The following is a 1,141,104-nucleotide window of genomic DNA, read 5'->3' as shown; positions in this document are numbered from 1 at the left end:
AGCACAAGTTTTAAATCAGCAAGGGATTCCTGCATAGCTATAAAATCTGACTAGTTTTGACAGCCTGATCAACAGTCGGGGCAACAGCATACATAGTAGAGATGAAACGGTATGAAAATTTCATATCACGACTATAGTGACCAAAATGATCATGGTTATCAGTATATTCGCGGTATTGTTAAAATGTGCTGAACATTTTCAAAAAGTACAGATACACACTTAAATAATTTCAACAAGTTTTATATTGAAAACCAACAAACAACAAATTAAATTAGCAGCACTATGCACTTTTTGTGTGCATTAACATTAAAGATGGCACCATGTGGCTATGAGAGGTAAAAGTTTCCCTACTGCAGGTTTAAATGAACACAACCTTAAGTAAGCAAATCAAATAAACAAACAAATAAAATTCGCAGCACTCACTTTGTAGTGAGGCACGGCAACCTTCATCAGCCTCAGAGAGCCAATTCACTCACACACAGTCTATCTTCTGTGTTGCATTTGAGTATATGCAATGACCCCATGAACAATTTACATAAATACAAATTAGTCTTAAGAAGACAGTGATAGTAATTGCAATGAACCCAACAATTGACATAAATACAGGAGTCTTGTATAGGAGTCTATAGTGTTTCTCCTTTTAACACCAAGTCGACGTCTGACAGATTTTAAATTAACAAAATATGTTGGTTGGGTGACTAAACTACATAACGTGTTATCTTGTGCAATGGGCGAATAGTCTACAGACACACAACGTATACGGCAGTAGAACAATGTGTAGTGTTTTTACAAGAGTATGTAACACTGAAAGCTTCCGTTTACATTATTGACAAGCTATTAGCAAGTTAGACAGACAATCCAATGACATTTTCCCCCATTCCGTGCTGCACCTGCGTCAGACTGTTGCTAACTTTGGTTGATGCTGGACAGTATTTACCGTGAGTTTTTCAATCCGTGGTAATCAAAAACGGTTTTAATGATAATTCAAATTTGAAACGGTAATACTAATCGACGGAAATTTTATCGTGAAACCGGTAACCGTTTCATCCCTACATAATAGTATCCGCATATAGATGAGGTTTACAATTTTTAACAGATTGACCAATGGTGTTTATATATTGTAAATAGTGAAGAGAATAGGTCCCAAAATCGACCCCTGTGGCACACCTTTATGTACTTCAAGAAATTCAGATTTAACCCCATCAACCACGATGGACAGAGTTCTGTCACTAAGATAATCATGAACAGGCGTCAGAGCTCAGGCCTATCGAGGTCAACTTATTCAATAAAATAGCATGATCAACAGTATCAAAAGCATTTGACAGGTCCACAAACAAAGCGGCACATTTAATTTTAGTGTCTAAAGTGTTGACAAGATCATTCAAAACGAAAGTGGTTGCTGTAATAGTGCTATGCCCAGGCCTAAACCCTGATTGGTTTACATTCAAAATACATTTCTCAGATAAAAAATAGCAAAGTTGTACATTTACCAAGAATTCAAGAATCTTCGCTAGACAAGAAAGCCTTGAAATGGGGCGATAATTATTAACATCACTACTATCCCCGCCCTTATGGCGTGGCAGCACAAGAGCTGATTTACATACTTTTGGAATATTTCCTAATAACGATGTCAAATAAAAAAATTAGGGTTATTGAGCCAACAATGATGGGCGCTGCACACTTTAGTAGACCGGGATCCAATTGGTCGACCCCTGTGGATTTTTGGTTGTCTATTGCTAGCAAAGCATCCGGGACTTTTTCCCCCTGTAAATAGCCTAAAAGAAAAGCTTTGACTATCATTTATCTGATCATTTAGCAAGTTTCCTCAGTCAGCAACCAGCCTAATATCATTGTGCATACGCTTAGAAGTTCTTAAAAAGAGAGAGCCCGCTGAAATAAAATGGTGATTAAATGCATTAATGATAGTATATTTTTCCGTAATGAGGCCAGTGTCTGAATTAATTTGTTTTGGCAGAGAGGAGGAAGTAGAACCCTTCAGGGATTTGATAGTTTTCCAGAATTTAGCCGTGTTCCCATTACAATCCGAAAGTGCAGTTGCATAATAATCAGATCTTGCCTTTCTAATTTGTCTTACACAATGATTCTTCAGTTTCTTAAAAGCTTGCCAGTCCGGGGCTAAGCCTGTGTTCCTGGCCTTGACCCAAGCATCATCTCTTTTATGAATGACTTCTAATAATTCCAGACTGTACCAGGCATTCGATCTACCTTTAACCGGTAAATTTTTTAAAGGGATCATGATTATCCACAATAGTATTGAAGACATCTGCAAAAAGGCTCAAAGCTAAGTCAGGTTCAGTGATAGCTGAAATGCAATCAAGGTCAATAAAACTATAAAAGACTCTTCACTGAAGTTTTATTTTTTTTAAAGTTCCTCTTTATGATAACATAAGGCTTAGATTTTTGTATTCTCAAATCTCTAACACAAACAACTGGGAAATGGTCACGAATGTCTTGGGCGAAGTACCAGTAGTAGCATATTTCTCTGGTGTATTTGTTAAGATAACTTAGAGTTGACTTTGAAGGGTCTTTAGGGTTGGGCCATGTAGGCTTAGTCACCAGTTGGGTTAGGTTTAGACAGTGCTTAATTTGTAACTCGGGAGGTGCCGGGGAAAATAAAAAGTGAGAGCGAGAGTGGGGAGCTCTGAGGTACTGGAATGCATGAGAAAAAAATCCCCTTTATAAAAAAGCATTGCATGCATACCATCACATTTGCGTAGTGGCATAGAGAAGTAGAGTAGAGGCACTTACAGAAGTAGCACACATGAGAAACATTTTTTTGTGGCCTAGTGTCGGGGAAATGTTGGGCCTTTTATGAACACATTTCATGCAATTCTACATGACTGCCAAGTTTAAAACAACTGGGAATTAGGAGCTGGGAAATCTCTGACTTTAATGTGTTCAAGACAGCTTTTTTTTCGACTGGGAAGAATTTGTTTTGAATGGACATCCAACTCGGAATTCAAAGCGGGGAACTCTGGCCTCTTTCTAGAGCTCCGACCTGAAGATCACTGACGTCATGATTCAACATTTTTGAATTCCCAGTTGTCTTTGAAGCACCATAATACAGCACAAATTATTGAAATGACAGGCTACTTTGACACTGACAAACTGAGAATCTGAGATCAATGTTAACGAGCTTGTCTTGAATCCATCAATAACCTAGGCCTAGGTGTGTGGAGACATATTGTATTCTACGATATGAGGAGGGAATTATAGTCCTAAAAATGCTTTCACTGACTCACCCAATGATGCACAGCTCACTTGTTGGTGAGGATGCCCTCGTGCCAAAATGAGCTCAAAATGAGCAAATACCAAAAGCCTCTCTGCTTCTCTCTCTCGTTTTACTTTGTAAAACGATATTTGTAAGTTGATTAAATATTTTGGTAGCCTACAGCTTTCCAGCCTGTGCGTTCCTGCAATTAAACTATTTTAAATATTATTTTATAACAAAATGCAATTTACCACTTGGCTGTCTATTGTTTCACCCGGTCACAGGCCCTCCCAGTTAACACCACCTCATAAGATGAAGTACATTGTTTATGAGGATTGCCTGCTGCATTCGTTCGAGAGATGTCCAGTTTGCAGCCGAACATGCAACATAGAGAAGACCAGCAAAGGGACCCCCAGCATCAGGCAAACATGCCCTTGCTGTGAGCATTCCTATAAATGGAACAGAGAGGACACTTGAATCAGGTTGGTGATATTTGACCAGATCAAAGGTCAAAACAGTTTTGAGTTTTGTCCCAATTCACCTTCATAACCTAGGCTGGTGGACCCAGCCTGATCTCTGTGCTTACCATTCTATTTCACTTCACATATCATGATATCTGAAGTGAAATAGAAAGATGAATACACTGATCATGTTGGTTCCACCATGCTAATCATAACCACCATTAAAACGTAATCAGTGCTCTGTGTACGTTTGTGGGTGACCGACCAGTATCTTTGGGGCAAGGAGCTGATCTACGCTGCCATGGGAGGCTGGCAAAGACCCTACCTCCAGTCTCACCTTTTGCCTGCTCACCAATTGTCATTGATGGGGAGACCAGACTTAGGTAGGTTTAGTCTGACCTGTTGGGCGTGGTTCTGGCAGATGGTTGTGTCTTGGTGGTAGCAAGGACACACCCAAGAAACACTCACATCAAATCACACCCCCAAGCCAACTCACATTTGGCTTCTGTCATGGCCACCAGAATTTCTTGAGGAGCAAGCCAAAAAATGAGGCCACTACCTAGTAAAAATCTGACTTTTAAAAGTTAATATTTGATTCTACTCATATCCAAATAATTTTGTTAACTCGTCCTATACTCATATTCGTGGCCTAAGCATAAATAGTAGAAAAAGAACACTTTAAAAACCCCACCTTAAACTTAAATGCTTGCTATTTCCTCATTGAACATGATGTTATCTCCCTGAGGAGGATCAGCTGGCCAAACAGCGGTCTAGAGGAGGACGTGCTACCTGTCCCAGACCTGCTGTTTTCAACTCTCTAGAGACCGCAGGAGCGGTAGAGATACTCTTAATGATCGGCTATGAAAAGCCAACTGACATTTACTCCTGATTATTATTTGACCATGCTGGTCATTTATGAACATTTGAACATCTTGGCCATGTTCTGTTATAATCTCCACCCGGCACAGCCAGAAGAGGACTGGCCACCCCTCATAGCCTGGTTCCTCTCTAGGTTTCTTCCTAGGTTTTGGCCTTTCTAGGGAGTTTTTCCTAGCCGCCGTGCTTCTACACCTGCATTGCTTGCTGTTTGGGGTTTTAGGCTGGGTTTCTGTACAGCACTTCGAGATATTAGCTGATGTACGAAGGGCTATATAAAATAAACTTGATTTGATTGATTTGATGAGCTGGCCATTCAGTGGTCTACTTATATTTTCTATGACCGGTATACACTCACACCACTCTGTTGTTGGTGTACGCCCACACCCTTCTAACACAGAAAAGTTGCTATTTAACATATTTCACTCATATCGTAAGTAATTATAGGTCATATTTAATAGAAATCGGGAAACACTGGACAGTTACTTTAAGACTCCTCCCTGTTATTCATTATAGGTTTAATAAAGCATATTCAAATTATATAAGAATAATTTCAAAGACTAATTAATCCTCCAAATTTAATAACAAGATTGATTCCCATAACAGTCAGCGACGAACGGCATGGAAGTGGCCCAAATCTTGGACAGGATGGCAGTTAAGCAGTGGGAAGACACGGAAGAGAACAGCAAACCCCACTGTGTAATTTAGGATGAGCAACTAGCCCTTCACAGCGGCGACATCACGCAGGCTATCGAGAAAGATCCAAAAATCCCTGTGTATTATTCCTCTCGCTCCCTTTCCGGGAAAATAATGTCCTGCCATAGTTGTGTTCACATGTGGTCCTACAGAGAAAAGAGGATGGGAAAGCAGGGGAGGGCTATTCACAATATAAACGTCTCACCTTTCTCTGCATGTGACCGTTCAGGGGACTGAACAACATTATCATGGAAAAGAAAACGTTACCATGGAAATATTTTACCTTCTACAATACAAAGAACTGCCTAGCCATATCTCGAAGAAGGCGCCAAAAGGAACTTGTTGAATGCAATTAACTCTCATAACCATGAGAATGAGCAGAGCGACACTTACCTGAGTTGTATAGAGTACAATTGATTTCTAGGCCTTAAGGGTTTGACTTTGAGACAGGAACACTTCATTGACACACAAGTTCACACACTGAAGCAAGTGTGGCCCTGGATGCTGAAGCAAGTGTAGCCCTGAACGTGTTCCCGCATATAAATACTTAGGCATTTGGAATGATATGGATTTGACAATAAGAAGTTCAGATTTAAAGTTGTCTTTTTCTACAGAAAGAGATGGCTCTCTCTAAGCAATAGGAAGCAGATTATTCAGTTAACCTTTTTATCTGTTTTTGATTATGGTGATATTATTTATCAATGTGCAGCTGCTACTACTCTTAAACCTTTGGATGCCATCTACCATAGTGCCCTTCGTTTTGTTACATGTGACAGTTTTGATACTCATCACTGCATCAAAAGGTTGGCTGGACTTCACTAAAGGCCCGTAGATCTCTACATTACTTCCTTTTTGTTTACAAGGCCCTACTTCATACACTTACATCTTATCTAACTTTGCTGTTGAAGTATAAACATCTGAGTTGGCTAACCCGCTCACAGGCTTGGTTAACTCTTGAGGTTCCTAGGGTCTCCACCGAGCTAGGTAAATCTGCTTTTAGTTTTAATGTACCGTATTGCTAGAACAAAATTCAAAATACATTTCATCTTGATGTTCTGGTGGCATTCGGGCAATTTAAAGCATTGATTGGGGACTTATTTGTGGAGGAATGTAACTGTTTTTCTGGTTGATTTGTGATGTTTTATTTGTGTTTCCCATGACTGTTTAAAAAAAAATTTGTATATATACAGTACCAGTCAAAAGTTTGGACACACCTACTCCTTCAAGGGTTTTTCTACATTGTAAACTATGAAATAACACATATGGAATCATGATCTGGTCTCCGTTGCATACAGGGGCAGTGTAATGATAATAAATTACCCTGTTATTGGTTCAAGCGGAGAGAATTTAATTTCCCCCAAATCTGTGGGTGTTTAACTCTGACAGAGGCAGGCAGGGGAGAGATGGGGAGAGGTAGAGAGAGATAGGGCGTGCGTGTGTGCATCACAGGAGGCCGGTGGTACCTTAGTTGGGGAGGACTGGCTCATAGTAATGGCTGGAATGGAATAAATGGAATGGTATCAAACACGGTTTCCATGTGTTTGATACCATTCTATTCACGAAATTCCAGCCATTATTGTGAGCTGTCCTCCCCTCAGCAGCCTCCTGTGCATGCATGCACATCTGAATGTGTGAGAGCTTGTTCTTTTGCCACACATTCCACTGACAGCTCTATTATGAAGAGAAATGAGCTATATAATGGGATTCTGTTCTCCAGTGAGAAGCCCCACGTCCTCTCCTAAATCAAATATGAAAAAGGAGAGCCGTAATCTTTGAGCCCCTCTATGTGATTACAACTGTATATTCAATGATGACTCTCAAAATACAGTCATGATTCAGCACCACTGTTAAAGAGTCAGAGACATTGGGGTGTGTTCAAATATGAATCTTTACTGGGTAGAGTTTTTCCTTAGTTCAGTAGATGTACCTTTTAAGTCATTCCATTATTGTTGGTCTCTTAATTAATTGTAGGCCTACTGTTCTGACAAACACAACTGTTCATTACCTGCTCATACATCTTTACACTTAAATTAGTGTTTATTTTACACATGCTATTTGCATATAAGAATGTTAGCGACAGCTGCACCGGGCGCGAATGATATATCTAATGTGCATTTTCAACCCATCATCCATTCCATTATGCATTATTGGCTACATGTGAAATGTAAACAGAGATATTTGCAAAACATTGATACGCTACCCCTGACAGAAATATTGTCCAGAAATGTCCTCATTGGACAGAAAGGCACACCTCCTCACAATCATGAGAAACATAATACATTGTATGTAAATTAATCATACAGCTAACATTCAAGCCAAAATATATAAATAATTGTACATTTAAATCAAATCTAGAAAAATGTACACATTTTTTCCCCAAATGCCATGCCCAAAAGCCACCGCAATTCAAGAATGACCAATTTAGTGTGTTGTGTACATTGTGTATTTAAAGTAAATGCAAATTATATAAATGTCTCAAATTATGCAATTTCCATTTGACATCCTCAATTAACATTTCTTGATTTTCTGGTTTCTGTAATGAAGAAGAAAATGTTATTTCATGTAGTAATATCATGTTTTCCTCAGAACCCTAATAGAACAGCTTGTGACAAAAAAATGTAGAACATTTTTCAAACCTGTCATTCTAATGTATAATTGATGTCAATATCAAACTTTCTTCTAATTCTATTGGACATACAGAGGGAACTTCTCTGCTGACCCTACAGCTACGTAAAACATTATTTCTGTACTAAGCTTTCTTCCTCCGAGAAATTGTCTCTCTGTGCCTTGTGTTGTATTAGAAACTTTTAATTTCCACAATATTGCGATCAAAATACTTTCCCCTCCCCATCTTAATCAGAGTAGTCTTTTCCATTGGCACTATCTCTTCCAACAGCCACCTGTGTTGCCCGTACACTAGAAACGTACTGTTGATCCTTTCCTATGTCTGGCACTGCCATCCCTTCTATGGTCTGTATCAAAAAGCACCGAGCCTGTCTCAAAACTCTCACTCTTTATCTTCTCACACCACTGCTGGTCAGACTCAAAAGCAGTGAACCCCAAACCCATCTCCCCTGTGACTCTAAAGCAGTTTGATCTGAGAATTGGAGCTACCAGTAGTTACTCCATTCCCACCATTGCCTCCAATGTGATTCACCATTTGGGGGTTTGGAAAGTAAAACGTCAATTTGTAGAAACATTTATCAAAACGCAAAATTGTTGCTGATATGCACTTTTTTGGGTTGGCGGGATTCTAATCATTCTAACGGTCGACTAATGAACAAAATACAAAAAAGATTTTGAGTGAACTATCCCTTTAAGGGTTGAGTAAGCATACAGAGCTCAAGCGCGTTACTTCATCCCCTAAAGTCAACCAAAGTTAGTGACTTTGCATGCATCCTTCCCTGCAATCATATTGTAGGGGCTAACTGCTAAACTGCAAAATAGTTCCATCAAAAATAGATACCTCCATACAGGGCATTGTCTAATGATGTTCTGTATTATGTTTCATGTTTTGTGTGGACCCCAGGAAGAGTAGCTGCTGCTTATGCAACAGCTAATGGGGATCCTAATAAAATACCAGAATACATGCAGCCCGGATTGTAAAATCCAGTGGACTTTTCAGAAGGGGGCACTTGTCTGTTACTCGTTTGTCCAAATTTGTAAATCTCCGCTCCCAGAACCAAATCCAGTAGCTGGCCCGAGTGCACATGTGCTTTTGTTCTGGGTTCTGAGATTACTCTAAAGATAAATGGCCTGTATTATGCCATAGTATGTTCACATAGGTTGATTCCAAACAGAGGAGAATGAATGCTCCCTCTCATTGAAGCCACGGAAGATCAAGGCCGACCACGGTACTGCAGGCATTGTTAGCAGAAAACAGGATCCTCGTTATATTGAATGTGTTAGCAATTTATGTTATTCTTCAATAACACAAACTCCAAAGCAAATAAGGGGGAGGAAAATTGATTTATTCAGAGGACAAATCATACTGGGAGGTAGATGGTCATTCTCCCCTGTCCTCAGTGATGCTCTCCAGTGATGCTCTCCAGTGATGCTCTCCAGTGATGTTCTCCAGTGATGCTCTCCAGTGATGCTCTCCAGTGATGCTCTCCTGTGATGCTCTCCTGTGGTTCTCTCCCCAGAACAAAGGCACAGCATGTAGTTTTATAAACCAGCGTTAGCTGGTTTATGAAAACATGAAAACATGAAAAAATAGACAGTATAAAAAACATTAGCAGTAAGCATAAAATAATTCACATTAAACACCTTGCATTTCTATTAAACACAAAGGGCACATTGTACTTGCTGTTACAATAAGAAATAGATTTCAAAACAAAGTTATAGAAAATAACTATTAACAGGTGTAATGATGATGTCCCTTACGATTCCTACCACATCCTGTATTAGGAGGAAACTCACAAAAACATTTTTTATCTACAAGACAATAATATTCAATCGTCCTATTGGTAAGGTAATCATTCACCAAGTCCTTTAAAAGTGACCAGCTCTTCCACACTGGTATCAGTCCCACATAGATAGCTATTAGAAATTATGTTCTGACACTCTGCCAGTAGTGAGGAATTCTTCTTCCATTCCACTGGTTGCACTTCACCGGTGGTCTTGTATCGTTTCAGGTACAGTCAAGGGCTATTGCTGCAGCCTCAGACGATAGATTCTCATAACCTGTAACGAAGGAAACAAAAAAGTGAAGTAACATGTCCTGCTTTCAAGAGAAATTGATATTTCAAATAGATTTCCCTGAGCAAGCATGTCCTGATTTTCAGGAACATGTTGGACATTTCACCTAGATATCCCTAATATGACGACTGTGGTATACAACATAGAACTTCGCCTACCCAGCCAGCAGGCTCAGAGACCAAATTTGGTATATTATTAGGATCCCCATTGGTCCACATAAAACATGAAACATGACATAATACAGAACATCAGTAGACAAGAACAGAACGACATACATTTTAAATCAACTGAAACCTCTGGCCAATCAGATAAGGTGCCACCAACCTCCTGTGATGTTTTAAAACAATCTGAGCGGTAGATCCTGGCTTGCATTTTGACTCAGAAAATGATCTTGACCTCTCAGTTTTGGACTGTTTCTTTCCGGAACCCATTTGCCAGGATCCGGTACCTCTCGTAACATGAAACATTATTTTCAATGTTTGCAATGTAAAAATGATAATAAAAGCAATCAGAATTCATTCAAGTTGACTCCTCTGTAAATCTCCTGGCTGCCCCCTAAAAAATGTAATGTGAAAACAATGCCTGATATTCAAAGAATTGACTTGTGTTGGGCTGGCCCGGGTTTATGGTTTGCGCAACATTGTAGCCTGTATAGACCAATGCATGGCCATTGCTGTGGTGAGAGAGAGAGAATGGCCTGTGTCTCTCTCAGAACTAGAATGAAATTCACCTTCTATGATATCTCCCTCTCTCCCTGCTCTGATAGACATGAGCATGCAACTCATCTCTCCAGCGTTGCACATAATAATGTATTTCCGTATAGCCGTGGGAAGGGTGCTGGACGAGCCGCAGCACCCCTGATAAATTGAAATACTGTAAATTTGCTAAAATTATAGATTACTGCTGTCAGCCAAAACAAGCCTTTTGCGATATTTCAAATACAATCGCAGGAAAACACAGATCATGCTAAAAAGAGAAGACTAAGCTCTTTTGTAGGCTACCAAGTTATCAACTTCAAAATATACCTATTGAGCGAACAGCATTGTTTTACAAAGTAAAACGAGAGAGAGAAGCTTTTGGCATGAGCACATCGGCCTTTTTTAGAACTATAATTTCTTCCTCATATTGTACAATATGTGTGCGTCTCCACACACCTAGGCCTAGGCTATTGATGGATTCAAGACAAAGTCGTTTTTATTGATCTCAGATTCTCAGTTTGTCAGTGTCAAAGTATAGCCTGTCATTTCGAGATTTGTGAGGTATTAAAAAGATTCAGTCATCTAAAATTATGTAGAATTACATGAAATGCGTTTATAAAGGCACATTTATTTTCCCGGACCCTAGGCTACTAAAAATGTTCCCCACGTGTGCAACTTCTGCAAGCGCCTCTCTCTACACAAAAGTGATTATAACGCATGCAATGCTTTATTATAAAAGTGGTTTTTCTTTCATGCGTTCAGGTACCTCAGAGCCCCCCAGGTCACCCTCCAGTCATGTTCACTTTTTGTTCCCGGAACCTCAGTTTATAAATTAAGCACTGATCTTGACACTGATTTAGTTGCTAATGCGAGGTCAGTACAGGTGAATCAAAGCTGGGACTGAAAAACAGCTTCTATCTCAAGGCCATCAGACTGTAAATAACCATCACTAGCAGCTTACCACCCTCATGGAGTCTGTTTCTGACCGTTTGAGCAGACACATGCACATTTGTGGCCTGCTGGAGGTCATTTTGCAGGGCTCTGGCAGTGTTCCTCCTTGCACAAAGGCGGAGGTAGCGGTCCTGCTGCTGGGTTGTTGCCCTCCTACGGCCTCCTCCACGTCTCCTGATGTACTGGCCTGTCTCCTGGTAGCGCCTCCATGCTCTGGACACTACACTGACAGACACAGCAAACCTTCTTGCCACAGCTCGCATTGATGTGCCATCCTGGATGAGCTGCACTACCTGAGCCACTTGTGGGTTGTAGACTCCATCTCATGCTACCACTAGAGTGAAAGCACCGCCAGCATTCAAAAGTGACCAAAACATCAGCCAGGAAGCATAGGAACTGAGAAGTGGTCTGTGGTCACCACCTGCAGAACCACTCCTTTATTGGGGGTGTCTTGCTAATTGCTTATAATTTCCACCTTTTGTCTATTCCATTTGCACAACAGCATGTGAAATTTATTGTCAATCAGTGTTGCTTCCTAAGTGGACAGTTTGATTTCACAGAAGTGTGATTGACTTGGAGTTACATTGTGTTGTTTAAGTGTTCCCTTTATTGTTTTGAGCAGTGTATATATTTACACTCAGTGTGTCGTCGGGATCTCTGTTGAAAAGTTCATTTCTGTTGGAGAGTTTGTCCGCCCTCTCTCTCTCTCTCTCTCTCTCTCTCTCTCTCTCTCTCTCTCTGTCATGGTTAGAATGGATAGTTCAGAGTGACATTCATTCATGTTCTTATGGAATAGATGTTTCGGCGGTTGTTGGTCTTCGCGTTCAATGATACCGAATTCCTAGCTGCAGACTAGTAATTAATATCAAAGACTTGTTCTTATTCTGTCGGTATCGATAGTCTAAGAGTTTAACCACATGGGATGGTTAAAAGATTCAGCATTTTATTTAAACCTTATTTCCCTCTATTATAGAGGTACTGGTCTCGTCTCAACCCTTAGCCCCCTCGTAATTGAGGCAAGCCCGGTCTGCTGATAGAAAACCCAGGTGGGGGTTTTATTCTGAACATAGAAAAGGGCTGTCTCATGACGCCAGGTCCTGTCTGTGCCCCTGGGGGCGTGCCAATGACTTAGTGAAACATTAAACAGAAATACAATTCTCTCACATCATTACATAGCATCACATAATTTCACAAATAGTATCATCTTTACTCATTCATTTTATACAACAATTAGATGTAAGCCTCATAACTGAGGCTATTGTATAAACAGTGTTATGGTAATGTGGCCGTATTGTCTCTCATGAATTTCACAAAATTGTACCAAACGGACCAGTTCGTAGCTGGATTCTTCACTGATCTTTTATACATTCTCCAGAACATAAATATTGTTTGGACCTCCAGTTCTGTGAGGTGGAAGAAATTCCTTTGTTCTCTCTATGAAAACTCACTCTCTCTATACTGTCTGGCCTTGAGGCAGGATTCTCCTCCAGGAATTTACGACCTGAGGTCGCACCAGCCTGGGTGTAGGAGAGACAGAGAGAGGGGGATTGTGCAGAGGTAGGGGGAATAGTGCTCACTGTACCCAAAGAGGGCAACGTCATGACATCAGACTGGCTAATAAAAATAATTAGATTAAGATGGGCAAAAGAACACAGACACTGGACAGAGGAACTCTGCCTACAAGGCCAGAAAAAATGACATATACATACATAAAAAAATGACATATACATACATGTTAGAGGTCATTTGAATACTTACTTTGATAGCAGTGCAAATATGATATATGGCTAGGACATCCCATGTCCTTGTAAGATGGGAGCATTGAAGATGTTACACTCAATGACAGCCAATCATAAAGGATACAGCGAACTTGCAAAATGAAAGTGCATAGCACCATGCATTAAGTATGTATTACTAACTAGCTGTTTATTATGTTTTTCATGGGATACAGCGAACTGGCAAAATTGTACTGCATAGCACCATGCATTGCATATTTCTTACTAGTTGTTTATTATGTTTTTCAATTGTTGAACATCTATGAAAATGGTCCCCAGTGTGCCAAGTGGGGACATTCATTTAGTGAAAATGGGAGCAAGTAGTCACAGTGAAATTATTTTAAAAACTCTAACCATCTTAATCTGCATAATTATTTATGCAATGCAAAATAAACAAATATATGTCCTTAATGTTGTTCTATCTTAGTGTGAGAGACTTTACTGTGCTATTATAGATTATCCAAGTTAATAGAGTTTGAAATTCAATCTCCCGTCTTACCCTCTGGCCTATGTTCCTTGGCCTTGGTTTGAAGGAAATACAAATCCTGTACACACTGCAGCTGTGGCTGAGTTGACTCAGAATGACCCAATAACAAGATTGCCTCCGCATTTAATTGAGCCCCTTACATATCTCTGTCTGGTTTATAAAACCACATTTATATTTTAATATTTTTTTTCAGGAGATAAATCTGGGGGAAATTAAATTTTCTTTCATAATACCCCCCTGAGGGAGCAAGGCGAAGAAATTAGAAGAAGGAGAGAGACACAAAGTCTGACTATGCTATCATTAAGAAGCCACAGGGAGTGATAGAATTAAAAGGTAGCTTTCTAGAAATGTAACTAGAGACCAAGTTCATTATTAATGTCTCAATCAGCTGCATCTGTTAAAGGCTTTATTCCGCAGCTCATATTATCATGTCTGCCACACTGTCTGTGGCTGGACAGTGGACACAGTTTGTAATAATTTCACTGGCCAGGAAAGGAGGCAACCAAACGCAGTGGAAGGAAGTAATCAGTATACATTTGCTTACAAAAGGCACCCATGCTCTGTGTGTAACAGTATAACTTTAGTACGTCCCCTCGCCCCGACACGGGCGCGAACCAGGGACCCTCTGCACACATCAACAACAGTCACCCACGAAGCGTCGTTACCCATCGCTCCACAAAAGCCGCGGCCCTTGCAGAGCAAGGGGCAACCCTACTTAAGTCTCAGAGCAAGTGACGTAACTGATTGAAATGCTAGTAGCGCGCACCACCGCTAACTGGCTAGCCATTTCACATCCGTTACACTCACCCCCCTTTCGACCTCCTCCTTTTCCGCAGCAACCAGTGATCCGGGTCACGGCACCAATGTAACAGTATAACTTTAGTACGTCCCCTCGCCCCGACACGGGCGCGAACCAGGGACCCTCTGCACACATCAACAACAGTCACCCACGAAGCGTCGTTACCCATCGCTCCACAAAAGCCGCGGCCCTTGCAGAGCAAGGGGCAACCCTACTTAAGTCTCAGAGCAAGTGACGTAACTGATTGAAATGCTAGTAGCGCGCACCACCGCTAACTGGCTAGCCATTTCACATCCGTTACATGTGGGTGGGTATGATTTTCAGAGAGAAAATAAAACAATAAACAATGTATCTCTCGGCATAATTTTCTATAGTGAGGTAATAATGATTTTGCTTTTCTTTGGAAAGAGAGGATTGATTGACATGCATTTAGAAAATCCTATTCACCACAACTTTTTACTTAACGTTTTTCTAAGGTGTATCATCTTGTTGAACTGTTTGGTGTGCATGCATGTAGGGCGACCCAGCCCCTGAAGTGACTTTTCTTATCAACTGTATGCAAAAATATCCTCTGTGTCGTCTTAGGAATGTCTCGTTATCTTGCCAAACCCCATTGTCACATCTCTGAGAAACAGAGGTTCTGTAGTGATTACAACATGTAGGTTTGATATCTGATTGGAGGTTAACTTTACAGTAACGCTATCGGTCAACAACTCAGAATTTGAATCCCAAAAACTCAGATGTTAATAAAAGGGTCTTAGATTAATTGTTATTTCTCTTATGTTCCTGACTTGCAGTGGTGAGATACCTACAGTCTTTCATTCTCCTTCTCCCATGAGATATGGGTCATGGCATAAGCCATATTTTTTTTGTTTCTTTCTCTCTTTCTAACCATGCTTAGAATAATGTATTGTAATGCTTGTTAATTCTTTGTAAGCTTTATGAATTGTATGTGAATCCATTCATTTTACAAAGTAATTAAATACACTTGTATTTAGAATTCCATCCTCAGACATTGCTTCATTGCCTATTACTGTAATTCAACTATAGTGCTCTTGCATATTGTTGCTATTTATCTTATGGAGTCAGATAATTAATTTAATAGGCTAATTGCTTAGTCTTATTATGAGTCACATGTGAGGTGTATATACAGTCCATAAGGAAAGTTTTCAGACGCCTTGACTTTTTCCACATTTTCCATACATTACAGACTTATTCAAAGATGTATTAAATTGCTTTTTTCCCATCATTCTACCCATAATGCCTAAGAATGACAAAGCAAAAATAGGTTTTTAGATTTTTTTGCAGAATTATTAAAAATAAAACACAGAAATACCTTATTTACATAAGTATTCAGACCCTTTGCTATGAGATTCGGAATTGAGCTCAGGTGCATCCTGTTTCCATTGATCATCCTTGATGTTTCTACAACTTGATTGTAGTGCATCTGTGGTAAATTCAATTAATTGGACATGATATTTAAAAGACACACACCTATAGAGCTCCGAGACAGGATTGTGTCGAGGCACAGATCTGGGGAAGGGTACCAAAAATGTCTGTAGTATTGAAGGTCCCCAAGAACACAGTAGCCTCCATCATTCTTAAATGGAAATAGTTTGGAACCACCAAGACTCTTCTTAGGGCTGGCCGCCCGGCCAAACTGAGCAATCGGGGGAGAAGGGCCTTGGTCAGGGAGATGACCAAGAACCAGATGGTCACTCTGACAGCGCTCCAGAGTTCCTCTGTGGAGATGGGAGAACCTTCCAGAAGGACAACCATCTCTGCAGCACTCCACAAATCAGGCCTTTAGGGTAGAGTGGCCAGACGGAAGCCACTCCTCAGTAAAAGGCACATGAGAGCCCGTTTGGAGTCTAAGACAATGAAAAACAAGATTCTCTGGTCTGATAAAACCAAGATTGAACTCTGGCCTGAATGCCAAGTGTCACATCTGGAGGAAAACTGGTACCTGTGGGGATGTTCTTCAGCGGCAGTGACTGGGAGACTAGTCAGCATCGAGGGAAAGATGAAGAGAGCAAAGTACAGAGAGATCCTTGATCAAAACATGCTCCAGAGCGCTCAGACTGGGGTGAAGGTTCACCTTCCAACAGGACAACGACCCTAAGCACACAGCCAAGACAACGTAGGAGTGGCTTCGGGACAAGTATCTGAAGGTCCTTGAGTGGCCCAGCCAGAGCCCGGACTTGAACCTGATCGAACATCTCTGGAGAGACCTGAAAAGGGCTGTGCAGCGACGCTCCCAATCCAACCTGACAGAGTTTGAGAGGATCTGCAGAGAGGAATGGGAGAAACTCCCCAAATACAGGTGTGCCAATCGCTGCCAAAGGTGCTTCAACAAAGGACTGACTACAGGGTCTGAATACTTATGTAAATGTAATATTTCATTTATTTTTAATACATTTGCAAAAATGTATAAAATGTGTTTTGTTCATTATGGGGTATTTTGTAACATAACAAAATGTCAAAAAAGTAAATGAGGTCTGAATATTTTCCAAATGCACTGAACAAAAATATCAACGCAACATGCAAGAATTTAAGAGTTTACTAAGTTACAGTTGATATACAGTACCAGTCAAAAGTTTGGACACATACTCATTCAAGGGTTTTTCTTTATTTTACTATTTTCTACATTGTAGAATAATAGTGAAGACATCAAAACTACAAAATAACAGATTTGGAATCATGTAGTAACCAAAAGTGTTAAACAAATCAAAATATATTTTCTGTTCTGTACTGTAGGTTTGACCATGTGCTCTTTTTAAAGGATGGGCCCATATCAATTAAAGGCCCTAGGATCCATGTGTACAGGGATGGTCAGCCAGTCGCTGGGCTGACAACCCAACTTGGGATGGGGGGAGGTTTTAGTGGGTGGAATATTGGAGGACAATTAGAGGTTTACTTAGTCGCAGCTAGTGTACAGTATTCTTAACAGGGATCAGGCCTATAGGGAGGAGGTCAGAGACCTGGCCGGGTGGTGCCAGAATAACAACCTATCCCTCAACATAACCAAAATTAAGGAGATGATTGTGGACTACAGGAAAAGGAGGACCGAGCACGCCCACATTCTCATCGACGGGGCTGTAGTGGAGCAGGTTGAGAGCTTCAAGTTCCTTGGTGTCCACATCAACAACAAACTAGAATGGTCCAAACACACCAAGACAGTAATGACGAGGGCACGACAAAGCCTATTCCCCCTCAGGAAACTAAAAAAGATTTGGCATGGGTCCTGAGATCCTCAAAAGGTTCTACAGCTGCAACATCAAGAGCATCCTGACTGGTTGCATCATTGCCTGGTACGGCAATTGCTCGGCCTCTGACCGCAAGGCACTACAGAGTAGTGGGGCTAAGTTGCCTGCCATCCAGGACCTCTACACCAGGCGGTATCAGAGGAAGGCTCTAATAATTGTCAAAGACCCCATCCACCCCAGTCATAGACTGTTCTCTCGATGAGAATGGGGGCGTGCTCAGTCCTCCTTTTCTTGTAGTCCACAATCATCTCCTTTGTCTTGATCACGTTGAGGGAGAGGTTGTTGTCCTGGTACCGCATGACCAGGTCTCTGACCTCCTCCCTATAGGCTGTCTCATCGTTGTTGGTGACCAGGCCTACCACTGTTGTGTCATTGGCAAACTTTATGATAGTGTTGGAGTCGTGCCTGGCCATGTCATGAGTGAACAGGGACTACAGGAGGGGACTGAGCACGCACCCCTGAGGGGCCCCCGTGTTGAGGATCAGTGTGGCAGATGTGTTGTTACCTACGTGGGCGGCCCGTCAGGAAGTACAGGATCGAGTTGCAGAGGGAGGTGTGTAGTCCCAAGGTCCTTAGCTTAGTGATGAGCTTTGAGGGCACTATGGTGTTGAACGCTGAGCTGTAGTCAATGAATAGCATTCTCACATAGGTGTTCCTTTTGTCCAGGTGGGAAAGGGCAGTGTGGAGTGCAATAGAGATTGCATCATCGGTGGATCTGTTGGGGCGGTCTGCAAATTGGAGTGGGTCTAGGGTTTCTGGGATAATGGTGTTGATGTGAGCCATGACCAGCCTTTTAAAGCCCTTCATGGCTACAGACGTGAGTGCTACGGGTCAGTAGTCATTTAGGCAGGTTACCTTAGTGTTCTTGGGCACAAGGACTATGGTGATCTGCTTGAAACATGTTGGTATTAGACTCTCAGCTAGGGACAGGTTGAAAATGTCAGTGAAGACACTTGCCAATTGGTCAACACATGCTCGGAGAGCACGTACTGGTAATCCGTCTGGCCCTGTGGCCTTGTGAATGTTGACCTGTTTAAAGGTCTTACTCACATTGGCTACGGAGAGCGTGATCGCACAGTCGTCCAGAATAGCTGATGCTCTTATGCAAGACTTGTCTTGAAGCGAGCATAGAAGTAATTTAGCTCGTCTGGTAGGCTCGAGTCACTGGGAAGCTCGTGCTTCCCTTTGTAGTCTGTTATAGTTTGCAAGCCCTGCCACATCCGACGAGCATCGGAGCCGGTGTAGGACGATTCAGTCTTAGTCCTGTATTGATGCTTTTCCTATTTGATGGGTCGTCGGAAGGCATAGCGGGATTTCTTATAAGCTTCCGGGTTAGAGTCCCGCTCCTTAAAAGCGGCAGCTCTTCCCTTTAGCTCAGTGCGAATGTTGCCTGTAATCCATGGCTTCTGGTTGGGGTATGTACGTACGGTCACCTTGGGTACGATGCACTTATTGATGAAGCCAGTGACTGATGTGGTGTACTCCTCAATGCCATCGGAAGAATCCCAGAACATATTCTAGCCTGTGCTAGCGAAACAGTCCTGTAGCTTAGCATCTGCTTCATCTGACCACTTTTTTATTGACCGAGTCACTGGTGCTTCCTGCTTTAGTTTTTGCTTGTAAGGAGTATCTAGAGTTTTTTTTCTTTCTGGTTGCACATTTAACATGCTGGTAGAAATGAGGTCAAACGTATTTGAGTTTCCCTGCATTAAAGTCCCCGGCAACTAGGAGCGCCGCCTCTGGATGAGCGTTGTCCTGTTTGCTTATGGCCGTATACAGCTCATTGAGTGCGGTCTTAGTGCCAGCATCAATTTGTGGTGTTATATAGACAGCTATGAAAAATACAGATGAAAACTCTCTTGGTAAATAGTGTGGTCTACAGCTTATCATGAGATACTCTACCTCAGGCAAGCAAAATCTTGAGACTTCCTTAGATTTCGTGTACCAGCTGCTGTTTACAAATATACATAGACCGTCACCCCTTGTCTTACCAGAGGCCGCTGTTCTATCCTGACTAAAAACCTTAAAACCCGACAACTGTATGTTATTCATGTCGTCGTTCAGCCACGACTCAGTGAAACAAAAGATATTACAGTTTTTAATGTCCCCGTTTATAGGATACGTGATCGTAGTTTGTCTATTTTATTATCAATTGATTGTACGTTGAACATGTTTTAACCACTCCTATAAAAAAGGTTGACTATCAGATACTCAGCAAGAATGTCTGACTTCACTATTCCTGAAACAGGTCCCAGGTGGTCAATATAAAGATCCAAACTGGAGTCCCCTTACACTTCAGTGTTGTGATGCCAAAATCCTAGCAAAATGAATAGCACATAGAATAAAAAATGTATTGTCGGATATCATTCATCCTAATCAGACAGGTTTTTTACATGGACAATAATATACAGTGGGGCAAAAAAGTATTTACTCAGCCACCAATTGTGCAAGTTCTCCCACTTAAAAAGATGAGAGAGGCCTGTAATTTTCATCATAGGTACACTTCAACTATGACAGACAAAATGAGAAAAAAAATCCAGAAAATCACATTGTAGGATTTTTAATGAATTTATTAGCAAATTATGGTGGAAAATAAGTATTTGGTCACCTACAAACAAGCAAGATTTCTGGCTCTCACAGACCTGTAACTTCTTCTTTAAGAGGCTCCTCTGTCCTCCACTCGTTACCTGTATTAATGGCACCTGTTTGAACTTGTTATCAGTATAAAAGACACCTGTCCACAACCTCAAACAGTCACACTCCAAACTCCACTATGGCCAAGACCAAAGAGCTGTCAAAGGACACCAGAAACAAAATTGTAGACCTGCACCAGGCTGGGAAGACTGAATCTGCAATAGGTAAGCAGCTTGGTTTGAAGAAATCAACTGTGGGAGCAATTATTAGGAAATGGAAGACATACAAGACCACTGATAATCTCCCTCGATCTGGGGCTCCACGCAAGATCTCACCCCGTGGGGTCAAAATGATCACAAGAACGGTGAGCAAAAATCCCAGAACCACACGGGGGGACCTAGTGAATGACCTGCAGAGAGCTGGGACCAAAGTAACGAAGCCTACCATCAGTAACACACTACGCCGCCAGGGACTCAAATCCTGCAGTGCCAGACGTGTCCCCCTGCTTAAGCCAGTACATGTCCAGGCCCGTCTGAAGTTTGCAAGAGAGCATTTGGATGATCCAAAAGAAGATTGGGAGAATGTCATATGGTCAGATGAAACCAAAATATAACTTTTTGGTAAAAACTCAACTCGTCGTGTTTGGAGGACAAAGAATGCTGAGTTGCATCGAAAGAACACCATACCTACTGTGAAGCATGGGGGTGGAAACATCATGCTTTGGGGCTGTTTTTCTGCAAAGGGACCAGGACGACTGATCCGTGTAAAGGAAAGAATGAATGGGGCCATGTATCGTGAGATTTTGAGTGATTTGTCATAAATCCTTTTTGTGGGAAAAAGCTAATTCTCATTGGCTGGTCCTGGCTCATTCTCAGGCCCACCTATGGCTGCGCCCCTGTCCAGTCATGTGAAATCGTTCTGTCCCTGAACAAGGCAGTTAACCCACTGTTCCTAGGCCGTCTTTGAAAACAAGAATTTGTTCTTATTAACTGACTTGCCTTGTTAAATAAAGGTAAAATAAAAAAATATTATCCTGACCAACCTGCCTTCCAAATACATCTCTACTGTTTTCAATCAGGATCTCAGCGATCACTGCCTCATTACCTGCATCCGTTATGGGTCCGCGGTCAAACGACCACCCCTCATCACTATCAAACGCTCCCTAAAACACATCTGCGAGCAGGCCTTTCTACTCGACCTGGCCCAGGTATCCTGGAAGGATATTGACCTCATCCCGTCAGTAGAGAATGTCAGGGTTGTTCTTAAAAGTAATTTCCTCACCATCTTAAATAAGCATGGCCCTTTCAAAAAATATAGAACTAAGAACAGATATAGCCCTTGGTTCACTCCAGACCTGACTGCCCTCGACCAGCACAAAAACATACTGTGGCGTACTGCACTAGCATCGAATAGTCCACGCGATATGCAACTTTTCAGGGAAGTCAGGAACCAATACACGCAGTCAGTTAGGAAAGCAAAGGTTAGCTTTTTCAAACAGAAATTTTCATCCTGTAGCTCTAACTCAAAAAGGTTTAGGGACACTGTAAAGTCCATGGAGAATAAGAGCACCTCCTCCCAGCTGTCCAAATGCACTGAGGTTAGGAAACACTGTCACCACCGATAAATACACGATAATCGAGAATTTCAATAAGCATTTCTCTACGGCTGGCCATGCTTTCCTCTTGGCTATGCCAACCCCGGCCAACAGCTCCGCACCCCCCACAGCTACTTGCCCAAGCCTCCCCAGCTTCTCCTTCACCCAAATCCAGATAGCTGATGTTCTGAAAGAGCTGCAAAACCTGGACACGTACAAATCAGCTGGGCTAGACAATCTGGACCCTCTCTTTCTAAAATTATCCACCGCCATTGTTGCAACCCCTATTACTAGTCTGTTCAACCTCTCTTTCGTATCGTCCGAGATTCCCAAAGATTGGAAAGCTGCCGTGGTCATCCCCCTCTTCAAAGGGGGTGACACTCTAGACCCAAACTGTTACAGACCTATATCCATCCTGCCCTGCCTTTCTAGTCTTCGAAAGCCAAGTTAACAAACATATCACTGACCATTTCGAATCCAACTGTACCTTCTGCGCTGTGCAATCCGGTTTCCGAGCTGGTCACGGGTGCACCTCAGCCACGCTCAAGGTACTAAACGATATCATAACCGACATCGATAAAAGACAGTACGGTGCAGCCGTCTTCAATGACCTGGCCAAGGCTTTCGACTCTGTCAATCACCGTATACTTATCGGCAGACTCAACAGCCTTAGTTTCTCAAATGACTGTCTTGCCTGGTTCACCAATTACTTCTCAGATAGAGTTCAGTGTGTCAAATCGGAGGGCTTGTTGTCCGGACCTCTGGCAGTCTATGGGGGTACCACAGTTTTCAATTCTCGGGCAGACTCTTTTCTCCGTATGTCGTGTCTTTGACTATGCCAGATTGATTGCTATGACATGCTATTCTATAAAATAATTTCTCCGTAATTATTATCACCTGATTGAACTAATCATGTAAATATTTATTAACTAGAGAGGGACACCACGAAATAATATTTATAGAGCTGTTATCTTTCGAATAAACTCTTAAAGATTTTGTAATATTTTACTAAATAACAGTCACATTAATCGTCATTTTATTCAGTCTCATCTGAAAGTTGTAAGTCCTTGATTGTCTGCAAGAATCCTGGCTAACAAGTTGAATCAGCAATACAAAATTGGGTTTAATTATTTATTTACTAAATACCTAACTAATCACACAGAATCACACATATACAATTAAATCATAACTTGATCACAAATTACGTCATACAGAAAACGTCCCTAGCGGGCGGAATAGATATGACAGCTTGTTACACAAAGGGAAGGGGCGGGATTTTAGTGAAAGAGCGGGAGATTCGGAACAGGGCAAAAGCTGTGCTCTCGTAAATATAGTTTCTTATGCATTCTAAATACCGCCCATTTGACAAGGAAAATGCAATACATATTTACTCTGAGCTGCGCTTCAGTAGGTTGGTGGTAGATGGAAGGCCGTATCGACGACCCGAGTCCTCTGTCCTTTGGAGGATGTCTCTGGTCTCTGGTAGTCACGGGATACTTCGTAGTACCGTTGTGTGTGGAAGACGGGATACTCGGACTGTCCTTCCTAACCTGCGTTTGTAGCAGCTGTTGCCAACTCAACGGCTAGGAGATATCACTTCTGTAGTGAACACGAGTTCAAAGTTCATACCATTCGCAATCAAAGTCCATGCTGATGTTGGCTTCATCTAAAGTGATTATCTGAACCATTCTGACACTGGATCGTCATCCTAGCATACCCGGAACAGGAAGTTACATTTTTGTCACTGCCTTTATATAGTGGAGGTAGAGGGGTGTGTCTGAAAAGTCTATTACCCAGGTCTCTTCACAGGGGCGGGCCCCTGGTTGAGCAGAAGCCACATTTATGAAAACACAGATCTCTCATTTGGATGGTAAAATTACATTTCACCTCTTCACAAACAATGTCATATTCAAACATTTGAATTAAACAACAATTCCATGTGAATCCGATACCTCTGACGTTTAGACTTTTCACAGTAGCGTTTATGTCATTCTATCATTGATGAGAATGTGTCAGAGGGCAACCGAACTGACATAATATACCTTAAGTACCACCGCATATGTACAGTTGGTTGGATTACCAGAATATAGTTCATTTCCCCCAACTTCTGATGTTACCCAGAATCTCTATGTTAACCCATGGGTTTCCTTATGTCACATCAGTTATAGTGGGGAGAGAGAAAAAGGGGGAAAGAGGTATTTATGACTGTCGTAAACCTACCCCCAACCCAACGTCATGACAGTCCCCCCATGTTGGGTTCAATCTTGCGATTAACCTGCATGTTGCAAACCAACATACAAATGACCGTGGGTTGCCCTGGTTGTGGACCATCGTTGTGGTCCCCATCTGGTGGTCGACCCAGGTAGGGTTTCTGCGAATGAAGAAGTCTGCTCCATGGTTGGACAGCAGATGTCCAGTTGGTGATCGCTGTGGCAGTCCCCCCTCTGGTGTGGTCGACCCGGGTAGGGTGTCTGCAAATGAAGAAGTCTGCTTCATGGCTGGACAGCAGATGTCCAGTTGGTGATCGCTGTCGCAGTCCCCCCTCTGGTGTGGTCGACCCGGGTAGGGTGTCTGCAAATGAAGAAGTCTGCTCCATGGCTGGGCAGCGGAGGTCCGGATTGGGATCGCCGTTCCGGACCCGTCGTCTGGTCGTCCAGACTGGAAGATCTGTGAAGAAGTCTGCTCCATGGCTGGGCAGCGGAGGTCCGGATTGGGATCGCCGTTCCGGACCCGTCGTCTGGTCGTCCAGACTGGAAGATCTGGGCAGTAACTTAGGCAGATGTTAACAACGCACACACACTCATGAAATATGTCATTACATTTCCTCCCAAATGAGCGGCGTTGTGGCACTAACTGATGGTTGTATGGGGAAGTTGTTTATGGCTCTATCACTTTCTACATGCCGAAGAAAATGAAACAAAATGAAATGAAAGCATAAACAAAACAAAATATAGTTATGCCACCTTAACCATCTAATTGGACTGTATTCTATCTACGTCCATGGTCTTGGCAAAATGACCCTATCATGGCATTGTCTAATGTCATATCTAGGGCTCTTCTAATTTGCGGGGTGTTGGTTAGGGTACTATCCTAAGTTGATAACTATATGATACGTCTACAGCTGTAAGGCACTAGTTTTGGGCAGTCTACAGGGATGACCTATGGACTTCTGAGAAGAAAACTGGTGAGTGCTGTAGCTGTAGAGTTAAAGGCCTCAAAATAAATGTTCAACTTTACTAAGGCTGGTATTTTGCTCGGACCCTTAAGTGATCCTAGCATAAATCCTAATTGGATGTTCCGTTGTACATGTGCGTTTATGCGTACGCAAGCACACATGTCAAGGGAAGGAAACCAAGTATCCTGGTAGATTACAACTTTTCAGAATGAGTCTGACGTAGTCAGGTAATTTTCAGGTCAATGCCTGGAGGTCAGTCAGAATTGGTGTCGAGGGAGTCTGTAGTGGTTTTACTACCAGTCACTGTCTTCCACTATTGTAGTGGCAGTAGGTATGAAGAAGTATTCTTCATAGCTATGTTATCCACGGAGGAGCTAACCTCATGACGGAAGTACTGTAAGTATTAGACCAGTCGTACATGGTGATCGTGGTTCCTGCCTTCTAATAACTTTTCTCCTGAACGGAGGGTTCTATTTATTAGTGGCGTGTGTAACCATTGGAAGAGTGCAATGGAGATTCCCTTCCCCGCGCTGCACCCTGAGTGACTCGGACTCAGTCGCTGTTATCAAAAGCAATTTAAGTGAGGTTACTAATCCTCTTACTGAGTGTTGCTGGACTGACTGTGGTATTGGTACTGGTACTCAAGGGGTCCAGTCGTCCTACCAATTTATTCTGAAATGTTATCCTACAGGAATACATGATTAGACCATATTACTAGTTGTCTTGTAGTGACTACTACACATGGCAAGGAATGATTATTGTTGCCATTTGTTTTGGAGGTGGACAAGTCCACTGGACTTCCTTTACGACCAGTGTGGTACACCTCAATAATATCTTAGATGTGTTCTAAGATAATCCCCGTCTAGGGGCCTGTCTGCTCCTCACTGTTCTCAAATGGGAGTTTACAACTAGATTTGATTTATGCTCTGGCGGCCTCGTACGGTGTTGTCCGTAGTCTCGACCCCCCCACCGGCCTCGATAAGGCTCATCATGGGTCTGGGCTACTATTCCCCCCCTTTGCGTCTCGGGACCCCCCCACCAGCATGTGGTGTTGGTATCCGAGGCGCAAACGAAAGGTTCGGACCCTATGTACGAGTTGTCAGTGGCCGCGTTATTATGAGAATGGCTGCAACCTTTCAACCAAATCTCCTGGTGTTTGTGCTTCAACACCCTCAGTGGCTGTCGAGGTCTGTCAGTCACCACCGCGCCCGCGTGTGGCAACCTCTTCAGTACCTGCGAACTGAGACGAGGATATCGGTCTGTGATATCGCAAAGTGTTTCACCAGTGGGAATTATCGGGTCAGTTGCTGGACTGACGCCATTAGTGTCATTGTAAGGGTTGACAGTCCCCCACAAAGCGGAAGGTGTGTCATCGGAAGCAGAGTATACTCCGCGCATCAATGTTTTTCTTGCTGAGACGGCCGCAGTGCTTGCGGAAGTGTCCGAAGGGCAAGAGAAGTTCATCTCAACTACCGTATTGCATGACTGCAAGGAGGAGGGAAGTAGCTCACTCACAGAGACAGCTGGCTCGAAAACGTGAAAAGAATTGTCAATCAGATTGGCTGATGGAATGTGTTGAGATATCGTAATATCTCCTTGGATCGGATTCTGCACCAAGTGTTTTTTAAATGTCTTTTTCCCAAGGGGTGCTTCCGACAGATACCCCTCGTGACTGACTGCGTTGCAGCTAGCGTTAGGGAAAGACAGTGTGGTCGGTGGAGGAGGCACGGTAGCCTGTGACCATACCTGGTTGGTTTTCCAATCCATCAATGGGAGTAACCGATCCATCAAGTCTGCTCCCAGTAGCAGGGGTACAGTTTCGAGGCTAGTAACATACAACATACACGAGCGATATGTCCTTGAAGTGTAGTTTCAGCATGACTCTCAATGTGAGAGGCGAGGTAGTCTGAGTGACCCCTCGAAGTGTAGTGTCGCATCGTTCCACTTTTAACCAACGTTTAGTTGGCTTCAAAGCCCTTTTTAGATCATCAAACAATGTTTGAGAGATGAGTGATATTGTCGCACCCGAATCAATTAGCGCATGACAAGTTAAGCAGTCCTCCAGGACTGTTTCCAGGTATGGTCGTTTCGATTCGTGTTTAGTGGACATATTCCCCACAAAGTGAAGTGGTCTTTCGCAACAACGTGATGTGTCAATTCTGTTCAAGGTGGAAGCAGATTGACTTTTACGATTTTGAGTGGGCTTGGCTTTAACGAAGCGTTTGACCTTTTTCTTCGCAACCTTTGTCTCAGAGTTTATAGACAAAGCCCGTGGGCTTGTTCCTTGGTCAATCGGGCCCTGGATAGGGTCTCGAGTGAAAGCAGAAGGGATTTGAATTTTAACGTCCTTGCTATGGGTGTTAATTCCTGCGGACCTGGAGTCCGGTAATTCCCTGTCTAGTCCTTGTGACTTGTCTTTTACCCTTTTCTCAAATGTTTCTCGCTTTAGTTCTTCGCGTAGTGGAACTTCTGGAGAACATTGGTCTACGTTTTGATCATCCTTCAACCCTTTGTTACCCTTGTGCTCTGACACTTTGTGTGGGTTGGGTGCAGGAACGTAGTGAACAGGTCGATTGTAGCGGTGGTCGTTTTGATGGCGACGTGCTTTACAGTTATTTCAACCGCGGAGGTTATTGGAATCATGGTTTCGTGGTAGAAACTGTTGTTGTGCGTCATCTCTTAACGCTCCAATACCTGATAATGCACCCTCTGACTGGAGTGAGTGCTCCTGGTCAAACTTCAAAACCGAGTGGTCAGGGCTCTTGGCGTTGCGAGCTTTTGATGCCTCAAAAGCTGTGCTTGCAAGCTCTCTGAGTTGTAAGATAGGCAAGCCGATGTGGGCTGCAGTGCCCAAGTAGGTAATGAAGGTGGGATACATGTTCGACAGGAACATTTGTTTAAATGGTAACAGGTCTTCCATGCCTGTTTCAGTGAGTAGGCCAAAGTAAGCTGAACGAAGCCTATGATAGTAAGCTTGTGGGTGCTCATTCCGAGCTTGTTTGACCGTGTTAGCCAGTGAGCTATCGTGTTTGCGAGTTGCAGAACCACTGAATTCTAATTTCAAAGCTGTGGCAAGTTTAGCGTAGTCATTTAGCACGTGTTGCTGTTGTAGGCGAATGAACCTTGTCACGTGTCTATTCGACGTTCGCTTCAACAGGTAAACCCTGTCAGAAACCGTAGCGTTCGGGTAGCCATCCAACGCGTCCTCTATGTCAGCTAGGAACGTCTCAGTATCGTTTGGCTGACCTGGAACGGGGTCAAAGGTGGGGAAATACTTGACGAGTTTGTCAAGGTATTCCGCGTCAAGCGGGTGGGCTTTATCCTGTGGGGAAAGTGGGGCCAAAAGGCCAAGAGGAGAAGCCACGCTTTGGCTTTGTTGGCCAAGACGCGCCATATTACTCAGTGCCGAATGGCCAAGCGGAGAAGACTGGGGGACACCTGACGGAGGCAATGTCTGAAACCTATCGTCTTCACTCCATTGAGTACCGGGCTCCGGTTGCTTGGATGGATAGTCACGCTGTAGAGCGTGACCCTTCTGGACTTCCTCCAGATGGTACCTAAGGGTGGTATTCTGCTGCATTGCAGAGTCCACTTGAGCGCTTAGAGTACTGATTTTGGACACGTGAGTGTCGCACTTGCTCCTTTCGGTCTCAAACTTATCTGTCATGGCTTGCAGATAGATGTCTTGAGTACGGAGCGAGAGATTCAGTGATGAGATTTCTTCCGCTTGTTTAGAAATCAAGATTTCCATCTTCATCACCCGAGTTCTCTCATCATTCATTTGGTCAGCGACTTCAATGAGTTCTGCTGATTTGTCATCCAACTTCGTCATTGTGTTCATCAACTGATCGTCTTTGGTCTGCAGAATTTTGAGTAGCGCCGTGTTACTCTGAGTAACGTTCAACAAAACTGCCTGCATGTTATCAAATTGCGCGCTGCTATTTGTAGATAACTCAACAGATTTATCTAGTTTGGAGTGGACCACCTCGTATTTAGTTTTGGCTAAATCGAGTTGTTCCTGGAGACGACGATTTTGTTGAAGAGTTTGTGCTCGTTCATCGTCATAAGTGTTTGCAATTACTTTCAATTGTTCAGATTTCAAACGCAGTTCCTCGACTAGCAGAATGTTTTCATTTCCTGCTTTTGTCAATAGTGGCTCAGTTCTCTCCACCTGTCCCCTGATGCTAGCCACGACTGGCACGTGCTTCAGCTGTGCACGGTGGTATTGATCCGATGCCACATTTTTATGGCGATACATCAGTGCAAAAGTGGGGAGAACCGTCACAAAGCCTGTGTTTGATGGTTGATTTTGGAGAGCGTTCGCAATTTCGGCTGTTTTTTCACTAATGGCATAATTAGGGTTGGTATCGCTGCTGAGGTCAGGGATCAATCCTTTTATGGGTGGAGGTTCTCTACTTAGCGGAGGAGTGGTGACCACCTCCTTTGATAGCTTGCACATTATTAGAACATTTTAGAGGAAAATTTCACTAAATTTATTCAAAGTTTGGATTTGGAATTAATTGGAAGCTGCAAAGACTAGTTTAATCTATTTATAGATGTTGACGAACTACCAGTACTGTACCAGTAATGTGGAAGTTGGACGTTAATGAATTTGCAAAAGCAAATTGAATTAATTAATCAATGCCAATGATTAATCCTACCTATGTAAGCTATCTGGGTATTAAACTTTAATTAACATGAGATGTGGCTTCATCTAGGTTAATATGATAAGTTTAAAAGTGTCTCATTTGATTGGAAGAACATTAAATTATGTTCAACAATTTAACTTATTAAATTGAATGAGACGATAATCCATACAATCTCTGTTGATTGGATATCATGTGTAAACAGTACACCCAATGCTGGGCACATTCAACACTGTGGCACTTCTCCCTAAGGCCGAAACCACATGGGATTCCCGCTGGGCGGGGCTTCTGTCAATACTGGATTATTGAATGGGTTCTGAAAAACCCAAATTTTACTGATTGATCAATTTAATGATAAAACAAACCTGTATAGGCAATTTGTGAATTAAACTTTAATTAACCTGAGAAGTGCTTAATCTAGGTTAGTTTGGAAAAAGTTTGCAATGTCTTATTTAGAGAACTCAACAATTTGGATATTATTTAAAATATCTATTTCAGAATGTAAATGGCCAGATTTACACTTATTAGTTCAATTGGATAAGACATTGATATTCGTCTGGAAATCATAAGTAATGACTTGAGTGTGACCTGAATAATTCTTCATGAACGAACATACTGGGCACATTCAGCGGCCAATGATTTAACACGTTGAAATCAAACGGAACTACCCGCGTGCGGGACTTCCGTTCCGCGAGGCGGAGGAATTTCAGCGTGGCACCAGAAAAATAATGGCTCTTTTCCCTTGTTAGCTTTAGCACCTCGTGCCAGCTAACCCTCCTTTGTGCTTGAAAATGTAGCACGTAGGATTCCCTTGGCAGGGAAAAGGTTTTACTTATAACGTATTATGTTCAAACCCTTTTCGGCGTTTTTTTTGACGAACACGCGGTAAACACGAAATGCACCGTGGTCTCCTCGCGAGGGAGAGAGAGATATAATTTTTATCGCTGGTCGAGCTATATCTCCTGAATTTCAATCGGCTGGCTCTTTGTCCTCGCTCAAGAAATTAATAATGACCTGGCCTACCCGCGTATGAAACGCGCCAGGCAGAAATAGCCCTGCGTTTGGCGAAACGCACTATTTCTCAGATTTCTATAAATTAGCTTTCTCAGCCTCTTACAAGAAATGTATTCGCTTACGTTGTCCACTGACTATGTCAGAGAACAACGTGGGGCGGGGGAATCTACAGCACACACAACCGAAAATGCTTGTCTATCACTCCAAAAATGTGTATAATAAACTTGGTATATTATGTAATCTGCTTTTCAATTTTATCCAGGCTGAATCAAAATGAAAGCCTCATTCTATCTTAGACTCCACGCAGGGGGCTCCATTATGTCGTGTCTTTGACTATGCCAGATTGATTGCTATGACATGCTATTCTATAAAATAATTTCTCCGTAATTATTATCACCTGATTGAACTAATCATGTAAATATTAATTAACTAGAGAGGGACACCACGAAAGAATATTTATAGAGCTGTTATCTTTCGAATAAACTCTTAAAGATTTTGTAATATTTTACTAAATAACAGTCACATTAATCGTCATTTTATTCAGTCTCATCTGAAAGTTGTAAGTCCTTGATTGTCTGCAAGAATCCTGGCTAACAAGTTGAATCAGCAATACAAAATTGGGTTTAATTATTTATTTACTAAATACCTAACTAATCACACAGAATCACACATATACAATTAAATCATAACTTGATCACAAATTACGTCATACAGAAAACGTCCCTAGCGGGCGAAATAGATATGACAGCTTGTTACACAAAGGGAAGGGGCGGGATTTTAGTGAAAGAGCGGGAGATTCGGAACAGGGCAAAAGCTGTGCTCTCGTAAATATAGTTTCTTATGCATTCTAAATACCGCCCATTTGACAAGGAAAATGCAATACATATTTACTCTGAGCTGCGCTTCAGTAGGTTGGTGGTAGATGGAAGGCCGTATCGACGACCCGAGTCCTCTGTCCTTTGGAGGATGTCTCTGGTCTCTGGTAGTCACGGGATACTTCGTAGTACCGTTGTGTGTGGAAGACGGGATACTCGGACTGTCCTTCCTAACCTGCGTTTGTAGCAGCTGTTGCCAACTCAACGGCTAGGAGATATCACTTCTGTAGTGAACACGAGTTCAAAGTTCATACCATTCGCAATCAAAGTCCATGCTGATGTTGGCTTCATCTAAAGTGATTATCTGAACCATTCTGACACTGGATCGTCATCCTAGCATACCCGGAACAGGAAGTTACATTTTTGTCACTCCCTTTATATAGTGGAGGTAGAGGGGTGTGTCTGAAAAGTCTATTACCCAGGTCTCTTCACAGGGGCGGGCCCCTGGTTGAGCAGAAGCCACATTTATGAAAACACAGATCTCTCATTTGGATGGTAAAATTACATTTCACCTCTTCACAAACAATGTCATATTCAAACATTTGAATTAAACAACAATTCCATGTGAATCCGATACCTCTGACGTTTAGACTTTTCACAGTAGCGTTTATGTCATTCTATCATTGATGAGAATGTGTCAGAGGGCAACCGAACTGACATAATATACCTTAAGTACCACCGCATATGTACAGTTGGTTGGATTACCAGAATATAGTTCATTTCCCCCAACTTCTGATGTTACCCAGAATCTCTATGTTAACCCATGGGTTTCCTTATGTCACATCAGTTATAGTGGGGAGAGAGAAAAAGGGGGAAAGAGGTATTTATGACTGTCGTAAACCTACCCCCAACCCAACGTCATGACACGTATATATCAACGATGTCGCTCTTGCTGCGGGTGATTCCTTGATCCACCTCTACGCAAACGACACCATTCTGTATACATCTGTCCCTTCTTTGGACACTGTGTTAACAAACCTCCAGACGAGCTTCAATGCCATACAACACTCCTTCCTTGGCCTCCAACTGCTCTTAAATGCTAGTAAAAACTAAATGCATGCTCTTCAACCAATCGCTGCCCACACCCGCCCGACTAGCATCACTACTCTGGACGGTTCTGACTTAGAATATGTGGACAACTACAAATACCTAGGTGTCTGGCTAGACTGTCAACTCTCCTTCCAGACTCATATTAAGCATCTCCAATCCAAAATTAAATCTAGAATTGGCTTACTATTTCGCAACAAAGCCTCCGCTCACGGTGCCAAACATACCCTCATAAAACTGACTATCCTACCAATCCTCGACTTTGGCAATGCCATTTACAAATTAGCCTCCAACACTCTGCTCAGCAAACTGGATGCAGTCCATCACAGTGCCATCCGTTTTGTCACCAAAGCCCCATATACCACCCACCACTGCGACCTGTATGCTCTTGTCGGCTGGCCCTCACTACATATTCGTCGCCAAACCCACTGGCTCCAGTCATCTATAAGTCTTTGCTAGGTAAAGCTTCGCCTTATCTCAGCTCACTGGTCACCATAGCAGCACCCACCCGTAGCCCTCCAGCAGGTATATCTCACTGGTCATTCCCGAAGCCAACACCTGCCTTGGCCGCCTTTCCTTCCAGTTCTCTGCTGGCAATGACTGGAACGAATTGCAAAAATCGCTGAAGTTATCTGAGCAGCTTACTGATCACTGCAGCTGTACACAGCCCATCTGTAAATAGCCCATCCAACTACCTACCTTATCCCCATATTGTTTTTATTTACTATTTTTTTGCTCTTTTGCACACCAGTATTTCTACTTGCACATCTATCACTCCAGTGTTCATTTGCTAAATTGTAATTACTTCGCTACTATGGCCTATTTATTGCCTACCTCCATTTGCACACACTGTACATAGATTTTTCTAATGTGTTATTGACTGTACTTTTGTTTATTCCACGTTTAACTCTGTGTTGTTGTTTTTTGTCGTACTGCTTTGCTTTATTTTGGCCAGGTCGCAGTTGTAAATGAGAACTTCTTCTAAACTTGCCTACCTGGTTAAATAAAGGTTAAATCATAAAACATTTAAAAAACTCTATATTTTAGAACTATTTGTTTAGCATTTTAACTTTCTCACAAACAAGCATTTTCTGTTTGGAGCTCATTTTTTAGTGTCTGTGTCAGAGATCTGCTGCTCTCGCACTGAGAAGGAGACGCTTGGGAAAGTTCCTTTTCACCCAAACATATTTATAAAAGTGCAACCAGAACAAGTCAAAACAAAATACATCAAAGACACTTGTTTATTTTGGACCTGTGCAAATATCTATACATATGAAAGCCTCCGGGTCAAAATGACCCACAACATCATGTTCGTATACAAAATATACACAGACATTCCACAACACATCAGTGTGTCCACATTTTGAAGTTAGGTTCATGACCGTAAATGAGGTAAAGTAATTTAATATCATGGAGAAAAAGAGAGGTTAACTAGTATTTTAGACAACTCAAAAGTGGAAATGGGTCAAATTGACCAGCAACATAATAGGAAGGATAATCAAGGCATCTAGCACATCACAAGTACAAAATTGTTGGAACGAAAACAAAGATTCACTACAAGTTGACTGATCTTCCATCGAGCCAACTGGAGGCTGGGAGAGGGAAGAGCAGTCAATTGACTGACCAGGTTCAATTAAACCATAATGTCTTTCAAATAAAAAGCCTGCTGAGATAAAATGCTGATTAGAAGTATCACTTATCAACATTTTCTCAGCAATGATGACAGACTCTGATATAATTTGCTTAGGCAGGAAAGGAGAGGAATTTCCAGGCAGTGCATTTATTGTTTTTCAAAATTTGGACGGATCAGCAGTCTGACATAGAACTTAAAAAGTAGCTTGACTTAGCTTTCTTAATTGAGGAAGTGCATATATTTATCAATTGCCTGAAAAGCTGCCAATAAACCTGCAAGTCAGGTTTTCTAGCCTTGGCCCAGGCCTGATTTCTCATCAGAACGAGATCTGAAATTTCTACAAAGAACCAAGGATTTGTTCTATTTTTAACTATACGGCAGGGCGTGTTTGTCTGCCAAAGGTATGAAAATAGATTAGAAAAATTCTATAGCCAATTCAAGGTTTGCAGCTGATAGAGGAAAGCTCAGAGCAATACATATAACGAAACGCCTGTGGAGAATAAAACATATCTTCCTAATTATACGAGGATCAATGTTTTTCTGTTTTGTATCTCTAATACATGCAATAGGAGAGGGATCACTGAGGTCATTAGCTTGTACTTGTGGGGGCTATTTGTCAAAATTAGGTCAATCAGCAAGGAGTTTGATGGGTTTCCTTGAATTTATCCTTGTAGTTTGGTTGAGTCAGGTTAAAGTTGAGACAAATATTCTTCAAATTATCAGAGGCCGGGGTAAGCCAATCCAGGTTAAAATCTCCTAAAATAACTAATTCAGATGACAGAAAAAGGTTTTAAATAGTACCAACAGCATCCACCAGTGCAGCAGGGGGAGCGATACATCGATGCTACAAACAAATGCATGTTTTGGCACAAGGCCACATCTATAAACAAATGCTCAAACTTTTGGGGAAAGTGACACTTTGAGAACATGACACATGACACAACGGTCAATTTCACATATATAGCCACCCCTCGCCCCCATTTCAGTCTAACACATCTGAAGATGTAATAATCAGCAATTTCAATGTCCTTCTTCATGATGGAACCATTGAGCCAGGTCTCTGTGAGAACCAGAATATCAGGTCTCGTATCATGCACCCAGACATCAAGAAGGTCCATATTTGATCTGTTTTTGAGTCAATGTTTTATAAGAGCCTCCTCGATGTTGGCCGAGAGAACTCATGCCCCTCTCCGAATCCCTCTTGAAAACCATGCTTTTCTCCCAGAAGTTTTCACAATTGTCAATGAACTCCAAATCAATTAAGGAACAGTAAGCTTTAAGACAGTATTGCAGACTGTGGAGAAGACTAAACTGATTAATTCCGTGACCTATTGTTGTTAGAAGCCCGGAAATTAGAACCTGCTTGTCGGTCTCCTTTGAGCACTTTAAAGTAAGCTTTTAATTACTCCGACATTATGGTTGATGTCTATTGTACCAACATGAATGACTACTGTGTGAGCATTCGGGTGCTTCTCCATCACAGTAGGGACCTGGTGATTTATGTCACAAACACAGGCCCCAGGGAAGCAGTGGGTCCTTCCTTCCGTGACCATCACATCCCTAGTTATGGAGCTCCTTATAACAACCACCACCACTGGAGGATGAGGAGAGGGTCATTGTGAGCCTGTGGGACGTGTTCTGGGAGCTGCTCCAGGCAATGGCCGGCTTAGTAATCCAGGACCAGACCTTGCTCTTGGTGCTGAGGTGGAGTGGGAAGGACGGTGAGAGCAGCGAAGGACCTCGTCAGAGGGCGCCGGTTAAGTCAGACAGCACAGTATAATATAAAAAATTGGCGAGCCGCAGGTCTGGATGAGAGGGCAGAGGCAGGATACATTGGAATATTCTTCATTTCCTACCTTTAACTCGATTCCACTTTGCCTCTGATAGTGTAGAACATCGTCGGTGGGATTTGTTAATACGAAAAGTGGTCCAAGGTAGTATCCTCAGTAGCTACTGCAGAGTAGCCCAATCTCGTAGAGCACTCTGGATTATCCCCTCTGACGTTTAGAATTGTTACATCAAAAACAGCATGCAGTCTTGAAGTCTCTTTAGCCAGATTGAGATGTTATTTTAGGACCGTTCTCCTCTAGTAGGTCAATGATCTTTTGAGGCAACAAGTTGCTTACATTTTTCACAAATGTATAAATCAGTAAATTCTTCCTCTCACTATGCTGAACGTATCACAGGTCTCACATTTTATGGCTTTACTGTCCATCTATGGATCCGACTCAAAAACAGAGTTGTCTGACATTCTTATACTCAGGTCAGAAACAGCTGTCCTGGCTACAAGAGCCAACCGTGATGTGAGAGAAGCTTTAACGGTGACAGCCAGGTAACCTAGCTAGCAGAGCTAGCCAGGGGAAGGCTGCTAATGCTAGCTCCAGGAGACCAGAAAATCCAGAAAAACACAATGGGTTAAGAACAGCAGTAACACTGTGGTCCTGAAATAACACACTTAAAACAAGTTTTAAAGTTATAACATGTTTAAGTGTCTTAGAAATATAAAAAGTATAGCAAAGCTTTTTTGTTTTTTTTTACTATAAAAACACTGAAGCGCTGTATTGCCACTGCAAATGTTCTGCTTCCTACTTAAAATTGTAAAAAAATGAAAAGAATAGTTTTTTAGCAGTGAGAAATTTCTCTAATAAGAATTTTGCTAGGACTGTCTGGGATTGGTCTGAGTATGGAGGAGAAAACAAAAAGTAGCTGTTATTGGCAGAGAGGTTTGGAACGCTTTCATATTGGTCTATTAACTAATTTACCACCTGGCAGGCCAAACCTCCATCCCACCAAAACAGTCGGAAACTTCAGGCGGTCTTTTCAAACAGCTCTTACACTAAAAGTGTAATGAACACAAGGGGAGACAGAGCTGGTTTCAAGCGCAGGGTGCAGCAGGTGTTTATTGCAAAGGATTCAGGCAGAAGGTCATACACAGGGGGTCCAAAAGGGCAACAGTACAGGCTGGGAAAAGGCTAGGAACATAGGCCGGTAGATAACAGGAAATCCAATAGGCTAAAGTACAGGCAGGGAATAGGCAAAAACTATCATACACGGGAGGAGTGGCAAACCATCGCTCCGAAAGACATGTGTCACAAAACAAACAATACTTCACAGTGATGGGGTGCAAAGAACTGAACTAAATAGTGAGTGATAATGACATACAGGTGTGTCAACAGGTGATTAGAATTCAGGGGATTGGGATCTGGAGAGTGAGCTGCGTTCAGGGGATCTAGGTGTTTGAGAGTGTGGGCTGGAAAGTGAGCTGCATTCAGGGGATCTACGTGTTTGAGGGTGTGAGTTGGAAGCAGACGTTACAAAAAGGGCATTATCATAATTTTCACAATTTCACAGTATTATTCCAACCTCATGGTGTGGAAATATTTTTTGACTGCACTTGGCCTTTAAACTTGGCACTCTCATTCAGCATATCAGGAAGGCTCAATGTACTAATTTAAGATTACATTTCATAGAATTTGTTCATATGAGCCAATGAATCAGTTGCATTTACTGCCACTGTCCTCCTGCTAAGTACTAATGCAAGGACACGGTTGATGTGAGCTGTTCTGTCAGTGTGATGTAAATGTATGCTGATAACAAAACCTTTCAATATCTGCCCGCTGTCCTTGGGGATTTGACACAAGAGTGTTTGCTTTCAAATGAAAAGCATGAAAGGTGGGCGTCTCTAAGCCCCTATCCCACCTGATTCTTTCCCTCCTACCTATCATTTGCAGTGAGTACATTCATAAATATTATATCCTGAAGTAATCCTCAAGGTACACCTACGGTTTTAATTATTAATTATTAAGACCCTCGAAATACAAGCCATTTATGGATTATACACATATTAACACACACACACACACACACACACACACACACACCACACACCACACACACACACACACACACACACACACACACACACACACACACACATACTGTGCAGCGATTATTTAACGTTTCTGTTTACATAGGGCTACTTATGTTCTTCAATTCAAGGCTTGTTTTTCCTCTGAGAATGGCCAGATTACTTGAACGGCCTCTCCAGAAGATAAGAAGGTTGTTTTTGATAGCTTTTGCAAGCCATCTTTTCCCCAGCATAACCTCTTGCAGCATAGCAATAACTGTTTATCTATGCTACCATCGTTCACATCCAAGACAAATTAATGCAGGTGTAGCCTGATACTGCAGCCACCACAGAGCTGCAAAATCAATTGATACATGAACAAAAACTATTATTTGATCTCTCACAGTCTGTATAAAAAAATAGCAAAGGATCACTTACTTTCCTGGTATTTTTGTGGTGAGAACTCATAGTCATTGGTAGAACATCCTTCAAATAACTTGCAGAAGGAAAATAAAGTTTGCAGAACACCATATAAACATGACAACATTGTGTTCTTATGTGTTACATCCTGTCAGACTGAACTGATTGAAGCTATTAACCTTACATCAAGGCATATCATTTCAACTCTCCACAGGTTCCCTTAATAGGTCAATATATTATAATGCCTTTATCCCCTGCAGGTATTGTGTTTAGCACCACTGTGTTTTCCACTTTTAACTGGCAATAAAAACAGCAGCAGACAAGGCCTGTTCTCCGACAGGAAGCAAAGCAGTTGTGGGACCTCCAACCATGTCAATTCAACAGCCATCTTCATATTAACAGCGACAGCAGGGGAAATACAGAACTCTCACAGCACAGTTTAATGTTTCAGATAGAAATGGGCGGTGCAGAGGGAACGAACACCTTTTTACAAAGGACCCGAGATCTCATCTGGGGGTGCTTGTTTATTTTTGTGCTCTTGATCGACGGATATGTTTGCGGTACGTCAGTCGGTCCCTGTGGGGAGAACAGCACTACGTACGGAGTGTGTGTGTAGCCTTCGCTCGGGCTACGAAAAATCACACAGGGGAAGGCGAAACGTGTGCACTGAGGTGTGTTTTTTCTTGGTTACTACATACATGAGAATGCTATTCATTGACTACAGCTCAGCGTTCAACACCATAGTAGCCTCAAAGCTCATCACAAAAGCTAAGGATCCTGGGACTAAACACCTCCCTCTGCAACTGGATCCTGGACTTCCTGACGGGACGTCCCCAGGTGGTAAGGGTATGTAACAACACATCTGCCACGCTGATCCTCAACATGGGGGTCCCTCAGGGGTGCGTGCTCAGTCCCCTCCTGTACTCCCTGTTCACCCATGACTGCATGGCCAAGCACGGCTTCAACAACATCATTACATTTGACACAACAGTGGTAGGCCTGATCACCGACAATGATGAGACAGCCTATACGGAGGAGTTCAGAGACCTGACAGTGTGGTCCTAGGATAACAACCTCTCCCTCAAAGTGATCAAGACAAAGGGGATGATCGTGGACTCCAGGAAAAGAGGGCCCGAGCACGCCCCCATTCTCATCGACGGGGCTGTATTAGAGCAGGTTGAAAGCTTCAAGTTGCTTGGTGTCCACATCACCAACGAACTATCATGATCCAAACACACCAAGACAGTCATGAAGAGGGCACGACAACGCCTATTCCCCCTCAGGAGACTGAAAAGAGTCCCCAAATTCTCAAAAACCTGGTATGGCAACTGCTCGGCCTCTGACCACAAGGCACTACAGAGGGTAGTGCGTACTGCCCAGTACATCACTGGGGCCAAGCTTCCTGCCATCCAGGACCTCTATACCAGGCGGTGTCAGAGGAAGGCCCTAAAAATTGCCAAAGACTCCAGCCACCCTAGTCATAGATTGTTCTCTCTGCTGCCGCATGGCAAGCGGTACTAGAGCGCTAGGTCTAGGTCCAAAAGGCTTCTACCCCCAAGCCATAAGACTCCTGAACAGCTAATCAAATGGCTACCCTGACTATTTGCATTACCCCCTCCCCCCCATTTGTACGCTGCTGCTACTCTCTATTTATGATATATGCATAGTCAACTTTACCTCTATCTACATGTACATATTATCTCAAGTACCTCGACTAACCTGTGCCTCCGCACATTGACTCTGTACCGGTACCACCTGTATATAGCCTCGTTACTGTTATTTTATTGTTGCTCTTTAATAACTTGTTATTTTTAAATTTTCTTATTTTTTACTTCAGTTTATTTTAGTAAATACTTTCTTAACACTTATTTTTCTTAAAACTGCATTGTTGGTTAAGCGCATGTAAGTAAGCATTTCACTGTAAGGTTGTATTTGGCACGTGACAAATAACATTTGATTTTGATTTAATACATTCTTCTCATTCAGCTTCCTATACATTATTCCACCTCAGCTTCCTAAACCATTTTTATAATGACCTGTGTACTAGGGAAAGAGAAACAGATGCACCTGTTCATTCGGATGAGTCCGGTTGAACTGTCTGATGACAAATTAAGATGTGATCTGTTCAAACATGTTCATTTAAGATTCTGACAGCCTATGTCAAGTATTTCAGAAACAAACATGACTGAAAATTGTGATTTCTAAGGCATGAAACACGTTATTACTCAACCTGCAATTCTCAACGTCTTGTTTTATTCTGCCGGGCTCTAAATTGTTATATTCACTGTAGAAAACAAACCTGGGATGCTGTCACGATACACAATTTCAGCAGCATGGAAACCACAATTCAGTTGTTGTTCAGCTGGGTAATGCTGTTGCCTTTCACGTGGGGTCATAGGACAAGCTGTTGTTGTATACACCTGTTTGTCTCTCACCTATTCATCGCCTTGTTCTTCAGCGGTCCTCGAAATTGGCTTCCATCTAAATGCCAATTGAAAGGAGAGTTCACAGCTCTGCTCTGAGTGACTTCCCCAGTGATTTATGCCTCCCCAGAGAAGCGTGATAAGGGGCTTATGTCCAGCTATCTGTGCCAGCCAGGCCCCTAAACAATCATTCAGGATGCCTAAGAACATATTGTATTCAATGCTCGGTGACTGATGTATAGACATATTATCTCCTGCTGCTGGCTTTAGATAGTGGCTGACAAACAGTCCTCCTGTGGGGGAAATGTGAAATATATCACCTGTGGTAAAGATAATTCCCTGTGGGATGAGATTTGATTATCCTCTTTGTGAGGTGTAATGCCCGCCAGATAACAGAATTAGGGGAAGTGGTGGATAGGGACCTTTATGGACACTTTGGCACTTTGTCACATCACGGCGATTGCAGTCATAGTCTTGAGTGACGAGTTGTCTTTCAAACGTATGGTGATAAACAAAAGCTGTGGCAGGGATATAGTGATGGATGTGTTGATAAATAAGTTGGCTGCTGTCACTCTAGGGTTGCGTTCTGAAGGCGCCAACGGAAAACCCTCAGTAAACTAGGGTCATGTTTAGGTAGCAAAAAACAAGGCAAGTTCAAGTTCATGTTAATTTATTTCATTGACATGGCAGAATATACATTTTTTAAATGTTTTTTAATCAAAAACAAAGGCAATACTTTACTGTAGGAGTCCTTATGAATGCATTCATGAAGCCTTTATAACAGCTATATAACACATAACATTTGTCATATGCTCTAATAAGTAGTTTTGGTCCCGCTTTAAATTATGTGCAGCTTATAAAGGCTTCATAAAGCCTTCATAAACACCACATCAATGTGTTACACATCATCTATAACTGTATGTCATGCTTTATAAAGGGTTCATAAATGTGGCATACAGTAAGTGTGACATAACCACCAATGTCAAATGTGACATAACCCACTATTCAAATATGACATCAACCTGTGCTTTATAAAGGGTGGCATAAGCACGGCTTAATAAATGCATTATAAACCATATTAAATTGAGGCTTCACAAAGCATTAATAACCCCGTCATGCATCTTGGTAGAGCATTGCAATGCCAGGATATTGGGTTCGATTTCCGTGACCATCCATACATAATGTATTCACGCATGAATGTTAGTTGCTTTGGATAAAAGCGTCTGCTAAATTTGAAATATTATATTTCACTAAAACATTTTTAGGATGGCCCAACCTCTTTCCTTCTTGGGTGCATAGACAATATTGGACCTGATCTCAATTTCCCCCAAAATGCTGTGCTGCAGGATGACACACAATCATGCGAAAAACGTTGGTAGGGCCTTTCAGGTTTCAGATTTCCCCATTTTTTTCTTGTTTACACCATTTTTTTCACTTTTTTAATAGAAAAACTATTTTCTGTCTTCACAACAATGCTCAAACCATATCAGGGTCTGACTTTTGAGGTCTGCGAATAACCTCGGCAACTTTATTTTTAATTGAAGTTGCCATTTAAATCAGTGAGACTGCCCTACATTGTTGTTTCGTTGGCGGGTTTCTGTAGTGCAGTACACGCACGTGATGTGATTTGGACTCGGATGGAATGGGTGGAGTAACAGTCCAGCAGCAATCCGTATTATTCAGAGCCCTATGAAATGACACCATATATACATTTTACAGACCCTCATGAGTATTCCCTACAATACTTTTACTGCAGCACGCAGAACAGTTCTTGCTCTAAGCCAATACAGTATCTATTCCATATACAGTGATTCGCGATTAAAAAACAAAAACAAATGCCACTTAAATATGAACAAATATAAATCATTGTTAATGTTCAGACAACAAAATGTCATATATCATGAATGGTTATTGACACTTTTCTACTATTACATGAGACATTTAAAAATATATATACAAATATTTCATGACACGGAAGTACTTTTTTGTGTTGACGAGAGGCTGATCATGTGACGAGTTCGCGAATCAAAATTCCCACTTGTGCTGCCACTGGACAGCAAAAAACAAGTAAGTTATGTATTGTAATTTAAATTAGTTTGTAGTGGTTAAGTGTTCAGTTAGATTACATACTGTAGCTACCTCAATTGGTATTTCAAATAAGTTCGCTGACTTAACAGCAATCGCTAACTAGCCGAAATTTAACTAGCTAGCAGGCTTAGCTAAATACAAATCCCCCTAGATACAGCCACGTCGCGAGATTTGTAAATGAAAGAGGAATATAATAATACGAATTGAATGGAGTTTACCATCTTCCCATTTAGAGTTTCTGGCACAGCACAGAAATGCCCTTATCCAGATGGGGGGACAAAGGCATTTGCTAACTTTATCAAAAATAAAGGAGGACCAAGGCACTCTTCATATAATTAATTAAAATGGCTTTATTTGTATGGCATGTTCAATAGAAACAAAGTTTTAAAAACCCGACGCGTTTCGGGCTGCATGGTCTTTGCCAGGGAGTACACATAAATTATAATACAATGTCCTCTTTTGAACAGCTTTTTCCAATCAGCCCTAATTAGAAGAGGGAGTGGTTACAAAATAGATTCGACAACGCCTAGTAAGCAATACTTTACACATTAAAGGGAAATACTGTTAATGTTTACTCCATGCTAGAAGCATCAGAACGCTTAGAAAGGTAGTTCTAACCTTAAATATGACTGGGCAAAGTGCCAAGAAAAGGAAAGCAATCTATTCCATAGTACACTAGACCACAGCAAACATGGACAACAACAGTAAACATAGCTGAGGGCAATAGAGCAACATGTCCACTAGATGACAGCAAATGGTCCTATCACGACCCTACATAAAAGGCGAGAAATCCATATCTTAATTTAGACCAGGGTACTTAGTGGCCTGTCATTTGTAAATCCCAAAACGTCCCCTTTGGTTTAGCTGTTTAAGACGGTCCCCTTTTCTATTTCAGGCCGGAACATGATAAATACCCATAGTTTGTAGGGAGGCAGGGTTGCCATGGTGTAAGGACTTGTAGTGCCTTGCCATGGGGTAGTCATCATTGCCTACCCGTATGGCATACTTGTGTTCCACTAAGCAGTCTTGAAGGCGTTTCTTTGTCCGTCCAATGTAGAACACCTTGCACTGTGGACATTCCAATCTGTAGATGACATGAGTGGTTTTGCAGTTAATGAAATGCTTGATGTGATACTCCATTTTAGAAGCTGTGTCAACAAAATACTTTTTCTGTGCAATATTTCTGCAATGGTTGCACTGGTTGCATTTAAAAGAGCCCTTGGGTTTGTGGTCTAGCCAAGTTTTTTTGACAGATAGCTGTGGGCTAATTTGTCATTTAGGGTAGGACATCTCTTAAAGCTTATGAATGGTGGCTCTGGGAAGACTTGGCGTAGTAGTGTATCGCTTTGGATGATTCCCTAATTATTTTTAATGATTATTTGATTGTTCTCTGCTTCAATGCTGTATTTTGTAACAAAGTACACTCTCTGATGTATCACAAGGCACTCCCCTTTGCAACAAGTTCTCTCTGTCAAGTTGTCTGGCCCTTATACCTGCATATTTCAGGACCTGAGCGCTGTAGCCCCGATTCAAGAAGCGATTCTCCAATTCAGCAGATTTGTGTGCAAACAACCTTTGTCTTTTTTACTGATGTCAAGGTCCAAAAAAGGAATGTTATCCTTGCTGTACTCCATAGTTAGTTTGATGTTAGGGTTAATGCTGTTAAGGTATTGGTGGAAGGAAATAAGTTAATCTTCTGAGCCGGACCAGAACAGGCAAACATCAATATAGCGCCCCCACCATATAATCCGGTCAAAGAACTGGTTATTAGATCCAAAAATGAAATCATTTTCCCATTTACCCAAGTACAAACCAGCGTAGGAAGGGCTGTAGCAAGCTCCCATGGCACATCCTTTGACTTGTTTAAAAATACGGTCCTGAAAGACAAAGATGTTATTATTAAGAGTCCATTCAGTCAGTGAGACAGTGAATTCTGTAGGAGGCATCTAAGTCTCAGGCCGGTTACTCAAGAAATGGTCCATAGCTGCCAATCCTTGTTCATGTTCAATGGCGGTGTATAGAGACTCCACATCCATGGTGACTAAAAAGGAAGCTGGTACCTATATTGTTCAATTCCTTAATTTTGTTCAACACATCTGTGGTATCTTGAAGATAGGCTGTGATGGCAGAAAAGGCTTAATAAAGTAATCAATGTACTTAGAGATGGGTTCTGTCAGACTTTCATTACCACTAATGACTGGTTTGCCTAGGGGTTTTTCAAGATTCTTATGGACTTGGAAGAAGATAAAAAGAAGCCAGACTGCCATTAAAAAGACATTTGAACTCAATGTCTGAAATGAAGCCATTCTCAGCTTCTGTGAGGATCCCTTTCAATTCAGTTTTTAGGTCCTCTATAGGGTAAGAGATATGGTATAATTCATCATTGTCTAATTGATGGTAGGCTTCTGTCACATATGTCTTTACTCCACACTACTGTAGCGCCACCTTTGTCTGTTTTTTAACCACAATCCGTCCATTTTTGGACAATGATTGAACTGCATCCCTCTCTGTCTTAGAAAGATTACGTTGTGTTTGGTTAGAGTCAATTTGACCCTTAAATAGATTCTCCACATCAAAATTCACCTTCTTGGCAAATGTATTTACTTTGGCATTCTGGACAATGGGACAAAAGGTGGATTTGGGCTTAAAAGGTGTTTTTGAGGGCACAAACTTCCTGACCTGAGACACTGGTGTCTAGTTGGAGAGATGTTTTGCTTGTACCAGGCCTTCAGATGTAGAAATGAAATAGGTCAGTCTTTGTATTGAATACATTAGTTGAGTATGGTGTGGCAAAGGACAGTCCTTTAGACAAGACCCTTACACAATCATCAGAAAAGGGTTCTCCAGAAATGTTGATCACAGCCTTGTTCTCGTCCTGCTCCGTGTGGTTGGATAGTCTTGATTTCTTCCTCCCCGTCCGTGTTGGCCTCTTCCGCGTCCTCTCACTCTCTTGTTGAGGAACCTGCGTGACTCCTCTTCCTGGTCTAAAAGATATTGGGAGGAGCTGGCCTCTGAGTGTCTGGGGTGATTCTCATTGTCACTGCTCGTAAAGTTGAAAGAAAAAGATCTAGGCTTCCTCCTCTGCAAATGTGATTCTGAATTCTTGCGGGTTGGTTTTCTCCAGGCAAAGACCTTGCCATCTCTATAGTCTACTTCATCTCTTCTAAATTTTCTTAGCTTTTCTTCAATGTCAGAGTGAATGTGTCTACTTTCTCTTTCAAGATCTCATCACATTGTGCTTTATTAGAATTGTCACAGTGTTCTGTGATTTTCCTTTTTAATTCAATTTCTGTTTGGACTACTTGTCTGTCCTTTTTAGATTCTTCTATTAGAAGTAGCATTAGGTCAATAGCCTCCCATTTATCTCTAAATTCAGTTTTACCTTGTGCTCCATTAGCTGGAAACTTCATAATACGGAGTCCTCTGGGGATTAGGCCTTTCCTCCAATAGTCAGATAAGGTGATAGAATTGAGGTCAAGTTTGGTGTCTTTCTCCATAAGGTGTTGCAAGTCTCTGTAAGCCTTGTTTAACTTCTTGCGGATTCTTGCGGACAACTTCCGGTGAATTGCAGAGTGCAAAATTCAAATGACAACAATAGTAATATTTAACATTCATGAAAATACAAGTGTCATACATCAGTTAAAAGCTTAACAACTTGTTAATCCAGCCGCTGTGTCAGATTTCAAAAAGGCTTTACAGCGAAAGCACACCATGCGATTATCTGAGGACAGCGCCCAGCACACAAAAGCATTAAAAACATTTTCCAACCAAGCAAATGCGCCACGAAAGTCAGAAATAGCAATAAAATAAATCCCTTACCTTTGAAGAACTTATTCTGTTGGCACTCCAAAAGGTCCCAGCTACATCACAAATGGTCGTTTTGTTCGATAAAGTCCTTCTTTATATCCCCAAAAACTCAGTTTAGCTGGATTCAATCCACCGGTTTCCCTCCTTCAAAATGCATACAAAATGAATCCCAAACGTTACCAATAGACTTCTCCAAACAAGTCAAACAACGTTTATAATCAAACCTTAGGTACCCTAATACGTAAATAAACGATACAATTTAAGACGGAGAATCGTTATTGTCATTACCGGAGATAAACAACAAAGTACGCGCATTTACCAGAATGCGTAACAAACACTACAGCCAAAATGGGAGCCACTTAGAAAAACTAGCTAATTTTTCCAAAAACAAGCCTGAAACTCTTTCTAAAGACTGTTGACATCTAGTGGAAGCCCTAGGAACTGCAATCTGGGATGTTTTCCCTTTATATTAAAAATGACAGACATAGGAATCAATGGTAGGCTGATTTTTTTTTCTGGATGGTTTGTCCTCAGGTTTTCGCCTGCCATATCAGTTATGTTATACTCACAGACATTATTTTTAACAGTTTTAGAAACTTTAGAGTGTTTTCTATCCAAATCTACCAATTATATCCAATATCCTGAGTAACAGGCAGTTTACTTTGGGCACGCTTGTTATCCAGACGTCAAAATACTGCCCCCTATCCCAAAATCCATTCCATTATTCTCTATGGCTGTCATCTCATCTAGCAATGAGGTAGTGGTAATAATCCTTTGACCCTCTTCATGGGAATAGGAAAATCTTGTAGCCTCTTGGGTAAAATCCATAGTATGAGTTGTAAAATGTCCCCAAAACACAGAAAAACATTTACTGTGGAGCTGCTTACTCTAAGCACTACCCAAGTGCTATGATTAACTTGTAGAAAAAAAAGAGGGGAAGCGCTGCTAAGGTTGAAAATAGTAGATTTTGGTAGACAGAAGGTGCTCTTTGGTTAAAGGGGTAAATTGGTTATAAAAAATAAAGGAGGACCAAGGCACTCTTCATATGAATAATTAAATGCCTTTATTTGTATTGCATGTTCAATAGAAACAACATTTTAAAAATCCGACGCGTTTTGGCTGCATGGCCTTCGTCAGGGAGTACAAGGAAATGATAATACAATGTCCTCTTTTGAGCGGCTTTTTCCAATCAGCTCTAATTAGAAGAGGGAGTGGTTACAAAATTGATTGGACAACAACTAGTAAGCAATACTATACACATTAAAGTGAAATACTGTAGACATGTTAACTAACTTTCTTTGTTGATACTTTTAAGGTTGGAACCAACATGCAGTACCTCCAGCAGGAAGAGAGGCAAGAACCATTGGTCCGCCAGTTCAGTGACAAGCTACACTATTCACAGCCTTTTGTAATTTTCAATGTAATTGCATTGCTGGACTTTTTGAAACTTTATGTATTTGCATTGTTTTAAAAATGTACAAATAAAAGGAAATGTATGGATTAAACATGTCTTTAATGTTTATTTGTTTTAGCTGTTAGTGATAATTACCTAAGTGTTAAATACATTTGTAATTACTTCATTAAGCCTTTATGTAATGTATGTGTTATGAATGACCAAAGGTCTCTGACTTTATAGTAGGTATTAACATACTGCTGATTTATGAAGGTTCTCTCATGATCCACAGGTTATTTAAATGGTTTCTTTGGACCTGCAAAGCTTGTGTTTGTGTGTCAGAACCAAGATGATTTGGAGGAGTCCAACCTGAGACTACCACATCAGGTATTCCTCTCCTGTTCCCATGCTGGGGACCAGGGCTTGATTCCAACCTGTTGAATCAGTGCCAACATTTTGTGGCTGATCTTTCATCGGGGGAGTGGGTGAATGTGTCAAAGAACTGACTGGGCCCAGCACCGTGAGTTATGGCTAGTTTTTGTTTGTGTACTCAGGAACATGCAACTTGGTTCCAGAAGAAAGACACTTTTAATTTCTTTTGGTTGGGGACTTCCATCAAGGTAAGTGTTTCTTGGTGTAACGTCATCCCCAGGTTATTGCAAACACAGCACATATAAGCCTGGGATATCAACTATTCAAAGTTGGCCTTAGTGTGAGTGACCATAGAAGTCTATAGGAGTGAACTTCCTGAGTAAAGAATTTGTCATCGTCACTACTTAACACAGTCAAAAAGTCCTAATTATGGCTAAACCCTGCCCATTTCCACAATTTAGCTTCTTAAAATTAGATTTTAAACCTAACCCTAACTAATGAAGGCTGGTCCCTCAGAACTTCCGTGCATTTGGGCGAAGGAGATTAGGTGTAATGTGATTAACATGACATCACTTTAGAGCGTATGCCATCCTTCAGTACAACATGTCATCCTTTATAAAGCACATGTTTATGTCACATTTGACGATTATGTCACACAGTGATGTCACACTTATTAACCCTTTATAAAGCATGATTTACGGTTATAGATGCTTTGTAACACATGTAGTGCCTATGAAGGCATTATGAAGGCTTTATGAAGCTTTTCAAAGCTACACGTCATTTAAAGCGGGACTGTAGTTGGGGGGGATAAATTGGAAAGCTCTGTAGTCTTGCTTTGTGGCATTCCACGAAGCCTCTGTTATACCGATCATACTGTACATTGTTGTGTGTAGATATGGTTGTCCTTGTTTGATTGGACGTCTTTCAGCGATGCTCCTATTGGCACATTTATTGCTAAATATACAAGACCATTTTAGCCACACCCGTTGCTAACCGGTGTATATAATTGCATGCAAACACTCAATACAGAGTTCCAAATTGCCTCTGGAAGCAATGTTAGCACATGAACTGTTCGCCGGGAGCTTCATAAAAATGGGTTTCCATGGCGGAGCAGCCGCACTCAAGCCTAAGATCACCATGCGCAATGCCAAACTTCGACTGGAGTGTTGTAAAGCTCGCCACTATTGGACTCTGGAGCAGTGTAAACGTGTTCTCTGGAGTGATAAATCACGCTTCACCATCTGGCAGTCTTACGTATGAATCTGGATTTGGTGAATGCCAGGAGAACGCAACCTGACCGAATGCATAGTGCTAAATCTAAAGTTTGGTGGAGGAGGAATAATGGTCTGGGGCTGTTTTTCATGGTGCGGGCTAGGCCCCTTAGTTCCAGTGAAAGATAATCTTAACGCTACAGCATGCAATGACATTCTAGACGATTCTGTGCTTCCAACTTTGTGGGGAAGGTCCCTTCCTGTTTCAGCATGACAATGCCCCCGTGCACAGAACCCTGACCTCCAAACCCATCCAACATCTTTGGGATGAATTGGAACGCCGACTGCGAGCCACGCCTAATCGTCCAATATCAGTGCTGACCTCACTAATGCCATTGTGGCTGAATGGAAGCAAATCCCCGCAGCAATGTTCCAACATCTAGTGGAAAGGCTTTCCAGAAGAGTGGAAGCTGTTATAGCAGCAAATGTGGGACCAACTCCATATTAATGCATTTTGGAATGAGATATTCGACGAGCAGGCATCCACATACTTTTAGTCATGTAGTGTAGCTAGCTAAACATCTACCGGTAGCCATATCTATGACTAAAAAGAGAAGAGGTTTTACAATAAAACCTTTTCTCTTTTTAGTAGTAGATATAGTTACTAAACAGCAAGTTACAATGTTACAACCAGCCACCCAAAGCTATGTTTTCTCCTCCCAGAGTGCTAAGAACCTTGGCGTGATCCTGGACAACACCCTGTCGTTCTCAACTAACATCAAGGCGGTGACCCGTTCCTGTAGGTTCATGCTCTACAACATTCGCAGAGTACGACCCTGCCTCACGCAGGAAGCGGCGCAGGTCCTAATCCAGGCACTTGTCATCTCCCGTCTGGATTACTGCAACTCGCTGTTGGCTGGGCTCCCTGCCTGTGCCATTAAACCCCTACAACTCATCCAGAACGCCGCAGCCCGTCTGGTGTTCAACTTTCCCAAGTTCTCTCACGTCACCCCGCTCCTCCGCTCTCTCCACTGGCTTCCAGTTGAAGCTCGCATCCGCTACAAGACCATGGTGCTTGCCTACGGAGCTGTGAGGGGAACGGCACCTCCGTACCTTCAGGCTCTGATCAGGCCCTACACCCAAACAAGGGCACTGCGTTCATCCACCTCTGGCCTGCTCGCCTCCCTACCTCTGAGGAAGTACAGTTCCCGCTCAGCCCAGTCAAAACTGTTCGCTGCTCTGGCACCCCAATGGTGGAACAAACTCCCTCACGACGCCAGGTCAGCGGAGTCAATCACCACCTTCCGGAGACACCTGAAACCCCACCTCTTTAAGGAATACCTAGGATAGGATAAAGTAATCCTTCTAACCCCCCCCCCCTTAAAAGAGTTAGATGCACTATTGTAAAGTGGTTGTTCCACTGGATATCATAAGGTGAATGCACCAATTTGTAAGTCGCTCTGGATAAGAGCGTCTGCTAAATGACTTAAATGTAAATGTTTACCAGCAAACATTAGCACATGACTGGAGTTGGCTATTTAGCCACACTTTACGTTTGTAACTTGTTAGCAAATATGTAACATCAGCAATTGTACATAATTGTGCTACTAGTTATGTAACATCATTGACGAGGGTTGATATTGGTTATGATTATGACAGTGGATGCATTTTAATCTCACAAAATTATAGGCATGACACAAAATAAGATTCCAAACAGATGTAAATAAGCAAGCTAGCTAGCTAAGTTTACTAACAGTAAGGAAAAACAATACAACAATAATTTACTGTTGTAAATCTCTAAAACTGAAGCTGGTTTTACTATAGAAATATTTTGCCTAAGCATGCCTGTTAGACATGACTGTATCTAGATACTGTCTGTCTACCTACCTACCTACCTACCTACCTACCTACCTAGGTACATTTGTACAGTCTGGTCACTATACAGAAGTTCAGGTTTATGCCATATTTCTTTCTATTAGGCTAGATATTGTTCTAAATGTATGCATGTTCAACTAGCCTACCCTACTGTTGACGTTATGCTGGCACAGTTCAACTGTGAATGTAAGATTCTTGTTAAATACCCAGTTCTCTTTCTTAGTTAACATTGAACAGTGTACACTCCCCTGTGTTTTAGATGTATATAAACATATTCTGTAAATCCATAAAGGCAGACAAATTTGGAAGATTGATAGAAAATATCCATATTTAATTTAGTGGTTCTACATGGTCTTATGCTGAGCCACACTGGCTGCGTTTACACAGGCAGCCCAATTCTGTTTTTTTGTTGTTGCGTTTAACCAATCACATCAGATCTTGTTCAGAACTGATCTGATTGGTCAAAAGACAAATTAATGAAAAAAGGATCAGAATTGGGCTGGCTGTGTAAATGCAGCAATAGCCCTTTATCCGTCTTTGGCAATGGTGTTTGGCATGGTGGGATGGGGAAGCTGAGACTCTTTGTGCTTGTGGCAAAGGTTATTTTCCTGTCTGCGGTGTACGGCCAGCTGGATAAGACTCTGCCGGAAGTGGTGTAGGGCTTCTTAACCACCAACTGTTTGGACCTCTTGCAGAAGATCTACTGGTACTGCACGTCTCTTGGAAAGACATGGTTGTGGCGTTAGCATTTTACACTTTTTCTGTAAGGGATGTAGGGCAATTCGCCTTTGTTGGTAAAGGTGTTAACCGAATGGGATCTAAGTGTTTAGAGACAGGCTAGTGTATTGTTTAAGGAAAATGAGGGACATTGGGAGCTGCCCTTGAGAGGAAGAGCAGTCAACAAAGTGAACGGGCTGCAGAAAGTGTGAAAAGTCTTAGGGGGGCAGTTCTTACAGAGTATGTATTGTTGTGTTTGGGAGATTGAGGAGAAATGGCACTTCTCAATCGCTCTCATATACGACAATACATTTACTGTCTCTAAACACTACCATGCACAAAAAAATCCTTCCTCATCTCAAAGACCTGTCTGTAAACCTCCTCCAGCCTATTGACTTTGACATATCATTCTTGTCAATAGTACCCCTTGGCAGAGGATTTTTGTAGACATGTTTTTTTATTTGTGTTTTGAGAATCTGCAGAGAGAAGAATGAGGTGGTTGTGGTTACTGTTGTAGTCTTGATTTTCTACCTTTCAGTGTCCCTTGCTGGTTTCTGTCCCACAACCTTGTTGTGCTCCCTAACTGCAAGGTGTGTCCACTCCCTCATGCTTGTGTACGCAGAATTATGCCGCTTTGGGGTATTTTGCAACATGGCGCTGTGGAAGGACTCCAAATAAAGGTGAAAAGGGGTCGTCTAAATTGATTACATGGTCTGGAAGGTACTCTGTGGTCATCAGGCTACCTCTAACCACCCCATAACACAAACCATACAAACACTACCCAATTCATGCTTATGCCATGCTTACTGTAAATGTATCTAAGCCGTTAGCTTGTAAATATTTTTGACAACTTACCTTCACCTTGTGCAGAGCTAGGGGTTGGAAGCACATGGTGGTGGAAACAGATTCTGTACCACCTATAACAAAATACACAAACAATTGAACCACCCCATTATTTGTATTGATCGCTATCTGACTGGCTAGCTTGGTACACCTAAAATGGACATTTCAATATGGCTAGCTTGCTCTTAGCTAGCAAGCATCACTAAAATGGAAGCACGATTGCTAGCCAGCTGAGAACCAACTAACCAACCATAGACAATTTATGCACATTCATCATTGCGACCAACACAGAGAGTGAGTTAGCTATATGGACAATTCTATTTTTAGTAATGGAATGTTTTCCAGACAAGTGTGGAATAGAAGGCTAACAGATTGACCTATTCATATTTGCTTACGTTAGCTAACGTTAGTCTAAGATAGAATGAACAAACTAACATGTTTACTCTGCTTCTGATAGCTACCAGTCTAGCAGTGACTACCATGGCATAGGTGAAATTGATAGAGAGTGTGTATCCAAAAGATAGCTATATACAGGCAGTGGCGACCCACATTTTTTTCAAGCAAAAAATATATACAGTTGAAGTCGGAAGTTTACATACACCTTAGCCAAATACATTTAAACTCAGTTTTTCACAATTCCTGACATTTAATCCTAGTAAAAATTCCCTGTATTAGGACAGTTAGGATCAACACTTTATTTTAAGAATGTGAAATGTCAGAATAATAGTAGAGAGAATGATTTATTTCAGCTTTTATTTCTTTCATCACATTCCCAGTGGGTCAGAAGTTTACATACACTCAATTAATATTTGGTAGTATTGCCTTTAAATTGTTTAACTTGGGTGAAACATTTCGGGTAGCCTTCCACAAGCTTCCCACAATAAATTGGGTGAATTTCAGCCCATTCTTCCTGACAGAGCTGGTGAAACTGAGTCAGGTTTGTAGGCCTCACACTTTTTCAGTTCTGCCCACAAATTTTCTATAGGATTGAGGTCAGGTCTTTGTGATGGCCACTCCAATACCTTGACTTTGTTGTCCTTAAGCCATTTTGCCACAACTTTGGAAGTATGCTTGTAGTCATTGTCCATTTGGAAGACCCATTTGCAAACAAGCTTTAACTTCCTGACTGATGTCTTGAGATGTTACTTCAATATATCCACATAGTTTTCCTCCCTCATGATGCCATCTATTTTGTGATGTGTACTAGTCCCTCCTGCAGCAAAGCACCCCCACAACATGATGCTGCCACCCCTGTGCTTCACGGTTGGGATGGTGTTCTTTGGCTTGCAAGCCTCCTTATTTTTCCTCCAAACATAACGATGGTCATTATGGCCAAACAGTTCTATTTTTGTTTCATCAGACCAGAGGACATTTCTCAAAAAAGTACTAACTACTTTTGTAATACAACTTTAGGTATTTTTTAAGTTAATAATCGATAAAATTGAAGACGGGATGATCTGTGTTCAATACAGGATTAAAACCAACTGTAGCATGCTTTCTGGTCTCGCGCCTCTAACAAACAGGACACGTCGAGTGACTCTCGTTCAAGATGGCCGTACTTCTTCATTACACAAAGGAATAACCTCAACCAATTCCTCAAGACTGTTGACATCCAGTGGAAGCGGTAGGAACTGCAAGCATGTCCCTTAGAAATCTGGTTTCCCAATGAAAGTTCATTGAAAAGAGTGACCTAAAAACAAAGAAATCTGAATGGTTTGTCCTCGGGGTTTCGCCTGCTAAATAAGTTCTGTTATACTCACAGGCATGATTCAAACAGTTTTATAAACTTCAGAGTTTTCTATCCAAATATATACTAATAATATGCATATCTTATCTTCTGGGGATGAGTAGCTGGCAGTTTAATTTGGACATGCTTTTCATCCAAAATTCCGAATGCTGCCCCCTACCCTAGAGAAGTTAATAATACTTCCTGTTGACCCGACCAAGTGACATCTCACCTATGATCATGCTGTGCCCTCTGTGTCAGCCAGTTGATATAACCTAGAGGATTTAGGTGAGAAGGGGTAGAGGAATGAAGTGAAGAAGAGAGACAGTTATTGTGTGTGTGTGTGTGTGTGTGTGTGTGTGTGGTCTCACCTGGTGTCCACACTAAGTGGCTACAGAGTACTTTATGCTGAAAAATAGACACACAACGACAAACAATAGAAGATAATGTCAATAGAAGATACTGTATGTGACGCAGACACCTATTGGAGTGTACCTGAAACATTTAAATATAGAGGGCTATGTGTCTCACCACATATCATGACTTGGCAGCAACAGATAGTCCATTGGAAATGGCTGTGTTTATGTGGTGTAAATCTGAAAATTAGCAGCTTACATCTTAAGGGTTTTTTAATTAATGCATGTGAGACAGGTTCCATGTACAACAAGACAGGCAGAGATGGAGAAAAATAACAGAACCGTTTAATTACCTCTGGTAATGGACACTTTTGCCAGCAATAAAGCTTCCACGGCCTGTTCCTCAGACAGTGAACATCTGGCAATATCTACATTTTCGACCCCTTGGTCAGCTCGCTCTCTGAAAGTAAAGCAAACAGCTTATCTTTTTATAGACATGAAAACAATAACTGAGATATGACCGTTCAATCTAAAGCAGCAGATGTCATTTTTAGGATACGTCAATACAGCCCAGTGCTGCTTACCTGAGATGCCATCTTCGTAGGTGTCCGCTTTGACTGTCCTTGTGTCGAAAAAAAAGTTGCTTTCAGAACAATTATTTTTGATTGAAAATAAAAAAGGTTTTGCTCTCGACAAAAAGAGACAAATGTACCTCCATAGCATATAACCATTTGCCTGTGAATAACCATACCTCATACAAACGTGCTACTGTATGCAGAATTCTTGACGCACAACCGAAGATGCTGCCATATCCTGCCAGCACGCCCACAAGCGAGCCACTCAGGAGCAGAATGATGACGCGTGGAGGAGGGAAAGGAATGAGATGGGAACAGCAATTTGTTGCAAGTTGGGGAGTAGGGCTACTAGCTGAACAATAGACTATTCAACCTTTACTAAAGAATGGTCTAATACCCGAGCTAGATGTGAAACCCCCCCCTCCTATCACAGACCAGATTTGCCCTAACGACCAAGGGGTAGCTTGCTACTCAATGTAATAAAGTAAGAACTTTTCAAATAAGTTACCTTACACGTTATGTTGGCTGACAATTTGTTAGCAACCCTGTCCTTACGAACCACATAGCATATCATTACAGCAGTATGTACCGGTATGTTAGCTAGCTACCTAACATTAGTAACGTAAACTCACCCCATTCCGTACAAATGTGCGTAACCGCGACATTCAAACGAGGCTAAAAAAGAAAACGAATGGGACTGTAGCGACTGTGTTGACTTCAAAATCGGGGGTGTGAACTAGGTTTCTATTCAAGCGTTAATCGACATGGTAATGACTCTATAGTATTGGAGAAAAGTTGAAAAAACTGACCCTCCGTTACATCGTGACGTGTCATGTCGTAACGTACAGCACGCATAAAGCAACTATTTCTGTCTTACAATCTCTCTCCACCAGGTGTAGCACTTCTCTCATCGTTTAAAAACAAGAAATGGACAGTGACGGGGGTAAGGGGGGATACCTAGTCATTTTTTTCGTCATCATTGCATGCGATCATCATTCTCAAAGCCCCTGTTTACTTCTAAGATCACTTTAGCACCGCCCTAAAAACCCGATTCAAATTCGACACAAACCTTCAAATAGGTATGTAATGACACATTATATAAACTCTTTATAGTGTTTTATTTACATTTTAGAGGCGATAAGGTGATAAGTTTGACAGATCAAGTGAAAAAAGCAATTTTCCCACACGACATCTGTCCTACTCACTATCACGCATTAGTTTCGCTTCCCCACCCACCATTTTTAAAAAGACCCGACGGGGCTCATTGCCTGCTTGAATTATGCAGAAACGGGCAGTGTTTAGGTCATGTAATTGATTTTGTTGGAAAGGGGAGAATTTGTCAATACCATTGTAAAGCACATTACAGTTGATCTGGAAGTATTACGTTTTTGAGGCGCTAAAATAAGGGCAATTGTACGGACCAAGGCGATGTACGAGTTTACGTTAGTTATACATCAAACTTGCCAGTATATTAACTATAGGCTAACTAATTACCCAACGTTTAATGACTTGATTATTCTCGTCATTCTTAGCTTAGCTAAATGGTATAGTCGTTGTGCTTTATTAATGGACATTCAGGTGCTTTCGTAAATTTGCTCTGGCTATCTATAGGCTCAACAATAGAATGAGTCAAAATTCATCCAAGGCTGAAAAACGGCTTAAGAACGTTGGCTAAACTGGAACACTAGCGCGAGCCCATAGCAAATTGATGGAATCGAACGTTCGCAGAACCTGTTTTGACTGGAGTGATGCTGAGAATTCCATTAAAAATGAATTCCATTAAAAATGTATTTTACCACTACAATCTGTTCGGACGAAACTGGAAAAAAACGACTTGTGTAGAAAGTAAACATCCGCACCTCGATGGTGTCAACTGTGCTTATGTTTGCGTAATGAAAAAGTAGGGAAAAATAAGAACTTCTGACCATTTCTGGTCTGGTAATCGATGACAAATGAGCTCGCTGCCCAGACTTACATAATTACATAGAGGAGATTCTCCTGATTTTCCACCCTCAAAGCATCGTTACCCATCGCGCCACAAAAGCCGCAACCCTTACAGAGCAAGGGGAACAACTACTTCCAGGTCTCAGAGCGAGTGACGTCACCGATTGAAACGCTATTGGCGCGCACCCCGCTAACTAGCTAGCCTTTTCACACCGGTTACACCCGACTTGAAAAAAATATACATTTACACATTGCGAGATATTTGGCGAAATAGACAGACATGCCTATATTTCCCCCATAGGAAACAATGGGAAGCCCGCAGAGTTCCAATATTATTTTTGTTGTTTACATTTTAACTATAAAACAACGTGAGCAGGTCTCATTGCCAACAATAGCGAAGCAGGCATTGTGACGTTGAACAATAAGCTGGGAATAGAACGTTCGGAAGGCAAGTTGGTGCCATGGTGCTCAATATAACTAATTGGAGCATGCACTAAAATAAGGCCAGTTTTTTTGTGATTACTTCAAAACGACGGCAAGCAGCTGGGAAATCCTCCTCTATGCTTCACGGTGGGAACCACACATGCGGAGATCATCCGTTCACCTACTCTGCGTCTCACAAAGACACTGGGGTTGGAACCAAAAAAAAATCGCAAATTTGGACTCATCCGATCAAAGGACAGATTTCCACCGGTCTAATGTCCATTGCTCGTGTTTCTTGGCCCAAGAAAGTCTCTTCTTATTATTGGTGTCCTTTAGTAGTGGTTTCTTTGCAGCAATTCGACCATGAAGGCCTGATTCACGCAGTCTCTTTTGAACAGTTGATGTTGAGATGTGTCTGTTACTTGAACTCTGTAAAGCATTTATTTGGGCTGCAATTTCTCTAATGACCTTATCCTCTGCAGCAGAAGTAACTCTGGGTCTTCCTTTCCTTTCCTGTGGCCAGTTTCATCAGCGCTTGATGGTTTTAGTGACTGCACTTGAAGAAACTTTAAAAGTTCTTAATTTTCAAGATTGACTGACCTTCGTGTCTTAATGTAAATGAGGGACTGTCGTTGCTCTTTGCTTATTTTAGCTTTTCTTGCCATAATATGGAATTGGTCTTTTACCAAATAGGGCTATCTTCTGCATACCACCCCTATCTTGTCACAACACAACTGATTGGCTCAAACGCATTAAGAAGAAAATAAATTAACTTCTTGTGGGCCGGTGGCAGTATTCGGTATTTCGGATGACTGACGTGCCCAAAGTAAACTGCCTGTTACTCAGGCCTAGAGGCTAGGATATGCATATAAATTATAGTAGTTGATAGAAAACACTCTGAAGTTTCCAAAACTGTTAAAATAATGTCTGTGAATATAACAGAACTGATATAGCAGGTGAAAACCCGAGGAGAATCCATCCAGGATTTTTTGTTGCTGCTCACCACTCATTATAATGGCTGTCTATCGGAATATCAAAGGAATACCTCCCAGATTGCAGTTCCTAGGGCTTCCAGTAGATGTCAACAGTCTTTAGAAAGAGTTTCAGGCTTGTTTTTTGAAAAATTAGCTAGAGTTTTTAGTTTTTCTAAGTGGCTCCCATTTTGGCTGTAGTGTTGTGGCGCGAGTCGGTGAGGGCGCACACTTCGTTATTCATCTCCGGTAATGAACATACCATTCTCCGTTTTCAATTGTATTGTTTATTTACATATTAGGGTACCTGAGGATTGATTAGAAACGTTGTTTGACTTGTTTGGACAAAGCACGCCAACTAAACTGACTTTTGTGGGATATAAAGAACTTTATCGAACAAAAGGACTATTTGTTGTGTAGCTGGGACCCTTGGGATTGCAAAAAGAGGAAGATATTCAAAGGTAAGTGATTTATTTTATCGCTATTTCTGACATTCGTGACGCCTCTGCTTGGTTGGAAAATGTTTGTAATGCTTTTGTATGAGGGACGCTGTCCTCAGATAATCGCATGGTATGCTTTCGCCGTAAAGCCCTTTTGAAATCTGAAAGTGGCTGAATTAACAAGAAGTTAAGCTTTTAAATGATTTAAGACACTTGTATTTTCATGAATGTTTAATATTACGATTTTGTATTTTGAATTTGGCGCGCTCCGATTTCACCGGTTGTTGTCGAACTTGATCCCAGTAACGGGATTTCCGCTCTAAGTTAAGAGGCAGATGCGGTGGGACTCGAGTTTCGCCATCAGTTGGTAGACTGTCCCCTCTCTCTAGTCAGTTACACCGGAGAACGGGTGAGAGCAGTGACCTTGAGAGAGTCTCTCTCTCCCGCTCCAAGATATTTTTGGATTGGTCATCCAACCTTGGAAACTCTGGCATCTTTTTAGAGCTCCGACCAGTTCCCCGTTGTCTTGAAAGCACAATGACCATCAGATGCAGGTAGCATCAGTCTACTAAAATAAAAAAGCAAATTATTCAAATTTATGCTAATCTGTATCTCGCAAGTGCTACACTAATTGATCTATTATGTTATCAAAGCTCAATTTTTTAAATATGGTCTGAGAAGAACAATATTGGTGGGCCAAGCATATAGCCTGATAATGTATTAGGTCTACTGCACAAAACTCATTACTACAGAACAGTTTTTAAAAGTTACATGTTTTAAATCATGTTTAGTGGTAGATCTCTGCTTGCTTTTTGACTGTAAAAGTGATCCTGACTCAAAGGTTGGTGGCCAATGTTGTAAAGTCTCCTTTCACTGAAAGATGTGTCACCAATTAAGCCCCCGAGGATTGGAGTTAGATAGATAAATCAAACATGCTCCATCAATCCTAATCTGGAATACGATTTCACCATTTGCAACTATGACGGAATTGCATTTGTTGAACATCAGTCTTAGATTTCCAGGGTAAATACAGTACCAGTCAAACATTTGGACACCTACTCATTCCAGGGTTTTTCTTTATAATAATAGCGAAGACATCAAAACTATGAAAAACAGGTTGAGAGAATGCCAAGAGTGTGCAAAGCTGTCATCAAGGCAAAGGGTGGCTACTTTGAAGAATCTCCGCCTGTGTGGTTCCCACCGTGAAGCATGGTGGAGGAGGTGTGATGATGTGGGGGTGCTTGCTGGTAACTTTTTTTTGGTTACTACATGATTCCATATGTGTTATGTCATAGTTTTGATGTCTTCACTATTATTCTATAATGTAAAAAATAGTAAAAATAAAGACAAAACCCTTGAATGAGTAGGTGTCCAAACTTTTGACTGGTACTGTATATTCTAAATGCAGAAGACACATTTCAGTTGAAGGCATTCAGTTGCACAACTGACTAGGTATCCCCCTTTCGTTCAGTTGAGGATGTTTTTTTTCTTCATCATTGGATAAGGTGGTTATTAGGCAGAAAGAAGAATGAAAGTTTCCAGCCATTCAATATAATGTCATGTTAGTCTTAAACACTCAATATAGGTGTATCTTTTGTGCTAAGTCTGTTTACATCTCCGCCAGATAGCTCAAATAGGGAAAACAATTGTAATATCTCTGTGCAGTAGGCTAATGTTGGGATAGTATGTAATCAATACTCAAAGTAAATCCTGGGTAGTTAATTTTCCTAAACAGCTTAGATGCCTAGAATTATAGATGTCTACTATTTTATTAGATAAAACATTATTGTTATTGGCCAGCTAGGGGAAAGATAATGATGGAATAAACAACATGGTCAAAAATACTTTGGTAAACACAGACTACAGCAATCTGATTCTGCTCCAATATTCGACAATGGTGGGGCTGAAAACACAGGCTTGCCAGGTGTTGATGTCGATTTATTCCTTTCATGAAGGTTCAAATATATTTGAGAGCTTCGACGTCAAGTAATGAAGCCCAGTTCAGATACATCAGACAAGACGAGATAAAAGTAGCTAGCTTTAGAATGGGGCATTACAATCAAAAAGAGATGCGCAGTTGATACTGTTTCCATGGTAACTATTTCCAATTACGTGATTAAACTTTTAAACAAAGTTGCCACTTGTAGCAAATGAGTGTCATGAAATAGATGTTCCAGAAACAGGGTACATTGACTTGTCAGATAAATATCAGCAAGCTATGCTAGCTATTTGCAGCAAAATGGCTAGCTAGTTCTCTACTTGGCTAGCTAGTTAGCTGTTTGGCTAAACACAAAACGTTAGTGTATTGTTCTTTGCTTAGCTAAATGGATCCGTCTCGTCGCAAGACATTGGCTAAACATTAAGCTAGGCCTAGCTACATGCTGAATCTTCGAAACTCCAGCCGAGGACATGAGATTCTAAAAGTAGACCGTTCAGATCAAACAAACCATTGCATCATGCCTCATCTTCACGGAACCCAAACTGGCTGTGCACGTGCGCCATCGTGCATAAATGTATTTTGTCCCCCCACACAAAACGCGATCACAACACGCAGGATAAAATATCAAAACAAACTCTGAACCAATTATATTAATTTGGGGACAGGTCGAAAAGAATTAAACATTTATGGCAATGTAGCTAGCTAGCTTGCACTTTCTAGCTAATTTGTCCTATTTAGCTAGCTTGCTGTTGCTAGCTAATTTGTCCTGGGATATAAACATTGAGTTTACCTGAAATGCACAAGGTCCTCTACTCCACCAATTAATCCACACATAAAGCGGTCAACCGAATTGTTTCTAGTCATCTCTCCTTCCAGGCTTTTTCTTCTCTTGACTTTATATTGCGATTGGCAACTTTCATCAATTACGTGCATTACCGCCACCGACCTATTTCGTCTTTCATTCACCCACATGGGTATAACCAATGAGGAGATGGCACGTGGGTACCTGTTTCTGTAAACCAATGAGGAGACGGGAGAGGCAGGACTTGCAGCGCGATCCGTGTCAGAAATAGAACTTGTCAACGCAGACGCTCGTTGGCGCGCGTGAGCAGCGTGGGTGCAATAATTGAATAATATCGATTTCTAAATGTATTTTGCTACGCTCGTGTCGTGTAGTCAGCCTGTTATGTATCTGAAATAGGCTTTATGATTATGGCTACTTCGTACCAGTAGAGTAGTGTGAAGTAGATAGCTAGCTAGCCAATTTCAGCGTGGCTTTCAGACCACAGACATTAGAAATATAACACAAGGTCAATTAACAATAGCTATATACATAATTTAGCTAGCTAGTTACGATAAACTAGTGAAGCAACATTTTATATTCAAATGAAACAAACCATGTTGCAGTCTGCTAATAGGCTACACTAGCTAATGTTACCTAGCTAGCTAATAAGAACTATTGGATGTGTGGCTTGGACACAACAATCAAAGCAATTAATCCCAAATATAACACTTGTATACAGATTGAAAACTTTACTGAACAAAAATATAAACGCAACAATTTAAGTTCTCTCACGTCACCCCGCTCCTCCGCTCTCTCCACTGGCTTCCAGTTGAAGCTCGCATCCGCTACAAGACCATGGTGCTTGCCTACGGAGCTGTGAGGGGAACGGCACCTCCGTACCTTCAGGCTCTGATCAGGCCCTACACCCAAACAAGGGCACTGCGTTCATCCACCTCTGGCCTGCTCGCCTCCCTACCTCTGAGGAAGTACAGTTCCCGCTCAGCCCAGTCAAAACTGTTCGCTGCTCTGGCACCCCAATGGTGGAACAAACTCCCTCACGACGCCAGGTCAGCGGAGTCAATCACCACCTTCCGGAGACACCTGAAACCCCACCTCTTTAAGGAATACCTAGGATAGGATAAAGTAATCCTTCTACCACCCCCCCCCCCCCTTAAAAGAGTTAGATGCACTATTGTAAAGTGGTTGTTCCACTGGATATCATAAGGTGAATGCACCAATTTGTAAGTCGCTCTGGATAAGAGCGTCTGCTAAATGACTTAAATGTAAATGTAAATGTAAAATTTTACTGATTTACAGGAAATCAGTCAACTGAAATAAATTCAATAGGCCCTTATGGATTTGAGTGACTGGGCAGGGGTGCAGCCATGTATGGGCATAGGCCCACCCACTGAGGAGCCAGGCCCAGCCAATCAGAATTCGTTTTTCCCCACAAAAGGGCTTTATTACAGACAGAAATACTCCTCAGTTTTATCAGCTTTCCCGGTGGCTGGTCTCAGATAATCCTGCAGGTGAAGAAGCCGGATGTGGAGGTCCTGGGCTGGCGTAGTTACACGTGGTCTGTGGTTGTGAGGCTGGTTGGATGTACTACCAAATTCTCTAAAGCGACGGAGGCAGCTTATGGTAGAGAAATGAACATTACATTTTCTGGCAACAGCTCTTGTGAACATTCCTGCAGTCACCATGCCAATTGCACGCTCCCTCAACTTGAGACATCTGTGGTGTTGTGTGACAAAACTGCACATTTTAGTGGCCTTTTGTCCCCAGCACAAGGTGCACCTGTGTAATGTTCATGCTGTTTAATCAGCTTCTTGATTATGCCACACTTGTCAGGTGGATGGATTATCCTGCTCACTAACAGGGATGTGCACAACATTTAAGAGAAATAATCTTGTTGTGCACATGGAACATTTCTGTGATCTTTTATTTCAGCTCATGGAACATGGGACCAACACTTCACAAGTTGCATTTATATTTTTGTTCAATGTAAATAGCAAAACTGTCACTTTGTCTAGCAAGATATATTATCTAGGTAGCAATGTCTTACCTTTTCAGCAGAAAAAATGCCAACACTGGGTCGGTTTTGAATCCCATCAACAACCTTATTATTCTTTCCACTGTGAGCCAAAATTCAAGGTTTACTCTCGTCTTGACACGGGCTCTATCGCTTTCCCTTTTTGCCTGTCTGCTCTCCAAAGTTCTGTTTCTTTGGCTTAGATCGAGGTGTAGTTACTGCTGGGTCAGGTTGTTTGCCATGCCTGTAACCTAGCTATCTCTGCTAGCCAGGTGTGGACATGGGCTAAGCTAGATGGCTATCATACCGCCATTAGAATATCCCTGAGCTGTGGCATCGCCTCCTCACTGATGTAAAACACGTCACTCATTCTGTGCCGCACAAAATTCCGACCTGACAGGTAAAATAAAAAACAATTTAATACAGCGGTTCTCGAGCAGGCTAGATATTGTTACTGTTGCATCACATTGGATGACCACTAGCAACTTATTGGCGCTTTTAAACATAAAAAAATACAAAGTTACACATTGCAGCTTTAAAGCAACATCAGGATTGAAATACCTGAGTATTAGACTGAGCAGCGAGCTACAGAATATCATGCAAATAATATGCCATTACTACAACAAAAAACTAAGAATAATCTTGATAAGTGGAGGCTGCTTCATCTTACTTTATGGGGCAAAATAAATACTGTTAAACATTTTGTAGCTGCAAAGTTCAATTGTGTGTCCATGATGTTACCAGTGACCATCTCTCCCTCATTATTTAAGCAGTATGATTAAGGATTATCTCTGGGATGGGGGTACCTGAATAAATGTGATGTTCCATGCTCCAAGGGACAGAGGAGGACTAGCACTACCCAATGTAGAACTGTACAACATAATTTGAAAAAGCCAAATTGGCCAATTTTATGATTACCATTTGGGATGCAGATTGAGAGGTCTATCACGGGAATGTTTAAGCCTATTGAGGCCTTATCACACACACCCCAAAACAATCAGAGGCATCCAACAGAAGAGGCTAACCGAATCCTACAATATTCCCAAGAGGTGTGGGTTAAGATTCATTAGATGCTTGGAATTTCCCAGTATAAACAAAAATAATCTTCCATATTGCACAATTCCCCAGTTTGCATAGGAAAACTATTTATCTGGCAGGTATGGCTTAGACGAGGCTTTAATGCAATAGGGCATTTATGAGGAAGGAGTGTTTTGTCTTATCTGGAAAATGTAATTTCTCCTTCAGTTCTCATAAGGGAGACATCTGGAAATAAGGAGCTGCATGGGGTCTCTTATGAGTATTAATAACCTCTAAAAGATTAACATTTTGTTACCAGGAATATTACACTTAGCATCAGTGTTTTATAGAAGAGTCTCATGTGCACAACATGGAAACTGAGAATTTAAGGTTGACTTGGCATGGTCTTAATTGTGACATTGAGGAGGATGTATGGAAAAAATATTGTTTCCAATGCAGTGTGGTGTACCAGGGAAGCAAAGGTGACATTTCCACATAAACTTGTTTATAGTTATCACTGGACCCCGGTTAGATTACACAAAATAGGGCTACTGCAAAAATAATTTTTGCTGGAAATGCAAGGGTGAAGTAGGTACCTTTTTGCATGCTTATATGGGAGAGTCCCATAGTGCTCTCTTTTTGGAAGGAGGTCCTTAAACAGCTTGAGTAATGGTGGGACATCATATCCCAGTCTCCACAGTTGTGCTTTTTAGGGGATATCTATTTTTCCACCAGGTGTCAGCAGAGTTTGGTCTTGCCTCCGTGGGTTTTCTTACTGCAGCTTGACGCATACTACATAACTGGAACAGTGCAGATAGTCCGAAATCAACAGATTGGCTCAAGCTCATGGTAAAGACCGCATCTTACTAAACAATGATAGAAAAATTACAGGAGAGGAGAGGAAAATGTTGTCTATGAGAACAATTTTTTTATTATATGAGGGATTGAACGTGTGGGTGAGAAGCTGGGATATAAATTAGTAAAAATATAACACAAGGTTGGTGGCTCCTTAATTGCTCATTGTAATGGCTGAAACGGAATAAATAGAATGGTATTGAACTCATCAAACACATGGTTTCCATGTGTTTGATACCATTCCATTCACTCTATTCCAGCCATTATGAGCGTTGTTCCTCTCAGCAGCCTCCTGGGATGTATAATGGGTGTTTTTCTGTTTCATTTAACTGTTTATTGCTGTTTAATATTCCAACCACTGATGTATAGTTGAAGGGTGCTGTCTTGTTGTTTGTGTTTTTGCTATTAGTGTTATGTAATGGTGTAATGTCATGTTGAAAAATAAACTTTATTGACCCTAAAAAGGCCCAGTGCAGTCAAAATCTCTTGTGATTTATTGTAATGTACATATGTATATATGTATAGTACCGTTCAAAAGTTTGGGGTCACTTAGAAATGTCCTTGTTTTTGAAAGAAAAGCACTTTTTTGTCCATTACAATAACATCAAATTGATCATAAATACAGTGTAGACATTGTTAATGTTGTAAATGACTATTGTGGATGGAAACAACAGCTTTTTTTTATGGAATATCTACATAGGCATACAGAGACCCATTATCAGCAACCATCACTCTTGTGTTCCAATGGCACATTGTGTTAGCTAATCCAAGTTTATAATTTCTAACAGCTAATTGATAACACTTTTGCAATTATGTTAGCACAGCTGAAAACTGTTGTTCTGATTTTAAAGAAGCAATAAAACTGGCCTTTAGTCTAGTTGAGTATCTGGAGCATCAGCATTTGTGGGTTTGATTACAAGCTCAAATTGGCCAGAAACAAAGACCTTTCTTCTGAAACTCGTCAGTCTATTCTTGTTCTGAGAAATAAAGGCTCTTACATGCGAGAAATTGCCAAGAAACTGAAGATCTCATACAACGCTGTGTACTACTCCCTTCACAGAACAGCGCAAATTGGCTCTAACCAGAATAGAAAGAGGAGTGGTGCACAACTGAGCAAGAGGACAAGTAAATTAGTGTCTAGTTTGAGAAACAGGGCCTTCACAAGTCCTCAACTGGCAGCTTCATTAAATAGTACCCGCAAAAAACACCTTTCTCAATGTCGACAGTGAAGAGGCGACTCCGGGATGCTGGCCTTCTAGGCAGAGTTGCAAATAAAAAGCCATATCTCAGACTGGCAAATAAAAATAAAAGATTAAGATGGGCAAAAGAACACAGACACTGGACAGAGGAACTCTGCCTAGAAGGCCAGCATCCCGGAGTCGCCTCTTCACTGTTGACGTTGAGACTGGTGTTTTGTTGGTACTATTTAATTTATTTAAAATTCAGTGTATTGAACAGTCCTCTTATTTTCTCGGAGTTTGGAGATAACCAGTCCCAGTTAAATCGGCCATGAGGTGCATTTCATTTCCCCCCCAACCGCGCATCAGTTCAGTCAGAGAATCCAGGGATTCTACTTTTGCAGATGGAGGTCTATAACATCCTATTAAATATAAGTTCACAGCTTTTGATAAATGCAGTTTCAATGCTAAAAACTCAAACTGTTTTGGTTTAGATAAAGACCATAGTTCAGTAACCACATATCTGTCTTTAATATAGATGGCTATACCTTCCCCCTTACTTCGTCGGTCACATTGATAAACATTATAACCATCCAAGCCTATAGACTGATTTTGAACATATTTCTTAAGCCAGGTCTCGGGCAGAACTAAGACATCTGGGTCAGCAGTGTGAACCCAGACTTTTATCATGTCCATTTTCGGCATCAGACTCCTCACATTAATATGCATCGGTCCCAACCCTGATCTAGTTTTTAAATAATTTGGAGTCGGAAGTTCATCCATAGACAATGGGTTTGGGTGAATGTTTCCTCACACCAAATGCAGAAGAATAATAAAACACCTTGATATGTTTCTTCCTAAAATCTCTCTGCACTTAGATGATTTAAATAATCCAAACTACAGTAATCTGATACAAAAAACAGTTTTTAGCCAGACCAAACCCTGTTGATGAGTTTTATGAGCATGTCACAGTAGGAGTATATTGGTAACACAATCAGATCCCTCTGAAAGATAAAAGATGCTATATATAAGTCTAAGTAGGGTTTAGCAATATCTCTGGGGTAAGGAGATTTTTTTTTGATAAGAGACTATGCATTGAGCCATAACCCATGTAGGCAGCAATTAAAACCATTTGTACAAAAATACCAATTTTAATCACCGACTCCAACAATTCACTAAAACAAAAAGAAACACATTAAAATATGGTGAGTCAGTCTCTTGAAACCTTAAAAGCCCTAACAATTTTTAGCTGTAGCCTACAGGTCTAGTACAGTCACACACCAGATCAGAAAACAATCACCCAACCTCAACCCAACTGAGATGGTTTGGGATGAGTTGGACCGCAGAGTAAAGAAAAAGCAGCCAACAAGTGCTCAGCATATGTGGGAACTCCTTCAAAACTGTTGAATAAGCATTCCTCATGAAGCTCGTTGAGAGAATCCCAGGAGTGTGCAAAGCTGTCAAGGTAAAGGTTGGCTACTTTGAAGAATCTCAAATATAAAATATATTTAGATTTGTTTAACACTTTTTTTTATTTATTATATATATTTTGGGTTACTACATGATTCTATATGTGTTATTTAATAGTGTTGATGTCTTTACTATTATTCTACAATGTAGAAAATAGTAAAAAATTAAGAAAAACCCTTGAATGAGTAGGTGTGTCCAAACTTTTGACTGGTACTTTATATACAGTGCCATCAGAAAGTATTCAGACCCCTTTACTTTTTGTTACGTTACAGACTTATTCTAAAATGTTTTCAATCAAAAATTATCCTCATCAATCTACACTCAATACCCCATAATGACAAAGCAAAAACAGTTTTTTTGAAATGTTTGCAAATGTGTAAAATAAAAAAAACATACCTTATTTACATAAGTATTCAGATCCTTTGCTATGATAACCGAAATAGAGCTCTGGTACATCCTGTTTCCATTGATCATCCTTGATGTTTCTACAACTTGATTGGAGTCCACCTGTGGTAAATTCAATTGATTGGACATGATTTGGAAAGACACACACCTGTCTATATAAGGTCCCACAGTTGATAGTGCATGTCAGAGCAAAAACCAACCCATGAGGTCGAAGGAATTGTCTGTAGAGCTCCGAAACAGGATTGGGTCGAGGCACATATCTGGGGAAGGGTACTGAAACATGTCTGCAGCATTGAAGGTCCCCAAGAACACAGTGACCTCCATCATTCTTAAATGGAAGAAGTTTGGAACCACCAAGACTTTTCCTAGAGCTGGCTGCCCGGCCAAACTGAGCAATCGGGGGAGAAGGGCCTTGGTCAGGGAAGCGACTAAGAACCACTCTGACAGAGCTCCAGAATTCCTCTGTGGAGATGGGAGAACCTTCCAGACGGAGAACCATCTCTGCAGCACTCCACCAATCAGGCCTTTATGGTAAAGTGGCCAGATGGAACACACCTCAGTAAAAGGCACAAGACAGCCAGCTTGGAGTTTGCCAAAAGGCACTTAAAGGACTCTCAAACTATGAAAAACAAGATTCTCTGGTCTGGTGAAACCAAGATTGAACTCTTTGGCATGAATGCCAAGCGTCACATCAGGAGGAAACCTGGCACCATCCCTATGGTGAAGCATGGTGGTGGTGGCAGCATCATGCTGTGAGGATGTTTTTCAGAGGCAGGGACTGTGAGACTAGTCAGAATTTAGGGAAAGATGAACGAGGCAAAGTACAGAGAGATCCTTGATGAAAACCTGCTCCAGAGCACTCCAGACCTCAGCCTGGGGTGAAGGTTAACCTTCCAACTTGACAATGACCATATGCACATAGCCAAGACCAGGCAGGAGTAGCTTCGGGACACGTCTCTGAATGTCCTTGAGTGGCCCAGCCAGAGCCCGGACTTGAACCTGATCGAACATTTCTGGAGAGACCTGAAAATACCTGTGCAGCTACGCTTCCCATCCAACCTGACAGAGCTTGAGAGAATCTGCAGAGAAGAATAGGAGAAACTCCCCAAATACAAGTGTGCCAAGCTTCTCACGTCATACCCAAGAAGACTTGACGCTGTAATCGCTGCCAAAGGTGCTTCAACAAAGTACTGAGTAAAGGGTCTGAATACTTATGTAAATGTTATATTTCAGTTTTTTGTTTTTAATGCATTTGCAAAGATTTCAAAACAGTTTTTTGCTTTGTCATTATGGGGTATTGTGTGTAGATTGGGGGGGGGGGGGGGACTCTTTAATCAATTTTAGAATAAGGCTGTAATGTAACAACATTTTGAAAAAGGCAAGGGGTCTAAATATTTTCAGAATGCACTGTATTTCCACACAGAGGTTGGAATAATACTGTGGAATTCTGAAAATAATGATAATTCCCTTTTAGTGTGAGAGCTGTTTGAAAAACATTTTTAAAAGACCATTGCAGCCGTTTTTATGTCATGTGATGACACCAGGCAGGCAAAAACTCCATCCCACCAAAACAGGCTGAAATCTCAAAACAGCCTGTTTTGGTGGGATGGAGTTTTTGCCTGCCTGGTGTCATCACGTGTTAATAGACCAATAAGAAAGAGTTCCAAACCCCTCTGCCAATAACAGCTAGCTGTAGGTTTTCCCCTCTTCACTCAGACCACTCCCCAAATTCTTGCTTGCTCTTGCTAAGAAGCAATTTTAGATAATTTTTTTAAACATTTTATTGAAAATAATCAAAGTAGGGTACTTAATTGTTACCCAGAAATGATTTGAAATTGACATAAAAACGGCTGCAATGGTCCTTTAAAAATGTGGCAAGCTGTTCTCCCAGAAATATGAAAGAAATTACCCCAAAAATGCAGTGGTATGTTGAACTTCTTTCTCATCAGGGTGATCAACAATTGCTGAAAAGGTGTCAGGGAGGTAGCTTTGAGGGACACTGAGATTAATTAGAAAATTGCCATAAACTTTACATAGGATGGCAGGCTATTCAGCTCCTGGACCCTCTCGGCTCAGTGGATTATTACACTTCCCTGTGAACAGATTCAGGAGTTGGCATCTGTGAATATAACCTGCTTCATGTTATTCTCAAACTAGTAATTCGTTCAGAGTAAGTTTTTAGTAGTTACAAGACTAATGTAGCTAGCTAGTAATAGCTCCTAAAGTTTGTAATTTCCACTTTACGTTTTTTGTTAATCTGGCAACCCCCTCACAAAAAAATCCACTTTATTATAATCCACATAATAATTCACATTTCCTGTCATTGCAGGATTATTTTCAAAATCCTACATCTGTACCACGTTGTAGCAGCGTGAAGCACAACCGTGTGCAGAAGCACTATGTGACCGTGTGAAAGCAAAGTCTTGCATCATGCTCATCTCAATGGGCTTTTTCTCTTCTCAGATGTTGCTGACAACTGCCAGATCTTACAACATCTGGATAGCTTTTCTATGTATCAGGTAACTAACCACATCATGGTCACGTTCCCCTGCTCAGACGATGCATGTATCAACCAATGGTTGCATGCCACGTCATCGACTGTGCAATCAGGCCCCAGACTGCTATACCATAATACAGTACTAGTCAAAAGTTTGGACACACCAACTCATTGAAGGGTTTGTCTTTATTTTTTTAAACTATTTTCTACATTGTAGAATAATAGTGAAGACAAACTATGAAATAACACATGGAATCATGTAGTAAGCAAAGTTTTAAACAAATATATCAAAATATATTTTATGCACACTCTTGGCATTCTCTCAACCAGCTTCACCTGGAATGCTTTTCCAACAGTCTTGAAGGAGTTCCCACATATGCTGAGCACTTGTTGGCTGCTTTTCCTTCACTCTGCGGTCCAACTCATCCGAAATCATCTCAATTGGGTTGAGGTCGGGTGATTGTGGAGGCCAGGTCATCTGATGCAGCACTCCATCACTCGCCTTCTTGGTCAAATAGCCCTTACACATTGTTTTGGATCATTGTCCTGTTGAAAAACAAATGATAGTCACACTAAGCGCAAACCAGATGGGTTGGCGTATTGCTGTGCCTTGAATTCGAAATAAATCACAGACAGTGTCACCAGCAAAGCACCCCCACACCATCACACCATCTCCTCCATGCTTCACGGTGGAAACCACACATGCGGAGATCATCTGTTCACCTACACTGTGTCTCACAAAGACACTGCGGTTATAACCAAAAATCTCAAATTTGGACTCATCAGACCAAAGGACAGATTTCCACCGGTTTAATGTCCATTGCTCATGTTTCTTGGCCCAAGCAAGTCTCTTATTCTTATTGGTGACCATTAGTAGTGGTTTATTTGCAGCAATTTGACCACGAAGGCCTGATTCACGCAGTCTCCTCTGAACAGTTGATGCTGAGATGTGTCTTTTACTTGAACTCTGAAACATTTATTTGGGCTGCAATCCAAGGTGCAGTAAACTCTAATGAACTTATCCACTGCAGCAGTGGTAACTCTGGGTCTTCCTTTCCTGCGGCGGTCCTCATGAGAGCCAGTTTCATTATAGCGCTTGATGGATTTTTATGTCTTAAAGTAATGATGGGCTGTTGTTTCTCTTTGCTTATTTGAGCTGTTCTTGCCATAATATGGACTTGGTCTTTTACCACATAGGGCTATCTTCTGTATACCAAAACGGATTGGCTCAAATGCATTAAGAAGGAAAGAAATTCCACAAATTAACTTTTAACAAGGCACACCTGTTAATTGAAATTCATTCCAGGTGACTACCTCATGAAGCTGGTTGAAAGAATGTCAAGAGTGTTCAAAGCTGTCATCAAGGCAAAGGGTGGCTACTTTGAAGAATCTCAAATATAAAATATATTTTGATTTGTTTATTTCATAGTTTGTCTTCACTATTATTCTACAATGTAGAAAATAGTAAAAATAAAGCAAAACCCTTGAATGAGTAGGTGTGTACAAACTTTTGACTGGTACTGTATGTGGTTAGCTAATACGTGAAATACCTATCCAGGCGTTGCAAGAAGTGATGGGTGTTAGAAATATTTGAGCAGAAGAACATGACTGACATTTTATAGCAATCTGTTGCCCGAATGTAATGTGATGTATGCCATTTAGCATACCGACATGTACCAAATAAGTGCCCTTTGTGAGGCATCGGAAAACGTCCCAGGTCTTTGTGGTTGAATCTGTGTTTGAAATTCACTACTTGACTGAGGGACTTTACAGATAAATGTATGTGTGGGGTGCATGGATGAAGTAGACATTCAAAAATAATGTTAATCACTATTATTGCACACAGAGTGAGTCCATGCAACTTTGTGGCTTGTTGAACAGATGTTTACTCCTAAACTTATTATGCTTCCCATACTAGGCTCCCATACTAGGCTTCCCATAACAAAGTGGTTGAATACTTATTGACTCAAGACATTTCAGCTTTTCATTTTTTATTAATTTGTAAAAATTTCTCAAAGCATAATTACACTTTGGGGTATTGCGTGTGAGTTTAAATGTATTTGGCAAAGGTGTATGTAAACTTCCGACTTCAACTGTACATATCCCAACCAGGATTACAGGCAACATCCGCATCGAGCTAAAGGCTAGAGCTGCTGCTTTCAAGGAGCGGGACACTAGTCCAGATGCTTATAGGAAATCCCGCTACGCCCTCAGACAAACCATCAAACAGGTGCTCTACTGATGGTCATACTATCTGTATATAAGCGACTGCTTGCTAAGGTTACGATTAGGGTTAGAATAAGGGTTAGGGTAGGGATTAGTAGATAGTCTGTAGAGCATCTACAGGTGGACTATCCAAATGGTGTTACAAAACGACTTATGACACATGTGTTATATAGCTGTTATAACGACATTATGAATGCATTCATAAGGAGACCTACTGTAAAGTGTTACCCAAACAAACAAACAAAAATACATACATTTAGGGAACTGTTGTGTCTGTTCGGAGTTAGCGTTCAATTTCTGCTCTGTTGCAAATTCTGTAGGACTTGCACGATCCTCCTGCGATCATACTCAATTAGGAGGGAATCTGTCATTCCAACTGAGTAAATAATGATTATTTGATTTCCTCCCTTTGCAATGATTGTTCATCAAATGTTTTATATCATCGAGGAAGTAACAACCTAACAGATACTGTAAATCAATACATTTCTGAAAGTAATCAATGAAGGTGTAAATAATATAAGTTATAGGACATCTCATGACTGTATGAGTTGCATTACCCAGGGATCAAATCAAGCCCCGTACCTTATAACACAGAGTTGTCACATTGCTTTGGATATGGCCGTTACTGATTTTAAGCCGTTAGCAACAACTTGTCACAATTAATGAATTGACCCCAATTTCATGTCTCTTATTGAAGTACATCAGAATGACTCATCTGAATGACTCTCTGGCTGATTAGCACTGTGTGGGTAAAACTCAAGGAGATGATATGCATATGAATTACTGTTATTGTGCGGTCTAGGTTCACAGCTCTCCTTGAGACATGTACAGTATCTGATACACAGTCAAGCTCAATCAAGACAGCTCCCCTTCCAAACATGGGTCCCAAACAGAAAAATATTGCAACCTCCTTTCATATTTTTATTACAGTGTGTATATATAGATAGGGTGAGATACATGAAGAGTGGCATACAGACATGAAGGGTTCTGACAGGATTCGGAAGCACCACAACTAGAACGGCACACAAAGGCCAAATGATTGCTTCTGCTTTGTACACTAGAAGGGGATCTTTAGTGATGCTTAGGTAAAGGATAGAGTAAGCAAATCATTTAATAAGATTGGAAAATGGAATCAATGAGGGGAGCGTAATACAAATATGCTTAGTGTTCAAATAAGAGCATAGCAGACATTTAATGAAAAAATGTACAATACTGTAAATCATTTTCCTGATGCTCACACACATTACACATCCAATATGGAATTGAACAAATCATAATATTATTCTTAATATGTTGAATGACTCCACAAAGCATTTAGTTCTGAACAGATCATTCATTCCTGTTATTCTAAACTCAGCAAAAAAAGAAATGTCCTCTCACTGTCAACTGCGTTTATTTTCAGCAAACTTAACATGTGTAAATATTTGTAGGAAAATAACAAGATTCAACAACTGAGACATAAACTGAACAAGTTCCACAGACATGTGACTAACAGAAATGGAAAAATGTGTCCCTGAACAAAGGGGGGGGGGTCAAAATCTAAAGTTACAGTCAGCATCTGGTGTGGCCACCAGCTGCATTAAGTATTGCAGTGCATCTCCTCCTCATGGACTGCACCTGATTTGCCAGTTCTTGCTGTGAGATGTTACCCCACTCGTCCACCAAGGCACCTGCAAGTCCCCGGACATTTCTGGGGAGAATGGCCCTAGCCCTCACCCATCCAACAGGTCCCAGACGTGCTCAATGGGATTGAGATCCGGGCTCTTCGCTGGCCATGGCAGAACACTGACATTCCTGTCATGCAGGAAATCACACACAGAACGAGCAGTATGGCTGGTAGCATTGTCATGCTGGAGGGTCATGTCAGGATGAGCCTGCAGGAGGGTACCACATGAGGGAGAAGGATGTCTTCCCTGTAACGCACAGCATTGAGATTGCCTGCAATGACAACAAGCTCAGTCCGATGATGCTGTGACACACCGCCCCAGACTATGACGGACCCTCCACCTCCAAATCAATCCCGCTCCAGAGTACAGGCCTCAGTGTAACGCTCATTCCTTCGACGATAAACGCGAATCCGACCATCACCCCAGGTGAGACAAAACTGCGACTCGTCAGTGAAGAGCACTTTTTGCCAGTCCTGTCTGGTCCAGCGACGGTGGGTTTGTGCCCATAGGTGACGTTGTTGCCGGTGATGTCTGGTGAGGAACTGCCTTACAACAGGCCTACAAGCCCTCAGTCCAGCCTCTCTCAGCCTATTGCGGACAGTCTGAGCACCGATGGAGGGATTGTGCAATCCTGGTGTAACTCGGGCAGTTGTTGTTGCCGTCCTGTACCTGTCCCGCAGTTGTGATGTTCGGATGTACCGTGCCTGTGCAGGTGTTGTTACACATGGTCTGCCACTGCGAGGACGATCAGCTGTCCATCCTGTCTCCCTGTAGCGCTGTCTTAGGCGTCTCACAGTACGGACATTGCAATTTATTGCCCTGGCCACATCTGCAGTCTTCATGCCTCCTTGCAGCATGCCTAAGGCACATTCACGCAGATGAGCAGGGACCCTGGGCATCTTTCTTTTGGTGTTTTTCAGAGTCAGTAGCGAGGCCTCTTTAGTGTCCTAAGTTTTCACAACTGTGACCTTAATTACCTACCGTCTGTAAGCTGTTAATGTCTTAATTAACATGCACCTGTGGAACGGTCGTTAATTGTTTATGGTTCATTGAACAAGCATGGGAAAGTGTTTAAACCCTTTACAATTTAGATCTGTGAAGTTATTTGGATTTTTATTAATTATCTTTGAAAGACAGGGTCCTGGAAAAGGGATGTTTATATGCTATACAGTAATCCCTCGTTTATCGCGGGGGTTACGTTCCGAAAATGACCCGCGATAAGTGAAATCCGCGAAATAGAAAACTTTTTTTTTTTTTTACAATTAGCAACTATTACATGTATACAAATACAGTGACTCACGTGTAGGCCGTTTCGTCGACATTATGGGTTTAGGAGATGTTCGAAATTACAAGATAATTTGGCCAACTTAATGTAAATTTGCCAAGCTGTTTTATGTACGTACACATAACTGCACGAGACGACAAAATGATAGCACAATTCGTAGCATGTTTTGATACAAGAAGCGGGAGTGAGTTTTTAGCGAATCAGAATGCAGAGCACAATGCACCAAAAAAAAAAAAAAAATGCATTATGAAAATCCGCGAAATAGCGAATCCGCGATAAGTGAACCGCGAAGTGGCGAGGGATTACTGTACTACTGTATTTTCATGTATGATTTTACAATGCTACTTAATTGAAAATAACATTTAAATCATAAGAGAACATTAAATGTAATCCACAACAGTGGTATTGCTCAAATCAGTGGCATTAGTCTCTCTCCTCTCTCTCTCTGAGCGGTTTGCCTCGGACTTGGTGGCAGAGTTTCTGTCTCTGTCAGGAGTCTCTGTTATCCAGGAGAGATGAACCCCAAACACTGGACTGACACAAGCTATCCATCTGCACAACAAGGTTAAACCGCACCACCAGGACAATGGAGACAGATGAGTTAGCTGGCTGGGTCCGTCCGGAAGGATATGTAATCAACATGATCCCCTAGAACAGATCCATTTTTAGGGCATATACTGGTGTCCTTTAAGGTGTGACTGTCATTCAAGGTCGGTTGTCTGCAGCAGAAACAGGTTTTCTATTATGGTCTTTTTTATTGAGGTTTGGGAACTACAATGCTTTGCAGTGCTGTTAACAATGCTTGTCTTACCTATTCTTCTTGCATTTCCAAATAGAGAGTTTCTGTATATTCAAATCACTTCTCGGTCACATTCACGGAATCCATTTTAGGACATCCTCAGTTAAAATATGTGGTTTCCAGTTTTCAATGTTCGTAGCGTTGCATCTAAGGATGTCCTAACATTGATTCTGTATTCACTGTTTGTTCGCTTGATCCCACACTACATTTGAGGGAAGAAATGGAATTATGTCTGTGTGTATGGTCTCATAATGGACCTCTGAATGGCTGGTATGATGATGATAACTTTTCTCTACAGACCTAATGGCTACAGTGGAGTGGGCCACTCTAATAGACTTTCAATGGGATTGAAACCAATCACACTGGAGATGGAAGATTAGATTTTTCTTCTGCTGCTGAGACGGCTACCAAAGCGGTGTATGTTTCCATTTTCCACAACTATTCTTAACCCGCAATTTAGAGAAGTGTGTTGTCATTAGCCTGAGGATAAATGGGGAATAAGGTCTGTTTGATAAATGTCCTCTCTGGTAGAGCCTCTGTAGCATTACTACAGAGAGCGGCCTGCTCCCAGTTCGGGCTAAACCAACCACATTTACTCTTCCTGCTTCTTTGGGCTTTCAGCTATTACACGAGAACATTTGTCATGAGTCCAAAGTCATACAGAGCAATGTATTACACTGAAAAGACAATGCACTTAGCAATATTTCTGATGCACCTGGCCAGTGTAGTGTAGAGTATTGCATCATTTTATGGTGTTTCAAAAGTGTACTCACACAGACAAGTCACCAAGTATTGGACTGCATCTGTACTAAATACATTTTCTTTGCGCGTGGAAATGTTGAACTTGTGGTTGTCATACTATTTACGCTCAAAATACAAGACTTCGAGTTAATGAGGTCATCATATTCTGTCTTAATCGAGGACGGTGCTTCATTAGGCATGGCTAAGGTATAAAGTATTTTCATTATTCATGGGGAGCCAGCTGTCGTTGACAGCTGTGAATGACAAGTGTCAAGAGAGAGGGAGGGCACACGCCCATTGTCATTGCACGGGCAGAGACCAGGTCCTTCATGAAGCAGGCATTACTGACTCAAAGCAATGTCATATGACAAACAGTCTGGACACAAATGAGGCAGCAGCACATGGTACCGTAACAACTTTAGCTAACAGTGTTATTGTAGACAGTCTCTGCATTGCAATATGGGACATCAGCCTGACCTCAAAGACTAAATGTAAAATAGTAAACGTAAATTTGTGACACTCAAATTAGTATGATATGTTACTTTGGTATGATTACATAAGACACAAGGTTACTTAAGCCCAAAACAAAAGGAGCGACGATGGATGGGTGGGCGTAAAACGTAAACGTCTAACAACCGAAAGGTTGCGCGTTTGAATCACATCACGGATAATTTTAGCATTTTAGCTAATTAGCAACTTGTTACTACGTTTTAACTACTTTGCAACTACTTAGAGTTAGGGGTAAGGGGAAGGGTTAACTAAAATGCTAAGGCTGAAAAATGATTATTGGAAAAAGGTTTTCCTAATGTTTAGTACACTATAAATGATATTTTCAATGAAGTTGCCTGCTAGTGAGGAACATAGCTCTTCACTAAGTATGCTGAATGATGATCAGTGATAAGTTAATAATCAACCGTAGATTCTGACAGTAAAGGTCTGTTTTAGTGCCTAATTTAATATTCTCATATTAAATATTTAATCTCATCATGTAAAGATTAGAAGTGCTTCACTCCACTCTCGTGAAATTGGGCTGACTCCTAGCATCATCTCTGCATTTTGATAAATCTTGAGCAGAATTGTCTCATCTATTTTTAATGAGCACCTGATACAGCTTTCAAAATATTTGCTTAGGCTCAAACCCTAAATGTGTTTTGCGAATGCTCATCGTTCTAACAACAAGCACTAGGCCTAACATTTTCAGATATTTTGGAGCCAACAACACAAACAACAACAACCAAAAATCCTGTTACAGCCAAGAACGGAAGCATTAAAGGCTGTGGCACACTCCTGAATCCCATCTTGACTTCCTCTACCCCCTTAAGCAGAAGGTTAATCCTTTCTCTGGCTGGATAAATGGGTTACAGTGTGGCACTATGTGATTACACAATTAATACGTTTATCTTTATGAATAGAAGACCACAGCTTTTTAGTAAATGATGCCAACAAGGGCAATAGGTGACCCAGGACAAATGAGCTCATATCTGCTTTTATGAATGTTGGATGACTTTGTTGGTCAGTTTTATTTCATTTAACTAGGCAAGTCAGTTAAGAACAAATTATTATTTATAACGACGGCCAAACCCTAACGACGCTGGGCCAATTGTGCGCCGCCCTATGGGACTCCCAATCACGGCTGGTTGTGATACAGCCTGGAATCGAACGAGGGTCTGTAGTGACGCCTCTAGCACTGAGATTCTGTGCCACTCAGAAGCCCCCGCGGCAATGACACATAAGTTCAGCCCAAATTACACCTCTAATCCCTGTGGTGGCAATTGAGCTGCTGGAGAGGAAAGTGAGGTGTTCAGAACAAGGCAAGACAGATGGGAAGTTGAGACATTAACACATGAAAGTAGTCCCGTGGCACCCAATGGCTTTTCATAAATGGGCATGAGGAAACTGCAGTTAAGTCCCAGTTACTCATATTAGAATTTGCTGATTTTTTTTCTCCCTAAATCTCAATTCAGCCCCATCCCCCATGTACACTTGTGTAGATCTGAAAGGTTTGGATAGGTCTAAGCAAAATTGATCCTCCATCTTGCGCTCTGACAGGCCAGTTTCAATTGTTTGTCTTTAACTATCCTTCTCAGAGGTAGGAGCTGGGGGTTGATTTGACATTCAGGGTTAGAATGGTGGGCTAGGGCATCAACCACAGTTAGTGTTGAACCTTAATGATTAAAAGAGTAGTTCACTAGTTACCAACTTGATGTTAGATGGTTCCTCACCCTGATACTAGTCTATGGGCCAAGATAAACTGTAATCCAGGGTTTAGTTATCTTCAAACAGCCACTACAAATGTGAGCTAACCTTAGCCACCACAAGCTTAAAATCAATGGAAGTGATTGGGGCATGTAAAATAAAAAAATAAAATGAAATCCAACTCCATATTTGTTTTGATGTTGCTTTAAAGGCGATTTGGCCAAACAAATCACATGCCCCTATGTGTGTGTGTGTGTGTGTGTGTGTGTGTGTGTGTGTGTGTGTGTGGGGCGGGGGGGGGGGGGGGGGGGGGGGTGGTCTACTAAACTAACATACAGTATGGCATTGTTTTAAGATAGTCATACCATGGATCATTTAGATCCATGATTTGTAATATTTGTTGAATTTGTCCTTTACTACTATGGCTCATATACATTCATAAATGGCAAAGAAAATTTTCCAAAAATAAATCATAAGGAATAAGGTAGTATTTCTATAGTATTTTTTTTCACCTATTTTTAACCAGATATGCCAGTTGAGAACAAGTTCTCATTTACAACTGCGATCTGGCCAAGATAAAGCAAAGCAGTGCGACACAAACACAGAATTACACATTGGATAAACAAAACGTACAGTCAAACACAATAGAAAAATCTATATACAGTGTGTGCAAATGTAGTAATATTAGGGAGGTAAGGCAATAAATAGGCCATAGTGGTGAAATAATTACTATTTAGCAGTTAAACACTGGAGTGATAGATGTGCAGAAGATGAATGTGTAAGTAGAGATACTGGGGGTGTAAAGGAGCAAAAAATAAAATAACAATATGGGGATGAGGTAGTTGGGAGGGATATTTACAGATGGGCTGTGTACAGGTGCAATGATCGATAAGCTGCTCTGACAGCTGATGCTTAAAGTTTGTGAGGGAGATATGACTCCAGCTTCAGTTATTTTTGCAATTCGTTCCAGTCATTGGCAGCAGAGAACTGGAAGGAAAGGCGGCCAAAAGAGGAGTTGGCTTTGGGGATGACCAGTGAAATATACATGCTGGAGCGCGTGCTATAGTGACCAGTGAGCTGAGATAAGGCGGGGCTTTACCTAGCAAAGACTTATAGATAACCTGGAGCCAGTGGGTTTGGCGACGAATATGAAGCGAGGGCTAGCCAACGAGAGCATACAGGTTGCAGTGGTGGGTAGTATATGGGGCTTTGGTGACAAAACGGATGGCACTGTGATAGACTGCATCCAGTTTGCTGAGTAGAGTGTTGAAGGCTATTTTGTTAATGACATTGCCGAAGGTCAAGGATCGGTAGGATAGTCAGTTTTACGAGGGTATGTTTGCAGCATGAGTGAAGGATGCTTTGTTGCGAAATAGGAAGCCGATTCTACTTTTCATTTTGGATTGGAGATGCTTAATGTGAGTCTGGAAGGAGAGTTTACAGTCTAACAGTTGTCCACATATTCTAAGTCAGAACCGTCCAAAGTAGTGATGCTAGACGGGCAGGCGAGTGCGGGCAGCGATCGGTTGAAGAGCATGCATTTAGTTTTACTTGCATTTAAGAGCAGTTGGAGGCCACGGAAGGAGTGTTGTATGGCATTGAAGCTCGTCTGGAGGTTTGTTAACAGTGTCCAAAGAAGGGCCAGAAGTATACAGAATGGTGTCGTCTGCATAGAGGTGGATCAGAGAATCACCAGCAGCAAGACCAACGTCATTGATGTATACAGAGAAGAGAGTCGGCCCGAGAATTGAACCCTGTGGCACCCCCATAGAGACTGCCAGAGGTCCGGACAACAGGCCCTCCGATTTGACACACTGAACTGAGGAGTAGTTGGTGAACCAGACAAGGCAGTCTTTTGAGAAACCAAGGCTGTTGAGTCAATAAGAATGCGGTGATTGACAGAGTCAAAAGCCTTGGCCAGGTCGATGAAGACAGCTGCACAATATTGTTTTTTATCGATGGCGGTATGATATTGTTTAGGACCTTGAGCGTGGATGAGGTGACCAGCTTGGAAACCAGATTGCATAGCGGAGAAGGTACGCTGGGATTCGAAATGGTCGATGATCTGCTTGTTAACTTGGCTTTCAAAGACTTTAGAAAGGCAGGGTAGGATAGATATAGGTCTGCAACAGTTTGGGCCTAGAGTGTCTCCCCCTTTGAAGAGGGGGATGACCGCGGCAGCTTTCCAATCTTTGGGGATCTCAGACGATATGAAGGAGAGGTTGAACAGGCTAGTAATAAGGGTTGCAACAATTGCGGCGGATAATTTCAGAAAAAGAGGGTCCAGATTGTCTAGCCTAGCTGATTTGTAGGGGTCCAGATATTGCAGCTCTTTCAGAACATCAGCTATCTGGATTTGGGTGGAGGAGTCTTGGGCAAGTCACTGTGGGGGGTTTTGAGCTGTTGACCGGGGTAGGGGTAGCCAGGTGGAATCCATGGTCAGCTGTAGAAAAATGCTTATTGAAATTATCGATTATCATGGATTTATCGGTGGTGGCAGTGTTTCCTAGCCTCCGTGCAGTGGGCAGCTGGGAGGAGGTGCTCTTATTCTCCATGGACTTGTGTCCCAGAACTTTTTGGAGTTTGTGCTACAGGATGCACATTTCTGTTTGAAAAAGCTAGCCTTAGCTTTCCTAACTGCCTGTGTATATTGTTTCCTAACTTCCCTGAAAAGTTGCATATCGCGGGGGCTATTCGATGCTAATGCAATATGCCACAGGATGTTTTTGTGCTGGTCAAGGGCAGTCAGGTCTGGAGTGAACCAAGAGCTACAGTGGGGAGAACAAGTATTTGATACACTGCCGATTTTGCAGGTTTTCCTACTTACAAAGCATGTAGAGGTCTGTAATTTTTATCATAGGTACACTTCAATTGTGAGAGACGGAATCTAAAACAAAAATCCAGAAAATCACATTGTATGATTTTTAAGTAATTAATTTGCATTTTATTGAATGACATAAGTATTTGATACATCAGAAAAGCAGAACTTAATATTTGGTACAGAAACCTTTGTTTGCAATTACAGAGATCATACGTTTCCTGTAGTTCTTGACCAGGTTTGCACACACTGCAGCAGGGATTTTGGCCCACTCCTCCATACAGACCTTCTCCAGATCCTTCAGGTTTCGGGGCTGTCGCTGGGCGATACGGACTTTCAGCTCCCTCCAAAGATTTTCTATTGGGTTCAGGTCTGGAGACTGGCTAGGCCACTCCAGGACCTTGAGATGGTTCTTACGGAGTCACTCCTTAGTTGCCCTGGCTGTGTCTTTCAGGTCGTTGTCATGCTGGAAGACCCAGCCACGACCCATCTTCAATGCTCTTACTGAGGGAAGGAGGTTGTTGGCCAAGATCTCGCGATACATGGCCCCATCCATCCTCCCCTCAATACGGTGCAGTCGTCCTGTCCCCTTTGCAGAAAAGCAGCCCCAAAGAATGATGTTTCCACCTCCATGCTTCATGGTTGGGATGGGTTCTTGGGGTTGTACTCATCCTTCTTCTTCCTCCAAACACAGCGAGTGGAGTTTAGACCAAAAAGCTCTATTTTTGTCTCATCAGACCACATGACCTTCTCCCATTCCTCCTCTGGATCATCCAGATGGTCATTGGCAAACTTCAGACAGGCCTGGACATGCACTGGCTTAAGCAGGGGGACCTTGCGTGCGCTGCAGGATTTTAATCCATGACGGCGTAGTGTGTTACTAATGGTTTTCTTTGACACTGTGGTCCCAGCTCTCTTCAGGTCATTGACCAGGTCCTGCCGTGTAGTTCTGGGCTGATCCCTCACCTTCCTCATGATCATTGATGCCCCACGAGGTGAAATCTTGCATGGAGCCCCAGACCGAGGGTGATTGACCGTCATCTTGAACTTCTTCCATTTTCTAATAATTGCGCCAACAGTTGTTTCCTTCTCACCAAGCTGCTTGCCTATTGTCCTGTAGCCCATCCCAGCCTTGTGCAGGTCTACAATTTTATCCCTGATGTCCTTACACAGCTCTCTGGTCTTGGCCATTGTGGAGAGGTTGGAATCTGTTTGATTGTGTGTGGACAGGTGTCTTTTATACAGGTAACAAGTTCAAACAGGTGCAGTTAATACAGGTAATGAGTGGAGAACAGGAGGGCTTCTTAAAGAAAAACTAACAGGTCTGTGAGAGCCGGAATTCTTACTGGTTGGTAGGTGATCAAATACTTATGTCATGCAATAAAATGCAAATTAATTATTTAAAAATCATACAATGTGATTTTCTGGATTTTTGTTTTAGATTCCGTCTCTCACAGTTGAAGTGTACCTATGATAAAAATTACAGACCTCTACATGCTTTGTAAGTAGGAAAACCTGCAAAATCGGCAGTGTATCAAATACTTGTTCTCCCCACTGTATATCTGTTCCTGGCTCTACATTTTTTGTATGGGGCATGCTTATTTAATTAAGATGGTGAGGAAAACACTTTTAAAGAATAACCAGGCATCCTCTACTGACGGAAGGTGGTCAATATCCTTCCAAGATACCCGGGCCAGGTCGATTAGAAAGGCCTGCTCGCTGAAGTGTTTTAGGGAGCGTTTGACAGTGATGAGGGGTGGTCGTTTGACCACGGACCCATTACGGATGCAGGCAATGATCACTGAGATCCTGGTTGAAGACAGCAGAGGTATTTAGAGGACAGGTTGGTCAGGATGATATCTATGAGTGTGCCCGTGTTTACGGAATTAGGGTTGTACCTGGTAGGTTCCTTGATAATTTGTGTGAGATTGAGGGCATCTAGTTTAGATTGTAGGACGGTCGGGGTATTAAGCATATCCCAGTTTAGTTCACCTAACAGTACAAACTCTGAAGGTAAATGGGGGCAATTAATTCACATATGGTGTCCAGGGCACAGCTGGGGGATGAGAAGGGTCTATAACAAGCGGCAACAGTGAGAGACTTATTTCTGGAAAGGTGAATTTTTAAAAGTAGAAGATCGAACTGTTTGGGCAAAGACCTGGATAGCATGACAGAACTTTGCAGGCTATCTCTGCAGTAGACTGCAACTCCACCCCCTTTGGCAGTTCTTTCTTGGCGGAAAATGTTGTAGTTGGGGATGGAAATTTCCAAATTTTTGGTGGCCTTCCTAAGCCAGGATTCAGACATGGCATCAGGGTTGGCGGAGTGTTTTAAAGGAGTGAATAAAACAAACTTAGGGAGGAGGCTTCTGATGTTAACATGCATGAAACTAAGACTTTTACGGTTACAGAAGTCAACAAATGATAGCACCTGGGGAATATGAGTGGAACTGGGGGCTACAGGGCCTGGGTTAACCTCTACATCACCAGAGGAACAGAGGAGCAGTAGGATAAGGGTACGGCTAAAGGCTATAAGAACTGGTTGTCTAGTGCGTTGGCTGTTTAGCCGAGTGATCAAAGGGTCAATAGAGCAGCAATAGGTTAGTCAGGGTGCCGGTTGGTAGTCACTACTACGCTAGGCAAGCAGGGGACACAGCGTTCAGAAAAGCTAGCGGGCCGCGGCTAGTAGATGGTCTTCGGCGACATCGTAACAGAATAGCCTGTTGAGACCACATCGGGCGATCACATCGGCAATCCAGTTGTGATGGATCGGTGGGGCTCCGTGTCGACAATAAAGGGTCCAGGCCAATTGGCAAAGGAGGTATTGTAGCCCTAGAATTAGCTGGTATATGGGCCTAGCTCGAGGCTAGCTCAAGGCTAGCTGGTGCTTGCTTTGGGACAGATGCGTTAGCTAACAGTAGCCACTCGTTTGCAGCTAGCTAGTTTCGATGATCCGGTGTAATGATCCAGAGCGGCAGGAATCCGGTGTGGTAGAGAGAAGCAGTCCGATATGCTCTGGGTTGATATCGCGCTGTGCAGACTGGCAGGTGTTGTCCGAGCTAAGGCTGGCTGGTGACCGAGAAAAAGGTGAAGACCTCTAGCCGTAGCTAACAAAGACTAGTAGCTAGTTAGCTGGCTAGCTCCTGATGGAAGTTCCAGTTATAAGGAATAAAAATAGCAGATCCGTACCACATTGGGTGAGGCGGGTTGCAGGAAAATGTAGATAGAAAGTGAGATTAAGATATATACGAAAAAGACAGGTTATTTACACGGGATAAGACAAAGACAAACCCACACGTTCTACTGCTATGCCATCTTGGATTCAATGGATGAATTATATCGTTCAATGGATTATATCTCCTAGTATATCTAGGAGATGTAAGAAAGCTCAGGAAATAGGTTTTGTACACACAACCACTTTTTGTTGGCACAAAACTACCTTCCGTTAATTTGTAAGGGTTACCTTCAGATGAGTCCCGTGTCAAACCGTTCGGACGCAACAGACTTTTTGGATGTCTCCTGGTCTGACAAACAGCACTGTTTGTCCACCGCAGATATGGAAGGCTGACCTGGGTGGATTGAGACGCTGTAATAATGGAGCTGTGAGTCGAGAAGCAGGTGCAGGTGAAACGTTTAATAAAATAACAAAACCAAGAATGAGACAATTCCATGAGGCTACACAAGAATAGTACCAACTGATGCGTAAACATAAGAGTGACATATAAAGGGGAGGAAATTAAGGTAATGAAGTCCAGGTTTGAATCTGATTAACAGGTGTGCGTAATGATGAATCCCAGGACCGGTGGTTAGTATTCTGGCGACATCGTACGCCGGAGGCAGTACCCCCTCCAACACGCGGCTCCAGCCGCAGGATGACGCCGACCAGAGGGACGACCTCGAGATAGAGGAGCGGGTCGGTCCGGGCGGCAAAGGTGGAAATCACGGATGATGTTGGGGTCCAGAATGTCCTCCACCGGAACCCAACACAGCTCCTCTGGGCCATACCCCTCCCAGTCCACCAGATACTGGAGTCGACCCCCACAACGTCAGGAGTCCAGAAGGACGCTGGACCCCGTCGATGTCGGGGGGGATGGAGATGTGTCATGGGGAACAGTATCAGCTAGGGGACCAGGAGCCACCGGCCTGAGAAGGGAGACAGGAAATTAGGGTGAGATACGATAGCGACTGGGTAGTTGTAACCTGTACGTCACCTTGTTGATCCTCCGGAGAACCTTGAACGGTCCCACAAACTGGGAGCTCAGTTTCTTGCAGGGCAGGTGGAGTGGGAGGTTCCTGGTAGAGAGCCAGATGTAGTCCCCAGGATGGAACACAGGGGTCTCGCTGCGGTGGCGGTCTGCCTGTTCCTTCTGACGATGAACAGCGTGCTCCACACCACTTCCATGCACCAGAACCACTCATCTACCGCAGGAGCCACGGTCGGGCCAGGGCTGGCTGGAAACCCAAAACACACTGGAAGGGGGTCAACCCAGTGGAGGAGTGACGTAGGGAGTTCTGGGCGTTCTCTGCTCAGGGAAGGAATCGCGCCCACTCACTCTACCGGTCCTGACAGTAACTCCTCAGGAACCTCTCCAGCTCCTGGTTCATCCTCTCCACCTGCCTGTTGGACTGATGCCGATACCCGGAAGGGAGGCTGACCGTGACCCCGAGCTTCTCCAAGAAGGTCCTCCATACTCGTGATGTGAATTGGGGGCCACGGTCGGAGACAATGTCCTCCGGAAGAACATAATGCCGGAAGACCTGCTGGAAGAGTGCCTCAGCGACCTGGAGAGCAGTGGGGAGACCAGGAAGAGGGATTAAGCGACATGACTTGGAAAATATATCCACTACCACCAGAATGGTGGTGAAACCAAGTCAATGGATAGATGTGACCAAGATCGCTGAGGCACGAGAAGTGGCAGGAGCTTTCTCTGCTGGAGCATTCCGGGGGGACTTGGTTTGAGCACATACGGAACAGGAGTTGACATACCGAGTGACATCCTGCACCAAGGTGGGCCACCAGTACTTCTCAGCGATGGCGTGGATGGTGCGAGAAATACCTGAATGTCCAACGACAACAGCTGTGTGTGCCTAGGTTCTGGGCTCCCTCTCTAGAGCCTGGCAGATGTCCACATCTATGTCTCAAACCACTGGACTCACGACTTGGGAGGATAGGATTATGGGTGCCCTCTGGACAGGAACCTCTCCCGAATCATAGATACGGGACAGAGCATCGGCCTTGATGTTCTTAGAACTTGGGCGATAGGTCAGCGTGAAGTTGAACCTGGTGAAGAAGTGCCCATCTGACTTGGGGCAGATTCAGTCTCCTCGCTGTCCGTATGTACTCATTCTGATGGTCGGTGAGGATGATGAATGGTTCCTTGGCGCCCTCCAGCCAGTGTCTCCACTCCTCTAATGCCAACTTCACCGCCAGGAGCTCCCGATCGCCGACTTCATAATTCCTCTGCGGAATTAGCATTCAATTTCAGGGGTTACCTTGTCTGTGACAAAACTGCCCCCACGCTCATCTTAGATGCGTCTACCTCAACCACAAAAGGTAGCGTGGGATCTGGGTGTTTTAGCAAGGAAGCAGAGGTGAAACGCCCCTTGAGGAGATGAAAGGCCTCGTCAGCTGCTGGAGACCACCAACCTACGAGGTCCACCCTTGAGGTGAGAGGGGTGGCGACAGCACTGAAGTTCCTGATGAAGCGGCGGTGGAAGTTGGAAAACCCCAAAAACCGATATAACCCTGTGATGGTGGTTGGGACTGGCCATGACCTTACCATATCTACCTTCTTGTCCTCCATCCTCACTCCCTGCAGGCTGATTTGGTAACCCAAGAAGGATACAGGCCTCTCATGGAATTGGCATTTCTCCACCTTGATGAACAGGTGATTGACCAAGAGACGTTCCAGGACTGCTCGAATGTGATCTTCCAGGTTGGTGGGGAGATCAGGATGTCATCGATGTAAACAATCACCTGACATCCGAGCATGTCCCTGAACACCTCGTTGACAAATGCCTGGAACACTGACGGAGCGTTGGCTAAGCCAAAGGGCATAACCAAATACTCGTAGTGACCAGTCATCATGCTGAACACCGTCTTCCACTCATCCCCCTCTCGGATGCGGATGAAATTGTAGGCACTCCGCAGGTCCTGTTTGGTGAAGAACTGGGCCCCGCGAAGCTGCACAATGGCTGACGGTAACAACGGGAGAGGGTACCGATACTTCTTGGTGATAGATAGATGGGCATGATCCGCCCACCACGAAGAAGAAACCAGCCGATGCAGGAGACGTGGATGTGCGGATGAAACCCTGTTGGAGCGCCTCTTGAATGTCATCCTCCATGGCCTTGGTCTCAGCCACAGACAGAGGGTAGATGCGTCTGCACGGAGGTGTAGCACTGGAAAACAGGTAGATGAGGAGGGAGACAAGTAACGCGGGTCTTGGAAAATACCTCCCTTAGGTCCTGGTATTCCTGCGGGATGTTGGGCTGAAGGGCAACCACAGAACTCTCAACTGACATGGAACTACAGGGGACAGGGAAGCAGGTCTTCCGGCATTCAGGTGACCGGTCTGATTCTCATCCTCGACCATGAGATGGCGTTGGAGCCAAGGAAGGCCGAAGATGATTTTGTGAACTGGTACACTGGTGATGATAAAGGGGATGTTTTCCAGGTGTTTGGACTCCACTGTGAGGGTGAGTAGTTGAGTGATGTGTGTGATGGTCCCAGATCCTAATGATCGACAGTCAAGACCTTGAACTGGAAAAGGAGAGGAGAGCGGGTAGATGTTAGTGTTAAGGGAGGAGGCAAGGGTCTGATCCATCCGCGGCATCGGAATCCACTAAAGCTGTAGACAGTACATGAGGGGCAGTCAGCCAGAGTAATGGACACCAAAAAGAGCCTAGCAGGAAGAGCTGAATCTGGAATACTCACTTCTGGTCCAGGGGATGGAACATCAAGTGATCGTCCCTCTGCTCTAGTGGATCCCGGATTCTGAAGTACCGGACACCACTGGAGCTTGTGACCTCCTTGCCCACAGTACAGACATAGCCCCAGCTGTATCCGTCTGCGTTGTTCTGCTGCGGAAAGGCGTGTTGACCCGCTAGCTCCCTGGGTTCAGGCTCTGATCCCGAATACTCGCCGAAAGGAGGGAGAGACGTGATGAGAATTCTGACGTTCCCGGAGAAGGTTATCCAGATGGATGGCCACCGCAATGAGTGCGTCCAGCGTGAGGTTGTCGTCCCGACAGGCTAGTTCCATCTGGACTCCCTCACACAGACCTCTTCTAAATAGTGTGCGAAGCACCGGCTCATTCGACCCACTGGAAGCTGCTACTGTGAGCGCATACTCAGCAGTCGTCTGATCCCCCTGCTGTAGCTGAAGCAGACGCTCACCTCCCTCTCTGCCCTCCGCGGGATGATCGAAAATGCATTTAAACAGAGCCATGAACTCCTCATAAGAATCTAGCTCCTCCTCTCCTCTCTCCCAGACGGGCGTAGCCCATTCCAATGCCTGCCCGGTCAGCAGAGAAATAACCGTGGCAACCTTAGACCTCTCGGTGGTGGGGGCTCCCAACTGGTGTGAAAAATAGAAGGAGCACTGAAAGAGGAATTTGGATGCTGTACATGGCATCACTGACTTGAGCGGGTTGCTGAATGGGCCGTTGTGCTGGCTCACTGGGTAGACTGGCTCTAGAGTATCCTCCGCTGCTGGACTGCAACATCTCCTGGGAGTGTTCGAGACGCTGCAGACTATAGAGAACCTCTTCTATGGCCATCCACAGTTGAGCCAGCTGGTCATGGTGTTGACGTAGAAGGTACCCTTGCTTGTCGACCGTCTGAGAGATATCCGATTTTCCTGCTGCTTTCATAGTTTGAGTTGGTATTCTGTAATAATAGAGCTGTGAGTCTGGAAGCAGGTGCAACGTTTAATAAAACAACAACAATTCCATGAGGCTACACGCCGGTACACAAGAATAACACCAACTGATGCGTGAACATAAGAGAGTGACATATAAAGGGGAGGAAATTAAAGTAAGTCCAGGTGTGAATCTTAATGATCAACATGTGCGCATAATTATGAGTGCCAGGTGTGCGTAATTATGAAATTTACGCCAGAGGGGAGGTGCAGGAGAAGATGTGACAGACACAGCCCATGCAAAAAACGGATATCTCTAGCTTAAACCAATTTGATGGATTATTTTTTATTTTTTTAATACTCTTAAAGATTAAGACCACTCAGTGTCTGCCAGTCAAATCCAATTTTGAATCAAATCAAATGTCATTTGTCACATTCTTCACAAACAAGTGTAGACTAACAGTGAAATTCTGACTCCCAACAATGCAGAGGGAAAAATATAGAAAACTATAACACAAGGAATAAATACACAATGAGTAACGATAACTTGGCTATATACAAAGGGTACCAGTACCGAGTCAATGTGCAGGGGTACGAGGTAGATATGTACATAAAGGTAAGGGTAAAGTGACTAGGCAACAGGATAGATAATAAACAGTAGCAGCAGCATATGAGTCAAAAGAGTAAAAAAATGGTCAATGCAGATAGTCCGAGTAGCTATTTGGTTAACTATTTAGTAGTTGTATGGCTTGGAGGTAGAAGCTGTGCAGGGCCCTTTTGGTTCCAGACTTGGTACATCGGTACTGCTTGATATATGGTAGCAGAGCGAACAGTTTGGTTCCAGACATGGTGCATCTGTACCGCTTGGCATGTAGGAGCAGTGATAACAGTCTGTGACTTGGGTGGCTGGAATCTTTGAACATTTTAGGGCTTTCCTCTGACACCACCTGATATAGAGGTTGTGGATGACAAGGAGCTTGGCCATACAAAGTATCCTCCCTCTGTAGTGCCTTGCGGTCAGATGCCAAGCACTTGCCATACCAAGCGGTGATGCAGCCATTTAAGATGCTCTCAATGGTGCAGCTGTAGAACCTTTTGAGGATCTGAGGGCCCATGCCAAATTTTTTCAGCCTCCTGAAGGGCAAAGAGGCGTTGTCGTGCCGCCTTCACAACTGTGTTGGTGTGTGTGGACCTTGTTCATTTCTTAGTGATATGGACACAGGGGTAACTGAAGCTCTCGACCCGCTCCACTAGAGCCCCGTGCTCGGGCCTTCATTTCCTGTAGTCCACGAGCAGCTCATTTTGTCTTACTGACATTGAGGGAGAGGTTGTTGTCCTTGCACCACACTGCCAGGTCCCTGACCTTCTCTCTATAGGCGGTCTCATTGATGTCAATGATCAAGCCTACCACTTCGTGTCATCAGCACACCTAATGATGGTGTTGGTGTCCTGCACAACCACGCAGTCGTGGGAGAACAAGGAGTATAGGAGGGGACTAAGCACGCACCCGAGGGTACCTGTGTTGAGGGTCAGCGTGGCAGATGTTTTGTTGCCTAGCCTCACCAGTTGGGGATGGTCCGTCAGAAAGTCCAGGATCCAGTTCGGTCCCAGGGTCCTGAGCATAGTGATGAACTTAAAGGGCACTATGGTGTTGAACGTTGAGCTGTAGGCAATGAACAGCATTCTCACATATGTGTTCCTTTAGTCCAGGTGTGACAGGGTAGTGTGGAGGGCAATAAAGAGTGCATCATCTCTGGATTTGTTGGGGCGGTATGTGAATTGGAGTGGGTCCAGGGTGTCGGGGATGATGGTGTTGATGTGAGCCATGACCAGCCTTTCAAAGCATTTTATGGTTATGGGGAAATAGTCATTTAGACAGGTTACCTTGGCGTTCTTGGGTGCAGGGACTATGGTGGCCTGCTTGAAACAGACTGGATCAGGGAGAGGTTAAATGTCTGTGACGCCTTAACCTGTTTAAAGGTCCTTCTCACATTGGATACATCACAGTCGTCCGGACCTGCTGGTGCTCTCATGCATGGTTCAGTGTTGCTTGCCTCGAAGCCAGCATAGAAGGCATTTAGCTCGTCTGGTAGGCTAGCTTCACTGGCAACTCGCCGCTGAGTTTCCCTCTGTAATCCGTGATAGATTGCAAGCACTGCCAAATCCAACGAGCGTCAGAGTAGGATTCGATCTTAGTCCTGTATTGACGGTTTGCCTATTGGTTGGCTCGCCGGAGGTCATAGCGGGTTTTCTTATAAGCGTCCGGAATAGTGTCCCGCTCCTTGAAAGTGGCAGCTCTAGCCTTTAGCTCAGTGCAGATGTTGCCTGTAATCCATGGCATCTGGTTGGGATATGTACGTATGGTCACTGTGGGGATGACGTGTTCGATGGACTTATTAATGAAGCCGGTGACTGATGTGGTAAACTCAATGTTATCAGATGAATCACGGAACATTCCAGTCTGTGCTAGCAAAGCAGTCCAGTAGCTAAGCATTCGCTTCATTGGACCACTTCCGTATTGAGTGTGTCACTGGTACTTCCTGTTTGAGTTTTTGCTTGTAAGCAGGAATCAGGAGGATAGAGTTATGGTCAGATTTGCCAAATGAAATGGGCAAAGGAAAGCCTTGTATGTGTTTCTATGTGTGGAGTAAAGGTGATCTAGAGTTTCGTTGCCTCTAGTTGCACAGGTGACATGCTGGTCATTTTTTGGGGCAAAACTGCATTAAAATCACCGGCCACAATAAGCGCAGTCTCTGGATGTGTATTTTCTTGTTTGTTTATGGACCTATACAGCTCGTTGAGTGAGGTCTTAGTGCCAGCATCGGTTTGTGGTGATAAATAGACAGCTAAGAAAAATATAGATAAACTCTCTTGGCAAATAGTATGGTCTGCAGCTTATCATGATGTATTCTAACTCAGGCGAGCAAAAACTCGAGACTTCCTTAACATTACAGATCACTCACCAGCTGTTTTTAACAAAGAGACACACCTTCCCTCGCTCAGCTTACTTGAGGCTGCAGTCTGATCTTGATGATGCATGGAAAGCAAGGTATATTATCCATGTCCTTGTTCAGTCACGACTCTGAGAAACATAGGATATTACAGTTCTTCAGGTCTCCTTGATAGGATAGACTTGAATGGAGCGGTCTACATTCTCGCCGACGTAGTCTAATCATGACACCGCCTCGCTTGCCTCTCTTTCACCGCGACTACCTCTTTCAAGTCCCAGGGATCAGGGCCTGGTCCGGGGTAAGCATAACATCCAGGGCTGCCGACTCGTAAAGTAGAAATCTTCACCCAAATCGAGGTTTAGTGATTGCTGTTCTGATATCCAGAAGCTGTTTATGTACAGAAAAATGTACAGAAAAAGTTAATATCAGCGAAAAAAAACATGCAACATAGCAGAATTGGTCAGGAGCCCATAAGACGGCGGCTATCCACTTAAGCGCAATCATTTCCCACCTTATTGTCATCATATTTCACATTATTCAAGCGTTTTCCCAAGGTAGCAGTAGTCTCTAATTTTTACATTTGCATGGTGTTCTGAGTATGGTCTGGAATGTCTACATTCCATGTGGAGGACAGAGAGCACTGACCTCTGCTTACCCTGATCCCCTGCCAGTCTCCAGATGACCACATCCTCAGCCTGTCTGACTTTTAGAGAGTTTCACTGCGTCACTTTATTAATTATCCATGGCCAGAAAAGCCAAGTCACCCACTCAAAAAGTATATACTGGATTTGTCCTTCTGCCAACTTTCCTTCATGTTTTTAGTTTTATTAATTTGCACACAGTAAAAACAAATTACAACATGAAAATAGAACACAGTGAATGTGCAGGTCAAGTCAATCCACCGAATAATGGCTTAATAGTTGCATTTATGATTGTCAAAATAGAAGGCTACTTTTCCCACTTACTCTGCTGTATATTACATAGCTATTGTTAATTTCACTCAATGTCATCAGCCTCAATATAAAACCCAAGGTGATGTCAGGATATGAGACAATGGTATTGTGTTTGCGAATTAAAAGGCCTGTCTGTTTGTTATTTGGAATGTCTTCAAATTATTTTAATTACATTCCGATAATTAACTCTCCTTGCACAAATCTTGAAACAGTGTGCACATCACTTGAGAATTATGCTTTCATTAAAAGAATAGGCTGTGTTCACAATATAATGCCATTTTATATCGCAAACATTTAATCGAAGCAATTATTGGATGAACTAATAAGAGGCTGTTCCAGTAAGAGTGATTCAGACATCTCCACACACTTTACAGGCCTATTGCCTTTAGTGAGCTATTTCACAGGGTTTCATTCTGTTATAAAAGTACAGACTGAAGACTAACATGAGAGATATACGGAACAAAAATACAAACACAACATGTAAAGTGTTGGTCCCATGTTTCATGAGCTGAAATAAAAGATCCCTGAATTTTTCATACGCACAAAAAGCTTAATTCTCTCAAATGATGTACACAAATATGTTTACGTCCCTGTTAGTGAGCATTTATCCTTTGCCATGATAATCCATCCACCTGACAGGAGTGACATACCAAGAAGCTGATTAAACAGGGCACAATAAATGTACTGGGAACAATAAAAGGCCACTCTAAAATGTGCAGTTTTGTCACACAACACAATGGCACAGATGTCTCAATTGGCATGCTGACTTCAGGAATGTCCACCAGAGCTGTTGCCAGATAATTGAATGTTAATTTGTCTACCATAAGCCACCTCCAATGTCATTTTAGAGAATTTGGCAGTACGTCCAACCATGTGTAAACACGCCAACCACGCCACGCCAGCCCAGGACCTCCACATCCGGCTTATTCACCTGCGGGATCGTCTGAGACCATTCACCCGGACAGCTGATAAAACTAATGAGTATTTCTGCCTTGTAATAAAACCGTTTTGTAGGGGAAAACTCATTCTGATTGCCTGGGCCTTGCTCCCCAGTGGGTGGGCCTATGCTCATCCATGGCTGCACCCCTGCCCAGTCATGTGAAATCCATAGATTAGGGCCAAATGAATTTATGAGTGTGCAGCTTTTCCTTCTTTTAGAAAGCATGTAGGATATGCAGGATAGGCCCCAACACTGGTCAATCAGGTGAGCATGATCAGCAGGGTTGTGGGATGTAGCACGTCTGGTGAAGTCAGGGCAGGGGTCAACAGCTGCATGCATTCGAAACAGCAGCACGGGATCAGCAGCACAGATCCTTGTGGGACACCGCATGTGACTGCAGATTCCTTCGATCTGGACTGTACACATGAATAACTTGTTTAAAACCTCTCTGGGATATGTGGGACGCTAGCGTGTATATATATATATTTGTATATGTGTGTATAAATGTATATGTATATATGTATATGTGTATAAATGTAAATGTATATGTGTGTATATATATTTATGTCTATATATGTATGTATATGTATATATGTATGTATGTATGTATGTATGTATGTATGTATGTATGTATGTATGTATATGTATATATATACATGTGTATGCGACCAATAAAATTGGATTTGATTTGAATATAATGTGTTCGTTCACGAGTTACTAACATTACTATTTCAGCTTACTACACCATTTCCAAATGCTTATAAATGCATTTGTTTGTATTGGAATTGGAAACAGATTGCACAGCATTTTGGAAAATCATGTAGTCATATTTTTTCAGCCAATGAAAATAACATGGGATCATATTTTGTCTGGAAGATGCATGTTTTACGTATCTCAACAAAACATGTGGACCTTTTTTCTTTGTTCTATTCTTATGAGATTTGGTGCATACTAACCATAGTCATTGTGTGTCTCTCTTCTCTTTTACAAAAAAAGTAATTATAGGTACCAAAGGAATCTCTATAATCCATTCCATCACAGTGACTGCAGTTGCAGTGAGCCAGTCATTGAACGTATCATTGCCATGTTATTAAACGTTCATTTAACAATTTCATCAAGAAGGTCTTGAATGCAGGGATGTTGTTATGTACTATAATGTTTCCAAAGTGTTTTTCAGTTGGAAGCTGTTAGTTATTCATCGTTGAGAAAATATAAATTTGCACTACAGGAGGTTTTAATCTGGCAAATGAAAACCAGTGTGCAGCAATTTAGACTTGTACATTTGCTTTGGAGACAGAGGAGCAATGAAAATCAAGCACAGTGTTATCAGTTAGTATAACATTCTTACTCAACACTTCAGGGTTATAAGTAAATTGTTGGCTGTGTATTTTCCTCGACACACAATGCTGAAAAGAATGGATGATGATGGGTTGAATAAAACATTATGGGGGGGGGGCTCTTGGAAGGGAAGGTATGGATTGGCTTTTGAAAACAGCTTTGTGAGATTATCTCTTCCCTGTGCTGGGAGTAAAGCTTGACAAAGGAGGAGAGACTGATTTCAAAGCTGGGGCGACTTAGCTTGCTTGCAGTTCTCACTCCTGCCTGTTTGTTCACCGATCCTGTCTGTCTGTGTGAGCTCTCTATCCCTCTCCTCTCTCTCCCCCTCTTCCTCTCTTCCTCCACCTCTCTCTGTCATTCACTTTCTCTCGTTTACTCTCTGTTCTACAGACGTGCATGGAGTGAGGCAATATGCTTATGCCATCAAATTTGGAGAAGATTCAAATAAAATTCAGGGCAAATTCTGAGCATGAAGACTTTGCAGATGACAACCTCGCCGAAAAGAGACATTGAAACACCTTGAGGCGCATGTAGGCTTACGGTTAGCGTGGCCCCTGTCAGAGCTCAAGCAGAAAAAGAGCCACACTGAGAGACTCACCTGTGATGTAGTTGCTTAAGCTTCCTACACGTCTGGACGTGTGATGGAGGGAACAGAAACTTAGCCCTTTGATTCTACCACTTAATATTTGATGACCTGCACCTCTGTGTTTTGACGAATGCCTAATTATGAATTTTAATTCTCATGCACTTTGTTCGATGGCAAGATTCTCACAAAAATGCATGAATTACAGAAACCACGAGAGAGAGAGAGACTGTTAATGGATTTGGAAATTGTGTTTCTGAGATGGAATTCATTTAGCTTTAGATGAGGGCGATGGCACATACTGTAAACACCATTTGATCAGACAGTGAGTGAGGAGAAGGGATTCACACTTTGATCAGATTTGCCCCACTTTGAGAAATGGTTCAAAATGTAACCGGTGAATGGGTAAGAAATGGAGAGCAATAGGTTTTGCGAATACCACAACACGCTACTTTTTATAAAACTACAACTACAGAATGAGTTCTTGCCTCTTTGTAATTGGATTGTACAGCAATGAGTGATTACTGAGTCTTAAATATATGTATGAGCGATGACCGAGCGGCATAGGCAAGATGCAATAGATGGTATAAGATACAGTATACATATGAGATGAGTAATGTAAGAGATGTAAACATTATTCAAGTGGCATTATTTAAAGTGACTAGTGATCCATTTATTAAAGGGGCCAATGATTTGAGTCTGTATGTAGGGAGCAGCCTCTCTGTGTTAGTGATGGCTGTTTAACAGTCTGATGGCCTTGAGATAGAAGCTGTTTTTCAGTCTCTCGGTCCCAGTTTTGATGCACCTGTACTGACCTCACCTTCTGGATGGTGAACAGGCAGTGGCTCGGGTGATTGTTGTCCTTGATGATCTTTTTGGCCTTCCTGTGACATCGGGTGCTGTAGGTGTCCTGGAAGGCCGGTAGTATGCTCCCGTTAATGCGTTGTGCAGACCGCACTACCCACTGGAGAGACTTGCGGTTCGAGGGTGGTGCAGTTGCCGTACCAGGCGGTGATACAGCCCAACAGGATGCTCTCAATTGTGCATCTGTAAAAGTTTGTGAGGGTTTTAGGTGACAAGCCAAATTTCTTCAGCGTGCTGAGGTTGAAGAGGCGCTGTTGCGCCTTTTTCACCACACGGTCTGTGTGGGTGGACCATTTCACTTTGTCCATGATGTGTACGCCGAGGAACTTAAAACTTAAGGTTACAGAGTCTGGTATCTAAAGCTAGGCATACATTGGATGATGACAAATATCTTAACGTCGTGGGAGCACTCGCATTATGCAAATTGTCTGCATAATGTTGTCATCCTGAAGTCTGAGACCGGTGTGCTCACATTACACGGGTTTGCTCACATTGCGACCTGTTTAGACCCCTCCTACTTTGTGTATGTAGCTGAGCAACGGAGGACATGTTTCATCGTAGCACCACCCTCACTACACAAGGTACGGACGAAAATGGCTGGAATATCAGAAAAATAATCTGTACCTAAAATGCAGATCAGGAGAGTGTAAAACCCATAATCTTTCACCCACTCTCATTATGCGACCTACGACGTCTTGGTCAGAGCCTTTGACGTTATGATTTACCTGCGATCCAGATTTTTTTTTGTGGAGCCCATATTGTGGCAAAATCACAGTTTAAAATTGTGTAATGTATGGCCAGCTTTCTGCACTTGATAGGTACTTCCAAGTCTTGATTCCAGGTTTTTTCAAAGGAGTATAGTTAACAGAGAAAGTAATTTCAGATCTCTTAACTTTGCCTAAAATTCACCTGGAAGTTGAACTGTTATGCAAGTGTTTAAAAGGATAGAATTCTTGGCTACACAGTTCAAACAACTTCCAACATTTAAAAACAATGAATTAGATTAAAGAAGCACTATGCAGAAATCGCTTCATCATTTCCCCCTGGTTGCTAAAATTCTAACAGTTTGCCTAATTGTTGTGACAAAACAAGCAAGTATAGTGTAGTGAATCATTGTACCATCTAAACCACTGTGAAATATATTTTCCATAACCAAAAATATAGTATTTCAGCTGTTTGAAGTTGATGTAAAAATTTTACTTAAAAATGGGACGCATAGAAATAGCTCAAATAGAACAGATATACTGCTTGTTAGACTGGCTTTCAATGAGAATGAGAAGTTATAGATCTGTCATTGGCTTTCAATGACAGATCTATAACTCACATTTCAATGTGAATTATGTCATGTTGCCCAAAAATAATTTACCATAATTTTTGAGTCCTCGTTTCCTTTTTACTCCAGCAGGGGGAGACAGTGTGATATACTAACAAACTTTGCTCACCTGTTTCCAGAGTTTGCTTCATATCTTCTGTAAAATAATGCCAACAGCTCCCAAACTGATAACGTTTAGGTTGGAATGATAAAAAAAATCCCTTTCCTATTTTCTCAGTGGACTCATTTAATGCAAGTATAACACAGTTTTCAACATTTATGCATCTCACCTGATCAAAATGAAATGATCAACCATATTAAAATGCATGGACTGCTGACCAAGAGACTGAGTCAGGTGAGTATTGATATTTAATATCTGTATGAACCGCTCTGTCAGGCCCGTCTGTCAGATTAGGCTCCTGCTGTTCCTGGCTCTCTTCTCTCCCCTCACTACACAGCCACACTGAGCCTCTGCTCAAACGAGAGACAAGCATTAGCCCCGGCAATCTGACAAATCCTAATTAAAGTCCCGAAACCGCAGCACCGAACCCAACTGTGCTGTTTCCCTTCAACTTCGAGAGGGATTTACGACAAGCCTGATCCCAGAGACCGCTGTCAACCCTCTCCTGGGCTCAAAGTAATAATTTGGAGAGTCGAGAAGTAAATAAATAAAGAAAACACAAACAGCCTCTCTCTCTCTCTCCAGTCAATCTGCCTCTGGAGAGTGAGAAGGCCTCCTGCTCACCTCTCTCAGTGAGGGGGTGAAAATGTGCTGGGAAAAGGGAGCACTAAACGTCTCAATCCGGCCCTTTCAGAAACAGAAGGGGAGATTACCGAATCCTTAATGGTCTTTAGGGCTTAGTTCACATTATTTGTATCAACATAAAATAAGCACCCGGAAACGACGTTAACCCCGTGTTGTCTGCTGGGCTCAGCTCGGACTTAAAGATAACAAGGACTTAGCCAAAGCCTACCTCCCTTAGTGCCAGCTTGTATTCCAGTTGACCCTAAGAAACTAGACTTCACAATGCATTACTCAAGGTCACATTCGGTTTTTGTTTTATCTTTAATTTGAAATGGGGGTGATCTGAAAAGTTCTAATTTCGATGACTTATCCATAAAGGCTCTGAGTTGATCCAAAATGACACACCCACACCAAATGTTGTAGTTCAAAGGTAGAGAGACCCACACAATGATGCCACTGGACATAGATCTGATAGGAGGAATATACTACCTTAAATTCAATATTTACTGTTTGTTAACTTTTATAACTTGTACCTGCAGACTACATTACTGTACGCTAATGTAAACATATAAGCACTAGATTGTCTTGATTATTGTAACAATGTAGACCCAACTCTACTCAAGTTACCTGCACTTTTGCATGACTTTACTGACTTTAACCATTTGTGCAGACATGCCTGTGCTGTAGAAACAGTATAACGCCGGGAGCTGTGGGAAACTGGAGTCAGCAGACTGCCACCCAAACGTCTGACTGACAGACTGGACTCAATGTCCTCATTAGGTGGCTGACAGTGGCCATGTTGTGTTGTCTCCTTTGGCAGGAGTTTTGTAATCTGGTCCTAAGATTTTGACTCGTATGACATCCTGTCATTTTCAAGCAGAGGGGACCTTGAGTTTCCATGCACTGAAAAATAGGCCAGCCTGACATGTTGAACCAGTCCAGCATATTTTGACTGTTCTGCGAGTTAAACTGAAATGGAGAGAGTTTTAACCACAGGAGTTGAATAGAATAATGCATTATGTTCTGTGCTTCTCCTGGCCATACTACAACTACAGCAAGTGGAAACTACACTGAACAAAAATATAAACGCAACATGTAAAGTGCTGGTTAAATGTTTCATGAGCTGAAATAAAAGATCCCCAAAATGTTCCATGCGCACTAAAAGCTTATTTCTCAAACATTGTGTGCACAAATCTGTTTACATCCCTGTTAGTGAGGATTTTATAATTTTGTCAAGATAATCCATCCACATGACAGGTGTGGCATATCAAGAAGCTAATTAAATTGCATGATCATTACACAGGTGCACCTTGTGCTGGGGACAATAAAAGGCCACTCAATGTGCAGTTTTGTCACACAATACAATGCCACAGATGTATCATGTTTTGAGGGAGAGTGCAATTGGCATGCTGACTGCAGGAATGTCCACCAGAGCTGTTGCCAGCGTCGTTTTAGTGAATTTGACAGTACCTCCAACCAGCCTCACAACCGCAGACCATGTGTAACCACGCCAGACCAGGACCTTCACATCCGGCTTTACTAACCTGTAATAAAACCCTTATGTGGGGAAAAACTCACTCTGATTGGCTTGGCCTTGCTCCCCAGAGGGTCGGCCTGGCTCTGAAGTAGGTGGGTCTATGCTCTCCCAGGCCCACCCATGGCTGCACCCCTGCCCAGTCGTGAAATCCATAGATTAGGGCCTAATGAATTCATTTCAATTGACTGATTTCCTTATATGAACTGTAACTCAGCAAAATCTTTGAAATTGTTCCATGTTGCGTTCATATTTTTTGTTCAGTATACATAGGACATCGTTTGGACTATAGTGTTGATACGGTTCAGTGAGTTCTAAATTCAAATTGATTTCAAGTGATTCATCAATCAGCTGACATTTGATTTATTGTTAAGCTTAGCAAGTCTGTTGGCTAGCTTTGATTCAGATGTAAGGTTTAACATAACAATATTTTTGGCACCTTATAGACCCATTGCCTTACTCCATCTCGACGTGAAGACACACAGTGCCTTCAGAAAGTATTCACACCCCTCAACTTTTTACACATATTGTTATGTATTAAATTTAGATTTGTGTTCACTGGTCTGAAAACAATACCCCATAATGTCAGTGGAATTAGGTTTTTTGAGATTTTTACAGATGAATAAAACATGAAAGCTTAAATGTTTTGAGTCAATAAGTGTTCAACCCCTTTTTTATGGCTAGTCTAAATACGTTCAGGAGTAAACATTTGCTTTACAAGTCTTCATAATAGGTTGCATGACTCCCTCTGTGCGCAATAATAGTGTTGAACATGACTAATGACTACCTCATCTATGTACCCAACACATACAATTATCTGTAAGGTCCCTCAGTCGAGCAGTAAATTTCAAACACAGATTCAACCACAAAGACCAGGGAGGTTTTCCATTGTCTCACAAAGGGCAGCTATTGGTAGATGGGTAAAAAAAAAACGGACATTCATTTGAGCACGGTAAAGTTATTAATTATACTTTGGATGGTGTATCAAACATATAAGCGTCCTTCCTAACTCAGTTGCCGGAGAAGAAGGAAATCACCCGGGATTTCACCATGCCAATGGTGACTTTAAAACAGTTACAGTGATTAATGGCTGTGATATGAGAACTGAGGATGGATCAACAACCTTGTAGTTACTTCACAATACTAACCTAATTGACAAAGGGAAAAGAAGAAAGCCTGTACAGAATAAAATATTCAATAACATGCATCCTGTTTGCAACAAGGCACTAAAATAATATAAAGAAAGAAAGAAATATACTTCTTGTCCTGAATACAAAGTGTTTGTTTGGGGCAAATCCAATACAAAACATTTCTGAGTACAACTCTCCATATAGTGGTGGCTGCATCATGTTATGGGTATGTGTGTAATCGTTAAGGACTGGGGAGTTTTTCAGGATAAAATAGAAATGGAATTGAGCTAAGCACAGGCAAAATCCTAAAGGAAAACCTGGTTCAGTCTGCTTTCCACCAGACACTGGGAGATGAATTCTCCTTTCAGCAAGACAATAACTTAACACACAAGGCCAAATCTACACTGGAGTTGCTTACCAAGAAGACAGGGAATGTTCATGAGTAAGTTAGTTTTGACTTAAATCTACTTGAAAATCTATGGCAAGACCTGAAAATGGTTGTCTCGCAATGGTCAACAACCAATTTGACAGAATTTGAAGAATTTTGAAGAGGAATAATGGCCAGATGTTGTACAATCTAGCTGTGGAATGCTCTTAGAAAATTTAGCAATTTTGTTGCTGGATTTAACAACTTTTCAGACTACCCTGGCCACTTTTTTGTCAAACAGCACCCAGCAACAAATTTAGCTACATTTAAACATTTCTTTTGAACTTTTAGCAACTTTTGAAAAGTGACTCAAATGCTAAAATGCACGCATTTCCCCTCTAAATGACACAAAAACGATTTTCTCTGTCACATACTCAGTCACAACACATGTGCCTGGCTGCAAAAGTGCATTGTGAGTGACGTCAGCAGCAGGCGCTCAGCTCATGCACAGGCAGCAGCAGGCCAGCAGCAATTTCAGAAAATTGCAAATCATTGTTGGCTGACTGCAGTGTTCGACGAGACAAACCCAATGAATATAGTTGGTCACGAATGTTTGATCTGGAACAGAATTTACAACATCAATCAACATGTCTCAATCAAAATTGTACAGCCAGAAGTACAGAAAAGAGTGAGAGTCTGTAGCTGAATTTAAAGGGTGGCTGGAGCCAGTAATTGGGGATGATTGTCGGACATACTGTGCGTACTGAAAATCAGATATGCTTGCAAAAATGTATGACATCAAAAAATACTGTGCTACAGCAAAGCATATAAATAAATCAAAACCATACAACCCCGCAACGCAGTCTACATTACCACAGTTGGTTAAGAAATTGGACAACTGCAAAAGCGCAGAAGCTACTATGACAATGGCCATTGCGGAGCATTGTTCGCTGCTAGCTTGCGACCATTTAGGTATTGCTTGCAAAGCTGCCTTTTCAGATTCTGTGGCAGCAACAAACTTCAAAATGCACCGCACCAAGTGCACAGAAATGATTAGGGGAGTACTGGCTCCTTATTTTCTCAAAAGGGTAACATCAGATGTGGGGGATGAAAAGTTCAGTCTCCTTTTGGATGAGTCCACTGATGTGTCTCGAAATACCTCGGTGTGGTGATTCCGTATTTCAGTGCTAAAAAAAGAACTGTTGTGTCCACATTTCTCGGGCTGGTTGAATTGGAGGGGGGGGGGGGGCGATGCCAGATCAATAGCAAAGGCGGTAGATGAGTTTCTTGAGAAGTGTAACCTTAAAAAAGAGAATCTTCAGGGTATTGGCACTGATAATGCGTCCGTGATGACTGGGGTGCACAACGGGGTGCACAAGATTTTAAAGGAAGAATTTGGTACTCATTCGCTGTGTGTGCCATTCTTTACAATTGGCTGTCAGTGCAGCATCCAAAGAAACCATTCCTAGGACTGTTGAGTACTTAATCAGGGAAACCTACAACCTACAAACCAAAACGACGCGAGGCGTACAAAGCAGTGTATGCCACCATTAATTGTGGCCAGAAACCCCTGCAGATCACCAGTGTGTGCCACACGTTGGCTATCAATTGAGCCTGCGGTAACTCGTATATTGAGCCTGTGGGAAGAACTGAAACTCCACTTTTGAGTTGACCAAGGTCAGTGAGCATTGCTACATGGCGGATGTGCTCCACGCCATGTACATGGACAAGACCAACTATGTCTACCTGACATTCTTGAAATCAATCCTGTCCAACGTACAAATTGCAGTGTAGTCATTTGAGGGAGCGCAAACAGATCCTGTCAAGCTTTTGGACAATCTGGTACAACTCTTAACATCAATTTGCAGCAGAGTAGTTAACCCTATGGCAAAACTTTATGTCCTGATGGATGCCATCGATGGACATCAGTCCATCACCATACCTTGGGTACCTTTTCGAGAGCACGGTGTACCAACTCAGTCTTGCGCCAGAGGACGAAAAGGCGATTCTGAGACAGTGCATCAACTATATTGTTGCTTTAAGCAAGGAGCTGCAAGCAAGGCTCCCAGACAACCTAGAAGCCTTGTAAAACATGGATACGTTAAGGATACGCTAAAGCACAATAAAGGCACCACTGTTTTTATTAAAGTAGCTGAGCTACTGGGGTACCAGCCCCAAACAATTGATAAAATTGTTTCCCAATGTAGAAACATCCATCTGTTTAGGTGGGACTCAACTGAAAATACATTAGAGTTTTGGAGTGAAGTGAATAACTACACGGACTCTTCCGGGTCAAATCCATTTGAAGAACTGTGCAAAGCTGCACTCGCTGCCCTCTCCTTGCCACACTCAAATGCGGAGGTTGAACGGCTGTTCAGCCAAATGAGTGTGGTCAAGTCAAAGTTAAGAAATAGAATGTCACTGCACACTCTCAACTCCATACTCCTGGTGCGGTATGGACTGAAGCTGGCTGGTGATACCTGTTACCAGCATAAACTATCAAGTGAAGTTCTGCAGCAGTTTGGCACCACAGCAGCATACAGCTTTAAGGCCACTCCATCCTCTTCTGCTGGTTCCAACTCCATGACAATGCAGTTGGACAGTGAAGATTAAGAAGATTTCCTTGCCAATCTATGATTCATCATATTTACAGTACTAATGCAAGGAGTGGACTTTCTGGAACTGGCGGAGACACACACCTGATGGCGGCAGTGTGCACTGCAGTGTAAGCGAGAACAGTGGCAATATCTGGAGGAAACCATTGATCAGCTAGCCAGCCAAGCAGCACAACAACCTGGAGAGAGCTGGAGAGAGATGCCTAGCACACACGTCATTATTTGATTGCTTGTTCAATAAGATAGCATATATACCTTGTTATTAGCTTGTACCTATAACTGTTGATCAGTTAGGTAGCATGTTAAATAACTACCAATACACTGCTTAATTATGGCTGCAATCCCGTTAACGGGATCGATATGACAACAGCCAGTGAAAGTGCAGGGCACCAAATTCAAACAACAGAAATCTCATAATTAAAATTCCTCAAACATACATGTATCTTATACCATTTTAAAGGTAATCTTGTTGTTAATCCCACCAAAGTGTCCGATTTCAAATAGGCTTTTCAGCGAAAGCACCATAAACGATTATGTTAGGTCACCACCAACTCACAGAAAATTTCCGCCATTTTTCCAGCCAAAGAGAGGAGTCACAAAAAGCACAAAGAGATAAAATTAATCACTAACCTTTGATGATCTTCATCAGATGACACTCATAGGACTTCATGTTACACAATACATATATGTCTTGTTCGATTAAGTTCATATTTATATCCAAAAACGTTAGTTTACATTGGCGCCATGTTCAGAAATGCCTCCAAAATATCCGGAGAAATTGCAGAGAGCCACGTCAAATAACATAAATACTCATCATAAACTTTGATGAAAGATACATGTTTTACATAGAATTAAAGATACACTTGTTCTTAATGCAGCCGCTGTGTCAGATTTCAAAAAGCTTTACGGCAAAACACAATATTCAATCATCTGAAAACAGCGTTCAGCCACAAAAGCAAGCCATACAGTTACCCGCCAAATTGTGCAGTCAACAAAACTCATAAAAAGCATTATAAATCTTCACTTACCTTTGCTGATATTCGTCGGAATGCACTCCCAGGACTCCCACTTCCACAAGAAATGTTCGTTTTTTTCTGTAATTTCCATCATTTATGTCCAAATAGCTATTTTTGTAGCGTGTTTGGTAAACGAATCCAACGTCAGGAAGCGCGTTCACTAAAAGCTGACGAAATGTCCAAAAGTTCCGTAACAGTCAGTAGAAACATGTCAAACGATGTATTGAATCAATCTTTAAAATGTTTTTAACATAAATCTTGAATAACGTTCCAACCGGAGAATTACATTGACTTCAGATGAGCGATGGAACAGAGCTCCCTCTCATGTGAACGCGCATTGTCAAAGCATGGTCAGGTCATGATAGACCTGACTAATTCCCCTCTCATTCGGCCCCCCTTCACAGTAGAGGCATAAGATAAGGTTCTACAGACTGTTGACATCTAGTGGAAGCCGTAGGAAGTGCAAACTCATCCATATATCGCTGTGATTTCAATAGGATCTTGGTTGAAAATCGACCAGCCTCAGGATTCCCACTTCCTGTTTGGATTTTTTCTCAGGTTTTTGCCTGCCATATGAGTTCTGTTATACTCACAGACATAATTCAAACTGTTTTAGAAAGTTCAGAGTGTTTTCTATCCAATACTAATAATAATATGCATATATTAGTAACTATGACTGAGGAGCAGGCCGTTTACTCTGGGCACCTCTGTGCACCTTTCATCCAAGCTACTCAATACTGCCCCTGCAGCCATAAGAAGTTAAAACTATAATTGTTCAGAATGTGTAGGTTTACTAGTTAAAGAAAATAAATAAAATGTAATTGTTCAATAATGTGTAATGTGTAATTGTTCAATAAAATAAAAATATCTGATCATATAAAATGTGTTGTGTTTATATTGCATTTACAAATAAAAATATGTGATAATAAACAAACAAATCTAAACGAACAATGTCAAATCATATTTTTCGCAGAGATGGCCAGTCAATTTGAGTAACGTTATCATCACACAATGACATCACAACGTCATTTAGCAACATTTAGCAACAAATCGACCTGCCTCTAGCAACTTCCCCTGAAAATGAGTTGGCAACACTGTGTATGAATACTTTCTGAAGGCACTGTAGCTTTATCTAACCCTGGTCTGTTTCCCTTGACTGAGACTGTGCCATCCTTCTCTTGTCAATGAATGAGCTGTGTTATATTGTAATCTTGATTCCAGTCGAGGAGTCTTCGCTCAAGAGGACATGTTGGGTTCCTGCCTGTGGAGAAGATGGATGTTCAACAGCGAGACCGTGATTGAATCATTCCTCAGCTCAAGGTTGTGCTCTCCATGTTCTCATGGGACGGGTGAATAATTACATCCATTTGATCCTCCTCTCCCAGGTTAACCAACAACAAGTGTTTTAGAGTGATGACGCCCTACAGCTCTTTCTAATAATCCCATGACTGATCGGAGTGAGATTCAGGCTTTATACGAGGTTAAACTTGAATGTATTCATGAGCTGTCATAAGGAAAAGCTAGTCGTTAGACGGCAAAGATTATGACAGTAACCGACTAACCTCAACTGGGTGATGGGTGATATGTTATTAAGCGTTTTTATTGAAACGGACATGAACAGTATCTAATTTTACAAAGATCATGTGTTGTAAATGCGTCAAATTTGTACAATCAATGGGTTAAGTGACTTTAAGTGCACCTGTCTATTTCTAACACGAGAAATGTTTCAGTGTGTGAACAAACAACTTCATAAAAAAATGAAAACAACGTGCTTGAGTCTTGTACACTAATTGCTAAACATGCCGTTGTTTGTCATTGTCTAATGAACAAAAATAGGTGATGCAAAAAGTGTGTTCAATAAAGAAAAAGCAAAGTAACTCTAGTAAGGTCATCGGAATACCATAGAGAATGGCTGGTAATTATGTTTATCCCATTTATGACGTACCAGAGAGGGCCAAGAAAGATCTAGCCTGTGGCACTCATTTGCAAGTTTGATGCAGCTAAACAAACAGATGCCTTCAAACCACTTCTGTAGGCTTGGCCGAATGCCAGGGAGAAGCATATCTCATTAAACCCATATGATAAACTGCTCTACGTATAACAGATGTTCATGTTTCCTTTCCACATCAACTGCCGGTCACTTGATCATATGTTCATAGGATGCTTCATTAACTTTCGGATGCTTCATTAACTTTGGCTACAGCTCTGGTAAACGGTGTCTTTACTTTCACAACTTACTTGTGTATTCTCCTGCATGGACATAGGCCTATGGTGTCATGTCCTATGGTTTCCATATTTGGACAGCCTGAATCTTAGCAGGACTTTAAGATTGAGGCTGTCCTAATATGGACACTAATCCCCCTTTTAAAAGAAGCAGTCGAGGTATGACTTGGCTTTGAAGTATCTCCATTGACCTTGTTTGGTATTTAATGTTGTGTCTACACACTTAGCATCATGGTGGTCAAAGGACAACATTTGGTAACACTCAGAGGTGGAATGTGTACTGAAATATCCTACTCGAGTAGAAGTACTGCTCCTATAATGACATTTTACTCAAGTAGAAGTAAAACTACTGGTGTAAAAAACTCAAGTGAAAAGTACTCAGAGTAAAAGTAATTTAGTTACTATTAAAATAAAAACATTGACCTTGATTAGCTAATATCCCCAAGGTTACTTGAGATTTGTTACACATTATCTTTTCCGTTCAATAAATAGAAAAAGGTAGAGGAAATATAGTATGTACAGTATGAACTGCAACAAGGCACATCTGTATGCAAAAAAAACTAAGGACTTGTCAAAAAACTATACTATTAACATTTGAAAATAGCAACAAATGTATTTTGTAAAAGCAATACAAAATAAAGTGCATAAACAATAAATCACCCATTCACACTCTGTTCCTCACTCACAAACTCCCTCACTCACTCACCCACACAATGCCAAATGGGTAGTGCTGGGGCAAACTGGACATGCCTAAAAGATTCAATGTCAAATTAGCTATAACAGAAACTCATGGAAATGCTAAATGAATGAGCATGCCCCTGAAATAGAAAAGGGGAAATAGATGTTGAATTAGATTGATCAACTATATATAGGCTACATGTACAGAGTACATTACGTTATGCAACGTGTTCCTTCAGCAAAATTAAAAGAGTTCTGTTCTAACGCCTTCACTTCTCTCTGAATTTGCTGTGCAGTTACAGCAGGAGCTGATTTTCAAAGTGAATCGAGTCTATTCAGGCTCGCTTTGCAGTGAAGAGCGGTCCAGCACACCTAAAGAGACACTTACAAGCGGCAGAGGCAGGCAGTCCTGTGCCCAGTTTGAGAGATAGCTTCTTAATGTATGGAAAGGAATGAAGCAAGTCCATCTTGTCTGACACAGAGACAAAGTACCTATCCAGCTCCCCTGTACCTTGTGACCTTTTGGGCATCAGTGATGAGGAGTAATCCTCTTTATCAGATGAATGCTGCCTCTGTTGCTCTGTCTCGTCTTCTATCAGTGTGTCAAGATGATGCTTCAGGTAGACCAAACCAGTATAGTGGCAAATGCACAACCTACACATATGGAATATTTCTAATAATTCTGACATTACAATAGTCCAAACACAGACTTTCCATACTTGTTATTCTCAGATACTGAGATTGAAGTGAGTTTGACAATGTTCTTTGTTCTTTGTTGTCTGATGTTGGGATGAGTCCATGTCTAAGTGTAGGCCTAAATATTGTATAGACTGATACATTTACAGTTGAAGTCAGAAGTTTACATACACCTTAGCCAAATACATTTAAACTCAGTTTTTCACAATTCCTGACATTTAATCCGAGTAAACATTCCCTGTTTTAGGACAGTTAGGATCACCACTTTATTTTAAGAATGTGAAATGTCAGAATAATAGTAGAGAGAATTATTTATTTCAGCTTTTATTTCTTTCATCACATTCCCAGTGGGTCAGAAGTTTACATACTCTCAATTAGTATTTGGTAGCATTGCCTTTAAATTGTTTAACTTGGGTCAAACGTTTCGGGTAGCCTTCCACAAGCCTCCCACAAGAAGTTGGGTGAATTTTGGTCCATTTCTCCTGACAGAGCTGGTGTAACTGAGTCAGGTTTGTAGGCCTCCTTAATTGCACACGCTTTTCCAGTTCTGCCCACAAATTTTCTATAGGATTGAGGTCAGGGCTTTGTGATGGCCACTACAATACCTTGACTTTGTTGTCCTTAAGCCATTTTGCCACAACTTTGGAAGTATGCTTGTGGTCATTGTCCATTTGGAAGACCCATTTGCGACCAAGCTTTAACTTCCTGACTGATGTCTTGAGATGTTGCTTCAATATATCCACATAATTTTCCTCCCTCATGATGCCATCTATTTTGTGAAGTGCACCAGTCCCTCCTGCAGCAAAGCACCACCACAACATGATGCTGCCACCCCCGTGCTTCACGGTTGGGATGGTGTTCTTCGGCTTGCAAGCCTCCTCTTTTTCCTCCAAACATAACGGTGGTCATTATGGCCAAACAGTTCTATTTTTGTTTCATCAGACCAAAGGACATTTCTCCAAAAAGTACGATTTTTGTCCCCATGTGCAGTTGCAAACCGTAGTCTGTTTTTTTTATGGCGGTTTTGGAGCAGTGGCTTTCTCCTTGCTGAGCGGCTTTTCAAGGGGTTATGTTGATATAAGACTCGATTTACTGTGGATATAGATACTCTTGTACCTGTTTTCTCCAGTATCTTCACAAGGTCCTTTGCTGTTTTTCTGGGATTTATTTGCACTTTTTGCACCAAAGTACGTAAATCTCTAGCAGACAGAACGCATCTCCTTCCTGAGCGGTATGACGGCTGCGTGGTCCCATAGTGTTTATACCTGCGTACTATTGTTTGTACAGATGAACGTGGTACCTTCAGGCATTTGGAAATTGCTCCCAAGGATGAACCAGACTTGTGGAGGTCTACAATTTTTTTTATGAGGCCTTGATTTCTTTTGATTTTCCCATTAAGTTTTTATTTATTTTACCTTTATTTAACTAGGCAAGTCAGTTAAGAACAAATTCTTATTTTCAATGACAGCCTAGGAACAGTGGGTTAACTGCCTTGTTCAGGAGCAGAACAACAGATTTTTTACCTTGTCAGCTCGGGATTCAATCTTGCAACCTTTCGGTTACTTGTCCAAAGTTCTAACCACTAGGCTACCTGCCACCCCGGCAGCCAAGCAAAGAGGCACTGAGTTTGAAGGTTGGCCTTGAAATACATCTACAGGTAGACCTCCAATTGACTCAAATGATGTCAATTAGCCTATCAGAAGCTTCTAAAGCCATGACATCATTTTCTGGAATTTTCCAAACTGTTTAAAGGCACAGTCAATTTAGTGTATGTAAACTTCTGACCCACTGGAATTGTCATACAGTGAATTATAACTGAAATAATGTTAACAATTTTTGGAAAAATTACTTACTTATTACTTGCACAAAGTAGATGTGCTAATTGATTTGCCAAAACTAAAGTTTGTTAACAAGAAATTTGTGGAGTGGTTGAAAAATTAGTTTTAATGACTCCAACATAAGTGTATGTGAACTTCAGACTTCAACTGTATATGCAAGATCAATTAATTTAAACCAACCATTCTATTGTTATCTCTCACTACACACACTCAATCAAATGAGAATGATGTTGTCAAGGCTCAGAAAAAGACCCAGGGGCAGACAGTTTCAAAGTAACAAAAGTTTATTACTAGAACAGGGGGCAGGCAAAACGACAAGTCAAGGTCAGTAATCCTGATCAGAGTCCATAAGGTACAGAACGGCAGGCAGGCTCAGGGTCAGGGCAGGCAGAAAGGTCAAAACCAGGAAAACTAGAAAACAGGAACTTGAAAAGGCCTTGAGCAAGGGGAAAAACGCTGGTAGGCCTGACAAACAAAACGAACTCAACAGACAGAGAACACCGGTATAAATACACTGGAGATAATGGGGAAGATGGGCGACACCTGGAGGGGGTGGAAACAAGCACAAAGACTGGTGGAACAGATCAGGGTGTGACAGTTATCCTAAGTACATAACTAGCTAAAAATCCTAGGTATCTCTAAAGATGTCATGTCCAAGCAAGCTAACATTAGATAGCTAGCTAGTTCATTTGCTGTCGGGAGAGGCTATACGGACATGCCTGGTGCCAGTGTGTCAGTCAGTTGTCCCCTCCCCAGCTTGCTAGTTTATGCTTGTGGCTAGAAACTTCAGCAAGAATTTGCAACTTGTCCGCCAAAGTTCAAGTTGAGACTTGGGAGTTTTTATCGGACAACAAAATGAACAAATGTGCTTTAGCTGCCTGTCACCCTGGTCTGATATTAGATACACTATTTAGCTCATTTCCGCAAACTTAAGTTACTGCAGGCCAGCAGTGCTTGGCAAGCGGGACTCGGGAGTGAAGAACATACTCTGCCACGTGTTGTTTTGCTACGAGCTTGCCCAGTGGGAAGCAACAGTGGGAAACACTGTTGCATTGGTCATTAAATGTATTATGAAATAATGACATTAAAACACAATCGCCATTGTCTTTGTCAGATCCACATTGGGTTGACATAAATAGGAAATTACTATGAAATAATAAAATATTTCAGTTGTGTATACTACTTTTTTTTCCATTCCTTAAAGTCATCATGTCATCTCTGCTCAGGCAGTAGCAGCCAGCCAGCCAGACCATCTAATGTTATGTCTGTGCTCCCCATACTGTACTGTCTTTAGCTAGGTTAGACTGTATAAGTACAGTATGCTGCAGAGATGTCTGACGAAATAATTGTAACAGTTCTTCGAAGCAGATAAGGCATACTTTCACAAACTGTCTCCTGTCACCGTAGTGTTGTGTACATTCCTCTCTAATGCGATCTATGCAGTCTGTGTGCGTATAATCTATCATAGCAGGCGTAAAAGTAAAAAGTATATCCATTTTATCCATTTTATTATTACTCTCGCCATAATCTGTCCATATTAAGGCCAATGCATTTATATGGGTTTATTTTGGACCTAATCTTGTACTCAGATTACAATTTCAGCCTTTGTGATAACAACTCCCATTGTTAGGGTGGAGATGAGCATCTCATCATTATATACAGATCTCGGTCCGAGCTGTAAACAACAGGCACAATGGATTATGGTCATTGTATTTAATTACCACGTTTCTACGCTGAACTACAGTATGAGTCATAAAACCTAGCGATCAAACTTTGAAATGGTTCCAATTCTTTTTTTCCACAATTCATTTTAGAAACACTTAAATCAAGGTCTGTTTCGTGTAGGTTTCCCGGGCGTGACGTTTTGACAACCGTATAAATATCTCTAGAACATGGTGAATTGTATCAATTTTCGCCTGTATTAACTCTCCCAAAATGAAATGCTAATTATCTCCTAATGTGGCTAACATACAGAACTACAAATACCTGTCTCAAGTTTAACGTCACTCACCAGGGCCATGATGATCTGGATGAGATTGCCGAATCGGAAGGTAAGAATCTCTGGATTAACTATCTAATGTCAGGTACATTTTGTAATTGACAAAAAAAATGTATTGACAGTTCTGTGAACTGTCTTGGGCAAGTTTTATATTTACACAATACCTGTTATCTACACTACCCCTTTTGGTTACAGATAGAACCCTTTTGGGTTCCACATGACCTTTGCTCGTGTTTCTTGGCCCAAGCAAGTCTCTTCTTATTATTGGTGTCCTTTAGTAGTGATTTCTTTGCAGAAATTCAACCATGAAGGCCTGATTCACGCAGTCTCCTCTGAACAGTTGATGTTGAGATGTGATACTTGAACTCTGTGAAGAATTTATTTGGAATGCAATCTGAGGTGCAGTTAACTCTAATGAACTTATCCTCTGCAGCAGAGGTAACTCTGGGTCTTCCTTTCCTGTGGCGGTCCTCATGAGAGCCAATTTCATCATAGTGCTTGTTGGTTTTTGCGACTGCACTTGAAGAAACTTTCAAAGTTCTTGACATTTTCCGTATTGACTGACCTTCATGTCTTAAAGTAATGATGGGCTGTCGTTTCTCTTTGCTCATTTGAGCTGATCTTGTCATAATATGGACTTGGTCTTTACCAAATAGGGCTATCTTTTGTAAACCACCCCTACCTTGTCACAACACTACTGATTGGCTCAAACACATTAAGAAGGAAAGAAATTCCACAAATTAACTTTTAACAAGGCACACCTGTTAACTTCTTGGAACTATAGGGGGTGCTGTTCCGCATTAGCATATTTGGGTCTCCAAATTAAACTGCCTCGTGCTAAATTCTTGATCGTACAATATGCATATTATTGTTATTATTGGATAGAAAACACTTTCTAGTTTCTATAGAAGTTGGAATTTTGTCTCTGAGTGGTACAGAACAATATCTACAGCACTTTTCATGACAGGGGTCAGATTTCAGAAATTTTTACCCCTGATCTGGAGTCTGTTTTTAAGGCGACAGTGAATGCTATGAAGAAACCGACACTGCCTACGTCTTCCTCTGGGTGTCTGTACGTCATCACGTTTTGAATGGAGTCGATTGCACAATCACAGCCACTATAAAACACGAAAACGTAGAAGTACCGCTCTCTTCCTGCATGCGCCGTGCGCAAGATGGGCATCAGACCTGCCTCCTTCCAAATCGTTGTTTAGAGAGTAATATTTCTCCGGTCATGTTTTTAGTCGTTATAGTTGTTAAAAACATCATAATGTAGTTAATTTGAACCGTTTTATAGCAATTTATATCCGTTTAGTGCGATTTTGAGGAATTTCTTTGTTGTGCACTCTGAAACTTTGGACACGTTTTGTGGTCCCGTTCGATCGTTAGTGGATATTTCGAAGGACAGAGGACATCTATCGACCAAAAGAAGATTACAACATAGAAAGGATACATTGCCCAAGAATCTGATGGAAGAACAGCTCAAAGTAAGCAATATTTAATATGATAAATCGTTGTTCTGTCGAAATATTTTAAACGCATATTTCGCCATTTTGTTTGTTATCGCGTCACTTGGCGAACCCTGTATTGAAAAGTAAGGATAATTTAAAAAATGTAAGTCAGCGGTTGCATTAAGAACTAATTTGTCTTTCGATTCCTGTCAACCCTGTATTTTTTAGTCAAGTATATGATTAGCTTTCAATTAAACTAGATCACTCTGATAGATGACGTCAGACATATTGAGGCTTGATTTCCTAGTATTTTTATTGTGTAACCACGGTTTTGTATGGCTAAATATGCACCTTTTCGAACAAACTGTATATGTATGTTGTAAAATGATGTTACAGGAGTGTCATCGGAAGAATTCTGAGAAGGTTAGTGAAAAAATTAATATATTTTGGCGGTGATTACGTTATAGCGCTCTTTGGCTGGAATCGATGCTCTGGTAACGTTTTCACATGTGGTATGCTAACTTATCGATTTATTGTGTTTTCGCTGTAAAACGCTTAGAAATTCTGAAATATTGTCTGGAATCACAAGATCTGGGTCTTTCCATTGCTATGCTTTGTCTATTCTTATGAAATGTTTTATTAAGAGTAAATTGGTCATACACGTTGCTCTCTATAGTAATTCTAGTCGTCTTGTGATGGTAGGTGCAATTGTAAACTGTGATTTCTACCTGAAATATGCACTTTTTTCTAACAAAACCTATCCTATACCATAAATATGTTATCAGACTGTCATCTGATGAGGTTTTTTATAGGTTATTGGCTATCAATATCTTAGTTTAATTGGTGAATTGGTGATAGCTACTGGTGGAGAGAAAAAATGGTGGACAAAGAAATTGTGTATTTTGCTAACGTGTTTAGCTAATAGATTTACATATTTTGTCTTCCCTGTAAAACATTTAAAAAATCTGAGATGGTGGCTTTATTCACAAGATCTGTATCTTTCATCTGGTGTCTTGGACTTGTGATTTAATGATATTTAGATGCTACTATCTACTTGTGAAGCTATGCTAGCTATGCTAATCAGTGTGTGGGGGGATGGGGGGGGATCCCGGACCCGGGGTAGAGGCTCGTTAGAGGTTAATTGAAATGCATTCCAGGTGACTACCTCATGAAGCTGGTTGAGAGAATGCCAAGAGTGTGCAAAGCAGTCATCAAGGCAAAGGGTGGCTACTTTGAAGAATCTCAAATATAAAATATAATTTGAGTTTTTTAAAGCTTTTTTGGTTACTACATGATTTCATATGTGTTATTTCATAGTTTTGATGTCTTCACTATTATTCTACAATGTAGAAAATAGTACAAATAATGAAACACCCTGGAATGAGTAGGTGTATCAACTTTTGACTGGCACTGTACATTTAAAAACGGCACACACCGTTTGCAAATCATTACATACACAGAAAATGTGACTAGTTTCAGGAAACTAGGCGTATGTCGCAGATCACTACTTCACAGTAGACACATTTGAATGTTTTATTTTTTTTATCAAAATGCGTTTAAGGTAAGAAATGTTTTCTGGAACGTGAACTTTCATCTGCCTTAAAAACACATTTGTATGCCATCTATAAATACAAATAAATGTGTTAAATTACGAGCCTAGTTGGTTTATCCAAGGAAAAAGACAGTAACATTCCTGCTAGCCATGATTGGTTGAGATAATGGATGGGCTGGACATGCCGAGAGATGAGTTCAGGATGGTCTGCCATGTAGCACGCTGCTGTCTATAATATGAGCTACTTAGTATTTGTAGGTAATCGTTTCTAAAGCGTAATTTTTGAAAGATATCACGAAGAACTGCACAAGTGTTTCTAAGGCTCTCCACTTTCTGGAGGACCGAGTTTTGAAATCAGTGGAATGCCCGGAGTATGACAGCTAAGGATATGGAGAACATTCAGGCTTTTGATTGCAAATGCAGAGGGAGTCGAAAAGAGAACACATAGGGCTGTTGTATAAAACACCTGCCTGGATTACATCTTCAAAGGAAGGGCAACCATGGCATCTGTGACAGAGATGGAGAAGCATTCATCCATTTATAAGGGTAAGAGTCTAGCTATATTTTCAGATATTATACGGTTCTAATTTTCTCAAATTCGTTTTCATTGCAAGTTAAAACACACTGTTAGCTAGCTAGTTAACATTAGCTGGCTCGCTAGCCAACATTACGTGTACGATCTGTGTAGTAATGTTATTCGTACAGTGCATTTGGAAAGTATTCAGACCCCTTGACTTCTTATTCTAAATGTATTAAATAATATTCATTATGATATCAACACAGGTACTGAATATTTCCCACTCACAATTTCTCCCACCCAGAAAGGAGCTGATTTTACATGTTATAATTAGGTCTGCTAAACAGAAGATCACAAACACACACACTGTACAAAAGAACTCGGCTGCATGACGAGTACATACCATATCTGGCATATTGGTGTCTGTCTGACGGTGTTTCACGTAAATGTCGGACAATCGGCAGGACTTACACACCATGGGCATCCCCACTCCTCATCTAATTCACCCTTTCAAGATTGCAAACATACTAGCATCCGAATCCTTCTCCATGTTTCTTTGATATCAGTATCATTGTTCACATTTTGTGATATCAGTATCAGTGTTCAAATCTCCCTCCAGCTGTAGTCTTCTGCATGCTTGTCCAAATATAACCACATCGAAGGGTTGTAGAGGTGCTCGTATTGTCTCACCAGCTCACACAGACACTCCTCAAAACTGGGCAGAGACAGATATAATTGTGAGTAGCAAATCTAAAAATAAAAGGAAGCCTGCAAGTAGTATAGGAAGTAGTAGCAGCAAAGTAGTAGCACGTCCCACTTTGTGTGTTTATACCAGAAGGGATACCAGAAAATATGTGATGTAGACACAGGGGCGGGACTTCCGTTGCAAAAGTCACTCAATACTGCCCCTCAGTCTTCGCAAGGAATGATACATAGGGTCTCCATTTCCGGTTAGAAAAAAATGCCGTAACATTTTTTGGTGACGAACAATGACATTGCAAAACTGTGCTACGCTCCGTAGTGTCCAAATCAGCCTTAAGTCTACTGCACATGAAATATTACTTCTTGGAGTACGGTCAAAATGGAGTTTGTTTTGATCTCAAAGCATGTTTATTATCATGGTGTTACTGACAGAAAGAGAACCTCCTCCAAGCTGTTTAGTGTTCAAGTCAATTCAACTATATTACAATCTACAATATGCACTGCAATCACAGAAAGAAACACTGATCAAGCTAATTTGCTTATATCACAGGTGGGCTCTGAACCTCAGTCTCCCCGCTCTGGAATCCAATGTCTTTAACATTAGACTAAGGGGAAACTCCGTCTTGAGCCGAGGATGACACTGATTTTGAAGTTGCAAGCCGGGCTACCTTATCACAAGAGAGTAGGGCAGCAGGTAGCCTGGTGGTTAAGAGGTTGGATCAGTACCCGAAAGGTTGCTGCTTTGAATCCCCGTGCTGAGTAGGTGAAACATGTGTCAATGTGCCCTTGAGCAAGGCACTTAACCCTCATTACTTCTGTAAGTTGCTCTGGATAAGAGTGTCTACTAAAATGTAAATGAGAGAGTGAGTCCGAGTCACCTCTGCTGCAAGTGCAATACTTTTATTGTAGACTGGTACAGTTCAGTCTACAGTTTTCCTAAAAAAGTCTGAAGTTTTCCTAAAAAATGTCAAATTACTTTCCACTTCACTAATACTTTTAATTGAATCCACACACATTACGTGCGTAGTTAAGGTCAAACATGTATTTATTTATATATTACATTGAAGTTGTCAAATTAAACACGGTAAGGTGGAAGAGCTGTTATTAAACATGGGCATGTTGGGAGCTCTCAGGAGATACAATGTGCCACTTGGGGTATTCTGAATAATTATATCAAATTATGGACTGCAAAGAGTGTTAACAACAGAAGAATGTCAAACAGGAGAAATAGACTGCTGAGAGGAGATAACAAACAGGAAAGACAACTGTGCAAGTAATAAGATAAACATTTGACAGAAGAAAGAGAAACTTCAAGGCCATGGGGTTTATCATTATGCTCGCTTTTCCTACAGTACTTGAAAGCGAAAGGAGAACTCACTTCGGGTTTCTGAAGAACTGTTAGCAAGAGACGCTAAAGTGCATCTGAGTGCAAAGTAATTGGTGAGTGGTCGGAAACTCTATTGACAGTGGGGACAGACATATCCAGGCCTCAGACAGTGGGAACAGTCACGCTATAATCCCTGTGGCCGATGCGGGGCCTTTAATGCAGGCTTTCAAAAAGAGCTTCCAGACCAAAACAAAGATAAAGATATCCTTTTGTTAAGGATCAGGACTCCCATTAACGTTTGAAGACTGTATTCCTCAAGCACAGCATGCTCACATCAATGTTTCTTGATAAGCTTTCACAGGCGACAACGTTTTCTGCAAACATTATGAATATGTCAAGTAATTTTTTTATTTGCATGACTGCTCTCATCTTGCCACAGAGGGATACTGTCCACTTTGCACACCCTCCACTTTCTTAATAATCTGCTAAATTAGCACTCAGAGTACCTCCTGTCTTGCTGGTATGGTCAAGTTATGGGGCACTTCACCCCTTTCTCATCTGATATACACTACCGTTCAAAAGTTTGGGGTCACTTAGAAATGTCCTTGTTTTTGAAAGAAAAGCTAATTTTTTTGTCCATTAAAATAACATCAAATTGATCCAAAATACAGTGTACACATTGTTAATGTTGTAAATGACTATTGTAGCTGGAAACAACAGATTTTTTTATGGAATATCTACATAGGTGTACAGAGGCCCATTATCAGTAACCATCACTCCTGTGTTCCAATGGCACGTCAGAATTTGTGGGTTCGATTACAGGCTCAAAATGGCCAGAAACAAATAACTTTCTTCTGAATCTCGTCAGTCTATTCTTGTTCTGAGAAATTAAGGCTATTCCATGTGAGAAATTGCCAAGAAACTGAAGACCTTGTACAGCGCTGTGTACTACTCCCTTCACGGAACAGCGCAAACTGTCTTTTACCAGAATTGAAAGAGGAGTGGGAGGCCCCGGTGCACAACTGAGCAAGAGGACAAGTACATTAGTGTCTAGTTTGAGAAACAGACGCCTCACAAGTCCTCAACTGGCAGCTTCATTAAATTGTACCCACAAAACACCAGTCTCAACGTCAACAGTGAAGAGGCGACTCCGGGATGCTGGCCTTCTAGACAGAGTTGCAAAGAAAAAGCCATATCTCAGACTGGCCAATAAAAAGAACACAGACACTGGACAGAGTAACTCTGCCTGCAAGGCCAGGATCACTCTTGACATTGAGTAATACAACTTTTTTTTTTAAGATAGTGTCACAATTATTGTTTTCATAATTCCAGCACCCTCCCCTTCGAGGATAATGGCACTGAGCCTTTTTCAAAAATATTTTATGAGATTGTAGAACACGAGGGACCTTAGAGGAATGGTCTATATAGAATCTTTCCAGATCCTTGATATCCTTCGCTCTGCACTTATGGACTGCCATCTTCAATTCAAACCATAGGTTTTCAATGGGGTTCACGTCCGGAGACTCAGATGGCCATTGCAAAAGGTTGATTTTGTGCTCAATTAACTATTTCTTTGTGGGTTTTGATGTGTGCTTGGGGTTATTGTCTTGCTGAAGATCCACTTGTGGCCAAGTTTCAGCCTCCTGGCAAAGGCCACCAGGTTTTTGGCAAAAATGTCCTCGTACTTGGTAGAAATGACAATGCCATTGACCCTAAGAAGGCTCCAGGACCAGTGGAAAATAAAACAGCCCCATAACCTCAAAGATCCAACACTATATTTTACAGTAGGTTATTTTCTGCATGTGCATCATTCTCCACGCATCAGAACTGGTGTGTGTGGCCGAAGAGCTATATTTTTGTGTGATCTGACCATGGCACCGGTTCCAATCTAAGTGCCAATGCCATTTAGCAAACTCTAGGCATTTATGTTTGTAGGTTTCTCTCAATAAAGGCTTGTTTCTGGCAACCCTTCCAAAGCCTATTGGCATGGAGGTGGCATCTAATTGTAGATTGAGTCTTGTTGACCCACAGATGCGACAAGGTTTTCAAATTCTCCAACTTTGGCCCTTGGATTTTTCTTTGCCTCTCGAAACATCTTCCTCACCGTGGGGACAAGATACACTTGCATCCAATACCAGGCAAGTTTACCACTGTTTCAGTGGTTTAAACTTCTTAATTGTTGCCCTAATAGTGGTATATCTTTTTTAGCAATTTTTTTGTACACACATTTTATTTGCCTGATTTATGAAGGTCAACAACCATTTGTCTCTTTTTTCATTTGTGAATTCTTTTCCCGTGGTGATGGATGACAAAGAGATTTTTCATACATATTCCGTACATTTTAAACCCCAGTGTAACGGCTGTCGTAGTCGTTCTCCTCCTCAGACGAGGAGGAGCATGGATCGGACCAAGATGCGGATTGGTAAGTATTCATATTTTAATGGGAAAACAACAAACACTACAAAATACAACAACCAACAAACGTGACTAACCTGAAACAGTCCTGTGTGGCCCAAACACTGACACAGGAACAAACACCCACAAAACACAGGTGAAACCCAGGCTGCCTAAGTATGATTCTCAATCAGGGACAACGATTGACAGCTGTCTCTGATTGAGAATCATACCAGGCCGAACACAAAATCCCAACATAGAAAATCAAACCTAGACCAACCCACCCAACTCACACCCTGACCAACCAAAACAAATACAAAACAAAGGAAAACAGGTCAGGAACGTGACACCCAGTGAAACTGGAACACATGGAAGGTCACAAAACAGTTCCTTTAGCTGTGATGAATTTACAAAAAGTGGAATGTTAATGCAGATTACATTTTGTTTGATTTTATTTATAGTAATCTTTAGAGGTGTCAATAATTTTGACACCAATCTTTTTGAGAGAAACAAAACAATATTACGTAAAACAAAATCTCTTTCTCTGAGCAATTGTATTACTATAAAGAAATACAATTTTACAATATTTTTTAGCATACAATATAGCTCAGTTTTTGAATTTATTTTATACAATATTTTTACCTCATATTTATCAAGTGTGCCAATACTTGGTCACTGTATATGTCAACTGAGAAAGTTGCAGTTGGAATGTAAGAAAGATGATCCATGTGAACTGAGATAAAACCCATACACGATTTATGAAATCAAATTATGCATAGGGCTGTGTCGGGATGTACTACCACCACACCAACACACCAACACGAGTTATGACCGCAGTCATATTCCATATTCCACCATTTAGTCATGGTAACTAGGCTTTTCCATGCTCTGATGCTGCTGATGGTCATTAATAGCCTAGCAAACTTGCTAACTGCCTGGTACTCAGCAGGCTATTGTCCATCTAATCACTCTGACATGTAATCGAAAATCTAATCAAACACTCATGAAAGACCATGAGCTTATGTTGTGCAACATTTCTATAGGCTATGGAATTGCGTGAGAAAAGTTGATGGCCTCTATTAAAAAGATAAGGATCCCATCAGCTTTCGATAGGCTAGGCCTACTATATTTATTTCTCAACCTTCCTAATATTAAGCATATTGCTTCTCTTTACAACAGGAGAATAGCCTATGAAAATGAACCACGGGATTTAAGTGCATACATGGCGTGGATAGACATGGCAGCTGTGCTTCTAGCACCTAAGTAACTTTGCAGTATTTTGTTTTTTGTGTGATGTTTCTTACATTATTAGCCCAGAATGTTTTTTGTGTTATTACATGCAACCGGAAATAACTTTTGGATATTAGAGCGGGGGTAACTCACCAGCATTACGACCAGGAATACAACTTTCCCAAATTGGATCCTTTGTTCGTACCCACCAGGGCAATTGAACTAATCCCAGAGGCTGCTCCAAGACGCCGCCGGCGGAGAAGAGATATTCGGAGTCGACTTCTAGTCTGACTCAGGACGTGGGCACACCATCCACCGCTCCGAGTATATTACTCGCTAATGTTCAGTCTCTGGACAATAAAGTAGATGAGCTCAGAGCGAGGATCTCCTTTCAGAGAGACATCAGGGACTGTAACATACTCTGTTTCACAGAATCATGGCTCTCTCCAGATATTCTGTCCCGTCCATACAGCCAGCTGGGTTCTCAGTACATCATGCAAACAGGAATAAAGAACTCTCCGAGAAGAACAAAGGTGGTGGTGTATGTTTCATGATTAACTACTCATGGTGTGATTGTGTAGTACAGAAACTCAAGTCCTTTTGTTCACCCGACCTAGAAAATCTCACAATCAAATCCAGCCCCAACGACGGCCCTCAAGGAACTACACTGGACTTTGTGCAAACTGGAAACCACATATCCTGAGATCACATTTAATGTAGCTGGGGATTTTAACAAAGAAAATTTGAGGAAAACGCATCCGAAGTTCTATCAACACATTGACTGTAGTACTCGCGCTGGAAAAACGCTCAACCATTGCTATTCCCCCTTCTGGGATGCCTACAAGGTCCTCCACGCCCTCCCTTCGGCAAATCAGATCACGACTACATTTTTCTACTCCCTTCCTAGACAGAAACTCAAACAGGAAGTACCCGTGATAAGGTGCATTCAACGCTGGTCTGACCAATCGGAATCCATGCTTCAAGATTGTTTTGATCATGCGGACTGGGATATGTTCTGGGTAGCCTCTGAGAATTACACTGGCATATACACGGACACAGTGACTGAGTTCACCAGGAAGTGTATAGGGGATGTTTTTCCTGCTGTGACTCTTAAAACTTACCCAAACCAAAAACGATGGATAGATGGCAGCATTTGTGCAAAACTGAAACCACTAACCACCGCATTTAACCATGGCAAGGTGACTGGGAATATGGTCGAATACAAACAGTGTAGTTATTCCCTCCGTAAGGCAATCAAACAGGCAAAACATCAGTACAGACACAAAGTGAAGTTGCAATTCAAAGGCTCAGACACGAGACATATATGGCATGGTCTAAAGACAATCACGGATTACAAAGGGAAAACCAGCCATGTCACAGACACCGACGTCTTGCTCCCGGACCAGCTGAACACTTTCTTCGCCCGCTTTGAGGATAACACAGAGCCACCGACGCGGGCCGCTCCCAAGGACTGTAGGCTCTCGTTCTCCATGGCCAACGTGAGTAATACATTTAAGCCCTCACAAGGCTGCCGGCCCAGACGGTGTCCCTAGCCGTGTCCTCAGAGCATGCACAGTCCAGCTGGCTGGAGTGTTTATGGACATATTCAATCTCTCACTATCCCAGTCTACTGTCCCCACTTGCATCAAGATGTCCACCATTGTTCCTGTACCCAAGAAAGAAAAGGTTACTGAACTAAATGACTATCACCCCATAGCACTCACTTCTGTCATCATGAAGTGCTTTGAGAGGCTGTTTATGTACTGTATATGTGCACCTCACTCAGGTTTCAACTCAGGTTGCATGGCCTTATTAAGGATCATATCACCCTTACCTAACACCCTAGACCCACTTCAATTTGCATACTGCCCCAATAGATCCACAGATTATGCAATTACCATCGCTATGCACACTGCCCTATCCCATCTTGACAAGAGGAATACTTATGTAAGAATGCTGTTCATTGACTATAGCTCAGCCTTCAACACCATAGTACCATCCAAGTGCATCAATTCGTGGCCCTGGGTCTGAACCCTGCCCTGTGCAACTGGGTCCTGGACTTCTTGATGGGCCGTCCACAGGTGGTGAAGGTAGGAAAAAACACCTCCACTTCACTGATCCTCAACACAGGGGCTCCACAAGGGTGAGTGCTCAGCCCCCTCCTGTACTCCCATGACTGTGTGGCCACACATGCCTCTAACTCAATCATCAAGTTTGCAGATGACACAACAGTAGTTGGCCTGATTACCAACAATGACGAGACAGCCTACAAGGAGGAGGTGAGGGCCCTGGCGGAGTGGTCCCAGGAAAATAACCTCTCCCTCAATGTAAACAAAAGGAAGGAGCTGATCGTGGACTTCAGGAAACAGCAGAGGGAGCACGCCTCTATCCACATCGAAAGGACCGCGGTCAAGAAGGTAGAAAGCTTCAAGAACATCTCTGCCGGCCAAACACTCACCTAACCGGAACGACGCTGGGCCAATTGTGCCCCGCCCCATGGTTGCCAATTGTGCCCCACCTCCCGGTTGCGGCCAGCTGTGACAGAGACTGGACTCGAACCAGAAACTCTAGTGGCACAGCTAGCACTGCGATGCAGCACACCTGCTCAGTCAAAAGGTTGAAATTCTCCTCTTCTCTCATGATAACTTAAACACCAGATTAAAATTCAATTCAATCAATGAGACTGAATTGAGTTAAAGGGACAGTTCACCCAAATTACCCTGTAGGCAGTCTATGGATAAGGTAAGACAGCAAGGTAAAGAAAACCAAAGCATGGATTGCTGTCTTACCATGTCCATAGACTGTTTACAGAGTAAGGAAACTTTGTCATTTTGTAATTTGGGTGAACTATTCCTTTAAGATTGGTTTAACCTCTCTAGGGTACGTGAGACAGTAGCGTCCCACCTCTTCAACAGCTAGTGAAACTGCAGGGCGCCAAATTCAAAACAACAGAAATCCCATAATTAAAATTCCTCAAACATACATGTATTTTACACCATTTTAAAGATACACTTATTGTAAATCCAGCCACAGTGTCCAATTTCAAAAAGGCTTTACGACGAAAGCAAACCAAACGATTATGTTAGGTGAGTGCCTATTCACAGAATAACACAGCCATTTTTCCAGCCAAAGAGAGGAGTCACAAAAAGCAGAAATAGAGATAAAATTAATCACTAATCTTTGATGATCTTCATCAGATGACACTCATAGGACTTCATGTTACACAATACATGTATGTTTTGTTCAGTAAAGTTCATACTTATATCCAAAAATCGGAGTTTACATTGGCGCCTTACGTTCAGAAGTTCCAAAACATCCTTTGATTTTGCAGAGAGCCACATCAATTTACAGGAATACTCATAATAAACATTGCTAAAAGATACAACTGTTGTGCATGGAATTTTAGATGCACTTCTCCTTAATGCAAGTGCTGTGTCAGATTTCAAAAAATCTTTACGGACAAAGCAAACCATGCAATAATCTGAGTCGGCGTTCAGAGCCCAATCAAGACACAAATATATCCGCCATATTGTGCAGTCAACATAAGTCAGAAATAACATTATAAACATTCACTTACCTTTGATGATCTTCATCAGAATGCACTCCCAGGAATCCCAGTTCCACAATAAATGTTTGTTTTGTTCGATAATGTCCATCTTTTATGTCCAAATTCCTCCTTGTTGTTCTAGCGTTCAGTACACTTTCCAAACTCACGACGCGCGGGCAAGTCCAGGCGAAAGTACGGATGAAAAGTTCAAAAAGTTATATTACAGTCCGTAAAAACATGACAAACGAAGTATAGAATCAATCTTTAGGATGTTTTTAACATAATTCTTCAATAATGTTCCAACCGGAGAATTCCTTTGTCTTCAGAAAAGCAAATGGAACAGGAGCTAACTCTCTTGTGAACGCGCATGGTCAGCTCGTGGCTGCTGGCAGACCTCTGACTCATTCCCCTCTCATTTGTCCCCACCTCACAGTAGAAGCATCAGACAAGGTTCTAAAGACTGTTGACATCTAGTGGAAGCCTTAGGAAGTGCAACATTACCAATATCCCACTGTATCTTCAATAGGAGCTGAGTTGAAAATCGACCAACCTCAGATTTCCCACTTCCTGGTTGGATTTTTTCTCAGGTTTTTGCCTGCCATATGAGTTCTGTTATACTCACAGACATCATTCAAACCGTTTTAGAAACTTCAGAGTGTTTTCTATCCAAATATACTAATAATATGCATATTCTAGCTTTTATGGCTTTGTAGCAGGCCGTTTACTCTGGGCATGCTTTTCATCCGGACGTGAAAATACTGCCCCCTACCCCAAAGAAGTTAACAGTCATTCATAAAGTAGAATTTGAAAGGTCTTGATTGTCGAATGTGATTTTTTTGTCTTGGAAACTGAATGGTAAATTATTTAAAGAGTGATTATGTATTACATAACTCAGTGGGCCTGATAATGAACAAGCATTGGAAACTGTGGTTGATGTTTCCAGAAAGCCAGAGAAGATCATTGACATATCTATAATGGAATTGAAATTTTTGTCATAGCTTTCCAAGTTACGATGACTACTGCAATAGGTACTACAGGCCTGGTAAAAGCAAGCTTCGAAAATCAATATTTAGAAAAAGACAGAAAAATGCATGTTCATATTCACTCAATCATAATTGGCATGCTTTATACTTAGCATCATTTCGGAGGTCGAATGATGTCACAACCCCACCCCAGATGCCTAAGACAAATTGTCTATAAATGGAGAAATTTCAGCACTGTTGCTACTCTCCCTAGGAATGGCCGTCCTGCAAAGATGACTGCAAGAGCACAGCGCAGAATGCTCAATGAGGCTTAAGAAGAATCCTAGAGTGTCAGCTAAAGATTTACAGAAATCTCTGTTGACAAGTCTACAATAAGTAAAACACTAAACAAGAATTGTGTTCATGGGAGAACACCATGGGAGAACACCATGGAAGAAGCCACTGCTGTCCAAAAAAAACATTGTTGCATGTCTGAAGTTTGCAAAAGAGCACCTGGATGTTCCACAGCGCTACTGACAAAATATTCTGTGGACAGATGAAACTAAAGCTGTGTTGTTTGGAAGGAACACACAACACTGTGTGGAGAAAAAAAGCACAGCACACCAACATCAAAACCTCATCCCAACTGTAAACTATGGTGAAGGGAGAATCATGGTTTGGGGCTGCTTTGCTGCATCAGGGCCTGGACAGCTTGCTATCATCGACGGAAAAATGAATTCCCAAGTTTATCAAGACATTTTGCTGCAGAATGTAAGGCTATCTGTCCACCAGTAGAAGCTCAATAGAAGTTAGGTGATGCAACAGGACAACAACCCAAAAGACAGAAGTAAATCAACAATAGAATGGCTTGAACATAAGAAAATACGCCTTGGAGTAGCCCAGTCAGTCCTTTCCTCAACCCGATTGAGATGCTGTGGCATGAACCTCAAGAGACATCCCAAGAGACACCAGACATCCCAAGAAGATTGTGAAACTGAAACAGTTTTGTAAAGAGGAATGGTCCAAAATTTCTCCTGGCCATTGTGCAGGTCTGATCCACAACTACAGAAAACGTTTGGTTGAGGTTCTTGCTGCCAAAGGAGAGTCAACCTGTTATTAAATTCACCTGTTCACATACTTTTTTCAACTTGCACTGTGAATGTTTACATGGTGTGTTCAATAAAGACATGAACAATGTATAATTGTTTGTGTGTTATTAGTTTAACTTTTACTTGGTACTCATCCCGGATCCGGGAGCACCCCCCACAGTAAAAAAGCTGACTAGCATAGCCTAGCATAGCGTCACAAGTAAATACAAGCATCTAAATATCATTAAATCACAAGTCCAAGACACCAGATGAAAGATACAGATCTTGTGAATCCAGCCATCATTTCTGATTTTTAAAATGTTTTACAGGGAAGACACAATATGTAAATCTATTAGCTAACCACGTTAGCAAAAGACACCACTTTTTTTACTCCACCAGTTTTTTACTCCATCAGTAGCTATCACTAATTCGACTAAATAAAGATATATATAGCCACTAACCAAGAAACAACTTCATAAGATGACAGTCTGATAACATATTTATGGTATAGGATATGTTTTTTTAGAAAAATGTGCATTTTTCAGGTATAAATCACAGTTGTACATTGCAGCTGCAATCTGAAATAGCGTTGGAAGCAGCCGGAATAATTACAGAGACCGACGTCAATTACCAAAATACTCATCCTAAAACATTTCTGAAAAATACACAGCCTACAGCAATCGAAAGACACAGATCTTGTGAATCCAGACAATATTTCAGATTTTCTAAGTGTTTTACAGCGAAAACACAATATATCGTTATATTAGCATACCACATGAGCTAACATCACACCAGCATTAAATCAAGGCAAAAGGGGCGATAACGTTATCGCCACCAAAATATATTAATTTTTTCACTAACCTTCTCAGAATTCTTCAGATGACAGTCCTGTAACATCATATTACACAATGCATATAGAGTTTGTTCGAAAATGTGCATATTTAGCATCACAAATCGTGGTTATGCAATGTAATCTGTCAAAACATGGCATGCATTCGGGCCGGCGCCATCTTGGAAAGGCACCTATGTTTACGATTATTTATCGATTAGATTGACAAAAAAAATACAGGTTGGACAGCTAATGAAAGATGCATTGGTTATTAATGCAACCGCTGATTTAGATTTTTAAAATTTACGTTACTAGACATACATTGTGAGTTACAGCCAGACTAGTGCCGCACAAAATGGCTGACAACTGCGTTTACATTTTTCCACATAAATACGGAATAAAATCATAAATAACTCTTACTTTTGGACGAGCTTCCATCAGTATCTTGGGCAATGTGTCCTTTGTCCAAAAGAATCGTTGCTTTGTTGTAAAACGACCTCCTCAACTTCGAAACTAGCAGCTAACGATAGCTACACGGCACACACATGCCCAAATCCTCAAACGCAATACTAAGGAAATTCTGAAAAATAGCAATATACTCGCATAAACTGATATAAATCGGTTTCAAATAACTTCGTTATGATGTTTCTAACACCTATATCGAATTAAATCACAGACGGATATATCTTTGATCAATAACGAGAGCTTTTGAGCATGCGATTCTGATGTCCTCCCTTGCGTCCTGGCAAGCGTCGAAAAGAAGGGACATCTCACTCCATTCCCTTTTAAAAACTCTGACAAACACGTAGAGACACCATTCCACTTCTCATTGGTTACTGACATCCAGGGGAAGGCGGGTGCAGTTCATGTCAAGCCATAGGGCACACACAGAGTTTTAAACTGATCCGAGATCAGAGACTATTTTTCAGAGCTTCGCATGTCCTGTCATGAGTTTCGCTGTAGAAAGAGTTCTGGTTCACCCACAGACATAATTCAAACGGTTTTAGAAACTAGAGATTGTTTTCTATCCAATAGTAATAATCATATGCATATTGTACGAGTAAGAATTTAGTACGAGGCAGTTTAATTTGGGAACGTCAAGATTACATAGTGCTAACAGCTCCCCCTATTGACAAGACGTTTTAAGCAGACTGTGTTTGTCTATTGTTGTGACTTAGATGAAGATCAGATAAAATGTTATGACCAATGTATGCAAAAATCCAGGTAATTCTAAAGGGTTCACATACTTTTTCTTCCCACTGTTTGTGTAGGTAATCCTTTCTAACACGGCTAAACAAAATACTCTATGCAAGTAACCATTTCAATAGGATTTTCTTGATATCACTGCGACAACGGTCGATAGATGTAGCTGGTATATTTGCTCTCGCTATCTACTCCGATTTTCAAAGCACTCTCGTCTGAGTGTACTAGAGCGCAGAATAACTGACAAATGTACAAACGTCAACACCCGTTGAATATGGCCGGTGTCAGTAAACATTGGCAAAAATGTTGAATTAAAGTTTTTCCAGCAGCACAGTTGCGGTCACCAACGCTCTGGATAACATAAAAACTGCCTAACCAGCTCTGCTAGGGCGAGTATAATGGTCAGAGTGAGCAGTTCTCTCATTTGTGTCTGGAAGTACACTACCGGTCAAAAGTTTTATAACACCTACTCATTCAAGGGTTTTTCTTTATTTTAACTTTTTTCTACATTGTAGAATAATAGTGAAGACATCAAACTATGAAATAACACATATGCAATCATGTAGTAACCAAAAAAGTGTTAAACAAATCAAAATATATTTAATATTTGAGGTTCTTCAAATAACCACCCTTTGCCCTGAAGACAGCTTTGCATAAATAACTAAATTAACGAAAGAGGGGGACCTGTTTCATTGATAACCGCGCAACACAGAATAGCCGAATGTGCACACTCTCTCAAATCGTTTGGAGAAAATATCCTATTTTATTAAACTATGTTCAATTGAATTGTTCATAATATAAAATAATATAAAATATGGCCACGGAATTCTAAGCAAATCTTGTCTGCTAAATGAACTAGTGTAGTCTACTAGTGTAGATCAGGGCCTAAAATAAGGACAACTGGAGAGTGCTATTCTGTTCTTCTGAAATAGACTATATTTTATTCATATCATGTACGAAAATGTATGCATTCACTACTGTAAGTTGCTCTGGATAAGAGCGTGTGCTAAAAATGATTTATTTTTATTTTTATTGTGATGGTGTCGGCTATATTACATGGATTTATTAGACTTTTAAAATGTAGATGTTCCAAAGGTCTGCATCTGTGGCTTGTAGGCTATGGAAACAAGGAGATGCTAAATGTGTTTATGTGACCCGTTTCAATAAACTAGGCGTACGTCGCACGTCACTACTTCACAGGAGAGGCATTTGAACTTTCAAGACAACAATCAAGACATTGGATACAATAAATACATGTGATTCTCATAAAAAGTTTACATTCTCAATCTCGTTTCATAATAAGACCTGGCTTTAGATTAGGTGACAGCCAACTATCATCACAAGTACTAAAAGTATTTATAGAGCCAAGTGTGTCATCCATCATAATTGTTCCAAAACATCTATTTTATTGACAATTATAGTCGTTTATGTGACAGAATTTCAAAAGTATTCCACAAATCCATCCAACCTCAGGCACCTCAACAGTGGTGTTTATAAGTAAAACCAAATGTGTCATTGTGGCTTCGCTGCTCTCATTTGGATCATTACTCTCTGTCTTCATCACCTTCATTTGTCTTTGCGTCTGTCTGTGCCAGCCGACCCATTGTCTCTGGTGGCAGTTTGTGTTAGCGAGGGCTCTCCTCATTAGTAACCTTAGTAGCGGATAGGAGAGTCCTGGCTTTATGGGATCTAATTACCTTGCCTCTTCCCCTCAGTCTCCACGTTGACAGCTTTGAGCTCCCCTTTAGCCCTTTAACACAATCAGGTCTTCCAGTCTTGGATGACTTCCCCTGGATAAGGAGTCAGCCAATCTGTCTAAATTAATCTACCAGTTCAAGGTTGCAAGAGGTCCCCTGATGATGGAACTCGGAAGTATTATTTGGTGCTAGGTGCCTTGTGGTTTTCTAAATAAAATAAGAAATTGTATGCTGAACAGTTGAGGAAAAACAAAGAGACAATATCCCCATGATAATTGTCCAATAAAGCAAGTCGGAGGAGACATTCAGCAAATCAGAGCGGTGAGTTATTTATTATATGACAAACAAATGACTGAGGAAAAGGCCAAAAGGCTCAAAAGTCACTACTCCCTCTTCAAGATAATTAGCTTTGAATTGAAATGGACAAATTCACCCACATACTGTATTATATAATATTACAAGTACAGTTAGTATCATAAGTAGGGAAGTGGATGCCTAGTCAGATGCAAAAGTGAATGCATTCAACCAAAATGTGTCTTTCACATTTAACCCAATCCCTCTGAATCAGAGAGGAGCTGGGGGCTGCCTTAGTCGACATCCACGTCATCGGTGCCCAAGGAGCAGTTGTTGTTGGGGGTTAACTGGCTTGCTCAACGGTGTATTTTTCCACCTTGCCGGCTCAGGGATTTGAACCAGTGACCTTTCGGTTAATTGCCCAACGCTCTTTAACTGCTAGGCTACCTCACCTCTTTAACTGCTAGGCTACCACACCCCCCTTGAATTTTTTGTCATTGATCTACACAAAATACTCCATAATGTCAAAGTGAAAAGAAAATTCCACAAATGTTTACTAATTTATACAAATGAAATATACTAATTTCATAACTACTGAAATAAATTAGTTCAGGAGTAACATTTTGCATAACAAATCAAGTTACATGGACTCACTCTGTGTGAAATAATATGAGTCAACACGATTTTTGAATGACTACCCCTTCCTCTGTCCCCCATACCTTCAACATCTGTTTGGTCCCTCATTCAAATATTGCATTTCAAGCACAATTTCAACTGCAAAGACCAGGAAGCTTTTTGCAAGCCTCATAAAGAAGGGCAGTGATTGGTAGATAGGTCATAATAACAAATCAGACATTGAATATCTATTTAAGCATGGCCAAGTTAATAATATGCTGTGGATGATGTATTAAACCACCCAGACACATCAAAGATACAGTTGTCCTTTGGAATTGAGATGCAGGACAGGAAGGAAACTGCTCAGGTATGTCGCCATGAGGCCTTGGTGAGGATGGATCAACCACATTGTAGTGACTCCACAATAATGACCTAAATGAAAAGACATGCATCAGGCACTAAAGTAACACTGCAAAAAAACACAGCAAAATTACAATGAAATCCTTTTTGATCCAACTTCGTGACACGATAAAATGTGAAGAAATCCAAGGTGGTTGAATACATACCACTGTATATTGTTTTGCTTAACTATTTCAACCAAGCTGATTCAAACAGACTGTCGGTCTGGCCTAGCACAGGACATTAATATCAAATCAAGCCTTATTTTGGTCTCCACATTACCTATAATGTGTGCAATACTGTGTGTTTACACACATGCTCTCTTTTCCTTTCAAATCAAAACTGGTAATTGCTGAGTAATTCCTCACATATTCTTAACATATTTGTGCGGATTTGCTTTATTGATCAATGAGTTAGAATTGTTACCAACTAATTAAAGTAAATGCTAATTTAATCTCGGCAACCAAACCAAAATCTTGCAAAAAGACCAGCTTCTCAATTAGGTTCCGCGGGGAGAGGTATGAGATATGAAACTAGGGCTACTGGTGGTACCGGAGTGTATCCTCTCTGCTCCACCAGCTTTTCTCTGCAGGTCTAATGGGCCAAGTTTCCCCTCCCCTTCCAATATTCAAAATATGCCAGGTAAAATTGTTATTTGTGACACAAAACCAGAACAATTATTCCTTGTTATTCGTTACATCTCACAGTCCTGGGACAGACAATTGTACTTGAATTACTTTCTTCTGGTCCTGTTGTAGAACAACATTTCCCAGGGGTACCTTGGTCTTATTTTCAGCTAAGGAAATGACCATGCACCTCCAGTCAGACAAACAACGAGTCAGTTTCCACAGGTACTAGAAAAAATAACTAAAGTATCTTTGTGTAATGACAAAAAGGCCGATTTTGTCGCATTACGCCAACAAAAATACCAGAAAGTGAGAATGCACACATCATACCAACTGAGGAAAACACCCTACACATTATGATTTCGTAAGGACATATACAGAAAAAGTTACCATTTGGGGAGAACTCTTAATTTACCAGATTTTAAGTTGGTGGTTATACTTTCATTTTATAGATTTGTTATTTATTTAAATGTATTGAGGTACATATTCCCATTCTAAATCAACTAATATGGCATCTTAATGACTTTAAATAATTTTTACCATTATGATAACATTGTGTCACCAGCATGAGTAGTAATGCCAATGACAGCAACTAACAGCAACGATACATGTTTGGTAAATGCGGACTGCGGTTATCCCCCTCTTCAAAGGGGGGGGACACTCTTGACCCTAACAGCTACAGACCTATATCTATCCTACCCTGCCTTTCTAAGGTCTTCGAAAGCCAAGTCAACAAACAGATTACCGACCAGTTCGAATCCCACCATACCTTCTCCGCTATGCAATCTGGTTTCAGAGCTGGTCATGGGTGCACCTCAGCCACGCTCAAGGTCATAAACGATATCTTAACCGCCATCGATAGGAAACAATACTGTGCAGCCGTATTCATTGACCTGGCCAAGGCTTTTGACTCTGTCAATCACCACATCCTCATCGGCAGACTCGACAGCCTTGGTTTCTCTAATGATTGCCTCGCCTGGTTCACCAACTACTTCTCTGATCGAGTTCAGTGTGTCAAATCGGAGTGTCTGTTGTCCGGGCCTCTGGCAGTCTCTATGGGGGTGCCACAGGGTTCAATTCTTGGACCGACTCTCTTCTCTGTATCCATCAATGATGTCGCTCTTGCTGCTGGTGATTCTCTGATCCACCTCTACGCAGACGACACTATTCTGTATACTTCTGGCCCTTCTTTTGACACTGTGTTAACAACCCTCCAGGCGAGCTTCAATGCCATACAACTCTCCTTCCGTGGCCTCCAATTGCTCTTAAATACAAGTAAAACTAAATGCATGCTCTTCAACCGATCGCTGCCTGCACCTGCCCGCCTGCCCAACATCACTACTCTGGACGGCTCTGACTTAGAATATGTGGACAACTACAAATACCTAGGTGTCTGGTTAGACTGTAAACTCTCCTTCCAGACTCACATCAAACATCTCCAATCCAAAGTTAAATCTAGAATTGGCTTCCTATTCCGCAACAAAGCATCCTTCACTCATGCTGCCAAACATACCCTTGTAAAACTGACCATCCTACCAATCCTCGACTTCGGTGATGTCATTTACAAAATAGCCTCCAAAACCCTACTCAATAAATTGGATGCAGTCTATCACAGTGCCATCCGTTTTGTCACCAAAGCCCCATATACTACCCACCACTGCGACCTGTACACTCTCGTTGGCTGGCCCTCGCTTCATACTCGTCGCCAAACCCACTGGCTCCAGGTCATCTACAAGACCCTGCTAGGTAAAGTCCCCCCTTATCTCAGCTCTCTGGTCACCATAGCAGCACCTACCTGTAGCACGCGCTCCAGCAGGTATATCTCTCTGGTCACCCCCAAAACCAATTCTTCCTTTGGCCGCCTCTCCTTCCAGTTCTCTGCTGCCAATGACTGGAACGAACTACAAAAATCTCTGAAACTGGAAACACTTATCTCCCTCACTAGCTTTAAGCACCAGCTGTCAGAGCAGCTCATAGATTACTGCACCTGTACATAGCCCATCTGTAATTTAGCCCAAACAACTACCTCTTTACCTACTGTATTTATTTATTTATTTTGCTCCTTTGCACCCCATTATTTCTATCTCTACTTTACACTTTCTTCCACTGCAAACCAACCATTCCAGTGTTTATTTTTTAAAATTTAAATTTTTTATTATAATTTTTGTAATTTTTTTTTTTTTTACTTGCTATATTGTATTTACTTCGAGACCATGGCCTTTTTATATTTTTATTTATTTATATATATATTTTGTTTGCCTTCACCTCCCTTATCTCACCTCACTTGCTCACATTGTATATAGACTTATTTTTCACTGTATTATTGACTGTATGTTTGTTTTACTCCATGTGTAACTATGTGTTGTTGTATGTGTCGAACTGCTTTGCTTTATCTTGGCCAGGTCGCAATTGTAAATGAGAACGTGTTCTCAATTTGCCTACCTGGTTAAACAAAGATGAAATAAAAATAATAATTTAGCTGACAATGCAATTTCCCTTTAAATTGAATAACAACAAAGTGACACTTAGTATTTAAACCCCAAATTATCAATGGAATCCTCAAAAATTATGTTATGATTAGCTAATCAATTTCTTTAAGGGTCCAATGCAGCCTTTAAATTTTTTTATTTATGGGTAACAATTAAATACCTTACTTTAATTGTTTTTATTAGCAAACAGCCATTTCTCAAGCAAGACTTTTGCTAGGACTGTCTGAGTGTGGAGAAGAAAACGGAAAACTAGCTGTTATTGGCAGAGAGGTTTTGAACTCGCTTTCTTATTGGTCACCAGGCAGGCCAAAACTCCATCCCACCAAAACAGGCTGAAATTTCAGCCGGTCTTTTCAAGCACCTCTTACACTAAAAGAGCCTTATTATCATGTTCACAATTTCACAGTATTATTCCAAACTCATAGTGTGGAAATACACTGAGTGTACCAAACATTAAGCATTAAGAACACCCTCCTAACATAGAGATTTTAGATTTATGTGTATTGTGTGTATTGTTGTGAAATTGTCAGATGTTACTGCACTGTTGGAGCTAGAAACAAGCATTTCGCCACACCCACAATAACATCTGCTAAACCAATAAAATTAGATTTGATTTTAGTTGCACCCCCCTCCCCTTTTTGCTCTCAGAGCAGCCTCAATTCGTCAGGGCATGGAGTCTACAAGGTGTCGAAAGTGTTCCACAGGGATGCTGGCCCATGTTGACACTAATGCTTCCCACAGTTGTATCAAGTTGTCTGGATGTCCTTTGGGTGGTGGACCATTCTCAATACACACGGGAAACTGTTCAACATGAAAAACCCAGCAGCGTTGAAGTTCTTGACACAAACTGGTGTGCCTGGAACTTGCTACCATACCGCGTTCAAAGGCACTTAAATATTTTGTCTTACCCATGACCCTTAAAAATAGCTTAATCCTTCTTTAACCTGTTTCATTCCCTTCATCTAAACTAATTGAAGTGGATTTAACAAGTGAAATCAATAAGAGATCATAACTTTCACCTGGTCTATGCAGTAAGTCATGTAAAGAGCAGGTGTTCTTAATGTTTTGTACAATCAGTGAATATATAAAACATAGGAAAATCTAGTTTTGGACTGCACTGGGTCTTTAATATAGACCCCTCCCACAATAACAGTTTGGCAAAGGAGGGAATGCTCAAGGTCCTTGCATATCTTTGCAATGAGTAATTTTCAAGGCGTTAACATCAATTACATTAAACTTAGGAACACACATTATACTAGTCAAATACAGGTATTTTAATAGCCTTCTTTGTTTTTATTGATCTATATCAGTGGTTCCCAAACTTTTTATAGTTCCATACTCCTTAAAACATTCAACCTCCAGCTGCGTACCCCCTCTAGCACCAGGGTCAGCGCACTCTCAAATGTTTTCACACACACACTATACGATACATTTATTAAACATAAGAATGAGTGAGTTTTTGTCACAACCCGGCTTGTGGGTCCTCTTTAGGACCAGGGCACAATTTTTTTTTAAATAATAATCAAGAATTTTGCTCTTTATTTAGCCATCTTACATATAAAACTTTATTTGTTCATCGAAAATTGTGAATAACTCACCACAGGTTAATGAGTGCTTGAAAAGATTCACATACCTCTGCAATGTTGGGTTGTATTGGAGAGAGTCTCAGTCTTAAATCACTGTGCCTGTATTTAGTTTTCATGCTAGTGACGGCCGAGAATCCACTCTCACATAGGTATGTGGTTGCAAAAGGCATCACTGTCTTAACAGTGTGATTTGCCAGGGTAGGATACTCTGAGCGCAGCCCAATCCAGAAATCTGGCAGTGGCTTCTGATTAAATTTAATTTTCACAGAACCGCTTGTTGCAATTTCAATGAGGCTCTCTTGTTCAGATATCGGTAAGTGGACTGGAGGCAGGGCATGAAAGGGATAACGAATCGAGTTGTTTGTGTCATCCGTTTCAGGAAAGTACCTGCGTAGTTGCGCACCCAACTCACTCAGGTGCTTCGCTATATCACATTTGACATTGTCCGTAAGCTTGAGTTCATTTGCACACAAAAAAATCATACAATGATGGAAAGACCTGTGTGTTGTCCTTGTTAATGCAGACAGAGAAGAGCTCCAACTTCTTAATCATAGCCTCAATTTTGTCCCGCACATTGAATATAGTTGCGGAGAGTCTCTGTAATCCTAGATTCAGATCATTCAGGCGAGAAACTCGTCATTATGCAAGCGGTCAGACAAGTGAAAATGATGGTCAGTAAAGAAAACTTTCAGCTCATCTCTCAATTTAAAAAAACGTGTCAATAATTTGCTCCTTGATAACCAGCACACTTCTGTATGTTGTAAAAGCGTTACATGGTCGCTGCCCATATCATTGCATAGTGCAGAAAATACACAAGAGTTCAGGGGCCTTGCTTCAACAAAGTTAACCATTTTCACTGTAGTGTCCAAAACGTCTTTCAAGCTGTCAGGCATTCCTTTGGCAGCAAGAGTCTCTCAGTGGATGCTGCAGTGTACCCAAGTGGCGTCGGGAGCAACTGCTTGCACGCGCGTTACCACTCCACTATGTCTCCCTGTCATGGCTTTTGCGCCATCAGTACAGATACCAACACATCTTGACCACCAAAGTCCATTTGATGTCACAAAGCTGTCCAGTACTTTAAAAATATCCTCTCCTGTTGTCCTGGTTTCCAGTGGTTTGCAGAAGAATATGTCTTCCTTAATTGACCCCCCCATAAACGTAATGGACATATACCAGGAGCTGTGCCAGGCCCGCCACGTCTGTTGACTCATCCAGTTGTAACGCATAGAATTTACTGGCTTGTATGCGGAGCAGTAAATGTTTCAAAACATCTCCTGCCATGTCACTGATGCGTTGTGAAATAGTGTTGTTTGATGAAGGCATTGTCTGTATAGTTTTTTGGGGCCTTTTCCCCCAGCATTGTCCTAGCCATATCCGTGGCAGCAGGAAGAATTAAGTCCTCCACAATAGTATGGGACTTGCCGGTCCTAGCCACTCGGTAGCTCACTATATAAGACGGTATCTGTTGCTTTTATACATGTCTTACTACTCGAAAGTCATCTTAATTCTCGCTCAAAAAAACGTGGCTTATTTTTCAAATTGGCATGTTTTGTTTCTAAATGTCTGCGCAAGAGTGAAGGTTTCATCAAGTTGTGAGATAGTACTTTTGCACATACAACACACTGTGACTGAGGAAAGGCACTACTCCCAATATAAGTGAACCCAAATCAATGTAGTTCTCATCATATTTGCGCCTCTTCGATGGTCCAACGTCCCTGTCTGTTGTTCGGTGCTTTCCCGGGTAAGGGGGCATTAGCTCTTCGGCTGCATCAGATTCACAACTGTCAGTGTCCATGCTAGCTGGGCTACCAACAAATGTAGAATTACTGATCCTGGCATTGGATGTGCTTGTGGAGGCAGAACAACTTGTGTCGTCAACAGGTGCAGGTGTAGTATTGCTGGTAGTAGCAGTACTACCAGTAGAGCTGGTACTGTATGTGTCTCTATGGACACGGGCCTTACTTTTTTTAACCATTTATCAATTTTCGAGCAAACGGAATGAGCAGCAGCTATGTTTGGCTACATTCGGACCGTTAGTGGAATTCCAGCAAGAGAGTAACGGTTAATGTGATAGGATGTTAATTATTAGACTAGGCTACCTGTATTTGACATTGTGTTATTTCGCTGAACACTAGATGGTTTAATTTTATTTTTGGCAGTGAAACGAGGCTACTCAGGCGAGAAAAAATGTGAATCACAGTTTTATTTGGCGTACCCCCGACGGAATTGCGCATACCCGTACCCCAGTTTGCGAATACCTGATCTATATAATACAGTGGAGGCTGGTGTGGGGAGGACGGCTCATAATAATGACTGGATTGGCGCAAATGGAATGGCATCAAAGACATGGAAACCATGTGAAACCATGATATCATTCAGCGGCAGTCAGTGCTGTTTAAGATGTGGGAGGACAATAATGGCCTTATTTCTATTACAGCATATTGGATGACTGTCATTCATATTTCACTCACCCAGTTCAATGTAACAGTGATAGGTTTACTACCACTTTCCCTACACCCATCATGAGATTGCTACAACATAGGTGCACACAGATCGAGAGTAAAATACCGCCTTGCACACTCTTGCCTGCATCTAGCTGATATAGGGTGTAATCATTAAACCAACAGTTGAAAACAAGTTTACACTGGACAAATTGTTCCGTTTCTTTCCGTTTAAGAAATGTTTTTCAATAATACACCCCTGATCACGGGTAAACACAGTTCACTTTCATAGCAGCTACGCTGTATTTCTTCTCGCATCTATGCGCTCTCTGCCTCTCACCTTTTTCCTTCGCTTGTGGACTTCAATCCACAACGAATCAGCTGTCTGTGACCAGGCAAAAAAAAACTTTCCAAGCCAAACCATATCATAACCGCTACACAGCCCACAAAGTTGTCACCATACTAGCTAAAGTAACGTCATAGTAAACAAAGCTAATAAAACTAACATGCTAGTAAACTGCTACAATCATGCAGTAATGTTAGTGTACAGTCAGTAAACAGTTTAGCACTTACACCGGCAGGTCCGGTGGCAATACATTTGTAAGACCAAAAGCGTAACTTGACTTGGAAGAGTTCCAGTGTTGTGTTGGATAGTCATAGCCAGCGAGCTTAGCATCCCTCTGTTTGACCCAGGTGTTTGAGTAGGCTGAACTAGCTGGCTGCATTTGCTAGCTAAGTAAGTGAAACTGAAAGTGAAAAAAATGACACTTGCTTCTCCTTCATTTCAGAATAAATTAATTTGTTAAAAACTATTCAACTATTGTTTTTCTCTTTGAGCCAACTACTCAGCATATTTTATGCACTGCAGTTCTAGCTAGCTGTAGCTTATGCTTTCACTACTAGCTTCACTCTGAGCCTTTGATTGGATGGACCACACGTCAGTTCATGCTGCAAGAGTGCTTTCACTTCTAGCTTCACTCTGATCCTTTGATTGGATGGACCACACGTCAGTTCATGCTGCAAGAGCTCTGATAGATTGGAGGATGTCCTCGGGAGTTTGTCATAATTACTGTGTAATTCTATGGAAGCGGGTGAGAACCATGAGCCTTTTAGATTTTGTATTGAAGTCAATGTATCCAGAGGAGGACGGAAGCTAGCTGTCCTCCAGCTACACCATGGTGCTACCCTACAGAGTGCTGTTGAGGCTACGGATCTATCATAGTAATTGGTGGTGAATGTTCTCTGTCTTAACAATAGTCATAATGTTAGTCTTCTGTAGCTCAGCTGGTAAAGCATGGCACTTGCAACACCAGGATAGTGGGTTCAATTCCTGAGACCACCCATATGTAAAGAAAAGTATGCATGCACAGCTAAATTGCTTTGGATTAAAGTTTCTGCTAAATGTCATATATTATTTATACCCTAATAGTATATCATCCATTTAGGCAAATATCCTTTGTTTTTATGTAGACAAATATGGATTGTACTGACCATTTCAACATTCCAGACATGGGTCTTTTGGGAAATTTAGGAACACCTAAGGAGGATGCATCAATCCACTGTTTGGCAGTCAGTCCAGATAAAAGAAATACACAAGGGGATATAAGGTGAGACTTCTCCTTTGACTATTTCTTTGGATAGCCTACATTCCCTGTCAAAATGCACTACCCCATAATTCTCGTCTTTCACAACAATTACTGGTACAGAAAAAGTATGTGTTACCAGAAGCGATTGGGGGTTTTCAGGGTACAAATGATGATGATAATGATGATGATGTGGGGGACCTTTGTACTCCTCAGAAGTCATAAGCCATACAGAACCCAGAGCATTTGTCATTGAATGTTGAAGCCTTTCCTGAAACTTTTTGTGTGGCCTATTTTGCGCATGATCTTTAACACTGTGCAGGGAAATCTACTTCTGAGGAGAAGCTATTTCACAGAGGATGTGATGAACAGCTGCCATGACATAAAAGTGTGTCTTTTTTTAGGTTGGCCACGTCTCAGATATTATTTTGTATTTACTTATTTTTATGAAATTCAATTCAAATATCAAATAACAGACAATATAGGACATAATATGCAGTACACAAACACACTTTTATTTTAAGCATCAGTAGGGGTACTAACTGACAATAACATGACAAGTATCAACAAACATCAAACCTGTAAAAGAAAGTAATTTTTCTAATACATACCACAACCCAAATCCACTGCTGAAGGCTTTATTCCCAAGGGTGCATGGCATTCTCTAACCAATTCCATAGGGACACACCACATTCTAGCCATGGCAGTAAGCTGTCAAGTATTCTGTTCCAATCACCTCTTCCCGTCTCTACAAATGAGAACAAACATACTATATTAATGGCAAGACTTGGTCCCTACATTGCATTGGGAAATAACAAAAAATGCACCTCATCATTATTAAGATGGATGAGTATATCTGTTGCCATCAGGAAAGCATGTGTAGGCTATACTAAAGTTGCTGTATGTACATAACCACTGTGATCAGTGTATTTATTTAGTATGCTATCCATATTACTTATCAGTCCAACAACTGGATATAACAGTCTATTGCCCTTTCATTGGGTTTTAATTCAATGGCTAATATTTAGTGTGAAGAGTGCTTTTCAATGCGTGAAAGTGTGATAAGAGTGCAGGAACATCTCGTATTTCATTTGTAGAAGTAAAATACATGAAAACCAAGACTTGCTGGTCATGAAATGTTGTCAGCCGGTGTTTATCAAGCAAATAACTGCCAGTCTCACGGTAATTGATTATTAATTAACATAAAAACGTTTAGCATCTCCTGGCTTCCACGCATAGGCTACAAGCCACTGATGCAAACCTTTGGAACATCACATTTTAAAAAGTCAAAGAAATCAATGTAAAATAGCCTACACCACCACAATCAATCCATTATTTATTTTAGACATGTCTAAAGAAACATGATATGAAGAAAATGTAGTCTATTTCAAAAGAACAGAATAGTATGCTCTGAGTTGTCTTTATGTTAGGCCCTGATATGGCTATGCCATATGGCTGTGGGCTACACTAGTTCATTTAGCAGACAAGATTTGCTTAGAATTCCGTGGCATTAATTTTTTATTATTTTATAGTATAAAGAATACAATTGCACATAGCTGAATAAATAGAAAGGATATTTTCTCCAAATGATTTCCAAGGAAGTGCGCACTATTCTGTGTTGAGCGGTTAACAACAAAATAGGTCCTCCTATATGCTTAATTTAGAGTTATTTATGTAACTTTAGTTGTGATACAAACGTTGGGCTTTATGTTTAGATTTTTAATACATTTAAGGCTGCATGATGCGACTCTAATGATGATTTGAAAAAAATGCATGAAAAGCATGAGCTCTGATTTGTTTCTTGTGCAGGCTGTACACACTTCATCAGTCATTGTGCCCTTGGGTTGAATATAATTATATTATATAATTATAATTCCTTTCTCCTGGCTGCTGTGTTTCAAAGCACCTCTCACTCACATGGCTCTGTCAGATATCTCAATTCTTATTAGCCAATGCCTGTCAGGTGATCGGGTCCTTCTCACAGCTAAGAAGTAGGCTACAAGTGAAGACAGACACATCAAATTCCGAGGCAGCTCCGGACTGACGGGCGGCTCTGGCAGCTCCGGACTGACAGGCGCCTCTGGCTGCTCCGGACAGGAGGGAGACTCTGGCTGCTCCGGACAGGAGGGAGACTCTGGCTGCTCCTGACTGAAGCCCGTCGCTGGAGGCTCCAGACTAGAGGGCGTCGCTGGAGGCTCCGGACTAGAGGGCGTCGCTGGAGGCTCCGGACTAGAGGGCGTCGCTGGAGGCTCCGGACTAGAGGGCGTCGCTGGAGGCTCCGGACTAGAGGGCGTCGCTGGAGGCCTCGTGCCATAACTCCTCCCTGGAGGCTTCGTGCCCTGGATCTTCACTGGAGGCTTTGTGCCATGGATCATCACTGGAGGCTTCTTACCATGGATCATCACTGGAGGCTTCGTGCCTTGGATCATCACTGGAGGCTTCGTGCCATGGATCATCACTGGAGGCTTCGTGCCATGGATCATCACTGGAGGCTTCTTGCCATGGATCATCACTGGAGGCTTCTTGCCATGGATCATCACTGGAGGCTTCGTGCCATGGATCATCACTGGAGGCTTCGTGCCATGGATCACCACTGGAGGCTTCTTGCCATGGATCATCACTGGAGGCTTCGTGCCATGGATCATCACTGGAGGCTTGGCTCTGGGAGAAGGCACATGACTCACCAGGCTGGGGAGACATGCAGGAGGCCTTGTCCTTGGCCGAGGCACCGGATACACTGGGCCTTGGAGGCGCACTGGAGGTCTCGAGAAAAAAGCCTGCACAACCCGTCCTGGCTGTATGGTGATTTTGGCCCTGCACCTGCGGGGCGCAGGCACATAATGCTGCTCACCTGTCCAGGAGTCACCTTTCACCACGCTGCTTGGTCCTTTGGTGGTGGGTGGTTCTGTAACGACTGTCGTCGGGAGAAAGAGAAGAGGACCAAGGTGCAGCGTGGTAAGTGTCCATATGAATAATTTAATCAAAACTGACCATATTAATAATTTAATCAAAACTGAACACTAAACAAAATAACAACGAGGAAAAAACGAAAACGAAACAGTTCTGCAAGGTGGCATACAGTAAACAGAAAACAACTACCCACAAACACTGGTTGGAACAGGCTACCTAAGTATGGCTCCCAATCAGAGACAACGATAGACAGCTGCCTCTGATTGGGAACCACACCAGGCCAAACACATAGAAACACAACAACATAGAAAAAAGAACATAGACTGCCCACCCTAGTCACACCCTGGCCTAACCAAAATAGAGAATAAAAAGCCTCTCTATAGCCAGGGCATGGCATTCTTGACAGTGTCATAAAGTGTATTATTCTTAGTCCAAGTAAGGTGACACAGGATGGTCTTAATGCTTCATGACAGTGTCATAAAGTGTATATTCTACAAGTTTTTTAAAAATGTGATGAAAACACATGACTGTAAAGAATTCATTACAGCAACAATAAAGGATTTAAGAAACAAACCTTCAAACGAAAGGACATTTCTTGGTAGGGAAAAAAACTAACTTGAATAAATTTGGGTTTTGACACACTTTTTGTCGGTGATCAGGCCTACCACTGTTGTATCGTCAGCAAACTTAATGATGGTGTTGGAGTTGCGCATGGCCACAGTCGTGGGTGAACAGGGAGTGCAGTAGGGGACTAAGCACACACCCCTAACGGGCCCCTGTGTTGAGGATCAGTGTGGCAGATGTGTTGTTGCCTACCCTTACCACCTGGGGGTGGCCCGTCAGGAAGTCCAGGATCCAGTTGCAGAAGGAGGTGTTTCGTCCCAGGGTCCTTAGTGATGAGCTTTGTGGGCATGATAGTGTTGAATGCTGAGCTGTAGTCAATGAACAGCATTCTCACATAGGTGTTCCTTTTGTCCAGGTGGGAAAGGGCTGTGTGGATTGCATTTGAGATTGTGTCATCTGTGGATCTGTTGCGGCGATATGCGAATTGGAGAAGGTCTAGGGTTTCCGGGATGATTGTTTTGATGTGAGCCATGACCAGCTTGTCAAAGCACTTCATGGCTACAGACGTGAGTGCTACGGGTCGGTAGTCATTTGAATATGACCGTGTCATATGACACTGAGTGTCAAGTAAAGTGTTACCGAAATGGTAAAAGATTAGAATACAAACATAGTGTTGATTGGTGACAGAATGCGGTCAGACCAACAGATAATTGGCATGTACATTACTCTTACTCAGTTTCTACATGGGTGAGGATATTGGAAATATAATCAATCTCTATTGGGTGATGTTTTTAACAAGTACAGAGGAATTTATATCTGAATTTTTCCGACATAACATAGGTACAGCAGATCCCCTTATTGTATGGGACACTTTTAAATGTGCCTTTAGAGGCCATGCAAGTCAGCTCTAAAAAGAATTGGGCCAAAATAGTCCAAATTAACAAAGGACAAAAAAGGTCTAACAGAACAGATAGATAACAATAAAAACTGTACCATAGAGGCTCAGAATAAGTTAGAGGAAAAACAAAAATAAATGAAGGAACTTATTCAAGTTATTGTCACGCCCTGACCTTAGAGAGCCTTTTTATTTCTCTATTTGGTTAGGTCAGGGTGTGATTTGGCTGGGCATTCTAGTTTTTCTATTTCTTTGTTGGCCGGGTATGGTTCCCAATCAGAGGCAGCTGTCTATCGTTGTCTATGATTGGGGATCATACTTAGGCAGCCTTTTGCCACCTTTATTTTGTGGGATCTTGTTTTTTGGTTAGTTGCCTGTGTGCACGTCATTAGTTTCACGTTTCGTTTGTGCTTGATTGTTTTGTTTGGTGAGTTTCGATTAATTAAAAGATGTGGAACTCTACGCACGCTGCGCCTTGGTCCATTCATTTCGACGAGCGTGACAGTTATACAAATAAAGCAAACTCGATGAGAACATAGAAATGCAACCAAAAATAGTCACCCATAATTCATCCAATTATATGTTTTCGTTTCAGTCTCCTACATCTCCTCTAACCGAAGCTAATTGATTGGAATTATTTTCTGTTAACAATAGGGGGGCGCCATTTCGACTTTGTAAAAATTCGTTCCCAAATTAAACTGCCTCGTACTCAATTCTTGCTCGTACAATATGCATATTATTATTACTATTGGATAGAAAACACTCTCTAGTTTCTAAAACCGTTTGAATTATATCTGTGAGTAAAACAGAACTAAAGTTGCAGCTAACTTCCTGTCAGGAAGTGAGAAATCTGAAATCGATGCTCTGTTCCAGGGTCAGTTTATTAAATTGCATGTAATCTATGAGTCGACATGCACTGCATACGATTTCCCCTAGATGTCAGTAAGCAGTGAGAATTGGAATGGTGTTGCTAGGCAGATCTGAGGCCATATAAAGGCTCTTGGAACCAGGGGTGCACTCTTTTCAACGTTCGTCATGGCGCAAGACAGACCTCAGGATGGCATTCTGAAAAGCTCTCGTTATAGGCCTTAGATATATCCGGCTCTGATTTTATTCGATATAGGTGTTAAAGACATCATAATGTAGTTATTTTAAACCGAGTTATATCAGTTTATATCAGTATATTGCGATTTTCGGATATTTCTTTGTGCTGCGTTATGAAGAGTTGGACACGTCTGGGCCACATAGCTAATGTTTGCTGCTAATTCCTAAGTTGAAGACGACAATCTACAACCGAGCAACGATGATTCTGGACAAAGGACCACTTGCACAAGATTCTGATGGAAGCTCATCAAAAAGTAAGAACTATTTATGATGTTAATTCGTTGTTCTGTTGAAAAATGTAAAACTATTATTCCGCCATTAATTTCGGTGCGGTCTCGCTTTAGCGCACGCTGTATGTCGTAGTAACGTTAATTTTAAAAATCTAACACAACGGTTGCATTAAGAACTAATGTATCTTTCATTTGCTGTCCAACCTGTATTTTTTAGTCAAGTTTATGATTAGTTATTGATTAGATTAGGTGCCTCTCCCAAGATTTCTCCCGACATTTTGTTGGCAGCTTGGCTACTATTCTCATTGTATAACCACGATTTGTGCCGCTAAATATGCACATTTTCGAACAAACAATATATGTATTGTGTAATATGATGTTATAGGACTGTCATCTGATGAAGTTTTGAGAAGGTTAGTGAAATAATTTATATCTTTTGCTGGTTTATTCGCTATCGCTAACGTGCATGAATCAATGCTGCTGTGTGGTTGGCTATTGTAGTAAGCTAATATAATGCTAAATTGTGTTTTCGCTGTAAAACACTTAAAGAATCTGAAATTTTGGCTGGATTCACAAGATCTTTGTCTTTCATTTGCTGTACGCTGTGTATTTTTCATAAATGTTTTATGATGAGTATTTAGGTAATTCACGTTGCTCTCTGTAGTTATTCTAGTTGCTTTGGTGAGAGTTGTGATGGTGGCTGCAATGTAAAACTATGATTTATACCTGAAATATGCACATTTTTCGAACAAAACATATGCTATACGATAAATATGTTATCAGACTGTCATCTGATGAAGTTGTTTCTTGGTTAGTGACTATTTATATCTTTATTTGGTCGAATTTGTGATAGCTACCTATGCAGGAAAAAAATGGTGGGAAACAAAAGTTGTGTCTTTTGCTATGGTGGTTAGCTAATAGAAATACATATTGTGTCTTCCCTGTAAAACATTTTAAAAATCAGAAATGATGGCTGGATTCACAAGATGTGTATCTTTCATTTGGTGTCTTGGACTTGTGATTTCATGAACATTTTATTATATGATATCCCTGTGGCTTTAGGCTAGGCTATGCTAGTCAGCTTTTTTGATGGGGGGGATCCCGGATCCGGGTTTGTGACTCGTTAGAGGTTAATAATGTAAAATGAACAGCTGTACAGAAAGACTCATGTGAAGGTGAAATTACAAAGGAGGAACTTCTTGATGCAATTAAAGCCTTTAAGTCCAGGAAAACCCCAGGGCTGGATGGCATACCAGTTGAGGTATACCAAACCTTTTTTGATATACTCAGAGGACCGTTATTAGCATGTTTTAACCACTCCTATGTAAATGGTAGATTATCAGATACTCAACAAGAAGGTCTGATTTCATTATTACTGAAACAGGATACAAGTGAGAAATATAAAGATTCAGTCCATTTAATAAATTGGAGGCACCTTACACAGTGTTGCAATGAAAAAATTATAGAAAAATGAATAGCGCATAGAATTAAAAAGGTATTGTCGGGCATTATTAATTCTAATCAGACAGGGTTTTACATGGAGATAATATAAGGCAAGTACTGGAAACAATGGAACAGCATGAAAAATCTGGGAAACAAGGCCTGCTATTCATAGCTGACTTTGAAAAGGCTTTTGATAAAGTGTAAAGGGAATTTTAATGTTTGTGCTTTTCTTATAACTAATGTCTGTGTTCTGTTTATGCGCTGTTCTAATAACCAATTTCTGTGTTCATACAAGTGACTGATTTAATGAATCCTTACTTATCAGTAGCTGCAATTTGGCAGTACGCCCAGACCTTGTTTTGAGAACGAACGAAAGATATCAGTTTCAAGGTCTCAGTTTAGAGAGAAGAAGCCCCGTGATGTATTGGTTTGTCACATGTTATGAACCAGTATTGGTCGGTCACATCAATGAAACAAGATGGTATTGATTAATTAATTATGCTAAATCATGCAAATATAAATTGTCTGTGTATCGCCGTATATAAGACAACTGCTGGGACTGCCCAGGGGGAGGTCCTGATTGACATGTGTACTATGGTGCTTTGAATAGGTTGGGACCTCTCCAGAGCACTGACAAATAAACAATGATTCCTTTAAGATTGACTTGTGTCCCTGCACAAGAATATCCATGACAAAAGTACGACTGGAGTTTATATATTTTGGGGAATCTCTTATAAATTGGTTAAAATAATGTATAGAAACCCTAGGTGTAAAATAGTAAATAATGGCTACTTCTCAGAAAGTTTTAAACTGTCAAGAGGAGTAAAACAAGGTTGTCCACTATCGGCATATCTATTTATTATGGCCATCGAAATGTTAGCTATTAAAATCAGATCCAACAATAATGTCAAGGGATTAGAAATACAGGCCTTAAAAACAAAGGTGACATTGTATGCTGATGATTCAGGTTTTCTTTTAAATCCACAACTTGGGTCCCTTCACAGCCTCATAGAGGATCTGGCAAATTTTTGTAACCTCTCTGGATTACAACCAAATTATTACAAGTGTACTACATTACATATTGGATCACACAAAAATGGTCTGATGGGGATGTTTATATACTCGGTATACAGCGTACTGCAGCACAGCTTGTGTGGTGCCGCAGAATTCTATGGCACTTTATTTAAGTGCCAACCACTGGTACCATTAATGCTAGTTAGTGCTAGTTTGACCACCAGAGGGCATCTTTCAGAAGCATTTGATAGCCTTCAATAGTGGCTGTACTAGAGAATTAAAAAATTTTTTTTGCAAGAACATAGTATATGGGATTGATTTTAAGAAATTTTGCTTAATTAAGTTGCTTAATATTATGGTGTTTCTATTTCAAGAAAAACATGGTGCTGTATAACATGGCAGTTGGGAGTAGGCTACAGTGCTGGGCAATTTAGCTAAAGAATTCCTGTGTCGCGCGGGCACGCGGGAGACCGGGGTTGAATTCGCCAATGGGGAGGAAGGAGTAGGCTGTCCTTGTAAATAAGAATTTGTTCTTAATTGATTCCATATGTGTTATTTCATAGTAGTGATGTATTCACTATTCTGCAATGTAGAACATAGTAAAAAAAAATTTAAACCCTGGAATGAGTAGGCGTGTCCAAACTTTTGACTGGTACTTGCTTAATTAATTTGATTCATATTATGGTGTTTCTACTCCAATAAAAACGAAAAACCCTCTGTGTTTCTGTTAGGATGGAACGGAAAATATGGCGCTGTACAACGTGACGGTCGGGAGTAGGCTACAGTGCTGGGCTATTTAGCTAAATAATGCCAGTTTCGTGCGCTGCGGCCAGTCGTGTATAGCCGTAACATACATTTTGGTGACCTTATTTGACCGTTTCTGCTGTTTTTGAGACACAGGCGATCCCTCCTTGGGGCACTACTTGATTGAGTAAATAAAACAATCACAATACAGTAACTATTGGTCACTCTATTATTATAATATGTATTCAGTATAGAATTGTGTCAGTTATTAATGATGAACCTTTCAAATCCCCATCTCTCTATTTTTCAGCTTCATGTGACAAAACCTGCAGTCCAAGGGTTGTAGGTCTGCCGACTTCCTTCTGGTCACACATTGTATTTGGAGAAATATCAAATAAACCAAATACATTACTTTAACTGTGAATGTACTTTATTACAGATATTTTCCTCAAATAAAATGGAGCATACATAAAATAAACAAGTTATTACAATTTATTTACATTGGGTGTAGTGTGTGTCTGTGTGAGAGGGAGGCATGTTTTTCAACTCAGAAAAAAGTACACAGAATTTCCTAAAACTGTACACAGTCTTTTATAATATTATCAATCACACTTTGATTTGATAGATATTTAGAGTAAATATGCAGACATTGATAATGGATATATAGGAGTAGATATCTCCAATCCTAAAATAAAATGGAGCAAACATTACATTTACAAGCAATTACAACTTATTTACATTGTGGATAAAGTGTGTGAGTGAGTGTGTGTGTGTGTGTGTGTGTGTGTGTATGTTTTATTTTTCCTTGTCAGCAACCCATCTCTGCTTTGTCAGTCTTGAAAGGCCCAGTGTATGCACTTCTGGGTGAGGTTGTCAGGCAGTGGTGGAGTGCATGGCAGATCTGAAAGAGATGCACAAAGTGACAGTAAGTATACAGCTCAACAACATGTCTGTGTGTACATCTGTTGGTGTGGGTGAGCATATGCAATATATTTCTGAATTACCTGTATCCATCTGGGAATTCTCAAAAGTTTCTCCCTTCACGGCCAGTGTAGTAGGAACTGGTGCAGCTGGTAAATTAAATACTACAGCAGTGGACTGCTGTGACTGCAGCTGAACTGCTGGGAATGGCAGATCTAAAAGACAGAGGCACACTTTTCTTAACTGACAATAATCATACAACTAAATAGACTGAATGACTGTAGATTCAATCAGATCAAGCGTTAACCGGCGATTGCCGACACCCGCATAGCTGATGTTTTGGTGGTGTCTGAGGTGTAACTGTGTTGGATCTGTCAAATCGGTAAGCAGCAGCTCTTGATCATTGTCACAAAACTACACCCGTCCTACTCGCGTTACAAGTTCAGAACGAGAAAGTGTAGGTTATATAGAAATAATGACGCTCAAATTCAAAATCATTAAACTAAATAATGAGGATTTCTATCAGCCTAATCGAGGTGTAGATTACATCTCAAATTCCAGTGTTCTAACTTGTAAACAGGGCTGCATGAGATTTCTGTTAAAACGACTCAGTTTCTTCCAATGGCAATGTCCGCTTTAGGTATAATGCCAGGAGCCACTTGTGAATTTGACAGCTCTAACACAGTTCCACCTCAGACACCGCCAAAACAACCGCTATGTGGATGTTGGCTAAAGCAGATGTGATTGAATAGAGCCCCAAGTGAGGGAGAGTGTGCATGTGATAATTACCTGTATCACCTGTCGTGGCCGGTGTATCAGATGCAGACGACTGCAGCTGTGAAGACTGTGGTTGAGCTAATAGGGGTGTCAGATCTAAAAGAGAGAGGAACAATATTCTTAAGTTAAAATAATTATACAACAAAACAGAGTGAATGATTGGGTGAGTGTGTGTACGTGTGTTTGATAAATACCTGGACCACATCACACCGCTTTAGGTCTACAAGCCTCTGGAAGTTCCAACGTGCCACTCCAGGCCTGGAACAGCTTGGTGGAAAGACGGTTACCTGTCACCCACCGAGCAGGTTGGCAGATCTGAAAAATAGGCACAATATAATTTTAATGACAAAGCCTTGATTGACTACACAATAACCTAAACAGAACAAACTATGGGAGGCGCCACAGTAGTACATAGAGCCATGACTACATGGAACTCTATTCCACACCAAGTAACTCATGCAAGCAGTTAAATTAAATTTAAAAAATATATAAAAATACACCTTATGGAACAGCGGGGACTGTGAAGAGACACATGCATACAAACGATAACATATGCACTGTACACACACGTACACAAGGATTTTGTGCTGTAGATATGTGGTAGTAGAGTAGTGGCCTGAGGGCACACACTTAATGTGTTGTGAATGTATTGTAATGTTTTTAAAATTGTATAACTGCCTTAATTTGGCTGGACCCGAAGAAGAGTAACTGCTGTCTTGGCAGCAGCTAATGGGGATCCATAATAAATACAATACAACAAATGAATTAAGTTTGTGTGTGTGTATCTGGCAACCCACGCAGCAGACTTAATTTTCCCAACTGCTCATTGTACTTGCCCTTGCAATCTGATGTGTGTGTGTTCTGTGTTATTATGACTTAGAAGTGTCAAGCTGACCACATCCTTGTAGTAGGCCATTCAGTGATTAGCTTGGGAAAAATGACTATCAACAGTGTACAGTAAAAAGGATATCAAATATTCAGATCTGGATTGACAACTAGGCTAAATCATGTGAAGTTACAAACCTCTAGGGCTTAATCTACACTCAAGTTAAATAAAGGATGCAGGACATGAGCTCTAGGACCATGCCTCAGGACTACCTGGCCTGACAACTCCTGGCTGTCCCTGTCTCCAGTCCACCTAGTCGTGCTGCTGTCTCTGCTGTTTCTGTCTGCAGCTATGGAACACTGACCTGCTCAAGGCTCACCGGAGGTACTAACTTGTCCCAGACCCGCTGTTTGATCCTGTCTTTCTCTACCGGACCTACTGTCTCAACTAGAGGTCGACCGATTAATCGGAATGGCCGATTAATTAGGGCCGATTTCAAGTTTTCATAACAATTGGAAATCAGTAATTTTGGACGCTGATTTAAAAAATATATTTTTACACCTTTATTTAACTAGGCAAGTCAGTTAAGAACACATTCTTATTTTCAATGACGGCCTAGGAACGGTGGGTTAACTGCCTTGTTCAGGGGCAGAATGACAGATTTTTACCTTGTCAGCTCAGGGATTCAATCTTGCAACCTTACGGTTAACTAGTCCAACGCTCTCACCACCTGCCTCACGAGGAGCCTGCCTGTTACGCGAATGCAGTAAGAAGCCAAGGTAAGTTGCTAGCTAGCATTAAACTTATCTTATAAAAAACAATCAATCATAATCACTAGTTATAACTACACATGGTTGATGATATTACTAGTTTATCTAGCGTGTCCTGTGTTGCATATAATCGATGCAGTGCGCATTCACGAAAAAGGACTGTCGTTGCTCCAACGTGTACTTAACCATAAACATCAATGCCTTTCTTAAAATCAATACACAGAAGTATATATTTTTAAACCTGCATATTTAGCTAAAAGAAATCCAGGTTAGCAGGCAATATTAACCAGGTGAAATTGTGTCACTTCTTTTGTGTTCATTGCACGCAGAGTCAGGGTATATGCAACAGTTTGGGCCGCCTGGCTCATTGCGAACTAATTTGCCAGAATTTTATGTAATTATGACATAACATTGAAGGTTGTGCAATGTAACAGGAATATTTAGACTTATGGATGCCACCCGTTAGATAAAATACGGAACGGTTCCGTATTTCACTGAAAGAATAAACGTTTTGTTTTCGAAATGATAGTTTCCAGATTCAACCATATTAATGACCTAAGGCTCGTATTTCTGTGTTATTATGTTATAATTAAGTCTATGATTTGATAGAGCAGTCTGATTGAGCGATGGTAGGCACCAGCAGGCTCGTAAGCATTCATTCAAACAGCACTTTCCTGCGTTTTGCCAGCAGCTCTTCGCAATGCTTCAAGCATTGCGCTGTTTATGACTTCAAGCCTATCAACTCCCGAGATTAGGCTGGTGTAACCGATGTGAAATGGCTAGCTAGTTAGCGGGGTGCGCGCTAATAGCGTTTCAAACGTCACTCGCTCTGAGACTTGGAGTAGTTGTTCCCCTTGCTCTGCATGGGTAACGCTGCTTCGAGGGTGGCTGTTGTCGATGTGTTCCTGGTTCGAGCCCAGGCAGCGGCGAGGAGAGGGATGGAAGCTACACTGTTACACTGGCAATACTAAAGTGCCTATAAGAACATCCAATAGTCAAAGGTATATGAAATACAAATCGTATAGAGAGAAATAGTCCTATAATAACTACAACCTAAAACTTCTTACCTGGGAATATTGAAGACTCATGTTAAAAGGAACCACCAGCTTTCATATGTTCTGAGCAAGGAACTTAAACGTTAGCTTTCTTACATGGCATATATTGCACTTTTACTTTCTTCTCCAACACTTTGTTTTTGCATTATTTAAACGAAATTGAACATGTTTCATTATTTATTTGAGGCTAAATTGATTTTATTGATGTATTATATTAAGTTAAAATAAGTGTTCATTCAGTATTGTTGTAATTGTCATTATTACAAAAAGTTATACAAAAAAAATATATATATATTTTTTAAATCCCCCCAAAAAATCCCCCCCAAAAAATTATCGAATCGTTCGATTAATCGGTATCGGCTTTTTTGGGTCTTCCAATAACCGGTATCGGCGTTGAAAAATCATAATCGGTCGACCTCTAGTCTCAACCTCTAAATGCTCAGCTATGAAGAGCCAACTGGCATTTACTCCTGAGGTGCTGAACTGTTGCACCCTCTATAACCCTCTATTATTTGACCCTGCTGGTCATCTATGAACGTTTAAACGTCTTGAAGAATAATCTGGATAAATGGCTGTACTCTTATATAATCTCCACCAGCACAGCCAGAATAGGACTGGCCACCCATCCGAGACTGGTTCCTCTAGGTTTCTTCCTAGGTTCCTGCCTTTCTTGTCACACCCTGATCTGTTTCACCTGTCCTTGTAATTGTCTCCACCCCCTCCAGGTGTCGCTTATTTTCCCTGATGTATTTATCCCTGTGTTTCCTGTCTCTCTGTGCCAGTTCGTCTTGTATGTCTTTCAAGTCAACCAGCGTGATTTCCCGTACTCCTGCTTCTATTCTCTTTTTGCTATCCCTCCCGGTTTTGACTCTTGCCTGTTTTCTGGACTCCGTACCCGCCTACCTGGCCATTCTACCTGCCACTCTGTACCTCCTGGACTCTGAACTGGTTTTGACCTTTTGCCTGTCCACGACCACTCTTGCCTACCCCTTTTGGATTGATCAATAAACATCAAAGACTCAAAACATCTGCCTCCCGTGTCTGCATCTGGGTCTCGCCTTGTGCCCTTATATTTCTAGGGAGTTTTTCCTAGCCACTGTGCTTCTACGTCTGCATTGCTTGCTCTTTGGGGTTATAGGCTGGGTATCTGTATAAGCACTTTGTGACAACTGCTGATGTAAAAGGGGCTTTATAAAATACATTTGATAGATTGCTTGTATATGCTTCTATTCATGTCAGTAACTCTAAATATGACATTTCCTCAATAGGAAGTTGTACCTTAAGCCAACACTTTTTCCTGGTCTTTCCAGCTGGGGACAGGGGGCTTCAAGTTTGGGAATGGAGGTCCTAGAGAATTGGAATATTAACAATAATTAGTATCCACTTTTATGAATGAAATTCAATATGGGTTAGCTGTGTATCTCATCTGATTGAGAATTACTGATGATATGCCGTATGTCTATTTCTTTTGAAAATCTGCCACTAAACCACACAATTTGCTAATTTGTAATTACTCGCTACTATGGCCTATTTATTGCCTTACCTCCTTACTCCATTTGCACACACTGTATATAGATCTTTCTATTATTATTGACTGTACAGTCGTGGCCAAAAGTTCAGAGAATGACACAAATATAAATTTTCACAAAGTCTGCTGCCTCAGTTTGTATGATGGCAATTTGCATATACTCCAGAATGTTATGAAGAGTGATCAGATGAATTGCAATTAATTGCAAAGTCCCTTTTTGCCATGCAAATGAACTGAATCCCCCAAAAACATTTCCACTGCATTTCAGCCCTGCCACAAAAGGACCAGCTGACATCATGTCAGTGATTCTCTCTTAAACACAGGTGTGAGTATTGACGAGAACAAAGTTGGAGATCACTCTGTCATGCTGATCGAGTTCGAATAACAGACTGGAAGCTTCAAAAGGAGGGTGGTGCTTGGAATCACTGTTCTTCCTCTGTCAATCATGGTTACCTGCAAGGAAACACGTGCCGTCATCATTGCTTTGCACAAAAAGGGCTTCACAGGCAAGGATATTGCTGCCAGTAAGATTGCACTTAAATCAACCATTTATCGGATCATCAAGAACTTCAAGGAGAACGGTTCAATTGTTGTGAGGAAGGCTTCAGGGTGCCCAAGAAAGTCCAGCAAGCGCCAGGACCGTCTCCTAAAGTTGATTCAGCGGCGGGATCGGGGCACCACCAGTACAGAGCTTGCTCAGGAATGGCAGCAGGCAGGTGTGAGTGCATCTGCACGCACAGTGAGGCGAAGACTTTTGGAGGATGGCCTGGTGTCAAGAAGGGCAGCAAAGAAGCCACGTCTCTCCAGGAAAAACATCAGGGACAGACTGATATTCTGCAAAAGGTACAGGGATTGGACTGCTGAGGACTGGGGTAAAGTCATTTTCTCTGATGAATCCCCTTTCTCATTGTTTGGGGCATCCGGAAAAAAGCTTGTCCGGAGAAGACAAGGTGAGCACTACAATCAGTCCTGTGTCATGCCAACAGTAAAGCATCCTGAGACCATTCATGTGTGGGGTTGCTTCTCAGCCAAGGGAGTGGGCTCACTCACAATTTTGCCTAAGAACAACGCCATGAATAAAGAATGGTACCAACTTCTCCCAACCATCCAGGAAAAGTTTGGTGACAAACAATGCCTTTTACAGCATGATGGAGCACCTTGCCATAAAGGCAAAAGTGATAACTAAGTGGCTCGGGGAACAAAATATCGATATTTTGGGTCCATGGCCAGGAAACTCCCCAGACCTTAATCCCATTAAGAACTTGTGATCAATCCTCAAGAGGCGGGTGGACAAACAAAAACCCACAAATTCTGACAAACTCCAAGCATTGATTATGCAAGAATGGGCTGCCATCAGTCAGGATGTGGTCCAGAAGTTAATTGACAGCATGCCAGGGCGGATTGCAGAGGTCTTGAAAAACACTGCAAATATTGACTCTTTGCATCAACTTCAAGTAATTGTCAATAAATGCCTGACACTTATGAAATGCTTGTAATTATACTTCAGTATTCCATAGTAACATCTGACAAAAATATCTAAAGACACTGGAGCAGCAAACTTTGTGAAAATTAATATTTGTGTCATCCTCAAAACTTTTGGCCACGACTGTACTTTTGTTTATCCCATGTGTAACTATGTGTTGTTTTTTGTCACACTGCTTTGTTTTTGCTTGGCCAGGTCGCAGTTGTAAATGAGAACTAGTTCTCAACCGGCCTACCTGGTGAAATAAATAAAATAAAAATTATATCTAGTGAGAGTGCACACAACCATTAGCTTATTTTACCAAGTCAACAATGACATTTTGTCAAGGGACCCAACGTATACCAACGGCGCTACCCTACTGCACCCCATATCAACCAACATGCCAACTAGTAGTGACATGGCTATATTGTTGTCATTCAGTAATACTGTAACGTTGCTGTAGCCTACTGTACATCACATTATTATCCACCTAGCTAGCTAGTAATAGCTTAGCTAGCTCCAAAGAAACAACCAGTGAATGACAACAGGCTTTTTAACAAAAATATCTATCTATCTATCTATCTATCTATCTATCTATCTATCTATCTATCTATCTATCTATCTAGCTAGCATGATTGCATGTAAAACAACTTTACAGATGATTACAAAGTTTGAAAGCAAAGTTGACTTACCAGTATGCTGCTCTATCGGGAACTAGAGTGAGGCATCCAGATATGAGGTTAGCTGGCTAGCATCGCCAGCATGTTAGATATGAAAGTATCTATCCAGCAACAACGTCGAGGTCAAAAACGAAAGAAACTGTTAAGCCATGCGGACTTCGTAAGATAAGTCAAATCGGACTGAAATAATTAACAGGCTGAACTACATTTCTATGACTAACTAGCTAACTTTAGCTTGCCAGCTCAGTGACCGGTGATGCACCTATTCCTGTTTACACAGGGTGAATCCCTCCCCCTCCCATGTCCTGCATGGAGAAGCGCCACTGAGTCAACATGTGGCCAGAATTATATAACATTCAGGTTGGTTTCCAAACCCAATTGACAATGCATTGGAAACTGTTTAGGGCCGTTTAGCTAAATAATCCCTGGTTGCCGCGCTGCACAGAGAAACTATGTTAAACCATGCACCTATTCCTGTTTACAGAGTGTGAGTCCCTCCCCCTCCCATGTCCTGCATGGAGAAGCGCCACTGAGTCAACACGTGGCAAGAATTATATTACATCTGGGTTGGTTTACAAACCCCATTGACAATGCATGGGAAACTATTTAGGGCCGTTTAGCAAAAGAACCGGGGTTCAATTCCCCACGGGGAGGAAGGAGTAGGCTGTCCTTGTAAATAAGAATTTGTTCTTAACTGACTTGCCTAGTTACATAACGGTTACAAAAAGAGCATAACATTTCTACACTATAATTTTATATGAGGTTATTTCATTTAAAAAAAATGAAAGTGAGCGATTGTAATCTGAATAAAGGCCAAAATAATATTTTGTAAAGGCCAAAAATGTATTTCTGTTTTTAGAGGGAGAGAAACGCTGGGACAATTGTGCGGCGTCCTATGGGACTCCTAATCACGGTCGGATGTGATACATAATAATAATAATACTTAACATAGAACCTAATTTAGAAAAACATTTGACGATAGAATTCTCCCCCTACCCTCCATCTAGGCAAGTCTATTGTCCAGCTACCTGCTAGAACAGCGGGAACGTTTCCCTAGTCAGCGCCATTATTAGTGTAATGCCCCTTAAAGTGTTGCTCTGTGCTACCCAGTGTGACAGGTCAAATCAGACTGATTTGACCCACCACACTCCTCCTCCCTTCCCCATGGGCTAGGTCTGTCTTCTCTGAGGCCCCTCCTGTGCCCCCTGCCCTCGTGCCCCCTGCCCTCGGGGTTTGAACCTAGCGCTTTCAGTAGATACAACTGGAGAACTGCAAGACAATCCCATTGGGCACCACTCCGGAGCCAAGACCAATATGACCAATATATATTGTCCTGCTAATAACAGGGTTAATAATATATCTGTGAGAATATCCAAGGGGCTTTTATATAATTCTAAATTAATGATAATAATAATTGGAGATAATTTCGTTTTCAAATAACATAAAAGGAGTGAGAAAAAGGTCATTCTTGAACATGGGGTGAGACATTGTTACTAATTTGTAAATAAAGCCAGTTTGTTATTTAGAACTATTTATTTCTGTTTTTAAAGGGAGAGAAACCAAAAAACCTACAGTCATCTCATGGGTCTCCCAGTCAAGGCCAGCACGAGAATTGAACCAGGATCTAGCAGCAACACAGCTTGCACTACTATGCAGTGTCTTAGACCATTGTGCCACTCAGCACTGTACAATGTGATAGGTCGGGAGTGGGCTACAGATCTACAGTAAGAGCAAAATAATCCTAACAAAATAAAATAATAACCTTAGTGTAACAACAGTTTTAGTAAGTAATACTGAAGTCGTGCACAGTTATCAGTTTCTATTTAGGTGTATGTCGTCCATTCATTGTCAGTTATAGACACAGCGGGACCCAAAGCATAACCAGTGTACTAACTTCCCCTTGCGCTGGTCTGGAGCAATGAAGTGGGGACGCAGGGTACCGTACTAAACCACAAATTACCTCTAAGCGCTGTAGCATAATCGCAAAACTTTTAGTGGAGTAACCACTGTACATATCCCGAAATGATCTCACTCCAATAAATTTGAATAGAAAGTTAGCAAAAATAGATAAGATCGTGCTAACATGGAAAGGCAAATACCTTTCTTATTGTGGAAAAATCACCCTGATTAACTCTTCAGTCATAGCCCAGTTTATCTATTTACTTATGGTCTTGCCTACACCTAACAAACAGTTTTTTAAATTATTTGAGAAAAAAAGATTACATTTTATTTGGAACGGCAAGCCAGACAAAATTAAACGGGCCTATTTATATAATGAATATGAATTCGGAGGGCAGAAATGATTAACTATTAAAGCATGGACCTCTCACTAAAGGCTTCAGTCATACAAAAGTTATACTTAAATCATAACTGGTTCTCTAGCAAATTAGTAAGAATGTCTCACCCTATGTTCAAGAAAGGCCTTTTTCCCTTTATTCAGATTACAACCTCTCACTTTCAGTTATTTGAAAAGGAAATAATCTCCCAAATATTGCTATATTTAAAACAACCATTGAAAGTTAGTTGCAATTTCAATTTAATCCACCAGAAAATACAGAACAAATAATACAACAAATATTATGGTTAAACTCAAATATGCTAATTGATAAAAAAAAAACATAATTTATAGTTAAAAAATGAATAGTTAAAAAATATATGGCAAATAGAAGAGATAGATGGGAGGGGTTGAATGGAGCTGAAGGTTGGGACTAATAACAACAAGATATGTAAAACGTACTGTGCCCATAAAACAAATATAGGTTGAGAACTTTTTTGAAAGAGCACAGTTTGAAATATATGGCAAATAGAAATCAAACCGGATGAACATCAGAAATAGATGGGAGAGGTTGAGGGTAGCGGAAGTTCAGAAGTAAAAACAAACAAAATAGAACTATTGTAAAATAGCACCTGCTTTCTTTAAAAAAAACACCAGGCTGCCTATGTTGCAGCCATCAAATCAACTAGGTCCACCTACTACTCAAACCTGATAGACAACAACCGAGGAAACCCGCACCACCATCAACTACCTACTCATTACCAGCTGAGTCACCCATCTACGCTGTTACCACAGATGACTGCGGAAGATTCTCAACCTACTTCTTCATAAAGATTAACGCCATAAGAAGTTTAGTCTTCGCCTCCACCTCCACCTCCCCAGCCACCACCCTACCCCCCAAATCTACTTATACTGGACCTTCAATGAGCTGCTTCACTCAGACCTCACCTGCTGAGATGTTGTCCACTATCTGACTAATGAAGGCCACAAGCTGTGGTCTTGACCCCATCACCACAACGCTACTGAAATCTTGTTCCTCCACTCTCAGACCTTTTATAATGGAACTGATCAACAAGTCCCTCCAAACAGGCGTTGTTCCCTCCCAGTTTAAATCAGCAGTTATCTGAAAAAAACTCAACCAAGAGAACCCTGCCAACTACCAACCAATCTCCAACCTCCCCTTCTTGTCCAAAGTTATGGAAAAAGTTGTCGCTAAATTACTACAGTCACACTTGACCTTCAATGGCCTCTAAGACTTTCCAATCTGGTTTCAGGCCTAGCCACAGTGGTAAACAACCTCCTCAAGTCAGCTGACAGTGGACTCCTGAACATCCACGTCCTCCTTGACCTCAGTGCCGCCTTCCATACCATTGACCACAGCATCCTCCTGGGTCGATTGAAAGAACACATAGGTCTCGACAGTACTGGTTCACCTCATACCTTTCAAACGGCACACAATATGTTGCCTTAGGAATCCCACCAAGTCAGAACCCACCACAATCACCTGTGGTGTCCCTCAAGGCTCTTAGGTCCCATCCTATTCATAATCTACATGCTCCCCCTTGGTTTCCTAATCAGGAAACACGGCATCCAATTCAACTGCTCTGCTTCCATGCAGATCTACATAAAAACAACACCGGACTCCCTCTCTTCCATTAACAACCTCACCAGCTGTCTGGATGATATGAAGGCCTGGATGTCAATCAACCGCCGACAACTCTACAATAAAAAAACAGAAGCAATCCTCATCGGCACTCATTCAGAAAATGAATCTAGTACTAAAACATAATATACAGCTAGCTAGCACTACAGTGCATAAAATGTGGTGAGTAGTTGACTCAAAGAGAGAAAGACATTAGTTGAACAGTTTTGAACAAATTAAGGAGAAGCGAGAGAGAGCTATATCTCTACACTGTATATTTTTTTAATCTCATTTTCACTTACTTAGCTTGTGATTACAGCTAGCTAGTTTAGGCTACTCAAACATCCGGTTCAAACAGAGAGGGAAGCTATGTTAGCTAGATCGCTATGGCTATCCAACACTGGAACTCTTCCAAGTTAATGTAAACTTTTGTTTTTATTAATGTATTGCCACCGGTGCCTGCCGGTGTAAATGCTAAACTGTTTGCTGTACACTGTACTGCATGATTGTAGCAGGTTTAATAACGCGCTAGTTCTAGTTAGCTATGTTGACTATGACGTTAATATGGTGAAAACGATGTAGGCTGTGTGTAGTGGTTAGTGGCTATGGTATGAAAGTTTGTCTTGGAAATGTTTTTTCGCCTAGTCACAGACAGCTGTTGTACTATGCACTGAAGTCCACAAGCAAGGGGAAAATGGGAGAGAAGGAGAGAGAGTAGGTGCGAGAAGGAATTGTATATACAACAAGCAACGTGATAAGGCGGTATATACGTGGCTGCTAGTTCTGTATTTGAGTGTGATCATGGGTGTATTCATTCCGCCGATTCTGTTGAAAAACATTTCTAGCTAGATGCATGCAAGAGTGTGCACGGTGATATTGAATGTGTCACTGTCTGTCACCTTCATTACACAAATTTCTCTCGACCTGTACACCTACAGTATGTTGTAAACTTTCATTCGTAGGCTAGGTTGTAGCAACCTCATGATGGGTATAGGGAAAAATGTTGTATCATATAGTAGCCTAAACCTATTGATGTTACATTGAGCTGGGTGAATGGAAGATGAATGACAGTCATCCAATATGCTGAATAGAAATAAGGCCATGTTCATAAAAAACTAAATTTGCGGCACCGACCGCCAGAGGTGTACACCAATATGCTAGCTCAATCTTGCTCACTCACAGACCTATAGCTAATTTAGGCTCCACATTTCCATTACCCTGTTAGGTTCCACCCTGTTAGGATTATGCAGGTTAGAAAGTGCACCTAAAAACATTAAGTGCCTGAGCTTGACCAATATGTTTTTCTCAAAGTCAAACATGTCCTTTTTCTGATTAGAACACTACAAAAACAAAAAATATAGACTTTCCCCCCCAAGAGTTATGAGGTCCAAAGGGCACCGCATAGCTAGCTAACAACATTGACTAGCTAACATTATATCCTGTCAGAGAAAGAAGCACCTTTGTGAGACTTTGCCTACCTGTAATACTTAGAATTTTGTAGCTTATTTGTGACCCAATTCAGGAAACTAGGAGTATGTCACAAGTCACAACTTCACAGGAGAGCCGTTTGAACGTAAAAAATATTTTTTTAATCAAAATGTGTTTTTTGGCAGAAATGTGAACTTTCATGTGCCTTAATAACAAAAATGTTTATGCCATCTGTAAATATGAATAAAGTTGTTAAATTAATAGCCTAGTTGGTTTAGCCAAAGAAAAAGCCAGGAACCTTCCTGCTAGCCATGATTGGCTGAGATAATGAGTGGGCTGGACATGCCGAGATGAGTTTCAGATTGTTCTGCGGAGTAGCATCTTTTGCCTATAAAATGAGCTGCTCGTTATGTGTAGATAATCCTTTCTACTGCAGTTTTTTCTAAAGATATAACGTTAGCCATGGAGAAGTGCAAATATGTTGCTACTGCTCTCAATAACATTGCTGCTCTGAATTTATCAGGCACTACCGACAAAGGTCAGTGGGAAAAAGTTGTGATGGACTAATTTCTGGAGGACGATCGTGCCATGATGACTCTCTCTGACTCTAAAAATGAATCAGACAATGAGGAAATCCCTGATTTAGTTTGAAGACATTGTAGAGTCTTCTGATGACGGTGATGGGGAAGAAACGGCGATCAACAGTGATGTTGTCATGGAAGAAGTTGACCGAGTTTTGAAATCAGTGGAACACAACGGGCCAAACAAGCTGTGCAAACTAAAAAGAAACGACACAGGACATCTTATTTAATGAGAGGGTTGCAGTCTGCCGTGAAGCTTTCATCCATGTATAAGGGTAAGAATCTAGCTACAGTTTCAGATATTATACATTTCAAATTTTGTCAGAAAGCTGTTTTCATTGCAAGTTAAGGATTGCTTTTAGCTAGCCAGCTGGAGTTCGATGGCTGGCTTGCTAGCTAATGTTAACATTGAAGCTAACTTATTTGGTTAACTTTAGCTATGACAATTGGTTTGTATTGCTAGTAACATTACTCTATGGATTGGGATTATAGTTCATTTTTAGCTAGCTAACGTTAATGTGACATGTCTAAACAAGTTAAAGCTTGCTGTTAGCTAGCTAACGTTAGCTGAGGTTAGATGGCTGGCTTGCTAGCTAACATTAATTTACGTGTATGAATTGGTGATGTTTTCTCAGAATGCCATTTCATATTGCTAGTTTTTGCCTAATGCTAAAATATTTGTATCTGAAATTTGTCTTTCAGCATCGGTAGAACACGCATGACTCTCCTCCACCAGTCATACAAGGAGAATGGTCTAATATCTCCCATCAAAAAGACAGCTGGCCCAAGCAAGCAAAGGCAGTAGCGCAGTCATCAACTACATGCACCATTTCCTCACCAACTACGGAGTTGGGGAAACACATGTGGACCTGAGTTGTGATAACTGCAGTGGCCAAAACAAGAACAAGTTTGTGCTCTGGTTTTGTCCTTGGCAGACCATGCACAAGCTTACCACAGTCTGGATACAGGACACAGGCCATAGGCCACACCAAGTTTGCCCCCGACTGGTGCTTCGGCCTCATCAAGCAGCGCTTCAGAAAGACCAGAGTGAACACTGTCTGAGATTGCTGGTGTTGGGAAGGACAACACTGTGACAGGGGTCAACATCCCACAGCTGGTTGGACTGGAGGATGGTACAGTGCTGGTGGAAAGGTAAGACTTGGCAACAACACCTGACTCCGTCCACAGATCAAGCAGTACCAGCACTTCAGGTGAAAATAATTTTTATTGCATTGCATGAGGTTGTTCTTCTTATCTAAACTTGTGAGGTGAATTGATGTTGTGCAGGGTTGTAATGTCTCTGGATTTTTTGTTGTTGATATTCCCTGTTTTACAGCTACGATGCTCTGGAGCCTGGTGTTGTTGTCGCCAAGCAGAGTTCGGACTGTCAGGACCAGGTTTCAGCTGCTGTGCAATGCTGACATCCTCTCATAGATGGTCTGCCTGTACAAGCACCACCTGGACTGGACACAGCTAGCCTTTTCTCAATAGGGGGTGCTGTTTACACTTTGAAGATTTTTCGTTCCCAGATTAAACTGCCTCGTACTCAATTCTTGCTCGTACAATATGCATATTATTATTACTATTGGATAGAAAACACTCTCTAGTTTCTAAAACCGTTATTTCTCTGAGTGAAACAGAACTCATTCTGCAGCTCACTTCCTGTCAAGAAGTGAGATTTCTGAAATTGAGGTCTCTGTTCCAGGGTCGGTTTATAAATTCCCTTATAAGCTATGGGGCTACATGCACTGCATACGCCTTCCCCTAGATGTCAGTAAGCGGTGAGACTTTGAATGGAGCGGATAGCACCATCTGGGGGAGTATAAAACCTCTTGGAACGGAAGTACCGACCTTTTCGACGAGGCGCCTGACGCAGGAGGGAAACCGGCATGGCGTCTTCAAAAGCTTTCGGTTTAGCAGTTCTTTATCTCCGGCTCTGATTTAATTTGTTTTTTGTCTTAAAAACTTCATAAGGTAGTTAATTTAAACCGACTTATAGCAGTTTATAGCAGTTTATTGCGATTTTCTGGAGTTTCTTTGTCAGGCGTTATCACGAGTTGGGCACCTCTCCGGTACATCGGCGTTAGCAGCTAATTTCTACAGGAGTAGAGGACATCTTTCAACCAAAAGACGATTGTTCTGGACAAAGGACCACTTGCCCAAGATTCTGATGGAAGATCATCCAAAAGTAAGAGCTATTTATGATGTTAATTCGTATATCTGTGGAAAGATGTAAAATTATTAGTTCGCCATTGATTTAGGCATGGTCTCGCTGTAACGCACGCTGAATGTCGAGTAACGTTAATTTTAAAAATCTAACACAGCGGTTGCATTAAGAACTAATGTGTCTTTCGTTTGCTGTCCAACCTGTATTTTTTAGTCAAGTTTACGATTAGTTATCGATTAGATTAGGTGCCTCTCCAAGATGGCGCCGGCCAGATTGCCTGAAATGTTGCTACTAATCACATTGTATAACCACGATTTGTGCTGCTAAATATGCACATTTTCGAACAAAACCTATATGCATTGTGTAATATGATGTTACAGGACTGTCATCTGATGAAGTATATCAAGGTTAGTCAAAAATTATATATCTTTTGCTGGATTGTTACGATCGCTAACCTTTGCTACTGGTAAACGGCTTGTGTTTCCGGCTATTGTGGTAAGCTAATATAATGCTAAATTGTGTTTTCGCTGTAAAACACTTAAAAAATCTGAAATATTGGCTGGATTCACAAGATGTTGGTCTTTCATTTGCTGTACGCTGTGTATTTTTCAGAAATGTTTTATGATGAGTATTTCGGTATTTGACGTTGGTCTCTGTAATTATTCTGGCTGCTTCGGCACTATTTCAGATTGCAGCTGCAATGTAGAACTGTGATTTATACCTGAAATATGCAAATATTTCTAAAAAAACATATGCTATACAATAAATATGTTATCAGACTGTCATCTGATGAAGTTGTTTCTTGGTTAGTGGCTATATATATCTTTATTTGGTCGAAATTGTGATAGCTACCTATGCAAGAAAAAAATGGTGGGAAAAAAAAGTTGTGTCTTTTGCTATCGTGGTTAGCTAATAGATTTACATATTGTGTCTTCCCTGTAAAACATTTTAAAAATCAGAAATGATGGCTGGATTCACAAGATGTGTATCTTTCATCTGGTGTCTTGGACTTGTGATTTAATGATATTTAGATGCTAGTATTTACTTGTGACGCTATGCTAGGCTATGCTAGTCAGTTTTTTAACTGTGGGGGGTGCTCCCGGATCCGGGATTGGGACCAATTAGAAGTTAAACAAACGTAACTTTTTGAGAATATCAGGGAGTTTTGCGACGAAGAGGCTATGGACATCACATGCCCTGCACCAAAGTCAAGGAAACAGGCTCTCCGAATATAGATTCCCTTGTTCATGCGTGGTTCGGACGGACCAGTCATCAGCACCATCTGCAGTGCCTCTATTCAAATTACTCTCTCCTAACACACATGCCATACGTTGCTGCTACTATTTTCTATCCTGCTGCTCAGCCACTTTACCCCTGATTGTATCCATATAACTTCCTCGTCTATCACTGATATCGTTATTGATATTGTTCTTCTACATACTGTATATTATTCTGACACTATCTATTTCTGATATTGCTACTATGCAAGTAACCATTTGGCTGTACCGTTTACACCTTCTGTAGAGACCCATCCACTTAGCAAGACTTAGCAAAATATTGATATATAAAAATGAATATTGATATGTGTGGTCGTAACATGATTTGACCGTATCAAGTGTCCACCACATAAATATTTGCCGCATGCATCTGTTTATGTACTGTACATGTGCACCTCACTCAGGTTTCAACTCAGGTTGCATGGCCTTAACCTATGCATGGAATACTATGTGATAAGTGTGTGTGTAACAGTATATAAAGTATGCTAATGCACTGTTGTGAAGGCATTTGGGCAGTGGTCAAAAGTACTTTAATAATTTTAATAATTTTAAGTAGTACTTAAGTATTTTTGGGGGGTATCTGTACATTACTTTACTATTTATATTTTTGGCAACTTTTCCTTCACTACATTCCGAAAAAAAATAATGTACTTTTTACTCTATACATTTTCAATGACACCCAAAAGTACTCGTTACATTTTGACAGGGAAATTGTCCAATTCACACACTTATCAAGAGAACATCCCTACTGCATCTGATCTGGCAGACTCACTAAACACAAATGCTTCGTTTGTAAATTCTGTGTTGGAGTGTGCCCCTGGCTATGCGTCAATTTAAAAAAAAATAAAAAAAATTGTGCCATCTTGTTTAATATAAGGAATTTGAAATGATTGATACTTGTACTCAGATATGACAATTTAGTACTTTTCCACCACTGGCTGAGGGTAATAGCATTTCTTTCCCATGACACATCAATTTACACAAGGGTGTCATGGTAAGCGTCATCTAATATTGATAAAATATTTTTATCTGGACACTTTCTGTTTACCTGCAATTTTTCCTTATTGCAGGCTACTACCACTTTTAGTCTTAATCTTTACTACACTACTCACTGTTTAGTGCATGACCTCATGTGAATCCTTAAAGAGATGGGTGGGGCTGGCTTAAGAGGGTGTGAACAAATCCTGAATGTGTGTAGACAAAGGAGAGCTCTCCAGTAGGTACCAAAACATTCAAAGGCCCTTTTCTCAAAAGTGAGTTTACAAGTCTATCAACTTTCAAAGCAGAATTACTTTCCCATAGTTCCTCAAAAATGCTGTGTATGGGGCCTCCCGGGTGGCGCAGTGGTCTAGCCACCAGAGTCTCTGGGTTCGCGCCCAGGCTCTGTCGCAGCCGGCCGTGACCGGGAGGTCCGTGGGGCGACGCACAAATATCGTACCACCTGTCTCAAAGCCAGCCTCTACCCCCAAGCCACAAGACTGTTCCAGCAGCTGAATCCAGGCTGACTACTGCACTCTACCACACACGTACCATTTATTCAATTCTGTACACACCGAAATTACTTTTGTCTACTGGAACAATGCAATAGTTATGTCACCTTACTGCACTACTAATGTATATACTTTCATATAATTCTATGCTGCTAATGCACTGTACCTTATTCCACTCAATGTCCATGCTACATCCCTATGGGCAATTTTTTAAAATCTTATTTTCATTTATCTTATTTTCTTTTGTTTCTGACTGGCGCACGGCTGCCGCTTGACAAAGTGGCCTATCTCGGGGACCCAGTGAATGAAGCCGATGGGCAAATAAGCTGTCGCATGGCGCTCAACCACTATCGAGGGACACCAGCCTCATTGCTAACCGGGGACTTGTTTGTGTGACCAACATGGACTGTTTCTTTTTTTTTCTCCATTGGCATGTGCCATTAACAGTGCCTATATAGCACTAGAAAAAGCAATCTCTTGCTGTCACACCCTGATCTGTTTCACCTGTCTTTGTGCTTGTCTCCACCCCCTCCAGGTGTCGACCATCTTCCTCATTACCCCCAGTGTATTTATACCTGTGTTCTCTGTTTGTCTGTTGCCAGTTCGTCTTGTCAGGTCTTACCAGCTTGTATTCCTGGGTCCCTACTTTCTTAAGTTCTGTTTTCCCCGGTTCTGACCAGAATGGCCTGCCCTGAACCCGAGCCTGCCTGCCGTTCTGTACCTGCCTGATTCTGACCCGTTTACAAACCTCTGCCTGTCCTGACCCCGAGCCTACCTGCTGTTCTGTACCTTTTTGACTCTGCCCTGGATTACGGACCTCTGCCTGCCTTTGACCTGTCTTTTGCCTGCCCCCTGTTTGGGTCAATAAAAATCTGTGACTCTAGCTGACTGCATCTGGGTCTTATCCTGAGCTCTAATACTTGCAGTATGTTATGTTCCTCTTTGATGGCAGCAGTTATTACTGTAAACATGCTAAAGAAACAAAAGTAAGACAAAATTAAACACAGATCAGAGTAAAACAAGACCAACTACTGAGTAAAGTGAAGGAAAAAATTTAATAATCAACAATAAATAGCTGAAGAAAAGATGTGAACCTTAATTACTTTCCATGTCAAATACTTATTTTCCCATCAAAAACATGACACCTGAACATACTTAACTTTGCAAACGGATAAGGTCTTTAACAAACTGACATTCTACCCTTTCGTTTGATAAAATACATCAATTGTTTTAATACTCTTTCAGCGTGGGTCTATCTACTCATCCGACATTTAACAGGCAAGTTGTTGAAGGCACGAGCACAAGACCTCTCTATCTGTCAAATATTATTCATAATTTATGAGGCGGAAGAAAAAAGGGGACTACATGATGGGATGGTCTGGCAAAACGGATAACCTTTTTTTCTTTTTAGCGTTTGATTACGTCTGATTTCACAACCCCTCTGTAAAATGTCAGAGCACTGCCCACTAATTGAGACATAGGCCAAGATTCTATAAGGCTCCGCGTTTGACAAACGGTGGATCACTCTCTGGACCTAGCAGCATGGCTTTGAAATCCAGAAGCAGCTATTTCATATGTATATCCCCCCTTGCTTGCCAACTCCTGCTGAACACTGGGTTTTTAACATCTTTGACTCAGCATCATTTCAACCTCAGCACATTCGCTAAAGGGGAAGATTTCCGATTTGTCCCGCTGATTGTTCACGTGTCTAGCTAATGTGTGAAACGTACATTTTATTTTAGGAAAAAGGGACTTTTAAATTTTTCCCTATTCTACATTAGTCATAGAGTATGAGTATCTGTGTTCAACACATTTCGTGGGCCTTTCGTGGGAGAGGAATAGATCTTAACCTGCAGGCTGCATGTGATCATTGAGGGGCAACATACTGTAGCTGTGAGGACCAGGATCATTTGACTTGCATTAGACCACCACTGTGAAGGCACAGAAATTGACTCTCCAGTAACGCATATCAATTTACCTCAGTTTTTTATTTTTTTTTATTTTTTTTTATTTAACCTTTATTTAACCAGGTAGGCAAATTGAGAACACGTTCTCATTTACAATTGCGACCTGGCCAAGATAAAGCAAAGCAGTTCGACACATACAACAACACATAGTTACACATGGAGTAAAACAAACATATAGTCAATAATACAGTGAAAAAAAAAAAATAAGTCTATATACAATGTGAGCAAGTGAGGTGAGATAAGGGAGGTGAAGGCAAACAAATATATGTATAAATAAATAAAAATATAAAAGGCCATGGAGGCGAAGTGAGTACAACACAGCAAGTAAAATAAAAACTAAAAAAAACAATGGAATGGTTGGTTTGCAGTGGAAGAAAGTGCAAAGTAGAGACAGAAATAATGGGGTGCAAAGGAGCAAAATAAATTAATAAATAAATACAGTAGGTAAAGAGGTAGTTGTTTGGGCTAAATTGTAGATGGGTTATGTACAGGTGCAGTAATCTATGAGCTGCTCTGACAGCTGGTGCTTAAAGCTAGTGAGGGAGATAGGTGTTTCCAGTTTCAGAGATTTTTGTAGTTCGTTCCAGTCATTGGCAGCAGAGAACTGGAAGGAGAGGCGTCCAAAGGAAGAATTGGTTTTGGGGGTGACTAGAGAGATATACCTGCTGGAGCGCGTGCTACAGGTAGGTGCTGCTATGGTGACCAGCGAGCTGAGATAAGGGGGGACTTTACCTAGCAGGGTCTTGTAGATGACCTGGAACCAGTGGGTTTGGCGACGAGTATGAAGCGAGGGCCAGCCAACGAGAGTGTACAGGTCGCAGTGGTGGGTAGTATATGGGGCTTTGGTGACAAAACGGATGGCACTGTGATAGACTGCATCCAATTTATTGAGTAGGGTTTTGGAGGCTATTTTGTAAATGACATCACCGAAGTCGAGGATTGGTAGGATGGTCAGTTTTACAAGGGTATGTTTGGCAGCATGAGTAAAGGATGCTTTGTTGCGGAATAGGAAGCCAATTCTAGATTTGACTTTGGATTGGAGATGTTTGATGTGAGTCTGGAAGGAGAGTTTACAGTCTAACCAGACACCTAGGTATTTGTAGGTGTCCACATATTCTAAGTCAGAGCCGTCCAAAGTAGTGATGTTGGACAGGCGGGCAGGAGCAGGCAGTGATCGGTTGAAGAGCATGCATTTGGTTTTACTTGTATTTAAGAGCAGTTGGAGGCCACGGAAGGAGAGTTGTATGGCATTGAAGCTCGCCTGGAGGGTTGTTAACACAGTGTCAAAAGAAGGGCCAGAAGTATACAGAATAGTGTCGTCTGCGTAGAGGTGGATCAGAGAATCACCAGCAGCAAGAGCGACATCATTGATGTAAACAGAGAAGAGAGTCGGTCCAAGAATTGAACCCTGTGGCACCCCCATAGAGACTGCCAGAGGCCCGGACAACAGACCCTCCGATTTGACACACTGAACTCGATCAGAGAAGTAGTTGGTGAACCAGGCGAGGCAATCATTAGAGAAACCAAGGCTGTCGAGTCTGCCAATGAGGATGTGGTGATTGACAGAGTCAAAGGCCTTGGCCAGGTCAATGAATACGGCTGCACAGTATTGTTTCCTATCGATGGCGGTTACGATATCGTTTATGACCTTGAGCGTGGCTGAGGTGCACCCATGACCAGCTCTGAAACCAGATTGCATTGCGGAGAAGGTGTGGTGGGATTCGAAATGGTCGGTAATCTGTTTGTTGACTTGGCTTTCGAAGACCTTAGAAAGGCAGGGTAGGATAGATATAGGTCTGTAGCAGGTAGGGTCAAGGGTGTCCCCCCCTTTGAAGAGGGGGATAACCGCAGCTGCTTTCCAATCTTTGGGGATCTCAGACGACACGAAAGAGAGGTTGAAGAGGCTAGTAATAGGGGTGGCAACAATTTCAGCAGATAGTTTTAGAAAGAAAGGGTCCAGATTATCTAGCCCGGCTGATTTGTAAGGGTCCAGATTTTGCAGCTCATTTAGAACATCAGCTGACTGTATTTGGGAGAAAGAGAAATGGGGAAGGCTTGGGCGAGTAGCAGAGGGGAGGGCAGTGCTGTTGTCCGGGGTAGGGGTAGCCAGGTGGAAAGCATGGCCAGCCGTAGAAAAATGCTTATTGAAATTCTCAATTATAGTGGATTTGTCGGTGGTGACAGTGTTTCCTATCTTCAGAGCGGTTGGAAGCTGGGAGGAGGTGTTCTTATTCTCCATGGACTTTACGGTGTCCCAGAACTTTTTTGAATTTGTGTTGCAGGAAGCAAATTTCTGCTTGAAAAAGCTAGCCTTGGCTGTTCTAACTGCCTGTGTATATTGGTTTCTGGCTTCCCTGAAAAGTTGCATATCACGGGGGCTGTTCGATGCTAATGCAGAACGCCATAGGATGTTTTTCTGTTGGTTAAGGGCAGTCAGGTCAGGAGAGAACCAAGGGCTATATCTGTTCCTGGTTCTAAATTTCTTGAATGGGGCATGCTTATTCAAGATGGTGAGGAAGGCATTTTTAAAAAATGACCAGGCATCCTCTACTGACGGGATGAGATCAATATCCTTCCAGGATACCCCGGCCAGGTCGATTAGAAAGGCCTGCTCGCTGAAGTGTTTCAGGGAGCGTTTGACAGTGATGAGTGGAGGTCGTTTGACCGCTGACCCATTACGGATGCAGGCAATGAGGCAGTGATCGCTGAGATCTTGGTTGAAAACAGCAGAGGTGTATTTGGAGGGCAAGTTTGTTAGGATGATATCTATGAGGGTACCCGTGTTTACGGAATTGGGGTGGTACCTGGTAGGTTCATTTATAATTTGTGTGAGATTGAGGGCATCAAGCTTAGATTGTAGGGTGGCTGGGGTGTTGAGCATGTTCAAATTTAGGTCGCCTAGCAGCACGAGCTCTGAAGATAGATGGGGGGCAATCAGTTCACATATAGTGTCCAGAGCACAGCTGGGGGCAGAGGGTGGTCTATAGCAGGCGGCAACGGTGAGAGACTTGTTTTTAGAGAGGTGGATTTTTAAAAGTAGAAGTTCAAATTGTTTGGGAACAGACCTGGATAGTATAACAGAACTCTGCAGGCAGTCTTTGCAGTAGATTGCAACACCGCCCCCTTTGGCCATTCTATCTTGTCTGAAAATCTTGTAATTGGGGATGAAAATGTCTGAATTTTTGGTGGTCTTTCTAAGCCAGGATTCAGACACGGCTAAAACATCCGGGTTGGCAGAGTGTGCTAAAGCAGTGAACAAAACAAACTTAGGGAGGAGGCTTCTAATGTTAACATGCATGAAGCCAAGGCTATTACGGTTACAGAAGTCATCAAAAGAGAGCGCCTGGGGAATAGGAGTGGAGCCAGGTACTGCAGGGCCTGGATTCACCTCTACATCACCAGAGGAACAGAGGAGGAGTAGGATAAGGGTACGGCTAAAAGCTATGAGAATTGGTCGCCTAGAGCTACTAGAGCAGAGAGTAAAAGGAGGTTTCTGGGGGCGATAAAATAGTTTAAAGGAATAATGTACAGACAAAGGTATGGTAGGATGTGAATACAGTGGAGGTAAACCTAGGTATTGAGTGATGATGAGAGAGATATTGTCTCTAGAAACATCATTGAAACCAGGTGATGTCATCGCATATGTGGGTGGTGGAACTGAGAGGTTGGATATGGTATAGAGAGCAGGGCTAGAATTTCTACAGTGAAATAAGCCAATAAACACTAACCAGAACAGCAATGGACAAGGCATATTTACATTAAGGAGAGGCATGCTAATCGAGTGATCAATAAGGGTCCAGTGAGTAGAGGTTGGTTGGGGTCGTGGCGATCCAGACAGCTGGCCGGGTATATGGCTATCGGTAGCAGCATAGGATGGAGGTCTGTTTGTAGATACCTCGTGCGTTTCCGTCGGTAGGTTAGTGGGGTTCCGTGTAGTGGGGTTCCGTGTGGTAGAGGGGATCAATCCAAATTGGCAAAATAGATATAGTGACCCAAGGAAAAAATAAAATAAATAAATAATAATAATAATAATAGTTGTCCAATATACTTGTTCAAATAGCAGCCGATAAGACAGCTAACGATTAGCGGGCCTCAGATGAGCAGGAGCAAAACTTCAGTATGATAAGTGACACCTATTTGAGGGTATTTTCCCCTTTCCCTTTTCCAAGACAGCAAGGTCTGACAATCTTTTAATGTTTATTGAGATAAAGTATCTTATTCAACAGGAGTCAAATGTTATTCTATGGTAGTTCTGTGGATCCGTTCTCTTTAGATATTCTATACTCGCTGTTACGTTCCCCAGTTTCTATGTTGTGGGTTTGTGTACAGTCGTGGCCAAAAGTTTTGATAATGATACAAATATACATTTTCACAAAGTTTGCTGCTTCAGTGTCTTTGGATGTTTTTGTCAGATGGAATACTGAAGTATAATTACAAGCATTTCATAAGTGTAAAAGGCTTTAATTGACAATTACATGAAGTTGATGCAGAGTCAATATTTGCAGTGTTGACCCTTCTTTTTCAAGACCTCTGCAATCTGCCCTGGCATGCTGTCAATTAACTTCTGGGCCACATCCTGACTGATGGCAGCCCATTCTTGCATAATCAATGCTTGGAGTTTGTTAGAATTTGTGGGTTTTTGTTTGTCCACCCGCCTCTTGAGGATTGACCACAAGTTCTTAATGGGATTAAGGTCTGGGGAGTTTCCTGGCCATGGACCCAAAATATCGATGTTTTGTTCCCCGAGCCACTTAGTTATCACTTTTGCCTTATGACAAGGTGCTCCATCATGCTGGAAAAGGCATTGTTCGTCACCAAACTGTTCCTGGATGGTTGGGAGAAGTTTCTCTCGGAGGATGTGTTGGTACCAATCTTTATTCATGGCCGTGTTCTTAGGCAAAATTGTGAGTGAGCCCACTCCCTTGGCTGAGAAGCAACCCCACACATGAATGGTCTCAGGATGCTTAACTGTTGGCATGACACAGGACTGATGGTAGCGCTCACCTTGTCTTTTCCGGACAAGCTTTTTTCCGGATGCCCCAAACAATCGGAAAGGGGATTCATCAGAGAAAATGACTTTACCCCAGTCCTCAGCAGTCCAATCCCTGTTCCTTTTGCAGAATATCAGTCTGTCCCTGATGTTTTTCCTGGAGAGACGTGGCTTCTTTGCTGCCCTTCTTGACACCAGGCCATCCTCCAAAAGTCTTCGCCTCACTGTGCGTGCAGATGCACTCACACCTGCCTGCTGCCATTCCTGAGCAAGCTCTGGTGGTGCCCCGATCCCGCAGCTGAATCAACTTTAGGAGACGGTCCTGGCGCTTGCTGGACTTTCTTGGGCACCCTGAAGCCTTCTTCACAACATTTGAACCGCTCTCATTGAAGTTCTTGATGAACCGATAAATGGTTAAGTGCAATCTTACTGGCAGCAATATCCTTGCCTGTGAAGCCCTTTTTGTGAAAAGTGATGATGACGGCACGTGTTTCTTTCCAGGTAACCATGGTTGACAGAGGAAGAACAATGATTCCAAGTACCACCCTCCTTTTGAAGCTTCCAGTCTGTTATTCAAACTCAATCAGCATGACAGAGTGATCTCCAGCCCTGTCCTCATCAACACTCACACCTGTGTTAATGAGAGAATCGCTGACATGTCAGCTGGTCCTTTTGTGGCAGGGCTGAAATGCAGTGGAAATGTTTTTTGGGGATTCAGTTCATTTGCATGGCAAAGAGGGACTTTGCAATTCATCTGATCACTCTTCATAACATTCTGGAGTATATGCAAATTGCCATCATACAAACTGAGGCAGCAGACTTTGTGAAAATTTATATTTGTGTCATTCTCAAAACTTTTGGCCACGACTGTATATGTATGTGTGTATTTCAGGAAATGTTTTCCTGGACTCCCCCAAGCAGCTGATTGGTCGGCCCCATTGCAGATTGGAACTCTGATCCCACCCTCTCGTCAGGGAATACAGCTGTCTGCAATTACCGACTCCTGCTGCAGCTTTAAAAGCCAGTGTTCCTTTGTTAGGGGAGAGAGCTTCTTTGATGTCCTGTGTTGGTTGTTGCTCAGAGACAGTTTTTGTAAAGTATTTTGTACCTGGTCCTGCTGAGGTATGTGTATGCCAAAAGGACTGTGTCTGTGATTATTGAAATTGTTCACTTTAATTGAGTAATTATTCTGTCTTTGTTTCCAGGGGGGAAGGGGAAGGCATGTTGGGAGTGTTTAGGCAAGAGGCCTGCGGGCATACATATACCTGTAGTATGTACTCTGTCTATGCACATTAGGTAAGACTTGGGCAGACCACCCCCTGTAGTTTGGTTAGCGCGCCAGGTGGTGTTAAGGTTAGGTAAGTATTGGGTAGGCAGGTAAGGTAGGAGAGAGGACTATAACATTTATGTTCTTTGCTTTGGTTCCATCCAGCCCCTTTCCCTCACATTACCTTGTTAAGGAAATAAATTCCCACTAAATGGTAATACTCTCTTCCTCTGTCATCCTTACCCGCACCTACAATCACATACCTCTTTCACTCCACAGGGAGTTGAGTGTTGCGTTCCCTCCTCCAAGAGGCGTGCGTAACATAATGGGGGCTCATCCGGGATACTTTTAACCCACCAAACCCTGCTGCTCTCTGTGATTAGTGATTGATGTGTGGTGGTAGGTTGTGAGTTTGGATGACTTATTTATGTGTGTTCAGTAGGCTGCTGTGTACAAAATGGCTGCCTCAGCAGTCTCCCAGTTTATTGAAGCGCCCTCTGTTGATTGGTTGGTGGGTTTGTGTAAAGTAGACCTTTGCGCCATAGCTGACCATTGTGGACTCTTCATCCCCGAGAAAGCCCTAAAGGCTGAGCTTCTGGTGCTAGTTAGGGAGGATTTAAGGAGAAAACAAATTTTCTCGTTTGAAGATGAGGGAGGCGAGCCGACTCAATGTGGCCCGTGCGCGGTTTGAGAAAATAAAAACTGAGGAAAAGATAATGGACCTACATTTATAGTATTTTCACTCTTTCCAGCTCACTATCACACACTGGTTAACTCAATGTTGTTTCCACATGTCCCAGTGGGCAATCACCAAAACGAAAGCTAAACAGTCAGGGAGCATCAAATTCCAAAAAATGACAATGGGGGGAAGAAAGAAAATGTTGGTGCGTCCTTCTGGACCTCAGTTTTTACCAACTCCTAACCCCAACCACTTGCTTACATACCTCAACCTAACCTGTTGCACCTGTATGTAAATATGGAAACATTTTGCGATTCAGAGAATATGAATGTTTCTCAGGCTGTTGAATTCAGCCTATGAGCATTTATTGTCAGATCAAGTTGAGCTTGACTGAGAAAGCATTTTCAGCATGGTTACATACACAACTGTCTCTGGTTTTTACTGCCACTGAGGCTAGTATAGGAACAAAGGCAACACAAGTTCCAACGAACTCGGCTTTCCAGAGACTTATTTTTTAGAATTCCACTCTGCCTCCCTAAAATCAATGTGACCAAGTTAAATCAGAGAGTGACAAACTACCCCTTCTCTGGGCACCTAAATCATTTTTGCTTGATCCAAAGGAAGTACATCTCTGTCCTTCTAGTCACTCGCAAAAGACTTCCAGCTGGATTACTGTATTAGGCCTTTGTAAATGTCTGACTTGACACAAGGGAGTGCTTACTGGCTGTGTCGCTCGCTGTAACATAGCCTCCCCTTCTTGGCTTCTGTGGGAAGCCATGTTGGAAGCGGCTAATGGTTCTAGTGGCAAGTTGTGAATCGACCCGTGTGATGTGGGAAGACTGATGGAGGGTTGCGTTGATAGATGGTGTTGAAGGGAGAGAGTGCAGATGGTATGTGTAGATTGTTAGGATGTTTTTCTAGTCAGGGAGATTTGGAGGGTTTGACCATTGGGAGAGGACTAACCTTCCCTGTTTTACAAATCCCAAGGGTCATGTACTTACAAGGAGTTTCGACTGCACTGCCACAGATCATATTGCACAGATGAAGAAAGGATTCATTAGTTGGCTAATAAGAACAACCCCCCCCACCCCCAAGTCTCTTGCAGAAAATGATCCATCAACATTAATTGCACATTGTACTGCAGGAACAATACATAAATAGATATAAACAGGTGGTGTTTAAATCATTTCATCAATCCTGTTATGCTATTTCTCTCAATCACGTCTCAACTTGCAATATTCATTTCAAAAGGGGGGGAAATGTTACTGTTGAGAATAAATGTGTTTACTTATCTGCCAGCATGCAGCACATACAATTATTCCAAGATCCATAACACAATTCCACTGACAGATTAATGGTAGAAGTAGAAAGGATTTGATAGTGCGATAATTAATTAAAAGCGAATAAGAGTATTAATCATCTTCAGACCCTGTCGTTAACAATACAAAGCCAATCTACAAGGGAATGTGTGTGTCTGCCTGTCTGTGTGTACGTGTGAGAGTGAGCATTTTCTAACGAGGTTGTATTTCAGTTGTTTGTTCCCCATCCCCACTACTGTTTATTGGAATGATTGCCCTCAAATGGCATTATTAAATTTGTGGTGGTCTACAAGAGTGCTCCTTCCCCATACCTCAGACCACTCCCCTAGAAGAAAGGAGGATAGGAGAAGATGGAGATAACTAATATTGCAGATGTGGAATGGCTTAGGGCAACTGCATATTACTGCTTGGATGTGGAATACCTGGAATCCAAACCTTGAATCCAAACCGAAATTGTATAATTGCAAAAAAAAATACTAAATGAAAATATATACCACATGAAAAATGACACACAAACTGAACATATCTATGAACATGAAAAAAATGTCACTCTGCACTCGTACATTCCGCAATTTGGGATGAGTTAGCCGTTCAATAATCCACAGTGCAAGCTCTGCTGTAGAATGGGTTGTGGAGGTGTGTTCTAGTGGAGATTGGGGAAAGCTAGATAGCCTAAGTGCGTGCGGTGGATGGTCCACAACCAAGCAAAAATGTTGCAGACAAAGCAGAGGCAAATTGTGATACACTGTGTTAGAGAATGAGCTAAAGGTCTGCTGCGATGCTAATGACTCAAATCTGAGCATTCTGTGAGAGACTTCAAAGAGCCTTGTTTGAAATGCTTAAGGTAGTGTATTGGTAGCCCAAAGGGTGTCCCAAGTGCACTTTCAGTGTTTGTAGTGGGACATGTACATCTTTAGGGCCAATGATCCATGTTAATGTAAGTCAATTACAAGTCTGTGTGCATAGTGGACTTTGTAGACTTAATAAATATACCATAATGAGTGGGAGGTTACACATGGATTGCTGGTATATGATCATCTACTAACAACATATTTTGACCAGACAAATTAAAGATTGTACATACAAGCCTGTTTTAAAAATATACTTATTCTTGCTATAAAAAAACACTATGGTATAAGAAGAACTGCCTAGAACAAAATACTGGTTAGATTTTCCCTCTCAAATTTAGCATAACAACAAAAGTTAACCATCTTCACAAAGCACTTTGTGAAATAGTACAGCGGAGATTAGAGGAAAGGGATCACATAAATATCTTGTTCTGCAAGGGCTCTCACTGTCATACTGTTTTATGGTACAAGTGGGGTTGGACCCTGTCTTATCACAGCAAAGGTGTCACACAGTGATGATGCTTCACACTAAAGGTTGGCACGGGAACAGGACTCTTACGGGTCCTGCAGAAACGGGAGTGATATTCTACAGTCAAGTTTGGGACAGGATCAACAGTCCACAGGAACGGGCAGTACAGGAATTATTTTAAACTGAATTATTTGTGTGTTATAAGCAGTTTTTAGAATGAGATATTGTTTTGAATGTTTTATTGCACCTGCTCCTCCTCCCAACAGTAACAAGCGTTCTTCAGTCTTCAATCACTATTTTCAAAAAATATAATAAGCCATTATAGCTGGGTGGCAACAAAAAGTAGCTAGCTAACAGTTCAGTCTCTCGTCTCCAGCGCACTGAGCACGCAGCCCAAAACGGAGCGGTTGCTATGGAAACTCACACGCAGCAGAGTACAGGGAGGTGAACATACAGAAGAGTACTCAACGGAGAAAGTTATTTCTGCACGTTAAAATGAGCATGAGATGGGACAGGAGTGATTTTCTTATCGGGACAGGAAAGTTGTCTGATTATAGAACTGTTTTGTGATCGGGACAGTACGGGGGAAATAATGTCAGGACAAGCAGACCCAGCACCAGGATATAGTGACTAAGGGGGCAGTTGAAATTGGTAAGGGGCACAATTTTGGGGGGTTCGTGCATTGGAATTATATTGAATATCACGCTATACCACAAACATAAAGTTCAAATGCGGAGACTCCGAGACTATTGATTGAGTGCTTATGAAGTAACAGGCTACAGATTTCGTGCCAATCTCCGCTGTGCCCTTGTGAATCATAATCAAATATTACAGGCGTAGGCGTATCATATTATTCACTTACCACAGATGAGAAGTGTTTTTCACGCTTTTTATAGAAACTCAAAGGAGTCGTACCTAACCACCCCAGTGGCTTTCCATAGCCCGCTACATACATTGTGGCACGCTCTGTCCATTGTGCTGACACAACGCAGCAGACATACAGATTTTGCGTCAACCTGCCACTCTAACATTTTTGCTAAGCCCCTTTTTGCCCACTCGAGGAGCCGGGCCCAAGAACAAGACAGGAATACTTTTTAATTCCCATGTCAACCTCTACTTCATACCACACACCCAGACACACTGAATATCAGTGTGATCAGCATGACTAATACCGATGACGTAGGTTATGGATTATACTCAGTGGATATCAATCTTCTTAAACCACGTACACTGCGTATTCACGCCTGTACGCTGATATTCAAATGACTCACTGACTGCACCGCCCTCAACCTCAAGGCTCTCCAGAGGGTGGTGCGGTCTGCACAATGCATCACCGGGGGAAAACTACCTGCCCTCCATGACACCTACAGCACCCGATGTCACAGGAAGGCCAAAAAGATCATCAAGGATCATCAAGGAAAGATCATCAAGGACAACAACCACCCGAGCTGCTCACACCGCTACCACCCAGAAGGCGAGGTCAGTACAGGTGCATCAACGCTGGGACCAAGAGACTGAAAAACAGCTATCTCAAGGCCATCGGACTGCTAAACAGCAATCACTAACTCAGAGAGGATGCTGCCTACATTGAGACCCAATCACTGGCCACTTTAATAAATTGATCATTAGTCACTTGTAATAATGCCACTTTAATAATGTTTACATATCTTACATTACTCATATCACATGTGTATACTGTATTTTGTACCATCTATTGCACCTTGCCTATGTCGCTTGGACATCGCTCATCCATATACTTATACGCGCATATTCTCATTCACCCCTTTAGATTTGTGTGTATTAGGTAGTTGTTTGGGAATTGTTAGATTATTTGTTAGATATTACTGCACTGTCGGAACTAGAAGCACAAGCATTTCGCTACACTCACATTAACATCTGCTAACCATGTGTATGTGACCAATAAAATTTGATTTGATTTAAAATAGCAAATATTTCCAGAGATGGAAACGGTTTGGCTTACGTATTTAGAGGATTCTTCCAAACGTTCATGTGATCGCGATTTCATGTCTCAGCATCTTTTTGGCATATTTCCCACCACTTTATGTAATCTGGTCAGTATTGCTGTTGTTATTAACAAGGATATGTATGAGCTTATTTTTCTACTGTACTCCTCTCAGTGGTCTGCTTTTATCACAATCCTATACTCTCATCCAAAGAGCAAAAGGGTTTAAGTATTTGTTCGATGTTTGTGCTGAAGATCCTTCTTCCAGTGAACTGAAACTTGCTACAACTTTTTATACTCTTTCATAGCATTCAGATTTTTATAGCACACTCTTGTTTTATAACGTGTGGTCCTGTCCAGAGTGAGTGAACTGTCTCGTGTGTCTCACTATGACTTGAAGCCTTCAGAGCTGCAGCGGAGGTCAGCCGTTGATTTAGGTTATCGATTCTCTCACTCATGCTCTCAGCACTGCTAGTTTGACTGACAGAAATAAAGTGAGAAATTATCCCTCCTTTGGACAAGAAAGCATGTGAAAACCACCACCACTTTAAATGTTTTAGATTCCCAATAAACATGGCACTCTGGGAAGTCCTGCAATTAGATTCTGTGAAAAAGTAATGACTCTGATGTGTGTGTGCAGGCATATACGTACAGTACCCAGGTTTATTCATCCCTGCAAAGCAGTGGACTATGGGTGCTCATACCGAAGGCTGGACAATTAGGACAATTAAAAACCCATCGGTTTGTCCCCTGATAAAATATTGCACTGCAACGGATTGACTGTTCAGAATGCCAATGCAGCAGTAAGATAAATACAGACAAGTGGGGGTAGCCATTCCATTTCTATTCCCATGCATGTACAACCTGATGATGCCCTGGGCTACGTTTTAATAGAAAATATTCACTGGCATTACCTGGAATATTGATTTGATGAGGAGAGGTAATAGAGATTGACTGCTACAAAGGTTAAAGCCAAGCCAATCTACACTACATAGCAAAAGTATGTGGACACCTGCTCATCGAACATTTCATTCCAACATCATGGGCATTAATATGGAGTTGGTCCTCCCTTTGCTGCTATAACAGCCTCCACTCTTCTGGGAAGGCTTTCCACTAGATGTTGGATCATTGCTGCGGGGACTTGCTTCCATTCAGCCACAAGAGCATTAGTGAGGTCGGATCACTGATGTTGGGCGATTAGGCCTGGTTCACAGTCTGCGTTCCAATTCATCGCAAAGGTGTTCGATTGGGTTGACGTCAGGGCTCTGTGCAGGCCAGTCAAGTTCTTCCACACCGATCTCGACAAACCGTTTCTGTATGGACCTCGCTTTGTGCACGGGGGCATTGTCATGCTGAAACAGGAAAGGGCCTTCCCCAAACTGTTGCCACAATGTCGGAAGTACAGAATCCTCTAGAATGTCATTGTATGCTGTAGCGTTAAGATTTCCCTTCATTAGAACTAAGAGGCCTAGCCAAAACCATTAAAAACAGCCCTTGACTCTTATTCCTCCTCCACCAAACTTTTCAGTTGGCACTATGCATTGGGGCAGGTAGCGTTCTCCTGGCATCCGCCAAACCCAGATTCGTCCGTCGGACAGCCAAATGGTGAAGTGTGATTCATCACTCCAGGGAAAGCTTTTGGCCAATGGTGGTGAGCTTTACACCACTCTCGGTAGTGAGAGCTGCAACTGAGGATAGACCATTTTTACACCCTTCAGCACTCTGCGGTCCCATTCTGTGAGCTTGTGTGGCCTAACACTTTGTAGCTGAGCCTTTGTTGCTCCTAGACGTTTCCACTTCACAATTACAGAACTTACAGTTGACCAGGGAAGATCTAGCAGGGCTGAAATTTGACGAACTGACTTGTTGGAAAAGTGGTATCCTATGACGGTGCCACGATGAAAGTCACTGAGCTCTTCAGAAAGGCTGTTCATACTGCCAATGTTTGTCTATGGAGATTGCATGGCGGTGTGCTCAATTTTATGAACCTGTCAGCATTGGATGTGGTTGAAATAGCGAATCCACTAAATTAAAGGAGGTGTCCACATACCTTTGTATATAAAGTGCATTTGGAAGGTATTCAGACCCCTTGATTTTTTTACTTTCTTTGTTATGTTACAGCCTTATTCTAAAATGTAGTAAATTGTTTTATTTCCCTCATCAATCTACACACAATACCCCATAATGACAATGCAAAGACAGTTTTTTTGTTATTTTGCAAATGTATTACAAATAAATAACTGGTATCACATTTACATAAGTATTCAGACCTTTTACACAGGACTTTGTTGAAGCACCTTTGGCAGCAATTACAGACTCGAGTCTTCTTGGGTCTGATGCTACAAGCTTGGCACACCTGTATTTGGGGAGTTTCTCCCATTCTTCTCTGGCGATCCTCTCAAGCTCTGTCAGTTTGGATGGGGAGCATTGATGCACAGCTATTTTCAGGTCTCTCCAGAGATGGTCAATCGGGTTCAAGTCTGAAATCCAGAGTGCTCTGGAGCAGGTTTTCATCAAGGATCTATCTGTACTTCTTTTAGTCTCCCAGTCCCTGCTGCTGAAAAACATCCCCACAGCATGTTGCTACCACCACCATACTTCACTGTAGGGATGGTGCTAGGTTTCCTCCAGACGTGACGCTTGGCATTCAGGCCAAAGTGTTCAATATTAGTTTCATCAGACCAGAGTATCTTGTTTCTCATGGTCTGAGAGTCTTTAGGTGCTCCAAGCGGGCTATTGTGCGCCTCTTACTGAGGAATGGCTTCCGTATGGCCACTCTACCATAAAGGCCTGATTGGTGGAGTGCTGCAGAGATGGTTGTCATTCTGGAAGGTTCTCCCATCTCCACAGAGGAACTCTACTGCTCTGTCAGAGTGACCATCTGGTTCTTGGTCACCTCCCGGAACAAGGCCCTTCTCCCCCGATTGCTCAGTTTGGCCGGGCAGCCATCTCTAGGAAGAGTCTGGGTGGTTACAAACTTCTTCCATTTAAGAATGATGGAGGCCTCTGTGTTCTTTGGGACCTTCAATGCTGCAGAAATGTTTTGGTACCCTTCCCCAGATCTGTGCCTCGACACAATCCTGTCTCGGAGCTCTACAGACAATTCCTTTGACTTTTTTTTTTTTTTTTTTTTTTTTTTTGTTGCTCTGACATGCAGAGGGACCTGTGGGACCTGATATAGAAAGGTGTGTGCCTTTCCAAATAATGTCCAATCAATTGAATTTACCACAGGTGGACTCCAATCAAGTTGAGGAAACATCTCAAGAATGATCAATGGAAACAGGATGGACCTGAGCTCAATTTCGAGTCTTTTAGCAATGGGTCTGAATACTTATGTAAATAAGGTATTTATTTATTTTTAATACATAATACATTTTAATACACTTTGTCATTATGGGGTATTGTGTATGGATTGCTGAGGAACATTTTTTATTTAATCCATTTTAGAATAAGGCGGTAACATAACAAAACGTGGGAAAAAGTCAAGTGGTCTGAATACTTTCCGGAAGCACTATAGTGAATCAAAAACTGCTTTGGACGTCTACCATCAAAGTTTTTATGCTCTTCGAAACTTGAATGACTATCTATCATATACTGCATTTAGCATGTATCTAGAACATGTACATGATTGACTAGAGGTTGTGTTACTACAAACCCTTAGTTAAACCATTTAGTCATATTATCCCATTGAGCAATCAGCATTTAACATTGACTTTATGGCAAGGTTTTGTGAGAACTCGACAGGTATTCTATGGCATCTCTGGGAACAATGAACCCATAAAGGAGTTTCTAAAATGGCAGCCCAGTGTTGCGGGTGGAGTGCCTGCAAGGCAGTCTGTTGGAAAATGAGCTCATCTCGCCGTAATTCCCCCCATAATTAGAGACACGTTATTGAACTAGCAACATTAATGATCAGCCATCAGTAACATTTGCGCATTTCAACTATCTGACTGATAGAAATTAGTCCATTGTGCTGGAAAAGCCATTAATATCAGTGACTTTCTCCCTGTCAAACGGACTCAGATGAAGAGGCCTAGGAGGAGTGAGTCTCGTTAATGAACACCAAGTCATTATCAGAGCTACCTAAGGAGTGGTGATAGGTGCGTTACACTAACCCATCTATTTTGCATGAAATTGATGTATAGGGCTCACCTAAGTGCGAGCATTTAATGAACTTTGTCTGCCGGGCTACGGACGTTCACACATACAGATACATTTCCAGACTGTTTTCACTCTCCTTTTGCGTTTTTGGTCTTCTCTCTGCATGGATATTTTCTTTTATTGTAGTAAAAGTCAAACGTGTGACTGAAATAAAGCATTTTCAGGTTCACTGATTCAAAGACCCAAGAGGCGGTTCAGTATTGTGCTGTTTCTGATGACTCATTCCCATTCATAGTTTTCACATTTATTTTGTGGATTGCTTTATCCAACTAGAGTCATTATACAGACAACAACAATGAGTTCCTGCATGTATGCAGTTAATGCCACTGTGCCCCAAGGGTAATTTTGACATTTTACATGTAATATCCTCTATAGAGGTCTTTGTTTGACACTTATTTTAGGGGGAAAAGAGGCTCATCCTCAAACTGATTTATGTATTTAAGATAAACAAGTGCACAAAGTAGATTGTTCTAAAGAGAGAAGCCAAATCTGTCGTGTTATTTACAGTTCTACGAAGCATTATGCCTTCTAATCTGCTCTTGCTTAGCATCCGGTTATTGTCATACGATAGTCTAAAGAGGGATTTTTTGTGTCTTTTCATAAAGGGCTTATGTTAAGCAGTTAAAAAGACGTATAATCTTTAAAATGTGTCCGGCGAGTACATTAGGGGCCCTCTCACACATGGGGATGTGTCATTGGCGTGTTGGCAGCTGGACCGACTGACCCAGAAACAGTGCTATTGTGTTAAGCCATCTTTAACCTACTCCACAGGGGGTTATAGAGAAGGAGACAGGCCTATGCATGTTTCGGGTTCTTTCAAGGTTTTCCGCACACAATGGAGTGCTTTCAGACAATACCATCTGCCTAAAGTGCCTGAAAAGTCTGATTATTGAACTTTGTTAAGATTGTTAAAGAGGGTAATGCAGCTTTAACTCTGTGGTAGAATTAAGGCATGTCGCTAAATACATGGCAAAATCTCTGACTAGACTAATATGTGTTATTATCTTGTTGATTTATGTCACTAATGCATGTTTCAATCTTCAGATGATAAGATTAACATGCATGGTACTGTTTGGTGAGGTGACAACATGCAAGGATCTTCCATGTCCTTGTAATTCATGCATAGAAAATGAAATATGAAAAATGTCACACAGAATTAGGATGTAGAACATCAGTACACTGAATGTATAACTAGTGAATAGCATCCTTGCTGCTCCAAGGATTGTTTCCAATACAACAACACATGCAAGACCAAATAACTCCTTGCTCCTTCTCCCACTCACCTCAGAGTATCTCGACACCATCTAGTAGTTGTTGTCAAGGCCCCGTTCATAAGTCTAGCAGTGTCAGTAATGGAGGAAGAGGAATTTACGTGCGGGAGAGGTGTCAGGTGGAAGATTACTTCACACACTGGAGATGTGCTGTGAGTAATAGTCAAACAGTAGTCAAGTTGTCTCCTCTGAAGAATGACGCCGGAGGGGATGGCTGCCGTTTTATGTGCTCCTAACCAACTGTGCTATGTTGTATGTTTTTTCGTGTTGTTTGTAACTTGTTTTTTTAGTTACACTACTGTTGAAATGTTTGGGGTCACTTAGAAATGTCCTTGTTTTTGAAAGAAAAGCACATTTTTTTGTCCATTTAAAATAACATCAACTTGATCAGAAATACAGTGTAGACATTGTTAATGTTGTAAATGACTATTGTAGCTGGAAATGGCAGATTTTTTATGGAATATCTATATAGGCATACAGAGGCCCATTATCAGCAACCATCACTCCTGTGTTCCAATGGCACCCTGTGTTAGCTAATCCAAGTTTATCATTTTAAAAGGCTAATTGATCATTAGAAAACCCTTTTGCAATTATGTAAGCACAGCTGAAAACTGTTCTCCTGATTAAAGAAGCAATACAACTGGCCTTCCTTAGACTAGTTGAGTATCTGGAGCATCAGCATTTGTGGGTTTGATTACAGGCTCAAAATGGCCAGAAACAAAGACCTTTCTTCTGAAACTCGTCAATCTATTCTTGTTCTGAGAAATGAAGGCTATTCCATGCGAGAAATTGCTAAGAAACTGAAGATCTCGTAGAACGCTGTGTACTACTCCCTTCAGAGAAGGGAGAAATAGTACCCGCAAAACACCATTCTCAACATCAACAGTGAAGAGGCGACTCCGGGATGCTGACTTTGTAGGCAGAGTTGCAAAGAAAAAGCCATATCTCAGACTGGCCAATAAAAATAAAATATTAAACTGTGCAAAAGAACACAGACACTGGACAGAGGAACTCTGCCTAGAAGGTCAGCATCCTGGAGTCGCCTCTTCACTGTTGATGTTGAGACTGGTGTTTTGTGATTTAAACTAAACTCAGCAAAAAATTGAAACGTCCCTTTTTCAGGACCCTGTCTTTCAAAGATAATTCGTAAAAATCCCAAAAACTTCACAGAGCTTCATTGTAAACGGTTTAAACACTGTTTCTCATGCTTGTTCAATGAACCATAAACAATTAATGAACATGCATCTGTGGAACGGTCGTTAAGACACTAAAGCAGCTTAGAGACGGTAGGCAATTGAGGTCACAGTTATGAAAACTTAGGACACTAAAGAGGCCTTTCTACTGACTCTGAAAAACACCAAAAGAAAGATGCCCAGGGTCCCTGTTCATCTGCGTGAACGTGCCTTAGGCATGCTGCAAGGAGGCATGAGGACTGCAGATGTTGCCAGGGCAATAAATTGCAATTGTAACTCAGGTGATGAAGATGGAAATATTCTAAGCAAGCGGAGGAAATCTCTTCACTGAATCACTCGCTCCGTACTCAAGACCTCTATCTGCAAACAATGACAGATACGTTTGAGACCGAAAGGAGCAAGTGCGACACTCAAGTGTCCAAAATCAGTACTCTAAGCGCTCAAGTGGACCTTGCAATGCAGCAGAATACCACACTTAGGTGCAATCTGGTGGAATTCCAGAACGGTCACGAGCTACAGCGTGACTACCCAACCAAGCAACCAGAGCCCGGTACTCAAAGGAGTGAAGACGATAGAAGGTTTCAGACTTTGCCTCCCTCATGTGTCCCTCAGTCTTCTCCTCTTGGCCATTCGGCACTGAGTAATATGGCGCCTTTTCGCCAACAAAGCCAAAGCTTGGCTTCTCCTCTTGGCCTTTCGGACCCAATTTCTCCACAGGATGAAGCCGCTCGCTTGGCGCGGAACACCTTGACAAACTCGTCAAGAATTTCCCCACCTTTGACCCCGTTCCAGGTCAGCCAAACGATACCAAGACGTTCCTAGCTGACATAGAGGACGCATGGATGGCTACACGTACGCTATGGGTTCTGAAGTAAACTGCCTGTTACTCGGCCCCAGAAGCCAGGATTTGCATATAATTGGTAGCATTGGATAGAAAACACGTTGATGTTAAAATGGTTAAAGCGGTTAAAATAAGGTCTGAGACTAGAACAGAATTGATATGGCAGGCAAAAATCTGAAGAAAATCCGATGGGATTTAAAAAAAATATATATATATATAACAGGAACCTATTGTTTCTATGTAAATCCGTCTCCCAGATTGCAATTCCTATGGCTTCCACTAGATGTCAACAGTCTTTATTCAAGGTTTCAGGCTTGTTTTTTGAAAAACTGAGTTTTTTTAGTTTTTGTGAGAAGAGCACCGGCACAATATCAGTCTGTCGGCGCGCGAGGGAGAGGGTGCGCGCTTACTAATTTTCCTTTCCTATTGAACATACTACTTTCCGTATGAAATATTAAAGTTTATTTACATTTTAGAGTACCTGAGGATTAAAGAGAAACCTTGTTTGACTTGTTTGGACGAAGTTTAGCGGTAGCTTTTTGGACTCCTTTGTCTGCATGTTGAATGAGTGGATTACTGAAATCAATTTCGCCAACTAAACAGACTTTTTGGGATATAGAGAAGGATTTATTCTAACAAAACGACCATTCGTGTTGTAGCTGGGACTCTTTGGATTGCAAACAGAGGAAGATCTTCAAAAGTAAGTGATTTATTTAATCTCTATTTGTAATTTTATGAAGCCTGTGCTGGTTGAAAAATATTTTGATGTGGGGCGCCATCCTCAGACAATCGTATGGTATGCTTTCGTCATAAAGCCTTTTTGAAATCGGGCAATGCAGTTCAACTAACAAGAACTTAAGCTTTTAAATTATATAAGACACTTGTATGTTCATGAATGTTTAATATTACGATTATTTATTTGAATTGCGCGCCCTCCAATTTCACCGGATGTTGTCGGCTTGTGTCCCGCTAGCGGGACGCCTATCCCTAAGAACGTCAAATAGACACGTGACGAGGTTCATTCATCTACAACAGCAACACGTGCTAAACGACTACGCTAAACTTGCCACAGCTTTGAAATTAAAATCAGTGGCTCTGCGACTCGCAAACACGATAGCTCACTGGCTAACAATGTCAAACAAGCTCAGAATGAACACCCACAAGCTTACTATCATAGGCTTTGTTCAGCTTACTTTGGTCTACTCACTGAAACAGGAATGGAAGAGCTGTTATCATTCAAACAAATGTTTCTGTCGAACATGTATCCCACCTTCATTACCTACTTGGGCCCTACAGCCCATGTTGGCTTGCCTATCTTACAACTCAGAGAGCTTGCAAGCACAGCTTTTGAGGCATCAAAGCTCATAACGCTAAGAGCCCTGACCACTCGGTTTTGAAGTTTGACCAGGAGAACTCACTACAGTTAGAGGGTGCATTATCAGGTATTGGAGCGTTGAGAGATGATGCACAACAACGGTTTCTACCACGAAACCACGAATCCAATAACCACTGCGGTCAAAATAACTATAAAGTACGTCGCCATCAAAACAACTACCGCTACAATCGACCTGTTTGCGACGTTCCTGCACCCAACCCACACAAAGTGTCAGAACACAAGGGTAACAAAGGGTTAATAACTTCTTATGGCTGAAGTCCCGTTAACGGGATCGATATGACAACAGCCAGTGAAACTGCAGGGCGCCAAATTCAAAACAACAGAAATCCCATAATTTAAATTCCTCAAGCAAGTATTTTACACCATTTTAAAGCTACACTTGTTGTAAATCCAGCCACAGTGTCCGATTTCAAAAAGGTTTTACGACAAAAGCACACCAAACGATTATGTTAGCCAAGTCACAGAGCCAAGTCACAGAAAAAGACAGCCATTTTCCCAGCTAAAGGGAGCCGTAACAAAAAGCAGAAATAGAGATAAAATTAATCAATAACCTTTGATAATCTTCATCACATGACACTCATAGGACTTCATGTTACACAATGCATGTATTTTTTGTTCGGTAAAGTTCATATTTATATCCAAAAATCTGAGTTTAGGCAAGACGTTACTGTATCACTTGGCAAAAAGCCTGAGAAAATGCAGAGCGCCAAATTAATATTAATTACTATGAAAATTACTATAAAATCAAACTTTCATTAAATCACACATGAAAGATACCAAATTAAAGCTACACTGGTTGTGAATCCAGCCAACGTGTCAGAATTCAAATAGGCTTTTCGGCGAAAGCATACGATGATATTATCTGAGTGTAGCACAATAGTAAACAAAGAGAGAGAAGCATATTTCAAGCCTGCAGGCGCGACACAAAACACAGAAATAAAAATATAATTCATGCCTTACCTTTGACGAGCTTCTGTTGTTGGCACTCCAATATGTCCCATAAACATCACAAATGGTCCTTTTGTTCGATTAATTCCATCGACATATATCCAAAATGTCCATTTATTTGGCGTTTTTGATCCAGAAAAACACAGGTTCCAACTTGCTCAAACGTGACGACAAAATATCTCAAAGGTTACCTGTAAACTTTGCCAAAAATTTCAAACTACTTTTGTAATATAACTTTAGGTATTTTTTTACGTTAATAATCGATAAAATTGAAGACGGGATGATCTGTGTTCAATACAGGATTAAAACTAAATGTAGCATGCCTTTTGTACATGCACTTCAATCAAACACGACACCTGGAGTGACTCGACTTCAAGATGGCCATATTTCTTCATTACACAAAGGAATAACCTCAAGCTATTTCTCAAGACTGTTGACATCCAGTGGAAGCCGTAGGAACTGTAAGCAATTCGCTTAGAAATCTGGTTTCCCAATGAAAACTCATTGAAAAGACAATGACCTCAACAACAAAAAAAGTCTGAATAGTTTGTCCTCGGGGTTTCGCCTGCTAAATAAGTTCTGTTATACTCACAGACATGATTCAAACAGTTTTAGAAACTTCAGAGTGTTTACTATCCAAATCTACTAATAATATACATATCTTATCTCCTGGGGATGAGTAGCTGGCAGTTGAATTTGGATATGCTTTTCATCCAAATGTGAAAATGCTGCCCCCTACCCTAGAGAAGTTTAACAGGTCAACATTCACAAGGCCGCAGGGCCAGACAGATTTTCCAGGACTTGTAGGTGGAAAGGGTAGGTAACACATCTGCCACGCTGATCCTCAACACAGGGGCCCCTCAGGGGTGTTTGCTCAGTCGCCTCCTGTACACCCTGTTCACCCATGACTGCATGGCCAAGCATGACTCCAACACCATCATTAAGTTTACCGACGACACAACAGTGGAAGACCTGATCACTGACCTGGCCGTGTGGTGCCAGGATAACAAGCTCTCCCTTAATGTGATCAAGACAAAGGAGATGATTGTGGGCTACAGAAAAAGGAGGACCGAGCACGCCCCCATTCTTATCGACAGGGCTGTAGTGGAGCAGGTTGAGAGCTTCAAGTTCCTTGGTGTCCACATCACCAACAAACTATCATGGTCTAAACACACCAAGGCAGTCGTGAAGAGGGCACAACAATGCCTATTCCCCCTCAGGAGACTGAAAAGATTTGGCATGGGTCCTCAGATCCTCAAAAAGTTCTACGACTGCACCATCGAGAGCATCTTGACTGGTTGCATCACCGCCTTGTATGGCAACTGCTCGGCCTCTGACCACATGGGACTACAGAGGGTAGTGCGTACAGCCCAGTACATCACTGGGGCCAAGCTTCCTGCCATCCAGGACCTCTATACCAGGCGTTGTCAGAGGAAGGCCCAAAAAATTGCCAAGGACTCCAGCCACCCTAGTCATAAACTCTCTGCTACCGCATGGCAAGCGGTACTGGAGCGCCAAGTCTAGGTCGAAACAGCTTCTACCCCCAAGCCAAGACTCTTGAACAGTTAATCAAATGGCTAGCCGGACTACTTGCATTGTCCCCACCCCAACCCCATTTTTCACTGCTGCTACTCTCTGTTTATCTATCCATACAGCCACTTTACCTCTACTTACATGTACATATTACCTCAATTACCGTGACTAACCGGTGCCCCTGCACATTGACTCTGTACCAGAACCCCCTGTATATAGCCTCGCTATTGTTATTTTATTGTTGCTCCTTAATTATTTGTTATATTTCAACAACAAAAAAGTTCTTAAAACTGCATTGTTGGTTAAGGGCTTGTAAGTAAGCATTTCACTGTAAGGTGAACCTGTTGTATTCGGCGCATGTGACAAATAACATTTGATTTGATCTCTCCTCTGTTTGTCCTTGTTTGTCCCGCTCAAACACAGACGCCTGTCATTCCTGCCACCTGCACCAGACAACCCCATAACACCAGTCTCAGTCAGCTCCATCTCCAGACCTTAACTCGGTTACTGTTACCCGGAAAGATGCGCTATCTTTCACATAAAGACTGATGGGTCACATGAAATGTATGCGTCATCTCCATCACCACACCTTAACTAATTTACTGCCAGAATGGTCTGATGGGTCACAAGGAGAACTACTGAGACAAACAGCAAGTGGTAGGATTGCTGACTGCTGGTGTGCATAGATTTTTGCTCATTATTTGCAGGTCAGAAATTGGACAACTTGAAACGACTTGGAACAGCTGTGTTTTCACTGGCTCAGTGTAGTGGCGTTACGTTGTTCATGAAAGTGAGCCAGATTAAACGTTGTGACGCTTTGCAAATGTCAAAGGTATTATGCCTATGTTCAGGTCTGGGTTGTGAAGCAGGTGCAATGGAAGGAAAAAGCGAAAACAAATCCGAGATTTCAGACAATGAGCAGCTATGTGATTTTTTTTTTAAAGTCTTCTCTCTACATGATTGTCTTCTCTCTACAAGTCTTCTCTCTACAATTATCACTGACTGTTAGTCAGTCAGTGATAATTGCCATCTCAATTTCAAGCTTGATGACTGGCAGAATTGGACATTTTTACAATAAATACAAGCATCTGTAAGCTACTCTTATTCATCATCGTTGTAAATTAATTCCCCATGGGAACAGTTTGTGTGAGGTCTTTTCTATTTTCTCATTATGAAATATCCATTGTAAAATATTATCTTTGTTTAATTATGAAGAGACATTTTAAAACATTTTTCTCCGCAATGGATCCTTCATGATATGTATTACTCTGATCTTTCCTCTTATCAGCTGCATGCCTGACCCTGAATTGGCTCAATTCTCATCTATTTTTATCTCTCTGGCAGATAAACACACCCTCTTTAAATTAAGCGTAAGAAATAGAGTAAGAATAAGAAATAGAAGAAATCCTTGGTTCTTTGTACAACTTTCAGATCTTGTAATTATTAGAAATCAGGCCTGGGCCAAAGCTAGAAGAACTGACTTGGTAGCTGAATGGCAGCTTTTCAGGCAATTGGGAAATAGATGTACTTTCTCAATTAAGAAAGCTAAATCAAGTTACTTTCTAAGTTCTATCTCAGACTCTGCTGGTGATCCGTCTACATTTTGGAAAACAGGTAATGCTCTGAAGTGTCTAAATTCCTCTTCCTCCCTGCCTAAGCAAGTTGTGTCAGACTATGCATTATCACTTTCAACAACTTTTTACTTGTGATGTGCTAGATGCCTTGCTTAAGATTGATGTAAAAAAAAATCCCCTGAAGCTTTACTTTATCCTTTTTTTTTGCTGTAGCATTCTACTCCTTGGATTGTGGAATCCGTAGGCAAGTTTATTGTTGCAAAAACAATCATTGCGATATGTGTCATGGACATGGCAGACATAGGATACATTTTCTAAAGAACTACAAAAATGTTATACTTTCGACAGGGGTGGATTTTTCTTTTATCTTACTTTCCTCATTACGACAAATGATGACATAACGGTGTTTTTTGAATAAATGATGGCTGAAAAGTTGCCATGGAAAACAAATTATTTTTCTTTAATAAATACATATCCTAATATGTAAACAACGACAGTGAGCAATTGACAGTGGGCAAAATAACCGGACAGTAAGTTGACAATGTCTTATTAATAGGCATAAATAAATTGCATTTCTATGGTTGCAGTCCTAAAAGATTGAATTGCATTGAATCAAATTAATCAGATCCAATGATTTACTGCCCGTAGGGTGGGGTGCCGCTATTTTAATTCTAAATGCCTACTGCTTGCTAAATAAAAATAATCAAAAAAGAAATAATGTTTCTTTGCAGGACAAGGATATTCCTGACTTTGAAGAATGGCTGAATTGTTTTGCCTTGCTCTTCTGGTTGGCTGGAGGTAAGTTTCACAATCCAATTATTTCAGATCTACAGGAGTGCAAATTTCACCATGCCACGTGAGAATTATTAGAATATGGCAAATATTAGTCAATCATTGACATTTACATAAATTCTTGCATTCTATCCATGCTGGCTTTCGCGTGCTAACTGAGACATAAAACAGATAGGTGGGAGGGCATACAGGCTGTCGCCAATTTACCAATTCGCAATTTGGATAATGGAAACACTTCAACTTCATTTTGTATTTTTTTGGTGTTACGTCATCACGTCGAGCAGTTTTTATCGACACAAGATAGTTAAATTTAAACACACCGCATTATGCAATTGTCATAGCAAACTTTCAAAATGTCAAGAAAAAAAATGTTGTTGATGGAAAAACATAGCTTCTGACAAATATTTTTAACCTGGCGGTTATCTCAGATGCTATCCCTAGGGTTTGGAAGGCAGCTCATGTGCTCCCTCTCCACGAAGGTGGTGACCCCTCCAACCTAAATAATTAAACTGTTTTGCCGAGCTACTTAAAAAATGTTTTTTTTTATAAACTCTCAGTTTAGGTCTTTCCTAGCTATGAAGTGTTCATCAATCTGACTTTAGACCGTAGCACTATCTCTTCTGCCTCACTAGTTAAAAATTATGTGGTTAATTGTATGGACAAAAGGCAACATTGTGCTGCCCTTTTCATTGACCTGTCAAAGGCATTCGATGCTGTGGATCACTAATTGCTAATTCAAAGGTTGTCCGATTTTGGCCTGGATCAGGCATCATGTTATTGGTTAAAACATGACATGATAGACAGAACACAGTGTATTTTCTAATGGTGTTAAGTCAGGTTTCCTTGATATTATGAAAGGTCTCCCAAAGGGGTCGATTTTAGAACCTGTTCTTTTTACTGTCTATATAAACAATATTGGTCTATCTGCAAAAATGTTTTACATACACCTGTATACAGAGGACACTGTTGTGAATGCTATTGCCCCCACGGTTGACCAGGCTCCTTCGGCGATACAATCTGCCTTTATTGCCTAACAGAAAGCCTTTGTTGAATTAAAATTGGTACTTCATGCAAGCAAAACCAAGTATATGTTATTTTCCAAAAAAACAAAAAATGTATCTGACTATTTATGCATGTGAATTGGATGGTGCCCACATAGATGTCCTCGCTTATAAATATCTGGGCATCTGGACTGGCTAAAAGCTGTCTTTCAGAAAGCATATTGATGAGTTATTTAAGAAGTTAAGAATAAAATGGTCTTCCTTTTTATATATGTTGTTAAATAACAAAAAAAAATACTTGAATTGCCATTCAAACTGGTTGGCAATATCTATATGAATGCAGCTGCCACTGTATTGAAGCCATTGGAAGCCAGTTTAACATAGCACACAGTACACATCACTGCATTCCTTATCAGAAAGTAGGCTGGCCCTCTTTAAAGTAGATCGATGCATTGCACTCTTTTTGTTTATAAAGCCCTTTATTTATTTATATTTTTCCCCCCAATTTCGTGATATCCAATTGGTAGTTACAGTCTTGTTCCATCGCTGCAACTCCCATACTGACTTAGGAGAGTTAAGGTAGAGAGCCATGCGTCCTCCGAAACATGACCCTGCCAAGCCACACTGCTTCTTGACGCACTGCTCGCTTAACCTGGATGCCAGCCGCACCAATTTGTCGGAGGAACACTGTACAACTGGCGACCCAGTCAGCATGCATGTTCCCGGCTCACCACAAGGAGTCGCTAGAGCACGATGTGACAAGGACATCCTGGCCGGCCAAACCCTCCCCTAACTCAGACGACGCTAGGCCAATTGTGCACCGCCTCAAAAGGTATCCCGGTCGTGGCCAGCTGCGACACAGCCTGGGATCGAACCCAGGTCTGTAGTGACGCCTCTAGCACTGCGATGCAGTGCCGTAGACCGCTGTGCCACTCGGGAGGCCATTATAAACCTCCTTTGACAAACTTCCGCTGTACCCTAAGTTATTGTTAAGCTACAGTACAGACGTACCAGCTACCAGCTAACCGGTCTCAGGGATGGCTAACTCTAGAGATCCCTTTGATCTCCACTGAGTTAGGTAAATCTGCTTTTAGTTTTTTTGCACATTACTTGTAGAATAATCTCCAAAACTCTCTCAAATTTGATGATTTTGTGTCTCTAGGGCAATTCAGCTGATTGAGGATATTTTTACTGAAGAATGTGTTTATTTTGTATCTCTGTTTTTATTTTCATAGTGTATCGATATGTATATTTTGTGTAATTACAGGGCTCATCTGTAAAACAGACCTTGGTCTGACTCCCTATCAAAATAAAGGTTCAATTAAATTAACAAAACAACATATATATCAACCAATATGTGTAGGCAGCACTTGACAAAGTACAAATTAATTTCAATCCAAACAAATGCATACAACATTGTTCACATTGGCAGTTTGAAGTGAATCAAATCCTATTGTTCTGCAAATCCAATTCAAATCAGTTATTTTTCCTGCAGTCTGAACAGCCAAAAAGCACATGGAATCAGATATTTCAAGACACATTTCAAACCATCTTCGTAGGTGATACAAATATGATTCTTGGCCATTCGACTTCTCTGAATGGTCAAATCTGATTTATGGATTTTACTGTTATTTGGCATATGTTGTCGCTAGCTACTCTTGACAGTTTGACAAGAACATGATGTAGCTAATTAACTTGTTAATTGTTTACAATCAAATTAGTGAATGTGCTAGAAAGCTAATAAGCTACCTAGCCCAAAACGGACACATTTCGAAAGTTTATTTATCTTATTTTTGAGGCTTTAAAATGATTTTTAACATTCAAAGCAACTGGAAAATTTCCATTTGCAGGCATTGTTGTCACCTTAGATTGCTATAGAACTTCTGAGTGATAGGAAGCAGGAGCATCACCACCAATCAGCCTACACCACTGCGCACACATCCTTCATTACTATGACAATGAGCATAGCCATGTCAGCAAATGACTGCGGTCTGAACACACACATCTGATTTGGTCACTTGTAACTTGTTGTTTGGACAGTCACTATTCCAAAACGGATTTGAAAAACAAAACTAATTTGAGCAATAAGGCCTACAGTGTGAACAAGGCTTTAGACTTTGAGAGGGGACACATACATTAATGAATGTTTCAGAGAGGCCTAGATACAGAAGCCTCTACAATGTTTGACATCCTTGCAATTTTGTCATTCTCAGCAATATTGTGCATTGCGCAGTCACTCACCTCACATTCCCATTCTCTCCTTTTGTTATGAGCCAAATGTAGATTTAGAATGCCTCCATTCTTCTCATAACAGACGCATGAAAGAGATGGAAAAAGAGAACAGCGCTAGAAGTTTCCATACTTGTCAGATGTTCCAAGATTAAGGGAAAGAGGGTGGATGACAGCACGTCAGCTACTTAAAAGTTGTGCCCCTTTGGATATGACATTTAAGCCACATCTGAAAGAACTCTTTGGGTGACAAATGACTCAACGTTTTGTATTGCCTATAGATTTCCTATAATGATCCATAGCAAGCAGATATAAATCAGATGTATGTTTACGTATGATGATGATGTGGCATTGTACTATACTCGTTACTGAGCCATATCCAATAAATGTGATGACATGCTATTGCACTTAGTATGTGTATTATAAAGATATTATAATACTATTTTGTGGAGTTATACAGATATCAGACAATATAGCTATAATTTAATTAGATTCACTTAATACGTTATTGCCAATTTACATAGAGATAGGAATAAAGTTTTAATTGAATTGAATGCCTAGAACCCCAACTCTCTATAATCCTATTGACAGGAGCAGTGCCCGTGAGGCTGGCTTGCAGACAGAGTGAGATGTGTGTGTGTGTGTGTTTTTAAAAGACATGCATGGGACAGTGTGAGGCTCAGGTGGCCGCACAGTATTGTATATACACCCCAATTGCAATCGGGCCTGAGCCCTGCGCTAGACAGGTGGACCTGTGTGACCTTGAGATACGCTGACCCTTTCAGAGAGTAAACCTTGTGTGCCTGGCTGCAGTGGCTGGGCACAGGCTGACAATATGGGTGTCAGAACAGAAGACAGCACCTTATCAAGCCCTATATTAGACACTATGAATGTGAATGACAATGGTTAAACTCTTATGGTGGAATAAATACAGTATATAATTATTGGACATAATTATTGGACATTATTGGACATAAATATGAAATATTGTTTTCTAAATTAACTTTATGGCTATTTTGGCCTTTGTGATTTATGCTGTAATGTGTACATACAGTACCAGTCAAAAGTTTGGACACACCTACTCATTCAAGGCTTTTTCTTAATTTTTACTATTTTCTACATTGTAGAATAATAGTGAAGACATCAAAACTATGAAATAACATAAATGGATTCATGTAGTAACCAAAAAAAGTGTTAAACAAATTAAAATATATTTTATATCCTTCAAAGTAGCCACCCTTTGCATGGATGACAGCTTTGCACACTCTTGGCAAGACACTCAAGTAAAAACAAACTGCTAATTCATTCATTTCAAATCATTCAAAACGGGATGGGTTCATTATGCTACCTGAGGTTTCCCAGGTATGGGAAATGGGACTTATGGGACTTGATTTGTGAGGTGTTTTAGGCACTGTTGGATGCTCACGCAGTCTTCTGGATGCTATTTACCAGATGACAAATGTCCTTAACCACACCTCTGATTGCAAACTGACAGAGTAAATCACTCTGCATTCCACTTCCGAATCCATTTCCTCCCAAGTTCCACATGGATCTCAGTGGTGTCTCAATCCATAAAGAGGCGATGTGTGACGCGGTGACAGTCAGAATACCCTTGGGGCTGCGTTTTCATGCTTTATTAAGCAATGAATGTGACACTTGCTAATGAGGGAAATACATCATTGGGAAAATGAGAATGATATGCTGACAACTTGTTGTAATTGCCGCTGGTAATATGTGGGAACATGGTGCCAGATTCTTCTGATTTGGAATTCTGTTTGATTGGGAATCTTCGTTCAATAAGGTAACAGGCTTTGCAGGGTGATTTAGGAGTAATGGTGGGAAATGCATTTGGATGGAAAATGTATGCCATATTTAGTAAAATAACTGAGTGTGGACTGCATGGTCAAACTATAGCTCTTGATAGTAATGTGGAAGGATGATGAGGACTGTCTGTCTACTGATGTGGAGTGGCAAAGATAAATATTTTGCAACGAAAATGCTGAGCCATATGCTTGCTCAGTAAACATGTCCAACTGCTGTATACAAATATAAATATGGAACATATATGTTCTTTGAGGATACCCTCTTTCTGGCATCTCTCTGACATTGCATCATACAGTATGCAGAGGCAAGGCGAGAGTCAGTTACAGAGTGAGTGCAGGCATCCTCTGGACTCCCCGTGTCTTCTTGTAAATTTCTCTGGCTAGGTAGCACATGTCAAATCAGAGGAACTGACAAAGCCTATGGGCTTGCCTGCACTTCCCCTGCAATCAGAGTCAGGGAAATGCAGAGAGAAACACATGGATTGCGTCCCAAATGGAACACTATTCCCTACAAAGTGCAATACTTTTGACCAGCCCTATGGGCCCTAGTCCACTAGATAGGGAATAGGGTGCAATTTGTATTTCTATTTATTATTGATCTGCATTAGCTGCCAAGGGAGCAGCTACTCTTCCTGGGGTCTATCAAAATTAAGGCAGTTATAACATTTTTAAAACGTTACAATACATTTCACAATACATTAAGAGTGTGCCCTCAGGCCACTACTGTACTACCACATACAGTGCCTTCTAAAGTAATCAGACCCCTTCACCTTTTCCACATTTTATTACGTTACAGCCTTATTCTAAAATGTATTAAATAAATGTTTTTCTTCAATCTACACACCCCTAATGACAAAGCGAGCAGGTTTTTAGAAATGTTTGCTAATTTATTAAAAATAAAAACAGAAACAGCGTATTTACATAGGTATTCAGACCCTTTGCTGTTTCCATTGATCATACTTGAGATGTTTCTACAACTTGATTGCAGTCCACCTGTGGTAAATTCAATTGATTGGACATGATTTGGAAAGGCACACACCTGGCCACAGTTTACAGTGCATGTCAGAGCAAAAACCAAGCCATGAGGTCGAAAGGAATTGTCCATAGAGCTCCGAGACAGGATTGTGTCGAGGCACAGATCTGGGGAAGGGTACCAAAACATTTCTGCACCATTGAGGTTCCCCAAGAACAAAGTGGCCTCAATCTTTCTTAAATGGAAGAAGTTTGAAACCACCAAGACTCTTCCTAGTGCTGACTGCCCGGCCAAACTGAGCAATCGGGGAAGAAGGGCCTTGGTTAGGGAGGTGACCAAGAACCAGATGGTCACTCTGACAGAGCTCTAGAGTTCCTCTGTGGAGATGGGAGAACCTTCCATCTCTGCAGTACTCCACCAATCAGGCCTTTATGTTAGAGTGGCCAGACAGAGCCACTCCTCAGTAAAAGGCACATGACAGCCCGCTTGGAATTTTCCAAAAGGCACCTAAAGGACAATCAGACCATGAGAATGAAGATTCTCTGGTCTGATGAAAGCAAGATCGAACTCTTTGGTCTGAATGTCAAGGGTCACGTCTGGAGGAAACCTGGCACCATCCCTATGGTGAAGCATGGAGGTGGCATCATCATGCTGTGGAGATGTTTTTCAGCGGCAGGGAAGAGGGAAAGATGAACGGAGCAAAATACAGAGAGATCCTCGATGAAAACCTGCACCAGAGCGCTCAGGATCTCAGACTGGGCCGAAGGATGAACAAGATGGCGCCGACAGAGAGGGCTGCCTCGCTTCTAGTCCTTAAGAAACTTTGCAGTATTTAGTTTTTTTATGTAAGTGTTATTACATGCAGCCGGGAAGATCTATTGGATCCCAGCAGGAATACGACTTTCCCGAAGCAGATCCTTTCTCCAAACCACCCAGGGCATTTGAACTGATTCCAGAGGCTGACCCAAAACAACGCCGCCGGAGAAGAGGTAGACGGAGCGGTCTTCTGGCCAGACTTCAGAGGCGTGCACACCACCCACCGCTCCCGAGTATATTACTTGGTTATGTCCAGTTTCTACAAGGTAGACGAAATTATGGCAAGGGTTGCTTTCCAGAGAAACATCAGGGATTGTAACATACTCTGTTTCACAGAAACATGTCTCTCTTGGGATATGCTGTCGGAGACGATACAGCCACCTGGATTCTTTGTGCGTCGCACCGACAGAAATAAACATCTCTCCGGGAAGAAGAAGGGCGGGGGTGTATGTTTCATGATTAACGTCTCATGGTGTAATTGTAACAACATACAGGAACTCAAGTCCTTTTGTTCACCTGACCTACAATTCCTCACAATCAAATGCCGACCGTATTATCTCACAAGGGAATTCTCCTCGGTAATTGTCACAGCCATGTATATCCCCCCTCAAGCCGATACCAGGACAACCCTCAAGGAACTTCACTGGTCTTTATGCAAACTGGAAACCATATATCCTGAGGCTCCATTTATTGTAGCTGGGGATTTTAACAAAGCAGATTTGAGAACAAGGCTACCTAAATTCTATCAGCATATTGACTGTAGCATTCGCACTGGAAAAACACTGGATCCCTGCTACTCTAACTTCCGCGATGCATACAGTGGGTCTTCCTTTAAAAGTTATGAGCTTATGCTGTGACTGTTTGTGGTAGATGGTGGCATTCTGTCATTGCACCACACTATCACAAGGGGGAGTTAGAATGCTGATCTATTGGTAGTCTAAACTGTGGCAATTAATGGCTGCATTTTCAGTCAGTCTCTCCTCTGGCAGTAGAGCCCTGCATCAAGCAACAACAACAAAAACTGTCGGTGGTCCTGGAGTTAAGAGAGAACTTGGGAAAATACAATGGGGAAATATCACTTGACCTGGACTGACGATTTTCCAAAAAATAGGCACGGTGGGCTTTTGGTTTCTCTCCTGCTAAAAACAGAAATAAATCATTCTAAATAACAAACTGTCTCACCTCATGTTCAATAATGTCTTTTTTCGCTTTATTCAGATTACAATCGCTCACTTTCGGTTATTTGAAACAAAATCATCTCCAAAATATAGTTGTTTTTTTAACAAGCCATAGAAAGTTGGTTGCAAATTCAGTAAAAAAAAAAAGTAAGGAACTTGTCTGTCGGCCCTGCATTAAAGACCAAAACTGGTTAAAGAAAATTGTGATAAATCAAAATATATACCACCGTCTCTTGTGCATGTAATTTTCCTTTCATAATGCATCCTTATTTACAAAGCGATTATTATTACATAAAAGCCCCTTTGCCCTGTAACGATATGTGCTGAGAGTCGGGAAGCAAGTTCAGGAGTGAGTGTTTTAATAAAATAAACATAATCCAAAACAAGAAACACTAACAGCACACAGACAAGAAACAGAAACAATGACGCCTGGGGAAGGAACCAATAGGAGTGACATATACGGAAGGTAATCAGGGAAGTGATGGAGTCCAGGTGAGTCTGATGACGCGCAGGTGCGCGTAACGATGGTGACAGGTGTGCGCCATAACGAGCAGCCTGGTGACCTAGAGGCCGGAGAGGTAGCACACATGACAGCCCCTTAGGGCAAATCTGGTCTGTGAGAATATCTAACGAAAAATTCCCCTTAGATATTAATTTAGAATCCTCCAATCCTCTAAATGTAATTATTGGCGGAGAGTCACGTCATTGGCGGAGTTGACGAGGGTGAGGAACGAGATGGAGTCACAATCCATGCCAGGCAAACATAAACGCGAATCCGACCATCACCCCCGGTGAGACAAAACCGTGACTCGTCAGTGAAGAGCACTTTTTGCCAGTCCTGTCTGGTCCAGTGACGATGGGTTTGTGCCCATAGGCGACGTTGTTGCCGGTGATTTCTGGTGAGGACCTGCCTTACAACAGGCCTACAAGCCCTCAGTCCAGCCTCTCTCAGCCTATTGCGGACAGTCTGAGCACTGATAGAGGGAGTGTGCGTTCCTGGTGTAACTCGGGCAGTTGTTGTTGCCATCCTGTACCTGTCCCGCAGGTGTGATGTTCGGATGTACCGATCCTGTGCAGGTGTTGTTACACGTGGTCTGCCACTGCGAGAACGATCAGCTGTCCGTCCTGTCTCCCTGTAGCACTGTCTTAGGCGTCTCACAGTACAGACATTGCAATTTATTGCCCTGGCCACATCTGCAGTCCTCATGTCTCCTTTCAGCATGCCTAAGGCACGTTCACGCAGATGAGCAGTGACCCTGGGTATCTTTCTTTTGGTGTTTTTCAGAATCAGTAGAAAGGCCTCTTTAGTGTCCTAACTTTTCATAACTGTGACCTTAATTGCCTACCGTCTCTAAGCTGTTAGTGTCTTAACTACCGTTCCACAGGTGCATGTTCATGAATTGTTTATGGTTCATTGAACAAGCATGGGAAACAGTGTTTAAACCGTTTACAATGAAGATCTGTGAAGTTTTTTTGGGATTTTACGAATTACCTTTGAAAGACAGGGTCCTGAAAAGGGACGTTTCACATGTAGAGATGATTTTATTTTAATTTTTTATATACTGTAGGCCTGCCATAGGTGACATGAGTCTCACTAGTGTTGAGTAAAGTGCTGTTAAATGTGTTACAGGTCTTTTATTTATTTTATTTAACCTTTATTTTACTACATCAAGGTCTACTTACTCTGCTGGCATCTTGATCCAGTTTATGCCCACATTTGCAATGCAAACTATGACAAATTACTATGGGAATAATTGGAAGAGGCAAGTGGATGGGGGAAGAAGTAAGGAACTTCTCTTTAGGGCCTGCATGGAGGCCTTTTGAAAACATGTTTTCAAACACTTGCTTTTCACAAAGGCTATTAGCAGGATAATAGACATGACGTGATCCCCAAAACACCTCTCTGACATAGGGTCCAGCATATCTGTCACGCCCTGACCTTAGTTATCTTTGTTTTCTTTATTATTTTGGTTAGGTCAGGGTGTGACGAGGTTGTATGTGTGTTTTTGTCTTGTCTAGGGTTTTGGTACGTCTAGGTGTGTGTGTGTGTAGTCTAGGCATTATGTAGGTCTATGGTGGCCTAGATTGGTTCCCAATCAGAGGCAGCTGTTTATCGTTGTCTCTGATTGGGGATCCTATTTAGGTTGCCATTTTCCAGTTTGGTTTGTGGGTTATTGTCTATGTGATGTTGCATGTCTGCACTCGTGTCATTTAGCGTTCACGTTCGTTTTGTTGTTTTGTATTAGTTTGTTAAGTGTTCTTCGTTTCATTAAAGAAGATGTATTCACATCACGCTGCGCTTTGGTCTCCTCACTACGACGAACGTGACAGAAAAACCCACCAAAAAAGGACCAAGTAGCGTGGTAACCAGGAGCAGAGGGTTCTGGACTTGGGAGGAGATACTAGACGGTAAGGGTCCCTGGGCACAGGCTGGGGAATATCGCCGCCCCATAGAAGAACTGGAGGCAGCGAAAGCTGAGCGGCGGCGATATGAGGAGGTAGCACGGCAGCGCGACAGGCACGAGAGGCAGCCCCAAAAATGTTTTTTTTTGGGGGGGGCACACGGGGAGTGTGGCGGAGTCAGGTTGGAGACCTGAGCCCACTCCTTGTGCTTACCGGAAGAAGCGCAGTACTGGTCAGGCACCGTGTTATTCGGTCAAGCGCACGGTGTCACCAGTATGCGCTCATAGCCCGGTGCGCTATAGGCCAGTCTCCCGCAAGTGCCATGCGAGTGTGGGGATCCAGCCAGGGCGTGTTGTGCCGGCTCAGCGTGTCTGGTCTCCGGTACGCCATTTCGGCCCAGGGCATCCTGCGCCGGCTCTGCGTGCTGTGTTTCCGGGGCGCTGGGAGGGTGCAGTGCGTCCTATGCCTGCGCTCCGCCCGTGCCGGGCGAATGTGGGCATTGAGCCTAAGGGAGAGGTGCGAGTGGTATGCACCAGATATCCAGTGCTCACCCACAGCCCGGTTCAACCTGTGCCTGCACTCTGGAGGGTCCGGGCTAAAGTGGTCATCCAGCCTGGAGGAGTGGTGCCAAGGCTGTGCACCAGACCTCCAGTAATCCCCCACAGCCCGGTCCATCCGGTGCCTCCTCTACGCACCAGGCCTCCTGTAGGTCTCCCCAGCCTGGTGGGTCCTGTGGCAGCCCCACGCACCAGGCTGTCTCTCCGTCTCCTCCCTCCAGGTTCGCCCATCTGTCCTGAGCCGCCAGAGCCGCCCGTCTGTCCTGAGCCGCCAGAGCCGCCCGTCTGTCCTGATCCGCTAGAGCCGCCCGTCTGTCCTGATCCGCCAGAGCCGCCCGTCTGTCCTGATCCGCCAGAGCCGCCCGTCAGTCAGGAGCCGCCAGTGCCGCCCATCAGTCAGGAGCCGCCAGAACCGCCCGTCACTCTGCCATAAGAAGGCCCACCCGGACCCTCCCCTTTAGTGTCAGATTTTGCGGCTAGAGTCCGCACCTTTGGGGGGGGGGGGGGGGGGGTACTGTCACGCCCTGACCTTAGTTATCTTTGTTTTCTTTATTATTTTGGTTAGGTCAGGGTGTGACGAGGGTGGTATGTGTGTTTTTGTCTTGTCTAGGGTGTTGGTATGTCTAGGTGTGTGTGTGTAGTCTAGGCATTATGTAGGTCTATGGTGGCCTAGATTGGTTCCCAATCAGAGGCAGCTGTTTATCGTTGTCTCTGATTGGGGATCGTATTTAGGTTGCCATTTTCCAGTTTGGTTTGTGGGTTATTGTCTAGGTGATGTTGCATGTCTGCACTCGTGTCATTTAGCGTTCACGTTCGTTTTGTTGTTTTGTATTAGTTTGTTAAGTGTTCTTCGTTACATTATTAAAGAAGATGTATTCACATCACGCTGTGCTTTGGTCTCCTCACTACGACGAACGTGACAATATCTCTGGATGATGCCATTGAATGTCTCACCAGCTTTGTTTAAAGTGCGTGTGGGCGACCTCATGCAACCGCAAAATGTTGGATAAAGCATATACTGTACAGTACAGTATTTCTTCATCAACATCTTTATCCTTTCGGTAATAAAATATTGATAAAAATACTCTTTCAAAATGCAGATGTTTATTTTGTTATGGATCCATAACGAATTACTATGGGAATAAATATCACTGAATGACAGAAATATTAGAACAAAGTAGGCTAATGAAGGTAAATAAATAGTTGCTTACTGGAACACCCAAAGTCATCAAATTGTTATAAATTACAGAACAGTACAAAACGAGAACACACATGGTTAATGTTCTGAAAAAATATGTATATATATTGTTCATGGCTCCCAAGTGGTGCAGAGGTCTAAGGCACTGCATCTCAGTGCAAGAAGCATCACTACTGTCCCTGGTTCGAATCCAGGCTGTATCACATCTGGCCTTGATTGGGAGTACCATAGGGCGGCCAAACCATAGGGTTTGGCCAGGGTAGGCCGTCATTGTAAATAAGAATTTGTTCTTAACTGACTTGCCTAGTTAAATAAAGGTTACATTTAAAATATATATATAATATGTCTTACAGAGCCTTTCCATAAGTCCACTCAAGTTTCTTCAACTGCCTACTGACTGTGATTAGAGCGATGTTGATGTTGTGCTGTGATGCCAGCAAATTCCAGACTGCATTTGCCGATCGCCCATCAGCTTCAACCATCAGTGAGTCGATGGTTTGAATAGTCTCGCTGGAAATGTAAAAATGTGCAGCATACAGTAAAGACCAGCAGTCGATTTATTGAAGCATTATTTTTTGCATTATTAGGCCTACTTTACAGTATCGTAGCCTACTGTACCTGTTCATTTCCCTGGGCTGTTCGACGTAACACAGGCACTGTCCGTGACCATAATCCCCAAGTCTAACAGTATTTTATCGACATGTTTAATTATTCAAGGCTCCTTTCCCTTCTCTGTGCTGGAGTTCTTTTAAGAATACTTACAGTACTGGAACACCCAAAGTCATCCAATTGTTACAATAGGATTTGAAGCAATAGCCTACCCGTGGTCAACTATTTCAGCACCGTTTCGCGCTGCTCTGAGACAAGCATGGGGACTGGTCTCCATTTGGGTATTGGTTAGCCTACAATTAGGGTGTGGACACGGTCACTTTGTACAGCACCATATTTTCCTTACGGAAACCCTGAGTTTTTTTTTTTTTTGGGGGGGGGGGAATAGAAACACTATAATATGATTCAAATTAATTAAGCTGCATTTTTTAAATCAATCCCAATATACTATGTTCTTACAAAAATGGTTTTAAATTCTCTAGTACAGCCAATATTAAAACAAGACAAATGCTGCTCAAAGATGCCCTCCAGTGGTCAAACTAGCACTAACTAGCATTAATGGCAACAGTTGCTGACACTTAACTTCTTTGGGGTAGGGGGCAGTATTTTCACGTCCGGATGAAAAGCATGCCCAGAGTAAACGGCCTGCTACGAAGTCATAAAAGTTAGAATATGCATATTATTAGTAGATTTGGATAGAAAACACTCTGAAGTTTCTAAAACTGTTTGAATGATGTCTGTGAGTATAACAGAACTCATATGGCAGGCAAAAACCTGAGAAAAAATCCAACCAGGTTGTGGGAATTCTGAGGTTGGTCGATTTTCAACTCAGCTCCTACTGACGATACAGTGGGATATTGGTAATGTTGCACGTCCTAAGGCTTCCACTAGATGTCAACAGTCTTTAGAACCTTGTCTGATGCTTCTACTGTGAAGTGGGGCCGAAGGAGAGGGGAATGAGTAAGGTCTGCCATGAGCAGACCTAAAGATTGATTCTATACATCGTTTGACATGTTTCTGCTGACTGTTACGGAACTTTTGACATTTCGTCTGCTTTTAGTGAACGCGCTTCGTGACTTTGGATTTGTTTACCAAACGCGCTAACAAAAGTAGCTATTTCGACATAAATGATGGACATTACCGAACAAAACGAACATTTCTTGTGGGAGTCCTGGGAGTGCATTCTGACGAAGATCATCAAAGGTAAGTGACGATTTATAATGCTATTTATGACTTTTGTTGACTGCATAATATGGCGGATATATTTGTGTCTTGATTGGGCTCTCAGCGCCGACTCAGATTATTGCATGGTTTGCTTTTTCCTTAAAGCTTTTTTGAAATCTGACACAGCGGTTGCATTAAGGAGAAGTGCATCAAAAATTCCATGCATAACAGTTGTATCTTTTAGCAATGTTTATTATGAGTATTCCTGTAAATTGATGTGGCTCTCTGCAAAATCAAAGGATGTTTTGGAACTTCTGAACGTAAGGCGCCAATGTAAGCTCTGATTTTTGGATATAAATATGAACTTTACTGAACAAAACATACATGTATTGTGTAACATGAAGTCCTATGAGTGTCATCTGATGAAGATCATCAAAGGTTAGTGATTAATTTGACCTATATTTCTGCTTTTCGTGAATCCTCTCTTTGGCTTGAAAAATGGCTGTGTTATTCTGTGAATAGGCACTCACCTAACATAATCGTTTGGTTTGCTTTCGTCGTAAAGCCTTTTTGAAATCGGACACTGTGGCTGGATTTACAACAAGTGTATCTTTAAAATGGTGTAAAATACATGTATGTTTGAGGAATTTTAATTATGGGATTTCTGTTGTTTTGAATTTGGTGCCCTGCAGTTTCACTGGCTGTTGAAGAGGTGGGACGCTACCGTCTCACGTACCCTAGAGAGGTTTTAAATAATGTGCCATAGAATTCTTCGGCAGCCTGCAAGGTGTTCTGCAGTATGACGCAACTTTTAAAGGAAGAATCACTGTACAAGGCCTTCCCCCGCACTCCTTTCGGCAAATCTGACCAAGACTCTATTTTGCTCCTCCCTTCCTATAGACAGAAACTAAAACAGGACGTGCCCGTGCTAAGGACTATTCAACGCGGGTCTGACCAATCGGAATCCACGCTTAAAGATTGTTTTAATCACCCGGATTGGGAGATTTTCCTGGTAGCCTCAGAGAATAAAATTGACGTATACGCTGATTCAGTGAGTGAGTTTATAAGGAAGTGTATAATTAATCAATCAATCAAATGTATTTATAAAGCCCTTTTTCCATCAGCCGATGTCACAACGTGCTATACTGAAACCCAGCCTAAAACCCCGAACAGCATGCAATGCGAATGTAGATGCACGGTGGCTAGGAAAAACTCCCTAGAAAGGCAGGAACCTAGGAAGAAACCTAGAGAGGAACCAGGATCTGAGGGGTGGCCAGTCCTCTTCTGGCTGTGCCAGGTTGAGATTATAACAGTACATGGCCAAGATGTTCAAACGTTCATAGATGACCAGCAGGGGAAAATAATAATAATCACAGTGGTTGTAGAGGGTGCAACAGTTCAGCACCTCAGGAGTAAATGTCAGTTGGCTTTTCATGAACGGGTCAGGGTTCCATAGCCGCAGGCAGAACAGTTGAAACTGGAGCAGCAGCACGTCCAGTTGGACTGGGGACAGCAAGGACTCATCAGGCCAGGTAGTCCTGAGGCATGGTCCCAGGGCTCAGTTCCTCCGGGAGGGGAAGGGGAGGGAGAGAGAGAGAATTAGAGGGAGCATACTTAAATTAACACAGAACACCGAATAAGACAGGAGAAAAATTCCAGACATACAGTTGAAGTCGGAAATTTACATACACTTAGGTTGGAGTCATTAAAACTAGTTTTTTTACCAATCCACAAATTTCTTATCCTAACCGACTTGCCAAAACTATAGTTTGTTAACATCTACTTTGTGCACAACGCAAGTAATCTTTCCAACAATTGTTTACAGACAGATTATTTCACTTATAATTCACTGTATCACAATTCCAGTGGGTCAGAAGTTTACATACACTAAGTTGATTGTGCATTTAAACAGCTTGGAAAATTCCAGAAAATTATGTCATGGCTTTATAAGCTTCTGAGTCAATTGGAGGTGTACCTGTGGATGTATTTCAAGGCCTACCTCCAAACTCAGTCCCTCTTTGCTTGACATCATGGGAAAATCAAATGAAATCAGCCAAGACCTAAGAAAATGAATAGTAGACCTCCACAAGTCTGGTTCATCCTTTCCAAACACCCGAAGGTACCACGTTCATCTGTACAAACAATAGTACACAAGTATAAACACCATGGGACCACGCAGCCGTCAAACCGCTCAGGAAGGAGACATGTTCTGTCTCCTAGAGATTAACGTACTTTGATGCAAAAAGTGCAAATCAATCCCAGAACAATACCAAAGAACCTTGTGAAGATGCTGGAGGAAACAGGTACAAAAGTATCTATAGCCACAGTAAAACTAGTCCTATATCGACATAACCTGAAAGACCGCTCAGCAAGGAAGAAGCCACTGCTCCAAACCCGCCATAAAAAAAGCCAGACTATGGTTTGCAACTGCACATGGGGACAAAGTTCGTACTTTTTGGAGAAATGTCCTCTGGTCTGATGAAACAAAAATAGAACTGTTTGGCTATTATGACCATCGTTATGTTTGGAGGAAAAAGGGGGATGCTTGCAAGCCGAAAAACACCATCCCAACCGTGAAGTACGGGGGTGGAAGCATCATGTTGTGTGGGTGCTTTGATGCAGGAGAGACTGGTGCACTTCTTAAAAGAGATGGCATCATGAGGGAGGAAAATTATGTGGATATATTGAAGCAACATCTCAAGACATCAGTCAGGAAGTTAAAGCTTGGGTCTTCCGAATGGACAATGACTGCAACCATACCCCCAAAGTTGTAGCAAAATGGCTTAATGGACAACAAAGTCAAGGTATTGGAGTAGCCATCACAAAGCTCTGACCTCAATCCCATAGACAATTTGTGGGCAGAACTGAAAAAGCGTGTGCGAGCAAGGATGCCTACAAACCTGACTCAGTTACACCAGCTCTGTCAGGAGGAATGGGCCAAAATTCACCAAGCTTGTGGAAGGCTACCCGAAACGTTTTACCCAATTTAAACAATTTAAAGGCAATGCTACCAAATACTAATTGAGTATTTTTCCCTTCTGACCCACTGGGAATGTGATGAAATAAATAAAAGCTGAAATAAATCATTCTCTCTACTATTATTATTTCACATTCTTAAAATAAAGTGGTGATTCTAACTGACCTAAGACAGGGCATTTTTAAATGTCAGGAATTTTGAAAATCTGAGTTTAAATGTATTTGGTTAAGGTATATGTAAACGTCCAACTTCAACTGTAACAGACAGCCCCTAGCCCCCCGACACAAACTATTGCAGCATAAATACTGGAGGCTGAGACAGGAGGGGTCGGGAGACACAGTGGCCAACCAGGCAGGATATAACCCCACCCACTTTGCTAAAGCACAGCCCCCACACCACTAGAAGGATATCTTCAAACCACCAACTTACTACCCTGAGACAAGGCTGAGTATAGCCCACGAAGATCTCCCCCACGGCAAGAAACCAAAGGGGGGCGCCAAACCCCTCCTAGGGACGGGATGTAAGAGTACAAGTAAGCCAGTGACTCAGCCCCTGTAATAGGGTTAGTGGCAGAGAATCCTGGTGGAGAGAGGGGAACCGGCCAGGCAGAGACAGCAAGGGAGGTTCGTTGCTCCAGTGCCTTTCTGTTCACCTTTACACCCGTGAGCCAGACTACACTCAATCATAGGACCTACTGAAGAGATGAGTCTTCAATAAAGACTTAAAAGTTGAGAACGAGTCTGCGTCTCTCACTTGGATAGGCAGACCATTCCATACAAATGGAGCTCTATAGGAGAAAGCCCTGCCTCCAGCTGTTTGCTTATAAATTCTAGGGACAATAAGGCCTGCCTCTTGTGACTGTAGCGTACGTGTAGGTATGTACAGCATGACCAAATCGGAGAGATAGGTAGGAGCAATCCCATGTAATGCTTTGTAGTTTAGCAGTAAAACCTTGGAATCAGCCCTAGCAATTATAGGAAGCCAGTGTAGAGAGGCTAGCACTGGAGTAATATAATCACATTTTTGGGTTCTAGTCAAGATTGTAACAGCCGTGTTTAGCACTAACTGAAGTTTATTTAGTGCTTTATCAGGGTAGCCGGAAAGTAAAGCATTACAGTAGTATAATCTAGAAGTGACAAAGCATTGATTTACTTTTCTGCATCATTTTTGGACAGAAAGTTTCAGATTTTTGCAACGTTACGAAGATGGAAAAAAGCTGTCCTTGAAATAGTCAGGGTCCAGAGTAACGCCAAGGTCCTTCACAGTTTTATTTGAGACGACTGTACAGCCATCAAGATGAAAACCTCTCTGGGATAGGGGTCCCTCTAGCGGGACAACTTCTGGTGAAAGTGGAGGGCGCGCAATTCAAATAAATAATTATAAAAATGATGAATATTAAACATTTAGGTACATACAAGTGTCTTATATCAGTTGAAAGCTTAAACTCTTGTTAATCTAACTGCACTGTAAGATTTACAGTAGCTATTACAGCGAAATCATGCCATGCGATTGTTTGAGGACGGTGCCCCACATCAAAATATTTTTCCAACGGCACAGCTTTCATAAATTCACATATAGCGATTTTAAATATTCACTTACTTTTTGAAAATCTTCCTCTGATTTGTCATCCAAAGTGTCCCAGCTATAACATGTAGTGTCGTTTTGTTAGATAAAATCCTTCTTTATATCCCAAAAAGTCTGTTCAGTTGGCGCCATCGATTTGAGTTATCCACTCGTTCAACCTGCCAAGATAGGAATCCAAAAATCTACCCCTAAACTTTGTTTCAACAAGTATGTATCAACAAGTACATATCAAAATATGTTTCTATTTAATCCTCAGATACCCTAAAATGTAATCAAACTATAATTTTTCATACGGAAAGAAGTATGCTCAATAGGAATCCGATTTTAGCAGGTGCGTGTTGTCTTCATGGCACGCGCAGACAAATCTCCAAGCGTCCTTGTTCTAAACCTCATTATTCTTACTTGTTTTGGAAGAAACAAGCCTGAAACCTTGAACAAAGACTACTGACACCCAGTAGAAGCCATAGGAATTGCATACTGGGAGCTAGATTTCATTATTTCCCTATACTTTCCATTGTAAGAGCTCTCAAAAAAAAACTCTGGTTGGTTTTTCTTTGGATTTTCTCCTACCATATCTATTTTGGTATAGTCTCCTACATTATTTAAACATTTCTACAAACTTCAAAGTGTTTTCTTTGCAATGGTACCAATTATATGCATAAGTAACAGTCAGTTTACTTTGGGCACGTCAGTCAGGCGGAAATTGAGAAAAAAGGACCATAGCCTGAAGAAGTCGTCAGATGCAACAGAAGATCTCTTTGTTCCTTGGGACCTAGAACTAGCATCTCTGTTTTGTCTGAGTTTAAAAGTAAAACATTTGCCGCCATCCACTTCCTTATGTCTGAAACACAGGCTTCCAGGGAGGGCAATTTTGGGGCTTCACCATGTTTCATCAAAATGTACAGCTGTGTATCATCCGTATAGCAATGAAAGTTAACATTATGTTTCCGAATGACATCACCAAGAGGTAAAATATATTTAGCTGCTAATCTTGTGCGACAGCAAGCCTTTTCCTTTTGGACAAAAATTGCAAGAATATGGAGAGTTATGAAAACTGGGTGTTTTGCAAATGTTGAACTTACAATATGGCTACTAATACTGGAAAAGCTAAATCAAAGTTCAAGTATGCAGATTTGACGATATTCTTGCAGTAAAATGTAATGTAAATGTAAACGTGTCCTTCACGATTTGCCCAAATGTACCTGGGTGAAATGTCATGTAGCTTGCTCATACTTCAAGTTATCAGTCTGAAACGTTGTACATACACTGCTGTGGACACCATCGGAATTACAACCAGCGTGATGGCTAGATTCGGGACCTTTCTGTTGCATTTCAAAGATGGTGGTAGAAAAATAATGTATTTTCTTCTACCAGATCTATTGTGTTATATTCTCCTACATTCAATTCACATTTCCACAAACTTCAAAGTGTTTCCTTTCAAATGGTACCAAGAATATGCATATCCTTGCTTTAGGAAGTTAGATTTGGGTATGTCATTTTAGGCGAAAATTGAAAAAAAGGGGGCTATCCCCAAGAAGATTTATTAACCCTCGCAAGGTTTACGGCCCAGACCGAATCCCTATCCGCTTCCTCAGAGCATGTGTAGACCAGCTGGCTGGTGTGTTTACGGACATCTTCAATCTCTCCCTATCCCAGTCTGCTGTCTCCACATTCTTCTTGATGGCCACCGTTGTTCCTGTACCCAAGAATGCAAAGATAACGGAACTAAATAACTATCGCCCCGTAGCACTAATTTCTGTCATCATGAAGTGCTTTGAGAGAATAGTCAAGGATCATATCACTTCCACGTTACCTGTCACTCTAGACCCACTTCAATTTCCTTTCCACCCCAATAGGTCCACAGACGATGCAATCGCCATCACACTGCCCTATCCCATCTGGACAAGAGGAATACCTATGTAAGAATGCTGTTCCTTCACTACAGCTCAGCATTCAACACCATTGTACCCTCCAAACTCATCATTAAGCTTGAGACCCTGGGTCTTGACCCCGCCTTGTGCAACTGGGTCCTGGACTTTCTGACGGGCCACCCCCAGGTGGTGAAGGCAGGAAACAACATCTCCACCCCGCTGATCTTCAACACTGGGGCCCCACAAGGGTCATATGTATATACTGTATTTTATACCATCTATTGCCTCTTGCCTATGCCACACGGCCATCGCGCATCCATATATGTATGTACATATTCTTATTCCATCCCCTTACATTGTGTGTATGAGGTAGTACTGAATTTGTTAGATTACTTGCTAGAAATTACTGCACTGTCGGAACTAGAAGCACAAGCATTTCGCTACACTCGCATTAACATCTGCTAGCCATATGTATGTGACCAATAAAATTTGATACTCCAGGATGTTTGTTTATTGTTCTGATATTGTCTATTTTGTATGATGTCTATGTGGACTTGTGTCTGAATTCTGTTTGTATATTGGCTATTGCTGGCAGCACTTTCTCAGTAAGGCAAATTCTGGGTATGTGTAAATGTAATTGGCGAATAAATGTGATTCTGATTGTTACCCCATGCACATTCCAAAACTAACCTGAACATTTGAACTGCAACTCTTCACAAAAGCACCCATCTGGAGAGTGAGCGTGTAATCAGAACTCTACTCTAGTGGTTCTAAGCCTGTTTATTTATGAACCAGCCACCACTGCAGGGGACTGCTGCCGCCATCTCATCCAAAGATGTGTGATGTGCTGAATCAACATTAGTTGAGTGTGAATGAGGAAGTGGAATTGACTCCTGTCTCACTGTAACATCTACATTATACACCCGACACATTTAGTGTGGTGTTTTTTACATTGCATAAAGGTGGAGACTCAGAGCTACAAAATGGTATATCATACACTGCATTTGAGGAACAATGGGAAAGTAATTCTGCATTGATAGTTGATCAACTTGTAAACTCACTTTTGAGAAATTGGCCTTTGAATGTTTTGGTTTCTAGTGAAGAGCTCTTCTTTGTCTACACGCATTCAGCATCGTTCACACCCTCTTAAGCTTTAGCCCCACACATCTTGTTTCGCTCTCGGAGCGCACACTTGACGCTCTGGCTGATGATTTGTTTACCAATGGATAACATGAAAACAACCTAACCAGCTCTGCTGGCAACAATTTCATTACGCTTTTTTGCAGACGTTTACTGACACCGGCCATATTCAACGGGTGTTGTACACACATCACGTAACGTTAGCTAACAAGCCAGCCAGCTAACGTTAGCTAGTTAAACAACAATGAACAGTGCCAAGAATGCCACAGTGCTGGGAGCTAATAAACCAGGTTCAATGTTAACTAGCTAACATTAGGCTCTAACTAGAAAAGCAAATGTCTCTGGAAAAAGAATAATAATGTCAGCTAGGGTGCCAGCCAGCTAACGTTAGCTAGCCAGCTAACAGTTTACTTTAGTATTTAGAATAATAACATCAGCTAGCTAGGTAAACAATGAACCTAGCTAGGTAAACAGCGTTTAAAATCACACATGTCACGTAATGTTAGCTAATGAAGCAGCTAGCTAACGTTAGCTAGTAAACAATAATGAACACAGTGCCAAATCATGTTGTTACTACCCTGCATGAATACGGCTCTGGGATACGAATAATAACGTCAGCTAGGGAGCCAGCCAGCTAATGTTAGCTAACTAGCTAACAGAACACTTTAGCTTGAAATGAAACCACTTTCTGTCAAAATTACAAATATGTAATATCGGAAAATGTAGCTAGCTAACGCTAGACTATCTTACCTGTAAACATCATCATGCATGATGGATGTGTCTCCCTGTCAGGAATGCCATACCACGGTTGCCCTTAGTTTGAAGATGTAATCCAGAGACAGGTGTTTTCTCCATCTCTTTAGCTATCGTACTCTAATTCCACTGTTTTCAAAACTTGATTATCAGGATTACCAACACAGACTGATGAGCTAAAATAGACCAATCCGAACATCTCTCGGCATGTCCAACCCACTCATTATCTCAACGCTTCATGGTTAGTAGGAAGGTTGCGCCCTTTTTCTGTGGCTTAACCAACAAGGCTTGTAATTTAACAATTGTATTCATAATTACAGATGGCATACAAGTTTGTTATTAAGGTACATGAAAGTTCACATGTTCGAGAAGGCATTTCTGCCATAAATGTCTCTCCTGTGAAGTTGCGACTTGAGAAATATGCCTAGTTTCCTGAAATCGGGTCACTTATTACAAAGCATATTCTAAAGCTATGTCAGTTGGTTTGTCTATTAAGGCATTTTGATCAATAATCGGGAGTTTTCCTCAGGTACTTTAGTACAGTATAATCAATGAATAGCTTTGCGATGAACTACTCTCCGATTAGTCTAAATGTTTTATTAATATTTAAGAAACAGAATATAGAATTCTAACGTATCAATACAACGTGGATTCATAGATTTCACGGCCCCTTCATTGTTATGAATGTTCTAAGCCGGACTGACTCCTACCTCCGTGTGCTGCCCACACATTCTCGATTGAGGCTTGATTATTTTGTCTTAAAAGGTCAACTGCCCCTTTAGAACCAACTGGTTTTAAACAGCCTATGTGGCATCGATATGAGTCACAAACATTCATTATAATGTCCAAATCAACTCAAAAGTGTAAATAGGATAATTTTGGTCTTAAAGTCAGTTCGCCATGGTTTACTGGAGGGTTGGGTATGGATTACTTACATTCCCACTTTTGCCAATGATGCTCAATTGCCCAGAGACAACACGTTGTGGTCCGCACCCAGCTGCCATGAGGACATTTGTTGTAAAGTCTGTATATGGGTGCAACGCACACACATTTTGCTCAGCAAATAGGAATACAAATGGGCATCCATAAAGTTGGTGCAAACCTACAATGTATTTCAACAATATTACCAGATGGCCAGGAATGGATTACATCCGAGACAGTCCCTTCTTTTCTTAATGTAATTTTTTATTTAACTAGACAAGTCAGTTAAGAACAAATTCTTATTTATAATGACGGCCTACACCGGCCAAACCCAGACGACGCTGGGCCAATTGTGCACTACCCTATGGGACTCCCAATCAAAGCTGGTTGTGATACAGCCAGGATTCGAACCAGGGTGTCTGTAGTGACGCCTCAAGCACTGAGATGCAGTGCCTCAGAACGCTGTGCCACTCAGGAGCTCCTTCTGCTGCCTGTCAACTGTCAAACCACTGGTGTTGGTGAGTACATAGCTGGTACTAGCTAGCTAGTAGCTACTTCTGGTTATACAACATTATATGATCATGCTAGCGAGCCAGGCTGGCTACCAAACCACAGATAAAAGGGGAATGATACTGTTGCTAGCTAAATACATCAAGCTAACTTGTAATGTGATGTCAGAGGAAGATGTGCATAGCTCACATTTTCTAGCTACCTTGCTAACAACAGGTAACTGTAGCCCATTGCATTTAGGGTCAATACAGGGCATGCACTTGGATACTATCTTGCTAGCTAATCATAGGATGTAGCCAACTTGCTTTCAATAATGTTTTAACTCGAACTGTCTAGCTAAAATGCCTGCTCTCATAAAAGTTTGTGTATTTTCTAGGGCAAAAATAAATGAAGGATGGAACTTGTTTACTACAAATACAGCTATGGCTCTGGCAGAAAATAGCAAAACGTATCAGCAAGCATTCAGCACGTACACATATGGTTGCATAGTGTCGGTTTCAGCATCATCAGCTTGAATCTATTCTGTAGTTACAGTACCTTTTTTAGCATATAAATGACTTCTAAACTGGGAAAGTTATTTTTCTTGCTATATGTTTATTGAGTGACAATATTTTTTTAAATTTACAGGCTAGGTACAAAATCTGGTGGGAAATTTTTTTTGTTATCAGAGCGTACAAAAATACCCCTCCCCCCCGACTCCTGGGGCCAGTCTGTCATGCTGGCATGTGAAATAGCAATGAATAAGGATCTCTGATGATCAGCTGTGTATTTACTGTTGGCTTCATTCGGAAAGTAATCAGACCCCTTGACTCAATCTACACACAATACCCCATAATGACAAAGCAAAAACAGTTTTTTTGACATTTTTGTACATTTATTACAAATAAAAAACAGAAATACCTTATTTACATAGGTATTCAGACCCTTTGCTATGAGACTCGAAATTGAGCTCAGGTGCATCCTGTTTCCATTGATCATCCTTGAGACGTTTCTAGGATGTCCACCTATGGTAAATTACATTTATTGGACATGATTTGGAAAGGCACACACCTGTCTATATAAGGTCCCACAGTTGACAGTGCATGTCAGAGCAAAAACCAAGCCACGAGGCACCGATCTGGGGAAGGGTACCAAAAAGATTCTGCAGCATTGAAGGTCCCCAAGAACACAGTGGCCTACATCATTCTTAAATGGAAGAAGTTAGGAACCACCAAGACTCTTCTTAGAGCTGGCCGCCTGGCCAAAATTAGAAATTTGGGGAGAAGGGCATTGGCCAGAGAGGTGACCAAGAACCCGATGGTCAATCTAACAGAGCTCCATAGTTCCTCTGTGTAGATGGGAGAACCTTCCAGAAGGCCAACCCTCTCTGCAGCACTCCACCAATCAGGCATTTATGGTAGAGTTGCCAGACGGAAACCACTTCTCAGTAAAAGGCACATGGCAGCTCGCTTGGAGTTTGCCAAAAGGCACCTAAAGGACTCTCAGACCATGAGAAACAAGATTCTCTGGTTTGATGAAACCAAGATTGAACTCTTTGGCCTGAATGCCAAGCATCACGTCTGGAGGAAACCTGGCACCATCCCTACGGTGAAGCATGGTGGTGGTGGCAGCATTATGCTGTGGGGATGTTTTTCAGCTGAAGGGACTGGGAGACTAGTCAGGATCGAGGGAATGATGAACAGCATAACGTACAGAGAGATCCTTGATGACAACCTGCTCCGGACTGTTCAGGACCTCAGACTGGGGTAAAGGTTCGACCCTAAGCACACAGCCAAGACATCACAGGAGTGGCTTCGGACAAGTCTCTGAATGTCCTTGAGTGGCCCAGCCAGAGCCCGGGCGTGAACCCGATCGAACATCTCTGGACAGACCTGGAAATAGCTGTCCAGCGATACTCCCCATCCAACCTGACAGAGCTTGAGAGGATCTGCAGAGAAGAATGGGAGAAAGTCCCCAAATACAGGTGTGCCAAGCTTGTAGCGTCATACCCAAGAAGAGTCGAGGCTGTAATCACTGCCAAAGGTGCTTCAACAAAGTACTGAGTAAAGGGTCTGAATACTTATGTAAATGTGATATTTCAGTTTTTTATATTTAATACATTTGCAAAAATGTCTTAAAACCTCTTTTTACTTTGTCACTATGGGGTATTGTGTGTAGATTGAGGGGGGAAAACACTTTAATCAGTTTAGAATAAGGCTGTAACGTAACAAAATGTGGAAAAAGTCAAGGGGTCTGAAAACTTTTTGAATGTATAGAATGTTTACAGTCTTTCTATCTCTCCCTCCCTCTGTAATATAGGAGCTGGGTCGGGTATATACAGTGCCTTGCAAAAGTATTCATCCCCCTTGGCGTTTTTCCTATTTGTTGCATTACAATCTGTAATTTAAATGGATTTTTATTTGGATTTCATGTGATGGACATACACAAAATAGTCTAAATTGGTATAGTGAAATAATTTTTTTTTTTTTTAATTTAAACGGAAAAGTGGTGCATATATATATATATATTCACCCCCTTTGCTAGATCTGGTGCAACCAATTACCTTCAGAAGTCACATAATTAGTTAAATAAAGTCCACCTGTGTGCAATCTAAGTGTCACATGATCTCAGTATATACACACAACTGTTCTGAAAGCCCGCAGAGTCAGCAACACCACTAAGCCACGGACACCACCAAGCAAGCGGCACCATGAAGACCAAGGAGCTCTCCAAACACGTCAGGGACAAAGTTGTGGAGAAGTATAGATCAGGGTTGGGTTATAAAAAGATATCAGAAACTTTGAACATCCCATGGAGCACTATTAAATCCATTATTAAAAAATTTAAAGAATATGGCACCACAACAAACCTGCCAAGAGAGGGCCGCCCACCAGAACTCACGGACCAGGCAAGGAGGGCATTAATCAGAGCGGCAACAAAGAGACCAAAGATAACCCTGAAGGAGCTGCAAAGCTCCACAGTGGAGATTGGAGTATCTGTCCATAGGACCACTTAAGCCGTACACTCCACAGAGCTGGGCTTTACGGAAGAGTGGCCAGAAAAAGCCATTGCTTAAAACCCTTTCATGCGTTCCAAATATCTCTAACGGTAGCCCCAGCCTGAGTTTTTTTATGCACGTGATGTTAGTACGTTCTCTCCATTCCAGAATGTGATTGCTACGCAACAGTGCATTTAATCCTCGCTGCCCTCAAACCAAGGCACGCAGCCTGTTTTTATTTATAGGCTGTTTTCAACTTGTCAATTTAAGTTTTTTATTTTCTAAGAACAGTTTGAATTGAGGTGTGTTTCGCCTCATTCATTCACATAAAAGTAGTCATTTTTACTTTTAGCGGACCAATTAATTTTTTTGACATTTCTGATCTGGACAAAATTCCCCAAACACTTCCCAATTGTTTGTGCAGTTCAAGTCTGCAGACTTTTGCTCATCTCCCATCCTGCACACACGTGTTCACATTTTCCGTCTGTTGCCTGCATCGCAGTCATAGTTGTTTTCGTTACCAATAATAACTTTGGAAATGTGTGCGTTTCTATCAAAGTGCCTTTATTATGTTATAATAGTTTCTGCATGTCGTGTTATGTCATTTCTACTGTAGCATAATATTTTTGTGTATATTTCTTATAACCGCGGACACGTGAGGTAAAGTTACTCATTTCATAACCTTTATGGCGTTATATTCAATTCTGCTTTTGTAGCTAGCTACATTCTTCTATTAGCTCTGTAAAACAATGCTAATTGCGTCAGAAGTATTGGCTTGTTGTAATTTGAAGCTACCCTGGAAAAATATATTCTTGTACCACTTGGTCGTTTTCTGAGTGCATTCCACAAAGCTGTTTATCATGTCCGCCTCATCCACTGCACCCATTTTGAGGTTATAGTCAAGCACGCAGTCTGGTTTGATTTTTCTCTCTCTCCTCAGGTGGTCCTCCTTCCCTGTGGCCGACATGGTTGCTGTATGGACAGTGGAGAGGACATGGATGTCTCGTTTGCCACTTTACTGCCAGCTGTTGACATTTCTTATTTTGTATAATGGGTCATTTAGGATGGCAGTAGCATTGTTGATGAAATGCAGTCATAGCAGCAGAACTAGGAAGCGGTCTTGGGAAAAGAGGGTGGCAAAGAAGGGAGTTGCAAACATAGGATCTGTGCTCCAGTATTCTCCTAGGGAGTTCTTCTTTACTATCCCAATGAGGACTGTCACCAGGAAGGTATACATTTCACTAATTGTGGTTGTCCCCCCCACTCCTGGCTCTCTCTTCTCCTGTAGCTCCAAGGCATAGCGATTGGTCTCTACTATGTCTCCCACCAGCTCCTCTGTCAGAAACAACTTGAAGCACTCTGCCTCAGATGGAAATGTTAAGGGGCGTTGCACTCCAGACTGGGACTCATCAAAGCAAACAGCAGGGCCAGGAGGGGTGAAATGGCTGTCAGCCTTCCAGCAACCACAGAACTCCTGTACTTCATCCATTGTCAGTCTGCCTCCATCACCACCAGCATCTTCAAAGGGAACTGGGACTTTGTCAGTGGACAAGGGGTCCTCAGATTCAGGTTTCTCAATGGCTGTGGGGCAGCTCCTCACTGTCAGAATCTGATTCCTGACTTTCATACTCAGACTCATTGTCAGAATTCTTTTAAATACCCAGAATTTCTGCGTTTGTGAGTTGTCTCCTTTTTGAAAGACATTGCTAATGCTACAGCTTAGCTCACAAGCTACATACATAAACAACCCTGAATGACTCAGTGGGAGTGAGAGGTTATGTGATTGACTGCTAGCACATGCCATTTGTATCAATAAATCACTATCAGAAAATGTTTTGTGTGGTAATTATTGATATTGTAATGAAACAGCAGGGAGCAGGCCTCGAACCCTCGACCTTCTAGCCAGAAGACCTATCGACTGTGCCGCAAAAGCATGCTCGAGCAGTATAGTCGATATCCGCGGCTATAAACCCAGGGTACATTTACTGTTTTATTCACATTTTCAAGTAACGGTGATAAATCATGCATTCCAATTCTTGCATAGATTGTAATGGGCACATATGTGTGTAAAATACTTTTTTGAAGGTTGTACTGATTATGATGAGCTAAGCTAATTCCAGCTATGTGTGTGGAGCCATGTTTGTTGACATACAATGCATTCTGGATTTCACGTAGTCGTCTGTCTGACCAAAGATGCTATAACAAAATGAGGTGAGTAAGGGTTCACTCCTTTTTTGAGAACTTCAGGAAGTGAATGGTGGGATGTGAATGATGGTAGATGACACACCCCTTCAAAGTGCATACTATAAACAGACCAAACTCATCTTGTCTTCTCTTATTATCTTTGGTTTCTGTGAGGAAAAAAACCATGGCGGCACGCTGAAACTAATCGTGGGATTTCTTTTGATTTCTAGAAAGTGTTTTACTCAATTATTTCGATCAATGGTGAGCTCACCCGTGATGTGATTAATTATAAATAGTAATAGCTATTAGCTAATTCATATTGTAGTTTGTCAGCCGAGAGTTATACAAATATGACCGCTTGTGCGTCAATCTTTCCTCCGTTAACGCTAGGACAAATGCAACCTACATTTTTACTGTTTGGATGATTATTTTATGCTATAGACACTAATGTGAATATCTGAACATTGCATCCAAAAATAAACTGCTTACGTTCTGGACATAACTTTGTAATGACTGTGTTTGTGTAAATAGTTTCTGAAAAAAGTGTGGCCAGCTCAAATGTTGATTGTTGCGTCATTCGAAACTGGCCATTCTAAATAAGCTTTCTAAATAAACATTCCAATCAGATGGGTGTGATCGTACGCTTCAGGAACCGCTGTAGAATGATCACACCCGTGTGATGGTACGTATGAAAGGATTAAAGAAAAAAATAAGCAAACACGTTTGGTGTTTGCCAAAAGGCATGTGGGAGACCCCCAAATATATGGAAGAAGGTACTCTGGTCAGATGAAACAAAAATTTAGCTTTTTGGCAATCAAGGAAAACGCTATGTCTGGCGTAAACCCAACACCTCTCATCACCCGAGAACATCATCCTCACAGTGAAGCATGGTGGTGGCAGCATCATGTTGTGGGGATGTTTTTTGTCGGCAGGGACTGGGAAACTGGTCAGAATTGAAGGAATGATGGAAGGCGCTAAATACAGGGAAATTCTTGAGGGAAACCTGTTTCAGTCTTCCAGAGATTTGAGACTGGGACGGAGGTTCACCTTCCAGCAGGATAATGACCCTAAGCATTCTGCTGTAGCAACACTTGAGTGGTTTAAGAGGAAACATTTCAATGTCTTGGAATGACCTAGTCAAAGCCCAGACCTCAATCCAATTGAGAACATGTGGTATGACTTAAAGATTTGTCACGATCGTCTTCGGGTGAAAGAGAGGAGGACCAAGGCGCAGCGTGATAATGATACATCTTCTTTTATTGAAGACGAACACGAAACGAAAGACACTATACAAACTAAACAAAACAACAAACCGACGACCGTGAAGCTATACAACACAAATAAGTGCAGACACTGGCAACTTACACATAGACAATCACCCACAACCTACCTAATGACTATGGCTGCCTAAATATGGCTCCCAATCAGAGACAACGATAGACAGCTGTCTCTAAATGAGAACCAATCTAGGCAACCATAGACTTACCTAAACACCTACAATGAACAAAACCCCATGAACTCTACAAACACCCCCTAGACCATGGGTGTCAAACTCTGGCCCGCGGGCCAAATTTGGCCCGCGGGGTAATTATATTTGGCCCGCGAGACAATACCAAATTACTACTAGAGCTGGCCCGCCGGTATTATACAGCGCATTCACCGCTAATACTACGAATCCCATAATGCTCTGCTGTTGTTTTCGCGCGCCAATCAGGACAGGACCCAGAAACGCCCTCTCCTCTGTGACAGTAGTCATAGCAACATAGACGCTACAACTGTCAGCGCGCTATCCCTTCCCAAAAATGGCGAAAAGAAAGGCAGAAAACAGGAGCTTTCTGGACAAGTGGAGGCAGAATATCTGTTTACATATGTAAAAGACAAACCTGTTTGTCTTGTTTGTGGAGTCAACGTGGCTGTAAGTAAGGAGTACAACATTAGACGACACTATGAAACGAAACACCATGACAAATACAAGGACCTGGACATGACTCAAAGGAGCCAGAAAGTAGAGGAGATGAAAAGAAGTTTGGTTTCACAACAGAATATGTTCAAAAAAGCCACATCACAAAGTGAGGCTGCTGTAAAGGCTAGTTATATAGTGGCAGCAGAGATCGCAAAATCAGCCCGGCCCTTTAATGAGGGAGAGTTCGTGAAAAAGTGCATGGTGAAAGTTTGTGACCTCGTATGCCCAGAGAAAAAGCAAGCATTTTATTTGTAAAATTATTAGCCAGTGGAAAAAGTTTATTTTGGTATTTAAATCAGAAGGCTGCAAATAGAAACGAGGCATACGATTTTTATTTAAATTTGATTTATTTAATAAATGAATGCCATTGATGTGTTTTTTCATTTGAAATTCGATTTTGCATGTCTCCACTATTAAATTATATATTGTATGGTAATAAGCGATGCTTGTTCCATATTCAATGTTAAAGCAAAACTTGTTTGGGTCCATATTAAAAGGTTCATTTGTTCAATGTTGGCCCTCGACTTTGTTCAGGTTTTACATTTTGGCCCACTGGGTATTTGAGTTTGACACCCCTGCCCTAGACAATACAAACACCCTAGACGAGACAAAAACACACAAACATCCCCCATGTCACACCCTGACCTAACTAAAATAATAAAGAAAACAAAGATAACTAAGGCCAGGGCGTGACAAGATTGCTGTACACCAGCGGAACCCATCCAACTTGAAGGAGCTGTAGCAGTTATGCCTTGAAGAATGGGCAAATGTCCCAGTGGCTAGATGTGCCAAGCTAATAGAGACATATCCCAAGAGATTTGCAGCTGTAATTGCTGCAAAAGGTGGCTCTACAAAGTATTGACCTTGGGGGGTGAATAGTTATGCACGCTCAAGTTCAGTTTTTTTGTCATATTTCTTGTTTGTTTCACAATAAAAAATATTTAGCATCTTCAAAGTGGTAGGCATGTTGTGTAAATCAAATGATACAAACCTTTAAAAAAATCTATTTAAATTCCAGGTTGTAAGGCAACAAAATAGGAAAAATGCAAGAGGAGAGAATACTGCTACAGACCTATATCTATCCTACCCTGCCTTTCTAAGGTCTTCGAAAGCCAAGTCAACAAACAGATTACCGACCATTTCGAATCCCACCATACCTTCTCTGCTATGCAATCTGTTTTCAGAGCTGGTCATGGGTGTACCTCAGCCCCGCTCAAGGTCCTAAACGATATCCTAACCGCCATCGATAAGAAACAATACTGTGCAGCCGTATTCATTGACCTGGCCAAAGCTTTCGAATCTGTCAATCACCACATCCTCATCGGCAGACTCGATAGCCTTGGTTTCTCAAATGATTGCCTCGCATGGTTCAGCAACTACTTCTCTGATAGAGTTCAGTGTGTCAAATCGGAGGGCCTGTTGTTCGGACCTCTGGCAGTCTCTATGGGGTGCCACAGGGTTCAATTCTTGGACCGACTCTCTTCTCTGTATACATCAATGATGTCTCTCTTGCTGCTGGTGAGTCTCTGATCCACCTCTACGTAGACGACACAATTCTGTATACTTCTGGCCCTTCTTTGGACACTGTGTTAACAACCCCCCCAGACGAGCTTCAATGCCATACAACTCTCCTTCCGTGGCCTCCAATTGCTCTTAAATACAAGTAAAACTAAATGCATGCTCTTCAACCGATCGCTGCCTGCACCTGCCCGCCCGTCCAACATCACTACTCTGGACGGTTCTGACTTAGAATATGTGGACAACTACAAATACCTAGGTGGCTGGTTAGACTGTAAACTCTCCTTCCAGACTCAAATCAAACATCTCAAATCCAAAGTTAAGTCTAGAATTGGCTTCCTATTTCGCAACAAAGCATCCTTCACTCATGCTGCCAAATATACCCTTGTAAAACTGACCATCCTACCGATCCTCGACTTTGGCGATGTCATTTACAAAATAGCCTCCAATACCATACTCAACAAATTGGTTGTAGTCTATCACAGTGCCATCCGTTTTGTCACCAAAGCCCCATATACTACCCACCACTGCGACCTGTATGCTCTCGTTGGCTGGCCCTCGCTTCATACTCGTCGCCAAATCCACTGGCTCCAGGTCATCTACAAGACCCTGCTAGGTAAAGTCCCCCCTTATCTCAGCTCGCTGGTCACCATAGCAGCACCAACCTGTAGCACACGCTCCAGCAGGTATATCTCTCTGGTCACCCCCAAAACCAATTCTTCCTTTGGCCGCCTCTCCTTCCAGTTCTCTGCTGCCAATGACTGGAACGAACTACAAAAATCTCTGAAACTGGAAACACTTATCTCCCTCACTAGCTTTAAGCACCAGCTGTCACAGCAGCTCACAGATTACTGCACCTGTACATAGCCCATCTATAATTTATCCCAAACAACTACCTCTCCCCCTACTGTATTTATTTATTTATTTTGCTCCTTTGCACCCCATTATTTCTCTCTACTTTGCACATTCTTCCACTGCAAATCTACCATTCCAGTGTTTTACTTGCTATATTTATTTTATTTACTTCACCACCATAGCCTTTTTTTGCCTTTACCTCCCTTATCTCACCTCATTTGCTCACATTGTATATAGACTTATTTTTCTACTGTATTATTGACTGTATGTTTGTTTTACTCCATGTGTAACTCTGTGTTGTTGTATGTGTGGAACTGCTTTGCTTTATCTTGGCCAGGTCGCAATTGTAAATGAGAACTTGTTCTCAACTTGCCTACCTGGTTAAATAAAGGTGAAAAAAAAAATGAAAAAATAAAATATTCTAAAGAGCTACAAATAAATAGTTCATTCTGGATCCTATTTTGACACGTTGCATATCAAAATGTCAATCATGCATTCCCTGGATATGATAGAGTGAGAGAGAGAGACAGACACACATATGCAGATAGAAAGATGAATCAAGTGGAGAGAGGGGGGGGTGAAAAAGATAGTAGTGCATATTTACTGTATTAAGAACATTTAAAATTGTCAGCTCTGGAAGACTAGCTAATTGTGACTGACACACACACACACACACTTTCCCTTTCATTTAAGTTATTGTTAGACTTTGACTTGTATTTCAATACCTTTTGTATTTCTACTTGTTAGGCAATCACATGTACTTACGGGGGAAGAGTGGCCAGCCTCAGAGGAGGGTGATTTTCACAACGGAGGAGAAGGAAAAGGTGCTGACCAATAGCCACGCTTCCCATTTCAGAGTGAGGCAAATGATTGCCAAAATCAACCTGCACTTCTTCTGACGTGGGATTGTCAAGGATGTGAAAAACTGGGCAAGGAAATAGCCTTTTGTTTATCATTCAAATTCTATTATATCTTAAATATTATGCCTCCAATTAATGTCTTATCAGAGAGCACACAATATATATCTATTTTTACTTTGTACTTACAGGTTGGTACCTGCCTACCCTGCCAGAAGTTTGAGAAAGTGAAGACAGTGTCACCAGAGTTGAGGCCAATAAAAATTGTTTCACCATGGCACATGAGTGTTTGTAAGACCATTCTTACTAATCTGAAAATCTCATACTTTTTTTTATACAGATACGAAGAAAGTCAGAATATCTCTAGCACTTTAAATGTTATGGGTGGCCCTCATCGAACCTTTCCAGTCATCTAAGAATGGCAACCGCTGATGTCTGACGGCAACCGACTACTTTACCATGTGCGTGGAGGCAATATCCATTAACCTTTCTAGGACACACGTTCCGCTAGCAGAACCCCCCCCACAACATTCCGCTGAAAAGGCAGCGCGGGAAATTCCAAAATATTTTTGGGAAATATGTAACTATCACACATTAACAAGTCCAATACAGCAAATGAAAGATAAACATCTTGTTAATCTACCCATCGTGTCCGATTTAAAAAATGCTTTACAGCGAAAACACAACATATGATTATGTTAGATCACCACCAAGTTCAAAAAACACACAGCCATGTTCCCAGCCAAAGATAGGAGTCACAAAAACAGAAATAGAGATAAAATTAATCACTAACCTTTGATGATCTTCATCATGTTACACAATACATGCATTTTTTTGTTCGATAATGTGCATATTTATATCCAAAAATCTTAGTTTACTTTGGCGCCATGTTCAGAAATGCCTCCAAAATATCCGGAGAAATTGCAGAGGGCCACGTCAAATAACAGAAATAGTCATCATACACTTATATGTAAAACATGTATCTTTCATCAAATTAAAGTGTCAGATTTCAAAAAAACTTCACGGAAAAAGCACACCATGCAATAATCTGAGACGGCGCTCAAATATAAATAACATTTCTCCGCCATGTTGGAGTCAACAGAAATACGAAATGACATCATAAATAATCCCTTACCTTTGAATATCTTCATCAGAATGCATTCCCAGGAATCCTAGTTCGACAATAAATTGTTGTTTTGTTCGATAATGTCAATTATTTATGTCCAAATAGTACACATATCCAAACGCTCGTGCAAGTGACGCATAACGTCGGACGAAAACTTCAAAAAGTTATATTACAAGTCGAATAAACTGGTCAAACTTAGTAGAGAATCAATCTTCAGGATGTTGTTATCATATATATCCAATAACGTTCCAACCGGAGCATTCCTTCTGTCTGTAAAGTTATGGAACGCAAGGCGATATCATGAGAAATGCACGTGACCAGGAACTGGCAATCTGCCAGACCACTGACTGAAACACCTCCCATCCGGTCCCACATCACAGTATACACTTCATTCAACATTCTACCAACTGTTGACATCTAATGGAAGACGTAGGAAGTGCAAACAAATCCATATCTTCCTGGGATTTGAATAGGCGATCAGTAGAAAAAACACCAGCCTCAGAATTTCCACTTCCTGTTTGGAAGTTTGCCTGCCTTATGAGTTCTGTTATACTCACAGACATAAGTCAAACAGTTTTAGAAACTTCAGAGTGTTTTCTATCCAATAGTAATAATAATATGCATATATTAGCATCTGGGACAGAGTAGGAGGCAGTTCACTATGGGCACGCAATTCATCCAAAGTGAAAATGCTGCCCCCTATCCCTAAAACGTTAAAGTCAGTAAAGGAAGAGAACATGCTCAACTCTAAATTCCAACCCCTTCTGGAAAACATCAACTCCCTTCTGTAAACCCATTAAACTTCTTATGGGCAGGTGGGACGGTAGTGTCCCACCTGGCCAACATCCGGTGAAATTGCAGAGCGCAAAATTCAAACTACAGTATTATAAATATTTAACTTTCATAAAATCACAAGTGTAATACATCAAAATAAAGCTTGACTTCTTGTTAATCCAGCCGCCGTGTCAGATTTCAAAAACGCTTTACGGCGAAAGCAAACCATGTGATTATCTGAGGACAGCGCCTCGCATACAAACACATGAAAAACATATTTCAATCAGGCAGGTGCGACACGAAAATCAGAAATAGCGAGATAAAAAATGCCTTACCTTTGATGATCTTCTTCTGTTGGCACACCAAAAGGTCCCAGTTACATCACAAATGGTCCTTTTGTTCGATAATGTCCTTCTTTATATCCATAAAAACTCAGTTTAGCTGGCGCGCTTCAGTCAATAATCCACCCAGTTTCCCTCCATCAAAATGCATACAAAATGAATCCCAAATGTTACTAATAAACTTTTCCAAACAAGTCAAACAACGTTTATAATCAAACCTTAGGTACCCTAATACGTAAATAAATGATACAATTTAAGACGGAGAATCGTTATTGTCTTTACCAGAGAAAAATACCAAAGAACACACTCTCTTCCACACGCTTGGAAACACTACAGCCAAAATGGGAGCCACCTAGAAAAACTACATTTTCTGGCTCATTTTTCCAAAAACCAGCCTGAAACTCTTTCTAAAGACTGTTGACATCTAGTGGAAGCCATAGGAACTGCAATCTGGGAGGGCTTGGCCTTATAATAAAAGTGATAGGCATTGATTTTTGGGGGGGATGGTTTGTCCTCGAGGTTTCGCCTGCCATATCAGTTTTGTTATACTCACAGACATCATTTTAACAGTTTTAGAAACTTTAGAGTGTTTTCTATTCAAATCTACCAATTATATGCATATCCTAGCTTCTGGGCCTGCGTAACAGGAAGTTTACTTTGGGCACTGACTATTGTTAGTTTGTGGGTGCCACCATGCTTCTTTTTTTCGCATCAACGAAAGATAATAAGAGGAGACAAGATGAGTTTGGTCTGTTTATAGTATGCATGTTGAAGGGGGTGTGTCGTCTACTCAAACATGAGTGAACCATTCCTTCACCTCATTAGAACATCTTTGGTCTGGCAGATTACGTGAAACCCAGAATGCATTGTATAATGTCAACAAACATGGCGCCACAAATAGCTGGCAAATAGCTTGGCTCGTTATAATCAGTACAACCTTCAAAAAAGTATTTTACACACATAGGTGTCCATTACAATACATGCAATAATCAGAATGCATTGTTTGTCACCAGTAATTGAAAACATGAATAAAACTAAATACATTATGTTCCATACATACATGCATACTGTATGTGCCTACAGAAGAAACGACAACACGATATACAGAAAATAAGGAACTTACTTTAACAGGAACGCACACATGTCCAAAGTTATGTGTAAGGAAAACAACAAGGAAAGCAAAGCGAGCGCCAGCAAGAACATTTTCCAATTCTTGCAAGACTGGGCAAATATATGCATACTTGATCTGCGCAAACATGAGTGCGGTGCGTTCTCAACATTTGTTCAGAACAATTAGCTTGATAGCAAGAGAAAATGTTGCTCTCAAAAAGTATCAAAAGAAAGGTGGATAAAGGAAATCAAAGTTTCAGGGAAGAATGTGCAGAGAGATCCACTACATGACACCTGCTAGTCAAACATCTCATTGCAAAATTATGGGAGTTAATATGGAATTCGTCCCCCCTTTTCTGCTAAAACTGCCTCCACCTTTCTGGGAAGGCTTTCCACTCGATGTAGGAACATTGCTGCGGGGAGGGGACTTGCTTCCATTCAGCCACAAGAGCGTTAGTGAGTTCGGGCACTGATGTTGGGTCGTTCCAATTCCTCCCAAAGGTGTTCGATGGGGTTGTGGTCAGAGCTCTGTGCAGGCCAATCAAGTTATTCCACAACGATCTCAACAAACAATTTCTGTATGTATCTTGCTTTGTGCTCAGGGTTTCATGCTGAAACAGAAAAGGGCCTTCCCCAAACTGTTTCCACAAAGTTGGAAGAGCAGAATTGTCTAGAATGTCATTGTATGCTGTAGCATTAAGATGATGTCCCTTCGCTGGAACTAGGGTGCTTAGCCGAACCATGAAAAACAGCCCCAGACCAATCATCCTCCTCCACCAAACTTTACAGTTGGCACTATGTATTGGTGTTTTTAGGTTTGTGTGTGGCTGCTCGGAATTGTAAATCCATTTCATGAAGTTCCCGACGAACTGCCTTTGTGCTGACGTTGCTTGCACAGGCAGTTTGGAACTCTGTAGTGACTGTTGCAACCGAGGACGTTTTTTTAATACATTTTTTTTGGGGGGGGGGGGTCTCTAGCAGGGCAGAAATTTGACAAACTGACTTGTTGAATAGGTGGCATCCTATGATGGTGGCCCGTTGAAAATCAATGAGCTCTTCAGTAAGGCCTTTCTACCGCCAATGTTTGTCTATGGAGATTGCTGTGTGCTCGATTTCATACCTGTCAGCAACGGGTGTGGCTGAAATAGCCAAATCCACTAATTTGGGTTGTCCACATACTTTTGTATATATATAGTATAAAGTACCTTCTGAAATACTTTTTCCACATTTTGTTACGTTACAGCCTTATTCTAAAATTGATTAAATGAAAAAAAGATGCATAAATCTACACACAATACCTGATAATGACAAAGCAAAAACAAGTTTTCAGATTTTTGGGGAAATATATTAAATATAAAAGACACATATACCTTATTTAAAATAGCATTCAGACCCTTTGCTATGAGACTTGAAATTGAGCTCAGGTGCATCCTGTATCCATTGATCATCCTTGAGATGTTTCTACAACTTGATTATGGTAAATTACCTGTGGTAAATTGAATTGATTTGACATGATTTGGAAAGGCACACACCTGTCTATATAAGGTCCCACAGTAGACAGTGCATGTCAGAGCAAAGACCAAGCCATGAGGTCGAAGGAATTGTCCATAGAGCTCAGAGAAAGGATTGTGTCGAGGCATCAAAGTAAGTGAACCCGATCGAACATCTCTGGAGAGACCTGAAAATAGCTGTGCACTGACGCCCCCCATCCAACCTGACAGAGTTTGAGAGGATCTGCAGAGAAGAATGGGAGGAACTCCCCAAGTACAGATGTGCCAAGCTTCATACACAAGCAAACTCAAGGCTGTAATTGCTGCCAAAGGTGCTTTAACAAAGTACTTAGTAAAGGGTCTGAATACATATGTAAATGTGATATATCAGTTTATTTTTTATTTTTATTTATAAAAATGTTTTTTTTTGCTTTGTCAGTATGGGGTATTGTGTGTAGATTGACGAGGGGGAAAAAACAATTTCATCAGCTTTAAAATAAGGCTGTAACATAACAAAAAGTGGAACAAGTCAAGGGGTCTGAATACTTTCCGAATGTACTGTACCTCAGCGAATTATTATTATTTTACATAGGCTCGGAAGAAATATACTCCGATTAAGCCCTCTTGTTTGTAAAGTCAAATTAAAATAAAGATTATTGTTTAAATTAATTACACGACTGGTTTAGGTTTTCTCCATCTGTTGTTATGCAACACTTGCAAGTTAGCTATATTTTCAGCACCAGGGTTTGTTCACTTCCTGTTGATTGTGCTGCGGTTACAGCTTTACGTTTCAGAACCACAAAATGGTCCGCTGCATGCTTTATTAGTTGACTGTCTCTTGCATTCTCTCTCCATTATTTAGATAGGCTGACTTCCTTCTTGTGACATTGCATTTGGGAGTTTTTCCATCTTGAGTTCAAGATTTTTAAAATTATTATAATTTTTTAAGTTTTGTCCCGTGCGCCGCCAGTTAGGAAACCCTGCAATACGCCATAATTGATTTTGGCCCAATAGGCCTGGCATATTCCCACAATCAAGGAGCTTTCTGTTTTGATTGGGTTATTTTGCCTAAAAACCTTTAGGCCTACCTATAGAAAAAAAATTACTTTGCATCTCTGCCCAGTCTGGTAAGAGTGGCTCTGCAAGTGTGGAGAGGATATTCAGACTGGCCAAACTCGTGTTGTTAAAAATGAATTCTAAAAATGAATTTAAATGCAGTAATGAGTCATTTTTTTGTTACATTTTATGTAATTCTAATTAATTCACAGCCTATATGCAATATTTATAGACTATAATGATTTAATCCAACAAAATGTTGTTTGAACGCTGTGGCTTTATGTCCCTACCAGCCCAATTGTAAATGAGAACTTGTTCTCAACTTGCCTACCTGGTTAAATAAAGGTGAAAAGAAAATGAAAAAAAACTGTGTCGCACTCGCAAATGCTTCAGTGTATTTCTTTGTAGGTTATAGCATTGAAATAAATAATGAACTTTAGTTCCTTCTTAGGCTCCCTGTCTGGCTCCTGACATATTTAGAGTGTTTATATTCTGTTTAATATGACATGTTGCCTATTTGAAATGGTTTACTTCTTACATTCACCTTTTCATGTTTATTCAAATACTTTTCATTCAAATGCATATGGTTTGGTTTCAATACTTAAGTCACAAAAATAGATGGGTGTTGGTTAAATTGTGATTTTAATGAATGGAGTTAATTTCAAGCAGCATTTTCTTTTCTGTGGACATGGAGCACCGGTTGGAGCAGTTGGACGGTCGACCACTGAAAGCCCTGACGCCCTACACTTCGGTGAAGCCCGTGAGACAACGGATGTTAAGCTTTGGTTGACATTATTTTGACAAAATAAATTATAATACTGCTGAGCTTTTGAAAATGTACCTTCAATTTACCAACTGTCATTAGGAGCATCAACTGTCTGAGCCACCGAGGAGGTATCCCATCCATCAGAGCCAGTGAATTCGGATCAGTCTGATTCTCTGTCCTCAGAGGTAGGGATCCCTGCAAGGCCAGATATGATCAGCCATCCATGAGAATATCTTTTTTCTTGTTTGCAAACTTGATGATTGGGTTGGATGCGTGCATGGCCACACAGTCATGGGTGAACAGGGAGTACAGGAGGGGGCTGGTCACGCGCCCTTGTGGGGCCCCAGTGTTGATGGTCAGCGAAGTGGAGATGTTGTTTCCTACCTTCACCACCTGGGGGCAGCCCGTCAGAAAGTCCAGGCCCCAATTGCACAGGGCGGGGTTGAGACCCAGGTGCTCCAGCCTAATGATGAGTTTGGAGGGTACTATGGTGTTGAATGCTGAGCTGTAGTGAAGGAACAGCATTCTTACATAGGTATTCCTCTTGTCCAGATGGGATAGGGCAGTGTGATGGCGATTGCATCGTCTGTGGACCTATTGGGCTGGTAAGCAAATTGAAGTGGGTCTAGAGTGACATGATCCTTAACTATTCTCTCAAAGCACTTCATGATGACAGAAATGAGTGCTACGGGGCATTAGTCATTTAGTTCAGTTATCTTTGCCTTCTTGGGTACAGGAACAATGGTGGCCATCTTGAAGCATGTGGGGACAGCAGACTAGGATACTCTAACTCTGAAGCATTTATTCGGGCTGCAATTTCTGAGGCTGGTAACTCTAATGAACTTGGCCTCTGCAGCAGAGGTAACTTTGGGTCTTCCTTTCCTGTGGCCGTCCTCATGAGAGCCAGTTTCGCCATAGTCCTTGATGTTTTTTGCGATTGCACTCTCAAAGTTTTTGAAATGTTCCGTATTGACTGACCTTCATGTCTAAAAGTTTGTCTTAAAGTTTATTTGAGCTGTTCTTGCCATAATAAGGACTTGGTCTTTTACCAAATAGAGATATCTTCTGTATAACACCCCTACCTTGTCACAACAAAACTGATTGGCTTAAATGCATTAAAAGGAAAGAAATTCCACAAATTAACTTTTAAGAAGGCACACCTGTTAACCTCACTGGTGTAGGGGGCAGTATTTTCATGTCCGGATGAAAAGAGTGCCCAGAGTAAACTGCCTGCTACTCAGGCCCAGAGGCTAGGATATGGATATTATTAGTAGATTTGGATAGAAAACACTCTGAAGTTTCTAAAACTGTTTGAATGATGTCTGTGAGTATAACAGAACTCATATGGCAGGTGAAAACCTGAGAAAAATCCAACCAGGAAGTGGGAAATCTGAGGTTTGTAGTTTTTCAAGTGATTGCCTATCCAATATACTGTGTCTATGGGGTCATATTGCACTTACCAAGGCTTCCACTAGATGTCAACAGTCTTTAGAACGTTGTTTCAGGCTTTTACTGTGAAGGGGGAGCGAATAAGAGCTGTTTGAATCAGGGGTCTGGCTGAAAGCCATTAGTTTAGTCACGCGTGCGGCCGTGAGCGCAAGCTCCGTTCCTTTTCATTTCTAAAGGAATTGTGCGGTTGGAATATTATTGAAGATTTATGATAAAAACATCCTAAAGATTGATTCTATACATCGTTTGACATGTTTCTACAGACTGTAATATAACTTTTTTGACTTTTCGTCTAGACTTTGTGCTCGCGCCTTGTGCATTTCGATTACTGGACTAAACGCGCAAACAAAAAGGAGGTATTTGGACATAAATTATGGACTTTATCGAACAAAACAAACATTTGTTGTCTAACATGGAGACCTGGGAGTGCCATCAGATGAAGATCATCAAAGGTAAGTGATTAATTTGAACTCTATTTCTGACTTTTGTGACACCTTTCCTTGATAGGAAAATAGCTGTATGGTTTTCTGTGGCTAGGCGCTGACCTAACATAGTCGCAAAGTGTGCTTTCGCCGTAAAGCCTTTTTGAAATCTGACACAGCGGTTGCATTAAGGAGAACTTTATCTTTAAATGTATGTTAAACACTTGTATCTTACATCACTGTTTATGATGAGTATTTCTGTAATTTGATGTGGCTCTCTGCACTTTCACCGGATGTTTGTTTGAGACAATGCATTTCTGAACATAATGCACCAATATAAACTGATATTTTGGGATATAAATATGAACTTTATCGAACAAAACATACATGTATTGTGTAACATGAAGTCCTATGAGTGCCATCTGATGAAGATCATCAAAGGTTAGTGATGAATTTAATCGCTATTTCTGACTTTTGTGAGCCCTCTCCTTGGCTGAAAAATGGCTGTATGGTTTTCTGTGACTAGGCCCTGACCTAACATAATCGCATGGTGTGCTTTCGCAGTAAAGCCTTTTTGAAATCGGACACTGTGGTTAAAGAAAAACCCTTGAATGATTAGGTGAGTCCAAACTTTTGACTGGTACTGTACATGGACATGGAACACTGGTCACTTTAATAATAGGACACTGGTCACTTTAATAATGTTAAGATATTGATTTACCCATTCTAGTCAAGGCCTATCCTATTGAACTATTCTATCCTACATATTCTTCAGATATACTACATTTTCTATCCATATTCTGTCTATACATCACATCATCTCCAGCTACTTGTCATGTTTAATTAATCTAATCTGCTAAAAAAGTTTGCTAGCCATATAATCCTGGGCTTTCTGTTTATTGATGTTAGCCTGTGCATCTATGTATTTCAGTCAGTGGAGGCTCCTTCAGAGGAGGAAGGGGAGGATCATCCTCCTCAGTGAATTTCATAAATATTTAAATTGTAAAACATTTAAAAAGTGATCCTTTTTAAATAAAACTATTGTAAATATAATCACATCACCAAATAACTGATTAAAACACAACTATTTTACAAAGGTCTACAGTTTCCTCAACAGTACTCTGTAGGGTACAGCTAGCTTCCGTCCTCCTCAATGGGTACATTGACTTCAATACAAAACCTAGGATGTTCATGGTTCTCACCCCTTCCATAGACTTACACAGTAATTATGACAACTTCCGGAGGATGTCTTCCAGTCTATCAGAGCTCTTGCAGCATGAACTGACATGTTTTCCACCCAATCAAAGGATCAGAGAATTAATCAAGTACTGAAAGCATAAGCTACAGCTAGCTAGCACTGCAGTGTATGTGGTGATTAGATGACTCAAAGAGAAAGACAATAGTTGAACAGTTTTGAACAAATACATTTCTTACAAAATGAAGGAGAAACAATAGAGAATGAGGGAGAGAGAGATTTCATCTTTTTTTTCACTTTCAGTTTCAAACAGAGCGATGCTATGTTAGCTAGCTGGCTATGTTTTTCCAACACACCACTGGAACTCTTCCAAGTCAAGGTAAGCTTTTGGTATTGCATATTTATTGCCACTGTGGCCCGCCGGTGTAGCTGCAATCACTGCATGATTGTGATGGGTTTTCTAATGTGTTCGTTCTATTAGCTATGCTGACTATGACGTTACTAGTATGATGACAACGATGTAGGCTGTTTGTAGAGGTTTGGCTTGGAACGTTTTTTTTGCCTGGTCACATACAGCTGTTTTGTTGTGCATTGAAGTCCACAACAAGCGAAGGAAAAAGAAGGAATACAACGTGGCTGTTATGAGAGTGAACTCTGTAAAACGCGTGATCAGGGGTGTATTCATTCCGCCTATTCTGTTGAAAAACATTTCTTAGACTGAAGCAAACGGAACAAAATGGGGATAAACATACATTCATTTGTCCAATAGAAACTTTTGTTTGCAACTGTTGGACTAATGATTACATCCTATATCAGATAGATGCAGGAAAGAGTGTGCAAGGAGGTATTGAATGTCACTGTCTGTCACCTCAAATTTGTTGACCTTTGTGCACCTACGTTGTAAACTTAAATTCATAGGCTAAAGCACGCAAGTTGATTTTGTCCACCCACACCCGACGCGATCAGAACACGCAGGTTGAAATATCAAAACAAACTCTGAACCAATTATATTAATTTGGGGACAGGTCGAAAACCATTAAAGATTTATGGCAATCTGGCTAGCTAGCTTGCTGTTGCTAGCTAATTTGCCCTGGGATATAACAATTGGGTTGTTATTTTACCTGAAATGCACAAGGTCCTCTACTCATACGATTTATTCACAGATAAAACAGTAAACCGAGTTTGTTTCTAGTAATATCTCCTTCAGGCTTCTTCTTTGGACTTTTTATGGCGGTTGGCAACCAACTTTAAGGTGCATTACCACAACCAACTGGGCTGGAGCGTGGACCGCAGTTCATCTTTCAATCACCCACATGGGTATTTGCTCCTAAAAACCAATGCAGAGATGAGAGAGGCAGGACTTGCAGTGTGTCGAGAACCAAGTTCTATTTTAGCGCCTGGCTACGCAGACGTTCTCGAGCAGCGTGGGTGCAGTTATTATAATTGTTTTATTTTTCCTTTACTTAACTAGGCAAGTCAGTTAAGAACAAATTCTTATTTACAATGACAACCTACACCAGCCAAATTCGCACGACCCTGGGCCAATTGTGGACTGCCCTATGGGACTCCCAATCACGTCCGGTTGTGATACAGCCTGAATTCGAACCAGGGTGTCTGTAGTGACGCCTCAAGCACTGAGATGCAGTGCCTTAGACCGCTGCGCCACTCGGGAGCCCAAAGTTTGAATAACATGTATGTGTAATATGTATGTGCAGTAGGCTAAACCTATTGCTGTTACATTGAACTGGGTGAATGGAATATGAATGAGAGTCATCCAATGTGCTGTAATAGAAATAAGGTCATGGTCATGGAAAAAAACTAATCTTAAATGGCACTGACCATCACTGATTTCAGTCAATGACTGCCATGTGGGTATATTACAAATACCTTCCTAATATTGAGTTGCACTCTACAAGGTGTCAAGCGTTCCACATGGATGCTGGCCCATCTCGACTCCAATGCTTCCCACAGTTGTGTCAAGTTTGCTGGATGTCCTATGGGTGATGGACCATTGTTGATACAAACTGTTGAGCATGAAAAATCCAGCAAAAATGCCGTTCTTGACACACTCAAACCATTGTGCCTGGCACCTACTACCATACTCTGTTCAAAGGCACTTAAATCTTTTGTCTTTCCCATTCACCCTCTGAATGGCATACACACAAACAATTTCTGGCCTGCCTGAAGGCCTAAAAATTCCTACTCTGATAGAAGTGGATTTATCAGGTGATGTCAATAAGGCGTCAAAGCGTTCACCTCGATTCACCTGGTCAGTCTGTCTTGGAAAGAGCAGGTGTTCCTCATGTTTAGTACACTCTGTATATTTCAATCGTAAATATTGCCACATTGGTTTTAACATGGGTATTGTTGTAAATTCTCTTGATGGTATTTCTTAATTCAGCATTATTCAACTGTCTGTTGTGTCCTAGGTGCATTCAACCACAAGTGTGTACTAATGAGATAGAAAACATTTATTCATAATAGGACTCATGAAAGCAGATTTTAGTGTAAGACAAGACAAGGGGAGGGAAGCTCAAAATAAAAAACATGCCAGCCAGACAAGCTAGTGTATGAATCAAAATGGATTTGGATATGAATGGAGTGAATATACAGACTTTTTATGATCTGTGTAAGGTAAGTTACATCAATGTGTCAAATAAATGTAATGTGTTGTTTGCTATTTTGAAATGCAGACACGTTTAAGACTTTTGTGAGCATGTTGATGGCATTTGGCTTTATACATTTCCGTACTGTGATGATCAGATGTTAACTCTATACATCTGCACACAAGATTCAGAATCTTGTGTTTTATAGTCACATCTACAGGGTTGCAGGTGTGATTGAAGGGTACAGTAAAAATCTTAGGCTCCGAGCTCCAACATGCAGGACTAAGTGAAATAAAATCTATTTTATGAAGCCTTAGGAAGTGCAATCTGACCCCATTTACGCTGTATAGGCATTCACTTGAAAAACTACTAACCTCAGATTTCCCACTTCCTGGTTGGATTTTTCTCAGGTTTTTGCCTGCCATGTACTGTTATACTCACAGACATCATTCAAAAAGTTTTAGAAACTTCAGAGTGTTTTATATCCAAATCTACTAATAATATGCATATCCTAGCCTCTGTGCCTGAGTAGCAGGCAGTTTACTCTGGGCATGCTTTTCATCCGGACGTGAAAATACTGCCCCCTACCTCAAAGAAGTTTTAAGCCATTTTGCCACAACTTTGGAAGTATGCTTGGGGTCGTTGTCCATTTGGATGACCCATTTGTGACTAAGCTTTAACTTCCTGACTGATGTCTTGAGATGTTGCTTCAATATATCCACATAATTTTCCTTTGTCATGATGCCATCTATTTTGTGAAGTGCACCAGTCCCTCCTGCAGCAAAGCACCCCCACAACATGATGCTGCCACCCCCGTGCTACACGGTTGGAATGGTGTTCTTTGACTTGCATGCCTCCCCCTTTTTCCTCCAAACATAACGATGGTCATTATGGCCAAACAGTTCTATTTTTGTTTCATCAGACCAGAGGACATTTCTCCAAAAAGTACGATCTTTGTCCCCATGTGCAGTTGCAAAGCATAGTCTGGCTTTTTTATGGCGGTTTTGGAGCAGTGACTTCTTCCTCGCTGAGCGGCCTTTCAGGTTATGTTGATATAGGACTCGTTTTACTGTGGATATAGATACTTTTGTACCTGTTTCCTCCAGCATCTTCACAAGGTCCTTTGCTGTTGTTCTGGGATTGATTTGCACTTTTCGCACCAAAGTACGTTTATCTCGAGGAGACAGAACATGTCTCCTTCCTGAGCGGTATGATGACTGCGTGGTCCCATGGTGTTTATACTTGCGTACTATTGTTTGTACAGATGAACGTGGTACCTTCAGGCGTTTTGAAATTGCTCCCAAGGATGAACCAGACTTGTGGAGGTCTACAATTATTTTTCTGAGGTCTTGGCTGATTTCTGACTTCAACTGTACATATTAACAACTGGAACAGTGATGAATGTCGTTGGGGCAGAGTAAAAGTTCCATAGGGGCGTGGGGTAGGGGGAATGTCCCTAGGGGTAGTAGCAGGTAAGGTAAGTTAATTTCCATATGACGAGATGACAAGTGCCTGGATTAGGACCTGCGCCGCTTCCTGCGTGAGGCAGGGTCGTACTCTGCGAATGTTGTAGAGCATGAACCTACAGGAACGGGTCACCGCCTTGATGTTAGTTGAGAACGACAGGGTGTTGTCCAGGATCACGCCAAGGTTCTTAGCACTCTGGGAGGAGGACACAATGGAGTTGTCAACCGTGATGGCGAGATCATGGAACGGGCAGTCCTTCCCCGGGAGGAAGAGCAGCTCCGTCTTGCCGAGGTTCAGCTTGAGGTGGTGATCCGTCATCCACACTGATATGTCTGCCAGACATGCAGAGATGCGATTCACCACCTGGTTATCAGAGGGGGGAAAGGAGAAGATTAATTGTGTGTCGTCTGCATAGCAATGATAGGAGAGACCATGTGAGGATATGACAGAGCCAAGTGACTTGGTGTATAGCGAGAATAGGAGAGGGCCTAGAACAGAGCCCTGGGGGACACCAGTGGTGAGAGCACGTGGTGCGGAGACAGATTCTCGCCACGCCACCTGGTAGGAGCGACCTGTCAGGTAGGACGCAATCCAAGCGTGGGCCGCGCCGGAGATGCCCAGCTCGGAGAGGGTGGAGAGGAGGATCTGATGGTTCACAGTATCAAAGGCAGCCGATAGGTCTAGAAGGATGAGAGCAGAGGAGAGAGAGTTAGCTTTAGCAGTGCGGAGCGCCTCCGTGACACAGAGAAGAGCAGTCTCAGTTGAATGACTAGTCTTGAAACCTGACTGATTTGGATCAAGAAGGTCATTCTGAGAGAGATAGCAGGAGAGCTGGCCAAGGACGGCACGTTCAAGAGTTTTGGAGAGAAAAGAAAGAAGGGATACTGGTCTGTAGTTGTTGACATCGGAGGGATCGTTACCTTTAGTCCAGGTAGGTAAGGGCAGTGTGCATTGCAATGGCAATTGTCTGTGGATCTGTCAAGGATATAGGTGAATTGGAGAGGGCTGAGTGTGTCAAGGAAGGATGATGTGACATAGTCTTTGACTAGGCTCTCAAAGCAATTCAAGATAATGGAAATGAGTGCTACTGGTCGGTAGTCATTCAATTCAGTTACTTTCCCTTTCTTGGGCATGGGGATGATAGGGGTCTTCTGGTTGATGATAGTGGTCTCCACAAGGCAACCTTTTTAATTACAATACTACTGTGTCGTGTCTTTGGCTATGCCGGATTAAGTGTTATGACATGCTATTCTATAAAATACTTTCTCCGTAATTAATATTACCTGATTGAACTAATCATGTAAATGTAATTAACTAGAGAGGAGGGGCACCACGAAATAATATTTATAGAGCTGTTATCTTCCGAATAAACTCTTAAAGACCTAATCTTATTTTACATCAATAGCAGTCAATATTAATCGTCATCTTATTCAGTCTCATCTGAAAGTTGTAAATTCTTGGTTATCTTCACGAACCCTGGCTAACAAGTTGAATCAGCAATACAAAATTGGGTTTAATTATTTATTTACTAAATACCTAACTAAATCACACAGAATTACATATACACAGAATAAATCATACCTTGATTACAAATTACGTCATAAAGGAAAACGTCCCTAGCGGGCGGAACAGATATGACAGCTTGTTACACAAAATAAAAGGGTCTGGGTTTGAGTGAAAGAGCGGGAAGACTGAGTAACAAAGTAAGGAGCTGTGCTATCGTAAATACAATATCTTATGCATTCTAAATTACCGCCCATTTGGAAAAGGAAAATGCAATAAATATTTACTCTGAGCTGTGCTTCGGTAGGTTGGTGGTAGATGGAAGGCCGTGTTGCCCAACCGGGTCCATTGTCCTTTGAAGAATGTCTGCTTCTGCTGCTGAGTGGTAGACTGGATACTCTGTCTGTCCTAATTTACGTTTGCAGCTGCTGTTAGTAATAACGTCTAGCAGGTATCACTTCTATAGTCAATAAGATTTCAAAGTTCATACCAGTCGCAACCAAAGCTCATGCTGAGGTTGGTTTCGTTCTGTAGTTATTACATGAACCATTCTGACATCGGATCGTCATCTTAATGTACCCGGAACAGAAGGTTAAATCTTCGTCAATGGCTTATATAGTGGAGGGAGAGGGGTGTGTCTGAAAGGTTTATTACCCATGTCTCTTCACAGGGGCGGGCCACTGGTTGAGCAGAGGCCTAAACTTATGAAAACCCAAATCTCTCATTTGGAAGCTAGAATTACATTTCAACTCTTCACAAATAATTTCATATTCAAACATTTGAATTAAACAACAATTCCATGTGAATCCGATACCTCTGTTTAGACTTTCCACAGTAGAGTTTATGTCATTTTATCATTGATGAGAATGTGCCAGAGGACAACCGAACTGACATAATATACCTTAAGTACCACCGCATATGTTCAGTTGGTCGGATTACCAGAATATAGTTCATTTCCCCCCAACTTCTGATGTTCCCAGAATCTCTATGTTAACCAAGGGTTTTCTAATGTCACATCGGTAGGGTAGAGAGAGAGGAAAAAGGGGGGAAGAGGTATTTATGACTGTCATAAACCTACCCCCAGGCCAACGTCATGACAACTGTAATGCTCATTACTGAAAAATGTTCAAGAATTTCAAAAAGTTGGGAAAGACATAGTTCATTTCTATAAAAAAAACTATTAACATTTCTGCAAAATATATACAACCACCCACCATAGTCAGGGACCTCCCACTTTCACCTCTCTTTTCCACAACTGCACTGTAAAATCAAAACAGCTTTTTCTTGCTCTTTGTTTGAAGTACCTCTCCCCCAATTAACTTCTGAGTGCCGCTGTCAGGGCCCTGAGGTAGCATTGCAGTCCCCTCTATATTTATAGTGGCCCAATACTCTCTTATAGAAACAATAATGGATACTGAGGAGAGAGCTGTTGATTCCATTCTCGTTATTATTTTCCCATTACCCACACAACTGGGGAGTCTGGGTCTTTGCTGAGAGGAATGGCTCTCAGTGGCCACCCTGGTTTTGATGACACCACAGTTCGGGAGAGGGTCAGTATGGGGCTGACCACCCAACAGCAGTGCAATGAAACCCAACCAGGAGACTGCCGCCGCATGCTAATGACATCAGAGCGGTGGAGGCCAGCCTGAAGGCTAGCTTGGGGTGACATTGAAAGTGGACAGATGACAAATAACAGTGCTAAAAATATATAATGGTGTTCTTTCTCTCCTTGGATTGTGTTGTCACCCGGTTGGACTCGCTGGGCCTTTTATTTCCCATTTTTCAGAGCGCCTTCATTCTCGTGTCACAGATAGCCCATCATAGACCTCTCACCTATGTAATATTCTCCCATCCACTGCCACCGTGTTCCAGCTAACTGGATCTATGGGAAGGAAGAGTCTGTAATAATGTTTTACCATTGGGTGACCTTGAGATAGTGTGTAGTGAATTCACATTGCATAAAGAAAGAAGTAACACAAGGCTTGTCTTACACAATTATCATGCCTCTCTGAAAAGACCTTTGATGTGTGTGTAAGTACAGTGAGGGCGATAGTCTTATAAATTAGATTGGTAATTTCAAGACTATAATGATGTCTAAACCTACAAAAGCTGGCAATTTTTTTTATTGGTTAATAAGGACCTTCAGGTTCAGAGCTAATTGAACTATTATAGCTAATTATCGTAATAATCTTCTTCCAGTATAAAACCTTAAAAGCGACCATTAACGGCCAATATGGCACATCTGAAAGCAATGGTCAAAATGTACATAATTACAGCTAAAGCAATACAATGCATTGTCTGTCCGTATTCACCCATCTTATCCAGGCAGCCTATGGAAGGACAGCTTGACGTCAGTAAACTCGTGACAAACAGCAATCTCAGCCACTTACAACACAGTTTGTCATTTTACCTCCGTGATTATGGTCATTGTAAGAATGGCAAATAATGATAGCAATGTTCTGTGAAATGGTTCCATTAGGTCAGTTCTGGGCCAGGCTGTTCCGTTACCGCGAGCATCACAGATAGCTTAGCGCCCTCCGAGCTAGGGTGCATTGCCACACTTATCCTCCAGCATAGAACTTGTCGTCCAAATGTAAAGCCCTTGCACCATTCTCCAGAAGCAGTTCACAAATCCACTCTAGGGGGGCACCCAGGGGTTAGGTGATAAGCTACCAATGAAAATGTGGAGCTGTATGGAAAACACAGTCATGGGCCTGGCCTTTCGTGACCTCTAAACCAGTGAGCGGCTCATTTCAGTCTGTGCTGTAATTGTTCTCAGTCAATCTATTACTGTATGTGTGAGAGAGGCAGTCAGTTCACAATGCAAATAGTCTGGGTAGCCATTTGATTAGCTGTTCAGGAATCCTGTGGCTTGAGCTTGGGGGGTAGAAGCTATTTAGGAGCCTCTTGGGCCTAGAGTTGGTGCTCCGGTACTGCTTGCCATGCGGTAGCAGAGAGAACAGTCTATGACTATGGTGGCTGGCGTCTTTGACAATTTGTAGGGCCTTCCTCTGACACCGCCTGGTATAGAGGTCCTGGATGGCAGAAAGCTTGGCCCCGGTGATGTACTGGCCGGTACACTTTTGAGGATCTGAGGACCCGTGCCAAATATTTTCAGTCTCCTGAGAGGGAATAGGTTTGTGATTGCCCTTTTCACGACTGTCTTGGTGTGATTGGACCATGATAGTTTGTTGGTGATATGGACACCAAGGAAGGTGAAGTTCTCAATCTGCTCCACTGCAGCCCCGTCGTGGAGAATGGGGGCGTGCTCGGTCCTCCTTTTCCTGTAGTCCACAATCAACTCCCTTGTCTTGATCACGTTGTCCTTGCACCACATGGTCAGTTCTCTGACCTCCAACATAAATGCTGTCTCATCGATGTTGATGATCAGGCCTACCACTGTTGTGTCATCAGAAAACGTAATGATGGTGTTGGAGTCGTGCCTGGCCGTGCAGTCATGAGTAAACAGGGAGTACAGGAGGGGGCTGAGCACGCACCCCTGAGGGGCCCCTGTGTTGAGGATCAGCATGGTGGATGTGTTGTTACCTACCCTTACCACCTGGGGGAGGCCCATCAGGAAGTCCAGGATCCAGTTGCAGAGGGGGGTGTTAATTCCCAGGGTCCTTAGCTTATTGATGAGCTTTGAGGACACGATGGTGTTGAACGCTGAGCTGATATCAATGAATAGCATTCTCACTTAGGTGTTCCTTTTGTCCAGGTGGGAAAGGGCAATGTGGAGTGCAAAAAAGATTGCATCATCTGTGGATCTCTTGGGGCGTTATGAAAATCGGAATGGGTCTAGGGCTTCTGGGATAATGGTGTTGATGTGAGCCATGACCAGCCTTTCAAAGCATTTCATGGCTTTCCATTAGATATTGTGCACCAGCTGTTGTTTACATTTATGCATGTCTTACCTGAGGCTGCTGTTCTGTCCTGCCGATGGAGTGTATAACACGCCAGCGGTATGTTCTTACTGTCGTCATTCAGCCATGACTCGGTGACGACCCGTTGGTAGGATATACGTGCTTTCAGCTCGTCCCATTTATTTTCCAGCAATTGAACATTAGCTAGCAGGACGGAAGGCAAGGGCAGATTCGCCACTTATCACCTGATCCTCGCAAGGCACCCTGATCTTTTTCCACTAAATCTTGGTTTCCTTCTCCAGCAAATCACGGGGATCTGGGCCTGGTCGGGTGTCAGTAGTAGTATATCCCTCCCGTCCGACTCATTGAAGAAGAACTCTTCATCCAGTTTGAGGTGAGCAATCACAGTTCTGATGTCCAGATGCTCTTTTCGAGCATAAGAGACTTATACCCCTGGCACGAAGTCCAATGAAGTCCATCATTATGTGCTCAAAAGGTTATTTTGCCTCTGCCTGCATTGTTAGTCATACAAATCAAACACTTAGCACAAAATTGCTACGCAAAAACAGAAAATCCAGGAGAAAACCAAAAATTATGTACGGGAAGGCCGTTTGGCCCCAGCCAGAGGTTCCTCTGTGTGTCAAAGGAGCACTTCTTCCTCCACTGTCTCACCTCCCCAGGCCTTGTACCTGATTACAGATCAGAAACATCCTGTATGAAAACATATTTGTAGCAGAAACAGGAAGTGAAACCATTTGGAGAGTGACAGGGTCAGATGCGTTACTGTGAGCTTGACACTTGCAGACAGAAATGGATGTAGGCAAGAAAATGGCTTCCAACAGTTTTGCAATCAGTTTAGAATGTGAAATCGTCTTACCAGATGAAGTAAGGAACCCACAATGCTGCACAATGTTCCATTCAGTAATGGCACATCAGAGAGATCAGGGCGGGGTTTACAGAACTGGTCCACAAGGACAGCACAATTGTGTGGTTCCCCATCATCGTCAGTTGGCAAAAGAGTAGCAGGGTTAAAGTGGCTAGTGATACATTACATCAAGATGGCAAGATGTAGTAGATGGTATAGAGTACAGTATATACATATGAGATGAGTAATGTAGGGTATGAGAACATTATATAAAGTGGCATTGTTTAAAGTGGCTAGTGATACATTTAATTACATCAAGATGGCAAGATGCAGTAGATGGTATAGCGTACAGTATATACATATGAGATGAGTAATGTAGGGTAAGTAAACATTATATAATATAAAGTGGCTAGTGATAAATTGATTACATCAATCTTTCCATTATTAAAGTGGCTGGAGTTGAGTCAGTATGTTGGCAGCAGCCACTCAATGTTAGTGATGGTTGTTTAACAGTCTGGTGGCCTTGAGATATAAGCTGTTTTTCAGTCTCTCGGTCCCCGCTTTGATGCACCTGTACTGACGTCGCCTTCTGGATGATAGCGGGGTGAACAGGCAGTAACTCGGGTGGTTGTTGTCCTTGATGATCTTTTTGGCCTTCCTGTGACATCGGGTGGTGTAGGTGTCCTGGAGGGCAGGTAGTTTGCACCCGGTGATGCATTGTGCAGACCTCATTACCCTCTGGAGAGCCTTCCGGTTATTGGCGGAGCAGCTGCGGTACCAAGCGGTGATACAGCCCGACAGGATGCTCTCGATTGTGCATCTGTAAAAGTTTGAGTGTTTTTGGTGACAAGCCGAATTTCTTCAGCCTCCTGAGGTTGAAGAGGCGCTGCTGTGCCTTCTTCACGACGCTGTCTGTGTGGGTGGACCATCTCAGTTTGTCCGTGAAGTGTACCCCAAGGAACTTAAAACTCTCCACCCTCTCCACTACTGTCCCGTCAATGTAGATAGGGGGCTGCTCCCTCTGCTGTTTCCTGAAGTCCACGATCATCTCCTTTGTTTTGTTGACATTGAGTGTGAGGTTATTTTCCCTACACCACACTCCGAGGGCCCTCACCTCCTCCCTGTAGGCCGTCTCGTCGTTGTTGGTAATCAAGCCTACCACTGTAGTGTCGTCTGCAAACGCAGTCATGGGTGAACAGGGAGTACAAGAGAGGGCTGAGAATGCACCCTTGTGGGGACCCAGTGTTGAGGATCAGCAGGGTGGAGATGTTGTTACCTACCCTCACCACCTGGGAGCGTCCCGTCAGGAAGTCCAGGACCCAGTTGCACAGGGCGGGGTCGAGACCCAGGATCTCGAGCTTAATGACGAGTTTGGAGGGTACTATGGTGTTAAATGCTGAGCTGTAATCGATGAACAGCATTCTTTCATAGGTATCCCTCTTGTCCAGATGGGTTAGGGCAGTGTGCAGTGTGATGGAGATTGCGTCGTCTGTGGACCTATTGGGGCGGTAAGCAAATTGGAGTGGGCTAGGGTGTCAGGTAGGGTGGAGGTGATATGGTCCTTGACTAGTCTCTCAAAGCACTTCATGATGACGGAAGTGGGCGGTACAGGGCGGTAGTCATTTAGCTCAGTTACCTTAGCTTTCTTGGGAACAGGAACAATGGTGGCACTCTTGAAGCATGTGGGGATAGCTGTTGAGGGAATTAAATAATTCCTATAATGTACTCATTAATTAAAATCAATCTGTCTATTTATAAGAATTTGTAAGATACTTATTAACATAAAATAGACAGGATACAGTCTTATTATAATTAGATAATAGTATTTATTCTCGGAGCACGCTACCATTTGACCATAAACAACAGGTTTATATACAAGATATGACGTCATAGGTTACAGAATAAATCTCCTCGTCCTGACAAATAGAAAACAGGTTCAAAAGTTCATTCCAACTTCCCAGCGCACACACATGACACACAATATAATCTATCCTCCTGAAGGCTCACTATAATTTATTACCACTTTAGCAGACAACTCAAGATAATGGAAGACCAAAAAGTTACTCACTACTTTATCTAAACATCTCAGGGCTAAGTTGGGTCAGTTCAACCATAGTTTAACGACCCTTTCTGCTTATTTTATAACCCACAACACAAATCTCTTTTCACCAGGCGTGCAGAGTTCAATTAGTTATAGTTTTATCTAAAGCTAGAAATTGTTTTAATTATTTATTAACAAAATTCCTAACAATAGCAGACTGGGATAAAGATTGATTGAATATGTCTGTAAACACACCAGCCAGCTGGTCTGCGCATGCTCTATACATGTCACTGCAAAGTAAGCTCTCTTGTTGTATGGTTCCTGTCAGCCAATTTTGTTCATAATCTGTATTTCTTATCACTGGTGAGAAATGTGCGGTGCAATGTAAGCCAGTCTGTGACATAAAACTGCCCTTCTGTTTCCAACAACTGCGAGCAATTGAGAAAATTTCGTCAGTAGGGTGTCAGTGGCCCATCAATATCCTGTACATCCCATGCATAGTACCAATCACATGTTGAGACTGTGTTGGACAACATCATGAGATGACGTGTCTCCTGAGACTGTACAACGTGAGGTCTTTTCCTTTACAAATAATATTAATTCCCAATTTACAGAGAAGATCTCTTCCTGACAAATTTACAGGACAACATGTAGAAAAAATGAATTGAGGCTCCCACTCCTGAGGCTTTCATATTCACACCTGAGGCTCCCAGAATGGTAACTGATTCATTTGACATGGGACATTTGGACATAGAATTAGAATTTATGACAGACATTGCAGCACCATTATCTACTAGAAATTGTATTGACTCACCATTGACGAAGAGACAAACCATTGGCTCCTCACGGGGGTTTTAAATGCTGTCTAAGGGTGTCAACTCTCTACACAATCCACATATGGACTGATGCGAGGTAAAGGGTTGTTTTCGGTGGAGGTCCGGTTTTCTAACCTCTCCCCGATGCCCCCTAGTCGGTAGGTTCGTTTTGACATGTTCTGGCGAAATGTTCCTCCTTTATGCAGTTGTAACCAGCTAAGTTCCTGAGCCTGCCGCTGTTGGCCCTGTCCTTGATAAAAAGCCAGTTGTGCAGCTTGTAACTTCACTCCTTCTTTATCTATTCTCTGTTTTGTCTTGTCTTCTTGAGACAGTTGCTGCCTCTCAGCATGTTTACAGTGTTCAATAACCGCTTGTAGACTGGTAGTTTCCCAGCCAATGCAAGTTGTTTTAACCTGGTTACCAAGGGCTGGCAAAAGTCCATTCATTAGGGCAGCTGTAAAGAGGCTGTCGTAGTCATCATTGCAGCGGCCATCAGTTATTGGTTTGAGCCCATTATGCTTATGGAAGCAGATCTCCAGCCTATGTCTGTAGTCTTCCAATGACTCTTTAGCTTTCTGCGTGCAACTATGGATAGCTGCCCAATGGGTCATGGGTGGGTAATGTTCTTTTATGCGATCACACAGCGTAGCCAGTTGGGTCTGATAGGCTCCACCCTCTTCCCACTGGTAGTTTTCATCAAAGCCTCCGTCCACGTCTGCCAATCGCAGCCTCATCTTGATGCAGCAAATGTGCGCAATCTCAGCTGCAGATGGCTTGTACAGCCGGACCATCTTAAGTAGCTGTGTGGTAAAATCACCAGTGTCCTTTGTAGGATCTGGAAGTTCTTTAGCAATGTCCTTAATTTTGTCTCCAAGTCTTCTGGATCCCGACAAGCGGGTGCCATTCGTCATGGCCCTCCTCACCATCCACAGGTCGCAGTTGTGGATTAGGGAATGTTACCAGACGTGCCTGGAGAAAGGTTGTGTTTGGGTCCCCTTTTTTACTTGTTCTGGTCGTGACTGTTGTGGATGAGGGACTTAACTGCGTGGTAGGGGTCGACGGTGGACTAAGTTCCCAGAGTCCATCAACACCAGAGATGGGACTCAATGTGGGCGGTGCACGGAATGGATTTCCACTGCTCATGGGCCACCTCCGAGGGGTCTGCTGGTAGAGCTGCGTTGGAGGAGACGGCTGAGCGAGCTGCTGTCGGACAACCAGGGCTGGTGCTGGTGCAGTGGATACAGGGGTGTCATAGGGGGTGGATTGTCATTATCATCATCATCCCTGTTTCTCCTTCTTTTCTTATATTCCTCCGTCTGTTTCTTCTTCTTACCCCTCTTTCACCATTATTCCTTTAACTTTCCTGTCTGACTGTCTTTCAGCTTCCCTGTCCCACTTTCTAAACTTACCACAATCTATTAGACTTGTCTTGCCTTTATTGGTTTCCTCAAACTTCTCTAAGTTCTTTCTACATTCTGCTAATAAAATTTCACTCAATGTGTCTTTTAAGGGAAAATCTGCTACTTTGTGCCAGAGCGGTACTTGTTCCAGAATGTTCCTACCCCATTTCGCTGCCATTACCTTCACTGGTCCAGTCAGTGGATCGGGCAGGCAAGGTTCTCCTTTGCTGCTCTTGGCTCTCATTGTGAAACTCCACTATAAACAAACACTTAAACACAAACATTGTTGTTTGAGTGTTTGTTTATTAAGAGCGTCTACCTTCCTTTTTTAATATTTTTTTAATATATATAATTATTATATGTAATTGTAAATGCTGTACCCACATGGTAGTTCCTCTTAAGCAAATTCCCATGTAGGTATTACATTTCTAGTTGGTTTCCCAATCCTAACCCACTGTTTAACCAGTACACTGATTAGTTCATTTTCTTTTACAATGTTTTTCTAACCTGTAGGAATATTTTTGACTTGAACCTCAGGACCCTGTCCTGGAATTACATAGTTCATGCATTTACATCTTACGACAATCGTAACCCATGGCATATTTCTTCAGGACTTTGTCCTGGTATCTCTATAGTACCTCTGGAATCACTTTCATCAGGACTCCCTCCTGGTATCTCTAACACATGACCTATTTTCTAAAAGTTAACTTTCCCCAATTGAAGGTTTGCGTTTAATAAAATCAGTCTCACCCCATGTTCGGAATGGCGTATCCACTCACTGACGCTCCCAGACGGTCTGAGGCGGGTCCCTTTCTGCTCCGTTTTAGTCGGAGTCTGGGCTCCCTAAGCTGCTTCTAATGCAGCCCTGTGCACAGGTAACCTCGGTCTCCTCGGGAGCAATCAGCAAGTGGAGTTAGCCGTCCATCCTCATCGCCAATTTGTCAGGGAAATTCTAGAGGAAGAGAGAGATTGTAGATTCTTCCAACAACAGCTTTATTATAAGATTTGCAAAAATGAAGCAATCAACATCACCGAGAATGGTTCAGAATTGAAAGCTTAACAGACATAGCCAGGTCTCTGCTTTTCTAGAGAAAATACAAGCCCTTTCTGTATATGTGGCAGTCAGCAGATAGTGTGTAAAAGGTTATTAGTTGTCTGTGCAGACTTTAAGATAGCACAAGGTTGATAGCCCGAGGTCTCAACCGTCTAACTGCATCCACAACAACAAACACTATATTTTACTCCTTTCTGCAAGGTTCCATACATGGGACTTTCTTTAGATAGTAAACAAATGGGATTTCACATGCTGCGGTTGCACCCAAACGTCTCTTAGCTGTACGCTCAGTCTTATGACTAAGTCACACCAAGATAAGTTTGTATCAGGTTAGAAAAAACACTAGCATATAACAAGAGACTATTCTTTAAGCAGTAAAACACGGGATAGCATGCCTAATTATGTAATTTTCCACGACAAACTTCATGGAGAAACTTGTTCAAACCTACGATGGCGTAGCTGTAATGGAATGTATCTGCTATTTGTATTTACAGCTAAGTCCCCTCCTGTTCCCTGATTTAAGAGGTGATGACCACTCCACTCCACTACCATTGTCAAGTCTCTCCTGACATGAACTGAAGCCATGTCTCATGTGCCCGCTCATCCACTGGCACATTGAATGTTTCCTTTCCAAGCACTGTGAGTACCCCTATCAATTTTCTCTCATTACTGTATGTAGAGTCAATCACATAGACAAACACAATCACGTTATTACACATAAATGATTTTACTCCTTGCTTGGACTAACTCAATCTTAGCTCTTTTGTCTAACTGTGTAGTGTGATGTGTTATTGTTTTTTGTCTTCCCAGTCAAATCCTCTCCTGCACTGAAGTCAAGCCTCTGAACACCTCAACTCATGCCTCATACCCTCATTCAATCTCTGCTGTGATCCCTTTCCAACACTGTGTAAGTAGCCTTCTCATTCCCATAAATATCTTTATTAAATGCTTTAGGTTAAAAATAATGACTCTTTGACGATTTTTGAAGCACACTTTGACGTCTCTGTTCGTTCCGCCCCTATTCTGTGGGTCTCCCATCCTCCTCAATTTTCCAAGTCACCAGCATCCACTGACGTCAACCCCAATACATGTTCACGTCATCCTCATCGATTAACTGCATTACAGTTAAAAAAAGACTTTCACTCCAACCACCGATTTCTGTATGCTAGCTCTTCTACCAGCTTATACGAATGAGAGTTTGCATTTAGCAGGCACTTTTTCTAAACCTGAAAAGGGACAACATCTAAATGTTATGCGGCGAAAACAGCCAAAATATATACATCTGATTTAAGTAACTACATTGTGGGTCTGTTACAATACATCAATCATGACGGATTTGACAAATATCCACCTTGTTAGATCAGATTTGTTGAATGTGCGCCAATCCAGCGTTCTTCTATCCCCCACGATCTACATTCCATTGACCTCTTCACCGCATCCATCCCTATTACCTCCCAGATCTCTTTCCAGGAGTTCAAACACATTTTTGTGTCTTTGAAATCCCTACACGAGGTATCATGAAGATATATTTTCTTTGTGAACTTGTTCAGATAGCCTTTCATTAAAGTAACCCAGGTTGTTTGTCAAGGCAGTCGTCAAAGAAGTGAGTTTGTGTTTATACAGGACGTACCGCCCCCACCTACCGTAGACCAATCATATCAATGTGGAGCTATACGGAGCTATGCAGAGGTGCACGGCATCGCCATACGGAGCTTGATTTGCCCTCCGGAACTCAACAATTGCGTCACACCCTCCATACTGAGCCTCCAGACCGTATTGACGGATCAAGAATATATCGTCTTTCACTTGGCAATGCACACCACTACTTTCCAAGGACACCCCGTTTGATCTGGCGTAATGGTTCAAAACAAGAAGATATCTCTCAGAAGGCATTCTCCGTTTTCCCTTTCACCCCAAGAGAAAGCTGAAAAAATACAAATCTAGACAGAACAAAGCCTTCAGGTTGCTAGCTGTGCCACAAATGTAACATCACAACTGTTTTAATACATCACAGTTCATTTTGTCTTCCTTAAGAAGCTAGGATGAAGCTGCACTTTTTTGGTAGAAATGCTTCTTATTAAATACCAATGGAACAAAATGCCTCTTAATGGCTTAGTGCTTGTTAGACTTGCACTGAAGTTTGAACAGTATTTTGTTTTAATATTGCAGAACTTTCACAGAATTTGTTCATGTTTCAACTTTGCAGGCTGAAAATAACACATTTAAAGAGTCCATATAATGCAGACAGTGCACTTCCAACACTGCTGATTGTTGGAGACAAAATAGGCAGTGCTCCTCAAAACAACAGAGAGTGGGGCCAGAACCTTGTTCAAGCAGAACTTATTGACTATGAAAAACATAGGAAGCCAATTACATTCACCCGAATACAGGAAACAACTAGCGTTAACAAAAGCACAGCAGCACGTTATTAGCCCTCAAATCACACTTGGTAAGTGCATGCCAGGTCATGTAAAAAGCATTCATTATAAATCCATGACAATGTGTGATTGTTTTGAAACATCAACTCTACGTTGTATTCCAATTAAAGACCTGTCCTCATTTACAATCTCACTGTCAGCAGACCTTAAGTCAGATGTTCATAAAAATGCCCATATCGGAGGAATACATTATTTTCCTCTTCAATATAGATTAACAAGTTGAGGCTGGCAGGATAACTGACAGCATCAAGGTTTGAAGTGTGTGGAGGCCTTTTTCAAGGCTCCGTGACTATTATGTCAGAAGAAATTATCACTAAGGCAGGTGGCCCTTCTCCGCCTCAGTTCACGGCTGCACTGCTGAACAAGGCAACACTGTCTGAGTCCCCATGCTGCCTCTATACAATCTCTATTTGACAGCCTCGATAACAGGGACCCCTACAGGGCTGCAGACTAAACAAACACATAATTGATCTTCTCTCCTTCACAGATGGCAAGGCCAGTGCAACGGGTCAAGGGTTATGAAATATTTATTTTGTTGATAAACATTATTATTATTTTACAGCCTGCCGATCCATAGATTGACCCCTGATTGTATCTTGCATAAGTTATGGAGGTCATTACTCAAGGAAATTCAAGTCTACTTATATTTTAGTAAGTACTCAACTCTATCATCACAGCCTGATATCAGCAGAAGCAATCTGGTACTTTTTAGCAAAAAAGTTTTTCATCAAGAAACATGATGCTTATGTGAATGCATTGCATTCAATGGGGGGAAGATTAGTGCCACAATATTGATGCTTAGAGATAGGCATCACATATTGTACATGACGCCTACATTAATACATTGCATTCAATGGGAGGAAGGTTAGTGTCACAATATTGATGCCTAGATAAAAGCCTAAGTGAAGACATTGCCTTCAATGAGATTGATATGTATCAAGTAGTTGATACATAAGTCAAAAGCATTCATATTTGTTGTTTTTTCTCTCTTTATTCTCTAATCCCTCTCTCTTCTATCTCTATTCCTCCCTCCTTCTCTCTCCCTCTCTTTGACCCTCTCTCTCTTTCTACCTCCTCTTTATCCCCCCTCCTTTGCTTTCTCTCCCTACCCGTTCTTTCACCCCCTCCGCCCTCTTCCCCCACGCTCTCCTCCAACTCTCTTCTATCTCTTTCTTCCTCACTCCTCTCCCTCATTTTCTTTCTTTCTCCCTCCCCTCCCCTCTCACCCTCTCTTTCTATCTCTATTCTCTAACACCTCCTCACCATCTCTCTGTCTCTCTCTACCTCCTCCTTCTCTTCTCCCTCCCCCTTCTTTCACCCTCTATCTCTTATATTAATTATTTTCCACTCTCTTGCTCCTCTTTCCCTATCCCCACCGACTCACTCTCTCTCTCTCTCTGTTTCCACCTCATTCCTTTACCCTCACCCTCTCTCCCCCTACCTCACTCTCTCCCTTCTCCTTCCCTCCATTCCCTCTCTCTCCGTCCCTCCCCCTTCCTCTCTCTCTCCCTCCCTCCATCTGTTTATCTCTGTCTCTATCTATTCTCTAATACCCTCTCTATCTTCCTCTTCACTCCCTCCCTCCCCTCTATCTGCTTCCCTCTGTCACTCTCTCTACTTCCTCTTTATTCCCTCCGACTTTTCTCTCTCCCTCCCACTTCTTTTACCCCTCCACCCTCTCCCTCTCTCTTCTGTTAATTATTTCCTCTCTCTCTATCTCCTCACTTTCCCTATCCTCCCGACTCTCTCGCTCCTCTCTCTCCCACCTCCACAGACTGGATATTGTCAATTGATTTGACTCATACGTAAATACATTGCATTCAAAGCAAAACATGTGATGATAAAGCTAAAATGGGTAAATCGGTGAAAGACATACACTTAGACAGACATACATACACTTACCGAAAGACAGACAGACAGAGCCCCTCTAGTGCTGCAAGGCCATTGTGTTTCTAGCAAATTTTTCGGCCAATTGACTTCAAATTTCATATGCCAGGTCATAGCAGTCCCCCGGTCACTTATATCTCAAATTTGCAACAATTGAACTTTAACCCTTCAACACCGCCCCTATGACGCCCAACTTAGTCACCTCCTGTAATCGCCTTCCAAGGCACCCCTGTAAGGTCACGATGGGTTGTGTGCAAGGACAGTTAGCTAGCTCGACGCTAACTAACATGGTTATGTAAGGGCTGTAGGTAATACTTTTCTATGGAAGAAAGGCCTTGTTCTCTGTGAGACCAAGTTTTCACTGCAAATAGTTAATTTCAGGTGTAGGCTTGTGCTCATCGGGAGCGTCTGATTAACAATTCCATGTGAGAATTGTGTTTTGATTTGCCGTTCCGAATGTGTCGGCACCGGGGACTCGGGATGTGGCTACGTTATCATTTTAATCAGGCCTTTTGATTTGAACACATGGATCGTTTTAGTTTTGTAGACTAGGCTACTTATATAACGTTTTAATTTATGGATCAACCGTACATTAGCAGTCATTCTGATCTTGTTCCCAATGAACAGGGCTTTTTTTTATTATGCTGCTGTCTGTTTTTTTTGTGTGGTTTTTTTGTGCAATAGCCTTTTGAATTGAACATTTGAAACGTTTTGGTGTGTGTACTAGGCTATTTGATTTAATTTATTTATGTTACAGCACTTTGGTTTCACCAATAAATATGTTGAAATGGAACCAAATTATCTGTTTCAGTCTTCAGTCCTTTTTAAATACATAGATGGGTGTGGTATAGGTCGAATGCCAATAACCAGCCTGCGTTGCAGCAGTGGCATGCTGCATACTATTTTGCTAACCGGTATGTGCTAAATAGTATGCGACGATGAGTACAAGGGCATTTGAACATGGGCCATTTCAGTGGTGTGGGCCTGCCAGAAACCTAACTGGAACTTCTCAAATAGGTTGTTCTGATTGAGATGGTCCTGGAGCAGTATAGCAACCCCTTTTTCCAACACCTTGGAGAGGAAGGGGATTTTGGATTGGATAGAATTTTTGCACTACTGTTGATGCCATAATAGTCTGTTTTCAACCAGAAAAGTTGTTTGTTTGTTCAGCTCCTGTTCCGGAACTTTTGTATACTGTTTAGCCAGTTGTTCTGAATGTTGCGCTCACGAGCCAAAAGTGGTCCCCAAATATGGCGTACTACTGCACATATGTGCACCACATGTAGTCTTTGTGTCAGTATTTTAAAAAATGTTTTAATTTAACTAGGCAAGTCAGTTAAAAACAAATTCTTATTTACAACGACAGCCTACCGGGAAACAGTTTTTTCAGGGGCCTTGTTCAGGTGGCAGAATGACAGATTTTTACCTTGTCAGCTCGGGGATTCGATTCAGCAACCTTTCAGTTACTGGCCCAAAGCTCTAACCACTAAGCTACGTGTCGCCAGTGTAAGTATGTGCGAGTGTGTGGGAGTCCAGTGTGTGTGCATAGAGTCAGTACAGGAGAGTTTTATTTTTTTAGATTATATTTTTGCATTCGTAAACGAGTGCTACGACCCCGCCTGGAAAACACCCTCCATTCACCTTTTATGGTAACAAAAACGCCCTCATTTGCTGTATGATTTTGAAATGTTGTAACTGGGCCATGTCCGTTTCTAAAATAAATCAGAATTGCACATTATATCACATTTCTGATGTGGGCAGAATATTTTAATCTTTAGCACTGATTTTTGTCCTCACTGAAAATGCGAGTGCCAAACACTGGCCGCACATTCTGCAAGATTGATTGTCTATTGAACAATTTAAAAGTAAATGCTGCCTATGTGATATAATTAAGTGCCTTAATAATAACAAAATAAAAATACAGAATCATAATGTGTAGCAGTAAGTAATCGAAGCTCTGTGTGATTTAATTATATTCATGAACTGGGTGGTTCGAGCCCTGAATGCTGATTGGCTGACAGCCGTGGTATATCAGACCGTATACCACGGGTATGACAAAACATTTATTTTTACTGCTCTAATTACGTTGGTAACCAGTTTATGGGGAAATGTGAGTGTTGTTGTAATCTAAAGCACTAAATACGAATTAATACAAAGTTATACATGTTCTTGTTATGAGTTTGCATACTGATAGGGATTAATACATACAGTATGTAATAAATATAGGAACAGTGTATACAAGGATAATTAATGGTGATAAGTAACGGGATAGGTGATGCATTTAAAAAGATTGAAAGGTTTGTCATTGCATTTCATAGCATCAATTTAAAGATAGACAATACTGGTTTCTTGAACAATTGCAACAGCTATGTCATTTGAGAAGATTTTTTTGTGCATTTGTGAAACATTATATTTTGTACCTATGGTTGATGATTTTATATGGTTGATGATTTTATATGAAAAACAGTCATTACAAGTGACTTGAAGCCAATGCTACATCTCCGTGTGATTTATTTCTATATTTCACCCTTTCGGGGGTATAACATTTTGGAGGCTCCGCTGAGATGGATGCGCCTAAGATCATCTCCATGAGATAGGAAGACCCTCAACCAACATTCATCTTCAAAACCAACTCAGGCAGACATCAGTGTGACAGACGGCTACGGTGGAGGTTTCGACAGACACTGGAAAAGGAGTGCGTGCAAACTGAGGTCAGAGTGAATATCAGGGAGCAGCAAGGTCCATTCAGTAAAAGAGAACCTTCATTAAAAGCGTTGTCAACGTTTTTTGCTAGTAGAATATAACCAGCATTAGAGGATATGCAAATATAAGTAAAAGGAGCATTGCATAAACTGACTAAAGACAATCTCATTGAAATAAGTGACTTTTTGAAAATATCAGGACTAAACCAAGAGAATCTAACTGGTAAAACAAGCATTACCCTTGTTTCACATGTTATATAAAATATATTGAATGGGAAGAAGTAAAATAGGATGATAGTACGTCTGAACTGTTGAACCTTAAAGACATGATAAATGAGATGCTTGAGGCTAGTGACCTTATCTGAAGAACACAAAAAACTACAAACAGAGCTAGAGCAATTAAGGCTATCACTAAAACAAAAGGAAAGTGAGATGCAGGAGCTTGTTAACAAAAATGTAAATGAAACTGACACTTATGTAGGTTGGATAGAAGTGAATTTCAAACTGGCCTCAGAGGCAACTGACATTAAAAAACTAGTCTTCCCAGTGCTCGTGGTGAAGGGAAGACATCTATCTCATCCCATTATTGGCTTTAATGTGATTGAGCAAATCGTCAACAACAGTCAGGAGGCACATGCACAGAGCAGTTAAATGAGACTGTGAGAATGGCCTTTCCTAGCTTAAAGAAAAACCATGTCCAGGCTTTCATAGCGCTAGTGTGTGCTGAACAGTCATACGAGTACCTGGTGAAAACTAAAAAAGAGAAGATCAACATACCAACACACACCTCTGTTCAGGTTCAATGTCGAGTTTAGACAAAGCCTGTTAAAGAGGACACCACACTGATCTTTGAGTTCTGTGAGACTCTAGTAAAGCTGAGAAAAGAGGCCTCTCCACATGTCATCATTGATGTTCAGAATGTCACGACATCATGTCAACAGGGCGAACTGTAATTGGCACTGTGCAGGAAAAGTGAAAATACTGAGGACTTGGGCTCCTCCTGTTGATCTGAGATGCCTCAACACACAGCAGCATCAAATCATTCACCAACTATTGAGAGAGTAATCAAGCTCATTTTCCAAAGCGGACAGTGACAATGGCTGCACTGAGAATCTGAATCTGAGCATTTCATTAAAAGACAGTGATCTGTTGCACAAATCAAATCAAATGTTATTAGTCAACAGGTGTAGACTTTACAGTGAAATGCTTACTTACGAGCCCCTAACCAACAATGCAGTTTTAAAAAATTCTGATAAGATTAAGAAATAAAAGTAACAAGTAATTAAAGAGCAGCAGTAAAATAACAATAGCGAGATTATATACAGGGGGGTATTGGTACAGAGTCATTATGCGGGGGCACCGGTTAGTTGAGGTAATATGTACTGTACATGTAGGTAGAGTTATTAAAGTGACTATGGATAGATGATAACAACAGAGAGTAGCAGCGGTGTAAAAGGGGGGGGCAATGCAAATAGTCTGGGTAGCCATTTGATTAGATGTTCAGGAGTCTTATGGCTTGAGGGTAGAAGCTGTTTAGAAGACTCTTGGACCTAGACTTGGAGCTCCAGGACCGCTTGCCGTGTGGTAGCAGAGAGAACAGTCTATGACTAGGGTGGCTGGAGACTTTGACAATTTTTAGGGTCTTCCTCTGACACCGCCTGGTATAGAGGTCCTGAATGGCAGGAAGCTTGGTCCCAGTGATGTACTGGGCCATTTGCACTACCCTCTGTAGTGCCTTGCGGTCAGAGGACGAGCAGTTGCCATACCAGGCAGTGATGCAACCAGTCAGGATGCTCTCAATGGTGCAGCTCTAGAACCTTTTGAGGATCTGAGGACCCATGCCAAATCTTTTCAGTCTCCTGAGGGGGAATAGGTTTTGTCGTGCCCTCCTCACGACTGTCTTGGTGTGCCTGGACCATGTTAGTTTGTTGGTGATGTTGACACCAAGGAACTTGAAGCTCTCAACCTGCTCCACTGCAGCTCCGTCGACAAGATTGGGGAAGTGCTCTGTCCTCTTTTTCCTGTAGTCCACAATCATCTCCTTTGTCTTGAACACGTTGAGGGAGAGGTTGTTGTCCTGGCAACACACGGCCAGGTCTCTGACCTCCTCCCTATAGGCTGTCTCGTTGTTGTCGGTGATCAGGCCTACCACTGCTGTGTCATCGGTGTTGGAGTCGTGCCTGGCCGTGCAGTTGAGGATCAGCGTGGTGGATGTGTTGTTACCTATCCGGCCCGTCAGGAAGTCCAGGATCCAGTTGCAGAGGGAGGTGTTTAGTCCCAGGGTCATTAGCTTATTGATGCGCTTTGAGGGTACTATGGTGTTGAAAACTAAGCTGTAGTCAATGAATAGCATTCTCACATAGGTGTTCCTTTTGTCCAGGTGTGAAAGGGCAGTGTGGCGTACAATAGAGATGGCATCATCTGTGGATCTGTTGGGGCGGTATGCAAATTGGAGTGGGTATAGGGTTTCTGGGATAATGGTGTTGATGTGAGCCATGACCAGCCTTTCAAAGCATTTCATGGCTACAGACGTGAGTGCTACAGGTCGGAAGTCATTTAGGCAGGTTACCTTAGTGTTCTTTGGCACAGGGACTATGGTGGTCTGCTTGAAACATGTTGTTATTACAGACTCGGACAGGGAGAGGTTGAAAATGTCAGGGAAGACACTTGCCAGTTGATCAGTGCATGCTCGGAGTACACGTCCTTGTAATCCGTCTGGCCTTGCGGTCTTGTAAATCTTTACCAGTTTAACTTCTCTAGGATATGTACACGTCCTTGGCCAAAATCCAGAAAAATTGTAGCGCGCCAAATTCAAATATATTACTATAAAAATCAATCTTTCATGAAATCACACATGAAAGACACCAAATTAAAGCTACACATGTTGTGAATCCAGCCAACATGTCTGATTTCAAAAAGGATTTACGGGGAAAGCACACCAAACAATTATGTTAGCTCAGTACATAGCCACAGAAAAACACAGCCATTTTCCCAGCAAAAGATAGTAGTCACACATATCAGAAATAGAGATAAAATGAATCACTAACCTTTGATAATCTTCATCAGATGACACTCATTGGACATCATGTTACACAATACATTTATGTTTTGTTCGATAATGTGCATATTTATATCCACAAATCTCAGTTTATATTGGCGCCATGTTCAGAAATGCCTCCAAAATATCCGGAGTAATTGCAGAGAGCCACGTCAAATAACAGAAATACTCATCATAAACTTTGATGAAAGATAAATGTTTTACACAGAATTAAAGATACACTTGTTCTTAATGCAACCGCTGTGTCAGATTTAAAAAAAACTTTACGTAAAAAGCACACCATGCAATAATCTGAGACGGCGCTCAACATTTCTCCGCCATGTTGGAGTCAACAGAAAAACGAAATTACTTCATAAATATTCCCTACCTTTGATTATCTTCATCAGAATGCAGTGCCAGGAATCCTAGATCAACAATAAATCGTTGTTATGTTCGATAATGTCCATTACTTATGTCCAATTAGCTACTTTTGCTAGCATGTGTAGTACACGTGTCCAAACGCTCGCGCAGATGCAGGCAAACGTCGGACGAAAACTTTAAAACGTTATATTACAAGTCAAATAAACTGGTCAAACTTAGTAGAGAATCAATCTTCAGGATGTTGTTATCATTTATGTCCAATACGTTCCAACCGGAGCATTCCTTCATGTCTGTATAAGTAATGGAACGCATGGCGATATCATGAGGAATGCGCATGACCAAGAACTGGCAATCTGCCAGACCACTGACTCAAACACCTCCCATCTGGCCCCATAACACAGCATAAGCTTCATTCCACGTTCTACAGACTGTAGACATCTAGTGGAAGGCGTAGGAAGTGCAAACAGATCCATATCTTACAGGGAATTGAATCGGCGATGACTTCAACACTGACCAGTCTCAGAATTCTCACTTCCTGTTTGGATTTTGTCTTCAGGTTTTTGCCATGCCATATGAGTTATGTTATACTCACAGACATCATTCAAACCGTTTTAGAAACTCCAGAGTGTTTTCTATCCAATAGTAATAATAATATGCATATATTAGCATCAGGGACAGAGTAGGAGGCAGTTCACTATGGGCACGCAATTCATCCAAAAGTGAAAATGCTGCCCCCTATATCAAAGAAGTTAAAGGTCTTACTCACATCGACTGTGGAGAGCGTGATCACACAGTTGTCTGGAACAGCTGATGCTCTCATGCATGTTTCAGTGTTATTTGCCTCGAAGCGAGCATAGTAGTTTAGCTCGTCTGGTAGGGTCGTGTAACTGGGCAGCTCTCGGCTGTGCTTCCCTTTATTGTCTGTAATAGTTTGCAAGCCCTGCCACATCCGACGAGCATCAGAGCCAGTGTAGTACGATTCAATCTTAGTCCTGTATTGGCACTTTACCTGTTTGATGGTTCGTCGGAGGGCATAGCAGGATTTCTTATAAGCTTCCGAGTTAGAGTTCCACTCCTTGAAAGCGGCAGCTCTAGCCTTTAGCTCAGTGCGGATGTTGCATGTAATCCATGGCTTCTGGTTGGGGTATGTACGTACGGTCACTGTGGGGAAGATGTCAACGATGCACTTATTTATGAAGCCAATGACTGATGTGGTGTACTCCTCAATGCTATTGGAGGAATCCCGGGAACATATTCCAGTCTGTGTTAGCAAAACAGTCCTGTAGCTTAGCATCTGCTTCATCTGACCACTTTTTTATTGATCTAGTCACTGGTGCTTCCTGCTTTAGTTTTTGCTCGTAAGCAGGAATCAGGAGGATATAATGATGGTCAGATTTGCCAAATGGAGGGCGAGGGAATGCTTTGTATGCGTCTCTGTGTGTGGAGTAAAGGTGGTCCATAGTTTTTTCCCCTCCGGTTGCACATTTAATATGCTGATAGAAATGTACATTTCCCCGCATTAAAGTCCTTGGCTACTAGGAGCGCAGCCTCTGATTGAGCGTTTTCTTGTTTGCTTATGGTGGAATACAGCTCATTCAATGCTGTCTTAGTGCCTGCCTCAGTCTGTGGTGGTATGTAAACAGCTTCAAAAAATACAGATGAAAACTTTCTAGGTATGTCGTTTGGTGTACAGCTTATCATGAGATACTCTACCTCAGGCGAGCAATAGCTCGAGTATTCCTTAGATATCGTACACCAGCTGTTATTTACAAAAAGACATAGTCCGCCGCCCCTTTTCTTACCAGACGCCGCTGTTCTATCCTGCCGGTACAGCGTATAACCAGCCAGCTGTATGTTGATAGTGTCGTTGTTCAGCCACGACTCCGTGAAGCATAAGCTATTACAGTTGGCACCGACCTTCCTGTTGGTGCAAAAGCCATTATACAAAGAGATGAAAGACTACTTGCATGACCTGACAGCACAGGGATGAGTGGAGAAGGCCATTCTCCTTACTCTTCCCCAGTCGTGTGTGTAAAGAAAAAGCACGGCAGCTTACGACTGTGCATAGACTACAGAGAGCTGAACAGGAAGACTCACCCTGACCACCAGCCAATACCCAGAGTACAGGATTTCATGGACAGCCTTGGAGGAAATTCCTGGTTTTCACTCTTGGATCAGGGAAAAGCCTATCACCAGAGGTTCATGACAAAGGAAAGCAAGACCATGACAGCCTTTGTGACAGGTACACCTTCCAGTTTGCTTTCTGTCTGTCTATGAATGTCTTAAGCAGCTGTAATAACGCTTTATTAAAGCTCAGATTCAGATTTCCTACAATAATACATCACGATCAAGGAGGAAAGTTTGAAAACCAGCTTTTCAAGGAATGCAGAAGTACTGCATTCTCTCCACAGCGTCAATGACAACTCCCTACCATCCGCAGGGGAATGGACAGGTTGAACGCTTTAATAAAGCGTTATTACAGCTGCTTAAGACATTCATAGACAGACAGAAAGCAAACTGGAAGGTGTACCTGAACAAGCTGCTGTATGCACATAACTGTAATCACTGTGACATTATTCTCTCCAATTTATCTCCTGTATGGACGTTCACCGAGACTACCCATTGACATGCTCTTCAACTTGAACTCAGGGTCAGGAAACAGCAATCATCAATAGTACTCCAACAAATGGATACAAGGAATGCAGGAAGCATATAGAATTGCAAGGGAGAATGTAAAAAAGTTAACAGGCAGAGGTAAAAGGAACTACAACATTAAAATCAGAACCTCAGTTTTGCAACCAGGTGATCGTGTGCTCATCAGAAACATGACACCACGTGGAGGTACAGGCAAACTTCGTAATCACTGGGAAGAGAACATTCACACAGTTGTACGCCAGGTGGGAGAAGACATTCCGATCTATGAACTGAAATTTGAACAAGGAAAAGGACCGGCCAGACGAGTCTTGTGTCCACTTACTCATACCGTGTGACCACTTGCCCCTTGAAGTTCAAACACAGCAAAACTCAAAGCCAAAGAAAAGAAGAACAAACCAAAGTAACAGAAAAATTGAAGAACTCGAACAGGACGATGACGACGTCAATGATGAATACTACAGATATGAAATACCGTCTTGGGCGTACCCAGAAAGAAGTGAAAGTACTGATGTAGAACCGGCAGAACATGCAGTTGACCCCAAATAGGACACACCTGTGGACATCCCAATGCCTCTGCCAGAAGAGACTCCTGTGCACTTACCCTTGGACGAAGAAGTTCCAGCTCCTCCGTCACCAGCTCAAAGTGATCGCACAGTGAAGTAGAGCAAAAGTCTCAGTCGCCTAGGAGAGAATGCAGACCATCAAAGTTCTTCATAAATGACAACCTTGGAACTCCAGCCTGTTACAATGCAGGACCAACAATTACCAGCAAATGCACTATGTAAATACACAAGCAATGGTCTCATGGACAACTCCTGTTCAACCATACCAGTACCAGCAGTATATCTATTGAATAAAAAAAAGACAACTACTGGCCAATACAGAAAGAAACTGTTTAGTGTGCAAAAAACATAAAAGTGCTCATGGACTTATAATAGAGCCGAGTACAGAAACAAAAAAGCTCATGGACTACGATACAGTTGAGCACTAACTTGGGTATAAAAGAGTTCCTGTTGCTATGAGAGAGAGAGAGGAAAAAAAGATTTCCTGGTGATGTGTTAAGAGCCATATATAAGACAAAATAATGTTAAAAGGTCCATATAAGGTCAAATACAAAAGAGCCATACAAAGAATGTAAGTTCAAAGAATGTCAAAAGAGTTCCTGAATGTAACACTTTCATACATGTCATGACTTCACTTTCATTAATCTGATGACTGTTATTTATCGAACCAACTAACCATATTAAATTAATCATGTAACAATTAACTCATTAGGAATGTGGGGCACCACGAAAGCAGTTGTTTAATGAATTACCGTCTCCCAAATTAAACACTAAAGGTATTTACCTATCACATCCATAAATCCTCATTCTGAACAGTCGTAAACTCCTGCATCTACAAAACAAACAGCCTTACTTATGATTCAGTAGTAAACAAATTGGTTTCATTATTTATTTACTAGCTCACCAAGTTATAACACAGGATAAACATACACACTTAATAAATTAGGAAAATGTCCCTAGCGGACTGACACAACATATGGCACATATGGATCTCTGTCTGAACCAGCCCTCATTAGGAAGGGTGTTGTGTCTTTCAGCAGCACGCTTGTAAGGCTCTGATTTTCCAAAAGGCCCCCACCCCGTCTTCAACTGTTGTTCACTCTGGAAGATGCTCCTTGGAAGATAGCAATTAGCCATTACCCTTTCTGGTCTCAATGTTAATTTCTTTACCAATTCTTTTATGCACTCTGGTCGAGGGGCGGTTCCGGCAGGCTGACAAGCTCTCTGACCTCACTCGGGGCGTGGATACTTACTGTGCAAAGTTTATAGGAGATAAATGATCTCTTATGGCTCCTAACATGACATTCATATCTTAACAAAAATATTTCCAGAATTTTTCATATTTCATACCCAACGTTAAGGATGGAGACTTTGTACATACTTTTCCAGTTACTGTATTTCCCTTATAACCTTTTTAATAAAATCACAAAATAATAACCCATATGACATTATTATTATTTAGCTTGCCTCTGACCATTCCCCACATTCTCTGTTAGGAATATTGTTCCAGTATTCGCTTTAGAACGTGTTAGACTTTTGGCGGGAAAAGTCTCTGGAGACAAAGTAACATTCCTGTGTTAATTTGGAGAGAGAGACCTTGGATCTCCTCTCCTTTAATTTACAACAGTGCGTGAGGTGTCAACCTTCACAGCAGCTCCCCCATCTGTGGTGAGAGAAGGTCTGGTTACGGTCATCCATTGCCAAGCTGATCTGACCTATTCGGATCCTCACAGGACAGTCATGACATACAGCACTTATGGTCAATGGTGATGTTATCGGGGTGATGACTAATTTTGAAGGTGAGTGTGTGATAGAATTAAAAGTGCTTTAATAATAACAACATAATAATACAGAATCATAATGTGTACCAGTAAGTAATATACTATTAATTTATCTAAATGTTGATTATACGATCTGGGAGCTCTATTGATGTCTGATCTGAGTTTGATTGGTTATACCTAGGAATTGCTATAGGGGCGAACGGGGTTTCCAAACTCACTCATTACAAGTGACTTGAAGCCGGACATCTCTGTGTGATTTATTTATATATTTCCCACTTCAGGTAAGATTGCAATTTCAAATGTATTTGTTCATGTCAGAATGTTACATATGTCACTGTGCGTAAGTAATAAACATGTTTAAAACAATTTAAATGTGTTGTTTGTATGTTTAGACCACTTGGAAATTAGCCATTAACCATTTTGCTAGCTAGCTTGCTAGAAGGCTGCTCACTTGCACGAGTTGACTTTGTAATCAGAGCGTGCCCGAGAGAGACCGCGTGCACAACTCTGCAAGAACACATGTAATAAAGTATCAATACATGAATACAAAAATAATCTGTTTAAACAGTCAAATATCACAAGTATTGTATGCAGAGGGTGAGCAGCGTACAGAGGCGGACTTAATGATTTCGAGGCCCCAGGCAGAGACGAGTCTGAGGTCCCCCCCACCACCTATTTTTCAAAAAATGCACCATCAAAAATACAGTACCAGTCAAAAGTTTTAGAATACCTACTCATTCAAGGGTTTTTCTTTATTTTTACTATTTGCTACATTGTAGAATAATAGTGAAGACATCAAAACTATGAAATAACACATATGGAATCGCGTTGTAACCAAAAAACAGTTAAACAAATGTAAATATTGTATATTTAATATTCTTCAAATAGCCACCCTTTGCCTTGATGACAGCTTTACACAATCTAGGCATTCTCTCAACCAGCTTCACCTGGAATGCTTTTCCAACAGTCTTGAAGGAGTTCCCACATATGCTGAGCACTTGTTGGCTGCTTTTCCTTCACTCTGTGGTCTGACTCATCACAAACCATCTCAATTGGGTTGAGATCGGGTGATTGTGGAGGCCAGGTCATCTGATGCAGCACTTCATCACTCTCATTCTTGGTAAAATAGCTCTTACACAGCATGTAGTTGTGTTGGGTCATTGTCCTGTTGAAAAACAAATGATAGTCCCACTAAGCCAAACCAGATGGGATGGCGTATCTCTGCAGAATGCTGTGGTAGCCATGCTGGTTAAGTGTGCCTTGAATTCTAAATAAATCACAGTGTCACCAGCAAAGCAACCCCACACATCACACCTCCTCATCCATGCTTTACGATGGGAAATACACATGCGGAGATCATCCGTTCACTCACACCGTGTCTCACAAAGACATGGCAGTTGGAACCAATAATCTCAAATTCGATTCCAGACCAAAAGACAGATTTCCACCGGTCTAATGTCCATTGCTTGTGTTTCTTGGCCCAAGCAAGTCTCTTCTTCTTATTGGTGTTCTCTAGTAGTGGTTCCTTTGCAGCCTGATTCACACAGTCTCCTCTGAACAGTTGATGTTGAGATGTGTCTGTTACTTGAACTCTGTGAAGTATTTGTTTTGTCTGCAGTTTCTGAGGCTGGTAACTCTAATGCACTTATGCTCTGCAGCAGAGGTACTTCTGAGTCTTCCATTCCTGTGGGGGTCCTCATGAGACCCAGTACATTTTTCTTCTTCATTTAACCTTTATTTTAACTAGGCAAGTCAGTTAAAACTTCTCTGCGCTACGGATCCCTTTTACAGGATCATTTTCCTAAACAACCGCTGAATTGCAGGGCGCAAAATATTACAAAAAATATTTATAATCATGCAATCACAAGTGAAATATACCAAAACACAGTTTAGCTTGTTGTTAATCCACCTATCATGTCAGATTTTGAAAATATGCTTTGCAGCAAAAGCAATCCAAGCTTTTGTGAGTATATCATTCAATGCAATAACAGCTAGCCCCAAATTAGCATGGTCACGAAAGTCAGAAAAGCAATAAAATGAATCGCTTACCTTTGATAATCTTTGGATGTTTGCACTCACGAGACTCCCAGTTACACAATAAATTGTATTTTTGTTCGATAAATATTACTTTTATAACAAAAAAACGCCATTTGGGTTGCGTGTTATGTTCAGAAAACTACAGCCTCGTTCCGGTCCTGAAAGACAGAAGAAAATTCCCAAACGTATCAGATTCAAAAATATTACTAAAAATATTTATAATCATGCAATCACAAGTGAAATATACCAAAACACAGCTTGGCTTGTTGTTAATCCACCTATCGTGTCAGATTTTGAAAATATGCTTTGCAGCGAAAGCAATCCAAGCTTTTGTGAGTGTATCGATCAATGCTACAACAGCTAGCCCCAAATTAGCATGGTCACGAAAGTCAGAAAAGCAATAAAATTAATCGTTTACCTTTGATAATCTTTGGATGTTTGCACTCACGAGACTCCCAGTTACACAATAAATGTTATTTTTGTTCGATAAATATTACTTTTATAACAAAAAAACGCCATTTGGGTTGCGCGTTATGTTCAGAAAACTACAGCCTCGTTCCGGTCCTGAAAGACAGAAGAAAATTCCCAAACGTACCAGATTCAAAAATTTTACTAAAAATATTTATAATCATGCAATCACAAGTGAAATATACCAAAACACAGTTTAGCTTGTTGTTAATCCACCTATCGTGTCAGATTTTGAAAATATGCTTTGCAGCGAAAGCAATCCAAGCTTTTGTGAGTGTATCAATCAATGCTACAACAGCTAGCCCCAAATTAGCATGGTCACGAAAGTCAGAAAAGCAATAAAATGAATCGCTTACCTTTGATAATCTTCGGATGTTTGCACTCACGAGACTCCCAGTTACACAACAAATGTTCTTTTTGTTCGATAAATATGAAATTCCAAAAAGTATCCGTAATGGTCGTAGAAACATGTCAAATGTTTTTTATAATCAATCCTCAGGTTGTTTTTAACAAACATAATCGATAATATTTCAACCGGACCGTAACCTGTTCAATAAAAGAGAGAAAGAAAATGGAGAGCTACCCCACTCGCACGCAGGAACTAATCAGAGGACACCTGACTAGTTTTGAAAAATCTCGCTCATTTTTTCAAAATAAAAGCCTGAAACTATGTCTAAAGTCTGGTTACAGCCATAGGAAGCCATTGGAAAAGGAATCTGGTTGATACCCCTTTAAATGGAAGAAAGACGGGCCAGGAAACACAGATAAAAAAAATTAAAAAATCACTTCCGGGTTAGATTTCCTCAGGTTTTCGCCTGCAGAATCAGTTTTGTTATACTCACAGACAATATTTTGACAGTTTTGGAAACTTTGGAGTGTTTTCTATCCTAATCTGTAAATTATATGCATAGTCTACGATCTGGACCTGAGAAATAGTCCGTTTACCTTGGGAACGTTATTTAAAAAAAAAAAAAATCTGACCCCTAGCGTCAAGAGGTTAGAACAAATTCTTATTTACAATGACGGCCTACTGGGGAACAGTGGGCTAACAGCCTTGTTCAGGGGCATAACAACACATTTTTACCTTGTTAGCTCTGGGATTCGATCGGGCAACCTTTCCATTACTGGCCCAATGCCCTAACCACTAGGCAACATTTTATAGTAAAAAAAAAAAGAAGATAAATCACGGAAGCTTTTTTGAGTTTAATTATATACACTTTAGGGAAGGATTTAAGGACTTATGAGGACATTGAAAGTCTGGATTTAATTTGCCGGTCAAGGATGGATTGATTCTTATTGTTGGAATGACAAAGCCCGCTGTGCAGCCTCGTATGTTTGTAGCCGAGGCTAGGTTGTTTCCTTTCAGCTGAGTAGAAAAAGTTTCTTATTTCGGGCCAACAGAAACAGATATCACAGTCTCCAATAAACTGTCAAAGAGAACCATAATCAAAAGGTCTAAGACACACAAGATCAAAGTTAACGTAATGCTAGCTATAGCCAGCACAAACAGCTGAGAGTGGCAGCTGTCAATCACTACATCTGGCTGACTAAGCCAGGGGTTAACTTAATAAAATAAGGTTCTGATTACGTTCCTAAGTGTGGAACAAATATTTGTTTTAACCTAACTTGCGACTGAACAGACAAATATAATGGAAATTTTGTATCATAAAGCTTAAACCTCTATAGCTCAACTGGCTCTGGACAAGACCTAGTTGGATATCACATTAATAAAAAAATATTAAGCACATCTAAAGTAAAACATCTAAAGTAAAACATTTTAAAGTATGAGAACATATATCAAAAATTGCTGTACTGTATATCATATTTTTGCAATCAAACTCTTCAAGTGTCCCCCGGATGCCAAAATCACTGTACCTCTACCCACTGCGGTCCCCGCAGGCTGAGCTAGACAAGAGGGGCATTTGGTACTCGAAAGAGCCAATTGAGACCAACAGTGGACACGTCATAATACCCATAAAACCTTGAGGTCAAACACGGAAATGGTTCCAATCGTTTTTCCAACATTCATTCTATCCATTGTGGATTTTAGTATCACTTCAAATAAAGGCTGTGTTTCGGGTACTGTAGTCTTACCCTGGCGTAAGCCTACAGTACCCCCCCCCCCAAATGTAAATGCTAATTGCCTGCTTCTGTGGCTATCATACAGAACTAAAAATGCCTGTCTCAAGCTTATTGTCACTCACCAGGTCCATGATTTTCTGGACGAGACTGTTGAATCGAGGCAAAGGTAAGAATCTCTGGATTAACTATCTAATGTTAGCAAATTTAGTAATTAATAAAGTTGTTTAAATTGAAAATGCCTATTATCTAGCTAGCTATCGCATGGTTAGCTAGTTCGAAACATTAGCTTGGTTATATGGCTACATTAGCCGTCTATTTGTATAGCCATTTAAATGGTTTAGAAATTCATAAAAACAAGTCTAGCTTGCTAGCTAACTAGCTAGTTAATTTAGATGGTGAAGCTACACTCTAAAAATAAAAGGTTCCGGGAGTATCCTTTAACCCCTTACAATGGTTCCTCAAAGAAACTTTTGAGGTTAATTTTTTTTAACTCTCTGTCCACCCTCCCCCATTTATATAAACATGTTGACAATATTGATTTAAATAATTTAATGTTTATTTAGTGGCAACACAAATGTGAATTCATGTTTACAAAACTATTTACCAAACAAAACACATAAAAAGAGCAATGTTTCTGCCGACATGTCAGAAAATAATACATAATACATTTACTTTATATAGTGCTTTTCATTACAATAGTTTTTTATTATAAAATAATGATGTACAATAAAAACAACACACATTAAAAACTGAAACATAGGTAAAGTACCAATATTGTAGACTTTATTTAAAGGAAGTTTGCCATCTTTATGACTGGCCCTGGTAACTTCTCTCCAACTTCTCTTATCCCCAGAACACAGTACCTTAACAACATAAAGTTGAAGTCAGAAGTTTACATACACCTTAGCCAAATACATTTAAACTCAGTTTTTCACAATTCCTGACATTTAATCCTAGTAAAAATGTCCTGTCTTAGGTCAGTTAGGATCACCACTTTATTTTAAGAATGTGAAATGTCAGAATAATAGTAGAGAGAATGATTTATTTCAGCTTTTATTTCTTTCATCATATTCCCAGTGGGTCAGAAGTTTACATACACTCAATTAGTAGTTGGTAGCATTGCCTTTAAATTGTTTAAATTTGGTCAAACGTTTCGGGTAGCCTTCCCACAATAAGTTAAGTGAATTTTGACCCATACCTCCTGACAGAGCTGGTATAACTGAGTCAGGTTTGTAGGCCTTCAAGCTCGCACATGCTTTTTCAGTTCTGCCCACACATTTTCTATAGGATTGAGGTCAGGGCGTTGTGATGGTCACTCCAATACCTTGACTTTGTTGTCCTTCAGCCATTTTGCCACAACTTTGGAAGTATGCTTGGGGTCAAAGTTCATTTGGAAGACCCATTTGCGACCAAGCTTTAACTTCTTGACTGATGTCTTGAGATGTTGCTTCAATATATCCACACAATTTTATTTCCTCATGATGCCATCTATTTTGTGAAGTGCACCAGTCCCTCCTGCAGCAAAGCACCCCCACAACATGATGCTGCCACCCCCATGCTTCACAGTTGGGATGGTGTTCATCGGCTTGCAAGCATACCCCTTTTTCCTCCAAATATAACGATGGTCATTATAAACAAACAGTTCTATTTTTGTTTCATTAGACGAGAGGACATTTCTCCAAAAAGTATGATCTTTGTCCCCATGTGCAGTTGCAAATCGTCTGGCTTTTTTATGGCGGTTTTGGAGCAGTGGCTTCTTCCTTGCTGAGCGACCTTTCAGGTTATGTCGATATAGGACTCATTTTACTGTGGATATAGATACTTTTGTACCTGTTTCCTCCAGCATCTTCACAAGGTCCTTTGCTGCTGTTCTGGGATTGATTTGCACTTTTCGCACCAAAGTAAGTTAATCTCTAGGAGACAGAATGCGTCTCTTTCCTGAGCGGTATGACGGCTGCGTGGTCCCATGGTGTTTATACTTGCGTACTATTGTTTGTTCAGATGAACGTGGTACCTTCAGGTGTTTGGAAATTGCTCCCAAGGATGAACCAGACTTGTGGATGTCTACAATTTTTTTCTGAGGTCTTGGCTGATTTCTTTTGATTTGCCCATGATGTCAAGCAAAGAGGCACTGAGTTTGAAGGTAGGCCTTGAAATACATCCACAGGTACACCTCCAATTGACTCAAATGTTGTCAATTAGCCTATCAGAAGCTTCTAAAACCATGACATCATTTTCTGGAATTTTCCAAGCTGTTTAAAGGCACAGTCAACTTAGCGTATGTAAACGCTCTGACCCACTGGAATTGTGATTCATTGAATTATAAGTTAAATAATCTGTCTGTAAACAATTGTTGGAAAAATGACTTGTGTCATGCACAACGTAGATGTTCTAACCGACTTGCCAAAACTATAGTTTGTTAACAAGACATTTGTGGAGTGGTTGAGAAAACAAGTTTTAATGACTCCAACCTAAGTGTATGTAAACTTCCGACTTCAACTGTAGGTTGTAATGTGGCTTTTTCCCTGGCTTCCACATTGAATTTACCCAAACACCGCTACTTCATTGGAGTATGGTTGCATATCACCACCAGGCACCTGGGAATAAGATGACATAAACAAAATGGTACATAGGTCTTTCCACCAATTAAATACCTTTTTGGTAGAGTAACATTTTATTTAACCTAATTATAACTTTCTGTCATAAAGAGCACATGTTCATCTTAATAAATGTCACGTGTGCTACTTCTCCGGCCTCTTGGTCACCAGGCTGCTCATAATGGTGCACACCTGTCACCATCGTTACGCGCACTTGCGCGTCATCAGACTCACCTGGACTCCATCACTTCCCTGATTACCTTCCCTATATTTGTCACTCCCTTTGGTTCCTTCCCCAGGCGTCATTGTTTCTGTTTCTTGTCTGTGTGCTGTTAATGTTTCTTGTTTTGTATTATGTTCTGTTTATTTTATTGAAACACTCACTCCCTGAACTTGCTTCCCGACTCTCAGCGCACATCATTACAATAAAATAAATGTTTTCCCACCTCGAGGTGAAATTTAAATTTAGTAACTGCCTATTAACCTTTAGCCTACAATGGTTGCGCCCCCATGGAAATCGAATTAACATAATAAATACATCTCCATCAAAATCTGTCTGTTTAAACTAGAGATATGTTTTTTTTGCATGAGCTGCATCTCAATCCACCGTATCCGCCTATATTGCCCTTCCGCATCTGCGGTGAAAGGTTCCTGCAGTCGGCAAGCCAATTGCACACTCCCTCAAAACTTGAGACATCTGTGGTATTGTGGTGTGTGACAAAATTGCACATTTTAGAGTAACCTTTTATTGTTTAATGATCATGCTGTCATTGTTAAATGATCATGCACCTGTCAGGTGGATGGATTATCTTGACAAAGGATAAAATGCTCACTAACAGGGATGTAAACAAATTTGTGCACATCATTTGAAAGAAATAAGCTCTTTGTGCGTATGGAACATTTGTGGGATCTTTTATTTCACCTCATGAAACATACTTTACAATACTTTACATGTTGTGTTAATATTTTTGTTTAAACAGCATGATCATTACATAGGTCAACCTTGTGCTTGGGGCAATAAAAGGCCACTAAAATGTACAGGTTTGTCACACAACACAATGCCACAGATGTCTCAAGTTTTGAGTGAGTGTGCAATTGGCATGCTGACTGCAGGAATGTCCACCAGAGTGCTTGCCAGATAATTGAATGTTCATTTCTCTACCATAAGCCTCCTCCAACATTGTTTTAGAGAATTTGGCAGTACGGCCAACCGGCCTCACAACTGCAGACCATGTGTATGGCGTCGTGTGGGCGAGTGGTTTGCTGATGTCAATGTTGTGAACAGAGTGCCCCGTGGTGGAGTTGGGGTTAAGGTATGGGCAGGCATAAGCTACAGACAACAAACACAATACCATTTTATCTATGGCAATTTGAATGGACAGAAATACCATGACGAGATCCTGAGGACCATTGTGAGGCACATTTCTTTTAAGGTATATGTGACCAACAGATGCATATCTGTGTTCCCAGTCATGTGAAATCCATAGATTAGGGCCTAAAGAATGTATTTAAGCTGAATGATTTCCTCATATGAACTGTAACTCAGTAAAATCGTTGAAATTGTTACATGTTGCATTTATATTTTTGTTCAGTATACATATAATCACATTTTTGATGTTACAAAAGGGAGCTACTCACTCCCCATGCATCTCCCCAAGCATGAACCTCCATTCCCTGTATTTTATAGTGATAGGAAGTCTAAAATAATTGCTAAGCAGCTGTCCAATTTGTATAGTTTGTAAAACAGAATAGAATGAAGTAGCAGACTATCATTACCAGCAGAAAAATCTATTTTACCATTGAGAGACCATAGGCGGAAATCCCAGGGGGGACGGGGGGGACACGACCCCCCCATCCTGGGAAAAATATGATTTGTCCCCCCCAATCTATCACTGTAAACATAACTATGTAATTTCAATAATATTAATAATACGCAATGAAAGCACTTGTGTTGATTATAGACACTTAATAGCGCGTTTTTAAGTTTCAAAAGATTGCGACCCCCCCGCCCTTTGCCTCACAATGGTTTGATCCACTGACAGTTTTTTAGCTGGCAAGGTAAGAGAGGGTTCGTATTTACTGTCCGAAAGGCACTCAATGCACGTAATTAACGTGAGGTTAATCCAGTCAATCGCACCATAGCGATGTTTTATGTTGGCAGGATTCACACACACTATAGCTGAATTTGCAGAGCTAGCGCGCAAACTAAAGCAAACATTAACTATCAAGCTAGCTAGTACCTATTCCAATGATGTGGCGTCGTCAAAGATTGAATCTTTGCTATCGTCAGTTTATTCCAAGATCAGCATGCAGCTGTAGTGCTTCAAAGTCCCTGTGATAAGGTTAGCGATAAACTGAAGTCCAAACTGAACACTATATTTAATGGACTCATTTCAAAAGCTAAATTGTCGCTAGTGAACTTTTTTTAATTTAATTTTACCTTTATTTAACCAGGTAGCAAAGATTATAGCAAACACCACAGAAACGGAATTTGTGCTCGCTAGTTTTACAAATTCAGCTATTGTTGGAAGCCAGCCAATATGAAACAAACTATATTAAAAGTACAAAAGGTTGCAGCATATGTTGTGTAAATGTGTGTGTGTGCTGCTAATCGAGCACTTCAGCAAAGGCAAGGCTGTGCTGGGCCTCACACTTGCCTCTGCTGTTCTTGGAGAGCTTGAATGTCTAAACATTTCACTGCAGAAGAAAACTCAGACTGTCTCTGGTATGCAGGCTGCAGTCGAGTGTGTGCGGTCATCTCTTAGGGGCAAGAGAAATGACGAAAGCTACCTTGCACTGTATGAGAAAGCAACAACATTGATTGACTCCATTGAATCCATTGAGTCACACTCAAGACAATTTGCTGGCAAAGCAGTGGATCACTATAGGGCAGAATTCTTTTAAGTGTTGGATGGTGTAGAGGTTCAGTTTGGCGACCGTTTTGACCAGGACAGTCTAAACGTCCTGCAAAAGTTGGAAAGAGCGCTTCTCACGGGGGAGTTGGATGAGTCTCTAGATCAGTACCCAGAGGTGAACATAGATTCTCTTTCAGTGCAGATCCCTCTCTTTCACAACAAATACCCCTGTAGCAGCAGTGGAGAGGCAGCAGAGGTCCTCAGGAGGCTTCCAGTGGAGGTGCAGGGGTTGGTTGACCAAGTTGAGGTGCTGATCAGAATTTTGTTTGTGGTGCCAGTGTCTTCATGTGAGGCTGAGAGGAGTTTCAATGCACTCCGCAGGTTAAAGACTTGGCTACGGGCTAGCATGGGCCAAGAGAGACTGAACGGCGTAGTTGTCTGTAATGTACATAAAGACAGGCTGGACAGTCTCAAGAGGGAAAATATCTGCCAGCAATTTGTTGGATCCATTGAAACCCGCAAACATATGTTCGGTTCTTTTGTTCAGTAGTGTGTATAGCAGTGGTTCTCAACCTTTTTGGGTACTGGAACCCCTGCATATTTTGAGGCAAGGCAGGCAAGGTTTTGAGTGGTCCTCAGGGACCTCCACTCTATATTATATGTAAACTTACTGGAAACCCAATTAGTCCATGGACCCCTGTTTGAGAACCCCTGGTGTAATTGGTATTTGTTCTTTTGTTTAGTAGTTTTCAGTTTTTAGTACATGACAGTACACTTACAAATTATTTATTTCCTGTTATTTTATTTAAAATTGCATACTTTGTGCGACAATCTTGTCCATAGCTGCTGTTTGAAGAGTTGAGACACTGAAGGATATTTTGTTTGATTATTTGGCTTTTTCATTGAAGTAGTTATTTTGCTTTTAGAACTGTACTTATTTTAAGCTTTTTGTTATTGTAAAGCTATTGTAGTAGACTCAGGCCAGTGGCAGATATTTAATGACTATATAAATGTATCAGAAAAAGTCTAATTAAAAGGTCAATTCAATACGGAGACCAACTTTGTGATGGTTCTCAATGGAGATTCTTTTAGATGTGATCGCACCATGTTCATTGTATTTATGAAAACTACACCCATACAGTGTACAGTACCATTGTCACCTACTGGCCTTTCTTGATATTGCTGTTTGTAAGTACGAATACCTGCATACATACTGGACTGGTAAGGAGCACTGCTATAACTATTATTAGTAGTAGTATTATAATGATTTAAACATTTGAACAAGTTGGGACAACCCTTCAATTAACTACTGTACCTATCAATTATCCAGTAGTAGTGATTATGGTTCCTCAATATACATTTAACATATTACAACGTAGGCTATGTGTTACAGCACTACTTTTGATGTCCCCCTCAGGAATTGCTCTTGAGAAAATTTAATGTAATTGTCCCCTCCAAGGTTGATATCAGATTTTCGCCCCTGTGAGAGACTATGAGTTGCCAAACTGAATATGGCTAGCTAGCGGTAAGCTATTTAGCCTAGCACGGAACTAAAGTGAGAAAAAAAATAACTTCACAATTCACACTATTAGTGATCACAGGTATGTAGAAATGTACGGACAAGAAAAAAAGGGGGTTATTTTAGCTCTTGAGACTGAGAAGAGAATATACAATGGGTAGGTTATACTTATCCTAACTCATTAGGTTTAAGGTACAGTGGAGAATTCTTAAAACAGAAATGATGGTTGCCCTAAGGTTGCCTAGTCAAAATGAAGATGTCAAGTTCAATTTTAAAGATTTTAGCCTAAACTAGGAAACAATATTTGAATATCAATGTGTAATATCAGTGTGGATACACAAACACAAGACAATACAATGCTGCAATATGTTTAAGGCACAGTCCAGCGACACTTGAAGATTCCTACCTAATAAATGAATATAATTAATTTATGGGTGTGTATTCAAATCAAAGTCTAAATAAAATGTATTGGTCAAATACACATATTTAGCAGATTTTATTGAGGGTGTAGTGAAATGCTTGTGCTCCTAGCTCCAACAGTGCAGTAGTATCTAATAATTGACAACAATACACAAATCTAAAAGTAAAATAATGGAATTAAGAAATATATAAATATTATGATGATCAATGTCGGAGTGGCATTGACTAAATAGAGTAGAATAGAATACAGTATATACATATGAGAAGAGTAGCAGTATGTAAACATTATTAAAGTGACTAGTGTTCCAGTTTTAAAGTGGCCGGGGATTCCGTGTCTATGTACTGTATATAGGGCAGCAGCCTCCAAGGTGCAGGGTTGAGTAGCCGGGTGGTAGCCATCTGATGGCCTTGAGATAGAAGCAGTTTTTCAGTCTCTGGGTCCCAGCTTTGGTGCACCTGTACTGACCTCACCTTCTGGATGATAACGGGGTGAACTGGCCATGGCTCGGGTGGTTGATGTCCTTGATAATCTTTTTGGCCTTCCTGTGACATCGGGTGCTGTAGGTGTCCTGGAGGGTGATGCGTTGGGCAGACCATACCATCCTCTGGAGAGGCCTGTGGTTGTGGGCGGTGCAGTTGCCGTACCAGACTGTGATACAGCCTGACTGGATGCTCTCAATTGTGCAACTGTCAAATTTTCCGTTGGTCTTAGGGGTCAAGCCGCATTTCTTCAGCCTCCTGAGGTTGCTCCTTCTTCATCACACTGTCTTTGGTGGAAGAAATTATTTCCCTGTACCACTCCGCCAGGGCCCTCACCTCCTCCCTGTAGGCTGTTCCGTCATTGATGGTAATCAGGCCTACTACTGTTGTGTCATCTGCAAACTTGATGATTGAGTTGGAGGCATGCATGGCCACGCAGTCATGTGTGAACAGGGGGTACAGGAGGGGGCTGAGTACGCACCCTTGTGGTGCCCCTGTGTTGAGGGTCAGCGAAGTGGAGGTGTTGTTTCCTACCTTCACCACCTGGTGGCGGCCCGTCAGGAAGTCCAGTACCCAGTTTTACATGTTAGGGTTCAGACCCAGGGCCCCGAGCCTAATGACGAACTTAGAGGATACTATGGTGTTGAAGGCTGAGCTATATGAATGAACAGCATTCTGACATAGGTATTACTCTTGTCCAAATGGGATAGGGAAGTTTGCAGTGCGATTGCGATTGCATTGTCTGTGGATCTATTGGGGCGGTAAGCAAATTGAAGTGGGTCTAGTGTGTCAGGTAAGGTAGTGGGGATATGATCCTTAACTAGCCTCTCAAAGCACCTGACAATGACAGAAGTTAGTGCTAGTTCAGTTACCTTGGCTTTATTGGGTACAGGAACAATGTTGGACATCTTGAAGCAAGTGGGGACAGCAGACTGGGATAGGGAGAGATTGAATATGTCTGTAAACACTCCAGCCAGCTGGTCTGCACATGCTCTGAGGACGTGGCTAGGGATCCTGTCTAGGCCGGCAGCCTTGCGAGGGTTAACATGCTTAAATGTCTTACGTCTGCCACGGAGAATGAGAGCCTACAGTCCTTGGGAGCGGGCTGCATTGGTGGGACTGTGTTATCCTCAAAGCGGGCAAAGAAAGGTGTTTAACTTGTCTGGGAGCAAGAAGTCGGTGTCCACGACGTGGCTTGTTTTCCCTTTATAATCTGTGATATTCTGTAGACCCTGCCACATACGTCTCGTGTCTGAGCCGTTGAATTGCGACTCCACTTTCTCTGTACTGACGTTTTGCCTGTTTGCTTGCCTTACGGAGGGAAGGTTTTAATAGTCACTGTGGGAACAACATACCCTATACACTTCCTGATGAACTCAGTCACCGTTTCTGTGTAAGCATCAATGTTATTCTCAGAGGCTACCCGGAACATATCCCAGTCCGCGTGATCAAAACAATCTTGAAGCATGGATTCCAATTGGTCAGACCAGCGTTGAATAGACCGTAGCACAGGTACTTCCTGTTTGAGTTTCTGCCTATAGGAAGGGAGGAGTAAAGTCATGATCTGATTTGCCAAAGGGAGGGCGGGGGAGGGTCTTGTAGGCATTTCAGAAAGGCAAATTGCAGTGATCTAGTGTTTTCCCTAAGTGAGTACTACAGTCAATGTGTTGATAGAACTTCGGGAGTGTTTTCCTCAAATTAGTTTTTTGAATATCCCCAGCTCCAATAAATGCGGCCTCGGGATATGTGGTTTCCAGTTTGCATAAAGTCCAGTGTAGTTCCTTTAGGGCCATTGTGGTATCGTCTTGAGGGGGAATATACACGGCTGCGATTATAACCAAAGAAAATTATCTTGGGAGGTAATACAGTCGGCATTTGATTGTGAGGTATTATAGGTTGGGTGAACAAAAGGACTTAAGTTTTTGTATGTTATCACAATCACACCATGAGTAGTTAATCATGAAGCTTACAACCCTGCCTTTCTTTGCTCCGGAGAGTTCTTCATTCCTGTCTGCACGATGAAATGAGAACCCAGCTGGCTGTATGGACGGGGACAGTATATCTCGAGAGAGCCATGATTCTGTGAAACAGTATGTTACAGTCCCTGATGTCTCTCTGGAAGGAGACCCTCGCCCTGAGCTCATCTACTTTATTGTCCAGAAACTGAACATTAGCGAGTAATATACTCAGAAGCGGTTGAAGTCAAATCAAATCTGGGGGGGGCTGGGGGGGGCCCCCTGTCTGGGGGGGGCGCGCCAACCCAGACAGGAAGATCACGCCAGTAACTCAACCCACTCAAGTGACGCACCCCTCCTAGGGACGGCATGAAAGATCACCAGTAAGACATTGACTCAGCCCTTGTAATATTGGTTAGAGGCAGAGAATCCCAGTGGAGAGAGGGGAACCGGCCAGGCAGAGACAGCAAGGGCGGTTCGTTGCTCCAGAGCCTTTCCGTTCACATTCACACTCCTGGGCCAGACTACACTCAATCATATGATCTACTGAAGATATAAGTCTTCAGTAAAGACTTAAAGGTTGAGACCGAGTCTGCGTCTCTCACATGGGTAGGCAGACCATTCCATAAAAATGGAGATCTATAGGAGAAAGCCCTGCCTCCAGAAATTCTGGAGGCAGGGCTAGAAATTCTAGGGACAATTAGGAGACCTGCATCTTGTGACTGTAGCGTACGTGTAGGTATGTACGGCAGGACCAACTCGGAAAGATAGGTAGGAGCAAGCCCATGTAACGCTTTATAGGTTAACAGTAAAACCTTGAAATCAGCCCTTGCCTTAACAGGAAGCCAGTGTAGGGAAGCTAGCACTGGAGTAATATGATCAAATTTCTTGGTTCTAGTCAGGATTCTAGCAGCCGTATTTAGCACTAACTGACGTTTATTTAGTGCTTTATCCAGGTAGCCGGAAAGTAGAGCATTGCAGTAGTCTAACCTAGAAGTAACAAAAGCATGGATAAATTTTTCTGCATCATTTTTGGACAGAAAGTTTCTGATTTTTGCAATGTTACGTAGATGGAAAAAAGCTGTCCTTGAAACAGTCTTGATTATGTTCGTCAAAAGAGAGATCAGGGTCCAGAGTAACGCCGAGGTCCTTCACAGTTTTATTTGAGACGACTTTACAACCATCAAGATTAATTGTCAGATTTAACTTCTAGTTCCTCCCAAACCCGGATCCGGGAGCACCCCCCACCAGTAAAAAAGCTGACTAGCATAGCCTAGCATAGCGTCACAAGTAAATACTAGCATCTAAATATCATTAAATCACAAGTCCAAGACACCAGATGAAAGATACACTTCTTGTGAATCTAGCCACCATTTCTGATTTTTAAAATGTTTTACAGGGAAGACACAATATGTAAATCTATTAGCTAACCACGTTAGCAAAAGACACCATTTTTCTTACTCCACCATTTTTTCACTCCATCAGTAGCTATCACCAATTCGACGAAATAAAGAAATAAATAGCCACTAACCAAGAAAAAACTTCATCAGATGACAGTCTGATAACATATTTATTGTATAGCATATGTTTTGTTAGAAAGATGTGCATATTTCAGGTATAAATCATAGTTTACCATTGCAGCCACCATCACAACTCGACTAGAATAACTACAGAGAGCAACGTGTATTACCTAATTACCCATCATAAAACATTTCTTAAAAATACACAGCGTACAGCAATTGAAAGACACAGATCTTGTGAATCCAGACAATATTTCAGATTTTCTAAGTGTTTTACAGCGAAAACACAATATATCGTTATATTAGCATACCACATGTGCAAATATTACCCCAGCATTGATTCAAGGCAAAAAGAGCGATAACGTTATCACCACCAAAATATATTAATTTTTTCACTAACCTTCTCAGAATTCTTCAGATGACACTCCTGTAACATCATATTACAACATACATATAGAGTTTGTTCGAAAATGTGCATATTTAGCCACAAAAATCGTGGTATACAATGAGAAAAGTAGCCAAGCTGGTCAGAAAATGTCGGGCGCCATCTTGGAAAGACACCTAGTCTAATCAATAAATAATCATAAACTTGACTAAAAAATACAGGGTGTACAGCAATTGAAAGACAAATTAGTTCTTAATGCAATCGCTGAATTACATTTTTAAAATTAACCTTACTGCGCAATACAAGGTGCGCTAAAGCGAAGCTACCCAAAAATTTATGGCCGCTTATGCATGTAACATTTTTCAACAGAACAACGATTTATCAGCATAAATAGTTTTTACTTTTAGATGAACTCGCATCAGAATCTTGGGAAAGGTGTCCGTTGTCCAGAACAATCGTCTTTTGGTCGAAAGATGTCCTCTTGTCCTGTCGAAATGGCCACTAACGTTCGGCATGTACCGGAAAAGTGTCCAACTCTTGAAAGTGCGTCACAAAGAAATGCCAGAAAATCGCAATAAACTGCTATAAACTGCTATAAGTCGGTTTAAATTAAAAACCTGTTATGGCTGCAGGGGGCGTATTGGAAAAACTGGAAAATATGTGCCAATTTTCAAACGGCCTCTTAATCAATTTTTGCTCTTACAATATGCATATTATTAATACTATTGGATAGAAAACAGTCTCTAGTTTCTAAAACCGTTTAAATTTTTTCTCTGAGTGGAACAGAAGTCATTTGGCAGCACTTTCCCTGACCAGGAAGTAGAATGTCAGAAATCTCTGCTCTCTTCAACGTTATGCCTATACATGGTCATTTGACGTAGGACCCTACGGACACTTCAGACGCCTTCCTCTGGGTGTCAAGAGGGTGTGAGAGAAGGAATTTTGTGTTCATCTTGTTTAGAGGTTGAATAATAGCTATTTCTTTGGCGTGACCGACCAATTCCGGAAGTCTGAAACGTGCGACTTGGGAGTGACATTGGGTTCTGTTTTGCTGCCGTTTTGGACGGGAACAATCTCCGGCTCGGTTTTTAGTTGATAAATGAGACCATATCATCGTAATGTATGTTTTTTCAATATAGTTTAATCAGATTATTTGAATTTTTTCGGGAGTTTTGCCGTGTTCCGTTCTCTGAATTTATTTATGTTGGACAGATCCGTGCCAGTGGACCGGTACCCATGCTAAATTAAGGTGGAAAGTTGCCATTATGAATCCAAACAACGACTCATCTGGACAAAGGACACATTGATCAACATTCTGATGAAAGATCAGCAAAAGTAAGACCCAATTTATAATGTTATTTCATATATCTGTCGTGCATGTCAACTGGTCGTGCGCGCCCAAGTGTGTCTGGCTAATGTGGCTATGCTAATATAGCGCTACATTTTGTTTTCGCTATAAAACATTTAATAAATCGGAAATATTGTCTGGAATCACAAGAATCCTGTTTTTCAATTGCTGCACAGTATGTATTTCTCAGATATGTTTTATGAGGAGTAATTAGGTATTTGATGTTGGTGTCTGTAAATGTTATGGCTGCTTTCGGTGCAATTTCTGATTGTAGCTGAAATGTAATTTATGATTTATACCATAAATATGCACATTTTTCAAAAAAAACATATGCTATACAATAAATATGTTATCATACTGTCATCTTATGAAGTTGTTTCTTGGTTAGTGGCTATATACAGTGGGGAGAACAAGTATTTGATACACTGCCGATTTTGCAGGTTCTCCTACTTACAAAGCATGTAGAGGTCTGTAATTTTTATCATAGGTACACTTCAACTATGAGAGACGGAATCTAAAACAAAAATCCAGAAAATCATGATTTTTAAGTAATTAATTTGCATTTTATTGCATGACATAAGTATTTGATACATCAGAACTTAATATTTGGTAGAGAAACCTTTGTTTGCAATTACAGAGATCATACGTTTCCTGTAGTTCTTGACTAGGTTTGCACACACTGCAGCAGGGATTTTGGCCCACTCCTCCCTACAGATCATCTCCAGATCCTTCAGGTTTCGGGGCTGTCGCTGGGCAATACGGACTTTCAGCTCCCTCCAAAGATTTTCTATTGGGTTCAGGTCTGGAGACTGGCTAGGCCACTCCAGGACCTTGAGATGCTTCTTACGGAGCCACTCCTTAGTTGCCCTGGCTGTGTGTTTTGGGTCGTTGTCATGCTGGAAAACCCAGCCATGACCCATCTTCAATGCTCTTACTGAGGGAAGGAGGTTGTTGGCCAAGATCTCGCGATACATGACCCCATCCATCCTCTCCTCAATACAGTGCAGTCGTCCTGTCCCCTTTGCAGAAAAGCATCCCCAAAGAATGATGTTTCCACCTCCATGCTTCACGGTTGGGATGGTGTTCTTGGGGTTGTACTCATCCTTCTTCTTCCTCCAAACACGGTGAGTGGGGTTTAGACCAAAAAGCTCTATTTTTGTCTCATCAGACCACATGACCTTCTCCCATTCCTCCTCTGGATCATCCAGATGGTCATTGGCAAACTTCAGACGGGCCTGGACATGCGCTGGCTTGAGCAGGGGGACCTTGCGTGCGCTGCAGGATTTTAATCCATGACGGCGTAGTGTGTTACTAATGGTTTTCTTTGAGACTGTGGTCCCAGCTCTCTTCAGGTCATTGACCAGGTCCTGCCGTGTAGTTCTGGGCTGATCCCTCACCTTCCTCATGATCATTGATGCCCCACGAGGTGAGATCTTGCATGGAGCCCCAGACCGAGGGTGATTGACCGTCATCTTGAACTTCTTCCATTTTCTAATAATTGCGCCAACAGTTGTTGCCTTCTCACCAAGCTGCTTGCCTATTGTCCTGTAGCCCATCCCAGCCTTGTGCAGGTCTACAATTCTATCACTGATGTCCTTACACAGCTCTCTGGTCATGGCCATTGTGGAGAGGTTGGAGTCTGTTTGATTGAGTGTGTGGACAGGTGTCTTTTATACTGGTAACGAGTTCAAACAGGTGCAGTTAATACAGGTAATGAGTGGAGAACAGGAGGGCTTCTTAAAGAAAAACTAACAGGTCTGTGAGAGCCGGAATTCTTACTGGTTGGTAGGTGATCAAATACTTACGTCATGCAATAAAATGCAAATGAATTACTTAAAAATCATACAATGTAATTTTCTGGATTTTTGTTTTAGATTCCGTCTCTCACAGTTGAAGTGTACCTATGATAAAAATTACAGACCTCTACATGCTTTGTAAGTAGGAAAACCTGCAAAATCGGCAGTGTATCAAATACTTGTTCTCCCCACTGTATATCTTTATTTGGTCGAATTAGTGATAGCTGGTGATGGAGGTAAAAACTGATGGTGTTAGAAAGTGGTGTCTTTTGCTAACATGGTTAGCTAATAGATTTACATATTTTGTCTTCCCTGTAAAACATTTTAAAAATCGGACATGTTGGCTTGATTCACAAGATGTCTACCTTTCATATGCTGTATTGGACTTGTTAATGTGTGAAAGTTAAATATTTTAATCCCAGATTGCGCAATCGACCCCATTCAAATTGTCACCACTTACTGACATCTAGAGGAAGGCGTAGGCAGTGTTTGTAGCCCCACAGCATTCACAGGGACTTATAAACTGACCTGAGAACAGAGGCCAAGATTTCTGAAATCTCATTCCCTGGCAGGAAAAGTGCTGTAGAATGAGTTCTGTTCCACCCACAGACGGTTTTAGAAACTAGAGATTGTTTTCTATCCAATAGTAATAATAATATGCATATTGTACGAGCAAGAATTGAGTACGAGGCAGTTTAATTTGGAAATGTAAAAAAAAAAATAGTGCTAACAGCTCCCCCTATTGACAAAAGGTTTTAACAGAAGATCTCTTTGTTCCTTGGGACCTAGAACAAGCATCTCTGTTTTGTCCTAGTTTAAAAGTAGAACGTTTTCAGCCATCCACTTCCTTATGTCTGAAACACAGGCTTCTAGCGAGGGCAATTTTGGGGCTTCACCATGTTTCATTGAAATGTACAGCTGTGTGTCATCCGCATAGCAGTGAAAGTTAACATTATGTTTTCGAATGACATCCCCAAGAGGTAAAATATATAGTGAAAACAATAGTGGTCCTAAAACGGAATCTTGAGGAACACCGAAATGTACAGTTGATTTGTCAGAGGACAAACCATTCACAGAGACAAACTGATATCTTTCCGACAGATAAGATCTAAACCAGGCCAGAACTTGTCCGTGTAGACCAATTTGGGTTTCCAGTCTCTCCAAAAGAATGTGGTGATCGATGGTATCAAAGGCAGCACTAAGGTCTAGTAGCACGAGGACAGATGCAGAGCCTCGGTCTGACACCATTAAAAGGTCATTTACCACCTTCACAAGTGCAGTCTCAGTGCTATGATGGGGTCTAAAACCAGACTGAAGCATTTCGTATACATTGTTTGTCTTCAGGAAGGCAGTGAGTTGCTGCGCAACAGCTTTTTCTAAAATCTTTGAGAGGAATGGAAGATTCGATATAGGCCGATAGTTTTTTATATTTTCTGGGTCAAGGTTTGGCTTTTTCAAGAGAGGCTTTATTACTGCCACTTTTAGTGAGTTTGGTACACATCCGGTGGATAGAGAGCCGTTTATTATGTTCAACATAGGAGGGCCAAGCACATGAAGCAGCTCTTTCAGTAGTTTAGTTGGAATAGGATCCAGTATGCAGCTTGAAGGTTTAGAGGCCATGATTATTTTCATCATTGTGTCAAGAGATATAGTACTAAAACACTTAAGTGTCTCTCTTGATCCTAGGTCCTGGCAGAGTTGTGCAGACTCAGGACAGCTAAGCTTTGGAGGAATACGCAGATTTAAAGAGGAGTCCGTAATTTGCTTTCTAATGATCATGATCTTTTCCTCAAAGAAGTTCATGAATTTATTACTGCTGAAGTGAAAGCCATCCTCACTTGGGGAATGCTGCTTTTTAGTTAGCTTTGCAACAGTATCAAAAATAAATGTTGGATTGTTCTTATTTTCCTCAATTAAGTTGGAAAAGTAGGATGATCGAGCCGCAGTGAGGGCTCTTCGATACTGCACGGTACTGTCTTTCCAAGCTAGTCGGAAGACTTCCAGTTTGGTGTGGCGCCATTTCCGTTCCAATTTTCTGGAAGCTTGCTTCAGAGCTCGGGTATTTTCTGTATACCAGGGAGCTAGTTTCTTATGACAAATGTTTTTAGTTTTTAGGGGTGCAACTGCATCTAGGGTATTGCGCAAGGTTAAATTGAGTTCCTCAGTTAGGTGGTTAACTGATTTTTGTCCTCTGACGTCCTTGGGTAGGCAGAGGGAGTCTGGAAGGGCATCAAGGAATGTTTGTGTTGTCTGAGAATTTATAGCACGACTTTTGATGCTCCTTAGTTGGGGTCTGAGCAGATTATTTGTTGCGATTGCAAACGTAATAAAATGTCGGTCCGATAGTCCAGGATTATGAGGAAAAACATTAAGATCTACAACATTTATTCCATGGGACAAAACTAGGTCCAGAGTATGACTGTGGCAGTGAGTAGGTCCAGAGACATGTTGGACAAAACCCACTGAGTCGATGATGGCTCCAAAAGCCTTTTGGAGTGGGTCTGTGGACTTTTCCATATGAATATTAAAATCACAAAAAATTTGAATATTATCTGCTATGACTACAAGGTCCGAAAGGAATTCAGGGAACTCAGTGAGGAACGCTGTATATGGCCCAGGAGGCCTGTAAACAGTAGCTATAAAAAGTGATTGAGTAGGCTGCATAGATTTCATGACTAGAAGCTCAAAAGATGAAAACGTCATTTTTTTTTTGGTAAATTGAAATTTGCTATCGTAAATGTTAGCAACACCTCCGCCTTTGCGGGATGCATGGGGGATATGGTCACTAGTGTAACCAGGGGGTGAGGCCTCATTTAACACAGTAAATTCATCAGGCTTAAGCCATGTTTCAGTCAGGCCAATCACATCAAGATTATGATCAGTGATTAGTTCATTGACTATAACTGCCTTTGAAGTGAGGGATCTAACATTAAGTAGCCCTATGTTGAGATGTGAGGTATCACGATCTCTTTCAATAATGGCAGGAATGGAGGAGGTCTTTATCCTAGTGAGATTGCTAAGGCGAACACCGCCATGTTTAGTTTTGCCCAACCTAGGTCGAGGCACAGACACAGTCTCAATGGGGATAGCTGAGCTGACTACACTGACTATGCTAGTGGCAGACTCCACTAAGCTGGCAGGTTGGCTAACAGCCTGCTGCCTGGCCTGCACCCTATTTCATTGTGGAGCTAGAGGAGTTAGAGCCCTGTCTATGTTGGTAGATAAGATGAGAGCACCCCTCCAGCTAGGATGGAGTCCGGCTTGGTCCTGTTTGTGGGTGAGTCCCAGATCCCAGTGTATGATCGCTGGGTGATTCGTTTTAAGTCTAATACTGCGGGTAATGGAGTCGCCAATGACTAGGGTTTTCAATTTGTCAGAGCTAATGGTGGGAAGCTTCGGCGTCTCTGACCCCGTAATGGGAGGAGTAGAGACAAGAGAAGACTCGGCCTCAGACTCCGACTCGCTACTTAATGGGGAAAACCGGTTGAAAGTTTCTGTCGGCTGAATGAGCGACACCAGCTGAGCATTCCTACAGCATTTCCCTCCAGAAGCCATGAGAAAGTTGTCCGGCTGCGGGAACTGTGCGGGGGGATTTATACTACTATCTGTACTGACTGGTGGCACAGACGCTGTTTCATCCTTTCCTACACTGAAATTACCCTTGCCTAATGATTGCGTCTGAAGCTGGGCTTGCAGCACAGCTATCCTCGCCATAAGGCGATCGTTCTCCTGTATATTATGAGTACAGCGACTGCAATTAGAAGGCATCATGTTAATGTTACTACTTAGCTTTGTCTGTTGAAGGTGCTGACGAACCATGTCCAGATAAAGCATCCGGAGTGAAAAAGTTGAATGAGGGAAAAAAGTTGTGAGGGAAAAACTAAAAATATAAAGGGTAATTAAAAAGTAAAAAGTAAAAACCGTAAAGTTGTCAGCTAGCAAAGTAAGGTTGGCAACAAAATGCACAGCAACACGTCTGCAAGTTCAAGAGGAAGTGACGTAAACTCTGTGACGTAAACTCTCTCTAATCTAAGTCCACTCCAAATACCTCTTCTCTGCCGGCGGCGACTTGGAGCAGTCTCTGGGATAAGTTCAATTGCCCTCGGAGATACGAACAAAGGATCCAATTCGGGAAAGTCGTATTCCTGGTCGTAATGCTGGTGAGTTACCACCGCTCTGATATCCAAAAGTTATTCCTGTCTGTATGTAAAAACACAAAAAACATTCTGGGCTAATAATGTAAGAAATAACACACAAAAAAACAAAACACTGCAAAGTTGCTTAGGAGCTAGAAGCAGAGCTGCCATGTCTGTCGGCGTCATCTTATCACCCCTCTGATTGGTGACAAACCTGGAAACGTTGGGGCAACAATCACTTGGCAAATGAGCATAAAGTTCCAGTTGACCCACTCCTCTACCTGAAATAATATTGCCCTTTCCTCCCCACTCCACATAAAACAGCAGATTGATTTGAGGTGGTGGATTATTAATGGGACAGCACTGTTTTCAATTTTAATGAATTCAAGCCTCTGATTACAGAAGGAATACATTATTTTCCATTAAGTGCTTTTTACAAAACCTGTTATAATTTAGACTGCATTCCAAATTTCATCCTATTCTCTATATAGTGCACTACTTCTGACCACGGCCCATAGGGTGCCATTTGGGACATAGACTCAGTGTGGGTTTAACAAGGGCTCACTGACAGAGGGCAAGCAATTTATTCAATAACAAACTCCCCTTTTCCACTCTCCTATTAAACTACTGTAATCATATGATGAAACACAAAAAGTGGAAATTATGCAAGTCGGAAAAATGGAATCGCTTGGAGCTATCATCAGTTTTATAACATTTTAGCCACCTTATCCTTCAACTCCAAGTGCCATATAAGTACAGTGAGACGTCCAGAGGATATCGTATCATTCAATTGAATACTTTAGCTAAGTAGACATGTGGATCTAATCTGAGGGTAATATTGGAGAGGTATAATTGTTTACAATGCTCTCATGTTCCCCTACCTCTAATCAAGCTCCCACTGCAAGCTCATAATGTAATGTTCCTCCCAGTGCCGGTCAGTATCCGAAAGGTCGCTGGTTCAAATCCTAGAGCTGGAAAGGTGGAAAAAAATCTGCCGTTCTGCTCTTGAACTAGGCAGTTAACCCCCAAACAACAACTGCTCCCCGGATGCCATGGACGTCTCTGATTCAGAGAGATTGAGTTATATGCGGAAGACACATTTAGATTGAATGAATTCATTTGTGCAACTAGGTATCAACCTTCCCTTCACTGGACTAGTTGAATAGGCCTACACAAGGAGAAAATTCAAAATGTGGTATTGCATCAGCAGTTTTCCTCTTGTTATGTTAGTCACTCAATTAGCCCTTGTCAGCTACTTTTTATATGTCTATGTAAAGTTCAGCAGTAACCCGAGATAACCGACAACTGCATACCGCATATCATTTACTTTTGATGAGGCAATGACGGAGGTGTAACTGAGTTGAAGCTGTCAAAGCAGCTCCCGGCATTATACAGTACAAGTCAAAAGTTTGGACACACCTACTCATTCAAGGCTTTTTCTTTATTTTTTTTACTTTTTTCTAGAATAATAGTGAAGACATCAAAACTATGAAATAACACATATGGAATCATGTAGTAACCAAAAAAGTGTTAAAAATGGCAAGTTACAACCTTAAAAACAAAAACAAATTGGAGAAAAAGAAGTAGGCAAAAAATAAAAACAAACTTTAAAAGGCCCTACCAATGTTTTTAGCTGTGCATGACTGCACTTTAGAGTGTGTGTCATCCTGCAGCACAGCATTTTGGAGGAAGTTGAGGTCAGGTCTAATATTGACAATGCACTCAAGAGGGAAAGCGGTTGGGCCATCCTATAAACGTTTTACTGAAATATAATATAAAATGTAACATTTAGCAGATGCTTTTATCCAAAGCGACTTAGTAATGCATGAATACATTTTTGCGTATGGGTGGTCCCGGGAATCGAACCCAATATCCTAGCGATGCAATGCTCTAACAAGATGTATAACAGGGTTATAAATGCTTTATGAAGCCTCTAATATTATAAGGCCTTTATTAAGCGGTGCTTATGCCACCCTTTATAAAGCACAGGTTTGTCATATTTGACAGAGTTATGTAACATTTGTCATTGGTGGTTATGTCACAGTTATGCCAGATTTATGAACCCTTTAGAAAGCATGACATACGGTTATAGATGCTTTGTAACACATTTATGTAGTGCTTATGAAGACATGAAGGATTTATGAAGCCTTTCTAAGCTGAATGTAATTTAAAGCGGGACCCAGTGGGGTCTGTTTTATTGATAATTCCGTAGGTGACATGCTTACACAACAGTATGTTAGTAAAAGTCTTCTCTAGTCTCATGTTTTACTAATATCTCATCAAGAAATACAGGTCCAACCATTTGTTTTGACCTTTCTATGTGGTGTTCATGACAGCTCAATAATACCTATAATGGATTATTTTCAATTTTCTTTTGGGCACAGTGGTATTACATATTTTTGTTGCTGCATAATCCTAATGCAAAATGTATAGCTGTACATGAGTGGGTGCATCCTTGAGCCTTTTATGGACCGATCTAAAAGGCTCATGGATGCACCCATTCATGTACAGCTATACATTTTGTATTAGGATCATGCAGCAATAAAAATATGTAATACCACTGTGCCCAAAAGAAAATGGAAAATAATCCATTTTAGGTATCACTGTGCTGTCATGAACACCACATAGAAAAGTCAAAACAAATGGCTGGACCTGTATTTCTAGATGAATATGAGAAGACTTTTACAGTACCAGTCAAACGTTGACAAACCTACACATTCAAGGGTTTTCTTTATTTTTACTAGTTTCCACATTGTAGAATAATAGTAAAGACATCAAAACTCTGAAATAACACATATGGATTCATGTAGTAACCAAAAAAGTGTTAAAAAAAAATCTTCAAAGTAGCCACCCTTTGCCTTGATGACAGGTTTGCACACTTTTGGCATTCTATCAGCCAGCTTCATGAGGTAGTCACCTGGAATGCTTTTCAAACAGTCTTGAAGGAGTTCCCACATATGCTGAGCACTTGTTGGCTGCTCTTCCTCTGCGGTCCTACTCATCCCAAACCATCTCAATTGGGTTGAGGTCGGGGGATTATGGAGGCCAGGTCATCTGATGTAGCACTCCATCACTCTCCAGCTTTGTCAAATAGCCCTTACACAGCCTGGAGGTGTTTTGGGGTCATTGTCCTGTTGAGAAACAAATGACAGTCCCACTAAGCGCAAAACAGATGGGATGGAGTATCGCTGCAGAATGCTGTGGTAGCCATGCTAGTTAAGTGTGCCTTGAATTAAAAATAAACTAACAGTGTCACCAGCAAAGCACCGCCACACATCACACCTCCTCCTCCATGATTCACGGTGGAAACCACACATCCGGCGATCATCCGTTCACCTACTCTGCATCTCAGAAAGACACGGCGGTTGGAACCAAAAATCTCAAATTTGGACTCATCACACCAAAGGACAAATTTCCACTGGTCTATTGTCCATTGCTTGTATTTCTTGGCCCAAAAAAGTATCTTCTTCTTATTGGTGTCCTTTAGTAATGGTTTCTTTGCAGCAATTCGACCATGAAAGCCTGATTTATGCAGTCTCCTCTGAACAGTAGATGTTGAGATGTGTGTTACTTGAACTCTGTTAAGCATTTATTTGGGCTGCAATGTGAGGTGCAGTTTACTCTAATGAACATATCCTCTGCAGCAGAGGTAACTCTGGGTCTTCCTTTTTCCTGTGGCGGTCCTCATGAGGGCCAGTTTCATCACAGTGCTTGATGGTTTTTGCGACTGCACTTGAAGCAACTTTCAAAGTTATTTACATTTTCCATATTGACTGACCTTCATGTCTTGAAGTAATGATAAACTGTTGTTTCTCTTTGCTTATTTGAGCTGTTCTTGCCATAATATGGACTTGGTCTTTTACCAAATAGGGCTATCTTCTGTATACTACCCCTACCTTGTCACAACACAACTGATTGGCTCATATGCATTAAGAAAGAAAGAAATTCCACAAATTCACTTTTAAAAAGGCACACCTGTTAATTGAAATGCATTCCAGGTGACTACCTCATGAAGCTGGTTGAGAGAATGCCAAGAGTGTTCAAATCTGTCATCAAGGCAACGGGTGGCTACTTTGAAGAATCTCAAATATAAAACATATTTTCATTTGTAAAAATAAATATATATATATCATTACTACATGATTCCAAATGTGTTATTTCAAAGTTTTGATGTCTTCACTATTATTCTACAATGTGGAAAATAGTAAACATAAAGAAAACGCTGTAATGAGTAGGTATTTCCAAATTTTTGACTGGTACTGAAATAACACATTTGGAGCATTTGGCTAATGATTTTTGTCCCCCATGAGACACTGTAGATGCGGATGCCTATTTCACTTCTTCAAAATCCCCAAAATTAATCTCAGATAAGTCAAGAAATCTCAAATTAATTTTGACATTTTTGCCAAGGATGTTTTAGTTGCGCAATTTTACATTTAACTTACACGGAACCCAAACCCGCTGCGCACGTGCGCCATCGTGCATAAATTTATTTTGTCCCCCCACACCAAACGCAATCACGACACGCAGGTTAAAATATCAAAACAAACTCTGAACCAATTACATTAATTTGGGGACGGGTCGAAAAGCATTAAACATGTATGGCAATTTAGCTAGCTAGCTTGCACATGCTAGCTAATTTGTTCTATTTAGCTAGCTTGCTGTTGCTAGCTAATTGGTCCTGGCATATAAACATTGAGTTGTTATTTTACCTGAAATGCACAAGGTCCTCTACTCCGACAATTAATCCACACATAAAATGGTCAACCGAATCGTTTCTAGTCATCTCTCCTCCTTCCAGGCTTTTTCATCTTTGAATTTATATGGTGATTGGCATCTAAACCTTCATAGTATTACCATGACGACCGGCAAAACAGTTTGTCTTTCAATCACCCACGTGGGTATAACCAATGAGGATGGCACGTGGGTGGGTACCTGCTTCTATAAACCAATGAGGAGATGGGAGAGGCAGGACTTGCAGCGCGATCTGCGTCAGAAATAGGAATGACTTCTATTCTAGCCCTTGGCAACGCAGATGCTCGTTGGTGCGCGCAAGCAGTGTGGGTGCAATAATTGAATCACATGGATTTCTAAATGTATTTTGTAATGCACGCGACGTGTCCGGTCTGATCAGCATGTTAGGTGTTTGGTGCAGTTTTTCTCAAGCTATTTTTTTTAATGTGTTGTCTTATGTAAACAAAGTCAGAGCTGCTGGAACCTTCCGGTTCCAAGTGGAAAAAGCATCTACTTTCTTTTTTTCTGATAGAAATAACAGCATTCTCCATGCATTGTAATTTATAAATGGATAAGAGCTATTGATAAGAGCTTGGTAAATGAGTAATACTTTTTATTTGTACTTCTATGTGGAAAGCAGAAAAAAGTAGCTTCTACATGTGCAGTAGCTAATGTGGATCCTAATAATCTAAACTAATATGTTTGGAGAAGGGGTTATTAAATAGACATAGCAATTGTTTTAGATAATTTTTCTTCATGATCCCTGGAGACTAATGTGAAACCAGCCATATGGAAGCAAACTGAAAATCATATTCAAATTATATGTTAACTTCTTATGGCTGAAGGGGCAGTATTGAGTAGCTTGGATGAAATGTGCCCATATCAAACGGCCTGCTCCTCAGTCATAATTGCTAATATTTGCATATTATTATTAGTATTGGATAGAAAACACTCTAAAGTTTCTAAAACTGTTTGAATTATGTCTGTGAGATTAACAGAACTCATATTGGCAGGCAAAATCCTGAGTTGAAATCAAAACAGGAAGTCAGAAATCTGAGCTTGTATGTATTCACCAGAGTCCCTAATGAAATCCCCTTGAGATATGAATGATTGTGCACTGCCTAGGGGTTCCACTAGATGTCAACCATCAATAGAAATTATAATGAGACTTCTATGATGTTGTGGGAGAGAATGATAGCAGAATCAGTCAGGTGTCCATCAAGCAGCCATTTTCTGATCATGCTTTTTCCTCATGGAAGTCACTTACGTTCCATTGCTCATGAAGACAAGAAAGAATACTCCGGTTGGAACTTTATTGAAGCTATATGTTAAAAACATCCTAATGATTGATTGTGTACTTAGTTTGAAATGTTTCTTCGACCGGTAAGTTTTTGTCCGATATAACGCTGACCAGAATTAGCGTTTGGATATGTAAACCAGACGCGCTAACAAAAGAAGGTATTTGGACATAAATAACAGATTTTTTCGAACAAAACAAACATTTATTGTGAACCTGGGATTCCTGGTGTGCTTTCTGATGTAGATCATCAAAGGTAAGGGAATATTTATCATATATTTTCTTGTTTATGTAGACGCCATCTTTGCGGCTGTGGTGTTTTACTTTTGAGCGCCGTCTCAGATTATAGCGTGGGTTTCTTTTTCCTTAAAGTTTTTTTGTAATCTGACACAGCAGTTGCATTAAGGAGAGGTATATCTATAATTCCATGTGTATAACTTGTATTATCATCTATATTTATGAGTATTTCTGTTGAAACGATGTGGCTATGCAAAGTCACTTGATGTTTTTGAATCTAGTCGCCTCAATGTAAACTCAGATTTTTTTATATAAATATGAATTTAATCAAACAAAACATGCATGTATTGTGTAACATGAAGTCCTATGAGTGTCATCTGATGAAAATAATCGAAGGTTAGTGATTAATTTGATCTCTATTCTGGTTTTTGTGAAGCTATCTTTAGCTGGAAAAAATGGCTGTGATTATTGTGGTTTTGTGGTGACCTAACATAATCGTTTGTAGTGCTTTCGCTGAAAAGCCTATTTGAAATCGGACACTTTGGTGGGATTAACAACAAGATTACCTTTAAAATGATATAAGACACATGAATGTCTGAGGAATTTTAATTATGAGATTTCTGTTTTTTGAATTTGGCGCCCTGCACTTCGACTGGCTGTTGTCACATCGATCCCGTTAACGGGACTTCAGCCATAAGAAGTTGTTTAAAGACTATAGTTAGCTGTGCCCTTACTCCGAATTTTCATTGTGTGCCCTCATAATTTGGTGGATGAAATTTTGACACCCAACCTATAGGCTTCAGTCGGGCTGAACCTGCCAAGTTAATGTATGTGCTTCAGAATGTTTTAATTATAGCCTATGCCCAGGCTTTTCTCCATTTTAGTTTACAATTTGTATCATGTTAAATATTAGCCACTATTGGGAGCCACCGTCAGTATTACCCACACAGTGTTCGTTTTCTTCCATTTGTCATCATTCCATTCCATTTACCTTTCTTTCCTCTGTCACGTCCATGTAAGTTGTTTCTGAGGGTCACTAGCATCAATGGATCATATTAGGCTAACGACGTGCAATAATGTAGCCCATTTCAATCATTATAGAACTCAGACCACATGTAGCAGGTTAAACCTGGAGCCTGGCACATGGTTCACGACAACTGGACCGTTGATTAGTGAGAATTAGGGTAGATTCATAGGACTAATTGGTAACCCCTATGGTACACTTTTTTCCACCTTCCAATATTTCGTGGATTAAACTTGAGTATTACAACTTTCAGGATGAATCAAATCACTATTTTATTTATCATCCATATATTTTGTGCATAAAGGCTCTTTAAACCTGTTTTTTTTATGATTAATAGATACTTTCCTGACCCTAAAATATGGCAATACATTCTACAAGATCAGAGTGTTTTTAGTAAATGTACTCAAAACCCTATAGAATGAAAACTTAATGAGAAAATCTGTTGGCAAGCAAGTGGGAGGGTTTTCAGCAGTTGAATTACATTTATTCAGCGTGCGCAAGGGAACCACCTCTACAAAGCCCATTTTTTCAACTTCATAAGGTAAGTCTGAATACCAACTACTGAGAAGAATGTAGGAAAGGCGTGCATAAGAAAGGTGAAATTTCTACGTCGGAATCGGGCCCCAAATGCCTTGTGTACATGCTATTTCTTAATTTTCTATCTGCACTCATTAATTCTGGAGATGACTGATCATGCATTAGTTAGCAGCACCATCTCGAGCGATGAAGATGCATTCCTCTCCCCCAGTCACCGAATACCCTTGTTTTATGTGTTTAAGCAGATATATTAGATGCCCCCTTAATAATGACATTTCAGTGAGAGCAAATGAAATGGGCCAATTGCCAAACTCATTCCAAAAAACAAGAATACATGGCATTATTTTAGGCTTGTTGAAGGGGGGTAAATGGATACAAATCACCCTGTGGCAAAATGTTATATATGGAAAACTGCACCAGATTGGCCCTTGCATCCCAATGAGGGATCATCAAATGCAGCCACATCACAGCCTTAAATGGATGGGACTAGAATGAATTGGTTCATTTGCATGTGTCTGTGTGTGTCTTTATGTGTAACACTCTGTCCACACGTGTGCATTCGGTGTCTGGGATTAAATGGTTAAAATGGGAGGGTTGGATCTTGATTTATCAGTATTTTGTTTGATTCTCGCTGAGATTGATGTTTCACCTTCGTAATGCTATTGTAATGTAGGCTTGACATTTACTGTATATAATATCCATGGTTGTAACTCGGTTGATGAAATGTGTTGGAAGAAGAATGATTCAAATCTATTGTTCAACATTTTGGTCCCTTTATTTGATGTTACCACATTTTCTAACAACAAAACAACCATGGCAATTTCATCACCAGATCTAAATATCACTTTGCTAGACAAATAAAATAAAAAAAAGTTATACAAATCCAAGAAAAAAAGGAGGAAAACAAAATATAACACAGATAGTGGAGATATGAAAAGCCAAATAAAGCCTATCGGGGAAAAAAGGAAAACAACTTGCATTCACATTATCCTCTCTTCCATTTGAAATCCAACACTGTTTCTCTTTGTGCTTTCAGTCACCAAACAACCGCATGTCAATAGTACAACTATGCTGTGCGTTGATACAAGACTTCTTCAAGTCACTGTCCATGTTGAGCAAAACATTCTACTGACAAAGCCCTATACAATACTGTACTAAAACCATTCAATGGACAGAAAACACAATAAATAAAAAAAAACAGTTAGCTTGCAAAACTCAGGCCGGGACTCGATCCGAAACTGCACCATAGAACGCTTGTCATTTATAGGGAATTTCCAAATGAGCCAACATCTGCAGTTTACCTTGAATGTGATTTATGCAAACGCGGGAACATTGCCTATAAAACTAGAGCGCTTGGATTGAATCCCTGCCTCATTCAAGAGTTGGGTTCACAATTTCAGATTCTGGATTCCGTTCCCATGTCAAACAGTATGTATTAGATGCATAGGGAGAGAGTAATGGCAGAACACACGTATGGTGTCCATATTAGGACATCCTTACACAAAGCCAAACTGCTCTTAGAGTATGGGCGCAGAATGAACAAGGATGAAAAGCAAAGTATTCTTCTCACCAAAACCTGAGGTTGGGCAACAGTAGGGCAGGGGCTGCTACAGTGTTTGACAAGCTTGAGGTGCACATTACTAGAACATTATCCCACTCTATCCTTCGGCTGACACGTTTCTTCACAATTCGGTTAAAATCGTATGTGTGCTTAAAGATGTGAATATGGCACTATCGAATCAAATTACACAAGAGTTGAAAACGTGTTTGAAGGTAAAGCAGTGCAAAATACAGTGCAAATTACAAAACACATGAACGTCTTGATGAATACTGTATATGTAGCGCCGGCATAGAATGCTAAAGCGTTGACTGACTTCTCTCACTTTCAATACAGAAAACCAGAATGGGTCTCGGAATTCGTGATTGTCTGCATAGCACAAGAGCCATGGGACACCAGAATGATGAGAACATGCCACAATATCAAAATAAACCAAAACGTTGACTGAAGACATCACATTGAGAATGTGAGAAAATCAGTGTGTGAACATGGATGTAAAGCTGTTGCAAGAACCACAAAATCCAAATAATTACAAAATGTATCTGCCATTTTGTGTTCAAACGGGTGGTAGCAGGAGGAGGGGGGGGCTATATAATACAGTCGTTATTAATGTTCATTAAAAAGAGGTGCAAGGCCAGGGAGAGTTTGAATCTTCCCAACTTGTATTTGTCTTCGTCTGTCTGGTGGTATCGGTTCTGTTGGTTAGTCTGCATGTTTTTTATTAGGATCCCCATGATCTCAGCTAATCTTCCAGGTTGTACTTTTACATTGAGGGTGTAACATTCAAGGCATATATCTAAAAAGGAAATGACTGTACAAGATCACATCACAGTTCAAGATGGACACTGAAGAAAGAATTAAAGTGTTGAGGTTTTCATTTCATTTTTTCTTTATACAAACAAAAGCGGTCCCAGTCTTGCAGAAGTGCACACAAACCCAGTGTGGAGTGCATTTTTTTTCTTCTGTACAGTTTCACGTGTGTGTGGTTGCACACACACACATCCCCTGCCTCATATGGGTTGGTGTTCCTGCAGTCAGCACTGTGACCCACTGACACGAGAGGCAGTCTCTCAGAATGCGCTAAGGGCCTCCAGAGCAACTTCATAGCAGAATTTATACTGTTCCTAGAAAAGGGAAAGACTAGTCACACATTGGCATCATTTTCATATTATCTCTCAGAAAGTGAACTTGCACATCAGGTTCATGGATAATTTTTTTATGATGAATAAAAAGGAAACTCAAGCACACTGGGGATCTCTATGCTTCCAACAATAATATTATCAATCTCTTCCATGAGTAGCACTGTTTCATAATTCAAGTGGGAAAATAACATTCAGAGACAATTTAACAATATAACAGTAGATAAACAACAAAGATAATCAAATCGTCTTTTATCTAAATACTAAATACTAAATAATAAATGTAATGTAAATACAATAAAAATTCCATGCAGGATTATGACAGTATCTTCAAAGTCTACAATAACCTTTTTACTACGGTAGTTGTCTTTTGCCACCAAATCTGCTTTAATTCTAAGTGAACAGCTGTACCCACCCTGAGATGGTTCTGTGAAATTGAGCATCTTGTTTCTGAAGCTATATTAGAAGGTATAGAGACATCTGCTAAACAACACCTGCCATAGCAAGTCATCCACCTGAGGATATGTGTGTGGTGTGTGTCCGCCTTACTGTCTATGGTCTAAAACCTGTCCAATAGAGCCACAACTGTGTGTCCTGAGTGTGTGTCCTACGTTGCTTATATAGTAGCTTATATATACTATATAAGCAACGTAGGACACACACTCAGGACACAGAAACCTTCCTCAAGCCTCTTATACAGTACCATATCACCCTAACTGTTGTGGTCAATGGAACGTACCATAGTCTCCACCATGTTGGATTTGTTGTTCCTCAGCGTCTTGACGGTGTGGAACACATCTACAATGTTCTGCTGCTGGATCATCTCACTGATGCTGCAGATGGCACAGAAGGTACCACTCCGTCCACCACCAGTCCTGTTGGAGAGAGGTTAGGTAGCCTAGTGGTTAGAGCATTGGACTTGTAATCAAAAGTTTGCAAGATTGAATCCCCGAGCTGACAAGGTAAAACATCTGTCATTCTGCCCCTGAACACTGTTCCTAGGCCGTCATTGAAAATAAGAATTTGTTCTTAACTGACTTGCCTAGTTAAATAAAGATTTAAAAAATATATATATACAGTGGGGAGAACAAGTATTTGATACACTGCCGATTTTGCAGGTTTTCCTACTTACAAAGCATGTAGAGGTCTGTAATTTTTATCATAGGTACACTTCAACTGTGAGAGACGGAATCTAAAACAAAAATCCAGAAAATCACATTGTATGATTTTTAAGTAAATAATTTGCATTTTATTGCATGACATAAGTATTTGATACATCAGAAAAGCAGAACTTAATATTTGGTACAGAAACCTTTGTGTGCAATTACAGAGATCATACGTTTCCTGTAGTTCTTGACCAGGTTTGCACACACTGCAGCAGGGATTTTGGCCCACTCCTCCATACAGACCTTCTCCAGATCCTTCAGGTTTCGGGGCTGTCGCTGGGCAATACGGACTTTCAGCTCCCTCCAAAGATTTTCTATTGGGTTCAGGTCTGGAGACTGGCTAGGCCACTCCAGGACCTTGAGATGCTTCTTACGGAGCCACTCCTTAGTTGCCCTGGCTGTGTGTTTCGGGTCGTTGTCATGCTGGAAGAACCAGCCACGACCCATCTTCAATGCTCTTACTGAGGGAAGGAGGTTGTTGGCCAAGATCTCGCGATACATGGCCCCATCCATCCTCCCCTTAATACGGTGCAGTCGTCCTGTCCCCTTTGCAGAAAAGCATCCCCAAAGAATGATGTTTCCACCTCCATGCTTCACGGTTGGGATGGTGTTCTTGGGGTTGTACTCATCCTTCTTCTTCCTCCAAACACGGCGAGTGGAGTTTAGACCAAAAAGCTCTATTTTTGTCTCATCAGACCACATGACCTTCTCCCATTCCTCCTCTGGATCATCCAGATGGTCATTGGCAAACTTCAGACGGGCCTGGACATGCGCTGGCTTGAGCAGGGGGATCTTGCGTGCGCTGCAGGATTTTAATCCATGACGGCATGGTGTGTTACTAATGGTTTTCTTTGAGACTGTGGTCCCAGCTCTCTTCAGGTCATTGACCAGGTCCTGCCGTGTAGTTCTGGGCTGATCCCTCACCTTCCTCATGATCATTGATGCCCCACGAGGTGAGATCTTGCATGGAGCCCCAGACCAAGGGTGATTGACCGTCATCTTGAACTTCTTCCATTTTCTAATAATTGCGCCAACAGTTGTTGCCTTCTCACCAAGCTGCTTGCCTATTGTCCTGTAGCCCATCCCAGCCTTGTGCAGGTCTACAATTGTATCCCTGATGTCCTTACACAGCTCTCTGGTCTTGGCCATTGTGGAGAGGTTGGAGTCTGTTTGATTGAGTGTGTGGACAGGTGTCTTTTATACAGGTAACGAGTTCAAACAGGTGCAGTTAATACAGGTAATGAGTGAAGAACAGGAGGGCTTCTTAAAGAAAAACTAACAGGTCTGTGAGAGCCGGAATTCTTACTGGTTGGTAGGTGATCAAATACTTATGTCATGCAATAAAATGCAAATGAATTACTTAAAAATCATACAATGTGATTTTCTGGATTTTTGTTTTAGATTCCGTCTCTCACAGTTGAAGTGTACCTATGATAAAAATTACAGACCTCTACATGCTTTGTAAGTAGGAAAACTTGCAAAATCGGCAGTGTATCAAATACTTGTTCTCCCCACTGTATATATACACTGCTCAAAAAAATAAAGGGAACACTAAAATAACACATCTTAGATCTGAATGAATGAAATATTCTTATTAAATACTTTTTTCTTTACATAGTTGAATGTGCTGACAACAAAATCACACAAAAATTATCAATGGAAATCAAATTTATCAACCCATGGAGGTCTGGATTTGGAGTCACACTCAAAATTAAAGTGGAAAACCACACTACAGGCTGATCCAACTTTGATGTAATGTCCTTAAAACAAGTCAAAATGAGGCTCAGTAGTGTGTGTGGCCTCCACGTGCCTGTATGACCTCCCTACAACGCCTGGGCATGCTCCTGATGAGGTGGCGGATGGTCTCCTGAGGCATCTCCTCCCAGACCTGGACTAAAGCATCCACCAACTCCTGGACAGTCTGTGGTGCAACGTGGCGTTGGTGGATGGAGCGAGACATGATGTCCCAGATGTGCTCAATTGGATTCAGGTCTGGGGAACGGGCGGTCCATATCATCAATGCCTTCCTCTTGCAGGAACTGCTGACACACTCCAGCCACATGAGGTCTAGCATTGTCTTGCATTAGGAGGAACCCAGGGCCAACCGCACCAGCATATGGTCTCACAAGGGGTCTGAGGATATCATCTCGGTACCTAATGGCAGTCAGGCTACCTCTAGCGAGCACATGGAGGGCTGTGCGGCCCCCCAAAGAAATGCCACCCCACACCATGACTGACCCACCGCCAAACCGGTCATGCTGGAGGATGTTGCAGGCAGCAGAACGTTCTCCAAGGCGTCTCCAGACTCTGTCACGTCTGTCACGTGCTCAGTGTGAACCTGCTTTCATCTGTGAAGAGCACAGGGCGCCAGTGGCGAATTTGCCAATCTTGGTGTTCTCTGGCAAATGCCAAAGGTCGTGCACGGTGTTGGGCTGTAAGCACAACCCCCACCTGTGGACGTCGGGCCCTCATACCACCCTCATGGAGTCTGTTTCTGACCGTTTGAGCAGACACATGCACATTTGTGGCCTGCTGGAGGTCATTTTGCAGGGCTCTGGCAGTGCTCCTCCTGCTCAAAGGCGGAGGTAGCGGTCCTGCTGCTGGGTTGTTGCCCTCCTACGGCCTCCTCCACATCTCCTGATGTACTGGCCTGTCTCCTGGTAGCGCCTCCATGCTCTGGACACTACGCTGACAGACACAGCAAACCTTCTTGCCACAGCTCGCATTGATGTGCCATCCTGGATGAGCTGCACTACCTGTGGGTTGTAGACTCCGTCTCATGCTACCACTAGAGTGAAAGCACCACCAGCATTCAAAAGTGACCAAAACATCAGCCAGGAAGCATAGGAACTGAGAAGTGGTCTGTGGTCAACACCTGCAGAACCACTCCTTTATTGGGGGTGTCTTGCTAATTGCCTATAATTTCCACCTGTTGTCTATTCCATTTGCACAACAGCATGTGAAATTTATTGTCAATCAGTGTTGCTTCCTAAGTGGACAGTTTGATTTCACAGAAGTATGATTGACTTGGAGTTACATTGTGTTGCTTAAGTGTTCCCTTTATTTTTTTGAGCAGTGTATATATATATATATATATATATAGTTGAAGAAAAGAGTATGAATGAGGATAGAGAGAGAGGTTAAAACAGGGGAATGAGAAAGGGACAGATAGAGCTAGGAAGAGGGACAGAAAGGTATGAAGAGGTAAAGGAAGAGAAGGAGACATCGAGAGCAAGGAAGGGAGGAAGATAAATGTAAAGAGAGGTGAAAAGGATGAAAGGGATAGTAAAGGACAGAGAGAGTGAAGGAGGACAGAATGATAAAGACAGCTGGGCCTAAAATGACCCCTCTTCAAGCTAATGAGTAGTCATTCTGACTGCAACATTCTACATTTAAAACCTGCTATCAGAAAAATTATAATTTGGTTGTTTTTGTGAATGTCTTAGGTAACAGAATACAAAGAAAAAAAATACACCATAGCATTTTCATTAGTTTATGTTACGGCTACATGTAAAAAAACGAAAGAACACCAAAATTCAAGTGTTCAATCAATTTTATTCGTGGAGTGCCTTTGTTACAACTATGAAATAGAAAGTATATGTGTTGGAACACGGTAACAGCTTATTTTTATAAGGACAAAACAAACTAAAATACCCAAACCACCAAGATGCACGATCAGCAAAATGTGCAGTTAAATGATGAAAGCATCAGTAGCCTTAACATCATTATAAGCGCCAAGTGTGCTTGATAAAATCAGCACAAAAGCAATAATGAAATTATAATGAATATAAGTCTTTATATGGCACCAGTCAAAAATAGTCTATTGTCAGCTCATGCTTAGATGGAATATGCAACGGCATCAGATGGAGCATGCCCATGCCACATAAATAACAAAAGCTTGTGAGTGCGTTGTTGATGTTGTTTTTTGCTTGAGATGTAGGGTCTGCTCTCTGTGATGACATTTTGTGCTGATAATTAATCGGCACTTAGCATTGTCACCGGCTTGTTCTATCCAAAAGGTGCCTCCCTTCCTCTCTCCTGCTTTCATTTGGTGGTGGTGCGGGCACCAGCTCACTGCGCACTGTTCTGGCTTTTTTTGCGCTCAAGTCTCGGAGATGTAGAATCAGAAGAATAAACATAAGAGATGTCATGATTCATTTCATCCCCACCATCCGAGTCATTTTCATTCAGAATTTGTAGCAATGCTAATGCAGCATGTGCATCCATTTGTCTTGGTCTTCTTGCCATTGTAAATTAAGCACACTCTCACTGTGTACTCCAAGTAGGCCAGAGTATACTGATAAGACTGCTTGGATTCGGGGAACTGGTATGAGACTGACCGGCTCAAATTGGCCTTATGTAGCAAAATTTCAAATATATATTTGTTTTTACATTGGATAAGAGTAGAGACTCATAGCTACAAAATTGTTTATCATACACTGCATTTCTGAGGAACAATGGGAAGGTAATTCTGCTTTGAAAGATGATAAACTTTCCAGTTTGAGAAAAGGACCTTTGAATTGTTTGGTACCTACTGGAGAGCTCTCCTTTGACTACACCCATGCGGCATTGTTCACACCCTCTTAACTTCTCTTGGGTAGGGGGCAGCATTCGGAATTTTGGATGAAAAGCATGCCCATATTAAACTGCCAGCTACTCATCCCCAGAAGATAAGATATGCATATTATTAGTAGATTTGGATAGAAAACACTCTGAAGTTTCTAAAACTGTTTGAATCATGTCTGTGAAAATAACAGAACTTATTTAGCAGGCAAAACCCCGAGGACAAACTATTCAGATTTCTTTTGAGGTCACTCTCTTTTCAATGAAATTTCATTGGGAAACCAGATTTCTAAGGGACTTTCTTTCAGTTCCTACCGCTTCCACTGGATGTCAACAGTCTTTAGAAATTGGTTGAGGTTATTCCTTTGTGTAATGAAGAAGTACGGCCATCTTGAAGGAGGGTCACTTGAAGTGTCCTGTTAGATAGAAGCGAGTGACCAGAAAGCTAGCTACAGTTGGTTTTAATCCTGTATTGAACACAGATCACCCCGTCTTCAATTTTATCGATTATTTATGTTAAAAAATACCTAAAGTTGTATTACAAAAGTAGTTAGAATTTTTTTGGCAAAATTTACAGGTAACCTTTGAGATATTTTGTAGTCACGTTTCACAATTTGGAATCGGTGTTTTTCTGGATCAAACGCGTCAAATAAATGGACATTTTGGATATATATCGACGGAATTAATCGAACAAAAGGACCATTTGTGATGTTTATGGGACATATTGGAGTGCCAACAACAGACGCTCGTCAAAGGTAAGGCATGAATTACATTTTTATTTCTGCGTTTTGTGTCGCGCCTGCAGGGTTGAAATATGCTTCTCTCTCTTTGTTTACTCTGTTGCTATCATCCAGTCCAGGCACGGCGTCCAGTCCCGCTTCAAGGCCGGAGTCTTCCTCTGCGCAGGTGCCCAGTCCAGGCACGGCGTCCAGTCCAGCTCCAAGACAGGAGCCTTCCTCTGCGCCGATGTCCAGTCCGAGAACGGCGTCCAGTCCAGCTCCAAGGCAGGAGCCTTCCTCTGCGCCGATGTCCAGTCCGAACACGGCATCCAGTCCAGCTCCACGGCCGTAGCCTTCCCCTGCGCCGATGCACAGTCCGAGCACGGCGTCCAGTCCAGCTCCAAGACAGGAGCCTTCCTCTGCGCCGATGTCCAGTCCGAACACGGCGTCCAGTCCAGCTCCATGGCAGGAGCCCTTCTCTGTCCCGATGCCCAGTCTAGACATGGCGTCTAGTCCCGCTCTATGGCAGGAGTCTTCTTCTGCACCTAGGACCAGTCCAGCCACAGTGTTCAGCCTGGATCCATGGCTGGATCCGCGGGATGAGCGGGTTCTTCGCCCCGCACCAGAGCCGCCACCGACACTAGACAACCCCCCTTAACCCTCCCTTTTGGTTTCAGGTTTTGCGGCCGGAGTCCGCACCTATGGGGGGGGGGGGGGGTACTGTCATGTCCTGACCATAGAGAGCCTTTATTTTCTATGGTGGAGTAGGTCAGGGCGTGACTGGGGGGTTAGTCTAGTTTACATTTTCTATGTGGGGTTCTAGGTTGTTTTTTCTATGTTGCGGTTTTGGTATGATTCCCAAGTAGAGGCAGCTGGCTATCGTTGTCTCTAATTGGGGATCATATTTAAGTAGCATTTTTTCCACCTGTGGGTTATGGGATATTGTTTTGTTTTGAGTTAGTGTTGTAGTCACGGTTCGTTGTTTGTTAGTTTATTCTTTATTGTTTTGTCTTTGCTAAAGTTTCACTTCTTTATTAAACATGTGCAACTCTACGCACGCTGCGCCTTGGTCCGTTAATTTTACAAACGATCATGACACTTTAAGGATTCACATGTGAGGTCATATGCTAAACAGGGAGTAGTGTAGTAAAGATTAAGACTAAAAGTTGTACTAGCCTAAAATAAGGAAAAATTCCAGGTAACAATAGTGTCCAGATAAAAATATTGTATAAATATTAGATGACGCATACCCAGACACACTTATCTAAATTGAATGGTCATGTGAAAGAAATGCTTTAACCCCCAGCCCCAGGAAAAAGTACTACATTGTCTTACTTGAGTAAAAGTATGAATTCAAATTCCTTATATTAAACCAGACTGCACAATTTTTGTTTTTTTATTGACGGATCGCCAGGGGCACACTCCCAACACTCAGAATTGACAAACAAAGCATTTGTGTTTAGTGAGTCTGCCAGATCAGATGCAGTAGGGATGACCAGAGAAGTTCTCTTGATAAGTGCATGAATTAGACCATTTTCCTGTCCTGCTAAGCATTCAAAATGTAACGAGTACTTTTAGGTGTCAGGGAAAATGTATGGAGTAAAAAGTACATTATTTTCTTTAAGAATGTAGTAAAGTAAAGAGTAAGGTAAGGTAAGGTAAAAATGACTTAAGTGGTACTTACACTACTGAGTGCAGGTAGTCTGTAGCAGTGAAGTAACAGCCAAGCTAAGGCGTAACAAACACTGATACCCTGATGAAGACAGCTTGTCAGTCGAAACGTTATTATTATTGCATCTTAGCTCCTAGAGTGTGAGGCTCTCCTTTTATTTTTCAAGTGCTCTACTCCGCTAGCCAGCACCTCGCCTAAACAGGTGTGCGTTTCTTTTGCCTCAAGAAATCAATGGGCACTTGATTAGACTTGCATCAGTGAACTGTTACAAAATAGGTTTTGTTTGATATTTTGGGCAGTGGGGAGAGAAATCACATCCAGGACTTATCGTGTTGTGTTATCGTTGGGGCTGGTCCTTGAAATCAGTCTCCACTATGGATTTTCATCCTCACTCTCCCTAATTTAAGCTTCATAATAGGGTCCATAATGTGGCTAAACCACTATGAAGCCAGTGACTATGAGAATGGGAGAGGTGCTGTTTGCTTGGCTATAGCTGACAATGCTGTTAACTTGGTTTATGAACAAAAAATGCCACACTGATATTAAAACTAACCAAAGAAATTAATATCTACTGTCACTGCATCGATATGGAGAGGGACCGTTTCAAAGAATTGTAACAAGACGATGTATTCAAACAAAATAAGAAAGACAAAGAAGCTGGACTTAAAATTAGACTTTTCCTTAGTGGTGCTTATCTAGAAAATACCCACACAGTCCAGTACAATTCAATGGCTCCAAAAAGCTTTACATCATCTGTACACAGTAATAACAGAGAGGTGAGTTTGAGCTGAGGCTATTCGTTTTAATGAGGAATCTTTGGAGCTTGAATAAATCCTGTGTGTGGAACAGCACAAACTGGAATTGAACCACTTTGTGTACCTTTTATTTACTTTTAGTTCACCTTTATTTAACCAGGTAGGCTATTTGAGAACAAGTTCTCATTTACAACTGCGACATGGCCAAGATAAAGCAAAGCAGTGCGTCACAAACAACACAAAGTTACACATGGAATAAACAAACATACAGTCAATAATACAATAGAAAAAGTATATATACAGTGTGTGCAAATGAGATAGGATAAGGAAGGTAAGGCAATAAATAGGTCATAGTGGCGAAAGAATTACAATATAGCAATTAAACACTGGAGTGATAGATGTGCAGAAGATGAATGTGCAAGTAGAGATACTGGGGTGCAAAGGAGCAAAATAAATAAAATAAACAACAGTATGGGGAAGAGGTAGTTGGATGGGCTATTTACAGATGGGCTATGTACAGGTGCAGTGATCTGTGAGCTGCTCTGACAGATGGTGCTTAAAGTTAGTGAGGGAGATATGAGTCTCCAGCTTCAGTGATTTTTGCAGTTCGTTCCAGTCATTGGCAGCAGAGAACTGGAAGGAAAGGCGGCCAAAGGAGGAATTGGCTTTTGGGGTGACCAGTGAAATATATCTGCTGGAGCGTGTGCTACGGGTGGGTGCTGCAATGGTGACCAGTGAGGTGAGATAAGGCAGGGCTTTACCTAGCAAAGACTTACAGACGACCTGGAGCGAGAGGGTTTTGCGACGAATATGAAGCGAGGGCCAGCCAACGAGAGTATACAGGTCACAGTGGTGGGTAGTACATGGGGCTTTGGTGACAAAACGGATGGCACTGTGATAGACTGCATCCAATTTGCTGAGTAGAGTGTTAGAGGCTATTTTGTAAATGACATCGCCGAAGTCAAGGATCGGTAGGATAGTCAGATTTACGAGGGTATGTTTGGCAGCATGAGTGAAGGATGCTTTGTTACGAAATAGGAAGCCAATTCTAGATGTAATTTTGTATTGGAGATGCTTACTGTGAGTCTGGAAGGAGAGTTTACAGTCGAACCAGACACCTAGGTATTTGTAGTTGTCCACATATTCTAAGTCAGAACCGTCCAGAGTAGTGATGCTGGACGGGCGGGCAGGTGTGGGCAGCGATCGGTTGAAGAGCATGCATTTAGTTTTACTTGCATGCAAGAGCAGTTGGAGGCCACGGAAGGAGAGTTGTATGGCATTGAAGCTCGTCTGGAGGTTAGTTAACACAGTGTCCAAAGAAGGGCCAGAAGTACACAGAATGGTGTCGTCTGCATAGAGGTGGATCAGAGAATCACCAGCAGCAAGAGCCACATCATTGATGTATACAGAGAAGAGAGTCGGCCTGAGAATTAAACCCTGTGGCACCCCCATAGAGACTGCCAGAGGTCCGGACAACAGGCCCTCTGATTTGACACACTGAACTCTGAGAAGTAGTTGGTGAACCAGGCGAAGCATTCATTTGAGAAACCAAGGCTGTTGATTCTGCCAATAAGAATGTGGTGATTGACAGAGTCGAAAGTCTTGGCCAGGTTGATGAATACAGCTACACAGTACTGTCTCTTATTGATGGCGGTTATGCTATTGTTTAGGACCTTGAACGTGGCTGACCAGCTCGGAAACCAGTTTGCATAGCGGAGAAGGTACGGTGGGATTCGAAATGGTCGGTGATCTGTTTGTTAACTTGGCTTTCGAGGACCTTAGAAAGGCAGGGTAGGATAGATATAGGTCTGTAGCAGTTTGGTTCTAGAGTGTCTCCCCCTTTAAAGAGGGGGATGACCGCGGCAGCTTTCCAATCTTTGGAGATATCAGACGATACGAAAGAGAGGTTGAACAGGCTAGTAATAGGGGTTGCAACAATTTCGGCGGATAATTTTAGAAAGAGAGGGTCCAGATTGTCTAGCCCGGCTGATTTGTACGGGTCCAGATTTTGCCGCTCTTTCAGAACATCAGCTATCTGGATTTGGGTGAAGGAGTAATGGGGAGGGTTGGGCAAGTTGCTGTGTGGGGTGCAAGGCTGTTGACCGGGGTAGGGGTAGCCAGGTGGAAAGCATGGCCAGCCGTAAAAGAAATGCTTATTGAAATTCTCAAATATCGTGGATTTATCGGTGGTGACAGTGTTTCCTAGCCTCAGTGCAGTGGGCAGCTGGGAGGAGGTGCTCTTGTTCTCCATGGATTTTACAGTGTCCCAGAACTTTTTGGAGTTTGTGCGACAGGATGCAAATTTCTGTTTGAAAAAGCTAGCCTTTGCTTGCTTAACTGCCTGTGTATATTGGTTCCTGACTTCCCTGAAAAGTTGCATATCGCGGTGGCTATTCGATGCTAATGCAGTACGCCACAGGATGTTTTTGTGCTGGTCAAGGGCAGTCAGGTCTGGAGTGAACCAAGGGCTTTATCTGTTCCTGGCTCTACATTTTTTGTAAGGGGCATGCTTATTTAAAGATGGTGAGGAAAACCATTTTAAAGAATAACCAGGCATCCTCTACTGACGGAAGGCGGTCAATATCCTTCCAGGATACCTGGGCCAGGTTGATTAGAAAGGCCTGCTCACTGAAGTGTTTTAGGGAGCGTTTGACAGTGATGAGGGGTGGTCGTTTGACCGCAGACCCATTACGGACGCAGGCAATGAGGCAGTGATCGCTGAGTTTCTGGTTGAAGACAGCAGAGGTGTATTTGGAGGGCAGGTTGGTTAGGATGATATCTATGAGGGTGTCCGTGTTTACAGATTTGGGGTTGTACCTGGTAGGTTCATTGATAATTTGTGTGAGATTGAGGGCATCAAGCTTAGACTGTAGGATGGCCGGGGTGTTAAGCATGTCCCATGTACCAGTTTAGTTCACCTAACATCACAAGCTCTGAAGGTAGATGGGGGGCTATCAATTCACATATGGTGTCCAGGGCACAGCTGGGGGCAGAAGGTCGTCTATAGCAAGCGGCACCGGTGAGAGACTTGTTTCTGGAAAGGTGGATTTAAAAAAATAGAAGCTCAAATTGTTTGGGCACAGACCTGGATAGTATGACAGAACTCTGCAGGCTATCTCTGCAGTAGATTGCAACTCCGCCCTCCTTGGCAGTTCTATCTTGTCGGAAAATGTTGTAGTTAGGGATGGAAATGTCAGGGTTTTTGGTGGTCTTCCTAAGTCAGGATTCAGACACGGCTAGGACATCCAGGTTGGCAGAGTGTGCTAAAGCAGTGAATAAAACAAACTTAGGGAGAAGGCTTCTAATGTAAACCAAGGCTTTTGCGGTTACAGAAGTCAACAAATGAGAGCGCCTGGGGAATGGGAGTGGAGCTAGGCACTGCTTGGCCTGGATTAACCTCTACATCACCAGAGGAACAGAGGAAGAATAGGATAAGGGTACGGCTAAAGGCTATAAGAACTGGTCGTCTAGTATGTTCGGAACAGAGAGTAAAAGGAGCAGGTTTCTGGGCACGGTAAAATAGATTCAAGGCATAATGTACAGACAAAGGTATGGTAGTGTGAATACAGTGGAGGTAAACCTATGCATTGAATGACGATGAGAGAGATATTGTCTATAGAAACTTAATTTAAACCAGGTGAGGTCACCGCATGTGTGGGAGGTGGAACTAAAGGGTTAGCTAAGGCGTTTTGAGCAGGGCTAGAGGCTCTACAGTGAAATAAGGCAATAATCACTAACCAAAACAGCAATGGACAAGGCATATTGACATTAGGGAAAGGCATGCGTAGCCGAGTGATCATAGGGGTCCAGTGAGTAGCTAGGCGGGCTGGAGACACGGCGATTCAGACAGCTAGCGGGCCGGGGCTAGCAAGCTAGCAGAAGGGCCTTAGAGGGACGTCGCGACGGAAGAAGTCTGTTGTAGCCCCCTCGTGCGGTTACGTCGGCAGAACCAGTCGTGATGGATCAGCAGGGCTCCTTGTAGTAAAAGGATCCAGGCCAATTGGCAAAATAGGTATAGTGGCCCAAGAAATTGGCCAATGGGCCTCTTCAGCTAACAGTCCGATATGCTCTAGACAGCTAGCAGGCGAGCCGATGGGCATTCAGGGGGCGTCACGACATGGGAGCCAGTTGAAAAATCCCCTCGGGCAGATTACGGTGGTAGTCTAGTCATGATGGATCGGCGGGGCTCCGTATAGGCAGTAAAAGGGGTCCAGGCCAATTGGCAAAATAGGTATTGTAGCCCAATTTTTTATTTATTTATTTAACCTTTATTTAACCAGGTAGGCAAATTGAGAACACGTTCTCATTTACAATTGCGACCTGGCCAAGATAAAGCAAAGCAGTTCGACACATACAACAACACATAGTTACACATGGAGTAAAACAACATATAGTCAATAATACAGTGAAAAAAATAAAAAATAAGTCTATATACAATGTGAGCAAGTGAGGTGAGATAAGGGAGGTGAAGGCAAACAAATATATGTATAAATAAATAAAATATAAAAGGCCATGGAGGCGAAGTGAGTACAACACAGCACGTAAAATAAAAACTAAAAAAACAATGGAATGGTTGGTTTGCGGTGGAAGAAAGTGCAAAGTAGAGACAGAAATAAAGGGGTGCAAAGGAGCAAAATAAATTAATAAATAAATACAGTAGGTAAAGAGGTAGTTGTTTGGGCTAAATTGTAGATGGGTTATATACAGGTGCAGTAATCTATGAGCTGCTCTGACAGCTGGTGCTTAAAGCTAGTGAGGGAGATAGGTGTTTCCAGTTTCAGAGATTTTTGTAGTTCGTTCCAGTCATTGGCAGCAGAGAACTGGAAGGAGAGGCGTCCAAAGGAAGAATTGGTTTTGGGGGTGACTAGAGAGATATACCTGCTGGAGCGCGTGCTACAGGTAGGTGCTGCTATGGTGACCAGCGAGCTGAGATAAGGGGGGACTTTACCTAGCAGGGTCTTGTAGATGACCTGGAACCAGTGGGTTTGGCGACGAGTATGAAGCGAGGGCCAGCCAACGAGAGTGTACAGGTCGCAGTGGTGGGTAGTATATGGGGCTTTGGTGACAAAACGGATGGCACTGTGATAGACTGCATCCAATTTATTGAGTAGGGTTTTGGAGGCTATTTTGTAAATGACATCACCGAAGTCGAGGATTGGTAGGATGGTCAGTTTTACAAGGGTATGTTTGGCAGCATGAGTAAAGGATGCTTTGTTGCGGAATAGGAAGCCAATTCTAGATTTGACTTTGGATTGGAGATGTTTGATGTGAGTCTGGAAGGAGAGTTTGCAGTCTAACCAGACACCTAGGTATTTGTAGGTGTCCACATATTCTAAGTCAGAGCCGTCCAAAGTAGTGATGTTGGACAGGCGGGCAGGAGCAGGCAGCGATCGGTTGAAGAGCATGCATTTGGTTTTACTTGTATTTAAGAGCAGTTGGAGGCCACGGAAGGAGAGTTGTATGGCATTGAAGCTCGCCTGGAGGGTTGTTAACACAGTGTCAAAAGAAGGGCCAGAAGTATACAGAATAGTGTCGTCTGCGTAGAGGTGGATCAGAGAATCACCAGCAGCAAGAGCGACATCATTGATGTAAACAGAGAAGAGAGTCGGTCCAAGAATTGAACCCTGTGGCACCCCCATAGAGACTGCCAGAGGCCCGGACAACAGACCCTCCGATTTGACACACTGAACTCGATCAGAGAAGTAGTTGGTGAACCAGGCGAGGCAATCATTAGAGAAACCAAGGCTGTCGAGTCTGCCAATGAGGATGTGGTGATTGACAGAGTCAAAGGCCTTGGCCAGGTCAATGAATACGGCTGCACAGTATTGTTTCCTATCGATGGCGGTTACGATATCGTTTATGACCTTGAGCGTGGCTGAGGTGCACCCATGACCAGCTCTGAAACCAGATTGCATTGCGGAGAAGGTGTGGTGGGATTCGAAATGGTCGGTAATCTGTTTGTTGACTTGGCTTTCGAAGACCTTAGAAAGGCAGGGTAGGATAGATATAGGTCTGTAGCAGTTAGGGTCAAGGGTGTCCCCCCCTTTGAAGAGGGGGATAACCGCAGCTGCTTTCCAATCTTTGGGGATCTCAGACGACACGAAAGAGAGGTTGAAGAGGCTAGTAATAGGGGTGGCAACAATTTCAGCAGATAGTTTTAGAAAGAAAGGGTCCAGATTATCTAGCCCGGCTGATTTGTAAGGGTCCAGATTTTGCAGCTCATTTAGAACATCAGCTGACTGTATTTGGGAGAAAGAGAAATGGGGAAGGCTTGGGCGAGTAGCAGAGGGGAGGGCAGTGCTGTTGTCCGGGGTGGGGGTAGCCAGGTGGAAAGCATGGCCAGCCGTAGAAAAATGCTTATTGAAATTCTCGATTATAGTGGATTTGTCGGTGGTGACAGTGTTTCCTATCTTCAGAGCGGTTGGAAGCTGGGAGGAGGTGTTCTTATTCTCCATGGACTTTACGGTGTCCCAGAACTTTTTTGAATTTGTGTTGCAGGAAGCAAATTTCTGCTTGAAATAGCTAGCCTTGGCTGTTCTAACTGCCTGTGTATATTGGTTTCTGGCTTCCCTGAAAAGTTGCATATCACGGGGGCTGTTCGATGCTAATGCAGAACGCCATAGGATGTTTTTCTGTTGGTTAAGGGCAGTCAGGTCAGGAGAGAACCAAGGGCTATATCTGTTCCTGGTTCTAAATTTCTTGAATGGGGCATGCTTATTCAAGATGGTGAGGAAGGCATTTTTAAAAAATGACCAGGCATCCTCTACTGACGGGATGAGATCAATATCCTTCCAGGATACCCCGGCCAGGTCGATTAGAAAGGCCTGCTCGCTGAAGTGTTTCAGGGAGCGTTTGACAGTGATGAGTGGAGGTCGTTTGACCGCTGACCCATTACGGATGCAGGCAATGAGGCAGTGATCGCTGAGATCTTGGTTGAAAACAGCAGAGGTGTATTTGGAGGGCAAGTTTGTTAGGATGATATCTATGAGGGTACCCGTGTTTACGGAATTGGGGTGGTACCTGGTAGGTTCATTTATAATTTGTGTGAGATTGAGGGCATCAAGCTTAGATTGTAGGGTGGCTGGGGTGTTGAGCATGTTCAAATTTAGGTCGCCTAGCAGCACGAGCTCTGAAGATAGATGGGGGGCAATCAGTTCACATATAGTGTCCAGAGCACAGCTGGGGGCAGAGGGTGGTCTATAGCAGGCGGCAACGGTGAGAGACTTGTTTTTAGAGAGGTGGATTTTTAAAAGTAGAAGTTCAAATTGTTTGGGAACAGACCTGGATAGTATAACAGAACTCTGCAGGCAGTCTTTGCAGTAGATTGCAACACCGCCCCCTTTGGCCGTTCTATCTTGTCTGAAAATCTTGTAATTGGGGATGAAAATGTCTGAATTTTTGGTGGTCTTTCTAAGCCAGGATTCAGACACGGCTAAAACATCCGGGTTGGCAGAGTGTGCTAAAGCAGTGAACAAAACAAACTTAGGGAGGAGGCTTCTAATGTTAACATGCATGAAGCCAAGGCTATTACGGTTACAGAAGTCATCAAAAGAGAGCGCCTGGGGAATAGGAGTGGAGCCAGGTACTGCAGGGCCTGGATTCACCTCTACATCACCAGAGGAACAGAGGAGGAGTAGGATAAGGGTACGGCTAAAAGCTATGAGAATTGGTCGCCTAGAGCTACTAGAGCAGAGAGTAAAAGGAGGTTTCTGGGGGCGATAAAATAGTTTAAAGGAATAATGTACAGACAAAGGTATGGTAGGATGTGAATACAGTGGAGGTAAACCTAGGTATTGAGTGATGATGAGAGAGATATTGTCTCTAGAAACATCATTGAAACCAGGTGATGTCATCGCATATGTGGGTGGTGGAACTGAGAGGTTGGATATGGTATAGAGAGCAGGGCTAGAGTCTCTGCAGTGAAATAAGCCAATAAACACTAACCAGAACAGCAATGGACAAGGCATATTTACATTAAGGAGAGGCATGCTAATCGAGTGATCAATAAGGGTCCAGTGAGTAGAGGTTGGTTGGGGTCGTGGCGATCCAGACAGCTGGCCGGGTATATGGCTATCGGTAGCAGCATAGGATGGAGGTCTGTTTGTAGATACCTCGTGCGTTTCCGTCGGTAGGTTAGTGGGGTTCCGTGTAGTGGGGTTCCGTGTGGTAGAGGGGATCAATCCAAGTTGGCAAAATAGATATAGTGACCCAAGGAAAAAATAAAATAAATAAATAATAATAATAGTTGTCCAATATACTTGTTCAAATAGCAGCCGATAAGACAGCTAACGATTAGCGGGCCTCAGATGAGCGTTCAGGTAACGTCGGGACGGAGGTGCCAGTTGGATAAATCCCTCGGGCAGATAACGTCGGCAGTCAGTCGCGGCAGTCAGTCGTGAAGGCCCGGTGGGGTTCCGTATCTGCAGCAGCAACAAAAGAAACGGGTCCGGGTGGTGATGGAACTCCTCAGCTGGCTAGCTCCAGAATGATTAGAGTTTGCTCCGGGGTCGACGTAAGCCAATAGTCACACGGTTTGCAGCTAGCTAGCTGCGAAATCAAGGTACAAGTGTCCAGAGCCTGCGGCTGGAATCCGGGGAAACTGAGAGAAAAAAAAAAAAAAAAAGAGTCCCGGAATGCTCCGGTCCGAGTCGCGTTGCACAAAAGTGCCGGTAGATTATCGAGCTAAAGGAATAGCTGATGACCACTAAACGTGGGCAGCTGAAACACCAACGCTAGCCAGCAAACCGGCTAATTTCGGGGCAGCTACAGATTAGCTTCTGGCTAGCTATCGGAGTAGCTTCTGGTTAAGCTTTCAGGCTATCTTCTGAATTAGCCCCTGGCTAGCTTCCACGATGGATTTTCAGATTGAGGTAAGTAATACTTTTGTAATTGGTGAAGCGGGTTGCAGGAAAGCTTTTGCAGGAAAGCTTTTGTAGTTGAGTTCTTGGATAATAAAATAGATAAAAGATATGCGAAGAAAGGTGTAAATATATATATATACAGGACACGAACAATACGGAACAGAAAAAGACGTCTGAACTGCTAAGCCACCTTGGAACACAACAAGGAGTGGCTGATGGACCTCTTCAGCTAGCCGGGAGAAGGGCCTAGCATAGGCTAGCTCCAGGCTAATTGGTGCTTGCTTTGGGACAGAGACGTTAGCCAGGAGTGGCCACTCGGATAGCAGCTAGCTAGCTGCGATAATCCAGGTAAAAAGGTTCAGAGCTTGCGGTAGGAATTCGGAGATATGGAGAAAATTAAGTCCAATATGCTCTGGTTTGAATCGCGCTGTGCAGACTGGCGAGAGTTGTCCGGGCTAAGGTTAGCTGATGACCGCTAGCAGTGGTTAGCTGACTACTAGCTAGTGGCTAGCTTCTGTTCGGGGTTCCGGTTCTAAAGTAAAGAAAATAGCAGATCCATACCACATTGGGTGAGGCGGATTGCAGGAGAGTATGTTGAAGTTGAGGTTAAGAAAAATATTTAAAAAAATATATGCAAAGATATAAAAAGATATATACACAGGACACGACAAGACGAAGACAAAGACATCTGACTGGTACGCCATCTTGGATTCTAAGAGAATGACTCTTATCACTTTATAATTTCAATATCATCTTTTTCAAGTGCCACAGTCCACGGACCTTGTAGATTTTTCTTGTGTTTTTTGTTATGTCAGTATCTATTATTTCCATGTGGCTTTTAAAAGCATTTTCTCACCACACCAGAAACAGCGTGGTTGAGAGTCATATAAATAACTTTCCATCCCCTGTATATCCTCTAGAACAGTGGTCACCAACAGGTCGATCTTCAAGGCATTCCTAGTCGATCACCAAACATTTCTGTAGAAAAGCCAACAATAAAGCCTTGCGCTCCTATTTTTTTTCTTCAATTCGTCTTGCGCTGTTTGCAGCAGGTGCACTTGATTCAAAAGCCCTCCATAACAGGCTCCCATTTTTAAACATTTAGATTTGTCTGAAGGGACAAACTTCGCCTACGCGGCGGACCTGGAGCGCTAAAGAGCTCAAGTGCACCTATTGCGCTGGCCAATCGGTTAGGTAAAATCACTGTGCCTACAGCTTCCATGACCCCAAAGCACAGTTTGATACTAGCCTACGTGAGATGTAATAACTTTTAAAACCATGACCTGAGAGACTGTCAAATAATACAGCAAAGAGCTGCTGTTTTTATGAGTGACTTCATGTTTACGTTATTATTCGACACTTTTACAAAACATAAAACACGCTTCTCCTTACTTCTACTCACGCTACAACCAGCACTGCAGCTGCAATAAATTAGTAGCCAAATGTATCGATAGGCCTGCGTTTTGATTATTAGCAGCTCGTCGTGTTTATTTTAATATCAAGGGATATTTAACTTTCTCTGGTCATAGGAACAACATGAATGTGTGCATGAGGCAGAAATAATGTGGTGGGACTCGAGTTTTGTCATCAGGTGGAAGACAGTGTCCCCTCTCTCTGGTCAGTCTCACCGGAGGAAAGGAGAGAGCAGGGACCTGAGAGGCAGACCCTCTGCTGCTCTCTCCATCCGCTGACACTGACAATCAGATGCAGGTACCATCAGTCCAGTAAAATAACAAATAAAATGATTTCAATTTATTCTCAGCAGTGCCTCACACGTGATACAACTGATCTATTTTGTTATGAAAGCTTGAATATTGAAATGTAATATGGTCTGAGAAGAACAATATTAGCAGGCCAAGCATAGCCAATATGCTGTGATAATGTATTAGGCCTACCGCACAAACCTCATTCCAACATATATTTTTTTATTAGGTTAATGTTGCATAGGCTTACATTTTTGAAGTCAAGTTAAAACAAAATCTGAGCGGTAGATCTCAGCTTGCTTTTTGACTCCCAAAGTTTGACTCACAAAAGGTTGGTGACCACTGCTCTAGAAGAAAACAGCACTAAGGAAGCATGCAGTGATGAATACATTCATAGAGCACATTCCCTATTGTCATCCTGTCTGAGATGAGTATAGTGTAGAATATGAGTAGGGCCAGCCAGAATATATACAGGGAAGTTCTTCCACCACTACCTTAACAGTAAGGTAAATGTCTACATGTTGTGTTGTTTAAAACTAAAACTAAACTTCACTCATTCAGTGGCACAATTTGTTTTCATTTGAGTTAATCACAGCAATTTATTCGTTTAAAAAAAATAGTTTCTGCACTTTCAGAAATTCTACCCCTCCACATCCTGTCTGGGTTTAAATATTAGGCCCTTGTATCCAATGTCCATGGACGCGTAACTGTCCTAATATGGACACCGTATGAGTATACAACTTCCATGGATGTGTGACTGTGTCCTGATATTGACACCGTATAGAAATACAACTTCCATGGCCATGTGAATGTCCTCATATGGACATCGTATAGGTGTACAACTTCCATGAATGTTTGAGTCATATTTACACCATAATACAATGACTGAACTCCTTCTGAGCCCCTTTAACTACTCACAGGCAGTGGACCACGGTGCGTCCGTCTCCCCCGTCGTACTGCTCCTGCCACTTGGCCAGACGTCTCACCAGCTGCAGGATGGAGCGCTTGGACAGGGGCGTGTCGCGGTAAGCGGGCCAGCCGATGAACTGGAAATGCTGCACCAAACGGTAGCCATCCTGGGGCTGCCAAAGACAGTGAGAGAGAGAATCATAAATTAATGCCATCATCAACGTCATTGTTGTCGTCAACATCATCGTCATTGCCATTATCAAAACATCCTCAACATGGACAACATCCCAGTTAGCATCCTCGTCATAATCATCAACCACTAGCATGCTAATCTTCCTCCTCATAACCGTCACCAAAATGTGTAGATAAATCAAGTTTACCTCTGTGTCCACTGTAAACCTAAACCACTCAAGTTATTAAATAACTGCTGATGCAATCCCAGTGTATTTTGGCTCATTGTAGCAATGCTTTCCGTAGCCAGAGCAGAGCCAACGATTGGCAACTACAATAACGACGTCAGCTGGCTCTGCGCCCCAGCTGGTGGCGGTGGTGATGGGACCATTTCATGGTAAATTGGAGATGCCGCCACTGTGGCTTTTCGCACCGGCACAGAGCTAAGTGTTGATTAGCTGGCCAGCAAAGCCTGCCTGTGATGCTGGTGAAAGTGGGAGAACCATGAGTGAACGAGAGGCAGAGAAGAGGAGAGAGAGAAGAGTAACCATGTGCCACGAACACAGGGATTCGCATTGTGGTGATTTAAACGGGGTCTAATGAGTAGTACCGTAGAACAAAGCCCCCTCATATGAAATCAGTCTAAACCAGCCACTGCTCTGCCAGGCTGGACCTGTCTGTTAGCGCCATCTGCATTGGCAGGGCTCAAAGCAGAGGGTAAATATTTACAGGGTGATAAACATGATACAGACCCTGGCCATGTTGCAGATCCTGAAGATGCGGTTGATGATATCTTCGTCGATGTCGGCTGAGATGAACTCCACCTGGATGGGGCCATAGCAGCAGGAGCTCTTCTCGGGCCAGTACTGCATGCACAACTAGGGATTGAAGAGGGGTTTAGCCATAGAAATAGAGTTTCGATGTAGTTTTACTCCTATGGGTCCATTTAATCGGTGCACCGATCACAGAATATTGACTTGAATGGGAATGTCCGTTCTAGTTGAAGTTCTAGTTCTGGTATGAGCTACATCACATGTTAGGTACATCACATACTGGTGTGGACACCGTCGTTGACTACTTGTGGATTTTACCCATTGGGGAGCACTGAAAAAAATACATAAACTACACATTGCTTTAGCCATTTGAACAAAACCATCTGAGTTCAGATGCAAGGTCATACTGCTGGGCGTAAGCAATGGAAGGTTATGTGCATACAAAAGAAAAGCCTTGACCTTATTGGCCTCTGCACGGTACACCTACATCTCAGGGCCATCATGGGTTATCCTCCAGTCTACAGCTTTTGAAGGGTTCAAACCTTTCAAACCAGTTAACCCTCAGTCATTTGGAAAATGTCACTACTTAGGAACAAAATATATATTTTTTTAATGTAAACGCCATGTTTTAAAGGGTCCAGACACGTTTTTAGCAATTCCCCTTGGTTTGAGAAACGTACTGCAGCAGAGATTGACTTCCTGAACCTCATTCTGGAGTTCAAGGACATCCCAAAAAAACATTTTTTTTTAAAGACCAAAAAAAGTGTCTGGACCCTACTATAACATGCCATTTATATCAAAAATGTGAAATTCTCCTTTAATATGGGAGTTATTGATGTGCTCTTTGCTAGGTTTCAATGTGGGTGTCTGAGTGTTCTGGTAGCTATGTTGGATAGTTAAACCCTGGGCAGAGAAAAGAGCAGCTCTCCTATGAGGCTTACCCTGCTCTATGAAACTGTGTGTCTGAGAGCCGATGGAGGAAATGACAATGGAGGGATAGATAGAGATGAATAGAGAGAGAGCGATAGAGCATGTGTAAGACCCCCTGGCAGACCGACAGTCAAAAAGATTATTGGTCTGTGTGTATGTCGATGTATGCACACCCATATGTGTGTGCGAACCCCGGTGGTCAACAATACACACCTGTGCGGCATCCATCTCATTGAGCATTACTATCGAGGAGCAGTTGTAGTCGAACACCAGCCTCCAGAAGTCGGCCACCGTGTTGGGCAGTGGGTGCTGGGTTACGATGAAGGCTGCTGGCTGTTTATGGCTCTGGAAGAAAATCAATGGCAAACACCACAACACTTCAGCCCCCCGGTAGCGAGAGAGAGTAAAAGAAAGAGAGAGAGATGAGAGAGCAGAGAGGAGCAAGCAGAGACGCTGGTGGGACAGCTAACAGCCAAGGGTCACGGTGGGTTTCCAATGCCTGATCAACTCGTGGCGAAGACAAAGAGCCTGGCAGGACTCCCACGGACAGTGTTAACCTTGCATCGTGATGCATTGACAAGAGAAATCCCACTACAGGTCATTACGCTGTTGCCAGACAAGCAGGCCAGCCAGGCCGGGTCTGAGAAAGACACTGCTGGCTTAATTTGACGCCACCTCTGTGCTTCTTATTGCCTGCCGTTCTTTTCTTTTCAGCTCTGTGTAGCTTATCTGGATCTGCGTGTGTATCGTTTGGTAGATCTGCTACGAGGGCCTAGAGTATGAGGCTGCTTTGCAGTCATTACTTATCATTTATCACAGTGCTATCACTTAATGGTGTGTTGGTTGATGATCAGTTGTTAGATGATGTTGTTTGTTATCTTTTTTATTGCTGTTGCTCTATGACATATCATTTTTGTAACCTGCTATCTAATTGAGTTGCATTTGCATGTACCCAGTCACTGCAATAAATACAAAACATAACATCCCTATTCTAATTAATAACGCAACAGAACCAAAGCATATCTCAAACTAACTGATCTCTGTCTTTTCCAGGTTGGATTACATCAGCCAAGCTAAATCCAATGGTTTACGCTACTTGGCAGTCTCTGACACAATTTGCCTCAGTCATGATTGGTGTTGTGCAGACCTGCATGGGTTTAAATAGTATTTGAAATCATTGAGCGTTTGTTTGAGCCTGGTTATAGAGTACCATATGTGCAGGGTTTGCAATCAAAGCAAGAGAGAGAGAGAGAGAGAGAGAGAGAGAGAGAGAGAGAGAGAGAGAGAGAGAGAGAGAGAGAGAGAGAGAGAGAGAGAGAGAGAGAGAGAGAGAGAGAGAGAGAGAGAGAGAGAGAGAGAGAGAGAGAGAGAGAGAGAGAGAGAGAGAGAGAGAGAGAGAGAGAGAGAGAGAGAGAGAGAGAGAGAGAGAGAGAGAGAGAGAGAGAGAGAGAGAGAGAGAGAGAGAGAGAGAGAGAGAGAGAGAGAGAGAGAGAGAGAGAGAGAGACACACACAGACAGACAGACAGACAGACAGACAGACAGACAGACAGACAGACAGACAGACAGACAGACAGACAGACAGACAGACAGACAGACAGACAGACAGACAGACAGAGACAGCGAGATTCATTTACGTCCATGAGGGCAGCGTTGATGTAGTTACTGGACTCTCCGTCCACGGAGATGAGGAAGGGCAAGCATCGATCCACAGACAGGACGTCCATGCTGCGGTTCTTGTCGTGGTTCCGGGGGAGCAGTCCCACGCTACAGTCTTCAGGCCGAACCCGGGGAGTCACGATGTTCAGAGTCTGGAGAGGGAGGATGTTATTTTGACAATTATCATAAGGTTTAACAAACATATATTTTTTAGGGGGGTTATAAGGAAACCTCCATTTTCTTAGAGTTGCTGAATATTTTAATCTTCGACACCTGCACTTTTTGTCATAACTCCTCATGTAACCGACAGGGTATCAACAATCAAACCAGAGTTGTTCGCGAGACACAAGACCATATTAGCTAAAGCCTATAGGCTAGCAACACTCATCTGAGGATCTGTTTATTGTATTTCCTTTGTTTGAGGGGTGCAAAATCCACTTGTCACTTAAATATCGCTAGATTAATTGCTTTCATTTTACTCCTGCAACTCTTTCATACTCTTGCTTGTGCCTGTCGTTTTCCCCCATTAACGCTACGACCACAGACATGTTTGCAATGACCTGTCAAACAATGGAATACATTGTCTTTCTGATGCATCTATAAGAATGCTAAAGCATAGTCTGGGATTAAACGCATCGTCTTGATACTTACATCACAAGAAAGAGACGAAAGAAAACTATTTTGATGGGTGGACAATTTATTTGTAATTAAAAAGTAATAATTTAATACAAATTAGATACCCTCAAATGAAAGCAACTTCCAAAAATGAACACTCGGATTATAGTGATACTATGTCCGATCTTGCAAACAATGTAAAGTATGTTTAGAAAGGTGTAATCTAGATCCAAGATTGTTGATTTTTTAATCCAAGGTTATCCTGCTATTGACACACTTGTTGAATTATGCAACTGAACATGACAGCAACAGTAATCAATGAAGCAGTCTAGACAGTGCAGGTGAGTGCAGATAGGCCTATACAGAACAAGTTTTTGGTGGATGCAGGCCTGCTCCACCCCTTGATGTTAATGTATTCATATATGGAAATACATCCAGTGCGTTTATGCAAATTAGTCATATATGATTTTCTTTCAACAAAAAATAAATAAAAATACCTGATACCATTAGAAAATGTATATATATTTTTTTTTGCCCCTTTTCCTCCCCAATTTCGATCTTGTCTCTTCGCTGCAACTCCCAAACGGGCTCAGAAGGCGAAGGTCGAGTCATGCGTCCTCCGAAACACTAAACCGCGCTTCTTAACACCCGCCCGCTTAACCCGGAAGCCAGCCGCACCAATGTGTTGGAGGAAACATTGTTCAACTGACGACCGAGGTCAGCCTGCAGGCGTCCGGGCCCGCTACGATGAGCCAAGTAAAGCCCTCCCGGCCAAACCCTCCCCTAACCCGGACGACGCTGGGCCAATTGTGCGCCGCCCTATGGGACTCCCGATCACGGCCGGTTGTGATACAGCCCGTGATCGAACCCCGGGTCTGTAGTGACACCTCTAGCACTGCGATGCAGTGCCTTAGACCGCAGCACCACTCGGGCGGCCCATATGAGTGCATTCTAAGAAAAAAAAAAGGATACTTGAATTCCCACCAAAATCCCTGAATTGATGTGCTATAATTGAGTCAATATCTGATGGATTTAAAAAATGTATTGTTCTTCGAGACAGCAAATGTAACTCCTTTTAGTTGGAAAAGGCTAATGACATGCCTCTTAGGAAGAAAAGCGAAGGACGGACAAACAGACAGACAGACAGACAGAGGGACATAGACAGGCAGACAGACAGATGGACAGAGAGTTTGAGAGTTAAGAAGTGGAGGGTGCTAACCTGAAATTCATCCTTAATTTGGCTGGAGTTGGTCTGTGGGTCCAGTCTGCTGATGTTGTAGTATATGGCTCTGAATTCACAGACTGGGATGGCCGTGTTTCCACACAGGCAGGCTTCAAGGATGGCGTCGTGGACAAAAACATACTGCTCCTGGGGTAGGAAATGATGAGATAACAGGTGTAAGGACATACAGTTAGATGTTCATGTACTTCTACCCTTTAGGTCAACCTCAAAACACTAACCGCCTACTTTATCACAGCACTTCAACCAGTAGTTAGACCCTATTCAAATCCATTAGTCTCAATTCACATGTACTGTTGAAAAGTGTCGAGAAGCAGAGCAGTACATACAGGTAACCGAGCACAGCTGTAGAACTTTAATTGTACACAGCGACACACAAACATAATGTGTAGTCATTATTGAACGTCAATACGTCACATCTAACACAGTTCTGCGAAGGCAACCCTGGAATTTTCAACACGTACTCTCGTGCTCTGATGAAACGGATTTCATAGCCTGAAGAGCGCTTCGCATAAATTTGCATTTTGAAGCATGCAAAGTAATATCCTGTGGAGAAGTAAATGAACCACAGGGAAAAAAGGCAGCCATGTTACAGCCTTAAAAGGAGATCAAGAGGCTGTGTGCGGTTCAACAGCAGATGCATTGTGCTCATCAAGTAGCCAGACATATTAATTCATCTCCAAAATCCCAGCCATTCGCCTGTGAATAGAATTATGCATATTTTCACTCAACAATGCAGAAGGCTCAGGGTTTAGAATGTTAATTGTGGCCATGAGAGCCGTCAGGGGCTAAATCCATCCAGAGTTGACCTCCGCTATCCATTACCTTGATAGCTGGTGCTACTCGGGAGCAGAGAAAGCCTTTTAAAAGATGAATTGCTTTTTGTTGTTTTGTGCCGGATTATCTTTGAATAGTGCTTTAAACTGACACAAATTGCCCTCTACCCATTAATGCACCCGGCACCCATTTTTAGCCATTGAAGTGGCATATATAAACACTGTGTATGACATACTGTAATTCTATCTACTCATCATTGTAGTCATACGAGTACGAGTTGGGACTAACCTAAAAAGTTTGCTGTTGTTTTATTGTTATTTTAGGGCGACTGCAAAACCGAGTGGCCGACTGGACGCAGGGTCATAACCCTAAGAGACTTAGCAAACACACCTGCAAACTCATTTGCAAAATAAAAAAAAGTGTGTGGACTAAGATATCTATTATTCAGCGTGTATGTAATATTAATAGGAACATTGGGATGGATGATGCATGACTGAGCACACTCCAGAGGTAGCTAGGCTAGTCAGACATCGGAAATCTTCCAGAGGAGACGCCACACATATTTGATCAGTTGTGATATCAAGTGTGGTGATGGTGTTGCTAGTTGTATGAACGGTTGCTAGTCATGGAGTCGCTGAGAATATACAATGTATACTGGTCTAGTGGGTACACAGAAGTTGTAATGGTTATGGTGAATACTGATGCTTATTCCTGTTGACGATAGCCGGTTTGTCGTTATGGCTATTGACAGTGGACTAGCAGTCAGAGTGATTGAGGGGAGATGAGAATCGCAGAATCGCTAATCTTGATGAAATAATGAGTAGTTAGTTGGATGCAAGGTGATTTGTAGAGCAGTGATTCTGCATGGCCCGACTGCAATGTAGTTGATCTCAAACACACACATTATCTCACAATAGTTGTTTCCCTTTCTCTCCACTAAAGAGAAGATCTTGTAATGGCTAGTGTTAGACTTGAGTAAAGACCACTATTCTGTGGAAGCCATTGCTTACTGCATGATCCACTGGGAAATTTAACCCTAATAACCTGGCTTGGATGTCTGGCAGCTGAGGCCCAGATCCCTCTGTCTCAAAGACTTAGAGACAATAGAAGTAGAATCTGGTCTGAAGGTCTGAGTTCCTTTCCTGTTCTAGAGATTCTATTTCTATGCTTTACATTCTCCCTCCATAGGACTCACTTTACAATATCCTATCTAGGCTTTAGACCAGTGGCCACCAACCTTTTTTGAGTCAAGATCACTTTGAATGAAACATTAACCAGTTAAAAACAGTTCAGTAGCAGAGGTCTGTGCAGTAGGCTATCGGCCCAATACATGTTTGAATTGCCCTGCCAATGTTTTTCCTTCTCAGACCAATTTGAAATTATATAATAAAAGATTAGGTATATGATCACACTGGTAATATATAATTTGTTGGATTACTGGTGAGGCACAGCTGAGGGAGCATAATACATCTTTCTTTTTTTTTACTGGACTGATGGCCTACATCTGATGGTCAGTTTGAAGGGAGGGAGGGAGCAGCGGTGAGGCTGCCTCTCAACCGACTCACCGTCCCTACGCTTTCCCTCCCTCAGCTGAGAAAAGTTGACAGTCTTCCAGCTGATGGCAAATCTCAAGTCGCACTGCATTATTTCTGCCTCATGCACCAATTCATGTTGTTACTCCTATGACCAGAGAATGTAAAATATTCTTCAATAAAAAAAAAAATACGAGGCACTAATAACAGCGCTAGCTCATCAGAACCATTTGTTATACTCATTCATTGCAGCTGCAGTGCTGGTTGTAGCGTGAGTGGAAATAGGGAGAATGCACATTTTACAGCGTATGGGTTATACAAGTGTCGACAGTGCTAAATAATAACTTAAAAATAAACACTTACTCATAAAAACAGCAGCTCTTTGCTATATTTGTTGAGTCTCTCTCTAGTCATGGTTTTGAACTTTTTGAAATCTCACAATATCAACTTTGCTGTGTGTTCGAGGCTTTTTTCTGTGGTCTATGACTCGAGGAAACTGTGCAGACACAGTGATCTGAGCTATCTGATTGGCCAGCAGTAGTCCTATAGGTGCACTTAATTTGCTCTCTGGGCTTGCCACGTAGTCGGAGTTCTACCTTCAGACAAGTAAAATGGTTCAAAATGGGAATACTTTGCCTTCCCGGCACTAGAGTTGCTAAATCAAGTGCACCTACAACCAACAGCGTTAAACAAATAAAATAAAATAGGAATGGAAGGCTTTTTAGTTTTTTCCCCCAGAAATGTTTGGTGATCAACAGGGAATGCCTTGGTGACTGCTGGTGACCACTGCTTTAGACCATAGAAATATAATCTGTTCTTGAAGGGCTTTGTCCATGCTAGAGATTGTATTTCTATGCTTTACACCCTTCCTCCATATGACTGATTTTAAAATATCCCTGCTGAATATTTCAGGCAGAGCAACTGTGAGCAGTAGGCTGTGACATAGGATCAGTCTGGTGACCGGCTGGGAAAGGCCAACGCCAGCAGGTTACTGTCTGAGCCTTGTCAATCCTTCCGCCATGGCGATGGCAAATGCTACGCTAAACAAACTTGCTGTGTCTGAAAACTCTAGTTGCACTCTCTAATTTTATGGCTAATGCTAACTGTGTGAGTGCTGGTAATCACTATGAGCACCATGGAACCAAATAAGATCGGAATGCCTAATGCTAACTTGTATTCCTTTGCATGGCACTGTAATGACTAATGTGCAAGCTTTAATACAATATTGCTCTCTTCTCTACCCACTATCCGCACACAAGCTAATCAGTATGCTGCTTCACCAACCTCGGTTTGCACCATGTTAACCCTTTGTGAGCGCAGTTCCCGGATGCAGTTGAAGATGTCCACCACTCCCTCGTTCTCAGCCATATCCAGCATGATGTCCACAGCTATGAAACAGCCTGTCCTTCCAGCCCCGGCACTGGAAAGAGAGTGGGAGGGAGAGAGAATACAGAAACAGAGACAAAGAGAGAGAGAGCGTTTAATTTCTCCAGTATGTTCTGTACAGTAGCGACGGCAGCGACACATGAAGACACATGCTCCGGCCCTATAATAAACAGGCCGAGGGTTATATTGAACCGCGCTGAGCTCCCTCGCTTATCCAAAGGAGGTAGGACGGCCTTACAGCGCTGACAAACAGCGTACTCCAACCCCCCCAGGTAGGGGTTAGAGCCATTTCCCCTGACCCTGGTGTTAGGTGTTAAGGAAATAAACCCAGCAGAGTGGCTGGGTGGAAGGGAAGGGAGCAAGGGAGATAGTGGTGGAGAAGAGGTAGAGGTAGGAGAGGGGGGCTGCTCAGCCATCATTCACTCGGCAGCATCTTGACAGGTCCCAGCTCCGGAGCTCAGGAGCCAGGGGCCGCTCAGTGGCTCGGCAGCCCGGCAGATTGCCTGTCAGCCGCCAGTGATTAATGGCGAGCGCAGCGAACAACTAGGTCCTGGCAGGGGGATAACGGCTAAGGAGTGCCCCAGGAAATTAGAAATTACTCCGCAGTCTGTCAGTAGGGCCTTCGCTCTGCGGGCCAAAGCTCATCCTGTTGTCCTTCATTCCATCTATCGTTCAGTTCAGTGGGGGAATGGCTGCCAACCTATAGGCAGCTCCATGGGACATTCGTTGTCAATCCTCAATGGGGGAATTCGGTTGGGGAGCAATCGGGAAGTTGTACGTCAAAAGCCAGGCTGACTTTTTTAGGAGAACATGAACCGACCATGGTTTGTGTTGTGGAAAAGCGACGATGTACTGAATGAGAGGTACAGGGAGGTTAAATATAATGGGTTGCTACGGGGATGCAAATGCCATGCCTCTTAGGAAGAAAAGAGGGACAAACAGACAGAGGGACAGAGACAGAAAAACAGACAGCCAGATAAAGGGAATGTCACTCTCCTGCGACAGGTGTGAACGTTTCCTTTTTCCAAGGTGGTTCGTAAAGGTTAATGTCATCGATCCAATTTATGAGTGGGCGAAGATAAGGGGCAGGAGATAAAGTGGCGGTAATAAACTTTGCCATAGTCTCTCCCCATCTCGTCCTCGGGGGTATTAAAGGGAGCAAGGCGCCCCATGCTTCATGAGAGCAGAAAGAGCAGCGCTTGGCACTTGAGCTAATCCACTCTGAAAATGTCTTAGTCACATCTGCTTTGTTTTGAGAGACCCGAGCCAAATGTAAAATTGCATTGTGCCATTTAGCAGCCTCTCCCTGTCACATCTCATTGTGCACGCTCACGCACTCCCTCCCTCTGTCCCCTCCCCTCTTCTCCACTCCCCCTTGCCTCCCCTACCCCTCCCCCTTCACCTGTCTGAGCTCAATGCCTCTGTTTCAAGGGGTGGGTGTTTGAGTGGGCTGGGGAGGGGTAGATGAGAGAAGGAGGAAGAGAGAGAGGCCTTAGTCTCCCATCGCTCTCGCTCATTCATTTTTCCACTTAAAAATGTATTTGAAGGCTCCCAGCTACATTTTTGTCATTTAGCAGATGCTCTTATGCAGAGCGACTTACTTACTTAATAATGCCTTGCTCAAGGACACATTTTTTACGAAGGCAGCTCAGGGATTCGGACCAGCGACCTTTTGGTTACTGGCCCAATGCTCTTAACCACTAGGTTACCTGCCGCTAGCTACTGTTGTTATTTCTGATTAAATAAAGTATAAATAAATACATAGACAAATGCCCCGAGTGTCAAATATGTCATCCCAGTAGTCCTGTGTTATGTCCCACAATCCCCCTAAGTGTGGACAGTACGTACCTGCAGTGGGCCACAATGGGGCCAGCGTCGGGCGAGTTGAGGAACTTGACCTGGCGGACGAAGCCCAGGAGGCCGGTGGCATAGCAGGGTACCCCGTGGTCAGGCCAGCTGGTGAAGTGGAACTGACGGATCTCTCGAATCTCGTGGTGGCCCTTCTGAGAAGAAACAAAATGGAGGCTTAAATGGAGACAAATGGTGTATACATGACAAGTTGGAAGTTTATAAGTTATTTGCATAGAGCTTCCTATTGATTGATTCTGATACTTTCCAAGTGGGAAACTTGGGCCTCCTCTTTCTACAACAGGTTTCCAAGTTAGAAATGTCTGAGTTTCCTGTGATTCCTGGAAACTGCGGGCAGACTAAACAAAATGGAGACTCAAATGAAGACATATGGGACTTCCTGGAAACTGAAGATCTCACGGGCTCCAATTCCATCTCAACAACTGAATATACAGTAGCTATCGATTTGTTTATTTTAAGAAAATACATTATGACGACTTAAGCATACAGGCAAGTATTGAGGGGAACAAAACAAAGGTGATTTGATAACTGGAGGCCCATTGATTTCCTTTCCTTTGATGTTCAAATTACATTCTGAAATCAATACGGGGTAAACATCTAAGATGGGAAACAACAAAGCCACAACATGCAGTAAATCAGAGATTGGGAAAGGTAGGTAGGTAGGGCCTAGCTCATGTTTACCATGGCAACGTGAACTTGGCAGAGTGGAAAGTAACTGGTTCTCACTCTTAAAGGCACGTGGCATGATACTAAAAACCCACTCCAATAAGGCTATCAGCGAAGGCAGCAGCACATAAAGGGAGTGAATGTGCGGAAACTGGAATAAGGCCATTTACAGAACAGTAGAGCGCTGGGCTTCAGTAGTAATAATAATCACAGGCTTCACACCTCCACTCCCTGCGCTAATGCTAAGCGGTTAATTGCCATTTGGGTTGGTGAGCTGTTTAATCCCTGCCTGCCAGCTTTGATATGCCAGCAAAACCCACATAACAGTTTAATACCGCAGTTAAAATACCTTCACTGTTTGGAGTGTATGGACATATACCACCTTTAATAGTGCATTGGAGTGTAACAGTGTAAAGCGGGGGTAAACTGTGTCTAAGCTTGCCAAACCAGTGGGCTCTGGTTTAACATATTCTCAATGGATTAAAGTGCGAGTGTGTGTGTGCAGGCCTAAACATCTATCTATCTGCGTGGTGCAGTAAAATAATCCCCTTGGACTCATCATTAATAATGCCTTTCATAATTTCCGAACTCATTATTTTCTGCAATTAAAACAATTTAATACGCTCTATTTGAACGCATACGCATCCGAAAGCGTAATTCCCGGCCATCACAGTGCACTGCTTTTTAAGGCACAGGAATTAAGGTTGTGGTGTGATGGTGGAGTTTCGTAATGACAAATGTCCCATTTCCCTTTCAAATGAAGAGTGTGAGCAGGTTAAAAGGAACTTTAGCTTTCTTGCAAAACAGATGGATTAAAGCATTGCAAAATTTGTTGACTACTAGCTCGTGTTGTTTGCTTAAGCGGCTTTCACAGAGCCACAGAAAGATGCATTTCAAGCCTATCAATGCGTGCTAGTTTCGTGACTGTTCCTCTGATATTTCCCTTTTAAAGGGAGCTAACAGAACAATAGCGTCGCATACGGAATCCTGCATCCCAACTGTATTGTGCTTCTTTCAATGCAAATCCTCACTGATTACCAGTGTTCAATTATACTCTCATTTCCCAGTTGGACAACATAGCTTCACCTTGCTGTCAACCACAATGTTAATCCGGTAAATTGGAATGAATGAAAACAAAACAAGCAAGCCTGGCTATTGACTTAGTCGGTTTACCTTCTGTACTGTGAAGGTGCGGATGACATACTCGGCCAGTGGCTCTGTCTCGATCAGTGTCACCTTGACATCTCCGTACACTTCAGTCTCGTCAGGCCAGTACCTCACACACTTCACCTGGGCAGAGAAACATATATGGTCAGTGCTTTGTCTCTTACAGAGGCTGTATGGGACGTTTGCCTCTGGAGGTGCTGTTGAGCCAAAAGGGGTCCCTGAAATGGACAGAAATAATATTATTAAACATAACATTAAAGGACCAATCAGAGGAGTTGATAGCATAGAAATATAAACTCATTCGATTTATGTGGTTGATAATACATATAAAGAGGCCTGATTTAATGGCATTGAATTCAATTTTGTCGTCACATATTTGATGTTGATTTATTTTACCTATTTGTTATCGCATATATTTGTTGTGAACAGTAATGGTATGAGGTGTAGGGAAGGGGAATACGAACTATGATTGACACACCCTGATCTATTAAACAACTGGCTTTTGCAGCGGGGAAAAAAACAGCACAGAAATCCATTCAGTATAAGATCTTAGCCGCTTGCTCTAACACCTTTCAAATCCTCTTTGATGAACTCACCCTGCCCACTTCCACCAGGTTGGTAACCATGACAATACTGCCGGAATTCTCCTGCCAGATCATCCTCCAGAAATCCCTCACTGTCTCCTGCATGGGGCCTGGAAGGAGAGAAGGAGAGCAAGGATGAGATCAAGAAGGATTGGACAGAGATAATGTCATAACAGGAACCAGGAAGAACACATAGGAGCAATGACTGTATATATGAATAGGCAAAGCCATCGATCACCTGTACCATTCATTCCTATGTGAAAACTCAAGTGTTTCTTAATCTTGGGGACCCAAAGGGGTGCACATTTTAGTTTTTGCCTTAGCACTACACACCCGATTCAAATAAGATGAGTTGACCATTGGAATCAGGTGTGAAGTGCTAGGGCAAAAACAAAAAATGTGCACCCCTTTGGGTCCACAGGACCAAGATTAAGAAGCACTGAATTGAAGCCAAATCAAGTCAGTAAAGATGGAGACTCATGGTGACATAACATACACAGTATGAGCTACTCCAGGAAGTGACATTGCAGGTTAGCTCAGTGTTGCCCCATCTCATTGAAGTTGAAGGCCAACTGGGGTACTGCAGGCTGCCATTAGCAACTAAATAATCCTTATAACTTGTGCGATTTTAAAATAATCGGTTCAAGAACATACATCTGGTGTATTAGAAGCAAATATTGGTACCATGATTGTCTTTGAATTATACTTTTTTTTTTTTACACAAAGATTGACCACAAAGATTGCACATTTTCCATTCAGAATTGGGGATCCTGTTTTTTGCTAACAATGCCTGCAGTACCGTGGTCGGCTTTGAACTTCTGTGGCGTCAATGAGAGGGGGCAGTCGTTCTCCCCTGCATCATGTTCAAATTGTGTCATTCGGGCCTCTTCCAAAATGATACCCTATCCACGAAAATGGCACATTGTATCCCCCAGAGCCCCCATTGACCTCCCAGTGCAGTTATACTTCCTAAATAATATTCAGACATCACTGTCTCATCAGTATTTGGTCGCGTTCCCCTGCTCAGACGTTGCATGCATCAACCAATGGTTGTGTGCCATGTCATCAACTGTGTCATTGACTGACAGAATTCTATAACGTGTGGTTAGCCGATACTCAAAAATACCTATCCAGGCGTTAGCAATGTCTGAGCAGAGGAACAACCACGCCCAGGATCAGTTAAACATAAGCCCCAGTTTGTTATGGAACAAAAACAATAGGGTGTTACATTTTTGTCATTGGCTTTAAGATAATTATTATTATATATATTTTTTTTTACATCTGAGTAATTGCCTCCCCCATGTCTGGGGATAGTTTTCCAGGTGTCTTGCGTCTTACCAGCCCTCCCCCTCCATCCAATTGAATTACCTTGTGTGGCGATGTAATGTCTTGGTCTATGATACCCCTGTGAGAAAGAGAGGAGAAAAAAGAAAACCCCCCCAGCTCAAGGTCCTTTCAAATCAGTTCAAATCAAATCCGAGACCCTTCATTTTCCTATCCGCCAAAATGGAAATTCTATCATATTGTTCCATTGAGACAGATTGCTTAGTTCAAATGAATACAGTATATACATTTCATATCCTATATACATTTCATATCCATATCATTGCCATTTCACCATATCAAGTGGGAATGTGCGTGAAACAACATCTACAAATGCATTACTATTACAACCGCTATGAGATAAATAAAAAATCAACACAGTTGAGGCTCCTAGAGCTGGGTATAACAATACATTTTACCAGCGGATCTTGGCACATCGACCCAGTAATTGTTTTATTAGAGGAAATGGGGCTCGATGACATGATTATACACACAGCTATAATGCCGACTTATCCTGATGCTGCTTCTCGGAGTACAGGGCATTCCCAGTCCCCACAGCATAATAGAGACAATCATATCTACACTGGCATTATGGTAGTTATGTCAATGCAGAATTCTTTCATCCGAAGATGAGCAAATGCATGCTCAGATGCAGTACGCTGTGTTTGCAGCAGATATGTCAATGTTACAGGCACATTGCCTTGTAATAAGCGTATATGTTTTCTACTGTATATACAGTATAATCTCCGTTTGTGTGACGATGGTGTGTCATATTTTGAGTCCATCCTTGCAAAATCAGTCTTCACTGACCATTCATAATAGTAATGTTTGTAGAGTGATGTACTACAGTACCCATAATGCTCTATGCCATATTTTATTTTATTTTAGTAAAGATGTCATGAAGTGAAATGCTGTCTCATCTCCTTACTAATATATGGTGTCAGAAGGCTAAATGAGACCTTGTATAAAGTCAAATTCAAAAGATATGATACAAATTCCATTCCCTTCACATCTCCGCCGCCCCATACTTACGTCTATGTAGTTGGCGTTGATGTAGTCTGAGTGGGGGTCTCCGTCCAGCAGTTGCAGCCTGACTCGAGTGTGGTCATCTGTGGGGTCAAAAATTCACAAAGAGCAGGCCTAAAGTTACATTTACCCATTCAAGGTTCACACAAATACACCTGAACATCAAATGTCTGAGGACTTCGGGCACCCTATTCCCTGCACAGGGCAGTGGTCAAAAGTAGTGCACTATGGGCCCTCGTCAAAAGTAATGCATTGTACAGGGAAAAGGATGCCATTTGAGACGCAGGCTACATGTGCTACTACCACAGCTTATATGCAAAACACACCCTAGCGCGAGACACCGATTTGCAGTATTTTAATGGCAAAAGTATTTTAATGGCACAATATCTAAGGAAGTCTCGAGCTATTGCTCGCCTGAGATAGTGTATCCCATGATGAACTGTAGACCACACTACCTACCTAGAGAGTTTTCATCTGTATTTCTTGTAGCAGTTTACATATCATCACAGTTGTTGGTTAGGGGCTCGTAAGTAAGCATTTCACTGTAAGGTTGACCTGTTGACTAATAACATTTGATTTGATTTGAAAATACTTAGAAATACAAAGGAATAGAACAGGCTTGGAAGCTCTAACCCTGGCAATTGACTGTTAAACTCATGTGTACACTCGCAATGGCTGCCTGGTATTGTGATGCAATAATTTCCATGGTATTTTGGAATGTTCTATCAACTGATGCTGTATTGCCATGGTAATGTAGAATGTTCATTCAAATGATGCCAACTGATGTGGCTTAAGCAATGGAATGTATTTTTTGTAATGTCAGCTGAGTTGACTCAACAAATCACAGCACAGGTTGAAGGGTACACTTCCTGTTTGTACTTCCTGGCATGGATATACTTAAAGTGGCTGCCAGTCCACCCAATATGCCATCATTGACTTGAGTAGAGATACTTTTTCTATTCGTTCTTATTTCTATGTTTGTAGGTACCATAGGAGCATTGTCACTCTGTATAGTACGTTAAATTCATGGAACGGATTAGAGAGACGTACTGCATTTCATCACTTTGTCAGAGAGATGATTTCCATCTCGAAATTGCCAAACGCGCAACTAGGTCTGTACACACAGAGCACATGACTACTCTCACTGCATGATTGAATTAGTTACTTCTGTGGGGGGGGATTTTACTTAAAGAATTGTCTTTTGTTATATCCTAGTGTTTTTTTCTTACCTGATACAAACTTGTCTTTGTGTGACTTAGTCATAAGACTTGGCGTATAGCTAAGATCGTAGCATGTGACACATCCTGTGCTTTTACTATCTGCAGGAACTCAGCTGTGTGGAAACTTGCAGAAAGGAGCACATTATAGTGTGAGCTGTGGCAAATGCAGTTAGACTGTTGAGCCCTCGTGCCATCTTAATCGCCTTTTATACACTATGTTCCCCGCCCCTGTTCACACACATCTGCTAACTGCCACGTAGACAGAGGTTGTACTTTTCTATTAAAGCTGAGAGCCAACTCTGTTCATTGGGCCCTTAACTCTGCACCATTGAGTGATTGTTAACTGCTCCATTTTTGCAAATCTTATAATAAAGTAGTTGATTTAAGAATCTACAGTCTCTCTTCCTTTTGGTTATAATTTCCACAACACTTCAACCACAACATCTACCTTTCGCTCTACAAACACATGACCCATTACTGTAATTTTGACATGTGAAATCTTGAGCTGGATTCCACAGGGCTTCCGCTTGGCAATTAAGGGAGTGATGGCGATGGTGGTGGCGGCAGGGCCCATGAGAGGAGGAAAAAAAGGACCTGATGATGATGGGAGGATGTGTAACACACTGATCCCTTCTCACTTTGATCTGTGATATGGAAATGTGCGAGTGCCGCAGCACATTTCCTGACTGATCTGATGCTCCTGGATGATAGGCTTAGCAGCCATCCAATAAGGCATGTACTGAGGACGATAACTTCATATCTGCGCTTATCCGAGATATCAGCCTATAATCCGCGGTTATGTTCTGCTGATCTATATTTACTGGGTGATGACAGTTAAAAAACGAAATTCCATTGGTTGGCTGAGCGACCCTCCTCTCCTCTCAATAGAGCCAGGATACTGGGTGAGGGCTGGCAGGGGGTTGTGTGAAGGGTAGAAAGATGGGTGGATGTTCGTGGCGCCACAGAGGACCCTGCCCACACAAGGGTTCCCTGTGCAGGCCTCCAGGCTATAACACTTATACATCTCAAGCACAATCCCAATAAAGACATCACTAGCCCAGTCCTCAAACGGAAGGTTTGTGAAATCATTACTGATTTATGCTACCGATTCCTCAGCTGAACTCTTTTTGTAAAAGTTTGGTGCAGGCCTGCAGGGGCATGTTAACTTTTCTAGAACTTTAATTCTGCAGAGCAGCTTGGACCATACGAACTTGAGTAAAAGGCATATCTGATTTTGTACACTAGATATCTATCGTCGTTGACTATTGTCTATCAAATTCTGTATTTTACTGAGACCAACAGATTATCATAATCTCTGTTTCACAGTCTATGTCATGGAGAAAGGATTACAGCGAAAACGTAGACACGTTAAAAACACAACAGTATCGAATTTGAATTGCTGATCGAGGGGACCTGCCTTCTCCCGGTAACGCATGGTATTTCACAGCTCCATTAATCATTAAAGCCCATGTTGTCCCCACAGAATTTATACATTGCCACTAAACTGTCACCGTGGCTGAATGCATTATGGACTTTAACCTGTTAAACTCTGACGCCTTCTGGTAGCATTTTCTAAACAACACATAATATTGTATACTACCTTCATAAAGTACATGTCGGTTTCAAAAGTCCTACAAACACATATGACCTAATGGTGTCGCTCTAAACATGTGCAAATTCCCATAGGAACACAGCCATTTTAAAAGTGCAGGGCTTGTGGAAAGTCATTTTTCATATTGCAGGAATGACATGAGGAGAAAGCTGAAGTCTCTACCTATTTATTGATGTAAAAATATCCTCTGTCTGATTCCCAGTTCGTCCACGAGATAGCAATAGGAGATTAAATGACGTCTCTTGGCCACTTGAAACCAGTTGTGTCTGGTTTGGGTAGTGAGACATTGTGCCATAATGGCTACTCAGATTTTCAAGCCTGACATCTTAAAATCACTCAAGCAATCAGGGCTTTCAAATTATCTCAAAAAAGACAAACCGGTGAGGAAACTTCAAACCTCTTTTCCCATGTACTTTTCCTATTGTAGACATCTGTGATAGATCAACGTGTCACGTTCCTGACCTTATTTCCTTTGTTTAGCCTTGTTTAGTTGGTCAGGACGTGAGCTGGGTGGGCATTCTATGTTATGTGTTTCTATGTTGGGTTCATTGTATTAGCCTGATATGGTTCTCAATCAGGGGCAGGTGTTTTACGTTTCCTCTGACTGAGAACCATATTAAGGTAGGCTGTTCTCACTGTTTGTTGGTGGGTGATTGTTGCTGTGTCTGTGTTTGTTCGCCACACGGTACTGTTTCGTTTCGTTCGTTCGTTTGTTCCTTCCTGTTCGTGCGTTCATTTTTATTATGTTCTCAAGTTCAGGTCTGTTCACGTCGTTTATTGTTTTGTAGTTTGTTTAAGTGTTTTTCCGTCTTCGTTTACATAATAAATAAGTATGTATTCAAACCACGCTGCATATTGGTCCGATCCTTGCTCCTCCTCAGACGAGGAGGAAGACGAGCGTTACACAACGGTGCATGTGGAGGACGCATACAAGTTGGAGAAGGAAATGCATTGCTTTACAATGACCATCAAGGTGTACCCTTTCCATGCAAACTAAATGTTTACACTTTTGGTGAATTTAGCAACATTGCATACTCTAAGAATATGACCATAGTGCATGATTTATGTCCTTTATGTGGAGGCAGTGGGGGGATAAATTCTGATAATTGCGAGCAGAAAGATTTGAGTTTGATTTACAAAAAGACGAGGGCTGTAGCTTTCAAAAGATATTTCACGGTACTGGGTCCAAAACAACTGCTCAGAGTTTAACAGAGTTGATTTAACCTATTAAAGTCAGACCTTCTGGAGGTTCCACTGTCAAACTGACAGAATGTTGTTTGTGCCGCATGCTGGTAGTTGGATGATCTGTTCTGCAGTTCAGAGATTAGACTGCCAAGAGGTGTACCTGAGAGTTGCGGAGTGTTTCATCAACGACACTAACTGTTGACTTTGACCCCATTCAATGAGAAGTCCATGTTTGGACAAGTACAGTATCATTCAGATCGGGAGTGGATTACAGCCAAGGAAGTGTATTAGCAAGAGAAGGAGGTGGGGGTCTTTGCCAAATAGGAAATATATAAATGTACTGTTAAAATATACTGTGTGGAAGTTATATTAGACTCTTTTGAAAGCTAGATAGTCTAAGGGTCAATTTTCAAGTTTTATTCGCCACGTGCACAGGATTCTAAGCGCGAACCACCGCATTTAACCACGGCAAGGTGGCTGGGAATATGGCCGAATACAAACAGTGCAGTTATTCCCTCCGTAATGCAATCAAATAGGCAAAACGTAGAGACAAAGTGGAGTCGCAATTCAACGGCTCAGACACGAGACCTATGTGGCAGTGTCTACAGACAATCATGGACTACAAAAGGAAAACCAGCCAAGTCGCAGACACCGACGTCTTGCTTCCGGACAACCTAACTTCCTGACGGGCCGCCCCCAGGTGGTGAAGGTAGGAAACAACACCTCCACTTCGCTGATCCTCAACACTGGGGCCACACAAGGGTGCGTGCTCAGCCCCTTCCTGTACTCCCTGTTCATCCATGACCGCGTGGCCACGCACGCTTCCAACTCAATCATCAAGTTTGCATACGACACAACAGTAGTAGGCCTGATTACCAACAATGACGAGAGCCTACAGGGAGGAGGGTGAGGGCCCTGGGTGTGTGGTGCCAGAAAATAACCTCTCACTCAATGTCAACAAAACAAAAAAGCTAATTGTGGACTTCAGGAAACAGCAGAGGGAGCACCCCCCTATCCACATCAACGGGACCGAAGTGGAGAAGGTGGAAAGCTTCAAGTTCCTCAGCGTACACGTCACTGACAAACTGAAATGGTCCACCCACACAGACAGTGTGGTGAAAAAGGCGCAACAGCGCCTCTTCAACATCAGGAGGCTGAAGAAGTTTGGCCTGTCACCTAAAACCCTCACAAACTTCTACAGATGCACAATTGAGAGCATCCTGTCGGGCTGTATCACAACCTGGTATGGCAACTGCACCACCCGCAACCACAGAGCTCTCCAGAGGGTGGTGCGGTCTGCTCAACGCATACCCGGGGGTAAACTACCTGCCCTCCAGAACACCTACAGCACTCGATATTACAGGAAGGCCAAAAAGATCATCAAGGACAACAAACACCCGAGCCACTGCCTGTTTACCCCGCTATTATCCAGAAGGCGAGGTCAGTACAGGAGCATCAAAGCTGGGACCGAGAGAGTGAAAAACAGCTTCTCTCTCAAGGCCATCAGACTGTTAAATAGCCATCACTAGCACATTAGAGGCTGCTGCCATATTCACATACTTGAAATCACTGGCCACTTTAATAATGGAACACTGGTCAATTCAATAATGTTTACATATTTTGCATTATTCATCTCATATGAACAGTTGAAGTTGGAAGTTTACATATACCTTAGCCAAATACATTTAAACTCAGTTCATCACAATTCCTGACATTTAATCCTAGTAAAAATTCCCTGTTTTAGGTCAGTTAGGATCACCACTTAATTTTAAGAATGTGAAATGTCAGAATAATAGTAGAGAGAATTATTTATTTCAGCTTTTATTTCTTTCATCACATTCCCAGTGGGTCAGAAGTTTACATGCACTCAATTAGTATTTGGTAGCATTGCTTTTAATTGTTTAACTTGGGTCAAACATTTTGGTTAGCCTACCACAAGCTTCCCATAATAAGTTGGGTGAATTTTGGCCCATTTTTCCAGCCATAGCTGGTGTAACTGAGTCAGGTTTGTAGGCCTCCTTGCTCGCACACGCCTTTTCAGTTCTGCCCACAAATTTTCAACAGGATTGAGGTCAGGGCTTTGTGATGGCTACTCCAATACCTTGACTTTGTTGTCCTTAAGCCATTTTTCTGCAACTTTGGAAGTATGCTTGGGGTCATTGTCCATTTGGATAACCCATTTGCGACCAAGCTTTAGATATTACCGCACTGCTGGAGCTAGAAACACAAGCATTTCGCTACACTAGCAATAATATCTGCTAAACACGTGTATGTGACCAATAAAATGTGAAACAACAGGTGTTTTTTTATTTTCATTTAACCCTTATTTAGCTAGGCAAGTCAGTTAAGAACAAATTCTTATTTACAATGATGGCCTACCATTGAAAAAACAGGTGTAAAACAGTGCAGTGAAATTCTTACATTGATAGCTTTTTTCCAACAATGCAGTGATAATAATAGAGAAAATAGAAAATGTAAAAGACAATAGAAAATGTAATAAAATAAAAATGTTTTTTTTCCCGGGTCAGTGCCAGTACCTTATTCAATGTGCAGGGGTACTGATGTGGTTGAGGTGGGTTTACACATAAAGTGACTGGTAGTAGGATATACATGGAAACAGGGCTGAAAAGTGACTGGCAGCAGGAATATATAAAAACTTACGGTAATATACATACTAATGGTAATATATACTGTACATGTAAACATGAGTAAGTGACCAGAAGCAGGATAAATACTAATGGTAATGGCAATCAATCAATTGACAGCAGCGTAATGGAGTAATACATCTAATAAATAATACTTTTTGCAGCAGTGTAGGTTGCGTTTGAGTGGGTAGAGACCTGTGGATGGGCATAGAGTCAGTGTGGATTGTCTGTGGGAGAGAGAGAAAGCAGTAGATGTTAGCCATTTAACAGTCTTATGGCCAGGGAATTAGAAGCTGTTTAGGAGTCTGTTTGTTTGTACCTTGAGGCACCGGTACTGCCTGCCGTTAGGGAGCATGGAGAAACATACATGTCTTGGGTGGCTGGAGTCTTTCGCAAATTTTCAGACCTTTCTCGTACACCGCCTGGCATGTACTGTACATCCTGGATGGCTGGGAGCTCGCCCCCAGTGATGGGCTGGGCCGTCTAAACCACCCTCTGTAGGGTCTTCCGGTCGCGGGTGGTGCAGTTGCAATACCAGACGGTGATACAACCAGTCAGGACCCAGAGTATGTCAGCGGAGCTGGAGCAGAGTGTGCCCAATTTGACTGGAGCTTCGGAGCGGAATTCCCAAATGCTGGAGCGTCTGCCTTGTCGCCCGCTCCAATTTCACTCCAGTATCACTCACTTCACGAGCTCAGGGCATGCCGACCCCAGGATGCATTTGTAGTCTACTTGTGTGCTGCTATAGCTCCTTGCTTTAGCTACTGTCATGGAGTTCACTAAATATTTTCATAAAGAAACACACAGGTGCTAAATCAAGGTTGACTTACAACGATGAGAACCAAGAGCAAGAGAGGGAGTGGGGTGATGTAGTGTATTTGTTTGTTTTTATCTATTGTTTCTTTGTATTGGGAAAGAATGCCTTTACTGAAAAGCTATTTCGATGCGTTTATACTACTGTTGGCCAGTAGGGGGCAGTAAGACCTGTTTTCTTTGCACTGGGACTATATGCGATCCTGCACCTGTGTGTTCTCATAATTGAGAGAACCTTTCAAAGAGAAGCCATGTTCTCCTGTTTCATCATTTATCCTGTATTACAGGTCAGTAAAAGTGTGAAAATACACTGAATACCACAATATAGTTGTGTAACTTGCCTGTTGAAGTGAATGTAATGGTTTTGAACAACATAGTAATTATATAACTTCATACTAGACAGAAAACGCATGTTGAGTGTAAAATGAAATGGCGGTGCATTCCTTTGATCTAGAAAAAAAATGAATTGTTAACTCCTGAACATTTTTTTTTTTGAAAAAGACACTCCTGACAAGAATTTTATGTTGTAACTGTGATGTTTAAGAACGTTGTAATTGTTGTACTGTAAATGTTAGATAACCTCCGGATAGCTATTAGCTGGCTCCGGTTAGCGGTTTGTTAGCTCCGGTCAGTTGGTTGCTGGCTTCGGTTTGCGCTATGCTAGCTTGTTCAGTCATGATCCAATAAATAGCATTAATGCCATTTGCAATAGTCTTGTCTTTCTATTAGCCCATCTTTCACTGGGTATATGTATTTTGAGCATGGGTATAACATAACTAAGTTATACCAGTCTTTAAAGGATTTCATGTTTTAGAGTCTATGGGGCTATAGTTGGCAACAGTCAACGACATACAGTACCAGTCAAAAGTTTGCACACAAGTACTCATTCAAGGGTTATTCTTTATTTTTACTATTTTCTACATTTTAGAATAATAGTGAAGACATCAAAACTATGAAATAAACATATGGAATCATGTAGTAACCTTTTTTTTTTTTTACAAATCAAAATATATTTACATTTGAGATTCTTCAAAGTAGCCACCATTTGCCTTGATGACAGCTTTGCACACTCTTGGGATTCTCTCAACCAGCTTCATGAGGTAGTCACCTGGAATGCATTTCAATTAACAGGTGTGCCTTGTTAAAAAGTTAATTTGTGGAATTTCTTTCCTTCTGGCGTTTGAGCCAATCAGTTGTGTTGTGACAAGGTAGGGGTGGTATACAGAAGATAGACCTATTTGGTAAAAGACCAAGTCCATATTATGGCAAGAACAGCTCAAATAAGCAAAGAGAAATGACAGTCCATCACAGATGATCTCCTCATGTGTGGTTCCCACCGTGAAGCATTGAGGAGTTGTGATGGTGTGGGGATGCTTTGCTGGTGACACTGTCGGTGATTTATTTAGAATTCAAGTCACACTTAACCAGCATGGCTACCACAGCATTCTGCAGGAAATACCCAATCCCATCTGGTTTGCGCTTAGTGGGACTATCATTTGTTTTTCAACAGGACAATGACCCAACACAACTACATGCTGTGTAAGGGCTATTGTACCAAGGAGAGGGATGGAGTGCTGCATCAGATGACCTGGCGTCCACAATCACCCGATCTCAGCCCAATTGCGATGGTTTGTGATGAGTCAGACCACAGAGTGAAGGAAAAGCAGCCAACAAGTGCTCAGCATATGTGGGAACTCCTTTAAGACTGTTGGAAAAGCATTCCAGGGGAAGCTGGTTGAGAGAATGCCAAGAGTGTGCAAAGCTGTAACTATTTTGCATACTAATTTACATGATTCCAAATGTGTTATTTCATAGTGTTGATGTCTTTACTAGGTGGTCATCCAAGTATTTTTACTTAAGTACTTTACACTACTAGATCAGATGTACATAAAGAGCCGATTCGAAGTTGAAGCAGAAATGGAGGTTAGTAACTAACGATCTGATGATATAAAGGATAGATTTCGCGCAATCAAAGTAAAGATAAACACCAAAATAATCACAAAATAGCAAAGTTGGGTCGGAGCTTTTAAGATTGCAGCCATACACAGTACGGTACATCATAGTGGGTTCCTTTAAATAAGAATGTTTTAATACATTTGTCAATCATATATAGTAGCGCTTAAGCATGAATTACATCCTATTAATAATAATAATAATAATTCGTAATTATACCCAATTACATCATATAGTTGTTAACACCCAGCATTTAATAACCTCACTGAATTGGAGCCTGTTTGTCTTGTGGAAATGTAATCAATGCTTCCTTAGAGTTTATTTTCTTCACATCAATGCCAGGTGCAAAAAAGCACCCAGTAAACATTGGGGAAGTAGAGAGTCGAGCGAATGCTAATCGTCAGTCTTTGGTCAATACATCAAGGGATTTCTACGGCAACGACTTCAAGAGAACCTCTGAAGATACTTCAACGTTACGTGCCGGGAATTAAATGGCAGTTAAGATATGAGCGACTTCCAAAGAGCTTGCGCTTTGACAGACGTGCACACATATGCAGCCCAACTTGAACTGAATCGACTACCGGTGAGCCTCCAGAGTGGCAGTTACCTCTTTTTTTATGGAAATGAACTGGGATACTTATCATTCCGGGAGCACTCCTTCACACAACACCTTCTGAAGGTGTTACGAATGATTCCAAACACAAGCTGACTCTAGTGAGTGACAGTTTGTGTAATAAAGCGCACAACCGTCATAACTCAGTGGGGGTTGTGTTGTTGCCTCAGTCAATGGCAATGGTGCAGTATTGGTTCATGTCTGAATCAGATTGCATCAGCCAAAGCCTTCTCGATTACTTTCTCTGGAAAGAGAGGATATCATTGTAATGACCAGGAATATCAAATTATGTTGATTCTTTACCCTTCAATGTGAAAATACTATTTTCTTGACAGCTAAACATATTTGCTCCCTCTAGTTTCTTGTAAACCAAAGTTCTATTTACTTGAGAAATCAATAATCATATGCAATATACCAAAAAAGTTACAGGCCTACTGTATGTGATGACAACGGTCTGCCTGACAGTGATTTTTCCTTCAACTTCATTTCAAAGGGTGTCCCATACATTGACCCAACTGCAACATGATGTGGAGATGTGGTCCTCTCTGAAAACACCTACTAGCGATAGCAACCAGTACTCCATTGCAATTAAATATAAACCACAGAGTGAATGAAAAGAAGCCAACAAGTGCTCAGTACAAGTGGGAACTCCAAGAGTGTTGGAAAAGCATTCCAGGTGAAGCTGGTTGAGGGAATGCCAAGGGTGTGCAAAGCTGATAAGTCTGCCAAGAGCGTTTTACTGTATGTACTCAGCTTTAATAACTCCCCAAACAAATTACACTGCAGCAAGGGACTATTCCTGAAAAGAGGATAAAGACAATTTAAAGAACAGAAAGGTATCTAAAAGATTTGTGTTTTGAGTGGTTCCGGTGGGCAGCTCTGCTTTACAGGATCGCCACCGATTCCTCCAGTCTCTCTGATATGTAAATGTTTGCCAATAACTCAGTTTATTTTGGTAGCAATGTCTACTGAATTATAAATGACCATATGGGATGCTTTATGTTTACACAGTGTGTGTATGTGGGGGGGGGGGGGGGGGGCAAAGAAGAAATGTAATTGAAAGTGCTTCCCTTTTCCAGATCAGATAACAATCTGTTACACAGTGACTGTTCAAGTTCGCAGAGTGAAACTTTCTAAAAAGCATTTTTTTGGGTCTAACAATTAACTGTCGATCGCTCTTGGCAGACTTATGTTAAATGAAGATACCCACTGTACTCTGTGGTTTTTCAAAACTTTAATGAAGAGCATGCAGTAAGATAGACAGTTTCCATTACAAGCCCATGTAATTAAAATGTTTTGACTAACAGCAAATGTATCATAATTCCTGTTGGCTATCAGCATGTGACAAGCTTTTTCATTTTAGAGCAATGTTTTATTTAAAAGCCTTGATTTGTAGGAAGTGTCTCGCCAGTGACATCTAAACCCTTAATAAAAAAGTATTATGTCCTAGGGACAATGTGCTTTTCTTGTATCACATTAATTGGGGCCTTGGGTTCTCTAACAATATGACAGTGTCGACAGCCTCGTAGACTCCACTGTTTTCAAAGTCTGCGGCATAATTACAACAACCTTAAACGGTTGCAAATGTCTTCTCTTATGAGAGAAGATTTAACCATTTCAAAGGAGTAGAACATGTCTAGCTCAAGTCTACTATGAGTACAGGAGACTCCTGAGCTCTGAAAAGACTTGCGCAAATACACCAAACGCACTTGTCTAGCTCAGTATCTGTACCACTTCAGTACTCACAAGCGATGATGTTGCCGTATCGGTTCTTGTTGCGGTTGTCATCCTTCTTGGCGGTCTCCCATGGGGCCGCCTGTCCTTCGGTCAGGCCCTGAAATCACATCACACACACTATCAAACATTGCTGCAGGCCAGTGTGCACACACACACACACACACACACACACACACACACACACACACACACACACACACACACACACACACACACACACACACACACACACACACACACACACACACACACACACACACACACACACAGTGAAAATATCAACCTTGCAGTTAAAATAATCTACTTGAGTACATACAGGAAAACCATACTATAGCATTAACCAAACATTGGTGGCACAAGTAAGCAAAAGGTCCATGAAATGTTAAACAATGATTACTGACATAACTTTGTTATGATGCAGTGAATTGTATCATAAGATGAAAATGTTACAAAGTGTTAGAAGACAGAAAGTCATAACATGAAAGGTGCCATTCTTCCAGCCACAAACTATTTATCGGTTTGAAATCTTTTGATTTGTTGACTCAAAGAACTCAAAAGAGTCTCGCTCACCATATATTGCTCACTTTTCACTAATGGGCCCTGTTAGGACTCGCCTGCTAACCATTTTGGATTCTGAATACCTCACGATTAGGCATATACAGTACCAGTCAAAAGTTTTAGAACACCTACTCATTCAAGGGGTTTTCTTTATTTTTACTATTTTCTACATTGTAGAATAATAGTGAAGACATCACAATTGTGAAATAACATATGGAATCATGTAGTAACCAAAAAAGTGTTAAACAAATCAAAATATATATACACTGCTCAAAAAAATAAAGGGAACACTTAAACAACACAATGTAACTCCAAGTCAATCACACTTCTATGAAATCAAACTGTCCACTTAGGAAGCAACACTGATTGACAATACATTTCACATGCTGTTGTGCAAATGGAATAGACAAAAGGTGGAAATTATAGGCAATTAGCAAGACACCCCCAAAAAAGGAGTGATTCTGCAGGTGGTGACCACAAACAACTTCTCAGTTCCTATGCTTCCTGGCTGATGTTTTGGTCACTTTTGAATGCTGACGGTGCTCTCACTCTAGTGGTAGCATGAGACGGAGTCTACAACCCACACAAGTGGCTCAGGTAGTGCAGTTCATCCAGGATGGCTCATCAATGCGAGCTGTGGCAAAAAGGTTTGCTGTGTCTGTCAGCGTAGTGTCCAGAGCATGGAGGCGCTACCAGGAGACAGGCCAGTACATCAGGAGACGTGGAGGAGGCCGTAGGAGGGCAACAACCCAGCAGCAGGACCGCTACCTCCGCCTTTGTGCAAGGAGGTGCACTGCCAGAGCCCTGCAAAATGACCTCCAGCAGGCCACAAATAACGCTTGCAGCTGTGAAGACCCTGAGACCTCTACTCCATCATGGCACATCGGTCTCCTTATTGAGCGTAAAATAGAGCTACTCCCCAACACTAGCTCAGTTCCACACCACTCTGGTCTGCACTGGCAGACCGAGGATGATTGATGGGTACATTCTCATAGCTTTCTGTTTCTCTATATACTTCTGGACGTTTCTCATATATACAACAGATTTAAGAAAGAGCTTTGCATGGAACAAGACCTATGGCATTCCCTAAGTCCCGACAGCATATGTTACTGTTAAAAAAATAGATGAATAAATAGATGGATTTGTGGCAGTTTGAATGTGTGCTTAACCTGGATTTCACCATAATAGCTGGTTAAAAATGATTTGCTGTTAATCAACACAGGAAGTCTATGGTTTTACAAAGGCAAGCAGAGCCTTTTGGCATGCAACCTAAATCTGACTGCCACCTACAATTGAAGGGTAGATCGTAGTAAGGCCAAAGTGAGGAGCGCCAAAAGAGAAACAGAGAAAAATGGGAGGGAGAAAGAGTAAGAGGGAAAGGAAGAGAATGCAAATGAGAGAGAAGGGGAGAAGAGATAGCAATTAAACTACATCCAATAGGATGTAGAAGACAAAACACTGTGCCCCATAATCACTATGTGGCTAATTGACCATTTAAATTGATCAGATAGGTTCCTGTGCTTGGGCTCACCATGGATTAAAGCAGTTAGTTTGTGTGTGTTGGCGGGCTGACAGCAATCACCCCCTTGAAAGAAACAGTGGGGACACAGTGGGAACAAAGCAAGGACAAATTTCGTGGCCTCCCTTATCAGATAATAGCGTTCACAGCGGAAGTCAGACGAGAGCACACAGACACTGGGATCAAAGGCAGAGAATGTAAAAAGTTATAGATACAAACAAATGGCTCAGTACTGCACCCCTCCAGACAGTGCGAGAGAGAGAGAAAAGAGAGTGCTGCTTTCCCACTCCTGGATAAAAAGACCTCCTGGTTACAGCTCGGCTTTTGTGATTCCCTCTGTTCAAAACTGACAATAATACAAAGAGGCGGATGCTTGTTCAAGAACATTCAGCCAGTCAAGGTTTTCCTTTCATTCAAGCTCTAACTGTGTGCAGAGTAGTTCAGGTCGGTTGTGTAGATACAGTATGCATACAAGCTATACTTTTTTAGCCATGGGTATGGGTTCAGGATTCAATCCAAATTAGGAAATTATTGAAATAGAAATGAATGAATGAGGCAAATATGTATAAAACAATGGAATCCAACCAAATAGTCTCGAGCTCATATTCCTTTACAGCTAGGCTGGCTTATCTGTAGAGAAAAAAGGGTTGTATTAATTCATCTTGGTCTGGTCCACAGAATTATTACTGACTCAGCCCCCAGATATCGATCCAATTATTTGAGACTAATATTGACTGGTTCAAATTTAAGTGTCTATCCGGTAAGAACACCTTTCTATATACCAACGCTGTTGAGTGGATCAAACTACCACAAAAACTTAAAGCTATACCTACCAAAACTTATTTTAAATCTCATGTCAAAAGATGGCTGATGACAACCATAGAATCATGTTCATGTCTGTATCTATGAAATGTATCTATGTCTGTACCACAATGGAAGTAAGTCATTTACTTTAATATCACTGTCAACTTTTTAAAATGTGTATATTTGTATTTTTTTTTACTGTCAGATAAATCAATCAATCAACTCCAAATCCATCACTCATGTAATAATGTGATTGAATGTTTAGAAACTAAGATATCAGTGCCATGTTCATTTAGGCACCAAACGAAATAAAACAGACCGAAACATGGTCCCTCGCTACCTGGACTTCAGTAATGCTTGTTTTTCTGCTGCATGCCCTAATGAACATGACCCAGGCCTGTACGCCAGTGTTTTGCAGTCCCATGGCTCACTCTGGCTAGTGTTTATCCATTCATCGTTTCCCATCCGGTAATGAGAGCGAGTGGGAGTGAGGTGAATAATTGGATGGGGCTCTGTGGCACCCTGCGGGGAAACGTTCAACTTCCCTTTTAGTTTGTGTTTGGGGAAGGGGGGGATTGATGCTCTCTTCAAAAAGAAAATGTCCTAAATGGAATCCCTTTCATCTACAATCAGTCTTTTTTTTTTCACCTATTAATATTCTTTAAAAAGAATAAGAGAAAAGCTAGAGAAGAGAGAGAACTCCCACACTCTCATCCCCTGGTAGACGGTGGTGAGGCGATGATGAGATAGAGGCAGGGGTGTGGGAGGGAGAGAGGGTCCCTGTACACAGAGAAATGTAGACAGGCAGAACATCCCTAGAGGAAGCATTGTTTCACCTGCAGCCTCATCATCATCATCATTATCACACATGTCCGGACATAGACAACACATACGCACACACAAAGACAAAGGATCATGTTCATAGCATTACATACATAGACACTTGAACCAAACCTTTGCAAAGTTTACATTAAAAGACAGAGGTTGGTTGCTCCTAGATGCTAACGCATTTATGCAGTTCTTCCACTTGTTCCAGTGAGTGGTACTCCATGACCTTGTGTTTATCCACAGATGCCTATTACTCTGGGACCATTAACCAGCCCTTGTTTTGGGTTAGCATCCAAAATGGCACTCTATTCCCTATATAGTGCATTACTTTTGACCAAAGCTCTATGGGCCCTGCACTATATAGGGAATGGGCTGCGTTTTGAGACGCAGCCTGGGATGAGGTCGCATTGTCTTTTTCCATATTTAAAAAGATAAATGAACTGATGACACGCTGCATTAACATACAGTTTAAATCGGAAGTTTACATACACCTTAGCCAAATACATTAAACTCAGTTTTTCACAATTCCTGACCTTTAATCCTAGTAAAAATTCCCTGTCTTAGGTCAGTTAGGATCACCACTTTATTTTAAGAATGTGAAATGTTAGAATAATAGTAGCGAGAATTATTTAATTCAGCCTTTATTTCTTTCATCACATTCTCAGCGGGTCAGAAGTTTACATACACTCAATTAGTATTTGGTAGGATTGCCTTTAAATTGTTTAACTTGGGTCAAACTTTTCAGGTTGCCTTCCACAAGCTTCCCACAATAAGTTGGGTGAATTTTGGCCCAATCCTCCTGACAGAGCTGGTGTAACTGAGTCAGGTTTGTAGGCCTTCTTGCTCACACATGCTTTTTCAGTTCTGACCACACATTTTCTATAGGATTGAGGTCAGGGCTATGTAATGGCCACTCAAATACCAAGACTTTGTTGTCCTTAAGCCATTTTGCCACAACTTTGGAAGTATGCACAACTTTGGAAGACCCATTTGCGACCAAGCTTTAACTTCCTGACTGATGTCTCGAGATGTTGCTTCAATATATCGAAATAATTTTCCTCCCTCATGATGCCATCTATTTTGTGAAGTGCACCAGTCCCTCCTGCAGCAAAGCACCCCCACAACATGATGCTGCCACCCCCGTGCTTCATGGTTTTCCTCCAAACATAACGATGGTCATTATGGCCAAACCGTTATATTATTGTTTCATCAGACCAGAGGACATTTCTCCAAAAAGTACGATCTTTGTCCCCATGTGCAGTTGCAAACCGTAGTCCGGTTTTTATATGGCGATTTTGGAGCAGTGGCTTCTTCCTTGCTGAGTGGCCTTTTAGGTTATGTCGATTTTTACTGTGGATATAGATCCTTTTGTACCTGTTTCCTCCAGCATCTTCACAAGGTCCTTTTTGCTGTTGTTCTGGGATTGATTTGCACTTTCGCACCAAAGTACATTCATCTCTAGGAGACAGAACGCATCTCCTTCCTGAGCGGTATGACGGTTGCGTGGTCCCATGCTGTTTATACTTGCGTACTATTGTTTGTACAGATGAATGTGGTACCTTCAGGCGTTTGGAAATTGCTCCCAAGGATGAACCAGACTTGTGGAGGACTACAATTTTTTTCTGAGGTCTTGGCTGATTTCTTTTGATTTTCCCATGATGTCAAGCAAAGAGGCACTGAGTTTGAAGGTAGGCCTTGAAATAGTTCCACAGGTACACCTCCAATTGACTCAAATGATGTCAATTAGCTTATCAGAATCTTCTAAAGGCATGACATCATTTTCTGGAATTTTCCAAACTGTTTAAAGGCACAGTCAACTTAGTGTATGTGAACTTCTGACCCACTGGAATTGTGATACGGTGCATTATAAGTGAAATAATCTGTCTGTAAACAATTGTTGGAAAAATTACTTGTGTCATGCACAAAGTAGACGTCCTAACCGACTTGCCAAAACTGTAGTTTGTTAATTAACAAGAAATTTGTGGAGTGGTTGAAAAACGAGTTTTAATGACTCCAACCTAAGTGTACGTAAACTTCCGACTTCAACTGTATGTGAGCTGTTGGCACTGACACGTGAGTTGTTGGCTGAATCCCAAATAGCACCCTATTCACTTCAAAGTGCACTACTTTTGACCAGAGCCCCTAAGTGCCTTGGTTAAAAGTAGTGCAGTATAATGAGAATAGGGTGCCATTAGTGATACAGACATTGTTTGCATGCACTGTCACACACAGAGAAGGGGGCAGAGGGCTCTATCTCAAACCAGTGTGCTATCGATGAGGTCGGGTCCCTTTATGAAGGCAACCAAATGTCCAAATGCTTTTGATTAAATTATTCCGCTCCTTGTTCTTCATGTGTCTCTAAATGTCCTCTGTTATGTGATCCGTTCCTCTGTTTGACTTTGTGGGCCGTCTCTGTGTGTGTGTGTGTGTATGTGTGCCAGTGAGGGCTGTCTCCCTCTCTCAAAGCATCTGTCAGGATGTGAGTAATGGGCCGATTATGCTGACAAACGCACACAGGTGGCCGCTATCACCTTTAATCAGAGTCCCCAGATCTCCATTTCTCCCTCCCTTCCTTCCTTTCGCTCTCCCTTTTCTCTCTCTCCTTATCTCTTTGGTCCTTTCCTCTTCTCACACCCACAGGTTCACACCCCCACACAGCCATTGAACAAGTCATAAACCATACTGTAGCTTCAACACAAAACGGAGAGCACACTGACAGAACACAAATGAAAACATAATGTATGACATCTAAGGGGCACCATTTGAAATGAGTTGGGGCCTTCTTCACCATAATACAAAGCACTGACGTATGTATGTATGTCTCTTAAGATATTCTCACATCACCGCAGTCACGATCCACCAACCGCAAGTCGTGTTTGGGAATGCGTGACAATTTGACTTTCCCCATGGACTGTATGAAAAAAACACGACCTTTATATTTCATAAGCAAGCATGGAGTAAAGTGCCAACTTAATTTTCAATGGGATAGGGGCTGAAATTGTGAGGCAAATCAGGTTAGAGGGGGAAGGAATAACAGAAAGGGGTTATAAAAATGTCCCCAGTGATGGATGATCCTTTAAATAAGAGGCACAATTGCTGGCTTTATCAGTGCAGGCACAGTGAGCGAGAGGAAAAGGCAATGCATCTCATGTTTACAGCCAGGCAAAGGGAGGCCTACAGCCAAGAAGTTGAATAGGACCTTCACAGCCTTCAGTTCACTCCACTGACCAGACATGAACAAAGCTCTAACATTCTTCCTTTTCTACTCTATGAACTTCTGCCCGTATGTACCAAGAAGGGAAATAATTAAATTAAATTAAATTAAAAGAAACTAAATTGACCTACTCTTATATGGTAAGACGTGTCTATAGAACTAAACTCAGCAAAAAAAGAAATGTCCTCTCACTGTCAACTGTGTTTATTTTCAGCAAACTTAACGTGTAAATATTTGTATGAACATTCAACAACTGAGACATAAACTGAACAAGTTCCACAACCATGTGATGAACATAAATGGAATAATGTGTCCCTGAACAAAGGGGGGGGGGTCAAAATCAAAAGTAACAGTCAGTATCTGGTGTGGCCACCAGCTGCATTAAGTAGTGTTGTGCATCTCCTCCTCATGGACTGCACCAGATTTGCCAGTTCTTGCTGCGAGATGTTACCCCACTCTTCCACCAAGGCACCTGCAAGTTCTCTGACATTTCTGGGGGGAATGGCCCTAGCCCTCACCCTCCAATCCAACAGGTCCCAGACGTGCTAAATGGGATTATTAACATCCGGGCTCTTTGCTGCCCATGGCAGAACACTGACATTCCTGTCTTGCAGGAAATCACGCACAGAACGAGCAGTATGGCTGGTGGCATTGTCATGCTAGAGGGTCATGTCAGGATGAGCCTGCTGGAAGGGTACCACATGAAGGAGGAGGATGTTTTCCCTGTAACGCACAGCATTGCGATTGAGCTTGTTGTCATTGCAGGCAATCTGATGATGCTGTGACACACCGCCCCAGACCATGACGGACACTCCACCTCAAAATCGATCCCGCTCCAGAGTACAGGCCTCTGTGTAACGCTCATTCCTTCGACGATAAACGCAAATCCGACCATCACCCCTGGTGAGACAAAACCATGCACTTTTTGCCAGTCCGGTCTGGACCAGCGACAGTGGGTTTGTGCCCATAGTCGACGTTGTTGCTGGTGATGTCTGCTGAGGACCTGCCTTACAACATGCCTACAAGGCCTCAGTCCAGCCTCTCTCAGCCTATTGCGGACAGTCTGAGCAGTGATGGAGGGATTGTGCGTTCCTGGTGTAACTCGGGCAGTTGTTGCCATCCTGTACCTGTCCCGCAGGTGTGATGTTCGGATGTACCGATCCTGTGCAGGTGTTGTTACACGTGGTCTGCCACTGTGAGGACGATCAGCTGTCCATCCTGTCTCCCTGTAGCGCTGTCTTAGGCACAGTACGGACATTGCAATGTATTGCCCTGGCCACATCTGCAGTCCTTATGCCTCCTTGCAGCATGTCTAAGGCACGTTGGCGCAGATGAGTAGGGACCCTGGGCATCTTTCATTTGGTGTTTTTCAGAGTCAGTAGAAAGGCCTCTTTAGTGTCCTAAGTTTTCATAACTGTGACCTTAATTGCCTACTGTCTGTAAGCTGTTAGTGTCTTAACGACCGTTCCACAGGTGCATGTTCCTTAATTGTTAATGGTTCATTGAACAAGAATGGGATTCAGTGTTTAAACCCTTTACAATGAAGATCTGTGAAGTTATTTTGATTTTTACGAATTATCTTTGAAAGACAAAGTCCTGAAAAAGGGATGTATCTTTTTTTGCTGAGTTTAGATACAATAGTCAAGTACCTACAGCAGAGGCAAAGCCACGGCAGGGCCAGGCCGGGCAGAGGCCCGGCTAGATTGAACACTGACCCACCCAATCAGGATGGCTGAAAATAAAAATTGGTTTTAAATGAAAATGTATTTAATGTTTGTATTGTCTCCTGACTAAATCAGAAATGTCTGCCTTGGTAGGCCAGGTTTATGTTTGCTGATTCAAGTGAGTGAGTTTGGGGACCGCATTTTTCTGGTCCCCAAACATATCAGCAAAAAGGGCTAGGCCTAATTTTTTATTCTAGATATCATGGTGGATGCATTTCACATTGCCATGATTTTAGGTCATTTTCTCATATTTTTCGCCAGGCAGGCTGTTTCGGCAAAATTAGAGTATACCCACTTCTCAATGCACCACAACGACGCTACTGATGTCAGGGTATTTTTGCTGTTATTTTGCTGGAAAGTGTTGGGCCAGCCACTTTTACTCAGGCAAATCACACAGCAATTTCTACCTATGCCTCTGACCTACAGCATAGTGTTCCTGGAAGGCTGACTTTTTTAATGAAAGGACTACATAGCATAGTGTTGAGTGACCTTTGTCAATTTGAATAGGGAAAATAATCCTTGGTCCGGATATTCCGGAATGTCCATCTGTGGATGCTCTACAGATTGTCAAACTATCTGTAGATAAGCAATTGTTTGCTAAGGTTACGGTTAGGTTTAGAATAAGGGTTAGGGTAAGGGTTAAAGTTAGGGAAAGGGTTAAGTTTAGGGTTAGTAGATAGTTAGTTGAAATGTGACTGATATCTACAGATGGACTACCCAAATAAAGTGTTACCGAATCCTTTGTTTGTTAGATAAAAACAGGCTTTACATGAGTATTTTTCTATAAAGCTTAGAAAACCCAGGTGGTGTCTGCAGACTCGTTTGAGTTAATAAAAGGCTGAACCCAGAGGTAAGTCTAAAGTAGAACACAAACTTGCAGCAATATTGAGGGTTAAATTCTTTCCAATCTCAGGTTAAAAGGACAAATAATTGATTGAGAGTTTTGGCATTAGGAATACGACTGTTGGCGTTATTTGTTGTATCGTGATATCCAATTGGTAGTTACAGTCTTGTCCCATCGCTGCAACTCCCCTACGGACTAGGGAGAGGAGAAGGTCGAGAGCCATGCGTTCTCCAAAACATGACCCTGTCAAGCCAGCTGGCGACCATAGTCAGCTTGCAGGCGCCCAGCCCGCCACAAGGAGTTGCTAGAGCACGATGGGACAAGGAAATCCCAGCCAGCCTAACCCAGACAATTGTAGACCGCCTCAGGGGTCTCCCGGTCACGGACAGCTGTGACACAGCCTGGGATCGAACCAGGGTCTGTAGTGATGCCTCAAGCACTGCGATGCAGTGCCTTAGACCGCTGCGCCACTTGGGAGGCCCAAAGTTACCTAACTTAACGTTTGTGCCACTTTGGTGCCACCTTTTAAGAAAAAAACATAAAATTAAAATACTTTACTGGACTTAATTAGGATGCAATTAAAAAGTGATGGTATTTAGTGGAGAAAAAACACTCGAACGACGACTCAAACATCGATCAATAGATGGGGTGGAAATCCATTTTATAGATCTGAGAATTCATTGTCTTTGATATGTTTTGGTAAACTATCAATATTAATTATGTTTTCAAATGTGATTTTCAATAAATATTTGATAAGTGCACCACCAGTGTGTTTCCCTTATTAAAAAGAGGGGAAGTGCAAATTAGATTTCATCATATCATTCAAACAGAGATGTGCTGTAATCAAATAAACTAAAACAGATCTCAAACAACAAAATTATTCCTTCAAGGCAGAAAGTAAGCAATGCAACTGGACATAATGATATCTGGTCGAAATGGAAGATGTCATGTAAAAGAGGAAACTGACGATATTGGAAGTTTGAATAGAACATCAAAGTTATCTTGAAAACAGTATTATCTTACAAGTTCCTGGGAGACAGTCTAGCGACCACAATGCCACGACTTCCTGTCAAAAACCACACATGATGTTGATGAAACCGTACTAACCATTCTTACCTCATACTCTTCCTTAAAGCCGTATCCCTGGCCACACTTCATCTGGGTAATATGTTGGAGGAGGTCGGCTACACGGATGGCCGGCTGGAACTGGCCGGCCTGGTAGGACATCTCCACTGACTCACAGCCCCCGTATGGGTATGTCTGGATGGTCAACGATGGCTGGGCCATCTCACTATGGCTGCTGTCTGTGGACCAAGGAGAAAACACTCAGTATCCACTTACTCTGTGACATCATCGTGAGAAAGTGTTGGGTTTGGAAGTGTTTAACCGCATAGTGAACTATCTTTCTGTTAGAATGATTCAGTGGAACATTCATTAGTATACACTACATGCCCAAAAGTATGTGGACACCTGCTCGTCGAACATCCCATAAAAGAAAATCACGGGCATTAATATGGAGTTGGTCCACTCTTTGCTAATATAACAGCCTCCACTCTTCTGAGGAGGCTTTCCACTAGATGTTAGAACATTGCTGCAGGTACTTGCTACCATTCAGCCACAAGAGCATTAGTGAGGTCAGGGGACTGATGTTGGGCGATTCAGCCTGGCTCGCAGTCGGCATTCCAAATCATCCCAAAGGTATTCGATGGGGTTGAGGTCAGGGCTCTGTGCAGGCCAGTCAAATTCTTCCACACCAATCTCGACAAAACATTTCTGTACGGACCTCGCTTTCTGCACGGGGGCATTGTCATTCTGAAACAGGAAAGGGCCTTCCCCAAACTGTTGCCACAAAGTTGGAAGCACAGAATCGTCTAGAATGGCATTGTATGCTGTAGCGTTAAGATTTCCCTTCATTGGAACTAAGGGGCCTAGCCCGAACCATGAAAAATAGTCCCAGACCATTATTCCTCCTCCACCAAATTTTACAGTTGGCACTAGGTATGGGGCAGGTAGCGTTCTCCTGGCATCCGCTAAATCCAGATTCATCCGTCGGACTGCCAGATGGTGAAGGATGATTCATCACTCCAGAGAACATGTTTCCACTGCTCCAGAGTCTAATGGTGGCAAGCTATACACCACTCCAGCCGACGCTTGGCATCGCACATGGTGATCTTAGGCTTAGGCATGGCTGCTCGACCATGGAAACCCATTTCATTAAGCTCCTGGCAAAAGTTATTGTGCTGACGTTGCTCCCAGTGGCAGTTTGGAACTCGGTACTGAGTGTTGCAACCGAGGACAGACGATTTTTTACACACTACGCTCTTCAGCACTCGGCGGTCCCTTTCTGAGCTTGTGTGGCCTACCACTTCGTGACTGAACCACTGTTGCTCCCAAACGTTTCCATTTCACAAAAACAGCACTTACGGTTGACCGGTTCAGAAAATTGATAAACTTGGAAAAGTGACATGCTATGACGGTGCCACGTTCAATGTCACTGAGCTCTTCAGTGAGGCCATTCTACTGCCAATGTTTGTCTATGGCGATTGCATGGCTGTGTGCTCGATGTTAAATACCTGTCAGCAACGGGTGTGGCTGAAATAGCTGAATCCACTAATTTTAAGGGTTGTACACATACTTTTGTATATACAGTATATAACGAAATCTCTTGTTTTCATGAAATGTTGTTCTCCCAAACATTGGGATAATTCTGTAAGTGAAGATCTCTCTAGCTCTCTGGAATGTCTAGAAAAACTCATCATATTGAAAGCATGAGATCTTCAAACTCTTACAGTTGACTCTCCACAAACCCTGTTGCTAGACAACGGCCTTCCTCTATCTTGCTGCTACTCAATCATTAATGATGATACCTCAAAGTTAATTGGGTAATCCAAGAGACACTTTGCTTCACTATTCGATTGGATTGAAAGACATTCTTGCAATTGAGTCTTCCGTAGATTAGGATTGGAGAGATTGAAGTAGTTTATTGCTTCTAATGAGTCCATTAAGAGGAGGAATGGGGAGCTGAATGGCAGAGAAATTCTCAATATTACAGGCATTAAATACCTAAAGTACCATTGCAAATGTGTTAGGTTAATATTACCCCATGTTTTATTAATGTGCCTATTTGCATCTTAATTATCAAAAAAATTACACACTTAAAGTGATTCTCTGCTTGAAAAAGTGTAATCCATTCAAAACATTGTGTGCTACCACATAATGAAATGTGAGTAATCTTGCAAGACTATTACCGCTATATCACTCCTAGTAAATACAAGCCACAGGGAGTGAGCAGACGAGCAGTATTACCATGTGTTGTGGTGGAAACAATTACTTTGCAGACATCATCTTTTAAAATAGCTCAAAGGTTTCTAAAAAAAATACACACAATGCTGCCCATCAAAATCAAAGATTATGAGTGTAAATATTAGTAGTCTATGACCGTAGGAACCTCTCCAACAGTCTGTATAGGGTTGAACTGATAATTATGAAAATGGAAACAAGGTTATCACTTTATCCTATGTTATTACATATACCTAACACAAAATTATGCAAACGGAGCACAGTCTCATCTCTCTAATTAATGTTATTTCCTGGTAATGTTCTATCAGGCCATGTTTACATTTCTGCTCAATACTCACACATCTCCATTTCCCATTGCTCTGTTTCTCCATAATTATTTCTGATGGAAGATGGAGATAAACACGACACAAATCTACTCAGCCATGTAAAGGGGTAACGTTGGTTTATCGTTAGCATCTGTTTACATTGAGGTGGGTGAGGTGGGAGGCCTAGCCGTCGGACAGGGAGCAGGTACGGAGACGGTAGAGGTCCACTTAATCCTACCCAAAGTGCCCCCTATACAGCCCTATCAGTGCAGACCTAATTCATTATTCATGTGTTTTTGACTCTGCAGCAAGATAATATCTCAAAGTGGCAGCCCAGAGGGTATATTATGTTGTAAATATTATCAAGAAACAGACTCAATCCCATTGAATGCCACCGAAATACCGAGCTGTTAATGCTTGGGGCTGCATTGAAAGGTCAAATATGCATTTAGCCAGCCATGAAATGTATTCGTACTGTGTCTCCGCTTGGCTGTAACTTATGTTAAGATATCTTCATGCTAATCATTTGATTTATTGACCTCGGAAGGAACTTTTTGTTGCTTGAAAACGTACGCTTTTCATAACTTTTTTATTATGGCTCACAGATGCATGAGCACCGGTCCTAGCCTCGTGTGATCACATGCTGTGGCTAAGTGAGTTATCAAATGAAACACGGGACACACACAGACGTTGGCATGTTTGAACTAGAATGGCGCTGGAGGAATAGCGTTCGTTTTATGGGCTCCTGACCAATTGTGCTGTATTTTTTTGCTATCACTAACGTTGATTTGGACGAGGACTTCTACTTCAATGAGTCAGAGGCTAAATACATTTATTATCCCGGACCAGGCCCAAATCCCGACACTTGAAGAAAGAAGAGACGGCGCTAGAGGCCGGCGTGCGGGATACCTGACGATTAATCACGTCTATTGACGAGCGTGCAATCACTGGAGAATAAACTGGATGAGCATCGTTCGAGACCAAGAGAGTTTTCATCTATATTTTTTGTTGTTGTGCATTTACCATCACAAACCGATGCTGGCACTAAGACCACACTCAACGAGCTGTATAGGGACAAGCAAACAAGAAAATGTTCACCTAGAGGTGACGCTCCAAGTGGCCAGTGACTTTAATGCAGGAAAACTGAAATCCATTTTACCTAATTTCTACCAGCATATCACATGTGCAACTACAAGCAAAACAACTCTAAACCATCTTTACTCCACACACAGACAAAGCTCTCCCTCACCCTCCATTTGGCAGGTCTGACCATAACTCTATCCTCCTGATTCCTGCTTACAATCAAAAACACACAGGAAGTACCAGTGGATGGTAAGCTACAGGGCTGTTTCACTAGCACAGACTGAAATATGTTCCGGGATTCATTCAATGGCATTGAGGAGTTTACCACATCAGTTACCGGCTTTATTAATAAGTGTATCAATGATGTCGTCTGAACAGTGACCATACATACATATCCCAACCAGAAGCCATGGATTACAGATAACATACGCACTGAGCTAAAGGTTAGAGCTGCTGCTTTCAATGAGCGGGACACTAATCCGGAAGCTTCTAAGAAATCCTGCTACGCCCTCCGATAAACCATCAGATAATGCGTCAATACAGCACCAAGATTGAATCCTACTACATCAGCTCTGATGCTCGTCGGATGTGGCAGGGCATGCACACTATCACAGATTTAAAAGAGAAACCCAGACACAAGCTGTCCAGTGACGCGAGCCTGCCAGAAGACTTCAATACCTTCTATGCTCGCTTCAAGGCTAGCAACACTGAACCATGCATGAGAACACCAGCTCTTATAGACAATTGTGTGATCACTCTCTCCATAGCCAATGTGAGTAAGACATTTAAACAGGTTAACATTCACAATGCTGCAGGGCAAGACGAATTACCAGGACGTGTACTCAGAGCATGCACTGACCAGCTGGCAAGTGTTTTCACTGACATTTTCAACCTCTCTCTGACCCAGTCTGTAATACCTACATGTTTCAAACAGACCACCATAGTCACTGTGCCCAAGAACGTCAAGGTAACCTGTCTAAATGATTATCGCCCCGTAGCACTCACATCTGTAGCCATGAAATGCTTTGACTTCCTGACAGGCCGCCCCCAGGTGGTGAGGGTAGGCAACAACAAATCTGTCACACTGACCCTCAACACAGAGGCCCCTCAGGGTTGCATGCTTAGTTCCCTCCTGTACTCCGTGTTCACCCACGACTGCCTGGCCGCACACGACTCCATCACCATAATTAAGTTTGCAGATGACCCGACGGTGGTAGGCCTGATCACCGACGACGATGAGACAGCCTACAGGGAGGAGTTCAGAGACAACAACCTCAACATCAGCAAGTCAAAAGAGCTGATCACGGACTACAGGAAACGTGTGTGCTGAGCACGCCCCCATCAATGTTCCTCAGTGTCCACATCACTAAGTTATTATCATGGTCCACACACACCAACACAGTCGTGAAGAGGGCATGACAATGACTCTATCCCCTCAGGAGCCTGAAAAGATTCGGAATGGGCCCTCAGATCCTCAAAACGTTACACAGCTGCACCATTGAGAGCATCTTTACTGGCTGCATCACTTCTTGGTATGGCAACTGCTCGACATCTGACAACAAGTACATCACTCGGGCTGAGCTCCCTGCCATCCAGGACCTCTATACCAGGCAGTGTCAGAAGAAGGCCCTAAAAATTGTCAAAGACTTCAGCCACCCAAGTAATAGACTGTTCTCTCTGCTACTGCATGACAAGCGGTACCAATGCACCAAGACTGGAACCAACAGGACCCTGAACAGCTTCTACCCCCAAGTCCTAAGACTGTTAAATAGTTAACTAACAGCTACACAGACTATCTGCATTGACCCTTTCTGCGCTATCTCTTTTGACTCATCACATGCTCTGTTACTTTGTTTGTCTATCCTGTTGCCTAGTCACTTCATCCCTACCTAAATGTACATTAAGTATTAACTAAATTACATCGTACCCCTGCACATCGACTCGGTACTGGTACCCAGTGTACAGTATATAGCCAAGTTATCGTTTCTCATTGTGTATTTATTCGTTGCGTTATTATTTTTTGATTATTTCAACAACAAAAAATCCCTGTATTGTTGGGAAGGGCCCAAGCATGTGGCAATTACAATTTAATTTTATGTTAAAAGAGTCAAGTGAAAATCAATCCCCTTTCTGGAAACGTCTGTTCTTTCTTTACTTCAAACATGTCAGAAAATATATAAAGAACATAAAGAGGTTACCCAGAGAGCAGGGTTCTGTTGTGAATATTGCTCTGTTGTGAAGGGAGGGAGGACAGCTTGGCTCATGTTACAAGGGTGCATGGTTCGTAAAACGCTATACTGAGAAATATTATTATGTCCTAGCAAAAAAAGAGATCACTACCAATCATTTTTCTAACAGTGTTGGAAGATACGGTCTGGGAGAGTCCCTGATCTCAAGACAGCTTGACTTTCTATTTAGGTGTACAAAGCGATATTGACTCACACCTTCGCAGCGTCTACCAGCTGTGTCACAATATGGTAGAACATTGAGCCCAACATGATGCTCAGAGATAATGTGGAGACATATAGGAAGAAAAGAAATACTTCAAAATGAACATCCTATTTTGCAGAAGTTCTTCTAATAAAGGACATTGCCTTTAAAGTAATTTTGCCATTTTAGTGTGCAGTACTTCCATGAGGAGCAGACTAATGATTAGTGCTCAATTATCGGCAGTGCAACATTATCACTAAACAACCATTTTTGACCATTAGCAATAATTACCATCCATACAAAAATACATTGGACAGCTCTTTGAGCGGGGACAACATAATTCCTTTTGAAATTACCTAAAATGTACCTCCATTCTAAAGACTAAATATAGCTGGAGAAGATTTGAGATAATGTGCAGTGATTTTCCAAGTGTAGAAATTAGTCATTCTCTAAAACCCTTAGGAACATTTAAGAGTTGTTGGAACCAAATATACCTAGCCCCTTCTTTTAACATGAACCAGGATCCATCCTGTTTTATGTGTTCAAACATGGCATTATAAGTTAAGCCAATGCAAATTAAGAACTTTAGCTTCCTCTGCTTTTGGCAGATATAGAGTATATGCTGCATTTAGAGATGTGAATGGCGTAAATTATGCAAGAGGATAGATGCATTCTAAACTAAGTCATGTCTGCTGGCAGCGTATAGGCATCTACTCTACTAATGGATATCTTATCAATACCATTTTGCATACGCTAATTAAAAAAAAAGTGTTCATTCAACACTCCCAAATGTAACAGTATTCGCTAGCTGAGACTCTGCTCCTGGTGATGGATTAACAAGAGAACTGTGCCAGTCCCAGAGTTGGTTCTCCCTTGCACCCCTCAAAGTTCTCCACCACCTGTGAAACTGAAGCCTTCCCTTCAGCAGGACCTATAATCCTGCTCACCATGTCCTCTGATCCAGTCAGTCCGTCCAGCTTGCCTGACAGCCCACAGCCAGAAGACAGACTCTATCCCGCCTCTAGCTGTCGGTCTTCTTCGGTTTCTGGTGAAGCATTGATACCTCTGGTGCTGATAGCAAGTAACGTTAAAGAAACTAGCCCACACGCAGAGCGACTGAAATGCCTATAACTAAGTAAGAGATAGAGAGGCAGGGGGGAGGAAAAATGGAAATGTACAGCATCATCGGTCATATCTAATGGCCTGCCTGCAGTGTCAGCTAAATATATTACACAGGACTTTATAAACTGGCCTATGATCAATATCCAGTGAATTGACTCAAGGCCACACTACTACTAGCTAAGCATGTGCATGTACATGAAACAGCTGTGATCTCATGCTTTCTCTCAGACAGTGAATGAAATTGCGTCACTGATTGGAATGTAACGTTTAAAAAAATGATGCCTATTTGCATCGCAAAAGAAACACCTAAGCCATCAAAACCCAGACTAATATACAAAAACAGCTAAGCCTAGCTTTGCATGAGAGCATTGATTTTCTAAAGCTCCTTCCTCCACACTAAGACATCTTGCTTCTCCCTCTCCATCTCTATTTATTCGCCTTTTTTCGCCTGGCGGTAGCCGGTCAGGCTAGAATGAATAGGCAAAGCTAAATTACTGACTGTGAAACTTGATGATTATGGCATGTACTATGGGCAATTTACAGATTTACTGCTGAAATCAATAAATGCTGCAGATGCTTTGGACTTGCTTGCTTGCCTGCCTTTCCCTGCATCCTGTAATGTTTGACAAGACTCTTTTCCCCCTGCCTGGGCTCTGTTTGCTTAGAGCTGGCTTTCTCTCCCCTGGCCAGTAAAGAAGGGGGTTTGTCGGCCAACAGTGCTTGAGAAAGGTACACTTGGACTCCAACCAGCTTTGGAGGAGAGGATATATGGCGGGCTCAGACCTTCCCTGTCTTGGTGACTTTAATATAAACACTTGAATAGATTAAAATCACAGTACAGGTAGTTCCACTTGGTTGCTATGAATTTGGGAAAACAAGGACTCTCTAGGAGTTTTAGGGGATACCATTTAGAATATACAAGATTGTGAGAATGAGGGGCTCAGACGGCTACTTTTAAAGCAGGAATAACAATGCTGAATGTGTAAAAAACGAGGTCCTGAGAATGAGGGCTCAGAGTAAAACATCTTCAGGACCCAGCTGAGTTCCACTCCATCCCTTTGAACATCCACAGGTCAGTGGAAAGTCTATTTTACAGACAGCCTCAAGATCAAAGAGTGTGTTTGCAGTACCTTTCTGTGACCCCAGGGGGCAGACAAAACATGTGCCCCATTAAACAAAAGTTATCAACAAGAATTGGACTAAGACCAAACAAAATACCTACCATGAAGCCAGGTGCTGACCAATGGCGGGTGGGAAATCTGTGAACCACCTACTAGAAATGGAGCACATAAACCAATGAAATGGTGCCATTTGACTTGAGGAGGATGAGGAGAAACAGTTGAGAGTGGAGCTAACTCTACCAAAACACTTGACATATTTAAGTTTGCAGCAAATCTACTTGTCAAAGAGGTGGTCAATCTGCTTCGAGAAGGATATGTTGGAAATGGATTTGGCATTTCAATCTGGCTGTACGTAAACTGAAGGGGCAAGATATGATCCGTGATGTTGCTCTCAAAGCTTTCCCAAATCGAAGCATTAATATTCAACCGGTTGCAATACACTATATGTGATTCTCATTACACTCCAGTGCATTTACTGTAATTATAGGCAGTGGCATCCATGACACAGCAGACCTCCATTAGACCTTTCACAGCCTGCCCTGGGTCAGCAGCATGGCCATGGCCTGAGACTGGGAGAGTGCTGTCTGTGTTGAATAAGTAGTGATAGTACGTTACAGTAACTTTGTAGAATCCTGCTAACGTGCTGTTTGTTTTGATTTATTATCTCAGTGAATGGTCTTCAATTTGACATATACGTGAACAACATGTTTGGATTGAATTTGTGTATGTTAAATCCATTACCAGATATCTAAATAACAAGATAAGTAAAAGCAAGATAATGGAAGGAGAAGCAAGAATAGATGGAGAGGAGATACTTACCAATTGATGCTGTTGCAGGGACTGGCTCCTTCGACACTACAGAGGTGAATGACACAGGGAAAGAAGACAGTGAATATGGAGCACATTGAAGTTTATTGTCATGAATCTCACCCTGGGAGGCAGAACTGAGTGATTTCCACTAGATGGGCGACCTGCAAAGTCAAAATTTGCTATGTCCTAAAAACGAATGATTTAATTCGTTAATTTAAGGTTAGGGTTAGCAGTGTGGTTAAGGTTAGGTTTAAAATCAGATTTTATTGACTTCGTGGCTGTGCCAGTTAGTGACCACTCTGAAGAGCTGCCTCCAGGGCAAGATTCATGACAAATGCCAACCTGCGAAAATGAATTCTCCAAGCGTCAAACAATTTCCACCAAGTATCCCGTCTTCAGATTGATTTCTCAACATGTTCTACTTTGAAGAGACCTGAAAGAGCAATATGGCATTGCCTTATGTAGATTCACTACAAAGCAGGCTTCTTCAGAGTGGTATGGCTGTACCTGAGTAGTAGGAATTCAAGAGGGATTTGCTTTGCAGCGTTTTGCCTTGCAGAGAGAAGGAGCAGGGAGAGGGGGATGCTGAGGGGAGAAATACAAGGGGGAGATGTTAAAGACTTTGAAGACAACAGCACAGCAAACGGGATGCAATATCCAGACACCATCTCTACACAGAAACAAGATGGGTCTGTATCAAACTAAAATAAGGCGGGTCTACAGAACATTAGCCCACTATCACCACTACAGTAAGACAGAGAAAATGTACCACAGGTGAACAGACCTGGATGGGTGCACGTTATACCACCAAACGGTAAAAGACATGAATTCTCCCTTTCAACAACTCACACTACCAGCCCTATCCTACATGAAACGTTGAACAATGCCCATGGGATTCTGACACATGGAGTTTCTACAGTAATCATTACGTGATATTACATACTGCTATGCAGACCATTTTCCCACAGGCTAGCTCGATCTCACTCTGAGCATGTGCTCAGGTGAACCACAAGGTATTGCAGATACGGCTATGTAGTACTTTACATTTTAATGCACAACTGAGTATCGCCTCTGCTCAAATATAAACCCTAACCCTTATTCATACTGTATGCTAATATAGCCAACTTTATTCTACTACCTGCGTGTGAAAAGTGCCTTCACAGCTATATAGCCTAGATACTAGCAAAGGATGTTTCACATTAATGCAATAACAGAAAAGGTTATTTCACCGTGTCCGTGTAAATATTAGATCTCCATGCTTGGTATTTCTCATTAGGCATAACCTGTGCCCAACACCCCCGGAACTGTCCTATTCTGATGGCCACATTAATAAAGAAATAATTATAGGGTGGAATAATGAACAAGGTGTTGTACAGGAAGAATACTGATATGAGAGGGAGAACATTCTGTGTTGGAGGCTTTGCATACATAGATGTATGTGATGGAGCAGGGATTTTTTGTTGTTGTCACGTCTCAAGAGACTGTTCGTCATTGATTTGACTAAACTAGATGGAAAATTATGGATTTTACCCAAAATTATAGCAGAAAACAAAATAAGAATTTGGGAGCAGACAATACATGATGACCAAATATTACAATACAGGTAATGATGGACTTGTAGTGGAAAGATAAGAGAAGGTGATACTCGCGACTAGCAACTTGCAGGCGCTGAAGCCCAGCGTGATGACTCATTCACTATTTATGACATTGTTTGGATGGCTGATCATTTGTGGGCTATCACAGGGGTCAAACACACCTTATTTGTGGTTTTCTCTGGGGGTGGGGTGGGGTGGGGGGGGGGAGCACAGACAGCGTTGGAGGTGTGAAGACTGATGAAAACTTTTATTGAGGAAATGAATGTTACTGTGTGAATTAAATTGTTATGTTTGGAATGTTTCAAGAGTTCATAAAGAGCTATGCATTTTTATGCGTTTTATTGTACTGTAAGTGCTATGAATTTATTGTTACAGGGAAACTTATTTTGTTCGTTGAACAGTGGATAGATCATTGAAGGCGCGACACAGGGGTGCGCTCCTATCATTTAAATTGAGTTGATTAGATTACTTTGAGTTGATTAAATTGAGTTGATTAGATTTTACTAGCAAAGTGCAAAGAAAAGTTCATTCAGGTTGGGTGTGAGTTTCTGCTTGAATTTGGTTAAAAGGACAGTGAATTTGTGGGCCTCCCGAGTGTCGCAGCAGTCTAAGGCACTACAGGTGTCACTACAGACCCGGGTTCGATCCCAGGCTGTGTGACAACTGGCCGAGACTGGCAGTCCCATAGGGCGGTGCACAATTGGCCCAGTGTCGTCCAGGTTAGGGGAGGGTGTGGCCGGGGGGGGGGGGGGGGGGGGGGGCTTTACTTGGATCATTGCGCTCTAGCAACTCCTTGTAGCGGGCCGGGTGCCTTTAGGCTGACTTCAATCGTTGGTTGAACGGTGTTTCCTCTGACACATTGGTGCAACTGGCTTCTGGGTTAAGCAGGCGGGTGTTAAGAAGCGCATGTTTCGGAGGATGCATTACTCGACCTTCGCCTTTCCCGAGCCCGTTGCAGCGATGAGACAAGATTGTAATTGGATATCATGAAATTGGGGAGAAAAGGGAGGTAAAATACAAAAATATATAACAATTCTGAACTGAAGACGCGTGTAACCACGTTAAGTATTAAGCCTATTGTTGATAGTAATTTACTCAGAGTTAATCTGTAATGTATCATGTATTTCATGTACACAGTAATTGAGTGTTAATTCTTTCATGACTAATAAATTATCTTAGCTGAATTGAAATAAATGCATTCCTCGATTTACAGAGTAATTCTTTGATTGACTATACGTTAATAATTGAGTAGGTCATTTGGCAGTTGTTATATACTACACATGCTTGGGTACCACCTTGACAACTCTGATCTGCTTGCCTCAAATTAATGCTAGAACATCGGTCGCCAAGATTAGCTGTTTTTATCTAGTCTCATAATGATTGCATAACAGCGCAAGTTGTTCATGTATAATGTTCACATGTTCATTATAATCATACTGAGAGGTGACGTACAGGGCTGTTGCATTTATTCACATAATATTGGGAGTCAGATTGATAAATGTAGTTTATTATTATTTTTAACATAATTTCTACATAATGGTTGGATAATTTCCACACAAAAATACAGACTTGTTTTCTCACTGAATCGACACCTCGATAACGTGCATGGTACATTCTCCTTTTCTTCTAAAGTTTGAAACGCTATTAGGGAATTTTCTTAGTTGGGTTAGATGCAGAGCTGAAGTATGGACAGTGTAGTGAAGGCAATTACTGTATATATTAGTTGAGACTTTTGTTTTCCAGCTGACCCGAACTTTCAAAAAAGTGTGACATTTTCCCCAGAAAAAGCTTCTGAAAGGGCCTTCCTAATTACTGCTGCCACACAGCAGGCTGGACCCCACTTACAGCTCAGAAAAAATGGCCAAAATGCCACTCGCCTTTCTCTGAAGTGTCTTATTGAAAAGTATATTCAGTGGAGATGCTACAGTAACTTGATTTGGAATAAGATGGAATCCTTTGGGAAAAGAGCAATTGGTATCCACTCATGGTCTTTACGGCTTTTACTAGGTGGGTGCCTAAGGACCTTGTATACAGTGCTATAATAAGTTGGTGGATTAATATTACACTGAATTTAAGTTATTTGTAAGCGCACTGTGGTTTTTGGCTGAAATATTGCTCCATATGTGGCACTGTACATGAATATGGTCGACCAGTATTGTGCAATGGCAGTGAGAATGACAGAAGGCTACCAACAGCTGCCTAGCTAATCATCATGTAGGGACCAAATAAGCACACAAAGGAGACTTTAAAGGAGAAGTTGATCCAAAATCCAGAAACTCTCAATTGATTCCATACATTGAAACTAGTTCAGTGGAGTTTACCCTCTCCCTGTAGTGCTGCACTGAAACAGCTGCAAAAAAACGGGTCACGTGACTCTTGCCGTTGCTGGATTCAGGCCTTACTTGTTTGATAAAATCATTTTTTATATTCAAATGTAGGAACTGGGTTCTACAGTTTGAACCCCTGCTGTTTCTGGCCCCACACCCAAACCGCCATCTAGATGTGTGAAGTTGTATCTTTTCTGTAGGAAAGCTAATTATCCATCATGTATGACCTTCCTGGGAGTTTGTAAACTTAAATGTTTATTACCATATCATGTTTGTATGTTCTCTATAGTTATGTACCTGAAAATGTATAAATTGACCAATTCGGCAGAATTGATTCAAAATGCTGTGCAGTAATGTAATGCTTCACTGGATCTGTCTAAAACTTTGCACACAAACGTTACTGCCATCTGGTGGCGCCTAAACTCCTATGTCAATTTATGGCCTTTCTTTTGCATTTTTTTTTTTTTTTTGAAAACGCATTTTTTTTGTATTATCTTTTACCAGATTTAATGTGTTATATTCTCCTACATTAATTTCACATTTCCACAAACTGCAAAGTGTTTGCTTTCAAAGGGTATCAAGAATATGCATATCCTTGGGTATGTCCTTTTAGGTGAAAATGGAAAAATGGGTCCGATCCTTAAGTCAAGAAATGTGTACTTTTCTACATAAAACATTTCCGATTATTTTAGGTCATTATTTTATGTAACCGACAGCCACAGCGCTCTTGGGGGAATCTCCGCTATGTATAAATGGCAGTTTGTGCCCTTATTCATTTTTTTTGCTGACCTACAAATATGTCTGACGATTAAAACTTGCGAGTGATGAAGAAAACCACTGGAGGTGCGCCCATGGTGTCGTTGAACTGTATTTATTTGAGCCTGAGTATTCGGACAAAGATTTGAGACAAACTGAGCTTCAGATGGCTGCTGCCGCTCTAGCTGAAGCCGTAACAGTAGCTGGACCACAGCCCAAACCCACCCCCAGGATCAACACAGACAGGTGGTGCAGTTGTGGTAATGCCATGAATGAGGAATGGTTGTGCTGTAGATCAGTTGAATACATGACTACATTTCTTACAGAAATGTGTCTGCTTTAGCGACCAAGGGGGTATTGCTGCCCATATCAACTTTGGTGTCCTAAAAAAAAATCTGTATTCCAAAAACAAATTGGAGACGAATCCCTTTTCCAGCTGGGCCAAGGGTACCAACAAATGTCTGTAGCATTGAAGGTCCCCAAGAACACAGTGATCTCCATCATTCTTAAATGATGGAATAAGTTTGGAACCATCAAGACTCTTCCTAGAGCTGGCCAAACTGAGCAATCAGGGGAGAAGGGCCTTGGTCAGGGAGTTGACCAAGAACCCGATGGTCACTCTGATAGCGCTCCAGAGCTCCTCTGTGGAGATGGGAGAACCTTCCAGAAGGACAACCATCTCTGCAGCACTCCACCAAATCAGGCCTTTATGATAGAGTGGCCAGACAGAAACAACTCCTCAGTAAAAGGCACATGACAATCTGCTTGGAGTTTGCCAAAAATGCACCTAAAGGACTCTCAGTCCATGAGACACAAGATTCTCTGGTCTGATGAAACTCCTTGGCCTGAATGCCAAGTATCACGTCTGGAGGAAAGCTGGCACCATCACTACGGTGAAGCATGGTTGTGGCAGCATTATGCTGTAGGGATGTTTTTTAGCGGCAGGGACTGTGAGACTAGTCAGGGTCGAGGGAAAGTGGAACGGCGCAAAGTACAGAGAGATCCTTGATGAAAACCTGCTCCAGAGCGGAACCTTCACCTACTATCAGGACAACAACCCTAAGCACAGAGCCAAGACAACGCAGGAGTGGCTTAGGGACAAGTCTCTGAATGTCCTTGAGTGACACAGGCCTCCTAATTGTCGCTAGAATTTCTAAGCAAACAGCTGGAGGCAGGGCTTTCTCCTATAGAGCTCCATTTTTATGGAATGGTCTGCCTACCCATGTGAGAGACGCAGACTCGGTCTCAACTTTTAAGTCTTTACTGAAGACTCATCACTTCAGTAGGTCATATGATTGAGTGTAGTCTGGACCAGGAGTGTGAAGGTGAACGGAAAGGCTCTGGAGCAACGAACCGCCCTTGCTGTCTCTGCCTGGCCGGTTCCCCTCTCTCCACTGGGATTCTCTGCCTCTAACCCTAATACAGGGGCTGAGTCACTGGCTTACTGGTGCTCTTCCATGCCGTCCCTAGGAGGGGTGTGTCACTTGAGTGGGTTGAGTCGCTGACGTGGTCTTCCTGTCTGGGTTGGCGCCCCCCCTTGGGTTGTGCCGTGGCGGAGATCTTTGTGGGCTATACTCGGCCTTGTCTCAGGATGGTAAGTTGGTGGTTGAAGATATCCCTCTAGTGGTGTGGGGGCTGTGCTTTGAAAAAGTGGGTGGAGTTATATCCTGCCTGTTTGGCCCTGTCCAGGGGTATCATCGGATGGGACCATAGTGTCTCCTGACCCCTCCTGTCTCAGCCTCCAGTATTTATGCTGCAGTAGTTTGTGTCGGGGGGCTAGAGTCAGTCTGTTATATCTGGAGTATTTCCCCTGTCTTATCCGGTGTCCTGTGTGAATTTAAGTATGCTCTCTCTAATTCTCTCTCTCTCTTTCTCTCTTTCTTTCTTTCTCTCTCTCTCTCGGAGGACCTGAACCCTAGGACCATGCCTCAGGACTACCTGGCATGATGACTCCTTGCTGTTCCCAGTACACCTGGCCGTGCTGCTGCTCCAGTTTCAACTGTTCTGCCTGCGGCTATGGTACCCTGACCTGTTCACCGGACGTGCTACCTGTCCCAGACCTGCTGTTTTCAACTCTCTAGAGACAGCAGATACTACTGTGATTATTATTTGACCATGCTGGTCATCGATGAACATTTGAACATCTTGGCCATGTTCTGTTATAATCCCCACCCGGCACAGCCAGAAGAGGACTGGTCAGCCCTCATAGCCTGGTTCCTCTCTGGGGTTCTTCCTAGGTTTTGGCCTTTCTAGGTAGTTTTTCCTAGCCACCGTGCTTCTACACCTGCATTGCTTGCTGTTTGGGGTTTTAGGCTGGGTTTCTGTACAGCACTTTGATATATCAGCTGATGTAAGAAGGGCTATATAAATACATTTGATTTGATTGAGTGGCCCAGCCAGAGCCAGGACTTGAACCCGACCGAACATCTCTGGAGAGACCTGAAAATATCTGTGCAGCAACACTCCCCATCCAACCTGACAAGAGCTTGAGAGGATCTGCAGAGAAGAATGGGAGAAACTCCCCAAATACAGGTGTGCCAAGCTTGTAGCATCATACCCAAGAAGAATTGATGCTGTAATCGCTGCCAAATGTCCTTCAACAAAGTACTGAGTAGAGAGTCTGAAATGCTTATGTAAATGTGATATTTCCACCCAAAAAAGTATATACATTTGCAAAAATGTCTAAAAACCTGTTTTTACTTTGTCATTATGGGGTATCGTGTGTACATTGATGAGTGAAAAAAAACAATTGAATCAATTTTAGAATAAGGCTGTAATGTAACAAAATGTGGAAAAAGTCAAGGGGTCTGAATACTTCCAGAATGCACTGAACCTCCATACGCTTGCTTTGTCACTTTTCTATTTTGTATTTTGGCACTGCGCCAGATCCAGTCCATGTAAATACAATAACAGCTGTATCTTTTAGTATCCTTCGGTTTTCTGTCCCCATAATTTCTGATTGCATATCGCGCTCATGGCCATTGTTGCTGAAGTGCTTGCTACACACACACGCAGTGATGCAAGGTTGGCTGCAGGAGTATTTACATCGTCTTTACTATTTCGAATTCCTACTAATCATCTTCTGCATCTCTCCATCTTTTAGCAGAAAACAGTGACATTTGGTGCCTTCTTCCCTTGATTTCCTGTATAAAGTGCAGCCAAGGACCGAACACCACCTTGCTATTGCTGCCATCTCTTTTCCCACTTTGCATAACTAACTTTAACTATGATATGCCTAACTATCAACTTTTGCACCAGCTCCTGCTTACTCCAACGAAACTTGAATCTGTGACATCAAGCTCCATATAAGGGCATATCTATAATGTTTCTACATAGCAGGGTCTCCCCCACATGTGCAGTTGTTACCCATCTCCGCTGCTGTGGCAGTCTGCTACATAAAATACTGATATCAAATAATCATAAATGTTTTAGGTGGAAAAGTACACATTTCCTGACTGAAAACCAATAGTACTTTTGACAAAAATAGCTATTTCAGCTGCACGCTTTCAATAAAAAACTAATTTCTGATTCATGAATTCACTGGCAACGGATCAAAGTGATGCCTGGATCCAGCAATGCCTGGACCCAGCAATGCTAGTCACGTGACCCGTTTTTGTAGCCGTTTCAGTACAGCACTACAGTGAGAGAGGGGGAGAGGACAAAAACTCCACTGAACTACTTTCAATGTATGGAATCACTTGGAAATTTCAGGATTTTGGGTAAACTTCTCCTTTAAAGGAGATAACTACCAAAGAAAACAGAACAACACACAAATAGTGAGATTCAGTGAGAAATAAACTCCAGGCAAAGGAAACAGCATGTTAAACAGCATGTTAAATTAGAGAAATAGGAGTGGAACAGGGGGTATCAAGAGATTAATTCAAACACAAGGAAGTGAGAGGAGAGAAAAACAAGCTAGGACTGACAGGAATTGGTACAGAGTAGTAGGAAGGGTTGCAAAATTCCCAGGATTCCCAGTTAGATTTCCAGAACTGGGATTTCTGAAAAACTTCTGGGGAACTTTGGGAATGTTTCGGGAATTTTGCAATCTTGGTAGTAGGTCCTATTTGACTCACTGAAACCGTTGATGTCCTGGCTGCTGGTGGAGAAGGGGTCGTCCTTGTGCAGAGTGCTGACTTTGGTGGTGCTCTTATCAGCCGTGCTCACCAGCCCCATCTCCCTCTGGGTGCTGCTGCTGCTGGCCGTCTCCTTCTGTTTTTTGGCCAGTTTCCTTCAGCCGCCACCCAAAACAAACAGTGTCACTCAGAGACAATGGTGCAGTTGAAGTACACACATCATACAACAGACTTGTACTACACTATAAAAGGTAAAGGAGTAAAAAGTGAAGAGTGGCCATGTTACACATTGTTCAGTATCTAGTATTTTGTAACTAAATCATTTGGTCTAATTTGGTGCCTTTCAGGCAAAAGAGAATGCATTCTGTTCAATAATCTGCAGTGATTTATTCCATGTGGTGAGATCACTATTTCTGGACTGTGATTGGGGAATAAAAACCTCGTAGTCATAGTGACTGATGGTAGATTTGGCCAATAATATTTTTGGGATGTCTCAATGATATTATAAAGAAACGTGTGGATTTCAAAGTCAGAAGTTTGCCATGTGGAACAAAGCAAATCAGGAACTTAATTTGACAGTTCTGAATGCGTAAAAAGCAACAGTAGCTTACCATTTTACTTGAGCTTGAACGGTATTCTAACAAATACTTCACTGTAAGTCAGTCTATTTCAAAGAACAGTTTGAGACTACAGAATGTAACCTCTATAACGACCTCACTCATTTCAGATGGACTAATAACTGCAGTAGGCTTCAGAAGTTGAACACTTAGTCAAGGCTTCCGTTATTGTAAAGGTGTAGGTCTGTGTAAGGCCTGTTGATGACTATACTGTAGCGTTGCGCAAAAACATATTCCTTGAAAATCAGTTGGAAGGACTAAGGTTGATGCTTTAGCTCTTGTAGGTAAATGCATTCAACAGAATTAGTTAAGGAAATGCTGTCATTTATGAGCTGTCTTTAAAGAGGGCAGGCCTTGTGGAATATGGAGGCGTGATAGTCATTTGCAAACAAATGCGATCCTTTGCTTCCTCAGCAGCTGGGGTTGAGGACAGAGGCAAATGCTGCATCGGCGAAACCTCAGTCAAGAAGCAATAACAGAAGGGTCAGATCTGTAGGCACCTCCACTTTTTTCCAATTATGTTTCCAGGTCTTAATATTGTGGCAATAAGGAGCTGTGTCTGATATTGCTGGCTGTTTGTGTGTGCGAGCGAGCGTCTTTGTGTGTCTGTGTTTGTATGTGTGTGAAGGTAGTGGGTGTGGTGGACATGTGATGTGCTTTTACATTGCTGTCATGGAAAGAGCCCTCTGAAATATTTTTTCTGTAATCATTTTGACATCATTATTTCAGGCAGACCTTTCCTCCAATTTACAATGTACTTGTACAGCTGCGCTTCAAATTTCAAGTATTGATTGGTGGCTATAGTGCTATTCTTACTTTGAAAGTGGGCAGAGGAGGAATGGTAGTGGTGTGGAAGAAAAAAAGAAGAGTCGCAGAGATGAGGACATGGGGCTCTAGTATTAAAGAAAAAGAGTGAATGATGGAGGCAGAAAGAAATATACTCTAACAGGCTGACAGATAGAGGGAGAGGGAGATATTGGGAGTGAACTAGAAAGGGAATAGAAGGTGTGATGTAGTGAGGGAGAGAAAAAGAGAGACAGCAGTAAGGCCACATATCATCTTTAACACAGTATGCCCTGTTCTCTAGTGTGCAGCACACCATTTTGTCCTCTTTGCTATGGGTCTGACTTCTCTCCCTCTCTGCACTGTCTGTATGGCCTTCTGTTGGCTCTAAACATGATTGCTCCACCACATTCTATTAGGCGAGCATACTATTTTGATCCAATCTTTAAATATTGAACTAGCCCAATAAAATGTATGTAGTGGAGCTATTATTTACCTTCATTTATACAGGTATGTCAATTCAGAACTAATTATTATTTATGTACAATGGCAACCTGTCATGTGTGCGGACCCTACTTCATCTGTAAGTTGTCTTTGGCCCAGCACTTCTTAAAACAAGTGATGTGCATTTAACTACACAAACTCCCACAACACCATTCCCAAATCTAGGCTTCCATCATATAAAGAACCTTCTATAATGTAATGATGTATAGATTAAGAGGCCAGGAGGCCTCCCTATCATGTCTGTCTGTCTTTTATCATAACAAATCAGTGCTCAGAATCCTCTCACTTCCCTTCCTGCCATCGAAAGGTCAGCAATATCTCCTAATTACAAGAGTTCTCTCAATTTTTCAGCCTATTGGATATTCCTATAATAGACTAATTTAAATGACAAATTCCTTGCATATTGGTAAGTGGCAATGGAGTAAAGATAATCCATATTTAATGAATGTCAAACCAACACTTCATTAAAAGTAAGGTTACCCCACTGAGGATGGCCTGCATATCATATTGTGCTTTATGGCACTGGCTTTGCTATTTATAGGTTGCACCTCCATCACTTGTGGCATGCCATTGTATGAACGTTCTCAAGCCGCCCTCTATCGGCGGTGCCCTAAAGTGGTGATAAGCCCCGTCATTCTGGACAGAGGCTAACTACGATGGCATTGCTAAAGTAGTCAAATATTTTGTAGGAAACAACTTTGCCAGCATTATCATGTCGTCAAATTTACTTTAGACAGATGACAATGTTGTTATTAGCTAGCAAAGTTCGTCAAAAATATGCTAACATTAGCTAGCTAAAATCCGGTGGACTCCCCTCAATCTTAGCTAGCTAGCGTTATACTGCATCTAAAGTCAATCTGGTGACATCAAAATGATGACAAAAGCTTGTCCTACTAATTATTAGCCTCCTTTTGAATGCCATTGTATTTCCAAGCCACTGTAATGCACTTGTGATGAAATCTTAATCAGCGCTCATTGACGATGCATTGAGTAGAATGCTCAGTCGGGCATCAGTCCAAAATGAACATTCAAAACAATATTGTGATGAAACATGCAACCCACCAAAACTCAAATTAGAGATGGGCAAAATAGCTTTTAGTTTCAGGGCAGTGGAGTCCTGGAACTCCTTGTCAAAAGGTTCCAAAAAAAACTTGCCAAATAGTTGTCTTAAGAGATTAATTCATAAAATGTATTGAGCGACTAGAGTGGTTCTAAGAGCTTATTGTAGTCGCAAGCTCTCAATATGTTACTGTATGTTGTACTTCAATTCATATGTGCACATTATGTATGTATGTGGGGGAGGGGAAGGCGTAATATGTACAGGTAATAGGAATGTGGTTCTTTTGTGTTTTTGTGCTTTTACTTTGCTTTTGTTGTTTTTCTAATTTCTGTATGTTTTGTTTTTTTAAACATTTCTTAGGACTCTTGGAAGATTAGTCATTGGGCTAAACAAGATCCTTATAAAACAAAATAAATTACAAATGTGTTATCATTGGTCATACACGAATATCAGATCTCATCTGCTTCTGACATCCGTCACATCATACAAATTATAATGTAAAACTCTAATATTCAATTCTATCACAGGAAAGCAGTTATATTACATTAGTCTTATAATGCATATGCAGGACATGAAGTGTGCTCACCGAGAAACATATCCAGCTCAGTTTTGAAAATGTTCATTACAAAACTCCTTTGAGAGACAGTGAGTAAGCGGCCAGCCGTGTGGGTGAGGTGAGTAAGTCAGCATGCGCTTTAGCGGGATGGGTGACGCGGATGGGTCTTCACAGCATGGTTAACATGCAACACTCACTCAGTCACTTGCGTGCGCACACACACACACACACACACACACACACACACACACACGAAAGGGATAAATAGAGGTCTGAAGGAATGCCTTTTGGAAAGAGTTAGTGTGTGAATTAAGTAAGTAAGTAATTAAGTTTCTTGTGTTGTAACTTCTCCTGGCATTGGAAAGTAAGACTGAAACCTCAGAATGGGTGATGCAAATAGTTTTTAGGGCTGTTTTTCAAGCAAAGACTGGCTTACAAAATTCAGAGTAGTACAAAGATTGAGGCTAGTATATTTTTTTCTGTGAAACACTATTGTAGGACCCCAAAGAGAAGGCTCAAATTAGAGAAAGGCTTGACTGCATTGATATTGTTAACAATATTAATCATGTGAATAGGAAAATGTTTTTTCAACTACACGTCCGAGAAGAGTGTCTCAGTGTTGTGGCCTTTACTAGCCTGTGGGCCTCCTACTCAACCTGCAAGACTGCTGCTCAAGAGTAAGCTCCAGGCAACGGCTGCTGGGAATGGATGCATCAAATGCATCAACATTTCAAGAGCTTCAAGGAAAAAAATACATACAGCTGCAGAACTGTGTTTTCCAAAACCCTTTAAATGCCTGAAACATCCCAGATCCATGCTTCTGCACACTCGTCAATAAGCAAACTAAACAATTCATCCGTTATGAAATATAGCCGGCATTGTAATAGCCATCAATTTAATTGCATATATTAAGCGTAAAGTAGTAATTTCTTTGAGGGTTCAAGATTTCTGGCAGTTAAGTCTTCATGATTACTGTTTTGCTATGTTAGGAACTGAACACTGATATGTCTACTGCAGTTAAGCATTTTTGCTTAAAACAGGAAAGTGGTCTTTGCACCATGCAGATATAAACTACATAAATCCTTGAGAAATTGGGAAACTATTTTCAACTAGCAGCAGTAATAATCGTTAGAGACGGCAAACAAGATGTGCAATCTCTTTGCAGCATGAAGCAAAAAATTAAAGGTCTCCATAGAAACACTATTTGACCATTTGAAGCTATAAGCTAAGTCCTGGGCTGATGCTTAGTATAATATACACGCACAGCTTGTTATTGACTCCCCCTCAAAAAATGCCTACAAAGGACAAGTTACAAAACATTATACATGGCTGAAGACGTTCTTTTTGTAGGTGTTGAGATGCTTTGTCCACCATGGCATTTCTGATTGAGAAAAAAATGTAGTATTGAAGAACTGGCCATGAAAAAGGCCCTAGATCTAAACATTAACACTAACTCTCTAGTTGTAGAGTCTGTTGTATTCAATTTTGTTCCATAAACAGTAACTGAACAAGTGTATGTCTATGGGGCTAAGAGGGGGAATTAAAATAGGCTCAGTGGTTTAGTAATATAAGAACATTGAGAAACAAGGATAATAAAAAAGATAAATATCAAAATTGGGAAAGGGTCTTTCCTTAAATGCTACTTACAGGTAATAAGAGTAGGAATATGCATTTCTTCTGAAACATGAAGGTAGACCAGTGGGACAAAATTGAGCACCCAAAAAAGGACAAACAGATTACATTAGTTAGTTCTTTAGCATCCGCATCAAGGAGAGCTGATGGAGAAAAATGTCAAGAACGGGTTAAAGACATTGATTTGCTGCTGGCCTGTTTTTTTTGGTCTGTCTGTCTGTCTACAGTCTAATACTAGTTAAACCAACCTTCCCATTAAGTTCTGCATGTGCCTATGGTCCACCAGTCTATAGTAAAGGCTGGACATTTGGGTGCTCCTATACAGTTGCACATATAACCAACAGTACGCTACTCAAACCCCTGCAGCCATTTCATCAAAGAAAAAAATACACATAATTCACCCGCATATAAAGAAGAAATAGCACATCTGGCTCCCAATAAAATTGAAACTCCTTGAGAGATGGAATTGTCTGAACAGACAGTGGGTGGCTGGGAAAACAAAAATAGGAGAGTAGGGATGGGAGGAGGAGTGGGAGTAAGAGGAAGGGGGTATGTTTTAATGACATACTGTTCTGCCATTCTGTTTAGTGAGATGGAAAGAGAAAGCGATGCTACTGTTGACACTTTGACTGCTTTAGGAACTAAATCAAACCTGAGTGTTGAAATTAGAGTGTGCTTGCGTGTGTGTGCATGCATTCTGTTGGATTTCTCTAGGAAGGGTTCTTTTGAGAGGTAGAACATTCACAAATGACATGCAGCGAGCAGTGAGGAGTTAGCAAGCAGAGATGAGACTGAAAAGCAGATGGTATCTGTTGTTTCTTTTAAGGGTTTGTAGTTCCCAAACGTGTTGACATCAGATATATCAAATTAGTAAATGTGTGACAAATACCTACAGCATTCAGTACAACCCTAGTCTGTTCATAATAAGTAGCAATGTGTTTAGCATAGTCTTTTTTTATACAAATTGATACCCACTTACTACACAAAGGTTCAGTTCAGGAAGTTCAGAATTTTACAACTTGGTGTTAGATGGTTCCTCAATCGAAAAAGTAGATTTCTTTAAACAGGCACAAACTTCAGCTAACTTTAGTCACCGGTAGCAAACAATCAATGGAAGTGAAAGGGGCAATTATAAAACAATTTTTAAATGACCAAATCACCTTCATCCAACATCAAACCAAATACAGAATTGATTTCAGTTGACTTGGCCATGGAATTTTGACAATTGCCCCTATCACTGGGAAAAACCCAGTGGTGGTTAAAACGTGTAGATATCCAAGGTCTTAAAAGATATAATCAACATAATAGATCTGTATGTTCTGCAGTCAGATATAGTATTTGATTCAATGGAAAATTAGCCTCCAATCCTTTCCTCTGTTTTGACAGTCCTGTTAATAAGTTTGCGGTCACTTAGAAAAGTCCTTGTTTTTGAAAGAAAAGCACATTTGTCTATTAAAATAACATCAAATTGATCAGAAATACAGCGTAGACATTGTTAATGTTGTAAATGACTATTGTAGCTGGAAAAGAGTGCGGAAGGAACGTCTTCCACTTTGGAAAATTAAGAATTTTCCGAATATGTGACCCGTTTCAAGAAACTAGGCGTATGCGCAAGTCACGACTTCACAGGAAGTTTTTATTTTTATCCAAATGTGTTTTTTGGCAGAAATGCCTTCTGGAACATGTGAACTTTCATGTGCCTTAATAACAAACTTGTATGCCATCTGTAAATACCAATAAAATTGTTAAATTACGAGCCTTGTTGATTAAACCACAGAAAAAAGTGAGCAACCTTCCCACTAGCCATGATTGGCTGAGATAATGAGTGGGCTGGACATGCTGAGAGAGGTTCGGATTGGTCTACCATATTGAAGGCTTCTGTCTATTTTAGTTGGGGAGTCTGTTGGCAATCCTGTCGAACACGGCTTTAAAAATGTATAGTGTAGTGGAGCTGCATAAGTGTTACTCTCCACTTTCTGGAGGATCGAGTTTTGAAATCAGTGGAATTAGAGTATGATAGCTAAAGAGATGGAGAAATCACCTGTCACCTGTCTCCGGGTTATCTTCAAACTAAGGGCAACCGTGGTATGGCATTCCTGACAGGGAGACACGTCCATCATGCGAGATGATGTATACAGGTAAGATAGCTAGCTACATTTTCAGATATGACATGTTTCTAATTTTGACAGAAAGTGGTTTCATTTCAAGCTAAAGTGTACCGTTAGCTAGCTAGTTAACATTAGCTGGCTGGCTCCCTAGCTAACTTTACCTGTATGACGTTATTATTCGTATCCCAGAGCCGTTTGCTTTGCTAGTTAGAGCCTAACGTTAGCTAGCTAACATTGAAACTGGTTGGTTAGCTCACAGCTGATTCATGCAGGGTAGTAACGATGTATGTTCATTGTTGTTTAACTAGCTAATGTTAGACGGCTGGCTCGTTAGCTAATGTTACGTGTGTGATCTTACACGTTGTTTACCTAGCTACATGTCTTAAGCTAAAGTGCACAACACCCGTTGAATATGGCCGGTGTCAGTAAAGGCCATTTTCTCAAAAGTGAGTTTACAAGTTAATCAACTTTCAAAGCAGAATAACTATCCCATTGTTCCAAAAATGCAGTGAATGATATACCATTTTGTAGCTGAGTTTACTTTCATCCAATGTAAAAACACAATTTCAAATTGTGCTACATAAAACCAAATCCAGGTGGTGAGTCACAAATGAGGATCATATCTCTGTCAACTCGGAGTCTGACAGTGAGTTGGAAGAAGAGGATGAGATTGACCCTCAGCCAGACCCAGGACCAGCCCTTCAGCAGCCAGCTCATCAGCAGCCCGCAGGAGGAGAAATATGGATGTAAAAAAAAAAGAAAAGTGAAATTGAATGGTCTTCTTGCCCAAGAAATTAGCCACCCCGCATGGCTGCTAATGTAATAAGGATGCATCCATGGCCGACGCGGATGGCGGTTACTCATGTGCAGGACATAAAGTATTCTTTTGAACTGTTCATCACAGACACCATCCAGAAAATGATCCTGGACTGCACTAATTTGGAGGAAAGGAATGTTTTCTGAGAGAGATGGAATGAAGTGGACCAAACTCAATTACATGCATACTTTGGGGTTCTTATCCTTGCTGGTGTTTTCAGACCCAATGGGGAATCCACAGAATCCCTGTGGGATGCAGAAACCGGCAGAGAACTTTTCCGTGCAACAATGTCTCTGGAAAACTTGCACATTTCCAGGACTATCCACTTTGATAACCGAGACACCAGAGCAGCTTGGCGACAGAGACAAGTTAGTTGCAAGCAGGTCAGTGTGGGACAAGTGGGTGGACCGCCTGCCCCTGTCTTGCGACCCTGGACCCAACGTTACTGTTGATGAGAAGCTTATGCCGTCTAAATCCGCAAAATATGGAATCAAGATCTGGGCTGCTTCATCATATGCGTGGGACTTGCAAGTGTATACGAGGAATCGAGATAGAGGAGCCCCTGAGAAGAACCAAGGGATTCGGGTTGTCCTGGAAGTGACACAGGGACTCAGTGGCCACAACATCACATGCAATAACTTTTTTACTTCATACAAGCTGGGACAGGAGCTCCTTAAGAGGAAGCTGACGATGGTAGGAACAGTACGAAAAAACAAGCCAGAGTTACCACCTCAGCTGTTGAATACACGGAACAGGCCTATCAATTTCTCTAAATTTGCGTTCACAGCTGACACCTACCTAGTGTCCTATGTGCCAAATAAAGGAACCAGTTTGATACTCATGAGTACGCAGCATAGGGATGGGATAATCTGTGGCCAGGAACATCAAAAACCAGAAATCATAATGGATTACAACGCCACAAAAGGAGGGGTGGACAATTTAGACAAGCTGTTGATTGGCTACAGCTGCAAAAGGACAACTCTACACTGGTCACTTGCGATATTCTTCAACATCTTGGACATCTCGGCATACAACGCGTTTGTCATCTGGATGGCGTTGAACCCAGATTGGAAGAGAGGGAAGCTCCAGAAGAGACGGCTCTTTCTCGAGGAGATGGGCAAGGCATTGGTAAGACCTCAAATCCAGAGGAGGCAACATATCCCAAGGAACCCAGCTTCTGCAGCCATCGCGAGGAGGATTCAGGAGGATGCTGGTGTGCAATCCACACCGACCCACAGAACCAACAACTCCAATACCGTAAGTAAGTGAGAGTGATGTTGTTGCATGTGTGTGTGTCTGACTCTACTACCTTGGCCTGCTGTAATTATATATGTGAGTGAGATGTCAGTAAAATTTCTGAAGTAAATGTTTGCATAATTCTAGATTGCAGCCGGTAGCAACAAGAAGCGTTGCGATGTGTGTGGACCCAAGAAGGACAGGAAGACCGTACATATGCATCAAGTGCAAGAAATTTCATTTGCAACACACAAACTCTGCCCGGTCTTAATTTGTTTTCAATGGGGCTCATTTATCATTTCCATAAAATACTGTATGTAAAAATTGTCCTTCCAATTTGTTCAGCTCAAAACATAAAACATCAATAGTGATGAAAACCTTGTTTCAATGATATTCCACCCATGTCTGGATTATAAATGTTATTTAAAAAAACAAATAGCACTTTTATTGATACATGTGATCTAGCAGAGGTAAATGGCAAATATTAACCATGTATGCTGTCTATATTGCTTGTAATTGATTTAAGTCATCTAAGAATGAACTATTGTTACGTAAATTGTTATGGCTGTAATGTTTTAAAAACAATAATGTTATGGGTCCATCAGACACGCGAACATTGGGTGAATAACAAAAACATGAACACCACACAAGGGTTAAGACATGAAGGTCAGTCAATACGGAAAATTTACTTAAAAGTTACTTAAAATGCAGTCGCAAAAACCATCAAGCGCTATGACAAAACTGTCTCTCATGAGGCCCGCCACAGGAATGGACGACCAAGAGATAACTCTACTGCAGAGGATAAGTTCATTAGAGCTACCAGCCTCAGAAATTGCAGCCCAAATAAATGCTTAAGTTTTCAAGTAACAGACACATCTCAACATCAACTGTTCAGAGGAAACTGCGTGAATCAGGCCTTCATGGTCGAATTGCTGCAAAGAAACCACTACTAAAGGACACCAATAAGAAGAAGAGGCTTGCTTGGGCCAAGAAACACGAGCAACGGACATTAGACCAATGAAATTCTGTCTTCTGAAATTCTGTCCAAATTCGAGATTTTTGGTTCCAACCGCAGTGTCTTTCTGAGACGCAGAGTAGGTGAACGGATGATCTCCGCATGTCTAGTTCCCACCGTGAAGCATGGAGGAGGTGGTGTGATGATGCTTTGCTGGTGACACTGTCCATGATTTATTTAGAAATCAAAGCACACTTAACCAGTATGGCTACCACAGCATTCCGCAGCGATTCACCATCCCATCTGGTTTGCGCTTAGTGGGACTATCATTTGTTTTTCAACAGGACAATGACCCAACACACCTCCAGGCTGTGTAAGGGCTATTTGAACAAGAGGGAAAGTGATGGAGTGCTGCATTAGAACCTGGCCTCCACAATCACTCAACCTCAACCAAATTGAGATGGTTTGGGATGAGATGGACCGCAGAGTGGAGGAAAAGCAGCTAACAAGTGCTCAGCATACAGTGAGGGAAAAAAGTATTTGATCCCCTGCTGATTTTGTACGTTTGCCCACTGACAAAGAAATGATCAGTCTATAATTTTTATGGTAGGTTTATTTGAACAGTGAGAGACAGAATATCAACAAAAAAATCCAGAAAAACGCATGTCAAAAATGTTATGAATTGATTTGCATTTTAATGAGGGAAATAAGTATTTGACCCCTCTGCAAAACATGACTTAGTACTTGGTGGCAAAACCCTTGTTGGCAATCAGAGGTCAGACGTTTCTTGTAGTTGGCCACCAGGTTTGCACACATCTCAGGAGGGATTTTGTCCCACTCCTCTTTGCAGATCTTCTTTAAGTCATTAAGGTTTTGAGGCTGACGTTTGGCAACTCGAACCTTCAGCTCCCTCCACAGATTTTCTATGGGATTAAGGTCTGGATACTGGCTAGGCCACTCCAGGACCTTAATGTGCTTCTTCTTGAGCCACTCCTTTGTTGCCTTGGCCGTGTGTTTTGGGTCATTGTCATGCTGGAATACCCATCCACGACCCATTTTCAATACCCTGGCTGAGGGAAGGAGGTTTTCACCCAAGATTTGACGGTACATGGCCCCGTCCATCGTCCCTTTGATGCGGTGAAGTTGTCCTGTCCCTTTAGCAGAAAAACACCCCCAAAGCATAATGTTTCCACCTCCATGTTTGACGGTGGGGATGGTTTCTTGGGGTCATAGGCAGCATTCCTCCTCCTCCAAACACGGCAAGTTGGGTTGATGCCAAAGAACTCCATTTTGGTCTCATCTGACCACAACACGTTCACCCAGTTGTCCTCTGAATCATTCAGATGTTCATTGGCAAACTTCAGACGGGCATGTATATGTGCTTTCTTGAGCAGGGGGACCTTGCGGGCGCTGCAGGATTTCAGTCCTTCACGGCATAGTGTGTTACCAATTGTTTTCTTGATGACTATGGTCCCAGCTGCCTTGAGATCATTGACAAGATCCTCCTGTGTAGTTCTGGGCTGATTCCTCACCGTTCTCATGATCATTGCAACTTCACGAGGTGAGATCTTGCATGGAGCCCCAGGCTGAGGGAGATTGACAGGTCTTTTGTGTTTCTTCCATTTGCGAATAATCACAGAAACTGTTGTCACCTTCTCACCAAGCTGCTTGGCGATGGTCTTGTAGCCCATTCCAGCCTTGTGTAGGTCTACAATCTTGTCCCTGACATCCTTGGAGAGCTCTTTGGTCTTGGCCATGGTGGAGAGTTTGGAATCTGATTGATTGATTGCTTCTGTGGACAGGTATCTTTTATACAGGTAAGAAACTGAGATTAGGAGCACTCCCTTTAAGAGTGTGCTCCTAATCTCCGTTTGTTACCTGTATGAAAGACACCTGGGAGCCAGAAATCTTTTTGATTGAGAAGGGGTCAAATACTTATTTCCCTCATTAAAATGCAAATCAATTTATAACGTTTTTGACATGCATTTTTCTGGATATTTTTGTTGTTATTCTGTCTCTCACTGTTCAAATAAACCTACCATTAAAATTATAGACTGATAATATCTTTGTCAGTGGGCAAACGTACAAAATCAGCAGGGGATCAAATACTTTTTTCCCTCACTGTATGTGGGAACTCCTTCAGGACTGTTGGAAAAGCATTCCTTATTAATCTGGTTGAGAGTATGCCAAGAGTGTGCAAAGCTGTCTTCAAGGCAAAGTGTGGCTACTTTGAATCTACATTTTATTTTTAATCGTTTAACACTTTTTTGGTTACTACACGATTCCATGTGTTATATCATTTTTTTTATGTCTTCACTAGTATTCTACAATGTAAACTGCTGACTAGTACTGTATGTTCATGCAAAAAAAATAGAGGCAGGGCAGTCAAAAACGTAACAGAATTTTTCTGTGTTCACTCAATGGAGCTGGAAACAACACTGAAATGGTGAAAATTATAATATAAATTTGAGTGTAAGAGCATTCCGGTCTTTGTCCTGTTGGAAAGTAAATCTGAGAACCTGCTTCAGACTGCAAACAACCTTAGACTTGGGAGAAGATTTACAGTTGAAGTCGGAAATTACATCCACTTTGGTTGGAGTCATTAAAACTTGTTTCTCAACCACTCCACAAATTTCTTGTTAACAAACTACAGTTTTGGCAAGTCAGTTAGGACATCTACTTTGTGCATGACAATACATTTTTCAGACAGATTATTTCACTTATAATGCACTGTATCACAATTCCAGTGGGTCAGAAGTTTAGATACACTAAGTTGACTGTGCCTTTAAACAGCTTGGAAAATTCCAGAAAATGATGTGATGGCTTGAGAAGCTTCTGAATGATTAATTGACACAATTTGAGTCATTTGGAGGTGTACCTGTGGATGTGTTTCAAGGCCTACATTCAAACTCAGTGCCTCTTTGCTTGACATCATGGGAAAATCAAAAGCAATCAGCCAAGACCTCAGAAAGAAATTGTAGACCTCGACAAGTCTGGTTTATCATTGGGAGCAGTTTCCAAATGCCTGAAGGTACCACGTTCATCTGTACAAACAATAGTACACAAGTATAAACACCATGGGACCACGCAGCCTTGGTGCGAAAAGTGCAAATCAACCTCGGAAGCAGCAAAGGACCTTGTGAAGATGCTGTTGGAAACAAGTAGAAGAGTATCTATATCTACAGTAAAACGAGTCCTATATCGACATAACCTGAAAGGCCGCTCAGCAAAGAAGAAGCCACTGCTACAAAACCGCCATAAAAATGCCAGACTACGGTTTGCAACTGCACATGGGGACAAAGATCATACTTTTTAGAGAAATGTCCTCTGGTCTGATGAAACAAAAATAGAACTGTTTGGCCATAATGACCATCGTTATGTTTGGAGGAAAAAGGGGGAGGCATGCAAGTCAAAGAATACCATTCCAACCGTGTACCACGGGGGTGGCAGCATCATGTTGTGGGGGTGCTTTGCTGCAGGAGGGACTGGTGCACTTCACAAATAGATGGCATCATGAGGCAGGAAAATTATGTGGATATATTGAAGCAACATTTCAAGACATCAGTCAGGAAGTTAAAGCTTGGTCGCAAATGGGTCTTCCAAACGGACAATGACCAAGTATACTTCCAAAGTTGTGGCAAAATGGCTTAGGGACAACAAAGTCAAGGTATTGGAGTGGCCATCACAAAGCCCTGACCTCAATCCTATAGAAATTTTCTGGGCAGAACTGAAAAAGTGAGTGCAAGCAAGGAGGCCTACAAACCTGACCTAGTTACACCAGCTCTGTCAGGAGGAATGAGCCAAAATTAAATTCACACAACTTAGTGTGAAGCTTGTGGAAGGCAAGCTGAAACGTCTGACCCAAGTTAAACAATTTAAAGGCAATGCTACCAAATACGAATTGAGTGTATGTAAACTTCTGACCTACTGAGAATGTGATGAAAGAAATAAAAGCTGAAATACTCTCTACTATTATTTTGACATTTCACATTCATAAAATAAAGTGGTGATCCTAACTGACCTAAGACAGGGAACTTTTACTAGGATTAAATGTCAGGAATTGTAAAAACTGAGTTTAAATGTATTTGGCTAAGGTGTATGTAATATTCCGACTTCAACTGTATGTTAATACAGCGTGTCATAATTATTTATTTTTTTATATAGAAAAAGACAAGGCGACCTCATCCCAGGCTGCGTCTCAAAAGGCAGAGCTAAGGTGTATGTAAACTTCAGACTTCAACTGTACATTCCATCAAAGGTGCTGTACATTCCACCAAAGGTGCTTCTACAAAGTATTGACTCAGGGGTGTGAATACTTATGTAAATGAGATATTTCTATATTTGCAAAAAGAAAGTCTAAAAACACTTTTCATTTTGTCATTATGGGTTATTGTGTGTAGATGGATGAGAAAACATATTTAATCAATTTTGAATTCAGGCTGTAACACAAAATGTGGAATAAGTCAAGGGGTAGCAATACTTTCTGAAGGCACTGAACAACTTTAAAGGTTATACTATGTAAACATGACACATAAATACCATTGCTGTATAAACACATCGGAAGCACATACACACTCGCGCACACGCTACGCATCCATATGAATTGTAAACATTTCATTATACCATGCACACATGCAAACATGCAGTGACTGAATGGACACTTATCTCACTCCGCCCATGTTGGGTGACCAGATGTCCCAGATTTTGTCAGACAGTCCTGCATTTTGGCCCCTTGTCCCACAACCAATCACGTCCCACATTTCATCAACAAATTAAAACATCTAATTACAAAAAAATTTGATTTGTCCCATATTTCAGTCAGACATTCTAACCTGTCTCTTTTGCAGTCACGATATATACACCGAGTGTACAAAACATTATGAACACCTGCTTTTTCCACGACAGACTGACCAGGTGAATGCTATGATCCCTTATTGATGTCACTTGTTAAATTCACTTCAAATCAGTGTAGCTGCAGGGGAGGAGACCGGTTAAAGAATGATTTTTAAGCCTTGAAACAATTGAGACATGGATTGTGTATGTGTGCCATTCAGAGGGTAAATGGGCAAGACAAAAGATTTAAGTGCCTTTGAACGGGGTATGGTAGTAGGTGCCAGTCGCACCGGTTTGTGTCAACAACTGCAACGCTGCTGGGTTATTCACGCTATCAAGAATGGTCCACCACCTAACGTGGGGTGCACCTCAATATTACTAAGGTGTTCTTGATGTTTAGTACACTCAGTGTATATCATAAAGATATGGTACTAGTGATGTTAAACCCTTCTTCAATCGTTGTAGAGAACTGATATTCTGCGCAGCGCAAGACTAGATGTAGGCCAATGTCATATGGTCAAACACATTTGTCAAATCCTTTTGGTCTAATGATGGATTTACATCATGTCGGAAATTCGGGGCCGCCGAGTTAAAATGAACGGAGATTTGCGTAGCGCTTCCTATTGGTTGATTCTGGTACCTCCCAAATGGGAAACTTGGGATCCGACTCTTCCGCCTAGGTTAGCAAGTCGGACATTTCAGAGTTTGAGTTTCCGACATGACATGAACGCAAATTCCAGCTAAACTTGGAGGACAGTTAACTATTTACAAAAAATGATGAGCAAATCTTTTTTGAAAATAGCCATATAAGGTGATTTTGTCAAACCTGTGAGGCTCTCCATGTGCATTAGTTGCTTATTCAAAATATGTGCTGCTACGTCTCTCAATATGGCTTTCCTAACTATTTTACATTTCCTGAGACCAACCAGAAATGTTTCCTTGGCCAAATATTCGCAGATTTCTGTATCACCAAATTTTGTGCGAGGCAAAACACATTGTAGTAGCCTATAGGCATGCTTCAATTAGCTTGTTTGGTGCAGTGGTATTTCTGTGTGTGTGTGGGGGGGGGGGCTAAATTGTTCTGCAAATGTCTTGCATAATCATCACTTTGTCCGGCATTTTAAATGTGATCGCCCTAAGCCCATGACTGAATGGCCTTGCAGAGCATTCATCTGTAATGTTAACATCCTACGTTTGCACCAGGGCACCAATAAATTACTAATTGTATTTGGTTACACCGTCTTAATGTTCTGAAAGGTATATTGTCTGGACTAAAGTGGTATTGAATGTGAGGATTTTAAATTGGAAACAATTAGTATTGGTAGGGCGATGGGATCTGCTGAGAAAGCGAGGCTGAAGTTGATAGTTTTGGAGATGAGTCGGTGTGGGTGAGGATATTTTAAAATACATTTTGTTTATGGAGAAATATTACAAGGGGTGTAGTGCTGCCGGAGCTCGGAGGAGCAGCAGTCTAACTTTTTTCAATTTGAGAATACACTGATCTGGTAAAACAATGGTAAAATTCTAAATACATTTTATTTAACTACCACTAAAATTCCATCAAAAACAATAAAATGACAAACTAAATAAATATGTATAGCAGCCTAGAGGAAGGTAAATGGTGGTTTCTTCCCTGTCTTCTCTCTGATGGTGGCGAGAATGATGAAGAACTATAGGCTACAGCAGAGGCCCGTCAGAGGCTTGACCACCTTGGCCAATCAGAACGTTGAAAAAACATTTAACTTCACCGTGTGTCTGCTTTGATGTTCATGAAACTCCATGGACCCCCTCTTGCACAGTGGAACCTAAAACGATATGTGACCACTTTGTTACGGTGACACCGTTCTGCCGAGGACTCCAAACCAGAGTGGCCACCGCAAAGCCCAAGGAGACTGACCCTATCTGGAAGTTGCTGTAACCCTGCTTGGGAGATTTAGCCTACATTGGCTATTGGTTGAGACGCAGGGCCCGTTCTAGCTTGGTACAGTATGTCAGGGTGGGCAATTGGAATTCGGCCAAGTTGAAGGTAATAATGCATTTAGGTTATAAACTCAGCAAAAAAAGAAATGTCCCTTTTTCAGGACCCTGTCTTTCAAAGAATTCATAAAAATCCTAATAACTTCACAGATCTTCATTGTAAAGGGTTTAAACACTGTTTCCCATGCTTGTTCAATGAACCATAAACAATTAATGAACATGCACCTGTGGAACGGTTGTTAAGACACTAACAGCTTACAGTCAGATGGTCACAGTTATGAAAACTTAGGACACTAAAGAGGCCTTTCTACTGACTCTGAATAACACCAAAAGAAAGATACCCAGGGTCCCTGCTCATCTGCGTGAACGTGCCTTAGGCATGCTACAAGGAGACACGAGGACTGCAGATGTGGCCAGGGCAATAAATTGCAATGTCCGTACTGTGGGACGCCGAAGACAGCGCTACAGGGAAACAGGACGGAGAGCTGATTGTCCTCGCAGTGGCAGACCACGTGTAACAACACCTGCACAGGATCGGTACATCTGAACATCACACCTGCGGGACAGGATGACAACAACTGCCCGAGTTACACCAGGAACGCACAATCCCTCCATCAGTGCTCAGACTGTCCGCAATAGGCTGAGAGAGGCTGGACTGAGGGCTTGAAGGCCTGTTGTAAGGCAGGTCCTCACCAGACATCACCGGTAACAACGTTGACTATGGGCACAAACCCACTGTCGCTGGACCAGACAAGACTGGCAAAAAGTGCTCTTCACTGACAAGTCACGGTTGGTCGGATTTGCGTTTATTGTCGAAGGAATGAGCGTTACACCAAGGCCTGTACTCTGGAGCGGGATCGATTTGGAGGTGGAGTGTCAGTTGTGGTCTGGGGTGGTGCGTCACAGCATCATCGGACTGAGCTTGTTTTCATTGCAGGCAATCTCAAAGCTGTGCGTTACAGGGAAGACTTCCTCCTCCCTCATGTGGTACCCTTCCTGCAGGCTCATCCTGACATGACCCTCTAGCATGACAATGCCACCAGCCATACTGCTCGTTCTGTGCGTGATTTCCTGCAATACAGGAATGTCAGTGTTCTGCCATGGCCAGCGAAGAGCCCGGATCTCAATCCCATTGAGCACATCTGGGACCTGTTGGATCGGAGGGTGAGGGCAAGGGCCAATCCCCCCAGAAATGTCAGAGAACTTGCAGGTGCCTTAGTGGAAAAGTGGGGTAACATCTCACAGCAAGAACTGGCAAATCTGGTGCTGTCCATGAGGAAGAGATGCACTGCACTACTTAATGCAGCTGGTGGCCACACCAGATACAGACTGTTACTTTTGATTTTGACCCTTTGTTCAGGGACACATTATTCAATTTCTGTTAGTCACATGTCTGTGGGACTTGTTCAGTTTATGTCTCAGTTGTTGAATCTTATGTTCATACAAATATTTACACATGTTAAGTCTGCTGAAAATAAACACAGTTGACAGTGAGAGGACATTTATTTTTTTTGCTGAGTTTAGTGTGAGATGCATGAATACACCACACCAAAAGCAAAATAATATATATATTTTTTTTTAAATACCGAAAGCTTGAAATAATTACCGTTGAAAACGAATTTCCTGCAATTCTACGTTGTAATGATTTATGTCACTACTAGGTCAATTGATTTGATAGCATGTTTAATCTAATTTGGCTACCGTTGCAAATATATCTCCAAAAGTTAAGTGGCTCATCTGCTTGTTTGTCATGATTCAATTCATAGCTTTAGATTATAATAGGATAGACTCACTATAACAAGCTTCTGGTTGAACCACAAAGACACCGACTCATGCCTATAGGTAGGTGAATAAATGTGTGTGTATATGAGAGGCATAGTTTAGAGTAATGAATACAACCCACTCACCAAACAAATGTGCTATTGTGGTGAACGCTTAATGAATCCGAATTAGTGCACCACTCCAAATAGGTTGTGACATTATTAGTGAAAATTACTAATTTGACATAGAAAGTGGAGCAGAGTTAAGCCTTTCTCTTGGTGGGTAAGTGCAGGTAAAGAGTAAAAATAGTAGCTGCAAGGCCAGTTCATTGTTGCGCCAGGGGGGGTTATGCAATGCAAAACAACAAAATATGAATGAAAACCCTTACTGAAAGGTGTACTTATAATGCAAGACATAAAATTCACTATAGATCATTGCAGATAATGTATCTAATACTGAACTGACAATGCATAGGAGGCTAGGTAAAACATATCAATAATAAGTCAACGAATAAGACTGACATTGAGAGTGGCATTTTGTACAATCACAGTGATGCAGACAAAAGCTAGAAATCCAAAATGGTGCAATCGACAGTGACGGTCTGAGTATCAAAAAAGTAATGGCCTCGTGAATTTTCGTGCATGTGTTGGACATGAATGACGTATCTGATCACAGATGAGTCCCAACAGAAATGGTGAGGCACAATCTCAAGATGCGTAGCTAAAAATAAACATACAATACCCCACACTCAGAGTTCTCCATGTGTGTATCTCTCTAGCGGGCGCAGGCCAAAAGAGGAAGAAGATAAGAGAAGGGTGTGAGACTAGTATTAGAAAAAAGAGTGGACAACAGTGGTGGATTTGATCATGTCAATAACTGGTACAGATTATTTATTAAGACGTTTTGTTATACCAACATATAACGTATGTCTAAAGATGAAGTATAGATATTACACTTAAAGGCTAAATAGTCTATATCAACTGGAAATGCATACAGAGGAGTTCAGATGATTAGAAGGATTGCATTGACCCTAAAGCTTTCATTGGGATGAATCAGCTGAATAATGAATATTACACCTGCCCTTATATGTTGATACAGCTGAAGTCGGAGGTTTACATACACTTAGGTTGGAATCATTAAAACTCGTTTTTCAACCACTCCACAAATTATTTGTTAACAAACTATAGTTTTGGCAAGTCGGTTAGGACATCTACTTTGTGCATGACACAAGTAATTTTTCCAACAATTGTTCACAGACAGATTATTTCACTTATAAATCACTGTATCGCAATTCCAGTGGGTCAGAAGTTTACATACACTAAGTTGACTGCGCCTTTACACAGCTTGGACAATTCCAGAAAATGATGTCATGGCTTCAGAAGCTTCTGATTGGCCAATTGACATAATTTCAGTCAATTGGAGGTGTACCTGTGGATGTATTTCAAGGCCTACATTCAAACTCAGTGCCTCTTTGCTTGACATAATGGGAAAATCAAAAGAAATCAGTCAAGACCTAAAAAAAAAATTGTAGACCTCCACAAGCCTGGTTCACCCTTGGGAGCAATTTCCAAACACCTGAAGGTACCACGTTCATCTGTACAAACAATAGTACACAAGTATAAACACCATGGGACCACGCAGCTGTCATACCGCTCAGGAAGGAGATGCGTTCTGTCTCCTAGAGATTAACATACTTTGGTGCGAAAGGTGCAAATCAATCCCAGAACGACAGCAAAGGACCTTGTGAAGATGCTGGAGGAAACAGGTACAAAAGTATCGATATCCACAGTAAAACGAGTCCTATATCGACATATAGGTCCTTAGGCCGCTCAGCAAGGAAGAAGCCACTGCTCCAAAACCGCCATAAAAATGCCAGACTAAGGTTTGCAACTGCACATGGGGACAAAGATCGTACTTTTTGGAGAAATGTCCTCTGGTCTGATGAAACAAAAATAGAACTGTTTGGCCATAATGACCATCGTTATGCTTGGAGGAAAAAGGGGGAGGCTTGCAAGCTGAAGAACACCATCCCAACCGTGAAGCATGGGGGTGGCAGCATCATGTTGTGGGGGTGCTTTGATGCAGGAGGGACTGGTGCACTTCACAAAATAGATGGCGTCATGAGGATGGAAAATTATGTGGATATATTGAAACAACATCTCAAGACATCAGTCAGAAAGTTAAAGCTTGGTCGCAAATGGGTCTTCCAAATGGACAATGACCCCAAGCATACTTCCAAAGTTGTGGCAAAATGGCTTAAGGACAACAAAGTCAAGGTATTAGAGTGGCCATAACAAAGCCCTGACCTTAATCATATAGAAAATTTGTGCGGCAGAACTGTAAAAGCGTGTGCGAGCAAGGAGGCCTACACACCTGACTCAGTTACACCAGCTCTGTCAAGAGTAATGGGCCAAAATTCACCCAACTTATTTTGGGAAGCTTGTGGAAGGCTACCTGAAACGTTTGACCCAAGTTAAACATTTTAAAGGCAATGCTACCAAATACTAATTGAGTGTATGTAAACTTCAGACCCTCTGGGAATGTGATGAAAGAAATAAAAACTGAAATAAATCATTCTCTATTTTAGAAATGTGAAATGTCAGAATATTAGTAAAGTGGTGATTCTAACTGACCTAAGAAAGGGAATTTTTACGAGGATTAAATGCCAGGAATTGTGAAAAACTGAGTTTAAATGTATTTGGCTAAGGTGTATGTAAACTTCCGACTTCAACTGTATATGGGTATGTGCATGATAATAAGATGGTTAGAATTTGGCAGGGACTCTTATTGGCCCAGCCATTGTGATCAGAAGTGGCCACTCACAAATTATCGGGTGACATAAGCAAACAAATCTTCTAAACTACATGCATAATTAACATGGGGGGGTTGGCTTGAAATATTAATTGGTTAAGTTAAATGTCAAATGAAGTGGCTGTACAAATAGTGCTCTCCCTCCACTTTAGCCATCTCAGTCTAAACTGCAAAAGTCAACACTGATTTCAAGTGGAGGAGAACCAGGTCTTCCACGCGCGCACAAACACACCGACTGGGTCAACATGTGCACCTGTCCAAATGGAGAGAAGGATTGGGCCTAGCTGGTGTTGGTCTGGCACTCAACCACTGATTGCACATGAAGGTTGTCTGTATATGTGAGCATATACCATCACAAAACTGCAATGTTCTGTTATTTGTTACTATAATAAACCTCTACTTTATAATACATTTAGTCTGATGTTTTTCAAGAAAAAAAAAACACATTAAGCCCCAAGAGAAAAATCTTTTAATTCCCACAATTCTCTACAATTACCGTTGAGAAGTTTTGAGCGATTAGCGAAATTCCAAAGCCACAAATGGTGAACATTCCATTGTCTCTGTCAAGTCCACATCAATAGAAAAAAGGGGTTACGATGAAATAATATAATATTGAAGTTGTGTATATTACTTAGTTTTTATTGGATTACTTTGTTATTTTTCATTCCTTAAAGTCATCATCATCTCTGCTCAGGCAGTAGAAGTCAGCCAGCCAGACCATCTAATGTTATCTGTGTGCGCCCCATACTGTACTGTCTTTAGTCATCCTATTTAGCTAGCCTGCCTAACTACGCTGCAGAGCTGTCTGACAAAATAATTTAACGAGTTCTTCAAAGTAGAAGAGGCATACTCCCCTGTAGATCTAAGCCCTTAGATCGCAATATCTACTAAGCTAACATATGGAATTGTTTTACGACGGTCATAAAATATATAATTTAACCATTGGATTTTGAGGTATCAATAATAAGGTCAGTGAGGTCAGTGCAGGTACAAAATGCTACCGTTTGTGGAGCTTTACCATTCATTTAAGGATTTTTATCTTGGACTTGCACATTTGACAGTGCTGTAAGAGCCCTAAAGGTTCAAGCTACCGTGCAGGAAAACAGTCACCATTAAGTCTTTGCCTGTCCATTCAATTAATTCGTATGTTAGTACAAAAAGCTCTAAAACACGCAACACTGCTTTGAAAGATTAAATGGACAGTGTTCACTCGCTTCCAGCATGTTTCACCACAAAAAAAAACGTAGTGGCTGAAAGCCATGTAAAACGCTGCAATTGTTAACTATCTATGATGCAAGAATGAAATATAGATGATCCAACAAAGCCAGGCATCTTAGGATATTGTAGCCTAAGCACTTCTCCCTCTCCTCGATCTACACTGAGTATACCAAATATTAGGAACACATTCCTAATATTGAGTTGAAAACTTTCCACAGAGATGCTGGCCCATGTTGACTTCCACTATGATGTCACGTTCCTGACCTGTTTTCCTTTGTCTTGTATTTAATTTAGTTGGTCAGTGCGTGAGTTGGGTGGGTTTGTCTATGGTTGATTTTCTATGTTGGGATTTTTGTGTTCGGCCTGGTATGATTCTCAATCAGAGGCAGCTGTCAATCGTTGTCCCTGATTGAGAATCATACTTAGGCAGCCTGGGTTTCACGTGTGTTTTGTGGGTGTTTGTTTCCGTGTTTGTGTTTTTCACCACACGGTACTGTATAGGTTTCTGCACTTCGTTTATTTGTTTTGTAATTCAGTGTTCAGTTTTGTTATATTAAATCATTATGAACACTAACCACTCCGCGTATTGGTCCGATCCGTCTCGCCTCTCCTCGTCCGAGGAGGAGGACGAATATGAAAGCCGTTACAGAAACACCCACCACCAAAGGACCAAGCGGAGTGGAAAAGGGCAGCGACAGCAGCAACAGAAGACACAGGACTCGTGGACTTGGGAGGAGATCCTGGACGGCAAGGGACCCTGGGCTCAGCCAGGGGAATATCGCCGTCCCAAGGCGGAGTTGGAGGCAGCGAAGGCAGAGAGGCGCTGGTATGAGGAGGCAGCGCGGCGACGCAGTTGGGAGCCCGAGAGTCAGACCCAAAAATGTATTGGGGGGGGCACACGCGGAGTGTGGCAAAGCCGGGTAGGATACCTGAGCCAACTCCCCGTGCTTACCGTGGAGTGAGAGGGCGTCGTACTGGTCAGACACCGTGTTATGCGGTAAAGCGCACGGTGTCCCCAGTACGCGTGCTTAGTCCAGTGCGGGCTATTCCACCTCGCCGCACTGGTAGGGCTAGGTTGGGCATCGAGCCGGGTGTCATGAAGCCGGCCCAACGCATCTGGCCTCCAGTGCGTCTCCTCGGGCCGGCGTACATGGCACCAGCCTTACAAATGGTGTCCCCGGTTCGCCAGCATAGCTCAGTGCGGGCTATTCCACCTCGCCGCACTGGCAGGGCTACGGGGATCATTCAACCTGGTAAGGTTGGGCAGGCTCGGTGCTCAAGAGCGCGTGTCCTCCTTCATGGTCCGGTATACCCGGTGCCACCTCCACGTACCAGTCCTCCAGTGGCAGCCCCCCGCACCAGGCTGTCTCTCCGGGTTCTCTCCCCAGTTGCTCCCACCTGTCCAGCGCTGTCAGAGCATTCCTCTTCTCCAGCGCAGCCAGAGTCTCTCATCTGCCCAGCACTGTCTGAGCTGCCTGCCTGCCTGCCTGCACAGCACCGTCAGAGCTGTCCGTCTGCCCCTCAGTCCGGAGCTGCCCCTCAGTCCGGAGCTGCCCCTCAGTCCGGTGCTGCCCCTCAGTCCGGTGCTGCCCCTCAGTCCGGTGCTGCCCCTCAGTCCGGTGCTGCCCATCAGTCCGGTGCTGCCCCTCAGTCCGGTGCTGCCCCTCAGTCCGGTGCTGCCCCTCAGTCCGGAGCTGCCCCTCAGTCCGGAGCTGCCCCTCAGTCCGGTGCTGCGTACATGGAGGGTGGTTGTTAGGAGGAGGCCACGGGGGCGAGTAAGGAGGCGGACAAAGACATTGTTAAGGTGGGGTCCACGTCCCGCGCCAGAGCCGCCACCGTGGACAGACGCCCACCCAGACCCTCCCCTAGAATTTATGGTGGTGCGCCCGGAGTTCTCACCTTAAGGGGGGGGTTCTGTCACGTTCCTGACCTGTTTTCCTTTGTCTTGTATTTATTTTAGTTGGTCAGGGCGTGAGTTGGGTGGGTTTGTCTATGGTTGAATTTCTATGTTGGGATTTTTGTGTTCGGCCTGGTATGATTCTCAATCAGAGGCAGCTGTCAATGGGTGTCCCTGATTGAGAATCATACTTAGGCAGCCTGGGTTTCACGTGTGTTTTGTGGGTGTTTGTTTCCGTGTTTGTGTTTTTCACCACACGGTACTGTATAGGTTTCTGCAGTTCGTTTATTTGTTTTGTAATTCAGTGTTCAGTTTTGTTATATTAAATCATTATGAACACTAACCACTCCGCGTATTGGTCCGATCCGTCTCGCCTCTCCTCGTCCGAGGAGGAGGACGAATATGACGACTACCGTTACATATGACTTATCATAGTTAGTATACATACTAGTTAACCCATGATCCCATAACACCCACAGTTGCATCTACATATTGGTTTGCAATTCATATATGCCCTGCTTAGGAGGCCATCTTTGTTGTTGATATATCCTCTTATTTCTGCAGAGGTTGTCTGATTTGAAATAATTGTAAAGCCTCATTGCTCATGGGTGCAACTGTATGTTGAGTCTAGGATTTCTTATTGATTTGTGTACATACAGATTTCTGTAACTTATCGCCATAGGATTGTATAATAAAACCATGACAACCACAGCAGGTTTTTTTCTGGAATATGTCATTAATAGGATTTTAAGTTTGAACAACATTGTAACAAGAGAAGGTTAAATATATTATATAAAAACAGTTTAATTAAAACATTTGAGCTTGTTGTTATGTAACTCAGCATAAAAGATCCATGTAATTGTGCTCCCTCAACTTAATGGTAACACTTTATAATAACTTTCATGAAGAAGCCATTAAAAATGCAACACATGTTTATAAATGATTAAAGAAATTATCAAATAGTATTTACCAATACATGTATCAATAGTTTATTTATCTATGAAAGTTATTATAAATTGCTGCCCTGTTTATTTCCAAGAACATTTGTGATTGTGACATGCAAGTCATTTTGTCTCAGTAGCATAGCCTACTCCTACAATGGCAAATGGTTGGTCATGAAGTACAGTATTAAGACATTTCAAAGTTGAGGTAACTATGTGTGGAGTGGTAAGGTGAGACATTTTTTTATTATTATTTTAAAAAATCTGTGGGTCCTAGCATAGAAAAATGGCATGGGGATGTGATTAGGGTGGTTTAGGAAAACAAGAGACAGGAAGGAAACAGAGATGTGATGGAAGTAAGCCAGTGTGCATGTGAACAAGACACAGAAAGCTGTGTATGTCTGTAAGCCCCACTAAAAACATACCTCCTTATGAGTTAGTCCCAATGGTATTTCAGCCCAACTGAGCAGTGATCTAGTAATATTGTGCATGGGACATTTGGGTCACACTATGGTGTTACGACTGTAGTAATATAGTCCGACATATTTACGCTTACACTTGCTGCATCGGGGACACACTAGGGGTTTCTCTACTGCTCTTTACCTGCGTTTGAAGGTGAGAACCACTCCCAGTAGAATGATGATGAACATGAGAATTCCTGCGATGACACCGGCCATCTTGACGGTGCTGTCCACCTGCTTTTCGGGCTCCACAGCGTCTGAGTCCTGGGTGGACGCGCCTATAAACAGGCACAGACACATCACAGAGAGGAGGAGGGAGTTTACCCTGGAGCAACCATCCTCCACACACACACAGACACATACATACATACATACATACATACACAATATCACAAAGTCATGCAAAGAAATGTCAGGGTCATTATTAGTAATGAAAGGGAGACATTATTTGAGTGAAAAGGTAAAAGGTGATTAGATATAGTGTTGCTGTTAAGGGTATTGGCAGACATGTTGGCTATATCCTGCCTGCTAAACTCCAAATGATAACAAGACAAAGTTCAATAAAGATTCAGTAAACTTGTGTAAGGGTCCTTCTCACACAGGACAGATGAATGGTGAAAATCAACATGCAAATAACCGACTGGAAATACACAAGTTAGAGTAAGGTCAGTTTCTCTTGCATCAAAGGACTTGTGGTTGAGTTAAGTATGAGTTGTTAATTTCAACAGGCTTTTCATCTAACACAGCAGTTGCACCACAATGACACACTGAAGACATGCAGTGCACTAATGTTGAACAAACAATGATTTAAGAAGGACATGCAGGAAAATGTAAGCATGGGTTGTGACTGAAGTAGAATGTATAAGTTGAGTGAGTTAATAGTACTGCTAGCGACTCCAGCGCCTTCCACAGCTTACAAAAGTACTCTTACCTTATCAACTACAACTGAAAATCCTTGCTTTGAACAATACAAAGACTGTGGGAATACAAAGACTGTGGGAAATGCACCCTAGTGTTGCTGTCTGTTTGGAAACATTAGAGTAATACAACGTAATGCTTCTATGTTCAACCTCTTATAGATGCTATTTTCACTCGAGGTATTATTTTCAGGAGGTGCATTGAGGTGTTATAGAAACACATTCATGTATATTTTATTACCAACCAAACACCATCAATTAATGTTTGTAGACCTAATTAGTATATGTAGCTTATTAATCTTGACTATGTTGAAGATCAATACAAGTATGGCTCTTAATTGTGAAGGGTGCTCAGAAAAAAAGCCTTAAGTAGAAAATATATATATTTTTAAACATAGCAACAAAGCCATTTACAATTTGATGAATGCAAACTTCCAATGACTTAACAAAAAGTGACTGTTTCAAATCCAATGAAAGAACTCTTGCCGGATCTCCTGAGCTATTGCACTGTACTGCAGAACAGCGTTGGATAGATGTACACATGCCAAAATGAATGAGTAACCTTGATAAACAATTAAGGCATGTTCAAACAAACTGGGTGTCTTATTTCTAGCCTCTCTTTTACATACGCCTTTGTTCAAAATATCCTTTGAAACAACAGATTAAGAATATAACCTTGGCATGTTTTCGACTTCAATTTATTGAATCCATTAACACCATGTTGACACAGTTATTAATCTTACTCAAATATAATTTTAATTACTTTGAATTTAAATTACATAGACCTCACCTAAAAATGTGGAATGGGTAAAATGCCCCATTCAGTTTACTGTATAGAATAAAGACCCTATTTGTGTGTAGCCGTAGAATTTAGGGAAAGGGGGATACCTAGTCAGTTGTACAACAATGCATTCAACTTAAATGTGTCTTCCGCATTTAACCCAACCCAATCACTATCTACACTGAAGTTCTTTGATACCCATCTTGTCATTTATGGGGATATCTGTCGTTTTAAGGAATGTCGCAAATCTGTGTTTTTAATTCCTGCTTCAACAGTGAAGATCAAAACTTCAGGTGCAGGGTTCCCGCAAGACTTGAGTCATTTGACACCTGATCAGAACCCTTGATCCATCATCATAAAAATCCTAATCTTCCCCTGATTAAATTCTCACTGTGCTTTCCTGCACACCCACAAACGTGGTTGTTCGCTTAAAAAAATATGTAAAGGCTTTTACTTTGGGCTGGGGTAAAAGTTAACTATAAAAAAGGAATTATGACTAAAACCCATGATATTAAAACTTAATCTCATTCATATATGGATGGATTGATTCCCCAGACTGGGATGAGTGACACTGGTGGCAGCAGTGGGATTTGGCGGGAAACAGCGCTGCATGGGAGCTATTGTCTGGCAGACGGGGCAGCCCTGTGAGATTAGAGCAGCAAAGCTAAGTGTCTCTAATGGGATTACAATCTGAGCACTGCAGCGCTGGGTCAGATGGGCTCAGATTAATGTGATTTATCGGCACTGTAAACAATGTACAATGCTAATGGTACCAAGACTAGGCCTCAGAACAAAATGTCAACACTAATGTTTGTTTAGGTCAGCAGTACTTAAAGGCTTTAAAAGCCATTATTTGGGTTCTTTTTTTGTTTGGATAAAAAGGAAATACCATACATTCATCTGCTTTATTTACAATATATACCATAACGTATGATCAACGTTTTATCCTGAACTGAGTGCTTGTCCTCAACAAAGAGAGTGTCACTATTACGAAACAGGCTTCTTTGAACATAAAAAGTTTGGGTGGTCCAGAAACATGATATCTACATCTTTCTTTATCTATCTTTCACTAAGCAAACCCATTGGTACAGCGCTATAGACCTGATCATATAGTGGAAAATAGACCAGATTCTATCATATTGTCGCAAATACTCGAACAACTGTCAGACCAAAATCATACCCATTACACCAAGAGCCTCGAGGTTGCTAGGTTTTGTACTGCTAAGGTCACTTCAGTATGATATTTTGGCTCGCAAATATCATCCAATTGTAGCTAAACTGATTCTGTACTATTGCATTACGCATAAATTGGTCTATTAATTTGCCATAATGTCTTTATAGTCATCGTGTTCACCTAACCCTGCTATTCTTCTCCCCAGACACCAGAAAGTGATTTCCAGCAACCGTTTTCCGATTTGAGTCAGGGCCATTGAACGGTTTGTCACTGCACATCGAGGTAGATGGAAATTCATCAAAGTGTTATAAGGGCAACATTTGCATAAGACAACACCAAAGTCTACCAGGTCGGGCTGTCTGCATACACAATGCACACACAATACACTGCCAGATTTTCCCCCAAGATCTCCATATACCCAGGCAAAGCTACGATGCTAAGGAAAGCAACACCAAACACAGTGCCACAGAGCAACACAAATATAAAATGGGCACCACCTCTAACTGAGACAACAGCATTTCCTCTGATTCAAGAGCAGGCGGACTGTACTCTGTGTTAAGGGTTGGTGTTTTTTTTGGGGGGGGGTGGGGGGGGGGGTGGAAGAGATATTGTACCTTTTGAAGTGCACACAGCAAGCAACTTATCATAATTGCATGACACTAGCAGCAAACACTCTATATACAATCTGTATGGTAAGTTTGTAAATCTGTATGGTACATCTAAATGGTAATCGACATTCACAGACAGTGTATGGATGAACAAGGTTAGAACTTGATTCCTTGTGGACTATAGCATAGATGTGTATAAAATGGAGTGTATGAACATTACAACAGTACATTGGTCTCTATCTAGCCAGACAGGAGAGTAGCCACCTCTCCAACTGGTATGACGTTCCATTCAGGGGTTACCGCGCCAGCGACAGACAGTGAGTGTGGAGCATAGGCAGGGTGCAGGACAGTTGTATGGGGGATGTTTGGGTGAGTAAATACAGACTCAACTTGGAAAGGAAGGGAGTGGGTTGACATAGTGTGTCTCGTTTTTGTATATTTTGCTCAGAGACATATTACAGCTCATCTTGACTCATCCCTATTGTAAAAGCAAGGATTATACTGGCTGCTTTCTTTGCAGTAATTCAGACCTAAAGAAGTTATATTTGAAGATAAAGTTCACATTTTGCACTCTGTGGCATAGTAACTGAATAGCTTAGTTGACGGTCTTGCTTTACGGTTAACAATTGTTGAATAGGGCACTTGGATGATAAACGAGTATCATAATGTTCTTGCCACTTAAGAAAAGACAAATAACAATCAATCATAGAGAGATCATGGTGGATGAAAATATCAAAAATGTTTTTCAGATCTGTGTTTAAGCCACTTTCTACTAAATGTACAGTATATTGGGATTACAGATGCATATTCAATACAGTTTAAAAGCTTAAGTCCATGAGCAAAACTACAAGACAACTATCAAACAAATCTCAGGGATTGTCAAAATAGTAACAAACAATGAAAATAATAAGAGGGACGATAACCATACATATTTGAGGCACCAAGGTACAGTAGTCTCAATGGAATCAATGACAGCCAGCTACATTTTTGTGGACCAGACATGCAAACAAATGCATTAAGATGAGGAAAGAGAGAAAATAAAAATACAAACAAAGTAATGTATATAAAAGAACAGAAGAAAGAAATCTGGCTATGGAGCAATAATCACCTTCACTGGGGATGACAAGTATGTACGGCGTGGTATTTTGTCCCCTACCTATTACCACTAAGAACAAGGTTTAAAGTTCCCGGTTAGCATGCATGAAAGAAGAAAGAAACAAAGAAAAATAGTCTAAAAAAAGACGCCTTCATTGTTTCAATTGAACATTAATCACAGTAGTAGGGAAAAATTCAAGTGATATTGCTATAACATTTTGAAGAAAACTATGGGCAGTATGATTATATAGATGGCTGAATATATGAATTTCAACAAGAGCCTGATAGCTTCCATTAACGGAAAATGGCAAAGTAGTAGAAGTGTTCCTAATAGCATCTTTGGATCTATAAATCTATTTCAGAGGAATATTTTAGAGGTTTGATTCTCAGTGCATGTGAATGGGACATTGGAATGAAAGCATTGATATTAACCTTTGATTCTGACTGAAAGAAGAAAAAAAGGAGATGGAGTAAAAAAAAAAAAAAATTTTTTTGAACTTTGTGGGAGTTTTGATCCAAAATCGGATCTCTAAACGTTTACAATGTCCATATTAGGACAGCTTCAATCTTAGCAACATTGCCATGGTTTATCAAACAGGAAACTCAAATTCCATGTTAACAATTATGACCCCCAAATTTCCATACAGATTCTATACAGTATTTAACTATCAAATACAATCATATTGAAATAATCAAGCTGTGTATTCGTACTAGAAGAGATGAAGGGCCACAAAGTTTAAAGCATGTATTTTCCAAAGCAGACATGCAATCAGTGTGTCTACAAGTGTAGACTCCAAACACGGTAAAGAGATCAATTCAGAACGGGAGCATGGCGAGAGAAAAGAACAGAAAAAAATAGAGCCCACTGATGAGAAATATTTGACTTAGACAAAAAAAAAGCGTGAAAATCAATAACTACATCAAAAGAGTATTGTCTGTGCAAAAATGTATGTGCAGTATGTCTAAAAAGAGAAGCAGCAACTTAAATAGGGAATGGGAAGAAAAGAAAACTGAATAATGATAATTACATTAATGGAGGTTGTCCTTTGATACTACTGATCCTTAATGTGTTATTTTATAAAGATGGTTTAGAGAAAATAAACAGAATGGAGAGAAAAAGAAAAGCTGCACAGAATCTTGGACTGTATGGATCGAAAACCATGCCGGTTCAACAAACAAGAGTTTGGGGCTTATGGTCACTTATACCTTTAATAAAATAGAGACAGTCTACTTCTATGCAGGTGTAGCGCTCTCAATACATACAAGTAACATTCATTGGGCCCAGTTGACTTGTTAAATATGCATCTCTCTGATTTCATTGCATTTAACAGTTTAACAAAATATGAACCTATGAGTATTTTTTTAAAGGTCCAATGCAGCCATTTTCAGCTCAATATTAAATCATTTCTGGGTAAAAAATGAAGTACCTCACTGTGATTGTTTTAAATGAAAATGGTCAAAAATAAACAAAAATAGGTTCTTAGTAAAGAGCAATTTCTCAAAGAAGAATTTTGCTCGGACTGTCTGGGAGTGGTCTTAGTGGGGAAACTGAAACTAGCTGTTATTGGCGGAAAGGTTTGGAACTATCCTTCTTATTCGTCTATTAAACAATTTGCCGCCTGGTGATGTCACCATTCAGACCAAAACTCCATCCCACCACAACAAGCTGAAATTTCAGGAAGTCTTTTCAAACAGCTCTTACACTAAAAGGGCATTATCATCATAAATGTTTATTTTTACTGCACTGGGCCTTTAATCCATGAAGTATTGTATTTCCTATGCATGGGACATATTAAAAATGTTCTCATACCTTTAGTAGCCAGTCTCACACAGTTGATTTTGGTTTCCTGAAAAGACAGAGAGAGTTGTTCAATTATATTGTCCCAACACAGTGATTTCCATCACTATCCTCGTGTTCTAGTGCAGGGATAGGCAACCCTGGTCCTGGAGTGCCGCAGGCACTTCATGATTTTAATTTAAATGACCTGACCAGTTGTGTTGAATTTAGGCAATCACTAATCTGATCAATTAGCTCAGTTGGTCAGGTGTGGTGCCTAGTTGGAACAAAATCCTGCAATACCTGCGACATTCCAGGAACAGGGTTGCCTAACCCTGTTCTAGTGGATTTGGGATTGAAATAACAAGACGGCACAAGAGAAGAATGGGAATGGGTTCAGAAATACAGACATTTCAGTCATAGTACTTCATACACTTCAAAAAACTGTTGACCCCAAAAGCAGTGAGCGCATTTGCTCTCCAAATGGCAGCCACTAGGTCAGTTGTGGTTCTCAATCTTTTTTGGTTACTGTACCCTCAATCACATTTTGCTCTGTTGGGAGTACCCCCTAAGTACCCCCTCATGTGCAGTTTACCAGTAGTCCTATGTTCTTATGAGTCTTCCCAAGTACCCCCTGTGGATAGCACTATCAATAATAGAGGTTAATAAGCAGAAGTTATGTAGTAAGTATTTAAGGCCTTTTCCCCTCTTCTCAGCAGCACAGTCTATACTTATTAAGAATGTTCTTGGACCTTTCTTAAAAAAGACAGTTTATGTTGGCTGACTATGTCAGCCAACCTCAAAATGTACCTCTTGGGTCTTTGCTTGTAGCTGGGTAGTTACCTTGTTGTCTTGTTTCGCTGTTGTTTCCTATTACTTTCCAGTCGTTACCCAGTTATTTAAGAACTGTACTTAAGGAATTATTATTTAACTTACTGGTCATGTCTTATTAGTTTCACCATAGTTTAAGTGTACATATGGAGCCTTGACACTATATTCTAAATAATATTTCCCCGTTACCATGGCAATTACTATTACTTTCTTAACAGTTTCATCCATAGTTGCTTTGTACCTTACTGTTACTTTCGTTAAAACTTGACTTGTATCTACAGTGGGGAGAACAAGTATTTGATACACTGCCGATTTTGCAGGTTTTCCTACTTACAAAGCATGTAGAGGTCTGTAATTTTTATCATAGGTACACTTCACTTCAAAATCCAGAAAATCACATTGTATGATTTTTAAGTAATTAATTTGCATTTTATTGCATGACATAAGTATTTGATCACCTACCAACCAGTAAGAATTCCGGCTCTCACAGACCTGTTCGTTTTTCTTTAAGAAGCCCTCCTGTTCTCCACTCATTACCTGTATTAACTGCACCTGTTTGAACTCGTTACCTGTATAAAAGACACCTGTCCACAACCTCAATCAAACAGACTCCAACCTCTCCACAATGGCCAAGACCAGAGAGCTGTGTAAGGACATCAGGGATAAAATTGTAAACCTGCACAAGGCTGGGATGGGCTACAGGACAATAGGCAAGCAGCTTGGTGAGAAGGCAACAACTGTTGGCGCAATTATTAGAAAATGGAAGAAGTTCAAGATAATGGTCAATCACCCTTGGTCTGGGGCTCCATGCAAGATCTCACCTCGTGGGGCATCAATGATCATGAGGAAGGTGAGGGATCAGCCAGAACTACACGGCAGGACCTGGTCAATGACCTGAAGAGAGCTAGGACCACAGTCTCAAAGAAAACCATTAGTAACACACTACGCCGTCATGGATTAAAATCCTGCAGCGCACGCAAGGTCCCCCTGCTCAAGCCAGCGCATGTCCAGGCCCGTCTGAAGTTTGCCAATGACCATCTGGATGATCCAGAGGAGGAATGGGAGAAGGTCATGTGGTCTGATGAGACAAAAATTGAGCTTTTTGGTCTAAACTCCACTCGCCGTGTTTGGAGGAAGAAGAAGGATGAGTACGACCCCAAGAACACCATCCCAACCGTGAAGCATGGAGGTGGAAACATCATTCTTTGGGGATGCTTTTCTGCAAAGGGGACAGGATGACTGCACCGTATTGAGGGGAGGATGGATGGGGCCATGTATCGCGAGATCTTGGCCAACAACCTCCTTCCCTCAGTAAGAGCATTGAAGATGGGTCGTGGCTGGGTCTTCCAGCATGACAACGACCCGAAACACACAGCCAGGGCAACTAAGGAGTGGCTCCGTAAGAAGCATCTCAAGGTCCTGGAGTGGCCTAGCCAGTCTCCAGACCTGAACCCAATAGAAAATCTTTGGAGGGAGCTGAAAGTCCGTATTGCCCAGCGACAGCCCCGAAACCTGAAGGATCTGGAGAAGGTCTGTATGGAGGAGTGGGCCAAAATCCCTGCTGCAGTGTGTGCAAACCTGGTCAAGAACTACAGGAAACGTATGATCTCTGTAATTGCAAACAAAGGTTTCTGTACCAAATATTAAGTTCTGCTTTTCTGATGTATCAAATACTTATGTCATGCAATAAAATGCAAATGTATTACTTAAAAATCATACAATGTGATTTTCTGGATTTTTGTTTTAGATTCCGTCTCTCACAGTTGAAGTGTACCTATGATAAAAATGACAGACCTCTACATGCTTTGTAAGTAGGAAAACCTGCAAAATCGGCAGTGTATCAAATACTTGTTCTCCCCACTGTACATACAGTTGAAGTTGGAAGTTTACATACACTTTGGTTGGAGTCATTAAGTCTTCACAAATTTCTTGTTAACAAACTATAGTTTTGGCAAGTCGGTTAGGACATCTACTTTGTGCATGACACAAGTAATTTTTCCAACAATTGTTTACAGACAGATTATTTCACTTATAATTCACTGTATCACAATTCCAGTGGGTCAGAAGTTTACATACACTAAGTTGACTGTGCCTTTAAACAGCTTGGAAAATTCCAGAAAATTATGTCATGGCTTTAGAATCTTCTGATAGCCTAATTGACATCATTAGAGTCAATTGGAGGTGTACCTGTGGATGTATTTCAAGCAACCTTCAACCTCCAGTGCCTCTTTGCTTGACATCATGGGAAAATCAAAAGAAATCAGCCAAAACCTCAGAAAGAAAATTGTAGACCTCCACAAGTCTGGTTCATTCTTGGGAGCAATTTACAAACGCCTGAAGGTACCACGCTCATCTGTACAAACAATAGTACGCAAGTATAAACAGCATGGGCCCACGCAGCCGTGCAAATCAATCCCTGAACAACAGCAAAGGACCTTGTGAAGATGCTGGAGGAAACAGGTACAAAAGTATCTATATCCACAGTAAAACGAGTCCAATATCGACATAACCTGAAAGGCCGCTCAGCAAGGAAGAAGCCACTGCTACAAAACCGCCATAAAAAAGCCAGACTACGGTTTGCAACTGCACATGGGGACAAAGATCTTACTTTTTGGAGAAATGTCCTCTGGTCTGATGAAACAAAAATAGAACTGTTTGGCCATAATGACCATCGTTATGTTGGGAGGAAAAAGGGGGAGGCTTGCAAGCTGAAGAACACCATCCCAACCATGAAGCACTGGAGTGGCAGCATCATTTTGTGGCGATGCTTTGCTGCAGGAGGGACTGGTGTACTTCACAAAATAGATGGCATCATGAGGGTGGAAAATTATGTGGATATATTGAAGCAACATCTCAAGACATCAGTCAGGAAGTTAACGCTTGGTCGCAAATGGGTCTTCCAAATGGACAATGGCCCCAAGCATACTTCCAAAGTTGTGGCAACATGGCTTAAGGACAACAAAGTCAAGGTATTGGAGTGGCCATAACAAAGCCCTGACCTCAATCCTATAGAGATTTTGTGGGCAGAACTGAAAAAGTGTGCGCGAGCAAGAAGGCCTACAAACCTGACTCAGTTACACCAGCTCTGTCAGGAGGAATGGGCCAAAATTCACCCAACTTTTTGAGGGAAGCTTGGGAAAGGCTACCAGAAACGTTTGACCCAAGTTAAACAATTTAAAGGCAATGCTACCAACTACTAATTGAATGTATGTAAACTTCTGACACACTGGGAATGTGATGAAAGAAATAAAAGCTGAAAGAAATAATTCTCTACTATTATTCTGACATTTCACATTCTTAAAATAAAGTGGTGATCCTATCTGACATAAGACAGGGAATTTTTTATTAAATGTCAGGAATTGTAAAAACTGAGTTTAAATGTATTTGGCTAAGGTGTATGTAAACTTCCAACTTCAATTGTAGTTTTTTGGTGCAGTGAACAAGTGACTTAGTGAATTTGTTTGTTGTACTCAGTCAATGGAAAATGTGACATTTTGATTATCTGTTTAGATTTTTGTGCTTACAGTTGTGTAAATGTACCACGTACTTGTAAAAATTGCACCAAGGTGATAGAAAAAACTGTAAATTAACCTGGGTATCAGGCCAAACCCTGGCTGATGGCTTCATGCGGTGCAGAGTCCGTGCAAAGCCAGTGTGTGTAAATGCACCCTGCATTGTTTTCCCCGGCCACTTGGATATTCCTTGGGCCTTCGAGAAATGAAATGCAACCATAGTGGAAAGGGGTGACAGTCAATATGTAATTCCTCTGTCAAGGCTGGTTTGTCTCTTTTATACACGCTTGCCTGGGAGATCTACCATAGAACCAAACTGATTAGGCTGTTGCGGTGGGGGAATTGGTGTATCGAACGCGGCTGGTCCTTCTTCATGGGGCTATAGGCACCGGTGACACTTCTCTGTTTGCCAGTGAGGTTGGAAATCATCTGGTGTTTTCAAGTAAATTTTCTCATGGAGGATCATGTTGGCTTAACTCTCTTGACATAGAAAAATGCACACTTGGATATAATAACCCTGAATGAAATAACTGGGACCAGTGCAGTACAGTGATACTCCCACTATCTTCACAACTTGAAGCTGGATGGAGGTTAGGTCAACCAATGGGAATCAACTTTACTTGACCTGGCATACACTTGACATACTGTGGGTTACCGAGTGGAGCAGCGGTCTAAGGCACTGCATCTCAGTGCTAGATGCGTCATAACAGATCCTGGTTCAATTCCAGGCTGTATCACAACCCGCCGTGATTGGGAGTCCCATAGGGCGGCGCACAATTGGCCCAGTGTCTTCTGGGTTAGGGTTTGGACGGGGTAGGCCGTCATTGTAAATAAGAATTTGTTCTTAACTGACTTGCCTAGTTAAATAAAGGTTAAATAAAAAATAAATAAATACTGCAGTCTTAAAAAATCAATCATGTCAGTTCACAGCATGACAAATGACAGCTTTGATATGTCAAACTGTTATGACTGTGTGTCAACAAACTTTGGGAAAATCTTACTGACTGAGTGTCCCAGGACAAGACAGATACGTCAGACTGTCAAATATAACAATAACACTACTGGACCCACTCTGACCTTACTACCGAACTTAATATTCCACAGCTCCTTTACTAGTTTTTCCTGTGCTGCAAAGGAAACTCAACAGAATGAACAGTGCCAGGCTACACAGCCCCTTACACCAAGGATTGTCAGGCAAGACCAAGAATAATGGATGCGCATGTTGCGTTAGCACAGCTACAAGATCTGAATGAAAATGATTCAGATGGTGCGGAAATAAATTAATCATTTACATTTACATTTACATTTAAGTCATTTAGCAGACGCTCTTATCCAGAGCGACTTACAAATTGGTGCATTCACCTTATGATATCCAGTGGAACAACCACTTTACAATAGTGCATCTAACTCTTTTAAGGGGGGGGGGGTTAGAAGGATTACTTTATCCTATCCTAGGTATTCCTTAAAGAGGTGGGGTTTCAGGTGTCTCCGGAAGGTGGTGATTGACTCCGCTGACCTGGCGTCGTGAGGGAGTTTGTTCCACCATTGGGGTGCCAGAGCAGCGAACAGTTTTGACTGGGCTGAGCGGGAACTGTACTTCCTCAGAGGTAGGGAGGCGAGCAGGCCAGAGGTGGATGAACGCAGTGCCCTTGTTTGGGTGTAGGGCCTGATCAGAGCCTGAAGGTACGGAGGTGCCGTTCCCCTCACAGCTCCGTAGGCAAGCACCATGGTCTTGTAGCGGATGCGAGCTTCAACTGGAAGCCAGTGGAGAGAGCGGAGGAGCGGGGTGACGTGAGAGAACTTGGGAAAGTTGAACACCAGACGGGCTGCGGCGTTCTAATCATGACATCTCTGATTATTATTCTTCTGATTCTGAGCCCCAGCCTGAACCTACAGCTCCGAGGCACAAGCGCAAGAAAACCAGAACGCTGTGCACTGCCACCACCAAAATGAAAAGGTGAGACAGGAGAGAGGAAGGGACGGCACCGTTTGGGTAGAACGAGCCATAGACAGTACTATGGGCAGATTATCAGAACATCTCAAGCAAAAAACAACATCAACAACGCACTCACCAGCTTCCGTTGTTTATGTGACATGGACATGCTACAACACATCAGGGACTGTACTGTGGCTGAGGCGCACAAGGAGCAAGGAGACAGAGGGATCTGTCTGTTGATGAGCTGAAAGTGTTAATTTCAGAGAGATTATATGTTACCTCCTGACAATTAATCTTGATGGTTGTAAAGTCGTCTCAAATAAAACTGTGAAGGACCTCGGTGTTACTCTTGACCCTGATCTCTCTTTTGACAAACATATCAAGACTGTTTCAAGGACAGCTTTTTTCCATCTACGTAACATTGCAAAAATCAGAAATGTTCTGTCCAAAAATGATGCAGAAAAATTAATCCATGCATTTGTTACTTCTAGGTTAGACTACTGCAATGCTCTACTTTCCGGCTACCCGGATAAAGCACTAAATAAACTTCAGTTAGTGCTAAATACGGCTGCTAGAATCCTGACTAGAACCAAGAAATTTGATCATATTACTCCAGTGCTAGCTTCCCTACACTGGCTTCCTGTTAAGGCAAGGGCTGATTTCAAGGTTTTACTGTTAACCTATAAAGCGTTACATGGGCTTGCTCCTACCTATCTTTCCGAGTTGGTCCTGCCGTACATACCTATACGTACGCTACGGTCACAAGACGCAGGCCTCCTAATTGTCCCTAGAATTTCTAAGCAAACAGCGGGAGGCAGGGCTTTCTCCTATAGATCTCCATTTTTATGGAACGGTCTGCCTACCCATGTGAGAGACGCAGACTCGGTCTCAACCTTTAAGTCTTTACTGAAGACTTATCTCTTCAGTAGGTCATATGATTGAGTGTAGTCTGGCCCAGGAGTGTGAAGGTGAACGGAAAGGCTCTGGAGCAACGAACCGCCCTTGCTGTCTCTGCCTGGCCGGTTCCCCTCTCTCCACTGGGATTCTCTGCCTCTAACCCTATTACAGGGGCTGAGTCACTGGCTTACTGGTGCTCTTTCATGGCGTCCCTGGGAGGGGTGCGTCACTTGAGTGGGTTGAGTTACTGACGTGATCTTCCTGTCTGGGTTGGCGCCCCCCCTTGGTTTGTGCTGTGGTGGAGATCTATGTGGTCTATACTCGGCCTTGTCTCAGGATTGTAAGTTGGTGGTTGAAGATATCCCTCTAGTGGTGTGGGGGCTGTGCTTTGGCAAAGTGGGTGGGGTTATATCCTTCCTGTTTGGCCCTGTCCGGGGGTTTCTTCTGATGGGGCCACAGTGTCTCCTGACCCCTCCTGTCTCAGCCTCCAGTATTTATGCTGCAGTAGTTTATGTGTCGGGGGGCTAGGGTCAGTTGGTTATACCTGGAGTACTTCTCCTATCTTATCCAGTGTCCTGTGTGAATTTAAGTATGCTCTCTCTAATTCTCTCGTTTTCTCTTTCTTTCTCTCTCTCGGAGAACCTGAGCCCTAGGACCATACGTCACGGCAAACTGGGCATGATGACTCCTTGCTGTCCCCAGTCCGCCTGGCCTTGCTGCTATTCCAGTTTCAGCTGTTCTGCCTGCGGTTATGGAACCCCTACCTGTCCCAGACCTGCTGTTTTCAACTCTTAATGATCGGCTATGAAAAGCCAACTGATATTTAATCCTGATTATTATTTGACCATGCTTGTCATTTATGAACATTTTGAAAATCTTGGCTCTCTCTAATTCTCTCCTTCTCTCTTTCTTTCTCTCTCTCGGAGGACCTGAGCCCTAGGACCATACGTCACGGCAAACCGGGCATGATGACTCCTTGCTGTCATCAGTCCGCCTGGCCTTGCTGCTATTCCAGTTTCAGCTGTTCTGCCTGCGGTTATGGAACCCCTACCTGTCCCAGACCTGCTGTTTTCAACTCTTAATGATCGGCTATGAAAAGCCAACTGATATTTATTCCTGATTATTATTTGACCATGCTTGTCATTTATGAACATTTTGAAAATCTTGGCTCTCTCTAATTCTCTCTTTCTTTCTCTCTCTCGGAGGACCTGAGCCCTAGGACCATACGTCAGGACTACCGGGCATGATGACTCCTTGCTGTCCCCAGTCCGCCTGGCCTTGCTGCTATTCCAGTTTCAGCTGTTCTGCCTGCGGTTATGGAACCGCCACCTGTCCCAGACCTGCTATTTTCAACTCTTAATGATCGGCTATGAAAAGCCAACTGAAAATTATTCATGATTATTATTTGACCATGCTTGTCACTTATGAATATTTTGAACATCTTGGCATAGTTCTGTTATAATCTCCACCCGGCACAGCCAGAAGAGGACTGGCCACCCCTCATAGCCTGGTTCCTCTCTAGGTTTCTTCCTAGGTTTTGGCCTTTCTAGGGAGTTTTTCCTAGCCACCGTGCTTCTACACCTGCATTGCTTGCTGTTTGGGGTTTTAGGCTGGGTTTCTGTACAGCACTTCGAGATATTAGCTGATGTACGAAGGGCTATATAAAATAAACTTGATTGATTGATTGATTGAACACTTTCCACGCTGCGCTTTGGTCTCATTCCGACGACGAACGTTACAACGGTATCCGACGTTTGGAACAAGTTTCTACAAATCAGCATTGTATGTTATAAACCAGGAGAGAACATCACTGTTTATGAACAATTGTTCGCAACAAAGGCTTGTTGAGGCTTTACGCACTACATAGTGAGTAAGGCCCTGCTTTAAATGAAGTTCGGCTTATAAAGGCTTCATAAAGCCTTCATATGCACCAATGTCAAATGTGACATAACCCACTATGTTGAACATGATATAAACATGTGCTTTATAAAGGGTGACATGTTGTGCTGAAGGATGGCAATACGCTCTAAAGTGATGTCATGTTCGTCACATTACACCTAATCTCATTACCAAACACTTCCGTCTAAATGTGTGGAAGGTCTGGTGGACCAGCGTATCAAACTTGGCCATCACTAGTTAGGGTTAGGTTTAAAATAAAATTTTAAGGGTTTGACCATCATTTGGACTGTGTTAAGTAGTGACGATGACAAATTCTTTACTCAGTAAGTTCACTCCTATAGAATTCTATGGTCACTCCCACTAAAGCCAACTTTGAATGGTTGATATCCCAGGCTTATATGTGCTGTGTTTGCAATAACCTGGGGACGGCGTTACACCAAGAAACACTTACCTTGATGAGACATTGAAAGTGTCTTTCTTCTGGAACCAAGTTCAAATGTTCCTGAGTAGACAAACATGACAACAAAAATGAGCCATATTGCTGGGCCCAGTCAGGTCTTTGACACATTTACCCACTCCCACGCTGAAAGATAAGCCACAAGATCTTGGCACCATTGTAATAGGTTGTAATCAAGCTGTGGTCTCCAGCATTGGAACAGAAGAGGAATACCTGGAGCGGTAGTCTCAGGTTGGAATACTCCAAATAATCATGGTTCTGACACACTTTGCAGGTCCATTAACCCATTTAAATACCTCTGACACCCTACAGTAACCTGTGGATCATGAGAGAACTTTCATAAATCAGCAGAACGTTAGTAACCTATTTATTGACACTTTATGTAGTGTCCTGTAATACTTAGTTTGAAGTGAGACACCTTCGGTCACTCATAACATATCCATAAAGACTCTATATCACATGACGCTGTACTTAATTTAAAGTCAGACCCTTTTTGGTAATTTATAACACATACATAAACGCCTTGTATCACATGACACTGTACTTAATTTTTTTCATATTGGCATGGAAATCTGTCACCAATTGGATGGAAACCTAGCTAGTGAAAGATGTCTGAGTGTAATAATGAACATTTTTCTTTGACATCCCCTTTATGAGTGCCCCTTTAACATGTCTCTTTCTTGAGATAAAAGCATCTGCTTAGGTCCGAAAAGATCCACACTGCACACACAAGCACAGGCATATACATTGAGTGTAGAAAACATTAAGAATAGGTTGCTATAAATCGCATTAAACCGTTATATAAGAGATTCTCCTAAATTGTAATTGTCCAGTCATTTATACACTGAGCGTACAAAACATTAAGGACACCTGCTCTTTTCATGACAGACAGTTCTTAACATTTTGTACACTCAGTGATACCATAACCCAGACACTGAACTTTGGAGGAGAATTGAACTTTGGGAGGAATTGCTTATGCCTATCCACCGCAATGGCATTTCACTTCTGATAGTCACATCAATTCAGCATCAGGGCACACTCAGTAGCCCTATGATTCCTGTATTTTTTCTCTTTCCTTCCTCTTTCCCTTCATCTCTGTTTCTCCTTCCTCCCCCTCTATCGCTCTCTCTTTCCTTACTATCTCTCGCTGGTGTGTAACCTCCCACAGTCTGCCTTCACAAACCCAGCCTTGCGTGGAGCCCAGGGGAGAACAACCCATCGCCTGCCCCTTCTGCCTCAAATCATCCATCCACAGGCCCCCCGCCATATTCCAGCTCTGCACGCGCACACACATGCACACGCACACACACACACCCTCTCTATCTTAATCAGACACCCAGTGTGTGTATCCCCAAACTGGGCCAGGTCTGGAACCTGTGGGCACAGGGGTGGAATTGAAACCCCACCTCAGCATCAAGCCAGCTTATAAAAGAAAAGTGAGAAAGATAGAGAGGCAAGGAAGGGGGGAGAGCATTGGCCAAGAGCTGATAGAAAAACCTGGAAAATAGGGGGAAATACTAGTGGCGCTTGCCTATATCATTGAGATATTCTATGACCAGAACGTGATGAGGGAGATGATACAGAGAAAGAGGACATTTGGAATAATCTAAGATTTTAGGTTCTAAAAGCAACTCTTAGATGATCCTGATATGGCCTGTGTAAGAATCACTCGGAGATTAACTTCTTATAGGACAACTCCAACACTTTGAACATTTAGGTTGTTACTATGAAGTATTTAGTGATGCCCTACATAGTTTTAGTGCACTTTTATGATTTCATATCTATTGACTGTTTAGTGATGGGCAAAACCGGAGTAGGATCCCTGAGATGACAAATAAAATAAATGATGGACAGTCATTTTCAGCTGTCTATACAACCCATCTATAGTTTTCTGATCATATTGGAACTTTTTGCTACTGTATATGTTGCTCTGGTTGTCTTGGTGTAATAACATCTGTAAATATTTTAAATAGGCACTCAAAAACCTATAGAATGATATTTATAGTCAGCTTACTCCAATATTTTTCTGTTGTTCAAGGATCAAACACCCATGATTCCATTCGGCAAAACCACCATCACCAACGAAGTTGCAGCTCCCTTGGCCTTTCCAATTAGCCTACATTTTCGAAGTGAAGAAACGTCTTCCTTTTATTCGTTCCAATAGGCCTACAGTGTTGTTGGATGGTTGCTTCGACAGGTGCAAAGGCTGTATTTGGCTGTTAATGTTAAAACCACTTTATTTCAGATGCAGCAGGGTAAGCTACTTGGCTAGCTAGCATTTCTAATGTTAGAATCACAGACACAAGTCTTCAAATCATGAGACAGGATTCCCTAGTGATTTGCCTGTACATTTCATAATAAATGTGGTTCACGCCTACATGTTATGTGGATGGTTGCTTAGGGATAGCCCCCTTTTTTTCAAATTTCGCCTAAGATGACATACCAAATCTAACTGCCTGTATCTCAGGCCCTGAAGCAAGGATATGCATATTCTTGGTACCATTTGAAAGGAAACACTTTGAATTTTGTGGAAATGTGAATTGAATGTAGGAGAATATAACACAATAGATCTGGTAGAAGAAAATACAAAGAAAAAAACAACTGTTTTTTTTCTACCACCATCTTTGAAATGCAAGAGAAAGGTCCCAGTTCTAGCCATCACTCTAGTCGTAATTCCGATGGTGTCCACAAGATGCCAGCAGTGTATGTGCAAAGTTTCAGATGGATAACTTAAAGTATGAGCGAACTACATGACATTTAGTGTGAAGTTACCCAGGTACATTTGGCAAATCGTGAAGGAGACATTTCCATTCATATTACATTTTTCTGCAAGAATATCGTCAAATCTGTATACTTGGACTTTGATTTAACTTTTCCATTATTAGTAGCCATATTATAAGTTAAACATTTGCAAAACAACCAGTTTTCATAACTTCATAACTCTGAATATTCGTATAATTTTTGTCCAACAGGAAAAGGCATGCTGTCGCAAAAGGTTAACACCTACATTTTGCAACAGATACAGAGTTTCTGGATACTCACATAAAGCCCAGCTCATTGGCTATCTAGCTAGCTTTGATTGACCCCGATTGGTGCTTATTTGACGAAGGTACAGTAGACCAAATGAAGACCGGCCGCGTCATCATCGTGCCATGAAGGCGTCGCTCTCTGAACAAATTTGGTGTCCTATAGGATATACTACACCCCTAATGATATAGTGAAGTCTGGTTACATTCTAGGATCTCTGAGGAATACATACAAATGTGATTTGACTGGTTGAAACAATGTTTAGGGTTAGATTTTCACGGATTCCTTTCTTTGCAAATTGAACAAGTGATAATACAAAATCAATTGTGCATGCTATATGGACCTTTTTAGGATATTAAAAATGATTTTATCTAACAAAACGACACTTCATGTTATCTCTGGGACCCTTTGGATGATAAATCAGAGCAAGATTTCAGAATGTAAGTACACATTTCACCTCCAGAGGTGGATTTATCAAACCTATCGATGTGAAAACAGTGTTTTGTTGTTAGGAGCTCTCCTCAAACACTAGCATGGCATTTTTTCGCAGTAAAAGCTACTGTAAATTGAACAGTGCAGTTATATTAACAAGAATGTAAGCTTTCAGCTCATATAAGACACTTATATGTAGCGACATTTGTTGTTTCTCTAAAATCTACGTTCGTGACACAAGGAGCTGCATGATTTATAACTGTCCCATTGACGGGATCCCGATCCTTAAGACAGTCGCTAAGCTTAAACTTGGCTGTTATTGTTGCAAACATTATTATTATTTTTACGGATGTAGCTAGGGCTAGCTAGCTAGCATGGTAGCTAACCAACAGATACTGTAACTTAAATCTAGCATTCGTTAGCATCTAAATTTGAATTATTTTTGTGAAATGCATTTGATTGGTGACAATGCCATTAACATATATACAGCATGATATTGATGCAAGCACTATAATATGATTACAAAAGTAATGTAAAATGCACTCATAACTTATGACAAGCTTCATCTGGGCTTGCTAGCCAGCTAAGCGAACTGCAGACTGGGCGGTGCATTGCATCCTGGGAGGTGAAATGCACACTGGGAACTGTAGTATACTGTCAACGAGGGTCATGCAGATGCTTCAAAAATGACAAAAACGACTAAGTGTAGAATGACTAACATATCTTACAGTAGTGCATATACACTAACAGCATAATAACTGGTTATAGTGGTGGAATTGTTCTTTAAGGATTGGATTGTAGTGAGGAGCGGAGGAAATAAGGAACATATGGATCGACAACCTTCAATTGCAAGGCAAGTCATGGCAATACTCTAATATCTATATAGTGAAGTTGGAAGGTGTTAAGGGAACACTATCATTCTCTAAAAGAAAAAGAGGCTTGTCTTCTTTCCGTCACTTATTGCTCCCCTAAGTGAATATTTAACAGAGAGACGGAGCACCTTTCTCTCGATTTAATATTACTCTCCATATAACTCTACATTAATTTTGGCATCAACTTGCTGTGTTTATTCCCTCTAATTTACAGTGGCTGATAAGTTCTCCTAAACGTTTTTATGAACCACCTCCCTTGAGTGTTAGTTGGCTGAGGAACACAATAACAGAAGCTTGAGCAATCCAAAAAATGCGTCACCAATGTCACCCGAGTTCTAGGGCATTCTTGATAAGCATGCCCTCCATTTCAAAGCACCTGGCAAACCATCGAAAAAAACTTGTGAAAGCCAGAGGAGAATTCCGCATTCACCATCGCTAACCTGTCTGACAAAACTTGTTATGCATGGCCTAGACCTAAAAGGAGGCAGCCATTTGCAAAAGCTTTTTCACTGGGATGTTAATTAGCAAGCCTCAACGGTATGAAGCAGTAATGTTAATAAAGGTAGCGTTAATTTATAGTCTTATCCTGGAACGTTTTTACAGGCGGTTGTTTAAATGTTGCTTGGTTGAGTTGCAGATGCAGGTCTCTAGTTGGAAGACATCTTGTGGCTAAGAGCACTAGCCTGAGCTGAATACCAAGTCCCTGTGGTGCAGCTGGTTGAACCGCTGTAGGAGACACAGACATCCACGGTGTCCTAGAGAGCTCACATCACTAGTCTGTCTAAATTGTGGTCCAACATGTCCTAACTTAGCCTTTCCAGGAACTAATGGTAAAAATTTGCAGTGAAGCTGCATTTGTTATACTGATTGATGTGTTGAAATTACTTGATAATTACACCCTGTCCCTTAACAACTGAACAAAAACAAGAGACAGAATCAAATAAAAAAATGAAGTTGACTAGCGGCAACAATTGGAACCTAAAAGATACCCACCATGAGCACACACTAAATTTGCCCAAGAGGCAAACAAAAGAAAAACCCACACCAAATTTAATGACAGGAAACAAACCAAAATGGTGGCACAAAACAAAATCAGATACAGGAAAGTTTGTCAAAAAAATCTAAATAGGACGCACGAGCTAAAGGTGTTAACACCTCCACATCTATCAAGACACTGGAGCACTGACCCAGCCACTCTTAAATAGCACCTGGACCAGCACTGGTGAAACATCTTCCCACTAACGAGATGGTAACCAGCACAGGTGTAACACACTGACTAACGAGGTGACACCCATGGTGTGCCCTATGTGCTAACGAGCTATACTTGTTAAGTCCAACCTCAAAACATACATGGAAAAAACAAAACTTGTAATAGGAGAGAGGCATTGTGCTGTGAGATGTTGCTTTATCTGTTTTTATAAACCAGGCTTGTTGTTAACTGTACCTCAGCATTTTCAAAGCCAACACTTCTAGATGTTGTGCAAAAGCACAAAACAAATGTTTATATTCGCTCCCTGGTGGTTGGTACCACAGGAAATGGAGTAGGTGTGTTGTCTCCTAGTTGTCAAGCCTCAACATCACATTCTGGGGGGATACAACTGCCAAAAATATGACCAGTCAGTCAATATGGCCGCCCTCCTCGCCACTGCTGTGTAGGGCATCAAATCAAATGTTATTTGTCACATTCAACAACAGGTCTAGACAAACAGTGAAACGCTTACTTCTGAGTCCTTTTCCAACAATGCAGAGTTAAAGAGTCTGGTCACTGCGGCTGATCTCAAGAAAGGAGCCTGGGGGACTTGATAGGCGAGGGTGGAGGGTTGTTTCGAGTGCAATTGGCAGTGCCAGGAGAGATGGAGCCTGCAGTTGGCACCGGCATGGGCTGAGGAATCAGCTGGCAGCTCGTTTGTACTGGGGGGCAGAGCGTCCCTCTACCCGTCTCTCTCTCTCTCTTCCACTGTCTCTCACACTCTCTTTCTCTCTCTCTCTCCTACTACATTTCTCACTCTCTCCCTCCTTCCCTCTTTCCCTGTCCAGACTTAGACTCTCCTCCCCAAGGCAATGTCTTTTCTTGCCATTTTTTGTCGGGGAGCTTGGGTGGCATCACATAGCTTTGGAAAAGCCCGCTCTGGCTCATTTGATGTGTATTCTTTCTAATTGGCACAATGGAAGGATGAAAGAATGGCATCTACGGGATGCCACCCGTGAAAGAAGACTTGATGAGCAAACTGGGGCTGCCATCATGCACAACTCAATCTCATTGGTATTTCAAGCTGTAGTAGAGGGTAAGGGAAATGCACAGTACTGTCAGTACGTACATTATGCAGTCTCTTAAAAGGTGGAGAGTATAAGTGAGCAACAGTAATCAACATGTTTACATTGAGCATTTACATTTGTAACACTGGCTAAATGGGAAAAAACCTTAAATGAAATAATGATGGGCTGCCGTACCTTGAAGCCACGGAGTGACAGTTAAGCTTGATGTAAAGCTAAAAAAAATCTGTTCTCTAACCTGAATTTAATGGGGCAAAGTATAATGGAAAATAGTCACAGAGGTTTCGACAGAGTAACAAATTACTGAACAAGAGAGGTGGAAAAAATGCCTTATCTTTGATGGCAGGTCTAAACTACCAAGCTAAATCCATATTTTATGCATTACTTTTTATTTATTTATCTGGGTCATGGTCTAATGTTGTTCTGAGTGTTTTCTCACTGAGCCTGAAACTCACAGATTGAATTGCCTGATATCCAATCAAATCATGAAGCCGATGTGACCAACGCTCAGGCAAGCTAAACTGCATTCTGGGAAAACTTGAGCGTTGGGAAGGTGCTGCTTACAATGCCAGCTGATGCCCCCGCCAAACAAAGTCGCAGAGGTGGAAAATGATTTAACAGTCCTCTGGTCTTAACCTATTTTGAAATCCATTTTATAGTCAAATTTTGTTTTACGATTAAGAAGAGCTTGAGAGACATACATTTGCATGCTGTCTACGAAGAAGAACAGTCAAGATTTTGACATCCCTTTTGCCATTTTATTGTATATTCACTTGGCTGATAGATATGTATTATGTTAGGTTTGTACTAGACACGGGAGCCTGCTGCGGGGAGGACGGCTCGTAATAATGGACGGAAAGGAGCAAATGGAATGGCTTCAAACACCTGGAAACCATGTGTTTGATGTATTTGTTACCATTTCACTTATTCTGCTCCAGTCAATAGAACGAGCCCATACTCCCCAAACCTCCTGTGGTACTAGATCATATACTGAGTGTACAAAACATTATGAACACATGCTCTTTCCATGACATAGACTGACCAGGTGACAGCTATGATCCCTTATTGATGTCACTTATATTTTCTTGAGGCAGATTTTAGAATATTCACATGAAAATCGCCAATTGGATGGAAACCTAGTTAGTGAAAGACGTTTGAGTGTAATAATGAACATTATTCTTTGTCAGCCCCTTTATGAGTGCACTTTAAGTGCCGTTGAACGGGGTATGGTACTAGGTGCCAGGCGCATCCGTTGGTGTCAAGAACTGCAACACTGCTGGGATTTTCATGCTCAACAGTTTCCTGTGTACATCAAGAATGGCTCACCACCCAAAGGACATCCAGCCAACTTGACACAACTGTGGGAAGCATTGGAGTCAACATGGGCCAACATCCCTGTGGAACGCTTTCAACACCTTGTAGAGTCCATGCACCAACGAATTGAGGCTGTTCTGAGGGCAACTCAATATTAGGAAGGTGTTCTAAATGTTTTGTACATTCAGTGAATATCATAATATTAGTTGTATTTAAAAACAGAACTAGAGTGTGCATGCACCCCGTAGTAAATTACACCTTTAAAGACTGAAATTGATATGATTCAAGATAGCATGAAAAAATGTGGTCTTTCAAGATTCAGCACTGCACACAAGAGGTGAGTAATACTAAAAGGTTGAACATCTGTATTAGGGGTGTCACCGATACCATTATCACAATACTACAATACTACATTTGTCATGGCAAAAAGAAAATCACGATGCAGATTAAACTCTTTGTCTTATAAAAACCTGCTTTATGTCAAATATGGTGTGTTATAAATGGGAAAAGGACCCCAAATGACAAAGCTCGTTTTCCTCAAGAAATTAAGCCGTTTCATGTTTTATTTGCTTGTCATGATACTTCTGAGTATCATGATTATGGTATTGTGACAACCCTAATCTGCATTTAGACATCATACAACAGTGAGGGACAATGAACAGTGATGGACCTTGAAAAGAGTGTATGACTACTCACCCCATTGGCTTTGCTCAGGGCTTGGAAGTAAATGCTGTAGCTTTTGGCTGGAGAGAGAGGGGGGTTCCAGTAGCCATTGTAGGTCTTGTTGTCACCTACGCTGAAAGGCTGCACCACAGTCAGGTATGTAGGCGGGAGCTCCGCTGCAAAGTAGTGGGGCAAATCCAAGATGGAGGCATTCTTGAAGCTGACCGGGACGGAGAAGCACTCCAGCACGTCGGCCGCCCGCCGCACCTTCTGCTTGCGTTCCTCTTTCACAACCAGCTGATAGACACTGGGGAGAGAGCAGAGGGCAAAAGTCCTCATCAGAGGGCTCACCAGGGGCTGTATTTATCAAGCGTCTCAGAGTAGTAGTGCCGATCACAATGAATAAGATTACATGGACACCTGATCCTGTATCATCACTCCAACTCTGCGATGCTTGATACATATGGCCTCAACTCAATGCTGGGTTTCCATAAAAAATGGCTTCAATGTTCATTTAAAAATGTATTCGTAAAAAGTATAACATTTAATAAGGAACCACCTAATGTGTGACTATAGCCATACTGTTGTAAATACAGTATGGGTTTGTAGTCTGTGTCAGGTCAGTTCAAAGCTTCATACAAAGTATTCCTGAGCAGAGGCAGGAGTGTTACTGCTGCTCTGTCTTAACCAGCCAATGAACAATTCATACCACTCCAAATTTACCACATTACTGTTTTCCAGCATTAGTTTTGCTTTACGAATAGTACGCTAATATCTCCAGCGTGAACTACATCACCTACTGACGAAGCAGACATCTAAAAAAGACATAATAGTGGTAACTCCGCAGAAAACTATATACTATTTTAATTAAGAACAGAAACAAAAATATAAACACTGACTTGTCCAGGGGGAGCGCAACCATTGGGCAGTCATTTCTGTGAGGGGCCAGTAGATGGAAATCTACCCTAATTGGCCAGTGGGAGCTGTCTTCACACTGGCCTTTTGAAAGGCCCTGTCAATTTTATTTTGAATTATACCTTTATTGAACCAGGTAGGCAAGTTGAGGACAAGTTCTCATTTACAACTGCGTCCTGGCCAAGATAAAGCAAAGCAGTGCGACACAAACAACAGAGTTACACATGGGATAAACAAACGTACAGTCAATAACACAATAAAAAAATCTATATACAGTGTGTGCAAATGGAGGTAAGGCAATAAATAGGCCATAGTGGTGAAATAATTACAACTTAGTAATTAAACACTGGATAGATGATAGATGAGCAGAAGATGAATGTGCAAGTAGAGATACTGGGGTGCAAAGGAGCAAAAAAAATAATAACAATATGGGGATGAGATAGTTGGGTGGGCTATTTACAGATGGCCTGTGTACAGGTGCAATGACCGGTAACCTGCTCTGACAGCTGATGCTTAAAGTTAGGGAGGGAGATATAAGACTACAACTTCAGTGATTTTTGCAATTTGTTCCAGTCATTGGCAGCAGAGAACTGGAAGGAAAGGCAGCCAAAGGAGGATTTGGCTTGGGGATGACCAGTGAAATATACAGTTGAAGTCGGAAGTTTACATACCTTGGCCAAATACATTTAAAACTCAGTTTTCCACAATTCCTGACATTTAATCCAAGTAAAAATTCCCTGTCTTAGGTCAGTTAGGATCACCACTTTATTTTAACAATGTGAAATGTCAGAATAATAGTAGAGAGAACTATTTATTTCAGCTTTTATTTATTTCATCACATTCCCAGTGGGTCAAAAGATTACATACACTCAATTAGTAGTTGGTAGCATTGCCTTTAAATTGTTTAACTTGGGCCACATTAAGTTGTGTGAACGTTGGCCCATTCCTCCTGACAGAGCTGGTGTAACGGAGTCAGGTTTGTTGGCCTCCTTGCTCGCACACGCTTTTTCAGTTCTGCCCACAAAATCTCTATAGGATTGAGGTCAGGGCTTTGTGATGGCCACTCCAATACCTTGACTTTGTTGTCCTTAAGCCATTTTGCCACAACTTTGGAAGTATGCTTCCGGTAATTGTCTATTTGGAAGACCAATTTGCGACCAAGCTTTAACTTCCTGACTGATGTCTTGAGATGTTGTTTCAATATATCCATATAATTTTCCTACCTCATGATGCCATCTATTTTGTGAAGTGCACCAGTCCCTCCTGCAGCAAAGAACCCCCACAACATGATGCTGCCACCCCCATGCTTCACGGTGTTCACGGTGTTCTTCAGCTTGCAAGCCTCCCCCTTTTTCCTCCAAACATAACGATGGTCATTATGGCCAAACAGTTCTATTTTTGTTTCATCAGACCAGAGGACATTTCGCCAAAAAGTACGATCTTTGTCCCCATGTGCACATGTGCACAAACCGTTCCCTGGCTTTTTACGGCAGTTATGTAGCAGTGGCTTCTTCCTTGCTGAGCGGCCTTTCAGGTTATGTCGATATAGGACTCATTCTACTGTGGATATAGGTACTTTTGTGCCTGTTTCCTCCACCATCTTCACAAGGTCCTTTGCTGTTGTTCTGGGATTGATTTGCACCTTTCGCACCAAAGTACGTTAATCTCTAGAACACAGAACGTGTCTCCTTCTTGAGCGGTATGACGGCCCCATGGTCCCATGGTGTTTATACTTGTGTACTATTGTTTGTACAGATGAACGTGGTGGTACCTTCAGGCAATTGGAAATTGTTCCCAAGAACCAGACTCGTGGAGGTCTACAATTGTCTTTCTGAGGCCTTGTCTGATTTCTTTTTATTTTCACATGATGTCTAGCAAAGAGGCACTGAGTTTGAAGGTGGGCCTTGAAATACATCCACAGGTACACCTCCAATTGACTCAAATTATGTCAATTAGCCTATCAGAAGCTTCTAAAGCCATGACATAATTTTCTGGAATTTTCCAAGCTGTTTAATGGCACAGTCAACTTAGTGTATGTAAACTTCTGATCCACTGGAATTGTGATACAGTGAATTATAAATGACATAATCTGTCTGTAAACAATTGTGGAAAAATTAGATGTCCTAACCGACTAGTCAAAACCATAGTTTGTTAGCAAGAAATTTGTGGAGTGGTTGAAAAACAAGTTCTAATGACTCCAACCTAAGTGTATGTAAACTTCCGACTTCAACTGTACCTGCTGGAGCACGTGCTACGTGCGGGTGCTGCTATGGTGACCAGTGAGCTGAGATAAGGCGGGGCTTTACCTAGCAAAGACTTATAGATGACTTGGAGCCAGTGGGTTTGGCGACTGGCGACGAATATGAAGCAAGGACCAGCCAACGAGAGCATACAGGTCGCAGTGGTGGGTAGTATATGGGGCTAAGGTGACAAAACGGATGGCACTGTGATAGACTACATAGACTGTGATAGGCACTGTGATAGACAATAGAGAGGAAGGTAATTAAAAAAAAAATGTATTTAACCTTTATTTAACTAGGCAAGTCAGTTAAGAACAAATTCCTATTTACAATGACTGCCTGCCCCGGCCAAACCCGGACGACGCTGGGCCAATTGTGCGCCGCCCTATGGGATTCCCAATCACATCCGGATGTGATACAGCCTGGATGAGAGGGTTTGTTGCTGCGCCGGGGTGCATGATTGGATAAGGACTTCTTTTGAGCCATTGGACGCTATAGTGGTTGTCCGCAATTACGTCCAGCTATGCCAAGAACACACTTCACAATTATATGCAATTAGGGAAATGTATGTTTCTGTAAAGACTAGGGCAAATTATCCTAGCCTCTAATTTGGAATCTTTCATATGGGATAACTGCTGATGACCAAAGGAGAGTGCACTTTTGTTTTCTCTGACAGCAAATATCCAATTCAAGCTAATGGCTTTCAGACACCAAACAAGTGCAGTGGAAAAATGGCTTGTTTGCGTCTGTGTGTGCAGGATGGACATAACAACATGATGTCTGATCATGTCGTGACCTTTTTTGTAAACAAACATTTCCATGAACCCCTTACACTCGTGGAAATTGGCCTATATGGATGAGGCCAAATTGAAATGTTTCTAACAGAAGGACTATAAAAAGCAAATGCATGACCATAGTAGCAATTGACAGAGAACACTTTGGAGATTATCAGGAAATGATCAGGCCAAAGACAAGGACACAACAGTTCACCTGAAACAAGACTGAATCCAAACATTAAACTGTTGATTTTATGTATATTTTACATTATCTGTACTTTTCACAGAATTTGTCAGTAACAAAATCAGAAAATAATCTGGATATGTTCAGTAACATAATAAGAACGAGCATAAACCTTGATACTGTAAATGTCATAAGTTTTCAAATATGGAAATGTGAAGTTCACATTTGGACTCACGAGTGTTTGGTTTGCTTGTTTAAAATTAGAGCGGTATTAATTTTGATGCTCAATGTCTCATCTTTTAGAACACATTGACTCCTCTGTATTTACAGCATTTCCCTCACTCAGACATAACAAATGTGCAAAAGTCGCCCAATTAGCAGGAGGGATGGGAGCATCTTCTTTTATTGCGCGGTGCTCAAGTTTATAACGGTTGTCAGTCAAAACCCATACAACGCTGTGAAGCCGAGAATGTCAGCTCTGACATCATGTATAGCATGTTACTGTACTGCATTCCAATTTAGGCGCTTATCAATGATAAAATCAGCAATTTTCAACCCGTATTCGAGATGACAAGGTCTGTGAGTGGAAAGGGCTACAGGTGTAGAGTCCAGAGCTTTTATGTTCTAGAGACAATTTAAAGCATTATCTGTATGTGAAATTTAGGCTACCGTATTTACCTGTTTTCAACATGAGGCAATGAAGCCCATGCACATCTGGTAGCACTTAGTGGCATATTTGAAGTGTTTATAAAATTATTTAGTAGTTGATACATCAAATAATTAAATAGAGCATATGAATAATATGTATTATATTTAACCTCTATGATATACAGTGCATTCGGAAAGTATATCGACAATATATCACTTTTTCCACATTTTGTTACAGCCTTATTCTAAAATGGATTAAATAAAATATTTTCCTCTTTAATCGACACACTATAACCCATAATGACAGAAATACATTATTTACATAAGTATTCCGAGCTATGAGACTCGAAATTGAGCATCCGGTTTCCATTGGTCATCCTTGAGATGTTTCTGTCTATATAAGGGGCATATTTGTCTATGTAAGGTCCCACAGTCTATATAAGGTCCCACAGTTGACAGTGCATGTCAGAGAAAAAACCAAGCTGTGAGGTCGAAGGAAATGTCTGTAGAGCTCAGAGACAGGATTGTGTTGAGGCACCGATCTGGGGAAGAGTATCAGAAAATGTCTGCAGCATTGACGGTCCACAAGAACACAGTGACCTCCATCATTCTTAAAAGGAAGAAAATTGGAACCACCAAGACTCTTCCTAGAGCTGACCACCCGGCCAAACTGAGCAATCGGGGGAGAAGGGCCTTGGTCAGGGAGGTGACCAAGAACCCGATGGTCACTCTGACAGAGCTCCAGAGTTCCTCTGTGGAGATGGGAGAACCTTCCAGAAGGACAACCATCTCTGCAGCACTCCACAAATCAGGCCTTTATGGTAGAGTGGCCAGATGGAAGCCACTCCTCAGTAAAGGCACATGACAGCCTTCTTGGAGTTTGCCAAAAGGCACCTAAAGGACTCTCAGACCATGAGAAACAAGATTCTCTGGGCTGATGAAACCAAGATTGAACTCTTTGGCCTGAATGCCAACAACACGTCTGGAGGAAAAAAAGCACTGTAAATCTCCCCAAAAATATATTTTTAGAGGTACTATGAAAATGAAAGAATACTGTATACCCTTATTGCATTTTTCCCTTCTGTAACGGCTTTCGTCGGTAGAAGGAGAGGAGGACCAAAGCGCAGCGTGGTATGTATCCATATTTATTAGAATACTTCTTCAAGACGAACAAAACAATAAACAGACGAAAACCAACGAAGCTACAGTCCTGAACTAGAGAACATAAAACACATGAACGCACGAACAGGAACAATCACCCACAAACAAACAGTGAAAACAGGCTAACTTAATATGGTTCCCTATCAGAGACAATGACAAACACCTGCCTCTGATTGAGAACCATATTAGGCCAAACAACAAACCCAACATAGAAACACAAAACATAGAATGCCCACCCAGCTCACGTCCTGACCAACTAAACAAAGACTAAACAAAAGAAATAAGGTCAGGAACGTGACACCTTCAGATATTTAAATTCCATAATGCCTGAAAATATTGTTAGCCCAATAGCAAGTAAATTAGCATTTTCTTTCTAACCAAACTTGAGGTATTCTGACAGTTAACACTGGGACATAACTTCCTTCTGGGATGTTAGGTAGAGCGTAAAATGTTCTAATTCAATATGCACACACTAAACACATTTTCATGAATGTCAATTCGGTTGATGTTCGTAAAGCGGTTAAGCTGTTGTTCCAAGCCAATGGCCAGTAGTGTTTAATTGGCATAGGCTAGTATGTCGTGTCTGTTTCGTCAAGGTGCTCCCAAGTGGCGCAGCGGTCTAAGGCACAGAATCTCAGTGCTCGAGGCGTCACTACAGACCCTGGTTTGATTTCAGGCTGTTTCACAACTGGTCGTTATTGGGAGTCCCATAGGGCGGTGCACAATTGGCCCAGCGTCGTCCGGGTCAGGGTTTGGCCAGGGTAGGCCGTCATTGTAAATAAGAATTTGTTCTTAACTGACTTGCCTAGTTAAATAAAGGTTAAATAAAACATTTAAAAGGTTGTGTTTTCAAAACTTGCACAAAGGGAAATGTTGAATATAACTGTGTTGCTCCGCCAACTACAATACAAATGTAACATGATCCCCTTAATTCATTTTGCATACAAATTGCACTTATTTGAATGACTGCTACTAATACCTCAAAACACCCACCATACCAACAATAATTCTATTTTAAATTTAATAGATTCTGTGGACTTTGGTGAACCATTTCAAGGTTGGGACACATGCGAAGTGGATGGACTTTCTGTCTTGATTTTTTTTGTATGTATATTTCATTTTTATTGGCTCATTCACCCTCTCCGGAGGACAAAACATACTTTGTTTTACATTTTAGTTTTTACAGCTATTTTGCTACATATTCGTTATTCATACATGGCACTTTTATACACAGTATTACATGAGAGAAATATAGTTTGAGATACACATTACACATTAAAAGGTACTCAGATATATACGGTAGACATAATAAATTGCATTTTCAGACCCTTTCTTGATTTCCATGTGCCATATACAGTATTTTTCAACTGTGCTGTGATGTCTTAAATTAATTCTGAAAATTTCTAATTTCATAGTATTCATAGATTGTAAATTAAATATGAATATGTTTGCTAAAGTATTATTATATTAATTGATTGACTAAGGCTTTCCAAATTACCAAAAGTGCTATTTGTAGGGTCGGTTTAGGTGAATGTTGTGATTTTTCAGCCACTCCTGAACCTGTGACCAGAAACAAGATACATAGGGGCAATACCAGAATAAATGATCTAATGACTGTTGTATGCCCCATATATGTAATATTATGTTGGTGGCGAGAATTGTGTATAATTTAAATTTAAAAACTCAGTGTTCAATCAAGTGTTGTTTTGTGTGTCAGTTCATAAACTATGTGCCATAAAATTGGAACTTCGAAAATCTCTTCCCAGGTATTTTTCAACCTGTATGGCGCAGCTGTCAACATTTTGATCCTCAAATGAAACTGATATATTTTTCTATTTATGCAAAGAAAATCTGCCAAATGTGTTTTTTAATTAAAACTGACTATCCAAACCAATCCTTGACTTCGGCGATGTCATTTACAAAGTAGCCCCCAACACTCTACTCAGCAAACTGGATGCAGTCTACCATAGTGCCATCTATTTTGTCACCAAAGCCCCATATACTACCCACCACTGCGACCTGTATGCTCTCGTTGGCTGGCCCTCATTACATATCCGTCGCCAAACCCACTGACTCCAGGTCATCTATAAGTCTTTGCTAGGTAAAGCCCTGCCTTATCTCAGCTAACTGGTCACCATAGCAACACCCACCCGTAGCACACGCTCCAGCAGGTATATTGCACTGGTCATCCCCAAAGCCAACACTTCCTTTGGCCGCCTTTCCTTCCAGTTCTCTGCTGCCAATGACTGGAACGAATTGCAAAAATCTCTGAAGCTGGAGTCTTATATCTCCCTCTCTAACTTTAAGCATCAGCTGTCAGAGTAGCTTACCGATCACTGTACCTGTACACAGCCAATCTGTAAATAGCACACCCATCTACCTCATCCTCATATTATTACTTACCCTCTTACCCTCTTGCTCTTTTGCATCCCAGTATCTCTACTTGCACATCATCATCTGCACATCTATCACTCCAGTATTAATGCTAAATTGTAATTATTTCACCTCTATTGCGTATTTATTGCCTACCTACCCCTACTCTTCTACATTTGCACACACTGTACACAGATTTTTCTATTTTTCTTTTCTATTGTGTTATTGACTGTACGTTTGTTTATGTGTAACTCTGTGTTGTTGTTTTTGTCGCACTGCTTTGCTTTATCTTGGTCAGGTCGCAGTTGTAAATGAGAACTTGTTCTCGAGTGGCATACCTGGTTAAATAAAAAAATATAGAATTTTTTTTTTTTTTTTTTTACATTCCCATAATTTCTGTGTGTGTGACACAACTCCACCATTCCTATTCATAATATCATGAATGATCTAGACCCTCAATGAGACTGTGTAGTAATCCAGATTGCAGACTTAAGAGAAAACTTGAGTCATTGGCATACATTGACACGTTTGTTTTAAAGCCCTGGACTTTTAACCCCTTAATATTTTTCTTAGATCTGATTTTAATAGCTAACATTCCGGTGGCTATAACAAATAGAAAAGGAGAAAGTGGACAACCTTGTCCTAGTGGCAAGAATTAACTCCTATTGACAGTTCAATACTTTCTGAGAAGTAACCATTATTCACTATTTTACACCTGGGGTTGCTATAAATAACTTTAACCCATTGTATAAGAGATTCTCCAAAATTAAAATAGTCCAGGCATGTATAAACTGAGCATACAAAACATTAAGGACACCTGTTCTTTCCATGACCAGATGAATCCAGGTGAACGCTATGATCCCCTATGGATGTCACAAAATCCACTTCAATCAGTGTAGTTGAATGGGAGGAGAAAGGTTAAAGAAGGATTTTTAAGCCTTTGACAATTGAGGTATGGATTGTGTATGTGTACCATTGAGAGGTTGAATGGCACACAAAATATTTAAGTACCTTTGAACAGGTTATTGCAGTAGGTGCCAGGTGCACCGGTTTGTATCAAGAACTGCAATGCTACTGTTTTTTTCACACTCGACAGTTCCCCGTGTGTATCAAGAATTTTCCACTATCCAAAGGACATCCAGCCAACCTGACACAACTGTGGAAAGCATTGGAGTCAACATTGGCCAGCATCCCTGCGGAACGCTTTCGACAGCTTGCAGAGTCCATGCCCAGACACATTGAGTCTGTTCTGAGTAACCCAATATTAGGAAGGTGTTCTACAGTGTACACAAATTGTAGTCGTACTTTATCAAAGGTCTTTTCAAAATCTACTATGAAGACCAGGCCTGTTTAAAAAAAAAAAATCATAGTTTTCATTGTTTCAAGTAATTGTCTTATATTATCTCCAATGTATTGTCAATGTAAAAAGACCTGTCTAATTAGGATGAATAATATCCAATAAAACCATTTTAATTATATGCGCTATGCATAGAAGTGTAAAGGGCTTCCAGTTTTATAAATGGACTGGTTCTTTACACTTTCCACCTGGGTCCTGTTTTAGTCATATTTAAATCAGACCTTCTTGCTGTGTATTTGATAGTCTACCATTTTTATAGTCGGTAAAACATGTGAATTGTGGATCTTTGAGTACTGTAACTCAACTGGTATTCCATCAAGCCCTGGAATTTTTCCAGACTGAAAGGAATTAATTGTATCAAGAAATTCCTCCTCTGTAATTTGGCTTTCACACAAGTCTTTCTGTACAGTTATTAATTTTACACTATTATTAGGTAAACAAAGTTATCATTCAGTGGAGATGGAGGATGGAGGAGACTGAAAAGAGAAAATATACTTAAAATATTTAGCTTCATCTTTCAAAATATAATTTGGTGATCAGAAACACTCCGTCATTTGTAACGTGTTTCTGTTTTTGATTTTTTTGATTTAAACTTTATTTAACTAGGCAAGTCAGTTAAGAACAAATTCTTATTTACAATGACGGCCTTGGAACAGTGTGTTGACTGCCTTGTTCAGGGGCAGAACGACAGATTTTGACCTTGTCACCTCGGGGATTCGATCTAGCAACCTTTCAGTTACTGGCCCTAATGCTCTAACTACTAGGCTACCTGCCACCCCTGTCAATTCTTTGTGGATGGAAAATGGTGAAAAATGCCCCAAATACATTTTTAATCATCATCGAAAGTGAAAAATAATTTGGTGCATTTGAACCATTTTCCATCCAGTTTGCTTTATTTTATTAATATATTACTCTTGATCGTTCTTGAATAAGTTCCTCCAGTTCTTTATGTTTTTATTCTGTGCCTCTATGTACTGTTTTTATTGCCATCCATCTGTGGTGCTAGTTCCACTATTTCCTTTGTTAGTCTAATCTCTTTTGACCGAAATTAGGTTTTGCTTTAAAGATGAGTATTGAATTGCATGGCCTCTGAAGGCACATTCGAAAGTATCCCATACAATAAGGGGATCTGCTGTACCTAGAGTACACTACCGTTCAAAAGTTTGGGGTCACTTAGAAATGTCCTTGTTTTTGACCTAAAAGCAAATTTTTTGTCCATTAAAATGACATCAAATTGATCAGAAATACACCGTAGACAATGTTATTGTTGTAAATGACTATTGTAGCTGGAAACGGCAGATTCTTTATGGAATATCTAAATAGGAGTACAGAGGCCCATTATCAGCAACCATCACTCCTGTGTTCAAATGGCACGTTGTGTTAGCTAATCCAAGTTTATCATTTTAAAAGGCTAATTGATCTTTAGAAAACCCATTTGCAACTATGTTAGCACAGCTGAAACCGGTGTTTCTGATTAAAGAAGCAATAAAACTGGCCTTCTTTAGACTAGTTGAGTATCTGGAGCATCAGCATTTGTGGGTTCGATTACAGGTTCAAAATGGCCAGAAACAAAGTACTTTCTTCTGAAACTCATCAGTCTATTCTTATCTGAGAAATGAAGGCTATTCCAAGCGAGAAATTGCCAAGAAACTGAAGATCTCGAACAACAGGAGTGATGGTTGCTGATAAAGGGCAGCTGTACGCCTATTTAGATATTCCATAGAAAATCAGCTGTTTCCAGGTACAATAGTAATTTACAACATTAACAATGTCTACACTGTATTTCTAATAAATTTGATGTTATTTTAATGGACCAAAAATGTGCTTTTCTTTCAAAAACAAGGACATTTCTACGTGACACCAAACTTTTAAATGGTAGTGTATGTTATGCAGGAAAAAGTCTATTAAAAGTTATAGATTATTTTGTCTTGGTTAAAAACAGCTTGTCATCCAGTAGGCTTTGATTACATTTACAATATCCCTGCTCACATGGACATTTGGTAAGAGTTATGTGGATGCCAGTTAGATGGTGGTTTGATCACATTCTGTCTCCTATCAACACTTTTTTTTAAACTTTTGGAGCCAGTGAGAAGGACACAGGAAAGTAGTCAAGATGACTAGCTTGATTAATCCTCCTCCATGTACTGTATACTGTATCTCACTAGCTCAGGGTTTTTAAGCCTCCATATATCCATTAGTTCTAATGTGTCCATGATATTCGTGATCTCCTTAAGTGCATGAGGGTGATAGTTTTGTCGTGTGATTATGTGGACTTTGGTCTTTTTAGAGAAAGAACACTTTGGTTGAACCTTGTGCAACCTTGTGTAAGTGTTAACTGCACTATCATGTGTTGTGTATTACCAATTAATTTCTTACTGTGCAGATAAGCAGTAAAAACAACCAAATATACAATCTTCCCAAACACCATTATTTTGTCAATCTGACACCTCCATAATGCTAACCCCCCAAAATGGTTAGGCTTTATGCACGAGTTTCCAAATTTGAAGCAGAGAAAAACAGACTAGGTTGAAGTAAACACTTCCAAAATGGAGACACCTGGACATGTAACTAACTTACCGTACTGCAGACATAATGGACCTGACTGAAGTGATGGCATAGTGTGGTACCTGACGGGAGCTCCTCTGGACTGCGCAGGCTTCAGCAGAACTGTGATGGTGGTGTCCGTCTCATTCAGAGGGGGAATGTCTGTCTCGTACTCCGGCATTGATGGGGCTAGTGGGGAAAGATTCAGAGGGTATGAGACAGAGTTGTGTTCATAAGGGCACGCAACGGAAAAAGCAAAAATGTTTTGCAATGAAAAACAAATATGATTGAGTCTGTTTTGTTACTTTTGTTTCCTAATGAACACAACCCCTTTCGAATTATTATCTTTAAAACACACAATCAACACACTTGGTCCCCTGACATCATGAAAATAGTGGATTCAGCCCTGTGATTTCTAAAGCTAATGCACAATAGAGTATTGGCATACAGTCACAGTACCTAAACAGACCATCTCCATCTATGGATTTAAGTCAATGTTGTCCATGAAGCCATTGCTAAAGATTGACCTTTTTAAAGATGTACCCGAACACAAGCGTGTTGGTGTGAAAACCTTGCCCTGTACACGTCACGATAGTGCCATCTCTCTAAAATGTCACGTCTTCCCCAATCTTCATTATCTCCAAAACATTCATAGGACAACCTTGATTAGATAAATCGCAGCAGACTGAAATTAGAAATGGTAAAACGTTCAGGGATTCAAAGAGAATGGTGTTGATGCTGTAGGCCATCAAGGCTCTAGTCTATTGTATGACTGACAACTAAGACAGGAAATGTTAACTTTCAGAGATAACAAGATACATCCTTGATGCTTGTGTTACACCATTTCTATATATGAATGTCATTGAATGACATGGTTCAAATGAATGATAAACAATTGCTCACTGTTTGGTTGCAATGTTGTGTGAATGTACAGTACCGTTCAAAAGTTTGGACACACCTACTCATTCAAAGGTTTTTCTTTATTGGTACTATTTTCTATTATTGTAGAATAATAGTGAAGACATCAAAACCATTAAATAACACATATGGAATCATATAGTAACCAAAAAAAGTGTTAAACAAATCAATATACATATTAGATTTTAGATTCTTCAAAGTAGCCACCCTTTTCCTTGATGACAGCTTTGCACAGTCTTGGCATTCTCTCAACCAGCTTCACCTGGAATGCTTTTCCGACCGTCGTGAAGGAGTTCCCACATATGTGACCCGTTTCAGGAAACTATGCGTATGTCGCAAGTCACCAGAGAGGCGTTTGAACATAAAACACATTTAGGAATAAAGTTGTTAAATTACAAACCTAGTGGGTTTAGCCAAACAAAAAGACAGGAACCTTCCCACTAGCCATGATTGGCTGAGATAATGAGTGGGAACCTTGTGTCTATAAAGTGAGCTGCTCGTTATACGTCGATAATCCTTTCTACTGCAGTTTGTTCGAAAGATATAACGTTAACCATGGAGAACTGCAAATATGTTGCAACTGCTCTCAATAACATTGCTCCCCTGAATTCATTAGGATATAGACAAAGGTCAGTGGGGAAAAGTTGTGATGAACTACTTTCTGGAGAACGATCGTACCATGCTGACTCTCTCTGAGCTGTGCAAACTAAATGGAAAGGATCTGCAGTCTGCCGTGAAGCTTTCATCCATGTATACGGGTACGAGTCTAGCAACAGTTTCAGATATTATACGTTTCTAATTTTGTCCGAAAGTTGTTTCATTGCAAGTTAAAGCTTGCTGTTAGCTAGCCTGCTAAAGTTGGATGGCTGACTTGCTAGCTAACATTGAACCTATTTGGTTAACTTTAGCTAGCTATGGCAATCAGTTTGTTTCACTAGTACTCTATGGATTGGGATTATATTTCATTGTTTAGCTGGCTAGCATGCTAGCTACATGTCTAAACAAAAGACCCTAAGTTAAATTTGATGTTAGCTGGCTAAAGTTAGTTGACGTTAAATGGCTGGCTAGTTAGCTAACATTACGTGTATGAACTGTGTGTAGTGATGTTATCTCAGAATGCCATTTCGCATCTATTGTATAATAGTGCAAAAATATTTATATCTGGAATTCGTCTTTCAGCATCAGTAGAACACGCTTCACTCTCCACCAGTCATACAAGGAGAATGGTCTAATGCCGCCCATCAAAATGAGAGCTGACCCAAGCAAGCACAGGTTACACCTGAAGCATGAGGACTTGCAGTGAGTGGTGAATTTCATCAAAATGCTCTGCGAAGCGTATTACCAGGATGTCACCCAGGACACAAACACTTTGGTGGAAAGCTGTTGCCATCCCATGTGACAAAAGCAGCAATGTGGCGTCTCTACAAGAAATCAATGACTCTAACACTTGGTACGTAAAGCATAAACACGTTTTTATTATTTAATTGACCTCCAACATGATTGGCACTAATTTTATTGATCTCACATGTTTTCTGTATTTTCCAGAGGTAAGTGTAGTTGGGCTGTCTTCCTCCGGGCTGTGGAGAAGATTTCTGCCCCACATCTCAAGCACTAAGCCTAGGACAGACCTGTGCTGGCAGTGCCAGAGGAACAACTATCATGTCTTCAGATCTGCCAATCTGCCAGAAGCTGTTAAGTCAGCCAAGCTGAAGAAGCAAGAGCAGCATCACCTGCTTGTTCAGAGTGAGCGGTCTGTCTACCAGAAGAGGGTTGCTGACGGCAAGACCAACTGTCAAGACCTGCAGTTGTCTCTGGGGGCGCCTACTGAACCAGCAAACAAAGACATCAGGATGCATTACAGCTTTGATTTGAAGTAAGCAAAATGTCCTCCTATATACTGATTAAGGACATAGATGGATAGATATACAGTGGGGAGAACAAGTATTTGATACACTGCCGATTTTGCAGGTTTTCCTACTTACAAAGCATGTAGAGGTCTGTAATTTTTATCATAGGTACACTTCAACTGTGAGAGACAGAATCTAAAACAAATATCCAGAAAATCACATTGTATGATTTTTAAGTAATTAATTTGCATTTTATTGCATGAAATAAGTATTTGATACATCAGAAAAGCAGAACTTAATATTTGGTACAGAAACCTTTGTTTGCAATTACAGAGATCATACATTTCCTGTAGTTCTTGACCAGGTTTGCACACACTGCAGCAGGGATTTTGGCCCACTCCTCCATACAGACCTTCTCCAGATCCTTCAGGTTTGGGGGCTGTCGCTGGGCAATACGGACTTTCAGCTAACTCCAAAGATTTTATATTGGGTTCAGGTCTGGAGACTGGCTAGGCCACTCCAGGATCTTGAGATGCTTCTTACGGAGCCACTCCTTAGTTGCCCTGGCTGTGTGTTTCGGGTCGTTGTCATGCTGGAAGACCCAGCCACGACCCATCTTCAATGCTCTTACTGAGGGAAGGAGGTTGTTGGCCAAGATCTCGCGATAAATGGCCCCATCCATCCTCCCCTCAATACGGTGCAGTCGTCCTGTCCCCTTTGCAGAAAAGCATCCCCAAAGAATGATGTTTCCACCTCCAAGCTTCACGGTTAGGATGGTGTTCTTGGGGTTGTACTAATGCTTCTTCTTCCTCCAAACACGGCGAGTGGAGTTTAGACCAAAAAGCTCTATTTTTGTCTCATCAGACCACATGACCTTCTCCAATTCCTCCTCTGGATCATCCAGATGGTCATTGGCAAACTTCAGACGGGCCTGGACATGCGCTGGCTTGAGCAGGGGGACCTTGCGTGCACTGCAGGATTTTAATCCATGACGGCGTAGTGTGTTACTAATGGTTTTCTTTGAGACTGTGGTCCCAGCTCTCTTCAGGTCATTGACCAGGTCCTGACGTGTAGTTCTGGGCTGATCCCTCACCTTCCTCATGATCATTGATGCCCCACGAGGTGAGATCTTGCATGGAGCCCCAGACCGAGGGTGATTGACCGTCATCTTGAACTTCTTCCATTTTCTAATAATTGTGCCAACAGTTGTTGCCTTCTCACCAAGCTGCTTACCTATTGTCCTGTAGCCCATCCCAGCCTTGTGCAGGTCTACAATTTTATCCCTGATGTCCTTACACAGCTCTCTGGTCTTGGCCATTGTGGAGAGGTTGGAGTCTGTTTGATTGAGTGGGTGGACAGGTGTCTTTTATACAGGTAACGAGTTCAAACAGGTGCAGTTAATACAGGTAATGAGTGGAGAACAGGAGGGCTTCTTAAAGAAAAACTAACAGGTCTGTGAGAGCCGGAATTCTTACTGGTTGGTAGGTGATCAAATACTTATGTCATGCAATAAAATGCGAATTAATTACTTAAAAATCATACAATGTGATTTTCTGGATTTTTGTTTTAAATTCCGTCTCTCACAGTTGAAGTGTACCTATGATAAAAATTACAGACCTCTACATGCTTTGTAAGTAGGAAAACCTGCAAAATCGGCAGTGTATCAAATACTTGTTCTCCCCACTGTATATATATATATATATATATACACACACATAGAGTTGAAGTCTGAAGTTTACATACACCTTAGCCAAATACATTTAAACTCAGTTTTTCACAATTCCTGACGTTTAATCCTAGTAAACATTCCCTGTCTTAGGTCAGTTAGGATCACCACTTTATTTTAAGAATGTGAAATGTCAGAATAATAGTAGAGAGAATGATTATTTCAGCTTTTATTTCTTTCATCACGTTCCCAGTGGGTCAGACGTTTACATATACTCAATTAGTATTTGGTAGCATTGCCTTTAAATTGTTTAACTTGGGCCCAACATTTCGGGTAGCCTTCCACAAGCTTCCCACAATAAGTTGGGTGAATTTTGGCCCATTACTCCTGACAGAGCTGGTGTAACTGAGTCAGGTTTGAAGGCCTCCTTGCTCGCACACACCTTTTCAGTTCTGCCGCACAAATTTTCTACGGGATTGAGGTCAGGGTTTTGTGATGGTCACTCCAATACCTTGACTTTGCTGTCCTAAAACCATTTTGCCACAACTTTGGAAGTATGCTTGGGGTAATTGTCTATTTGGAAGACCCATTTGCGACCAAGCTTTAACTTCCTGACTGATGTCTTGAGATGTTGCTTCAATATATCCACATAATTTTCCATCCTCATGATGCCATCTATTTTGTGAAGTGCACCAGTCCCTCCTGCACCAAAGCATCCCCACAACATGATGCTGCCACCCCCGTGCTTCACGGTTGGGATGGTGTTCTTCAGCTTACAAGCATCCCCCTTTTTCCTCCAAACATAACGATGGTCATTATGGCCAAACAGTTATATTTTTGTTTCATCAGACCAGCGGACATTTCTCCAAAAAGTACGATCTTTCTCCCCATGTGCAGTTGCAAACCGTAGCCTTGCTCTTTTATGGCGGTTTTGGAGCAGTGGCTTCTTCCTTGCTGAGCAGCCTTTCAGGTTATGTCGATATAGGACTCGTTTTACTGTGGATATCGATACTTTTGTACCTGTTTCCTCCAGCATCTTCATTTACATTACATTTACATTTAAGTCATTTAGCAGACGCTCTTATCCAGAGCGACTTACAAATTGGTGCATTCAACTTATGACATCCAGTGGAACAGCCACTTTACAATAGTGCATCTAAATCTTTTAAGGGGGGGGGGGGGTGAGAAGGATTACTTTATCCTATCCTAGGTATTCCTTAAAGAGGTGGGGTTTCAGGTGTCTCCGGAAGGTGGTGATTGACTCTGCTGTCCTGGCGTCGTGAGGGAGTTTGTTCCACCATTGGGGGGCCAGAGCAGCGAACAGTTTTGACTGGGCTGAGCGGGAACTGTACTTCCTCAGTGGTAGGGAGGCGAGCAGGCCAGAGGTGGATGAACGCAGTGCCCTTGTTTGGGTGTAGGGCCTGATCAGAGCCTGGAGGTACTGGGGTGCCGTTCCCCTCACAGCTCCGTAGGCAAGCACCATGGTCTTGTAGCGGATGCGAGCTTCAACTGGAAGCCAGTGGAGAGAGCGGAGGAGCGGGGTGACGTGAGAGAACTTGGGAAGGTTGAACACCAGACGGGCTGCGGCGTTCTGGATGAGTTGTAGGGGTTTAATGGCACAGGCAGGGAGCCCAGCCAACAGCGAGTTGCAGTAATCCAGACGGGAGATGACAAGTGCCTGGATTAGGACCTGCGCCACTTCCTGTGTGAGGCAGGGTCGTACTCTGCGGATGTTGTAGAGCATGAACCTACAGGAACGGGCCACCGCCTTGATGTTAGTTGAGAACGACAGGGTGTTGTCCAGGATCACGCCAAGGTTCTTCACAAGGTCATTTACTGTTGTTCTGGGATTGATTTGCACTTTTCGCACCAAAGTACGTTCATCTCTAGGAGACAGAACGTGTCTCCTTCCTGAGCAGTATGACGGCTGCGTGGTTCCATGGTGTTTATACTTGCATACTATCGTTTGTACAGATGAATGTGGTAAAATGACTTGTGTCATGCACAAAGTAGATGTCCTAACCGACTTGCCAAAACTATAGTTTGTTAACAAGACATTTGTAGAGTGGTTGAAAAACGAGTTTTAATGACTGAGGCAGGCAAATACCTTTCACCGAGCTGTGTAAAAACAGGGTTGAGACAATTAATTGTAATTTATCTTAATGATCTTTTGTTGTTTGCAGGTGCACTGTGCTTCTATGCAGCCAGGTCCCATCTACTTTTTAACTCCTCGCAAGTGTGGCTTGTTTTGTGTCTGCTGTGAAGGAATACCACAACAAGTCAACTACTTGATTGATGAAGGCATGTCATCCAGTAAAGGCAGCAGCGCAGTCATCAACTACATGCACCATTTCTTCACCAACTACGGAGTTGGGGAAACACGTGTGGAACTGAATTGTGATAACTGCAGTGGCCAAAACAAGAACAAGTTTGTGCTCTGGTATTGTGCCTGGCGGACGATGTACAAGCTCCACCAGAGTCTCGACATTCACTTCCTGATCACAGCCCACACCAAGTTTGCCCCCGACTGGTGCTTCGGCCTCATCAAGCAGCGCTTCAGAAAGACCAGAGTGAACAATTTGTCTGAGATTGTGAAGGACAGCACTGTGACAGGGGTCAACATCCCACAGCTGGTTGGATTGGACGATGGTACGGTGCTGGTGGAAAGCTATGGCTGGCAACAACACCTGACTCCGTACTTCAGGCAGCTGCCACAGATCAAGTACCAGCACATCAGGTGAATATAATTTTCATTGCATTGTATGAGGTTATTCTTCTTATCTAAACTTAGGAGGTGAATTGATGTTGTGCAAGGTTGTAATGTCTTCTACATTTTTTTGTTATTTCCTGTTTTACAGCTTCGATGCTCTGGAGCCTGGTGTTGTTGTCGCCAAGGAGTGTTTGGACTCAGTCGGGACTAGTTTCAGCTTATGCGCAACGCTGACATCCTTCCTCCCATAGATGGTCTGCCTGTACAAGTACCACCTGGACTAGACACAACTAGACAAACGTAACTTTTTGAGAAGATCAGGGAGTTTTGCGACAAAGAGGCTTTGGACATCACATGTCCTGCACCAAAGTCAAGGGCAGGACAGAAACAGGCTCTCCGACTTTTTCTGATATTGCTGTTATGCAAGTAACATGTGGCTGTAGAGACCCATCCACTTTGCAAGATGTGGCCAGTGGTGTAAAGTACTTAAGTAAAAATATTTTTTGAGGGTATCTGTACTTTACTAACTATATTTTTGGCAACTTTTACTTTCACTTCACCGCATTCCAAAATAAATTTTTTTACAGCTTTTTACTCCATACATTTTCCCCGACACCCAAAAGTACTTATTACATTTCGACAGGAAAAGTGTCCAATTCACACACTTATCAAGAGAACATCCCTGGTCATCACTACTTCATTTGATCTGGCAGACTCACTAAACACAAAGGCTTTGTTTGTAAATTATGTCTGAGTGTTGGAGTATGCCCTGGCTCTCCGTCAATAAAACATTTAAATTAAATTCTCATCAGGACTCATCAGACCAAAGGAAAGATAACCACCGGTCTATTGTCTATTGCTCATGTTTCTTGGCCCAAGCAATTCTCTTCTTATTATTTGTGTCCTTTAGTAGTGGTTTCCTTGCAGCAATTCGGCTATGAAGGCCTGATTCACGCAGTTTCCTCTGAATAGTTGATGTTGAGAAGTGTCTATTTGAACTCTGTGAAGCATTTATTTGGGCTGCAATTTCTGAGGCTGGTAATTCTAATGAACTTATCCTCTGCAGCAGAGATAACTCTGGGTCTTCCTTTCCTGTGGCGGTCCTCATGAGAGCCAGTTTCATCATAGCGCTTGATGGTTTTTGCGACTGCACTTGAAGAAACTTTCAAAGTTCTTGAAATTCTCCGGATTGACTGACTTTCATGTCTTAAAGTAATGATTGACTGTCGTTTCTCTTTGGTTATTTGAGCTGTTCTGCCATAATATAGACTTGGTCTTTTACCATATAGGGCTATCTTCTGTATACCACCCCTACCTTGTCATAACACAACTGATTGGCTCAAACGCAGTAAGAAGGAAAGAAATTCCACTAATTAACGTTTAACAAGGCACACCTGTTAACTGAAATACATTCCAAGTGACTACCTCATGAGGCTGGTTGAGAGAATGCCAAGAGTGTGCAAAGCTGTCATCAAGGCAAAGGGTGGCTACTTTGAAGAATCTCAAATATAAAATATATTTTGATTTGTTTGAAACTTTTTGGGTTACTGCAGTACATTATTTCATAGTTTTGATGTCTTCACTATTATTGTACAATTTAGAAAATTGTAAAAAATAAAGAAAAACCCTTGAATGAGTAGGTGTGTCCAAACTCTTGACTGGTACTGCATGTATCACAACTAAAGTTACATAAACAATTCTAAATTAAGCATATAGGAGTACCTGTATCTTTGTTAACCACTCAACACAGAATAGCCGCATGTGCACCCCACCTCAAATCGTTTGGAGAAATATCCTTTATTTTTTTATTCAGCTATGTTCAATTGTATTCTTCATACTTTAAAATAATATAAAATAATGCCACAGAATTCTAAGCAAATATTGTCTGCTAAATTAACTAGTGTAGCACACAGCCATATGGCATAGCCAGATCAGGGCCTAACATAAGGACAAGTTTTCTTCATATCATGTTTCTTTTGACCTGTCTAAAAGAAATAATGGATATATTGTGATGGTGTAGGCTATATTACATGTATTTATTAGACTTGCAGATGTTACAATGGTCTGCATCAGTGGCTTGTATGCTATGCGTGGAAGCCAGGCGACGCTAAATGTGTTTATGTTAATTAACCGTCAATTACCGTGAGACCGGCAGTTATTTGCTTGACAATCACCGGCTGACAAAATGTCATGACCACCACAGCTCTAGTCACTGACAATGTCAGTGTTTTATTTTTTAATTTAATTTTTTTACAAAGCAAAAAAACTAATAATGAAAGTAGTAAAATGGTGCATGTCATGTATGTCATATTGCTTGCAGCTGTATGTATCTGAATTTAGGATACCAATGAAACATCACTACTACTATCTGCCCTGAACAAGTATCCCTCACCTGCTATCTTGGTGGCGATGCGGGTGGTTACAGGGGGTCCAAAGCCTTTGTTGGTGCTGGCTTTGAGGGTGAAGAAGTAGGTGGTGCCCGGGTAGAGCCCCATGAACAGGTGTTGGGTCTCGTTGCGTAACTTGAACACCCTGCCACGCTGGGTGGTCAGGTCTGCACTGGGGTCCAAGGAGCTCAGAGCCTTATAGGTGATCTGTAAGAGCAGAGTGAAAAACGTAACATCATCTATAAACTCCTCAAAAAAAGAAATGTCCTCTCACTGTCAACTGTGTTGATTTTCAGCAAACTTAACATATTATTACACATTTATACAAACATATAAGTTCAGCAAACTTAAATATTTGTATAAACATAACAAGATTTTAAAAAAATTACAAACTGAACAAGTTCCACAGACATGTGGCTAACAGAAATGTAATAATGTGTCCCTGAACAAAGGAGGGATCCAAATCAAAAGTAACAGTCCATATCTGGTGTGGCCACCAGCTGCATTAAGTAGTGCAGTGCATCTCCTCCTCATGGACTGCACCAGATTTGCCAGTTCTTGCTATGAGATGTTACCCCACTCTTCCACCAAGGCACCTGCAAGTTCCCGGACATTTCTGGGGGGAATGGCCCTAGCCCTCACCCTCCGATCCAGCAGGTCCCAGACGTGCTCAATGGGATTGAGATCCGGGCTCTTCGCTGTCCATGGCAGAACACTGACATTCCTATATTGCAGGAAATCCCGCACAGAACGAGCAGTATGGCCGGTGGCATTGTCATGCTGGAGGGTCATGTCAGGATGAGCCAGTAGGAATGGTAAGGGAAGAGGATGTCTTCCCTGTAACGCACAGCGATAAGATTGCCTGCAATGACAACAAGCTCAGTCCGATGATGCTGTGACACACCGCCCCAGACCACGACGGACCCTCCACCTCCAAATTGATCCCGCTCCAGAGTACAGGCCTCGGTGTAATGCTCATTCCTTCAACGATAAACGCAAATCCGACCATCACCCCTGGTGAGACAAAACCGCGACTTGTCAGTGAAGAGCACTTTTTGCCAGTCCTGTCTGGTCCAGCGACGGTGGGTTTGTGCCCATAGGCGACGTTGTTGCCGGTGATGTCTGGTGAGGACCTGCCTTACGACAGGCCTCCAGCTTCTCTCAGCCTATTGCGGACAGTCTGAGCACTGATGGAGGGATTGTGCGTTCCTGGTGTAACTCGGGCAGTTGTTGTTGCCATCCTGTACCTTTCCCGCAGGTGTGATGTTCGGATCCTGTGCAGGTGTTGTTACACGTAGTCTGCCACTGCAAGGACGATCAGCTGTCCGTCCTGTCTCCCTGTAGCGCTGTCTTAGGCGTCTCACTGTACAGACATTGCAATTTATTGCCCTGGCCACATCTGCAGTCCTCATGCCTCCTTGCAGCATGCCTAAGGCACGTTCACACAGATGAGCAGGGACCCTGGGTATCTTTCTTTCGTTTTTTTCAGAGTCAGTAGAAAGGCCTTTTTAGTGTCCTAAGTTTTCATAACTGTGACCGTAATTGCCTACTGTCTGTAAGCTGTTAGTTTCTTAACCTCCATTCCACAGGTGCATGTTCATTAATTGTTCATGTTCTTTTTGTTTTTTTACCTTTATTTATACAGGTTTTTCTCAATGTTTAGTAACAGAAGTCAGAACAACCACCGAGAACTTGTCTTTTACGTATACAGCAACACCATCACTCTTAGATTTACGATCTGTACGAAAAACTTTGTAACCATTTATGCCAATATTTTTTTGTCTGTAATAGATTTTTTAAGCCAGGTTTCAGAAAGCATAAATACATCAGGGTCGGCAGTTTTTATCCATATATTCACAAAATCAAGCTTCGGCAGAAGACTTCTTCATTGAACAAGCATGGGAAACAGTGTTTAAACCCTTTACAATGAAGATCTGTGAAGTTATTTTTTTGAATTATCTTTGAAAAACAGGGTCCTGAAAAAGGGACTTTCTTTTTTTGCTGAGTTTATTATGAACAAAATTCTTTTAAAGGTCCAATGGAGCCAATTTTATCTCAATATCAAATCATTTCTAAGTAACAATGAAGTGCCTAACTGTGATTGTTTTCAATTAAAATTGTCAAAAATAAACACAAATAATTTTTTTAATCATAATTTTCACAGTATTATTCCAACCTCAGTGTGGAAATATTTACAATATACATTATATAACACAGGAAACTCAAACACAGTTGGTTCATAGACTGTGTCATGACGTTGCCCTGTTGGGTCAAATGGAATTGTTGTGCAATTTAAATGTTTAAATATGTGAAAAGATTCAATGTAATTTTAGCCTCCTAAATAAGAGAATTGTTTCATAGTAAAACTACACCCAAGTGAACAGACATTGGTTGAGAACTATGAAACACACCCTTCTCTCCCCCAGTACAAAAGCTTGTTGACGGAAGTCAACCTTAGTTCCAGAAATGTGAGGACTGCTGTTCTAACGTTTAGAAGGGCGAATTTCAATGTGGAGGTGACGATCACCACACTGGAATGGTGAATTTCGACTTGACCAGACAGAATACAGCACGAGCTGATTATGGCAACTTGGTATAAACTTTGAACTATTATTCTCTAAAGAAGAAGTGATACATCCTAGACGTTGAGTTATCAGCTGCAGCTGTAAACGTACGTGTCCTAGGAAAGGACAGACAATCTCCTAAGAACGACAGGGTACTTCAACGTATCCGTTGTACAACACTACGACCAGAAATATTCTTCAAAGAACAATGGGGATCTCTGCTGGGCAAACCCGTCTTCCATCTTCGACCCATCTATCGAAGCGCAGCTCAGAGTAAATATATGTCTTGCATTTTCTTTTTCCGAATGGGCGGTAATTAGAATGCATAAGAGTCTGTGTTTACGGTAATATAGCTTCTCAAGGTCCGATAGAGACCCAATTCCTTTGTCCCTCAGCCTTCCCGCTCTTTCATTCAAACCCAATCCCATTCCTTTGTGTAACCAGCCGTCATATTGGGTTAGTCATCTAGGGACTTTTCCTGACATGATTATAAATCAATGTATGATCTATCCTGTGTATATACATGTATTTCTGTGTGATTATTTAGGTATTTAGTAAATAAATAATTAAGCCAATTTGTGTATTGCTGATAAAACTTGCTAGCCATGGCTCGTGCAGATAACCAAGTACTTTAGGACAATCAGAATGAGACTCAATAAGGTGACGATTAATAATTGACTGCTATTGATATAAAATATCTTCAGAAGACAGCAACTCTATAAACACTCTTCTGTGGTGCCCCAAGTTATTAATTAGTTAATTGTTGCATGGTTTAATTCTAATCACAATCAATTAAACGTTAGGTCATCGATTTGATAAAATTGACTGATTAAATGAGATGACAGGCTGAGACACGACAACTGTTTTATATAGAAAATAAATGTGAACCTGCAAGCTACTTTTTCCAGTATTTCTGATAGAATGTCATTCGGGATGGCCAGCATTGCAAGCAGTAAAGATCATTTTAATTGGTATAATAGTCCGTAGTGAAAAGTTGTCTTATTGTAAAAAGAAAGGAAGAGTAGGAATGCAGGATAGAAAGGTAAACATAATGCCACATTGTTGTGTGGGCTGAAAACACAGTGGTAGCTTAACTGGTACCAATGCCAATAATAATATTCGATTTAAGGTATTATTGTTATGAACGAAACACAATACTGTAATTTTCGGGCATATGCAATGCTTTGCAATAGTGAAGAAGAACAGAACGGTAATGTCAGTTCTGTTGGTCCCACCAGTAAATTTCCGGCTGCATTTGAATTAGCTACACACTGCTGTGTGCCACAGCCATAAAATATTGGCAATGCATTACAACAGAAATATTGACTGTGTCGAAACAAATAGAAAGGGCTTCCATAGCCACAAACGTTCAAACGCATGTTCTGCATTTGTTTTGTTCTTTTCGCCGGAGATTGATGTTTCTGTAAATTGATGTGTACAGGGTTGGGGGCAATCAAAACATTTTAGGCTGACGTTTCACAGCTCACAACTCCATTAGACGAATTCAAATCAAACCAATTGACAGCTCAGTGCCTGCTGGCAGCTGGGCCAGTCTCTGCTTGAAAGGCTTTCATGGTTAAGTGCTGGATACGGCATGGCCCCTAGACCATGCTGCACTGACCACAGGCAAAGAAACAATAGAGGCAATACAAGCCACCACTTAAAATACAATTTTAGCTGAAAGTAAAACAACTGAAAAGATGATAAAAATAAGGAAAACAATAGTGTGGGGGGGAAATGCCTCAGCCACCTCAGGGCAGCTGCATCCTAGGTTGTGAGGAAGTGTGTCCTAGATCAGCTTTTTTAAAACCTGTCATTGGGGACCCCCAGACAAAGCTGGGCCAAAATTATGTAAGATGAATATGGGTCGGGAGTGGTATAGACTTGGGCGTGTGATTGGTGGATGGTTGGCTGTGTGAGACAGAGTGAGTCAGACATCGTCCAGCCACTGACTGCTTTAAGAATTTTTCTAAGTTGATAATGAGTTGGAAAGGAACTAAAACTGAAACAAATGGAGCCTTCCTGTAGACATGGAAGATTCTGGTCATTTTTTAATTCCTTTCCTAGCTGTTATTCATGTAATTTTGTTTGAGTTAAGTGGTTCACAACACTTTCACCAATTGTTTAATCATTCATCTTTGCAAGGCATCCGTTTGAGGTGACAAGCATCCACTATTCAGTGCATGGCAACAGAGATAGCAAAATACATTGTTACTTTTTGTTGTGCTCAATGTTGGCCCATGCTGACACGATGGCATCACGCACTTGCTGCAGATTGGATGGCGGTAGATTCAGGCGGAGGTGTTGCTAACATTTATGATAGCAAATTTCAATTTGCTATCATAAAGACGTTTTCGTCTTTTGAGCTTCTAGTCATCAAATCTATGCAGCCTACTCAATCACTTTTTATAGCTATTGTTTACAGGCCTCCTGGGCCATATACAGCGTTCCTCACTGAGTTCCCTGAATTCCTATCGGACGTTTTAGTCATGGCAGATAATATTCACATTTTTAGTTACTTTAATATTCACATGGAAAAGTCCACAGACCCACTCCAAAAGGCTTTCAGAGCCATCATCGACTCAGTGGGTTTTGTCCAACATGTCTCCGTACCTACTCAATGCCACAGTCATACTCTGGACCTAGTTTTGTCCTGTGGAATAAATGTTGTGGATCTTAATGTTTTTCCTCATAATCCTGGACTATCGGACAACCATTTTATTACGTTTGCAATCGCAACAAATAATCTGCTTAGACCCCAACCAAGGATCATCAAAAGTCGTGCTATACATTCTCGGACAACCCAAAAATTCCTAGATGCCCTTCCAGACTCCCTCCGCCTACCCAAGGACGTCAGAGTACAAAAATCAGTTAACCACCTAACCGAGGAACTCAATTTAACCTTGCACAATACTCTAGATGTAATCGCACCCCTAAAAACATGTCATAAGAAACTAGCTCCCTGGTAAACAGAAAATCCCCGAGGTCTGAAGCAAGCTTCCAGAAAATTGGAACGGAAATGGCGCCACACCAAACTGGAAGTCTTCCGACTAGCTTGTAAAGACGGTACCGTGCAGTATCGAAGAGCCCTCACTGCTGCTCGATCATCCTATTTTTCCAACTTAATTGTGGAAAATAAGAACAATCCAACATTTATTTTTGATACTGTTGCAAAGCTAACTAAAAAGCAGCATTCCCCAAGAGAGGATGGCTTTCACTTCAGCAGTGATAAATTCATGAACTTCTTTGAGGAAAAGATCATGATCATTAGAAAGCAAATTACGGACTCCTCTTTAACTTTTTAGGGATAGGGGGCAGCATTTTCACTTTGGATGAATAGCGTGCCCAGAGTGAACTGCCTCCTACTCTGTCCCAGATGCTAATATATGCATATTATTATTACTATTGGATATAAAACACTCTGAAGTTTCTAAAACTGTTTGAATGATGTCTGTGAGTATAACAGAACTCATATGGCAGGCAAAAACCTGAGAAAAAACCCAAACAGGAAGTGAGAATTCTGAGGCTGGTCGATTTTCAACTCATCGCCTATTGAAATCGCAGTGGGATATGGATCTGTTTGCACTTCCTACGCCTTCCACTAGATGTCAACAGTCTGTAGAACGCTGAAGGAAGCTTCTACTGTGATGTTGAGCCGGATGGGAGCTGTTTGAGTCAGTGGTCTGGCAGAGAGCCAGTTCCTGGTCACGCGCATTCCTCATGATATCGGCTTGCGTTCCATAACTTCTATAGACACAAAGCAATTCTCCGGTTGGAACGTTATTGAATATTTATGATAACAACATCCTAAAGATTGATTCAACACTTAGTTTGACTAGTTTATTCGTCCTGTAATATAACTTTTTGAAGTTTTCGTCCGAAGTTCGCCTGGACCTGCACGAGCATTTTGGATATGCGTACTAAACGTGCAAACAAAAGTAGCTAATTGGACATAAATAATGGACATTATCGAACAAAACAACAATTTATTGTGGAACTAGGATTCCTGGGAGTGCATTCATATGAAGATCATCAACAGTAAGGGAATATTTATCATGTAATTTCATATTTCTGTTGACTCCAACATGGTGGAGAAATGTTGTGTCTATCAGAGCGCCGTCTCAGATTATTGCATGGTTTGCTTTTTCCGTAAAGTTGTTTTGAAATCTGACACAGCGGTTGCATTAAGAACAAGTGTATCTTTAATTTTTTGTAAAACATTTGTCTTTCATCAAAGTTTATGATGAGTATTTATGTTATTTGATGTGGCTCTCTGCAATTTCTCCGGATATTTTGGAGACATTTCTGAACATGGCGCCAATATAAACTGAGATTTTTGGATATAAATATGCACATAATCGAACAAAACATACATGTATTGTGTAACATGGTGTCATCTGATGAAGATCATCAAAGGTTAGTGATACATTTTATCTCTATTTCTGCTTTTTGTGACTCCTATCTTTGGCTGGGAAAATGGCTGTGTTTTTTTGGATTTGACGGTGATCTAACATAATCATATTTTGTGTTTTCGCTGTAAAGCATTTTTTTAATCGGACACGATGGGTAGATTAACAAGATGTTTATCTTTCATTTGCTGTATTGAACTTGTTAATGTGTGAAAGTTACATATTTCTAAATCACATTTTTGAATTTCCCGCGCTGCCTTTTCAGCGGAATGTTGTCAGGGGTTCCGCTAGCGGAACGTGTGTCCTAGAAAGGTTACATCTGCGTATTCCTCCAAAGCTCAGTTGTCCTGAGTCTGCACAACTCTGCCAGGCCCTAGGATCAAGGGAGACACAAGTTCTTTAGTAATATATCTCGACACATTGATGAAAATAATCATGGCCTCTAAAACTTCAACCTGCATACTGGACCCTATTCCAACTAAACTACTGAAAGAGCTGCTTCCTGTGCTTGGCCCTCCTATGTTGAACATAATAAATAGCTCTCTATCCACCGGATGTGTACCAAATACACTAAAAGTGGCAGTAATAAAGCCTCTCTTGAAAAAGCCAAACCTTGACCCAGAAAATATAAAAAACTATCGGCCTATATCGAATCTCCCATTCCTCTCAAACATTTTAGAAAACTCTGTTGCGCAGCAACTCACTGCCTTCCTGAAGACAAACAATGTATATGAAACGGTTCAGTCTGGTTTTAGACCACATCATAGCACTGAGACTGCACTTGTGAAGGTGGTAAATTACCTTTTAATGGCATCAGACCGAGGCTCTGCATCTGTCCTCGTGCTCCTAGACCTTGGAGCTGCTTTTGACACCATCAATCACCATATTCTTTTGGAGAGATTGGAAACCCAAATTGGTCTACACGGACAAGTTCTAGCCTGTTTAGATCTTATCTGTCGGAAAGATATCAGTTTGTGGATGGATTATCCTCTGACAAATCAACTGTAAATGTCGGTGTTCCTCAAGGCTCCGTTTTAGGACCACTATTGTTTTCACTATATATTTTACCTCTTGGTGATGTCATTCGGAAACATCATGTTAACTTTCACTGCTATGCGGATGACACACAGCTGTACATTTCGATAAAACATGATGAAGCCCCAAAATTGCCCTCCCTGGAAGTCTGTGTTTCAGACATAAGGAAGTGGATGGCTGCAAATGTTCTACTTTTAAACTTGGACAAAACATAGATGCTTATTCTAAGTCCCAAGAAACAAAGAGATCTTCTGTTGAACCTGACAATTAATCTTGATGGTTGTACAGTCGTGTCAAATAAAACTGTTAAGGACCTCAGCGTTACTCTGGACCCTGATCTCTATTTTGACGAACATATCAAGACTGTTTCAAGGACAGCTTTTTTCCATCTACGTAACATTGCAAAAATCTGAAACTTTCTGTCCAAAAATGATGCAGAAAAATGTATCCATGCTTTTGTCACTTCTAGGTTAGACTACTGCAATGCTCTACTTTCCGGCTACCCGGATAAAGCACTAAATATACTTCAGTTAGTGCTAAACACGGCTGCTAGAATCTTGACTAGAACCCAAAAATGTGATCATATTACTCCAGTGCTAGCCTCTCTACACTGGCTTCCTGTTAAGGCAAGGGTTGATTTCAAGGTTTTACTGCTAACCTACAAAGCATTACATGGGCTTGCTCCTACCTATCTTTCCGATTTGGTCCTGCCGTACATACCTACACGTACGCTACACTCACAAGACGCAGGCCTCCTTACTGTCCTTAGAATTTCTAAGCAAACAGCTGGAGGAAGGGCTTTCTCCTATAGAGCTACATTTTTATGGAATGGTCTACCTACCCATGTGAGAGACACAGACTCGGTCTCAACCTTTAAGTCTTTATGGAAGACTCATCTCTTCAGTAGGTCCTATGATTGAGTGTAGTCTGGCCCAGGAGTGTGAAGGTGAACGGAAAGGCACTGGAGCAACGAACCGCCCTTGCTGTCTCTGCCTGGCCGGTTCCCCTCTCTCCACTGGGATTCTCTGCCTCTAACCCTATTACAGGGGCCAAGTCACTGGCTTACTGGTGCTCTTCCATAGGAGGGACGGCATGGAGTGGGTTGAGTCACTGACGTGATCTTCCTGTCCGGGTTGGCGCCTCCCCTTAGGTTGTGCCGTGGTGAAGATCTTTGTGGGCAATACTCGGCCTTGTCTCAGGATGGTAAGTTGGTGGTTGAAAACATCCCTCGAGTGGTGTGGGGGCTGTGCTTTGGCAAAGTGGGTGGGGTTATATCCTGCCTGTTTGGCCCTGTCCGGGGGTATCGTCAGATGGGGCCACAGTGTATCCTGACCCCTCCTGTCTCAGCTTCCAGTATTTATGCTCCAGTAGTTTATGTGTCAGGGGGCTAGGGTCAGTCTGTTATATCTGGAGTATTTCTCCTGTCTTATCCGGTGTCCTGTGTGAATTTAAGTATGCTCTCTCTAATTCTCTCTCTTTTTCTCTCTTTCTTTCTCTCGGACGACCTGAGCCCTAGGACCATGCCTCAGGACTACCTGGCCTGATGACTCCTTGCTGTCCCCAGTCCACCTGGCCGTGCTGCTGCTCCAGTTTCAACTCTTCTGTCTGCACGCTATGGAACCCTGACCTGTTCACCGGACGTGCTACCTATCCCAGACCTGCTGTTTTGAACTCTCTAGAGACAGCAGGAGCGGTAGAGATACCCTGAATGATTGGCTATGAAAAGCCAACTGACATTTACTCCCGAGGTGCTGACCTGACCTGCACCATCCCCCTCTCTCTGCACCATCCCCCTCTCTCTCTTCCCCCTACACTAGACTCTGTTAGGCAGGTCATAAATTCCTGGAGGAGATTCTTCCTCATGGCCAGACAGTATAGAGAGAGAGTGAGTTTTCATAGAGAGAACAAAGGAACTTCTTCCACCTCACAGAACCTGAGAACTGAACAATATTCATGTTCTGGAGATTGTATAAACGGTCAGTGAAGTAGCCAGCTATGAACTGGACCGTTTGGTACAATTTTGTGAAACTCATGAGAGACAATACAGCCACATTACCATAACACTGTTTATACAAGAGTCTCAGTTGTGAGGCTTGCATCTAATTGTTGTATAAAATGAATGAGTAAGGATGGAACTATTTGTGGAATTATGTAATGTGATTTTAAACTGTTTAATGAAGGAAACTCCCTTTGGAGTTTAACTAAATCATAGGCCCGCCCCATGAGCACAGACATTGATCTGGCATCGTGGGACAGCCCCTTTCTGCTCTTCCGAATATAACTCCCACCGTGGGAATTTATCTTCAGACCATGCTTCTCTCAATTACAAGAGGGCTTAGGTTTGAGTAGACTCCAGCTTACCTCGATAACCACGAGAGGGCTAAGGTTTCAGACGATTGCTGAATTCTAACCATACCACATGGTTAAACTCTGACTATTGAACCGACAGAATAAGAACAAATCTTTGATACTAATTACTAGTCTGCAGCTAGGAATTCGGTATCATTGAACGCGAAGACCGACAACCGCCGTCATTGCTGAATGTTACTCTGAACTATCCATTCTAACCACGGCAGAGAGAGAGAGGGCGGACAAACTCTCCAACAGAAACAAACTTTCCAACAGAGATCACGATGACACACTGAGCGTAAATATATATATTGATTGCAATTATTCCCGAATGAGTGAGCGTTCATGTGCAAAGGATTAGCATTTCAATTGTTATAATTATCACTTTGTAGTGTCTTTTATCTCAGTTGACCCCCACTTCCCTTTTGTCCACCAAGCCGCGATACCGGTTTATCCCACTAGGGAAACTCCGCTATCATTTCCTTGTAACCATATCTACTTGTTTGTTTGTGTGCATTTCTGTGATTGATTATTTAGTTAACTTCTTGCAACTATAGGGGGTGCTGTTCCGCATTAGCATATTTGGGTCTCCAAATTAAACTGCCTCGTGCTAAATTCTTGATCGTACAATATGCATATTATTGTTATTATTGGATAGAAAACACCTTCTAGTTTCTATAGAAGTTGGAATTTTGTCTCTGAGTGGTACAGAACAATTTCTACAGCACTTTTCATGACAGGGTTCAGATTTCAGAAATTTTTACCTCTGATCTGGAGTCTGTTTTTAAGGCGACAGTGAATGCTATGAAGAAACCGACACTGCCTACGTCTTCCTCTGGGTGTCTGTACGTCATCACGTTTTGAATGAAATCGATGGGACATTCACAGCCATTATAAAAGACCAAAATGTATAGAGACCGCCCTTTCTCGTCGTGCGCCTGAAGCGTGAAGGCCATCGGACTTGCCTCGTTCCAAATCGTTTTTTAGAGAGTGATATTTCTCCGGTCATGTTTTCAGTCGTTATAGTTGTTAAAAACATCATAATGTAGTTAATTTGAACCGTTTTATAGCAATTTATATCCGTTTAGTGCGATTTTGAGGAATTTCTTTGTCGTGCCCTTTTTAGCTTTGGAAACGTTTCGGGGTGTCGGTCGTTGGTGGTGGACATTTCGAAGGACAGAGGACATCTATCGACCAAAAGACGTTTATAACATAGAAAGGATACATTGCCCAAGAATATGATGGAAGAACAGCTCAAAGTAAGCAATATTTAATATGATAAATCGTGTTTCTGTCGAAATATTTTAAACGCATATTTCGCCATTTTGTTTGGTATAGCTTCACTTGGCGAACCCTGTATTGAAAAGTAAGGATAATTTTAAAAATGTAAATCAGCGGTTGCATTAAGAACTAATTTGTCTTTCGATTGCTGTCAACCCTGTATTTTTTAGTCAAGTATATGATTAGCTTTCAATTAAACTAGATCACTCTGATAGATGACGTCAGACATATTGAGGCTTGATTTCCTAGTATTTTTATTGTGTAACCACGGTTTTGTATGGCTAAATATGCACCTTTTCGAACAAACTGTATATGTATGTTGTAAAATGATGTTACAGGAGTGTCATCGGAAGAATTCTGAGAAGGTTAGTGAAAAAATTAATATCTTTTGGCGGTGATTACGTTATAGCGCTCTTTGGCTGGAATCGATGCTCTGGTAACGTTTGCACATGTAGTATGCTAACTTATCGATTTATTGTGTTTTCGCTGAAAAACGCTTAGAAAATCTGAAATATGGTCTGAAATCACAAGAACTGGGTCTTTCCATTGCTATGCTTTGTCTATTTTTATGAAATGTTTTATGATGAGTAAATTGGTCATACACGTTGCTCTATCTAGTAATTCTAGTGGATTTGTGATGGTCGGTGCAATTGTAAACTGTGATTTCTACCTGAAATATGCACTTTTTTCTAACAAAAACTATCCTATACCATGAATATGTTATCAGACTGTCATCTGATGGTTTTTTTTATAGGTTATTGGCTATCAATATCTTAGTTGAGCCGAATTGGTGATAGCACCTGAAGGAGTAAGAAACTGATGGAGTTAGAATAGTGGTGTATTTTGCTAACGTGTTTAGCTAATAGATTTACATATTTTGTCTTCCCTGTAAAACATTTTAAAAATCTGAAATGGTGGCTTTATTCACAAGATCTGTATCTTTCATCTGGTGTCTTGGACTTGTGATTTAATGATATTTAGATGCTACTATCTACTTGTGAAGCTATGCTAGCTATGCTAATCAGTGTGTGGGGGGTGGGGGGTGCTCCCGGATCCGGGGTTAGTAGCCGTGAAAGGTTAATAAATAAATTATTTAAGACAATTGATGTACGGATAGTGAAGACTGGGTTCGTGCAGATAACCAACAATTTAGAACGTTTGGAATGAGACTAACATGAGGTAAAGAATACTTCATTAATTAGAAGAATAATTGATCAGATATTAAATTATCTGAAAGTTTTATTAGGAAAATTATAACTTTGTAATCTGAATATTTTCCTTGGTGACCCGACTTCCTAGTTAATTACAGTTACATGATTAAGTTAGTTTAATCACGTAATAATAATTACAGAGAATTTATTTGATAAAAATAAGTCTTCAGTTTAATGATGCCAAAGACACGACAACTGTGATTATTATTATTTGAGCCTGCTGGTCATCGATGAACATTTGAACATGTTCTGTTATAATCTCCACCCGGCACAGCCAGAAGAAGACTGGCCACCCCTCATAGCCCGGTTCCTCTCTAGGTTTCTTCCTAGGTTCTGGCCTTTCTAGGGAGTTTTTCCTAGTCACCGTGCTTCTACACCTGCATTGCTTGCTGTTTGGGGTTTTAGGCTGGGTTACTGTACAGCACTTCGTGACATCAGCTGATGTAAGAAGGGCTTTATAAATACATTTGATGCTGCGAACAGCCCATTCCATCTCATCCCAAAGATGCTATATTGGGGTTTGTCAACATCAATGTTCAGATACGCTGTGGGGTTCAATCATTGTTCATTTGGTATCAAGGGACCTAACGTGTGCCAGGAAAACATTTCACACACCAGTACGCCGCCAGCCTGTACCGTTGACACCAGGCATAACGGGTCCATGGACTCCTGCTGCATACGCAAAATCCTGAATCTGCAATTAGCATGACGCAACAGGAACCGGGATTCGTTGGACCAGGCAATGTTTTTCCACTCCTCAATTGTCCAGTGTTGGTGATCCATCTCTTGTCTCAACGATAAGTTGAGAGATACTTCTTCTTGCACTGGAGCCACTTCTTCTTGTTTTAAGCTGATAGGAGTGGATCCCGGTGTGGTCATCTGGTGCAAAATCCCATCCTTGACAAGGATCGATAAGTTGTGTGTTCTGAGATACCGTTCTGCACACCACTGTTGTACTGTGCCGTATATCCTAGCAACAGGACATTGAAAACTGCAATCTTATGTTTCACTGAGTTGTGGCTAAACAACGACATGAATAACATGCATATGGCGGGTTTTAAGCTTTTTTGGCAGGGTTGAACAGCAGCCTCTCGTAAGACAAGGGGTGACGGTCTATGTATATTTCTAAACAGCTGGTGCACGAAATCTAAGGAAGACTCAAGGTTTTGCTCACTTGAGGTAGAGTATCTCATGATAAGCTGTAGACCACACTATTTATGAAGAGAGTTTTCATCTGTATCTTTCGTAGCTGTGTACATACAACCACAAACCGATGCTGGCACTAAGAACGCACTCAATGAGGTTTATACGGCCATAAGCAAACAGGAAAACGCTCATCCAGAGGTGGCGCTCCTAGTGGCCGGGGACTTTAATGCAGGGAAACTTAAATCCGTTTTACCTCATTTCTACCAGCATGTTAAATGTGCAACCAGAGGGAAAAAAACTCTAGACCACCTTTACGCCACAGACAGAGAGGCACACAAAAGCTATCCCTCGCCCTCCATTTGGCAAATCTGACCATAATTCTATCCTCCTGATTCCTGCTTACAAGCAAAACACTAATGCAGGAAGCACCAGTGACTTGGTCAATAAGAAAGTGGTCAGATGAAGTAGATGCTAAGCTACAGGACTGTTTTGCTAGCACAGACTAGAATATGTTCCCGGGATTCTTCCGATGGCTATGAGGAGTACACCACATCAGTCACTGGCTTCATCAATAAGTGCATCCATGACGTCGTCCCCACAGTGACCAACCAGAAGCCATGGATTACAGGCAACATCCACACTGAGCTAAAGGGTAGAGCTGCCGTTTCCAGGACCGGGACTCTAACCAGAAAGCTTATAAGAAATCCCGCTATGCCCTCCGACGAACCATCAAACAGACAAATCGTCAATACAGGACTAAGATGGAATCGTACTACACCGGCTCCAAAGCTCGTCGGATGTGGCAGGGCTTGCAAACTATTACAGAATACAAAGGGAAGTACAGCCGAGAGCTGCCCAGTGACACGAGCCCACTAGACGAGCTAAATTACTTAATTACGCTCGCTTCGAGGAAATTAACACTGAAGCTTGCATGAGAGCATCAGCTGTTCCGGACGACTGTGTGATCATGCTCTCTGTAGCTAATGTGAGTAAGACCTTTAAACAGGTCAACATTCACAAGGCCACAGGGCCAGACAGGTTACCAGAACGTGTACTCTGAGCATGCTCTGACCAACTGGCAAGTGGCTTCACTGACATTTTCAACCTCTCCCTGTCTGAGTCTGTAATACCAACATGTTTCAAACAGACCACCATAGTCCCTGTGCCCAAGAACACTAAGGTAACCTGTCTAAATAACTACCGACCTGTAGCACGTCTGTAGCCATGAAGTGCTTTGAAAGGCTGGTCAACACCATTATCCCAGAAACACTAGACCCACTCCAATTTGCATATCGCACCAACAGATCCACAGATGATGCAATCTCTATTGCACTCAACACTGCCCTTTCCCACCTGGAAAAAACACCTATGTGAGAATGCAATTCATTGACTACAGCTCAGTGTTAAAACCCATAGTGCCCTCAAAGCTCATCACTAAGTTAAGGACCCTGGGACTAAACACCTCCCTCTGCAACTGGATCCTGGACTTCCTGACGGGCCGCCCCCAGGTGGTAAGGGTAGGTAACATCTGCTCAGTCCCCTCCTGTACTCCCTGTTCACTCATGACTGCATGGTCAGGCACAACTCCAACACCATCATCAAGTTTGCCGATGATACAACAGTGGTAGGCCTGATCACCAACAACGATGATACCGCTTATAGTGAGGAGGTCAGAGACCTGGCTGTGTGGTGCAACAACCTCTCCCTCTATGTGATCAAGACAAAGGAGAAGATTGTGGACTACAGGAAAAGGAGGACTGAGCACGCCCCCATTCTAATCCACAGGGCTGCAGCGGAGCAGGTTGAGAACTTCAAGTTCCTTGGTGTTCACATCACCAACAAACTATCATGGTCTAAACACACACAGACAGTTGTGAAGAGGGCACGACAAAGCCTATTACCCCTCAGGAGACTGAAAAGATTTGTCATGGGTCCTCAGATCCTCAAAAGGATCTACAGCTGCACCATCGAGAGCATCCTGACTGGTTACATCACTGCCTGGTATGGCAACAGCTCGGCCTCTGACAGCAAGGCACTACAGACGGTAGTGCGTACGGCCCAGTACATCACTGGGGCCAAGCTTCCCGCCATCCAGGACCTCTATACCAGGCGGTGTCAGAGGAAGGCCCTAAAAATTGTCAAAGACACCAGCACCCCTAGTCATAGACTGTTCTCTCTGCTGCCGCACGGCAAGCAGTACCGGAGCATCAAGTCTAGGTCCAAAAGGCTTCTTAACAGCTTCTACTCCGAAGCCCTAAGACTCCTAAACAGCTAATCGAAGAGCTACCCAGACCCCTCTTTTACACTGCAGCTACTCTCTATTTATTATCTATGCATGGTCACTTTAATAACTCTACCTACATGTACATATTACCTCAATTACCTCGACTAACCCGTGAACCCACACATTGACTCTGTACCGGTACCCCCTGTATATACTGTAGCCTCGATATTGTTATTTTACTGCTGCTGTTTAATTATTTAATACTTCATATTTTAATTTTTTTACTTATGTATTTTTGACTTAACATGTTTTTCTTCTTAACTTCTAAAGCATTGTTGGTTATTAAGGGCTTGTAAGTAAGCATTCACTGTAAGGTGGCACCTGTTGTATTCTGAAGCATGTGACTAATTTAATTGTATTTATTTATCTGTTTCTGGCACGCCTGTTAGCTTGCACGATTCTTGCCGTTCTCCTTCGACCTCTCTCATCAACAAGCTGTTTTTGCCCACCTGACTGCTGCTGACTACATGTTTTTTGTTTGTCACGACATTCTCGGTAAACCCTAGACACTGTTGTGCTGAAAAACCCAGGAGGATTACGGGACCGGCACGCCTGGTATTGACGATCATACCACGCTCAAAGTCGCTTAGGTCACTCGTTTTGCCCATTTTAACATTCAATGGAACAGTAACTGAATGCTCATAATATAATAGCTGAAATCAATATTTATTAATGGGGACTCTTGCTCAGACTTACTCAGATTTTTACTCAGAATGTTATCGCAAAATAATTTGTTTGTGTGTGAACACGTATTACTCTGGCTCTCCTTCTCCTTGGTTGATATACTCACCAGGGAGGCATCATAAAGCAGAGGTAGTTTATTGCCCTATGAAACAGCAGCGGCACTGAGGCACTGCACTGTGGGTAATGGAGAGACTACGTCTGTAGGATAACTCATCGTTGAGACGAGAGATGAATGCCAGTTAAGGACGCTGTATCAAACAGCAGCACACAAAAATAAAAGCAAAAGATGCAGGCCAATGTGTATATCTGCTTCAAAACCCATGCAATCTACGAAAAGTCTGCAAAGTACCATGGCAACAATGGCATGAGTCGCTATATCGATCTATACATTTTTTCACCTCGGGGACAAAGGTGTGGACAGTTTCGAAAGCCACACGGCAATCAACGGTCTTCCATTATCCATTCATATCCATTCAGTTATCTTGTAAGCTTTTTCAGTTTCACATCAGATACAAATCAAGATGGAATGATGCTGAGGCATGTGTGAATAAGAGGCTACAATGGGGGGAGGAAATGATAGGTCTATATAATATAAAAATGATAAAATATGCCATTTAGGAGACACATTTCTCCAGAGTGACTCACATTTCATGAGTGCATACATTTTTAGGTTGTGTATGTGATCCCTGCAGGAATTGAACTGCCTGGGCACGTGATCAGTGGAGTTGGGGTTGGCTGCCTGGCTGCATTAGGGGCAGGTGACACAGCTGCTATACGGCTGCCAGCTCGGGGCATGGGACCTAATCCACTCCACTCAGGCCATTAGCGAACTGGTAAATGCAGGCCAGGCCTGTAATTGAGTTTAACGAGTATTAAGTGGCTTCGCTTGCACATCCATCGCTCCCTGGGAATCAGGGACACATGGGGTACTGCTTGTAACATGTTAAATGTTCTGAAACAGATGCATTATTTGTGGCATGGAATTAATCAATTGCGCAACATATAACATGTACAAACAATACCTTATATGGACAGAGGGTATGTGGGGTTGACTGGACTGTTGGATGGTCTACTGGATACAAGCTCCAAAATCGTACAGGAGAGACTTGGATGTAACAGTGGTCCGACCAGGATTTGCACACAAATACAGTACAGTGCATCTAGGGAAAGATGTAAAGGGAGGGAATGTATTGACGCCCGACGTCCTTTGAGAACTGTCACAAAGTGATGCGAGACAAAGGAAGAATGTGTTCATTTGGGCACAGAATGTTTTTGTTTTTATGTACAGTTTCCAGCATTGTCATTTCATGCCTCTGCTATCAGGCCCTCTGAGCTGTCAGATATTGTGTAGAAATGGTGCTGCATATCAAGAGAGAGCGGAGAAGCTGTCATGTGACGAATGCTACGTACACAGCTAGCTTAGAATAGACAGCAGTAGAAATTGCAATGCACAATCAACTGTATTATGCGTCAGTTATGTAATTTGTCCATGAGACGGTAGAGATAATTGAGCTCAGGTGCATCCTGTTTCCATTGATCATTCTTGAGATGTTTCAACAACTTGATTTGAGTCCACCTGTGGTAAACTCTATTGATTGGATATGATTTAGAAAGGCACACACCTGTCTATATAAGGTCCCAGAGTTGACAGTGAATGTCAGAGCAAAAACCAAGCCATGAGGTCGAAGGAATTGTCTGTAGAGCTCCGAGACAGGATTGTGTCAAGGCACCGATCTGGGGAAGGGTACTAAGAAGAGAAGAAGAAGAGTGCTAAGAACCTTGGCGTGATCCTGGACAACACCCTGTCGTTCTCAACTAACATCAAGGCGGTGACCCGTTCCTGTAGGTTCATGCTCTACAACATTCGCAGAGTACGACCCTGCCTCACGCAGGAAGCGGCGCAGGTCCTAATCCAGGCACTTGTCATCTCCCGTCTGGATTACTGCAACTCGCTGTTGGCTGGGCTCCCTGCCTGTGCCATTAAACCCCTACAACTCATCCAGAACGCCGCAGCCCGTCTGGTGTTCAACTTTCCCAAGTTCTCTCACGTCACCCCGCTCCTCCGCTCTCTCCACTGGCTTCCAGTTGAAGCTCGCATCCGCTACAAGACCATGGTGCTTGCCTACGGAGCTGTGAGGGGAACGGCACCTCCGTACCTTCAGGCTCTGATCAGGCCCTACACCCAAACAAGGGCACTGCGTTCATCCACCTCTGGCCTGCTCGCCTCCCTACCTCTGAGGAAGTACAGTTCCCGCTCAGCCCAGTCAAAACTGTTCGCTGCTCTGGCACCCCAATGGTGGAACAAACTCCCTCACGACGCCAGGTCAGCGGAGTCAATCACCACCTTCCGGAGACACCTGAAACCCCACCTCTTTAAGGAATACCTAGGATAGGATAAAGTAATCCTTCTAACCCCCCCCCCCCTTAAAAGAGTTAGATGCACTGTTGTAGAGTGGTTGTTCCACTGGATATCATAAGGTGAATGCACCAATTTGTAAGTCGCTCTGGATAAGAGCGTCTGCTAAATGACTTAAATGTAAATGTAATGTAAATGGGTACCATAAACATTCTGCAGCACACAGTGGCCTCCATCCATTTCTGCAGTGAAGTGTGGTGGTTAATTTCTTTAATTTCAAATGAGGAGAGACAAACTTATCACACAAGTAAATGATGTGAGTGCTCTGCAATAACGATGGCTGGTCGACGAACCACCCTTAGATGATTTGTTGAGAGCCCCGAAACAAAGGATACAACAATCTTTTATAGCAAAGATACACCCCCTTAGTCTACATGACAAACAAAATATGTGTGGAATGGGTCACAAGGTTAGGATTTGTATGAAATAAATGAATTATACACAGCAGACAGTATCTGCTGTAAAGACTGTTCTTATTGTGTGGAAACCAGGGTATGGACCCCAAAACAAGGGTCCTCTCATCATTATCCATACCCGAGCCATCTCCACCATGGTACACAAACACCAACTCTTGTTACGGAATGCGGTTTTTAGGTTTTATCACCAAAGGCATCGTAAATCCAATCTCAGCATTAAGCCCCCAGAGGCCCAACTCAGAAGACTACGCACAGATGAGTGTTCTGAGAACCCTATTCTATTCCATAAAACAACCATTTGATGCAATAACAGTATAACATAATCTTGTAATTTCGCTCTCACAAAGGTCCCCAAGAACACAGTGGCCTCCATCCGTCTTAAATGGAATAAGTTTGGAACCACCAAGACTCTTCCTAGAGCTGGACACTTGGCCAAACTGAGCAATCGGCAGAGAAGGGCCTTGGTTAGGGAGGTGAACAAGAACCCGATGGTCACTCTGACAGAGCTACAGAGTCCCTCTGCAGCACTCCAACAATCAGGCCTTTATGGTAGAGTAGCCAGACGGAAACCACTCCTCAGTAAAGGCACATGACAGCCCGCTTGGAGATTGCCAAAAGGCACCTGAAGGACTCTCAGACCATGAGAAACAAGATTCTCTGGTCTGATGAAACCAAGATTGAACTCTTTGGCCTGAATACCAACCGTCACGTCTGGAGGAAACCTGGCACCATGGTGATGGGAGCATCATGCTGTGGGGATGTATTTCAGCGGCAGGGACCGGGAGATTAGTCAGGATCGAGGGAAAGATGAATGGAACAAAGTACAACGAGATCCTTGATGACAACCTGCTGGGGCGAAGGTTCACCTTCCAACAGGACAACGGTCCTAAGCACACAGCCAAGACAACGCATGATTGGCTTCGGGACAAGTCTCTGGGTGTCCTTGAGTGGTCCAGCCAGGGCCCGGACTTGAACCCGATCAAACATCTCTGGAGAGACCTGAAAATAGCTGTGCAGCAACGCTCCCCATCCAACCTGTCAGAGCTTGAGAAGATCTGCAGAGAAGGGAGAAACTCCCCAAATACAGGTGTGCCAAGCTTGTAGCATCATACCAAAGAAGACTCAAGGCTGTAATTGCAGCCAAAGGTGCTTCAGCAAAGTACTGAGTAAAGGGTCTGAAGGGTCTATGTAAATGTGATATTTCCATGTTTATTTTAAATACATTTGCAAAATTCTTTTTTTAACTGTTTTTGCTTAGACATTATAGGGTATTATGTGGCGATTGATGAGGGAAAAAAACTATTTAATACATTTTAGAATAAGGCTGTAATGTAACATTTGGAAAAAGTCGAGGGGTCTGAATACTTTCCGAATGCACTGTAGGCTAGCAATTGTTAAATTTACAGCACTGTTGTAAAATATGCAGTCTATCCCAATCTCTATCCCTATAAGCACTCCTGATCCCCAGCTAAAACCTCGCATTTGCTGTCTTCGCTCCGAACATATTCCCAGCCTCTAGTACACTCCCCACCATCTCCATCCTCCGTGATTCTATGTCAATGGACACACAACTACTTGTGTACATGCTTAGATTCTTACAACAAAATGCCACATTCCACCTATATAAAACTTTCATTGTGTCTGTTGTATCTCTATAAATCTATGTATCTCTATCCTGAAGGTGAGACACAACAAGGGAGAGTTGCCACCTCTGCCACTTTACACGTCCCCACAGGCCCCGACGACAGGGAAAAGCAAACTGGGTCGGCTGCGAAGCTCACGAGAGAGAGCCAACCACTCAATTTAGCACATTGCTGACAGAGAGATAGAAAATAAAAATGTTATCTTCGTGAGGCGCTAACTCGCCCCAATACATCAGGCCATTCACGGCAGGTCCTGATTTAGCCTGGTGGCACTCTTCAGAGGTACCATACTGCCATCAGAGGCTGTAGGAGTAATGTGTGTGTTTGTGTGGTCAAAGAGTTGGAAATAGTTGAGCTGAGCACAGCATCATCACAGATCTGAGATTGGCAACTACATGAGATAATGTGTTTGCAGTTTCTATTAAGAGTGGAATAAGCTATGAAAAAAATTGGAAGGTATGTTGTTCTATTCATCTAAATGGAAAAAACTGTTTGGGCTTCAAGCATTAGATCAAAATCACATTCTCCACCTCTGAATACAGACGGTAGCTTTGGTCACTGATCGTCGAAGGTAGAAAAACAAGTTCTATTCCCACAAACTACTTCTGTTTTCAACAAATATCATCAGACACCCAAAAGACTGACGAAGAGTGGGAACATGTTCAACAAAATAGAGATCAAAGACTTACACAAATCAAGTATTTTGCATGCAGACAATGCTTGGCGAAAAGTAAGAGGGCACACTACAGAAAGAAAGCCACCTCAAACAGATTCTTCAGCACTGATTAATGCAATGTCATTATGCGTCTGCTTTTTTTTGCGCAAGTCTTTCATATCTTCCCTTTCTCTTTTTTGTCAGCAAAGGCAATTAATTTCAGAAAAGCCTTGATGACTCGATAGTACAAAGTTGCTTTGTGAAAAACTGTGAGTGAGAAGCCTGTGTGTGTGTGTGCGTATGTGTGTGATCAAAAGGCAGAATCCTAATCCCGAACACATCCTCAACCTGGCGCCCGGTGGCGCTCATCTTAGGGGGCCCTGTTTATGTACTCATACAGTATATTAATGTGTGTGTGTGTGTGTGTGTGTGTGTGTGTGTCTGCATCTGCGTCTGTATGTGTATGTGTGATTCAGTGCTTGAACCTTGCCATTACACTTTGCTTGAACCCGCAGTCATGCCACTGCTGTTCTACCATTAGCGTAGCTTAGAAGTCAACCCAGGTCACAGGAACTGATGGTTGCTTATAATTGATGTATCAGTCATGGTGCATGTATCTGTTTGACCTGTCAGCTATCTGGTCTGCATGATGTGAAAAGTCAGACGTTCAGCATTGCGCATGGTTCATCTGTTAAGTCAAGTCAATGAGAGCTAAGAAAACATGTCAAATGCAATTGCAGTGATGGCATTTTAACTTGTATGAATGATAATATAGGTGTTAGCTCCCATTGATCCAGTGACTGGGGTATATGATCATACTACCTCTCTGACTGGGAGGCAGACCGTAGCGCACTGTAGCACAATGTTACAATATAAATCCAAAGGAATACGAAAACCAGCATTTCTAATTGGATGAGTTAAGACAGCTAGCACCTCTCTGTTTTACTCATTTTCTGAGCGATCTTTCCCATTTCAAAAATAATAAAACACGACCCTGGTACTAGTATGGATTACAGATGTGCTGTGACCTTTCTGTGTGGCTACTGTACTTTGATTATTTCTAGTGAGCAGGGATCAGAGCTAGCCTAGCAGGATGGGGGCTAATACTGCTGGGGATCAATATCACAACCTGCGTTTGATTAGTCAATTGGCAAAGGACTGACAAGGGCACGATCAGTGTCAGGTCCGTAAGCCTCCCTTCAGTAGTCTTTATCATCGGTCAATATTAGAGGGCCGTGGACTTACAGCCCAAGCAGGATTTTTATTTATTTAAATCATACTTCATTAACATATTTTAATATATTGAAGTTTACTGCGAAAGTATATTGTGTAAGTATTAACCCCCTTGGCATTTTTCTTATTTTGTTGCCTTACAACCTGGAATTAAAATAGATTTTTTTTTTGGGGGGGGGGGGGGATAATTTCATTTACACAACATGCCTACGACTTTGAAGATGCAAAATATTTTTTATTGTGAAACTAACAAGAAATAAGACAAAAAACTGAAAACTATAGCATACATAACTATTCACCCGCCCAAAGTCAATACTTTGTAGAGCCACCTTTTGCAGCAATTACATCTGCAAGTCTCTTGGGGTATGTCTCCATAAGCTTGGCACATCTAGCCACGTGCTTCTACACCTGCATTGCTTGCTGTTTGGGGTTTTAGGCTGGGTTTCTGTACAGCACTTTGAGATATCAGCTGATGTACGAAGGGCTATATAAATACATTTGATTTGATTTGATTTAGCCACTGGGATTTTTGCCCATTCTTTAAGGCAAAACTGCTCCAGCTCCTTCAAGTTGGATGGGTTCCGCCGGTGTACAGCAATCTTTAAGTCATACCACAGATTCTCAATTGGATTAAGGTCTGGTGTTCTCGGGGGGATGAGAGGTGTTGGGTTTGTGACATACATAGCGTTTTCCTCGATGGCCAAAAAGCTACATTTTAGTCTCATCTGACCAGAGTACCTTCTTCCATATGTTTGGGGAGTCTCCCACATGCCTTTTGGCGAACACCAAACGTTTTTTAAGCAGTGGGGTTTTTCTGGCCACTCTTCCGTAAAGCCCAGCTCTTTGGAGTGTACGGTTTAAAGTGGTCCAATGGACAGATACTCCAATCTCCGCTGTGGAGCTTTGCAGCTCCTTCAGGGTTATCTTTGGTCTCTTTGTTGCCTCTCTGATTAATGCCCTCCCTGCCTGGTCAGTGAGTTTGGTGGGTAGCCCTCTCTTGGCAGGTTTGTTGTGGTGCCATATTCTTTCCATTTTTTAAGAATGGATTTAATGGTGCTCCGTGGGATGTTCAAAGTTTCTGATATTTTTTTATAACCCAACCCTGATCTGTACTTCTCCACAACTTTGTCCCTGACCTGTTTGGAGAACTCCTTGGTCTTCATGGTGCCGTTTGCTTGGTGGTGCCCCTTGCTTAGTGGTGTTGCAGACTCTGTGGCCTTTCAGAACAGGTGTATATATACTGAGATCATGTGACAGATCATGTGACACTTAAATAAAGTCCACCTGTGTGCAATCTAACTACTTATGTGACTTCTGAAGGTAATTTTGTTGCACCAGATCTTATTTAGGGGCTTCATAGCAAAGGCGGTGAATACGTATGCACATACCACTTTTCCGGTTTAAATATATATATATTTTTTTTAACAAATAATTTTTTATTCACTTCACCAATTTAGTCTATTTTGTGTATGTCCAATACATGAAATCCAAATAAAAATCCATTTAAATTACAGGTTGTAATGTATCAAAATAGGAAAAACACCAAGGGGGATGAATACTTTTGCAAGGCACTGTAAATATACTTAAGTATATAAACAATTGTCTAAGTTGGAAAAATTTGAAATACATTTAATGTCAATCTTATTTGTATTATATTAGTGTTTAAGTATATGAAATACATATAAAATGATCTAAATTGGGATTTTTTTTTGTAAATAAGTATATTCTTTGAATATTAGATAAAGAGCAAAATAAATATACTTTGAATACACCTGAAGTGCATTTTATGTCTATTTCTCATACATTTTTAAAATACAAAAATGGTCATTTTGAATTCCAATTCCTGTATTTTCTTTGCAAAAAAAGTATATTTATAATGTGATTTAAGTATAATTTTACATGTACACTTCTAATCATTAACCACTGTAGCTAATATAATTTGCCATGTAAAGATTACCTTCATTGACCAAGGAATCTTCTCAGCCAATGTTAACATGTTATTTACAGCAGTTGTTGCTGAAGCAGCAATTTACAAATAATGCTTTTGAGAACTGTGCACCAGTGGTATTTTACACTTTCGTTGTTCACATTACGGTGATAAATGTGTAATATGTCATGTGTAATTAAAAGTACAACATTATTCAGTTTGAAAATGAACATCAAAACATTTTAATAAGCTACGTATGAGGAACAATATCCTATTATAAATCAAAACTTCAGCTGCAGAAAAGGATGCTGGGGAATATGCAAACAACTTTGCATATGCATTTTTTTAAAAGTTTACTTTAAATATATTTTGTGGACATTTAAGTTAAATATACCTCTTTGAAAGTATATTTAAGTATATTTTCTTGAGATATGAAAAAGTGTACTCTCAGGAAGCATGTTCTTCAGCTGTGCATGTTTCCTTATGCGGAATAAACAATCGTTATTATTGTCAACTTTCTCTGCACTCTTCTGAACAGGAATTCAGAAAGCACTTCAAAACTCATTATTGACACTGAAGATACAGTGCCCTGCAAAAGTATTCATACCCCTTGGATTACTTCACATTTTATTGCTACAAAGTTGGATTACATTTTCTTTGTCAACAATCTACACAAAATATTATAATGGAATATTTTTTATTCAGATTGATAGAAATGAATTAACTAAAATGTAGTTGTTGCTTAAGTATTCAGTTAAGTATTCAGAGTCAATACATGCTAGAAACACCTTTGGCAGCGATTGCAACAGTGAGTTTTCTTGGGTAAATCTCTAAGAGCATTACACACCTGGATTGTGCAATATTAGACGTTTATTCTTTTCAGAATTCTTCAAGCTCTGTCCAGATGATGGGGATCATGGCAAGACAGCAATTTTCAAATCTTGCCATAGATTTTAAAACTGATTTAAATCAAAACTGTCTGCTTTGGCCACTCAGGAACATTCACTGTCTTGTTGGTAAGCAACTTCAGTGTAGATTTGGAATGTGTTGTCGGTTATTGTCCTGCTGAACAGTGACTTCCTCTCCCAGTGTCTGTTGTAAAGCAGATGGAAGTAGGTTTTCCTCTAGGATTTTGCCTGTGCTTAGCTCCACCCGGTGTCATTCTGAATGTCCTTGAGTGTCACCAGCCAGAGCCCGGACTTGAACCCAATCGAACATCTCTGGAGAGACCTGAAAATAGCTGTGCAGCAACGCTCCCCATCCAACCTGACAGAGCTTGAGAGGATCTGCAGAGAAGAATGGGAGAAACTCCCCAAATACAGGTGTGCCAAGCTTGTAGCGTCACACTCAAGAAGACTCGAGGCTGTAATTGCTGCCAAAGGTGTTTCAACAAAGTACTGAGAAAAGGGTCTGAATACTTATGTAAATGTGATATTTTAGTTTTATAAATTTGCAAACATTTCTAAAAAACAGTTTTTGCTTTGTCATTACGGGGTATTGTGTGTAGATTGATGAGGGGATAATTTTTTTAATCCATTGTAGAACAACAAAATGTGAAAAAAGTAAAGTCTGAATACTTTCCGAATGCACTGTATACTGTTCTATCCTACGTACTCTACAGATATACTAAACATTCTATCCACATAATGGCTATACATTCCATCACACACAAGCACACATATATGCATTAATATTTATTTATTTATACTCCGGACTCCGCCATTGCTTGGCCTAATATTTAATTACATTATTTTACTTTTAGATTTGTGTGTATTGTTGTGAATGGTTCGACATTACTGGACTGTTGGAGCTAGGAACACAAGCATTTTGCTACACCTGCAATAACATCTGCTAAATATGTGTATGCGACAATACAATTTGATTAGATTTGATTATTCGATTTTACAAATCACCAATGGCATCATGGTAACATCCCTGAGCAGTTTAATTCCTGTCCTGTAGCTCAGTTCAGAAAAAACACTGTATCTTTGATGTGTCTGGGTGGTTTAACACATAATCCACAGCATAATTATTAACTTGACCATGCTTAAAGAGACATTCAATGTCTGTTTTGATATGGCTACCTATCTACCAATCACTGCTTTTTATGAGGCTTTCGAAAGGCTCCCTGGTGAATCTGTGCTTGAAATTGTATATATGGGGGACAGAGGAATGGTTAGTCATTAAAATAAATCATGTTAACCCCTACTATTTCAACAGTCCATGTAACATATTATGTGATTTGTTAAACCAAATTGTATTCCTGAACTAATTTAGGCTTGACTAAACAAAGGGGCTGAATACTTATGCAATGAATATAATTGAATATATATACAGCGGGGAGAACAAGTATTTGACACACTGCCGATTTTGCAGGTTTTCCTACTTACAAAGCATGTAGAGGTCTGTCATTTTTTATCATAGGTACACTTCAACTGTGAGAGACGGAATCAAAAACAAAAATCCAGATCGTGGTGGAACAAACTCCCTCACGACGCCAGGTCAGCGGAGTCAATCACCACCTTCCGGAGACACCTGAAACCCCACCTCTTTAAGGAATACCTAGGATAGGATAAAGTAATCCTTCTAACCCCCCCCCCTTAAAAGAGTTAGATGCACTATTGTAAAGTGGTTGTTCCACTGGATATCATAAGGTGAATGCACCAATTTGTAAGTCGCTCTGGATAAGAGCGTCTGCTAAATGACTTAAATGTAAAAATGTAAATGTGTAGTTCTGGGCTAATCCCTCACCTTCCTCATGATCATTGATGCCCCACGAGGTGAGATCTTGCATGGAGCCCCAGACCGAGGGTGATTGACCGTCATCTTGAACTTCTTCCATTTTCTAATAATTGCGCCAACAGTTGTTGCCTTCTCACCAAGCTGCTTGCCTATTGTCCTGTAGCCCATCCCAGCCTTGTGCAGGTCTACAATTTTATCCCTGATGTCCTTACACAGCTCTCTGGTCTTGGCCATTGTGGAGAGGTTGGCGTCTGTTTGATTGAGTGTGTGGACAGGTGTCTTTGATACAGGTAACGAGTTCAAACAGGTGCAGTTAATACAGGTAATGAGTGGAGAACAGGAGGGCTTCTTAAAGAAAAACTAACAGGTCTGTGAGAGCCGGAATTCTTACTGGTTGGTAGGTGATCAAATACTTATGTCATGCAATAAAATGCAAATTAATTACTTAAAAATTATACAATGTGATTTTCTGGATTTTTGTTTTAGATTCCGTCTCTCACAGTTGAAGTGTACCTATGATAAAAATTACAGACCTCTACATGCTTTGTAAGTAGGAAAACTTGCAAAATCGGCAGTGTATCAAATACTTGTTCTCCCCACTGTATATATATGAATCTTATTTTTTGTTGTTGAATTTTTCTTTCACTTTGACAGATTATTTTGAGTTCACAACAAATACATCAATTTGAATCCCACTTTAACACACAATTTGAAGAAATAAAGGGTATGAATATTTTGCAAGGCACTGTATACTCATAGATCACTCAAAAGCATAGTTTCATTTAAAAAATCAACGCTTCAACTTAAAAACAATAAATAATATACTAAATTACAATTAAAGCTTTTGAAATTGAAGTACAGTTTCAATGAGTGTGTTTAAGTTTAATGATAGTGAACATATAGTATACTTAGACTTTTAATAAGTGTATTGAAATATATTATAATAAGTGTATGATGGGATATTAATAGTATACTAAAAGACTGAAAAAATGATGCATTTAAAGTACACTTTTGAAAAGTCTATTGCAGTGTGATGATAGCAAATGTATGGTATACTAAAATAATGAAAAAACAATGAATATAAAGTACACTTTTAATACACGTGTTGAAGTGAAACAATATTATATTTATAGTACACTAAGATATACTAAAAAAGTACATCTCGTATTTGAAGTATATTATTCAAATTGTTTGTATATTTAAGTATACTTTAGTGTACTTGGAATATTTACAAATATTTTTTTTAATTAGCTTGGGAGTATCAGTGTCGATGAGACTTGAGATCTTTTTGCATCTTTATCAATGTCAATAGCAGACCACTGTGGACTTCCATGAGTAGTGATTTGTTTTTGTGTGAAGTTTAGCATTGTTAGCGTTGTCAGTGATAGTAACAGTAAATCATTTTCGGTTGTCGTAACCATTGTTGAATCGTGTGAAGCCTGTTTGTTGGTTCATATTAGATTGCTACAGTACAGGCCTTTATGAACAGTGTCACGTCTCTATGCATATTAGTGTGTTTACCATCACCAAAGGTTTCAGCCCCCCACCACCCTCTGCCCACCTCGCCACGTCCTCTCCCGCCCCTCCTCGCCTCCTTTATTTTCCCATTTGAGGATATTGTCCCTAATCTAATTTGCTCGTGGCCTAAAAGCGAGAGAAGAGTCCTTGGGATCCTCAGATCTCCCAGATGATACCATCAGAGGCTTTTAATCAAATCAATAGGGGTAATTATAGGCAATTACACCAAATGGGAACGCATTGTACTGGACTTAATTTTTTTTTAAAGATTCTGACAATCCTGTTATGGACGAGACGGCGAAAGGCTAATTTCATATTAATGATGCTGGCTCGGAAACAAAAGCTACTTGTAAATTGAAAGTCGGCCCAGATTCTGACACACAGAATAAAATGTAGAAGGAGCCTTTTGTCCGTCCCTCGCCCCTTCACTCACACAAACATGCATTTAGTGGACCACCAAGGCCATTTTTTTTATTTTAACAAAGTTATACGATCTCATATAGAAAGAAATCTAACAGCAGATCAATACTTAATTAGTGTGGACTGTCCATAGTCTACTTCGAAATGAATGACAATCTACCTTTCTAAACAATGGTTCAAAAATGACTCCACTCATCATAAGCCTTTATGGTGCCTTTTCTCTGCAGCTCCTTGACACCTTTTCAAGGCCTAGCTAATGTCACAGCACCGTGGTCCAGAGGAAATTACATGCAAATCTGAAAATGGTCATCTGAAAATCAACTATCCCTCATCTGTCAGAAAGCATCTCTGGTAAGACCACAAGCTTTACGTGTTAGCCATTTTGGATAGTTCACAAGAAGGGTTGGTTGGTACACTACATGACCAAAAGTACGTGGACACCTGCTCGTCGAACATCTCATTCCAAAATCATGGGTATAAATATGGAGTTGGTCCCCCCTTTGCTGCAATAACAGCATCCACTCTTCTGGGAGGGTTACCACTAGATGTTGGAACATTGATGCAGGGACTTGCTTCCATTCATGCTGAAACAGGAAAGTGCCTTCCCCAAACTTTTGCCTCAAAGTTTGAAGCACAGAAACGTTAAGATGTCCCTTTAATGGAATTAAGGGGCCTAGCCCGAACCATAAAAAAAAGCCCCAGACCATTATTCCGGTTCCACCAAACTTCACAGTTGGCACTATGCGTTTGGGCAGATCGCGTTCTCCTGGCATCCACTGAACACAGATTTGTCTGTCGGGCTGCCAGATGGTGAAGCGTGAGTCATCACTCCCTAGACATTTCCACTTCACAATAACAGCACTAACAGTTGACCGGGGCAGCTCTAGCAGGATAGAAATTTGACGAACTGACATGTTGGAAAATTGGCATCCTATGACAGTGCCACGTTGAACGTCACTAAGCTCTTCAGTAAGGCCATTCTACTGCCAATGTTTGTCTATGGAGATTGCATGGCTGTGTGCTCGATTTTATACACTTGTCAGCAACGGGTGTGGCTGAAATAGCTGAATCCACTAATTTGAAGGGGTTTCCACATACTTTTGTATATATAGTGTATTTTAACGACTGCCAGATTAATAGTAATAATTATTGATTGTATTTATTTAGCGCTTTTCCACCTAGGTGCTCAAACAGCTTTAAGTAAGGGGGGAAACTCACCTCTACCACCATAAATGTATGGCACCCACTTGGGTGATGCACAGCAACCATTTGTGTGCCTGAAGACTCGCACACATCAGCTAGCATGGTGGAGAGGTCAGGAGTGATATATGCAAATTAGAGATCAGGGGGCTGATTAGGTGGACATGATGGAAATGGGGCCAGGTTGAGAATTTGGCAGGAACACTGGGGTTACTCTTGTGATACGTGCCATGGGATTTTTAGTGACCACAGAGTCAGGCAATTCATGTAATTTCCCATATGAAAGGCAACACCCTCGGCAGGGCAATGTCCCATTTACTGCCCTGGAATCTTCTTAGACCAAGAGTGCCCCCTTCTGGCCACTTCCAGCAGCATCTGGTCTCCCATCCAAGGACCGACCAGGACCGATCCTGCTTAAAGTTAAGCTTCTTAATTTGTGAAAATAATAATAATTGAGAGCTGGGAACTATGAGTAAGACAAAGTGTGAAATATGAGAAAAATATGTTGTGATGTGCAAGTTGAGGATATAATTCTGAGCGTATTTCCCGTGTGCTGAGGAAGTGAGAAAATAACCCTGTGTCGATGAGACTCACCTCGTAGAGCGTGATGACGCCATTGGTCTCGTTAGGTGCCTTCCACTGCATGAAGATCTTCTCCTCGTACGGTCCGGTCTGGATGGATTCCAAAGGAACAGAGCCAGGAACTGGAGGAAAGGAAAGACACACACAGGTGTGAGGGAATGTTCAAGCAAAGTATGAGAGCAAGTTGAAGGACTAAAAAACACACACTCATTCACACACATATGTGCATGACATACCCACACGCACATACACTGTGATCAGAACAATTTAACCATTCAACGACGTAGCGTAGTATCCGAGACGTTACAGCGCATTAACGACGGCGCACTCCAATCATCCAAAGAGTGTCACACACACCAAGCAAAATAATTATTTACAACGCTACTCCAATTTTTCCAGCACTTGACAGACAGGCAGCCAAAGGCAAGAAAGCAGATGGAAGAAGGCCCAATCTAGCAGCATTCACTCCTTCAGAAAACAATTTACTGAGCATGCGAACGTGTCAGTCATTTTCACCACACTCCTCACACTTCATTGAGCACGGTTTACGTTTTGCACACGTGTTGACACAGATACACACTGTGTACGTGCTAGACACAAACAGTATAGAGTGAGGTCTTTGAAAGTGGTAACTCATCTAAATGTTAAAGGAGGAAGAGCGCGTCGGTGGCTTAACCCTAGGACTGGTGGAGCAAGCGGTTGAAGTCGAGGGAAACCTCCTCAGGGCTCAATCCTCACTCCTCTTTGATTTGATATTCATTTATGGCAGTCTAATGAGTTTTATACCTTCCAGCCAGGAGGAAATTCATGGTAATAGCTATGTTAAAAGGCCATTTAGTCTAACTTCAAACACACGTGAGTGTTTGCATTAAACACTCCCACTCCCACTCCACAATAATCGGCAGGGCAGATAAGAAAAATGTGCTGGTCTGGAACGGTTTCGGCTTTAGCTACCTCAACAGGGCAGATGGAGGGATAGAGGGATGGTGAGCTAAAGGGATGGGAACTGGACTATTTGACACATTGCTAAGCTTTAATGAGGATGTGTTATTCTAATGCAACTAAATACAGTGAGCTCCAAAAGTATTGGGACAGTGTCACATTTTTTGTTGTTTTGGCTCTGTACTCCAGCACTTTGGATGATACTATGAGGTTAAAGTGCAGACTGTCATTTTTAATTTGAGGTTATTTTAATCTATATCGAACCATTTAAAAATGACAGCACTTTTTGTACATTTTAGGGGACCAAAAGTATTATGACAAATTCACTTACATTGAGTGTACAAACATTAGGAACACCTTTCTAATATTGAGTTGCACCCCCTTTTGCCATCAGAACAGCCTCAATTCATCGGGGCATGGATTCAAGGTGCCAAAAGCGTTCCACAGCAATTCTGGCCCATGTTGACTCCAATGCTTCCCACAGTTGTGAAAAGTTGTCTGGATGTCCTTTCGGTGGGGGACCCTTCTTGATACATACAGAAAACTGTTGAGCGTGAAAAACCGTTGCAGTTCTTGGCAGACTCAAATCGGTGCACCTAGCATCTACTACCATACCCCGTTCAAAGGCACTTAAATATTTTGTCTTGCCCATTCACCCTCTGAATGGCACACACACACATTCCATGTCTCAAGGCTTAAAAATCCTTCTTTAACCTGTCTCCTCCCCTTTAACTACACAGATTGAAGTGGTTTAACAAGTGACATCAGTAAGGGATTATAGATTTCACCTGAATTCACCTGTTCAGTCTATGTCATGGAAAGATGTGTATGTGTATTAAAGTAGTCAAAAGGTTAGTATTTGGTCCCATATCCCTAGCACGCAATGATTACACCAAGCTTGTAACTCTACAAACTTGTTAGATGCATTTGCTGTTTGCTTTGGTTGTGTTTCAGAGTTTTTTGTTCTCAATAGAGATGATTGGTAAATAATGTATTGTGCCATTTTGGAGTCACTTTTATTGTAAATAAGAATATAATATGTTTGTAAAGACTTCTACAATAATGTGGATGCTACCATGATAACGGATAGTCCTGAATGAACCGTGAATAATGATGAGTGAGAAAGTTACAGACGCACAAATATCATACCCCCAAGACATGCTTATCTCTCACATCACAAAAACAGGGGTTATAATGTTTTTTTGTTTTTTTGGGGGGGGGGGTGATATTCATGGGGTACAAAGCCAAAACAAACTGTCACTGTCCCAATACTTTTGGAGCTCAGTGTAGTTTGTGTCCCATTTGTAAGAATTGGTTCAAGATGTAATTCATAGATACTAGTCTTGTCATTCTCCGATGAAATAATGAAGTGACAGTGTCCACTTCATGATTTAAATGTGGAATATGATAATGGACCAAGATGAAAGCACACACAATCCATACTCGTTATATGAGGGTTTTCATAAACAGGTGTTGTGTGCCGCCATATGCAGAGTTAATACATTGAAAAAAATGTGGATTGGTGATTTAAAACAGGCCTTGATTAGCCTGCCTTGCCTGGTGAGAGCATATCAAATTACCTTAAATTAAACACAATTACATCTGCCTTTCCATTCTGCATCTTATAAGTCCACCTGTGTGTGTCTGTGTGTGTCTCTCTGTGTGTGTGTGTGTGTGTGTGTGTGTGTGTGTGTGTGTGTGTGTGTGTGTATGTGTGTGTGTGTGTGTGTGTGTGTGTGTGTGTGTGTGTGTGTGTGTGTGTGTGTGTGTGTGTGTGTGTGTGTGTGTGTGTGTGCTGGAGGCAGGAAAAAAGGCTTCATCAAAACGATAAATGCCACTGTAACACATGCATCAAAACTTGATTAACTTCCTGTCTATAGAGTGTCTGAGTGGCATGTTTCATTAAGCTGGTAGCGAGGATAACATTTCTCTTGTGCCTGCCCCACCCCCGTGACGTGAACGCATCGGCTGTTTGACGCCTTAGAAAAAAATGTGTCTCCATTGACAGTCCATGTTAATTCCTGACATTATCTTTAATGGTGCTAGGAAGACTTTACGTGATTTGGTGAGTGGTATCAATAGGCTTAATTTAGACCTGAATCACTCGCGATAACTACAGTAACTGTCCAGGGATCATGCCAACCAAAGTCTGAAGAGCTGCTGGTGTAGCAGCTAGCCTAGCTGCGAGTTAGCTATCAAGCTAGTGAGGTTTCCTTGAAAGCTTGAACACAGCCTACAACGCAGTTAGCCCTTGTGGCTGGGAAGGCGGATCGTTCCTGGCTTGTGGCTGTTTAAATACCTGCTGTTTGTTGCTGTTTCCATCTGCCCTGCGACCTGCCCTGTCTGGAAATACGTGGAGTACCAGCGTTAGACTCAGTTGCTACCATGTCATCCAAGGCTAAAGCCAGTGGGAGTAAGGGAGAGGACAGTGTTTATCACAGGTGAATGATCTTTCAAATGAACAAAAAGGGTTTTAGAGGTAGTTGTTTCAACAACCGGAAAATAGCTTCAAGAGCTTTGGACTCAATTATACTGATGGACTCAACTAACACGGGAATGAACGATCTGACCAGAGAGGTCCAGGACCTTAACTTCTTATGGCTGGGGGCAGTATTGAGTAGCTTGGATGAATAAGGTGCCCAGAGTAAACTGCCTGCTACTCAGGCCCAGAAGCTAAGATATGCATATTATTAGTAGATTTGGATAGAAAACACTGAAGTTTCTAAAACTGTTTGAATGATGTCTGAGTATAACAGAACTCATATGGCAGGCAAAAACCTGAGAAAAAATCCAACCAGGAAGTGGGAAATCTGAGGTTTGTAGGTTTTCAAATCTTTGCCTATCTAATATACAGTGTCTATGGGGTCATATTGCACTTCCTAAGGCTTCCACTAGATGTCAACAGTCTTTAGAACCTTGTTTCAGGCTTCTACTGTGAAGGGGGAGAGAATAAGAGCTGATTGACTAAGAGGTCTGGCAGAATGCCATGAGCTCAGTCAGGCGCGCGCCCGTGAGAGGTAGCTGCGTTCCTTTTAATTTCTAAAGAAAAATCAATTGTCCGGTTGAAACATTGAAGATGTATGATAAAAACATCCTAAAGATTGATTCTATACATCGTTTGACATGTTTCTACGAACTGTAATGGAACTTTTTGACTTTTCGTCTGGTCTGCGCTTCGTGAATTTGGATTTGTGAACTAAACGCGCGAACAAAAAGGAGGTATTTGGACATAAATGATGGACTTTATCGAACAAAACAAACATTTATTGTGGAACTGGGATTCCTGGGAGTGTATTCTGATGAAGATCATCAAAGGTAAAGTGAATATTTATAATGCTATTTCTGACTTCTGTTGACTCCACAACATGGCAGGTATCTGTATGGCTTGTTTTGGTCTCTGAGCGCTGTACTCAGATTATTGCATGGTGTGCTTTTTCCGTAAAGCTTTTATGAAATCTGACACAGCGGTTGCATTAAGGAGAAGTGGATCTATAATTCCATGCATAACACTTGTATCTTTTATCAATGTTTATTATGAGTATTTCTGTAAATTGATGTGGCTCTCTGCAAAATCACTGGATGTTTTGGAAGCAAAACATTACCGAACATAACGTGCCAATGTAAACTGAGATTTTTGGATATAAATATGAACTTTATCGAACAAAACATACATGTATTGTGTAACATGAAGTCCTATGAGTGTCATCTGATGAAGATCATCACAAAGGTTAGTGATTAATTTTATCTCTATTTCTGCTTTTCTGCTTTTTATGGCTGAAATCCCAGTGAAAGTGCAGGGCGCCAAATTCAAACAACAGAAATCTAATAATTAAAATTCCTCAAACATACAAGTATTACAAACCATTTTAAAGATAAACTTGTTGTTAATCCCACCACAGTGTCCGATTTCAAAAAGGCTTTTCGAAGAAAGCATACCATGCGATTATGTTAGGTCAGCACCTAGTCACAGAAAAACACAGCCATTTTTCCAGCCAAAGAGAGAGTGTGCAAAGCTGTCATTAAGGCTCAGGACAGCTACTTTGAAAAATCTAAAATCTCAAATATATTTTGATTTGTTTAACACTTTTTTGGTTACTACATGATTCCATATGTGTTATTTCATAGTTTTCATGTCTTCACTATTATATGGTGAAGACATGACTATCATATATTCACTATATGGTGTACACCTTAGTGCCTTTGACCGCGCTCCCGTTTTCGCTTGAAACGATATAACTGATCGAAATCTAATTACTTTAAAATAGAGATTACGTTAGTTTTCTTTTTCTTTTAACACATTGTTTATTGTCTCCATCAACAAACACACTTGTTCAATTGTGTTGAATGGGATAAGTATGATAAGTATGCTAAACTTTAGGAAATAACATATTACATACTTTTTGTATGCTTTTAATTTTCAATTTTATTGGGCATTAAAAACATAATAAATTAATCCTTGATGGATCTTGTATGTTTCAGACCCTAAAGGGAAGAATCTCTAATTAAAGTTGGCATACAAACATACCCTTAACTGAAAAACAATGTTTTGCTAAAGCGGAGAAGCAATAATGTTACACAGCAAATGGGAGCTTGAGATTAAAAGGAGATGAGCATTTTTGGTGTTTTGTTCAAGGGCTTGTTTTTCACATTATGTTCAAGAAACGTATGTTGTAAACAAAATGACTCATTTTGTGCTTAAATTGGAAGTGTGTAATCAATATTTTCAGATCCATTTGTTGATGTATTTGACCTTGGTCGCCTATTGTTTACACTGTTTAACATTCAGCTACCGAGTGTAAATTGAAATGCTATTTATTATTTATTTTTCTATGTCCATTGTAGAAAGTTTACCAAACAGAAATCAACCTATTTGAAAAGATTTGATATATTCTTTTTTAAGATAGCGGTTGTCAAGAAAAACAACAAAAAGCAGTATTGTGTTTTTCATGCTGTGCTCCATAAAAGCAGTCTCTCTAAAGTCAGATGAAATCTCCAGTAAAAGGATTATTTAATCCTCACTGTTTTAAATCTCCTCAGGGACCTCACTGATTTTCTAATAATAGACGATTTAACCATCCAGGGTGCGCTCAAGACAAAACACATGCCAAATGAGAAATTGAGAACAATCCTCCCTCTCCTGTTTTTGAAGAATTAGAGCTTACAAAGAATTCCAACATGTCGAGGCATTTTCCTGGACAGTATCAGCGTTACGGTAAAAACATCTCTTTGGTGGAATAAACATTGTTATTTGGTTGGGTGGGGGTTTGGAGGCTGACCGGGGATGACAAATATCTTTGGGCCAAGTACATCTAATGCTTCATCGACCATATGACGCTAAGCCCTGGCATCATTGCTTTCCAATCTGATTATGAATGGCAAGATCAGTGGACAACAAGTGGACATGAACACGGACACACACCCACACCCCACCACCAACCCCCATGCAACAAAGGTCTAACCTGGTGAAGCAGCCTTACTGGCCAAACAAATAGGTGGATGCACAGTCCATGAACAAAGGGTTAACATGTCAGTCTATGAAATTAGGAGTAAATGTAATATTACAAAATGTGCTAGAAAGTACTGTGTTGCATGAATAATACTATATTGATCTTAGACTAGGATCAACAATAAATGTATTGATCATTGTTGACAATAATAGACCAAAAAAACGATAAAAGTACATTGGCATTACAGTAAAATACACTGAGAAGTTGTACATGTGTGACCTAAAGAAAATAGAAAACTGTATCGGATGACTTAAATCTAACCACTAAACTCCCAAATCTAATCTCCTTCTGGTAAACTGGGAGCTTAAATTAATGGGATTCAGTGTCGTTTCTACCTTAGTTAGAACCTCCATTGTGTCTATAAAAATACTTCCATTTCAACAGCGAGGGGAAAAAGGAACATTTAAAATTCAAAGCATATTCGCGAGATGACGCATACTGCTTTAAAGCAAAAGTCATTACCATAGAAGTGCAATTAGCACCGCTGAGAACATTCAATGTGCACTAATTACAAAATTACAACCCAGAGATTACAGATTGTTCATGAAAAAACTATTCACACATTTTCTGAGACGTTGCTACTCTCAACTAGTTTGAGACCTCGTGGGAGGTTTGGGCTGTGATAAATGAAAAGATAACCACAGTCTTTATGGAATGAGGATATCATAGTGCAGGGATAATGGCAAGGTCTCCACATTTTTAGGTTATACGTTACATCCAATAACACAAATACAATGTTTTCATTTGTGCTTATTAATTCCCGCTGTAGTCATATTGTGTTTTGAACACTTTGATAACAGGCTGTAATCAGCATTCATTATACAGTTATTAGAAGTGAAGCCAATCATTATTGTGGTTTTAATTATCAAATCAAAATCAAATCAAATCGTATTTGTCACAAGCGCCGAATACAACAGGTGTAGACCTTACAGTGAACTGCTTACTTAAAACTCCCTTGTTGGTTAAGGGCTTGAAAGAAAAATACATATATACTGCTCAAAAAAATAAAGGGAACACTTAAACAACACAATGTAACTCCAAGTCAATCACACTTCTATGAAATCAAACTGTCCACTTAGGAAGCAACACTGATTGACAATAAATTTCACATGCTGTTGTGCAAATGGAATAGACAAAAGGTGGAAATTATAGGCAATTAGTAAGACACCCCCAAAAAAGGAATGGTTCTGCAGGTGGTGACCACACACCACTTCTCAGTTCCTATGCTTCCTGGCTGATGTTTTGGTCACTTTTGAATGCTGGCGGTGCTTTCACTCTAGTGGTAGCATGAGACGGAGTCTACAACCCACACAAGTGGCTCAGGTAGTGCAGTTCATCCAGGATGGCACATCAATGCGAGCTGTGGCAAAAAGGTTTGCTGTGTCTGTCAGCGTAGTGTCCAGAGCATGGAGGCGCTACCAGGAGACAGGCCAGTACATCAGGAGACGTGGAGGAGGCCGTAGGAGGGCAACAACCCAGCGGCAGGACCGCTACCTCCGCCTTTGTGCAAGGAGGTGCACTGCCAGAGCCCTGCAAAATGACCTCCAGCAGGCCACAAATGTGCATGTGTCAGCATATGGTCTCACAAGGGGTCTGAGGATCTCATCTCGGTACCTAATGGCAGTCAGGCTACCTCTGGCGAGCACATGGAGGGCTGTGCGGCCCCACAAAGAAATGCCACCCCACACCATGACTGACCCACCGCCAAACCGGTCATGCTGGAGGATGTTGCAGGCAGCAGAACGTTCTCCACGGCGTCTCCAGACTCTGTCACGTCTGTCACATGTGCTCATGTGCTCAGTGTGAACCTGCTTTCATCTGTGAAGAGCACAGGGCGCCAGTGGCGAATTTGCCAATCTTGGTGTTCTCTGGCAAATGCCAAACGTCCTGCACGGTGTTGGGCTGTAAGCACAACCCCCAGCTGTGGACGTCGGGCCCTCATACCACCCTCATGGAGTCTGTTTCTGACCGTTTGAGCAGACACATGCACATTTGTGGCCTGCTGGAGGTCATTTTGCAGGGCTCTGGCAGTGCACCTCCTTGCACAAAGGCGGAGGTAGCGGTCCTGCTGCTGGGTTGTTGCCCTCCTACGGCCTCCTCCACGTCTCCTGATGTACTGGCCTGTCTCCTGGTAGCGCCTCCATGCTCTGGACACTACGCTGACAGACACAGCAAACCTTTTTGCCACAGCTCGCACTGATGTGCCATCCTGGATGAACTGCACTACCTGAGCCACTTGTGTGGGTTGTAGACTCCGTCTCATGCTACCACTAGAGTGAAAGCACCGCCACCATTCAAAAGTGACCAAAACATCAGCCAGGAAGCATAGGAACTGAGAAGTGGTCTGTGGTCACCACCTGCAGAACCATTCCTTTTTTGGGGGTGTCTTACTAATTGCCTATAATTTCCACCTTTTGTCTATTCCATTTGCACAACAGCATGTGAAATTTATTGTCAATCAGTGTTGCTTCCTAAGTGGACAGTTTGATTTCACAGAAGTGTGATTGACTTGGAGTTACATTGTTATGTTTAAGTGTTCCCTTTATTTTTTTGAGCAGTGTATATATATATATTTTTTTAAATGAACAAATAATTAAAGAGCAGCAGCAAAATAACAATAAAGAGGCTATATATAGGGGGTACCGGTACAGAGTCAATGTGCGAGGGCACCGGTTAGTCGAGGTAATTGAGGTAATATGTTCGTGTAGGTAGAGTTATAAAGTGACTATGCATAGATAATAACAGATAGTAGCAGCAGCGTAAAAGTGTGTGTGTGGGGGGGCAATACAAATAGTCTGGGTAGCCACTTGATTAGATGTTGAGGAGTCTTATGACTTGGGGGTAGAAGCTGATTAGAAGCCTCTTTGACCTAGACTTGGCGCTCCGGTACCGCTTGCCGTGCTGTAACAGAGAGAACAGTCTAACAGAGAGAACAGGTGGCTGGAATCGTTGACAATTTTTTGGGTTGTTCTCTGACCCTGCCTGGTATAGAGGTCCTGGATGGCAGGAAGCTTGGCCCCAGTGATGTACTGGGCCGAACGCACTACCCTCTGTAGTGCCTTGCGGTTGGAGGCCAAGCAGTTGCCATACCAGGCAGTGATGCAACCGGTCAGGATGCTCTCGATGGTGTAGCTGTAGAACCTTTTGAGGATCTGAGGACCCATGACAAATCTTTTCAGTCTCCTGAGGGGGAATAGGTTTTGTCGTGCCCTCGTCATGACTGTCTTGGTGTGATTGCACCATGTTAGTTTGTTGGTATGGAACTTGAAATAGAAGCTCTCAGCCTGCTCCACTACAGCCCTGTCGATGAGAATGGGGGTGTGCTCGGTAATCATTTTTCTGTAGGCAACAATCATCTCCTTTGTCTTGATCACATTGAGGGAGAGGTTGTTGTCCTTGCACCACATGGTCAGGTCTCTGACCTCCTCCCTATAGGTTGTCTCGTCGTTGTCAGGGATTGGGCCTACCATTGTTGTGTCATCGGCAAACTTAATGATGGTGTTTGAGTTGTGCCTGGCTATGCAGTCATGAGTGAACAGGGAGTACAGGAGGAGACTGAGCACGCACCCCTGAGGGGTCCCCGTGTTGAGGATCAGCGTGGCGGATGTGTTGTTACCTACCCTTAACACCTGGGGGCGGCCCGTCAGGAAGTCCAGGATCCAGTTGCAGAGGGAGGTGTTTAGACCCAGGGTCCTTAACTTAGTGATGAGCTTAGAGGGCACTATGGGTTTTAACACTGAGCTGTAGTCAATGAATTGCATTCTCACATAGGTGTTTTTTCCAGGTGTGAAAGGGCAGTGTGGATTGCAATAGAGATTGCATCATCTGTTGGGCCGGTATGCAAATTGGAGTGGATCTAGGGTTTCTGGGATAATGGTGTTGATGTGAGCCATGACCAGCCTTTCAAAGCACTTCATGGCTACAGACGTGAGTGCTATGGGTCGGTAGTCATTTAGGCAGGTTACCTTAGTGTTCTTGGGCACAGGGACTATGGTGGTCTGCTTGAAACATGTTATTACAAACTTAGACAGGGAGAGGTTGAAAATGTCAGAGAAGAAACTTGCCAGTTGGTCAGCGCATGCTCAGAGTACACGTCCTGGTAATCTGTCTGGCCCTGCAGCCTTGTGACTGTTGACCTGTTTAACTTCTTTATGATAGGGGGCACCATTTTCACTTTTGGATGAATTGCGTGCCCATAGTGAACTGCCTCCTACTCTGTCCCAGATGCTAATATATGCATATTATTATTACTATTGGATATAAAACACTCTGAAGTTTCTAAACCTGTTTGAATGATGTCTGTGAGTATAACAGAACTCATATGGCAGGCAAAAACCTGAGAAAAAATCCAAACAGGAAGTGAGAATTCTGAGACTGGTCAATGTTCAACTCATCGCCGATTAAATTCCCTGTAAGATATGGATCTGTTTGCACTTCCTACGCCTTCCACTAGATGTCAACAGTCTGTAGAACGTGGAATGAAGCCTCTAGTGTGATGTGGGGCCGGATGGGAGGTGTTTCAGTCATTGGTCTGGCAGAATGCCAGTTGCTCTCCTCATGATAGCGCTGGCAGAATGCCAGTTGCTTTCCTCATGATATCGCCTTGCGTTCCATAACAGACATGAAGGAATGCTCCGGTTGGAACGTTAATTGATATATATGATAACAACATCCTGAAGATTGATTCTCTACTTAGTTTGACCAGTTTATTCGACCTGTTATATAACTTTTTGAAGTTTTCGTCCGAGTTTGCCTGCATCTGCGCGAGCGTTTGGACATGTGCACTAAACATGCTAGCTAAAGTAGCTACTTAGACATAAGTAATGGACATTATCGAACAAAACAACGATTTATTGTGGAACTAGGATTCCTGGGAGTGCATTCTGATGAAGATGATCAAAGGTAAGGGAATATTTATGATGTAATTTCGTATTTCTGTTCACTGTTTTTATCTGAGCGCCGTCTCAGATTACTGCATGGTGTGCTTTTTACGTCAAGTTTTTTTTATTTATCTGACAGCGGTTGCATTAAGAACAAGTGTATCTTTAATTATATGTAAAACATGTATCTTTCATCAAAGTTTATGATGAGTATTTCTGTTATTTGACGTGGCTCTCTGCAATTTCTCCGAATATTTTTGGAGGCATGTAAACCGAGATTTGTGGATATAAATATGCACATTATCGAACAAAACATAAATGTATTGTGTAACATGATGTCCTATGAGTGTAATTTGATGAAGATCATCAAAGGTTAGTGATACATTTTTTCTCTATTTCTGCTTTTTGTGACTACTATCTTTTGCTGGGAAAATGTTTTTCTGTGGCTATGTACTGAGCTAACATAATTGTATGGTGTGCTCTCCCCATAAATCCTTTTTGAAATCAGACATGTTGGCTGGATTCACAACATGTGTAGCTTTAATTTGGTGTCTTTCATGTGTGATTTCATGAAAGATTGATTTTTATAGTAATATATTTGAATTTGGCGCTACATTTTTTCTGGCTTTTGGCCAAGTGGGACCCTACCGTCCCACATATCCCAGAGAAGTTAAAGGTCTTACATCGACTGCGGAGAGCGTGATCACACAGTTGTTAGGAACAGCTGATGCTCTCATGCATGTTTCAGTGTTACTTGCCTTGAAGCGAGCATAGAAGTAATTTAGCTCGTCTGGTAAGCTCGTGACACTGGGCAGCTCTCGGCTGTGCTTCCCTTTGTAGACTGTAATAGTTTGCAAGACTTGCCACATCCGACGAGCTTCGGAGCCGGTGTAGTACGATTAAATCTTAGTCCTGTATTGACGATTTGCCTGTTTGATGGTTCATCGGAGGGCATAGCGGGATTTATTATAAGCTTCCGAGTCCCACTCCTTGAAAACGGCAGCTCTACCCTTTAGCTCAGTGAGGATGTTGCCTGTAATCCATGGCTTCTGGTTGGGGTATGTACTGAGTCACTGTGGGGACGATGTCATCGATGCACTTATTGATGAAGCCAGTGACTGATGTGGTGTACTCCTCATTGCCATCAGAAGAATCCCGGAACATATTCCACTCTGTGCTAGCATCACAGTCCTGAAGCTTAGCATCTGCTTCATCTGACCACTTTTTTATTGACCGAGTCACTGGCGCTTCCTGCTTGAATTGTTGCTTGTATGCAGGCATCAGGAGGATAGAATTATGGTCAGATTTGCCAAATGGAGGGCGAGGGAGAGCTTTGTACGCGTGAGTCTCTGTGTGTGGAGAAAAGGTGGTCTAGAGTTTTTTTCCCTCTGGTTTTTCCCTCATTTAACATGCTGGTAGAAATTAGGTAAACGGATTTAACATCTTTGGGCTAGGGGGCAGTATGTTGACGTCTGGATGAAAACACTCTAAAGTTTCTAAAACTGTTAAAATAATGTCTGTGAGTATAACAGAACTTATATGGCAGGCGAAAACCCGAGGACAAACCATCCCCCCCCCCCAACAAAATTTATTATGAGGCGAAAACCTCCCAGATTGCAGTTCCTAGGGCTTCCACTAGATGTCAACAGTCTTTAGAAACAGTTTCAGGCTTGTTTTTGGAAAAATTTGCTAGAATTTGTAGTTTTTTTAAGTGGCTCCAATTTTGGCTGTAGTGTTTCCATGCGCGTGGATGAGAGCGTGTTCTTTGTTGTTTATCTCCGGTAAAGACAATAACGATTCTCCGTATTAAATTTTATCATTTAGTTACATATTAGGGTACCTGAGGTTTGATTATAAACATTGTTTGACTTGTTTGGAGAAGTTTATTGGTAATGTTTGGGATTCATTCTGTATGCATTTTGAAGGAGGGAAACCGATCGATTATTGAATGAAGCGCGCCAGCTAAACTGAGTTTTTGGGGATATAAAGGTGGACATTATCAAACAAAAGGACCATTTGTGATGTAGCTGGGACATTTTGGAGTGCCAACAGAAGAAGATCTTCAAAAGGTAAGGCATTTATTATATCGCTATTTCTGACTTTCATGGTGCACATGCCTGGTTGAAAAATATTTTTCATGCTTTTGTATGCGGGGCGCTGTCCTCAGATAATCGCATGGTGTGCTTTTGCGGTAAAGCCTTTTTGAAATCTGACTCAGCGGCTGGATTAACAAGAAGTTAAGCTTTATTTTGATGTATGACACTTGTATTTTCATGAATGTTAAATATTTCTATTTCTGTAATTTGAATTTCGCGCTCCGCAAATTCACCGGATATTGTCGAGGTGGGTCGCTAGCGGAACACCTGCGCCAGAAAGGTTAAGTTTCCTTGCATTAAAGTTCCCGGCCACTAGGAGAGCCGCCTCTGGATGAGAGTTTTCCTGTTTGCTTACAGCTCATTGAGTGCGGTCTTAGTGCCAGCATCGGTTTGTGGTGGTAAATAAATTACTACAAAGAATATAGATGAAAACTCTCTAGCTAGGTAGATAGTGAGGTCTACAGCTTATCATGAGATACTCTACCTCAGGTGAGCAAAACCTAGAGACTTCCTTAGATATCGTGCAACAGCTGTTCACAAATATACATAGACTGCCACCCCTTGTCTTAACAGAGGCTGCTGTTCAATCCTGCCGATACAGCATATAACCCGCCAGCTGTATGTTATTCATGTCGTCGTTCAGCCACGACTCGGTGAAAGATATTACAGTTTTCTTATGTCCCGTTGTTAGGATGTACGTGTAGTTTGTCCACTTTATTATCGAGCGATTGTACGTTGGCCAATAGTACCGATGGCAAAGGCAGATTAGCCACTCGTTGCTGGATCCTCACAAGGCACCCGATCTCCTTCCGCGAAACCTTTCTCCTGTGAATGATGGGGATGAGGCCCTGTTCGGGTGTCTGGAGTAAATCCCTCTCGTCCGACACATTAATTAGTGGATCAATTAACCTTTACCGAACCTCAACCCCGTATCCGGGATCACCCCCCACCCCCCACACACTGATTAGCATAGATAGCATAGCTTCAGAAGTAGATAGTAGCATCTAAATATCATTAAATCACAAGTCCAAGACACCAGATGAAAGATACAGATCTTGTGAATAAAGCCACCATTTCAGATTTTTAAAATGTTTTACAGGGAAGACAAAATATGTAAATCTATTAGCTAAACACGTTAGCAAAATACACCACTATTCTAACTCCATCAGTTTCTTACTCCTTCAGGTGCTATCACCAATTCGGCTCAACTAAGATATTGATATCCACTAACCAAGAAAAAACCTCTTCAGATGACAGTCTGATAACATATTCATGGTATAGGATAGTTTTTGTTAGAAAAAAGTGCATATTTCAGGTAGAAATCACAGTTTACAATTGCACCGACCATCGCAAATCGACTAGAATTACTAGATAGAGCAACGTGTATGACCAATTTACTCATCATAAAACATTTCATAAGAATAGACAAAGCATAGCAATGGAAAGACCCAGATCTTGTGATTCCAGACAATATTTCAGATTTTCTAAGCGTTTTACAGCGAAAACACAATAAATCGATAAGTTAGCATACTACATGTGAAAACGTTACCAGAGCATCGATTCCAGCCAAAGAGCGCTATAACGTAATCACCGCCAAAAGATATTAATTTTTTCACTAACCTTCTCAGAATTCTTCCGATGACACTCCTGTAACATCATTTTACAACATACATATACAGTTTGTTCGAAAAGGTGCATATTTAGCCATACAAAACCGTGGTTACACAATGAAAATACTAGGAAATCAAGCCTCAATATGTCTGACGTCATCTATCAGAGTGATCTAGTTTAATTAAAAGCTAATCATATACTTGACTAAAAAATACAGGGTTGACAGGAATCGAAAGACAAATTAGTTCTTAATGCAACCGCTGATTTACATTTTTAAAATTATCCTTACTTTTCAATACAGGGTTGGCCAAGTGAAGCTATACAAAACAAAATGGCGATGTATGCGTTTAAAATATTTCGACAGAAACACGGTTTATCATATTAAATATTGCTTACTTTGAGCTGATCTTCCATCATATTCTTGGGCAATGTATCCTTTCTATGTTATAAACGTCTTTTGGTCGATAGATGTCCTCTGTCCTTCGAAATGTCCACTAACAACGACCGAGACCGCGAAACGTTCCCAAAGCTAGAAAGTGCACGACAAAGAAATTCCTCAGAATCGCACTAAACGGATATAAATTGCTATAAAACGGTTTAAATTAACTACCTTATGATGTTTCTAAGTCCTATATCGAATTAAATTACAGACGGATACATTTCAAGTTGATAACCGAGCCTGTGAAAATGGCGTCCGGAGGTCCCATCCTGCGTAAGGGCTTGCGTCGAAAGGGGGGCTACTCTCACTCCTTGGTGTTTTATAACCTCTGAGAGCTACCTAGAAGGCCCATTCCACTTCTCATTGGTTACTGACATCCAGGGGAAGGCGGGTGCAGTTCGTGTCGTGCCATAGGATAGACAGAGACCTTAAAAACTGATCTGAAACCAGAGCTTCGCTCTCAGACCTTTCACTGTCTGTCATGGATTTCGCTGTAGAAATTTTTCTGGGTCACCCACAGACATAATTTCAACGTTGTATGAAACTAGAAGGTGTTTTCTATCCAATATAATTAATAATATGCATATTGTACGAGCAAGAATTGAGTACTAGGCAGTTTAATTTGGAGACGACAAAATGCTAATTCGGAACAGCACCCCCTGTAGTCGCAAGAAGTTAAGGTCTTACTATGTTTCCATCAACTTGCAGTTCTATCAAGCTAGTGCCTTTACGGCAAAGCATTGTCTGTTTGAATACATGTATGAAGCAACAACAATAATGTCAACTATCTGTAGCCATCAAGGAGTCTATTCCAAGAAGTAAGCTATCGTGATCTATTTTTAAAGGCAAGATTTTGGTATAAAGACACAATAGTATGCATAGAAATATCTCTCTCTCTCTCTCATTGACAAATGTTTTTTTTTTGGTGTCATAGTTTTGGCATGTGCAGAGATGGAATTTAGGCACCGTCCCCAGCCGGGCTAGTAGAAAGGAATTTATCCAAAACCATGCGATATTTCAAAAGACAACATTTTACTATCCTTGGGCTAGTATCCCTATGTGTTCAGACAGCAGGTCTACAGTTAAACCCCTTGCATGTATTTGAGCTAGGAACAGGACAAGACAGTGGAACCAAGACAAAACCACTAAAGATACAAATACTCTGACACACACCATCCTCCTCTGTCTGCTTGACGATCTCCTCGCTCTCCTTGCTTCCCTCTGGGTTGGCGAGGACCAGGCGAAGGCGTACAGTGACGAAGGGCCTCAGGCCCCGCAGGGTGAAGTGGGATGATGTCTGGATCAATTCCTCGGCGGCAAACTCCTGCTGGTTGAACACATACTGGTACTGCACTGTCAGGTTGTAGCTGTGGCAGCGCGTCACGGCGTAGCCAAAAGTCTCCCACTGCAGGGTGAGCTGGCGGGCCCGAATGTCCACCACATTGACATTCTGAGGCCCGTGGACTGGGTCTGAAGGCAGAAGGAGAAAGAGAGGAACAGGGGTTAGACTTTGTGAACATATCCTCATATCCAACCATTGGAAAATTAAGAGGAACTGACTGCCTCACTGCTTAGGGATCCCATAATTGATTGCACAGGATGAGACGATGTTGGATAGCATTGAGTCACATGAGGGGAAAAAAAACTGAACTGCTATTGATGTATTTTGGAGATAGTTGTTTAGCACAGTAGGGTTGTTTAGCACTTTGATCAAGTCTGCCTCTGATAAATCTCCACTAACCCCCCCCCCCCCCCCCCCCCATGGATGTCCGGTGGGCTATCACAGCAGTATCATCCACTTGTTGCGAGTATCATGGTTAAATTGATATACCATGCATGAGCGAATGACAAACGGATTGCTCAAACAAAGCTCTTTAGCCTAAAGGTCATTCTACTTCCCCTAGGTTAGCTAATAACAACATCTAAATCATACAAGATGGTGGGAGACAAAACCGCCCTTCCATTTGGGTTCTGTTTGGGTGTGTCTGGGTGGGACTTGAAATTGAAACGGTTTTGTCTGATTTTACAAGATGAAAAGCCTGTAGTGTAAGCTGGACAAACCAAAGCTAAGTGCACAAACAACTGGCATTTGGCTGCAGAGCTCTTGAACCTTTTGAACTGGTTGTTAAGAAGCCCCTCGAATCTTATCGATGGCATCATCCAGAAAAGCATTTATGTAATTCCTGAATACTTTATTGTTTGGAGATACAGTACAGGGTTTTGATGACGTCTACTTTATGATATGAGTGATGTTATAATATGAGTCTGGAAAAAGGAGACCAGCAAGGTCCATGTATTGCAGTTGTGGTAAACTACACAGTGATCACTATAAATACCGGTAAATCTACTTTTTCATCCATCACGTACTATTATTCTCCACAGAACACAAAACACAGTAACTTGACGACTTTGTGGAATACAGACTTATTATGCATGGTTAGATCAAGGCCTCACAGTAGTGGAACTGATTGAGAATAATGCTGAACAACAAAAGCCCAAATCCCCAGGTCTGAATGGGCCTGATTAGGGCTAATCCACGGCTAATCAGGGTTCATTTCGGAAATCAGCTCTAAGAAGATTGCTAATTTCAGTCTGGAAAATCCAACAGGGGGAACTCACTAGGTCAGCAGACAAAAAAATAGTGACATCTGTGAAGCCTGAGTTAAAACTTTGCTTTTGCCGTTAAGTCAATGAAGGCATCTCCTGAGTTGCCCTTGATCTTGACAAATAATGACTCAGTGTTGTCGTTGTTATTTATACCCTTTCTCCCCCTCTTCCAGCTCCTCTCAGCTATCTACCCCAAATGAAGCAGAGGGAAGGAGGGAGTGAAGGAGGGAGGGAGTAAGGGGCTAGCATTGGGCACGACTCAAGTCTCATTAATCAAGGTACATGGCGGTCGGCAGTGTTTGGCACACACTGAGAAAGGGTAACTGAGAGGGTTGCTATGCCATGGGTGAGCTGATTCCACCCCAGGTAGGGAAAGAGGGATATCGAGTCATTTGTACAACTGAATGCCTTCAACTGAAATGTGTCTTCCGCATTTGACACAACCCCTCTGAATCAGAGGTGTGCAGGGGGCTGCCGAAATCGACATCCATGTCTTCGGGCACCCGGGGAACAGTAGGTTAACTGCCTTGCTCAGGGGCAGAACGACAGATTTTTATCTTGTCAGCTCGGGGTTTCGATTCAGCAACCTTTCGTTTACTGGCCCAATGCTCTAACCACTAGGCTACCTACTTTAGAACATTAATAATCATCGAATGTGATACAGTTTTCGAAGCACATGCCCCTTATCTTTCATATCAACAGAAAAAGAGTCCCGTGCGGCTCAGTTTGTAGAGCATGGTACTTGCAAAACCAGGGTTGTGTTTTTTTATATATATATATATTTTATAACTAGGCAAGTCAGTTAAGAACAAATTCTTATTTTCAATGACGGCCTAGGAACAGTGGGTTAACTGCCTGGTTCAGGGGCAGAACGACAGATATTTTACCTTGTCAGCTCGGGGATCCGATCTAGCAACCTTTCGGTTCCTCGTCCCAACGCTCTAACCACTAGGCTACCTGCCGCCCCATGGGGGACCAGTTTGATACCCATTGGGGACCAGTACAAAAAAATGTATAGTCTGCTAAATGACTAAAATGTCAAATATATATATATACGGTGCCATCGGAAAGTATTCAGACCCCTTGAGTCCTGTTTCCATTGATCACCCTTGAGATGTTTCTACAATTTTATTGGAGTCCACCTGTGGTAAATTCAATTGATTGGACATGATTTTGAAAGGCACACCTGCCTATATAAGGTCCCACAGTTGACAGGGCATGTCAGAGCAAAAACCAAGCCATGAGGTCGAAGGAATGGTCCGTAGAGCTCGGAGACAGGATTGTGTCGAGGCCCCGAACTGGGGAAGGGTAACCAAAAGAATTCTGAAGCTAGGAAGGTCCCCAAGAACACAGTGGCCTCCATCATTCTTAAATGGAAGATGTTCTTCCTAGAGATGGCTGCCCGGCAGAAATGAGCAATCAGGGGAGAAGGGCCTTGGTTAGGGAGGTGACCAATAACCTGATGGTTACTCTGACAAAAGCTCTAGAGTTCCTCTGTGGAGATGGGAGAACATTCCAGAAGAACAACCATCTCTGCAACACTCCACCAATCAGACCTTTATTGTAGAGTGGCCAGACAGTAGCCACTCCTCAGTAAAAGAAACATGACTGCCCGCTTGGAGTTTGCCAAAAGGCAACTAAAGACTCAGATCATGAGAAACAAGATTCTCTTGTCTGATGAAACCAAGATTGAACTCTTTGGATTGCATGTCAAGCATCCCTACGGTGAAGGATGGATGGCAGCATCATGCTGTGGGGATTTTTCAGCGGCAGGGACTGGGAGACTAGTCAGGATCGAGGCAAAGATGAACGGAGCAAAGTACAGAGAGATCCTTGATGAAAACCTCCTCCAGAGCGCACAGGACATCAGACTGGTGCAATGGTTCACCTTCCAATAGGACAATGACCCTAAGCACACAGCCAAGACAATGCAGGAGTGGCTTTAAGACAAGTCTCTGAATGTCCTTGAGTGGTCCAGCCAGAGCCCGGACTTGACCCCGATCGAACATCTCTGGAGAGACCTGAAAATAGTTGTGCAGCAACGTTCCCCATCCAACCTGACAGAGCTTGAGAGGATATGCAGAGAAAAATCTGAGAAAACTTTGCAAATACATGTATGTTAAGCTTGTATCATCATATCCAAGATGATTTTAATGCTGGATTTTTCCGTTTTCCATTTTTAATACATTTGCAAAAATTTCCCCAAAACTGTTTTTGCTTTGTTATTATGGGGTATTGTGTGTAGATTGATGAGGGAAAAAATGATTAAATACATTTTATACTAAGGCTATAACCTAACAACATTTGGAAAAAGTCAAGGGGTGTGAATACTTCCCGAAGGCAGTGTATATACACTGCTCAAAAAAATAAAAGGGAACACTAAAATAACACATCCTAGATCTGAATGAATGAAATATTCTTATTAAATACTTTTTTCTTTACATAGTTGAATGTGCTGACAACAAAATCACACAAAAATTATCAATGGAAATCAAATTTATCAACCCATGGAGGTCTGGATTTGGAGTCACACTCAAAATTAAAGTGGAAAACCACATTACAGGCTGATCCAACTTTGATGTAATGTCCTTAAAACAAGTCAAAATGAGGCTCAGTAGTGTGTGTGTTTTTTTTATTTTTTTTATTTCACCTTTATTTAACCAGGTAGGCTAGTTGAGAACAAGTTCTCATTTGCAACTGCGACCTGGCCAAGATAAAGCATAGCAGTGTGAACAGACAACACAGAGTTACACATGGAGTAAACAATAAACAAGTCAATAACATGGTAGAAAAAAAAAAGAGAATCTATATACAATGTGTGCAAAAGGCATGAGGTAGGCAATAAATCGAATAATTACAATTTAGCAGATTAACACTGGAGTGATAAATCATCAGATGATCATGTGCAAGAAGAGATACTGGTGTGCAAAAGAGCAGAAAAGTAAATAAATAAAAGCAGTATGGGGGGTGAGGTAGGTAAATTGGGTGGGTAGTTTACAGATGGACTATGTACAGCTGCAGCGATCGGTTAGCTGCTCGGATAGCAGATTTTTAAAGTTGTTGAGGGAGATAAAAGTCTCCAACTTCAGAGATTTTTGCAATTCGTTCCAGTCGCAGGCAGCAGAGAACTGGAAGGAAAGGCGTCCAAATGAGGTTTTGGCTTTAGGGATGATCAGTGAGATCCACCTGCTGGAGCGCGTGCTGCGGGTGGGTGTAGCCATCGTGACCAGTGAACTGAGATAAGGCGGCACTTTACCTAGCATAGCCTTGTAGATGACCTGGAGCCAGTGGGTCTGACGACGAACATGTAGCGAGGGCCAGCCGACTAGGGCATACAGGTCGCAGTGGTGGGTCGTATAAGGTGCTTTAGTAACAAAACGAATGGCACTGTGATAAACTGCATCCAGTTTGCTGAGTAGAGTATTGGAAGCTATTTTGTAGATGACATCGCCGAAGTCGAGGATCGGTAGGATAGTCAGTTTTACTAGGGTAAGTTTGGCGGCGTGAGTGAAGGAGGCTTTGTTGCGGAATAGAAAGCCGATTCTTGATTTGATTTTGGATTGGAGATGTTTGATATGAGTCTGGAAGGAGAGTTTGCAGTCTAGCCAGACACCTAGGTACTTATAGATGTCCACATATTCTAGGTCGGAACCGTCCAGGGTGGTGATGCTAGTCGGGCGTGCGGGTGCAGGCAGCGAACGGTTGAAAAGCATGCATTTGGTTTTACTAGCGTTTAAGAGCAGTTGGAGGCCACGGAAGGAGTGTTGTATGGCATTGAAGCTTGTTTGGAGGTTAGATAGCACAGTGTCCAAGGAAGGGCCGGAAGTATATAGAATGGTGTCGTCTGCGTAGAGGTGGATCAGGGAATCGCCCGCAGCAAGAGCAACATCATTGATGTATACAGAGAAAAGAGTCGGCCCGAGAATTGAACCCTGTGGTACCCCCATAGAGACTGCCAGAGGACCGGACAACATGCCCTCCGATTTGACACACTGAACTCTGTCTGCAAAGTAGTTGGTGAACCAGGCAAGGCAGTCATTAGAAAAACCGAGGCTACTGAGTCTGCCGATAAGAATATGGTGATTGACAGAGTCGAAAGCCTTGGCCAGGTCGATGAAGACGGCTGCACAGTAATGTCTTTTATCGATGGCGGTTATGATATCGTTTAGTACCTTGAGCGTGGCTGAGGTGCACCCGTGACCGGCTCGGAAACCGGATTGCACAGCGGAGAAGGTACGGTGGGATTCGAGATGGTCAGTGATCTGTTTGTTGACTTGGCTTTCGAAGACCTTAGATAGGCAGGGCAGGATGGATATAGGTCTGTAACAGTTTGGGTCCAGGGTGTCTCCCCCTTTGAAGAGGGGGATGACCGCGGCAGCTTTCCAATCCTTGGGGATCTCAGATGATACGAAGGAGAGGTTGAACAGGCTGGTAATAGGGGGTGCGACAATGGCGGCGGACAGTTTCAGAAATAGGGGGTCCAGATTGTCAAGCCCAGCTGATTTGTATGGGTCCAGGTTTTCCAGCTCTTTCAGAACATCTGCTATCTGGATTTGGGTAAAGGAGAAGCTGGGGAGGCTTGGGCGAGTAGCAGCGGGGGGGGCGGGGCTGTTGGCCAAGGTTGGAGTCGCCAGGAGGAAGGCATGGCCAGCCATTGAGAAATGCTTGTTGAAGTCTTCGATTATCACGGATTTATCGGTGGTGACCGTGTTACCTAGCCTCAGTGCAGTGGGCAGCTGGGAGGAGGTGCTCTTGTTCTCCATGGACTTTACAGTATCCCAGAACTTTTTGGAGTTAGAGCTACAGGATGCAAATTTCTGCTTGAAAAAGCTGGCCTTTGCTTTCCTGACTGACTGCGTGTATTGGTTCCTGACTTCCCTGAACAGTTGCATATCGCGGGGGCTCTTCGATGCTATTGCAGTTCGCCACAGGATGTTTTTGTGCTGGTCGAGGGCAGTCAGGTCTGGAGTGAACCAAGGGCTATATCTGTTCTTGGTTCTGCATTTTTTGAACGGAGCATGCTTGTCTAATATGGTGAGGAAGTAACTTTTAAAGAATGACCAGGCATCCTCAACTGACGGGATGAGGTCAATATCCTTCCAGGGTACCCGGGCCAGGTCGATTAGAAAGGCCTGCTCGCAGAAGTGTTTTAGGGAGCGTTTGACAGTGATGAGGGGTGGTCGTTTGACCGCGGACCCGTGGCGGATACAGGCAATGAGGCAGTGATCGCTGAGATCTTGATTGAAGACAGCAGAGGTGTATTTGGAGGGCAGGTTGGTCAGGATAATGTCTATTAGGGTGCCCATGTTTACGGATTTAGGGTTGTACCTGGTGGGTTCCTTGATGATTTGTGTGAGATTGAGGGCATCAAGCTTGGATTGTAGGACTGCCGGGGTGTTAAGCATATCCCAGTTTAGGTCACCTAACAGAACAAACTCTGAAGCTAGATGGGGAGCGATCAATTCACAGATGGTGTCCAGGGCACAGCTGGGAGCTGAGGGGGGTCGGTAGCAGGCGGCAACAGTGAGAGACTTATTTCTGGAGAGATTCATTTTTTAAATTAGAAGTTCGAACTGTTTGGGCATAGACCTGGAAAGTATGACAGAACTTTGCAGGCTATCTCTGCAGTAGATTGCAACTCCTCCCCCTTTGGCAGTTCTATCTTGACGGAAAGTGTTATAGTTGGGTATAGAAATCTCAGAATTTTTGGTGGCCTTCCTAAGCCAGGATTCGGACACGGCAAGGACATCAGGGTTGGCAGAGTGTGCTAAAGCGGTGAGTAAGGCAAACTTAGGGAGGAGGCTTCTGATGTTGACATGCATGAGGCCAAGGCTTTTTCGATCACAGAAGTCAACAAATGAGGGTGACTGGGGACATGCAGGGCCTGGGTTTACCTCCACATCACCCGAGGAACAGAGGAGTAGTAGGATGAGGGTGCGGCTAAAGGCTATCAAAACTGGTCGCCTAGAGCGTTGGGGACAAAGAATAAAAGGAGCAGATTTATGGGCGTGGTAGAATAGATTCTGGGCATAATGTGCAGACAGGGGTATGGTGGGGCGCGGGTACAGCGGAGGCAAGCCCAGGCACTGGGTGATGATAAGAGAGGTTGTATCTCTGGACATGCTGGTCTCAATGGGTGAGGTCACCGCATGTGTGGGGGGTGGGACAAAGGAGGTATCAGAGGTACGGAGAGTGGAACTACGGGGTCCATTGCAAACCAAAACAATGATAATGATAACTAGCCTGAACAACAGTATGCAAGGCATATTGATATTTGAGAGAGACATACAATAAGGCATAAAGTGATTGCAGGTCTTGATTGGGAGAGCTAGCTAAAACAACAGGTAAGATAACAGCAGCAATAACAGGGTGCTAGTCTAACACAGCAACAACAGGTAAAAATGGCGACGACTAGGCAGAGAGGGTCGGATTAACTACACACAGATCCTGAGTTAAAGCACAGAGCCGACAGATAAAACACAAATAAACAGAATGGAGTACCGTGAATTAATGGACAGTCAAGCAGGCGTCAGCTATGTAGCCGAGTGATCATAGTGTCCAGGGGGCAGCCGTAGATGGAGCAGGGAGGCCTCCACTAAGCTAGCACGCGGCGTTTAAAGTTAGTAGCCCGGGGGGTGGTCTGCTCAGACGGAGGGGGTCTGCTCAGACGTGGTCGTGTCGACAGAGAATCCAAGCCGGATGGCAATGGCGAAAGAGAGGTTGTGAATTGTAGAATTGTGTTTGCTAACTGGTGCTAGCTTCGTGGCAGTGGCGCTAGCTGCGCTAGCTGCAAGCTAGCTGTGAGGATCAGAAGTAGTGGCTCAGGGATTACGGCAGGAATCCGGCGTTGTTGTCGAGAGACAGTCCGATGCTGGTAAATTGGTGAGTAATATCCAGGCTAATAACAGGGCTGGTGTCTGTGCAGAAGGTAAAAGCTACTAGCAGCGGCAAAAAAATTGCTAAATTAGCTTGTAGCTGATTTAGACCAGTTGTGATGGATTGGCAGGGCTCTGTGTCGGCAAAAAAAGGTCCAGTCCAATTGGCAAAAGAGGTATTGTAGCCCAAGAATTCGCTGGTAGACCTCTTCGGCTAGCCGGCAGATGGGCCTAGCTCGAGGCTAGCTCAAGGCTAACTGGTGCTTGCTTCGGGACAGAGGTGTTAGCCAGTAGTAGCCACTCGGTTGCAGCTAGCTAGCTGTGATGATACGGTGTAATTGTCCAGAGCTTGCGTCAGGAATCCGGTGATGTGGTAGAGAAAAAGCAGTCCTATATGCTCTGGGTTGATATCGCGCTTGCGGACTGGCAGGTATTGGCCCGAGCTGAAGCTGGCTGTGTCCGAGTTAGGGGTGAAGACCGCAGCAGTGGCTAACTGACTACTAGCTAGTAGCTAGTTATCTGGCTAGCTTCTGATTGGGGTTACGGTTCTAAAGTATAAAAAATAGCAGGTCCGTACCACATTGGGTGAGGCGGAATGTAGGAATGTATATTCAGTTCCTAGATGGAAAGTGAAATTAAAATATATACGAAATGTATACGAAAAATACGAGGACTATTTACACGGGACAAGACAAGACAAACACACGTCCGACTGCTACGCCATCTTGGATTCGAAAGTGGCCTCCACGTGGCCACCACGTGCCTGTATGACCTCCCTACAACGCCTGGGCATGCTCCTGATGAGGTGGCGGGTGGTCTCCTGAGGGATCTCCTCCCAGACCTGGACTAAAGCATCCGCCAACTCCTGGACAGTCTGTGGTGCAACGTGGCCTTGGTGGATGGAGCGAGACATGATGTCCCAGATGTGCTCAATTGGATTCAGGTCTGGGGAACGGGCAGGCCAGTCCATAGCATCAATGCCTTCCTCTTGCAGGAACTGCTGACACACTCCAGCCACATGAGGTCTAGCATTGTCTTGCATTAGGAGGAAGCCAGGGCCAACCGCACCAGCATATGGTCTCACAAGGGGTCTGAGGATCTCATCTCGGTACCTAATGGCAGTCAGGCTACCTCTGGTGAGCACATGGAGGGCTGTGCGGCCCCCCAAAGAAATGCCACCCCACACCATGACTGACCCACCGCCAAACCGGTCATGCTGGAGGATGTTGCAGGCAGCAGAACGTTCTCCACGGCGTCTCCAGACTCTGTCACGTCTGTCACATGTGCTCATGTGCTCAGTGTGAACCTGCTTTCATCTGTGAAGAGCACAGGGCGCCAGTGGCGAATTTGCCAATCTTGGTGTTCTCTGGCAAATGCCAAACGTCCTGCACGGTGTTGGGCTGTAAGCACAACCCCCACCTGTGGACGTCGGGCCCTCATACCACCCTCATGGAGTCTGTTTCTGACCGTTTGAGCAGACACATGCACATTTGTGGCCTGCTGGAGGTCATTTTGCAGGGCTCTGGCAGTGCTCCACCTGCTCCTCCTTGCACAAAGGCGGAGGTAGCGGTCCTGCTGCTGGGTTGTTGCCCTCCTACGGCCTCCTCCACGTCTCCTGATGTACTGGCCTGTCTCCTGGTAGCGCCTCCATGCTCTGGACACTACGCTGACAGACACAGCAAACCTTCTTGCCACAGCTCGCATTGATGTGCCATCCTGGATGAGCTACACTACCTGAGCCACTTGTGTGGGTTGTAGACTCCGTCTCATGCTACCACTAGAGTGAAAGCAGCATTCAAAAGTGACCAAAACATCAGCCAGGAAGCATAGGAACTGAGAAGTGGTCTGTGGTCACCACCTGCAGAACCACTCCTTTATTGGGGGTGTCTTGCTAATTGCCTATAATTTCCACCTTTTGTCTATTCCATTTGCACAACAGCATGTGAAATTTATTGTGTGGACAGTTTGATGGACAGTTTGATTTCACAGAAGTGTGATTGACTTGGAGTTACATTGTGTTGTTTAAGTGTTCCCTTTATTTTTTGGAGCAGTGTATAAAGGTGTGTAGTAATTAAACTTTTTTTGTTTGTTTCAAAAACCTTACCGCAAGCAATGTATGTCAATGTTTAGAGCAAGCGGCAGGGCTCTCAACAAAACTCCCCGGGAAGAAGATACCTTTATCAATAGGCGCTAAGCTAGTTAGCGTCTATGAATGGGCTAGACCCTGTCATAGCCTACCAACAGGACCCAGAGTTTTACCTGACCAGGTCATGAGATCAGGAAAAACTCCAGGCCCCAGAAAAGACACATTTTGACACACCACTTTTTAACCTCTCTGTTTCGAAATATCTACATTCTAAAGTCTAACAGTGCAATCGAATACCTTTTTTTACATCATGATTATGAAGGGGATATGAATGATAATGGTCTCAGTGACCCTAGTATTCAGTACCAAAAGCCTCCTAAAGACAAGATAAGCCCCCCAGAGATACGTGACTTAAGCAAATTGGATTAACATGACTGCAAGCAGATGTTCCAGAGACTCTTTTTTTAGTTGTTTTTAATTACTCCCGTCATGTTTGAAAAGCGACTCCAAAGTGGGAAGGAAAACTGAACGTTTTCCCTCCATTTTCCTTCAAACTGATAAAGAATATGCAGAGATTCACAAATGATTTGATAACTAAGCTTTATATACAAAATCCAAGTTGGATATTGCAATAGAGATGAACACAAAGTTCAGGGCCTTTTAGGGTGAAACGTAAGAAAGGAGATGCGTGGATTGAAACTTTCCAAAATGTCACAATATCGGTTTAGCTTGACACAGACTTGGAACTACCTGCTGCTCCTTTGTTATTGGATAGGGTGGTTGTTTTGTTCATTTGCTAAATGGCGTTATTGACCTCCATCTTCCTCAAGGGGTCTCTGGTCCATAGAACGGTGTAAAAAGATGTTGACGCAATTTCTTTGAAGCCCATTGAATCCCTCACTGTCTATCTCCCCCCCCCAAAAAATTGTTACCTTTATTTAAATAGGCAAGTCAGTTAAGAACAAATTCTTAATTTCAATGACACCATAGGAACTGTGGGTTAACTGCCTTGTTCAGGGGCAGAACGACAGATTTTTACCTTGTCAGCTCAGGGATTCGATCTGGCAACCTTTCAGTTACTAGTCCAACGCTCTAACCACTAGACTACCTGCCACCCCTATAATCACCAAGGCCTCGAAAATTCCCCTCTACTTCACGACAGCCATTGTTCCCTGGCAGGTACTACAATGTCCAGCAATTCCCACTCACAATTGTCATACAAAAAACACGGATACAGTGGTGGGACGTTGTCCATCTTTGTGAGATTGTGATTGTGATGCCTTCTAGCTAAGTGTAACTGAGGGTACAGTCAGGATGAGGTCGAACGGTGTTTAAGTGTGTAGGACAGGTCAAAGCGGAAGGCCGATGGAATCCGATGTTTTCATGTCGTTTCAGTGAGAGGTATTAACAGGGGTAGCAATCTTGGTACAATAGAATAACACACAAGTTCATTAGGTTTTCCAATGGAGCATGGGACCTGGATTTGTTTGAGTTCCTTTGAGTCATTTTACAGACTAGACTACAGTACATGTTCTTAACAACTCAATATATCTCTGTAGCCTACACTTTCATCAAACCTAATATTGAATTGTGTGGGTCTATCCATGAGTGCACAGGGCATGCAGGAAAAATCCAGCCCCACTTATATAAGGAATCACAAATGAGTTGTCCGACCTTTAGTACAATAGCACTGCACTTCCACCCCATGGCAAAAAGCATCCTGTTCACATCCTGTGACATTCTAAACCCCCATCATTTGAAGTTTGCTATCTCAGTTTAATGAGGGATTCTGGAGTGCAACTCAAACACACACATACACAAAAATATATACACACACGCACACCCCTGGTGGTTTGTGAGGGCTGGAGAGGCAGAAAACTTCCTGACTGATTAAGTTCCGGTGTTGGCTGGTCTGTCCATTTCCCGGGCCACAGGTCACCCTTTAAAGCAGAGAACAATTAGGGAGGAAGAGTGGTGGAGCGGAACCGAGTACAACTGTTACCTTAATTACCTGCGCTCTGCCCGTGTGGCTCCCCGCCACTCTCTCACTACTCCAACAGGCTCCTTTTTACAGCCCTGCCAATAAATATACCCATTGATTCATTTGCCTGAACCTGAGGTTTAAATTGCATTCATGTCTGAGGCATGTATCTGTGTAGAGCTAAGATTATGTAAAAACTTGATTGAGACTAATCAAAAGTGCAGTTTTATTGAGAATCCAAGATAATAAAGTATTATAGAGGCAATCTGCAGTTCACACAACAGCAACGCGGACACCCCGCCACTTTTCCGGCTAGAGAAATGTAACCACTCCTAAAGTGAATACATGGGGCTATGGATGCAAGGACGGACCATCCATGAGATCAAAATGATACAGTGTTTGTTGACAATCACATTGTTTACACACAATTGAGTAAAAAAAGCTTATATTTTGGGTTCTGATGAGGTCTGACAGCTGAACTTAGCTAATGAGGCATTTATAAGTTATATGTGTTAATAATCAATGGCTATATGTCCATTGAAAGTTAAAAACTACGTAGCAATCGCAGATTTCCCCTTTAAAAGGTGAGGGCTACTGTATATATTATTAAAGTTCTTTGCATCCCTCTTATGCTATATATTAGCAAAATGTGGTCTCACATTGTTCTCAAGGCTGGATTCCTGTTAAGCATTGCTAAAGTGCACCGCTCTATTAAGTCGCCGCTCAATAGCCCTCAACCGCTCTCCACTTTCACCCACTCGCCAAAAGCCCCTTGCCATTTTATCAGAGCCTTACAGCATGCAGGCTCAGAGCCCATTAAATTCCTTCCCAAGTGTGCGGCACCACCTCCATTTGGTAGACGAGAGACATGGAAACGGGGATAGGGGCATTCAGCCAACCGAAACAAGCGGAAGAGTATGATAATACACTGAACAAAAATATAAACGCAACGTGTAACAATTTCAAAGATTTGACTTTGAGTTACAGTTCATATAAGGAAATCGGTCAATAAAAAAAAAAAAATTAGGCCCTAATCTATGGATTTCTAATGACTGGGAATACAGGTATGCATCTGTTGGTCACATATACTTTTAAAAATGTAGGGGCGTGGATCAGAAACCAGTCAGTATCGGGCGTGACAACCATTGCTTCATGCAGTGCAACACATCTCCTAGAGTTGATCAAGCTGTTGATTGTGGCTTGTGGAATGTTTTCCCACTCCTCTTCAATGGCTGTGCAAAGTTAGTTGGATATTGGCGGGAACTGGAACACGCTGTTGTACACGTTGATCCAGAGCATCCCAAACGTGCTCAATGGGTGACATGTCTGGTGAGTATGCATTTTCAGCTTCCTTGTGTAGAGATCCTTGCGACATAGGGCCATGCATTATCATGCTGAAACATGAGGTGATGGAGGTGGATGAATGGCACGACAATGGGCCTCAGGATCTCATCAAGGTATCTCTGTGCATTCAAATTGCTATTGATAAAATGTAATTGTGTTTGTTGTCTGTAGCTTATGACTGCCCATACCATGTTGCACTCTGTTCACAACGTTGACATCAGCAAACTGCTAGCCCCCACACAATGCCATACATGTGGTCTCCGGTTGTGAGGCCGGTTGGACGTACTGCTAAATTTTCGAAAAAACAACGAGGCGGCTTATGGTAGAGAAATCAAAATTAAACTCTCTGGCAACAACTCTGGTGGACATTCCTGCTGTCAGCATTCCTATTGCATGCTCCCTCAAAACTTGAGACATCTGTGGCATTGTGTTGTGCGACAAAATGCACAGCACAAAGTGCACCTGTGTAATGATCATGCTGTTTAATCAGCTTCTTGATATGCCACACCTGTCAGGTGGATGGATTATATTGGCAAATGAGAAATACTCACTAACAGGGATGTAAACAAATTTGTGCACACAATTTTAGAGAAATAAGCTTTTTGTACATATGGGACATTTCTGGGATCTTTTATTTCAGCTCATGAAACATGAGACCAACACTATCTGTTGCATTTATATTTTTGTTCAGTGTATAACAATCAAATAAAAAATTAGAAACAGTGTGTATTCTTCTTCCAAAATGAATAACTTGAAAACAAAAGAATGGTGGTGGTGGTGGGGAGAGAGAGACAAAAGGAATCTAAATTGGGGTGAGAGCAGAGTGTAGACTGATTGCACCGAGACTACACAGCTAGCATCGTATCCCCTCAACACCATTAGCACCTTCACCAGCACCGCCTGCCACCCACCTCTTCCCCAAAAGGGTCTGTATCGAGAGATCCTTCTGGTTATTATTACGCTCTCCCTACAGTGGAGTTGGTGAGCTGAGAAAGCAATCATCCTTCCCCCTCAGAATGAATCAACCGGCACTCATTCCAATAATTTAGGCTCACTGGAGGAAAATATCTTACTCCACTCGCTGCTTCCCCCGGTAATGAGTTCTCACAATGAGGATCAAAATACATCAAATGCCCACAGATAGATTCTCAGGTACACTCGCTCTCTCAGCCAGCGCATGGGGGAACAAACTTGTATATTTATGAACCTGGGAAGACTTGTACATTAGTATACCCCGTGTGCCCACTGCCCTTGTAAGCCAATCTGTTGCTGGAAGGAGTAGAGGCTGGGCCCTAGATGGCGATGCTTGGCGAGGCTCTGTAGAAAGTAGTCTTTATTTTGGTAATGAGGTGAAAACACTGGTTCAAAGAGATGGAGCAGACCTGTGGCCTGTGTTGTATTACATCTGAACCTATACCGGAACCTACGTCTGAAAGCACTGTACATCAAAGCTCAAACAAGACACACTACAGACAGTGTCTGATGTTGAGGAAATATGGAGTGACTTCCTTTTTTCTGCAATTCAATGTGGACACCGGCTCGTCAAATATTTCATTCCAAAATCATTGGCATTAATATGGAGTTGGTCCCCCCTTTGCTGCTCTAACAGCCTCCACACTTCTGGGATGGCTTTCCACTAGATGTTGGAACATTGCTGCGGGGACTTGCTTCCATTCAGCCACAAGAGCATTAGTGAGGTCAGGGCACTGATGTTGGGTGATCAGGCCTGGCTCACAGTCGGCATTCCAATTCATCCCACAGGTGTTCGATGGGGTGGGGGTCAGGGTTCTGTGCAGGCAAGTCAAGTTCTTCCACACCAATCTCGACAAACATTTTGTGCAAGGGGGAATTGTCATAACAGAAAGGGCCTTCTCCAAACTGTTGCCACAAAGTTGGAAGCACAGAATCATCTAGGATGTCATTGTATAATGTAGCCCCTTCAGAGGAACTAAGGAGCCTAGCCTGAACTATGAAAAACAGCTCCAAACCATTATTTCCTCCTCCACTAAATTTTACATTTGTCCCTATGCATTCGGGCAGGTAGCGTTCTCCTGGTATCCACCAAACCAAGATTTGTCCAGCGTGATTCATCATGCCAGAGAACGCATTTACACTGCTCCAGAGTACAATCGTAGCGAGCTTTACACCATTCCAGCCAACGCTTGGCATTGCACATGGTGATCTTAGTGTTGAGCACGGCTGCCCGGTCATGGAAACCCATTTCATGAAGCTCCTGACGAACAGTTCTTGTTGTGAAGTTGCTTTCAGAGGAAGTTTGGAACTATGTAGTGAGTGTTTCAACCGAGGACACTCGGTGGTCCCATTCTGTGAGCTTGTTTGGCCTACCACTTTGCGGCTGAGCCGTTGTTGGTCCTACACGTTTCCAGCACATACAACTGACCGGGGAAGCTCTAGCAGGGCAGAAATTTTACGAACTGACTTGATGGAAAGGTGGCATCCTATAACAGTAACAAGTTGAAAGTCACTGAGCTCTTCAGTAAGGCCATTCTACTGTAAAAGTTTGTCTATGGAGATTGTATGGCTGTGTGCTAGATGTTATGCACCTTTCAGCAATGGGTGTGGCTGAAATAACCGAATCCATTCATTTGAAGAAATGTTCATATACTTTTGTTTAAATAGTATATGTACAGTACCAATCCAAAGTTTGGACACACTTACTTATTCAAGGGTTTTTCTTTATTTTTACTATGTTATACATTGTAGATTGTATAACATTGATTCACGGAGACTGCGTGAATCAGGTCTTCATGGTTGAATTACTGCAAAGAAACCATTACTAAAGGACACCAATAAGACAAAGTAACACAAGCAATGGACATTAGACCGGTGGAAGTCTGTCCTTTGGTCTGATGAGTCCAAATTTGAGATTTTTGGTTCCAACCGCCGTGTTTTTGTGAGACGCAGAGTATGTGAACGGATGATCTCTGCATGTTTAGTTCCCACCGTGAAACATGCAGAAGGAGGTGTGATGGCGTGGGGGTGCTTTGCTGGTGACACTGTCTGTGATTTATTTAGTATTCAAGGCACACTTAACCAGCATGGCTACCACAGCATTCTGCAGTGATACGCTATCCCATGTGGGACAATCATCTGATTATAAACAGGGCAATGATCCAAAACACACCTCCAGGCTGTGTAAGGGCAATTTGACCAAGAAGGAGAGTGATTGAGTGCTGCATCAGATGACCTGGCCTCCACAATCACCCGACCTCAACCCAATTGAGATGGTTTGACATGAGTTGGATCACAGAGTGAAGGAAAAGCAGCCAACAAGTGCTCAGCATAAATCAGGGATTTCCTCATCGTCTGATTCAGAGTCAGAGAGATTCAGCATGGCACGATCGTCCTCCAGAAAGTAGTCCATGACAACTTTTTCCCACTGACCTTTGTCTATAGCGCTTGATCAATTCAGGGCAGCAATGTTATTGAGAGCAGTAGCAACATATTTGCAGTTCTCCATGGCTAACGTTATATTATTCAAAAAAAAAACTGCAGTAGAAAGGATTATCTATGCATTACGAGCAGCTCATTTTATAGACACAAGATGCTACACTGCAGACCAATCCAAACTCAGCTCTCGTCATTTCCAGCCCACTTATTATCTCAGCCAATCATGGCTAGCTTACTTGTTCTGTGGCTAAACCAACTGGGCTCGTAATTTATTTTTTTTATTCGTAATTACAGTTTGATATTAAGTTGATATACAAGTTTGATATTAAGGCACATGAAAGTTCACATGTTCGAGAAGGTATTTCTGCCCAAAAACGCTTTTTGATAAAAAAAAACATTTTTTACATTCAAACGGCTCTCCTGTGAAGTCGTGACTTGTGACATACACCAAGTTTCCTGAATCGGGTCACAGTTGTGGCAACTCCTTCGAGACTGTTGGAAAAGCAATCAGGTGAAGCTGGTTGGGATAATGCCAAGAGTGTGCTAAGCTGTCATCAAGGCAAAAAATGGCTACTTTGAAGGACCAAAAATAAAAAATATATTTGGATTTGTTAAAAAATACATGGGTTACTACATGATTCTATACATGTTATTTCATAGTTTTGATGTCTTCACTATTATTCTACAATGTAGAAATTAGGAAAAATAAAGAAGACCCAGTGAATGAGTAGTTATGTACAAACTTTTGACTGGTACAGTACGTATAGCTTGGGATAAAGTGAATAGGCAACAGGATAGATCATAAACAGTAGCATTGTATGTGATGAGTCAAAAGAGTTATTGCAAAAAGGGTCAATGCAGATTGTCCGGGTAACTATTTAAGCATTTAGCAGTAAACAGATCATGTCAGGTAGTCAAGCTATTCTCTGAGATAAATCACAATTGTTAGTGGTCAGGTTCATTTTGTGACACTACTTCTATAAATCCAGTTCCTATCACAGGCTGGGCATATAGGCTACAATATTCTCTATTGGAATGATATTACTCTCTCTGCTCATCTCCAATGGCTGTTCCTCAGTCTTTCTTACACGTCTTTCAACTTGGCCGTGACTATTGAAAATATTGACAGTCACTTGGAGCTCCAAGTTGCCTGGAAGTGATCTATCATTTAAAAAAAATATATATATATATTTCACCTTTATTTAACCAGGTAGGCTAGTTGAGAACAAGTTCTCATTTACAACTGCGACATGGCCAAGATTGTTACGGCCGTTGTTAGAAGGAGACCAAGGTGCAGCGTACATTATACTTTTATTTTAAATGACACCAAAAACAACAAAATACAAAACCAACGTAAAGCTATATGCAGTGCAGAAAGCAACTACACACAAACAAGATCCCACAACTGAAGGTGGGAAAAATGGCTGCCTAAGTATGATCCCCAATCAGAGATTGGGAACCAGACCCGGCCAACAAAGAAATAGACAAACTAGAATTCCCACCCAAATCACACCCTGACCTAACCAAATAGAGAAATAAAAAGGCTCTCTAAGGTCAGGGTGTGACAAAGATAAAGCAAAGCAGTGCGACACAAAGAACACACAGAGTTACACATGGAATAAACAAATATGCAGTCAATAAAACAATAGAAAAAAGTATATATACAGTGTGTGCTAAAAGAGGTAGGATAAGGGAGGTAAGGCAATAACTTGGCCATAGTGGCGAAATAATTACAATATAGCAATTAAACACTGGAGTGATAGATGTGCAGAAGATGAGTGTGCAAGTAGAGATGAATGTATTGAGACGCTAGGTCACTCTAATGATGTGGTCAAAGCCTTATGTCAGGACACTACTCCATCAGGTCTTGTCTGAGAGAGAAGCAATCAAACGGCTGAGGGGAACTGTTCATCAAACCGCTAGGAGACATTGTGTGCGTGTGAGTGTATGTGTGAGCGTCCGTGTAAATGTTAGTGTGCGCACGCGTGCATGTCTGCATGCATGTAAATAACATTAGGCTCATCGTTTTAGATTTTTTTTTATTGGTTTGAGATTTAGGTACAGTTGAAGTCGGAAGTTTACATACACCTTAGCCAAATACATTTAAAGTCAGTTTTTCACAATTCCTGACATTAATCCAACTAGAAAGTCCCTGTCTTAGGTCAGTTAGGATCACCACTTTATTTTAAGAATGTGAAATGTCAGAATAATAGTAGAGAGAATGATTTATTTCAACTTTTATTTCTTTCATCACATTCCCAGTGGGTCAGAAGTTTACATACACTCAATTAGTATTTGGTAGCATTGCCTTTAAATTGTTTAACTTGGGTCAAACGGTTCGGGTAGCCTTCCACAAGCTTCCCACAATAAGTTGGGTGAATTTTGTCCCATTCCTCCTGACAGAGCTGGTGTAACTGAGTCAGGTTTGTAGGCCTCCTTGCTCGCACATGCTTTTCAGTGCTGCCCACGCATTTTCTATAGGTTTGAAATCAGGGCTTTGTGATGGCCACTCCAATACCTTGACTTTGTTGTCTTTAAGGCATTTTGCCACAACTTTGGAAGAACGCTAGGGGTCATTGTCCATTTGGAAGACCCATTTGCGATCTTGAGATGTTGCTTCAATATATCCACATAATTTTCCTGCCTTATGATGCCATCTATTTTGTGAAGTGCACCAGGCCCTCCTGCAGCAAAGCACCCCCACAACATGATGCTGCCACCCCCGTGCTTCACGGTTGGGATGGTGTTCTTCGGCAAATTGGTCAACCACAGACTAGGAGCCTAATATTTTGTATAGACGTGCAAATGTTATGCGTAAAGACATTTAGGTCTACGTGTGCACACACTACCAAATATTTGAAGATAATATACAACGTAGAGGACTGGAGGTCAATAGTAAATTAACGATCAATGGAAATAGTTGTTTTTCAGTTCAACATCTGGTTAGAATCTGTGTAGGGGTTTCAGTCCTGGACTCATAGCTACATGTGACAAGATCTCATTGGTCTGAATCGTCTATACATTGAGCCTGAAACAGGATACTTGTTATTTGGCCATTGGCCCAATTTTACTGCAAAGAATTCTAATTGGTCAACCACAGACTAGGGTTGGGGGTTATAAATTGCATCCTGTCGCTTTGTTCTGTGGAGAAGTGCAAATATGATCTGTAAGTTGGTTCCATAATGTTTCTAAAACATTACATTGCAAGCAGTATAACGGTGAGTGGACATTACAACTTTCCCTTGATAATGTATTTTTATCCAGCTCCTGTGAAAAGTTTGGATGTGCATATAACCTTCCATAGTCTAAATTGCCTATTCTGTATTATACGCCCACGGGGAGCAATTAAGTATTGTACCTGGAACTGAATTTAGACATAGCCTACTTAAAACAAATTGTTAGTTCATTTTATTAGAATTTGATAAAAATTATACACTGTCTTTTAGGCCTTATCAATAGCCTATTGAATGTAATCTTGCTTATTGACTATGTTTGGCCTGTCCATGTCCAGACTGCAATTTACAGTTGTCCTACTGAAACAATGCAATTAGAATAATTTGGACTGCAAACGTTCAACATATTTAGCAAATATGGGTCAGGTTATTTCACAAACTAGGCTATAATGGACTAACATTCAAATTGGAGTTGATGACAACGCAATACATAATATACCGTGAATACACAACTTTAAGTAACCACATAGTTAGCCATGGAGCATGTTCTGATTGGCCAGTGAGGGGCCAAGCCTCAACACACCCACAACTTGTTTATTCACTAAAACCCAGCCCTTTCGTGGCACCGCCAGCTTCTGCGGCCATAATTCTGGTTGTGAAAATAGCTAAAATATTTCTAGCACACCTCTGAAACTATAATGCTACAGCCAGCGCTAAGATTCACAATTGCGTTAGGTTTGTTAAAATAGATACAGTTGAAGTCGGAAGTTTACAAACACTTAGGTTGGAGTCATTAAAACTCGTTTTTCAACCCCTACACACATTTCTTGTCAACAAACTATCGTTTTGGCAAGACCTCCACAAGTCTGGTTCATCCTTGGGAGCAATTTCCAAATGCCTGAAGGTACCACGTTCATCTGTACACACAATAGTACGCAAGTATAAACAGCATGGGACCACGCAGCCATGATACCAGTCAGGAATGAGACGCGTTTTGTCTCCTAGAGATGAGCGTACTTTGGTGCAAAAAGTGCAAATCAATCCCAGAACAACAGCAAAGGACCTTGTGAAGGTGCTGGAGGAAACAGGTACAAAAATATTTATATCCACAATAAAATGAGTTCTACATCGAGACAACCTGAAAGGCCGCTCAGCAAGGAAGATGCCACTGCTCCAAAACCGCCATAAAAATAGCCAGACTACCGTTTGCAACTGCACATGGGGACAAAGATCGTACTTTTTGGAGAAATGTCCTCTGGTCTGATGAAACAAAAATATAACTGTTTGGCCATAATGACCATCATTATGTTTGGAGGAAAAGGGGGGAGGCTTTGAATGAGCCTCCCCCTTTTTTTATCTGAGTTGTGCTCAGATTTAAAAAAAAGAATTTGACATTGATATGGTATTATTGGAGGAATTAATAGTTTTGAGGAGTGTGTCTTTGGTAATCAAACTAGACCATTTAAAACCCATAGGCTAATTTTGGCTAATGGCCAGGATAAAAAGGTACACCTATGCGATGCTGCTAAACCAGCCTTGATTAACTGAGAGAACCTCTAGTCTGAACTTTTTCTTGATGCAGGTGGATTATTTGATAGGGTTAAAGGTCAACATAACCCCCCTGTGAAATTACCTGTCACTCCTGAGCACTCCTTCTTCAGGTCCTCCTTCCCTGGAGAACTTTCTCTCCACTTCTCTGTCTCAGAAGTGCATAGAGCCCTGAAAGCAATTGATGTCAAAAACATTGCCTGGCCCTGATTATCTAGACCCCCGCCTACTACTATTAGCTGCAGACATCATTCCTCCCCTTTAACCTGACCATAGAATGTAATGAAATCCCCAAGTTGTGGAAATCAGCATTGTCCTTTTGAAAGGAGGTGATCCCACACTACTGAACAACTATGGGCCCATATCAAAATTGTCTATTCTGGCAAAGGTACTGGAGTCCCTAGTCAATAAGCAGCTTAACACCTACCTCCAGGAAAACAATATTTTCAGTGGTATTCAATCAGGTTTCAGGTCTAGCCACAGCACTAAACTTTGACATAAACTTTGAAGGTTTTGAATGATATTTGCTGTGCCCTGGATAAGAAGCTGCATTGTGTATCTGTATTCATAGTCTTGTCAAAGACGTTTGACACTGAGGACCATACTTTCTTTGTGCAGAGATCGAAGTGTATTGGGATTACTGGTCATGCTCTGGGTTGGTTTGTGAACTACCTGTCAAATCGAACCCAGTGTGTTAAGGTGGATGGTTGTAAGTTGGACACCGTAGAGTTGTGCTCGGGTCTGCCTCAAGGCTACATTTTTAGGTCCCCTGTTTTTTATTATATATGTCAACAATATTGGGAGACATATTGAGACAGCTAATGTACATGTTTATGCGGATGACACTGTTCTCTAGTGGCAGCAGTTTGACTTTTGAAAAAGCTAAAACATCATTCAACATAATCTGTATGATTTGAAGCTTGTTCTGAATTCCTCTAAAACCAAAATGCATAGTCTTTTCCAATACTAAACACTCATAAAACCCTGCATTTCCTACCTTGGAAGGACTTTCTATAGATCAGGTCAAAACATAAAAAATAGTTGAGCTTCAACCCACATGTAGACAACCATGTAGAGTTTCATGAAACTCAAGCATTTCGCTACACCTGCAATAACATCTGCTAAACACGTGTACGTGACAAATGAAATATTATTTGATTTTTATATTGGGTTTTATTACAAGCACAACTCTTGTTTTTCCTTTGCCGGCAGAAAATTGTTGAAACATTTCTGGGATCTTTTATATCAGCTCATGAAAAATGGACACTTTACTGCATGTTGCGTTTATATTTTTGTTCAGTATATTTATGTTCAAGCTTCAATCTCTACACTGAATGTTTCATGCAGAGCTTTGTTTTGTCACCAATCAGAGACATCCAACACCACTGTGATCTCTACAGCGCTGTAGATCACTAGCAACATGCAGTCAAACACTGGTATATTTTTATTTATAAGGCCATTTTAGGAAAACTTATCTCTCCTCTAGCTCAAAATGAAAACACATACAAGCTCAGATCTCAATCGTGTTTTGTTCTAAAAGTCCCAAAAATTAGAACCGAGCATGAAACAATTTCCTTTAATTACTCAGCACCTTGGTATTGGATTTCCCTCCATGTCACACCCTGATCTGTTTCACCTGTCCTTGTGATTGTCTCCAACCCCTCCGGTTGTAGCTTATTTTCCCTGGTTTATATATCCTTGTGTTTCCTGTCTCTCTGTGCGAGTTCGTCTTGTATGTTTTTCAAGTCTACCAGCGTGTTTTCCCGTACTCCTGCTTCTATTCTCTTTTGCTAGTCCTTCCGGGTTTTTCCCCTTGCCTGTTTCCTGGACTCCGTACCCACCTGCTTGACCATTCTGCCTGCCCTGACCTCGAGCCTGCCTGCCACTCTGTACCTTCTGGACTCTGAACTGGTTTTGACCTGTTGCCTGTCCACGACCATTCTCTTGCCTACCCCTTTTGGATTGTTTAATAAATATCAAAGACTCAAATCATCTACCTCCCGTGTCTGCATCTGGGTCTCGCCTTGTGCCCTTATACTCCAAGCCAACTTAAAACTCCTGGACCTGAGGGGCATCCTATGAAAAAAGCTAGATCTGCTCAGGGTTTTCTAAAGCTCACCAAAATCAGTTAGCTTCACATTTCTGCGCGTGCATGTCGCACATGGCTAGTCGAAAGCCAAACTCTTCATTGAGACGATGCTGAAACATCAATCCATGGGTGAATCGGTGCCACATTTTCAATGGGCCGAAATCAAAATGAAAGAAAAGTTATCTTGCAAAATCAGCAGGATATGGTGTGAAATAGGCTTTTAGTAGTGCCATCTTTATTTAATTACATATCGTTAATTCCGACTTTGGTGCGCTTATCAATGCACAACCATAAGCACCTTTTTTCCCAGTCCTACGATACATTTTTTGTTATACAAAAGTGCAAATGTGCGTGTGATATATTTGAACATTACACAATTTGTAAAAAAATAAATAAAATAAAAACTTTTCTCCCCAATTTCGATCTTATCTGATCGCTACAACTCCACAATGAGCTCGGGAGGCGAAGGTCGAGTCATGAGTCTTCCAAAACATGACCCGCCAAACCACGCTTCTTAACACCCGCCCGCTTAACCCGGAAACCAGCTGCACCAATGTGTCGGAGCAAACACATTTCACCTGATGACGAGGTCAGCTTGCAGGCGCCTGGCCCACCACAAGTAGAGCGCGATGAGCCCCCCCCCGGCCAAACCCTCCCCTAACCTGGACGACGCTGGGCCAATTGTGCACCGCCCTATGGAGTCCGGTTGTGATACAGCCCGGGATCAAACCTGGGTCTGTAGTGACGCCTCTAGCCCAGCGATGCAGTGCCTTAGACCGCTGCACCACTTGGGAGCCCCAATACTATTTCTTAGCACACAACATTTGATTAATAAAATATTTTATCAGTCATCTTTCTCAAAGTAAGAGGACAACACAATCTTTGCAAGAGGGAGGGAATTTGATTTAATTGGTCCTCAGCTCGTGGCTCAGTCATTTCATTCAGGGTAAGTAGAGTTAGCAGTGAGTTAGCCTGCACCAGAGCCAAATTTACCCGACTAAAAGGTGAGCCACTTTTGTATGACCGGTTATCCTGAGTTAAACTCATAGTTGACCAAAGTTAACTTGCTGACTACTCAAACCTGCTTTGTAGCATACCCCTCTGGTGTCTCTGACGGCGTTCAAAGGACAAATAGATTAACAGTTTGTTGAGACGTAGTTGTTTCTAGTTGTCAGGAAGCATGTTGTTTTACTTCACACACACACACACACAGTTTGTGCTCTTGCCAGTGTCTTCTGCCTGTGTTGTCCGTTTTGTCTTTAAAAAAAACATTGTCAATCTCAGCCCATCTCCACAGGAGGCCCTTTGTCTCTTGCCAGGCCATCATTGTATATAAGAAGTTGTTCTTAATTGACTTGGCTGGTTAAATACAAATAAAATAAGGGATGGGTAGGCTATGTTTGGTTTTTAATCAAATGAAACAAAATGGGGGAAAACCAATATTTTCTAAATACAATATTCATCAGCACATCTCTCCTTCCATGGGCACTGTGTGTCATGGCTGGATAGGCTGCACCTCCGCTCTCAAAATCCATTCCATTATCAATTGTGTTACTGAAAGTGTCACTTTTGCACTTGTTTTTAAGGACACACTTCAAATATTGCCACCGCTCCCAACTCAGTGCAAACGAGCTGATGTTGGAAAGGTACAATGCCGAACCTGGTGTTAGTGCACCGGTTTTTACATGACAAAATTGCTAACTAACGTACATTTGACACTTACGCCTCCTTAGTGCCAGCCGGGAATGAGCCCTTATTACCGTAGACTCTAAAGCTTGTCTGGAAACCTGTTACAACTTTCAGTTTGCTCACAACCTCCAACACAGGATCATGGATAACACCATTTCAGGAAACAATAGGCTTTTTTAACCATGACTGCATCCTGTTCATTGTCATTTCAAATTTCTCAGCAAATGAGACTGTCTAACGAAAGTGGAAGACAGCGGCTTGTGGGAGTCCCTGGAGAGTGCTGACAAGACAACATTACTTTAAATGATTTCTGGGGGGAAAGTCATGTGTGGCGAAACACAGGCTCCTGCCGCACTGGCTGCCTCCTGGCAGTGCGTGACACTGACATATATTTTAATTGAAGTTTTAATCAAATTCTGCAAAGGTTACCATATAATTCGTCCCCCACCGAGTTTCTGTAGTCCTTTCTTTACCCAGTGACCTCACCACAAAGGCCAAAGAGCCTCTTATTATGCGCTAATCAGAAAGTAGTCCGCATTCAACGTCGCCATGGCAACAGTCATCACTTCGTCTTCCACTGTAAACCTCTGTCATTAGTTATTTGTGGAGGTGCTAACAAATTTAACTTGAAGCAACATAATTCTCCAAAAACAGCATTATTCAATTGTTTGAAATAATACCACACATACATTGGGTTCTACAATGTGGGAAATGTGGAGCTTGTTTAAATGGTTTGTGGATGATCGAGAGGATGTAGGGAACACAAGCAGTGTCAGGTCAACATGGTAAGGTAAATTCATTTTACAAATTTGTGAATAACATTGGAGGAACACACCAAGTAGTCCATATTCCTTCAAACCCTTAACCTTACCTTTCTCAAAGACCAGGAAAGATTGGTCAGATATGAAGAAAAGTACACCCCCCCCCCCTAACAATAGGTGTCTGTCACACCCTTCCAAGAGAACCTAATCCTACGCTTTGGCTGAGAAGTGCCCTATTTTCTGTTCTCCTCTCAAGAACTTGAGACTGAAGGTGTCGGGAATGGACTGCATGCTGGACTGGACTTTGATCATACAATGAAAGGGGCATCTACCTGTTAGACATTTCTGCCCAACCTTTTATCTTCATAAATCAAGAAGTGACACCGTTGGTGGAAAAAGTATTCTGGGCATCAAAGAGCTTTTCACTGACCATGTGATGTACTATAGCTGGCTGCCTACTATGAGAGCTGTGTAGATGGGTTGAGAACACGCAGTGCTCTGTCGCACACAAATTACTGGGAGAAAAGTAGTTGTGGTACTTGTCGGATCTGGAATGGGATTGGTTGCTCTTTCATTGAGTTCCCATTGAGTTCATTGAGTTCCCTAGAAGCTATAAGCGAATGAATGAACAAAACATGTAGTACAAATGATTCTAAATTGTTTGGACTCTTATAAAGCACTCTTCTCAAGGGATATATTAAATATAACAAAAAAAAGCCCATGAATTACATTCTCTGACTGGCGAATGTCATATTTTCTTTCAAACAACATGTAACTTTCTCATCGTTTCTTCATCATTCTCAGAGATGCAGTACTTAAGAGGACAGGATAAATTTGCCACCAGAATCCTTGTCCACCTCATCTTATCTAGCCAAAGAATGTTCTTGGAAAATAGTATATACATGGTATATTTTTGCATCAAGGCTCTCAAAGTAAATGTATTGCGCATAGAATTCAACTAAACACAAGCAATTCAGATGGACCGGGGCCCTTTAGTGCGTTGTGTTCTGTAAACACAATAACCAACCTCTTCATCCCCAGAACACTGTGCAGTGACCTCCCACTCAACCCTGGGATAAGTAAGCCCATGGTGGTCCTTCCTCTGGGACATGTCGGTATTATTCGTCAAATCATGAAAATTCATTAGCTAACACCTCTAGTGCTACACCATTCCCCCATCTGCTCTTCGCAGCCGCAAGATGTGTTGATTACAACTGTTACGCTACGATACGTGTGCTGAATTTTAAAATTATTCATATTTTTTTCCAACACTGTTTATGACTTTATCATGGACTGAAACTACAAAGTCAACGCTACTCAAAGATTCTTAGATCTTATTTGTGGAAGGGATTCAGTCTTGCGATGAATACATTCACCGTCTCTACTCTCATAAATGTATTAATAGTACGCCCACATACTCTCAGGCAGAAATACTATAATGGCAGACTGTGGTATCAGAAAAACAACAAATCATTGAACTATGAGAGGACAATTTAAAGAACAATTGCATAGCAGGGAGCTGTAATCCTAACTGTGATTCATTTTTAATGAAGGCTTTTACACATGGACAGATAGTTGTAGTTAAGTTAAAAGCCTTGTATTCTCTCTGGTGGTAAACATATTGATTCGTTTTATTCATAATGTTTCATTTATAAGCCCTGTTGCCACAAAAAACAATTGTATAACCCATAGAACCAGATTACAACATTGACCTCCATGAGATATAAATTCATTTGAAAAAGGTCTGGGCGAGTCTGCCTTGACGTGTTTATGTACAATAAAAAGACAGGATACACTTAACAAAAGGCTTTAAAAGGAAATGGATTGTATGGGGCATCTGATTGGACATTTAATTATTATTTTAGATATATACAGTACCGGTCAAAAGTTTGGACACCTACTCAATCAAGGGTTTTTCTTTATTAGAATAATAGTGAGGAAATCAAAACAATTAAATAACATGTGGAATCATGTAGTAACCTAAAAAGTGGTAAACAAATGAAAATATATTTGAGATTCTTCAAAGCAGCCACCCTTTTCCTTGATGACAGCTTTGCACACTCTTGGCACTCTCAACCAGCTTCACCTGGAATGCTTTTACAACAGTCTTGAAGGAGTTCCCACATATGCTGAGCACTTGTTGGCTGCTTTTACTTCACTCTGCGGTCCAACTCATCCCAAAACATCTCAATTGCGTTGAGATCGGGTGATTGTGGAGGCCAAGTCATCTGATGCAGCACTCCATCAATCTCCTTCTTGGTCAAATAGCCCTTACACAGCCTGGTGGTGTGTTGGGTCATTGTCCTGTTGAAAGACAAATTATAGTCCCACTATGCGTCAAAAAGATAGGAAGGCGTATTGCTGCGAAATGCTGTGGTAGCCATTCTAGATAAGTGTGCCTTGAATTCTAAATAAATACCAGACAGTTTCACCAGCAAAGCACCCGCACACCATCACACCTCCTCCTCCATGCTTCACAGTGGGAACCACACATGCGGAGATCATCCGTTCACAAAGACACGGCGGTTGGAACCAAAAATCTCAAATTTGGACTCATTAGACCAAAGGACAGATAACCACCGGTCTAATGTCCATTGCTCATATTTCCTGGCCCAAGCATGTCTCTTCTTATTATTTGTGTCCTTTAGTAGTGGTTTCTTTGCAGCAATTCGACCATGAAGGCCTGATTCACAAAGTCTCTTCTGAACAGTTGATGTTGAGATGTGTCTGTTACTTGAACTCTGTGAAGGATGTATTTGGGCTGCATTTTCTGAGGCTGGTAAGTCCAATGAACATATCCTCTGCAGCAGAGGTAACTCTGGGTCTTCCTTTCCTGTGGGGGTCTTCATGAGAGCCAGTTTCATCATTGCTGCTATTGCTGGTTTTCATGACTGCACTTGAAGAACCTTTCAAACCTTATGATATTTTCCGCAATGACTGACCTTCGTGTCTTAAAGTAGTGATGGACTGTCGTTTCTCTTTGCTTATTTGAGCTGTTCTTGCCATAATAGGGACTTGGTCTTCCACCAAATAGGGATATCTTCTGTATACAACCCTACCTTGTCACAACACAACTGATTGGCTCAAATGCATTAAGAAGGAAAGAAACTCCACAAATTAACTTTTAACAAGGCACACCTGTTAACTAAAATGCATTCCAGGTGACTACCTCATGAAGCTAATTGAGAGAATGCCAATAGTGTGCGATGTTGTCATCAAGGCAAAGGGTGGCTACTTTGAAGAATTTTAAATATAAACTATATTTGGATTTGTTTAATACTTTTTTGGTTACTACATGATTCCATTTGTGTTATTTCATAGTTTTGATGTCTTCACTATTATTCAATGTAGAAAATAGTAACAATGAAGAACCCCTTGAATGAGTAGGAGTGTCCAAACTTTTGACTGGTACTTTGTGTATTTATACAGTTGAAGTCGGAAGTTTACATACACCTTAGCCAAATACATTTAAACTGGGTTTTTCACAATTCCTGACAATTACTCTTCGTAACATTTCCCTGTCTTAGGTCAGTTAGGATCACCACTTTATTTTAAGAATGTGAAATGTCAGAATAATAGTAGAGAGAATTATTTATTTCAGCTTTTATTTCATTCATCACATTCCAGGTGGGTCAGAAGTTAACATACACTCAATTAGTATATGGTAGCATTGCCTTTAAATTGTTTAACTTGGGTCAAACGTTTAGGGTAGCCTACCACAAGCTTCCCTCAATAAGTTGGGTGAATTTTGGCCCATTACTCCTGACAGAGCTGGTCTAACTGAGTCAGGTTTGTAGGCCTCCTTGCTCGCACACACTTTTTCAGTTCTGCCCACAAATGTTCTATAGGATTGAGATCAGGGCTTGTGATGGCCACTCCAATACCTGCACTTCGTTGTCCTTAATCCATTTTGCCACAACTTTGGAAGTATGCTCGGGGTCATTGTCCATTTGGAAGACCCAATGGCGACCAAGCTTTATCTTCCTGACTGATGTCTTGTCACGACTTCAACCGAAGGTGGCTCCTCTCCCTGTTCGAGCGGCGCTCGGCAGTTGTCGTCGCCGGTCTACTAGCTGCCACCGATCCCTTTTCTGTTTCGTTTGGTTTTGTCTGTCTTGTTGTTCACCTGTGTCTAGTTTAGGTTAATCAGTGGGGTATTTATCTCACCCTACCCTCTAGGTTTTGTGCGGGATTGTTTGCGTATCTGTCATTGGTTTGGGTTGCGTTTTGTTTGTTCTGTTGAACAGGTGTTTTCACGGGACTGTTTTCCACACGTTAGTTTAGTCAGAGGAGTGGTTTCCTCCGTGTTCGACTGGACTGCATTCCTATTTTTTAGTGGCTGCTGTTGTGGTCCTGTGCCTGTTCTTTTGATGGACTTAATTAAACGCCCTTCTTGCAATTCTTACTCTCCTGCGCCTGACTCCACACCCACCTCTCCTAGGGAAAATCTGACATGTCTTGAGATGTTGCTTCAATGTATCCGCATAATCGTCCTTCCTCATGATGCCATCTATTTTGTGAAGTGCACCAGTCCCTCCTGCAGCAAAGCACCCCCACAACATGATGCTGCCACCCCCGTGCTTCACGGTTAGGATGGTGTTCTTCGGCTTGCAAGCCTCCCCCTTTTTCCTCCAAACAGAACGATGGTCATTATGGCCGAACAGTTCTATTTTTGTTTCATCAGACCAGAGGACATTTCTCCAAAAAGTACGATCTTTGTCCCCATGTGCAGTTGCAAAACGTAGTCTGGCTTTTTTATGGTGGTTTTGGAGCAGTGGCATCTTCCTTGCTGAGCGGCCTTTCAGGTTATGTCGATATAGGACTCGTTTTACTGTTTTACTGATACTTTTGTACATGTTTCCTCCAGCATATTCACAAGGTCCTTTGCTGTTGTTCTGGGATTGATTTGCACTTTTCATACCAAAGTACGTTCATCTCTAGGGGTCAGAACGCGTCTCCTTCCTGAGCGGTATGACGGCTGCGTGGTCTCATGGTGTTTATACTTGCGTACTATTGTTTGTACAGATGAACGTGGTACCTTCAGGCGTTTGGAAATTGCTTCCAAGGATGAACCAGACTTGTGGAGGTTTACAATTTCGTTTTCTGAGGTCTTGGCTGATTTCTTTTGATTTTCCCATGATGTCAAGCTAAGACGCACTGAGTTTGAAGGTAGGCCTTGAAATACATCCACAGGTACAGCTCCAATTGACTCAAATTATATCAATTAGCCTATCAGAAGCTTCTAAAGCCATAACATAATTTTCTGGTATTTTCCAAGCTGTTTAAAGGCACAGTCAACTTAGTGTATGTAAACTTCTGACCCACTGGATACAGTGGGTCACTTGTGATACAGTGAATTATAAGTGAAATAATCTGCCTGTAAACAATTGTTGGAAAAATGACTTGTGTCATGCACAAAGTAGATGTCCTAACCGATTTGCCAAAACTATAGTTTGTCAACAAGAAATTTGTGGAATGGTGGAAAAACGAGTTTTAATGACTCCAACCTAAGTGTATGTAAACTTCCGACTTCAACTGTATGTGTGTGTGTGTGTGTGTGTGTGTGTGTGTGTGTGTGTGTGTGTGTGTGTGTGTGTGTTTATATATGTGTGTATATATATATACAGTGGGGAGAAGAAGTATTTGATACACTGCCGATTTTGCAGGTTTTCCTACTTACAAAGCATGTAGAGGTCTGTCATTTTTATCATAGGTACACTTCAACTGTGAGAGATGGAATCTAAAACAAAAATCCAGAAAATCACATTGTATGATTTTTATGTAATTAATTAGCATTTTATTGCATGACATAAGTATTTGATACATCAGAAAAGCAGAACTTAATATTTGGTACAGAAACCGTTGTTTGCAATTACAGAGATCATACGTTTCCTGTAGTTCTTGACCAGGTTTGCACACACTGCAGCAGGGATTTTGGCCCACTCCTCCATACAGACCTTCTCCAGATCCTTCAGGTTTCGGGGCTGTCGCTGGGCAATACGGACTTTCAGCTCCCTCCAAAGATTTTCTATTGGGTTCAGGTCTGGAGACTGGCTAGGCCACTCCAGGACCTTGAGATGCTTCTTACGGAGCCACTCCTTAGTTGCCCTGGCTGTGTGTTTCGGGTCGTTGTCATGCTGGAAGACCCAGCCACGACCCATCTTCAATGCTCTTACTGAGGGAAGGAGGTTGTTGGCCAAGATCTCGCGATACATGGCCCCATCCATCCTCCCCTCAATACGGTGCAGTCGTCCTGTCCCCTTTGTAGAAAAGCATCCCCAAAGAATGATGTTTCCACCTCCATGCTTCACGGTTGGGATGGTGTTCTTGGGGTTGTACTCATCCTTCTTCTTCCTCCAAACACGGCGAGTGGAGTTTAGACCAAACAGCTCTATTTTTGTCTCATCAGACCACATGACCTTCTCCCATTCCTCCTCTGGGTCATCCAGATGGTCATTGGCAAACTTCAGACGGGCCTGGACATGCGCTGGCTTGAGCAGGGGGACCTTGCGTGCGCTGCAGGATTTTAATCCATGACGGCGTAGTGTGTTACTAATGGTTTTCTTTGAGACTGTGGTCCCAGCTCTCTTCAGGTCATTGACCAGGTCCTGCCGTGTAGTTCTGGGCTGATCCCTCACCTTCCTCATGAACATTGATGCCCCACGAGGTGAGATCTTGCACGGAGCCTCAGACCGAGGGTGATTGACCGTCATCTTGAACTTCTTCCATTTTCTAATAATTGCGCCAACAGTTGTTGCCTTCTCACCAAGCTGCTTGCCTATTGTCCTGTAGCCCATCCCAGCCTTGTGCAGGTCTACAATTTTATCCCTGATGTCCTTACACAGCTCTCTGGTCTTGGCCATTGTGGAGAGGTTGGAGTCTGTTTGACTGAGTGTGTGGACAGGTGTCTTTTATACAGGTAACGAGTTCAAACAGGTGCAGTTAATACAGGTAATGAGTGGAGAACAGGAGGGCTTCTTAAAGAAAAACGAACAGGTCTGTGAGACGGAATTCTTACTGGTTGGTAGGTGATCAAATACTTATGTCATGCAATAAAATGCTAATTAATTACTTAAAAATCATACAATGTGATTTTCTGGATTTTTTAGATTCCGTCTCTCACAGTTGAAGTGTACCTATGATAACAATTAGAGACCTCTACATGCTTTGTAAGTAGGAAAACCTGCAAAATCGGCAGTGTATCAAATACTTGTTCTCCCCACTGTATATATACAGTTTGCTCTTTATTTTAGTCCCAGATTGCAGTCAAAACATATTCTCAATGGCATTCATCTCCGCATAAGTGAATCAGTCTTTGACAAGGCCAAACATCTATACCAAGGATTGACTCTAACTCTTCCAAAATGTATCAATGAAACATTTTTTTCATGCTAAATAAACATGACTGCTCCCGCTGCATTCTGAAGCGCTTAGTTTCATAGATCCCATCAATTTAATCTCTACCTCTCAATCATTGGCAGACATCAGATTCCATCAGCCTAAGTCAAATCCTTATTTAAAATGTCCAGGATGTAAGACATACATTTGAAAGGGATTAGAGATTGAGATACAGTGAGCTCCAAAGGTATTGGGACAGTGACACATTTTTCGTTGTTTTGAATCGTGAATTGTGAATACTGATGAGGACTATCTGTAATCATGGTAGCATAAACATTAATGTAGAAGTGTTTCGAAACATATTCTATTCATATTTACAATAAAAGTGACTCCAAAATGACAATACATAACCTACCATTAATTTATTTTGGGCACAAAATAATCTGAAACACAACCAAAACAAAAAGCAAATGCATCCAACGAGTTTGTAGAGTCACAAGCTTGAAGGAATCATCGCATGCTAGGAATATGTGACCAAATGCTACATTTTTGACTACTTTATACACATAAGTGAATTTGTCCCAATACATTTGGTCCCCTAAAATAGGGGGACTATGAAAATATGATGAGCTGACAGTGTGAACTTTAACCTCATAGTTATTGTATAGTTTCAAATCCAACGTGCTGGATTACAAACAAAAATGGTCACTGTCCCAATACTTTTGGAGTACACCACATACTGTAAGTCATGGTATATAGAGCCAGAAATGCATAACCAGATTTCCAACAAACAGCGCGAACAAAGAGAAAATGCTGGAACTGCAACAAAGCACCACAAAGTGAGGTAGATAATGGAAGATAAAGGAGAGGAGAAAAAAAATCATAACTAAACATCCAACAAACAAAGTGAACAAAGAGACGATACTAGAACTGAAACAAAGCACTGCAAAGTGAGGTAGACAATGGAAGATAAAGAAGAGGAGAAAAAACAACAATTTCTACAGACAGTGCCAGAGGGGGGTACAAGAGAAGAAAATGTGTGGAGATGGATCCGATAAGAATGAGCCTTCACACTTCAGCCAGTAAAGAGCATCAGCTTGTACCAAAAACCACCTCCACACCATAGGCGGAAATCCCAGGGGGGACGGGGGGGACACGACCCCCCCATCCTGGGAAAAATATGATTTGTCCCCCCCAATCTATCACTGTAAACATAACTATGTAATTTCAATAATATTAATAATACGCAATGAAAGCAGTTGTGCTGATTATAGACACTTAATAGCGCCTTTTTAAGTTTCAAAAGATTGCGACCACCCCGCCCTTTGCCTCACAATGGTTTGATCCACTGCCAGTTCTTTAGCTGGCAAGGTAATAGAGGGTTCGTATCTACTGTCTGAAAGGCACATGTACGTAACTGACGTGAGGTTAATCCAGTCAATCGCGCCATAGCAATGTTTACATTTTTATGTTGGCAGGGTTCACACACTAGCTGAATTTGCAGAGCTAGCGCGCAAACTAAAGCAAACATTAACTAGCAAGCTAGCTAGTACCTATTCCATTAATGTGGCGTCGTCAAAGATGGAATCTTTGCTATCGTCAGTTTATTCCAAGATCTGCATGCAGCTGTAGTGCTTCAAAGTCCCTGTGATAAGGTTGGCGATAAACTGAAGTCCAAACTGAACAGAACTACACTCTCTTATACCATTGTCTTAAATATATTTAATGGTCTCGTTGCAAAAGCTAAATTGTCGCTAGTGAACTTTTTTACATTTATTTTATTTCACCTTTTTTTTTTTTAAGATTATGGCAAACACCACAGAAACGGAGTTGGTGCTCGCTAGCTTTACAAATTCAGCTATTGTTGGAAGCCAGCCAATATGAAACAAACTATATTAAAATTAGAAAAGGTTGTAGCATATGTTGTGTAAATGTGTGTGTGTGCAGCTAGACCGGCCAGCCAGCCAGCCAGGTAGAAAAATGGCAGAAAAAAGTAAAAAGACGGACATCAGAGTATTTTTCAGTACACCAAAACGCAAAGTAAGAACTCTAGTAGCCTAATATCTCAAAGACGAGTTGATAAAATGTTCATAAGAAAGAAGTGAAATGCTAATGGAATGTTTCACAATGATGTCATTAGGCAGAGCAGGCAACAGATGGCACACAGACAGCAGAGCTGGGGACAGATAGGCAGGGACAGACTGGCAGAGACAGGGAGTCTCAGGTAAGTTTGTTGAGTCTTTGTTTGGCAACATTATGAAAGGTTCTCAATTTTTTTTACTTGTAAAATAGGGACATAATTGGAAAATGCCATGGATACCCCCGCTCTCAACTTAAACTGATGACTAAACTAAGATTTGTTTATGGCAATGGTATTGCTGTTGTGATTAATTGTGTAGTTTTGGGTACCGGTAGTTAGGAGTACGGCAAACACCTTATTTCTTTTCTAGGAGACAGACTGAGTCTGTGAGGGTGGTGAAAGGGAAAGAGCCAGGGAGAGAGACTTCAGAGAACAATGTCACAGCCACGGCAGGACCAGGTGTCACCCTTGTTGCCAGCAGCACCAGTATAGGGGACAGTGGCACAGCATTGTCCAGTTACCTCAGTGATGGCACAAAACCATATCAGCCACACCCACAATTTTTGAACTGCAAACTCTTGCCAACAGAGTGTTGACGTTTCAAGAGGCCCCAAAGCACAGAATGAAATTCTGAACATCATGGCCAATACAATCATTCGAGGCATTGCAGCTGAGATTAGATCTCTTCCGATTGTACAATTTTCATTAATTGTTGATGGTACTCAAGATGTCTCTGGTGCTGAACAGGAGAGTGTCTTTTTGCATTATGTTGACCATGACCTTGTCCCTCACGAGGAGTTTATTGGGCTATACAGGGTGTCGGAGACAACAGGCGAGGGCATTGCGAAAGTGGCAACTGAAGTGTTGTTGAGGCTCAATTTGCCCATGTCTGGCTTACGTGGGCAGAGTTACGATGGTGCCTCAAACATGGCAGGAAAATACACAGGTGCACAGGCAATTGTGAGAAGGCAGCAGCCATTAGCCCTCTATGTCCATTGTGGAGCACACTGTGTAAATCTGATTACACAGGCTGGCTGCTCAGCCTCCCCACTGATCCGGGATTCCCTTTCTTGGGTCCATCAGTTAGGTGTCCTCTATGACCAGTCAGGAAAGTTTAAGAGCATGTTTGAATCAATTGCCACGTCCAAAGAAACACATCTGCCCACCCGGAAACCCCTATGTCCAACAAGGTGGACTGTGCGGAATACTGCTATTAGAGCTGTGCTAGGGCAGTATGAGCGGGTACTAAGCAGCCTAGAGGAGAGTCGTTTTTAGTACATGACAGTACACGACAGTACACTTACAAATTATTTATTTAATGTTATTTTATTTAAAATTGCATACTTTGTGCGACATACTTGTCCATAGCTGCTGTTTGAAGAGTTGAGACACTGACTGAAGGATATTTTGTTTGATTTATTTGGGTTTTTCATTGAAGTAGTTATTTTGCCTTTAGAACTGTACTTATTTTAAGCTTTTTGTTCTTGTAAAGATATTGTAGTAGACTCAGGCCAGTGGCACATTTAATGACTATATAAATGTATCAGAAAAAGTCAAATTAAAAGGTCAATTCAATACGGAGACTAACTTTGTGATGGTTCTCAATGGAGATAATTTTAGATGAGATCACACCATGTTCATTGTATTTATGAAAACTACACCCATACAGTGTACAGTACCATTGCTACCTACTGGCCTTTCTTGATATTGCTAGTTGTAAGTACGAATACCTGCATACATACTGGACTGGTAAGGAGCACTGCTATAACTATTATTAGTAGTAGTATTATAATGATTTAAACATTTGAACAAGTTGGTTAAACCCTTCAGTTAACTACTGTACCTATCAATTATTCAGTTGTAGGAATTATGGTTCCTCAATATACATTTAACATATTACAACGTAGGCTATGTGTTACAGCACTACTTTTGGTGTCCCCCTCAGGAATTGCTCTTGAGAAAATGTAATGTAATTGTCCCCTCCAAGGTTGATATCAGATTTTCGCCCCTGCTCCACACGCTGAATGGCTTGGTGTGCTTTTGATTGTTTGTTTTGTGGCTTCGACTCCGATGGAGAAGGAAGCGACTTGAGCACAAAAGCCATTTCAAAGATGCTGAGGAGTAGAGTGCCAAAGAGATGGCCCCAGTTTCCCTAGCATTGACAGGCAGGATTCACATCACACACAATACAACGTTTGTGTATGGGAAGAAAATCACTCTTGAAGAACACAGTACATACAGCTAAAGGAACATATAAGCACATTCTCACCTACTCATTCAACGGTTTTTCATTATTTTTACTATGTTCTACATTGTAGAATAATAGAAGACATCAAAACTATGAAATAATACATATGGAATCATGTGGTAATCTAAAAAGTGTTAAAAAAATCCAAATAGTTTATATTTAAGATTCTTCAATGTAGCCATCCTTTGCCTTGATGACAGCTTTACACACTCTTGGCATTATCTCAACCAGCTTCATGAGGTAGTCACCTGGAATGCATTTCAATTAACAGGTCTGCCTTGTTAAAAGTTAATTTGTGGAAATTCTTTCCTTCTTAATGTGTTTGAGCCAATCAGTTGTGTTGTGACAAGGTAGGGTGGTATACAGAAGTCCATATTATGGCAAGAACAACTCAAATGTGACTCAGCACCTGGATTCTGTCTTATATGTTTTTTTTTTACATTGGATAAAAGTAGAGACTCGGAGCTACACAATGGTATATCATACACTGCATTTGAGGAAACAATGGGAAAGTAATTCTGCTTTGAAAGTTGATCAACTTGTAAACTCCCTTTTGAGAAAACCGTCTTTCAATGGAGAGGCATTTGTCTACACCCATTCAGCATTCTTCACACCCTCTTAAGCCTTAGCCCCACCCATCTCTTTAAGGGTTGATCCGTGCTTCTGTACTAACTTGCCAGCTACTTCCAGACATCTAAGAGCGAGAGAACAGGTCACTGAACATTACTCGCCCTAGCAGAGCTGGTTAGACTGTTATGTTATCCAGAGCATTGGTGACTGCAACTGTGCTGTCAGATTGTCCATTCGTAAATTCAGAGCGTTTCGCGTTCAGGGCGCACACTGGACACTCTGGCCAATAAGTAGGGTTATTCCGAAAGCTCTGACCTCACAACGACAGTCAAGCACCCAAGCTAACTGGCTAACATTGGCTAGCTACTTCCAGACACATAATGAGAGAACATCCCACTCTGACCATTTTACTCACCCTAGCAGAGCTGGTTAGGCAGTTTTCATGTTATCCAGAGCGTTGGTGACTGTAACTGTGCTGCTGGCAACAATTTAATTACGCTTTGTTGCTGACATTTATTGACGCGAGACATATTCAACGGGTGTTGAGCGTTCAAAAATGAATTGGTTATTCTGCGCTCTGGCACACTAAGTTGCGAGTCTTTTGTTAAGAAATGCAGCTAGATAGCTAGCTAGGTAAACAATATATCCCAACGCATGACATAACGTTAGTTAGCGAGCCAGCTAACGTTAACTAGGTAGTTAACAGTACTCTAACTTGAAATGAAAATAGAGAGTGGTCTTTTGTTAAGACATGTAGCTAGCTAGCTAAACAATAGACCAAAATCACAACTCATGACATTACTACTCTGCATGAATCTGCAGGTAGCTAACCAACCAGGTTCTATGGCTATAACTAGTCAGGCAAATGTGTCTGAGATACGAAGAATAAGATCATACACAACGTTAGCTAGTGACCCAGCCAGCTAACGTTAGCTAGCGAACAGTAACGTAAACTCACCCCATTCCGTGCCAATGTGCGTAACTGTGACATTCAAACGAGGCTGCAAAGAAAACTAATGGGACTGTAGCGACTGTGTTGACTTCAAAATCTGGGGTGTGAACTACGTTTCTATTCAAGCGTTGATCGACATGGTATTGGCTCTATAGTATTGGAGAAAAGTTGAAAAAACTGACCCTCCGTTACAAATTCGACACAAACCTTCAAATAGGTATGTAATGACACAATATATAAACTCTTTATAGTGTTTTATTTACATTTGAGGCGATAAGGTTATAAGTTGGACAGATCGAGTGAAAAAAAGCCGCTTTCCCACACGACATCTCTCCTTCTCACTATCACGCATTAGTTTCTCTTCCCCACCCGCCATTTTTAAAAAGACCCGAATGAGCTCATTGCCTTCTTGAATTATGCAGAAATGGGCAGCGTGGAGCTCATGTAATTGATTTTGTTGGAAAGGGGAGAAATTGTGCTTTACAATGGTATTGACATTACAGTTGATCTGGAAGTATTACGTTTTTGGGGCGCTAAAAAAAGGTCAACTGTACGGACCAAGGCGATGTACAACAGTGAGTGAGTTTACGTTACACTTGAAATTAAATATGGAGATGGGGGGGGGGGGGGGGGGTTTAAGACCTCAGAAAAAAAATTGTAGACCACAAGTCTGGTTCATCCTTGGGAGCAATTTCCAAATGCCTGAAGGTACCACGTTCATCTGTACAAACACTGGTATGCAAGTATAAACACCATGGGACCACGCAGCCATCATACCGCTCAGGAAGGAGACGCATTCTGTCTTTTAAAGATGAACGTACTTTGTTGCGAAAAGTGCAAATCAATCCCAGAACAAAAGCAAAGGACCTTGTGAACATGCTGGAAGAAACAGGTACAAAAGTATCTATATCCACAGTAAAACGAGTCTTATATCGACATAACCTGAAAGGCCGCTCAGCAAGGAAGAAGCCACTGCTCCAAAATCACCATAGAAAAGCCAGACTACGGTTTGCAACTGCACATGGGGACAAAGATCGTACTTTTTGGAGAAATGTCCTCTGGTCTGATGAAACAAAAATAGAACTGTTTGGCCATAATGACCATCGTTCTGTTTGGAAGAAAAAGGGGGAGGCTTGCAAGTCGAAGAACACCATCCCAACCGTGAAGCACGGGGATGGCAACATCATGTTGTGGGGGTGCTTTGCTGCAGGAGGGACTGGTGAACTTCACAAAATAGATGTGGATATATTGAAAGTTAAAGTTTGGTCGCTAATGGGTCTTCCAAATGGATAATGACCCCAAGCATACTTCCAAAGTTGTGGCAAAATGGCTTAAGGACAACAAGGTCAAGGTATTGGTGTGGCAATCACAAAGCCCTGATCTCAATCCTTTAGAAAATTTTGGGGCAGAACTGAAAAAGCATGTGCGAGCAAGGAGGCCTACAAACCTGACTCAGTTACACCAGCTCTGTCAGGAGGAATGGGCCAAAATTCACCCAACTTATTGTGGGAAGCTTGTGGAAGGCTACCCGAAACATTTGACCCAAGTTAAACAATTTAAAGGCAATCCTACCAAATACTAATTGGGTGTATGTAAACTTCTGACCCACTGGGAATGTGATGAATGAAATAAAAGCTGAAATAAATAATTCTCTCTAATATTATTCTGACATTTCACATTCTTAAAATAAAGTGGTGATCCTAACTGACCTAAAACAGGGAATTTTTACCAGGATTAAACGTCAGGAATTGTGAAAAACTGAGTTTAAATGTATTTGACTAAGGTGTATGTAAACTTCCGACTTCAATCTATGCTACGGATGAGTAGCTGCGTCTAAGAGTGTGATTTCAAGCAGGACCACCCGGTCAACACTCTGCATCGAATCGTGTGTCTACACTGCTTTTATTCCTATGGTGTGAGCCCTGAGCTACAGGGCTGGCTGTTCTCAAAAGACCCCTTTCAGAACAATGGCGAGGAAAGAGACCACTAAGACCAAGGACACTGACATCGTGAGGACAACCAGATAGTTACACCCTGTAACCAGAGAAGTGTGTAATCAGAGAAGCCGAAAATCATCCACGAAGAGACACCCCGTCGGAGACCTTCGACACGTAAATACATCATATTCTGACCCATAAGAGCGGCCGCCCGGGGCAAGGTTAGGGTTAAACTAGGCCCAGTTTATAAATGTACCCAAGTATGCTTTTCTCTCTTTCTCTCTCTTTTAACCTGCGGCACCATGGGGAAGTTTGGTTTTATTTAGTTTCTATTTCCCAAATTATCTCACAGAATATCAGAATATTGATTTTACAACAGTCGCTAGTTAATCAATTTCCTCTACAGTCTCATTCTAAACGTCGCATAATCCGGGAATCTGCACAAACCCGAGTCCCACCAATGAGTCCGTACCACACCAATTGAGTAGATTTTTTATTTACTAACAAACTAAAATGATAATAGAAGATACACATACACAAACACACAGTCTAGGCTATTGATTAGAATTTAGTACAACGAAACAGCTCCCTAGCGGGCCAACACAATATGACACATGTTATACAAAATGCGGATTTAATAAGATAATAATTACCTGATTCATTTAATCACATAATTATAAACTGTTAACCTCTTGAGAATACAGGGGGTGCTGTTTCAACTTCGACATTTTGCGTTCCCAAATTAAACTGCATCGTACTCAATTCTTGCTCGTACAATATGCATATTATTATTACTATTGGATAGAAAACAATCTCTAGTTTCTAAAACCGTTTGAATTATGTCTGTGGGTGAACCAGAAGTCTTTCTGCAGCGAAAATCATGACAGGAACTGCGAAGGTCTGAAAACTAGGCTCTGATCTCGGATCAGTTTAAAGCTCTGTATGTGTCCTATGGGTCAAAATGATTTCCCTGGATGTCAGTAACCAATGAGAAGTGGAATGGAGTCTCTACGTATTTCTCAGACTTTAGAAAAGGCCATGGAGTGGGAGGTCCGTTCTTTTGGACGCTCGTCAAGACGCAAGAGAGGACATCAGAATGGCATGCTCAAAAGCTCTCGTTATCGGCCTAAGATATATCCGTCTGTGATTTAATTCGATATAGGTGTTAGAAACATCATAACGAAGTTATTTTAAACCGATTTATATCAGTTTATGCGAGTATATTGCTATTTTCGGAATTTTCGTAGTATTGCGTTTGGAGGATTTGGACATGTGTGTGCCACGTAGCTATTGTTAGCTACTAATTCCGAAGTTGAAGAGGACGTTTTACAACAAACAACGATTATTTTGGACAAAGGACACCTTGCCCAAGATTCTGATGGAAGCTCAACTAATAGTAAGAACTATTTATGATGTTAATTCGTTGTTCTGTGGAAAAATGTAAAAGTATTTTTCGGCCATTATTGCGGCACTGGTCTGGCTGTAACGCACACTGTATGTCTAGTAACGTTAATTTTAAAAATCTAACACATCGGTTGCATTAATAACTAATGCATCTTTCAATTGCTGTCCAACCTGTATTTTTTATTCAAGTTTTCGATTATTTATTGATTAGATTAGGTGCCTTTCCAAGATGGCGCTGGCCAGAATGCATGCCATGTTTTTACTGATTACATTGCATAACCACGATTTGTGCTGCTAAATATGCACATTTTCGAACAAAAGCTATATGCATTGTGTAATATGATGTTACAGGACTGTCATCTGATGAAGTATATCAAGGTTAGTAAAATTATACATCTTTTGCTGGGTTGTTACGATCGCTAACCTGTGCTGCTGGTAAATTGCTTGTGTTTCTGGCTATTGTGGTAAGCTCATATAATGCTATATTGTGTTTTCGCCGTAAAACACTTAAAAAATCTGACATATTGGCTGGATTCACAAGATGTTGGGCTTTCATTTGCTGTACGCTGTGTATTTTTAGAAATGTTTTAAGATGAGTAATTAGTTATTTGACGTTGGTCTCTGTAATTATTCTGGCAGCTTCGGCACTATTTCAGATTGCAGCTGCAATGTAGAACTGTGATTTATACCTGAAAAATTCACATTTTTCTAAAAAAACATATGCTATACCATAAATATGTTATCAGACTGTCATCTTATGAAGTTGTTTCTTGGTTAGTGGCTATATATATCTTTATTTAGTCGAATTAGTGATAGCTACCCATGCAGGAAAAAAATGTTGGAAAAAAAAAGTTGTGTCTTTTGCTATCGTGGTTAGCTAATAGATTTACATATTGTGTCTTCCCTGTAAAACATTTTAAAAATCAGAAATGATGGCTGGATTCACAAGATCTGTATCTTTCATCTGGTGTCTTGGACTTGTGATTTAATGATATTTAGATGCTAGTATTTACTTGTGACGCTATGCTAGGCTATGCTAGTCAGCTTTTTTTACTGTGGGGGGTGCTCCCGGAACCGGGATGGTGACTCGTGAGAAGTTAATCAAACAATGAGCAGCAGTCGTCACAATCAATACAACGTCACGACACAGTATACATCATGGTTGGACGCATCTCCTGTCAGATGCCATGCATGGTTGCCCTTAGTTTGACGATGTAATCCAGACTGGTGTTTTCATCTCCTTAGCTATCATAATCGAATTCCACTGATTTCAAAACTTGGTCCTCCAGAAAGTGGAGAGCATACACATAACTTTAGCTCGCGAGCCAGCCAGCTAACAGTACACTTTAACTTGACATTAGGTTTATGCAGTTTTACTTAGCAGATAAAATACATTTTTTAAAGCCACATTCGACACGATTACCTAGACATACTAACCAGCTCCAATAGACAGACACGTGCTATATGGCAGACCAATCCAAACTCATCTCTCGGCATGTCCAGCCCACTCATTATCTCAGCCAATCATGGCTACTTTATTCGTATTTACAGATTTGATATTAAGGCACATGAAAGTTGATATGTTCAAGAAGGCATTTCTGCCCAAATGTATTTTTATTTTTATATTTTATAAAATAAAATAAATTACATTCAAACGGCTGTCCTGTGAAGTCATGACTTCCGATATACGCCTAGTTTCCTGAATCAAGTCACAAATAAGCAAAGAGAAACGACTTCACAAACGACTTCGCATCATTACTTTAATACTTTAAGACATGAAGGTCAGTCAATACAGAACATTTCAAGAACTTTGAAAGTTTCTTCACGTGCAGTCGCAAAAACCATCAAATGCTATGATGAAACTGGCTCTCATGAGGACTGCCACGGGAAAGGAAGACCCAGAGTTACCTCTTCTGCAGAGGATAAGTTCATTAGACTTACCAGCCTCAGAAATTGCAGCTCAAATAACAGTTGATTTTTCTTGAATTCTAATGCAACTATGATGCTGATTCGATATGGATTACAATTATCATCATGAATATTAAGGTTATACGCACTACATGTTACACACATAGACACTCAACCATGCAAATTGGCAGAGTTATTATTTATTTGGACATCACACATTATAGTCTTACTCTTAAACAGACATCGTACACACTCTCACTAAATCACATCCAATATCATACACATCAACCTACTCAGATTTACTACACACATAATATCTTGTCTCAATTTTCTAACATCTGTGGCATTGGCTCACAGGCAAACAGGCAAGGGAATAAAACAAATATTGCTAGAACCTATTTCTTGAATTCTAAATATCAGACATTTGAAAGCTCTAGTTTTGACCGTCATAATACCTCTGATGGCAGTAACAAGCACTAATTATGGTCAATTTAGACTGAGAATAGTATCTAGTTATGGTAAAGGGTGAAATAAGTATAGCCAATTATAATTGTAACGGTTTAGCAGATAATTAAAAAAGAAGATCAGTCTTTACGTGGCTAAAAGAAAAGGAATATAACATATACTGTTTACAGGAAACTCACTCTACATCCTTAGATGAAGCCGCGTGGAAAAGGGAATGGGGTGGTGAAATAATTTTCTGTCATGGACAAAGGAACTCAAAGGGTGTGATAATATTAATTAACAAAAATTTCGATCTGAATGTGCTGTCGTGGCTGAATCAGATTTAGCTATGTAACATAGATAGATAAGATGTTATTTTCATCATATGCTTGTGAGATACTTGTCATTAGAATGGGGCCAGAGAGGGGAGAGGTCAGGCTTGTCTTCATATGTCAATGTATATGTTAAACTATGTGACGGGATGGAGTTATTCATTGGGGAACCAGTTAGTTATCTCATACATTGTCTGTACGCCAGTCACTCCCTACTTTTCTCATAGGGGGAAGGAGTTTGGCCGTGTTTGGAACCATTGTATGTCCCCTCTGAGGTTGCCCTTATCTTGACCTAGTATTTGACCTAAGGGGCTCACTGTCTGATTTTGAGTTTGTCCAGGTTTGGGAGTATCTAGAAAGGACAATTGATATATGCCATTGGATGAGGTAATGTTTTGGTAGACAGTGAAGTATCAAGCATGAGATTTAAACCTTGTCTTGGGAGATCAAACTGAACGATGATTTATAGCTGATGCTGTCTAGCGATAGGATACTCTTCTTTCGGGTAAAGGAGTCTTTGTAAGTTGAGAGGGGTGTATCTTGGCTATAAATGAAACTAAGAATTGTTTTGTAAGGACTCTCAGAGAATTCATTTATAGACACTGAATTGATCTGAGAGTCAAAAAAGGGCTTTGGTGAAGCTTGTATACAGTGGGGAGAACAAGTATTTGATACACTGACGATTTTGCAGGTTTTCCTACTTACAAAGCATGTAGAGGTCTGTAATTTTTATCATAGGTACACTTCAACTGTGAGAGAAGGAATCTAAAACAAAAATCCAGAAAATCACATTGTATGATTTTTAAGTAATTAATTGGCATTTTATTGCATGACATAAGTATTTGATACATCAGAAAAGCAGAACTTAATATTTGGTACAGAAACCTTAGTTTGCAATTACAGAGATCATACGTTTCCTGTAGTTCTTGACCAGGTTTGCACACACTGCAGCAGGGATTTTGGCCCACTCCTCCATACAGACCTTCTCCAGATCCTTCATGTTTCGGGGCTGTCGCTGGGCAATACGGACTTTCGGCTCCCTCCAAAGATTTTCTATTGGGTTCAGGTCTGGAGACTGGCTAGGCCACTCCAGGACCTTGAGATGCTTCTTACGGAGCCACTCCTTAGTTGCCCTGGCTGTGTGTTTCGGGTCGTTGTCATGCTGGAAGACCCAGCCACGACCCATCTTCAATGCTCTTACTGAGGGAAGGAGGTTGTTGGTCAAGATCTCGCGATACATGGCCCCATCCATCCTCTCCTCAATACGGTGCAGTTGTCCTGTCCCCTTTGCAGAAAAGCATCCCCAAAGAATGATGTTTCCACCTCCATGCTTCACGGTTGGGATGGTGTTCTTGGGGTTGTACTCATCCTTCTTCTTCCTCCAAACACGGCGAGTGGAGTTTAGACCAAAAAGCTCTATTTTTGTCTCATCAGACCACATGACCTTCTCCCATTCCTCCTCTGGATCATCCAGATGGTCATTGGCAAACTTCAGACGGGCCTGGACATGCGCTGGCTTGAGCAGGGGGACCTTGCGTGCGCTGCAGGATTTTAATCCATGACGGCGTAGTGTGTTACTAATGGTTTTCTTTGAGACTGTGGTCCCAGCTCTCTTCAGGTCATTGACCAGGTCCTGCCGTGTAGTTCTGGGCTGATCCCTCACATTCCTCATGATCATTGATGCCCCACGAGGTGAGATCTTGCATGGAGCCCCAGACCGAGGGTGATTGACCGTCATCTTGAACTTCTTCCATTTTCTAATAATTGTGCCAACAGTTGTTGCCTTCTCACCAAGCTGCTTGCCTATTGTCCTGTAGCCCATCCCAGCCTTGTACAGGTCTACAATTTATCCCTGATGTCCTTACACAGCTCTCTGGTCTTGGCCATTGTGGAGAGGTTGGAGTCTGTTTGATTGAGTGTGTGGACAGGTGTCTTTTATACAGGTAACGAGTTCAAACAGGTGCAGTTAATACAGGTAATGAGTGGAGAACAGGAGGGCTTCTTAAAGAAAAACTAACAGGTCTGTGAGAGCCGGAATTCTTACTGGTTGGTAGGTGATCAAATACTTATGTCATGCAATAAAATGCAAATTAATTACTTAAAAATCATACAATGTGATTTTCTGGATTTTTGTTTTAGATTCCGTCTCTCACAGTTGAAGTGTACCTATGATAAAAATGACAGACCTCTACATGCTTTGTAAGTAGGAAAACCTGCAAAATCGGCAGTGTATCAAATACTTGTTCTCCCCACTGTATATATTAAAAATTGAATATATAATTTAACTCTGACTTGTGTGTGGTTGGCTCTCTCTCTCTCTCTCTTTATTGAGTAATACAGGAAATTACCACGACAGTGCAAATAGTCAGGAATGATTAGAAAGGAAGGTGGATCTTTTTGAATATGAAAGTGGACGAAAAACAGATTTGGCTCATTAATCTATATGGTCCAAATCAGGATGATCCATACTTCTATTTATACCAATTTATTGAACTTACAGACAACAAATGATCAAATCATTATGGTAGGAGACTATAGCAGTGTTAAGTACCTCAATGGACCGTAAAGGAAATCACTCAACAAACTATCACCGTGCCCTTAAGGAAATCACAAATATTATGGACACATTAGAAATAGTTTATATTTAGAGACTAAAAAAACCCGACCTAGTGAGATATACATGGAGGAGACTTAATCAAGCTAGTCGTCTTGGCTACTTTGTCTCTTTCTCTCTTGTATCAAAGGTTAAAAAAGTTTTAATAGGAGAAAGAATGCGATCGGATCATCTAATTGGCCTTCACATAAGTCTTATAGAATTTCCACGTGGACCGGGATATTGGAAATTTAAATCAAAGTTAACTGGAGGACAACTTATTTTTAACTAAGAAAATAATTCAACAAAAATGTTCCAGTATAATATAGGTTCAGCAAACCCCCTTATTGTTCGGGATACCTTTAAATGTACCTTCAGAGGTCATTCAATATTCATCAATAATAAAAAAGCAGTTTCTGGCTAAAGAGACAAGACTAACAAGGGAAATACATTAACTAATAGTACAGGTAAATAGCAATAAAAATGATACTACAGAGATACAAAATAAGTTAGAGGAAAAACAAAAAGAACTTGAGGAACTTATTCAAGAATGATCTAATGTAATCTAATTTAAAAAATAAAGCAAACTGGATAGAATATGGAGAAAAATGCAACATTCTTCCTGAATCTCCAGTACAGGAACGCTAACAAAAATAATTTGCAGAAACTCGTTACTGAAGACGGAGTCATCTATGATTCTCTGAATTATATTTTAAGAGGAAGCAAAATATTATAGGCAGATGTTCTCTTTCTGTCTCATCCTCTCCCACCAAATGAAGATTATGGTAAGGAATTCTTTCAAAATAATAGAAAAAAATGGAGAATTAACAAATGTACAGAAAGATAAGTGCGAAGGCCAAATTACAGAGGAATAACTTTTTGAGGCTATTAAATCCTTTCAGTCTGGAAAATCCCAGGGCCTGATGGCATACCGGTAGGGGTATATCAAGTATTTTTTTTATATACTAAAAGCTCCATTGTTAGATTGTTTTAACTACTCCTATAGAAATGGTAGTCTGTCAGGTACTCAGCAGGAAGGTCTGATTTCTCTATTATAAAAAAAACCCAGATGGCAAATATAAAGACCCATTATATCTAAAAAACTGGAGGCCCCTTACACTTCAATGATGTGATGCAAAAATACTAGCAAAATGCATAGCACTCTGAATTAAAAGGGTTTTAACCAGGTATTGTTCATCCTGATCAGACATATTTTTTTACATGGACGATACATTGGAGATAATATACAACAACTACTAGAAATAATAGAACATCATGAAACATATTTTTCTGTTTTCTTCTGTCTTTTCCTTGTTTCTCTTTAGTACATTCTCTTGGTTGTTGGTGCATTGGGGGGTTCTTGGGGGTGGGGAATGGAATTAATTGTTTGTTTGTTTTTTTCATCTGGGGGGCTTGTGGGAGGGGTCTCGAATGGTTGAGGGACAGCTATTGGGGAACTGTGGGGGGATCTTGGACGGTTCGGGTTCACGGTTTTTGGCAGATCTGTCAATGTGCCCTTGAGCAGGGCATTGACCCTGGATGCTCCTGTGTGTCGCTTTGAATGGGAATCTGTTGGATGTCTGGTATGATGTAGTTGTTGAGCGGCTTCACTGCAAGTATATTGTATGTTTCATATATTCAATAAATATTTTTTTTTAAAGAAGAAGAGACTTGCTTGGGCCAAGAAACATGAGCAATGGACATTACCAGTGGAAATCTGTCCTTTGGTCTGATGAGTCCAAATTTTAGATTTTTGGTTCCAACCTCTGTGTCTTTGTGAGATGCAGAGGAGGTGAACAGATGATCTCCGCATCTGTGGTTCCCACCGTGAAGCATGGATGGTCCCGTGTGGCTCAGTTGGTAGAGCATGGCGCTTGCAACGCCAGGGTTGTGGGTTCAATCCCCACGGGGGGACCAGGATGAATATGTATTAACTTTCCAATTTGTAAGTCGCTCTGGATAAGAGCGTCTGCTAAATGACTTAAATGTAAATGTAAATGAGAAGGTGTGATGGTGCTTTGCTGGTGACACTGTCTGAGATGTATTTAGAATTCAAGGCACACTTAACCAGCATGGCCACCACAGCACTATGCAACAATACGCCATCCCATCTAGTTTCGCTTAGTGGGACTATCATCTGTTTTTCAACAGGACAATGACCCCAAACTCACCTCCAGGCTGTGTAAGGGCTATTTGACCAAGAAGAGGAGTGATGGAGTGCTGCATCAGATGACCTGGCCTCCACAATCACCCGACCTCAACCCAAATTGAGATGGTTTGGGATGAGTTTGACCGCAGAGTGAAGGAAAACCAGACAACAAGTGCTCAGCATATGTGGGAACTGATTCAAGACAGAATAGCATTCCTCATGAAACTGGTTGAGAGAATGCCAAGAATGAGCAAAGCTGTCATCAAGGCAAAGGGTGGCTACTTTGAAGAATCTCAAATCTAAAGTATATTTTGATTTGTTTAACACTTTTTTGGTTACTACATGATTCCATATGTGTTATTTCATCGTTTTGATGTCTTCACTATTATTCTACAATGTGGAAAAGAGTAAGAAATAAAGAAAAAACCCTTGAATGAGTAGGTGTGTCCAAACTTTTGACTGGTACTGTACAAACACACAGACAAAGACACACACATCAAACCACACATCAAACCACACACACACACACACACACCCTTTATTACCAAGCTGCTCCTGTGGGGTTTCATCCTCCACATCATTATAAACTCTTGGGAAGGCAAATTGAGAGTTGGAGGAAGAGAGAGAGTAGGGATAGAAGCCTTTCAGCATGTGAAGAGCCCTTCAGCTTCATTTGGGCTCCGTTTGAGTAGCCGATCCGTGTTGACAGGTGCTTCATTGTTTAAAAAAGCATATTTTGTTTCATTGCCGCCTTAAAGCCCTTGACATTCCACGTTAATAAGCAACAATTAGCTGTTTTCAATGAGCCTTCATGGCCGAGTCTTTGAAGACGCTTGGCTAATTGTCGTTAATGTTGAGACATAAGGATACTTGACGTGGCTTTCGATGGTGAAGTTCTTGACAAGGCCCACAAGCACATCCGGAGTGCTAGATTGGACTTAAAGCAAGGCGTCATTGGTGAGAAAACTCCATTCTGTGTGAGTAGCATTCTTTCATGTTTCTTTCACTGGAACAGCACCTTGTCCCCTTGTCCTCATCACATTATGATGGGGAAAAATAAGCTACATTAGGCAAAGAAGTGAAGGAAAGAAATATATTCTGCTGGTAAATAAATATTCAGTCAGTTAACAGAGGGAAGGTGTTAAAAAGTCATAAATTCAGAAGAGGCCGCGTCCCCCAGATCATCAGAGCGTTCCTATTCCTCTTCAGCAAGGTCTCCCTCACTACTCCCTGTAGGGAGATAGATGAGCGTCCTGTGTAAGAGTGAAGAAAGTGTGTGGGTGCGTGTCCACATGTGTGCTAGGACAGCCCATCTCCGGCAGCAGCCGCGGCGACTTAAGAAAGAAAGATCAGTTGGAATTGAATATTGCCAGCCCTCCTCTCAGATCATGGCGAAAGGAGAGTTTTAAGCTGGCCCAGGAGACCAGCCATGGAGGTCGAGCAAAGCCATCTTAATAATGCAAAAAAATTAACAGTAGAGATGTCCTTTGAAACCATGCACTTGGGCTCGACATGCAGGCTTGATCAGACAACTGTCCACTGCTCATCATCTATCAAAAGCCTAACTCATGAAGGGCAATGGTAATAGAAAGCACTAAAGCTTGGCAGTCTAAAGAGAAAGCCATGTAAATTTGAACATTTTCCAAATCTCATTCCCGGATGGGATTTACCTGATGGAACAGCGAATTAGGATGTTGGCGAGTGTCCATTTTCTCTCCCAGAGGGGAAAACAGGGGTAGGTGGGTATTTTTGGAGAAACCAGCCGAGGACAAAGCGAGAGACAGAGAGACAGAGACAGAGAGAGAGAGAGTTACTGCAGGAGGAATAGGATGAACTCTTGCCACCACAGCTCTCTCGAGTACATTATCACCTTCTGCTTCCAATGCACAGTGGTGTGATTTATCGTAACACGGGGGGAACATAATAAGAATAAATTCTGTTTGGTTGAGAGTCAAGCGGAGGTCTATAGTCTATAGATCATTCACGCTTGTCACAAAATGAATTGTAGGCATCTTCAGTCCACCTCCTAATAAGCCATTAGGCCGGGAGGAAGAAGTGTATCAGTCGGAGGGATGACAGTGTGAGCTGAAGCGACACGCTGGGATCCGAAGTTGCCACGTCCCTCATCGTCACCTGGTGGACATTAATAATGGGTCTCAACCTGAGGAGTGTACCCACAATTCACCTCTGAGTGAATATAGGCCAGAGAGGGCAGAGAGCCAGGAGCAAATTAAATTGTGGTGATCTATTCGCTCCAAAGCCTTGAAATCGAGGAGGTGTGAGAGAAAAACTGAGATTGTCAAACAAAATCAAGGCTCCGGTCGAATTTGAGTTTTTCGGAAAAGTGTACATTTGTTGAGTCTAGTGTTGCCTTCAGTACACTGACTTTTAACATAATATCAACAAAATTTCAATCTCAGGGGGTGAATACTTAATTTGATTAATTTGTAAACATTTGTAGAATTTTTTTTTCACTTTGACTTTATGGAGTATTTTGTGTAGATCATTGACAAAATGACAATTACATATATTTCAATCCCTTTGTAACGCAACAAAATGTGAAAATGTGTGTTACAAAATGTAGATATGAAATATCAATGTGTGCTTTGAGTTTCCCCCGTGGCCCTGGTGTGCCACTCAAGCGCTGCTGGCTGCCAACACTCAAACTAGCCAGGCGGGCAGACAAGCGAGCGGGCAGGGCCCCGGAGCATATATGAGGCCAATCACTGACCCCCTTCACCCCCACACTCCATGCCCCGCACTGGCACTAACATACCCCTACTCCCACCCTCCTCTCAACTCTCTCGCCTCCTCACCTTACCTCTGGCCAGTCCTCGGCACAGCTGCCACACCTGCCATATCCGATCCAATCTCCTCTTCCTCCCTCTCTGCCTCCCCCTCACTCCCTCCCCCGTGACGTCTCTCTGACAGGTAAACATAGCGGCCTCCAATTCAGAAAACACATGTTCCTTTCTGCTGCACTTCACACCGCCCAACTAGCCCAGTACACAGAGGAGTTACAGTACGGTGCCACAGAGCCGTGGCCAGCAGAATCTTTGTTCCACTTCACCTCAGCTCTGCCCCCACTGTCTCCCTCCCTCCCTCCTTCCTCATCCTTCCCTCTTCATCCCCCTCTCTCTCCTTCCTGGCTGCCTCTGATATGATGAAAACAGGCAGCCTCTTCCACACGAATGCAAACACCCAAGGAGCACTATGTGTTTATTGGCTGCGACTCTCATCTGTGTGCACTCAAACCTCTCAAACAGTATCAGGTCATCTTCAGCGGATATGAAACACACCACAGTCATGTGACTGTTCGAACATTGGGACCAACACCTTCTGGATGGAATACATACTGTGTTGCATTAATAAAAGAGCCTGAACCGAGTTGAGATACATCACTGCATAGCCTTCTGTACACAGAGATCTCCCCCCTTGTCCACACTGTTCTCAGGTCAGCCTCCACAGGCCAATCCAAAGTGACGAGGCAATCTGTAACTGGTTCGAGAGCTGTCGGCTTCCAGCCCAAGAACCATCCTCTTCCTGTCTTTAAACCGGTACAGAGATGCATTACAAACTCTTCTTCCTGCGGACCGTAACAATTCCTGTGCGTTCAGTCTCCATTCAGGTTCCATTCGGGGCTCACAGTTTCCTCCAGGAGGGCTCTGTTCATTGCCTTAGCCTTTGACAGTGTTAATGTGTGGTAGAGTGGCGAATAATGGGGGGGGGGGGGTGGAATGGATTGTGTCTGTCAGCTAGAATTGGGTGCATTCTATCAGGGAAGAAGCGGTGTGGAAGTGGGTCTTCTGAGGCAGGGGGTCCGGGAATGTGTGTGTGTGGGTGCGGTGGGGGTGTGGTGGATACCTGCAGAGCCGGTTGCATGGAGCCACTGTATTAGCACATCATTTTCACCTAGCTAAATTGTTTCTGGGTACAGAGAGGGATGGCTGCTGACAAAGGACCACACACAGACACATAAACACACACACACAGAGGCACATTTAAGTGATAATGCCCAAGAAGCTGGTGTTTGGAGGATATATTGGCCAAGGTGTTGTTAGGCCCGAGACGAAGTCCTTCCACAAGATATAGTCCCGAAACAAATCTAGGATTGCTACCTGAGCCGGCTGGTCGTTTGTTCTATTGGTTTGGTTGCCAGAGACACGACCCAGTCGTTCAGTCTCTTTGTTCTGTATCTATGGACGCGACTCAGTCGTTCGTTCTAAATGTTCCATTGCCATACTGGCTGGGAACATTCTTATCCCTTGCTTGCTAGCTAGCCAACTATGGCTAACTTAGTCATGTCAAACAGTGCAGAAAGAATAACAACAGTAGCTGCATTTGTGTAAGCTGTTTTCTAGTGACATTTATTTGGATACATCCATAACAATGAGTTAATGAGGCATGATTTCGCCTGGCATATATGATATGCTCTTTTGTTAGGACACTGTTATTCAGAGCAGCTAGCCAACAACACAGCTAACACAATAACTGACGCTGGAAAGACTGACGCTGGAAAGACTGCAAACTAGCTGCGTTACGTTTGACTTTTTTTCAATGTACATTTATTTGTATATATCCATAAAAATGATGCCGGCTGATTCATGATTTCGACTGATTGAAAATGCTGCCTGCCTCTCTCGCTCGTCCCGACTCCCAACCCCTACACGTTCATTACTATGTGACAGTTTCAATATTGAAACAATGCTGCAAATGTCGGAGAAAAAGGTTTATACAAATCTCCGCTGTTGAAAACAAAATGTTAGTCTAAAAGAAATGTGAGATGATTTCTTGATGCTTTTTATAGTGAAGATTTATAACTTCCCTGCCTGGGCTGGTGAGACAGTGGATTGCACAGTGAGATGCAACAGAGTAAATAGGCATTTTAACGTCATAGATTTAGCCGGGGGTAACTTGTGGAATAGACAACTGGCTGGAATGCACTTTTAACCAATCAGTATTCAGGATTAGACCAACCCGTTGTGTAAAGACTAGCAAACTAGCTCAAACACACACAGCTACAGCACCAACAAACAAAAAGACTAATGACCAAGATGCAGATAGACACGCATTTGTCTGCAGATTCACACACAGACACACTCCCACACATATTCACCCTGCATAAACTTTAAAAGGTCAGAGAAGGCTGCAACTGTCTCAATTCAAATATGTTCCCTTTGTCTTTTTTGCTTCCCTGCCTCTCTAAATTACTTTTAGCATTTTACACCTTGAGAAAGCCCTGACAAAGTCCTTTTCCCGTTCATCGGCACTATTGAGAATGAAGGTAGTGTGTCTCGCAGCAGTGGGAATGAGCAAGAGTGGGAAAGGACATGTCAAGTAAAGCAGTGGGTAATGAGAGGGAGAGAGCATGGGAAATAGATAAGAGAGTGAGCGATGAATAGAGGCTAAATGTAGAGAGAGAATTCAAAGAAAAGCAGAAAAAGAGAATACGAGAAAGAGATGCGTGAAGAAATAAGGAGAGAAGAGAAGAAAAAAACACTAACAGTGCTGGAGCATTTGCGCCAGATCAGTGGTGCCTCCCCACTGTGTCGGCGCTCCCACACAGAGCTCCTTCATCATCTCTCTCACCTGGAGAACAGAGAGTTTCACGGCTGCTCATCTGCTCACCTCAATTACCAATTCCCCATCAGGGCCTCGCAGGGACCATGGCATGCACACACATACACACACACGCACAAGCAATCAGGGACACACGCACAAGTACGTACAGAAATAGTCACATACTGTGTACACACCAGGGGTTGGAACTTAAATGACTTTCCAATGGTTTCGTTATGAACAGAACCATTGTTTTTTAATTCCATTCTACTGTTCCGAACAGCAAAATAAGTTTAAGTCTAGTTTCCTGAATATCCGCCTGACTGACGTGCCCAAAGTTAACTGTTACTCAGGTCCAGAAGCCAGGATTTGCATATAATTGGTAGCATTAGATAGAAAACACTTTGAAGTTTCTAAAACTATTAAAACAATGTCTGAGACTATACCAGAATTGATATGACAGGCGAAAGTCCTAAGAAAAACCAACCGCAAAATCTTTTTTTTTTTAGGTCCCAGGCTTATAATGGAAACCTATTGTTCCTATGTAATTCCGGCTCCCTGATTGCAATTCCTATGGCTTCCACTAGATGCACTTACTAATTTTACTTTCCTATTGAACATACTACTTTCCGTATTCAATATTATAGTTTATTTACATTTTAGGGTACCTGAGGATTAAATAGAAACATCGTTTGACTTGTTTGGACGAAGTTTAGCGGTAGCTTTTTGGACTCCTTTGTCTGCATGTTGAATGAGTGGATTACTGAAATCGATGGCGCCAACTAAGCAGACTTTTTGGAATATAAAGAATAATTTTATCTAACAAACCGACCATTCATGTTGTAGCAAACAGAGGATTTTCAAAAGTAAGTGATTTATTTAATCGCTATTTGTGGTTTTGTGAAGCCTGTGCTGGTTGAAAAATATGTTGTGGGGCGCCGTCCTCAGACAATCGCATGGTATGCTTTCGCTGTAAAGCCTATTGTAAATCGGACAACGCATTTAGATTAACAAGAATGTAAGCTTTTAAATGATATAAGATACTTGTATGTTCATGAATGTTTAATATTACGATTATTTATCTGAATTGCGCGCACTCCAATTTCACATGATGTTGTCGACCGGTGTCCCACTAGCGGGATGCCTATCCCTATTAAGAGCTAATGGTATTTTGCCTAAACAGCATGCTTTAATCATAATGAAGGACAAACACACACCCTGCTGTCAGTCACAGTGTAGGGCGGGAGATGCAGCTGAGCTTTTGTGGGTGAGGAGAGTGTGAGAGAGAACGGAAGAAGCACGCCTTGAAGCGCTAGGCATCTTGTTGGCATCTTAAAATAGAGGCTTTCAGTCAGGACAAAGATACAGCAGTAGGCAGGCAGGTAGAGGTGCTAATGAGTGATTTATTTACACAGCGTTGGTGTTTTAAAGATGGTGATATTTAGAAATATATAGCCTATATAAAGTTCTGACTTCAAAATGTCAGCATTCAAAAGAAAAAGCCTCTCATCAGACAAAACCTGTCTTAACCAATAAGATACAGGTGGGGTACCAGGCTCAGATACGGTCTCTCCTTGAGTTACCCAAAAGTGAACTAACTACAACATCCCCAAACGGGCACTTAAATATATTTGGACACACATATTCTGCACCTTCTCTGGCATATATATCTATGCAAGCTAACAGCCAATTTATCCTTGCTCCAGCAATGCCATCCGGAGGCTCTGCGTGGAATGTTTGACGGAATTGCGGAGCTTTCGGTGGCCAAATCGAGCTCTGTACAGCATCGCCGTGTGCCTCCCAAATTCTGTAACAATATGGACAGCTCCCTATAGCTCCGCATTTGTGACTCACCACCTGGATTCGGTCTTTTGTAGCAGAATTTGATTATTATTATTTTTTCTTTATAGATTGGATAAAAGTAGAGACTCAGAGCTACAAATGGTATATCACACACAGCATTTTTGAGGAACAATGGGAAAGTAATTCTGCTTTGAAAGTTGATACACTTGTAAACTCACTTTTGAGAAAAGGGCCTTTGAATGTTTTGGTACCCACTGAACCCTCTTAAGTCAGCCCCACCCATCTCTTTAAGGATTCACATGAGGTCATGCGCTAAACAGTGACTAATGAAGTAAAGATTAAGACTAAAAGTGGTAGTAGTCTACAATAAGGAAAAATTCCAGGTAAACAAAAAGTGTCCAGATAAACATATTTTATCAATACTAGATGATGCTTAACCAGACACACTTGCCTAAATTGATGGGTCATGTCGTGTCTTTGCTATCGTTAAATTGAAGACTTACTAGTTTTTATCATAGATTCCTATAATTAGGGATTACGCAATCACTTGAGTAATAACGAAATTAATTAACTATGAATTCGAGGGCACCAGGGAAAGTTATTCGATTACAAGGTTATAATTTCCCAATATAATCTTTCAGATATTTTAATATCTGATCAATAGTCCTCTCATTAATGATTCATTTACTCTACCTTACGTCAGTCTCATTCCAAACGTCGTAAATCGCTGATCTGCACGAACCCAGTCTTCACTATGAGTCATCCATACATCAATTGTCTTAAATCATTTATTTATTACTAACTAATTAATTCACAGAAATGCATAAACAAACAAACTTAAAATAGTTAAATGAAATGGTGGAAGGAATATGCCCTAGTGGGCTAAACCGGCATGGCGGCTGTTAGACAAAGGGAAAGTTGCGTTCGACTAAGAATTCACTACAGAGTCCATAACTATAACAATTGACATGCTAATCCTTTACACATGAACGCTCACTCATTCGGGAACAATTGCAATCAATATATATATATAGTTACGTTCAGTGTGTGTGTCCTTGGTCGTTGGAGAAAAGTTCGTTTTGGTTGGAGTGAAGTTCTGTCTCGGTTGTGGATTGTTCTGAGGGACATTCGTTAAAGAATGATTGTTTCGGCGGTTGTCTTTCTTCGCGTTCAATGATACAGAATTCCTAGCTGCAGACTAGTAATCAATATCAAAACCTGTTATTATTGGTATAAGAGTTTTAACCACGTGGTATAGAAAGTAATTCTACTCAACCTTCGTTCTCCTCCTTGGAGGATAACATGGTCTCAACCTTTGTCCTCTCGTGATTGAGAGAAACATGGTCTGGGGTAATTTCTTAAGAGTTGGCTTTTATTCAGATAGCAGAGAGGGGTGGTCCCATGGTCTCTGACCCAACTGGCTCAGGGGCGGTCCTTGGATTTAGTTCAAATACAACCAAATAGTTCAAATAGTTCAAATACAAATACAATTGTATTTTCCTTCATTAAACAGTTCAAAATCATATTACACAATTATACAAACAGTATCATACTCACTCATTCATTTTATACAACAAACAGATGTTAACCTCATATCTGAGGTTATTATATAAACAGCGGTATGGTAATGTGGTCAACCCGTCTCTCCTGAGTTTCCCACATGGTGACCAATGTACCGGTTCATAGCTGGACCTTCACCGATCATTCCTACTTGTGCAGGAATATGAAATATGTTCGTACCTCAAGTTCTGTGAGGTGGAAGAGAATTCCTTTGTCCTGAAAGTTTACCCTCTCTCTTAATACTGTTTAGCCATGAGGAGATCCTCAGGAATTTACAACGTCTCTCTGTGATCACAGCATGGGTTGAAGGAGCAAAGGGGGAGGCAGGGAGAGGGGGATGGGGTTTGCTATACCCACGCCGGCAACGTCATGACATACCCCCCCTGGTGGTTTGGATCTTGTTTGTCCTGCAAGTTACAAATCAACATAAAATCATGAACACGTGGTGTCCTGCTTGTAGATCATCGTTGCAGTCCCCTCTGGTGGTTGAACTTGGTAGGCTTCTCTGAAAGCGGAGCAGTCCATCACAAGGATGGCAGTTGATGTCCGGTTGGTGATCGCCGTTGAGGTCCCTTCTAGTGATGTACCTTGGTAGGTTCCCTGGAAGCTGCAAAGTACCCCAGGGAGGGCCAGGGGATGTCCTGGTTGGTGATCGCCGTTGCGGTCCCCCCTTGGTGGTTTACCTTGGTAGGCTCTCTGACAGCGGGCATGCAGCCACAAGGATGGGCCGTGGGTGTCAGGATTTGGGGTCGCCGTTGCGGACCCGTCGTCTGGTTGTCGTCCAGACTGGAAGATCTGAGCAGTAACTTAGGCAGATGTTAACAACGCACACACACTCATGAAATATATATATAATTACATTCATTCCCCAATGAGCGGCGTTGTGGCACTAAGTGAATGTTGTATGGGGAAGTTGTTTATGGCTCTATCACTTCCTAAATGTCAAAGGAACTGAACCGAAAAGGAATGAAAGCATAAACAAAAAAGATACAAAATATAGTTCTCACACAAAAATCATCTAATTGGATTGTATTCTATATACGTCCAATGTTCTGGCAAAATGACTATCATGGCATTGTCTCTAATGCCATATCTAGGGTTTTCCTACTTGGTGTGTTGCTTAGGCACTATCCTAAGTTGATAACTATATGATAACTTTACAGCTGTAAGGCACTAGTTTTGGGCAGTCTACAGGGATGACCTATGGACTTCTGGGAAGAAAACTGGTGAGTGCTGTAGAGACAAAGGCCTAGAAGTAAATGTTCAACTTTACTAAGGCTGGTATTTTGCTTGGACCCTTAAGTGATCCTAGCATAAATCCTAATTGGATGTTCCGTTGTGCATGTGCGTTTATGCTTAACAAGCGCGCATGTCAAGGGAAGAAAACCAAGTATCCTGGCCGATTACCACTTGTTCAGAATGAGTCTGACGCAGTCAGGTAATTTTCAGGTCGATGCCTGGAGGTCAGTCAGAATTGGTGTCGAGGGAGTCTGTAGTAGTTTTTACTAAGTCACTGTGTCTTCCACTATTGTAGTGGTGATAGGTATGAAGTCTATTTCATAGCTATGTTATCCACGGAGGAGCTGACCTCACGACGGAAGTACTCTTTAAGTATTAGACCCGTCGTACGTGGTGTGATCATGGTTGTTGATTCTAATAATTTTCCTCCTGAATGAAGGATTCTATTTATTAGTGGCATGTGTGTTAACCATTGGAAGAGTGCACTGGAGATTCCCTTCCCTGTGTTGCACTCTGAGTGACTCCTATGTCGCTATTGTCAAGGGTAATTTGATTGGTTAGGTCTCTAACCTCCTTACTGATTGTAGCTAGACTGACTGTTGCTGGTATTGGTACTGGTGCTCAAAGGGACCAGTTATCCTACCGATTTATTTTGAAATATTATACTACCGGAACACATGATTGGAGCATTTTACTAGTTGTATTGTAGTTGAACCTACGCATGGCAAGGAATGATTATTATTGCCATTTGTTTTGGAGGTGGACAAGTCCACTGGACTTCCTTTACGACCAGTGTGGTACACCTCAGTACTATTTTTAGATGTGCTCTAAGATAATCCCCGTCTAGGGGCCTGTCTGCTCCTCAATGTTCTCATAGGGGAGTTTACAACTAGATTTGATTTATGCTCTGGCGGCCTCGTACGGTGTTGTCCATAGTCTTGACCCCCCCACCGGCCTCGATGAGGCTCATCATGGGTCTGGGCTACTATTCCCCCCCTTTGTGTCTCGGGACCCCCCCACCAGCGGGTGGTGTTGGTGTCCGAGGCGCAAATGAAAAGATCGGACCCGATGTACGAGTTGTCAGCGGCCGCGTTGTTATGAGAATGGCTGTAACCTTTCAACCAAATCTCCTGGTGTTTGTGCTTCAAAGCGCTCAGTGGCTGTCGAGGCATGTCAGTCCCCACCGCGTGTGGCAACCTCTTCAGTACCTGCGAACTGAGACGAGGATATCGGTCTGTGATATCGCAAAGTGTTTCACCAGTGGGAATCATCGGGTCAGTTGCTGGACTGACGCCATTAGTGTCATTGTAAGGGTTGACAGTCCCCAACAAAGCGGAAGGTGTATCATCGGAAGCAGAGTATACTCTGCGCATCGATGTTTTTCTTGCTGAGACGGCCGCAGTACTTGCGGAAATGTCTGAAGGGCAAGAGGAGTTCATCTCAACTACCGTATTGCACGACTGCACGGAGGAGGGAAGTTGCTTATTAACAGAGACAGCTGGCTCGAAATCATGAAAAGAATGGTCAATCAGGTTGGCTGATGGAATGTGTCGAGATATTGTAATATCTCTTTGGATCGGATTCTGCCCCAAGAGGTTTTTAAACGTCTTTTTCCCAAGGGGTGCTTTTGACAGATATCCCTCGTGACTGACTGCGTTGCAGCTAGCGTTAGGGGAAGACAGTGTGGTCAGTGGAGAAGGCAGGGTGGCCTGTGACCATACCTGGTTGGTTTTCCAATCCATCAATGGGAGTAACCGATCCATCAAGTCTGCTCCAAGTAGCAGGGGTATGGTTTCGAGGCTGGTAACGTACACAGGGTGAATGAGCGATACGTCCTTGAAGTGTAGTTTCAGCATGACTCTCAATGTGAGAGGCGAGGTAGTCTGAGTGACCCCTCGAAGTGTAGTGTCGCATCGTTCCACTTTTAACCAACGTTTAGTTGGCTTCAAAGCCTTTTTGAGATCATCAAACAATGTTTGAGAGATGAGTGATATTGTCGCACCCGAATCAATTAGCGCATGACAAGTTAAGCAGTCCTCCAGGACTGTTTCCAGGTACGCGCGTTTAGATTCGTGGTTAGTGCACATATTCCCCACAAAGTGGAGTGATTGTTCGCAACGACGCGATGTGCCATTTCTGTTCAAGGTGGAAGCAGATTGACTTTTACGATTTTGAGTGGGCTTGGCTTTAACGAAGCGTTTGACCTTTTTCTTCGCAACCTGTGTATCAGAGTCTATCGACAAAGCCCGGGGGCTTGTTTCTTGATCAAGCGGGCCCTGGATAGGGTCTTGAATGAGAGCGGGAGAAATTTGAACTTTAACGTCCTTGCTAAGGGTGTTAATTCCTGCGGACCTGGTGTCCGGTAATTCCCCGTCTAGTCCTTGTGACTTATCTTTTACCCTTTTCTCAAATTGTTCTCGCTTTATTTCTTCCCGTAGTGGAACTTCTGGGGAACATTGGTCTACGTTTTGATTGTCCTTCAACCCTTTGTTACCCTTGTGCTCTGACACTTTGTGTGGGTTGGGTGCAGGAACGTAGCGAACAGGTCGATTGTAGCGGTAGTCATGTTGATTGCGACGTACTTTACAGTTATTTCGACCGCGGAGGTTATTGGAATCATGGTTTCGTGGTAGAAACTGTTGTTGTGCGTCATCGCTCAACGCTCCAATACCTGATAATGCACCCTCTAGCTGGAGTGAGTGCTCCTGGTCAAACTTCAAAACCGAGTGGTCAGGGCTCTTAGCGTTGTGAACTTTTGATGCCTCAAAAGCTGTGCTTGCAAGCTCTCTGAGTTGTAAGATAGGCAAGCCAACGTGGGCGGCAGGGCCCAAGTAGGTAATGAAGGTAGGATACATGTTCGACAGGAACATTTGTTTAAAAGGTAACAGGTCTTCCATGCCTGTTTCAGTGAATAGGCCAAAGTAAGCTGAACGAAGCCTATGATAGTAAGCTTGTGGGTGTTCGTTCCGAGCTTGTTTAACGGTGTTAGCCAGTGAGCTATTGTGTTTGCGAGTCGCAGAACCACTGAATTCTACTTTTAAAGCTGTGGCTAGTTTAGCGTAGTCATTTAGCACGTGTTGCTGTTGTAGACGAATGAACCTTGTCACGTGTCTATTTGACGTTCGCTTCAACAGGTAAACCCTGTCAGAAGCTGTAGCGTTCGGGTAGCCATCCAACGCGTCCTCTATGTCAGTTAGGAACGTCTCAGTATCGTTTGGCTGACCTGGAACGGGGTCAAAGGTGGGGAAATACTTGACGAGTTTGTCAAGGTATTCCGCGCCAAGCGGGTTGGCTTCATCCTGTGGAGAGATTGGGGCCGAAAGGCCAAGAGAAGAAGCCAAGCCTTGTTGTTGTTGGCCAAGAGGTGCAATATTACTCAGTGCCGAATGGCCAAGAGGAGAAGACTGAGGGACACATGAGGGAGGCAAGGTCTGAAACCTATCGTCTTTACTCCTGTGAGTACAGAGCTCCGGTTGCTTGGATTGGTAGTCGCGCTGTAGAGCGTGACCATTCTGGACTTCATCCAGATGGTACCTAAGGGTGGTATTCTGCTGCATCGCAGAGTCCACTTGAGCGCTTAGAGTACTGATTTTGGACACGTGAGTGTCACACTTGCTCCTTTCGGTCTCAAACTTATCTGTCATGGTTTGCAAATAGAGGTCTCGAGTACAGAGCGAGAGATTCAGTGATGAGATTTCCGCAGCTTGCTTAGAAATCAATATTTCCATCTTCATCACCTGAGTTCTCTCATCATTCATTTGGTCAGCGACTTCAATGAGTTCTGCTGATTTGTCATCCAACTTTGACATTATGTTCATTAACTGATCGTCTTTGGTCTGCAGCGTTTTGAGTAGAACCGTGTTATTTTGAGTAACGTTCAACATCACTGCATGCATGTTATCAAGTTGAGCGCTCCTGTTTGTAGATAACTCTTCAGATTTATCTAGTTTGGCGTGGACATCATCGTATTTAGTTTTGACTAAATCGAGTTGTTCCAGTAGCATTTGATTTTGTTCCTGTAGAAAACGATTTTGTTGAAGAGCTTGTGCTTGTTCATCGTCATACGTTTTTGCAAATTTATTTAATTGTTCAGTTTTCAAGCGCAGCTCCATAGCTAGCAGAATTTTTCCATTTTCTGCATTTGTCATTAGTTTCCCGGTTCTCTCCACCTGTCCCTCCATGTCTGCCATCACCTGCTCGTGCTTCAGCTGTGCACTGCGGTATTGGACAGATGCCAATCTCGGGTGGCAAGACATCAGGGCTAGACTGGAGAGAACCTTTACGAGGCCTGCGCCTGATGGTTGATTTTGGAAAGCGCTGTTGTCTGCTTTTCCACTAAGGGCATAATTAGTGTTGGTATCGCTGCTGAGGTCAGAGATCAATACATTTGCGGGTGGAGGTTCACTAATTAGCGGGCGGGTGGGGATTACCCCCTCTGATGGCTTGCACATTATTAGAACATTTTGAAAGGAAAAATGTTTTTCCTAATTTTCCTAAATTTGGTTTTGGAATATATTGGAAGCTGCAAAGACAAGTTTAATCTATTTATAGACGTTAATGAGCTATCAGTACTGGACAGTACTGTGGAAGTTGGACGTGAATGAATTTGCAAAAGCAAATTGAATTAATTAATCAATGCCAATGATTAATCCTACCCGTGTAGGCTATCTGGGTATTAAACTTTAATTAACATGAGATGTGGCTTCATCTAGGTTAATATGATAAGTTTAAAAGTGTCTCATTTGATTGGAAGAACATTAAATTATGTTCAACAATTTAACTTATTAAATTGAATGAGACGATAATCCATACAATCTCTGTTGATTGGATATCATAAGTGTGAACAGGAGACCAAATGTTTGGAACATTCAACACTGTGGCACTTCTCCCTAAGGCCGAAACCACATGGGATTCCCGCTGGGGCGGGGCTTCTGTCAGTACTGGATTACTGACTGGGTTTTGAAAAACCCAAATTTTACTGATTGATCAATTTAATGATAAATCAAACCCGTATAGGCAATTTGTGAATTAAACTTGAATTAACCTGAGAAGTGCTTAATCTAGGTTAATATGAGAAGTTTAAGATGTCTCATTTAATTGGAAGAACCTAGAAAGGTATGTCCGACAATTTAAATAAATAAATTGAATGAGACCCACACAATTGAGATTGCTGGATTATTTAACCGTGATCCACGTTTGGATATTCGCCACTTCTTTTAAGGGATGTACTTGCGGTTCTTTACCACCAGGATGCGAAATGCTGAAATCAAACGGAAGTACAAAGGGCGGGACTTCCGTCGCGCGAGGCTGAGGAATATAAACAGCACAGAACGTGAAAAAAAATTCCCTCTATTTTAGCTTGCACCTCGTGCTTACCCTATGTTGTTCAGAAATATCACGCTTTAAGCACAAAATAGGTTTAGGTTTCGTAGGTTTACTAGTGACGTCTCACATTAAACCATTCGGCCTACTTTGCTAGCGTTATGTTGACCGGAGCGACACGGTACATAAATATAGCTATGCCTGTAGTCATTCCACAGTGTGGTAGGCAGACAAATACTTCGGCTCGGTCACCGAACGAATATCTTCTAATTTCTAACCTTATTGGCTCTAGAAGTTAATATTGACCGACAGAAATAGTACCGTTTGGCCTAACGTACTAAATCTGGAATTTACCACTCACTGCTCTGACGCTAAAAGACCGGAGGCGCAATGTAGCCTCCTAAAATAGGAATAAACACACAACCAATTTTTATAGAAAGCAGTCTGTTTGTACAGTTTCTGTTTGCACAATTGATATTTGGAATTACACAGCAGAGTCTAATTCTATCTTAGATCCTTCACAGGGGGCGTCATATATGTCGTGTCTTTGCTATCGTTAAATTGAAGACTTACTAGTTTTTATCATAGATTCCTATAATTAGGGATTACGCAATCACTTGAGTAATAACGAAATTAATTAACTATGAATTCGAGGGCACCAGGGAAAGTTATTCGATTACAAGGTTATAATTTCCCAATATAACCTTTCAGATATTTTAATATCTGATCAATAGTCCTCTCATTAATGATTCATTTACTCTACCTTACGTCAGTCTCATTCCAAACGTCGTAAATCGCTGATCTGCACGAACCCAGTCTTCACTATGAGTCATCCATACATCAATTGTCTTAAATCATTTATTTATTACTAACTAATTAATTCACAGAAATGCATAAACAAACAAACTTAAAATAGTTACATGAAATGGTGGAAGGAATATGCCCTAGTGGGCTAAACCGGCATGGCGGCTGTTAGACAAAGGGAAAGTTGCGTTCGACTAAGAATTCACTACAGAGTCCATAACTATAACAATTGACATGCTAATCCTTTACACATGAACGCTCACTCATTCGGGAACAATTGCAATCAATATATATATATAGTTACGTTCAGTGTGTGTGTCCTTGGTCGTTGGAGAAAAGTTCGTTTTGGTTGGAGTGAAGTTCTGTCTCGGTTGTGGATTGTTCTGAGGGACATTCGTTAAAGAATGATTGTTTCGGCGGTTGTCTTTCTTCGCGTTCAATGATACAGAATTCCTAGCTGCAGACTAGTAATCAATATCAAAACCTGTTATTATTGGTATAAGAGTTTTAACCACGTGGTATAGAAAGTAATTCTACTCAACCTTCGTTCTCCTCCTTGGAGGATAACATGGTCTCAACCTTTGTCCTCTCGTGATTGAGAGAAACATGGTCTGGGGTAATTTCTTAAGAGTTGGCTTTTATTCAGATAGCAGAGAGGGGTGGTCCCATGGTCTCTGACCCAACTGGCTCAGGGGCGGTCCTTGGATTTAGTTCAAATACAACCAAATAGTTCAAATAGTTCAAATACAAATACAATTGTATTTTCCTTCATTAAACAGTTCAAAATCATATTACACAATTATACAAACAGTATCATACTCACTCATTCATTTTATACAACAAACAGATGTTAACCTCATATCTGAGGTTATTATATAAACAGCGGTATGGTAATGTGGTCAACCCGTCTCTCCTGAGTTTCCCACATGGTGACCAATGTACCGGTTCATAGCTGGACCTTCACCGATCATTCCTACTTGTGCAGGAATATGAAATATGTTCGTACCTCAAGTTCTGTGAGGTGGAAGAGAATTCCTTTGTCCTGAAAGTTTACCCTCTCTCTTAATACTGTTTAGCCATGAGGAGATCCTCAGGAATTTACAACGTCTCTCTGTGATCACAGCATGGGTTGAAAGAGCAAAGGGGGAGGCAGGGAGAGGGGGATGGGGTTTGCTATACCCACGCCGGCAACGTCATGACAGTCATGTGAAATAAATGCTATAAACCCTAGCCACATCCAGTATAAATCATTTCAAATTCCTTATATTAAACCAGACGACACAATTGTTTTCTCTTTTTTATTTTTTATTGACGGATAGCCAGGGGCACACTCCAACACTCAGACATAACTTACAAATTAAGCAATTGTGTTTAGTGAGTCTGCCGGATCAGATGCTCAAGAGATCAGATGTTCTCTTGATAAGTGTGTGAATTGGACAATTTTCCTGTCAAAATGTAGGGAGTAGGGAAAATGTAGGGAAAATGTATGGAGTAAAAAGTATATTATATTCTAATTATGAAACCTTGATTTTTGTGAAATGTATTTTGTATTAAATAATTGGGTGATTTTGGTTGGTTCTATTGAAACATGAATTCTATTGAAACATGAAGCGCAGTATTTCTCACATGTTGGTATTTAGAGTTTCTCTCTATAATTATATTGTTTATATTTTTTGAGGTATTGTTTGTGCATTGTCAGTCAGGGGTGCCAGTAATTTTGGAGCCCACTGTATCACATAGTATTCCATATATAAGTTAAGCTGAGTGAGGTGCACATGTACAGTACATAAACAGATGCATGCGCCATATATTTCTGTGGATGCACCATATATTTATGTGGTGGTCACATGATATTGTTGTGATATTGTCACGTTACGACCACACATATCAATATTCATTTTATATATCAATATTTTGCTAAGTCGCTAAGTGGATGGGTCTCTACAGAAGGTGTAAACGGTACAGCTAAATGGTTACTTCCATAGTAGCAATATAAGAAATAGATAGTGTCAAAATAAATAATAAAATAATATACAGTATGTACAAGAACAATATCAATAACGATATCAATGAGGTGAGGTAGCTATATGCATACAATCAAGGGGTAAAGTGGCTGAGCAGCAGGATAAAAAATAAGTAGCAGCAACATATGGCGTGTGTGTTAGGAGAGAGTCATTTGAATAGAGGAACTGCAGATAGTGCTGATGACTGGTCCTTCCGAACCACGCATGAACAAGGGAATCTATATTCGGAGAGCCTGTTTCCTTGACTTTGGTGCAGGGCATGTGATGTCCATAGCCTCTTCGTCGCAAAACTCCCTGATCTTCTCAAAAAGTTACGTTTGTCTAGCTGTGTCCAGTCTTGTGGGGCTTGTACAGGCAGACCATCCATGGGAGGAAGGATGTCAGCGTTGCGCTGTTGCTGAAACCTGGTCGCGACAGTCCGAATACTCCTTGGTGACGACATCACCAGGCTCCAAAGCATCGAAGGTGTAAAACAGGGAATAACAACAAAAAATCTGAGGACATTACAACCCTGCACAACATCAATTCACCTCCCAAGTTTAGATCAGAAGAATAACCTCATGCAATGCAATGAAAGTTATTTTCACCTGAAGTGCTGGTACTGCTTGATCTGTGGCAGTGGCCTGAAATACGGAGTCAGGTGTTGTTGCCAGCCATAGCTTTCCACCAGCACTGTACCATCCTCCAGTCCAACCAGCTGTGGGATGTTGACTCCTGTCAGTGCTGTCCTTCACAACACCAACAATCTCAGACAAATTGTTCACTCTGGTCTTTCTGAAGCGCTACTTGATGAGGCCGAAGCACCAGTTGGGGGCAAACTTCGTGTGGCCTGTGATCATGAAGAGAAGGTCCACACTGTGCTGGAGCTTGTGCATGGTCCACCAGACACAATACCAGAGCACAAACTTGTTCTTGTTATGACCACTGCAATTATCACAATTCAGGTCCACACGTGTTTCCCCAACTCCGTAGTTGAAGACATGGTGCATGTAGTTGATGACTGCGCTGCTGTTCAGTAAACAGTGCATTCGGAAAGTAATCAGACCCCTTGACTTTTCCCACATTTTGTTACGTTGAACCTAAAATGGATTAAAACATATATATTCTCAATCTACACACAATACCCTATAATGACAAAGCGAAAACAGGTGTAGATCTTTTTCCAAATGTATTAAAAAAAGAAAAAAAAAGAAATACCTTATTTACATAAGTACTCAGACCTTTTGCTATGAGACTCTAAATTGAGCTCAGGTGCATTCTGCTTCCATTGATCATCATTGATGGTGGACTTGATTGTAGTCCACCTGTGGTAAATTCAATTGGTTGGACATGATTTGGGAAGACACACACCTGTCTATATAAGGTCCCAGTGTCTGACAGTGTATGTCAGAGCAAAAACCATGCCATGAGGTCGAAGGAACTGTCCATAGAGCGCTGAGACAGGACTGTGTCGAGGCACAGATCTGGGGAAGGGTACCAAAAGAATTCTGCAGCATTGAAGGTCCCCAAGTACACAGTGGCCTACATCATTCTTAAATGGAAGAAGTTTGGAACCACCTAGACTCTTCCTAGAGCTGGCTGCCCGGCCAAACTGAGCAATCGGGGGAGAAGGTCCTTGGTCAGGGAGGTGACCAAGAACCTGATGGTCAGACGGAAGACACTCCTCAGTAAAAGGCACATGACAGCCCACTTGGAGTTTGGCAAAAAGGCACCTAATGTACTCAGACCATGAGGAACAAGATTCTCTGGTCTGATGAAACTAAGATTGAACTCTTTGGCCTGAATGCCAAGCGTCATGTCTGGAGGAAACCTGACACTATCCCTACGGTGAAGTATGGTGGTGGCAGCATCATGCTGTAGTGATGTTTTTCAGTGGCAGGGATTGGGTGACTAGTCAGGATTGAGGGAAAGATGAACAGAGCAAAGTACAAAGAGATCCTTGATGACAACCTGCTCCAGAATGCTCAGGACCTCAGACTGGGGCGAAGGTTCACCTTCCAACAGGACAGCGACCCTAAGCACACAGCCAAGTCAACACAGGAGTGGCTTCGGGACAAGTCTCAATGTCCTTGAGTGTCCCAGCCCGAGCCTCGACTTGAACCTGATCGAACATCTCTGGAGAGACCTGAAAAAAAGCTGTGCAGCGACTCTTCTCATCCAACCTGACAGAGCTTGAGAGGATCTGCAGAGAAGAATGGGAGAAACTCCCAAAATACAGGTGTGCCAGGCTTGTACTGTCATACCCAAGAAGACCCGAGGCTGTAATCACTGCCAAAAGTGCTTCAACAAAGTACTGAGTAAAGGGTCTGCATATTTATGTAAATGTGATATTTCATTTTTAATTTTTTTTTTAATAAATTTGCAAAAATGTCAGTATGGGGTATTGTGTGTAGATTGCTGAGGGGGAAAAAACGATTTAATTAATTTTAAAATAAGGCTGTAATGTAACAAAATGTGGAAAAAGTCAAGGGGTTTGAATACTTTTCAAATGCACTGTAAATTATTGGGAGAATATTTTGGGATTAACAGTAACTTCACTGATGAATATATATATTTCATGGGGTATTGATAAACATTGACCAACCTGGTCTTACAGCATTTCGTATTATTCTGTCTGTTAATCAGAGACACCCCATTTAGTATGGTATGTTACGAATTACAATTTGTAATATCTATTATGAATTTGCACAAAGTACACTATTTCCAAAACGTATGTTACAAATGTTATCATCTAGGTGACTAACTTTAGCTAGGCTAGGAGTTAGGGTTAGATTTAGGGGAAGGGTTAAGGTTAGGGGAAGGGTTAGCTAAAATGTTTAAGGTTAGGGGAAGGGTTAGCTAACATGCTAAGTAGTTGCAAAGTAGCTAAAAAGCTGTAAGTAGTTGAAACGTTGCTAAAGTTGTCCATGATGACATTCAAACTTGTAACCTTGGGTTGCTAGATGTTCACATTATACGCCCACCCATCCTACTTTAGTTTATGCCTTAAATAACCATCTGTCTTATGTAACCAAATGTAACATATCATACTAATTTAAGTGTCCCAGATTTACTTTTATTATGTTATGTCTAGTCGATGAGACCAAGCTGCATTGACAAACATTGACACAATGAAACAAATAGTGTGCACGAATTGTTGGGAGTCAGTGCGCAACAGCGGAGAGAGATGTTCCTATAGCGCATCTTCGCTACACACCCCTCCCTTTATTCTAGTCTCGACATTTAGAATTATGCTCAAGACACATTCCTCACACATAAGCAGTAACCTCATAAACATTGTCAGGATGTAGCACTGGTCATTTCCCTTTCAACTGATATCACTACGGTTCAGTATTTCTAACCTCCCCTTAAACACACACACTACCCAAACTAATGGACAGCAAGGCAGAATTGCTCATTCCAAATGAGCACTGGGTTTGTGATACATGTTGACCAACATGGCATGTCCATGTGGTGAATGTACATTGGCGGAGCCATTAAAGGAACATCATAGCAGTTGCCCCGAGGCAGATGAACACTTTGACCAGGCCCTAAACACTGCCCACTAACCTTTTGGCAATGCGGGGGCACAAACTTCCTCGCATGGGCCTTTGGTGAAGCAGGTAAGGGCGCATTCTCTTCTGAGTGACAGTGAGGGTTTTGCATAGGGTCTTTGTTGCCCCGAACATAGAATAACCTTATTAAACTTCTTGTCACTACAGGGGGTCCTGTTTCAACTTCGACATTTTGCGTCTCCAAATTAAACTGCCTCGTACTCAATTCTTGCTCGTACAATATGCATATTATTATTACAATTGGATAGAAAGCAATCTCTAGTTTCTAAAACCGTTTGAATTATGTCTGTGGGTGAACCAGAACTCTTTCTACAGCGAAAATCATGACAGGACATGCGAAGGTCTGAAAACTAGGCTCTGATCTCGGATCAGTTTAAAGCTCTGTGTGTGCCCTATGGATCGAAATGAACTGCACCCGCCTTCCCCTGGATGTCAGTAACCAATGAGAAGTGGAATGGTGTTTCTACGTATTTCTCAGAGCTTATAAAAGGGCAAGGAACGAGGTGCGCTCTCTTTTCGACTTCCGCCATTACGCAACGCAAGACCTCAGGATAGCATTTTGAAACGCTCAGTTATCGGCCTTAGATATGTCCGTCTGTAATTTAATTCGGTATAGGTGTTAGAAACATCATAACGAAGTTATTTGAAACCGATTTATATCAGTTTATGCGAGTATATTGCTATTTTCGGAATTTTCGTAGTATTGCGTTTGAGGATTTGGACATGTGTGTGCCACGTAGCTACTGTTAGCTGCTAGTTCCGAAGTTGAAGTGGACGTTTTACAACAAAGCAACGATTCTTTTGGACAAAAGGAAACCTTGCCCAAGATTCTGATGGAAGCTCGTCCAAAAGTAAGAGATATTTTTCGGCCATTATTGCGGCACTAGTCTGGCTGTAACGCACACTGTATGTCTAGTAACGTTAATTTAAAAAATCTAAATCAGCGGTTGCATTAATAACCAATGCATCTTTCATTAGCTGTCCAACCTGTATTTTTTTTGTCAATCTAATCGATAAATAATCGTAAACTTAGGTGCCCTTCCAAGATGGCGCCGGCCAGAATGCATGCCATGTTTTGACTGATTACATAGCATAACCACGATTTGTGATGCTAAATATGCACATTTTCGAACAAACTCTATATGCATTGTGTAATATGATGTTACAGGACTGTCATCTGAAGAATTCTGAGAAGGTTAGTGAAAAAATTAATATATTTTGGTGGTGATAACGTTATCGCGCTTTTTGCCTTGAATCAATGCTGGGGTGATGTTAGCTCATGTGGTATGCTAATATAACGATATATTGTGTTTTCGCTGTAAAACACTTAGAAAATCTGAAATATTGTCTGGATTCACAAGATGTTGGGCTTTCATTTGCTGTACGCTGTGTATTTTTCAGAAATGTTTTAAGATGAGTAATTAGGTAATACACGTTGCTCTCTGTAGTTATTCTAGTCGCTTTGGGTGAGTTTTGTGATAGTGGCTGCAATGGTAAACTGTGATTTATACCTGAAAAATGCACATTTTTCTAAAAAAACATATGCTATACCATAAATATGTTATCAGACTGTCATCTTATGAAGTTGTTTCTTGGTTAGTGGCTATATATATCTTTATTTAGTCGAATTAGTGATAGCTACTGATGGAGTAAAAAACTGGTGGAGTAAAAAAACTGGTGTCTTTTGCTAACGTGGTTAGCTAATAGATTTACATATTGTGTCTTCCCTGTAAAACATTTTAAAAATCAGAAATGATGGCTGGATTCACAAGATGTTGGGCTTTCATTTGCTGTATGCTGTGTATTTTTCAGAAATGTTTTAGGATGAGTATTTTGGTAATTGACGTCGGTCTCTGTAATTATTCCGGCTGCTTCCAACGCTATTTCAGATTGCAGCTGCAATGTAGAACTGTGATTTATACCTGAAATATGCACATTTTTCTAAAAAAACATATGCTATACCATAAATATGTTATCAGACTGTCATCTTATGAAGTTGTTTCTTGGTTAGTGCCTATATATATCTTTATTTAGTCGAAATTGTGATAGCTGCCCATGCAGGAAAAAAATGGTGGAGAAAAAAAAGTTGTGTCTTTTGCTATCGTGGTTAGCTAATAGATTTACATATTGTGTCTTCCCTGTAAAACATTAAAAAAATCGGAAATGATGGCTGGATTCACAAGATCTGTATCTTTCATTTGTTGTCTTGGACTTGTGATTTCATGAACATTTGATTATATGATATCCCTGTGGCTTTAGGCTAGGCTATGCTAGTCAACTTTTTTGATGGGGGGGATCCCGGATCCGGGGTTGTGACTCGTTAGAGGTTAACCGGTTCCCATGGTTTTAAAATAACGGTTCTGTTCCGGAACAGATTAGATCACTTTAGTTTCAGGTTCGGGATCTGTTCCTCAAATGTTTTCATTATTTTCCGGTTTTCGGTTCTGTTCCCTGAACCGCTTCCAACCCTTGATACACACACATTAAAAGTCACATAGACACAGTTGCACACACACATACAGTCACATAAATTCACACACTTGCACACACTTGCACACACACACACACACATACAGTCACATAAATTCACACACTTGCACACACACACACACACACACACACACACACACACACACACACACACACACACACACACACACACACACACATACACACACAGTCTCTCTTATACATACAGTACACACAGAAACAGTAAGACACACACACATAGTCTCTCTCATACACACACACACATGGTTGATCTGATTAGCTGTCACTTTATCAAATGAAGTGTGTCTTTCTTCCACATGCTCCCTACGCTACCCACTGGGCTAATAATTATTACGGAAAATTGCTCCCACCTAACCCCTTTCCCAGAGAAGCCTCTTCTTCCTGCAGATTCTTAACATCTCAATTATCATTATCTTTGATTTGAGCTTGAGCTCCCAAGGAGTATTAATTAGAGAGACACTTGTTTTTTTTTCACCCTCTGGTAACGTGTCGGTTTTATCGTCTCATCCTGAGTAGTGACTTCAGTGAATAAGGAGAAGTACTGGCATAGAGTGAGGCAGCTTCCCAAATGGCACCCTATTCCCTATATCAGGGCTCTCCAACCCTGTTCCTGGAGAGCTACCCTCCTGTAGGTCTTCACTCCAACCCCAGTTGAAACTAACCTGATTCAACTTATCAACCAGCTAATTATTAGAATCAGGTGGGCTAGATTAGGGTTGGAGTTAAAACCCACAGGACGGTTTTGGAGAGCCCTGCCATACATAGTGCACTACTTTTAACTAGACCCTTATGGGTCCTGGTCAAAATTAGTGCACTATATAGGGAATAGGGTACCATTTGGGATGCAAACGGAGAGACTGGGGGAATCAGGAAGTGTGACCTTCTGAAGCCGACTGGGCGAAAGAAGATGGTGGGCCTTATGGAGGCAGGTGATACACAGTGAACTCATTGACGGTCGCAAGGGAAAATCCATTTGGTTCTCGTTTTCCGCATTTTGTGGTGGCTATTTGATGGATTCGATAACCTACACATAGATAATGGGAATGTAAAGTAGGTGCCATCATCAAAGGGTCAAAAAGGAACCCAATGTACAGCATTGACAGATTAGCAGTAAAAACCCACACACTATCCTTGAACTAGGAGTATAGCTCTTCATTCTTCGCTAGTTTGAAAGGAACCCAGGAAGACTACGGTAGCAGTCGCTAAGGCGTCAGCTAATGTGGACCAAATGGGGACCCAAATAAGCACATCAACACAATAGAACAACAACAGATACACAGTACAGACACAGAAACCACATTGTTCCACTCACCAGCACACTTGGTCCGGGTGATGAGCGGGGGTCCTGGAGGTCCTGTGCCCCCCTCGCCGGGCCGGGTCAGCAGAACCTTGATCTCGTACTCCACATCGGGGTCCAAATGCCAAAGCTTGTAGGTGGGGGCGTCCACGATGTGGGTTTCAGCCCAGTTGCCTGTGGTGGTGCGGTACTCCACCTCCTTCAGCATGATGGGGCCGTCCCCGATGATAGAATTGGCGTTGGGCTTGATCCACAGGTAGGTAGCACCCACCGCCAGGAGCTCCGGAGGGGCTATAGGTGTGGGGGGAGCTGAGGGGGTAGAGAGAGAGAGAGAGAGAGGGAGAAGACCATGGACATTAGAATATAGGCCTAGGTCAGTGATTTCCAAACTGATGTGGTTACATGGTTAAGGTCACTGGATTGTGTGCGGGAAAAGTTTGGAAACCCTTGGGATAGGATGAATGAATTGGCAGCATTATTTGTTCAGTTATGAAGGAATGCCATGGAACATTTAAACTGGTTAATATCAAACACTTTTTCACAAAATTAAATTAAAACCAAGCAGACTTGAGTGGGACCCACCCTTCTGCCAGAGCTAAATCGTAACCCAACTAAACTGATTGCCTGCGGGAGCATCACATCCAATGAGGTTAAGTGCCTCACCCTTTCCTATATCCTTTTCTGCGTGCTACCCTGCTCTCCACTCAACCAGCGCAGCCCTGATGCCCTGTGACACTATCCACAGGAGACGGCACGGGCTTCCAGTGCATTGACCGGTTCCGTATCTCTCTTTCCCTCCTCTCGACAGGGGGGGAAAAGAAAGGAGAGAGAGCTAGACAGTGAAAGAGAGAGAGATAAACAGAGAGGGAAACAGAGAAGGAGAGAGAGAGAGGCAGACATACATACAGAAACAGAAAGACAGAGAGGGAAACAGAGAAGGAGAGAGAGAGGAGTAAAGCAGAGGAGTGGGTAATAATCCTCATCTAAGCATGGGAGACCGCCCATGAAGGTACCCAGCCATGCGTAGCAGTGGCAGACCCAGTCCCCTATTAGAGGGTGTTGCTCAGTGTGTGTTCCCATGTAATCAACTAAGCCAGATTACCAGGCCACATTTAGCTCCTCTGTGGTTGGAGAGAGTGTAAACTGGAGCCGGAGACTGAAGAAGCTGCAGCTGTCTTGAGGTGATACTCAGGGAGAGTTTACTCTATGACTATAGATGAATTAGGTAATACTTGATTTGAAATGTACAGTGTCCATATAAGGACACCCTCAGAGTTGCCTAAGGCTGTCCTAATATACACACTGTAGAAGTGAAGGTTAAGAAAGTCCACATAGAGGTTAAGAACTTGGGTTAGGAGTTTTTCCCTGACTATGTGACCCTCTGGGCCCTCGTTATAATGATCAACGAACGTTTATACCCCCTCTTACGTAGGGTGACAGAGAGCGTTCAAACGTCCTAACAATAATGCTATCATCATGCGGTTTAAATCTGCTGTTGTAATCAATCACGACCTGTTCGGGAAAAGTATTTTGTTAATGTTTGCCAGTGAGTTATGGAAGAATAATGGTCCACACTCTAAAGCAAAGTCTGATTTTAAGAGCAGCGTCTCTCAAACTTTTTCGGAGGCACATTACAATATGCATTGTGCTTGCATTCTTGAGAGTAAATGCTTCATCTATCATCGGACTCCTCTTCATCTCGGGGAAGTGGTGTCTCCGGAAGGTGCAAAATGATTATAAAGCATTGCTTTCCCCCCGTTCCATTAATAAACGCGCAATACTTCATATCATTTGGTACGAGCATAGACCCGTGTCAGCACAACCTATCAGCAGTCTTCTCAACGCCACTTCTCATTGGCTGGGGATATTTGAACACCGCCGCGGCATGGCCCACCAGAGAAGCACATATGTTCGAGACTGAGTGATTTCTGAGGAAAATGTGCCATCCAGGTAAGCCATCATTACGAATGGGAGAGTGAACAGGGAACGGGTGAGGCAACGTTTACAGGCATGGTCAGAGCAAATATGGCACACGGTGTCGTTATGCTTTGATTGTGCATGTGAACGTATCTGTTGAAATAAAAGTAGACGGATAGGTAACATGAGTAAAAGGCAAAAAATCCCACTTAGAAATATGTAAATTCTATTGATATAGTATCATGGTGTGATTTAGCCAAAGTCGAAATAACCCAGGCTTTAAGTGTCAGTGAACAAATAAAAAACATGACAAAAGCTAAAATCAAAAGCCTGGCTTTGCCCTTTTTCCCCCCTCGCTGTGTTTTAAATGCATTCATATTTAGAAGCTTGCCTCATGTATCTCCACAGGAAGAAAGCCGAGAGCACTCAATCACTCACCCCCCCCACCCCGTCTCACTCTCTCATCCGCTCATGCAAAGACGAAAGAACCATCTACCACCCAGAGACACACAACCTGGGAGCAATGATCTCATAGAGGGGATTGGGTCTGTGAGAGCACACACAATCTTACTCACAAAAATCACATCCATAAACTTAATCACTTCATCACACACACAGAAACCAACACACACACATACAGTAAATTCTCTATCACACACACACAAACAATCTCTATCCAACACACACACCCTCTCTGTTCGACGCGCTTCCTCCTTCCATCTGATTACTAATCAGTGACGGCGGTCTCTGGGCCTTGTACTGCAAGGCGATGAGTGAATAATTGCCCCTATTCTCGACAGCTGCCGTCCCTCCGAGTCATACACACAGGAGGCCTGGGACTACCATTACCACCACCATCATCAGCACCAGCAGTGGACCCTAAAGCAGATGCTGGCTGCCAAAATGGAAATAAGTCCCAGACTTTATTGTGCGTTATCCTCTATGATTTTATTCATGTACAGTGCATTCAGAAAGAATTCAGACCCATTCCATTTTTCAAAATGTTGTTATGGTACAACCTTATTCTAAAATGGATGAAACAAATCAAACATATCACCAATCTGAACACAATACCCCATAATAATAAAGCAAAACCAGGTTTTTAGCCATTTTTGCACATTTATTAAAAATAAAAAACAGAAATACCCCAATTACGTAAGGTATTCAGACCCTTTGCTATGACACTCGAAATTGAGCTCGGGTGCATCCTGTTTCCATTGATCTTCCTTGAGATGTTTCTACGACTTGATTAGAGTCCACATGTGGTAAATTCAATTGATTGGACATGATTTGGAAAGGCACATACCTGTCTATATAAGGTCCCAAAATTGACAGTGCATGTCAGAGCAAAAACCAAGCCAAGAGGTTGAAGGAATTGTCCGTAGAGCTCCGAGACAGGTTCGTGTCGAGGCACAGATCTGGGGAAGGGTATCAAAATATTTCTGCAGCATTGAAGGTCCCCAAGAAAACAGTGGCCTCCATCATTCTTAAGTAGAAGTTTGGAACCACCAAGACTCTTCCTAGAGCTGGCCGCCTTGCCAAACTGAGGAATCGGGGGAGAAGGGCCTTGGTCAGGGAGGTGGCCAAGAATTTGATAGTCAGTCTGACAGAACTACAGAGCTACAGATGGGAGAATCTTCCAGAAGGATAACCATCTCTGCAGCACTCCACCAATGAGGCCTTTATGGTAGAGTGGCCAGACGGAAGCCACTGCTCAGTAAAACGCACATGACAGCCCTCTTGGAGTTTGCCAAAAGGCAACTAAAGGACTCTCAGATAATGAGAAACAAGAGTCTCTGGTCTGATGGAACCAAGATTGAATTCTTTGGCCTGAATGCCAAGCGTCACATCTGGAGGAAACCTGGAATCATCCCTACAGTGAAGCATGTTGGTGGCAGCAGCATCATGCTGTGGGGATGTTTTTCAGCTGCAGGGACTGGGAGACTAGTCAGGATCGAGGGAAAGAAGAATGGAGCAAAGTACAGAGAGATCCTTGATGAAAACCACCTCCAGAGCACTCAGGGCTTCAGACTGGGGGCGAAGGTTCACCTTCGGACAATGGACAATGACCCTAAGGACAGAGTCAAGACAACGCAGGATTGGCTTCGGACGAACCCGATCACGCATCTCTTTAGAGACCTGAAAATAACTGTGCAGTAACACTCCCCATCCAACCTTACAGTGCTTGAGAGGATCTGCAGAGAAGAATGGGAGAAACTCTCCAAGTACAGGTGTGGCAAGCTTGTAGCGTCATACCCAAGAAGACTCGAGGCTGTAACCGCTGCCAAAGGTGCTTCAAGAAAGTGAAGGGTATGAATACTTATGTAAATGTTGTATTGACTTTTATTAAATGTATATTTGCAAAACATATGGGGTATTGTTTATAGATTGATGAGGGGAAAAAAATATTTAATATATTTTAGCATAAGGCTGTAACGCAACAAAATGTGGGAAAAGTCAAGGGGTCTGAATACTTTCTGAATGCACTGTGCATGCATGTCTTTTTCAAGTTTGTGTGATTGTTTTAAAATGGTTAATCAACTAAAAAGCATCCCAAAAGGCATCCTATTGGCACCCTAAATAGCCTATAGGGCTCTGGTCAAAAGTAGTGCACTTTGTAGAAAAAAGGTTGCCAATTAGGACGCAAATGCTGCCTCTTGGGGGAGGGAGCGACCACAATCTAGACAACAATTTAGATATCAGTGCTCTTGTATCTGGTCTTGTACCTGGCCTTGTGTTTTTATTCATTTTGTAGGTTGATTTGGGCATATCAGAGTTGTATGAGGTGAGTGAGGGTTTGATCAAAAAAGTAATTTGATCAAAAAGCTTAAATTAGAATATTGGGGCTCATTGTCTGAAGTCTGGAAGGTGTAATGGTATTCTGCATGCTCACTTTACCCCAAACATTACCCGTGCTACTGTGCCTCCAGGACCCAACTGTATCTCTGCATTTCCATGTGATATGTCCTGTAACAACAGGCACAAGAATGTGTAGGGCACAGAGACATGACCTGGATTTACAACAACTTCACCAATCTCACCAAAATAAAGAAAAGATGCAGATGACAAAAGATGCCATCTTGAACTCAAGCTTTTTATTCCTAAAAAGGAAAATCCTCAGGATATAAAGTAAGAGGAACACTTGAAAGCAGTGTTTCCCCTTTGAAATAACAAAACATGTGGAGAGTGGGAGGAAGACAGAGAGACGAAACGGCCGTGTGACTGTTGTAGTCTATCAAAGCAACAAGTCAGGTGTTGCATGCTATCAGGCCAAATGCCCTTATCGTAGGCACTCCGCTAAATGGGGTTCACTGCCATTTCCTGGTGTTGATAGTTTTGTAGTGTGAGCTAGCCACACCGTGGCTATCAGTGCGTGCTTTGGCGCATGCAGGGCGAGACCAGGGCCCTGTAATTTCCCCTAGTCTTTATCACCTGGCACTCCGTGGGGAGTTTTTAAATCAGGGGACAATCACACGGTAGCAGATCAGGCCCTGGTGTGGGCACAGGAGGGAAGATAGCTGGAAATGGGGAGGAAAAAGTATAACGGAAAATGGGAATTTGTTGCTGTGAGACATCCATTTCCTAAATCTGTTTTTACCTTGCACTTGCAAAAAAGAGAGAGAGAGAGAGAGAGAGAAGGAGGGAGTGATGGAGAAAAGTGAGGAGATGCGCGCTTAAACGTCATTAGCCCAAACTACCAGCCTCCTAGGTCCCAGCATCATTATCAGCACAAACCTATTTCTCAGCTCCCTGAATTCAGCAGAGGCACACCGATAGCCCCAAATGCTTTCATGTGCAGTGCACTGAAGGGAACGCCACGCCACGCCACCCAGGAGTGGGGCTTCGGAGCGTTCTGCTGATTAAATCAATTTATTTCATGATTTTTTCAGGGACCGGCTCCCTCCACCTTTATTGAGAGCTGATAACATCTTGAGGATCTGAGCAGGAGTCATTTAAGGTTGTGTAACAACACGCCATTACGAATCGTAATATCTCTCTAGTATCTGCATGTTTTGCCCTGGTATCACAGTATACCTCGAGGCCCATCTTTTCCTAGCATTGCTTTGACTGTATTAAATATATTTTATTTATACATTTTATATCAGTAGTGCCACAATTTGACCTATGTGGAAGACACATGGAGTCTTATCTCCATTCTAGGGTGATTGGATATGTATTTGGGGGACCACATTGTATTGTGTATATAGCTCCCCTCGGCTAATGTATTCTCTTTCTTTGTTGCCTGTGCCTGTGATGTTACATTCCAGTGCATGCCCACAAAGAATGCTTCAATCAAAAGGCAAGGCAACACAAAGGCCAGGATGGAAAATATATCTGAGTGAGGATATACAATGATATAGTCAGTGTGAGTGAGAGAGTGTGAGTGTGAGTGTGAGTGTGAGTGTGAGTGTGTGTGTGTGTGTGTGTGAGTGTGTGAGTGAGTGAGTGAGTGAGTATGCATTTACTTGCACGCAAAAGGAGTGAGGCCCAGGTAGAGAGCCAATGAAATACGTATTCCAGGGGGAGATGTCTCCCCCGCAGGAGCCATAGTAATGAAACCTCGATCCCCACTGCTCAAAGGAAACACAGCGCTGTTGACACCTGGGCCTGCAATTCCAACTCCAAAAACACACACGCGTGCGCAGACACACACAGACACACTCCAAACCCATTTCTGTTCAATTTATGACACATCCACATAGTCACTCTCTGATCCCAGAAGAAAAAGAAGCGAGACGTACCCTCTGGGTTTTTGCGCTGTACAACGTGACGGTCGGGAGTAGGCTACAGTACTGGGCTATTTAGCTAAAGAATCCCTGTGTCGTGCGGCCACGCAGGAAACCGGGGTTCAATTCCCTGGCGGGGAGGAAGGAGTAGGCTGTCCTTGTAAATAAGAATTTGTTCTTAAATGACTTGCCGAGTTAAATAAAGGTTACACTAAGAGCATAACATTTCTACACCCTAATTTTCTAATTGTAGTCTAACCAATACCCAAACGGAGATTCAGTGAAAATAAAAATCTAATTAATTTATCAAGACCATACTTGTCTCAGAGCAGTGCGAAACCGTGCTAAAATAGTTGTAGGTTATTGCTTCAAATCCTATTGCTTCTAACTTCAATATGATCTTTAAATGAGACCTACACCACTTTTAACAGCACATTACTCAACGCTAGTGAGACTCGAGTCGCCTACAGTAGGCCTACAGTATATCGAAAAATATGACGTGACTCTCCGCCAAAATTTGGAGGATATTTCTGTAATTCAGTGATATTTATCCCCACAGTAATTCATTATGGATCCATAACTAAATAAACATCAGCATTTTGAAAGAGTATTTTTATCATTATTTTATTAACGAAAGCATAAAGATGCCATTATTAGTTACATTGTTTTAGAATGAACTAAAAACAGAAAAGCGGGAACATTTCCCTCGTCAGCTACATTATTAATGTAGTGCCCCTTAAAATGTTGCCAGTGTGGCAGGTCCCCCCCCCCCCCTTCCCCATGGGCTAGGTCGGTCTTCTGTGCGCAGCTCTGCGGCCCATCCCGTGCCCCCTGCCCTCGTGCCTTGAACCTTGCGCGCCCACCACTGTTTCAGTAGATACAGCTGGAGAACTGCAAGACAATCCCATTGCGCGCCACTCGGGAGCCATTACCAATATGACCAATATATATTGTCCTGCTAATAACAGGGTTAATAATATATCTGTGAAAATATCAAACAGGCTTTTATATAATTCTAAAGTAATAATAATAAATCGCTTTGTTTAAAAAATTACATTTTGGAGATGATTTCGTTTTCAAATAGCGTAAAATGAGTGAGAAAAAGGTCATTCTTGAACATGGGGTGAGACATTGTTACTAATTTGTAAATAAAGCCACTTCGTTATTGACAATGATTTATTTCTGTTTTTAGGGGGAGAGAAACCAAAAAACTACACTTATCTCATGGGTCTCCCAGTCAAGGCCGGCACGGGTATTGAACCAGCATCTGTAGCAACACAGCATGCAGTGTCTTAAACCGTTGCGCCACCCAGGCGCTGTATAACATAACTGTTATACACTGGTCTGGAGCAATGAAGTGGTGACGCAGGGTATCGTACTAAACCACAAATTACTTTTAGTGGAGCAACCACTGTATATCAGCTGTTTTGAAGTAGTTACTGTTTGGTCGGTCCTGCTGGAGGGGAAAAAGACTATAGGAAATAAATAAGCGTGCACACACACACACACACACACACACACAACCTCCCCCACCCTCCACTACATGCGCACAACCGCCCACACACACCAAACCAAGACACACACACACACACAACCTCCCCCACCACACGCACACAACCTCCCCACCACACGCACACCCACCCACCCACCCACCCACCCACCCACCCACCCACCCACCCACCCACCCACCCACACACAGATAAATAAACTGGCAAATAACTGTTTGAAGTGCTAACTCTGGGGCTGGCTGCTTATCTCCTCTGAAGTATTATGGCTCTCTAATCCATCTCTGTAACTCAGCCTCTTCACAGGCTGCTTCCTGCCTCAGCGCGCCGCAGCACAGCCCCAAATCCTCTGGTAATGCTGTCTTCCTGGGCTGTCTCCTTGGAGATAACGTAGGCCTCCCCATTTCGCCATCATACCATGACAGCTTCCCCCTCTCTCTCCTGCTTCCCTAGCCCTCCCCCACTATCACTGTTATAGTGGATGCCCACCGCGGGCCCCACCTCCAGTGTCCCTCTGCTTCTCTGTAGGGGCCCCCATATACTCACACCGAGGGGCCAGACTGATCATCCGGCTGCACTAGATAAGCTATGGTGGACTCAAAGGGAGGTATGAGTGCTATATCATATGGGCATTTTGATCATATGGGCATTTTGAGGAATTTGATTGTGTGACTGTTTGTCACCTACTTCTGAGCCAGGGAGAGAGAGATACAGAGAAATAGAAAGAGAGAGTGCAGGAGAGAGAAAGAGAGCAGGCGAGAGAGCAGAGAGAGAGAGAGAGAGAGAGAGAGAGAGAGAGAGAGAGAGAGAGAGAGAGAGAGAGAGAGAGAGAGAGAGAGAGAGAGAGAGAGAGAGAGAGAGAGAGAGAGAGAGAGAGAGAGAGAGAGAGAGAGAGAGAGAGAGAGAGAGAGAGAGAGATAGAGAGGAGGGGAGTGAAAAAGATAAATTAAATGATAAAATATACAGACCACAAATTCCAATTGGCTATACTTAAACATCATCCTTAGCTCTGGCATCTTCCCCAATATTTGTAACCAAGGACTGATCACCCCAATCCACAAATGTGTAAACAAATTTGACCCCAATAACTACCGTGGGATATGCATCAACAGCAACCTAGGTTAAATCCTCTGCATTATCATCAATTGCAGACTCCCACATTTCCTCAGTGAAAACATTGTACTGAGAAAATTTAAAATTGGCTTTTTACCAAATTTTTGTATGACAGACCACGTATTCACCCTGCACACCCTAATTGACAAACAAACAAACAAAAACAAAGGCTAAGTCTTCTCATGCTTAGTTAATTTAAAACAAAAGTTTGACTCAATTTGGCATGAGGGTCTGCTATACAAATTGATGGAAAGTGGTGTTGGGGGGAAAACAAACAACATTATAAAATCCATGTACACAAACAACAAGTGTGCGGTTAAAATGAGCAAAAACACCAAATTGAGAGACTGCATGCAGACTTCTGCAAAAATATCCTCAGTGTACAACGTAAAACACCAAACAATCCATGCAGAGCAGAATTAGGCCGATACCCGCTAATGATCAAAATCCAGGAAAGAGCCGTTAAATTCAACAACCACCTAAAAGGAAGCGATTCCCAAAACTTCCATAACAAAGCCATCACCTATAGAGAGATGAACCTGGAGAAAAGTCCCCTAAGCAAGCTGGTTCCGAGGCTCTGTTCACAAACACAAACAGACCCCACTAGACAGCAACACAATTAGACCCAAACAAAAAGTTAATTACTTGACACATTGGAAAGAATTAACAAATAAACAGAGCAAACTAGAATGCTATTTGGCCATAGACAGAGAATACCCGACCACAGTGACTGACCCAAAGTTAAGGAAAGCTTTGACTATGTACAGATAGCCTTACTATTGATAAAATCCGCCGTAGGCAGACCTGGCTCTCAAGAAAAGACAGGCTATGTGCACACTGCCCACAAAATGAGGTGGAAACTAAGCTGCACTTCCTAACCTCCTGCCAAATGTATGACCATATTAGAGACACATATTTCCTTTAGATTACACAGATCCACAAAGAAATCGAAAACAAACCCAATTTTGATATACTCCCATACCTACTGGGTGAAATACCAGTGTGCCATCACAGCAGCAAGATGTGTGACCTGTTGCCACTATAAAAGGGCAACCAGTGAAGAACAAACACCATTGTAAATACAACTCATATTTACTTTTTATTTTCCTTTTTGTATTTAACTATTTGCACATCGTTACAACACTGTATATATACATAATATGACATTTTATCATTTTGGAACTTCTGTGAGTAATGTTTACTGTTCATTTTTATTGTTTATTTCACTTTTGTTTATTATCTACTTCACTTGCTTTGGCAATGTAAACATATGTTTCCCATGCCAACAAAGCCCTAAAATGTAAATTAAATTGAAATTGAATTGAAAGAGAGAGAGAGAGATGGGGGTGTGTGAGAGGGGGGAGTGAGAGACAGCAAGAGAGAGGGGGGTGAGAGAGCGAGAGCGAGAGAGCGCGAGAGAGCGAGAGAGAGAGCGAGAGAGAGAGCGAGAGAGCGAGCGAGAGAGCGAGAGAGAGAGCGAGAGAGCGAGCGAGAGAGCGAGAGAGAGAGCGAGAGAGCGAGCGAGAGAGAGAGCGAGAGAGCGAGAGAGCGAGAGAGCGAGAGAGCGAGAGAGCGAGAGAGCGAGAGAGAGAGAGAGAGAGAGAAAAAGATAAATTAAATGATAAAATATACAGACCACAAATTCCAATTGGCTATACTTAAACATCATCCTTAGCTCTGGCATCTTCCCCAATATTTGTAACCAAGGACTGATCACCCCAATCCACAAATGTGTAAACAAATTTGACCCCAATAACTACCGTGGGATATGCATCAACAGCAACCTAGGTTAAATCCTCTGCATTATCATCAATTGCAGACTCCCACATTTCCTCAGTGAAAACATTGTACTGAGAAAATTTAAAATTGGCTTTTTACCAAATTTTTGTATGACAGACCACGTATTCACCCTGCACACCCTAATTGACAAACAAACAAACAAAAACAAAGGCTAAGTCTTCTCATGCTTAGTTAATTTAAAACAAAAGTTTGACTCAATTTGGCATGAGGGTCTGCTATACAAATTGATGGAAAGTGGTGTTGGGGGGAAAACAAACAACATTATAAAATCCATGTACACAAACAACAAGTGTGCGGTTAAAATGAGCAAAAACACCAAATTGAGAGACTGCATGCAGACTTCTGCAAAAATATCCTCAGTGTACAACGTAAAACACCAAACAATCCATGCAGAGCAGAATTAGGCCGATACCCGCTAATGATCAAAATCCAGGAAAGAGCCGTTAAATTCAACAACCACCTAAAAGGAAGCGATTCCCAAAACTTCCATAACAAAGCCATCACCTATAGAGAGATGAACCTGGAGAAAAGTCCCCTAAGCAAGCTGGTTCCGGGGCTCTGTTCACAAACACAAACAGACCCCACTAGACAGCAACACAATTAGACCCAAACAAAAAGTTAATTACTTGACACATTGGAAAGAATTAACAAATAAACAGAGCAAACTAGAATGCTATTTGGCCATAGACAGAGAATACCCGACCACAGTGACTGACCCAAAGTTAAGGAAAGCTTTGACTATGTACAGATAGCCTTACTATTGATAAAATCCGCCGTAGGCAGACCTGGCTCTCAAGAAAAGACAGGCTATGTGCACACTGCCCACAAAATGAGGTGGAAACTAAGCTGCACTTCCTAACCTCCTGCCAAATGTATGACCATATTAGAGACACATATTTCCTTTAGATTACACAGATCCACAAAGAAATCGAAAACAAACCCAATTTTGATATACTCCCATACCTACTGGGTGAAATACCAGTGTGCCATCACAGCAGCAAGATGTGTGACCTGTTGCCACTATAAAAGGGCAACCAGTGAAGAACAAACACCATTGTAAATACAACTCATATTTACTTTTTATTTTCCTTTTTGTATTTAACTATTTGCACATCGTTACAACACTGTATATATACATAATATGACATTTTATCATTTTGGAACTTCTGTGAGTAATGTTTACTGTTCATTTTTATTGTTTATTTCACTTTTGTTTATTATCTACTTCACTTGCTTTGGCAATGTAAACATATGTTTCCCATGCCAACAAAGCCCTAAAATGTAAATTAAATTGAAATTGAATTGAAAGAGAGAGAGAGAGATGGGGGTGTGTGAGAGGGGGGAGTGAGAGACAGCAAGAGAGAGGGGGGTGAGAGAGCGAGAGCGAGAGAGCGCGAGAGAGCGAGAGAGAGAGCGAGAGAGAGAGCGAGAGAGCGAGCGAGAGAGCGAGAGAGAGAGCGAGAGAGCGAGCGAGAGAGCGAGAGAGAGAGCGAGAGAGCGAGCGAGAGAGAGAGCGAGAGAGCGAGAGAGCGAGAGAGCGAGAGAGCGAGAGAGCGAGAGAGAGAGAGAGAGAGAGAGAGAGAGAAAAATATAAATTAAATGATAAAATATACAGACCACAAATTCCAATTGGCTATACTTAAACATCATCCTTAGCTCTGGCATCTTCCCCAATATTTGTAACCAAGGACTGATCACCCCAATCCACAAATGTGTAAACAAATTTGACCCCAATAACTACCGTGGGATATGCATCAACAGCAACCTAGGTTAAATCCTCTGCATTATCATCAATTGCAGACTCCCACATTTCCTCAGTGAAAACATTGTACTGAGAAAATTTAAAATTGGCTTTTTACCAAATTTTTGTATGACAGACCACGTATTCACCCTGCACACCCTAATTGACAAACAAACAAACAAAAACAAAGGCTAAGTCTTCTCATGCTTAGTTAATTTAAAACAAAAGTTTGACTCAATTTGGCATGAGGGTCTGCTATACAAATTGATGGAAAGTGGTGTTGGGGGGAAAACAAACAACATTATAAAATCCATGTACACAAACAACAAGTGTGCGGTTAAAATGAGCAAAAACACCAAATTGAGAGACTGCATGCAGACTTCTGCAAAAATATCCTCAGTGTACAACGTAAAACACCAAACAATCCATGCAGAGCAGAATTAGGCCGATACCCGCTAATGATCAAAATCCAGGAAAGAGCCGTTAAATTCAACAACCACCTAAAAGGAAGCGATTCCCAAAACTTCCATAACAAAGCCATCACCTATAGAGAGATGAACCTGGAGAAAAGTCCCCTAAGCAAGCTGGTTCCGGGGCTCTGTTCACAAACACAAACAGACCCCACTAGACAGCAACACAATTAGACCCAAACAAAAAGTTAATTACTTGACACATTGGAAAGAATTAACAAATAAACAGAGCAAACTAGAATGCTATTTGGCCATAGACAGAGAATACCCGACCACAGTGACTGACCCAAAGTTAAGGAAAGCTTTGACTATGTACAGATAGCCTTACTATTGATAAAATCCGCCGTAGGCAGACCTGGCTCTCAAGAAAAGACAGGCTATGTGCACACTGCCCACAAAATGAGGTGGAAACTAAGCTGCACTTCCTAACCTCCTGCCAAATGTATGACCATATTAGAGACACATATTTCCTTTAGATTACACAGATCCACAAAGAAATCGAAAACAAACCCAATTTTGATATACTCCCATACCTACTGGGTGAAATACCAGTGTGCCATCACAGCAGCAAGATGTGTGACCTGTTGCCACTATAAAAGGGCAACCAGTGAAGAACAAACACCATTGTAAATACAACTCATATTTACTTTTTATTTTCCTTTTTGTATTTAACTATTTGCACATCGTTACAACACTGTATATATACATAATATGACATTTTATCATTTTGGAACTTCTGTGAGTAATGTTTACTGTTCATTTTTATTGTTTATTTCACTTTTGTTTATTATCTACTTCACTTGCTTTGGCAATGTAAACATATGTTTCCCATGCCAACAAAGCCCTAAAATGTAAATTAAATTGAAATTGAATTGAAAGAGAGAGAGAGAGATGGGGGTGTGTGAGAGGGGGGAGTGAGAGACAGCAAGAGAGAGGGGGGTGAGAGAGCGAGAGAGCGCGAGAGAGAGAGCGAGAGCGAGAGAGCGCGAGAGAGAGAGAGAGAGAGAGAGAGAGAGAGAGAGAGAGAGAGATAGAGAGGAGGGGAGTGAAAAAGATAAATTAAATGATAAAATATACAGACCACAAATTCCAATTGGCTATACTTAAACATCATCCTTAGCTCTGGCATCTTCCCCAATATTTGTAACCAAGGACTGATCACCCCAATCCACAAATGTGTAAACAAATTTGACCCCAATAACTACCGTGGGATATGCATCAACAGCAACCTAGGTTAAATCCTCTGCATTATCATCAATTGCAGACTCCCACATTTCCTCAGTGAAAACATTGTACTGAGAAAATTTAAAATTGGCTTTTTACCAAATTTTTGTATGACAGACCACGTATTCACCCTGCACACCCTAATTGACAAACAAACAAACAAAAACAAAGGCTAAGTCTTCTCATGCTTAGTTAATTTAAAACAAAAGTTTGACTCAATTTGGCATGAGGGTCTGCTATACAAATTGATGGAAAGTGGTGTTGGGGGGAAAACAAACAACATTATAAAATCCATGTACACAAACAACAAGTGTGCGGTTAAAATGAGCAAAAACACCAAATTGAGAGACTGCATGCAGACTTCTGCAAAAATATCCTCAGTGTACAACGTAAAACACCAAACAATCCATGCAGAGCAGAATTAGGCCGATACCCGCTAATGATCAAAATCCAGGAAAGAGCCGTTAAATTCAACAACCACCTAAAAGGAAGCGATTCCCAAAACTTCCATAACAAAGCCATCACCTATAGAGAGATGAACCTGGAGAAAAGTCCCCTAAGCAAGCTGGTTCCGGGGCTCTGTTCACAAACACAAACAGACCCCACTAGACAGCAACACAATTAGACCCAAACAAAAAGTTAATTACTTGACACATTGGAAAGAATTAACAAATAAACAGAGCAAACTAGAATGCTATTTGGCCATAGACAGAGAATACCCGACCACAGTGACTGACCCAAAGTTAAGGAAAGCTTTGACTATGTACAGATAGCCTTACTATTGATAAAATCCGCCGTAGGCAGACCTGGCTCTCAAGAAAAGACAGGCTATGTGCACACTGCCCACAAAATGAGGTGGAAACTAAGCTGCACTTCCTAACCTCCTGCCAAATGTATGACCATATTAGAGACACATATTTCCTTTAGATTACACAGATCCACAAAGAAATCGAAAACAAACCCAATTTTGATATACTCCCATACCTACTGGGTGAAATACCAGTGTGCCATCACAGCAGCAAGATGTGTGACCTGTTGCCACTATAAAAGGGCAACCAGTGAAGAACAAACACCATTGTAAATACAACTCATATTTACTTTTTATTTTCCTTTTTGTATTTAACTATTTGCACATCGTTACAACACTGTATATATACATAATATGACATTTTATCATTTTGGAACTTCTGTGAGTAATGTTTACTGTTCATTTTTATTGTTTATTTCACTTTTGTTTATTATCTACTTCACTTGCTTTGGCAATGTAAACATATGTTTCCCATGCCAACAAAGCCCTAAAACGTAAATTAAATTGAAATTGAATTGAAAGAGAGAGAGAGAGATGGGGGTGTGTGAGAGGGGGGAGTGAGAGACAGCAAGAGAGAGGGGGGTGAGAGAGCGAGAGCGAGAGAGCGCGAGAGAGCGAGAGAGAGCGCGAGAGAGAGAGAGAGAGAGAGAGAGAGAGAGAGAGAGAGAGAGAGAGAGTCTACTGAGCTTCTTACTGTCAGCTAAATGAGTGCCCATCAAGCAGCAGTCAAATGGAATTTGGTTCATGCCATACAGCTTGCTGCAAGTCAACTAAAGCAACTTCAAATGGCTTGTGGAAAGGCGCTATACAAACCACTTATAGTCACGTCAACATTTAACTGGAAAGAATGAGGGAAAAGACAAGCTCTTCCTCAAGTTAAATGGTTTCAATAGACTATCATCTCTGTAACTTTCTCTTACAAGTGAGGAAGTTAAAACAAAGCTAAAATATAAATCATAAAGATTTCTATCGGGGACGTATACTTGGAAATTGGTATGTATATATCGCTTTAACAAATACCTACAGGTACTACGGAATGCAGCATCAGCGCTGTCTCTAAAGTACAAGAGGAGTATGTTGGAGTACTGAAAGGTGATGATGTCGTATGGTCTTGACACACTACTACACATATCACATATTAAAGATCTCTACCATCACTTCTCTGCAGATGGGGGCTGTACAGTCCACAATATCTTCTTTAGTATGCAACACCATTTGAGGTGTGAACTTAGTCGGGGGAGTGAAAGTGGAGAAAGAGAAGGGTGAGGAAGAAAGGAGAGAGAGACAGTAAGAAACAGAGAAGAAAGTGATAAAGGATGAGAGGAGACAAGGCAAGAAAGAGGAAGAAAGAAGGGGAATGAGAGAGGGTAGCCTGGTGTCATAGACTAGACCTAACATAGTAAAAGTCAATATGGGATACTCATATTAGTATGACATGTTACGTTTAGTTATATAAGCCTCAAACTCAGGCCCTGTGTGTAGTTAACTGACCCTCTCTGCCCATTCATCGCCATTTTACCTGTTGTTGTTGTCTTAGCTGATTAGCTGTTGTTGTCTTACCCGTTGTTGTCTTAGCTAGCTCTCCCAATCAACACCTGTGATTGCTTTATGCCTCGCTTTGTGTCTCTCGCTTTGTGTCTCTCTCTTGTATACTGTTGTTTAGGGTAGTTATCATGGTTTTATTTTACTGCGGAGCCCCTAGCCCCACTCAAAATGCCTCAGATACCTCTTTTGTCCCACCTCCCACACATTCGGTGATCTCACCTAGCCTAACTAGTGTCTCCAGAGATGCAACCTCTCTTATCCTCACTCAATGCGTAGGTTTACCTCCACTGTACCCGTACCCTACTCCAGTCTGTACATTATGCGCTGAATCTATTCTACCACGTCCAGAAATCTGCTCCTTCTATTCTCTACCCCCAACGCACTAGACGACCAGTTTTGATAGCCTTTAGCCGTACCCTCATCCTACTCTGTTCCTCGGGTGATGTAGAGGTTAACCCAGGCCCTGTGTCCCCCCAGGCGCTCTCATTTGTTGATTTCTGTAACCGTAAAAGCCTTGGTGTCATGCATGTTAACATCAGAAGCCTCCTACCTAAGTTTGTTTTACTCACTGCTTTAGCACACTCCGCCAACCCTGATGTCCTTGCCGTGCCTGAATCATGGCTTAGGAAGGCCACCAAACATTCTGAGATTTCCATCCCCAACTACAACATTTTCCATCAAGATAGAACTGCCAAAGGGGGAGGAGTTGCAATCTACTGCAAAGTTCTGTCATACTTTCCAGGTCTGTGCCCAAATAGTTCGAGCTTCTAATTTTAAAAATGAATCTCGCCAGAAATAAGTCTCTCACTGTTGCCGCCTGTTATAGACGCTCCCAGCTGTGCCCTGGACACCATATGTGAATTGATTGCCCCCCATCTATCTTCAGAGTTCGTTCTGTTAGGTGACCTAAACTGGGATATGCTTAACACCCTGGCCGTACAACAATCTCAGCTAGATGCCCTCAATCTCACACAAATTATCAAGGAACCCACCAGGTACAACCCTAAATCTGTGAACATGGGCACCCTCATAGATATTATCCTGACCTACCTGCCCTCCAAATACACCTCTGCTGTTTTCAATCAGGATCTCAGCGATCACTGCCTGCATCCGTTATGGGTCCGCAGTCAAACGACCACCCCTCATCACTGTCAAACGCTCCCTACAACACTTCTGCGAGCAGGACTTTCTAATCAACCTGGCCCGGGTATTCTGGAAGGAAATTGACCTCATCCCGTCAGTAGAGGATGCCTGGTTGTTCTATAAAATTAATTTCCTCACCATCTTAAGTAAGCATGGCCCTTTCAAAAAATTTTGAACTAAGAAGAGATATAGCCCTTAGATCACTCCAGACCTGACTGCCCTTGACCAGCACAAAAACATCCTGTGGCGTACTGCACTTCCATCGAATAGTCCCCGCGAAATGCAACTTTCAGGGAAGTCAAGAACTACTACACACAGTCAGTTAGGAAAGCAAAGGCTAGCTTTTTCAAACAGAAATTTGCATCCTGTAGCTCCAACTCCAAAAAGTTCTGGGACACTGTAAAGTCCATGGAGAATAAGAGCACCTCCTCCCAGCTGTCCACTGCACTGAGGCTAGGAAACACTGTCACCACCGATACATCCACAATAATCGAGAATTTCAATAAGCATTTCTCTACGGCTGGCCATGCTTTCCTCCTGGCTACCCCAACCCCCTGCCAACAACTCCATACCCCCCGCAGCGACTTGCCCAAGCCTCCCCAGCTTCTCCTTCACTCAAATCCAGATTGCAGATGTTCTGAAATAGCTGCAAAATCAGCTGGGCTAGACAATTTGAACGCTCTCTTTCTAAAATGATCTGCCGCCATTGTTGCAACCCCTATTACTAGTCTGTTCAACCTCTCTTTCGTATCGTCCGAGATTCCTAAAGATTGGAAAGCTGCCGCTGTCATCCCCCTTTTCAAATTGGGTGACACTCTAGACAAAAGCTGTTACAGACCTATATCCATCCTGCCCTGCCTATCTAAAGTCTTTGAAAGTCAAGTAAACAAACAGATCACTGACCATTTCGAAATCCCACCGTACCTTCTCCGCTGTGCAACCTGATTTCTGAGCTGGTCACGGGTGCACCTCAACCACGCTCAAGGTACTAAATGATATCACAACCCCCATCGATAAAAGACAGCACTGTGCAGCCATCTTCATTGACCTGGCCAAGGCTTTTGACTCTGTCAATCGCCGTATTCTTATCGGCAGACTCAACAGCCTTGGTTTCTCAAATGACTGCCTCACCTGGTTCACCAACTACTTCTCAGACAGAGTTCAGTTTGTCAAATCGGAGGGCCTGTTGTCCGGACCTCTGGCAGTCTCTATGGGGATACCACAGGGTTCAATCCTCGGGCCGACTCTTTCTCTGTATAAATCAATGATGTCGCTCTTGCTACGGGTGATTCCTTGATCCACCTCTACGCAGACGACACCATTCTGTATACATCTGGCCCTTCTTTGGACACTGTGTTAACTTCTCTAGGATAGGGGGCAGCATTTGGATGAAAAGCATACCCAAATTCAACTGCCAGCTACTCATCCCCAGAAGATAAGATACACATATTGTTAGTAGATTTGGATAGAAAACACTCTGAAGTTTCTAAAACTGTTTGAATCATGTCTGTGAGTATAACAGAACTTATTTAGCAGGCAAAACCCCGAGGACAAACCCATTAATTATATTTTTATTTCTGCGTTTTGTGTCGCACCTGCAGGGTTGAAATATGCTTCTCTCTCTGTTTACTATGGTGCTATCCTCAGATAATAGCATCGTTTGCTTTCGCCGGAAAGCCTATTTGAATTCTGACATGTTGGCTGGATTCACAACCAGTGTAGCTTTAAGTTGGTATCTTTCATGTGTGATTTAATGAAAGTTTGATTTTTATAGTAATTTATTTGAATATGGCGCTCTGCATTTTCTCTGGCTTTTGGTCAAGTGAGACAGTAGCGTCCCGCCTAAACTCAGATTTTTGGATATAAATATGAACTTTACCGAACAAAACATACATGTATTGTTTAACATGAAGTCCTATGAGTGTCATCTGATGAAGATCATCAAAGGTTAGTGATTAATTTTATCTCTATTTCTGCTTTTTGTTACTCCTCTCTTTGGCTGGAAAAATGGCTGTGTTTTTCTGTGGCTATGTACTGACCTAACATAATCGTTTGGTGTGCTTTCGCCGTAAATCCTTTTTGAAATCAGACATGTTGGCTGGATTCACAACAAGTGTAGCTTTAATTTGGTGTCTTTCATGTGTGATTTCATGAAAGTTTGATTTTTATAGTAATTTATTTGAATTTGGCGCTCTGCATTTTTACTGGCTTTTGGCCAAGTGGGACGTTAGCGTCCCACATATCCCAGAGAAGTTAACAAACCTCCAAATGAGCTTCAATGCCATACAACCCTCCTCCCGTGGCCTCCAACTGCTCTTAAACGCTAGTAAAACTAAATGCATGCTCTTCAACCGATCTCTGCCCGCACCCGCCCGCCCGACTACCATCACTACTCTGGACGGTTCTGACTTAGAATATGTGGACAACTACAAATACCTAGGTGTCTGGCTAGACTGTAAACTCTCCCTCCAGACTCATATTAAGCACCTCCAATCCAAAATTATATCTAGAATCGGCTTCCTATTTCGCAACAAAGCCTCCTTCACTCACGCTGCCAAACATACCCTCGTAAAATTTGTTATCCTACTTATCCTCGACTTCGGCGATGTCATTTACAAAATAGCCTCCAATACTTTACTCTGCAAACTGGATGCAGTCTATCACAGTGCCATCCGTTTTGTCACCAAAGCCCCATCTACTACCCACCATTGCGACCTGTATGCTCTCGTTGGCTGGCCCTCGCTACATATTCGTCGCCAGACCCACTAGCTCCAGGTCATCTATAAGTATTTGATAGATAAAGCTCCGCCTTATCTCAGCTCACTGGTCACCATAACAACACCCACCCGGAGCACGCGCTCCAGCAGGTATATCTCACTGGTCATCCCCAAAGCCAACACCTACTTTGGCCGCCTTGCCTCCTAGTTCTCTGCTGCCAATGACTGGAACGAATTGCAAAACTCCCTGAAGTTGGAGACGTATAACTCCCTGACTAACTTTAAGCATCAGCTATCTGAGCAGCTTACCGATCGCTGCAGCTGTACACAGCCCATCTGTAAATAGCCCATCCAACTACCTACATCATCCCCATATTGTTTTTATTAACTTTTTTTGCTCTTTTGCACACCAGTATTTCTACTTGCACATCATCATCTGCACATCGATCACTCCAGTCTTAATTTGCTAAATTGTAATTTCACTACTATTGGCCTATTTATTGCCTTACCTCCTTACTCCATTTGCACACACTGTACACAGATTTTTGTATTGTGTTATTGACTGTACTTTTGTGTTGTTGTTTTGTGTCGCACTGCTATGCTTTATCTTGGCCAGGTCGCAGTTGTAAATGAGAACTTGTTCTCAACTGGCCTAATAAAGGTGAAATAATTTTTTTTTATAAAAAAATAAGACAGAAGGTTACTTAAAGAGTGACTGCCCCTAAAAAACAACTAATCCCTTTAAAAATGTGTGGCATCAATATGAGTGTGGCATCAATATGAGTTAGCAACATATATTCTTGACTACAAAGTGTAATTAGGATCATTTTGGTCATAAAGTCAGTCTCATCTAAAATGGAGTTTGGAACCCGAGTGTGTCACAATGAGTAAATTAAGGTTGGGTTTGGATTACAATTATGTCAACAATTCATGCTCCCTTTTGCCAAGCTCGACGTGCAAATAATTTCCTTCATTGAATGGGGCTCCGTTGTTTCATCGCCCCCAACACATTCAAAGGATCACCGCGGTTTGAGACTGAAAAGCCCTATCCGAATTGACCATGTCTCTGGCTCCGGTTCGGCAATGCATGCTTCCAGAAGGATGCACAAACAACTATGGTTTACATGCCCTGCTAGTTAGCTAGCTAATGTTAGTCGGTTAGCTAAGTCGGATTGGCAAATTAGTTCGTAGCTCATACAACTGTATTATGTAATTGATAATGGATGCAGCTCTGGTGGTAGCTTACTCATGTCTGAGTCTGTCTAATACAATGAACTAGGAGCAACAAACCGTAACATCGTCACTGGGCTGAACCTAATCTAATCTGGAGCTGCAGTCGTTCTTTCTAAAGCATAGAATTAGCTTGACCCGTGTTACTGCCCTGATGACACAGACGGCTTCATCAACAACAGTAATGTGTGTCATGTGAAAAGTTTTGCTAAACTAGTAGGTTAATTACCCAGCCAAGCAGATACAAGTAGTAGAGTCATTTTGGTTGTAAAGTGTATTATCAAAACACATTGTCCTTTTTTATATCAAATTGCAATTTACCACTTGGCTGTCTATTGTATGACTCTGTCACAGGCCCTCCCAGTCAACACCACCTCATAAGATGAGGAAGTACATTGTTTATGATGATTGCCTTCTGCATTCGTTCGAGAAATGTCCACTTTGCAGCCGAACATGGAACATAGAGAATGCCAGCAAGGGGACCCTCAGCATCAGGCAAACATGCCCTTGCTGTGAGCATTCCTGTAAATAGAACAGAGAGGACACTTGAATCAGGTTGGTGACATTTGACCAGATCAAAGGTCAAAACAGTTTTGAGTTTTGTCCCAATTCATTTTACCATTCACATATTATGATATCTGAAGTGAAACAAAAAGGTGAATGCAGCAATCAGTTTGTTTCCACCGTGCTAATCATAACCACCATTGAGAATGTAATCAGTGCTCTGTGTGTGTGTTTGTACGTGACCAACCAGTATCTTTGATGAGGGGCCAGGAACTGATCTGCTCTGTCATGGCCATAAATAGGGCGCTGGCAAAGACCTTACCTTCAGCCTCACCTCTTGCTTGCTCACCAATGATTGTCGATGGGGAGACCAGAATTAGGTAGGTTTAGTCTGACCTGTTCAAACTTCAACATAGTATAAGTTTGTTTTTTCAGATATCACCTATCCTAACTACCATTGGTAACAGAACAGTGAATATGTGTTTATGTGTGTGTTTATGTATGCAGCCAGCACATGGAGACTTGCAAGATGATGTGATGAAGTCCAGACTGACAGACGCGCTTGTATTCTGACGTCTCTATTTGGAGAGAGACCTGGCACTCTGCATGACAATTTTACTAGACACAACATTTACCTGTAATGTCTTATAAATTATAGAATTGAACGGTATCAGTCAAAATGGGAAGGAGAACTCCTGTGTAACTCCTTTTGTATACGGGACACCACACAGGAAGGTATGACCACTCTGACATGATTGCCAAGGTACCGCCATTACCACCAGACAAATTGCCGATAGGCACAAGTATCTGTATCGGCTGGGAATGCTGCAGGCAAGGTTCTGACAAATGGGTGTGTCTTGATGGTGGCAAGGACACACCCAAGAATCACCCACTTCAAACCACACCCCCAAGCCAACTCACGTTTGGCTTCTATCAATGTCGGCAGTATTTCTTGAGGACCATGAGTTCCCCTTTACAGCAAATACAAAAGGAGCGTGGTTGGTCGGGGTGAATACGTCGATGTATACCGCGTGTAACCAAAGGTTGTGTGTTCGAATCTCATCAAGTACAACTTTTGCAACTACTTACTACTTTTGAGCTACTTTACCACTACTTAGCATGTTAGCTAACCCTTCCCCTAACCTTAACCATTTAAGCTAACTCATTACCCTAACCTAACCTTAAAGCTAACCTTAACCATAACCCCTAGACTAGCTAACAATAGCCACATAGCTAACGAGTGTTAGCCACCTAGCTAACATTGGCCACAACAAATTGGAATTCGTAACATATCATACCCATTGGAAATACATGGCATATTTTACAAAATCGATGGACATCCACAAAGTAGCACTTAGAACATCCCTCCATATCCATCCTTACACCCCTGTATCCTCCACCTTCGATCTCTCTACCCCTCCTTTCCTCCTCCAACCCTTCACCTGCTCCCTGACTCGGCCCACTATTCCAGTAGGGGAGGTAATTAATAGCTTGGGAATGGCAGCGAGGGCCCAATTTCTAAACGTCACTGTTCTAATCTCTTCCAACAGCTGTAATTCCCGGCTTTTCCTCAGCCTTAAGAGACCCATAGATCCAGCCAATGACATGTTGATAGGGAATTGAGAATGCACTGTCTGGAACGTAAAAGGCACCTGCCCAAAAGGCCTCTGTTTCTTTTCTAAGTCATAGTTCCACTAGGGCTAAGCCATGGTTCGACCACTTCTTAGTCAATAAACATGTATTCAATCCTATTCCAACTATTATATATATTAAAAATAATGTAGGCACTAATATTCTGTATCTATGCTGTAAAAGTATTGTATCTGATGACCCCGGAAATTCAGAATAATATGTAAACAGTTTGCTTCAAACTGCAAACTGCCCCAACCCTCTGACTCATAGTAGTGTCATGATTCTCATGTTATCATTAAAATCAAGACACACAAACTAATACAGCTGACTAATAAAGCTGTGCAATATCATAACAGGTCCAGACCCCCCCCCCCCCCCCCCCCGCGCGCAGGGCTCTCTCTTGTTTTATATCCGCACTGCCTTGGCACCTCAGAATTACCCTGGCTGATGCCAGTGTCTTTGAACACCTGAGCTGCCAGCAGAGACAGCACAGAGACAAACCCTCACTGGCACGCACACAAATGAGCGTATACACACACACACACACCAAGACACACACCAAGACACACACAAAGACACACACACAAAGACACACACAAAGACACACACAAAGACACACACACACAAAGACACACACACACACACACACACACACACACACACACACACACACACACACACACACACACACACACACACACACACACACACACACACACACACACACACACACGAGAGCCCAGGAGGAGTGCATGAGGAGAGACAGATGGTGCTGATGGCTCCTGTTCTCAGCTCAACATCCAATCAAAAACAGCCAACACCACACCAAACACATCTCTCTGCTAACTATCTAACCAAACACCCACTTAGCCCAGTTTGACTTTCACCATCTACCTTTAGTCTTCCGTAGAAGCACTGGATTTTCTGCGTTTTTTAAAATAAATGTATTTATTATGAAATTATGAAAAATATTAATAACATTCCACCCATGAGGCCACTAGGTAATTTGACTGTAGGAAAGGCTACTAGATTAATTCCTATCAATACATAACTGGAATAACCTATTCACCTTATTTACCAGCTCTAAATCACTTGATAATTAAAATCACCCTTTTGCTTATCATAACTATCCAATTCCTACAGATTTCTTCAAAAGAAGGGGTAGGGGCAGTTATGGACTGAGACATTGTGACCGCTGATCCGTACAGACCAGTGGCTGAGAGGGCCACTTGTGCAGGTCATTAATCAGAACTTTCAGCCAATCTACTCTCAAACACCAAGGACGCTAATCAAACACCAAGGGTGAGACCAGTGGACACAGCAGCCAGCCTGGATTTGAGTAGCCTCCAGTCCAGCCGAGGTGCACCGATTCAGGCATGATGCACTACAAAGGCCCTTGGCTATAGGCCTGAAGGCCCGAGCCAAGAAGCCAGGTGCAGGAACAACTCAAGGTTAGGCGGAGTCTCCTCACTTCCTGATGCATCACAGTGGTGATTCGATGCCAGATTCTGCTAGGCAGCGCCAGTTCGCCCCGTTCCACAAACATATGGGCAGTGAGCGGGAATCAAAGCCCCACATTAGTGGGTAAATATCAGCATTAAAGGTTTGTTTGGATAGGCAAACCAGCCGGGGCAGGAACCATCGCGGGCTGAATTTAGACAGGAGGGGAGGAGTCCTCCCTTTCTCAGAAGAGAAGTGATAGAACAAAATATATAGTATATTTCAGATTATTTACAGTGCCCTACCAAGTATCTTCTTTTTCTCAGAAGAGAGCGGAGAGAGAGAGTGCCCACCCACCCTTCCAACAGTAACCAATGACCACCCAGCAGTCTACGCTATCTGTGAAGCAAGCCTTGTTTTTCACTCCCTTAACCAATATGTTCTCTTTGTTTATGTTCAAGGCAATGTTAGTGTGCATAAGTAAGTGGGAGAAGGGGGAGACAGTGGAACATAACACTGCTTCTGCTGATGGTGGCTGAAATAGTGAGGGGTTGGCCGCTCGGATAATGACTGGAGGACCCTAGCGGAGTTCTGACCGACTGCTAATAGGCTGGTATTATCGTAGCCTAGCGTTAGCCTAGTTGTTAGCCACTAGCTTTTATCTGCTAGCTTTTAGCCACTAGCAGGTAAGCCGTTAGTTTGTCAGCCATACCTTTGACGATGAGCTCAGCGTAGTTGGAAACCCCGGAGCCGCCATCGGAGCGGATGACGCAGCGGTAGCGGCTGGTGCTCCTCTGGGACGTGTCCCCGACACTGACGGTGGCTGAGAAACGTCGGTGGTTCACCACCCGCGTCACCATGAGGGCTGTATCTTTACCGTTCCACTGCTGCAGAAAGATAGCCAGACAGACACTTGCTTACTAACAAATATACACATAGTATTTCTCACGTTGTTATGGTAAAAAAGGATGGTCATTCAAATCTGATAACCAAAGAAACTCACAGTATGGTTAAAGTTTGTCAGATACCCTGCAACTTTTTCAGATACATTTCTGTGACTTTCCATTTCAGCACTTTCCCTTGTGGTATCAACTCGACTATAACAATCTCCCAAAGAGTAATTTATTCTATCATGTCCTTAAGCCTTTTTTATGCCCTGGGTACTACTTTCCATTACAAATGCCATTACTACAAGACACAAACATTTGCTAGTGAAGTACAGTGATGGCGGATAGAGAGGCAGTCGTCCATATTATTAAAACAACACTTTCTACTCAGTGCACAGATTGTATGGATATCCCCATAGAGGTTATACCATTACAGTGTGTGTGCAAGTACAGCAAGGAACTGGAACATACTGTAAGTGTCCTTTCACAAGGGTGAGGTCACTCATAACACTGCAACAAAGATCAAATAAAATGCCCTGTGTATTCTACATCACTGATGAGGCCTACACAGGCCAAACCCGGACGACGCTGGTCCAATTGTGAGCCGCCCTATGGGACTCCCAATCACGGCCGGTTGTGATACAGCCTTATTTCTCTAGCCCGATCACTCAGGCAGGGCTGCCATCTGTTATTTTTCAAATTAATGATAATTTCGTTAAAGTGAGAGGGACAAGCTGGATGACAACTATAGTGGAACGAAGGGGAGGGACTCACCTGTAGCCACAGTTGGTCGTGTTGGGACCACTTCCCCCCAGCAGTACACTGGAAGGTGGCGTTCTGGCCCACGTTCACCTCCACATTCTGCAGCCGCAGGAAGTGAGGTGCTTTCCCTACAAGGGGAAGGAAACTGTGTCATATACTCAAATAATTTTTTGAGGGTTGCCACAGGGCCAAGCAGCATCGCGAATTGCTCCTGTACACTTTTGTAAATATTAGTCATAGTACCAGTCAAAGGTTTGGACACACCTACTCACACCTACTCAAGGGTTTTTCTTTATTTTTACTATTTTCTACATTGTAGAATACTAGTGAAGGCATCAAAACTATGAAATAACACACATGGAATCAAGTAGTAACCAAAAACAGTGTTAAACAAATCAAAATATATTTTCTATTTGAGATTCTTCAAAGTGGCCACATTTTGCCTTGCTGACAGCTTTGCACAATCTTGGCATTCTCTCAACCAGCTTCATGAGGTAATCACCTGGAATGCATTTCAAGTAACAGGTGTGCCTTGTTAAAAGTTAATTTCTAATATGTATTTCCTCCTTAATGCATTTAAGAATTAACAAGGTAGGGGTAGTATACACAAGCCCTATTTGGTAAAAGACCAAGTCCATATTATGGCAAGTACAGCTCAAATAAGCAAAGAGAAACGACAGTCCATCATTACTTTAAGACATGAAGGTCAGTCAATACAGAACATTTCAAGAACTTTTAAAGTTTCTTTAAGTGCAGTTGCAAAGACCATCAAGCGCTATGACGAAACTGGCTCTCATGACGACCACCATAGGAAAGGAAGACCCAGAGTTACCTCTGCTGCAGAGGATACGTTCATTCGAGTTACCAGCCTCAGAAATGGCAGCCCAAATAAATGCTTCACAGAGTAACAGACATCTTAACATCAACTGTTCAGAGGAGACTGCGTGAATCAGGCCTTCATGGCCGAATTGCTGCAAAGAAAACACTACTAAAGGACACCAAAAAGAAGAAGAGACTTGCTTGGGCCAAGAAACATGCGCAATGGACATTATACCGGTGGAAATCTGTCCTTTGATCTGAAGTCCAAATGTGAGATTTTTTATTCCAACCACCGTGTCTTTGTGAGACGCAGAGTAGTTGAACGAATGATCGCTGCATGTGTGGTTTGCACCGTGAAGCATGGAGGATGTGTGATGTTTTGGGGGTGCTTTGCTGGTGCCACTGTCTGTGATTTATTTAGAATTCAATGCACACTTAACCAGCATGGCTACCACAGCATTCTGCAGCGATACGCCATCCCATCTGGTTTGTGCTTAGTGGGACTATCATTTGTTTTCAACAGGGCAATGATCCAACACACCTCCTGGGTGGGTAAGGGCTAATCGACCAAGAAGGAGAGTGATGCATCAGATGATCTGGCCTCCACCATCACCCGACCTCAACCTAATTGAGATGGTTTGGGATGAGTTGGACCGCAGAGTGAAGGAAAAGCGCCAACAAGTGCTCAGCATATCCTTCAAGACTGTTGGAAAAGCATTCCAGGTTTAGCTAGTTGAGAGAATGCCACGAGTGTGGAAAGTTGCCAGCAAGGGAAAGGGTGGCTACTTTGAAGAATCTTAAATATAAAATATATATTGATTTGTTTAACACTTTTTGGGTTACCACATGATTCCATGTGTTATTTCATAGTATTGATGTCTTCACTATTATTCTACAATTTAGAAAATAGTAAAAATAAAGAAAAACCTTGAATGAGTAGGTGGCTCCAAACTTTTGACAGGTACTGTATATGTTTTAAATAATGAACAGTGTATGTCATTACAATTGTCTTAAACCAGCACCACGTTTCAAAACTGTCAAACAAGTCAGTTGGTTATATGGTTGGTAGGGCTACCTAACTAGCTAGTTGCTGGCTAGCTGGATGTTTTGATTTGAAAGTGAGGTTGAGGTTGAATGGAGAAGTCTGAAGTAAGAGCCAAGAAAGGACAACTGAGATGGCAGAGGACGAGTGCAGATTCTTGGGAGTACTACAAGCTACTTTGGACTATTGCCAACGTGCAGTGAACTATTCAGCGCCTCAATGGCTGCCCGGGGCATCACCCAGGTGAGTGCTGCTTGTTTGGTGGTGGTTGAGAAGTAGTTGGCTAGCTACCAGCTACAGAGACCCGTTGCGCTGAGGTCCAGTCATCATTGCTCCGAGTCTGGACCCGTCGGACCCTGTCCCTGACCAAGGCTCCTGAGGCTTTCACCTGGCGTTGACCGACTGGTGCTCCCTCCACACAGACATTTGACATTATTTATTTGTTTATTTATTTATATGGACTGTACACTGCAATTTAGCTCTTAACTGTCAATGTTGTACACCTTGACAATAAACTAAAATTTATACAGAGCACACAATATTATGACTAGGCATGCATCAGCATATATGAACTCTTTGACTCTAACAATATCAAGTTTGACGTTCATGTGAATCATGCATTGAGGTCAAGGGGAAAGCTGAGTTACGTGCGGAATAAACAATACAAATGCACGACATAAAAAGCAGTGTTTTTTTCCCTTTTCGATCGAAAATCACTTAAGATTTCAGGTCATTTTTCTTCCCTAGAATTGCCGTCCCTCATCTGCTCAGTGCATTGAGGCTGCTCTGTGTGCCATTGAAATGGCATTGAGCTCAGCTGATTTCCTAATCTCATTTTCACCGTGCCTGGAAATAGTGTATTCATTGATATTTCAATACGAGAATATATCTTTACGTTAATTTCCCCCATTGAAGAAGAAGACCGACTAGATTATTTTACCTCAAGACATTTATTTACCTTCCCTTCCTACTGTTATTTCAATTTGGCACAAGTAGCTATGTGCTCTGTCCTAATTCTTGGGGAAAACTCTAAGTCTGGGGACAGAGAGCTAGAAAGAAAGAAGAGAACACGTCGAGGACACTGAGTGCCTTGGAGAAATCCAAAGATGTGAGGCAAAGAGGTCTGTCAGCTATGAATGATGAAGGCCCTGAGTTTGTAACTTATTCTGTGCTCCACAATATGTCTCGTCCTCCCTCCAACCCTCTCAGTCTGTGACCCCACCCCAAACTACACACGCACGCGATTGTGAGATCAGATGATGCTCGGTGGGCTAGTCATGGCGGGTCACTTACGGCACGGGTGGGCCAATACTCGGACTTCGTCCACCGCGATGAACCCTGGATGGCCCTGTACGGATATGGCCTCGAATATCACCTACCACAGAGGGAGAGAGAAAGAGAGATGTGGGGAGAGAAAGAGGAGAGAGTGAAAACACATTTATGAGAAGAGCTCCTGCTTACAGCTACGCCTGTGTGTGTTTGTTTGTGCGTGTATGGGAAATATCTATTTCACACTATAGGGACAAACCGAACCGTACTGGTTCTGAAATGTTATTTTTACATACTTTCCAGCACGGTTCCAGCAACTGTCGTATGCGTAAACAGGCCAGCTCAGTACCGCTTGGCTTGTCTCAGCTCGGTTTGGCTCAGTGTAAAAAGGATAAGAGAGAGCTGAACAGCAGCCTCCTTTCACAGGTACAGTAAGGCGTTTTACTCTTAACATGGGGTCCAAGGTTATGTTGCTTCTCTGATAATGGTTATTTTCTGATTAAACTGTCCATCTAAACCTGACGGATCCCTCCATTAGACCTGAGAGTCAAACTACAGCTCAGTCTTACTCACAGGCTGAGCATGTCTGACTTCACAACTAAATGACCAGACTTTTACAGATGTTGTAATTTGCTCTGTCACTCAGCCTGCTACATTATACATCAACCCCCTTCCTTCTTCCTCTCCTCCACATGTTCAGATGTCACTGCCTCTGTCTCTGTAAGTCTGGCCTGGTTGCCTCTGCCTGGCTGCCATAGAAAAGCATCTTCTGACCCAGGAGACCACTGGGTGAAGTGGGGTCATGAGCCCTGTAACCCGTGCAGTGCTCCTGTGACAGCTGGGTGCCTTGTGGCACACAGTATGAGGAAGGAAGCGGCCCTCAATCAAAATGGCATAGGACTTGTCCGCCAGGAAAGTAAGCACCGCCCTAGAATGCCAAAGATGTCTGGTTGCTCACTCATTTCAATTCCTCCTTCAGTGTTCAGCACATTCTCTGCTCATTTTTAGCGTTCTCTGACATGAGTTATCCACTCCTGTATCTGCTCCTTTCAGTGTTCTCTGACATGAAGCTGTCAGGTCCTTAGCATTGTCAAGTGGTCGGCATTTACCCAATTTTCTTAAAATCTTAAGTGTTCTCTTTTGTCTTCTACTCTCTTTAATCATTCTAAGTGTTTAGTGTGATGCCCCGGTGTCACCGCCTGGAACCTGCCTTCATTAAAATAATCAGTTGCATGGATAAAACGTTGCGGGAACGTCTCTCTGTCTCCCCATGATATCGAGCAGCCGTACCTGGCTGGCAAGAACAAAGTTTGGGACGGTAATCTTGACGCTTCTTGAGATTCAGGGGAGGCTTTTGAAGTGAATGTATGCAGGGCGGCAGACCAGCCTAATCCAAGGGTTTCTGCTTAGGCCGTTATTACCGCCAGACAGTTGCCTAGTTCTTCTGTTTCAGTACATTGTGGTACACTGTGTGAATTGGGATGGTACACGGTGTGAATTCTCAACTGCCCCAACTGCTTTAGAGGGAGGGAAACAACAGGGAGGCTTTGAACAGAGGACATGTGAGGGTTTTGATATTCTTGGATGTCAATGGCAATTTTCAGATAAAGAACAAATGTGTGAAATGCAGAGAGAAATTCCAAAGACACACACAGGGTATTTGTGTATAACATCTTTACAGAAACAATAATGTTGTCATCTTATTAAAACGCCAAGACAGACACCTCTAAATGACCCATCATGCCTCAAATGCCTTGTGGCAGGGGAGCGCACAATAAAAAAAGAGAACATTCCTTTTTGTAAAATTTGCCACATCTGTTGTGCCATAATCACTTGTCTAATCAAACACACAGTGGGGTTTTTAGTCATCGTCATACAACCACACAGTCAGATTCTTAAAGAAATACCGATCCTAATATTTAACAGAATAAATTAAAGTTAATGAACACCATTTACTGTCACACGTACTTCTGCTTCCTCCATTCAGCGCTCGACGTCGCCAATCCACTAATCACCTGTCCTGGCAAACAACATTTCGCACACCAGGCAAACATCATTGCGCACACCTGCTCCCCATTGTTAAGCACACCTGGACTTCATCACCACCCTGATTACTCTCCCCTCATATAGCCCTCAGTAGCTTCAGTCAGCAGGCAGTATTGATTTTGGTCATCAGGCAGTATTGGTTCAGTACGCTTCTCCTGTTTTGTATTTTCTTCATGATTATTATTATTAAACTCACCTTCTGCACCTGCTTCCTGACTCCCTGAGTACACGTTACAGAATACTGCCTCAGAAATTCTGGAGGCAGCAGAAGATTACATCATCTTCCAGATGGTCGAGAAACAGGGTCATCTACTCCACCAACACCACGACCAGCCTACCACAGGTCATCACTGTGAGCAAATCCCCCAGCCTACCCAGCCGTCTGTCCAGGTCAGTGATGCCCTACTGTCCCTTCCGGAGAAGTATGACGGCACTCCATTGGAAACGCCGTGGCTTCCTATTACAATGCTCCCTCTATTTCGCCTATCAGATGGGAGCACCCACCCCCGAGAGGTCAAAGCTTGCCACGGTCATTTCCCTGCTGACCGGATGGCTGTTGGAGTGGGATACGGCCATCTGGGGAGAGGGAAGGAGGTGCTGGGTTCCTATGAGAGGATCATGGCTCTGTTCAGGGCAGTCTACAACCATCCTCCAGATGGCAGAGAGGGAGGTGAGTGACTTCAACTCCAGCAGGGTGCCAAGACCGCTGCGGAATACACCCTCACCTTTCGGACTGTGGCAGCCCACAGCAGATGGAATGAGCCGGCACTCCGCACTCTATTCCCCAGTGGACTACGCAAAGAGGTCCAGACGGAGTTGGCATGTCGGGATGACAACATATCCTTGGACGCTCTCACCGCGATGGCCTTCCTTCTGGATAACCTTCTTCGGGAGCACCGGTGTCCACCTCGCCATTCACCTCCCTCCTTTGGCTGTCCTGAGGCAGAGCCTGAACCCATGGAGGTAGGGGCCACACACTTCTCCGCGGCGTCGCCAGAGACAGCTGGGGCTCTGTCCCTACTTCAGCCAGGAAGGGAATCAGCTTCAGTGGTGTCAGGTGCGTCCCAATCCGGGGTCCATTAGAGTAGAGGGGTGGCCCTGTAACCTTCCATCTCCCAGGATAGGTTTGAGTATTCCATTATAATTTTTCGCCAAACCCTTTCTGGTTCCCATTTCACTGGCTGGCTGTCTTGTCTCTAAAGCTCTAGTGAACTCCGGTGACGTGGGGAACTTTATCGACCAGGCCCTCGCCTCCTACCTGAACTTAACTTAATACCCGCGTTCCTCTCCTTTTCCTGTCCAAGACCTGGATATGCAACTATTGGGATATGGCACAATTACGGATGTCACAGCAACACTCACCCTCACCGTGGTACCCAAGCACCAGGAAAGTCTTCCCTTCATCATCACCGTGCCTGTAAACAGTCATTCTCAGCCTCCCGTGGCTCTAACTTCATAACCTCACCATCTCCTTGTCAAAGATGAGAATCACTGCCTGTGTACCAGGATGCCGTGGGGAGCTGCTTTCCCACACCCTGTGGTTCCACGTCGGTGGAGGGTCCTGTGAGTGTCCTCCAGCCCATCAATCGGTCCTCCCATATCGTTGGCCCTGTGTTTTGGGAAGTAGATGTGGACATCCACCAGGCTCCGGAGAGGTTACCCGCTCCTACCACCTGCCCTCCAGCGCTCATCTACGCCCCCACGGGGGTAAGAGATTGGCTGTTGACCTGGACACCCATGTATCAACCGCACCATCCAATCCCTCTCCGATAAATACAGGTGGCCCATCTTCGCGCAGGACGTCGCCCATCATGTCAACTCATGTTCGGTATGTACACAATCCAAATCTCCCCAGCACGCTCCAGCAGGGAAACTACTTCCCCTTCTCGTGCCTCAGTGGCCTTGGCCACATCTGTCGATAGACTTTGTAACAGATACCCCCCTTGCTAATGGTTTTACAACTATTCTGGTGGTTGACAGATTCTCTAAATCCTGCCATTTTACTCATTTCCCAAGTCTACCTACCGCTCTCAAGGTCGATGAAGTACTATTCCAGCAGGTCTTCCGACAATAGTCTTGGCTTCTCTAATAACTGCCTCGTCTGGTTCACTAACTACTTCTCAGATAGAGTTCAGTGTGTCAAATCGGAGGGCCTGTTGTCCGGACCTCTGGCAGTCTGTATGGGGGTACCACAGGGTTCAATTCTCGGACTCTGTTCTCTGTATAAATCAATGATGTCGCTCTTGCTGTGAGTGATTCTTAGATCCACCTCTACGCAGACGACACCATTCTGTATACATCTGGCCCTTTGGACACTGTGCTAAGAAACCTTCAAATGTGCTTCAATGCCATACAACACTCCTTCCGTGGCCTCCAGGTGTGCTTAACTCCCCATCGTTAAGCACACCTGGACTTCATCACCACCCTGATTACTCTCCCTTCATATAGCCCTCAGTATCTTCAGTCATCAGGCAGTATTGGTTTTGGTTATGTTCAGTACGCGTCCCCTGTTTTGTATTTTCTTCATGTTTATAATTATTAAACTCACCTTCTGCACTTGCTTCCTGACTCCCTGCGTATACGTTACATTTACAGACCGTTCTCAGCTGCTTTAATTAACAAACTGGCAACTATTTCAAGCAGGATCATGAAATATGAAAAGCAGAAAAGGTTATGTGTGCCTTAGCCTAAGAATGTGTGCCTTAGCCTAAGAACTAAGTAAATATGTAATTATAGCTAAGACAAAATGACCAAATATTCACATTAAAGTGAATATTTGAAATATTAGTCTTTCCACCTCACCAAGGTCATTATGTAATATAATTATAGAATACTCAAGTAACTGAATTCCATTAACAGAGAAATTCATACATTTACTGTATTTCATTTACACAGAGAAATAAATGGAGAGATAGAGGTTCAGTGAAGAGTGACGGGGCATGAATGAACATAAAGGGTTGTAATAGTGAGCGAGACGGGGTGAGAAATACAGTATATATCCAATGAACAAAAATAAACGCAACATGTAAAGTGTATGTTTCATGAGCTGAAATAAAAGATCCCAGAAAATGTTCCAATTGCACAAAAAGCTTATTTCTCTCAAATGTTGTAGGACACTTTTTTTTTTGCATCCCTGTTATTGAGCATTTCTCCTTTGCCAAGATAATCCACCGGACAGGTGTGGCATATCAAGAAGCTGATTAAACAGCATGATCCTTACACAGGTGCACCTTGTGCTAGGCACTGTTAGGTTCTAAATAACAGAGTAAGAAACTGACGGACACTATAAAAGCGCCAACCAAGTTTATTCACCCAAAGGATCGAACAGACAAATACATATTTGGTAGTACATATACCCCAATTTGGGTGGAGTCTCCTTCTCTCTGAACATTCCATCTTTATTGCTAGACAGGAAGGTAAGTGATGCGAGCAATAAACGGTTCCTCATCCCTTAATGTGACCTGACCTCGGCCCTCCTTTCCTCACTAAACCACATCTCTCCACTCTTCTCAGTGCCTGCACACGTGATTGCCTTTCCTTTACTCAATACATTCCAAGCTTAATTGCCTCCACCATATACATTCCTCCTACAGATAACCATTAACTGCTAGTGTAGAAACCAGCCTATGGCACTCAATATTTCTATAGGATACCTGATAATTAACAGTACTTCAAGTGTAAAGTCAGAACTCATCAGCACAATAAAAGGGCACTCTAAAATGTGCAGATTTGTCACAACAAAATGCCACAAATGTCTCAAGTTGAGGAAGCGTGCAATTGGCATGCTGACTGCAGGTATTTCCACCAGAGAATTGAATGTTCATTTCTCTACTGTTGGAGGCCAATGTCGTTTAGAGAATTTGGCAGCATGTCCAACAGGCCTCACAACCGCAGACCAAATGTATGGCGTCGTGTGGGTGAGCAGTTTACTGATGTCAACGTTGTGAACAGAGTGCCTCATGTTGGCGGTGGGGTTATGGTAAGGGCAGGCATAAGCTACGAACAGCGAACACAATTAAATTTGATCGATGTGAACTGTATGAACTAATATGAACTGTAATTCAGTAGAATCAATGAAATTGTTGCATGTTGCGTTTATATTTTTGTTCAGTATATACAGTGGGGAGAACAAGTATTGGATACACTGCCGATTTTGCAGGTTTTCCTACTTACAAAGCATGTAGAGGTCTGTAATTTTTATCATAGGTACACTTCAACTGTGAGAGATGGAATCTAAAACAAAAATCCAGAAAATCACATTGTATGATTTTAAAGTAATTAATTAGCATTTTATTGCATGACATAAGTATTTGATACATCAGAAAAGCAGAACTTAATATTTGATACAGAAACCTTTGTTTGCAATTACAGAGATCATACGTTTCCTGTAGTTCTTGACCAGGTTTGCACACACTGCAGCAGGGATTTTGGCCCACTCCTCCATACAGACCTTCTCCAGATCCTTCAGGTTTCGGGGCTGTCGCTGGGCAATACGGACTTTCAGCTCCCTCCAAAGATTTTCTATTGGGTTCAGGTCTGGAGACTAGCTAGGCCACTCCAGGACCTTGAGATGCTTCTTAAGGAGCCACTCCTTAGTTGCCCTGGCTGTGTGTTTCGGGTCGTTGTCATGCTGGAAGACCCAGCCACGACCCATCTTCAATGCTCTTACTGAGGGAAGGAGGTTGTTGGCCAAGATCTCGCGATACATGGCCCCATCCATCCTTCCCTCAATACGGTGCAGTCGTCCTGTCCTCTTTGCAGAAAAGTATCCCCAAAGAATGATGTTTCCACCTCCATGCTTCACGGTTGGGATGGTGTTTTTGGGGTTGTACTCATCCTTCTTCTTCCTCCAAACACGGCGAGTGGAGTTTAGACCAAAAAGCTCTATTTTTGTTTCATAAGAACACATGACCTTCTCCCATTCCTCCTCTGGATCATCCAGATGGTCATTGGCAAACTTTAGACGGGCCTGGACATGCGCTGGCTTGAGCAGGGGGACCTTGCGTGCGCTGCAGGATTTTAATCCATGACGACGTAGTGTGTTACTAATGGTTTTCTTTGAGACTGTGGTCCCAGCTCTCTTCAGGTCATTGACCAGGTCCTGCCGTGTAGTTCTGGGCTGATCCCTCACCTTCATCATAATCATTGATGCCCCACGAGGTGAGATCTTGCATGGAGCCTCAGACCGAGGGTGATTGACCGTCATCTTGAACTTCTTCCATTTTCTAATAATTGCGCCAACAGTTGTTGCCTTCTCACCAAGCTGCTTGCCTATTGTCCTGTAGCCCATCCCAGCCTTGTGCAGGTCTACAATTTTATCCCTGATGTCCTTACACAGCTCTCTGGTCTTGGCCATTGTGGAGAGGTTGGAGTCTGTTTGATTGAGTGTGTGGACAGGTGTCTTTTATACAGGTAACGAGTTCAAACAGGTGCAGTTAATACAGGTAATGAGTGGAGAACCGGAGGGCTTCTTAAAGAAAAACGAACAGGTCTGTGAGAGCCGGAATTTTTACTGGTTGGTAGGTGATCAAATCCTTATGTCATGCAATAAAATGCAAATTAAAAATCACACAATGTGATTTTCTGGATTTTTGTTCTAGATTCCGTCTCTCACAGTTGAAGTGTACCTATGATAAAAATTACAGACCTCTACATGCTTTGTAAGTAGGAAAACCTGCAAAATCGGCAGTGTATCAAATACTTGTTCTCCCCACTGTATATATAGATCCTTAATGTAAACCTGCTTTAGAGCACTCAGGACCTAAAACTGGGGCGATGGTATGGTTCACCTTCCAACAGGACAACAACCCTAAGCACACAGCCAAGACAACGCAGGAGTGGCTTAGGGACAAGTCTCTGAATGTCCTTGAGTGGCACTCAGCCCGGACTTGAACCCGATCAAACATCTCTTGAGACGTGAGAATAGCTGTGTAGCGACGCTCCCCATCCAACCTTACAGAGTTTGAGAGCATCTGCAGAAAAGAATGGGAGAAACTCCACAAATACAGGTGTGCCAAGCTTGTAGCGTCATACCCAAGAAGACTCAACGCAGTAATCGCTGCCAAAGGTGCTTCAACAAAGTACTGACTAAAGGGTCTGAATACTTATGTAAATGTGATATCAGTTTTTTATTTGCAAAAATGTTTGAAAACCTGTTTTTGCTTTCTTATTATGTGTATATTGATGAGGGGGGAAAACTATTTAATACATTTTAGAATAAGGCTGTAACGTAACAAAATATGGAAAAAGTCAAGGGGTCTGAATACTTTCCGAATGCACTGTATATAGAGAGAAAGTGAGAGAGAGAGATACCAGAGAGAAAGAGAAAGAGAGAGAGAGATAGAGAGAGTTGTGTGGGTACCTAAAACGATTTTTCCTCAAAGGTTATTTAACATGGTAATTTGCAATGAGCGATGATTTGCCAAGATAATTCTGGCTGAGGTGACTAAGCTCCCCACTCTGAGGTCCTTTTTGGGACCCATTTCAGCGAGGATTGAGGGCTGAAATATACTCATTTAGGACCATTTCAGCAAAATTGGATGAAAGTTGTGATGCACAAAGGTTGCCTCTGTGTGATGTAAAACCCCAGTAGATGAAAATTACCACATTGCTCATATTCCAGAGAGAGAACAAATTACTATCGCAATGTTTCGGTTATGCCTCTAAAACCAGGGCTGCATCTCAAATGACACCCTATTCCCTATTCAGTGCACTACTTTTAATCAGGGAGCATAGGACTCTGGTCAAAAGTAGTGCACTGTATAAGGAATACGGTCCTATTGAGGTTGGAGACTTTTTTCATGAAGCAAAAAACAGTTTTAAAAAGGTTGGCAAATAGGCAGTAATGAATGCTAGAAGAAGGACTTTCAAGTTGAGAAATAGATGAATAATTGTATTCAAATCAGAGCAATTAACGTGGTAATTCTCATCCGATTCAATTTCACCAATGACCCCATGGTGTGAGTAACCGAGTTACTGAAAAATTAATTATATTGAAGTTTAAGCAATTTCTTAACCTTATTTTTCTAACTTTAGGAAGACTGCAAATAAACCAATTGGGTTCCATCTGAACATTCGCTGTCAGTGGTCGAACCGTATCGCATAATGACAGGCAATATTTATATAAAAATATAATTAAAAAAACAGACTTCCAACAATAGGCCTACCACACAGCATACTGGTTCTGAACAGTGGCTTGAGCATTGCTATGATAGCGGTGTAGTGAACATATCAAACCTATTGTATATGCACCAAACGGAAGAAAACAGACAACCATGGGGGGATTATTTGGACTTGTCCAATAAGAAACTATTTTGTTTTCCTTGCAAACATTTTAAAAATGTTTTATGTTGTGTGCCTTAATGAACACCACACCGATGTGACAGTATGTGGTGACATTGAAGCTCTCCCCTCACCTGATAGGAGTTGGGCCAGAAGGTGCTGATTGCCAGCTCGGCCTTGACCCAGCCCTCGGTCACCGAGGCGGAGGCATTCCACACAGGGTTTCCCTGGGTGCCGCCGTTCACCTTGATGTAGACGTTGAGCACCCCGGGACTGGAGCCATCGCGGCTGGATAGAGAGTAGTGGAAGTCGATGCAGTGGGTGTCGTTCTCCTTCAGGGTGGGCAGGAGCAGGTGGGCCTTCTGCCCCGACGCCCGGCCCGAGCCGTTCACCACCATGAAAGAACCTATCAGGGAGAATAGGGTAGAGAGTAGGGTGTCATTCAGATGCAGCCCTGGTTTTAGAGGCAAAACCAAAACATTGCGATAGTAATTTGTTCTCTCTCTAGCAATGTGGTAATTTTCATCTACTGGGGCTTACGTCACACAGAGGCAAACTTTGTGCACCACAACTTTCATCCAATTTGGCTGAAATGGCCCTAAATTAGTATATTTCAGTCCTCGACCATCACTGAAATGGGTCCCCAAAAGGAACTTAGAGTGGGGAGCTTTCTCATACATTGAACAATTTCATTGATTTTACTGAATTACAGTTCATATTAGGAAATCAGTCAACAAATACATTAATTAGGCCCTAATATATGGATTTCACAACTGGGGAGGGGCACAGCCTTGAGTGGGCCTGGGAGGGCATAGGCCCACCCACACGGGACCCAAGCTCACCCACTGGAGCCAGGACCAGCCAATCAGAATGAGTTTTCCCCACAAAAGGGCTTTATTACAGACAGAAATACTCCTTATTACAGACAGCAGCACCCCTCCCCCCCTCTCAGACGATCCCGCAAGTTACATCAAATAAAATGTTATTGGTCACATACACATGGTTAGCAGATGTTATTGCGAGTGTAGCGAAATGCTTGTGCTTCTAGTTCCGACAGTGCAGCAATATCTAACAAGTAATCTAACAATTCCACAATTCCTCAACAACCAAACACACAAATCTAAGTAAAGGGATGGAATAAGAATATGTACATATTAATATATGGATGAGCAATGACCGAGGGCATAGGCAAGAGCCAATAAATGGTATAAAATACAGTATAAACATACGGGATGAGTAATGCAAGATATGTAAACATTATTAAAGTGGCATTAGTAAGGTGACTACTGATCCATTTGTTAGAGTGGCCAATGATTTCGAGTCTGTATGTAGGCAGCAGCCTTTCTGTGTTAGTGATGGCTGTTTAACAGTCTGATGGCCTTGAGATTGAAAAACAGCTTCTGTCTCTCGGTCCCAGCTTTGATGCACCTGTACTGACCTCGCCTTCTGGATGGTAGCGGGATGAACAGGCAGTGGCTCGGGTGGTTGTTGTCCTTGATGATATTTTAGGCCTTCCTGTAACATCGGGTGCTGTAGGTGTCCTGGAGGGCAGGTAGTTTTCCCTCTGTGATGCGTTGTGCAGACCACACCACCCTCTGGAGAGCCCTGCGGTTGTGGGCAGTGCAGTTGCCGTACCAGGCGGTAATACAGTCCGACAGGATGCTCTCAATTGTGCATCTGCAAAAGTTTGTGGGTGTTTTAAATGACAAGCCAAATTTCTTCAGCCTCCTAAGGTTGAAGAGGTGCTGTTGCGCCTTCTTCACCACACCGTCTGTGTGGGTGGACCATTTCAGTTTGTCTGTGATGTGTACGCCAAGGAACTTTCCACCTTCTCCTCTGCTGCCCCGTCGATGTGGATAGAGGGGTGTTCCCTCTTCTGTTTCCTGAAGTCCATGATCATCTCCTTTGTTTTGTTGACATTGAGTGAGAAGTTGTTTTCCTGACACCCCACTCCGAGTGCCCTCGCGTCTTACCTATAGGCTGTCTCTTCGTTGTTGGTGATCAAGCCTACTACTGTTGTGTTGTCTGCAAACATGGCCATGCAGTCGTGGGTGAACAGGGAGTACAGGAGGGTGTGAGCATGCACCCTTGTGGGGCCACAGTGTTGAGGATCAGTGAAGCGGATATGTTGTTTCCTACCATCACCACCTGCTGGCGGCCCGTCAGGAAGTCCAGGACCCAATTGAGCAGGGCGGGGCTGAGACCCAGGGCCTCAAGCTTAATGATGAGATTGGAGGGTACTATGGTGTTGAATGCTGAGCTGTAGTCAATGAAAAGGTATTCCTCTTGTCGAGATTGGTTAGGGAAGTGTGCAGTGTGATGGTGATTGCATCGTCTGTGGATCTATTGGGGCAGTAAGCAATTTGAAGTGGGTCTAGGGTGACCGGTAAGGTGAAGGTGATATGATCCTTGTCTAGCCTCTCAAAACACTTCATGATGACAGAAGTGACTGCTTCGGGGCAATAGTCATTTAGTTCAGTTACCTTTGCATTCTTGGGTACAGGAACAATGGTGGCCATCTTGAAGCATGTGGGGACAGCAGACTGTGGCTGTTTTTTTTGTAAACCCTGGCACATACGTCTCGTGTCTGAGCCGTTGAATTGCGACTGCACTTTGTCTCTATACTGACATTTCGATTGTTTGATTGCCTTGCGGAGGGAATAACTACACTGTTTGTATTCAGCCATACTCCTGGTCACCTTTCCATGGTTAAATGCGGTGGTTTGCGCTTTCAGTTTTGCGCGAATGATACCCTCTATCCACGGTTTCTGGTTAGGGTAGGTTTTAATAGTCACAGTGGGACTTCCTTATAAATAGTCCTATGCACTTCCTTATAAACTCACTCACAGAATCAGCGTGTAAATCTATATTACACTGAGGCTACCCGGAAAATGTTCCAGTCAAAACAACCTTGAAGTGTGGATTGCGATTGGTCAGACCAGCATTGAATAGTCTTTGTCACGGGTACATCCTGTTTGAGTTCCTGCCTATACGAGGGGAGAAGCAAAATGGAGTCGTGGTCAGATTTGCCGAAAGGAGGGCAGGGGAGGGCCTTGTACGCATTGTGGAAGTTAGAGTAGCAGTGATCCAGTGTAGCCTTGTTCTCAAATTAGCTTTGTTAAAATCCCCAGCTACAATAAATGCAACCTCAAAATATATGGTTTCCAGTTTGCATAGAGTCCAGTGAAGTTCCTTGAGGGCCGTTGTGGTATCGGCTTGAGGGGGGGGGATATACACGGCTGTGACAATAACCGACGAGAATTCTCTTGGTAGATAATACGGTCGGCATTTGAATGTGAGGAATTCTAGGTCAGGTGAACAAAAGGACTTGCGTTCCTATATGCTGTTACAATTACACCATGAGTCGTTAATCATGAAACATACACCCCCGCCCTTCTTCTTCCAGGCGAGATGTTTATTTCTGTCGGCGCGACGCACAAAGAATCCCGGTGGCTGTATCGACTCGGACAGCATATCCCCAGAGAACCATGTTTCCGTGACACAGAGTATGTTGCAATCCTTGCCCTAATTTCATTTACCTTGTTATCTAGAGAATGCATTAGCGAGTAATATACTCGGAAGCGGTGTGTGCACCTCCGAAGTCTGAACAGAAGCCCGCTCTGTCCCACCTCTTTTGTTTTGGGTGATCTTTTATTCAAACGCTAAAAAGTATTTGAAAGAAAACATACTATTTGAACCCAGACCCATCAAGTCTCAGGAATGTCTGAGGAACTATTGCGACTGAACTACTGTACTTTTATTATACAATATTGTTGAAATCTGCAAGGAGAGAAAAGACAGAGAGCAGAGAGATGGATCCAAAGTAAAGGTAGTGTAAAATGTGTGAGGTTCAGACAGGAAGAGAGATGAATAGGTGTGAGAGGACGTGCTGCTGGAATAACAAAGAATATATTGAAGCGACAGACATTCTCAGGGACGTTGCTTTGATAACTGAACACCAAGCCAGGGACATGTCAAGGTTCTGGATCGAGTGCCTTCCAATTGATCTACTAATCTGAGGTAAAACAATACCAAGACATTTGTTTCTGTTTGGATACACACATTCAGAGCCCACATACTGGCCCCCCAAAAAAAACTTTGTTTAGACTATCTCTAACCTTTTATTACCGTTTTATAGATTAGTATATGGTTTTATAGATTGCCTCACATTTGGCAGTAGGCCATTCTACAGTGGGCAAAAAGATCTGGGAGGTTTCTGGCACAAGGCAAGTGGCCTAAATCATAAAGGCTTTTGTCCATAATGTACCAACTTACATGAGAGAGTAGCAATTAGAGGATTAGGTTTAGTTATTAGAAAAACTGTCTTCGGACAACATAATTTCCCTCTAAATTCATAAAAACTGTAGATTAACTCAGTAAATTATTCCATGAATGGAATTATTTAATTTAGCTTCAATACTTGACCCAGACGATTACCTGATTCTAACTGATACACTTATCCCTTCAAACAACTAGCATGTTAGCACAGCACGCTAGCAGCCAGGGCAGCTCCGCTTGAAACCATAATGAATTCCCTGACACAAATGAGAACTTAAATATGTCAGTGGAGATCAAATGAGAAGGTTAAAATGACGACAACCTCTTTCCAGGTAAATTTCGTCTGCCACATTATAACTCACCAGTGATACATGCTGTCTGCTAATGTGAATAGGGTCATAGAAGGGCATGTGGAATCAGACGATTCATCACAAAATTATGTTAAGCACATCAATGGGCTATGCAAAGACAATATATCAATCATCACAACTTTGGGTTCGGAATAGGGCAAATCAATTCAGAGTGGTGAACCAATATAGTGGAGACCCTAACCAGGCCATGGATAGTGAACTAGGCTGATTACATTTCTCATTTGCCTCAGCCACCGCCGTTTTACATCAGCACTCTCACCAACTTCATCTTGCCAACACACACACACACACACACTCGCAGATACACACATTTTTACTCACACAAACACAGACACACACACACACACACACACACACACACACACACACACACACACACACTATGCACACCCACCGCCTCCCTCCAGCATCAACACACAGCCAATATCTGCGATGTGTGTTAACCAGGCCCCCTTAACCTCTAGAAGTGTCTACCTGACGAGTACTGGGGTGTTACATTTCCTCACAAGTTTCACACCTTGTACAGGCACCATGGGGTCATATGGAGAGCAATTCAATTACCATGAAACACATGACAATCTTCTAAAGTGACATATTTTGCTGACATGAAAGTGTAAGCAAATGTTAGCAAACAATGTGCAGAGGTAAAAGTGGTTACAGGACTCATCTCTTATAATGAATTGAACTTACTCCCTGCACCCCATATATAACACTGAACTAATGAAAATGCATTGTTATCTTCACTATGACTGGCGTTGTTGGTATTTTGACATGTAGGCCTATATCACACCCCAAACAGCCACACAACAAGTACAGCCTATGGCATTTTTATTGTGATCCATTCCTGGAAAAATAGTCTGTATGCGGTGCTCCTCGGCCCACCTTCTCCCATACACACTGAAATTAATCATAATATATGTACAGTTGAACTCGGAAGTTTACATACACTTAGGTTGGAGATAAAAACTTCAAACTCGTTTTTCAACCGCTCCACACATTTCTTGTTAACAAACTATAGTTTTGGTAAGTTGTTTACATCTACTGTGTGCACGACAAGTAATTTTTCCAACAATTGTTTACAGACAGATTATTTCACTTATAATACACAGTATCACAATTCCAGTGGGTCAGATGTTTACATACACTAACTTGACTGTGCCTTTAATTAAACAGCTTGGAAAATTCCAGAAACTGATGTCATGGCTTTAGAAGCTTCTGATAGGCCAATTGACATCATTTGAGTCAATTGGAGGTGTACCTGTGGATGTATTTCAAGGCCTACCTTCAAACTCAGTGCCTCTTTGCTTGACATTATCGAAAAATCTAAAAGAAATCATCCAAGACCTCAGAAAAAAGATTGTAGGCCTCCATAAATCTGGTTCATCATTGGGAGCAATTTCCAAACACCTGAAGGTACCACGTTCATCTGTACAAACAATAGTACGCAAGTATAAACACAATGAGACCACGCAGCTGTCATACCGCTCAGGAAGGAGACGCGTTCTGTCTCCTAGAGATGAATGTACTTTGGTGCGAAAAGTGCAAATCAATCCCAGAACAACAGCAAAGGACCTTGTGAAGATGCTGGAGGAAACAGGTACAAAAGTATCTATATCAACATAACCTGAAAGGCCGATCAGCAAGGAAGAAGCCACTGCTCCAAAACCGCCCAAAAAAAGTCAGGCTACGGTTTGCAACTGCAAATGGGGACAAAGGTCGTACTTTTTGGAGAAATGTCCTTTTGTCTGATGAAACAAAATAGAACTGTTTGGCCATAATGACCATCGTTATGTTTGGAGGAAAAGGGGGGAGGCTTGCAAGCCAAAGAACACCATCCCAACCGTGAAGCACAGTGGTGGCAACATTATGTTGTGGGGGTACTTTGCTGCAGGAGGGACTGGTGCACTTCACAAAATAGGAAGGAAATCCTGAGGAAGGATAATGATGTGGATATATTGAAGCAACATCTCAAGACATCAGTCAGGAAGTTAAAGCTTTGTTGCAAATGGGTCTTCCAAATGGACAATGACCCCAAGCATACTTCCAAGTTGTGGCAAAATGGCTTAAGGACAACAAAGTCAAGGTATTGGAGTGGCCATCACAAAGCCCTGACCTCAATCCTATAGAAAATGCGTGGGCAGAACTGAAAAAACGTGTGCGAGCAAGGAGGCCTAGAAACCTGACTCGGTTACACCACCTCTGTCAGGAGGAATGGGCCAAAATTCACCCAACTTATTGTGGGAAGCTTGTGGAAGGCAACCCGAAACGTTTAACTCAAGTTAAACAATTTAAAGGCAATGCTACCAAATACTAATTCAGTGTATGTAAACGTCTGACCCACTGGGAATGTGATGAAAGAAATAAAAGCTGAATTAAAGCATTCTCTCTACCAATATTCTGACATTTCCCATTCTTAAAATAAAGTGGTGATCCTAACTGACCTAAGACAGGGAATTTTTACTAGGATTAAATGTCAGGAATTGTGAAAAACGGAGTTTAAATGTATTTGGCTAAGGTGTATGTAAACTTCTGACTTTAACTGTATATATAGCTTTTGCAAAGTATTCATACCCCTAGACTTTTTCCACACATTTGTTACGTTACAGCCGTATTCTAAAATGTTTTAAATTGTTTCCCCCCCCCCAAAACTACACACAATACCCCATAATGACAAAGTAAAAAACTTTGTTGCTAATTTATAAAACAGAAAAAACTAAAATATCACATTTACATAATTATGCAGACCCTTTACTCAGTACTTTGTTGAAGCACCTTTGGCAGCGATTACAACCTCGAGTCTTGGGTATGACGCTACAAAAGCTTGGCACACCTGTATTTGGGGAGTTTCTCCCATTCTTCTTTGCAGATGCTTTTAAGCTCTGTCAGGTTGGATGGGGAGCGCTGCTGCACAGCTATTTTCAGGTCTCTCCAGAGATGTTAGATCGGGTTCAATTCCAGGCTCTGGCTGGGCCACTCAAGGACATTCAGAGACTTGTCCCGAAGTCACTCCTTTATTGTCTTGACTGTGTGCTTCGAGTCATTTTCCTGTTGGAAGGTGAACTTTCGCACCAGTCTGAGGTCCTGTGCACTCTCGAGCAGGTTTTCAGTATCTTTCTGTACTTTGCTCCATTCATCTTTCCCTCGATCCTGACTAGTCTCCCAGTCCCTGCTGCTGAAAAACATCCCCACAGCATGAGGCTGCCACTACCATCCTTCACCCTAGGGGTGGTGCCAGGTTTCCTCCAGATGTGAGGCTTGGACTTCAGGTAAAAGAGTTCAATATTGGTTCATCAGACCAGAGAATCTTGTTTCTAATAGTCTGAGAGTTTTTAGGTGCTTTTTGGCAAACTCCAAGCGGGCTATCATGTGCATTTTACTGAAGAGTGGCTTCCGTCTGGCCACTCTACCATAAAGGCCTGATTGGTGGAGTGCTGCAGAGATGTTTGTCTTTCTGGAAGGTTCTCCCATCACATTTACATAAGGTGCCTTATGTAAATATGAGAGGAACTCTGGAGCTCTGTCAGAGTGACCATTGGGTTGGTCACCTCCCTGACCAAGCTCCTTCTCCCCCGATTGCTCAGTTTGGCTGGGCGGCCATCTCTAGGAAGAGTCTTGGTGGTTCCAAACTTCTTCCATTTAAGTATAATGGAGGCCAGTGTTTTCTTGGGGACTTTGAATGTTGCAGAAATGTTTTCATATCCTTCCCAAGATCTGTGCCTCGACACAATTCTGTCTCGGAGCTCTAAGGACAATTACTTCGACCTCATGGCTTGGTTTTTCCTCTGACATGCACTGTCAACTTTGGGAAATTATTTTGACAAGTGTGTGTCTTTCCAAATCAATTGAATTAACCATAGCTCCAACCAAGTTGTAGAAACATCTCAAAGATAATCAATGGAAACAGGATGCACCTGAGCTCAACTTCGAGTCTCATAGCAAAGGGTCTGAATACTTATGTAAATAAGGTATTTATGTTTTGTTTTTTTATCAAATTTTGCACACATTTCTAACAACCTGTTTTCCCTTTGTCATTATGGGCTATTGTGTGTGTATTGCTGAATTTAAAAAAATTATGAATCCATTTTAGAATAAGGCTATAACGTAACAAAATGTGGAAAAAGTCAAAGGGTCTAAATACTTTCGAAAGGCACTGTATGTCTGTTTTATAAAATAGTTTTCTGTAAACTTAAATGACTAAAATGTAGAAAGTATGTAGAAAAGAGCTATACAAACTACATGACCAAAAGTATGTGGACACCTACTTGTCAAAAATCTCATTCCAAAATCATGGGAATTAATATGGAATTGGTCTCCTCTTTGCTGCTATAACAGCCTCCACTATTCTGGAAATGCTTTCCACTAGATGTTGGAACATTGCTGTGGGTACTTGCTACCATTCAGCCACAAGAGCATTAGTGATGTTGGGCGATTACGCCTGGCTCCAATTCATCCCAAAGGTGTTCGATGAGGTTGAGGTCAGGGCTCTGTGCAGGCCAGTTAAGTTCTTCCACACCGATATCGACAAACCATTTCTGTACGGCCCTCGCTTTGTGCACAGGAGCATTGTCATGCTGAAACAGAAAAGGGCCTTCCCCAAACTGTTACCACCAAGTTGGAAGAACAGAATCGTCTAGAATGTCATTGTATGCTATAGCGTTAAGATTTCTCTTCACTGGAACTAAGGGGCCTAGCCCGAACCATGAAAAACAGCCCCAGACCTTTATTCCCCAGACCGTTATTCCAAAAAATGTAATTTGGCACTATGCATTCGGGCAGGTAGCATTCTCCTGGCATCCGCCAAACACATATTTGTCCGTCAGACTGCCAGATGGTGAAGCGCATTTCCACTGCTCCAGAGTCCAAAGGCAGCGAGCTTTACACCACTCCAGCTGACGCTTGGCATCGCGCATGGTGATCTTAGGCTTGTGTACTGCTGCTCGGCCATGGAAATCCATTTATTGAAGCTCCTGACGAACAGCTCTTGTGCTGACGTTGCTGTCAGAGGCCGTTTGGAACTAAAAAGTGAGTGTTGCAACCGAGGACAGATAATTTTTTACGCGCTTCAGCACTCAGTGGTCCCGTTCCGTGAGCTTATGTGGCCTACAACTTCGCGGCTGAGCCGTAGTTGCTCATTTCCACTTCACAACAACAGCACTTACAGTTGACCGGGACAGCTCTAGCGGGGCAGATATTTGACGAACTGACTTGTTGGAAAGGTGGCATGAAAGTCACTGAGATCTTCAGTAAGGTCATTCTACTGCCAATGTGTGTCTATTGCAATTGCATGGCTGTGTGCTTGATTTTATACACCTATCAGCAACAGGTGTCCACATACTTTTGTATATATAGTGTATTTTTAAATAAGATCATCTTTGAGAACTAACAATCAATTACCAATAAAAACTAGACATCAGACAAAATAACAAATTCTGAAAATTGCACAGTCTCCGACCCAAATTTTTAACAGCCTTCCCCCTTGCCGCAGAGACAAAATATTGCTGTTCGGCAAAATATGTAGAGTTGCAGGAAATGTGCGGCCAAGAGGAAGGCCTTTAAAACAAATTGGTGGAGACCGTGCAATTGGCCATGCCCCACTACCACATTTTGCAAAAATAAAATGACAATGAGAAGGAATTGGATATAGTAAGACAATCGCCACAGTGTATTCGTCTTAACTAGGGTGTAGGTTTGGCAGGTTTCAATTCCCTTTATGGGTGTATGGATAGCATTATATGGTGTGGGCTGTTGTTTACAAAACCGAGCTGCCTCCGCCGAGTGAGAAAGAGATTTGAGTGTAACACTCCCACCATCATAATGCGTTCAAGATATGACAAATGGCTAAAGCTCTGCTAGTTGCCACTTTAATATGCAATTATCGGAGGGGCCCTGTATTTGGGGCCAGCTGCTGCTAAGTCTGATAAAGTCGAGACATTTCTCATTCCTTCGTTTCCCAACAGTAATTTCTTGAGACAATAAAAGCCTCCAGTTTACCATCGGACTAGATGAGGGTAGTAATCAGTGGTGTCCCTAGGAAGGCTAATTCACTGGAAATATAGAAAAAAGGTTAGACTACGAAGCTGTAAATCTGAGGCAAAGTGGGGACAGTCAGCTGCCACCCAGCAGCCCAGCCGTGGAGCAGCTGGGGTTGAAACAGTGCAGTTCCTGCTCCTCATCGGTTTTAAATTATTTCCCACCACTCTTGCATAGCACTGCTACTACCCCCCCCCCCCCCCCCACTACATTCCCCAATCAGGGGCCTGTCCAGGGACCCAGGAAAGGGAGCGTGCATCCCCAGCCCACGCCGTTGGACCTCTGCCCATTTCACACATTAAACACACCCAATTCACGGGTCCCTTCACACTTCTCCTCCGGCGGCAGAGGCAGCCGTGGCGGGTTGATGCCACAGAGCCGTGCGGCATGGACCCCATATGTTCCCTTTTCTCAATGTGTAATGGCCTTGCATGATTCGCCTCCTCTCCCCTCGCCATGCCCTAATTATTATCATCCAGCCTCATCTGTGGCAGTGCCAACACACATTCGTTCAAAGCTTCCCTCTCCTCCTCACGCCCTTCCTCTCTTCATCACAGCGATAGGGCATCACAGCGACATCGTGCCACTACGCTTTGCACATTTCCCATAGTAACAGGAGGAAAGCAAAGGGCGCGAAGCGACAAGCCCATAGACTTAGTGTATGTATTCCTACTTGGCCATTTCAACATCACGCCAGCCCCCCTCATTGACCTTCTCTCATCGGAGGCTGTATACTGTTAGACATGGGATGGGGGAGGGGGGGGGGGGGGGGGATCTTCCTCACCCTAAGGGTCCTCAGGTAATCTAATAAATGGGAAATCAGTAATTGAAGTGCTATTATCGAGGGGATGGGTGGTACAGCAGGTTGGTACAGCAGAGCGCCTGAATGCAAATTGCCTGATCGAGTCACTGATACAAGTGTCTTCCTCTTGCAGTTAAGCACTGCCTGTTTCCATACCTCAATTTGCCTCTTGATATAACAGTCATTTATTGCTTGTAAACAAAGTTACTATGTTATTAAAGGGGAATTGACATCCAGTTAAATTAGCAGGAAAAGCTTTTAAAGCATAAAAGGTCATTCATTTAGTCACATAACTGTAAATAAGAGGGGCATGGTCTGTTCAGCCCTGGGTATTGAGATTTTGTCAATTTCTTTGCAAGGTTTTTACAATGTGTTCTATTAATGTATTTGGCTACAATAAAAGTAAAATGTTGACAGTTATTGTTTACCTTCATTAATGGGATATTGAATTAGCTAATAATTGCAACAATTATTTTTGATCTACATGGTCATAGGACACCACTTCATTAAGAGATTAAACTAACCTCATATCCCAGTTACATTGAACTTCAAATGTGGGTGAGTGTTTCTTTTAAATTAGTTCCTGATTCAAATTGATTTTGTTTCTACATTTTATCTCATGAAATAGAAGTCTCAAATTACAGTGGGGCAAGAAAGTATTTAGTCAGCCACCAATTGTGCAAGTTCTCCCACTTAAAAAGATGAGAGAGGCCTGTAATTGTCATCATAGGTACACTTCATCTATGAGAGACACAATGAGAAAAAAAAATCCAGAAAATCACATTGTAAGATTTTTAATGAATTTATTTGCAAATTATGGCGGAAAATAAGTATTTGGTCACCTACAAACAAGCAAGATTTCTGGCTCTCACAGACCTGTAACTTCTTCTTTAAGAGGCTCCTCTGTCCTCCACTCGTTACCTGTATTAATGGCACCTGTTTGAACTTGTTATCAGTATAAAAGACACCTGTCCACAACCTCAAACAGTCACACTCCAAACTCCACTATGGCCAAGACCAAAGAGCTGTCAAAGGACACCAGAAACAAAATTGTAGACCTGCACCAGGCTGGGAAGACTGCATCTGCAATAGGTAAGCAGCTTGGTTTGAAGAAATCAACTGTGGGAGCAATTATTAGGAAATGGAAGACATACAAGACCACTGATAATCTCCCTCGATCTGGGGCTCCACGCAAGATCTCACCCCGTGGGGTCAAAATGATCACAAGAACGGTGAGCAAAAATCCCAGAACCACACGGGGGGACCTAGTGAATGACCTGCAGAGAGCTGGGACCAAAGTAATAAAGCCTACCATCAGTAACACACTACGCCGCCAGGGACTCAAATCCTGCAGTGCCAGACGTGTCCCCCTGCTTAAGCCAGTACATGTCCAGGCCCGTCTGAAGTTTGCTAGAGAGCATTTGGATGATCCAGAAGAAGATTGGGAGAATGTCATATGGTCAGATGAAACCAAAATATAACTTTTTGGTAAAAACTCAACTCGTCGTGTTTGGAGGACAAAGAATGCTGAGTTGCATCCAAAGAACACCATACCTACTGTGAAGCATGGGGGTGGAAACATCATGCTTTGGGGCTGTTTTTCTGCAAAGGGACCAGGACGACTGATCCGTGTAAAGGACAGAATGAATGGGGCCATGTATCGTGAGATTTTGAGTGAAAACCTCCTTCCATCAGCAAGGGCATTGAAGATGAAACGTGGCTGGGTCTTTCAGCATGACAATGATCCCAAACACACCGCCCGGGCAACGAAGGAGTGGCTTCGTAAGAAGCATTTCAAGGTCCTGGAGTGGCCTAGCTAGTCTCCAGATCTCAACCCCATAGAAAATCTTTGGAGGGAGTTGAAAGTCCGTGTTGCCCAGCAACAGCCCCAAAACATCACTGCTCTAGAGGAGATATGCATGGAGGAATGGGCCAAAATACCAGCAACAGTGTGTGAAGACTTACAGAAAACGTTTGACCTCTGTCATTGCCAACAAAGGGTATATAACAAAGTATTGAGATAAACTTTTGTTATTGACCAAATACTTATTTTCCGCCATAATTTGCAAATAAATTCATAAAAAAATCCTACAATGTGATTTTCTGGATTTTTTTTCAGCTAGGCTAGACAATCTGGACCCTCTCTTTCTAAAATTATCTGCCGCCATTGTTGCAACCCCTATTACCAGTCTGTTCAACCTCTCTTTCGTATTGTCCGAGATCCCTAAAATTTGGAACAAATTGCAAAAATCGCTGAAGTTGGAGACCTATATCTCCCTCACTAACTTTAAACATCAGCTATCTGAGCAACTAACCGATCGCTGCAGCTGAGCAACTAACCGATCGCTGCACTCATTCCATCATCATGAAGTGCTTCGAGAGGCTAGTCAAAGACAACATCACCTCCTCCCTCCCTGATACACTCAACCCTCTCCAATCGCCTACCGCCCTGACAGATCCACGGATAACGCCATTGCAAGACACACTGCCCTAATTCGCCTGGACAAAAGGAATGCATAGTGAGGATGCTGTTCATCGACTACAGCTTGGCCTTCAATGCCATAGTATCCTCTAAACTCCTCACAAAGCTCTCGACCCTGGGACTGAACTCCTCCCTAGGCAACTGGGTCCTAGACTTCCTGACGGGCCGCCCCCAGGTGGTAAAGGTAGGCAACATTACCTCCTCCACACTGATCCTCAACACAGGGGCCTCACAAGAGTGCGTCCTCAGCCCCCAGCTCTAATCCCTGTATACCCATGACTGTGTGGCCTCAAGTTAGCTGACAACACAACAGTAGTAGGCCTGATTAACTTCTCTAGGATAGGGGGCAGCATTTTCACGTTTGGATGAAAAGCGTGCCAAGAGTAAACTGCGTCCTACTCAGTCCCAGATACTAATATATGCATATTATTATTAGTATTGGATAGAAAACACTCTGAAGTTTCTAAAACTGTTTGGATCATGTCTGTGACTATAACAAAACTTATTAGGCAGGCAAAACCCCGAGGACAAACCATTCTGATTTTTTGGGGGGAGGTCACTCTCTTTCAATGAGTTTTCATTGGGACTCCAGATTTCTAAGGGACCTTCCTGCAGGTCCTATCGCTTCCACTGGATGTCAACAGTCTTTAGAAATTGGTTGAAATTTTTCCTTTGAGAAATGAAGAAGTAGCCATGTTCAGAATGAGGCTCCAGTGAAGTGTACTGTTTGCTAGAGGCGCGTTACCAGAAAGCATGCTACACATTGTTTTCCTCCGGTATTGAACACAGATCATCCCGTCTTCAATTTTATCGATTATTTACGTCAAAAAATACCTAAAGTTGTATTACAAAAGTAGTTTGAAATGTTTGGACAAAGCTTACAGGTAACTTTTGAGATATTCTGTAGTCACGTTGTGCAAGTTGGAACCGGTGTTTTTCTGGATCAAACGCGCCAAATAAATGGACATTTTGGATATATATAGACGGAATTAATCGAACAAAAGGACCATTTGTGATGTTTATGGGACATATTGGAATGCCAACAGAAGAAGCTCGTCAAAGGTAAGGCATGAATTATATCTTTATTTCTGCGTTTTGTGTCGCGCCGAGAGGGTTGAAATATGATGGTCTGTGATTGTTAGCTGGGGTGCTATCCTCAGATAATAGCATTGTTTGTTTTTGCCATAAAGCATTTTTGAAATCTGACATGTTGGCTGGATTCACAACAAGTGTAGCTTTAATTTGGTATATTGAATGTGTGATTTAATGAAAGTTTCATTTTATAGTAATTTATTTGAAATTGGCGCTCTGCATTTTCACTGGATGTTGGCCAGGTGGGATGCTACCATCCCACATATCCCAGAGAGGTTAACAACAACAAACAAGACGGCCTACAGACGTAGGCACTCTGACGGAGAGGTGCCAGGTAAACAATCTCTCCCTCAATGTCAGTAAAACAAAAGAGCTGATTGTGGACTTTAAGAGGAACCAGGATGGGCACGCCCCCATCCTCATCAATGGGGCCGCCGTGGAGATGTTCAAAAACGTCAAGTTCCTTGGCGTAATGGTCAAAACCACACGGACACTGTGGTGAAGGCAGCACGGCAGCGACTCTTCAACCTCAGGAGGCTGAAGAAATTTGGCCTGTCCCCGAGGGCCCTCACATTGTTCTACAGGAGCACCACGGAGAACGTACTGTCGGACTGCATCACGGCCTGGTACGGCAACTCCACTGACGCTGACCGCAAGGCTCTAAAGAGGGTGGTACGCTCGGCCAAATGCACAATTGGGCGCTCACTGCTTTCCGTCCAGGACACCTACAACACCAGGTGTCGCAGGAAGGCCAAAAAGATAATCAAGGAACTTGGCAAATCAGAGCTACGGCCTGTTCTCCCCGCTTCCATCATTCAGACGCGGGCAGTATAGTAGTATCATGGAAAAAACGATCAGACTGGCCAATAGCTTCTACCCCGAGACCATCAGGCTGCTGAACAGCCACTAGGCTAACTGCTACCTCCTTTTCCCCTCTCTGTGACCCCCCCCCCCACTCTCCTTATGGATATTCTATTCCCCCCAACAAACATTTAACCTGCTCCCACCCCCCAGTCTATATAAGGTCCCACAGTTGACAGTACATGTCAGAGCAAAAACCAAGCCATGAGGTCAAAGGAATTGTCCATAGAGCTCCAAGACAGGATTGTGTTGAGGCACAGATCTGGGGAAAGATAACAAAACATTTCTGCAGCATTGAAGGTCCCCAAAAGCACAGTGGTTTCCATAATAATTAAATGGAAGTTTGGAACCGCCAAGACTCTTCCTAGAGCTGGCCAAACTGAGCCATAGGGAGAGAAGGGCCTTGGTCAGGGAGGTGACCAAGAACCCAATGGTCACTCTGACAGAGCTCCAAAGTTCCTCTGTGGAGATTAAAGAACCTTCCAGAAGGACAACCATCTCCGCAACACTCCACCAATCAGGCTTTAATGGTAGAGTGACCAGACGGAAGCCCCTACTTAGTAAAAGGCACATGACAGCCAGCTACGAATTTGGCAAAAGGCACCTAAAGGCTCTCAGACCATGAGAAACAAGATTCTCTGGTCTGATGAAGGTTAACTAGCTTGTCCTACGTTGCATATAATCAATGCGGTCCCTGTTAATTTATCATTGAATCACATTCTAATTCAACTTTGCCAAACGGGTGATAATTTAACAAAAGTGCATTTGCGAAAAAAGCACATTCGTTGCACAAATGTACCTAACCATAAACATCAATGCCTTTCTTAAAATCAATACACAGAAGTATATATTTTTAAACCTGCATATTTAGTTAAAAAATAAATGCATGTTAGCAGGCAATATTTACTAGGGAAATTGTGTCACTTCTCTTGCGTTCTGTGCAAGCAGAGTCAGGGTATATGCAACAGTTTGGGCCGCCTGGCTCGTTTCCGAAATGTGTTTCTTCCTAACAAAGACCGTAATTCATTTGCCCGAATTTTACATAATTATGACATAACATTGAAGTTTGTGCAATATTTAGACTTAGGGTTGTCACCCGTTCGACAAAATACGGAATGGTTCTGTATTTCACTGAAAGAATAAACGTTATGTTTTCGAAATGATAATTCTGGATTTGACCAAATTAATGACCAAAGGCTCGTATTTCTGTGTGTTTATTATAATTAAGTCTATGATTTGATATTTGATAGAGCAGTCTGACTGAGCGGTGGTAGGCAGCAGCAGGCTCGTAAGCATTCATTCAAACAGCACTTGACTGCGTTTCCCAGCAGCTCTTCGCAATGCTTGAAGCACTGTTTATGACTTCAAGCCTATCAACTCCCAAGATTAGGCTGGCAATATTAAAGTGCCTTTAAGAACATCCAATAGTCAAAGGTATATGAAATACAAATGGTATTGAGAGAAATAGTCGATGCGTCATAATTCCTATAATAACTAAACTAAATCTTCTTAACTGGGAATATTGAACCACCAGCTTTCATATGTTCTCATGTTCTGAGCAAGGAACATAAATTTTTTCTTATTTACATGGCACATGTTGAACTTTTAATTTCTTCTCCAACACTGTGTTTTTGCATTATTTAAACCAAATAGAACATGTTTCATTATTTATTTGAGACTAAATACATTTTATTTATGTATTATATTAAGTTAAAATAAAAGGGTTCATTGTTCATTTAGAATTGTTGTAATTGTCATTATTCCAAATATATATAAAAATCGGCCGATTAATCGTATCGACTTTTTTGGTCCTCCAATAATCGGTATCGGTGTTGAAAAAATGTGTCTGTCATTCACATTGGAGTGCTGCTGCAGGCTCTTTGCGTGACTTGACCAATCAGATTCATGTAAATCGCAGGTCACACGGGACGGAACAAAGCTATATATATATTTTTAAAGTTTATATATCTATATATATATTCAAACTTGGGCTGACTAGGCTCCCTAGACTTTTTCAATGCAAAATGAATAACTGGAAAGAATAAATGAACACAATAGCTGACATAGACTGTGAGGAAATGTTTTATTAGGCCTACAGTGGCAAAGGGCAGGACTACATGATGCAAACACGCACAAAGCAAGCTCAGCCTGTGAGTTTTAAAATGGTGCCGGAGGGGATGACTGCCGTTTTAAGGGGCTCCTAACCAACTGTGCTATTTCCACAAGAGTTGGGTGAATTTTGGCCCATTCCTCCTGACAGAGCTGGTGTAACTGAGTCAGGTTTGTAGGCCTCCTTGCTCACAAACGCTTTTTCAGTTCTGCCCACAAATTTTCTATATGATTGAGGTCAGGGCTTTGTGATGGCCACTCCAATACCTTGACTTTGTTGCCATTTTGCCACAACTTTGGAAGTATGGTTGTCCAATTGGAAGACCCATTTGCGACCAAGCTTTAACTTCCTGACTGATGTCTCCAGATGTTGCTTCAATATATCTAAATAATTTTCTTCCCTCATGAAGCCATCTATTTTGTGAAGTGCACCAGTCCCTCCTGCAGCAGAGCACCCCCACAACATGATGCTGCCACCACCGTGCTTATCGGTTGGGATGGGGTTCTTCGGCTTGCAAGCCTCCCCCTTTTTCCTACAAACGTAACGATGGCCATTATGGGGAAACAGTTATATTTTTGTTTCATCAGACCAGAGGACATTTCTACAAAAAGTACAGTCATTGCCCCCATGTGCAGCTGCAAAACGTAGTTTTGGAGTAGTGGCTTCTTCCTTGCTGAGCGGCCATTCAGGTTATGTTGATATAAGACTCGTTTTACTGTGGATATAGATACTTTTGTACCCGTTTCCTCCAGCATCTTCACAAGGTCCTTTGCTGTTGTTCTGAGATTGATTTGCACTTTTTGCACCAAAGTACGTTCATCTCCAGGAGACAGAATGCGTCTCCTTCCTGAGCGGTATGACTGCTGCGTGGTCCCATGGTGTTTATACTTGCTTACTATTGTTTGTACAGATGAACATGGTACCTTCAGGTGTTTGGAAATTGCTCCCAAGGATGAGCCAGACTTTTTTCTGTGGTCTTAGTAGATTTCTTTTGAGTTTCCCATGATGTCAAGCAAAGAGGCACTGCGTTTGAAGGTAAGCCTTGAAATACATCCACAGGTACACCTCCAATTGACTCAAATTATGTCAATTAGCCTATCAGAAGCTTCTAAAGCCATGACATCAGTTTCTGGAATTTTTAGATCTGTGGAAGGGTACCAAAAAATATGTGCAGCATTGAAGGTCCCCAAAAACACAGTGGCCTCCATCATTCTTAAATGGAAGAAGTTTGGAACCACCAAGACTTTTCCTAGAGCTGGCCGCCCAGCCAGACAGAGCAATCGGCGGAGAATGGCCTTAGTCAGGGAGGTGACCAAGAACCCAGTGGTCACTTTGACAAAGTTCCTCTGTGGAGATGGGAGGACCTTCCAGAAGGACAACTATCTCTGCAGCATTCCAACAAAAAAAGTGTGCTTGGGCACGCGGTCATGGGTGAACAGGTAGTACAGGAGGGGACTAAGAACGCACCCCTGAGGGACCCCAGTTTTGAGGATCAGCATCGCAGATGTGTTGTTGCCTACCCTTACCGCCTCGGGGCGGCCCATGAGTATGTCCAGGATCCAGGTGCAGAGGGAGGTGTTTAGTCCCAGGGTCCTTAGCTTAGTGATGAGCTGTGGGCACTATGGTGTTGAACGCTGAGCTGTAGTCAATGAACAGGACATAGGTGTTCATTTTGTATAGGTGGGAAAGGGCAGTGTGGAGTGCAATAGATATTGCGTCATCTGTGGATCTGTTGGGGCGGTATGCAAATTGGAGTGAGTCTAGGGTTTCCGTCATGATGGTGTTGATGTGAGCCATGACCAGCCTTTCAAAGCACTTCATGGCTACCGATGTGAGTGCTACGGGACGGTAATCATTTAGGCACGTTTCCTTCACTTTCGTGGGCACAGGGACTATGGTGGTCTGTTTGAAACATGCAGGTATTAGACTCAGTGAGGGAGAGGTTAAAAATGTCAGTGAAGCCACTTGCCAGTTGGTCCGTGCATGCTTTTGAGTACACCTTTAGTAGGCCTTTAGAATAATGCAAAACATATCCTTGACTCTATCTAGTGAAGCAAAGGATTCCAGCTCACTGAATGAATGACAAATTAATGGAATGGCCGATAATTCCAAGTGCAGGTTACTTCACAATATAATTTAAATTAGGCCTAACCGAATGATGAGTGTGAAGAGGTTGATTTAATTTAGAAAAACAATAGAGTAGTAACGAGTTTGTTAACTTCTTATGGATACGTGGGACGGTAGCTGGCCAACATCCGGTGAAATGGCAGAGCGCCAAATTCAAATGAAATTACTATAAATATTAAACTTTCATGAAATCACAAGTGCAATACATCAAAATAAAGCTTAACTTATTGTTAATTCAGCCAAGGTGTCAGATTTCAAAAAGGCTTTACGGCGAAAGCAAACCATGCAATTATCTGAGGACAGCGTCCAGCACACAAATGCATAACCAATCATTTTCAACCAGGGAGTTGCGACACGAAAGTCAGAAATAGTGATATAATATATGCCTTACCTTTGAAGATCTTCTTCTATTGGCAATCCAAAATGTCCCAGTTACATTACAAATGGTCCTTTTGTTCGATAAATTCCTTGTTTGTATCCATAAAAACTCAGTTTAGCTGGCGCGCTTCAGTGGAAGCCCTAGGAACTGCAATCGGGGACGATTTCGCCCTCTTATAAAAGTGGCAGGCATTGAAATCAGTGGTATGCTTTTTTTGATGGTTTGTCCTCGGGGTTTCGCCTGCCATTTCAGTTCTGTTATACTCACAGACATTATTGTAACAGTTTTAGAAACATTTGAGTGTTTTCTATCCAAATCTACCAATTATATGCATATCCTAGCTTCTGGGCCTGAGTAGCAGCCAGTTTACTTTGTGCACGCTTTTCATCCGGACGTCAAAATATCCCCCCCTATCCCAAAGAAGTTAAGCCTATTTATCAGCGTCGGCACTAATATTAATAATTTGACTGTGCGCCTTACAGGTTTGATAGCGTATTCTTTTATGTTTTACTTTGTAAAAAGAAGTGGTTACAGGACTGTTTTTATTTACTGTAACTCTATTACTAATCAAATTTATTCTGAGGGAAACATGATATGTGTTGCTGTAGGCCTTTTGTAATAATGAAAAACATATCCTTTACTCTATCCAAGTTGATTGGCGGTGAAACAAACAATGTCAGTCAACCTGCAGCCGGCCCATTGAAATTACACCTAAACTACAGTAAAACTAATTTCACACATAAGAGTAAGCCTATAGACAATATTAAATTGACAATCTAATGAGTGACAATTTTAGGCCAATTAGTTGTCAAATTGTACATGAATAGATGGGCACTTCTTGTAATTGACAGACGGACAGAAAGGAGCATCGCTTTTTCAAATCCTCCTTCAGAGTCACATGCAGGTAAAATATTGTGATTTCTATATACTGTAGTATCTGAAAGACAGACATTTTCAAGTCTTGCCATAGATGTTCAAGCCCATTTTATGTCAAAACTGTAACTAGGCCACTCAGGAACATTCAATTGGAAGAAACTACAGTTTATATTTGGCCTTGTGTTTTTGGTTATTGTCCTGCTGAAAGAGGAATTTGTCTGAAGCAGGTTTTCCTCTAGGGTTTTGCCTCTGCTTAGCTCTGTTATGTTTTTTTTTATTTAAAAAAATCCTAGTCCTTGTCAATGACAAGCATACCAATAACATGCAGCAGCCACCACCATGCTTGAAATATGAAGTGTTACTCAGTGGTGTGTTGTGTTGGATTTGCCCCAAACATAACGCTTTGTATTCAGGACATAAAGTTCATATCTTTTGGCAATTTTTTTGCAGTTTTACTTTAGTGCCTTATTGTGAACAGAATGTATGTTTTGGAATATTTATATTCTGTACAGGCTTCCTTCTTTTCACTCTGTCATTTAGGTTAGTATTGTAGAGTCACTACAATGTTGTTGATCAATCCTCAGTTGTTTTCTCCTAACACAGCCATTAAACTCTGTAACTGTTTTAAATTCACCATTGGCATCATGGTGAAATCCCTGAGTGGTTAGGAAGGACGCCTGTATCTTTGTAGTGACTGGGTGTATCGATACACCATCCAAAGTGGAATTATTAACTTAACCATGCTCAAAGGGATGTTCAATGTTTGCTTTGTTTATTTTTACGGTATTGGAAAACCTTCCTGGTCATATGTTTACTCCTGAACTTATTTAAGCTTGCCATAAGAAAGGGGTTGAATAATTATTGACTCAAGACATTTCAGCATTTCATTTTTTATTAATTTGTATTTATTTCAAAAAATAATTCCACTTTGACATTATGGGGTATTGTGTGTAGGCCAGTGACACAAAATCGAAATTAATTAATTTTAAATTCAGTCTAATACAACAAAATGTGGGGTGTGAATAGTTTCTGAAAGCACTGTATCCTCAATGGCTCTGCCCATCTGTTCACAGACGCCATGATGGCACAGATACAAAGATGGGTCTTCTATCTAACTTTATGACTATACCACAGTACGCCCTAAACTTTGCAGCGTACCACAGGGACCACTTTGTCATAACGACACTCTCTGCAGATGTGGGGGGGTTCACATACCACATTGACACCATTATGTGTGTAGCGGACATGCGTCGGGCATGGTTGCTCATGGTCATGTGACGAGGTAGCCCCGTCTGCAAACTTCCAAACTCATGCACGGACCAAAATCTTTTGTTGCTTCCAAGGACGACTCCGGTTCATATCCTGCATGTTACATGTGCTCTTCCTCCATTCCCACAATTTTTGGGGGGGTTTACAATATAGCTGTTGAGACAGTGGTGTGTTTTGGATGATTAAAGGGAAACTTTAAAAAGGAAACCCATTTAAAAAACAAGATGTAAAGAGCCTGAGGCTTGGCTGGCTCCCTTATGACTGAACAGGGTTCTAAAGTTCAGAACCTCAGGGCAACAAGGCAGGCTTTGTTCTATTAACATCACGCCAAAATTCACCCAACTTATTGTGGGAAGCTTGTGGAAGGCTACCCAAAACGTTTGACCCAAGATAAACAATTTAAAGGCAATGCTACCAAATACTAATTGAGTGTATGTAAACTTATGACCCACTGGGAATGTGATAAAATAAATAAAAGCTGAAATAAATAATTTCTCTCTACTATTATTCTGACATTTGACATTCTTAAAATAAAGTGGTGATCCTAACTGACCTAAGACAGGGAATTTTTACTCTGATTAAATGTCAGGAATTGTGAAAAACTGAGTTTAAATGTATTTGGCTAAGGTGTATGTAAACTTCCGACTTCAACTGTATAATCAAAACATTGTGGTAAGTGGTGAAATAAGTATAGCTAGTTATAATTGTAGTGGTTTAGCAGATAATAAGAAAAGACCATCAGTCTTTACCTGGCTAAAAGAGAAGGAATATAATATCTATTGTTTACAGGAAACCCATTATACACCTTTAGACAAATGAACTGGGGGGGTCAAAGAAACTCAAAAGGAGTGATGATATTAATTAACAATAATTTTGATCCGAATGTGCAAACTGTTCAAACAGATCCTCAAGGAAGGTGGATCCTTTTAAATATGCTATTGGGCCATAAAAGATTTGGATCATTAACACATTTCGTCCAAATAATGATGATCCACGCTTCAATGAAAATATATACATTAGCAGTCAAAAGTTTGGACACACCTACTCTTTCAATGTTTTTTCTTTATTTTTACTATTTTCTACGTTGTAGAATAATGTTGATGGTTTTTGAAACTGCACTTGAAGAATCTTTTTCACATTGACTGACCTCCATAATCTTAAAGTAATGATGGACTCTCGTTTCTCTTTGCTTATTTGAGCTGTATTTGCCATAATATGGACTAGGTCTTTTACCAAATAGGGCCATCTTCTGTATACCACCCCTCCCTTGTCACAACACAACTGATTGACTCAAACACATTAAGATGTGTTAATTGAAATGCATTCCAAGTGACTACCTCATGAGGCTGGTTGAGAGAATGCCAAAGCTCAAATCAAATCAAATTGTATTGGTCACATACACATGTTGTGTTAACTGATTAGCTGCTGTTGTCTCACCTGTTGTCTTAGCTAGCTCTCCTAATCAACACCTGCGATTACTTTATGCCTCGCTGTATGTCTCTCTCAAATGTCAATATGCCTTGTATACTGTAGTTCAGGTTAGTTATCATTGTTTTAGTTTACAATGGAGCCCCTAGTTCCACTCTTCATACCTCTGACACCTCCTTTGTCCCACCTCCCACACATGCGGTGACCTCACCCATTATAACCAGCATGTCCAGAGATACAGTCTCTCTTATCATCACCCGGTGCCTGGGCTTACCTCCGCTGTACCCGCACCCCACCATACCCCTGTCTGCACATTATGCCTTGAATCTATTCTACCACGCCCAGAAATCTGCTCCTTTTATTCTTTGTCCCCAACGCTCTAGGCGACCAGTTTTGATAGCCTTTAGCCGCACCCTCATCCTAATCCTCCTCTGTTCCTCGGGTGATGTGGAGGTAAACCCAGGCCCTGCATGTCCCCAGGCACCCTCATTTGTTGACTTCTGTGATCGAAAAAGCCTTGGTTTCATGCATGTCAACATCAGGAGCCTCCTCCCTAAGTTTGTTTTACTTACTGCTTTAGCACACTCTGCCAACCCTGATGTCCTTGCCGTGTCTGAATCCTGGTTTAGGAAGGCCACCAAAAAATTCTGAGATTTCCATACCCAACTATAAAATTTTCTGTCAAGATAGAACTGCCAAAGGGGGAGGAGTTGTAATCTACTGCAGAGATAGCCTGTAAAGTAATGTCATACTTTCCAGGTCCATACCCAAGCAGTTCGAACTTCTAATTAAAAAAATTAATCTCTCCAGAAATAAGTCTCTCACTGTTGCCGCCTGCTACCGACCCCCCTCAGCTCCCAGCTGTGCCCTGGACACCATTTGTGAATTGATCGCACCCCATCTAGCTTCAGAGCTGGTTCTGTTAGGTGACCTAAACTGGGATATGATTAACACCCCGGCAGTCCTACAATCTAAGCTAGATGCTCTCAATCTCACACAAATCATCAAGGAACCCACCAGGTACAACCTTAAATCCGTAAACATGTGCACCCTCATAGACATTATCCTGACCAACTTGCCCTCCAAATACACCTCTGCTGTCTTCAATCAGGATCTCAGCGATCACTGCCTCATTGCCTGTATCCGTTACAGGTCCGCGGTCAAACGACCACCCCTCATCACTGTCAAATGCTCCCTAAAACACTTCTGCGAGCAGGCCTTCCTAATTGACCTGGCCCGGGTATCCTGGAAGGATATTGACCTCATCCCGTCAGTTGAGGATGCCTGGTCATTCTTTAAAAGTAACTTCCTCACCATCTTAGATAAGCATGCCCCGTTCAAAAAATGCAGAACAGGGCATGCAGAACAGGGCATGCAAAATGCAGAACTAAGAACAGAAATAGCCCTTGGTGCACTCCAGACCTGACTGCCCTCGACCAGCACAAAAACATCCTGTGGCAGACTGCAATAGCATCGAATAGCCCCCGCGATATGCAACTGTTCAGGGAAGTCAAGAAACAATACACGCAGTCAGTCAGGAAAGCAAAGGCTAGCTTTTTCAAGCAGAAATTTGCATCCTGTAGCTCTAACTCCAAAACGTTCTGGGACACTGTAAAGTCCATGGAGAACAAGAGCACCTCCTCCCAGCTGCCCACTGCACTGAGGCTAGGTAACACGGTCACCACCGATAAATCCATGATAATCGAAAACTTCAACAAGCATTTCTCAACGGCTGGCCATGCCTTCCTCCTGGCTACTCCAACCTCGGCCAACAGCTCCGGCCCCCCCGCAGCTACTCGCCCAAGCGTCCCCAGCTTCTCCTTTACTCAAATCCAGATAGCAGATGTTCTGAATGAGCTGCAAAACCTGGACCCATACAAACCAGCTGGGCTTGACAATCTGGACTCTCTATTTCTGAAACTATCGGCCGCCATTGTCGCAACCGCTATTACCAGCCTGTTCAACCTCTCTTTCATATCGTCTGAGATCCCCAAGGATTGGAAAGCTGCCGCGGTCATCCCCCTCTTCAAAGGGGGAGACACCCTGGACCCAAACTGTTACAGACCTATATCCATCCTGCCCTGCCTATCTAAGGTCTTCGAAAGCCGCACTTCTCCGCTGTGCAATCCGGTTTCCGAGCCAGTCACGGGTGCACCTCAGCCACGCTCAAGGTACTAAACGATATCATAACCGCCATCGATAAAAGACAGTACTGTGCAGCCGTCTTCATCGACCTGGCCAAGGCTTTCGACTCTGTCAATCACCATATTCTTAAAATCGGAAGACTCAGTAGCCTCGGTTTTTCTGATGACTTCCTAGCCTGGTTCACCAACTACTTTGCAGACAGAGTTCAGTGTGTCAAATCGGAGGGCATGTTGTCTGGTCCTCTGGCAGTCTCTATGGGTGTACCACAGGGTTCAATTCTCGGGCCGACTCTTTTCTCTGTATATATCAATGATGTTGCTCTTGCTGCGGGCGATTCTCTGATCCACCTCTACGCAGACGACACCATTCTGTATACTTCTGGCCCTTCCTTGGACACTGTGCTATCTAACCTCCGAACAAGCTTCAATGCCATACAACACTCCTTCCGTGGCCTCCAACTGCTCTTAAACGCTAGTAAAACCAAATGCATGCTTTTCAACCGTTCGCTGCCTGCACCCGCCCGCCCGACTAGCATCACCACCCTGGACGGTTCCGACCTAGAATATGTGGACATCTATAAATACCTAGGTGTCTGGCTAGACTGTAAACTCTACTTCCAGACTCATATTAAACATCTCCAATCCAAAATCAAATCTAGAATCGGCTTTCTATTTCGCAACAAAGCCTCCTTCACTCACGCCGCCAAACTTACCCTAGTAAAACTGAATATCCTACCGATCCTCGACTTCGGCGATGTCATCAACAAAATAGCTTCCAATACTCTACTCAGCAAACTAGATTCAGTTTATCATAGTGCCATCCGTTTTGTTACTAAAACACTTTATACCACCCACCACTGTATGCTCTAGTCAGCTGGCCCTCGCTACATATTCGTCGCCAGACCCACTGGCTCCAGGTCATCTATAAGTCCATGCTAGGTAAAGCTCCGCCTTATCTCAGTTCACTGGTCACGATAACAACACCCACCCGTAGCACGCGCTCCAGCAGGTATATCTCACTGATCATCCCCAAAGCCAACACCTCGTTTGGCCGCCTTTCCTTCCAGTTCTCTGCTGCCTGTGACTGGAACGAATTGCAAAAATCGCTGAAGTTGGAGACTTATTTCCCTCACCAACTTTAAACATCTGCTATCTGAGCAGCTAACCGATCGCTGCAGCTGTACATAGTCTACCTACCTACCTCATCCCCATACTGTTTTTATTTATTTACTTTTCTGCTCTTTTGCACACGATCATCTGATGATTTATCACTCCAGTGTTAATCTGCTAAATTGTAATTATTCGCTCCTATGGCCTATTTATTGCCTACCTCCTCATGCCTTTTGCACACAATTGTATATAGACTCTTTTTTTCCCTACTGTGTTATTGACTTGTTTATTGTTTACTCCATGTGTAACTCTGTGTTGTCTGTTCACACTGCTATGCTTTATCTTGGCCAGGTCGCAGTTGTAAATGAGAACTTGTTCTCAACTAGCCTACCTGGTTAAATAAAGGTGAAATAAAAAATAAATAAAATGGTTAGCAGATGTTAATGCAAGTGTAGCGAAATGCTTGTGCTTCTAGTTCCAACCGTGCAGTAATCTCTAACAACAGTAATAGTAATAGCAATATCTAACAGCTGTCATCAAGGCAAAGGGTGGCTACTTTGAAGAATCTCAAATATAGTTTGATTTGCTTTTTTTGGTTACTACGTGATTCCGCATGTGTTATTTCACAGTTTTGATGTCTTCACTATTATTCTACAGTGTAGAAAAAAATAAAAAAAATAAAGAAAAAACATGAATGAGTAGGTGTGTCCAAACTTTTGACTGGTACTGTATAATAATTCCGTGAGGTTACAGGCAATACATGACTCAATTATTATGGTGGGAGATTATAATACGGTTTTAAGTACCTCAATGGACCGTAAAAGAAATTAAACTACAAACTAACATCCTCATGCACTTAAGGAAAGTACGAATATTATGGATATATTGGAAATGGAGGATAGAAGAGGCTTAAAAATTCTGACCCAGTGAGATATACAGTGGGGAGAACAAGTATTTGATACACTGCCGATTTTGCAGGTTTTCCTACTTACAAAGCATGTAGAGGTCTGTCATTTTTATCATAGGTACACTTCAACTGTGAGAGACGGAATCTAAAACAAAAATCCAGAAAATCACATTGTATGATTTTTAAGTAATTAATTTGCATTTTATTGCATGACATAAGGATTTGATCACCTACCAACCAGTAAGAATTCCGGCTCTCACAGACCTGTTAGTTTTTCTTTAAGAAGCCCTCCTGTTCTCCACTCATTACCTGTATTAACTGCACCTGTTTGAACTCGTTACCTGTATAAAAGACACCTGTCCACACACTCAATCAAACAGACTCCAACCTCTCCACAATGGCCAAGACCAGAGAGCTGTGTAAGGACATCAGGGATAAATTGTAGACCTGTACAAGGCTGGGATGGGCTACAGGACAATAGCCAAGCAGCTTGGTGAGAAGGCAACAACTGTTGGCACAATTATTAGAAAATGGAAGAAGTTCAAGATGACGGTCAATCACCCTCGGTCTGGGGCTCCATGCAAGATCTCACCTCGTGGGGCATCAATGATCATGAGGAATGTGAGGGATCAGCCCAGAACTACACGGCAGGACCTGGTCAATGACCTGAAGAGAGCTGGGACCACAGTCTCAAAGAAAACCATTAGTAACACACTACGTCGTCATGGATTAAAATCCTGCAGCGCACGCAAGGTCCCCCTGCTCAAGCCAGCGCATGTCCAGGCCCGTCTGAAGTTTGCCAATGACCATCTGGATGATCCAGAGGAGGAATGGGAGAAGGTCATGTGGTCTGATGAGACAAAAATAGAGCTTTTTGCTCTAAACTCCACTCGCCGTGTTTGGAGGAATAGAAGGATGAGTACAACCCCAAGAACACCATCCCAACCGTGAAGCATGGAGGTGGAAACATCATTCTTTGGGGATGCTTTTCTGCAAAGGGGACAGGACGACTGCACCGTATTGAAGGGAGGATGGATGGGGCCATGTATCGCGAGATCTTGACCAACAACCTCCTTCCCTCAGTAAGAGCATTGAAGATGGGTCGTGGCTGGGTCTTCCAGCATGACAACGACCCGAAACACACAGCCAGGGCAACTAAGGAGTGGCTCCGTAAGAAGCATCTCAAGGTCCTGGAGTGGCCTATCCAGTCTCCAGACCTGAACCCAATAGAAAATCTTTGGAGGGAGCCGAAAGTCCGTATTGCCCAGCGACAGCCCCGAAACCTGAAGGATCTGGAGAAGGTCTGTATGGAGGAGTGGGCCAAAATCCCTGCTGCAGTGTGTGCAAACCTGGTCAAGAACTACAGGAAACGTATGATCTCTGTAATTGCAAACTAAGGTTTCTGTACCAAATATTCAGTTCTGCTTTTCTGATGTATCAAATACTTATGTCATGCAATAAAATGCAAATTAATTAATTAAAAATCATACAATGTAATTTTCTGGATTTTTGTTTTAGATTCCTTCTCTCACAGTTGAAGTGTACCTATGATAAAAATTACAGACCTCTACATGCTTTGTAAGTAGGAAAACCTGCAAAATTGTCAGTGTATCAAATACTTGTTCTCCCCACTGTACATGGTGGAGGCTCAATCAAGCTAGTCGTCTTGACTACTCAATTATGTCATTTTTGCTGGCACCCAAAAGTTAAGAGTGTTGATCGGGGACAGAATGCGGTTGGACCATCAAGTAACTGGTATACATTACTCTTACATAATTTCAGAGAGGGCGAGGATATTGGAAAGGTAATCAAAGCCTACTGGATGACAAATAGTTTTTAACCAAGACAGAAGAATGTATAACTGACTTTTTCCTACATAACATAGGTACGTACAGCAGATCCCCGTATTGTATGTGACGTTTTTAAATGTGCCTTTCAAGGCCATGCAATTCATTACTCATTTTTAAAACAAGAACAATTTATGTCAAAAGAGGACCTAACAATACAGATTGCAATAAAAACTGTTCAAGAGGCACATAATAAGTTAGAGGAAAAACAAAAAGAAATGGAAGAACTTATTCAAGAGTATTTAAAAAATATACTTTATTAAAATAAAGCGAAATGAATGGAATATGGGGAAAAATGCACTAAACTGTTTTAATCGTCAACATAGAAATTCTATCAAAAAGTATTTAAATAAACTTCTTACAAATGGAGTCATCCATGATTCACCGAACAATATTTTGAAAGAGGAAGCAAAGTAATTTAAGCATATATTTTCATTTCAGTCTCCTCCATTTCCACTAACTGAAGTTCATTTTAAGGATTTTTTTCTATTAATAGTGTAAAATTAACAGCTATACAGAAATACTAATGTGAAGGCGTAATTATAGAGGAGGAACTTCTTCATGCAATTCAAGCCTTCACGTATGGGAAAACTCCAGGGCTGGATGACATACCAGTGGAGGTACAGTATATCAGCTATTTTTCCATGTACTCAACGGTCCATTACTAACATGTTTTAACCACTTCTATAAAAATGGTAGACTGTCGGATACTTAGCAAGAAGGTCTAATTTCACTATTACTGAAACAGGACCCAGATGGTAAATGTAAAGATCCATTCCACCTAAAAAAACGGGACCCCTTACACTTCAGATGCCAAAATCCTAGCAAAATGTATAGCGCATAGAATTAAAAAGGTTTTGTCGGGTGTTATTTATCCTAACCAGACAGGTTTTTTTACATGGCCGATACATTGGAGATAATATAAGACAAGTGTCGGCCTCCAGGTTCCCTTGGAGAGTTCATCAATGAGCTTGACGCCCTGATAAGTTCCTTTCCTGAGGATGGCTCACCTCTCACAGTTCTGGGTGACTTTAACCTCCCCACGTCTACCTTTGACTCATTCCTCTCTGCCTCCTTCTTTCCACTCCTCTCCTCTTTTGACCTCACCCTCTCACCTTCCCCCCCTACTCACAAGGCAGGCAATACGCTTGACCTCATCTTTACTAGATGCTGTTCTTCCACTAATCTCATTGCAACTCCCCTCCAAGTCTCCGACCACTACCTTGTATCCTTTTCCCTCTCGCTCTCATCCAACACTTCCCACACTGCCCCTACTCGGATGGTATCGCGCCGTCCCAACCTTCGCTCTCTCTCCCCCGCTACTCTCTCCTCTTCCATCCTATCATCTCTTCCCTCTGCTCAAACCTTCTCCAACCTATCTCCTGATTCTGCCTCCTCAACCCTCCTCTCCTCCCTTTCTGCATCCTTTGACTCTCTATGTCCCCTATCCTCCAGGCCGGCTCGGTCCTCCCCTCCTGCTCCGTGGCTCGACGACTCATTGCGAGCTCACAGAACAGGGCTCCGGGCAGCCGAGCGGAAATGGAGGAAAACTCGCCTCCCTGCGGACCTGGCATCCTTTCACTCCCTCCTCTCTACATTCTCCTCTTCTGTCTCTGCTGCTAAAGCCAATTTCTACCACTCTAAATTCCAAGCATCTGCCTCTAACCCTAGGAAGCTCTTTGCCACCTTCTCCTCCCTCCTGAATCCTCCTCCCCCTCCTCCCCCCTCCTCCCTCTCTGCTGATGACATCGTCAACCATTTTGAAAAGAAGGTCGACGACATCCGTTCCTCGTTTGCTAATTCAAACGACACCGCTGGTTCTGCTCACACTGCCCTACCCTGTGCTTTGTCCTCTTTCTCCCCTCTCTCTCCAGATGAAATCTCGCGTCTTGTGACGGCCGGCCGCCCAACAACCTGCCCGCTTGACCCTATCCCCTCCTCTCTTCTCCAGACCATTTCCGGAGACCTTCTCCCTTACCTCACCTCGCTCATCAACTCATCCTTGACCGCTGGCTACGTCCCTTCCGTCTTCAAGAGAGCGAGAGTTGCACCCCTTCTGAAAAAACCTACACTCGATCCCTCCGATGTCAACAACTACAGACCAGTATCCCTTCTTTCTTTTCTCTCAAACTCTTGAACGTGCCGTCCTTGGCCAGCTCTCCTGCTATCTCTCTCAGAATGACCTTCTTGATCCAAATCAGTCAGGTTTCAAGACTAGTCATTCAACTGAGACTGCTCTTCTCTGTGTCACGGAGGCGCTCCGCACTGCTAAAGCTAACTCTCTCTCCTCTGCTCTCATCCTTCTAGACCTATCGGCTGCCTTTGATACTGTGAACCATCAGATCCTCCTCTCCACCCTCTCCGAGCTGGGCATCTCCGGCGCGGCCCACGCTTGGATTGCGTCCTACCTGACAGGTCGCTCCTACCAGGTGGCGTGGCGAGAATCTGTCTCCGCACCACGTGCTCTCACCACTGGTGTCCCCCAGGGCTCTGTTCTAGGCCCTCTCCTATTCTCGCTATACACCAAGTCACTTGGCTCTGTCATATCCTCACATGGTCTCTCCTATCATTGCTATGCAGACGACACACAATTAATCTTCTCCTTTCCCCCCTCTGATAACCAGGTGGTGAATCGCATCTCTGCATGTCTGGCAGACATATCAGTGTGGATGACGGATCACCACCTCAAGCTGAACCTCGGCAAGACGGAGCTGCTCTTCCTCCCGGGGAAGGACTGCCCGTTCCATGATCTCGCCATCACGGTTGACAACTCCATTGTGTCCTCCTCCCAGAGTGCTAAGAACCTTGGCGTGATCCTGGACAACACCCTGTCGTTCTCAACTAACATCAAGGCGGTGACCCGTTCCTGTAGGTTCATGCTCTACAACATTCGCAGAGTACGACCCTGCCTCACGCAGGAAGCGGCGCAGGTCCTAATCCAGGCACTTGTCATCTCCCGTCTGGATTACTGCAACTCGCTGTTGGCTGGGCTCCCTGCCTGTGCCATTAAACCCCTACAACTCATCCAGAACGCCGCAGCCCGTCTGGTGTTCAACTTTCCCAAGTTCTCTCACGTCACCCCGCTCCTCCGCTCTCTCCACTGGCTTCCAGTTGAAGCTCGCATCCGCTACAAGACCATGGTGCTTGCCTACGGAGCTGTGAGGGGAACGGCACCTCCGTACCTTCAGGCTCTGATCAGGCCCTACACCCAAACAAGGGCACTGCGTTCATCCACCTCTGGCCTGCTCGCCTCCCTACCTCTGAGGAAGTACAGTTCCCGCTCAGCCCAGTCAAAACTGTTCGCTGCTCTGGCACCCCAATGGTGGAACAAACTCCCTCACGACGCCAGGTCAGCGGAGTCAATCACCACCTTCCGGAGACACCTGAAACCCCACCTCTTTAAGGAATACCTAGGATAGGATAAAGTAATCCTTCTAACCCCCCCCCCCCTTAAAAGAGTTAGATGCACTATTGTAAAGTGGTTGTTCCACTGGATATCATAAGGTGAATGCACCAATTTGTAAGTCGCTCTGGATAAGAGCGTCTGCTAAATGACTTAAATGTAAATGTAAATGTAAGTGCTGGAAACAATAGAACACTTTGAAAAATCCTTTGATAAAGTATGACTGGAATTTATGTATAAATGTCTGGACTATTTTAATTTTGGAGAATCTCTACAATGGGTTAAACCCCAGGTGTAAAATAGTAAATAATGGCAACTTCTCAAAGTTTTAAGGCTGTCCATTATCGGCACATGTATTATGGCCATCGAAATGTTAGCTATTAATATCAGATCCAACAATAATACCAAGGGAATAGAAATCCAGTGCTTAAAAGCAAAAGTGTCATTGTACACTGACGATTCATGTTTTCTTTTAAATCCGCAATTTCGATCCCTGCACAGCATCGTAGAGGAGCTAGATCATTTTCTAACTTCTCTGTTTGTGCAAAATGTTTCTGTGAAAAGCCAGTGTGGCTAGCTCAAATGTTGACTGTTGCGTCAATCGAAACTGGACGTTCTAAATAAGTGTTCTAATCGCACTGGTTTGAGTGTACACTGCAGGGACCATTGTTGAATGATCACACTAGGCAGCGCGCCATGTGCGCAATATCCAGAGTGCCACTGGTGGAGTCAGGTCAGGGTGGTCTCATATGGGCTGTTTCATTTAGTATCCGTTGGGGTCGGCTTGGGGCATGATTATATTTCCCCATAGTAAGTTTTACCGAAGTTGACTCACTGAATGGGAACGTAAAGTTATGACTAACTACTGTTCCCTGAGGGAGGGAAACCATGTACAACACCTGTTTGGCCCCGCACAGCCTGATCCTGGGCTCGGTGAAGAGCGGTATTACATCGAAGGAATGAATCCGAGCCTCACGCTTATCACCTGTGGAAGGTCGGGCTTCCAGCGAGCCACGGATTTCATTAAACTTGTCAGGTGTGGTTGAAAATCCTTCAACCAAATTCGGTAGAGTGCGACTCCCCCATAGTACAGTATGTTGTACCTAGTTTCCCTCCTTCAGGGAACAGTAGTTAAAGTCATAACCAGGTTTGGGGAGTAACAGATTATATGTAATCCGTTACATGTAACGGTCAGAGGTTTACACACACTTAGGTTGGAGTCATTAAAACTCGTTTTTCAACCACTCCACAAATTTTGTGTTAACAAACTATAGTTTTGGCAAGTCGGTTAGGACATCTACTTTAATTTAATTTTAATTTTTCCAACAATTGTTTACAGACAGATTATTTCATTTATAATTCACTGGATCACAATTCCAGTGGGTCAGAAGTTTACATACACTATTGGAGGTGTACCTGTGGATATATTTCAAGGCCTACCTTCAAACTCAGTGCATCTTTGCTTGACATAATGGGAAAATCAAAAGAAATCAGCCAACCTCAGAAAGCAAAAAAATATGCCGATTTAGGATTTAGATATTTGCGCCTTGCAGATTTTGTTTGTCGTGGATGGCCGTTTAGAAATGTATATGTGTATTTTAACCCAATAATGGTTGAATTGAAGAAGTTTAAGCTGCCTATCAATTATTGTTTTCGTGACCAAGGTTTTATTAATTTTACCGTTTAATAACCAAGTGGAAGCAAACAGAGCAAAAATAGACTTTCTTTTGGACAAATTCAGGTAGGTCCCTCATTTTCTTTCCGCAACAGATTCAGTGTAATGAATACGCCCCAGTGTACAGTCAGTGAAAAATGTGCTCTTGCAACAGCTGCATAGTGTGGATCCGAGCCTATGGAATAAAAATAAAAATCAAGGGGTATGAAATTAATTGGAATGACTGAAAATATGATGTTCTAAAAAAAGTTACAACTTTTGACCGGTAGTGTGTGTAAACTCTGGGTAACTAGTAACTGTAATGGATTACATTTAGAAAGTAACCTACCCAACCCTGGTCACAATGTTATGTTATTACTGCAATCACAGCTAAATTGGAATGAAGAAAAAAGGTGAGATACAGGGAGGACATGCTTTATAGACCTTATATTGCAATTCTAAGGGATCCAATTATTTTACCTCCTGACAAGCATGGGGCTAAGAAACATTGCTGTCCCCTTCCCCTCTCCATCAGTCCAATCTCACCACCAGCGCTAAAAGGTGGGAGCCCGGCAAGGAGGTGCCGTATCACCGCTCCGCATTCCAAAGTGAATATCTGACAAGACAATTTCAGCGGGAGCTCAAGCGTTCCTTCCAGAATGATCCTCAGGACTGCTCAGTGCTTAAATCCTGGGCTTTATTTATCAGAATCACACAGCGCCATGACTTTGGAAATGAGACTCGAGTAGACAACTCTTCAAATGGTATGGATATGCAAACCCATTAAAAAGCCAATTACCCCGTACTTTTTTATTATTCGGCTGCAAAATGGGGAGCGTAATCATAAAGAGTCAATACGGAAACAAAATAGCACCTCAGCTCTGTCATGAATCAACACCCGGTGTGTGTGATGTTTAATTCACAGCAACATAAATCACCAATATGGGACCAATATTAAGCTTTATTACACTTTTACATTCATTTTACGGGGAGTGGTGATTCATCACTGTGCACACAGCACGTTCCATATCCTCGCCTTTCCCCTGGGTCTCTGTGGCCATGCCTTTATGGATACAAAGCATAGGCAAAAACATGTTTAGATCGTTAGCCTCCTGTAATTATCTCTGTATACCCAAGAGAGCCCATATAAGAATATGGATGCGTTATAAATGGCACCCTTTTCCATATAAAGTGTACTACTTTTGACCAGAGTTATATGGGCCATGATCAAAAGTAGTGCATATAGAAGGAATATGATGCCATTTGGGATGCTTCCTATAGCTGAATGGTTTAGAGGATAAAGAGATTGAGAGCAGTCGTTAGTGGGTGTAGACAGAGGGGGCGCTGTGTGTTCTGCAATCTGGGACCATCATCATGATGGCTGACCTCAGGGCTGGCCTCCTCCGTCTTGGGAATGAGGCGTCTCCCACGCCCCCGCCATCATTCCAAACCAATGTCGTCCCTCGGGGGAACTGCATCACTCTTCAACCGGGACCTGGGAGCCACAGAGGATTTCCACCTCCCTGGGACTGCGATTTCCACTCCAGATAACAACAGAGTAATTTGTATTATCCCACATACTAGGAAAAGGCACCAAAGCCTAAAACAGGATAAATGTATCCCAGAATCCCTTTCTTCCATCTCTAGGCTCCACAACAACTGGGATTGTGGTGATGAATGCTGCCCTGCAGGCCTACACACAGTTTCCTTGACAAAATATATTTTCATACCCAGTAGTGTTCAATAATAGATTGCTTTTGTCAAACAAATGTAAAGAAGAAACCTCTCAACCATTGTGTAGGTGCCATTGATCCTCTGATTGGTCATTGATCTCCCATAGTTAAATCCTATTCGGTAGATACTGTAACCTCAAAGCGGTGCTAATTTAGAGGTGTGCGCCTTGGGAGTTGTAGTCCTAGGTGTGGGTTGGGGTTGTCTTTTCCCTATCTTATTTACCAGAGGTTTATCGACGCTGCATCGGCTAACTGTCAATAAGGATAAAGTAATAATTCTTATTGTCTTTGTATGTTCTTGTTTTGGTGTACGTTGGTTATGTTAAGTTTTATTTTACCTTGATTCATTTTGGAATTCAAATATATGTACATATGTATACTACCATTCAAAAGTTTGGGGTCACTTAGAAATGTCATTGTTTTTGAAAGAAAAGCTAATTTGTCTATTAAACTAACCTCAAATTGATCAGAAATACAATATAGACATTGTAATGTTGTAAGTGACTATTGTAGCTGGAAACAGGTGATAAAAAAAATGGAATAACTACATAGGCGTACAGAGGCCCGTTATCAGCAACCATCACTCCTGTGTTCCAATGGCACGTTGTGTTAGCTAATCCAAGTTTATCATTTTAAAAGGCTAATTGATCATCAGAAAACCCTTTTGCAATTATGTTAGCACAGCTAAAAACTGTTGTCCCGATTAAAGAAGGAATTAAACTGGCCTTCTTTGGACTAGTAGAGCATCAGCATATGTGGGTTCGATTACAGGCTCAAAATGGCCAGAAACAAAGTACTTTCTTCTGAAACTCGTCAGTCTATTCTTGTTCTGAGAAATGAAGGCTATTCCATGCGAGAAACTGCCAAGAAACTGAAGATCTCGTACAACGCTGTGTACTACTCCCTTCACAGAACAGTGCAAACTGGCACTAACCAGAATAGAAAGAGGAGTGGGAGGCCCCGGTGCACAACTGAGCAAGAGGACAAGTACATTAGTGTCTAGTTTGAGAAACAGACGCCTCACAAGTCCTCAACTGGCAGCTTCATTAAATAGTACCTGTAAAACACCAGTCTCAACGTCAACAGTGAAGAGGCGACAACAGGATGCTGGCCTTCTAGGCAGAGTTGCAAAGAAAAAGCCATATCTCAAATTGGCCAATAAAAAGAAAAGACAGAGGAAGATTAGAAAAAAGTGTTATGGACAGACGAATCTAAGGTTGAGGTGTTCGGTTCACAAAGAAGAACATTCGTGAGACGCAGAAAAAATGAAAAGATGCTGGAGGAGTGCTTGACGCCATCTGTCAAGGATGGTGGGGGCAATGTGATGGTCTGGGGGTGCCGTGGTGGTGGTAAAGTGGGAGATTTGTACAGGGTAAATGGGATCTTGAAGAAGGAAGGCCATCACTCCATTTTGCCATGCCATACCCTGTGGATGGCGCTTAATTTACAGATGCACAATCGAGAGCATCCTGTCGGGCTGTATCACCACCTGGTACGGCAACTGTTTCTCCCACAGCCGTAAGGCTCTCCAGAGGGTAGTGAGGTCTGCACAATGCATCACCGGGGGAAAACTACCTGCCCTCCAGGACACCTACACCACCCGATGTCACAGGAAGGCCAACAAGATCATAAAGGACAACAACCACCCGAGCCACTGCCTGTTCACCCCGCTATCATCCAGAAGGCGAGATCAGTACAGGTGCATCAAAGCTGGGACCGAGAGACTGAAAAACAGCTTCTATCTCAAGGCCATCAGACTGTTAAACAGCCATCACTAACATTGAGTGGCTGCTGCCAACATACTGACTCATCTCTAGCCACTTAATAATTAAAATTTGGATGTAATAAATGCATCACTAATCACTTTAAACAATGCCACTTTATATAATGTTTACATACCCTACATTACTGATCTCATTTGTATATACTGTACTCTATACCATCTACTGCATCTTGCCTATGCCGTTCGGCCATCGCTCATCCATATATTTATATGTACATATTCCTATTCATTCCTTTACACTTGTGTGTATATGGTAGTTGTTGTGAAATTGTTAGATTACTTGTTAGATATTACTGCATGGTCGGAACTAGAAGCACAAGCATTTCGCTACACTCGCATTTCATAGAATAATTACTTTCCCATTGTTTCCTCACATGCAGTGTATGACTTACTTTTTGTAAAAAACAGATTCAAGTGTTGCTATGTAGTTAAAAATAATAATAAATTTATTTTGCAAGTCAGTTAAGAAGAAATTCTTATTTTCAATGACAGTCAGTGGGTTAACTGCCTTGTTCAGGGACAGAACAACAGATTTATTTACCTTGTCAGCTCAGGGATTCAAACTTGCAACCTTTCGGTTACTAGTCCAATGCTCTAACCACTAGGCTACCTGCCGCCCCAGGTAGCTTAGGAAGACCGAATCCAGGTGGTGAGTCACATATATCTAATGAGGGTGAAGAGTGTTCCTCCTGTCCCAATTAATAGTATTGTTCCTGAAGTTTTCAAACCCTTATTAAGACTGTGACTCAATTTCCTCTAAGTGGATCAATGGATCTTTAATAAAATTTAAAAAATTCAGCTTAATATTGCAGATAAATTGTAGCTTCCATCAATGTAATTGTCTTCATCGCTTCCAATCCCCCGTATATTTTTTTGCAAATATATACAGTACCAGTCATAAGTTCGGACACCTACTCATTCAAGGGTTTTTCTTTATTTTTACTATTTTCTACATTGTTGAATAATGGTTAAGACATCAAAACTGTGAAATAACCCATTTAGAATCATGTAGTAACCAAGAAAAAGTGTTAAACAAATCAAAATATTTTATATTTGACATTCTTCAAAGTAGCCACCCTTTGTCTTTATGACAGCTTTGCACACTCTTGGCATTCTCTCAACCAGCTTCATGAGGTATTCACCTGGAATTAATTTCAATTAACAGGTGTGCCTTGTTAAAAGATAATTTGTGGAATTTCTTTCCTTCTTAATGCGTTTGAGCCAACCAGTTGTGTTGTGACAATGTAGGGCTGGTATACAGAAGATAGCCCTATTTGGCACAATACCAAATACATATTATGGCAAGAACAGCTCAAATAAGCAAAGAGAAATGACAGTCCATCATTGACATGGTCTGTCAATCCGGAAAATTTCAAGAACTTTGAAAGTTTCGCCATGTGCAGTCGCAAAAACCATCAAGCGCTATGGATGAAACTGTCTCTCATGAAGACCGCCACAGGAAAGGAAGACCCAGATTTACCTCTGCTGCAGAGAATATGTTCATTAGAGTTACCAGCCTCAGAAATTGCAGCCCAAGTAAATGCTTCACAGAGTTCAAGTAGACACATCTCAACATTTACTGTTCAGAGGAGACAGCGAGAATCAGGACTTCATGGTTGAATTGCTGCAAAGAAACCACTACTAAAGGACACCAATAAGAAGAAGAGATTTGCTTGGGCCAAGAAACATGAGCAATGGACATTAGACCGGTGGAAGTCTGTCCTTTGGTCTAATGAGTCCAAATTTGAGATATTTGGTTCCAACCGCCGTGCCTTTGTGAGCGCAGAGTAGGTGAACAGATGATCTCTACATCGGTCTGTATGAGCCACACTCAGATGCATCTTTGCCGGTTTTAATAAAAGTGTGATCGACACCTATGTCAGGGTTTGGGGTAAAACACCCTGGTCCAGGGCATTTTCAAACATTTCAAGCAGGAGGGGGGCCAATTTAGCAGAACCTTTTTTTAGAATTCTATTGGAGAGCCATCTGGGCCAGGGAATTTTCCCACTTTGCATTGCTGTAATTTAATTAATAATCTCCTCTAACTGCAAAGGTTGATCAATTTCCTCTCTCTTCTCTGTACTAATGGTAGGAGTTTCCAAATTGTCAAGAAAATAATTCATAATTGAATTGTCTTGAGGTGATTCTGACGTGTAAAAAAAATATTTTGAAGGTATTATTGAGTTTTCATAACTGTGACCTTAATTGCCTACCGTCTGTAAGCTGTTAGTGTCTTAACGACCGTTCCACAGGTGCATGTTCAATAATTGTTTATGGTTCATTGAACAAGCATGTGTTTAAACCCTTTACAATGAAGATCTGTGAAGTTATTTGGATTTTTACGAATTATCTTTGAAAGACAGGGTCCTGAAAAAGAGCTGTTTCTTTTTTTTGCTGAGTTTACATTCACATAAAAACTAACAGCGGTGTGTAAACATTTTTAAAATTAAAGTTTAATTGGTGACCCCTTTTAATAAACACGTCTTCTTACATCGCTCGACCGGAAGTCACCTCATACCTTTTGATCAATGGTCAATTAGGATATTTGAGTTTAACCACAATATTTGTTCTGTCTATCTGGTGGATTAAATAGAAATTGCAACCAACTTTCTATGGCTTGTTTTAAAAATGGCGATATTTAGGAGATTTCCTTTTCAAATAACAAAGTGAGAGGTTGTAATCTGAAGAAAGTGAAAAAGGCCATTCTTGAACATTTGCTAGAGAACCAGTTTGGATTTAAGTATTAAAAAATAAATTTAAAAAAATCTATATATTTCATCTTTATTTAACCAGGTAAGCCAGTTGAGAACTAGTTCTCATTTACAACTGCGACCTAACATTTGTATGACTGAAGCCTTTAGTGAGAGGTCTAATGCTTTAATATTTAATCATTTCTGCCCCCCGAATTCATATTCATTATATAAATAGACCAGTTTAATTTTGTCTGTCTTGCCGTTCCAAATAAAATTGAATATTATTTTCTCAAATAATTTAAAACTGTTCGCTAGGTGTTGGCAAGACCATAAGCAAATAGGTAAACTGGGATATGACTGAAGAGTTAATAAGGGGAATTTTTCCGCAAATAGACAAGTATTTACCTTTCCATGGTTGCAAGATCTTATCTATTTTTGCTAACTTGCTATTACATTTTTTTGGAGTGAGATCATCTCTTTCGCGCATATGTATACCGAGTATATTCACATCACCATGAGACCATTTTATTGGTACGGTAATACGGTAATGTAAAATATGTATTTTTTTTGTGATCCAATACGTAATATAGTAAATTTATCATAATTTGGTTGTAATCCAGAGAGGTTAGGAAAAATATATCTAGATCTTTAATGAGGCTGTGGAGGGATCCAAGTTGTGGATTTAAAAGAAAACAGTAATCATCAGCGTATAATGACACCTTTGTTATTTAATCCCTTGATTTCTAATCACTTGATATTATTGTTGGATCAGATTTTTCTGAGAAGTAGCCATTATTTACTATTTTACACCTAGGGTTACTATACATGATTTTAACCCGTTTTATAAGAGATTCTCCAGTCATACTTTATCAAAAGCCTTTTCAAAGTCAGCTATGAATAGCAAGGCTGGTTTCCCAGATTTTTCCATAATGTTCTGATATTTTCAGTACTTACCTTATATTATATCCAATGTACCATCCATGTAAAAACCCTGTCTGATTAGAATGAATACCTTTTCAATTCTATGCGCTATACATTTTGCTAGAACTTTTTCATCCCAACACTGAAGTGTAAGGGGCCTCCAATTTTTTAAATGGAACAATGGATCTTTGTCGATGTTCTGTTTAGTAATGACCGCTGCTAATGATGAGACTGGGGAGATTGCCGTCTGCTTCGCAGTGAGACAATGTCAGTAAAAGACTACAGAAACCGATGGATTCAAGAATTGACAATCTTAATATTTTCCCAAGACTAGAGATGTCTGAATTGCCTTGCCTCATATCAGGGATCATCAACTAGATTCAGCCGCGGGGCGATATCTTTCTTAAGTGGATGGTCGGGGGGGCCGGAACATAATTACCAATAATTTGTAGACTGCATATTATCTGCAAGAAGCACAAACAGATTTAATGCTTGACTTATACAAATGTAAGGACGATTTGAAATGATTATGTTTATGTGACCGACCTCCTTGATTCAGTCTTATGTAGCAACATTTGAAATTGTATATATATTTATTTTTTTACATTGGATAAAAGCAGAGACACAGAGCTACAAAATGGTATATCATACACTGCATTTGAAGTCATTCTACTTGAAAGTTGATAAACTTGTAACCTCACTTTTGAGAAAATGGCCTCAATGTTGTGTTATATCTCTTTAAGAATTGATCTGATCGGTTTTGCTCTCGGAGCTTTCAGTGCGCACAGTGGACGCTCTGGCCGAGTTTTCATGTTATTCAGAGCGTTGGTGACTAACTGTGCTGCTGGCAACAATTTAATTACGCTTTTTTGCCGACGTTTACTGACACAGCCATATTCAACAGGTGTTGAGCATTCGTAAATTCATCCAGTTATTCTGCCCTCTAGCACACTCAGATGAGAGTGCTCTGAAATCGGAGTAGATGGCCAGACTGAATTTACGAACGCACCTGAAATAGATACTTGCATAGTGGAGGTCTTTGTTAAGACATGTAGCTAGCTAGCTAAACTATAAACCATAATCCCAACTCACGACGTTACTACCCTGCATGAATCTGGAGTTAGCTAACCAACCAGGTGCAATGTTAGCAAGCTAACATCAGGCTATAACTAGTCAAGCAAATGGCTCTGAGATACGAATAATAAGATCATACACGTAACATTAGCTAGCTAACAGTACACTTTAACTTCTTATGGCTGGGTGGCAGTATAGAGTAGCTTGGATGAATAAGGTGCCCAGAGTAAACTGCCTGCTGCTCAGGCCCAGAAGCTGAATGATGTCTGTGAGTATAACATAACTCATATAGCAGGCAAAAACCTGAGAAAAAATCCAACCAGGAAGTGGGAAATCTGAGGTTTGTAGGTTTTCAAGTCTTTGCCTATCCAATATACAGTGTCCATGGGGTCATATTGCACTTCCTAATGCTTCCACTAGATGTCAACAGTCTTTAGAACCTTGTTTCAGGCTTCTACTGTGAAGGAGGAGAGAATAAGAGCTGATTGAGTAAGAGGTCTGGCAGAATGCCATGAGCTCAGTCAGGCATGCGCCCGTGAGAGGTAGCTGCGTTCCTTTTCCTTTCTAAAGTCAAAGGCATTCTCCGGTTGAAACATTATTGAAGATTTATGTTAAAAACATCCTAAAGATTGATTCTATACTTCGTTTGACATGTTTCTACGAACTGTAATGGAATTTTTGGACTTTTCGTCTGGCCTGCACCTCGTGAATTTGGATTTGTGAACTAAACGTGCGAACAAAAAGGAGGTATTTGGACATAAATGATGGACTTTATCGAACAAAACAAACATTTATTGTGGAATTGGGATTCCTGGGAGTGCATTCTGATGAAGATCATCAAAGGTAAGTGAATATTTATAATGCTATTATAATGCTTGTTTTGGACTCTGAGCGCTGTACTCAGATTATTGCATGGTGTGCTTTTTCCGTAAAGCTTTTAGGAAATCTGACACAGCGGTTGCATTAAGGAGAAGTGGATCTATAATTCCATGCATAACACTTGTATCTTTTATCAATGTTTATTATGAGTATTTCTTGATGTGGCTCTCTGCAAAATCACCGGATGTTTTGGAAGCAAAACATTACTGAACATAACGCGCCAATGTAAACTGTGATTTTTGGATATAAATATGAACTTTATCGAACAAAACATACATGTATTGTGTAACATGAAGTCCTATGAGTGTCATCTGATGAAGATCATCAAAGGTTAGTGATTAATTTTATCTCTTTCTGCTTTTTGTGACTCTTCTCTTTGACTGGAAAAATGGCTGTGTTTTTCTGTGACTAGGTGCTGACCTAACATAATCGCATGGTATGCTTTCGTCGTAAAGCCTTTTTGAAATCGGACACTGTGGTGGGATTAACCTTTTCTCAATATAGGGGGTGCTGTTTCAACGTTACCATTTATCGTTCCCAAATTAAACTGCCTCGTACTCAATTCTTGCTCGTACAATATGCATATTATTATTACTATTGGATAGAAAACAATCTCTAGTTTCTAAAACCGTTTGAATTATGTCTGTGGGTGAAACAGAACTCTTTCTGCAGCGAAATTCATGACAGGAACTGCGAAGGTCTGAAAACGAGGCTCTGTTCTCAGATCAGTTTAAAGCTCTGTATGTATCCTATGGGTCGACATGAACTGCACCCGCCTTCCCCTGGATGTCAGTAACCAATGAGAATTGGAATGGAGTTTCTACGCAGATCTCAGACCTTATAAAGCCCCAAGGAACGAAGGGAGCTCTCTTTTTGACGTTCGTCATGACGCAAAGCAAGACCTCAGGATGGCATTTTGAAACGCTCAGTTATCGGCCTTAGATATATCCGTCTGTAATTTAATTCGATATAGGTGTTAGAAACATCATAACGAAGTTATTTTAAACCGAGTTATATCAGTTTATGCGAGTATATTGCAATTTTCGGAATTTCCTTAGTATTGCGTTTTGAACATTTGGGCACGTCTTTGCCACATGGCTAATGTTTGCTGCTAATTCCTTAGTTGAAGACGGCAATCTACAACCGAGCAACGATGATTCTGGACAAAGGACCACTTGCCCAAGATTCTGATGGAAGCTCGTCCAAAAGTAAGAGCTATTTATGATGTTATTCCGTATTTATGTGGAAAAATTTAAAAGGATTTGTCCGCCATTATTGCGGCACTGGTCTGGCTGTAACGCACACTGTATGTCTAGTAACGTTAATTTTAAAAATCTAACACAGCGGTTGCATTAATAACTAATGGTCCCGTGTGGCTCAGTTGGTAGAGCATGGCGCTTGCAACGCCAGGGTTGTGGGTTCATTCCCCACGGGGGGACCAGGATGAATATGTATGAACTTTCCAAATTGTAAGTCGCTCTGGATAAGAGCGTCAGCTAAATGACTTAAATGTAAATGTAATGCATCTTTCAATTGCTGTCCAACCTGTATTTTTTAGTCAAGTTTACGATTATTTATCGATTAGATTAGGTGCCTCTCCAAGATGGCGCCGGCCAGAATGCATGAAATGCAGCTACTGATCACATTGTATAACCACGATTTGTGCTGCTAAATATGCAAATTTTCGAACAAAACCTATATGCATTGTGTAATATGATGTTACAGGACTGTCATCTGATGAAGTATATCAAGGTTAGTCAAAAATTATATATCTTTTGCTGGATTGTTACGATCGCTAACCTTTGCTGCTGGTAAATTGCTTGTGTTTCTGGCTATTGTGGTAAGCGAATATAATGCTATATTGTGTTTTCGCTGTAAAACACTTAAAAAATCTGAAATATTGGCTGGATTCACAAGATGTTGGGCTTTCATTTGCTGTACGCTGTGTGTTTTTCAGAAATGTTTTAAGATGAGTAATTATGTAATACACGTTGGTCTCTGTAATTATTCTGGCAGCTTTGGCACTATTTCAGATTGCAGCTGCAATGTAGAACTGTGATTTATACCTGAAATATGCAAATTTTTCTAAAAAAACATATGCTATACAATAAATATGTTATCAGACTGTCATCTTATGAAGTTGTTTCTTGGTTAGTGGCTATATATATATCTTTATTTGTTCGAAATTGTGATAGCTACCCATGCAGGAAAAAAATGGTGGAGAAAAAAAAGTTGTGTCTTTTGCTATCGTGGTTAGCTAATAGATTTACATAGTGTCTTCCCTGTAAAACATTTTAAAAATCAGAAATGATGGCTGGATTCACAAGATGTGTATCTTTCATCTGGTGTCTTGGACTTGTGATTTAATGATATTTAGATGCTAGTATTTACTTGTGACGCTATGCTAGGCTATGCTAGTCAGCTTTTTTTACTGTGGGGGGTGCTCCCGGATCCGGGATGCTGTGCAAGTAGAAGTTAACAAGTTTATCTTTAACCCTTTCATGCGTGAGTTCCAAATATCTGTAACGGTCGCCCCAGCGTGAGTTGTTTTATGCACGTGATGTTAGAACGTTCTCTCCAATTCCAGAATGTGATTGTTATGTAACAGTACATTTAATCTGCGCTGCCCTCAAACCAAAGCACGCCGCCTGTTTTATTTGTCAATTTTAAATTATTTTCTAAACAGTTTTTTATTTTATAATAACAGTTTGAAATGAGGTGTGTTCCGCCTCATTCATTCACATAAAAGTAGTCATTTTTACTTTTGCGGACCAATTCATTTTTGTGACATTTCTGACCCGGACAAAATTCCCCAAACACTTCTCAATTGTTTGTGCAGTTCAAGTCTGCAGACATTTACTCATCTGCCGTCCTGCATACACGTGTTCATATTTTCCACCTGTCGCCTGCATCGCAATCAAAGTTGTTTTCGTTACCAATAATAACTTTGGAAATGTGTGCGTTTCTATCAAAGTGCCTTATTACGTTATAATAGTTTCTGCATGTCGTGTTATGTCGTTTCTACTGTAGCATCATGTTTTTGTGTATATTCCTTATAACCGCGGACACGCGATGTAACGTTACTCATTTCATAACATGTATGGTGATATACCCAATGCTTAGGTATCTAGCTACACTCTTATTAGCTCTGGAAAACAATGCTAATTGCGTCACGGATGTATTAGCATGTGTTGTATGTTGAAGCCACCCTGGCCTTTTGACTCCCAAGTGGCACAGCGTCTCAGTGCTAGAGGCGTCACTACAGACACCCATCTTCAAATCCAGACTGCGTTTCTATCAAAGTAAGTGCCTAATTACGTTATAATAGTTTCTGTGTCGTGTTATACCGTTTCTACTGTAGCTCACTGTGTATGGAGCATAATATATTTGTGTATATTCCTTATAACCGCGGACACGCTAGGTAACGTTACTCATGTTACTCACCTTTTATGGTGTTATATTCAATCGTGCTTATGTAGCTAGTTACATTATTTTATTAGCTCTGTAAAACAATGCTAAATGCGTCAGAAGTATTGGCATGTTGTATTTTGACGCTACCCTGGAAAAATATCTTATACCACTTGGTCGTTTTCTGAGTTCATTCCACAAAGCTGTTTATCATGTCGGCCTTATCCACTGCCCCCATTTTGAGGTAATAGTCAAGCACGCAGTCTGGTTTGATGTTTCTCTGTCTGGTTTGTTTCTCTCTCCCGTCAGGTGGTTCACCTTCCCTGTGGCCGACATGGTTGCTGTATGGACAGTGGAGAGGACATGGACGTCTCGTTTGTCATGGCACTTTACTGCCAGCTGTTGACATCTCTTGTTTTGTATAACGGGTCATTTAGGATGGCAGTAGCGTTGATGATGAAATGCAGTCATAGCAGCAGAACTAGAAAGCAGTCTTGGGAAAAGAGGGTGGCAAAGAAGGGAGTTGCAAACATAGGATCTCTGCTCCAGTATTCTCTTAGGGAGTTCTTCTTTACTGTCACCAGGAATGTATACATTTCACTAATTGTGGTTGTCCCCCCACTCCTGGTGTAACAGTATAACTTTACGTCCGTCCCCTCGCCCATACCCGGGCGCGAACCAGGGACCCTCTGCACACATCAACACCACGAAGCATCGTTACCCATCGCTCCACAAAAGCCGCGGCCCTTGCTGTGCAAGGGGAACCACTACTTCAAGGTTTCAGAGCAAGTGACGTAACTGATTGAAACGCTATTAGCGCGTACCCGCTAACTAGCTAGCCATTTCACATCCGTTACACTGGCTCTCTCATCCTGTAGCTCCAAGGCATAGCGATTGGTCTCTACTATGTCTCCCACCAGCTCCTCTGTCAGAAACAACTTGAAGCACTCTGCCTCAGATGGAAATGGCAAGGGGCGTTGCACTCCAGACTGGGACTCATCAACACAATCAGCAGGGCCAGGAGGGGTGAAATGGCTGGCAGCCTTCCAGCTACCACAGAACTCCTGTACTTCATCCACTGTCAGTCTGCCACCATCACCACCAGCATCTTCTAATGAAACTGGGACTTTGTCAGTGGACAAGGGGTCCTCAGATTCAGGGTTCTCAATGGCTACAAGGTTGGGGGGCAGCTCCTCACTGTCAGAATCTAATTCCTGACTTTCAGACTCAAAATCTCCACATTTGTGAGTTGTCTCCTTTTGAAAGTTATTGCTAATGCTACAGCTTAGCTCACTATCTACATACATAAACAACAACACTGAATGGTTTAGAGTGAGAGGGTACGTGGTTGACTGCCGGCACGCGCCACTTGTCTCAATAAATCACTATCAGAAAATGTTTTGTGTGGCAATTATTTGTATTTACTGTTTTATTCACATGTTTTCAATTCTAGGTGACAAATCATGCATTCCGATTCTTGCACAGATTGTAATGGGCACATATTATGTGTGTAAAATACTTTTTTGAAGGTTGTACTGATTATGATGAGCTAAGCTAATTCCAGCTGTGTAGCCATGTTTGTTGACATACAATGCATTCTGGGTTTCACGTAATCGTCTGTTTGACCAAAGATGTTATAACAAAATGAGGTGAGTAAGAGTTCACTCATTTTTTGAGGACTTCCGGAAATGAAGGGTGGGATGTGAACGACAGTGATTGACACACCCCTTCAACATGCATACTATAAACAGACCAAACTCATCTTGTCTTCTCTTATTATCTTCGGTTTCTGTGAGGAACAAATGCATGGCTGCGCACTGAAACTAATCGTCGGATTACTTTCGATTTCTATAAAGTGTTTTACCTAATTATTTCGATCAATGGTGAGCTCACCCGTGATGTGATTAATTATACATAATAATTGCTATTAGCTAATTCATATTGTAGTTTGTCAGCCGAGAGTTAGAAAATATTACTGCTTGTGTTGGGTCAATCTTTCCTCAGTTAGCGCTTGGACAAATGTAGCCTACATTTTTCCGGTTAGGATGATTGTGTTATGCTATATATACTTCTGTGAATATCTGAACATTGCATCCCAAAATAAACTGCTCACATTCTGGACAACTTTGTAAGGACTGTGTTTGTGTAAATAGTTTCTGAAAAAAGTGTGGCCAGCTCAAACGCTGATTGTTGCGTCATTCGAAACTGGCCGTTCTAAACGAGCGTTCTAAATGAGTGTTCTAATCACACGGGTGTGATCGTACGCTTCAGGGACCACTGCAGAACGATCACACCCGTGTGATGGTACGTGTGAAAGGGTTAAAATGGTGTAAAATACTTGTATGTTTCAGGAATTTTAATTATGAGATTTCTGTTTGAATTTGGCGCCCTGCACTTTCACTGGCTGTTGTCATATCGATCACGTTAACGGGATCTCAGCCGTAAGAAGTTAACTTGAAATGAAAACGACTTCCTCAAAACTAGAAATGTGTAATATTTCAATGTAGCTAGCTAGACTATCTTACCCGTATACATCATGGTTGGATGCTTCTCCCTGTCACAGATGCCATGGTTGCCCTTAGTTTGAAGAGCCGGAGACAGGTGTTTTCTCCATCTCCTTAGCTATCATACTCTAATTCCACTGATTTCAAAACTCAGTCCTCCAGAAAGGGGAGAGCAACACATGCAGTTCTACTAAGCAATATATATATTTTTAGAGCCGCGTTAGACAGGATTTCATAAACATACTAACCAGCTCAAATAGACAGATGCGTGCTATATGGCAGACCGATCCGAACTCCTCTCTCGGCATGTCCAGCCCACTCATTATCTCGGCCAATCTTGGCTAGCGGGAAGGTTGCTGACTTTTTCTGTTGCTAAACCAACTAGGCTCGTAATTTAACAATTTTAATTTACAGATGGCATGCACGTTTGATATTAAGGCACATGAAAGTTCCATGTTCCAGAAGGTATTTCTGCCCAAAAAAGCATTTTGATAAAAATATACAAAATATTTAGTTCAAATTGCTCTCATGTGAAGTAGTGACGCGCGACATACGCCTAGTTTCCTGAAACGGGTCACATATGATCAAGTGTCTCTCTATTATGCGAGGGAATACATTGGAGCTGATTAAGTTAATAAAGTGTTTTATTTTTTGCTCAGAAAACTGGGGGGTGGGCAAATAAAACCACGGCCCGCGGGCAGGCAGTTGGGGAACACTGCCTTACTCTATAGTGAACACAGTGTAACAAAGACTGTACCAGACTACAGATACAGACTGCTTGAAGAAGAAACAAGACAATTGATATATTTCCCCAAGACTAGAGATAGATTGATATATCTCTATTGCATTGGCATGACCCCAGTCAACCTCTATACAGCCCTGCTCCTCTCCCTTACATTACTCCTTTGGCTGAAAACACTCCCTCTGTTCCTGTCCCGTGCTATTTCCCCCATCCATCATCCAACCCAGAGCATTTGTCTTCTTTATCTGAATCTGCCCACTGGAGTTTCCCTTTAAATGCATTCTAAGTGGCCCCCATTGATTTCCTAGAAAGCAGAGTGAGTGTGGAGGTTTGAGGAGTCTAGCATTTGTTAAGGTGATTATTGGGGATATTGGATGTGGTGGGGATTCCTTTAGTTATTCTTTGCACTCAGTGCAATCATCTTAACTCCAGCCATCTGGAAAGAGGCAGGTCAGTGGAATGGGAAACAATGAACAGTGCCTTTCACTTTTGTAATTGGCGAACGAACATTAGGGCGGCAGGATTATAACTTGATTGAATTTCATTGTTGAGACAGCTTTCATGTAAATTGTTAGCAGCAAAAAACAGTTTTCAGATGTGGAGATGAGCTTCTAATTTATTCGAGGGTGTTATTAGTTTCCTTTTTTCTCATTAGAGGCTGCTATGATCTTCCCTGGTGATTTGGCAGCTTTTGAATAAAATAACACGCACCTCTGAGCAGTGCTGTTTCTTTAACATGCTAATCATAAATAGGCAGCAGCTTCGGATGAGAACTGTTCAATTTGTAGCAACTTGGCCCTGACTGGCGCCGGTGCCACAGAGGGAGTTCTCATCGTTGAAAGGATTAAGGTCGTTCTTTATTCCTAAAGAAAGGGAAAGAGAAAATAAGACCGCCTCGGCCAGAGGTGGCACCAAAGGTCCCAGAGTGGTGTGGCGAAGAAAAATCTGGGGCCTGCAGTTTTTCTGGACCTTACACGGCAGGACATGGCCCAGGAGTGTGAAGGTGAACGGAAAGGCACTGGAGCAACGAACCGCACTTGCTGTCTCTGCCTAGCCGGTTCCCCTCTCTCCACTGGGATTCTCTGCCTCTAACCCTATTACAGGGGCCGAGTCACTGGCTTACTGGTGCTCTTTCATGCCGTCCCTAGGAGGGGTGCGTCACTTGAGTGGGTTGAATCACTGACGTGGTCTTCCTGTCTGGGTTGGCGCCCCCCCTTGGGTTGTGCCGTGGCGGAGATCTTTGTGGGATATACTCGGCCTTGTCTCAGGATGGTAAGTTGGTGATTGAAGATATCCCTCTAGTGGTGTGGGGGCTGTGCTTTGGCAAAGTCCTGCCTTTTTGGCCCTGTCTGGGGGTATCATTGGATGGGGCCACAGTGTCTCCTGACCCCTCCTGTCTCAGCCTTCAGTATTTATGCTGCAGTAGTTTGTGTCGGAGGGCTATGGTCAGTCTGTTATATCTGGAGTACTTCTCCTGTCTTATCCGGTGTCCTGTGTGAATTTAAGTATGCTCTCTCTAATTCTCTCTCTCTCTCTCTCTCTCTCTCTCTCTCTCTCTCGGAGGACCTGAGCCCTAGGACCATGCCTCAGGACTACCTGGCATGATGACTCCTTGCTGTTCCCAGTACACCTGGCTGTGCTGCTGCTCCAGTTTCAACTGTTCAGCCTGCGGCTATGGTACCCTGACCTGTTCACCGGACGTGCTACCTGTCCCAGACCTGCTGTTTTCAACTCTCTAGAGACAGCAGATACTACTGTGATTATTATTTGACCATGCTGGTCATCGATGAACATTTGAACATCTTGGCCATGTTCTGTTATAATCCCCACCCGGCACAGCCAGAAGAGGACTGGTCAGCCCTCATAGCCTGGTTCCTCTCTGGGGTTCTTCCTAGGTTTTGGCCTTTCTAGGTAGTTTTTCCTAGCCACCGTGCTTCTACACCTCCATTGCTTGCTGTTTGGGGTTTTAGGCTGGGTTTCTGTACAGCACTTTGATATATCAGCTGATGTAAGAAGGGCTATATAAATAAATTTGATTTGATTGAGTGGCCCAGCCAGAGGCCGGACTTGAACCCGACCGAACATCTCTGGAGAGACCTGAAAATATCTGTGCAGCAACGCTCCCCATCCAACCTGACAAGAGCTCCCCAAATACAGGTGTTCCAAGCTTGTAGCATCATACCCAAGAAGAATTGAGGCTGTAATCACTGCCAAAAGTCCTTCAACAAAGTACTGAGTAGAGGGTCTGAATACTTATGTAAATGTGATATTTCCACCCAAAAAAGTATATACATTTGCAAAAATGTCTAAAAACCTGTTTTTACTTTGTCATTATGGGGTATCGTGTGTACATTGATGAGTGAAAAAAAACAATTGAATCAATTTTAGAATAAGGCTGTAATGTAACAAAACGTGGAAAAGTCAAGGGGTCTGAATACTTCCAGAATGCACTGAACCTCCATACGCTTGCTTTGTCACTTTTCTATTTTGTATTTTGGCACTGAGCCAGATCCAGTCCATGTAAATACAATAACAGCTGTATCTTTTAGTATCCTTCGGTTTTCTGTCCCCATAATTTCTGATTGCATATCGCGCTCATGGCCATTGTCGCTGAAGTGCTTGCTACACACACGCAGTGATGCAAGGTTGGCTGCAGGAGTATTTACATCGTCTTTACTATTTCGAATTCCTACTAATAATCTTCTGCATCTCTCCATCTTTTAGCAGAAAACAGTGACATTTGGTGCCTTCTTCCCTTGATTTCCTGTATAAAGTGCAGCCAAGGACCGAACACCACCTTGCTCTTGCTGCCATCTCTTTTCCCACTTTGCAACCTGGCATGATGACTCCTTGTTATCCCCAGTCCACCTGGCCGTGCTGCTGCTCCAGTTTTAACTGTTCTGCCTGCGGCTATGGAACACTGACCTGTTCACTGTGATTACTATTATTTGACCATGCTGGTCTTTTATGAACATTTGAACATCTTGGCTATGTTCTGTTATAATCTCCACCTGGCACAGCCAGAAGAGGACTGGCCACCACTCATAGTCTGGTTCCTCTCTAGGTTTTTTCCTAGGTTTTGGCCTTTCTAGGGAGTTTTTCCTAGCCACCGTGCTTCTAGACCTGCATTGCTTGCTGTTTGGGGTTTTAGGCTGGGTTTCTGTACAGCACTTTGATATATCAGCTGATGTAAGAAGGGCTATAGAAATACATTTGATTTGATTAATCTGTTGTATAAAGGTTTAATATAGGCTATGATGGGACCAAAGTTTTTCTTATCAGGTCGGATGGTTTTAAAAAAAACTCCTGGAAAAATTCCTGGCCTGGATGAAAACCCTGTCAAAATGCAGCAACCTTGTACTTGTTGTTATGAAGTATATTTTAAACAAGGACTAGGAGGTTTCCTATACACAGACAAATAAAATCAAACTTTGTCACATGCGCCAAATACAAGCCCTTAACCAACAATGCCCTTAACCAACAATGCAGTTCAAGAAAGAGTTAAGAAAATATTGACCAAATAAACGAAAGTAAAAAATTATAAGAAGTAACACAATAAAATAAAACGAGGCTATATACAGGGGGTACCCGTACCGAGTCAGTGTGTGGGGGTACATGTTAGTCAAGGTAATTTGTACATGTAGGTAGGGGTAAAGTGACTATAGATAATAAACAGCGAGTAGCAGCAGTGTAAAAACAAATGGGGGGGGGGGGGGGGGCAAATGTAATTAGTCCAGGTGGCCATTTGATTAATTGTTCAGCAGTCTTATGGCTTTGGGTAGAAGCTGTTAAGGAGCCTTTTGGTCTTAGACTTGGCGCTCCGGTACCGCTTGTCATGCGGTAGCAGAGAGAACAGTCTGACTTGGGTGACTGGAGTCTTTGACGATTTTTTGGGCTTTCCTCTGACACCGCCTAGTAGCGGTCGACCGATTATGATTTTTCAACTCCGATACCGATTATTGGAGGACAAAAAAAAGCTGATGCAGTTTAATCGGCTGATTTCTATATATATATTTGTAATAATGACAATTACAACAATACTGAATGAACACTTATTTTAACTTAATATAATACATCAATAAACAATTTAGCCTCAAATAAATAATGAAACATGTTCAATTTGGTTTAAATAATGCAAAAACAAAGTGTTGGAGAAGAAAGTAAAAGTGTAATATGTGCCATGTAAAAAAGCTAACGTTTAAGTTCCTTGCTTAGAACATATGAAAGCTGGAGTTTCCTTTTAACATGAGTCTTCAATATTCCCAGGTAAGAAGTTTTAGGTTGTAGTTATTATAGGACTATTTCTCTCTACCATTTGTATTTCATATACCTTTGACTATTGGGTGTTCTTATAGGTACTACTGCTGGAGGTCATTTTGCAGGGCTCTGGCAGTGCTCCTCCTTGCACAAAGGCGGAGGTAGCGGTCCTGCTGCTGGGTTGTTGCCCTCCTACGGCCTCCTCCACGTCTCCTGATGTACTGGCCTGTCTCCTGGTAGCGCCTCCATGCTCTGGACACTACACTGACAGACACAGCAAACCTTCTTGCAACAGCTCGCATTGATGTGCCATCCTGGATGAGCTGCACTACCTGAGCCACTTGTGTGGGTTGTGGACTCTGTCTCATGTTACCACTAGAGTGAAAGCACCGCCAGCATTCAAAAGTGACCAAAACATCAGCCAGGAAGCAGAGGAACTGAGAAGTGGTCCGTGGTCACCACCTGCAGAACCACTCCTTTATTGGGGGTGTCTTGCTAATTGCCTATAATTTCCACCTGTTGTCTATTCCATTTGCACAACAGCATGTGAAATTTATTGTCAATCAGTGATCAAGATCTTCAATGAGACCGGCAGGGATCCAGATTGCGGATTTAAGAAAAAACGAGTCACTTTCATAGTCCTAAAGCTAAGCCTTTGACATTTTCTGTTGCAAATAGTAATTGTGTATTACATTGACTCAACATGTAGGCTAGATTAAGAGGTACCAAAAGGACAACAGAATGAATTCCAACCTCGGATATCAACACCATATCTGCCAAACCTGTCAACCGTTGCCTGCATCTGCCCAATTTGAAGGAGCACCTACTGGGAAGATAAAGGGAGCAGTTGACAGAATATGTGTTGGAAGTTGTTTCAACTGAATCCTCGCTACTACCTCTGTTAAATGCACTGTCTGAATGTTACGTTATGTGGGAAGGAACTGCATTAAACCTTTTGTCTGACTATTGGTGAATTTATTTAACCAGTTTGAGTATGATTTACACAATGTCATTGGATGGAATTTTGACACGAAATTGCAAAGTGCAAAACTAACATGGATTGGTTCGACAACAGCAAATTATAGTAATCCAAATTTAAAATCAGGTCAATATTATAGATTTGATTTATGTTGGATTTACATTATTTAATTACATATGATGGAACCACTTAAGTCAAGTTAATATTATTCATTGAATTTATTTGGGATTTGTATGATTGAATTATATTTGATGGAAACACTTAGATTATGCTGGAATTGAAAATACGTTAATCTTACGATTTATTTGAGTGTATCTCCATTTTAAAGTAGTACATTTCCTTCTTTTGTATTTGAAATGAGCATACAGCTAATATTGGTGATTTACCACCACCTGCAGTTATTATATCATTGTTGTGGTGATATAGCTTAAAGCCATTTACTAACCATAAGCAACCCAATTTGGAGAAGACCATGCTCTGATCATTGGTTGATCGCTCCCAACCCATAGGAATCCCCAACCAGATGAATACTTAAAAAACGGTGGAAGCCCTCAATGGAAATATCTATGCTAAAACAGGCTATATTCATCTAGAGTCCTCTAACTCTATGGGTACAGCACAAGAGGTGAGAGTGAGAGGCATGGAATATTTCCCTCTCACAGAAACAGGCTACTTCCCAACACTATTCCCACTTTTGCAGAGTCCTCCACCTCCTCCTCTCCATCATATTAATCTTCCAAACTGAAAGGAGGAGCTCCCTTCCACAACTCTGTGCCGAACTGTCCTCTTTATCGCCGAGAGCGATAGCCAACGCTGCAAACACTTGTTTCATTAAGCATGATTTAAGTCCCACACGTCGCCGTGCATTTATTGCACTGCCACTGAACAGATTCAGAGAAAAATGAGGAACTGTTTCTACTCTAGATATTAAATAAACAAATACATGATGTGAGACTGATTTTTTGAGTGTAGTTAACTTTTAATTAATGTGTGCAGGCATTTAGCGCTGTTGTTTGGTTAGTGGTGTTTCTGTAGCACATGAGATGGAGTTTGCAAGACAAATGGCCACTGAATTGATACAAATAATCATGATATCATTCTGTCAGGTAAGCATAGGCTACTTTATAGCTAATTAACATTTAATTGAGAAGGTTTTTGGGAAAGCCTTCCCATCTACCAGAAGACGGTTAGGTCTATCATTAGCGTCACTATATTTTTCCTGTTCCTTAATTGTTTGAAACCTTGACAGTTGACGTCATACTATCAGACATGTCTTACCTTGCTTCAAAGTAACCTATAGCCAAAATCCCACTATAGAAACGTGGAGGCAATTATTTTAAAGAGTTCCTCATATTATCTAGCAGCCAAAGGCATTATCCTAGTCATATTAGCAACCCATGATAGTTGCATCTTTAGATCTCCACTCTTTCCCAATTTCTAACAGATATTTCCATCTCTGTCCATGAAACCGCTCACATGTGCAGTGCGAATGTCAAGTTTTTTCCCGCAAAGCAAATCACTCTTTTTATTTTCCATTCACGCTTGACCACCTTGCTGCGGTGAAAATGTGAATAAAAAATATTTTTTATACATTTTAAGCTAAAACATTCTTATCTGTTCCATCAGCCTTATTAATTGATACAGCATATACCTCCACTACACTACTTTAATACGAATCATGGGGATTAATAAGTAAGCATACGCAATGCCCACTGAAAAATAAGTGGGTATACAGCATATACCCTCCACTACACCACTGTTTTTGTGTGTGTGCGCGCGTGTTTCTGTACCTGTGTCTATGTCTGTCTCTGTCACTGCGTGCGTGCATGCATGCGTGTGTGTGTTTGTGTGACTGGAATATTGTAGTGGTGGTGGTGCAGACAGTGAATGAACGGAGAGGGAGAGACAAACTGTGCTTGTTCACCTGGGGGGACATGCAGACCTCTTTAAAACAAGGACAGCTAGTCAGTTACTCAGAGCAGCACGGCCGCTACTGTCCATAGAGGCCAGTGATGGAGACAGCTAAGGCCAAACCATCTGTCTATAGCCCAGTCAGAACAAGCCAATCACACTAGATTTATCCCTAACGGCATAACTATAACTGGAAAATAAACCTGATTACATTAATAACATTCATTATTTTTCTGTTTAACTACTTAATGTGGGGTTGTAATATCAACAACTGTCAAGAACTGCAATTATGTATAATTAAAGCTATCAAGCATTCACACTAGCACTGTATCACTCAGGGTTGCTACTACTTACGCTAACTCGTTTTGCATGTAGTATTCTGATGCAGTGGGTTTGCGCAGGCTATGGTGAACACACTTGTATAATGAATGTAGTGATGGCTAAGTAGGGCATTGGCTTTGGCAGTTTGACTGTTTCTCTATGGCTGGTCCAGATTGGCTTCCAGGTCAAATGAAACCAGACGTATACTTTGATGGGGTTGGTTCTACTACTGATGATGACACTTTTAATATTACATTTTTACTGCAACCTATGAGTAGATAGCAATGAAAGACTAAGACAGTGAGATGGTCAAAACAGACTACATTTCACCACAGGAGTCATTTCTTTCAACCTATCCTCAAGATATGGCCCCATAATCATTTAAAAACATATCAGTATAATATACAAGTAGCCTACTTCTATAAACCAACGGGGAAACACAAAGGATCCATTGGAATATCCATGATAAACATCCTTATGCACTTTTTCCTTCAAAGCGGCCCCTTAAATGTCAACAGAGCTCATTCCCACCATACAACACTTAGTTGTTATCAGCGTGTCGGCTCATAAATGCCATCCCTTTCTCACCGTAAAACGTATTATATTCTCTGGGGACCGATTCCTTCCATATGATGTGGCTTTTAAAATGTTTTGTAGTCTAACAATGGCAGCTGAGTGACTTATGCTGCCCATTCTTCCTAGACACCTTTGAGATTGGCGGGGTGCTCTAGCCCCATGTCACACAAGAGGAATATTATTATATGGCTGCGGGGTGCGTACTGATGGTGGCATCTCATTGGTTGTACAGTGAGCTCTTAAGGTATCCCAGCATAACCGAAGCAAATCCAGGAGTGGACATGTTGTCAGTTAGAACGCCACATTGAAGTAGTGCTAAGGGCCTGGGGGTTGCAAAGTCCAATATAGGCCTGAGATAGTGGGCTGTCGTGATGGGGAAAGAGCAGGATTTCTCTGTGTTATGAGAAGTACTTTGCCATTCAATGGACCACACCGTCTTATAGCACACACCAGTCATTAGCCAACATTTTTTCAAGATACAATCTAACAATGATGCCAATAACTACAACCATAGTATGGCAGACCTGGGTTCAAATAGTATTTGTTTTACTTGTTGAGTATTTGTTACTTGTTTTAAATGTTGAGTATTTGACTGAGCCTGTGTGAAGTGCCAGATGGGCAGCGTTTGCACTTTTGGAACTATTCCATTGGTTGAAGTGCAACCTAGTCAAATCTGGTATTAGACTATAATTGATCATGTATTTCAAACCACAATACTATCTCTTCAATGACAATGAAATTAAGATTTTTTCCAAGATCTAAACACTCATATCATCACTGAGTTAATCTCACCATCAACACCCATCTGGAATTCATCTGTGGTGAAACCTATCTTTGTGTGATGATAATACAATTCCAATTCTTGTAATTGCTATTACAGGCCACACTTCATAACACAAAATCCTCCAACAATGGAATTAATTGACTTCATTCTTTGAGGCTGGATCAATATATAAATGAATCTCTTTGGGGAGTGAGGTTTCCAGAAATGGATCCCTGTATTGCTGTCATATTGAGGTCAGACTAAGATATCGTTCCTTGATAACCTGAGTTTAGGCGCACAAGGGTATCTACCATTTTGTATACCAAACCCACAGACAAAAACAGCATTCTACATGCTTCTAGTGCACATCCCACATAACATTCTATGAATCTTATATTGAAACCTATGCACCTGTAACAGACATTATACAACATACTGTACAGCACAGTAAGTAAGTCAGCCGAGGAGTCACACACTGACTACGCTTAAGTGAAAATCACGGGTCAGCATCGGCTGTGATGACTTAAGGGAGAGTGGATAAGGTAGAGAAAGAGGGGGGAGAGGGAGGTAGAGTGAGCGAGAGAGAGAGAGAGAAAGGGGAGAGAGAGACAGACAGAGGAGTGAGAGAGTAGAGAGAGAGCAAGAGAGAGAGAGAGATGGAGAAATAGAGAGAGAAAGAGAGATAAAGAGGATAGGGAAGGGAGATTCTCAGAGGTGTGGGGTCCCCAGTGATGGAGTAAAGGGGGGGGGAAGTGAAGGAGTGCTCTGAGCCTGGCAGCAAACTGCTGGGTTTTCATTGGCAGCCCGTCGCTCTGAGGATGGGCCCACATTGTCTTCTTAGTGCCTGGGAACGTGAAACCAAAATTGATGCGTGTTATGATTCCCTTCTTCCCGTCTCGAAGGCTATCACCGGAGTCTTGGTAGGGCAACGTGAGGGGAGAGGAGGAAAGTTCACACAGACTGGAAGTGTGTGTGGTTGTGTGCGTGCATGTGTGTGTGCGCAATGCGCATGCTTGAAAGTGTGCATGTGTATCAGAACATTTCCCTGTTGCCACCAAAAGAACCTTAGACAGACATGACTCTTGGATTTTACCTGGCCTGGGTAAGATTTTCTTCATAAATCCTCTTTTTCATTAGAAAACCAAACAGCAGCAACTGGGCACCCACATTTGTGGCTTTGTGTTTGTGGCTTTTTGCTTGCAGAGGTTAAGTCATCAATCAGAGTGTCCAAATAAAATTATTTCCATTCGCTTTATCCCTCAACAGTGAGTGTCTAATAAAAAACGCTATTGCTCTCAGACAAATAAACATAAAACCTATAAGGGGTTCGTTGACTGCGAGCGGTCTCATGTAGGTGACCTAAACCCGACATTCAAAGAAAAACGAGGCTGGGGGGTATTATCCCAGGGCTCTGTCTAGGAAACCGACTGTAGGTACACATCCTTCTCTTATCTCCTAGTCCCAGCACACTGTCTCACAATGACAGCTACCTCGCAGACTCTAATTTATTCAGGGTTTACTCAAGAGGTGATAATCCATTTATCTTCATAATAATGTGCTCATTAGAGAGAGTGACACTCAATCCAGCTGGGATGAGGCCCCATGGATCTGCGGTATCCGCCGGGTACTGGTGCAGCTTCCCGACTTCAGTGATAATGAATAACCCATTCGATTTGACCTTTGGCCGTAACTCTGCCTCCATTATGGCTCAGGTGAATTCTGGGGGTGACTGTTAAAAATAGCACAAAAAAGCAAGGGTGAGTTGTGAACCGTCCTGCTTATCTAATCAGCATTGTTACCGTGTCTGGTTAAGAGGTCCTGTGAGTATGGTGAGTAATAATTTCACCTCCATTGACAGGAGATGGTCACTGTATGTGAGGAGAGAGAGAGCGTGCCTGTGGCCCCTTTCCCTGTCAATTTCTTATCAATGCGGCTCCCTCTCCACTTCCAACCCTCGCCCGCCTGCCACGCTCAAATCAGAAACACAATCAAGTCTGCAAGTCAGACAAGAGCACTCAAATCATCACCAAGAACAAAACAAGTAGACGAGTAATTTAACCCCTTTACCCTCATCAGATTTACACAGACCAATAACACAAGGAATTAATGCAACTGGGCTGTTGACAACCTATAATTCAAATGTCCATTACTAATCCCAGAGTCCTTTGGCATAGGCTTCAAACTCCACAGTTTCCCCAGTCGAGTAAACACGTCACATCAAAATGACGGTCCTCAGCCATGTTTCTGGTGATTGGTTCAGATTTTTTTTTTTCAGCCAGAGCTCCACTTGAAGAGGTAATAATGGAGATAGATGTGGGAGCAGATTTCAGAGAGACGTGCAAATGGGCGGAGAACGCAACAATTCCCGAAACTCCCTGTCCGCAATCACTCTGCAGTCAATCTCTGACAAAAGTGACAAATCAACAAAACATGTCACGTCACAGTGATATTTACTTGTACCTTATACACTAGATACTGCTTTTGTAGCGAGAGAGGTGTAAAAAGGACTCTAAGCGTAGCTACTGTGTAGCGGCGAGAGCCTAATGGACTCTAACAAAAGCCATGACCAGTGATTAGTATATCCCCTCTCTTGAGAAGCACTATTGCACACAAAGTCCGCCATGCAAACAGAAGAAACCTTGCCCATTGTCCCGAGAGACATGGGACAAATCCCACCGCGGCCACCAATTTAAAGTGCCATTTGGAGTGTTTGAAGAGTGAAATATCAACAAAAGGAAAATTAAGACTCAATGATGGGAACAGCAGGGCCTCCTGGGTGGCGCAGTGGTCTAGGGCACTGCATCGCAGCGCTAGCTGCGCCACCAGAGACTCTGGGTTCGCGCCCAGGCTCTGTCACAGCCGGCCGCGACCGGGAGGTCCGTGGGGCGACGCACAATTGGCCTAGCGTCGTCCGGGTTAGGGAGGGTTTGGCCGGTTGGGATATCCTTGTCTCATCACGCACCAGCGACTCCTGTGGCGGGCCGGGCGCAGTGCGCGCTAACCAAGGAAACCAGGTGCACACTGTTTCCTCCGACACATTGGTGTGGCTGGCTTCCGGGTTGGAGGCGCGCTGTGTTAAGAAGCAGTGCGGCTTGGTTGGGTTGTGTTTCGGAGGACGCATGGCTTTCGACCTTCGTCTCTCCCGAGCCCGTACGGGAGTTATAGCGATGAAACAAGATAGTAATTACTAGCAATTGGATACCACGAAAATTGGGGAGAAAAGGGGGTAAAATGTTTTTTTTTATTTTTTTATTATGGGAACAGCATATGATGGGAACAGAGTGCAAGAAGATTACTTTATTCCCTTGAGTCAACAACTATCACATACTAGTCAACTGTCGCAAACTTTAATCTGCACTCATAGGGCTTGTTTCCAGGACACAGATTAGGAAGATTAGGCTTAGTCCTGGACTAAGAATTATTCTCTGTGAAGGACCTCCATTGAAAGCTCTTTTGAGTCTATGACTAGGCTTAATCTCTATACGGCAAACCGGCCCATGCACTTTCAGTAGTCACAGTGACAGAAAGTAATATTGCTTCTTGGTCTTGACACCAGGACTGAACACCTTTAAGTAGACAGGTCCCCTTTATTCCAAGAATAGAACTGACCATAAAATGCCTCAACCGTGGAGTAGTAGTGGGAAAGTTGAGTTGAAAAGAGCTTAGACCTGATAAGGCTCTTATACTCAGCGTGTCATCTGTGGCTTTCAAGTAATATTCTAAGGAGTGTGGTCTGTCTGAGAGACTTTGTGTGACTGCTCAACCTCTTCTTAACGCCACCAACCGATGTCCTATCCCAGGTAATATCCTGGCGCCAAACATGAGCATTATAGAAGGAAGGAGAAGAAAACAAACGCAGAAAAACACAACTGAACCCATTCCCTCGGAACGGCACTCTTTTTGAAGCGGTGAAAGAGCCCTGGTGACAAGGAGGACAGCTTGCACTGATGGGAATAACCTCATCACCTGAGCCCCTCCTGAGTCGCTGAGCCTCACTGCTCTCACTCTCTTTTTATGTAGAGCCTACTGTGTCCAGCACTGTTCAACGGTACATTGTATGAAATGCCATGCACGATCAGTGAAGATGCTTGTCTCTCATGCATTTCAGCTGTTGTGGGTGACACACACAGAAGGGCAGACACATGAGGTACCTACCTCCACATTAACGCATGCAGTGATGCCTTTGATTAGATGCTCCTCTCCCGATGACACAAATGAAGGAATATGGGTGAAATAGGTTCCTGTTGTTTATTTATTTATACCGCCCCTTTTTTTCACATTTTTATCTGAAGTACCCTGTTTTGCCATGCCGAAAAAAAGAGACTTTGATCACGTTGTTCTCGGCGCTTCTGATTTTCACACGACCTGAATTTGCACCAAATGCAAAAAATTGCCCCATATGCCTTCTTTGTGCGATCTTCAATGAAATTTGCTCAGCAGTCAGCACAGTAGACAAATATAACAAGCCTCTACTACAGTACTGGCAGTCTGTGTCCCAAATGACACCCTATTGCCTAAATAGTTTACTACTTTTTCACCAGGGTCCAGAGGAAGACCCTTAGGGATATGGTCAAAAGTAGTGCACTATGTAGGGAATAGGGTGCCATTTGTTACATAGTTGCAGTGTGTTCAACTGCTAACTGGATTAATGTCAGTGGTGTAACACTAGAAGGCACCCCGTGAAGCTGGGGAGCTGACACTGACATCCCTACCATAGGTGATCAGTCAGAGAGAAACAAAGAGGGATTGTGAGAGAGAGAGGGAGTGAAAGCGGAGGAGAGCCAAAATACAGATATAATTGTCCACGAGAGGACAAGAAAGAAAGATGCGCTGACGAAAGCAAGACACACACACACATCCAAAAAAAGAAGGGGTGAGGAGAGGAGATAGGGGAAAATAAAGGAAGGAGAGAGGAGGAAGCCCCGTTGTGTACCTGTGGGAACAGCCGCGTCCATAGTGGGCCTCTCCCAAGTGTTGACTTGCTCCCAGGCGAAGCCATTGGTCCCCAGGGCCACACTGTAGCCACAGCTGCTGTAGTGCTCTTCAAACGAACAACTGCCTGTAGGACATGACGAGAAGAGAAGGGTTGCATATGTAAACACGATAAAGCCATATACTCACATCATTATTTCATCCCCGCTAAATAATGATTTTCCAGCGCATTAGGCTTCATGCTAGCCAGAAGCCATGGATTGAGAAAGCAAGACTAAACTCGGTCTAATTAAATGTACTCTTTGAGACGTGTGGTTTAATTGCAATGAGAGGATTCAAAGGGAATTCTTAGTTTTTTTTTGTGTTTTATCTCTGTTTTTTCAATTACACCCATAGTTTAAGTGTTTTTGAGCGTGGATCGATTGATCTAGGCTGTGCTGACTTGACAGTTTACTGTGGCAAGGAATACAGTTGTTGTATTATACATGAATGGATATATTTTTTCCAATTAAATGAAAAGCTTGCTTCTGGTTTTAATCTAATTTATAAAATTGCATAAGCCAAGGACTAAACACTCATTGGCAGTTAATGACTTGCCTGTTTACTGAATGGGAAAATCAGAGCACAAGAATGGGTTATTATTCCATTAAAATGAGAGGGGAGTTGGTGTCAATGATCTTTTGTTAGACAGATTATGACTTGGGTTTAAATCCCCCCCCCCCCCCCCAAAAGAAAACACCACAGTATTTCTACGTCAATAAATCCAGTCTTCCTAATCAAAACCCCTAATCTCACTACTGAGATTGAGGCTGTCCTAATATGGACACTACGTAACAAATAACTTTTCACTTTCCAAATCAAAAGTGTCAAACAACCACCATCGTGGCATCGTGTCTGTTTCTTGCGGGGGGGGGGGGGGGGGGGGGGGTGTAAAGTGACAAGAAAAACAAGCCAAAGCCCTTCATCTCCTCTAATTAATGTTGCCTACCAATTTGATCCATTATTGATAAGTTGCCCACAGCAGATAAGCAACAGTTTCATTATCATTTGAAGCTGCTGCTACAACTGCAAATAGGAGAGGAGCTAGCGTAAAAATGGGGGCTTTTCATCCCTAATGCTAGTAGACAGTGAGATGTAATTGGGAAGTTTTCCAGCAGCTGAGTTTCTTTAGGCTCTCTGTCGAGACATTGTTTATCAAATAGAGTTTCCCATGTAGCACTTTCATCAATAATGTTTTAATGAACTGAGAGGCATGTTTCTAAGGGCAATGAATGGGAGGTGGAATGCGGAGTTAGAATGCGTTCACAGTCGCTACAGTCAAAGAGGATGTTGTTTACGCTAGAAAAAAATGCCAGAGAAGAAATTGAAGTGTTTGCACCTCAGGATTTCATTTGAGAATTAGGGGCCCTGCAATTAATATGTATTGCTGGCAGATTACAACTGTACTGTAATTAATGTGCATTTAATTTTAATTAATTTAAAAAAAAAAAAATGCCATTTTGGGCAACTACATAGTGAGTTTGCTAGCTAGTTTAGTTGAATTTTAAGATGATATGATCAACAAAGAGATCTTTGGAAATATCAGTTTTGAAATGTTGTTGTGGTAGAAAAGGTAAAGAAAATGGACACCAGGCTACAGTACAGTATATTTAAAACGAGTGATGATTGAATGTTGAATTTCTCAAGTAATCTTTACATAGCTCTTTATAAAGATAAGCTTTTTGGACAGATTATCCTCAGGGTTCATTCATTTGGATCAGTGGTTTCTGGTTAAGTTGAGTATTAGTGTTGATAAAGATAAAGATATGCACCCATCTTGTGATAATACTCAAGACCCATCTAAAACATTCCAGTCTTTTATCCATTTCCGGAGCCCCAATCGTACCCTTTGGATAATTAGAACCATACATTTATACCCACTTTCAATCGAAACTGACAGTTTCTAGCATGATATACACCAATGGGGACAAACTCTGCTAAAGCGTCTGTTTTCTGTTCACTTAGATAAGATCTTAGTTTGCTCCCATAAAATTTACTGTCATCATCTAAGATTTAATTACAGCGTTTACAAACATACTGTGTGTACTCTTCTTGTATCCCCCTGCGGCATTTCCGAGCTAGGCAAGCTAATATACGGCTCGGATGCTAAAGCTATTACTTTCACTCCAATAGGCATGAATAATAGCCAAATATAGCTTTCAATAATTTGGCAGTCAACAGAGATGTACAGTATCAGGACAGTGTTTTTGTCATGTAATATTTGTCTTCCAATTTAGGTCAAATGTGTCCTGACAAAGGCCAAGCAGCCATATTCTTATTTTCATTAGATGACTCAATGGGACACATTTTTGTATTTTTCTTGGCTCAGAAAAACAAACACACACACGTACACACCTGAAGTCAATAGATCAAATCCATTTGGACAGGATCGAGGACATAAGACATAGTAGACCGATTAAATGAGTGAGCGAGACACACAGACTCAACACAAACACACACAGAGAGAATCGCTTTCACTCACATCCCGTTTGAAATGAATCCAGCGTCGCCAGTCATGCTGAATTAGACGAGAAAATAAGGCTAACGAGGGTGCCTCTTATAACACACACAGCTCGTTCGATTTAGCCGCTCCCTCAACCCCTACTAATTCTACCTTTTCCACTTCGCAAACACTCTTAAACCTCATCAGCCCAAGTCCCACAATCCATTTCCCCAAGCCAATCTATCCCCATCCATCACCTTGTGGAGAGGAGAGAAGGCTTTAGGTAAGATAAGTAGCCAGGCATTGGACAGAGGTTCTACAAGCTCACTCAGGTCAGAGCTGGGACATGTTCAGTGTTCAAGCACCAAACAGAAGAATACTGAATAAAATGGGAAGAAACTACTGTAAACCATTTTGCTACGGTGTGACCTCATGAGCATTACCTAGCTGAGAGAGCATACAGTTGCTTGAAAATTAAATCTGTCTCCACAACAAGCACTCTGGGTTCATGAGCGGTCAGTGATACGCTTTAGGGACACGCTTCTCACCGGTAGAAAATACTGAACTGTCAATGAGTTAATGCTTCTTGGTTTTGCATCTCTCTCCTCAGGCTTTGAAACGCTTGTATGAATGAAATATACAGATGTAGGATCTTAATTTAATCATTATTTTGGATGACTGAGTTTTTAACATGTTGATCTCAAGTAAAGACGTTCAGTTTAATTGCACAACAAGCCTCCGTGCATTTGTAACACTAACCTTAAATTAAGACCAAAAGGCACCCCCAAAAAATCTATGCATTACTATAATCTAGCGGAAATCACTCAGTTCTGCCTTCAGGGTAAGATTCGTGACAATGAACTTCAACCTGCGTAAAAATTATCTTCCTCACAGACTTGTGTCAGTCGTTTTTTATCCCTTCTCTGACGAGGTCTTGACACTATTCGCATGCCAATCTCAATTCAGAATTGTTTGACAAAAATGGCAACTTTGCATTAATGACTCCCTTTCCCTCTCCTGTGTGAGTCAGGTGGTGTATCCTCAGAGGAGGCCAATCCTGATCACCTAATTCCAGGGATTGGTAGAACAGACGACATGGAAAACCACAATAAGTCTACTTGGAAAAGCTAGCTTCTATCGGCCTTTAAATCAAATAAAATATTCGCTACATACAGTTTCAGCATGTATAAAAAGTGTAGCGAAATGCTTATGCGCTCCCTCAACAATGCAGTAAATGAATCTATTGAATAATAATAACAACAATCAAAAGAGTCAATTCAAAAATAACAAGTAATAGAATAGGTATTTACAAACAAATGTTACACTGTATTTATTGCCGATCGAGACTATTTGCACCTTAGAAACTAAGGTGCAGGTCTGAGCAGGGAGACAGCTAGGGTTAGCTGTTCAGCAGTCTGATGGCCTGGTGGTAGAAGCTGTCTCGGAGCCTGTTGATCCAAGACCCGATACTATCTTGCAAAAAGGTATTGGAGTATCACAGTGAACAGTAGTGGTGCAATAAATCACAAAACTTACGGTTCGGATTACGGTTTTTAGTCACGGATCGGATAATTTTTGGGGTCAGCAAAAATAAAAAATAAAAAAAGAGACAAATATGGAACGAATTGCAAAAATCACTGAAGCTGGAGACTTATATCTCCCTCACTAACTTTAAGCATCAGCTGTTCGATCGCTGCAGCTGTACACAGCCCATCTGTAAATAACCCACCCAACTACCTCATCCCCATATTGTTATTTATTTTTTTGCTCCTTTGCACCCCAGTATCTTTACTTGCACATCTATCACTCCAGTGTTTAAATGCTAAATTGTAATTATTTCACCACTATGGCCAATTTATGGCCTTACCTCCCTAATCTTACTACATTTGCACAAGGGACAAGGGTAGGGGTGAAAAGATATCCATTATTTCATTCCATGATATTGTTGTTACAAAATAGATGTGTTGACTGTGGTTAGAGCATGTGAATATAAGAGCATCTGCTAGGGTAAATTAACAAACTACGCATGCATAACTCACCGCTTGATCGTCAAATCTAAGACTGGCCAAACTCGTGTTTCTAAAAATGACTAAGGCTCGTATTTCTGTGTGTTATTATGTTATATTTAAGTCTATGATTTGATAGAGCAGTCTGACTGAGCGATGGTAGGCACCAGCAGGCTCGTAAGCATTCATTCAAACAGCACTTTTGTGCGTTTTGCCAGCAGCTCGTCGCTGTGCTTCAAGCGCTGTTTATGACTTCAAGCCTATCAACTCCGGAGATTAGGCTGGTGTAACCGATGTGAAATGGCTAGCTAGTTAGCGGGGTGCGCGCTAATAGCGTTTCAAACGTCACTCGCTCTGAGACTTGGAGTGGTTGTTCCCCTTGCTCTGCATGGGTAACGTTGCTTCGAGGGTGGCTGTTGTCGATGTGTTCCTGGTTCAAGCCCAGGTAGGAGCGAGGAGAGGGACGGAAGCTAGACTGTTACACTGGCAATACTAAAGTGCCTATAAGAACATCCAATAGTCGAAGGTATATGAAATACAAATGGTATAGAGAGAAATAGTCCTATAATTCCTATAATAACTACAACCTAAAACTTCTTACCTGGGAATATTGAAGACTCATGTTAAAAGGAACCACCAGCTTTCATGTGTTCTCATGTTCTGAGCAAGGAACTTAAATGTTAGCTTTCTTACATGGCACATATTGCACTTTTACTTTCTTCTCCAACACTTTGTTTTTGCATTATTTAAACCAAATTGAACATGTTTCATTATTTATTTGAGCCTAAATTGATTCTATTGATGTATTATATTAAGTTAAAATAAGTGTTCATTCAGTATTGTTGTAATTGTCATTATTACAAATAAATTTTAAAAATCATCCGATTAATCGGTATCTGCTTTTTTTGGTCCTCCAATAATCGGTATCGGTGTTGAAAAATCATAATCGGTCGACCTCTAGTATAGGCTATGGAAATTTTTATTGAGACCACACTAGGCGGTACCATAAGTCTCCTGTCCTGCACACTGAATTATTGAGCTAATTAATTAGTAGGCCAACAAAGCTCAATTATTAAGTAGGTGGCTGTAACCAGCTCCTGCTGGTACACGGGCTGCCTCTGCTAGACGTGTTTAAACACAACACACTAAACATTAAAACACACACAAAAGCACACACACATCTTCTACCACCACTGACAAATCCCAGGTCCCTTTTTTTTTCTTCCTTTACGACTAAGGTTTCGTATTGGTATAGAAAAAGCTGTGGCGGTCGGAAAAGAAGGTGTTCAAATGACCAGTAAGGTAAAAATCTGACAGCACAATTCCCAGACTTCAACATGACTCTTTTTAGACTGCTGATAATAGCCACTCGGCGCTTCAAACTCTACTGTCTCTCTCGCTTTCTCTTTCTATATGTGAAGACAGCAAGCTGATGCAGCTGAGGGTTTATCCTCCCACTGACACTGTAGAGCTGGAGACAACTTAGGCAGTTTCATGCGACGCAAGACTGTGTGAGTTGTGTGAGTGTGCTGCTGAGAAGCTGAGCTCGTCATTCATATTCATACGGATAGAGCCGCCAAGCGATTCTCCCTTTTCAGCTGCCTCCACAACCCCAGAGGGATGAGGGAGTGAAACAGTGGACTACCCTGGGTCACTGCTTATGCCAGGGGTACCTTGGTTGAGCAGAGACATTTAAGAATCACGCATTGTCCTGCTAGAGTCAAATCAGAGCTGAGCTATGGTGTTCAAAAAACTCCCAAAAAGGGAGCTAGCCAGAAGGGAATAAAAAGTCAAGGTAAGTCCTCCAACAAATCACCCACAGAGAAGAAAGGATAAAGCCAACAAAACTTTGCATATACTTTCTTCTAACTAATGGACAATAAAGTTGTATTGTAATGTAATGTACTGCTGATAAGTGGCTCTACTGCAACATAGCTGAGGCTGATACAATGTACAGTCCAAACCTGTCACAGAGTCACTGGGCACTGAACATAATGTGTTATACGTCTTGCTCACTGTCTCTTAGAAAAAAGGGTGCCAATTGGGAATAATACCTTTCACTGTTGGGGATGGTGGGAAAAAATGCATCAGTGGAAGAACCACAGGAAGAGTGGGGAATTTAAAGGTCATGTCATGGACAAAGCTGCGCACTTGTAAATATCTAAAGAAATGACTATTTGGAAGGTGGAATTTAGCTGAGAGTTGTTGGAACGACGCAAACCAAAGTGACGTCTAAACTGGTTCCAGATCTTGAGAGTGGTTTTTATACAAATGTTTTTGGTATAACCTGAAGTAGAAGAATGAATAGGGGAACGCGCTAAAGCAGCCAGTGAGGATGGCATACACGAGGAAGATTCTTTCAACCATGCTGGAATGATATGTGGGGTATCTGCACGGATCCAGTACTGAATTACATGGAAATTGGCAGCCCAATAATAGACCTGAAAATTATGCTCCCTAAGGCTTTAGGCCATTGCAGGAACACCTTGCAGATCCATAGATTTTTTTTTATTACAGATTAAGTCGGAGATAATATTTTTCACGCAAATTATAGAATTTGTCCGTGACATGTACCCCTTGGTATGTGCATTTGTCTAGAACTACTCTGAAAAGGCAATGTGTGTAATGGGTAGTTACGAGCTCGCTCTTATTCAGATTGAATTTGTAACCAGAGACGAGGCCAAATGCATTGTGAACAGATAGCATAATGGGTAAGGATATATCTGGGTTTCAGATAGAATAACAAGTCATCAGCATAAAGTGGGACCCTTTATTCGATGTCACCTCTGAACATGCAATAGCGAGGGGCTAGATGGGAATAGCAAAAAGAAAGGAAAACATTAGACACGCCAGTCTAGTGCCTCTGAAGAAAGGAAAGTGGGTGTTATTCATTCTGACAGATGCAAGTGGAGAAGTGTGTAGCAACTTGATCCAAGCAATGATTTTTTTTGCCGAAGCCAAATGTTTCTATAAAAAAGGTAGCCTCACTCCACTCTATCAAAAGCCTTCTCAGCATTTAGAGAGATTAGAATCTCTGGGAGTTTATACAAAACATTAAAAAGTCTTCTGATATTTGAGAAATATTGTCTATTTTTTATAAAAAATCTTTCTGGTCAAAGGAAATAACAGATGGTAAAACCAACTACAAAAGCATAACTAATAGTTTATCTAAGAGCTTAACATCCACATTGAGCAGTGAGATTGGGCGATAGGACCAGCAGGAGAGAGGGTATTTATTATTTTTCAATATCAATGAAATGGCGGCCTGTGTTAAGGATTAAGGGAGAGAGTGATTCAAAGGATTCAATAAACATACTAATCAAGAGCGTGGCAAATTTATCCAGAAACCTCTTGTAAAATTATATTGGGTACCATCTGGTCCAGGACATTTACCACCTTGCATTGCACGTGCCGCATCTGAAATCTCTTGGTGATAGGTTCCTCCAATTAAAGCTTGGAGACTGAATCAATGGTTGGGACAGTTAGAGTATAAAAAAATGTATCAAGAGCCGAGGGGTCAGCAGACTGTTCTGAAGTGTATACAGAGGCATAGAAGTCCTTAAACTGATTATTTATATCTATTGTTGCACCTGTAGGTGTTTGAATTTGAGAAATTTGTTGAGCAGAGGAAGCATGGCCAAGTTGATGAGAAAGCAATTTACTTGCCTTGTCACAATACTCATAGTTATTATGTCGCAACTTAATCAGCAGTTCCTCAATTTGGCAATGAGGTTGCATAAGTATTGTCTAAGAGTCTCTTTATCCAATTGTTTCTTTCAAAACAAGTATATGACATCATTTGAACTCTAATGAACGCCTTAAAAGTCTCCCACAGAACAAATGGTGAAACGACGTGGGTGTCGTTGGTGACTATAAAAACAAATCTGAGCAGTCAGAAAGTTGACAAAACTTTCATCAGACAGCAAGCGGGTATTAAAATGCCAAGGTACACAAAGCTCAGTCCCACCACCAACTGATAGCTCTAAAGTCAGAGGGGCATGATCGGATATGACAATGGAATTGTATGAGCATACAGAGGGGAGAAGTCTGTAGTCTGAAGAATTAATCAATACGGGTATCAGTGTGATGGACATGGGAGAAAATGTATTGGGTCATGGGTCTGTAACGGCAAACTCTTCAAGAAAAGTTTGGATAACTTTAGCAGACCTAGAAGGTGTCCTAATGTTTGTTGAACAATCCAAAGAATGATTAAGCCAGCAATTAAAATCGCCTCCTAAGATTAAAAAGAGCGAGGTCATAAAAATTATCGGAATCCCAATTTGGCGCTTAGATATTTACAAGGATCAATTGAGTATTATAGAGTCTGCCAGTGACAATAATATACAGCGCATTTTGAAAGTATTCAGACCCCTTGACTTTTTCCACATTTTGTTACATTAGATTTATTTTCAAATGGATTAAAAGTTTAACAAATTATCATCAAATCTACACACAATACCCCAGAATGACAAAGTTAAAACTTTTTGCAATTTTTTTTTATTTTAAATTAAAACTGAAAAATGACATTTATGTAATTTTTCAGATCCTTTACTCAGTACTTCGTTGAAGCAGCTTTGACAGCGATTACAACCTCAAGTCTTCTTGGGTATGACGCTACAATCGTGGCACACTTGTATTTGGGGAGTTTCTCCCATTCTTCTCTGCAGATCCTCTCAAGCTCTGTCACCAAAGGTGCTTCAACAAAGTACTGAGTAAAGGGTCTGAATACTTATGTAAATGTGATATCAGTTTAAGTAAATTATTAAACATTTATAAAAAAATATATTTCTATGTCATTATGGGGTATTTTGTCTAGATTGATGAGAAAAAATCCCAATGTAATAGCTTTTTGAATAAGGTTGTATACAGTTTAACTCTCACTTAGCAAAGGGCCTTTTGGCAGCTGCCTTGAATCCTGCTCCAACTGAACTTCCAGGAAGCTTCACCTGTTCAAGATCATCCGTAACACATGCAGACCACCATTCCATAGAACATCGGTCCTTACTCATCGCAGCAGAATTTTTCAGATATTTGGCCCTCACCTCTCCCTGCAGCAAGAGCACAACGATCTGTGTAATTATTGTCTATGACAGGGTGGACTTTCTGTCAGGCAGAGCGGAAAGAAGCATCGCTGACATAACGCACGCACGCGCACACACAGTCATGTTCAATGTTGTCCTCTGCAAATGTTTGCCTGAAAGACCATGAACTAGGAGACTCCCAACACTCGGTGTAAAGTCTTCAATCAGAAGATGATGTACACCAATATGGCAGCTGGTACCGCTTGACTATGCCCTCTGCTGCTCTGCTCAAAGTGTGTTTGTGGGACAGTATGTATGTGATCATGCATGCAGGCATGGGAGTGTGTACATTTATGTGCATATAAATCGGTGTGTGTGCCTAATTAATATGCATGTGTTTTGGTATCTGTACATAACTATTTACATTTTTGACTACTTTTACTTCACACATTCCGAAAGAAATTGATGTACTTCTTACTCCATATAAATTCATTTGTAAATTATGTCTGAGTGTTGGAGTGTGCCCCAGGCCATCCGTAAATTTAAAAAACAAGAAAATGGTGCCGTCTGGTTTGCTTAATATAAGACATTTTAAATGATTTATACTATTGATACTTAAGTACACTTTATCAATTACATTTACTTTTGATACTTCAGTATATTTGAAACCAAATACTTTTACTGAAGTAGTATTTTACTGGGTGACTTTCACTTGAGTCATTTTCTATTAACGTATCTTTACGTTTACTCAAGTATGACAATTGGGTACTTTTTCCACCACTGGCTTCAACCCTAACCCTTATCCGCGGTCAAACGACCACCCCTCATTACTGTCAAATGCGCTCTTGACCTCAAAATTGACCTCATCCCATCAGTAGAGGATGCCTGGTCATTCTTTAAAAGTAATTTCCTCACCATCGTAAATAAGCATGCCCCATTCAAAAAATGTAGAACTAAGAACAGATATATAGCCCTTGGTTCACTCCAGACCTGACTGCCCTCGACCAACACAAAAACATCCTGTGGCGGACTGCACCAGCATCAAATAGACTCCGCGATATGCAACTTTTCAGGGACATCAGGAACCAATACACGCAGTCAGTCAGGAAAGCAATGGCTAGCTTTTTCAAACAGAAATTTGCATCCTGTAGATCTAACTCCAAAACGTTTTGGGACACTAAAGTCCATGGAGAATAAGAGCACCTCCTCCCAGCGGCCCACTGCACTGAGGCTAGGAAACACTGTCACCACCGATAAATCCACAATAAAAGAGAATTTCAATAAGCATTTCTCTACGACTAGTCATGCTTTCCTCCTGGCTACCCCAACCCCGGCCAACAGCTTCGCACCCCCCGCAGATACTTGACCAAGCCTCCCCAGCATCTCCTTACCCAAATCCAGATAGCAGATGTTCTGAAAGAGCTGCAAAACCTGGACCCGTACAAATCAGCTAGGCTAGACAATCTGGACCCTCTCTTTCTAAAATTATCTGCCGCCATTGTTGCAACCCCTATTACCAGTCTGTTCAACCTCTCTTTCGTATTGTCCGAGATCCCTAAAATTTGGAAAGCTGCCGCTGTCATCCCACTCTTCAACGGGGGTGACACTAGAAACAAACTGTTACAGACCTATATCCATCCTGCCCTGACTTTCTAAAGTCTTCGAAAGCCAAGTTAATAAACAGATCACTGAACATTTCAAATCCCACCGTACCTTCTCCGCTGTGCAATCCGGTTTCCGAGCTGGTCACGGGTGCACCTCAGCACCCGTGACCAGCTCTTATCGACAGACTCAACAGACTTTGTTTCTCAACTGACTGCCTCGCCTGGTTCACCAACTACTTCTCAGACAGAGTTCAGTGTGTCAAATCAGAGAGCCTGTTTCAAGACCTCTGGCAGTCTCTATGGGGTTACCACAGGGTTCAATTCTCGGGCCGACTCTTTTCTCTGTATATACCAACGATGTCGCTCTTGCTGCTGGTGATTCCCTGATCCACCTCTACGCAGATGACACCATTATGTATACATCTGGCCCTTCTTTGGACACTGTGTTAACAAACCTCCAAACGAGCTTCAATGCCATACAACACTCCAGCAGCCTCCAACTGCTCTTAAACGCTAGTAAAACTAAATGCATGCTCTTCAACGGATCACTGTCCGCACCCGCCCACCCGACTAGCATCACTACTCTGGACGCTTCTGACTTAGAATACGTGGACAACTACAAATACCAAGGTGTCTGGCTAGACTGTAAACTCTCCTTCCAGACTCATATTAAACATCTCCAATCCAAAAGTATATCTAGAATTGGCTTCCTATTTCGCAACAAAGCCTCCTTCACTCACGCCGCCAAACATACCCTCGTAAAACTGACTATCCTACAGATCCTCGAGTTCGATGATGTCATTTACAAAATAGCATCCAACACTCTACTCAGCAAACTGGATGCAGTCTACCACAGTGCCATCCGTTTTGTCACCAAAGCCCCATATACCACCCACCACTGCGACATGCATGCTCTCGTCGGCTGGCCCTCGCTTCATATTCAGACCCACTGGCTCCAGGTCATCTTAAGGTGAATGCACCAACTTGTAAGTCGCTCTGGATAAGAGCGTCTGCTAAATGACTTAAATGTAAATGTAAGTATTTGATAGGTAAAGCTCCGCCTTATCAGCTCACTGGTCACAATAACAACACCCACCCGTAGCACGCGCTCCAGCAGGTATATCTCACTGGTCATCCCCAAAGCCAACACCTACTTTCGCCGCCTTTCCTTCCAGTTCTCTGCTGCCAATGACTGGAACAAATTGCAAAAATCGCTGAAGTTGGAGACCTATATCTCCCTCACTAACTTTAAACATCAGCTATCTGAGCAACTAACCGATCGCTGCAGCTGTACACAGCCCATCTGTAGATAGCCCATCCAATCTACCCATCTCATCCCCATATTGTTTTTATTTACATTTTTGCTCTTTTGCACACCAGTATTTCTACTTGCACATCATCATCTGCACATTTATCACTCCAGTGTAAATTTGCTAAATTGTAATTACTTCGCTACTATGGCCTATTTATTGCCTTACCGCCTCACACCATGTGCACACACTGTATATATACTTTTTTCTATTGTGTTATTGACTGTACATTTGTTTATTCCATGTGTAACTCTGTGTTGTTGTTTGTGTCGCACTGCTTTGCTTTATCTTGGCCAGGTCGCAGTTGTAAATGAGAACTTGTTGTCAACTGGCCTACCTGGTTAAATATAGGTGAAATAAATAAAAAATATCCTAACCCTAAACTTTACCCCTACCCTTATTATAAACCTAACCCTAACCTTTGCAAGCAGTTGTTTATAAACAGTTTGTGGATAGTATTACAATCTGTAGAGCATCTACAGCTGGAAAATCCAGACTATCCGAATAAAGTGTGAAAGCAATTATAACTGCCACTAAAGCGTCACAGTGAGTGCCACATACTCCTCTCACTACGTTCCCAATGTGCCAACTTTTAGAGAGGGGGAGAGTACGGACTCTGACTCACCTATTCAGACCCTAGTAGTGTATTACCCTAGTAGTGACTGCCTCGTTAAATAAAAGGTAAATAAAAAATTCCGTCTGTGTCTGACTGTTGGTGAATAGCAACGCAGAACATTCAGATTACAATCCACCCCACCACACACAAACTCGCATCCACCCCCAGCTAAAGTATGCAGCACAGAGAGAGTAAGCGGAAAGCAGGAGGTAGAGAGAGAACACACACACACTGAACCCCTTGGGGCTACAGCGCTGACTTGATATTCCTCCCATGTATGTGACAGCCTTCATATATAACAGCAGCAACAGATGGAGAGGGATGCTGCAGGTCGCTGCTGGGTTATTCATGGTTACAGGCCATCATTAGGCACCATTGGTTACAGAAACAAACAGCAGTCGATTAGCAGTGCCAAGATCAATGTAGCACAACATGAATTAGCATTATGGATTTCCTACCTACCAAGCCTTGATCAGTCAGCAGTGTGTGAGTGAGAACACCTTATGAAAAACACATTTTAAATTGGATTTTTTATTAAATATGAATTTAGGGTAAGAAAATGCTGTGGAACTAAGTTTAAATGGAATTCCTGAATTACTTATATCAACAAAACAAAAACATTCCTTCAATGTAGCATAGCACTTAGTGAGCATTGTCAGTCAGACGACCAGGTCTTGACCTTTGTTTCGCTCACCTACTGATAACTACAAACAGCCCAGTAAACCAGGAACATTCCCAGAACATCAGTTAACATTCCCATTACGTTCTAGTTAGGGTTTGAGCTAAAATTCGGATGATAACGTCCCACAAACAGTAAGATAACACTAACACATGAAATAAACCTCCATGGACTGTTCAAAACATAATTTGATCATTTTGGGAACATTCTTAGAACACTGAGGGAATGTTTTGTGCACCATGTTACTACCATTGCAGGAACAAGAGGACAGATTTTGTGTTTTGGGAATCTCTCTTGTAATGTACCCACAATGTTCCCACAACCAAATTAAATGTTTTGGGAACTTTTAAAGCAAATAAAAAAAATCTTCTGGGAACATTATTGCAACATCACGCAAATGTTTTTTCAACCTAATAAAAACATTGTAATCAGCACAGTTTTTGTGTTTTGGCAACATCTCTCTTGTCATGTCCCCACAATGTGTTCGGAACTATTAAAGACCATACACTACCATTCAAAAGTTTAGGGTCATTTAGAAAGGTCCTTGTTCTTGAAAGAAAAGCACATTTTTTGTCCATTAAAATAACATCAAATTGACCAGAAATACAGTGTAGACACTGTTAATGTTGTAAATGACTATTGTAGCTGGAAACAGCTGATTTTTTATGGAATATCTACATAGGAGCAATTATGTTGAAAAATGTATTCTGATTAAAGAACCGATAAAACTGGCCTTCTTTAGGCTAGTTGAGTATCTGGAGCATCGGCATTTGTGGGTTCGATTACAGGCTCAAAATGGCCAAAAACGAAATAAGTTTTCTAATGATCAATTAGCCTTTTAAAATGATAAACTTGGATTAGCTAACACAGCGTGCCATTGGAACACAGGAGTGATAGTTGCTGATAATGGGCCTCTGTACGCCTATGTAGATATTCATTTTTTTAATCAGCCGTTTCCAGCTACAAAAGTCATTTACAACATTAACAAATATCCTCACTGTATTTCTGATCAATTTGATGCCATAATGGACAAAAAAATGTGCCTTTCTTTCAAAAACAAGGACATTTCTAAGTGACCCCAAACTTTTGAACGGTAGTGTAGTTTTAACATCTGGTTTATGTTTTTGGCACCCTAAAAGAAACATTGTATAATCATCCACACAACTGGGCAGTTTTTGTGTTTTGGGAACATATATTTTGTGATGTCCCCACAATGTTCCAACCAGTCTGCTCCCACAACCTAATGAAACCTTTAAAGAACAGACAAAATGTGTTCTGGAAACGTTCTTGCACCATCAGGCGAATGTTTTATACAAGTATAGTATAATCATCAGCACAACTGGACAGTTTTTGTGTTACGAGAACATTTGCCTTTACCTAATTAATGTTCTGGGAACTTTCACAGAACCAATTTTGGTTTGCTGTGTTCTCTTCTCATCAAAAGGAGATTAGCTATCTAGTCCCACAGCTAGGACCTCGATTCGCCCTGACGCGGGACAGAATTGGAAACGCAACAAGTCCCTCCGGCCTAGCTTGCGCTTTTCCTGCTGTTTTCCTCTGACAATGATTGATTGCTTTCCCCGATTTCTATTGAACGGCTCAGACGTGCATCAGGTGAACATTTGTCAGGGGTTTGGCACTTGAGATCTTGCCTCCCCTGGGCTCTGCCATAGTGGAGTAATGAAGTAAACCCGCCTACTGCCGGAACATGTATGGGAGACAGAGGGACGCAAAACAGTGACAAATTTGCCTTTAATTGAACACAATGGGTTCAGGGAAGGTTGGACTGATTTGAACAGACAGCATGGGCGCTTGCATTCATTCCAGGCTCTGTGTGTGTGTGTGTGTGTGTGTGTGTGTGTGTGTGTGTGTCTGTGTGTATGCTTGTGAGCGTATATATGTGAATATAGGCATGTGCACAGTGTAGGCGAGAGAGTGTGTGTGTGTGTGTGTGTGTGTGTGTGTGTGTGTGTGTGTGTGTGTGTGTGTGTGTGTGTGTGTGTGTGTGTGTGTGTGTGTGTGTGTGTGTTTGTGTGTGTGTGTGTGTGTGTTAGAAGGGGGAGGGGAGAGGTATGTGTGGGATGTACACCTGGGGTCATCCTGTTGACTGCAGTACATTGTGAAAGCAGGTCAGGGTTTTGCCCGGCACACAAGGAGAACACAAGGGCAGGCATTCCTCTGGGCACTAGGCCTCCACTCAAATGAGGTTCAGTGTGTGTGTGTTTATGGGTTCAGACAGGTACACTTCTCCCCCCTCAACCATACATTACTGCTCTGGTTTATTTGTGTCAACCACTATGTGTTTCAACCACTCCAATGGCTCCAGAGTTTCCTATTGGCCTACATAAGACCTATTATAGGCAACACAAATGTTCTATTAACCTCAATAGCCTAACAACCGGTAAATACCTTCAGAAGCCAAAACCCAAAGATTTAATCAACATTCATTTGATACGTTTTTGTGCCGATCCACAAAAAATAGTACGGGGTTGTAACGTAAAAACTTGAGGGAAAGTAAAGAATTTGATCTTTGTTTAAGTTTAATGTTTGTTTTCTGTTTGCCCTTGGGCAAACCCTGAATACTTTTATCCCTACATGTTGTAAAGGAGAGCTTTGATGTTTGAGGCAACAACAACAAAAAAATCGGCCGAAGCTGACACGAAGCTGACATGTGTGTTGACACACAGCCTCGGAAACAGAAAACAACTTGAGAAAAAGAGGGGAAACCCTGCGATATCGACAAGGGGGTTTAGTGTGCTCAGAGGCTAGCTCTTAGAGAATGACTAAGTCGCAGTTCCATCGTCATCCATAATGCAGGCTTTAGTAAGGGGCTTGAAGGCGGGTGATTAATGGGATATTCAGGGGAGATGCTAATCAGGACTAGCACTGGCAGACAGCTTGACTCACTGATCACTTCACTCTTCATTCAGTCTCTTTCTCTCTCTCTGTCTCTCTCGCTCACTTTTGTCTTCCACAGATCACTTCCTATTTCAAATTCAATTTCAGCTGCTTTATTGGCATGAAAATCATTGTGTCAATATTGCCAAACAAACAATGTATAAAAAATATACATTGAAATAACATTATGAAGAATAATACTATAAAATGGTACTAAATAATAATAGAAGTTAATAATAGAAATAACAATAAAATGGTAGCAGTAGTAAAACAGTAAAAATAGGGCCTCCCGAGTGGCTCAGCGGTCTAAAGCAGTGCATCGCAGTGCTAGAGGCATCACTACAGACCCGAGTTCGATCCCGGGCTGTATCACAGCTGGCCGTGATCAGGAGTCCCATAGGGTGGCGCACAATTGGCCTAGCGTCGTCCGGGTTAGGGGAGGGTTTGGCTGGGGGGGCTTTACTTGGCTCATTGCGCTGTAGTGACTCCTTGTGGCAGCCTGCAAGCTGACCTCGGTCATCAGTTGAACAGTGTTTCCTCCGACACATTGGTGTGGCTGGCTTTGGGGTTAAACGGGCGGGTGATAAGAAGCGGGGATTGCGGGTCATGGGACGCATGACTTGACCGTTGCCTCCCGAGCCCATTGGGGAGTTACAGCAATGAGACAAGATTGAAATTTGAGAGGAAAAGGGGGTAAAATACAATTATTATTTTATATAAATAATAGGGACAATAAAAGGCTAAACATGGAAAATGAACATGCTACTATTATTACTACTAAAATGAATGCTACCACCACTATGATTAACACTAATACTACAACTATCCCTACTAATACCACCACCATTACCACTAGTAGCATTTCTACCGCTAATATCTCTACCTACTAAAACTGTAACTTATAACTGTCATCACCATTACATCAATACTACGACCATCATTAATACTACCACCACTATCAATACCATCATTAAATAACTACTGGTACCATCACCACTACTATTTGGAATAATAATAACAACAATAATAATACTAATAATAAGTAAGTCAGTTACTGCTTACTGCAGATATTATTCAGTGTCCCTCAGGCTATGGCAGGCAAATCCATATTTTCTCTTTCTGTCTCTCTACCTCCCCTCTCCCTCCCTTCTTTCTCTCTCCACTCTATCCACCTCTCCTCTCTCTCATTCTATTACACAGCGAATACAGCTAGCTAGCTTCCTGTAATAGAAAAATAGATGGATCTCAGTTGAAGTTATTTGCAAACAGCAGAAGAGCATACATCCACCAGAAAATGAATCAACAACCCTCTGGAAAGTTGAAACTTCTCAGACCTTACTGTTATCAATACCGTCTAGAGACCTGAGGCAACACATACACCTGTATATGACACTTTTATGAGCTCAATGTTGAAATAGGAAAGCTTCTCCCACAGCTGCAGAAAGCAGGGGAGGCCATTTTCTGTCCGTGTGTCATTGCTACTGTTTCTTTTAAATCAGTGGTCCCATAGCCATTCAGTATGATAGGCTGTTTCGCTCTAGCCATTGCAAAGGTCTGGCACATCTGTTGTTGAAGTTAAGAAAGGATATACATAAAACCCATGTGGAGTCTGAATGCATCTCAGGTTTTTTTAACAAGATTGCCTTCAGAACATTTTGTGTTTGTGTTCATTCGTATGAAAGGTCATTTCTGTAGTAGTCATCGCAAAGGTTTGGCACATCTGTTGCTGATGTCGCTAAAATATCTAGTTATTTCACATGTTAAAAAGTTATCTATTACAGTACATTCACCTTTGTAGTCTCTGAAAGCACCTACCGGGTATTCAAACACATTTCACCTCCAGAACTTTTTGTGTTTAGGAGCCTGATGTTCCTTTGTCAAGATCTTTTCAGACACAATTGTGTGAAGGTGTGTGTATGTACTTGCATGTTGTGAGTTTTGTTCACTTATTGGATTTGCCCCTTTTCCTTGCATAACCCCCTCAATTTCCAATTCCACTTTGGGGAAGTCAGCGTGACATCTAGGAATGGAGGAATCGCCAAGCGAGCACTATGAGGAGCCAGGAAACTTCACAACAAGCCTTAAATGGGCTACACATTTCTGTGTCTGAGTCGATATCCGGAGAGCACGTCAGACTCCTTCAACCGTTTAACTGCTACACTTAAGCAGCGAGGTGGGTTAGGGATTAGCAGTCCATCCCAAGTCCCAAACGGACCTGGGGAAAGAAGTATCCCTCATCTCCCATGGCAGCCTTCCCCTCGAATCAAGGTGCTTCACGGGGACTGATTCGAATGTACTTACAAGCAAAAAAGTGAACCCTATGTTTTAAATGTTTTAAAGTGAAACTGCTAGACTGAGAAAATGTCTTCACGGACAGTAAATAATATTGATTTACTCTCTTTCACTTGGCTCGTTCCTGGTTTTTCATCTATGTCCAGCTCCTGAAGTATTTATTATGTCTGTCATTACTCAAGTCAGAAGGCTCGTTATTTCTATAATGCGGCTGACACAAGGGCCAGTGGATGGTAGTTAAGTTACCAAGTTATATCAGAACCAGAGAGGGACTCAACGGGGGTCCAGCAACGCGGATTAGTATGCAGGCTAGTACGCCTCCCCTGAGTCTCGGCAGTGTGTAGCTGTGTTTACAGACCTCTCAATATGCTCTGTTGTTCTGTCTATGAAACAAAGTAATTCAAGTAATTTCACTCTGAGAGACTAGCACCTGATTACTAATCTTACTAAGTTTGAGTTTCAACAGAATGAATGATATATAGCACCAGTCAAAAGTTTGGACACACCTACTCATTCAAGGGTTTTCCTTATTTTTACTATTTTCTACATCGTAGAATAATAGTCAAGACATCAAAACTATGAAATAACACATATGGAATCATGTAATAACCAAAAAAGTGTTAAATCAAAATATATTTTATATTTGAGATTCTTCAAAGTAGCCACCCTTTGCCTTGATGAGGGTAGCTACTTTGAAAAGAAGGAACTTTTGACTGGTACTTTTGACTGAAACATATACTGTTTGTAATGGTGTCCCTCTATCAGTTATACTCATGACTACTATTTTAGTATACATCTAGCTCAAGATGGTAATTTTGGTACCATGCCTGTATATAATCAACATCCGACTCCCGAGTCAATCACGTTCAGCTGAACAACAATGAAAAAAAGAAAGGGAAAGAAAGGATGTGTAAAGTTCTCCTTAGGCGGCTATGTGTCTTGACTGAGAGATGAGAGAATACCTGGGAAGACGTCTGTCTTTTCCCTGGGCACGAGGGCAACATGAATTACCTCCATTGTTATCACTCTTATGATCTCTAATCTCTTCAGTATTATCTGTCAGGATTTGCTGCGGTAATCACTCTTACTCCACACCGGAAAATTGCCGTGCACTTCCAGACTGATCAGGAGATTATGTGAGGTATAAGAAATGGGCTTTGCAGGAAAAGTTTTCAAATTGGGCTTGGGAAGGGAAAAAAATGGGGGGGAAAGGCTATTTGTCTTCGATTTCTCCTCTTAGGCACAAAGGGTTGGAACTGTTCAAAGGCAGAGGACAAAGAGTTACAGCTGAGCCCATAAGAGCAGGATCTCAGTGGAGTGTGGTGGGGCGGTGATGGGATGCAGTGGTATAAAGTACTTAAGTAAAAAATACTTTAAGGTACTACGTAGTTTTTGGGGTATCTGTACTTAGCTATTTATATTTGACAACTTTTACTTCACTAAATTCCTAAAGAAAATAATGTACTTTTTACATTTTCCCTGACACCCAAAAGTACTCATTATATTTTTCAAATGGTCCAATTCACACACTTACTGTATCAAGAGAACATAAATGGTCATCCCTACTGCCTCTGATATGGAAGACTCACTCAACACACATGTTTCTTTTGGAAATTATGTCTGAGTGTTGGTGTGCCCCTGGCTATCCATAAATGTAAAAAATAAAAAAAACACAAGAAAATTGTGCCGTCTGGTTTGATTATATAAGAAATGTAAAATTACTTTAGATACTTAAGTATATTTAAAAACAAATGCTTTTAGACTTTTACTCAAGTAGTATTTTACTGTATTCTATGGGGATGCAGACTCTGGAGCTCTAGTGGAACGGAGCAGAGGCCTCCGGTAAAAGCTGGCTGCACACTCCTTCTCCTTCTGACAGCCATCACTGGCATGTTGGCCTGACATGGGCCTGCTGAGAGCATGCAGCAGCCTCGTCACACTCCAGCCTCCCTGACTCACCTGGGCACACACACACACATACACACTTATGAACATACACTGTGTCACACACACATGCCCACCCGTCGACACACAGGGGAGGAGACAGGACAGCCAGTCCCACCAGGCAGAGGCCCTGATACCCATCTGACAGGCCAGATGGACTCCAGCCGAACTTAGCATGCTCGCATCTACCTAAGCTTGTACAGTGAAGAGGAAAAACACGCTTGGAATATCAGCCTGTCCGTCATACATTACCTCCCACAATCTCACTGCCTCTAACGATAAACAGAGCTGGAAATTCAGACACTTCCAGGACTTGATATGGCTGTTGGTCTTTTGCGATAGGCAATGAATGGCCTTTGGATCCTACTGAGGGTTGTGCCATTATTTTAGGGTACAACTTATTGATTATGGTCAGTCGCTCCAGGTGGTGCGAAGCAGAGATGGAGTCTCAGACACCCCTATAAGCTTTATGTGGTTGTTGTTCTTTTCTGTCCTGGGATTTATCATGTCAGTTTTCTATTCTGGGCCATATTGATTGTGATGGCTGTAATGAAATGATTTGATGGAACATAAACCTCTTGACAGATAAGTTCCTTGGACAAATGATTGTGATCCATCATGTGAACAAGTCTGAGATCGGCCCGCATTTGTCAATGCTGACAACTTAAAAGGCTTGAAAGGTTTGTGTACCCTTTAGATTCTGAAACTGTGAAGACAAGAAAATAAGAAAATATTTTCAGAACAATATTCAAATTAAAGACTTTTGTCTCTTTTCACAGTTTTGTTAAACGTCTCTTTCATTGCCTAATTATTAGGACCCAACATTATTAATGAATTTGAATCTACTTTAATTCAAGGGTTCGGACTCGGTACAAGTAAGCAAGCCTTGGATGTTCAAATGTGTTAATTGAGTGGAACGCAAATCCAAGTTGATGATAACAGGCAAAGAACTTCCAAAGCCTTGAGAAGCTTTTGAAAGTTCCCCTAAAATATTTTGAAAGTTCCCCTACATTTACTGGAGTGTGTCTGAGTGTAGTCGAGTGCTGTTTCTACATCCTTCATCCTTGGCACTGTTCTTTAAAAATACTTTGAAAAGGCTTCTGACCAAAAAAAACAAGATTCCCAGAATAAACAGGGATCACTTGTCTTCATTTCTGGACAAAGAGATGTACAAAGTTGTATGCACTTTGCAACTTTGCAGTATTTCTACTATATTCTAATATAGACTTAGTCTTTTACCAAATAGGGCAATCTTCTGTATATCACCCATACCTTGTCACAACACAATTGACTGGCTCAAACGCATTAAGGAAAGAAATTCCCCAAATTAACTTTTTACAAGGAACACCTGTTAATTGAAATGCATTCCAGGTGACTACCTCATTTTTATTTAACAAGGCAATTCAGTTATGAGCAAATTCTTATTTACCATGACGGCCTATCCCGGCCAAACAGTAACCTGGACGACGCTGGGCCAACTGTGCACCGCCCTATGGGACTCCCAATTACGGCCAGTTCTGAAGATGGTTGAGAAAATGCCAAGCGTGTACAAAGCTGTCATCAAGGCAAAGGGTGGCTACTTTGAAGAATATAAAATATATTTTCATTTGTTTAGCACTTTTTTGGTTCCTACATGATTCCATATGTGTTATTTCATAGTTTGGCTGTCTTAACTATTATTCTATAATGTAGAAAATAGCAAAAATAAAGAAAAACCTCTGAATGAGTAGGTTTGTCTAAACTTTTGACTGGTACTGTAGGCCTATGGGCTAGGCTACATGAGGTGTTTATTGCCTTAAGCTGGGCATCATTCACAAGTGATAATATATCATTCACAAGTGATAGGCTAATATTGTCACACCTCAGACGATTCTTGATTTCATTTTTCCTTTTGCATTTACTAAATAATATATTTGTGAAATTCGTTTTGATTCAGAATGGACCAGTATCATGCACCGGTCTAGAAACAAGGGCAGGGTAAAAAAATACATGTCATCTCTGCACTTAAATAGCGAATGGAGGACGCTTTCGTATGGTTCATTTTCATGCCAGCCAGGTAGGCTATACTCCTGCTGTAAAGATAAGCAATGTGCTTAATATTAGGACAGTTGAGAAATAAATATAGTAGGCTTAGCCGACAGAAAGCTGATAGGATCCTCTTTTTAATAGAGGCCATCATTCTGTTTTCAAGCGCAATTGCATAGCCTATAGAAATGTTGCGCAACATGAGCTCATGGGCTATCATAAAGTGTTTCATTAGATTTTTGATTACATTTGCATTGATGTCTGAGTGATTAGAGGGACAATAGAGTGCTGAGTACTAGGCAGTTAGCAAGTTTGGTAGGCTACTAATGACCATCAGCATCAGAGCTTGGAGAAGCCTAATTAGCGTGACTAAATGATCACGTGGAATTTGCCTTCATGACTCGTGATGGTGATAATACGGTCACTGCAATAGTCCTAGTCATGCCTACACACTTATAACACTTTTCTTGTCAGTTATTTGGCCTTTGACTCTTCTCTAAAATGCCCTGGAGATAGGAAGGAGTATAGAGAGAGGGAGAGAGTGAGAAATAAAGATGGCGAGATGGCGGTGCGTGCCATTATCGATATAGAGATCTCATTGGGGCTAGTTGGCGTGAGGGTGGGTAGATGGGAGGGGGGGTCTCGGCAGCATTGTCCTAACCTCCCCTGCTCCATCTGAGCTTGTTGACGATGTCAGGACACTTCATTAAGCTGTTATATCTAGCTGCAATGCAATATGGCCCCAGACCTCTGAAATAAGCTGCTTTCAGTAGTCATTACGCCCTCCGCATCAGAAGAACCATTACATTAACCCGCAAGAGACAATTTAGAAAGCAATATGTGCTAGAAAGCAATATGTTACTTTCAAAGGAATACCCCCCCCCCCCCCCCCCCTCTGGAGATTAAGTGTGGAGTGCCGCAGGGATCAATTCTTGGACTCCTATTATTTCTGATCTATATAAAGGATCTGCCCAAATGCATCCAAAGTGCTCTCCCAGTCATTATTTGCTGATGAGAGAGTAGTACAATTACCTTATTAATGTTCTCAAAGTGGTTTAAAAATCAACAAATTGTCACTGAATATCAAAAATATATAAATAAACATTATTTGGTCCAAACAAGAGAAAATACAATACAGACTATATAGGGGTCCATATTGATAATATACTTCAAGCCTGCACAACCCGCTTTCTTGGTGTTTTGATTGATTATGAATTGTCAAGGGAAACCATACAAAGAAAATAACCTATAAGATCACCAACAATATGGGGGTACTTGGCAAAATTAGCTTTCTCATGAACAGAAGCACTGCTCTCAGTCTCTATTACACAATTACCTTACCATTCAGCTGTTATACTGTAACATTACATGGGCCAGCACACACCATATCCAACTACTATCATTCCATCGCCTGCAGAAACACTCTGTAAGAATAACATCATCTGCCGGTTTTAGAGACCATTCAGGACCACTTTTCAAACAATTAGGACTCATTAATATTTCTCAAATAAATTATCTTCAAGTTGCTCCTTTTGTTTATGGTTCTTTATATCACTTAACCTCTTTCTTCAAAAACTATGTCGCCACCACATATAAATTCCATAACTACTCATCAAGAAAAAAGACAACCGCTATTTCACCCACATTCAAGAATAACCCATTCTCAATCATTTTAGTCCGAAAGGTTTATATTTTGTATGTTGGTCTGTTTTAGTGATATTGTTTGAGCTTTGTCTGGTATTGGTCTGTTTTGGGTCATTCTGGTCATGTTTTATTTGCATGCTAGACAACTCTGATGAGGATGGTAATTGTTGTTACATGCTCCTAACCAACTGTGCAATTAAAAAAAAAAAAATGCGTTGTTTCTAACTTCTTTTTTTACTTACTTTTTACATAAATGGTGCTGCTACCCCCTCTTATCACCGAAAAGACAGCGATAACTCACCTCGAACTGGAAGAAGCATTTGCGTTAAACGAGTCCGACGAGAAGGATATACTGCTTTCCCAGGAACGGGCCCAAATCCCCGTCATTGGCGTGAAGAAAAGACGGAGAGAATTCGTAGGCGACGAGTAAACTCCCACTGACATCCATTCCATTGACTAACGTGCAATCATTGGGGGAAAAAATTGATGACCCACAATTAAGATTATCCTACCAACGGGACATTAAAAACTGTAATATTGCATGTTTCACAGAGTCGTGGCTGAACGACAACATGGATAATATAGAGCTGGCGGGATTTTCCATGCACCAGCAGAACAGAGAAGCTACGTAAGACGAGGGGTGGGGGTGAGAGTCTATTTGTCAATAACAGCTGGTGCGCAATGTCTAAAATTAAAGAAGTCTTGAGGTATTGCTCGACTGAGGTAGAATACTTTATGATAAGCTGTAGACCACATTATCTACCAAGAGAGTTCTCATCAAGCAGACCGATGCTGGCACTAAGACCACACTTAAAACCTGTTATGGCTGCAGGGGGCGTATTGGAAAAACTGGAAAATATGTGCCAATTTTCAAACGGCCTCTTAATCAATTTTTGCTCTTACAATATGCATATTATTATTAATATTGGATAGAAAACAATCTCTAGTTTCTAAAACCGTTCTAATTTTTTCTCTGAGTGGTACAGAAGTCATTTGGCAGCACTTTCCCTGACCAAGAAGTAGAATGTCAGAAATCTATGCTCGCTTCAACGTTATGCCTATACATGGTCATTATACGTAAGACCCTACGTACACTCCATACGCCTTGCTCTGGGTGTCAAGAGGGTGTGAGAGAAGAAATTTTGTGATCATCTTGTTCAGAGGTTGAATAAGAGCTATTTCTTTGACGTGACCGACCACTTCCGGAAGTCTGAAGCGCGCGACTTGGGAGTGATATTGCGTTCTGTTTTGCTGCGGTTTTGGACGGGAACAATCTCCGGCTGGGTTTTTATTTGATAAATGAGACCATATCATCGTAATGTATGTTTTTTCAATATAGTTTAATCAGATTATTTGAATTTTTTTCGGGAGTTTTGCCGTGTTCCGTTCTCTGACTTTTTTTACGTTGGACAAAACCGTGCCAGTCACCCAGTGCCAACGCTAAGTGAGAAGGGAAAGTTGCCATTCTGACTCCAAACAACGACTCATCTGGACAAAGGACACCCTGATCAACATTCTGATGAAAGATCAGCCAAAGTAAGACCCAATTTATAATGTTATTTCATATATCTGTCGTGCATGTCAACTGGTCGCGGGCGCCCAAGTGTGTCTGGCTATTGTGGCTATGCTAACATAGCGCTACATTTTGTTTTCGCTGTAAAACATTTAATAAATCGGAAATATTGTCTGGAATCACAAGAATCCTGTCTTTCAATTGCTGCACAGTATGTATTTCTCAGATATGTTTTATGATGAGTAATTAGTTATTTGACGTTGGTGTCTGTAAATGTTATGGCTGCTTTCGGTGCAATTTCTGATTGTAGCTGAAATGTAATTTATGATTTATACCATAAATATGCACATTTAAAAAAAAAAACATATGCTATACAATAAATATGTTATCAGACTGTCATCTGATGAATTTGTTTCTTGGTTAGTGGCTATTTATATCTTTATTTGGTCGAATTTGTGATAGCACCTGATGGAGTAAGAAACTGATGGAGTTAGAAAAGTGGTGTCATTTGCTAACGTGGTTAGCTAATAGATTTACATATTGTGTCTTCCCTGTAAAACATTTTAAAAATCGGACATGTTGGTTTGATTCACAAGAAGTTTATCTTTCATCTGGTGTCTTGGACTTGTTAATGTGTGAAAGTTAAATATTTTTTAAAAATAGCTTTTGAATTTCGCGCCCTGCACTTGAGCTGGATGTTGTCATAAGTGTACCGGTGTCGGGCTGCACCCCAAACAGGTTAACCAACTGCACAAGGCCATAAGCAAACAAGAAAATGCTCATCCAGAAGCGGCGCTCCTAGTGGCTGGGGACTAATGCAGGCAAATTTAAATCAGTTTAACCATATTTTTACCAGCATGTCACATGTGCAACCAGCGGGGGGAAAAAACTCAAGAACACCTTTACTCCACACACAGAGACGCGTACAAAGCTCTCCCCCGCCCTCCATTTGGCAAATCTGACCATTATTATATCTTCCTGATGCTATGCTACAGGACTGTTTTGCTAGCACAGACTGGAATATGTTCCGAGATTCATCCAATGGCATTGAGGAGTATACCACCTCAGTCACCGGCTTCATCAATAAGTGCATCGACGACATCGTCTCCACAGTGACCGTACGTACATATCCCAACCAGAAGCCATGGATTACAGGCAACATACACATCAAACTAAAGGCTAGAGCTGCCCCTTTCAAGGAGCGGGACACTAATCCGGACACTTCTAAGAAATCCCGCTATGCCCTCAGACGAACAAGCAAACAAGCAAAGCGTCAATACAGGATTAAGATCGAATCCTACTACATCCTACTATGCATCCGACGATGTGGCAATCTTGAAAACTATTACGGACTATAAAAGGAAACCCAGACGCGAGCTGCCTAGTGACGCAAGCCTACCAGACGAGCAAAATGCCTTTTATGCTCACTTCGAGGCAAGCAACACTGAAGTATGCACGAGAGCACCAGCTGTTCCGGACAACTGTGTGATCACGCTCTCCGTAGCCGATGTGAGCAAGAACTTTAAGCAGGTCAACACTCACAAAGCTGCAGGGCCAGACGGATTATCTATGCATAGTCACTTCACCTCTACCTACATGTACAAATTACCTCAACTAACCTGTACCCCCGCACACTGACTCGGTACAGGTACATATCCGCGTTATTGCTATTGTATTGTGTTACTTTTCATTATTTTTTTACTTTATTTGGTAAATATTTTCTTAACTCTTCTTGAGCTGCACATTTGGTTAAAGGGCTTGTAAGTAAACATTTCACGGTAAGGTCTACACTTGTTGTATTCGGCGCATGTGACAAAGAAAGTTTGACTTGAATTCCGTAAGGAGAATTACCATGATTTCATCTCGCGAGGCAGAAACCGGGCCCCGACAGCATTGCTGCTCTGTCGTCATTTTTCATGCTGGGTTTTGTATGTGATATCTATTGTATTAAAATCCCTGCTTTGTCTCACTATTAACAAACTCTCAAAGGAAAATTCTGCTTCAAGTTCAGTAGCCTACCAAGATCCAATGCACCTATGTGTAGTTAAATATCCTGGAGGCTATATTGATGGGCGAAGCATGCGCAGTTGTCTTTCCATGGAAATGAACTTCCAGAATATGATAGGCTATAGTTTAGGCTCCGACGTCGGCTGGGAAAAAAATATTGATAACACATTTATTTGTGTCTGCCTGCAAATTGCAAATTAATTCAAAAATGGTTATCTTTCTGTTTTGTAGGCTATTCGTTATCTAATGTATTAAAAACACCCGTCACAATATTCACAAACTCTTATAGCCTAATTCTTGCTGATTTAAGTTCAATAGCCTACCTTTCTTGTATTTTATATGGCGTGTGAGATTAAGGTCACGTATAGAGTATGTGTGGTCTCAATTAAAAAGCCTGTAGACTAGGCTATATGAGCGGAGAAGCCCGGCGCAGTTGTCTTTAAAACTTCCTAAAAATGATAGGCTATAGTTTAGACTCTTGTTTAGACTATTGATAACACATGTATTTTACTCCGCTTGCAAATCGTCACGCTCCTAAAGGTTATACCAAATGTAGCTCAAGTCAAGTAAGTTCCCACTCTCCTTTATTAGCCCCAACTCTACCCTACTGGCTGACATAGACCAATAATACTGATAGCCTAATATAAAATCGGCCACGTGAGAATCTCTGGTTTTTAACCTAATTTCTTTGGCCATCAGGTTCGGGACCAGTTCTTGCGGGAGCGGGTGAGAGACGGACAAGAAGTCAGTGGGAGCCGGCAGAAGCAGGACAAAGAAATCAGTCCCGCACAGACCTTGAGGTAAGGGCAATGTATACTCGGAACAAATCTGACTAGATTTGTAATGAATTATAAAACTCAGGAGAATTAATAACAATGTACGTCAACCAGCACAGAAGACACCCCTTGGTGGGCCTGTTAGAGAAAGGCCTTGTCTCAAAGTGTTTGCACCTGTGCCATTTGCACCTTTTTTTCCCCCCATAAGTGAATAAAAACAAGACACGACTGTCTTTCTCTACTCCTACACACTTAAACTTGAGATTGTCCCGGTCTTACGTTGTTAACTCTTAAAAATCGACACTTTACATTTTCTTCTATATTTGATGTCTGATTCCGTCATGTGTCAACAGGTGCTAGTGCTTATAATATAAAAGCTTTGAAGTATATGTTCCATTCACATATTCAAAAGGTATCCTTCCTATGTTTTTGAACACCATCTTGACTTACAATACATTAAGGTGTATGATTGAAAACATACATTTTCCAATCAGCTCGTGGTTCTGTTAAAAATTACACCACACGTACACATCTGATGGGTGCTGATCGCCTTACAAGTCAACATTGACATTTGAGGAGCTGTGCGTCACAGATGTTTCTCTTAATGAAGTATCAATTGACAGCTAAGTCTTCCTTCCTTTTTTAGTTGGCGCAATGGTAGCCTTCGATATGTCTATTAATTCCAAGGTTATTCTCTGTTTTTGCGCCACCATCACGAGTTCTCCTTCATTCACATGGAAATGCTAGTTGAAAAGGGGGAATCTCATTTCTCAAACAACATCAACATTCAGCAAAAATGAGGGGAAAATAAAAAATGTTTGGAAATCAGGGACACGGCAGGACGGCAATAACAGCAAAGCAACAATTGTGACAAACAATTGGGCTTGTCAGGTATGGCAGATCCACCGTCTCTGACACAAATAACTCAAACTGGCACAACAGTTGAGGTACGACCTCCCCCCTCGACAGCCTCCAACCTCACCTGGATGAAAATTGCCACCTTTGTCCTGGCGGCCTATGAAAGCTACTCTGAACCCAATCATTTTTCACCTACTCCCAGGTGTAAATTGAGCCCTATTTCTCCTGTCCATCTCTCTCAGGCTGCAGCTGGGCTCCTACTGAGAAAACAACCTCACCCTCCCACCCACGTCAAAACCGCCACCACTCAACACAGGTGATAATGGTCTTTGCCTGGCACTAATGTCCATGGAGGGTATTTATGGACAGTATAAATGCTGCCTGCTTCCTGTCTATGCTGCTTTCCCCGAACAAGGACCCGTGCTTTGGCTTTCACCTGTGAGCGGTGAGTTGAAGTGGGCAGAAAATACACACGTTTTACAAATTGCAATCAGCTGTGACATGCCTAATCATGAAACGACTGAGAGGGAGGTGTGGCTCTTGCTCCAGAAAGAATGACCGCTTTTACCATTACCACGTTTATGTAACTTGTGCATGGAAGTTTGAACTAACTTATTTTTATAGTTCACAGACTGTATTGTAGAAAAAATAACGGCAATTATAGATAAATGGAATAAACATTTGCATACTTTAGAGGCCTGCCTTTGTTTGTAGACAGTTTGCTGTTCTTCCATAATATACTCTATAACAATTCTGTTAATTTCCACTTAGAAGTGAGTGTTGATATTCAGAACATGTCACCTGTAAGCACTTTGCGAGTTTGTAAATACCCTGTAATTTCCCTTCCCTCTCTTTTTCCCCTTTGAAAGTAGATAACCTTTTACACTGTGAAAAACAACAACTTTTAAACCCACTTAAACAGAAACTCGAGTAAAAAGGATTAAATATTCAGAGAGCAGAGACTATGAGAGACCAAAAGCAGCAGCAGACGGTTGGTAATCAATAAGTCAGATCCAGTTTATCAGTTCCCATTCATTTCAATTAACCTTTTCGTGACTGACACGTCATTGTGAACTTCTAATGGAGGGCATGTAAGTAAATGGCCAATTGGCTATTAAACTTCTCATTAACATGTAATTGTGGAGCGGATGTGGGGGAAATTAACAAGGCAGTTAACCCACTGTTCCTAGGCCGTCATTGAAAACAAGAATTTGTTGTTAACCGACTTGCCTAGTTAAATAAAAGGTAAAAAAAATCAGTATAGACACACACACACACACACACACACACACACACACACACACACACACACACACACACACACACACACACACACACACACACACACACCTTTGGCAGCAAACAGAGAGTAAGAGAGAGAGACATGGTGATTGTGTCCAAAATGGAACCCTATCCCCTATAAAATAGTGCACTATGTAGGGAATATGGTGCCATATGGGACATATATTGGTGTCTGTTGCCTTGGGCTCTGGGGTGGCCCAAAACACAATACGATGACATCATCCCCATCAACCAGTGAAAAGGAAATATGCCACTTCCATGATAGGCTATAGTTTACTACATTGACTAGAAATATATATTGATAACACATGTATTTGTCTCTGCCTGCAAAGTGTCCCGGATAAAAATTATGCAAAACATAGCTAGTCAAGTGCAAGTGTCTGCTCTCCTATTGCTGCAACTCTGGCTTCTCTTTTAAACTATTATTGGCTGATATAGCTCAGTAATACTGATTTCGCAAATATAAAATGGGCCATGTGAGAATCTCTGGTAATTCAACCTATTTCTTAAGCTATTTTTCCACATTCTGATCTCGCTTAGGGTGACAAAATTGCTGGAACCATTGCTGGGACCACACAACTAATAGCTCCAGTAGAATAAACAATGTACAGTTAAAGTCGGAAGTTCACATACACCTTAGCCAAATACATTTAAACTCAGTTTTTCACAATTCCTGACATTTAATCCCAGTAAGAATTCCCTGTCTTGGGTCAGGTAGGATCACCACTTTATTTTAAGAATAAAAAAATGTTAGAATAATAGTAGAGAGAATGATTTATTTCAGATTTCATTTTCATCACATTCCCAGTGGGTCAGAAGTTTACACACACTCAATTAGTATTTAGTAGAATTGTCTTTAAATTGTTTAACTTGGGTCAAATGTTTCGGGTAGTCTTCCACAATAGGTTGGTTAAATGTTGGCCCATTCCTCCTGACAGAGCTGGTGTAACTGAGTCAGGATTGTAGGCCTCCTTGCTCGCACACGCTTTTTCAGTTCTGACCACAAATTTTCTATAGGATTGAGGTCAGGGCTTTGTGATGGCCACTCCAATACCTTGACTTTGTTGTCCTTAAGCCATTTTGCCACAATTTAAGAAGTATGCTTGGGGTCATTGTCCATTTGGAAGACCCATTTGCAACCAAGCTTTAACTTCCTGACTGATGTCTTGAGATGTTGCTTCAATATATCCACGTAATTTTCCTGCCTCATGATGCCATCTATTTTGTGAAGTGCACCAGTCCCTCCTGCACCAAAGCACCCCCACAACATGATGCTGCCACACCCGTGCTTCACGGTTGGGATGGTGTTCTTCGGCTTGCAAGCATACCTTTTTAACTCCAAACATAATGATGGTCATTATGGTCAAACAGTTCTATTTTTGTTTCATCAGACCAGAGGACATTTCTCCAAAAAGTACGATCTTTGTCCCCATGTGCAGTTGCAAACTGTAGTCTGTCTTTTTTATGGCGGTTTTGGAGCAGTCGCTTCTTCCTTGCTGAGCGGCCTTTCAGGTTATGTCAATATAGGACTCGTTTTACTGTGGATATACACTGCTCAAAAAAATAAAGGGAACACTAAAATAACACATCCTAGATCTGAATGAATGAAATATTCTTATTAAATACTTTTTTCTTTACATAGTTGAATGTGCTGACAACAAAATCACACAAAAAATGATCAATGGAAATCAAATTTATCAACCCATGGAGGTCTGGATTTGGAGTCACACTCAAAATTAAAGTGGAAAACCACACTACAGGCTGATCCAACTTTGATGTAATATCCTTAAAACAAGTCAAAATGAGGCTCAGTAGTAGTGTGTGTGGCCTTCACATGCCTGTATGACCTCCCTACAACGTCTGGGCATGCTCCTGATGAGGTGGCGGATGGTCTCCTGAGGGATCTCCTCCCAGACCTGGACTAAAGCATCCGCCAACTCCTGGACAGTCTGTGGTGCAACGTGGCGTTGGTGGATGGAGCGAGACATGATGTCCCAGATGTGCTCAATTGGATTCAGGTCTGGGGAACGGGCGGGCCAGTCCATAGCATCAATGCCTTCCTCTTGCAGGAACTGCTGACACACTCCAGCCACATGAGGTCTAGCATTGTCTTGCATTAGGAGGAACCCAGGGCCAACCGCACCAGCATATGGTCTCACAAGGGGTCTGAAGATCTCATCTCGATACCTAATGGCAGTCAGGCTACCTCTGGCGAGCACATGGAGGGCTGTGCGGCCCCCCAAAGAAATGCCACCCCATACCATGACTGACCCACCGCCAAACCGGTCATGCTGGAGGATGTTGCAGGCAGCAGAACGTTCTCCACGGCGTCTCCAGACTCTGTCACGTCTGTCACATGTACTCAGTGTGAACCTGCTTTCATCTGTGAAGAGCACAGGGCGCCAGTGGCGAATTTGCCAATCTTGGTGTTCTCTGGCAAATGCCAAACGTCCTGCACGGTGTTGGGCTGTAAGCACAACCCCCACCTGTGGACGTCGGGCCCTCATACCACCCTCATGGAGTCTGTTTCTGACCGTTTGAGCAGACACATGCACATTTGTGGCCTGCTGGAGGTCATTTTGCAGGGCCCTGGCAGTGCTCCTCCTGCTCCTCCTTGCACAAAGGCGGAGGTAGCGGTCCTGCTGCTGGGTTGTTGCCCTCCTACGGCCTCCTCCACGTCTCCTGATGTACTGGCCTGTCTCCTGGTAGCGCCTCCATGCTCTGGACACTACGCTGACAGACATAGCAAACCTTCTTGCCACAGCTCGCATTGATGTGCCATCCTGGATGAGCTGCACTACCTGAGCCACTTGTGTGGGTTGTAGACTCCGTCTCATGCTACCACTAGAGTGAAAGCACCGCCAGCATTCAAAAGTGACCAAAACATCAGCCAGGAAGCATAGGAACTGAGAAGTGGTCTGTGGTCACCACCTGCAGAACCACTCCTTTATTGGGGGTGTCTTGCTAATTGCCTATAATTTCCACCTGTTGTCTATTCCATTTGCACAACAGCATGTGAAATTTATTGTCAATCAGTGTTGCTTCCTAAGTGGACAGTTTGATTTCACAGAAGTGTGATTGACTTGGAGTTACATTGTGTTGTTTAAGTGTTCCCTTTGTTGTTTTGAGCAGTGTAGATACTTTTGTACCCGTTTCCTCCAGCATCTTCACAAGGTCCTTTGCTGTTGTTCTGGGATTGATTTGCACTTTTCACACCAAAGTACGTTCATCTCTAGGAGACAGAACGTGTCTCCTTCCTGAGCGGTATGACGGCTGCGCGGTCCCATGCTGTTTATACTTGCGTACTATTGTTTGTACAGATGAACGTGGTACCTTCAGTCGTTTGGAAATTGTTCCCAAGGATGAACCAGACTTGTGGAGGTCACAATTTTTTCTGAGGTCTTGGCTGATATCTTTTGATTTTCCCATGATGTCAAGCAAAGAGGCATTGAGTTTGAAGGTAGGCCTTGAAATACATCCACAAGTACACCTCCAATGTACTCAAATGATGTCAATTAGCCTATCAGAAGCTTCTAAAGCCACAACAATTTTCTGGAATTTTCCAAGCTGTTTAAAGGCACAGTCAACGTAGTGTATGTAAACTTCTGACCCACTGGAATTGTTATACAGTGAATGATAAGTTTTAATGACTCCAACCTAAGTGTATGTAAACTTCCGACTTCAACTATACATGAGTCGAATAAACAGAAATACACAGTATTTGCATACTAAGCACAAGACTATGTCAGTATTTTTTTCCTGTTCATGGGTTGGTTTGCTTTGTAGTGTATTATGCGTGACCATATGGAGATGGAAATCCCCGCTGTGCCCAACACACTTTAAAAAAAGGGTTCCAAAAATGATCTTCGGCTGTCCCCATAGGAGAACCCTTTTTGATTCCAGGTAAAACTCTAAGTGGAAAGGGTTGTACTTAGAACCCAAAACAGTTCAACTTGGAATCAAAAGGGTTCTACCTGTAACAAACAATGGTTCTTCAAAGGGTTCTCCCATGGGGACAGCCAAAGAACCCTTTTAGGTTCTAGATAGCACCTTTTTTTCTATGAGAGTACATTATATGTAGGGAATAGGCTACCATATGTGAGGCAGCAGAAGCTCCACAAAGCAACCCTTACAGAGAAAAACTGAAAATTACTGCTACGTTACAGAGCATGCATAAAAAGGTGGCCAGTTCCAGAGTAAGATGGTCGGTTCGAAGAGCTTCTTTGACAACAGTATGTACTGGTCTTACATTTGAGGCTGTCTGTAACGGCAGCCTTCCTCCTCTTCAAGAGAAGAGAAGGTGTAGCAGGGATCGGACCAACACGCAGCGTAGCCAGTGCTCAACATGTTTAATTACGAATAACGTGAACACTTACAACAATACAAAATAACAAAAATGTGGAAAACCGATACAGCCCTATCTGGTGCAGAGAAAACACAAAGACAGGAAACAACCACCCACAATCCCCAACACAAAACAAGCCACCTAAATATGATTACCAATCAGAGACAACACAAAACACCTGCCTCTGATTGGGAACCATATTAGGCCAAACATAGAAACAGACAAACTAGACACACAACATAGAATGCCCACCCAGCTCACGTCCTGACCAACACTAAAACAAGCAAAACACACAAGAACTATGGTCAGAACGTGACACTGTCCTAATATGAAAACCAGAACTCATTCCTTTAAAGACCCCTAGACTGGTAGTCTGCACCACAATGAAATCTAATTTAGCAATAAAAACATCTCCCAAATTAGTCTGTTTAAGCTAAAGTTATCCGATTTTTGGGATGGGCTGCATCTCAAATCCACCGGATCCACCAATGACGGCCTTCCTTATCTGCAGTGGAAGGTGGCAGAGCTACATCGGTGTTTGTCAGACCATGAGACATCCCGAAAATCGGTCTTCTCATGAAAATGTCTATAGCGTCCAAAAAGTTTGGCCTACAAACTATACTGAACAAAAATATAAACGCAAAAACGTCTAAGATTTTACTGAATTAGTTCATATAAGGATATCAGTTAATATAAATAAATTCATTAGGACCTAATCTATGGATTTCACATGACTGGGAATAGATATCGATATGTTGGTCACAGATACCTTAAAAAAAGGTAGGGGCGTCGGTCAGAAAACCAGTCAGTATCTGGTGTGACCACCATTTGTCTAATGAAGCACAACGTATCTCCTTAGCATAGAGTTAATCAGGCTGTTTGTGGCCTGTTGAATGTTGTCCCACTTCTCTTCAACGGCTGTACGAAGTTTCTGAATATTGGCAGGAACTGGAACACGCTGTCGTCCATGTCGATCCAGAGCATCCCAAACATGCTCAATGAGACTTTTTCAGCTTCCAGGAATTGTATACAGATCCTTGCGACATGGGGTTGTGCATAATCATGCTGAAACATGAAGTTATGGCGACGGATTAATGGCACGACAATGTGCCTCAGGATCTCATCACAGTATATCACTGTGCATTAAAATTGCCATTGTGTTCATTGTCCGTAGCTTACACCATAACCCCACCCTGGAGCACTCTGTTTACAACATTGACCTCAGCAAACTGCTCAACCATACAACGCCATGCATGCAGTCTGCCATCTGCCCGATATAGTTGTAACTGAGATTCATCTGTGAAGAGCACACTTCTCCAGCGTGCCAGCGGCCATCGAAGGTAAGCATGTGCCCACTGTCAGTTACGACGCCAAACTGCAGTCAGGTCAAGACCCTGTTAAGGAAGACAAGCACGCAGATGAGCTTCCCTGAGACGGTTGTGCAAACCTAGTTTCATCAGCTGTCCGGGTGGCTGGTCTCAGATGATACCACAGGAGGTCCTGGGCTGGCGTGGTTACACGTGGTCTGTGGTTGTGAGGCCGATTGGACGTACTGCCAAATTCTCTAAAACGACGTTGAAGGTGGCTTATGGTAGAAAAATTCTAATTTAATTATCTGGAAACAGCTCTAGTTGACATTCCTGCAGTCAAGTGTGCCAATTGGGGCGGCAGGTAGCCTAGTGATTAGAGCATTGGACTTGTAACCAAAAGGTTGCAAGATTGAATCCCCGAGCTGACAATGTAAAAATCTGTCGGTCTGCCGCTGAACAAGGCAGTTCCTAGGTAGTCATTGAAAATAAGAATTTGTTCTTAACTGACTTGCCTAGTTAAATAAAGGTTTAAAAAAGTGCATGCTCCCTCAAAACTTGAGAAATCTGTGGCATTGTGTTATGTGACAAAACTGCACATTTTACAGTGGTCCTCCAGCACATGATGCCCCTGAGTAATGATCATGATGTTTAATCAATGGACAAATGCTCAAAATCAGGGATGTAAACAAATTTGTGCACATCATTTGAGATAAAGAAGCTTATGGAACATTTCTGGGATATTTTATTTCAGCTCATGAAACATGGGACCAACCCTTTAAATGTTGCGTTTATATTTTTGTTCAGTATAGAAAGATGATACTCTCACTAACACGATTGTGTTTTACGTCTTTATGACCACAAGCGTCATAGGACTCATCTGAAGTTGGTACCGCAGATCTGCCAACTTCTGTCTGTAGCGTCTGAACAGTTTCGGTAATATGACACTTCTACGGAAAGGTGAGATTCTCACAAACACGTACATGTCAGTTGTTTTGTTCTAGGACGCCTCACAAGCCTCATCTGAAGTTAGCCCGGTACCAGTTAACTTCTTTATGAAAGGGGGCAGCATTTTCACTTTTGGATGAATTTCGTGCCCATAGGGAACTGCCTCCTACTCTGTCCCAGATGCTAATATATGCATATTATTATTACTATTGGATAGAAAACACTCTGAAGTTTCTAAAACTGTTTGAATGATGTCTGTGAGTATAACAAAATTAAAATGGCAGGCAAAAACCTGAGAAAGAATCAAAACAGGAAGTGAAAATTCTGAGAGTGGGCGTTGTGAAAGTCATTGCCTATTCAAATCCCTGTAATTTATGGATCCGTTTGCACTTCATATGCCTTCCACTAGATGTCAACAGTCAGTAGAACGTGGAATGAAGCTTATGCAGTGTTGTGGGACCGGATGGGAGGGGAATGAGTCAGTGGTCTGGCAGATGGCCAGTTCCTGGTCACGCGCTTTCCTCATCGTGTCGTCTTGCGTTCCATTACTTATAGAGACTGAAAAGAATTCTCCGGTTGGAACGTTATTGGATATAAATGAATACAACATCCTGAAGATTGATTCTCTACTTAATTTGACCAGTTTATTCGACTTGTAATATAACTTTTTGAAGTTTTCGTCCAACGTTTACCTGCATCTGCGCGAGCGTTTGGACACTGTTCTACACATGGTAACAAAATTAGCTAATTGGACATAAGTAATGGACATTAAGAACAAAACAACGATTTATTGTGGAACTAGGATTCATGGCACTGCATTCTGATGAAGATAATCAAAGGTAAGGGAATATTTATGATGTAATTTCGTATTTCTGTTGACTCCAACATGGCGGCTAATTTGGCTATTGTTCTGAGCTCCGTCTCAGATTATTGCATGGTGGGCTTTTTCGTAAAGTTTTTTAAAAATCTGACACCGCAGTTGCATTAAGAAGAAGTGTATCTTTAATTATATGTAAAACATGTATCTTTCATCAAAGTTTATGATGAGTATTTCTGTTATTTGACGTGGCTCTCTGTAATTACTCCGGATATTTTGGAGGCATTTCTGAACATGGCGCCAATGTAAACTGAGATTTGTGGATATAAATATGCACATTATCGAACAAAACATAAATATATTGTGTAACATGATGTCATATGAGTGTCATCTGATGAAGATGTTCAAAGGGTAGTGATTCATTTTATCTCTATTTCTGGTTTTTGTGAAAGCTATCTTTTGCTGGGAAAATGGCTGTGTTTTTCTGTGGCTATGTACTGAGCTAACATAATTGTTTGGTGTGCTTTCCCCGTAAATCCTTTTTGAAATCAGACATGTTGGCTGGATTCACAACATGTGAAAACTTTAATTTGGTGTCTTTCATGTGTGATTTCATGAAAGATTGATTTTTATAGTAATATATCTGAATTTGGCGCGCTACATTTTTTCTGGATTTTGGCCAAGTGGGACGCTACCATCCCACATATCCCAGAGAAGTTTTAAAAAATTATGGAATTAGTGACAAGAAAAATATAAATATATTTATAACTCTCAGATATAGGACATATACCTTAAAACAAACTTTAATTTGATGTATTTTTTTACTTTGTTTTTACATGTACAGTGGGGAGAACAAGTATTTGATACACTGCCGATTTTGCAGGTTTTCCTACTTACAATGCATGTAGAGGTCTGTAATTTTTATCATAGGTACACTTCAACTGTGAGAGACGGAATTTAAAACAAAAATCCAGAAAATCACATTGTATGATTTTTAAGTAATTAATTCGCATTTTATTGCATGACATAAGTATTTGATACATCAGAAAAGCAGAACTTAATATTTGGTACAGAAACCTTTGTTTGCAATTACAGAGATCATACGTTTCCTGTAGTTCTTGACCAGGTTTGCACACACTGCAGCAGGGATTTTGGCCCACTCCTCCATACAGACCTTCTCCAGATCCTTCAGGTTTCGGGGCTGTCGCTGGGCAATACGGACTTTCAGCTCCCTCCAAAGATTTTCTATTGGGTTCAGGTCTGGAGACTGGCTAGGCCACTCCAGGACCTTGAGATGCTTCTTACGGAGCCACTCCTTAGTTGCCCTGGCTGTGTGTTTCGGGTCGTTGTCATGCTGGAAGACCCAGCCACGACCTATCTTCAATGCTCTTACTGAGGGAAGGAGGTTGTTGGCCAAGATCTCGCGATGCATGGCCCCATCCATCCTCCCCTCAATACGGTGCAGTCATCCTGTCCCCTTTGCAGAAAAGCATCCCCAAAGAATGATGTTTCCACCTCCAAGCTTCACGGTTAGGATGGTGTTCTTGGGGTTGTACTAATCCTTCTTCTTCCTCCAAACACGGCGAGTGGAGTTTAGACCAAAAAGCTCTATTTTTGTCTCATCAGACCACATGACCTTCTCCAATTCCTCCTCTGGATCATCCAGATGGTCATTGGCAAACTTCAGACGGGCCTGGACATGCGCTGGCTTGAGCAGGGGGACCTTGCGTGCGCTGCAGGATTTTAATCCATGACGGCGTAGTGTGTTACTAATGGTTTTCTTTGAGACTGTGGTCCCAGCTCTCTTCAGGTCATTAACCAGGTCCTGCCGTGTAGTTCTGGGCTGATCCCTCACCTTCCTCATGATCATTGATGCCCCACGAGGTGAGATCTTGCATGGAGCCCCAGACCGAGGGTGATTGACCGTCATCTTGAACTTCTTCCATTTTCTAATAATTGCGCCAACAGTTGTTGCCTTCTCACCAAGCTGCTTACCTATTGTCCTGTAGCCCATCCCAGCCTTGTGCAGGTCTACAATTTTATCCCTGATGTCCTTACACAGCTCTCTGGTCTTGGCCATTGTGGAGAGGTTGGAGTCTGTTTGATTGAGTGGGTGGACAGGTGTCTTTTATACAGGTAACGAGTTCAAACAGGTGCAGTTAATACAGGTAATGAGTGGAGAACAGGAGGGCTTCTTAAAGAAAAACTAACAGGTCTGTGAGAGCCGGAATTCTTACTGGTTGGTAGGTGATCAAATACTTATGTCATGCAATAAAATGCGAATTAATTACTTAAAAATCATACAATGTGATTTTCTGGATTTTTGTTTTAAATTCCGTCTCTCACAGTTGAAGTGTACCTATGATAAAAATTACAGACCTCTACATGCTTTGTAAGTAGGAAAACCTGCAAAATCGGCAGTGTATCAAATACTTGTTCTCCCCACTGTATAAATCTGTTATTCAATGCATTTTTATGGGCTAACAGCAGTAAGACTAAACTCAAATGTAAGGGGCCCTAAAATTCAAAATCAAATAACTAAATGATCCTTGGTATGACCATCTTAAAACAATTACATATGTTAGCGTAGTAGATTTAATAGATTTTTGCACCACATGTATCATGCAGAATTGTAATGTTAAGTCTATTGACCTCTGGTATCTTCGCATTAGGTTCCCAAAGTGGGGTTTGCGTGCAGTTAGATTAGCTATGTTCATTTTGAAAAGAGACATGAACCTAGAACATATTTCAACAGCTGTCAATCACAACTTTAAATGTTCCCAAGTACCGCCCCCGGCCCACTTCCAACTGACAGAGCAGACATTGTAATTTTGAATTTTCTTCAGATGAAGGAGAAGAGCAGCTTTCAATGCCAAAAAAAATCATTCTCATGAAAATGGAATATTAATTGATTATAAACTCAGCAAAAAAAGAAACATCCCTTTTTCAGGACCCTGTCTTTCAAAGATAATTTGGAAAAATCCAAATAACTTCACAGAAAACTTAGGACACTAAAGGGGCATTTCTACTGACTCTGAAAAACACCAAAAGAAAGATGCCCAGGGTCCCTACTCATCTGCATGAATGTGCCTTAGGCATGCTGCAAGGAGGCATGAGGACTGCAGATGTGGCCAGGGCAATAAATTGCAATGTTCGTACTGTGAGACGCCTAAGACAGCGCTACAGGGAGACAGGACGGACAGCTGATCGTCCTCGCAGTGGCAGACCACGTGTAACACCTGCACAGGATCAGTACATCCGAACATCACACCTGCGGGACAGGTACAAGATGGCAACAACAGCTGCCCAAGTTACACCAGGAACGCACAATCCCTCTATCAGACTGTCCGCAATAGGCTGAGAGAGGCTGGACTGTACGGCAGGTCCTCACTAGACATCACCGGCAACAAAGTCGCATATGGGCACAAATCCACCGTCGCTGGACCAGACAGGACTGGCAAAAAGTGCTCTAAACTGACGAGAATCGGTTTTGTCTCGCGGATTCGCGTTTATCGTCGAAGGAATGAGCGTTACACCGAGGCCTGTGCTCTGGAGCAGGTTCAATTTGGAGGTGGAGGGTCCGTCATGGTCTGTGGCGGTGTGTCACAGCATCATCGGACTGAGCTTGTTGTCATTGCAGGCAATCTCAACGCTGTGCGTTACGGGGAAGACATCCTCCTCCCTCATGTGGTACCCTTCCTGCAGGCTAATCCTGACATGACCCTCCAGCATGACAATGCCACCAGCCATACTGCTCGTTCTGTGCGTGATTTCCTGCAAGACAGGAATGTCATTGTTCTGCCATGGCCAGCGAAGAGCCCATATCTCAATCCCATTGAGCACGTCTGGGACCTGTTGGATTGGAGGGTGAGGGATCGGGCCATTCCCCCCAGAAATGTCCGGGAACTTTCAGGTGCCTTGGTGGAAGGGTGGGGTAACATCTCATAGCAAGAACTGGCAAATCTGATACAGTCCATGAGGAGATGCACTGCAGTACTTAATGCAGCTGGTAGCCACACCAGATACTGACTGTTACTTTTGTTCAGGGACACATTATTCAATTTCTGTTAGTCACGTCTGTGGAACTTGTTCAGTTTATGTCTCAGTTGTTGAATCTTGTTATGTTCATACAAATATTTACACGTTAAGTTTGCTGAAAATAAATGCAGTTGACAGTGAGAGGACGTTTCTTTTTTTGCTGAGTTTATAATGATAAAATGTATTTAAAATATGTTTTTCACCTGGCGGGTGACAGAGGAAGAATACATTTTCTTCTACTACCTACAAGCAAGGGTTTTCACTGAGCTAGCTAACACAGCCAGGTAGCTAACTAGCTCCTTTAGCTTGATACCACAACATGCAGTTTGTCAATTTCATGTTAATTTGTTACGACCCGATTAGGTTTGGTTGGAGTGCATTGTAGCTAAGCCTTAACCTAATTCTCCTAACCTGCCACATTAATTCACCTAATCTGCTACGTTAACTATCCTAACCTGCCAATTTAGTTTCCTAACCTGTAATTCACCTAACCTGCCAATGGAGCCAACAGAACCATTACTAAGAGTGGAGCCCAACCAAATCACGTAGCCCGACCTCATTGGGTACATACATTAACCCCAATTATTCATCTTGTGTGGATTTTTTTGTTGCATTATCCTAAGGGTAACTGTCAACTTGTTTAAATACCTTATTTTCAAATTCAGATAAGGTAATTTGTACATTATACTTTCTTAGCTCACAAAGGGAAACAATAAAAATAATTGTCTTAATTGTTTGTGTTTTGTGCCTTTTTCTATTGCATTTGACATGGATTTCATTACATTTCTTAAACATATCACCAAATATTATGAACAGTACTACTCATACAGAAGTATATTATTCGTATATAAATATATTGTCTATAAATAATCATGCATACAGTTAAATGTATTTTAAACAAATAAATGTAACTACATGAACAGCACATGTACAGTACCAGTCAAAAGTTGACACACCTACTCATTCCAGGGTCTTTCTTTATTTTTACTATTTTCTACATTGTAGAATAATAGTGAAGAATCAAAACTATGAAATAACACATATGGAACCATGTAGTAATCAAAATAGGGTTAAATAAAAAATCTAAGTAGCAACCCTTCGCCTTGATGACAACTTTGCACACTTAGCTATCAAAATGGCTGCAGCATTGAATGTCCCCCAAGAAGACAGTAGCCTCCATCAATCTTAAATGGAAATAGTTTGGAACCACCAAAACTCTTCTTAGAGCTGTGACCCCAGCCAAGCTGAGCAATCGCGGGACAACGGCCTTGCTCAGGGTGGTGACCAAGAACCAGATGGTCACGCTGACAGAGCTCTAGAGTTCCTCTGTGGAGATGGGAGAACCTTCCAGACGGAGAACCATCTCTGCAGCATTCCACCAATCAAGCCTTTATGGTAGAGTGGCCAGACGGAAGCCACTCGTCAGTGAAAGGCACATGACAGCCTTCTTGGAGTTTGCGAAAAGGCACCTAAAGGACTCTCAGACCATGAGAAACAAGATTTGTTTTGTCTAGGTAAACCAAGATTGAACTCTTTGGCCTGAATGCCAAGCGTCACGTCTGGAGGAAACCTGGCACCATCTCTATGGTAATGCATTGTGGTGGCAGCATCATAGTGTGGCAAAGTGTCTCAGCGGCAGGGACCGGGAGACTAGTCAGGATCGAGGGAAAGATTAATGGAGGTAAGTACAGAGAGATCCTTGATGAAATCCTGCTCCAGAGCACTCAGGACCTCAGACAGGGGCGAAGGTTCACCTTCCAACAGGACAATGACCCTAAGCACACAGCCAAGACAATGCAGGAGTGACTTCCGGACAGGTCTCAATGTTGTTGAGTGGCCCAGTCAGAGCCCGGACTTAACCCGATCAAACATCTCTGGAGAGACCTGAAAATAGCTGTGCAGCGACGCTCCCCATCCAACCTGACAGAGCTTGAGAGAATCTGCAGAGAAGAATGGGAGAAACTCCACAAATACAGGTGTGCCAAGCTTGTAGCATCATACTCAAGAAGACTCGCGGCTGTAATCGGTGCCAAAGGTGCTTCAACAAAGTACTGAGTAAAGGGTGTGAATACTTATGTAAATGAACATTTCAGGTTTCTATTTTTAATACAATTGCAAAAAAATATTTTTAGACTGAGGAAAAAAAACTATAATACATTTTGGCTGTAACTTAACAAAACGTGGATGCACTGTAGGTATTTGAAATATATGTCAATTTAATAGGCTTCAGTATAGGTCAGATGAGCGTGGCGCCAGCAATGCCAAGGCTGTGGGTTCAATTCCCAGAGAGATCCCAAACAAATACAAAAAAATTATGCATTCACCGATTTGGATAAAAGCATCTGCTAAGTTGCACATTATATTACATTACATTACAAGCCACGTGTCAAACAAGGTGCTGAGTTGCCAACACATCGTGCCTCATAATAAACATTGCATCAGACAGCGTACATCTATCATGGATGCTACATCACACGCCGTGTAATGCAAAGACACCTATCATAGAGCCTAAACATGCATGTCCACATGCCGAAGCAGAAAGGGAAACATTCAATCCCCTCGTCATCTTTACCTCATCCACTCAGTCTCTGGACCAGGTAGAGGGAGATGAATAATAAAAGTCTCCTTCCTCATTGGCAAACTGCCATGCTTCACGATGGATACGGCTGGCGGCGGCGGTGTCCGTCCTCTATCAGCATATCGATTGTGCTACCAGGGCTGGCAAAACCCTAGATCACTGTTATTCTAACTTCCGCGATGCATATAAAACCCTCCCCCGCCCTCCCTTCGGAAAAGCTGACCACGACTCAATTCTGTTGCTCCCAGCCTATTGACAGAAACTAAAACAGGAAGCACCCGCACTCAGGTCTGTTCAACGCTGGTCCGACCAATCGGATTCCATGCTTCAAGATTGCTTCGATCACGTGGACTGGGACATGTTCCGCATAACGTCGAACAACAACATTGATGAATACACTGATTCGGTGAGCGAGTTTATTAGCAAGTGCATCGGTGATGTTGTACCCACAGCGTCTATTAAAACATTCCCCAACCAGAAACCGTGGATTGATGGCAGAGTTTGCGCAAAACTGAAAGCTCGAACCACTGCTTTTAATCAGGGCAAGGTGACCGGAAAAATGACCGAATACAAACAGTGTAGCTATTCCCTCCGCAAGGCAATCAAACAAGATAAGCGTCAGTATAGAGACAAAGTGGAGTCGCAATTCAACGGCTCAGACACGAGAGGTATGTGGCAGGGTCTACAGTCAATCACGGACTACAAAATAAAAACCAGCCCCGTTGTGGACCACGATGCCTTGCTCCCAGACAGACTCAACAACTTTTTTGCTCACTTTGAGGACAATACAGTGCCACTGACACAGCCCGCTAACAAAACCTGCAGGCTCTCCTTCACTGTAGCCAATGTGAGTAAAACACTTAAACGTGTTAACCCTCGCAAGGCTGCAGGCCCAGACGGCAACCCCGGCCGCGTCCTCCAAGCATGCGCAGACCAGCTGGCTGGTGTGTTTACAGACATATTCAATCAAACCTTATCCCAGTCTGCTGTTCCCACATGCTTCAAGAGGGCCACCATTGTTCTTGTTCCCAAGAAAGCTAAGGTAACTGAGCTAAATGACTAACACCCTGTAGCACTCACTTCCGTCATCATGAAGTGCTTTGAGAGACTAGTCAAGGACCATATCACCTCCACCCTACCTGACACCCTAGACCCACTCAAAATTTGCTTACAGCCCCAATAGGTCGACAGACGACGCAATCAACATCACACTGCCCTAACCCATCTGGACAAGAGGAATACCTATGTAAGAATGCTGTTCATCGATTACACCTCAGCATTTAACACCATAGTACCCTCCAAACTCGTCATTAAGCTTGAGACCCTGGGTCTCAACCCCGCCCTGTGCAACTGGGTCCTGGACTTCCTGACGGGCCGCCCCCAGGTGGTGAGGGTAGGTAACATCTCCACCCCGCTGATCCTCAACACTGGGTCACCACAAGGGTGCGTTCACAGCCCTCTCCTGTACTCCCTGTTCACCCACGACTGCGTGGCCATGCACGCCTCCAACTCAATCATCGAGTTTGCAGACGACACTACAGTGGTAGGCTTTATTACCAACAACGACGAAACTGCCTACACGGAGGAGGTGAGGGCCCTCGGAGTGTGGTGTCAGGAAAATAACCTCACACTCAATGTCAACAAAACAAAGGAGATGATCGTGGACTTCAGGAAACAGCAGAGGGAGCAGCCCCCTATCTACATTGACGGGACAGTAGTGGAGAGGGTGGAAAGTTTGAAGTTCCTTGGCGTACACATCACAGACAAACTGAAATGGTCCACCCACACAGACAGCGTGGTGAAGAAGGCGCAGCAGCGCCTCTTCAACCTCAGGAGGCGGAAGAAATTCGGCTTGTCACCAAAAACACTCAAACTTTTACAGATACACAATCGAGAGCATCCTGTCGGGCTGTATTATGTACATATTCGTATTCATTCCTTAACACTTGTGTGTATAAGGTAGTTGTTGTGAAATTGTTAGGTTATATTACTTGTTAGATATTACTGCATGGTCGGAACTAGAAGCACAAGCATTTCGCTGCACTCATATTAACATCCGCTAACCATGTGTATGTGACAAATACATTTGATTTGATTCTACCAGTGACGGCAGGCCTGACACGGGCCTGATGGCTGCTTTGATCAGACCTCCTGTGTATACCAAACACCTCCATCACGGGAGAGAGGGACAGAGGCTGTCCGAAATGGCACCCTATTCCCTTTGTAGTGCACTGCTTTTGACCAGAATAGGGTGCCATTTGGGATGCAGTCAGAGAGAGCTTAGCAGGAACAGCTGGAGCAGCAGAGCAGGGCTGGACCGCTTCATGTCCGGCCAAAACCCAACACAACACGCGGCATGATGCAAATCGCATGTTCAGATGCTCACACTTTCTCAAATGCAGAGATACTGGAGGACAGAGAAAAAACACCTGCACACATTCACAGTAACACACACACACACGTGAGAGCAGGTACTGTACTCTACTGTCAGAGCATACCAAGCGCTCCAGACATACACTGTGCCTTTGTTCACAGCCTTTTCTAAACTCCACCTCTCTAGCTAATTTAAATGCTAATGTATCCTAACCTTTTCACTGAGCCGCAAAGCTAACAATTGCTTCGTCTGCTGGGGCCCCTTTTAACATTGAAATATGAGGCAATTAGCTCGGCTAGTGTCGGGAGGCAGCATGAGGAATGAATGAACAGAGGGACGATTGAGATAAATTGAATATTAAAAAAGTAGCAGTTCACTGAAAAATTGCATATTTAGCCTTTAAGGACGTGGGACTAAAGAGGGGGGGGGGGGGTAGAGGAGAAGAGAGGGGTGAGAGGAAGAACAGAGAGGTGAGGAGATGGGTATATAAGATAAGTGGAGAGGGAGAATGAAGCTGAAATAAGAGGGTAGAGAGCTAGAGAAAAGTGAGGAGTGAAGAAGAAAAGGAGGAGAGGATAATAGGTTGACAAAGACAGGGATGGAATAGTGAGAATGGATTTAGGCCTGCCTGACACTTGATGGAATGGCTGAGATTTGGGAGGTTTAGAGGAGCAGGTCTTGGGGGGGGGGGGGGGGGGGTGACCATGAATGAGAAGGACAGCATCAGAACACAGAATAACCATGACATCATACTCTACCCTAGGTACCACAATGTGACTGACCCACTCACTGAGTGGGCATATCTAGTAGACTAGTTAAAATCAGAAATTAATATTGGAGAAATGCGTGTTAGATATGCTCAGAGATGCATCGGCATAGGGAACATAGTGCTACAGTTGGATAGTGCTATTTTATATATCTCAATCACCCAGCATCAACAACACAACCTTGCGCTTTTTTAAGAAAACAACCCAACTAAGTGTCCCAACACCAGCAACCCAGCAGTTGGGTCAGCCAAACAACCCCCAACAATTTGAGTTTAGGTCAAGGCCCACAGGGGGGTTAAGGTTATAAGGGGTCAATTCCATGGTAACAGGGTCACACCAAATGAATAAGGCCTGAATTACATGCATGAATGCAAGGTAAACAAAATCCCCATTCACCAAATCCATAGCATACATAACATCCATTAGATGCAAATTAGGCACCTGATTCAAGAGTGCCCAGTTTGAAACTCACAGACCTGTGACAGACACGTCAGCTCATAGAGCCTGCAGTCTAACTCTCCCTTTACGAGAAAATCAACAGAGAGGAAGGAATGGAACATGGAATACCCAAGGCCGACAACATGGCCTCCCTCAACCTTCATATTCATACAAAACAGGCTGAATAAATAGCACCTGTCTCCTCTTTGTTAATGTGCTCCTCCACTACCCTCCAGCGTTGCACGGCTGCTGTTCAAACCAACAAGAACAAGCGGCTAGATTAAGATCCAGGACTGGAAACGTCAAAGGACACAGCAGTAGGAGGTGTCAATAGGAAGAACACACACTAAGACAGCAGTTCCCAAACTAGGGCTCTAAATGAAAATGGGGTCAAAAGAGATCCTCTTAAATCCTGGTAAAAATAATATCTTTATCGCTCTAAATCCTTGTAATGTGGTTAACCTTAAAAATCTGAATGACAATTATTCAAATCTAAAACGTCAATTCAACCAGAGAGCGAGCGCCCTTAGATCATGGGACAACTTGACCATTGCACTTGAATCATTCCGATGGTGAATTAGCTAAGCCCGATACGCTATGAAACCACACACTATTTCAGAAACTTTGATATTACTGGCCACAATTGATAATGGTGAAAACAATGTGTGGGGAGGCAGAAGCACAGAAACTCACATGAATACCTTTGTCAGATAGCATAAATCCTTAGTTTCAGTGTTATAAAAAAAACTGTACCATAGAGGCTCAGAGGAATGGAGGAACTTATTCAAAAAAGATCAAGTGTAATATATCATAAAATTAAAGTGAACTGGATGGAATATGGGGAAAAATACACCAAACAATTTTTTGTATCTTTAACATAGAAATGCTACCAATTTTTTTTTACTGAAACTTCTTACAAATGACACCCATGATTCACCAAACTATACTTTGAAAGAGGAAACAAAGTTCTTTAAGCATATGTTTTCATTTCAGTCTCTTCCATCTCCACTAACCAAAGTTATATTGTAGGATTTTTTTTCCATTAATAATGTAAAATGAACAGCTGTCCAAAAAGACTAAATGTGAAAGCCAAAATTACAGAGGACAAACTTCTTGATGTAATTAAAGCCTTCAAGTCTGGGAAAACTCCAGGGCTGGATGACATGAGGTATATCAACAACAAAAAAATTACGTACTCAGAGGTCCGTTATTAGCATGTTTTAACCACTCCTATAAAAATGGTTGACTATCAGGTACTCAGTAAGAAGATCTGATTTCACTATTACTGAAACAGGACCTAGCTGGTAGATATAAAGATCTAGTCCGTTTAAAAAAAACTGGAGGCCCCTTACACTTCAGTGTTGTGATGTCAAAATCTTAGCAAAATGCATAGTGCATACGATTAAAAATGTATAGTGGATATTATTCATCCTAATCAGGCAGGTTCTTTTACATGGGCGATACATTGGAGTTAAAATAAGAGAAGTACTGGAAACAATAGAAAATATGGGGAACCAGGCCTGCTACAGTATTCATAGGTGACTTTCAAAAGGCCTTTGATAAAGTACAACTGGAATTTATATATAAATGTCTGTACTATTTTAATTTCGGATAATCATACAATGGGTTAAAGTTATGTATAGTAACCCCAGGTGTAAAATAGTCAATAATGGCAACTTGACCAATAAATACTTTCTGAAAAGAGGAGTAAAACAAGGTTATTCACTATCGGGATATCTAATTATTTTGGCAATCGAAATGTTCGCTATTACAATCAGATCCAACAATAACATGAAGGACCTTGAAATCTAGGCCTTAAAAACAAAGGTGTTGTTGTACACTGATGATTCATATTTTCTTTTAAAACCACAATTTGGATCCCTGCACAACCTCAGAGGATCTAGGTATTTTTTTAACCTCTCTGGATTACAAACGAATTCTGATAAATGCACCATATTACATATTGGATCGATAAACAATACAACTTTTATATTACTGTGTAGTTTACCAATAAAATGATCCTGGATACCGAGTGGACATACTCTGTATTTAAATCCCGAAAGAAAGAAATTCTCTCAATACCTGTCTATTTGTGGAAAAATTATTTAGTCATATCCCAGTTTGCCTATGGCCCTGCCTACACCTAAAGACTTGGGTTTTTTTTTAAATTATGAGCAAAAAATATTCCACTTTATTTGGAACGGAAATCCAGATAAAATGTAATGGTTCTATTTATATAATGAATATGAATTCGGAGGGCATCATTTATTGGACCTCTTACTAAAGGCTTCAGTCAGACAAAAGCTATACTTAAATTAGAACTGGTTCTCTAGCAAATTAGTAAGAATGGCTCACCCCGTGTTCAAGAATGGCCATTTTATTCAGATTACAACCTCTCACTTTCAGTTATTTGAAAATGATCTCCAAATTATCACTATTTTTAAAACAAGACATAGAAAGCTGGTTGCAATTTCAGTTTAATCCACCAGAAAAGTAAGAACAAATATTATGACAAATATTATGGTTAAACTCAAATATACTAAATTAATTCACCTTTTCAAATATCTCTAAATGGTCGCCCCGGCGTGAGTTGTTTTATGCATGTGATGTCAGAATGCACTCACTGTTCCAAAATGTGATTGCTACGCAACAGGACTATTAACACGCGCTGCCTGCTAATTATCTATAGACAGTTTCAAATTGTCAATTTCAAATGATTTGCTAACAGTTTGAATTGAGGTGCGTTCTGCCTCATTAATTCACATCGTCGTAGCCCATTTCCGTGTTGCGGACAACTTATGTTTGAGGCTTTACTAAGCCGGACAGATCAAGTATGCAGACATTTGCACAGTCTTGCATGAACTGGCACATTTTCTGGCTGGCACTCACATTGCCTTCGTTGTTATTTTCTTTACAAATTATAACTTTGGACATGTATGCGTTCCTATTAAAATAAGCACCTTATTGTCGGGATATCGTATAGTCATTTCTACTGTAGCATACAGTATGTCTGTGTGTGTGTGTATGTATGTACATACGCATTTAGTTTTATTCACGTTTTCAAGTACTGATGACAAATAATGCATTCCGATTCTTGCATAGACTGTAATGAACACCTTTGATATGTGTAAAATACTTTTTTGAAGGTTGTACTGATTATAATGAGCAAATGCTAAGCTAATTACCAGCTATGTGTGGCGCCATGTTTGTTGACATTATACTATGCATTCTGGGTGTCACGTAAACATCTGTCTGACCAAAGACGTTATGAGGTAAAGGAATGGTTCACTCTTCTTTCGGGTACACTTCCGGAAGTGAATGATCGTACACGACACACTCCCTCCAACATGCAAACTGCAAACAGACAAAACTCATCTTGTCTCCTCTTATCATCTTTGGTTGATGCGAAAAACAAACTTGGCGGCGAGCAAACTACTCATTGTCGTATTACTTTCTTTTGTAGAAAGTGTTTTACATCAATTATCTTGACCAATGGTGAGCTCACCCGTGATGTGATGAATTATACAGTTGAAGTCGGAAGTTTACATACACCTTAGGCAAATAAACCACTTTATTTTAAGAATGTGAAATGTCAGAAAAATAGTAGAGAGAATTATTTATTTCAGCTTTTATTTCTTTCATCACATTCCCAGTGGGTCAGAAGTTTACATACACTCAATTAGTATTTGGTAGCATTGCCTTTAAATTGTTTAACTTGGGTCAAACGTTTTGGGTTGCGTCCCACAATAAGTTGGGTGAATTTTGGCCCATTCCTCCTGACAGAGCTGGTGTAAATGAGTCAGGTTTGTAAGGCCTCCTTGCTCGCACACGCTTTTTCAGTTCTGCCCACATATAATCTATAGGATTGAGGTCAGGGCTTTGTGATGCCCACTCCAATACCGTGACTTTGTTGTCCTTAAGCCATTTTGCCACAACTTTGGAAGTATGCTTGGTGTCATTGTCAATTTGGAAGACCCATTTGGAAGCATTAAATGATTATACAAAATTCTTGGAACCAATAGAATGTTACAGTATATGGGGGATACAACCATCCTAGCGCTGCAGATTTTTCTGCAAAGGGACAGAATTATTAGATCACTTGTTTTGGTACTGCCCTTACGTAGTTTGTTGTTGGTTGCAGGCTATGTGAAAGAATGGTGCCAGCGGGGATGGCAGACTTTTTTTTGGGCTCCTCACCAATTGTGCTATTTTGTGTGTTTTTTTTTCACATTGTTTGTAACTTATTTTGTACATATTGTTGATGCTACCGTCTCTTAAGACCGAAAAGAGCTTCTGGATTTCAGAACAGCGAGTAATCACCTCGAACTAGACAAAGGTTTTTTCTTTAATGAGTCTGACGCGGAGGATATAATACTGCCCCCAGACTAGGCCCAAATCCCAGTCATTCACATTAAGAAAATACAGAAATACAGGGGACGGAGATCAGGGTGCCTTGTGAAAATGGGTAACCCACCTCTACCATCTGTTCTACTGGTCAATGTGTGTTCACTGGAGAATAAACTTGATCAATGCCGTTCGAGACTATCCTACAAACAGGACATTAAAAACTCTAACATCTTGTGTTTCACCGAGTCGTGGCTGAACGACGACACAGAAAATATACAGTTGACTGGGTTTTACGTACATCGCCAGGACAGAACAGCTACGAGGGGTGTGGAGGTGTGTCTATTTATCAATAACAGCTGGTGCGCGATGTCTAATATTAAGGTAGTCTCGAGGTATTGCTCACCTGAGGTAGAGTACCTCATAAGCTTACCACCACAAACCGACGCAGGCACTAAGACCGCACTCAACGAGCTGTACAAGGCCATAAGAAAACAAGAAAATGCTAATCCAGAAGTGGCGCTCCTAGTGCAGGCAAACTTAAAATTTGTTTTACCTCATTTCCATCACGTCACATGTGCAACCAGATATTTTTTTTGCAAAAAAAGTCACTAGACCACCTTTGCGCCACACACAGAGACGCATACAAAGCTCTCCCCCGCCCTCAATTTGGCAAATCTGACCATAATTCTATCCTCCTGATTCCTGCTTCCAAGCAAAAACTAAAGCAGGAAGTACCAGTGACTCGCTCAATACGGAAGTAGTCAGATGATGCGGATGCTTCAGGACTGTTTTGCTAGCACAGACTGGAATATGTTCCGGGATTCATCCAATGGCATTGAGAAGTATACAACCTCAGTCACCAGCTTCATCAATAAGTGCATCGACGACATCGTCCCCACAGTGACCGTACGTACATATCCCAACCAGAAGCCATGGGGTAAAAGGCAACATCCGCATCAAGCTAAAGGCCAGAGCTGCCGCTTTCCAGGAGCGGGACTCTAACCAGGAAGCTTATAAGAAATCCGGCTATGCCCTCAGACGAACCATCAAACAGGCAAAGCATCAATACACGACTAAGATTGAATCCTACTACACCGGCTCTGACGCTCGTCGGATGTGGTAGGGCTTGCAAACTATTACAGACTACAAAAGGGAAACCCAGCCGCAAGCTGCCCAGTGCCACAAGGCTACCAGATGGGCTAAATGCCTTTTATGCTCACTTCGAGGTAAGCAACACTAAAACACCTCCCTCTGCAAATGGATCCTGGACTTCCTGACAGGCCACCCCCAGGTGATAAGGGTAGGTGATAAGGGTAGGCAACAACACAACTGCCACGCTGATTCTCAACACAGGGGCCACTCAAGGGTGTGTGCTTAGTCCCCTCCTGTACTCCCTTGTTCACCCACGACAGCGTGGCCAAGCACGACCCCAACACCATCATTAACTCAAATCAAATCATCAAATCAAATTTTATTAGTCACATACACATGGTTAGCAGATGTTAATGCGAGTGTAGCGAAATGCTTGTGCTTCTAGTTCCGACAATGCAGTAATAACCAACAAGTAATCTAACCTAACAATTCCACAACTACTACCTTATACACACACACAAGTGTAAAGGGATAAAGAGTATGTACATAAAGATATATGAATGAGTGGTGGTACAGAACGGCATGGCAAGATGCAGTAGATGGTATAGAGTACGGTATATACATATGAGATGAGTACTGTAGGGTATGTAAACATAAAGTGGCATAGTTTAAAGTGGCTAGTGGTACATGTATTACATAAAGATGGCAAGATGCAGTAGATGATATAGAGTACAGTATATACATATGAGATGGGTAATGTAGGGTATGTAAACATTATATTAAGTGGCATTGTTTAAAGTGGCTAGTGGTACATTTTTACATAATTTCCATCAATTCCCATTTTTAAAGTGGCTGGAGTTGAGTCAGTATGTTGGCAGCGGCCGCTAAATGTTAGTGGTGGCTGTTTAACAGTCTGATGGCCTTGAGATAGAAGCTGTTTTTCAGTCTCTCGGTCCCTGCTTTGATGCACCTGTACTGACCTCGCCTTCTGGATGATAGCGGGGTGAACAGGCAGTGGCTTGGGTGGTTGTTGTCCTTGATGATCTTTATGGCCTTCCTGTGACATCGGGTGGTGTAGGTGTCCTGGAGGGCAGGTAGTTTGCCCCCGGTGATGCGTTCTGCAGACCTCACTACCCTCTGGAGAGCCTTACGGTTGTGGGCGGAGCAGTTGCCGTACCAGGCGGTGATACAGCCCGACAGGATGCTCTCGATTGTGCATCTGTAGAAGTTTGTGAGTGCTTTTGGTGACAAGCCGAATTTCTTCAGCCTCCTGAGGTTGAAGAGGCGCTGCTGCGCCTTCTTCACAACGCTGTCTGTGTGGGTGGACCAATTCAGTTTGTCCGTGATGTGTACACCGAGGAACTTAAAACTTTCCACCTTCTCCACTACTGACCCGTCGATGTGGATAGGGGGGTGCTCCCTCTGCTGTTTCCTGAAGTCCACAATCATCTCCTTTGTTTTGTTGACGTTGAGTGTGAGGTTATTTTCCTGACACCACACTCCGAGGGCCCTCACCTCCTCCCTGTAGGCCGTCTCGTCGTTGTTGGTAATCAAGCCTACCACTGTAGTGTCATCCGCAAACTTGATGATTGAGTTGGAGGCGTGCATGGCCACGCAGTCGTGGGTGAACAGGGAGTACAGGAGAGGGCTCAGAACGCACCCTTGTGGGGCCCCAGTGTTGAGGATCAGCGGGGTGGAGATGTTGTTACCTACCCTCACCACCTGGGGGCGGCCCGTCAGGAAGTCCAGGACCCAGTTGCACAGGGCGGGGTCGAGACCCAGGGTCTCGAGCTTGATGACGAGTTTGGAGGGTACTATGGTGTTAAATGCTGAGCTGTAATCGATGAACAGCATTCTCACATGGGTATTCCTCTTGTCCAGATGGGTTAGGGCAGTGTGCAGTGTGGTTGCGATTGCGTCGTCTGTGGACCCATTGGGTCGGTAAGCAAATTGGAGTGGGTCTAGGGTGTCCGGTAGGGTGGAGGTGATATGGTCCTTGACTAGTCTCTCAAAGCACTTCATGATGACGGAAGTGAGTGCTACGGGGCGGTAGTCGTTTAGCTCAGTTACCTTAGCTTTCTTGGGAACAGGAACAATGGTGGCCTACAACAACGGCGGTAGGCCTGATGACCGACAAAAATGAGACCGCTTATAGGGAGGAGGTCAGACATGGCAGTGTGGTGCCAGAACAAAAACATCTCCCTCAACGTGAGCAAGACAAAAGGAGCTGATCATGTACTACAGGAAACAGAGGGCCGATCGTGCCCCCATTCACATCGACGGGGCTGTAGTGGAGTGGGTTGAGATTTAAGTTCCTTGGTGTCCACATCAACAAACTATCATGGTCGAAACACAAAGAAAGTTGTGAAAAGGGCACGACAACGTCTTTTCCCCCTCAGGAGACTGAAAAGATTTGGCGTGGGTCGCCAGAGCCTCAAAAGGTTCCACAGCTATACCATCGAGAGCATCCTGACTGGTTGCATCACCACCTGGTATGGCAACTGCTCGGCATCCGACCATAAGGCGCGACAGCGGGTAGTGCATACGGCCCAGTACATCACTGGGTCCAAACATCCTGCCATCCAGGACCTATATACTAGGCAGTGTCAGAGGAAATGCCCAAAAAATTGTCAAAAAGACTCCAGTCACCCAAGTCATAGACTGTTCTCTGCTACTGCACGGCAAGCGGTACCGGAGCGCCAAGTCTAGGTCCAAGAGGCTCCTTAACAGCTTCTATCCCCAAGCCATAAGGCTGCTGAACAATTAATCAAAAGCCCACTCCGACAAATTTGCATTGACACCTCCCCCTTTGTTTTTACACTGCTGCTATTCGCTGTTAATTATCTATGCACAGCCACTTCACCCCTACATGTGCATATTACCTCGACTAACCTGTACCCCCCCCCCCCCGTATATAGCCTCATTATTGTTATTTTGTTAAATTTTGTTTTACTTTAGTTTATTTACTAAATATTTTCTTAACTCTTATTTTCTTAAAACTGCATTGTTGGTTAAGGGCTTGTAAGTAAGCATTTCACGGTAAGGTTGTATTCGGCGCATGTAACAAATACATTTTGATTTGATTTTGGGTTCAGGAATGGCTCAAGATTTGCAACACTTACCTGGAGCTAACTCTGCAAACAGCACTGCTGGGTGATTTGAATCTGTAGAAACTATGAGAATAGAAATGTTCAGAACTTTTGTGAAACATCACAGCACAGTTAAAATATACAGTATGTCAATTGGAAATTAAACCTGGATGGTTTCCAGATATGAGGAGTTGAGGGAAGCGTAAAAACAAAATAAAAAAGATAACTAATGTAAAATACACTGTGTCCATTAAAATGTATATGGTATATATAAGCTGGAAGTAAAATGCTAAGTATTGTTGTCCATTAGTTTACTACAATTAGTGGAGGGGTGCTAGGGTTAGAGAAAATAAATTACATTTTTAATTTAAAATTCAATTTTTTTTATTATTGATGCTATAGCTAGCAATCAAGAGAACTGACTGAATGACTCAAACTCCCCACCTCATGCTTTCCAAATGGATAGCTGTGAGGGCCGAGATGACCATGCATCGGCTTTTGTTCGCTGCATGTCGAGAAGATGCTATTCACAAGGATGTATTGTTCGGTCTCACGATTCATGAGTATGAAACGGCACAGGGGATGTTCAGTGGCTTTATAGACTAAAAAACAGATTCCATGGGATCAAATGGTGGGATTTGCACAGATGGCCTCTAGTTCTGAATGCGTCTCCCTCTGCCATATGGACGCATTGTATGATACACCCACTGAGCTATAATGGATACACCGAGAGCAACTGGCGGCAAAAGAGCTGAATGCAGAACTCGGGAGATACGCAGCAGGTAACTTCGATTGTAAACTACGTCGCACACACCTGTTTGCAAAACAATGTGGAGATGTGGGATCAGAGTATGATTATGTTCTATTTCCCACCGAGGCTTGGAGGTTATCGAGCCGGAGCGTTGGAAAGATTTTTCGAATTGAGAAAGGAATTGTTGTCTTTCACAATGGGATGTAAAATAAAGTATGAATCCTTGCCTATGTAACAGACATATTTGTGAAACTAAACGTAAGCATGCATGGGAAATACAAAAAAATTCTACAGATGAGTGAGCAAATCAGCTAAAACAGTTTGCCTGTGATCATGGCTCAGTTGACATGCCGGTAAGTGAAATCGAACAGCTGATCGAACTGTCATGTGACCGAATGCTGCAGACAACGCATTCACGGGTACCTATGGAGGAGTTTTGGTTCCTGACTCAAAGGGAATACTTGGCCATCTCCCTCTGCACATTAAAAGTCACGGTACGCTGATTCAGTGCTCGTCTGCATTAAAAACAAATATCGATCCAGGTTGGATGTGACAGGAAAGATGAGGTGCACACTGTCAACCACGCACCCTGACACAAAATGCATCAAGCACACCCATCTCATTACTGGTGGCGAGAATTTGTCTTATGTCAGACTTATTTTCAATTGACTGTCATAGCCCCACATTAAAAGTATATGATGGTGAGTTGAGAATCCAATCAGAAATACTGTTATGTTTTGCAATTGACTGCCATCGTCCCATTTTCTTTTTTCACATTGTTGAGGTCGTGAGAATTTTCAGCTATCAAAATGGGGTTGTGGGCCAAAAAGTTAGGGAACCTCTGCTCGAAAACATCTGGCGTGCATACCGTTCATCTGCACACCACAGGAGGTTGGTGTCACCTTAATTGTGGAGGATGGGCTCGTGGTAATGGCTGGAGTGGAATTAGTGTAATCAGAAACATGGTTTCCATGTATTTGATGCCATTACATTCACTCCATTCCAGACATTATGAGCTGTCCTCCCCTCAGCAGCCCCCTGTGCTGCACACACTTCACACTTCTGGAACACACACAAACACACTACAAAGAGGAAAACCCCAGCCGACTGCAAGCAGTGGGCAGGTCCAGAAAGCGGGGAGTGAAGCTGCTGCGGTGAGAGCTAAAGTCATCTGTCTCCACCTTTTGTTTTCTCGCTGTGCCCGTTAGGCTCGTAGTCATTAAGCAGCTTTATTGATTAATTAATTAATTAAAGTGCTTAGCCAAATTGCCCAGGCAAGACGGGGACCTTGTTTGTGGTGCAGGGGGCGCTGGGGGTGCTAGGCAGACAAATTAAAGATGGCCTCTCACGCAGGGCCGGGCGAAATGAGAACAAATGGGTTTGGAATGCAAATAGTGCCTTTCTCTCTCGCTCTCTCTGCCTCCCTCCACCATCTATCCCCCTCGCCTCCCACCTCCCCCCCTCGCCTCCTGCCTCCTCTACCCCACTCTCCTCACCTACCTCTTCCCTCTCCTCACCTACCTCTTCCCTCTCCTCACCTACCTCTTTCCCCCCCCTCACCCCCCCTCACCTACCTCTTCCCCCACGTTCACCTACCTCTTCCCCCCCTCACCCCCCCTCACCTACCTCTTCCCCCCCCCCTCACCTACCTCTTCCCCCCCCTCACCTACCTCTTCCCCCCCCCTCACCTACCTCTTCCCCCCCCTCACCTACCTCTTCCCCCCCCTCACCTACCTCTTCCCCCCCTCACCCCCCCTCACCTACCTCTTCCCCCCCCCTCACCTACCTCTTCCCCCCCCTCACCTACCTCTTCCCCCCTCACCCCCCCTCACCTACCTCTTCCCCCCCCTCACCTACCTCTTCCTCTACCCCCTCGGGTGAGGAGTGTCCAAGGTGGTGGGGGGTGGCTCTGTTTAAATCATGGGGAATAAGTAACAACCACAACTGCCTCTGCATGGTAATGAGCGGTACAACATTCATATGGAGGAAATAAAGCATTCAGAGTCAGAGCCCCGTGACATTCACAAAGAAATTACTGGCTCTCAGCATTCCAGCAGCAAGGCCTGATGAGTGATGTATAACCTGCGCTCCTTTTCTCCCACCACACAAAAAAATGCTGGGTTAAAAACAACGCAATTTGGGATCTTTGATAACCCAGCACTGGGCAAATCGACAGAAAACATTATTTTGACCCAGCATGTTGGGTTATTCACACGAACACAACTGGCTGGGTCAAAATAATGTTTTCTGTCGATTTGTTTTTAACCCAGCATTTTTGTTGTTGTTGGGATTACCTAAACATGGGTTAATTTAACCATCAGTTACTTTAATGCTGACGTAGCAGTTGGGTCTTTAATGTCATTTTAAGGAGGCGTGGTTTATTAGGGCTGTGGCTTTCATATAGATCTTATTGGCCACTCTTGAGAGTAAATATTATTACTGTTCATGTGCAATACAACAAATTACATTTTTCATTATTTTGGTTTTGCATTTGTTTATTTTATATAATTTGTTTTATCGTTGTTTACCTTTATTTACTGTTGACTAACCCCATTGCATACAAATGTGCGCAACCGCGGCATTCAAGGAGGGAGGGAGGCAGAGAGAGAGAGGCACTTTTTTTTTTTATTCCCCAAGATGGCATATCAGTTAAAACGTCTTTGTCTTCTCCCGTGTATATATATTTTTTTCTCCTTTGTAAATATTTTTAACCTCAGTTTCAACATACTCTCCTGCAACCCGCCTCACCCAATGTGGTATGGATCTGCTATTTTCTATACTTTAGAACCGGAACTCCCGACAGAAGCTAGCTAGTAGTCCATTAGCCACTGCTAGCGGTCATCAGCTAACCTTAGCCCGGTCAACTCCTGCCAGTCTGCACAGCGCGATTCAACAAAGAGCATACCGGACCGCTTTTTCTCCACATCTCCGGATTCCGACCGCAAGCTCTGAACCTTTTCACTTGGATCATCGCAGCTAGCTAGCTGCTATCCGAGTGGCTACCCCCTGGCTAACGTCTCTATCCCGAAGGAAGCACCAGTGAGCCTGGAACTAGCCTTGTGCTAGGCCCATCTCCCGGCTAGCTGAAGAGGTCCATCAGCCACTCCTTGGGCTACAATACCTATTTTGCCAATTGGCCTGGACCCCTTTTACTACGAGCACCGCTGATCCATCATGATTAGTCTACCGACGTAATCCACCCTAGGGGTTTCAACAGGCTCCTCCGTCGCGACGTCCCCTAAAGGCCCATCCACTAGCCTGCCAGCCGCGTCCTGCTAGCTGTCTAAAGCATATCGAACTGTTAGCTGAAGAGGACCATCAGACAATTTCTTGGGCTACAATACCTGTTTTGGCAATTGGCCTGGACCCTTTCACTGCCGATACAACACGACCGGTCTGCCGACGTAACCGCCCGAGGGAGCTACAACAGACTTTTCAGTCGCGATGTCCCCCTACGGCCCTTCTGCTAGCCTGCTCTCCCTGGCCCGCTAGATGTCTGAATCTCTGTGTCCCCATCTCACCTAGCTACCCACTGGTCCCTATGATCACTCAGCCTCTCCCTAATGTCAATATGCCTTGTCCATTGCTGTTTTGGTTAGTGGTGGTCTTATTTCACTGTAGAGCCTCCAGCACTGCTCAATACGCCTTAGCTAGACTTTTTGTTTCACCTCCCACACATGCGGTGACCTCACCTGGTCTAAATGATGTTTCTAGAGACAAAACCTCTCTCATCGTCACTCAATGCCTAGGTTTACTCCACTGTATTCACATCCTACCATACCCTTGTCTGTACATTATGCCTTGAATCTATTCTTCCGCGCCCAGAAACCTGCTCCTTTCACTCTCTGTTCGAACACACAAGATGACCAGTTCTTATAGCCTTTAGCCGTACCCTTAGCCTACTCTGTTCCTCTGATGATGTAGAGGTTCATCCAGGCCCTGCAGCTCCGAGCTCCACTCCCATTCCCCAGGCGCACTCATTTGTTGACTTCTGTTACCTTAAAAGCCTTGGTTTCATGTATGTTAACATTAGAAGCCTCCTCCCTAGATTTGTTTTATTCACTGCTTTAGCACACTCTGCCAACCCGGATGTCCTAGCCGTGTCTGAATCCTAGCTTAGGAAGGCCACCAAAACTCCAGAAATGTCCATCCCTAACTGTAACATTTTCCGACAAGATAGAACTGCCAAAGGGGGCGGAGTTCTGTCTTACTATCCAGGTCTGTGCCCAAACAATTCAAGCTTCTACTTCTAAAAATCCACCTTTCCAGAAACAAGTCTCTCACCGTTGCCGCTTGTTATAGACCACCGTCTACCCCCAGCTGTGCCCTAGACACCATATTTGAATTGATTGCCCCAAATCTATCTTCAGAGCTCGTACTGTTAGGTGACCTAAAATGGGACATTCTTAACACCCCGGCAGTTCTACAAATCTAAGCTAGATGCTCTCAATCTCACACAAATTATCAAGGAACCTACCAGGTACATCCACAAATCCATAAACACGGGCACCCTCATAGATATCATCCTGACCAACCAGCCCTCTAAATACACCTCTGCTGTCTTCAACCAGGATCTCAGTTATCACTGCCTCACTGCCTGCATCCGTAATGGGTCTGCGGTCAAACGACCACCCCTCATCACTGTCAAACGCTCCCTAAAACACTTCAGCGAGGAGGACTTTCTAATTGACCTGGCCCGGGTATCCTGGCAGGATATTGACCTCATTCCGTCAGTAGAGGATGCCTGGTTATTCTTTATAAGTGCTTTCCTCACCATCTTAAATAAGCATGCCCCATTCCAAAAAAAATGAACAAGGAACAGATATAGGCCTTAGTTCACTCCAGACCTGACTGCCCTTGACCAGCACAAAAACATCCTGTGGTGTACTGCATTAGAATCGAATAGCCCCCGCGATACGCAACTTTTCAGGAACCAATACACACAGGCAGTTAGGGAAGAAAAGGCTAGCTTTTTCAAACAGAAATGTGCATCCTGTAGCACAAACTCCAAAAGGTTCTGGGACACTATAAAGTCCATGGAGAATAAGAGCACCTCCTCCCAGCTGCCCACTGCACTGAGGCTAGGACACTGTCACCACCGATAAATCCACTATAATGGAGAATTTCAATAAGGATTTTTCTACGGCTGGCCATGCTTTCCACCTGTCTACCCCTACCCTGGTCAATGGCCCTGCACCCCCCACAGCAACTTGCCCAAGCCTCCCCAGCATCTCCTTCACCCTGCACAGCAACTTGCCCAAGCCTCCCCAGCATCTCCTTCACCCTAATCCAGATAGCTGATGTTCTGAAAGAGTTGCAAAATCTGGACCCCTACAAATCAGCTGAGCTAGACAATCTGGACCCTCTTTCTAAAATTATCCGCCGCAATTGTTGCAACCCCTATTACTAGCCTGTTCAACCTCTCCTTCTTATTGTCTGATATCCCCAAAGATTGGAAAGCTGCCACGGTCATCCCCCTCTTCAAAGGGGGAGACACTCTAGACCCAAACTGTTACAGACCTATATCTATCCTACCCTGCCTTTCTAAGGTCTTTGAAAGCCAAGTTAACAAACAGATCACCGACCATTTCGAATCCCACCGTACCTTCTCCGCTATGCAATCTGGTTTCCGAGCTGTTCATGGGTGCACCTCAGCCACGCTCAAGGTCCTAAACGATATCATAACTGTGCATTCATTAGAGGTCGACCGATTATGATTTTTCAACGCCGATACCGATTATTGGAGGACCGAAAAAAGCCGATAACAATTAAATCGGCCGATGTTATTTATTTATTTGTAATAATGTCAATTACAACAATACTGAATGAACACTTATTTTAACTTAATATAATACATCAATAAAATCAATTTAGCCTCAAATAAATAATGAAACATGTTCAATTTGGTTTAAATAATGCAAAAACAAAGTGTTGGAGAAGAAAGTAAAAGTGCAATATGTGCCATGTAAAAAAGCTAACATTTAAGTTCCTTGCTCAGAACATGAGAACATATGAAAGCTGGTGGTTTCTTTTAACATGAGTCTTCAATATTCCCAGGTAGGAAGTTTTAGGTTGTAGTTATTATAGGACTATTTCTCTCTATACCATTTGTATTTCATATACCTTTGACTATTGGATGTTCTTATAGGCACTTTAGTATTGCCAGTGTAACAGTATAGCTTCCGTCCCTCTCCTCGCCCCTACCTGGGCTCGAACCAGGAACACATCGACAACAGCCACCCTCGAAGCATCGTTACCCATCGCTCCACAAAAGCCACGGCCCTTGCAGAGCAAGGGGAACAACTACTTCAAGGTCTCAGAGCGAGTTACGTCACCGATTGAAACGCTATTAGCGCGCACCCCGCTAACTAGCTAGCCATTTCACACCAGACTTGAAACAAAAGAAAAAAATCTAAATATTACACATTGCGAGATATTGGCGAAAGACAGACATGCCTATATTTTCCCCATAAGACAAAATGGGAAGCCCGCAGAGTTCCAACATTATTTTTGTTGTTTACATTTTAACTATTTAACTTCTCTAGGATAGGGGGCAGAGTTTTCACTTAGGGAAAAATAGCGTGCCCGATTTCAACTTCCCCAGAATATAAGATATGCATATAATTAGTAGATTTGGATAGAAAACACTCTGAAGTTTCTAAAACTGTTTGAATCATATCTGTAAGTATAACACAACTTATGTAGCAGGCAAAACCCTGAGGACTAACCATTTTTTTTAAAGTCACTGTCTGTTCAATGAGTTATTATGGGCAGGCCAGATTTCTAATCACTCTACTCTCAGTTCCTACTGCTTCCACTGGATGTCACCAGTGTATGGAAATAGGTTGAGGTTATTCGTTTGTGCAATGAAGAAGAAAAACACCAGGAAGTAGAGTGACATCTTGTGTTTTGTTTGAGAGTTGCGCAAGACTTGAAAAGTAGCGTGAGTTTGTTGATCTCCTGTATTGAAAACAGATTGACCCGTCTTCAATTTGATCGATTATTAACGTTTACAAATACCTTAAGTTGTATTACAAAAGTACTTTGAAATGTTTTGGCAAAGTTTAGAGGTAATTTTTTAGATATTTTGTCGTGACTTTGCGCAAATTGGACGCTGTTTTTTTCTGGTACAACGGCGCCAAATAAATGGACAATTTGGATATATATGGACGGAATTAATCGAACAAAAGGACCATTTGTGATGTTTATGGGACATATTGGAGTGCCAACAAAAGAATCTCGTCAAAGGTAATGGTTGAAATATGCCGGCATGGTTGAAATATGCTTCACTCTCTTTGTTGACATTGTGCTATCATCAGATAATAGCATCTTATGCTTTCGCCGAAAAGCCTTTTTGAAATCTGACATGTTGGCTGGATTCACAACGAGTGTAGCTTTAATTTGGTATCTTATATGTGTGATTTAATGAAAGTTTGATTTTATATAATTTTTTTGAATCTGGCGCTCTACATTTTCAATGGCTATTGGCCAGGTGGGACGCAAGCGTCCCGCTATCCCAGAGAGGTTAACAAAGTTAGCAGGTGTCATTGCCAACAATAGCGAAGCAAGCATTGTGACGTTGAACAATAAGCTGGGAATAGAACGTTCGGAAAGCGAGTTGGTGCCACAGTGCTCAATAGAACTCATAGGAGCTGGCAGGGTGAAAAATGCACTAAAATAAGGCTTGTTTGTTCGTGATTACTTCAAAACGACAGCAAGCAGCTGGGAACTATGGTCATATTATGAAACTGGGCTCCACGGCGGATGCAATGAACTAGTTTTTAATCAGAAAAGAATGTTGTGAAAAATTGTGTGTGTTCAGCCTACTACCTACACGGATTTCAGAAGACTCTCGTCAGTGTACCAGAGCACAGAATAATTGCTTTACGAGTGCTAAACACCTGTTGAATATGGCCGGTATCAGTAAACGTCGGGGAAAAAGCGCGATTAAATTATTTCCAGCAGCACATTTACAGTCACCAACGCGTTGGTTAACACGAAAACTGCCTTACCATCTCTGCTAGGGTGAGTAAAATGGTCAGAGAGGTCTCATTTGTGTCTGGAAGTAGCAAGCCAACATTAGCTTGGGTGCTTGACTGTGGTTAAGGCCAGAACGCTCAAAACAACCATACTCCTCTGCCCCAACATCCCGTGTGCGCTCCGAGAGCGAAACGGTCTGAATTTACAAACTGACAATTTCTATGAACGGAAACACCATAATATTAATCAAATTAACTACTTCGACTAAGCGATATGAAATTGTTTTAAGAAGGATTATACCAAGGATCATTTTAGCTATTTGAATTTTAAGAGCTCGAAGTATAAAAATATATTTAAAAAATATTTGTTGGCCTTACTGCTATTAGGCCATACAAACGCATTGAATAACCTTTTCACATGCGAGTTTGAAATATCTCTAACGGTCGCCCCCAGCGTGAATGTTTTTATGCGCTGACGTCAGAATGGACACGCTGTTCCAAAATGTGATTGTTGTGCAACAGGACAGTTAACTCGCGCTGCCCTCAAACCAAAACACACACTGCCTGATAATTATCTATAAGCTACTGTAAATGATAAATAATTAGCAGACAGGCATCCATCTTTTCTATTAGAAATTATTTAACAGTTTGAATTAAGATGTGTTCCGCCTCATTAATTCACATAGAAGTAGCCCATTTCACTGTTGCGGACAATTTATGTTTGAGGCTTTACTGAACTGGACAAACTTCTCCTTTCGATGGGAGCCCAAGCACCTCCCCAGTTCAAGTATTGAGACATTTGCGCAGTCAAGCACAAACTTTTCCCCCTGGTACATTTTCTGGCTGGCTCTCGCATTGCTTCATTGTTGTTTTCCTTCCAAATAATAACTTTGGACATGTGTTCAAAGTAAGTGCCTTATTTTCTGTATATCGTATTGTCATTTCTACTATATTGTATGGATCATAATGCATTTACTGTTTTATTCACATTTTCAAGTACTGATGACAAGTCATGCATTCTGATTCTTGCATAGATTGTAATGGACACCCATGTATGATGTGTGTAAAATACTTTTAAGGTTGTATCGATTATGATGAGCTAATGCTAAGCTATTCGCCAACTATGTGTGGCGGCATGTCTGTTGACATTATGCAATGCATTCTGGGTGTCACGTAAATGTCTGTCAGACCAAAGATGTAATTACAAAATGAGGTGAGGGATGGTTCACTTATCTTTCGAGTAAACTTCCGTAAGCGAATGAAGGTAAGTGAATGATGGTAGACAACACACTGACAACACACTCTTCAACGTGCACACTGCAAACAGACCAAACTCATCGTCTCCTCTTATCGTTCGTTGACCCCCCCCCAAAAAAAACATACATGGCGGCGTGCACAAACTACCCATCGTTGGATTACTTTAGATTTTTAGAAAGCGTTTTACAAAAACAGACAGATAATGACAGCAAACACATTGACAATACCCCCTACCTCTCAACAGGAGACAGAAAAACAAAAACAGAACGAAAAAAACACATGCTCTTAATGGATTGGCACCTTCCTTCATTGATATTTGACATACTGTACAGTAAAGGATTATGCTTGGCATTAAAAATAATTACCATACCAAGGTCTTTCTCCCAGGTCTCCTTCAAATGTTTTGTGGATACAGAATAATATGCTATAAAGTGATCTACAAATCTGGAGATCAAACTCTTCGAGTCAGGGGCGAGATTCATGAAAATATACACTTCTCAGGCAGGTGTAATCGCCTCAAGTTGGTATATTTAAGCGAACATAATCTCTTACCTGAAGATATCGGAATAAGCTAGATGCGGGGAGAACGTACACTTCTCACTACTGTGCGAATGTGGCAAAAGTATTATTAACGTAAAGATCTGCAATTGTAGTAATAGCCTTTCAATCTTTCCCAGATTAGAAAAGTATTGTCAGTTAGTGAGGGGGGGACATGGTTATGGCAAATAGAAGTATAGGCAGAGGTCTCCGGGAGGTGCTGGAAGACAGGTGTTGTGTATATCTTGTTCAATAGCGAGCAATAAAGGGGTGGAGGGATCTACCATGCCAGGGTATGCATCCTGCCAATAAACCAGTGCTCCAGTATTTGCTGCCCAATAATAATGCTGAATATTTGGCAAGCTCGGACATCGTAATTCTTTGGAATTGCTATGTTTTTTGCAATACGGTGTCGTTTGTATCCCCACACGAAAGCCAAGATGATAGAATCCAAAGACTTAAAAAAGACTTTAGATAAAAATATACGCAGATAAAGGCATCTGGGGAGTATAACCATTTTAATAGTATTGTAAATAGTAATTTCTATTAGCTAATTCATGTCATTGTCACACCCGTCCTTGTGCTTGTCTCCACCCCCTCCAGGTGTCACCCATCTTCCCCATTATCCCCTGGGTATTTAAACCTGTGTTTTCTGCCTGTCTGTCTTGTATGTTCCAAGTCTACCGGCGCGTTTTTTCCTGTGCGCCTGCCTTTCATATTCTCTTTTGCTAGTCCTCCCGGTTTTGACCCTTGCCTGTTCTGGACTCTGGTCAGGCATGGGGGTACATTCTGCCTGCCTTGACTTCAAACCTGCCACACTGTACCTCCTGGACCTTTTGCCTGTCACGACCAGTCTCTTGCCTACCCCTTTTGGATCATTAATAAATATCAAAAGACTCAAACCATCTGCCTCCCGTGTCTGCATCTGTGTCTCGCCTTGTGCCCTTATAATTATGGTATCAGTTAGCTGAAAGTTAATGGCAAGAAAAAGCATGTGACCCCTTTGGAATTACCTGGATTTCTGCATAAATTGGTCATCAAATTCAATCTGATCTTCATCTAAGTCACAACAATAAACAGTGTGCTTAAACTAATAACACAAATTATTATATATTTTTGTCTATATTGAAAACATCATTTAAACATTCACAGTGTAGGTTGGGAAAAGTATGTGAACCCCTAGGCTGATGAGTTCTCAAAAAGCTAATTGGAGTCCAATCAATGAGACGAGATTGGAGATGTTGGTTAGAGCTACCTTTTCCTATAAAATACTCACAAAATTTGAGTTTGCTATTCACTAGAAGCATTGTCTGATGTGAACCATGCCTCGAACAAAAGAGATCTCAGAAAACCTAAGATTAAGAATTGTTGACTTGCATAAAGCTGGAAACGGTTACAAAAGTAACTCTAAAAGCCTTGATGTTCATCAGTCCACAATAAGACAAATTGTCCATAAATGGAAAAAGTTCAGCACTATTGCTAGGAGTGGCCATCCTGCAAAGATGACTATAAGAGCACAGCACAGAATGCTCAATGAGGTTAAGAAGAATTATAGAGTGTCAGCTAAAGACTTACATAAATCTCTGGAACATGCTAACATCTCTGTTGACGAGTCTACGATATGTAAAACACTAAACAAGAATGGTGTTCATGGGAAGCCACTTCTGTCCCAAAAAAAACATTGCTGCACGTCTGAAGTTTGCAAAAGTGCACCTGGATGTTCCACAGCGCTACTGGCAAAATATGTGGACAGATGAAACTACAGTCAAGTTGTTTGGAAGGAACACACAACACTATGTGTGGAGAAAAAAAAAATGCACAGCACAACAACATCAAAACCTCATCCCAACTGTAAAGTATGGTGGAGGGAGCATCATGTTTTGGGGCGGCTTTGCTGCCTCATGGCCTGGACAGCTTGCCATCATTGACGGAAAAATGAATTCACAAGTTTATCAAGACATTTTGCAGGAGAATGTTAGGCTGTCTGTCCGCCAATTGAAGCTCAGAAGTTGGGTGATGCGAAAGGACAACAAACCAAAACACAGAAATAAATCAACAGAATGTCTTCAACAGAAGAAAATACCCCTTCTGGAGTGGCCCAGTCAGAGTCCTGATCTCAACCCGATTGATATGCTGTGGCATGAACTCGAGAGCAGTTCACACCAGACATCCCAAGAAGATTGCTGAACTGAAACAGTTTTGTAAAGAGGAATGGTCCAAAATGCCTCCTGGCCGTTGAGCAGGTCTGATGCGCAACTACAGAAAATGTTTGGTTGAGGTTATTACTGCCAAAGGAGGATCAACCAGTTATTCAATCCAAGGGTTCACATACTTTTCCCACCCTGCACTGTGAATGTCTACACGGTGTGTTCAATAAAGACACGAAAACATACAATTGTTTGTGTGTTAGTTTTAAGCAGACTGTGTTTGTCTGTTGTTGTGACCTAGATGAAGATCTGATCAAATTTGATGACCAATTTATGCAGAAATCCAGGTATTTCCAAAGGGTTCACATACTATTGATTGTGGCCTGCTCTCGCGAAGCGTCAACCTCAGCTGTTACTTTCCCTAGCTACTCATACAGACAACCAGCTAACTAGTCACCTAGTAACCGAAATTAAGATTAGAGTAATTAGTGTTTTAGATCATGGTGTCATCACGTTTGCTAGGTACAGATATTCATAAGCCTCGGTTTCCCATTATGTGACAGCTTAGCTGTTGTGTTAGGGTGGATGCATGCTCATATGCTATTGAGTTGCAATGATAATTGTTTGCATAGCCAGCTAACAAGTTGCTAGCAAATCATTTGGAAACTGTCCCAGCTTTGTAACTAAATCACCAAACATTGGCAAACTCTGTACTTAGTCTGTCAGGCAACAAAACGAGAGTTGATTGTGGGCAAAAATGTGCTTCGCTTGCAACGCTGTCACTTGTTCGTCCAACTCCCTCCTTACAAAGACAACCAGCTAACTATGCCCATCAAAATAGAATAATTATTCTATACTTGTTTAGCTAAATTGCAGTGTCATCTTTGTAATATTTTACTTTCAACATCCTAAATAAACAATAGTTGATGTGTTGAATCTGTAAACCATTGTGCCACATACTTTTACTTCTTACGATCTATGAACAGTTATCTGACAATGGGTCAGTGTGTACCTTATACAGCCTTTATGTTTCTAATCTAACCCATCTATGATCATATTCACAAATGTATTTGTGTGTACTCTACTCTGTCTGATTGTCCATCAGTCTGACATGCACACCATGAACTAAGAAACAATCTGGCCACTAAGGACATCATAAATGATTGATTGAAAGTGCTGTATAGCATCATGATAATATTGTTTACTGAGAGTAAGAGAGTACCCCCCAAAACTATTCTTCCTGAGTGTTTACGAAGGATTCTAGAATTATTGCTAGGCAAGAGAGTTTAGAAAATGGAGTGATAATTACTTAGGTCAAACAGGTCACCACCTGTGTGAAGGTGGAGTATATGGGTCCCCTTCCAGACCCTGGGGATATGGCACAGCCCAAGCCCTGTACGCGACTTGAAAACAGTGGGGATATTTGTGCTATTTGAAATAATAGCACTGGACAAGCATAGCATAGCGGGCTATCGAATTGGGGTAACAGTAACAGAGCTAAACAGTGGAACTCAACTTTATGGTCATAATATTATTACTGACAATATGTCTGGGAATATGGCTATATGTAGCAGTACGGTGATAACTCAAATAGTGAGAATGGGATGAGTTACCTGAGCATGGTTTGGGCTGCTTGAGTCGATGTCTTATAAGAGCCTTTTCGATGTTGGCCCGAAACTTCCCAAAAGTTGGTAAGAATTGTCAATGTACTCAAAATCTATATATCTAATATTAAGATGACTTATTACATACAACAAAGGTGGCATCTATCCCAACAATGGGATTTGCATAGGCTTTTAGGGAACTCAGATTTCTGTAAGCACAAAATGGCCACTGTGCTTCACCCATGTTGGTGTTGCATGAACATGGTGGACAAGATACCAACCAAAGACTAAATGGGCACAAGAGTAACTGGTCACTGACTAAACCAATGTCAATGGGTTTCTCCACATCTTTGCTACCTGCTCACTTCCAGAGTGCAACGCTATGATTATTACAAGACCCTGGCACTCCACTCCTCTAACGACTTAGCTCAGTGAGCTGCTCCACAGAATTTATTTTTCGGCTAAATTGAATCACTTCATGCATTTTAAATGTCTCACAAAGACCACTACTAGGATTGGGCAACGGGCACAATTAAAAGCACCCAGATTTCATTGAATGTCCTTTTCTGCCATTATACCGCATTGTTGTAGAAAGGTCATGTTGTCATGTTGAAATTGGGTTATTTGAGAACACAAAGCCGCAAAAGCGACTGATAAACATTATTCGGGCTGACATTCAAACTGGGTTGCGGCTGGCCGACTAAGGCACAATTATGCAGTCGGTAAACTAATTGTTTTGTAGAGCCGAATGATGGAATAAAACAGGAGAGTGCATCTCAGCTTGGGCGGCAAAAACGGGTTCCACATTACACTTTTTTTGAATATATTCATGTTGATTAAGGTTAAGTCAAGGTTTATTTGACAGATGGACCAATTTATTAAGTCGGAGTGCGCATAAACAAACACTCGCGTTGTCAGCATTAGGCCTGGTATCACAAAGCAAACAATTAATTCTCCAGCCCTGGCGACACTTTCCTCTGTCTGAGGGAGAACCCGATAAAAACGGCACCTCCCTAAAATACAATCATTCTCCATTAAGACACCTGCATTCACAACACAGAAATATTGACACCGTGTTCAGGTTGGTGTCATCTAAATAATGGAGTTCCTTTGCATTGCATGCATTCTTCGCCTATTCTTTCAGCAGGTGACATTTTGTTTGGAAGTCCCCAGTCTGTTCAGAGATCCACTTCAGCACGTTAGCTGGCTAGGGTCTCTATTGTGGGCCTAAAGTCTGTTTGGGAGCTATTAGCATAGCGACGACCACAATTATGTGCTCGTTAGGCAGGAAATTGGCTGTTTTAGAGCAATGCGGGTGTGCAGTGAAGTTAAGGGAGGCAGGTGACAACGTGGCAATGTGAAAGGAGGCAAAGGGAAAATATTGGTTACAACAGATTCCTGAAAGTAGGCTGTATACAGTATATCAGCAACACACATTTGATGCAAATGTTTTGCCCTATACTTGGAAGCAGTTGTGAATTGCTCAGGAGTCTCCCAAGCAATACTGAATCCCTTGAATGACAAACTTTTAATCTATAATGTTAAATCAACTGATGACAGTCTATTCAGATATCAAAGTGTTTGTTAATGTGTTATAGTAAATGACACCCGTCGCTAACAGGTGTATAAAATCGAGCACACAACCATGCAATCTCCATAGACAAATATTGGCAGTAGAATGGCCTTACTGAAGAGCTCAGTGATTTTCAGCTTGGCACCATCATAGGATGCCCCCTTTCCAACAAGTCAGTTCGTCACATTTCTGTCCTGTTAGCGCTGCCCCGGTCAACTGTACGTGGAAACGTCTAGGAGCAACAACAGCTCAGCCATAAAGTGGTTGGCTACACAAGCTCACAGAACGGGACCGCCGAGTACTGATAAAAATAATCTGTCCTCGGTAGCAACACTCACTACAGAGTCCCAAACTGCCTCTGGAAGCAAAGTCAGCACAATAACTGTTTGTCGGGAGCTTCATGTAATGGGTTTCTATGGCCGAGCAGCCGCACACAAACCTATGATCACCATGCACAATGCCAAGCGTCGCCTGGAATGGTGTAAAGCTCGCCGCCATTGGACTCTGGAGCAGTGGAAATGCGTTCTCTGGAGATGAGTCACGAGTCACCATCTGGCAGTCCAACAGACGAATCTAGGGCTGTTTTTCATGGTTCGGGCTAGGCCCCTTAGTTCCAGTGAAGGGAAATCTTAACGCTACAGCATACAATGACATTCTAGACGATTCTGTGCTTCCAACTTCGTGGCAACAGTTTGAGGAAGGCCATTTCCTGTTTCAGCATGAAAATGCCACCTGCACAAAGCGAAGTCCATACAGAAGTGGTTTGTCGAGATTGGTGTGGAATAATTTGATCTCAACCTCGTCAAACACCTGTGGGATGAATTGGAACTCGACTGCAAGCCAGGCCTAATCGCCCAACATCAGTGCCCGACCTCACTATTGCTCGTGGCTGAATGGAAGCAAGTACCTGCAGCAATGTTCTAACATTAAGTAGAAAGGCTGTTATTGCAGCAAGGGGGGGGGGGGGGGGGCAACTCCATATTAATGTCCATGATTTTGGAATGAGATGTTCGACGAGCAAGTGTCCACATACAGTACTTTTGGTCATGTAGTATATTTTGTACACACAAAATAATTTACGGGTCAACCTCTAAATATTGCTCCCCGTGTTAATCAAAGCTCAGAAAGCTTATATTCTTGATCTGAGTGAATTCTAATTGCGCCTGCCTCTTTGCGAACGAGTGGAATCATGAACAGTTGTTTATTCGTTATGTTCGCCTGCGTTGACCGGATATGCCTTTTTAGTAGCACATTCACCACTCATTCAAACGGCTAACTCTGCCCTTTCGCGGCACAGGCCAAGGGCCTGAGACGTAAAACAAACTGCCCAGGCTAAGATTTGGCACAAGTACACAACTAGCAACGCTGCTGACAGTGAGTTTGCAAGATGCCGGACAATAGGCAATTTTAAACAAACAAAAAACGACTCAGAGAATGAGTGCACAACTAGTAAATAATCGCTTATAGACTTCTATTGCATTAACGTTGAAGGGCTGTGTCTAGTATTACTAAGCCACCTAAAAGGAAGGACTAAGTAAGAAGTTCATGTTAAACGGCGCCTACCTCAGCAGGAGCAAAAATAGGCTACTAGCATGTGTTTTACTAAGTTCTCATAACTTTGCTTTACAGTGAGTAGGCTTCTGTTAACAGATAGTGATGTGGCACTCAGGGGTGAGGCTGAGGCAGGCTGCAATGATCTTTTTGGCAATGCATGCTTGAGGAAGCAGAGAAGACAGAGAGAGAAGAAGCAAGCAGGGAAAAGTTAGTACCGTTGTTCCCAAACTTGGGGTTGGACCCCATGTGGGGTGCCCTGAGAAAATAATCTTATCAAACAAGTTAGGAATTTAAAAGATCTTCCCTATAGGTCTATATTAAAATGAAATAAAAATGCAAACAATACAGTTCTAAAAATGCCATAGGTTTTAGTCTATATCTGTCACGACTTCGACCGAGGCAGGCTCTCCTTCCCGTTCGGGTGGCGCTCGGCGGTCGTCGTCACCGGCCTATTAGCTGCCACTGATCCTTTTCTCCCCCTCCCTATGTGTTTATTGGGTTCACCTGTTTTGTATTAGGGTGTAATTAGTTGGGCTTATTAGTCAGCCGGCCCGCACGTTTCTTTGTGCGGGATTGTTTGTTAGTAAGAGTGGTGTTAGTTTCGTTCAACGTGTTTACTGGACTGTGTTCGTTTCCCCCGTGTCTGGGGTTGTTTGAGGAGTACACCCAGTGTATTAGTAGGGTGGCCTAGTTTCTCCGTGTTCATTAAAGAACATTTGTTATTGCACCTGCTGTTTCCTGCGCTTGACTTCGCACTCCGACACCCAGGCCTTACAATATCGGTGGTCTTACCTCGATCGCCCACTGGAGTATATAGTTTAACCATTACCCACCTTTTTTTACCACTACATCACTGATATTAATACAGAATCATAAGTAATATTCAAATAATTCATGTGAATGTGATAATCTGAGCATCCGTGTGCTCCATTGATGTCTGTTTGTGCCGGAGCTTGATTAGTAATGCCTAGGAAAACAAACGTGAACACTATGTAATTTCAGAAAAGAGATATGTAAAGCAGGGGTGGGGAACCTTTTTGCCATCAAGGGCCATTTGGATATTTATAAATTAATCTGGGGCCCCTATTATTAAAATGTGCGATTTTCTGCTTTATTCATGTTTTAATGTGACTTTAAATCACTGACATTGGTTTTACAGTTGATGTTTGTGTCCTTGAGTATTTAGAAAAGTGCTAGCCCCATTTAAATAAATATTAGTATTGTAAATAATGTTATTATGATTACTTGTTCAAACTCACCTCTAATGGGATGGCTGAAACTGCTCATCTTTGACGAGGCGTTTGATGTCAGCTGGCAGTGAAGATGACGCTATTCGCAACTGGTTTTCCCAGGTTTGAGTCAGTCTTCAGCGGAATCGAGTCTTTGCAAGAATCAGTTAGGAAAATAACTGCTTACATCAGTAGGTTGTCCCGAACACAGATGCAAATTTAAGTGCAGGTCTCCTCAGAACAGGAAAATGCTCAGCGCTAACGTACATTTTGTAGAACTCAAAGAGAGGGAGGTTGTTGTACCTGGCTTTGAGCTCAATGACTTCGTGTTATAGGCCATCCGGCCCATCAGCTGGTTCGACGTTAAACGGGGTTGCAAATATGTTAAACTCCAGTTGTTTAACGTTACTTTTCCCATCCTTAAACCGCCAACCAAATGCCTTCGCGAGCTTTCCACACTCACCGGCATATTCCGACATAATCTCAGGCTCTTATCCTTGCAGAGTAGGAAAATGCACTGTGTTACGCCTTTCTAGTTGGACTTGCCACAGCTTTAATTTAGCTTCAAACGTTTTCACGTTTGACAGCAGATAGCTGAGAAGCTGGTTCGGCCCTTGGAGCTTGACGTTCAAGTCAGACATATACTTGGTTATGTCCACCATGAAGGCCAAATCACACATCCACTTGTCATCACTCATCTCCATGAATTGTTTTACTTCATCCTTCAGTCCGTAAACTGCGCGAGCACGTTTCCACGGCTCAACCGTCGCACCTCAGTGGTAAACCAGATCACCATACTCCGATTCAAGATCACTCAATAGCTCCATAAATTGGCGGTTGTTCAGCCCTTTGCTTTTGATAAAATTGATGGTCGACACTACAGTTGTCATTACGTTGTTCGGCTTCAGGGACTGTGCACACAGACTTTCTTGATGTATGATGCAGTTGCATACAATTAAATCACTTGGTTCAAGACAACTCATTTATTTTTTCACTAATGCGGTTAACCCCTTTTTTGAGCCAACCATGGCTGGCGCTCCATCTGTAGTAAGGCCACTTACATTTTTTTTCAAACCGTTGCTCAAATTTACTCATAGCCGAGACAAATATCTCCAACAAGTTCTCACGTCCGGTTGTGCCATGAATGGCTTCCAAAAACAATTCCTCCCTTGTGTCAAACTCAGCGGTAAACCCACGCACAAAAATGGCAAATTGGGCCGTATTTTTTATGTTAGTCGTTTCATCACATGCCAACGAGAATCTTGACATTTCTTGCGGAGTCCTTCAAAGTTTAAGTTATCTTGCGCCATGCAAGTTATCCGCTCCGTGACGATTCAAGACAAACTGACACTTTGGAACAATTTAACTTCGTCTGGTGCTAGCAACTCTTTTACAAATTATCCTTCCAAATGACGCTTCAGTTTCTTTGCGATAAGCTCGCTTACCACAAAACTTGTTTGCATAACATTTTCCCCATCCAAACGAGGTTAAGTAAAGGCGGCTTGTTGGGCACTTAAACCCCGCTGAAGAGCAGTGACTTTATCCACACGAAGATGTCCTTGCAACTCATTCAGTTTTGCATGTTTTGAGCTGTAATGACGCTCCAAATGTGCCTTTTCCAATACTGCAAGTGCATCCCCACAAACTAGGCATACAGATTGCCTTTCACTTCGGAAAAATATTTATATATATATTTTTAAAAGTTTTTTTTGTAGAAAGACGTCAAGCTTCTTTTTAAAAATTTTATAAAATGTTTAAGTATTTATGAATTGTCTCGGGGGCCTGATCAAACGGTCTCGTAGGCCATATACGGGCCGGACGTCCCCCACCCGGCTGTAAAGAGTTGATGATTTTATGCAATTCGTTAAATCTGACTGAACAGTTGCTGACGATAAACACTGACATGTAGCATCTCATATTTCCCTCCTTTCAGGGGTATACCATTACAATTGTATGGGTAATAGGCTGTGTGTTTGTAGTTCGACTGAGGTAAATTAACCTACAGCAGCCAAGGTGATAATGGCGGGGGTCATTTTTGGTGTTCTCCAAATAGCATTTTAAAGTTGTTTATTTATAAGTTGTTTAATTGTATAGAAATGCAGTAAATGAGCCTCTACTGGTTACGGCCCTGTTTCTAAATATGTGATTTAGCACGGTGCTACGTTGCCAGGCTGTGCCAAAATAGCATCTTTGTAACAACAAAAGTGTTGATTAATCACCTGTCAGATTGAGGCAGAATGTCATAAAGGGGTGTAGAACAAACACTCAAAGGTCTTTCATCTCTGGTGAAGAGGAGAAATCAATGTTCGGTCTGTTACACAAGAAGTTGATTGCAATGCATGTTATACAGGCCCACCTGTGGTGTGAGTCTGACTACTGTTCTGTTTTTGTTTTGTGCCCTAATATCTGATGCAATCCTCCCACATGAAAAATACTATAGTATACAATAGTTTGGCATGTAGTGTTTTGCAGACTTTACTGTAGTGTTTTTGTGGACTAAAGTCTGCAAAAAAAAAAAAAGTGATTACTGTAGTATTTACGATTTACTATAGTGTATATACACTATAGTAATTACTATAGTGGTTACTATGGTGTTTTTGATTTATACATTTTCTACATAGAAGTGGGAGCTTTCCCCTTGAGGAAACTTACTGAAGAAATACTAAGCGCCAATAGAAAAGAACAGAAGCACTGAGATATCCGCTCTATAACCTGTAGGGAACACAATATAATTGAAATCAAATGTTATTGGTCATATTTAGCAGATGTTATTGTGGATGTAGCGAAACGCTTGTGTTCCTAGCTCCAACAGTGCAGTAATATCTAACAATTCACAACAATACACATCTAAAAATAAATGGAATTAAGAAATATATAAAAATATTAGGACAAGCAATGTCAGAGTGGCATTGACTAAAATACAGTAGAATAGAATACAGTATATACATATGAAATGAGTAAAGCAGTATATAAACATTATTAAAGTGGCCAGTGATTCCATGTCTATGGGGCAGAATTCCCTAAGGTGCAGGTTTGAGTAACCGGGAATAGCTGGCTAGTGATGGCTATTTAATAGTCGGATGGCCTTGAGATTGAAAAACAGGTTCGGTCTCTCAGTCCCAGCTTTGCTGCACCTGTACTGACCTCGCCTTCTGGATGGTAGCAGGGTGAACAGGCCGTGGCTCGGGAGGTGGTTGTCCTTGGCCTTCCTGTGACATCAGGCGCTGTAGGTGTCCTGGAGGGCAGGCAGAGTACCCCCGGTGATGCATTGGGCAGACCGATTGTCAGCTGACCATACACAGCTGTTACTTATCCACCATGTAAACGCATCCCATTTCAAACTGACAGGCTTGAGGGATTAAAAAGCAATGCCTTGAGGCAGGCGAGTAGGGTTTAGAGTAGGTGAGGTGGCAGTGGATTGCTGGGCTGCTCTCTCTCTCTTTCAACGGGTGGGGTGCTGATGACTGATTGGCAGTAGCTTTATGCTGATGATCATGGCGATGATGGTGATATGTGTCAGGGCCATGCAGTACGTGCCTCATTCTGCACTGGGTTGCAGCTCATTCATACCCTATTAGGCTCAGCCGAGGAGAGGCAACAGCCACTTTGAAGGCTGAGATTATCAGAGAGAGAGAGAGAGGTGTGGAGACTGACTGGGTGGGCTGTGAGTGTTTGCCTGCATGCGTGTATATGTGCCCACAGGAAACTATGCTACTGTTTACTATAGAATATAATTCTGTAGTAAACTATAGACTGTAGTATACCTTGATCATGTGTAGTGCTTACAATATAATGATGTAGTATACCGTAGTAAATACTACACACTACAAAAACACTACAGTAAATACTAAAGTAATGTTCGCAAAAAACACTACAGTATTTAATTTGCATATACCCATTCCCCTCCCCCATATCCCAAAACCTACATGCCAAGTATAAACCATATGTTGTTTTTCCTACAGGTTATAAAAAAGGGAAAAAAAGAGCAGAAACTCTGAACTGTCCGTAGCATTGTTATAGGACATAACGATGTTTATTAAAGATAAAGACGAACACGAAAAAACACTTGAGAATTTACAAAATAATAAACGAAGTCAACAGACCTGAACAAACGAACTTACATAACACGAAGAACGCACGAACAGGAAAATAGACTACACAAAACGAACGAACAAACGAAACAGTCCCGTGTGGTGCAAACATACACAGACACGGAAGACAACCACCCACAACAAACAATGTGAAACAACCTACCTTAATATGGTTCTCAATCAGAGGAAACGTAAAACACCTGCCTCTAATTGAGAACCATATCAGGCAACCCATTAACCAACATAGAAACACATAACATAGAATGCCCACCCCAACTCACGCCCTGACCAACTAAACACATACAAAAACAACAGAAAACAGGTCAGGAACGTGACAAAAATTAGCTGTTTGAGTATTTTGTCCAGTAGGTTTCCTCAAGGACAAAGCCTCCACTGCTATGTCAAAGATAACAAAACTACTATAGTAAATACTACAGTAATGGCCAGCAAAAAAATCTACAGTAAATACAGTCCACAAAAACCCTACAATACAGTAGTCTGCAAAAACACTACAGTATATAGTGCCGATTTTCTTTACAGTATTGATACTATAGTAAACACTACCGTATCCAACAGTCATGTCCGTAAAACAACAGTAAATATTACAGTAGTCACTGTAGTGTTTGTGGACTTTAGTGAATATTACAGTAAAGTCTGCAAAACACTATAGTAAGTACTATAGTACACTATGGTAATTTTTTATATGGGTGTGCCTGCCGGAGTCTGTCTGTGCTGGCTAATTCTCTAAAGTACAGAGTGGCGCTGCAAATGGTTCGACTCAGATACAGTGGATGGAGTGATGCCTTATCAGAAGCACTCCAAAGCTCCCCTTTATTATTCCGTTTTATTTCCAGCCACCAGTGAATAAAACAGGGGGATGAATATTCAAGTCAATGGGTCATAGCTTTATTGCAAGCCATTTATTGGACACCATCAAAAGGTACTCTGTACCCCACGCCTAACACTCAAACAATGCCCATATCAAACGAAATCACAAGTGTCAGTTTCCTTTATGCAAAACAAGAAAAAGAAAAAAAATGGTTGGATTGGTCAATGTGTCTTCAGAAGTACTCCCCTTGACAGATGAGGCACTTCAACAGCATTACAGAGCCATTTGAGGATTAAGACGATTGGCAGAAGGCACAAAGCCTACAGTTCATGCTAGAAATGCTACTTTACCATAAGAGGTGCTGAGTTATTGGATGAGGTAATGTATTGTACCATTAGAACTCACCTCACATCCAGACAACCCCCATTGTACTCTCGTCGCCCAGATAAAACTATGCCATGTTTATGGCAGGTAAAGTTAGGATGCTCATTATGAGGGGGACTGGCAGGGCTATATAACACAGTGAGTTCCATCAAATCAATTGCTTGTTGGGAAAGGCAACAATGGTTATAAATCACATAGTAGCAGCTGTATTGAACTGGGTCTTGGGAGATCAACCCCAGCCGAACATAAATATGTATAGGAGAAGAAAGAAAATGACACTAAACCCACAATGACATTCAGGGGGTCCTTCTCACATGTTTGTTCCATTTACATTTACATTTACATTTAAGTCATTTAGCAGACGCTCTTATCCAGAGCGACTTACAAATTGGTGCATTCACCTTATGATATCCAGTGGAACAACCACTTTACAATAGTGCATCTAACTCATTTAAGGGGGAGGGGGGGGGTTAGGAGGATTACTTTATCCTATCCTAGGTATTCCTTAAAGAGGTGGGGTTTCAGGTGTCTCCGGAAGGTGGTGATTGACTCCGCTGACCTGGCGTCGTGAGGGAGTTTGTTCCACCATTGGGGTGCCAGAGCAGCGAACAGTTTTGACTGGGCTGAGCGGGAACTGTACTTCCTCAGAGGTAGGGAGGCGAGCAGGCCAGAGGTGGATGAACGCAGTGCCCTTGTTTGGGTGTAGGGCCTGATCAGAGCCTGAAGGTACGGAGGTGCCGTTCCCCTCACAGCTCCGTAGGCAAGCACCATGGTCTTGTAGCGGATGCGAGCTTCAACTGGAAGCCAGTGGAGAGAGCGGAGGAGCGGGGTGACGTGAGAGAACTTGGGAAGGTTGAACACCAGACGGGCTGCGGCGTTCTGGATGAGTTGTAGGGGTTTAATGGCACAGGCAGGGAGCCCAGCCAACAGCGAGTTGCAGTAATCCAGACGGGAGATGACAAGTGCCTGGATTAGGACCTGCGCCGCTTCCTGTGTGAGGCAGGGTCGTACAATATCCCACACATATTATTTTACTTATCCTATCAGACCTTCACGTCCTCAAACTAGTTTAATTTAGCCATGTGCTCTGTTGAATCAGTGTCAGACTAAGGGCAACAAGATGCTCCATTCTCTTGCCTAGATTTATGATGGCAGCCCCTGCCAGTCAGAAACGCATGCAGCCAGCCCAGACACACACCAGCGGCCAACATCATACTTATTTGCCATGTAAAAGAGAGGGGAGATTGGAGGAATTGTCTCTCCTAACATCATTAATCAAAGAGGATCCTTGTACTGATGGGGAGATAATGAGCCTGTCAACCCCATCCGCTTTCCTGTCTGCAGGACCACCTCCAAACCATCATTAAACTCAGTGAAAACACAATGCTCTTATGTAGAGATTAGAGAAATATAGGAACATAACTTTAAGCCAGGGTGAGGGCCTTAAAAAGAGATAGGAACTTTGACTTGGAGTAAACAAAGTAATTTTTTAGACCTCAAAAAAGGTGTCTAAAAAGTTCATTCAATTGCATCTGTTGTGTGGATCTAAATCTTCTCTAGGCCTAAAGTATGTCAATCTTGCCCACCTGCCATCTCACTGTCTAAGAGGACCACAATGAAAATAACCCTTTGGACTTTGTTTTTAGCCTACTACTTTAAAATGTCAATTTTTGTATTTTTTATTATTGAACCTTTATTTAACTAGGCAAGTCAGTTAAATTCTTATTTACGATGGACGGCCTACCAAAATACAAAAAAAGCCTCCAGCGGGAATGGGGTCTGGGATTTTCTTTAAATATGACAAAACACACATCACGACAAGAGACATCACAACACTACATAAGGAGAGACCTAAGATAGCATGGCAGCAACACAAGATGACAACATGGTAGAAGCACAAAACATGGTACAAACATTATTGGGCACAAACAGCACAAGTGAAAGTTAGAGACAACGATACATCACGCGAAGCAGCCACAACTGTCAGTAAGAGTGTCCATGATTGAGTCTTTGAGATAACTGTCCAGTTTGAGTGTTTGTTGCAACTGGTTCCAGACACTAGCTGCAGCGAACTGAAAAGAGGAGTGACCCAGGGATTTGTGTGCTTTGGGGACCTTTAACAGAATTTGACTTGCAGAATGGGTGCTGTATGTGGAGGATGAGGGCTGCAGTAGGTATCTCAGATAGGGGGGAGTGAAGCCTAAGAGGGTTTTATAAATAAGCATCAACCAGTGGGTCTTGCGACCGGTTTACAGAGGAGTATAGGAGTGCAGTGATGTGTCCTATAAGGAGCATTGGTGGCAAAAAAATGTAAAGAACATCTAGCCGCTCGAGAGTACCCTTACTTGCCGATCTTTAAATTACGTCTCCGTAATCTTGCATGAGTAGGATGGTCATCTAAATCAGGGTTAGTTTGGCTGCTGGGGTGAAAGAGGAGCGATTACGATAGAGGAAACCAAGTCTAGATTACCTTCAGCCTGCAGCTTTGATATGTGCTGAGAGAAGGACAGTGTACCGTCTAGCCATACAGTGGTTGCTCCACTAAAGGTTTTGAGATTATGCTGCGCGTTGAGGTAATTTGTGGTTTAATACGATACCCTGCGTCACCAGTTCATTGCTCCAGACCAGCGCACGGGGGAATTAGAGCACTGATTATGCTTTTGGGGTGGAGAAGTCTATCGTCAAATGTATTTCTAAGTATTATTATTAAATCACATCCGACCATGATGATTGGGAATCCCATAGGGCGGCGCACAATTGGCCAAGTGTTTCTCCCCCTCTAAAAACAGAAATCCATTTTTGGCCTTTACAAATATAACATTTTGGCCTTTATTCAGATTAAAATCGCTCACCTAATTAAAAAAAGAAAGAAATAACCTCAAATATTATCAAGTTGATGGCACAGTCATATTGCGGCACCTACATAAAGCTGAGTGAGTCACTCATTCATGGCATTGGATCAAAATAAATAATGTACCAACATTCTTTCTGATAGTCTTTAATAAATAAAATGTTTGGTTATCCTGACCTGAACACCATGTACAGTATTATAGCAGGACAATATACCTTTACCAATACCTCTCTGTATTTTGATACTTTGTGGATGGGGCATCCACAGTGGCGCAGCTGTATAAGTCACCGCAATGCAAAATGCGTTGCTACAGATACCCGTGCCGGCCGCAAATCGGGAGACCCATGAGGCGGCTTTTGGTTTAAATTTAGAATCCTCCAAATGTAAATTATTGGTGGAGAGTCACGTCATATTTTTCAATATACTGTAGGCCTACCGTCGGCGACATTAGTCTCACTAGTGTTGAGTAATGTGCTGTTAAAAGTGGTGTAGGTCTTATTTAAAGAACATACTGAAGTTAGAAGCAATAGGATTTGAAGCATTAGCCAACAACTATTTTAGCACCTTGATAAAGCAATGAGATTTTTATTTTGTCTGAATCTCCGTTTGGGTATTGGTTAGACTAAAATGGTGTAGGAACGTTATGCTCTTAGTGTAACATTTATTTAACTAGGCAAGTCAGTTAAGAACAAATTCTTATTTACAAGGACAGCCTACTCCTTCCTCCCCGTCGGGGAATTAAACCCCAGTCTCCCGCATGCCCACACGACTTAGGGATTCTTTAGCTAAAATAGCCCAGCAATGTAGCCTACTCCCAACCGTCACGTTGTACAGTGCCATATTTTCTGTTGCATCCTAACAGAAACCCAGAGGGTTTTTCTTGGAACAGTAACACCATAATATTAATAAAATTAACTAAGCAAAATTTATTTAAAATCAGTCCCATATACTATGTTATACAAAAAAGGTTTTACATTTTCTAGTACAGCCACTATTGAAGGCTATCATATGCTTCTCAAAGATGCCCTCTGGTTGTCAAACTAGCATTAAATGGTACCAGTGGTTGGCACTTAAATAACGTGCATTAGAATTATGCGGCACCACGCAAGCTGTGCTGCAGTATGCTGCAACTTTTAAAGGAATAACCACTGTACTCCCAAGTACTTGTATGAGGTGACTACTAACTGAGGGTTTAGAGCTTGAGGTAATCACACCGGTGGGGAGAGGGGCATTCTTCTTACCAAACCACATGACCTTTGTTTTGGAAGTGTTCAAAACAAGGTTAAGGGCAGAGAAAGCTTGTTGGACACCAAGAAAGTTTTGTTGTAGAGCATTTAACACAAAATCCAGGGAGGGGCCAGCTGAGTATAAGACTATCATCTGCATATAAATGGATGAGAGAGCTTCCTACTGCCTGAGCTATGTGGTTAATGTAAATGGAGAAGATCATGGGGCCTAGGATCGAGCCTTAGGGTTCTCCCTTGGTGATAGGCAGTGGCTGAGATTTTCTGACTTTATACACTGCACTCTTTGAGAGAGGTAGTTAGCAAACCAGGCCAAAGACCCCTCAGAGAAACCAATACTCCTTAGCCGGCCCACAAAAATGTAATTGTCTACCGTATCAAAAGATTTGGCCTAGTCAATACAAATAGCAGGACAACATTGCTTAGAATCAAGGGCAATGGAGACCTCATTTAGGACTTAAGGTTGCAGTGACACCTCGATAACCTGAGCGGAAACCAGATTGCATACCAGAGAGAATACTACAGACATCAAGAAAGCCAGTCAGTTGATTGACACACAACAGGGCAAAATAGAAATGTTCCTATAACAGTTAGGATCAGCTTGATCTCCCACTTTAAATAAATAACTCCAGCCCAAATGAATGGAGAACAAATGCATCATCCTAAAAACGGGCAACCTTCGATTTTGGAGTGAGCTATATCTAACTATAAGCCCCATTGTCCATATCACAGGCATGGCATGAAGTGCACTTGACATGGCTATCATTTACTGGACATTCGAAGCAATGAAAATAAAACTGATAACAATACATGGGCGCATTTGCTTATGTCAGAAATAGAGGTTGACCGATTATTCGGAATGGCCGATTTCAAGTTCTCATAATCGTAATCGGCATTTTTGGACACCGATTAAGGCCGATAACATTGCACTCCCCGAGGAGACTGCGTGGCAGGCTGACTACCTGTTATGAGAGTGCAGCAAGGAGCCAAGGTAAGGTGCTAGCTAACATTAAACGTATCTTATAAAAAACAATCTTAACATAATCACTAGTTAACTACACATGGTTGATGAAATTACAAGTTTATCTAGCTTGTCCTGCGATGCATATAATCGATGCGGTGCCTGTTAATTTCTCATCGAATCACAGCCTACTTCTCCAAACGGGTGATTTAACAAGCGCATTCGCGAAAAAAAGCACTGTCGTTGCACCAGTGTACCTAACCATAAACATCAATGCCTTTCTTAAAATCAATACACAAGTATATATTTTTAAACCTACATATTAAGTTAATATTGCCTGCTAACATTAATTTATTTTAACTAGGGAAATTGTGTCTTCTCTTGCGTTCTGTGCAATGAGAGTCAGGGTATATGCAGCAGTTTGGGCCGCCTGGCTCGTTGCAAACTAATTTGTCAGAATTTTACTAAATTATGACATAACATTGAAAGTTGTGCAATGTAACAGGAATATTTAGACTTATGGATGCCACCCGTTAGATAAAATACGGAACTGTTCCGTATTTCACTGAAAGAATAAACATTTTGTTTTCGAAATGATATTTTCCGGAATTGACCATATTAATGACCTACGGCTTGTATTTCTGTGTGTTATTATATTATAATTAAGTCTATGATTTGATAGAGCAGTCTGACTGAGCGGTGGTAGGCAGCAGCAGGCTCGTAAGCAATCATTCAAACAGCACTTTCCTGCGTTTGCCAGCGCTGTTTATGACTTCAAGCCTATCAACTCCTACCTATTAGAGCATCCAATAGTCAAAGGTATATGAAATACAAATGGTAGCGAGGAATAGTCCTATAATAACTACAACCTAAAACTTCTTACCTGGAAATATTGAAGACCCATGTTAAAAGGAACCACCAGCTTTCATATGTTCTCATGTTCTGAGCAAGGAACTTAAAACGTTAGCTTTCTTACATGGCACATATTGCACTTTTACTTTCTTCTCCAACACTGTGGTTTTGCATTATTTAAACGTGTCATTATTTTTTTGAGACTAAAATGATTTTATTGAAGTACTATATTAAGTTAGGTGTTCATTCAGTATTGTTGTAATTGTCATTAATACAAATAAATAACATTTTTTATTTTTTCAAAAATGAATTACAATTGGTAATCTGCCTTTTTTTGGTCCTCCAATAAAATCGGTATCGGTGTTGAAAAATCATAAAATCGGTCGACCTCTAGTCAGAAACCACTTCACAGCTATTGTGACAATGACCTTAATTTGACCCCAGCAGATACTTTCAGACAGATGCTGCTTCTTTATGCAATGAATTAGGCATGGGTCAGGGAGAGTGTGGTATGTTGAGATAATTTGTACATTCAGCATCAAGCTAAATATGGTATTTTTTCTAACAAATATATTTACATACAGTACCAGTCAAAAGTTTGAACACACCTACTGCCCAGAGTGTGCAAAGCTGTCATCAAGGCAAAGGGTGACCACTTTTTAGAATCTCGACTATATTTTGATTTGTTTAACACGATTCCATGTGTCATTTCATAGTTTTGATGTCTTCACTATTATTCTACAATGTAGAAAATAGTTCAAATAAAGAAAAACCCTTGAATGAGTAGGTGTGTCCAAACTTTTGACTGGTACTGTATATTTCAGGATGTTGTGTATCGCTAGAAAGAAAATCAGAATTAATGTTAACATAAGTTTTGAAAACATAGCTTGTGGCAAAAAAAAAAAAGTGGTTTCTTGACACACCCTGGGAATGTGGTAAGTTGAGTGTAGGGACAAGATGCCTAAACTTTGTACTGAATTAAATATTACCACTACTTTTTAAAAACACGTCCATCTTTATTCACCAAAAACAAACACCTTTTTGTCTTATAACACAGGTTTAACTCTTAACATATGCTTAACACCTAACAAACACTGTTCTTTTTAAAAACATTTTTAACATAACACCAGGGCCTGGCCTACCTCATATGCCAGCGAAGAAAACACTTCAATTTGCTCAACTTACCATTGGCTCAACTTGCCACGGTTATGATATTGTTCAGGACCTTGAGCGTGGCTGAGGTGCACCCATAACCAGCTCGGTAACCAGATTGCACAGCGGAGAAGGTAAGGTGAGATTTGAAATGGTCAGTGATCTGTTTATTAACTTGGCTTTCGAAGACTTCAGAAAGGCAGGGCAGGATGGAAATAGGTCTGTAACAGTTTGGGTCTAGAGTGTCACCCCCGTTGAAGAGGGGGATGACCGCGGCAGCTTTCCAATCTTTAGGGATCTCGGACGATACGAAAGAGAGGTTGAACAGACTGGTAATAGGGGTTGCAACAATGGCTGCAGATAATTTTAGAAAGAGAGGGTCCAGATTGTCTAGCCCAGCTGACTTGTATGGGTCCAGGTTTTGCAGCTCTTTCAGAACATCTGCAATCTGGATTTGGCTGAAGGAGAAGCTGGGGAAGCTCGTGCAAGTAGCTGCGAGGGGTGCGGAGCTGTTGGCCGGGGTTGGGGTAGCCAGGAGGAAAGCATGGCCAGCCGTAGAGAAATGCTTATTGAAATTCTCGATTATTGTGCATTTATCGGTGGTGACAGTGTCGCCTTGCCTCAGTGCAGTGGGCAGCTGGGAGGAGGTGCTCTTGTTTTCCATGGACTTTACAGTGTCCCAAAACTTTTTGGAGTTAGAGCTACAGGATGCAAATTTCTGTTTGAAAAAGCTAGCCTTGGCTTTCCTAACTGCCTGTGTGTATTGGTTTCTGACTTCCCTGAACAGTTGCATATCGCGGGGACTATTCAATGCTATTGCAGTCCACCACAGGATGTTTTTGTGCTGGTCAAGGGCAGTCAGGTCTGGAGTGAACCAAGGGCTATATCTGTTCTTAGTTCTACATTTTGTGAATGGGGCATGCTTATTTAAGATGGTGAGGAAATTACTTTTAAAGAATGACCAGGCATCCTCGACTGACGGGATGAGGTCAATATCCTTCCAGGATACCTGGGCCAGGTCGATTAGAAAGGCCTGCTCGCATAAGTGTTTTTGGGAGCGTTTGACAGTGATGAGGTGTGGTCGTTTGACTGCGGACCCATAGCGAATGCAGGCAATGATCGCTGAGATCCTGATTGAAAACAGCAGAGGTGTATTTGGAGAGCAAGTTGGTCAGGATAATATCTATGAGGGTGCCCATGTTTACAGATTTAGGGTTGTACCTGGTGGTTTCCTTGATAATTTGTGTGAGATTGAGGGCATCTAGCTTAGATTGTAGGACTGCTGGGGTGTTAAGCATATTCCAGTTTAAGTCACCTAACAGAACGAACTCTGAAGATAGATGGGATGGCAATCAATTCACATATGGTGTCCAGGGCACAGCTGGGAGCTGAGGGGGGTCTATAACAGGCGGCAACAGTGAGAGACTTATTTCTGGAGAGATTAATTTTTTTAATTAAAAGCTCGAACATTTTGGGGACAGACCTGGAAGTATGACAGAACTTTGCAAGCTCTCTCTGCAGGAGATTGCAACTCCTCCCCCTTTGGTAGTTATATCTTGACAGAAAATGTTGTAGTTGGGTATGGAAATCTCTGAATTTTTGGTGGCCTTCCTAAGCCAGGATTCAGACACAGCAAGGACATCAGGGTTGGCGGAGTGTGCTAAAGCAGTGAGTAAAACAAACTTAGGGAGGAGGCTTCTGATGTTAACATGCATGAAACCAAGGCTTTTTCAATTACAGAAGTCAACAAATGAGAGGGCCTGGGGACACGCATGGTCTGGGTTAGCCTCCACATCACCCGAGGAAGAGAGTAGTAGGATGAGGGTGCGGCTAAAGGCTATCTAAAACTGGTCGCCTAGTGCGTTGGGGGCAGAGAATAAAAGGAGCAGATTTCTGGGCGTGGTAGAATAGATTCAGGGCATAATGTGCAGACAGGGGTATGGTGCGGTGCGGGTACAGTGGAGGTAAGCCCAGGCACTGCGTGATGATGAGAGGTCACCGCATGTGTGGGAGGTGGGACAAAGGAGGTATCTAAGGCATGTACAGTGGGGCTAGGGGCTCCGCAGTAAACTAAAACAATGATAATTATCCTAAACAACAGTATACAACGCATATTGACATTTGAGAGAGACATAAAGCGAGGCATAAAGCAATCCCAGGTGTTGATTGGGAGAGCTAGCTAAGTCAACAACAGGTAAGACAACAGCTAATCAGCTAAGTCAACAACAACAACAGGTAAAATGGCGATGAATGGGCAGAGAGGGTCGGTTAACTACACACAGGGCCTGAGTTCGGGGCTAGGGCCGACAGATAAAAAGTAAACAAAGTGGAGTACCGTGATAAATGAACAGTAACAATATTAGTAAACAAAGTGGAGTACCGTGATAAATGAACAGTAACAATATTACTATATTAGCCCAGACAGCAACAAGGATGCACTATCTACTTAGATACTAACCTCATAAAATAATTTAAAACAATACATTAGACTTTGTAAAAATCTTTATTTATTTTTTCATGGGGTTTCTTCTTCCTAAATATTTGGTCATATGATTACTTTTATGTATAGTTTCTTAGAAACAAGGGGTGGCTGAACTAACCCTTTGGCTCAAAATACCACATTAACATACATTTGAAGACAGAAGTTTACATACACTTAGTTGGAGTCATTAAAACTAGTTTTTCAACCACTACACAGATTTCTTGTTAACAAACTATAGTTTTGGCAAGTCGGTTAGTACATCTACTTTGTGCTTGATACAAGTCATTTTTCCAACAATTGTTTCCAGACAGATTATTTCACTTATAATTCACTGGATCAAGAAGTTTTTTTTTTTTTTTTACATACACTAAGTTGACTGTGTCTTTAAACAGCTTGGAAAATTCCAGAAAATGATGTCATGGCTTTAGAAGCTTCTGATAGGCTAATTGACATCATTTGAGTCAATTGGAGGTGTACCTGTGGATGTATTTCAAGGCCTACTCAGTGCCTCGTTGCTTGACATCATGGGAAAAATCAAAAGAAACCAGCCAAGGCCTCAGAAAAGAAATTGTAGACCTCCACAAGTCAGGTTCGTCCTTGGGAGCAATTTCCAAACGCATGAAGGGACCACATTTATCTGTACAAACAATAGTACGCAAGTATAAACACCATGGGACCACGCAGCCGTCATACCGCTCAGGAAGGAGACGCGTTCTGTCTCCTAGAGATGAACGTACTTTGGTGCGAAAGTGCAAATCAATCCCAGAACAACAGCAAAGGACCTTGTGAAGATGCTGGAGGAAACAAGAACAAAAGTATCTATATCCACAGTAAAACGAGTCCCATATTGACATAATCTGAAAGGCCGCTCAGCAAGGAAGAACCCAACCGCTCCAAAATCGCCATAAAGAAGCCAGACTACAGTTTGCAACTGCACATGGGGACAAAGATCGTACTTTTTGGAGAAATGTCCTCTGGTCTGATGAAACAAAAATAGAACTGTTTGGCCATAATGACCATCGTTATGTTTGGAGGAAAAAGGGGAGGCGTGCAAGCAGTAGGGACTGGTGCACTTCACAAAATAGATGGCAACATGAGGGAGGAAAATTATGTGGATATATTGAAGCAGCATCTCAAGACATCAGTCAGGAAGTTAAAGCTTGGTTGCAAATGGGTCTTCCAAATGGACAATGACCCCAAGCATATTTCCAAAGTTGTGGCAAAATGGCTTAAGGACAACAAAGTATTGGAGTGGCCATCACAAAGCCCTGACCTCAATCCAATAGAAAATTTGTGGGCAGAACTGAAAAGGCGTGTGCGAGCAAGGAGGCCTACAAACCTGACTCAGTTACATCAGCTCTGTCAGGAGAAATGAGCCAAAATTCACACAACTTATTGTGGAAGGCTAGCCGAAACGTTTGACCCAAGTTAAACAATTTAAAGGCAATCCTACCAAATACTAGTTGAGTGTATGTAAACTTCTGACCCTCTGGGAATGTGATGAAATAAATAAAAGCTGAAATAAATCATTCTCTATTATTCTGACATTTCACATTCTTAAAATAAAGTGGTGATCCTAACTGACCTAAGACAGGGAATTTTTACGAGGATTAAAAGTCAGGAATTGTGAAAAACTGAGTTTAAATGTATTTGGCTAAGGTGTATGTAAACTTCCAACTTCAACTGTATGTAGCTTAAGAAACAAGGTTCATGAAATCAATAATTTGCTAGTAACAGATGAAATTCATGTTCTGACAATCTTTGAAACTCACTTAGATAATACCTTTGACGATACAGTGGTAGCAATACATGGTAATAACATTTACAGAAAAGACAAATGCCAATGGTGGAGGTGTTGCTGTTTATATTCAGAACCACATTCCTGTAAAGCTTAGAGGATCTCATGATAAATACTGTTGAAGTAATATGGCTACAGGTTAATCTGCCTCACCTAAAGTCCATTCTTGTGGGAAGCTGCTATTGACCAAATGCTAACAGTCAGTATCTGGATAACGTGTGAAATGCTTGATAATGTATGTGATATCAAACAGAGGTATATTTTCTGTGTGATTTAAATATTGACTGGCTTTCATCAAGCTGCCCATTCAAGAAAAAATGTCAAACTGTAACCAGTGCCTGCAACCTGGTTATCACTCAACCTACCAGGGTAGTTACAAACAGCACACGAACGAAATCGTCAACATGTATTGATCACATCTTTACTAACGCTTCAGAAATTTGCTTTAAAGCAGTATCCAGATCCATCAGATGTAGTGATCACAATGTAGTAGCCATATCTAGGAAAGCCAAAGGTTCTTAAGGCTGGGTCTAATATAGTGTATAAGAGGTCATACAATAAGTTTTGTAGTGATTCCTATGTTGATGTAAAACATATTTGTTGGTCTGTGGTGTGGAATGAGGAGCAACCAGACGCTGCACTTGACACATTTATGAAATATCGTATTCCAGTTACTAATAAGCATGCACCCATTAAGAAAACAACTGTAAAAACCGGTAAATCCCTGTGGTTTGATGAGGAATTGAAACATTTTATGGTTGAGAGGGATGAGGCAAAACGAATGGCAATTAAGTCAGTCTGCACAACCGATTGGCAAAAGTACTGCAAAATGAGAAAATCATGTGACTAAACTGAATAAAAAGAAGAAACTACACTATGAAACAAAGATAAATGATATGAAGAATGACAGTAAAAAGCTCTGGAGCACCTTAAAATTACATTTTGGCCTGAAAGGCAAACTCAGCACCATCATTCATTGAATCAGATGGCTCATTCATCACAAAACCCACTGACATTGCCAATTACTTTAATTAATCATGTTTTCATTGGCAAGATTAGCAAACTCAGGCATGACATGCCAGCAACAAACACTGACACTACACATCCAAATATAACTGATCAAATGAATAAAGACAAGCATTGTAATTTAGAATTCAGTAAAGTGAGAGTGGAAGAGGTGAACAAATTATTGTTGTCTATGAACAATGAGAAGCCACCGGGGTCTGACAACTTGGATGGAGAATTACTGAGGATAATAGTGAGCAATATTGCCACTCCTATTTGCCATATCTTCAATCTAAGCCTACTAGAAAGTGTGTGCCCTCAGGCCTGGAGGGAAGCAAAAGTAATTCCTCTCCCCAATAATCATAATGCCCCCTTTACTGGCTCAAGTAGCCAACCAGTCAGTCTGTTACCTACCCTTAGTAAACTTTCAGGGGGGGAAAATGTGCTTTACCAGATAGAATTTGTTTACAGTAAAATAGCATTGTAAGACTTTCAGCACACTTATACTGAAGGACATTGAACTAGCATGGCATTTATACAAATGACTGATGGTTGACAGAGAAATTGATGGTAAAAAGATTGTGGGGGCTGTTTTGTGTGACTTCAGTGCAGCTGTTGACATTATCGATCAGTCTGCTGCTGGAAAAACATGTGTTATGGCTTTACACCCCCTGCTATATTGTGGATAAAGAGTTACCTGTCTAACAGAAGACAGAGGATGTTCTTTAATGGAAGCCTCTCCAACATAATACAGGTAGAAATCAGGAATTCCCCAGGACAGCTGTCTAGGCAACTTACTTTTTTCAATCTTTACTAATGACATGTCTATGTATGCGGATAACTCAACACTATACACATCAGCTACTACAGCAACTGAAATGACTGAAACACTTCACAAAGTGTTGGTTAGTTTCAGAGTGGGTGGCAAGGAATAAGTTAGTCCTAAATAGTTCTAAAACTAAAAGCATTGTATTTAGGACAAATCATTCACTAAACCTCAACTAAATCATGTGGAAATTGAGGTGACTAAACTGCTTGGAGTAACCCTGGATTGTAAACTGTCATGGTCAAAACATGTTGACACAACAGTAGCTAAAATGGGGAGAAGTCAGTCTATAATAAAGCGCTGCTCGGTCTTAACACTACTATCAACAAGGCAGGTCCTACAGGCCCTAGTTGCGTCTCACCTGGACTACTGTTAATTCGTGTGGTCAGGTGCCACAAAGAGGGACAATTGGCCCTTAAATGTACATGGAGAGCTAACAATAATATGCATGTAAATCTCTCATAGCTCAAAGTGGAGGAGAGTGACTTCATCACTACATGTTTTTTTAAGTAGAGTTGACATGTTGAATGCACCGAGGTGTCTGTTTAAACTACTAGCACACAGCTCAGTCACCCATGCATACCCCACAGACATGCTACCAAAGGTCTCTTCACAATCCCCAAGTCAAGAACAGACTATGGGAGGCACACAGTACTACATAGAGCCATGGCTACATGGAACTCTATTCCACATCAGGTAACTGATGAAAGCAGTAGAATCAGATTAAAAAATATATATAAAATACACCTTATGGAATAGCGGGGACTGTGCAGAGAAACACGATAAGATACGTACTCTACACACACACACACACACATGGATTTTGTATTGTAGATATGTGGTAGTAGAGTAGTGGCCTGAGGGAACACAATGTGTTGTGAAAAGTGTTATGAAATATAATATAATATTTTTAAATTGTTGCTGGACCCCAGGAAGAGTAGCTGCTGCCTCGGCAGGGGGTCCTTAATAAATGCAAAATACCCACTCTTGCCTATTTATGGAGTTTTAACTTTTGTGCATTAGTCTATAACTGGCAATTAAATGAATAGATTTATAGTAGTTCATTACACATTCACACAAAAACATCAAAATGCATATTTCAAATTTGAGCCACAGAGGTCTTAGACTTAAAATGATAGTGCTGTGGTTTTGTATCATTAATAGCCATCAGTCTCGTGTGAAGTCACTGACAATGAAAAGGAGGTGAAAATAGTCCAATTGTCACTCATCACAGTAGGATCAAGAACTCTGAGTGGCAGAGGTAGACTTCTCTCAACATAAATGTACAATTTTAAGTGCGATATCAACCATGGCAAGACCTGTCTGCATAATAATGAAAGAAAAAGGTTTGAAATAACCGGAAACATTAACATAAAATGTCAAGTTTTATTAGTCGTATGTACAGGATATGCTTACTTGCAGGTTCAATTGGACCTGTTTGTACACAAGTATGAACCCGGTTTCATATGCAAACCATTATTCATATACTTTCAATAAGATGCTGAGAATATATAGAATAGCATGAGAAGTAATTTTCTTAAATACTTAATCAGTGTTCTAAAAGTTTAAGAATTTGGCGGAAAATATTATGTAATATGATCTGACCATGATAGTACTTGCCATTGTTGATAGTTATTTCCCAGCCTGAGTGTCACAAGGACTGTACAACACACTGGGGCATCATTTGACCTTTGAGAGGACGATCACAGGCTTTCCTAATCAAATCACGCCTCACCAAACTGGAGCAGAGCGATGATTAGTTATGCCTCTTATCGCCCGTTTATGTTCACGGCTTTATGAAACGAAGCAAGTGGAAAAAAAACTCCAGCCAAAGCCTGCACCTGCTTTAGTGTCAACAACAACGCTTTGGTCCCCTTTATCCCAGTCCTACAGAACCTCAAAGACACTCACTTCAACTGTTGTTTTTTCACTCAGCAACAGGGCTGGCCGGGTCTTACTCTAGCGTAGAAGTATATCTCAGGGCACACGAGCGCCCAAGCCTGACCTTTTCACAAGGGACTAAATAATGTGTCAGGCATTAGTACACTCCGGCAAATTGCCATTAGCCTAACCAATTAAGGGGCTTTTAATCTCCCCATGAAGGAACAAAGCGAGGCTATCGGCGGTAGAGGAAGTGTCTGAGAGATGTGTGTGTGAATGAGAGAGAAAGGTTAATGGTCTCTCTGGAGGGAGAAAATGCATGAGGGGTCTTGTTACCATTCCAGACTCCTCACGCCGACAAAGCCCCAGGTCTTGAAGGAGCCCAGTCAGTTCATTATCGCCGGCTTTCATTCCGCCAGGCTAACATTGACTTTAATGCAATATAATACTTTCACATTCGCCTCCTATTTGTTCGCTGCTGTCTTTATATATAAAAAAATATTTTTAAAAAACTGTAGGTCTAAGCCTTTAGATCACAATATCTACTAAGCTAACATATGGAATTGATTTAAGATTGTCATAAAAGGTATAATTTTGCCATTTGATTTGGAATTTTAGGACCCTTGTATTATATATTTTGTTTTATATATTTGATGAAACATTGAGTTTGGCCTTTACTGCTATAGCCCAAAGAAACGCATTGAATAACACGTTCATAAATGGCAAAACAGAAAGTCCCCCTAAAGATAAGGAACAAGGTTAAGTGTCTGTCCTATATCAGAGATAAGAATACGTAGGAAAAAAAACAGTTTTTAGACCCATGTCATCATGTAATTTGGCACTTTTCCCCCCAATTTTTACAGCCCACAGCCCAGTACTGGGTTACCTCAGGACGTAGAGTGCGTCGTAGAGCAGAACCACCAACACTGTCGCGTTTGTGTGTCTCCCCTTTCAATATTGGTGACATATTAGTTTAACTCACACAGTTCGGGTTTTACAGACAATTTTGTGGCCATTTTCTTGTCTGGATCATCTCATGTGTAGTAAAGGGTTGCTTAAACAAATCAAATCAAATCAAATCAAATTTTATTAGTCACATACACATGGTTAGCAGATGTTAATGCGAGTGTAGCGAAATGCTTGTGCTTCTAGTTCCGACAATGCAGTAATAACCAACAGTAATCTAACCTAACAATTCCACACTACTACCTTACACACACACACAAGTGTAAGGGATAAAGAATATGTACATAAAGATATATGGATGAGTGGTGGTACAGAACGGCATGGCAGATGCAGTAGATGGTATAGAGTACGGTATATACAAACGAGCCCCATGTTATGGAATAGGCACAAACGTTACATCAGTTAAGAGGGGATTGAGCTGCAGCCACTACAAGACACGGTGAGTCTATCATAAACACATAGGGAGCTACTCAATGTTAAAAATGACATCCCCGTGTGACGCACAGGTGAATCAATTGACTCTAGGGGTTTTTTAATCCTGAAAAAAGGGAGAAGACTGTTCTTCTCATATCCCCTTTTGTTCGCCGAAGTGCCAGCACAATGTTGACTGGCTGTCTTATTAAAATGCCTTAGGTCCTATAACAGCCGTCTCGAACTAATACCACATTCAAGGGAGATTGACATGGTCCAGAAAGTCCATTAGTGAAAAACCCACCCTGATCAGTGTGAACTACAGTGTGCACCTTTTGCGTCATACACCACTGGATCATACCTAAGCCAAAGCGTGGATGGCACCGCTCTCCTTAACGAAGAGTAAATCGCTGGTGGTTAAAAAGATACACCTGACTATGCAAAAGGAGAGCAACTGCACGAGACAAGCTTCCAGAACAGACCATTTACTTCTGCCATGGCCCTGTCAACTCTTCAGAAGCCAATAAGTGAAGAGAAAGTTTCTGACAAGAGGTAACAGAAAGGGTTTGAAAAGGGGCATCTCTTAATGGGCGCCCCACGATGACACAATGTCATCTCGTGGCGATGGATGAGGCCAGGAGGTGGACCGAACCGCTCGCTTTGAATTGATCACCTCTGACCATCTGGGATCAAACAGCAATGAGCGCTGTGACACCCATTTCACCAACGTAATGGCCAATTCCCTCCTCCGAGCTGGATTGTTATTATCACTTTACCGACTTCGGGAGAGGCTTGTTTCATTCGAATATGCCTGTCAAATCTTATATAAGGAGCACTTTTCCATGGCTACCCTCCACAGATCTAAATCTGAGGTAACTGTTTGACAGAGAGGCAGACAAGGCTGGCAATGCAGCAGCTTTTCATTCGAGACTTCCAATCTGAGCGGCGTCGGTGCAATTTGCCGGTAATCATTTCAGTTGATGACAGAAGTAATTATCTATTAATCAAGTCTGAATTTGCGTTAACTCTCTCCCTCCCTCTGTCCAATTAACAGTAAGCTCTCTCCTTCTTTGTCTCCATCCATTTAATGCTATGATGTGGAGCGAGGGAGAGAAATTAGAAAAATGATGGTTCATGCCATTATCGCTGAAGATAAATTGTTGGGCTAGTTGAAGTAAGGGTGGGACAGAGAAAGAGAAATAAAGATAATTGTCAAAGAAGAGGCAAATGCTGGATTACTGTACTGTGGGTCCTGGCAGTAAAAGGCTCACTTTGCAAACATCACGAAGAAAGACGGCTGTTTGAGAGCAAACAGTGAGTGGAGCTTCCACAGTGCCAGACAATATTATGTTTGTTCCTGCCTCTCCTTAATGGCCTCGAGGGGACTTTCCTTATACTGGCCTCTTGAGTTTACACCAAGGAGCGCTCTCTTTCAGTCTATCCATCATCCTCATTTGCCATTCCCTATTTTTCCTCACTCTCTCTCATACACTCTTCCTTCTACCTAACCTGAACCTGCCACCCCCCCCCCCCCCCCCTTACCTCTATCTCCCTTACGCTCACCCCTCTGATTTCACACAGTAGAAGAGTTTATGCTACTGCATACTCAAGGTTGCTTCCCAAATGCCACACTATTCCCTATATAGTTGCAATAATTTTGACCAGGGCTCATCAAGCACTGTTTTTGACCAGAGCGTCTATGTAGGGAGTAGGGTGCCATTTGGGTGACAGGTAGCCTAGCAGTTAGGAGCGTTGGGACATTAACTGAAAAGTCACTGGTTCAATCCCAGAGGCGACTAGGTGAAAAATCTGTTAATGAGCCCTTGAGCAAGGCACTTAACCGCCATTGCTCCTGTATGTTGCTCTGAATAAGAGTGTCTGCTAAATGCCTAAAATGTCAATTTGGGACATAGCCAAGCTGTAGGGAGATTGGCCTCCTGTGTATTATTAGTATTGTCTTCAAATCATCAACCTTAGTTTCCCTCTACGATTAGAATTCCAGAAAGACAATGTAGTGTGGCATGATAGCATGAGATGGATGTCACTGATATATTGCTAGATAGAGCACTCTGGAGTTAGTTTTTTTAGGGATGATTTGGTATTTCTGTGTAGCCTTGATAAGACAAAATACTTTGTGGGGGAGTCACACTCTCGTGACTTTGGTTGAAGGATCTACAATTACGCCTGAAAAGGCTAATGAAATCCACTCCTCGCTGGAAGCCCCACCATCCACAGGTGAGAACGGACGCTCTGGTGCACCAGTGGATTCGGACCTTTCTTTCAGTGTTTACGGCAGTGGTTCTGATTAAGCCCACGTTGGAGAGGGTGCGCCAGGAGGGCTTATCATTGATTCTTGTGGCTCCCCGTTGACCCATTCAGCCTTGGTTCGCGGAGATCATTCACCTTTTAGATGGGGACCCGTGGCAACTCCTGTTATGCAGGGACCTGTTGACCCAGACACACAGACCGGTTTGGAATGCGAGGCTGGAGATTTGGTTCCTATGAGCCTGGCCCCAGAGAGGGCCAATCTGATGGCTAGAGGTTTATCTCCGAATGTTATTGCTACCATTCAGTCCGCAAGGGCGCCCTCCACGAAAGGGCTGTATGCGTATAATACATGGCCGCTATCTCAGTCATAACGTTACGCTTCTTTAGCATGAGAAATATACCGATTCCCATCCATTGATAAGAACATGTCCACCTACTGTTGGGCAAAAGCATAGAACATAAGAAAAGAGGAAAAGTGTTCAAGTTTTTCTCCTAGATTATTGTGTGTCACCTCCTCCCTCGCCAGTCAGACGATCGATGTTCATTGGTTGTGCCTTAAAACAAAAACATCGGCAAGAGATTTGTTTGTGCAAATTACTGTTTCTCTCTCAACCGGCTCTGCTAATTCCCAGGTGAGATTGCAACAGATCAATTTCCTCCCTGTGCATTCATGAAACTCTCAAGAATGGGGCACTTCCTGTAAATAAGAGTTTGAGATAGGAGTTTGTCATCTTTATTCAGTTAAGCATACAACATTACTGAACTTCATGAATCAGCTGCATAAATTAACTGTACAAGAACCCAGTGTCCTTCATACATGTTTTCAGCGATGAAATTCATCCACAAAAAAAATGGTTGACAATTATTTCAATCGTTTGGTATAATTTCTTCTGAGTTAATATATGCTTTGTGCCTTGAAATTCAAGCGACTAGAAAATGTCAGGGCCCGTATCACGAAGTGTTCCAGAGTAGGAGTACTGATCTAGGATCAGGTCCCCCCCCCTCTTATTTCATCATGATTTAAAAGGCTAAACTGATATTCAATCATTCAGTACTCCTACTCCGAGATGCTTTGTGAATACAGGCAATGGTTTTTACCTCAGTCAGCAATAAAAACCAGGCATCCCTCCTCTGCTTCATAGCAAGGTTTTTCAGGCAGGAACTCACTTTTAAGTATGTCATTGAAAAAGAGAAGAGAGACATTCTTCCTGCATTTTGTACCTTAACATCCTCAGAGGCGCAGGCCTGCCCCTGTATTAAGCTGTCATTTAGTCAGGCAAATAGAATAAGTGCAACGGATTAGGGTGACACAGTCATGCAGATAAGCAGACCGCTGGAAAATACAGCTCTGTCCACTGACACGGTAAATGCAGCTCTCCTCTCCTGAAAAAAAAAAGAGAGCGTGACCAGATGGGTGAGCATACTAAACAGACAGAACCAGTGAGTGACAGACAGCTTGTCAAAAAGTGCTCCCGCCGTTCTGCTGCAGCCACGGCAAAACATGGGGCCAGATGATAACGAGAGTTGGAGGAAACAATTAGGCTTCCGACAGGTTCTAATGGATTGATTGGGAATAATTAGGCTCCTGTTTTTGTCCTTTTACCTTTTTTTCCTCCCTTATTCCCCGAGGCCCAAATGGCAGGCATGCGGAGTGTGAAATCCATTAAAATCACCGACAGCCTCCCAACCCCATTTGTGCTCTCAGGTGTTTCATTTCTCCACCACTTGAAGTGCATTTTTCCCCATCTCTGAAGTTTGAGGTGTAGTTGTTTCCCCTCTCATCAGTGCTTGACTGACCCCCAGTTAGAATTGCTGGGGCATTTACAGTTGAATTGCTGGCCACAATCTCTTGTTTGGAGGACATTATTATTTACCACCTATTACAATATTTAATCCTCTTAAATTTTACCTCGATCACAATACTTGAAAGTAATGATGGAAGTATAGGGACAGAGTGGTACTCAATTTTTTTTTAAACTATCAAATCTCATACTAATCCTAAATAACACCTACTCTTTGGCTTCAGCCACGACGAAATATCAACCAAACCAAAAAAATACTGTCTGGAAGAAGAAAAAAAAAAACTTTGTGCCAGCGTGTGTCCTCCTTCGCTAAAATGGAGGGGCGGGTGAGAGGAACCTTGGAGACTGACACTGCATCAGCCTGGGATTAACCATTAGTCTGGCAGCACTCGGCTAACGGGTGCCCTCTCCAGCATACAGAGTGACTGCCGTCTCACGTGACAGTGCAGGTGTTACAGTGCCTTCAGAAAGTATTCAACCTCCTTGACTTTTCCACATTTTGTTGTGCTATAGCCTGAATTTAAAATAGATTAAATTGAGATTGTGGGATATTGTGTGTAGATTAGTGTCAGAGACATTAACACAAGTGTTTCTTCCACAGTATTTTGTGTACATCAGACAAAAATAAACAATCAAATCAATTTTAAACAAAATATGGAAAAATTCAAGGGGGTTGAATACTTTCCAAAGGCAGTGTATGCTGCTGCTGGATGATGTATACAAAGGAGAGACATGTGTAATGTATGCATAGAAATCCAGTGGAAAAACCAAGTTCTCTTTCCTTGGCAAAGGAGCAAATGCCACTGAAAGAAACACTGTGGGCTGCATACAACAACCATTTCCCATTTAAATTAATAGAAGTTAACTTTGTAGGTGATTTAAACAATATTTTTTAAAAGACAGATCGGCCAGGGCAAGTGCCTTTATGTGATTTGCCAAAACTTATGCCCATGTCTTATCAGGGCTCCTGAGTGGTGCAGCGTCCTAAGGCACTGCGTCTCAATGCCAGAGGCATTACTACAGACCTTTGTTCAGTTCCAGGCTGTATCAGAACCGGCCGTGATTGGGAGTCCTATAGGCCGGCGCACAATTGGCCTAGCATCGTTAGGGTTTGGCCGGGGTAAGCCGTCATTGTAATTAAGAATTTGTTCTTACATTAAAAAAAAGAAAAAAGTCAAATCATCAAGTGTGTTTTATTTATCCATGTCCACCATCAAGCTGGCTAAAAAAAAATGTATTCTAACTTAAAAAATAATGCTGATTTAAGCAATTGGTTGAGTGGACTTCAAAAGGACAATAATTTGAGCTATAGTTTACGCAAACAAATTATTCTCGAAGTGAGCTGTGGTTTACAAATTCATGTTTGTGTAAAAAAATTAAATCTACAGCCATCATTATCACGATTTTCAGGTTTGTTTGTTTCAATACCTGTGTTTGTGCATGTACTTTTATTTGTTGATTAATCTTATGCTAGACAGACATAAATAACACATTTTTCTAAACAATTCCAATCTGTTAGTAGTTGGACTTATTGCACCAGTTAATGAGATGCTGTTCCAGTTTACTTGATTTAGGTAGTTTCAATAATTTATCTTCCCTATCCCGGTAGTCATTCTGAATGCAGGTTGCGGGTGATTAAAAGTTACAATTGTTGGATATCCTCACTTCTTGCGGGATTCTAATAGGAATTACACATCACTTTGCAAGCCAGCAGGCTTGATGTGGCCTGTAAACCAGGAGTTTCAGACCACTGTTAGGGTATAACAAGGCCCTCAGAGAACAGCCTTATAATAAACAGTTTGTAATGTATGTATTTTAAAGATAACTCACTTGGTGAAGGCTACACTACTAGAAACCATTGAATACAACAACCATGTCTCTCGCTAATAAATGCAGTCATGGGCGGTAACTACAATTCACTCAAAAGGCAAGGCACTCTGGCAAATGTGCAAAAAAGGTCAAAGAAATTCTCAAGCTGAATTGTATGTTTACTCAACCAAAAATTCTGAGTGAAAATACATTCTCAAGTTGAATTGTATGTTGGTTCAGCTATGTGCCCAAATGCTGAGCAAGCTCACAATCCTATTGCAGCTGGTTGCCTTAATTTTACTGTGAATCAACTTCAATGCTATTTTGTTGAGCAAACTTGTTATGACAAGGTAGGGTTGGTAAAATACCAAGTCCATATTATGGCAAGAACAGCTAAAATATGCAAAGAGAAACAGTCCATCATTACTTGAAGGTCAGTCAATGCGGAAAATGTCAAGAAATGTGAAAGTTTCTTCAAGTGCAGTCGCAAAAACCATCAAGCACTATGATGAAACTGGCTCTCATGAGGACTGCCACAGGAAAGGAAGACCCAGAGTTACCTTTGTTGCAGAGGATAAGTTCATTAGAGTTACCAGCCTCAAATTGCAACCCAAATAAATGCTTCAGACACATCTTAACATTTACTGTTCAGAGGAGACTGCGTGAATCAGGCCTTCATGGTCAAATTACTGCAAATAAACCACTACTAAAGAACACCAATAAGAAAAAGAGACTTGCTTGGGCCAAGAAACACGAGCAATGGACATTAGACCGGTGGAAATCTGTCCTTTTGGTCTGATGAGTCCAAATTTGAGATTTTTGGTTCCAACCGCCGCGTCTTTGTGAGACGCAGAGTAGGTGAACGGATGATTTCTGCATGTGTGGTTCCCACCGTGAAGCATGGAGGAGGAGGTGCTTTGCTGGTGACACTGTCAGTGATTCCTTTACAATTCAAAGCACACTACCAAGGCATTCTGCAGGAAATACATCATCCCATCTGGTTTGCGCTTAGTGGGACTATCATTTGTTTTTCAACAGGACAATGACCAACACACCTCTAGGCTGTGTAAGGGCTATTTGACTAAGAAGGAGTGTGATGGAGTGCTGCATCAGATGACCTGGCCTCCACCCAATTGAGATGGTTTGGGATGAGTTAGACCGCAGAGTGAAGGAAAAGGGGCTCCCGAGTGGCGCATCTCAGTGCTGCATCTCAGCGCTTGAGGCGTCACTACAGACACCCTGGTTCGAATCCAGGCTGTATCACAACCGACCGTGATTGGGAGTCCCATAGGGCGGCGCAGAATTGGCCCAGCATTGTCCAGGTTTGGCCAGCGTAGGCAGTCATTGTAAATAAGAATTTGTTCTTAACTGACTTGCATAGTTAAATAAAGGTTAAAAAAAAGCAGCCAACAAGTGCTCAGCAAATGTGGGAACTCATTCAAGACTTTTGAAAAAGCATTCCAGGTGAAGCTGGTTGAGACAATGCCAAGAGTGTGCAAAGCTGTCATCAAGGCAAAGGGTGGCTACTTTGAAGAATCTCAAATATATTTTGATTTGTTTAACACTTTTTTGGTTACTACATGATTCCATGTGTTATTTCATAGTTTTGATGTCTTCACTATTATTTTACAACGTAGAAAATATAAATATTATATATGATGAATGAGCTGTGTATGGAGTGGATAGTACCAATTGGAGGTACGCTGAGACTAGATGGATTTAAAGTGAGTGTAATTTCAAACAGCAGCCAACTGACTTTCCAGCGTCAGTGTTGAAATGCCCCTTCTCTTGTTCATACATGCACTGTAAAACAAATAAAATATAATTGAAATTAAACTCACTTTAAATCCACCTTGTCTCAGTGTACCTCCAAGTGGTACTATCCACTCCATACACAGCCCATTCATCCAATAAAGATGACCTCCCAGTCCACACTCCCATTTCCAAACAGCACTCAAATGGGGAAATGCAAAACCATGGATTTGATAAAAGCCTGCCTTTCGAAAATGTCTGCTTGACATCTCAGGGCAGAGGGCAGTCGTCAGTTCAAGGAGAGAGAGAACAGAGAGGAGACGGAAATGACACATGACTGTTCCATATTTTGCCTTCTTGACAAATAAATGTAATTAATAACTGAATACAAATGGTAACTTGGTCCTTTTGAGCACACACATAGCAGCTCTAGCCAGTAGCTGCCACCTCCAGTGTCCACTGGACAATAAACAATTAATGGCCAGTAAAGCATAGCACACAGTAGGGGCATGAGGCTAGCCGCTATGCCCAGCTGCATCCTGAAAATAACTACTGAGGTAGGATGGAGAAACAGGGACAATCCACTTAACACACATTTCAAATTGGCCATGGATGTCCATAAAAAAATATATATATTACGTTTCATATTTTAATTTATCTCAAATGTAAAGTCCCTCCCCAAGTTCAGCTTTTCTCTCGGCAGCTCTGGCACTGAATGGCCTATGCAGCCATGAAAATGTTCACATTTTACTGACACACTGTGTTTTGCAAAAGCCAATCCCCATTAGCTGGGGAATAAAGATACTTTTCAAGCTGTTCATTCAGACTGAGGGGGGCTTGTTTCCCTGCCAGAGTGACAGACTGGAACAAGGAAGCAAATCAAACAGAAAACACTTGCATGGATGATGACTTCCAAGGAAATGTAATGTGAAAATTCAGATGTTAATCTTTTGTGAGAGAGATACATGTGCATGGTCAAAATTAAGTTTATGGACTTTACTCATTAATATTTCAAATAAAAAAAACTAATCAAATTAGATTTTTACTCACATGCACCAAATACAACAGGTGTAGTTTACAAGCCCTTACAAGCCCTTAAACAACAATGCAGTTCAAGAAAGAGTTGGTTAAATATTTACCCCAAAAAACTAAAATAACAATACATTTTCACAATAACGAGGCTATATACAGGGGGTACCGGTACTGAGTAAATGTGCAGGGGTACAGGTTAGTCGAGGTAATTTGAATAAAGTTCAACAAATGCAGGGGACTGAAATAGTGTTGGTTTTCTGTCTTTCTGATTATTTGGGTGTGTTGCTGAAAAGCAGATGACTGACATGACATTTATCAATTCATAAAAGTATTATTTAATGTAATACAATCTATGCAGAATATCCTGATTTACACTAGAGCCCACTGTAAATTATATATGAACATTTTGTAACTAATGCACATTACTACAATGATAGTCATTTCTAACAACAAAGGAGATATTTCCATGACTTTGTCCAATAATTTATAGTCTTATTTCAAAACATTTCACCCTACATTAGAACCACCAAATCCATGAATCATGAATCAGAAATAAATAATATGGACCCCAATACAATAAGTGTGATCATCTATTTCCATGATAAATAAACTATAACTTAAGAGATAAAATTGACGTATTTTTTTTAAGAAAATGGTTCATTGGCCCAGGGTCTCGGATTTAAAACCATCTTTGGTTTGGACAGTTCACTTGCGCGCATTTATGATCCTTTGCGGGTGAGTGGAATATAATTTGATGTGCCCAGAGCGCCACCTTACGGGTGCACAACTCAGCAGACAGAGCATCTTGGGCTCATGAACACTTTTGCAGCGTTGCTCATGCACGGAATAAGAAAAACAATCGCACTGAAAAAGTGTGATAATAATTGTGCCACATACATAAAAAAAGAAGCTAATTTCATTAATAGGTATTTAGGGCATAGGGATTTCAACCACGGTCCCCAATTGCGTGATCATTCATTTAGCTTTTTTCTCCGTTTTTTTTTTTTAACAGTGGATTTCGTGGTTTTGTTCTATATGCCTATCGAATATTCAACAAGCCTACTTTTGCATATTTTCCATTTTACGAGCAAAAATAACCAAACGGTGCACTGTGACAGCAGAGTCTGTTCTGTAGTATCAAGTTATTTTAACATTTCGTCCTACTACCGTAGCCTAATGTTAAATTGTTTAAAATACAACCTACAACACATTTTCCACAAAAACCTTTGCCACAATGTAGCAATGCATCTGTCTCACTTATTACAATGAAAAGAATTTCGAATCGCGAGTACGCTATCAATATGGGAGGTACAGTACATGGCTACATGCGCGTAGTAAGTAGGCTATATTAATTACTGTATGGTAAAATGTTATAATTATTCTTAAAGTGGAGTTTATTCGAGTTGGTCCAATTAGGTTATGATCAATGTAACGCAAGATTAAGGTAGGCCTAATTTATTTATTATCACGATATCCAATAAACTACTCCGAATTGACCGCTGCTTTGCGTAATGGTAGATACTTATTTGAAATCATACCGACTCTGCATTACCGATACAGATCAATTTAGTCGATATGGTCAATATCACGTTTTATAATTCACAAAAGAATCTTGCCCAAAAGCACCCAAAATTGCGCGTTGAGTAACAAGTGCTCGAATGGCGTGCATCTTGACAGTGTGTCCGTGTATGCGTTTCGAGCTTGCGTGCATGCATGTGTATTCAATTATGTACAGTAGCCTATTCGAAAATAAAAGTTGGAGACTCGGCATGAACTCCTATGGCATGCACCTGTCCACTGTCCCTTCGTCACCGTGTATTGACATCTCCAAAGCACATTCTACTGAGATGAAAGTAGCCTAGAGTCTTCTGAGCAATTCCTAAAAACAAGAATACATTTACCTGGAAATAATTGTCCGCATATTAAGTCCATCAGTTGAAAAAGAAGCGAAGCAATGATGTAGTTCCCTTTGTCCATTTTGGCAGTGACTATTTTACATGCTCGCCTCCTGTCCGTTTACTCGCTGACTGTGTACACAGACAGTATCCTCGCATTGGTAATGCAGTGAGGGAGTACTGTAAAGCAGTAGACAGCAATCCCGGTTTGATTGTTTGGCTTCAATCAGTAATTGATGGCAAAAGGAGTTGAGATAATCTAGAGGAGAGTGGCACTCGATTCTGAGTCCCCAGGGTCCCTACACCTGTCGCGCCACCACAACGTTTGAACCTCTATCTATCTATGCGTTGGAGGCATGCCGTGTTAATGTCATGTCGGGAACTCGGACCTCCGAGTTAAAATGAACGTGTTATTTGCGTATTGCCTCCTATTGGTTGATTCTGATACTTCCCAAATGGGAAACTGGGGTATCAGCTTTCTACAACGAGTAGCCTAAGTAAATTGGACATTTCAGATTTTCCGACATGACGTGAATGTTATATTATGCTGTGGTGGGGCCGTGTGAGTTATTCCTATGGCAGTGCTGACTGACACTCATGCCGCATTCACATCATGTTGGAAACGCAAAAAAAATCTGACTTGCTTACTAGTTGTTGAAAGATTAACTCCGAGGTACTGAGTTTCCGACCTGAACGCGGCATCACATGTTTCTGATAGTATTTCAGTTCGTCTTGGATAATTTTTTTTTGTGGATGAAAGTAAAATACTGTCAGCTTTTATGTCGCAGAAAACATTTACGTGTGTAGGCTAGACCACAAGCGCGCATTCTCATTTTCTCAAGATGAAAAAAATAAATCATATTTCCCCGCTCCTGCAACACAATTAATATTTGGTGTATAATTTTACTGCAAAAAACGTTTAATTCTGCAGGAGTTAATATTGTATTATAATAGAGTACATGTGAAGCCAGTCAGTGTCCAGACTTGTTACTATTCCAACTACAGGCTACTCTTCCCATCTGAACATTAAAGGTTATATTATGCAAAACTGAGCCTGCGCAGACCTCGAAAAACAACAATAAATTATTCAGACTATTGTAAACGGGATATGACGTTTACATGAATCAACTCAAAAACATAATACTTGAGTATCCCGAATAATAACGAGATGTTGCTGTGCATGTAAATTTGGTCACTGAGGATGTTTCCTGTGCCCAATTAAAGCTTCACATTATTTGATAACAACTTTTTCAACAGTTATATGTGGAAAAGTTACATTTTACTCACAGTAATTTCAGAAATTTGTGCTGACAAAAGGAAAATAATATATGTGCACAAAATATATAAAAAATGGACTTGTTACAGGCTTTTTTACAGAAGAATGGGATTCATGCTTGCCACTTTAAAATTAGACTGGCTGAGTAAAAAATTAATAATTAGACTAGCGGTAGGCCTAGCCTATTACTGTAACACAAGGTCTGCATGTGGCACCCTATTCCCATATAGTGCACCACTTCTAATTTTGAGCAAATCCTTATAGGCCCTGGTCAAAAGTAGTGCACTGAGTAGGGTGCAATTTGGGACACAAGCAAGGTCTGTTGCATAGGGTGATCAATGGACATTGTCTATTCCAATGGATCCCGCCTAGCGTGTGTGGGAACATTCTTTCTCCACTCTTTCTCCTACTGGGTCTCAGAGTGTGCAAGGAATATCCTGAGTGGGCAAATCCCAGTTACAGTGTTTTATGGTGACAGTTAATTTATGATTTTATTATTTAGTGATGTAAAAATCAATGCCTCATTAAAGCACAAAGGTGCCTCTTTATTGCTCCCTGGCTCACTCTGTGTGCTGTTGCCTATACTACGCTATTTACTGACTTCAATCTTCACTTTCAGTTATACTCTTTCAAGATTTGTGATAACAAAAACTTTTCTACAAGATAGTGCAAGTCAATGAGAAGATAAAGGCATATGTAGGCCTCTTCAACAGTAGATTATGGATTTCAAAAGACCCATTAAAGGACAGCAACGTCATTGGAGTTGATTAGTCAAGACACAGAACTAGGCTACTCTATGATTTTAGAGAGATATCAAGCAGTAAACTGGCTGGATGACTGGTACTGGAAGACTTGTGTGCTTCAAGTGCACAATATTACCTCGTGCTTTGAGGTATATCACTCTCCACTTTACATTTACATTTAAGTAATTTAGCAGACGCTCTTATCCAGAGCGACTTACAAATTGGTTCATTCACCTTATGATATCCAGTGGAACAACCACTTTACAATAGTGCATCTAACTCTTTTAAGGGGGGGGGGGGTTAGAAGGATTACTTTATCCTATCCTAGGTATTCCTTAAAGAGGTGGGGTTTCAGGTGTCTCCGGAAGGTGGTGATTGACTCCGCTGACCTGGCGTCGTGAGGGAGTTTGTTCCACCATTGGGGTGCCAGAGCAGCGAACAGTTTTGACTGGGCTGAGCGGGAACTGTACTTCCTCAGAGGTAGGGAGGCGAGCAGGCCAGAGGTGGATGATCACTTGGGCTGTGGACTTGACCTGCAATTTTGACCTGAGATAATAATCTAATTGTTAATCAGTCTATTAATACAGTATATACAGGCTAAAATAACATTGGTTATAGACCTCTGTTGTTGGCCCATTTCAAGGAAGTCGACATCCTAAAGGTATCCTGTATCTGAGAAGCATTGGATGATGCCCCCTACAGTTCAAGTCACACTATGCAAACCCATCACTCTGCCAGATACCACAAATTTATTTAAATTCAAATGAGTGCTGAGAAGGTGTATTCCGTTCAGCACAGGTGGCATCCAGTCTGTCTTTCAAACACCTTGACCAAAATATATGAATCAGGCACTGATGCTATCTACCATGTAGGGAGCACAGCAGCACATCACCTTCAATCACATTCTCCTATTTCAAATGTTCAGAAAATGTTCCATTAATATCGGAACAGGAAGGAGGACCCCTATACCACCTGCATAATGCAGAGAAGAAGCCTCTACTGTCAACATTTGAAACCTTATTCCTTCAGGATTGCGTGGCGTTATACTAGGAATCTCACACTAACTAATGTAATGTCAGACATTTTCTTGAGGTTCCGAAGGTTCAGAAACACCTTTTTTAGTAGCCAAGGAGAGGCTATAGTCAGCATTCAGTATTCAGTATAGATATATTGAACAGCCCCATTTATATGTATCTATATGTAAATAACAGTGTAGAGACAAGCAAAGGGGGATCTACCTCACCCACCTGCCAATAGTTACAACCCCTGATGCGTCTGTAATGTGTTTTTTACACCCTGGGGGTCACAGAATATGCTGGATTCATTCTTAGTATTGGATTGACATAAAGCATTCACAACAGAGTATGAACGATGCAATATTAAGGCATACAAATTAAATTGTTTCTTTTTAAGCTATTTTGGTTAGTTTAAGATTTACAGCAATTTAATGGGTTTTAACTAAGTAAGGGTCCTCAATCCTCCACTGAATTTTGCGAGTTTAAAAAGGAAATTAGAGGTAGTTATAAACTTTGGCGCAATTGTTCATCCATTATGTTCAATTGTAAGGAATCAATGTGGCCCGAAAAGTCTTAAACTAAGAGGAGAAATTAGAATCCACATCAAAATATTCAGCTGTAGGCTATTACTGTAGAACTTCTTAGAGCGTGCGAATGCATTGAACTTGTTAACAAAGTAGACTACTGGTGAAATTGACAAGGCCAAGAGGATAATCTTTACTTGACTCACTTAAATCTTAAAATGTCTTCTTGAGAATGGTCTCACGGCGCACACGCATGAGATGTCTTATTCTTATCATCTGTATGACTCTATGCTATTCTACTGTATTTTAGTCCCTGTGTCACACCCTGACCTTGGTTATCTATGTTTTCTTTATTATTTTGGTTAGTTCAGGGTGTGATGAGGGTGGGTATGCTTGTTTTGTATTGTCTAGGGTTTTTGTATGTCTAGGGGTGTTTGTAAGTCTAGGCATATGTAGGTCTATGGTGGCCTGAATTGGTTCCCAATCAGAGGCAGCTGTTTATCGTTGTCTCTGATTGGGGATCATATTTAGGTTGCCATTTCCCTTGGGTATTTGTGGGTTCTTGATCTATGTTTAGTTGCCTGTCTGCACTATCCATATTAGCTTCACGGTTCGTTTTGTTAGTTTTGTTCAGTGTTCGTTCTTTAAATAAAGAAGAATGTACGCTTACCGCGCTGTGCCTTGGTCTCCTCCCTACGACGGCCGAGACAGAAGAACCCACCATAAAAGGACCAAGCAGCGTGTTAAGGAGGAATGGACCTGGGAAGAAATTTTGGATGGAGCAGGACCCTGGACGCAGGCTGAGGAGTCGCCTAGGAGCAAGAGAGGACAGCAATGACGTCGGGGAGGTAGGCCACAGAAACCCCAATAATTTTTTTTGGGGGGGGGGGCACATGGAGCAGTCGGTGAAGTTGAGGGGTGAGTCAGAGATTGTCGAGGAGTTATTGGAGGAGAATGAGCGGATGGGAGATTATGAGACCTTCGAGGAGTTGTTGACTAAATTGGAGGAGAGTGAAGAGAGAGAGCTGTTGGTTTGGCGTAGTATGCACGGCATTCGCCCTGAGGAGCGTGTTAACTGTCCGATGCCACCTGTGTCAGTTCCTCGTACTCATCCTGAAACGTGTGTTAAAGTTCCACAATTGATGCCGGCTATACACACCAGGTCTCCAGTGTACCTTCACAACCCGGTGTGTCCTGTTCCTACTCCTCGCACTCTTCCTCAAGTGTGCTTCCACAGTCCAGTACATCCTGTGCCTCTTCCCCGCTCTCGCCCTGAGGTGCATGTCATCAGCCCGGTGCCAACTGTACCGGTCCCACGCATCAGGTCTCCAGTACTCCTCCACAGTCCAGTACGTCCTGTGCCTCTTCCCCGCACTCGCTCTGAGGTGCGTGTCATCAGCCCGGTGCCACCTGTACCGGTCCCGCGCATCAGGCCTCCAGTGCGCATCCACAGTCCAGTACGTCCTGTGCCTCTTCCCCGCACTCGCCCTGAGGTGCGTGTCATCAGCCCACGCATCAAGCCTCCAGTGCGCCTCCACAGTCCAGAGCTTCCGGCGACAGTTCCCGGTCCAGAGCTTCCGGCGACAGTTCCCGGTCCAGAGCTTCCGGCGACAGTTCCCGGTCCAGAGCGTCCGGCGACAGTTCCCGGTCCAGAGCGTCCGGCGACAGTTCCCGGTCCAGAGCGTCCGGCGACAGTTCCCGGTCCAGAGCGTCCGGCGACAGTTCCCGGTCCGGAACCTCCGACGTGCCACGGTCCGGAATCTCCTGCGACGGTCTACGGTCCGGAACTTCCTTCGACGGTCCACGGTCCGGAGCCTCCAGCGACGGTCCGGAGCCCCCAGCGACGGTCCCCGGTCCGGAGCTTCCAGAGCTGCATCCAGAACCAGAGCCGCCACCAAGGGTAGATGCCCACCCGGACCCTCCCCTATAGGTTCAGGTTTGCGGGGGGGGGGGGGGGGGGGGGGGTACTGTCACGCCCTGACCTTAGATATCTCTGTTTTCCTTTATAATTTGGTTAGGTCAGAGTGTGACTAGAGTGGGTACGCTAGTTTTGTATGTCTAGGGTGTTTGTATGTCTTGGGGTTTGTATGTCTAGGGGTGTTGTCATCTAGGTGTATTGTATGTTTATGTTGGCCTGATATGGTTCCCAATCAGTGACAGCTGTTTATCGTTGTCTTTGATTGGGGATCATATTTAGGTAGCCATTTTCCTCGTTTGTGTTGTGGGATCTTGTATACAGTAAGTTGCCTTTGTGCACTCCAGTAGCTTCACGTTTCGTTTGTGCTTTTGTTGTTTTGTTTATGAGTTTCTCTTTATTAAAATCATGTGGAACTCTATGCACGCTGCGCCTTGGTCTCATCATTACGACGATCGTGACATCATCCGTTAACCTACTGTAACGATCGTCTAATTCCTCCTCCTCGGATGAGGATATTTATTAAAGTAAAGACGTAACACGAAAACACTTTAACAAACTACGAAACAAGTAAACGATGTAGACAGACCTGGACTTGAGAACTTACAAATAAACGAAGAACGCACGAACAGGAACAGACTACATACACGAACGACAAACGAAACAGTCCCGTGTGGTAAACATACAGACACGGAAGACAACCACCCACAACAAACAATCTGAAACAACCTACCTATATATGGTTCTCAATCAGAGGAAACGTCAAACACCTGCCTCTGATTGAGAACCATACAAGGTCAATTAACAATGACACTTAACATAGAACAAACAACACATACTGCCCACCCAGCTCACGTCCTGACCCACTAAACACAACTATACAAAAGGAAAACAAGGTCAGGAACGTGACATTACCCCCCCCCCCCCCCCCCCCCAAGATGCGGACTCCGGACGCAAAACTAAACCTCAAGGGGAGGGTTTGGGTGGGCATCTGTCCACGGTGGCAGCTCCGGCTCCGGACGATGTCCCCACTCCACCATAGTCACTCCCCGCTTCCGTATCCCCCTCCCAATGACCACCCTCCAAATAAACCCACCTAAATTAAGGGGCAACACCGGGATAAGGGGCAGCTCCGGACTGAAGGACGGCAGCTCCGGACTGAAGGACGGCAGCTCCGGACTGAAGGACGGCAGCTCCGGACTGAGGGACGGGAGCTCCGGACTGGCTGACGGCTCTGGCTGCTCATGGCTCGCTGACGGCTCTGGCTGCTCATGGCTCGCTGACGGCTCTGGCTGCTCATGGCTCGCTGACGGCTCTGGCTGCTCATGGCTCGCTGATGGCTCTGGCTGCTCATGGCTCGCTGACGGCTCTGGCTGCTCATGGCTCGCTGACGGCTCTGGCTGCTCATGGCTCGCTGACGGCTCTCGCTGCTCATGGCTGGACGGCTCTGGCTGGTCCTGGCTGGACGGCTCTGGCTGGTCCTGGCTGGACGGCTCTGGCTGGTCCTGGCTGGACGGCTCTGGCTGGTCCTGGCTGGACGGCTCTGGCTGGTCCTGGCTGGACGGCTCTGGCTGGTCCTGGCTGGACGGTTCTGGCGGATCCTGTCTGGCGAAAAGGCTCTGGCTGATCCTGTCTGGCGGAAGGCTCTGGCTGATCCTGTCTGGCGGAAGGCTCTGGCTGATCCTGTCTGGCGGAAGGCTCTGGCTGATCCTGTCTGGCGGAAGGCTCTGGCTGATCCTGTCTGGCGGAAGGCTCTGGCTGATCCTGTCTGGCGGACGGCTCTGGTGGCTCCTGTCTGGCGGACGGCTCTGGCGGCTCCTGTCTGGCGGACGGCTCTAGCGGCTCCTGTCTGGCGGACGGCTCTGAAGGCTCGGGACAGACGGGCGGCTTTGAAGGCTCGGGACAGACGGGCGGCTTTGAAGGCTCGGGACAGACGGGCGGCTTTGAAGGCTCGGGACAGACGGGCGGCTTTGAAGGCTCGGGACAGACGGGCAGCGCAGGCGGCGCTTGGCAGACGGACAGCTCAGATGGCGTTGGGCAGACGGACAGCTCAGATGGCGTTGGGCAGACGGCAGACTCTGGCCGGCTGAGGCGCACTGTAGGCCTGGTGCGTGGTACCGGAACTGGAGGTACCGGGCTAAGGACACGCACCATCAGGCTAGTGCGGGAAACAGCAACAGGATGCACAGGAGGCTTGGTGCGTGGTGTAGGCACTGGTGGTAATGGGCTGGAGACACGCACCACAGGGCTAGTGCGTGGAGGAGGAACAGGGCTCTGGAGACGCACAGGAGGCTTGGTGTGTGGTGTAAGCACTGGTGGTACTGGGCTGAGGCGGGGAGGTGGCGCCGGAAATACCGGACCGTGCAGGCGTACTGGCTCCCTTGAGCACTGAGCCTGCCCAACCTTACCTGGTTGTATTCTCCCCGTAGCCCGACCAGTGCGGGGAGGTGGAATAACCCGCAATGGTCTATGTAGGCGAACCGGGAACACCATGCGTAAGGCTGGTGCCATGTATGCCGGCCCGAGGAGACGCACTGGAGACCAGACGCGTTGAGCCGGCTTCATGGCACCTGGCTCAATGCCCAATCTAGCCCGGCCGATACGAGGAGCTGGTATGTACCGCACCGGGCTATGCACACGTACAGGAGACACCATGCGCTCTACTGCGTAACACGGTGTCTGCCCGTACTCTCGCTCTCCACGGTAAGTACAGGGAGTAGGCGCAGGTCTCCTACCTGACTTCGCCACACTCCCTTTTATCCCCCCCCCCCCAATAAATTTTTGGGGTTTCTCTTCGGGTTTCCAGCCTCGCTTACGTGCTGCCTCCTCATATCGCCGCCTCTCTGCTTTCGCTGACTCCAGCTCAGCTTTGGGACGGCGATATTCTCCTGGCTGTGCCCAGGGTCCCTTTCCGTCCAGAATCTCCTCCCAAGTCCACGAGTCCTGGTTTTTTGGCCACTGCTGCTGGTTCCTCTCACGCTGCTTGATCCTTGTTAGGTGGGTGGTTCTGTAACGATCATCATCTAATTCCTCCTCCTCGGATGACTGCCCACCCAGCTCACGTCCTGACCCACTAAACACAACTATACAAAAGGAAAACAAGGTCAGGAACGTGACACCTACTCTGCGTCTCACAAAGACACAGCAGTTGAAACCAAAAATCTCAAATTTGTACCGGTCTAATGTCCAATGCTCGTGTTTCTTGGCGCAAGCAAGTCTCTTCTTCTTATTGGTGTCCTTTAGTAGTGGTTTCTTTGCAGCAATTTGACAATGAAGGCCTGATTCACAGTCTCCCCTGAACAGTTGATGTTGAGATGTGTCTGTTACTTGAACTCTGTGAAGCATTTATTTGGGCTGCAATCTGAGGTGCAGTTAATTGTTGATTTCTGAGGCTGTTAACGCTAATGAACTTATCCTCTGCAGCAGAGGTAACTCTGGGTGTTCTTTTCCTATGGCGGTCCTCATGAAAGCCAATTTCATCATCGTGCTTTATGTTTTTTGCGACTGAACTTGAAGAAATGTACAAAGTTCTTGACATTTTCCGGATTGACCGATCATGTCAAAGTAAGGATGGACTGTCGTTTCTCTTTGCTTATTTGAGCAGTTCTTGCTATATTATGGACTTGGTCTTTTACCAAATAAGACTATCTTCTGTATACCAACCCTACCTTGTCACAACACAACTGATTGTCTCAAACGCAAATGCATTAATTCCACAAATTAACTTTAAACAAGGCACTCCTGTTAACTGAAATGCATTCCAGGTGACTACCTCATGAAGCTGGTTGAGAGAATACCAAGAGTGTGCAAAGCTGTCATCAAGGCAAAGGGTGGCTACTTTGAAGAATCTCACATATAAAATATATTTTGATTTGTTTAACACTTTTTTGGTTACTACATCTTTCCATATGTGTTTTTTCATAGTTTGATGTCTTCACTATTGTTCTACAATGTAGAAAATAGTACAAATAAAGAAAAACCCTTGAATGAGTACTGGTACTGTGTATGTATACTGTATTTGTTTAAGTACTATCTATCCAGACGTAATGTATATCAAATAACTATATTCTAACTATGTAACTACTGTGAGAAAAAAAGTGCAGTTCTCACGACTTCCGCCGAAGTTGGTGCCTCTCTTTGTTCACGCTGCGTTCGGCGGTCGACGTCACCGGCTTTCTAGCCTCCACCGATCTACATTTCTTTTTCCATTTGTTTTGTCTGTATTGTACACACGTGGTTCCCATTTACGTTTGAATTATTTCCCTATTTAACCCTCTGGAGCCATCATGGTTTTGTGCGTTTTTATTTTTGCCAGTTGTCTTGTTCATGTGATTCTGGATTTTCGTTCTCCTTGTTGGAAGATTATTTTTGAGTAAAGTTACTATTATTTCTCATCTCTGTGTCCTGCGCCTGACTCCGCCTTACCCACATCACCTAGACTCTGACAGAAACACGCACCTTCAATGGAGTCAGCAGTTGCACACAGCCCTCCTCTACCTATGGAGGAGCGCGTCCAGCAGCACCCGACTATGTTGCACAGCCATGGATCGCGTGCTGCAAACCATGGAGCGATGGGAGAGAGGAGGTTTTCCAGCAACCCCATCATCATCACCCCAGCTTCCACAACAACCCACACCGCTGTCCACCCCTCCTTCACCTGGATCCAGTGGGATTCGGCTCCCGCTCCCGAGGGTATACGATGGAACGGCTGCCGGGTGCCAGGGGTTCCTACTCCAGCTTGGGCTCTACCTGGCAACCGTTCACCCAGCTCCTTCGGGACGCGAGAGTGTAAACGCCCTCATCTCCTGTCTGACTGGTAAAGCACTCGAATGGGCCAACGCAGTCTGGGGAAGGGAAGGACCGACGTTGGACAATTATGAGGATTTTAGCCACCGCTTCCGGGCGGTTTTCGATCATCCACCTGAAGGGAGAGCGGCGGGGGAACGCTTCGATCATCTCAGACAGGGGATGTGGAGCGCACAAGACTTCGCTCTGGACTTTCGAACTCTGGCCGAGCGGGCCCTGATCGACCACTACAGGTGTGGTCTACGCGAGGACGTTCGTAGGGAGCTAGCCTGCAGGCACACCACCCTTACCTTTAACCAGCTGGTGGACCTAGCCATCAGGTTGGATAACCTGTTGGCCTCCCGCGGACGTCCGGATCGAGGTCCGTCAGTTCCATCCCCCAGCACCTCAGATCCGACGCCGATGGAGCTAGGATGTGCTGCTATGAGGGGGACCGGAGGGGGGGAGGCATTCCCTGCACCACCTGTGGCCGCAGAGGGCACACTGCTGGTCGGTGCTGGGGAGGTTCTGGCGAGGTTCTCCAGGGAGTCGAGGCAGCAGGCAGGGCACTGGTGGATCATCCCAGGTGAGTAGGCACCCGACTCACCCAGAGCTTCCTGTTTCGCACGTGTGTGTGTGTGTGTGTGTGTGTGTATGTATAGAACTTCCCCGCATTCCCAGCATAAGGCGCTAGTAGATTCAGGTGCAGCTGGGAACTTTATTGATTGTTCATTTGCAATTAGATTAGGGATCCCTATTGTTGATGTGCCCTTCCCTGTACATGCCTTAGATAGTCGTCCTTTAGGGTGGGGACTGATCAGGGAGGTCACAGCTCCACTATGTATGATAACGCAGGGGGATCATAAGGAGAGAATTAGTCTCTTTCTGATCGATTCACCTGCGTTTCCTGTGGTGTTGGTGTCCCTGGTTGGCCGATCATGAACCCACTATTTCGTGGAAACAGGGGGCTCTCAAGGGATGGACACGTCAGTGCTCAGGGAGGTGTGTAGGTGTTTCCATAGGTGCAACTACGGTGGAGAGTCCAAACCAGGTCTCCTCCATGCACATCCCCCCTGAATATGCCGATTTGGCTTTCGCCTTCTATAAAAAGAAGGCGACTCAATTACCACCCCATCGACGGGGGGATTGTGCGATAAATCCCATGGTAGACGCAGCACTTCCTAGGAGTCACGTGTATCCTTTGTCACAGGAGGAGACGGCGGCTATGGAAACATATGTCTCCGAATCTTTGGGACAGGGATACATTCGGCCTTCCACTTCACCTGCCTCAAGTTTCTTTTTTGTGAAGAAGAAGGATGGAGGGTCAATACACGTAAACGCCTGTGTATTGACTATCGAGGTATAAATCAAATCACAGTGAAGTACAGTTACCCGCTGCCTCTCATAGCCAGTGTGCCAGAGTCATTGCACGGGGCGCGCTTCTTCACAAAATTGGATCTCAGGAGCGCTTACAACCTGGTGCGTATCCGGGAGGGGGATGAGTGGAAGACAGCATTTAGTACCACCTCTGGGCACTATGAGTACCTTGTCATGCCGTACGGATTGATGAATGCTCCATCAGTCTTTCAATCTTTTGTAGACGAGATTTTCAGGGACCTGCACGGGCAGGGTGTAGTGGTGTATATAGATGACATTCTAATATACTCCGCTACACGCGCCGAGCATGTGTCCCTGGTGCGCAAGGTGCTTGGTCGACTGTTGGAGCATGACCTGTACGTCAAGGCTGAGAAATGTCTGTTCTTCTAACAGTCCGTCTCCTTCCTAGGGTACCGACTGTCCGCGACAGGTGTGGAGATGGAGAAGGACCGCATTTCAGCCATGCGTAATTGGCCGACTCCAACCATGGTAAAGGAGGTGCAGCGTTTTTTAAAGTTTGCCAACTACTACCGGAGGTTTATCCGGGGCTTTGGTCAGGTAGCGGCTCCCATTACCGCTTTGCTAAAGGGGGACCGGTGCGACTGCAGTGGTCAGCTGGGGGCGGACAGGGCTTTTGGTCACCTGAAGGCTCTGTTTACCTCGGCTCCCGTGCTGGCTCATCCTGATCCCCCTTTGGCATTTATAGTAGAGGTGGACGCGTCCGAGGCTGAGATAGCGCTGAGACAGCACAGCTCCTCGGGTACAACACCAAAGCTCCGCCCCTGTGCTTTTTTTCCAAAGAAGCTCAGCCCGGCGGAGCGAAACTATGATGTGGGTGATCAGGAGCTGTTGGCTGTTGTCAAGGCTCTGAAGGCGTGGAGGCATTGGCTTGAGGGGGCTAAACACCCTTTCCTCATTTGGACTGACCACTGCAATCTGGAGTACATCCGGGCGGCGAGGAGACTGAACCCTCGTCAGGCAAGGCGGGCCATGTTTTCCACCCGTTTTGTTTTCACCCTTTCCTACAGACCAGGTTCCCAGAACGCTAAGGCAAACGCACTGTCCCGGATGTATGACACCGAGGAGCGGTCCACGGATCCCACTCCCATACTTCTGGCTTCTTGCCTGGTGGCTCCGGTGGTATGGGAGGTGGGCGCGGACATCGAGCGGGCGTTACGTACAGAGCCCACTCCCAACCAGTGTCCAGTTGGGCGTCTGTACGTTCCGTCTGATGTCCGCGATCGTTTGATCTGTTGGGCTCACACGTCACCCTCCTCTGGTCACCCTGGCATCGGTCGGACAGTGCGCTGTCTTAATGGGAAGTACTGGTGGCCCACTTTAGCTAAGGACGTGAGGGTTTATGTTTCCTCCTGCTCGGTGTGCTCCCAGTGCAAGGCACCTAGACACCTGCCCAGAGGGAAATTACAACCCCTACCCATTCCAAAACGGCCGTGCTCACACCTATCGGTGGATTTCGTGACGGATCTTCCTCCGTCACAGGGAAACACCACGATCCTGGTTCTTGTGGATCGGGTTTCTAAGTCCTGCCGTCTCCTTCCTTTTCCCGGTCTCCCTACGGCTCTACAGACTGCGGAGGCCCTGTTCACCCACGTCTTCCAGCACTACGGGGTGCCTGAGGATATAGTTTCTGATCGGGGTCCCCAGTTCACGTCTAGGGTCTGGAGGGCGTTTATGGAATGCCTGGGGGTCTCGGTCAGCCTCACCTCAGGTTTTCACCCCGAGAGTAACGGGCAGGTGGAGAGAGTTAACCAGGATCTGGGTAGGCTTCTGCGGTCCTATTACCAGGACCGGCCGGGGGAGTGGGCGCCTTTCATCCCCTAGGCAGAGATGGCCCAAAACTCTCTCTGCCACTAACCTATCTCCTTTTCAATGTGTACTAGGTTATCAGCCGGTCCTGGCACCGTTCCATTAGAGCCAGATTGAAGCACCTGCGGTGGACGAATGGTTTCGGCGCTCTAAAGAAACATGGGATGCTGCCTATGTGCGCCTGCAACGGGCCATCAGGCGGCAGTGAGGCCGGATCGGGTCTGGCTCTCGACCCGAAACCCCTTCGCCTGCCCTGCCGGAAGCTGGGTCCGCGGTTTGTGGGGCCATTTAAAGTCCTGAGGAGACTGAACAAGGTTTTTTACAGGTTACAGCTCCCTTCTGATTACCGTATTAACCCCTCGTTCCATGTGTCTCTCCTCAGGTCGGTGGTTAGCTTGTCCGCTCCAGCAGTCTGAGGTGTGGGAGGTTCCTCCACCCCCTCTGGACATCGAGGGGGCCCCGGCATATACTGTGCGAGCCATTATGGACTCAAGGCGTCGGGCGAGGGGCCTTCAGTACCTCGTGGAGTGGGAGGGGTACGGTCCGGAGGAGAGATGCAAAGTGCCGGTGGAGGACATCCTGGACCCTACCTTACTGCAGGAATTTCACCGTCTCCACCCGGATCGTCCTGCACCTCGTCCTCTGGGTCGTCCCCGAGGCCGGTGTCAGCGCGCTGCTGGAGCCGCGCGTCAAGGGGGGAGGGGGGGTATTGTCACGACTTCCGCCGAAGTTGGTTTCTCTCCTTGTTCACGCGGCGTACGATGTCACCGGCTTTCTAGCCTCCACCGATCTACATTTCTTTTCCCATTTGTTTTGTCTGTATTGTACACACCTGGTTCCCATTACATTTGAATTATTCCCCTATTTAACCCTCTGGAGCCATCATGGTTTTGTGCATGTTTATTGTTGTCAGTTGTCTCGTTTATGTGATTCTGGATTTTCGTTCTCCTTGTTGGAATATTATTTTTGAGTAAAGTTACTATTATTACTCATCTCTGTGTCCTGCGCCTGTGTCACGATCGTTGGAAGCATACTCGGACCAACGTGCAGCGTGATCTGGGTTCCACATCTTTTTTATTTAAAGTAAGTGAACCACACAACAAAACAATAAAGAATAAACGAAACGTGACGACAATGGAGTGCAAACATGCAACTACACATAAACAATGTCCCACAAACACAGGTGGGAAAAACAGCTACTTAAATATGATCCCCAATTGCCCAACAACAATTACCAGCTGCCTCTAATTGGGAATCATACAAATCACCAACATAGAAATAATAACCTAGAACCCCACATAGAAATAATAAACTAGAATACCCCCCAGTCACACCCTGACCTACTTCACCATAGAGAAACAATGGCTCTCTATGGTCAGGAAGTGACAGGCTGACTCCGCCTTACCCACATCACCTAGACTCTGACAGCAGTGTCTGTAAAATGTTTGTATAATGTACACTATCGTTCAAAGGTTTTGGGTCAATTAGAAATGTCCTTGTTTTTGAAAGAAAAGCAATTTTTTTGTCCATTAAAATAACATCAAATTGATCAGAAATACAATGTAGACATTGTTAATGTTGTAAATGACTATTGTAGCTGGAAATGGCAGATTTTTTATGGAATATCTACATAGGAGTACAGAGGCCCATTATCAGCAACCATCACTCCTGTGTTCCAACGGAATGTTGTGTTAGCTAATCCAAGTTTATCATTTTAAGAGGCTAATTGATCATTAGAAAACCCTTATGCAATTATGTTAGCACAGCTGAAAACTGTTGTCCTGATTAATGAAGCAATAAAACTGGCCTTTAGACTAGTTGAGTATCTGGAGCATCAGAATTTGGGGGTTCGATTACCATTGGAACACAGGAGTGATGGTTGCTGATAATAGGCCTCTGTACGCCTATGTAGATATTCCATAAGAATTAAGCCGTTTCCAGCTACAATAGTCATTTACAACATTAACAATGTCTACACTGCATTTCTGATCAATTTGATGTTATTTTAATGGACAAAAAATGTGCTTTTCTTTTACATTTTTTGAACGGTAGTGTATATGTAAGAAAAAGAAAAAAGCTGTGGGGGGTGGATGGGCCAATAAATATTGGTCCCATGGTCCCATGTTGGTCCCATGTTTCATGAGCTGAAATAAAAGATCCCAGAAATGTTCCATATGCACAAAAAGCTTATTTCTCTCAAATGTTGTTAACATCCCTGTTAGTGAGCATTTCTCCTTTGCCAAGTTAATACATCCATCTGAAAGGTGTGGCATTTCAAGAAGCTGATTAAACAGCCTGATCATTACACAGGTGCACCTTGTGCTGGGGACAATAAATGGCCACTCTAAAATGGCAGTTTTGTCACAAAACACAATGCCACAGATGTCTTAAGTTTTGAGGGAGTGTGCAATTAGCATGCTGACTGCAGGAATGTCCACCAGAGCTGTTGCCAGAGAATTGAATGTTCATTTCTCTACCATAAGCCTCCGCTAATGTCAATGTCGTTTTAGAGAATTGGTAGTAATTGGCCTAACAACCGCAGACCACGTGTAACCACGCCATTCCAGGACCTCCACATCCGGCTTCTTCACCTTTGGGATCGTCTGAGACCAGCCAGCCAGACAGCTGATGAAACTGAGTTTGCACAACTGAAAATGTCTGCACAAACTGTCAGAAACCATCTCAGGGAAGCTCATCTGTGTGCTCGTTGTCCTTATCAGAGTCTTGACCTTACTGCAGCTCAGTGTTGTAACTGACATCAGTGGTCAAATGTTGACCTTCGATGGACACTGGCACACTGGAGAACTATGCTCTTCACGGACGAATCATGGTTTCAACTGTACTGGGCAGATGTATGGCGTCATGTGGGCGAGTGGTTTGCTGGTGTCAACATTGTGAACATGTCAGAGTGTGCGCAACTGGTCAAAGGAAGTCAGGTGCAGGAGAGCAGAGATGAGTGAACAGGCACACTTTATTCAGGCAGAGGAAAACAGCCGGACGCAACTGCGTCACAACACTCCGGCCCAAGGGAAAAAGCGATAGCGCACAAATTACACAAATAGGTACAAATAACAAAACCACGGGTTACAACAATACCCGGCCCAAAACCAGCCTGAAGCATCACACACGTAACGAACGAACAATACCACACACAGACATGGGGGAAACAGAGGATAATATACACGTAGAGTAATGAGGGGATGTAAACCAGGTGTGCGGGAAAACAAGACAAAACAAATGGAAAATGAAAGGTGGAGTGGCAATGGCTAGAAGACCGGTGACGTCGACCGCAGAACGCTGCCCGAACAAGGAGAAGGACCGACTTCGGCGGGAGTCGTGACAGAACAGAGTTCCCCATTGTGGCAGTGGGGTTATAGTATGGGCAAGCATAAGCGGACAATGAACACAATTGCATTTTATCGATGGCAATTTGAATAAACCGTGACAAGATCCTGAGGCCCATTGCCATGCCATTCATCCGCCGCCATCACATCATGTTTCAGCATGATAATGCACGGACGGCACCATGTCACAGTTCTTCCATGGCCTGCCTACTCACCAGACATGTCACCAATTGAGCATTTTTGGGATGCTGTGGATCGACGTGTATGACAGCATGTTCCAGTTCCCTCCAATATCCAGCAACTTTGCACAGCTATTGAAGAGGAGTGGGACAAAATTCCACAGGCCACAATCAACAGCATGATCAACTCTATGTGAAGGAGATGTGTCGTGCTGCATGAGGCAAATGGTGGTCACACCAGATACTCACTGGTTTTCTGATCCCTGCCCCTACCTTTTTTAAGATATCTTAGACCAACAGATGCATATCTGTATTCCCAGTCATGTGAAATGCATAGATTAGGGCCTAATTCATGTATTTCAATTGACTGATTTCCTTATATACTCAGTAATATTTTTGTTCAGTGTAAATAAATTAAAAAAGCATCTTGTAGCATAATTTAATACCTTGTTTAATTATTTAATGCGCAGTTCAATAATTCACTAGAATAATTCAATAGTATAGTAATAGCATTAAGTCGGAGAATTGTGCATTTTTCAAATACCTGAAACAGTTTTTTCCTGCAATCTAGAGCCATAATCATGATGCCTAATTCTATGTAAAAATATATATATTTTTTTCTGCATAGGTTATCTAATCATACCTCTTTACCTGTTCAATTGTAATTTTTATTAATTATGCACATTGATTCTTTAAGAACTTTTATGCTTTATGAGTTTAGTACAACTGCTGGTATATAGTATCATAACATAAGAATTAAAGCAATTTATGTATTTTCTAGTTGGGGAAATAGGGGTGGGGGGGAGTACTCTTTGCCTGTTCCAGTCAGTGTGTCCCCTCCGCAAAATACCGCTGGCAGATGTTTTTATAAATAATTATGATAAAACGTGGGCTTAAAAATTAAGTTGAGTAATTCATTTACCATTTAAAAAAGTGCAAATCTATGGGCATGATGCCTCTGACCCCAACTGTTGCCATACATATGAAATCTGTAGACTGAATACATACACATTTAAAATTTTCGGGCTTTACAATTTCTTGGCAACAACCATATGGATGTCAATCTGTTCCACCTGCTTCTGTGATTGTATGTTAAACCTGTAAAGAGTCAGTCTCACCGGAATACTGTCTATAGAATAAGATGCACTGTCTTTGTTAAAAACAATATATAGAGAGTTGTTTTCTAAATATTGATCATGAAGCCACAAATACATAGCCTCGTACGACCATCCTGATCTCGTGAGCCTACATTCTATGAATCCATGTAGCGAAACAGAATGTAAGATCACGAGATCGGGATGGTCCTACGTGGCTAACAAACAAGCTTCCTAAAATATATATACAATTGAAGTCGGAAGTTTACATACACTTAGGTTGGAGTCATTAAAACTAGTTTTTCAACCACTCCACAAATGTCTTGTTAACAAACTATAGTTTTGGCAAGTCGGTTAGGACATCTACGTTGTGCATGACGCAAGTGATTTTTACAACAATTGTTTACAGGCAGGTTATTTCACTCATAATTCAGTATATCACAATTCCAGTGGGTCAGAAGTTTACATACACTAAGTTGACTGTGCCTTTAAACAGCTTGGAAAATTCCACAAAATTATATCATGGCTTTAGAAGCTTCTGATAGGCTAATTGACATAATTGGAGTTAATTGGAGGTGTACCTGTGGATGTATTTCAAGGCCTACCTTCAAATGCAGTGCCTCTTTACTTGACATCATGGGAAACACAAAAGAAATCAGCCAAGACCTCAGAAACAAATTGTAGACCTCCCCCATCTGGTTCATCATTGGGAGCAATTTCCAAACACCTGAAGGTACCATGTTCATCTGTACAAACAATAGTACGCAAGTATTAACAGCATGGGACCACACAGCCGTCATACAGCTCAGGAAGGAGATGCGTTCTGTCTCCTAGAGATTAATGTACTTTGGGGCGAAAAGTGCAAATCAATCCCAGAACAACAGCAAAGGACCTTGTGAAGATGCTGAAGGAAAGAGGTACAAAATTATCTATATCCACAGTAAAACGAGTCCTATATCGACATAACCTGAAAGGCCGCTCAGCAAGTAGATGGCATCATGAGGCAGGAAAATGATGTGAATATATTGAAGCAACATCTCCAGACATCAGTCAGGAAGTTAAAGCTTGGTCGCACATGGGTCTTCCAAATGGACAATGACCCCAAGCATATTTCCAAAGTTGTGGCAAAATTGCTTAAGGACAACAAAGTCAAGGTATTGGAATGGCCATCACAAAGCCCTGACCTCAATCCCATAGAAAATTTGTGGGCAGAACTGAAAAGGCGTGTGTGAGCAAGGAGGCCTACAAACCTGACTCAGTTACATCAGCTCTGTCAGGAGGATTGGGCCGAAATTCACCCAAGTTATTGTGGGAAGCTTGTGGAAGGCTACCCGAAATGTTTGACCCAAGTTAAACAATTTAAAGGCAATGCTACCAAATACTAATTTGACCCACTGGGAATGTGATGAAAGAAATAAAAGCTGAAATAAATCATTCCCTATACTATTATTCTGAAATTTCACATTCTTAAAATAAAGTGATGATCCTAACTGGTCTAAGACAGGAAATGTTTACTACGATTAAATGTCAGGAATTGTGAAAAACTGAGTTCAAATGTATTTGGCTAAGGTGTATGTAAACTTCTGACTTCAACTGTAGATGGAACAAGTCAAGCGTTATAATATGTTACTTTTCAGATGTAAAAAAACTACAGCTATTACATTACAGTTATTGCAAGTTACCAAAACTAGTTGAGTAACAATATGGTAGAAGGCACCCTTATGTGAAGCGTTTTCATGATTGGCAAAGTTATCCACTCCGTCACCATGTCCTCAAATGCACGTAATACTATCCACCAAATGCCCCTGTAAGTAGCACTAAGTCACTCTTCTAATGAGATTCCCATCCACAGCTGTGATTGGCACTTTACCCACCATAGATTACACTGCCACTATCTGTTATAGTGAAATCATGTAACTGGTGTCACTGTGCTGCTAACAGTATCGCTTCCTTCACTGTCTCCTTGCCAACTCACGTGGCTGCCCTGCTTGACAACTTACAAACCAGTTGCGAAAAGGTACCAAATCAGGCAGTTCCATTGGCAGCATTTCAAGCTGTGGAGTGAGTATACGGCACAATCTAAACTCTGTTACTCGTATGTCAATTTATTTTCCAATCTGTATAATTTATTCATGGCAGCACTTTGAGAAAAATACTTTCACTGTAGTATCAGTGCTGATGAATCTGTTTCCGATGTATCTTCAATTCATCAGTGAGGAGACTGCAATCCACACTTTGGTTATTGATGCCACCAACTGCTTAAATTAGCCTCTTTTGGACCAAAACCCAATTTAAGTCAATGTATTTTACATTTCATGCCATAATCATCTCTTAAATAGATTTATTGCCTGACAAATTGGTTTGAATTTATTTGAAGACATGCTAAACAGGGGCCATTGGTTGTGCCCTAAATGGCATGCTATTTCCTAAAGAGTGCACTACTTTGACCAGGGTGCTTAAGGGAATAGGGTGCCAAAGGGCTCCGTTCAAAACTAATCCCCCCTGTAGGGAATGGGGTGCCATTTGGGAACAGCTTGACATTGGTTTTTGGCATCTAACATTACATGGTTGCTAAACTGGGTGAGTTAAGTCACTCAGCCCTGAGTCCATGATCATGATGTGTCCATTAAATACCAACTAGTTTCCTTCCGTTCCTTTTTGACCAGCAACTGATTTAGACCTTGGAATCTGCTGCTGATTAGACTCGGTGTATGTGGACTCTCTGGCAAGCCAATATAAAACAACTGTTCTGTAGCCTAGCAAAGAGAGGTGGGAAATAACAGACATTGTGGCCCTGTGGGGCTGGATTTGAAGGCCCCTGCACATGCAGGTATAGAGTGAAGCTGCCCGTTGTTAGCAGTTGATGTTACTCTTCAATAACATAGACCCAAAGCAAATCAGGGGGAGAAAAATGGTTTTATACAAAGAGAACAAATCATGCGGGGAGGTAGACGTTCATTCTCCCCTGTCCTCAGGGATTCTCTCCAGTGATTCTCTCCACAGAACTAAGGGACAGGATGTAGTTTTATAACCCAGCCCTAGCCTGTGGTTGACCAATTAGAATTCCTTGCAATAAAACTGGGCCAATGGCCAAATAACAAATATCCTCTTTCAGGCTCGATGCCTAGACAAATTCCTCCCATGTCTCTGACCTATTGATACTACAGAAAAACCCCTATTTCCATTGATTGTTAGTACTTTATTGACCTCTCGTCCTCTGCATTGTGTATTTATCTTCGAAATAGTCTTACACCCTAGAATATGCTGATCTTGGGTCAGTTTAGCATTTTCCCCACTAATGGTTAATGTTAGGATTCGGGGAGGGCAAGCTGATCCTAGATCTATTTTCTGTACCAAGGGGGGCCTTAACCCCTGAGCACACATTATGCAGTATGGCTTTGCCCTCCAACTTCTAACTTCCTATAGAACTCTCTTTGACAGGTATAATCTGTTCCTCTCAGTTGTTATGACACATCCACTTCCTCTCACAGAAAGCACATCTGTTAGTTTGATCCCAATGAGCAGGTTTGGTGGACGTCTGTGTCAGCATTTTATGTTTTATGCCTGCAACATAACCTCAAAGAATAGTGAACGCACACACAGGCAGAGATAGAGGAACGCCTGGCTGTACAATATAAAAGGAGAAGATGAAAAATAAATATAATTTTATAAATATAAATCAATTATCTGATTTTGTCCCGACATCAGTTTAAGTAAAGCGAAGCAATAACATTCGGTGGGCTGTTCATTGCTTCACTTTGGTTTGGAAAAAACGACTGAGTAATACATTTTCAGCCCACCAGCTGTTTCACATTTATCTATTTTGTGTATAATCTTTTGTGTGCTGTTATTGTATCACTGCAGCCCAGAAGTGAAAATTATAGATTGTTCCACTGCTTCCATTTGGAGTGTATTGGATCTCACTACCCACTGGGCACGCCACATCATTTCAACGTGAAGAATTGGGTAACATTTGGTTGATACATTGACCAATGAGATTCCAACTTATTTTCACCCACTCAAAAAGACAGCCAAAAGTTTGTTGAATTCCCAATGTGTTATCACCAAATTCCAATGGAAAATCAATGTCCATTTTTTTGTTTAGTTGTCACCTAAATGTGTTATCACTGTGCTTCATCTAATAAATAGCACAACCAAATGACCTGGATTGCAGTTGAGAATACATTAAAGTATATGGTGCAAGTGATCAATGCCGTTTAAGATTCTGTGCAGATTATTATAGCAATTGTGAATATTTCCACAGACCTGCGACCCTGAACATGTACTCTTTATATGATTACATAAGACATTTATTGTTACAGTAAACTCAATGTGGCCATGGACGTGTTTCTCATGTTAAGGTAGAATAAATACTGATACATTAATTTCTAAGATAGCCTAATGTTAAGGCTATTTAATGTCTTAGAAAAGTAATATTGAATTGTGCTTGGTTGACAAATATTAACATATTGCTTCGATAGCTAGATCTGAATCACTGGCTTAATCCTATTATTTTATTTCTTTAACTTTTATTTTTGGTTGAGATGGAGACATGAATCCCACATATAATTTGTTAACTTGTAGACAAGTTAATAGGCCATTTACCTTACTGCACAAGGGACATTGAATTGTATTTATCATGACACAAGGCTAGACCCAGATGCAGATGGTTGGAGTCTTACAATGTTTAATAATCCAAAAGGAGTAGGCAAGAGAATGGTCGTGGACAGGCAAAAGGTCAAAACCAGATCAGAGTCCAGGAGGTACAGAATGTCAGAAAGGCTCATGGTCAAGGCAGGCAGAATGGTCAGGGAGGTGGGTACAGAGTCCAGAACAGTCAAGGGTCAAAACCAGGAGGACTAGAAGAAAGAGAATAGCAAAGGCAGGAGTATGGGGAAAAACTGCTGATTGACGTGGAACATACAAGACAAACTGGCACAGAGAGACAGAAAACACAGGGATAAATACACTGGGGAAAACAAGCGACACCTGGAGGGGTGGAGACAATAACGAGGACAGGTGAAACTGATCAGTGTGTGACAGTGTTTGGATATCGACGCATCCAAATATCAAGATTTGAAGGAGATGTTTCTTCTGCTTGTATAGTTCCATCTGTGCCATCGAGTCTGGCTTTAATTCCAGATTGTCTACAAAATGTTGGATTCACGGCTCCATTTCAACCAAAAATCGAAGTTAAAGATGAGGATCAAATCTTTAAATACAGTTTGAATTTATCCTATTCTTTAACTTAGATTTTTGATTGAGATGGACTCTGTGAAGCATTTATTTGAGCTGCAATTTCTGGTAACTCTACTTCTGCAGCAGAGGTAACCCTGTGTCTTCCTTTCCTGTGACGGTCCTCATGAGAGGCAGTTTCATCATAGCGCTTGATGGTTTTTGCCACTGCACTTGAAGAAACTTTCAAAGTTCTTGAAATGTTCCACATTGACTGACCTTCATGTGTTAAAGTAATAATAGACTGTCGTTTCTCTTTGCTTATTTGAGCTTTTTTTGACATACTATGGACTTGGTCTTTTACCAAATATCTTCTGTATACCACCCCTACCTTGTCACAACACAACTGACTGGCTCAAACGCATTAAGAAGGAAAGAATTTCCACAAATAAGGCACACGTGTTAATTGAAATGCATTCCAGGAGACTACCTCATAGTAGCTGGTTGAGAGAATGCCAATAGTGTGCGATGTTGTCATCAAGACAAAGGGTGGCTACTTTGAAGAATCTCAAATATAAAATGTATTTTAATTTGTTTAAAACTTTTTGGGTTACTACGTGATTCCACATGTGTTATTTCATAGTTTTGATGTCTTCACTATTATTCTACAATGTAGAAAATAGTAAAAGGTTAGTTGTGTCCTATCTTTTGACTGGTACTGTACCTGTTTAGTGGTTTCATTGGAACTGTTTGTTTTAGAAGTGGTAGAAATAAGTTCGAAACCCACTTGACTTAAACTGAACCTCCATCAACCTCAGAAGCGAATGTACATCAACTGTGTGATCAGAGTCACAGCACCAACGTAACCAACCAGGTTTCAATCTCGGGTCGTCAGCTGCAGCTTAAACCTGGATGTTAGCCCTGGGGTCTCAGGGTGCTCACCCACAAACATAGTTCTTTGAACTACCTTCACTACACACACTGCTGCCGTGCATGAAGCCACACACACGCCAGGTTCCTGCCATGCATGGAGGCACTTGAGTTGACCGGTCAGCTCTGGATTGTTAGGTGTTGGACAACAGAGCAAGAGGCTAAAAGGAGAGTTGGCACAAGTCCTAAGCGATCATCTTATGGCTCGGTCAAGCCATTCATGTGCCAAGAGGTTGGTCAGTTTGAACACCTTCTGCCTTGAGAAAGAGAGCTGGAGAGAGATGTAGATCAATACAGAGAGGCAGAGATAGAGAGGAAAGAGAGAGAGAGATGGTTAGAGAGAGGGAGAGAGAGAGAGGTACAGGGTTCTTTATCACTTGGCAAGCACAGTGCTCTGATGCCACGGCTGAGGATGCACACAACAAGCACTTAGAAGCAGCCCATGGCCTAATCCTCTTTCAAATACTAATCCCCTCCTATACCGACACTCTCAGTCACACCTCTCCTCACTTTAACTCCGGGGTATGTGTGTGTGTGGGGGGGGGGGGGGGGGGGGGGGGCAGGCAATGGCACTGTCTCCGGACAAACATTTTAGAGGCTCTCCTCTTGGCCCCAGAGACAAAATGTTGCTGTTTTAAAGCTACTTTCCTGCAATTCTACACATTTTGCCATGGAGCTGAGATTCAATTTGCCTTTTTTAAGCTAATTTCTCGCAATTCTACACATTTTGCCATGGCTTATGCTGTGTTCTTATGCTATCTGAGTGACTCAAACATTATAACAAAATCAATGGAGACCCCATGCCATGACATTTTTTGACTATTCATGACTGTCTAGTTTTTATTCTGGTGGTTGTTCGTTCTCAAAGATGATTTTGTATAAGAAAATGTATAGCTCCATTATCTTTTCTACATACTTTATATATGGTTTTAGTTCTTTAAGTTCACATTAATAACCTTTTACCATCCCGCTGGTAAATTAATATAGGGGAACACTGGTTGAGTCTGAAAGTTTTCCCCCGAGCGGTGGTGGCATCACAGGGGCAGCAGCGCCAGATTTGTCACGTAGCGTTTCACAATGCGACACAAGGTCACATCCATGGTGGAATGGTGCTGCTGCTGCTGCTGTTGCGCAAGAGAAACCTGCAGCCCCAAATCCCTCTCGCAGTCGCCTTGTGCTGTCGAAAGTCCCCATCGTCATTAATTAAGGGCCCATCATGCACACATAGGCAGCCACCTCCATGCCTAAGCAGATAAAGGATTAGCCGATTATCCCGTTTGAGCTGGGGTGTTGCAGCTGAGCTGACTTTCACAGCCTGACAATGGCACAGGGAGCACAACATGGGCCATGATGAATTTACCAAGCAAAGCTTATCACCCCTCACCTCACTCCTTTCACAGCCACAATAAGTGAAGGTAGGAGAAGCAAATAAAGACAATGGTGGAACAAACTCCCTCACGACGCCAGGACAGCGGAGTCAATCACCACCTTCCGGAGACACCTGAAACCCCACCTCTTCAAGGAATACCTAGGATAGGATAAAGTAATCCTTCTGACCCCCCCCCCCCCCCCCTTAAAAGATTTAGATGCACTATTGTAAAGTGGTTGTTCCACTGGATGTCATAAGGTGAATGCACCAATTTGTAAGTCGCTCTGGATAAGAGCGTCTGCTAAATGACTTAAATGTAAATGTAATGGCACTGTGCTGTATGTCATTGGGCTACATCCATAGAGGGTCAGACGAGATGGACACAGTTGAGTGTATGCATTCATTGAGTGTTAGGGTGAGGCTGCATTTAGTGTGTGTGTGTGTGTGTGTGTGTGTGTGTGTGTGTGTGTGTGTGTGTGTGTGTGTGTGTGTGTGTGTGTGTGTGTGTGTGTGTGTGTGTGTGTGTGTGTGTGTGTGTGTGTGTGTTGGTCTGTATGTGACTGAAGATAGCAAAAGTCTCAACCCCACAGAGATCAGGAGGTAAACAAACTCAGCTGCTACACACACACACACGCACACACACACACACACAGCTGTGAAACAGAACATTAGCCTGACTGCATGGTTCAGGGATCACGGCCTGAGGAAGAGCGGGAAATGGGTCTGCCCCTGGCCAGGAGGAAGAGGCTCATTGAGGGAACACAGCACCTATCACCATCTCTATGTCTGTTTCCCAAATGGCACCCTATTCCCTATATTTTGACCAGGGCCCTAGTGCATTATATAGGGAATAGGGTGCCATTTGGGACACAGACCCTTCGTTTAGGACCTGCTGGCTGTTGTTAGATGCCATCTGGTAATGTGTGGCTGCCTCTCACCGCCAGTAAGAATCCTGGAGGATGTACCACCAAGGAGTGTTTGAGGAATATGAGAGCATGGTTAACATTTCACAACTAAGTGTTTGAAATCTTCTTCTTTGTTGTCACAAACGCACAAAAATCATTGTAGAATCTTCTAAGCAAATAGAAGTGGATAGAGCTAAATGATTTGGCAAAGATCAAGAAACTGTGAAAATAGGAGAGAAGTTAGAAGTTGTTCAACTCCTCAAAGAGGACGATAAGAGAAAGAAAGGAAGTTATTTGCAGTGCCCAACACATCACACTGTCTGGAGCACTAATGGGGGAAAATTAAGATATATGGATTTGAAGTGTGTTTGCTTGTCTTACATCTGGATCAGATAGTGCCTCAGACCCAGCTTCATGACTGATCTCTTGCCAGCGAGGGGCCTGCCCATGCTTAGAGCCCCAGCAGGAGGCCCTCAGAAGTGGGCCAGTCAACAACTCTCACACCCCCTCAATGAGAACCACGACACCCCAAAGCCTCTCCTTGCCCGCCTGTCCCACTCCTGACATTTGGGGAATCTTTTTTGCCTTATCCAGCTCTGAACCAGACACTCAAAGCACTTGGATGGCTGATGTTATTAGGCAAATGAGCGCATGCCGGTGTAACAGGGTTGGTTACGTTTCCACTTGCCTCTAAAGAAAGGTGTATTTAATGTTCAAGCATTCTTATTGGTTGGTTCAACTCTGATGGCAATAAGGCGTGTAGTGTTTGGCCTCGCTTGCAGATAGGGGGAGATCACGAACGTCAGGTCTTCCCAGTATGAAAATGTGATGCAAGGGGTAGGTCACGTTCTGAATACTGTTTTATATTTTACAATGTGTACAAGTTTGCTGTACATTACTGATTTATACATGTGTGGGTATATGGTACATTTAACATTTTACATTTAAGTCATTTAGCAGACGCTCTTATCCAGAGCGACTTACAAATTGGTGCATTCACCTTATGATATCCAGTGGAACAACCACTTTACAATAGTGCATCTAACTCTTTTAAGGGGGGGGGGGTTAGAAGGATTACTTTATCCTATCCTAGGTATTCCTTAAAGAGGTGGGGTTTCAGGTGTCTCCGGAAGGTGGTGATTGACTCCGCTGACCTGGCGTCGTGAGGGAGTTTGTTCCACCATTGGGGTGCCAGAGCAGCGAACAGTTTTGACTGGGCTGAGCGGGAACTGTACTTCCTCAGAGGTAGGGAGGCGAGCAGGCCAGAGGTGGATGAACGCAGTGCCCTTGTTTGGGTGTAGGGCCTGATCAGAGCCTGAAGGTACGGAGGTGCCGTTCCCCTCACAGCTCCGTAGGCAAGCACCATGGTCTTGTAGCGGATGCGAGCTTCAACTGGAAGCCAGTGGAGAGAGCGGAGGAGCGGGGTGACGTGAGAGAACTTGGGAAAGTTGAACACCAGACGGGCTGCGGCGTTCTGGATGAGTTGTAGGGGTTTAATGGCACAGGCAGGGAGCCCAGCCAACAGCGAGTTGCAGTAATCCAGACGGGAGATGACAAGTGCCTGGATTAGGACCTGCGCCGCTTCCTGCGTGAGGCAGGGTCGTACTCTGCGAATGTTGTAGAGCATGAACCTACAGGAACGGGTCACCGCCTTGATGTTAGTTGAGAACGACAGGGTGTTGTCCAGGATCACGCCAAGGTTCTTAGCACTCTGGGAGGAGGACACAATGGAGTTGTCAACCGTGATGGCGAGATCATGGAACGGGCAGTCCTTCCCCGGGAGGAAGAGCAGCTCCGTCTTGCCGAGGTTCAGCTTGAGGTGGTGATCCGTCATCCACACTGATATGTCTGCCAGACATGCAGAGATGCGATTCACCACCTGGTTATCAGAGGGGGGAAAGTACCTGTTACCTGCTAGATACCTATATGGTACCTGTTAGGGATTGAAGGGCTTTCTGGGATGTGCTTTGGCATATGATTGCTGTAAGTAAGTGTGTTAGCTAGATTACACCGACGTAATGGTCACATAAGCCCAATGCTAACACAGTTGTCTTCATGCTACAGATTTTGCCATCGACAGCCATCAATACCGTTAAGACCTGCACAACTAACGTGCTGTTTCCTATTTAACAACAGCAACAGAAATAAATGATGCTCAACTGGGACCACTGGCTGATTTGATTTATTTGGACAAAACACAACGCAAGGAGAGTACGATTTACATCTGTTACACCGGTATAAAGATGTTGCGGCGAGCGGGGTGGTCTGACAAACGACCCCAGCAGAAGCTTCTACCAGTGGACTCAGTGGGGTTATCGATCAGCTGACACCCTACTCGCTGATATATCACTTCCAAGAGGCTTGCCGTTCCTGGTTGATTGGGTACAGGCTTTTAATCTAGCTTCTCTGACTGGCACCATGGTGAAATGTCAATCTCCACGAGAGCTACGGGGCGCCTCAGCTTGTGATGAACTCTTCATTTGGACTTTCAATTTCAATGGATTGCTTTCCTTTCCCCTCAAGCCGTACAACACTACACAGCCACCATAGCAAATCTTCCAAAACTTTGTCTGAGCCGACAAGAGTCAAATACCAGCTAATGCGAGCTACTGTTCTCAGAACCTTTGACTGCAGGCTGCCAAATACAGGGCAATTTGTTCTGGTGGCAAATGAGGTGGTTATCAAATAGCTTTTTCAGCTTAAATGTGAAAACGTTTAAATTTACTGTGCCTGTGTGTAGAGAACTGGAGAAAAGAAATCGCACCTTTTTTCCAATGGATCCGGGATACCTAAAGAAGGAAAGAAGGCCATTTGAGTCTGCTTTTTAATTTTGCTATTTTTGTAAGTTTCTCCGTTATTGTCACGTTTCCACAAAATAAGCTATAAATCACCTTGTGAGAAGGACAGAAGATAGCATTTTCTACAGGAATGATTTCCTCTGTTGTTACTGCACTGGAACAAAATCTAAATTAACCTTATAATAATTTAATTCAGAGAAGAAGAAAAATGTATGTAGGTTTCATATCATTCACAGTCCTCGGGTGGTAGTGGAGGGACTCATTTTATCTAGCAGTACAGTAAAGTTTTACCCTCTTAATTAAATTTCAGTTTCACGTTCATAATTATGCTGTCTGTTGAAAGGGACTGCAGCTCAAAGTTAATTTTAAAATGAACAGCAATGAAGTCTGTCTCCATGTCCTGCAATGCCCTCTTTCTGTGTTATCAGTTTCTCACGGTCTCACTCACTCACTATGAGCAGGTGGGTGTAGATTAGTTGTAACATGATTATAAGATCAGCCTTGTTTGTGTGCCATACTGTGTATTCAAACATAGCATCCTCCTAATCATGCAGAATTATTATCTCCTTTACTAATGTCACGCTGTATAATGATTGGAGACAGGCGCAGGAATACGACATAGGGTTTTTAATTTCACAACCCAAAAAGTGTCCGTCATGACGAAGCCCAAAACAAACATATATATATATATATATACACACCACAGGGATGTAACCCAAACAAAAGAACGAGGTGTTAACCTCTAATAAATACATGGGACGAGGCCCGTAAACAATACACGGGACGGGACCCGTAAACGTAGCACAAAAGCCGATACCACAGAGCACAGGTACTCACAAGACCAACGGACATGGAAAATAATCAATAAGGATGGGGAACAGAGGGCACATATATACATATACTAATGTGAACCAGGTGTGCGTAATGAGACAAGACAGTCCGGGGTTGGTGGTAATGATCCAGTTCAGTGACGCCTAGAAGGCATCAAGTACATCCCCGGTCCCCTCCGGGGGAATCCGTGATAACTAACCAATTTCTAAGCAAATCATTGGTGAGGATGGGAGCTATAGAGATGAGAAAACATTTTAGAATCCATTGAATAGCATTGGGAATAGATGCTGCCTGAGTAGCCAAAACAAAGATTTCCTCATCAGCCAAGTTGACTTTCACACATCTCTACCGAACACCATTTTGGACACGAAGATAGTTAGGGCAAATTTTGGGATGCAGCTTCTGTCCTCATCCCTTACCAAGGTTGATTCTCCCCATTCTGCTCAAGCACAAACCTTGAACAGCCGCTGGGTTGACTTTTGTCAGCCAATAAGGAAGTATCTGTTCTCTAGTAATCCTAAAGTCACCAGACCAGACATTATGCTTTACTTTACACGCACTCTGTCTCCCCATACAGTACGTGCCTCTACCTTACAGAAGGTCTGCGCCTCATGTGATTCCCAGTTAACTATAAAAGAAAATGCAAATTTTCCAGAGACAGATAACCAATGAAGCATTTAATGCAAAGCATACAATTAATTTAAGTCATTACTTGTTCTTGTTCCAGAATACATGGGCACAGTGCTTCATCCAACCACAACAATAGTGAAACAGATAAATGTGGGGTGGAGCATTTCAAATATGGGGTAGCTATTCTGCCACTTTATTTTGATGAGTAATTAATTTTGAGTAATTCGTTGACGGCGCCAACTCTGTTTTAGTTCAGTGTGACACTGGCTGACATGAAGAGACGTGGCAGGCCCATTTCTCTACATATCAGTGAAATATAAATAAACTTTGGGGAGCTGTGTATCTGCGTTGGGCTCCTCGGTAGAAGGAGAACTCAACACATCTCTCACTCATGCCAATAGCTAATTGTTTTGGCTGGGGCCAATGTGCTCTACTTATTTGAGTAGTTAATTAACTTAACTTTTGATTTGTTTTCCGCAAACTGCCTCTGAATACAACTGCCAGAGCTGAAACTACCATAGATAACTGCAAGATCCTGTTTATTGCACACATTCAAAATAGTCTCAAGCTTTTGCATTGATAAGTACTTGATTGTCCCTTAAAACCGTAATCATACACAACACCACATTGAAAACATATTAGCGCTAATACCCATAAATGTAATCTAATATATCATTTTACTTAATTGGACCCTGCTACAAAGCAAAATTTCCTTTTCTGTCTAGATAATGGTGTTAACTCTCACACTGTCATACCACTCCAAACAAAGCAAAGACAATGGGGAGACTGTAATACACAATTAATGCAACAGCTTTGGGCAGTTTGAGTCACACTCACAGTAGGGTACAGGGGATCACGCTGTTTTTCATATTTGAGGACAGCATTCAAATATGAAAGTATGGATGAAAAAAACATTGAAATGTTTAGTGAGGAACGACTTCATAAGCTGCTTACTGGGAAGACTAAGGAAGTGATTAGGGCCCTCCAGCGGAGTGTCAGGTGTAATCGTGCTATATTTCCTGTTTAGCTGATGTCTTACTCTCAAGGAGAAGCTTTCCTGCTGGTGCTTCCGAACAAATAATTAATATTGCTGCTGACATTTCTCATCTCTGATTGGCTCCCCACTGCCAAACTTCCTTGATGTAGCATCTGTAATGTTCTCTTTCTCTGCAATGACTTTCTCTGCAATGACATTTTGAGGTGACACATTTCACACCATTGATATGCAGACCTATTCTAATATTGATGACTCTCTTTTACAGATCCTTGTGTTCATTTGGACCTTTCTGTGAACTGTTGGTATGGTAACCTGAGTACCAAACAACAAAACTAGACTGACAAGAATTGTGAAATAAAGCTGCAAGACAACTGGGGCAATACAGAGATATTTAGATACATTGATTCAGAATCTCCCTATGGGGACAATAAAGTTTGATTGATTGGTCATTTGGTTGATTGATATTTATAATATCATATTTCTACTCTATGCATCCATTCTTGCATTAATATTTGACGTAAACCAGTGTAATGATCTCACTTGTGTCTGCATTGTGTAACGGTCGTCATAGTCGTTCTCCTCCTCAGACGAGGAGGAGCATGGATCGGACCAACACGCAGAGTGGGTAGTGCTCATGATAATTTATTAAATCGAAACTGAACACTAACATGAAACAAAATGAAACAACCGACAACAGTCCTGTGTGGCACGAATACAAACACGGAAACAAACACCCACAACACACACGTGAAACCCAGGCTGCCTAAGTATGACTCTCAATCAGGGACAACGATTGACAGCTGCCTCTGATTGAGAATCATACCCGGCCGAACACAAACATCCCAACATAGAAAATCACACATAGACAAACCCACCCAACTCACGCCCTGACCAACTAAATAAATGCAAGACAAAAGAAAACAGGTCAGGAACGTGACACATTGACACCCTTTGCACATGTTAAAGACGGATTATATCACAAGCAACACGCTAAGATGCATGAATGGTGGAAGTCAGACACCAATTATGGCACTGTTGCTCCCATCTTCCATTATCTGGAAGGGTTGGGATCAATTCAATTTCAATTCCTTCAATTCTGCAAGTAAACTGTAATTCCAATTCCAGAGCATTGAGGAAAATTTGAATTTCACTTTACTTAGAAAATGTATTGAATTGAAATGGATGTTTAAATTAAATTAATAAATGTTTGACAATTTATTTTGTAAGTCTGCATATTGTCTGTTTTACCTGAAAGCATTTCCTACAAGTGACGATAACTATTGTCACTTGTATTTTTGACACATGAAACTGTGGAGTGGAGACGAGAGAAACATTCGGTGAAACACTCAGCATAAATAGTTTGAAAGGCTACAACTGGCATTAGGTCTAAAGCTATAGTCATGGTTTCGAAAAACAACAAACCGGCCGCAACTTTGAGATCCATTGGTAGTTGACTATGTTTTGAATCTATACAGTGATCATTTACAAATGGATGGTTTACAAATAATGGAGTAAAACAAGCTTAGGCTATATTTTGGTATCTGATGGGTAATACAGTTAAACTAAGCTCATGAGGCATTTACAGTGACTACAGTGGTATTCATACCCCTTGACTTATTCCACAGTTTGTAGTGTTACAGCCTGAATTCAAAATGGATTAAATATAGATTTTTTTTTACCCATCTACACACAATACACCATAACAACAATGTGAAAACATGTTTTTAGAATGTTTATGAATTTATTGAAAATGAAATGCAGAAAGATCTCATTGACATAAGTATTCACACCCCTGAGTAAATATTTTGTAGAAGCACCTTTGGCGACGATTACAGCTTTGAGTAGTCTTGGGTATGCCTGTATCAGCTTTGCACTTGTGGATTTTGGGATTTTCTCCCACTCTTCCTTGCAGATTTTCTCAAGCTCTATTAAAGGGGAATTTCACCCTGGGAGAATATGGGAATCTTGTTATCATCATGTCCGAGGCATTTCTAGGTCAGTGAGATTTTTTTCTCACATAATTGCCCAGGAAGAAGGCAGGTCTGGGGTTGAATGATACACCCTATTGTCAGGACCCGGTGCGAGAAACAGTCACTAATAATCGTCAGAACCCAGAAGATGAGGCAGACACAGCAGTACTAGAGATGGTGGTTTAATTAAAGAACAAAATCTTCAGGCAAAGAAACTAAATCCACAATGTCCAAAAATAAAGCCAAGAGGCACAAAATGGAAATCCTCCAAAATACAAAAGAAACTCCACAAAGTGGTAAAAAACAGCAGGGAAAAAACAAACCTCAAAAGACTACTCAAAATATACACAAGAACTAAACCAGAGAACCTCTGGAAAATCCAATAAAAGAAATATCTGTAAAGAACAAGGCTTGGGCTGAGGCTGGGTGCTAACTTACAAACACTGAGCAAGGAACTGAGGAACACACAGGGTTTAAATACTAACAAGGGAATGACCTACAGGTGCAAACAATAATTAGAGCAAGAAAAACAAAAGGTACAAAAAAGGTGCAATGGGGACATCTAGTGACCAAAACCCGAACAGTCTTGGCCAAAACCTGACACCTATGACGGCTTCTGGTGTATTGATGGGGGGAGCGAGATCAAATAAATGTTGTCCTGCTTTGTGGCATTTCGCGAAGACTGTGTGATACTGATCGCACTATACGTTTTTGTGTGTGTAGCAATGGTTGTCCTTTTTCGACAGAGCCATTGGATGTCTTTCAGCAATGTTTTTATCAGCAGATTCGTTGCTAAATATACAAGTTGGCACATTTTTTCCAGTCTCTGAAAGACTACAACTTGTGTTGGGCGGTGCTTCATGCTCTGGCCCGGGCCCTCCCCCAAGGCAGGCTTTTTTAAAAGGGAGACAGAACCTAACAACACAATCCTTTGGGCAAAACTGAAAAAACTGACCAGACCACAATGGCTTCAAGTGATTCCTCTCATCAACAAAATTTGAAGATGGAAAAAAAAAATGTTGCTACATGGTGAAATTCAACCATATATTTTTAGGGCTAGGCATTCCGTCAGCAAGACACCTGTCGACAACTTCCGTTGAAATTGGAGGGCGCACAATTCAAATAAATAATCATAAAAATTATGGATATTAAACATTTAGGTACATGCAAGTGTAAAAGCTTAAAGTCTTGTTCATCTAACTGCATTGTCCGATTTATAATAGGCTTTACAGCGAAAGCATGCCATCCGATTGTTTGAGGACGGTGCCCCACATCAAAATATGTTTCAACCAGCACAGGCTTCATAAAATCACAAATAGTGATTAAATATTCACTTACTTTTTGAAAATATTCCTCTGATTGGCAATCCAAAGGGTCCCAGCTACAACATATATGGTCGTTTTGTTAGATAAAATCCTTCTTTATATCCCAAAAAGTCAGTTTAGTTGGCACCATCGATTTGAGTAATCCACTCGTTCAACATGCAGAGAAAGGAATCCAAACAATTACCGCTAAACTTTTTAAAAACAAGTCACAATACGTTTCTATTCGAACCTCAGCTACCCTAAAATGTAATTAAACTATAATATTTCATAAGGAAAGAAGTATGTTCAATAGAAAATCTAAATAAGCAGGTGTGCGCGCACAGACTGATTTCCAACTCTGACTCCCAGTACCAAAACTCAAAATTCTTCCTCGTTTGGGAAGAAACAAGCCTGAAACCATGAACAAAGACTGTTGACATCTAGTGGAAGCCATAGGAATTGCAATCTGGGAGATGGAATTGCATATGACCCATAGCTTTCCATTCTAAGAGCATGGGCTCTCAAAAACAATAAAAAATAGATGATAAATACGGTGGCTACTGTAGCTAAGTAAGTTATTTTTCCTGCAAGCCACCTAGCTAGCTACCTTCAGTTTATCTACTGAAATCCATGTTGTGTATTGCTGGCTAACATATACAGTGCATTCGCAAAGTACTCACCACTTAATTTTTTCCACATTTTGTTACGTTACAGCCTTATTATAAAATGTATTAAATAGTTTTTTCCCCTATTCAATCTACACACAATACTCCATGGTGGCAAAGCAAAAACAGGTTTTTAGACATTTTAGCATTTTAGCAAACTGAAATATCAAATTTACATAAGTATTCAGACCCTTTACTTAGTACTTTGTTGAAGCACCTTTGACAGCGATTACAGCCTCGAGTCTTCTTGTGTATGACACTACAAGTTTGGCACACCTGCATTTGGGGAGTTTCTCCCATTCTTCTCTGCAGATCCTCTCAAGCTATTTTCAGGTTTCTCCAGAGATGTTCGATCGGGTTCAAGTCCGGGCTCTGGCTGGGCCACTCAAGGACAGTAAGATACTTGTCCTGAAGCCACTCCTGCATTGTCTTGGCTGTGTGCTTAGGGTCGTTGTCCTGTTGGATGGTGAACCATACCCTCCGTCTGAGGTTGTATTGTTTGTAGATTGATGTGGAAAAAAATGTATTCAATAAATTTGAGAATAAGGTTGTAACATAACAAAATGTGGAAAAAGGGAATGGGTCTGAATAATTTCTCGAATGCACTGTGTATGTGGACATCCCTTCAAATTGTGGATTTGGCTATTTCAGCCACACCCGTTGATGACAGGTGTATAAAATTGAGCACACAGCCATGCATTCTCCATAGACAAACATTTGCAGTAGAATGACCCTACTGAAGATCTCAGTGACTTTCAACGTGGCACCGTCATAGGATGCGACCTTTTCAACAAGTCAGTTAGCCAAATATCTGCCCTGCTAGAGCTGCCCCGGTCAACTGTAAGTGCTGCACGAAGTGGTAGGCCTCACAAGCTCACGGAACGGGACTGCCGAGGGCTGAAGCGTGTAAAAATTGTCTGTCCTTGGTTGCAATACTTACTTCAGAGTTCCAAACGGCCTCTGAAAGCAACGTCAGCCCAAGAACTGCTCGTGAGGAGATTCATGAAATTGTTTCCATGGCCGAACAGCCGCTCACAAGCCTAAAATCACCATGCGCAATACCAAGCGCCAGGCTGGAGTCGTGTAAAGCTTGCCGCCATTGGACTCTGGAGCAGTGGAAATACGTTCTCTGGAGTGATGAATCACGCTTCACCATCTGGCAGCCGCTACCTGCCCCAAAGCATATTACCAACTGTAAAGTTTGGTAGAGGAGGAATAATGGTCTGGGGCTGTTTCTCATGGTTTGGGCTAAGCCACTGAGTTCCAGTGAAGGGAAATCTCAACACCACAACAGTCTAGATGATTCTGTGCTTCCAACTTTGTGACAATAATTTGGGGAAGGCCCTTCCCTGTTTCAGCATGGAAATGCCCCTGTGCACAAAGCGAGATGCATATAGAAATGGTTTGTCAAGATTGGCGTGGAAGAACTTGACTGGCCCGCACAGAGCCCTGACCTCAACTCCAAAAAACACCTTTTGGATGAATTGTAACGTCTGCGAGCAAGGCTTAATCGCCCAAAAGCAATGCCCACCCACTAATGCTCTTGTGGCTGAATGGAAGCAAGTCCACGCAGCAATGTTCCAACATCTAGTGGAAAGCCATCCCAGAAGAGTGGAGGCTGTTACAGCAGCAAAGGGGGGACCTACTCCATTTTAATGGTTTTGGAATGAGATGTTCCAACGAACAGGTGTCCACATACTTTTGGTCAAGTAGTGTATATATAGATAATAAATCTTTTAGTACACCTACTCCATTTTCTGACAGCTGGAGCAGCAAATCCTTTCCCCCTCTTCCATTGCTGTTATCAACAAATGCATTTGGAGCATGAGTTTTTAATTTAGAATTACAAATAGGCTTGCATCAAGATAACAAGCTAATGTTAAAAATACAGTATTAAGTTAGCTAGCTGATGATATTTCACTTAACTATAGCATTTAAAGTTGGCTAGCTAGCTACACATAGTGGCATGCTGTAGGTAGCTAGCTAGCTAGCTAATAATACATTGTTTGTTTTTTTACATTTTCGAAACGTATTTATTTACTTACTTGAATAGGTTCAAGCCTACGCCCACGAAGCGGACAATCTTTTGGAGCGAAATGTTGTCAAGCGGAGGTACCGATTCTGATCAAAACGTACCGTTGCTAGCTATCGTTCACACAAACTAACACTTCACATAGGCTAGCTGAGCTGTTTTATTTGAAAACGGCTGAGAACTTCAGTGAGAACTTCAGTGAGTGATTAGGCTACTTCAGACAGTGTGGATAACAGGGATTTGTCAAAGGCTTAAAACCCAATTTCAGTCAATCAGATTGCAGATATGATCAAACCTGTTTCATAATTAAGCAATAAGGCCCGAGGAGTGTCTGGATACAGCCCTTAGCCGTGGTATATTGGCCATATACCACAAACCCCCGAGGTGCCTTATTGCTATTATAAACTGGTTGCCAACGTCATTAGAGCAGTAAAAATAAATGTTTTGTCATACCCGTGGTATACGGACTAATATACCACAGATGTCAGCCAATCAGCATTCAGGGTTCGAACCACCCAGTTAATAATGAGATTTATACAACGGGTGGGTCTTATCCTGACCGCTGATTAGTTAAAACCGCATTCCAGCCGGTGTCTATTCCATAAGTTACCACTGGATAAATCTATGACGTTAAAATGCCTATTTTCTCTGTTCCATCTGACTACACAACCCACTGTCTCATCAGCCAGCCAAAGCAATCTATAAACTTGATTTTCACTATAAAAAACATCTAGACATTATCTCACAGATTTGTATAAACCTTGCTGTCTGTCTCTCCGACATTTGCAACATTGGTTCAATATTCAAATTTGATCTCCAGCTGTCCCAAAATAATGAACATGTCGGGAGTCAGAACAAGACAAACAGGCTGGCAAGCGTTTCTCAGCCAGTCGAAATCATGAATCAGCTGGCATAATTTTTATGGATATATACAGTACCAGTCAAAAGTTTGGACACACCTACTCATTATTAAGGGTTTTTCTTTATTTTTACTATTTTCTACATTGTAGAATAATAGTGAAAACATCAAAACTAGGAAATAACACATGGTATGATGTAGCAACCAAAAAAGTGTTAAACAAATCAAAATATATTTTATATTTTATATTATTCAAAGTAGCCACTCTTTGCCTTGATGACAGTTTTGCACACTCTTGGCATTCTCTCAACCAGCCTCATGAGGTAGTCACCTGGAATGCATTTCAATTAACAGGTGTGCCTTGTTAAAAGTTAACTTGTGGAATTTCTTTCCTTCTTATTGCATTTGAGCCAATCAGTTGTGTTGTGACAAGGTAGGGGTGGTATACAGAAGATAGCCATATTTGGTAAAAGACCAGGTCAATATTATGGCAGCTCAAATAAGCAAAGACAAACGACAGTCCATCATTACTTTAAGACATGAAGGTCAGTCAATCCGGAAAATTTCAAGAACTTTGAAAGTTTCTTCAAGTGCAGTCGCAAAAACCCTAAGCGCTATGATGAAGCGTTGTAGTGAAGCAGATTGAGAGCTTCAAGTTCCTTGGTGTCCACATCACCAATAAACTATCATGATCCAAACACACCTAGACAGTCGTGAAGAAGACACAACAATGCCTATTTCACCTCAGGAAACAGATTTTTTTTGAAGGGGTCCCTAGATCCTCAAAAAATTCTACAGCTGCACCATTGAGAGCATCCTGACTAGTTGCATCACCGACTGATATGGCAACTTCTCGGCCTCCGACCTCAAGACACTACAGAGGGTAGTGCGTACAGCCCCAACTCCCATTTTATGCTGCAGCTACTCTCTGTTTATGATTCATGCATAGTCACTTTACCTCTACCTACATATACATATTACCTCAATTATCTCAACTAACCTGTGCCACCGCACATAGACTCTGTGCCACAACCCCCTGTATATACATTTACATTTAAGTCATTTAGCAGATGCTCTTATCCAGAGCGACTTACAAATTGGAAAGTTCATACATATTCATCCTGGTCCCCCCGTGGGGAATGAACCCACAACCCTGGCGTTGCAAGCGCCATGCTCTACCAACTGAGCCACACGGGACCACGGGACCATGTAGCCTCGCTACTGTTATTTTATTGCTGCTCCTTAATTATTAGTTATTTTCGAATATTAAATATTTTTTTACTTCAGTTTATTTTAGTAAATACTTCCTTAAGACTTATTTTTCTTAAAACTACATTGTGGTTAAGGGCTTGCAAGTAAGCATTTCACTGTAAGGTTTACACCTGTTGTATTCGGCGCATGTGACGAATAAAATGTTATTTGATTTGAGGACTGCCACAGGAAAGGAAGAACCAGAGTTACCTCTGCTGCAGAGGATAAGTTCATTAGAGTTAACTGCAACTTAGATTGCAGCCCAAATAAATGCTTCACAGAGTTCATCAACTTTTCAGAGGAGACAGTGTGAATCAGCCCTTCATGGTCAAATTGCTGCAAAGAGGACATCAATGAGAAGAAGAGACTTGTTGGGCCAAGAAATACGAGCAATGGACATCAGACCGGTGGAATTCTGTCTTTTGGTCTGATGAGTCCAAATTTGAGATTTTTGTTTCCAGCCGCCGTGTCTTTGTGAGACGCAGAGTAGGTGAACGGATGATCTCCGCGTGTGTGGTTCCCACCGTGAAGCATGGAGGAGGAGGTGTGGGAGTGCTTTGCTGGTGACACTGTCGGTGATGTATTTACAATTGAAGGCACACTTAACCAGCATGGATATCACAGCATTCTGCAGCGATACGCCAACGCATCTGGTTTGCACTTAGTGGGACTATCATTTGTTTTTCAACAGGACAATGACCCAACACACCTCCAGGCTGTGTAAGTGCTATTTGACCAAGAAGGATAGTAATGGAGTGCTGCATCAGATGACCTGGCCTCCACAATCAGCCGACTTCAACCCAATTGAGAGGGTTTGGGATGAGTTGGACCACAGAGTGAAGGAAAAGCAGCGAACAAGTGCTCAGCATATGTGGGAATTCTTTCAAGACTGTTGGAAAAGCATTCCAGGTGAAGGGTGGATACTTTTTTTGGTTACTACATAATTCCATATGTGTTATTTCCTAGTTTTGATGTCTTCACTATGTTTCTACAATGTAGAAAATAGTACAAATAAAGAAAAACCCTTGAATAAGTAGATGTCCAAACTTTTTTATTGGTACTGTAAGTATTCAGACCCTTTACTTAGTACTTTATTGAAGTTCCTTTGGCAGCGATTACAGCCTTGAGTCTTCTTGGGAATGATGCTAAAAGCTTGGCACACCTGTATTTGAGGATTTTCTCCCATTCTTCTCTGCAGATTCGTTCAAGCTCTGTCAGGTTGGATGGGGAGCGTTTCTGCACAGCTATTTTAAGGTCTTTCCAGAGATGTTCGATTGGGTTCCAGTTCGGGCTCTGGCTGGGCCAGTCGAGGACATTCAGAGACTTTTCCCGAAGCCACTATTGTCTTGGCTGTGTGCTTAGGGTCGTTGTCCTCTTGAAAGGTGAACCTTCGCCCCCAGTCAGGTCCTGAGTGCTCTGGAGCAGGTTTTCGTCAAGGATCTCTCCAAGTCCCTGCTGCTGAAAAACATCCACACACCATGATGCTGCCACCACCATGGGATTGTGCCAGGTTTTCTCCAGATGTGACACTTGGACTTCAGGCCAAAGAGTTCAATCTTTTTTTCCATCAGATCAGAGAATCTTGTTTCTCATGGTTTGAGAGTCTTTTAGGTGCTTTTTTTGCAAATTCCAAGTGGACTGTCATGTGCCTTTTACTGAGGTGTGGCTTCCGTCTGGCCACTCTTCCATAAAGGCCTGATTGGTGGAGTGCTGCAGAGATGGTTGTCCTTCTGGAAGGTTCTCCCATGTCCACAGAGCAAGTCTGGAGCTCTGTCAGAGTGACCATCTATTTCTTGGTCACCTCCCTGACCAAGGCCCTTCTCCGATTGCTCAGTTTGGACGGGCGCCCAGCTCTAGAAAGAGCCTTGGTGTTTCCAAACTTCTTCTATTTAAGAATGATGGAGGCCACTGTGTTCTTGGGGGCCTTCAATGCTGCAGAATTTGTTTGCTACCCTTTCCCAGATCTTTGCCTTGACACAATCCTGTTTCGGAGCTCTACGGACAATTCCTTGTGGGACCTTATATAGACAGGCGAGTGACTTTCCAAATCATGTCCAATCAATTGAATTTACCACAGGTGGACTCCAATCAAGTTGTAGAAACATCTCAGGGATGATCAATGGAAACAAGACGCACCGGAGCTCAATTTAAAGTCTCATAGCAAAGGGTCTGAATACTTATGTAAATAAGGTATTTCTGTATTTTATTTTTAATACATGTGCAAAATGTTCTAAAAACCTGTTTTCGCCTTGTCATTATGGGGTATTGTGTAGATGGAGGGACAAAAATAATTGTATCCATTATAGAATAAGGCTGTAACGATGTAGACAAAGTGAAGGTATCTGAATACTTTGAGAATTATTTCCACACAAAGTAATATTTTAAATAGCACATTACTTTTGTAAAATTTAATGAGTAATATTACTTTTTCAGGTAACTAATCCCAACACAGGTTATGGAAGGGCCTTAATGCATTGTGTGATCGTTCCCTCCTGTGTGAATACTCTGTGTCTCTTCCCCAGCCTCTCCATGCCAGATCTCACCCCCAACATAGGCCTCTTCTGGTACTTCTTCGCCGAGATGTTTGAGCACTTCCATCTCTTCTTCATCTGTGTCTTTCAGATCAACGTGTTCTTCTACACAATTCCACTCTCCATCAAGCTAAAGTGAGTCCCCTTCATCAGCTCTTCAACTCAGTGTGGAGAGACTAAGGTTGTCATTTTTGTGGTTCAGAAGAGCACAGATCTGTGGGGCAAAATACAGTAACCCTTCAAATATGTTTGCACTGTACAAATAGATGCACGTTAGCACATATGCTAATGCAAAAAATACTTTTAAAATATTCTCCTCATGAACCATAAATCAGTTTCACTCCAGATTGACTCATCAAAGACATTACCCTGATGAACCATGTTCAGTTTGGCATTGATATCTTAAAAAAATAAGGAAACTATGAACAATTCTCTTTTTAGACTATGCAACGCTAATTGGTTTTGACTTGGCTGTGTGAGTAAAAAAATGTAATGGTCACATCGTTCGAGCTGCACATTCACCTCACTCAAAACGTCCTATTTTTTAGGAGGCTAAAACGATGATTTGGTCAAAATGAACCGTAGGACCTAATGACACCAGATGGAATGTAGGCCCATAGTACGTCTTAACTGAGTTTCAAAAAAAGCTAAAGGATTGGTCAAAAGATGGCTAAATTATAGACAAATAAAAATCAGATTTTACGTGTCCATTTAAACCATTAAGTCCACTCCCCCGAATCCTATTAACTTGAAACTTTAAGATGAACCACACTGAATTATATCCCAATAAACAAGGACACTTTTATAGAGCCAATGAACACGCCGATTGGCACCTGTGTTTTTATGTTGCTCATTAGAAAAATTAGATTTCAGTCTTGGCGGTGTGTTTCCTGACCGGTTCTGTGTTTGGTTAAGGATGTTTGTCCTCCATGAGACACTAGCCAATTTCACTTCCTCAAAACCGCAGAATGAATCTAATATAACTGTAATTAATTTTGAAGTTTTAGCAGAGGATGCTTTAGTTGTGCAGTTTTACATCTAACTAATGTGTTTGGGGCAGTTTTCTCAAGTAACAAAATGTGCACTGTGTTGTTTTATGTAAATTGGCAGAGCTGCTGAGCACTGTCTGCTATTGGATAGAGAGTGATCACTGCAGCTGTTCACCCCGTGTCAATTACCCATTGTGCTGCATAGATGTTCCGAACTACGTTTTAGACAAGATTTACTTTATGACCAAAATGTATCCTATTTTCCCTAGAATAAGTGTTTGACTCATATCAATACTACATAGGCTGTTTTCAAAGGTAGTCATTGCTTTTTAAAATGAGTCGCTCATTAACAATCCATTATTTTCCTATGTAACGCTAATGCTCAACATCATCTGCAATGATCTTCTCATGAACCATATTTCAGAATCACTCCATATTTTGTTTTTAGACTTATTACATCAGTCTTGAATTGTTTTAATGCATTCAAATATGGCCACACTGTACCTATAGATGCACATACAGTGCATTCATCAATCTACACACAATATCCCATAATGATAAAGCAAAAACAGGTTTGTATTTTTTTTGCAAATTCATAAAAAATAAACTATCACATTTATGTAAGTATTCAGACCCTTTACTCAATACTTTGTTGAAGCATTATGATGCTACAAGCTTGGCACAACTGCAAAGTACAGAGATCCTTGATGAAAACCTGCTCCAGAGCGCACAGGACCTCAGACTGCGGCAAAGGTTCACCTTCCAAGAAGTCAACGACCCTAAGCACACAGCCAAGACGACGCAGGAGTGGCATGGGGACATGTCTTTGAACATCCTTGAGTGGCCCGGCCAGAGCCCGAACTTGAACCCAATTTTGATCTCTGGAGAGACCTGAAAATAGCTGTGCGGCGACATTCCCCATCCAACCTGACAGAGCTTGAGGAGGTCTTCAGAGAAGAATGGGAGAAACTCCCCAAATACAGGTGTATTTCAACAAAGTACTGAGTAAAGAGTCTGAATACTTATGTAAATGTGATATTTCAGTTTTTATTTTTAATACATTTGCAAAAATGTCTGAACCTGTTTTTGCTTTGTTATTATAGGGTATTGTGTGTAGACTTTTTTTTTAATGTTTAAAATACATTTTAGAATAGGGCTGTAACTTAACGAAATGTGGATAAAGTGAAGTGGTCTGAATACTTTCTGAATACACTGTATGCTAATGCTAAAAATACTTCATCTTCCCATGAACCATAACACGGAACCCAAACCGGCTGTGCGCGTGCACCATCGTGCATTAATGTATTTTGTCCCCCCACACCAAACGCGATCACGACACGCAGGTTAAAATATCAAAACAAACTCTGAACCAATTATATTAATTTGTGGACAGGTCGAAAATCATTAAATGTTTATTGGCAATTTAGCTAGCTAGCTTGCGCTTGCTAGCTAATTTGTCCTGGGATATAAACATTGAGTTGTTATTTTACCTGAAATGCACAAGGTCCTCTACTCCGCCAATTAATCTACACATAAAACGGTCAACCGAATCGTTTCTAGTCATCTCTCCTCCTTCCAGGCTTTTTCTTCTCTTGACTTTACATTGCGATTGGCAACTTTCATAAATTAGGTGCATTAGACTCAATGAATTACCCTCAAATTAATTTGAGAATGATTAGTTGCTGCATTTAGATGGAACCATATCACACCAGGGCTATAAGAACTGAACTGATGGATATGGGGCCATGAAATTTGGTATGTAAACCTTATGCGTATGTCCTTAGATGGCTGCACCAAACTAGTTGGTTGCACTATAGATGTCTTTGGAACCAGTGGCATAAGATTTTAGAGCAATATCTGATGATCAAGTGGACTTTGTCTTGTGCAAATAAATGTTAAATTTAAATTATACAAACACTGTGAAATATCGTGAAAATAACACTGAAAATATTTCACAAATCACAAACGATTAGTTAAATTGACCCCATAATTGGTATATAAACTTAATTCATGAAGTAATTACTTTAAGAATGATTACCTGTTGCATTCAAAGATAACTAACCTACAGCACTAGACTAAACTTCACTTGCATCATCCTTGTGGTGTTGAGAGATCAACATGGTAATGCTTTCAGTTTGTACATAAAGGAAGATGGCAAGTACTATCATATAGAAACTTTATTCAACTCACCTTGTCCTTTCGGTCATATGTAAACCCTGTTCATTGCTGATTGCAGTTGAAGTCGGAAGTTTACATATTCCTTAGCCAAATACATTTAAACTCATGTTTTCACAATTGCTGACATTTAATCCAAGTAAAAATTCCTTGTCTTAGGTCAGTTAGGATCACCACTTTATTTTAAGAATGTGAAATGTCAGAAATCTAGGCTGATTTATTTTGGTTGCACCGGTGCTCCAACTGACTCCAACAGTTTAACTTTAGGTGAGGAAGAATGGTTTAGGCCTACCAGAGTTACTCCTATAATCTAATAATATAATGCTTATCTTTGTAAAAAATATTTGGATAGAAAATGTACTAAAAATGTACTTCCTTCTGGTCGCCTATATCTGTAGGCTACTGCATCTGCTATATCTGACAAGGATAAAGAAATGCATGTCAGTGTCCTCTCTCTCTCTCTCTCTCTAGGCCTAAGCTTTTATATGTATTGTTTTAATATTCATATTTAAGTCATTTAGCAGACGCTCTTATCCAGAGCAACTTACAAATTGGAAAGTTCATACATATTCATCCTGGTCCCCCCATGGGGAATGAATCCACAACCCTGGCGTTGCAAGCGCCATGCTCTACCGACTGAGCCACACGGGATATCATACAGTGGACGCCTAAGCCTATAGGCCTATGCATGCAATGCCCTGATGCATTTAGTGCTCAAATCTACGACAGCTGAACCGTGAGGTGGACAATTATTGTTTTAGGAAAGTAAAAACCAATAAAACAATAGGCTAAAAGGTTTTGCATATGCTGCACATCGAAACACAAGGAATAGTGTTTTTGTAGTTTGTTATAGGCTGTTAAGGAAACATTAATGTGGCTCATCTGGCCAATATGCCTCGTTTATTGATGCGCTGGCTGCGTGGGTGGACGCTCTAACGGTTTACGCACCCTATTCATATGGATGAGCTGTACATTCTCAAATGTCCGATAATTTAACATCTTCCCAGTCACTTGTGCGGTGCCAAACTTCCGGAAACCCTTGTTTCTGGGTTTTATGTACTATTAAACAGACAATTTCATTCAAAGCGGCTTACCATAGTGCGTGCATAATTTTTTTCATATGGGTGGCCCCTGCGGGAATTGAACCCACTACTCTGGTGTTACAACTCTCATGCTCTACTGAGCCACACAGGACCACGTGTGTGTATATATGATGTATCCCATCTAAAAGTGGCATCTATAAGTCCTGTAAATGATTTTGTCCTAAAAAGGCTGCTGTGTAGTAACACTGCTGTCCTCTGTCCCAGGGAGCACCCAGTCTTTCTGATCTTCATGCAGATCTCCATCTTCAAGTCCTACCCCACCGTGGGCGACATCGCCCTGTATATGGCCTTCCTGCCAGCCTGGAACCACCTCTACAGATGTGAGTGGTTCTTTCCCATGAGCCATGGATTGTGTTCGATATGGTACACCGTAGCAAACTGTTTTGCAACAGAAGACGAGCACAAGCATTTCTTATTGGACAAGTTAAGGTAGTACCTCCCCGTTTCAAGGCTTCCATTTCTCACCTACTGAACTCTGTCCTAAAGCTATTTCTGTTGAGGCAGGAATACTCTTTGCCCCTGTCGAATTCAGATTGTCTTCATCCTTCAAAAGTTGTACAAAGTTGAGCTACGTTAATATTCCATGTCATCTATTGTATAGAGGAGAACTAACCGTCAGAGGGTGTGCTCCTTAACATCATCCCTAATACTATAGTGCAGTAATCCTCAATCCTGCTGCAGGTGACCCGCAGTACAGCAGGTTTTTTCCCAGCCAAAGGAATGTACTTTTTTTGTCTTAGCACTAACACACCTAATTCCACAATTCAAAGGCTTAATGATGAGTTGAATCAATTGTGTTAGTGATAAGGCAACAAACAAACAAATGTCAACACCATTGGGTCACTAGGACCAGGATTGAGAAACAATGGTCCTTTGAAGCTCAGTTGGTAGAGCATGGCACTTGTAACACCAGCGTAGTGGGTTTGATTCCCGGGACCACCCATATGTAAAATGTATGCAGGCATCAATGTAAGTCGCATTGGATGAAATAGTCTGCTAAATGGGATATATTACTGATTTAGGGTTTGTTTTCAGACCAGGTCAAGGGCTGGTATAATTATCTTTCATTACAAAGAGAAGCAGGAAGAGGGGATGACTCGGCTTTGTCAAAGTCAACAATAGAAACTGATTTCTGATGCACCACAGGCACCTGACACAAAGCTCAATAACAAGAAAAGCCAGGATGGTATTTCAGAAAGCATAATCTAATGAGTCATCCATCTTAATGATCATCTCTTCAGTTATAGCCAACAGAAGTTGGGACTATAGCCAGCTAGGGTAGAGAGTGGTCAGTAATGTTTTAACTGTTGAAGTTTGCCTTTTTATGAACTGGAGTTCATACAGAGTCCTTTCAATTATTTATTTATTTGATAGGGAGAGGTACAATAAAGACATTAACACATTGTGTAATCACAAGTGAAATGCATTGCACCATCATGATTGGACTTGCACTAATTGCAGAATATTTACTAGAGCGAGTTAGCTGGCTAAGTGTAAAGTGTTGAGGTTGTAGAACTGGAATGGTGATGCCCATCTACAGTGGGCTCTGGTCAGAGAGCGGAGACCGAAGCAAAGATGCAGTTGGAGTCTTTATTTAGATGAAGATGGTTGTAAAATGGAATGGATTGTTTAAATGTCTAGATTCATAGAATGATGAACAGTTGATGTTGCCAGTCTTGAACAGTTGGACAGATGCATGTATGAATTATGATTTTTAATGGCTGCCTGAATTAGCCATTAGCGGCCGGAATACCACACAAACAAAACAGAGGTGAGGAAGTCCTCTTCTATGCAATAAAGGATGTTGGAACTTGCATTCAATTACTCATACTGGTAGTTGTGAGTTGTTGGCTTGCTCAACTCCTCAACTCTGTTTGGGTGATGGGCCCAGATTGAAAGGAGGCGCTCTCAATGGCTGCCTTTGTAAATACCTGGCCATAGAGAGATATAGAAGGCACACCTGCCACGAATGCCGTCTCCCCAACTCCACATCGCCAATCAGCGAATTCTGAACACTAAGATTAGGGGAAACTTCTACAAGAAAAAGCTTTGGTTTTAGGCTCATTAAGAATGTTATGACTGTACATTATATAGTTTTATATTGACCTTATTTTCCAGTCCTGAGGAATATCTTCCTGGTGTCGGTTGTGTTGTTGGCGTGCTCCGCGCTGTTCCCCGTCCTCTGGCACCTCTGGATCTACGCGGGTAGTGCCAACTCCAACTTCTACTCTTCCATCATGCTGCTTTTCAACGTGGTACAGGTGAGTGGGCTGCAATGAGCTGCACAGCTGGGTAGGCTCGCATTGGTACAGGCATCTTCAGTGTGAAATCAGCTGGATTAGAGTACAGTACCTCTAACTATTGAAATTATAATTTTCACAGATGGATTTCTGTCAATATTGCTTTGTTTCTTCTCAGATCATGCTGGTGTCGGACTACTTCTACGCGTACCTGTGGCGAGAGCATCACCTAACCCATGGCCTGTACCTGAAGAGGAAAGACGGTAGCGAGGCCACTCTAGTTCTCAAGTAGTGGACGACACATACTCATACACACACACACACAGGCAGGGATGGGACCGCTGCATGACTGAAAGTGACTCTGAACATTACCCCACACTTCGAGTTCTTATTTCTGAGGTCTTTTAAACAAACAGCCCAAACAACCCCTTGCTCCCACATAGACCAGCCTTAGTGTTTCTGAAGGTCCCACTGGAGCAAACCTGAAGAAATGAAGGAAGGAGCAGTCATGGAGGTTAAGTGGCTGGGGTGAAAGATGTGCTACCTTTTGTCTGTTCTGTCGCTCCAATGAGTAGGTGAGATATATATTTTGGCATATAGGTGATTGGGTTGCTGGTCTGGGTTCTTTAGCTTTTTTTGGTCCTACCTTTTTCCTGTATTTACTTTCCTATGCCCTTAGGACTCACTGTCACTCACATTGAAAACAAGCAGATGAATTGCGCAGATGTGAGCCTTTGGGCACTTGGGCGCATACGTAAACCAGACAGATCTGCTCTTTTACCAGCAGAGGGCATCAGTTGAATAGGAAAACTACAGTGGTTTGTCAGTCTATCAGCCAATGTGTTCATTTGGGCACGCAACGGAAAACTTTTAAAAACATTTAGCATAAAAAATTGGAATTTAGTATTTTCCAAGTAGTCCACCTCTGTTTCAGGACGTTGTCTTCTGTTTGGTGCCTAATGAACACAACCCTTTATGTTTTGCTTTACTAATACACTAAACACTGTGTCCAACTATAACTGTCTGTACAACTTGTTGGTAAGTTGTTACTCTTCTCTCAATGAGTATCTGATGACTCCTGCATTGTCACTATTTGCAAGAGCATAGGCAAAAGATATTGGGGATAAGACACCCATTTACTGGAGTGTGTCTTCTCTGAGAGAAATGGAATCTGAATGGTACTCTGTACTTAGTGACAGAGATCTGATCTGGAATCCTCTGAACTCTCGTGATGCACTCTGCTTGGTGAAAGTGTTCCGTGTCAACTCGAATGTTCATGTATGCCATTTTTTTAATACAAATTAGGGATTTATGTGTATTTATTTATATATATTATTGTTTTATTGCCAGCCCTGATTTTTGTTCTAAAATGTTTTGCTTCAATCATTTGGTAAATGGATGAGTAGTTAAGTTGTTTGGTATGTTTATGTATTTTTTACATAAGACCAGGGTGATTTTGAAACGGATAATGTTTTATTTGCTGAATGAGTGGCTATGAATGATGATGGCTACAGTACAGGTTGTAGTTTTGGTGGGGGGGTACAGATACAGTGCCTTCAGAAAGTATTCACATCCCTTCACTTTTTCCAAATTGTGTTGTGTTACAGCCTGAATTTAAGAGAATTAATTGTAGATTTGTTTTGTCACTGGCCTACACATAATACCCCATAATGTCAATGGAATTATGTTTTTTGACATTTTTACAAATTAAAAATGAAAATCTGAAATGTATTGACTCAATAAGTATTCAACCCCTTTGTTATGGCAAGCCTAAATAAGTTCAGGAGTAAAAATGTGCTTTACAAGTCACATAAGTTGCATGGACTCACTCTGTGTGCAATAATAGTGTTTAACTTGATTTTTGAATGACTACTTTATCTCTGCACCCCACACATACAATTATCTGTAAGGTCTCTGTTGAGCAGTGAATTTTAAACACCGACTCCACCACAAAGACCAGGGAGGTTTTCCAATGCCTTGCAAAGGAGGGCACCTATTGGTAAATAAATAAAAACGCAGACATTGAATATCTTTTGTAGCATGGTGAAGTTATTAATTACACTTTGGATGACATATAAATACACCCAGTCACTACAAAGATACAGGCATCCTTCCGAACTCAGTTGCCGGAGAGGAAGGAAACCGCTCAGGGTTTTCACCATGAGCCCAATGGTGACTTTAAAACAGTTACAGAGTTTAATGGCTGTGATGGGAGAACTGAGGATGATTTAACAACATTGTAGTTACTCCACAATGCTAACCTAATTGACAGAGTGAAAAAGGACGCCTGTACAGAATAAAAAATATGCCAAACCATGCATCCTGTTTGCAACAAGGCACTAAAGTGAAACTGCAAAAAATGTGGCAAAGCAATTCACTTTCTGTTCTGAATACAAAATGTTATGTTTGGGGCAAATCCAATACAACACATTACTGAGTACCACTCTTCATATTTTAAAGCATAGTAGAGGCTGCATCATGTTATGGGTATGCTTGTAATCATTAAGGACTGGGGAGTTTTTCAGGATAAAAAAAGAAACGGAATGGAGCTAAGCACAGGCAAAATCCTAGAGGAAATCCTAATTCAGTCTGCTTTCCACTTGATACTGGGAGATTAATTCACCTTTCAGCAGGGCAATAACCTAAAACACAAGGCCAAATCTACACTGGAGTTGCTTACCAAGAAGACGTGAATGTTCCTGAGTGGCCAAGCTACAGTTTTGATTTTAATCTACTTGAAAATCTATAGCAAGTACTTAAAAATGGTTGTCTAGCAATGATCAACAACCACTGACAGAGCTTGGAAGAATTTTGATTAATGGACAAATGTTGCACAATCCAGGTGTGGAAAGCCATAAGAGACTTACCCAGAAAGACTCACATCTGTAATCGCTGCCAAAGGTGTTTCTACAAAGTATTCACTTGGGTGTGAATACTTCTGTAAATGAGTTATTTCTGTATTTCATTTTCAATAAATTTGCTAACATTTCTAAAAACACGTTTTCACTTTGTCTTTATGGGATATTGTGTGTAGATGGGTGAGATTTTTTTTTCCATCTTGAATTCAGGCTGTAACGCAACAAAATGTGGAATAAGTCAAGGGGTATGAATATCTTCTGAAGGCACTATATGTGCAGCACACTGGAAGCCTATTCCGGTCCTGGGATAGCCTATTGGATCACCCATTTTAATCCATAGAAGCAGGTGGTGTGGACAATTTATTTTAACAATGTCACTTCAGCTGATCAACTAAGAGCAGACCTTGTGGCCAATCATTAGCCCCTGTAGACCCTCCCTTCTGGAATTGTATTTTGTTTCAAATCTGTTTGTACATCTATGTCTGCCTTTGGGTCATCACATGATTTTACAAGCTGGGTCACTAATCTGAAGTCTATTCTGCAGTGAGACTGCCACACTGTTGTAAAGATCAACCCACTTTCAGGGGCTTGGTTTGCTCTTAATTGGGGTCTTCGTAAAATATTGATTATGTAACGTCTAATGGTTAACACATTTAGGTGGTTATTTTCTGTAACTCTTTGGTGAACAAGTTTTATGACACTAGCATGAAAACAAAGCCCTTGACCCACTTTTTTCCCCACTAGACTTTGGTTCACAGATTAAAGCCATACATACACTTTTATGCTTCCCAAACCGTTTTATACGGTTGGTAGTAACTGACAAAAGTTTTTAAAATCTGACACTGTTATAGTGGGTTTGTAACTTGTGTTGGTAACTCATTTTCAAATGGAAAATGTATTTTTTCACTAGTCTCACACAGAGTAAAGGGGGACTGCAAGTTTCCTACTTCAATTTAACAATTAAATTAACATCTCCATTTTGATACAGTACATTATACAGTAAGTTTTAGGTTAATGTGAGCTTCAATCATTCTCTGGAGAGAAAGAAATCATGGATGTACTCAAATGTAAAGGGATTCTTTCCTGTAGGCTATGGCCAGATTAACCTTTTTTTCCACCAAGTATTTTTTTTTTTTTTATAATCGTATACTAATTATAAACTGGTAGTTCGAGCCCTGAATGCTGATTGGCTCACAATCAACACTTAATTTTACTTTTCTAATTACGTTATTAAATAGTTCATAATAGTATTGTTTGCTGGACAACGCTAGGGCTGTGTCCAGGCGTTGCGTTGTGCCTAAGAACAGCCCTTAGCCGTGATATATTGGCCATATACCACACCCCCTCAGGCCTTATTGCTTAAATAAATCACATGTTTACACACTGAATACAATGTATGATGATAACATTAAAGAAAGGAGTCAGTACTTGTAAAAGTATCCTACATTAAACGTCCTCTAATCTTTGTATTAGAAGAATTATGTACCAACTTGACATAGAAAAGCCTGGTAAATCTGGTCTAAACAAGTCCTATGAAGTATGATTATGAACCCAGAATTCAATTAAAGAGGGAATATGTAACAACACTACAACTATAAGAATGGATAAGCATGAGTTATGTAATTCATTGTTATTCGTCTGTTTTTTTGTTAAACTTAAACACGTCATATCCCATGAAAGAAATGTTTACAATTACAGGAAATTAACTTTAAAACTGCAACATTTTCTCTCAGCCTCATGGGAAAATGTGTAGAATAGCAGGAAATTTGCTCTGGGATTCTTGAAAGTTTGAGGCAATTCTTGTCCATTAGGGAAACTTTAGAATAGATTCATAAATTAGTTTTGTTTGCATTATTTCAGCTTAAAATTTTGATTTAGTAGAATTTTATAAGGAGAGATATTTGTTTTTGGAATACTTTCAATATGCCTGGAAATGCTCTTGTCCAGAGCAAAGGATGCCAATTTCAAACTCTCCAAAAAAGTGTTTAAAAATAAAAAATAAACTGGTAATAATGGATATGAATATGCAGTGCAACAAGACCACTCATGATTAAGATAGAATTGTAACGGTTTTCTTCCATTGGTGAAGGAGAGGACCAAAATGCAGCGCGGCTAGTGTTCAACATATTTAATAAACAAAGAGACGAATACGTGAACACTATACAAAATACAAAATAACAAATGTGAAAACCGAGACAGACCTATCTGGTGCAGAACACAAACACAGAGACAGGAAACAATCACCCACAAAATCCCAACACAAAACAAGCCTCCTATATATGATTCTCAATCAGGGACAACGATTGACAGCTGCCTCTGATTGAGAACCATATTAGGCTGGACACAGAAACAGACAAACTAGACACACAACATAGAATTCCCACCCAGCTCACGTCCTGACCAACACTAAACAAGCAAAACACATAAGAACTCTGGTCAGGACGTTACAAGAATATACATTTTGTTTCAAACATGTTACATTTAATTAGGCTTTAGAGTCACAAAGCAACTGAAGAAAAACCAAATTGCTACTGTGTATATACCATGTACAAAATAAATGTAAACTCTGTAAAAAACTAACTCCATCAAATTTCTGTATAACGTCAACTCTGTCAGAGTGCCGAAAGATCTTATAGAATGGTTGTTTTTGTTTGGAATTGTCAATATAATTATGTGCTATATTAAAAAAAAAAATGTATTCAACATTTATATGTAGAGGTAGTATATGTAAGTATTGAGTATCTGTCAACTCTGTCAGTGGCTTGTCAACTTTGTTGGGGGGGGGTGCTTGCTCGGACCATGCAGGCAGCCCCGCGAAACTGCACTTCGCCATTGGTTCTTAAGTCATGACACTGATTTATAAATGACATTGCAATTATTCAAAAAATTTTGCTGACTTTTTTCATTTATCTCTGCTATAACAATATAACTGACCTATGTTAATTAAATTATCTTCACAATGATGAGGATCATTACATAGGCATGGAGTAGTTTTAGTATATCTAGCTAGGTCTTACTGTTTGTCGGACTGGACAACAGCGTCTGCTAAATGGAAGATGTAATATAGTATTGTACTAGAATTGCACAATATTCACTTAAAAGTAATTTGCCTTTATATGTTTAACCATGGTAATTATAGTATTATTTAGTATTACAGCATTACTAAAAATACTTTTCTTAAGTTTGTTGCTTCCTCATACACTGGTAATGTTATTACAATGTTACCTCACCTTTACATATTAGTTTAAATTCAATAAAAAAGACTGCATCTGTCAATGAGCCTTTAACTCTTCAGGATGATTAAATTGATTTAGCCCAGTGGGTCGGGATACAGGCACTAGGCAGATATTTTTTCAGTAGAGAAAGAGGTCATACGTGGTCTTGTCTGTTTGACCGGCTGGGGTCAATAAGTTCAGCCAATGTGGTTAGAAACTGCAGGGTGAAGTTGCCCCTATACAGATCAGGGAAAAGCTTCCCCTCCCCCAATCCTAACCTTGACCATTAGTGTGGAAAATGCAATACTGACCCAAGATCAGAGTCTAAGGGGCAACTTCACCCTACTCCTGGTTGGAAAATTTGCATTATTCGACTATATAGATTTCCATGACAATTTGAAATCTCCTGTATTCTCCCCTGCCCTGTTCATTGTTATAAATTATTTTTAAAGTGCGACTGCACTTCCTGATTTGTCCTCGTTTTAGATTTGGTGAATTAAGAAATGCTAGCAGCCGTGGCTGAATTCAAATTACAGTTGGGTTAGGGGTGTGGTTTGATGTGGGTGTGTGTGTGTGTGTGTGTGTGTATGTGTGTGTGTGTGTGTGTGTGTGTGTGTGTGTGTGTGTGTGTGTGTGTGTGTGTGTGTGTGTGTGTGTGTGTGTGTGTGTGTGTGTGTGTGTGTGTGTGTGTGTGTGTGTGTGTGTGTGTGTGTTCGCAGGTGGGAAGAGTTAAACAAATTTGTTCGCCAATTAGCTTCAGCCTACTGGTGTGTGACCAAAGCAAAATTGGTTTGACTTTGGATAGCCGGGGCTAGTTAGGGACTGTCAATAAATTACACAATGGAAATGAATTTGGAGCTATTGGAATTTTAACATATTGTCCCAGGTACATTGTGTAATTTACTGATGATCCTTAAATAGCCTCATAGGGATATCCAAAGTGAAACCAAATTTACCCCGGGCATTATGATCAGATCTCATGCAGTTGCACTCTGAATTTATGATTACGTGTGTGCTGCCAGGTGTGGGCAGGATTGAAATAAACCCAACCTTAATTTACGTTGTGACATACTCGGGTACAAAACTCTGTTTTTGGAAAAGACTGACGTTATGACCAAAATTATCCTATTTACATTTTGTAGTACATTTTGACAGTAGAATATATGTTTCCGATTCATATTGATGCCACATAGGCTGTTTTCTAAATGATAAGTTGTTTTTTAGGAGCAGTTGCTGCTCTTTAAATGTCCAAAGTCCACTGGTACTGTAATTATTTTATTTTTACAGCATGAGCATGTGTGGTCAATTATAAACTTTCAGTACGCCTTGGTCTTTTTGACTCTTGATTTCAGATCAAGGAACTTGTATTAATATAATTATTCAAGCAACTAAAGTACAATGAATCAAAGAAAGACGTATTTCTTCATGTAAGTCTGAGCGATATGCTGTATTGTAGTAGGTTTCCATAGAGCGATAGACCAAGTGCCAAAGAAAGCACAGACATCCACTTGCTCCAACTAACTTTATTTTCATTCAAGTTATATTTCATACAAGTTCTAGTTGAAGTTATTTTGTGTGGCTGTCTCTCAATCAAATCCAGTGGTCTGCTGCTAGAAGTTTAACATTATAGCTATTTCAATGGACGCAACAAATCTTACATTATGTAATCGTATTTTCCCCCATGACAACCAGACTCCCCTGCCCATTTCAAAGATACTTTTTCTTTGCGTTGTTTTCTTTTGGGCTTGTGAAGCGCTCTATTGTTTGGATATAGTGCTGTCTTTTTATTTTTTGTCCTAGAGCTCATTAGTTCCTGGAAAGGGTCGAATGGAATGCTTTTGTAAAGTACTTCAAAAAGTTGTAGCCTCACTCAGACATCCACTCAGGCATTAAAATCAGACTGACAAAAAAAAGAAATGTAGCTACTAAATGGCAAATGTTTATAAATGCATTTATTGCACATAGACTATGCTGAGACCTAGATAACATGTGGCACTCTTCCAATTTCCTCTGCCAGCTTTGATAAAAGTAGATGTGGAAGGAATGTGAATAGACTTATCTGGGGTCAGCATTTGCTGGAGTCAGTGCCAGTTAAATCATAATCTCAAGGCTATTTGTGACCTAGACTGGATTCCTTACTGGAACACCCCTGGTGGTATAACCCAAATGTGTGTCAGCAGGTCCCCGATTCAAAACCTCAATAGAGTCAATGTAACTGTTTATGGGCTTTTGGACACAGGAATGACAGGTTTACAGTGTATCCAATGATCACCACTGCTAAGTACATAACTGGAATGTTCTGTCATAGTAACGGATGGATAGGGTGCATTGCTAAAACTTTATAACTCATGAATAATCCATTATAGATGGTTATAAATGTTTACAAATTATTATAAATGTTCTACATGCTAATGAATTGTAATTCTTACAATGTATTTCTTAATGCTTAAATGTTACAATAACTAGTCATTAAAAAAGCGTAGTTTTCTGATACGTATAAATGTTTATGCATGTTTAAATGTTAAAACATGTTTATAAATAATGAAATACTTATTTATGAATATATTTTTTTATTGTTTTTCATGAATGTGTTACTGGTGCATTTGCGGTAACTGCTGCCAAACTCAAGTAGGTAAGAGATTGTTTAGGGCAGGTAAGGCAAGTAATTAGGACAGCTAAAGCAAGGTTCAAAAAGCAGCAACCTGACAACTCACAATGAGTTGACAATATGGGAAGGCAATGTGGGTGACAATTTGGGATGGTGTGTTCTTTTTTACTTTGACAGTAAAGGTCATGCTACAATATAACTCATAGTCACTGGTAGTTGAATAATTTTGCATTTTTCAAACACCTGAAACAGCCTTCTCCTGTAATCTAGAGCCATAATCATTATGCCTAATTCAATGTCAGAAATATGGCATACCTCTTTACCTGGTCAATTGTAATTTAAACCAATTATTTTTATGCATATCTAAGTATACCTATTGAGCTGTCTGTATCCCCCTGACTGGTGTTTTTCTATTTTTAAGAAACTTTTAAGAAAATGCTCCTCTGCTAAAATCTGAGTAAAAGATTGGAAGTAATGTGAGTCTTATTCAGTATATTTACTAATTGATACCTAGTTATTAGGTTGGGAGACTGGGTAACCTATCTAGCTGGCTAGCTAAAGCCAACTTCATAAAATTGCTAGGTGGCTAGTATTACAGAGAAATAATAAAACATTGTTTTATTTATTCATCAAGAAGGAATCAATAGACTACATAGCTTAAATGAAGTTGAGTAATTAATGAAATTATTGAAGAAGTAAAAAACTGGATGAATCTGAGCGGGCATGTGCCTTTGTGCCCCTTATGGGCATGAAGCCACTGTGACATGCATACTCTTAAGAATTTTCATCCAAAAACAAATTGTTTCAATGGCTAAAGAATTGAACAGTGCACCAGCGGTACTTGCTTCTGTGATTCCTGAAATGCTAAGCCTGTTGGAGTATTTTTTGAATCCACAATTCTACTTTTGTTACATTGTTTGCCAGCTCAGCTGGTTCGCTAGCTCTGTCTTATTGACCAACCAATGTTGCTAACGCTAGCTAGCTAGCCAGTTAATATAACTAGTTTTTTTCAAAATGTATATTAGCTAGCTAAGTTAGCCATGTTATGAATAAAATCATCATCTGCTGTTGACATCAGAATACGATTTGAGAGCACTAGTTTTCTCCAAAAGTGGTTAGTAACTTTGGCTGCATGCTCATTGACAGTGGGCAGTGCATTGAGCCATCCAGTGGCTTCCCACACTACAACCTTAATCCTACCAGGTTCCTGTGAAGCAATTGTAATGACAGTCCACCACAACATACCAGAGAGTCTCCTGATTAGCAAGGGGTAGTCTGTGTTTAATTTCATTGTGTATTAAAAACACAATTTGAGATCACTGTGAGGAGATTTTGCCAGTGGTTTGTATGGGGGAAATGTATGGAAGGCCATTCCTGCTACCCCAAAAAATTGGTTCTCGAAATTCAAAATTTGTATCTCGAAATTACGAGATAGGAGAACATACATATATTGTATGTTTCTTATTTGTAGCATTATGTGTGCGATTTCCATCTATCCACTTTGCAGAAATCAGCACAGCCAGCAAACGTGTGGCGAGCTGGCATTTCCATTTGTCCCAACACTTTTGATTTGGTTTAATAAAAAATATTGACAAAAAAAGCATTGAAATAGGGACAGAGCACTGTTGTTTAGACTGATTTGCCTCATGACTTGTGAAGACGTGCACAATTAATCTGTGCTTCAGTCTGATCAACTAGCCTACTGATAAACACAGCTCTAGGTAGCCTAGAGAAGTCTATGTGCTCTCGTCCCTTCTGGCCAGGGGAAACATCATGTATTTATAGCCTAAGAAGCTATGTATTTGTAGCCTAAAATACGCCTATTTATTTGTGTGAAGAGAAAATGTGAATGTGATCAAATTTGGTTTATATTCAAACTTCGGGTGGCTAGGCTACCTAGACCTTATCAATCCAAAATGTTTGACTGGAATTAATCAACAATAGTGATGAAATACTGTGTTAGTAACTTTTTCATTACAGATGCAAAGGCCTACACAGTGCAACCCTGCATAAAGCAAGCTCACCCTTGTTAGTTCTATTGTTCAATCACAGTTGGTTAGTTTTTTTTTCAACCATATGACCTGATTATAAAAAATATGGTCCCATCATAGCCCGTATAAAACTGTTTTACAGCTGATTTTATTAATATGTCATACCCTACAACTAGGGTCCAGAGTTGTACCTGGTTATGTTAGCCCAGTGGTTCTCAAACCTCTCCTCAGGGATCCGCAGACGTTTCACAATTTTGGCCCTGAACTAGTTCACCTGATTCACCTACTCATGGGCTTGATGATTCATTGACAAGCTGAATCAGGTGTGCTAGTTCTGGAATACATCAAATACAATAACCGACTGAGGGTGCCCGAGGAGAGAGTTGAGAACCACTGAGTTAGCCTACCAGGGGCTAAGCGAAGGGTCAATTGCTAGACAGAAGATCTGAGGGTTATTCTACGAAGCAGGTTTGAGGAGTTAGCGAGGTAACTTTGGTCAACTCTGAATGAAATGACTGAGGACCAATGACATCAGATCATCTTGCAAAGATTGTGTCATCATCCCCTTCATTTGAGGAAGACGGCGGATTTAATAGATGACTGATTTTTGTGTGTTAAAACATAGTAATGTTAAAATATATCACATTACACATTATTATGACAGAATGCATTTTAAACGCCATCCAATGTAAAACTTTCGTATGACTTAATACATTTGATAGGAGTGGGAAAAAGATGCTTGTGCATTGATAAGCACACCAAAGACTGCATTAACAATAAGTAATAAAATAAAGACGGCACTTCTAAAATCCTATTCACAACATAGCCTGTTGAATTTGCAAGAAAACTTGTGACACTGAATCGCCCATGGATTGATGTTTTAGCATTGTCTCAATGAAGAGTTTGGTGTTCTGCTAGCCATGTGGGACATGCACACTCAATTACAAGCCTGCTACAGTTAGCGGCAGGCAATATTCACCGTAGTATGGATGAAGCCTGAGCTGGAATGCTGTCACGCCCTGGCCATAGAGAGGATTTTATTCTCTATTTTGGTTAGGCCAGGGTGTGACTAGGGTGGGCATTCTAGTTTCTATATTTCTATGTTTTCTATTTCTTTGTGTTTGGCCGGGTGTGGTTCTCAATCAGAGGCAGCTGTCTATCGTTGTCTCTGATTGAGAATCATACTTAGGTAGCCTTTTTCCCACCTGGCTTTGTGGGTAGTTGTTTTCTGTTTAGTTTAGTTACCTTACAGAACTGTTCGTTTGTCTCTTTGTTATTTTTTGTTCAAGTGTTCTAATTTATTAAAATATTATGAACACGTACCACGCTGCGCTTTGGTCCACTCCTTCGTCAGACGAGCGTGACAAATGCGAAGCTAACTAAAGCTGGTTATCTTGAGAAAAAAAGTAGATCTAACTTGCTTTACAGGATATCCCTCTGGTTGACAAATTCTGTGGCCAAATTCTGTGGCCAAGTAGAATGCCATGATGATGCACACAAAGTTGTATGTAGGCCTAGGTGTGGCTTTGGCAATCATGACATTTTGTCAGCCAGTAACCGTCATGCAAATGACTGAGAAAGTTAGACCCCCACATTTTTTTTATTGTAATTGTGAGAGGTTAGCATGTCTTGGGGGGTATGACATTTGTGCGTCTGTAACTTTCTCACTCATCATTATTCACAATTCATTCAGCATTATCCGTAATCATGGTATCATTCACATTAAAGTGTTTAGAAACATATTATATTCTTATTTACAATCAAAGGGACTCCAAAATGACACAATACATTATTGTGTATATACATATATACAAAAAGTGCTGTCATTTCTAAATGGTTCGATATAGATTAAAATACCCTCAAATTAAAGCTGACAGTCTGCACTTTAACCTCATAGTCATTGTTTGATTTTAAGCCAAAATAAGAAAAAATGCTTCACTGTCCCTATAATTACAGGGGGCATTGTATTTGGCAACTTCAGTTGTCAATGATACAAACCTTAGAATGTCTTAGAAATCAAAACATAAATGGGTTGCGTGATGCAACTATATTGATGATTTGAAAAAGTTGCAAAAAAAGCGTATGCTTTGATCCTTGCCACATGCTGCACATGCTGTTCTCTCATCAAGTTGATAATAGTCTTACCCATCAGACTTTTCTCAATGTAGTCTTGTCTTTACTAATATGTGAAATTAGTTTAGATTTAGAATGTACCATTATCAAATGGCTTTCCAAATGAAGCACTGGGTAGCTCCTGGAACAGGGTTGGAGAGCCCATGGCATGCAGAGTTTTGGCGGAATATCACCTGTCGCCCAGCGAGAGGCTGCTCCTCAAACAGTGTGTGGAGTGAAATAAGTGTTGTTATGCGCCCAGACATTTTTATATATAATCCCGTATGAAAGCAGCGTTTTGATGGTTGCCACTACTATATTTATCTCTCAGCTGCTACAATTCAGCACATTGCTCCGCTGTAAAACCGGAGTAGCCTACCCAGCATAATTGAAAAACGAACCGTGAAAAGCACAGCCTCCATTCGTTACTCAAGTGCATATGGATTACATTTTTTCCCCTGCCCCCTCTTCCTGCCCAAGTGAAATCTGTTCGGGAACATCAATACTATCAATTTCACATTAATTACTAACACTGCATGGGGAAAATCCAACAAATTGCATTTAATAGATCTGATATGGTTTTAGAATGCTTAGCTGGCCAACCAGTGTCAAACTCATTGCATGGAGGGACGAGTGTCTGCTGTTTTTCTCTCCTCCCTTGTACTTGATTGATCAATTAAGGCCACTAATTAGTTAGGAAATCCCCTCACCTGGTTGTCTAGGTCTTAATTGGACACAAATTGAAAGGAAATTACAAAAAAACAGAAGACACGGTCCTACATGGAATGAGACTGACACCTGTGATTTATGGTATTAAGAATAAACAATCATTCAGGTGAGAGAACCAGACTTGAATGCAACCACAAATTGAAAGGAAATTACAAAAACCAGAAGACACGGTCCTACATGGAATGAGACTGACACCTGTGATTTATGGTATTAAGAATAAACAATCATTCAGGTGAGAGAACCAGACTTGAATGCAACCACTAAAGCCTCTTTGGGCTAGGGGGCAGTATTTTCACGTCCGGATGAAAAGCATGCCCAAAGTAAACTGCCTGTTACTCAGGCCCAGAAGCTAGGATATGCATATGCATGGTAGTGTTGGATAGAAAACACTCTAAAGTTTCTAAAACTGTTAAAATAATGTCTGAGTATAACAGAACTGATTTGGCAGGCAAAACCCCGAGCACAATCCATCCAGGGAAAATGTTTTTTGAGGTCATTGTGTTTTCCAATGCTATTCTATGGGAAACCTGATTTATTAGGGCCCAGATTGCAGTTCCTATGGCTTCCACTAGATGTCAACAGTCTTTAGAAATTGTTCGATGTTTTCCTTTTGAAAAATGAACAAGTAGTCCTATTCTTTCCATGTGTCACTCAGATGGACTCAAGTCTTTTGGTGCGCGTGAACAGGAGCGCGCTCCTCGTTATTTTTCTCCGGTATTGGAAACAATTTATTCCGTCTTAAATTTTATCGATTATTTACCTTTTAGGGTACCTGAGGTTGGATTAGAAACGTTGCTTGAAATATTTGGACCAAGTTTACAGGTAACTTATTAGATACTTTGTAGTCATGTTGGGCGAGTTGGAACCGGTGTATTTCTGAATCAAACGCGCCAAATAAATGGACATTTTGGGGATATAAAGAAGGAATTTATCGAACAAAATTACCATTCATTGTGTCACCGAGACATTTGGGATTGCAAAAAGATGAAGATCTTCAAAGGTAAGGCATTTATTATATCGCTATTTCTGACTTTCGTGTCGCACCTGCCTGATTGAAAAATGGTTTTCATGTTTTTGTATGTGGGGGCTGTCCTCAGATAATTGCATGGTGTGCTTTCCCGGTAAAGCTTTTTTGAAATCTGACACAGCGCCTGGATTAACAAGAAGTTAAGCTTTATTTTAATGTATTACACTTGTATTTATATGAATGTTAAATATTTATATTTCTGTAGTTTGAATTTGGCGCTCTGCAATTTCACCGGATGTTGTCAAATCTATCCCGGTAACGGGATTCGAGCGTTAAGGGATCCCTAAGAGGTTTTAACTAGTTGCCTTGAACACAGCTCTCTAGCTTCTTAACAAGCACCAGCTGCTACTAACTGCCAATCAGCCTCCACTTCTGTTTGCAACACTTTAAATAATTTCCTTGAACACAACTCCTCAACAAGCATCAGCTGCAACTCATTGCTAATCAGTCTACTCACCTGTCCTCACTCTCCTTAATCACCACTGCCACCGTACTTAAACCTGACCAAACTAACGTTCCTCGTTTTTTGTTCTGCAGTGCATGTCGCGGTGCATGACACTGTGCAATACTAGCCTTATCATAGTTTACATCCTTCCTCCACCTTCTTTCTATACTGAACAAAAATATAAACACAGCATGTAAAGTGTTGGTCCCATGTTTCATGAGCTGAAATAAATGATCACAGAAATGTTCCATATGCACAAAAAAATTATTTCACTCAAATTTTGTGCGCAAATTTGTTTACATCCCTGTTAGTGAGCATTTGATCCTTTGTCAATATAATCCATCCACCTGACAGGTGTGGCATATCAAAAAGCTGATTAAACGGCCACTTTAAAATGTGCCGTTTTGTCACGCAACACAATGGCACAGATGTTTTAAGTTTTGAGGGAGCGTGCAATTGGCATACCAGAGCTGTTTTTAGACAATTGTATGTCAATTTCTCTACCATAAGCTGCCTTCAACCTCGTTTTAGAGAATTTTGCAGTATGTCCAACCGGCCTCACAACCGCAGACCATAGCTGTGTTCGAATACTCATATTAACCATACTATTTGTGATTGAGAAATTGAGAATGTAGTATGCTTATTGGTCATAGTATGGATATAGTATGCCAAACGTTCCCGGATGTTGTACTACATACAGTACATTCGCCAAAATATTGAAGTATACACGCAGTGGACACATGCGTTTAGGGCCCATAATGCAATTCTTCAGAAAAATGGGCGTGGCTTCACAATGTTTTCAGATTTGAAGAAGATGGCGGAAAATATGCAGCCAAAGTCCGATGAGAGTGGATACAAATTCATTGCTTTAACTAATTATGGCAAATATTAAGAAAATATTGAGCAATGTAATAAAGTAATGACTTTAAGTTAGTTAAGTTACACGTTATGTTGGCTGACAATTTGCTAGCTATGCTCGCCTTATGAACCGCATAGCATATAATTACTGCAGTTGCTTGCATTTTACCGGTATTTTAGCTAGCTAACGTTAGTTGGCTACTAATACATTGAACTTGCCAGTATTTTAACTATATGCTATTTAACTAACTACCCAACGTCTATTGACTTGATTATTCACATGCTTCTTAGCTTAGCTAAGTGGTATAGTTGTTGTGCGTTTGTAACAGGGTTATATTGGTGATTCCCCTTGCCACTTTATTGTTAAGCCAATGGGTTTTTGGTTTTATTTTTGTCTTGCCTTCATCTAATCAACATGGCATCTTATTGGCTTGTTTGCGTAGCTTGCTTACGAGGGAGGATGTTTCAGTTAGAATCGTCCCAGTGAACAAGCACCAAACCAGCGGTAAGTTGTTGGTTCCAAAGCACTGTACGTCAAAAGTGATTTTTATACTCCCAAGTGATGATTTAAATGTACAATTTATATCATAAGATGTAGTGTTTTTTGGTGCATATTTGTTGTGCATTTTGTTGTCGAGAATTCCAGATAATACTAGCTAGCAACTTACTGTGTCTGGTGGGGGGGGTTCGTATATTTTGTACAGTGCGTGAGTGCAGAGTTGGATGGTGAGCCGTGCATTGCATGACGTGCTGTTTCTATCAGGTACATTGTTCAAAATATTATATTGTATATTGTAATTGTTGTATTATTTTGGTAACTAGAATCGGCCCAGTGAACAAGCACCAAACCAGCATGCGTGAGTGCAGAGTTGGATGGTGAGCCGTGCATTGCATGACGCACAATTTTGTGCTGTTTCTATCAGAATAAATCTCCATGACTGGTGCTACAAGTTGGAGTTCGTGTCGATGATTGATTGTACACAACGCATGAAAAGTTCTGTTACAGTGGTGCCGTGACCGTTCTTCTGGATTGGATCGTCCTTCGCTGGATTTCCATCTCAGAACTTCGCCGTGGTTGCCGTTGGAGAATCAGATAAGACGTTGCTGGTGCAGTTTATGGCAATATCGCATTTCGCCACAGGAGGGCGCTACTGCAACGTTTTATTTTCGAAATTTGTGATTTCTCTGATTGAGACTTTTTATATTGATTGGGACTTTCTCTTCACGGATAAACGATAACTTTTGTGTTACTTGTTTATTTTGCAATTCTAATGTATCTGATGTAACTAGGGTGAGTTTTACCAGTGTACTAGATATATGTTCGATTTTGACATGAGGTTAAAATATATATATATATATTTTGCTATTTGCATTTTGATTTTAGTGTGTTGATTTCCCATTATTAAGATGGAAGGATTTGGGAGAGGTAGGGGTTTCCTGACTTTTAATCTGTCACCATCTGTTGGTAGGGGTTCAGCCAAAATTTAAGTTGCTTCTACATCTATACCTAAACTGGAGGGGTTTGGGAGTTTTGATGATAGTTTACCCATGGAAACGCCCAAGGATGTGAATGAAAGAGGTTTGCCAAATACAGGGAGTGGGGAGGTTTCCATGGATTTCATAGCAGACATAGTACAGCAGATTGGCCATTCCATTGGGGAGAACATTGCCTCCTGTCTGGAGTCAAAGGCAATTGTTGGACATGTTGGGGACAATGTTATGGGGAATGCATGCAGCTCTAGGGGTATGGATGTGTCAGGCCTGAACCTGGTATTAAAGTCTGATATCAGGGAGCCGGTGTACTTTCGGGGGGATGGCTCTGAAAAGTGCACAATGCATGAGTCGGAGGATATGGTCATGGTTTACATGCGTAAGAGGGGCGTATCTGTGATGGACCAAGCAGATGAGGTTATGGGTAGGCTTATGGGAAGGGCCCGCGATGTTGTTAAAGTGGGCATACACAGCAATCCCGCTGTTGATTTATCTAAAGTTCCAAGTCCCATCTTTGACATACTGAAACAACATTTTAGTGACACTGCTTTTTCAAGCATGCCCCTCGCTGACTTTTATGCCACATTACCTCTGACTGATGAACAACCATTCAACTATTGGCTCAGACTAAACAGGGCTATGGAGGTTGCTGAAGATTGTCTAAAGAGACAGAAAAAAAGTGTTGAAGTCCTCTCTTTCTCTCTCTCTCTTTCTCTCTCTCTCTGTCATGTTCATCAGACATTGCCCTAACGATGAACTGTCGCTTATGTTTAAGTGCAAGCCATTACAGCAGTGGATCGCTGTAGATGTTCATGAGAGGTTGTATGAATACAGGAGGGAGCGAAGGTACTCTCACTTATCTAAGGTGATCCCCAGCCATTTCAACAATAATGAAGCAGGAAGTTGGTGCTGTCATGCCACTCGCCATGCCAGCTGTGAGGCCCCACATAGAAGTACCTAATGCGTTGCCTTCCCCAGCCCAGACTATTCAGGGCTCAGCTGAGCCGATGGAATGTATCCTTGCAATGCTGGAGCGTGTGCTGGAGCAGAGGCCACAACAGTCTGACCGTCAGTTCCATAAAGGGAATAGGAGCAAATTGAAGTCTAATGTGAAGTGTGCGGGGAGGCTGGACATGATACTTACTTTCACTGCAGGGCCAATCACCTCTGCTTTCTTTGTCATGTAGCTGGCCACGCACGCTCTCAGTGCCCCAAGGCCGTAGCTCTGAGCACAGCTGGTGGAGTCCCTACAGTAATCACTGCTCAGCTCCCGGAAAACTAGTAGGCCTGCATGTAGAAGGGGAGAGTGTTGGGCCTTTTGTAGAGTCCCCATCAGTGAGAGCTGTTGATTTGGAGTCTGTATATAAAAGTGTTTGTGACAAAATGGAGACTGAGAAGGGTATCATAATGCAGAACACACAGAGACTTTCCCCATATGATGATTTATTCTATGCCAAGGTGTTAATAGGAGGAGAAGTGGAAGTGAGAGCTATGCTTGACAGTGAGTCCATGGCTTGTACCTTGAGCTCTAGGGTCTTACGTGTTGCATGCAGGAGTGTTGTAAAGTCCATCATTGGGTCCTACAGAGGTAGTCTTGGTTGGTTGTGGTGGGTTGAAGACGAGACCTTTGGGAGTATGTGAGCTGGAGATGGAGGTGTACGGCTGTAGAGTTGCCGTGCCTACACTGGTGGTTGAGGGCCAGAGTGATGACCTAATCTTGGGCAGCAATCTCCTAAAGCACTTAATTCCCCACCTGAAGACTAATGGAGATCTCTGGAAGAGGAGTTTATACTCCTCTGTGTGACGGGGGTGAGGAGAGCAAGCTAATCAACATGATGGCTAATGTGGAGAGATGGAGAGACAGTGGAGTACCTGACAAAGTTGGAACTGTGAGACTTAAAGGGGCTGTGACTCTAGAGCCTATGCAGGAGCACTTAGTTTGAGGCAGACTACGAAACACTCAGAATCTATCAGCGGGTAGTGCTGTTCTCATTGAGCCCAGCAGTTCAAGGTCAACACCAAGGTCAATCCTGGTAGGGAGGACAGTAGCTCTATTGCGGGGGGATGGGTGGCTCCCTGTTAGAGTGATAAACCCTTCTCAGAAGACAGTGACATTGAGACGAAACGCCACTCTAGCCGATGTCTTTCCTTGCATGGCTCTAGAGGACTTTGACTGTTCATGTGTGAATGATGATTCATCAGCATCTTTACAGCAGCAAGTGCAGAGAACGGCTGAGATACTCACTGACTGCCAAGATGACTTGACTCGACTGATGACGGTTCCAGCCAACTTAATGATACTGACGGACCTGACAGTTCAAGCAGTCCTGGGGTCTTACGTGACTTAGGTGTGACTGATATTGACATCGACTCCTGTCAAGTGTCTCCTGCTGGTAAGAAGAAACTCATCCAGCTCATAGCTGAGTACCAGTCCATTTTTTCCAGGCACAAGTTGGATTGTGGAAAAGCTTCCGGATATCTTCATCGCATTCAACTGAGTGATGAGAAACCCTTTCGGATGCCCTACCGACGCCTTTCACCAAATCATTATGAAATCATTATGCCTTTTTCTCGACAATGGACCTTACCTTTGGCTACTACAATGTGGAAGTGCATGAGGATGACCGGAGATTCCCAGCTTTTACGTCGCCATTTGGATTGTACGAATACAATCGTATGCCACAGGGGTTATGTAATAGTCCTGCAACCTTTATGAGGATGATGCTAAACATCTTTGGGGATCAGAACTTTCTTAGCCTGCTGTGTTACCTTGATGATTTCTTGGTCTATGCACCCACTGAAGATCTGGCTATACAGCGCCTGGAAATGGTTTTTGAGCGTCTCAAGGCTCACAACCTGAAGTTGGCGCCAAAAAAAGTGTAACTTTCTGCAGAGGTCTGTGAAGTTTCTGGGGCATATCATTAGTGCAGATGGTGTAGCTACAAACCCTGAGAAGGTGAGGGCCCTTACAAGAGTAACAGAAGCTGTTCTGATGGAAGATGGCACTGACATTCCATCTCAGAAGAAATTGAGGTCATTCCTTGGGATGGTGGTGTATTACCAACAGTTCATTGAAGGTTGCTCGACCATCGCAAAGCCTCTCTTTGGATTGACTACTGGACACAAGGCTCCACGCTGGGAAAAAAAGCGACGCTCACCTGTCAGGAAGTTGACAGCTGCCAACTGGACAACAGAATGCAGACAGGCCTTATTCCAGCTAAAGCAAGCCTTACTGGACCAGGTTTTGTTGGCCCACCCCAACTTCGACAAACCCTTTCTACTCTCGGTGGACGCGTCCAGCAACGGCTTAGGTGCTGTGCTGTTCCAGGTGCAGGAACAGGGAGCTACAGGAAGACCTATAGCCTTCACGAGCAAGTCCCTCAGTGACAAGTTCCACCACTGGCTACGGGGACAGCAGTTCACGGAATGGACGGATAATAATCCCTTGACATACCAAGCATCAAGCTTTGCTTTGGTCAGAATGTAACAGAGATGGGTCGCCAAGCTGGCACCGTACGAGTTTGACATCAAGTACATCCCTGGAGAAATAAATGTTGTTGCAGATGCTTTGAGCAGAGAGCCCTTCGTACGACCCAGTGCACTCCATCGCCTGACAAGGGTCCCGTACGAGACCTTACTAGCTGAAGCTAACGCTGTGCGCACAGAGTGCAAGATGTGTTTCACTGGTCCAACCACCCCTTTGACAAAGCCTCTGACTCCAACGAAGTGGTCATTAGCTGTCAGACTACTGTTGACCCCCCATCTGGTGCTTTATCAAGACATGAAGTTGCAGCTGTTCTTCGTTCACACAGGTGCTGGGTGGGTGAAGTGGGCTCACATGCACTGCTGTTGACACAGCTTGCACAGGCTGTTATGCCATCAGAGCAGACCGATGTTGATGTTCTGCCACACGACCTATTGATGTGTAAGCAGCGTGATGACAACGTGATCAGCAGAGTGATCTTCTTTGTGGAGAGGGGGAGAAGACAATCACGGAGAGAGCGTGCCCATGAGAGTGTTGAGGTTTTGTGTCTTCTCAGAAGTTGGGACAAGTTGAACATGAAGATGTGTACTGTATCGGGTTTCGAAGAATGTGGTTACAAAGAGGAAAACGTACCTGTATGTGGTTCCAGCCTTTACGAAAGCAATGGCGTTGAAAGGTGTCCATGATGAAGCTGGCCACCAGGGCCAACAGAGAACAGTCTACCTGACAAGACAGGTTCTTCTGGCATGGCCTGGAGAGGGAGGTAAAAGCATATGTGAAGTGCTGCAGGAGATGCGTCGTGAGCAAGACTCCTGATCCGGAAGCAAGAGCTCCTCTTGAGAGCATAATAACAATTGAGCCTCTTGAACTAGCGTGCATAGACTTTTGGTCTGCAGAAGATTGTTCAAACAAGTCCCTGGATGTGCTCGTTGTTACTGACCACGTTACCAAATTGGCTCATGCCTTCTTGTGTCCGAACCAGTCTGCTAAGTCAGTAGCTCATCAGTTGTGGAACAACTATTTCTGTTTCTATGGGATGCGTCACCGTATACACTCAGATCAGGGAGCCAACTTTGAAAGCGCTTTAATAGCCGAACTGTTGAGTGTTGCAGGTGTTCAGAAGTCTCACACCACGCCGTACCATCCGATGGGGAACGGGTCCTGCAAAAGGATGAATACGACGTTGGGAAACATGATCCGGGCCCCGTCGACGAGAGCAAAGCACAGATGGCCTCAGGCGCTGAAGTCCCTCACGTTTGCGTACAATTGTACAATCCACGAGACCACAGGCTTTGCCCCTTTCCTGCTAATGTTTGGGAGGACGCCAAGACTGCCTGTTGACATAGTCTTTGGCTCTGTCCTAGAGAACCCAGAAGTTGTTGACTATAACTAGTTTGTTCAGTCTTTGAGGAGAGATCTGAAAGAAGCCATGAATACAGCACAGGCATCTGCAGCGAAGAAGTTGAAGAGGCATGCTGACCTGTATGACAAAAGAGTCAGAGGAGCACCAGTGGAGATTGGTGATCGAGTGTTGCTGGCTAACAAGGGGGAGCGCGGAAAGCGGAAGCTCGCTGACCGTTGGGAGGATACTGTCTACCTTGTCACTGGATTGCATGCTGACAGTCACACTTTTAAGATTCAGAACAGCTCCACTGGACAGGAGAAGACAGTACATCGCAACCTGATAATGCCAGTCAACTTTCTTCCTCTTCCCCATGCTGCCGTTGATGATGGAACAGACATGTCTGGATTAACAGAGTCTGAGGACATGAATGACGGCCTTGTGGTCTCAGCTGCCATGGACACTGCAGTGGATGATGATGCTGAGTACAGAACAAGTGTCACGTTCCTGACCTGTTTTCTTTTGTCTTGTATTTATTTAGTTGGTCAGGGCGTGAGTTGGGTGGGTTTGTCTATGTGTGATTTTCTATGTCGGGATGTTTGTGTTCGGCCGGGTATGATTCTCAATCAGAGGCAGCTGTCAATCGTTGTCCCTGATTAAGAATCATACTTAGGCAGCCTGGGTTTCACGTGTGTTTTGTGGGTGTTTGTTCCTGTGTCAGGTTTTGTGCCACACAGGACTGTTTCGGTTTTGTCACGTTTGTTGGTTGTTTTGTATTTTGAAGTGTTTTGTTGACTTTCAGTAAATAATGAACACTAACCACTCTGCGTTTTGGTCTGACCCTTACTCCTTCTCCTCATCCGAGGAGGAGGCATTAGACAGCCGTTACAGAAACACCCACCACCAAAGGACCAAGCGGAGTGGAAAAGGGCAGCGACAGCAGCAGAGACAGACACAGGAATGGACATGGGAAGACGTCTTGGACGGCAAGGGTTGCTACACATGGGAGGAGATCCTGGCTGGAAAGGATCGCCTCCCATGGGAACAGCTGGAGGCAGCGAGGAGAGCAGAGGCAACCGGAGAGAGGAACCGGCGGTATGAAGGTACGCGGCTAGCACGGAAGCCCAAGAGTCAGACCCAAAGATTTCTTGGGGGGGGGGGCACACGCGGAGTGTGGCAAAGCCGGGTAGGACACCTGAGCCAACTCCCCGTGCTTACCGTGGAGTGAGAGGGCGTCGTACTGGTCAGACACCGTGTTATGCGGTAAAGCGCACGGTGTCCCCAGTACGCGTGCTTAGTCCAGTGCGGGCTATTCCACCTTGCCGCACTGGCCGGACTAGGTTGGGCATCGAGCCGGGTGTCATGAAGCCGGCCCAACGCATCTGGCCTCCAGTGCGTCTCCTCGGGCCGGCGTACATGGCACCAGCCTTACAAATGGTGTCCCCGGTTCGCCAGCATAGCCCAGTGCGGGCTATTCCACCTCGCCGCTCTGGCAGGGCTACGGGGGCCATTCAACCAGGTAAGGTTGGGTGGGCTCGGTGCTCAAGAGCACGTGTCCTCCTTCACGGTCCGGTTTTTCCGGTGCCACCTCCACGTACCAGTACTCCGGTGGCAGCCCCCCGCACCAGGCTGTCTCTCCGTCTTCTCTCTCCGGTTGCTCCCACCTGTCCAGCGCTGTCAGAGCCTTCCTCCTCTCCAGCGCAGCCAGTGTCTGAGCTGCCTGCCTGCCCAGCGCTGTCTGAACTGTCTGCCTGCCCAGCGCTGTCCGTCTGTCCCGAGCCGTCAGAGCTGCCCGTCTGTACTGAGTCTTCAGAGCTGCCCGTCAGCCAGGACCAGCCAGAGCCGTCCAGCCAGGACCAGCCAGAGCCGTCCAGCCAGGACCAGCCAGAGCCGTCCAGCCAGGACCAGCCAGAGCCGTCCAGCCAGGACCAGCCAGAGCCGTCCAGCCTGGATCCGCCAGAGCCGGCCAGCCTGGATCCGCCAGAGCCGGCCAGCCTGGATCCGCCAGAGCCGGCCAGCCAGGATCCGCCAGAGCCGGCCAGCCAGGATCCGCCAGAGCCGGCCAGCCAGGATCCGCCCCTCAGTCCGGTGCTGCCCCTCATTCCGGTGCTGCCCCTCATTCCGGTGCTGCCCCTCATTCCGGTGCTGCCCCTCATTCCGGTGCTGCCCCTCAGTCCGGTGCTGCCCCTTAGTCCGGTGCTGCCCCTTAATCTAGTGGGGTTAATTTGGAGGAGGCCACGGAAGAGGGGATTGACTATGGTGGGGTGGGGACCACGACCAGCGCCAGAGCCGCCACCGTGGACAGACGCCCACCCAGACCCTCCCCTAGAGTTTATGCTGGTGCGCCCGGAGTTCGCACCTTAAGGGGGGGGGTTATGTCACGTTCCTGACCTGTTTTCTTTTGTCTTGTACAGTGGGGAGAACAAGTATTTGATACACTGCCGATTTTGCAGGTTTTCCTACTTACAAAGCATGTAGAGGTCTGTAATTTTTATCATAGGTACACTTTAACTGTGAGAGACGGAATCTAAAACAAAAATCCAGAAAATCACATTGTATGATTTTTAAGTAATTAATTTGCATTTTATTGCATGACATAAGTATTTGATCACCTACCAACCAGTAAGAATTCCGGCTCTCACAGACCTGTTAGTTTTTCTTTAAGAAGCCCTCCTGTTCTCCACTCATTACCTGTATTAACTGCAACTGTTTGAACTCGTTACCTGTATAAAAGACACCTGTCCACACACTCAATCAAACAGACTCCAACCTCTCCACAATGGCCAAGACCAGAGAGCTGTGTAAGGACATCAGGGATAAAATTGTAGACCTACACAAGGCTGGGATGGGCTACAGGACAATAGGCAAGCAGCTTGGTGAGAAGGCAACAACTGTTGGTGCAATTATTAGAAAATGGAAGAAGTTCAAGATGACGGTCAATCACCCTCGGTCTGGGGCTCCATGCAAGATCTCACCTCGTGGGGCATCAATGATCATGAGGAAGGTGAGGGATCAGCCCAGAACTACACGGCAGGACCTGGTCAATGACCGGAAGAGAGCTGGGACCACAGTCTCAAAGAAAACCATTAGTAACACACTACGCCGTCATGGATTAAAATCCTGCAGCGCACGCAAGGTCCCCCTGCTCAAGCCAGCGCATGTCCAGGCCCGTCTGAAGTTTGCCAATGACCATCTGGATGATCCAGAGGAGGAATGGGAGAAGGTCATGTGGTCTGATGAGACAAAAATAGAGCTTTTTGGTCTAAACTCCACTCGCCGTGTTTGGAGGAAGAAGAAGGATGAGTACAACCCCAAGAACACCATCCCAACCGTGAAGCATGGAGGTGGAAACATCATTCTTTGGGGATGCTTTTCTGCAAAGGGGACAGGACGACTCTACCGTATTGAGGGGAGGATGGATGGGGCCATGTATCGCGAGATCTTGGCCAACAACCTCCTTCCCTCAGTAAGAGCATTGAAGATGGGTCGTGGCTGGGTCTTCCAGCATGACAACGACTCGAAACAGACAGCCAGGGCAACTAAGGAGTGCCTCCGTAAGAAGCATCTCAAGGTCCTGGAGTGGCCTAGCCAGTCTCCAGACCTGAACCCAATAGAAAATCTTTGGAGGGAGCTGAAAGTCCGTATTGCCCAGCGACAGCCCCGAAACCTGAAAGATCTGGAGAAGGTCTGTATGGAGGAGTGGGCCAAAATCCCTGCTGCAGTGTGTGCAAACCTGGTCAAGAACTACAGGAAACGTATGATCTCTGTAATTGCAAACAAAGGTTTCTGTACCAAATATTAAGTTCTGCTTTTCTGATGTATCAAATACTTATGTCATGCAATAAAATTCAAATTAATTACTTAAAAATCATACAATGTGATTTTCTGGATTTTTGTTTTAGATTCCGACTCTCACAGTAGAAGTGTACCTATGATAAAAATGACAGACCTCTACGTGCTTTGTAAGTAGGAAAACCTGCAAAATCGGCAGTGTATCAAATACTTGTTCTCCCCACTGTATTTATTTAGTTGGTCAGGGCGTGAGTTGGGTGGGTTTGTCTGTGTGATTTTCTATGTTGGGATGTTTGTGTTCGGCCGGGTATGATTCTCAATCAGAGGCAGCTGTCAATCGTTGTCCCTGATTGAGAATCATACTTAGGCAGCCTGGGTTTCACGTGTGTTTTGTGGGTGTTTGTTCCTGTGTCAGGTTTTGTGCCACACAGGACTGTTTCGGTTTTGTCACGTTTGTTGGTTGTTTTGTATTTTGAAGTGTTTTGTTGACTTTCAGTAAATAATGAACACTAACCACTCTGCGTTTTGGTCTGACCCTTACTCCTTCTCCTCATCCGAGGAGGAGGCATTAGACAGCCGTTACAACAAGAGCGTGGGTGTCGGAGGGTGCCTGGAGGGTGATGTGCGATCCTTGGATGCTCAGGATATTCCACCTTTGGATTCTGTGGAAGATATACTGCGGCTGGAAGGTCTGCCTCAATCAGAGAGTCTTCAAAAATCTTACCAAGACCGTAACATCTTGCCATCTTGATGTAATTAAATGTATCACTAGCCACTTTAATTAAGCAATGCCACTTTATATAATGTTCTCATACCCTACATTACTCATCTCATATGTATATACTGTACTCTATACCATCTACTGCATCTTGCCTATGCCGTTCGGCCATCACTCATTTATATATTTTTATGTACATATTCGTATTCATTCCTTTACACTTGTGTGTATAAGGTAGTTGTTGTGGAATTGTTAAGTTATATTACTTGTTAGATATTACTGCATGGTCGGAACTAGAAGCACAAGCATTTCGCTACACTTGCATTAACATCTGCTAACCATGTGTATGTGACAAATACATTTGATTAGATTTTGATTTGATAACAGTGTAGTGAGTGAGCTAATTGACCAGTCTGCTTACAATATCTATACTGACCTACCAAACTCGGACCATTCCTTACCTGATCAGTTACACACTGACTGTGTTGACAGACCCACTATTGCAACAGTACACAACACTGTCACTACTTACGCAGTTGAAGGTACTCTGGGTCATATTAGGTCAAGGGCAGGAAGACTATTTAAACCAGTTTCAAGACTGATTGAGATTATGAACCAGCAGAAAGTTAGCTCTTGAAGGTTAATATGTGAATAGAGAGGGTCAATGGTATTGATATTTGTTTTGTTTTTACATCATTGTGACCATGATTAGAGGTTGCAGGATGGTAATGTGACGGATATGATAATGTCTCTAATGGTAGTTTATTTTATTACTTGGATGTTTTAAAGTCGCTGAGTGTACTTAACATGTAACACACAGTCACACTTTTAAGATTCAGAACAGCTCCACTGGACAGGAGAAGACAGTACATCGCAACCTGATAATGCCAGTCAACTTTCTTCCTCTTCCCCATGCTGCCGTTGATGATGGAACAGACATGTCTGGATTAACAGAGTCTGAGGACATGAATGACGGCCTTGTGGTCTCAGCTGCCATGGACACTGCAGTGGATGATGATGCTGAGTACAGAACAAGTGTCACGTTCCTGACCTGTTTTCTTTTGTCTTGTATTTATTTAGTTGGTCAGGGCGTGAGTTGGGTGGGTTTGTCTATGTGTGATTTTCTATGTCGGGATGTTTGTGTTCGGCCGGGTATGATTCTCAATCAGAGGCAGCTGTCAATCGTTGTCCCTGATTAAGAATCATACTTAGGCAGCCTGGGTTTCACGTGTGTTTTGTGGGTGTTTGTTCCTGTGTCAGGTTTTGTGCCACACAGGACTGTTTCGGTTTTGTCACGTTTGTTGGTTGTTTTGTATTTTGAAGTGTTTTGTTGACTTTCAGTAAATAATGAACACTAACCACTCTGCGTTTTGGTCTGACCCTTACTCCTTCTCCTCATCCGAGGAGGAGGCATTAGACAGCCGTTACAGAAACACCCACCACCAAAGGACCAAGCGGAGTGGAAAAGGGCAGCGACAGCAGCAGAGACAGACACAGGAATGGACATGGGAAGACGTCTTGGACGGCAAGGGTTGCTACACATGGGAGGAGATCCTGGCTGGAAAGGATCGCCTCCCATGGGAACAGCTGGAGGCAGCGAGGAGAGCAGAGGCAACCGGAGAGAGGAACCGGCGGTATGAAGGTACGCGGCTAGCACGGAAGCCCAAGAGTCAGACCCAAAGATTTCTTGGGGGGGGGGCACACGCGGAGTGTGGCAAAGCCGGGTAGGACACCTGAGCCAACTCCCCGTGCTTACCGTGGAGTGAGAGGGCGTCGTACTGGTCAGACACCGTGTTATGCGGTAAAGCGCACGGTGTCCCCAGTACGCGTGCTTAGTCCAGTGCGGGCTATTCCACCTTGCCGCACTGGCCGGACTAGGTTGGGCATCGAGCCGGGTGTCATGAAGCCGGCCCAACGCATCTGGCCTCCAGTGCGTCTCCTCGGGCCGGCGTACATGGCACCAGCCTTACAAATGGTGTCCCCGGTTCGCCAGCATAGCCCAGTGCGGGCTATTCCACCTCGCCGCTCTGGCAGGGCTACGGGGGCCATTCAACCAGGTAAGGTTGGGTGGGCTCGGTGCTCAAGAGCACGTGTCCTCCTTCACGGTCCGGTTTTTCCGGTGCCACCTCCACGTACCAGTACTCCGGTGGCAGCCCCCCGCACCAGGCTGTCTCTCCGTCTTCTCTCTCCGGTTGCTCCCACCTGTCCAGCGCTGTCAGAGCCTTCCTCCTCTCCAGCGCAGCCAGTGTCTGAGCTGCCTGCCTGCCCAGCGCTGTCTGAACTGTCTGCCTGCCCAGCGCTGTCCGTCTGTCCCGAGCCGTCAGAGCTGCCCGTCTGTACTGAGTCTTCAGAGCTGCCCGTCAGCCAGGACCAGCCAGAGCCGTCCAGCCAGGACCAGCCAGAGCCGTCCAGCCAGGACCAGCCAGAGCCGTCCAGCCAGGACCAGCCAGAGCCGTCCAGCCAGGACCAGCCAGAGCCGTCCAGCCTGGATCCGCCAGAGCCGGCCAGCCTGGATCCGCCAGAGCCGGCCAGCCTGGATCCGCCAGAGCCGGCCAGCCAGGATCCGCCAGAGCCGGCCAGCCAGGATCCGCCAGAGCCGGCCAGCCAGGATCCGCCCCTCAGTCCGGTGCTGCCCCTCATTCCGGTGCTGCCCCTCATTCCGGTGCTGCCCCTCATTCCGGTGCTGCCCCTCATTCCGGTGCTGCCCCTCAGTCCGGTGCTGCCCCTTAGTCCGGTGCTGCCCCTTAATCTAGTGGGGTTAATTTGGAGGAGGCCACGGAAGAGGGGATTGACTATGGTGGGGTGGGGACCACGACCAGCGCCAGAGCCGCCACCGTGGACAGACGCCCACCCAGACCCTCCCCTAGAGTTTATGCTGGTGCGCCCGGAGTTCGCACCTTAAGGGGGGGGGTTATGTCACGTTCCTGACCTGTTTTCTTTTGTCTTGTATTTATTTAGTTGGTCAGGGCGTGAGTTGGGTGGGTTTGTCTGTGTGATTTTCTATGTTGGGATGTTTGTGTTCGGCCGGGTATGATTCTCAATCAGAGGCAGCTGTCAATCGTTGTCCCTGATTGAGAATCATACTTAGGCAGCCTGGGTTTCACGTGTGTTTTGTGGGTGTTTGTTCCTGTGTCAGGTTTTGTGCCACACAGGACTGTTTCGGTTTTGTCACGTTTGTTGGTTGTTTTGTATTTTGAAGTGTTTTGTTGACTTTCAGTAAATAATGAACACTAACCACTCTGCGTTTTGGTCTGACCCTTACTCCTTCTCCTCATCCGAGGAGGAGGCATTAGACAGCCGTTACAACAAGAGCGTGGGTGTCGGAGGGTGCCTGGAGGGTGATGTGCGATCCTTGGATGCTCAGGATATTCCACCTTTGGATTCTGTGGAAGATATACTGCGGCTGGAAGGTCTGCCTCAATCAGAGAGTCTTCAAAAATCTTACCAAGACCGTAACATCTTGCCATCTTGATGTAATTAAATGTATCACTAGCCACTTTAATTAAGCAATGCCACTTTATATAATGTTCTCATACCCTACATTACTCATCTCATATGTATATACTGTACGCTATACCATCTACTGCATCTTGCCATCTTGATGTAATGTATCACTAGCCACTTTAAAACAATGCCACTTCATATAATGTTTTCATACCCTACAATACTCATCTCATATGTATATACTGTACTCTATACCATCTACTGCATCTTGCCTATGCCGTTCGGCCATCACTCATTTATATATTTTTATGTACATATTCGTATTCATTCCTTTACACTTGTGTGTATAAGGTAGTTGTTGTGGAATTGTTAAGTTATATTACTTGTTAGATATTACTGCATGGTCGGAACTAGAAGCACAAGCATTTCGCTACACTTGCATTAACATCTGCTAACCATGTGTATGTGACAAATACATTTGATTAGATTTTGATTTGATAACAGTGTAGTGAGTGAGCTAATTGACCAGTCTGCTTACAATATCTATACTGACCTACCAAACTCGGACCATTCCTTACCTGATCAGTTACACACTGACTGTGTTGACAGACCCACTATTGCAACAGTACACAACACTGTCACTACTTACGCAGTTGAAGGTACTCTGGGTCATATTAGGTCAAGGGCAGGAAGACTATTTAAACCAGTTTCAAGACTGATTGAGATTATGAACCAGCAGAAAGTTAGCTCTTGAAGGTTAATATGTGAATAGAGAGGGTCAATGGTATTGATATTTGTTTTGTTTTTACATCATTGTGACCATGATTAGAGGTTGCAGGATGGTAATGTGACGGATATGATAATGTCTCTAATGGTAGTTTATTTTATTACTTGGATGTTTTAAAGTCGCTGAGTGTACTTAACATGTAACAGGCATGTTTACCTATGAGGGCTAAGGGGATTGATCAACCACTTTTCACTCTAATTCTCATGGAGAATAGTCTAATGACTGGAATATTTAGTGAATGTTTTAAAGCAGAGTCTGCATCCTCGATATACACAGCTTTACCTTTTAGTTTTCTTTATTAGGTAGTATAAAAATACACTGCTCAAAAAAATAAAGGGAACACTAAAATAACACATCCTAGATCTGAATGAATGAAACATTCTTATTAAATACTTTTTTCTTTACATAGTTGAATGTGCTGACTACAAAATCACACAAATTATCAATGGAAATCAAATTTATCAACCCATGGAGGTCTGGATTTGGAGTCACACTCAAAATTAAAGTGGAAAACCACACTACAGGCTGATCCAACGTTGATGTAATGTCCTTAAAACAAGTCAAAATGAGGCTCAGTAGTGTGTGTGGCCTCCAAGTGCCTGTATGACCTCCTTACAACGCCTGGGCATGCTCCTGATGAGGTGGCGGATGGTCTCCTGAGGGATCTCCTCCCAGACCTGGACTAAAGCATCCGCCAACTCCTGGACAGTCTGTGGTGCAACGTGGCGTTGGTGGATGGAGCGAGACATGTTGTCCCAGATGTGCTCAATTGGATTCAGGTCTGGGGAACGGGCGGTCCATAGCATCAATGCCTTCCTCTTGCAGGAACTGCTGACACACTCCAGCCACATGAGGTCTAGCATTGTCTTGCATTAGAAAGAACCCAGGGCCAACCGCACCAGCATTTGGTCTCACAAGGGGTCTGAGGATCTCATCTCGGTACCTAATGGCAGTCAGGCTACCTCTGGCGAGCACATGGAGGGCTGTGCGGCCCTCCAAAGAAATGCCACCCCACACCATGACTGACCCACCGCCAAACCGGTCATGCTGGAGGATGTTGCAGGCAGCAGAACGTTCTCCACGGCGTCTCCAGACTCTGTCACGTCTGTCACATGTGCGTGTGAACCTGCTTTCATCTGTGAAGAGCACAGGGCGCCAGTGACGAATTTGCCAATCTTGGTGTTCTCTGGCAAATGCCAAACGTCCTGCACGGTGTTGGGCTGTAAGGACAACCCCCACCTGTGGACGTCGGGCCCTCATACCACCCTCATGGAGTCTGTTTCTGACCGTTTGAGCCGACACATGCACATTTGTGGCCTGCTGGAGGTCATTTTGCAGGGCTCTGGCAGTGCTCCTCCTAATCCTCCTTGCACAAAGGCGGAGGTAGCGGTCCTGCTGCTGGGTTGTTGCCCTCCTACGGCCTCCTCCACGTCTCCTGATGTACTGGCCTGTCTCCTGGTAGCGCCTCCATGCTCTGGACACTACGCTGACAGACACAGCAAACCTTCTTGCCACAGCTCGCATTGATGTGCCATCCTGGATGAGCTGCACTACCTGAGCCACTTGTGTGGGTTGTAGACTCCGTCTCATGCTACCACTAGAGTGAAAGCACCGCCAGCATTCAAAAGTGACCAAAACATCAGCCAGGAAGCATAAGAACTGAGAAGCGGTCTGTGGTCACCACCTGCAGAACCACTCCTTTATTGGGGGTGTCTTGCTAATTGCCTATAATTTCCACCTTTTGTCTATTCCATTTGCACAACAGCATGTGAAATTTATTGTCAGTCAGTGTTGCTTCCTAAGTGGACAGTTTGATGTCACAGAAGTGTGATTGACTTGGAGTTACATTGTGTTGTTTAAGTGTTCCCTTTATTTTTTTGAGCAGTGTATATACTTTTTTTTTTCTCTGGATTATTCTGTACATATGTTGTGTCTCTGTAGCTGGTATGTTTGCACAGTGCAGTTTTGTATTTTTGTTTGCAAGTGGAATTCAGTAGGGGAGAGTGTAACAGCCAACATAACGTGTAACTTAACTAACTTAAAGTCATTACTTTATTACATTGCTCAATATTTTCTTAATATTTGCCATAATTAGTTAAAGCAATGAATTTGTATCCACTCTCATCGGACTTTGGCTGCATATTTTCCGGCATCTTCTTCAAATCTGAAAACGTTGTGAAGCCACGCACATTTTTCTGAAGAATTGCATTATGGGCCCTAAAAGCATGGAAAAGCATGTAAATAGTGTCCACTGCTTGTATACTTCAATATTTTGGCTAATGTACTGTATGTAGTACAACATCCGGGAACTTTTGGCATACTATATCCATACTATGACCAATAAGCATACTATATAGTATGGTAGTATGGTTAATAGGTGGACCTGGCTCCCAAGTGGGTGGGCCTATGCCTATGCCTTGCCAGGCCCACCCATGGCTGCACCCCTGCCCAGTCATGTGAAATCCATAGATTAGGGCCTAGTGAATTCATTTATATTGACTGATTTCCTTATGAACTTTAACTCAACAAAAATTACTGCATGTTGCGTTTATAATTTTTGTTCAGTATAGTATTTCTTAGAAGAACCTAAGGATCAACGTCACCACAGCAGCTTTCCTACTGTCGTGGAAATTCTTACACAGGGACACTCAAAGTCAATCTTAAATTAATCATAGTTTATTTGTCAGCACGCTGGAGAGGTTCCAACCAACTCATTGCACCATAGCCATTTCTGTCAGAAAACTCTGTCGGGGCAGTCCCAACAGTTGTCTTATATACGGCTATACACAGACAAGTTATATTTGCATGATTTAGCACAATTAATTAATCATTACCGGTTTGGTCTATTCATGTGACCGACCAATACTGTTTCATAACATGTGACAGCCCAACACCCCACAAGGCTTCTTTCTAAGCTGAGACCTTGAAACTGAGATATCTTTCATTTGTTCTCAAAACACGGTCATTCGTTCTCAAAACAACGTCTGGGCGTACTGCCAAATTGCAGCTACTGATAGGTGTGATTTGTACAGTCAACCACTTGCATGAACACAGAAATTGGTTTATAGAACAGCACATGAATAGAACACAGAAATTAGTTATAAGAATAGCACAATCCCTTACACTACCACGGCCTGACGATGATGTCTACCTGAGACTCTAAGCCAAACTCTAGAGTCCAACCCCTGGATCCTTCATCTGCAACCCTCTGCTTCTTCCGGTCCATTCTCATTCCCCTCCTGAATCCTCATTTCTTTTCAAATATGTTTCCAAACGGCTACGGTCTATTATCTGGTTCATTACAATTGCTTTGTAGAAAAATACATTCACAGTTCTCATTATCAATAGAAAAATAGCTACATAAATATACATTCTGATACTTTCATATACAATGTTCAGTCTCTAACAGCAGTTGCGGTGCATGGGCTGCTACTCGCTGTTTATTATCTATGCATAGTCACTTTACCCCTACTACATGTACCAATTACCTTGACTAACCTGTACTCTGACATAGACTCGGTAACCCCTGTATATAGCCTCGTTATTGTTATTTTGTGTTATTTAAAAATAATAATAATAATAATTCTTAACTCTATTTTCGGCGGCAGGTAACCTAGTGGTTAGAGCATTGGGCCAGTAACCGAAAGGTTGCTAGATCGAATCCCTGAGCTGACAAGGAAAAAATCTGAACAAGGCAGTTAACTCACTGTTCCTAGGCTGTCATTGTAAATAAGAATTTGTTCTAAACTGACTTGCCTAGTTAAATGAAGGTTTTAAAAAAAGTGTTAACCAACAATGCAGTTGTAATAATTTTTTTAAGGGCTTTTCACGGTAAGGTCTACCTGATGTTTTCTGCGCATGTGACTAATACGATTTGATTTCATGGGTAAGATCACCGGGAAGCCAAGCCAGGGGGAAAAAATGCATATTACAACCTATGTGTTGTGATAATTGCTTTGTTTGCTCTATAACCTGTTAGTTCATATGCCTTGACACCGTGATATATAGGCCTAAGGCCACAACAATTAGAAGACACAGTGGCAGAATACATTCAATTACACCTTTGTTTCATCACAAAACTGGGAGAGCAACATCTGTCCTGTGAAGTCCACAAAACATATTGCAGTTACATGATCTACAGCATGTTCAAGAAAGTCAATGTTTTTAACATTTTGGAACTAAACAACTATTGATTTAGAACCACGGAGAGTTACCGCTAGTCGTAAAGAAAACAGGCGCTGCCTCCACTACAGTACCAGTCAAAAGTTTGGACACACCTACTCATTCAAGGGTTTTTCTTTATTTTTACTATTTTCTACATTGTAGAATATTAGTGAAGACATCAAAACTATGAAATAACACATATGGAATCATGTAGTTACCAAAAAAGTGTTGAACAATTAAAAATATATTTTATATTTGAGATTTTTCAAAGTAGCCACACTTTGCCTTGATGACAGCTTTGCACACTCTTGTCATTGGTCCCACCTGCCTAGAACCTGCCCTCACCGCAACGTTAACATAACTGCAGGAAAGCAGTGTTCGGGAGGCGGGCACGAAGTACACTGTCTACCGGTGTACTACTGTGCTACCGGTGTCGCCCCCACCTCCATAACATTACCGGAGTACTAGCTAGTACTCAGTGTTGCCAACTCCTCAGTAAGGAAAGTAGGTATTGGCTGTCCTAAAAGTCGCTAGAAGTCGCTAAATGACGTCATCGCCTAATTTGCATAATCGGCCATGTGCATGTAATTGTGATGGACGCTGTAGGAGAGAGGAATAACGCCGTGGGAGAGACAAAAAATGAGTAAAACCCTAAATATGTTTAGAACTACAAATGAGCAAGCTGCAGAGAGTGGCACACACAGCGAATAAGAACCAGATATTTGAGGCCATACTCCTCCTTCAGCACTTTATGGACACCATTGTTAATCCCCGTCATAAGAGGCATTGTCAGTCCCTATCCCCAGGGGTTTCTCTTTTTTAAGACAACACTCCTCGAGGAAAGCCACAACAGCACGGGCTATAGATTTGGCATCTCTTCCCTCCAACTCAAAAAGCCCCAGAAATGTTGATACAATTGTCTGCTTGGTGTCACTAAAGTACCTTATCACAACCCCCAGGTACTTAGAAACACTTACATCCGTGGACTCATCGAGGAGGAGGCTGAAACGCTGGTCACCCACATCTGCGACCAACTTTTTCAGAAAGTATGGTGCTAGAACACCATTAATCATTTCTGCGCACTTTGTCCTGTGCATTTTGAAGTGGGTAGCAGCAGTAGAGTTTGAGAAAGCAGCTCTACATGCTTCTCCAATGTGATCACATGCCAGCATGGAACAGTGTTCAGCGATAGTGTAAGAAATTGTATAAGATACTGGTAACTTGTTTTAACCACTTCTCAACATAAGCTATTCTTGGCACAACATGCACCCATTCCCACTACTTTGTCAGACCCACACACACATCCCCTCCCCCATGAATAGGGCCTGTGAAAACAAACGCACATGCAGGATGCCTTTGGATGTGACTAGGACAAAGGACTGTGGGAAGAACCAATGGAACGTCGACATCAGGCCGAACAGGAATACCCACGACCCAGATCGACCAATCGGAAGGCCAGACGACAAGATCAACCTACTTTGCTTGTTGCCTATATAATCTGTATGTACTGCTTAGAGCGGTCTCTTCTCCGACGATTTCATAAGAATCTGACAGAAAGGGGCCGTGCACGTTTTTGCCTGATATCTTTACACTTTAATAAAACGGCCTTATTATAAAATTATCCACCTCGTCCTATGTCTCCACTTGGTCTCCTGTCTCCAATAAACGTTTTACTAACAGACTTGGTAAGCAGAGGATGGTTTCATCTTTGAATTTGGCCCAATAGAAAATTAATCGGACAGGAGACGAGAGGGAGAAAGATTCCAGAGGAGAGGTGACCTTTTCGAGGGAGAATCGCGATTCAACCCACCCAGGAAACTGATCAGAGAGCTCGAAACTAAAGAGGTGAGCAGATGCCCGTTTAACCAAAATCTGTATATTGTATTATAGCCAATATCTAAATTCAATGATCAGGAGTACTGTGGTGAGTGTGAATTGTTGCTAAATTTATGTGGAAATTGTTTAGAATTTAAGGCATTGTGTACAGATATCTAAGTATTAATAGGTCAAAGACTTATTCACATAGTCTGACACTACGTGGTATGCTGATCGCGTAGGTGTACAGTGAAGGATAAGCTTTATAACGATTCACATAGTCGGGCCATATTTGACAGTCGATCAGATAGGGGTTACCGTGAAGAATCCATAATTAAAAGATGGGATCCAAATAGCCGGGCAGTAGTTAGATTTGGCAAATCAGCTAAGTGTTACCGTGAAGACCCATTAAAAAAAAATATATATAACGATTCACATAGTCGGGCCATATTTGACAGTCGATCAGATAGGGGTTACCGTGAAGAATCCATATTTTAAAAAAAACATATAACGATTCACATAGTCGGGCCATATTTGACAGTCGATCAGATAGGGGTACCGTGAAGAATCCATAATTAATAAAATACGATTCAAATAGTCGTGCAGTAGCTATACTTAGCTAGGTGTTATGTGAGGAATCTAATGTGATATTGTATGTGTAAGTTGTGTTGTCGAAATGTGGGGGATTGAACGTTCCACGAGACCGAATGCTACTAATTAGCTATATGCTAAGTTCAGGCTGCAGTTCATAGTGACCGCCGAGTCAGAATCTGTGGGCCGCGGTGAAGCAGCCATTTACGGTTGATGAGTTGACCTGGTTTTTCTCTCTTGTGCTGTTGATAAATCCTTAAGGGTTAGAATTAATTTGACAATTATTTTAGAAGCGCTAGAATATACTAGTATGTTGTCCCCAAAGGAAATGTCTTAAGTGTTTTGGCAAAGTATTTAATTAATCGGAAAAAAGTTCAAATTAATCGAAAAAAGTTAAAAGCAATAATATCTTTCGAATAAAAGATCTTATAATTGCCATTCCAATTTTATCAGGAGCGCTTGAATTCATTAGTATATTTTTCCAAAAGGAAACTTCTGAAATATTTTGCCAAAGTATTTAATTAATTGAATAAGCGAAAAGCAATAATATTTTTATTATAAGTACCTAAAACTGTCATTCCAATTATATCAGGAGCGCGTGAATATATTCGTATATTGTTTCAAAAAGATATAGCTGAAATATTGTTGGAAAACGAAAATAATTCATCGAATACACGGCAATAAAATTCTTTGTCCACGCGAGTCGGACACGAGACTGGGGGAGGTTAGAGGAAGAAAATACATCGCTGGTTTCGATCAGTGACGGGCTAAAGTATACAAAGATAATAATAGACCCAGACATAGCTTAACGACAAAATGACCACGACTATCGTCCCCAAACACAAATTCAACGAATATTTAGATCAGAGAATGAAAGACAGAGCAGGCGGGAAATTACACTACAAATCCGTTAAAAGAATTTGGGAAGAAGTGAGACTGAAATGGACTCAAGCAGGTTTCCTTAGTGGAGTCGCCCCATCAAAAGGGCAACTCCTCACTATGGAGAAAGAATTGGAGGAAGTAGTGAAGCAAGGGATAGAATGTGAAGTTGATAAGAATAAGAGTCACTTATTTAGAAAAGAAGGAACAAAGCATAGGGAAAGAGCAGAGGCTGAGCTGAAAATAGGAATTTGGGCAATTGAAGAAATTAGAAGAGCACTCCCGTACAGGAAACCTGATATGATGGGGGTGGCCACTGAAGCCCCAACTGACACCAAAGAAGGCAGGCCCAACAATAATGATGCCCCACCTACCACCATAGCAACCCCATCGGCCCCCACCCAACTATACCCGGAACTGCCACAGGGAGAGAAAATAACACCTCCTCCCTATTCTCAAAATCCATTCAGCCACCTCCCTCAAAACCCTTTTTTGACCCCTGCTGTGGTACAGGCACCAGTGTTTGTGGTGCATGAAGGACACCTAAAAGGAAGCATGACTTTAGGGATCCAAGAAGGGCAACTCGTGTGTGAAGAGAGGCCTGATCATCGAGAAAGGAAGGAGAGGGACAGAGCGCACACACAGGGACGTGGGGGTGGTTCGAACCCCGCCTCACTACAGGGACATGGTGGGTCTCTACTAAACAACCCACAAGAGGGGGGTAATGGGTCTCAACCAGGCCCTTTGAAGAGAGAAGACAGAGAGCTGATTCAGTTTTCTTCCACTCCAAACCCAGACTGGTTCAGAAACAGAACACAGGGGGATAGTCAAATAGTCTCTGAAGGGTCATGGTCGCCACCAGGACAATGTTCCTCTGGGGCCTCATTAAGAAGGAACCACAACAAGGACGATGAAGGTGAGAATAAAACAGGACAAGACGAAGAGGAGGTGGAGCGAGACCTTAGGGAGTCACTGGCACGGGCCAGATCTATGATAGAAGATGTTGAACGTGGAGAGGGCTCGTACCATCAAAGGCTTTTGCACTCTTGAAAACAGATCTCTAAGTGGCAGCAGCCTTAACAGCACCTGACTAAAAAAACAAGTTCCTTCTGGATGTTTCTGAAAAAGAAGGATTTACATCATCCATCCTTTTCCAGAACCTAGAGGGGGAGAGAAGAGTGTTGATGTATCACTCCTCCAAATTGGACCACATCGGAGTAGGACAAACCACATGTTCCAGGTATGTAGCTGCAGTGGCAAAAGCTATTGAAAAAACAGCCCATTTGGTAATGTGCCATCCATTGGAAATACACACCCACCATGGGGTTGCAGCATATCTGATGAGCAAAGAATTCACGTTCAGCGTTGAAAGAAAAACGAAAATCCAGAATAAATGCACACAATCACACATCACATTTGTCAACACTGACAAAAACATGGCAGACGCACTCAATGCTGAAGAAGGTCTACCCCACTCCTGTGCAGAAAGAGCTGCACAGGAACTGAAACTGAGACCTGACCTGGGGAACGAACCACTCACCAACCCGGACCTATGGTTATACACAGATGGATGCTGCTATAGAGGAGAGGAAGGGAACATAGCAGCATACGCAATGGTGCAGCAGCTCCCGGATAGATCACATGTGACTTTGGAATCTGCCATCATCACACACCTGCATCAGCCCAGTTAACTGTATTCATAGGGTTGACACAAGCTCTGGAAAGAGCTGAAGGAAAGACTGTAAACATCTACACCGACTCAGCGTATGCTCATGGAGCAGTCCATACTGTTGGACCACAATGGGTTAACAGGACATCAGCATAGATTACACAGATATGGGGCAAGACAATGTGACAAATGGAAAAAGGTACCTGTTAGTTATGGTAGACAGGTTCTCTAAATAGGTACCTGTTAGTTATGGTAGACAGGTTCTCTAAATGGGTTGAGGCAATACCAACAGCAAGGGAGGATGCAAAATCGATCATTAAGTGGCTCCAAACCGAACTCATACCAAGGTATGGAGTTCCAAGGCAAATCAGATCCGACAAACGGGTCCCATTTCAGTAACCAACACCTGAGACAGGTGGAGGAAAGATTGGGTATTGTACACAAGTTTGGGTTAGTGTACAGGCCACAATCTCAAAAGTCTCGTGGAACGCGCCAATCAAATGTATGTGCAGGTTTGAAGTTGATTTGGGTTGAAGCCCTGCCCCTGGCGTTGCTGGCCATGAGAGCCTCTCCAGGTGCAGGCACCCATCTCTCTCTTCATGCTGGGTTCACCAAGGGAGGGAGGTCATATGCCCGCCCTTGATGTACAACAAATTGTAATGTCTGATAATTGACGGAACTTTCTGCAGCTCTCTCCAAACAGATTCACAAGGTCCAAGAAGGGGAGCTGACGAGAGATCCGGCACCACGGAAGGTAAAAAATTGGTGACTGGGTGGGGTAAAAGTCCACAAGAGAAAGTGGCTAGAACCCAGGTGGACTGGACAGTACGAAGTGAGGGAGGTTACTTCACACTCAGTCCAGGTCAAAGGTAAATCAGGCGCACCTTGGCACCACCTCACACATTGCACTCCAGCCCCAATCCCTTCTAGAACACTGACAGAAGTCAGAGCTGATTTAAACAGCTTAAATCCGATTCCAAATGAAGACATTCCTGACTCAGGGGATGCGGCATCAAACTCCGCCTCCCCTGAAAAAGGAACCTCGCCCATTTAGAGGGACATTTCTCCCTCCCTGGGCAAGACTAGGGATATCTGGCCCCTTATTTGTGATATTCCTCCACACACTCATAACTCTTAGATTAGTTTGGGGGTGGAGAGCTATACAGAGAATGGACAGAAGATGGCAGTATTGCAGCACTCAACGGTCTCCCAGGAGCCTGTTTGAGTGCTGGTGACAGAGAAAAAACTTAAAACCAATTCGGAGTAGAGAGAATACGTTTAATAACTTATCCAGGTTAAATTTACAGACTAATGATATTATTGTTATGGATTGGGTGACATGCGATATAAATTTAGCGAAGTATATGGTAGGTTTACACTTTGGAATGGAGAAAGTTGAGAAGTCGATTTTACTTATACGATAGTTTTGCTGCCAAACTTAGTTGGGGTAACTAGATGTTTTGCCTAGAGGCAGGAATAAGACAGTCATTTTTGGTATTATATTGGCTAGTTGCTGCGTTCTGAACACAGGTTGAGCGCTAGTAAACGCATATCTTTATTTGAACTATACTAATCTATTTGATAAAAGTACTAAACCTGTATATTTAACATTTGATAATGATTGGCAAATCCATATATTTAACCACAACTTTGAATTTAGCATTGAGTATTATAGGAGGAACGGGATAAAATGTGTACTTTCCCCACCGGGTGTGGCCGTATTAAATTATGCTAGAGAAAATTGGTTGTGTCATTTAGAGGGAAAATGTGTACATTATAGCTTTGAGATACTTTTCAAAAGTTGCTGAAAGTTATTGGTTTTTGTTTAGGTAACACCAGAGACTTCGAACAATAAGTAAACGTATTCTAAACGTGATCTGTTTTCATTATGGGGAACAATGAACGACTCGCAACCTGGTATGGCTGGCAGGGAGTTTTTAAAGGGACAGTACACGTTTATCACAGTTGTGTTACATGAAACATCGGGGAAATTTAGAACGGATGATTTAAGGGTATTATCATAATTATTAGGTTTTGTTTTTGTGGTAAACGTTTGGGTTAAGGGGTTTTCCGTGTTCCCAGAGACAAGATATCTTAAAAGAATACACTCATATTGGAATAGGAGTTTTACTTTCTGAGTTTTATTTAGGCAAGGGACTTTGAGAAGATAAAGGGTTCTTTTGGTATGCCTAGATATGGTATGGAACACGAATGTAGGTGTAACCTTTTTGACCTATTTTCATTGCATTTTCCGGTGACTTGATCACTCACGGGAGAATGTAGTGGGAATAATGAATTTCTGTCATTTGGGATACTAGTTTATAACTCTTGACCATAAGGTTAGCATTTGTTTTGGCCATTAGAAGATAGAGATAGGTTTATTAAGGTTATGTAAGGACTTTAGAGATTGACACTATAAGACATGTTGTTATTTTAAATGCATTTGGGATAGATAAAGTCAAAACAGTGAGACACTTAGTTAATATTGCAAAAGAACACATAGTTGTTATTGACTATTATTAGAAAAAGGCAGACAGATGGGTCTACCCCGCACTGTTGAGACCTTGAAGGTTTGAGAGTAGAGTGGGGAGGGTGGACCAGGAAATGAGCAAGGTAGGCTGTGTAATAAGAAAGGAGAGAAAGGGTTTAACATATATAAGCAGCACAGATACATTTTAAAGTAGATAAGTCACTTGACAGAGAATTGGAAAAGAATAGATATGAATGTACGCCCAAGGGAGAATTGGATATGCGGCGAATGAATGGGACGTTTCTATATTATAATGTACTAAGTCATTGTTTAGAGTAGGTAAGGTTGATACCTGGCCAGAGCCAGGTATCAAACGGGGGAGGGGTACATTGTGGTCTAGGATAGGATGGGGCCTATTGGAAAATAAACTAATGTAAAATTCAAAATTATAGCTAACAAATAGGTATAGAAGTTAAATATATAATCAGATAAAACAAATGAGAAACTGGTGGTTAACCAAATCTGTATGTCCAGGATTTTATGCGTTGCAGGTGAATTAAAGGAGAAGGTGATTCACTCGACCTGGGGGCATATCGCACTTGGAGGGTGAGACACACTGACACTGCCGAATGATCACAGAGTTAAGGAGAAGAACTGTTGCTAATAAAGCTCGGGGGTCAACTCCTTAATGAAGAATTCCCTGACCCCGACCTTTCCTCACTGTGTACGTTCATAGAAGTGAAGGTGTGGCTTGATCTCTGGCTGATGATGTGTTCTCTGGGAGAGGATGGGGCTTTACAGGACTGCTTCAGGTCCTGAGCTGTCTGATTAGGATACGATGGGGATGTTACCATCGCAGTGTTGCCAGAACCACCACCAGTTCCAACGGACCAGGGTTCAGCCGGCCTCCTCCACCACTTCAAGACCAAGTCCCACGCCATCACCTAAGCTCTCCAATCTGGTACAGGTAATAAATATAAAAGACATCTAAGATAGTGAACAATTGGGGACTGAAACTGGTTATGAGGAAAGGGAGAATATGTGGTTGGCCTACAGAATACTTAATAGAAAGGACTGTGTCGTATGTGGACGTGCCAGACCTATTCTGGCTGCTCACCCATTTGCCCTAAGTAATGGGGAAGGTTGGATGTGCATATTGGAAAGCTTAAGCCAAATTCAACCCTGTGTAAAACTCTGAGTCTTGTGTTCCCAGAAGTCCCTCCCCAGAAGGTACCGTGGGGAGTCAAGGCATATGGGGGATATAACAGCTGTATCACTGGTACAGGTAGAGGTATAGACTATGGAGGGCTCCCTACTACTACCTGCATCACTAATACCACTATTAACTAGAGGTGTTGCTGATCTATGGTGGATGTGTGGACCTGCCAGGCGGTTGACCCCATTTTTGAAAGGAAATTGTCGTTGCTCATGTGTTTTGACCAGTCTGATACCACCATTGCCTATTATTATAGCTAATCAACTTCTGGGAGCTACACAGGACACAGAGGCTTGGGACCAACCCAGGAGACGGCAGAAACGTGACGCTCCTTGGTCTGAGGGTACAGATAACATGCACACCAACCTGTTGGGGGTCCCAATAGGGGTCCCCCACGAATTCCAGACATTAACCAGGAATGATGGCCTGTGGCATCTGATGCCCATCATTGGCCCAGCTATTGTTGATGCTAAAACAAAAGGTCTGGATCAATTATATCTACTATAATTAACAATGATTTGTTAAACTATACCCACACAGTACTTACGGGGATGGCTGAACGATTGGAGGCTACCTCTCAAACCAGTAGACAAAATAGACTAGAACTGGACATGATTCTGGCCAACCAGGGAGGTGTATGTAAAATGATTGGAGAACAGTGTTGCACGTTTGTCCCTAAACAATACTAGTCCGGATGGGAGCATTTCAAAAGCTCTGAGTGGGTTGGCAAGGTTATCAGTGGAGATGAAGGGTCTTGCAGGTGTGGAGGAGAGTGGACTGTTCTCTGGCTGGGTGGTTGGTTTGGTAAGTATACTGCAATGATGATTACTGGATTTCTGACACTAGTTGTTGTTTTTCATTTTTGTGTTGCCTGTATCATACCTTGTTTGAAGTCTGTTACAGATGTGGAAAGGGCCTATGGTATGATGCCGCTGCTTGATGCTCCAGTTGGAGAGGCTAATACGAAAACAAGCTTCCGCAGGAAAGTGGGCTTGACAGTGGAGGACCCTTGGTTTGCTGTAGTTGATGTTGTCGAATGAATAAAAAGTGATGTTTGTCCTCCCTGTTGTGAAGGTTTGAAGTTCCCGGGTGGCGACGAGCCCACCTGGTACAGGTTGTATAGAGGGATGGACCTGAGGGTTTAACATATTCTCGTTTTTTGGGTTACTAATGTGTGGTTGGCCACTCCAGGTGTAGTTATTGGAGTGGTCTCCTTTTTGGTCCTTGCTCAGTTACGACTCAACTTACATTGATGCAATTGGTGTCCCCAGGGGGGTACCAGATGAGTATAAATTGGTTGACCAAGTAGCCGCGGGTTTTGAATCATCATTTTGTTGGTGGTGTACAGTTAATAAAAATGTGGACAGAATTAACTACATTCATTTTAATGTCCAGAAACTGGGCAATTGGACTCAACAAGGCTTCGAGGCGGTCCATGGACAATTGGCAGCCACATCCCTGATGGCATTTCAAAATAGAATCGCGGTTGATATGTTATTGGCTGAACGGGGGGGGGTCTGTGCAATGTTTGGTGAACAGTGTTGTACTTTCATTCCCAATAACACAGCTACGGATGGGAGTCTGACTGTAGCATTGGAGGGACTTCGTACCCTTAATGGTAAGATGAAGCAGCATTCTGGAGTGGACACTACTATGTGGGACTCATGGATGGATGCTTTTGGTAAATATAAGACGCTGGTTTCCTCCATCCTAGTATCAATTTCTGTTTTTGCGGCCATTCTTGTACTTTGTGGATGCTGTTGCATTCCATGTGCGCGCACGCTTGCTAGTCGTGTTATAACTGCCGCTATAGACCCTATTCAGGAAAGGGCCTAAATGTTCCCATTGCTTGATGATGGGGAAGCTGGACCTGTCTATCTATTTGAGGACTAAGAAACTTTTATGTCACGTCTCTGGTGAGACGTGAAGAGGGGGAATTACAAAATTTGTCCTCGGACAAATTTTATCCCATAGCTTTGTCTTTTTTTACTTTTATGTCACGTCTCTTGTGAGACGTGAAGAGGGGAATTTGTAAGAAATTGTATAAGATACTGGTAACTTGTTTTAACCACTTCTCAACATAAGCTATTCTTGGCACAACATGCACCCATTCCCACTACTTTGTCAGACCCACACACACATCCCCTCCCCCATGAATAGGGCCTGTGAAAACAAACGCACATGCAGGATGCCTTTGGATGTGACTAGGACAAAGGACTGTGGGAAGAACCAATGGAACGTCGACATCAGGCCGAACAGGAATACCCACGACCCAGATCGACCAATCGGAAGGCCAGACGACAAGATCAACCTACTTTGCTTGTTGCCTATATAATCTGTATGTACTGCTTAGAGCGGTCTCTTCTCCGACGATTTCATAAGAATCTGACAGAAAGGGGCCGTGCACGTTTTTGCCTGATATCTTTACACTTTAATAAAACGGCCTTATTATAAAATTATCCACCTCGTCCTATGTCTCCACTTGGTCTCCTGTCTCCAATAAACGTTTTACTAACAATAGCTAATGCCATGGTGGCCTCAGCCTTTTTTGCAGAGTCAATTTTTTAAACCATAAATGGCAGCTTGTTTTGGGTGGAACTGCTATAAGGCTTTGCCTTTTGAGTATGTTTTTGAGTTGTCATGTGTTTTTTTACATCACTAAGTTTGGCGTAAGAAATCAGCCTTAAAATACAGGCAGCATGCCCGTGTATCATCTCCAATAAACGGCTTCAACCAGCCTTTGAATTCAGAGTTTGATTACCACTCCTTTCTGTATTTTTGAGTGTACAGTTTAGACTGAGACATGATGAGCTAGCCAGCTAGATGTTTAGCTTATGTCACAGAGAGACACACAGACAGTGGACAAGGTGAGTAAGTGACTGAGGCTGTGTGTGTCAAATGCAGTGATTTATTTTTGTGTAGTGATTTATTTAGACAAAGAACATTTTACATTTACATCCCGCCCTGAATGTAAGCCAGGGCGGGATCAGCCAGCGGCGGCATCCCCCATGCGTGATTCATTTGCAGTCTGAACGCGGAGGGGTGAACATCTCCTGCTCTGACTGCAGCTGAGAGGGACTGCTGCGCGAGGACTGGGCCCAGTGAGTGCTTTGGGACGGGGGTGGCACCCGCTGCTCGTTGAAAAGAGCAAGAACGATACGTGCTTTCACGTCAGAGTCTCCAAAAGCCTCCAATAACACCAGAAAAAGTCGCTAGATTTGTCCCTAGTCGATGTTTGAAAATGTGTCGCTAGAGGGGTCTGAATACTCGCTAAATATAGCGACAAAGTCGCTAGGTTGGCAACACTGCTAGTACTTTACCCCCGCTTGCCAATTGCCTGCCCTTGCCGTAACATTAACAGAGCTGCGGGAAATCAGTACTCGGCAGAAGGGAGCGAGGGACGCTATGGGGGGTGATTCATGCCAGAATTAAGCCTTGTGAAGCTGCTGACCTCTCACCAAGTCACCTAACGTCTTCCTAGAGCCATAAAATACCGCCATGAATTAACGTGGACTGTCAATGGAGACAAGTTTGTTTCTAAGGCGTCAATCTCACACAAATCATCAAGAAACCTGTAGTTGACAATTAAACTGTAAGTCTATGTCGTTGTTTTTTTGTTTGAATTGTTTACGTGTTCACTATGCGGGGGAAATGATAAGACAAGCGGAACTACGTGGCTAAGAACTGTTGTAATGGGGATTATTATCGTAGCAACACACCTTTGGAGTGAAGGCAATCTGTGTTAGCTAAGTTTTCATGTCTTCGCATGTTGTTCGTAAAGGTTGAAGTGTGTATGTTAGGATGGTAACGTTATAATAATTAAGGCTGAAGCGTGAATTCATGCCAGGAATAATAAATGTGAAGTTTCTGATTTCCTCCCTTCTGTAAAAAGCAGCCAATTAGGTATTTTTTCTTTATTCATGTGTTTAGTAATTATTTTCAAATAAACCAAATTTGCCTTAACACAGTAGGCCTAAATATTTCCTAACGATATCACAACTTAAATATGCCTACTTACTCCTCAATTGGATCAAGTACATTTTGGTAATTATTTTCATCGTCTCTAAGGAAACTATCTGGGGCAGACACTCGCAAATCGCTTCTGCTGCTTGTAAAAAAAAAAATAAAAAAAAATTAGTGTCTGTGAAGCCGCCGAGCTCTCAAATACCATGCCAGTCTTTCACTCTATGAACAGTCACTGATATCCGTATTCCCTGGATCGTTCTTACCCTAAACTAACACTAAACTTAACCATTTTACATTTATACTTGATAGAGGTAGGGACATCCCAAGGATCCCGAACAGCACCTATTAACTCCTCTATATTCGACTGAAAGTCGTGGACACAACTCTTATTGGTTCGACTGAAAGCCGTACGACTCTTATTGGTTCTCTGATGTAGGCTACTGGGAACTGGTAACATCACAGTCTGTGATTGGCTAACAACATTTAGATCTGTATACAGCGAGAAAAGATAACATACCATGCCAGGAAGTGTTGAGGGAAAGACAGATTACCTATAGATTGGACATCATCCTTTCTAGGCCATTAGCGATAACAGGAAATACACAAGTCGTAGGCTACACTGTAGTTCAAGGTGGCTACGTCGGAATATCTGTTTGCATGGGAAAAATTGTATGTTTCTAACATATATGGTTGAGATTTTATTAATATAAATATAAACTATGCACATTATGACTTTCATTAACATGTGACGCAGGCGTCACGCAGACGTTAGTAAGGTGTTTGTGTAATGTCAGTCAGACGTGCAATGATAGGCAACAGCCACACGGTGGTACTGTTGCCTAGGCTTATATATGTCTCTTATCACCCCCCATAGGACACTGCCTAGTCGTGTCTACCAGTGTCCTAGATAGCGGCCCTCGCCGCCCACCTGTGTTATTGGGGCATTACCGCCACCTACTGTGCTGCTCCCGCCTGTGTACCTGAGTCCTAGCTTAAAAATGTACCAATAGAAGTATAAAGAGCGGTTCCTGCAGATGCAAGAATGCCTACATTTATGTGATTTTTTTAATCCTTTATTTATCCAGGTTAGTCTCGTTGAGATAAAATCTTTTTTTAAAGAGAAACCTGGTTCAACCAAGAAAGCAGCAGGGGAAACAATGTTTCAGTCATAGACACATCATAAACAACATTTAAACGTAGACACGCATACATTACAATTACAGAAACATAGAAGCGTTTTAGAAACTTGTTGACTATATAAAAGTATTTGGAATGATTATGACAAGAAACACTCGCAAACAAACAAAGTGCACAAGACACACAGGGCTCGTTCGACATTGCAGTTGAGTTTAAAGGCAATTCGAAACTGACTGATCTACAAATCACCTTGCATCCTAAAAACTACTCAATATTATTTGTAGGTCAGTCACAATTTACCCATGACTCATCCCGGTGTTGATGCCCTCGAACACAGCCATGGGTTCAGCTACCTTCAATGGTGAGAGTTGCCGCGTTCACGTGCTAGTCAGAACTAGTAAACTCAAACATTTCCGACATGCTAACTGGTTGTAGTTATACACGTGCCGCGTTCAACAAATCAGCAAGTCGGAAATTTCAGAGTTTTCTAGTTCCAACTAGGATGTGAACGCGGCAAGTGGCCTCTGTATAGGTGTGAACGCATGCAGGAAGGCATGCGAATTGCGGGCCCCGAATTGTGGTTAGCAATCACACCGTTCTCCATTTGAGACCATTCCATTTGTCCTTGAGGGAAATCTCCATCCACCCTCGGCACCAGACCATTCAAAACAAACTTGCCCAGTTGCTTGCATGATGTTCAGTGCTATCTGTGATCCTTGGGACGTCCATACCCTAACCTCTAGCATTTAAGATGTAAACTTCAATGGGGTAGGGACGTCCCAAGGATCCCAGATAGCGCGGATTGCATCATCAAGGAGAAAGCCTATAGTCATTTCAAGCGTCATCTCCAGTTGACCATGACAAGAGAGGCAAGTTGAAGTGGCCAGAGTCAGAGTTGTGCAGAAAGTGTTGTATGTTGAGGCAGTGAAAAAAGTAGAGGAGGATTGGTCAAGGGTGAGGGATCCTGAGAGAATCTCAGTGAGTAGATTTTTACCAGCACAGCGGGATAGGACAATGAGTGATTTATGTTTGAGTAAGGTTGGCTTCTTAGCCTTCGTAGCAATGGTTATCAACTGTACTGCAGAAATGGAATGTAAAATCGCAGAAAATATATGTTGTGGTGGAAGCTGCATAGAAGTATTTGGGTATACGAGATTTGAATTCAGAAGAATTACAGGGTGTGTTGAGGGATGGTGTCCCGTCATCCCAGTATGTTGACATGGTGCAGGAGCAGATAGGGTCAAAGTAGTGGAATGGGGGAGTGGGTTTTTAATGAGTATAGATGGCAGTTGAAGAGAAGTACCTGGGTATACAAGATTTGAATGCAAAAGAGTTAATGATTTACATTTTTGATGAAATTGTGATATAAAGGTGTAGGGTTAATTGGTGAAATTATTATTTTTATTTTGGAACCGGAATAAGAATTTAATTTAATGTAGGTAGGCCGTGACTGGTCTCACACTTCAGTACAGTAGGTGGCGGTGTATGCACTTTAAAGTTGGATGCGATCCACCAACCCAATCCCAAAGACGAAGAAGAAGGTGACCATGAGTGGCTGGTGAACACAACGCAAATAGGAATTATAAAATTAGTTCAGGCTCTTCTTCCATCGCGGGTTACCGTAACATTGCAGCATTTTACACATGTCGGTGAAAGAGTCACATAACGAGAATTTGAGGCATATCTTTAGAGATTGCAGTCGGTTGAACCTGCCTGGGGAAGGAATCGAAGGTTTTCAACAAGGGTAGGCGTTTGATAACTAGCAACGTTTAAGGGATATCAGCGGTAGCCTTGTCTTCATAGCTATCGGTAAGTGGAAACATTGTAGTCAATATTTCAACATTTTCGTTCACCTTATTTGGCCCATTTAACTTTTCTCCGACGTCTTCTAGGCTGTTCCTGATGTGTCTGTTGGTAAATAGCGAATTTGACGTGGTTTCAATGTGCCGGTTGCCGATGGAAACCGTAGACAGGAACCCAGCATTGAAGTAGAAATCTAAATCATTTAAACAAGGCTATCAGTCTAGACATTTTGCGTTGGATTCAGGTTGTGTGTGTGTGTAACTTTAATCTATCGATAATTAGGCTACAGTCCAGTTAGAAGGGTGCGTCGGCTGCAGTCAGATGGTCCACTACGAGACTACAATCGGGCTGTTTGCGGGTACTGTGCACGTCTCGCGTAGCGCATGGACGGAAATTATTGGCTACAATATAGGACCCATGATTCATTCGAACCTAGCGAGCTAATTTGGCAAGCATTTTCAGCTAGCATGGCGAATATTGACATGTATTCGATTTATGTTAACATGGCACATTATTTATAACCATAGCGCATTGAGTCGTAAGCAGTTATATCATAACCTCATGTGGTGGTCTGGCAGGATTACATCATTTGGTACAGTGAAACAGGCCGGCAGATGGCGGGATTGAGTCGTTTCATTTTACCGTCCAAAGGGACTCTGTTTATGCAAGGCAAACCCGTTTTTGTGATTTCTGGTATCATCAAAATAAATAAATCACAGCACGTTTTTGGACTCATTCAGCAGTTTTTACCTGAATAAGTACAATTGCATTGGGAATGAATATTGGAAGTTTAATTTATATTCCTTTATCTTAAATTGAAAAGAATGTTATCGGTTCTTCCTGTAGACAAGACATTCATGAAGTTTCTATCAAACATGACTTATTAAAGCACCCAAATAATAGCCTGCAGTTACACACGGCATTGTTCTGTGTAATTGCGTGCTATTCTTTGGGTGCTGAAATCAGTCGTTTTTGATCAAATTAAGTTGTCGTCAGAGCTCCAGTCTGCCCACACGAACGTTAGTTGAGTTTAATTAGCGAATTGATAAATAGCTCAATGTAAAAACACAGTTTTAAAGTGTCCAAATCAATAACCAATATGCAGAAACAGTTCATGATATTAAAAACATAAACCAAAAATGTACTATCTACACATACATGTGCAACAATAGTAGTCATATTACTTGTATTTTTTTAAACTAACAACTTATAAACCGCACACGCCCCCAAAAATAATTTGTCTAGTGGCAATATATCATTCATCAATTGGGAGGGGGGGTGATATGCACTGTTTAAACTAACACTATTCATGGAAACACAGAATAACCTATACATAGTTGGTTAGATGAGAATTTGTATAAGGCTTCTATCTATTATTTTGCAATGGCCAATGTTGATTTCGGGAGGCTGCCATCACGGGGAAAGAGGAATAATTCACTTTCTGTTAACTTCAGCGATTCACGACCCGCCATAGGATATCAACAGTCACAACGGTTGGCTGCTATTTAAGTGATAGTTTGACTTTCAAATCCGTGTATTGATGTGTTCCCAGCGACTTTTATACAGAGACCACCCTGAATTATATTGAATTCTGTGCCATTTGAGAAAGAAAATGATAGATGCGTTCTAAGATGAAATCAACAGTACAAAACCAATGAGCGTGTATGATGAAATCAACTGTAAAAAAACTAATGTTTTAAGCAATTGATCTTGTCATCATGACTATGAACTTTTATACTAGCATCACCAGTCTGAGGTAAAAATTTAAAAAAGTGTAAGTCCCCTCAATTCTATGTGGTCTTTAGTTGAGACGTTTACAGGAGAGGTGCAGTTTGACAAATTAAGTTATTAGTTGTAGCATTTCAGACAAGTAAGCCTTCGCCCCCAGGATGACCTACCTAGACAAAATATGTAGCTGTAACGACTGCAAATTTATGCAAGCTTTGATCACTGACGTGTCAGTCACGGACAAGTAGAGACAGAAAGGTACAGAAAGTACAGAAAGGCAGGCAGATAGAGACAACTGAGGACAATGTAGTTCTTTGGGATGAATACAAGAAAAAAACATTTGAAATGTCAATATTTATGTTGTGGTCTGACAAAATACGGTTTTAACAAGGACGTCTTAACCTAGATCTTGGGTGGGCTAATATCTCACTTTAATCCAGCTGTTCTATATAAGCCTATAAACAAACAATATGGGTTAAAGTATTTAAATAATATTGCACTGACTGTCACTAGAAAAGGTAAGGAACATCTGCTTGTAACAGTCAAATCTTAGTCAGTCCACATAGGTTCCTTTGCATTGTGAGTCCGGCTCAGCCGGATTGAGATGACATAAAAGCTTCTTGCTGCGCTATCGCTTTAAACTTTCTGCCGAGTCACGCTTACAAGCAAAGTGAGTTGTATAACCACTCTGCTCGCTGTAAGCCTCTGCAAGGATCCAGTAGGGTTCCCAGAGCTTTCTGGTATGACACGTCTCTCCCCCCCCCCCATTACTCACTTCACTACTGTACTACTTCTCCCCTTACATGCTTAAAGCTGTCCTCGCCCCCTTCCTGGCTAAATTAGATCACTATTGGACCCTTCCCAGCCATTTAAGTGTTCTCCCTCAACTATTTGAGTTGTGTTTTAGCTGCAGTTTCCGTTCCACATTTAACTTCTCTTATCTGTACACGTTCACCTTGGCTTGAGGACACGGAGGCTGATCTCGCCCAGACGGAAGTGTTTTGTTTCTTTTATGTGCAGTTATGGAAACCAACTTGGCAATGGTGTCGGACAGGGATGTGTCATTGGTGGACTGTGGAAATGTACTGAAGTAGAAGACCAGGGCAGGAATTTAAATGCTAATGGTTAACGTCCCTTTTTTTCTCTCCTTGCAGATAAAAGCATACAGTGGCCATGGACCTGCAAAATAAAGATATCCTTCCCAGAGAGATTCTGCCAGTTGTTGTCATCGGTAAGACTGGGGTTACTGTACACATTCAGCTCTGAAAGACTTGGCTATAAAACCAGATTTGGTTACAAGTTATTTCTACACACAGTAGGGAATTTGGTCAAAGATCTTCTCAGGGACTAGACTATGAAACTGCTACCGGTATTATAGGGAAGGAAGTAACACTTTGCACAACAGTGTTTTTCTTCTGAGGCAATTTCTAAATTGCATACGGTGGGTGAAAGGATGCATTGTCACCAAAATGTCACGTGCCCTAGATCCTAGTAGACTCACAAGGCTCGTTCCAAGATATGACACCCACCATCTCAGATTGTTCTAAAATTGTTTCCGTAGTTAGAAACAGTTAAGATTAACATTTCTACACCATTATTTTTGTTGAAAGATAATTGGATCTCTGAGAAATTAAAATAATTGATTGCAGAACATGGTATTTTCAGGATGTAGAATGGGAAGTAAACCTAACAACTTCAATTTTATCATTTCTATGAACAGGGAGGGGGGAAAAACACCACATTCACTGAGAATACATTGCATAGGATGAAAAACAAAACAGCTACATAAGATTCATAGATAACTGATACTGTATACTCATTGTTGGGTTGGGAATGAGGTGGGTGGCTTTTTACCTTTTCTTTGGATTCTTACTCATAGTTAGAAACGTTTGGATGTTAAGTACTATATGTATTGAAAATTATATGAATCCTCTAAATTAAAATTGTCAATTTGGATGCAATCAATTACCTTCATATCTCAGAGACAAGATTATATTTCAACAAAATAATGTTGCAGGAATGCTAATGTTATATTTCTTACAACAAACAATGTCGGAACAATCTGAGATGGTGGGTGTCAATCCTCTTTCTTGTGCTTTTTGAGGTGGAACGACCCCATAAGAACCTAGTTTCTTAGAATGATGGCACAATGACTTTTTTAGGCTATTCTTAAGCGAGGCATTCTTAAAAGCCAAGTATATTTTTATACAAATACTTTTTTGACTGCTATTCATGGTTGATTCTCATATCAGATTTTTACATTCCTGATGTGGTGAACATATTACCACCACACCAGAAGTCACGAGCCATTACTACAGTAAACTTTGACATCACGGTAATCTCTTATGCACTCCGGACATGCTTGGTGGTACCCAACTCAGTAATGACCTTCAGGGCGCAAATGGGCTGGTACTCATGGACCTGTTGTCTCTAACCACACTGACATCAATGCAAATGCAATTGAAAATCGCATCAAACACTTATCAAAACAGTATCATGCTTTTAAAACTCACCTCACTGTGATTGATCAATTTGAAGAAAGAAGTTCAACAAAAGGTTTCAAAGCCTAACATAACAAAATGGACATCGCTTTCTAAGGTTGTGAATAATTCAAAACATCCATACGCATATTAGAGATAATACATAGGCCTATAAATGAGCCCAAAAAAAGAAGGGAAAAAACAGAATTAAAATAATGACTGTGCCGTTATACAATGTTGTACAATACATAGCCGATAAATACATACAAATATTTAACGTGTCTTTGGTAAATAATACGTATAGCCTATACTCCAAAATTAAAACAATTATTGTAATCATCTTTGAGTGTGGACTGTGTTATTATGCATACTGGATGGACTGGTTACCTTATGCAATGTGCCAAACTTTCTATTCATTAGTCTGGGAGAGAACGCCTAGGTGATGACGTTGGTTCATTGATTGTTCAGGTTGTCTTACAGAGTTAGCCTACAATTTGTATTTGATTTTGAATAGCCTAGTAATAGGGCATTTTTTAAAACATTTTCGTAATTTATAGACTGACACATTACCTTATAGTTACAGAATCTCACCACCGTGTTTCAATCTCCTCCCTTCTCTCCTTCATTCCTCTCTTGAGTGTGCAGAGAGAGGGGCTGTCAACAGTTTAATGCAATATTTTTAGTTGTGAAAACATGTTACTTTTGATGCTCCCAAACAAATTTCACTTGGTTTCCCAATTTAAGCACTGGCTAGCTGCAGGAACAGGGTTGGAGGGCCCATGGCATACAGCGTTTGGGCGGAATATCACCTGTCCTGCAGCGAGAAGCTGCATGCTCTTCAAACAGTGGTTGATTCATGGAGTGAAATAACCAGAGTAGCCTACCCAGGCTGATTTTGAAAATTGAACCAGCAGGAAAGCGGCCTCCATTCACTATTTGAGTGCATATGGATGATGCCTTTTTCCCCCTGGCCATTTTATAATGGGCCGTTCTTAATCAAAATTAATTTGACCTATTAGTAAAGACAAAATTGAGAGTAGTCTGATGGGGAAAATATAATCACTTGATGTTAGAATAGCCTGTGTAGCCTGAGGCAAGGAACAGAGCGCAAGCTTTTTTGCTTAAAATGAATAATGGATTTATTGTGATGATGGATATTAAATTGATTTCGACTTTCTTAAATGTAGACGTTCCAAAGGCGTGCATCAGTGGCTTGTATGCGTTTAGGCCTGGAGATACTAAACGTGTTTATGTTAATTGACTGTCTATTATCGTGAGACCAGCAGTCTTTTGCCTGGCAATAACCGGCTGACAAAGTTTCATGACAGCCAAAGCCTGTATGAGCCCCTAAATAATGTTAATATATTGCCTTACATAATATTAAGGCACTACATTATTATTATTATAATAATTGTTTTAACCTTTATTTAACTAGGCAAGTCAGTTAAGAACAAATTCTTATTTTCAATGAAGGCCTAGGAACAGTGGGTTAACTGCCTTGTTCAGGGGCAGAACGACAGATTTTTACCTTGTCAGCTCGGGGATTTGATCTTGCAACCTTTCGGTTACAAGTCCAACGCTCCAACCACTAGGCTACCTGCCGCCCCAGGTAGCCTAGTAGCCTAGCCTACATAAACAAACATAAACTGTAGTGGTTAAACTAATTTATTCAACTTGTCTGAACTTGCACCTCTTTCCCTTTCTCTCCTAGGTAACGGCCCCTCGGGCATCTGCCTGTCATATCTGTTGTCAGGTTACACCCCCTACCTGTCTCCAGAGGGCACTCACCCTAACCCCCTACTGCAAGGCAAGCTGGATCAACAGCCTCACCTGTCACTGATGGAGCTGGTAAGAATGACACCTCGTCTGTCTTCACAATGTCTCTGTGACAACTCGCATTTTAAACCTAGCTTGGTGGGTGTTGGTTTACAGTTGCCCGGACTGGTTGTAGGTGCTAGTTAAAATGTTCTGTAAAATGCTGTCTGTTTGTGTTTACCACTAAGATTTATGGTTTGTTGGTAGTTATGCAACTATTACTACCTGGATGTATGCTCAGTAGAAATATTTGTGTGGCTGTAAGTAAGGTCTGTATGTAGGCTACAGGAGGTTTTGTAAATAAAGTTGTGTCCATGTTATAAGCTTAGTAAAAAGCATTATTAGTGTCCTTGATAAAGGGTGGCATTTTGTTTTTCAATGAGCTAGACCCTAAAACTAATTATATAATAGGTAGGTAGGGCTACATACCACAGTCTTTGTACTAAGTTGTTTACGTGTTTGTTTCTGTGTACAGGACCTGGAGTACCTGTGTGAGGGACTAGAGGGCCGCTCCTCCAACCCCGTGGCTGTGCTGTTTGACTCCCTGCTCCTGCCCGACAGTGACTTTGGGCTGGACCATGCCTCACCCCTGCTTTGGCGCTATGAACCGGAGCGGGCCACCCCACACCTGGTGCTTGGCAAAGGACCCCCAGGAGGAGCCTGGCATGTAAGTGCCCAGTCCATAATAATTGCCCAATACCATGTTGACCCCCTGGTCCCCACTTTGTTCAGATCTAAAAAGGATTGGTTAGTCCAAGAATTCCAACTTGTTCTTGTGATGTTGCTCACAACAATCCAATCATTTTCAGATACACACAAGGTGCTTTTTGGAAGGGGCCAGGTGGTGATTTGCAATTGGGTAAAAAAATTGGGTCATAAACACATTCTTTGCTAACATTCAGAATTGGTCTGTCACCGCCTTCAATCTCTGAAGTCTGTGTTTGTCAAGTGGAAAATGGCATTGGGAATTTTGTATTTTATTAGGATCCCCATTAGCTGTTGCTGAAGCAGCAGCTACTCTTCCTGGGGTCTATACAAAACATAAAACATAACATAATACAGAACATCAATAGACAAGAACAGCGAAAGGACTGAACTACACAAATTTAAAATAAGAACAATAGAACCAAAAAAGGTCCTACGGACAGTTGCACGCATACATAAACTGAGCACACACAAAAAAACGCCCTCACTGTCAACTGCGTTTATTTTCAGCAAACTTAACACGTGTAAATATTTGTATGAACATAACAAGATTCAACAACTGAGACATAAACTGAACAAGTTCCACAGACATGTGACTAACAGAAATTGAATAATGTGTGCCTGAACAAAGGGGGGTCAAAATCAGAAGTAACAGTCAGTATCTGGTGTTGCCACCAGCTGCATTAAGTACTGCAGTGCATCTCATCATGGACTGCACATCAGCTGTCCGTCCTGTCTCCCTGTAGCGCTGTCTTAGGCGTCTAACAGTACGGACATTGCAATTCATTGCCCTGGCCACATCTGCAGTCCTCATGCCTCCTTAACAGCATGCCTAATGCACGTTCACGCAGATGAGCAGGGACCCTGGGCATCTTTCGTTTGGTGTTTTTCAGAGTCAGTCGAAATGCCTCTAGTGTCCTAAGTTTTCATAACCATGACCTTAGTTGCCTACCGTCTCTAAGCTGTTAGTGTCTTAATGACCGTTCCACAGGTGCATGTATATTCATTGTTTATGGTTCATTGAACAAGCATGGGAAACCGTGTTTAAACCCTTTACAATGAAGATCTGTGAAGTTATTTGGATTTTTACTAATTATCTTTGAAAGACAGGGTCCTGAAAAAGGGACATTGCTTATTGCTTTTTTTTGCAGAGTTTACATTAGTACAGTGGTTCCAAACCTTTTTCGGTTACTGTACCATCAGGTACATTTTGCTTTGCCCAAAGTACCCTTGAAGTACCCCCTCGTGCATTTTCCTTGTAAGCCTATGGTTTTATGAGTCCTCTGAAGTACCCAATGTGGATAGGAACACAGTACCCCTGGTTGCCTACGAGTTAATTAGGTCAGATTGGGGAGAGACGTTGTGCTGTGAGGTATTGTTTTATTTGTTAAAGCAAACTGAGTCATTCAAGATGGAAGGGAGAGATGTGATCATGGCTCTATATAATATTGTGATTTGCCTTGAATTCATTTTGGATTTGGGGACTGAAGAGACCCCTGGTGGCATATCTGGTGGGTAAGTATGTCTGTCTGTAAGTTGATTGTACAGACAATTTGGAATTTTCAACACTAATATTTCTCAGAAAAACAAGAATTGATGCAATAATAATAATAATTCTTGGTCCCTTTCTGAAAATGTGTCTTGCATCTCAAAAAACCGCAGAAAGCATCACCACAAGTGCATAAATAATACAGCCGACAACACGGTTTACAGATGGATATAGTTTGCAACTCAGTTCGTAAGTTCTGAGGGGGTGCAGTTACTGTATTTATTCAATTGACTTATACTGGTGGAGATGAATGATTTCTTGTAAAGGTGGACTCTGTATCGGCGGTACTCCTGGTTGAGTGGGTGTGTCAGGTCGGTGGCAATTCTCACTTCTGCCCTTGACACTCTCTCCAAGAACAGCACTTCCATTTTCTTGAGATGAACTCCACTGATTTAGCTTGACAGCTTTACTATTTCGTGTAATAGTTTTTTTGTTTGAGATGGATAGTTATAGTCAATCTCTTGGTAAATTCCTTACATAGTATACTTAGTGAAAAATGTTGTTTATATGTCATGGCTAACTAATGGCATGTAGCTAGTAAAACCACCTGTAGTTTGCATACCTGCAGATACATTGGCATGTAAAACAGCAAGGGACAATGGCAGACCGTTGCTTTCTGGGAAAAAGGTGGGTGGGTGAAATATGCATCTGATGACCATTGACCAGAACACGTTGGGCCCTGGCCAACAGTAACGCCATTCATAGGAAATAGGATGCCATTTGGGACACGAAAGTTTGCATATGTGGCTTTCAGCCTTGTGGTTAATGGTGCTGGTGTTTGTGTGTTTGTCTCCTTAGGCGATGGAAGGCTCCATGCTCACTCTCAGCCTGGCTAACTGGATGGAACTGCCCGGCCTGAAGCTTAAGGAGTGGATGAGAGAAAAGCGCAGGTGGGTCCTCCTAACAAGCTACAGCACCATTAAGGGAAAAATTGACAAAATTAACTTTTTCTTTTGATATTTTTTTCTTTAATCCACAGAAGCAAAGATTTACTTGCCACATCATGATGATGATGCGTTTTGTGGCAGGTGACACTTTCCTTTTTTTTAAGTCCAATATCTTGAATGCTGACATGCTAAACATTTTGGGACTGTATTACACTGAACAAAAATCAAACCATTTCAAAGATTTTACTGTGTTACAATTCAAACAAGGAAATAATTTAATTGAAGTGAATTCATTATGCCCTAATCTATGAATTTCACATGACGGATACAGATATATCTGTTGGTCACAGATACCTTAAGGTAGGGGCGTGGATCAGAACCAGTCAGTATCTGGTGTGACCACCATTTGCCTCATGCAGCGTGTCATCTCCTTTCCATAGAGTTTATGAGGCTGTTGATTGTAGCCTGTGAAATGTTGTCCCCACTCTTCTTCAATAGCTGTGCGAAGGAATCTTGTACAGATCCTTGTGCCATGGGGCCGTGCATTATCATGCTGAAACATGAGTTGATGGCAGCGGATGAATAGCACGACAATGGGCCTCAGGATCTTGTCACGGTATCTCTGTGCATTTAAATTGCCATCAATAAAATGCAGTTTTGTTCGTTGTTCGTAGCTTATGCCTGCCCATATCATAACTGCACCGCCACCATGGAGCACTCTGTTCACAACAGCAAACCACTCGTACACACAACGCTATACACGCTGTCTGCCATCTGCCTGGTGCAGTTCAAACCGGGATTCATCTGTGAACAGCACACATCTCCAGCGTGCCAGTGGCCATCGAAGGTGAGCATTTGCCCAATGAAGTCGGTTACGACGCAGAACTGCAGTCAGATCAAGACCCTGGTGAGGAGAACGCAGATGAGCTTTCCTGAGACCGTTACTGACAGTTTGTGCAGAAATTCTTAGGTTGTGCAAATCCACAGTTTCATCAGTTATCCGGATGGCTGGTCTCAAGACGATCCCGCAGTGTGAAGAAACCGGATGTGGAGGTCCTGGGCTGGCAAAGTTACACATGGTCTGCAGTTGTGAGGCCAGTTGGACGTACTGCCAAATCTTCTAAAACGAAGTTGAAGGCAGCTTATGATAGAAACTAACATTCAATTATCTGGCAACAGCTCCGGTGGACATTCCTCCAGTCAGCATTCCAATTGCACGCTCCCTCAACTTGAGACATCTGTGACAAAACTGCACATTTTAGTGGCCTTTTATTGTCCCCAGCACAAGGTGAACCTATGTAATGATCATGATGTTTAATTAGCTTCTTGATATGCCACACCTGTCAGATGGATGGATTGTTTTAGCAAAGGAGAAATGCTCACTAATAGGGATGTGAACAAATTTCTGCACAAAATTTGAGAGAAATTAGCTTTTTGTGCATTTGAAAAATGTCTGGGATCTTTTATTTCGGCTCATGAAACATGGGACCAACACTTTACATGTTGCGTTTTATATTGTTGTTCAGAGTAACAGTGGACTAATAAAAAATAACTTAGAGTTTTTGGTGTGAATTTTTCCTTTTAAGTGGCCACAGTCGAATCAGCCATTCCAGATTGACCTTATCATTCCTACTGAATAGGAGTGTTCACTTAAGGGAAATATTCTTGTTTGCATGTAGTTTTTTCTGTGTTGAGCCGCTTAGGAACTAGGATTAGCTACCAGTATTAATGCCTTAGGTTTAGTGAAAATAGAGGCAAAACAAATGTGGTTTTGTGTCAAAGACAAATGGCTGGTGAATGAGGCTGTTTTTTTGTTTTCATTCAGGTTTTGGCCCCAAGGACCTTTTTTGTGTGTATTTTAAACACTGGTGTCTGACCCTCATACTTAAATCTTTGTTTCAGGAACGTCCGTAACGACAGGGCCACCCCCGCCGAGATCGCCTCCTACTACCAGCACTATGTCAACCAGATGGGCCTGGAGGACAGCTTCGCCTGCGGCACCACCGTCACCTCCATACAGAGGGTGAACTGCGAGGGGGCCAGCGGCCGTCCCTTTTGGAAAGTCCAGGGGACCCAGAAGAGGGAGGCTGACGAGCTGGGGGAAGGAAGTCTGTCAGAGGTCCCCTTTACAGTGTGCGCAGACTACGTGGTTCTGGCCACGGGCACCCATGACATCCCGGCCCGTCTGGGTGTGGAAGGCGAGGGTCTCCCCTTCGTGTGCCACAGCTTCTGGGAGCTGGAGGCAGCAATCTCCAGAGGCCAGCTGGACCACACCTCAGACCCGGTACTGGTGGTGGGAGCCGGGCTGACAGCGGCCGACGCTGTCCTGGCAGCTCACCACCTGAACACGCCTGTGTACCACGCCTTCCGGCGCTCGGTCACCGACCCAGGCCTCATCTTCAACCAGCTTCCCAAGCTCCTCTACCCTGAGTACCACAAGGTGCACCAGATGATGACCCAGCAGCAGCAGCATGGCCAAGACATCCCCAACTCTGGGGGAACGGGCACCCCGGTGGACCAACAGGAAAACAACACCGCCTCCATGTCTACTGGCTCCTACCCAGGCTATGTCAGCCTGCCCAAACACCGGGTGGTGGCCTTCAAGCCTGACAGGAAGTGCGTGCTGGAGGGGGAGGACGGATGTCGCACCGTGCTGCAGGTCTCCATGGCCCTGGTGCTGATTGGCGCCCACCCCAACCTGTCCTTCCTCCCTGAGAACGGACGGCCCCTCGGCCTCAACCCCCAGGAGCCAATCACGTGCCGGCGGAACCCCCTGGAAGTTGACCCCTACACGTACGAGTCGGTGTCAGAGGGGGGGCTGTACGCCATGGGGCCTCTAGTTGGGGAGAACTTTGTCCGCTTCCTCAAGGGGGGTGCTTTAGCCATCGCTAGCGACCTCGCCAAGAAGCAGCGGGCCAAGGAGGAGAATCGCACCACCCTGCGTGTGTCCTAGACTCTTAGGGGTTAAGGGTCGCGACAGGAGTAAACTGCTCCTAAGGCCTGTATTATTATTATGTAGGCTGGGCTGGTCAGCTCAGGCTAAAAGACTGAAGCGCAATCTGTGACAATACGACCTGCACTAGTCCCAATACTCCTCAAAGGATATTGCCACTTTCTCTGGCTCCGCTGAGAGATTAATTAAATCTTTTTACCAGGGCAGGAGAGTAGGTCAGGTTGATGTGTAGCTAATCATATGGTGCAAGGGTAGAATCAATGTCCTTATAGAGTACCACAGTATGAGTCATAATACCCATAGAACATGGCGGTCAAACATGCGAATGGCTCCAATAGTTTAGTACACCGTTCATTTATCCCATGGATGGATTTTAGAAATACTTAAAATAAGGGCTGTGTTTCCTGTAGGCTTACCCTGGCGTAATGTTTTGATAACCGTGTAAATCTCTCTCAGACAAGGTGACTTTTATTAACATATTCGCCAGCCAACTTGTAAGTCGCTCTGGATAAGAGCGTCTGCTAAATGAATTAAATGTAAAATGTATATTTACCAGGCAAACTGAAATGTTAATTAGCTCCTAATGTGGCTATCATAAAGAACTACAAATGCCATTATTATCTGGATGAGACTGCAGACTCGAGGCAAAGGTAAGAATATCTGGATGAACTATCTGTTAGCTAAATGTAGTAATTAAGAAATTGCCCAAATGTATTTAAGTGGACAATTCTGTGAACTGACTTGTAATTTTAAATTGACACAATACCTTTTAGCAAAGGTGTCAGCTAGAGATTTGTAGTTTTGCAGGGATTTGTAGTTTTGCGTGATGTCTGCTTTGATGCGAATTAGCATTTTCGAATCAGTAAATAGGACCTAATATATTGATAAAAGTCACCTTGTCCTAGAGAGATTTACATGGTTATCCAAGCGTCACGCCAGGGAAAGCCTACACGAAACACAGCACTTATTTTAAGTGTTTCTAAAATCCCCTATGGGGAAAAATGTATGGTGGGAAAACAATTGGAGCCATTTCCCTGTTTGACCACTAGATTTTATGTGTATTATAACACCTCCACTGTGGGGCGCTATTTGGTTCCTCATCAAGTATGCTAGCCCTATACTACAAATGTAGTTTGAGTTAGCAAGGTAACTGAGTTCAACTTGGGATACCTTGAAAGTGACTCACCTTGTTGCCAGGTAAATGTTCTAGGACCACGAATCCTTCAGAACTAACCTGCTCCAGGGCAGGTTAACTCGGGTCTAACTACATTTATCCTGAATTAAGTGTCTTAGCCACGAGTTGAGGACCAATAAAATCAGATTCCCTCACTCTCGCCAAGATTGCGTCATCATCCACTTAATTTGAGGAAGACGACTGATTTTAAATATTTATTAATAAATTGTTTTTGTTAAAAAATAGTAATTTTAAAATACCTATCACATTACACATTAAGTAATGACAAATGCATTTGAAACGTCACGTACAGTAAAACCTTTTTTGACTTAATTCAATTATTTTATTGATGGGAGTGTGTAATAAAGGTGCTAGTGCATTGATAACCACAGCAAAGTAAAAAAATAAAGACGGCACTCCTAAAAGTCTATTTCACACAACAGCCTGCTGAATTTGCTTAACTTTTCGGCACAAATTAAAATGGTACTGACTTGCCCATGGATTGATGTTTCTGCATTGTCCCAAATGAGGAGTTCAGCGTTCAACTAGCCACGAGCGACATGCACTTATAAGCCTGCTAGAGTTCGCGGCAGGCGGAACAGCAATATCCACCGTCGTAGTACGGATGAAGCCTGAGCTGAAATGGGAAAACCCTGTGTAGCTATAGGTTGCTTTGTAGTATAACCCTCTTGTTAATATTTGAAAACTCAAACGCCAACGTAACTTCTCAGCTAAATCTTTGAGATGAGCTCTTTTGTTGCATTGGTTTTCCATTGTAAATCCTTTTTGAAAGTGTAGAAACACATTACATGTACCATGCCATGACGTTTGATGGATTCTCTGAAATGAGAATGGTATTGTGTTAATTTAATTTTTAAGGACCTGTATGTTTGCCTTTCTTCAATATCCAATGAAAAATGAAGAATCTCTGTACGATAATTATCCCTATGTCAGCAACTGTGTCTATATTAGCATCTTTCACAAACAAGATAACTCAAGCTTGCCAAGCTGAGTTTTTTGTTGTATCATTCCTGGTAGTTTTTCAATCTGTTAGACCTTAAATGTAGCTGTTTATTCATTTTTTTAAACCAGATTATATATTTAAGGGGGGGGGGGGGGCTATTCCCTTGATTTATTTGCAGTAAAAACTTAAATGTAATATGTTTCAATTAAGAATTACACAGTGTCAGTTTATCACCATGATCAGGCTCAATTTGAGACTACGCTAATTAGAAAATCTATGTTTAAGACCCACATGCATTCTCACCAATCTGGGGTGACTTTCCTGAAAGCTTTGTAGCCAATGTTGTATTTTAATTATCTTGACAACCCAGACACCACTCTAAATTCGTTCACATACAGATTGACTACTAAATGTTGCTACTTTCTCACTGATATGGGTCTGGGTGGTGGAGACGGTGTACTGTCAGCTATTAAGCTTCAGGGAAAAACACCTATTTTTATCATCCAGCGAGAATTGTCATTTTGTGCTATCTGTTTTCTCTTGTACATGTTTGTCCAGATGGTGCCTTGGTCAATTGCATACTCTGAGCTTGTGTTACGACCCCAGCAGCATTTGATCTCGAGCCAGTGCCTTAAGACACATTGCCATTACCAAACTGGAAATGTATAAACGTATCATACAACCACTAGGTGGCCACATCAAATATTATATTATTCCACAGGTGTACAAAAAGTGTATTGAAGGCCTATTATGTTCTTGTAAAGTTGTGGGGCCATGTATTAAGACATCCTGAAGAGACAATATTCATATGTCAACCAGAAACAGTTTAAACATGTCTAATTGAATCTAGTTGAGAAACTAGACTTACAAATACATTCAAAGCAGCGCACTATTGACACTCTTTAAAAGGCAGCCCTATGAGTGTCACGAAAAAATACAACATAGTTGGTTTCATATGGCTCCTTAGCACTTGCTACACAAGGCAGTAAGACCAATGACCCACTGGTCTTTTCCATGCCAGATGTTTGTGCAATCTTACATTTTAAACCATTACACAATGTTAAGTACTTCTTAAAAATAAATGTAAAATATATATTTTTTTGTCATTCATTCATGGTCTCAGACAATCATTTTGAAATCCGCAGAACCCTGACCGATCAATAGAAAAGAGACCAGATGCTATATTTTCAGAGAATCTAATATTGTTTTTGTCCACATTTCCTATAAATTGTTCTTCACCACTGTAACCAAATTCTGAGAGTTGTGGATCATTGGTTATGTTTATTTTCGGAAAATGTCCATTCAAAAAGTTTGATAGGTGACTATCATGATTTCACTTGAGTGTTCTTTTCCATGTTGATATACATGCACTACAAATGCAGGATTTTCTATGGATCCTTTGTATTAAATATACTATTTTCAACAAACTGTTTTTTTCCCTGGTTACTATGCCACTGAATGCATTATTTTTATTGGACAGATATTAAATACTTAAAGTTGCCTCATTCATTGAGTACGACTATGCATACATACATTGAGGATTAAGAGCACAAAGTCTGCCGAATTATTTTCATGTTCCATGTCCTTGTTATCGTGTATGTAGTGAGAATGGACAGCTTGGGCAAGACTGGCTTTGTATTTTGCACTACAAAGGCACTTCACATTACACTCAGTGTAAGAAATGGCTTTTCCCTCACTTGATCCACCAGATGGCAGGCTATTCTAACCATTCAGTTAGCACTAACCCTATCTGGGTTCATGGGAAGTCCATATCCTAACCATAACCCTTACCACAACCTTTTTAAATGTCTACTTCAATGGGAGGATGTCCCAAGGATTCCATTTATACTTTGCCATTCAGTTAGCAGCAGGTTTGCATACCATGTTGAATGCAGTCCTACTGATGATACTTATGTAATATAATGTGAACTGCTTAGAGGCTATTTTCCTTTTCATACCCCAGAAACCCAGCTGTTGAAGGTAGACTCAGCGATATGACATAGATGCAGAAAGTAAACGGTATAGTGGGTAGTTTTCTGCAACAACTAAGAACGTTGGAGTGCAACGCTCAACTTTGCTGCTGTTTTGGTTCCCTGGCTACCAGCGTGAAGCAAAGTCGTGCACATGCATAGATACTGTGTGAGAGTCTTGCATCTCGGTTATCTCTATCTGCGGTGCTGCTTGTTGCAACTTAATTTCGCTGAGTCTACCTTTAAAAGATGCACTACAGGATCTTAAGCACAACAATCTTAAGCACAATGAATTGGATTCGTAACCTATCATACGAATTGCATCAGAAAATATATACAGTGGGCTCCAAAATTACTGGCACCCCTGACTGGCAATGCACAAACAATACCTAAACAAATATAAACAATATAATTATAGAGACAAACTCAAAATACCAACATGTGAAAAATACTGTACTTTATTAATGTTTCAATGGAACCCAACAAAATAATTTATTGATTTAATTAAAAATCAAGGTTTTCCAAATCAAGGTTTCACAGTTAATGGCACCCTTAAATATTATTGTAAATAACATCTACCAAAATTAAACCAGGAATTAAGTTCCACTTATTTATGTTTATCTAAGTGTTAAGGAACTGTTTTGAGCCATTATATCACTTCCCTTTTCACTAGGGTATAAAAATGAGGTAACACGCATGCAATATCCTTTTGTCATCCAACACCATGAAGAAAACAAAAGAACTGGCAGTTCAAAAGAGACAGATGGTCGTAGACCATAAATCTGGTAATGGCTACAAGAAGATCCACAAATGATTGAATATACCACTGAGCACTGTCAGGGCAATTATTCAAAAGATATGGAACAGTTGAAAACCTCACGGGTAGAGGACGCAAATGCATTTTGCCCCCCAGGATAGGGAGGAGGATCGTGAGAGAAGCAACAAAAACCCCAGAATCACTGTGAAAGAATTGCAGGCCTTGGTGGCGTCTTGGGGTCACCAGGTTTAAAAAAGCACCATCAGACACCACCTCCACAACCACAGGCTCTTTGGAAGGGTTGCCAGAAGAATGCCCTTAATGACCCCAAGACACAGACGCAAGCGCTTGGAGTTTGCCAAACGTCATTTAAATTATGATTGGAAGAAGGTGCTCTGGTCAGATGAGACCAAAATGTAACGTTTTGGTCAGATTCGGCATGTTTGGCATCGAAACAGAGATGCATACAAGGAGAGGCACCTCATACTCACGGTGAAATATGGTGGTGGGTCAGTGATGTTTTGGGGCTGTTTTAATTCCAGAGGTCCAGAGGCACTGGTTAAGATTGATGGCATAATGAAGTACACCAAGTACCAGGCAATTTTGGCTGACAATCTGGTTGCCTCTGCCAGAAGGCTGGGACTTGGCCATATGTGGACTTTGCAACAAGACAATGACCCAAAACATACCTCAAGATCCACACAGAAATGGTTCTGTAACAACAAAATCAATGTTCTGCCATGGCCATCTCAGTCGCTGGACCTCAATCCAATCGAAAACCTGTGGGCTGAGTTGAAGAGGGCAGTTGATATACATGCAAACCTAAGAATGTGAAGGATCTGCATAGAGGAATGGTCCAAAATCCCTCCAAATGTGTTGCTTAACCTTGTCAAACATTACAGGAAAAGTCTCCATGCTGTTATCCTTGCCAGAGATGGTTGCACTAAGTACTAAATGAGGAGTGCCAATAATTATGAAACCTTGATTTTGGTGAAATGTATTTTGTATTAAATAATTGTATGATTTTGGTGAGTTCCATTGGAACATAAATAAAGTACAGTATTTCTCACATGTTGGTATTTTGAGTTTATCTCTATAATTATATTGTTTGTGCATTGCCAGTCAGGGGTGCCAGTAATTTTGGAGCCTACTCTATATACAGTACCAGTTAAATGTTTGGACACACCTACTCATTCCTTACACAGCCTGGAGGTGTGTTTTGGGTCATTGTCCTGTTGAAAAACAAATGATAGTCCCACTAAGCGCAAACCAGATGGAATGGTGTATCGCTGCAGAATGCTGTGGTAGCCATAATGGTTAAGTGTACCTTGAATTCTAAATAAATCACAGTGTCACCAATTAAGTACCATCACACCTCATCCTCCATGCTTCACGGTGGGAACCACACATATGGAGATCAGCGGTTGGAACCAAAAATCTCAAATTTGGACTCATCAGACCAAAGAACAGATTTCCACCAGTCTAATGTCATTTGCTCGTGTTTCTTGGCCCAAGCAAGTCTCTTCTTCTTATTGGTGTCCTTTAGAAGTAGTACTTTCTTTGCAAAAATTCGACCATCAAGGCCTGATTCACACAGTCTCCTCTGAACAGTTGATGTTGAGATGTGTCTGTTACTTGAACTCTGTGAAGCATTTATTTGGGCTGCAATTTCTGAGGCTGGTAACTCTAGTGAACTTATCCTCTGCAGCAGAGGTAACTCTGGGTCTTCCTTTCCTGTGGCGGTCCTCATGAGAGCCAGTTTCATCATAGCTTTTGATGGTTTTTGCCTCTGCACTTGAAGAAACATTCAAAGTTCTTTAAGTTTTCCGCTTTGACTGACCTTCATGTCTTGAAGTAACGATGTACTGTCGTTTCTCTTTGCGTATTTGAGCTGTTCTTGCCATAATAGGGACTTCGCCAAATACTTTTGCCAAATAGGGCTATCTTCTATATACCACCCTACCTTGCCACAACACAACCGATTGGCTCAAACGCATAAAGAAGGAAAGAAATTTCACAAATTAACTTTTAATAATGCACACCTGTTAATTGAAATGCATTCCAGGTGACTACCTCATGAAGTTGGTTGAGAGAATGCCAAAAGTGTGCAAAGCTGTCATCAAGGCAAAGGGTGGCTACTTGGAAGAATCTCAAATATAAAATATATATACTTTTTTGGTTACTACACGATTCCATATGTGTTATTTCATAGTTTTGATGTCTTCACTATTATTCTACAATGTAGAAAATAGTCAAAATAAAGAAAAACCCTTGAGTAGGTGTCCAAACTTTTGAATGTTACTATACTTTTTTTGCAGGACGTAACATCTACGAAATGGATGACGTAGTACACAATTTGATGAACTAGTACACAAGAAACAAGGAAAATGTTGGGCTCGTGAGCACCACTTTCAAAACTACTGACTGAAATTATACAAAAGCTTGAGAGTGCATCTTTAACGTTTCTGGGTAGTGCAGTTCAGTTCATCTTTATTCAACACAATGCTAATGTTGCCCAGTGATTCAGCAAGGCGACGCATCAAATACTCACACATTTCCCTCACAACCACTAGGGGACTATATGCTGCCCATGAATTGCATCTGAATTTGCTGTGGTTATTGTTTTTTTGTTTTTTTTTACAGTTGCTATGAGACAGCAGATTTGAGGGATTGCTCTTTGATTATCTGTCTTCTTTGAGTATTTACAGAGCCCCCTGCTCTTCTATAGCCTGGGAAGACAATCTCTGCAAGAGTAGCCTAAGTATATTTCTGTCTTTCAATAAGTGTTGTTGTTGGTATAGTCTGGCTAGGGCAATTCAAAGTAAGTGCTGCCCCTACCTAGTAGCCTACTTAATCATTGCTTTGAACTGCTGAATGCTCAGCACATTCCTAGCTTCCTTTCCTACTTTCCTTCCCTAGCTTCCTTTCCTATATCAATTTCCTCCTTTCCCAGCTTCCTTTCCTTACTCCCTTTCCTTCCCTAGTTTCCTTTCCTCCTTTCCCAGCTTCCTTTCCTCCTACTACAGTAGTGACTTTGGGCATTCTACACTACTACTACCGCTACTATTACAGCCAATATAACAGTAGCAGCAAATCAGTTGCCCTGTGGTAGTGTCCACCCTGAGATTGGAAGGGTGGGGGTTCGATCCCTGGTTGAGTCTTACCAACCAAAGACTTGACCTGATGCGTCTCTGCTTGGCACCCAGCATTAAGAAGATGGATTGGGGTAAGGTCTTAAAACAGATGGGCGTCCTGTCCAGGATGTGTACGTGTAAATGAAGCTGCCTCACCCTGCAGAATCAGGAGATGGGCTCCTGCCCCTATGGGTCGTTCTGGCTCAGACAAGGCTTACTTTTCCAAGGCAAACGTTGGTGTCTCCGTGTATCATACCATTAGTTGGCAAATGGGCCGATGCCATTTTGTCTGGCAGTACAATGTGGGCGATCCAATGGCTTGCCAACCATTTCAAATCTGGCAGCTGTTTGCTATGCTCACACCTCCAATGAATTCACAGCTGATGGGATTTTGGCTTATACAAATACTAATTACCACCATCAACATTTTTATTTAAAGACTTCAAATATACTGTAAATAGCCTATGCAGTCTTATAAAAGTATAATGGAAGCTTAGGGACAGTCTTGAAAACACTTTATTATAACAGTAAGGAAGGAACACTCATCTCTGCCACATTCATAGGAAAACAAAGTCATATAAAATATATAAACAAAGCTGTTGGAAACATGTAAAATGTACAAACCATGAATTTTAGGAGAACATAGAATTTGAGTTCAATAGCTGCATAATACCGTTTTTTACAGACTAAAATAAATCAAATCTGCAAATGATCATGCGAAAATGCAAAGATTGTGTGATTGTGCCATGTCTGAAATTATTGTGGTTTTCTCCAAGTCCCACTAATTTATTCCAGCACCTGTCAAATGACAGACAAAATAAAAAAAATATTTTTTGTGTAAATTGACTTACAGCAGGGGAGGCCAACCCGCCTCCTTAGATCCACTGGGTGGTTCAGGCATTTGTTCTAGCCCTGCTCTAACAGACCTGATCTTACTCATCAACTGAGGTGGCCATCCCTACAGTATGGTGATTATAGTTGTATAACAACCCCACCCCACACCCCCTACTTTAAAACTTTTCATCTTTGACTATAAAAAGCCATCTGACATTAAAATATTGAAGTGTTACACCCTCTATAGCCATCAGGGTTATTATGTGTTGTTTATAACTCAGGTTTGGGAGGAAAGCTTCAGGCAACACATCTAATCCACAGCAGGAACTTCCATGTATGGCCTTGTTGTCAGTATTGGAAAGCTGCCAGATCAGGAACTCCTTATATGGGCACGGCCTTTTCATATTGTGATGTGGCCCGGAGCAGGAACTCCATACATGGGCACCGGCATTCATATTGTAACGCAGGAACTCCATATATGGTCCCAAACACACATTTTGGAACAAAGCCTATTAGTAAGGAACTCCATAAATAGACATAGAGCTGTGACCATGCCAACTTGCATCCAATCTTCATTAGCCACAAGCCCACCCCACTCACCTGAATCCCCTTTGCCTAATCAACCACCCTCATAGTATGTTAACAGCATATACCTACATGTCTTTGTACTTCTGCTAAACATGCAAGTTGTACTGCAGGTTTGGGGAGCTCTTTTTGACTCAGGGGGATGCGGTTTCTGTCATGTCTGTCTGTCCCAGAAACGATCAGGTCCCTGCCTGCTAGAGAAGCTGCCTTTGCTGGGGCCCCTGCATTGACCCCCACATCTGCTTGGGGCTGATCTCAGCCTGCCATCCATCCTCAGGCTGCTCCCACCTGTGCCCCCACCGGTGCTGCTCCAGGTTGCCACCCCGATGGGAATGCCTGAGCCCACTTCCCGCCATGCCATTCCAAGTTGGCGCCCTCTGGTATCAAGATTGGACCAGGGCCCAAATGTGTGAAGTCCTGACCAGAAGAGGAGTCCGCCATTCCTCTGCAGACTGCAAGTCCTTCACGTTTGACCTGTATTGCTCAGGGCCTACCTCTCAGGGGTCTTTGCCCGCCTGGGAGGAGACCTGGCCTCGGCTGCCTACTCCTCCTCCAACAATGACTCCGCTCACCTTTTCAGCCACTGTCTGAGTACTGAGGCTGCTGCACGCACCTTCTCTCTAGCAGCCGGCCCAAGCTCCCGCTTCCACCTCACACCCACCCACCTTGTTGTCTGAGCTGCGCCCTTGCTGAGCCCGGACTGGGCCTCCTGCCCTCACTCACATTCTCTCCTGCAGCCGGGATTAAGCTCCCACCTCCACAGTGCCCCCTGCCTGCACGGTGCACCTCCCACTTCCACAGCGCCCCTCCAGCATTCCCTGCGACCTTCCCACATCGAGCCCTGACCCTGCACCCTCTGTTGCTGGTGTTCAGGCCTTTGTAGCTTGATCCTTTTTGGGGGGGGTCCACCTCCCTAACTGCGACCATCCTATGTCACGTATGCCCACAAACACCTCAGTTCCCTATCAGGACATACCCTTAAGCAGCCTCTAATTCACAAACTTGTAAGTTTAATGTCAATGTCATGTGCACAAGTACAGTGAAATGCCTTTCTTGCGTGTTCTAAACCCAACAACGAAGTAATAGTAAAAATAACATAAGGTAGACCCAAAACACACTAATGAAAATAAATAACACGAGAAGTAGTCAGGTATAGTCAGGGTCGGTTCCAATACTATATTTACAATGTGCAGAGATACTGGCGGGATAGCGGTAGTATCTTCAGAAGGTATTCACACGCCTTGACTTTTTCCACATTTTGTGTTACAAAGTGGGATAAAAAAAAAAAAATGTCAATGATCTACACAACACTAATGTAAAAGTAGAAAAATTCTAACATTTGAAAAACATTTTATGTAATGAAGATAGAGGGTTGAACAAAAAGTATAAATCCATGTTAGAATCACCTTTGGTAGTGAGTCTGAGTCTTTCTGGGTAAGTCTCTAAGAGCTTTGCAAACTTGGATTGTACAATATTTCCACATTATTTCAAAAATTATTCTAGCTCTGTCGAGTTGGTTGTTGGTCATTGCTAGATAGCCATTTTCAAGTATTGTCATAGACAGTGGCGGTTTTAGCATGTAGATCTTGGTGAGGCAAAAAAAAAGAAATTGGAATGCATGCCAGCAAAGCCACAACACTAAACAATACATTAATTGCGCTATAACTGTGCCCACAAACTGTTAGGGCCTACATAAAGCTGTCCCAACATCTTACACCTGGCTATCAGCGGAGCCTTGTCTGGCAGTGAAAAAGTTAATTCAGCCTCATTTACTGCCCTTTAAAAAAAACATTGCTGATATGGCTGACTTGCTTAAAGAAATGCGGTGTAACGGATGTAACGTTAGTCAATAACTATTTGTTTACAACTTTTGAAATGTACAACAGAATTCAGAACATGGGCCGTTCATACAGTGTTCTCCCTGTACACCAAGTCAGAACCGTAGGATAAATAAAGGGGTCATATAAGCAGACAATGAAAGCTCTTACAATATTCAATGATTATATTTCTCTAAAACCGGTTATAGGCTACAGTAGAAGAGTCAGTACAGTAGGTGAAATTAAGAGGGGTAAATAGACCAAATTATTAGGGCACATAGGCTACTTACTACACAACATACACTTAGTATTACTTTCTTAGCTACAGTATACATATCTCCCTGGCATATTACATTTATGAAGCAGCATACAATACATTGTTGGACTCGTGCTGTGCCCACTTGAACAGGAAGGTAGCGCGGCGGTCCTCCGAGTTAACATTTTTGAGCGGGGCACATATCATGCTTTGTTGACAGCATGGCCAATGTTGAATGTTCATCATTTGAAACTTGGAAAAGAGTCCCATAATCCCAGATTTGGGACCACACAGCCACTGTCACTAATTAATTCCAAACGACTCGTTGAATTTGCGATTTCCAACTTGTTGTGTAATGTTTATGTCCAATGGCCGATGAGCACCGATACGTTTTATTTATAATTTCGAATTTTTCTTCATATGACAAGGATTAAAAATGATTAGCCAGTAGATTGTCGATTTGATTCATGATGATGATGATGATGATGACTGCTAGCTAAGATTGTGAAAGTATGATGTTGACATGATCAGTCCAGTCAAAGCTACTGTAGATATGTGATTTGACGTAATTTTATCTGTGGCCAATGACCTTGAGCCTTCTTGGATGGGAACTTCTATGGCAGCAGCCGAAGGGCTAAAAATGTCAAGGTCTCCTCTTATACTTGACAGTGACGTAAAGTCCCCATGAGTGACAGAACACTGAGCCAATCACGGTGCAACGCTCCGTATTTTCTACTGGCTTGCCCCACCACCACAGAAAGCACGGAGCTAGGCTGAAACACCTGCATTTAGGAGCTGCTTTATTAAAAAAAAACAAAAAAAAACGACCATGTCCGTATGCGGCTTTATTAACTCAATGATATTTTTTACATTGTTTGCAAACTGATATGTGACACGTATTAATGCCCCACCTGTTCTGAATAATGGGTCGCCACTGGCCATAGATATAAGTAGATTTAAGTCAAAATTGTAACTAGGCCACTCAGGAACATTCGTGTATAGTTGGACTTTTTTTGGTTTAGGTTATTATCCTGCTGAAAGGTGAATTTGTCTCCCAGTGTCTGGTGGAAAGCAGAAAAAAACAGGTTTTCCTCTAGGATTTTGCCTGTGCTTAGCTCTTTAGTTTTATTTTTATCATTTAAAAAATACTCTAGTTCTTGCCGATGACAAGTATACCCATAACATGATGGAGCCACCACCATGCTTAAAAATTTGAAGAGTGGTACTTAGTGATGTGTTGGATTTATCCCAAACATTGCGCTTTGTATTCAGGACAAAGTTCATTTCTTTGCCACATTTCTTGCAGTTTTACTTTAGTGCCTTATTGCAAACAGGGTGCATGTTTTGGAATATTTATATTCTGTACAGGCTTCCTTCTTTTTTATAGGTTAACTACAATGTTGTTGATCCATCCTCAGTTTTCAATCTCAGCCATTAAACTCTGTTTTAAAGTCACCACTGCCCTCATGGTGAAATCCCTGGGCAGTTTTCTTCCTCTCCGGCAACTGAATTAGGAACGACGCCCTCCATCTTTGTAGTGACTGGGTGTAAAGGTTACACCATCCGACATGTAATTAGTAACTCCACTATGCTCAAAGGGATATTCAATGTCTGCTACCAATAGGTGTCATTGTTTGCGAGGCATTGGGAAAACCTCCCTGGTCTGTGTGGATGAATCTGTTTGAAATTCACTGCTCAACTGAGAGACCTTACAATTATCTGTATATGTGGGGTACAGAGCAGGGGTGTATAGTACTTAAGTAAAAATACTTTAAAGTACTACTTAAGAAGTTTTTGGGGGTATCTGTACATTACTACTTATTTTTGACAACTTTTACTTTTACTTCACTACATTCCTAATGAAAATAATGTACGTTTACTCCTTACATTTTCCCCGACTCCAAAAAGTACTAGTTATATTTTAAATTCTGAACAGGAAAATTGTCTAATTCACACACTTATCAAGAGAACATCCCTGGTCATCCCTACTGGCTTTGATTTGGCAGACTCACAAAACACAAATGCTTCGTTTGTAAATTATGTCTGAGTGTTGAAGTGTGCCTCTGGCTATCCATAAATTGAAAAAGCAAGAAAATCGTGCTGTCTGGTTTGCTTAATATAAGGAATGTTAAATGATTTATACTTGTACTTTTGGTAATTAAGTATATTTTAGCGATTACATTTCTTTTGATACTTAAGTACATTTTAAACCAAATACTTTTAGACTAATACTCAAGTAGTACTTTACTGGGTGACTTTTACTTTTACTTTACTAATTTTCTATGAAGGTATCTTTACTTTTAGTCAAATATGACAGAGTAACAGCAGCGAGTGTGGGAGTGTCAGTGTGTAGAGTCCTGTGAGTGTGCATAGATAAAGTCAAAAAATAAAATACAAGGGCCATTATGTTAGCTATTTAGCAGTCTTATGGCTTGGGGATAGAAGCTTTTCAGGAGCCTGTTGGTCAGACTTAATGCACCGGACCCCTTGCCGTGCAGAAGCAGAGAGAACCGTTTATGGCTTGGGTGGCTGGAGTCCAACGATTTTCTGGGCCTTCCTTCACACTGCTTGATATAGAGGTCCTGGATGGCAGGGAGCTCGGCCCCAGTGGTGTACTAGGCTGTCCGCACCACCCTCTGTACCAAGCAGTGATGCAGCCAATCAAGATGCTCTCAATGGTGCAGCTTTAGAACGTTGAAGATTTGAGGGCTCCTGCCTGCCAAACAATTTCAACCTCCGCTTTCTTCACGACTGTGCCGACCATTTTAAGTCTTGAATGATTTGGACTCCGGAGAACTTTAATCTCTCGACCTGCGCCACTGCAGCCCTGTCAATATGTTTTCTGTAGTTCACAATCAGCTCCTTGGTCTTACTGATGTCGAGGGAGAGGTTGTTGTCTCGACACCATACTGCCAGATCACTGAACTCCTCCCTGTAGGCTCTCATCTTCGTCGGTGATCAAGACTACCAACATTGTGTCATCAGCAAACATCTTCATCTTCAACATCCCCTCTCTCATCAGCCAATTGACTCCCTCTCCTCCGACATCCACTACCGCGCCCTTCACTCCTTCCCTTACGAGCATTTGTTTATAACAGACAGAGGCCATCCCGTTACCAGAGGGTTCCAGCCATACCTGAAGACCACCTGAAGATCTCCCATGCCGGTTTCCCTGCACACCTCTACTTCTCCCACTCCTTCTGGATCTGAGCTGGCAGCATATAACAACCTCCCCGCTGCCATCTTCAAGCACCTTGGCCACTGGTCATCCGACACCTACAACAACTATCCGCTCAAACCCATGCACGATACACCTAACAAACCCTCGTAGGGCCCCAGGCATAATAACACCGGGATTCCAATACTTTCCCCCCTGACAAAACTAACCTCCATCACCGGCAGACGGACGCACCAGCAATCCAGCCCCCAGACATCTTCCCGGCCTAAAAGGGCCTCATGCCCGCTTTCGTGCTCATTCAACAAGCAGAAGGCTAAAACCCCTACGTACCCCTCCAGTTGGCTGGATGTTCCATTGGGGGGGGGGGGTGCTCATAATCTCGGGCCACTACCGGGGGCTGTCCCTGGCAGCAGGAGGGCCAGCACAACCTTGGCCTACGGCCAGGGGTTTACCCTGCCAGCCTACTCAGCACAACCACAGTCCAGCTACCAACCCTGATCCATGACCGGGGGCTGACTTCCCTGACCAGCGTCCACGTCAAAACCCTCATACCAAACTCCATAATCTACTACCCCTTCCAACATGTTCATCAGATGGCGAGAAGCTGAACTTGTGAACTGACCATGCTGGTCATCTATGAAAGTTTGAACGTCTTGAAAAACGTTCTGACCTTAATGGCCACATGTACTTTTAAATCTCTACCTGGTGTAACCAGAAGAGAACTGGCCACCCCATTGGAGTGAGGTTCCTCTCTAGGTTTCTGCCTTCTAGGGAGTTTTTCCTAACTACTGCGCTTCTGACTCTGCATTGCTTGCTCTTTGGGGTTTTAGGCTGGGTATCTTTGTCAAGCACTTTGTGACAACTGCTGATGTAAAAAGGGCTTAATGAAGAAGAAAAAATAATTTAATACATAAGTGTTAACCTGGGTTGAAGAGGATGATGGCTCGGAGGCAGCTCAGCTCTGTCTTGTCTATCTAGGGCGCCAGGGGGCCTAGTGGTTAGAGCGTTGGGCCAGTAACGGAAAGGTTGCTGGATCGAATCCCCGAGCTGACAAGGTAAAAATCTGTCGTTCTGCCCCTGAACAAGGCAGTTAACCCACTGTTCTTCAGTAGGCCGCCATTGTAAATAAGAATTTGTTCTTAACTGACTTGCCTCATTAAATAAAGGTTAAATAAATACAAATAAATACATATGTCATTCATCTTAGACACCAGCTCGGTCAGCACCATAGAGGCCACAACACAAGAGACAGTGAGGCAGTGTAACAGGAAAAATCAGAGCCCAATTTTACTGCTGTAAATCTGAATTTCTAGTGTAGGTGACATTTTACTGACTACGTCAGTGGAGGCTACTGAGGGGAGGATGGCTCATAGTAATAGCTGGAACGGCGCAAATGGAATGGCATCAAACATATGGAAACCAACGGTTTGATTCCATTCCCCCGATTCCGCTTCAGTCATTACCACGAGGGGCCACCAACCTCCTGTGGACTATGTTAACATGCCCATAAAACCTGCCCACTGATTAAGATAACCAGAGTAAGGTGTTTACATGACGAATGGCATACACAGCCTATAGCCATAATCGGTTTAATATTGAATTACTATAGCGTGCATGTTAACATGCTGACTATGTTTCAAAATGTCAAACGGTAATACTTTTCAAATTCTTTATGAATCTTACATAATGTAATCCATCACCAACGTTGATGTCAATTTCATATGTATAGATAGTTGTGGCCAAAAGTTTTGAGAATGACACAAATATTAATTTCCACAAAGTTTGCTGCTTCAGTGTCTTTAGATATTTTTGTCAGATGTTACTATGGAATACTGAAGTATAATTACAAGCATTTCATAATTGTCAAAGGCTTTTATTGATAATTACATGAAGTTGATGCAAAGAGTCAATATTTGCAGTGTTGACCCTTCTTTTTCAAGACTTCTGCAATCCGTCCTGGCATGCTGTCAATTAACTTCTGGGCCACATCCTGATTGATGGCAGCCCATTCTTGCATAATCAATGCTTGGAGTTTATCAGAATTTGTGGGGTTTTGTTTGTCCACCCGCCTCTTGAGGATTGACCACAAGTTCTCAATGGGATTAAGGTCTGGGGAGTTTCCTGGCCATGGACCCAAAAGATCGATGTTTTGTTCCCCGAGCGACTTAGTTATCACTTTTGCCTTATGGCAAGGTGCTCCATCATGCTGGAAAAGGCATTGTTCGTCACCAAACTGTTCCTGGATGGTTGGGGGAAGTTGCTCTCTGTGTTCTTAGGCAAAGTTGTGAGTGAGCCCACTCCCGTGGCTGAGAAGCAACCCCACACATGAATGGTCTCAGGATGCTTTACTGTTGGCATGACACAGGACTGATGGTAGCGCTCACCTTGTCTTCTCCGGACAAGCTTTTTTCTGGATGCCCCAAACAATCGGAAAGGGGATTCATCAGAGAAAATGACTTTACCACAGTCCTCAGCAGTCCGATCCCTGTACCTTTTGCAGAATATCAGTCTGTCCCTGATGTTTTTCCTGGAGAGAAGTGGCTTCTTTGCTACCCTTCTTGACACCAGGGCATCCTCCAAAAGTCTTCGCCTCACTGTGCGTGCAGATGCACTCACACCTGCCTGCTGCCATTCCCGAGCAAGCTCTGACCTGGTGGTGCCCCGATGCCGCAGCTGAATCAACTTTAGGAGACGGTCCTGGCGCTTGCTGGACTTTCTTGGGCGCCTTGAAGCCTTCTTCACAACAATTGAAGTTTGCTCTCCTTGAAGTTCTTGATGATCCGATAAATGGTTTATTTAGGTGCAATCTTACTGGCAGCAATATCCTTGCCTGTGAAGCCCTTTTTGTGCAAAGCTATGATGACGGCACGTGTTTCCTTGCAGGTAACCATGGATGACAGAGAAAGAACAATGATTCCGAGCACCACCCTACTTTTGAAGCTTCCAGTCTGTTATTCGAACTCAATCAGCATGACAGAGTGATCTCCAGCCTTGTCCTCGTCAACACTCACACCTGTGTTAACGAGAGAATCACTGACATGATGTCAGCTGGTCCTTTTGTGGCAGGGCTGAAATGCAGTAGAAATATTTTGGGGGGATTCAGTTAATTTGCATGGCAAAGAGAGACTTTGCAATTAATTGCAATTCATCTGATCACTCTTCATAACATTCTGGAGTATATGCAAATTGCCATCATACAAACTGAGGCAGCAGACTTTGTGAAAATTCATATTCGTGTCATTCTCAAAACCTTTGGCCACGACTGTAGTTTAAAACCGGGGGCTGACCCTGTTTGTATATGGGCTGACCTCTGACCTGTCAAAGATGGAGCCCACTCCAGTGCTGTGGGCACTGCTTTAGCCAGGAGGATCCCACCTTTCATCGTAACACAGAGGGATGAGAGAACGAGGCAATGAGCAGCTTTTTCCAGCCTAACAGAGGGAGATACAGTGAGAGTTTAGCCTGGATTGAATACTTTGACTACTTAAAAATATATATTTTTACTGCTCTATGGATTTAATTATTGCTCCAATAACCTTAATTACTATTATGTATGGATTTATTTTTCCCTCTTTATGTGGTGCGCACTGCAGAGAACATCGGAATAATTATCACAGTGAATTATTGTAATGTTTGTTTATGTGTCAATTAATCCCATAAGAGATGGGTTGCAAACTGCCGATTTGACAAGTAACTCAAATGTAATTCATTCATTCACTATAATTACCTGGTTATCAAGTGTTGTGTACTGTATATGGGGTTACTGTTTGTGTGCATGTGTACTGTATTTATACAAGTGGTATGATGTGTGTGTGAGCATACATGAGTGTGTGTGCCATGGTGTGTGAGATACCTAATCATGGTAGGATGGTTTTCTAGTGGCAGCTCTAAGAAATGGGGGATCCTCTTGGCCCACTTCACCAGGGGGAATAGCTGCTTGTCTGCTGCCTGGCAGATGTTAGTAACCTGACCCCAATGCATGTCAGACATGCTTTTAAGTTATGTACCCAGTAGGTCCCTCAAGTCCTCTGGCACTGGCCTTTTACCTATCCCAAAGCCTAGGACCAAGAGGCACTGGACATACAGTATTTAAAGGAGATCTTAAAACATATTTTTAGCTTTGCTTTTCCTTAGGGTGCTTTTTAGTTGTTCAGTTTGTGTCGTTCTTTAGTTTTTTTCACATTGTGTTTGTTGTGTAGTAAATATTTCAGCTTTTATTTTCATAGTTTTTTTCTGTAAACCACATTGCGTTGCATTCCATGTCTGAAATGTGCTGTATAAATAAAGCTTGATTTGATTTGAACACAGTGACAGTGCAGACACCCCTGTGTCATAGGGGAGTGACAAATAATATCTGCAGGACATATTTCACTGACATTGAAAGTCTGATAAAGAGAATAAAACTGACAGAGACAGATACGGTAGACAAAGACAAACAGAGGTTTGTTGGACATACTAACAGAGTTAGTTGCCTGTGCTTTCTGGCCTCCATGTAGGCGGCTTCAGTATTGGTGTCAACAGCCAGTTCAGCATCTTCTCGGATGATGTCCTCGCTAAAACTATCGGTGGACTCCACCTGTTATCATTCTTCACCTGGCCCTGCTGACAATCCTTCTGCACTGCTGCCAAACACAAATACACAGGACTTAGAGGTCACACCCATAGCTACCTACACACACTCAGTAGTATATTTTTTTAAATTTCTGTATTTTTTTTATTTAACCTTTATTTAACCAGGTAGGCCAGTTGAGAACAAGTTCTCATTACAACTGCAACCTGGCCAAGATAAAGCAAAGCAGTGCGACAAAAACAACAACACAGAGTTACACATAAACAAACGTACAGTCAATAACACAAACTAAAAGAACATTTGAAAAATCTGTGTACAGTGTGTGCAAATGTAGAAGAGTAGGGAGGTAGGCAATAAATAGGCCATAGAGGCGAAAATAATTAAAATGTAGCATTAATACTGGAGTGGTAGATGTGCAGATTATGATGTGCAAGTAGAGATACTGGGGTGCGAAAGAGCAAGAGGGTAAGTAATAATATGGGGATGAAGTAGTTGGGTGTGCTATTTACAGATTGGCTGTGTACAGTGATTGGTAAGCTGCTCTGACAGCTGATGCTTAAAGTTAGAGAGGGAGATATAAGACTCCAGCTTCAGAGATTTATGCAATTCGTTCCAGTCATTGGCAGCAGAGTACTGGAAGGAAAGGTGGCCAAAGTAAGTGTTGGCTTTGGGGATGACCAGTGCAATATACCTGCTGGAGCGCGTGCTACGGGTGGGTGTTAAAATGGTTACCAGTGAGCTGAGATAAGGTGGGGCTTTACCTAGCAAAGTCTTATAGATGACCTGGAGCCTGTGAGTTTGGCGACGGATATGTAGTGAAGGCCAGCCAACGAGAGCATACAGGTCATAGTGGTGGGTAGTATATGCTAGTCGGGCGGGAGGGTGTGGGCAGCAATCGGTTGAAGAGCATGCACTTAGTTTTACTAGCATTTAAAAGCAGTTGGAGGCCACGGGAGGAGTGCTGTATGGCGTTGAAGCTCATTTGGAGTTGTTAGCACAGTGTCCAAAGAAGGGCCAGATGTATACAGAATGGTGTCGTCTGCGTAGAGGTGGATCAGAGAATCACCAGCAGCAAGAGCGACATCATTGATATATATAGAGAAAAGAGTCTTGAACCCTGTGGCACCCCCATAGAGACTGCCAGAGGTCCGGACAACAGGCCCTCCGATTTGGCACATGGAAATCTATGAAGTAGTTGGTGAACCAGGCGAGGCAGTCATTTGAGAAGCCAAGGCTATTGAGTCTGCTGATAAGAATGCGGTGATTGATAGAGTCGAAAGTCTTGGCCAGGTCGATGAAGGCGGCTGCACAGTACTGTCTTTTATCGGTGGCGGTTATGATATCGTTTAGGACCTTGAGCGTGGCTGAGGTACACCCATGACCAGCTCTGAAACCAGATTGCATAGTGGAGATGGTACGGTGGGATTTGAAATGGTCGGTGTTCTGTTTATTAACTTGGCTTTCGAAGACCTTAGAAAGGCAGGGCATCTATAACAGTTTGGGTCTAGAGTGTCTCCCCCTTTGATGAGGGGGATGACAGCGGCAGCTTTCCAATCTTTGGGTATCTCAGACGATACGAAAGATAGGTTGAATAGGCTAGTAATAGGGGTTGCAACAATTTAAGCAGATCATTTTAGAAAGAGAGGGTCCAGATTGTCTAGCCCAGCTGATTTGTCGGGATCCAGATTTTGCAGCTCTTTCAGAACATCAGCTGTCTGGAGTTGGGTGAAGGAGGATCAGGGAGGGGGTCTGGGCAAGTTGCTGCAGAGGGTGCTGAGATGTTGGCCGGGGTTGGGGTAGCCTGGTGGAAAGCATGGCCAGCCGTGGAAAAATGCTTAATGAAATGATCGATTATCGTCGATTTATCGATGGTGACTGTGTTTCCTATCCTCAGTGCAGTGGGCAGCTGGGAGGAGGTGCTCTTATTCTCCATGGACTTTACAGTGTTCCAAAACTTTTTGGAATTAGTGCTACAGGAAGCAAATTTCTGTTTGAAAAAGATAGCCTTAGCTTTCTTAACTAACTGAGTATATTGGTTCCTGACTTCCCTGAAAAGTTGCATATCGCGGGGGCTATTCGATGCTAATGCAGCATGCCACAGGATGTTTTTGTGCTGGTCAAGGGCAGTCAAGTCTAGGGTGAACCAAGGGCTATATCTGTTCTTAGTTCTACATTTTTTGAATGGGGCATGCTTATTTAAGATGGAGAGGAAAGCACTTTTGAAGAGCAACCAGGCATCCTCTACTGACGGGATGAGCTCAATATCCTTCCAGGATACCCAGCTCAGGTCGATTAGAAAGGCCTGCTCACTGAATTGTTTTAGAGAGTGTTTGACAGTGATGAGGGGTGGTGATTTGACCGCGGACCCATTACACACGCAGGCAATGAGGCAGTGATCGCTGAGATCCTGGTTGAAGACAGCAGAGGTGTATTTAAAGGGAAAGTTGGTCAGGATGATATCAAAGAGGGTGCCCATGTTTACGGATTTAGGGTTGTACCTGGTAGGTTCCTTGATAATTTCTGTGAGATTGAGGGCATCTGTCTTAGATTGTAGGACGGCCGGGGTGTTAAGCATGTCCCAGTTTAGGTCACCTAACAGTACGAACTCTGAAGATAGATGGGGGGCGATCAATTCACATATAGTGTCCAGGGCACAGCTGGGGGCTGAAGGGGGTCTATATCAAGCGACAACGGTGAGAGACTTGTTTCTGGGAGGTGGAGTTTTAAATGTAGAAGCTCGAATTGTTTGGGCACAGATCTGGATAGTATGACAGAACTCTGCGGGCTTTCTCTGCAGTAGATTGCAACTCCGCCCCCTTTGGCAGTTCTATCTTGTCGGAAAATGTTATAGTTAGGGATGGAAATTTCAGGATTTTTGGTGGACGTCCTAAGCCAGGATTCAGACACGGTTAGCGGAATTTGCTAAAGCAGTGAATAAAACAAACTTAGGGAGGAGGCTTCTAATGTTAACATGCATGAAACCAATGCTTTTACGGTAACAGAAGTCAACTAATGAGAGCACCTGGGGAATGGGTGTGATGCTAGGGGTTACAGGGCCTGGGATAACCTCAACATCACCAGAGGAACAGAGGAGGAGTCGGATAAGAGTATGGCTAAATGCTAAAAGAACTGGTCGTTTGGTGCGTTCGGAACATAGAGTAAAAGGAGCAGGTTTCTGGGCGCAGAAGAATAAATTCAAGGCATAATGTACAGACAAGGGTATGGTAGGATGTGAGTACAGTGGAAGTAAGCCTAGGCATTGAGTGACGATGAGAGAGGTTTTGTCTCTAGAGGCACCATTTAAGCCAGGTGAAAGCACTTTTTTAACCAAAACAGCAATAGACAAGGCATATTGACGTTAGGGAGAGGCATGTGTAGCCGAGTGATCATAGGGTCCAGTGAGTAACTAGGCGTGCAGGAGGACAAGCGATTCAGACAGCTAGTAGGCCGGGGATAGCAGGCTAGCAGATGGGCCTCAGGGGGACGTTGCAATGGGATAGCCTGTTGAAACCCTCTCGGGCGGTTACGTAGTCGTGATGGATCGGTGGGGCTCCGTGTTGGCAGCGAAGGGTCCAGTCCAATTGGCAAAAGAGGTAATTGAAGCCCAGGAATTGCTTGATGGATCTCTTCGGCTAGCCGGGAGATGGGCCTAGCTCGAGGCTAGCTCCAGACTAACTGGTGCTTGCTTCAGGACAGAGACGTTAGCCAGGAGTAGCCACCCGGATAGCAGTAGGAAACCGGAGATGGTGGTAAAGAAAAGCAGTCCGATATGCTCTGGGTTGATTTTGCGCTGTGCAGGCTGGCCGGGATGAGGCTGGCAAATGGCTGAGTTAACGGTGATGACCGCTAGCAGTGGCTAACTGACTACTAGCTAGTAGCTAGTTAGCCTGCTAGCTCCTGAAGGGGGTTCCGGTTCTAAAGTATAAAACATAGCAGATCCATACCACATTGGGTGAGGTGGGTTGCAGGAGAGTATGTTCAGTCCGTAGATGGAAATAAAGATTAAAAGTATTAAAAATATATACAAAATATATTTGAAGAAAAACGATATATACAAGGGACGGGACAAGACAATCAAAACAGACATCCCACTGCTACGCGATCTTGGAAGTTTTTGTGCGTGAGTGACATTGTAGTGTTTTACTTACCAGGACAGGAGTGACCAAAGATGGGCTTCCTCATAAGGACTTCTTCCAGGTGGAGATCTACACCAAGTCATGCCTCTTGTGAAGATAAAAATGATAATCTCACTATAATAAATTTTAAGCTGTATGTGAACATTTCTATTGTTATTGCTACTATTTGACTATCGTAGCTAGCCTAGCAGCAAACATTATTCATTGTTCTAAAAATTCATAGTGAGGAAGTAAAGCTAGCTAGTTATTTGTTGTCAAAGAAAGAAAGCAATTTGTTTGTCGGCCATGTAATGCAAGTCACAAATGCGTAAAATGCAGGTCACAAAAGTAATATGTGGAGTCACAAATGTTGTCACATTCAGAAAAACATTTTTGACCACTGTTGTGTTTTTATGTTTTTTAAAAGTGCTATGTTAACCAGAAACATATGTATTTGCTAATCATCATTTGTTTTTGTCAATGATGACTCCTATGCTTTTAGATGATGACATATGTTTGTGAAACTATATGGCCAAATTTACAGACAGATTTTTATTTAAAAATTTACTTACTTAGATTTCTATCAAAATATTTTAAAAAATATATCTCCATACTTGTGACTGGGGAACATTTACATTTAAGTCATTTAGCAGACGCTCTTATCCAGAGCGACTTACAAATTGGTGCATTCACCTTATGATATCCAGTGGAACAACCACTTTACAATAGTGCATCTAACTCTTTTAAGGGGTGGGGGGGTTAGAAGGATTACTTTATCCTATCCTAGGTATTCCTTAAAGAGGTGGAGTTTCAGGTGTCTCCGGAAGGTGGTGATTGACTCCGCTGACCTGGCGTCGTGAGGGAGTTTGTTCCACCATTGGGGTGCCAGAGCAGCGAACAGTTTTGACTGGGCTGAGCGGGAACTGTACTTCCTCAGAGGTAGGGAGGCGAGCAGGCCAGAGGTGGATGAACGCAGTGCCCTTGTTTGGGTGTAGGGCCTGATCAGAGCCTGAAGGTACGGAGGTGCCGTTCCCCTCACAGCTCCGTAGGCAAGCACCATGGTCTTGTAGCGGATGCGAGCTTCAACTGGAAGCCAGTGGAGAGAGCGGAGGAGCGGGGTGACGTGAGAGAACTTGGGAAAGTTGAACACCAGACGGGCTGCGGCGTTCTGGATGAGTTGTAGGGGTTTAATGGCACAGGCAGGGAGCCCAGCCAACAGCGAGTTGCAGTAATCCAGACGGGAGATGACAAGTGCCTGGATTAGGACCTGCGCCGCTTCCTGCGTGAGGCAGGGTCGTACTCTGCGAATGTTGTAGAGCATGAACCTACAGGAACGGGTCACCGCCTTGATGTTAGTTGAGAACGACAGGGTGTTGTCCAGGATCACGCCAAGGTTCTTAGCACTCTGGGAGGAGGACACAATGGAGTTGTCAACCGTGATGGCGAGATCATGGAACGGGCAGTCCTTCCCCGGGAGGAAGAGCAGCTCCGTCTTGCCGAGGTTCAGCTTGAGGTGGTGATCCGTCATCCACACTGATATGTCTGCCAGACATGCAGAGATGCGATTCACCACCTGGTTATCAGAGGGGGGAAAGGAGAAGATTAATTGTGTGTCGTCTGCATAGCAATGATAGGAGAGACCATGTGAGGATATGACAGAGCCAAGTGACTTGGTGTATAGCGAGAATAGGAGAGGGCCTAGAACAGAGCCCTGGGGGACACCAGTGGTGAGAGCACGTGGTGCGGAGACAGATTCTCGCCACGCCACCTGGTAGGAGCGACCTGTCAGGTAGGACGCAATCCAAGCGTGGGCCGCGCCGGAGATGCCCAGCTCGGAGAGGGTGGAGAGGAGGATCTGATGGTTCACAGTATCAAAGGCAGCCGATAGGTCTAGAAGGATGAGAGCAGAGGAGAGAGAGTTAGCTTTAGCAGTGCGGAGCGCCTCCGTGACACAGAGAAGAGCAGTCTCAGTTGAATGACTAGTCTTGAAACCTGACTGATTTGGATCAAGAAGGTCATTCTGAGAGAGATAGCAGGAGAGCTGGCCAAGGACGGCACGTTCAAGAGTTTTGGAGAGAAAAGAAAGAAGGGATACTGGTCTGTAGTTGTTGACATCGGAGGGATCGAGTGTAGGTTTTTTCAGAAGGGGTGCAACTCTCGCTCTCTTGAAGACGGAAGGGACGTAGCCAGCGGTCAAGGATGAGTTGATGAGCGAGGTGAGGTAAGGGAGAAGGTCTCCGGAAATGGTCTGGAGAAGAGAGGAGGGGATAGGGTCAAGCGGGCAGGTTGTTGGGCGGCCGGCCGTCACAAGACGCGAGATTTCATCTGGAGAGAGAGGGGAGAAAGAGGTCAAAGCACAGGGTAGGGCAGTGTGAGCAGAACCAGCGGTGTCGTTTGACTTAGCAAACGAGGATCGGATGTCGTCGACCTTCTTTTCAAAATGGTTGACGAAGTCATCAGCAGAGAGGGAGGAGGGGGGAGGAGGGGGAGGAGGATTCAGGAGGGAGGAGAAGGTGGCAAAGAGCTTCCTAGGGTTAGAGGCAGATGCTTGGAATTTAGAGTGGTAGAAATTGGCTTTAGCAGCAGAGACAGAAGAGGAGAATGTAGAGAGGAGGGAGTGAAAGGATGCCAGGTCCGCAGGGAGGCGAGTTTTCCTCCATTTCCGCTCGGCTGCCCGGAGCCCTGTTCTGTGAGCTCGCAATGAGTCGTCGAGCCACGGAGCAGGAGGGGAGGACCGAGCCGGCCTGGAGGATAGGGGACATAGAGAGTCAAAGGATGCAGAAAGGGAGGAGAGGAGGGTTGAGGAGGCAGAATCAGGAGATAGGTTGGAGAAGGTTTGAGCAGAGGGAAGAGATGATAGGATGGAAGAGGAGAGAGTAGCGGGGGAGAGAGAGCGAAGGTTGGGACGGCGCAATACCATCCGAGTAGGGGCAGTGTGGGAAGTGTTGGATGAGAGCGAGAGGGAAAATGATACAAGGTAGTGGTCGGAGACTTGGAGGGGAGTTGCAATGAGATTAGTGGAAGAACAGCATCTAGTAAAGATGAGGTCAAGCGTATTGCCTGCCTTGTGAGTAGGGGGGGAAGGTGAGAGGGTGAGGTCAAAAGAGGAGAGGAGTGGAAAGAAGGAGGCAGAGAGGAATGAGTCAAAGGTAGACGTGGGGAGGTTAAAGTCACCCAGAACTGTGAGAGGTGAGCCATCCTCAGGAAAGGAACTTATCAGGGCGTCAAGCTCATTGATGAACTCTCCAAGGGAACCTGGAGGGCGATAAATGATAAGGATGTTAAGCTTGAAAGGGCTGGTAACTGTGACAGCATGGAATTCAAAGGAGGCGATAGACAGATGGGTCAGGGGAGAAAGAGAGAATGTCCACTTGGGAGAGATGAGGATCCCAGTGCCACCACCCCGCTGACCAGAAGCTCTCGGGGTGTGCGAGAACACGTGGGCAGACGAGGAGAGAGCAGTAGGAGTAGCAGTGTTATCAGTGGTAATCCATGTTTCCGTCAGTGCCAAGAAGTCGAGGGACTGGAGGGAAGCATAGGCTGAGATGAACTCTGCCTTGTTGGCCGCAGATCGGCAGTTCCAGAGGCTGCCTGAGACCTGGAACTCCACGTGGGTCGTGCGCGCTGGGACCACCAGGTTAGAGTAGCAGCGGCCACGCGGTGTGAAGCGTTTGTATGGTCTGTGCAGAGAGGAGAGAACAGGGATAGACAGACACATAGTTGACAGGCTACAGAAGAGGCTACGCTAATGCAAAGGAGATTGGAATGACAAGTGGACTACACGTCTCGAATGTTCAGAAAGTTAAGCTTACGTTGCAAAAAATCTTATTGACTAAAATGATATAGTACTGCTGGCTGGTGAAATAGGCTAGCTAGCAGTGGCTGCGTTGTTGACTTTGTTTGAAAGTGTAGCTGGCTAGGTAACCTCTAACTGGCTAGGTAACCTCGACAATTACTCTAGACTACACAATTATCTTGGATACAAAGACGGCTATGTAGCCAGCTAAGATCAAACAAATCAAACTGTTGTACTGTAATGAAATGAAATGTAATACTACCTGTAATACTACCTGTGGAGCAAAGCGGAATGCAACTACTCGCTCCAAACCAAACAGGAAGTGCGTATCGTAGAGGGAGAGGCAATAGAAGTGTTGTTTCTTGTATTATTGTCTTTTGTGTCTTTAGAGGACTGCTTCACCTTAATGTCCCCTTTCCCTTTTCTTCTGTCCTTATTTTGTCCCACTTTGTCCCTTCTTTGTCCCTTCTTCTCTTCTGCCAACTAGACACTCCTTGTTAGCTAGCTAGCTTCTTTCAGGAATGTCCCTAGCAACTGCCTAGCAACAGGTAAACAACTTAGCTAGCTAAGAAAACAGTATAATTTTATGAAAAATTTTTACTTTTTCAAAAGCCTTTCTTCTTTGTTTGCTGCTTGTTTGGTCTCCTATTCAGTTTGCAGTTTTCTTTTGATTTTTTTCGATGTACTTTACTCTAAAAAAAACATTTAAATTTCAATATTTGTAGGAGCTCATCTTTTCAGCTGCTGCTGCTTAATTTGGAACTCCGGAACATTGGGAACCCCAGAGATGTGTATAAACCCTGGATGACAGACAGGGGGCACTGTATTGGAACGAATGTGCAGCCATCTTGGTAATCCTCCATCGTAAAAATAGTTTTTGGAAGCTATAGAAATGCATTTATGAATGTCGACATTTGTTTTTGACACCTTTATTCTATTACAGACACCGTAATGCATTATTTAAAATTATATTGTGTGAGATAAACATAAAAAAATATATAAAAACATTTTCTTAAAGTATTCTTTTTTTACAGACTACTAATGTTACTGTCCCCACTACAACAACAAAATACTTAAATTATATTTTGTCCTTGAAATATAATAACAGAAATACCATGGTACTCCATTAATTCCTTTGGAGGACTGCGTCTACTGGGGAGTGTCAATATGGCCGACCGGTGGCTTCAAAGCCACTAAACAGCCAATACATAGCATCAGCAATCCAGGGTTTATATACATCATTGGGGAAAACGAAAGAATTCGAATAGTACTCTCTCCATCTTTCCGTTCAAGGACGAGGCCGATCTAGGGGGACGGACGGTCGAAAGGCAACCTTTGTTCAAACTAGGAAGCAAAATAGAACCCATCGTTCTATATTGTGGTAGGCGGTTTTAGCAACATCTGTGCTGGACTGAGTTCGACATGGATGATAGTTCTGATGGTATGGGTGGGGATGATGAAAGTCATGGACCTGGATGGTGAAAAGCAGGGGCGCAACTTCGGTTTTAGAAGTGGGGGGACAGAGTTATTATTGTTTAAAATTTTATCCAGTCAGATAAACACTCCAAACAGCCTACCCGACTTCTCGGAAGCGTCCACATGGTCCTAAAGCACACTATTGCCTAATTTTGTATCACATTCCAATGATAAAACTGGAGGGGACAAAAATGAAATTTCAGACATGTCCCCCCCGGCCCTTGTGGAAGTTGCGCCACTGATGAAAAGTAAAAGTAAAAAGAATGGCCCTGCTATAAGCGCTGTTGGCAGTAGTGGCACTTCCAGTGTTGAGAACGTGAAGACGGTGGAGAAAAACAGGTGATGTGTCGGAGTGGAAAGTTGTAGTCATGTTTGTTGCGACTACAGGGTCTCATCTACACCCTATTCAATTAACCAATGCCTTTAAGAAAGAGATAGGTGAAGTCACATTAGCCTGGTTCATTGGTAATGGTAGACTGTTAATATTCTGTGCTGACCATGTTCAGCAAGGTAAGATTCTGAAAATGAAATCTCTCAATGGGAAGAAAATCACAAGGCATGTCCCTGGAGCTTTGGCTAAGCTGAGGGGGGTCATTTCTGGAGTTCCATTATCTATGTCCATAGATTCTATCAAATAAAATGTAGAGGGGGGCATAGTAGTTGAAGTCAAAAGGCTGTTCAGTAAGAAAGAGGGGCAGAGAAGTGAAAGCCTGTCAATACCACTCATGTTTGAGAAAGTTTTACCTAAGAACGTACAGATGGACTTCCTGGCTTTCACTGTTAGAGAGTTTGTCCCACCTCCATTAAGGTGTTTTAAATGCCAAAGAATCGGACATGTAGTGGCAAAGTGCAAAGGAAAGAAAAGATGTGCCAAATGTGAAGGGGAACATGATTATGGTGAACGTGGGAACAATGTCAAGGTTAACTGTTGTAATTGTGGGGGGGAACACAGTGCAGCATTTGGTGGATGCCAGGTGCAAAAATAGGCTAGAGAGGCCCAAAGATATAAAATCACTCATAATGTCTCTAATGCAGAGGCTGCAGGGCAGATTGGTGGAACTATTGTGCCTTGATTACACCGACTGCATCATTGCGCAAAATGGTACGCAGCATCATCTGGATATGTGTGCAATAAACGTTCAATATTCACCTTCTGCTACCATTTCTGTCAAGCCATCTATGCATACAGTTTGACGCATACGTTCGATAAATCCAACGTATGCACCACACAGAATGCCCTGCAATTGCCTCTGCAACGTAATGTTGCAAGGCAAACGAAGCGTTCCATTGGAAATGAATGTACTTCTGGTGTACCAAAATGCAATGACGCTGTCGGTGTGATCGAGGCATCAGGCAGAATGATGGAGATAATAGGGTTACTCCTGGAATAAGTGGACAAACTGTTGGAAATGTTGCTTATGTTGGTCCAGACATCGATACGAGACCTGTTCAGAAATCTTGCTGTCACAAATGTGTTGTGTCAAAGGACACCTTAAAAGTTAATCATATTGACTTTATAGCCTTCATTTAAAAAGTTATCAACCTGACTGTGTTTGTGGAAAGAAGAACTGTCAAGTTGAAAATCATTGTGGAAGCAGCAACAGAGTTTTTGGAGTAACAGATGTTACTGTCGCCATGATTGTTGATATGTTGACTCCTAATATTACTAATGATGGAATGTCTCAGTATGATGATAATTAATTATGGTTTTTGTTATCCTTCAGCGGAATGCCCGAATCCTTATTGCTAATGGTCAGGAGTTTAAGTAATATTGATTTAGAGATCAAACCTGATGTGATATGTGTTTAAGAAACATGGCTTAGACCAGATCTTGATTTTATTATTCCTGGTTATTGCTCAATCAGATCTGATAGATAAATTGGACAGGGTGGTGTGTGTGCTACGTTCATAAGGGAAGGTCTTGTATATCATAATATACCTGTCCCATCTGAATATGAATATGTGATGGTGAAAATCTACAGCGCAAGTAGTAATATTAAGTTACATCATTTTTACAATCCTTGTCATCAACTATCTGTAGAGATGTTTGATGAAATATCAGGAGAATTGGGCTCTAGAGAGATATGGTGCGGCGACTTTAATGCACATAATTGTTTATGGCGAAGCACACATACAGATTCTTATGGTACTATTGTGGAAGATATGATGGGAACAAGAGCATTAGTATGTCTTAACGATGGATGTGGTACAAGAGTTGATGTTGTTAGAGGAGATACATCCTGCCTGGACCTCACTAGCTTCTAAAGCTATTGCATCTTTGTGTGAATGTAATGTAATTAATGATTCTACTGTTGGAAGTGATCATTTCACAATCTCGTGTACCATGAACTTTGATGTTACTATTCTAGAGAGGGTACCATTCAGAAGATTGTGCTTTCATATAGCAGACTGGGAAAAGTTTGGTGATCATTGTTTAATAAAGTCTGTTGGAGAGTTGTCTTTAGAGAGGCCGGTTGATGAATGTGCTGCCTCTGTAATCTCTCGGGTTTTTGAGTCCTGCGAAGTGGGTGAGAAAAGGAAGGTGGTTCCTTGGTAGACTGAAGAGAAAGAAATAGGCCTTACAGAGTGTTGCGTAGGAATATGACTCCTAAGAATCGACTTGATTTCCAAAGGAAGAGAGCTTTAGTACGTAGGGTCATTGTCACAATTCCAAAAGTGGTGATGAAGGAGTCAGGCGCAGAGAGCAGGGTAGTGAGAAGCAAGTGGATTTAATATTCCAAAAGAATACAGCGAGACGGCTACGCCACACATACAAGGGCGCGTCAAATAACTGTCCAAAACAAACAGGACAAAATCCACTCGGAACAGACACCACAAGAAAATACGACACCACAAACAGAAAAACAAGCCCGCACAAAAGTCGGCGGGCCAACTGGGTTTAAATAGCCCACAATGAACCTAAACACAAAACAGGTGCAACAAATCAGACAAAACTAAATGAAACAGAAAAGGGGATCGTGGCAGCTAGTAGGCCGGAGACGACGACCGCCGAGCGCCGCCCGAACGGGAAGAGGCACCATCTTCGGCGGGATTCGTAACAGTCATTAAGTCTGTTAAGAGAAATGCATGGAGACAATTCTGCTCTACAATAGGCAAGGTTACTGAGCTGGGGGATGTATGGTCTATGTTGAAGAAGATGACTGGAAGAAGCAAGTCCACTCGAATTCCAGTTTTGGTTGTGGGTCAAAAAAATTGACGTAACTGATAAAGAAAAAGCTCACTTGTTGGGGAAGACATTTGCTAGGGTACATAGTGGGGTTACTTTGGATGAAGTATATAAGCAACGCAGGTGTGAAATTTTAAATGCTCATGTTAATGTGTATAAGAAAAGGGATACTGTTGATTCTTCTTTGGATGCAGTTTTTACTATACATGAGATGTGTTCAGCCTTAATAAGCTGTGGATATACAGCCCCAGATCATGATCAGTTGTGCTATGTAATGTTTAAGCATCTACCTGATGAGGTCATACATGTTCTCCTGGGATTATTTTACAAGATTTGAATTGAGGGGGGTTATACCTTCTGGTTGAAAACGTGCAGTTATATTACCTTTTGTAAATCCTGGTAAGGACCCTTTATGACACTAATTGGGTTTTGGCCTTATTTAATCGCTCTTTTCGAGTTGAAATAGGATCCATTTTATCTGATGACTATGGAGTTGACAATGGTATTCCTCAAGGCAGTACTATCTGTCCTATTTTGTTCAACATCTGGGGAAGGCTACCAAAAAAATTCTGCAGCATTGAAGGTCCCCAAGAACACAGTGGCATCCGTCATTCTTAAATGGAAGAAGTTTGGAACCACAAAGACTCTTCCTAGAGCTGGTCGTCTGGCCAAACTGAGCAATCGGGGGAGAAGGGCCTTAGTCAGGGAGGTGACCAAGAACCCGATGGTCACTCTGACAGAGCTCCAAAGTTCCTCTGTGGAGATGAGAGAACCTTCCTGAAAGACAACCATCTCTGCAGCACTCCACCAATCAGGCCTTTATGGTAGAGTGGCCAGACAGAAGCCACTCTTCAGTAAAAAGCACACGACAGCCTGCTTGGAGTTTGCCAAAAGGCATCTAAAGGACTCTTAGACCATGAGAAACAAGATTCTCTGGTCTGATGAAACCAAGATTGAACTCTTTGGCCTGAATGCCAAGTGTCACTCACGTCTGGAGGAAACCTGGCACCATCTCTACGGTGAAGCATGGAGGTGGCAGCATCATGCTGTGGGGAGGTTTTTCAGCAGCAGGGACTGGGGGATTAGTCAGGATCGAGGGAAAGATGAATGGAGCAATGTACAGAGAGATCCTTGATGAAAACCTGCTCCAGAGTGCTCAGGACCTCAGACTGGGGCAAAGGTTCACCTTTCAACAGGACAACGACCAAAAGCACATAGCCAAGACAACGCAGGAGTGGCTTCGAGACAAGTCTCTGAATGTCCTTCAGTGGCCAGGCAGAGCCCGGACTTTATCCCAATCTAACAACTCTGGTGAGACCTGAAAATAGCTGTGCAACAACGCTCCCCATCCAACCTGACAGAGCTTGGGAGGATCTGCAGGGAAGAATGGGAGAAACTCCCCAAATACAGGTGTTCCAACCTTGTAGCGTCATACCTAAGGAGACTTGAGGCTGTAATCGCTGCCAAAGGTGCATTAACAAAGTACTGGATAAAGGGTCTGAATACTTATGTAGTTTTTATATTTCAGCTTCTTATTTTTTATAAATTTGCAAAAAAAATCGAAAAACCTGTTTTTGCTTTGTTGTTATGAGGTATTGTGTTTAGATTGATGACGGAAAAAACAATTTCATCCATTTTAGATTATGGCTGTCACGTAACAAAATGTGGAAAAAGTCAAGGGGTATGAATACTTTCTAACTGCACTATATTAGGAAGAGGGGAAGGAATGTGTCTCATGTATTCAAATCTATTCAACAAGCTATAGTAGATGTTGAAAGATGGTAGATTGACTGGGGTTTTAAATTGTCAGTGGCGAAGTCTTGTTGTATGTAAGAAGAAAGTTGCTGACAATATACAGTTGTTTCTGTATGGACAGCCTATGGGGAGGGTTTCTAAGTACAAATATTTGGGTCTGTGGTTCAATGAGCGATATACATGGAAAGATCATGTCATAAACATTGAAACAAAATGTAAGACGATGCTGAATCTTATGCGCTCGGCCTCTGGTTATGAATGGGGTGCTGACAGACAATCGTTGATGGATATTTATAGAGCTCTGATCAGGACGACAATTGATTACAGGTGTGTAGTTTATGGAACAGCGGTGAAGACTAGGCTTCAGAGGCTGGACAGAATACAGTATATAGCTTTAAGGATATGTATTGGTGATTTAAGTCAACATCTGTATGCGTCTTACTAGTGGAGGCAGGTGAGATGCCTTTGGATACACAGTATAAAAAAATTGCCATTAGCTTATTGGTTTAGGTTGAAAGGCTGTGAGGTTGAGCATCCCCTGCTACTGTTCTAGATGACTGTTGGGAATATACCAGTAGACAAGGCAGTGTTTTTGGTTGGACAGTTGGAAAGCTTGCTGATGAGAGGGGTTTGAGGGAGTTGGAGGTTGGCCCTTCTGTTGTGATAGGGGATGTTCCTCCATGGTTACTCCCAGATTCTGTTGTTGATCTAACCTTGGTAGAGAAAAGGAAAGATTGGTCAGAAGTCAGTGATATAGGGAAACTGGTTGACAATTACATTGGTAGAAGTTTTTATGCTTTATTACTGCTTTTCACAGATGGATCCAAGGACCCAGATAGTGGGCGCACAGGAGCATGCATTTACGTTCCTGAATTTGATGTGCAGATATGACCCCAGGAAGAGTAGCTGCTGCTTTTGCAACAGCTAATGGGGATCCTAAGAAAATACCAAATACCAAACAGATGAACTGTTGGCTATGGTAGTTGCCTTCCAGTGGATGGAGGATGGAGGATGTACAACCTTTTAGAATTATAGTATGGTGAGATTCTCTGTCTGTATTGAATAGCTTATCATCTGGTAAATCTAATAGGAGTGACCTACTATTGGAGGTATTAATGTTATTATGGATAATTGAGAGGCTGGGTGTAGTAGTGAGATTCTGCAGGGTCCCAGCACATTCGGGTGTGGAAGGGAATTAAATCGTAGACCAGTTAGCCAAAAGAGCTTTGAAACGAGATATAATTGATATTAATGTTCCACTGGGTAGAGGTGAGGCCAAATGTAAGATCAGAGCCATTTTGATATATGAGTGTGAGAAGAGATGGGACTCTGAGCCCAAGGGTCGGCATTTACTGTGTATGCCCTTCAAAGAAAGGTTGGTGGACCAAGATTCAAAGGTCAGATTAGGAAGGAAGAGGTGGTGTTTGTTCAATTGCACTTAGGCCATTGTACATTAAACTCATCATTACATCTGGTTGGCATGTATGTGAATGGTTTGTGTCTGGAGTGTATGGTCGATGAAACGGTGGAGCATGTGTTGTTATATTGTTGTAAGGATGTTGAAGAGAGCGAAAGATTGAAGTGTATGGTCATTGAGGTTGGACAGGGTTGGGTGGGTTTGGAAGGGAAATTGGGGATGGGGGAGGGTATATTAGAAGTTAGTAGGTGTCTTTTTTATTTTCTAAGAAGTACTGAGTTAGGTAGGAGGATTTAGAAATTTTGTAAACCGTAATTGACCACACACTCCAGCACAGTAGGTGGCGGCTTGCACCTTTATTGTTTGTTTGCGGACCGCCATTATATCATAGAAGAAGAAGAAGAAGAGGAAGGGGAAAAAAAGACGAAGAAGAAGAGGCCGATCTTGGGAAAGAGGGAATTTGGAGAGAAACTTGGAGAGGGTGGGGGGATTCAGGTTCCTTGGGGTATACTGTGACACTAGACTGACCTGGGCAGAACACATTGAGAGAGGAAAGTGTAAGAAGGTAAATGTGATGCGCTGTCTGACGGGGAAGGAGTGGGGGGCTGGGCGTTCCTCATTGAGGACCATGCATGTTGCATTGATCCGATCTGTAATAGACTATGGCACTACAGTGTATGGTTCGGCATCCCGGACCTCATTGGAAAGGCTAGATGTCATACAGGGGCAAGGACTCAGAATATGTAGTGGGGCGTTTCGGACGTCCCCAGTGGCTGCACTACAGGTGGAGATGGGGGCTATGCCATTGCAGATTTGGAGACAGCAGCTGGCAATTCATTATTAGGTTAATTCACAGGGACATGGCATGTCTCATCCAGCGAACGGGATTTCACAGACATGCTGGGAACATGAGCCGAACAAGACAGAACACAAGCTTTAGGTGTGTCATACCCAGTTGAAGGAGATGGGACTGTATGGAAGGGAGTTTAGTCCAATTGTAGCTATTCCTGTAAATCCACCATGGCTACTCCCACCTCCAGTAGTTGATCTAGAGGTGCTGGAGAGACTTCAGGAAGATCGGGAGGGTACTATGTATCAGCATTTTGTGGCCATTTACACTAATGGTTCAAAAGAGCCAAGGACAGGACATACTGGGTCAGCATTAGTAGTGCAGGAATGTGGGGTAGAAGTCAAGAAACGAATTACAGATCATCTGGCTGTTGACCTTGCAGCGGGTGGAGGAAGTCAAGCCAGAAGGAGTAGTTATTTGCTCTGATTCATGTGTAGTGTTAATGAGTCTCCAGTCCTTTAGCTCATGTACAGTTGAAGTCGGAAGTTTACATACACCTTAGCCAAATATATTTCAACTCACTATAACTCAATTCCTGACATTTAATCTGAGTACAAATGCCCTGTTTTAGGTCAGTTAGGATCACCACTTTATTTTAAGAATGTGAAATGTCAGAATAATAGTAGAGAGAATGATTTATTTCAGCTTTTATTTCTTTCATCACATTCCCAGTGGGTCAGAAGTTTACATGCACTCAATTAGTATTTGGTAGCATTGCCTTTAAATTGTTTAACTTGGGTCAAACGTTTCGGGTAGCCTTCCACAAGCTTCCACAATAAGTTGGGTGAAATTTGGCCCATTCCTCCTGACAGAGCTGGTGTAACTGAGTCAGGTTTGTAGGCCTCCTTGCTCACATATGGTTTTCAGTTCTGCCCACACATTTTCTATGGGATTGAGGTCAGGGCTTTGTGATGGCCACTCCAATATCTTGACTTTGTTGTCTTTAAGCCATTTTGCCACAACTTTGGAAGTATGCTTGTGGTCATTGTCCATTTGAAAGACCCATTTGCGACCAAGCTTTAACTTCCTGACTGATGTCTTGAGATGTTGCTTTAATATATCCACATACACATACACACATACATACACTTCCTCATGATGCCATCTATTTTGTGAAGTGCACCAGTCCCTCCTGCAGCAAAGCACCCCCACAACATGATGCTGCCAGCCCCGTGCTTCACGGTTGGGATTGTGTTCTTCGGCTTGCAAGCCTCCCCCCCTCATCTCTAGAAGACAGAACGTGTCTCCTTCCTGAGCGGTATGATGTCTGCGTGGTCCCACGGTGTTTATACTTGCTTACTATTGTTTGTACAGATGAACGTGGTACACTCAGGCATTTGGAAATTGCTCCCAAGGATGAACCAGACTTGTGGAGGTCTACAAATTTTTGACTGATTTCTTTAGATTTTTCCATGATGTCAAGCAAAGAGGCACTGAGTTTGAAGGTAGGCCTTGAAATACATCCACAGGTTGAAAAACGAGTTTTAATGACTCCAACCTATGTGTATGTAAACTTCCGACTTCAACTGTAGCAGACAAAACCTGCTTTAAGACGTACTACAAACGCATGGCAGGATTAGACAGATGGGTATACAGTTAACATTTACTTGGGTACTAGCCCATGTGGGGGTGAAGGGGAACGAGGCAGTTGATGTATTGGCTAAACAAGCAATTAGTCGTGGGGATGTTGGTTTTGTAGTTTCAATGAGCAAGGCAGAGGCAAAAAGCCTGATATGGACAGTGATGGTGCAGATATGGCAGGAGCAGTGGAATAGAGAAAATAAGGGAAGGCATTTATTTAAAGTACAGACGAATGTCGGGGAGGACTGCAGGAAGGGACAGAAGAGAGGAGGCTATTTTTACAAGATTAACAGTGGGACACAGCCAATTGAATAAGATCTTACATGTGATAGGAAAGATTCCGTGTGATTATTGGCAGGAAACCGAGACAGTGGAGCATGTATTGCTACAGTGTGGGCAGTGTCAAAGTTTCATATATATTTTTTTTTTAACATTTAATTGAACCTTTATTTAAATAGGCAAGTCAGTTAAGAACAAATTCTTATTTACAATGACGGCCTACACCGGCCAAACCCAGACGACGCTGGGCCAATTGTGCACCGCCCTATGGGACTCCCAATCACGGCCAGTTGTGATACAGCCTGGATTCAAACCAGGGTGTCTGTAGTGATGCCTCACGCGCTGAGATGCAGTGCCTTAGACCGCTGTGCCACTCAGGGGCCCTGAAAGAGAGAGGCTGAGATCTAGCGTGAGGGAGAAGGGAATACAGGAAATTAGTTTAAAGAGTATATTGAGTAGAACGTCATTAGATATAGTTTCAAATATTGTGTTATCTTTTTTTAAGAGCAACGGGGCTGGCAGGTAGGATTTCGTTTCTCCGTCTCTGGCCCACACTCCAGTACAGTAGGTGGCGGTAATGCACCATAACGGATGCCAACCGCGGACAAACCCCACTGAAGAAGAAGAAGAAGACGAAGAAGAGGGAATATTGAGCGTACGGTGGTAGCAACACACACAAGGCAAGCCAACTCTAAACGATACGTGGATTCTCATCGAATATTTGGGTGAAAGGCCATGACACACATGTGCAAACAAGCTGAAAACGCATAGGAATAAGAGAAGTCATTTTCACCGGACCATGGGAAACTGAAATAAGATTTTTAAATAAATATTATTCGCTGACTAGTAAGTAATTTATCAAGAAATTGCCAGTTACCTGCCCGCGCGTTAGCTAGCAGGTCGCTAGTCAGGTATTGCTAGCCAGCCGCATTGTCTATTTGGCTGTGTGGTAGTTATAGGTTTGGACTTTCCATTCGAGCTACCGGGCGTACTCAACCATGCCATGTTTTCTCGGAGGTGTATCAAGTTGGCTGGCTAGCTAGCCTACCACACTGAGTCTGACTGGAACAGTATTGCAAAGACAGTTAACAGACAGTATGTGGTATTACTATTCCACATAGCTAGCTATGTATTGTGCCCCCCGATTTTTGTTTTACTCTCTAAATAACTAGCGTTAGCTAGTTACTTTGAAATATATTTGTCTCGATCGGGCTCTGTTTTTGTCTCAATTACTTGAACTTTGTACGTCGGGGTTTCCCTCAACATATATTTATAAACGCGTTACTATTAACAACGTATATTTATAAACGCATTTCTTTAACCTTAAAAGCTAGCTACTACTGTTAGGATTTTTTCGACTTGGAAAATGGATTCGGGTATTGAAAAGGAATGCAGCGCTCTGGGAGGGCTCTTCCAGATCATCATGAACGACATGAAGGTAAGAGAAGTTAACATTGGTTAAATAACATTCTTAGTACAGTAGATAGAACTCAAATAGATGTTAAAAGGTTATCTGGTGAGACACTTCAAGTAGTAGTAGTAGTAGCTAGCGAACTAAGTTATTTGCACTTTGCCACGTTTTTACGGCTTGCCTCAGTATTCATTTTGCCAACCCAAAGTGTGACTGAGGTAAAATTGGTTTTGTATTGGAATTTCGGTGGACATTCGGTTTTCACTCGTCAATAGCTATTTACTCAGCATGCCATGACTATGAACATGGTATTTTCTGAATCGGGGTGGATGGTAGAACCCCCTCCCCTTCTATCCTCCTCTGGTTCAGAATATATAATTTTCATAGTCATGTCGTGCTTTGGTTAAAGCTGCAGTATGTAAATTTTTTGGGCGATCTGACTAAATTCACATTGAAATGTAAGTTATAGATCTGTCATTCTAATTGAAAGCAAGTCTAAGAAGCGGTAGATCTGTTCTCTTTCTATGCTTCCTGTTAAGTTTAGATTTAGTGTCTTTGTTTTGTACGCCAACTTCAAACCGCTTGAAAATACAATGTTTTTGGGTAAAAATATATTTCACTGCGGTTAAGATGGTACAATGATTATCTACACTATACATTGCTTGTTTTGTCACAAACTGAAAGTAGGTTTTTACCACCCAGGAAATGGCGACACGATTTCTGCATATTGCACCTATTTAAGAGCTATTGAATATTGAGATCCGGAAGAAACCACTAATAATAAAAAATTAGGTGTGGATTGTTCTCCATCCACCCCTGATTCTTAATATACCGTTTTCATAGTCATGGCATGCTTGGTTCAGTAGCTATTGATGGGATAACTGAATATCCAATATATAACACATTTTACCTAGCTAAAACAAATGCAACAGGCTAACTAATGTTAGCCAACTTGCTGGTAGACCAACTCTACTTGCTTTGATGTTAGCTGGCTAGCTAACCCAAGCTGGAGTAGATCAAACAGGGTCATCCATTTTACCTGTAGCCTCTGGTCAGATTTTCTTCTAACTAGTGAACGTTAGCAAGCTGAATTTTAAAATCTGTGTAAGATGTATTTGTTGAATTTTATCATGACACACTATTGGATTTTCCCCCAGCTTTTCCCGAAAGTCTTTATCATACAAACTCGTCTTTTATCAAGTAATCTATCGCAACTATTTGCAAGTGTGACTTAACACCAATAGCACTCACTCACTTCTGAAATGTTTCCATTCGATTGTGCACAGGTGAGCAGGAAATTGGTCACTCTTGTCTATGTGAACAATACTATTGGGGGGTTACAGTAGACCTAACTTTTCCCGAAATATCTACTCAAGTATAGCAATAGTGTATAAAAGGGAGACTGTCTTAGATAAGAAGAGCCAAAAGCTGTCTTTCTTTGGTCATAAATGGTCATAAAGGCCACTAAGTCATCCAATGTCAGTGACTGTTATCCTGATTGGCAACTGACATTGGCAGGGTTGAGTTGCATGTGGCAGCAGCAGCCAGCAAATTACCAGCATGGCATCCCCAACATATGGCCATATATTCCCAAAATAATCATATTTAATTTACTTACAAGCAGCTAGGCCTATATCATTTTATGAAACTTATAGACCTCTACCCTTGGGCATGATACTAGGATTGCAACCAATGCCCTTTTTTATTAACTTCTTGAGGGCAGGGGGCAGCTTTTTCACTTTCGGGAAAAATAGCATGCCAAAATTCAACTGCTTGCTACTCATCTCCAGAATATAAGATATCCATATTATTATTAGATTTGGTTAGAAATCACTCTGACGTTTCTAAAACTGTTTGAATCATGTCTGTGAGAATAACAGAACTTATGTAGCAGGCAAAACCCTGAGGACAAACCATTCAGAATTTGTATTTCTTTGATGTCACTGTCTTTTCAATGAGTTTAAGAGTCACCAGATTTTTAAAGGACTTGCTTGCAGTTCCTACCGCTTCCACTGGATGTCACCAGTCCTTGGAAATCGGTTGAGGTTATTCCTTTGTGTACTGAAGAAGTAGGGCTGTCGTAAATGAGGGTCACATGAAGTAAATGTTTGGAGAGAGTCATGTTATGAAAAAAGTTGCGTCAGTTTGGTTTTGTATTGAACACAGATCATCCCGTCTTCAAATTGATCGATTATTAACGTTTAAAAATACCTAACGTTGTATGACAAAAGTAGTTTGAAATGTTTTGGTAAATTTACATGTAACTTTTGATATATTTTGTAGTGACTTGGCGAAAGTTGGAAGCTGTGTTTTTCTGGATGAAACGGTCCGAATAAATTGACATTTTGGATATATATCGACGGAATTAATCGAACAAAAGGACCATTTGTGATGTTTATGGGACATATTGGAGTGCCAACAAAATAATTTAGTCAAAGGTAAGGCATGATTTATATTTTATTTCTGCGTTTTGTGTCGTGCTTGCAGTGTTGAAATATGCTACTCTGTTTGTTTACTGAGGTGCTGTCATCAGATAATAGCATCTTATGCTTTCGCCGAAAAGCTTTTTTGAAATCTGACATGTTGGCTGGATTCACAACGAGTGTAGCTTTAATTTGGTATCTTACATGTGTGATTTAATGAAAGTTAGATTTTTATATCATGTTATTTGAATATGACTCGCTGTATTTTCCCTGGCTATTGGCCGGTGGGACGAGAAGTTAAAGGGTTAAATTAGAGGTAAATTGAGTAGGCTATTTCAGGTTGGGCCTAGGCCTATTTGCCCCACAGCTTCCCCATCTACTGTTTGCTCAATGCCAACACTTAAAGTCCATGGAGAATAAGAGCACCTCCTCCCAGCTGCCCACTGCCTTGAGGCTAGGAAACACTGTCACCACCGATAAATCCATGATAATTGAGAATTTCAATAAGCATTTTTCTACGGCTGGACATGCTTTCCACCTGGCTACCTCTACCCTGGCCAACAGCTCTACACCCTCCACGGCAATTGCCAATGCACCCCCCATGCTTCTCCTTCACCCAAATCCTGATGTTCTGAAAGAGCTGCAAAATCTGGACCCCTACAAATCAGCTGGGCTAGACAATCTGGACCCTCTCTTTGTAAAATGATCCATCGCAATTGTTGCAACCCCTATTACTTGCCTGTTCAGCCTCTCGTATCGTCTGAGATCCTTAAAGATTGGAAAGCTGCCGCGGTCATCCCCCTCTCCAAAGGGGGATGAGGGGTAGTTTCTTTTGTTGGTTTTGTAGTTTTCTATTCAATGCCATTACAGTATCCATTGACTTAGGACTCAAATTGCAGTTCCTATGCCTTCCACTCGATGTCAACAGTCTTTAGAAATTGTTTCAGGCTTGTATTCTGAAAAATGAGGAAGAGCAGTCTGAATGAGTGGACCCAAAAGTGTCAGAGAGCTTTTTCATGCACGCGACCCAGGAAGTGCCTTTCTTGTTTACCTTTTATATTGAAGCCGTTATTGTCCAGTTGAAATATTATCGACTATTTAGGCTAAAAACAACCTGAGGATTGAATATAAACATCGTTTGACATGTTTCTATGAACTTTACGGATACAATTTGGATTTTTTTGTCTGCCTGTTTTGACTGCGTTTGAACCTGTGGATTACTGAAGAAAACGCGTGAACAATCCGGAGGTTTTTGGATATAAAGAGACTTTATCGAACAAATGGAACATTTATTGAGTAAATGAATGTCTGCTGAGTGCAACCATATGAAGATCATCAAAGGTAAGGGATTCATTTAATCTCTATATCTGACTTGTGTAACTCTTCTACTTGGCTGGTTACTGTTTGTAATGATTTGTCTGCTGGGCTAGGTATGCTTTCGCCGTAAAGCAAAAAGGCTTTACCGCAAAAGCACACCGTATGTTTATGTTAAGTCAGAGCCTAGTCACAAAAAACATACAGCCATTTTCCAGCCAAAGAGAGGAGTCACAAAAAGCAGAAATAGAGATCAAATTAATCACTAACCTTTGATGATCTTCATCAGATGACACTCATAGGACATCATGTTACACAATACATGTATGTTTTGTTCGATAATGTGCATATTTATATCCAAAAATCTCAGTTTACATTGGCGCCATGTTCAGAAATGCCTCCAAAAATATCCGGAGAAATTGCATAGCCACATCAAATAACAGAAATACTCATCATAAACTTTGATGAAAGATACATGTTTTACATAGAATTAAAGATACACTTGTTCTTAATGCAACCGCTGTGTCAGATTTATTTTAAAAAACTTTACGGAAAAAGCACACCATGCAATAATCTGAGACGGCGTTCAGATATAAACAACATTTCTCCGCCATGTTGGAGTCAACAGAAATACGAAATTACATCATAAATATTCCAGAAGGTTCTCCCGTCTCTGCAGCACTCCACCAATCAGGCCTTTATGGTGGAGTCCACTCCGAATACTACTTCTCCGCTGGCGACGTCTTGGAGCAGCCTCTGGGTTAAGTTCAATTGCCTTGTAAGGTACGAAGAAAGGATCCAATTCAGGAAAGTCGTGTTCCTGGTTGAAATCCTGGTGATTTACTACCTCTCTATCTAAAAGTTATTTCCGACTGTATGTAATAAATAATGCAAAGAAAGTTGTGACATAACGTGAGAAATTACATAAAAATAAATAGCCCGGAGTTGCCCGAAAGAAGGCGGCCATGTCTATCGGTGCCATCTCATGTCATTATTGCCACAATGTAAGAAATAAGCATTTTGAAGATTATTTCTTCGACAATTGCTCTTTTTGATAGCAATTTCTGAGTATTCAGTATGGATAAATGACTTTTTTTCATTTACCTGCTGTTAACTTCGTACGGCTGAAATCCCGTTAAAGGGATCAACTTGACAACAGCCAGTGAAACTGCAGGCGCCAAATTCAAAACAACAGAAATCTCATAATTAAAATTCCTCAAACATACAAGTATTATACACCATTTTAAAAACTTGTTGTTAATCACACCACAGTGTCCGATTTCAAAAAGGTTTTACGACGAAAGCACACCATATGGTTATGTTAGGTCAGTGCCTAGTCACAGAAAAACACAAAAAGCAGAAATGGAGAAAATGAATCACTAACCTTTGATCTCAGATGGCACTCATAGGACTTCATGTTACACAATACATATTTATATCCAAAAATCTCAGTTTACATTGGCGCGTTATGTTCAGAAATGCATTGTCTCAAACAAACATCTGGTGATTTTGCAGAGTCACATCAAATTACAGAAATACTCATCATAAATGTTGATGACAATGCAAGTGTTATGCATGGAATTAAAGATATACTTCTCCTTAATGCAACTGCTGTGTCAGATTTCAAAAAAGCACACCATGCAATAATCTGAGTACAGCGCTCAGGCACCAAAACAAGCCATACAGATACCCGCCATGTTGTGGAGTCAACAGAAGTCAGAATTAGCATTATAAATATTCACTTACCTTTGATCTTCATCGGAATGCACTCCCAGGAATCCCAGTTCCACAAATGTTTGTTTTGTTCGATAAAGTCCATAATTTATGTCCAAATACCTCCTTTTTGTTCGTGCGTTTGTTTCACAAAAACAAATTCACAAGGCGCAGGCACTTAGTCCAGACGAAAAGTAAAAAAGTTCCATTACAGTTCGTAGAAACATGTCAAACGATGTATAGAATCAATCTTTAGGATGTTTTTATCATAAATCTTCAATAATGTTTCAACCGGACAATTCTTTAGAAATGAAAAGGAACAGAGCTCGCTCTCACGGCCACGCGCCTGACTTAGCTTATGGCATTCTGCCAGACCTCTTAGTCAAACAGCTCTTATTCTCTCCCCCTTCACAGTAGAAGCCTGAAACAAGGCTCTAAAGACTGTTGACATCTAGTGGAAGCATTAGGAAGTGCAATCGGACCCCATTTCCACTGTATCTTGGATAGGCAAAGACAAACCTACAAATCTCAGATTTTTTTCTCAGGTTTTTGCCTGCCATATGAGTTATGTTATACTCTCAGACATCATTCAAACAGTTTTAGAAACTTCAGACTGTTTTCTATCCAAATCTACTAATAATATGCTAATCTTAGCCTGGGTATCAGGCAATTTACTCTGGACACGCGCCCCCATCCATAAGAAGTTAAACGGTATATCGGCGAGTTTTGTTCCCCCAAAAATGGGAATTTATATCGGACCCCCCCCCCCAAAAAAATACAGTTTGTGCTCTAGTCTTTATAATATTGAATCCATTGCTGGCAGAACCACAGTCTATCAGGTGACTTTTCAGTGTTGGCATGTCAACACAGTGATTTAAGTGTCTGAAAAGCTGCCCTTGGGCATCCACCTTGCAGAAGTCTTAATGTACATACAACCTCAATTGGCAGACCAACCAGTGCCCCCCGCACATTGGCTAACCGGGCTATTTGCATTGTGTCCTGCCACCCGCCAACCCCTTTTTTACGCTACTGCTAATCTCTGTTTATCATATATGCATAGTCACTTTAACCATATGTACATACTACCTCAATCAGCCCGACGAACCGGTGCCTGTTTGTAGCCTTGCTACTGTGTATATAGCCTCGCTACTGTTAATTTTTCACTGTCTTTTTACTGTTTTTATTTCTTTACTTACCTATTGTTCACCTTTTTTACACTAAGTAAGCATCTCACTAAGGTCTCCACGTTATATTCGGCACACGTGACAAATAAACTTTCATTTGATTCATGTGGGAGCTGATGTTTGTCTGTATCACCACCTTGATAACATCTACGGGATCGGTGTCTCCCCCCCCCCCCCCCCCCCACACCACCACAGGTTGGTTGCGCTAACATAGCCTAATGTGATTAGCATGAGGTTGTAAATAAAAAATAACGTTACCCAGGACATGGACATGTCTGATATGGGCAGAAAGCTTAAATTCTTGTTAATATAACTGCACTGTCCAATTTACAGCAGCTATTACAGTGAAAGAATACCATGCTGTTTGTTTGAGGAGAGTGCACAATTATGAACTTATATGTATTAATAAACCAATTGGGTACATTTGGGCAGTCTTGATACAACATTTTCAACAGAAATGCAATAGTTTATTGAATCAGTCTAAAACTTTGCACATACACTGCCGTAGTGGCCAAAATCTAAATTGCTCCTAACCTGGATTATTACTTTTTGGCCTTTCTCTTGCATTTCAAAGATGATGAAACATAAAAACAAAAATGCATGTTTTTTTCTTCCTTTGTATTATCTTTAACCAGATATGGGTTATTATCCTGCGTTTAATTTCACATTTCCACACACTTCAGTGTTTCCTTTCAAATGGTATCAAGAATATGGATATACTTGGTTGATGTCCTGAGCTACAGGCAGTTAGATTTGGGTATGTCATTCTAGACAAAAATTTAAAAGAAATGGGGTGAATCCTTAAATTTAAGAAGTAACCTCCGCTGGTTCACTGGGCCCCAGTAGCCGTGTACCCTGGGCAGAGAACAGTGCCTAGGGCAAAGTCTCTCGGGTTACCCTGTTCTGGAAACAGCTCCTGAAATCTCCAGTCTAGAACACTGACCTGGTCTATGTATTGTGGTTGTAACAGAGCAAGATGCTTTATTTGCAGGTGCAACTGAGTTGGATCACTTCATTTTAGTATCACACTAAGGGGGAATTTAATTTAACAAGCCAATTGTTTTGTCTTGAGCACCACACTGATTTGCTGGTTTAACTGTAGCACAATTAACATTTCGACACTAAATGTGCATTTTCTTCTATCAATAACATGATCCTATGCTGACTATATATTGAGGAAGATGTTGCTGGCTGATTTTAAATCTAGTTGTTGTTGGGTCCCAACCTGCAAACATGCCAGTACTATTCTAATGGTTAAGATATCAAGACGTTATACACTAAATAATGAAAAGGTTCCTGGAGTATCCTTTAGGGGTTCTTCAAATTGAGACTGTGGGGGAAACCCTAAGTCCTTGGAATAACTTTTAAAAAAGGGTTCTTCAAAGCCCCTTTTTAATGGACCCTCAAACCTTTATCAAGAACCTTTTGGGGTTAACTACCATAATGATATGCATAACAATAACAGCATTTTAGTTGTCATTGTTTATTATGATTTTAGTGGCAAAGCAGAATAAAAACCTCATTTGGATTTTAACTCCCAGCAGAGTCCCAAGTTCAATGTGTTGATATTCTCCATATCCATAGCCTGAATGGTTTTGCAGTGCTTGGTGATTGAACAGGTTTCCTCTTATATTGATCAGATGTGTAGGGAGGGTCAAGTCTGTGAATAAAATGTTTAATTATACAGATTAAACAACATGCACACGTCAATATTCATACCTTGGATTTTGTGGTAAATGTTAATGAGAAACTGTTTTGAAGGGGTAAGGGAGGAGGATGGTAAATGTGATCTGCGTAACATACCAATACAAATTTACATACCTTGTGTGTGCCTCGTCTGTATACCTGCAGACACAAAAGTGATCAGTTCAGTAATCTGCACCCAATACAGCTAGCCTACATATTTGTACCTTTTTGTTGATAGATATCCATTGAATTGTGTCCATTGTCTGTTTTAGAAAGATTTGCGCAAATATGATAGATGGCATCATTATCAAAAAACATACATTTAGTTCATTCAAGGGACAAACCTTAACTGAAAAATGTGAAGATCTCAATTTTTAAGGTAAGTGCCTGCACCTGCCGTCCTTTCAAATCCAAATGTTTCAGTTTGGCAGTTCCTGCAAGAACCCCCACCACCTATGGGCTCTTGGAAGAACCATTTCAGTGCCAATAACCTTAAGGTTCTTCAAAGAACTTTGAAGAACTGAGAAGAACCCTTGTTGAACCCTTCATTTTTTATGTTACAGCAGCCTACTTGTGCAGTCTGCACTCAAAGCTGGTGTTCTGAACATAAAGAGAAATGCTATACTGAACAGTGAGAACTTCAGGAGGATGACTAAAGCTTGAGTCATAGTTTCCTGGTAATAGGGTTTGTACCAGCACTGTCAAAGGTTGTTGCTATCTGATGCGCCCTCTCGCAGGGCTGTTGACATACGATGAAAGAAGTTTAAGTCAGCGTGTTGACAAGCTACTCAACTGTTATCCGTCCACACCCATCCTCAGACTTTCCCTATGGAGGAGATCCCGGAATTGAAGGGATTATTTTTTATGGGCAGAGGTAACACCGTGCTTTCACTTTGACAATTGTTGAGTGTGTTCTTATCCAAGCTTGGAATCTGGGAGCGGCCATGCTAGGGGCTGAGCCCGGGTGATAGAGGAAATTTGCATGTGGAGGATGGTGAGGGTGGCTTTCAGGTCTCCGGTGTTTGCTCAGGATCAATGCAGTACTACAGATCACTGGAATTTAACAGCCCATCAACCCCTGAACAGCCCTGTGGGAAACTGGTGTTGTAGTATCCAAACGCACCCACCCTAGACTGTGTGGTCCACAGGTATTCTCAATCAACAAGTGTCCTTTTAGGTTCCATCTATCTTTATAAGGACAGTGCATCGTTCTCCATCCAGTGTGAAAATGTATTTGAGATGTGCAAAAAGTATTCTCAACCTCATTGGTGTATGATTTGTTACTGGGCTATCGGGCTCCCCTAGTCTCCCAAGGGCCCTTGTTAGTAGCAGTTTAAGTGTAGAGAGGAGCTGGACCGTCATCTTTTTGTATCAATTATTAATCCAATAAGTGGAGCACGGGAGGCAGGCTGGCTCCACTGTTGGTACAGCTCTAGGCATGAATGAATGACAGCTGAGCTACAGCATGAATGAAGCAAAGTCCGCTACTTTACTGTTCAACAGGATCAATGATCAGTTAGGTTCCAGTGGCATACCCTGATGCTGTTTTTGGAGGCAGGGAGATGGCGCAAGAACTAGCCAGTAGGAGTGTAGAAAGTGTATGTTAGTCATTTCGTCTTTCCATAGCAACAGCAAATTGTAATAGAGATTCTCTCTGGGAGTCAACTCCGATACAAAGGCTTTCATGGAGTTTAAAGAGAAACTCGAGGGACTAACTTCAGAAGAGCTGTACTCACTAGGGAGAAAAAATAATCAAGGAAGTGAAACCATGAAAGAAACAGAGGGCTCTCCTGGGTGGATCACTTCAAGCTTTTTTTCAGACACAGGAAAGCAGCCTCTTTGGTACAAACCATTGGCACTGGTAGGCTACAAGTGGTGCTTAGATGCTATGCACACAGTTTTTTAGACTGCAAGTAGTCTACAGCTATTTTCCCCTTCATAATTTCATGCAGTTGTAAAATTATTTATTTTATTGAATTCTGCTACTGAAACCAGTTTGAAAGGTGAGAGACAAGCACAAAACTGCAGGCAATAGGCTATACTCCCCATCCCACACTGTCCAGCCCCTTTGATCCAGAGCATCTGCACTGTTCATATACGGTTTTGCTAGTGCATTCAGGCTGCTGTGTGAATGCATTATTTCCTGTGTGTTTTCATGGTATTTATTTCGAAATTTAAATCAACCAGTGCCTGTCAAACAGCACCCGCGAACAATTAGTCATCGTGCCTGCAATTTATTGATCAGTGGGTCATTACACCTCAAAAAGCGCGAGGATTTTGACACCCACCATCTGTTTCTGTTCATTTATGTAGTTAGAAACATAAGATTAGCATTCCTGTAAAATTATTTTGTTGAAATATAATTTGATCTCTGAGAAATTAAGCTAATTGATGGCACCCAAACTGGCAAGTTTTTATCTATAGTATTCCTATGATATCCCATAAATATAGTACCTAACATCTGATTTGGACCAAGTTTTTCTAACAATGAGTTAGACATGAGGAATCCAAAGAAATGGTCAAAAGCCACCCACTCATGTGTCGGGGATAGTCCTACTCTGAGCCGCAGCGCCATACTACTTGTCAGACATAGAGAACTGATACTGTATAATCGTTGTTGGGGTGGGTTTGTGTGGGGCACCGTGGGTGGGTTTTGACCATTTCATTGGATTCCTCATCTCTCTCAAGGTTTGGACCAAATCAATGTTACGTACTACACTACCGTTCAAAACTTTGGGGTCACTTAGAAATGTCCTTGTTTTTGAAAGAAAAACACTATTTTAAAATAACATCAAATTGTTCAGAAAAAACTGTGTAGACATTGTTAATGTTGTAAATGACTATTGGAGCTGGAAACAGCTAATTTATTTTTTAAATGGAATATCTACATAGGTGTACAGAAGCCCATTATCAGCAAACATGACTCCTGTGCTCACAATGTGCCATTGGTTAGCTAGTCCAAGTTTATAATTTTAAAAGGCTAATTGATCATTAGTAAACAATTTTGCAATTATGTTAGCACAGCTAAAAACTGTTGTCCTGATTTTAAAGAAGCAATAAAACTGGATTCTTTAGACTAGTTGAGTATCTGTAGCATCAGCATTTGTGGGTTCGATTACAGGCTCAAAATGGCCAGAAACAAAGAACTTTCTTCTGAAACTCGTCAGTCTATTCTTGTTCTGAGAAATTAAGGCTATCCCATGCGAGAAATTGCCAAGAAACTGAAGATCTCGTACAACGCTGTGTACTACTCCATTCACAGAACAGCGCAAACTGGAACTAACCAGAATAGAAAGGAGTGGGAGGCCCCGGTGCACAACTGAGCAAGAGGACAAGTACATTAGTGTCTAGTTTGAGAAACAGATACCTCACAGGTCCTCAACTGGCAGCTTTATTAAATAGTACCTGCAAAACACCAGTCTCAATGTCAACAGTGAAGAGGCGACTCCGGGATGCTGGTCTTCTGGCAGAGTTCCTCTGTCCAGTGTCTGTTTTTATTGGCCAGTCTGAGATATGGCTTTTTCTTTGCAACTCTGCCTAGAAGGCCAGCATCCCGGTGTTGCCTCTTCACTGTTGACGTTGAGACTGGTGTTTTTGCGGGTACGATAGTCATTTAAAGCATTAAACATGTCAACACTGTATTTCTGATCAATTTTATATTTTAAATAAACAAAAAAGTGCTTTTCTTTCAAAAACAAGGACATTTCTAAGTGACCCCAAACTTTTGAACGGTAGTGTATATTTTGGGGATTTTATTTGAAACTTTTATAAATTACAATGGCCAATTTGGGTACAATCAATTAGCTTAATTTCTCCAATTTATATTTCAACAAAATAATGTTGCAGGAATGACAATCTTATGTTTCTAACTACATAAAATCATTTATCTGAGATTTAGATTGTTCGTGTCATATCTTGCTGGAACGGCCCAAATAAAACATTGAGTATTTCCCAACCTTACCCAATTCTATGTAGCCTGAAAGGCAAACAAGGATTTCCTAGTATGTTTGTGCTGGGAAACCGGCTTAGAGTTATGTTATTTGTTTCCTCAGAAATCGCACCATAGTGATCACTATCAGTTTATTTTCCTCCTCTCTAGAATACATTACATTATCTCTGCGAGTCAGCACATCTCCTAAAACTGTAGCCCGTAACAGCTGTATTGCTCTGTTGCCAACAGGGGAAAAAAGCTTTTTTTCTCTCACTGGCCTTGGGGCAGCAAAAGGCTCATTATCATGTGACTTATCACGTTTACTCACCGGGCCCTGTATGTGAACTTACATAAGGATTGGTTTGTTGAAGCAGGTCAACGGCAACGGAAAGCAAATGGCATGCAGTGAATGCATTTACTGTCACAATTCGAGGAGAAATTAATTATTTCATTTGTACATGTCATTGCTTGTTCTGTAGGTAATGTCCTTGTTTCGTAGTGACTTCTTCCAGTAGCTTTCTGGATCAATTGCCCCCTCGGCCAAGGACAAAGGTTGATTTTGATTTTTAATTGTTAGTGGATAGAGTCACACACCAATTAGCCCCTTTTGGAGACGGAAGGTACAAAACAACCACCGCCTGTTACATCCCTGTGTGCCTTGGTTCATGACCCAAGCGGCACGGTGGACTTCTACACCCAGAGCCAGGTTGCGTCAGTGACTGCCCACTATGCCTTCGCTGGCCCCTTTTCCAATGGTCACTCGAACAGTGCAGGATTAGGGTTGTCAGATTTGTAGGAATAGCAGGTGACTACAGTCATGGCGTTGTCTGAGCAACAAGAGTGTAGTCATTCTATTTTTAGCTTTTTTCCTATGGAGAAGTTGAGTTTAGTAATGGAAGCTCCATGTCCATATAAAGCAAGTTCTATGAAATGTAGTGGGGCTCCTGAGTGGCACAGCGGTCTAAGGCACTGCATCTGTCCTAGAGGTGTCACTACAGACCCTGGTTTGATTCCAGACTGTATCACAACCGGCCATGATTGGGAGTCCCATAGGGCGGCACACAATTTGGCCGTGGTAGGCCGTCATTGTAAATAAGAATTTGCTCTTAACTGACTAGCCTAGTTAAATAAATGTAAGCAAATTTAGGTTCAAATGTGACAAAGGGAAAAGAAAGTGACTGACTGGCCTCAGTGGTGGTTCATCTCCCGTGGTCTAATATATTTAATTCAGCCGAGGTGCGTGCTTGCAGTGGGAGCGAACAGCTTGGCTCGGACGATAAGAGGCTAAACGTTTGAGACTTATTGTCTAAGCGGCATTATGCACCCCACATTTTATCAACAGCGGCTTGGGTCCGCCATTACCAGGTGACCAAGTTTTGGCTAGGCCTACCTCTGTTTCTATTTTTACATTGCATCATCTCTATAGAATTTGACTTATTTTTATTGTTGGCTCTGTGATGTTTAGGCTTTCATTTCTACTCATGTTCTGTAGCCAGTGCTATGTTTTTGCCTCTCTGAAATATTTGGACTTGACAGACAGCCGCTGCCTAATATTTAATTTCACATACAGAAGAACCCCTTAGTAAACTAGCATTTTAACTGCACTATTAGAGCTAGGAACACAAGCATTTCGCTACACGCGCAATAACTTCTGCTAAATGTGTGTGACCAATAAAATTGGATTTGAACTGCAACTGGTTCAATGCAGCAGCCCTATTGACTGTTCAAGCCTCCCTGACCCACTCCTTTTCCCAGTAACAGGCAATATTCTTCACATCCAATTAAAAATGACAGCAAATATGATTAAGTTAAATCATCTAAGCGATTGCAGTCTCATAGAATGTTCTAGTAGCCGCTGACATGAAATGTTTATGTCCTATAGATTTAATAATTTTTACCATCTAATCCCCATGTTTTTTTCTTTACAGGCTAGTTATCCAGCCTGGGAGGACTTTGTAACCAAAGGAGTGAAGCTGCAATCGCAGCTAAGGTAAGAACTAACCCTTGCCTCTGCAACCCCTCTCAATCAATATCCATTCATTAGCAAAAAGGATCTGTGTTTGCATGTGCCAAAGATGAACAGTGAAGTAATGACTGAAAACCCATCCCCAATTTTAATTTGAACACTATTAACAAGTGTGTAAACACTAATGACATAACAAAATAACAGCCAGTTCCCTGCAGATTTCTTGGCCAGATACGACTCTGTATAGAGATCTCTTATGAAATGGAAAGTCATGTTTGCAGGGTCAGCATATATTCTGGCCACAGCACTGCCTCGCTGCCCTCAGGGAGAAAACTGAAAATTAGGATAATGACTCCCTGCGGTCCACTTGAGTCGATAATAACATCACCGTGTCCGCTTCACTCATGCCCAATTAGCACTGGCGCTAACCTAGCATACTGCCAGGGCAACTGGAGGGCAGGGCACTGCCTTGCTCAACCACCCTAGGAGTAAGCACACTGACAAACAGTGCCTTCAGAAAGTATTCATACCCGTTGACTTTTTCCACATTTTGTTACAGCTTGAATTCAAAATTGATTTAATATTTGTTCACCAATCTACACAACACTACATAAGGACATTGAAAACATGTTTTTATACATATTAGCAAATGTATTGAAAATGAAATACAGATATCTCATTTACAAAGAAATTCACACCCCAGAGTCAATACTTTGTAGAAGCACCTTTGGCAGCGATTTTACAGCTGTGAGTCTTTCTAGGTAAGTCTCTAAGAGCTTTCCACACCTGGATTGTGCAACATTTGCGAATGTATTATTTTCAAAGTTCTAAAAGCTCTGTCAAATCGGTTGTTGATCATTGCTAGACAAACATTTTCAGGTCTTGCAGTAGATTTTCAAGAAGATCTAAGTCAAAACTGTAACTCGGCCACTCAGGAACATTCACTATCTTCTTGGTAAGCAACTCCAGTGTAGATTTGGCCTTGTATTTTAGGTTATTGCCCTGCTGAAAGGTGAATTAATCTCAGTGTCTGGTGGAAAGCAGACTGAACCAGGTCTTCCTCTAGGATTTTTCCTGTGCTAAGCTCCATTCCGTTTAATTTTTTATCCTAAAAACCTCCCCAGTCCTTAAAGATTACAAGCATACCCATAACATGATGCAGCCACCACTGTGCTTGAAAATATGAAGAGTGGTACTCAGTAATTTGTTGTATTGGATTTGCCCCAAACATAACACGTCATATTTAGGACAAAAAGTGAATTGCTTTGCCAAATTTTTTGCAGAATTACTTTAGTTCCTTGTTGACATAATGCCCGCTTAACCCAGAAGCCAGCCACACCAATGTGTCGGAGGAAACGTGTCAGCGTGCATGCGCAGACATGGTCACCAGGTTGATTCCATATGTGTTATTTCATAGTTTTGATGTCTTCACTATTATTCTACAATGTAGAAAATAGTAAAAATAAAGAAAAAGCCTTGAACGAGTAGGTGTGTCCAAACATTTGACTGGTACTGTATTTCACCATTTACAGTAGTGAGATACAAGTTTCAATTCTATTTATCATAGTACATGTTTGTAAACTTACCATAAAGTACCATAATGAATTGTTCTCTGCTATTCCACCCGCTTAAAGGGCCTCCTTTTTAAATGCAGGATGTAGCACAACAAAATGTGGAAAGAGTTGAAGGGTGTGAATACTTTCTGAAGCCACTGTCTCTCTTTGGTACTTTAGGCTAGTCACCCACTTTACTCCTGAATGTTAAAATTTACTCCTAGACCAGGACTCTCCAACCCTGTTCCTGGAGAGCTACCCTCCTGTAGGTTTTCGCTACAACCCCAGTTGTAACTAAACTGATTCAGTTCATCAACCAGCTAATTATTAGAATCAAGGGGGTCGCTAGATTAGGGTTGGAGCGAAAATCTACTGGACGGTAGCTCTACAGAAACATGGTTGGAGAGCCCTGTCCTAGACCCGAAACAATTACTCCTGTATACCTAAGGAGGTTACTGATATAGGTTTTTAGCAATATGGAACTTGTTCCACATTGCCTTTCGATGAGCTTGGTTGAATTTTTCACCATATTGCTTGCTTACACCCCATATCTTTACAGGTCCATTTGCTTAGAGTAAGGAGTAAAGGTTTACTTGGGATTCAGCAGTCGTGTGTCTCTCTGTATTTATTTTGGGTCCGTCGTTTCACAAGGAACAGTGTTGCCATGCTCTGCCTATTGTCGCCCTGTAACAATGGCATCTCTCTGTTCGTCCCGTCAAACAGTTTCCATTGGCCAAGCTTGCTGACGATTGTCAAGTTGTAGTATTTCCACCCACCTATCTTGGGCTTACGAGTGAGAGCCTCTTTCCCCCAGTACCTCTGATGGCCATTCACAGCCGTAACACCTGATACCCTAGTCCTCATCGGTAATACCACCCAGCACTCACAGTACATTACAGGGCCTCCACAATACAGCCATTGATGCTCTATGTCTGAGCTACTGTGTCCTCCATAACTCCATACGCTGTCTGGAGCAGGTCTGCCTATGCCTTAAAACCTTTTAGTTCTGAAGGATTCGTTGCCATAGAAATGTACCAGGCTGTTCGTATGACACTTTCGTATGACCGTTTATCCAGAATTTACCAAAGTTACCTCGCTAACTCTTAAAACCTGCTTCATAGGATACCCCTCAGGCCAGTACAAGAGTGCTGTTTGGGAAAAGTCTAGTCCAGACACGAGTGAGTGAAGCTGTGTCACCTCTGTTTGGAAATGCACAATACTCTACCTGACCTAAACTCACTATGGTGAAAATATTGAAAACCAATTGATTCCCACTTTGGAACATTTACAAAATAATCCATACAAATGACAGATTAGCCTATACTTTTAACAGATCAGTAAACAATCCAATATATAAAGCAATGGCATACTCACTAGGGGAACAATGTCTACATTTAATAATGATTTAAAATCCCAGAAACTGCCATCTAAAGGGCAATAAGAAAATAGGTCTAGGACGTGGTTATGTAGGGGTTTTCCTAACCGTGATTTAGGACTGACATTCCTGTGATCAAAACAGTCACAGGCCGTGTCTGAAATCTGGCTTGCCTAATGCTTATTTAAACGGCATATTGTGTACATATTCGTACTACATACTATTTTAAAAAAACTATGCAGTATGCCACGCCCTAACGTATTACTCTTGGTGCGTTCAAGACAACTGTGAACTCAGACTGAAAAATGTCTGGTTGGAGCTCTAGGATGTTGCCTCAGTTTCTGACTTGTAATTCTGAGTTGGATGACCGTTATTTTTTTAAATTTTATTTATCACCACGTTGTGACACGGCATTCAGCCTGAATGGAATGGTAAAAATGTAACAACACTTACTAAATTACTGTAGGAAGGTTGGCTACCTACAGGCAACGGTACTGGGCTAGCTAACAAATATCCAGCAAGTTTGCTAAGTTGGCAAGGGATACTCGCGCTGTCCCTTTTACTGTGATGTTAGGCACATGAGAACAAGAGTTGGATACAGTACATACTATGGTCAAACTTGGCTGCAGTGCATGGACCACAGACTGGGGTGAAGGTTCACCTTCCAACAGGACAACGACCCTAAGCACACAGTCAAGACAATGCAGGAGTGGCGCCGAACAGGTATAGATAGACCTTACCGTGAAATTCATATTTACAAGCCCTTAACCAACAATGCAGTTCAAGAAATAGTTTAAAGTATTTACTAAATAAACTAAAGTAAAAAAGAGAGAAAATAATCTAAGTAACACAATAAATTACATAACGAGGGTCTTCCAGTACCGAGTCAAAGTGCAGGAGGTACAGGTTAGTCGGTAATTTGTAAAGTGACTACGCATAAATAATAAACAAAGGGGGGGGTGTCAATGTAAATAGTCCGGGTGGCCATTTGGTTAATTGTTCAGCAGTCTTATGGCTTGGGGGTAGACGCTGTTAAGGAGCCTTTTGGTACTCTGGTACTGCTTGCTATAGAGAACCTTCTATGACTTGGGTGACTGGAGTCTTTGACAATTTTTTGGGCCTTCCTCTGACACTGCCTAGTATGCAGGTCCTGGATGTCAGGATGCTTGGCACGAGTGATTTACTGGGCCATACGCACTACCCTCTGTAGTGCCTTACGGTCAGATGCTGAGCAGTTGCCATACCAGGCGGTGATGCAAACGGTCAGGATGCTCTCGATGGCGCAGCTGTATAACTTTTTGAGGATCAGGGGACCCATGCAAAATGTTTTCAGTCTCCTGAGGGAGAATAGGTTTTGTCGTGCCCTCTTCACGACTGTCTTGATGTGTTTGGGCCATGATAGTTTGTTGGTGATGTGGACACCAAGGAACTTGAAGCTCTCCACCTGCTCCACTACAGCCCCGTTGATGTTAATGGGGGTGTGCTCTGTCCTCCTTTTCCTGTAGTCCATTATCAGCTCCTTTTGTCTTGCTCACATTGAGGGAAAGGTTGTCCTGGCACCACACTGCCAGGTCTCTGACCTCCTCCCTATAAGCTGTCTCATCGTTGCCTGTGATCAGGCCTACCACTGTTGTCATCAGCAAACTTAATGATGTTTTTGGAGTCGTGCTTGCCCATGCAGTCATGGGTGAACTGGGTGTACATGAGGGGACTAAGCACGCACCCCTGAGGGGCCCCATTTCAGAGGTTTAAAAAGGAACGATATAAACGGGTACTTTTTGGGGGATTCAACTGGTGCCAAACTTTATTTTGAACTTTAACAGCAAAGCTTTGTCTCTGAGGCTGCCACATTGGCCACGCTCCCCCCACCCCCTAGGGGAAACTGCGCTCTATAGTATGACAGCATCAGCAGTTGGCTACCAACAAGTAGCAGACATGTTTACATTTGGTTCGTTTTATCAGTGTTATTTAGATGGATCACGTGAGCTAAATGCACTATAACTAGTTAACGTTGAGGTTCAAGCTCTATGTTTACGCCCATAGTAATATAATGCTCGGTCTCTGCTGCTGGCTGTTTTGAGATGCTTTAGAAGCCACATTGATGGTAGGGACAGCATCCACTTTGAGAAGCAACTTCTTGCTAAAGCCCTCCTTCCAGTGTTGATAGCCGTGGAAGTTGTCATGGATAAAATATGCCCCACAGATTGACGAGTAGACTCCCAATTCGCCCGCCACATTCACTGTTTTTTGTTGATTGTGTGAAGCTGTTATGGGATTGTTTCTGAAGTTAGAGCTGATTTGGAGAACCTCAAACCCAACTTTTAGAACAGCATAATATTATAATAAGTGATTTAAGAGTTTATTTAGATATATTTTCTTGGGGTACTGTAATTTACTATTATATGTGTTTCTGGCATTGAGAAATAGGGGTTACACTTAAGTACCTTACTGTGATTTAAATTAAAATGGTCAAAAATAAACATATGGCTTCTTAGCAAAGATACATTTCTCATGCATGAATTTTGATAGGACTGTCAGTGGTCTGAGTGGGGAGGGAAAAACTAGCTGTTTTTGGTTATTAGGAGGTTATTAGTCTGACACATTTTTACTTTTTGCTTTTTTATTTTTTTGCCTGAAATTTACACTAAGGGCATTTTCAAAATTTCGCCATATTATTCCAACCTCACTAGTGTGTAATTATGTACACCACTCAGTTAACGAAAATGGTTTGCTCCTACAGACAGTGAGTCATGTGGCGATCGCTTGCTTTATAAAGCAGGCAGACGGGCATCACGGCATTCAGTGTTCGATTTTAATGTTAGTATAGGCAAAATGAGTGGCCTTAGCCACTTTGAGCGTGGTATGATCGTCGGGGCCAGGCATGCCGGTTTCAGTATCTCGGAAACGTCTGGCCTCCTGGGCTTTTCACGCTCTAGTGTCTAGGGTTTACCAAGAACTGTGTGACAAACAAAAAAACATCCAGTCTGCTGCATCTCGTTGATGAGTATTCAAAGAAGAGTGGTAAGAATCGTGCAAGCTAACAGGTTGGCCGCAAATAACGGCAGAACTGCTTCTCCGGACACACAACTTGTCGGTTCTTGTAATGGATGGGCTATTGCAGTAGACGAGAAACACCGGGTTCCACTCCTATCAGCTAAAAACAAGAAGGAAGCGGCTCAAGTGGGCACGCGATCACCGACACTGGACAATTGAGTGGAAAAACATCTCTTGGTCCGTCGAAACCCCGTTTCTGTTGCATCATGTTGATGTTGGTCAGGATTTGGCGAATGCTGCATTAGTCCATGGCCCCATCCAGCCAGGTCTCAACGGTACAGGCTGGTGGTGTAATGTTGTGGGAATGTTTACCTGGCACACATTAGGTCCCTTGATACCAATTGGGATATGTTTCCATGCCCCAAAGAATTCAGGCTGTTCTGGAAGCAAATGCCGGTCCGACCCGGTACTAGATGGATGTGCCTAATAAACTGACCACTGAGTGTATTTAAAACACAGGAAAATCAAATGTTTCACTGCAATATGCCTTTTTTAAAGTGGTTTAATTGTAATGTTTATCATTGTATTTGTTTTTATTTTTTAGGACAACTATCGTCGTTACAGGCTCTTTTCTGGATGCCTTTCAGAAGGTGGCAGATATGGCGACTGGAACAAGAGGTAAAGCCAAAGATATGCACCCGTCTCCATCCCTTATTGATGCCACAATAGATAACGTAGACAATTGTAGTTTGTTGAATGGAAGTCAACTGTGCTGGCTGCATGTGTCCTGAATTGCACTTACACTTTGCAAATATGGTGCATGTAGGTCAGTCTATGATTTTGACTTTGACTTAAAAAAAATATATATATATATATATATTTCACCTTTATTTAACCAGATAGGCTAGTTGAGAACAAGTTCTCATTTGCAACTGCGACCTGGCCAAGATAAAGCAAAGCAGTTTGACACATACAACAACAGAGTTGCACATGGAATAAACAAACATACAGTCAATAATACAGTAGAAAAAGTCTAATTTACAGTATGTGCAAATGAGGTAGGATAAGGGGGGTAAGGCAATAAATAGGCCATGGTGGCAAAGTAATTAAAATATAGCAATTAAACACTGGAATGGTAGATGTGCAGAAGATGAACGTGCAAGTAGAGATACTGGGGTGCAAAGGAGCAAGATAAATAAATACAGTATGGGGATGAGGTAGTTGGATGGGCTGTTTACAGATGGGCTATGGGCAGTGATCTGTGAGCTGCTCAGACAGCTGATGCTTAAAGCTAGTGAGGGAGATATGAGTCTCCAGCTTCAGGGATTTTTGCAGTTCGTTCCAGTCATTGGCAGCAGAGAACTGGAAGGCAGCCAAAGGAAGAATTCGCTTTCTGGGTGACCCGTGAGATGTACCCGCTGGAGCGCGTGCTACGGGTGGGTGCTGCTATGGTGACCAGTGAGCTGAGATAAGGCAGGGCTTTACCTAGCAGAGACTTGTAGATGACCTGGAACCAGTGGGTTTGGCGACGAGTATGAAGCAAGGGCCAGCCAACGAGAGCGTACAGATCGCAGTGGTGGGTTGTATATGGGGCTTTGATTACAAAACTGATGACACTGTGATAGACTGCATCCAATTTGTTGAGTAGAGTGTTGGAGGCTATTTTGTAAATGACATCGCCGAAGTCGAGGATCGGTAGGATGGTCAGTTTTACGAGGGAATGTTTGGCAGCATGAGTGAAGGATGCTTTGTTGTGAAATAGGAAGCCGATTCAATTTTGGATTGGAGATGCTTAATGTGAGTCTGGAAGGAGAGTTTACAGTCTAGCCAGACACCTAGGTATTTGTAGTTGTCCACTCCACATATTGTAAGTAAGAACCGTCCAGAGTAGTGATGCTGGGCGGGCAGGTGCGGGCAGCGATCGGTTGACGAGCATGCATTTAGGTTTACTTGCATTTAAGACCAGTTGGAGGCCACGGAAGGAGGCCTCCAACTGACCCCATTTCAGTTGACCCCATTTCCACTGTATCTTGGATAAGCAAAGATTTGAAAAACTACAAACCTCAGATTTCCCACTTCCTGGTTGGATTTTCTCAGGTTTTTGCCTGCCATATGAGTTATGTTATACTCACAGACATCATTCAAACAGTTTTAGAAACTTCAGAGTGTTTTCTATCCAAATATACTACTACTATGCATATCCTATCATCTGGGCCTGAGTAGCAGGCAGTTTACTCTGGGCATGCTTTTCATCCGGACGTGAAAATACTGCCCCCTACACCAAGAAGTTAACACCTTTTTGATTACTACATGATTCCATGTGTTATTTTGTAGTTTTGATGTCTTCACTATTATACAATGTAGAAAATAGTAAAAAATTAAGTAAAACCCTTGAATGAGTAGGTGTGTCCAAACTTGACTGGTACACTACATCAAACATAGTGATCATAAATGTTGACAATGTAAATGTGAAGTGCACGTTTGGACTCACGGGTGTTTGGCTTGCTTGTATGACATCAGTGTTATTATCCTCCACGTCTAATCTTTCAAAAAACAAAGTCGTCTTAATTTACAGTATTTGCCTCAGACTATTAAAAATGTGCATACGTTGCCCAATTACCAGAAGGGATGGGGGAACTTCTTGTCACGCAACTTATGTTAGTCTAAACCTATTCAGAGCTGGGAAAGGCAAAGCCAGAGCTATGATGTCATGTATAATATGTTAATGTACAGCCACTACGTTCCAATTTAGGTGCTTATTAGTGCCCAAATCTGCCATTTTCAACCCTTTATAAGGGTACAAGTGTAACTGGTTATTAATAAGCTTCTACTGAAACGGAGTATTTCCATCTGAGGTTCTGTGTATTTCTAAGAAGCAGCAGATAGGGTGAGGGTCTCACAAATACATTTAAAAACAGAACTCCCAAAGGGCAGAAGATCTGAGAATTCGCAGGACAGTTCTTCCGTGTGCGTGCGCACAGGCGCATGTTTTCAGCTCATGTGCTTTCAGTTAACATGGCACTGAAGTACAGTACAAAGTGTCAGTTTCCTCTGTGGTGATACTGTTACTAAACCCCCCCCCCCCCTATCCCTAGAGATCAAGTGACACAATCCAGTATTGGAATTATCACACTGAACCATTTACATTGCTGTTATACAACAGTATCGTGGCCTTTGAATCTTTTAATTGTTTTGAAATATTCATATTTTGTAACAGATTGAAATGTTAAACTGCCAGTTTCTTTCATGCTTATTTTCTGCTAAGGATTACAGTTGACTCTTACCCATGAAAATCAGCATCATTTTTTAAAAGTGTGCCAGTCTTTATCATTCCATCAGTTGTTTGTGTACTGGGTCAGTTCTATTGTCAGATTCTCAGCCTAAAACCTGCGACCAACAATTTACGACCTGCTCTTTGCACTCAAGTGGAAAAACTGCAGTAAGAACAGTGGGTGTGCCCTCAGCCAGGCCTCTCATTATCCACCACTTGAACAATGAGAGCTGGTAATGCTAGATCATTATACCTGAGATAGTGTTAGACCCCCCCCCCTGCATCCAGTTTGATGTGACATGAATACAAGACTATCAGTTTTCCCATTGCTCTCTGTAACCAGACCTTCAGCTACTATCAGTGTCACTAGCCCTGACTTGGATGGAGCTGCTGTTTTTTTCTTTCTTCCCCCCCAGAGTGGAAGTACTTGGCACTTTCCCTTGTATTTGGCTCTTTTGTTATAGCACCTCTTAAAAAAGAAAAAAGTTTACTACATGATCTGCTTATGTTCCTGGCCAATATGTTGAAGTTAGACTTTACACAGTAAGGCAGACCCTGCACATGCATTTCTTGCTGTAATAACACAAAGTATAAAGGTGCTTTGTCAAGCCTTGCGTGCAGCCATGCATACACAGCCCTATCACCGTTTAGAGAAGCTAATGCTTCTGACACGTGTCCATAAGTTCCCATGGGGAAATGTTTAAGCAATGTCTACGTACTCTGCAAAGCAACTCAGTGGTTGTGTAGGTTTTGTTGAGTGATGCCCTGTTTACATTGTGATGTATTTCATTACGCCGTACATCATTTTTTTTTCTTCGCAAGTGTATTTCTCAATAACTTTTTTAATTTTTAATTATTATTTTTTGGCACATTTTTTACATCCATGTTAGTGAGCATTTCTCTTTTGCCAAGATAAGCCATCTACCTGACAGGTGTGGCATATCAAAAAGTTGATTAAACAGCATGATCATTACAGAGGTGCACATTGTGCTGGGGACAATAGAAGGCCACTTTAAAATGTGCAGTTTTGTCACAACACAATGCCGCAAGTTTTGAAGGAGCGTGCAATTGGCATTTCTCTACCATAAGCTGCCTCCAATGTTTTTTTTTTAGAATTTGTCAGTACATCCAACCGGCCTCACAACCAAAAACCACGTGTAACCACTCCAGCTCAGGACCTCCACACCCACCATCTTCACCTGTGGGATTGTCTGGGTGGGGTGCTGAGGTGTATTTCTGTCTGTATTAAAGCCCTTTTTGTGGGGAAAACTAATTCTGATTGGCTGGGCCTGGCTCCCCCAGTGGATTTTTTTTTTTTTAAAGTAAAATGGCAAAATAGCAATCCCATAAAGCCATCACGGAAACCATATATTTTCATGTTCTTCTGTGTTTTGATAACTTCCTTTTCTTCCACGGACTATGGCTGAAGAGGACGCAAAGTTTGAATGTTCGTCAGCAGCGGTCGTCTCACAACTGAGAGGGGTTGGGTTAACTTCTCTAGGGTAGGGGGCAGCATTCGGAATTTTGGATGAAAAGCATGCCCAAATTAAACTGCCTGCTTCTCGGGCCCAGAAGATATGATATGCATATAACTGGTAGATTTGGATAGACAACACTCTAAAGTTTCCAAAACTGTTAAAATGGTGTCTGTGAGTATAACAGAATTGATTTGGCAGGTGTAAACCTGAGAAATCCATTCAGGAAGTAGTTTTTTTTTGTTTTTTTTGTAGTTTTCTAGTCCTTGACTTAGGACTCAAATTGCAGTTCCTATGCCTTCCACTAAATGTCAACAGTCTTTAGAAATTGTTTCAGGCTTGTATTCTGAAAAATTAGGAAGTAAGGGCAGTCTGAATGAATGGACCCTAAAGTGTCACAGAGCTTTTTCATGTGCGCGACCGAGAGAGTGCCTTTCTTGTTTACCTTTTATATTGACGACGTTATTGTCCGGTTGAAATATTATCGATTATTTAGGCTAAAAACAACCTGAGGATTGAATATAAACATCGTTTGACATGTTTCTATGAACTTTACGGATACAATTTGGATTTTGTCTGCCTGTTTTGACTGCGTTTGAACCTGTGGATTACTGAAGAAAACGCTCGAGCAAAACTGAGGTTTTTGGATATAAAGAGACTTTATCGAACAAAAGGAACATTTATTGAGTAAATTAATGTCTGCTGAGTGCAACCATATGAGGGGTTGGGTTAACTTCTCTAGTTAAGAGAAGAGCGTCTGCTGCTAAATGACTAAAATATGAAGATCATCAAAGGTAAGGGATTAATTTTATCTCTATTTCTGACTTGTGTACCCTTCTACTTGGCTGGTTACTGTTTGTAATGATTTGTCTGCTGGGCTTTGTTCTCAAATAATCGTAAGGTATGCTTTCGCCGTAAAGCATTTTAAAAATCTGACACAGTGGTTGGATTCTCAAGAAGTTAATCTTTAAACCTATGTAAAATATGTTTTGTTTTCTGAATTTTTATGATTAATATTTCTGTATTTGAATTTGGCGCCCAGCAGTTTCACTGGCTGTTGAAGAGGTGGGACGCTAACGTCTCACGTACCCAAGAGAGGTTAAGACACATTTCAGTTGAATGCATTCAGTTGACTGACTAGGTATCCCCCTTTACCTTTCAACCACAAGGGGTCTTTGCGTTTCCACTCCTTTGTGGACGTGCCCAACAAATAAAATGTAATGTTAAGGCTGAACCTTCCCAAAAACCTACTATTTGTTGGGGAAATAACTATTCATCCCTGCAATTCTGTGATGCTAGGCCTCTCCTTTACAGAGAAGCAGCAATCCCTTGGCTTGCTTTGTCATCTTGCCTCCTAGGAGCTCAAACCATGGCATTTAAAAAGGTGTGGCTAGCTACCATTTAACTTTGTTCTTCAAAAGTCACCTTTGTTTGGATATTTATATCCTGCCTGGTCTGTTGTTTTTGGTGCGCAGTGGCACTGGCCATGTTCATATCTTCAGTTCAGTGATTATTTTCCTACATCCAGTGGGTATTTGTTTTACAAACTACAAAAACACTGCTAAACAGCCTCTTGCTAGGTGCACACTTTAAATAATAAATAATTACACCCATAAATAAATAAGATTTTTCCCAGACCTCAAAATTGGTGTCCTGGTGTTGTTTAATTATTGTTGTGGACTTAGAATATTCCATCTTTGTTTTTCTATAAAATATATATATATATATATTTTGAGAGCAAAAACCTGAGAAACTAAACCTTTACATTTATTTAAGATTATGTGGATTATTAATTTTATTTTCTTGCAGAGTGCTTGGACTGTTATATTTTAAATGTCTAAACTGTACTTTCTGGCTGTCTAGGTGCATGACACTAGCCCAGCTCTTCTGGGTATCTCAAGAGACGTGTCTGAATAATTTAATTATGTGCACACATTTGTTTACATCCCTGTTAGTGAAAATTTGTCCTTGGCCAATAAAATGCATAAGTTGAAGTACAAGCATCATTGTGGCAATTCATGTCTTGCAGTAAAACTGTAAATAATACTTCAGTCTCGAAGACAGGTTAAAGATTTAATGTTCTCTTACTTAGAAAATAGTCCTGATCATATGGCCCTAGACATAGAGAATATCCAAAACAACTAACAATACACTGAATTCATACATTTTCAGTAATTAAAAAAATTGTAAAGTCATGTCTTCTACACAATACCACAGCAAATGTTTCCAATCTAGGAGGTAAATGCGATTAAAGTATTCAATAATTTTGCTATCTATTTCAGATGGAATCAAGGTACTAGAATGCAGCAGAGGCCACCAAAATAGAGCTCCTTTGGCAAAACATTTCAAACCCAGGGCCGGGGACGCCTGGCTGGCTACTTTTTCTATTTGGCTGGCTACATTTTCTGTTTGGCTGGCTACATTTTCTGTTTGGCTGGCTACATTTTCTGTTTGGCTGGCTACATTTTCTGTTTGGCTGGCTACTTTTTCTGTTTGGCTGGCTACTCTATGTACTTGTGGAAAACACTGCATTGACCAGTCATCATTATCTCTCCACTTAGAGTGCCCCGCAGGTGTCCTCCTAGGCTCCTTTCCTTTCCAGAACGTCGTAAAGGTGCAATCTGGAATTGCGCCATCATTTTTGGGGTGTTAAATTAATGATATATATCCATTGATACTTGAAGGTTAAGTTCAACTGTTGTACACCATCAGAACCCAAAATATAAGCTTGTTCTACTTCAATGTTTGTAAACAAAGTCAATGTACACTGTCTGTATAGCTTCAAAACAGTGTTAAAACCAGAGTCATATACACTGTGTACAAAACATTAGGAACACCTTTCTAATGTTGAGTTAGCAACTTCTTTAAAACGGCATGCGGAGACGTTTAAAAATGGTATCCACGAGTTCATCTGACTCTGCGGATGTAGATAAAGGGCCTTTTGCCAAAATCCTGAAGTATCCCTTTAAATTCCCTGCTCTGTTTTGCTTGTTTACTGAGGGTCATTTCATAGGGAATTGTCGGAGGCGCTTTCGTATTGTTACATTGCCTTTATTCGGCAATGAAGGCGCTAACATGGTAGCCATTCTAAAACCTGGCTGGACTTGATATACAATGCCTTCAGAATGTGTTAATTCCCATTGGATAATTTTTTCTCTCACCCGTCTACGCACAATACCCCATGATAAAGTGAAAACATGTTTTTATACATTTTAGCAAATGTATTGAAAAATGAAATATAGAAATATCTAATTGTCTTAACTTTTCACACCTCTGAGTCAATACATGTTAGAATCACCTTTGGCTGCGATTTACAACTGAGTCTTTCTGGGTAAGCGCTTTGCACATTTGGGTTGTACAATATTTGCCCATAGAATTTCAAGCAGATTTAAGTAAAAATTGTAACTCTACCACTCAGGAACATTCACTACTGTCTTGGTAAGCAACTCCAGTGTATATTTGGCCTTGTGTTTTAGCTTATTGCCCTGCTGAAAGGTGAATTAATCTCCCAGTGTCTGGTAGAAAGCAGACTGAACCAGGTATTCCTTTAGGATTTTGCCTGTGCTTAGCTCCATTCAGTTGATTTCTTTCATTCTGAAAAACTCCCCAGTCCTTAATGATTACAAGCATACTCATAAAATGATGCAGCCACCAGTATGCTTGAAAATATGGAGAGTGGTACACAGTAATGTATAGGATTTGCCCCACGTTGTATTCAGGACAAAAAGTTAATTCCTTTTACACTTTTTTGCAGTACTATTTTAGTGCCTTGTTGTGGAATATTTCATTTCTTTACAAGCTTCCTTTTCAATCTGTCAATTAGGTTAGTATTGTGGAGTAACTACAAGGTTGATCCATCCTCAGTTTTCATAGCACGTTCTTGCGGATGCAATACGGCTTTCCTCAGTACGAAATCCTTGTTGACCCACTGCTGTCACTCAACATGCTCATGGGACTGACGTCTCTGGTCCAAATGTCAGTCGTGAAGCTAATAGTACCATAGCAAGTAGCTCATGGATGTGAGCTTCAACAATACTGTGTAACTCCGGTAGGGCAACATCTGAAAAATTGCACCTACATGGTAGTGTGTACCGGGGCTCAAGGTGCTCAACCAGTTGGCGAAAGCCAACATCATCCATGACAGAGAACGGTTGATTGTCAAGGACAATGAATTCCATTATCTTGGCGGTAATGGATTTCGCCTTTGAGTTGTCTCGCTGAAATTTTCTTACTCTTTCAAATGACTGCTCGACATGAACTTGTTTAGTTGTTGGAAGTGTGTGCATAGTTTTTTTCTACTTCACTAAGTAGTCGCTGAACGTCTGAGGGGTGATTCACTTTCAAATTAGTAATTAGGTTTGTGGTATTGAACAATTTCACTTTCTCCCCTTGGGAAATAATAGCAGCACAAATGTTGCATATGTCCTTTTTGTTATCTTCTTTTGAAACTTCAAAATAGATCCACACAGCATACATTGTGGACATACATTTTTGGGTATCTGCCGTTCTCTTACTCCCTAATAATCAGCCTGTGTTCTCCCCTCCTTCAGACATGGTCCATTTCCCCCCAAGTGCAAACGGGACACGAATACCTTAACACCTCCCCCTAACTCCCTTTTCACTGAATTAGCCTGGCCCCTTCCCCCCATTCCTCAACCACTCCCTTATTTTTTTCGGTTCCTCAACACTTACATGATTCAGTGACAAGTCAGCAAATAGATTTTTTTAGTTGCTTCATCCAGTGCAGTGATGGTGACAGTGCAGTGATGGTCTGAGTCCTTGACTGACCAAAACCCCAGTCAAGAGACACATGTTGCACAATTTCCCTCAGATAGTAATATCTCTCATGTGATTAAACCTTGGTGCAACATTCATCTTCTTGAGAGGACAACTGAATCACTGCGGTCTCGCTCATCAGCATTTTGGAGACAACCTCCGATTGAATACGCTTTCCAAAGTTAATCACAAGTTATACAACACAAACAACGCCTGTGTTGTAATTTGTTGCCTCGAATGAATTGAACTTCTCACTTAGCCGATCTCTGATTTACATCGTTTTCGTTGTAAATTTACGTGACCCAGTTCACTGTTTTTTAAAGGCTCTCCCTGTGGGCAGAACGCCATTACTCCTGTCTGCTACAGAGCATTTCAAACCGTGTGACAATGCTTTGATTCGCCATGGAAATACCTTTATAACACTGGGATGTTCTATGCTGCTCCTATCACTTTCATGTTTCATGCATAATGGAAGTCAAATGATTCAGGGATAGCATGGTTTAATTTAGTTTGGAATTTACAGTTTGTACAGTACCTTGAGAAAGTATTCAGACCCCTTGACTTTATCCAAATTTTGATATGTTACAGCCTTATTCTAAAATGTATAAAAAAAACAAAAAAATCCCCAGCAATCTACACAATACCCCATAATGACAAAGCAAAAACAGGTAAATGTTTTTGCAAATGTATTAAAAATAAACATACCTTATTTACATGAGTATTCAGACCCTTTGCTATGAGACTCAAAATTTTACCGGTGCATCCTGTTTCCATTGATCATCCTTGAGATGTTTGATTGGACATGATTTGGAAAGGTACACCTGTCTATATAAGGTCCCACTGCTGACTGTGCATGTCAGAGGAAAAACCAAGCCATGAGGTCGAAGGAATTGTCCGTAGAGCTCCGAGACAGGATTGTGTCGAGGCACAGATCTGGGGAAGTGTAGCAAAATATTTCTGCAACATTGAAGGTCCCCAAGAACAAAGTGGCTTCCATCATTCTTAAATGGAAGAAGTTTTGAACCACCAAGACTCTTCCTAGAGCTGGCCACCTGAGGGAGGTGACCAAGAACCCTATGGTCTCAGAACTCCAGAGTTCCTCTGTGGAGATGGTTGTCCTTTTGGAAGGTTCTCCCATCTCTGCAGCACTCCACCAATCAGGCCTTTATGGTAGAGTGGCCAGACGGAAGACACTCCTCAGTAAAATGAAAATGACAGCCCGCTTGGAGTTTGCCAAAAGGCACCTAAAGGACTCTGACCATGAGAAACAAGATTCTCTAGTCTGATTAAACCAAGATTTAACTCTGAACTCACATCCCCCTCTTTGCATCCTTCATTAACTCAGCTGTCCAATGATGGAGTGGGGTGGCGCACCACAGATTGGCCTCTGAGTGCCAGCTGTCCCCTCTGCCACCCCTCCATGTCCCACGCCCCCACCGGTCAGCAGGGATCCCTGAACAGCGGACACATTCTAAACTGAGCTTGAGGGATGTGTGTTTTCTACTCACAGAGCCTCACCTTAAGCTCTGACTCACTACCCTCCTCTCCGTCCCCCACTCGACTGACCAAATGCACTGGAGCATGATCCCAAACAGCTGTCCCTGGAGCGACAACCTTTCTGCTATAATAACAAGGCCGTATCTCCCCACCAAATTCACATACTGTATTATAGCCTTGCAAGGCTGTCTTTGTCTGAAATGTTTTCACGTTTTAAATAGTTTTGACAGTGCAATAAGTCTTGCCTCTTGTATAACCCTAACTGTTACTCAGGCCTATACTCCATTACATTTTTTGAGAGGATGATGTGATGTTTCTCTAACCTCACAATAACCTACACAGCATCACATTGTGGCTTGTGCAATAATTAACTAAATATTGGTTTTCATTTTCATATTTAAATGTCTGGTCAAAGGCATTACATGATTGACCTAGTATTTACAACAGCAACATTACTTGAGGAATAAGCAATATTTATCACTGCGAACAATTTGACAAAGTGTTTAGAGTTCCTGCGTCTGTTAAATGTGTGTGACACGTGCTCTCTATAAGCAAACTTGCACTGCCACATATCTATACATTTCCCCTTTTCTAAACAATCTAAACAAAGGGAAGGAGAGAACGGGAGAAGTTATGGCTGTGTATTTGAAGTGTGGAGGGAGCGCAGCGCTCCAGCTTTCAGTCCCTCTCTAGTGTTATCCATCTTCTTTGAGTGGCGATGACAGCACATGTCCAAATAGTCAATTTTTCTCACCTCACATTTCCCCCTTTTTGGGCTATCTTGAGATCTACTAGGAAATGTATTAGGTTATTATCACTTCCCAACCCCCCCAGTTTTCCTTTTCTATGTTGTCAAACTTTGCCCAAGTACTGTTAGGCCTACATCTAGTACCAGTATTTTGACAAATACACACGCTGCAATTTAATTCCACTAAATTATGCAAGTTAACCTGTAGACCGATAAGCATGACTGGTCAAGTGTATTTTTGTCGGCTAAGCGATTTAATGGTTAACCGTTTAACATCCCTAGTCTCGACAGTGAGTCTTCTCATCTTACCATTGTGTGATCAGTTGACTAGTGACACACTAACAGTATAACAGTATTGCACTGGATGTACGAAAGTGTTTGAGGTCTCAGAATCAATATATATAGTTCTATTTTTTTTTTACCTGGACATTTAGAATCATTTGTGAAATCGGTGGATGTAAGAGGCTTTATCTGGCTATTGTCAACAGCATGATCTGACTGTTTTTCTGTTGATCCTCATGACTGGTTACCCTGGGGATTTTTTTTTTTACATAATTGGTCTTATACAAGGCAGACTCCTTTTTGTCCAATGCATCAAAGAAAACATCAAGACTCGCAACAGGGATCCAGAAGCCAAGGGAAGGTCTGTCCTAGTTACCAATATCATACAGAATTAGCGGAAGAATTTAGCGATCTTCCATTTTAGAGACAACACTTGAAGGAGCATGATATGATTGAGGTTACTGAAAGAAGGAAAGACAAAGCATTGACTGATTGTTCTGAACCTATTTAGAACTGTGTGAGTAGAGTTAATATGTTTTTGGAGTGCTGTCCCCCAGGATATATTCATGTATTCTATTTTTACCTCGGGCGGAATCAAAATTAGTCAAAGTCGAAGCACTCGGGCCTTACCCTGGAGAACTGTCTGGAACACCGCCACAGCAGACCACTGAGAGGGGGTGTCTGGGTAAACTGAGTAGGTATGCGCAGAGCCCAGCTCTCGTGCTGCGAGACACTGAGTGCCTTGTGCTGTGGGGAGATGTGGGCACCAGTTATTCTGGTGTTTGTTTAAGAGCAAGACGGAACATGGTTTGGTGTGCTGGTGAGAATTGGACATTGGTAGGATGATGCTACTAGTGAACAACATGGCTAGAGTCTGGCAGGAAGACGGTTATTGTCAACGTATTGGGTTTAGTTTCGCAATAGTTTGTGACAATGTCCTCCCACGTTGGCTGTGCCAGTTTATATCCAGAATCAAAGGTGTCTAGCTAGGCAGCTACATATGAACAGATCAAAAGTGAATCACATGTAACACCTCCAGAGATTTATCAAACTGAAGAGGGCTCATGGAGGGTATGAATGAATGAGGCAGGACCTGTCAGGGTTTGAGTTTGTGGTAAAACTCTTTTAATTTGATCCATTTGAAACCACTTTGCGACTGAGTGGTCCAGGAAAAGCTGGGTCATGTTTTCGCAGGCATTAGCCCCATCTGGAGCATGAGGTCACAACTTTTATCTCCTATTGTGGCCTGTGGCTAAACGGCACTGCGTGATGCACGCGAGGAGTCCGTTTGATACAAAACTACACAACCATCCACTATCCGAGGAGGATTTCTTAAGTGGCGTGCCTTTTTTCAGGAGGCGCAGACTAGTCCGGGCAATGGGGTTTTCTCTGGCGTTCCTTGGAGAGTGGCCAATCTGGAGTGAGTTTACTGAGGATGGTTCCACTCTGCGTTTGTTGTAGAGGAAAGCTGTGGGGGTTGGGAAGGAAAGGTGACGCACTCTCCTTTGAAAAGAGACAAACAGGCAGGCCTTTTAGGAAACCAGACTGGAAGTCCATTCTGACTTGTCCCCATGGGAAGTGTGTGTGTGAGAAAGAAGTTGTCGTGTGGGACTGTGTATATAACAGCTTTGTGAGGTTGTGTGTAGGAAAGGCCTTTTTGATGGTGCCTCAGGGGCTGGAGCTTACAAGACAGTCTCGTTTGACCGAGGGCCATAAAAAGCCAGCAGGATAAGACGTTTGTCCCCAAGCGGAGTTGGAGAGCATTTCCTGACCACAGTGGACATCCCTTCTGCCCCTTCCTCTTTCCACTGAGTGACCCCCATCTATTGCTGCACACTCTGCTGATCAGCCAGACCACATTACCATCCTGCCCTACCCTACTGACAAGCCTCTCAATGTCACAGCAACTGCATGTAAGCAGCCTCTTCAGAGAAATCGCTTAACCAAGAGCCTTGAATGTTTTTCCAGGAACCTTTTTCAGCTATGATATTATACAATCATGGGTCTGCACAATCCAGGTTGATGGTTCATTACACTCCTACAGATTGATTTGGACAGATGGGATGGCGTCACCTGGACATGGGACTGGTTTTATGCTGACAAATCCTTCTGTGGGCTGAATATCTCAGGTCAAACTGAAAGCCGTTGGTGAAGTGCCCTGCCTCTCCTCTCCCCGTCTTTCATTAGGAAATTAAATGAACGGTTGCTGTATACCACGTTTTCACTGAAGGCTCTTATTTCACTATTGGTGTCATATTAAAAATAAAAATGTCTCAAAACCCAGAAGATTCCATTTATTCAGTTTGATTATAACTGCTTCATAAAACAGGATTTAGTCCGTGCAATGGATTGCAGGATTTAGTCCGTGCAATGTGGAAGGAGTAGGTTGTTGCTAGCAGGAGAAGTAGGGGTGACTAATGGTGAAGTTGCATCAGGGTGTTGCCAGAGGCCTATATTCAGCATGATCTAGATTTGCACACAGCAGGAGCCTCCACAGCCCCTCTAATCTGATGCCAGCGTAGCTAATGTGGTTGCATGGTGCCTTTTCCTCCGTCCAAGCTGTGCGGTGCATATTTACAATAAACCGATAGAGCCAGATTGATAATCCGGTGGGCCACACCCACATGCATTGTAAAAAAGTTGATTAGTGATAGGAAGTGGACTTAATAGGTGGCATGTCCATTTGGGAGAAAGCTGGTGGTGGATTGTTTTTCTTTTTAAAAAGGGATTTGACAGGTTTTAACCAGCTGTGCAGAGAGCCAGGTGTTGCAGATATCCACTTGCCCGGTGTTTTCTTGCGCAAAGTTGAAAATATGACTTTGCTGGTACCCCACTGTATACTCTCTTTAATTGAAATGTAAGTGCAATTATCAATGGAAACTGGTTTGAAATTACACCCACTCAGCTGTAGTGTGTGTCAGTCAGTCATTCGTGTAGCAGTAGTGTGCTTGTTTTGACAATTGCTAGGTCCAGAATAGGCAGAGGGGCAAGGAGTTTCACTGCAGTAGCTCAGAGATACAGGAAACAGCCATGTTCCTCTTCCCTACCACTTGACTCGGGATCCACCCATCAAAGCTTCTGCTTTAAAGTGACTCAGTGGCCACTTGCAGTCTCGTAGTTCTGTTTCCATTTAACTTGTGTCCTTTCGAGGAAGTCAACCAGTCAGGTCACTGGATAAGTTCTAGTCATTGCTCAATGTCTATGTTCTGTTGAGGCACAATTACATTGCCACAGTCATCTATTCCTTTAATTTCTTCAAATATCTTCAGTTATGCTTACAAATCAAATCAAATCAAATTTTATTAGTCACATACACATGGTTAGCAGATGTTAATGCGAGTGTAGCGAAATGCTTGTGCTTCTAGTTCCGACAATGCAGTAATAACCAACAAGTAATCTAACAATTCCACAACTACTACCTTACACACACACACAAGTGTAAAGGGATAAAGAATATGTACATAAAGATATATGAATGAGTGGTGGTACAGAACGGCATGGCAGATGCAGTAGATGGTATAGAGTACGGTATATACATATGAGATGAGTACTGTAGGGTATGTAAACATAAAGTGGCATAGTTTAAAGTGGCTAGTGGTACATGTATTACATAAAGATGGCAAGATGCAGTAGATGATATAGAGTACAGTATATACATATGAGATGGGTAATGTAGGGTATGTAAACATTATATTAAGTGGCATTGTTTAAAGTGGCTAGTGGTACATTTTTACATAATTTCCATCAATTCCCATTTTTAAAGTGGCTGGAGTTGAGTCAGTATGTTGGCAGCGGCCGCTAAATGTTAGTGGTGGCTGTTTAACAGTCTGATGGCCTTGAGATAGAAGCTGTTTTTCAGTCTCTCGGTCCCTGCTTTGATGCACCTGTACTGACCTCGCCTTCTGGATGATAGCGGGGTGAACAGGCAGTGGCTTGGGTGGTTGTTGTCCTTGATGATCTTTATGGCCTTCCTGTGACATCGGGTGGTGTAGGTGTCCTGGAGGGCAGGTAGTTTGCCCCTGGTGATGCGTTCTGCAGACCTCACTACCCTCTGGAGAGCCTTACGGTTGTGGGCGGAGCAGTTGCCGTACCAGGCGGTGATACAGCCCGACAGGATGCTCTCGATTGTGCATCTGTAGAAGTTTGTGAGTGCTTTATGTGACAAGCCGAATTTCTTCAGCCTCCTGAGGTTGAAGAGGCGCTGCTGCGCCTTCTTCACAACGCTGTCTGTGTGGGTGGACCAATTCAGTTTGTCCGTGATGTGTACACCGAGGAACTTAAAACTTTCCACCTTCTCCACTACTGACCCGTTGATGTGGATAGGGGGGTGCTCCCTCTGCTGTTTCCTGAAGTCCACAATCATCTCCTTTGTTTTGTTGACGTTGAGTGTGAGGTTATTTTCCTGACACCACACTCCGAGGGCCCTCACCTCCTCCCTGTAGGCCGTCTCGTCGTTGTTGGTAATCAAGCCTACCACTGTAGTGTCATCCGCAAACTTGATGATTGAGTTGGAGGCGTGCATGGCCACGCAGTCGTGGGTGAACAGGGAGTACAGGAGAGGGCTCAGAACGCACCCTTGTGGGGCCCCAGTGTTGAGGATCAGCGGGGTGGAGATGTTGTTACCTACCCTCACCACCTGGGGGCGGCCCGTCAGGAAGTCCAGGACCCAGTTGCACAGGGCGGGGTCGAGACCCAGGGTCTCGAGCTTGATGACGAGTTTGGAGGGTACTATGGTGTTAAATGCTGAGCTGTAATCGATGAACAGCATTCTCACATGGGTATTCCTCTTGTCCAGATGGGTTAGGGCAGTGTGCAGTGTGGTTGCGATTGCGTCGTCTGTGGACCTATTGGGTCGGTAAGCAAATTGGAGTGGGTCTAGGGTGTCCGGTAGGGTGGAGGTGATATGGTCCTTGACTAGTCTCTCAAAGCACTTCATGATGACGGAAGTGAGTGCTACGGGGCGGTAGTCGTTTAGCTCAGTTACCTTAGCTTTCTTGGGAACAGGAACAATGGTGGCCCTCTTGAAGCATGTGGGAACAGCAGACTGGGATAAGGATTGATTGAATATGTCCGTAAACACACCAGCCAGCTGGTCTGCGCATGCTCTGAGGACGCGGCTGGGAATGCCGTCTGGGCCTGCAGCCTTGCGAGGGTTAACACGTTTAAATGTTTTACTCACCTCGGCTGCAGTGAAGGAGAGCCCGCAGGTTTTGGTAGGGGGCCGTGTCAGTGGCACTGTATTGTCCTCAAAGCCGGCAAAAAAGTTGTTTAGCCTGTCTGGGAGCAAGACATCCTGGTCCGCGACGGGGCTGGTTTTCTTTTTGTAATCCGTGATTGACTGTAGACCCTGCCACATACCTCTTGTGTCTGAGCTGTTGAATTGCGACTCGATTTTGTCTCTGTACTGGGACTTAGCCTGTTTGATTGCCTTGCGGAGAGAATAGCTACACTGTTTGTATTCGGTCATGCTTCCGGTCACCTTGCCCTGGTTAAAAGCAGTGGTTCGCGCTTTCAGTTTCACGCGAATGCTGCCGTCAATCCACGGTTTCTGGTTTGGGAATGTTTTAATCGTTGCTGTGGGTACGACATCGTCAATGCACTTCCTAATGAACTCGCTCACCGAATCAGCATATTCGTCAATATTGTTGTTGGACGCGATGCGGAACATATTCCAATCCGCGTGATCGAAGCAGTCTTGAAGCGTGGATTCAGATTGGTCGGACCAGCGTTGAACAGACCTGAGCGCGGGAGCTTGTTGTTTGAGTTTCTGTTTGTAGGCTGGAATCAACAAAATGGAGTCGTGGTCAGCTTTTCGGAAAGGGGGGCGGGGGAGGGCCTTATATGCGTCGCGGAAATTAGTATAACAATGATCTAGGGTTTTCCCAGCCCTGGTAGCACAATCGATATGCTGATAGAATTTAGGGAGTTTTGTTTTTAGATTAGCCTTGTTAAAATCCCCAGCTACGATGAATGCAGCCTCAGGGTGTGTGGTTTCCAGTTTACAAAGAGTCAGATAAAGTTCGTTCAGGGCCATCGATGTGTCTGCTTGGGGGGGAATATATACGGCTGTGATTATGATTGAAGAGAATTCCCTTGGTAGATAATGCGGTCGACATTTGATTGTGAGGAGTTCTAGATCAGGTGAACAGAATGACTTGAGTTCCTGTGTGTTGTTATGATGATCACACCACTTCTCGTTAATCATAAGGCATACCCCCCCGCCCCTCTTCTTACCGGAAAGATGTTTGTTTCTGTCGGTGCGATGCATGAAGAAACCAGCTGGCTGCACCGACTCCGTTAGCGTCCCTTGAGTTAGCCATGTTTCCGTGAAGCAGAGCACGTTGCAATCCCTGATGTCTCTCTGGAATGCTACCCGTGCTCGGATTTCATCAACCTTATTGTCAAGAGACTGGACATTGGCGAGTAGTATGCTAGGGAGTGGAGCGCGATGTGCCCGTCTCCGAAGCCTGACCACGAGACCGCCTCGTTTGCCCCTTTTTCGGCGTCGCACAGGGTCGCTGGCTGGGATCAGATCCATTGTATTGGGTGGAAGGCAAAACACTGGATCCGTTTCGGGAAAGTCATATTCCTGGTAGGAACGATGATGAGTTGACGTTAATCGTATATTCAGTAGTTCCTCCCGACTGTATGTAATGAAACCTAAGATTACCTGGGGTACCGATGTAAGAAATAACACATAAAAAAACAAAATACTGCATATTTTCCAAGGAACGCGAAGCGAGGCGGCCATCTCTTTTCGGCGCCGGAAGTAGGACTGCTTCATATCTGAAGTCATCATACCCAGCAGCGTTCTGCTTTTATATTGTATTTTCTACATGATAGACATGATTAGACTCCTCTCATTAGCCAAATGAATCAGACATATGTACATCTGCATGAAAACGAGGTCTGAGGTTCTCTCCATCTTAGCCTTGAGGCAGTGTCTCACATCTGTAACGCTGTCCTAGTCAGACACCAATTACCTCTGGCAATGACTGAAAATGGAACCAGAAAAATCATGCATAAAAGCTCAGTCTGCTGAGCTGACATGGATCCATGAAATTATCGACACAGACAAGCGCTCAACAGAGTGTCCCCCAGGAGAGATCATACTGCCCCGCTCATGATAGAGGAGTATTGTTATATCAAAAAAAATATTACTGAAGAGTGTCTTTGAAAAAGAAAGGAACTGTCTGAGGAAAAACGACGGTTGGAGCTACAGGCTTGCCTACCTCCCCCTTCTGCCGCAGCCCAGTCTTGTAGTTCACTGCTGTCAATGACCACATTATGAATGGGCCCGGACTTGGAAAATGTGGTCGTGAAGCATTGGTTAGGCCAGGGCCGGGCGAATGAAATGCCACATTGAACACTGCCTCAAATGCTCTCTCTGTCTTCGGCAACATGACGAAGGAAACTGGAAGGAAATTAAATAGCTTAATGTTTTCTTTCCTCAAATATATTATTACATGAGAACATAGACTGTTCATTTGGCCCCTTTCACAATTCATACCTAAGTGGTTGAGTTGGTGCGTTACAGCCAGGAAATGTTGTTCTTCTGAGTCATGTCCTGAAGAAATAGGCCACATGCACTTGATCAAGTGACCATGTCCTTTTTTATTTTGTTTTCCTCTTTAAACTCTCTACATAAAATGCTGTAAGGGATTTCAAATGGAACCTTTTGGCCTAGACAAGAACAAATGTGTACTTTTACATCTTATCTCTCTGTGGAAAAGGCTTTGTTTTTACCTGTTTTTAGTTCTCGGTCTCGCTCATCTCACTACCCGCTCCATCCATCTCTCCATCCATCATCGCTCTTCTCTCCGCTTTCTAAGGTGTGCACCGTGATATCAGGTAATCTGCAGTCAGCTAGCATCCTGCGGTTCTCTCACACGTCTGACATGAGGTAGAACATAGAAGCTCTGGCCGCGTTCCAAATGGCACCATATTCCCTACAGTGTGCCACTAGACCAGGGCCTAGGGCAGGACGGTGTATATATATATATTTTTTTTACTGTATACTGATATTCATCCACAGACCAGTTTGGATTTTTACTTTACCTTCTATAACATTATTTTAATGTTTGGTTTGTTATATACCCTAATTGAATAATGAAACGCCAAACATTATGGCAATCGTCCGTTTTTAGCGCCAGTAGGAGACATAACAGCTGAAAACTTGCTAGCACAGCCAAAGACACTTTGGCACAGATTTGGAAGCAGGAGAAAAGCCCTTAGAAATCGGAACACTAAAGAACTACCATTGAATCCATTGAAAATACGTTGCCACCGAGGAGAATCATTATTTGGATAAAGGAAAGGTGACTTTTTGACGAAATAGAGGCATACAAAGACAAAAGAAATGTGGCACAGTGTGTAAGTGATAACAAATTAGTGAATAACACGAAGAAAATTAAGTAATAGAAGTAAATGCTGGAATTGAAGGGGAAACAACTTTGCAGTTCCAGAGTTTTTTATTCCTATGAAAAGTTCTACAAATAGGACTTTTTCAATGTCAGTTTTACCCATCCATATCAGCCCAGTCCTCCATCCCTGCCACAGTTAATACCTCAGGGAACGATTGAGCGAAATTATAAATGGATTACTTGATGTAACATGTCAAGCACAAAAGTGGATAACATCCACTGTTCATTTTTGTCTGTATGGCTCACGTGCTAATGGTTCAAAAAGGGATTTACATAATTGTTTAAGCCCACATAAAAGGCTGTTTTTTTTTTATAACTACTCTAAAGTATCAGCATTGAGAGCTTCCCAAAAGAGGATTCAACATAAATGACCTGGGGATTATTTTCTTTTACTTAGGCAAAAGTACTTGTTGTAACATATTTGCATTTTACTTTATTTAATTAAATGTTACTTTCCAGTTTTTTTTTTTTTAGGCCAGTGTTTCCCCAACTCCAGTCCCTGAGTACACCAACAGTACACATTTTTATTGTAGCCTAGGACAAACACACCTGATTCAACTTGCATTCATCAAGCCTTCTGTGAATTGAAACGGGTTTTTCCGGGGCTACAACAAAAATGTGTGCTGTTGGGGGTACTCGAGGACTGGAGTTGGGAAACACGGGGTTAAACATTTGCATTTAATCCCTAGTCACTATGTAGGCTACATTTGTCAGAAAACCGGAGTCATGTCCTGAAAGTAAATGAATGACCTATAGAGAGGCTTAAAGGGATACTTTGGGATTTTTGCAATTAAGCCTTTTATCTACTTCCTGAGAGTCAGATGGACTCTTGTATACCATGTTTGTCTCTGCATCCAGTATGAGGGAAGTTAGAGGTTGTTTTGTGAGCCAATGCTAATTAGCATTAGCGGAATGATGAAGTCTATGGTATCTACTAGCATGCTAGTTAGCCATTGCACTAACACTAGTTAGCAACTTCCTTCAAACTGCACGTAGACTTAAAAAGGTATCCACAAGTTCATCTGACTGAGGAAGTAAATAAAGGACTTCATTGCCAAAATCCTTAAGTATCCCTTTAAGAATTTCAGTGTATAGAGAGATATTGTTTAACCTTTATTTAATTAGGCAAGTCAGTTAAGAACAAATTCTTATTTACAATGACTGCCTACCCTGGACAAACCCTAATCCGGATGATGCTAGGCCAGTTGTGCGCCGCCCTATATAAATGTTAGCGCTATTAGTTTAGACTCATAGAATATGCAGCTGGGAGTGAAATTTTATGATATAGAACCTGGCCCATGACTTCCTATTTGATCACAGTTCACACTGACTGGAAAAAGGCATCCCTCGCTCAACTTGACTGGCAGATCTGAATAGAATATGATTGATGTAATTGTATAGTTGCAGGACTGATAAATGGTATTGTATAACTACTTGTAGCTCAGTAACTTCATTAACCAGTTTAAAAGACAGTCCAATGTAGCTTTAAATCCTGATCGAAGTTACTTAAACCTTTAACTTTTAACATTGAATGCCAAATGTCATCTCTGGAGGAAACCTGGCACCATCCCTACAGTGAAGCATGGTGGCAGCATCATGCTGTGGGGATGTTTTTCAGCAGCAGGGACTGGGAGATTAGTCAGGGTCGAGGGAAAGATGAACGGAGCAAAGTACAGAGATCCTTGATGAAAACCTGCTCCAGAGTGCTCAGAACGTGCGTCTGGGGTGAAGGTTCACCTTCCAACAGGATAACTACCCTAAGCACACAGCCAAGACAACGCAGGAGTGGCTTCGTGACAATCTCAATGTCCTTGAGTGGCCCAGCCAGAGCCCGGACTTGAACCCGATCGAACATCTCTGGAGACCTTAAAATAGCAGTGCAGCGACAATCCCTATCCAACCTGAGAAAGCTTGAGAGGATCTGCAGAGAATGGGAGAAACTCCAAATACAGGTGTGCCATACCCAAGGAGACTTGAGGCTGTAATCGCTGCCAAAGGTGCTTCAACAAAGTATTGAGTAAAGGGTCTGAATACGTATGTAAATGTGATATTGCATTTTTATATATACAGTGGGGAGAACAAGTATTTGATACACTGCCGATTTTGCAGGTTTTCCTACTTACAAAGCATGTAGAGGTCTGTAATTTTTATCATAGGTACACTTCAACTGTGAGAGACGGAATCTAAAACAAAAATCCAGAAAATCACATTGTATGATTTTTAAGTAATTAATTTGCATTTTATTGCATGACATAAGTATTTGATACATCAGAAAAGCAGAACTTAATATTTGGTACAGAAACCTTTGTTTGCAATTACAGAGATCATACGTTTCCTGTAGTTCTTGACCAGGTTTGCACACACTGCAGCAGGGATTTTGGCCCACTCCTCCATACAGACCTTCTCCAGATCCTTCAGGTTTCGGGGCTGTCGCTGGGCAATACGGAATTTCAGCTCCCTCCAAAGATTTTCTATTGGATTCAGGTCTGGAGACTGGCTAGACCACTCCAGGAACTTGAGATGCTTCTTACGGAGCCACTCCTTAGTTGCCCTGGCTGTGTGTTTCGGGTCGTTGTCATGCTGGAAGACCCAGCCACGACCCATCTTCAATGCTCTTACTGAGGGAAGGAGGTTGTTGGCCAAGATCTCGCGATACATGGCCCCATCCATCCTCCCCTCAATACGGTGCAGTCGTCCTGTCCCCTTTGCAGAAAAGCAGCCCCAAAGAATGATGTTTCCACCTCCATGCTTCACGTTTGGGATGGGTTCTTGGGGTTGTACTCATCCTTCTTCTTCCTCCAAACACAGCGAGTGGAGTTTAGACCAAAAAGTTATATTTTTGTCTCATCAGACCACATGACCTTCTCCCATTCCTCCTCTGGATCATCCAGATGGTCATTGGCAAACTTCAGACGGGCCTGGACATGCGCTGGCTTGAGCAGGGGGACCTTGCGTGCGCTGCAGGATTTTAATCCATGACGGCATAGTGTGTTACTAATGGTTTTCTTTGAGACTGTGGTCCCAGCTCTCTTCAGGTCATTGACCAGGTCCTGCCGTGTAGTTCTGGGCTGATCCCTCACCTTCCTCATGATCATTGATGCCCCACGAGGTGATATCTTGCATGGAGCCCCAGACCGAGGGTGATTGACCGTCATCTGAACTTCTTCCATTTTCTAATAATTGCGCCAACAGTTGTTGCCTTCTCACCAAGCTGCTTGCCTATTGTCCTGTAGCCCATCCCAGCCTTGTGCAGGTCTACAATTTTATCCCTGATGTCCTTACACAGCTCTCTGGTCTTGGCCATTGTGGAGAGGTTGGAGTCTGTTTGATTGAGCGTGTGGACAGGTGTCTTTTATACAGGTAACGAGTTCAAACAGGTGCAGTTAATACAGGTAATGAGTGGAGAACAGGAGGGCTTCTTAAAGGGCTTCTTAAAGAAAAACTAACAGGTCTGTGAGAGCCGGAATTCTTACTGGTTGGTAGGTGATCAAATACTTATGTCATGCAATAAAATGCAAATTAATTACTTAAAAATCATACAATGTGATTTTCTGGATTTTTGTTTTAGATTCCGTCTCTCACAGTTGAAGTGTACCTATGATAAAAATTACAGACCTCTACATGCTTTGTAAGTAGGAAAACCTGCAAAATCGGCAGTGTATCAAATACTTGTTCTCCCCACTGTATATATATATATATATATATATATATATATATATATATATATATATACAATTGAAGTCAAAAGTTTACTTACACCTTAGCCAAATACATTTAAACTCAGTTTTTCACAATTCCTGACATTTAATCCTAGTAAAAATTCCCTGTCTTAGGTCAGTTAGGATCACCACTTTATTTTAAGAATGTGAAATGTCAGAATAACAGAAGAGAATTATTTTATTTTAGCTTTTATTTCTTTCATCATATTCCCAGTGGGTCAGAAGCTTACATACACTCAATTAGTATTTGGTAGCATTGCCTTTAAATGGTTTAACTTGGGTCAAATGTTTCGGGTAGCCTTCCACAAGCTTTCCACAATAAGTTGGGTGAATTTCGGCCCATTCCTCCTGACAGAGCTTGTGTAACCGAGTCAGGTTTGTAGGCCTCCTTGCTCACACACGCTTTCTCAGTTCTTCCCACACATTTTCTTTAGGATTGAGGTCAGGGCTTTGTGCTGGCCACTCCAATATCTTGACTTTGTTGTCATTTTTCTTGGGGTCATTGTCCATTTGGAAGACCCATTTGCGACCAAGCTTTAACTTCCTGACTGATGTCTTGAGATGTTGCTTCAATATATCCACATAATTTTCCTGCCTCATGATGCCATCCATTTTGTGAAGTGCACCAGTCCCTCCTGCAACAAAACACCACCACAACATGATGCTGCCACCCCCGTGCTTCACAATGTTTTTTTTCGGCTTGCAAGCCTCCCCTTTTTTCCTCCAAACATAAGGAAGGTCATTATGGCCAAACAGTTCTATTTTTGTTTCATCAGACCAGAGGACATTTCTCCAAAAAAGTACGATCTTTCTCCCCATGTGCATTTGCAAACTGTAGTCTGGCTTTTTTTATGGCTGTTTTGCAGCAGTGGCTTCTTCCTTGCTGAGTGGCCTTTCAGGTTATGTTGATTATACGACTCGTTTTACTGTGGATATAGATACTTTTGTACCTGTTTCCTCCAGCATCTTCAAGGTCCTTTGCTGTTGTTCTGGGATTGAGTTGCACTTTTAGCACAAAAGTACGTTCATCTCTAGGAGACAGAACGCGTCTCCTTCCTGAGCCGTATGATGGCTGCGTGGTCCCACGGTGTTTATACTTGCGTACTATTGTTTGTACAGATGAACGTGATACCTTCAGGTGTTTGGAAATTGCTCCCAAGGATGAGCCAGACTTGTGGAGGTCTACAATTTTTTTTTGATTTTTCCCATGATGTCAAGCAAAGAGGCAATGAGTTTGAAGGTATGCCTTGAAATACATCCACAGATACACCTCCAATTGACTCAAATGATGTCAATTAGCCTATCAGAAGCTTCTAAAGCAATGACATAATTTTCTGGAATTTTCCAAGCTGTTTAAAGGCACAGTCAACTTAGTGTATGTAAAAACTTCTGACCCACTGGAAATGTGATTATTATAAGTTAAATAATCTGCCTGTAAACAATTGTTGAGAAAAATGACTTGTCATGCACAAAGTAGATGTCCTAACCGACTTGCCAAAACTATAGTTCGTGAACAAGAAATTTGTGGAGGGGTTGAAAAACAAGTTAATGACTCCAACCTAAATATGTAAACCTCCGACTTCAACTGTAAATTTGCAAACATTTCTAAAAACCTGTTTTTGCTTTGTCATGGGGTATTGTGTGTAGATTTGATGAGAAAAACAATTTAATACATGTTAGAATAAGGCTGTAACGTAACACAATGTGGGAAAAATAGAATGGGGTGAATACTTCCCGAACGCACTATATTTATCCTCCACCAACACTCTAAAAGTAGACGCAGGACCTGACATGTCTCGGCTGTGCTGCAGGAGCCATTCCCATGTTGCTTTTTATGACTAAGGTGTGTGAGTGGTGTAGCCCAGTGAATCCCAAACTGGGGCTGGCAGGAGGGGCACAGGGCTACACACATCCTGTCTCAGGGCTTGTTTCACAGAAATTGACAGATGTCGGTTGGATGAAGTGCCTAGCTTCCCCCTAATAACAAGGCGTGGCCATCCACCTCAAAGTCCAGGTCTTGTGCTAGGACATGTGCAACCTTGAAGGGATAGTTTTTTGTTTTTTTTCATCTTGCCTCATTGACTTCACACTCTTCATCACCTGTGGCCATGTTGCAGAAAAGCATTATTTTACCAACCTGTTCTGTCCTGCGCTGTTCTTCTACCCCAACAGTTTTAGACACACCCAAACTATGGCTTCCCCTTTTCCAGCGCCAAACCTTTATGGTCTCCACTCAACTCCTCCCCCTCTTGGAACAGGGGACCGGCTCCCATTTTACTCACCCTGTTGTGTTGTGGGGCTATTTGTAAGAAAAACCACCCGTTGGCAAGCTCTGTATCCCATACTTTGGTTTTCCATCTGTTGTGCAGACACAGTCGCATTACTTAGAGATCGGTAATGAACATTGCTAATTAGTTGAGTTACTTCAAATGCTTTCATGTAAATTCTGGAGGGCTTTACTTGAAAATGTGCTCATTCCTTTCCCACCACAGCCGCAAAGAAGTGTGTTGTTGACTTGGTGTTTGTGCCGTATTGTCTTTGTCGGCCAACTTGCACTACACGAGTAAGTATGCCACATGCCCAGCCGAATGGATTGATAGCATTCTCCCCCTGGAGGTCATCAGAGACATAGGAATGTTTTGAGAGGTTTTTCAAACAAGGCTTTATGGAGGAAGGGAACAAACAGACAAAGTAACAGGGAAAAATGTGTTGGAGTGTAAGGATGTGAATCATCCATATAAACCTGATGATTAAGAATTCCAAGGTCCACATTTCACATGAGTCATGCATTGAGAATCTGCATTATTAAAATGAACATTTCTGTGTTCAATGTTGAATTAAAGAATGCTGATGGTATTTTTCTTTATTTAACTAGGCAAGTCAATTAAGAACAAATTCTTATTTACAATGACGTCCTACCAAAAGGCATCCTGCGGGGACGGGGTCCTGGGATGAAAATAATTAATTCAAAAATACTATATAAATATAGGACAAAACATCCATCACAAGAAGAGACAACACAGCACTACATAAAGAGACCTAAGACAACACCGCATGGTAGCAACACAATATAATAACATGCTAGCAGCACAAAACATGGTACAAAACATGGTACAAACTTTATTGGGCACAGTCAACAGCACAAAGGTCAAGAAGGTAGAGACAACAATGCATCACACAAAGCAGCCACAACTGTCAGTAAGTGTGTGAATTAGCCCCAAATAAATTAGCCTATGGTATTAGAGCACATACAGATGCAGGCAAATTCATCTGATCACCCAAAATACATGAAAATCACTGGATTAGGTTGCACATAAAAATAAATTAGAAGTCTTGAGTCCGACGTTTGCGTATCAAATCATAAACCATGTTCCATGGAATTGGTACATCGAAAATCTCTTCCCAACTATTTTGCAGTTTATATGGTGGCAGAGCTGTCTATTTTTTGGTTCTTAAATGAAATTGGTAGATGTTTTTATTTATCACAATTTTATTTAACCATTTATGGTCTTTAATGCAGGGCCGACAGACAAGTTCCTTACCCTTTTCCCCGTTCTACTTGCCTCTTCCTTTTTTGTGGTAATTTTTTGTGGTAATCCCGCATTAGTCGGTTGTAATTGTGGGTAGAGCAGATATTTCCATATGTCTGTGTTAGCTGCATGTGCTGCATGTGTTAGCTGCATGTGTGACAACTCCACCAGTCCTATTTATGATATAATTTACAGAAATTATACCTTTTTATATACATTTTATCGGAAAAATCTGTTTAAAAAAAACGAATTAGTATATTTGAGTTTAACCACAGTATTTGTTGTATTATTTGTTCTGTCTTTTCAGGTGGATTAAACTGGGGGTTATTATACATAACTTTATCCCATTTTATAAGAGATTCTCCAAAATTGACAGCCCTGCCACCATATAAACTGCAAAATAGTTGGTTGATTAGTTGGTTGATACATCAGAAAAGCTGAACTTAATATTTGGTACAGAAACCTTTGTTTGCAATTACAGAGATCATACGTTTCCTGTAGTTCTTGACCAGGTTTGCACACACTGCAGCAGGGATTTTGGCCCACTCATCCATACAGACCTTCTCCAGATCCTTCAGGTTTCGGGGTTGTCGCTGGGCAATACGGACTTTCAGCTCCCTCCAAAGATTTTCTATTGGGTTCAGGTCTGGAGACTGGCTAGGCCACTCCAGGACCTTGAGATGCTTCTTACGGAGCCACTCCTTAGTTGCCCTGGTTGTGTGTTTCATGTCGTTGTCATGCTGGAAGACTCAGCCACGACCCATCTTCAATGCTCTTACTGAGGGAAGGAGGTTGTTGGCCAAGATCTCGCGATACATGGCCCCGTCCATCCTCCCCTCAATACGGTGCAGTCGTCCTGTCCCCTTTGCAGAAAAGCATCCCCAAAGAATTATGTTTCCACCTCCATGCTTCACGGTTATGATGGTGTTCTTGGGGTTGTACTCATCCTTCTTCCTCCAAACACGGCGAGTGGAGTTTAGACCAAAAAGCTCTATTTTTGTTTCATCAGACCACATGACCTTCTCCCATTCCTCCTCTGGATCATCCAGATGGGCATTGGCAAACTTCAGACGGGCCTGGACATGCGCTGGCTTGAGCAGGGGGACCTTGCGTGCGCTGCAGGATTTTAATCCATGACGGCGTAGTGTGTTACTAATGGTTTTCTTTGAGACTGTGGTCCCAGCTCTCTTCAGGTCATTGACCAGGTCCTGCCGTGTAGTTCTGGGCTGATCCCTCACCTTCCTCATGATCATTGATGCCCCACGAGGTGAGATCTTGCATGGAGCCCCAGACCGAGGGTGATTGACCGTCATCTTGAACTTCTTCCATTTTTGAATAATTGCGCCAACAATTGTTGCCTTCTCACCAAGCTGCTTGCCTATTGTCCTGTAGCCCATCCCAGCCTTGTTCAGGTCTACAATTTTAGCCCTGATGTCCTTACACAGCTCTCTGGTCTTGGCCATTGTGGAGAGGTTGGAGTCTGTTTGATTGAGTGTGTGGACAGGTGTCTTTTTATACAGGTAACGAGTTCAAACAGGTGCAGTTAATACAGGTAATGAGTGGAGAACAGGAGGGCTTCTTAAAGAAAAACTAACAGGTCTGTGAGAGCCGGAATTCTTACTGGTTGGTAGGTGATCAAATACTTTTGTCATGCAATGAAATGCAAATTAATTACTTAAAAATCATACAATGTGATTTTCTGGATTTTTGTTTTAGATTCCGTCTCTCACCGTTGAAGTGTACCTATGATACACCTGCAAAATCGGCAGTGTATCAAATACTTGTTCTCCCCACTGTATATATATATATATATACCACTTGGATCCTGTTTCAGTAATAATGAAATCAGACCACCATTGTTGCATATCCGATAATCCACCATTTATATAGGAGTGGTTAAAACTAGAGATCGACCGATTTATGATTTTTCAACGCCGATACCGATTATTGGAGGACCAAATAAAGCCGATGCCGATTTTTATTTATTTATTTGTAATATTGACAATTACAACAATACTGAATGAACACTTATTTTAACTTCATATAATACATCAATAACATCAATTTAGCCTCAAATAAATAATGAAACATGTTCAATTTGGTTTAAATAATGCAAAAACAAAGTGTTGGAGAAGTAAAAGTGCAATATGTGCCATGTGAGAAAGCTAACGTTTAAGTTCCTTGCTCAGAACATGAGAATATATGAAAGCTGGTGGTTCCTTTTAACATGAGTCTTCAATATTCCCAGGTAAGAAGTTTTAGGCTGTAGTTATTATAGGAATTATAGGACTATTTCTCTCTATACGATTTATATTTCATATACAGTTGACTATTGGATGTTCTTATAGGCACTTTAGTATTGCCAGTGTAACAGTATAGCTTCCATCCCTCTCCTCGCCGCTACCTGGGCTCGAACCAGGAACACATCGACAACAGCCACCCTCGAAGCAGTGTTACCCATGCAGAGCAAGGGGAACAACTACTCCAAGTCTCAGAGCGAGTGACGTTTGAAACGCTATTAGCGCTCACCCCGCTAACTAGCTAGCCATTTCACATCGGTTACACCAGCCTAATCTCGGGAGTTGATAGGCTTGACGTCATAAACAGCGCAATGCTTGAAGCATTGCGAAGAGCTGCTGGCAAAATGCACGAAAGTGCTGTTTGAATCAATGCTTACGAGCCTGCTGGTGCCTACCATCGCTCAGTCAGACTGCTCTATCAAATCATAGACTTAATTATAACATAACACACAGAAATACGAGCCTTAGGTCATCGAAAACAAAACTTTATTCTTTCAGTGAAATACGGAACCGTTCTGTATTTTTGTTTAACGGGTGGCATCCATAAGTCTAAATATTGCTGTTACATTGCACAACCTTCAATGTTATGTCATAATTACGTAAAATTCTGGCAAATTAGTTCGCAATGAGCCAGGCGGCCCAAACTGTTACATATCCTCTGACTCTGCGTGCAATGAAATCAAGAGAAGTGACACAATTTCACCTGGTTAATATTGCCTGCTAACCTGTATTTCTTTTAGCTAAATATGCAGGTTTAAAAATATATACTTCTGTGTATTGATTTTAAGAAAGGCATTGATGTTTATTGTTAGGTACATGTTGGAGCAACGACAGTCCTTTTTTCGCAAATGCGCACTGCATCGATTATATGCAACGCAGGACACGCTAGATAAACTAGTAATATCATCAACCATGTGTAGTTATAACTAGTGATTATGATTGCTTGATTGTTTTTTATAAGATAAGTTTAATGCTAGCTAGCAACTTACCATGGCTTCTTACTGCATTCGCGTAACAGGCGGGCTCCTCGTGAGGCAGGTGGTTAGAGCGTTGGACTAGTTAACCATAAGGTTGCAAGATTGAATCCCTGAGCTGACAAGGTGAAAATCTGTCGTTCTGCCCCTGAACAAGGCAGTTAAGCCACCGTTCCTAGGCCGTCATTGAAAATAAGAATGTGTTCTTAACTGACTTGCCTAGTTAAATAAAGGTATACAAAAAAAAGAAGAAAAAAAAGATTTCCGATTGTTATGAGAACTTGAAACCGGCCCAAATTAATCGGCCATTCCGATTAATCGGTCGACCTCTAGTTAAAACATGCTAATAAAGGTCCTCTGAGTATATAAAAAAAAGTTTGGTATGCTTCCACTGGTATTCCATCCAGCCCTGGAGTGTTCCCAGCCTTAAAGTCTTTAATTGCATCAAGAAGTTTCTCCTCTGTAATTTGGCCTTCACATGAGTCTTTCTGTACAGATGTTAATTTTACATTATTAATATGGACAAAATTCATACAATTAGCTTCAGTTAGTGGAGATGGAGGAGACTGAAACGAAAACGTATTCTTAAAGTACTTCTATCAAAATATAATTCAGTGAATCATGCGTGACTACATTTGTAACAAGTATCTATATTTTTTGGGGTAGCATTTCTATGTTGAAGATTGAAAAATAATTTGGTTCATTTTCCACCATATTCCATCCAGTTTGCGTTATTTTTTTATGATATATTACACTGGATCTTTCTTGGATAAGTTCCTCCATTTCTTTTTGTTTTTCCTCTAACTTATTCAGTGCCTCTATATGGTCCAGTTTTTATTACTATATAACTGTACTGTTAGTCCTTCAATTTCCTTTGTTAATATGGACTCTTGATCTAAATTGCTTTTGTTTTATAGATGAGTACTGAGTTGCATGGCCTCTAAAGGCACATTTAAAGTATCCCATACAATAAGGGGATCTGCTGTACTTATGTTATGTTGGAAAAAGTCAGTTATAAATTATTCTGTTCTAGTTATAAACAAGTTATCATCCAGTAGGCTTTGATTACATTTCTAATATCCTCTCCCACGTGGAAATTCTGTAAGAGTAATATATATGCCAATTATGTGATGATCCGACCGCATTCTGTCCACTATCAACACTTTAAAAAAAACTTTTGGTGCCAGAGTGAATGACGTAAGAAAGTAATCAGGACGACGAGCTTGATTAAGCATCCGCCATGTGTATCTCACTAGGTCAATGTATTTAACCCTCCATATATCCACGACATTCATGATTTCCTTAAGTGCCTGACGGTGATAGTTTGTAGTGTGATTTTCTTTACGGTCTATAGAGGTATTTTAAAACTGTATTGAAATCCCCCACCATAATAATAGAGTCTAGTGTTGCTTGTAGAGTTGATAAATTGTTATATTTTCGAAGAAGCTTGGATCATCATTATTTGGACCGTGTAGGTTAATAAGCCATATCTGTTTATTTATCATTAACATGTTTAAAATAATCAATCTACTTTGATCTGTTTGGGCAATTTGCACATTTGGATCAAAATTACTGTTAATATCATCACCCCTTTTGAATTTCTTTGCCCATGGGAGAAATATTTCCCACCCCCAGTCCTTTTCCCACAAAACTTCTAAAATTGTTGAATGAGTTTCTTAAAAACAATAGATATTATATTCCTTCTCTTTTAGCCTGTTAAATACGGATTGGCTTTTCTTATCTGCTAAGCCATTACAATTATAACTGGCTATACTTATTTCACCACTTACCATAATGAGACACAAGTTTCAATTATATTTATCAAAATATGTTTGTAAACATACAATTTAAAAGTGACATGATGATTGAGTCTCTATAGCTCTACCATGATATTTGCATTGCTACTAAGTGAACCTCCAATTGGTCCCCACTATTCCACCCGCTAAAACCCCTCATCCCGAGTTGGGTTGTCATCCCAATGCCCGGCAGACCACCCCCGACCCCCCTCCTAGGAGTCTTAACATGTTCGATGCCAATATATATCAGTGTTGATGTTGTGACGAGCCTCCATGAAATCCGCAGCCACAGGGTTTCTCTGGTCAAGGGTCCTGATATTACTTCTGTTTTCTGCTGTCCTTGTTTTCAGAGCTTGTTTTGTTTTTCCTACATAGCATAGACCACAAATACACTTTATCAAGTATATCAAATTTTTTGTTGAACATGTAATGATGCCTTTAATCTTAATGACCTTGCCCATAGTAGGGTGAGTGAACATTGTGCATTTGTTGGTGAAGGTTCATCCGCCACATCTATAGTTACCATCCGGCACATTGTCTAGAAATGTACTGCGTGGCACTGGTGGAAGATTAGACCTCACCTCTTTTTGACTGATGTTGGGGGTGCGTCTGAGGACTACGTTCTTTAAACGTCTTTTCCAGTTGTGGATCAGTGCTCAAGATGTACCATTTGTTAGAAAAACATTATGATGTGGTGGAACTGTTTACGAAGTGGGGAGTACTCAAGGAAGCATTGAATGCGTTGGTCAGGAGGGTGGAGAGGTTTGGGCGTGAGGCTGTCATCCTGGGTCATATTTTTATAACATCCCCTTGCGTCATGCAACCATTCCTCTGGGTAACCCCGCTGTCTGAAACGCTCATCCAGGTGGTTGGTTTGTTTGACATAGTCACTCTGTGTACTACAAATCCTCCGTATGTGACTATTGACTAGGGTGGAAGTGTAGGGTGGAAGCTGTCGTCGTGTAACAGGGAATTCCTGTACGTCGGCTTCCTGTATAGATCCGTACCAAAAAAAACATCCCTCTGAATCAAAATGTCAAGAACTTATTTCATGCGCATCAAATGTGAGGGTGAATTTCAAATGTTCACTGCTTGTATTGGAGTGGAATCGATGAAGTTCCTCTGCTGTGCCCTGGAATAGAACAAATACGTCTTCAATCAAAGCATTTCCAGAGTCTAATATGGTGCACGAATGGATTATTATGGCTGAAAATCATTCTTCTTTCAAAAAAACAAAAACACATTGGCATAATTCGGTGCCATTTTACTACCCATAGCAGTTCCCTTCTGTTAAATGAACATGTCATTTTGAAAAATGAACAATCTCAGCAAGTTCAACAATACAGTTAGTGCTAGGGAGTGTGCCATGGCTTCTAGGCCTCCCTGGTGGGGGAAATTACTATACAGTGATTCAACATCAAAGCAAGCCATAAGCATCTCCCCATCTGGTATTGTGCATTGTCTTGAGGGTGTTAATCATGTCTATATCATCACATACATATGCAGGGTGTGACACCACACTGTGTTTTAGAAAGAAATCTACAAAAGCAGAAATATTTTCAGTCAATGAGCCAATGGAGGCCACAATAGGTCTCCCTGGTGGCTTATCCAGTCGTTTGTGAATTTTTGGTAAGGCATGAATGACGCTCCTGATTGGATTGTCCACTTTCATGAACTCATTATTTTTGCATAATGTCTCCACTTTCCTTAAGAGACTTCAGCTTGCAGTGAATCTCATCTTTGAACAGTGGTGTTGGGTCACGTGACAATTTCTGATAGAGAGTGGTGTTCAATTGTCCCCGGATCTCATTCACGTAGTCATCACGGTTTAACAACACCACAGCTCCGCCCTTGTCAGCATTACAAAGTGGAATCATTTTTTTTAAACGTCCAATGCTTGCCTGTGTTCTTTAGGGAGATTTTGGTTTCTTATTCAAAATCTGAGACATCTTTTTCCACTAATCTGTAATATGTTTCTAGGGAGGGATTTCTGTATCTGGGTGGACAAAAAGTGGATTTAGCTCGAAGGGGTTTTTGTTCTATGGTCAATGTCATTCTCTATTGTGTCACCCATAGTCTGAACACACTTCTTACTCAGTTTACACATCAACATTTGGAGTCTTATCAATTATGGGACAAAATAACTCCCTAAGTCTCAATGTACGAAAACATTTTTGAAACTCTATTGTGGTGTCAAAGTCATTACATGATGTAGTAGGGACGAAAGATAAACCCTTACTCAAGGCCAACTCGCATGACGTGGTGATGGGACATGAAGAAAGGTTAAATCACACTCAAGCATTCTGACTTTGTCCAATAGCAGCCTTGCTCTTCTGTTCTTCTTGCCACTCAGACACTTCGTCCACGTCCACAGTGCTGCTGACCCCTGTCGGGCCATTGAGGGTATCTTCCCTCTCACTTGTGATTGGAACCATTTCCCTGTTTGACTTCTAGGTTTTATGGTTATTATGATTCATACTGTGGTACTCTATAGGGACAAGTTTTAATATTGTAGTGGACAAAGATAAGAACGTTGGTGTAGCCAAATACATGCTATTGTGCAATTCGCTTTTCAGGTCAAATGCAATTTTGGAACTTTATTTTTTGTATTTCTAATAATTTTTTCAATTATTGTATATCATTATTATTATTGTAGGCATATTTATTAATCTGATTTTTTTCCCTCCAAAATGCAAATTGTTTGAAAAAAATGGGACAAAGAATAGGCCTATAGATTTAAGTTGTATAATTTTTTATTTTTTATCACGCATCAGAATATCAAATAATTATGCCGATTAGAAATGGATCAGAGGCCAACATTGGAATAATTTTAAAATATAATTTTTATATACATAGTGCCTTCAGAAAGTTCACACCCCTTGACTTTAACCAAGTGTTGTTACAGCCTGAATTTTAAATGTATTAAATTGAGTTTCACTCAATGTCAGTGTTTTATTTTACAAATTAATAAAAAATGAATCGCTGAAACGTTTTGAGTAAATAAGTGTTCAATCCCTTTGTTATGGCAAGCCTAAATAAGTTCAAGAGTAAAAAAATGCTTAAGTCACAAGTTGCATGGACTCACTCCGTGTGCAATAATAGTGTTTTAACATGATATTTAAATGACTACCTCATCTCTATACCCCACATATACAATTATCTTTAAGGTCCCTCAGTCGAGCAGTGAATTTCAACCACAAAGACCAGGGAGGTTTTCCATTGCCTCGCGAAGAAGGGAATATGGCTATTGGTAGATGGGTTAAAAAAAATTTTTAAATACTAAAAAGCTGACTTTGAATATCCCTTTGAGCATGGTAAAGTTATTACACGTTGGATGGTGCATCAATAAAGTCACTACAAAGAGGAAGGATGCCTGAATAACTCAGTAATTAAAAAAATTATAATGGGCAAATATTGTACATTCCAGGTGTGCAAAGCTCTTACGAGAATTACCCAGATAGACTCTGAGCTGTAATTGCTGCCGTATTGACTCAGGGGATTGAATACTTATGTAATCAAGATGGATATATTAGTGTTTTATTTCATATATATATATATATATATATATTTTACAAATGTAGGAATTTTTCTTCCACAGCGTATTTTGTGTAGATCGTTGACATTTTAATCCCACTTTGTAATATAACAAAATGTGGAAAAGGTAAAGGGGTTTGAATACTTTCTGAAGGCACTGTAAATAGAAAAAGCCTACACGTCAAAGTAGTTGGCTACAGTAGTGGTCACCAACCTTTTCTGAGTCAAGATCGCTTTGAGTCAACATGCAAGCTGAGATCTACCGCTATGATAAAAAAAATAAAAAAAAGACTTAAACATAAACCCAGGCAACATTAACCAATTAAAAACAGTTCTGTAGCAATGAGGTTTGTGCTGTAGGCTATAGTCCCAATACATTATCACTGCATATTGGCTATGCTTGAATTGCCCTGCCAAAGTTCTTCTCAGACATTTTGAAATTATTTCAACATTTTAGGTATATGATCACACTGGTAATATCCATTGAGGTTTTACTTGTGAGGCACAGCTGAGTGAGCATAATTATTAGCTTTTTTTTTTTTTTTTATGGACTGATGGCCTGCATCTGATGGTCAGTCTGAGGGAGGGAGGGAGGGAGCAGCGATGAGGCTGCCTCTCACCTGACTCGGCGTCCCTCTCACTCCGCTGAGAAAACGGGACACAGTCTTCCAGCTGATGGTGAAACTTAAGTCGCACTGCATTATTTCCACCTCATGCACCAATTCGTGTTGTTACTCCTATGACCAGAGAAAATGAAATATTCCTCAATATAAAAAAGGACAACACAAGCTGCTAATAACTGAAGCTTATCGAAACACTTTGCAGCGAGAGTGTCAGTAGGGAGCATTTAACCTTTCTAGGACACACGTTCCGCTAGCGAACCCCTGACAACATTCCGCTGAAAAGGCACCTTGGGAAATTCAAAAATATTTTTTTGAAATATGTCATTTTCACACATTAACAAGTTCAATACAGCAAATGAAAGATAAACATCTTGTTCATCTACCTATCGCGTCCGATTAAAAAAAAAAAATAATAATGTTTTACAGAGAAAACATAACATGATTATGTTAGATCACCGCCAAGTCCAAACAACACACAGCCATTTTCCCAGCCAAAGATAGGAGTCACAAAAAGCAGAAATAGAGATAAAATTAATCCCTAACCTTTGATGATCTTCATCAGATGACACTCATAGGACATCATGTTACACAATACATGTATGTTTTGTTCGATAATGTGCATATTTATATCCAAAAATCTCAGTTTACATTGGCGCCATGTTCAGAAATGCCTCCAAAAATATCCGGAGAAATTGCATAGAGCCACATCAAATAACAGAAATACTCATCAGACACTTTGATGAAAGATGCATGTTTTACATAGAATTAAAGATACACTTGTTCTTAATGCAACCGCTGTGTCAGATTTCAAAAAAACTTTCCGGAAAAAGCACACCATGCAATAATCTGAGACGGCGCTCAGATATAAACAATATTTCTCCGCCATGTTGGAGTCAACAGAAATACGAAATTACATCATAAATATTCCCTTACCTTTGATGATCTTCATCAGAATGCACTCCCAGGAATCCTAGTTCCACAATAAATTGTTGTTTTGTTCGATAATGTCAGTTATTTATGTCCAAGTAGCTACTTTTGCTAGCGCGTTTAGTACACATGTCCAAACGCTCGCGCAGGTCCAGGCGAACTCGGACGAAAACTTCAAAAAGTTATATTACAGGTCGAATAAACTTGTCAAACCAAGTAGAGAATCAATCTTCAGGATGTTGTTATCATAAATATACAATAACGTTCCAACCGGAGAATTCCTTTGTGTCTATAGAAGTACTGGAACGCAAGTCGATATCATGTGGATGGCGCGTGACCAGGACCTGGCACTCTGCCAGACCACTGACTCAAACAGTTCCCATCCGGCCCCACATCACAGTAGAAGCTTCATTCAATGTTCTACAGACTGTTGACAGCTAGTGGAAGGTGTGGGAAGTGCAAACAGATCCATATCTCACTGGGATTTCAATAGGCGATGAGTTGAAAATCAACCAGCCTCAGAATTCTCACTTCCTGTTTGGATTTTTTCTCAGGTTTTTGCCTGCCATATGAGTTCTGTTATACTCACATACATCATTCAAACAGTTTTAGAAACTTCAGAGTGTTTTACATCCAATAGTAATAATACTATGCATATATTAGCATCTGGGACAGAGTAGGAGGCAGTTCACTCTGGGCACGCCATTCATCCAAAGTGAAAATGCTGCCCCCTATCCCTAAAAAGTTAATGGCTTATAAAGGGTTTGAACAAAGTGTTGACATAACTTCAGCATGAACTTACTCAAAACAGCAGCTCTTTGCTGTACTCGTCTCTCTAGTCATGGTTTTTCCTGTGCGGCCGTGGCTTCCTTTAACAATCTATGGCTCGAGGAAACTGTGCAGACACGGTTATCTGAGCCATCTGATTGGCCAGCCGTAGTGCACTTGGTTTTCTCTCTTGGCCTGCCGGGTAGGTGGAGTTCTACCTTCAGACTCATTAAATGGTTCAAAATGGGAATACTTTGCCTTCCAGGCGCTAGGACTTCCACTGCCAATAAAAATAATAGGAATGCAAGGCTTTATCAGAGACAGTTCAGTATGAAGATGGGCTAAAACTGGTGACCACTGTTCTAGATTTTTCCCTGTTAACACAATCAATGTTTCGCGTTCTTGTGGCAATTGTAACAGGCAATATTAGCCACTTTCTATGCAACATAAGAAAACAAACTTTAACAGATTTGGCTGTAGGCAGAATGCATCGGAGTAGGATTCTATTGCATTGACACGCACTACTCATTATGTACTCTACACAGATCAGTGCGGTATAAACAATCAGAGCTGCAGTAGGCCTATATGCAAATAGACCTTTGCCATATATGGATCTGTGCCATTTACTTTGAACTGGACTATGTTTACAGCATTAGCAGTCGAGTAGATGCGCTTGTTTTGAGATCAAAGTGAGAGCTGCATGTAGCCACGTGTGCACATTTTGTTCATATCCTTTGCTAGTTAGTGAGTTATTAGCCCAGTTATAGAACATTTGTAGTCAGCAATAAGGGAGTGATTGCTCCCTACAAGATCACAAACATATACATTTTTAGACATCTTTGAAAAGCGAGTCAGGTAAAGATCTTTTTTTTTGGTCTTAAAGGGGCCGTGTTGTATTTTGATACAGGCTTGAATAGTAGCCAGAGGATAGCACAATTTGTGTGGTTCTCTGTAAAAAATGGTATGAGAATATTAATGCATTTTATTTTGTAAAGTGGACTCTTGCGTCAAACAACCATATTTTCAGTTACCATGTCAGAAGGATAATTGGATAAACAGGTTAGTGTCAAGCCCTGCATGTTTTTTTTCTTCTTTTTTGTCTTTCAAAAGTCTCATGGAATGTAGGCCTACGTTGAACACCACACATTGGATGCTACTGTAGGATAACAGCCATTTCCATGTTAAAATGTTATTGGGTGCATTTTCTCCGTTATTTTTGATGGTAGGCCTACATTATGATGAAATCGCCACAGTAGACTACATGGCCACTGTTAAAACTAACAAAAAGCTGGTACAGCCTGTTCACAATAAACGTGCGCTGGAAGTTACACCGAATTTCCACAACGTTCAAGTTTGCGCTCAGCAGACCTGACATTTGCTCAGTGGCCCCCAAAAATTTGAGGGAACGTTAGTCATCGGGTCTAACATTACATTTTACATTTACATTTAAGTCATTTAGCAGACGCTCTTATCCAGAGCGACTTACAAATTGGTGCATTCACCTTATGATATCCAGTGGAACAACCACTTTACAATAGTGCATCTAACTCTTTTAAGGGGGGGGGGGGTTAGAAGGATTACTTTATCCTATCCTAGGTATTCCTTAAAGAGGTGGGGTTTCAGGTGTCTCCGGAAGGTGGTGATTGACTCCGCTGACCTGGCGTCGTGAGGGAGTTTGTTCCACCATTGGGGTGCCAGAGCAGCGAACAGTTTTGACTGGGCTGAGCGGGAACTGTACTTCCTCAGAGGTAGGGAGGCGAGCAGGCCAGAGGTGGATGAACGCAGTGCCCTTGTTTGGGTGTAGGGCCTGATCAGAGCCTGAAGGTACGGAGGTGCCGTTCCCCTCACAGCTCCGTAGGCAAGCACCATGGTCTTGTAGCGGATGCGAGCTTCAACTGGAAGCCAGTGGAGAGAGCGGAGGAGCGGGGTGACGTGAGAGAACTTGGGAAAGTTGAACACCAGACGGGCTGCGGCGTTCTGGATGAGTTGTAGGGGTTTAATGGCACAGGCAGGGAGCCCAGCCAACAGCGAACAGTCGTCTCACGCCGAACTGCACATGTGCAGGCCGTCAAATTGATATAAAGTTGTTTTTGACAAAAAATAAAAACGTGTCACTTTCACAAGTTTGGAGTAATAACATGTTCAAATACCTAATACATTGGCTCGATTCTAGTTTTTGCCTTTAGATTTAGAGAAAATTAACACCCAAGGAAGATTTTTTATATTCTCTCATTGACTTCTCAAACACTGACCTGGTCTGCTTCACAATCGTTCCCGGAAGTCTCACAATGTTGCGTCTCTGGGATAGAAACTCAGGCTTATCGTTGGGGTTTTGACAGAAATGTTTGGTGATCGACTAGGAATGCCTTGGAGATCGACCAGTTTATCGCGATCGACTGGTTGGTAAACACTGGGCTGCAGTCTCTTGTCCAAACCGATGAGGCAGGCGCCAGAAAATGTAGCCAAAGTTTGAGACTTTTAATTACATAAATGTAGGCTAAAAGCCAGTTATATTTGACAAATATAAAGGCTTGATTCTGTTGACACAATGTGGCAAGGACAAACTTTAAAAGACTACAAAGGCAAATCCAGCTGTGCGGTGCCCACCGAAGCCTCCCTCTAAGACGAGCTTAAGGAGACCACCATCGTCCCAGTGCCCAAGAAAAACAAGGTGACATGCCCAAATGACTATCGCGCTCACCTTGGTCATCATGAAGTGCTTTGAGAGGCTGGTCATGGCCCACATTAAGACCATTCCAATATGCTTACCGCTCCAACAGTTCCACAGAAGATGTAATATCCATCGCTATTCACACACCCGTAATCCATTTGGACATGAGGAACACCTATGTGAGAATGCTGTTCATTAATTACAGTTCAGCTTTCAACAACATTGTTCCCTCCAAGCTCGACACCATGCTCAGAGCCCTGGGTCTGGACACCACCCTCTGCAACTGGATCCTGGACTTCATGAAGGGCAGACAACAGGCTGTGAGGATTGGCAGCAACACCACCACACTGACTCTTAACACAGGATTCCCCAGGGTGATGTCCTCCCTGTTCAACCACGACTGCGTGGCTTTGCACGTCGTCAGTTTGCTGACGACACCACGATTGTAGGCCTGAAACCCAAAAACAACGAGTCGGCCTATAGGGAGGAGGTAAGTTAGCTGGAGCTGTGGTGTCATTACAACAACGTCAGCAAAACACGAGTTGATTGTTGACTTCCGGAAGCAGAGGGAACATGCCCACATCCACACCACTTTAGAGGACTTGTCATTGACCAACACCACCACTCTTGTCGAAGACGCAAAAGCATCTCTACTTCCTAAGGCGGCTGAAGAAATTTGGCATGCCGCCCCGGGTCCTCTCCAAATACTACCACTGCACCATAGAGAGCGTCCTAACTGGTTGCATGAGTTGTGATACCAACAAGCTGACTGTTTCGATCTACAAGCCATCAGACTTCTGAACACTTGAACTCGACTGACCACCTCTTCTCCCCTTAGTGCACATGCACACACCAGCCCATTCATGAAAATGCTGTGCTCCTAAAGACAGTGATTCACGTGGCCTTTGCTTGCTATATAAAGCAGGAAGATGGGCATTGAGGCATTTAGTTATTGTTCAATTGAACGTTAGAATAGGCAAAACGTGTGACTTGTGCGCCTTAATTGGGCAGTGTTGTGTTTTGAGCCGGGCTTGAATATGCAAAGAAGCCTATGGGCAGAATGTAGCTTACATTTTTGTCTGACTCTGGTAAAAAAAAAAAAAAAAGTGCATTTCATTCTGTAAAGTGATTCCTTGCGTCAAACAATGATGTTACACTTTTGGGGCAATTGACTTGATTTTGGACAAGTGAGAAAAATCTGTCCTACTTGTCTAAAGGACAAGTGGCTAAAAAAGTGAATGTCAAGCTCTGCCTAATAAAGTCTAAACTTTTGAAGGTGTGGCGATCAGACTATTATCCCGCAGGCATATGATATCTTCATATGAGTCATCACTGCAGTAAAATTCCATGTGACCACTGAGTCACGGTAATCTCTTCTTATGCACTCTGGACTTGTGTTGGTAGTACCCAACTAGCTAACGACTCAGGGCTCTATTGTCCCTCTAACCACTCTGACGTCAATGCGAATGCATTTGAAAATCTCATCAAAACAGTATCATGCTTTTAAAACTCGCCTCACTGTGAATGATCAATTTGAACAAAGAAGTAAAACTGAGTGAAAAACATTGTTGTTTCAAAGCCTAACACAATGGGCAGCGCTTTCTAAGGTGATGATTAATTCAAAACACCCTATACACAGTGTGCATGCACATAGGCCTGTTTTTATATATATATATATATATATATATATATATATATATATATATATATATATATATATATACACACACACAGTTGAAGTCGGGAGTTTACATACACCGTTGCCAAATATATTTCAACTCAGTTTCACAATTCCCAACATTTAATCCTAGTAAAAATTCCCTGTCTTAGGTCAGTTAGGATCACCACTTTTATTTTAAGAATGTGAAATGTCAGAATAATAGAGAATTATTTATTTCAGCTTTTATTTCTTTCTTCACATTCCCAGTGGGTCAGAAGTTTACATACACTCAATTAGCATTATGTAGCATTGCATTTAATGGTTTAACTTTAATTGTCAAACGTTTCAGGTAGCCTTCCACAAGCTTCCCACAATAAGGTGAATTTTGGCCCATTCCTCCTGACAGAGCTGGTGTAACTAGACCTCCGCATATGCTTTTTCAGTTCTGCCCACAGATTTTCTATAGGATTGAGGTCAGGGCTTTGTGATGGCCACTCCAATACCTTGACTTTGTTGTCCTTAAGCCATTTTGCCACAACTTTGGAAGTATGCTTTGGGTCATTGTCCATTTGGAAGACCCATTTGCGACCAAGCTTTAACTTCCTGACTGATGTCTTGAGATGTTGCTTCAATATATCCACATAATTTCCCTTCCTCATGATGCCATATGTTTTGTGAAGTGCACCAGGCCCTCCTGCAGCAAAGCACAAGCCACAACATGATGCTGCCACCCCCGTGCTTCACGGTTGGGGTGGTGTTCTTCGGCTTGCAAGCCTCCCCCTATTTCCTCCAAACATAATGATGGTCATTATGGCCAAACAGTTATATTTTTGTTTCATCAGACCAGAGGACATTTCTCCAAAAAAGTACCATATTTGTCCCCTCTGGCTTTTTAATGATGGTTTTAGAGCAGTGGCTTCTTCCTTGCTGAGCGGCCTTTCAGGTTATGTCGATATAGGACTCGTTTTACTGTGGATATACAGTCGTGGCCAAAAGTTTTGAGAATGACACATTCATTTTCACACAGTCTGCTGCCTCAGTTTGTATGATGGCAATTTGCATAAACTCCAGAATGTTATGAAGAGTGATCAGATGAATTGCAATTAATTGCAAAGTCCCTCTTTGCAATGCAAAATGTACTGAATCTCGCAAAAAAACATTTCCACTGCATTTCAGCCCTGCCACAAAAGAACCAGCTGACATCATGTCAGTAATTCTCTCGTTCACACAGGTGTGGGCTTCACAGGCAAGGATATTGCTGCCAGTAAGATTGCACCTAAATAAACCATTTATCGGATCATCAAGAACTTCAAGGAGAGCGGTTCAATTGTTGTGAAGGCTTCAGGGAGCCCAAGAAAGTCCAGCAAGCGCCAGGACCGTCTCCTAAAGTTGATTCAGCTGCGAGTTCGGGGTACCACCAATACAGAGCTTGCTCAGGAATGACAGCAGGCAGGTGTGAGTGCATCTGCACGCACAGTGAGGCGAAGACTTTTGGAGGATGCCCTGGTGTCAAGAAGGGTAGCAAAGAAGCCACTTCTCTCCAGGAAAAACATCAGGGACAGACTGATATTCTGCAAAAGGTACAGGGATTTGGACTGCTGAGGACTGGGGTAAAGTCATTTTCTCTGATGAATCCCCTGTCCGATTGTTTGGGGCATCCAGAAATAAGCTTGTCCGGAGAAGACAAGGTGAGCGCTACCATCAGTCCTGTGTCATGCCAACAGTAAAGCATCCTGAGACCATTCATGTGTGGGGTTGCTTGTCTGCCAAGGGAGTGGGCTCACTCACAATTTTGCCTAAGAACACAGCCATGAATAAAGAATGGTACCAACACATCCTCGAGAGCAACTTCTCCCAACCATCCAGGAACAGTTTGGTGACAAACAATGCATTTTCCAGCATGATGGAGCACCTTGCCGTAAGGCAAAAGTGATAACTAAGTGGCTCGGGGAACAAAACGTTGATCTTTTGGGTCCATGGCCAGGAAACTCCCCAGACCTTAATCCCATTGAAAACTTGTGGTCAATCCTCAAGAGGCGGGTGGACAAACAAAACCCCACAAATTCTAATAAACTCCAAGCATTGATTATGCAAGAATGAGCTGCCATCAGTCAGGATGTGGCCCAGAAGTTAATTGACAGCATGCCAGGGCGGATTGCAGAGGTCTTGGAAAAAGAAGGGTCAACACTGCAAATATTGCCTCTTTACATCAACTTCATGTAATTGTCAATAAAAGCCTTTGACACTTATGAAATGCTTGTTATTATACTTCAGTATTCCATAGTAACATCTGACAAAGATATCTAAAGACACTGAAGCAGCAAACTTTGTGGAAATTAATATTTGTGTCATTCTCAACTTTTGGCCACGACTGTAGATACTTTTGTACCTGTATATATATATATATATAAAGCCTGATAAAATAAAAAAATTTAATTAAATAATAGTGCCATTATACAGTAAATAGCCTACCGCCTATTGCTCATGGTTGAAAAACGCAGGGAGAGGGGCTGTGAACAGTTTAATGAAATGTTTTGTTGTGAAAACGTTACTATCGATGTTCCCGAACAGATTTCACTTGGTTTACCAAATTAAGCACTGGGTAGCAGCAGGAACAGGGTTGGAGAGCCCATGGCAGACAGAGTTTGGGTTGAATATCACCTATTGCTCAGCGGGAGGATGCATGCTCCTCAAACTGGTTGATGGGTGGAGTGAAATAACCACACTAGCCTACTGGGCATGATGGATAACGAACCCGCGGGAAAGCGGCCTCCATTCGCTATTCGAGTGCATACTGATTACATATTTTTCCCCCTGCCTCTGTTCCTGCCAATTTGATAATGAGCTGCTCTAAATCAAAACATATTTAAAATATTAGTGAAGACTAGATTAAATTGAGAATAGTTTGATGGGTGAAAATATGATCACTTGATTGAGAGAACAGCGTGTGCAGCCTGAGGCAAGGAACAGAGCGCACCTTTTGCATTTCCGCTACTCTATCATACTGTCTGATGTAACAAATATCTCACAAGATCATAGAGTTCATGCATTGCAACCTTAGCAATTGCAACCTTAGCAACGCTCTCCGATCTCCCTTGTTGTGAAAGTTGCCATGGGGAAACTGAGGGTCTGTGTGGTCATAATAATCCATACCCCTCTGATACTGGTGGCCAGTGGAGGCTGTGTATAGGGCTACTAGGTTGGCTTACTGAGCCAGCGAGAGGCCCAGGTGATCCAGCATTAGCAGGGATTGGGGTTGGGATAACTGGGACACATTCATACAGCTGATAATCTCAACACTGTTCTCAGCAGGAGACGCACGGTCCAGCCCAGGGGTTAGGGTGGGGAGAAGAGAGGAACATCACTAGGGATTGTGGAGGAACGTTTGCTGGGTCCTTCTTTCCCTCTTGTTTTCCTCTATCACTGAAAGGAGTATTATCTTCCCTTTCAGCACAGCAAACTGGGCCATCTCATACAAAGTGCTCTGTATTCAGTGACAGAATGCTACAATGGCCTATTTATTTATGAGGCTCTGGGCCGGCAGGACGAGGGCTTTGCAGTTTAGGGCTGGGCTGGAGAAGCTACACTGGGCCCTGTGTGATGGGAGTGACTCAGTCTCTCTCTCGCCCTATAGTGTGCATTCGGATTGTATTCAGACACCTTCACTTTTTGTTACGTTACAGCCTTATTCTAAAATTGATTACATTTTCCCTCATTCTACACAATACCCCATAACGACAAAGCGAAAACAGTTTTTTTGACATGTTATTTTTTAACCTTATTTACATAAGTATTCAGACCCTTTGCTATGAGACTCAATTTAACTCGGGTGCATCCTGTTTCCATTGATCATCCTTGAGATGTTTCTACAACTTGATTGGAGTCCACCTGTGGTAAATTCAATTGATTGGACATGATTTGGAAAGGCACACACCTGTCCATATAAGGTCACACAGTTGACAGTGCATGTCAGAGCAAAAGGCACATAAAGGACACTCGGATCATGAGAAACAAATTTCTCTGTTCTGTTGAAACCATGATTGAACTCTTTGGCCTTGATGCCAAGCGGCATGTCTGGAGGAAACCAGGCGCCGCTCATTACCTGGCCAGTACCATCCCTACGGTGAAGCGTGGTGGCAGCTTCATGCTGTGGGGATGTTTTTCAGCGACAGGGACTGGGAGACTAGTCAGGATCGAGGGACAGATGAACGGAGTTAAGTACAGAGAGATCATTGATGAATACCTGACCCAGAGCACTCATAACAGCCCCATGCAGCCAGAGTGGAAATGTATCCAGTGCTGCATTGTTGACATGTTTGATATGCCATATTACCCAATGCATTTTCAAGTACTTCAGTCGCCCATCGGTGGCACCAATTGTCCTTGCTTCTAATCGAGGGTGAAATCGACTAGGGAGGTTTTCACATCTTGGCTGGCTTCCAGACTTATCTAGCCTGCCACAGTTGGGTTAGCAGGACCAATGTTAGTTGCAGGTTCCATTTGTCTGTTTTCTTCAATGGAAGTCTTAGTTGATAATGTCCAGAAAGTCTGGTAAGCTTGATATGACACAAGCAATAGTAGTGAAAGTCCCACACTCACTGATGTGTCTTGTTTTCTCTGTTGTCGTTTTGGCAAGCCTTAACCAGAGTACTGTGGTTGTCCTAATAAGCTCATATGGTTGATAGAGCTAATATCTGAGGTCTTTAACCTCCTATTGAGTAGTCCAGATGGAGACCTGATGCTGCTTTTGCTGCTCCTGCTGTAATGTACCATCATAAAACTGGACACATCCTAATAATCTTAGGAAAACATATAACATCTGATAAATTTGCAGTGTGACCATTTATATCTCTGCAGTGGTTTAAAGGAATATAATGACTCACTGCCCTTCTGTCCCAGAGGGCAGTGAGTCACCAAGTGCATCCCAAATGGCACCCTATTCCCTACTGTATATAGTGTAGTGAATAGTGTGCCATTTGAGGCACAGTCATTGTGGTGGTAATGTTGTAGAATGGAAAGGCCTCCATCTGTCTGGGCTCTCCGTGTCTTCTCCCACATATGTCTGGCTGACTGTGGATTTGTACAGTGTAGACATCACGGTCTCACTGGGCCTGCCTGGGATTGGGCTGGGAATATTAAGTGGATAAATGAGTGCAATCAAAAGCAGATGTTGGTGTCTCGACAATGCCCCCCCCCCCCCCCCCCCCCCCCCCCCGGCGGACGCTGTAGCCCATGGCAACAGCAGGGGTGTGTGGGATTGTGTGTTCAGAACCAGTCGGAGGCTTCAAACCAGCCTCGAAAGCCTACAGCCAGGGGAAGGGGTCGGGGTGTAAGAGTTAGCTGCGCTGGTCTGCTGTCATCTGAATTCAATACAGCAATAAGTAAGTCTGCTGTGTGACAGACCTGCTGTGGAATCCCTATCGACGTGGTGCAACGAGCTCACTGGCAGTTAGTGCAAATCTTTCTGAATGAACAAAAACAACCCCATTAAAATATACTGGGCAGGGGCGCCGCCCACCCGCTTGGGAGCCAGGCCCAGCCAATCAATGAGTTTTATTACAAACACAAATACTCCTCAGCTTCATCAGCTGTCCTGGTGGCTGGTCTCAGACGATCCCGCAGGTGAAGCCGGATGTGGAGGTCCTGCGCTTGAGAAGTTACACACAGTCTGCAGTTGTGATGCTGGTTGGGCGTACTGCGGAATTCTCTAAAACGACATTGTCAACAAACAAAAAACTATTTTGCTCAGAACCAATTTTTTTACACTTTTGTCTATGCACATTACTGTATTTATACTTGCAATATTACTTTAACAGGAAAGGAGAAAAAAACGCTGGAGGTCAACTTTTTTTGGCTTCATCAGGCTTGTAATATGGCATTGTTGTCAAGGTTTGGAAATTGACAGGTTTGTTCTGTTTTGTTCCATTGTTTTCCAGGCGCGACAAAAGAGATTGGCTCGGCCTTGACGAGAATGTGCATGAGGCACAGAAGCATCGAGTCAAAACTGAAGCTCTTCACCACGTAAGTGATAGAACTATAAATCATGGTTTCTGGAAGACATTAATGTAGTATTACAGTCTTAAGGCAACCCCCCCCCCCCCCATTGTTTCCTATTTTTTGGTTAGGGCATAATTATTACTGCCGTTTTTAACATTTCAGACTATTACATGAAAACGTGACATGAAGCATTTCGTGACATTGATATATCAGATGGTTGCTGTTTTGATACTCAATGTTTTTCTGTCACACACTGAAAAGTGAGCGATATCGACTCAGACCTGTATTTTCATCCAAGTGATTGGTTTCTGGCATGGCCTTAGTGTTCAGGATTTCCAGCTGTGTGATTTGTATATGTTTTCCTGTGTGCTGAACTCAGTCAGTATCGGACATTCCTCCAAAAACCACAGAGAGCTCTCACCTGCTAGGATGATGACCCTGGCTGACTTGGCAAGTGGATGACGGCCGGCTCGCCTCACGCTGCTCTACAACCCTGAACACAATTCCTGCCTACTTCAGCCCCAGCAAATCCAATCAGGCCCTGCTTAGGGTCCTCTCTGTTGCTCTGTGTGCTAATGAGAGACAAATTAACATTTTGTCCAGCTGTAAAACAGCACAGTGGACCGGTTGTACTACAGCCAGTACTCTCTAAGCCTAGGACACAGCTGTAATGGGACTCCGGTTGTGGATGGATGAGTAGGAGATTGGATTGTTGCTCTTTGGTACCATTTGCACACTACTAAACCAAGCCGGGCCAAGCTGTACTATGCTGTCCTGGTTACACATTAACCATAGTTGCTAGAACCATGTGAAAAGAAAATATCAGAGCCAGTACTGTTCGGGTCGGCATGATAGTGGGAAAAGGGTATAGCCCAGGTTGTACTTTACCTCTCTTCGGTGGAAATCCTGGTAGTCTATTATTCCTTATTGTCTTATTTCTCCCTCCATTATTTCCATCACTCCTGGCCTCTGACATTGCTGTAGTGTCTTTCTTCAATTGCATTATGCAATGTCAAGTCATTGCCCGCCCAGCTTCAGTTTTAACACTTCAGAATTAACACTGACCGACACCAAAATCCCAATGATCCCACTGACCCTACTGTACATAGGCCCATCCCAGAGAAGGGCTCAACTCTGAATAGGTCGTTAGACAAAGTAGAGGGAAGGGGAACTAACAGACTCCCGCTAAACCTATAAGCTTCATTAATAAGATCTCTTAACTTTTTCACTTTGGCCTAGTTTTCTCCCAGACACCGTGTGTGTGGGAAGAGGTTAGGGGAAAGTGGTTCAAAGTGCTATTTTATGTCATCAATTTATAGACACCCATTGTGTGCTAACCTGTCCTGGCTGATCAGCTCTGGCTATGCCGGGTATGTGACGAGAGGAGTTCACAGCATACCTGAGAGTATGCTAAGTTTAATTGCTTTGCTTCCCAAGCTATGGTGTGTAGTTTTGATGACCTGATTTATCTATTGTAGGACCGCCTATCAATTACAATTAATTAGCTATATGGATCAGTCATAGCCCTATTTGTTTCCATTGATAATTCTGAATTTGGTGAAATTGAATCTTATCAACCATTCTGGTGAAAAGTCCAGGTGAACCACTGGGTGTGTGATTGTAATTTAACAGCTGTTTATTGGGTTCCACTGCAGGGCACTAACAGATACCTTGATCAATCCCCTGGAGCTGAAGATTGAGGAGTGGAAGAAGGTGGCCAGTCAGTTGGACAAGGACCATGCCAAAGGTAGGAGACGGTACATACACACACACCTACATAAACCATATATACAAAAGTATGTGGACACCCCTTCAAATTAGTGGATTCAGCTATTTTATCCACACCTGTTGCTGACAGGTGTATACAATCGAGCACACAGCCATACAATCTCCATAGACAAACATTGGCGGTAGAATGGTCTACTGAAGAGCTCTTTGGCTTTCAACGTGGCACCGTCAGACAATGCCACCTTTCCAGCAAGTAAATTCGTCAAATTTCTGCCCTGCTAGAGCTGCCCTGGTCAACTGTGAAGGGGAAACGTCTAGGAGCTACAAAGGCTTAACCGCTCACAGAACGGGGCCGTCGAGTTCTGAAGCGCGTAGCGCATAAAAATTGTCTGTCCTCGGTTGCAACACTCACTACCGAGTTCCAAACTGCCTCGAAGCAATGTCAGCACAATAACTGTTCGTCTGGAGCGTCATGAAATGGGTTTCCATGGCTGAAAAGCTGCATACAAGCATAATATCACCATGTGCAATGCCAAGCGTTGGCTGAAATCACATAAAGCTCACCGCCATTGGACTCTGGAGCAATGGAAACGCATTCTCTGGAGTTATGAATCACAGGTTTGGCAGATGCCAGGAAAACGCTACCTGCCCAATGCATGGTGCCAACTGTAAAGTTTGGTGGAGGAATAATGGTCTGGGGCTGTTTTCATGGTTCGGGCTAGGCCCCTTAGTTCCAATGAAGGGAAATCTTATCGCTACAGCATACGACATTCTAGACGATTCTGTGCTTCCAACGTTGTGGCAACAGTTTGGGGAAGGCCTTTACTTGTTTCAGCATGACAATGCCCCCGTGCATAAAGCGAGGTCCATACAGAAATGGTTTGTCGAGTTCGGTGTGGAAGAACTTGACTGGCCTGCACAGAGCCCTGACCTCAACCCTATCGAACACCTTTAGGAGGAATTGGAACGCCGACTGTGAGCCAGGCCTAATCACACAACATTAGTGCCCGACCTCTAATGCTGTTGTGGCTGAATGGAAGCAGATCCCTGCAGCAATGTTCCAGCATCTAGTGGAATGCCTTCCCAGAAGAGTGAAGGCTGTTATAACCGCAAAGGAGAGACCAACTCCATGCCCAGGATTTTGGAATGAGATGTTCGAGGAGCAGATGTCCGCATACTTTTAGTCATGTAGTGTACATTCTGAGATGTCTAAATTATTTAACTGGCACTTGATGCATATTCTCATGTCAACCCAATGCAGAATACAAGAAGGCCCGAGCAGACATCAAGAAAAAATCCTCAGACACAATCAAGCTACAGAAGAAAGTTAAGAAAGGTAAGGGCATCTGTTTCTAACTTTCTAAGTTCTGTGTGATGTGACACTCTGCCAAGGGCGTTTCGTATCTAGGCCAATATGTAGGGTTGGGGGAAGGCTTGGACTACACCTGAATGGAGAGTGTGATGCATAGCAACGAGCAACGAAACAGTCATTACCGAGGGTCAGGTTACCTCACCACAGCTGGTATTGTGAAAGGAGACAATGATGTGGTTTCTCCATGCCTGCGGTTGTTACGGGGCCCCTCCTTCGCCAAACCTTCTCACCACACCTACCATTTCCCTCTTCCATAAATGGTATCGTTTCAGCCAGGTTGGGGTTGTGTTTAGCTCTAGCTCAGGACTTTTTTCTTAGTCTCCCTACGAGGATGTAAAGGTGTAGACATTATTCCCAATGTGAAATGATATGACAATAACAGTCTTACATCATTAGTTAGCCTAAAGATTAAACACGATAGTACACATGCCCATTATGACATTTAAATGCTAGGCTGGTAATGTCATGACTATCGCGGACCAATGGCTCTGAACTATGAGCTTCAGTCTTCTGAGAATTTAAGTGTTTATTCCTCAAGTTCTGGGTATTGCAACAGCCGAACTATCATATGAAAATATGGGTACCGAAAGTGGGAGAGGGATGACGAACATGTGTCGTTGTGACTTTGCACCTTCAATCACCGATGAAAGGTCTGTCATTATTATGTGGCCTCAACCCACTTCAGAGCTTCAGTGCAGAAACGCCTCCAGTTCGCCCTGTTATGGCTGCGTTGAGGTCAACTGTTGACTGGAAACACCCCTCAGAGCTTGACTGCGCGGACTGCTCTCTTATCTGACAGAACGCCCTCTCTATAGCTTATTCACCACTCGCCATCTGGTCCTCAGTAGCAGAGTGTTGTCCTCAGTCGCTCAGTTGGTAGAGCATGGTGCTTGCAACACCAGGGTAGTGGGTTCGATTCCCGCTGGGGTCACCCATACGAAAAATTAATATATGACTAAGTCACTTTAGATAAGTGTCAGCTAAATGGCATTTATTATCATAATATATTACCATCTCCTCAAGGCTCCACAGGCTCTTTGTTTGAGAACCATAAACCCTGCCTGACAATTCAAACTGAATTCTTCCGCTGGTCTATCGTTTGCTACATGCTTCAGTCTGAGACTGCCATAATTGAAGTTGTTTGTGGTGACATCAAAATGAGGGGTGTTGTACAAAACAATGTCAGCAGTGATTGGATCATCCCTAGCCAATCAGAGTATCAAAGCCAATGACGAATTTTCAAAACACTGCTTTACCCACGTGTGTTCTGTCTCTGGCCCAGACTATCAGTTTCTGGGACCAATCAGATTCTCAAACAGTCCGAGGTACTCCGATCCAGACTCATTCCGTAAAAGAAACAAACGTCTGTGGGCATGGCATAGCGTTTGGCCGGAGCAAGGAGTATGGGTAGCCAAGCAACCATAAACCTACATTGCTGGTTAGAACAGTCACAAACAAACAATTCCTTCGACTGCAGTCTTTCTAAAGGCGCAATAAGGCTTGTCGTTTGAACTAGTCAAGGCACCTAAAGGCAAACACAATATTTCCGTCACCCATAGGCAAAGACGAGGTTTGCGTTCTAAGATTAACTAATATAATTGTCCTCTGATGGTCTGAGGTTGTCATTCCACAGGTGAACATGACCTGTAAACCTGGCCATTCCTGCTACTTTTACCCAATTTAAGACTTGTTAGATACTTGACTTCACTAGGAATTTCTAGCACCCGTTAGCTATCGTTAGCACCCGCTATGTGAAGAGCCCGTCAGATAGCAGCTCTCTTTCCGGAGAGGGATTTGATCTGACGATCCGTATGATGAGAGGGAGCCCAGCAGTATGTGAGGCGCAGAAGATGTTGAATTGTTAAGCTGAGCTGAGAGGAAAGCGATTAGTATGCTAATGGTATCACTGCGCACTTTGATGGCAGGGAGATGAGCAGAAGCATGAGGGTTTTGAGCTGAAGCTACGCCATTTCCCTCTCAGCTATGCTAAATGTAGGGCAGTAGTTGGCTCGTACTGTACAGGCCTGTTGCTGTGACCTGATTGTTCCCCATAAACAAGGCCTAGGGAGGACAGAGTCTCTAAGGGGGGCGCCTCCTCACACAAGTGTAGGAAACACCCCCTGTTGAGAGTTGGCCCCACTCAATCAGAAACATTTGTGGATAGCTGCCTGGGTTAGAGGAATTGTTTTTGTCAACAGGGTTGACATGGATCTCATCTAGCCCCTTGGCAAACACTGTAAACATCGAGGCAATGATGGGGGCAGGGAAATCTTGAGATGCCCTAAAGAATTTATGTAGTAGTACATTTCCCATGATGTAGCCTAGACCTTAAATGTGGTAACTGTCTGATGGCAGTTTTGATATGACGATACATACATTTGACGGAGTATTTCAACATTGTTGATTTTAAGAGTGCTGAGTCTTTCTTCATTGTTGGGTAATGTAACCCCATTGCTGTAACCCCATTGTGTGGTAATGTGCAGTTGGAAGGTATCAGGCAGCAACACACCTGGTCGAGGGCGGGGCGGGGGGCTGACGGATAGTGGTGTCAGTAGGATATCGTCATTATCCGTTACACCAATCAAGCATGTGTAAAGTCTAGACAAGAGGCCCCTGCTTTCTTATAGTATGCCACACCTCCACCTATTAAAATGAAGAAGCCTGAACCCACAAACCCTTAAAATGCTGGATTCTGACTCTTCCGCTATCCAAAGGTGCTTTGCAACACAGGCCGATATGAACACCACCACGCCTCAACTGAATGAATACTTTGCCTTCCCTGCTCCTTTCCACTGTTTCTCACATTTGTTGTCCTCTCTCAGTAGCGTGGTCAGTCTGTTGGTCCCATGATTATTTTTGGCAGTGCATTGCCCTCGCTCCCTGCCTTGCCCTACAAAGGACCCATTGGACAATGTTGAAACAGAGAGCGTATCTGGAAAAGAGGCTAACCGCTGGGCGAGGTTCAGCGAATAATCCCACCAGAATAGTGTAGTAGCAGCAACAGCCAAGACTCATTGTAACTTAACTTGACTCAGTGCAGCTCAGAGCGAAATAAGTAAAGGTAAGTGTACATTTAGGAAGGCCACATCGTAGATCAAGGCTGTATTTGTCTTTCTAGGATGAGTCCCTGTCGCATGTAATGCTTAGAGAGACACTGACTAGTTAGCTACTGTCCTTTGAAGTTCAAAAAGGAAGTGCAATAAAATCCAGTAATGTGCAGCCTTGACTCGAATTCAGGCAGTCGTTCCTCTTGTGGAAATGGGCCATGTGGCTGAAAAGTCCCGAGAGGGAGGTGTACATCATCTGGGTTAGGGTGCCCTTCGACCCCTCTCTAACCTCTTTGCTCCCTTAACCAAACCCACCTCCTTAGCCAAGGCCTTGGTTTATAACAGGGGCCAACCACGGGCCACATTGAATTGGCTTGAGGGCTGCACTTGGCCCGCAGGCCGTGAGTTTGAAACACTAGGTTAACAAGGACCTCTTATAGCCTGAAGACCAGTGCCATGGGGTTCATCTGGGAGAGGTGATTGAAATCAGGTCATGGTTAAAAGGTGAACTCTGTCTTGGGTGATATAACATTTTGTTGTTGTTATCGCAATATATATATTGTCAGAGGTTAGCATTCCATGATATTTACACAATCTTCTACCTGAACGCACAAGACCAAATGCTGTTTAACAGAACAGGAGCACACTGCTTTTCTTGGTCACGTTCAGTAGGATGTTTTACATAACCATATCATAATCATATCACATGCTAAATTTACATGGTCATCTTTGATATATCGTTATCGTGATAATTGTTTAGATTATCACCATGGATTTTTTTTCATATCACCTAGTGACCCGATTGAATAAATTGAACAATGCCCTTTTAAGTTTCTAATGCACAGGCCACACCCTGAGACTTGAATGGCCTACACATTTCAAATGCATGTAGTGCATGAATGTTAGTTGAAGGCACAGGTGGAGTAGAGTCGGGCTTTGTTAGCTAAATTAACCGCTGAAGGAATGTGGGCAGCTGTCTCTCTGCTCCCGGGCTTAGAGAAGACTTTTGACCTCTTGGGTCCAAAGACAAGGTCAGGGAGGTCAGATGGGGAGTATTAGTGTGTTGGGAGTCTTGACAAAACCCTCTTATCCCTAGGAAACATGGAACAAATGCTACCCTAGTTCCTAATCAATCAGAGAAAGATTCATTGAATTGAGTATAAACTTTGAGAAAAACAGATGTGGTACACTGGGACTTAGTTAACTTGTTTCAATCTGTGAAAGTGAAGTAGAAATGTGGTGTAACTCCACCAAGAACACAAACAGTTTCTATTTGAGTTCTCGGTGCAGTTAATATGGGTGGTCTTGTATGGCGGTAATTAAGCTAATCTGTAGCTTTATACTAAAGCGAATGTGGCTGTGAGTGGAACATCATGCCTCAGGGGAATGTTGCATGCTGGGGAGGGTCCTCTTATTTGCGATTGGAGTGTGTGTCTAGGTGTGTTTCACATCAAGTGGGCCCTGTTTGCTACCAGAACGGGTTGTGCAGTGTCCTCCGTGCTGACTCACCCCACTGAGCCGCTGTGGGAAGCTGTCCTCAGGCCTCCCTGTAGAGCAGCAATCAGAGGGAAGTACAGATTCCTGGGATATCTCTGTGTCTTAGCCCCCACGCTGCCCAGCACCGCTAACGTTGAACTGATCCCACCTGGAGCATTTAACAGCTCTAGATATGAAATACCCCTAACCAATCCGTTACGTTCCCCAGCAAGAAAAACTAATAATGTCGCTCAAACAGAAGGGGGACAAACAAAAAAAATCTGACCACAACCAAAATGCACCAGGTGGGTGTTAGGAGGGGTTCTGAAACACTGGGGGGGGGGGTGTATGGGGGTGTACGCTGAAAGTTGACTAGCAACAACAACTGGTACCTAAGACTAGAGGTCGACCGATTATGATTTTAACGCCGATACCGATAACGATTATTGGAGGACCAAAAAAAGCCGATACCGATTAATCTGCCAATTTTTATTATTTTTTTATTAAATGTTTTATTTGTAATAATGACAATTACAACAATACTGAATGAACACTTATTTTAACTTAATATAATACAAGTTTAGCCTGAAATAAATAATGCAAAAACAAAGTGTTGGAGAAGAAAGTAGAAGTGCAATATGTGCCATGTAAAAAAGCTAACGTTTAAGTTCCTTGCTCAGAACATGAGAACATATGAAAGCTGGTGGTTCCTTTTAACATGAGTCTTCAATAGTCCATGGTAAGATGTTTTAGGTTGTAGTTATTATAGGAATTATAGGACTATTTCTCTCTATACCATTTGTATTTCATTTACCTTTGACTATTGGATGTTCTTATTAGTATTGCCAGTGTAACAGTATAGCTTCCGTCCCTCTTCTCGCCCCTACCTGGGCTCGAACCAGGAACACATCGGCAACAGCCACCCTCGAAGCATCGTTACCCAAGGGGAACAACTACTCCAAGACTCAGAGCGAGTGACATTTGAAACACTATTAGCGCTCACCCTGCTAACTAGCTAGCCATTTCACATCGGTTACACCAGCCTAATCTCGGGAGTTGATAGGCTTTAAGTCATAAACAGCGCAATGCTTGAAGCACAGCGACAAGCTGCTGGCAAAATGCACGAAAGTGCTGTTTGAATGAATGCTTACGAGCCTGCTGGTGCCTACCATCGCTCAGTCAGACTGCTCTATCAAATCATTGACTTAATTATAACATAATAACACACAGAAATACGAGCCTTAGGTCATTAATATGGTTGAATCTGGAAACTATCATTTTGAAAATAAAACGTTTATTCTTTCAGTGAAATATGGAACCGTTCCGTATTTTATCTAACGGGTGGCATCCATAAGTCTAAATATTCCTGTTACATTGCACAACCTTCAATGTTATTTCATAATTACGTAAAATTCTGGCAAATTAGTTCGCAACGAGCCAGGCGGCCCAAACTGTTGCATATACCTTGACTCTGCGTGCAATGAACGCAAGAGAAGTGACACAATTTCCCTAGTTTAATATTGCCTGCTAACATTAATTTCTTTTAACTTAATATGCAGGTTTAAAAATATATACTTCTGTGTATTGATTTTAAGAAAGGCATTGATGTATATGGTTAGGTACATTCGTGCAACGATTATGCTTTATTCGCAAATGCGCTTTTGTTAAATCATCCCCCGTTTGGCGAAGTTGGTTAGGAAGAAATGGTCTTCACACAGTTCGCAACGAGCCAGGCGACCCAAACTGATGCATATACCCTGACTCTGCTTGCACAGAACGCAAGAGAAGTGACACAATTTCCCTAGTTAAAATAAATTAATGTTAGCAGGCAATATTAACTAAATTTTCAGGTTTAAAAATATATACTTGTGTATTGATTTTAAGAAAGGCGTTGATGTTTATGGTTAGGTACATATTGGTGCAACGACAGTGCTTTTTTCGCGAATGCGCTAGTTAACTTCTCTAGGGTATGTGGGACGGTAGCGTCCCACCTCGTCAACAGCCAGTGAAAGTGCAGGGCGCCAAATTCAAACAACAAAAATCTCATAACTAAAATTCCTCAAACATACAAGTATTTTACACCATTTTAAAGATACACTTGTTGTAAATCCAGCCAAAGTGTCCGATTTCAAAAAGGTTTTACAACGAAAGCACACCAAACGATTATGTTAGTCACAGAAAAAGTCACAGAAAAAGACAGCCAGTTTTCCAGCCAAAGAGAGGAGTAACAAAAATTAGAAATAGAGATAAACTTTATCACTAACCTTTGATGATCTTCATCAGATGACACTCATAGGACTTCATATTACACAATACATATGTCTTGTTCGATTAAATTCATATTTATATCCAAAAACCTCCGTTTACATTGGCGCCATGTTCAGAAATGCCTCCATAATATCCGGAGAAATTGCAGAGAGCCACGTCAAATAACAGAAATACTCATCATAACTTTGATGAAAGATACATGTTTTGCATAGAATTAAAGATACACTTGTTCTTAATGCAACCGCTGTGTCAGATTTCAAAAAGCATTACGGCTAAACACAATATTCAATAATCTGAAAACAGCGGTCAGCCACAAAAGCAAGCCATACAGTTACCCGCCCAAATTGTGCAGCAAAAAAACAAAACAAAAAACATTAGAAATCTTCCCTTACCTTTGCTGATCTTCGTCGGAATGCACTCCCAGGACTCCCACTTCCACAATAAATGTTCGTGTTTTTTTTTGTAATGTCCATCATTTATGTCCAAATAGCTATTTTTGTTGCGTGTTTGGTATACAAATCCAACGTCAGGGAAGCGCGTTCACTAAAACCTGACGAAATGTCCAAAAGTTCCGTAACAGTCCGTAGAAACATGTCAAACGATGTATTGAATCAATCTTTAGAATGTTTTTAACATAAATCTTGAATAACGTTCTAACCGGAGAATTACATTGACTTCAGATGAGCAATGGAACGGAGCTCCCTCTCATGTGAACGCGCATGGTCAAAGAATGGTCACCTCATGGCAGACCTGACTAATTCTCCTCTCATCCGGGCCCCCTTCATAGTAGAGTCATTAGACAAAGTTCTACAGACTGTTGACATCTAGTGGAAGCCGTAGGAAGTGAAAACGCATCCATATCTTGCTGTGATTTCAATGGGAGCTTGGTTGAAAATCCACCAGCCTCAGGATTCCCACTTTCTGTTATACTCACAGACATAATTCAAACAGTTTTAGAAACTTCAGAGGGTTTTCTATCCAATACTAATAATAATATGCATATATTAGCAACTATGACTGAGGAGCAGGCCGTTTCCTCTGGGCACCTCTGTGCACCTTTCATCCAAGCTACTCAATACTGCCCCTGCAGCCATAAGAAGTTAAGTATTAAAATACAGGGCTAACTCCACAGACTGCCATGTTGCGCAATGCGGTGCTCAAGCATGAACTCCACCTCACTGCAAAGCTTCTGTCTTTTCAGGGTTCAGTCGATAGGCATGTTTGATTGCGGCATAGTCCCAGAGTTTTTTAAATAAAAATGATCAACTTAATTGAGCAAACTACAGTATAGCCTATCTCATTGGCACCAGTGGAGAGCATCAGCAATATCTCTGGTGAGTATTCACTATTTATTTAGCCAGGTTGTAAAGCGGATTGGTGTGCTTAATTTTAAGAATTGAGCAATAAATATAGCAGCACGAGAAAGCTGGGATCCTCTTTTAAACTCTGTTTTCACATGCGATTGCGCAATGACTGGGCTTGTAAGAACACATTTCACTAGGCTCTGTAGGCTATGTGCTCTCTAACTGTGTTCCTGGGGTTCCAAGGCCTATAGGCTACATTTGGAGCTTGGCCACTAGTTGTGATACAAACTTATCAAAACATATAGGCCTATGAGCTAGGTTACATGATGTGAGCGGCTATGATTTGAAGTATTTCACAAGTGATAATACATTGTTCACAAGTGATATTGTCACCCATCAAACTATTCTTAATTTAATCTTGTCATTACATATACTAAACAATATACGGTATGTGTGAAATTAGTTTTGATTTAGAATGGACCATTATCGTGCACCTGTCGAAACATGGGCAGGGGAAAAAAATACATAGCGCATGGAGGATGCTTTTCCCGTGGTTCATTTTCACGCCAGCAAGGTAGGCTATACTCCAATTGTAAAGCGAAGCAATGTGCTTAATATTTGGGAAGTTAAGAAAAATATATAGTGGGCCTAGCCTATAGAAAGCTGATGGGATCCTCTTTTTAATAGAGGCCATCAAAACAGTTTTCTCACAGCCTATAAAATTGTTGCGCAACATGAGCTCGTGGGCTCTCATGAAGTGATTGATTTGATTTCCGATTGCATTGATGTCAGAGTGATTAGAGGGACAATAGATCGCTGAGTACCATGCCATTAGCGACTGGCAGATGGCAAGTTTGGTAGGCTACTCAGCGGTATCAGAGTGCAGTTTTGGAGAAGCCTAGTTACCGTGACTAAATGGTCATGTGGAATTTGACGGCGGTCTTGACTTGTTACAGCCGGTGTGGCAGCACTAGTTGAGACTTTCTTGATGTTCCCAGACTTCCATATCCCACACTTCAAGCAAGTATAACATGCTGACTAGACGGGGCACGCGCGTGCGCCTTCGCACGCATGTTGATTTTGTTCATCCACACCAGACGTTATCAGGACACAGGTTGAAATATCAAAACGAACTCTGAACCAACTATATTAATTTGGGGACAGGTTGAAACGCATGAAACATTCACGGCAATTTAGCTAGCTAGCTTGCTATTGCTAGCTAATTTGTCCTTAGATATAAACACTGGGTTGTTATTTTACCTGAAATGCACAAGGTCCTCTACTCCGACAATTAATCCACAGATGATAAATTAATTTGGTTTACTGTTTTGTCATCTCTCCTCCTTCCTCAGGCTTCTTTTTTACTTCTTTGGACTTTATATGGCAGTTGGCAACCGACTTTACGGTGCAATACTACAACCGACTGGTGTGTGGACGTCAGTTCATCTTTCAATCACCCACGTGGGTATATGCTCCTAAACACCAATGAGGAGATGGGAGAGGCCGGACTTGCAGCACGTTGAGCATCACAAATATAACCTATTTCAATTTTAGCGCCTGGCCACGCAGAAGTTCGCTGAGTCGCGCGAGCAGTGTGGATGCAATGATTGATTAACATGTGTAAATGTATTTTGCGACACGAGCGGTGTGGTCAGCATGTAACACTAAGATCGTATTTTAGAACTTAGCTAGCCATGTTGGCAATAGAACGAGCTTTCAAATAATGCCCACCTGACCCCGATTGCAATTTATAAAATGGGCCGTTTTTGGATTGTGCAAACAGTAATTGTATAATGGCGGTGATGCAGTGTAATGTTCCAAACAAAAAACAACTACAAGTGTACTTGCTCTAGTTCCTTAACGACACAGCTAGGCGTGCTCAAAATAGCACCTTATTGTTGAAAACTACTTTGAATCATAAAAGTGCATTGAAATGACTTAGGAACTGCGGACTTTGGAGAGGTTTGTGGCCACTTGGAGACACCAATTAGTCCTCACTCAAACCCGTGTCATTGTTTTGTATTATGTTGCACCTGTAATGTCTGGATTTAGACTTGAGTCAGGTGAACTGTTATGGGAAGATGATTAGACCAAAGTTGAGGACACGGTCTCAAAACTGTTCCCTTTCAATTGCTGCCATGCTTATGCATTTCATATTTATTCTGTAAGAAACATTTCAATTTAGCCCTATCCATATAGGCCAATTCCCACAAGTGTAAAGGGTATAAGCATATATAAGCATTTCTACATGCTTTTGTAACTATACCAAACAAAAATATAAAATGCAACATGCAACATTTCTGATCGTACTGAGTTGCAGCTCATATAAGGAAATCTGTTGATTGAAATAAATTCATTAGGCCCAAATCTATGGATTTCACATGACTGGGAATATGCATCTGTTGGTCACACATACACTACATGACCAAAAGTATGCGGACACTTGAACATCTCCCAAATCATGGGCATTAATATGGAGTTGGTCCCACCTTTGCTGCTATAACTGCCTCAACTCTTCTGGGAAGGATTTCCACTATATGTTGGAAAATTGCTGCAGGGACTTGCTTCCATTCAGCCACGAGATAATTAGTGAGGCTGGGCACTGATGTTGTGTGATTAGGCCTGGCTCGCTGTCGGCGTTCCAATTCATCCCAAAGGTGTTCGATGGGCTTGAGGTCAGGACTCTGTGCAGGCCAGTCAAGTTCTTCCACACTGAACTCGACAAACCATTTCTGTATGGACCTCGCTTTATGCATGGGGGCATTGTCATGCTGAAACAAGTAAGGGCCTTCCCCTTTTGCCACAACGTTGGAATCACAGAATTGTCTAGAATGTCATTGTATGCTGTCGTCTTAAGATTTCCCTTCACTGGAACTAAGGGGCCTAAATCATGAAAAACAGCCCCAGAACATTATATCTCCTCCACTAAACTTTACAGTTGCCACTATGCATTTCGGGCAGGTAGCTTTCTCCTGGCATCCACCAAACCCAGATTAGTCCGTCGGACTGCCAGATGGTGAAGCGTGATTCATCACTCCAGAGAATGCGTTTCCACTGCTCCAGAGTCCAGTGGCGGCGAGCTTTACACCACTCCAGTCGACGCTTGGCATTGCGCATGGTGATCTTAGTCTTGTGTGCGGTTGCTTGGCTATGGAAACCCATTTCATGAAGCTCCTGACGAACAGTTATTGTGCTGACGTTGCTTGCCGACACAGTTTGGAACTCGGTAGAGAGTGTTGCAACCGAGGACATGCGATTTTTACATGCTACATCACTTGGCGGTCCTGTTCTGTGAGCTTGTGTGGTCTACCACTTCACAGCTGTTGCGCCATGATGTTTACACTTCACAATAACAGCACTTAGTTGACCAGGGCAGCTCTAGCAAGGCAGAAATTTGACGAACAGACTTGTTGGAAAGGTGTCATCCTATGACGGTGCCACTTTGAAAGTATCTGAGCTCTTCAGTCGGGCCATTCTACTGTCAATGTTTGTCTATGGAGATTGCATGGCTGTGTGCTCAATTGCATTCACCTGTCAGCAAGGTGTGGCTGCAATAGCAGAATCCACAAAATTGTATAAAGTGTGAGATATATATATATATATATATATATATATATATGTACCTTAAAAAGAAAATAGGGGTGTGGATCAGAAAACCAGTCAGTATCTGGTGTTACCACCATTTGCCTCATGGTGGTAACATTTGCCTCATTGATTTTGCCCTGTGGAATGTTGTCCCACTCTTCAATGTCTGTGCGAAGTGGCTGGATGTTGGCGGGAACAGGAACATGCTGTCCTACACTTCGATCCAAAGCACCCCATACATGCTCAATGGGTGACATGTCTGGTGAGTATGCAGGCAATGGAAGAACTGGGACATTTTCCGCTTTCAAGAATTGTGCACAGATTCTTGCGACATGGGGCCGTGCATTATCATGCTGAAACATGAGGTGATGGCGACGAATGAATGGCACAACAAGTGGGCCTCAGGATCTCATCCCGGTATCTCTGTGCATTCAAATTGCCATCGATAAAATGCAATTGTGTTCGTTGTCTGTAGTTTATGCCTGCCCATACCATAACCCCACCGCCACTATGGGGCACTCTTAACAACGTTGACATCAGTAAACCCACATGACGCCACACACGTAGTTTGTGGTTGTGAGGCTGGTTGGACGTACTGCCAAATTCTCTAAAACAACGTCTCTGGCGTTGCGTGAGAGGGTGGAAGAATGACATCATGGGGCCGAGCAGAGGCATACTGCTGTGGTTTTACAGTACAGGTCCTGCCCTTGATGGTTGAACCTGTTTCGCCATTTGAAATCTGATAAGCTACTCCTGGGCCATTCATGACAACTTCCCCATGTTGAGTGAGTAAGTCACAGCCATATTAACCCGGGTTGTGTTCAGTAGGCACGAAACAGAATAACAAGGTTTAAAACGGGGAGATACTATGTGAAATTAAGCACACCAATCCGCTTTACAACCTGGCATACATAGGCTTCGCGTAAGTTTCAAGTTTGGGGAAGCAAACTTTTACCATAAAAATGCATCTTTATAATAAAGCATTCCATGCGTCATCGCATTTGCAGACGCATGTAAGATAGCCTACTATTCGTAATATGATGAGTAGATTGGATAAGAAACGCACTTCTTTATCTGCTGCAAACAGTTTTGCCAGCTGATATATATTTTAAAGGGTGCCAGGGATCAGTTGACCTAGTAAGCCCTGCAGCCTGACTGGCAGTGGGCAGAGGTCTGGTTCAGATCTACAGCGGGTGCCCTGTGACAGGAACTGGTTCTGGGGCAGGAATTAATGCGCAAGTGTTGCAAAATAAAATGTACACATGCATGTTATTCACTAATTTCATCCAAACTGCTCGCGAGCGTCTACGTAGCCAGGTGCTAAAATAGAACGGTTCTATTTTTGACGCGCTGCAAGTCCCGCCTATTCCATCTCCTCATTGGTTTTTAGGAGGATATACCCAAGTGGGTGATTTGAAAGATTAACTCAAGTCCACACTCCAGTCCAGTTGTTGGTGGTGGTGGTAATGCACCTTAAAGTTGGTTGCCAACCGTAATATAAAGTCCGAAGCAGACGACTGAAGGAGGAGAGATTACTAGAAACAAACTCGGTTTTCCCTTTTATCTGTGAATTAATTGTCGGAATAGAGGACCTTGTGCATTTCAGGTAAAATAACGCGAGGGTCCGGTTTGGTCAGCATGTTAGGCTTTCATGTGGCAATTCAGAGAAACGGATCGTTATTTTGATGCGCTTAGAATGGAGTTGTGAGTGCATTCGGATGGCTGTCAGTCAAAACCCATACAGCTCTGTGAAGAGAAGATGAGCTCTGACGTTATTTATAGCATGTTGTTGTACAGCCACTGCGTTCCAATTTAGGCACTTACCTGTTCAAATCTGCTATTATCAAACAGTATACAGTACGAGTGTAAAGGGTTTTTAGAAGCGTGTTGGTTTAATAGAAGCGTGTTAACGTAACATTTGTTCCAGTTAACTTTGGAGACCCATCACAAACATACTCTTGAAAGTCCCAATGAGAATACAATCACACTCCAGCTGTCAATATGGCACTCTACTATTTATCAAAAAAAGCCTATGTTTTCATTGGACATTATTCACTGAAACATCATGCAAGAGTAAATATTGTCAACTTCCATCACGGCTGAAGAGCTGGATCGAAAATCTGGTATTTGTCTCACAAATACCAAGCATTTTGGGAACAACCGGGAAATAGGTTTCTGATCAGGACAGTATTATCCCAGGTACACTGTCTGAACACCACTCTCTGGGACTTACATATACTCTCTCTTTTTCATCTCTCTCCATTTCCACCATTTGCTCTCTGTCTCTCTCTCTTCCTTTCCCTGTTTAAAATCCCTCACATCCCCAACACAAGACCCAGCCGTAAATAAACATGGGCAGCTGACTGTATCTCTCCTCTGGAGAGTGCAATCCATCCCAGCGCCTTAACCCTGATTTACCTTCATGGCTCTCAGATAAAGTCCCCCCCCCCAAATGACACCCTATTCCATTACGATTGTGTAGCAGCACAACATGGATTAGCATCCAGTACAGTTTTCTGTATTGGCTATACATTCTTCCAGCCAGCATGGCACAGCAAAAGGCTCTTCTCAATTGGAGATCCCAAATGGCACACTATTCCCTATGTAGTACAGTACTTTTGACCAGGACCCATAGGGCTCTGGTCAAAAATAGTGCACTTCTGTATATAGGGAATAGGGTGCCATTTTAAACGCAGGCCAGGTCTCCAGCCGAACGCTTTCTTATTTGAACTAAAGAGAAACGGGAAATATTCAGAAGACCAGTTTTGGATGGCATGGCTAGAAAGGGGAAAGAATTATTTATTTTTTTCCCTCCCTCAGAAGCGGTCTGTCATGTGATGGCATATACTCTCTTCACATGGCAACTGGTTGGGCCGAAGGGCCTTTAGGTTGCTAAACAAGGTCTTAAATAATATCAGAACCTGGTTTCTTCTAGGGCTGGGAATTACCAGGGACCTCACGAAACTTAGGTGTCGATATGTATTTTTATTTTTTTAACGTTTTTTTGGTGATTTGATGTTACAAACATATTGCTCATGGTTTCTGCTGCAGGGAAATGAGAGAGATCATGAGAGATGGCAAGCTTTGGTCAGTCAGGGAAATAGAATTGCTGAAAACATGTTGGCTCGCTATTTAAACAGATGGAGAACAAGCTATAGGTTGAAAAATACCTGAGTTTTGGCAGTTGGTAGGAGGTTCTTACTGTGGAATGCAGGGTTTGGTTTTTATCAGGCATAATGGGACCCATGTCATCCAAAAAGTTATACTTTTGACTCAACTGTCCATAGAACATTCTTCCAAGAGTCTTGATGATTATCCATGTGCTTCCAGGTGTTTTTTGGCAAACTTGGGTCAACTTTTTGGACGAGATGGTTCCCAATATGTGACTCACCACCTGGATTTGGTCTTACGTATCAAAATTTGAAATTGTGTTTTTTTACATTGGATAAAAGTATAGACAGAGCTACAAAATGGTATATCATACACCACATTTTTGAGGAACAATGGAAAAGTAATTCTGCTTTGAAAGTTGAACTTGTAAACTTGTGAGAATATGGCCTTTGAATGTTTTGGTATCTAGTGAAGAGCTCTTCTTTGTCTACACCCATTCAGCATTGTTCACACCCTCTTAAGCTTTAGCCCCACCCATCTCATTTTGCTCTCGGAGTGTTCAGAGCGCACTTTTGATGCTCTGGCCGATGATTTGTTTACCTCTGGATAACATGAAAACAGCCTAACCAGCTCGGCTGGCAACAATTTCATTATGCTTTTTTGCCAACGTTTACTGACACCGGCCAAATTCAACGGTGTTGTACACTTTAGTCTAAGACGTAGCTAGCTTGGTAAACAATGAACCTAGCTAGGTAAACATGTAAGATCACACATGTGATGTTAGCTAATGAGCCAGCCAGCTAACATTAGCTATTTAAACAACAATGAACATGGTGCCAAATCATGTTGTTACTACCCTGCATGAATCTGCTGGGAGCTGACCAACCAGATTCAATGTTAGCTAGCTAACATTAGGCTCTAACTAGCAAAGCAAACGGTTCTGGGATACAAATAATGTCAGACATGTAATGTTAGCTAGGGAGCTAAAGCACCTTTGGCAGCGATTACAGCCTCGAATGTTATTGGGTATGACGCTACAAGCTTGGAACACCTGTATTTGGGAAATGTCTTCCATTCTTCTCTGCAGATGCTCTCAATCTCTGTCAGGTTGGATGGGTAGCGTTGCTGCACAGCTATTTTCAGGTCTCTGCAGAGATGTTTGATCCGGTTCAAGTCCGGGCTCTGACTGGGCCACTCAAGGACATTCAGAGACTTGTCCAGAAGCCACTCCCGCTTTGTCTTTGCTGTGTGCTTAATGTTGTTGCCCTGTTTCAAAGTTGAACCTTCGCCCCAGTCTGAGGTCCTGAGCGCTCTGGAGCAGGTTTTCATTAAGAATCTCTCTGTACTTTGCTCTGTTCATCTTTCCCTCGATCCCGACTAGTCTCCCATACCCTGCCGCTGAAAAACATCCTACCGCATGATGCTGCCACCACCGTGCTCCACCGTAGGTATGGTGTCAGGTTTCCTCCAGACTTTGGCCTGAATGCCAAGCATCAAGAGTTGGTTCCACCAGACCAGAGAATCTTGTTTCTTTTGGCAAACTCCAAGCGGGCTGTCATGGGACCTTTACTGAGGTGTGGCTTCAGTCTGGCCACTCTACCATAAAGGCCTGATGGGTGGAGTGCTGCTGAGGTGGTTGTCCTTCAGGAAGTTTCTCCCATCTCCACAGAGGAACAAAGGAGGTCTGTCAGAGTGACCATTGGGTTCTTGGTCACCTCCCTGATGGCCAGCTCTTGGATGAGTCTTGGTAGTTCAAAACTTCTTCCATTAATAATGATGGAGGCCACTGTGTTCTTGGGGACCTTCAATGCTGCAGAAATGTTTTGGAACGCTTTCCCAGATCTGTGCCTCGACACAATCCTGTCTCTGAGCTCTACGGACAATTCCTTCGACATGCACTATCAACCTTATATAGACAGGTGTGTGCCTTTACAAATCATGTCCAATCAATTGAATTTACCACAGGTGGACTCCAATCAAATTGTAGAAACATCTCAATGATCAATGAAAACGGGATGCACCTGAGCTCAATTTCGGGTCTCATAGCAAAGGGTCTGAATACTTATGTAAAAAATATATATATGTATATGTATGTATATATTTTTTATAAAAATAAAACAATTGTAATACATTTGCAAACCTTTCTAAAAAGCTGTTTCCGCTTTGTCATTATGGGATATTGTGTGTAGATTGAGGGGGGAAAATTTCATCAATTTTAGAATAAAGCTGTAACCTAACTAAATGTTTAGGGGTCCGAATACTTTCCGAATGCATCCTGAAAATCGGTTTTCTCACAAAATCGTCTGCAGTGTCTGAACAGTTTGGCCTACAAACTATTATGAAAGATAAGTTACCTTGTCCGAAAGACATTTACATGGTTATCAAAGTGTCACACCAGGGTTAGCCTACACGAAACACAGCCCTTATTTGAAGTGTTTAAAAAAAATAAAATGAAACATGATTGAAACCATTTCCTTTTTTGACTGCTAGGTTGTATGGGTATTATGACACATCTACTGGGCTCTATAGAGCTAGTTAACGCTACCTACAGTAGATAAACATTTCCCCTATCACTAGTTTCTACTAAGTTTGACTAATAAATGCTATCCTGCATCCCATTACCAGGGTCGTGTTCATTAGTTTCCAACAATTAACCTTTATTTAATTAGGAAAGTCAGTTAAGAACAAGTTTTTATTTACAATGACGGCCTAGGAACAGTAGGTTAACTGCCTTGTTCAAGGGCAGAACGACAGATTGTTACCTTGTCAGCTCGGAGATTTGATCTAGCAGCCTGTCGGTTACTGGCCCAATGCTCTAACCACTAGGCTACTTACTGCATTTGAACTGATTCCAGAAGCCGACCCAAAAGCTGGCTATATATAAGTATAAAATATATGGATGAGCAGTGAGAGTTTCAAAGATAGGAAAGAATAGATAGTGAAGTATACAGTATATATATATGAGGTGAGCAATGTGAGATACGTAAACATTAAAGTGACTAGTGTTCCATTTATTAAATTTGCCAATGATATCAAGTCTGTAGGTAGGCAGCCACCTCTGTGCTATTGCTGGTTGTTTAACAATCTGCTGGCCTTGAGATTGAAAAACAGCTTGTATCTCTGTCCCAGCTTTGATGCACCTGTACGGACCTCGCCATCTGGATGGAAGCGGGGCGAACAGGCAGTGACTCGGGTGGTTATTGTCCTTGATTTTTTTTGACCTTCTGTGACATCGGGTGCTATAGGTGTCCTGGAGGCCAGGTAGTTTTCCCCCAGTGATACGTTGTGCAGACCACACCACCCTCTGGAGAGCCCTGTGGTTGTGGGCGGTGCAGTTGCCGTGCCAGGCGGTGATACAGCCCGACAGATGCTCTCAATTGTGCACCTGTAAAAGTTAGTGAGGGTTTTCGGTGACGAGCTACATTTTTTTCAGCCTCCTGAGGTTGAAGAGGCACTGTTGCGCCTTCTTCACCACACTGTCTGTGTGCGTGGACCATTTCAGATTGTTTGTGATATGCACTGAGGAACTTAACACCTTCTCCACTGCTGTCCCGTCGATGTGGATAAGGGGGTGCTCCCTTTGCTGTTTCCTGAAGGCCACGATCATCTTGTTTTGTTGACGTTGAGTGAGGTTTTTTTCCTGACACCACACTCCGAGTGCCCTCACCTCCTCCCTGTAGGCTGTCTCGTCGTTGTTGATAATCAAGCCTACCACTGTAGTGTCGTCTGCAAACTTGATGATTGAGTTGGAGGCGTGCATGGCCACGCAGTCATGGGTAAACGGGGAGTACAGAAGTGGGCTGAGAACGCACCCTTGTGGGGCCCCAATGTTGAGGATCAGCGAAGTGGAGATGTTGTTTCGTACCTTCACAACCTGGGGGCGGCCCGTCAGGAACTCCAGGACCCAATTGCACAGGGTGGGGTTGAAACCCAGGGCCTCAAGCTTAATGATGAGCTTGGAGGGTACTATGGTGTTGAATACTGAGCTGTAGTCAATGAACATAATTCTTACATAGGTATTCCTCTTTTCCAGATGGGATAGGGCAGTGTGATGGCAATTGCATCGTCTGTGGACCTATTGGGGTGGTATAGGCAAATTGCAGTGGCTCTAGGGTGACCGGAAAGGTGGAGGTGATATGATCCTTGACTAGTCTCTCAAAGCACTTAATGATGACAGAAGTGAGTGCTACGGGCGATAGTCGTTCAGTTACCTTTGCCTTCTTGGGTACAGGAACAATGGTGGCCATCTTGAAGCATGTGGGGACAGCAGTGTTTTGGGGCAGCGTCTCAAAACTGTTCGAATGCCTTGGGTGGTTCGAACAACTTTTTTGGGAAAGTCGTATTCCTGGTCGTAGTGCTGGTTGTGCTGGTAAGTTGACGTCTCTCTGATATCCAATAGTTTTTCAAACAATGTAAGAAATGATGCATAAAACAATACAATATAGTTTCCGAAGGACTAGTAGTGAGGTGACCCTCTTTGTCGGTGTCTTCTTGCTAAGTGAATAGGGCTGTGATGGTCATGGAATTTTGGATGACGGCCAGCCCAAATGACAGCGGTCTCCATAATAAGTTGCTGCCATAGAAATAGATTGAATAGAAGGTGCCATCCCCATTCAAATCAATGGTGGCATAATGGTTGAACTGGTGGCCATTGTGAGTGTACCCATAGGAACAAAGCAGAAGGTAAAAGCAGGAAGTGTACCCATCAATATGTGCTGTGATTTGATGATTCACCTCAACTGACATTACAAAAAATGCTTTCCATTGCATGAGCCACATCGGTTAACATAATTTGAATGAACATTCTACATTATCATGGAAATATTGCATCACAATACCAGGAATCCATTGCAAGTGTACCCATGAGTTTACCAGTCAAATTGGCAAGGTACCAAACCTGTTCTATTCATTCTATTTCTGTCTTGTGCTGCTGCTGCATTGTGGGGGGTGAATGCAACAAGTGTAGACCTTAACCTTTCTGGCGCAGGCATTCCGCTAGCGACCCACCTCGACAACATCCGTTGAAATTGCAGAGCGCGAAATTCAAAATACAGAAATATAAATATTTAACATTCATGAAAATACAAGTGTCATACATCAAAATAAAGCTTAACTTCTTGTTAACCTCTCTGGGATATGTGGGACGCTTGTGTATAAGATACCAAATTAAAGCTACACTCGTTGTGAATCCAGCCAACATGTCAGATTTCAAAAAGGCTTTTCGGGGAAAGCATAAGATGCTATTATCTGATGATAGCACAACAGTAAACAAAGAGAGTGTCGCATATTTCAACCCTGCAGGCGCAACACAAAACGCAGAAATAAAATATAAATCATGCCTTACCTTTGACGAATTTCTTTTGTTGGCACTCCAATATGTCCCATAAACATCACAAATGGTCCTTTTGTTCGATTAATTCTGTCCATATATGTCCAAAATGTCCATTTATTTGGCGCGTTTGATCCAGAAAAAAACAGCTTCCAATTTGCGCAACGTCACTACAAAATATCTCAATTACCTCTAAACTTTGCCAAAACATTTCAAACTACTTTTGTAATACAACTTAAGGTATTTGTAAACGTTAATAATCGATCAAATTGAAGACGGGTCCATCTGTTTTCAATACAGGATGACAACAAACTAACGATACTTTTCTAGTCTTGCGCAACTCTCAAACAGTACACATAACGTTACACTGATTCCAGATGGCCGTTCTTCTTCATTGCAGAAAGGAATAACCTCAACCTATTTCCAAAGGCTGGTGACATCCAGTGGAAGCGGTAGGAACTGCAAACAGGTTGATTAGAAATCTGGTATCCCAATAAACTCATTGAACAGACGGTGACCTCAAAAAAAAATAAAGAAATCTGAATGGTTAGTCCTCTGGGTTTTGCCTGCTACATAAGTTCTGTGTTCATAGACATGATTCAAACAGTTTTAGAAACTTCAGAGTGTTTTCTATCCAAATCTACTAATATTATGCATATTTTATATTCTGGGGATGAGTAGAAGGAAGTTGAAATTGGGCACGTTATTTATCCAAAAGTGAAAATGCTGCCCCCTATCCTAGAGAAGTTAATCCAGCCGCTGTGTCAGATTTCAAAAAGGCTTTACGGCGAAAGCACACCATGCGATTATCGGAGAGCAGCGCCCCGCCTCCAAAAGCATGAAAAACATTTTTCAACCAGGCAGGTGCGCCACGAAAGTCAGAAATACTTTCTTCTGTTGGCACTCCAAAAGGTCCCAGCTACATCAAAAATTGTCCTTTTTGTTCGATAATGTCCTTTATATCCCCAAAACTCAGTTTAGCTGGCGCGCTTCATTCAATAATCCACTGGTTTCCCTCCTTCAAAATGCATACAAAATGAATCCCAAACGTTACCAATAAACTTCTCCAAACAATTTAAACAATGTTTAGAATCAAACCTCAGGTACCCTAATACGTAAATAAAATTTACAATTTTGAATAGTATAAACACTACAGCCAAAATGGCCTCTGTAGCGCCGAGCAGTTGCCATACCGGGCGGTGATGCAACCTGTCAGGATACTCTCGATGGTACGAGTAATATAGATAAACTCTCTTGGTAGATAGTGTGGTCTATAGCTTATCATAAGACGCTCTACCTCAGGCGAGAAATACCTTGAGACTTAAATATTAGACATCGCGCACCAGCTGTTATTGACAAAGACACACACCCCCACCCCTCGTCTTACCAGACGTAGCTTCTCTGTTCTGCCGGTTTATTGAAAATCCCTCCAGCTCTATATCATCCGTATCGTCGTTCAGCCACGACTCGGTGAAACATAAGATATTACAGTTCTTAATGTCCCGATGGTAGGATAATCATAGTCGTAGGCCATCAATTTTATTTTCCAATGATTGCATGTTTGCAAGTAGATTTGATGGCAGTGGGAGTTTACTCGCTCGCCTGCGGATTTTCAAAAGGCAGCCCGATCTGCATCCTCTTTTCTTCCTTCTTTTCTTCAGGCAAATGATGGGGATCTTGGCCTGTTCCCAGGAGAGCAGTATATCTTTCTCGTCCGACTCGTTAAAGGAAAAAGCTTCTTCCAAGTTCGTGTTGAGTAATCCCAGTTCTGATGTCCAGAAGTTATTTTCGGTCATAAGAGATGGTAGCAACCACATTATGTACAAAATAAGTTACAAACAACGCAGAACAACGAACAAAATAGCACAATGGTTACGGGCATGTAAAACTTCAGCCATCCTCTTCGGTTGCCTAGATAACCAAAGACTTGTTTGCTACAACACCTTTTAATTTTTCAGCAAGGAACAACAAACTTATGAAAGCCTCCCATCTTCTTCAAAATGCTTTTGAGGGCTCTGATGGTCCCTCTTTCCAACAGCTTTGAAATCTCCAAGTGGATTCAGTTAGCGTATTGTGTGTGAGTGTGTGTTATACTGTGTAGATGTGTGTTATGTAATTGGTAAGTGCATGCGTGTGTGTTTGTTAGGCATTACAGGTGTGTGTTTGAGGTATTAAGGTGTGTGTGTGTCAGCCAACTGTATGTGGAACCTCTTTCCATGGCAGCTGAACTAAGATGAGTAGGCAGGCACACCCCCCCTCTTGTCTCTTTAAAGACCCCTGCATACCACACACAGCATTATTCAACACACACACAGCCTTCATGCTGCACGCTGTTGGCCTTCACTCTGGCCCAGTGAACCCAAATACCAGTGTCCACCACCTCTTGACAGGCCTGCAGCATGCGTCTCCCCAGAGAGCACGCTGACATAACAGCTGAGGAGGAGAGGAGGCTGTAACGACGCTGGTGTGGTAACCTCTTTATTTAGACTCTCTACACCCGCTGGGAAATAGCAATGTTATACTTCCATCTGGTGGGTAAAGTATGTTATGGCAGCCACTCTACTATATGGCTCGCCTCTTTTTACAGTTCCTCAATCGTGGCCTGAATTTTACTTCAAAGGTTTGGGGGGAAATAAGACTGCAATTAGAAAGGGAAGGAAAGTTGGTCTCAAAATATTTGTATATTATTCAATAAGTTGTGAGGACAGATTGGCCCCCCTCCCAACAAATGTGTTTCGGGCATGGGGCATCGTTTTCTATCCTGGGTTTGTTGACTTGCTATAGTAGCCCACTGGCTTTGTGTGCCTGTCTTGTAGCCCTCTGCTTTGCCTGACATCTTTGGTTCCGCCCTATGCTTCCCCAGGGAAGGACGAGGTGCGCGGGCAGTTGGACAGCGCCCTGCAGGATGTGAACGTGCGCTATGCTGTGCTGGAAGAGACTGAGAAGAGAGCCGCGTGCCGTGCGCTCATCGAGGAGAGGGGCCGCTACTGCTCCTTTGTCAGCATGCTCAAACCCATGCTGGTGAGTAGCATCACACTGTTCTTCTCCCTAAATTCACTTTCCCCTCTGTGCCTCGCTCACTCAATTGTGTTCGGACCGCTCCCTCTACACACGCGTGCTGAGTGCGCACACAAGCTCCCGTTAGGCCTACAGAAATAAATGCCTATTAAAAACGTATCTGATGGGATACACAAGCTAAATTCCTTGCCAAAAGACACCAGTTTTATCACAGTTCAAAGTTTACTGAAGTAGAGAAATGCAGTATGTGTTCAAACAACGATCTGCAGTTTTGGAATAATTGTGCCATCTATATTCCGCTTAGGCTACTTTGCGGTTGTCACTAGTTACCACTGCCACAAAGTCAAAATTGATGATATAAAAAAATGAATGCTCTTTTAAGGTTAGGCATAAGGTTAGCATTGTGGTTAAGGGTTAGTTTTAAAATCAAATTTTAAGAAAAATAGGCAGGGTTTATGACTGTGTCTGTGGTAACTTGTGACAACCCTACTTTGCAATCTGCTAGTGCCATTTAGAATTGTATAGCCAGTAGCTCGCAGCCCACCTATGAATAGCTTGCCAAACAATTCTGAAAGTACATGCAATTTTCACGTTTTCCAACACAAAACTGTCATGGACAAATCTCACAAGTATCAAATCTCACAAGTATCAGACACCACAAGCTCCCAGCTACTATCTAATCAACTCAACATTGACATTATCAAAACCCTGTTAAGTTTGGCTTTTTAAGCCTAACACAATATCTGCTAACACAATATCTGCCAATTATCTGCAATATTGCTCCTGTCTGTGTGGTGTGCACACTTTTCCATCACTCCGTGTGTAGCCAGTTGATTTGTTAAGTGTTTTGGGTTGACAGAAATACTTACCCCAAAACCTCCTTTAAATGTTAATTGCAAAGATGGCTTACCTGGCAGAAGTATATCATTAATAATGAATTGGCAAACTTTGCCATGAAATGAGCAGCAGCAGTATAAAACCATCACTAGACCGGCCCAGTTACTCACTAGATGCATAATTAAAGCTGCAATATGTAACTTTTTGGGCAACCCCACAACATTTATATACACATGAGTTATTATAGATCTATCATTCTCATTGAAAGCAAGTGTAAGAAGCAGTAGATCTGTTCTGTAAACTCTATTTCTATGCTTCCAATTTTTAAGTTTAGATTTTGCATGTAAACTCAGCAAAAAAAGAAACCCTTTTTCAGGACCCTGTCTTTAAATGATAATTTGTAAAATTACAAATAACTTCACAGTTCTTCATTGTAAATGGTTTTAACACCGTTTCCCATGCTTGTTCAATGAACTATAAACAATTAATGAACATGCACCTGTGGAACGGTCGTTAAGACACTAACAGCTTACAGACGGTAGGCAATTAAGGTCACAGTTATGAAAACCTAGGACACTAAAGAGGCCTTTCTACTGATTCTGAAAAACACCAAAAGAAAGATACCCAGGGTCCCTGCTCATCTGCGTGAACGTACCTTAGGCATGCTACAAGGAGGCATGAGGACTGTCGATGTGGCCAGGGCAATAAATTGCAATGTCCGTACTGTGAGATGCCTAAGACAGTGCTCCAGGGAGACCACATGTAGGTCTCCAGGGAGACCACTCGCAGTGGCAGACCACATGTAACAACACCTGCACGGGATCGGTATATCCGAACATCACACCTGTGGGACAGGTACATCCGAACATCACACCTGTGGGACAGGTACAGGATGGCAACAACAACTGCCCGAGTTACACAAGGAATGCACAATCCCTCAAGCAGTGCTCAGACTGTCCGCAATAGGCTGAGAGAGGCTGGACTGAGGGCTTGTAGGCCTGTTGTGAAGCAGGTCCTCACTAGACATCACCGGCAACATCGTCGCCTATGGGCACAAACCCACCGTCGCTGGACCAGACAGGACTGGCAAAAAGTGCTCTTCACTGACGAGTCGCGGTTTTGTCTCACCAGGGGTGATGGTCGGTTCCGCGTTTATCGTCGACGGAATGAGCATTACACCGAGGCCTGTACTCTGGAGCGAGATCGATTTGGAGGTGGAGGGTCCGTCATGGTCTGGGGTGGTGTGTCACAGCATCATCAGACTGAGGTTGTTGTCATTGCAGGCAATCGCAACGCTGTGCGTTACAGGGAAGACATCCTCCTCCCTTCCTGCAGGCTCATCCTGACATGACCCTCCAGCATGACCATGCCACCAGCCATACTGCTCGTTCTGTGCGTGATTTCCTGCAAGACAGGAATGTCAGTGTTCTGCCATGGCCAGCGAAGAGCCCGGATCTCAATCCCATTGAGCACGTCTAGGACCTGTTGGATTGGAGGGTGAGGCCTAGGGCCATTCCCCCCCAGAAATGTCCGGGAACTTTCAGGTGCCTTGGTGGAAGAGTGGGGTAACATCTCACAGCAAGGACTGGCAAATCTGGTGCAGACCATGAGATGAGGAGGCGGTGCACTGAAGTACTTATGGTGGCCACACCAGATACTGACTGTTACTTTTGATTTTGACCCCCCCCCCCCCCCCCCTTTGTTCAGGGACACCTTATTACATTTCTGTTAGTCACATGTCTGTGGAACTTGTTCAGTTTATGTCTGTTGAGTCTTATGTTCATACAAATATTTACACATGTTAAGTTTGCTGAAAATAAACGCAGTTGACAGTGAGAGGGCTTTTCTTTTTTTGATTTTTTTGAGTTTATAACTTTCAGTTTTGTACACCAGCTTCAAACAGATGATAATACAATATGTTTGGTTATGGAAAATATATTTCACAGTGGTTTAAATGGTACAATGATTCTCTACACTATACTTGTTTTGTCACAAAAACAAACTGAAAATAGGCAGACTATTAGAATTTTAGCAACCAGGAAATGGCGGAGCGATTTCTGCATGGTCCATCTTTAAATTGCCATATGCACAATTAAAGGAGAATTACACAAAACATCTTGACATCTTCAAATGCATTGACATGAACTGAAAACATCAATTTTCGTTGTTTCTCTATGAACAAGTATCATTTTGAGTGGAAAAACAAAACAATTTGAAAACCAGGAAAAATAAAACGGAGAAAACATACACTACCGTTCAAAAGTTGGGGGTCACTTAGAATTTTCCTTGTTTTTGAAAGAAAAGCAAAAATAAATGTCCTTTAAAATAACATAAAATTGATCAGAAATACAATGTAGACATTGTTAATGTTGTAAATGACTGTTGTAGCTGGATCTACATAGGTGTACAGAGGCCCATTATCCGCAACCATCACTCCTGTGTTCCAATGGCACGTTGTTAGCTAATCCAAGTTTATCATTTTAAAAGGCTAATTGATCATTAGAAAACCCTTTTACAATTATGTTTGCACAGCTGAAAACTGTTGTCCTGATTAAAGAAGCAATAAAACTGTCCTTCTTTAGACTAGTTGAGTATCTGGAGCATCAGCATTTGTGGGTTCGATTACAGGCTCAAAATGGCCAGAAACAAATAGCTTTCTTCTGAAACTCATCAGTCTATTCTTGTTCTGAGAAATAAAGGCTATTCAATGCGAGAAATTGCCAAGAAACTGAAGAGCTCGTACTCCGGGATGCTTGCCTTCTAAGCAGAGTTCCTCTGTACAGTTTCTGTGTTATTTTGCCCATCTTAATCGTTTCTTTTTATTGGCCAGTCTGAGATATGGCTTTTTCATTGCAACTCTGCCTAGAAGGCCAGCATCCCGGAGTCGTCTCTTCACTGTTGACGTTGAGACTGGTGTTTTCCGGGTACAATTTAATGAAGCTGCCAGTTGAGGACTTGTGAGGCGTCTGTTTCTCAAACTAGACACTAATGTACTTGTCATCTTGCTCAATTTGGCACCAGGGCCTCCCTCTGATCTTTCTATTCTGGTTAGAGCCAGTGTGCGCTGTTCGGTGAAAGGAGTAGTATACAGCGTTGTACGAGATCTTCAGTCAAGTTTGGACACATCTAGTCATTAAGGTTTTTTGGGGGGTTTTCTTCAATTTTCTATATTGTAGAATAATAGTGAAGACATCAAAACTAGGAAATAACACAAATGGAATCATGTAGTTAACAAGAATTTTAATTAAATAATCATAGATTTTAGATTATTCAAGGTAGCCACCCTTTGCCTTGATGACAGCTTTGCACACTCTTGGCATTCTCTCAACCATCTTCACCTGTAATGCTTTTCCAACAGTCTTGAAGGACTTCCCACATATGCTGAGCACTGCTTTTACTTCACTCTGCGGTCCAACTCATCCCAAACCATCTCAAATGGGTTGAGGTCGGGTGATTGTGGAGGCCATGTCATCTGATGCAGCTCTCCATCACACACCTTCTTGGTCAAATAGCTCTGACACAACCTGGAGGTGTGGTGGTTCATTGTCCTGTTGAAAAACAAATGATAGTCCTGCTAAGCGCATTCCAAATGGGATGGCGTATCGCTGCAGAATGCTGTGGTAGCCATGCTGGTTAAGTGTGCCTGGAATTCTAAATAAATCACTGACTGTATCACCAGCAACGCACCCCCACACCATCACACCTTCTCCATGCTTCACGGTGGGAACCACGCATGCAGAGATCATCTGTTCACCTACTCTGCGTCTCACAAAGACACGGCAGTTGGAACCAAACATTTTGGACTCATCAGACCAAAGGACAGATTTTCACTGGTCTAATGTCCATTGATTGTGTTTCTTGGCCCAAGCAAGTCTCTTCTTCTTACTGGTGTCCTTTAGTAGTGGTTTCTTTGCAGCAATTCGACCATGAAGGCATGATTCACACAGTCTCCTCTGAACAGTTGATGATGTGAGGTGTCTGTTTCTTGAATGTCTCAGGCTTGTAACTCTAATGAACGTATCTTCTGCAGCAGAGGTAACTCTGGGTCTTCCTTTCCTGTGGTGGTCCTCATGAAATCTAGTTTCATCATAAGCGCTTGATGGTTTTTGCAACTGCACTTGAAATTTTACTGATTGACTGACCTTCATGTCTTAAAGTAATCATGGACTGTCGTTTCTCTTTGCTTATTTGAGCTGTTCTTGGTCTTTTACCAAATAGGGCAATCTTCAGTATACCACCCCTACCTTGTCACAACATAACTGATTGGCCCAAATGCATTACGAAGGAAAGAAATTCCACAAATGAACTTTTAATAAAGCACACCTGTTAATTGAAATGCATTCCAGTTGACTACCTCATGAAGCTGGTTGAAAGAATGCCAAGAGTGTGCAAATTTGTCCTCAAGGCAAAAGGTGGCTACTTTGAAGAATCTCAAATATACAATATATTTTGATTTGTTTAACACTTTTTTGGTTACTACATAATTCCATATGTGTTATTTCATAGTTTTGATGTCTTCACTCTTCTACAATGTAGAAAATAGTAAAAATGAATAACCCTTGAATGAGTAGGTGTCAACTTTTGACTGGTTCTGTATGAGGCAATTAGGATTCGTTATCTGTAATGGTTATGATAAATTAGGTAATGTTACGCACTGTTGGCATATACAGTGCATTCGGAAAGTATTCAGACCCCTTGACTTTTTCCACATTTTGTGACGTTAGAATTGATTTAGACATTTTTGCAAATGTATATTAAAAAAATAACTGAAATCACATTCACATACAGTTGAAGTCGTAAGTTTACATACACCTAGGTTGGAGTCATGAAAACTAATTTTTCAACCTCTCTGCAAATTTCTTGTTAAAGCTTCTTAGGGATAAGGGGCAGTATTTTCACGTCTGGATGAAAAGCGTGCCCAAAGTAAGCTGCCTGTTACTCAGGCCCAGAAGCTAGGATATGCATATAATTAGTAGATTTGGATAGAAAACACTCTGAAGTTTCTAAAACTGTTAGAATATTGTCTGTGAATATAACAAAACTGATTTGGCAGGCGAAACCCCGAGCACAATCCATCCAGGGAAAAAATGTTTTGAGGTCATTGTGTTTTCCAATGTTTTTCTATGGGAACCCTGATTTATTAAGGCCCAGATTGCGTTTTCTATGGCTTCCAATAGATGTCAACAGTTTTTAGAAATTGGTCGATGTGTTTCTTTTGAGAAATGAAGAAGTAGTGCTGTTCTTTGTACGTGTCACTCTGAAGGTCTCTAGTATTTTGTTGTGTGTGAACAGGAGCGCGCTCTGGGTTGTTTTTCTTCGGTATTGGAAACTGTTTATCCATTCTTAAATTTGATAGATTATTTACATTTTAGGGTACCTGAGGTTGGATTAGGAACGTTGTTTGACATGTTTGGACCAAGTTTACAGGTAATTTATTAGATACTTTATAGTCATGTTGGGCGAGTTGGAACCGGTGTATTTCTGAATCAAATGCACCAAATAAATGGACATTTTGGGGATATAAAGAAGGAATTTATCGAACAAAACGACCATTCATTGTGTCACTGAGACATTTGGGATTGCAAAAAGATCTTCAAAGGTTAGGCATTTATTAGGTGAGACTTTTGTGTCGCACCTGCCTGGTTGAAAAATGATTTTCATGTGTTTTGAATGCGGGACGCTGTCCTCAGATAATCACATGGTGTGCTTTCGCCGTAAAGCCTTTCGGAAATCTGACACAGCGGCTGGATTAACAAGAAGTTAAGCTTTATTTTGATGTATTACACTTATATTTTCGTGAATGTTGAATATTTCTGTAGTTTGAATTTGGCGATCTGCAATTTCACCGGATGTTGTCAAATCTATCCCGCTAACGGGATTGGCGCGTTAAGGGATCACTAAGAGGTTTTAACAAACTATAGTTTTGGCAAGTCGGTTAGGACATCTACTTTGTGCATGACACAAGTCATTTTTCCATAAATTGTTTACCGACAGATTATTTCACTTATAATTCACTGTATCACAATTCCAGTGGGTCAGAAGTTTACATACACTAAGTTGACTGTGCCTTTAAACAGCTTGGAAAATTCCAGAAAACGATGTCATGGCTTTAGAAGCTTCTGATAGGCACATTTTTTATATATATGTAAAATATCTGTTATTTTACCAGGTAAGTTGACTGAGAACACGTTCTCATTTACAGCAACGACCTGGGGATGAATGAGCCAATTGTAAACTGGGGATTATTAGGTGACCGCGATGGTTTGAGGGCCGATTGGAGATTTTAGCCAGGACACCGGGGTTAATTTCTTATGGCTGCAATCCCGGTAATGGGATGATATGACAACAGCCAGTGAAAGTGCAGGGCGCCAAATTCAAAACAACAGAAATCTCATAATTAAAATTCCTCAGACATACATGTGTTTTATACCATTTTAAAGGTAATCTTGTTGTTAATCCCACCAAAGTGTCCGATTTCAAATATGCTTTTCAGCGAAAGCACTACAAACGATTATGTTAGGTAACCACCAAGCCACAGAATAAGCACAGACATTTTTCCAGCCAAAGATAACAGTCACAAAAAGCACAAATAGAGATAAACTTAATCACTAACCTTTGATGATCTTCATCAGATGACACATAGGAATTCATGTTACACAATACATGTATGTTTTGTTTGATAAAGTTCATTTTTATATAAAAAAAATCTGAGTTTACATTGGCGTGTTACGTTCACTAGTTTCAAAAACATCCAGTGATAGTGCATAGCCACATCTATTCAACAGAAATACTCATCATAAATGTTGATGATAATACAAGTTATACACATGGAATTATAGATATACCTCTCCTTAATGCAACCGCTGTGTCAGATTTCAAAAAAACTTTACGGAAAAAGCAAGCCATGCAATAATCTGAGATGGCGCGCAGAACTATAGTCAAATTTGCCGCCATGTTGGAGTCAACAGAAACCAGAAATTACATGATAAATATTCCGTTTGATGATCTTCATCAGAATGCACTCCCAGGAATACCAGGTCCACAAAAAATGCTTGATTTGTTCGATAATGTCCGTTATTTATGTCCAATTAGCTACTTTGGTTAGCGCGTTTGATAAACAATTCCAAAGTCACAAAGCGCGTTCACTAAAACGTGACAATGTCCAAAAGTTCCGTAACAGTCCGTAGAAACATGTCAAACGATGTATTGAATCAATCTTTAGAATGTTGTTAACATAAATCTAGAATAACGTTCCAACCGGAAAATTACATTGACTTCAGATGAGCGATGGAACGGAGCTCCCTCTCATGTGAACGCGCATGGTCAAAGAATGGTCACCTCATGGCAGTGGTGACTAATTCTCCTCTCATCCGGCCCCCCTTCACAGTAGAGTCATCAGACAAAGTTCTACAGACTGTTGACATCTAGTGGAAGCCGTAGGAAGTGAAAACTCATCCATATCTCGCTGGGATTTCAATGGGAGCTTGGTTGAAAATCCACCAGCCTCAGAATTTCCACTTCCTGTTTGGATTTTTTCTCAGGTTTTTGCCTGCCATATGAGTTCTGTTATACCCACAGACATAATTCAAACAGTTTTAGAAACTTCAGAGTGTTATCTATCCAATACTAATAATAATATGCATATATTAGCAACTATGACTGAGGAGCAGGCCGTTTACTCTGGGCACCTCTGTGCACCTTTCATCCAAGCTTCTCAATACTGCCCCTGCAGCCATAAGAAGTTAACACCCCTACTCTTACGATAAGTGCCACGGGATTTTTAATGACCTCAGAGAGTCAGGACACCCGTTTAATGTCCCATCTGAAAGACGGCACCCTACACAGGGCAGTGTCCCCAATCACTGCCCTGGGGCTTTGGGATATTTTTTAGACCAGAGGAAAGAGTGCCTCCTACTGGCCCTCCAACACCACTTCCAGCAGCATCTGGTCTCCCATCCAGGGACTGACCAGGACCAACCCTGCTTAGCTTCAGAAGCAAGCCAGCAGGGGTATGACATCATTTGAGTCAATTGGAAGTGTACCTGTGGATGTATTTCAAGGCCTACCTGCAAATTCAGTGCCTCTTTGCTTGACATCATGGGAAAATCAAAAGAAATCAGCCTCAAAAACACTTCAGAAAAAATGTTGTGGACTGCCACAAGTCTGGTTCATCCTTGGGAGCAATTTCCAAATGCCTGAAGGTACAATGTTCATCTGTACAAACAATAGTACGCAAGTATAAACACCAAACGACCATGCAGCCGTCATACCGCTAAGGAAGGAGACGTGTTCTGTCTCCTAGAAATGAACTTACTTTGGTGCAAAATGTGCAAATCAATCCCAGAACAACAGCAAAGGACATTGTGAAGATGTTGGAGGAAACAGGTACAAAAGTATCTATCCACAGTAAAATGAGTCCTATATCGACATAACCTGAAAGGCCGCTCAACAAGGACGAAGCCACTGCTCCAAAACTGTCATAAAAAATCCAGACTATGGTTTGCAACTGCACATGGGGACAAAGATCGTACTTTTTGGAGAAATGTCTTCTGGTTTGATGAAACAAAAATAGAACTGTTTGGCCATAATGACCATCTGTTTGTTTGGAGGAAAAAGGGGGAGGTTTGCAAGCTGAAGAACACCATCCCAACCGTGAAGTACGGTTGGAAGCATCATGTTGTGGTGGTGCTTTGCTGCAGGAGGGACTGGTGCACTTCACAAAATAGATGGCATCTTGAGGCAGGAAAATAATGTGGATATATTTAAGCAACTTCTCAAGACATCAGTCAGGAAGTTAATGCTTGGTTGCAAATGTATCTTCCAAATGGACAATGACCCAAAGCATACTTCCAAAGTTTTGGAAAAATGGCTCAAGGACAACAAAGTCAATGTATTGGAGTGGCCATCACAAAGCCCTGACCTCAATCCTATAGAACATTTGTGGGCAGAACTGAAAAAGCGTGTGCGAGCAATGGAGACCTACACCAGCTCTGTCAGGAGGAATGGGCCAAAATTCACCAAACTTATTGTGGGAAGCTTGTGGAAGGCTAGGTTTGACCCAAGTTAAACAATTTAAACGCAATGCTACCAAATACTAATTGAGTGTATGTAAACTTCTGACCCTCTGAGAATGTGATGAAAGAAATAAATCATTCTCTGTTATTATTCTGACATTTCACATTCTTAAAATAAAGTGGTGATCCTAACTGACCTAAGACAGGGAATTCTTACCAGGATTAAATGTCGGGAATTGTGAACGACTGAGTTTAAATGTATTTGGCTATGGTGTATGTAAACTTCCGACTTCAACTGTAATTGCACATGATTTTGGAATGAGATGTTCAACATACTTTTGGTCATGAATTGTATTACCATCCCCTAAGGATTGAGGAAATTGGGTAAACTGACTTGGAATATATGGTTAGGGGTGATTTCTACCTGCGGGTCGTGTGTCTGTGAACTGATTTGGGATCTGTGGATAGGGGTGACTGGTTTGGTGATTGGTTGTGTGTCTGTGATCTGATCTGGGTTCTGTGGTTGTTTGTGTGCAGGATCATGAGATTAGCATGCTCGGAGAGGTGACCCACCTGCAGACCATCCTGGAAGACCTGAGCACCCTGACGGCCGAGCCCAGCAAACTACCCCCGTCCAGCGAACAGGTTCGATGGATGATTCTTACACACAGCCAAACACTTGACACAGACATCTATATTTTCACAAAAAAAGACATGGACACACACACACTTGTTCGTGCCACACACACACTGGCATCAATATACCTTCACAAATGCACTTAATCACATACTCGCACACGGTGTTAGAAACTCCCACTTTTCCATATTCTCATTCTCCCACATTGAAACTCTTTTTCTCCCTACTTCTGAACAGGTGATCCTGGATCTGAAGGGATCAGACTACAGCTACAGTTACCAGACGCCCCCTGCCTCCCCCAGCAACACACTGTCCCGCAAGAGCAGCATCAGCGGGTAGCTAAACCCACACACATGCATGCATAAACATGCGCACACACACACACACTCTACACAAAGTACTCAGGTAGACATATTGGCACACACATACACACGCACACTGCTTCACACCAAATGTGCTGCCTTTGACACTGCATGGGGGCCATCTTGACATTTTAGAGAGCTCACCAAAGAGGGAGAAGGGTGAAGTGTGCAGGAAGCAAAACTGTATCAAATGGATAGTAGCAGCAGCAGCAGCTAAGTGAAGTTCAGTGTGTCTGTGCTTTTGCACAGACTGGAGCCAGCTAAGGAAGTGTGCTCCCGTAACAGGGTTCAATGGGTTGCCATTTGGGATGCAGCCTTGGAGAGGGATGGAGGGAGGGGTGATGAAGAGAGCAGACGACTGAGTAAAGTTCAGTGTTGACAAGTGAAGTTGAGCCAAGGGAACTGAAGGAAAACATGCGTGGTGTCCTGTCAGAACACATGCAATCTCGCAAAGACACGCACGCACACATACACACATGTTCCTGGCTGCATCTCACTGTATGTGTGAGAGGAATGTGTGTGAAGGGAATAAGCGTCAGTATCCCATTGCCTATGTGTGTTTGGTGTGTGTGTGTTGAGTCTACTGGTCGTCCAGGCCACAGCAAAAACACACTCCCCCCAGGTGGTGATTGGGGTAGAGGGATGACGTCCTCCATCATACACACATGCTAGAAGGATTAGCAGACCGTTGGGAAAATGACTAGGCCTAGACCTCAAGTCTTCATAAGGTGCGCTCAAATTAAATGAGCCAAGGCAGATCAAATCCCCAAGTGCACCATAGCCGAACCCCCCTCTAAAGCACAAAACTGTCTATCAGTGTATTTGAATGTGTTGTTATGTATTCTATTGTAATTGATGTAGCTTATTACATTCATTACATTATTTGCTTGGCCGAAAGTGACATGACTTCTATAATGTACATCAAACAACGGTTTAAACATTTGCCACAGAGCAACAGTAGCGAGCAAGCCGTATGGTATAGTCATTTAGAACGGTAATTTCCAGTACAGTGTGTTCTCTGGACCAAGCTCAATTTCCACTTAAGCACCTACAACTGCAGTCAAAACCTGTGGTGTGTTAATATAGTAGAGCATTTATGCATTCAAACCATGAAAGAGGACAGGCTTTCTATTTTAACGATTAGCATGGACACCAACATCCATGAGTGCATTCACACATTTAGTGTCCCAAGTGGCACCCTATTACCTACATAGTGCACTACTTTTGACCAGTGGGCAAAAGTAGTACACTATATAGGGCAGGTCTCTCCAAACCTGTTCATGGAAAGCTACTGTCCTGTCAGATTTCGATCCAACCTCAAATGTAACTAACCTGATTCAGCTAATCAACCAGCTAATTATTAGAATCGGGTGTGCTAGATAAGGGATGGAACCTAAACCTACAGGACGGTAGCTCTCCAGCAACAGGGTTGGAGAGCCCTGATATAGGGAATAGGGTGCCATTTGGAATGTATCCTTACTATAGTACTCGTTCAAGATAGTTGTAGTGGCTTGGGGCACACCCCCAGTTGAGTTGGCTAAGTGACTTATGTCTGCTGTGATTTTCTTTGTGGATTTTGTGTTCTAGGCTATGTTATGTCTGAGCGTGAATAGGGCAGGACATAGTGCACCAAAACAGATTCAAATGATCAGAAGTTTACCTCACTCACTCACTGTCGTTTGGCTCAGTTTCAGAAGAAATGGTGCAGGTTTTTCATGCCTGGTTGTTTCTCCCTTTTTTCTTTTTCTTTTTTCTCTCTTTTGTTTCCTGCTCTTTTTCATTCATTTGTGCTCTCTCCCACACACACACACTTTTTCCCCGCTCGCTCACTCTTGCTCTCTCTCGCTCTCTCTCAGTAACTACAACTCTGTGAGGCACGTCCCCTCTCTGGACTCCATCACCTCCTCTTTGGATGGCATTCGCCCGCCCTCCATGGAATCAGCACAGGTAACCCACACAGCAGTCTACACTTTCACAGCTCCATTCTGAAGTGCTCCATGTCATCTCAATGCAGAAGCGTGACAGACCCAATATTATTTTGGCAGCTGAATTTTTCCAAACGCATCGATCATCGTCCCATTGCTGCACTTTTTCCCAGGGGGCTCAATTGGAAGTAATTTGGAAAATTATGGCAGAGAGTGATGCGGGCGCTGGAAGATGTGAGCATGTGCGTCTGGGCAGGTGTGATGTAGTTGATGTTTCTGTGATGTTGTCGTTTGTATGTTTTGTGTTTAAAAAATAAAATATTACAATTTGTTCAGTCCACTGCATCATAGGTTCAGTCTATTGCCCTTTCCTAACTTGACTACTGTTGTATATAAACTTTAAACTTATTTGAAAACCCCAGTGAACAGTTTAAAAGAAAGACCTTGCTCTGCCTGGCCCCCTTCCTCTACCTGAGTTACTCATGTTAGACAGTACTCTCTACAACTCCCGTTTCTTCAAACACATCATTCTCTATATCCCTTCCCGTTCCCTTTCCGTGGGTAGTGGCGCTCACCCAGTCCGTTGGCCTGCTTTGAGGGCTGGGAGGGCACCGCACACTCTCAGCGAGGGCAGCTTGCCCACCACCTCCATCCACTCTGTGTGCCCACTGCACCCATGCCGTTCTGCCAGCCACGCCAGCCGCGGACACCACCGTGGGAAAACTCAAGCCTTAATGGCCCCCTGTAATACCCCCCATGGCGTAAACCCCCCAAGTATGGCCCCCACATAACTGTGTGTAGTCTTGTGTGTTTGTGTTTTTTCGTTTGGTGCATGTATGTGTATGTTTTAACACTAGAAAGACCTGACCTCGTTGGACCCCTTCGTGCCAATGACACGTCTTTTAGACTTCAATGTTCTAACAGTCTAAGTTGATGTAATATATGCTATTGGAACAATTATAATTTTTCAGGTCTTATGTAACATTAGAATACACATTTTTGGGGATAACATTTTCATTCGTTTATGTTACTGTAGGCTATATGTAAAAATGAAAAACCACTAAAGACACAGATTTTCAAGTGTAAAATAAATGTTGTTCGTGGAGTGTAATGAAACAAAAAGCATGTACGTTGGAACACAGTAACCACTTATTTTTATAACGACAAAACAAATAAAAATACCCAAACCACCAAGACTTGCGGTCAAATTAAGAAAATATTAGTAGGGTTAACATCAGTATAAGCGACAAGTGTGCTTGTGAGTAGTGAAAATCAGCACAAAAGCAATAATGGCATTCTAATTAATGTGTCGAGACAGCAGTCAATTATTGTCAGTTATTGGATACATTATTTGTGGTCTTGCTCGTGCTTACAGTATGTTGTCCGTCTTAACGCAATGGCATCAGTTGAATCTCATTTAGCTGTTATCTCTTGTCCAAACAGTTGACACAAATTTTTGTCAATTTCACTTGCAACACTTCCCACAAACAAGTTGCTTGCAGCTGAAACAGGTATTGGGGGTTCTGTTCCAAGGGCATCTGCCCACCTGGCAGTTTCTCCTCGGCGGGAATTTCTGCAGCCTTGGACATCATATATCTCTAACGTACATAGCATGTGTGCCAGACTCATGATGAAGTCTCTCCTGCTCATGGTGTTGTTCATGCACTGCTTGAACAACACGTGTGTGTGTTGCTAGCAGCCAAGTTAAACATTTTGTAGACCCCTGCAACAGGCCAGCAGGGAGTTCCTCCTTTCACCGAGTACAGCTGTTCCATCTGAGGTTAAACATCCACACTGACCTATAGAGTAGAAAAGGTTTATTTTCCCAATGGTGAAATTTCTCTCCTTGCCGACGTAAGGTTCAACAAGCATCATGCCCGATATGAATACATTCCCAAATATGGAAAGCTGTTCAGCATTTACTTGGTGTCAACGTCAGCGGCTAACCAAAACTTGGGCTGATATAGGGTACTGTTTTGAGATTATAATTATAAACGATTAATACAATAGAATAGCCATGCATTATTCGCTTCCCCTCGCTCATCAACTCACCCATTCTCCCCCATCATACTATGCTTCTTTTATTTAATCTGTTATATGTGTGAAATTAGTTTCGGTATAGTTTAGATTCAGTTTTGAGGCAATAATCTGGGTGATTATCAACTGGGCGTGGCACCTTCAACTGTCTGGAGAAGTTGAGGAGAGGTTGTAACACCAGTTCTGTTTGTGATATTGAGATTCTAACAATGACAGTGTGTTATATAGATTTATTAAGGAAAATGGCAGTAATTACATTGTTTATTAGTTTTGAGTCATTATGACGCTCTCTGCCTTTCTAGTGTTAAGTACCCTATGTCCCTGTAATGGTGGGGTGTGTGTGAGACGTTTTTTTGTGTAAAATGAATGCATCCAGTGTCTGTAAGTGTGTGGTTATGTATATGTGTGTGTGAGGGAGAAAAACAGCTTTCGCTAATTTACTTTCAGCCCATAACTTGACCTGCTTCCCACTGGAAATGTAAAATTTGCAACTTGAAGTTATATATAACCCAACTAGCCCCCTCTGATGGCCCAAAAACTCCTAAAACCCATTGCTCTCAATAACACTTTAACCCGTATAATAGAGCGGTGCTAATTATAGTAATTATATATAGCTTTTTTTTGTAATATAGGGTTCTAACATGTAGTTCTGTTACTGTGCCTCTAACTCCCTCCAGTCCTTATCAGTGATCGGCTCGCTGACCTTCACAGTGCCCATCCTTGTGTCAACATCCCGTTCTTCAGTGTTTGTTTCCTCTGCCCTGCCCAGCCCAGCCTTACCCTGATACATTAACCTCTGATACATATTGTCATGTGGACTTTTGTTTCTCTGTCACATCAAACAGGCCACTGCTTGTTTTGTTTTTGCATGAGGTATAGGCATACAGTGCATTCGGAATGTTTTCAGACCCATTCCCTTTTTCCACATTTTATGTTACAGCCTTATTCTAAAATGAATTAAATGAATAAAAATCTACATCAATCTACACAAAATACCCCATAATGACGAAGCGAAAACAGATTTTTTGAATCTTTTGCAACTTTGTAAAATACAAAAAAACTGATACCTAATTTAAGTGTTCAGAACCTTTGCTATGAGACTCAAAATTTAGCTTAGGTGCATCCTGTTTTCATTGATCATCCTTGATGTTTCTACAACTTGATTGGACATGATTTGGAAAGGCACATACCTGTCTATATAAGGTCCCACAGTTGACAGTGCATGTCCGAGCAAAAACCAAGCCATGAGGTCAAAGGAATTGTCCGTAGAGCTCCGAGACAAGATTGTCGATGCACAGATCTGGGGAAGGGTACTGAAACATGTCTGCAGCATTGAAGGTCCCCAAGAACACAGTGACCTCCATCATTCTTAAATGGAAGAAGTTTGGAACCACCAAGACTTCTTAGAGCTGGCTGCCCGGCAAAACTGAGCAATCGGGGGAGAAGGGCCTTGGTCAGGGAGGTGACCAAGAACCCAATGGTTGCTCTGACAGAGCTCCAGAATTCCTCTCACCTTTACATAAGGCACCTTAGGTAAATGTGATGGGAGAACCTTCCAGAAGGACAACCATCTCTGCAGCACTCCACCAATCAGTCCTTTATGGTAGTAGCCAGGTGGAAGCCACTCCTTAGTAAAAGGCACATGACAGCCCGCTTGGAGTTTGCCAAAAGGCACCTAAAGGACTAAACAAGATTCTCTGGTCTGATGAAACCAAGATTTAACTCTTTGGCCTGAATGCCAAGTGTCACGTCTGGAGGAAACCTGTCACCATCTCTACGGTGAAGCATGGTGGTGGCAGCATCATGCTATGGGGATGTTTTTCAGTGGCAGGGACTGGGGGACTTGAGGGAAAGATGAACTGAGCAAAGTACAGAGATCCTTGATAAACTTGTTCCAGAGCGGTCAGGACCTCAGACTGGGGCGAAGGTTCACCTTCCAACAGAACAACGACCCTAAGCACACAGCCAAGACAACGCAGGAGTGGCTTCGGGACAAGTCTCTCAATGTCCTTGTGTGGCCCAGCCAGAGCCCGGACTTGAACCAGATCGAACATCTCTGGATTGAGCTGAAAGTAGATGTACAGTGATGCTCGGTACCTAATGGCAGTCAGGCTACCTCTGGCGAGCACATGGAGGGCTGTGCGGCCCAACCAAAGAAATGCCACACCACACCATGACTGACCCACCGCCAAACCGGTCATGCTGGAGGATGTTGCAGGCAGCAGAACGTTCTCCACGGCGTCTCCAGACTGTCACGTCTGTCACGTGCTCAGTGTGAACCTGCTTTCATCTGTGAAGAGCACAGGGCGCCAGTGGCGAATTTGCCAATCTTGGTGTTCTCTGGCAAATGCCAAACGTCCTACACGGTGTTGGGCTGTAAGCACATCGGGCCCTCATACCACCCTCATGGAGTCTGTTTCTGACCGTTTGAGCAGACACATGCACATTTGTGGCCTGCTGGAGGTCATTTTGCAGGGCTCTGGCAGTGCTCCTCCTTGCACAAAGGCAGAGGTAGCGGTCCTGCTGCTGGGTTGTTGCCCTCCTACGGCCTCCTCCACGTCTCCTGATGTACTGGCCTGTCTCCTGGTAGCGCCTCCATGCTCTGGACACTACGCTGACAGACACAGCAAACCTTCTTGCCACAGCTCGCATTGATGTGCCATCCTGGATGAGCTGCACTACCTGAGCCACTTGTGTGGGTTGTAGACTCCGTCTCATGCTACCACTAGAGTGAAAGCACCGCCAGCACTCGAGTGACCAAAACATCAGCCAGGAAGCATAGGAACTGAGAAGTGGTCTGTGGTCACCACCTGCAGAACCACTCCTTTATTGGGGGTGTCTTGCTAATTGCCTATAATTTCCACCTGTTGTCTATTCCATTTGCACAACAGCATGTGAAATTTATTGTCAATCAGTGTTGCTTCCTAAGTGGACAGTTTGATTTCACCGAAGTGTGATTGACTTGGAGTTACATTGTGTTGTTTAAGTGTTCCCTTTATTTTTTTGAGCAGTGTATATATCCTCAGCAATCTACACACAATACGAAGTGAAAAGTTTCTGGGGAGTTTTACCAAATTTATTACAAATAGAAATACCTTATTTACAGATGTATTCAGATTCTTTGCTATGAGACTTGAAATTGAGCTCGGTGCATCCTTTTTCCATTGATCATCCTTGATGTTTCTACAACTTCATTGGAGTCCACCTGTGGTAAATGCAATTTATTGGACATGGAAAGTCACACACCTGTCTATAAAAGGTCCCAAAGTTGACTGTACAAAAAAAATAAACCAAGCCATGAGGTACAAGGAATTGTCCGTAGAGCTCCGAGACAGGATTAAGTCAAGGCACAGATCTGAGGAAGGGTACCAAAAAAACTATGCAGCATTGTAGGTCCCCAAGAACACACTGGCCTCCATCATTCTTAAATGGAAAAAGTTTGGCACCACCAAAACTTCTTAGAGTTGGCCGTCCGGCCAAACTGAACAATCGGGGGAGAAGAGCTCTGGTCAGGGAGGTGACCAAGAACTGGATGGTTACTCTGAAAGCGCTCCAGAGTTCCTCTGTGGAGATGGGAGAACTTTCCAGAAGGACAACCATCTCTGCAGCACTCCACCAAACAGGCCTTATTGTAGAGTGACTAGATGGAAGCCACTCTTCAGTAAAGGGCACATGACAGCCTGCTTTGAGTTTGCCAAAAGACACCTAAAGACTCTCAGACCATGAGAAACAAGATTCTCTGGTCTGAAAAAAACAAGATTTAACTCTGGCCTGAATGCCAAGCGTCAAGTCTGGAAACCTGGCACCATCCCTACGGTTAAGCATGGTGGTGGCATTATGCTCTGGGGATGTTTTTCAGCGGCAGGGACTGGGAGACCAGTCAGGATCGAGGCAAAAATGAACGAAGCAAAGTACAGAGAGATCCTTGATAAAAACCGTCTCCGGAGCGCTCAAGACCTCAGACTGGGGCGACGGTTCACCTTCCAACAGGACAACGGCACACAGGCAAGACAACGTGGTTTTGACTACAGGACAAGTATCTGACTGTCCTTGAGTGGCCCAGCCAGAGCCTGGACTTGAACCTGATCTTACATCTCTGGAGAGACCTGAAAATAGCTGTGCAGCAATACTCCCCATCCCACCTGACAGAGCTTGAGAGGATCTGCAGAGAAGAATGGGAGAAACTCTGCAAATACAGGTGTGCAAAGCTTGTAGCTTCATACCCATTAAGACTTGAGGCTGTAATCGCTGCCGAAGGTGCTGCAACAAAGTACTGAGTAAAGGGTCTGAATACTTATGTCAATGTGATATTGAAGTTCATTTCTAAAAAACTGTTTTCGCTTTATCATTAAAGGGTTTTGTGTGTAGATTGATAGGGAAAAAACAATTTCATAATAAGGCTGAAAGGTAACAAAATGTGAAAAAGGTCTAGGGGTCTGAATACTTTCCGAATGCACTGTATATATTATAATGGAATGTGATAGAATGTATGACGTTATCTAGTTATCCATCTGTAATAATAGAATGTCTGTATTTAATGGTGTATCTATCTGTTTATAGAGTATAGAATATATCATATCTGTGTATAAAATGTCTATCTGTATCTATTGGTACATTGAGGTGGCAGTGGCACAATCTGATGTTGTTGGTGTTCATTTCAGGAGGTGAGCGGGTCGTGGTCGGGACATACCGGGTCGGGCACAGAGAACGGCACGGCCATGCCTCCTCCTCACAACTCCTACACACAGCACGGAGAGAGGGCCCGCGCCATGTCCACATCCGGAAAGGTAGCAAACACACACACACACACACAGAGACTCGCACGCACGCACACACACAAGCTGAAACATGCGCACACACACCCACACAGAGACTTGCACACACACACCCACACAGAGACTTGCACACACACAAGCTGAGACACACATACAGACACACACACTCGCACCTCCATAGAATGCTTATCAGTTTGTACTTTGATATGTGGTCAATGATTAAAGCAAATCAGCACCGGTGCAGTGCGTTCCTCCCATTTGTGTATCATTGACAAACCAACCAGACTTTTGGGAATCCATTTATACTTAATTGATTGTAGGATAACTTAAGACATATTTCCACAAGGAAGTGATGGCAACACCTTGCATTACCTAGGCATTATTCCAGGGTAAATAATAGCTGTAACTAATTGTCGTCTAACAAGCATGTAAGTGTAGTCAGTAACAGTTATTATCGTTGTTCATTTTGTTTTTCAAAAAAACACAGGTGAGAGCTTAAGTCAGGGCTGCCCAACCCTCTTCCTGGAGGTTTTCAGTCCAACCCTAATTTAGCATATCTGATTCAGTCTTGTTGAGCAGCTAATTAGTAGAATCAGGTGTGTTAAATTAGGGTTTGACTGAAAACCCACAGAATGGTAGATCTCCAGGAAGAGGGTTGGGCAGCCCAGCCCCATGCATGATTGCATGTACCACTATTTACTAGGGTGTAATTCTTAGTGTTCAGCTGACGGTGGCAGCAGAGGCCAAGAAGTTGAGGGATTTTCTTCCATTGTACATTCCCTTTTTTTTTCTTTTTTTAACAATGATCTTCCTTCCTCTATCCTTTCTTCCTCTCATAGCCCCAGAGTGCCCGGGAGCAGCTGGCCCTGGCCCTCGGCGGAGGGCTCAACTCGGAGGCCCCCCGCACCAGCCACGACTCCCTCCACTGCTCCAGCGGCTACAGCACGCAGACCACCACGCCCTCCTGCTCCGAGGACACCATCCCCTCCCACGGTTAGTAGTGACCACTGCTCACCATCACCACCAAAACCCCTCACCATCACCACCAAAACCCCTGCCACACACCACTCCTGGGATACGTCCCAAATGGCACCCTATGGTCTACCTAGTGCGCTACTTTTGACAAGAACCTACTATCCCCCCGTGGTCACACGGGGATAGTAGGTTCTCTGTCTGCATGTCCCTCTGTCTGCTTGTCTGCCTATATGTACAGTACCAGTCAAGTTTGTACACACCTACTCATTCAAGGGTTTTTCTTTATTTTTACTATGTTCTTCATTGTAGAATAATATTTAAGACATAAAAACTATTAAATAACACATATGGAATCATGTAGTAACCAAAAACGTGTTAAACAAATCTAAATATATTTTATTCTTCAAAGTTGCCACCCTTTGTCTTGATGACAGCTTTGCACACTCTCACCTGGAATGCATTTCAATTAACAGGTGTACCTTATTTGTGGAATTTCTTTCCTTAATGCATTTGAGCCAATCTGTTGTGACAAGGTAGGGGTGATATACAGAAGATAGCCCTATTTGGCAAGAAAAGCTCAAGTAAGCAAAGAGAAACGACAGTCCATCATTACTTTAAGACATGAAGGTCAGTCAATACGGGACATTTCAAAAACTTTGAAAGTTTCTTCATGTGCAGTCACAAAAACTATCAAGAGCTATGATGAAACTGGCTCTCATGAGGACCGCCACAGGAAAGGAAGACCCAGAGTTACCTCTGCTGCAGAGGTTTAGAGTTAACTGCACCTCAGAAATTGGAGCCCAAATAAATGCTTCACAGAGTTCAAGTAACATCTCAACATCAACTGTTCAGAGGGGACTGCGTGAATCAAGCCTTCATGGTCGAATTACTGCAAAGAAACCACTACTAAAGTACACCAATATGAAGAAGAGACTTGCTTGGGCCAAGAAACACGAGCAATGGACATTAGACTAGTGGAAATCTGTCCTTTGGTCTGATTAACCAATTTAGATTTTTGGTTCTAACTGCTCTGTCTTTGTGAGACCCAGAGTAGGTGAACAGATCTCCGCATGTGTGATTCCCACCGTGAAGCATGGAGGAGGTGGTGTGGGGGTGCTTTGCTGGTGACACTGGCTGTGTTCGAATACCCATACTAACAAGATAAAGTTAATATGCCAAAAGTTCCCGGATGTCGTACTACATTTACCAAAATACGAAGTATACACGCAGTGGATTCTATTTCTGTACTTTTAGGGCCCATAATGCAATTCTTCGGGAAATGGGCGTGGCTTCACAACATTTTCAGATTTTCAGAAAATATGCAGCCGAAGTCCAAGAGAGGATACAAATTAATTGCTTTAACTAAATATGACAAATGTTAACATGTTGAGCATTGTAATAAAGTAATGACTTTTCAAATGATTTACGCTACACGTTATGTTGGCTGACAATGTGTTGGCTACGCTATCCTTATGAACCGCATAGAATATCATTACAACATAGGTACTACCGGTATGTTAGCTAGCTACCTCGTTAGTTGGCTACTAATACATTGAACTTGGCAGTATATTAACTATACTCTATCTAACTACCCAACGTTTATTGACTTGATTATTCACGTCATTCATAGCTAAGTGGTATAGTTGTTCTCAATGGACATAAATTCGCTCTGGCTATATACTCCGATTTCAGAGCACTCTCGTCTGAGTGTGCCAGAGCGCAGAATAACTGAGGAATTTACAAACGCTCAACACCTGTTTTTAATTTGGCCGGTGTCATGAAAACAGCCTAATCAGCTCTGCTATGGCGAGTACAATGGTCAGTGAGGTGTTTTCTCATTTGTGTCTGGAAGTAGCTAGCCAGTTAGCTTGTGTGCTTGACTGCATTTCCGTTGTGATGGTCAGAACCACCGTTGTGATGGTCAGAACGCGCGGATCAACCCTAAACCTCGGCCAGTGTGCACTCTGAACGCTCCGAGAGGGGAAACGTTCAGAATTTACAAATGGACAATCTGACAACGCTCAATTTAAGAACGCCCAGAGCACACTCTGGCACTCCAGATTGAACTTACAAACACAAAAATGTTTAGCTAGTAATTTGTTGTGCTAACAAGCTAGCAAGAGGTTGCATAGCAACATAATCAACTTCCGGTAGACAGGCGTAGCGCTAGTATGCTCAACTGAAAGGACACCGTTCGTTTACAGTATACTAAAATTAACTAACAGTATGTAGTGTATATACTCATTACGTATGTAGTATACAGTATGTTAGTATGGGTATTCGAACACAGCTACTGTCTATGATTTATTTAGAATTCAAGGCACACTTAACCAGCATGGCCACCACAGAATTCTGCAGCGATACGCCATCCTACCTGGTTTGTGCTTAGTCCCACTATCATTTGTTTTTCTACAGGACAGTTACCCAAAACACACCTCCAGGCTGTGTAAGGGCTATTTTACCTAGAAGGATAGAGTGCTGCATCAGATGACCTGGCCTCCACAATCACCCGATCGCAACCCAATTGAGATGGTTTGGGATGAGTTGGACCGCAGAGTGATGGAAAAGCAGTCAACAAGTGCTCAGCATATGTGGGAACTTCAAGACTGCTGAAAAAGCATTCCTCATGAAGCTCGTTGAGGGAATTCCTCAAATAGATTTGGATTTGGATTTGTTTAACACTTTTTGGGTTACTACATGATTCCATATGTGTAATCTCATAGTTTTGATGTCTTTATTCTACAATGTAGAAAATAATACAAATAAAAACCCTTGAATGATTAGGTGTGTCCAAACTTTGACTGGTACTGTATGTCTGTCTGTCTCTCTGGCTCAGCCAGCTCTGTTTTTCAGTCGGTTTCTGTCTGGGATCTTATAATGCATTCTTGTCGTATTGTTTGTCTGTCTGTCTGTACGTGTCATGATTGAAGTATTGTCTCTATTTGTACTCTTCGGTCTGTTTGCCTACCTGCCTTATCTGTGTGTCTGTCTGCACATGTGTCTGTGATTGTTTTGCAGTCTGTCGCATGCATCCGCCTGTCATTTCACAACCAAAACAGAATCGCGTCTTCACTTTTGTCTAATCCATGTGCCTGTTTCAACAGCATTATTACAGCATCAGCCTGTGCAAGTAGCCTCTGGTAGTATTATGCGCGTTTGTCTGCAGTGCTACCTAGTGATGGGAGAAAATATTGATAGTTATATATCGCAATATTATTTTTGGATGATATTATATTATGTTTTATATTTGTTTGCTAGGTAGCGTTAGCTAGCGCTAGTCGGCTAGACCTGCGCCAAAACTCTGGTATTTTTCATCCTGTAGCTTGGCCTCAGTATTATTTTTAAATAATGAGCCAATGTGTTTTCAGCCCTTTTATTTTCATGACTGATCAAAACGAATTGTCTCATGCTCTCTCTCCTCTCTCTGCAGCAGACAGTGTGCAATATGTTTGGAACATAACAGTGCCGTATTGGATCTCAATAGATATAGAATTGTGAGAATAGTAATTGATATTGTAACGGCACCTACACTGCATTCGGAACATATTCAGACCCCTTGCCTTAACTTTTTGTTACGTTATTGTGTGTAGATGTATTTAATCCATTTTCAAATAAGGCTGTAACATAACAAAATGTGGAAAAAGTCATAGGGTCTGAATACTTTCCGAATGCACCGTAAGTACTGTGATAATATTGTCTCGTGCAGTATCATGTTTGTCGTATCAAAAGCCTGCATGCCGAGATGTAAAGCCATACGTAGCTTATCAGGGCCAATGCCTGCAACCCGAGAATATTATTTTACTCCAGTTTGATCCCTCTCAAAGCATCATGGTGCTAGACTGTCACTTTGACGCATCCCCCCCCATTCAACATATCATGTTACTTTTGATAATATAAAATGAGCTCACTAAGTTTTTATTTTTGTATATAAGTTCAACGCAATTCTATATTCTTTTTCAGCTGTAAAGAAAGAGCTGCCTCTTTATGGTAGGTTTCTTGTCCATTACTGTTTAGATTTGTCCCTCTCTGTTCCTTACAAGTAAAATGACAAGATCATCCACAGTGATTTAGTGTGACATCTGTGCTGTGAGTTCTCATCACATCAAATGGCCTTTTGCTAGTGAAAGAAGAGCATTAGCGTAGAACATTTGGTGTGTGTGACATGTGAAGGAGAGACAAAACCTTTGCGTAAGAGGATGAGCGGAGTTCTTATGTGAGTGATTGGGCATATGCACATGTTTGCGTATGTGGTACTGCCCGGAAATTGTGTTAGTGTCTTTACCATCATCGCCTGGTAACAGGTCATCGCTCTGTGGTGACTCACCCTTTATCATATATACACCCCCTCCGCCCCCTAATTTCTTCCTCATCAGATATGACTGTTTTTTTTTCTTCATTTTTTAAAAACTTCCGGTCACAAACTGGCCAGTGATTCAGAGCCCTATGTCAGAAGGTGATCACTAGATAGAGAATAGTGTGCAGTTTGGGATACAGACATCATTCGGTTATAATGTTTGGAGCAAATCTGGACTCATTGAGTTTCTGTGGTTCTCTAACACATTTTACATGTCTGACTCCACTGAATATTTCTAGTCTTCAATGCAGTCTCACGTACTTTAGTGTAGAAGAGCTTTGTGCAACAAAGTTCTTGGTTTATAACGGAATGCATCAGGTCAGATTTTCCACCCCAGTCCAAAGCGTCTGCTTTCTTTCCATGTTATTTTCCAGTTAGGAAATAAATGCATTGTGTGTTCCTCCACTCTAAGTAACCACAGGCTTACTCTCGTTCCTCCTCCTCCTCACCCCTCCTTTATCCATCTGTCCCTCATCCCTCTCTCCCTCCTTCTCCACCTACCAGACTACGACTACATCTGCCTGCACCGGGGCGAGGAGGAGCACCACGGCCCGCCTGACTTTGACAAGTCCTCCACCATCCCGCGCAACAGCGACCTCAGCCTGCAGTACCGCAAGATGTTCCAGAGCAAGCGACCCGCCTCCACAGTCAGCTTGCTGGCCGAGCCCGAGCTGCTAGGCTTGTGCCAATCGCACACTGCCACCATCCGCCGCAAGCCCTCCTCCAAGCCTGCCTACCGCCGCGGCACCATCAGCGGCGGCGTGCCTATCCCCATCTGCACCCCCCAAGTGCCCCTCAAAGCCCTGGGCGTAGGAGGGGGAGGCAACTACGGCGGAGGGGGGAACAGCGGGAGCAATGAGAACATGGGGCCACCAGAGGGCGGGATGGGCATGAGCTGGACGGTGGACCACACCAAGCACAGCCTGTACACGTCGACCCAGAGCCTGAGCGCCATGCCCTTGCACCATTCTTCGTCCACATCACCGTACTACTCGCTGATCCCGGGCCAGGCGCCAGTTCCCATGGGTAGCTCGGAGCAGCTGTACCAGCTCAGCAAGCAGCAGCAGTACGCCCTGCACCAGCAGCAGCAAAAGCAGTACCAGCAGCAGCACCTGCAGTACAACCAGCAGCAGCAGTATCAACAGCAGCCCCAGACACATCAGGTGCAACCAACAGCCCAGACACAACAACAGCAGCAAACGTTTCAATTACAGCAACGTTTCCAGCAACAACAGCTACAGCAGCAACCACAACTGTACCAACAGCAGCTCCAGCAGCAGCAGCAACAGAAGCTCCAACATCAAAAGCAGCTTCAGCAACAGCAGCTCATACAACAACAGCAGCAACCGATTCAGCAGCAGTCTCATCTCCAACAACAGCACAATACTTCTGGCGCTGCCAACCAGCTGGTGGAGAGCGGCCACTGCCTGCCCCCCCAGCAGCACCCTGCCGCCCAGGAGCAGGATGCGGAGGAGCCCTCGGGGGCCGGAGGTCACATGGTCACGATGATCCGGGGAGTGAAACTGCGTCGGACCCTGACCAACGACCGCTCTGCCCCCTTCATCCCCCCACCCAGCCATTTCAAATGAGTCCCTACCAGTGTAGGTTGTCATCGTTTTGTTTTACGGTTCTTGCTTTTCTTTTAGCTTTTCTTGCTTCTTTTTTGGGGGGGGGGGTTGCATTTTTGGACATTTCGTCTTGCATTTTTGGACATTTGTTGCATTTTTGGACATTTCGTCTGGTGTAATCAAATGTCCAGCAGCACTGTGTTTTAAAATGATTATTATAATTTTCCTCAGATGGACTCGTAGGTGAATATGCCCTCTTTATCGCTCTGTAATTAAGATGTTTATACATACGAGGATGCGTGTTGGCTATATAAAAGCATTTGAGGTCATAGATCATGGGTGTTCAAACTCCCTACACTACCTGCTGGTTTTCTGTTGTACCTGATAATTCATTACACCCATGTGGTGTCCCAGGTCTAAATCAGTTCATTAGAGGGGAACAAATCAAAAAAAGCAGTGGAACTGGATTCAAGGACACAGGACTAGACCTATATAGCTTTCTCGTCTGTATCTCGTTCAAGATGATCAAGTGAGCTCAATCACTCATGTACTGTTAGGTCCACAGTGAAATGCTTTGAGCTGGCTTTTCTATTTATTCAGCCGACTTTTTTCTCTCTCAACACACACATACACACACACACTTCACCTTCTGTGTGGCGGAGGCAATGGGCCCCTTGTGATGGAGGTTGACTGTTTAAGCCAATCAGAGGCTTTGACTGCAGGGCAGAGAGGGGTCACGGGTTCAGCAAAGGGCTTTGTGGGGCTTTTGATAGCAGGGGTCAGGACTTAATGTGTACCGTAAGATCGTTGGGCTGGAAGGTAAAGCCACCATTGTGTGGGTTGAGGAGGACTGCAACTCAATATTAGGAAGGTGTTATTGTTTTGTAAACTCAGTGTATCTTGAGACATTCTTCACATTGCAAAGCACATTGATTTAGTGATGTAGGTGGTGTAGTTTCTGATGGCCTGGTTCCCCGTAAGTGTAGCATCTCTGATAGATATCTTCCCTTAATCAAGTCTACCTGAGGTTGGAGTTCTGGTTAATAAAACAATTATAATAGCATTCTTTTAGGGTAATCAGTCTCTTTTATGAGGAACATATGGTGCTATTGTGACATACCAATCCCAGCCTAGATGAACTCCCCTGACTCCTCTCCTGACACATGATGCACTCACTGGCCAAATTAATTTTGGAAATATACATTTTTATAATGATATGAAAACCAATGTTGCTGACCAAGCAAGCTGTCGAAACTACTTACAGACCATAGAAGTCATGTGAGGAGACTCGCTGTTTGTGGAGTGACAACAGTTTGTCCTGCTGTGGGTTAGTGGTTTTGGGCTGTTCCTAGAATGTGAGCCCCACCCAACTGTTAATCACAGCGTGGGGGAGGAGGTTGTGAAATCGTTTGATTAAAGGCAAATAAGTGATGTGGCATTGCATTTAGAATTTGTTTACCATTGTGTTCTTCTTAACTGAACTACTTTAAATATGTGGGGGTCTGGGCCTTTACACATAGCTACTCTTCCCTCAAAAATCCTGAGTGAGGGGGAGGTATAATACAATACCGACTCCTCCGCTAAGTGCATATCCCTCTCCCCCAACATTAAAGGAGACTAGCACCCGGCTGGGTTATTCTTTCCTCTGTCTCACATTCCCCCCCCCCCCCCCCCATCCCTCCTTTTTTTTTCTTTTGAACCTCCCGGTTTGTGTAGGAGGCCCAATTACCTGACACCAGTCGCTGCCTTACACCTGTCACCGGGTGCATGGAATGGCACGATTGGCCGGTTTAGCGATTGTGCGCCCTCCCATCTTGCCTCTGGCCTCTTCATGTTGCCGGGAGAAACGCCCGTTTCCCAGAGGAACTACAATGGCCTCTGTAGTAGAGGCCTTTGTGACAGGAGGTGCGTTGTTGTATAATCCTGACTCAAGCAGCTTTAAAGCAATATCGGGCTGCATTTGATCCACAGCTTTAAGTTTAAGTTCTAGGCGGCGAATGGTAATTACAGTGCGCATATCTCCCTAACCCCAAATTATGAAGCGGCAATGCCCTAGCGGAATGAGCAGGGGTCGTGGATAGTCAAATTATGGGGCAGCTGAGCTGGGACATTCTCTGTTGGGTTAATTGTATGTTATCCGATAAGATTTGTGTTTTACTGAACGTTTTTCAGTTTGAGTGAAAAAAGTCCAAATTCAGTTGTATAGACTAAGGAGATGAAATGATAAGAAGTTTTGTATGAATGTAAACATGTTATTTTGAATTATCCTTTTCAGGCCCAGCCAGCCTACACTTTCCAATCTCAAACACTGCTACAGTCCCACTCCCACCCCACCAATCAGCATAACTGAAGAGCCAAACCCTGTTCTAAAAGCCATGTTCCAGTTATTTACCTTTACCTTGGCCCATGGGTTCTGGTCAAAAGTAGTGCAGTATATAGGGAATAGGGTGCCATTTGGGACTCAGGCTCTCTAGTCTGTTACCAATGCCACTCACCGGCAGTGTGTGAGAGGCTGAGACTTTGAGTTTTGACAATAAATTTAGAAAATATCAAATGGACTCTAACCCTTTCCTGCCGATCTTGACCCCAAAGCTGCCCCATAGAGCGCCAACTGACCAACCCTCCTCCTGTTGATCCAGTTCTGTAAATAGTTTCTCTCATTGTAAAAGCGTTCAATTGCTATGTGTCACAAATGCACCTGTGTAGTGAAGCTGAAGCCTTAAATGAAAAGGAATGTGGGTTTTAAAATATAAATGCGTTCAAAAAGTTGCTCCTTGTCTTGTTTTTTGTCTCAAAAGGTCGAACACGCATTTTTGTGATGTAACCTGTTTGTTTACATCTAGTCTAGTAACAAAGCTTTGTGAGGACTTTCTTAATCTGTACATGTTTGAAGGGCTACTTTGGGATTTTGGCAATAAGGCCATTTATCTACGTCCCCAGAGTCGGATGAACTCGTGGATACCATTTTTATGTCTGTGTACAGAGATACCCATAGACGTCCAGTCATTGCGCTAACGCTAATTAGCATTGGCTCGCAAAAACTACCTCTAACTTCCTTCATACTGTACACAGACAAAAAAAATGGTAATGACTCGTCCCTCTGTCTCACACACTGACACACACACTAGATAATGGGTGCGTGCCACGTCATCGACTGTCATTGACTGATAAATTGCTATAACATGTGGTTAGCTGATACTTCAAATACCTATCCATGTGTTGTAAGATCTGTCAGGCGTCAGCAACTTCTAAACTTAGGAACGTGCCAAATAATAGCAGATGCATCATGACTAAGCAGACAGCACTGCACAGTAACTGGCATGTAATAAGAGTGGGATGATCTCATGTAGGGCGGGATTGCACAGCTATTGCTCTGCTGCGTGACCATGTGACATGTGTTCTCACTCTGGGCCACTGGAAGGCATCACACACCACCATTGGCATAATTTATTTATTTAACCTTTATTTAACTAGGCAAGTCGGTTAAGAACAAATTCTTATTTACAATGATGGCCTACCAAAAGGCAAAAGGCCTATATGCGGGGACGGGCTAGGATGAAAAAAATGATGACAAAACACATCACGACAAGAGACAACACAACACTACATAAAGAGAGACCTAAGACGACAACATAGCAAGGCAGCAACGCATGACAACACAGCATGGTAGCAACACAACATGACAACATGGTAGCAGCGCAAAACATGGTACAAAATTATTGGGCACAGACAACAGCACAAAGGGAAAGAAGGTAGAGACAATACATTGCGCAAAGCAGCCCCAACTGTCAGTAAGTGTCCAGGATTGAGTCTTTGAATGAAGAGATTGACATAAAACTGTCCAGTCTGAGTGTTTGTTGCATGTACTCATTACAAATCGAGTCTCAAGGTAGAAATTGCACCCATCCTACTTCAGATCTAGCATCAGATTACCCTAACCCAAATACTAACCTTAAAGAGATTCTCCCGTACTTTTGTATACTTTTTAGACATTACTTCTGAAAGTAGCACTCACAAGCCAAAAGTGGGCCCCCTAAAATTGCTGTCTCCACTGAGCCTTTGGGGCCGCCCTGCAACCACATTGGATAATGCTTGGTAGGCCTCTTGCTAGCTGTCACTCAAATGTGAGGGGCTGGAGCTCATTGTCTAGAACTCAAATTGTTAGGGGGCTGGACCACGTGGGGGGAAATGTAGGGAAAATGACACTGCACAGCTTCAAGAAAACAGTCACTTTCAAACTAGGGATTTCGTGGCTAATTGAGGTTAATTAAACAGTAAATCTGCTCATAGATTATGCATGTGCAGTGCCTTCGGAAAATATTTACATCCCTTCACTTTTTCCAAATGTTATGTTACAGCCTTATTAAAAAATATATACACTGCTCAAAAAAATATAGGGAACACTAAAATAACACATCCTAGATCTGAATGAATGAAATATTCTTATTAAATACTTTTTTCTTTACATAGTTGAATGTGCTGACAACAAAATCACACAAAAATGATCAATGGAAATCAAATTAATCAACCCATGGAGGTCTGGATTTGGAGTCACACTCAAAATTAAAGTGGAAAACCACACTACAGGCTGATCCAACTTTGATGTAATGTCCTTAAAACAAGTCAAAATGAGGCTCAGTAGTGTGTGTGGCCTCCACGTGCCTGTATGACCTCCCTACAATGCCTGGGCATGCTCCTGATGAGGTGGCGGATGGTCTTCTTGAGGGATCTCCTCCCAGACCTGGACTAAAGCATCCGCCAACTCCTGGACAGTCTGTGGTGCAACGTGGCGTTGGTGGATGGAGCGAGACATGATGTCCCAGATGTACTCAATTGGATTCAGGTCTGGGGAACGGGCCAGTCCATAGCATCAATGCCTTCCTCTTGCAGGAACTGCTGACACACTCCAGCCACATGAGGTCTAGCATTGTCTTGCATTAGGAGGAACCCAGGGCCAACCGCACCAGCATATGGTCTCACAAGGGGTCTGAGGATCTCATCTCGGTACCTAATGGCAGTCAGGCTACCTCTGGCGAGCACATGGAGGGCTGTGCGGCCCAACCAAAGAAATGCCACACCACACCATGACTGACCCACCGCCAAACCGGTCATGCTGGAGGATGTTGCAGGCAGCAGAACGTTCTCCACGGCGTCTCCAGACTGTCACGTCTGTCACGTGCTCAGTGTGAACCTGCTTTCATCTGTGAAGAGCACAGGGCGCCAGTGGCGAATTTGCCAATCTTGGTGTTCTCTGGCAAATGCCAAACGTCCTACACGGTGTTGGGCTGTAAGCACATCGGGCCCTCATACCACCCTCATGGAGTCTGTTTCTGACCGTTTGAGCAGACACATGCACATTTGTGGCCTGCTGGAGGTCATTTTGCAGGGCTCTGGCAGTGCTCCTCCTTGCACAAAGGCAGAGGTAGCGGTCCTGCTGCTGGGTTGTTGCCCTCCTACGGCCTCCTCCACGTCTCCTGATGTACTGGCCTGTCTCCTGGTAGCGCCTCCATGCTCTGGACACTACGCTGACAGACACAGCAAACCTTCTTGCCACAGCTCGCATTGATGTGCCATCCTGGATGAGCTGCACTACCTGAGCCACTTGTGTGGGTTGTAGACTCCGTCTCATGCTACCACTAGAGTGAAAGCACCGCCAGCACTCGAGTGACCAAAACATCAGCCAGGAAGCATAGGAACTGAGAAGTGGTCTGTGGTCACCACCTGCAGAACCACTCCTTTATTGGGGGTGTCTTGCTAATTGCCTATAATTTCCACCTGTTGTCTATTCCATTTGCACAACAGCATGTGAAATTTATTGTCAATCAGTGTTGCTTCCTAAGTGGACAGTTTGATTTCACCGAAGTGTGATTGACTTGGAGTTACATTGTGTTGTTTAAGTGTTCCCTTTATTTTTTTGAGCAGTGTATATATCCTCAGCAATCTACACACAATACGAAGTGAAAAGTTTTTGGGGAGTTTTACCAAATTTATTACAAATAGAAATACCTTATTTACAGATGTATTCAGATTCTTTGCTATGAGACTTGAAATTGAGCTCGGTGCATCCTTTTTCCATTGATCATCCTTGATGTTTCTACAACTTCATTGGAGTCCACCTGTGGTAAATGCAATTTATTGGACATAGAAAGTCACACACCTGTCTATAAAAGGTCCCAAAGTTGACTGTACAAAAAAAATAAACCAAGCCATGAGGTACAAGGAATTGTCCGTAGAGCTCCGAGACAGGATTAAGTCAAGGCACAGATCTGAGGAAGGGTACCAAAAAAACTATGCAGCATTGTAGGTCCCCAAGAACACACTGGCCTCCATCATTCTTAAATGGAAAAAGTTTGGCACCACCAAAACTTCTTAGAGTTGGCCGTCCGGCCAAACTGAACAATCGGGGGAGAAGAGCTCTGGTCAGGGAGGTGACCAAGAACTGGATGGTTACTCTGAAAGCGCTCCAGAGTTCCTCTGTGGAGATGGGAGAACTTTCCAGAAGGACAACCATCTCTGCAGCACTCCACCAAACAGGCCTTATTGTAGAGTGGCTAGATGGAAGCCACTCTTCAGTAAAGGGCACATGACAGCCTGCTTTGAGTTTGCCAAAAGACACCTAAAGACTCTCAGACCATGAGAAACAAGATTCTCTGGTCTGAAAAAAACAAGATTTAACTCTGGCCTGAATGCCAAGCGTCAAGTCTGGAAACCTGGCACCATCCCTACGGTTAAGCATGGTGGTGGCATTATGCTCTGGGGATGTTTTTCAGCGGCAGGGACTGGGAGACCAGTCAGGATCGAGGCAAAAATGAACGAAGCAAAGTACAGAGAGATCCTTGATAAAAACCGTCTCCGGAGCGCTCAAGACCTCAGACTGGGGCGACGGTTCACCTTCCAACAGGACAACGGCACACAGGCAAGACAACGTGGTTTTGACTACAGGACAAGTATCTGACTGTCCTTGAGTGGCCCAGCCAGAGCCTGGACTTGAACCTGATCTTACATCTCTGGAGAGACCTGAAAATAGCTGTGCAGCAATACTCCCCATCCCACCTGACAGAGCTTGAGAGGATCTGCAGAGAAGAACGGAAGAAACTCCCCAAATACAGGTGTGCCAAGCTTGTAGCGTCATACCCAAGAAGACTCAAGGCTGTAGGTGCTGTCAAAGGTGCTTCAACAAAGTATGGGTCTGAATACTTATGTAAATGTGATATTTCTGGGTTTTTGCTTTGCCATTATGTGTGTGTCGATTGATTTCAATTTTCAATTTTAGAATAAGGCTGTAACATAACAAAATGTGGAAAAAGTAAAGTGGTCTCAATACTTTCCGAAGGCACTGTACACATTGACACATCCATCCCAAAGCGGGAGGTTTTAAAAAAGTATTTCTTAGTCGACAAAGTACTGGAGCATGTCTGTAATCCGTTACAGGATAAGATTTTTGAATCCCTCTGTCAGTGGTTAGTGACAACTTCTACCTACTCCAGTCGACCAACGACAAGATGCATACCAGCCATTCCCTGATGTCTGATTCAAACAAATCTGGGCTGGTCAATCTGACCATTTTTTCTCAATGATGGTTTTGTGTAAATTTGTCAAATCTGAGTGAAATTACTGCAGATCTTTCCCTTCCTCTCAACTCCAATCAGAAGTCCATTTCTGTTTGATGATAACTGATAGCTCACCAGGCACATTCGCCTTTCCTTGCAGCATAAGTGGGGGTTAAGTGATCTCTCGCTGCCTGCTACTCCTGGAGCTGCTGTATAACGGAGGTGACTCAGTGTGTGGTCATTCCCTTGATGTGGGTCTGTTTATGTCAACAACGAGTGAGTCAACTCAATTCTGCTTTCAGCTCTGTGCTCTCTCGCTGCCTGCTACTCCTGGAGCTGCTGTATAACGGAGGTGACTCAGTGTGTGGTCATTCCCTTGATGTGGGCCTGTTTATGTCAACAACGAGTGAGTCAACTCAATTCTGCTTTCAGCTCTGTGCGCTCTCCCCAGTCCCTCTGCTGTTCTAACCACAGGCACACAGAGAAAGATTCAAGCTTGAACTTTCCTCCAGATCCCCAGCCAAACCGGGAACTGTCTCTCTCACCCTCCCTACCCCATTTGTGTAACTCCAACAGCACTAATCCTTTGGGAATTTTTAGCTCGATTCGTGATTCAGCACTCTCGGAGCACCTGTCAATGGAACCTATTGTGATTCCTTCACCAGTATTATGTTATGATTAAAAAAGTGGGTGTGCGTGTCATTGCTCGTGCCTTGTGTTGGCACCATATTGAGTTTCTTGTGGCCAGTGCATCTGTTTGTCTATTGTGGCTGATTTCTCGGATATCCTCACAGTAGCTAAGTTACTTAAACAACGTTATTGTACATTTCCCATCATCCAATCAAGTATTTTTTTATAGCATCAGTGGAAATGATATCATATGAAACTGGCTATTCTTCCTTTGTTCATTCAATGGAGATGCATTCATTAAAATAGCACAGCTTCACTTATCGACACGGCTTGAATAGGACAACCATCTTCACTCAGCAGCGGACAACCGTGCTGAGAACAACAACACTACGAAGAACAACACCACCATACTGAGTCCTCTTGCTACTGTACAGTGCCTTAGGAAAATATTCAGTCCGCTGGCCTTTTTCCACATTTTGTTAGGTTACAACCTTATTTCAATTGATTCAATTGCTAAATTTTTTCTCATCAATCTGCACACAATACCCCATAATGACAAAGCAAAAACTGGATTTTAGAAATGTTTGCTAATTTATAAAAAATATAAAACTGAAATATCACATTTACATAAGTATTCAGACCCTTGACTCCTACTTTCTTGAAGCACCTTTGGCAGCGATTACAGCCTAGAGTCTTCTTGGGTATGACGCTACAAGTTTATTTGAGTGATTAATCCCATTCTTCTCTGCAGATCCTCTCAAGCTCTGTCAGATTGGATGGGGAACATTGCTGCACAGCTATTTTCAGGTCTCTCAAGAGATGTTCGATCGGGTTCAAGTCCAGGCTCTGGCTGGGCCACTCAAGGACATTCAGAGACTTGTCCCAAAGCCACTCCTGCGTTGTCACATCCCCACAGCGCAATGCTGCCACCACCACGCTTCACCGTATGGATGGTGCCAGGTTTCCTCCAGACGTGACGCTTGGCATTCAGGCCAAAGAGTTCAATCTTGGTTTCATTAGACCAGAGAATCTTGTTTCTCATGGTCAGAGTCTTTTGAGTGCCTTTTGGCCAACTCCAAGCGGGCTGTCATGTGCCTTTTACTGAGGAGTGGCTTCCATTTGGCCACTCTACCATAAAGGCCTGATTGGTGGAGTGCTGCTGAGATGGTTGTTCTTCTGGAAGGTTCTCCCATCTCCACAGAGGAACTCAAGACTCTGTCAGGATGACCATCGGGTTCTTGGTCACCTCCCTGACCAAGGCCGTTCTCCACTGATAGCTCAGTTTTGCCGGGCGGCCAGCTCTAGGAAGAGTCTTGGTGGTTCCAACCCTTTTCTATTTAAGAATTATGGAGGCCACTGTGTTCTTGGGGATCTTAATGCTGCAGCAATTTTTTGGAACCCTTCCCCAGATCTGTGCTTCGACACAATTCTGTTTTGGAGCTCTACGGACAATTCCTTCGACCTCATGGCCTGGTTTTTGCTCTGACATGCGCTGTCAACTGTGGGACCTTTTATATAGACAGGTGTGTGCCTTTCCAAACCATGTCTAATCAATTGCATTTACCACAGGTGGACTCCAATCAAGTTGTAGAAACATCTCAAGGATGATCAATGGAAACAGGATGCACCTGAGCTCAATTTCTGGTCTCATAGCAAAAGGTCTGAATACTTATGTAAATACGGTATTCCTATTTTTTTCATTTTTATTACATTTGCGAACATTTCTAAGAACCTCTTTTCACTTTGTCGTTATGGGGTATAGTGTGTAGATTGCTGAGTAAAAAAATAAATAAGGCTGTAACGTAACAAAATGTGGAAAAAGTCAATGGGTCTGAATACTTTCCGAAGGCACTGTACCTGAGGAGTTAAAATCCTTAACTTTTTCCTCAGTGCGGGCCTCCAGAGTGGTGCAGCTGTCAAAGGCTCTGCACTGCAGTGCTAGAGGCGTCACTACAGTTCGGGGTTCAATCCCGGGCTGTGTCACAGCCTGCCGCGACCTGGAGACCAATGAGGCGGCACACAATTGACCCAGCGTCGTCTGGGTTAGGGGAGGGTTTAGCCGGCCGGGATGTCCTTGACCCATTGCGCTCTAGCGACTCATGGGCTGGGCGCATGCACGCTGACATGGTCGCCAGTTGGACAGTGTTCCCTTCGACATATTGGTGTTGCTGGATTCCAGGTTAAGCGAGCAGTGTGTCAAGAAGCAGTGCGGCAGACCTTCTCTTCGTCCGCAGCGATGGGACAAGACTGTAACTACAATTGGATATCACGAAATTGGGGAGAAAATATACATATACAGCACCAGTCAAAAGTTTGGACACACCTACTCATTCAAGGGTTTTCTTTTTTCTACAGTGTAGAATAATAGTGAAGACATCAAAACTAGGAAATAACACATGGAATGATGTAGTAACCAAAAAAGTGTTAAACAAATGAAAATATGTTTTATATTTGAGGTTCTTCAAAGTAGCCTTGATGACAGCTTTGCACACTCTTGGCATTCTCTCAACCAGCTTCATGAGGTAATCACCTGGAATGCATTTCAATTAGCAGGTGTGCCTTGTTAAAAGTTCATTTGTGGAATTTCTTTCCTTAATGTGTTTGAGCATCAGATGTGTTGTGACAAGGTAGGGGTGGTATACAGAAGATAGCTCTATTTGACCAAGTCCATATTATGTCAAGAAAAGCTCAAATACTGTAAGAAAAGAGAAATGACAGTCCATCATTACTTTAAGACATGAAGGTCAGTCAATACAGAACATTTCAAGAACAAATTTGAGATTTTTGGTTCCAACCACCGTGTCTTTGTGAGACGAGTAGGTGAACGGATGTTCTCTGCATGTGTGGTTCCCACCGTGAAGCATAGAGGTGTGAGGGTGCTTTGCTGGTGACACTGTCAGTGATTTATTTACAATGCTAGATACACTTAACCCTCATGGCTACCACAGCATTCTGCAGCGATACGCCATCCCATCTGGATTGCGCTTAGTGGGACTATCATTTGTTTTTCAACAGGACAATGATCCAACACACCCCCAGGCTGTGTAAGGGCTATTTTACCAAGAAGGAGAGTGATGGAGTGCTGCATCAGATGACCTGGCCTCCACAATCACCCGACCTCAACCCAATTAAGACGGTTTGGAATGAGTTGGACCGCAGAGTGAAGGAAAAGCAGCCAACAAGTGCACATCATATGTGGGATACCCTTTAAGACTGTTGGAATAGCATTCCAGGTGAAACTGGTTGAGAATGCCAAGAGTACGCAAAGCTGTCATATATTTTGATTTGTTTTTAACACTTTTATGTTACAACATGATTCCATATGTATTTCATAGTTTTGACATCTTCACTATTATTCTACAATATGTAAAATAGTACAAATGAAGAAAACTCTTGAATGACTAGGTGTGTCCAAACTTTTGACTGGTACTGTATATATAAATACTTTTTCCTCAGTTACCAAAGATGTATTTTGAGCTTTTACATTTGAAACCATCTAAAGGGGTGCAGCACAATGAGAAAATGTATAGATTACAGTCGGAGTGATAAACTTGATTGCCGAATGACAATATGAGCGTGTAATCTTAGGTCAACGATTTAATATCATCATTTCTGTCACAGATTAACATAATGAAGTTAACAATGGAGGCATCTGTCTCAGCTGGGGTATTCCCACCTAACAGCCTTTGTAAAGGAAACAATATAGTGTCATGAAATGTGATCTTTCTTTTAGCGCTTTGGGTGTCAATTAAAAAAATTGACACTGTTTTCAAAATGGCGATCTTGACAGCGAGACTTTCAAAGGACCATATATGATCTGACCGTTAATCCTTAATTTCCTGCTTTATTGTTGCTGTATGAATCATCTGACCGTTAATACATCATTTCCTGCTTTATTGTTGCTGTATGAATCATCTGACCTGTTAGTCTTTATCACAACAACAAGTCCTCTGGAGGTGAAACGCCACTCTCACTCACTCTCGCTGTCTCTCTTTGTCTCTGTCTCTATTGCTGTATGTGTGTACTCTTTCTCGCTTTCTATGATGATATTGAGTCAGACAGAAAGGCTAAACTACCCCTTCTCCCTACCTGCCTGAAAACTACACTGGTCAATCACCACCTTCCGGAGACACCTGAAACCCCACCTCTTTAAGGAATACCTAGGATAGGATAAAGTAATCCTTCTAACCCCCCCCCCCCCCCCCTTAAAAGAGTTAGATGCACTATTGTAAAGTGGTTGTTCCACTGGATATCATAAGGTGAATGCACCAATTTGTAAGTCGCTCTGGATAAGAGCGTCTGCTAAATGACTTAAATGTAAATGGTCAAATGCTTCTATTGTGACTGTTTATTGTCCAATATGAACACACCCATGCTTATTACTCTGTGTAGACCTGTTTGTGATATGTGCTGTACACACATTTTATTGCGAGTTAGATTGTCAAGTCAATGTTTATTTTTGAATGAACTCATCTGAATTTAATTGGGACGGGGCAGGAAACGAGAGTATTTTTGCTTCTGTTGTCATCATTGTCTTTGTCATGGTGCGGTCACTAGCAACCTCCGATCGGATGGAACCGATGAGCAAGCTAACCCTCTTACTGGAAGAAGCCTTGGCAGTGGTACGCACTGTGACACATAATTGATGACAGAGTGACTGTGTCCCAGATTGGATCAGTTAAGATTTTGGGAAAGGAAGGGCAAGAGGTGTCGGAGAGAGCCCAGTCCACATGAAAAAATACTATAGTACTTACTGTAATATACTGTAGTGTCTTTGTGGCCATTACTGTTGTGTTTACTGTATTGCTTTTCTTTTATTGACTTTGACATAGCAATGGGGGCTTTCTCCTTGAGGAAACCTCTATACTTGGCATGTAGGTTTCTCTTGGGATACGGGGAATGGGCAGGGTATACAATATGCAAGTTAAATATTAGCATATCAATATAGTATGTAGTATAATATTCTAAAGTATACTACAATTTAATACAGTGCACTGCATAACTATAAAGTAAGTACTGTAGTATTCTAAAGTAAACGTAGGTATTGTTTTCATGTAGGTATGAGGGTGTTAACCAGGATTATTTTCATAAATAAAATGATCTTATTCATGGTATGATTTCCAGCTTTCCACCATGCATGATATGTCAGATCTTTTAATGGCTAAATATTTACAGTACAACATATAAATTGTGTTTGTGATTGTCATTGCACAGTAGAGTAATATGGATAAATAATTGCCATTATTTGCAAAGTTGTCATGGTACACATGCATTTATTTGTAGGCCACAGTATATACTATAGTACACTATGGTAGAATTCTTTATGGGACAGTCTATTGTAATGTAGTTCAACATTTTCAATAGCGACTCCACAAGACACCGAAATCTGTGGACATCCAAAACAATAAATGTAATTTCAAAATGTAGTTGCTTTCTCAAAACATAAATACATTCATTTATACTGTCAAAATTGCAAATACATTCAACAAAAGAACACGACTGCCTGCAAAAAGATGAAGACAACCATGTTTATCTCTTGAGTCCAAGCAGACAAAAGAAAATCCCAGTAGATCAATGCATTTTCTTTGACATAATTTACTCATGATAATCGAAATGGAAAGTACAACTATCCAAAGGTGCAGAGTTATGTGCTATTACCCTCTTTTTATGCATATTTCGCCAAACATCAAATTCAATATTCCTGATAATCAAAAATACAAATAATCAGGATTCATTCATCAGTATCAAAATCGAATTCCATGTATTGAATACAAAGGATGGTTTGCTCAGAATTTTTGGGACTTTCCATTGGTGCACAGGAACACATTCAAGAAAATAAATAAGGAAAGGTGAATAGACTGGAGGAACACAACTGATAGTAATGTATAGGCCTAAATCCACACCAAAGCAAAGCTCTTTACAGTTTTTCTCAATTGCGTACAAACATTTCTTGGAGCAATGTTTTTACGTTCTCAAGATACAGAACTCTGTAGCCTTTTGTGAAACAATAAATGCATTTTCTAAATGTAGTTGCCTTCTCAAAACAAATACATTCATTGAAACTAAACTCCCCACAAAGGGCTTTATTACAGACAAAAATACTCAGTTTCATCAGTTGTCCAGGTGGCTGGTCTCAGACGATCCCGCAGGTGAAGATGCCGATGCGGAGGTCCTGGGCTGGTGTGGTTACACATGGTCTGTGGTTGTGAGACCGGTTGGACATACTGCCAAATTCTCTAAAACAACATTGGAGGTGGCTTACCATAAAATTAGAAATTACCATAAAATTATCTAGCAACAGCTCTGGTGGACATTCCTGCAGTCAGCATACCAATTACACGATCCCTCAAAACTTGAATCATCTCTGGCATTGTGTTGTGACAAAACTGCACATTTTAGAGTGGCCTTTTATTGTCCCCAGCACAAGGTGCACCTGTGTAATGATCATGATGTTTAATCAGCTTCAGCTCTGGGTGCCAGCCGGTTACCGCGATGCATATTACTGCCTAAACCGAGTGAGGCTCATTGTGACAGAAGTACCCCCAAGGGGTGCATAAACATGGTGGTGTTAACCCAAAGTTCTGGTGTCAAAATTGTTGCGTCTCCCACAGGTGGGTTCAATGAAGTGTCCCTTCTCCAGTGTTACACACATGTGTTACAGTGCCTTTGGAAAGTATTCTGACCCCTTGACTTTTTCCAGATTTTGTTACGTTACAGCCTTATTCTAAAGTTGATTATTATTTTATATTTTTCTCGACAATCTACACAAAATAACCCATATTGTGTGTACATTGATCGTGTTCAAGTCCAGGCTCTGGTTTGGCCACTCAAAGACATTCAGAGACTTGTCCCGAAGCCACTCCTGCGTTGTCTTGGCTGTGTGCTTAGGGTCGTTGTCTTGTTGGAAGGATAACCTTCGACCCAGTCTGAACTCCTGAGCACTCTGGAGCAGATTTTCATCAAATATCTCTGTACTTTGCTAGGTAAATTTTTTCCTCGATCCTGACTAGTCTTGCAGTCCCTGCCGCTGAAAAACATCTCCACAGCATGATACTGCCACCACCATTCTTCACAGTAGAGATGGTGACAGGTTTCCTCCAGACGTGACACTTGGCATTCAGGCCAAAGAGTTAAATCTTGGTTTCATCAGACCAGAGAATCTTGTTTCTCATGGTCTGAGAGTCTTTTGGGTGCCTTTTGGCAAACTCCAAGTGGGCTGTCAGGTGGCATTTACAGAGTGGCTTCCGTCTGGCCACTCTACCATAAAGGCCTGATTGGTGGAGTGCTGCTTTGATTGTTATACTTCTCGATGGTTCTCGCATCTCCACAGAAGAACTCTAGAGCTCTATCAGAGTGACCATCGTGTTCTTGGTCTCCTCCCTGACCAAGGCCCTTCTCCCCCGATTGCTCAGTTTTGCCGGGTGGTCAGCTCTAGGAAGAGTCTTGGTGGTTCCAAACTTCTTCCATTTAAGAATGATGGAGGCCACTGTGTTTTTGGGGACCTTCAATGCTGCAGAAATGTTATTGGTTCCCTTCCCCAGATCTGTGCCTCGACACAATCCTGTCTCTGAGCTCTACGGACAATTCCTTCGACCTCATGGCTTGGTTTTTGCTCTGACATACACTGTCAACTGTGTGCCTTTCTAAATCATGTCCAATCAATTGATTTTACCACAGGTGGACTCCAATCAAGTTGTAGAAACATCTCAAGGATGATCAATGGAAACAGGATGCACCTGAGCTCATTTTTGAGTCTCATAGCAAAGGGTCTGAATACATACAGTTGAAGTCGGATGTTTACATACACTTAGGTTGGATTCATTAAAACTCGCTTTTCAACCACCCCACAAATTTCTTGTTAACAAACTATAGTTTTGGCAAGTCAGTTAGGACATCTACTTTGTGCATGACGCAAGTGATTTTTCCAACAATTGTTTACAGACAGATTATTTCACTTATAATTCACTGTATCGCAATTCCAGTGGGTCAGAAGTTTACCTACGCTAAGTTGACTGTGCCTTTAAACAGCTTGGAAAATTCCAGAAAATTATGTCATGGCTTTAGAAGCTTCTGATAGGCTAATTGACATCATTTGAGTCAATTAGAGCTGTGTACCTGTGGATGTTATTCAAGGCCTGCCTTCAAACTCAGTGCCTCTTTGCTTGACATCATGGGAAAATCAAAAGAAATCAGCCAATAACTCAGAAAAAAAAAACTCAATAAGTCTGGTTCATCCTTGTAAGAAATTTCCAAATGCTTGAAGGTACCAGGTTCATTTGTACAAACAATAGTACGCAAGTATAAACACGATGGGACCACGCAGCCGTCATACCGCTCAGGAAGGAGACGTGTTCTGTCTCCTAGAGATGAACGTACTTTGGTGCGAAAAGTGCAAATCAATCCCAGAACAACAGTAAAGGACCTTGTGAAGATGCTGGAGGAAACGGGTACAAAAGTATCTATATCCACAGTAAAATGAGTCCTATATCGACATAACCTGAAAGGCCGCTCAGCAAGGAAGAAGCCACTGCTTTAAAAAGCTAGACTACGGTTTGCACCCGACTTTATTTTAAGAATGTGAAATGTCAGAATATTAGTAGAGAGAATGATTTCTTTCAGCTTTCATGTCTTTCATCACATTCCCAGTGTGTCAGACGTTTACATACACTCAATTAGTATTTGGTAGCATTGCCTTTAAATTGTTTAACTTGGGTCAAACGTTTCGGGTAGCCTTCCACAAGCTTCCCACAATAAGTTGGGTGAATTTTGGCCCATTCCTCCTGACAGAGCTGGTGTAACTGAGTCAGGTTTGTAGGCCTCCTTGCTCACACATGCTTTTTCAGTTCTGCTCACAAATTTTCTAGGGGATTGAGGTCAGGGCTTTATGATGGCCACTCCAATACCGTGACTTTCTTTTCCTTAAGCCATATTGCCACAACTTTGGAAGTATGCTTGGGGTCATTGTCCATTTGGAAGACCCATTTGCGGCCAAGCTTTAATCCCAGTAGATCTATAGATTTTCTTTGCAGTCACTAAATCACGATGATCAAAATTGGAAATACAACTATCAAAAGGTATCAGCACAATGCAACTCAATGTATTCAATGTCAAGGCTGGTCTGCTCGGAGACTTTCCATCGGCAAGCAGAAACACAATCCCCAATAGAAATAAGAAAAGGTGAATACCAGTGGAGGAACAGGACTCATATGAATGTAATGTAGACCTCAATCCGCACTAAAGCAAAGGTCTGTAATGGAAAGTCACAATGTTGGAGAGGAAGTAATTCAACTTCATTCTCTGCATCTCTGCATATCCACAATGTTATAAAAAAAACATTAAAATGACACACTCCCCATTGCCTGGCTCTTTCCTTATCTTATAACTGATAAAGCCATTTTCAATTTTGTGCAGTATTATTTACTGATTTCGGTAAACAGTGAACAGATTTGCAACCCTTTCTCTTCTGGTGAAAACAATGTGTTAATATTCTGTGAACAAAACACTTTACAGTGAATTTTGTTTTCATTGATGACAATTGTATTTAACGTTTTGCAAAAGTGGGTTTAAGATATGCAATCGAGGTACAAAGGCAAGAACATGATCAGACATTCTGCAAATGTATTTAAGCATGTGATCATTGTTCTGCTGTAGATACGTTCAACCACAGTTCCAAAGAATGCTTGTACGCGATTGAGAAAAACTGTAATAGAAAGTCACAATGTTGGAGATGACTTAGGAGTAACCCAACTTCCTTCTCTGCATCTCTGCATGTCTGGAATACTGTAAAAAAAAATCATAACAATTAGACAGTCCCCATTGCCTAGATCTTTCCATATATTAACTATCAGTTTGAAAAACGTTAACTATCAGTTTGAAAAACGAGATACATCCTCTGTCTTGGACTTTATCCAGTGTGACAAATGAGAAGGTCATGAACTTTTCTCAGTCAATTTATTTCTCTGTAAGATTGCGTAGGCACGCCAGATGAAACATTTTCATGAGTGCTGTGATAATACTTGAGGCTTAATAAACGTGATTTACGTTATCAAATCATTGAGGTGGCCACGTCTCCTCAACCAGATAAAACGGCTTTATGTTCAGTGGACTGTACAAATCAGGACGGAAACCGTTCCGGCTTCCTCCAGTCCAGACACAAAGTCAACAGAAGCAGCACTTTGTGGCAGTACTTCCCGCCAAATCTCTGCCTGCCCCGTGCTTTTCTGTCCACCCTCACCATGGTAACCGGCCACCTTGTGTTGCTCCGAGCCACGTGAGGGGCCTTCCTTTTGAAACGAAGCTGAAAACTCGCTACTTATCCTGAGGCAATTGATTCTGGCATGTCCCCCGCATAGAGAGCTCCATTGTGTGCCCATTTGAAATGGCTGTTTTCTTTGACTTTAGGGAGACTCTAAAAAGAGTGCACAAAGCACAGTTAAAGTCTGTTTATAAGAGATTGTGGTTTTGGTGTCATGTCTTGGTTTAGCCGCTAGATGCCCTCATAATGTTAGTCTGGAGGTGTTTTGTAGCTGTCAGCTTAGCACTGTCAATGACCTGGCCGTGGCACGTATAGCCCTATGACGTTTATTAATGTGGACCAAAAAGCAATGAGACACGTCAGACAGGATTCGTTAAAAGCAATCAATCGGCCATTGAAAGGACCATATTATCACAGATAGAACTATGAGACAGATATTTCACCGGATGCACAAATGTGAAGCATCCACTTGCCGTTTCCACTCACTACCAAATACGGTAGTGAGAGAAAGCCCACTGGCCGGCAGTGGGAGAAGATGGAAAGATGCATTTTGGCCGACATTCTGCCAATTTTCTCAGTGATGAAACATTGGATTTCAATACAGTTTTTTGTTCCCAAAACTAAAATATGTTATGAACAGAGTGGACTACGTATTGCAGACTTCAACCTTTCCAAAACCTTTAAAAAAAATCATATTTAGAAGAAGTGCAAAGGCGAATTGAGTTATTGCACAAGCGCACTACACAGAGCAGGCGTTCCCTAACAGAAATATGGAGATGTATGCTAGAATGCCCACCTCCTTGCTTGTTCTGCCCGCTATGACTCATTTCTTCCCATTGGAAACAACAGGCTGTGGTCTATCTTGGTTTAGTTGTAAAAAATTGTTGATATTATTCTGCCAGCCTTTTTGGTTCAATTCCAGACCCGGTATCTCTTTGTTTTTCTTTGTTTCTGTCCCAGTGCTCGTGTTATCTTGCAAGGGTTTTCAAATGTAAGATTGAGGAGGGTTGTGTTCGGTCACGCCCCATGGCCTCAATGACCTTTTGTACTTTAATGTGCTGGTTTATGGTAGGAGAAAGCCCGGGAAGCTGTAGCCAATAGGAGGCCAGCACTGGGGGAACTAGCAGCTGGGCGAGAATTCCTGGCTGCTGTACAGTTCTGACAAAGGGAGGAACTGTTTCCCGCCAGCTCTATGCAAATCCCCGGAGTTCTGCCAGGGACACATTCTTCCGAGCGCGCCCTCTTCCTCCGAACCGGGAGGGGGAAGGAAAGAGACAGATCAGGAACCCCAAAGTCGGAGTAGAGCAATTTTGTAACTCCTGCCTCCTCAGACGTTTCCGGTTTCCTGGCGTTATTTGGTCTGTTTAAATTTTATGAATGGCCGTGCAGAGCACTGTGCAGAGCATCTGATAATGGACTTATTATTCACTGTTACATTTTAGTCATTAATCCGACTTGTATTATAGTGGATTGTAATCACTGACGTTATATTAACGGTTTTCCACATTGTTCTGTATCATTGCTGAATTAACACGGCTATTATAGTTTGTGGTTGCATGCTTAGACCCTTCTCCCCAAATCTGTCATTCTGCCCCTGAACAAGACAGTTAACCCACCGTTCCTAGACCGTCATCGAAAATAAGAATTTGTTCTTAACTGACTTGCCTAGTTAAAAAAAGGTGAAATAAAATAGAAACTGCCTAGACATCGAAATGGAGCGTTTACTTGCTTTTTGTCATTTAGCCACAGTTTCCCTCAGTTTTCTACACTCCAAAACAGAATGTGCACAAAAACAAAGAAGCACTGACTCTATGACATGAAGAAAACAAAGCTCAACCAGCCCCAAGATAGTCAGTCGTAGTTTGTTGTGAAAAGCACATGTGCAGCCCAAGTCACACCTCCCTGAATGACAACCTGATCACTATCTGTCCTCCTCTGCAAGTTGCACTGCCTTTCCCTCCCGCTCCTCCCACCCCCTCCTCCTCATTCTCTCTTTCTCTCGCTCCCTCCTCCTTATCATTGGGCTGTCTGTCAACACTCCCACCACTTTCCCACCAGTTGAGCAGCACGTGAGCGCTCCCAGGTGTGGCCTCCACACACACGGATAAGGTCGGCCCCTCAGAGGCCCCTCTCTCTTCCCTCATGCTGTTGCCTTCAGGGCTCAACAAGAGAGACAGTGCTTAACATAAACCACCCCCCCACCCCTCTAACCCCAAGGGCCTTTTCAGTGAATCAAGGATTTACAAATGCTAAAACCACTCTTCCCTTCCACCTCCCTACACAGCCATATCTAAGACAGAATGTGGTCAAATGACAGTGCTGTTGGGTCATTTTGAATGACAGTCATCATAGGTGAAGCTGGAGTGGCTCCACTGATATACAGTGCCTTCAGAAAGTATTCACACCCCTTTACGTTTTCCATATTTTGTTGTGGAAAAAGTGGATTAAATTGAGATTTTGTGTCACACAATATCCCATAATGTCAAAGTGGAATTATATTTTTAGAAATGTTTACACATGAATTAAAAATGAAAATCTGAAATGTCTTGAGTCAACCCTTTTGTTATGGCAAGTCTAAATAAGTTCAGGTGTAAAAATCTGTTTAAAAGTAACTTTAGTTGCATGGACTAATAATAGTGTTTAACATGATTTTTTAAATGACTACCCCATCTCTGTACCCCACACATACAATTAATTATCTGTAAGGTCCCTAAGTCGAATTTCAAGCACAGATTCAACCACAAAGACCATAGTTTTTCCTATGGCTCACAAAGTAGGGCATCTATTGGTAGATGGGTATTAAAAAGCATACATTGAATATCCCCTTTGGGCATGGTCAGTTATTAATTAAGTTGGTGTATCAATACACCCAGTCACTACAAAGATACAGGCACCCTTCCTAAATCAGTTGCCGGAGAGGAAGGAAACCACTCAGGGATTTCTCCATGAGGCCAATGGTTATTTTAACAGTCAGTATCTCCACAGAGTGAAAAGACGGAAGCCTGTACAGAATAAAAAATATAAGTAAAACTTCAAAAAAAAAAGGCAAAAAATGTACTTTATGTCCTGAATACATAGCGTTATGTTTGGTGCAAATCCAACACAACACATCACTGAGAACCACTCTTCATATTTTCAAGAATGGTGGTGGCTGCATCGTGTTATTTTTTAAATATTTTTTATTTAACTATGCTTGAGAGTTTATTAGGATACAAATAAATGGAATAGAGCTAAGCACAGGCAAAAAATCATAGAGGGAAACTTGGTTCAGTCTGCTTTCCAATAGACACTGGGAGACAAATTCACCTTTCAGCAGAACAATAACCTAAAATATGCCCTGGAGTTGCTTACCAAGATGACATTGAATGTTCCTGAGTGGCCTAGTTACAGTTTTGACTTCAATTGCCTTTAAAATCTATGGCAAGACTTGATAATGTGCAAATATTGTACAATCCAGGTGTACAAATATCTTCGAGACTTGCCCAGAAAGACTCACAGCTGTAATCACTGCCAAAGGTGCTTCTACAAAGTATTGACATAGGTGTGAATACTTATGTAAATTAGATATTTCTGTATTTCATTTTCAAGAAATGTGCAAACATGAAGAAAAAAATATTTTTTTCACTTTGTAATTATGGGGTATTGTGTGTGGGCCAGTGACACAACATTTAATCAAATTTAAATTCAGGCTGTAAGACATTTTTTGGGGGGAAAAGGTCAAGGGGTGTGAATACTTTCTGAAGACACTGTATGTGATTTTCTGTTCTAAGAAAGATTATGACACAATGATTGCCTGATGATCTTCCTTCTGCTTTCCTGAATTTTCCAATACCTCTATAATGCATTTCAATCACTTGAAAGCGTACTTAATTCATACTTAAATTTGGCATTACCTGATTTGACGTATCTTTGTGTGATTTTTAAGGTCAGATTCAAAAGTGTGTGTTGTGTGTGAGAGAGAGAGAGAGAGAGAGAGAGAGAGAGAGAGAGAGAGAGAGAGAGAATAAGAGTGTGAGGGTTGAAGGGAAATTATGAAACACGGAGAGACAGGAAATTTACATTATTTCATGAGTGTTTTTCTTTCTTTATTGTTAACATTTTGGGCTCATCCATGAGTACATTCCACTGTGTAGGCCTAATGACAATTGCCGAATATCATTTTATGGTGTTTGTAACAGATGTCTCTTTCCATTCATCAAATGGTGGGTGTCCTGTTTTGATGCTGGAATTATGGAGTGGATGAAGGTCCACAGGCAGCCTTCTTTTGAAGTGATTTTTTTTAACAATAAGATGTAATACATTTGTACTGTTAAATGACATGTCTACTATTAGGCCCATAAAGTTTTTGCATGCACGTGCAAGTGTGTGCACCCAATAGAGGCTTTTGGGCTAAGACCCAAATATCCTCAAATCCTTGCAACGCCCCTGGATCTAGCTATATGCTACAATCCAAAATGAATGGTAAAGATAAGTACCATATCCTTTCCAGATTTTCTGTGTTTATCTTCTCCATTCATTTAGGGTTGAGGTAAAAAAATATATAAAAAGTTTTATTGTCACATACACCAGATAGGTGCAGTGAAATGTATTGTTTTACAGAGTACTATGGCACCCGTGGAATGTTCACCTTGTCGGCTCAGATATTTGAACCAGCAACCTTTCGGTTACTGGTCCAATGCTCTAACCACTAGGATACCTACTGCGCTAGAATAGCATAACAGCTCACAATGTCTTTGGACTCATCTTGACTTAATACTACTTTGGATATCTGAAAACATCTGACGATCATTTGATTGTGGTATGTAATGTCCCTTTAACCCTCCCAGACGAGGTGGAAAGAAGCTGGAAGTGACACTGTACTCCAGAGACACAGTAAACTCCATATGGCCGCTCTCCTCCCCTCCCCTTCTGCTCTGTCTCCCCATTGCTACATGGCTTCTGTAATGTTCTTGTTTCTGTTGAGGGTTAAGAAGACACTACAGCTGCATGGCTAGGTTGCTACATCCAAAGCAGCAGCAGCAGCCAGGGCGCGGGGGGCTGTGAGCAGGGCGGCCCTTTACCAGAAACGGAGCTTAGTCATAAACCTCAGACGCCCTCCAGGACTGCGCTGGCGGTCTTCCGAGTGGAGGAGGAGGAGGAGGAGGAGGGAGCCAGGCAGAATGGCCCTGTCATTACAGAACATATTGACATATGAAGAGACACCTACACATACTGTACATGCAGTATGTACACACACACCCACACACACATGAGTATAAAGAGAACCGGTGCAGTGCAGGCATAAGCAGGGCTCTAAAGTGAGACTAAATATTTTGCTGTGTGACCAGGAGCTTTACTTTGAGAGCACTGTGGGACTATGAAAAAAATCTCCCATATAATAATTGTTGTAATGATAAGGTTTTGCTGTACCGTTGTTTCCAAGTGCCCTAGAGAAACAAGCGAATGATTCGTTAGCATCATGGTTACTCCATTACTACATGGAAAACGGCTTGCTTCTATTTTCTGGTGCTCCTAAATTTCATGTGGTACTCCTAAATTGGGAGTACCAGTGCTACCAAGATTTCATTTTCCTTTTCTTTCAACTCAGACTGGCACTGTATTTGAACCATCTGTCATAATGCCAACATAAGGCTGTCAAGAGATTAACATTACACATGTCATTAGGAGTCACAACAGACTTCAATTGTATTATTGGAGAGAAATAATCATATCTAGCAATGTTTGTTTGGGCAGGTCATTTTGATGTCTAATCTAATTCCTCAGAACTCATTTGATCCTCTTCACTGAGCTCAAACCCCAATCCAGTGCAGAGTCACATTATGGCTATGTCAAACATGACCTCGCAATGGATCAGAGAGAGCAAACAGAATGACTGACTTACTGACTGTTCTCTCTCTGATGTCGCCCGTGTGTCTCTGGCCGCTTGGCGCCTGGTCTGCTAGCTCTGGACCTGGGAACCCCAGGGAAAGTGAACAGACGGTGTTTGTTCACCCCCATGATGCCAGCTAACGGGGCACTCTAATCTCTATTTCCAACCACTGGCATTCTCCCGTTTCCGTAGAACCAAAGAAGCCGAGCGCGTTTGAAGTGGGATACGGCAGAGTTAAACAAGGGGTTAATCATTAACGCTTCTTCAGAAGACCGCATGTCCAACAGGTCCAAACGACTGCGGTTGGTGGACCCACTCGACCCCCCCCCCCCCCCACACCCCTCATTCCGCTTAGCCTTGGAGTAGCTTCTTGATCCAACTGCACATTTAGTCCGTTGGTGAATCCGAGTTGTGACTGTATGTTTTTACTAACCTGGTCAACCAGACTGACCGCTGTGGTCATCTTTATATCACTTCAAGTCTTTGTCTGGTTCACAAGCTTTTACAGGTTTTCATCAGCTTTTTAAAATGATTTTAAAAACAATTACCTGCTCCTCTTATCAACACTGAATCTCAGTTAGGTGTGCAGGGGCCAGTTGGTGAGTAAGGTGTGGAATAAAATTTAACAATTGGAATGGGGGATTTGAAATAGAAAATCATAAAGTTCTCTGGCACTTAGCGGATCCATTTTTTATTATGTAGTTCAAACAGTTAAGTTTTAACAGCACGTTTATGGCACAACCCGTTGCATTGCAACACTAAGTGCAATAATGTAGTAGCGAGATGGCTTGGTTCCAAATAGAAGTGTCATTTCTGCCCCTGAATGTTCTGTAATTATGTCCAAATATCAAACGGATTCTGATGAATATCTGCCATCTAAATAAGTTTGAGCGACTGTAATAATCACTCAGACCAATGGAAAACTACCAGATAACCATCACTACATTTTCAAACTCGTGTCTGTGAGCGTTCTGGAAATGTTCTGCACGCCAGATGTCCTAAAAGGCGACCTCCACAGACGCTAATTAGCATGTACCTAACAAAGAATGCTAATAAAGTGTCAGGGGGTAGGATGTTGTGCTGTAGTCTAGTACACAAGAGCTATAAAGCTTGCAGGGTCAGGGAGTTCAATCATTTCATGTTTGTTCCACTGCTGCCTGGTCACCCTGTCGTGTTGTTATGTGTGTCCGAAGGGCACCAAGAGAGTCATGGCACTGTTCCCTGTCAGCAGCCAGCCAACTGATATCAGATGTCAAGAGGACAGCCATCAATGGATGATGAAACACAACTCCACTCCTATCAGGCCCCCTGACAACAGTCACTCCAGGCAGGCTCACCACACCTCGTATCTCCACTGACATGACATGCTTGTTGCATAATCATTTTCCATAGAATAGATTAGAGTGTCGTTGTGCAACACCTATACCGGCTGCATCGAGGTCCTGGTCTCAGATCAGTTTGTGCTGTATAACCAACTCCTATGGATACCGAGCAAACAGATCTGGTGAGACCTTTGATCATAGAACTGTCACAAATTAACAATGTTTATAATGCACTCGTAATTATGTGCAGTTAATGTCTTGTAGTGACTGTAGGTTGTATTCTGTATAATGTGTAACTACATGCACGATAGACATTGCTGGGTATACATTGATAACACATCTAACTTGCCCTTGCACATGTGTGTAGGTGCAGATTTTCTCACTGTAGGGATTATACTGGAATGAAGATGTATAGTATAGGCCAATGGATGCTCCTCAGAGGATGAAGGGGAGAACCATCCTACTCAGTAAATTTCATAAAAATAAAAATGTTAAAAACAGGAACATTTATATTTTGGGGGATAAAACTATGCTGAAAATAATCACGTCACCAAACAATTGATTAAAACACTATTTTGCAATGAAGGTCAACCGTAGCCTCAACAGCACTTTGTAGGGTAGCACCATGGTATAGCTGAAGGACAGCTAGCTTCCGTCCTCCTCTGGGTACATTGACTTCAATACAAAGACCTAGGAGGCTCATGGTTCTCACCCCCTTCCATAGACTTACACAGTAATTATGACAACTTCCGGAGGACATCCTCCAAGCTATCATAGCTCTTGCAGTATGAACTGATATGTTATCCACCCAATCAAAGGGTAAGATAATTAATCTAGTACTGAAAGCATAAGCTACAGCTAGCTAGCACTGCAGTGCATAAAATGCAGTGAGTAGTTGAAAAAATTAAGGAGAAGCAAGTGTCATTTTTTTCACTTTCAGTTTCACTTACTTAGCTAGCAAATACAGCTAGCTAGTTTAGGCTACTCAACATCCTGTTCAAACAGAGATATGCTGTGTTAGTTAGCTGGCTATGTCTATCCAACAAAATACTGGAACTCTCCCAAGTCAAGGTAAGCTTTTGGTTTTAATAATTTATTGCCACCAGGGCCTGCCGGTGTAAGTGCTAAACTGCTTACTGACTATACACTGTAACATTACTGCATGATTGTAGCGGTTTACTAAGGCGTTAGTTCTATTAGCTATGTTGACTATGACGTTACTTTAGCTAATATGGTGACAAAGATGTAGGCCGTGTAGAGGTTATGAGATGATTTGGCTTGGAAAGGTTTTTTCGAGAGGAGGAGAGCGCATAGATGTGAGAAGGAATACAATGCGAGAAGGCTGCTATGAAAGTCAACTGTGTTAACACGTGATCAGTGGTGTATTCATTCTGCCGATTCTGTTGAAAAACATTTCTTAAACGGAAGCAAACAAAACAGGGATAAACATACCTGAATTTGTCCAATAGAAACTCTAATTTGCAACTGTTGGACTAATGATTACACCCTACATCAGCTAGATGCAGGCAAGAGTGTGCAATGCAGTATTGTCACAGGGACTGTCTGTCCCTGTGTCACTGTCTGTCACCTCAAATGTTTCTCTTGACCTGTGTGCACCTATGGTGTATACTTTCATTCATAGGCTAGGTTGTAGCACACCTCATGATGGGTATAGGGACAATTTGAGTATCATGTAGTAGCCTAAACCTATCACTGTTACGTTGAACTGGGTGAATGGAATATGAATGACAGTCATCCAAAATGCTGTAATAGAAATAAGGCCATGCTCATTTAAAAAAAAGTGTCCTCCCACATCTTAAACAGCACTGACCACCACTGGTATAAGCCTACTCATGATACATAACCTATAGCCAGGTAACATAAATAATGAATGAATGATGACGTGTAACTAACTGCACGTGTGATATGGTGTTTGAGTCTTAAGTCGGCAGGTCCACACTGGGCTAACACATCCAACACTTGTGTGTGTTCATGTTTTTTCACCATGAATGGACTGACTCTTCTGGGCCAGGTCAGTGAGATAAGGTTGGCCTCTACGGTACTATATCACAGTTCAAAGGCCAGGCCTGCGTGGCTCTACAACTTAACAGTACTTATCCATCACAGTTCAATGGGTTGTCACTTCCGGAGGTCACCGTCACCGTATGTGGGTCAGAAAGGGAGATGGAAGGGCCTCCCGGGTGGCGCAGTGGTCTAAGGCACTGCATTGCAGTGCTAGCTGTGCCACCAGAGACTCTGGGTTCGAGCCCAGGCTCTGTCGCAGCCGGCCGCAACCGGGAGGCCCATGGGGCGGCGCACAATTGGCCTAGCGTCGTCCGGGTTAGAGAGGGTTTGGCCAGCAGGGATATCCTTGTCTCATCGCGCACTAGTGACTCCTGTGGCGGGCCGGGCGCAGTGCACGCTGACCAGGTCGCTAGGTGTACGGCGTTTCCTCCGACACATTGGTGCGGCTGGCTTCCGGGTTGTATGCTTGGTTGGGTTGTGTTTCGGAGGACGCATGGCTCTCGACTTTTGCCTCTCCCGAATCCGTGCGGGAGTTGTAGCGATGAGACAAGACAGTAACGACTAACAATTGGATACCACGAAATTGGGGAGAAAAAGGGGGTAAAAAAAAGAAAAGAAAGGGGGATGGGAACCCCGACAGAGGCTGGTTCTGAAATTGGGCAGGGCAGTGTCGATTTGTATTTTTCAACCACCTTGTCTGCATTTTTTACACAATGGAACCAATGAAATAGTCCTACAAGTGCAACCCTTGCCCATCTAGATCAGGCTCGACCTGGCAGGTTCAATCAAACACTCAAATATTTGAAAGAATACAAATAGTATTTGAACCCTTGGCCGTGTTTGAATACGATTAGAATGCCTCCTTCCTTTTTTCCACTAATTGGAGCAATCACAGATCAAACATGATTGGATATGTGAAAGCAAGGGTCTCTCGGTTTTATTTAACCAATGCGGACATGTCACATCTGTGATTACTTTAAGGAAGGAAGGATGCATTTTTAAACTATTCCAACACGGCCCAGGTCAGGTGCTGAAGTGTATTTCTCCTCCGGTCTATCCATATATCCATTGACCAGAGGGCTTTCTGTATACCTGTCCTGTGCAGGTGTATAAGTACTTATCTCCTTATGCAAACACTGGCAGCTGAGTTTACCAGACTACTTGCAAATGGAAAACCCTTAAGCCGGTGAGTGACTCACCCTATCAAACAAAACGTTATCACACATATACCTACAAAAGATAGCACTATGTTTCTCCTAGGCCACATAATATCACACAGTAAAACTTTGGGTAAACACTTGACCAGCCTCTTATGGGAATAGGACCATATGTAATACACTACCGTTCAAAAGTTTGGGGTCACTTAGAAATTTCCTTGTTTTTGAAAGAAAAGCATAATTTTTGTCCATTAAAATGACTATTGTAGCTGGAAACGGCTGATTTTTTTATGGAATATCTACATAGGCGTACAGAGGCCCATTATCAGCAACCATCACTCCTGTGTTCCAATGGCATGTTGTGTGAGCTAATCCAAGTTTATCATTTTAAAAGGCTAATTGATCATTAGAAAACCCTTTTGCAATTATGTTAGCACAGGTGAAAACAGTTGTCCTGATTAAAGAAGCAATAAAACTGTCCTTCTTTAGACTAGTTGAGTATCTGGAGCATCAGCATTTGTGGGTTCGATTACAGGCTCAAAATGGCCAGAAACAAATAGCTTTCTTCTGAAACCCGTCAGTCTATTCTTGTTCTGAGAAATAAAGGCTATTCAATGCGAGAAATTGCCAAGAAACTGAAGATCTCGTACAACGCTGTGTACTACTCCATTCACAGAACAGCGCAAACTGGCTCTAACCAGAATAGAAAGATGAGCGGGAGGCCCCGGTGCACAACTGAGCAAGAGGACAAGTACATTTGAGTGTCTAGTTTGAGAAACAGATGCCTCACAGGTCCTAAACTGGCAGCTTCATTAAATAGTACCCGCAAAACACCAGTCTCAACGTCAACAGTGAAGAGGCGACTCTGGGATGCTGGTCTTTTGCCCATCTTAATCTTACATTTTTATTGGCCAGTCTGAGAGATGGCTTTTTCTTTTCAACTCTGCCTAGAAGGCCAGCATCCCGGAGTCGCCTCTTCACTGTTGATGTTGAGACTGGTGTTTGCGGGTACTATTAAATGAAGCTGCCAGCAGTTTCCAGCTACAGTAGTCATTTACAACATTAACAATGTCTACACTGAATTTCTGATCAATTTGATGTTATTTCAATGGACAAAAAACAAGGACATTTCTAAGTGCCCCCAAACTTTTGAACAGTAGTGTATATTGCTGGTGTTTTTAATAGATGTCTTTGGGCTACATGTTATATGGTTAGTCATAAGTTACAGTTAGTCATAACTTATGACTAACCAACCTGATGAGTATGAATTACATATTGTTTCAGGATAATTAGCTGATTAATAGCATAGTGATTTATGTTTCTGATCATGATCTAGGCCCCATATGTATCAAGCTTCTCAGAGTAATGTTGATCTATGATCAGGTCCCCTCTGTCCATGTAATCTCATTCATTATGAGATGTTGTTATTGTCCTCCACAATGAAATCTGGGGGGGACAACTATGGATCTGTCTCTGTACATACGAACGTTAGTATGTACATTAGTCACATGCAATATCTCAGACACCACTGGCCCGATTTTGACTAAACTTCGCGAATGATGCATAAATGATGCGTCTTTGTCACGATCGTTGTTAGGTGAAAGAGTGGACCAAGGCGCAGCGTGATATAGATACATCTTCTCTTTTTAATGAAGAAGAAACAAACACGAACACAAACTAAACAAAAAAACAACAAAACGACCGTGAAGCTATAAACGAAAGTGCAGACACAAGCTACTGACGTCAAACATAGACATAGACAATTACCCACAACCTACCTAATGCCTATGGCTGCCTTAAATATGGCTCCCAATCAGAAACAACGATAGACAGCTGTCTCTGATTGAGAACCATTCCAGGCAACCATAGACTTACCTAAACACCTACACTGAACACAACCCCAAGAACTCTACAAAAACTCCCTAGACAATACAACCACCCAAGACGAGACAAACACACACAAACATCCCCCATGTCACACCCTGACCTAACTAAAATAATACAGAAAACAAAGATAACTAAGGCCAGGGCGTGACAGTCTTGCCATAGAGCTATGGCTTTTACAAAAGGATTACGCCAAGGTGGGCGCTATAGTCATCAACTGATATAAAACATTTGGAACAAGTATATCTCCTGTTCCGTTTGAGCTACAGTCAGGACATGTTGTACGTATATGCATCTCCTCAGCAACAAATGTCCCATAAGGACCTATAAGCTCAGCCCATTACAGTTTTAAATCAATGCATCTTCCTATCAACCAGTGGAATCCGTTCTCTGACATCCCGTCCATTGTGAGCTATCAAGTTTTGAGTTTCAGGAGGGAGAAAATACTTGATTTAATTTTGTACTTATTTGAGAAGAAATGGGGAATTATTTAAGAAAAGTGAAAAGGTGCCAATAAATGGCACAACTTCTGTTGTGCCATTTAACAAAGCACTTAACCCCTAACCTTCTCTGCAGTTGACTCGGTGTAATGTATTTGCGTACGTTTATTCCGGCCTTAGGGAGGAGGTCAGTGATGTTGGTTGTGAGAGACTTGCGTCTGCATGGTACTGACTGAAGGGCTGTTCCTTTCTCTGATGCTGAAGGCATGAATCAGCCTGCTAACTGCGTAGGTCTTCAGGCACCCAGCCCACTAGCTGCCTGCTCCCACGGGATCTCACCAATTACTGCTAACCACACTGGCCTGTGGCTCTCTCAATCGAGTCTGTCAGCTAACTATATAATTTAGATGAGCGTGCTTACACAGGAGGTTGGTGGCACCTTAATTGGGGAGAACGGGCTCGTGGTAATGACTGGAGCGGGTTCAGTGGAACGGTATCAAATACATGAAACACATGGTTGCTCCATTCCGGACATTATTATGAGCTGTTCTCCCCTCAACAGAGTGCCCACATTAACCCTGGCACTGCCCGACACAGATGGTAACGAGTATTGAGTGTGCCCACAATGAGAGGGAGCATCGTGACATGTAGAACGATTGAGCACAGGGGAGTTCAAGCGTGACAGCTCTGGCAGGTTTGAATAGAGATTTAAGGACTTCTAAAAAGCCACGCCCTGAAATTTTTGAGTCACAATTTACACAGCAGTAGCCTATCCTGCAGGGTTTTCTCACTCGGTGTTGAGAAACGTGGCGGCTCCAATGGCGTTGCGCAATCCCTCTTTCTCCCACTCCTGTGGGAAAATATCTAAGGATTTCAAAAGGCTCAAACGGGTGCTATCTACTTAAACCATACACTGCATCCATTAGATAATGTATAAATAAAATAAAATAATTTCCTCAGAGTTATTCAGTGGCTGACCTAGTTTCAACTGTTCTGTCTGCGGCTAAGGAACCCTGATCTGTTCACTGGACATGCTACCTTGTACTGGACCTGCTATTTTTTACTCTCTCTCTCTTTCTACCGCACTGGCTGTCTCGACCTCTGAATGCTCGGCTATTTAAAAGCCAACTGACATTTACTCCTGAGGAACTGACCTGTTGCACCCTCTACAACCACTGTGATTATTATTTGACCCTGCTGGTCATCTATGATCCACCCGGCACAGCCAGACGAGGACTGGCCACCCCTCCGAGCCCCGGTTCCTCTCTAGGTTTCTTCCTAGGTTCCTGCCTTTCTAGGGAATTTTTCCTAGCACCGTTCTACATCTGCATTGCTTGCTGTTTGGGGTTTTAGGCTGGGTTTCTGTATAGCACTAACATCTGCTGATGTAAAAAGGGCTTTATAAATACATTTGATTGATTGATTGACTGGGAGTCATTCACAACTTGTACAGCCTTGCTAAATACACACAGCCAACCCTCTACTAGTGAATGACTTTCTATGGCTTCGGATGGGGTCAGGTTTGAGTTGCAGTGTGTTTACTGCAGTTTGGCAACCTTGTTCTATTTCCCCTGATGTGAGAGATAAACAAGTGATTCAAGTCTGCAGATAGGGAAGCACTAGTAATGTTTTAATAAACCAAATTATAATTATGTTGCTCCAAAATCATATTTCTAGTTTGGCAGATCAAAAGTCAACAAGTATGTCGAGCAAAGTTGCACCTCAATGCACTTCAAATAGCAGTTTATGTGAAACAAAATGAAATTCTCCTTGAAAGAACAAAGGACGATGAAAGAGGTGCTTGTGTTCCTCTTGCAGGATGTGGTCACAACTATTTCGGAGACTTGTGAAGACGTTGTCGAAGAAGCCAGCTGTCTTGGCGATCTCTACTTCAACATAGAACAGACAAACGTGTGACAGAACATTTTCTCTTGAATCACCATTATGAGCAATGCCAATATATCAGATGTTATACCCCTCCGAAAAAGAACCCCCTTTAGCTGAGCATATTTCTCTCCAAACACTCTAAGTGTAGAAGATTATTGGTATTGAGCTGAAAGTCTTAAATTGAGCACAGTGACTTATGGGGATTGTTCTCCCATACAGCTTGACTCATGGCATCATACCTGTGGGCAAAGAGAGGGCTGTAGTGTTTTTAGTGCTAAATGTCACAAAACTACAGGACTGAGTCACTCACTGTGAAAGTATTTCAAGGGGACCGACTCACAGAAAGGTATCTGTTTGGATATGCGGCGTCGGCCTTTGTTCCAGAACCTGTAAGGAATTGAGTTAAGCTGTTGTAACCTTGGCTTTTTTAGCAGGAACATAAATGCATAAAATGCACATTCATTTACATATAAGTATGTCAATACAAGGACAAACTGGTAGTGTTGGTTAATATTTAATTAAAACCCTTATTTAAATCACAACTTGCCTTTCAACAACATGTCTTCTGTAGCGGCAAGAAATGTGCTCTCTACGAGAACAAAAAGTCACCCCGAGACATTGTCTTCAAGCCTTCTCATCCTACCGAATTACAGTGGGAAAAATGTGTCATGCTGTGTAGGGAAATAACTGTGTCAGTCAAACGACGCCAGGGAGATATTAATGTTGGCACATGAGAGAGCCTGCTAGGAAGGGGTCTGTCACAAAGTGCACAGAAGCATGGGACGGATGCGTGGATCCTACACAGTTCATCCAAGGCCTATATGGTTTTCTAAGACATACTGTCTGTGTTACTCTGCCTGTGGTGTGTTCTTTTTTGATCTGACCATCCTGCTGCATCCGTCTGTTCTCATATGAATGAGAGAGAGGGAGGAAGGGAGGGGGGGTGATCTACAGGTAGCTTACCTCATACGTTGGGGCAGTACCTCAGGACACAGATGCTCTGTTACCTTCAATACCTTAAATACTCCAAGTGACTCATATCTTTGCAACTGTGGCCTAAGCAGGACATAACGTATCAGTGGTACAGTCGTAGCTATAGTGAGAGTTGCTATTTATCTTATGGAGTCAGATCATTTGTTTAATAGGCTAATTGCTTACATGCTGATGAACTGAGGTCCACACTCCAGACCAGTTGGTGGTGGTAGTGCACCTTAAAGTTGGTTGCCAACCGCCATATAAAGTCCAAAGAAGAAGACTGAAGGAGGAGAGATACTAGAAGCTAACTTGGTTTACCCTTTTATCTGTGGATTCATTGTTGAAGTAGAGGACTAGCTAGCTAAATTGCCATGAATGTTTAACACTTTTTGACCTGTCCCCAAATGAATATAGTTGGGTCAGAGTTCGTTTTGATATTTCGGCCTGCCTTTCCTGATTGCGTCTGGTGTGGATGGACAAAATCAACATGCTCGCGATGGCTACCCAGACACAAGCGTGCGCCCAGTCTAGTCAGCATGTTGTTAGTCTTATTACGAGTCGCATGGGAGGTATATATAATATACCTTTTATACACATAAAATATTACTGCCCACTACATCCAGGGTTGGGGAGTAACTGATTACATATGATCTGTAATCTGATTATAAAAAAACTGTAACTACATTTTAGTCACTATGCAGATGCTCTTATCCAGAGCAAATAGGGATACATGCCTTATTTAAGGGCACATTGACAGATTTTTCACCTAGTCAGCTCAGGGATTTGAACCAGTGACCTTTCATTTACTGGCACAATGTTCTTAACCGCTAGCCTGTCTGCCACCCAATGTAATCAATTGCATTACAAGGAAAAATATTGTAATCAGATTACAGATTACTTTTAATTCAGAAAGGATGTTTGCGGGGAAACAAATACATTGACACCTTTTCTCAATGACAATCAATTCAGCATTTAAAAAAGGCGCAAATTAAAGTTTGTTCCACCTGAGCAAGTCTGACCACAAGTCAGAGACCACTATGATGACACACCAAATGCATTTGATGGATCCGTTTAGTCTTCTTCCAATGCCTCTTAAGGGGAAAGTAACTGACAGTAATCAGATTATGTTACTGAGTTTGGGTAATTCTAAAATTACATTACTGATTAGAATGTTGGACAGATAACTAGTAACTGTAACGGATTACATTTCAAAAGTAACCTACCTAACCCTGATGGTCATACAGCTCTCTCGTTCTCTATCACTCTCTTTTTCTCTCTCGCTCTCTATCACTCTCTCTTTTTCTCTCTCTCTCAGAATGAATGACAAAGCTAAAGCGAAGTGAGATAATTAACAACAACAGAATTTTTTTATGATTGTAATAGTGATTAGAGAAAGGGAGAAACAAATACAGTGCCATCAGAAAGTATTCACACCCTTTGACTTTTTCCACATTTTGTTGTGTTACAGCCTGATTTTAAAATTGATTAAATGTAGATTTTGTGTCACTGATCTACACATAATGCCCCATAATGTCAAAGTGCAATTATGTTTATAGAAATGTTTCCAAATTAATACAAAATTAAAAGCTGAAATGTCTTGAGTCAATCAATATTCAACCCTTTTGTTATGGCTAGCGTAAATAAGTTCAGGAGTACAAATGTGCTGGATTATGTTTTGTTGCACCTGTGTGCAACAATAGTGTTACATATGCTTTTTTGATTACTACCCCATCTCTGTACACCACACATACAGTTAGTTGTAAGGTCCCTCAGTCAAGCAGTGAATTTCAAGCACAGATTCAACCACAAAGACAATGGAGGTATTTCTATGATTTGCAAAGGGCACATATTAGTATATAGGTAAAAAAAAGCAGACATTAAATATCCCTTTGAGTACACCCAGTCACTACAAAGATACAGGCCTCCTTCCTAACTCAGTTGCCAGAGAGGAAGGAAACCATTCAGGGATTTCACCATGAGGCCAATGTTTGGGGGAAATCCAACACAACACCATCACTGAGTACCACTCTTCATATTTTCAAGCACGGTGGTGGCTGCATAAATGTTTTTGGCAATGTTCCCTCTAATTATTTGCATCACTGAGCAAATTTCAGGTCTGCTGAGTGCAAACTTGAATGTTGTGAAAATTCTGTGCAAATTCCGGCGCACGTTTACTGTGAACACTGAGGCTGTACCTGTTTTAAGTTAGTTTTAACAGTGGTCAAGTAGTCTACTGTGGCTATTTGATCATAATGTAAGCCTAACAGAGTGGCCTACTGTCACGGCCATCGAAAGAAGTGGACCAAAGTGCAGCGTGGTGAGCGTACATTTTCTTTTCTTTTAGTAAATGTTGCCAACAAAACAAGAAACGAAGAAACAACCGTGAAGCTTACAGGGCTATAGTGCCACTAACAAAGATAACTACCCACAATCCTAAAAGGAAAAAAGGCTGCCTAAGTATGATTCCCAATCAGAGACAACGACAGACAGCTGTCCCTGATTGAGAACCATACCTGGCCAAACATAGAAATATAAATCATAGAAATAAAGAACATTGCCCACCCAGAATGCCCACCCAAATCACACCCTGCCCAAACCAAAAAGAGACATAAAAAAGGCTCTCTAAGGTCAGGGCGTGACATTAACCTGTTTATCCACTTGTGCTTCAGACAAGGAGGTGACTGAAAATGTTGTTATGTTTGATGCAAGAAACCACTTTACAAAATAAAATGCATAATTATTCCCATACCATTATTACAGAGAATCAGACAAATTATGCTACCCTCTGCCGATTGGCTACTTAGCTTATTCAAGCCTGTCTCAAAATGTGTTTCAAATATGTCTAGAAATGCACACGTTTTGTTCTCATGTAGGTGGCAATCACTCCATTGCTGTCTACAAATGATCAATAACTGGGCTAATAACTTACTAACTAGCAAAGGATGTGTACAAATGTGCACAAGTCACTACATGTAGCTCTCGCTTTGTAGAGCATCTACTCACAACTGCTGATGCTGTAAAAACAGTCCAGTTCGATGTGAATGGCACAGATCCATATGGCAATGGTATATTTAAGCAATAAGGCACAAGTGGATGTGGTATATGACCAATATACCATGGCTAAGGGCTGTTCTTAGCACAACGCAACGTGGAGTGCCTGGATACAGCCCTTGGCCGTGGTATATTGGCTATATACCACAAACCTCCGAGGTGCCTTATTGCTATTATAAACTGGTTACCAACGTAATTAGAGCAGTAAAAACAAATGTTTTGTCATACCCGTGGTATATGGTCTGATATACCACGGCTGCCAGCCAATCAGCATTCAGTGCTCGAACCACCCAGTTTATAATTGCATATAGGCCTACTGCAGCTGATTGGTTATGGCGCACCAGTCTGTGTAGAATATGTGCCTAAATTGTGCCTGTCAATGCAATGAAATCCTACTCTGATGCGTTCTGCCTACAACAAAATATCTTGTATAGTTAGTTTTGCATACTAAAAGTCTTGCATAGTTTGTTTTGTTTCGGTATGTTGCATTGAAAATGGATAATATTGTGTTGATTTGATCCCAATTCCCACAGTAAAGGGACACGTTGATAGTGGTAACAGGGAAACTCTAGAAAGTTGAGTGAAGTTCAATCTCGTGCTTCTCTGCGTGCTGATATTTCTTCTGCGTGGCAGTCGTGGGAAGCTGCACGCCCGCACACACGTGCAGCTTAGAGGGAACATTGGGTATGGGTATGCTTGTCATCGGCAAGGACTAGGGAGTTTTTGAGGATAAAAATAAACGGAATAGAGCTAAGGATAGGCCAAATTCTAGAGAAAAACTTGGTCCAGTCTGCCTTTCAATAGACACTGGGAGACAAATTCACCTTTCAGGAGGACAATTAACTAAAACACATGGCCAAATATACACTGGAGTTGCTTATCAAGACGACATTGAATGTTCCTGAGTGGCCAAGTTACAGTGTTGACTGAAATTGGCTTGAAAATCTATGGCAAGACTTGAAATGGCTGTCTAGCGATGATCAATAACCAACTTGACAGAGCTTGAAGAATTTTTTAAGAATGGCCAAAATTTGTACAGTCCAGGTGTGCAAAGCTCTTACCCAGAAATACTCACAGCTGTTATCGCTGCTAAAGGTGATTCTAACATGTATTGACTCAGGGGGTTGAATACTTATCTAATCAAGATATATTAGTGTTTTATTTTCCATACATTTTTCTAAAATGTTTGAATTTTTCTTCCACTTTGACATTACAGAGTAGTTTGTGTAGATCAATGACAAACAATAACAAATAAATCAATTTTAATCTCAGTTTGTAAGACAACAAAATGTGGAAAAAGTCAAGGGGTGTGATTACTTTCTCAAGGCACTGTATATATACACTGAACAAAAATATAAATGCAACATGTAAAGTGTTGGTCACATGTTTCATGTGCAGAAATAAAAAATTCCATACATTTTCCATACGCACAAAAAGTGTATTTCTCTCAAATTTTGGGCACAAATTTGCTTACATCCCTGTTACTGAGTATTTCTACTTTGCCAATATAATCCATCCACCTGACAGGTGTGGCATATCAAGAAGCTAATTAAACAGCATAATCATTACACAGGTGCACCTTGTGCTGAGGACAGTAAAATGCCACTCTAAAATGTGCAGTTTGTCACACAATACAGTGTATATTTTTGTTCTGGATAAATTACGCTCACGTGTCAACTTACTCTCACACAGGAATAATCATATAAAGCACCACTGCTGCACTGTTGCAGAATTATTTTGTTGTGGAGATTGTAAAAATGTAAATGCAATATTTCCCAAAACCTTTACGTCAAATATGTATATTTGAGTGTTTTTATTTTAGCACAAAAGCATGCTGACAATCAAGAAATCCTGCCAAAAGAACAAATGATGCAATTAACAAGTACATATCATTAATTATTTTACTGTCATGTGAAAATGCATTTCTTTCTGTACTGTCTGAATGTAATGTATGTGTGAGTGTACAGTATGTGTGCATTTATTGTGCGTGTGTGCGATTTTATGTGTGTGCGTGTGTGTGCACGCGTGTGTTTGTTTGCATGTATGTGAAAGCACAGGAAGCTTTAGCGGTGAAATGCGATCGCAGGGTTACTCACTGAGTAACAGGAGGAACATGACTGTGGCAGTGTGGGTACGGGATGGATATGGCGTTCCCAAGTGGGTTGTGGGACGTGTTGACACTGGCGGGAAGCTCCCTCCCACGCCAAAGCCTTTAAAGTGATACCTCTCTCCCTGTGGAGTTAACACAATCCAGATCCGTGTCATACTCCCTCCAAATCACTCCCCACACACACACGCAGACACGGACAGAAACACTGCTAAGACCCGGGGAGTCGAAACCGTGATTCATGCCAAAACATTTTTCACATGAGGGACAAAGAAAGAAAAGAGCAGTGAGAAAAGGTTGAGAGATTTGGCAACATGTAGAGACTCATAGACTTGGCTGGGGTCCCCCAGTTTTCAGAAATCTGAGGCTGTTAGAAAGTACATGGTACGGACTTGCTCTGTAACTGACATCACCACCGATTTTATGCCTCAGAGATAAAGCTTGGGAAATCCCATAATAGTGTAGGAGTAATAATTTATGTATAAACTGTTTATACTGATCTGTTCTGCATTCTCTCCAGAAGTCAATATATACACACACACCCCCTGTTACAAATGTGTGCCATCTCACACCTGTGCCCTGGCAATTAACTGTCAAATTGGTAACTATCACACATTGCACCGGGAGAGGTGACAACATGGCCCCCTTTTTCAGTGCAACTCCTCTGTGTTGTTTACAGTCACAAAGAGTCATGAAAAAGTGGGCCAAGCGCACTCATGTGTCCTTTGTATCACCTTACAGTCATTTACAAGCCTGCAAGGTGTTTGGAGGACACTGACCTACAGAATATGAGTGAATGGGGAAGAGAGGAAGAGATCCCTATGGGAATTCCAAGAGACTATCATTAGTTTAGACTCGGCTACCTACAGTCACAGTGCCATCTGGCCAAGTGGCACTACCAGAGAGAAGAGGTGAAATCGACACGTGAATCAAAACACAGACACTTTCTGGGGATGGTAATCACCCTGCGTAAGGGTTGGATTAGATATCCTCCTCGCTCGGCTCTGGGACAGGAAGCGTATCCTCCTCCACTGCCAACATGCTCAACTGAAACTCAATTCCCAATACAGAGAGGGGCTTTGAAGACGAGTAATGGCATTAGAAAGGAAATGGGACCACCTTTTAGTTGAACCACCATCCTCAACAACATTCCTCATCTGCCTTTTCAAAATCTCCTCAGTGAACTGCACGTCACCTGTCAAGGATCTAATCTAGATTCAGAACCAAAAATATGATATGTTTTCGTCTGATAACAGCCTGGTCTTGTGTACAATACAATCAAGCAAGTCAAAAGCTAACCTCCATTTCCCATGGGATGTTTCTTCTCTCCTTAATCAGGTCATTTGTTGGAGCTCTGTTTAGCAACAAGTGAATTGAGTCGGGTAGACCGGTGCTGGTTGTCACACTTTTTACTTGTGTGTGTTTCTCAACACCAGCATATTTTACAAGACTCTTTTCAATCTTAGGAGAAATACCAAGGTCTTGGGTTGAAATGGGGGCCCTTTTTATCCTCATATTGTCCTTTTTCCAACATTAAGTTATAAGCCATCAAACACAATCTGTTCACTTGTGACATCCAGCCTCAATATGGGGTTGGTTGTCACAATGTTTGCTAGTAGCTTATTACTGTTAACAGGAAATGAAGCAATATACATAAAATACAGAGTCTTAGAAATAGCCAAGCCTTTCGTTGATCAAACAATATTCCTAACAAAATTCAGCATTTTATGCCTTGATAATAACATATGACATGTGGGTGTGTGACAGAACAAATATGTGTGTGAGAGGGAGGGAGGCAATGAAGGGAGCTTGGGATTTATTGTATACTGGCAGTTTCAATGTCCCTGAACAATATGTTTACAATGGGTTGGATTGTGAAAAGGGAATTTCCATGTACAAATTTGGTGGCAAATGAAAGCTAAGAGTTTAGTGTGTACTACAGTAGCTAGCTAGTCTGTACTCGCTAGCTAGCCTAGCTAGTGTGTAATAGCTAGCTGCACAAGCAACAGTAGCTACCATAACGCCCTGTACCAGAGCTAGTGCGCCGACTGGTATGTGTGTTGCAAACTGACGCCTTGGAACAAAGCTACTGCAATAGACGCAACCAACAAACGTCTACAGGTTGCGCGCACACACGCATTTGAGACACAAAAATTCCATCTGAGATGCACGTGCATAAACTTTGAGGTTAGCAGACCAGGCGGCGTCAGTGTGCATAATCCGCAGCTGAGTTCTTCTCTATATTTTGTTTTAAATTAAGGCATTTACAGTGCCTTCAGAAAGTATTGATACCTCTTGAATTATTCCACATTTTGTTTTACAGCCTGAATTCAAAATGTATTCAATTGCTTTTTTAATGTTTTTTTCTCACCCATCTACACACAATAATACCCCATAATTGTGAAACCATGTTTTTAGACATTTTTGCAAATTTATTGAAAATGAAACAAAAAAAATCTGATTTACCTAAGTATTCACACCCCTGAGTCAATACATGTTAAATCCCCTTTGGCAGCAATTACAGCTGTGAGTCTTTCCGGGTAAGTCTCTAAGAGCTTTGCACACCTGGATTGTACAATATTTGCACATTATTCTTTGTTAATCATTACTAGACAGCCATTTTCAAGTCTTGCCATAGATTTTCAAGTCGATGTAAGTGAAAACTAGATATGCCACTCAGGAACATTCAATATCATCACGGTAAGCAATTTGTGAGTATATTTGGCCTTGCGTTTAAGGTTATTGTCCTGTAGAAAGGTGAATTTGTCTCCCAGTGTCTGTTGGAAAGTAGACTGAACCAGGTTTGCCTTTAGGATTTTGCCTGTGGTTAGATTTATTCAGTTTATTTTTATTTAAAAAATATACTCCCTAGTCCTTGCCAATGACAAGCATACCCAAAACATGATGCAGCTACCAACATGCTTGAAAATATGAAGAGTGGTACTCAGTGATGTGTTCTGTTCGATTTGCCCCAAATGTAACAGTACTCTTCTTGTGTTGTGTACAATCAATCATCGACACGAACTCCAACTTGTAACACCAGTCATGGAGATTTATTCTGATAGAAACAGTACAAAATTGCACGTCATGCAATGCACGGCTCACCATCCAACTGCACTCACGCACGCTGGTTTGGTGCTTGTTCACTGGAACGATTACCAAAATAATACAGCAATTACAATATAATATTTTGAACAACGTACCTGATAGAAACAGCACAAAATTGCACGTCATGCAATGTACGGCTCACCATCCAACTCTGCACTCACGCACTGTACAAAATATACGAACCCCCCCACCCGACACAGTAAGTTGCTAGCTAGTATTAGCTGGAATTCTCTACAACAAAATGCACAACAAATATTCACCAAAAAACGCTACATCTTATGTGTGGTGTTCTAATAACATTTACAAACAAATTGATATAAATTGTACATTTAAATCATCACTTGGGAGTATAAAAATCACTTTTGACGTACAGTGGTTTGCAACCAACAACTTACCGCTGGTTTGGTGCTTGTTCACTGGGACGATTCTAACTGAAACATCCTCCCCCGTAAGCAAGCTACGCAAACCAGCCAATAAGATGCCATGTTGAGTAGGTGAAGGCAAGACAAAAATAAAACCAAAAACCCATTGATTTAACAATAGAGTGGCAAGGGGAATTACCAATATAACCCTGTTACACAAACATAATGCTTTGTATTTAGGACACAGTTTATTTCTTTGCCACAGTTTTTTGCAGTTTTACTTTAGTGCCTTATTGCAAACAGGATGCATGTTTTGGAATATTTGTATTATGTACAGGCTTCCTTATTTAGACTCTGTCATTTAGGTTAGTATTGTGGAGTAACTACAATGTTGTTGATCCATCCTCAACTCTGTAATTGTTTTAAAGTCACCATTGGTGAGTGGTTTCCTTCCTCTCTGGCAACTGAATTAGGAAGGACGCCTGCATCTTTGTAGTGTAATTAATGTAATTAATAACTTCACCATGCTCAAAAGGATATTCAATGTCTGTAAAAAATAAAAAATAAAAACATAATTCCACTTTGACATTATGGGGTATTGTGTGTAGGCCAGTAACACAAAATATAAATGTAATCCATTTTAAATTCAGGCTGTGACTCAACAAAATGTGGGAAAAGCGAAGGGGTGTGAACTTTGACGGCTCTGTGTACATTATTCAACCGTACAGTTCAGTACAATACAGTACAGTACATGAGAGTTTAGTACAGTAAAGTACAGTACAATTCAGAAATAGGTTTGAAATGTAGCTCTTCCTTTCCTCTTTTCAACAAACATAATTGTTACATTTACATTTTACATTTAAGTCATTTAGCAGACGCTCTTATCCAGAGCGACTTACAAATTGGTGCATTCACCTTATGATATCCAGTGGAACAACCACTTTACAATAGTGCATCTAACTCTTTTAAGGGGGGGGGTTAGAAGGATTACTTTATCCTATCCTAGGTATTCCTTAAAGAGGTGGGGTTTCAGGTGTCTCCGGAAGGTGGTGATTGACTCCGCTGACCTGGCGTCGTGAGGGAGTTTGTTCCACCATTGGGGTGCCAGAGCAGCGAACAGTTTTGACTGGGCTGAGCGGGAACTGTACTTCCTCAGAGGTAGGGAGGCGAGCAGGCCAGAGGTGGATGAACGCAGTGCCCTTGTTTGGGTGTAGGGCCTGATCAGAGCCTGAAGGTACGGAGGTGCCGTTCCCCTCACAGCTCCGTAGGCAAGCACCATGGTCTTGTAGCGGATGCGAGCTTCAACTGGAAGCCAGTGGAGAGAGCGGAGGAGCGGGGTGACGTGAGAGAACTTGGGAAAGTTGAACACCAGACGGACTGCGGCGTTCTGGATGAGTTGTTCATTTGTTCAGTTGTTCATTGTTCATGGATAATCCCAAAAGTCTATAAATTACAAAGAAATTTCAAAGATTTTTTTTTTTACTTACACCTCTGAAGGCAGAAATTATGTGATCGATTGACTCAATGATTAGGGCGGAGCTTACATTTCAAACGTGAAAACATGTGATTGGTTGCCTCAATGGTGAGGGCAAAGTTAACATTTCAAAAGGGCTGCATAATCTGAGAGGATATTTGACCAGTCTGCTATAGTGAGCAAACATATATATTTTTTTGCTTTAATGCATGATTCTGTTTTTGTAGATAACTATATTTGTCATTTGAAAGTTGTTTCTATGCTAATCTCACAAATAAAGTTTTGAATATGTTGTTCACTAAATAACCTGCTAGCAAGCTACCTGGTGGTGGTAAGATAGCTAGCTAAATTATTTTCAATAGCCTTGTTATCTGCTATTAGCGAAAATAATTGTTGCTGTATTCTGATTCATCAATCTATAAGCTCTCCTAGTAAGTGTTAGCTAAACTGTTTTAGCCATTGCATTTAGCAACTGTTTTGCTAACATAGCCAAATAATTAGCCAGCAGCACAGGCCAAATCGGGAATCCACATTTAACAAAGCTCTGTTTAGCAAGAAAAGGGGAACTATATTTGTTTTTTTATCTGTAAATTGTAAATTAAATCAGACTATTAATTGCATTGTATAGCTAGCATGAGCTGATGGCCCAAGATTTATTTCTGACATAGTATGTCAACACACTGGAAGTCAACACAGTTCTCTGCATAACTACCCTCGGGATAACAAGAACATTGCTTACTCACTTCAACCTTATCATGTCTGAGGCAGAAAAGCCAACAGTATCATTCTTTCTGCCATAGATTACTCCGAGGCAGAAAAACAATTTTATTACTCCAATAAATCTTCCTCTGAGGCAACAAAAATCCAAAGTATATTCTATTCTATAACATTTCCTTCCTCAGAGGCAGCAGCGTTTTCAAGATAGCTATAATACCCTAGTAACCTCCCCTGAGGAAGCAGTAACCTTACTAGATTACAATTTCTGTCATGTATCTTCCCTGGAGACAGGACAGTAGCAAGTACATTGCTTACTCACTTCAACCTTACCCCCTCTGAGGGGTAGACAGGTGTGGGGCAGGCAGCAGGGCAGGGCTCTCCAACCCTGTTCCTAGAGACCTACCTTCCTGTAGGTTTTCATTCCAACCTTAATCTAGCACATCTGATTTGAATAATTAGCTGGTTGAAAGTTGAATCAGGTTAGTTACAACTAGGGTTGGTGCAAAAACCTACAGGAGGGTGGCTCTCCAGGAACAGGGTTGGAGAGCCTTGTTTTAGGGACATGCACACATATATGGTGCTGTGGCACAGGAATGAAGCCAGTGTAATGTGTGTGAGGATCAGCATAGCAATCCTTGACCCTTGACACACAGCAACTAAGCAGCTCCAAGGGCGCAATGCTGCTCCCTGTGGTCATTCCCCAGGTCCTGGAGGTCAGCCAGTGCCAGCACGTAATATCTGTACCTCCTGGCAATGCACAAAACTCTGTTTTCCAGGACGTACAGGACAAAATTGTAGCAGCAAAATTATGTTCGGTGCCCTAGCCACAGCATTTCCTTTCAATATCAGTGGGCATGTCCATACAACAACCCCCATATTCACCACAGAGGTATACAGCAACTGCAACTGCTGCCTGCCCCACGCCTGGCCAAACCTGTTGCATCCACAGCAGATCAGGTCCTGGCCTCACTGCTGCTCAGGACCCTCAGCATGCTGTACACCAAAGTGGTGTGTATTCATAGAGCCAAGGGAAGCCAGGCTTCCCCAAAAAATGACCAAGAAAGAAAGAAAAAATCTACTAAATAATGTATCTTTTGTCTCTCTATGTTTCATAAATGTCCTTCAATTCGCAAGAAGCTGAATGTATCTCACCGCAGAAAGCATCCAAGTGATTGAAACAGCACCCCTCTGTCTCTGTATGTGTAGTCCATCTATGCTGTCTGGTCAAAAAGAGTATGCCATTGTTGCCGCCAGTGGCATTGAATGCAAGAGAAGCCAGCGAGCATTTGGCCTCCCTTGATAAAAAAATAAATAAAATAATAGCCAATCAACGTTGAGGTAAACTGAGTGAGCTCAGCTGTGAATGGTCCTGGGGCACCAAAAAATAAGTGTCAAGGGAAGCCAGTTTGAATTTGGCTTCACAACAATCACATCACATTACAAGCTGTCATTATCAGAAAACTTGAATAAACTTGTAGTTTATGTGTCGGGGGGCTAGGGTCAGTTGGTTACCTGGAGTACTTCTCCTGTCTTATCCAGTGTCCTGTGTGAATTTAAGTATGCTCTCTCTAATTCTCTCGTTCTCTCTTTCTCTCTGAGAACCTGAGCCCTAGGACCATACGTCAGGACTACCGGGCATGATGACACCTTGCTGTCCCCAGTCCGCCTGGCCTTGCTGCTATTCCAGTTTCAACTGTTCTGCCTGCGGTTACGGAACCCCTACCTGTCCCAGACCTGCTGTTTTCAACTCTTAATGATCGGCTATGAAAAGCCAACTGAGATTTATTCCTGATTATTATTTGACCATGCTTGTCATTTATGAACATTTTGAAAATCTTGGCTCTCTCTAATTTTCTCCTTCTCTCTTTCTTTCTCTCGGAGGACCTGAGCCCTAGGACCATACGTCGGGACTACCGGCCGTGGTGACTCCTTGCTGTCCCCAGTCCGCCTGGCCTTGCTGCTATTCCAGTTTCAACTGTTCTGCCTGCGGTTATGGAACCCCTACCTGTCCCAGACCTGCTGTTTTCAACTCTTAATGATCGGCTATGAAAAGCCAACTGAGATTTATTCCTGATTATTATTTGACCATGCTTGTCATTTATGAACATTTTGAAAATCTTGGCTCTCTCTAATTTTCTCCTTCTCTCTTTCTTTCTCTCGGAGGACCTGGGCCCTAGGACCATGCGTCGGGACTGCCGCCCGTGGTGACTACTTGCTGTCCCCAGTCCGCCTGGCCTTGCTGCTATTCCAGTTTCAGCTGTTCTGCCTGCGGTTATGGAACCGCCACCTGTCCCAGACCTGTTGTTTTTCAACTCTTGATGATCGGCTATGAAAAGCCAACTGAAAATTATTCATGATTATTATTTGACCATGCTTGTCACTTATGAACATTTTTGAACATCTTGGCATAGTTCTGTTATAATCTCCACCCGGCACAGCCAGAAGAGGACTGGCCACCCCTCATAGCCTGGTTCCTCTCTAGGTTTCTTCCTAGGTTTTGGCCTTTCTAGGGAGTTTTTCCTAGCCACCGTGCTTCTACACCTGCATTACTAGCTGTTTGGGGTTTTAGGCTGGGTGTCTGTACAGCACTTCGAGATATTAGCTGATGTACGAAGGGCTATATAAAATAAAATTGATTGATTGATTGATTGCATCTCGCTAAAATCGTCACTTTCCTAAATTAGCCATGGATGGTGATAGGGATTTGGACTTTTGGTTTTACTTAATTCTCCGTACTGGCCAATGATTATAACGGTGATTCTGATTCAACCATGAATTCATACATTGTGCCCCTGGCCTGAGAGGATGGAAGTTCAACATGTAATGTAGTAATGTTAGGCTAAGGGACAGATCCACATTTACTGTGGGGATGGTCCAAAATAGGGGAGGGTTGTCAAACGTATATTTTTGCTTTGGGGAGGGTTGTGTGGTTTTTGGGATGGCACAGGGGAGGGTAGTGCATTTTTTCCCTGTTTTACATTTGCTCTTCAGCTCGTATTTTCCCGATAAACAATGGCTTGACTTACTCTTGATATTACCCTAACAAAGTTTAGAAACGTTGTGAAGGTTTGGTATGGTGTGGCTATTATTAAGCTTTAGCTACCGCATGCCTGTGATATGAAGGAAGTACACTCCAACTGACTCCGACAGTTGAACTTGAGATGAGGAAGACTGTTTCAGGCCTACCAAGTTACTCCTATAATCTAACAATATAATGCATTTCTTTATACAAAATATTTGGATTGAAAATTAACAAATTATCCTCCTTCTGATCTTCTATATCTATATAACAGACGCAGTAGTCATCTGTATAAAGAAATGCATGTTGGTGTCATAGCATGCCACCAGTATATCTCTATCTCTCTGGGGTTAAGCCTAAATATATATATATATACTGTATATATACACTGCTCAAAAAAATAAAGGGAACACTTAAACAACACAATGTAACTCCAAGTCAATCACACTTCTGTGAAATCAAACTGTCCACTTAGGAAGCAACACTGATTGACAATACATTTCACATGCTGTTGTGCAAATGGAATAGACAACAGGTGGAAATTATAGGCAATTAGCAAGACACCCCCAATAAAGGAGTGGTTCTGCAGGTGGTGACCACAGACCACTTCTCAGTTCCTATGCTTCCCGGCTGATGTTTTGGTCACTTTTGAATGCTGGCGGTGCTTTCACTCTAGTGGTAGCATGAGACGGAGTCTACAACCCACACAAGTGGCTCAGGTAGTGCAGCTCATCCAGGATGGCACATCAATGCGAGCTGTGGCAAGAAGGTTTGCTGTGTCTGTCAGCGTAGTGTCCAGAGCATGGAGGCGCTACCAGGAGACAGGCCAGTACATCAGGAGACGTGGAGGAGGCCGTAGGAGGGCAACAACCCAGCAGCAGGACCGCTACCTCCGCCTTTGTGCAAGGAGGAGCACTGCCAGAGCCCTGCAAAATGACCTCCAGCAGGCCACAAATGTGCATGTGTCTGCTCAAACGGTCAGAAACAGACTCCATGAGGGTGGTATGAGGGCCCGACGTCCACAGGTGGGGGTTGTGCTTACAGCCCAACACCGTGCAGGACGTTTGGCATTTTCCAGAGAACACCAAGATTGGCAAATTTGCCACTGGCGCCCTGTGCTCTTCACAGATGAAAGCAGGTTCACACTGAGCACATGTGACAGACGTGACAGAGTCTGGAGACGCCGTGGAGAACATCCAGCATGACCGGTTTGGCGGTGGGTCAGTCATGGTGTGGGGTGGCATTTCTTTGGGGGGCCGCACAGCCCTCCATGTGCTCGCCAGAGGTAGCCTGACTGCCATTAGGTACCGAGATGAGATCCTCAGACCCCTTGTGAGACCATATGCTGGTGCGGTTGGCCCTGGGTTCCTCCTAATGCAAGACAATGCTAGACCTCATGTGGCTGGAGTGTGTCAGCAGTTCCTGCAAGAGGAAGGCATTGATGCTATGGACTGGCCCGCCCGTTCCCCAGACCTGAATCCAATTGAGCACATCTGGGACATCATGTCTCGCTCCATCCACCAACGCCACGTTGCACCACAGACTGTCCAGGAGTTGGCGGATGCTTTAGTCCAGGTCTGGGAGGAGATCCATCAGGAGACCATCCCCCACCTCATCAGGAGCATGCCCAGGCGTTGTAGGGAGGTCATACAGGCACGTGGAGGCCACACACACTACTGAGCCTCATTTTGACTTGTTTTAAGGACATTACATCAAAGTTGGATCAGCCTGTAGTGTGGTTTTCCACTTTAATTCTGAGTGTGACTCCAAATCCAGACCTCCATGGGTTGATACATTTGATTTCCATTGATAATTTCTGTGTGATTTTATTGTCAGCACATTCAACTATGTAAATTAAAAAGTATTTAATAAGAATATTTCATTCATTCAGATCTAGGATGTGTTATTTTAGTGTTCCCTTAATTTTTTTGAGCAGTGTATATAGAACCAGTCAAAAGTTTGGACACACCTACTCATTCCAGGATTTTACTTATTTTTACTGTTTTCTACATTGTAGAATAATAGTGAAGACATCAAAACTATGAAATAACCAAAGAAGTGTTAAACAAACAAAAAACAACATTTGAGATTCTTCAAGGTAGCCACCCTTTGCCTTGATGACAGCATTGCACACTCTTTGCATTCTCTCAACCAGCTTCATGAGGTAGTCACCTGGAATGCATTTCAATTAACAGGTGTGCCTTGTTAAAAGTTAATTTATGGAATTTATTTCCTTCTTAATTAATTTGTTGTTGCATCTGGCATCTGGCAGCACCTCCAGGTAAGATAAGGTTAAAGTTATGTTCTAAAATGACTGCTGTCTCAGGAGACGTTACCAGGGCAGAAAAGCTACCTTTAAAACACTGCTGCCTCTGAGGAAGGCAATGTTGTAGAATGGAATAAACTATTTGTTTTTGTTGCCTTAGAGGAAGATTAATTAGGAGAGGAGTAATACAAGGTTGAAGTGAGTAAAAGCAATGTTCTTGTTAGCCTGAGGGCAGGGGTGCAGAGAAGCTATGATTGGAACTGTGCCACCTCTAGGAAAGGCATCCTGTGCCTTTTTATTGTTCTTCCTCCAGGAAGGATAATAAGGTTGAAGTCATTTAGTACAGTTACTGCTGCCTCGGGGGAGGTTAAATCAAACAAAATCAACGTTTATTTATTGCGTATACAGTTATCAGGTGTTATAGAGGGTGCAGCGAAATGCTTATGTTTCTAGCTCCTAAAAATGCAGTAAAATGGCAAACAATTAACATGGAAGGGGGAAAGATGACAAAAAATACAATAAATATGTATGTACACCAGGATAATTTACACAAGATCAGCTAAGAATTGTCACACCCTGATCTGTTTCACCTGTCTTGTGCTGGTCTCCACCCCCCACCAGGTGTCTCCCATTTTCCCTATTATCCCCTGCGAATTTCTACCTGCGTTTTCTGTTTGTCTGTTGCCAGTTCGTCTTGTCCCGTCAAGTCTTGCCAGTGTTTTTCCCCGTGTGTTTTCCTCTTTCTGGTTTTTGTTCCAGTCTTCCCAGTTACGTCCTTTTGCCTGTCCTGACCCTGAGCCTGCCTGCCGTCTACGTCTGCCAACTATTTACCAGGGTTATGAACCCATGCCTGTCCTCGACCTACCTTTGGCCTGCCCCTGTGTATTCAATACATCTCTGAGACTTGAACCATCTGCCTCATGTGCCTGCATCTGGGTCTCAACCCTGAGTCATGATAGTACGAACTGGCCATGACTGACCCAGCAGACTCGGACCAGCTCTGCAACACTGTCTCCTCACAAGGAGCCACCGTTGGAAGACACAAGGAGTTACTACATAACCTTATGGAAGGATTACACACCTTGGCGGAACACCATGGCCATTCTGTCAGTGCATTGTTGGAACAAGTCTGCGGGCTATCTATTAGGCAGCAAGCCACAACGGAAACCTCCCAGACTCTTAGTAACCCGCTACCAGCGGTGCTTGTCCCCAGCCTACCCCGGCTTCCCGAGAACCCCACTTACCTCCTCCAGAGCGCTACGCTGGGGATCGCGGAATCTGCCGGGCGTTTCTCTCCCAGTGCTCACTCATTTTCAAGCTGCAGCCCTCTTCATTTCCGTCGGACCGTTCAAAGATAGAGTATCTTATAACGCTGATGTCCAGGAAGGCACTCACCTGGGCTACAGCGGTGTGGGAGCAACAATCAACCATTTGCCTTAGTCTGGAGGATTTTGTGGCGTAAGGAAGGTGTTCGACTCTCCATTGTCTGGGAGAGAGGCGGCTTAGAAGCTACTTCAACTGTGACAAGACTCCCGTAGTGTGGCAGACTACGCGGTCGACTTTAGCACTTTAGCCGCCGAGAGTGCCTGGAACCCGGAATCCCTGTTTGACACGTTTCTTCATGGATTATCAGAGGGAATTAAGGACGAGCTTGCAGCCCGGGAGCTGCCATTGGACCTCGACTCTCTCATAGCCTTGACCATAATAGGCGACTACAGGAACACAGTAGGGAGAGGAGGCCTGTTCCTAGGCAGACATGCCTGTCCACGGTTTTCCCCTCACCTCCGAAGATCCCTGGAAATCTCTGACGCCTGCACTCCCAAGAGAATCCGATGTCACCTGAGTTCCCTTAGAAATCATCGAGGACTATCGCCTCCTCCAGCACCCATGCACCTGGGCAGGGCTAGATTGTCCCCTGAGGATTGTTTACGCAGACTCCCTTTAAGAGTGTGCTCCTAATCTCAGCTCGTTACCTGTATAAAAGACACCTGGGAGTCAGAAATCTTTCTGATTGAGAGGGGGTCAAATACTTATTTCCCTCATTAAAATGCAAATCAATTTATAACATTTTTGACATGTCTTTTTCTGGATTTTTTTGTTGTTATTCTGTCTCTCACTGTTCAAATAAACCTACCATTAAAATTATAGACTGATAATTTCTTTGTCAGTGAGCAAACGTACAAAATCAGCAGGGGATCAAATACTTTTTACCCTCACTGTATATCCACCTGTCCAGTAAAAAGCCCAGGCTCATCAGTAGGTACGAGTATGCTGGTGGGCCATACAGGGAGTATCCCATCTCACATTACTTGTACTCCTCTCCATGCTATCCTGTTGTGGGGCGACCGGTGTAAATCTTTCCGGGTACTCCTAGACTCTGGGGTCGATGGACACTACCCTGGTGTCGGAGCTGGGTATCTCCATACAGCTCCTCTCCGTTCCCATGGACTCCAGAGCATTGGACGGACACTCTATTGTCAGGGTCACTCACAGTACGATTCCTATCAACCTGCGAGTGTCAGGGAATCACAGTGAGTTCACGCATTTCTACTCATTGAATCTCCTCATGCACCCGTGGTTTTGGGGTTGTCATGGCTCCAGAGGCACAACCCCTGATCGACTGGGCTACGGGTTCAATCATGTGTTGGAGCCCGTTCTGCCACACGCATTGCCTCAAGGCAGCGCAACCCGCCCCTGGACATCTTCATGTGGGCTTGGGTAAAGCCATTCCCGTGGAGTATCCGGACCTCTGGGAGGTTTTCAATGAGGCCACGCCACATCTCTTCCTCCGCATCGACCCCATGACTGCGCCATTGACCTCCTCCCTGGCACTACACCGCCTCAGGGGCAGCTTTATTCCCTGTCTGGCTTTATTCCCTGTCTGGTACAGACCATCTGTCACGAATCCCGTTTCCTGAGTCTGGGTTTTGCCTGTGTTCTGTCCTGGAGTGTTTTTCCGGTGTCCTGGAACGCACCCTGTCTGGTTGCCGGGCGATGTAGCTAGTTGGGAGATCTCTGATTACCCGCACCTGTATCCCATCAGCTATCTGCAGACCTGGTCCTGATCATCATCTCTCCTCTTCATAAGCTCGGACCTGACATCCATTCCCTGCCGGATCGTTAGCCATGAACAGTATGTTGTGCCAGCGTATCAGCCTCCCGTTTGATAGAATTTGTTTTGTTGTTTTGTACGTCTTGCTTGCCTTAAGCTTACCTCCGTTTGTTCTGTTTACAGTTATTCACCCGGATTACTTACCCCATTCCTGCCTGGTCGTCGGTGGCTTCCGCTACTCCCTTGGATCTACCTATTCACTCCCATCAACTCACCGCCGCTGCCCGCTACGCCACCTGGATCTTTCTACCTCTACATATTCACTTGTAAATAAATACTCACCTTCTTCCTACTCTCCTTGTCCTGGTCTGCTTCTGGGTTCAATTTTGAAAGAACGTGACAGAACGATCCGGCCAAGGATGAACCCAGCGGACCTGGACTCCGTTTGCCATGCCATTACCCAGCAGGGGAAGATATTGGAACAACACAACACGGCGCTACAGGAGATAGCGGGTTCAGTCCGGAACTTATCTGCTAGCTTGACGAAGATCCAGGATCAGCTCAGTTTGCCGGCGGGGGATCCACCACCTGTTTCACCCATCTCACCTGCCGATTCTGGAGAGGTTTCCTTCCGTGAGCCCAAGGTTCCGACGCCTGATAAGTACGAGGGGGATTTGGGAAGATGCCGTTCATTTCTTATGCAGTGTGGGTTAGTTTTTGATCTACAGCCCTACTCTTACGCCACAGATAAGGCTAGGATAGCTTTCGTGATTGAACTGCTACGTGGTAGAGCTCTGGAATGGGCTTCAGCCGTTTGGGAACGACAGGACACCTGCATGGCTTCATACCTGGAGTTCACGGCAGAGATGAGAAAGCTTTTTGACCATCCAGTCCGAGGTAAGGACGCAGCTAAACGTTTGTTCACTCTTCGCCAAGGAGCTCGCAGTGTGGCAGACTTTATGATCGAATTCAGGACATTGGCTGTGGAGAGTGGTTGGAATGAGGAGTCACTACAAGCGGCTTTTTACCAGGGGTTGTCGGAGCAACTCAAGGACGAGCTGATATCCTATCCAGAGCCTAGTGACCTAGACAGCTTGGTCACTTTATCTATTCGGGTATATAATAGAGTCCGAGAGAGAAGGAGGGAGAAGCAGTGGGGCCCGTCCAATCAATCAGCAACTCGGTTACCATTCGGTTCAGGAAGTGGACCAGAACGTGTTGATCATTATTCCCCACACGGGATTAGTGGAGGGGTCTTGCCGCCAGATCCTGAACCAATGCAAGTGGGGCGACACGGGTTAACTAAGGAGGAGCGCCAACGTAGACGTGAGACCAACAGCTGCCTCTACTGTGGTAGCTCGGGACATTACATCTCCGCTTGTCCACAGCGCCCGTTAAACTCCCCGGCTTGCTAGTTTTGGGAGGAATTTTAGCGAGCCAGTTTCAACCTCTCAAGAATCCTGTCAGACCCCGTTTTCCTGCGACCCTTATGAATAAGGATCAGAGCTTAGCGATGAATGCTTTTATCGATTCAGGTGCCGATGGCAGCTTTATTGATGCTGACTTGGTGGAACAGCTGGGGCTTTCCAAGGAGCAATTGCCGGAAGCCATTGAAGCAACCACTCTGAACGGCAGTAGTCTGGCACGGATCACTATGAGGACTGAACCGGTTAAGATGTTGTTGTCGGGGAATCATTCAGAGTTTATCTCCTTCTTCATTCTGTCCTCGCCCCATGTTCCTCTGGTTCTTGGTTACCCCTGGCTGAAGGAACACAATCCCTCGTTTGATTGGGTGACGGGTAAGGTAACTAGTTGGAGCATTGAGTGTCATGCTAACTGCCTTAGGACTGCCTGTTCTCCTGCTGTTCCCAGTCAGGTCAGTGACACTGCTCCTCCTGATTTGTCCCTGGTTCCAGAAACATATCACGAGTTGGGTGAAGTATTCAGTAAGCAGAAGGCTCTGTCCCTTCCTCCCCACCGACCTTATGACTGTGCGATTAATCTGTTCCCTGGAGCTGCCTTTCCCAAGGGACGGTTATACAGTATCTCTCGACCTGAACGTGAAGCCTTGGAGACCTACATCAAGGAGTCTCTAGCTGCAGGTCTCATTCGCCCCTCGTCGTCACCCCTGGGAGCAGGATTCTTTTTTGTGAGCAAGAAGGATGGCTCTCTTCGACCGTGCATTGATTATCGGGGTTTGAATGATATTACGGTCAAAAACAAGTATCCCCTGCCCTTGATGAGCTCTGCTTTCGACTCTTTACAGGGTGCTACGGTTTTTACGAAGCTTGACCTACGTAATGCTTATCATTTGGTTCGGATCAAAGAGGGGGACGAGTGGTTGACTGGGTTCAATACTCCTATGGGACATTTCGAGTACCAGGTGATGCCGTTTGGACTGACCAACGCTCCTGCTGTGTTCCAAAGTATGGTGAATGACGTTCTGAGAGATATGATTGGTATTTTTGTGTTCGTTTACCTGGATGATATCCTCATCTTCTCGAGGGAGCTTTCTAGCCACGTCCAGCATGTCAAGCAGGTCCTGCAGCGGTTATTGGAGAACCGTCTGTTCGTGAAGGCCGAGAAGTGTGATTTTCACGCCCACACGACGTCCTTCCTCGGGTACATCATCTCCAGGGGAGAGATCAAAATGGACCAAGAGAAGGTTCGGGCGGTTCGGGATTGGTCTCAGCCCGGTACGAGATTGTAGCTCCAGAGATTCCTGGTGTTTGCGAACTTCTATCGGAGGTTTATCCGTGATTACCACCGGTGGGTGGCTGCCCCTTTAACTGTCCTGACGTCTTGCACCAGAAATTTCTGTTGGTCTCCTGAGGCAGACCGAGCATTTCTGGACTTGAAGAGCCGATTCACCAACGCCTCAATTCTCTCTCAACCTGACACTTCCCGTCAGTTTGTTGTTGAGGTGGATGCGTCTGATGTGGGGGTGGGCGCCATCCTGTCCCAGCGTAGCTCCACTGACGGTAAACTCCATCCCTGCGCCTTCTACTCTTGTCGTCTTTCTCCAGCTGAAAGAAACTACGATGTGGGTAACCGGGAGCTTCTCGCTGTGAAGCTTGCCTTGGAGGAGTGGCGTCACTGGTTGGAGGGAGCGGAGCAACCGTTTGTGGTCTGGACTGACCACAAGAATCTGGCTTACGTGCAATCGGCTAAACGTCTCAACTCCCGTCAGGCCAGGTGGGCTTTGTTTTTTGGACGCTTCAATTTTCCCCTGACGTTCCGACCTGGGTCGAAGAACGGGAAGGCGGACGCCCTGTCCCGGATGTTCTCCAAGACGGAGGAGAGTGGGGCCAAGACTGAGACAAATCTTCCCCAGAACGTTGTCGTGGGAGCCGTTACATGGAGGATTGAGGAGGATGTGATGGCGGCCCTTCGGACGCAGCCCGGGCCCGGTAACGGTCCACCCGGTCGGTTTATCGTGCCTGAGTCGGTCCGTTCTGCTGTCCTTCAGTGGTCCCACGCCAGCAAGATAGCTTGTCACCCTGGCGTTGCTCGGACTATGGCGCTACTGCGCAGACGATTTTGGTGGCCTGCCATGGGAGAAGATACCAGGAGGTTTGTTGCGGCTTGTCCTGTTTGTGCGCAGAATAAGAGTACCAATCGGCCCAGCTCTGGGCTTCTTCACCCCCTACCTATTCCCCGGCGACCTTGGTCGCATCTGGGCCTGGACTTTGTCACGGGGTTGCCCTCTTCTGTTGGTAACACGATTATTCTGACCATTGTGGACAGATTCAGCAAGTTTGCTCACTTTGTCCCCCTCTCCAAGCTGCCTTCTGCCACTGAGACGGCCGAGATCCTGGTTAGGGAGGTTTTCAGGGTCCACGGGTTGCCCAGTGACATTGTTTCTGACCGTGGTCCTCAGTTTACCTCTGCTGTCTGGAGATCCTTCTGTTTGGCCATTGGAGCTACAGTCAGTCTCACATCTGGATTTCAACCCCAATCTAATGGTCAGGCGGAGAGAGCCAACCAGAAGATGGAGTCCACGCTGCGCTGTCTTGTTTCCTCTGATCCCACCTCTTGGTCCTCTCAATTACCCTGGGTCGAGTATGCCCATAATACTCTCCCTTCATCTGCCACTGGGATGTCTCCCTTCCAGTGCCTGTACGGTTACCAACCTCCCTTGTTTCCTTCTCAGGAGAGGGATCTCTCGGTTCCCTCTGTCCAGACCCACATTCGTCGTTGCCACCGGACCTGGCATCGGGCCAGGAAGGCCCTCCTTAGAGTTTCTGACCGGTATCAGATCCAGGCGAATCGTCGCCGTATTCCTGCCCCCGCTTATACGGTCGGAGATAAGGTTTGGTTGGCTACACGGGATCTTCCTCTATGGACTGAGTCGAGGAAACTGTCACCGAAGTTCATTGGTCCGTTTGTAGTGGAGAGAATCATTAATCCTGTTGTGGTCCGACTCAAGTTGCCTGCAACACTTAGAGTACATCCCACCTTTCATGTCTCCTGCCTCAAGCCGGTTCTCCTCAGTCCTCTGTTGCCCCCTCCTCCTCGTCCTCCTCCTCCTCGGATGATCGGAGGTGGTCCTGCCTACACGGTGCGCCGCATCATGGACTCCAGACGGCGGGGTCGAGGGTTCCAGTATCTAGTGGATTGGGAAGGATATGGTCCAGAGGAGAGGAGTTGGATTCCTCGGCGTCAGATCCTTGACGCTGACCTGCTTCGTGACTTCTACCGCCTCCACCCTGGCGCTCCGGGTAGTCCGCCCGGTGGCGTTCGTCGGAGGGGGGGTACTGTCACGAATCCCGTTTCCTGAGTCTGGGTTTTGCCAGTGTTCTGTCCTGGAGTGTTTTTCCGGTGTCCTGGAACGCACCCTGTCTGGTTGCCGGGCGATGTAGCTAGTTGGGAGATCTCTGATTACCCGCACCTGTATCCCATCAGCTATCTGCACACCTGGTCCTGATCATCATCTCTCCTCTTCATAAGCTCGGACCTGACATCCATTCCCTGCCGGATCGTTAGCCATGAACAGTATGTTGTGCCAGCGTATCAGCCTCCCGTTTGATAGAATTTGTTTTGTTGTTTTGTACGTCTTGCTTGCCTTAAGCTTACCTCCGTTTGTTCTGTTTACAGTTATTCACCCGGATTACTTACCCCATTCCTGCCTGGTCGTCGGTGGCTTCCGCTACTCTCTTGGATCTACCTATTCACTCCCATCAACTCACCGCCGCTGCCCGCTACGCCACCTGGATCTTTCTACCTCTACATATTCACTTGTAAATAAATACTCACCTTCTTCCTACTCTCCTTGTCCTGGTCTGCTTCTGGGTTCAATTTTGAAAGAACGTGACAGAACGATCCGGCCAAGGATGAACCCAGCGGACCTGGACTCCGTTTGCCATGCCATTACCCAGCAGGGGAAGATATTGGAACAACACAACACGGCGCTACAGGAGATAGCGGGTTCAGTCCGGAACTTATCTGCTAGCTTGACGAAGATCCAGGATCAGCTCAGTTTGCCGGCGGGGGATCCACCACCTGTTTCACCCATCTCACCTGCCGATTCTGGAGAGGTTTCCTTCCGTGAGCCCAAGGTTCCGACGCCTGATAAGTACGAGGGGGATTTGGGAAGATGCCGTTCATTTCTTATGCAGTGTGGGTTAGTTTTTGATCTACAGCCCTACTCTTACGCCACAGATAAGGCTAGGATAGCTTTCGTGATTGAACTGCTACGTGGTAGAGCTCTGGAATGGGCTTCAGCCGTTTGGGAACGACAGGACACCTGCATGGCTTCATACCTGGAGTTCACGGCAGAGATGAGAAAGCTTTTTGACCATCCAGTCCGAGGTAAGGACGCAGCTAAACGTTTGTTCACTCTTCGCCAAGGAGCTCGCAGTGTGGCAGACTTTATGATCGAATTCAGGACATTGGCTGTGGAGAGTGGTTGGAATGAGGAGTCACTACAAGCGGCTTTTTACCAGGGGTTGTCGGAGCAACTCAAGGACGAGCTGATATCCTATCCAGAGCCTAGTGACCTAGACAGCTTGGTCACTTTATCTATTCGGGTATATAATAGAGTCCGAGAGAGAAGGAGGGAGAAGCAGTGGGGCCCGTCCAATCAATCAGCAACTCGGTTACCATTCGGTTCAGGAAGTGGACCAGAACGTGTTGATCATTATTCCCCACACGGGATTAGTGGAGGGGTCTTGCCGCCAGATCCTGAACCAATGCAAGTGGGGCGACACGGGTTAACTAAGGAGGAGCGCCAACGTAGACGTGAGACCAACAGCTGCCTCTACTGTGGTAGCTCGGGACATTACATCTCCGCTTGTCCACAGCGCCCGTTAAACTCCCCGGCTTGCTAGTTTTGGGAGGAATTTTAGCGAGCCAGTTTCAACCTCTCAAGAATCCTGTCAGACCCCGTTTTCCTGCGACCCTTATGAATAAGGATCAGAGCTTAGCGATGAATGCTTTTATCGATTCAGGTGCCGATGGCAGCTTTATTGATGCTGACTTGGTGGAACAGCTGGGGCTTTCCAAGGAGCAATTGCCGGAAGCCATTGAAGCAACCACTCTGAACGGCAGTAGTCTGGCACGGATCACTATGAGGACTGAACCGGTTAAGATGTTGTTGTCGGGGAATCATTCAGAGTTTATCTCCTTCTTCATTCTGTCCTCGCCCCATGTTCCTCTGGTTCTTGGTTACCCCTGGCTGAAGGAACACAATCCCTCGTTTGATTGGGTGACGGGTAAGGTAACTAGTTGGAGCATTGAGTGTCATGCTAACTGCCTTAGGACTGCCTGTTCTCCTGCTGTTCCCAGTCAGGTCAGTGACACTGCTCCTCCTGATTTGTCCCTGGTTCCAGAAACATATCACGAGTTGGGTGAAGTATTCAGTAAGCAGAAGGCTCTGTCCCTTCCTCCCCACCGACCTTATGACTGTGCGATTAATCTGTTCCCTGGAGCTGCCTTTCCCAAGGGACGGTTATACAGTATCTCTCGACCTGAACGTGAAGCCTTGGAGACCTACATCAAGGAGTCTCTAGCTGCAGGTCTCATTCGCCCCTCGTCATCACCTCTGGGAGCAGGATTCTTTTTTTGTGAGCAAGAAGGATGGCTCTCTTCGACCGTGTATTGATTATCGGGGGTTGAATGATATTACGGTCAAAAACAAGTATCCCCTGCCCTTGATGAGCTCTGCTTTCGACTCTTTACAGGGTGCTACGGTTTTTACGAAGCTTGACCTACGTAATGCTTATCATTTGGTTCGGATCAAAGAGGGGGACGAGTGGTTGACTGGGTTCAATACTCCTATGGGACATTTCGAGTACCAGGTGATGCCGTTTGGACTGACCAACGCTCCTGCTGTGTTCCAAAGTATGGTGAATGACGTTCTGAGAGATATGATTGGTATTTTTGTGTTCGTTTACCTGGATGATATCCTCATCTTCTCGAGGGAGCTTTCTAGCCACGTCCAGCATGTCAAGCAGGTCCTGCAGCGGTTATTGGAGAACCGTCTGTTCGTGAAGGCCGAGAAGTGTGATTTTCACGCCCACACGACGTCCTTCCTCGGGTACATCATCTCCAGGGGAGAGATCAAAATGGACCAAGAGAAGGTTCGGGCGGTTCGGGATTGGTCTCAGCCCGGTACGAGATTGTAGCTCCAGAGATTCCTGGTGTTTGCGAACTTCTATCGGAGGTTTATCCGTGATTACCACCGGTGGGTGGCTGCCCCTTTAACTGTCCTGACGTCTTGCACCAGAAATTTCTGTTGGTCTCCTGAGGCAGACCGAGCATTTCTGGACTTGAAGAGCCGATTCACCAACGCCTCAATTCTCTCTCAACCTGACACTTCCCGTCAGTTTGTTGTTGAGGTGGATGCGTCTGATGTGGGGGTGGGCGCCATCCTGTCCCAGCGTAGCTCCACTGACGGTAAACTCCATCCCTGCGCCTTCTACTCTTGTCGTCTTTCTCCAGCTGAAAGAAACTACGATGTGGGTAACCGGGAGCTTCTCGCTGTGAAGCTTGCCTTGGAGGAGTGGCGTCACTGGTTGGAGGGAGCGGAGCAACCGTTTGTGGTCTGGACTGACCACAAGAATCTGGCTTACGTGCAATCGGCTAAACGTCTCAACTCCCGTCAGGCCAGGTGGGCTTTGTTTTTTGGACGCTTCAATTTTCCCCTGACGTTCCGACCTGGGTCGAAGAACGGGAAGGCGGACGCCCTGTCCCGGATGTTCTCCAAGACGGAGGAGAGTGGGGCCAAGACTGAGACAAATCTTCCCCAGAACGTTGTCGTGGGAGCCGTTACATGGAGGATTGAGGAGGATGTGATGGCGGCCCTTCGGACGCAGCCCGGGCCCGGTAACGGTCCACCCGGTCGGTTTATCGTGCCTGAGTCGGTCCGTTCTGCTGTCCTTCAGTGGTCCCACGCCAGCAAGATAGCTTGTCACCCTGGCGTTGCTCGGACTATGGCGCTACTGCGCAGACGATTTTGGTGGCCTGCCATGGGAGAAGATACCAGGAGGTTTGTTGCGGCTTGTCCTGTTTGTGCGCAGAATAAGAGTACCAATCGGCCCAGCTCTGGGCTTCTTCACCCCCTACCTATTCCCCGGCGACCTTGGTCGCATCTGGGCCTGGACTTTGTCACGGGGTTGCCCTCTTCTGTTGGTAACACGATTATTCTGACCATTGTGGACAGATTCAGCAAGTTTGCTCACTTTGTCCCCCTCTCCAAGCTGCCTTCTGCCACTGAGACGGCCGAGATCCTGGTTAGGGAGGTTTTCAGGGTCCACGGGTTGCCCAGTGACATTGTTTCTGACCGTGGTCCTCAGTTTACCTCTGCTGTCTGGAGATCCTTCTGTTTGGCCATTGGAGCTACAGTCAGTCTCACATCTGGATTTCAACCCCAATCTAATGGTCAGGCGGAGAGAGCCAACCAGAAGATGGAGTCCACGCTGCGCTGTCTTGTTTCCTCTGATCCCACCTCTTGGTCCTCTCAATTACCCTGGGTCGAGTATGCCCATAATACTCTCCCTTCATCTGCCACTGGGATGTCTCCCTTCCAGTGCCTGTACGGTTACCAACCTCCCTTGTTTCCTTCTCAGGAGAGGGATCTCTCGGTTCCCTCTGTCCAGACCCACATTCGTCGTTGCCACCGGACCTGGCATCGGGCCAGGAAGGCCCTCCTTAGAGTTTCTGACCGGTATCAGATCCAGGCGAATCGTCGCCGTATTCCTGCCCCCGCTTATACGGTCGGAGATAAGGTTTGGTTGGCTACACGGGATCTTCCTCTATGGACTGAGTCGAGGAAACTGTCACCGAAGTTCATTGGTCCGTTTGTAGTGGAGAGAATCATTAATCCTGTTGTGGTCCGACTCAAGTTGCCTGCAACACTTAGAGTACATCCCACCTTTCATGTCTCCTGCCTCAAGCCGGTTCTCCTCAGTCCTCTGTTTCCCCCTCCTCCTCGTCCTCCTCCTCCTCGGATGATCGGAGGTGGTCCTGCCTACACGGTGCGCCGCATCATGGACTCCAGACGGCGGGGTCGAGGGTTCCAGTATCTAGTGGATTGGGAAGGATATGGTCCAGAGGAGAGGAGTTGGATTCCTCGGCGTCAGATCCTTGACGCTGACCTGCTTCGTGACTTCTACCGCCTCCACCCTGGCGCTCCGGGTAGTCCGCCCGGTGGCGTTCGTCGGAGGGGGGGTACTGTCACGAATCCCGTTTCCTGAGTCTGGGTTTTGCCTGTGTTCTGTCCTGGAGTGTTTTTCCGGTGTCCTGGAACGCACCCTGTCTGGTTGCCGGGCGATGTAGCTAGTTGGGAGATCTCTGATTACCCGCACCTGTATCCCATCAGCTATCTGCACACCTGGTCCTGATCATCATCTCTCCTCTTCATAAGCTCGGACCTGACATCCATTCCCTGCCGGATCGTTAGCCATGAACAGTATGTTGTGCCAGCGTATCAGCCTCCCGTTTGATAGAATTTGTTTTGTTGTTTTGTACGTCTTGCTTGCCTTAAGCTTACCTCCGTTTGTTCTGTTTACAGTTATTCACCCGGATTACTTACCCCATTCCTGCCTGGTCGTCGGTGGCTTCCGCTACTCCCTTGGATCTACCTATTCACTCCCATCAACTCACCGCCGCTGCCCGCTACGCCACCTGGATCTTTCTACCTCTACATATTCACTTATTCACTTAAATAAATACTCACCTTCTTCCTACTCTCCTTGTCCTGGTCTGCTTCTGGGTTCGATTTTGAAAGAACGTGACACCATCGAAGGGTACATTGAGGACTCTCTGGGGCCAGGGATCATTCGTCCTTCTTCCTCCCCTACCAGCGCAGGGTTCTTTGTGGAGAAGGACAAAACCCTGCACCCATGTATCAACTACCGGGCCTTAATGACATCACGGTTAAGAACCGTTACCCGCTACCACTTTTCTCCTCGGCTATCGAGCCTTTCAACGGGACAACTGTATTCTCTAAGTTTGACCTTTGGACCGCCTACCATCTGGTTCGGATACGGGAAGGAGACAAATGGAAGACAGCCTTTAACAAAGCTAGAGGCCACTGCGAGTATCTGGTTATGCCATTCGGACTGACCAACGCGCCCGCAGTATAACCGATTGTTCTTCACGGATTCTGCCTGGTTCCCAGTCCTAGAATGGGTTCCCTCTTCTAATCTAACCTGCCATCCCGGCTCCCACCGGGCCCTGGCCTTCCTCCGACAACGTTTTTGGTGGCCCACTTTGGTTTCTGATGTCTCCGCATTCGTCACTGCATGCACGGTATGTGCTCAGAACAGCCTGTCCTCCGGGTTTCATCCTCAATCTAACGGCCAGTCGGAGCGTGCCAATCAGGACCCGGAGACGACTCTTCGGTGCCTTGTCTCGGCCAACCCCACCACCTGGAGCCAGCAACTCGTGTGGGTGGAGTACGCCTTCCCTGCTCGGCCGCTGGTCTCTCGCCTTTTGAATCCTCTGTGGGTTATCAGCCCTCACTCTTCCCTGAGCAAGAAGAAGAGGTCAACATACCCTCAGCCCAGATGTTCGTCCGCCGCTGTCGGCGTACCTGCCCCTGTGTACTCAATAAATCTCTGAGACTTGAACCATCTGCCTCACGTGTCTGTATCTGGGTCTCACCCTGAGTCATGATAAGAATTATATGTACAGCAGTAGTTATTATAGTAAGCTATATCAAGAAGCCAGTGTATAAATAAATATGAGGTGTGTATAAACAGTGTAAAAAAAATACAATGTAGAATAGTAGAAATATTATGATGAGGTAGGTCAGGGAAACAGTATTTAAATGCACAGTGTGAAAGGGGAAGTGAGTAATATAATATGATTTTCAGCCTTGTAGAAAGCTATAGCAAAAGGAGTGATACTGTTGGCTTTGCTGCCTCAGAGAGGGTGAGATGGAGGTGAGAAAGCAATGTTCTTGCTACCCCGAGGACAGAAGGTATGAATTGTGCTGCCTCCAGGGAAGATACTATCACATAAAAGCATTAGCTTATGCTAGCTATACAATGCAATCAATAGTCTGGCTTAATTTACAATTTACAGATAAAAAACATAGTTACCCTTTTCTTGCTAAACAGAGCTTTGTTAAATGTGGATTCCCGATTAGGCTAGTGCTGCTAGCTAGCTAAGCTAATGATTTTGCTTTGGATTTAGTATAGAAACTGCTTTCAAATGAGAAATACAGTTATCTACAAACAAACAAAAAACAATCAGAAGGAAATGCTCACTCACTCTAATAGCAGTCTAGTGAAATGGCCTCTCAGAGCCTGCAGCCTGTTTGAAATGTAAGCTCCACCCTAGAGTCAAACAATCACATAATTTCTGCCTTTGGGGCAGAGCAGCCTCCAGAACAAGATTTTTGACAAAAAACACTAATCTGATCTAGGCAGGGAGTAATTAGCATCGTGACAACCAACCCCCGATGCCCCTTTTACATTGTGACAAATTCATGCAATCTTGTTCTGCTACTGGACGGAGAGCATAGGATAGGGTTTCACAAAGCAAGACAAGATGGAAGAGATCCTAGTCTCTCGTCAGAGATCACATTTATTTTGGGAGATTGCAAAATATGACCTTTTCATTCAAGACAAGAGAAACATTGTTTCAGTCGTTAATAAAACATGTTTAGTTACTTTTTTCTATAACCTTCTACAGTAGCAAGTCAAGCTATCTTACAGAGCAGCTAGCTAGTTAAAAGCTAGGCTATGCCTATACTGTAGCTAACGACCTCCCCCTAATAATTAACAAAAAAACTAAAGTCATTACCATAACAATAAACTAAAACAGGAGGCAACAGTCATAAAGGATAATTAGCTTATCAGCCAATGTGTATTATTTTTAACACACTATTAAAATAATACTCACTTATAGGAATGGGTAATTGTTTATAAGTTGCTAGCTATCCCTGTAAACCCATCGTCAAAAACTATTTTTTTCATATTTTTATGTGGTTTGGTAACTTCCTGTTCTTCGACGGACTCTGTCCGGACTGACGAAGGTTCCGTCTCGCAACTGAACCTTCAACCACAAGGGGGCATTGCGATTCCTCTCCATTGTGAACGGTCCCCATTCAAACGAATTACATTTGGCTCAACGTAACGGAATGCTTATGGTTAATGTGAATGAGGCATGAGACAACCAACCCTGGTCTCCCCTACAAGAGCATATCCGCAATGACTCAAAGAGTAAATACCATTGATTCAGTATGTTCTAATGTAAATACGCCGACTATGCCTTATTTGCCCAATTAGGAGTGTTGTTACATAATAGGATAAATGGTATTGACTGGCATTGTAGCAAATAACTGGAGAAGTCGTCAGTTGTTTTTGGGCAGTTTACTGTGAAGACCCAAAGTGACAAGACACTTTGAAGTTGTTTTTCGCAAGTTTTTCAGCTATTGTCTTGACAACCATGCTGGAAACTGCCGACAGGTTAAACAGGCCTACTCTGTGTGTTTGACTACACTTACATTGACGTTCATGTTCAGGGTGGGAGTAGTAAGGTCGGGTCAGGTGGACCACGTGCCACAACAGGGAGGTTAGGTTTCCATGGCTGCTGTCACTCCGTATGTTTGGGCAACAAGCAGCAAGCATGTCTGCACTTTTCCCCTGTCTACCATCTATCATGCTCCAATAAACTCTACCTAAACTCTAAGTTCAAGGAAGTTCAGAATATGACAGATGAACTGCACCCAAACTTTGAAAAGTGGTTTAAAGATGAAAGGATTAGACTGTGAATGTGTGTGAGAAATAGCTGGTGGAGGAATTCCATTCAGTCGATTCTGGAAATCCATAGGGATTCTTAGAAAATCTGCCCCACGGCCGGTGTCCTCTGTAAGGTCCATGGGGCCCAAAAGGGGGAAAGGATTTTGCACCCCAACCCACCATGCTATGCAAAAATCATAACAATGTTTTATTGTTACATACACTGGATAGGTGCAGTGAAATGTGCTGTTGAACAGGGTCACTCATAGTAGTATGGCCCCCCGGAGCAAATTAGGGTTAATTGCCTTGCTCAAGGGTACATTGACAGATTTCTCATCTTGGGTATTTGAACCAGCAACCTTTTGGTTACTGGCCTAACACTCTAACCGCTAAGCTACTTGCTAACAGTTAGGAGGTTTAGTTGTTGCTTTGAAACTGGACGTCCAACTTGAACATTCTCAGCAGAAATGTTTCAAAGGTGTTTTTGCTCTGCGGTCTAGTATTTTTGAGAGAGAGAGAGCGAGAGAGAGAGAGAGAGAGAGAGAGAGAGAGAGAGAGAGAGAGAGAGAGAGAGAGAGAGAGAGAGAGAGAGAGAGATGTCATGAAGGTGAGATCACCTTATAATTCATGTGAAGTATACATCAAATGCCTCATAAATAACAGGAAGTAGAGCAGGAAGCAGTGTTCATCATCAACACGCCTCAGAACACCACAACACCGCTATGTCAGACTATTTAAACATTTTGATTATCTGTCTTAGTTGCTCATTAAATGTCCACGTGACCTTTTAAAGTTAAATACATTGGATGAACAATTGAACCCCGTGAAAATGTAGACAATACACATAAAAGATGTGTTGAAGATGCATAAACTATTAATATGATGTTGCAGGGTAGTTTAGTCACATTTTCATCATGTCTGTACACCGTTTGCATGTTCATTGCAAATATTGTACATTGAAATATACTGAAATAATGTTCTTAACATATTAGAATGGCCGATATTAAACTTTAAAGCTACAATATGTAACTTTTTGGGCGACCCAACCGAATTCACATAGAAATGTGAGTGTTAAATCTTTCATTCTCATTGAAAGCAAGACTAAGAAGCGGTAGATCTGTTCTATGTGCGCTATTTCTATGCTTCCCGTTTAATTTTTGCGTCTTTTACTTTCGGTTTTGAACACCAGCTTCAAATAGCTGAAAATAAAAACAAATTGGTTATGCAAAATATATTCCACAGTGGTTTAGGTGGTACAATGATTCTCTACACAATGTCTGCTTGTTTTGTCACACAAACTGAAATTGTTGTAACTAGGAAATGGCGGAGCGATTTCTGTATAGTCCACCTTTAAATTGTGAAATTTTGAGCGATCTTGTTTTCTTGAATAACCACTTTGTGCAAACTTTTCCCAAATGTATTACAGTTTGCCTGATGACTCAAACTGAATTTTTCTGCTGCTCTGTTTGCTACATACTTCAGTCTGAGACTGCCATCGATTAAGTTGTTTGTTGTGATGTCAAAATGAGCGGTGTTGTACAAAACAAAGTCATCAGCGATTGGATCATCTCTAACCAATCAGAGTGTCAAAGCCAATTCCGAATTTTCTAAATGCTGCTTTACCCACGATTGTTTTGGCGCTGGCTCAACCCATAGGTTTCTGGGACCAATCAGAACGGTTAGAATGTGTTTGCGTTCTAGAAATCAGATTCAGACTCATTGCAGAGGAGAATCTAACGTCCATGGGCGTGGTGTATTGTATGGTCGAAGCAAGGAGCTGCCAGGAAATATTACAGTAGGTTTGGACAATGGTTCTGCTGGCTTCCTGTCACTGCAGTAATTTCAAATTCCAATATCACAGATGATTGTATTTCCAATAACAGTCTGGTTACTTAAATTATTGTTGTGAACATGAGCTCACACATGCCTCACAAATCAGTGCAGATAGGGATACATAAAACTGCCCTCTTCCCCTTACCCCCCTCCTCCACATTAATTGGTGCTCATCCTATCACAAAGTTTAGCAGTGTGTCCTCTAGAATTCCTATCATAGCTTAGGCCTGCATGGGCTACACTGAACATTGATGACCACTGGGCACAGACCCACTGGAGTTCTTTAGTTAGTTATTCATCTTTCCTTAGTGTAGGTGTTGGAATTCAGTGGTTTGAAATGAGTCATTTCCTGTTTTTCACTGTTGATGGCATAATCAGTATATTACAGGCTTCATGTGTGGGATCTCAGTAAAAAAAAACGGTGCCCCTTTTTTCAGGAAAAGGAACTTTTACTATCGCAGTTATTGGTCGGGTCAGCGCTCATTACAACCTAGATAAGAGACAGGCTGGCAGGCAGGCAAGCAAGCAGACAGATGGATGGACAGATAAGCGGACAGACATGTTTACTTTAATACCTTTTATTGCATGACAAAAAACTTTCACTGCTATCTAAAATAAAATACCTCAATCTATCTCCTGTTCTCCATTGGCAGAGTTAAATCCTATGTGAGTACCAGTCTTCTCTGGAAACGGTTTGTTAAACAATTAGTCATGTGCAAACTACCCAAACCTATTTCCATATGAGAAATCACATTTACTTGGCCATGCAATACAACTGTTTATGAATCACACAAAGTTTCAAAGTACTTTTTTCAATTTCAGCTTAATCAAAAAATGCATCCATGTAAAAGGATGGTTACAGTAACACATGTCCGCTCATGTGCAAACACAAAGACATACGCATGTACTGAGTCAGAAATGATGAAGACTGAGTATCAAGCAACTCACGAGTCAACTTTTATTACTACAACCAAAGTCATTTTCTGATCCAATTTCATTCTCGTTTGTTTACCAGTCGTAGACTGTGGTGACATCATCTACATTAACTCTTGAAATTCCTTCTGTCACTACAGATTTAGGTAAAACAGCTTTTAGTATCTTCGCACCTTACTTACAGTATGTAACAATCTTCAGAATACCCTACAGTTGGATACATTAGTACCTTTTGGACAATTCAGATTGTTGGTTGAGGATTTTTATGATTGTGTTTTGTATTCTTTTTTATATTTTTTGTGTATTTCAGGGCTCCTTTGTAAAAGAGACCTTGGTCTCAATGGGACTCCACCATGCTTAAATAAAGGTTAGATAAAAATAAATAGTTTGACCATTCTTATGCCCGCTGGGATATTGACCAATATTTCTGAGTACTGCATGGCTTAAATACAGACATGAAACCAAAATGATACGGTCCCCTTCAACCTTCACAACAGGCCCATACAGCTACAACTGCATCTTTGTATGGGCCTGTAAACCTGGCACTAAGGCTACTTCCCAAATTGCACCCTATTCCCTTTATAGTGTTGTTTACTCAGAATCGTCTCGGGCTGTGTGGACACACTGCCACTGCCAGGACTGATACTGTAGGATAGAGTGACACTGTCCAGCTCCAATGACACACATGCTGCTTCTGCACACTTCACTCCTCATTCCTTTCCCTGGAAACCTCAGTCAGAGGGTCAGCTGGCATCACAGTGTCCACAGTTATGTCAGGCGGCAGGCCAGTGTACAAGAGACAAACAAACCATGGCTACACGCTACGCTACTCCTGGTAAAAATAAAGCCCAGGCTTTCCTGGAATAAGAAGACAAATATAGGGACTGCTTAGATATATTTTAGTCTTTTATTTGGGGAGTTGTTATGGGCAATATGGTTACATGTAATGTAAAGCTAACATGTATATAACATGTATACTGCTTTTTACTTCTAAGCATGTATAAGCCTTTATGTCTTATTATTGAAGTAATAATATAAGTTGGCTATTATTTGGTCAGGATCATTATAAGATTGTAAGAGAACATAAGAGGGTCATGCATATTTATGATAATGCATTATGGCTGTTGTCTATAAGTAAAGTATTTTCATTTGAACACCTCAATGTTTTCAGAAGAATTTCAATAGAAACATCAAATTTCAATTCAAAACATTTAATCCCCCAAAAATGTATTTCTGTTCCCCTAGGAACTGTGATTCTTAAGGGTTGTGTAATAGTTTACTCTCGTTGTAAAATATTTGAATTGTATTTGCATGTGTGAATAGCCTGCAGCATTCCCAGTTGTGTAAAACCTCACATTCTTTGAAATGAACATCTTATCTTTCCAGGAGATAAGCTCCAACGTTCACATGAGGTGATGACTTAAGTGTGAGACCCTGGTCTAGCATGTTCCTAACAGATCTTCCTAACACATCTTCCTAACTATGCAGGTCTGTAGGCAAACAGCTCCCAGGCAACATTATATTTGGCTGTTAAGAAAGATCCAAAGGAAGATCCTTCAACTGCCATTGTCCCTTGTGAAACCAGCTTGCTTTCGCTATTAGTGTTGTTTTCCTAATCCTCAGCCATTCTGAAGGATTTATTGTTGTATGTTGTCTTTGTCATTTCAGCAGTTAGTCACAATGATACTCAAAGAATAGTCTTTGTGATTCAGGACATTTCAGCCAGCTGACAGTAACCCTTCGCGTACGCTAGCACGTGGTGCCGCTGTCACGTTCATCATAAGGAATGGACTAAGGCGCAGCGTGAGTAGAGTTCCACATATTTTAATAAATAGAAACTCACCCAACAAAAAAAACAAGCACAAACGAAACGTGACGTTCTGGACTACTCACAGGCAGCTACACAAACACAAGATCACACAATGCACAAAGGGGAAATGGCTGCCTAAATATGATCCCCAATCAGAGACAACGATAAACAGCTGCCTCTGATTGGGAACAATAACAGGCCAACATCGACAAATAAACGGCCTAGATGACCCACCCTAAATCCCACCCCGACCTAACCAACATAGAGAATAAAAGCTCTCTATGGTCAGGGCGTGACAGTACCCCCCCCCCCAAAGGTGCGGACTCCGGCCGCAAAACCTGACTCAATAGGGGAGGGTCCGGGTGGGCATCTACCGTCGGGGTCGGCTCCGGCGCGGGGCGAAGTACCCACTCCGCTCGTGGACACGTCATCGGAGGAATCGGACCGTGGCTCGTCGCCGGAAGAACCGGACCGTGGGTCGTCGCCAGAGGAACCGGACCGCGAATCGTCGCCAAGAGGTTCCGGACCGCGGACCGTCGTAGGAGGTTCCGGACCGCGGACCGTCGTAGGAGTGAAATAGGGAATAGGGTGCACAGACTGTGAAACTGTTGCCGGAAGCGCTGGACTGGGACCTGTCGCCGGAAGCTCTGGACTGGGACCTGTCGCCGGAAGCTCTGGACTGGGACCTGTCGCCGGAAGCGCTGGACTGGGACCTGTCGCCGGAAGCGCTGGACTGGGACCTGTCGCCGGAAGCTCTGGACTGGGACCTGTCGCCGGAAGCTCTGGACTGGGACCTGTCGCCGGAAGCTCTGGACTGGGAACTGTTGCCGGAAGCTCTGGACTGGGAACTGTCGCCGGAAGCTCTGGACTGGGAACTGTCGCCGGAAGCTCTGGACTGTGGAGGCACACTGGAGGCCTGATACATGGGACCGGTACAGGTGGCACCAGGCTGATGACACGCACCTCAGGGCGCGTGCGGGGAGGAGGCACAGGACGTACTGGACTGTGGAGGCGCACTTGAGACCTGATGCGTGGGACCGGTACAGGTGGCACTGGGCTGATGACACGCACCTCAGGGCGAGTGCGGGGAGGAGGCACAGGACGCACTGGACTGTGGAGGCGCACTGGAGGTCTAGAGCGCAGAACTGGCACAACCCGTCCTGGCTGGATGCTCACTAGAGCCCGGCAAGTGCGGGAAGCTGGCACAGAACGCACTGGGCTGTGAAGACGCACTGGGGATACAGCGCGTAGAGCCGGCGCAAGATATTCTGGTCCGAGGAGGCGTACTGGAGACCAGGAGCGCTGAGCCGGCACAACCCGTCCTGGCTGGATGCTCACTCGAGCCCGGCAAGTGCGGGAAGCTGGCACAGAACGCACTGGGCTGTGAAGACGCACTGGGGATACAGCGCGTAGAGCCGGCGCAAGATATTCTGGTCCGAGGAGGCGTACTGGAGACCAGGAGCGCTGAGCCGGCACAACCCGTCCTGGCTGGATGCTCATTTTCGCAAGGCAAGTGCGGAGAGCTGACACCGAGCGCACCGGGCTGTGAATGCCCCCTGGAGACACAGTGCGTATCATCGCATAACATGGTGCCTGAACGGTCACACGCTCCTTAAAGCGAGTGCGGGGAGTTGGCTCTGGTCTGAAACCTGGTTCCGCCAACCACCCCTTGTGCCCCCCCCAAAAAAAATTGGGGGCTGCCTCTCGTGCTTGCGTCTTGGTTGCGAACCCCGGAGTCGTTGTTGATCCTCCTTCGCTGCCTCCGTCTGCTTCCCCGGTAGGCGTTCATATCTCTCCAATACCTCCTCCCAAGTCCAGGCGATTCTCTAAATATGATCCCCAATCAGAGACAACGATTAACAGCTGCCTCTGATTGGGAACCATAACAGGCCAACATTGACATATAAACGCCTAGATGACCCACCCTAAATCACACCCCGACGTAACCAACATAGAGAATAAAAGCTCTCTATGGTCAGGGCGTGACAGCCGCGTAATTTGTGTTGTTTTAATGTTTTAGGGACTCCTGAGAAAACCAGCAAACCAGTCTTGTGAAACAGTGGATGTAAATATTCTAGCTAGCTAAAGCATTTACTGCAAATTGAATGTACAATTTTGTAAGCTTGCCTTGTTGATATTTGCCATGCAATGCATCTGAAGTAACGTATCTAGCTAACTATTTTCTTGCTTATTGTGTAATGGAGGATAAAAATAACTGTACGCCTATGGATGTTTAGCTAGCTATGTAGCCGATCTGTGTTTGGACCTAAAATATTTGGTATAAATATTCATTCAGAACCTAGCTATGAACCTCAGCCATCAAAGCCAGTTGTGTTGACTTCAAAACAGTCTGAATGGCATTAATGAAGCCTATGAATTGAGTAGAATATAAAATAAATGTATTGTGCCAAGGATGCAAGTCGTATATACATGTAGTTATTACGAAGCACGAGATCCCCACATTGTAGCCTGTACATTGAATATACTGACTGATTATGTACTCTACCTTGGCAAATAAAGGTGCAGTTCAGGTATGAATGTCTGTGAGACATTATTTTTCAGTCATATTCAATATCAGGAGTATCAAACTCCAGTCTTTGATTGATGCTGTTTCTGCGTGTATGTACTACAATTATACACTTCAAGTGTTTACCAATCCTGGTCCTGGGACATCAATGGTCACACATTGTAACTATGCAATAGACTAGAAACATGATTTAACTAGTTAATGGCTGATTTGTAATTAATATATACAGAAACAGAATCTAAAAAACAGTACACAACACTTCCTGTGCATCATGTAAATACTCTAAAACCAGTTCATCTCAATATCTAATTTCCTTCATCTGTACTGATAGGAGTATAGGTGTAGTATTTCATCAAATGAGAGACTTAATTTCAACCAGTAGAGAATGTGAAACACTTTATTGAAAGAAGTTCATTATCCAAGTGTTATAAATACATAATACACGCATTATAAAATATTATAATTGTAATATTATATTACAAATAAAAGTTCAATCTGTACTTCAATGCACAGTTGGTGTGCATTATAAAAACAGAGGAAGAAAGAGGTGGGGAGAGAGGTGTGAGTGTAAAAGACAGAAAGGGAACGTGGTAAGAACAGAGGAGCAGGGAAGACAGCATATGACTAATGAATTACAGTGCTACTCAACTTAATATTCTCTCAGTTCATCACAATTACATAATAGTGTCTCTAGCGGTGTCTCCTAACCAGCCTTGGGCCCCAAGTTTATCTTAAGAGCGGGTGAGGTGGTGAAGGGGTTGACATCCTCTCGCGCATCAAAACATGCCTGCAGACGAGAGAAACCATGCTTAAGCCTTGTGTTTTTTTTATTCAAACACTCTCAGTCATCATAATCATCAGGTGAAATGCAAAACTGACCTTGGATCATTCACTCTGGGACTACTACATATCTATCTGTATTTCAATGTAAAGCATGTCTTTACTAATACTTCCTGTTGACCCTACCAAGTGACCTCTCACATCTGATCATGCTGTGCCTTCTATGTAGCCAGTTCAGATGCGAGAGGGGTTCACGGACACAGCTAATATAACCTAGAATATTTAGGGAGAAGGATGAAGTGAAGGAGAGAGACTGTTACAGTATATAGAAAATAAGGTAGTTAAAGCAACAGTGTTCAACAGGAATCTGTGTGTGTGGCCTCACCTGGTGTCCACACTAAGTGGCTGCAGAGAACTTTATACTGGAAAAACATGCACATACACACAAGGACAAACAATATAGCGTAGTTATATAAATAATGAAGTGTCTTACTATTCTCCATGGTTGGTCCACTTGCCAATTTGTTGAAGGTGGAAGGAGCCTGAGCCTGCTTACTGCACAACACAATCTATCAATCAGATTTATACACGAGTGTGTAAGTGTGGGTTATAGGGTGTCTAATTGTTCTACTCTTATAGGGTGTCTAATTGTGACTCTTAAAAGAGCCTGTCTTGTTTTTGTACAGACATCACCCTCACCTAAGAAGTGGAAATCAAAGGGAGAGAAACTGGTAATTTAATAAGTGCAGTTGACATAGCTAAGTAAATGGAAGAATACTCTAATTTCAATACTCTTACCCACCACTGCAACCTGTATGCTCTCGTTGGCTGGCCCTCGCTTCATATTTGTCGCCAAACCCACTGGTTCCAGGTCATCTATAAGTCTTTGCTAGGTAAAGCCCCGCCTTAGCTTACCATAGCAGCACCCACCCGTAGTACGCGCTCCAGCAGGTATATTTCCCCAAAGCCAATTCCTCGTTTGGCCGCCTTTCCTTCCAGTTCTCTGCCGCCAATGACTGGAACGAATTGCATAAAT

At 42.3% G+C, this 1,141,104-nt stretch overlaps 3 protein-coding genes and 7 long non-coding RNA genes across 28 annotated transcripts; 5 read left to right on the top strand and 5 right to left on the bottom strand.

Annotated features, from left to right (window-relative positions):
- The first annotated feature begins 42,994 nt into the window (after nt 1-42,994).
- Nucleotides 42,995-48,650, top strand: LOC139565998 (uncharacterized). Its single transcript, XR_011673028.1, has 2 exons — nt 42,995-43,317; nt 48,461-48,650. It is a non-coding gene; the product is annotated as an uncharacterized lncRNA (long non-coding RNA).
- LOC139566001 (uncharacterized) lies at nt 43,669-62,690 on the bottom strand. 2 transcript variants are annotated; one of them, XR_011673029.1, is made up of 8 exons: nt 56,390-62,690; nt 56,223-56,260; nt 55,992-56,098; nt 55,654-55,690; nt 55,515-55,557; nt 53,569-53,630; nt 45,140-45,215; nt 43,669-44,422 (listed from the first exon to the last, which is right to left on the bottom strand). It is a non-coding gene; the product is annotated as an uncharacterized lncRNA (long non-coding RNA). The 2 variants fall into 2 exon arrangements; XR_011673030.1 differs by lacking the exon at nt 45,140-45,215.
- Nucleotides 62,691-153,390: 90,700 nt separating this feature from the next.
- LOC139565923 (uncharacterized) lies at nt 153,391-161,451 on the bottom strand. The gene is made up of 6 exons (XR_011673009.1): nt 161,010-161,451; nt 158,606-158,674; nt 154,871-154,991; nt 154,689-154,772; nt 153,983-154,114; nt 153,391-153,879 (listed from the first exon to the last, which is right to left on the bottom strand). It is a non-coding gene; the product is annotated as an uncharacterized lncRNA (long non-coding RNA).
- Nucleotides 161,452-306,094: 144,643 nt separating this feature from the next.
- On the bottom strand, nt 306,095-793,719 carry ptprt (protein tyrosine phosphatase receptor type T). 16 transcript variants are annotated; one of them, XM_071386753.1, is made up of 35 exons: nt 793,352-793,719; nt 685,308-685,433; nt 620,795-621,066; nt 611,358-611,439; nt 608,216-608,331; nt 607,267-607,441; nt 581,054-581,347; nt 505,020-505,316; nt 488,384-488,493; nt 456,662-456,863; nt 447,212-447,317; nt 434,964-435,237; nt 416,850-416,886; nt 415,053-415,109; nt 410,607-410,742; nt 403,878-403,910; nt 389,465-389,494; nt 384,298-384,452; nt 376,051-376,128; nt 375,553-375,588; nt 366,489-366,676; nt 355,891-355,978; nt 344,110-344,186; nt 343,123-343,159; nt 341,767-341,864; nt 341,177-341,293; nt 339,317-339,471; nt 337,367-337,502; nt 333,753-333,902; nt 331,897-332,070; nt 330,476-330,607; nt 329,312-329,437; nt 328,398-328,561; nt 308,780-308,915; nt 306,095-308,025 (listed from the first exon to the last, which is right to left on the bottom strand). In XM_071386753.1, exons 1-35 carry the CDS (start codon nt 793,425-793,427, stop codon nt 307,972-307,974), a joined length of 4,524 nt encoding a protein of 1,507 aa, XP_071242854.1. In that variant the 5' UTR covers nt 793,428-793,719; the 3' UTR covers nt 306,095-307,971. The 16 variants fall into 16 exon arrangements, with proteins under 16 accessions (XP_071242854.1, XP_071242750.1, XP_071242763.1 ...); XM_071386649.1 differs by lacking the exon at nt 389,465-389,494 and adding an exon at nt 374,835-374,885 and having other exon boundaries at nt 366,480-366,676; XM_071386662.1 differs by lacking the exon at nt 389,465-389,494 and adding an exon at nt 374,835-374,885 and having other exon boundaries at nt 339,317-339,468; nt 366,480-366,676.
- Nucleotides 793,720-878,436: 84,717 nt separating this feature from the next.
- On the top strand, nt 878,437-888,343 carry LOC139565920 (uncharacterized). The gene is made up of 2 exons (XR_011673008.1): nt 878,437-879,089; nt 882,888-888,343. It is a non-coding gene; the product is annotated as an uncharacterized lncRNA (long non-coding RNA).
- A 4,161-nt stretch (nt 888,344-892,504) lies between these two features.
- On the top strand, nt 892,505-908,472 carry osgn1 (oxidative stress induced growth inhibitor 1). Of its 2 annotated transcripts, XM_071386629.1 has the most exons (6): nt 892,505-892,796; nt 895,673-895,749; nt 898,710-898,846; nt 899,289-899,480; nt 901,866-901,957; nt 903,857-908,472. In XM_071386629.1, the coding sequence occupies exons 2-6, from the start codon at nt 895,692-895,694 to the stop codon at nt 904,905-904,907; spliced, it is 1,530 nt and encodes a 509-aa protein (XP_071242730.1). In that variant the 5' UTR covers nt 892,505-892,796; nt 895,673-895,691; the 3' UTR covers nt 904,908-908,472. The 2 variants fall into 2 exon arrangements, with proteins under 2 accessions (XP_071242730.1, XP_071242738.1); XM_071386637.1 differs by lacking the exon at nt 892,505-892,796 and having other exon boundaries at nt 895,371-895,749.
- Nucleotides 908,473-943,226: 34,754 nt separating this feature from the next.
- Nucleotides 943,227-1,068,614, top strand: LOC139565914 (protein MTSS 2-like). Of its 2 annotated transcripts, XM_071386579.1 has the most exons (14): nt 943,227-944,040; nt 958,193-958,254; nt 964,757-964,830; nt 1,013,063-1,013,147; nt 1,014,779-1,014,870; nt 1,016,113-1,016,187; nt 1,039,207-1,039,364; nt 1,049,750-1,049,857; nt 1,050,087-1,050,184; nt 1,052,068-1,052,158; nt 1,058,835-1,058,960; nt 1,059,788-1,059,941; nt 1,063,884-1,063,910; nt 1,064,782-1,068,614. In XM_071386579.1, the coding sequence occupies exons 1-14, from the start codon at nt 943,969-943,971 to the stop codon at nt 1,065,864-1,065,866; spliced, it is 2,307 nt and encodes a 768-aa protein (XP_071242680.1). In that variant the 5' UTR covers nt 943,227-943,968; the 3' UTR covers nt 1,065,867-1,068,614. The 2 variants fall into 2 exon arrangements, with proteins under 2 accessions (XP_071242680.1, XP_071242691.1); XM_071386590.1 differs by lacking the exon at nt 1,063,884-1,063,910.
- LOC139565915 (uncharacterized) lies at nt 952,084-974,880 on the bottom strand. Its single transcript, XR_011673006.1, has 3 exons — nt 974,380-974,880; nt 952,469-952,492; nt 952,084-952,307 (listed from the first exon to the last, which is right to left on the bottom strand). It is a non-coding gene; the product is annotated as an uncharacterized lncRNA (long non-coding RNA).
- Nucleotides 1,068,615-1,080,031: 11,417 nt separating the features above from the next.
- Nucleotides 1,080,032-1,085,546, bottom strand: LOC139565909 (uncharacterized). Its single transcript, XR_011673004.1, has 2 exons — nt 1,085,077-1,085,546; nt 1,080,032-1,083,805 (listed from the first exon to the last, which is right to left on the bottom strand). It is a non-coding gene; the product is annotated as an uncharacterized lncRNA (long non-coding RNA).
- A 6,833-nt stretch (nt 1,085,547-1,092,379) lies between these two features.
- LOC139565912 (uncharacterized) lies at nt 1,092,380-1,113,311 on the top strand. Its single transcript, XR_011673005.1, has 2 exons — nt 1,092,380-1,092,542; nt 1,112,258-1,113,311. It is a non-coding gene; the product is annotated as an uncharacterized lncRNA (long non-coding RNA).
- Nucleotides 1,113,312-1,141,104: the final 27,793 nt, after the last annotated feature.

This window comes from Salvelinus alpinus, chromosome 2, assembly GCF_045679555.1.
Source record: "Salvelinus alpinus chromosome 2, SLU_Salpinus.1, whole genome shotgun sequence".
Lineage (NCBI taxonomy): Eukaryota > Metazoa > Chordata > Actinopteri > Salmoniformes > Salmonidae > Salvelinus > Salvelinus alpinus.
Note: the sequence above shows the minus strand (reverse complement) of the source record. Positions and strands in the feature narration are given on the sequence as shown.

What these genes read in the sequence shown, in the direction of transcription:
- osgn1 (XM_071386629.1), top strand. Translation starts at nt 895,692, where the DNA reads ATGGACCTGCAAAATAAAGATATCCTTCCCAGAGAGATTCTGCCAGTT. An exon ending in ACCTGTCACTGATGGAGCTG is followed by an intron (nt 898,847 to 899,288) that starts GTAAGAATGACA and finishes TTCTGTGTACAG; the next exon opens with GACCTGGAGTACCTGTGTGA. An exon ending in TGGATGAGAGAAAAGCGCAG is followed by an intron (nt 901,958 to 903,856) that starts GTGGGTCCTCCT and finishes TCTTTGTTTCAG; the next exon opens with GAACGTCCGTAACGACAGGG.
- ptprt (XM_071386649.1), bottom strand. Translation starts at nt 793,427, where the DNA reads ATGGACAAAGGGAACTACATCATTGCTTCGCTTCTTTTTCAACTGATG. An exon ending in TGGAGAACTCTGAGTGTGGG is followed by an intron (nt 384,453 to 403,877) that starts GTATTGTATGTT and finishes TGGCGGCTGAAG; the next exon opens with GAAACTGGCCAAAAAACAGA. An exon ending in ACATTACATCGCCACACAAG is followed by an intron (nt 341,865 to 343,122) that starts GTAATTCAATTG and finishes CTCTCCTTCCAG; the next exon opens with GCCCCATGCAGGAGACAGTG.
- LOC139565914 (XM_071386579.1), top strand. Translation starts at nt 943,969, where the DNA reads ATGGATTCGGGTATTGAAAAGGAATGCAGCGCTCTGGGAGGGCTCTTC. An exon ending in TCATCATGAACGACATGAAG is followed by an intron (nt 944,041 to 958,192) that starts GTAAGAGAAGTT and finishes TTTTCTTTACAG; the next exon opens with GCTAGTTATCCAGCCTGGGA. An exon ending in AAGCTGCAATCGCAGCTAAG is followed by an intron (nt 958,255 to 964,756) that starts GTAAGAACTAAC and finishes TTTATTTTTTAG; the next exon opens with GACAACTATCGTCGTTACAG.